The sequence below is a fragment of the Topomyia yanbarensis genome, chromosome 3 (assembly GCF_030247195.1).
Source record: "Topomyia yanbarensis strain Yona2022 chromosome 3, ASM3024719v1, whole genome shotgun sequence".
Lineage (NCBI taxonomy): Eukaryota > Metazoa > Arthropoda > Insecta > Diptera > Culicidae > Topomyia > Topomyia yanbarensis.
Window position 1 is genome coordinate 34,006,321 of NC_080672.1, and position 1,142,099 is coordinate 35,148,419.

The window sequence follows — 1,142,099 nt, forward strand, 5'->3', positions numbered from 1 at the left end:
GGTACAGATATTTACACAGAGTGAAAAAAATGAAAGTATAATGAGAGAAAAAGGAACAGGAATAAAAAGTCTAAGTACAATGAGTGCAAAGATTAGGAAAGAGAAAGAAAGTAGAATAAATAAAACGATTAAGTAAAAATAAATAAAATAATCTCAGAGAGAAGGAAGGAAATTAACAGTGAAAAAAGGAGTGAAAGACTAAAGAGAGTAAAAAGGTGAAAAGAATAAAAATATCATAGAGGGCGAAACGAAAATAAAGATAATAAGGAGAAGAAAAAGAGCCGAATAATAGAAAGAGTGAGAAAATTTAAAACACAAAAAAGGTGTAACATCAAATAAGTAAACATAATATAAATATAGAAAAAGTAAGAAATGCAAGAAGTGCAAAGAATTGAAAGAGAAAGAAGAGTAAAATACATAAAGAAGTTAAAAGTGTAAAAGAGTAAAAAAATGAGTAAAGAGTGAACAGATCATGAGAGCAAAAAAAAAGGAAAAAGAGTAGAAAGAGTAAAAGGAGCGAAAAGAGGAAAATAATTAAAGTAAATGCAAAAAAGTAATAAGTAAAAAGAGCAAAAAGGATCAAAAAGAGAAGAGTTCAAAGATTAAAAAGAATAAAAAGAGAAAAAAGAACAAAATGCGTTGAAAGCTTAGGAAAAATAAAACAAGTAAGGTAAACGGAGCGAAAAATCTAACATGTTTAAAAGGAGTATAAAAAGTAAAGAGTTTGAAAAGTAAAAAGTGTAAGTGGAGTAAAAAGTGCGATGAAGTACATCGGGCGACCAGTAAAAAGAATTAGATTGGCCAAAAGAGTAAGTGGAGTAGAAAGAGGTATAAGAAAAAGAAAGTAATATGAGGTGACAGTTAAAGTATCAGCAATAACAATTGTAAAAAGAGCAAAAAAATGAAAAGAGTAAAAATAGACAAAGAGGGAGTGTAGAAAGGAAAAGAGTGAAAAGGTAAAAGAATAAGAAAAAATAAGACGTCAAAGTAATAAATTGTTCAAAATAAATAGAGTACAAAAAGGTTAAAGCAAATGAACATAGCAATAGAAGAAAAGGTAAAAAGAGTAAAAAGAGAAAGAGGAAAAAATGAAAAGAACACAACATGTTGAAAGATTAACAAGAGTAAAATGATTAAAAAATCGGAAAGAGCAAAAGGAGCGAAAAAAGTAAAGAAAGAGTGGAAAGAGTGGCAAAGTGCAGAGAGTAATATGTAAGAAGATTAAATTGGTAAAAATAAGAATTTTATAGAAGTAAAAAGTAAAACGAGTTAAAAGTATCACCAAAATAATGGTTAATAAAGCAAAAATTAAAAAGAGTAAAATGAGTCAAAAAAGTAAAGGAAGTCAAAAAGGTAAAATTAGTGAAAGGAGTCAAAGGAATAGAAAGAATTAAAAAGTGAACGAGTAAAGGTTACAAAGATAGTAAAGAGTGAAAAAATCAAAATACGAATAAGAAGAGTAAAAAGAGATAACAGAATAAGAATAATACAAAGAATAAGAAGGGTGTCAAGAGTGCACAGAATAAAAAGAGCAAAAAATGTAATAATAGAAAAAGGAAAAGGAATTAAAAGGTAATACAGTAAAAAGAGTGCAAAAATTGTAAGCGATTATAAGAGTAGAATAAATAGAACGAGTTAATAGAGTAAAAAAGTAAAACGATCTCAGAGAGAAATAAGAGCAGAGTATCAAAAGAAAGGTGTGAGAATACTGAAGAGAGTAAAAGGAGTGTAAAGAGTGAATAGAATATGCAAAGTAATAATTGCGGAAAGAGCAGAAAGAGTAAGAGAAAGAGTAATAGTAGAAAAGTACAAAGAGTAAAAAAGTGAAAAAGTTAAAAGGAGAAAGGAGTTCAAAGATTAAAAAGGAAAAAAACTAAAGAGCAAAAACTGCTAAAAGATTAGGAAAAGTAAAACAAGTAAAAAAGTGCAAAGCGTAAAGGGACAAAAAAACTTAAATGCCTGAAAAATACCCAAAGTAAAAAAAAAACTAAAACTGAAAGAAGTAAAAGAAGCAAAAAGGGTGAAAAAGTTCATCGAGCGACAAATTTAAAGAATAGTGAAATAGTGTGAAAAAAGTAAGCAAAGTAGAAAGACGTGAAAAAAAGAAAGCAATAGAAAATAATAGTAACATTAGTTAAAAGTATAAGCAATAACAATTGTAAATAGAGAAAACAGAAGTCAAAAAGAGTGACCTCCTAAAGGAGCATAAAAAGGAAAAATAGTGAAAAGGTAAATGTGTAAAACAGTAATAAGAGTCAACAGCAAAATAAGGTTGAAAATAAATAAAGTAAAAAGAGTCAGAAAGGTTACAACAAGTAAAAGGAGCGAAAGAAGAAAAGGTATAAAGTGCAATAAGAGAAAAAGGAAACGAAAGTGAAAAGAATGTTGAAAGGGCTGAACAATTAGGAAGCGCAAAAAAAAAAAACTGGAAATAGCAAAGGGAGTGAAAAAAGTAAAAGAAGTAACAAAGTACAAAGAGTAATAAATAAAAGGTTAGAGGTTGAAAGTAAAACTAGTTAAAAGTATAATCAAAATAAGAGTAAATAGAGCATGAAAGAAAAAGAGTAAAATGAATACAAAGGGAAAAAAGAATAATAATGAATAGAGCAAAAGGAACAAAAAAAAACAAAATTAAAAAGAGTAAATAAGTTAAAAAGAGAGTAAAAACTGAAAAGAGCGGGAATAGTAATATGAATAAAAAAGTAAAAAAAGCAAAAGTGTGAGAAAAACGTGAATAGTTAAACTAGAGTAAAATGAAGTGAATAGAAGAACTAGAACAAAACAGCGAAGAGAGTAGAAATACTAAAAACAGGAAAACCATTGAAAAAGTTTGTATTTAATAAAAAAGTAAAAAGAGCAATAGAATATTATGTGTAAAAAGAGAAAATAAAATATTGTAGTAAAATTTGTATGAATTGTAAAAGTAAAAAGATTAAAAATGTAAATGAGTAAGAAAGTAAGATAAGTTTAAAAAAATAGGAGAGAAGAAAAAAGATTAAAACAAGTAAAAAATATAAAGAGTCAAATTAGTGAAAAGATGAAATAGCGCAAAAATATTTTTACTCTTAAAAAGAGTGAAGAGAGTAAAAATAGTTAAAGGAGTTAAAGATCAAAAATGTAACAAGGTTGCAAAATGTTAAAAAGAGATAAGAGTAAAAAGTAAGAAGTAAGTGAAGTAAGATATGAAAAAAATTAAAACAAAAACAGATGAAAGTATGAAAAGTAGGAAAGGAACAAACTATAAATAATGAAACAGTAAGAGAGCCAAAAGCAAAGAAATTAAAAATTAAAAGAATTAAAGAGATTATATTAGTCAATGAAATGAGTGAAGTTAATAAAAAGGATAAAGGTATCAAACGTAGCAAATAGTGAATTAAAGAGTAAATACAGCAAGGAGAGTAAAATGTTTAAACAGTACATAAAGAAACAAAAATGTAAAAAAGTGACCTGCGCAGTAGAACCAAATAGAGTGAGAACAACAAAAAATATGAAAAAAATTAAGGGAGTGTGTAGATTTATCCAAATCTCGAAGAGAGTAATAGGAGTATAAAGAGTAGAAGAAGTAAAACGAGAAAATATTGCTGAAGGGTAAAATGAATGTAACGAATAAAAATACTAATATGAAGAGTAAAATGAGTAAAAGAGGTAATGGAGTCAAAATAGATTTAAGGATGGAACAGAGCAAATAAAATTGAAAGAGTACAAAAATTTAATAAAATTAAAAAGGGGTAAAAGTCGTAAAAAGATAAAGAGAATGATGATGAGTAAGAAGATGGAAAAGATTAAAATGAGTAATGTGAATTGCAAAGAATGGGACACTCGGCCCTCCGGACCAGGATTAGGTTGCCGTTTTTCAGAGTGATTGCATAACCTTTCCAACTGAGAAAGGCAAAAATGAGAGGGATGAAATGAACAAAAGTGTAAAGGGTAAAAAGAGTAAAATGAAAGAAAAGCATAGAAGGAGGAAAAACAATGAAAAAAAGTTTAAAGTGTAATAAGAGTAAAGGGATTGAGTTTAGTCTAGTTTAGTCTAGACATACACAGCCGATCCTGGAACATTGCAGACGATCGCCTACAATTTTTTTGTCAATATTAATGTTTGTAGCTCATAGAGTATGTGAAAAGAGTAAAGGAATTAAGGTGTGAAAAGGTAAAAAGAGTAAAAATAGCGAAAAGAGTAGAATGTATAAAAGAGTAAAAATAAAGTAGAATGAGTAAAAAGAGTGTAAAAAGACTACAAAAAAGTAAAGAAAGTAAAGTGGTTAAAATTGTTAAAAGAGTAAAAGAATTAATAAGAGTATACAAAGTAAAAAGTTTTAAAAATACAAAAGAAGTGAAAAGCAGAAAACGAGTAATAAGTGAAAAAATAAAATGAGCAACTAGAGTAAAAAGAGTAAAATGGGTTGATTAAAACGATTTAAAAGGGTGAAATGAGGAAAATGTTTAAGAAAGAGTAAATAGAGTAAAGCGAAAGCGAAGAGTAAAAACGATAAAAAGAGGAAGCGCAATAAAGGTGTAACAATGGTAAAGTAAGTAAAACGACGAAAAAGAGTAAAAGTGCCAAAAAGAATCAAATAAGTTAACGAGTGAAGAATAGATTAAAATAGATTAAAAAGAGCACAAAGAGTAATTAATATAAAAAGATGTAAAAAATACAGTCGAGAGCTCCTCTTACAAAAAAACTATAAAGAGTAAACACGATAATAAAAGTCGATATGGAAACATCTGCTAAAAGAGATAAAAAGTAACTTTAAAAAGAAGAAGAGTACAGAGAAAAAGAAGCAAAAATGTTGAGAATAAAAAATATGGTTTCTACAGTACAATGAGTAAACATAGCAGACGAGTAAAAAGAGTATAAAGAGTAAATAGCTCGGTAAATAGCATAAGTTTTTATAAGACGGTAAAGTCTTAAACTTTTCCAGTTTGTTTAGGTTTATGTAGAAGACATACTTATGTACATTAGAATGTGTTTGGTCCCAATAATTTAAACAAGAAAAACACAATCTGCACTGTTCCCGCTAATTGGGTACTACAGTAACGAGTTACTTCGCTGGATAACACACAACTCCGTAATTTTATGACAAAAATGTTATTACAAGATTTAAAATGTGTATTCAAGTTCTTCCAACATATCGCGAAACGTGACTTTATTTTTGCCTTCTAAGGCAGAGTACACCATAAATCGATACATTCCTCCAATTATTCGAATAAACTCTTCAGCTCACCCCTGAACGGTTGTCAAAGCGGTTCGAAATTTTAAACCGATCGAAAAGGTGATTTTCTTTGCAGTCAGAATTTTCCGCGTATTCGAACAATAACATCACCATCGCGACGCCGTTGCACGAAGTTTTCCGAACATAGTCCGTATTGCTGCCAGCATCGGGTTTTTACCAAGAATAACTTTGTTTTCATTTTCCATTCCATTGTGTTGGTTTTGTCGGTAGAAAGGTAGAAAGCGTAGTTGTGAGTTTTTCCCCCCCTTGACGGGTACGCATGCGGTTATGTGCTCACCACTTTCTCAGCAAACCCACTGCAGTACGAATTCAAGCAAAAGGCAGACTTATGCTGCGAATGATGCTACAACCACTCTGTTTTGGCCATGCTGTTTGGTAGTGAAATCGTTTTTTTTTTTTTAAATTTTGATTAAAGTTGGTGTTGATAAACGAATATCAACGCTTGATTGTTTGATTTCGTAGATTCTGCATGAGCATGAGAATAATGTAACTCGATTATATTTTCTCTCTTTCTGTATCAAGCACTCGTAATTGCGACGCTCAACAAGTGTTTTACCGGGATCGTGCAGGGCACAATTTTCTTGTTGTCATGCAGCAATCAAAACAACGCTGGCACGCGCAATCTGTAGCTATGCGAAGCTTCGGTGTCTACCGGTCCGTTTCTATTTATCTCGCAATGATATTCCGTGTGTTGGACGACCATTGCCACTCGTTTCATTTTCTTTCGACTAGCTTGTATCATTTTGTTGTGCTCGTTTGATTACCGCATTTTCATCCTGTGAATTGAAGCTGACCGGCTATTTGTCGTCGGTTTGTTATTGCATTCTTTCGAACAGCTGAACATGTCTGCACGGGCGATGGTGTGAAATATTTGGCCCATGTTCATAGCTCAAAGTCATCGAGTTCACCGCTATCAGGCAGCGTGGTTGCTATTTTTGCACAGTTGGTTTGTTATGCGATTGGGGTTTCGATGCGATTGAATTAGATGCTCTGTCCCAATAATTATTTGGAGAAATGGATCCAGATTCCGGGGGCATGCTGATGATTATCTAATACACTATGTAAATGACACTGTTATGAGTTGCTGCTTAGCCAAAACTATTATTCTAACTCGGGAAGAAAATTTGATGAAGCTACCGACGCAGACTTGGTCATCGGTCTTGACGAGATTTTATTTCGGTCTTTGAGAAAATTAATTATCAATTATTTTAGCAGAAATTTTAACTTTTTACTTGAACTTGAACTCGGTGTTAAGTTAGACCGGACTAAGTGACAAAATATTGATTTCGAGAATTACGAGTTTAAAGTTTGAATCGCAGCATCCTTTGCATTATGATTGTAAATTAATTGATGCCATAATTCTTGTTTATTGTTACATATTCCAAATCTGGCAAAAGATGGATATAGCTGACTATATTCTTTATCCAGTGCTATCATTGTCCCATTTTTTTATGTTTTGCGACTTAGTTCAGTCTGACTTAACACTGACCAACTAAAGGTCATAATTTTATTATGTCTTTAGTAGAGTGTTCGGAGTTTGTGAGCTTCTTCCTTTGGTTTGAGTAACAATTGGGGTGGTTTTTATTTCACCAAGATTAAAAATTGAACTATTTTGTAGTCCTAGATGGAGCGTAGATTTTCTCTGCACCCAAAAAAGAAAGAGAAGTATTCCAAAATCAGTCTCTACGCATCGCTCGATCGAGATAGAAGTATTTTTTTTTCGGTCCGTGCGAAAAAGAACAGTACTAATCCACGTTCAAGGTTATCTTGCCATTCTCTGACTCTTCGAGGTTTGGACTTTTATCTTCTCTTGTGCGTGTGTTAACCGTTAGACCGCATTCCTCAACCTTTTGTTCGCAAAGTTAGGATTGAACAATAACCAGCTATATAAGCTGCACTGGTGCGTCGTGGGAAACGAGTATACAGATAAGTGAAATACACCTTTTTGATACATTTACGGCTTTTTCTCGTCTGTGCGGGTGCTGACCCCTTTCGTTGACGGTGTCGATGGCTCTCACCCCGGGCGGCCATATGGAGGTTGAATCGACTCCCAAGGCTCTCCTCCGGCTCTTGACCGGTTCCTTTGTGGTCTTCTTTCGGCCCAAAATAAAATCGCTGAATCTATTACAGATTTCGAAAGACCTGACGGAAAAGTTCTCGGCTGTGACCGAAATAAAAAAAGGTTCGCTCAGACAGGCTCAGGGTCGTGTTGACTAACGCAAAGCAGGCAAACGATGTTGCTTGCTGCGAGCACTTTACGAAGGACTATTTTGTGTATATTCCAGCTGTAAAAGTACAATCTGAAGGCGTTGTCACCGATGAGAGTTTGATATGCGAGGATCTACTGCAGTACGGGGTTGGCCGTTTTAGAGACCGCTTACTTCAGCCAGTGAAAATACTTGAGTGCAAGCGTTTGCACTCAGTAGTAGTTGCTGGGGATGGTTCAAAAACGTACCCCCAATCAAACTCTTATCGGGTGACCTTCGCTGATACTGCTTTGCCAAATTACGTCCTCCTGCACAAGGTTCGTCTGCCTGTGCGTCTGTTAGTACCGCGGGTCATGAATTGCACAAAGTGTAAATAATTGGGTCACACAGCCACCCATTGTAGCAATAAGGCCCGCTGTGGAAAATGCGGTGAGAATCATCTGGATGATTCGTGCAGTAAGAATGCTGAGAAGTGTCCTTACTGTGCAGAGAATCTACATGATATCTCGGCATGTCCCGCGTACAAACTACGCGGGGATAAACTAAAACGTTCCCTTGCGGGACGAGCCGAACGTTCTTTCGCAAAAATGCTAAAGAAAGCTACGCCACCATCCTCAACAAACATCTATGCTCACTTGCCTCCTAACGAGGGTGAGGCTGATGACCCACAAGAGGGAACATCTACTAGGGCGCCTAGAGGTTATAGGAAGTTGAGGAACATTTCCTCTCCTAAAGTTCCTTGTAAAGGCCAGAAGGTATCCCTTGACGGGGCTCCGATAGTCACCTCTATTGGAAGTGTTGCAACCAAACCGAAACAAGTAGCTGCTGGTCTCGGAGGATTAAGCTCAGAGAAGGAGTTCCCAGCACTTCCAGGAACATCAAAAATCCAAAGTGTTCCTTTGTTTCAGTTCGAGAATAATCAAAGCACTGGAATTGTCAAACTCTCGGGCATAGTGGACTGGATAATAAAAATTTTCAGTATAACTGATCCTATTAAAAGTCTTATGTAAGCTTTTCTCCCTACAGTAAAAACATTTTTGAAGCAGTTGACTGTTAAATGGCCCCTCCTTTCAGCGATTGTATCCTTCGATGGCTACCTCATCGAACGAGGTCACGGATGTGATCACTGTTCTACAGTGGAATTGCAGAAGTATCATCCCGAAAATCGATTCCTTCAAAATTTTAATAAATAATTTGAGTTGCGATGCATTTTCATTATGTGAAACTTGGTTAACTTCAGATATAGATCTCAACTTTCACGATTTTAATATTGTTCGCCTGGATCGAGACACCCCCTATGGAGGAGTGCTTTTGGGGATCAAAAAGTGCTATTCCTTCTACAGAATCAACCTTCCCTCGATAACAGGTATTGAAGTTGTCGCTTGTCAAGTAACAACCAAAGGCAAATATCTTTGCATAGCTTCCATATATATCCCCCCAACACCACGATTGGCCATCGCCGGCTACATGACATCATAGAATCCCTGCCTGCACCGCGACTAGTTTTAGGAGACTTTAACTCTCACGGTACGGAATGGGGTTGCCTTTATGATGATAACCGTTCCTCTTTAATTCACAATAGGGTGATGAGCCTATTTTGGCACCATTATGGAGAGGGTCGCACTATTTTTTGAACAACTTAAAAAGAAGCCATATTACCTATAACCTTTTTCAGAATAAAGTATCAGTGTACTGTTTCTTAAGCATCTGTATAATGCTTATTTGGCAGAATTGTCTCAATTTTCAGCATAAATGAAAATAAATGTTCTATTCTGTGCATCTATTCCCACCTGAACGTTCCAATTATCGCCTCATGGGTGTGCCGATTTCCACCTCATCGAAAAACAATCTAGTTGAAACGCAATGCCTCATATTTCATTTGCGTCGATTCTAACTAAGGTATCCAGATCATGGACGCCAACGCGTGATTTGAAAAACGAATCATTCTGCTTTTTTCAGCCGATCAAAACAAACGTAAGCATAACGCACACGAAAGAAACTCATCAGCTGTTAGTAGAAGAGCGCCCAGAACTGCGCATGCAGGAAATAACCATGCGAAAGTTAACAACTGGAATATAAAGTTTCACATACACATTACTTCCTCCTGATCCAAATTGTATGTGCAGATGAAAATAAAATATCTGCAATCAACAATTAGTTGAATAGCTTGAAATAATTGATTACTTATACATGAAATTGCATTACAATATATTTTCAAGTTCATGTTTTGGGTTGGCCGCACTGGTGATTCTTTTCTGTACGATGGATGCAAAAAAGTTTGTTTTGATTGTGGTAGTGTATCGGCAAAACATGGCAAAATTATGACCGCCAGTATTTAATATTTTCCTATTATAACACTAGGCATATCCTAGTGTTTGACGAGTGCTTTTAAAGTGAAATAATCGTAAAAAGGTTCTCCAGCTAAAATAAAGGTATGTATCAGTGCAATATTTAATATATTTGTGCCGGAATAACGAGATATGAGGCGGTAAATGCTGGCTCGAAAGTGTTTATTTTGCTAAGCGCCGTTGCGTCCTGTTTCGATTCACTACGCGAGTGAGGCGGATCAGCAGATATTTCAATAAGGTGATTTTGTTTTAATTAAAAGTTGGATTTAGTGGATAGTTCTGAATATGTATGTGCACAACAAATAAAGAATATAACTTGAGCTTATTTTTGCACACCTGTTTTAGCCAAATCGATATTGTCATTGTCTCATATGCTTGGTTCGAAACCAAGGGGTACGAAATAGGGTCATAATAGGCTCTAATGCCATAATAGGCACATCACCCTATTTGCGACAACTTCAATATGACAATTCTAAACACGGGTGAAATGACACGGATTCCTCCCCCACCAGCGCACCCAAGCGCATTAGATTTATCTCTTTGCTCGACCTCGCTACAGTTAGAATGCGCGTGGAAGGTAATCCCTGATCCCCACGGTAGCGACCATCTACCGATCGTAATCTCAATCAATAACGGCTCAAGGCAATTGGAAACACTCAATATTTCGTATGACCTCGCACGAAATATCCATTGGAAGAGCTATACTGCCGTGATATCCGACACCATCGAATCTACTCAAGAACTTCCTCCGGAGGAAGAGTACAGCTTTTTGACTGGCTTGATTCTCGACAGTGCGAATCAAGCTCAGACTAAGCCAGTACCCGGCGCGAACATACAAAAACGTTCTCCCAATCTCTGGTGGGATAAAGAGTGCTCAGACGTGTACGCGGAGAAGGCCGCTGCGTATAAGACCTTCTGGAACGACGTATGCAAAACCGAAACAATATTAATGAGAGCGTGGAATATTCAAACCGTTACTCCTTCGCCAAGAAGGTTTGTCCGGATTCCGCCCCGGCACAGAAAATCTACCGCGTCGCGTCGCCTTACAATACCGCGAACGAAACACCGTTTTTGATGGTGGAGTTCTCACTTGCTCTCTTATCATGTAACAATAAAGCTCCAGGGCCAGACAGAATCAAATTCAACTTGTTGAAGAATCTACCAGACTCTGCTAAGAGACGCTTGTTGAATTTATTTAATAAGTTTCTTGAGGGTAACATTGTCCCACATGATTGCAGACAAGTGAGTGTCATCGCCATCCAAAAACCAGGAAAACCAGCCTCCGACCACAACTCGTATCGACCGATTGCAATGCTATCCTGTATCCGGAAGTTATTCGAGAAAATGATCTTGTTTCGCCTCGACAATTAGGTCGAAGCAAATGGTTTACTGTCAGATACACAATTTTGCTTCCGCAAAGGCAAAGGGACGAACGATTGCCTTGCGTTGCTCTCAACAGAAATTCAAATGGCCTATGCTAGCAAAGAGCAGATGGCATCAGTGTTCCTAGATATTAAGGGAGCATTTAATTCAGTTTCGATCAACATTCTTTCAGAGAAGCTTCACCAGCATGGTCTTTCAGCGACTTTAAACAACTTTTTACTAAACTTGTTGTCGGAAAAGCACATGCATTTTTCGCACGGTGACTTATCGACATCATGATTTAGCTACGTGGGCCTTCCCCAGGGCTCATGTCTAAGCCTCCTGTTATACAATTTCTACGTCAACGACATTGATGAATGTCTTGACATTTCCTGCACGTTAAGGCAACTTGCAGACGATGGCGTGGTTTCTGTAACGGGACCCAAAGCTGTCGATCTACAACGACCATTACAGAATACCTTGGACAATTTGTCTGCTTGGGCTATTAAGCTGGGTATCGAATTCTCCATGGAGAAAACTGAGCTAGTTGTATTGACTAGGAAGCGTGAACCAGCACAACTACAGCTTCTATTAATGGATCAAACCATCGCTCAGATCTTCACAGTAAAATATCAAGGGGTCTGGTTCGACTCGAAGGGTACTTGGGGATGCCATATTCGGTATCTGAAACAGAAATGCCAACAAAGGATCAACTTTCTTCGTACAATAACCGGAACATGGTGGGGTGCCCACCCAGGAGACCTAATTAAGTTGTATCAAACAACGATACTGTCGGTAATGGATTACGGATGCTTCTGCTTTCGATCCACCGTGAACATATATTTCATCAAACTCGAAAGAATTCAGTATCGTTGTTTGCGTATCGCCTTAGGGGGCATGTAGTCGACCCATACAATGAGTCTCAAAGTGCTATCGGGCGTTCTCCCGTTGAAAAATCGATTTTGGGAACTCTCATATCGATTGCTCATTCGATGCGATATCTTGAACTCGGTGGTGATTGCAAATTTCGAAAGGCTTGTTGAGCTCAATTCTCAGACCCGTTTTATGTCCCTGTACTTTGACTACATGGCGTAAAATATTAATCCTTCTTCTTGCAATCCCAACCGTGTGCATTTCATAAATACTTCTGAATCTACTGTTTTCTTCGACACATCCATGAAAGACGAGATCTGGGGAATTCCGAACCATATACGCCCACAAGTGGTTCCAAACATTTTTTATAATAAATTCCGAGAAGTCGACTGTTCTAAGATGTTTTATACTGACGGATCAAACCTCGAAGGGTCCACTGGCTTCGGTATTTTCAATCAAAAGTTCGCCGCCTTCTACAAACTCAGTGACCCTGCTTCAGTTTACACCGCAGAACTAGCTGCTATTCAGTATACCCTTGGAGTCATTGACACATTACCCGCAGACCATTACTTCATCGTTTCGAATAGCCACAGTTCCATTGACGCTATTCGCTCGATGAAACATGGAAAGCACTCCTCGTATTTTTTGGGGAAAATACGGGAGCTACTGAGTGCTTTATATGACAAATCTTTCCAGATTACCTTGGTGTGGGTCCCTTCTCATTGCTCCATTCCGAGCAATGAGAAGGCGGACTCCTTAGCTAAGGTGGGTGCGCTAGAAGGTGACGTTTATGAAAGACCAATTTACTTCAGCGAATTTTTCAGTATTACTCATCAGAGAACCCTCGAAAGTAGGCAAAACCAGTGGAGCAATGGGGAGCTAGAAAGGTGGCTACATTCGATAGTCCCCAAGGTATCGACGAAACCGTGGTTCAATGGGGATAGATGTGGGTCGTGATTTCATTCGAGTGATGTCCCGACTCATGGCAAACCATTACACGTTCGATGCACATCTCCGGCGTATTGGGCTCGTGGATAGTGGTATCTGCGCTTGCGGCGACGGCTATCACGACATCGAGCACATTGTCTGGGCGTGCACCGAGTACAGTTCCGTCAGGTCTCGGCTAATGGATACCCTGCGGGACTGAGGGTCCCGGTTCGAGATGTACTGGCAAGCCGCGATATCCTCTATATGTCCCTCATATACCTTCGTAAAAACCATCAATATACATATTTGATTTCTTATCATTCTCAGAAGCGCTCTCTTCTACTTGTACCATACACCCACGAAGGTTTGATGCGACTCCAAGGCGACACAAAACATCTCTGTCAAATGAGCCAACAAACACGGGACCTACAGCATGAACATCACACGCGCAACTCTAAGTGTTGCCGATCCACGTCTGAGCCGTACTACGAAGTCGTCTGGAGAAACCTCTGCCGTCTTGAGGAGGACCACCCAGCGTCCCAGTACATGATTCTTCCTGATGAAGGCCACCCGAGTCTGTAATCTATGCCCTTCAAGTGAATGTGTATGTGTTATAAAATCTTCTAATTTTCATTTAAAAAAAAATAATAATAAATTATAATGAAAATGTTGATAAAAGTCGTCAAACATTTTGAAAGGAGATATTTAAAATAATTGAAAAACATGTAATTTTTTTTATCCCCTGGCCGCGTTACACAGGGTGGGGGGCGTGGGGTAGGTGAATGCTACGTTATTTACGCGGGGGAGGGTAGAATTTTGTGACCAAATGCTACGAGGGGGAGGGAGGGGTAAAAAAACGCCCAAAAAAAAGCTACGTCATTTGTGTATGGCCCCTGATGAGCTACGTGTCGACGGTGAAACATTTGAAACAATAAAATATACTTAAGTAGGGTATAAGCGATGGATTGGGTGGTGGTCTGAGGGGGGTGATCTAAGAGGAATTTAAACGGGTGGTGACCAGTAAGGGGGAGGAGGGTATAACCCTCCCCCGTTAAAATCCTGGAACCTTATGTCAGTCGAAAAAAAAATTAGCTCAGATTAGATTGACGATTTTTAGAGTGATTGCCTATCGTTTCTATAAGAGAATGGCAAACATTTCTGTGTAGACTGACTCTGAAATCCGTAACTCCGGAACCGGAAGTCGGATCAACTAAAAGTCGGATCAACTAAAAATTCAATAGCGATTTTTAGAGTGATTGTGGGCCCTATTCTCACAGTCACGTCACCTAGTGACTAGAGGAAAATTTCCTTCTAGTCACCAAGTGACGTGACTGTGAGAATAGGGTCCTGTATATTCTTTCTATATAAGAAAGGCAAATAGCTGTTTTTTTTAATCTCAAACTTTACAAGTTCAAGTAATTGAAAATTCAACAAAATTTATGCTGCAACACTACGAGGAAGCTGAACATTCACTGGATTCGGAAATATTGGACTATGTATAAAATATGACTGTTATTTAAAAATATGTCGCAGATGAAAAATTTTGCTGTTTTTTTTTGCATTACTCGCATTTATTTAGATTTTCCGATGAATGTAAAATTAATCCAATACAGTTCCGGTCCAATCATCATCATCGTCATCATTCCACATATGCAGAATCACCGGTAGGCTATTTCGGAAGCTGCACTGAATCAACAGGCTTTCGTGGCATGCACATGCGCCTGCAATCTTCAAAAAATGCATCCTCCACCGCAGCAGGGTGAAGCCAGAACGCACTCTCGCTAAAGAACAATCCCATATGGTCTAGTGGCTAGGATATCTGGCTTTCACCCAGAAGGCCCGGGTTCGATTCCCGGTGTGGGAAGAAAATCTTTTTCTGTGGACGGATCGTTTTTATCTTGATTTTTCTCGGCCACTTCAGAGAATGTTATATGCTCTTCCTTGACAGGACATAAGCATGAGAATTGTGATATTAGGTTTAATGAAAATGCTACACTTGATTTAATTTGTAATTAAAAATAATTAAATTTATTAAAAATTATTTAATGTGTATATATTTGACAGAAAATTTGTTTTTTTTATCTTCGTATTCTTCGCGTTCGACTTTTTTCCTCCCATAAACTGCATTTTATCGTGTTATTTTCGGTTTTTACTTTCAAATCTGTGTACGAGCAGCCTTTTGCAGTCATGGGCAGTCCCTTTGCCTTGTCAGGGTTTTCACAGTTTAACCATTTTGCTTCATAGTTCACATTTTTCTTCCAGCTGCTCGTTTAAGTTTTTGAAACTATTTTTTTTTGTCTTTACCGTCGTTCTCTGTACACAATGCCTTCATTGTTTTTTTTTTGTTTTCTGCATCGGTTAGCTTGCATTATTTTTCTTCTGTTCATCAGTATGTGTGTGTTTGTGGACAAAACCAATAACGTAAAATTTTGCAACTGGATGAATGGATGGGTTGGGAAAACGACGGAACGGAAGGTTTCGCGGTTCGCTTACTCTTTTTACAATAACTTTGAATGGTGAGGAAAATGTATTTTTTTTAACTTCTCATCTAATTTGGCTCTGCGATTTCGTTTGATTGTAAAGTTTTTGTTTTCAGTGTGAGCAGAATATTGGATTGTTTGTTTTTTTCTCTTTGACTATCTAAGAAGATTTGATGAATTTGTTTGTCCATTCACAATATGATACAAGGGGTTGTTCAATTCGTTCCGTTTTAGGTCTAATCGAAGGGTTTATTCTATGTAACAGAATATTCGGGGCTGTTCAGGTGCTGTGCTTTCGTAATTGTGTCGTTTGATAATATGAGATCATCTTGAACAAAAGTAATTCGGGGGTCTAGGAGATAAATAAATTATTCGTTCGTTTGCTTCAATACATTGTTAGCTGGTTAAAATTAAAAACCTGCGAACTGGTCGCTTACTTATTAAGGAGTATTTTAGTACGGTTAAGCTCTCGGTTTGTCAGCAACTTAAATACAGAAAAAATATAGGTACGCCTTAGCATGTAGTGACTAAAAGTAGTACTAAATAACTTAACTTAAATGTTTGATTTCGCTGCACTTTTTTTTACACACAAATTTAAAACTGACAACATTTTGCAATGTTTTTTTCTCTTTGGCAAATAATTTGATGGAGAGGCTTTTGCGTTTGCGTTGATCGACCTTAAAACAACGTGCTATTTACAAACAATAACTATCTAAAACAAAGAGAGTGTTGGAGTGCCACTACATTAACCTGTACGATTTCTCTTCCCTCAGGCTGTTGCTCGACTGACAATTTGAGGTATTTTCATCTGAGTTTTCCGGTTTCGTAATTGAGAATCGAAATTGAAGTGTCCGCGTTGATTTTTTTTCTATGTTTGAATCAAAGACGGGCAGTTAGACGTTGGACTCGGATTACTTTTGCTTTGCTTCAATCTTTTCGATCGTTCTTTTGTTGTTATTTTTTTGGTTAATTAATTATTGTCTAAGAAGTTAAGAAATTCGCTAATTTATTTTATTGTAAATTCAACTGAATTGTTCATCTGTGTTGCTCAGGGGAGAGGGAAAGTTTTTAACTTTATGCTGCGGTTTATACTGATGAGAATCTGCCACGTTTTTGTTGCTGTGAATTTCCCTGATTTTTGCTTTAAAGTTTCCGCTCACTGCAGTTTTTTTTGTTTTCTTAGTTCCATTCGATCTGAATTAGTTTGAAAGTTGAAATAAAACATGCCATGCTTTCTCCCATTATAATACATGTATATAAATTTTGCTCTTCGTTCCCTCTTAAAAAACTTTTTGAAAGTAATTTTTATTATATTTATAGCTTTAATAATATAATACAAGAAATATTTACAGTTCTTATCCTCTCGTGTATGTGTGTATGTCTCTGCTCATATTTTCGCTATTCTGTTATTCCCTATCGATTTTCAAGATTTAAAAAATCAATTATCATACTTTAATGACTTTATCTATAAATAAAGACTTTTCTCTCGGCTTTTGGCCTATGATCGCTCTAACCTGTTTTTTTTTAAGATTCGAAAAATCTTCATTCTTTTCGTTTGTGGGCACTATATTTACAAGATTCGTTTCTTTATTTTTTTTGTTTCCTCCAGAATTCACTTGAGTGATTGATTTAAACTCGTTTTTAAACTTAATAATTGGCATAATGTGAGTTGTTTACTTTGCCCTCGCTGTTCCTTCGAGCACTTTCCGGCTCGTGGACTGGAATCACAACGATTTTATTTTGTTTTGTTCGGAATTTGACGGCCCCTTTCCGCGGTTCCTTTTCTTTTCATTTTTTACTTTTATCAACAAACAGACAGAGACAATTAGACACCTAAAATTGTTTATTTCACTCTTTGTTGTTTGGGTTTTCTTCGTTTGCTTGGTTTGGTTTGGTAAATGGAGATGACATGCATTGGTTTCCGCGGTTTCTTCCTCTATTTTGTAACATTAAAAATTGAGCTGAAAGTCTGTCTCTCTTGCCGAAAGGGGTTTCGTTTCATTTTTGTTTTTATGCTTTAGTTGAGATTCTCCTGCTTTAATTATGGAATCTAATTTGATTTCTGTTGTGCATTAAATTCAGATTTGATAAATTTCAATCTCTGGCTCTCTGGTTTACTTTTTTTATGCATTTTTCTGCCCGGTTCGTTCAAATTTAGATATATCTATTGCCTTCCATAAATAGGTTTGCTTTAACTACGTTTCGGCTCTGTCTTTTTCTTTGTTTCCATTCCCGTGCTAACTTTCCTTACCTTGTTATAAAACGTGATAACTAAGTTGTTTGAATCGATAACAGCCCGAAACGAGAGCTTAATCATAGAATCAATGCCGTCTGGAGTTCGAAGTTGGTTCGTGAGTGTGTTCAACAAGTTTGACTCAGGCTAATCAAAGGCGCTCTAGCTAACCATTTAAATGTCTGAAGTTCAAAATATATATTTCGCATTTTTCGATTTCCAAACTTGCGCAGCTATTTTCATACTCAACCGGATTTAACTAAATTGTCCCAGTTTCTCTTTAGAGTGTATTGTTTACATCCGCTCAGTTCAGAGATGCCAAGTGCACAGATTTATCTGTGTTTCACAGATTTTCAATATGCTGCACAGATTGCAAAAACTGCACAGATTTCCACAGTTTTCTTCTAGAATGCACAGATTTCTCAATTTTTTACCTTGCGCTTAAATTTTGACTCGCGCTAAAATAAAAAAAAAGGTCACCACAATTTGTTTTCAGCCAAATTTGGCACGTTTTCCGTGACACAGATAGACACAGATTTTTAAATGGGCCGCGCACAGATTTTTCAAAATATCACCTGGCATCCCTGGCTCAGTTGTGCAATTGTCAGTGAAATTCCGGTTGAGATGGAAGAAAAGCGGCAAGCCGTCCGCGAAATTATTTTGTTCATTCACATTGAAAAAAGTCTGTCGTGCAAAATACGCACACTTAGAGCCCACAATTTTATACTACCGCTCTCTCCTTAAGCCCAGAAGCATTTTGTTTACCACTCAATTCGTCGTATAAACGATTGTTTGCATCCGAATTCAAACGTCAAAATGGTATAATACCAACTCAGCTGAAAGCCTTAGGAAAAGGATAAATATACTTCATTAGACCGTCGCAAAGCTCGTTCAAAGTTTCTAGGAACGGATAACAGTAGACCACAAGCAAAGCAATGAGGTATATATATATATATATAGGTGTGGCAGAACACACGGTTTGCTAGTGTTGGCAACCAAAAATATGTAAACAATCCAGAAGCACAACGGGTCCACGTCGTAGCGTTGACACGATTCAATGGGAGCGGAACGACCGGTATGACGAAAGCAAGTCGATTTATTCTGTGATCACTCACACCACTCATGTAAGATTCATCTTACGAGTACCAAATTGCCCTCTTCGCCATACCTGTATATACGACATTGCAAGCACAGAGCTGGACGAAAACCTGGAACAACACGCAAAAAAAACAAGAGAACGCTGATTGCTCAGCGAAAGCGGAATCCGAACATTTCGATGCGTGACTTGGCCAAAAAATTTGATGTTTCCCAAAGTTTCGTCCGGAGGACCAAGAAACATTTTGAATTGAAAACCTAGAAGGTGCAGAACTTTCCAAATGAGTACGAATGCCGGTAGAGTGTTGCCAAAATGCGTGCTCGGAAACATTTCATTGAGGAAGATACCTACGGCAAGCGGATTTTAAGCAATTGCCGGGAGAGGAATATTTTACGGGTTAGGACAAGTTTGCTGGGGATGACCATTCGTGACCAAAAGCATCGTAAATGGCAAGATTCCCAAAGCTGAGTCCATCCAAAAACAGCATTTGCTATTTTAGAGACAGCACGATAAAAAAAACCGTTGTTTGGATTCGATTAGGCTTCATGCCACTACTCTAAATCCACGAAGGACCGATATGCGGCTAATTCTGTGGGTTTTGTGCCGAAACATACGAACACAGCAAATTGTTTTGAACTCTTGTTAGGAAAATAATTTTCGTTTACGCCTACAGATTAGGCAATCTTTAGGTTTTAGCTATGATACAACTCAATGTAATCGTAGAGACATCTTGTGGTGAAACAGAAGCAGTTAGCCCAGACAAACACTACTTGTAATCAGATATTATCACTCATTTTCTTATGTGCGCGTAGGATGATATTTCATGTGTTTAATCTATCGCAAATGTATCTTGTTGGTCGATTGTCAATACTGCGGCCGTACAAGTGTTATGTCATTCAAAATAAAGTGCTTTCGAGGATGTCAAGGAAATAGCTTTCAATCTACAGACTGATAGGCGGATAAGTGGATCTACTAGAGATCAACAGGTTATGGACCCAGGACCTTTGCCAGCGACTGCAACATCGGATGATGATATCGATAACAAATAAATTCAGTTATGGACTGCCAGTGGTCGGTATCAACGAGTTCGAGCCGGAGGAGCCAGCCGGAGACAATGGCGGTGGTCTACCAGTTTTGTCAGGACCAATCAACAGCGGCGGTACAACTCGACTCAGAATTGGACTGCCAGCTGGAGGCATACAAGGATTGCAAGCTGGAGGCGTATTGGCTGTAGGAGTGTTCAACGGCAATTAACGGAAGTTCGTTGCGTGGAGATTGAGACTGCAGCACCATTTCACCAGGATCATACTTATTCACACACTGGACCGTACACTTCTGGAGGAAAAATTCGCCAGGACAGACCGACATGAAACTGAACAGCAGGAACAGGTGCGTCGAGCGAAAAACATTCAATGATGTGAGGAAGATGCTGCTATGGTAGACGAAATATGCAGCACAATCTCCAACGAAATGACACTAAACATTATTAACTGCGATTATGCGAAGGAATGTGTGAACACGCTGGTTCATGCATTTCAACGAACAGGGACGCACGCGGCCATATCATTGCGTAGGCAACTGTTCACTCTGGGAGAGAAGCAGTTCGCAAACGCATCCGAACTTTTTAGCGAACACTCTCGACTTAGCCGCGAGCTCAAGGCAGCAGACCCACAAGTAAGCCAAATGGAAAATTTGCAGGCCTTATTAGAAGCAATATTGGAGAGATACAAACATGAGGTAGCAGTTATATTGATCTTGTCTCCAGATGAGCTGCTGCGCAAATGCATCACGGATATTTACCGCATGCTCGTGCACTATATATTAATAACAATGATAGGACTTCAGATGCAGCAATGCCAACGGACCTGGCCATGATAGCCGCGAAAGGAAACATCTAGTGTTTTGGATGCAGTCAAATCGGACACTATCGCAACCGATGTCCGCTCGATAAGCGTCTAAAATTCCAGCAAAGAAAAGAACTCTGCCCGTTCGAAACTAACAGACAGCTAGGCTAGAGCGAAATCTGTTTGTAGAAACCTGTAGAAGCTTTCGAATCGATATACGTTGAAAGTCAGTGACTCGATACTACCATCTGTTCGAATGTTCACAACACGTAGTTTGACAGTTCTATTCCGGTGACATAGAATCGATCGCTGCGCTACCTACAAACATATATTAAACATCTTTTAATCGCTTGTTTTATTTGAAATTGCGGTTCAAAGTACTTCTAGGCCCATAGCGTGCGATTGGCCTGATTGATCCTCTCCAAAGGCGCCCACCTTATGAGAGCGCTGAAATATTATAAAATATAAGTGGATTGTCATAAAATAAATCAGAATAGGTACGCTATTTTGCAGGTACACGCAAAATTATTGTTTAAAATTCGAACTGAAAATAAAGCCAAAGGAGCGAATAGATTCCACCAATGATACTAGCAGATCACGCCACGGCCCTGTCAGCACAAGTCTTATTCACAATAAATGGTGTTCTTTTAGTATATATAAAGTGGATAGAATAATAAATAATGAACGTGTTCGAGCACGACACGAAAATTTCAATGACAAAGAAAAATATCTAAAATTATTACAAAATTCATCGCTTACATCGCTCACATAAATGGGCCAGACCACATTTATGAGCAGGAAGGTAAACCACCTCCAAGCTGTAGCAAAGATCTTGGAGTAAGCTAGACTGATTACTGTAGAGAAAACAGCTCCATGCCGTACCATGAGAATTAAAGTCTCCTCGGTGACAGGTTTCTAGTACCGACCTTTTTTGGTGAAAAAACTAAAAAACACCAGAGCGACACTTTTATTTGTAAGCTTTTTGTGCTTCAATCTAGCTTCTAATCTAGCCCGGAGTAAAAGCAAAAAAACACTCTGTCATAGCTATCAATAAACTAAGCAATCAATTTCTACTGCTTTGTTGCTTATCCACTGAACAAACAATACAGTATCATTCCTCCGGCTGAACAGTGAAGTCAGAAAACCACAGAAGTGAAACGATAATTACCATTGCGATTGACTTCAAATAAATTCGTATTGAACCAAATGTGCGCTTGGTGGAACAGTTACCAAAGGTGATAACGACGTCAATCCTCACATGAGTGTAATGTGGCACTGCCAATGTTCACAGAAGATTAATCGAGGCTGGAAGCATCAATGTGCACAATCTCATGCAACAAAACATCGAATACAACAACGTCTGAGCCAAGATTCCCGTGTATATGGATGATGATGAAATCATGGAACGTAGATTTGCATCGCACACTAACTTGGAGTTCCTTAAAGCTTTTTCCCATGTACTTCCAACAGTTGATGTTGTGGGAATCCAGATTACGAAACATATTCCTTCTTACCTGACTTTGGATGCAAATCACATACAGATAATCAAACAACTCAAATCACAAACTCAGGTCAGATCCCTACGTGCCCTACTTAGATCGAGGTTAGGTATTAAGTCGGTGTTCGTTCTTTTATAGATAAATATTTAAAACCAAAATGGATATAGGTGGGACTTGGGCCCGAAACATATCGATTCAGCATACAGCGAATTATGGGAAACAACCCGAATGTCGCTTACGGGAATGGGAGAATGGGTCGATATTCCCTAGTGTCAGGAGGGGTTCCGCAATAGTTGACGCTGTCGAACCTAGATCCGACCAGTCACTTGAAATTTTTGGTGTACCTGGAAACACTTTCTAGTGCTCAGACGATAAGTAGATAAGTTTCTACTTATCGTCTGATCTCAAATTTGTAACAACAGTGTCTCTTCCGCTTTGTGTCGGCGCTTCCTCGAGCTGTTATATTTGGCAGCCCTCATGGGAAAAATTTTAGCCTTTACATGGAATCTCATTTCACAATCCAACCAGAATGAAATAACAGAATGCAATTTAAGATTCATATTGTGTTGGTCTCGTTAGTAGTTAAAATAACAGAAAATTATAACAGGTATCAACACGAAATGTAGCCTTGATAAGTTTTGTTATGATCTCCTGATCGGGAAGGATATCGACAAAGTCACACTCTTCCAAATCCAAGAGTGCTTAACGATTTGTCGTTGGTGTTGTTTTCTTTAGCAATTTTGCAAAATAGTGCTCGGAGCATTTTTAAGGGAACGATTCAGATTCGCGTGTCTTGGGAATGGATCATGGGGATTCTCTCCACAATACGTACATTTTTTCAGCATTTCCAATGACGAATCTTATCAAACAAGACGTAATTATCCGAAAGGAGAAAAATCCACAAAACCCTCATGCTCATGGTGTGTGACTTATACGTTTGAAATGGATTCAACCCATGAAATGGGTATGGATTTTGATAGGCCTTTTCAAGGAGCTATGCGGTGTTTGCATGCATAAGAATTTGCTCGGGTAGGCAAAGCGGTTCCATTGAAGGTACGAGTTTGAAGTGACATACAAATTAGTCCCATCCAGTGCTATCGCCCTCCAAAATGTTCACTCGTTCGAGCATTGTGTTCTTGAAACAGCCAACAGCCGTGCTTCAGTAGATCCAAACATCCCAAGTCGCATTTCTAGTTTTATAGCACACTCCAAGTACATTATTAGTTTTAAGAAGGGTTTCATGAGCATCATAAAACCTCAGTTGTTACTAGAGATGACAAGTTCACCGTCGATCTCAACTTTGTGGGCGGACATGTAAACGTGATAGGCCTTTATAAAATATTTGTACCCGGTAATATCATTTTCGTAATTTTGACAGGATATCACAACTCGAAGCTTATCTGGACCAACTTTCGAGATATTTTTAAACATTTGAAGGATAGTGTTAAGCATTCGCGGAAAGAGGCAAAAATTGCGGGGGATACAAAAAAATTGAAAGACGAAACAGAGGATGGAAAGACTGAACGCTACTGATTTTCTTAGGGTACAACACATGATTTCCCGTCTGTCTACTACCAGAACGTTCATGAAATGAGAATAAAAACGTAGCTCTCCTCTGAAACTTGGCTACACGATGATACAATAAACTTGCAACTTTTCTACCAGTGCTCTAGATCGCGGAGGTGGTGTTCTTATTGCGATATAGAAAAATCTAACAGTAATGGATGTAAATGTTTGGAACAGGTCGTCAGCGTTTCATTGCCAGTTCTGGACAAAGTTGACAGACGACTTTAAATGCTACATGCCTGAAAATGCAAAATTGGAAAATGAGATGGCAATCACAGAATCTTCTGATTGCTTGTGAATTTGTATCAAATATGTTCTCTTAGCACTTGTAAAACTTGTAAAAAATACTTGACCACTTCGAACTTGATGTTGCACACAAGTTTTCTAGTTCCAGTTATCGAGAACTGTCAACAAGTAGATGCAATATATTTTGATTTTGCGAAAGCATTCGACAAAGCGACTAGGATTTCCGGCATGGCTAACCAGATGGCTGCAATCTTACTTCTGCGAACGATCCGATTTTGTTAGAATTGGCACCACACACGCACAACCGTATTTGAAACGTCCACTGGTTACCCGCAAGGAAGTCACCTAGGGCCTCTTATCTTGCTCTTATTCATCAACGATCTCTGCACCAAGTCTGGAAAACTACTCCAAGCTTGTGATCAGAAAATCTTTCGTTCAGTTACCTCAGAACTTGACTCTGCGGTTATAACCAAAACAGAGAAGTGGTGTTAGCAGTATAGCTTACAAATTAACATTGATAAATATAAGCTGATCTATTTTACGCGTTAGACAATTCTAAGGCGTTGCGAATATACTTTCCCAGCTAGTGCCACTGGAAGGGCAGGTTCTATCCGCAACATGAGAGTGGCATTCGACAGAACACTTGGTTTCACCGACCACATTACAACAAAATTTGGCTATTTCAAATGGAATACTGCTGATTTTGTGGATTTCTACGCACTGAAATCTGCATAAAGGCTGATACGTTAAACAAATGGACTACTTCGACTTGGCGATTTTTTTTCATCGTGCATTAAAAAATCTGCACACCCTTCATTTTGATAGTGTATGCGTAGGATAATACCTACTGTTTCATTTTAACCTTTGATGTTCAGTTGTGAAATGGTGAAGGAAGAGGAGCAAAATTCTGCTTGCGTATCACGAAAATCCAAATTATTCGCAGGCTATGCTGGCGAAATTATTCAATGTGGCCAAATCAACTGTCACCAATGTAATAAAAATATTCGGAAAACGTTTGTTGACGGCCAGGGCCAGGAAGGCTAAATCGGAACGAAATCAAAAGCCCGAAGGCATCATAACGGCAAAAAGAATGGCCGACTGTTTCAAGCGGAACCCCTACCTCGCCGTTCAAGATGTCGCAAGCCGGCTAAGAATGGCACCTACAAACGTACATCGAGCAAGAAACGAGCTGGACTACCGACTTACAAAAAAGTGGTGAGTCTAAATCGTGACGATAAGCAAAACAAGTCGGTCAGAGAACGATCGCGGGAGCTTTACATTAAGATGCTGATGGAATTTGATTGCGTGGTACAGGATGATGAATCCTACGTCAAGGCAAACTAGAGGACTGGACAGGAATATTATACGTCGACTGAAAGATTGCAGAGAGTTTCAAACACATGAACCTGATCGCAAAGAAATATGTTGTATGGCAGGCCATCCGTTCCGGTGGCTTGAAGAGCAACATTTACATCGCAACTGGGACCACCAACCAGGAAATTTATGTACAGGAGGGCCTCGAAAACGTCTGTTGCCATCTGTTCAGTTCTGTTTTGGTAGGATTTGATATCTTGCTGTTACAGGGAAAACATCGTGGAACTTCCAGGTGGTGTCCAAGGCATGAACCCTTCCGATGTACCAAAGATCCGCACAAAAGAAAAATATTGGTGAATCGTCAAGCGAAACCTCCGGAAGACGCGAATGACGGTTGTCAACGAAGTGAAGTTAAAGGTAAACTGACGTTCTGCGGCGAGGAAAATGGCCAAGGAGGCCGTGTAAAACATGCTGCAAGAAGTTAAACGAAAGGCTTCGCATCGCGATGTGGCTAAAAAGTGGAATCTTCTAAAAGTAACATCCAGTGTGCTGTCAGTAACATGCGAATCCCAAACGTAGAACAAAACAACCCGCATCAAGCAAACCATGACCCCGACAGTTATATTATATGTGCAAAAAATTGGCGTCATCCTAGATGATTCATCGCACGTAAAATTTATTTTAATGATTCTTCCAAATGAGCCTTAACACAGCACTTTCAATAGCCGAAGCATTGACGATGCTGAGAAAGCGATGGTTTGGCAAGCCATTTGTGATTCCAGATTACTGTTAAAATCACAAATTACAAAAGAGATAATGGAAACATAGAATCGGCGGTTGTTGCCCCTGATCCGCAAACATGACGCACCCGCACTGTTCATGCCGGATGTGGCATTAGTGCATTATTCCAAGAGCACGGTGAACCGGTATAAAGTCAACGGGTTCAATTTATTCCTAAAGAGAAGAATGCACCAAACTGTTCTAAAAACTAGGCCGATCGATACTTTCAGAGGCCTCGTCAAAGCGTATCCACAATTGTCAGCAAGGAATCGGTACTGATGCTAACTGGCAGCGTAAGACCAAAGCTCGAAGTTGACATATTAAACTGTGAGAGGATACCATAGCAAGTTAAATAAAAATTTGCTCAAATTAGAGGTTATATTGCCTTTTTTAGTACGTGCTTGGACATTTTGGGATACCCTAAACCAAAAAAAACCAAATCTGAATGTGCGTAAAAGAAACTTATGCTACTATACTACCCATAATCGCAAGTCAGTCTCAACGGCCCATAATCGCAAGTCAGTCTCATGTTCTATGGGATTCCCTATCTACATGGGACTGACTTGCGATTATGGGCAGTCAATATACTGGATGAAACATTAGTTGACAGCTACAAAGTGGGATCTCTAAATAGAGTGTAAACAAGAAGAAGAGATGTGTCCAAAGAAGTAAGAATTACACGTATCCATAATACTGTCGCTAGAAGTATAACTGTCCCATGTGCTATGGGAATCCCTATACACATGGGACAATTATGCTTCTAGCGGTAGAATAGGAATACTTATGATTTCTGGGATGTGTATTTTTGGCCAGAAGCTTACTAGAGGTTCTTCAGCAAAGTCCATTTATCATTTCATGCGTCAAAAAGTGAAGAAACAATTGAACTACCTATATTTGACGTTAGCCACATCGGAAAAGAGCAAATGGTTTTATGGCCCGACCTATGAAACTAAATAGTTGTCTATAAGATCATTCGTAGCTAAGTGTTTCAAAAAGACAGCGCATCTATTCAGGAGACTCTACATCATGATCGGTATACTGAGACGATAATTATTAACCTTGTGAGCAATTACGGCCCTCCGCCTATGTTCCACATTATCCACCCATCTTTTCGCAAGACACTTATTTTGGGCATTACATAGTTTTATCCCTACATGCAGTCAGTAATACTAAAATTTGCCATCCACAAAAGCTGCTATAAATCCACAAAAACTACATCTAGACACCTTCATGAACCAACTTCAAAGCATCAACCATCAACGGATCATTATTCGTAGGTAAACGTACGTATGTGAAAATCTACTTATTGAAAAACTTAAAAACAAATCACTTAACTGAGAAGACTGATTAAATTTCACGCTTCGTTCACACGCCTTAAAAACGGGCACTCCGGGTTCAACGACTGGACTACCCAGGCCCCCTCTCCTGGTTTGTTGTATAACGTAAACTATTCAACATGGTTTTCCACTTCAGCATCGCCATCATCATCATCATCATTATCACTCACTCTATCACACTTTCCCGTAACTCGCTCGTTTAAAACTCAACAATTTAATTGTCATTAATAATTACTTTAAGGTTAAAAAGATTGTTTTAATAGAATTATCTTTGTCTTAATTCTCTTTGTGTTTCTGTTCTCGACTTCTTCTGCTACTGCTCGGGCAGCATTCCCCTTCCCGCTACGGCTTCTCATCGAATCCTGATCGGTTCCAGGGAAAAAACCCCAACCCGTCTCCACCTTCCCCCATCTTTATCCTGTACAGTTATCTTTCGTTTGTTAGAATTTTCTGTTTCCACCATGCGTCTCCTCATTCTACCACATCGGTCTTCCGGTACCCCTTCCCGGCTAATCTCCTACCCCGGCCCTCTTCACCCCTGCGATCTAGACTTTCTAATCTACTAATTATTATCTTAATAATTGCCTACACTAGATGACCGTCGGCGTCCGTATAGCCGAGCGATGCATTGAACGAACTCAGATTCGTACTGCTCGGATCGTACGATCCGATGAGCAAATTGTTACCTAAACTACTGCCCCCGGGCACCAGGGATCCTCCGCCAACCGAGACTAACCCCGGACCCATCGGTACGGGTGATGGGTTCTGAACGCCCAGCATCTGCAGCCCACCGCCGATGCTGTTTAGATGGTTCAAACCGATCTGTTGCTGATTGGACTGCTGCTGTTGCTGTTGTTGTTGCTGCTGTTGTTGCTGTTGCTGTTGGTTGCGCTTGTTCGGGTCTTTCAGAATGCCCTGCGGTTGTTTGGGCGTCGATTGAGACACTTGCGAAATGTTCATCAATCCCCCGGAAGAGGCGGAACTGTCGTGCAGAGATTTCACTGTGTGCTGTGTGTGGTGCGTCACGTCCGGTGGTGGGACCATTGCACGGGTACCTCTCCGCAGGGTTCCGTTCGTGTTGGCTGGCAACGCCGGTATCACTGGCAGTGGTGGTGTGGAGAATTCCATCGGAGGGTAGTCCTGTTTGCGGAGTGGGGAAATGTTTGTATTAGCTTTTTGGTGATTTAGTGTTTTTTGGGGAAAAGAACGCACCATAGGCGGATAGGATAGGTAACGGTCGCTGTTCATGTTGTAATAGGATCCGTCGAGTGGTGGCCCAGGAGATGGTGCGGTGACATAGTTGCTCTTGCCGAGCAGCTGATCATCGCGGCTTCGCTGCTCGTACGGCACATTGTTGTGTCGAGGATGGGGCAACGTTCGTGTGTGAGCTGTAATGCAATGAGAAAAGGGGAAAATCGTTTAGTGCGCATGTTTCGAAATTAATGCGCGCCAAGCCAAGACACCAACCTGCATTGATATTGTTTGGATAGTGGGGCAATGTGCCATCCTTCTGGTAGCGTGGTGGCGGCATATCCGTGTTTTCCACCAGATACGTGGAGGCAGCTTTTTTACGAGTTTCATCCTGCCGGAAGGAAAAGATGGCGTTAGTTGAAAGCTGTTGTTGTTACGAGGAGGAGCTTTCGGTTTTCGCTTAGTGTTTCAAATCACTTACCATGTAGTCCGGCTGGCTGCCGTCATTTGAATAGGAGTCGCTCTTTTCCGACACGCTGGACAGTGTTTCGCCTGTAACGGTGTCATTGTATGAACTTGGGGCGTACATTTCAATGGTGGCGGATTTGCTATTTTGATTGGATGAATCTGAGTTGGTTGAGAAGATAGGGAAAGAAGAAGCGATGTGAGAAAATTGCAACGATTTTTGAACAAGATTTTTTTTTAAATTGCGCCGTTCAATCCCACTCATGATTTGCTCCTGTGAAGTGTCTACATTGTTATCAGATTGGTATATCGTATGAATCTTTCAATATTTTTGTATTTTTCTTTGATAAAAAGAGGTAAATGTTTAAATTTTACCGAGTCTCAGAGTCACGATTTTAGTTCGCCTATACAACTATACAAGACTGCAACCTTATTATATAAGATCTCCGACACACTTCTTTTACGTATTCGGAAGGGCTGTCGGAGAAACAGAGTTTGTTTTGATTAATGTTGTGGCTAATAGTTTTTTAGTTATAAAACTCCGATATTCTTGATCCCTGTAAAAAAGGGTACCCACGATTTACATTATTAATTCCTCTATTTTCCGTTTCCTGCAAAAAATGTATTATTTTGGATGGTCCCTATTGAACACCAGCTATTCAGTTGAACTAAATTTTGCGTGATTTTAAAGATGTATGGAAAAATAACACAAATCAAAAGGGGGACAAAAGTAACTCACATGCTCTCATAGATCATTTCATGTTCTTCTCAATCAGGTATTTTTGGTCAGATGATGTTAATGTAAGAAGATATTTAATTTAACTTTCCATTTCATTTCCATTCCTTTAAAGAACTTGAAGATTATTTTTGGACACATGAGTTGTTCATATATACCAAGTATCAAATAGTTTTCGTTTCAAAGTTATGAGAACTTTAACATAAAAAATTAAACTTGTTCAAATATCATTATCTTCGATTGGGGTATTTAACATTAAATACTGTTTCTGCCATATAGTATTTCATATTTTGTAGTACACATCACCAACAAATGGTTAGTACGATATTTTTTATACTTTCGATATCTACTCAAAAAATAGTTTATTGTTAGTAAAAACAATATATTACTTGCTAACGAATAAAGGTAAAATTTCAGTATATTGAGACTAACTGTTCTCCTACAAAAATATTAGAAAGTATTTCTAAAGTCATCTTAACAAAACATCAGGAGTGCATCAACCTATTAAACCTTTTTTAGGAAACGCCCTATTGTTTGATAAATTTCTTGTAGAATGAAATGTATGACAGATGGAGCTTATGTTTCCAGCAGGCTTTTCTAAAAATTTTCGTTCTACAACTTCACTGAAAGTAGTATGACGCTATCAAGAATGATTAAAAAGTTGACTTTTTGATCTTGTTAAAATTAGAATCACCTTAATTGTCGTTTTAACAAAAATAACAGGCTGACAAATTACGATAACTTTCGCAAAGACATAATAAGGTTAAGTTGTTTAGTTTTAGTAGAAACTTAAAATTCTCGCTTGATTTGCATTCTGTACCATTGTGCAATGCAAAGAAGGCTCCATCATCATCATCATCTGATGATGATAACGAGGATCATGATTTTTGCATCATTTGTAAAAAGCTGTTACCTATTCGGTTGACCACCTGAAACACAATCTAATTATGTGTTATACTATTTTTTTTCATTTTCAGGTTTTTTTCCCCTTCCCCCTTCACAACCGGAAAAAAATTTTGTTTGGAAAAATTAAGCACTTTATAAAAATGATATCTTTTATAGTTTATTGATAAAATCAAACTAATTCTCTTGCCAGTAGTTGGTTAACGCCTTTAACTTTCCGTTGATAACATGCAGCCATATAAATGTTAACATGGTAAATATGTTATGGCTGAAATAGGAACCCGGTTCACAACCGATTCAATTGTCCTATATATTCATTTCGTTAAATGTCTAATTCTCGACAAGCATATGATTAGGGCGCATAAACCAACTTTCAAAATTCTTCACTTTGACAGGAAATTCTGGACCAAATAGACTAGAATAACAAAGAGACGCCATGTTTCGTTTGGAATTTCAATTCAACTGTCAACGTCATTCCAAACGCATTGTGTTTAAGGAAGTATTGTTATCCAATCCATTAAAATTACTAAACGTTTTAAGGATAAACGATGCATCCTCAAACCAAATTACAATACCATCGTGCTTAGAAACGCTAACGAGAAAATGGCTTGGTTAGATGGGAGGACGAAATTCAGCAAGAGGGTTACGAATATCAAATGATGCAAACATTTACAATGAAAGTCGTTCCGTTATTATTCTGAATCAGCAAAACAAATCAAAGCTCTTCACTCACAAACTCACAAGACAGGAACTTATGTACAAGACTTCAACCACGCCTCTTTTTGTTGTGGATCCGCTTGCAATCGAAAAAATCGCAATTGTTCTTGTGTTAATGTGGTTTTGCTGCTGCGAAATTCCTTTCCAGATAAAACCATACAGGGTGTTTGGTTCATGGTTAAGAACCTCTCGGGGGGTGATAGACTGTCATATTTGGAGAAAAAAATTGTTCTACACATACCATCAAATCTCAACCGATACAGAGTTATTGAACTTTTTGTGTAAAAAACTTATTTGTCTTAAAATACCTCTAACTTTAAAAGTATACTTTGTATTTTAAATATTTTAGTTCCATTCGAAAGGTGAGAAAATTTTCTATTCAATGGTGCTCTCATATCTTTTAGTTAATTAGTTTTAGTTACCTTTTAGCTGTAAAGTAGTTAAAAGTTAGTGTTTTTAAGGAGGTTTTTGCTAATTTTCTCGAAATAATGAAGTATGATTATAGCAATATCCATTATCCAAAAGTTGGGTTTTAGGACGATTCATAATTTGTTCTTGGACGACATATTCCTATCTCTTCTCATTTCTTTGTAATTTCATTACTATACTTTTCCTGTAACCGACTTGCAAGTGCTTAAAAGGCTCTAATCTGAAAAATATGCTTTATATCGTTATTTACAAGATTTTGTTGGAAAGCTGAGAAAATGTCCTATCAGTGTATGTACAAATATCTTTTAGTTAAGTGTACTAAATGATTAATTTCTAACGAAATAACTCAAAATTTGTGTTTTTTGGAGTTTTTTAATTTTCTAATTATTAATCGACAAAATTTATCGTTACTATTGTTCATTTGATGCCCCTTAATGTTCTCTATAACTTTTTATTTGACACTTTGTCTATATCTCTTTTCATTTTGCTGCTATTTAATAGTTAACACAGCATGACCTCGCCACAAATGTAGTGGATTCGAAATCGTTATTTTTGCATATGAAACGATGTGATAAAGACGATTTTGCGTCGAAACCAAAAGAGATAATTCAATGGAGTCAAAGAAAGAACTGTAGAACTTGCTGAGATGCATTATTTCCATGATAATAATGGTGATGTTTATTATTTACTATTTTAAGAAAATTAACGAAAATGCTAATAATAGCACTAACTTTAAACTAATTTACTTCTAAAAGAATACTAAATTCACTTCACTTAAAGGTATTAATACATTTTTCTCTGTAAAATTTTCCTGGCTTTCGAATAAAAAGAAAAAAGTACAATAAGTGCCATACTTTTTCAATTAGAGTTGGTATTAGTGAAAATAAGATAAAAATATCCAAGTTGAATAACCCAAACTCATGAAAATAAGAAAAGGTAAGTGCATCATGTCAAAGAACGAATTATGCAGCTCTTCAAGACTAACAATCTGGATTATTAAAATGATGAGGTTAACTATTAGAATTTTCAAGAAATGAACGAAAAATTGTTTAATTTTCACTAAATTACTTTGAAAAGGCTAATTAAACTCATTAGCTGAAACATGTGAGGGCATCACTCAATGCGAAATTTTCTCACCTTCCCAGTGGACCTAAAATATTTGAAATACAAGGTATACTTTTTTAGTTAGAGGTACTTTAAGACAAATAAGTTTTTTACATATTAAGTTCAATAACTCTGTAACGGTTGAGATTTGATGGTATGTGCAGAACAATTTTTTTCTCCAAATATGACAGCCCCTGAGAGGTTCTTAACCATGAACCAAACACCCTGTATACTAGCTGGTCGAGAAACTCAGATTACAGAATTGGCAGTAGATTTTTATTTTGGCTAGAAGAAACAAACGGAATATCAACAAACAAGTTTTGTGAGGCTTGCACATTTGCAGTGTTGCTTGTGACCCGGAACTTGATTGCTAGTTGAATTGTTTTCACTGAATGGCGTCTCGTTGTTATTCTAGTCTCTTTCGTATACACCTGAGACGAGACATACGAATAGCAAAGAATCGAACGTCAAATGCAGCTAGGGGGCATATTGTATATAAAGATATGGCGAAGATGGCACGTTGGTATTCGTAAGATGAATCTTACATAAGTGGTGTGAGTGATCACAGAATAAATCGACTTGCTTTCGTCATAGAGTACTTGACAATCTGTAACTGTATTAGTGTGTTCAACGATTTGTTTTCCTCCACCTGTCATAAGTGGAGGAAACCAAATCAAAAATAGCTTTTCGGTCGGATTATTTTCATTATGGAGCATGGCCAACCGGTATTGTACGTGTCCGTAATAAGTTTTACAGTGTCATAGAGCATTTCAACACCATTATAAATACTTTAGGCGAGCTATTTCAAATGTTCAAATTGGCTGACAGTTTTATATATGGCAGCCGGAGGAAAACAAACCCCCAATTAGTGTGTGAGAAATGATTTGCATAGAACGCTATACCGGTCGTTCCGCTCCCATTGAATCGTGTGAACGCTATGACGTCGACCCGTAGTGCTTCTGGATTGTATATTTTTGATTGCCAACACTAGCAAACCGTGTGTTCTGCCACACCTATATATATATATATATATATATATATATATATATATATATATATATATATATATATATATATATATATATATATATATATATATATATATATATATATATATATATATATATATATATATATATATATATATATATATATATATATATATATATATATATATATATATATATATATATATATATATATATATATATATATATATATATATATATATATATATATATCTCATTGGCAAGGGGGTACTGTCAAATGCAGCCAGTACACGGTAAAATAAAAGAACCTCCAGAATAAGTTCTTTTAACTTACTTTTGAGTTGTGCGTCTCTTTCGCACTTATTAGTGTTGTCAAAAACAAAACGAGTGATTCGACTCAGTCGAGATCTTCCGTGGAGGAAGGTACTTTTGAGTTGTTTGGGGTATACTCAAAATTAGGTAAATTCAACTTAAATTTTAGTATTAAAAAACCTATCAATGAGTTGTAATTTTTGCGTTGGTTAAATGGAAACTACCTTCAACACGGTTTACATAATTTTACCTTTCTGCACGATACCTCGAGATTGAGTCAAAAGAAAAAAAATTAGGTAGTTTTTCGTTTGCGTGTACATTTGAATTATGTGAGGCAGAAAGAGAGGCTATGTGAGACGTTCTACAGAATGAACAGAAAAAATGAAAGATCTATCGACAAGCCCCGTTCCAGGTGTTTATCATAGATGATATAAAGATGCACGAAGAATGAAGCTAAATGTTCCAATCGAACCCAAAACAATGGTTCCAAACGAGAAATGTAAACAAATATGTTAGATTGAAATAAAAAGAAAAGTATATAATTATGTTTACATACGAAGAGTGTACACTTTATATACATGCATACTAAATATGATGCAAATAAAATACAAGTAAATTTATACGCATTAAAAGTTACGAAGCACATATAGACTATTTTTCTCCTAATATTTTAACATTTGTCATAAATATCAATTTTGAATGGCATCAGCAAAGAGCCAACTTTGCGGCATTTTTGGAACGAGCTTGTCGAGTAGAAGATGAAAACGGATGTTTAGCGCCATTCCAAGATGGCAACTTCCAATTGAGCGAAATTCTCTATAACCGTGGTTATAAGGATATTTTTAAAATTGGCTTGACGAGCAGATCGAAACCGATGAGTGACGTCGTTTTGAAGGCCAGGATATCCAGGAATAAAAAACAGATAGATTCAATCAGTCACAACATTTTAGTCGCAACAGCGTTACGAACTCGCATGAACGGAACGAATTCCTCGCATGAAAGTGAAATTAAGTGCCAATGAAAATGATGATGCGTTAAAATGAAGCGAAAGCAAAAACTGTCGCCTTAGCTATATCATTCTCAGTAAATTGAAATATTTTGTTGCCTAGTACGCTTGAATGTGATGTCTAGTATTTATACTAAGAGTACAGAGTGTACAGACCTAATGCAGTAATTCAAATTGGGTACAATTCAAAAACCTGTCATTTAAATTTAAAATAGAGTTGCCAATATCGAGTATTACATCTGAGTTTTGTTAAACGGGACAATCACATTCACTTTTGGAGAGTTTTAGCACTCAGTCGTCCATTAAACTTCTTCTACTATTTTTTTAAATAATTCATACCATTTTTTCATTTTTCATTTAACCACTTGAAACAGTGGTATCTAATTATATCTATTTCCAACAATAAAAATAATAAAATGAGTTTTACTGGTTGTCCAACAGATCTCACGCAAGCTCTTAACCATTGCACGTAGATACCTGTTAACGAAGCAGGGAAATATTTTTTTCTCGCCAACTGCGTATGGGGGGTCGTTCATATCTATCTCGCTATTGAACACTTCTGTTTCATAATCGTGGTTGCTGCCTTTATGTTCGCAAACATGCTTGCTTGTTGTCTTTATTATTGTGAACTTCCTCAATAATTGTGCTGGCTGTAGATCTTGAGATATTGGCGTAGCTTTTGCCGTTGTCAATATTTCCTGAACATGTGCCACATATTTGGTGATTGTTTGTGTTCAGCGGTAAATAAATCGTAATGTAACATTTTTTCACAGAACTGGAACGTACTAGTTTTCCTTTGATATGTGCGAAGAATACTATGTGTAATTGTACTATCTCATTATGTTTTATACTGCATTCCTCCCATATGTGATATGTATCTGTAAGTAAGCGGTATCCGATCTTGTAACCGAACATTGATTCTCTCACCGTCCATTTATATGATGATCTTAATTACAGCATTGTCACACACAACCATTAAAATTTAATGGCTTTAAATCATTCAAAACCAATGATTTCGCCTGATCCAATTTGTTGAACGCTATGAGCGGAGAATACCTGAGGTGGTAGAACTCAATAAAGGTGACTATCGTAAGTATAGCCTCCATTTTCACCTTCAGAAAATGTTCCTTATAACAAATACTCGGTCTTATGCGAATCACCACTAATCACAGTATTTGGCCGGTGCACCACTTCTTGCTTCTGCGACTCACTCATCTCGACAGATTACTAGGGCATACTATAGTAGAAGTTTCATTTGTTCTTCAGACAAGGAACACAATATAAAAGTAACTTTATTTGTCGTTCGCTCCACACCGGCTGGGACAGAAGCATAAACCACACTGAATTTCGTGACCATTGATTTTGGTTGTTGGAAACAGCAATCTTCTAACTTTATCTCAAACCAAACGAGCTACAAGCTAGTGTCGCTGATAATAATGTTTTTGAAATTTATTTTCAAAACATTTCGGGGGGGGGGGGGCTTTAGCCCCCTAGCTCCCCTCTAGCTACGTGCTTGACTGGTATAAACATCTGCATTGACTGTTTCAGCCTTGTTTAAACGGATCAGAGACGCTTTAATATTTATTTCACCAACACCTTCGGTTCGAGTTTGGATTTGTCGGCATGTTGAAACTTGGAAGAGTATCTCGTAAGCGACATTGAGGATCGTTATACTTCAATAGTTATTAAACTCAATTTTGTGGCCCTTCTTGTAGATAGGACAAATTAGGCCATCCAACCAATCCGAAGGCATTACTCCGATCACTCAGTGGATTGCTTCGTACTGCCGTTCACTCCAGAATTGTAGATGCTGGAATTCTGTCTTTCCCAACGGGTTTACAGTTTTCAACTCTCGAATAACCTTTCGTACTTCGTATAGCATGGGTGGATCCACGGCTTTTCAATAATTGCCAATCCTCATTCAGTTTATGCCTCCACTAAAATGTACCTACAATATCAAATCAAAGCGCTTCTCTACTGTAAATCTGTCGACAGATTCTCGCCCCAATACCGATGCCGGGATGATTTTTCCTCGCATGTTGTTGATTGTTTTATAAAATTTTCAAGTGTCGTATGCGGCAAAGCTTTCTTCTGCCTCAGTGAGATTCTCGTTTTCGCTGAACTCACGTTTGGTACACCGATAAAACTGGCTGCCTTCAGTTCGCCTTATCTATTCCTACTCTGAAGTGTAACCACTCCAAGCATTCGGCTTCTGACCTGGTTTTTCGTCCATTTGCTTTTTGGCAATTCGCGTCGAACCAGGCATTAGGCTGGAGCCCACGTGTGGTACCCAAATCTTCTGTTGCTGTTGTACTGTCCGCCTCAGAAACCTCCTTCCATGCTGCGTTCAGGTTCTCTTTTGTTGGGCAATCTTCGATCCGTTCGTCGAGCTTTCGAAGAAATTATTCCACAAAACCCTTCCGAATATTCTTCTGCGCAAAATAGGTGCGACAGATAGCCATGCATCTGGATGCAGCGAAATTGATCAACCTTAGGCCATTGTCGTTGGTGTTTTAGAGTGGAAGCTCGCTATTCCAATCACTGGACGAAAAAGTTCTGAATTGTGTGAATTTGTGTTCACGATGATGAGTATTACGTCATGGCTCTCTTCGTGATGCTCACAGAACTCATCATTCACATCATCGGGTTTGTCTTTGGTAGGTGCCTAGACGTCGATCTAGCTACATTTGAAGAACTAGCCCTTTATTCTGAACACTCAGATATGATCACTGGTTTCCATCCTTCGCTACTACTTACAAAGTACTACAACGTCCAATGAATGTTCGTCCTTCTCAACGTCAGTAGTAGATATGGTACCCGAGATTCCTGAAACCGGTTTTACTGCGTGGAATTATTGTTTTCCTGTATCGAACTATCTGAAGGGCTCCAAACTTCACCTTGACTTTAGGCGTATGGCGGCTTTCGAAGGCTTCAACAGGGTTCTGACACATCAAATGTCTAGTTTCCAATCAGATTCGGGTAAATATTGCCGGGCCCTTTGCCGATTATTCCTTTTTGTATCTTTACATATTTTTTGAAGTTATTTGGTTAATTATTCGGCACCCTTGCCAAGGCTGCTACAGTCTGCCGTCTTCGATATAGCAGTCGAGCCACTGCATTTTTTGCCGCAGCCACCCGTTTACGGACAGACGCTTTTTGTAGCTGCTCCATGAAGAAACATTCGCTCGTCGGTTTCAAATTACCTGCTAGCATGCGATAGAAGATCACACCGGGTTTGGTACTCTAAGGTTGGATTACTAAAGTTGCTCTTACCGATTCGAATTTTTTAAATTCTGTTAAGAACTGACGAATTCCCAGTGTTATGAGAATATTGATTTGCTGCGTAATATAATATGCGATTTACGTGAAATACAGCTCAGTGACATTGTTTTACCAAGAGCTGGGAAGCGATACACAATAATCTAATTGCAAGTAATGTAGCAAATAGTAAGATACATGTATCCATATGTTTGCGCTTCTTCGTAAACCAATCCTTTCGCCCAACTACTCGTTACACTATAACTTTTGTTTGACTGAAGCTGACCTCATTCAACAAAATCAAATATGTGCACCCCAAACAGAAGCAAACCAATCACTAACGAAGTAAACTGAAATAAAACTAAAAAAAAACAACAAACAAAACAAACGAACGAAAAACTATAACGCAATTTACCTTTGGATCGCTTCTTAATGATAAACCAGGCGACCAGGCCGGCATTCACCACCAGCAGGCAGAGACCGGCGAGAGCGATACAGAAAATGACAAAACTCGGAAGTTCTGCCTTTTCCGCCAGCTCCGAGGGCACTGGTTCCGGTCCTGGAACGTGAAAGCGCATACACAGATACGGAAACGTCGCACGGGTCGAAATAAATAAACATGAAAGTAAATAAGAGATAAATAAAATGAAAAATTCAATTAAAGTGAAAAGTTACTCCGGGAAAAGGAAAGTATCGAGATCGAGTGAGTGAGCGGGATGCTTGGGTGGGGGGTATCAGGTGATGGATGGTTGAAAGCCGGAAGTGATGAACGGAATGGCGCAAATGTCGAATGACCACGTAATGGGTGGAGGTGCGGTAGCGGTAAGTGATATGAGAAGCATCCTTCGGTTGCAGGACACGGTAGGAACTGAAGGTGAATTTCAGCAAACTAAAGACAGAAATTATTTTCGAAAGGAAAAGTTAATATAATTTTGTAAAAACTTAAACAGCAGGAAAACATGATCTAAAATAAATTGATTACAACTTTTCCCATAGAAATTCCACTGGTGCTTCAACGGAAGCACTCGATCGCTCTTGTAACTATTGATGGAAAAGTACGTGGATGGCCCTTCCGCGAGGTACGGAACGAAACGTCAAACAAAAAGTGAAAATTACTGCATGATGGGACAAAGCTTGCAAGTGCGAGAGAAGCACAAACGGTCAGAAGAAACAAACAAAAAAAAAACTGCACTCGAAGTGATGCTCCGAGCTCTCGGTGGCAAATAGTTTCCAATTAAATTTTCTCGGAATGTCAAAGTGTCTCGTACTGTTGTAGCTAGTGGCCGTGGCTTCTCTCGCTCGTTTACTGCTACAGTGCTGTGGTCGTATATAGTGGAAACGATCCATGCTGGTGCCATTTTCAGGCGGGCGTCGTCGTCGTCATCGTCCGGTACTTTCACAATTTCCACAATTTGTTCCTTTGCAGGAAGGAATGAACAAGTGCTGAGTAAGCAATGGCTCGGGATGTCAATAATATCGATGATGTTGGTTGGGAAGTAAACATGTTGGGTAGATGGTTAGGGGGAGGACGGATGCGAAGCTTCGTCGTCAATTTTACCAGGGGAAAAGAGGTCACGTCGAGGTATGAATAAATTAAGGAGTTAACATTAAATTGAATTGAATTGTGGCAGATATTCATCTATGTTGTTGACTGTCAATTATTGGCAATCCGCGGAGATGAATTATTGAGGTGATTTATTTGACTTTGGTGATGCTGATTTAAATAAATGGGGGAGTTCTTTACATCATTCGGGGGCCCTGAACATGAAAAAAGTTAAGGCAATATTGATGCCTATTCATATAGGAGTTTCAGTTGACTGGTGTTTGCGAACCAATGTAATAAATAATCTAAAATGTCTTGGAAGGAAAAATCTGTAATTCATAATACGTAGAATATGACATGCAGTGAACTAAGTAATATCATAACGATGAATCGAATATTCAAACATTTATACAGTCGAGAAACTCAATCCGAACCGGAATTTTTAAAAGAAACCATTGTCAGTAATTGGTTTACTTAAAAAACTACTCAGGTGCACAAAAAAGTCGATTTTTTATATTTTCCTAAAGGAAAAAAAGAATTAACCAATTTGCGCATAAGGACACAAGGCCTTACTTTAAAATATTGGATTTGAATGATTCGTGTTCCACTCGTCAGTAACTGACACCAACTTGCTGCCAGTTAGACGACATAACCAAACAGTTCACACAGCATGAGTGAACGGCTAAAGCAACTGGCTGGTACCGAGTGATGTTTCGGTTAGCCAAGCACAGGAGTTCTGCGTCGCTGACGAGAAGAGGAAAACGAGCAGTAATATCTGGAAAAAAATGTTTCGACCAAAAGAAGGCGCAGCCGAAGAATTTAAATTAATGCATTGCACTATATCGGCTATAAATTAGCACTAATATTAGATTTACTCCTGTCTTACTCCTTACTTACTGTCTGCTGCGAACCAATTCGGACGAATTAACGTGCTTGAATTTTGTATGGGATTTTTCGACAATTTACGTGGAGAAAGTACACCAGTTCGTATTTGCTCCGCTAGGTGACACTGTAAGCATTAGCAAAATCACTGCAAGCGAAAATAAGAAAGATAATTTTATTACCTACAGCTTTGTAGAAAACCAAAAATCAATCCACCATTGTTAGAAGTTATTATTTTTTAACGAAGCGATGTCTCATTCAATCATCATTAAGGGCACTATGTTGGTATCGGATACTGATGAGACGAATCGAAACGCAAACTTTTTAACTAACTAACACGACAATCAAGTTTAACTACACTTTTTTGATTACTGTACCCAAGCGGAAAGCGTCGCTTAAGCACGTGGGAGTTCTGCTAAACCTCAAACTTAGTTTCAAACGGCAGTCTAGTTTTCGATTTTTCGTTTTCAAATTTTTCGATTGATCGATTTTTCGACTTTTCGATTCTTCAAATCCTCGATTTTTCAATTTTTAGATTCCTCAACTTTTCGAATTTTAGGATCTTAGAATTTTTTATTTTTTTTGATATTTTGATTTTTGGATTTTTGGATTTTGATACTCAATTTCTCATTTTCCAATTTTTTGATTTTATGATTCATCAATCTGCTGATTCATCGATGTGTCAATTATTAGGTTTTTCAATTCCTCGATTTTTCGATTTTTCAATTATCGATTTATCATCGATTTATCGATTTATCATCGATTTATCGATTTATCATCGATTTATCATCGATTTATCGATTTATCATCGATTTATCGATTTATCATCGATTTATCGATTTATCATCGATTTATCGATTTATCATCGATTTATCGATTTATCATCGATTTATCGATTTATCATCGATTTATCGATTTATCATCGATTTATCGATTTATCATCGATTTATCGATTTATTATCGATTTATCGATTTATCATCGATTTATCGATTTATCATCGATTTATCGATTTATCGATTTATCATCGATTTATCGATTTATCATCGATTTATCGATTTATCATCGATTTATCGATTTATCATCGATTTATCGATTTATCATCAATTTATCGATTTATCATCGATTTATCGATTTATCGATTTATCATCGATTTATCGATTTATCATCGATTTATCGATTTATCATCGATTTATCGATTTATCGATTTATCATCGATTTATCGATTTATCGATTTATCATCGATTTATCGATTTATCATCGATTAATCAATTTATCATCGATTTATCGATTTATCATCGATTTATCGATTTATCATCGATTTATCGATTTATCATCGATTTATCGATTTATCGATTTGTCATCGATTTATCATCGATTTATCGATTTATCATCGATTTATCGATTTATCGATTTATCATCGATTTATCGATTTATCATCGATTTATCGATTTATCATCGATTTATCGATTTATCATCGATTTATCGATTTATCATCGATTTATCGATTTATCATCGATTTATCGATTTATCATCGATTTATCGATTTATCATCGATTTATCGATTTATCATCGATTTATCGATTTATCATCGATTTATCGATTTATCATCGATTTATCGATTTATCATCGATTTATCGATTTATCATCGATTTATCAATTTATCATAGATTTATCGATTTATCATCTTATCATCGATTTATCATCGATTTATCATCGATTTATCGATTTATCATCGATTTATCGATTTATCATCGATTTATCGATTTATCATCGATTTATCGATTTATCATCGATTTATCGATTTATCATCGATTTATCGATTTATCATCGATTTATCGATTTATCATCGATTTATCGATTTATCATCGATTTATCGATTTATCATCGATTTATCGATTTATCATCGATTTATCATCGAGTTATCGATTTATCATCGATTTATCGATTTATCATCGATTTATCGATTTATCATCGATTTATCGATTTATCATCGATTTATCGATTTATCATCGATTTATCGATTTATCATCGATTTATCGATTTATCATCGATTTATCGATTTATCATCGATTTATCGATTTATCGATTTATCATCGATTTATCGATTTATCATCGATTTATCGATCTATCATCGATTTATCGATTTATCATCGATTTATCGATTTATCATCGATTTATCGATTTATCATCGATTTATCGATTTATCATCGATTTATCGATTTATCATCGATTTATCGATTTATCATCGATTTATCATCGATTTATCGATTTATCATCGATTTATCGATTTATCATCGATTTATCGATTTATCATCGATTTATCGATTTATCATCGATTTATCATCGATTTATCATCGATTTATCATCGATTTATCATCGATTTATCATCGATTTATCATCGATTTATCGATTTATCGATTTATCATGGATTAATCGATTTATCATCGATTTATCGATTTATCATCGATTTATCGATTTATCATCGATTTATCGATTTATCATCGATTTATCGATTTATCATCGATTTATCGATTTATCATCGATTTATCATCGATTTATCGATTTATCATCGATTTATCGATTTATCGATTTATCATCAATTTATCGATTTATCATCGATTTATCGATTTATCATCGATTTATCGATTTATCATCGATTTATCGATTTATCATCGATTTATCGATTTATCATCGATTTATCGATTTATCATCGATTTATCGATTTATCATCGATTTATCGATTTATCATCGATTTATCGATTTGTCATCGATTTATCGATTTATCATCGATTTATCGATTTATTGATTTATCATCGATTTATCGATTTGTCATCGATTTATCATCGATTTATCGATTTATCATCGATTTATCTTCGATTTATCGATTTATCATCGATTTATCGATTTATCATCGATTTATCGATTTATCATCGATTTATCGATTTATCATCGATTTATCGATTTATCATCGATTTATCGATTTATCATCGATTTATCGATTTATCATCGATTTATCGATTTATCATCGATTTATCGATTTATCATCGATTTATCGATTTATCATCGATTTATCAATTTATCATCGATTTATCGATTTATCATCGATTTATCGATTTATCATCTTATCATCGATTTATCATCGATTTATCATCGCTTTATCGATTTATCGATTTATCATCGATTTATCGATTTATCATCGATTTATCGATTTATCATCGATTTATCGATTTATCATCGATTTATCGATTTATCATCGATTTATCGATTTATCATCGATTTATCGACTTATCATCGATTTATCGATTTATCATCGATTTATCGATTTATCATCGATTTATCGATTTATCATCGATTTATCGATTTATCATCGATTTATCGATTTATCGATTTATCATCGATTTATCGATTTATCATCGATTTATCGATTTATCATCGATTTATCGATTTATCATCGATTTATCGATTTATCATCGATTTATCGATTTATCATCGATTTATCGATTTATCATCGATTTATCGATTTATCATCGATTTATCGATTTATCATCGATTTATCGATTTATCATCGATTAATCAATTTATCATCGATTTATCGATTTATCATCGATTTATCGATTTATCATCGATTTATCGATTTATCATCGATTTATCGATTTATCATCGATTTATCGATTTATCATCGATTTATCGATTTATCATCGATTTATCGATTTATCATCGATTTATCGATTTATCATCGATTTATCGATTTATCATCGATTTATCGATTTATCATCGATTTATCGATTTATCATCGATTTATCAATTTATCATAGATTTATCGATTTATCATCTTATCATCGATTTATCATCGATTTATCATCGATTTATCGATTTATCATCGATTTATCGATTTATCATCGATTTATCGATTTATCATCGATTTATCGATTTATCGATTTATCATCGATTTATCGATTTATCATCGATTTATCGATTTATCATCGATTTATCGATTTATCATCGATTTATCGATTTATCATCGATTTATCGATTTTTCATCGATTTATCGATTTATCATCGATTTATCGATTTATCATCGATTTATCGATTTATCATCGATTTATCATCGAGTTATCGATTTATCATCGATTTATCGATTTATCATCGATTTATCGATTTATCATCGATTTATCGATTTATCATCGATTTATCGATTTATCATCGATTTATCGATTTATCATCGATTTATCGATTTATCATCGATTTATCGATTTATCATCGATTTATCGATTTATCATCGATTTATCGATTTATCATCGATTTATCGATTTATCATCGATTTATCGATTTATCATCGATTTATCGATTTATCATCGATTTATCGATTTATCATCGATTTATCGATTTATCATCGATTTATCGATTTATCATCGATTTATCGATCTATCATCGATTTATCGATTTATCATCGATTTATCGATTTATCATCGATTTATCGATTTATCATCGATTTATCATCGATTTATCGATTTATCATCGATTTATCGATTTATCATCGATTTATCATCGATTTATCATCGATTTATCATCGATTTATCGCTTTATCATCGATTTATCGATTTATCGATTTATCATGGATTAATCGATTTATCATCGATTTATCGATTTATCATCGATTTATCGATTTATCATCGATTTATCGATTTATCATCGATTTATCGATTTATCATCGATTTATCGATTTATCATCGATTTATCGATTTATCGATTTATCATCAATTTATCGATTTATCATCGATTTATCGATTTATCGATTTATCATCGATTTATCGATTTATCATCGATTTATCGATTTATCGATTTATCATCGATTTATCGATTTATCGATTTATCATCGATTTATCGATTTGTCATCGATTTATCATCGATTTATCGATTTATCATCGATTTATCGATTTATCATCGATTTATCGATTTGTCATCGATTTATCATCGATTTATCGATTTATCATCGATTTATCATCGATTTATCGATTTATCATCGATTTATCGATTTATCATCGATTTATCGATTTATCATCGATTTATCGATTTATCATCGATTTATCGATTTATCATCGATTTATCGATTTATCATCGATTTATCGATTTATCATCGATTTATCAATTTATCATCGATTTATCGATTTATCATCGATTTATCGATTTATCATCTTATCATCGATTTATCATCGATTTATCATCGCTTTATCGATTTATCATCGATTTATCGATTTATCATCGATTTATCGATTTATCATCGATTTATCGATTTATCATCGATTTATCATCGATTTATCGATTTATCATCGATTTATCGATTTATCATCGATTTATCGATTTATCATCGATTTATCATCGATTTATCGATTTTTCATCGATTTATCGATTTATCATCGATTTATCGATTTATCATCGAGTTATCGATTTATCATCGATTTATCGATTTATCATCGTTTTATCGATTTATCATCGATTTATCGATTTATCATCGATTTATCGATTTATCATCGATTTATCGATTTATCATCGATTTATCGATTTATCATCGATTTATCGATTTATCATCGATTTATCGATTTATCATCGATTTATCGCTTTATCATCGATTTATCGATTTATCATCGATTTATCGATTTATCATCGATTTATCGATTTATCATCGATTTATCGATTTGTCATCGATTTATCGATTTATCATCGATTTATCGATTTATCATCGATTTATCGATTTATCATCGATTTATCGATTTATCATCGATTTATCGATTTATCATCGATTTATCGATTTATCATCGATTTATCGATTTATCATCGATTTATCGATTTATCATCGATTTATCGATTTATCGATTTATCATCGATTTATCGATTTATCATCGATTTATCGATTTATCATCGATTTATGGATTTATCGATTTATCATCGATTTATCATCGATTTATCGATTTATCGTCGATTATCGATTTATCATCGATTTATCGATTTATCATCGATTTATCATCGATTTATCGATTTATCATCGATTTATCGATTTATCATCGATTTATCGATTTATCATCGATTTATCGATTTATCATCGATTTATCGATTTATCATCGATTTATCGATTTATCATCGATTTATCGATTTATCATCGATTTATCGATTTATCATCGATTTATCGATTTATCGATTTATCATCGATTTATCGATTTATCGATTTATCATCGATTTATCGATTTATCATCGATTTATCGATTTATCATCGATTTATCGATTTATCATCGATTTATCAATTTATCATCGATTTATCGATTTATCATCGATTTATCGATTTATCGATTTATCATCGATTTATCGATTTATCATCGATTTATCGATTTATCATCGATTTATCGATTTATCATCGATTTATCATCGATTTATCGATTTATCATCGATTTATCGATTTATCATCGATTTATCGATTTATCATCGATTTATCGATTTATCATCGATTTATCGATTTATCATCGAGTTATCGATTTATCATCGAGTTATCGATTTATCATCGATTTATCGATTTATCATCGATTTATCGATTTATCATCGATTTATCATCGATTTATCGATTTATCATCGATTTATCGTTTTATCATCGATTTATCGATCTATCATCGATTTATCGATTTATCATCGATGTATAGATTTATCATCGATTTGTCGATTTATCATCGATTTATCGATTTATCATCGATTTATCGATTTATCATCGATTTATCGATTTATCATCGATTTATCGATTTATCGATTTATCATCGATTTATCGATTTATCATCGATTTATCGATTTATCATCAATTTATCGATTTATCGATTTATCGATTTATCATCGATTTATCGATTTATCATCGAGTTATCGATTTATCATCGAGTTATCGATTTATCATCGATTTATCGATTTATCATCGATTTATCGATTTATCATCGATTTATCGATTTATCATCGATTTATCATCGATTTATCGATTTATCGATTTATCATTGATTTATCGATTTATCATCGATTTATCGATTTATCATCGGTTTATCGATTTATCATCGATTTATCGATTCATCATCGATTTATCGATTCATCATTGATTTATCGGTTCATCATCGATTTATCGATTCATCATCGATTTATCGATTCATTATCGATTTATCGATTCATCATCGATTTATCGATTCATCATCGATTTATCGATTTGTCATCGATTTATCGATTGTTCGATTGTACGATTGTTCGGTTGCTCGATTTTTCAGATTTTTCACTTTCTTTATTTTTCAGTTTTTTTGATTTCTTGGTTTTTTATTTATTGATTTTTGGGAGTTTCGGACTTTAAAAATTTCGAATTTTCGACTTTTTGAATCTTCGAATTTGTGAATTTTTGACTTATCGTTTTATCGACTTCTTCATTTTCATCAATTTATCGATTTATTATTTTTGTCTATTTATCTATATTTATCGATGTACCAATTGATCGATTTATATAAATTTATTGATTTTTATCAAGTTATCGATTTTATGGAGTAATCAATTTCATCTATAAATCGATTAATGGATTTTTATCGCTTTTTAAAGATCTTTATCGATTTTTATCGATTTACCGCTTTTTATAGATTTTTCTAGATTAACCGACTTTTACGATTTATCGCTTTTTGTCGTTTTTCATCGATTTTGTTCAATTTATCAAATTTTATCAATTCCTCGATTTTTCGATTATTTTATTTTATTTTCGATTTTTCGATTTTCCAATTTTTCAATGATTCGATTTTTTGATAAACGTTTTTTTAAACTTCTTTGCTTCTGAAATTTTTGATTTTTTTATTGTCAAATTTTTTAATTTTTTTTTGTCTTTTCGATTTGTCGAATTTTTTATGTTTTCGAAATTTTCTCGAATTTTCTATTTTAGATTCTTCAATGTTTTCATTTTTCGATTCTTCGATTTTATAGAGTTTAGAGTCTAGAGTCTTGAGTCTAGAGTTTAGAGTTTAGAGTTTAGAGTTTAGAGTTTAGAGTTTAGAGTTTAGAGTTTAGAGTTTAGAGTTTAGAGTTTAGAGTTTAGAGTTTAGAGTTTAGAGTTTAGAGTTTAGAGTTTCGAGTTTCGAGTTTCGAGTTTCGAGTTTCGAGTTTCGAGTTTCGAGTTTCGAGTTTCCAGCACTCAGTAGTAGAAAAATTAGACCGGCATATTTTGTTTTCAACTTCTTCATAAATGACGCGTTAACAATTGTTTAATAACGTAAAAAATTTATTTGAATATCCGGAGTGAGGATAATCGAGTCTCACCTGTATTTGAAACATCACCGCCTCCATGAAACAGACGAAGATTAATGGAGGCGCACTGCGCTTGGTAAAAATCACAAAAGTAGACTTTCTATCACAATCAACAAAGTTTCTTTTTAAAAATATGCATCACCGAACACAGTGACAAGGACAAGCAATTCTTCTATTTCTGGATTTAACCAAGAACAATCGAAAAGTAAACTCAACGGTGTAGTTTTTTTTCGCGTGCCAATTAACAAGCAGCGCAAGGAAAAGCGAAACAATTGACAGTACTGCTACCAATTCAAACAGACTAACGAAAGAAAAAAAAAATAGCGAACAAGTAATTTCCCGCTTCCACCAACAGCAGCGGGCACCGGGGAACAATCGGGCAGTCGGCAGACGATAAAATTTTTCATTAGTTTTTATCTACTCCCCATTTAAGGCGCAGGAGCAACTGAACACAAACGCATCAACTATTCAGCAGCAGAATTTTTCAAAAGCGACTCATTTTGTGTGTGCGCCAGCAAATTTTGCATTTTATTTCTTGCACCCGAGTTCTTCAATTTCGCCGAGTGGTGGTTAGTAAAAAAACCACCGCCACCTCCTCCGCCGAGCTGTATAGCAAACAGTTGGAAAATTGCTTTCGCCGGATTGTGTTCCGAGACTGGACAATTAAAAACCTCGAGCTGTATTATCCGCGGTGCTCCACGAGGGAAAACCTGACCGTGCCCGGATCCCGCACAGGATCCCGCAGCAGCCGCCGTCACGCTGAACGGTGATTTTGTTTTTCGTCTGTGGGACTGGTACGGTGTAGCCTCAACAACCGGAGTGTCACTGCAGACCTGCCCCTGAGCGTCAGTAAAGTGGTGTACAACACAATGGACCATTAAAAGGTAATTAGTGTAGCAACAGCAACAGCAGCACCCGTCGCCGCTGTCGAACCTCTGTAGTAACGGTTCTGGTTTGAAGGGCTAGTAAAAATGAAAATTACACGAGGAACGGCTATATTTTGGGAACAGGCGTAGTGTCCGGCTGCTTGGTTTGAGAGGTATGCATTTTTCTTCAGTTGTTTTTTTTAACAGGAGCAAATCGTGTGTGGGAGTAGCAGGTCCGATTTTTTTCCGAGGGGCTTTGTAGAATATGTTCCAACAAAATATAGCATATGCAAAACATTTCGAAACAAAACATCAATATGGTTAAAGGTTTTTTTTTCCAATCAGTGAGTCAGACCGGGTTCGATGATTCCAATAGATTTAGATCTAAAACGACCAACTCGTACATTTTTTATGCCCTCGCAATAATATCAAAGTCAACAAACAACTCTCGGAGCATGTCGAAACATCATATTCCGTTTGAAATTCTTTATTTTTACTGTATATTTATACAGACTGCAAACCCGGTCGTTCGGTTCGCCATGCTCGACGAGCACCAGCGTACATAAACAAAACCCCCATTGAACCATGCGACCGCATAGAAATGGATTCATTGACCTACCCCTCGGAGTCCTGATCGGACCTGCTACGCAGCAGCTTTCTGGTCATGGTACCAACAGCAAGTGGAAACACAAAAAAAAAACCGGAACAGAAGGAAAAACCAAAGCATAACAGCTTTTACCCCTTTTCACTCGCTTGTGGCTGGTTCGCCGGTGGATGCAGCATCCGATGAGCAGTATGTTGAGCAGCACCAGGCAGATACCGGCTGCGACGCCTATCAGCAGCAACAGCCCGGAGGCTCCAATGGACGATGGGGGCGGCCCAACCGGTGGCTTACTGCCCAGGGAAGAAGCCGGCTGGGACGGAGGGGTATCTGTTTGTTGTTGTTTTTGTTTGCAGAACGGTTTTATTTATCAGGAGAAAGGATTTTTTGTTCGGTCATTCGGTTTTTTTGCGCGGTTGGTCCATTTCGTTAAACGCAGATTAGGATTATGAGTGTAGGTAGTAGGCGGGTGGAAATATGAAGAAAAATGAGAGAATAATTTCAATTTTTAATTAAAATTTGTTTGGCCAGCTTCGATGCAAATCGGTTACCTGAAAACCATTTTCATCTCGTCAAAGTGGTCAAACAAAGCAGCTTACTAATCTATTTAAAACAAAAAGAGACAAATTACCTTTCGTTTGTGCCCGAGTCGTATCGGGCAGATATTTGCTGGAACCGAGCGCATTGGAGGCCATCACCGAGAACAGATACAGCGTGTTCATTCGCAGCCCAACGATGGTCAGTTTGTGCGAGTTCGGAAGACTGTCCTCGTACCGGTAGTGATCGCTGTTGGCCTCCCGATAGCGCACCCGATAGTTGGCCTTCATACCGCCATCGAAACCGGGCGTCCAGGCGAGCATCACCGTATCGTGCGTCACGTTGAGAATGTTCAAACTTAGCGGCGGATCGGGCGGTGAGGTTACATCTAACCGTACGTTCTCCTTGACGCTACCGAGCTCGTTCCGGGCGGTGCACTCGTACTGGCCGTAATCGCTGGAGGTGACACGTTCGATTAGCAGAATCGATTCGTATGTCAGCGAGTCAATTTGTTTGTTCTCGACGTAGTATTTGGCGGTTTGGTTCACGTTCAAACTTTGGCCCGCCCGGGACCAGTAGAACTTGGGACGGGGTGCGGACTGGGCCCGGCAGGGTAGACGGCCCCGTTCGCCACCGCTGGCTGCTGCGCGGAGCATGGGCGGGGATTTGTCGATCTCCGGGATGACTGTTGCGGGGGGGGGGGGGATGGAATACAATAAGATTAGTATTTAATGTATTGGAAATGTAATAAATGTTTATTTTATTTTGTGTGGATTTTCCCGGTATTTTCCATACTATGTGTAACTGTGTACAGTCTCAGAATTCGTGTTGATTTACGAACCATACCAGCAGCTTGTGGTAGAGAAATGTTTAGCTCGACGCTATGAGAGAAGGCAGCATTCAGCCTAATATCGTCAGTATTTGAACTAAATTACGAAAGTAAAGACTCGATAAGCGGAACTGTTTTGATTTACAAATTGGTATTTATCTTGTTTTACCCTTGAACTAATTAACTGTTGTTTTGAAACCAAAGTTAACGTTTTGTGCTTCATTTAAATTGAGTGAAATGTGGGTCATTGTGATATTTTAAATGACGCAGATTGGTTTTTTTCTCTCAAAGTTCAATTCTTCAGAAAAGATTGAATTTTTTTTGCTTTCACCTTCTCTGTTGCTGGAATACCATCTCGTGATGGAACAAAAGCTTTGATGAATAATAAATCTAATCTTTTATTGTAAGGACCAATTTCAAAATATTGGCCCACAATATTGGAACACAAGTTAAAAAATTTGATTGAATATAATCATAGCAACCTTGTATTGAATTTTGAAGTAAGTACAACTAGTATAGTAGAACCATTAAAAGTGACGTATGTCACGTTGTTATTCGGTTTGCTGATAAATCTTTATCTATACAAGAACGAACACCGACTTAATAGTTAGACCAGTTCCAGTTCCAGCTGTCTCCAAAATCTTTAATAGCTACTTGGCCTTTTTGATATAAATTTCATTTAGAAATGTTGCTATTACCGATGCGCTCGGAGATTTCATGAATGATACAAACAGTTCTCCAAACGAAATTCATTTTAATTTGCTTCATTAGTACACAAAAGTAGTAGTAATTGGAAATTGTGATTTTTGCACTCAACAATACATGAATATAATATTCGGGATATTGTTGAATAGAATACGTTTGTGAGAATCATAGGTGGTTCCCGAATTTAGCTCCGGTCAAGTATAAATGGAATTCATCGTTCTTCTATTGACCGTTGCAATCCATTTGCCATTCTTCTCACTCTCATTCCGGTGCGAAAAGAAACACATTTCCGAAAGTATCTGACATGCTCACGCAATTACACGCTGAAAGAAATTTGGGCGTTCGGCTGGTTCAATGAGAACTCGAACGATGGTGTTGGAATCACCAAAATGATGTTGTTCAAGTTTGTGGAATTTGAAAGTGGGATATCTTTGATGCAATGCAAAAGAGGTCGGATTGACAAGCGTAACACACACATTCTAAAAGTAAACAAAAACATCCGGCCGTAAGCAGTGCAACACCGCCAGTGATGCAAACATGGACGAGGACAACAAATAACTGGAGAAAGCATAATGATTAACCACCCCAGCACACCTAAGTTTTTTTGCTGCATATAAAATAAATTAGGCCTACGGCTTTGTTAACAGTATCAATAATAGCTATTTTAAATTTTTCATCAAGACTTGTATGCCGGAATGTTTGAATTTTTCGATTCCACGGCGTTTCAAAACGACATTTTCCATAGAGTTTCATGGTAAGTCTTCTCGAGGAAGTTTGAAAGTGTGAAACGACGCGTCTTCTGATAAAAGTTGGGAGTTTAATATCCCTAAAAGTAAGATACAAACGTGTTTTTTTTTCAGCAAAGTAAAAGAAAATGTTAATATCTGATTAATTGGATTCGTGGATCGTCGGATTCCTTAATCATTGGATTCTTAGAGGTTTCGTTGGATTGTTGGTTCAACGATTTCTTGGATCATTAGGTTCTAGGATCGTCGGTTACTTGGATCTTTGTTTACTTGGATCTGCGGATTCTTGGATCGTCGGACTCATGGATCATCCGATTTTTGGATCATCGCATTCTTGGATCCTGGGATTCTTGGATTTTTGGGTTCTAAAATCGTCAGATTCTTAGATCGGCAGTTTCATGAATAGTTCAATTCTTGCATTGTCGGATCGTCGAGTTCTTGGATCGATGGATTCTTGGATCGTCGGATTCTTGGATTCTCAGATTCTTGAATCGTCGAATGTTTGAATCATCGGCTTCTTAGAGCATTCTTAAATCGTTGGATTCTAGGATCAACGATTCCTTGGATCATTAGGTTCTTAGATCGTCAGTTACTTTAATCTTCGGATTCTTGAATCGTCCGATTTTTGGATCTTTGGATTGTTGGGTCGTCGTCATTTTGGATCGTTGAATTCTTGGATGATTGGGGCGTCGGATTTCTAAATCGTCCGAATCTCTGAGCTTCTGATTCTTGGATCTTTGGGTTCTGAAATCGTCAGATTCTTAGATCGTCAGTTTCCTGAATCGTCGGGTTCATGCATCGTTGGATCGTCGAGTTCTTGGATCGATGGATTCTTATATCATCGAATTCTTGGATTCTCAGATTCTTGAATCATTGGATTCTTGTATCGTCGGATTTTTGGATTGTCGGATTCTTGGTTCCTCGGCCTCTGGAATCGTCAGATTCTTAATTCGTTATATTTCTGAATCGTCCAGTCCTTGGGTTCTTTTGGGTGAATTATTGGATCGTCAGATTCTAGGAGCGTTCGATTCTTGGATCTTCACATACTTGGATTGTATGATTTTTGGATTTTCAGATACTTGGATCGTCGGATTCTTGAGACGTCGGATTTTTGGATTGTTGAATTCCTCGATGGACGGATCGTTGGATTCTTGAATCTTCTTGGATTATTGGATTCTTGTATAGTCGTTTATATTATTGGATTCTTTGACATTCGGTTTCTTCAATCGACGGATTCTTTGATCTTTTGGATCTGGAATCGTCGGATTCATGAACGATTCTTGAACAGTCTTGCATTTTTGGATCGTTAGATTCTTACACCGTTTCTTTCTTGGATCATAGAATTCTTGAATCCTTGAATGATCAGTTTCTGGCATAATCGGATTCTGGAATCATCGTATTCTTGAATCGTCGGATTCTGGAATCATCGGATTTCTACACGTCGACTTCTGAATCTTGGAACATCGAATTCTTGGAGTGTCGAAGTTTTTTGGATCGATGAATTATTTGATCATCTATACACTGCATATGATCGCAAATCAGTCCCATAAAGATAGGAAACCCCATAGAAAACGGGGAAAAAGGAATCGTGGGTAGTACATACAGCGAAGACCCGTTTTTATCAGCCCCCTTGGCTAATATTTGGGTTGACAAAATGGGAACAACAAAAAAAACATTTGCTTATTTCTTTTCAATAAACCGAAGTTATAATAATGTTCTTCTTCAATTCCAAGACATAATCTTATAGCCCTGTCTCGTTGATAAAATTAGGTAAAAAACCGATAAAATTGGGGGCTGATAAAAACGGGTCTTCCATGTATTTCGTCGAATGTTTGCATCGTCGGGTCCTGGGATTTGTGGGGATTCCTGAATCGTCGAATTCTGAGATTTTGAGATTCTGGTAACAAGGGACTCTCAGATTCTGGTATTTTGGTATTCTAGGATTCCTGGATTCAGATATTTTAGAATTTCGGGATTGCTGGATTTTGTAATTCTGGGACTCCGGAATTGTGGGATTCTGGAATTCTGGCATTCTGGCATAGTGGCAATCTGGGATTCTGAGATCCTAGGAATCTGGGAATCTGTGATCCTGTGATATTGGAGTCTTGAGATACTGGGATTCTGCGACTGAGGGATTTTGGGATTCTGAAAATCTGGGAATCTCTAATGCCTGGAATCCCGTATTTTAGAATTCCTGAATTTTGAGATTCTGTGATTCTGGAATTCTGAGATTCCGACTATTCCGGGATTCTGGGACTCCAAGATTGTGGCATACTGGTAGTTTGGCATTCTAGGACTCAGAGTTCTAGAATTTTTGAATACTGGAACTCTGGGATTCTTCGAGTCTATGATTCTGAATTCTTGGATACTGGATTCTGTTAATCTGTAATCCTGGCATCCATGGATTCTACAAGTGAGGGATTCGGGGATTCTGGTAATCTGAGATTCTTCTTCGAGATTCTGAGATTCTAGTGCTCTGGTATTATGGGAATCTGGTATTCTGAGTTTTTGGGATTCTGATATACTGGGATCCTGCGATTCCGGTTATTCCGGGATTCTGGCATTCTGGGATTCCAAAATTCTGACATACTGGTAACTTGGCATTTTAGGACTCAGAGTTATAGAATTTTTGAATACTCCAATCCTGGGATTCCTCGAGTCTATGATTCTGAATTCCGGAATAGTGGATTCTGGTAATCTGCAATCCTGTCTTCCTTGGATTGTGCGAGTGAAGGATTCGGGAATTCTGGTATTCTGAGATTCTGAGAAACTGGAAATCTGCGATTCCTGCATTCTAGAATTCCGGGATTCCCGAATTTTAAGGATCTGGGATTCTGGTGCTCTGGGATTATGCGAATCTGGTACATTGAGTATTTCAAATTCTGGGATTTTGAGATCCTGGAATTCTGAGATTCTAAGGTTCTGGTTTTCCAGGATTCTGGGATTCCGGCATTTCGGGATTCCAACATTCTGGCATTCTGAGATTCTTGCATTCTAGGATTCTGAGATTATGAAGTTCTAGAACTTTTGGATACTGAAATTCTGGAATTCTTCGAGTCTATGATTCTGGGATACTGGGATTTGGTGACTCGCGGATTCGTAGACTCGGGTATTTGGGGTTGCAGGGATTTGGGTATTCGGGGATTCGAGGATTGGAGGTTTGTGGGATTCGGAATTTAGTGGATTTGTGGTTGCAGGGATTTGGGAATTCGGGGATTCTGAGATTCTGAGCTTATGAGCTTCTGGGAATCTGGGATTCTAAGATTTTGGGGTTAATGCGATTCTTAAAGTCATGGCTTCACGGACTCACTTTTGGATTCTTGGATTGTTGAATTTTTGGGTTCTTGTATTTTAGAATTAGTTGATTCTGCACACAGAAAAAAACTTTGATTAAAATAAATGTTCTGCTCTTATCAAAAACCAAAAACGAAATTCGAGAATTTCGCAATTCAAGAATCCGATGATCCAAGAATTTTACGATTCGACGATCCAATAATTTTATGACTGGGACTGGAGTTTTTGGACTATCAGATACTTAGACAATCGAGTTCTTGCATTCATTAGTTCCTGGATTCTGGGATGCTGGGCTTCCTGGTTTTGCAAACTTGAGGATTCTGGGATGTTGGAATTACAAAGTTCTGAGATTCTTAGATACTCGGATTTTGGGATTCTGGGATTTTAGGATTTATGAAATTCTGGGATTCTAGCAATCTGGGGTATTGCTATTCCGAGCTTCAGGGATTGTGGAATTCTGGAATTCTCTTGCTGTTCTGGGATTCTGGAATTTTTGGAGTCAGGTATTCTGAAATTGTGAGAGTTTGAGTGAACTGGGATTTCTAAGGTTCTTCGGTACTGAGATTCGGAGATTCTTAGATTCTGGGATTCTGGAATCCTGGGATTTTTGGGATCCTGGGATGTTTCTGGAACGATTTAGGGATGATTCTCGGATGATTCAGGGATAATTCTGGGATTTTGGGTCTCTGGACTTCTCTTGCGGTTGTGGGATTTTAGGGGTATTCCGTAATAAAGGGTTCAGTGATTTTAGGATTTTTGAGATTCAGGAATACTGAGATTCAAAGCTTTTGAGATTCTGGGATTATGGAATTCTAGAGTCCTGGGATTAGAAGATTGTGGAACACTAAATTTCTGGGATGATTCTGGGATCATTCTGGGATTCTGGAATTCTCTTGCGGGTCTATGATTCTGAGATTCTGGGATTTTGAGGGTCTTCTATTCTGAAATTATGGGATTCAGGGATCCTTGGATTTATCCTTATCCAGTATTCCTCCAGGATTCTAGAATTTCATAATCCCTCTGGGATTATGAAATTCTAGGATCCTGGGGGATACTGATACTGGGACTCTGGGATTCTGGGATCATTACGCGATGATTCTGGGAATTGTCTTGCTGTTCTGGGATTTTGAAGGTCGTGCATTCCGAAATTGTGAGATTTTTGCGAATCTGGAATACTGAGATTCAGAGCTCCCTCGATTCTAAGATTTTAGAATTGGAAAATCCTGGAATTCTGCGATTCTGGGACTCTGGGATTGTGTGATGTTCTTTGGACGATTTTGGGATGATTTCATAATGATTGTGGGATGATTCTGGCGTGTATCTGGGACGATTCTAGGATTTTAAGATGCTTGGGTTCTGAAATTCTCTTGCGGTTCTGGGATTCTGAAATTTTAGGTGTCGGTATTCTGAAATAGTAGGATTCTGGGATTTCTGAATATCTGCGATACTGAGATTTAGAGCATCTGAGATTCTGGGATTCTGGTATCCTAGGATTCTGAGATTGTAGGAATCTGGGAAGTGTTCTGAGAATCTGGGGTACTGGTATAATAGAACTCTGGGATTCTGGGATACTAGAATTCTGGAATCTTGGGATTCTGAAATACTGGGACTCTGGGTTTCTGGGATTGTGGGATGATTCCGGAGTTCTGTGTTTCTGAGTATTTGAGATTCTGAGACTTTAGGATTCTGAGAATATTGGATTCTTGAATTCTTGGGTTCTGGGATTATGGGAATCTTGAAATCCGTAATTCTGAGCTTCTGGGATTCTGGGATTTCAGAACTGTGGGCTTCTGAGATTGAGGAACTCAATTCTTAGAAAAATTCGTGGCTTCACGGATGCTGTTGAATTCTTGGATTCATAAATTTTTGTGTTCTTTAATTTTTAGTTTATAAGAATCAGGATTTTTTTATTGTATGATTCTTGGTTTCCTGAAATTTCAGGTTTTCGGGTCTTTGAGCTCATGGGTTCTTCAAAATTTGGCTTTTTGAATGTTCGGTATTTGACTGTTGAATTTTAGGAATCATTGAATTTCGAATTCTGAGTTTTCAAGTTTATGGATTATTGGATTTAGTATTTCTAGGCCTATATTTTGTTTTTTCTTGATTGCTTCACTAAAACAATAATCGATCTCTAACGAATGTCTGGATTACTGGGCTCAATTCCAGATGATTAATAGGATTAAAATGATGCATTGATAAAAAAGATAAAAATAATAAAATTGTTAAAAAATGATAAAAACGCGAAAAAATTAACAAAATAATAAGAATAATAATAATAATAAACATGCCAAGGAAAATACAAATGATAAAAATGGAGTAAATGACAAAAATGATTAACATGATAAAAATAATAAAAATGAAATTTTTTCTAAATAATATAAAAATGATGTAAATGATACAAATGATAAAGTTAAGATGATTGATAAAATTTATAAAAAATATAAAAATGACCTAAATGATGAAAATGATAAAAGGATGAAAATAAAAAAATAAATAAAATTGATAAAAATTATGGAAAAGCTAAATTTTTTATTCATTTTGTATTTTTTTAATATTACTAAAAATAATAAAAAATAATTAAAATGTAAAAAATGATAAACATGATAAAAATGATAAAAATGATACAAATAATAAAAATGATGAAAATGATAATGATAAAAATGATAAAAATTATAAAAATGATAAAAATGATAAAAATGATAAAAATGATAAAAATGATAAAAATGATAAAAATGATAAAAATGATAAAAATGATAAAAATGATAAAAATGATAAAAATGATAAAAATGATAAAAATGATAAAAATGATAAAAATGATCCAAATGATGAAAATTATCAAAAGGACCAAAATGCTAAAATTGATAAACATGATAAAACTTTAAAAAAATGCTAATATGTAATGATAATATGGTAAATTGGTTGAAAATTATAAAAATGATTAATATAAGAAAAATTATCATAATAAACCAAAAAAAATCAAATTTATGAAAATAATGAAAATGATAGAAGATAAAAATAATAAAAATACTGTAAATTATGAGAATGATGAAAATAATTAAAAAATGTTAAATTGATAAAAATAACAAAAAACGCTGAAAATAATAAAAATATCAAAATTGATAAATTGGTTAATAACGACAAAAATGATATACAAAAAATTATAAAAGTAACAAAAATGATAAAAATGGTAAAAATTATTAAAATTATAAACATGATACAAATTGTAAAAATGACAAATTTGATAAAAATGATAAAGTTAATTAAAATGATACAAAAGATAAAAAATATGAAAGTGTTAAGTTTGATAAAAGTGATAAATTTAACAATAAATTTTCAAAATGATGTAAATGTTAAAAATGATAAAAATAATAAAAATGCTAAAATGATCAAAAGGATAAAAATTACAAAAATCCGTGAACCCCGAAAGCATGGTATGGCAACCACTCCGATGTAATCGAAATAGGTGTTTTTTCTATTAAAACCATTTTTGACAGTCTAGAACGATTTTCCAACGATCCAAAATGGTGTCTCCGCAGTTCTCTACGTATGATATGCCGTTTTAGGTCATGCCAATAAAACCTAATGTATCGTGAAAATATTCAACTCCGCACTTGTAAACTGGGGTTTTCTGCTCTGATTCAAGTACCACAGAGTTCGTATTTATCTTTTCTGCCGTTATTTTGTATTGTTTTTGCACAAATGAGTAATTTTATGTTCGAAAATATTTAAAGCAAAAATATTTGAAATAAACTAGACTTAGACTGGGTGGACTGTTGTCTTAATGACACTTGTCGAAAAGAAACCTTCGCGGACTTTTATTGCTTGCAAATCTCGCTTCGAAAAAATTTCAATTGCAGACGATGATGCCACCGATTAACTTCTTTTCTAGCTTGCTTTGTTTATAATAGAACCATCAACTAGGCACACTAAGATCCAAACAAACCATGTCGCCACTAAAACTTCGGCACGCCACTACGTCTGCATGCCTGTCTGTGGCATGGAAACCGTCGACACTTTGGAGACCTATGTTTTATTGCCGCATGAGCTGACCACGTCTGACCCAATGCCCATGTGCCGAAAAAACGACGCCACCACCACCAGCAGTAGGCTGCTGACGAGCGAAACCGGATCGGACTTGGACCGGATAACCACCGTCCGTCCGTTCGTCGCGTTTGTATATTCTATATGTATCTACGCAGCTATATATAGTAGGTGTGTAGGTTGCAGTTAGCAGTAGTGCACTTACATTTCACAATCAATAAAACATCACGGCTGGTTGGATTCGCAACACGATTATCAGCGATACAGCGGAAATTGCCAACATCCTCGCGCCGGGCATCCTTGATGTGCAGATAGCTGGTTCCGTTCGCGTATGTCGTCGACGTTTTTATCGTCATGTCGTACCCGATCCGTTCCCATCGAATGTGCTCTTCGTTCAGTGGTTTGCCTGCGGATGAAACGGGACAAGATGCAGAAGAGGTTAGCGAATGCCGAGTGAGAGAATGAGAGTTGTTGCAACTTGCATCGGAAGGTCTATTCTGCAATAATTTTTTTTTGCTCTGTTTCCGCCGTCCGGTCCTAGAACCGGGCTGTGTGCTGTGTTGCTCGGCTGTTGTTGAACAGGTCCCGAGTTTTTTTTTTTCGTTCGTTGGTTGTTGGCACAAACCCATATCGGAATGAGAGTAGGGGTAAAAGAATCGAGTGAAATGAAAATGAAGTGCTAGCGAGATGGAGGATAGGACGCTGAACTAAAAACCAATCTGCTTTTTATCCTGGCTCGACCCGAATTTCACATGTCGTCCTGAAACACACCCAGCAGATCGGCCGGCAGAGCGTCGTGCGCCCAAAACAGAAACGGAAACAGACTACCGACCCCGGGCGGGCACAGCGAACCATATCCACCACCATCAGCAGTGTCGGGAAATGGGAAGAATGATGATAGTGTCAGGATCTGTTTTCCACGGGGTCGGTAATAATCAGCATGCTGCTGTAGGTACTTTGGATGGTAGTTGTTTTTTTTCTCCTTGAATGAAAAATATGCAACGCTCTGTTCCCGTGACCAAATGTGTTTCCATTTTTTCCCACCCTCCTCTCACCCTAGCCATTCAGGATTTTAAGGGGTTGATTTGATCGGCTTCAAAGAGCTTGCTGCAGGCGAAAACACAGCCAATCGGAGATTGAAGATTGGATTGCAGCTTTTTTTCCCTCCGAACCCACTCCGGTTACTGTGTGCATATCCGGTGGAAAATTGAATGCATACTGGCATACTGGCTCTTGTCGGTTGCTATAGTGGCGCTCTAAAGTATGTGCACAGGATGCTAGCTGCGCCAGGAGGGGGTTATTGTTAACTGAATCTTATCAATCTTTGAATGAAATTGATTGAAACTTTGACGCCAGGGATCGTGATTTTGCGATTTCGGTGATTTTTTTGTTGGGGAAAAGTAGACGCGTTTCCGTTGGAATAGAATGATCAATATGAATTGGTTACGTAGTAGAGTGTTAGAGAGGAAATTGCTGGAGCAGAAAGTAATTTGCTTATTTTGAAGCAAAATGCTTGCAACGGTGCAATATTGAGGCACCATTTTTAAATTTGGGAAAGGAGTTCAGGAGTGATACATTTTGAGCTTTATTAATATTCGTTGTACATAATGGAGCCACAACAAAAAAGATTTAAGTAGTTGTACAAATAATGATTGGGAAAAACAGAGTGGGCGCCTTGTAATTAAGGGTCAGCCGGGCAGACTACTGAATCCTAGTAGTGGCAAAAGCCTATTTAAAATTTAAAGTAATTGAGAAAAACTGCAGAGTGCCCCAAGCGGTCTTAAGATGACCCTTTCTTTATTTATTTTGATTATAAAGGATGTAACCTTATGGTCATTCGCCTCTTTTCGGGTTAGAAAAATCTCTTTAGATAAATTTCTAACCCTATGCGTGGGGTTGGAAATCGATCCCAGGTGAGTGCCTTGCCATGATTTGTCTTTTCGTCATTTCCTGATGGAAAGGATTGGGGAAGTGGTAATGTTAAAGATAAGGAATATGACGACATAGAAAACAATAAGGAAATATTGTTCACTCCTAAGGGAATAAAACACACTTCTCGATGAGAGGATATATCAACACCCCCGAGGGGATTTTTAGATTACAGAACGACAACAGAAGAGATATTGTGATTCAAATACGGCTTAAAGTATAGTTCGTTATCACACTGGGTTAGGAACAATATCATTCTTGAGCTTCACCTCTCTTTAGATTGACTCATCTATGTATGGAGAACCAAAAATCCGGATACGCAATTGCATTTCTGCAGGCCAGTTAAATATCAAATGATATGAAGTTCCGTAATCGGATTCACAAAGATCACACGGAATATTTCTCAGCAAGTTGAATAATCATTCAACATATCCGGATTTTTGGTTCTCCTTACATAGATGAGTCAATCTACAAAGAGCTGAAGCTTAAAGATGATATTGTTGCCAACACAGCGTGATAAAGAACTATACTTTAAGCCGTATTTGAATGGCAATATTTCTTCTGTTTTCGTTCTGCTATCTCAATATCCCTTCGGGGCTGTTGATATATCCACTCATCCGGAAGTGTCTTTTATTGCCTTAGGAGTGAATAATACATCCTTATTGTCTATGTTCTCTGTGTCGGTATTTTCCATATCCCTAACCTTACCACTTCCCTAATCCTTTCCATCAGGGAATGATGAAAAGACAAATCATGACAAGGCGCTCACCTGGGTTCAATTTCCAACCCCGCACATAGGGTTTGAAATTTTTCTAAAGAGATTTTCCTAACCCTAAAAGAAGCGAGTGACCATAAGGTTACAATCTTTATATTCAAAATAATAAAAAAGGGTCATCTTAAGACCACATGGGGTATTGATACAATTGGAAGAAGCACTCTGCATTGAAGTAATTGAGGAATTACCTCAATTACTTCAAATTGTAAGTAGAATTTTGCTACCACTAGAATTCAGTAGTGTTCCCGACTGACCCTTAATTACAGGACGCCCACTCTGTATTTTCCCAATCATTATAATTAATTGGGTTTTGCATTGTCCAGTTAATTCCCTAACTAGAAGGCTGCAATTGTGCTTGAAAAAATGCAACAAATTCATTGCCATTTTTGGACCTACATCCAGCAGAAAAAATGTTGTTAGAATGCAAGTCTGCAAGCTATGCCAATGGTTGGCATGATAGAATACAGCCCAAGAGTGAATTTTGTGCTTTACCCGAGCAAATTCTCATGGGTTAAACAACCCCATGAAAATACTATGAATATGGTCCGCGCAAACATGAAAACACCTAGAAATGGTCTCTAAAACCCATTTAAATGGGATCTTCCGGACCATGGCGATAGTGTTTATATGGTTAATCCCACTCCAAACGCTATCAAACCCTATGCGGTAAAGGGGGAATTTTGACCATGAGCAGGGGGCATTGTGGGCTTTGCGTTTGTTCGGAAATACCTTATTTAAGACTTTTTGATGGCATCCAACGGGGAAAAACGGATCGAAATGGTGAGTTAAGCGAAAGAAATTATGTGAAAGAAATCTCTTCTGAGGCGGGATTCCAACCTGCAACTCCGGCCCAATTCACAAACCCTTATGCTACACCTAAAATTCGACGGGGATGTTTCTATTACTTTTGTGCAAGATTCTATTGTTTATTTGATAACAGACCATGCAATTGCGTATTTCGGTATTAAACCCATGTAACCGCAAAGGTAGTAAGAGGTGGAATGAAGAATTTCGGTAGCTGTACATATATGTGCATCAAACAACCAAACACTTACTGATATGGAAATCTGGGCTCTGTCCGTATATAGCATCGTTTCTATGATTTCTATGATTGTATTAGTAGACGAATTTCGCGCTAAATCGAATTCAGAAATGGCAGCACCCTCTCAGATTTTAATCAAACTTTCTTTAAATGAAGACTTTGTCACAAAAGCCACTTTGCCTACTTTATTTTTCCAAAAATGGTCTAGACTGGCTTTTGAAAAGGGTCAAACTTTTTTTACCATTTTTTTCTAATGGCAATAGCCTAAAATGACAGATCCTACAAAAAATGTTGTAAGAGTACTTTTCACAAAATTTTTGAATAAAAATATTGAAAAAATTCTTTTTTTTAATTTCGATTATACAGGTTTTAACCTTAAGGTCATTTGCCTCTTCGGGTTAGAAAAATCTCTTATGAAAAATTTCTAACCCTATGTGCGGGGTCGGGACTCGAATCTGGGTGCGTTGCATACAAGGCAATCGATTTACCATTTACGTTACGTCCATCTCCTTTGAAAAAATTCTTCAGCGACTCTTACACTGAAAAAAATCGATTTTATAAATTTATGTCGATTTACCAAAAAAACTCCATCTTTGTTTTGGATGAAATTTTGTTCCAAAATTATGTTCCCTACCTACCGTCAAAAATTCAAATTGGGCACTCCCAAGGAATAAATGTTATTTGAAAAAAAAACTATTCCTTGTCCAAACTGATGTTTTTTTGTGTATTTTTATTCAGGGTCCATAGCATAGAGACCAGAACCCAGAATCCCGAGGAAAGAACCCAGACTCTAGATTCTATAGCCCAGAGTCCCGAGGAAAGAGACTAGAATCCAGAGTCGCGAGTCGTTAACCTAAAATACTGAGGCGAGTTTAGAGCCCAGAATCCAGAGTTCAGTGTCCATAATTCAGATTCCAGAGTCCATAGCGCAGCAATCAGAGCCCAGAGTTCCAAAAACAGAGCTCAGAGTCCAGAATACAGTGTTTCGTATGCAGAGTTCGGAATCCAGAGCGCAGAGTTCAGAGCCCAGAGTTCAGATGCCAGAACCCAGAGTTCAAAACCTAGAGTCGAGAGCCCAGAGACCAGAAATCAGAGTCAATAGTTCTTATCCCAAAATACTGAGACCAAAGTCCTCAACACATGATCCAGAGCTCAGAGCTCAAAGTCTAGAGCTCCTAACCCAAAATAGTGACCAGAGTTTAGAGTCCAGATTCCAGACTTCAGAGTTCAGAATCCAGAGTTCAGATTCGATAATCCAGAGTTTATATTCCATAGCCCAGCGACCAGAACCCAGAGTCTCGAGGAGAGAGCCCATAGTCTGTAGTCCAGAATCTAGAGTCCCGAGTGCAGAGAGCATAGTCCAGAGTTTAGAGTTCAGAGTCCACAGTTCAGAGTCTAAAGTCCAGAATCAAGACCCAGAGCCCATAGCACAGGGACCACAATCAACGGTCTAGAATCCATAGCACAGAATCTCGAGGCGAGAGCCCAGAATCCAGAGTTAAGAATGCAGAGTCCAGAGTTCAGAGTGCAGCGAACAGAGTCGGGAAGCCTGGGTCCAGAGACCTCAACCCAAATTATTGTGGCCAGAGTCCAGAGATCTGAAACCAGAATCCAGAGCCCGAGGTACTTAACCCAAAATACTGAGGCAAGAGTTCAGACTCCAGAGGCCAGTTCAGAATCTAGCGTGAAGAGTGCAGCATCCAGAGTTCAATCTAGAGCTCAGAGTCCAGAGACAAGAATCCTGAGAGCATAGTTCAGAGTACAGAGACCAGAGTCCTCAACCCAAAATATTGAGCCCAGTGTCCCAAGTTCAGAGCCCAGAGACCAGAATCCAGAGTTCCAAGGAGAGTCCACAGTCTAGAATCCAGAGACCCGAGTGCAGAGCCTAAAGTTCAAATTCTAGAGTGAAGGATCAAGACCCCAGATACCCCAGAGCCCATGGTTCAGAGTCCAGAGTGCATAGTACAGAAATTCGAGGACAGCGCCAAGAGTCCATCGTCCAGTGATGAAAATGAAGAGTCCAGAATCTAATGTTCAGTGTCCACAGTCCAGAGACCAGAACTCAGAATCCAGAGTCCCGAGAGGAAAGTCAAGAGTCCAGAGTTCCGCATGCAGATTCCGGAGTTCAGAGTCTGGCTTCGGAGTCTAGAGTTCGGATTTCAGAGTCCAAAATCAAGACCCCAGACACCATAGTTCAGAATCCATAGCTCAGAATATCGAGGCCAGATCCCGGTGTCCAGAATCCAGCATGAAGAGTGCATAGTCCAGAGTTCACAGTCTTTGTATGTTTGGAATAGTCTTAACGAGTAGGTGCCAGAAATTTATGTCTGACACCATGTTGAAATCCAAGATGGCGACTTCCGGACGTAAATTAGTACTATTACACTTCGGATTGTTTATCTTTGCACAGCACTTGATACTGTTTAACTTTGATTTATACAATTGATCCATAATGATAATTTTGCTAGAACTGCCCTTCACAACTGTTGTTATTAGACTGATTTAAGGCCTTAGTCTTATAGTACTGTTATTTGGTAAAATGAGTATTGATGCAGGTAAGGTATAGGTAACCAGGAAATTATGCCAAACGAATACAAAATTCGTTACTGCTATTTTTGCATGTATCAGGCAACTAGGAATTGGGAAATTAGATTCTTAGATGATTATGACTTTCATTGGTTAAGTTTTCGATAAAAATACGCTGAAAAAAAATTCAGCTTGAAAATTTTTTTTCAAATGAATTTTTTTCCTCGAAAGTGCCCAAATTGAATTTTTGACGGTAGGTAAGGAACATAATAACCTATCTTGGAACAAAATTTCTTGTAAATTAGAGATGAGGATTTTTTAAATCAACTTTAAATTTTTAAAATCGATTTTTTTAGTGTAGGAGTCGATGAAGAATTTTTTCAATATTTTTACATTTCTTACAAAAGAAATGTATAGGATTCGCTCAAACTTTGAAAAATTTTATTAAAAAATTTGACTAATTTTGTAAAAATCACTCCTAAAACTTTTTTTTGTAGAATTTGTCATTTTCAGACTATAGCCATTTGAAAAAAAATTGGTAAAAAAGTTTGACCCTTTTCAAAAGACAGTCTAGATCATTTTTGGAAAAACAAAGTAGGCAAAGTGGCTTTTTGTTGCAAAGTTCTCATGTACAGAAAGTTTCATTAAAATCTGAGAGGGTACTGCCAACATTTCTTCGAGTTGGCGCGTCAGTATCAAGTCAAACCAATCGGAATTCTGGCGGATTTTTGCCAGAATTACTGATTTTTATACTGGGTAGATGAATAGCGAAATAAAAATTTTGGGCTATTTCCTGATCCGGTCTACTTTCCGGATCCGACACAGTCCCGATCCGACAAAGTTCTCGATCCGAACCAGTTCCCAAATCTGAACCTCTCAGAGTCGGACCAGACCTCCCGGATCAGAACCAGACCCTGGATCTAGCCCATCCCCTTTTCCCCTTACCAGGTCCGGACCTAAAGTGGGCCCAGACTTGGTACTGTTCATGTTTTCTGTAGTCGCTACCTTGTTGTTGATGTCCGTGATAGAAAAAGAATTTCAATTTACTCCCGACCGAAATACCTCACCACTATTCCGAATCGGTTTATTTTTTCTGACTGGGCCTTGAAGCTAACTGAGTGTGAGCCGTTCTTCAAATACGGTATGTGTCGTGTAGAGAAAATCGAAACCCGTCTTTATCCACATTGTGTTCGCTTTACTTGATGCGCAAGCGAAATGCTAAACACTTCCAGACAGAGTTAAAAATAATCGAAGCTCTTTTTTGACTGCTGAAAATGAACCTGTTGCGACTCGCGGTGAATAGAAAAAATATTCATTCAACTATCCATCTTATTCATTCAGTTGAATATCGTAAAATATATTCATTACACTAATTATCTAGGAAACTGTTTTGAAATGCCGATAAAGCATATGAAACAATCATCATCATCGCTTACATTATGCCAGGGACTACTTTGATGAGTTTGATTCGTTGCTGCACGGTCGCTTCGCGTAACAATCGGAGCCGAATGAAAATTTGCAATGGATGGTTTGCTCGTTTGACGTTTTCAGCTGCGTCACTGAATATTGAAAATGAATGCGGCTGAATATGATCAATTTTCATTCAATGAATTTGGATATTTTTAACTCTGCTTCCAGACACGCGTTAATATGTATTGTATAAACATTGATGAAACATGAGTGCGACGAAGAGAGGATTTGAATGGCATGATATTGCCGTTCGGAGAATTTTTTGTTGGGACCGTTTTAGTATTGAACGTTTTGCTATTAGAGCATTTTTTTCTTTTTACTGTAAAGGTATTACGACCGAGTTTTGGGTGTATCTCTGGGATATGCTGACGTCCCAGAAAGAACACACCTCTAAAGCGAGATCACCGCCCAACACATTTTATCTATTTAATTTCCATGCTAGATACCAAGGCGTCTGGTGTGTCATTTTAGCTCATTACTCATCGTACTTCGGTGGGTAACAAAGCTAATGAAGACTGTCGATTTCTGATCCCTTGCCCAGTTAATAGAGGCATGACGGGAGCGGCGTTCGAATTAAACAAATAGTTCATTTTTTCATCTTGTTTTTTGGGGTTGATGTAAGTGCCAATACCTTATTTATCCCAGGTATAGCATAAGAGTTTGTTGATTGGGCCGGAGTCCCAAGGGTTGCAGGTTCTAATTCTGTTTCTGGGAGCATTTTTTCACATAACAGCTTTCGTTTAAATCACCATTTCGATCTGTTTTTCCGCGTTGGATACAACCAAAGAATCTTAACATTTCACATTTAAGGGTTGAGATGGCCCTGACATTACCCACCCATCTTTTTAATCAACGTTCTAATCGAGGTTTATCATTTATGCGATGGTTCAAGACCTCCAATACAACTCTTATAAACTCTGCCCAAAATGAAACTATTTTAAGTAGCTCGTTTCGCAGAACCCCTCATCAACCACTTGAAAATATTTCCGGTTGAAGTATCACCTATCTCAAAGTACAATAACTAGTTCGACTACATCACAATTTTCCCGCAAGATGAAACTCTTTTTGTCCGGAATATCCCTGTCCACTTTCCCGATAGTCTCTGTTAATTTTCATTTAAGTGAACCACATGCCCAAACACACAGACACTTTCCCCATCACTCCTGAGACACAAACCAGAGTTGTTTATTTTCCGTTTCTTTCCGGTGGCGAAATGATGATGGGAAAACTTTCCGCGCGTCCTTGGTTCGGGCGGTATCCAGAACTAGACGACGAGGTGCAAAAAAACAAAACCAAAAAAAAAAGAAAAGCAACACAAGAAACTATAGAGCACTTACCTTCAACGGTGCATGAAAGCATTGCATCCTCGCCCGGATTTACGACCACGTTCTCGGAGATGGATTTTATCGATGCGCCATCTGGAATTTTATTTAGAGAAATAAAAGTTATGCTTTTGTCGGTTGACTTGGACTTGGAGGGGTTCGGGGACGCACAGAAGGCGGCGCTGACAAACGTCTGATGATGATGACGAAAGGCGGGTGTGTCGGTCGATCGGTGGGTGGGTGGTTGGTTGGTTGCTTGGATGGTTTGTAAGCAACAGTTCTCTGTTTGTCATCAAAACGAGATTTTTCTCACTCTCTGCTGCCCTGGCATTGTTTGGAACTGTTGTCGAGCTTCACTTTTCCGCATTTTTCGCTTCCGTTTATCGAGAGCTGGGGATTTTTATTTTACTCCAACCCAGCCGGCCTCCCCCCCCCACTCTGGCTCTGTACCACATATGAGAGTTTTATTAAATTTTGTTGAAAATATTCCCGTTCGCCATACGCGGGAACAAAGGGAACACATTTCCACGGGATGTTCGCTTTGGAAAGCATTCTTTTCGGGAGGGCAACTGCATGTGTATTAGAAAGGACAAAAGTGAAACTGTTTCGTGAGTGGGGGAGGGGGCGCGACTTGGGTGAGGGAGGTTCGGGGCGGAATGTCATTTGTTGCAGATTGCGTTTTATGCTGCTGTAAAAATAGGGGTTTTTTTCGGGGCATTTTTCACTGATAGCAACTTGCTGCCGGCAGCAGTCTAGTTGGAAATGGTTGGAATTTAATTTTTATTATACTCAATTGTGTGGTAATAGAGTTTCAGCGTGAGTAGTTGAGCGGGAGTCGTTTGCCGACATGGTGCTCGGTCCCGAGCTGGTTGCCTGTTGTTTGTAATATGATTTGAAACAAACGATTCAATTTCGCAACTTTTCTTCCCATGTTGATGAAACTCTGCTGGTAGATTGTTATCATAATATTGCTGGAGAAACTTCCCGGTATCTTTTACGAGTAATTCGATTTTCTTCGGTTTAAAAACACAAGAGTGACGTAGAAAGCTGAACCGCCAAGACATACTTTGATCAAGAACCTCCATAACAAATGGGTCCCTGTAAAAACCCCCAACCGGTTCCAGCTAAGCAAAATAATAGCACAAATCCCATTGATTGAACGGAAGAACTACTTCCCAAAATCCACTCAAAACACTCATCCGGCCACCAACGGAGCAATCCCGCACTGAAGAGTGCAACAACTCTCGAGGTGTCACCCGGCTAGCACTCGGGTGTGTCATCTTTGAAGAGCAGCTTAAGAAGCTCTACATTATGTTCACCACTTGACCCGATTTCCGTAAGACCGTAATCCATTTTACCGAAACCGGCAGCCACAACAAATTTACTATGTGTGCTTGGTGTGTTTTGTGTTTGTGTATGCGTGCGTGTGTGTGTTTGTGTCTGTGATTGTGGCCGGGAAGTAGATTGTCTTGTGCGGTGCCATTAGAAGGAATGTGGAGAAACTTTGTCCATAACACCCGACCGTTCACCTACCAGGAAAACGATGCTCTTCTTGAGAGACCGCTACTCCCCCCCCCCTCATAAATCCAACCCCTCTCAGAAACCGGAAGCCTGAACCTGTGGCAGAACAAGTTGCTGTTCTAGTGTCTTGCGGATAGTTCTTCCCTATTGTTCGTCCCGTAACACTGGAAATGATCCTTTTATTAGGAAGATAGTTCACGTACGGGCCCTTTTTGCTACACACTCATATACATATGTAAATTGAGCCAGATCCAGGTCAACTACAGCTGTTGACTTATCCCCCAACGGTCAGCTTACATCCTTGTTTCTGCTTGAGTTAATATTTTCCGGCTCCCAATTCCGGTAGCTAGCATTCCATGACTTCCATTGTTTACGAGTCGGTCGCACGGCGGGTGGGCGCCGCAACACCAGGTGAGCTATCGAAATATGACACTTGCCTGCCAGGCACGAACCGAACTGGTTGGTTGGAGTCATGCTGGGTTCGGTCTTCCCTGCCCTCTGTGCGGTATTGATTTTCCCTCATTTGTCGCATACTGGTGCTGATGCTGCTGGTGCTACTACTACGGCTCAGCTTGAGCCTTGTTTAGCCGTCCCATAATGGGATCACGTCTTCTCATATCCTGGCTCTTGGCTGGTTGGTGGGTTGACGCGACAACGGGGGGTTTCTTCAGCCTTGAGGTTGGCCCCGTGCGGATGCGGCCGGTGTGTGTGTGTAGTACAAAAGCCCGGCTTTTTTCCATCAAAGCGGTTATTCATTTATTTTATTGGGCTTGGGTTGATTTAACACGATTACTATTTTAATGCCTTGTTTTTGCACTGGTGTCCTCCTAATGTTCCTGGACCACCTTCTGGCAAACACCGTACAATAAACAGCAAATTTATTGCAATATGGGTTCTAATAATTCGACATATTGGGTGGTAACCTGTGAGGACGGTGGAAATGTATTTGATTGCGACGTTGTTAAGGGTTGAAAAAGGTTTTGTTCTGGTTGTCAGTATGTCGATTGACAGTTTAGTGGTGAGTGATGATGGAAATGTGACGAGATTCGCGCTGATTGTATCGGGATTTATTCAAGAATATCGGTAGTGCTGGTTCAATTTTCTAATTCAGCACAAGCACTGTGCCGCAAGTAGACCACATGCACCATTTTATTTTCTTAATGTTTTAGGGTGCTATTCTCAGTTGCAATTTATAAATGTTTTAAACGGTCAAAATGTTTTAAAATCGACTTCAATTTTTGAGATGTTTCATATACACTGGAACGTTCATTTACGAACCTAAGCGGGGATTCGTAAATAGAATTAGTTCGTAAAAAAAGTATTGTTTATTTGGGATTTAGAAAGTTTCTTCCAATTAAAATTCGTTGATTGAGCAGTTGTTAAAATTCGTTGGTATTCTCGGTAACCCTAACAAATATGGGTATTTTTTGTAACTGGCTTGACAAGTAGATGAATTCTTTGCGCCATTTTGAAATCCAAGATGGCGCCTTCCGGTTGAAGAATATTCTCGATAACCCTAACAAAATATACATTTTTGGAACGCGTTTGATAAGTGAATGATGAAAATAGACGATTTGAACCTTTTTGAAATCCAAGATGGTGACTTCAGGTTGAGCAATATTCTCGATAATCCTAACATTATGTATATTTTTAGAACGGTTGATAAGTTGGTGACGAAAATTGATAATTGGGCCATTTTGAAATCCATGATAGCTACTTCCGGTTGAGAAATATTCTCGGGATATATTACTTATTTTTTTTTTGAAAATATTTTTTGGCTTCTAGACACAGTCTGGTTATAAGACTTTCTGATTTTTTGTATACATTTGAAAGAAGTTTTTTTTATTTTGCATAAGAAATATATGCCCAAAATAGGAATTGATCGAATTTGCCTAGGTTCGTTCGCTAGAGCCCATCGAATATATTTCACTATAAGGCTGAAAAATGTGGTCAAAAGGCTGACTAAATCGTGGGCAGACAAAGTCGGGGACTGATAAAATTGGGTCTTCATTCTACACGTTAGAAAGTGCCGGTTATCGTTATTTCGAAATCCAAGATGGCGACTTCCGTTTGAGCAATAGTCTTGATAACCTTAACGTTGGTATTTTTGGGTCGGGGTGACGGAATCAATGGGTGAAACTGATGTTTGGAAATCAATGAGTGACGTCGGTTGAGCAAAATTATCTATAACCATATCATCACTAATCAGTATAGTGAAGATCCGATTTTATCAGCATCATATGAAACAGTTGGTAGTTTGATGAGCTCTAGCAGACAAACCAAGTCACTTATGTTCCGATTTTGTCAATGTCCCCGTTTTATCAGCCTAAAATTCTCCAAGGGGCTGATAAAAACGGGTCATCACTGTACTGATTAGAGATGAAATTGTTATAGAAAAATTTGCTCAATCGGAAGCTAATCTCGGCCTTCAAAATGACCTCACTCATCAATTTCCGTCTTATACAAGGATCATGATTTCAGGAGTTTATTCGCGATTTTCGTAATTTCTCTACAACAAACCGATATGAGTTTACTATCGGATCTATCTGTCAGAGTAGCGTGATTTATGTACATGATTTCAGGATCTTCTCATGATTTTGATATTTTTGTCACGAATAATATGATTGATGTTTATCATTTCAGGATCTCAGTAAAGATTATCGTAAGCTATATGCAGTATGCACGTTATCGTGATATTGTATTCTTGAGTTTACCTTCGAATTTGATACGTAGAATGACGTGACTCATGTTTAGGACTCCAACAAAATCAAAAGAGTTAGATGGTTGTCCGCAAGTATTCACAAGTTTATATAAGAGTCATCATGGAACCAGAAGAGTTCATAATAATTCCCATACCCACAACTATACACAAGAAATAAGCAAAATTCCAACAGAAAGCACAAAAGTACAGAAGTGATCTCAAGTGTCCACAAGAATATCCAACAGTCTTTCATCGAGACAAAAATCAGTTGATTCCACTAGAATCTACAAGAGGCCTCAAGAGTTTTGGGAAGTCTATCAGAGTGGCAATGGAAAGTTAAAAGTCCGTAAGGTTCCGAATAATTTCACGGATGTCCACAAGAGTCCCCAAGAGTTTACAATAGTCCGTAAGAACTCACCAGAAATCACAAAAATTCGACAAGGGCTCACAATATGTTCACAAAAATCTACAAATTTTTGCTAACATTAACAGGAATCCTCAACAGCACCACGGGGACGTTAAAGGGGACCAAGAGAGTTAAAAAACACCAACTGTCAAAAATCACAAGTATTCGTAGCAGCTCTTGAGAGTTTACAAGAGTTCATAATGATCCAAATGCAACTTGAAGAATCCACAAGTATTTACAAGAGCGATAAGGATCCACAAGAGTTGACTACCCATACAAGTTTGCGGAGTCTACAGGAGTCTTCAAGGGTCTACAAGAGTTTCTGTCAGTCTATGAACAAAACTAGAGTTTACAGGAGCCCACAAGAAATCAGCAGAGTCTACAAGAGAACGCAAGAGCTTACAAGTGTCTAGAAGATCCATAAACGACCATGAAACTTTATACGATTTCATCAGAATCCAAAAGAACTAAACCGAATTCACCAGAGTCTCCTAGAGTCCGCAAAAGCAAGAAGAACCATAAAAATTCACAAGAGTCGACAAAAGCCCTCTAGAGTTTGTATGAGTGCACGAGAGTCCAAAAGAAAAAAAAATCCAAAAGTTCCATGAATATCCGTAGGAGTCCACAAAACACCACACGGTTTATACGAATCCACAAGAGTCCGAAAGAGCTAAAAAGAGTTAGCTAGGATTTAAAGACATCCATTAGAGCCCTTAGGAATTCAAAAGAGTTCTCAAGACTAAAGAAGAGTCCACAATGATCCACAATACACAAACCAAATTTCATAATTAGCGACAAAAGTACAGCAAATACAAGTGTCAACAAGAGTGTTCAAGAGATTCCAAAAGTACACAAGAGGACTCATCGGATTCAAGAAGGCTACGAGAGTCCAAAAGGGTTCACAAAAGTCCACAAAATTCCAAGCGATCAGTGCATTATAGACTCCTAACTCCGGAGCTACTAATATTTTACGGAAAACCTTAGGAGTTTCCAAGAATCTATAACGGTATTCATGAAACCACAACAGTACAGAAAAGTTCACAAGATCTCTTGTGGTTCACAAGAGTCCACACTGCACAAGATAACACAAAATGTTACAAGAATTTACAGGAGACTTCCAAGACTAGTTCACTTTTGAATAGGGAAGAGTTAAGAAGAGTCCACATGTGTAAAATAGCGTTCACAAGACTCCTAGGTACACACAGGTTCACTAGAGTCTACAAAAGTTCGCAAGATATTGCCTGAGTGAACTAGAGTTTATCAAGAGTCCAGATGATTTCATAGGAGAGCACAAGAATCTACCAGATCTAATAGGAGTCCACAAAAATTTCTTATGGAGAAAGCTTTGGTTTAACGTACAACAAAACAAATTATTAAAGATAAAGTTGATCGTTAAACAAATTATCGCGGAAGTTACGGGATATTGCTGCAGTTGCTGTTGACAAAGTTGGTGAAGGTTAACTGTGCGGTAAAAAGTCCATAATGGTCTCTAAAATTCCACAATAGTTAACAAAACCCCGCTACAGTTCATAAGAATCTATAAGAGCCTATATATTCAAGAACTCTAATGAACCCCCAATAATCTACTAGAGTCGGCACGGTTTTACAAGGGCACAAAAGATTCATAAGGATCCGAAAGAACCAAATCACAAAAAAGTCGGCAAAGTACTCAGGAGTCTGAAAGAGTCTCAGGAGTCTGAAAGAGTCCACAAGAGTCATCCGCAAGGTTCAACAGGACTCTTCAAGAAACTTCAAGAACATATAAAAATAAAAAAAAATCCATGATATTACAAGAGTCCATAGGAGCTCAAAAGAGTTCGCAAGGATCCATAAGGGATCACAAGAAACAAAAGTCAACAATAATTTTGCAAAATATTGAAAAGGTTCAAAAGTGTACTCAAAAGTATACAAATTCACCATAGCTCATAAGAGTTTACAACAGCTCCTAACGGTCAACGGTCGCTCTTGTGGATTCATCGTATAATTCACAAGAGCGACAAAAGCCTAGAGTCCATAATTGAACCGGAGTGTCTATCGGCCTATTGCATTTATTGGCCTTCACAAAAGTGCCCAACGATCCACAAGAAACACACAAAATTCCATAAGAAACTTATAAACAGATGATTCAACAATGCCTCATCACGAATACCCAACGGACAACGTTCAGTTGGTTCACCGAAAGTCGACAAGAGGCCTTACAAGTTTCAAAGAGTGTACGAGAGTCCAAGGGGATTTTCAATAATACACACAAATCCTATTGAGATCACAAAAGTGTCTAAGAGTTCCCAAAAATCTAAAGGAGCTCACGAGTTTTCACTATAACCTACAAAAATTAACGAGAAAGAAGGGTTCGCAATAGTTTTACAAACATTCGCAAATGTTTCCATATACTAAAGTCCATAAGAGCTCTTTGCGGTATACAAGATGTGCTTGAGGATTCACATGAGTCCATAAGACTTTTCTAGAGTTTACAAGAGTCTACAAGAATTCACCTGAGTTTACAAGAGCTCGCAAGAGTCTACAAGAGCCCATAGGATCTTAAAAATCAATAAGGGTCCATAAAAGAGCTAGTGTCAATAAAAGTCATCAAGAATCCAGAAAATTCATCCACAAAAGTTTACGAGAGGAGCTTACATAAGAAAAAAGTTTTCACCATATTTTCTACCGGAAATCCTCAATTTTTTGTGAAAGTCCACAAGACTTTGCAACAAACTTTTAGACACATCAAGAGCTAAAGAAACCAACAAGAGTTCACAGCAACCTTTAAGAGAATACAAGAGTCCGCAATGGTCTACAAGAAACCTGAAAAAGCTACAAGCTTCCACAAAAGAAGAGAAGAGTTGTTCTGAGTTCATTAAAGATCGCAGAGTCTTCAGGAATCTTCAAGAGTCCCCCAAAGTCCTATACAGTCCACAAGAATACGCAAGAATTTACAAGCGCCCGCCGAAATTCACAACAATTTACAGGAGTGGGTAAGAGTGGGGAAAGAGTTAATATGATTCATAAAAATCCGTAAGAAACTATAAAAGTCCACTAAAGTTGATAAAATTAAAGTGCAAAGTAGTAGCGTAGATGTCCACAAATGCCTTGCCGAGTTCTTAAGAAATCAAAAGAGTTTATAAGACGTCATAAAAGTCCACAACGATCCACTAGAATCAAACAAAATTTCAGGAGAACTGACAAAAGTACAGAAGTGACGTCAAGTGTCTTCAAGAATATTCAAGTCCAGCCAAAATTCAGTTGAGTCCATAAGAAGCCTCAAGGGTCAACTAGAGTGAAAATGGACTCCAAAAAGTCCACATAATTTCACGATAGCCTACAGGAAAAAGTTCAGAAGAGCTCATATCACTTCAAATCTATTAATAGGCTGTAAGAGATTTCTAAAGGTCACAAAAATCCACAAGGGATCACCAAAAATAAGAATCCGCAATATCAAAACGAATATCCACAAACTTTTTGTAAACATGATCTGGAGTTCTTAAAAGATAAGGAGAAACCGTGAAAGATCTTAGGAGTGTTTAAAGGGTTCACAATGATCCACAGGTAACCTAAGCAGTCCAAAGCGATAAGATTCTGCAAGTTCACGGAGTTTACAGGAATCTTTAAGGGTCCACAAGAGTTCAAAGGAGTTCACAAGAATTCATGAGAGGTTAGAAGAGAATGCAAGAGTTTACCAGGGTTCTTGACCCTTGATCCATAAAATCCATAAAATCCATAAAGTTTACAAGAGCCTACAACATAAAATTATACGAATCCACAAGGGTCCAAGAGAACTAAAAATAATTCGGTAAGAGTTTTCATGAGTTCGAAAGATCCAGAGGAATTCGCAAGATTCTAAAAAAGATCACAAGAGTTTATACAACTTCGCAAGAGTTCAAAAGAACTAAAAGGAGCTAGCTAGCACAAGGATCCCCAAGAATTCAGAAGAACTTCAGAAAAGTCCACAATGATTCACTATAAATAAACAAAATCGCACAATGAACTAAAAAAGTAGAGCAAATACCACAAGTGTCTACAAGAGTGTCCAACAGTGTCTAAAATTACGCAAGGGGTCTCGAGGGTTCCTAGTGAGTTCACCGAAGTCCACATGAGTCTTCAACAGCTCACGAGAGTCTTTAGTCTACATGAATTCCCAAAAACCAATAAGAGTTACCAAGTGTCTACAAATGTCCACAAGATTCCACAAGCAGTCAGAAGAATTAACATAACTGCGGATCAGTCCACAATGATCCACATTAAACAAACAAAACTAATTATCCACAAAATTGGAGCAGATACCACAAGTATCCACAAGTGTATCTAATAGTTTCAAAAAGTTCGCAACAGGTCTCCTAAAGATCAAAAGAGTCTTCAAAAGTTTACGAGAGTACATAATCCATTCCCAAAAACCAACAAGAGTAGCTAGTGTTCACAAGTGACTACAAGAGTCCACAAGAATCCAGAAGAATAAAAAAGACTTCAGAAGAGTTAACAATGATCCACAATAACCAAACAGAAGTTCCACAATTAAGTGCAAAAGTACAGCATGTACCTCAAATATCCACAAGGAAAGCCCACAAGAAATTGTAAAGGTTTCAAGGAGTCTACGAGAGCCCAAAAGTTTTCACAAAATTCCCCAAAATTTGAAGTGAGTTTAAAGCAGTTAACAACTCTCGAGTCCCCAAGAATTTGCGAGAGACCTATGAACTCAAACGAATTCACAAGAATCCTTAATGGATCACTAGAAATAAGAGTCCGCAATAGTTTCATAAGTCTACAAGAGCACACAAGAGTTCGCTGGAGTCCAGAATACCTGTACCTTTAATCTGTAAACATTCACAAAAGACCGCATATATACGAATCTACAAGAGTTCGGAAGAGCTAAAAAAGTTTTTAATAGCTCGCAAGGGTTTTCAAGAGTCTAAAGGATCCAAAAATATCCATAAAGGTCCACAAAAGACCACATGAGCTTATATGGGTCCACGAAAGTCAAAAAGAAATCAGAAAACTAAGCTTCACACGTGTCCATAAATCCTCCAGGAATTCAGACGAGTTCACAGGACTTCAGTAGCGTTCACAATACACAAAAAAAAATTCATGATTAACTACAGAAGTACAGCAGATGCTACAAGTATCAAGAGTTTCTAAAAGTCCACAGGAGACCTCAATTGGTTTATGACGTCTATCAGGGCCAACAGACCAAGTCCAAATTCATGAGCCCATTTCCACGAGCCTAAATCCAAGTCCAAGTAACAGAGCACTAGTCCGAATCCAGGAGAGCTACTCCAGTTTCAGTCTAATTCCACGTCCCAACTCTAAAAGGAACAGTTCATATCCATGAGCTCAAGTCCAAAAACCCAATAACAAGTTCAAAAGCCCAAATCCAAGTCTAAGAGGTCAAGTTGAAACTAGAGATCTAAGCCTTTTAGTTCAAGTCTAGGAGACTCACTCCAAGTCCACGAATCGTTGACCAAGTCCAAGAGCCCTCGTTCAACCAATGCCTAGTCGAATTCCACATCCAAGTCCAAGAGTGCAAGTTTAATTCCAGGAGTCCAAAACAAAGTCCCAAAACCCCAATTTAAACCAAAAAGCCCCAGTTCTAGCTCAGGAACTGAAGTTCAAATCAAAGTCCAAGTCCAAGTCCAAATTCAAGTCTAAGTCCACTCCAAATCGTAGATAAAGTTAAAAATCCAAGCCAAGTTTGAGTTCAAGTTAAATTTTTTTCGCGCTTTTCCTTCCCGATTACGTAAATGGTAGACGTTGTTCAGTTTAAATCCTGCAGCGTCTACACATTGGACTAAATAATCAATTTGTTCAATTTGTTGTTGCTTTGGATGCAACCTGCATTCGTTACAATTTTAGGCAAATTGCTTTAAACATGTTTGCACCAAAACTAATCAAATCTATAAAAATAGTTACATAATATATCAAACGCTGATACGTCGTTACCCGTACGCTTTTTTTTAATAAAAATCACTCACATCAACTCCAAGTAAGCCCAATCACCCAAAAACGTTTCATCCCGGCATCCGCTGAATAAATCCCCCACCCTGCAGTACTGCCTAAAGCACATATTAATTCTCGTTCCCCCACCCAAACAAAAAAACTAGCGAATCACGATGAAAAATTGAACCACCAAGGAAAAATTTAATCCCATCAAATCTCGGAGCATACCGCCTGGATTGCGGCATATAAGTCACACTAAAGCATCCTTCCCAGGGCCCCCATGCGAAAGATGAATCATGTAGGTTCCCATTCCTAGCCCACACCAACCACCCAGCAAACGTCTCCATCGCCCGTTCGCGTTCGCTGCTCGATTGAACCGACACACGCCTTGCTCTGGTAGTAGGGACTAGATATGGTTGAGGAATCGGCCGAAGACATCCAGCCAGTTCAGCCCGCGCCAGCCAGCCCTGCATTTACTTACATTCGACCACGACTGTGATATTAATCATTGCCGAGCCCTGGGAGTTGACGGCTTCGCACGTGTAGATTCCGGCGTCGTTCCGCGTCAGCTTGGTAATGTTTAGGATCGGCCCCTCGGAGACGATCCGTTGGACACCTGTAGTTTTTTTCCCGGTGTTTTCCGTTTTACGTGAGCGAGGATGTTGTTGTTGTTGGTACAGGTTAAAAATAGATAACAGAAAGGATTATGTGGTGAATTAATCGACGGCGATTAGTGCTAATGGGGGGCTTCCGCAAAGTTATTTTCGACCAGTCCGTGTTTGCCAGTGCGGAAGCCTCGTCAATGTTGGAATGCGCGAGCAGTACTTACCGGAAGATAGAATCGGTAGGCCATCTTTAGTCCAGGTATATGCAATGGACATGGGATTTCCGTTGGCAACCATGGCAACCGTGAGGGATTCGCCTTCTACGCCTACGGCGGTAGACGATGGGGGCGGTGAAAATTTGGGCGGATCTGTTGAACGAGAAAATTGTTTGAGTGATTTTAGTGGTTGCCAGGGTACGAAACTTTTCGCAGAAAAGTTTGGTAACTTGAGTACCGCCACCGTTTTCGGCGGATATGTGGACAAAGAAGAAATCCTGACGTACATAGTACTTGCAAATTGACTGCCTCGTGTACGCTGCGCTGTAATGCCTCGTTCGTGCTCTGACACGTATAGACGTTTCCGTTCATATCCTGGGTGATGTTTACCTTCAGCTCCAGCGACGATACGGTGCCTCCCCACAAGCCCGGCTTGGATGCATTATTTATGCCTAACGAAAAGCGAGAAAGGGAAAATGAAATGGTTAGACGGCGTGTGCATCGGATAGCTGCAGTTTACAGAGGTCCCCCACACCGAAACCGGATGGGATGAAACGGTTTGGACATATGTGAACGATTTCCGGTCGAACTGTAGCTAGGCGTGTTGAGCAAAAGCAACCGAAAGCTAATTCGATTTGGCTGGCAATAGCGACACGATACTGGCAACAACGACCTGACAGTAGCAGTAAATGAAGCAATCTTGAATTCCCAACGACAGTCGATACGTGTCACATTTAGTGGTGACTCTGCACGTCTCTGTGCTTCCCGGAACGAACGGTTCCGGGTGTACAGTACATGTGCCTAAGTTCTACTAATTCTCGCCCCGGTTGTTGCGCTAGTTCATCTACATCGCACTTCCATTGCATCACATCCAATTTCACTTGCGGTCTTCTGCCTGCTGGCTGAGAATAACATTCCCCCCCCACCAACCCACAAGCACGGTGTGGCCTACCGAGTGAGAATGCCATCAGTTCCGGGCTGGTCCCATATGAACTTACCTTGTACTGCAATTCCATCGCGCCACCACGAAATTTTCGCTGGTGGATTACTGGAGCTCGAGTCGCAGATTAGCGTTGCTTCGATACCTGGCTTCAGCTCCGGAGGATCAATCGTTATCTTCACCGTCTCCGGGGAAACTGCAAATATAAGCGAGCGAATCAACATTCGAGTACATACGGATGCAAATAGCGAGAAAGGGTAGGAGAGTAAACCTCACAAAGCATTAAGCAAATTGCGGGATTAAATTTGCGGGAAAGCGTTTCTGAGTCGCGCGTTGGATGCGAAAATATTCCGTCAGCAGTATGCGAGGAATTGAAAAAAAAACGACTCGTTGCTGTCCGAATCTGGGAAATCTGTGATACTTACAGTGTACGCTAAGTGTTTTCGTTTCGAACAGTGGAATTTCGGTGGCCGAGTTCTGGGCTTCGCAGCGATATCGGGCCTGATTGTCGGTGACGTTCGCCAGGATGGTGAGCTCGGCGGAGACCGATTTGTCGACCGTTTTGATGACGGAATTTATCTGGAAAAAATGGTTTAAAGTTATTTGAATGCTTGCAGTTGCTTATTATTCGAGAAGATGAGCTGTTCTCACTTCATATGAAAATCAAATTTATTGTGACGCACTTCCGACTGAAATACAATTGATTAAAGCTCCATCGGTATTCTGCCCAGAATTCTGATGGAATACTTATCAATATTCAGATTCTGATCTTTTTCGGGATCCTTCTTAGGATTCTGAGGCAATCCTTCTTGTTAGAAAAATTTCGCCAAAAAATTTCATCTTGATAGGAGGTTAAAATGCATTACAAACCTGAGCAGGAATCTACAATAAATTTTCGGAAAAATTAAGAACGCCATTCCTCCAGAATACTATCTATAGTTATGTTTTGATTCTTAGCGAGGTCACTGAGAAGAACTCTACCAGCATCCTAAGAAATTTCCTCTAGATTCTGGAAGTAGTCTTGCGGATTTCATAACAATCCATGGGAGAATTCCCATAGTATTCTACGAGAGCACCCGTACCAGTGTGGCCACTTGTGCATGAAGTCAGATCGGTAGATTTTAAAATTAACCCACCAATTCCGAAAATATTTGAGGAACTATGATATGTAAATTTTAAGTTTATTATTTGATACTAATTGCTGTACCGATTTGGTACCTTGGAATTAGTTTCATTTTCTCGTGTTAATAAATAGCATAAATTGAACCTTTGGGGCGTTGCTTCAATAAGTTAAATTAAAATTTTTGCCGTTTTATAAAAGGAAGTAGTTAATATTTTTTTCTTTGGACTAAGCATTTGATTTTCTGTTTTCACAAAAAATATCAAGTTACGAAACATCATAATTATGAGCGAGGTCTTTTCATGATGAGTTCGGTTACTCTTCTTTATATTATCGCCACGTCATGACTTTATTAGATTTGCACACTGTTCTTTACATACAAAAGAACGAACATCGATTCTGTATTATGATGGGGTGGTGAACGGAGAGATCAGTAATTTGTTCTTTCGGAGCGCGATAGAGAGAAACTAGTGTTGACTGATGCTGAATGCGAAAAGAACTGTGCTGTCCCACCTCTAAACAGCAATAACACCAGAAAGATCCCACATCCTGAGTCCCACATTAGCCAAAATTTGCATATTTAATATTTCTATAAAATAGTAGATCAACGACGGGTTCCGACCAGTATCACGAATAGGAACATTGGGTGTTCTACTTCAAGCTGTGCTCGATGTCTCGAAAACCCTTGCCACGTGCTCGATGTCTCGGAAACCCTTGCCACAAACGCATAGTTTAGTGTCTCGTTCGAGATTGAGGCAGAACAAGTCATCAAAACTTCCAATTAACAATGGATTTATAACCTCGCGTTGGATGAGCAGATGCGAAGGGATATCTCTGAAATGGAAGTGACAGCTCGGACGATACGCAAACAACGATACTGTATTTCTTCCATGTTGATAATGTGAGTGTTCGCGGCAGAATGGAGACAGTAGCTCCTATGTTCTATTACTGACAGTATCGTTATTTGATTCAACCTTTTGTAAGTTTCCCAACCAAGAACAAACTAATGTGCCAAGAATCCTTTGTTGACATTTAGTCAAATGTCCACGAGACCTAATCCAAATCAAGTGCATTCAGAGTCAAACGATATTTATTGATGCTATTCACGTAGAAATTGTAAAGAGGGTGGCTTAAACAAGAGCCTTATGGAAAACTCTTGTAGACAATTTAAGAAGTTGCCGTATCGCCATGCTACTACTTCACGAATAGTTGTTTAGGATTGGTTAAAGTGTATAACAGTGAAGCTTTTCCGACAAAACATTACATGTTACTTATTGACCAACAATATATTTACCATTTGCTCATTGGAGCGTATGCCAGATGAATTTCTATTGAAAGGAGAGCAAAACAATCGTTCGTTTCCTTGCCATGGCGAAAGGCAAATTTAGTTTCTGATAAGCCGTTTGGCTTAACCAAATTGTCTAGGCGTAATAGAATAGCATTTCAATCGGCCGATACGAATTGTGGTTATCCCGGTTTATGGATAAGGATCACTGTTACTTGTTACACTGTTACTGTTAATAACCACGGGATTGGAGCCCGTGGCTATTGTTTGAATTCAATACTCGATAATATTGGATCAGGCCATGGGTTCGACAAATTGAGTTTAGTGCTATCTGACTCGAGAACATTATTTTTCCATGAAGTGCACCATTCCCATCTATAAATGTGGGTCAAGTGACAAGTCGCGCCAAATTTCCTGTATAGCAGTGCAGTACCGGCATACCTTTTATGTAAAGTCAAAAGTCCATCGCGTCTGATATTACTTGTTTTCGTTCGATTTTTTTCGAACGCGTAACCAAAACAGTTGAATAGCAAAATATTTCAGAAGGCGTTCAGTTTGAAAAAATCCAATCTTTGTTTCATTTGCCAGACGATTTCTGCCTATTATTTTGTTGCAATTTCGTACAAACAAAATGGCACGCGCCTATTGCTCAAGTGCGAGACCTGCACCAAAGTTTACAACCTCATCCAGGTTTGCTGAAGAACGTACCTTTAGTTGTTCTCTCTTGCGTCATTCTACCAACATGCTCGGTTAACTGTAGCCTATAGAGCTATATAAGCTTTGCGATGTAAGCATGTTTGTACACATTACTTATTCGATAACCTGTCTCCTTCAACGAACACGTCTTATGTACAGAGCAACAGGGAGTATCAGCGTTATGTATGGGGGAAGTTTGTGCACGTCCGCACACTACAGAATTAAGGCTGAATACACAAACCGTAGGTAGCCGAAAACCACTATTTAGCTCACGGCTATCTTCATCTTCAGTAAGCTCATTGACAACCGCATGCATTTCTACCTCATAATCAACAACTTACGGATGGCTCAGTTCTCTAATAGTTACCATTTACGTTATTCTATCAAAGTTTATTTTTGAAAATCTCTCTTTTAAAAAGCACAAAAGTAGCTTCCACTGCTCTGCGATCGACTCCACTGGTATCTATGTCGTTCGGAAGCCAAGCAGCGTGTAAGATCTCGTGATGATTGTACCATTCCTTTGCACACCAGGTGTTGGTATCGCACTCATGAACAGCAAATCAGGAAGTGCATCGCTCTGCTGCAATACAACTAATGTCACACGCGAATCGATAGTCCTTTTGGGCAATTGGAATGCTTGATTTTGACCCATCCAGCGTTATACGAACCACTCTATTCAGTTTGTCGGAAAGCCATGTTCAATTATTATCTGCCACTACAGTTTGTTTCGTTGCACTTAATCGTACGCCAACACCGCCAAGGAAAAGGCAAGGATTAAAGCACAGTCGTAACCCGCAAAAATAAGTAGCAGATGGAAACATCCGACCACCGTAGGACACTATCTGCACACCGATATGAGAAAAACCAATTACACTGCTAACATTCCGATAATATCCATGATACGTCGCATTAATGCATTAAACGAAGTATTCTATTTCGAAATCAATTCGGCAATTCGGAAATATATAAGACGCACGGCTCACAGTATGCTTTCTCATCTCATACAGATCAGAAGTCGAAAGCGCACCGCTTGCGAACCGCATAGAAACAAAAAATACTACCCGCGCCGCTCCCTACAAACACTTTATATACAGACTTGCGGAGATAAAAACAGTTAAACTAGCAACCATGAATGTAAACTGGCATCACGGAAGATCCCATAAGGTTTGCATGGGTTCCCTCTTGTACTTCCCCTCTCAAAACTGTCATGCTCGTTTATCTGCATATTTTGGCAGTCCATTTGGCTGCAATTTTTGACACTTCCATAGTCTGTTTACTTTGCGATTCACCTTTCCCATACTCGTTTTGACCTACATTGCCCGAGGTGGAACAGTTGATAAAGGTGAAAAATGGAACTTGTGCTTACAAAAGTGTCACACATCCTGGGTACACCCATACGTGCCAGTTGTGTAACCAAACGACACACTACAGTAAGCCATGCGCCGAAACAACTAAAGAAGATACACCTACTACAACCAATACTACCGAACAACCTTCGACAACTGCTGATACGCCACAGACAGACGACCAGAACAAAATGCCGCGCAAACAATATACTCAAACCAATTGCCAACATACCTAGGGAAGTAATAAAGTAAAAATAATAAAGGAGGTACCAGTGTCACTCGAAAACGCAAAAATCACCAAACATTTAACGGCGAAAATCAAAGCTGTACTAGTGACATTGACATGGACGCAACACGAGCAAGAGAGAAGGCCTTCAGAACGATCAGTAAGCAGCAGAGGGTAAACTTGATCATTGCTCACAAATGAGAGAGAATTGTAATTTATTGTACATTGTATCAAAAGAATATAATATAATGAATAAGATGGGTTGTATAGTCGATTGAAAGAATTTTCTCTAATAGTATTTCTATCAACACTAATACTTTTATTGCACGTTCTGCAAAAAAAGAATATTTCTTTACTTTGCACGATCGGTAGCCACTGACAGGTCCGATGGTCGGCGCACATTTAGACATAAACAACGCCTTTGAGAGATACCTTGTTTCGTCTGGGATTCGAATTCGATTATAATCATTCCCAGCTGAATTGGAATTCTAAATGGAACATGACATCTCTTTGCTATTCTAGTCTCTTTAGGACTCGCTAAATTGACATCAATTTTTGTTTATAATCCGTACACAATTGAATTAATTCGATTGTTTTCCGCATGATATTAATGTGTTTAATATACTCAGTGTAATGTCAGTTTGACCTCCAGCCAGGGATGCCAGAAGACATGTGAAAATTTGTGGACAATTTTTACATTTTCAAGATATTTTTTTCGGAATTTTGGCAGATTTCTGGCAACAGCAACCAATTTGCCGCTAAGACTGAAAATGTCAGACAGACTGAAAAATTAAGTAAAATAAGGAATACACATTAGGTTTTCGAACAAATGCAAACTTGTAGTGTTATGGACACCATCAGCATTAGGGTACGGATTTTAAGTTTCTGATGATACCGGACAGTTTCCGTAGTTCTATTTTTGATGGACTCAAGGATATAATTATTGAATTGAATAATATGGAAGATAGTCAATTTAGAATCACAAATTGATCATTCTTTCTTTCATGAACTGTTCATCAAGGCACATAATTTCTGATTGGGCAATTGTACCATGCATGTAGGCAAGAACTTACATAAGTTACTGTGCGTTATTCATACCGTAGTACATACCGTAATACAATTGAACCTATTTTAGTTATGTGCGGTAAGTACTCAGTACGTACGTTGCGAAATTAACACAAGTTTAGTTTCCGCATGCCAAAGATTCGATCTGCTTCTTTTATTTGAGCAAATATTTCTTCAAGTACATACAGCAGAACAAAATATTGATCGAGTTTGATCAGCTAATTCTACAACATAAAAAAGTCCAAATTTACAGACACTTTATACACAGACTTGTGGAGACAGAACCAGTCAAACTAGCAATAATGGATATCTAATGACATCACAGAAGATCCCATGCGCATTGCATGGGCTCTTTCCTTCTTACTCCCCCTCACAATACCCTCATGCTCGCTTGGCTGCATTTTTTGACACTTCGATAGTCTGTGTATAAAGTGTCTGTAGTTCAAACAGTCACGCTCTTACCACCCGAGGCTATCACCGCCAAAAAACATCGTCCATTATGCCTAACGTCTTTACGCCTAACGTCTTTAATGCCTATCGTCAGACTTCCCATAAACATCGACGGGTTTGTACCTGTGCACAAAATTTCGTGCACGCGTTCAACCCCAAACATGCTTCGTCTCGATGTATAGGTTCGCCTCGAACATCGAACCCAAGCAAATGATGTGCAAACTCCAGTTCAAACAGTTGTGTACGTACACCCGGTGCGTAGACGAGAACGATTCGCACAAGGCAAAAAGAGTCAACGCAAGTGATGATGAGAATGAGAAAGATAAAATTGGTGCCACGAATCTATGTGTACGCACACCGTGTACGTACATGGGGTTAGGATGTGCAGACAAACATGTACACGTGTTTTGGTACAAAGTTTGTACACGAAGGGTGGGTTTAATATGAACACAGAACCAGAGCGAACATTGTGTACGATGTTCATTTGGGAAGACAGCTTATCGTACGTATGCCGAACGTCCGTATGCTTAATGGGGCACACCTGAGAAAATTGTACTTGGTAGTTCGGATATCTTTACCAAATGCGCCACTGTTGCCTTTTCTTTCAGTAGCTGAGTTCGACCACTGAGAACTATGTCAGTTCTCAGTGGTCGAACTCAGCTACTGAAAGAAAAGGCAACAGTGGCGCATTTGGTAAAGATATCCGAACTACCAAGTACAATTTTCTCAGGTGTGCCCCATTAAGCATACGGACGTTCGGCATACGTACGATAAGCTGTCTAAGTTTTATTTCTTACACAAGTTGAAAACTTGACTTGTATGTCACAAGTCAAGTTTTCAACTTGTGTAAGAAATAAAACTGTCGCTTTGAAATGACAACAGCAAGTAGCAACTTGCCACTGGTCGGCGCTTCGATCGACCAGCAATCGCGATATGGGACTTGTATGCAAACTTGGATACAATGGAGATTCACGCATGCGAACCTGTATACGATGGTGATTTTCAACGTATTTTCATTTAAATGTTTACACAGGTTTTTCGGGAAAGTTTGTTCTAGCTTATATGACTATTCTCTGTGGTTCGACTGAATTGACATCACATAGAGATTTCAAAACGTTTTACATAATTAGGCAATCCATGAGATGTCTGTTTGACAATTTAGTGGTGGATTTTGTTAACAAGTTTATTTTGCTTTATTCCTGTGAACAGAAAAACCCGTCCGACAAAAATCTTTCGTTAGATTGATTCGTTTGATGTTGGATTGAAACAACGGTTTTGTCGGACATCGCGCCCACCGGAGTAATGTTAGAAAAAAATAGACAAGAAATAATCAGATGATCAAAAACGTTTCATGGATTGTCTAATTACACCTCTACCCAGTCAAACTATAAAGGAACCGGTTCGGACTTCAGAATGGATCGCAGTTCAAAAGCAATAATTGATTGAGTCGGAATCGGTTGTTCCATTTAAGCTGGAATCCATACTAAATCCATTTAGGATTCCGAATGGGTTTACGGGGTACTTGGAATTGGCTGGCGTGGCGGTGTTATTGTTTTAATAATTTTAATGTCAGTTCATTGTTATTGTAGGAAAAACATGCGAAAAGATTATGGGTTTTTACGCGCATTCAAGGTCTGCTTCTGAAGTGAACCTTGAAATGGGCTTTTCCCATACAACAACATTAAATTTCATGTAGACCAACATGGGTCAGATGAAAAATGGAAATAAATAAATAAATAAATAAATAAATATATATTTGTTCATACATTTACACTAGTTTTATTAATATATTTGTTCGATCATGGATTTCTGTTCTCTATGGTTTCTCGTATTTTGAGGGTCAAAAATGTCTGAGTCCATGTAACCAAGCTCTTTGAGCTGTCAGAAAAGTGAGGGTAAACAGTTTCATGCAATGCAATGTTCCATACAACATTACCTCACTTTTACGGCAGTTCGAAGAGCTTGTACACATTTACTAAGATTATATTTTGATTTCAACACAGTGCAAACAAGTTGGATTCGAGTTGCTTTTGAAACATTAAATTCTAACACGTTGTAAACAAGCTCACTGAACTGTAATTTTTTTCTTTTCCTTGTCTCATTATGCAAGCACTGAGAACTGACATACAAGTAAAGTTTTTAAATTGTGAGAGAAATAAAACTGATGCTTTGAAATGACAATGCTGTTCAGCAAGTACCAACTTGCCACTGGCTGGCGCTACGATCGGCTAGAAATACGGGCCTTGAGCTTGAGCTTGTGCGACCAGCCCTGGCTGCTACTCCGTTATCGATGTGGACTAGCTGAAGTTGCACAGAGAATAAGTAGATAATTATGCTTGGGAGTAGCGAAACATCTTTCAATGTGCAACTCCTGGTAATCCTAAAGTATTGGTCAATACCGGCGCCGGCTAGGCCCGAACGTAGATAAAGGAGGGAAAGGGAAGGGAATGGTTAGTCCGATACTCGCTTTTGCTAGAGGCCGTATATACTACTGCATATTCTACAAGTATCACAGGAGGAGGATATTTTTGTAAGTAAGAGTATAGAAGTTGGATCACTTCTTCTTTACCGACGCCAGAGAGATGACTTCACTATCTGGACTAGATATCGATCCACCAAACTCATAGACCGGGGACCAACGGCTTTACTTCCCTTCCGAAGGAAGACGTGACCACAGATTTTTCACCTCAGAAAAATCTCAACGACCTCGGCTGGAATTGATCCCAGGCAAATTGGAATGAATGACGGTCACGCTTACCACTCAACCACCGGCGCCGTCATAAATCCTAATACGGGCCTTGGATACAATGGTGATTCACGCATGCGAACTTGTATGCGATGGTGATTTTCAACGTATTTTCATTCAAATGTTTACACAAGTTTTTCGGAAAAAGTTGGTTCTAGCTTATATATCCGTTCTCAGTGATGCGAGGTTTCCTAGACGGAAAAATGACATCACTCAAAGGATATGTTCTTTCAACTTAATTTCAGATAGTTTTGAGTGTTGTATGCTGTGTAGGTAATATCCTGGTTAACCTTCTGCCACTCGCGCTAGTGTACTGAGTGTACGCCACTCTGAAAATCTAGGGGGGGCCTTAGGGCACCAGCGGTTGCTCGTTTAGTGAACCATTTGCGCGACCTCCGGAGCGTTTACAATAAGGCGACAGGCGGACGAACACATGATCAGAAACGTAATTGTCAGTTTGTTGGCTGATTTTTTTTTAATTTGAAGGTCTGAGATAAAAAGTTGAGATTTGAAAACAATACGAGTGTCTTCGTAAGGACACCCACAGTAGATGCATATGAATATTGAAATATAAGAGAATTTTTCCAATGTAAAAATCCTTTTTTACAATCGTGCTAGAAACAAATAAAACACATAACAATAAAAGACACATCCATAATCTCATAAAATAAAAGAAAAACCCGGCTCTCACCGTTTCTGGAAAAAACAAAAGCCATACCGAATAAAATGCGAGAAAATGATGGCACCTTCAACTTCTCCCAACAAACCATATCACCGCTCTATTTCGACAACCCGCCCCACAACAGGACATATATTTTTAATTTATCTCTTTTCACCCATAAAAATGTTCAGCAATAAAATAAACAATACACTCGTTTCCGTTATTATGGCGAAATCAATACCCTAAGAGCACTGACGCCTTCCTCCCCGAGCAGTATTAGACGATGACCTCATACCCCCCACGTCCCGATTCCCATACTGCATCCGAACGAAGAAAGGTCTCTTTGCTGCTTTATTATCCTGTCGATTCTATAAGCATCGTTTCCGGCGCAAAAATCCGTTTTTCCGGACGTAGTCGAGCGATATAAAATGCAATAAAAAAAGCAGTAGTATATGCGCGGCGGTGTTGGCTGCTGGTATAAATGATTTTCTGCTCGTTGCATATTCACATGTAGGTACCCTTAGGTATTGGACACTTCCCCAACAAGGAGCGAGCCATTTTATAGTGTTCACCTATGCGAGCTGTGATGAAAGCGGGGAAGATTCTAGGTTGGGGCGCAACGCGTTAAAAATAGCTCTAGCAGAATAAGCCATTTTTCCGTCAGCGATTTGTACTGACGGGGGAGGGAGGTTGGAGGAAAAAGAAATTGACCTAATTTCAAAAGTTTTATTGAGATTCGTCGATATAAAAGAAGGATCAGTATGGACCCAATGATATGGTAATTTGCAACGTGGATTATATGGGGTGCTTGGCGGGTATCGTAAAGGAGAATCCTCGAAGCAAAGTGTTGGAATGGAGTTTATAGCCGTTGTTGAACCGGAAACTGCTTTTGATCGTTGCAGGAATTGATATATGGAGTGGCCGTTTTACGATCTGATTTCTGAGTTCGACGATTCGGGTTTGTTTCTCGTTGAATAAATTCGACGTTGAAAGGTTACTGAATGCAATGCTCGTTACTTTTACCACGAACAATATGGCGGAACCATGTGAAATGCATCGTGCATGCATTTGACTGTTTATGTCATAGGTTGAATATAAAGGATGAGTCGAAAATTAAATCAAAATTTGACAGTAACTCAGTATGTGTATTTAGTTTACCTATCATACATCGGCTAAATTTGACGATGAGTGTGAATAAATTACTCGACATTTGCGATTTACGCCCCTCTTCAAAGCCTGTACAGTCGTTTCAATTACATTTTCTGTTTTTTCTACTTACACAACATTTCATTTGTATTTGGACTTCCGAAGTTCACGATTCATCATGGACCGATAGCTTTCGATCGGATTGAGTACAGGACAGTTTGATAGGTTCATGTCTTTCGGTACAAAATCCATAGAATTAGCAACAACACTCCAGTCTGGTTTTGGAGTAGTATCATGAAACCAAGTCGAGTCAAACCCCGTTCTAGGAGACACACAGTTTTGTAAAGCTCACCGTTTATGGTGCCTTTGTTCACGAATGGTTCACTACGTTTCCCACAAGCGCATACGGCTTGCCTAATCAGGAGTTTCGAAGCGAATTTTGACAGCTTCTTAAGTTCGGATCGGGCATCCACTGATCTTTGTCTGTGAAACTTGTACCGCCTCGTAAACTGCGCAAAATCTGCGTATAGCTTCTGGGCGCGCGTTTTGATGATAATTTGCTGGCGCTCGTCCCGATTTGGGATGTTCGAAACCCTGTACGTACAGTCTACTTTCTACTTCTGCCGCAGTCAGACGTACAATCGAGCCAAGTGAACAACAGGCCTCTCGATCTAGTGTGCATTGTCTCGAGAACAAAGGAAATATTGGATTATTCTTGTCATCATGAGTAAAGTTGACGAAAAAGCTCTACTCCGACCCAACGCTGCGGTCGTTGACTTTAAATTTTGTCTAAAACGACCGAGTTTTAGTGAAGTGGAATACCTTCTGAAGGTAAAAATGCAACTTAGGCTTGCGGAAGTCTTGTACCTTCAGTACCATCATCTTCGCAATGTAGTGTTAATATCATTCAACACATTAGCACAAGCCGAGCGTTTCGTTTTGAAGAACAATTTAAAACACGTGGTTGAAAGTGACAACGTTGGAATTAAGATTCCCGTATACATTGAGAATGATTATATAGATGTAAGGTTATATGACCTATCACCTCGTACCCCTCCTGAGCCAATTGCAAAATGCATGTCGCAATACGGAGAAGTAGAATCCGTTACACCTGATACTTGGAGAAACTTCTTCCCGGGTACACCTAACGGCGTTTTTGTAGTGAGGATGCGGGTTGAAAGGCCTATACCCTCCTATTTGGCAATAAAACTCAATACTCATGGAACTACAATTATGCAAACTACACTATGCACCCATGAGGGGCAAACTCCTACGTGCAAGTATTGTAATCAGACAGCTCATCATGGACAACCTTGCGTGGAAGATGCAGAGGAAAATGCATCTCAACCGATTGCCAACTCATCTACGGCAAACCAACCTAAAACAGAGTTTTCAATACCAATGCCTGAACCACAAACGGTGGCCAAATTTGTAGCAGCTGTTCAGAGCATAATGACAACCGCAAAAGAATCATCCAGCACCCCAAAAGCAACTGTAAGCAACATCGGCAACGAATGCAGTAACAATGACGACGGATTTACACTGATCAACAATAAGTGCAAGAAGCAAGGGAGAACATCTGATCCCGGACACCAAGCCAGCTTCGACCGGGACGTGAAAAACAAGAGAGAATTAAATGACCCCCCTGACGCTGTTTGCCAACAGACCTCGCGAAAGAAGGTCTCCGCTCGCAATAAAAAGTTGCGCGCACGAGATCCAATTAATTAAGTCTTGTTTGTATTTTTTATTTTTACATATATTGTAAACGTATAAAAGATCCACGGCTCCGTTAAGCTACCGCTATGAGCCGTGTCAAATAAACGAATTTAAAAAAAAAAAAAAAAAAACCCTGTACGTTTTCAATCCGGATCCTTTTTTGACCCTCTGGACGAAAGTTTTCGGAACCTCAAGTTTTTTGGCCAGTACACGCGTTGAAATGTTTCCGCTTCAAATTGATAATCATTAGTTTCTCGCTTGTTCTGCGCTGTTTTCGGTTTTCGTCCAGCTGCAGGCTTGTGGTCCACTGTCATCGGTCCCTAGCACCTTTGGAGGACGTTCGAACCGGTCGAATGATGATTATTTATCAGTTATACCAAAGACACTATGCGAGAAGCCAGAATCATTCATGTGAGTGCACAAAACCCTCTCGAGAGCGGTTTGCTCACTGACAACTGCACAACTGAGCGAATGTAAATAATGCACGCCAAAAAGAAACTAGGCGACATTTGGTTTATTTAGGTCTAGTATGAAAAAAAGTTATGCAAATTGAAAGTGTCGCAATAATTATTGACAGGTTAGATGTATTCTACAACAAAACGTATTCAATCTACGTTCTTGCACCGGAAGGTACACCGAGAATCGCATTTTCTACGTTTAATGTTTTACGTTGCTGAAAACGTGAATTCCATATCAACATTTGAATAGGGCTAATAAGATTTGTAAACAAACATTTGTTTTGCTGATTTCTCTTAATTTGTTATAATTTCAACACAAAAGACATTTGAAATCGATTCTACAAAGGGTAAAGATGTTGATTCATGTGTATCTTTCATGAAATTCAACTCGACAGCGGAATAATGAGCGAAATAAGTTTGTTTACAAAAATCTCATTAGCCCTTTTGAAGAATTGATATTGAATTATGCATTTCACAATATTTTCAGAGAGCCAATCTAACTTCGATGTCGTTCGATAGAAGAAGTGAAATAAAGATCCCTTCCTCGTTACCACATTCTAGATTTCCAATTAAGCACTGCTCTTCCTAAATCCTGTGAGTGACAGCTAGCAAATCAATTCGGCTTTTGTTATTTCAGCTGGCTGTACATCATCTGGTCGATAATAATAATTGATAGTCTCCAAACAGAGACTTGCTCGGGCCAGGAGGCGAATCTAAAAGTGGGGAACAAACAGTTTACTTTGTCCGACCGGCGGTAGCAGAATTTTCTGTCTACTGGGAAATTCAATATAGTTGCTAGTTTGTCGTGATATAATTGAATTTTGCCAGACCACCTGCTCCATCAGCCCAGCTGAGTGCGTGCAGGTCCGATAAAAGTTGGGTCAGTGGTTGATCGGAGCAGAAGTTAGTTGGACATTCAATCGAATATATCTGCACGAACAAACAACGTCATTGAACGAGGCAGTCGTGGCCAAAATTGGTATTTACTCTTTGACCATCAGTAACCAAGAATGTCAATTCAATTCAGCTTATCTGTACCGGAAACGGGTTCGTCTTTAGTAACTAGTTGTACCCATCCATCGAAAATATTTTTTTGTATTTGTAGGATGGTAGCACACTCTGATTACACTTGAAACCGAAGTTCTGCTTGCCTCTTGATATGTCAATCAACATACTTAGCATAAAATTAATTATAATTAATAATCCGGTAATCGATCTTTTTACCCCTTCACGATGAAATTAATTTAACGCAAAAAATTAACTTGTTAACATTACTTCTTTATCAAGGCAACATGCCGGTAGCTTGTTAGACATCCTTTCCCCAATCAGTAAAAAGAGCAGTTAGAACGATGAAAGTTTTGTTAGATATGTTGTAGGTCCGACATCAAAAAGACTTCGAATAGCAACAAAACAACATCCAAAGAGCACTATTCTTTGCCTGGATAAATGAAGTGCTCCCATTTTCTGGATCCTATTTCGGCAACCGGTAACCAGGTTTCTGTCCAAATATTTTCCCAGAAAGTATCCCTACCCGGTACACCCGATGTGATGGTTGTTTTTCTTTCGATCCCAGATATCATCCGTTCTAAGTAAGAGCAATATTCCGACTCAGACAGCAAAAAAAAAACATACCAGTCGATCCCAGAAGGAACTGCGTGTAATTTAATTATGACAGGTAGGTTAGGTAGATTCTTCGGGTGACATTTTTAGCCAAACACGTACGCACGCACGCCTCGTCGTGCCTGGTGATGTGGAGATTCTGTCGAAATATAATATAGGAGAAGGAAAACAAGCTGTCAATCAAAAATCTGATATGACCGAAGAAAGAAAAACAAAGTCACGTCGTCGTAGTGTGTGGAAGTAGTTTCATTTCTGGCTTGTACGTTTGCTGTAATGTCGGCAGACAGTTGACTGAGTTGTCACCAGGAGCGGATCCAGAAAAAATTTCGGAAAGGGCCTGAAATTTTGGTTTTAAAATGAACATTGTACATTTCTCAATACCGTATAATAACCGTAATTTAATGAATAAAAGTTTTGTTAGTAAAATTTACTTTGGGATGATTTTGAGTTTGAAACTAATATAAACTTGAAACTAATTTAAAATTTCTCAACAAACAAAAAAATTTTGGGCGGTACGGAACCTCCCCCTGGATCCGCCACTGGTTGTCACTAAAATTCTAATGAGATACATGAGAAGAAAAAGTTTCTAATTCCGTGTATATTTGTAGTCAGTTTGAAGCCACGATATGAATCAATTGCAGTTATATTAAATGATTTGGATTGTCTGAAAAGCTCTAGCAAATTTGCGAATCATTACTATATTTTCGAAAACAAGCTAAAAATATCTTTCTAATCCAATGACATATTTAAGCTGAGCGATGTGAGATTCAAATCATGACACAATGCGTATGTGTCTTCGATGATTCTGTCTTTAATATTTCAGAATGCCATATGTTTTGGTAAAATGTCTGCAAAAGATTATTTAGAATGTCTGTGAAAGCTTTTAGATGGTATAAATTAGAACATTGTAGATGGAAAAAAAATCGAATGAATGGTTCATGTTCGAATGTAGTCTCTAGTGCATTTTTGCCAAACACTACCACTATTTCAAAATTCTCACCATGTCTGTATCCAGTAGCATATAAGCAAGAGACTATCCAAAGTCTGTAGAAATACAGACATGTCTGAAAATCTGGCATCGCTGTTAATGAAAGATGGTTCAGGCCACAGTCTATAGAGAACAGTTGCGCAAAGAGTGAAGTCAAAAAAGCCTACCTATCGAGCACAATTGGAATCCATCTCTGATATCTCGGCAGCAAAGTTGGATTCTATTGTGCCTTGCAGGATAATCGCTCGATATGCGATTATATGAAAGCTCAATTGAGATAGGCGCGTGACATTTTCTGTTTTTTCTACTTACACAACATTTCATTTGTATTTGGACTTCCGAAGTTCACGATTCATCATGGACCGATAGCTTTCGATCGGATTGAGTACAGGACAGTTTGATAGGTTCATGTCTTTCGGTACAAAATCCATAGAATTAGCAACAACACTCCAGTCTGGTTTTGGAGTAGTATCATGAAACCAAGTCGAGTCAAACCCCGTTCTAGGAGACACACAGTTTTGTAAAGCTCACCGTTTATGGTGCCTTTGTTCACGAATGGTTCACTACGTTTCCCACAAGCGCATACGGCTTGCCTAATCAGGAGTTTCGAAGCGAATTTTGACAGCTTCTTAAGTTCGGATCGGGCATCCACTGATCTTTGTCTGTGAAACTTGTACCGCCTCGTAAACTGCGCAAAATCTGCGTATAGCTTCTGGGCGCGCGTTTTGATGATAATTTGCTGGCGCTCGTCCCGATTTGGGATGTTCGAAACCCTGTACGTACAGTCTACTTTCTACTTCTGCCGCAGTCAGACGTACAATCGAGCCAAGTGAACAACAGGCCTCTCGATCTAGTGTGCATTGTCTCGAGAACAAAGGAAATATTGGATTATTCTTGTCATCATGAGTAAAGTTGACGAAAAAGCTCTACTCCGACCCAACGCTGCGGTCGTTGACTTTAAATTTTGTCTAAAACGACCGAGTTTTAGTGAAGTGGAATACCTTCTGAAGGTAAAAATGCAACTTAGGCTTGCGGAAGTCTTGTACCTTCAGTACCATCATCTTCGCAATGTAGTGTTAATATCATTCAACACATTAGCACAAGCCGAGCGTTTCGTTTTGAAGAACAATTTAAAACACGTGGTTGAAAGTGACAACGTTGGAATTAAGATTCCCGTATACATTGAGAATGATTATATAGATGTAAGGTTATATGACCTATCACCTCGTACCCCTCCTGAGCCAATTGCAAAATGCATGTCGCAATACGGAGAAGTAGAATCCGTTACACCTGATACTTGGAGAAACTTCTTCCCGGGTACACCTAACGGCGTTTTTGTAGTGAGGATGCGGGTTGAAAGGCCTATACCCTCCTATTTGGCAATAAAACTCAATACTCATGGAACTACAATTATGCAAACTACACTATGCACCCATGAGGGGCAAACTCCTACGTGCAAGTATTGTAATCAGACAGCTCATCATGGACAACCTTGCGTGGAAGATGCAGAGGAAAATGCATCTCAACCGATTGCCAACTCATCTACGGCAAACCAACCTAAAACAGAGTTTTCAATACCAATGCCTGAACCACAAACGGTGGCCAAATTTGTAGCAGCTGTTCAGAGCATAATGACAACCGCAAAAGAATCATCCAGCACCCCAAAAGCAACTGTAAGCAACATCGGCAACGAATGCAGTAACAATGACGACGGATTTACACTGATCAACAATAAGTGCAAGAAGCAAGGGAGAACATCTGATCCCGGACACCAAGCCAGCTTCGACCGGGACGTGAAAAACAAGAGAGAATTAAATGACCCCCCTGACGCTGTTTGCCAACAGACCTCGCGAAAGAAGGTCTCCGCTCGCAATAAAAAGTTGCGCGCACGAGATCCAATTAATTAAGTCTTGTTTGTATTTTTTATTTTTACATATATTGTAAACGTATAAAAGATCCACGGCTCCGTTAAGCTACCGCTATGAGCCGTGTCAAATAAACGAATTTAAAAAAAAAAAAAAAAAAAACCCTGTACGTTTTCAATCCGGATCCTTTTTTGACCCTCTGGACGAAAGTTTTCGGAACCTCAAGTTTTTTGGCCAGTACACGCGTTGAAATGTTTCCGCTTCAAATTGATAATCATTAGTTTCTCGCTTGTTCTGCGCTGTTTTCGGTTTTCGTCCAGCTGCAGGCTTGTGGTCCACTGTCATCGGTCCCTAGCACCTTTGGAGGACGTTCGAACCGGTCGAATGATGATTATTTATCAGTTATACCAAAGACACTATGCGAGAAGCCAGAATCATTCATGTGAGTGCACAAAACCCTCTCGAGAGCGGTTTGCTCACTGACAACTGCACAACTGAGCGAATGTAAATAATGCACGCCAAAAAGAAACTAGGCGACATTTGGTTTATTTAGGTCTAGTATGAAAAAAAGTTATGCAAATTGAAAGTGTCGCAATAATTATTGACAGGTTAGATGTATTCTACAACAAAACGTATTCAATCTACGTTCTTGCACCGGAAGGTACACCGAGAATCGCATTTTCTACGTTTAATGTTTTACGTTGCTGAAAACGTGAATTCCATATCAACATTTGAATAGGGCTAATAAGATTTGTAAACAAACATTTGTTTTGCTGATTTCTCTTAATTTGTTATAATTTCAACACAAAAGACATTTGAAATCGATTCTACAAAGGGTAAAGATGTTGATTCATGTGTATCTTTCATGAAATTCAACTCGACAGCGGAATAATGAGCGAAATAAGTTTGTTTACAAAAATCTCATTAGCCCTTTTGAAGAATTGATATTGAATTATGCATTTCACAATATTTTCAGAGAGCCAATCTAACTTCGATGTCGTTCGATAGAAGAAGTGAAATAAAGATCCCTTCCTCGTTACCACATTCTAGATTTCCAATTAAGCACTGCTCTTCCTAAATCCTGTGAGTGACAGCTAGCAAATCAATTCGGCTTTTGTTATTTCAGCTGGCTGTACATCATCTGGTCGATAATAATAATTGATAGTCTCCAAACAGAGACTTGCTCGGGCCAGGAGGCGAATCTAAAAGTGGGGAACAAACAGTTTACTTTGTCCGACCGGCGGTAGCAGAATTTTCTGTCTACTGGGAAATTCAATATAGTTGCTAGTTTGTCGTGATATAATTGAATTTTGCCAGACCACCTGCTCCATCAGCCCAGCTGAGTGCGTGCAGGACCGATAAAAGTTGGGTCAGTGGTTGATCGGAGCAGAAGTTAGTTGGACATTCAATCGAATATATCTGCACGAACAAACAACGTCATTGAACGAGGCAGTCGTGGCCAAAATTGGTATTTACTCTTTGACCATCAGTAACCAAGAATGTCAATTCAATTCAGCTTATCTGTACCGGAAACGGGTTCGTCTTTAGTAACTAGTTGTACCCATCCATCGAAAATATTTTTTTGTATTTGTAGGATGGTAGCACACTCTGATTACACTTGAAACCGAAGTTCTGCTTGCCTCTTGATATGTCAATCAACATACTTAGCATAAAATTAATTATAATTAATAATCCGGTAATCGATCTTTTTACCCCTTCACGATGAAATTAATTTAACGCAAAAAATTAACTTGTTAACATTACTTCTTTATCAAGGCAACATGCCGGTAGCTTGTTAGACATCCTTTCCCCAATCAGTAAAAAGAGCAGTTAGAACGATGAAAGTTTTGTTAGATATGTTGTAGGTCCGACATCAAAAAGACTTCGAATAGCAACAAAACAACATCCAAAGAGCACTATTCTTTGCCTGGATAAATGAAGTGCTCCCATTTTCTGGATCCTATTTCGGCAACCGGTAACCAGGTTTCTGTCCAAATATTTTCCCAGAAAGTATCCCTACCCGGTACACCCGATGTGATGGTTGTTTTTCTTTCGATCCCAGATATCATCCGTTCTAAGTAAGAGCAATATTCCGACTCAGACAGCAAAAAAAAAACATACCAGTCGATCCCAGAAGGAACTGCGTGTAATTTAATTATGACAGGTAGGTTAGGTAGATTCTTCGGGTGACATTTTTAGCCAAACACGTACGCACGCACGCCTCGTCGTGCCTGGTGATGTGGAGATTCTGTCGAAATATAATATAGGAGAAGGAAAACAAGCTGTCAATCAAAAATCTGATATGACCGAAGAAAGAAAAACAAAGTCACGTCGTCGTAGTGTGTGGAAGTAGTTTCATTTCTGGCTTGTACGTTTGCTGTAATGTCGGCAGACAGTTGACTGAGTTGTCACCAGGAGCGGATCCAGAAAAAATTTCGGAAAGGGCCTGAAATTTTGGTTTTAAAATGAACATTGTACATTTCTCAATACCGTATAATAACCGTAATTTAATGAATAAAAGTTTTGTTAGTAAAATTTACTTTGGGATGATTTTGAGTTTGAAACTAATATAAACTTGAAACTAATTTAAAATTTCTCAACAAACAAAAAAATTTTGGGCGGTACGGAACCTCCCCCTGGATCCGCCACTGGTTGTCACTAAAATTCTAATGAGATACATGAGAAGAAAAAGTTTCTAATTCCGTGTATATTTGTAGTCAGTTTGAAGCCACGATATGAATCAATTGCAGTTATATTAAATGATTTGGATTGTCTGAAAAGCTCTAGCAAATTTGCGAATCATTACTATATTTTCGAAAACAAGCTAAAAATATCTTTCTAATCCAATGACATATTTAAGCTGAGCGATGTGAGATTCAAATCATGACACAATGCGTATGTGTCTTCGATGATTCTGTCTTTAATATTTCAGAATGCCATATGTTTTGGTAAAATGTCTGCAAAAGATTATTTAGAATGTCTGTGAAAGCTTTTAGATGGTATAAATTAGAACATTGTAGATGGAAAAAAAATCGAATGAATGGTTCATGTTCGAATGTAGTCTCTAGTGCATTTTTGCCAAACACTACCACTATTTCAAAATTCTCACCATGTCTGTATCCAGTAGCATATAAGCAAGAGACTATCCAAAGTCTGTAGAAATACAGACATGTCTGAAAATCTGGCATCGCTGTTAATGAAAGATGGTTCAGGCCACAGTCTATAGAGAACAGTTGCGCAAAGAGTGAAGTCAAAAAAGCCTACCTATCGAGCACAATTGGAATCCATCTCTGATATCTCGGCAGCAAAGTTGGATTCTATTGTGCCTTGCAGGATAATCGCTCGATATGCGATTATATGAAAGCTCAATTGAGATAGGCGCGTGACAGCCGCCTATATAAATTTATAGGCAGCTTTTTCCTTGAAGCTTTCGAAAAGCACACAGCTGGCAGAAAAATAAAGCTCCACTGAAATCTGCTTGCGGAGCAACTGCGGCTATATTTGATGCGCCTTTCAGACGCCCGCAATGTGAGATTTTATTATAAGCGCGACAATAATTTTGCTCAATAGGTAGACTTTTTTCGGCTTCACTTTCTGCACGCTCTTTGCGTACCTTTATACTAGGGCCTTTAGTTCAGGCTACAGACACTTTATGCACAGACTAGCGAAGTGTCAAAAATGCAGCCAAACGAGCATGAGGGTATTAGGCAATCCATGAGACGTTTTTGATCAGCTGATTATTTATTGTTTACTTATTCTGACGTTACTCCGAGGGGTGCGACGCCCAACAATATCGTTGATTCGATCCAACATCAAACGAATCGGACTAACGAAAGATGTTTGTCGGACGAGTTTTTCTGTTCGCAGGAGTAGACCTGTTGACAGACCCCACCGCTGAATTGTCAAACAAACGTCTAATGGATTGCCTAATTGTAAGGAGAAGTAAAGAGGGAAACCCATGCATGCCCTCTCAGAACGGTTGGTTTCAAAATCGTCCAATAAAGGACGTTCGTTGAACTTTAAGACAAGACGTGACAATCGGCTTCTTATTTTTCCTTCAACATTCTTCTTTTCGCCCATTTTCACCCAGCCGAAATCTTCCGAACAGTGTTGCTATTTTTATAAATGAAAATGGATGCTTGTTAATTTATTTTATGCCTGTAATATTTTGTATCTTGAATCCATTATATTATAAAGAGTGCCGTTTTTCCATGTTATGGGTGTTTAGTAAGGTTTGATGAAGCCATTTTCTGACAAATTTTAGACTATGATTTGGTTGCTGTCTTATTTTTGTTAAAGTTAATCAACCACATACACAGCAAATGGGTGATAGATACTTGTTCTACTTTGCCGCACAATTGCTGTTCAATTTAATCATTTTTACTCTTTTAACGATAATAGTTCTAATTGTCAAAAGTAATAACAATATTTTCCTATAAATATAGAAACACTGCCAAACATCATTTCGCTATCCCTGCAGTAACATTGAGTACGGTGCAAAAAGTCAGAATCAACCAATCATGAGCTGGAACATTATGACGAAAAATTGGAACCAAACGAAAGATTTTGTAACAATTTTTTGGGCTTTTCAGTGGGTGGGATGGGATCATCCGTGATGCCAGTAAATATTCATGGTTGCTAGTGTTACTGTTTTTATCTCTACAAGTCTGTATATAAAGTGTCTGTAGTTCAGGGTAGAAAAACTCTAGTAAGAGAACTGCGGAGCATTTTTGGCAACGTATGCCCCGGCATTGTATGGCAACACGTCCAATGTTATAAGGATAGAAAATGTTCGATTGGATACGTTTTTTGACAGCTAAATGCGAATCCAATCGATCCAAAATGGAGTCTCTGCAGTTCTCTTTCTAGAGTTTTTCTAGTTCAGGGGTGGCATTGGCCAAAACAATATGTTACGTCTAGACAAACACGTGGAAAGGACAGAAGTCCACATGAGAGTCTCTCTTTGTTTGCTTTCTGTTCCATAAAAAACTCGGCCGCTTTTACGTTTGCTCCTTAACTCTTAGCATAATATGCTAGAAGACACAGATTCTTTCGATATTTATTGAAACAATATTGGAAAGTTTTGTGACGACGCGATAATAATCGAAAGAGACGCTTATGCCCTTTTCACATGTTTATCTGGACTTTTCCTAGCATTTGTTTTACCGGAATTAAACTCGCTACGTGCTTTGTTTACTGTTGCTCATCAAATATTATCCAGTAAAATTTCAAATAGCTGAACAACAACAGTAGATAAAGAGCGAAGCAAGTATTATTCAGATCGAACTATGGCTCGGCTTTGCTTTGGTCATCTCCAGAGGGAAAACAACTTGACAGCTCCTATACAAATCGTTGAAACCACTTTATTTGGGTCTGTGGGTCTAAAATGGCGGATCAATTTTTATTCAAGAACAATTTCTAAAAAAAACGTAAATTTGTTCGCGTTAAAAAATTTCTTGTTCAATTTTTTTTACTTTCGATAATTCATTTTTGAAGACTTTTTGGGCGTTTGGTGTTGTTTTGTTATAAAAATACATCTTTATTCCGATGCTTTATTTTTAAATGATTCATGATTTTTTGGAATCATCAGCATACAAACAAGCGGCGCTTGTACTAGTAAGTGAGCACCTTTATTTAGTCTTAAGATATTAGGTAGTTATATTTGTATTGCAATGTAAAAAAAACACACAATAATACTGGACTGTTTTGCTCCCTCTCCGATAAAAAATGAATTGTCATCACTTCTGAATTTCGTGGAAACCTTTGAACCGTACATGTCGCAGCACCTATCAGTTAGATGCTATACTGTCAGAAATAAACAGTCGAAGTCAATCCTGCCTTTGTTAAATGCGAAGTGAAAAATGATATCAACAAAACTAAATGTATTTAAAGATTAACGACAAACTTTCGAGAATTGGGTCATTAAATGAGAAAAAAAAAAAGTCGTTTTTTATTACTTACATGGATAAAGCTAATTTTCGTGATTGCAACAATGTTTTTTTCCAACTCAGGAAACGTGAAAATAATATTAAAATTTAAAATAAAGAAATATGTTGACAGTCTGGATTTGACACTATAGGAAGGATTTGACATATCGAATTTCAGGACAAATGATGCCCTGTTAGAAAAAATTAGGGCATGTTTTCTCGGTTTTCCCGGAGGGTTACTTTTATTTGACATAAACACCATCCATTGCATATAGTTTTTTTCATTTTGTTCATTTAGGGTGTTGTCCTGATAGGCCAGATGTAAACAACCGCAGTTTTCCTATGTATGGTTGCCAAGTTTACATAAGATTTATTTTAAAAAACAAAAAAAATCGTTTTTACGCATCACAACGAAGTTTTTTTGAAATAATGTTATATTATGTATATTGAACCTAAAATTTATCGAATGGAACGGAAATCTATATATAGCTTAATGACCCAATTGTCATATGCGAATGATATTTCAAGGGCAATGGGAGAGGAAAAAGTTCACACTAGAAGCGCACTCAAATCAAATCATGCATTTTATATTTTACATTCGGCACAATTTGTAATCCTTAACTTGTTTGTATTTATCTTAAATTATTACGCTGTTTTGAAATGATCATCTTGATTGTCTCTTCCGAATGTAAATAAAGAAAACAAGTCCGTAAAATAAATTTACAGTATCGCAATTAGTGGACGGCGTTCTATGGTGGCGACATCATTCGAAACACGGTGGTTTCAAGCAACTTAGCCTAAACGTCAAGTTGCGGGAGGGTCCCAGTTAAACTCATTCCGGAACCGGTTCGGATTTCTGAATGGAGTCATTATGGATTCCAAATCAAATGCAACAACCGATTCCGACTCAGAATCGGTTGTTGCATTTGATTTGGAATCCATACTGAATCTATTCAGGATTCCGAATCAAATTCCGAATGGTTTGACCGGGGTTGGTCATCTCGGAACGAAAAGTTTTTTGTATACAAGCTTGTATAAAAAGTCATTTTGATTTGGTTGCATAAATGCATGATGTTGTCTTACATTCAAAAAAAAATCAAGTTACGTGAAAAATCTCACAGATTGATTTCTAATGGTTTAAGTGGCTACGATGAATATTACGTGAACAATATATTAGATTAATTAGTTCAGCACGAACGATCTATGTGATTTATGCAAACGTTGAATAAGTTACGTGAATTTCAGGTGCGAAAAAATTTATTTATAATATTGCGGACAATTCCAATCGTAAGAGCGTAAGCATTTTTGGTTGTCTCTAATAGTCAGTTATTAACTAAAATTTAAACAATTACAGTTCTTCAAGATTATAAACAGGCGAAGCTGACCTACTTCAGTACTGCTGTTACATGATAGAGGAATTCCACGAAGATCCGTCCGAAAATATTTAAAATCGTGACCGACCATCTTATATTCCGATGAAACTTTACAGATTTCACAGGCATCGAAGACTAAACATTTTCCACAGTCAATAAGAATATTTTAATACCAGCGCAAAATTTTAAAAGAGCGTAGACGTTTCTACGTGCATTCATTTCATTTTTTTTATTCGATTGTTGTATAAAGCTATCTGAGAACGAGTTACAGGGAATGAACACTTCTTCACAAAAGATATACACTGAAAAAAATCTGATTTTTTTCACAAAACCAAAAAATTATGTTAAAAATTTAAATTGCAAAAAACCCATATTTTTTAATTTTTTAGATTTTGTTAACAAAAACCTAAAGAGAAAAGAAACAACTGGTCGGTATTAGGTCAGACCGGACTAAGCGACAAAATATTGATTTCGAGAAAAACGAGTTTAAAGTTTGAATCGCAGCATCCTTTACAGTATGATTGGAAATTAATTTTTGCCATGCCATTTTTTGTCGAATATAGCTGACGATATTCTTTATCCAGTGCTATTATCTCAGTTTGTGATTTACTTATCGGTGAAAAAGTTTTTCCAACAATAATTCAAGTCATGTTTTAAAATTTCATACAATTTTTTTACAGAATGTAATTCCAAGTATCATTCAAAATCAAAATGCATTTAACAAATGTTTTCCAAAATGGGATAGATTTCGAGATAATTGGAATTTTGCACCATCGAAAACAATTAATTCGTATAATTAAGCTCTTTTTAAAAGTTATTCGCATTTCCGCATCATAAAATGTCAATAGTCTAATGTTTATCGTTTTTAAAGACGAAATAGAAACTTTTTCAGTGTATTTGGATCATGGAGAAGCTTTCAATAGAGAAGTTTTCCTAACAACAACTTTTGGCATATTTTTATAATTCATACAAATATACAAAAATCAAAAATACAATTTCAAATCAAAATGCTTACAACAAAAACTTTCAGAAATGTAATAGTTCTCGAGATATTTTCTTTTAACAACACAATTATTTTGTTTTATTACAACCTTTTCATAAGTTATTCGCGTTTCTCCATCAACAAGAACAGGTTTTTCAAAAGACCCCCTTAATATTTCCCGAAACTTTTTTTTGACATCAAGGTGACATTGTAAAGCTTTTAAAAAGGGCATAATTACACGAATTAATTGTTTTTGTTGGAGAAAAATTCCAAATTCCTCGAAAAATATCGCATTTTGGAAGATTTTTGTTGAATGCATTTTGATTTTGAATGATACTTAGAATTAGATTCTGTAATAAAATTAAAGTTTTGTATGTCAATTAGCATAAAATTTAAAAACATGTATAAAGTTGTTAGAAAAACTTTTTACTGATAAGTTCTCCATCGTGCAATCACATTCAAAATGTTTCTTTTCTCATTCGATTTTTGTTGACAAAACATAAAAAAAATAAAAAAAATAAATTTTTAATATAAATTTTTGTTTTGTGAAAAATGACACATTTTTTCAGTGCATATTTTTTTCGTATAGTAGTATTTATTCCATGTAACTAACTCGTTCTCAGATAGTTTTGCTATAAAAATTGATTAATCGACCAAAAAGTTTTGGGAATTAATGCACGTAAAACGGCCCTTTTGAAAAATTGCTCTTGTAACAAAATATTGTAAAAAAAATCATGGAGATTCATAAACCGAACACAACTGCAAAGTTTCGTTCGAATCGACGATGGTCATATTTTGAGGTCGGCCTGTTTCTCATGGAATCCCTTTATAGTACACTGTATTTTGTAGAAATGGTATGTCCATCATCTAGCAATTCTACAAGAATAGATTTTGCTGGTCTAATCCTTCAATCTATTACTCCATAAATCTGCTTGAAGCGCTAGAGAAAAATGTTCCATGAGTAAAATACCGAAAGTTAAACTTATTTATTTACTATAAATAAACATTGGAAGAGATGTTTTTATAAGGCCCTCAGCATTGTTTATTGTTATTTCTCGAGTTAATGAATCTATACTAGAAGTTATTAAGGGTAAGTATGCATAAAAATTCATGGAAAATTTCGATTCAATCCAAGTTTTTCGATAACATTATTATATTCATTCGCACAGTGATTCTCAGAGCGTGCAGACTTTTTTTATTTTCATTCCGCGGACTGTAGCACAATAAAACAAAGCGAGCTGAGCTAACCCATTTTCAAGGTTATTTTGGGTTTTTTCGGCTTCTACGGAGTATAGGTTTTTTTTCTTCTTAAGTGTGCGTGCGTGATATTCGACCAGCAAAACAGTGGCAGTGTTACCATCTAGTGAGCCGTTTGGATACCGTTGTAATCAAAAGACAAGTACCGCTATTATATTACATTCCCCTTTATCGGTTCTCCTACTAACGTGCAATTGGGCAATAGGCCCGTGCAAAAATGACAATGGTTCGCCTCAAGGATGTCGAAACAAAATGGACTCCTCAGCTCAGGATATACCCATGTCACCGGGCTCTTGGTGGTCTTCTTTCGGACCAAAGACAAATAGTGTTCGAAATTATTACAGATTTCTTGAGCTCTGACGGAACGTACTCGGTCGTCAGAAATATCGAAAATTCGCCCTGATTAGCTTCGGGTGATGGTAAACAGTTTAAATCAGGCAAATAGCTACGAACCCTTTAAGGAGAAGTCAGAGGCGACGCGTGGTTTCGCCGTCGACCTGTTCAATATATTACAAAGGCCCACAAAACGTCACAGTCATCTTTAATTTGACTCCATGAGACGTTTTTAGATCAGCTGATTATTTCTTGTTTATCTCTTCTGACGTTACTCGGGTTGACGGGATTCTCTGTTCGAAAGAGCTGAGTAGAACAAATTTGTTGCCAAAGCCCACCGGTAAATTGTCAAACAAACGTTTTGTAGAATGCTTAAAAGAATGAAAAATATATAACATACCCGAGAAGCGAGCAATTTAAAAGATATCTGAACTAAAATTTAAGAAAAACAATCATGTATAAAAGTATCAACGAATAGAGTTAAAATGAAGCTCTTTTTGAACGGCTGAAAATGCTTATATTGTGCCAGGGCCTACTTTGATACGTTTGAATATTGAATATGATCAATTTTCACTCAATGAATTCGAATATTTATAAATCATGGCATCATATGACTTAACTTGAAATGTAGAATCTTATGTTCTACACACCAAGAAATAATCGTCTGTGTATAAGAATGACTGAAATATTCGTCATCCGGCTTAAAGTAATCCCTCAATTCTTTCAAATGGGATAGAAATTTGAATGTGCCTCATGCAATTCGTTGAATCAAGAAAACAATATTTTTCTCGTAAAATATCGTTGGCATGAGACATCCAACATCAACCCGTTCATTATTACAATAGAACGCGAAATCATTCGAACAACTCTTGATTTGGATTTATGTCCATTTTTCACTCTCAGTAGACAAGTTTTCAACATGTAAATGCAAAGAGCAAACAATTTCTTTGAAGTAAAAGTAGACGGTTTATTATTATCGTTGAACCAACGAAATACATACACGCCTAAAACCAATATGCCCCAAGTGCACCAACATTTGTTTAAGCTACCAAAGAAAACATGCGTTCGACCGACTGTTATGAACGTACGGCGACACGCGCTTAAACATTATAAGCCACTCTCGTTTGCACACAACTCTAACGCCCATATGGACATCGCACCAATGAACGCTGGTTCAATATTTGACTTTAACCGGTGCAAAATGAAATAGAAAAAGCCGTCGCACATGGCACTCACGCTACTATTCCAGCTGTCGCTCATGCAGCTGCTTTATCCAGTCTAGAGCATGCGGTGAGACTACGAGATGCGTGCATGTTTGAGGTTGAACCGATCATGGGAAGACAGATTTTTTTCTAAATTTACCTGCTTGATATGATAGGTTGATTTATCGTTCGGATCAAATTGTCGAACTTCAAGATTATTACTTTCATTTAAATTAATTTACGTGTTGCTGTTGTTTTATTTTAACCTTCCGGCAGTCGCGCTAGTGCACTGAGTTCACGCTGCTCTGAAAATCTAGCGAAATCGTCTTAGAGCAGCTGCGGCTGCTCGTTCAGTGACCCATTTGCGCGACTTCCGGAGGGTTAACAAAAAATGGGTTTCGGGTCGTCAGATTTCGCTTACCTGTTCGATGAACAGGTTGAACGTACCGACGCGTCGCCTCTGGGAGAAGTACAGAGTGTATGTAGCAACTAATCGGGTTGAAGTCAGTGGGGTCGTCTCCGATTCGAGTTTGATTTGCGCTGTGCTTCAGCCAGTGAAGATACCTTTGCATTTAGCATTAGTCGCAAATTACCAGTATTAAGTGTTTGTATGTAGAAAGGGAGAGCTGACCCAAATAAGTTGATATGGTATAACTTGTATAGCTTGATCGTGAACACAAGCTCGTGCGACCACCACCACTCCGGTATTGAGTGGGAGCACCTAAAATTGCGCATATAATTAAGGGGAGGTTCTCATTGAAATGATAAAAAAGTAAGCAGAATTTGGAATTTATTTAGGGGCCAATGAAAAAACATAGAATGAAAGAGTAGGTGGTTGTAATTTTAACAATATTTAAAATTGAACATTTCAACGGTTCGAGATAGAGCTTGACCGTCTTGAATGAAGTTGTAGAGCAACACATTTTAGACAAATTTGCTGAAGACGTGCAAGCGCTAGCTTTTACACTTTCCATTGCACGAGAAATCCAAATGTAAGCTTTAGGGTGTTCCTTAAAAAACAAATTTATTTCAATAACTTTTGTAGTTTTTATTTTACACTAAAGTACCCTATCGACAACTTGAGGATTATTTTAGGGCGCATAATTCACTTTAAAACAACAATTACTAAACTTTTATATGGAAAATAAAACTTTTTCAAATAGCATTATCTTCGATTAGGGCACTTAACTCTAAATACCGTTGCTGTCATATGAAATATTATGCTTTGTGGTACGGATAACGAAAAAATGGGAAATGCAATATTTTTTTATATCTTGCAATATGTGTTCAAAAAATAGTTTGTTTTTAGAGAAAAGTATAACAAGTATAGTATTTGTAGTAGAATATTTCTAATGAGCGAAGCTAGAGGTTTGGTATACTGAGACAAATTATTATCCTTTAAAATATCTGAAAGTATTCCTAAAGTGATCTTAATGAAAAATCAAAACTGCAAAAGTCATATAAAGAAAACCAGTTTTAAGAAATACTCTAATGTTTTTATTGAAAACTTTTAAATGAAAAGAACACTACATTGAGTTCTAGTGTCTTCGACAAAGTTTTTTTGAAAGGTTGTTTTCATCAATTTTCTAGAAGACAGCGAAACTCTATCTCGAGCAATTAAAAAGTTTATTTTCCGTTTTAAAAAATTGAACCACCCTACCCACTATTTCAAATAATAGAAAAGTATTTTAATGTTCAATATTTTATCATGAAAACAAAACTATATTTTTATATTGTCCACCGTGAAAGTAATTTAAACATATTATAAAGGGTCAATTCATGAAAAATCAAATTTTTAATATAACTTTTACAGTTTTCAAATTTTTAATATAACTTTTACAGTTTTCAAATTTTTCCAACCTATCCTTCATGTGTTTTTCAGAGTTTTTGAAGACTAACATTTTCTTCTGACATATTAAAATTCTTACTTCTATTATGCAAAAGATATAAGAGACCATTCATAAATTACGAAACGCTTTTAGGGGGGAGGGGGTGTTAACTAGATCGTTACGTAACATGTTTTCATCGAAGAAAAATTTTTTTTCTTGGAATTTGTTACGTAACAAGTGAGGGGAGATGGAAAAATTTGTGACAATTTGTTACATAGGGGGAGGGGGAGTCAATTTTGGGCAATTTTTGCGTTACGTAATTTATGAATGGTCTCTAAGTACTTGTAATATCAAAATTGGATTTTTTGAAATCAATTTTATGGAACTTTAAAAAATATAGCAATCGCCATTTTTTTTGTTTAATTATGACTCTAATCATGACCTTATTTGTAGTTGAAAAAGAAATATTTTTTGTTTGCTTCAATGAGTGATATTTTTATCGCAAAGAACCCAAATTTTGACGAAAAAATGCTCATAATTTTTCAACGAAACTAGTTAGATATGTGGTGCCATGAAACAAATTATTCGCCTTAAAACAATCGTAAAGTTGTTTGAAGACTACTTCAGTTTTAAATCAATGCCGCAAAAATTATTTGAATATAACAGTTTTTCTAAGAAGTGTTTCACGAGACACTCTAACCTTCGATTTAAATTTGTTGCAAAATGGAAAGTATACCAGATAGCGCTTACATGTCTTCAGCAAACTTTTCCAAAATTTGTTGTTCTACAATTTCGCTGAAAGTCGTTTGGCTCACAAACCACGAAAACTTCGGCGAAGACTTAATAAGGCTAAGTAAAATCTCAAAATCCTGCGTAATTTGCATTCTGGACCACTGTGCAGTGTACAGTGTAACGCGCAGCATTCTGAGAATGTGCATAATGCCTTGAAAAGGTTTCTACGTGAGATGCGAGTCCAGAGCCGAGAGTGTTCCATGGCGGCCAGGGCGCTGCTTCGAACAATGTCCTGTAGAAACGTTTTTGATGTACGGATCGAAAAACCAGTTTAACACAATCTAGTAGACACCTGTACCTTCAAATGCAAAGAATTAAAAAATCAAATTTTTGAAAATTTTAATTGAGAACCTCCCCGTAATAGATTATAATGTCTGATAGTTCCAAACCATCTTTTAAAGTACAGTTTCTAACAATTCCAAGTTGATTATTGATTAATAACGATGCCGACGAGAGTCGAGCGTTGATTGCAACAGGAAGGAATGTTAGTCCGACACTTGTTATTGCTAGAGGCCGTATATTTAGGGTGACCATACGTCCTGGTTTCCCAGGACATGTCCTGGTTTTGAACTGAATTTCCTAGTGTTCTGGGATGTCGAAGAAATAGCTTGAATTGTCCTGGTTTTTCTCCTCTAAGTCTAAATATTTCATTCGTTTTCGAGCTCTCCATCGAGACAGAGGTTGTTTTTTCTAGTCCGTAGTGATGTGTGAGGCGATAAAGAATAGTTTTAATCCGCATTCAAGGTTATTTTGCCAGTTCGGTTCGGTCCTCAGTCTTTTGTTCGCGTGTGAGGATTAAACAATAGCCAGCTGTATAAGCTGGATCGGTTCGTCGTTGGACACCAGTTTAAAGCTAAGTGGTTTTTGTCTTTTGTAACACATTTATTGCTTTCTTCCGTCTGCGCGGGCGCTGACCCCGTGCGTTGACGTTTTCTATGGTTCCCTCTCCGGATGGTCAAATGGAAGTTGAATCGGGTTCAACTTCTAAGGCTCCCCCCCGGCCCAAATGCTATCCAGAACTCTCAACTGGTCCATTTGTGGTCTTCTTCGGCCCAAGACTAAATCACTGAATCTACTTCAGATTTCTAGAGACCTGACGGAACGGTTCTCGGCTGTGACCGAAATTTCAAAGGTCCGCTCGGACAAGATAAGGGTGTTGCTAGCCAACTCAAAGCAGGCAAACGATATTGCTTGCTGTGAGCACTTTACGCGGGATTATAACGTGTATATTCCGGCTGTAAGAGTACAATCCGAAGGCGTCGTAACCGATGAGAGTTTGACGTGCGAGGATCTGCTGAAGTACGGGGTTGGCCGATTCAGAGACCGCTTACTTCAGCCAGTTAAAATACTTGAGTGCAAACGTTTGCACTCAGTAGTAGTTGCGGGGGATGGTTCAAAAACGTACCCCCAATCAAACTCTTATCGGGCGACCTTCGCTGGTACCGCTTTGCCAAATTTCGTCCTCTTGCACAAGGTTCGTCTGCCTGTGCGTCTGTTTGTGCCGCGGGTCATGAATTGCACAAAGTGTAAACAACTGGGTCACACAGCCACCCATTGTAGCAACAAGGCCCGCTGTGGAAAATGCGGGGAGAATCATCTAGATGATTCGTGCAGTAGGCAAGCCGAAAAGTGTCCTTACTGTGCGGAGAGTCTGCATGATATCTCGGCATGTCCCGCGTACAAACTACGCGGGGATAAACTGAAACGTTCCCTTGCGGGGCGATCCAAACATTCTTTCGCAGAAATGTTAAAGAATGCTACGCCACCATCCTCAGCAAACATCTATACTCACTTGCCTCCTGACGAGGGCGAGGCTGGTAACCCACAAGAGGGAACATCTACTAGGGTGCCTAGAATTTATAGGAAGAGGAGGAACACTTCCTCTCGTAAAGTTCCTTGTAAAGGCCAGAAGGTGTCCCTTGAGGGGGCTCCGAAAGTCACATCTATTGGAAGTGTTGCAACCAAACCGAAGCAATTAGCTCCTGGTCTCGGAGGATTAAGCTCAGAGAAGGAGTTCCCAGCACTTCCAGGAACATCAAAAATCCCAAGTGTTCCTTTGTTTCAGTTCGAGAGTAATCACAGCACTGGAATTATAAAACTCTCGGACATAGTGGACTGGATAATAAAAACTTTGAATATTACTGATCCTATTAAAAGTCTTATGTTAGCTTTTCTCCCTACAGTAAAAACATTTTTGAAGCAGTTGACTGTTAAATGGCCCCTCCTTTCAGCGATTGTATCCTTCGATGGCTAACTCATCGAACGAGGTCACGGATTTGATCACTGTTCTACAGTGGAATTGCAGAAGTATCATCCCGAAAATCGATTCCTTCAAAATTTTAATAAATAATTTGAGTTGCGATGCATTTGCATTATGTGAAACTTGGTTAACTTCCAACATAGAACTCAACTTCCACGACTTTAATATTATTCGCCTGGATCGAGACACCCCCTATGGAGGAGTGCTTTTGGGGATCAAAAAGTGCTATTCCTTCTACAGAATTAACCTTCCCTCGATAACAGGTATTGAAGTTGTCGCTTGTCAAGTAACAACCAAAGGCAAAAGCCTTTGCATAGCTTCCATATATATTCCCCCCAACACCGCGGTTGGGCACCGACGGCTACAAGACATCTTAGAATCCCTGCCAGCACCGCGACTAGTTTTAGGAGACTTTAACTCTCACGGTACAGCATGGGGTTGCCTCTATGATGATAACCGGTCTTCCTTAATTCAGGATCTTTGCGATAACTTCAATTTGACAATTTTAAACACGGGTGAAATGACACGGATTCCTGCTCCTCCAGCGCGCCCGAGCGCCTTAGACTTGTCCCTTTGCTCAACATCGCTGCGGTTAAATTGCACGTGGAAGGTAATTCCTGATCCCCACGGCAGCGACCATCTGCCGATTGTAGTCTCAATCAATAACGGTTCAAGGCCATTGAAATCAATCAATATTTCGTATGACCTCACACGAAATATCGATTGGAAGAGCTATGCTGCCGCGATATCCGACAACATCGAATCTACCCAAGAACTTCCTCCGGAGGAAGAGTACAGCTTTTTGGCTGGCTTGATTCTCGACAGCGCGAATCAAGCTCAGACTAGGCCAGTACCCGGCGCGAACATACAAAAACGTTCTCCCAATCCCTGGTGGGATAAAGAGTGCTCAGACGTGTACGCAGAGAAGGCCGCCGCGTTTAAGACCTTCCGGAACGACGGGTTACCCGCCAGTTTTCGACAGTACGCGACGTTAGACAAGCAAATGAAGAGTTTGATGAAAGCCATTATTGGCGCCGGTTCGTCGACGGATTAACGAGAGAAACATCGATGAGCACTCTTTGGGGAACAGCCCGACGTATGCGAAATCGAAACAGTACTAATGAGAGCGTGGAATATTCAAACCGTTGGATATTCGATTTCGCCAAGAAGGTTTGTCCGGATTCCGCCCCGGCACAGAAGATTTACCGCGCCGCGTCTCCTCACGATAGCGCGAACGAAACACCTTTTTCGATGGTGGAGTTCTCACTTGCTCTCTTGTCGTGTAACAATAAAGCTCCGGGGCCAGACAGAATCAAATTCAACTTGTTGAAGAATCTGCCTGACTCTGCCAAGAGACGCTTGTTGAACTTATTTAATAAGTTTCTCGAGGCTAACATTGTCCCACTCGATTGGAGACAAGTGAAGGTCATCTCCATCCAAAAACCAGGAAAACCAGCCTCCGACCACAATTCGTACCGTCCGATCGCAATGCTATCCTGTATCCGGAAGTTGTTCGAGAAAATGATCCTATCCCGCCTCGACAATTGGGTCGAAGCAAATGGCTTACTGTCAGATACACAATTTGGCTTTCGCAAAGGCAAAGGGACGAACGATTGTCTTGCGTTGCTCTCAACTGAAATTCAAATGACCTATGCTAGCAAAGAGCAGATGGCATCAGTGTTCCTAGATATTAAGGGGGCTTTTGATTCAGTTTCAATCAACATTCTTTCAGAGAAGCTGCACCAGCATGGTCTTTCAGCGACTTTAAACAACTTTTTACTAAACTTGTTGTCGGAAAAGCACATGCATTTTTCGCATGGTGACTTATCGACATCACGATTTAGCTACATGGGCCTTCCCCAGGGCTCATGTCTAAGCCCCCTTTTATACAATTTCTATGTCAACGACATTGATGAATGTCTTGACAATTCCTGCACGTTAAGGCAACTTGCAGACGATGGCGTGGTGTCTGTTACGGGACCCAAAGCTGTCGATCTACAAGGACCATTACAGAATACCCTGGACAATTTGTCTGCTTGGGCTATTAAGCTGGGTATCGAATTCTCCACGGAGAAAACTGAGCTAGTTGTATTTTCAAGGAAGCGTGAACCAGCACAACTACAGCTTCTATTAATGGGTCAAACTATAGCTCAGGTCTTCACAGTAAAATATCTAGGGGTCTGGTTCGACTCGAAAGGTACTTGGGGATGCCATATTCGGTATCTGAAACAGAAATGCCAACAAAGGATCAACTTTCTTCGTACAATGACCGGAACGTGGTGGAGTGCCCACCCAGGAGACCTAATTAGGTTGTATCAAACAACGATACTGTCGGTACTGGAATACGGATGCTTCTGCTTTCGATCCGCCGCGAACATACATTTCATCAAACTCGAAAGAATTCAGTATCGTTGTTTGCGTATCGCCTTAGGGTGCATGCAGTCGACCCATACGATGAGTCTCGAAGTGCTGTCGGGCGTTCTCCCGTTGAAAAATCGATTTTGGGAACTCTCATATCGATTGCTCATTCGATGCGATATCTTGAACCCGGTCGTGATTGAAAATTTCGAAAGGCTTGTTGAGCTCAATTCTCAGACCCGTTTCATGTCCCTGTACTTTGACTACATGGCGCAGAATATTAACCCTTCTTCTTACAATCCCAACCGTGTGCATTTCATAAATACTTCTGAATCTACTGTTTTCTTCGACACATCCATGAAAGACGAGATTAGTGGAATTCCGGACCACATACGCCCACAAGTGGTTCCAAACATTTTTTATAATAAATTTCGAGAAGTCGACTGTTCTAAGATGTTTTATACTGACGGATCAAACCTCGAAGGATCCACTGGCTTCGGTATTTTCAATCAAAAGTTCACCGCCTCCTACAAACTCAGTGACCCTGCTTCAGTTTACGCCGCAGAACTAGCTGCCATTCAGTATACCCTTGGAGTCATTGAAACATTACCCGCAGACCATTACTTCATCGTTTCGGATAGCCTCAGTTCCATTGACGCTATTCGCTCGATGAAACAAGGCAAGCACTCCTCGTATTTTTTGGGGAAAATACGGGAGCTACTGAGTGCTTTATCTGACAACTCTTTCCAGATTACCTTGGTATGGGTCCCTACTCATTGCTCCATTCCGGGCAATGAGAAGGCAGACTCCTTAGCTAAGGTGGGTGCCTTAGAAGGAGACGTTTACGAAAGACCAATTTGCTTCAGCGAATTTTTCAGTATTACTCATCAGAGAACCCTCGAAAGTTGGCAAACTTCGTGGAGCAGTGGAGAGCTGGGAAGGTGGCTACATTCGATAATCCCTAAGGTATCGACGAAAACTTGGTTCAAGGGGATGGATGTGGGTCGTGACTTCATTCGTGTGATGTCGCGACTCATGGCAAACCATTACACGCTGGATGCACATCTCCGGCGTATTGGGCTCGTGGATAGTGGTATCTGCGCTTGTGGCGACGGCTATCACGACATCGAGCACATTGTCTGGGCGTGCACCGAGTACAGTTCCGCTAGGTCTCGGCTAATGGATACCCTGCGGGCCCGAGGAAGACCAACCAACGTCCCGGTTCGAGATGTGCTGGCAAGCCGCGATGTTCTCTATATGTCCCTTATATACACCTTTGTGAAAACCATCAATATACAAGTCTAACTGCCCCTTGTTATCTCCTTATCATTCTCAGAACGCTCTTCCACCTGTATCAAACCATCTGTATCGAATGAGCCAACAAACACGGGACCTACGGCACGAACATAACACGCTTAACTCGAAATGTAGCCGATCCACATCTGAGCCGTACTACGAAATCGTCTGGAAAAACCCCTGCCATCTTGAGGAAGACCACCCGGCGTCCCAGTACATGATTCCCCTGATGAAGGCCACCCGAGTTTGTAATCCATCCGTTGATCTCACGATGCCTGAAACTGAAATAATTTTCTCTCCCTGCCATCTTTGTCTACCCTCCCTCCCCTGACTCTTATACCCAGAAGTAACACCCCTACCCCCCCCCCCCCCCCCCCCAATATCATCACGAAGCATTTAGCTCTTCTTGTCTCTTCTAGTTTTAACTATTATATTATATAATCTCGTTGAAATTGCCCAACTCTACTACCCACAAAAATAACTATAATTACGAATCTTTACAAAATTCAATCATGCCCTCTAGTTATGCCTAGTTTTAAGTTAGTCGTAAAAATTTGTCCCCCTTAATTAAACATTATTTGCTCCAATAATCTCACTGATAAAAATGTCAAACCATATTGCCACAAAAACTAAATGACCCCCCTAATCTTACGAAAACAATATTATCCCCTTGTGTAGATATATAAGATAGCTATAAAATCGCATTAGTTTCATTTTAAAAAAATCAATATGTAGTCCCCTAGTTTTAAGCAATTTAAAATGTAAAACAAAGCAAAATTGGCACCTTTAAGCTAACGCAACGTGCCTCATCAAATAAACGATTTGAATAAAAAAAAAAAGTCTAAATATTTTTTTTCATTGAGTCTTCGCTTTATTCACTATATTCCAGGTCACAGTTGCGGCCGACCGTAACCACAACTGCAATGCAGACTCCAAGCTAAACTAACTGTCCAGCAGAGTACGAGAAACAAAACCACAAATGCTCTAGTCTACCAATATACCAATCGATGTCTCTTCTTGCCGGCAGATTTCAAAATATTGCTGTCGGAATTCTACTATAATTCTGCTGCACTGGTCCACCTTTATATCATTTTGTTTGGTGACGAAATCTTTCGAACATCTCTTGCCTGTTAATTTTTTTCATATTGCTGAAAACCTGCCAACATGTTTCAAGCTCATAAAAAGGAAATAAACAGTACATCAATTACGTTCTTTACAGACACAGTTAACCTCACTTTTCTTGACAGTTCGCTTGTACTGTTTACATGGACTTAGAAAAATTTGTGGATGACTAGATTCGCTCGAAGCAAATCGTAAAGAATTTTTCTAAGTCCATGTAAACAGTACAAGCGAACTGTCAAAAATGAACACTTAGTTCATTTGTGACGTCACCCCGAAGTATTCAATAACTATCATGGAATAACTTCATTGAACGCTGTCTCGAGCTGGTGATAATAGAACCACTTCAGCGAAGGTGCGTATCTAACATCATGTTTGACAGGGACGCACTCAAACTAATATTATTTACACTAAAATATTTACCGCTTTCGATAGAGTGAACCACGATCGCTAAAATGGCGAAATTTAGAGTCAATGGTCATTTTTGCAGTTGTTTCTATCCTAGCCCACAGATCGAGCGGTTATGGTTGTCATTGGAGATTACCAAACACCTACATTTACCTTTATGTCAGGAAGCAACTTGGTGCCGTTGATGTTTCTATTTTACTTTAATAACGCGTATTTAGTGCTGAAGACTCGTTGTCTGTCATTCGCAAACCATTTTTAAAATATTTCAGTTGAAGATTGCAGATTTTTCCTACAATAGCTTTAAATCATGGCTTATTGTGGTGCAGCAAAACCCGCGTTTGTGTTAATCTGAAGAAGCATTCGGTGTTCAAATTGTCACGAAAAATATTCTAACAGACCCCAGGCACGTTCGAGCGAGAGGTAATGGGAGAGGGACTCTCCTTTCGACTGCCCTGTGTTTTTCTGATATGGTCACCCTACGTATATTCTACTGCGTAATCCACAACTGTGACGGGAAGAGAGAGATGGCTTTTATTAAAAGTTTGAATAAAATCTAATGAAGGTTGGTAAATATTTGTAGTATTTGAAACAGTTGCAGTCAATTAATTTATCTTTATGAGTAGGGGAACCCGGGGCTATTCGGACCTACTTAAGCAAATCGCCCTTTTAGGTGGATAGACGTGAAAAAAGTTACCGGTCAAAAGTCCTAATTGTTAGTTTGAAACCTCAGCTTTGGCACATTTTGGTGCCATAAAAGGTTCATTTTCACCACTTAACGACAGCGATAGGCGATGATTTGCAAACCTCTACGTTTTTCCATCCTTTTACAATGTAGGGGTAATTCGGACCTCCCTACGGGGCAATTCAGACCGTTATTTTTCTTTACTTTTTTTTTACAATGGAATAATGTTTACCTATGAATTAGTTACAAGAGACACTCCTTAAGAAGCAAAAAAAAAAAAAATTGCTTTACAAAAACTTAAGGCTCAAGTTACCTCAAGGCTTGGTAGTGTGCGTAAGAAAAATTGTGTTCAGCTTTGCCACCAGATTATCCATTTAAACCTTTTCAAAACTCTAAAAGAAGAATATCAGTCGATTTATTAGATCATCACGATTCAATTCATGCAAAATACCTGCTGGAAAAACCATCGGCTTAGCTGGATGGTGCTTTTGAAAAAGTGGCTGTGATTTTTTATCACACTACCACACCGAGCTGGGGTACGCAACACAACTGCGCAATGAAAAAACCACAGCCACTTTTTCAAAAGCACCATTTAGCTAAGCCGATGGTTTTTCCAGCAGGTATTTTGCATGAATTGAATCGTGATGATCTAATAAATCGACTGATATTCTTCTTTTAGAGTTTTAAAAAGGTTTAAATGAATAATCCGGTGGCAAAGCTGAACACAAATTTTTCTACGCACACTACCAAGCGTTCAATTCTAACACATGCTTAAAAAAGGTAACTTGAACCTTAATCTGGTATGTCACAGCTGTCGATTGGCTGTCTATGTATTTTCTTTGCTGTGGCGTGTGCAATGCTGTGGGCAGCCGCAAGGCGCTGAACGGTGGTTGGCGGAATAGGGGGTCCGAATAGCCCCGTACGCTCATATCGCACAAAAGTGATGAGCGTCTCGAAAATATCTCTGTTTTCACCCAAACAAAAATCATTCCATAAAATAGGAGCCTCAAGCTTTCCAAAACACTAACATTTTATTTTTTCACTTTTATTTGTTGCTCTAATCACGGTTTTTCCATTATAATTATTTTTGTTTTGAGAATGGCAAAACAACAAAACACGTTGTATCTCCTTTCTACAAAGAACAAAGAATCAATTTCAGCTCTCAAAATTAATGTTTCAGAATAGCGGTTCCACGATTATGTAATAGTCAGAAATGTCTTAAAAGCCCCGGGTTCCCCTATCATATTTAGTAATAATTAGATGTATTTAATATCATTTAGTAATGAAAATACGAACAAGTGAGTTTTCTATGTGAAAATTGTTGAAAAATCCCAATCTCAACCACGCTGATCTGGTACGTCAAGTAGACTAATTTGGTTCAAATTTGGAGCAGATACTCTTGATAGGAGTACTTAGGAGTGGGTCGATGGTGACAATCTTTTTTCACTGTCATTCTAATAGACATGAATAAAACCCTATTTAAATGAAAAGAGTAAACTCCCTTAGATTTTTCTACTGCTTATTATTGTTGTTGAGAAACTTGGTTCCAACCGAAATGGACGAAATTAACGATTTATTATCTAAAAGTGTCAAAATGCAATCCTCCTGTCAGTGGCTTTATCTCTCCGTTTTCCAAACATCCCCAGCCCTGCCGATATTATCCATTACCTCTCCGTTTATGTTCGCAAGGAAAGCAAAATACCATTCTCATAAATCAAATCGATTCGGATCCGGACACCGAGTAATCAACCGGAACCGAACCACTGGCGAAGACGATCCGAACGCAAACACACAACTCCCGACAATCGACACACTTACCTTCTTATCGTTCTTGTACCAATTCAGCGTGGCCAGGGGATTTCCACCAGAGGATACACACAGCAGCTTCTGCACGGAACCGGCCGGGATGATCTGACCTTCGACGTAGCCGGAAATAATCGGCGCACTCGGTGGAACTGTTGGGTGGGAGAAAGAAGAAGAAAAAATTGTGAAAAGATAGAGTAAGTGAAAATAAACAGATCGGAGACCGAATGGAATCTGGAACGTCTCACGTCTGTGGTCGTGCGAGTTTGTGTAAGTTAGTATTCGGGGAAAATTATGTTTCATAATAACGTTGTATGAATTATTAATGAATTATAATAGAAGGCTCGGATTTGTGGTACTGAATCTTGTTTTTTACACCTAGTTGTAGGAAACTTTCCGTGGGAATTCTCTGATAAAAAAAGGCATGGGAAAGGGATGGATGAACAGAATAAATGAATCTGATTACATTTATAGCAGAGAGATGAAATGTATTATTTACAGTGAAATGATAATGGTAGATCATCAATGGTTTGATATCTATTAAAGCTTATTCCATGTCTTTTCAAGAACTCTCTAGGAAGTTACCCGGAGTAAAAAAATACAGATTCTGTCATGAAAATAATACTTCTCATTCGAAGCCGCCATTCTAGAATCCATGCACCCATCCTAATGTCCCGGGAGATTTCATTTGAATTGACTGGTTGAGGAAAACTTGCGTTTAGAACAACGACATTCTGGCATAGACAAACTTTGCCATTATCCTCACTCGCTGAACGGATTCATAAGCTGATTAAAATTTTAGTTATTATTCTTCGGAACAGCTTTGTCATAACTTCCACCCCGCACCGTCACTCATCTTAGGGAAACTATGAGCCGAAAAACACAGCTAGCGCCGGCGGTGGAACCCGTTAGCGGCAGCTTCTCTGTAATTGAATAATTCAATTTGAAGCCACGATCCACAATGTAATTAAAATCCTTGTCGTTGATAAAGAACCTCCCCCCGCTCCTATCGACGCGGTTCCCAAGAAGTGTGGCTAAAATATGAAAATTTCCCACTCCGAACCACCGTTCCCATCCCGAATTCCTCCGGCGAGAAAGGCAATCCTTTCCCGCCTAGGTACCTTTTATCCTCGATCCGTTTTCGATGGGAAAGAAATCACATGCGAAGTTTGCTGGAAGGAGCACGGATGGGTGGCTTGTTAAAAACCACTCCTGCCGGGGATGATTGTTTCACATGCACCGACGACGGAAACCATTAACCGCAAAATTCGATTTGACGAGCACCAGTACACATGTTGTTGTGTTGTGTTCCAACGAGTTAAGCAAGCCATTTCCTGTGACACCACACACCAGTCAATAACCTACGCGGAAAATGGCATAGGTGGTTGGTAAGCTCGCGTGTTACGGCATAATTTGCTCCTACCACCACCGCCTAACGACATCGTATTTAGGAAGTACTCGAAGCCGATCAATCTCCCCACTTTGCCAAGTTGAGCGAAAGAAGAGTTTTTGATTTAGTCTATTAATTTTACGACCTAGGTGTTAAAGAACTGGCAGCGTGTTAACTATGATACCGTCGGAAGGGAGCGAGGGAGGTCGGATTAAAATTTTTGCCACCTTTCAGAAAATGATTTCTGATGGTTGCGATAATTCGCCTCGGGTAGGTGGACCCGGCTTGAGTTGAGTGGCAATAAAACTTTTCCTCTTTCGCCGAACCGGAAAACGAAATAGCAAATTTCAAAACTGAAGAGTGAAGCATCCCGTCGGATAAGCACTTTTTCTGGGAAGTGTCGTGCCAGACCGGATGCGGAGCACATTCGAAAAGTCGCTTCTGAAGTCACAAAAATTGATAGTGCTGATGTGGCTGAAAGTTTTTTTTTATTCTAGACAGCAGTCTAGAACGAAGCGTCAAATTTTGTCGCAAAAACGGATGCCATCAAATCAAAGGGAACACGTTTAGGGTTAAGGGTCCGGGGATGAGTGGATCAAATCCATTCCGGGTGTTTGCTTTGCCCCCATATATGATGTGTTGTATCAAAGTGGGGATAATAATTCCGAAGGTTTTAGCGTTATCAGAGGTCAGATAGTCGGTTGAGTGACTGGAAGGTTGATCAGTTCCGACGTTTTCCCACCATAGTTTTGATCCTGGACGATACAGACTAGTTGTTAGTAATGAAGAGATTGTGAATAGCCGAGCTCATTTTAATTAAATTGACTTTAATAATTAGATTCAATCAGGTCGACAACTGACCTTCTTCAGGCGGAACATTGGCTAATCAAATCAAGCTTTTCAGTCTGCTCCGAACCCTTTTATAATTTATTGCTTCTGTTAAACCCCCGGAAAAAAGGACCAACTGGAACCAGTTGTTACCGCGAAAAATGAATTTCTCATCAATTCTTTTCACCGGCTGTTATCCGAACAAAAGTTTCACCGAATGCTCGAGGCAGCATTTTAGTCCCAAAACCTGCCCATCCGCCGGCACGAGGCGTTTGTCGGAATACTTTTTTTCCGCAGGGATCAGTCTAGATATGGGCAGCGATAGCAGCAGTAGCAGCAGCAGGTATCTAATCTGTCGAAGCTTTCACGAAGTTATCCCTTTTCCATCCTCGCTATCTCTCGCGGCCTCCGTTTCTGGCTGTTTGTGATTTAAGCGCTCGAGTGAAAAAAGAAAAGACTCCAACCCGACGAGTTGATTTGTATGCTAATTAGGAACTTATTTTTCGGAAGAAGAACTCTCAGACTTTTGGATTTGATTAGTGTTGCCAGGTTGCGATTTGTTGGAATACTTAAATGACTCAAGTTTGAGAAAAGTTTTTCGTTTCAAATTCCACTATTTTAGTTATTTTTAATAAATTAGTGGAATTTATTTGAACTACTGCTGCCCAAGGTATTTGGCCATTCTTGATACTAATTGCTAAGTGAATCGGGAGCTGTTTTGACGTTCCGTTGCCATTGAGATTGATATCAACAACATCCAGTCGTACACCGATATGTGCCCACATTTCTGCTTTGCTATCCCCTGATTTGACTATTATTTTTTATGTTTCTGATAATTCCTGTCTCCCAACTGTTTCTGCTATGTACGTGCATAAATGTCGAAATGAATATCGAACAAGATTCGTCATTTAAGTTTCCAATTTTTCGGTTCAAGTCGTATCAGTTTAACTCGGTTGAACCGGTTGTGATCTTTTTCCGGCTCAGAGATAGAGCTCTAAATATTCTTAAGATCTCGAAGGTCCTGACGGAGCGATATTCAGCCGAGACCGACATTTCAAACGTGGGCCCCGGAAAGTTCAGTGTTGCCGTTTCCAGAATAAAATAAGCAAATGACATTGCTGGAAATGAGATTATTACGCAAAAGTACCATGTCTACGTACCCGCCCAAAAAGTTGAGATAAATGGAGCTGTCATCTATTCTAGTTTGGCATGTGCTAATTTACTGGAGCACAGAGTTTGCAGATTCAGCCGGCTGGGGTCCCCCAGGAGGTTGATAGCAGTCTATTATCACTTCTGCTCGAACGGGACATCACGTTTGATCAGTCGTTAGATTGAAACACAAAGTGTGTTTTAGTTTTAAGGGATTTGCGTCAAGCCGGCGCTAATCTATTCCGACAATAAGTTAGTGTCAGTTTCTGATGAGGCGAAGTCGAAACGCAACACAGTATGAGTCTATTATCTTTATCCGAACAAAACCAACCTAGAGACCGTGTGGCATCCGGCAGGCAACCAAGAATTGAGCCACTGGGTTCCTGCGCCCATGTCGTAAGAGGCGACTTTAATCAGGAGTCCTCAAGACAAGGTGTTTCTCCGTACCAAGGACTGGATGGATGGCAGGAGTAAAATATGCCAGTCACGCACGGAGTGTCGTGGGTCTTACCCTTACTGTGTTAAACGGATGTCTGGCACAGTGGACGTTTGTTTCTTCGCAAATCGTGGGATTCAAATGGTGGTCATGTCCCTAATACCCATTTAGAGGTTCGCTACAAGCAATTATAAGTAAACGTGTTTTGATATATTCTAGCAGCTGTATAACAAGTGCTGATGATGAAATATTTAATGCTGTGATCGAGTATGGTTAGAGTAGCACAAATTAATCTTCAGTGTAATCGTACAGCAACTATGACTCTATCCCTCCTTGTGCAGGAAGAAAAAGCTTCCGTGGCTTTGGTTTAAGAACCGCATTCCGTACAGGAAACTTATGTTGGAAAGCTACTGAACCCCGTCTTTGTAGCTTTCAATAAAAATGCATGACAAATCCACGTGAAATGCCTCGCGCATGTATACTTGCGAATAGTGCTTTTGACGCATGTCTTATATCCGACCTCACAACTCGTGCTGTTTGTGCTGTCAAAATCAATATTAACAAGAAATACGTCTATTGTTCGGCATATTTGCCGCATAACGAACCATACCCTTCTGATGATTTCAAAAGGATTGTATCGTACTGTGGTAAGCGTCCCCTCATAATCGGTAGTGATGAAAATGCCCAACAAGAGGGAGTGGTATGTGGTCATAAGCAGTAAAACAGTCTAACTCTTTAAAGCTGAAGCAAAGATCGTAGAGCAAGCTAAATCAATTATCATAAAAAATGATGTCTCCTCGATGCCGGAAAGAGATCCGCGATATCATAAAGTTCCCGGTTCCCAAATGCCACATGAGATGTTTGGTGTTCCTGAAAGCATTGGAAACTCTTCAAATGTATAAGACCAGGTGCTGTTTGCTTCTCCTCTTTGGCAGAGATTCCTCTTGTTGGTATATTTGACAGCTTTTCAAGGGAGAAATTGATTGCTAAAAAGCCCCATTTGATTGTAATTAGTGCAATACTGCCTGCTTGATGCGTGGCACAAACAGCCAATCGGGTAGACGATGCTTGTCGAAAGCAGTCTCGCCAAAGGTCACCCGATACGAGTTTGAAGGGACACATCATTTTGTCCCATCCGGTGTGATTCCCATTCCAAATCTTTGCTCACTGGAGCAAGGTGTGTCCGTGAAACGACCAATCTCGTTGTTCAGTAGATCCATGCATGTCAAGTTTGAATCGATAGCTACACCATTGATCTCAACTTTGTGAGCGGGCATGAATTTAAGGCCGTATCGTGTTACTGTGGACTCTATGGCGGAGTTTTAGTTTTGCACCGCTTTAGTGTTTTTGTTTTGGTGTTCGTTTTTTAATTCGACTTTGGCACAATCATTTAGTCTGTACACGAAAATGACTGACTTATTTTATGACTAATCCTTTTTAGTATATAAAGCAGATCAAGATTTCAACACTCTCCTAATGCTGGCGTCCTTGGTAGTGACCAACGCCACACTACGGATCTGCCCAGTAAAATGCAATCCTTGAAAGTTGTGGCATTTATCAACGCTAGCAGCACTGTCAGCATTGCCGCGGTGAATATGAAGTGAACTGTCACCGATGGAAAATGGAGCAAAATTGATTTATCAGTCGGATTTTTTTAGTCGATTTCGAACTATATATGACTTTAATTAAAAAAAAAAGAAGCGGAAACTAATCTTTCAAAAACGGTACATTTGAGAACAACGCCATTTACTGTGAATCAATCTGAATGGCACTAGCAAGGCGTAGTTTTCTGGCGTCTTTGTTGGACAGTCGGTTGCGCGCCCCTTCGATGTCCACATTGACTTTCTTTTTCAGTTCGACTATTATACAATAATTTAGAGTGTGTTTAGAAAAAGCACACTTATTCTGACTAATTATTTAACATATTTTAACTTATTTTATTAGCAGATAGATTTCAGCGCCCCTCTTCGGTTGGCGCCCTTGGTGGGGTCCAACCCTGCCAACCGCGCACTGCGAGCCTGACCAATTTATCCTTTACCATATCGACAAATTTTAAAAATTCGAGAAGAGGTTCTCAGAGAGTTTATTCAATCCCCAGAAGTAATTAACTTTGTTGTCCAGGAGTGAATTCAGAGTATCTGAAAAATCTGTCAAATTGTTTGGCTTGACCTGGATGTCTGTTCGGTTGTGAATAATCTGGAACATTGGCAATGCTGCCACCAGTAAAAACGAAATGCAACGGTCAAGCTTCGATGTTTGGAGCGTGATTCGCAAACTGTAAATTCAGGACGTGGTGAGCTCTCGAGCGGATAAAATAAATGCGGTTGTGACCATGGTTAAACAAGATTACGACCGTCGTGTTCCGGACATAATATAAAAACGGCAAGCTAAAATACCCCCTGAACGTGATGATAGAGAAGGCGAACGCCGTCTTTCAAAAAAGTCGCCAATTTTGGAGAAGAAAAATTCGAGCGGAGATTCCACATCTCAGACCCGAAAGCTCTTTCACTATACTGCCTGCTAAAAGTTCATCGAAATTCCTGACATGATGGAACTGGATAATTGCAAATTCTTCCTAAACTTATGCTTTTTGTTTATCCTTCATAAGTATTTCATATTGCGAATACTCGGTTTTATTCGAAAAGATCGGAAGTCAATAGCCCGTATTTGACCAGAACCCCATTTCTTGCTTCTGTGACCCCCTCAGCTCGATTGTTTACCACGGCAAGGCTAAAAACAGTTCCTTTAATCTACAGAAAATGCCAACAAGATTCAAATAACTGTTTCTTGTTGATTACTTCGTGCTGACAGAAGCAGAAAGAAGGCTTAAAGTCGTCACCGTTATTTTCATATGTTGATTGGTGGTACTACGATAACCGAGTTTTACACGTGAATCTTCTAATTCAAGGGATACTAGTACAGTGGTTAGTTGAAGATTTGAAAAATTTCATTGTAGACTTAATAATCGATCGAACTAATCGATTAGCACGAATATAAAATTCGATTACTGATTAATCGATTTTTCAAAACAAATCGGACATCCCTATTAGGCCCGCCAAGGGCGCCAGCCATAGGTGGGCGCCTAAATCTGGATCTGCTTTGTAAAATAAGTGGGATATGTCATAAAATAAGTCAGAATAAGTTCTATTTCCAGGTACACACTAAATTATTATTCGAAAGTCAAACTGAACAAGAAAGCTAATGCAAACAAGTGAGCGCAAAACTGGTACTCAACCAAAGGCACCAGACGACTACGCTACGGCCCTGTCAGTCCCATTAAAATGTATTCTCAATAAATAATGTTGTTCTCAAATATAAAAAGAATAAAAGAGTAAATGACGAACGTGCTTGAGTTGCACGACACGAACATTTCAACAAAAAATATCTCAAAAAAATCTCATCTGCCTGGAGCAGTTACAGAGCAGTCCTCACAAGGGGATCGTCAGAGCCGCACTCTTTCGGAGTCAAGAAAGAAGAACGATTCGTCGTGATGAGTGGTGAAGTTCTCTTTAGTATTTACGCAAAATAGTGCTTATAGTATCTTCTAAGTGTACGCTTCAGGGGTTAGTAACAGATCATGTAAACTATTCCCACAATAGTAACAGATCATGTGGACTCTTCCCACAATAGATACAGTTTTCAGTATTTACAATACAACAATCATTATCGTTTTCTGCGCACTTGACACAACGACAGTTCATTGCTACAACTGCGATCGCCATTTAATATCTTCGCTCACGGGGGAAGGAGATCTTTTAAACAGCAAAATCGAATGGATGAACACACCATCGATTTCAATTTTGTGAGCGGGTATGTAGACGCGGTAGCCTTTCGTAAGAAGCTTACCGCCAGTAACATCATATGCCTACTTAAGACAGAATTTTACAATTTTGATCTTGCGAATTTTCGCGGCATCCGTTACGGCTGAATATTTCTGCGTCAGTCGTTTCGAAATATTTTGAATACTTTATCAGTTTATCTTTGATCTGACAGAAGATCATATATGGTATGACCGAGTTCAATGTGTATGGTTTTAAATAGGAAGTCGGAATCTTTGATAACGACATCCATTCTACCACCAGCGGAATTTGATCAGAAGAGTTTATTTATGTACGGGTTTCGAGTCGAGCGCAAAGTAAAAACGTAAAGAATAGGAAGGAAGGAATAGAAATTACGGCAGATATAAAAATTGAAGTAAAGCAAAAATGTTGTACCTATCTTCACTCGGTATATGGCGGGTCAATTCTGATTTTGTTGGCAACTGGCCTAAAGAATGTAGAACAATCTATATGAGCAAAAATCATAAAAGCATCTTTGTGTCACTCCAATGTGCATAAATTTTTTCGTATTGGCCCGAAATGAACCAAATTTTGCTCAGATTCTCAATAGAGTGTATTGTTTACATTTGCTAAGTTTTTTAGTTGTCAGTGAGAATCCGGTCGAGATGGAAGAAAACTAATAATACACCAACCAAAGCGGCGCCGGTGACTGCCACTCGCCCTAGTGGGTCTGGGTGCAGTTCCAGTCGAGGTCGCTGAAATTTCCTGGGTGAACAATTTGTGGTCACGTCTTCCTTCGGAAGGGAAGCGAATCCGTTGATCCCGGTCCATGTGTTGATGGGCCGATATCTAGGGTCTAGATGATGGAGTCGCCTCTCTGGAGTCGGTGATTGGCTCTCTGTGCGGATAGAGACCATTGGAAAAAAATCAAAGGGGCGCAAAACTGAGACTCCGCCAAGGGTGCCAGAAGACCACGCTACGGCTATGATCCCTATATACATCCACTTATACTCACAAATGATTTAGTAGTGTAATCTTACGTCAACAGTTTGTGAAACCCCATAGTTTTTTTTAATGTTAAAAAATGTTTTCAGATTCCAGGATACGAAAACCAGTAGAAACATCTCGTTATTTCTTCGCTAAACTAAATTGATATGTCAAAATGTTCCATGAAACTAGCTTCGAATAGCGAGTAACCGTTCTTGTTCTAACAAGTTCTTGAAGTGCCTGAAAATAACCATATTCAAGCAACTAACCATGCTCGGTGTCTTTCGCAACCGCTCTGGATTATTAATATTTTTAATATAAAACTTTTTTTCAGGGCTCGTTGAAGATAAAACACAAAACAGATGCAAACTATGGCAACACTGGCTGACGGGATGCGGCTTAAGCACAAACACGCTCTAACCCGTGCTTTTAATTACCATCATGGTCGTCGGTGGGTGCCTTTTTCCATCGAGAACTGGGACAGGATTAAAGTCAAGCTTATGGAGAAATAAAAGATGAAGAAAACCAGAACAGAACAGACCTTCGGGTGTTTTGCACGCGTTGACTCACCCAGAACGTCAAACTTTCGCCATTCGCTAGCGGTGGAGAAGGAGGAGGGGGACGACGAAGAAGTTTTTTAACAGATTAGAAGGAAAGGGGCCGGGTGCGTGGGAAAAGGGCACACGAGTCAACGGAAGCGGGATGTTTGTGCCGCGGGTAATGATGAAGTTTGGCGTTTATTGTCGAGACAGTTCAACCAGTCAGTCGAATGAGCCCGGGAGGAATATTTATTACAAAGTGAGCATATTTTTTGTGTGCTTCTCGGCTGCGGTATTTACCCCCAAGTAAAGTTTGACTTCAAGTAGTCAGAAAATACCTTGAAGCGAAATTTGACTGGTCTTGAAAGAGATGCGACAGGAATGTTATGTTCAAACACATTTTGTTCAAATATTTCCTGTATATGTCAAAATCACTGTTTTAAATATCGACAAACTAATGAGTATGGCTTCACTTTGAAGAGAAAATTCGGGAGAACCGTCATTTGCCAATTACACCCGTTCATAACGAGGCTGAGCCCCTTTGGATAAAGATCAGCCATCTTTATCGTTTGTTTACCATTTACCTGTCAGTGACATTCCAATCGAGCACGAGATCTGTCAATGGGCCACGTTCGAGAACGATTCGAAGCGATTTTCTTCGGATTGAGTGCTTTTGACAGGATTCTTGCTCGATTGGAATGACACTGACAGATAAATGGTAAACAAACGATAAAGATGGCGAGTATTTAGTTCATGGTAAACAAAAGAGAAATCATTTGTCTTACGATGATGGCTGTGAACTGTGCTTAGCTCACAACCGATTGTCCGTCATCTATCCTAAAAAAAAAAATGACAGTTGGTTTTTACACCCTAATTATAAGTTTAACGAGAAATACACTTTAGTTTCGGACAAACAAAATATCCAAATGGACATACGAGTACCGAAACTGAGTATTCACTTCCCAGTTCTGTGAATCAAACTCAATGGCCCTACCTGGAATAGGAAAAGCTCCGAACAAGATATCGAGTGGAATGAAAATATTATCAGAAAGCACACTAACTCCCGCACACACACACGCACGTACCAATAATAAATAGAGTCACAACTTACGCAATATGTTCACGGTGTGGGTCGACACAACATTCTCCGTTAGCTGCATGTTCAGTCCGTGGCAGATGACGACCAGCGAGCGCTTGTTGGTGTCCACCGGTGCCGTGATGTTGGACGTCGTCATCCAGCCGCCTGTTGTTTAATATATGGATAAAATACAAATACATACAAATCGGTTAGATCAACAGCAATTCTGACACGCGAGCTGATGCCGAGCTGAGACTGATGCTGCTGCTGCTGCTGCCATCTAGAATGGCGGCCAACGCTATCGCAAACGCGAACATTCCGCGTACATAGTCAACGGCCAACCGGCGGAACCATCCGGTGATGAATTTAAGTAAATATTTTATAACACTCGGGGAGAGTGAGTGGTGCGTTCGCATGACGATGGTTGCTTTCGGTAGGTGCTCTTGCGTATGGGTACGCTTCCGTGTGATAAAATTTTACGCTGACAGACTCTATTGTTGCAAATGGGATTGCTACGGTTTATGACAGCACAAGATTCACGCCGTTCCGGGTTTTTCGCAACATATTTCCTGCCAGAGAATCGTGGCTGAAGGTCGTTTGCCTTTGCTTGAAAGTACGGCAGCACGAGGCACATCTCTGACGGGATAGGAAAAAGGCATGTTTGCTATTGTAATTGTGTCGCAGTGCTTCTTCGCGTGACAGGAATTCATCACCAGTGACAGTATGTCAAATATGTCAAAAGCAGCCAAAATCTAGGCACAGAAACTCAGCGAATTTTTGTTGTTGCCTCGCCAGATTAGACAATAGGTCTGACTAAACCTACCAATTTGGGAATGTCGGGTTCAACCGAGTGCACCGAAAATCCGGCAAGCTTCAAAGAACAAATTCAATGATCGTAATCTCATAAATTTCCAAAATTGATGCCCCATCCGAGGATGCACAAAAGCACGAAAAGACCGCTGCTCCCTCGGGCTCGAGTGCTGGTGCATAACCTTTACCGATAATCCATCATCGTTTGGCATAAATTGAAATACGGGTAATGAGAATCAGCTACCCACGCAATCAAATAGATTACGCTAGCCACCGGCCAAAATCGATGGCCTTTGTACTGTTCAGCTTAGTCCCAAGCCACGGCGGCGGGACGGTAGGAGCGGACCATGTACTGATTGTAGTGCCCCCTCTGGGTTATTTATGCAGTGAATGCCGTTGTTCGATGCACGCCGATGTCGGTAGGTACACATATTGAAAATTAATACCACGGGAGTCGGGATATTGTTTATTCGATGGCATCCTAGCTCAGCTGAGCACTCCTGAGTTCTTCTGGTGGGATCAGATCCCGCGGTACACGAGCAGGAAATATGACCGGCAAAACTAATTACTATCATCGTTATTCTCACGAGCCAACAACAGCAGCAGGCAGCCTCAGCCATCAACAGTCGCAGCACTAGACGAAACTTACCTTCCGGGCTTTCGATTGTTCGCGAAGTGGCATTTTTCACCTGATGACCACCGACGCTCCACTTGATCTCGGCCGGCGGGTTGGACGGTGCCGTTTGACATTGCAGCGGAACCCGGTCGCCGACGCGGGCCTCCGATGGACCCGAGATGGTGACGTGCGTCGGTGCGACTGCGGAGATAGAATATGGGGTTACTTAATCGCCGGGTGTTGATTGGTTTCGGGATGAAATAATAGCAAGGTGGATGACGTTGTCGAGGTGACGAGATTAGTAGGCAACCGATGCGGTGATTGGTTATGTATAATGTTTAAATATTATTTAGTCATGGTGGGCCGATTTTCAGACTAAGTTCCTTTTAAGTTAAATGAGAAATCAGAAATGAGAAATGAGAAATGAGAAATGAGAAATGAGAAATGAGAAGTAAGAAATGAGAAATGAGAAATGAGAAATGAGAAATGAGAAATGAGAAATGAGAAATGAGAAATGAGAAATGAGAAATGAGAAATGAGAAATGAGAAATGAGAAATGAGAAATGAGAAATGAGAAATGAGAAATGAGAAATGAGAAATGAGAAATGAGAAATGAGAAATGAGAAATGAGAAATGAGAAATGAGAAATGAGAAATGAGAAATGAGAAATGAGAAATGAGAAATGAGAAATGAGAAATGAGAAATGAGAAATGAGAAATGAGAAATGAGAAATGAGAAATGAGAAATGAGAAATGAGAAATGAGAAATGAGAAATGAGAAATGAGAAATGAGAAATGAGAAATGAGAAATGAGAAATGAGAAATGAGAAATGAGAAATGAGAAATGAGAAATGAGAAATGAGAAATGAGAAATGAGAAATGAGAAATGAGAAATGAGAAATGAGAAATGAGAAATGAGAAATGAGAAATGAGAAATGAGAAATGAGAAATGAGAAATGAGAAATGAGAAATGAGAAATGAGAAATGAGAAATGAGAAATGAGAAATGAGAAATGAGAAATGAGAAATGAGAAATGAGAAATGAGAAATGAGAAATGAGAAATGAGAAATGAGAAATGAGAAATGAGAAATGAGAAATGAGAAATGAGAAATGAGAAATGAGAAATGAGAAATGAGAAATGAGAAATGAGAAATGAGAAATGAGAAATGAGAAATGAGAAATGAGAAATGAGAAATGAGAAATGAGAAATGAGAAATGAGAAATGAGAAATGAGAAATGAGAAATGAGAAATGAGAAATGAGAAATGAGAAATGAGAAATGAGAAATGAGAAATGAGAAATGAGAAATGAGAAATGAGAAATGAGAAATGAGAAATGAGAAATGAGAAATGAGAAATGAGAAATGAGAAATGAGAAATGAGAAATGAGAAATGAGAAATGAGAAATGAGAAATGAGAAATGAGAAATGAGAAATGAGAAATGAGAAATGAGAAATGAGAAATGAGAAATGAGAAATGAGAAATGAGAAATGAGAAATGAGAAATGAGAAATGAGAAATGAGAAATGAGAAATGAGAAATGAGAAATGAGAAATGAGAAATGAGAAATGAGAAATGAGAAATGAGAAATGAGAAATGAGAAATGAGAAATGAGAAATGAGAAATGAGAAATGAGAAATGAGAAATGAGAAATGAGAAATGAGAAATGAGAAATGAGAAATGAGAAATGAGAAATGAGAAATGAGAAATGAGAAATGAGAAATGAGAAATGAGAAATGAGAAATGAGAAATGAGAAATGAGAAATGAGAAATGAGAAATGAGAAATGAGAAATGAGAAATGAGAAATGAGAAATGAGAAATGAGAAATGAGAAATGAGAAATGAGAAATGAGAAATGAGAAATGAGAAATGAGAAATGAGAAATGAGAAATGAGAAATGAGAAATGAGAAATGAGAAATGAGAAATGAGAAATGAGAAATGAGAAATGAGAAATGAGAAATGAGAAATGAGAAATGAGAAATGAGAAATGAGAAATGAGAAATGAGAAATGAGAAATGAGAAATGAGAAATGAGAAATGAGAAATGAGAAATGAGAAATGAGAAATGAGAAATGAGAAATGAGAAATGAGAAATGAGAAATGAGAAATGAGAAATGAGAAATGAGAAATGAGAAATGAGAAATGAGAAATGAGAAATGAGAAATGAGAAATGAGAAATGAGAAATGAGAAATGAGAAATGAGAAATGAGAAATGAGAAATGAGAAATGAGAAATGAGAAATGAGAAATGAGAAATGAGAAATGAGAAATGAGAAATGAGAAATGAGAAATGAGAAATGAGAAATGAGAAATGAGAAATGAGAAATGAGAAATGAGAAATGAGAAATGAGAAATGAGAAATGAGAAATGAGAAATGAGAAATGAGAAATGAGAAATGAGAAATGAGAAATGAGAAATGAGAAATGAGAAATGAGAAATGAGAAATGAGAAATGAGAAATGAGAAATGAGAAATGAGAAATGAGAAATGAGAAATGAGAAATGAGAAATGAGAAATGAGAAATGAGAAATGAGAAATGAGAAATGAGAAATGAGAAATGAGAAATGAGAAATGAGAAATGAGAAATGAGAAATGAGAAATGAGAAATGAGAAATGAGAAATGAGAAATGAGAAATGAGAAATGAGAAATGAGAAATGAGAAATGAGAAATGAGAAATGAGAAATGAGAAATGAGAAATGAGAAATGAGAAATGAGAAATGAGAAATGAGAAATGAGAAATGAGAAATGAGAAATGAGAAATGAGAAATGAGAAATGAGAAATGAGAAATGAGAAATGAGAAATGAGAAATGAGAAATGAGAAATGAGAAATGAGAAATGAGAAATGAGAAATGAGAAATGAGAAATGAGAAATGAGAAATGAGAAATGAGAAATGAGATATGAGAAATTGTTAAATCAAAAAATTGACGAATCGAAGATTCGAAAAATCAAAAAACCGAGAAATCGAAAAATAGACATGCAAAATATCGAAAAATTCATGATTCGAAAAATCAAAATATTAAATAATCGATACATCGTAAAATAAAAAAAATGGAGAAATCAAAGAATAAAAAAATGAACTCAAAAAATTGAGAAACCGGAAAGTCAAAAAACTGAAAAGCCGAGAAATCAAAAAAAAATTAAGAAACTGAAATAAAAAATAAAAAACAATAAAATAAAAAATAAAATCCAAACATATTAAAAATGGCACAAAATCTAAAAACCAAAAAAAAATAAAAAGCGAAGAAAAACAAAAATCAATTAATTAAAAAATCTAAAATCGAAAAGTCAAGAAAAAAAGAAACCAAAAGATCATAAAAAACGAAAAATCTAGCAACCAAAAAAATCAGAAAATCAAAAAAACCAAAAAATCTGGAAGTCAAAAAATCACAAAATCAACGAATCAAAAAATCTAAACAAATCTAAATCTAAAAATCAAAAAAGCAAAAAAATCAAAAACTCAAAAAATTCAGAAATTTACAAATAAAAAAATCAAAAAAGAAACAAAATCAAAACATCTAAAAATTAAAATCATAAATCAAAAATCAAAAAAATCAAAAATTCAAAAAATTAAAGAGCCAAAAAATCAATATAATAAAACAATAAAAAAAATATTAAAAATTCTAAAATCAAAAAATCAAAGCACTAAAAAAAATCAAAAAATTAAAGGCAATAAAAAAAAGTCAAGGCATCAAAAAATCAAATGATCGAAAGATCGAAAGATCGAAAGATCAAAAGATCGAAAGATCGAAAGATCGAAAGATCGAAAGATCGAAAGATCGAAAGATCGAAAGATCGAAAGATCGAAAGATCGAAAGATCGAAAGATCGAAAGATCGAAAGATCGAAAGATCGAAAGATCGAAAGATCGAAAGATCGAAAGATCGAAAGATCGAAAGATCGAAAGATCGAAAGATCGAAAGATCGAAAGATCGAAAGATCGAAAGATCGAAAGATCGAAAGATCGAAAGATCGAAAGATCGAAAGATCGAAAGATCGAAAGATCGAAAGATCGAAAGATCGAAAGATCGAAAGATCGAAAGATCGAAAGATCGAAAGATCGGAAGATCGAAAGATCGAAAGATCGAAAGATCGAAAGATCGAAAGATCGAAAGGTCGAAAGATCGAAAGATCGAAAGATCGAAAGATCGAAAGATCGAAAGATCGAAAGATCGAAAGATCGAAAGATCGAAAGATCGAAAGATCGAAAGATCGAAAGATCGAAAGATCGAAAGATCGAAAGATCGAAAGATCGAAAGATCGAAAGATCGAAAGATCGAAAGATCGAAAGATCGAAAGATCGAAAGATCGAAAGATCGAAAGATCGAAAGATCGAAAGATCGAAAGATCGAAAGATCGAAAGATCGAAAGATCGAAAGATCGAAAGATCGAAAGATCGAAAGATCGAAAGATCGAAAGATCGAAAGATCGAAAGATCGAAAGATCGAAAGATCGAAAGATCGAAAGATCGAAAGATCGAAAGATCGAAAGATCGAAAGATCGAAAGATCGAAAGATCGAAAGATCGAAAGATCGAAAGATCGAAAGATCGAAAGATCGAAAGATCGAAAGATCGAAAGATCGAAAGATCGAAAGATCGAAAGATCGAAAGATCGAAAGATCGAAAGATTGAAAGATCAAAAAATCGAAAGATCAAAAAATCGAAGAATCGAAAAATTGAAATATTGAAAAATTGAAAAATTGAAAAATTGAAAAATTGAAAAATTGAAAAATTGAAAAATTGAAAAATTGAAAAATTGAAAAATTGAAAAATTGAAAAATCGAAAAGCAAAAAATCGAAAAATTCAAAAATCGGAAAATAAATTCAAAAGATCAAAAAAACTAAAAAAAATCGAGAAATTGCGGAATCAAAGAATCGAAGAATCGAAAAATCGAAAAACCGAAAAATCGAAAATCAAAAAATCGAAAAATCGAAACACAGAAAAATCCAATAATCGAAAAAATCGAAACATCCAAACAACGAAAAATCCAAAAATCGAAGAATCGAAAAATAAAAAAATCGAAAAACCGAAAAATCGAAAAAACGAAAAATCGATATACCGAAATATCGAAATATCGAAATATCGAAATATCGAAATACCGAAATATCGAAATATCGAAATATCGAAATATCGAAATATCGAAATATCGAAATATTGAAATATCGAAATATCGAAATATCGAAATATCGAAATATCGAAATATCGAAATATCGAAATATCGAAATATCGAAATATCGAAATATCGAAATATCGAAATATCGAAATATCGAAATATCGAAATATCGAAATATCGAAATATCGAAATATCGAAATATCGAAATATCGAAATATCGAAATATCGAAATATCGAAATATCGAAATATCGAAATATCGAAATATCGAAATATCGAAATATCGAAATATCGAAATATCGAAATATCGAAATATCGAAATATCGAAATATCGAAATATCGAAATATCGAAATATCGAAATATCGAAATATCGAAATATCGAAATATCGAAATATCGAAATATCGAAATATCGAAATATCGAAATATCGAAATATCGAAATATCGAAATATCGAAATATCGAAATATCGAAATATCGAAATATCGAAATATCGAAATATCGAAATATCGAAATATCGAAATATCGAAATATCGAAATATCGAAATATCGAAATATCGAAATATCGAAATATCGAAATATCGAAATATCGAAATATCGAAATATCGAAATATCGAAATATCGAAATATCGAAATATCGAAATATCGAAATATCGAAATATCGAAATATCGAAATATCGAAATATCGAAATATCGAAATATCGAAATATCGAAATATCGAAATATCGAAATATCGAAATATCGAAATATCGAAATATCGAAATATCGAAATATCGAAATATCGAAATATCGAAATATCGAAATATCGAAATATCGAAATATCGAAATATCGAAATATCGAAATATCGAAATATCGAAATATCGAAATATCGAAATATCGAAATATCGAAATATCGAAATATCGAAATATCGAAATATCGAAATATCGAAATATCGAAATATCGAAATATCGAAATATCGAAATATCGAAATATCGAAATATCGAAATATCGAAATATCGAAATATCGAAATATCGAAATATCGAAATATCGAAATATCGAAATATCGAAATATCGAAATATCGAAATATCGAAATATCGAAATATCGAAATATCGAAATATCGAAATATCGAAATATCGAAATATCGAAATATCGAAATATCGAAATACGAAATATCGAAATATCGAAATATCGAAATATCGAAATATCGAAATATCGAAATATCGAAATATCGAAATATCGAAATATCGAAATATCGAAATATCGAAATATCGAAATATCGAAATATCGAAATATCGAAATATCGAAATATCGAAATATCGAAATATCGAAATTTCGAAATTTCGAAATTTCGAAATTTCGAAATATCGAAATATCTTAATATCAAAAAATCGAAATATCGAAATATCGATTTATCGAATTATCGAAATATCGAAAAATCAAGAAATCAAAAAATCGAAAAAATCTAAAAATTTAAAGACCGAAAATTGAACAATCAAAGAATAAAAAAATAAAAAAATTGACGAATCGTAAAATTAAAAAATCGATAAAATCAAAAAATCACAAAATCGAAAAATCAAAAAATCTAAGAATTCGAAATCAAATAACTTGACAAATTGAAAATTGGAAAATCGAAAAATCAAAAAAAAAAAAATAATCAAAAAATTAAAAAATCGAGAAAAGAATAAAAAAAATCGAGAAATTGATTCTTTGAAAGATCGAAAAATAAAAGTTGAAAAATCGGAAAATCAAAAATAGAAAATAGAACAACAAATATATGCAACAGGAATAAAAAAGTAAAAGGAAGAATGTAAAATGAAAAGGGAAACACGAGAACAGAAAAAAGGAAAATGTGATAAGGAAAAAGAAAGGATATATAGGGGAAGGAATAAAAGACCAATGGACTCAAAGAAATAGAATATCGGAAATAGGAATTCGACCTTTAAACTCCACCATCCCGCAGTTAAATAACTAAAACTTACACAGCACCGCCAGCGTCACCTCCGTCTTCAGCGGTGCGGTGGCCATAATGTTATTAGCTTCGCACCGCAACCGGGCCTTGTTGTCGCCAGCTTCCGCCGTGAAGGAGTAGATGTTCTCCGACAGCCGCTCCGACGTGCGGTACGCCATCCGAACCTGGACGCCATTTTTGTACCAGATCAACTGCGCCGGTGGGTTTCCACCCCGGCTCCGGCAGATCAGCTCCACGCTCTGTCCGCGCCGTAGCGTCTCGCCCTGGGTATAACCTTCGATGTACGGGGCCCCCGGTGGATCTGCAAAGAAATCGATAAATCAGTTTTAATTAAAATTTGTCAGTAGAAAATACATAGACGGGATTCTGCAGAGGTGCTGCCAAAAATTCATGCTCCTTTGCTGTGAAATTTGCAAGCTACTCTAGTGCTGGGGTAGGATGGGAATATTCTTTCGCGGCCGAGGTAGTTAATGAAATGAAAAGACAGCCATCGTACACTGGCATCCAATCGAGGCATTTCAGGAGTCTCGGTATGGCAAGGAGTGTGATTTTAAAATTAATTTCTTATCGCATTGTTATAGAATTTATGCGCTAGACTTTCAGCACAAAATAAGATGCCTTGCTATGCTCTGTTGCTGGAAATAGTCAGGGGAGGTTTTACGGCGCCTTTGCTGATGAGGTGTATTGTTGCATGACTCTTCTCGACACTCTTACTAATATTGCTTGAAGGCCTAAATTGTTTGGCAACCTTCACATGTGCCCTTTAAAATCTATGACATAACGGCAGAAAGGATCCAATTTTATAGCAATGTTTGTTGTCTATTCATTGATTGTATACGGGTATGGGTACGTTCGAGTTTGAAAAATATGCACTGCTCATCAACGTCTATTTCGCTGAGACGACTAAGAAATTTCGAGGACCGCAGTCAAAGACGGTTAAGAAAAAAAAAAATAAAAAGTTACCGGGTGTCTTCTTTCGACATCGAGCAGCGAGGACGCATGGTGTTTTGTTTGAAAAACGCTTTCTCCTCACAGAAACTCTAAACTACGTGAGGTCAACCTTTACATAACTGCTCGAAAAACCAAGACGGAAAATATTATATTACCCTGTCAACACTATATTATCTCGCTCGAGAATCCACATCACGATCCGACCATCCAATTGAAAAAGAAACATTTAACCTGACGGGTTCCTGATTATCTGCAGAAAGCCATAAATTGGATTATTCTACTCCGGATATCCGGAGTGGGTAAAACCCCATGCAAATCACGTTTGCTCCCAATAGCCTGTTTAGTGCCTGGGCAAGGATTTTTGTTCATGCAACATTTACCAGGACCTCCACCATCCAGTGCCTCCGCAACCAAGTCAAATGATGACAACGACGACTACGACGAAGCAAACGGCTCCCTTTATTTTCTCAGGATTTTACGGTCCCCCCACGTCAAACATCGGCCCATCGTCGAAGGCTCAGTCTAGCGCCAATACTCCCATCGGCACAACACGATCACGAGTTTGCCCTCGCCGAACTTTCACGTACAAATTTATCTCATTTACAGTGATGCTTTGCAACCCTCAAATAGCCATTAAATCGCGCTTGTCTATCGCTAATAGTGGTGGTGGCGGTGGCTGTTTGGCTTGCTTATGGCTGCAGTTTGCTTTCAACTCGGCTTCGGTCACGTACTGCTTCCGCTTCCCCTCCCCCCGCTCGCCATATGCCATTCGACCGATCTAGCGCAGAACTTGACACTCTTATTGGAATCCACTTGGTGCTACTCAATCGGTTTTCCTATTTGCACAGGATCTTCATCAGGCAGTGCGACGTTGAAATTGCCGCTGGGAAAGCCTTCGGAGTGGAAAAGAAAGTGAAAATCTTTTCAACTATTTCTGCTCCGATGGATTGGTCGGTTGGTGTCACTGTGGCACTATGGAGCTTGGAGCTGGTGTGAGTGTGTTTGCATGAGGAATGTTTAAGTGCATCTGTGACGTTGACTCTGTCGTCGGCGGAGAGGCTAGGAGTGAAAATACTCTGAATGTCCGAGGGAAACGCCTATTTTCAGCGATAGACAGTAGGGTATCAATGAGAATTATCTTCTTGTATTTGACGAACTAATAGTGATGTACAAAATGTTGACTTCTTCGAAAGGTAGCTCAATTGAAAATTTTTATATGCATGAAAATCACAAAACGTTAAAAATTTTAAAATTCCTGAAAAAAATCCAAGAGAATAAAAAAGGCGAGTAGCCGTGCAGATCTAGTTAAATATAATCAAATCTAGTCAAATATAACTTTCAGAGCGTAAACGATGAATAGCCCTTTACAAAACCCTAATGAGTTAGCTGTCTCTAATATTCATCACTGTAATTCGAACTAGTGTGCGTGAACTGAACTATATGTAGGTAATAAATCAATATTGAATTCTTCCCATTAAGTTGTACGTTTTTCATACCAATCTGTAATTACAAGGCATTTTATTTTTCCTTAATTTGCAAAAATCGTTCTTCGTTCCCCCAATAATTATATGATATGTTAAATAAGCGTCAATTCCATGCACACTTATTCGTGAAAGGAAATTAAAAGTGATTATAACACTGGTATCAATTCGATACTTGTATCATGATTGAGCGAGGCTTGAAGACGGAAAAATGGTCACGGAATGTACCGCTGGGCCTTTGTAATTCTGAAATGGTACATTGGATAATCGATAGAGCTAACACCTACTACGTCCCGTGATTAAGTTGTTTGCATAGAGTGACGTGACCATGTGCAAAAAAATAATTACGACACAGTCGGTGAGTGAGATTTGACTCAACCACACATACCCACCCTCGACAAAATTGTGCCACAGGGGAACCCTCCGTCGGAGTAGACTAGATCCACCGCCGAGGACCAGTAGGGTAGGACGCGACGCAGCATCGGGTACGGGTCATCAAGGCGCCAGCAAACCGAACGCTACAATCCACCGGAATCACCTGATCGATTTCGACACCGACCGACGAATCACTGGAAACCTTCTGGCTGGCTCGTTGAGTAAACTAGGTCCACCGCCGGGGACTAGATCGAGTAGATCGGGACGAAGTGGGGAGCTAAATGGCCGACGAAAACAAGCATCGCTATCGGGATAAATCCACCGCCGAGAAATTCCCAGTTAACTACATTCTAATTGGTTTGGAGCTAATTCGGTACCGAGAGAAATTCCGCCGCCGGGGAGCTCTCAGACGGAGTTTCACAGCCAGATAATATCCAAGCCGATCTCGATAAAGGTGGGAGCGAACTGGCTCAAGAAAGCGGGTATCGGTGTCGGGAGAAATGCCTCCGTCGGGAAACTCTCAGTCGGATTAAGGTGAATTCACCGCCGGGGGCTATTCGAGTAGTGATAAAGTTGGGAGCTGAATGACTCACGGAAACAGAAGCTGAATTGCTCAGGAAATCAGCAGCTAAACGGGTTACTGAGTTGAGAATTAAATGGCGACGTGAAAGATGAAGACGAAAAACAAGAGAAGAGTTAAGAGCTCAATGGCTCCAAGGTCGCGAATATAGATGTCTGATTTTTTTCAATTGATCCATTAATCAATCAATAATTAGTATTAGCAGGAGGTACGAGTGTTGTAAAAGAACTTTGTTATTCAAAGAATTCAAATTAGTTCTGCTGTGTGTATGATACTACTTTGAATGCGATCGGTGAGGTAGGTTTGCAACGTACTCCATACTATCAGTGGTATCCAAGCAACCAACTTCGTTCGAGTTTGAGAACTAATTTTAGCCAAACATGTCAAATGGTCCTAAGTGCAAATGACAGTTTCTCTTTGTTTACTTTCTCTTTCGCTAATAACTCGACAGTTTATACGTTTGTTACTAAACTCTTAGCAGAATAAGTTAGTCGAAATCAGAGTTTATCGATATAACCTGAAAGAATATTGAAAAGTTTTAAGATGACGTCGTAATAATCGAAAGAGAAAGTAAACAAAGAGAGGCTTTCATTTGCACTTTGGACCATTTTACATGTTTGTCGAGAATTGACTGACTTTTGATGTGGAGAAAGTCGGATTAGACCATTTTGTGCATGAAGCGCACAATATCTAACACTATCTAACGCTAAATCAGTGCCAGCTACTGATGAAAGGAAGATGAAACTCTATTTCCTCAATTTACTAAAGTTGGGTATTGTATTTTTCGAGCCAAAATTATTTACTTTTACTTGCTACCGGTGAGCTATCGAGATGGGTTAGTCGCAGAAGCAAGAAATGGAACTCAGGCCAAATAAGGCGAGGAGCACTTATAGAATGTAAAAATGGAAGTTAGGTTTACGAAAATAGCATATATCTAATTTTATCACAGCAGGCATACAGTATCGATGACGTTTATCAAACCAACCCATTTAAAATGATTCGTTTATGATTCATGCTAAAGGTTTGACTTTTGGGATTTAGCGTCTAACTAGTGACAATTTTGTTGCTAGGCTAGATTTTTCATCTAACCGGCATCAAAATAGTACTTGTACCGATGAGAAGAAACTGAAACACTGAAAACTAGCTTCAGGTAGGTATTGTGTCCAGTCGCACAAAAAATTGGCCTATTAAATTTTTTGCAAAATCAGATAGTTAAAATAACAATCGTATTAATTATTCTGCCACTAGTTGCGACAATGATCGAGGCACATGATTCGTCTGCGGACATTTCGTCAGCAAAAGAAAGAGATGCGAAGCAAGCACAACGAGCCCACCCACGATATAATGCCTTGTTGTAGTTCCGTAGGAAAGAAGTGCGAAAAAAATAGAAACGATTGTTTTTAGTGGTTAGGCACGAAAGCAAGTCGTGAGCCCTACACAGTGCCAATACACTACTAGCCAGGCTTTTGAAGCTTTTTAAACGTTACTATAAAAACCCTTCTCACCCTGGGGCAGCAGAGACAGGAGTTTCGGAGCTTAACAGGTTGGGAGCCTTACTAGAATATGGTACGATAAGCAAAGTTGGGCTCTACCAAACCTCTATAAAAAGCCATATAAATCTGAAAGCAGCTCCGTTAGCGCAGATCCGATTGAACGACCTCGTCAACCTTCGCATGGTGTTAATCATCTATTTCCGACGTCTACTGACCACTCGCTTTTAAATGACACCCATATTTATGATGGTTCTTTCTATTTTCCTGTAACTAGAAGTCGCCATATTGGATTTCAAAATGTCGATCATCGATTTTCGATATCTATCGACCATCTCCTTTCAAATGACACCATTACACAGTGGTCCAGATCGCTAATTTAGGAGGAATTTTTACTTTCTGACAAACCTGTATAATTTAGCCGTATCATATCTTAGGATGAATTTGTGTACTTTAGAAGATGCTTCTTTTTATTGGAATAGTTATTAGGGTGGTTCTAATTTATCTAAAATACGAAAATAAACTTTTTACTGATGAAAGATAGAGCTCCACAGTCTTCCACAAAGTTGTAAAGTAACTTATTTTGAATAAATTTGTTGAACATATTAAAGCTCTATCTCTTTTAGTTTTTGTTATACAAGAAATTTAAAAAAAAAGATTAGGGTGTTCCTGAAAAAAACGTTTTTTTAGTATAACTTTCGTATCTTTTACTTTTTGTTAACACAACCTTTGAACAGCTTATTGAAAACTTCAAGCCGAGTATTTTTCTCCAAGACACTGAAGGTCTAACTTTTTTCTTTAAAAAGTTATGGACACTTTTCGTTAAAAAAATAGCCTATTTCAAGGCTCAATATCGCTGATGCGGGCACCTAAAATTGAATTCTGTTTCCACCACATGAAAGACCATACTTATTAGTATATTTGAGCAAAAATTGGCGAATACGATATTTTTTTAAAATTTGCAATTTAGATTTAAAGTTTGTAGTTTTGCAGGTTCAACGCATTAAAGCATTTACACACATATCGTTGTATTATGAAAAAAGCCACTTTCAAATATCATTCTCTCATCGCAGCAAGCTTTGCATAAGTGAAACGACTGTCAAAAAAGGTTTCTGATTTTATTCGTTTTAAATAAAACTAGTAAATATGGATATTAGTCGAAGAGAGTTGGCGAATTTGCTTATTGCTGGTAAAAAGACAGATGAACTGCTTAAGTTCATTACAAGTAGTAATCCAAATGTAAAATTGAGACTTGTTAATGTTCGAAAGAAATTTTATATTTTGTTAAAACAACCTTTGAACAGCTTTTAGAAAACTTCAATCCACGTTTTTTCATAACTCTGAAAGTCTAACTTTATACTTTCAAAAGTTATGGAAACTTTTCGCTCATAAATAGCCCTTTTTCAAATGTCATTATCTCTGATTGGGGCAAATAAAAGTAAGTTCGGATTGAACCATAGAAAAGAACATACTTTTAAGTATATTTGAGCAAAAATTGGAAAATATTATTTTTTTTAAGCATGTAATTTTAAATTTACTAACCAAAGTTTTAAATTTTATCGCATAGCGACATAAAAGAAATTGCCTAAAGCCTTTGTATTTCCTTTTCTGTTTTGCTTACATATCAACAATACAGAATGTGTTCATTAAAAATAATTTGGCTATGACAACAATTTATGATTTATATAAGGAGAATTTATTCAATGCCAATTAATTCAAAAATAGATGCATTGCATTTTCAGGTATATCCAGCGGTGCTCGTTGAATTCGACGTTTACATTTAAGAGAAATTATAGGATCTGATGAAACAAGAAGTCTCTTGAAAACGTCATCAAGATTGACGAGTCGATCGAATTTGCGTGCGTGGAATTCTCGGAATCTGCGAATACTTTTATTCCTGGTTTCTTGAACTTCTTCACTGCACATACCTACTGGCAGCATGTTATGTTGAATAATGCTTCCTCCATGGACCAGGAGTTTATGCACGGTTGGTGAGAGAGCGTACCAACCATACAGGCGTACATAAAGCAATCGTGTATCTTCGGCGTAACTCCGGTAAGCATCCGCGTTAATTCCCAATTTGCTGTTGATGATTGTTAATAGCACATACATACGTTCTAGCAACATTTCGTCCAACCCGGTTTCTTCTGCAACGACATCTCGGTTTCTGAAAAATTTTCGAGCTGTGTTACCATCGTTAGAATTTCCGCCACCTGGCAAAGGTTCGCTAATACGAAGACCTAAACGGTCACGTAACGCTTGTCGAATTTTTATTTGTCGTTCCTTAAGCTCGCTGGTATTTTTGCCTACGCGCCAACGCGGTTTTGCTAGAGCTAAACGGTAAGCAATATTCAATAGTAACTCCATTGCTCGTATTAATGCATGTAAAGGTGAAAAAACATATAAACTATCCGGTGGATCGCTGGCTTCCAGTAAAGGATCATTCAATCGCTTTCCGGAGCGTTTGCATATATAACACGCTTGAGACGGTGTGCCTGTTACGTCATTCACTACCTTCGTATCAACCATGGAAAATATGAAGCTTGAACTAATCGGAATCTTGCGCATATTAACATTTACTATAGTCGGGACTAATTCATCGATTTGCTTGTTCATCGCGGCAACTTCATCCTTTGTTAGTTCAGGATTTTCCTTCTTGAAAATTAATTTTACTGGTCGGCACAGGGATACTGAAGATGGAAAATCATTATTCCAAAGAATGCAATCTCTTGACTCATCTTTCCGGCGACTAACTACACGTAAAGGTACTATAGATAGAGCAAATATATGCGAATCGTTATACTCGAATAGTTCTCCATTTTCATCTTCGTCAACGCACATTTGCTTGTATCTATGTTCAAGTGGAAAAGAGACTGTCAGTCAAAGTTTAGAAGAAAAATAATGTTGCCTACCGGGAATGGTTGCTGCTTCCATCGCAGCCCCACTTAAAGATAACAAACGTATTATCCTCAGGATGCAGTGGTAGAACTCCAATATTCAGAAACGAGATGAGTCGTTCCACGGTATGGTTAACAAGAGCTTGAAGGGGAACATACGCACAAGAAGGCTGAACAGAAATTCCTGAAAAAAATTGTTGATTCAGGGACGAATCTTTGAGAATAGTACATACCGATCGGATAGCATAGTTTCTTTTCTTCTACTATTTTATTATACGCGGGATAAATGTCCAAACCCTTCTGCATAACTGAGCTGCGTATGTTTTGGTACTGCGCCTTAGAAAAATCATTTTCACAAATAAATCTAAGTGCCTCCTCCGCAGTAAACGCTTCTGCAATCGGGACAGCCATAGATCCTAAATTCTCTACGGTAGATCTGACGGGACTTTTCGACAATCGTTCGATTTGTCTGCCAACTAAACGGAAACCAGTAGAATTAGCGTTGACGGCTGACGCTAAACCAAGTTCTTCCGTGGAATACTTATCGCGCAACTTTCCTAATCTTTTTATTTTGGCTCTGCGACATATTTCGGAAAATGGTTTCCTCTTTCGGCCTTTACCTTTACCTTCGACTTCGAATCTTAGCTTTCCTTCAAGCCACACAAAATTTTCCAGCTCAAACCGAATTTGCGTGCGCTTACTCCGAATCCACAACCTTCTAAATTCCAACATGAAGATTTTTATTTTCTTCCGAGCACTAACAAGTCTCAATTTTACATTTGGATTACTACTTGTAATGAACTTAAGCAGTTCATCTGTCTTTTTACCAGCAATAAGCAAATTCGCCAACTCTCTTCGACTAATATCCATATTTACTAGTTTTATTTAAAACGAATAAAATCAGAAACCTTTTTTGACAGTCGTTTCACTTATGCAAAGCTTGCTGCGATGAGAGAATGATATTTGAAAGTGGCTTTTTTCATAATACAACGATATGTGTGTAAATGCTTTAATGCGTTGAACCTGCAAAACTACAAACTTTAAATCTAAATTGCAAATTTTAAAAAAATATCGTATTCGCCAATTTTTGCTCAAATATACTAATAAGTATGGTCTTTCATGTGGTGGAAACAGAATTCAATTTTAGGTGCCCGCATCAGCGATATTGAGCCTTGAAATAGGCTATTTTTTTAACGAAAAGTGTCCATAACTTTTTAAAGAAAAAAGTTAGACCTTCGGTGTCTTGGAGAAAAATACTCGGCTTGAAGTTTTCAATAAGCTGTTCAAAGGTTGTGTTAACAAAAAGTAAAAGATACGAAAGTTATACTAAAAAAACGTTTTTTTCAGGAACACCCTAATCTTTTTTTTTAAATTTCTTGTATAACAAAAACTAAAAGAGATAGAGCTTTAATATGTTCAACAAATTTATTCAAAATAAGTTACTTTACAACTTTGTGGAAGACTGTGGAGCTCTATCTTTCATCAGTAAAAAGTTTATTTTCGTATTTTAGATAAATTAGAACCACCCTAATAACTATTCCAATAAAAAGAAGCATCTTCTAAAGTACACAAATTCATCCTAAGACATGATACGGCTAAATTATACAGGTTTGTCAGAAAGTAAAAATTCCTGCTAAATTAGCGATCTGGACCACTGTGCATTATTGATGATGGTTTTCACTATTTTGTGGTAACCGAAAATTGCCATCTTTAATTTCGAAATGGCGTTAATCATCGATTTTCGATGCATACTGACCACCCCATCTGAAACGATGGTTTTCACGATTTTGTGGTAACCAGAAGTCGCCATCATAGCTTTCACAGTGGTGTCAATAAACAATTTTCGTTAGCTTATAATGATCCAATATCTAACGATTTCTAGCGTGTCAAAACTTTACTAAAATTTCATCACCCACAGGTCCGAATATGCGATATTCCTAACGCCCTTTAATGAACCTATGTATTTTTTTTCTTGGCGCAAAGATAGGTTAATATTCTATGAAAATTTTGTCGAACCATTTTTGCGCTAATTAATATTTGACCTACTTTTGTCTGAGGTTGTGAATGATATATTATTTCTGATCTAACAGAATATATAACCCACTTTTGCTTTGATCAAAATTTTAAGCCACTCTTGCTCTCAGCCTCTCAAAGTTTCTAACATGGCCCCAAGTTGGTGCTAGTTACTGGCCAGAAAAAAAACCAATTAAATTTGGTATGTCTCAGAGTTATTGTTAAGTTATTAATAAACTGTCACGATAACGTGAATAGAAACTAGTTTTCTTCGCGGATGTTGTTAGCTGTTCATTTGAAGGTATTGGATGCATCTTTTGCAACTGTCCCCGACCAGGAGAAAATAACTGGGCAATAACCCGAGCATACTATTTTTTGGTATTCATACCAAAACTTAGTATTAATTGAATATTATACCTCATTGAGGTATTAAGCAGGTATTGAAGAAACAATTTTCAATACCTGCTTCATACCTCAATGAGGTATGATACTTTATTTTAGTATTATTTATGTATTCCAGTTATTTTTACAAATACCAAATCAATACCTTATTGAATACCTCCATAGAGTGAATTTTATTATTGGGAGGTTGAAAAATGTTTTATTATTATTCAGGTATTATAATAATTCGTTTCATCATCAAATAGTTATTTGTAGAACATGTCTGTGTTATTCTTTTTTGGTATTTTACCTCTTATGTAGAGCTCATTTATACCATATTGTGGTAAACAGTCGTTGGTATTGATACCTAAATGTAGTATTCCGCAGTTATTTTCTTCTGCTCGGGTCGCTATTGCCCGAAACGGATCAACAAAATTGGCAACCTTTTGCGATTTAGAAGGTGATATTGCTGACAGTGTCGTATTGGTTTGCTGCAGATTAGTTATATATGAACCGTGTGTGTATTCACGTTTATGGTTTTCCGTGACGTGTAGTCTGATTACCAGAACTGGAACATAAATGGTGTACGGAAGCAAATTGCGCCACTTTTAAATTGTTGGAATATTTCTTCCATTAGTTATTTTCTATTGAAATTGAGGCTGAAATGAAAACAATGTTTTTCACCGTGCCATTAGCAAGACGTTTCACTGTCGATAGGAAGGTAAATAGTGGCCAAAATGGCTCCGTATAGTGTAAAGGATCACAAAAGGGTAGACGAAGAATCCTAAGGGTTCATCGGTAGACTGCATAGCAAAACTATTGTACGAGATGCTGTCAAAGTACCAATCGAGCTGAATCGCTAGAAACACAGAGTGCATGGGAGGGGATCACGTGCATGGAAGTTGTTGACGAAACCGCATTGTGTCGTCATGGATGACGTAACTTATGTGACAGCCAATTTCCGGCAGCTTCCAGGGCTCCTTTTCTTCACTGCTCATCATAAGTTCGACGACGGAAGTTGAAAGTTAATTACAATATTCTAAGTTAACCAAAAATATATGATTTGGAAGGCAATCAGCACGGATGGAAAACGAAGCACTCCGTTCATGGCAACAGGAACAGTCAATGGACTTGTGTACTTGTAAGAATGTCTCCAAAAGCGGATACCTCCACTTCTAAGGTCTCAGAACAGCGCTGCGCTTTTCAGGCCAAATTTAACCTCGTGCTAGCACTTGAAACATGTTCTGGAATAGTTAGTTTCGTACCAAAGGATCTGATTCCCCGAAATTGCGGCTCGTTGAAAAATACTGGGCCATCATGAAGCAGGCACTTCGGAAGAGTCCAAGGGAAGTAAAATTTAAAGTAGAAATAAAAAAAATGGATTTCCATACAAAAACCTTATGAGCAATATAAGGAGTTTAAAAACTCTTTTTTATGTAATATGCAATTTATGTAATTTCGGCGCTAGCTTAGTCCTATCACTAAATTATTGTCGGATTCTGACGACACGAAGTCAGATGACGTAAATTCCGCAACTAATTTAGTTATAGGTTTTGTGCATTTAACGCGCAAAGATGGTTTTAACCAATTTTCTACTTAATGGAGAGATTATAGTTTTTACCTAAAATTTGTCTCCTTTAAGGAGCACAGTGCAGTGGCTTTGTAATCCAAGCCAAGCTTCGATTTCATTAATTCTCATCAGCTTAATCAGAACTTCTTTTCTAGCGGAACATCACGCAGGACTAGGAGTTTGCTCAGAAATACAAATGGTGTTTTCGTGTTTTAGTTCTAGCGTCAATCCGGTGCTAGTCTGGTACTGTCACTAAGTTAGTGTCGGATTCTGATGAGACGAAGTCGAAATGCAAATTCCATAATTGATTTTTTTCACGAACTGAATTCGAAATAATGTACTCTTTTTACGAATCCAGTTCGTAAAAAAGTTTGAATACGTACAGTACAATATGAAGTAGTACACTATTTAACATTTAACTGTTACCAGTAACAGTTGGAAATTTTCGAAGTGAGATTAACAAGTACATGACGGAAACTGAGGTCTGAAGGCATTTTGAGATCCAAAATGGCGACATCCTATAAATTCGCTATAACCACAACAGTATGGGTATTTTCGAAATGAGGTGACGAGTACATGACGGAAATCAATGTCTGTAGCTGTTTTGCAATCCAAGATGGTGATTTCTGGTTTAGATAAAATCTCCATAACTTCACAATAAGAGTACTTTTTAAATAGGCTTGTCAAGCTCATAACAGCAATCGGTTGTAAGGCCATATTGAAATCCAAATGGCAACTCCCGGTATAGATACATCTTCTATAACCCCAACAATGTAGGTATTTTCAGAATATGGTTGAACAGTACACGCCTGAAATCGATGTTTGAATCCATTTTGAAATCCAAGATAGCGGCTTTCGGTTTAGACAGTCTCTATAATTTCAACAGCATGGGTATTTTCGGAATGGGGTTAAAGAATAGATGACGGAAATCAATATCTTAAGCTATCATGAAATCCAAAATGGCGTCTTCCGGTTTAGGAAAATCCTCCGTAAGCTCAAAAATATGGATTTTTTCGGGATGAGATTTCAAAAGCTTTCAACTGTCCATTTTCATCATTTCGTCAAGCCCATTGTTAGGGTTAGCGAGAATATTGCTCAACAAATGAATTAAAATAAGAATGTGAAAAGAACCTTTTTGACGAATTAAATCCCTAATAACGAACACTTTTTCGGCGAAATAAATTCAATTTACGAACCCCTGGTTCGGTTCTTAAATGGAGGTTCCAGTGTAAAGCGTGCCCACATCAAATTGAATCACGAAAAAAACGCTGTAGAAAAGACCCATTTTGTACTTTCCCTTGAAATTTTGAGTAGAAGTATTTTATAGTGTATTGTTTACATTGTATTTTTTATCGCTTTGGAAAAAATAGCGTCACCCGAAGAGCAAAGTCGCGAATTGATTTTTCCCAAACATCTGGAAAACCTCAACTCTCTCATTTGGACATCAGAACACGACTCATTATCATGCAGTCAACAGTGAGCCGTGTGATTAAACGTTACTACCAAACTCTGAACATCGAACGGAAGGATAGATGAGGTCAGAATGGATGTTCTGTTACTGATCAGGATCAAAAGCATGTAGTGAAAACGGTTAAGCGGAATCCCAATGCTTCGGTCAGAAATGTGGCTAAAAAGTTGAATCTGTTCAAGTCTTTCGTTCAGGGAGACAAAGACCGGGAGGGACAGCATACGTACAAAGTGCACAAGGTTCCATATCGTGACGAACGGTAGGAAAGTCATGGGCCCGGAAACTGTACACCCAGATGCTGACGAAGCCTGATTATCTCATCATGGATGCTGAGACTTACGTCAAGGCGGACTTCCGGCTGCTTCCAGGGTTAATGTTCGTTATCACCAGCACAAGTTTGAGGTTCCGGGGGAAGTAAGGAAGCAGAAACTTTCAAAGTTTGCCAATAAATACATGATTTGGCAAGCGATTTGCTCATGTGACAAACGCACTGCGCCGTTCGTGACCACCGGGACTGTAAATGGGGTGATGTACCTCAAGGATTGTCCAGAGAAGCGCTTACTTTGTCTGTTGAAGCAACACGAGGGCCCTTTGATCTTGTTCTGGAATGGTACGAAGTCAACGGGATCACTTTTGTACTCAAGCAGATGTCGGTCGTACTCTGGTTTACAGAGTAGTACAGAGTGGATTGAGTATTGTTACCGCTTTCTTCTGTCACTGGAAACACACTTACTGTTCCTAAACGTTACCAGGAACCAGTAACGTTGAATTGCGCAAAACAAAACAAAACTAGTAGCCAAACTTCTGAACAGAAATAACGAGCGAAGATCGTTATGAGGCCCAAAAGAAACCTGCTATCTCATGGCGCGATTTGGACAAAAACCATTACGGCGTATAGTACAGTTCGGGGAATCTGCATTCGAGAAGGTTTTTGGTCTTGCAATGTCAGCAAACATCTCAATCGAATGCCAAAATAAAAACATGGTTGCCAAGGTCCTGTAAGAAAGTTGTTCGAGCCGGTACTGACCAAGTAAAACGAATGCACGTAAATTACATAAAAATGATCCTTGCACAAATTTCGTATCCAAATATTTAACCTTGCCAAACATAAGGAAGATGCTACGCGAAAGTATAAAATTGAAGAACTCGCTCGCTAGCTGATGATTGCTCAAGGTATCTGCAGTTGTGGAAGGAAAACCAATATATTTTCATCAATAGAGCAGTTAATCATCAATCCAGAACAAAACGCTGTCATTAGCTTCCTAATATGAAAACTAGTAATAAAAATGAAGCAGCCACATTCCAAATGAACCATAATGGTATGCAATGTGGAAACAGGCTGTAAAATTAACCTCGCGAAAGCGAACATTTGATTTAGGTTTCGTAAAAGACCACATTATTCCCGTAGCTATTTCTAGTTTCCATTCTGACAAACCAGTCCAAATGTGATTATTGCTTCTTGCCTGCTAATTGTAATCAAATTACAATTTTGTTTGTTCACCCAACCACAGCATTGTTTCCATACACTCGGTCTCAGGTGCACAATGTAATACCAAATGACATTTAAACACCACCAGGAAAACAAACAGAAAGGAAAAACCCCACCGACAATATCGAATTCTTACAGCAGCAAAAATTGTTATTTTCACCTCATTCTATAGTATGTAACTTGGTTACAATTACATCCTCTAATTTTAATTACCGTGTAAAAACTTCGAAACAACGGCAACTCCGTGATTCAGCACTATTAGCGAGTAAGAGCGAAGCCAATAACACCTAATTATACCTCCTCCCCCACCTACCCCGTTAGGCAGTATTACAATCTCAATCCATGTTTCGTAACTCGATGGAACTGGATATGGCTGAAGTTGCATTCGGGACAAAATAGAAATAATAATAGAAACGAGAAAAACGAAACCAAACGACGAGAAAGCAAAAAGAGATCTACTTACACAGCACGGACAGCTGCACCGTCGCCTGCATCGGTTTGTCCGGGTTGAGAGCCTTGTGCTTGGCCTGGCAGGTGTACTCTATGTAGTCATCGTCCGAGCTGGGCTTTATTCGCAGCTGGGACGTCACCGTGTACCGCTTGCCTTCCGTTTCGATCACCTTGTTCTCGATGGAGTCTGTAAAATAGAGAAAAACGAAAAAAAATGTGAAAAGAAACGATAGAATCGTGAGTGAAATGATATTAGCTCAGCTCCTGGACAGCGGATGTGGATCAGGTGTCCGACGTAAGCGGACAGGACACCGTCCCGAAGCGGTGTGGAATCCTTTAGGACACCCAACCCAACGAACAGGAATGAGGACCAGATGCTATCACCCATACACCCACCCACCCGTTCGGAGTGGAATGGTAGAAAAAACTTCCACTAAAAGAAGAGCGTCTCAGTTTCATTATGACAAAATAATTTAATATAATGTTGAAGTTGTCTGTTTGTTTTGTCGTTCGCTCTGTTCGGATAGGGTTACTCAATATTGTTAATAAGGTAGCCAGATTGTACCGCATTGAACATCCCCAAGCACGTGGGTGAAGATTTCACCCGTTTTTTTGTGTCTCTCGTTTCGCTAAATGTTATTTTTTCCGTAGGCTGTTCAGAACGGCAGAAGAGTAGAAAAGCAATGACACAGTGTTGTCTGCAATCAAAACCTAAGACGATATCGGTTCTGCCACTCGATTCGGAAGGCTACACACAAGTTACTTTATTTGCTGATAAACTTTGGGGCCAACTCGAATTGTCATCAGCGTCGGGTGATACCACCGGACCGAGGTGAGTTGCCGGGTCTTAGGTTGAAATGGTAAAGAGTTTTTGTTTGGAGGAAATGGGTTGCGAACTGAGGGGAGAGTTTGTGCTTGTTCAGCGAGGGTAAATGTTTGTACAAAATGAAGTGAAAAATGAGATTTTTTGTTGTTGTTGCGTTTAGTGCTGGATCTTGTGAAATTAATCGAAATGCGATGGGTTGACCTGGTGATGCTGGTATGTTTTTTTTGCGTGGGTTCAGGGACTGCTGTCCTTAGTGAGTTAATAATTGGTTGAAAGGAAAACGGAGTCTGGATGTTGATAGATGGGACAAATGAGCGCTTCTGCGAGCTGCAAGATAGTGTATAATCACGAAAAGTGGATAATTGGACGAGATGGGAATTCTACTGAACGGTAGCGCGAATAAGGTCCCAGAGCGAGTGCGTCATTTTAATGAAGGAATTTTTTTTGGCGAAGAGGTAATGACGCGTCTTCTTTCATCAAGTACTTTGGAGATTTAAATAACCGTGCGTCTCCACTTGCTTCTTAACCTTCGATGCAGAAGATTGCTCGGTTTCGAAAGACTCAGTGGTGTATTAATAGCGTACAGGGCAATGACTGAGTTAATGCAATGATTCTACTCTCAATAAAAATCATTTTCAGTCGTGGTTTGAAAATACAGCAAGGCAAATTATATTCATATCATACGTTTTCGCTGCTGCTGCGCGCTGGGTCTTATTGTAGAAGTTTACAGCTGCGTGTTGAGATCTTCTTTCGTGATGCTGAAGCTGCGTTGTTCGATATACTGCACTGTGGATCAATCGGTCTTCCTTCTCCCACGCTATCGTTCGCATCCATTTCGTCATCGGTACAGCTTTCTTGATGTTCACGGTATATTGTTCTTGTTTGTTTAATGTTCTTACAGATTGCTATTTTTGAATCTGTCCTCTTCGGCGTGTGTTGGTGGTACTGGTTGTTGGCTTGAAGTTATTGAGCGAATATTTGTTGCTGTCAGATCCGTAGATTTTAGATTTGCGGCAGTTTGTGGTTTAGCATTAGATAAGTTTTTCATTGTTGTAGTCAGCCTTTTCTTAGCTGCTGCATAAGGTTTTCCGTGGTGCAGTGTTTCATTTCAGAATTGGTATGTAGGAATCTGTCTTGGGTGCGTGACCAGCGTCCTTTGATTAAAAGCTACATTTTCGGTGGATCTGCATATAATGGTCACGTATAAAGGGATTGATTTGATCGGACGCATTCTCATCACATGAACACCATTTGAAACATTCGAGAAGATGTTCCTCCAAGCTTCAGTTGTGACGGAATCCACTTCTCCGTATTTTGACATGTATTTTTTAATTACGATGTCAGGGGTGCGCGGGGGTAAGTCGTGTAAGCGTGCTTCTATAGAATTATTGTCAAATATATACGGGGATGCTTAGTTTATCTTTGTCGCATTCAGCGGTGTGCTGCATATTGTTTCGCGAAACGAATTACTCCAAGTATCTTTGAACATAATTAGCACTTTTACTAATTGTTCCACTTCCCGAACAGCTGATCTTACAGGACATTTCGAAAAGTCACAGTCCGCAGTGGGGCTTGCTTTTGCTGTGTATTGGCACTCATCACTATTTCATATGCTAGGAAGAAACAACGTGTTTGTTGCACTGAATAAAGAAGAATCGATTCCCACGCTAAAGAGGGACAAATCTGTCTTTACCAGGAGGCATGTTGGTGGACTTGAGTGATTCGTAGTTATGCTGCCTAAGCTCGACTCCCACCAACAGAAGACAAAAGTTAAGCCTGTAGGATATTAAGTCTGTTTAAAGACCCTACCACTTCTAATTTTCCGATCTGTATACTTCACATCCTTGCACATTAAAATGTAAAAAAATAGACTACGTATAGTCGAAATAAAAAAAAGAAAAAATAAAGAAAAAATGAAAGGTAACTATTGTTTGCTTGATTCACTGATGGCTCTAGTGGATCCGATTTTTTGTGCTTCTGCCCTGTGCGAGTTGAGAAGGGAGATTGAACAATAAATCTTCAAAAAAAAGAAGTTGGAGTGAATAGATTACTCAATAATAATTTTTGTCACCCTGTAGATATCATCACCTGTATCTATGACAACGGAATATTTCTATATTACTTTAATAACAATTGTTTTATTCTTTTTAATGACATTTAAAAGAGATTTAGAGATTGCTGAGTAGGGAAAGTCGGTAAGGACATGTCTGTATTTGCCGTAGAGGCATGTTGATAAACTTGATCGATACGTAGTAATGCTGCCAAAGCTCGACTCCTACAAGCAGAAGACAAAAGATTAGTCAGAAATTTTTTAAGCCTGTTTCTAATGACCCTGCCCCTTCTAGTTTTCCGATCTGTATATTTCACATCCTTGCTCACACTTGAGTACTATGGCTCTACATTTTTATAACTTTCCCTAAACAGTAATCTCTAGCTAATTAAATGTCGTTAGAAAGTAATAAAAGAAAATGTGACTACGTATTAACCGAAATAAAAAAAAATAATAACAACACCTCTTGGCGGTGATCAACCAATTCCATTCGCGTCACTTGTCCCCTAGTTTTCGTATAAGCTTTGGAAATATAACAGTATAGTACATACTGCGATTAAATCATTGCATGTAGTAAATAAATAAACTGAATTATTTTTTTGTTTAGTGTATATTGAACCAACGAACAACGTGATGCACATGGCTGTGATTAAACTGGAATAATACGCATGATTTTGGCTGAGTGGAATTAAAGCAGTTGCATCATATATGGAAAAAGGCAATTCGCAAAACTGGTCAAGAATCAATTATCAAATTGTTGTAGTCATGTCAGCAAAAAAGGATGTTTTTTAGTCATTGCATTCATGATTTGGTTAAAATCCTATATTGTTACTAGTTGATTAAAAATAATTAGTAATATTATCTTGCAAGTAAATGGTGTTTTTTGGTAATTGTTTTCAAATTGAAATAAAATCGCAAGCAATCGTTGGCGACTCTTTGTTGCTTGTTTATTTTGATAGCATACGGTCTACAATTTAATGTATTGAAATAATACAAGTCAGATACAAGTCCACCGTGTCTATGTTTTAAAAATCCCACTCAGTGGCACAGTGGTTTAATTCGCCAAAAACGCGGGAAAAATTATTCAGGCAAAACGGTAAAGCGTATAGCAATTATGATTTCTAGGATGTTTCATGATGATCCACGACCTTCATTTTGGTGATATAGTTATAGTGATTAATCTCCCTAGAAGTTGCTACAATTTTTTTTCAAAGATGAAGTCTTCAGAAATGTCAAAGAACATTTTTCTGCGAACATTTTTACTGTAGACCAAAAATCTCTACTTACAGTACACTCTAATTTATAGATTGTTATTTATGAATGACCCCTAAAAACTTTTATAACGTAACTTCTTAAACGTCGTAGATACTTCATCTCCTTGAAAGTGAGATAGCAAAGTTGTAGGGGAAAATTTTTGCTAACAACTTTGCTAAAGACACAGTCTTCATCTTTAATATCTTCATCGTTATTAGAGAAATTCTCTAAAAAAATAACTTTTGAGCAGCTAAAAACAGGTTGTCAGCTCTAGTTGCAATTAGAAGTGCTACATCGGCACTATAAAATGCAATAGATTTCACTTGTCTCTCGTTGAATTATAAATGATTAAAAAAAAACTACCGTTTTTCAAAAACTGCCTAAAACCTTCGAAAATACTAGAGATAGGAAAAGTTAGGCGTTCATGAAAATTGTGTATTTTGACGATTGGAAAAACTTCATAGAAAATATAAAACTCGTGGGAATGACAATTGAAAAGATATTAAAAACCTGTTTTAATCCACCTAGCGGTGCAATTGTGCATTTCTCATTTCTCTGATCTATGGCTCGGTGGCTGGTTATGTTCAAAATAATTGTGGAAATGTCCATTACATTCTTAGTACACTTTGTACTTATACACAATGGCTTGCCAGCCACGAACTTGATGAGCTACGTGTCGATGGTGAAACACTTGAAAGAAAAAATATCATACTTCATTAGCCTAATCAGCATTAGATCAATGTTATCGGCTATGTTTTGTCATGCGGGGGTTGGTGTGTGAAGAGGGCGAAAGTCCCACAAACAAACGACTCCCCAGCTTAATTTGGTATGCTTTGTGATATAGTGGTGGTTTAAAGATGATGTGGTTGAGAGGGAGGGGTATGAGGGCTGAAGGGGTGATGTACGGGGATTTTAATGGGAGGGGAGTGAACAATACAGCGGGGGGGGGGGGGGGGTTACCCCTCTCCGTATACCATCACTTACGCCCCTGTTAAAATCCAGAAACCTTATGCTAGGCCAGGATTAGGTTGACGCTTTTCAGAGTGATTGCATAACCTTTCTATATGAGAAAGGCAAAAATGTGCCTAAATCCAAAAAAGTGAATTTTCGTCAAATTTTTTTTCGAGTCTGTATCGAATCCCGACGTTTCATGCACCTTAAAGACATTTAGCATCAAAAATAAAAATTCTATTTTTAATTTTACTATAGTTTATATGGGAAATTTCTGTGTGGCCGCACTCTTAAATCAGTAATTCCGGAACCAGAATTCCGATCGATCCAAAATTCAATAGCAGTCGATGGGAAACTTGCACCTTTCATTTGAGACTAAGTTTGGGCAAATCGATACAACCATCTCTGAGAAAAATGAGTGACATTATTTGACACATACGCACATACATACACACACATACAGACTTTTTCCGATCTCGACGAACTGAGTCGAATGGGATATGACACTCGGCTCTCCGGGCCGCGATTAGGTTGAGGTATTTCAGAGTGATTGCATAACCTTTCTATATGAGAATGGCAAAAATGGTTTTGGGTGTCATCCAATTATAATGAACTGTACCTTAAAAAGCGTTTAAAGAAGATACTAATTATGTTCAGCAAAGATTTTCGCGGAAGCAATCTCAACAACTTTTCCGAAGACGTCAGATCATTTCAACTACCGACAACATTGTGTGAGATATCTCACATTTAGGAGGATTAGTCACTAAAATCGTTGCAGCCAATGACAAACCTTGCTATATTGATGAATATGCCGAAAACACTATTAACTCAGCCGTTTTAATGTAAACAACCGATCACTATATTTTTCAAAAAATGGTGAATTACTTGGAAGAAACATGAGATCAGCCAATGTTGTAATATAGAAAGCTGTCCATTTTGACAATTCAAACCTTTCGACGGAACATACCCAACTTGACAGGATAATATTTAAAAAGTTTTACTAATGAGTTGGCCTTTAAGGGGTTAACGACTGTGTCTTCAGCAAAATTGTTGGTATAAACTTTCTCTACAACTTTGCTGAAGACATAATCTTCAAATATGTAATTGCAAGAAAGTTGCTGATGCCAAAAGACGAATTCGCTAGAGTTTCTGAAGGTGTTGCACTAAATACAACGGCGAGATTGCCGGAGGGTTAATAGATCGTACGATTTTGGCAAAAAAATGCCACGGTTTGTCACTTTCTTGAGTTGAAATTGGGTAACTAGGAATCTTCTCTGGTTTGGTGGAACCACTCTGTCAACTATTCAAAATGTCACTGACAACCGCGATTTTTCCTCAATTGTGGAAAGCAGCTTTCATCTTTCCTGTCCACAAAAAAGGTGATAAGAGGAACATTGACAATTATAGAGGATTTTCTGCGCTCGGTGCCATTTCCTAGCTCTTTGAGTTAGACGGGGATGGAGTCAGTGTTTTTTCACTGTAAGGAATATATTTCTAAAGACCAACACGGATTAATGCCGAATCGATCGACGTCGACGAAACTATTATCTCTAATCTCTTTTGTGTCCGAAGGGTTCGATGCGAATCAACAAACTGATGTTATATATATATATATATATATATATATATATATATATATATATATATATATATATATATATTAATATATATATATATATATATATATATATATATATATATATATATATATATATATATATATATATATATATATATATATATATATATATATATATATATATATATATATATATATATATATATATATATATATATGTTATATATATATGACTTTTCTGCAGCTTTCGACAAAATCAATCACGATATCGCAATTGCTAAATTGGAAAAACTTGGCTTCAGTGGATCACTCCTGCGATGGTTCCAATCCTATCTCGTTGGTCGTCAACTCAGTGTGAACATAGGTGATGCATACTCCAAACTATTATCCGCAACGTCTGGAATTTCGCAAGGAAGTCATCTCGGACCATTGATATTCACTCTCTATTTCAACGATGTAAACTATCAGCTGAAAGGGCCACGGTTGTCGTATGCAGATGACCTAAAAATTTTCAACAGAATTAGGAGCCGAACGGACGCACAATATTTGCAGCAGCAATTCGACACTTTCAGCAGATGGTGTGAAAACAACCAAATGATTCTGAATCCGGCGAAATGTTCTGTGATATCGTTCTCCAGAAAAAAAGATCCCATTGAGTTTGAATATAACTAGTCTGGAGCTCTTGTTTCCCGGGTGAGCTGCGTTAAGGATCTTGGAGTGCTGTTAGATTCGAAACTTACATTTAAGAATCACATTTCGTATGCTGTTGGTAAAGCATCGCGAAGCCTGGGCTTCATTTTCCGTACGTCTAAATCCTTCACAGACATTTATTGTCTCAAAAGCCTCTACTGCTCTTTAGTGCGCTCCACGCTGGAGTATTGTTCGGCAGCCTGGAACCCGAATTACATGAACAGCAGCGATCGAATTGAAGGCGTTCAACGAAAATTTATACGGTATGCTCTTCGACGCCTGCCTTGGCGCGATCCTGTTCTTCTACCAAGCTACGAGAGTCGGTGTCAACTCATCCAGCTCGATACCCTTCAGCGTCGTAGAGAAACTGCAAGAGCCTTATTCATCTCTGACTTTCTGCCAGGACGCATCGATTCCCCAGATTTAGAACGAGTCAACATCCAAGCAAGGTCCAGAACGTTACGCGGAAACGTTCTTCTGAGAGTGCCGTTTCGACGAACTATTCAAACAGCTAATGCCGCTATCACGGGACTACAACGCCTCTTCAATCGTGTGTCGCACCTGTTCGACTTTCATTTGTCTCGTATATCTTTAAGAAAGCGATTCTTGCAGTTTTTTTAAATGTAATTAGTTTATGTTTCTATCATTGGCGCCGAGTGCGGCCTGTTGATGCGTGCGATAAATAAATAAATAAATGATGGACTGGATAGGTAGTTTTCTAATACACCAAAAATTATGCTTGGCCAGGGATAGTAGGCTTTGGCTGAGATTCACGCATTTTTTTCGTGTTGCAGAAAATTGGGTCTTTTTCAATTTTCGTTTAATGTCGGAGTGTGGTATTGAAATATCCTTTTGAGACTGAAAGAAATATAAAATGTGTGTGTGTGTACGTGTGCAATGGGTGTTCTTGCAGTCACAGGTGTTGGCGTCACAGACTGTTCCGGAATCTTGCGGGCTCGCAATTGCTTAGAGTTTTTCTCCGCCCTGGCAAACAAAGAGACGACAATGGAAAGCAGCCGGATTGGGCACGCAACGAACAATCAAATTCAGTTACAGGCCGTCGTCCTACAGCGGACTACCCGGAAGAGGCGACCGGAGGGATGTCGGTGCGCAGACTATTATACGGGCTGCTGGGTGTCCTAACACGCTGGTGAGATCCATGCAATTTATTTTTTGAATATTTATATAATCGACTTTAAAGCCATTTCTCCGAATATTCAGTGTTAGGATAGTAGATATAAATCCTACGACTACGAGGTGAATAGCACATAGCATTGCTACATTCTGTATCGTTGTTGGGTGTTTCACGGAGTTAGAGCGGGTCACGGTATAGGCCACGAAGTTTGGTCCCATGTCGGTTGCCTGTATTTCTGAGCACTCCCGGATCAGAGTGAAATAACGGAATTACAACTCATGCAGATAGTTTGATATGGTTTTTTCTGTGAAATATTTTTATAAAGAATGAAATAACAAACATTCTGACAAAAGTGTCTAACAAACATTCTGACAAAAGTGACAAAAGGTAATAGACAACAAAAATGATACTTCTGCTGATGCAAAATCAATCTAAGAAGAGTATAGCTCAGTGTATTTCAAATATACACATATTGTGTTCAGTTGGTATATGTAATCTTAATTGGAGTTAATGAATTTAGATTTTATACGTAAGAATTCTATTCCCAAAAACGATAATTATTTGCAAAATATAAGCGATGAAATGAAATAGAACATGAGGTGTCTAGCGCGGTTGGAGACATAAGTGGGAGTGTGAGGGTGGGTACCATTGTTCTTGGCAGGGCGGTTTTTCGGAGGGAATATGGACAAAACAAAACTATGTACTCTAGCAGTTTTGTTTTGTCCATATTTTCCTGAAATCTTTCACTTTCTTGCTGATGTCTCTAATTGCGTCGGACATTTTATTTTTTATGTTTTATTTCAGAGAGTGAGTAAAGGCGCTATAACCTTGGCTCATCAGCCAGGACAGGGCTAATAACCTCTGCCCCATCCCAGGAACCCGGAACCAAAGGAGTGACATTAACCCTCTTAGCCAAGTCACTCCCAACGATTTATCAAACCCCTATCAAATTGAAACGGTTATGTACGGTTGTCCACGTTTCTTCCTTATTCAAGGTACAAAATGATTCGTTGATTAAATTCTTCATTAAATGAATAGTTTGATTGCCGTAAAATTTTGAATCATCTTTATTTTGTACGCTGCACAGTTGGCCTGGCCGCTTTAATGCTTGTGTCATATTCCATATGTGCCATAAACGTTAATAATGACAAAGAAAAATTATGGGCGAACGTCTGCAATTTTCCAGGATCCCTACATGTATTGGCTGTGTATGTGTAGACTAGACTAGACTAGACTAGACACCAAAAATTATGCTTGGCCAGCCATTTTCGATCGAAAACTGCAAAATTTAAAGTCATTGGTCAAGCGCATATTTTTGGCATGAATTTGAACAAATTAAGAATAAATAAGTTGGTATGTCAACTCAGACATCAGAAAACAAAAGAACACAAAAAATGATAAAAAAAACTCATTACTACTTGTACTATACGCATTGTTTCCATTCTAACCATTAAACAACCAAGTTCCTCATTGGAAAGAAAATATGACATCGGAATGACTAGTTTCGCAGTGAGTGGCTAGAAGCCGAATGCTTGCAGCGGCTACACGTCAGTACAAGGAATAATACAGTGAACTGAAGAAGGCAACCGAGAAAAAATATTGCACTAATATCAAAAAGAAAGAAAAAATTTAAAAAGGCAACGACGGACCAAATGTTTACCCAGCGACAAATCCTCGATAAATTAGGGAAATGCAACTTGCGGGCTCAGCATCTTTTTGTGGATGGATTCCAAGCCAACGCACGATTCAGTGAAAAAAATTAATTATGGCAGACAATGCTTGAACATGGCTTTCCAGCCGAACTGATTAAGCTGATGCTAGATGGGTCAAAATTAAGCGTCAGAATTGCCAGAGACATCCGACTCGTTTCTACCGTTGCACAAGGAAACTCTCAGTCGGAGTAGGGATGTTTCCCCGCCCGGGAGCAAAATGGCCCAAGGAACAGGGTATCAGTTTCGGTAGAAATTTCTTTGCAGGGGAACTCTCAGCCGGATTAAGGTGAGTTTAACGCCGGGGACTATCCGAGTAGATCGCCAAAGTTGGGAACTAAATGGCTCATGAAAACGAAAGCTAAACGGCTCACAGAAATGCCTTGCGGTGACTTACTGCTGGGTAATATCCGAGTGGAGTTCATGGCTAAATGACTCAATTACGCAAAGGATCTATATAGTGTAATAGATGGAGAGAATGACGGAAAGCAAAAGGAATATCGGGAATTAAATGGATGAAAGGTCGAGCCATTTCATGGATCCAATGAGGGCCCCAATTAACTTCAGAAAAATCGTGAGCAAAAGGCTTTGTGATTGCCAAAAATAACAGCGTCTTCATATGTAACTGTTACGCACCTACAAGGTGGATACTGGAGCAGTTCAGTCTAATGTTGGAACAGTTAACTGGGCAGTTGATCGGCCGAAATCCGATAAGTAATTGGCGGTGGCTTCAAAGCCTGGGTTGTGAAGAGGGCAGTAGAGTAACCAACACAACAGGATGTACCCTACAGGAAACTTTATTGCAGTTAGACGTATGATTATGCAATGAAGGTTTCGTTAGGACATTTCGAAGGGACGGGAGGAACTCTACCATCGACGTCACATTCTGTAGTCCTTCACTGACGGCGAACATGGGCTGGAGAGTGTGAGGGAAGTATACCGATGGCGCCCACCAGACAATTCGCTACCACATCGGTCAAGGAACCCTGTTGCAGCACGGAGAAGGACAACTGGCGAGCGAAAGTGGAGGAGTCATTGAGGCACTTTGGTCGGACAGCGAGACCGAGAAGGTTTACGCGGCTGTTCTAACAAGAAGGATTGTGACGGCTTGTGACGCCACAATGTCGCGAAAACTGGAGCCACGCAGTGGACGGTCCACATGCAATGACAAACGGGGTGTTTCAGTGATCTTGGTAGATCCGGATATGTTCAGGATTGAGCTGCAGAAATATAGAGATGATGGCAACTTCTCCGAAATGTGCTGGTGATGCTAAAGCTAGGTAAATTACCGGACGATCCTGTCTCGTACGATCGGTCCAGCCTGGGGTGCAGCGCTGAAAACCAAGCGGAACGGCGAAAATCAAGTACAAGACGTTCCGGCTGATGGCCGCACGAGTCGCGAGCGCATACAGAAGCAAGGATGGGAAAAATCGCATCGTTGAGTATTCGTTCGCGATTCACAAGTAAGCGCGTCTCAGTAGTGAAGCGCCCAGCTGGAATAAAACATGAAGCATAGCAACCTGCTGTCGCCAACGTACGCGTGGCAAAACTGAGGTGGTGTTTGCATCAGCACAACGGTTGCTGTTTGGTCTGTACATCCTCTTTGCGAGAAGCATTGCTCACGAAGCTTTTCTCGAGTGGTTCGCGACGGACTTTTAGCGACCTTAGCGACGAGGTTTGGTTAGTATTTTTTGTTGAATTTAGTGTCAGGAAACAAATCAAAACTCCAGGCTCGTGTGGGGAAAACTCAAAAAAAATCGCAATAAACGTGAGGAGCTATATAATTTGCATTACATTTGAGCATTAATATCATATTTCTATAGCATGAAGAGAAAGGTAACTTTAAAAACCACAATTCTTTAAGTCGTGAACAATATTGATGGAAAATACATCTGTAACGCTGGTCAGAAGTGTATGTACAAGCAGGACAACTTTTCAGCTAGCAACTTTAAGCGCCATATACAAAAACTGCATCCAGATGTTTTTATCAGGCAGGAATGGGACAAAACGGAAAAATGGTGCACCTACGGTTCATCCTAAACCTGTTGACATGGTTTGGTCGATAGGAATAGGTAGGCCCGAGTAAAATATAGCGAAAACAAGAAGAATCGGTGTCAGGAGGATTTCTTTTGTCAGGGAACTCTCCGTCAGCGTAAGCAAGAATCACTGGGGTAATGGGTAATGAACTAAACTCAGACATCAGACGGACGATAAGAAAACCCAGGCCTTGGTATCTAGCGGGGAAATTAAATAGATTAAATGCGTTGGGAACTGCGGCGGTTGTGTGTGATCTCTCTCTAGAGGCAGCCCAAGTAGCATTTCTAGTTTTATAGCACACTAAAAGTGCAATCTAAGTTTTTAGGAAGGCTTCCAGAGTACAATAAAACCTTCATTGTTACTAGGGAGTGGTACGGTCACTGTCGCCAACCATGCCTTCTTCCAGGGATGTCGACATAGTCATAGGTTTTGTGCATTGGGCCGGATTCCCAAGGGCTGCAGGTTCAAATCCTGCCTATGTGGGATTTTTTTTCACATGATTGCTTTCGTTCTACTCACAATTCAATCTGTAACGGGGAAAATAGATTGAAATGGTGATTTAAATACACGAGTAGTGACTCCAAAAAATATAAGGAAATTGAACTAAATTTATGATATGATTTTGATCTCGGTGTTTCGCATTGACTATTCACAGATGCAGGAGCTAAACATCTTTGTTTCAGAAATAAACAGCAGGGAATGTATCGAGAAAAGAAGGTAAATATAATGGACTATGAAGTTGTGAAGAATATCCTTTCCGATTCAGACTTTGGCTGACGAATGACCAATTCAGAGACTCGCCAACATGAACAACAACTATTTTACTCAGGTATTTTATTCGATTCGAGATTTGCTGCCATAGACTGTGGTACTATCAGAAAATCACAATTAAGAGTAGCCATGAAAGCCATAAATGGCTGAATGAATTCCAGATTAAACAAAGCATAGAAAATTGCTATGTAGCAAATTGTTACCAACGTACCCACTTCAATGTGATATGAGCGTTATTTCAAGAGCTATATTACCTACAAATGGCTAGTATTGAATCTATTGAAATATCAACACTCGCATATTATATCAGACATGAATTGATAATTCACCCGCTTCCTGTTGCCAGCCCACGTTTTGCGAGTACGAGCTCTCGTCAATGTCTATTGTGTGGAAAACTAATTCTGCTCTTGACGTGAGATGCTGTACATATTTTATACCTCTATCTACACCTACGAACAGAGAGCGGCGAGGCGCACTTGGGCAAACGAAACAAAAATGCTCTAGTGCGAATATTTCCAGTCGAACGATGCGAACCACCCGTTGGAGGCTGCTACCGAGCTCTAATTGCTAACTTGACCCCATCGAACACACAAACTCCCCAGTTCCTTCGGATAGCTTCAGCACTTCCCCAAGCGAATCTACAATCCGTGCAGAGTACCGAGAATGCGGTTAAATAATGAAAATCAAGCATCACTATTCATTTATTTTTAATTAGCAAGGATATCAGCTCTTGTTACTCTCGACTAGCTCCCGCTGGCTTGAGCTGAGGATCACTACAACAGTTTTACCCTCTTCACCGCGCGACCGGTTCGTACGCCACCAGCCAGCAGCAGTAGCAGCGTGGTCCAATAGATTCTCATTAATAGACACATTCATACCCCTGTTTGAGACCCCACCCCGAAAGCGTTCGGTGGCTTGGCCCGTATTGTTGTGTCTCTATCCACCGCCGTGCCGCCCCGCATGGTCGGAGGATCCGCTCTATTATTGCACATGCGGCACCACGCGAAAACGGCCGGCGTGACTCTAATTGAATTTTGATTGCGTTTACACACGACGACGCTTCGGCTCAACTTAATGACAATAACAACGGCTCTACTCAACGCTTCTCACCTCTCTCTCTGTCTGCCACCCCGCTCCACCCATTCACCGGTGTAAGGTACGGAATTTGTTTGAACATAATCAGCAACAGCCAACGCCGTTGGCGAGGTTGCTGGTTTTGCTTGATTCTGAGTGTGATTTATGCAGTCTCTAGAGAGGTGGTCCAGCTGTCCAGGTGCCAAACATGGCGTTCCGACGTTGTACAGCAGCGCGTGGCGACAATTGAATGAATGCATTTGTTGGTTCTTGGGGTTGAGGTTAGGGAATGTGCTGCTGAATGCTGAGTTGGTGGTTAGTTGGTGGTAATGCACTGAATAGATTAAGTCATAAAGCGACTGAGTCTTAACAAGATTTGCATGTTTTCAGTTCGGACTTTGAAGTGACATTTCGGTCTTTGATCCTATTCAATTAATAATGACAACAATGTGGCTTAGCTCCGATTTTGAATGGTTCTATTCAAGTATGTTAGATGTTCGATGACGAATGAGGTAATATAAACAATAACGAATTAAATTCATGAAATAATAACCTTCAACCGCTCGATTCGATTGAAGATAGGACAGTTTGAATTGGAAACAAATTCACCACATCCTGGTTAAAATTCCTCACGCTACCGGTTGGTTCCGATCAATTGAATTCCGTGCGCCGCTGTCATTGCCAATCACAATTCAAGACAGATGGAACGCATTGTCAAACCATCGGCACCCGACGAACCCGGTTTACATATTTTATCGCGGCAAACGACACCCATCCAATATGAGTCAATTTCCTTTCACACACACGTCAACCGGTAGCAGACAGACAGGTGTGCGATTCCCTCATTTCCGTCTATATAGATTCCATCTTTACTCAGTCGGTAGAGTACTCATAGTCAGGGATCCTCAATACGGAAGATTGGGGAGGGGCTATGGAAAACCGAGCGTCGTGACAGAATTTTACCACTGACAAACCTACCGGTATGTTCTAGAATCGTTTTCCGTTATCAGTTGGAACAAGATCCAGCTGCAGGAATTCGACGGTAGCGAACGTGGCATAATGCTGGTTTTAGAAATCTTCTGTATGACGCCTTAGGAAAGAAGGAAATTTAAAATATGTTTTCAAGATACAATCATTCTATGTGTTGTCGTTCGAGTTTGATTTTCCACTTTCACTCAAAACAGACGAGCTATGGATGTTCGAAAGATAGATCAATTTGCCTTACAGTCATTCTTTTGATAGAACAATTTCCGATGTACTTCGCATGAGCTCCAATGAAAAACCTTTCTGTAACGAGGCCAAACTGCAGATGACAAACCAATTGCTTCATATAAACAAATTTCATTTCGAAAGGATACCAACCAATCAGATTCTGATTCGAAGCAATTTCTCGACCTTCATATTTTAGGATCGTAGCTTTCCATTCGGACCTACACCAATCATCATCGATGCATGACAAATTGGCACATGACATAAATCTTTGATCCCTCCGTATCAGAACCCAATTGACAAACGCAAACGGCTCCGGTAACTGGGAAATGGAAAGAAAGGCACATCAAACGCATACATTCAGGGCTGAAAAAGCTGGTCAAGGTTTTCTTGTGATGATACGGAAATGCGAATTCGGGTTCGCAGTCGTAGTCTTCTTCGTATAAATTTAGTCAGGCAATAGAAGCTCTCGAACAAAGAAGGATGGGACCGGTACGGGGATGAAAAATGTGCTTTTTATCTGGTCGTTTGTCTCTCTCTCCGGTGACTGACTTACAGGCGTTTTTTTGGTCTCGGCTTTCCACTCTATCTACTGCTGGTGCTATAGGACTCCGGGCTAGTATCTGGGTCTGGTGAGGGCAATGTCAACATTTCACCAACTGAAGATGCAATCAACGAACGGTCTGCTGAAGCTATAGAGCTTCGAGAGTAATGCCGAAAGCGGAAAGATGTGCTCGGCAAGGTCATGTCTTCAGCACGTGTGATGAAGAGGCTGATAAATAGGTTAGATGATTGCATTTTTCTCAAATGGAACGTTCGTAGCTCTGGGACGATTGTGTCGTGAAATCGAAATGTCGAAGAGGTTCTTCCATTAGGGTGTATTTTTATCGAATAATTTCGTATTTTAGTATAATTGCACTAAATTAGAAGTGTTTTTAAAGTTTCGATTGGAGAAGTCATTGGACTTATAAGTTATGTCTGAGTCAGTTTTTCACGAGCATAACAGATGTATAATAGTATATCAGTAGTCGATTCTCATTAAAAAAAACTCTACCTTGTGATTGAAAATGAGGGACATAATATTTCATCGCCCCTATATGTTTGCTATATCGTAAAAATAGGTATTTAGCACTTGGTGGAAAGAGTACACCCCGGCTAACGGCAAAGGATCCAGTAGCACCCGCCACTCTCGCTGTGGAAGTTAAGCGAAATGAGCATTGCTTTCTTTCCTAGAAACCATTCGTCACCATACATTAGCAACAGGAGAAACAGGAAAAAAAAGTTTTGTAGAATCGACACTGTAAATTCTTTTCCTCTATTTTTGTGTACAAAAATCAATAATTCTTTAAGTCGCATCTTAGTTGCCCTAATCTACCTCCATCCATCGCAAAAAAAAACTTGCAAAACGAAGGGGAAAATATACAGATATCAAGCCGTATTAGGTACATGTACACTGTGATATAGAAATCAACAACAAAGCACCGTTATTTTCATTTCGGCAGTAGAGATCGTATTGTTCGAGTGTGGACTTTGAGAGGTTATTATGAGTTTACTATTTGGCGAATCTGTTCGGCAGTTGTGGACTTCAGGAGCGTCAAAATTAGATCTTCTATTCGAAAAATGAAGCGTTGCTTGAAGGATAAAAAGTGTGTTGGCAAATATAAAGTTCATACCATTCTACTGCAACATGTACGAAATATTATCGATAGTTCCAGCAGCGCAACAGCGAGCTTTGTTTCACGCAACAACCTAAAACACTTTGTTGAGTGTAAGAACGTTAAGGTCAAGATCCCCGTGCACTTTGAAGATAACGCAGTCGAAGTAAGTGTGCACGATCTTTCACTGGTAACACCCAATACCGTTACTGAAAAATGTATGTCGTAGTCGGTTAAAGATATTTTCGGTTAGGAAAATAAATGGAAGATTTTTTTCACAGGTATTCTCAATGGCGTTTGAGTGGCGAGAAAACGGTTGAAACACCCCATTCCTTCTTTCGTTACTCTGGAACCTGGATAAGCCTATTTACAGACCACGTTGTGTATCTATGGCAACCAGTCTCTCCTATGACAATACTGTGAACAATCAGAGCACTACGGAAAACACGGCGCAGCAGTACCCAAAACAAAAGAAAATATCACAATAAAAACAAATAGAGAAATTTCAGCACAAACTGTCCATCGGGTACCTCTTTTTAAACCCTCTGCACAACAGATTCTTCCAGCGTATTAGAAGAACCTTTCAGCACGGTCAACAAGTTGACAGAAAACAACGACCATATGATGAAATGCTCTACCGCCGCAGAAAAGAATCTCCACACGCAATGGCAAATTTTGTGTGCAAAATTCCATAGGCACGTGTTGAAAATATGTTTGACTCACGCATCGAGTCGTTTCAAATGAACGAATTATAAAATAAACTTAGTCGCTCTGTAGTCACGGGTCAGTAGAGTAAATTACTTAATTCGAGCAGTAGCTAAAATCTTCCAAATAATAATTTTAGTTTTGATTTATATCAGCAGTTTTTTAAACTTCTTTCATTAAACCAGCAACATTCCAATTAATTAGCATAAAGCAGTCCTTGTTATATAATTTGTTATCAGTCATGAAGCTTATATAAAGAGATTAAGAAAGCGAAAGGGTACATCATATCATCGATATAATTTCTTGGAGTTTTAAAGACTGTTTTAAGATATTTAAGAGCTGTGCTCTTATAAAAGCGAAAGAAATGGTGGTGACTGTAATAAAACCTTTATAGAATTAGAACAGTTGGATTTCGGTATTTCGAATTCATGTTATCTATAACTGACAACAACTTGGGGCCAGTTAAACGATAAAGCGAAACTAACGCCGGTAAACTAAAACAGTTAATACAACCGCTTAAAAGCTACCGGTTGGTCCCGAGTGGTGTCTCGGCTAATCAAGCACAGAAGCAAAGGTTTACCAACGAGAAAGTGAAAACAAACTCATGTGTTTCGACTTGAGATCCACTAGTCTGGATCAATACAAACAATCAGACTTCCCATGAACATCGACAAGTTTGTACCTGTGTACAAAATTTCGTGCACGCAATCAACCTCAAACATGCTTTGTCTCGATGTACAGGTTCGACTCAAACATCGAACTCAAGCGAACGATGTGCAAACTCTAGTTCAAACATCCGTGTACGTACACAGGGTGCGTGCGCGAGAACGATGCGCACAAGGCAAAAAGAGTCAACGCTAGTGATGATGAGAGTGACAAAGAGAAAAATGGTGCCACGAACCTGTGTGTACGCACACCGTGTACGTACATGGGGTTCGGTTGTGCAGGCGAACATGTTCGCGTGTTTTGGTACGAAATAGCATGTTTGAGTTCGTACACGAAGTGTGGGTTGAATATGAGCATAGAACCAGAGCGAACATTGTGTACAATGCTCTTTTGGGAAGACTGCAAACAATGTTTATAGTGATTACGACTAACGTTTAAAACATTTGGAAAAATGTTCACTTATTTCGTATCAAAATTTGAAGTATGTATGACTTCTATGAAAAACACAAAAACTGATTTTTGGAAATTCTTTCGAAAACGGCACGCAAAAAAACCGAAACTACCCTGCCTGTTTCAGATAGAGCGGTCAATATTGAGCACCTAAGAAACCTAATCGAGTATTGGAACGATATATAAGTCCTGTATATATTTACGCGCCTCATTCATCGAAAAGTATGTGGATGCGCGCTCTTACGATGCAGCAAAAATCCAGCATAGATTTTCATCGCCTGTATACATTTTCGTTTAATAGGCTTATTTGACACGGCTCAATGCGTTAGCAGAACTGAGCCGTGGACCTTTTATATTTTTACAATAAGTGCAAATAAAAAATACTAAAACCATCTGCCTGCTGGATCTTGTTCATGCAGTTTGCTGCTGCGTGTTGAGATCCTCTTTCTTGGCAGTGAATCATTAGTTGCATTATCCACCGAACTTAGTGGTTATTCGGTTTGCCTTCCCTCACGTTATCGTTCACATTCATGTCGTCATCTGAACAAGTTTTTTGCTGCTCACGGTCAAATATTCTGCTTGTGTCTTGTTCTTTCGAGTCTTGTTGGTTTTGAGACGTATGTCGCAATTGTTGTCCCTTCACTATTTGTTGATTGAGAGGCTGTTTATCTGTAAGTGTAATTTATCTGTAAGTATCGATGACGGCTTGGTAGAATTATCTGTAATAGATTTGTGTTGACTAGTGGCTTGGGCACTGTGTTCCGTAGTGTGCCGTCTAGTTACTGAACTGTAATATAGGAGTTTGACTGGGGTTTGTGAGTTTGCTCATAGGTTGCGCCACCTCTCGATGATATGCATTCGATAGTAAAATAAGAAATAATAGGTTTAGTCACTAAGCTAAAATTTCTAAAAGTTCTAGACAACTTGTTCCGCAACCTGAACTGTGGATTTAAGATGAGTTTCTTAAAGTCAAGCGTAATAGTGTTACTACTACGGGCCCTTTTATTTCCTTTCCTTCACTGTAGTCTATACTACCGCTCTACACATAATCGTCCCATGTGTATAGCGAATTCTATAGCACATGGACAGTCATGAGTATAGCGGTAGTATACCGCATTGATTTTTTGCTGCTACTTTATGCAAGATGAGAACATAGACTGATGATATCTTTCAATCGTTAAATAAAGTATTATAATTTTTTTTTTTATTTCAATTATAGAGGTTTTAACCTTAAGGTCATTCGCCTCTTCGGGTTAGAAAAATCTCTTAGGAAAAATTTCTAACCCTATGTGCGGGGTCGGGACTCGAACCCAGGTGCGCTGCGTACAAGGCAATCGATTTACCAATACGCTACGCCCACTCCCTATTATAATTTCTCTTTTCAACTTTCTTTTCTTACATAGAAATTGAAAAAAGAAACAACGAGGCGTTTTCAAATGCACGACATATAAATGAGCTGTAGTCCGTTTGGAAGAAAATCTGGCATCCGGTAGATATCCGTAAAAGTTATCGGCAACTGCGAAAATTATCAAAATGACGCAGTCAGAATTTTGCTATCGTTGAGCCCTTGCTGTTCAATTTCACGAACCATAATGAAGCTTCTTGGTTGAAGACAAGCCCATTTGCCATATTTGTTTATTATTTTCAACAATGATTTAATATAGTGTTTGTGTTATGTGACGCTTAGGTACATGTGACGCCATAGAAGGCCTTATTCTACCAGCTATGGTGGGCAGATTCGCTGGGCTCACCTTTGTGTCTCTTTATTCGGACTCGTCATGTTTAAGTTTCAGATGTCGAGTTTAAAATACAGATGGCAACTAAAATAAAGAGATAATTGGATTCAGTCTTACATGTCGTAAGAAACAGAGGAAATTACAGATGTGGGCCAAACTGTGGGCTTTATGTCGATGAAACAATGATTATCAGAGCTTTTTGTCAGCTAGAAACATCTTTCAATCTAAGACCCGACTGATTTATTACAGTCCTTCAGAGAAGATACAATTGACTTTGCATTTCTTAACATTGACTTCCATTCTGTTACGGGGTTCCATACCTTTTTGAGCAAAAAATATCAAGAAAGTTTAAATTTACGTAAAGGCATAATAATTTTATTACATCAAACTTATAATATTTTGATAGTACATTTTTCAGTTAAATAAACAAGCATAAGTTTATAAAAATATTTTGATAATTGGCGGATTTATGGCTTTTTCCCCGAAACCCTTTCCTATTTAAAAGGTTTGCGGTGATCACTATTGAAGACCAATAGATCAATTAAAACCCCAAAACTCAAAAAATTCCATTACTATATGAGTATTCTTCATACCGTAACGATTAGTTGAATAAATAATAATTTTTCCCTGCATTCGGGAAAGTTTTATCTCAAAAATCGCTGTTTTAAGCTCTCAAATTTGCGTTAAAAAATTCTCATATACAAAATAAAAATTTATGCATAAAAAAGAAATAGTTAAAGTACAAGAAAAATTCGTTACGCTTAATTGAAAAAAATTGAAGCAAATCGGTTGAGTGGATTTTTGGCAATCGTGATCACGGAAAAATCATTTTTGGAAACACGACATTTCGAGAAAATCGAGTTTAAAATTCCAAGTTACCTCTCTTCTTGGTAGACGAAGCGCGATCTATTTCTGGAATCTCTATAAAAATTTGGGAAAATATTCCCAAGGAGTACTTTCAGATAAAGTAATAAAAAAGTCGATTTTTGTAACCCCTTAAATGAGCAACGGCCTTGAAGAATGTCAATGTCTGGTAGTACTGCAGCGTCTAGTCCCGAAACAATAGTTCGATAGATTTTGAGGTCATCTGCATATAACAATTTTCCAAATTTGATACGACTACAGATATTGTTAATAAATAATATAAAAATAAGTGAGGCAAGATGACTGCCTTGTGGGACGCCGGTACATACAAATGCGAAGCCGGCAGAGAGGACTGCAGCTGAGTAGTCAGCCACGTTGGAAATCCTAACCATTGTAATTTCAGGGTTGCATTGTTCTGGGGAGCTTTGTTGAAGGCTTTTGATAAGTCTACGTAAATAGCGTCCACTTGCTGACGCTTCCAGACGGTGGAAAACAACATTGACATGTAAGAAGTGGTAGATCGTTATGATGTGTTGATGTTTCGAAATAATGTGGGCTTTATGCGTTACACTGTTGACTAGCTTTTCTAGAAATTTCGCTGCACAGTTCAATTGTGGGATCCCTCTGTAGTTTAGAACGTCGTGAATGTTTTCGAGCTGCGATCGCCGCGGTATATCACATAATTTAGTGAAAGCACTGAACTTAATATGTCATCACGCAGCCAATCCCGCACGTTCTGTTAATACACTGAGAGAAATTGGCCGGTTAGGGAGCCGGTGCAACAAAGACCACAGGTACTGGAACGCATTGATTTGGCGACTTTCATAGAGCTAGTTGAAGTCATTGGAGAGTGCGACCGGGTCGGGAAGGTGAAATTCCAATGTGCATATAATCTTCGGTGTCTTCGACGAAACTGTTGTGTCCAGTAGCCGACGGTAATGGTAGTCATTCTTGAAGGTGCGCACGAGTAGCTTTGGTGGGACATCTATTCTTTGAGGGTTTACCTGAGCGAACAGAAGCGATGCCATCAAATTAGTCGTTTTGACATTGACGTTGTTTGCCAGGCTGGTTTGCAATGACGGTAGAATCAATCGAGTTGTGATTATCAACAGACTGCAATTAAAGTGTGCTTTGAGGGTGTGCAGAATCTTGAATTGCTTCGGAAGGACACATACCCTCCTTTGCTTTACCTGATACAGAAGTCACGGGCTCGCCAGGTAGTCCGACGTTAATTGCCGAGGACACAGAGTTGGAAAGGTGTTTTTCCGGAAAAGTGCTGATCTACAATAAGGTGCACGAAGAATTATTTATAACTGGCAAACACACGTAAAACTAAAGTTTATCCGGGAAATCTTCAATTGCTACATAATCGCCTCCTTATTGGTCTAGAATTTCCTCTTCTTAACATATACCTGTTGGAGGCAGTGCAAAACAATCATTCGTCTCCTTGCCTTTGAGATATACAAATTATGTTTCTGATAACAAACCGTTTGCCTTAAATAAATTGTAACTGTAATTGTTTATTGAGGGTTTTACCCAAATGGTCATTCGGCCGGTTAACTAAATTATCAAGGTGTGGTAGTATAGCATTTCAATCGGCCGATACGAACTGTGATCGAAAACTGGATATCTCAGGTTATGGATAGGAATTACTGTTACTTGTCTCATGCAGAAACTTATTGAATTAATTAAAAAAATCGTCTCTTTACAGGATCAAGCAGATTCTTCAACAGAGTGACAAGAAAAAAAATGACCCCTATCGGGCCAACCCTAGGTGGAGTCTTAGTCCAACCAGGAGTGTCTAATCCATATTTGAGCTAAATCGAAAAAGTCTAGCTACTGGACCAACGTGTTTGAAGTTTGTGTGGGATGTCTGGACAATTTAAATAGAGAAAGCCCTCTAACTTGCATTTTTCTCGCTAAGCGGCAGTGTATGCATCAGTTTATTACAGTAGGGGAGACTGAGGAGACTTGATCCCCTTTTTTATTTTTCAGTCCAACTCCGTGGAATGATAAAAAACTATGTATTTTTTTGTAGTTTTATATTGTTTCTAGGGATGACTAATAATCATAAAAAAATTACATGGAAATATTATACTGGACATGAGCTATGAGCATTTCTAAAAAACAACAAAAAAGTGGAAAATTCTTAGATTAGTGGAGACTCGATCCCTAATTTGGGGACACTTGATTCCTTTATGAAAACGTGTTTAAAAGATGTAGGGTAATAAGCCTATTTTTGCCCTGTTTCTACTATCATCCTACCCATCTGAAGCCGCGTCTACCATCTTTGCTCAACGCATTGACTCAAATGGTATTGCGATAATGGGGGTACTCGATTAGAGATTTTGCTGCGCTCAAACAGAAGATTTTCACCATTTTCAAGACAATTTTGTTGTTATATTGGCTCTTAATAAGAGGCGAATGACCTTAACGTTAAAACCTCTATAATCGAAATAAAAAAATGGACCTTAATAACAAATCAAAGAAACTGAAATAATAAAATTATTGTAGTAATAACCCTTCTTAATAGGGCAAAAACGGGTACATTACCCCATTCAATTTTATAAATGGATTGTAGTATTGAATAAAAATGTTATGATTAGATATTGTTATTTTTGTTACAAGATATTACGCATCTCCCACCTGATTTTTTACGAATTCCCCAAATCTCCGTACAATTATTTGAAAGCTGTCTTTATTATGGTTGAGGAACGTCAAATGTGGGATGAATGGTAAACAATTACAGTTATGTTTCTTTACGATGAAGCGTTCATTTTTGACATTTTTTATGACAACAATGACTTCAATTGTTCTGGTGTGAATTTGGTTATTTTCAGTGGTGTGTATGAAGTATGGCGAAGGGGATCAAATCTCCACGAATTTGAAGGGATCGAGTGAACCCATAGCATCTATTTCAGCAAACTTTAGTAAAAATATAGTTGAACAAAAGAATCAGCTCAATCATAACGTATTCATATAATTGACATTATCCTGTAATTCTGTATGCAAAAGTAGAGTATGTAGTGGGTGATTTTATCAATTTTATAAAAGTTTGAAAATTTGAAAAATAAATCTTCTTCAGTTCTTCTGAGACTTTTTTTTAAATCGGTGAAAATTCGGTTACACAAAAGTCCAATTTCTTTTTTCTGCGTTAATGAAATTTATGTTTAGATAAAACTACGCAACTTTATAGTATATTCGATTAATGTATTCTGATCCGCCTTTGAGTTACAATGATGGGATCAAGTCTCCCCGGGGATCAAGTCTCCTCAGTCTCCCCTAAGTGAAAATAAGAAAGACAACTTTGTCAAAGACTGCAAATCAATCCGACTTCCTTGGCAGAAGATATAAAACCTTTAATGAAGTGATGTCTGAATTAGCTTTGCATGGGGCCTAACAGCACATGATGGTGAATCAGTAGTCGATTCCCAAGAACTTTTTTTGTCTAAATAATTGGGTTTAGCTGAATAGTATTTGAGATAATAATATGAATCATTTATTAACTAAAAATTTTAGTTCTGCATTTCCCCATATAGAGGGTGTCAACACTAACGTCTTAATGCAAAGAGATAGGGATAAGGTGTTTTCTACAAAGTTGTAGAACAATCATTTTCCAGTAATGCTTGTGAACATGCTCATATTCTGTCTCTTTCCCATTAAAAGTTAGTATTGTCGTCCTCTATGTGTTGAAATATGTAACTGAAATTTTGTAGCTAAAGATGACTCACATCATGTGCTTGAACAATTCCAAACATTCTATTCAGTTAAACCCAATCATTATAAAAAAATAAAGTTCGTGATAATCGTCTACTGATCCACCATCATGTGCTGTTTGGCCCCATGCGAAACTGACTCAGAGATCATTTTATTAAAAGTTTAATAACTTCTACTTTATTCATAGTTTAATAACTTCCTATTGCAGTTTTCGAAAAAGTTGTAGATAATAAACTTTCATTTCTTATTTTTACGTTCAATGATAAAATTATGCATACAATGCCATCTAGCGGGGAATGTGCAACATAGTGTGCTTTTCCCATGTAATTTGTGGAAAAATCCTATTCAAATTTCGAACACGTTTGTCCAGTAGCTAGACACAGACTCCACAGTGTGACTAGACATCGACTCAGAGTTTGATGGAAAATTCGAAATACTATTCTTACAAAATTTCCATAGATTTCTGAATAAGTAATCCACATTCTACAGACTTCACGAGTTAATCCGTAGAAAGGATAGAAATTCGTAGATCTACGGGAAAATTCTTAGGGTTGGCTACAGCCGTTACTGATAGCCAGAGCCGCAGAGTGATCTTCTAGCGCCCTTGGCGGAGATTGCGTTTTGTACCACTTGCGTCATTTGTCTACACTAGCAGCATTGCATTGTCAGCGTAAGAACCGCGGTGAATATCAATTGAAGTGTCTGTAAGACAATCTAACCGGAAAGTAATCTATCCATATATCTTCCCAAGAATATATATATATATATATATATATATATATATATATATATATATATATATATATATATATATATATATATATATATATATATATATATATATATATATATATATATATATATATATATATATATATATATATATATATATATATATATATATATATATATATATATATATATATATATATATATATATATATATATATAGGGTGTTTGGTTCACGGTTAAGAATCTCTCGGGTGGTGATAGACTGCCATATTTGGAGAAAAAATTGTTCTACAGATACCATCAAATCTCAACCGTTACAGAGTTGTCAACAGTTTTTTCGGCATTTAATTAGCAAGAGACTGGAAGGTGAAGTATATTTTTCAATAATTAGAGCCATAGTACTCAAGGGAGAGCAAGGTGTTGAAAGGAGAAAGTTTAGAAAAGCGTGGAAGGATCATATATGCAAGCTTAGAGCTCACCGGCGACTTAACCCTTTGTCTGCTACCGTAGGGGTCAGGGTCTTTTGGCATTAGAAATGCGAATCACCTGAGTCAACGGCATGTCCGAACAAGCGTAAAGTAACTTGTTACTTCATGCAGTCGGTTCCGACAGCATGAAGTAACAAGTTACTTTACGCTTGTTCGGACATGCCGTAGACTCAGGTGATTCGCATTTCTAATGCCAAAAGACCCTGACCCCTACGGTAGCAGACAAAGGGTTAGGTCGCCGGTGAGCTCTAAGCTTGCATATATGATCCTTCCACGCTTTTCTAAACTTTCTCCTTTCAACACCTTGCTCTCCCTTGAGTACTATGGCTCTAAATATTGAAAAATATACTTCACCTTCCAGTCTCTTGCTAATTAAATGCCGAAAAAACTGTTGACAAATTAACTCAATAGGTCGTTAACAAAAATGGTTAGCAAAAAAATGGTAAAAATAAAAAAATAAAAAAAAAAAAAAAAAAAACGTTACAGAGTTATTGAACTTTTTGTGTAAAAAACTTATTTGTCTTAAAATACCTCTAGCTTTAAAAGTATACTTTGTATTTTAAATGTTTTAGTTCCATCCGAAAGGCGAGAAAATTTCGCATTGAGTGATGCCCTCACATGTTTCAGCTAATGAGTTTAAGTAGCCTTTTCAAAGTAATTTATTGAAAATTAAACAATTTTAAACGATTTTTCATTCATTTATTGAAAATCCTAATAGTTAACCTCATCATTTTAATAATTCAGATTGTTAGTCTTGATGAGCTGCTTAATTCGTTCTTTGACATGATACACTTACCTTTTCTTATTTTCACGATTTTTGGTTATTCAACTTGGATATTTTTATCTCATTTTCACTAGTACCACCTCTAATTGAAAAATTATGGCACTTATTATACTTTTTTTCTTTTTATTCGAAAACCAGGAAAATTCTACAGTGAAAAATGTATTAATACCTTTCAGTTAAGTGAATTTAGTATTCTTTTAAAAGTAAATTAGTTTAAAGTTAGTGCTATTATTAGCATTTTCGTTAATTTTCTTTAAATAGTAAATAATAAACATCACCATTATTATCATGGAAATAATGCATCTCAGCAAGTTCTACAGTTCTTTCTTTGACTCCATTCAATTATCTCTTTTGGTTTCGACGCAAAATCGTTTTTATCACATCGTTTCATATGCAAAAATAACGATTTCGAATCCACAACATTTGTGGCGAGGTCACGCTGTGTTAACTATTAAATAGCAGCAAAATGAAAAGAGATATAGACAAAGTGTCAAATAAAAAGTTATAGAGAACATTAAGGGGCATCAAATGAATAATAGTAACGATAAATTTTGTTGATTAATAATAAGAATAATTAAAAAACTCTCCAAAAAACACAAATTTTGAGTTATTTCGTTAGTAAGAAATCATTTAGTACACTTAACTAAAAGATATTTGTACATACAGTGATAGGAAATTTTCTCAGCTTTCCAATTAAATCTTGTAAATAACGATATAAAGCATATTTTTTAGATTCGAGTCTTTTAAGAACTTGCAAGTCGGTTACAGGAAAAGTATACTAATGAAATTACAAAGAAATGAGAAGGGATAGAAATAGGACGTCCAAGAACAAATTATGAATTGTCCTAAAACCCAACTTTTGGATAATGGATATTGCTATAATCATACTTCCTTATTTCGAGAAAATTAGCAAAAACCTCCTCAAAAACACAAACTTTTAACTACTTTACAGCTAAAAGGTAATTAAAACTAATTACTAAAAAGATATGAGAACACCATTGAATAGGAATCTTTCTCACCTTTCGAATGGAACTGAAATATTTAAAATACAAAGTATACTTTTAAAGTTAGAGGTATTTTAAGACAAATAAGTTTTTTACACAAAAAGTTCAATAACTCTGTAACGGTTGAGATTTGATGGTATGTGTAGAACAATTTTTTTCTCCAAATATGGCAGTCTATCACCCCCCGAGAGATTTTTAAGCATAAACCAAACACCCTGTATATGATATGATGGTATGGTATATGATTTATAGATTCACAAACGGCTGGTATGGTATATGATTTATAGATTCACAAACGGCTGAACCGATTGCCGTAAAAATTTATACATAGCAGGCCTTTGTTATGGAGCGTGTTTGTGTGCTATTGGTTGGGAATTATCTGCCCGCCAGATGGCGTTTCGGTACAAATTGTGTTTTCCTCATATTTCGTTAAAAGTCGCAGCAACGCGCGATGGGTATTAGCTAGTATTCTGTATAGACATCAGATAACTTGGAATATATTTCCATGGACCGGAAATCGGAATGTAAACTAAACTACCCCAACAATATCGTTCTCTATTACCGTAACGCTAGATGGACTCCCGTTATTTTCGCATTTGTGTCAACGGTTGGTTTTATAGCTGTAAGCCAGAAAAAGCTTTCATCCAATCTGCTTCTTTTTAATTATTCAAATTGATGAACTCACACTGACCGTGTATATCGGCAAACCGCTAAAACTAGACATCCCATATGATTCTCTGTAAAAAAACACCTGCAGGTTTTTTTTGAACAAAAACTACTCTCAAACAACACTTGCACAACATAAATCCCAGCCTCCAATAAATAAACATCCACTACACTTCATACCATCAGACGGAATGCATTAACGCATGGATCCCTATTGCGGCGGACAAAAAGCCTTTTAACGCACCTATTTGTATGAAGGGAACAACACAAAATATGTTATGGCAGGGTGCCATTTTGTTAGTGATTTTGCCACTCTCTACACGAGCTTTTGCACCCACCCCACTTCTATCACAGCCTCTGCCTCTGTATTTCCAATTTCCGCTAACTCCATTAAATTCCGGGTGGAAATTTGTGTTTAAGCTTTTTTGTGTGTATGTGCGCAATCTCTTTATTATAGCGCCACCTCCCGCCCCAACGATTCCGGTAGGGGTACAAGTTGTAAAAAAAACCAACCTGCACCAACAGCTCCGGAATGTACATAGTTACAATGCGAGAGGTACTTGTTTTTGTTTGAACTTTTTTTTTGTCTGAAAACATAAATTCTAAATGCGTCGCCACTTTGGTTCAACGCTTTCGCGCGCGCACTCGTGCTCTTTCTCTCTGTCTCTCTTCGTGGGTAAAGTACCCGGGAACACATCGCATTGTCCGTCGTCGCTGGCTGGGCCAACAACAACCAGGCGGCATCATTCCGCTGCTTGGTCCGACGATGGATGAAAAATGGAAGGCGAATGTTTCATCTAAATAATAATAATGGGGAGATGTTTTTATAAATGCTGCCTGCTAGCGTAAGCCATGCGCCACTCAGGGAGAACCGGTTGGCTTTGGTTACGAGGAGGAAGTAATGAAAATTTTGTGCACTCAGGCGATTGCGGAGTGGTTCCGGGTAGAGGATTGCTATCTGGGTGAGGAGTATCATGACTTTTTATTTTCGAATGGAAACAGTTTGCTGGCTCGATTCGATAAATGTATAATATCGCTGGTGGACTCTTTTGGGTACATCAATTCATCGAAATTGGAGTCAATTTGAACTGTTATGTGCACACAAAAATGTTGATTTGAAAAGAAAATTTTTCACAAGTGCTGGTAGGTTCCAGCGAAGTTGTGAGCTACTTTGTGGAATGCTCCGCTTTTCAACAGCTGGTTCCAAAATTTGTGTCTACACCATCAAATTCTGCGTAGCAGAGACTTTTTTTACAAATCAAATTTTATTGTTGGAAATGAATAGTTTGAAAACAAAGTATTTATTTGAAATAACAGCCATATTTACCGCGAACTTTGAGAAGATTTTTCAAAAATGCTCAACTATAAATGTCCAGAACAAAACAAAACAAAACAACCCAAGGAATTGTAGAATTTTTAGCATATTCTCTAAACTAGAAAGCTTGTTGTTTCGAAATTATATGATAATAAGCAGTATAAACCAACTACATATATTAGAAGGTCATATCAGATAAATTTTGAAATATGGACCCTAAAAAGTCATTGCCTTAAATGGCTGGCTCAACTGTAAGCCTGCTGATGGACTGATGGGGAACCCTTTTTCGTCCCATCTAAACCTCAAAATTCTGCCAATGAAACCACAATATTTATTCCCACCAGCAAAGTGGGTGTTAAATTTGATGGCCTATAATTTACCATTAAAATCGTTACTTTTACTTTGCCGAAGCACTTCTCACTGTGGCCACAATAATGACTGTAATTAATCAAACTTTACAATCCATCAGGCTTCACGCCTGGCTGCGTATTTCTTTGAACGCTGCCCAGTCAGCGAAACGATCAATTTTCGGTCCTTTCGCTAGGCTAGACCAAGTCAGCGGGAAAGCAGCGAAAAAGTGAATCCTTTCGATCGATGCTAATTTACATAATTTTCCGAACATTTAAGCTTAATTTAAGTCTTAGGCACTCATCGTCGTTCTTATGAGTCCCTGTTAAATATCAGCTAACTAGAATCCCCCGCAAAACACATTTACGGTCACCGATTTCGGCTGCCATTTTATCGTCCCGAAACAATACCGTTCCGAAGTTCAATTCACTTTCGGTAAGCTCGTTCTAACTCGTTTATGACATCTTTTTTTCCGCACCGCCGCCATTGTGGCAATTCGAAGTGATTTCGTGGCATTTCAATGTTCCCTCGAATCGCCGCACCGAACTCGGTCCGCACGGCGCAATCAAGCAGAAGGCTTTCACTTTTCGCCATCAAACTCAACCGCCAACCGCCGTTCAGATTTCTGCCCAACTTGACACAGCAATCATTTTATTATCATTTTGATGCCATCATTAACATTAGTGGGAGCACTTCAATCTCCCGCAACCAAAGCGGAAGGAAGCCGGTCGGTCCGGTGCGAGCTGTGCTGCTGCGTAAAGCAATAACCATCTTTGACGCCTTCTCGATTTCCCTACCCTAGCTCCCCCCATCATTCGGTTGAATCGTTCAACCTTCGGGTCATTGTTTATGACCTTTTCGGGGTCGACCGTATCGGCGTGCCGGTCCCCGTACCGCAATTGAAACGATTAATCTATAAGAAGCGGCAAAAAAAGATATAAAAGAAAGGTACGCACCACCACATCACGTTGGAGATCCTTTTTTTCCCGGTCGTTTAACTTCTAATTGTCACTCACACAGAACGGAACGATTTCACCAGGAAGCGCCCATCCGGTCGTAACTTGTCGTGCCCACTGAAACCGAACTGAGAACGAGAGGGTGTGGCATTTAAATTTCGTCTCCCAATCCCAATGTAAATAGGTAACTGCGAAATGGATCGAGCCTTTGAGTTATGGGCGGTTGGCGGTTTCTCTGGCGGATGCTGTCTGCCTCAAAGCCTGGTGCTGCTGGTTTAAAATACCTTCGGTTAAAGTTGCATTTTTAGGTGTCTTTTTATGCTTCCTTTTCGGAGTGGTCACATGAAAATGTGGTCACAATCGAAATAAATAGACCTCGGTCCTGTTTCACCTTTCATACGGACGATTCATGGGGGAAATACCATGTGGTATGTTGTTTGCCTAACGGTAACGCGAAATATATTGTCGGGTGGGTAACATTAAAGTTAGGAAGGTTGTAGCTATCGAGTGTGGAAGTTTGCTGAAAATTATAATCTGTCATAATAAGTCTAATGGTCTCAAGCATTCACGAACGGTTGTTAGTGGAAATCCATTCTATAATTCGAAGCTGTTCCATTAAAATAGAATCATTGAATAGCATTCACTTTTCAAAGGGACCTGGAACTCACCAAAAGCAGATGGGTAGTTCCCGGCAAAATATCTGAGGCACGTGTAATCATCCTTCTCCGATTTTAGCCAATTTTGGGAGCACTGATCATCTAGGGCCAGCCTAAAATGATCCAAATTATTGTGTCGATTGAACCAGTTGCTATGCGTGTGAAACTTCTTTCTTGTGGTCGTTCATTTGCTGGCTGTCGATCATTGGGTCTGCCCTCTCCCTCGCTCTCGTGTACGTCCATATCGTTTTCGCTAGAGCAGTTTTGATTTTCGATGTTGGATGTTCGGTGCTTATTGTGTTTTAGAGTGACTCTGGTATAGCCGTCTTCTTTCTGATCTACTATTTCGCTAGATGTACTGGTCGATGGTCTGGTGATATCGGAGATTATTGTTTGGCCGACAATTATTTGTTTGGCAGGATGTTTGTCGTTTGGCGGCACTTGGTTTCGAATCAGTTGGTGGGTGGTTATTTGAGTGCTCCTAACACTAACTTTTTGTCGGAATAGATTAGCGCCGGCTTGACGCAAATCCTTAAAACTAAAACGCACTTTGTGTTTCAATCGAACGACTGGTCACAGTGCTTTCGCATAGGCCTGCTAAGCCAGGACAAGTTTCGGCTTCACTGTATCTTATCGGCATAAACAGAACTTCTGCTCGGACCGAACATCACTTTTCACCAGTCGTTCGATTGCAACACAAAGTGTGTTTTAGTTTTAGGAATTTGCGTCAAGCCGGCGCTAATCTATTCCGACAAAAAGTTAGAGTCGGTTTCTGATGAGACGAAGTTGAAACGCACCCATGTATTACTTCAGTGTAACAACAAAATTCTAAAGATAAAATTCTATTCTGCAAATGACTAGTCAGTAGAATTCGCATTTGTATCTACCATTCTTGCGTGTATGATTTGAAGTGTTTTGAGAAACTTCCCGACTTCTTCACCTTTGGATCAACATCAGATGTTGCTTTAAGTTGTTGTCAATAATTATTCTACAGTTTTCACGATGTCACTCGCGTTACGGGTTGGTTCGGTCGAATGTAGTTGTAAAAGAAGGTCAATTGATCGAGTGTGATGTAGAAGAGAGTCAATCAAAGATAAGTGACTTGCTCTTGATGGTTACATGGTTGTCTGAGAAACAACATCGGTGGATTATTAGAATATAATATTCCTCTGTGATGTGGCACATAACTTCCGGATATGGAATACGTACTAGCAGAATTACATCGACGCTTTCAACAAAGTTTTCGAAACGACTACACAAATACATACATTCAATAAAATTTTACTACTTATACATTCATTTGAAGTAACGTACATGTTTTTTTTCTAATCGAAAAAAATGCGAGTAATAAAGTTTTTTTTTTCGTCCCGTAAAATTTCTAAAGTGTCTGCTAACATGTTTAGACCTGCGACCCTTCATATATCACAGAGATATAAAAGAGCAGCTTATACGAAAAAGAAGGAAACATCTGCTCGATTCAGATTAATCACTACTAATATTGTCCTCTATCAGTCCTCACTTTGGCAAACATTGAGAACTTAACCGTTCTAGACCATATATAGTACACAATACATTTTAAATTCATGACACAATAAGCGGAAATAGAAAAATAAATGAAGTACAAATGGAATTTTTAATTTGATATCACGTTCAATCGTTTTTCCCAGGAAAAATCTTTCATTTCAGTAATAGTTAAAAATATTGTAATACAGTAGAAACAGTAATGCACAATAAGTATCGTTCTTTAAAACTGTGCTGGATGTCTTAATTTTGATTTTGATTGGATGTTAGAATATAAATTGGACATTTCCAAAAAAAAATTCTAACATGAAGACGAAAAATCCACAAACGAATCGGATATACTCTAAGAATTTCCGTCCATAAATTGATGTGCTAATATTCTCTAATCTCAAAGACGACAAACCCCCAAATTTATTCGAACCGCAAACCCATCCGAACAAGCTGAGACACAAACAAATCACACCGAGATATAGAAGTGACTAGTCATTTGAAAGACTCGCAGTGAAAAAGAAAACCAACTATCTCTTCCGGTTCCAGTCCTGAACTTTTTCTTGTACCAACCACACACACCCAAGAATATAAAGCGACAAATAACAGGGCTTACATGCCCCTGACTAAAGTGAAGTGATTAACCCATTTGTTATCCGAAACACTTATCCAACAACCAGCCATGAAGACATACGGGGAAATAAGAATGGACCCTGTCAGTCGAAGGCCACAGACAACCCTCACTTCAATTATCAACTATCAAGATTCCATGTTAAACTTCATGTAAAAACTGAAATAAGTTAAACTCTATGAAAAAAGTAACCTAACTAAAAATATAGTTTGATAAGTAGCTTTTCAGCTTTGCTCCATCAGGACGGGAAGTTGGATCTATCACCGCTGTTATGCGATACTCGTTATGGTTCGCTTTTATTAAATCAAGAGATGTTTCATGTGTGACAAAATTGAATTTTTTGCTCGAAGCGTCTTGAAACTTGGTAGAGTTCGAGCATATGATAATACGAGGTATTAAAAAATATATTGCGTGTCAAAAAATTCACTTTTTTTAAATTCCATAGATTTCTAATGACTTAAAATAAAATCTTTGTGCCTTTTTCCTATAGAAAGGGTTTGAAATCACTCTAAAAATCAATTTTTAACAAAAGCCCGGAGGGCAGAGTGTAATATACTATTCGGCTCAGTTCGCCGAGATTGCAAAATGTCTGTATGTGCGTGTGTACGTTTCTGTGTCTGTGAATGCGAATGTATGTTCTAATAGCGCTCATTTTTCTCAGGCCATTTCGGCCAAATGGACCCTTTCGGCTAAATGACCTCTTTCTGCCAAATAATCTCTTTAGGCCAAATGACCTCTTTCGGTCAAATGACCTCTTTCGGCCAAATGACCTCTTTCGGCTAAATGACCTATTTCGGCCAAACGACCTCTTTCGGCCAAATGACCTCTTTCGGCCAAATTACCTCTTTCGGCCAAATTACCTCTTTCGGCCAAATTACCTCTTTCGGCCAAATTACCTCTTTCGGCCAAATTACCTCTTTCGGCCAAATTACCTCTTTCGGTGAAATGGCCCCTTTTGGTGAAATGACCTCTTTCGGTGAAATGACCCCTTTCGGTCAGATGACCCCTTTCGGCCAAATGGCCCCTTTCGGTCAAATGGCCCCTTTCGGTCTAATGGCCCCTTTCGGTCTAATGGCCCCTTTCGGTCTAATGGCCCCTTTCGGTCTAATGGCCACTTTCGGTCTAATGGCCCCTTTCGGTCTAATGGCCCCTTTCGGTCAAATGGCCCCTTTCGGTCAAATGGCCCCTTTCGGTCAAATGGCCCCTTTCGGCCAAATGACCTCTTTCGGCCAAATTACCTCTTTCGGCCAAATTACCTCTTTCGGCCAAATTACCTCTTTCGGTGAAATGGCCCCTTTTGGTGAAATGACCTCTTTCGGTGAAATGACCCCTTTCGGTCAGATGGCCCCTTTCGGCCAAATGGCCCCTTTCGGTCAAATGGCCCCTTTCGGTCTAATGGCCCCTTTCGGTCTAATGGCCCCTTTCGGTCTAATGGCCCCTTTCGGCCTAATGGCCCCTTTCGGTCTAATGGCCCCTTTCGGTTAAATGGCCCCTTTCGGTCAAATGGCCCCTTTCGTTCAAATGGCCCCTTTCGGTCAAATGGCTCCTTTCGGTCAAATGGTCCCTTTCGGACAAATGGTCCCTTTCGGTCAAATGACCAAGTTGCACCCTTCGGCCAAATTGCCAAAATGAATGGTAAGCTAGCAATTGGTATCCGGTCCACGGCATTTGGTCAAATGACCTTTCTCATGATGCTTTTGTTGTTGTTTATAGTCAGATTAGGTAGTTCGTATATTTTTTAGAAATAAGGGCCAAATCATCAACTAGTAATAAATTCTGAAAAATGACGCGTTTTATAAAAAAATAACAAGTTGAAAGTTCTGAAGCGGTATTCCATTTTTTAGAAAAAAAGAAAGAAAGTGATTTGTGGCGTTTTGCGTTAATCTCTAACACATCAGGATCGGTTTTAATGAGTATTAGATTAATCATTTTACTCTTGATTATAAAATTAACTACCAAGTAAGAGTAATATATGAAAAAATCTGGTAAGTGGCTAAATCAATGACCGAAATAGTGCTTTACGCTCAAGATCACTTATGTACTGTCTACTTTGGAGGCTTAGTATCTACAAAGACTTTTGCACCACATTTTGACACAAAATAGTTTTGATCAATGCATCTAGTAAGTATTTACAATTACCGCTTTAAACAAACATAATTAGACGCTTGGGATAAATCAAAGTTGTTAGGAATAATATTATAAACAACTTTGTTTAAACCTATGCTAGGGTGGTTCTATATTTAAAAAAAGAACTTTTTAACGGTTTGAGATAGAGCTTTACTGTCTTCGATGAAGTTTGCTGTAGACATGAAAGCTCTAGCTTTTATATTTTCCATTGCACGAGAAATTCAAATGTAAGCTTTAGGGTGTTCCTTAAAAAAACGGTTTTATTTCTATAACTTTTGAAGTTTTTTTTTACGTTAAAGTGCCCTTTGGACAACTTGAAGATTATTTTAGGGCGCATAATTTGCTTAAAAACACCAACTACTTAACTTTTTTCGATTTAAAGTTATAAGAACTTTTATATAAAAAATATAGCTTTTTTAAAAAGAATTTTCTTCGATTCGGGCACTGAACATTAAATACTGTTGCTTTCATATGAAATAGCATGCTTAGTATAGATCACCAAAAAATTAAAAATACGATATCTTTTTATATCTTGCAATATTTACTCAGAAAATAGTTTATTTTTAGTAAAAAGTATATATATAACTATCTAACGAGCGAAGCTAGAGGTTCAATATATTAAGACAAATCGTTCTCCTTAAAAATATCTGAAAGTATTTCTAATGTGATCTTAATGAAAAATTAAAACAGCAAAAGTTATACAAAGAAAACCATTTTTTAAGAAACACCCTAATTTTTTTTTGTAAATTTCTTGTAAAATGAAAAGTACATGACTTAGAGTTTCAGTATCTTCGACAAAGTTTTTTCAAATTTCATTTTCTTCAATTTTCGGGAAACTCCATCTCGAACCAATAAAAAGGTAATTTTCTAATTTACAAAAATTTAGAATCACCCTACCCACTATTTAAAATAATACAAAAGTATTGTGAAGCGCAATATTTTATCATGAAAACGAAACTACATTTTTTATATTGTTCACCGTGAAAGTAATTTAAACATATTACAAAGAGTCAATTAATGAAAAACCAAATTTTTAATATAACTTTTTCAGTTTTCATTTTTTTCCAACCTATCCCTCAGATGTTTTTCAGAGTTTTTGAAGACGAACATTTTCTTCTAATACATCAAAACTCTAGCTTTTATTGTTCAGAAAATATAAGCACTTAATATTTCAAAAATAGATTTTTTAAATCAATTTGAATATGAAATTTAAAAAAAAATATTGTATTCGCCATTTTTGCTCAATTATAACTCTAATCATGACCTTATTTATAGTTCAAAAAGAATTATCTTTTATTTTTATTTAAATGAGTGATATTGTTATTTCAAACAAACCCATTTTTGGCGAAAAAGTGCTCATAACTTTTCAACGGAAATAGTTAGATATATGGTACTGTGAAACAAATTATTCGCCTTGAAACAATCTTAAAGTTGTCTGAAGACTGCTTTAGTTTTAAATGAATACAGAAAAAGTTATTGGAATAAAACTGTATTTCGAAGAAACACCCTAAGCTCCGACTTTAAATTTGTTGTAAAATAAAAAGTATGACAGATAGAGCTTACATGTTTTCAGCAAACTTTTTCAAAATTTGTCGTTCTACAACTTCGCTGAAGGTCGTTTGGCTCTAGCTAGAATGATTGAAAAGTTAATTTTTTGATCTTGGTAAAATTAGAACCACCCTAACTGTTGTTTTAACCAAAAGGGAGGGCTCATAAACTACGAAAACTTCTCCAAAGACTTAATAAGGCTAAGTTGTATAGTTTCAGTAAAATCTCAAAATTCCTGCTAAATTTGCATTCTGGACCACTGTGCATTGCTGCCAATGATATTTTGACGAAGAACTATAGACGAATTTCGCGCTAAATCGTATTCGGAGATGGCAGCACCCTGTCAGATTTTAATGAAACTTTCTGTACATGAAGACTTTGTCACAAAAAAGCCACTTTTCGTTCTTTATTTTTACAAAAATGATCTAGACTGTCTTTTCAAAAGGGTCAAACTTTTTTTATCATTTTTTTTAAATCGCTATAGTCTAAAAATGACAAATGCTACAAAAAATGTTATAGAAGTGATTTTTACAAAAATAGTAAAAATTTTGAATAAAAAAAATATTAAAAAAATTCTTCATCGACTTCTACACTGAAAAAAAAAACGATTTCAAAAATTTAAAGTCGAGTTACATAAAAGAATTATCTTTGATTTGGATGAAATTTTGTTCCAAGATAGTTAATTATGTTTCCTATCTGCCGTCAAAAATTCCAGTTGGGCACTTTCAAGGAAAAAAAAAATTATTTAAAAAAAAACTTTTCCTTGTCCAAACTGAATTATTTTTTCAGTGCATTTTTATCGAAAACTAAACCAATAAAAGTCATAATCATCTCAGAATCCAATTTCCCAACTGCTAGTTGCCGGATACACGTGAAAAGTATCAGTGACGACCAGTCGTTCGATTGAAACACAAAGTGTGTTTTAGTTTTAAGGAATTTGCGTCAAGCCGGCGCATTGCGACAAAAAGTTAGTGTCGGTTTCTGATGAGGCGAAGCCGAAACGCAACCGTGTAATCAGTAACGAATTTGGTATATATTCATAACAAACTTGAATGAGGGCAAAGATAAGTCGAGATTTTACTAAATACCACTTGGCCGTGTACGAAAAACTGTCTTGTCTATGTACCCGCCCGGGAAGTAGAGATTGATGGTATAGTCTCCAACAAGGGCCTTAATTGCGAAGTATGGGGTTCGCTCCTTCGAGAACCTTTTGCTTCGACCAGTGAAAATTCTGGTCCGCAAGCAATTGTGATCAGGAAAAATCAAGGAGTATACCCGAGCAGAAGAAAATAACTTCAGAATACCGTTGAAAATTCTAGATTAACAAAAGTACTCATAAGATTTTTGCTGATCCGATTTGTAGCATGTCTCAATGCGGGAGCTTAGCTGAGCTGCTGGGTTTTATTCAAATATTAGCAGATGATAAATTTTAATAACAGTGTTATGAAACCACTTTATTCTGGGTACACAGTTTCCCGTTTGAAGAGTTTTCCTAGAAGAAGAAGCTTCAACATGAGCTAATTATGCAAACTTTTTTTCCCAAAAGAAAAAAAATTGATAAACCAATTTGCGCATGAAGACACCAAACCTGACTTAGAAAAGTTGGATTTGAATGTGTTTTGTGCTGCCAGTTAGATGTTATATCCAAACTAGCACCAAAATTGGCGCCAATTAGACACTAAATTTAAACAGTTCACATAACATGTTTTAACGCCTAAAGCAACTGGCTGGTATCGAGGAATGACTCGGTTAGCCAAACCCAGAAGCTCTGGGTCGCTGACGAGTACATGGGTGCCAAACGCCTGCGAGTATGCAACATTTTTTTGCAGAGGAAAAAAAATTAGAAAAACCAATTTGCGCCTGATGGCACAGGATAGGTCGTGGAATGAGAGCCAAACTGTTTGGATTTCATGTCAAACTGGCGCCAATGTTGGTGTTAGTTTGGATATATCGTCTAAGTGGCAGCAAGTTGGTATCAGTTACTGATGAAACATTCCAATCCAACTTATTTATCAGCTTATTGGGATTTGTTTTCGAACTGTCATCTTCATCGTTGTTATCAAAGAACTAGTTGCCACGCTAATCGCGATCGAGCTGTAACACTTACATCAATTATTATAATATCCCTCCAACTACGCTGGTGCTTGTGTTGGTTGAGGGGTACCATAATTATGAATTAATGAATAGGGGAAGTATCGTTTCAAAACAGAATTAAACTATTACTAGCTGCAAATCGCCTCAAACAAAACAAGCACTATAACAATCATAAGACTTAAATTCCTGCTATCGTTTCGTTGTCATCATATCAACCCCCATCCCAAAATGGTTCTTTTAGGTATATCAAACACCGGAATAAATTTCATTCCATTCGGCGCTTGAGCCGAAAAGTCCCTCACTGGCGCATGAATATTTATAACTTACGATCGTTGTCGCTAGCAGCAGCAGCAGCCAGAACGTTAACAACGAGACACACTATTGGTGGGGACTTACCGGATTTAAACTCCGAGTTCCCCCGGTACCAGACGATCTGTGCCACTGGTTTCGAGTTCGCGACGACACAGGTCAGCGTCAGGTCCTGACCTTCCCGTACTTCCACCTTGGAGTTGTGGCTGTAGCCTTGAATTTCGATCGACGACGGTGGTGCTGAAATAAAAGAAAAAAGAAAGAAAAAATTAGAACATTCCATCTTCGTTTTGGTACTGCTTGTGGCAAATGGTAGTAAAGGGCGTTATGTATGCTGAAAGAGAGGCAGGCAGTTTCGCATTTATTATTAACCGTTGGCACGGTTTGATACCATCCTTGCTACGAAACAGCAGAGTGCTGGCACCCTAGCTTGTGTGCGGGGAGGCGTAAAGCTTTTCACACATTATTTTCCACCAAATTGGGCCGGGGGTTGAAAATATGTTCGGTTCGTTTGACGCTACTGATGTAAACCGGGTCTTCGAAAGCAATTTCGTGCATCGAAGAGATTTGGTAGCACGAGCGGCAAAAATAGGTGGGTAAAAATTAAGGAACTTCATTGCATCTTTATTTTTTGGTTGAAATATGTTATTTCCTTCGGTTAAGGTCAGAATCCGATTCTGTTAAGAAAAAGAATCCGTTCCTAAAATTAATCGTTCAAATACAAGACGTTATAAAACGCTCCAAAAGAACGCTATTCGGTGGATAAAATTATTGAAAACTGCTTTCAAAAATAAAAGCCTCCGGAAGCGCTGTGCATTAAAAACAACAAAATACTACGGTTCTGGCTTCCTCCCGATTCGATTAATTTTAGAGAAAAACCGCGCGCCTCCATCATCGACGATATACAATAGAGAGGCTTCGCTTCGGCGGGCGAACGGTGAAAATTGAAAACTCAAGAAATTAATTGGAAATTATTCATCATTTCTCCTGCAACAGAATGCTGCCAGAATCATCCGGTTCTGGCGGTGGCGGATGGATTCCAGGGGGATCATTATTGAATTTAGTCATGGGAAAAGCCTTCCACCCATCAGCCGATGCTAATTCGGGGAATTGTTTGAAAATAGGAATAGCGAATAATAGGCAGCTTTCGCTATTTTGGAGACGGGGAGTGAAATTAAAATTATTAGATAGCGTAATTCTCTAGAAATGGGCGTAGTAAAATTGGTTTTCTGCTGGTTTTTGAATCGTTGGAAATTCAGGATAAGAATGTTGAGGGAACTTTAATACAATTGCGATTCTAGGAAACGGGGAAGATTGATGGCTTATATTATTTATTCGATTTTAATAGGGAACAGCGGTTGGTGAAGTGTTAAAAACAGACATTATTTCATTGCTGGGCGTCGGATGGCCGATAACTGAGTTGCTGACAATTTTCGGGAACAGTACCTTGTGCCATTGACAAACGGATTCGTTCGATGGACGAAACTTTTTTCGCATTAATAATCATTGATTGAATTGGAATAGCAATTTGTTACTACGGAATGTGATTGGATTTTAATTTTTTCCTTTGCTGAAGCAGCGATAGACTGCAAATTGCCTGACTCAGCTCAAATAAATTGTTAAAAGTCTCACTGTTCAACACTCTCAACAAAAGCCGATTGTAGATTGTTATGATGTTATATTGGAGAACCGGGAACAATAGTACCATCAACAGATTGTTCCCGTATCTATCCTCAGTTGCATAATTTCAAATCCGATTCGAACTCCAGCTTCCATTCTGCCCGCAAAGAAACTCCGGGCATTGTCGAACGTTCCGTTGCAGATGGTAGGGTGGAGGCGGCAAGGAAGACAATATACATTTCGATGAATATGTAAAGGACCTTCCAAGAGTATCTGCTTTCTTCGAGCAGGCTTTTCTATCCTAATCCCTTTCAGGCCGCCACTCTCACTCTCTCGTTGCGTATCCCTGGTCGTTGCCGAGCTCGTCGAAAGGATTACTTCTTTCACTTGACCGACCCGTATCCCATTACCGAACAGGGCACCTCGGCCGGCACATGTCACTGCCCCCGTCAGGGGGGGGGGGGGGGCATTTTCCTGGGACCATCGACACCACAATCGGACGCTTTGTTTGTTTAGCAAAATGCTTCCATATTTATGACGGAACCTGATGCGACAGAACAGGGAAGAAGCTGAGTGGGACCTATCTTCTTTGCTTGTTTGGTTTTTCAAAAAAGGATTTGTTGTGTGTGTGTGAGAGTTTGTATCGGGTGCGGTTTTCAACGAGCCAGCATCCTTTTTTCCATGTTACTGCACGTGTACAAACTCCGGAGCACGGCTAAAGTGAAAAGGATAATACATAACTCATCCATATTTGTCAAGTCCCTAAAAATGACACAACCATCATAATCCTTTCGAGGAAGAAATGGGCTCGTCGTCTCTTCGGTTTACTCTACTCCCCTCCACCCACCTAACACACAACCCAGCCATGGAAAGTAGACTGTGTAGCGAAAAGTACCGAGAGCAACGATGTGCCGGGAGCGAAGACGATATGCGACGCCTGCAGAGATAAGGATTTCACTTGAGTGGAAATTTCTCGAGTAAGTGTGCCTTTGTGGAATTTCTGTATATCTGCTGGCTTCGGTCGATGGCACCGTTTGAGACTTACGATGGATGATGATGCAGTTCAGCACACAGGCTAAGCCTTTTGCCGATAACCTATGTAGTAGTAGGCTCGTAAAGCCAGCGTGTCCGGTGTGTGGTGGATCAAAGCAGCCCCGAAAGGGTCCCGTAACGTAACGGTGATAGATTGAACGTTGAAGGCTTTTGTTGCAGCTCAAGTGTATGGTCTTTTGTGACGGGGGGAGGTGTCGGCGACGCAGTACAACTTCTTGGGACCAATCAGATGTAAATCTATTGACTGGAAATATGAACTCAAGCGTTTTGCTCCCTTCCTTCGGAAGATTCTTGTTGAAATCAGTTGAACATATTGTTATTGTAGGTTATACAGTTACCAATTTGATAAAGTGATCGGAACTAGTTGCCATAGCTTAGTCCTGGAATATGATCCATGCAGAACGCTTTATTTGTTCAACCGTGTCAAAGTTACCTTTCCCAGCAAAACGTCCAATTATGTCATGTTCTAGTGTTTGTGTGTATTTTCAAAACCATTTCCCTTCGCCATAGTCCGATCGTATTTGCATCATTTTCATACATGAATGGAGAGATTTGCTTGACAAGCAACTGGCAGTTGATTGTGGTATTTAAGTGGTTGAGTTCTACTGAGTGGGCATATTATTTCCGTTTACCTTACAAAAATACACGGCAAAAAAATCTGTTCATAAATTCACGAAGATAATTTACGCACTGCAAACTCAGACAGGGCTCAGTTTAATTAAATTTAAAATCTTCATACGCGTACCCAAGTAAAAATTGAAGTTTTATAGCTCGCTACAAGTACAATCTAAGTTTTATGAGTGACTATAAAACTACCACAAAACCTAAATTGTTACTGGGGTAAGTTAACACCTTTATTATAAATTTCCCTTCGCGAAGTATGGGGATTTACAAAAAAACACATCTTTCATTTGGATAAAATTTTGTTCCAATATAGGTAATTGTGTTACCTACCTACCTTAAAATGTTCAAATCGGGCACATTCAAGGAAAAAAGTTAGCATCTCAGGATCCCATAAAACTTAGTTTGTGAGAAGAAATTGTCTAATTTAGCAACTAGGTATATTTTAATTAATCAAGAATCCCATTGAAACAAGTTTATGTCATTAAACAAATATTCCATTATTACTTCTTTATTTTCTTGTTTGGTTCTGAGGAAGCATCACGCGACAAACCCGTTAACGTACAAATGCTTGAGTCGTTCGCGACCATCCACGACACCTACACTAGAGTGACAAGAAAAAAACGACCCCTATCGGCCTACCCAGTCCCCAGTCGATTACTAGTCCCACCAGGAGTATTTGCTCCAAATTTGAAGCAAATCGGACAAGTCTAGCTACCGGACCAACGTGCCTGAAGTTTGTATGGGATTTTTCGACAATTTACATGGAGGAAACCCACTAACTCGCATTTTCTCCGCTAGGTGGCACTGCATGCATCGTATTATCACTGTAAATGAAAATATGAAAGAAAATTTAATTGTCTACAACTTTTTCGAAGACTGCTAGTCAATCCAGCATTGTTCAAAGATGTTATTGAACTTTTAACGAAGTGATGTCTGAATCAGTTTTGCATGGGGCCTAGTAGTGCATTGATGTGTATCAGTACTCGATTCTCACGAACTAAACAATTTCGTGAAATAATGGTTAGGTTTAGCTCAATGGCATGTTCAGAAGAATTGTAGTAAATAGTACGAGTGATATTTCGGTTATAACATTTTAGTTCCACCTGTGACCGCATGGAGGGCGCCTACACTAACTTTTCAACGGAAAAAGATAGAAATCAGGAGTCTTCTAAAATGTTGTAGAACAGGCATTTTTCAGTAATTCTTCCGAACATCCCAATATTCTATCTCTCTTCTATCAAAAGTTAGTGTTGGTGCCATATATGCGGTCACAGGTGGAACTAAAATGTTCCATCCGAAACATCACTCGTATTATTTACTACAATTTTACTACTACGATAACTCGTATCATATACTACAATTCTTTTGAACATAGTATTCTGCTAAATCTAACCCTTATTTTACAAAAATGTATAGCACTTGGAAGTCGAGTACTAGTACACAATCATGCACTGCTAGGCCCCATGCAAAACTGACTCAGACATCACTTCGTTAAAAGTTTAATAACTTCTTTCAACAAAGCCGGATTGATTAGCAGTCTGCAACAAGGTTGTAGACAATTAAATTATCTTTCTTATTTTCACTTACAGTGATAATACGATGCATATAGTGCCACCTAGCGGCGAAAATGCGAGCTGGTGGGTTTTCTCCATGTAAATTGTCGAAAAATCCCATACAAACTTCAGGCACGTTGGTCCGGTAGCTAGACTTATCCGATTTGCTTCAAATTTGGAGCAAATACTCCTAGTGGGACTAGAAATCGACTCAGAGGTGGGTCGATTGAGTTTTCAAAAATTCATTATTTTTCTGGGCAGTCTAACCTACACTCGTGATCTCGCAAACATGATAACGTCAGGTGAACGTCTCAGCACGTATAAATTTTCAAACGTGGTCTCAAGCGTGAACCTAACAACTCCCGCGCTCGCACGATCATGAATCGGTCACTTCCGAAAGTTTCTATCTTCGGCATCAGCAGACTAGGTCCATGCCTTCAATTAAACCAATTAAAAAAAGAAAGCTCTCATATCCACTGAACGACACGGTCGTGGCATGACCGAGAACTTCGGTGATATGGGTTAACTCACTCCCTGTCAGAATGTAAATTAAATATCAAAAACGCGACAAACACGTTAACATACGAACGCTTATGCTCTTCGCGATCAAACTACGCCCGCGATCGCGCAAGCTTGATAACACCCCGGTAATAAGATAAACGTTTGACCACTTACGAAGTTTCAAACGCGGTCTCAAACGCAAACCTACAAACGTCCGTGTTCGCGCGATCATGAATCTGTCACGTCCGAAAATTATTTCCCTCCATTCTAGCAGCTTAGGTCCGTACATTCAGTTGGACCAATCAAAAAATAAAACTCATATCTACTAGACAACACGTCCCATGGCGACATGACCGGGAACTTTAGTGATATGGAAGATCTTACTTTTTTATAGCATCTAAACTGTACACCGAAAACTAAGTATCAGATTCACGGTTCGCGTGCGATCATCCAAGAACACATGCGAATATGCGAAAAGTATACGGTTATAAGATCGAATTTACACACGCGAAGTTACATACACGTTAGCACATGCAACATACAAACGCACACGCGATTAAACACGTTAACGTACAAGTGCTCGAGCCCTTCGCGATGATACACGTGATCGCAAAGTCTCTACGCGCGCACAGATCTGAACCGTGCCATGAATATCCCATTCAGAATCACGGCCCGCTGCAATTGGCCTTAAGCAGTGTTTTAGTGGGCGACATTGCCTGTCTCGTCTGAAATTGTAGTGTGTGATTCTGACGGGCAGCCCTTCCAAGAACCTAGCTCTACAGCTCCAGTAGGACAACTCTCAAAAAAGGTTTTTAAACATTTCAGTTCCACAAAATTGTTACCATTATAGAAATACACCATTTTATTGAACAGAATAATTTGGTATATCGAACAGTTCTTGAGTTATTCTCATTTTTTGTTTTGAAAAAGGACTACCTTGTATTCCCCTATAGGTTGAGGGGTTTGACGATATTGCATACATCATCAAGCATATTGCGTGCATCAGTGCTAAAGAACCTACGACAGACAAATGTTTTGAAATGTTTATTGCATTACGCCTCGATACTAATGCATCTAGGAGCACCTGCTCAGACAAACGACCACCAGTGGTCTGCGCACACTGGTGTGACCGACTCGCGGGTCGCTGTGAATTGATTTTTGCTGTGGGCCGTGTTTGCAAATATTATTCAACAGCTTAATGGCTGGGTTATTGGACACGGCTCGCAGTGGAGGTCATTGTGTGTCGATTTATCGGTCGACTACGTCATCGTGCTAATTATTTTAAAAAATGTAAAAGTTGAAGCCTATTAGTCTTAATTGATTGCTGTGCTCATTTGAAAGTTTACATTCCACTTTGTTATGAATGTATACCAAATTCGTTACTGGTACTTTTTGTATGTATAAGGCAACTAGCAGTTGAGAAATTGGATTCTGAGATGATTATGACTTTCATTGGTTTAGTTTTTGATAAAAATACTCTAAAAAAAATTAAGTTTGGACAAGGAAATTTTCTTTTCAACTAACTTTTTTTCCTTGAAAGTGCCAACTTGAATTTTTGACGGTAGGTATGGAACATAATTACCTATCCTGGAACAAAATTTTATCCAAATTAAAGAAAGGGTGTTTTGTAAATCGACTTCAACTTTTTAAAATCGATTTTTTTTAGCGCAGGAGTAGATGAAGAATTTTTTCAAAAATTTTATTAAAAAATTTGATTAATTGTGTAGAAATAACTTCTACAGTTTTCTCTTGTAGGATTTGTCATTTTTAAACTGTAGCAATTAGTAAAAAATTGTTAAAAAAAGTTTCGCCCTTTTCAAAATACAGTCTAGATCATTTTTGGAAAAACAAAGTATGCAAAGTGGCTTTTTGTGACAAAGTTCTCATGTACAAAAGGTTTCATTAAAATCTGAGAGGGTGTTGCCAACATTTGTTCGAAATGGCGCGAAATTCGTCTATACATTCATTGTGTACGAAAAAATAATAGTTTCAGTCCTGCAGAGCCACACATACGAGCGTTCCAAGAGTAGACGTCCAACCATTTCCACGCCGAGGAGCGCCGCAGCGAACACGATAGCTCTTGATTCAATTGTCTGGCACAGAAAAACCAAAAAGAATCGTAAAGCTTAGAATTGTAGTTACTTGATGACCCAAAATAAACTAATAGGAAAAAGTTCGAGGTTCGGAAAATGGCTTCATGTAAACCAAGAAATCTCATTTCTTACAATAAAATTCGCTCACATTTCTTCAGTATTGTGTGGTTCATCGATAGGCTACACATATTGTGCATTCTCATAAAAAAATTAAGTCAATTCGTTGATTAGTTTTTGAGTTACCGTGTTTGCCAATTTGAAAAAAAAAACGCGGTTTCAAGGAAAACGCTTTTAAAGGGTGTCCCACATCAAATTGCATCACGGGATAATCCATTAGGTATTTTCTGTTGAAAACTTGGGTAAAAGTAGTTTAGAGTGTATTTTACACTGTATTTTTATCGCTGTAAGTTTTTCGAAAATTTTTGCTGATGGATTGGAATCTGCGTGTGTTATAGCAAATAAAATTACGCCAAAATACAAATTTCTTTTTTTAATTTTTTGCTGTAAGACCCCCTTGAGAAAAAATTATACTAAATAATCAGAACGGGTTATGTGGGGGGGGGGGGGGTCGTAAAAACATATTTTAACAGCTTCGGTATATTAAAAAGAAAGAAAAAATATGTCCCGAATGTGTCAATGCCCTCATTTCATCACTCTAAAACATAATCTGTACAGTAAAGGGTGTCCCACATCAAAATGCATCACGGAAAAAACGCTGTAGAAAATAACGCATTCGGTATTTTCTTTTGAAAATTTTGATAGAAGTAGTTAAAAGTGTATTGTTTACATTGTATTTTTATCGCTGTCAGTTTTTAAATGGCGTCACCCGAAAAGCAAAGTCGCGAATTTATTTTGCGCAAGCACCAGGAAAATACTCAACTTTCTCATCGGAACGTCGGAAAACAACTCAGAATCGTGCAGTCAACGGTGAGTCGTGTGATGGAACGTTAACTCTTAGCATCGAACGGAAGGAGATGAACGGTCAGAATGGATATTTTATTAGTGATCAGGATCACAAGCGTGTAGTGAAAGCGTTTGAGTGGAATCCCAATGCTTCGGTGTGGCCAAAAAGTTGAATTTGTCCAAGCCTGGTTCAGAGAACCAAGGACCGGAAGGAACTGCATACGTACAACGAGCAGAACAAAGTGCTTTTATTCTTGGGTGATAAGATCCTCAAAAACACTGATCAGCCATGTTGGTTTTAAAAACGACAGCTAACAACATTGTTTACTAGTTATGATAATAAACATATATACATCTTCATTTATATTTGCTTGGATTTAAGTATGTAAACATAGTTGTTCGTTGTCATTTTTCCGTCGCAGGCTGCTGCACGCTTACCACACTCCTCACCTAGTGACTGCCAAAGACGAATCAGCTTAGAACTCTAAGTACCTTGGTGCAGAAGGTTCCAAATCGTGACAAACGGCAAAAAGTGGTGGGAAAGTCACGGATCCGGAAATTGTACACACAGATGATGACCCATTCTCTCATTATGCATAATGGGACTTACATCAAGGCGGACTTTCGGCAGCTTCCGAGACTACTGTTCTTGCACTACGGAAGCATTCCAAGGAGGTCAAATCTAAGGAAGACATGAAAAAATGGGTTTTTGTACAGAAGAAGCCGCAACCAGATGTTGGCGCCTTTGAGAATCCAAAATCACTACCAAATCCTTCACGTGACTGACGCGTTCAATGTCTGTTTCTATTAGACGATAGTTAAAATAAATCGAATCACTATTCCATGAAAATGATGTTACCGAACACTTTTTCGGATTCACACACATGCGGTTCCTGTTACACCAATCAGCAACGACTTGAAGCTGCTGTTGGAGAAATTTACAATCATCAATTGAACAAATCAGACGAAAAATTTAGAGATCATCCGCGAAGGACAATCGTGAAGCCTTCAGAACTAGTTGTACATCATTGAAGTATAGCAGAAATATCAACGGTCCCAGGTAGCTTCCCTGAGGTATTCCTGCCGTAGAAGTGAAGTGAAGTCTCCTATTTACTCCACATTTTTCCATTTTTACGATTGCGATACTGTGACTTATCTTGTTGAAAGTGGCAGATAAGTCGATGTAAACAACATCGGTTTGAGTGTGACGTTCTATACTCTCTATTGAGTACGATGTTAAACATATCAGATTGGGCGCAGTTGTCCGTCCAGACGTGAAACCGTGTTAATCGTAACTTAGGTACTGCTTACAGTGAGCCTGAAGAGGTTCCATAATCACCAGCTCAAACAACTTCGAGACAGCACTCAATTAAGTTATTCCCCGGTATTTATTAACGTCTCTCTTATTACCCTTTTTATGAACTGGGAACACGTTCGCGTAGAAAGAAGGTCTGCGATACTGCGATGGTCAGATTTACGAAAATCGTAGGATACGGAAAGCGTTGAAACATTTAAATCATGCACCACAGTGCTACCAAGTGTGCTTCGGCATATTCGATGATCAATGCGTGGTCGTGTGTAACATACAACGCACACTAGTACGACCTACGGATCAAAACTGCTGAAGGCAAACCCAAGCTCTTGCCATCAAGTTGGAATTAACTGCTACCAATACGCCACCTCCGGTGGATTTTCGGATTTTACCCGGGCTCCGGTCACAACGAAACAGCTCGTAGTCAGTACCGAAAACCTGACTGGAAAGCGTGTCATCGTTCAACCACGTTTCGACGAGGACAATGATGCAAGGTGATATTGTTCAACGGTTGAGTTGATACCACCCACATTTTGGTAGTACAGCAGCAGCTTGTCCTATCGTTGAACAAGGCCTGTAATCGAAGTGCTTTGAGGCTAGGAAAAGCTCACAGATGCATTTTGCTTGCCAGCAGTAGATTTGTGGAAGGCCCCTGGTCCCAACTTCACCACAGGACCGGGACAGCTGCTGGTCGCTGGCAGGAAGGACTCGACTGTGTGCATCCCGGTGACCGAAGATACGGTATTTTATGGAATGCAGCTGGACTATGTGCCTCTCGTAAACAACTGCGGGTCGCTGGCAGGAAATATGCTGGTAATTAACGATGAATTTAAATCCGAGAACATTTCAGCGCATGAATTATTCGAAATAAATTGATACTTGTCGCAGTAGCAAGTTTGATTGAGTAGGTGTTAAGCTCATGGATTTGCAGAATTCAACCATTCCAAACGTCTTGCAAACCTTTAGGGACAGAAACAGTTTGTGGGTGACGGCGAAAGCCTGAAGTGTGGATCTGTTTTTTCCGCTTAGTTTACATAACCAATCGTACTCGAGTAAGCTAGTACTGCCAGCTAGTCTGTCACTTCTCTACATCCGTTCTTGACATTTCCACTGGCACGTTACCACCTTTTTGAGGTATCGAAAATCATTCCACTATCAGTGTAGTACAGAGTTATAGGCTTGATCAGTAGGGCTCATTATTCCTTAGTGAATGGACAATCCAGATGTTTACTATTTGGGTTGTGATTGTATTGTATTGTTGTTTCCCTACTTTTTTTCTTTCACTTCTCTTTCCATCAGGAATGTAGTAATGAGATGATATGGCAAGGCCCGAATCGATATATTCTGTATATTCTGATTCCTGATTTCCAATTCCACTCTTCGAAGACTAGGATATTCTATTGTAGATAAATGCTTTATCAAATTATGATATTTCTAAACAACTTTTTTCTTGCGATCTGTAACTCTGGTAGTTAATAGAGCAAACAAATGGCAACGTCAAAATTCTCATTTGCCATTCCTTATTTTCCCGCTACTTTTCGAATTTCAACATGCTCAAAGCGAAATCTACGAAAATGACTTCAGACGAAAATTGCATCCATTGGCTTGGAAACGAAAAATTCAGCCAATTCCTGGTGCACCTCGCAGACAGCAGAATCACGAAGCAAACATCAACGATGGATAACCAAGTACCGCAGTTAGTGCTGTATTCAGCAAACATGATTGCCTATTTTTCTCCGACAGTTTCTGCCAGCTTCGAGTTTATTCCGCAAGGAACAATAAAAAGGATAACGAGATACCGCTCGCTGACCCCCTCCACGATGATCGCCCGTCCCGGTTGGACAGACTTTCGCCAGCTCAAGAAGATAGCAGCAAAATACAAACCGATGCCTCTTTTCCGAATGGCTGATCCTAACAAATGAACATGAACGCGAACCATAACAATAGAAGAGTGGCAAAAAAATGGTACTGCTGTTCTCAGGTTTTTTCCCTATCCCCCCCCCCCCCCCCCCCCCTTCAGCAGTAGATCTCTCCGAGCTGCTGTCTAAACTTGGCCCCGGAGCTGAATGGGAAAATCCAGCGAAGCAAAACGACATAATGTTGCATATTTCCTTCCCGGATCTGAAGACGATGAATTGGTTTGCGATTTGCCAGAATAAAAAAAAAAGCTCCATCGACATAAATTTCTGCCGGGACTGTCTCAGTGGGATAGAAACAGGCACTATACTCTCTACGTAGGAAGGGGTATAGAGAGTGTACTTTCTACCACCCATCGAGCGACGCGCGGTTGGCGTCGGTTTCCCACTCACTATCCCACAATCTAGCTTTCCGCCGCGTCCGACGCTGAAAGTGAAAGCGAATGAATGATTTATGGCACTGCGCGAAAAAGGTAATAAAATATCAAGTAAAATTTTGACAATAGGCTCCACGGTAGGCTCACTTACCGACAGAGCTGCGAATGGATTGTGGGAAAAGACTCCCCCGCCGCACGGAGACTGTCGTTCTTTGACGGATCAGTTTTATTTGGCTTTTTATTGTCTACATAGCATGTGATGATACTCGCACTTTCCCAAATAGTACCCCGAAGAGTAGATGAAGGATCAATCGTAAAGCACTCCGACGGGGATTGATTTGTGATCTCTGATAGAGGCGACAGCTGGGTCAATAAAAAACATACTTCATCAAATGATACTTGCAGTGTCTTAAGGGTGGCAGAATTGTGGTGCCATCTTTTGTAATACATTTCCTTAGCAACCAATGTGTTCTAACAACCAGTGATAATGGAAACGCTTGGTAGATTGCGACAATTGCTTTCTCAAGTAGTGTTCCATCAGGCGTGAAATTCGCTGCCTATCAAAACAGTTTATTGCTGCTGGCCCTCATCTATCACAAGTGGAAAAGCCAACCGAATCGATATTATCCAGGGTTTTCCATGTGTCCTTGCTGATATTTAAATTTTTAAATTTCACTACACGGAACTGACATCCATCCGCAATATTCGACTTGCAAATATGTACTTTCCCAAACAGCGCACCAGAGAATACTCCGCGCACATGTGCGCATCTTTTACAGGATAGAGCGAGGGGAAAAAATCTTCCCCAAATCCTCTCGAAACGTCACGCTGTGTACTTTGGCATAATGTGTATGATAATGAAGCTCACTTCACGCTTCTCTTCTCGGATTTAACGAAGCATAAATAAGACAGGCTACGGCGTCGAAGAAATAGCATTTCCCGGCACCACCGGTCCAACCCTGTTCCTAGTTTTTTTTTCGGCACCATCCCCGAAGCGACGAAAAACATATTTTTCTCCCGCTACCACCTTTTCACCACCTTCGAAAAACACACATGAATGCAGAACAAGAAAACCCAAATCCCGAATCCTTTCTGCTAAGCACTCTACAACCTATCCACATTGTCACTGCACGCGTGGAGGATATTTGCCGGAAGGCAAACCGGTCCCGGTTCGCTCAATAAACCCCTTTCCCCGAGCGCGAACTCGTCATATGACTTTATGGTAGCTTCTTCTGGTCCCTCGTCCCGGCGCCCACCACCACCGTCTTGCGCCTTCTTCTCAACCGAAAGGTGTCAAAAATGGCATATGAAAAGCACATAACTTTGAATGTCTGCCTGTGTCGTGCGTGTGTTCTCGTATAGGCAGGATGGAACGGAATAAGTAAGATAAATCCCGCCGAAGGCGAACCAGTATGACTAAGCTTCGCCGCACAGTGGTCCGATATGGAGAAAGGTTGGCTAAAATATAGAATTTTAGCCATGTGGTGTAAGCGAAAAATCTTTCGCTAAACAAGTATGGATAAAATTATAGATAAACCATATCTATAGCAAAATTTATCGGAATAAAGAAGAACTTTTCTAAATTGAATCATTCGACATTTAAAAAAAATGGGAGTTCCAACATTAATTTGAAAGACAATTTAATGAAACTTTTCTGGAGACTCCGAAGGGCGAATATCAGGCAAGTAGAAATTTTTCAAAAATAAATTTAAAATCGCGTTTTTTGGCGACTTTTAACGAAATTTGTAGCTCATTTGGTTTGAACAAATTATTGAGAAAAAATAGCCGAAAGCTATTTCCAACCACCGAAGACAATGGTCACGAAATTCAGTGTGCTTTATACTTTTGCTCGAGCCAGCGCAAAGCGAACGACAAAAACAGTTACTTTTATATTGTGTGCCTTATCTGACGAGCAAAAGAAGTTGGATAGAACCAAGCAGAATATGTATAGAGGTATTCTACCACCCATCGAGCGACGCGCGGTTCGGCGTCGGTTTCCCGCTCACTATCTATCTAGCTTTTCTCCGCATCCGACGCTGAAAGTGAAAGCGAATGAATGATTTATAGCACTGCGCGAAAAAAGTGACTACACCCAAAACACGTGATGCTCTTACAAGTAACGACTCCATCGATTCGCGCTTGACAATGATGGGATTTTCAATTGCACTCCTCTCATGCAACGATAATGATCCATGTTCAGACAGAATTAAATTCAACTTGGTTAAGAATCTTCCTGACCTAGCAAAAAGATGCTTGTTGAATTTATTCAAAAAGTTTCTTGAGCAGAAGAACATTGTCCCGCATGACTGTAGACAAGTGAGAGTTATCGCCATTCCAAAACCGGGAAAACATGCCTCCGATCATAACTCGTATCGACCGATTGCAATGCTATCCTGCATCAGGAAATTGTTGGAAAAAATATCCTTCGATGTCTTGAAAAATTGGGTTGAGACGAATGGCTTGCTATCAGATACCCGGTTTGGTTTTTTTCGGAGGGGAAAGGGAACGAATGATTGCCTGGCGCTACTTTCGTCTGAAATCCAACTCGCTTACGCAAAAAAAAAGAAAAAAATGGCGTCTGTGCACTTAGTCAGAATAAGTTACATAGACCTCCCACAAGGCTCTTGTTTAAGCTCCATTCTCTGCAATTTTTACGTGAATGACGTCGATAATTGTATTGTCAGCCCATGTACTCTAAGATAACTCGCTGATGATGGTGGGAGTTCTTCCTTTAACCCTCCGGAAGTCGCGCATATGCCCCAAGACGATTTTGCCGCTAATGCCCTAAGACGATTTTGCTAGTTTTTCAGAGCAGCGTGCACTCAGTGCACTAGGGCGACTGCCGGAAGGTTAAAAGACCGGTTCTGAGATCTTTCCTCTCGTTTGCTTATTCGATGTGAGGTTATGAATCTACTAGTAATAAAAAAGTTCGAAAGATTTGTCGAGCTTCAATCCCAAACCAGATTCATGGCAGTGTGTTTCAATCACATGTCACAAGAAATCACGCCTGCTAGGTATGTTCCCGCATACATCCGATACTCCCGAATCCACTTTATTCTTCGACACGTCTATGCAAGAGGAGATTCGTGGAATCCCGGATCACCTACGCCCGCTCGAGATCCCCAAAATATTCACAAGTAAATACCAACGCATAGATTGCCTTAGAATGTTTTACACTGATGGGTCACGAAGCCACTGGTTTCGGTAACTTCAACAATAATTTTTCAATTTCATAGCCGAACTAGCAGCAGTTCTCTAGGGTTTGCAACTAGTTAATACAATACCCCCGTACCATTACTTCATCCTCACTGATAGTCTCAGCCCAATTGCAACTCTATGCTCAAGAAGGGTTGATAATCACCATCCGTTCTTCTTTGGGAAGATACGAGTATTTCGGAGTAACCTAACAAGAAAAAGTTATCAATTTACCCTAGTGTGGGTCCCCGCCCATTTCTCTATTACGGGTAATGAGAAAACCGATAATTTAGCCAAGATGGCTGCACTGGATGGTGAAATATATGAAAAAACCAATCGCTTCTCGTCAGAGGACGCTTGCTAGTTGGTAAACATCATGGGACAATCGAGATCTGGGACGGTGGCGACACTCAATTATCCCCAAAGTATCGACGAAGGCATGGTTCAAAGGGTTGGATGTAAGGCTGTTTGGTCATGCACTGAATATTATGAAGCCACATCCCAATTTGTAGATTCTTTACAAAGCCGAAGAAGACCAATCCATGGTGCTGTTAGAGACATCCTGGCTTACCGCGATTCTTTATACATGGAACTTATCTATCATTTTATAAAAACAGTGCATATCAAAATTTAATTACATTTCTCATCCTAGTCTAATCATTCATTAATTATAGTGTCCTAGAATATTCAATTTTGTTTTAAGTTCAGACAATATCAGAAAAATGCAAATAAATACACTCAGAAATACTAGATCATTGTGAAATACAAGAACCTAAGAAAAAAGCAAACAGTAAAGTGGTGATAGTTAAAGTGTTAGTTTTAGACAAATCAAAATTATAATAATAGTTGAAGTTAGGCTCAAAGATTTTTTGTAACATGCTATGTGAAAAAGAAACTTCGGCGTAAAAAGCTTTCGCAAATGCCGTGTCAAATAAACGTATTAAAAAAATACACCCAAAGCAAAAATCTCTTGCAATAATTGCAAACGACAATCACTTGCAAATAATGTTAGCATCGCTTGCATTTTTGCAGTTATATAAAATCACTTCATCTCACGCTATTCCTACATACGTTTCTTCAACACAAAAGTGAAAGGATTTTCACCACATTCATGTGCCTACGCTGGTTGTTATAGTAACGCACGGCGAGTTTTTACTCATCGTCACCAACATCATTAAACGCAATACTGTGGCTTATTCATAACACACGAGACAGCATCGAATTGCGGATGTGCCGATTGTACGCTCTGTTCTCATGTGCAAGAACGGAACAGTGCTAGTAGTTAGTGGTACAATGCACAAGAGCATAAGTTCAAATCTGGGTGCGTTCATAACTTTTTTCATTAGTCGTGCAATCGTTCAAATGTTTATCTATGACTTTTATTCATTCCTAACAATCTGATAGCATGGTTGGATGGATAAAGTGTTGGTTAATGATCTGTCCGTTGCCAGATTGCTGAAAGTCAATAGAGCTAAAATTTGTATTCTTGCCTTGTAGTGAAATCAGTAGTTTTTTGTACATACTTTACATTTTAACTTTTACCATAGTTTCAGAGATCTAGGAATTCTTCCGAACTAGAAAAATCAGTCTGCGATATTTTTTATTCGTAAGTCCAATGATATATAAAATTACAATTTAAAAAAAAATAGGATCAGTGAAAGAATCTACTCGAATAAATAAATAACTACACACTCAATTCGGCTCGGTAGTTTCCCAACAGCCGTGTAATCGGCAAATTTAGAAACTGATATCACAATAAAGTGAAATTTGTTAGCTGATTTTCGGTGAAATATTTTCCGAGTATCAGCTTTGAAACGTTATTTTTACTGAGATCTCAGCCAAAAAATTGTTTACTGAGATTTCAGCTGTTGAGATTTCGTCAAAAGATGCGAAAATAGCTGAGATTCGGCAGAAAAAATTAAGTGTGTAGTTATTCTCAGTTGTCTGATAATATTGTCGAAGATAGTCTTGAGCCTGTTCCCCACAAGAGTCAAACGAAAAAAATGTGTTTTTCTCAGGATTTTTATGATTATGACATGATCAGTATCATTTAAATTGAAAACTTCACAAAGTTGAGTCAATGCAAACTTCGAGTGAAGTCAAAGAACTAGTACTAGTAGCAAGATGTCTGATCATGAAAATAATAGTTGAACGTAAAGGGCGAACACGAAATTATTGCGACACATTCAACAGGGCATAACTTTTTTACCATTGGGTAAAAATCAACCAAATTTTGCACACTTTCTCATTGATGTGTATTGTTTACACGCTGTCAAACTCGAAGTCGTGTTTTTCGATTCATCGAAAATGGAGGTGAATCAACGCGAGTCGAGAGAACAAACACCTGAAATTTCCTGACCTGTCGCACCGGCAGTTGGGAAAAAATGTTGAACATTCACCATTCAACCGTCTCCAGAGAGTTGAAGCGGACCGGGACCGGAGAACAAAAAGACGGAAGGAAAGGTGAAGCGGATGATTAAAACAAATCCCAACGTCTCAAGCCGTGATTTGGCTAAAAATATCGGCATGTCGCAGAGCTACGTCCAGAATTCAAAGAAGAGAGCTGGACTACATACATACAAGGTACAGAACTTCCCAAACCGCGATGAGCGGCAACAATCGACGGCTAAAACTCGGGCACGGAAGCTCTACGAGAAGATGCTGACAAAATATGGCTGCTGTGTGATGGACGACGAAACGTATATAAAAGCCGATTTTAAGCAAATTCCGGGGTTGGAGTTTTTCACCGGCAAGAGCAAGTTCTATGTGGACGACAAATTTAAGAAGAAGAAAATGTCGAAGTTCGCCTCCAAATATCTCATTTGGCAGGCCATCTGCTCTTGCGGACTGAGGAGTGAGCCTTTCGTGACAAAGGGCACAGTAAATGGCGAGATCTACAAATCTGAGTGCTTCGAGAAGCGCCTTTTGCCGTTCTTGCAGCAGCACGACGAAGCTCCGCTATTTTGGCCAGATTTGGCATCATGCCACTATTCTAAAAGTGTCCTGGAGTGGTATGAGGCCAATTCTGTCTATTTTGTTCCAAAGGACATGAATCCGCCAAACTGTCCAGAGCTGCGCCCGGTGGAGCAGTACTGGGCAATGATGAAGCGGGAACCTCGGAAGAGCAAGAAGACAGTCAAAAACGAGAAGGACATGTTAAGAAAATGGAAAAAAACTGAGAAAAAAACTGAGGCTCCATCGATTAACTTTTCTTTTGATTTTTGAAGTGAATATATGTATAAAACTACCCTAAAATTTTGGTTTGATTTTCAACATTATAAGAAAATTGGCATGACTTTATCGGTGTCGTAATAATTTCGTGTTCGCCTATTATTTTCGGCATGCACAAATCGCCTGCCTGATCAGCAGATTTAAAGCAAATTTAGACATTTACTTGGCTCGGACTATTTTTGCATCGGTAAGCTTGGATTTCACACTGATATTTTCCAATAAATCGAGACAACCTTTTACGTTGGTTTCGTCCTCCATCACGGCGAAACACGATTTGATAAGCAATTGCGTGCAAAGTTTCGGGATTCTAGGCTTTTTAGATACTTTTTCTACTTATTACAATTTAGCGTCATCTACACCCCTGTGAACGTCTAAAATACGTTGCATGTTTAAGGATCTCTAAATACTTTGAACAGTTGAATATTCATTTTTGTAACTAGAGAAAATTGTAGCTTGTAAATTAATAATAATAATCAAATTCAATTCGTCGTTGCATCCTAGCCTTGCTTGTAACAGATAACATATTTTTTAGGATTTTTAATGCCTATTATCTTAGTTTTGGAACTGTTTTCATTAAGAACTTTTCATAACTACATTCAGTTTCCAGTGACTATCTCAGGTCATCAGAATTTATACATTTTTGCAATAATTTTAAAGCCCTCCTGAAACGAAATCCTCGCTACATACCTGGCGAAAATGCACACGAATGCCAGAAACCATTTATGACCTATTTTTCGATTTGGGATCACAGTGCGCCTCTCGCTATGGCAAAGGATACTGTTGGTTGCACGGGCAAGTACGGGCGCTCATGGTACACGTACAGTTTGCGTTATGCTGCATAATGTGATAATGTAATTAATCAACTGATTTTCGTCTTTTAGAATTTAATAAATGCGTTATATAAAAAAACCGGCGGCAAAGTTGTGTAAAATTTTTCCTATGCATACTACCAAGCGTTCAATTCTTACACATGCTCAAAGACAGTAACTTGAGCCTTAATCGGAAGTCGCCATATTGAATTTCAAAATGACGCCAAACTTCCATTTTCAGCATATGCTTGCCTAGTCCGTTCCAACCCTAGTAATAATTTAGGTTTTATGGTAGTTTTATAACAACTCATAAAGCTTAGACTGCTCTTGTAGCGTACTATAAAACTTGAATTGTTACTTGGGAAAAATACCCATATTAGTAGGGTTATCGATATTATTACTCAATCGAAGATCACCATCTTGGGTTTCAAAATGGCATCAAACATCGATTTTGATCATCTACTCTTTAAGCCAGTTCCAAAAATATCCATATTGTTAGGTTTGTAGAGAATATTGCTGACCCGAAAGTCGCCATGTTGGAATTCGAAATGCAACCAAACATCGGTTTTCATCATCACTTTTTCCAGCCCGTTGCAGGAATATCTGCATTCAGTTTACTTTTCTTTTGAACGATTCGTTTCATTTGCCCTTTTATCTGCAGCGACTCTCTTCGGCGAACCAACAATGAAATCAACGAGAATGAACGTACATTGGACTTCTGCTTTGTAAGCACTCGAAAAAGCGCTTCCTATTATTTCGAAGCTCCGTCTTCTTTAGTACGGCAAGTGAGTCAACAACTCCCACTGCATCTTAGCTTTCAAGACGTCGCACAAGCTGAATTGAAAAAAAAGTCTAGTTCAAATCAGCATTAGGGCAACATTTCGCACTGCATTCTGAAATCCGCAAGGAAGCCAACTGGGCTCAGTGATATTTTTACTCTATTTTAGTAACATTCCAGGACATTTTATTCGTCGAGGACATGACATTTTTTTGCCGGACCATCGGATCGATTTTTCTACTTTTATCCATCGTCTGTAATTGAGTTCAACGAAATAGCAGTTGCGTGCATTTACCTTTCTGTGGAAACAATGACGGCGATGTTATTGGACTTAAGCGGTTTTTTAAACTTGAATATTTAATTATTTAAACATTATTCTAGTCAAGAGACCTCTTGACGTATAGCAATGAAAATAAAAAAATGCGTCTAGTAGTTTAGAAGACATCGCACAGAAAAACTTGGCTGAAGACATTATGGGTCTGTTTTTCTTATTGAAATATGGAACGTTTTCCGAGGAAAAATCGTACAAGACGTTTTTACTCCATAGTTATTTTCATCAAACTGGTTCGAAATGTTATACAAATCCATTTAAAACATCAATGCACGTACATTTTTCTGAATATGTGTTAAGACCTGGTTGGTGAAGTTATGTTATGGGCAACATGAGCTCCCACTATACTGCGTCAAGGAGATTTAAGACATCACGATATTTTTCAATTTCTAAAAATGTTAGAGATTTTTCGTTCTAATACGAATCCAATAAATTTATTTCAATTTATTACACAACATTTCAACGATATAATCCGAATTTATTTAATAAATATATGAATTATATTGATTTTTAACTTTCGACATGTCAAAATCATTTAAGACAGTCACCAGCTTTTTTTCTCAAAATCCTCCATTTTCAAATCAACCAACAATTTTGCGACTCCTCAGTACTTGATTGGGTTTCCATTCTTATTAACTGCAAAATGCGCCCCATACCATGCAACTTCCTCCTCCAAAATTACACGTAGAAAAATGTACCTCTTCCTTTCGTAGATCACGCCAATACGAATTAAATCCGTCAGGGCCATCAAGGTTAAATTTTTTTTCGTCGCTAAAGATAACCTGTCGCAAAAATGTATTATTACTTTCGATGACAGACATATATATTATATTGCAACTATGTTTTCCCAATTTAGATACTTACCAAGTTCCAGTCGCGGCTCATGTTAGCTCTTGCAAATTCAAGCCTTGCCATTTTATGCTCTTGTTTCAGACAAGGTGCCCGCATCATTTTCGAGCGGCAAATATTTGGGTTACCTGTCGAATAGTCTCCCGAGATACGTTTAAATCCTTTTATTTATTTATTAACAGATTAAGGCCGAAGTGGCCTGTGCCGTATACAAAAGATTCCTCCATTCCACTCGGTCCATGGCCGCGCGTCGCCAGCCACGCAGTCTGCGAAGGGTCCGCAAATCGTCTTCCACCTGGTCGATCCATCGTGCTCGCTGCGCGCCACGTCTTCTTGTACCGGTCGGATTGCAATTGAGAACCGTTTTCACCGGGCTATTGTCCGACATTCTGGCTACGTGCCCGGCCCACCGTAGTCGTCCGATTTTCGCGGTATGACAGATGGGTGGCTCCCCCAACAGCTGATGCAACTCATGGTTCATTCGCCGTCTCCATGTGCCGTCTTCCATCTGCACTCCACCGTAGATGGTACGCAGCACTTTCCGTTCGAAGACACCAAGTGCGCGTTGGTCCTCCACGAGCATGGTCCAGGTCTCGTGCCCGTAGAGAACTACCGGTCTAATCAGCGTCTTGTAGATGGTCAACTTCGTACGACGGCGAACTCTGTTCGACCGAAGTGTCTTGCGGAGGCCAAAGTAGGCACGATTTCCTGCCACGATGCGTCTACGAATCTCTCTGCTGGTATCATTGTCGGCGGTCACCAGTGAGCCCAAGTACACGAACTCTTCAACCACCTCGATTTCGTCGCCACCGATGCAAACTCGAGGCGGGCGGTTCTCATTCTCTTCTCGTGAACCTCTTCCTATCATGTACTTTGTCTTCGACGTGTTGATGGCAAGTCCGACGCGCTTGGCTTCTCTTTTCAGTCTGATGTATTCTTCCTCCATCTTCTCAAAGTTTCGTGCAATAATATCAACGTCATCGGCGAAGCCAAGTAGCTGAACGGACTTTGTGAAAATCGTACCACTCGTGTCGATTCCTGCTCTTCTTATTACACCTTCCAGCGCGATGTTGAATAACAGACACGAGAGACCATCACCTTGCCGTAACCCTCTGCGTGATTCGAAGGGACTCGAGAGCGTCCCTGAGACACGTACTACGCACATCACCCGATCCATCGTCGCCTTCACTAATCGCGTCAGTTTGTCCGGGAATCCGTACTCGTGCATAATCTGCCATAGCTGATCTCGATCGATAGTGTCGTATGCGACTTTGAAGTCGATGAACAAATGATGTGTGGGCACATTGTACTCGCGGCATTTCTGCAGTACTTGACGAAGAGCGAACACCTGGTCCGTGGTAGATCGTTCGCTCATGAAACCCGCCTGGTACTGCCCCACGAACTCTCTTGCAATTGGTGATAGTCGACGGCATAGTATTTGGGAGAGTACCTTGTAGGCGGCGTTCAGCAGGGTGATTGCTCGGTAATTACAGCAATCCAGCTTGTCGCCCTTTTTGTAGATAGGGCACACGACACCTTCCATCCACTCCTCCGGTAAAATCTCCTCCTCCCAAATCTTGGTAATCACCCAGTGCAGCGCTTTAGCCAGTGGCTCGCCACCGTGTTTTAGTAGCTCGCTTGGTATTTGGTCAACCCCAGCGGCTTTATTATTTTTGAGCCGGCTAATCTCCTCCTGGATTTCTTGGAGATCCGGAGCCGGTAGTGTAATGTCTTCCGCGCGTGCTCCCAGGTGCGTTACCGTGCCATCTTCGTCGTCTGCTGCATCGCCGTTCAGGTGTTCTTCGTAGTGCTGCCGCCACCTCTGGATCACCTCACACTGGTCCGTGAGAAGATTCCCGTTTGTATCTCTGCACATGTCGGCCTGTGATACGTGGCCCCTGCGCGAGCGGTTCAACTTCTCGTAGAATTTCCGTGTGTCTTTAGCGCGGTACAGCTGCTCCATCGCTTCGCGATCTCGGTCTTCCTGCTGGCGCTTTTTGGTCCGGAAAACCGAGTTCTGCCTGTTCCGTGCCTGTTTATATCGCGCCTCGTTCGCCCTCGTGCGGTGTTGCAGCATTCTCGCCCATGCTGCATTCTTCTCTTCGACTAACTGCTCGCATTCGCCGTCGTACCAGTCGCTTCTTCGGTCCGGGCCCACCGTACCTAGTGCAGTGGCTGCGGTGCTACCTATGGCGGATCGGATATCTCCCCAGCCATCTTCAAGGGCAACTGCGCCTAGCTGCTCTTCCGTTGGTAGTGCCACTTCCAACTGCTGCGCGTATTCTTGAGCCACTCTGTCATCTTGTAGCCGCTCGATGTTTAGCCGCGGCGTTCGGCTTCGACGAGAGTTATGCACTGTCGAAAGTTTTGAGCGCAAGCATACTGCAACCAGGTGGTGGTCCGAATCTATATTCGCACTGCGATAAGTGCGGACGTTTGTGATGTCCGAGAAGAATCTACCGTCGATTAGAACGTGGTCGATTTGATTTTTTGTTACTTGGTCCGGTGATCTCCAGGTGACTTTGTGGATATCTTTGCGAGGGAAGAAGGTGCTTCGGATTACCATTCCACGGGAGGCTGCGAAGTTCACACATCGTTGGCCGTTGTCATTTGATACGGAATGCAGGCTGTTAGGCCCGATCACCGGTCTGTACATTGCCTCCCTTCCTACCTGTGCGTTCATGTCGCCGATGACAATTTTCACGTCTCGCAGAGGGCAACCGTCGTACGTCTGCTCCAGCTGCATGTAGAACGCTTCTTTCTCGTCGTCGGGTCTCCCTTCGTGTGGGCAGTGCACGTTGATGATGCTGTAGTTGAAGAAACGGCCTTTGATCCTCAACTTGCACATCCTTGCGTTGATCGGCTGCCACCCGATCACACGTTGGCGCATCTTGCCCAGCACTATGAAGCCGGTTCCCAGCTCGTTGGTTGTACCACAGCTCTGGTAGAAGGTAGCCGCTCGATGCCCGCTTTTCCACACCTTCTGTCCCGTCCAGCAAAGTTCCTGCAGCGCTACGATATCGAAGTTGCGGGGGTGTAGTTCGTCGTAGATTATCCTGTCACATCCTGCGAAGCCGAGCGATCTGCAATTCCATGTTCCGAGTTTCCAATCGTGATCCTTTATTCGTCGCCTGGGTCGTTGCCGTTTAAATCCAGCTCAGCCTTAATTTGACTAAGCTATATTGTTGAATTGGATGCCGTGTTGACTATTTTCCTTTTATCTCGGCTTGTTAGTTTGCTTTTGATGGTTTTCGGGTACTTTTTACCGTAATTTTCTCGGTCCTCCAGAAAATTCCTGACCACACACCGCGACCTACCAACCTCCTTCGAAATCTGATTGATACTCATATTTATGCGCCTGTATGCCAGTATGGTGGCCTTCTCCTTTTGCGAAAGGTACTTTCCCCGCGGCATAACTTTAAAATAACGTTAGAAACTAGCTAAACACAAAATAAAGCCTGACTAATTAACTGTCTTAAAGGAACTTGACACCTGATAGTTTTGTTTACATTCGCTGAGCTGATAGCACTGTCCGTATTTGCTAGTGCGGCCAGTAAAACAATTTTATTTGCTGACTTCTTACTATCGGTATAGAAAAAAAATGGAAATAATACTTAAGGCATTACATTTAGTGTCAAATACAAGGGCTGTCTTAAATCAACTTGACGCAGTGTAATGTGTAAGTGTAATCATTCTCTTCTGATACAGAACTCCTATCCTCCACTTGGAGCCAGCCGGGGTACGCGCCACCTTAGTGAAGATCGGGTAATCAGCCCCGATTGGATCTTTGATCGTATGCTGACAGGATAAGGGGAAATGGAAGAGCGCCTGTTCTTCATGCTAGGAGCGGCTTTATACAGCGTTTGTCCCGGAACGGGCGGCTGATAAAAATACGGAGTCTCTTCATCTACGTCCAAAATGGTTGCCCAATCATGAGGCTAGGTGTCGTAGTCCTGGTAAGACACGAAATAACTCCGAAAAATGGAGAATAGTACACCAAATCGTGAAATTGGTATACAATTTTCGTTTCAATTATAATTTTAACCTTAAAGTCATTCGAATGTTTTTCCTAGATTGATAAGGGATTGGAGTACACTTATATGAATTTTAAAATGGGCTAGACATTTTATGGTTTGGTTTACGGATACTGGGGCATATATCGGATCAATTTATAGATTGACTATGTCTTTAGTAGTGGTAGGGGATACTGAGGTGCGTTGAAACAGTGACGATTGCTAGCGAAACCACGCCATCAGGGATCTGACAACAAGATTTATTTTACAACAAAAAACTAGAAAATACGAATGTACCTATGCTAAGGATTTATTTTTGAATTCCGCCAATTATGACCGCCTGTTTTTTTTATTTTGAACCACTGTGCATCACCCTCTATGGCAAAGGATACTACTGTCGGTTGGAAGGGTAAGCACGGGCGTTCATAGTACACGCACAGTTTGGCAGCACACGGAGAGCGGTTTTTCACAAATCAATCATAATACAATAAATACGCATCAGGCTGAAATTTGCCGAAATCAAATTTACGTCCGCCTGAACGGGTTCGTGATAGAACGACATATTCGTGGTGGAACGAAGGAAAGGTTGTTGTGAAGTTATCATTCGATATTTTTTATCAATTTTGTTAATGGAAAGAACATGCTCAATGTACATAATTTTCAGCCCATTTTTGTACTGGAACAACACGGCACAATCTAACGGTTGTTTTTTATTTCATTTAAAAGCAAGTGATGATCAGACGAGGTACGTCAAGCTGTAAACAGCACGACTGAGCAAATGCAAAAAAAAAAATCAAACCACCAATTTCACCGTTTAACGGTCCAATAACGACAAGTCGAATAAACTTGGTTCTGGTGCCATAAAAACAGGCGCGCTATCTCCTTTCATCGCCCAATTCGAACTTCAACTATACCAACGAAAACAACAACAACAACAACAGAAAAACAGAACACCAACAAGAAACGAAAATAAATCTTTTGTGGATCCCATTTCCGTCGCCATCTTTTATTACACTTTTCGAGCTAGCTACGAATCGGGCAGCTGTGATGCGATAGGATCCTTCCCGTGAAAATCCCGGACAAAATTTATTGCATCTGGTTGTTGGACCAGACCAGACCAAACCGGCAAAAAAAAATTCGGATCTGATCGAAGTCATTTTCGTGCGAGTACCACTTATCGAATAAATGCAATTATTGATCGACGCTGAGAAAGAACTCCCCAGTAATTGCAAAAATAGAAGTTGAAATTTGAGTTTGATAAGTTCAAATATAAGTCGATGAATTGTTTTTTCCGTCGAGCATGCTTAGCTGCTGCTACTAACCGCAACGTTATTTCCGGCACTTTTCGCAAGTTTGTTTTCGCGAATGTTAAACCACAGAGAACAGACGTCCATCTCAAATGTTGAAGTTGTATACAAATTAAAGGTCTTTTTTGTGCTTATTGGAAAAATGTCTATTTTATGCTAATTGTACCGAACGATATATTTGTGCGACTTTGAAAGAATTATCAACTAGTCACAGCTAAATTTCAAAAAGGACACCCTAGTTATACCTTAAGTTGGAGCTGTCATAGAGGCGCTATTGTTTTAACGGGTAATTGGTCAAATATTAACACAAGTATTGTAAGCTTCTTTGTTTAATCATGACTGTCTCTTCTCTGTGGTTTCGCCCATTTACGATCGAAATCTGTGTTATACCCCGGGTGCCGAAATAGTATTTATGTAGTTCTCACTTAAAGGGAAATCGTCGAACAGAGAACGCGTATTATAAAAATAATTAAATCAAACCCAAATAAAGGAGGTATTTACCATCACAAACAAAAATTCCGAAAATGCTCATTCCAAACGTGCCCCCTCCTTCACCCCAACCAGGAACAACTGACAATGTAAACACATTTTTCCCGGAAACAACCGCACCGGGAAAATCAGGCGCTGCAAGCTTCCAGCTACCAGACCCAAACCAAAGTGGTAAAGTATCTGAACCACCATCAGTACGGGGAACTGAATAAACAACAAACAACCAGCAAACAGTTAGAAAGAATCCCCGCGCGCAAATAGATGGGAGTTATTTAATAACCCCCACGGCAGAAAGCTCAACTGAATCCCGGTGTGTGTTTTCGGGGAAGTATTTTTTCTTCCTCTACTAATGACTTTTCCCGGTCGTTGTTCGCCCTTTTTCGCCCCACTCATGTTGATGCAATTCAAACACAGTGCATTTGTTCTCCGGGCAGCAAGTCAGTCAGCCATTTATTCCAGCCAGTCAGTCAGTCAGTTAGTCAGAATGCCAGCCAAACAGCCAAGCTACCAGTCAGCCAGCCAGTCAGGCAGCCCGCGTAGCGAGAGTGTGTTTGGATGGCCAAAGATAACAAACCATTTTCGCGCATCCTCAGCCCGGTTTCAACTAGGTAACCGGCAAGAGCCTTTTATTCTTTATGCTGTGTGTCGGTTCGGTACATGTTACGACGCTTGCAACAAGCGGGGATTTTGTGCAAGGGGGGGGGGCAGGTTGTGGATTGGTCTATTGGTGGAACTGGTAGGTCAGGTCTGGGGCGATCTTGTATATATAGGAGTGATTTAAATAGAAATTAAATTACTTTTTAGCTGCTAAAGTTGCGGTTTTCGATGGGAGAATAGGTTGGTAGCGTCATTGTTCAACAAAAACTTTTCACGATTATATTAAGTTAAGTCATATCGAACTAAGTGAAATTTCAACAATTTCTGGGATACAAGTTTAATCGTTGTATTTTTGAAGTTACCATATTTTTACCAATTTACGCTTTAAAAATTTTGTTTAACATTATAATACTATAATTGAGAGATTTACTTTTAATACGTGAATCTGAGACCACCTTATAGAACCAAGTCGAAACAAATGTTTTATTCAAGTTCGTATACAAAAAAAAACTTTCGTTGTGATGTGGAATGTTTATTTATCCATTAGTTTTGTAGAACTCATGCGAAGTACCAACTAGAGATCAAATAGGCACAGTTTAGGGACATGCACTAAAAATCTTAAATAAAAAAATAAATCATAGAAAATCAATAAAATGACTAAAAAACAAAAAAAAAGATTAATAATAAATATAATTCTGCAAGATCGAAAAAGTGCAAGCATTCAGGCTCTCAACACCTGACGCTATCGTCGTTGAAAAATGGATCTCTTTACCGCAAAAAACGCCTAATTTTTATTTTGTGAAAATATTTATTATTATATTGAGAAGATTGTGTAAAAATTTCAGTAAAAATTTCGAAGCACTTTACGAAGATCCACTCTTAAATATCTACACAATCTTTTTAACATAATTCTTAATATTTAATGAAAAAAAGGGGAAAAAACTTAGGTCCAACTTTAAAAAAATCAATTTGTTTACATTAATGATGCAGAATAAATAAGTTTATAGTCTTTAGACTGGGTCATTGTTATCTAGAATTTCAAACATTTTTTTCTCCCCTGAAGAAGGCGCAATCAAGGCGCCGAAACGTTGGTATTTAAAAATAAATAAGTTGTTTTAATCCACTAAGGACTGCAAACATCCGTTTAAAATTCTAGAGAATAAATAAGTTATATAACAAAAAAGAATCATGATTTTTTCCGGTAAACTCTTGCAAAAATGCAACTATTTTTTTAATATTTCTTTCCATACATCCATACATTTTGGGGTTGAAAAATGATGATCATTTTATATACTCCAAAAGTTTAAAAACTCGTAACTTGAAAAAATATCACATTCAGCCAAAACAGGAAATACGTGTCAATTAGTTGTAGTCAATAAAATGCAAGAAAAAATTGAAGAGAATTCAAATTGTAGTTGTAAATCTGACAAAGAACTACCCATAAAATAAAATGAATAAAATGACAAATAAAATGAACATAAGAAATAGAAAGAAAAAAATGAAAAACGAATAAAACAAACGGAATTAATACCTAATGATACAGTACCCACTCGAATGGTATTAATAAAATTAGTTAGATAAATAAAATTTATATAACCAATAAAATTTAATATGTTCGCTGCTCAATTGTAATAAAAATAATAAAATAATAGGAATTCATTTAATTGATAAAAATATTAAATATTCGGAGTATATGAACGAAATGAAACGAGTAAAATTAATATAATGCACAGAACGAATAAAGTAAAGAAAATGAATTATGTACCCGACCAGAAGAAAATAACTGCGGAATACTAAAATTAGGTATCAATACCAACGACTGTTGACCACAATATGGTATTAATGAGCTCTACATAAGAGGTAAAATACCAAAAAAAAATAACACAGGCATGTTCTACAAATAACTATTTGATAAAGAAACGAGTTTATATAATACCTGAATAATAATAAAACATTTTTCAACCTTCCAGTAACAAAATCCACTCTATAGAGGTATTCAATAAGGTATTGATTTGGTATTTGTAAAAATCACTAGAATACATAAATAATACTAAAATAAAGTATTATACCTCATTGAGGTATTAAGCAGTTATTGAAAAATGTTTCTTCAATAACTGCTTAATACCTCAATGAGGTATAACAATCAAATAATACCAAGTTTTGGTATTAATACCAAAATATTAATACCAAAAAATAGTATGCTCGGGTTATTGTCCAGTTATTTTCTCCTGGTCGGGTAGTGAACCAGAAATAATCTTTAAAACAGACAAAGAAACTGCAGCAAATTTATAAATTATATGAAGTAACTTAAATATCTAAAATCAGGAATAAAATATATTAAAAAGGATAAAATAAGAGTAATAAAAAGAATTAATTATGAATAAAATTAATAAAATGATCAAAATTAAGAAAATTTATCTATAGAATACAATGGATAAACTTGATAAAACGAAACAAATAAATAAAACAAACAAAACTAATCAAATAACTAAAAGTATTGAAATAGGTGGAATAAGGGAATAAAATATTAACAATGAATAAAATAAATGAAACAAACAAAATAAACAAAACAAAATTAGTATTTTGAATTAATATTAAACAGTGAATAAAACAAAGTTAATGAATAAAACGATTAAGACAAATTCGAAGGCCATCATTTCAGAAAATCCTGTAGTATTTGCTAAATCCATTTTATTTCATGGTTTGTTTACCAACTACACAGGAAGTTTTCCCATTATAGTTTTTTTTCATTCTTTGGGCGGCATCGTTAGATTTTGTTTGATGTACCGATTTCACAGAAATGTTTTAATCAATGATAAGGAACCGGAACGTCAAACTTGTTTTAAAAATAAAAGAAAGCGAAACTATCAATTCTTCTTCTCTTCTTCACACTTTAAAGCACAAACTAATTATACGGGAACAGTGTGGGAAGACAGAATCAAGGTTCGCACATTAAAATATATTCTAGTAGAGAGTAGTAGGGAGCGAGAGTAGTAGAGAGAGAGTAGAGAGAGTGTAGAGAGAGAGTAGTAGATAGAGAGAGTAGTAGCGAGAGAGTAGTAGAGAGAGAGTAGTAGATATAGTAGTAGAGAGAGTAGTAGAGAGAGAGTGTAGTAGAGAGAGAGAAAGTAGTAGAGAGTGAGAGAGTAGTAGAGAGAGAGAGAGTAGTAGAGATAGAGAGTAGTAGAGAGAGTAGTAGAGAGAAAGAGAGAAAGTAGTAGTAGAGAGAGAGTAGTAGAGAGAGAGTAGTAGAGAGAGAGTAGTAGAGAGTAGTAGAGAGAGTAGTAGCGAGAGAGTAGTAGAGAGAAAGTAGTAGAGAGAGTAGTAAAGAGAGTAGTAGAGAGAGTAGTAGAGAAAGTAGTAGAGAAAGTAGTAGAGAGAGTAGTAGAGAGAGTAGTAGAGAGAGTAGTAGAGAGAGTAGTAGAGCGAGTAGTAGAGATAGTAGTAGAGAGAGTAGTAGAGAGAGTAGTAGAGTGAGTAGTAGAGAGAGAGTAGTAGAGAGAATGTAATAGAAAGAGAGTAGTAGAGAGAGAGTAGTAGAGAGGGAATAGTAGAGAGAGAGAGTGGTAGAGAGAGAGAGAGAGTAGTAGAGAGAGAGAGAGTAGGAGAGAGAGTAGTATAGAGAGAAGTAGAGAGAGAGAGAGAGAGAGTAGTAGAGAGAATAGTAGTGAGAGAGTAGTAGAGAGAGAGTAGTATAGAGTATAGAGAGAGAGAAGTAGAGAGAGCAGTAGAGAGAAAGAGAGTGAGAGTAGTAGATAGAAGTAGAGAGTAGTAGAGAGAGAGTAGTAGAAAATGAGTAAGAGCGGGAGTAGTAGAGAGAGAGAGTAGTAGAAAGAGAAAGTAGTAGAGTGAGAGAGAGTAGTAGAGAGAGAGAGCAGCGGAGGGTAGTAGAAAGAGAGATAAAGATGAAGAGAGAGAGACAGATAGAGAAAGAGATGAAGAGAGACGCAGAGAGAGAGAAGAAGAGCAAAAGGGAGGAAGAGGAAGAAATATCTCAAATTTATGAATATCAAGATCCGGTTCTGCGCCTCACAGCCAAGGGGTTTAAAAGCATTTTTACTTTTCTTCCGGGAAGTTTCATTACTGAAATTAAGGGGAATGGTCTTTGGAGCCTTTATTATGTGTTTTAATTTCAGTTTATTCTAGTTGTAGTCCACACCAGCGGTTCTGATCCTTTTGCGTATCTGGACCCCTTCAAAATAACTCTGGGTGACTAACAATCCCCACGGTTTAACATGTTTGCAATTTTTCGAGAGTTATCCTATATTTAGAGCTGAGTTCTTGTAAGTGCTCCCCTTCTGAATCATTCGCTTTAATTGCATACGAGACGGGATATGCCATCCCCCAAAACACTACTTAAGTCCAATTGATGCGGGCCGTAATTCTGAATGTGATGTTGAGTGAACGGTTCAGATATGTAGGTGTAGGAACTCTACGATCGCGTGTATCATTGCGAAGGGTTCGAGCGTTTGTATGTTAACATATTCGATCGCGTGGGCTTCCGTATGACGCGTGTGCTAGAGTGTATGTAACTTCGCGTGAATAAATCTAATATTGTAACCGTATGGCCATTAGCATGTTCGCGTGTGTTATTGAATAATCGCGTGGACCGTGAAAATGATACGTAATTTTCAGTGTGCGGCTCCCGGTTATGTCGTCATGGAACGTGGTATCTAGTAGATATGAGCGTTATGTTTTGATTTTCCTTGCTAATTTAGTTGTGGTTTAGGTTTGTGCTCTTCACGCGTAAAGATGGGTTTAAACAATTTTCTCCTTAATAGAGAAAAAATAGTTTTTACCTAAATATTTCTCCACTAAGGAGAAATATAGCAAAGTGCATCTTGCTTTGGCTTGCTAAGCCAAACCAAATGTTTCGGTTTTATTAGTTCTTATCAGCTTAAAATGAGCTCATTTTCTTGCGGCAGGAAATATCACTTGAAGTAGTTAGTCTCTCGAGTGACTGGATTTAATGTTCTAACCGGTACCAATTTGGTGCTAGTTTAGATTTATCGTCTAACTGGCTCCAAATTTGTGCTAGTTACTGATGAATTAATTCGAAGAACAAATCCGACTTTATCTAATGATTTACAGTTTGTACCATTCGCTCTAAAATAGTTACTCCAATATTGAACTAAATAGGTGTGCATATAGATATAGTTTGTTGAGTTAGAATAGAATGCCTACTGCTGTCTATTTTATTAAAAAATGTGTAGTCCAGATTTACATCGCTACAACGTCAAAACCCACTTCAAATCTGACGCTGAACATATGTGGCAATCATTTACACCGATTGGAACAGATTAGTTGAACATGATTTGTTGACTGTTGTTATTACTATCCTTAGGCCAATTCAATGAAATTCGATCATCCGAGTGTGCTTGTTTTATCACCTCGCCGGAACATCCCCTCCCCCTCCCTGCCAATAAAAATATCCAAAATCACCCCCTCGCACCATCAATAAAACAAACGTATTGCCATTTTCCGCCCTGGACCCAACTCAAAAATATTGTAAATCCCATTAATCATTTGTTTCTCGGCACCTCGGTTTCGACGGCGCAGGAAATTGACAATTTCAGTTTCGACATCGATACATATCGATGAGACCGGGCCCGTGCTTGTTGGGTAGTGTGTGGCAGCAGTCGTGGTGGTGGTGGTGACGTGGCGGTTGTGTGAACATCAATTTCCCAGTCCAATTGCCAATCAATGATTTTTTTTTCTGCCAGCTCCGCCGTTGTTCGATTGCAACAAGCTGGCTGTCTTTTTGAGCCGCTATATGGCTGCGGTGATGTCGGTTTGAAAAACCGCAAACCGACCATCATCCGTCCGTGTTCAACTGGCAGGCAGGCAGACAGGCAGAGCGTCTGCAGCGGGCATCCTCAGTCAGTCGTAAAGCTGTGGGTACGTTCGCCCTGTTTTTTCTTCACTTCGGCAGTAAATGGCTCCCGGATCATCCATCATTGGATCGGGTAATAAAATAAAGCCACGCCGAGGGATCTTACCTACTTGTACCAGGGCGCGGAAAGCGAAAGGTGAAATAAGACACATTGGCTTTGTTGTGAAATGCGGCCAGCTTTTACAGAAATGAGAACCGGAAAATTTACGATTGTTGAATTGAATTATACCACATTGCGCTCTGGAGGCACCTGGTTTGAAGCAAGTAGAATTTTGCTTTTGGACACACAATTGAAATTTGCCAGTACACACGGGGGAAAAAACGTTAACCTCGAGAGTTACGGCCTGGAATAGAATTCACCAGCTGGTTCCCCCGGCGTGGGTGAGAAGTTTTTGGTTCCGCCGCCGTCCAGCATATGGTACAAAGAAACAAAAAAACAAAGTGTGGCACCAGTGCGATAACAGGTTTAACCTCGCGCGGTAGCTCACCAGTAGCACAGAGTTTCCTTCGGATTCACTTCCGCTGTTAGTAGCAAAGCTGCTCGTGACTCGGAAAGGCAGGGTGCATAGTGGTAGGGAACCGAAGGAAATCCTCAAATATTCAACAAGCCAGGCAAAAATGTGCTCTAGGAAAACAAGATGCACCGAAAAACGGGCACCGAGGCTTGCTGTTGTTTGTACGTGTTTACACATAAATACACAGCTTTCCGCCAGTTGGGAAACCTGTGAAAACCGTTCGTTGTGTGCAAAAGTGAAACATGGGAAAAAGTGTAATGTTTCTCATTCGCCGGTGGTAGCGGCCGCGTCCGCGGCGTGTTTTGTCCTGCTATACATGGACCAGTTGGGGAACTGGTTTTTGATATTTGCACGATTTTGCGTTTTTTTGTTGTTGTGGAAATTTTTCTACGCTCGAGAATGGTGTTCGCTGAGGTCACGGGTTTTACTCTCAACATTAACATGAATTTCTCATTTTCACTTAACCTTTGATTCAGAGACTCGGTGAAACAGTCTGTGGTATTGTCAGAAGTGAAACTGGAAAAAATATTGGATTTTAATGGTTTGAATTATTTAAAAGATGTCACGATTTTTACAGGTATTTTTTATGAGTAGCGCGTTTTTAACGATTTGGTTTCATAAGACTCCCAAGCATCTAGAGCTTGAAGATTGGTTGCGTATGATTATTATGTGTGTTATTAGTGCAGGATTTTGAAGGTAAGATCCATTTTTATAACAAATATTACCATGAATTTTGCCGGAAGTAAACCTTGTAGAAAATGCAGAGACAACCGTTTTACATCAAAAACCCATTCATCCCAGTTGTTACAATCATTACTCTGTAAACAAGCCTGGTGTATACCTAAACTTCTTGAGACCATCGTATTCGAATCGTAGCTTAGACAAAGTAAAATAAGCCTTTTGATGACGCACTGCTACCTGATGCTCGTAAGTACCGTTGGTTGTCTGCGCGATGCGTAACTATTATCAATTGTAACGAAGTGTGGGCTTAGTCTGTTAAAAGTACTCCCGATCTCAATATATATGCTGTTTTAAACAAAGTGAATCTAATAAAAAAATAGTGACAGGTATTCCTTGAACATAAAACGACAAACATTTGTATATGAAACATTATTTTTTTGGCTTTCGTTCATAGCAGATTTTCTTGGTTAATCTAAATTTATTTGCGGAAACCGATTTCATGGATAGTTTTGAATATAATTTCCCTGTTTACAGGACATTTCTCGATCCACCTGACTTCGAAATATTGTTTGTATCTGAAGAAAGGTAGAAAAAACGTATTTCTCTGGATTGAACAATAATAAACAAGCATGAGATATTGTCGTTTTGAAAGCGAGAAATTTTAGTATTTTTGCAATATCTAAATTAGTTTGCAAAATGGCTACCAAGCACGAAAAGTAAGTTTTGAAAATCTTGGATTTGCATATTTGTGCGGAGACTGGACAAAATTAATGAACGTGACAAAATCGACCGTGACAAAAGCTCTTGTAATTTCCAGGCAACTTCACGGGTATTCTATGACGATTTTATCTTGCTTCGTATCTTTTCTCGAAATCAGTTCATGAATGGTAAACAGACAGAACCGTGCAATTAGAACCCTGAAGCAGCTATCTCGGTCTCACCATCGTCGCTGAATTATTGAGGCTACTCGATCTTGGGCCGTCGACAATCTTTTTGTGTACTCACCGTCCACTTCAAGTTCCAGGTTCATTACTGAACAAGCTGATTACTTTTTTGGCATTCGGACTACACGTCCACCCCGCTGTAGTCTACCATTCCTTATCAGCCTTCCACTGTCAGCACATATACTCTTGGTACAGCTCGTGCTTCAAGCGTCTTCACTTTTCCTTAATTGAGCGCCGAATTCTTTCCTCAAAGTCACTGAACTACTGCAGTCTATCTCCCCACCGAGCGCACTTCATGGTCGTGCAAAGCAAAAATGAGTACACTGAAATCTCCATTTTCGAACTCTACGTAATATTCGATTAACGTATTTTTCGATTTACGTATTTCTTTTTACGAACTAAATTGAAAAACTACCTCTTTTTTACGAACCAAGTTCATAAAAAAGTTTGAGTACGTGTAGTACCGCTTGAAGTTGTATACACTTTAACATATTAGCTAAGAATATTAGTAAAAATAATAATAAAAGTTGAGTATTTTCGGAATGAAGTTGATGAGTACACGACGGCAATGGATGCCTGAAGTAATTTTGGAATCCAAGGTGGTTTAGAGGTTCGGTTTAGATTATTACTCTATAACATCAGTAATATGGATCTTTTCAGAACGGGGTTGATGGGTAGATGACGGAAATGGATGTCGGAAGCCAGTTTGAAAACCAAAATAGCGGTTTAGATAAATTCAACGATATGGATATTTTTGTAATGAAGTTGACGACTAGACGACGGAAATCGATGTCTGAAGTCATTTCACAATCCAAAATGACAAATGGTATAGAGAAATTCTTTATAACCCCGACAATGACCATATTTTCAGAATGGGATTGACGAGTAGATGACGGAAATCGATGTCGGAAGCCATTTTGTAAACCACGATGGCGACATTCGTTTTCATCATCTACTTGTCAAGCATGTTCCAAAAATACCTATCTTGTTAGGCTAATCGAGAATATTGCTCCACCGGAAATCTCCATTTTGGATCTCAAAACGGCTCCAAACATCCATTCGAACTCTATCAATCCCCGACCTTCAGAACGAGTACGGATAGTCTAGTTCTCTACCAGCTAACTTGTACTTTGTTTGGTTCAGAGTTTATAGTTCGTCCGATTCTTACACGCTTCTTCCGCTAATAAATCTTTCGTTTCGAGATGCGCAATGTCACCCCATATCTTCGTATCGAGTGCTTAATTGAACAATAGACGAGAGAGTGCATCGCCCTGCTTCAATTCATCTAGCAAACAAGTCGGATGGCTCGCCGATAATTTTAAGGCTTCATTTTACATTTACGGCGCCTTGCGACTCAGCTTTAATCACTTTTGTCGGAAAGCCATGTTCAAGCTTTATCTGCCAGTTGTTGTTTTACGAAATCGGTCGCGATCTTGAAATCCACAAACAGACGATGAGTCCGCATGATGTATTGATGAAATTTAACCAGGGTTTGTGGCATCTGGTTTGGTATTGACCATCTTTCTTGATATTCGTTTTAATATTCACTGTCAAAGCTGTGGCCAATGGGCACAGTCTGCTGAGGGCCAACTGAGCGATATTGAGGATTGATATGTCTCGATGGTTAATACACTCGAGTTTATGGTCCTTCATGTACATAGGACATATCAGAGCATCCAACCAATCCGAAGGCATCTCTTCTTCTACTCAAAGCATTCCGATCACGCAGTAGATATCTAGCTATAGCTACTATCACTGTTACTGCAAGTGAAAATTTTGACAGTGACTCTGTCCTTCCCGTTTATCAACTCTCAGATAGATAGATTACACATTTCATCCAGCGTGGGTGGATCCACAGCTTGTCCATTAGACTGGCTTGTAGTTGTAGGGAAGGAATTGAAAATGATATGCGAGCAGAGCACTTTTTGAGTTCAATGTCTATGTCCAAATGACTGTAAAGTTTGGAAACGATTGTTTACCGCTAGTACGTTTGGATAACGTTTAAAGTTTGTATGGAAATTAGTATGGGAAACATTACTGATTTGTATGTATCACACTCAAATTAAAAAACCCATGCAATAAAAGAGTAGTCCAGAATGTGGTTGAAAACATATCTCATAACACGTTCGTGGTAGAGATTTGGTTTCTTCGAAGAAAAGAGCAAAAGAGACATGTGGTGTATAACACAAAGTGTACATAAAATATAAAGGGATGTTACCCAAGATATGAAAATTACACGACACTAGAAAAAAATGGCAACCGGCAATACCGGGATTCGAACCGGTAACCATTTGCTCACTGAGCACTCCTCTTTATTAACTGGGCCATACCGACAAACAGTTGCTTGGTCGACATATTCACTTGAGTGCTATCTATTTCAAACTCACCGAGCTGCGGCTCGTAATTTTACAGTTTAAGACTTGTAAAAGACTACGACGCGATGTTGTTTACGTCTACTAAAATATGAAAAAAAAATAGTGTGTGGTTTCTCACGTGGTGTAGCTGCATATAGATCACTTCCTCGAGATTAAAGTTGTTCGCGTAAACGAAACACGTTGCTGTTTATAATTTCTGGAATACTTCATTAAGTAGGGGATTGTACCCAGTTGTAGTTCACTCGCCGTTTTTGACGTATGCGTTTTACTGAGCATAAAGTAGCGAAAAATTGAGTTTTTAATATTTTTGTAGTGCATTTTCCCGTAAAATTACTGAAACAACGTAAGGCAAATGCACAATCTAAGTATTTGATGTGTAGCTTATCGTTCAAAAAAGATTATTGTGATATCATTGAGTAGAAGAAATATGTGACGTCGTTGACAAAATGTCATTATTCCCTGATGAGCGACACTTTTTGTACCCGGTGGTGGGCCATATAAAATTTGTATCACTGAATATGGTCACATTTGTGATAATATTTGTAGTGGAGAGGACTGGCAACACGGCGGCGCGATAGTTGTCTCGTTTTTTGTCTCCGTTAGTTTATCCGTTTTATCGTGTGTTAAAGCGACCTTCGACGGTGAAGTGGTATTTGATTGTGCGGGAGGAAGACCCTTGCGCATGCGGAAAATGGAGTTCATCTTAAATACTCCCGTTTTGTGCATTAACTTATCATTTTTGGAAAGTGTGTGACGACAATGCAGGATCGACAAAGCAAACTTGTGTGAGGGGCGACTCACAAGAATTTCTGGTTTGTATTCCGGAATCTGGAATTCGAAATATATGCCATACATGCGACTGTGTTGACATCCGATGTCTATCGGCTCTATCAACGGTGATAATTGGCTACAAGTACCAGCAAAACGATAAGTACAATTTTTTATACCTATCTTATATTAACATCTATATATCTCTCATTAACATTTTCAACACCGCATCAGCACGAGTTGTTTCAACAGAGGGATTGACATCAATAGCCCCTCGGCTCAATCGATGAAGGTTTTGGATTGATGTATGTGTCAAGTTGTATTTTGTGTACGTTGCGCATGTGGGTGTGTGTAGCATCAGTGACGATGTGTATCGCGCATCTTGCAGTCATCCAGTCCTTCCGTGTCGTGTAGCAACACACACACACACCCAGCCCTTTCGTGTCCCGACTTGTCGACTCTAGGAAGAGTACACACTGCTCAGTCTGGCGGGACGCTCTCTTTCACTTTTCCTTCCGCTAGTTGCTTGGTAGTGTATGCTTCAGCATAGTGTTCTCTGGAATCATTTTCTTGCGACTTTTTGATGATTTGATGATTGTGCCGCTGTAGTTGGCTATATTTTTCGGTACTCATTTGTCGGTTGATTTCGTGTGTGAGGTGGTAGATGATAGGTTACATAGCGGTGCTTTTTGGGCCCTTGCTTGGCTGGGGTGACACTTGCTGCTTGATTGGATTTGTATAGAGTACTTGACAATCTGTAACTGTATTAGTGTGTTCAATGGTTGTTTTCCTCCACCTGTCATAGATGGAGGAAAACAAATCGAAAATAACTATGCGGTCGGATTATTTTCATGTTGGAATATAACCAACCGGAATTGTACGTCCCCCGAATAAGTTTTAAGGCAAAGTAGAGCTTTTCAACACCATTATAAATACTTTACGAGAGCTATTTCTAACGTTTAAATTGGCTGACAGTTTTATATATGACAGCTGGAGGAAAACAAACCTCCAATTAGTGTGAAGTGATTTGCATAGAACTCTATTGTTTATACCCTACCATTTCGGTACGGTACCGTGTCTCCTTAGTTAACCGGATCGTCATGTGCAACTCGCCCAGGTTAAAATGCAGCTTCAGTGCACCTTTCAGCTTGTTCACAGTCCTGGCTTAAGGCTTTAACTTCTGCCCTTTCTCCCAGTGATGTAGTAATAATCTCTTGTATAGTTGAGCTGTTAATCGTGGGGTCCTCCTTCAACTCGAGTATATGTATGAAATTGTGTATATGTGTGTATGCATGTATATATGTATTACAATGCGTATATGTATGTAGGTATTTGTATATGTATGTGTGTATGAATGTATGTGTATAATTTTATGTATACATGTGTGTATCTATGTATGTATATATGCACAGAAAAAAATATTTTGTAATTTTGAATTTGTTTTCATGCACATATTTGGAGCATGAATATAAATGTAAAATTGCGTTCCACCACAAATACACACAAACTATCGTACTTTCTTCGACAAATTTCATTATAGTTTTACACGTTGATTGAAGATTACAGTTGCATTAAACTGGATACCAATGCACTTTAATGTATTTTTAATCTAATATTGCTGTAAAATAAATGACATGTAATATTACACGAACGAAAGTGTAAAATCATACGCTTTTTGATGTTCCCATTAATTGTCAATCAAATTTTTGATTCAAGCTTTGTATGTTTACATTCGTATTGATTTACATGTCGTTTAAATTTCATTATTTTGTTGTGTGTTTGTGTGTATGTGTATATGTGTATATGTACATATAAATGTTCAAAAAATGGTTGCATTATACACGGGATTGTTTTGTAGTGCACACATATAATCTATTAATGTGAAAAACTGATACTTCTGGATAGAAGTCAGATCTTCCTCCAATTTCAGCCCCTTGGAGATCTCCAAAGGAACAACTTACACAAGTCCAACAGGCAGTGACACCATACTAAGAGAAACGAAAGCGCTGAGGAAAACACGGAGTCTATCGGTTTTTTTATTATGTCCCCTTTTCTTTCTTAAATAAGCAGGAATTCAAGAAATGTGGATGAGGCTCAAAGGAAACGTAAATGGGAGATAGAAATGAAGGTAAAAAATTGCAAAAATGGTAAGTATTTTAGTACACATTCGTTATGTTATATATACAAATTGAACCAATATACTAAATACGCGTCGATTTCCTGCTTAAATGGAATCGAAAGTCTTACTGTAATGTTACAATCCAATTGATACAAACATTACAGTAAGGCGGGGCTAGTTGATGGAACGATGACCTCGGAACATGTCTGGCACTGTACACGAAATGGGTCATCGGAAAGTCAATTGAGCTAACACCTTCCTAAATCCGTGAACCAAGTTATTTGCATGAATGTTTAAATACATGCAAACATCTTTTTTCTGTAAATCACTACCAGCTAGTGGGAGATAGGATGGTTAACACACACACATTTGTGATAATATTTGTAGTGTTTTCCTTCCTTGATTATCTTGCTAACCTGGGATCGATTCCCGACCGTACATTTAAATTTAGAGATTTTTCCAATCCATAAAAGTGGCGAATGATTCTAGCATTAAAACCTCTATAAGCGGAAAAAACTTTCTCTCAAGGAAGATAATTTTTGTATTATCTCTATTGGTAAAATGGCGCGCAAATTGACCAAAAAAAATTCCATTGACTGTGACACGTGTATGAGTGACCAGAGCACACTTTTCCATTTTAGTGGATGGCTCACAACTGCCGACAAAAATTTGTTTGACTAAAAAACGTCGGACAGAAGTGCAGAAACAAAAAAAAACAACTTTATTGGTTCTGTACCTGTCTACTTCGGGTCGTGTATAGTGAAGTATGTCAAATCTGGCCAAAATTGTGTACGGTGTTCGAAAGATCCCAAGAAGTGTAGAAGTCGCTTTTGAAAGCAGTAGTTCTTCTAGATGTGATGAAGAGCTGAATCATTTTGTCAGATCCGCGCATCGCTTGCCAAACAAGATTTTTTTTTTGCAAATTTTGACTGCTTCTTCTTCCTCGAGCTTTGTCATGGTGTTTTAGACTTCTCCTACCTGCATGCCACAAATTGGCACAAATTTTTTTTCTTGTTTTCCTCTAACACATAACGTAGGAGTTTTTAAATTTATTTTGTTTTCCCGCAATACAAACTAAGGTTTTCAGTAAAGTTTGTACCGCTCATTTCTTTTTTCCTTGTATTGATTACAAACTCTAATTTTTAGTTCCAACCTTAGTTTGTTTTCCCCTCTTTTTTCAACTCCAATTTTTAAGCCTTTTCTTTCGCTAGTTTGTTTTCTGTGAAAATAATATTTGAATTAAGTATAATTCTAGACAACGTACCGTAATCTAAAACGTATTTTAAAGCCTAGTGAGTCTCCTGGTGATTCGGGTAAGACCGGCGCTATTATTGATCAATAAACAACTTGAGGCTACCGCGTACATTGAGGGACGATTTGTTACTCCCAGACGTTCTCATCTGTTGATTCTAAGTGCAATTTCAGCTTGCCCCGATCAATAATGGAGTTTGTTGTAATTCGTCACATGTCTCAGAAAAATGATACAAAATCCTTCAAAACCCAAAGAGCAAATCCAGGACTGCTCCTCAACACAAATACGCCCTTTTCCTTCAAATCTTTGCTCTACCTTGAGAACTTTGGTTCCAAATAAACCTTCCAGTCTCTTACTAATTGAATATCTATCGAACATATAAGCAGAAAATTATAATGTTCTTGCATTTCAAATCCAATCTATACGAAATATTGTACTGATAGGATTCAGCGGAACAATTGCAACTGTAGGATTTGTTTTCAATACCAAGGTGAAATGTTACAATAATGCTGAAGTAGAAATCCCCATGTGCGTTGAAGCAAATACGCTAGAGTTTCGACTGCACGACGCCTCCAAAATGTCCCAATGTCGAAATTACAATATGTATGTCGCAATATGGAGAGATTTTTTTTTTCATAAAGGAGAAATTAAACCTTTTCCCACGCATTTTCAACGATGTTTGGGTGATGAAAGTACGATTGGAACACCTCATCCCATCGTTTGTGACCTTAAAACCTAAATCAGCCTATTTTCAGACGACGCTGTGTACTTATAATGATGAGTCTTCCACGTGCCAATACTGTAAACAATCATCATTCTACGGAATTCCTCTGTGGGGGCACCCAGAAACAAAGACTTCTATAACAACGAATACAAATTCAGAAACTTTGGAATAAATTGTTGTCCAACCAGTACCGTTTGCAAAATCACCAGCAAACGCCAAATCAATGACGTCATCACCCAGCACATTAGATAAAACTGCAGGCTCCACTAATGAGAAAACATAAAACAATGAAGATGATTTCACGACCGTAATGTGCAAATGGAAGAAACAAATAGAAGCATTCAACAATCTCCGAGACAGCAGCAATGACGATTGTATGGACAAATGCGATATGCAAGAAATCAAATCAAATGACCCTTAGGAGGCACCAAGTGACATCGAAAATGACCTACTTCCGCGAAAAGAAACTCAAGGTTATGTGTTTGACTTTGCAGTATTCGAATTTAAAAAAAAAACACTATTTTGTCTTCATCCGACGTTTCGGTCCATTAGGAACCTTTTTCAAGCCCTCGATAGTTTGTTTTGCAGCAAACGATTATCATTTGTCTGTTCAGATATTACCGCTTCGGTTATTTCCACATCAGTTTTCGGAGCTGTGACATGGTTGGTGGGTTGTTGATTACAGTGCATATCATTTGATCAAGTCCAAGTTCCGCCACGACCCTCAAGTTATGTGCCAAACATTAGCCGCCCATAATTTTTCATATGCAAATGAAACAACGATACTTTTATGATTTTTTGCTGAACAAGTTTTTTACACATTCTTCGTACCAGTTGCTAAGAAAATCGATAGCATCTATTTTATACCTCGAGTGAAAATAGGTGACCACATTTCTGCATTTCTGACCATTTCTTCTGATTTCACTTTGCACTGAGCTTTGGCCCGTATATAGATAAATAGATGTCGAACAAGACTCATCATCAAATACTCAAATTACCCGTTTAAAATCATACACATTGAACACAGTCGGTATTATCCTGATCTGTTCTGGGATCAAAGGTAATTCGTTAATTATTTAAAAGATTTCGAAAGAAAACTTACGCAGAAATATTCAGCCGCGAGAAATAAATAAATCCTGGAAGTTTGTTTAGATAAGCTCAGAATGATATTCTACCTAAAGCAAGCAAATGAAGTTGCAGGCGACCAGTCTATTGTGAAGGACTACCGCGTATACATGCCCGCTCACCAAGTTGAGATCAACGGTGTCGTCATCGATTCGAGTTTTTCCAGTGTAGAGGACTATTTCAAGGATCTTTTGCTGCAATGAGCAAAAATTGGTAATCACACTGAACGGGACTAATCTGTGTGACCCTTCAAACTCGTATCATGCATTCAAACGGCGCGTCATGTATTACAGCATTGCACGAAATTCAAGCAAATGGGTCATTGTAGCAATAAGACGTGGTGTGACGAATGTGCAGAGAATCATGAGGATGACTCTTGCATTGAGAATGCTAATCTATCGTCATACCTCGCGTACAAACTGCGCCCGAGGAAATTGAAGCGATTCTCTATGCACTCTTTTGCAGAAATACTACTTCTCCTGGTGTTGGAAATATCTTCCAGGAGCGCTAAAAATCTCATGTGACATTTCAACGAGAGATTCGAGTTAGTGCAAGACTGGTTGGGACTAGGTTGGGTACAGGCAACTTTGTGGTATTGCAGAACTCACTCCAGCAGCACCGAGGCTTCCTTTTTCAGATCAACTTTCGAACAATAATTTTATGTAGCTGGAAATGGAACACTTATCCTGATTTATTTTATGATTTATCCTCACTTATTTTGTAAAACAGACAAAGATTCCAACGCCAAATCAAAGGCTGGTGTAATGTTCAGTACAGAACCTGGAAGAGTGTGTGAGCTGTTGTGTTGGTCAGGTGCAACTGTGGAAGATGTACGGAATCAGCCTTTTTATATTTAGCAGTAACAATTAAAGAAGATATTATTTGCTAATTTGACATCGATATCGTGGAACTAACATGCACACTATTTTTCATTGCTAACGCCCTGAAAAAATTATGACTGTTTCAAGTTTAGGGGTCAATTAATTAGAAAATGAAATCGGTTTTAGTGCGTCGACTTCGTCTCATCAGTATCATACCAGACCGTCTTGACTATTAGCTATTGAGTATCTAAATCCAAAAAGTCACACGTCTTGTGTGAACACCTGAACAATTAACGTCACTGGAAGAATAGAAGTTGTGGTTTGCTGGTGAAACTACAAATTCGAAAACTTTTAGATGAAGTGTCTAGCTAATGACCAAGACGGTCTGATACACTACTGAGTATGAGTGTCAGCATGATGACCGTACAATTCGTAGTTGAAACTGCTTGAGTGACCAGAACAAGCGAAATTTCACAGAGAATCAACGAATGGGGTGTGAGAGTAGCTATCCATTCTCAATGTGCATGTTTCGAGAGTTCTATACTTTTAAATGCCAATAACGGCGCAGATCACGTCCTTGTCGTCGGGGAAGGAAAGGAATGTTAGTGTAACAAACGTTGTTATGGAGACCCTGTGTACCTCTGCATCTCTACGTTTGCCACGACAAGGAGTTTTTGTTAGTAGGATGGGGTAAAGAGTTATACAAATCTGAATTCACCTTAACAAGTGATACGAGCTATGCTACTCTCAGAAGTATTATCATGTGTTTATTGCTCTCGGCAGCCGACTGCTGAGACCAAAACGCAACTGATGAGACGAAGTCGAAACACAAATTCGGTTTTTTTTTTTTATTTTCGTTCCGTATTCTGAGCTTCATGTGCAAATTGGATTATTTCTAATTTTCTTCTCTGTAGAAAGTTACCATAATCCTTGATTAGTGTCTAGGGCTCCAAATGGTTATTCCTTGATTAGACTATCCTTCCACTCGTCTCAATACTTGTAATCAAAACTAAGTGCATAACCTGCTCCCAATCAAGAAGCGAGTCCATTCAAACCCAGACCTGTTGCGCAAACACTGACCTCAATCCAAATTGAGATATATACCAAAAAAAGCGCCGAAATGAAGAAAAATAGACTTCGGTTGAAATGGAAAATTACGGATCCAATTCCAACAGGTTCGCTTGAGTGCGTTCCGGATAACTAGCAATTTAAAATCGATTGAAAAATCCCTTTTCCCGTATGACAGCAGCAGCAGCAGCCAGCATCAGTCGGTCGGGGGAGAATTGGTTGGAATGCTAAGAAGGATATTCGCTGTCATCACAGAGTCGATTTTCCGAGGAAAAAATCTCATTTCGGGCGACCGAGAAAGAAATACTCAAAGAAAAATTGGAATAATGCTCAGCAATTATCGGAAAATTGCTTTGCTCCACCCATCTCGACTTTATTTTCATCGAAAGTATTTTTCGTGGAACGGGAACGGTGGATCGGATCCCACACTCATACTCTGAGACGATAAGGATTTCGCGTTTTGGTCTGCCAATGATAGCACGATGTTCGTAGTTGGAATTTGGGAAAGGTGATTTAAAAAAAAAGTGAAAGTGCGAACTTTGATGATCTTTTCGGGAGTGGGAAAATACCAAAATGGTACACGTCAGCTATAAACATTTATCCCGAGAGGCGGCATAAAGGAAAGCTTGAAATGGCGAGCTGTAAATGCAGAATGAGTGGAATATTTTATCGACATGAAAGAAATTTCAGGCATTATTGGTTTTGGCACAATGGAAGCAAGTTATAGCAGATTGTTTAAACTAAATGAGTCGGTATGAACCAAAATGTCACACTATAGAACTGACTACATCCCCGTCTTGTTTCCATATAGAACATTTCAAAAAACCATAACGTTAGACAGTCGACTATCCTAGGATAAATCGCATCACATCCCATCGTTACCTATAAATGCACTCTCCTGTGCGATAACGCCAAGCTAGATTACTGATGGAAATATCACAAAATATAATCCTCCACCGCAGAACCTAGGGTGTCGGATCGAGGGGTTGTCATTCCCAATACGCTTTCCGTTACGAAGCTGCGATATCTACTGGAGTGATTCGCATTGAAATTCCTTTTCCTTATTTTCACGGAGGAGAATTGGTTGTTAAAATCGAACACAGATTTCAAAATTATTGCGGTCTGACGGAAATGTGTTTCCATTTTGTTTCGCGGTATATTTTCAGATTTCACTATTTGAGGTTGAGAAATGAATCCTATCTGAATGCATGTCATGATTCCAACTTTATTGATTTGTGATATACCTATCCTTGCCAAGACGGAAAAAATGGGAACTAAATTAGATTAACTTTTTTTATGTTGGAGGTAAATCCAATTCGGGACCACATTTAATCTGACAGTATCACATCGTTTCTGATTGCTTTCTTTATCGGTTATTTGCAACGATCAAACCTTTTACGAAAGGGCGAGAGGTGTGATACTTTTTGTGCCACCAATCGTCTCCATTGGAATCCATCAAACAAAGTTTCCCACACACACAAACACATGAAGCAATATTGCTTCCATTCAGATGACATATAAACCGAAACGAAACACTAATCCTCCGACCATCCTCGCATCCTTTGAAAGGCAACAGAAATGATTACATTACACCGTGAACCGACGCGGATCAAATTTAGATTGGAAAAGTTGTTATATATGTTGAACCCGCCGCAAAACTTGTCTCCCCTATCCCTCCCTCACTCTTCAACTCGCGAACGTCCTCACTGCCGCTGTAGCTGCGGAGGAAAATCTTTCCGAACAGTCATTTTCTAGCGCACAAGAGAAACATTGCCACTATTCATTGCCGCTGGCTCTCTCTCGCTCCCCGCTTCTGCTTCTGCCGGCTGACTGGAACCGCACCACTATCTTCTCCGCTAACTCTCAGTCAGTCAGCCAAGTGGCGGGATAGTGGCAACCGCAGCCGGAAAACCATTCATCATTTGCCAAAAATTGCAATTTCATCATGTTTTATCACATGAAAATTTTCGGAAAAGAATGCGAGTGTTTTCAATTTTCTTTTCGTACGCTTAGTGTGGTGGTGCCCTTGTATTACGGTTGAAAAGCAGCGAAAGCTTTCCACGTCCCGGTCGTTTTGTCTATCATCAGCAGTACCCCCGGCAGAGTAATGTGGCAGGTCTTTTGTTACTATTCAGCAAGTTGAATGATAGTTTCAGCACAAGTACGCCAGAATGATGAATTGGGTGTTTCGACGGTGGATTCCGGCCGTAGAGCAGTCGAAACAAAGGCGGTTCCTACATGGCATATTATGGTTCATCGGAGAAGTTATGTTTGCATGAATGCCCCGCACATTGAGGGAAATGACACACCCAAATTCGAGTGTAGCTTTTTAATCATGTGAATATAAATTTTTAACACAGTGAAATACTCGAAAAATAAGAAAAGTAGGAAAAGTAAGAAAAATTGTTATCACTAATACCTCAAAGTTTCGTATAATAAAAATATTCCAGGAGCATTTGATTAATAATCGAAGTTGAGAACTTCTCTGTCGTTCGTTAAATGGATACTCCTGGAAGATTTGTATCCCAAAAAATGGCAAATTTGCTAGAAAATTCAGTTTAAAAAAAATCTGATCGGGCAGGAAATTTGCATATATGACGAAATAAGCGTTTCCTGCATTAACTCAGGTACAATAGACGGTAAAACATATGAGCAATGGAATATTTAGAAGCGATCCTTGCTACTACAGAAAAAACCACAAGCGTTAAATTCAATTGTGGTTTGATTTAGTATGAAGATACTACGCTCGTAGCGGACCAATTACTTGTTTTTCATTTACCACAAATTTCAATAGAATTCTGGATAAGGTGAAATTATGTGTCATATTTCGTGAACTCATTTTCGGATCTATTTGGATAAAGACGGTTTTAAACCAATTTTCTCACTAGGGAGTAATATAGTATTTTACCATGCATTCGCTTGATTAGCTGAAAACAAGGTTTGATTTCAGTATGTCTCATCAGCAAACAGAACCATTTCACTTACGGGACATCGTAACTTAGAAGTCGTTTAATGTGTTCACAAGTAGTGTTTCCAATTTTGGACTAGCGTAAGCCGGGTGCATTGGTCCAGTGTCGTGGTTCTGAAGAGACGAAGTCGAAACACAAGCACCTGAATTAATCATTTTTAACTCTATAAAAAACCTATGGAATCTTGGAATTATTTATTGTCTCGTTTTCTCCAAAACATAGTTTATGATTGGAATAACGGTCATAGCCTATCCGAATCCAAATTTTGAATCCAAATACAGTTTCTAAATTTAGAATGAATGCAAAACTAGCAACCAGAAAAATACTAATACAGATTCCAGAAACCGAATCCGGGGATGGGCATAGCGTAGTTGGTAAATCGATTGCCTTGTACGCAGCTCATCTGGGTTCGATTCCTAACCCCGCACATAGGATTAAAAAAATTCTAAATAGATTTCTCGAACCCGAAGAGAGGCGAATGACCCTAAGGTTAAAACCTCTATAAAGGAAACAAAAAACGGTCCAAAATCCGAATCCAAAAACTAAATCTATGATCGAAATCTGGAATCAGAATCCTGAATTAAGACCAAGAATCAGTATCCAGAATTCAGACTCCAGAATCCAGTATCCACATTCCACAATCCCCAATCCACTATTAACTATTCAATATCCACAATCGACAATCCAGAACCCCCAATAAACAATCCCAATCCACAATTCGCAATCCACAATTCACTATCCAATATCTACAATACGCAATTCACAATCCACAAACGACAACCCACAGTGGACAATCAACAATCCAGAATCTAGAATTAATTCACTATCCACAACCCACAATTCCCAATCCACAATCCCAATCCACAATCCATAATCCTGAATTCAGAGTACAGAATCCAGAATCTACTATCCACAAACCCCAATCCACAATCAACATCCACAATTCGCAATCCACATTCACAATCCATAATCCACAATCCTCAATCCACTGTCCACAATTCGCAAACCATAATCCACGAACGACAATCCACAGATGACAATCCACAGTGGACAATCAACAATCCCAAATCAACAATTCGCAATCCACAATCCAGAATCCAGAATCAATCCATAATCCACAATCTACAATCCACAACACACAATTCCCAAACCACATTCCATAATCCACAATCCCAATCCACAATTCGCAATCCACAACCCAGAACTCAGAACGCAAAATCCAGAATCCACGATGCAGATTCCACGACCCAGAATCCACAATAAACAATCCCAATTTACAATCCACAATTCACAATCTACAATTCACAATCCACTATCCACAATCCGCAATCCACAATTCACAATCCAATATCCAAAATCCACAATCCACATCCCACAATTCATAATCCACAATCCAGTATCCATAATCCACAATCCACAATCCACAATCCACAATCTGCACTCCACAATCCACACCACAATCCACAGTCCACAATCCACAATCCACAATCCACGATCCAGAACCCAGTATCCAGAATTCAAAATCCAGGATTCAGAACTCAGGATCCAGGATCCAGACTTGAGATCAACAATCCAGAATCCAGAATTCAGGATCCAGAATCCAGGATCCAGAATCCAGAATCCAGAATCCAGAATCCAGAATCCAGAATCCAGAATCCAGAATCCAGAATCCAGAATCCAGAATCCAAAATCCAGTATCCAGAATCCAGAATCCAGAATCCAGAATCCAGAATCCAGAATCCAGAATCCAGAATCCAGAATCCAGAATCCAGAATCCAGAATCCAGAATCCAGAATCCAGAATCCAGAATCCAGAATCCAGAATCCAGAATCCAGAATCCAGAATCCAGAATCCAGAATCCAGAATCCAGAATCCAGAATCCAGAATCCAGAATCCAGAATCCAGAATCCAGAATCCAGAATCCAGAATCCAGCATCCAGCATCCAGCATCCAGAATCCAGAATCCAGAATGCAGAATCCAGAATCCGGAATCCAGAATCCAGAATCCAGAATCCAGAATCCAGAATCCAGAATCCAGAATCCAGAATCCAGAATCCAGAATCCAGAATCCAGAATCCAGAATCCAGAATCCAATTTAGAACCCGTGGACGCCACGAAAGTATCCACGTATTCAAAATAATTCAAAAATAGAAACAAATCTTAGAATTTTAAAAATTGCGCTCGAGTAAAAGGAGTCGGTTAAATGGCAATCGTCCAAATGGGTTCGGGTCAAATAGCCCTTTCTACCATTTCGGCCGAATGGTTCATTCGGAAAATTGGTCGTTGCAAACACACATTCATTAAACCGAAACGGACATTCACCGAAAAGGCAATTCGACTGAAAGAAACAATTGTTTGCAACAAACATTTGTCCGAAAGAGAAATTTTGCCAAAAGCGTCACTTGGCCGACATGACCCTTTGCCAGAAAGTCTATTTGGTCGTAATGACCACTTCAACCAAAGAGTTTTTTTTTTTTCAAGTAAATAGCTTTTTTGATAAAATGGCCCTATCGGCAACATTGCCCATTTCGAAAAAAGGCCGTTTCGACCAAATCGACCAAATTGCCCTGTTCGGCAAAAAGTGTCTGCTCGACAAAAATTATCTATTCGGCAAAAATCGGCTGGTCGGCAAAATTTGCCCATTCGACAAAAACTGTCTGTTCGACAAAAATTATCAGTTCGGCAAATTTGCCTGTTCAGTGAAAATCAACTGTTCACAAAATTGCCTGTTCGGCAAAAACTCCATGTTCGGTAAAAATTGCCCGGTTAACAAAAAATCGTGGTTTGGCAAGATTTGCCTGTATGCAAAAATTGCCTGTTCGGCAAAAAATACCTGTTCGGCAAAATTTTCTTTTTGGCAAGAATTTAATGTTCGACAAGAATTGTCTGCTCGACAAAAAATGTGTTTGGCAAAAAATGTATGTTCGACAAAAACTGTCAGATCGGCAAAAATAGCCTGATCGGTAAAAATTGTCTGATCGGCAAAAAATGACTGATCGGCTAAAATTGCCTGATCGGCAAAAATTGCCTGATCTCCAAAAATTTCCTGATCATCAAAAATTGGTCATGGTCGGCAAAAATTGCCCGATCGGCTGAAATTGTCTGATTGCCAAAAATTCACTGATGGGCAAAAATTGACTGATCGGTAAAAAATGAACTGATCGTAAAAAATGGACTGATCGGCTAAAATTGCTTTATCGTCAAAAATGCCTTATCGGCAAAAAATGACTTATCGGAAAAATTGCCTGATAGGCAAAAAATGCCTGATCAGCAGAAATTGCCTGACCGGCAAAAATTGTTTATTCGGCAAAAATTGTCAAATATTGTCTGATCGACAAAAATTGCTGCTTCGACCAAAAATATCTGTTCGACAAAAACTGCCTATTCGGCAAAAATTGCCTGGTCGGCCAGAATGGGATGTTCGGCAACAATTGCTGTTCGATGAAAATTGCCTGCTCGACAAACATTGCTTGCTCGGCGAAATTGGCCGTTCGGCAAAAATTGCTTGTTTGGCAAAATTTAAATGTTCGGTCAAAACAGCCTGCTCGGCATCAAAAAATGCTTTTTTGTAAAACTTTCCGTTTCGGCAAAAATTGTTTGTTCAGTAAAAATTGTCAGTTCATCAAAAATGGCTGGTTCGGCAATAATTGCCTGTTCGGCAAAAATTGCCTGTTCTGTAAAAATTGCCTTTTCGACAAAAAATGCCTGTACGGCAAAACTGCTTGTTCCGCAAAAATTGCCTGTTCGGCAAAAATGTTTTTTTTTCGGCAAAAATTGCCGTTTCAGCAGAAATTGGTTGTTCGGCAAAAATTGTCTGTTCAGCGCAAATATCGTCGTTTTAGTGAAAATTGTATTTTCAACCAAAATTGCCTGTTCGGCAAAAATTACCCACTTGGTAAAAATTGCCTGTTCGGCACAAATTGCCTGCTCGGTAAAAATTCACTGTTCGGCAAATATTGCCTTTTTAGTAAAATTTGGTTTTTCAGCAAAAATAGCTTTTTGAAAAAAATTTCCGTTTCGGCAAAAATTGTTTGTTCGGTAAAAATTGTCAGTTTGGCAATAATTACCTGTTCGACAATAATTGTCTGTTCAGCAAAAAGTTCCTGTTCGACAATAATTGTCTGTTCGGCCATAAATTGTGTGTTCGGCAAAAAATGATTTGTTCGGTCAAAAATGACCCATTTGGTCACAGATGGCCTCTTCCGTCATAGATGGTCTGTTCGGCCGAAAATAGCCTGTGCGGTCAAAAATTGCCAAAAATATTTTTTGTCATTGGTATAATTGTAAATATCATGGTACCAAATTCGCTGACCATTGCTTTAAAAACTCCAAATGTACACCTTTGGATACCAAGCTACCTGAACCCCCATGAACCTAGTCTGTCTAAAACGCGCCGCCAGCAGGGCAATGCATCCCAAATTGCAACATTTTCCAATTTATTCTCGTTACTGCCGAACTTCATCTACACCGGCGACAGAATTTCCATTTGCTCTTTTCGATAATTTATTTTCATATTTCTACCGCACTGGCCAGTGCTGCCGGTCTGGTATCGGATCCCCTCACTGGTGCAGTCGAGATCGGACACAATGCGGTCCAGTCAGTCCGCATTGCGGATGTACGACTTTCCATATATTATTATTAGTTTAGGTCTTACGCTCACGATGTGTTCTACTTTCGCAATTTGTCTACCACTTCTTGGGGTAGGTTCGGAAAAATGGGACAATGGCTACTCTGCTGTCGGTGCTTCTTTCGGTTCGTTTTATCCTTTTATTACGTAGTCAATGAAAATGAACTGCCACTCAGTTCGGTCGATGGCAAGGTTTCTTTCGTTTGAGAGAGGTGGGGGTAGGCAAAGTTTTACATTGGAAGTGCTTAGAAATCAGAACAATCCACTCGATGGACCAAGGATTCGATATCGGCTCTATTGCGTAAGAATTTTTCGAAGCTGTTGCTCAGGAATTGCTGACAGCGACATTTCCGGGCTTTGATAATTCATTTCACAGAATCATTGCCAATAATTTCTATGCTTCCTAGAAAACAAATCCATCCAATCAGCAACATTTGGCCAGATTATTTTAATCCCTTTCTCTCTCTCGAGTTGATTCAATTTTGTGTCCAAGCTTAGCTGCTCTAAGGAGATCACTATCACTGACACCACACCATAATCAAACAGAATAGATTCTACATCACCAACAAAAGCTGAATCAAAATCGATTTCCAACTCTTTACATTTGATAAAAATCTGCAAAGGAATGAAATTGGAATCCTGCTTACACTGTCCCTCCCACCTCTTTCGACCGTCACAAAAGTATTATTTCTTTGCCCAAGTAAAAAATCCCCTTTCGAAATCGACTATCAATCGGATCCCTGTAGTATCTGCTGCAGTATTCTCTTCCCGTACAGTGACCGGAACAACAGCTGCTGTCTAGCCATTGATCTTGTTCCAGCTCTTGTCCGATTCCGACTGTTGTCATAGTCACTGACTTGGTCACTGCAGTTGCTAAATGCTAGGATGAGGGGGAAACGGCAGCCCGGTCCTATATGTGTGGCAGTAGCCAGTCGACCAGCCAACCAACCAGCCAGTAACAATGGGATTTGTGTCCGATGAATCACTTCCGTCGGGATTCCGCACTCCGGGACTGGCTGCCGGCCGGCGGCCGAGGGGGAATTTCCGACTTTCTATTATCGCTTCCATTTATAAGGACTCGAACGATATCATAAATCGAGAATGGTTTTACCTGTTCGGAGAAATTAAATCATTCTCACCATAAGTTGGGTTCCGAACGAAGGCATAAGACTCGACGAAGGTGTGGGAAATTGTCAGGAGATTAAAATCCATACGCTGTTCAGAGATGTGTGCACACACGTTTCGGACGAAACGGATATATCCGGATAGACGACGTGGGCATTCGAATTCATGTCCGAATGGGTACACCGGGGGCCAGCTTGGTTTTGGGTCCATTATGTCGTTTTTTCACATATATTGTAATACACTGGGAGTGGGAAGCATCTGGGGAACAAAAATCTCAAATAGACCGGATCAGAGAAAATCTTTAGTGGCATAAGCTTGCTTTCGATGGATTCTATTTTTTTCCTACTGTTTTGCGGAATTCTGAGTGCCCGTAGCACTTTTGCCTTTTGTTGGCAGAAAAAAATAGAAGAAGCCCAGCGTTGAATTTCATTACCATATATATTGGCTGTGCCATGGAGTCCGCCTGGCTTTTCTGTAAAAAAGGACTCCGCTTTTTACATTTCTTATAAAAGAAATGTATAGAATTCGCTCAAACTTTCAAGATTTTTTCCGAGGCCCGGAGGGCCGAGTCTTATATACCAATCGACTCAGCTCGACGATTTGGGACAATGTCTGTGTGTGTGTGTATGTAACGGACAAATTCTCATTCGTGTTTCTCAGCAATGGCTGAACCGATCTTATCCAAACCAATTTTAAATGAAAGAACTAAAAAACAGTATGAACGCTATTAATTTGTTTTTGATTCTGATGTTTAGTTTCCAAGATATGAATGTTTGAATGCGTAAAAATGGCGTTTTTTGCAGTTTTTTTGAATTATCTGCCGAAATTGACGAAATAGATTAACAATTTATATGTTTTTAGACAGATTTAACGAATGCCTTTCGAACAAGCTATAGATTGTTGAAATCGGACTATTATCAAAAGAGATATTAACCATTAAATGCGGACGAAAGATTTTTATCACTTCCCATTGCCAGAAATATGACCAAAAACATGTAATCTATTATTAACGCCAAAACGGCTTATTTTAGGTCAATAGTATCTTCGGAGAATTTAATGGAGGAAATATGCCCTTTCTTTTGGTATTGTGCTTTTGCTGATTAATCCCCCTATGAGTGAGATATTTTCACAAATTTTCTTGGAAGTGATTATATCGAAATGATGCCTTCTACAAATTTGTAGCTCTTACTTTTGCGAATAACTTTACTGAAGACTTCAAGTATCTATTTTGAATACTTTAAAAGTTATGGCTTGTTGTTTGTGGATTACTCTTTGTCGCCTATTTATTGTTCAATATAGAAATAATCCATTGAAATAAGCCAAACATTATTTCGACAAATCGAATTTTGTATTTCATTTTTCTATCTACAACCGCTAGAAATAATCACCGCACCGAACACTTCCAAGTTGTCTGGAAGGAACTTGATAACTTATCAGTGCAAAAATGTTCATTTGTGCGAACCTTCTGACTGCAATTTTTCTAACTAATGACCATCGGATCGATCTGAAACATATCGGAAAATGAAAAGCCAAATAAATAACTCCAAGCAACGGCGTAGCCCAGAGAGAGGTTTTGGGGTTTAACACCATACAACCCCCCCCCCCCCCAACACACCCAAAAAAAATATTGGATTGAAGTTGAAAATTTATTGATGCAGACTGATTTAATTCACTATTACAATAACAATTATCTGATCCGTAGATTGATAACCTGTTGTTGTAAACATCATGAGGACTTTTGATAAATTGTCGGAATGGGGTCCTGATATGTACCTGATCTATTGGTCTTCCTTTCACAGTTGTCTAATAGCATCAATATCAAATTCCTGCCTGAAAACATTCCAATAGAAAATTACAGAGTTCTGTAATCAATCATAGTCCTCAGATTTATTTTCAAATTGATCTCGTTTTTGTAGAGATGTACTGTAATAAGGGTCTTTATTTAATAGGAAGAGAAGTTAAAATTGATTTAATGTCTATGAAACAGAACTGCTCACCAAAAAAAATGCATAACTTTCAACATTTGCCAAAAATGTTTTTGCCTTTCTCATTCACTCTAAAATTCGTCAATCTAATCCCGACCCGGAGGGCCGAGTGTCATATGCCAATCGACTGAGTTCGTCGAGATCGGAAAATGTGTGTGTGTGTGTGTATGTATGTGTGTATGTGGAAAAAATGTGACCTCTGTTTCTCAGAGATGGCTGGACCGATTTGCACAAAGTTAGTCTCAAATGAAAGGTACAACCTTCCCATCGGCTGCTATTGAATTTTTTATTGATTGGACTTCCGGTTCCGGAGTTACGAGTTGAAGAGTGCAACCACACAGCAAATTCCCATATAAACTGAAATGAAAAATTTTCAAAATCAAATTTGTATTTTGACTTTTTTTGGACTTTGGTACATTTTTGTCTTTCTCATATAGAAAGGTTATGCAATCACTCTAAAAATCGTCAATCATACCGGCCCGGAGGGAGTATGCAGTGAGGGGTAGCTACTTTAAAATTAAAACTAGTTTAAAATTTCTTAACAAGTTGAAAATTTTCGGCAGGATCTGGAGCTCCCGGACCTTTCTCCATGATCCGCCCCTGGTTTCAAGCGACGCTTCAGTATCACATAGTATCTCAAGATCGTGGCTGTCGATCCATTGTATGTATGTGCAAATCGTACTGAACATGTAATATTCATTAATAACGAGGATAACACTTTCCGAATGTAGAGAGAAATTTATGAAAAATGACGATTTCCATTCGACTCTAGCAATTCCTGATCGATTTTGATGAGCATTTAATTTTTGTTATATGACCAATTATATGTATAGGTCAAATGTTTAAAAACAGTAATTTAAGGTCAAGATAGCATCATTTTGAAACCGCCAACTTCGGAGGTTTAGTATCTTCGATGAGTTTTACAAACGTTAAACAGCGCATCATTTGATAAAATAATTTTGACGGTATATCGTCCAAGAAGTATTTATGGTGATTTTTCTCAGGTTAATATTGATGACTACAATAAAGTCTCAACAAATTCGCTAGACACGAACTCTGTTACTATTTTCTGAAAAATTAATTCTGCATAATTTTAAAACTTCAAAAATTACGGTTTCGGAATTATGCCGTTTGGACAGTATGATCGATTTTCACCAAACCCCCACCAAACCGAATTTCTGGCTACGCCGCTGACTTCAAGTAAGTAGAAACAAAGTCGTTCTACACTCGTTCACAAGAAACTTCTTCGAATACTGAATATCTATTATAATACATTGAAACCCTGATTTTATCAGCCAAATATGAACATATGTTTGATGGGCTCTAGCAGACGAACAAGACTGAATTCGAGTAAATCCTTTCTTGAGCATGTTTTCCTTATCATGAAGATGGAAATGTGCAAAAATAAAAAGTTCATCATAATCAGAAATAGTTATCAGACTACATCAAGGGACGGGAAGAATATTTTAACAGCTTCAGTTTATTATAAAGAAAAAAAAATTGCCCGATTTAGTCAATGTCCCCATTTTGTCAGCCTAAAATACACCATGAGACTGATAAAAATGGGTCTTTATTGTATGTATTATTCACTGTGTTTCACATTAATAGGTACATTTCATTTTTGGGGATTTTTTATTGTATCGAACTACAACAATTTTTAGGTAATTTTCAAGGGGTTTTTTATAAACTTCTTCCAAAATTTGGCGAACCTATTCCAATTCGTATACCAATTAATTGGTATACTTAAGGGTTAATATGTTGCAGATAGAGAAAATACTGAAATTATCAGCTTTTTTCTTACACAATATTACGAAAGATTATTAAACAATTTTTCTTAATAAGTTTGTGAAAATTATAAACTATTTGAAATTTTTTAATAGTATAATTTTTTTTATTTAACCGTGATTTTTTAATAAATAGTGACCATCGCTTCACAACGTAGTCTATTTTTCATGGCTTGCGGTGAGCACGATCTCTCGAATTGCTGAACTGAAAATTATGGAATAGAAATTAATTTTTAGTATTCTTTACTTTACTCGCCGCGCAGATAGCTCTGAATTAGACCCGCTGGTGCCCTAAGACGATTTCGCTAGATTTTCAGTGCACTATGCACACAGTGCATTAACGCAAGTGACGGAAGGTTATCGAAAAGTTTCGTGAAAATGAAAACTCCAGTAATGATGATGATTTTCCCAAACGGTTCGTTTTCGAGAGGTTTTTATTTGTTCTTTGGCATTAGGATTAGCGATAATAATTCAAATCAAGGATACTACTGGGAAGTCACCTTTAGAAAAAGTCGATGTCGAAGTAAAATTTGGAACTATGCACGCATGCACTTCAGAGATAGCGTGATATCAGGAGCTGCGATTTCATTTCAACCCTTTTTTGTGAAAATGGCGATACTTACAAATGTAAACATAAGGCTTTTTTCATACATGCGAATGAGGGCTTTGAAGCGCAACCAATTAACCTAAAAATTTTGATTCTACGATATTGCTTTCTTAAACTACAGCAAAAAATACAACGGGCGAAACTGTATTTTTGTTTGTTTATTTAAAGTTTCGCCCTCCACGCTCCATACAAACAAACAGGGCGATACTTTTTTTGCTAGCAGTTTAGAAGCGAAACTGTCATTTTCGTATTTTTTTAGGATTATCAAGCTGATATCAGCTGTAAATAGTAACAATGATCGCTATTGAAAAAAACCCGGACGAAATCGGTGGTGTAGAACTGTAGTTATTGTAAAAAAAACGTAAGAACGATACTTCAATGCTGATAGGTGGGACCGAAAAAGTAAACAATCGCCAAAGGGTAAAGTATAAACTTCAAATCGATTAAAAAAAATGCGATTTTTTTGGCTCAGGACAATATATAACCCCTTTAGGAAAATTCAGTTTTCCCACCACAATTTAGATATTTTATTAACAGAGCATTAACAATAATTCGTAGCTATGTCTATTTTATGGGCCATTTTTTCGCTTCCCATTGATTTGATTTGATATTTCTAGCACTGATGTTGTCCTATGCTGATTTGAGCGATTCTCTGAGTCCTGCCACTTTCCCATGTAGTATGTGTTATCAAAAACGCTTTTAATCCACCTAACAGTGTGATGAGACATTTCTTATAACTCTTATCACTCTCTTCGGATATTATATCGTTTGAGAACATTTAGAACTTGATGCTTCGCGATGTTTTTGATAACACATACTACATGGGATTGTGGCAAGACTCAGAGAATTGCTCAAATCAGCATAGGACAACATCAGTGCTAGAAATCTCAAACCAAATCAATGGGAAGCGAAAAAATGGCCCATAAAATAGACATAGCTACGAATTATTATTAATGCTCTGTTAATAAAATATCTAAATTGTGGTGGGAAAACTGAATTTTCCTAAAGGGGTTATATATTGTACTGAGCCAAAAAAATCGCATTTTTTTGAATCGATTTGAAGTTTATACTTTACCCTTTGGCGATTGTTTACTTTTTCGGTCCCACCTATCAGCATTGAAGTATCGTTCTTACGTTTTTTTACAATAACTACCGTTCTACATCACCGATTTCGTCCGGGTTTTTTTTCAATAGCGATCATTGTTACTATTTACAGCTGATATCAGCTTGATAATCCTAAAAAATACGAAAATGACAGTTTCGCTTATAAACTGCTAGCAAAAAAAGTATCGCCCTGTTTGTTTGTATGGAGCGTGGAGGGCGAAACTTTAAATAAACAAACAAAAATACAGTTTCGCCCGTTGTATTTTTTGCTGTAGTTTAAGAAAGCAATATCGTAGAATCAAAATTTTTAGGTTAATTGGTTGCGCTTCAAAGCCCTCATTCGCATGTATGAAAAAAGCCTTATGTTTACATTTGTAAGTATCGCCATTTTCACAAAAAAGGGTTGAAATGAAATCGCAGCTCCTGATATCACGCTATCTCTGAAGTGCATGCGTGCATAGTTCCAAATTTTACTTCGACATCGACTTTTTCTAAAGGTGACTTCCCAGTAGTATCCTTGATTTGAATTATTATCGCTAATCCTAATGCCAAAGAACAAATAAAAACCTCTCGAAAACGAACCATTTGGGAAAATCATCATCATTACTGGAATTTTCATTTTCACGAAACTTTTCGATAACCTTCCGTCACTTGCGTTAATGCACTGAAAATCTAGCGAAATCGTCTTAGGGCACCAGCGGGTCTAATTCAGAGCTATCTGCGCGGCGAGTAAAGTAAAGAATACTAAAAATTAATTTCTATTCCATAATTTTCAGTTCAGCAATTCGAGAGATCATGCTCACCGCAAGCCATGAAAAATAGACTACGTTGTGAAGCGATGGTCACTATTTATTAAAAAATCACGGTTAAATAAAAAAATTATACTATTAAAAAATTTCAAATAGTTTATAATTTTCACAAATTTATTAAGAAAAATTGTTTAATAAGCTTTCGTAATATTGTGTAAGAAAAAAGCTGAAAATTTCAGTATTTTCTCTATCTGCAACATATAAACCCTTAAGTATACCAATTAATTGGTATACGAATTGGAATAGATTCGCCAAATTTTGGAAGAAGTCTATAAAATAACCCCTTGAAAATTACCTAAAAATTGTTGTAGTTCGATACAATAAAAAATCCCCAAAAATGAAATGTACCTATTAATGTGAAACACAGTGAATAATACATGCAATAAAGACCCATTTTTATCAGTCTCATGGTGTATTTTAGGCTGACAAAATGGGGACATTGACTAAATCGGGCAATTTTTTTTTCTTTATAATAAACTGAAGCTGTTAAAATATTCTTCCCGTCCCTTGATGTAGTCTGATAACTATTTCTGATTATGATGAACTTTTTATTTTTGCATATTTCCATCTTCATGATAAGGAAAACATGCTCAAGAAAGGATTTACTCGAATTCAGTCTTGTTCGTCTGCTAGAGCCCATCAAACATATGTTCATATTTGGCTGATAAAATCAGGGTTTCAATGTATTATAATAGATATTCAGCAATCGAAGAAGTTTCTTTGTTTCTACTTACTTGAAGTCAGCGGCGTAGCTAGAAATTCGGTTTGGTGGGGGTTTGGTGAAAATCGATCTTACTGTCCAAACGGCATGATTCCGAAACCGTAATTTTTGAAGTTTTAAAATTATGCAGAATTAATTTTTCAGAAAAAAGTAACAGAGTTCGTGTCTAGCGAATTTGTTGAGACTTTATTGTAGTCATGAATATTAACCTGAGAAAATTCACCATAAATACTTCTTGGACGATATACCGTCAAAATTATTTTATCAAATGATGCGCTGTTTAACGTTTGTAAAACTCATCGAAGATACTAAACCTCCGAAATTGGCGGTTTCAAAATGATGCTATCTTGACCTTAAATTACTGATTTTAAACATTTGACCTATACATATAATTGGTCATACAACAAAAATCAAATGCTCATCAAAATCGATCAGAACCTGCTAGAATCGAATGGAAATCGTTATTTTTCATAAATTTCTCTCTACATTCGGAAAGTGTTATCCTCGTTATTAATCATAGCCGGTATGAGACGTTTTCGTCTCAACTCGACGCATTCCCAAAAAAACCTGTCTTAATCCACCTAGTGGTGCAATTGTGCTTGTCTCATTTGTCCAGACTACGATTCCATGGCTGGTTATGTTCAATACAATGGTGGAAATGAATATTACATGTTCAGTACGATTTGCACATACATACAATGGATCGACAGCCACGATCTTGAGATACTATGTGATACTGAAACATCGCTTGAAACCAGCGGCGGATCATGGTCCGGGAGCTCCAGATCCTGCCGAAAATTTTCAACTTGTTAAGAAATTTTAAACTAGTTTTAATTTTAAAGTAGCTACCCCTCACTGCATACTCCCTCCGGGCCGGTATGATTGACGATTTTTAGAGTGATTGCATAACCTTTCTATATGAGAAAGACAAAAATGTACCAAAGTCCAAAAAAGTCAAAATACAAATTTGATTTTGAAAATTTTTCATTTCAGTTTATATGGGAATTTGCTGTGTGATTGCACTCTTCAACTCGTAACTCCGGAACCGGAAGTCCAATCAAAAAAAAATCAATAGCAGCCGATGGGAAGGTTGTACCTTTCATTTGAGACTAACTTTGTGCAAATCGGTCCAGCCATCTCTGAGAAACAGAGGTCACATTTTTTCCACATACACACATACATACACACACATACATTTTCCGATCTCGACGAACTCAGTCGATTGGCATATGACACTCGGCCCTCCGGGTCGGGATTAGATTAACGAATTTTAGTGTGAATGAGAAAGGCAAAAACATTTTTGGCAAATGTTGAAAGTTATGCATTTTTTGGCGAGCAGTTCTATGTTTCATAGACATTAAATCAATTTTAACTTCTCTTCCTATTAAATAAAGACCCTTATTACAGTACATCTCTACAAAAACGAGATCAATTTGAAAATAAATCTAAGGACTATGATTGATTACGGAACTCTGTAATTTTCTATTGGAATGTTTTCAGGCAGGAATTTGATATTGATGCTATTAGACAACTGTGAAATCAAGACCAATAGATTAGGTACATATCAGGACCCCATTCCGACAATTTATCAAAAGTCCTCATGATGTTTACAACAACAGGTTATCAATCTACGGATCAGATAATTGTTATTGTAATATTGAATTAAATCAGTCTGCATCAATAAATTTTCAACTTCAATCCAATATTTTTTTGGGTGTTGGGGGGGGGGGGGAGGGTTGTATGGTGTTAAACCACAAAATCTTCTCTTGGCTACGCCGTCGCTTGGAGTTTTTTTTCGTTTTTCATTTTCCGATATGTTTCAGATCGATCTGATGGTTATAAGTTAGAAAAATTTGCAGTCAGAAGGTTCGCACAAATGAACATTTTTGTACTGATAAGTTATCAAGTTCCTTCCAGAAAACTTGGAAGTGTTCGGTGATTATTTCTAGCGGTTGTAGATTGTAAAATGAAATAAAAAATTCGTTTTATCGAAATAATGTTTACCTTATTTCAATGGATTATTTCTATATTGAACAATAAATAGGCGACAAAGAGTAATCAACAAACAACAAGCCATAACTTTTAAAGTATCCAAAATAGATATTTAAAGTCTTTAGTAAAGTTATTCGCAAAAGTAAGAGCTACAAATTTGCTGAAGACATAATTTCGATATAATCACTTCCAAGAAAATTTGTGAAAATATCTCACTCATAGGGGGATTAATCAGCAAAAGCACAATACCAAAAGAAAGGGCATATTTCCTCCATTAAATTCTCCGAAGATACTATTGACCTAAAATAAGCCGTTTTGGCGTTAATAATAGATTACATGTTTTTGGTCATATTTCTGGCAATGGGAAGTGATAAAAATCTTTCGTCCGCATTTAATGGTTAATATCTCTTTTGATAATAGTCCGATTTCAACAATCTATAGCTTGTTCGAAAGGCATTCGTTAAATCTGTCTAAAAACATATAAATTGTTAATCTATTTCGTCAATTTCGGCAGATAATTCAAAAAAACTGCAAAAAACGCCATTTTTACGCATTCAAACATTCATATCTTGGAAACTAAACATCAGAATCAAAAACAAATTAATAGCGTTCATACTGTTTTTTAGTTCTTTCATTTAAAATTGGTTTGGATAAGATCGGTTCAGCCATTGCTGAGAAACACGAATGAGAATTTTTCCGTTACATACACACACACACACAGACACACACACACACACACAGACATTGTCCCAAATCGTCGAGCTGAGTCGATTGGTATATAAGACTCGGCCCTCCGGGCCTTGGAAAAAATCTTGAAAGTTTGAGCGAATTCTATACATTTCTTTTATAAGAAATGTAAAACATCGCGAAGCATCAAGTTCTAAATGTTCTCAAACGATATAATATCCGAAGAGAGTGATAAGAGTTATAAGAAATGTCTCATCACACTGTTAGGTGGATTAAAAGCGTTTTTATTTTCGTATTCGCGTTACCATACCAACTACTCGAGGATCTGTTTGCGATGGGTTCGATATGGTGTGAATAATTTTCTGGCCACTCATTTTGCTCTCTCTCTGCCGGCCCATACCATCATGTTGATAAACGGTCAATCTTCGTTTGATTGTTCTTCTGGCGGATAAAATAAGGACAACGAGGTGAAAAGTAATATTGCTAATAACTGTGAGTTGTGGAAATTTCTTTCGAATTTTATTTTGAATCCTAACTTTGAATGTTTTGAACTCAAGAGCTTAATGCATTAATGCAGCAAATATTTAATGTTTCGAATTCGTCTCCTCAATAACTGCCACCAATTTGGGATAAATTCAAATCAGAGTACCATAGTTCCAAGCAATTTTTGTCGTGCCGAAAAATTTAGGCTTCAGAGTGAGAGACGACGTGTGGGTAAGTGAGTGAGTGAGCATGATGAGAGAATTGTGTAGAAGAGAGGAAGAGCCGATTCGGTGATTTTGTTTTTTTTTGTGTTTACTCCAACACATATCTGGAGAATTTACATCACAATAACGGAACTGGTCGCGTGTTATACACAGAACTTAGATTTTATGAACTGTTCGAATATTGATGAAATATTCCGAAAATATTACAGTTTGAATAGACCTTTCTTCGGAAATAATTTCATAGGTATTGTAAGGATCAGGTATTTGGTCCGAACGATGTTCAATGGATATACGAACATGTCATGTTGGCTCTGCCCACTTTTGTAAAGCGTGTTGTTTCTGTCTAATAAAGCTATTGCTGGAGCAGCACCGACTATTTGACCACAATTTGGTATGACAGTTTTTGATTACCTTTTCCAAGCAATTGAACTATTTTAAAAATTCTAGAAGAATTTATTTGAGCTTCGGAAGGTAAAAACTGAGTACCTTCACTGCAAGAAAAAACCTTACCTTGATCAAAACAAGTTTTTCGTGTTACTTGACACCAGCAGTGTTATGGAAAACAGTTTTGAAAGCCTATATGCGCTAGAAAAAAGTTGGACATGAAAGACCTGCAACACGTCGTACAATTATACATTTTGTCATCGCCTACTTCTGTTGAGTTCATTTCCAGAATCATGTCGACACTTTTCCCTAGATTTGCTCACCAGTACGCGTGTGCCCTATAATCTAATCTTACAATACCAGGATCTGAGGCAACGTTATGTACATATGAAGGCCAGTTCTCTATGTGCCAATGCCGTAATCAGACAGAACTTTAAGGAAAAAATAAAAATTCGTGAGGCCATACCCTAATAACAATTGAGGTTTTATGATAGTCTTATAGCCATTCATAAAACTTAGATTGCACTTGTAGCGTGCTATAAAACTTTAATTGTTTCTTGGTCAAAGCTTAACCCTCAAAAAGGTAAGGGGTCTCATTTACAGTTCTCTAGTTTCAATGAACTTGTAATTTGAAATACAAATGATCGAACGTTTTCGGGCTTTCGATTCCCTCACTGATAAAATGACTAAAAAAGGCTTTTAACTTCATTGGGTCTTATGAGCGATACTTCTTGAAATCACAATTTAGCTTGCCTTTTTGAGGGTTAATGATATTAAATGATGTGATATGAAGCCACCATCAGTTAAAGGTAGGCCCACTGCAGCGCCGAAGTAGTGCGCATCGTTTAACTTTCATATTATTTCTGTTTCTTAAGAGAGAACAAAGAGGGTTGGTTGGATTCGCAAGCAAAGGCACTTACGCGCATTATTCGAGCAGAAGAGAATCCCGTTCAACAAAAACATCCTGCTGATGCCGCTCGTTAATCGGCGCACAGCTTTTTCAGTAACACGCCAATTCATCATCAAACCAGCATTGCTGGTGTTACTATCAGTTTCAGCTTCATGATCGCCTAATATTACGTTATTGGTCGAAGTACAACTGTAGCGGGTCATTGTTGTAATGACAGCTGGCTAGATCTCGCCGAACCTTAACCGGATCATCATGGAATTTACTGAAAGGTAAATTTGTTTGCTGAAATACTCCCTTTAATTAACACTCCCACCACCATGCCTCAAAAAAAGTCGGTACGGTATTTTCAAATCGCTATATCTCAGCAGTCGCTTAACCAATTTGGACAATTTTGGTATCAATGGATTTTTTGGACTCTTTAGATTACTTTGAATGAGTTCAAATTTAAATTTGACCACAATTGATCTTTTTACGACAAGAAAAGTCGGAGCAAGTACTACAAAAAATTGGAAATTTCCAATATTTGTGAAGAACTTAAAATCTAGCGCGATGACCTACGCATATTATTATGTTAAATTCTTTGGATTGATGTAGGCAACCAATTTCTAGCAGATTGTTCATAATTTCTTATGAAAAGAACTACAATATCTTCACAAAATTGCATACAATACAGAAAATGACAATTTTCGGAAATAATTCAAATTTCATAGCGATGACATGCATATATTATATTGTCAAAATGTTCGTATATGTGCGAGTGACAATTTTCAAGAGCATTGTTCATAGTTTTTAATTCAATGAACTACAAAATCTTCACAAAATCACGTATCACGGTTTAACGGAAATCGATGTCTAAAGTCATTTTGAAATCCAAGAGGGCAACTTCCAGTTTAGATAAATTCTCTATAACCTCAACAATATGGGTGTTTTTGGAATCGGATTGACGAGTGCTTGGCGGGAATCGATGTCTTGAGCCATTTTGTAATCTAATATGGCGAATACCGGTTTAGAGCAATTCTCAATAACAACAATATGGGTATTTTTGAAAGGGGTTGACGAGTGCATGACGGGAGTCGATGTCTTGAGCTATTTTGTAATCCAAGATAGCGACTTCCGGCTTAGATAAATTTGCTAAAATCTCGACAATATGGGTATTTTCGGCAGGGGGTTGACTAGTACATGACGAAAATCGATATCTGAAGCTATTTTTAAACATAAGATGGCGAATTCCGGTTTAAATTTCCATATTGTTAGGGTTATCGTGAGCATTGCTCAACCGGAAGTCGCCATCTTAGATTTCAAAAAGGTTTCAATGGTCCACTTTTATTATCTACTTTTCAAGCCCATTCCAAAAATAAGCATGTTGTTAGGGTTATCGAGAATATTGCTCAAACGACGAATTTGAATAAGAATGCGGAACAAACTTTTTTTACGAACTAAATCCCAAATAACGAACTTTTTTTTTTACGAACTAAGTCAATTTACGAACCCCCGGTTTGGTTCGTAAATGAAGGTTGCAGTGTACTTTTTTGTCGTATCCAACGGGGAAAACTGATCGAAATGGTGAGTGAGGCGAAATAAATTATGTGAAAAAATATAGTTTCTGAGAGGCGAGATTCGAATTATTAGTTTAATTCGAACGGCGGGTTCGCTTCCGTCATACCTTTCTTAACTGGGTAAGGGACCAGAAATCGACAGACTTCATTAGCTCAAAATGACAGGAACTAAAAATTAGACACCAGACGTAAACAAAAACCCGGGCCTTATTATCTTGGGAAAATTAAATAGACCAAATATGTATTGAATGGCATCTGCGGTTGTGCGTGATCTCGCTTTGCAGTCAGGGTACGATCACTTGAGCTAGTGCGATAATCGATGTTCTTTCTGGGACGTCATCATACCCCAGGGATTGCATAAGGGTTGGTGCATCGGGCCGGAGTCTCGAAGGTTGCGGGTTCGAATTTTGTCTCTGGAGAATTTTTTTAACATAATTCGTTTCGCCTCACCATTTCGATCAGATTTCTCCGTTGGATACAACCAAAAAAAAAAGCTTTAAACAACGACTTACGTCAAAAAAAAACAAATAAATGAATTATTAGTTTAATTCGAACGGCGGGTTCGCTTCCGTCATACCTTTCTTAACTGGGTAAGGGACTAGAAATCGACAGACTTCATTAGCTTAAAATGACAGGAACTAAAAATTAGACACCAGACGATAATAAAAACCCGGGCCTTGGTATCTAGCGGGGAAATTAAATAGATCAAGTGTATGTTGGGTGGCATCTGTGGTTGTGCGTGATCTTGCTTGGTAGGCAGGGTACCATCAACGGCGCTGGTACCATCATAATATGTTCTTTCTGGGACGTCATCGTATCCCAGGGATTGCATCGGTTCGGAGTCTCGAAGGTTGCGGGTTCGAATTTCGTCACTGGGGCAATTTTTTCAAAAAATTGCTTTCGCTTAAATCAACAGTTTTTCTCGCTGGATACCACAAAAAAGTTTTAAATAAGGTATTGGCACTTACGTTAAAAAACCAACCCCCATTGGTCGTAATTCCATAAGGTATGGGATTCTTACCAGGGTTGCCACATTCACAGATTTTTCTGTAATGTCACAGATTTTTTAAATAATTTCGCGTCACAGATTCTTTTTCACAGATGACAGTTTTTTGGCAATTTTATGAAAATTTCATAGATTTACACAAATTTTTAGGAAAAAACGGGTTTTCACAGATTTTTTGGAAATTTTACACAGATTTCGCAGATTTTTGAACTATTTTAGACATCATTTTTTTATCGATCGAAACATTGATTTCAATGTAGCATCCCTGATTTCTACTACGCGGATTCCTTCTTCATGCCCCCAGCTATTCGATTAGTAGGAGACCCGACTGTACCTGAATTTGAAACAAGACCCCCAAATTAAACGTTGACAAATTTAATACCAAAGAAGACTTTTAGCGACCATTACCATTTTCCCCCAAGTATAAAAAAATCCTTCTGCCCATTTTTCGCATGGTCACAAAATTGTATCTCAGTCGAAATTTCCAGCTTCAAACGCCCGAGCAATAACCGGTTCACCGAACACAAATCAGTTTTTTGTTGTTGTTGAAAACCTGCCAAAATCATACACTCACTCCTGCGACGGAGGTTCGCACGCCACGGTACGTTGAAAAGCACGCCACGGCGGGCGGCGGACCAGTATCGCTGACATCGTTGTATAGCTCGGCGCGAGTCACCACGGCACGGTGAACCTGTGACAGCAGCGCAATCCTAGTTCCTTTTTTTATGCGAGCAAACAGTATTCCGAAAGCATGTACTCCCCGAGGCTGTAGGGCGACTATTGTGTGCCACATAACCCGAAGGAGGTACAGGAGGCGGCGGCCGGCGGCGGTGGCGACGGAGAACTCTGCAGATGGGTTGCAGCCGCTGTACCCGGAAAGGCATGAATAGTCCTATTTTTCATAACTCCGCTACGCTATTCGTGGAGTAGGTTGGTAGATAGTTGCTATGACGGAGAGATCATATTAGCGTATCCCGCGTGGAAACCCGGGCTGCATATTATTTAAATAGCTTCGGGGAGGGCATAAAAGCGCACATATTCGAATTGCAGCAAATGTACTGAGCAAATATACGCGGAACTTTAGGGTGAGATGATTCTCGCCGGTAGCGAATGGGCGGAAAAAAAACTTTCAACCATTCGGGGGGGGGTGCGCTATGCAGGTGGAAATGAACGCTGAGTCGGTAGTTATCGTATTTTCCGATAATTGCGCAAAACTTATCCTTTTGCAATAAATTCCTCGCTAGCTTTGGGGTTTCTGACTCTCACTGTGTCACTGGTTTTATCATTGTGGAAAGAAATGAGAACTAGGAGGGACACTACTTTAAGCCATGCGACCCTAGTTTTAATGAGCTTTTCCCAACGGTCGCCGGTCGTTCGCCCAAGAATGTTAATTTTGCGAAATGAAATGAATCTGCTGGAAGCAGGGACACACAGTCGCATTGTATTTTATGTGACGCTTCAATAACCGATAATCGAACGAAGGGAAGAGAAGGGAAGGCAAAATCGAACTCACAAGTCAAAGTTGAATGTCAACTTGCAGCAGCAGGGGGTGAGTCCCGAATAGGGACAGTAAACAAATTTCCTGCGGTCGATCGGTTGTTCGGGAACATTTCGAAGGAAGCTAGGGTATAGCTAGAGGTACCTATACCTAGTGCTGAGGATCTAGCCGAGAGTTAATCGCTTCTAGTACTTGGCATCGTCTTTGACTGGGCGACCGACACGGTTGAAGTTGGATAGAATGGACCTGGTCGGTCTGAGGACGGAGGATGGTTTTATCATATTGCAGAACTTTGGCTCACGAAAGGTGTACACCAGGGGAGAGAGAGATGGAGCGAAGGGGAGAGGGAAAAACTTTGCTTCTAACGAGCGTCGGTAATGTCGAAACGATATAACATTTCAATGGAGCAAATTTGGAAAAGTTTGTCTTCGAATTTCCCCGGATGTCGAATGCAGGAGATTCGCATTATTGCTAAATTGAAGGGGAAAAGGTCAAATTGGTTTGGGGTAGGGATTAGTTGAGGGTTTATTTTGGATTAATGTTCGAAAAATGTTTGTTCGATTGAAAAATGAAATAGTTAGTACTTAGTGCCTTTTAGTTTTCGGTTACTTTTCTACCCCAACGCTTGTACTTATTTATGTTGAAAGTGATTAAACTTCTCGTTTTTATTAGGTACACTTGGCAAATGGTTAAAATGTTAAAACAGCGTATCTCGGTCTCTCTGATTACGTATTCAAGTTTTTACGAGAATACAATGCTGATACAAAGCAGCAGACTCAATAATGGCGCACCTAATTTCAGGCAACTTCTTGTGGTTCCATAAACCCGACGAGAAATGTTCGTCGAAAATGAGGCGTCATTTTCCGAAAGTTTTCCACCATTAATTAATCCTCTTCCGCCCTCTTCGAAGTCTGTGCCGGCGCGCCCTGTTCCGGCGGAATTCTTCCGAGTTAAGCTCATTTGTTCTTCGTCGAAACACATAATTTCATAAACAAATACCGATCCAAAGTGGAGCGCGGAACAGCGGGGTAGTAGGCGGGTAGAACGACTAAAAAGGAACTAAGAGGCTGTGTCTGCTATCGTCGTTCGTTCATACATTGCCTGCCTACTAGGGTGGGTCCAACGCAATGAGGTATATATAGGTGTGGCAGAACACACAGTTTGCTAGTGTTGGCAACCAACAATATGAAGCACGACGAGACGACGTCATAGCGTTCACACGATTCAATGGTAGCGGAACGAACGGTATGACGAAAGCAAGTCGATTTGTTCTGTGATCACTCATCTTACGAATACCAAAGTGCCATCTTCGCCATACCTGTATATATTACATTGGGTCGAACATGGAACGTTCTAAGCTCGGTAATACAGTACTATTTAACTGCTAACAGCTAAAACATCAGATTGCATTTTTAATGTACACAAAATCTCAGTCGCATAACAATTTAAAAATAAATCGTTTCAAAAAGCCTCTCGGCGATTGACCACCCTGTGCGCTAGACGCACCGAACGTCAGCAGCATCCCGGTAATGTTAATCCCAGATTCAATTATAGCATCCTGGTGGTGGTGGCGGTCATACGTAGTAGGTACGTAGAGGCCGATAGGAACTCACCAGCCAAAGTGTGTCTCATTAAGGAGTATCTTCCACATCTTTTGCAATTGAGTGCCACCGCTCGTCACCCAGCTTTATTTCTCACCCACCGGTCCTAGAAGTGGGTCAGTCGTCGTGCCTCGAGAGCACTTTCAGCAGCAGGTCTAGGAAAACGGAAAAATGGTTTAATTTGGGTAAGCTTCCCCGAATTCATTTGGGCTGCTTACCAGGAAAGAAAAACAGAAGCTCTAGTTGTGCAAAAAAAAATCTGAACTGAAAGCTTCCGAGAAGGTTATGTGCTGTTTGGAGTGAAAACGAGTCGTGGTTGTAAGGATGTTCCATTGGGAAGGAGCTTACATGGCTAAAATTGCTGCTTAAACGGTTGTTGCTTAATTGGAACAGATTATAGATTTTGCAGTTGGAAGAGGATCAGTATTTTTCCGTCAATCAGTAGGAGAAAATGTTGAATCGGGAAGAGAAAATTATTTACCGCCGGAATCACAATACCTTCTCCACATGAATCCAAAAAGAAAAACGCTATTTGACGTATAGAGTTTATGTATGGAGATTGAAGACAACTGTAAGGATTATCTGTCAGTGTTATTTGAAACGGACAAACGATCTTTCAAAATATATGGATTCTACTGATTCTAATCGTTTGGAATGACACTGACAATCATTGTACCATTTCTGACAGTTGTTGTCACCCTTCCTATACACGGTTAAAATAAAGTAACCATTAATGAGTACTAGAAGTTCCCAGTTTGCAATTCCATTCCAGCTGTCACTATATGGCCCTGTCAAAAAAAAATGCGGACGAACATGGTCAGGCGATTTAAAAAGTTTGACGTTTGACTCAACTCGCCTATGCTGATTGCCCCTAGGAACAAATGCAATTTGCGAATGCGATTTAAAGGCAATTTCAATACTTAGACAAATTTTCTGGCGGCTGAAATGGACTTGGTTGTTTTTGCGTTTTTCAAACATGGCGGTCCATGTTTGACTTAAACTTAAAATAGTTTTTTTTTAACGATTGGCGTGTCTAGTGCACTTCATTTAGCCAACGAATGTGGGAAATTGTGGAATCGTGTGTAAATACAGTGGAACAAGATATCTGACCTAAACTCTTAATAAAAGTCAGATTGTGGTAAGTTTTGGTGTGCAATGCCAATTTCACCATTGATTCTTCCTATAGTTCCTAGTGTAGTGATAAGTTTATGTGAGTAGACAATGAATCCGAAAATAAGTAATATTTGTAATTTTCATATTAGGCAATTAAGGGCGATTAAATGGCGCGTTCCCTGGGCGATTTAAGGGCGGGTTGGGCGGCAAAAAATGACGGTGGCAAATCGCCCAAATGTTGCATTTGAAATAGCCGCCTAATTGCCGGTTGTCACGGTAAAGATAGATACGTCTACCTTTATCAAGGACACATGATAGTGAACTCGAGTGATTCGTAGTTATTCTGCCTAAGCTCGACCCTCATTATCAGAAGGCAAAAATTAAGCCCGCACGATATTAAGCCTGTTCTAATGACCCTGCCACTTCTAGTTTTCCGATCTGTTTACTTCACATCCTTGCTCTCACTTGAGTACTATGGCTCTAAGTTTCATAACTTTCCCTACCCAGTAATCTCTAGCTAATTGAATGTCGTTAAAACGTAAAAAATTGCCAGCAATTTGCTGGCAAATTGAAGGGCAATTAGCGCATCCGAGTTGGCAAATAGCCCCCCGTTAGCCAGCAACTTGCCTTTTTTGACTGGGGGATAGTTTTTCGAATACGATGATGGGTAAAATATGACCCATCTTTTAATTATCATTGGACGATAAAAATAAATAAAACATTACTCATAACTGGTTGAAAACACTTAGAAATTTTAAAAGTGCGTGATAGTAGCACGTGAATGATAATGTTAGAGCTTGCAGATCCTGATATCAAAAACATCCATTCAAGTAAGTTTTGAGAATCCTTTCTGTAATCTGTCTAATCTGTTATTTTCTTTATATCTGATACCGTGCATTCCTTGATATAGAATCAAAACATCTGTCGATCTGTATGATAATGATTTTCATATTTTTGTTGAACAGGCCAGGACTCAAAATATATTTAATAATTCATTTTTTTTTTAATTTTATGCAATCCGAAAGAATTTTCCCTTTCCGAAGATACTAAAAATGGGTACATTTTTAGCCATTTTAAGATCATTAAAATATTTAAAACTGGGTAAAAAATTACCCATTTTTTCACGTATACAGACAATATTCATTATTGGGTATGCGATAAATGAGTTTTCCCAGTTTTGTCGGAGATGGACATTATAATAACCATTAATGGATATTTTATTTTAACCGTGTATACACTCAGATAACAGATGGTTCCGACATCTGATATGTTCAATTGGTTCCGCTCCGTGTTTCCGTCTAACTATGAATACAACAATGACCCGTTTTTATCAAACAACCGAAAAAATTTGGTTGATAAAACGGGGAAGTTGATATGTAGTGCATCGAAAAGACCGAGAGGAGTTATGGTCCTTTATTATGCATTGTGTTTATTTTTTTTTGATTATAGATGGTTTATGGCCATTCACCTCCTTTCGGGTTAAAAAAAATCTCTTTTGAAAAATTGGGAATCGAACCCAGGTGAGCTGCGTACACGGCAAACGATTTACCAACTACCCTGTGCCCTACCCCTTTTTAGTATTTTTTCATACTCTGCACCAGCCCATACGAACGCTCTTTTGTAGTTTGCTTTTCCATTACACATGTACATCAAAATCGTATCGGTCAATTTATACAGTTCTAATCAATCTCTGTGTATCTTTTTTTTCTAACTTCCTGTTCAGAAAAAAATATGCTACGAGCCGTTCGGGTACAAAAAATGTAATTTGAGTTCGGTTATTCTAAATAGAAATCGTTAAAGAAACCAAGTAAGAAACATTGCCAGGGTGGCTGGAAAAGGGTATAGATCAAGTTGGTCGGTATCTTCGGATCGCCTCACGCCTGAACAAGTTTCCATATTAGCAACAGTTATGTGTGAGTAGACCAGTTACCCAGCAAAGGTTGGTCAGCAGAATATCAACGGGATCTAAAGAAGAAAAACACGAAGTCGAAGAAAATCGAGATATCGTTGTCTGAAGAAATTTCACCACATTGATCTCTCCGTCGAAGTGGCTGACAGCTATATGGCTCACGAAAATGAGCGTCTGTATCGGGAGAAATACCGCCGCCGAGGAACTCTCAGTGCCAGCTAGCAGATAAATAGAAACGAATAGCGCCAAGAAGGATCAGAAATCCTGCGAAAACTGTTGTAAAGAAATGTAGATCATTATGGTCAACACCTCCGGATCGGTTCGTGTCTCAACAGGTGACTATATTTGCAGCGGACCTCAACAGGCCTGTTATAGCTCGAAAACTGGACACAACAACGGAAAAGCAGCAATGGAAAACAACATGAATGATTAACACAAATAAAAGAGCAAGAACACAATCTCTACCGAACGGTGGTCCAGGTTAGATGAGGATTGTGAGAAACAAGAGGCTTAGGTTTAGTCGATAGGCTTAGATACTACAAACTAATCCGACTAGCACGAGCTGGCTGACAGCGGCTTTTGTCCTTCTCGATAACATAAATTTACCCATTTTGTTGAGTTGAGTAGATTGGCACACAAGACACGGCCCTTCAGGCATCGGAAAAGTCTTCAAAGTTAGGGTTTCTATAGCTCTCTTTTATAATAAACGTAACAAATCAAAACTCCTCCCTTGAGAATATTCTGCGCTGGGGCCTGACTATATCTCTATACTATACTCTATCTATACGCTTATAGGTACAAACGTACAAACGCTCGTGGCCTTCGCGATAACACAAACCTGGTCACAAACGCGTACCATTCAGTTGCAATCATCTACACATACTTACGCCCGCTATTTCGCCATCATTAAAGCACCCCGTTAATTATGTGAACGTTGTGGCACCTACAAACCCAAGCAACACTTGTAACCAGCAACGACAGCGATTAGTTGCATAAGCAAAGGCTTTTACACGTGCGCTTTTTGGGTTGCTAAACCAGCGCAATAATGCTTGCCATATACCATTATGTAACGAATTATGTTGCTGAAACTGCTAGTCAACAACTGGTGTTGCTCGGGAACTTACAAACGCCGTCTCAAGCATTAATTCACCGCTCGTGCGATCTTGAATCGGTCACGTCCGGAAGTCTCTACCCTCGGCCCTAGCAGTCTAGACTCATGCCTTCACCACTGAAAAAAATGAGGTTCATCTTCACTAGACAACACGTTCCATATAGCGACATGATCGGGAACTCTAGTGCTATCAGGAAACTGACCCTCTTCTACCATCTGTATCATACACTAACAATTAAGCATCAGATTCACGGTCCGCGTGCGATCATTCAAGAATACACGCCACATGATTAAAAAATCGAGATTATACACGCGAAGTCACATATACGTGACAAACCCGTTAACATACAAATGTTTGAGCCCTTCGCGACCATCCACGGCACCTATATCCGCGAACTCGCAAACATGATAACATTCCGGTGATCAGGTGAGCGTCTCAGCGCTACTAAAATTTTTAAACGCGGTCTCAGCGTGAACCTAAAAACTCCCGCCTTCCCACGATCATGAATCAGTAATAGGGTGTCCCAAAATGACATCATGTTAAAAAAGTCATCGGGCTCACTTCTTAAACGAAAGGTTAGGGTATCAGGACCACTTTCTTCTTCGGAGTGAATTTGTTAAAACGCTCCCTACTAGTGGCGAATTTTGATTTTTTGTAAAGTGGGCCGATTTTGGGTAAAATTTCAAATTCATGCTTGTTGAAGTGCTCCTGAACTGTCTTAGATTTTTGTCAGTATTTTTTTTATTTTTCTGGAGATCCAAAGGGAGAAGTTGGATTAGTTAGTTTATACAAATTGTGGATTAAAGGAGCGGTAGCGCCTTTAAAATTTGGTAGAAAGTGTAATTTTTGGTGCTTTTCATTAGTTTTTCTTCAAAACTGGGTATCTACAAAATTACAAAAAATATTCCATTAGCCGTAGCTATATACTTTCTTCAGCAAGAATACGCCCCTATATTTGGCTCAACTATTTGAAGTGTTTCCTATACTTTTAAAATTCAACAACGCATACCTACACCTGTGATCGCGCAAAATTGATAACACCCCGGTAATAAGGTTACGTCCGGAAATCATTACCCGTCGCCCTAGCAGCTTAGGTCCATACATTCAGTTGGGTCAATTAAACAATAAAGCTCATATCCACTAGACAACACCTTACATTGCGATATGAGCGGGAACTATGGTGATATGGAAGATCTCACACTCTTCTAGCATCTGAGCCGTGCACCAAAAATTAAGTATTAGATTCACGGTCCGCAAGCGATCATCCAAGAACACACGCGAATGTGCGAAAGGTACATGGTTATAAATTCGAATTTACATACACGTTGGCACACGCGACATACAAACGCACACACGATTGAACACGTTAACGTACAAATGCTCGAGCCCTTCGCGATGATACACAGTGCTTTAGACATTGTCTGTCTCGTCTGCCATTGTAGTATTTGAACCTGATGGGGAGCCCTTCTTCTAGGACAACTCTCAAAAAAAAACTTTCTTTTTTCATCCTACAAAATTAGTAGCAACCTGAAAATTATCTCAAGTTAGTGAGAAGAAAAATTAAACCTGATGCCCTATCAGTGCGAACAATCGTATTTAATCGAACCGTCCAACAGTTGACTAATCCAACTTCCACGCATAGGATCGATCTGAAATTTTGTAGATAGACTCATTATTCTGTCAACGAAATTTACCAGTTAATTTCCTTAACAGCGATTTTTTTTTTATTAATTAGACATAGAGCGTTGGTAGTTCCCTGCCAACTACGCCCATGTTCCAAAACTGACAACTAAGAATCGAATCACGATCGAAAATGAACATTAAACTAGCGATCTGGAGAGAAACGGTGGATCAAATAAAGCCGTACAGTCTAAAATTACGTTAATATTCAACATTTCTAGTGTAATTAGTCCACGGAATTTACGGAAGATTTTACGAAAAACGCTCAGTGGGAGAATCTGACAGAAATCTGAAAATTCTGAACATATTGGTTCAGCCACCATCCACGCAAATGATATTGTCTATTCATTTTGTTTGCGAAAGTGTGCACTGGGAGTTTACTTGTTAAGCGTGCAACTTCAAGTTTTATTAAAATCGGAAATGGTTGAGTTCACCATGTTTTAAATTTTTGGAAGCGACGACAGTGATGAATGGGTTTACAGGATCGATCTTACTAATGCAGTTACTAATATCGAACCCACCTGTTAGTTAATGAAACTTTCTCTTTCCACAAATATTTACAGATAATATTTACTTTTTTGGTTTGTTGGACCCAGGATTATTAAGCCCGTAGAGGTAATTCGGACCCCTCGATTTCTCAGAAAATCGTATGGCTTTCTGACTGTCGTACATATTCGCTATTCTAAAACATAATTAATTTTGACAGCTGAATCTCATTCTTCAGTTTTTGAAAGAAAGGAGATACAAAGTGTTTAATTTTTTTGCCATAAGTCATCATGATCGAAAAACCGTGGTTAAAAGAACAAATAAAAGTGAAGTGTTTTGGAAAATAACAATATATGAATAACAGGTAAATGTTTTGGAAAACTTTACGCTCCTATTTTATGGAATGATTTTTGTTTGGGCGAAAATACCCAAATTTTCAAAACGCTCGCCACTTTTGGCCGAAATGAGCGTACGGAGCTATTCGGACCCTCTATTCCATCAACCACCGTTCAGCGGCTTGCAGCTACGCACACGCCACAACAAAGAAAATAACGAAAGCGCCAATCGACAGCTGTGACTAATCAGATTAAGTTTTTGAGACGCAATATATTTTTTTTTTGCTTTTTAAGAAGTTTTTCCAATAAATATTGCATAGATAAAAAAAATTAACGAAAATTAATGGTCTGAATTGCCCCGTAGGGAGGTCCGAATTCCCTCTACATTGTAAAAGGATGGAAAACCGTAGAGTTTTACAAATCGTCGCCTAGCGCTACCATGAACTGGCACCAAAATATAGCTGAGGTTTCAAACTAACAATTAGGACCTTTGCCCAAGAAATTCTTTCACATCTATCCACCTAAAAGGGTGATTTACTTACGTCCGACTAGCCACGGGGTACCCTATTTTATTAGTGAGACAGTTATGCGTAGAATTTGAACAATGAGACAAACAGGTTTGATATTTTTTAGGGTTTTTCGTCATTAAACAATAATCCGTATCGTATATCAAAGAGTTTGGAACCGGAGCACGTATTTTTTTATAGAGATGGGCGATATGAGCCTGGGTTTGTGGCTTTCGACTGGCATGATCCATTCTCGGACTGGTTGGTGTGTTCACAAACGTCACAGTATCTGAGACAGATATGTGCCAAATTGTATCCTCTGGATCGGTGTTCACAGACAGTCCAACAAAATAGTCTTTGGTTTAAATTTTGTTCGCGGTTTGACATAAACTAGAACATAATAGAAACATATTATTACGAAATAAACAATACTTACTACACACGGCATCTCTTCCAGTTGTTAAGTGTTTATCATAAAAATAGTCTTGATTTTTTTTGAGAATTCAAGCAAAATGTGATTCTAGTTATCAAATACCTTAAATAAGACCAAAATTGGGTAAACTACCCTACATTTTGACTGTTACATAACAATGCAGGACCAATTACCTTGATTGAATACAATTGTAAGACTGTAGGTCTGAATTGCTGGTGTAAAAGAATACATTAACGGGAGGTTGATAAAATCGGGTACAAAAAGTTCATAAAATCGGGGGTACACCCAGGTTTTTTACGCGGGGGATACGCACCGCGTAAAAAAAACAGCGTGAAAAAGCCACGTTAATTGGAAAATCCGCGTAAAGAAACCGCGTTAATTGGAAAATCCGCGTAAAAAAACCGCGTTAATTGGAAAATCCGCGTTAATTCGCAAATCCGCGCAAAAAAAAGCTGTCAGCAAAAGAATATTTTTGGAAGTTTTTTTGCGAGGATTTCGCAATTAACACGGTTTATGCAAAAAATATTCTAAGTCCTTTTGAATGCAAAAGACTTAGAAGATTTTCGGAAAGATGGAAGAGACGGGTCTGGAAGATTCCTTATGGCCCGCACCCCAACAATATGGGTATTTTCGGAATGGTCTTGAAGAGTAGGTGCCAGAAATTGATTTTTGACACCATGCTGAAATCAAAGATGGCGACTTCCGGTTTTAGCGAAATTCGCTACAACCCAATCAATATGGGTATTTTTGGAATGGTCTTGAAGAGTAGGTGCCAGAAATTGATTTTTGACGCCATTTTCAAATCAAAGATGGCGACTTCCGCTTTTAGCGAAATTCGCTACAACCCAATCAATATGGGTATTTTCGGAATGGTCTTGAAGAGTAGGTTCCAGAAATTGATTTTTGACGTAATTTTGAAATCAAAGATGGCGACTTCCGCTTTTAGCGAAATTCGCTACAACCCAATCAATATGGGTATTTTTTGGAATGGTCTTGAAGAGTAGGTGCCAGAAATTGATTTTTGACATAATTTTGAAATCAAAGATGGCGACTTCAGGTTTAGCGAAATTCGCTATAACCCAATCAATATGGGTATTTTCGGAATGGTAGGTGCCAGAAATTGATTTTTGACGTAATTTTGAAATCAAAGATGGCGACTTCCGGTTTAGCGAAATTCGCTACAACCTAATCAACATGGGTATTTTTGGAATGGTCTTGAAGAGTAGGTGCCAGAAATTGATTTTTGACGTAATTTTGAAATCAAAGATGGCGACTTCAGGTTTAGCGAAATTCGCTATAACCCAATCAATATGGGTATTTTCGGAATGGTAGGTGCCAGAAATTGATTTTTGACGTAATTTTGAAATCAAAGATGGCGACTACCGGTTTAGCGAAATTCGCTATAACCCAATCAATATGGGTATTTTCGGAATGGTAGGTGCCAGAAATTGATTTTTGACGTAATTTTGAAATCAAAGATGGCGACTTCCGATTTAGGGAAATTCGCTATAACCCAATCAATATGGGTATTTTCGGAATGGTAGGTGCCAGAAATTGATTTTTGACGTAATTTTGAAATCAAAGATGGCGACTTCCGGTTTAGCGAAATTCGCTACAACCTAATCAACATGGGTATTTTTGGAATGGTCTTGAAGAGTAGGTGCCAGAAATTGATTTTTGACGCCATTTTGAAATCAAAGATGGCGACTTTCGGTTTTAGCGAAATTCGCTACAACCTAATCAACATGGGTATTTTTGGAATGGTCTTGAAGAGTAGGTGCCAGAAATTGATTTTTGACGCCATTTTGAAATCAACGATGGCGACTTCCGGTTTTAGCGATATTCGCTACAACCTAATCAACATGGGTATTTTTGGAATGGTCTTGAAGAGTAGGTGCCAGAAATTGATTTTTGACGTAATTTTGAAATCAAAGATGGCGACTTCCGGTTTAGCGAAATTCGCTATAACCCAATCAATATGGGTATTTTCGGAATGGTCTTGAAAAGTAGGTGCCAGAAATTGATTTTTGACGTAATTTTGAAATCAAAGATGGCGACTTCCGGTTTTAGCGAAATTCGCTATAACCCAATCAATATGGGTATTTTTGGAATGGTCTTGAAGAGTAGGTGCCAGAAATTGATGTTTGACGTAATTTTGAAATCAAAGATGGCGACTTCCGGTTTTAGCGAAATTCGCTATAACCCAATCAGTATGGGTATTTTTGGAATGATCTTGAAGAGTAGGTGCCAGAAATTGATGTTTGACGTAATTTTGAAATCAAAGATGGCGACTTCCGGTTTAGCGAAATTCGCTATAACCCAATCGATATGGGTATTTTTGGAATGGTCTTGAAGAGTAGGTGCCAGAAATTGATTTTTGACGTAATTTTGAAATCAAAGATGGCGACTTCCGGTTTAGCGAAAATGCCCATATTGTTGGGGTGCGGGCTATAAGGAATCTTCCAGACCCGTCTTTTCCATCTTTCAGAAAATATTCTAAGTCTTTTGCATTCAAAAGGACTTAGAATATTTTTTTGCAAAAACCGCGTTAATTGGAAAATCCGCGTAAAAAAACCGCGTTAATTGGAAAATCCGCGTAAAAAAACCTCGTAAAAACCGCGCAAAAAATACCGCGTAAAAAAACCTGGGTGTACATAAAAATGGGGGTGCATAAAATCGGGATTTCATAAAAACGGTCAAAACTGTACATGATATTTCTAGAAAAAATCCAAATATTGTTAAATAACTTTCGTGAAAAATTGATAACCATGTGCAGAGTTGCATGGAATTGAAAAGGATCACGGCTACCTTCCAAATGTCACAAGCATTCAAAATAGATCGTGAATCATGAACCACCTCATGAATCAATGAATTATATTTTAGGATTTTGTGAACTATTTAACAAGCTTGAATGATAAGTCTTGAATATTATGCTAGGAATCATGAACTAGGTCATGTTTCTAAGAACAAAATTTCATGATTTTGTGAACTACTTTCCGAGCACGGATGGTGAGTTGTGACTAGTATACTACGAATCATGAACCAGCTTACCAATACATGAATAATATTCTTTGGTTTTGTGAACCGTTTCATGACTACGAATGGTCATTCGTGACCAATTCGCCTGGCATCATGAATCAGTTCACGTAAACTTAACTAATATTTGCCGTCTTTGTCCACTATTTCTCTAGCACGTATGGTGGTCAGTCATGACAATTATGCTAGAAACCATGAACTAGTTCACGAATATATGAGAATTAAAGTATGTTTTTCAGTGCTTCGGATTCTCCTCGTCAGTAACTAGCATCAACTGAGTGTCTACACGACATATCTAAACAAGTACCCAAATTAGCACTAGTTAGACACTAAAATCGCACGTCTTGCGTGAACACTAAACAACTGGCTTATACCGAGTGATGCCTCGATAGTAAACGCAGAGGTTCTGTTTGCCGAAGAGGAATGTGAACCGAAACTGTCTTTTGGTATAAGAACCAAAGAACGTCCAAAATTTTTCCTATTTGGGAATTTTGCATCGATAATGAAACTTTTAGACCGACAGACATGACTAATATAACACGAATATATAAATATTTTTTTTTGATTTTGTGAACTATTTACTAACACGGGAATTAAATCGTGACCAACATATTAAGAATAACGAACTAGTTCACGATGATTGAAAGTGTTCATGAATAATATTCCGAGTATCGTGAAATAGTTCACGAGAAAAAGTTGTTTTATTTTTTAAACTACTTCACGACCACGTAAACCAGATCATGTTCAAATTGTAATAAATCATGACTCAGTTCACGTAGTATAGTCTGACTCTGAATATTTTTCCTAAATCTGTGAATAAAATCGCGAGTCTACCTTTGGTTTTATGAATCATATTCATAAAGTCGTGAACTAGTTCAAGTGCAGAAAAATTTATTTATTAATGACATATCCGCTATGTCACCGTAGCTGAAGTCCACTAATCAAAAACAAATGTCTCCACCAATGAAAGCGTTATATTGGCGTACAAAAGGGAAATAGAACATAATTAAAAAACACCTGATTTTAGTTCAAGGTCCTGTTTCGGTAACTTTATTCACGATTTTGGGAACAATTTTTTTCCATGTGGGAGCATTTTTTTATTTATCATAGTTTTAAGATGGTACTTGTTTGAAGTCAATGATTTTCTTATCCAGTGAAGACCCGTTTTTATCAGTCCCTTGGTGAATTTTAGGCTGATAAAACAGATCCATTGACAATATCGGGACATACATTTTTCTTCCTTTTTAAGAAACCGAGGCTCTTAAAACAGTGGTTTTCACCCGGGGATGAATTCACCCCCAGGGGTAAATTAGACTATTGTAGGGGGTGGATTATGCGGGATAAATTTAAACTTGTTATCCTAACATTACCGTCGGAATTTTGTCTTTATATTTTATTTCAGTGTGTCTAGAATTGAGATGCTTACTGAGAGTGCTCAGGAACAGGTTTCTAATTGGAAAATTATGGTTTTCATCCAATTGAAAATCATTTTTTTCTGAGAGGGTAATGATGGTAAATAATTTTCAGAAAGAGGTACATCATAAGGATCAATATTCGGAAAGGGGTACATGGAACGAAAAAGGTTGAAAACCACTGTCTTAAAATATTATTTTTAGTGCCTTATTATAGCCTCATAACTCTTTCTAATTAATTAGTCTAAGTTCCCCTTTAGCGAGGTCTGACAGCGCAAAATTAAAAAAAATCATTTTTGCATAGTTGGGATCTCTAAGATAAGAAAAATAGGCTCAAGAAAGGATTTACTCGAATCCAACTTGGTTCGTCTGATAGAGCCCATCAAACTTCCATCTATAAATTTTCATATGAGGCGGACGTAATCGGGTCAAAAAGCTGATAAAAACGGGTCATCACTGTAGTTTTATTTTGTCATTGAATTAGCTTAAATTAATTTAAACCAAGAAGCAGTGATTTACATAAATCCAGCTTGAAAAATTCCCGAACCAGTTGCGTAGCCAAAAAGCCGTCCTTGAGCAAACGGGCCTATTTGGAGACAGCCAACTATTCCAAAACACCAATTTGTAACCAAAACCACCGGGGAGTCCTAAAAAGACAGAACCAGGCAAAACCTCTTCTGTCATTCTAAATGTAATAAATTATCATCCATCGAATAAATCCTCTTTCAGTTTCTGCTACTACTATCTTACTACTACTACAACCAGACTGTTTCAAAGTACAATACCATTTCGCCAAAAGTATCAAAGGTCACCCCTAACGGGATCGGAAGCGAACAGGACGGAACTGCCTCGCACTTCGACATCGACGTCAACGGGGAAGACAGTACCGCCGCACCACCCCACCGTCCACCGGTACAAAGTAAGGCAAAGGCTGTAAATTATCCTAATATCGCTTACTTTTTATGCGACTTTTATAGCTTCGGTCCAAACTTTACCCGAACTGCTGTTGATGTTGGCTGTCTCTGTGCGCTCTTTGGACTGTCTGAAAGACCAAAAGTCTTGGTTGGCAGGTCTGTGTTAGTTTCAGGGGCGAAAGAAGAAATATCGTGTATTTATTTAAGTTGTTAATAAAAATCTTGATTTGCATTTTAAAAGCCAACCGCTGCGAGTCTTGCCGGCACGGAATCCAGACGCCCCAGTTTCCTTTTGAAAACGCGAATAAGGGCGCGCACTCTGGACGGACGCAAGATGGAAAGCTAATTACCTAATGTCGTTGAACGAGGGTCATAACTTGTCAAAATAAGAAAAAAAAAACGTTGCGCATTAATTCACATGCAAAGAAAAAGCAATAGATTTTCCTCGATTCGCTAGGACAGCCTCACAAGTCACGTGGCCCATCGGCCATAAAATTAGGCCCCGTCATGGCCACGGATACGAATTACTTAGGGAGCAAACCGAGTACTGCCACTTACAGCCACTTACATCCTTGAGGCCTCTCCTCATTACAATTCACCACATGTGAGCCAATTTTCTATGGTTTTTTTCTGCTCTCGCTGCAAACTTTACGATCTCAATTCTACCGCACGTATTGACTTCCGTGGCGTTGCTTCGCTAATCTCTGCCTGCCAAAACAAAACAGAGAAAAAAAAACGGAGACGCGTTATCTTCCGTGGCGCATTGCTGGCAGCAGCCGGCAGAGGAAAATTAACGACCAATGGGGGAGGGGGTACGCATGTTGCCATCTACGACGACGAGTACGATGATGACGGGTGCTTTTCATCTTTTCCACATTCCAACTAGTAAGGCACGGGTGGGGTGGAAGGACGACGACTGGTGGGACTGGCTGAGAAGCTGGGAAGTCCTCCAAGAAGATAAGTACATTTTCGTTTCGTTCGGGCGCGGGGTAACGCGACGCACGCACGCGGTCATAGGAGTGGGGGTGTGGGAGAGTGTGTAGTGGGTAATAAGAAAAAGAAGCAGGACGAGCTTTTCGACCTAGTTAACAACGGCACGGTCGTTTTCGTTATTATCATCGCATATCTATTCCGGGCGGCAGCTGAGCAGAAGCCATGCAATACCAGTGGCGTTGACGCAGGACGACCGGGTGCTGCTGTGTGTATTTTATGGCAGTTTGCTAAGGAAGATGTTCCGGGAGGAAGTCTGTTGTTCCGGGGAAGTTTTAAAATATATCGCATGTTGGTTCGCATAAGATTGAAGCAATAGTAAAATATTTCAGTACTAACGATTGTGGGTATATTATAAAAACGTCTACTACGATAATGAAATTGAAACTGTCTCAGATATCGCTTAATTGGTTCAATTTAGCAGTTTCAATCATCTAGAAAAGAAGAACATTACTACACTTAACGTCTTTCGAAATTAGAAATAATATTGCCGTCACGAGGTGACGAAAAATAGACCAAACTTAATATTACTGAATTGAACCAATTTCGGAGCAATTAACCGTCCAGGGCCGAGTTTTTGTGTGAACCACTTCTTGGTTCATAAAAGTATCCCTATTTTGATAACTAGTCAAAAAACTTGATTTTCTGTTGATTATATCTCCGGCACTCTAGAATCAATCCTCGAAACATTTCTTTAAAAAAACATTGTTCACGGATTCTAGAAATAAAACTAGTTTTCAAGATATACGAACTCATCGACAATCTTGCACCGTAGCCCTTCCATATCCTCCTCGTAACCAACACCGTTCAGGCTGCCATTGTACGTTGGCTGCTCAGAGTTTATATTCAGTCCAATTCTTGTCACCTTTAAATTCTCGCGTATTTTTTGAGAAGGGCCAATAAGCATACTGTCGAAATTCACTTCGGGAGGAAATTCTGGACAACCCATTAATCGCCAATTATAAATCACAGCTATAGACGAAAGAGAAAACTTTTCTCTTTCATAAAATGCTAACATCCATTCTCGGCGAGTTACGGTTTGTCCGGAATTTTCTCTCAAAGTGAATTTTGACAGCATGCTTATTGGTCCTTTTCAAAAAACACGCGAGAATTGCGCATGCGCCTCTTCCACTGCTCTGCAGTCGACTTCAATAATAGCATTATGATCCCATTTCCGTATTTATGTTGACATCTAAACCGTTAGTTCTAGATATATGGTGTCTTCGGAAAACTTTCTATTCTTTTCTATTACCCAAATTAGGGAAAGATTAGGATGTTCAAATTATCAGCTTTTTAGATAGGTGAAATTTGCTTGCGCAATGTTCTACAAAAGTATTAACCAAACAAAACAACGAAATAACTTTGCTGAATAAAAAGGACAGGCTATCTCCAAGGGAACGATTTTTATGATTTTTTTAATATTTAGAGCAGGTAAGCTGATTTTTCTTGTATTATTTTTTATGTGTTAAATTCCAGCACACTTTCTTTGTTTTGGAGCCTTTTAGAACTTTCAACGGCGCATGAAGCAACCAAGTTTCTATCTTTTTAATTGAGCGGTTCCAAGCGATTTTCTCAACGAGGATGATTTTGTTTAAATCTTCATGGATTTCAAATAGATTTTTAACCCTTTATGACGCAATGGACGTATAGGTCCCACCTACTTATCCTAAGTTTTTATTGGATTTCTAATTATCGTTGACATATAAATACGAATTCTTTCTTTTAATCAATTCTTAGGGTTGTAAGGAGTACAACTAGCACAAAAAATATGTGAACTTGTTAATTACTTATTAGTTATAAACAATTAAAACTCGAAAATCTCGTTTTTTACCAAAAAAATCGGCTGTGTCAGAACTAAAAGTCTTAGAGATCTAAAAAAAAAAATTTGCAGGTATCTCAAACATTGAACTAAATAATAAATCTTTGTCGAATTATTGGGAAAAACATAAAAATATGCAAAATTGGAAATTATTACTGTTGTTGATTCTGAGAGATAAGGATAACTTCTCAACTAGCATAAAATAGATTATGTGGTTTTTGAGGTCGCCGATTACGATTTTGATAACAGAATTTGAAAATTCAAAATGGTGACTGCACAATGACAGCCATTTTTTTCACAAAATTTGTGAATTTTGTTACAATGAGCATAAAACTCGATTTACGAGAGATTTTGGGGTCGCTGATTACGATTCTGATGTCAGAATTCGAAAATTCATTTTTTACGAAATTGGCAAATTTTAGTACAGTTAGTATAAAACTTGATTCGGGGCTTTTTTGGTGGCACAGTCGCCAAATTGGATCCGCCATTTTGAATTTTAAATTTTCGACGTCAGAATCGGAATCAGCGACCCCAAAATCCCCGTTGTAAGACATTTTAGGCCAGTATAAAAAACATGAAATTTAGCCAAGCACAGTCGCCATATTGGATCCGCCATTGCGAATTTTACATTATAGACGTCAGAATCAGAATCAGCGACTCCGAAAACCCCCTTGTAAGATGTTTAGATGTTATAAAAAACATGAAATTTAACCAAGTACAGTCGCCATATTGGAACCGCATTTTGAATTTTGATTTTAGATGTCAGAATCAGAATCAGCGATTCCGAAAACCTTGTTGAAAGACGTTTTAGGCCAATATAAAACATGAAATTTGGCCAAGCACAGTCGCCATATTGGATCCGCCATTTTGAATTTTATATTTTGTATGTCAGAATCAGAATCAGCTACCCGATAAAACCGGTGAGACGTTTTAAGCCAATATAAAAAGAATGAAATGTAACCAAGCACAGTCGCCATATTGGATCCGCCATTTTGAATTTTACATTTTAGACGCCAGAATCAGAATCAGCGACCCCAAAATTCCCGTTGTAAGGCGTTTTAGGCCAATATAAAAAAATGGAATTTAGCCAAGCACTGTCGCCATATTGGATCCGCCATTGTGAATTTTACATTATAGACGTCAGAATCAGAATCAGCGACTCCGAAAACCCCCTTGTAAGATGTTTAGATGTTATAAAAAACATGAAATTTAGCCAAGTGCAGCCGCCATATTGGATCCGCCATTTTGAATTTAACATTTTAACAGTTGTGAGACGTTTTAGGCCATTATAAAAAAAACATGAAATTTAGCCAAGCACAGTCGCCATATTGAATCCGCCATGTTGAATTTCACATTTTAGACGTCAGAATCAACTACCCCGAAAAGCCCGTTGAAAGACGTTTTAGACCAATATAAAAAACATGAAATTTTACCAAGCACAGTCGCCATATTGTATCCGCCATTTGGAATTTTACAATTTAGATGTCAGAATCAGAATCAGCTACCCCAAAAAACCCGTTGAAAGACGTTTTACGCCAATATAAAAAATGAAATTTAGCCAAGCACAGTCGTCATATTGGATCCGCCATTTTGAATTTTACATTTTGGACGTCAGAATCAGCGATTCCGAAAACCCCCTTATAAGATGTTTAGATGTTATAAAAACATGAAATTTAGCCAAGTACAGCCGCCGTATTGGATCTGCCATTATGAATTTTACATTTTCGACGTCAGAAGCAGATTCAGCGACCTCGAAAATCCCGTTGTGAGACGTTTTAGGCCATTATAAAAAACATGAAATTTAGCCAAGCACAGTCGCCATATTGGATCCGGATTTTGAATTTTGATTTTCGACGTCAGAATCAGAATCAGCGACCCCAAAAACCTTGTTGAAAGACGTTGTAGACCAATATAAAAACATGAAATTTGACCAAGCACAGTCGCCATATTGAATCCGCCATTTTGAATTTTATATTTTAGATGTCAGAATCAGATTCGGCTACCCCGAAAAACCCGTTAAAAGATGTCCGAAATCCCCGTTGTAAGACGTTTTAGCCCAACATAATACATGAAATTTTAGCCAAGCACAGTCGCCATATTGGATCAACTATTTTTAATGTCACATTGTCGACGTCAGAATCAGAATCAGCGCCATACAAATTTCTAAAAGTGCTACAAATAATGTATTTAGGGTAAATCAATGTATGAACGACAAATGAAAAAAGTGATTTTTAGGATAACGTCATCATCGTTTAATCTTTTACGTTATATCAATTTATTTGCCGAATTCACGTGTAGCTATTTGGTTCTCATAAGTACACAGCGTTGTACGAGAACAAGGAGCGATGTGACCCAGTGTCACAAAAAATAAATCCCATGAGCATGGATAAGTTTGCACATGTGCATAAAATTTCATGTGCATGTTCACGTGTTTTTGTACAAATTAGCACAGTGCTATTCGTAGATTGTATGCTAACGATTATCATGTTACCTATAAGTAGTCTAACTCGTCTGGCTTGTAGGATCACGGTTCGGAAATGAGCATTATATCTTACGAGTCCTTATTGGACATGAGTAGCATGAAAATCGTCATTGCCGGGCACGACCGGTCTTCACCAGTACTTAGGATAGGATAGGAAATGTTGGTGTGATACCCACTTAAAGGAAGGCCACCGACTCAGCGACGCTTTCATAAATATCACGCAGTTAGATTGAAACACAGGTATTGGTTTCAGATTCGCCCCAAGTAGGCAATGCGACCACGAAATGAATTTATTTTTAATATGGTGGGTTAGTTAGTAGTATGCGAATATTCAAAATATTCAGAGCAAGAAGATATTTAGTTAGATTTTTATTGTGTTTACGTTCTGGGTAGCCAGCCGCCGAGAGTAATTTACTTGTTACCCAAACTACACTAATTCAAACTACAAACAGCCGGCCGTTGGAGTATTGATAAAACTATGCTCTAACCTTATGTATACAGTCGATTGAGAATTTACGCGAGTATCACAAGATACGAATAATTTTCTCATCAGACTGTTAGGTTAAAAAAAATTACGTTTCAGCAGCAAATTCGTGAAAATTTAAGGCAAATTAGAATGATATTTTTCGGCGATTTGGGAGTCGTAAAATGTCTGGTATATGAGGTGTGCGAAGAAACCAGAAGACGTCAAAGCGATTAGGGAAGTACGACCAGATTTACTGGCAGTGCATGGAAGATGATTATCGGGAAAACATTGTAATAAGTTCTAATCAGAAAGCACAGATCCTCGCGCATCCGATAATGCAAATGAAAACTCTTTCAAGCATGATTAAAAAAATAGGTCGAAAATTAGATGCGGCCTTAATGATGGAGGAGAAGTATTAAATACATCAGTAGTAGAGGAAACTACTGCTCCATTGATATGTAGGCTTGCTCAGTTTGTGTCCCAGTTTTACCAAAGCATAGATGCTACAAAATTTTGTTGAGTGTCTATCGAGATGAAGAACTGAACCTTTCTAAATGTCGTTCTACTTTACTGGAAACACCAAAAGAATAAATTTGTTCCGAAAAAAAGTTGCTAACAATTCTCAACCCTGATACATGAATCAACCGTCATCATTCCACTCGGACAAGACCATGCGTGTTCCCCATGCATATTGATGCCCTGTGGATTAGGTCCCTATTTGGTCAAATAAACACTAAACCAAAAAGGAGATTAGTTTGCTCAGGCCAAAGAAATGTCAACTCGATTGACATCACCCAGCCTTCACGTGTTCTCTTTCAGATGACATCAAATCAACGAACATTTGAAATTACAAATGATAAAATATGTGCTATTTTAAAGCTAGTAAAATGAAAACTAAAATCTATTCGCATAGCAAAGGTGGTTCATTTTTAAAGTTGAATCATCTAATCAAAATAGATGATGAGACGTGAACGATAATAGCTGACCATCGCGCGAATTAGCGTGTTCAAGCTTGTACACAAAATTTATGTTCGAAACAAGCATATAACAAGGGAGCTCATTATGTTCGATGTTGATTTAGAAAAAATTTGGCAGAGCTGCGAAATCATAAAATCAGCTTTATAATTTATCAATGTTCGCTTTATATATTAACAGAATTTGCTGCCGATTCTCAGCGCATAGGAAATTTTAGTGTTACCATCCTACTAACACCAAGAAATGTTTGTAGGTTGATCGAACATACGACGATTAGCTTATGAGACCAGCCCTTTTTCCTGTTCCCGAGCGAAATCGTGCAGATCTCGATTTGGACTTTACCCAAGTAACAATTAAAGTTTTATAGCACGCTACAAGTGCAATCTAAGTTTTATGAGTGGCTATAAAACCACCTTAAAACCTCAATTGTTACTAGGGTACTTTGTGCAGTGTTTCAACTTGTTTGGGTAAATTAGGATTTCAGTGAATGTTTCTAATAAAATCAGTAACGCATTTCTTACATGATGAAACTGGATACATGTGATTTCCGTGGACTTTTTTGCTTCTACAAATATACTCCTTTTGCGAATAGAGGGACATCGTACAATACCTAAAATTAACTGCAACTTGCAAAAATATCAGCAAAAACAGTACAGTGATAGAAAAATATGCTCGTAGATCTAATTTTTTGTCCATTTTAGTTAAGATTAGAATGTTCTTCGCTACCGCTACCAAGTGTTTATTGCGAGTAAGATGAACAACCCATCGCTGGAGACGGTGTTGAGGGCATTGACCTTTGTTTGATATTAGCATAGTGGTATATAGTCAGGGTTGGACCACTATCAAGGTTGGATCACAGCCATTTCTCGTATGTTTTGCTATCTGTGTTTCAGCGTTCAACTATTATTTTCAATGACAGAAAACTCTTCAGTGAACGCGTATCGTCGAGATCGGGATTCCGATCCATAAGAAACTCAACAACGAACTTTAATTGCGTTTCAAAGAGCAACAGTTGAGGGAGAAAATATCTCGCACTTCGCCTTCACGAACTCAAAACCGCATGTTAGTATTTTAAAATAATCATTGGAAATGATTTCTTCGAGGTTGGTTTCTATACGTTCAATAATATGTATCCTCGGAGTGTAATATTTTCACTAATTTGCAATCTATTCAATATGGATGATTGTCACACAAATGTTCGCTTCGCCAGAAACGTTTTTGACCTGTCATTTCGAACGGCTATCGATGAGATTTCGTTGAATTCGGCAACACGCAAGAAAAAAGCGGGAACAATTTGTTCCACAAAGATGAAGAAAGATTTCAGTTGGCAGAAATCGTGGCAAAGTAATGTTTGATTCCTTATCCTTATAGTTCGATACACGCCCAAACAATTCCCCCACGAACAATTGATTTGAATGTAAACATCGTTTTCCTTATTTCTTTGCGTGCAACACGATAATAATTCAAGGGGAGGAAACCTGTTCCGTTTCTGAAACGCTTCTATTGATTACATTGGCCATTTATCAATTTGATGATACCTGAACAATGGGTAGAGTCCAAGATAAATGTACAGTTTCTGCCGTTCCGGAATGATATTAAATGTCTATTGGGGAAGGTCCATCTTTCTTCGGAAAGATGAACTTCAGTTTTGGAGCCGATGGGGCCTTCTTATGAACCTAACCATCTTCACGACACGGTAATTAAGAATCGGAAGTGAGGGTAAACTAGAAAAACTCTAGTAAGAGAACTGCGGAGAGAAAAACAGCATTTTTGGCACCATATGCCCCGGCATTGCATGGCAACACGTCCAATGTTCTAAGGATAGGCAATGTTCGATTGGATTCGTTTTTGACAGCTAAACGCGAAAATCCAAACGATCCAAAATGGAGTCTCCGTAGTTCTCTTTCTAGAGTTTTTCTAGGGTAAACCATCCTCTAAATCATTAAAAATAGAAGGAAAACTGCATACTTGTCAAAAACAGGTAAGATTTTGTTTGTTAAATCTAAGACAAGACGTGACAATAAGGGGGGCCGTTTTTGTTCCAATTTTACGTCAGAATGGTCCAGCTCCTGATTGGTTGATTCTGACTTTTTGCACCGTACGCAATGTTACTGCAGGGATAGCGAAATGATGTTAAGCAGTGTTGCTATATTTATTGGCAAGAGTGTCATTACTTTTGACAAATAAAATTATTACCGTTGAAAAAAGTAAAAAATGACTAAACTGAACTGAAATTGTGCGGCAAAGTGAAACAAATATTTATCATGCATTTACCGTATACGTAGTTGATTAACATTAACAAAAATAAGACAAAAACCACACCATAATCTAAAATTTTCAGATAGTGGCTTCATCAAACCTTACTAAACACCCATTACATGGAAAAACGGTGCCCTTCATCAATATAGTGGATTCCAGATACAAAATATTTCCGGCATAAAAAAAATGTGCGAAAAGAAAAATGTTGAAGGAAAAATAAGAAGCCGATTGTCATGTCTTGTCTTAGTGTTAAATGAGCGAATGAAATTTGAAATATGTTTTATGTCATAACTACTACACAAAAGACATTGATTATCAATTAACAAAACCAACACTCAAACCAAATGAGCAAATTTTCTGGCAGAGACCGCTCTGCTAGATTTCTGTAAGTCTTGGTTTGGTAACCCAGTCAGATTTCTGCGCGTGTCCTGTCGGGTTAGTTGAGCTAGGGAGAACTCGGTTTCGCTTGCGTTTTCTGGCAAATTTTGACAGGAACCGCGCTAAACCCTGGCATACCTCGGATATAAACTGTGTAAAGATCCTGGCAATTCCTACCTGGTAGAATTTAGCACGAATCGAGCAAAACATCTTACAAAGATGTGGCAGGAAGCGTGCAGAGATCTTGGCCGTACATATCTGGACAAAAGTGAGCAGCAACGGTTGGTTCAACCGCTTCTGTCGAAAACGGTTGTTGCATTTGAGCGAATTCGTTGCCAGAATTCTCGCACAAATCGCGCAAAATGCTCGCAGAAACTCTGTCAGCATCAATTTCGCTTTGCTCAACTTTTGCTAACTTTCTGCTTGCCGCGATGACCGGGAAGTGTTCGGAACACTTGCTACTGGTTTGGTAAAATTTGAAGAAAATTTAGAATAGGACGTAAGTATCATTGAGAGCTTCTCTTTGTTTACTTTCTCTTTCGATTATTACGACGTCGCTATAACACTTTGCATTAATTTTCCAGTACATATCGAAACCAGACGGGTTTTACTAGAATATTATGCAAAGAGTTGAGCAGTAAATGTTGAAACGACGGAGTAATGATCAGAAGAGGAAGACCCCTAAGAGAATCTCTCATTGATACTTACGTCCTATTCTAAATTTTCTCCAGAAATGCGTTCTCGCGACATCCGTTTGGCCGGAACGGAAACCGCTCATGGAATGACAAGCAGTTTTTTCGACTACTTGATAAATAAAAAAAAACTTGAAGGACGCACAAGAATTTTGACGTTTTGCTGGCAGCTACTGTCACTATTATGCGGGCATCATCTCCAACCAAAAGCTAACGACACCGTCTGAATATACGCGACCGAACCAGAATCGTTTGGTCTCCTCAGACCTTTCCTCTCAATCAGTCGTGTTACTCGTCAGGAACGAGAGCTGCCATACTAAATTTGATGAGAATGCCACCTTTTGGGTAGTTTGAAGCAACCCTGAAAAACCCTACATTCCTCAGATTTTCATTTTTTCACGTTGAGAGTGAAGTGTTCTTCAAAAACCCTTCCAAACGGCAACTAATTAATTAATACTTAATTCCGGGAACAGACTCTATTCGCAGGAGAAATTTTCGCTACCTCAGACACTTTCGACGTGGATCGTAGTAGGCCGCTTTCCCACACGGGAACCAAGACCAGCGATACAAAGGTTGTGCGGCTTTTACAGAGTATGCCAAGAACGAATGAACGTGTTGTGTTTAGAATGCAGATGGCACGTGAGGCCAGTTCCAGAGGAACGACCAAACGACACACGGTCGGTGGTGGTATGTTGCTCCTTCGCTCACCACTGTTCTGGTTTTGATATCACTTTTTCCATCCATTGTTTTGCTGAGCCTGCCAACGCACAAGGACCACAAGTGAGAACATGGAAATCGAGCGACGTTGCTTCATCATCGCGCATTTCCTGTCAGCTGGTGTGACAAAAAAGAGACACTTTTCGAGCTGTTCTTTCGAAAATGATGAAGGATTGGTCTATTTTTGAATCTATAATGGATTCAGACGTACGATGAATGATTTAAAAGCTGGCCAACTCCGGATTCCTACAGATTCTAAAATAAAATACATTAATCCGATTGACGTTTTCCGCTTCGGATCACCGCATCGCGACACGATACACGACCGAATCATACATTTCTAAAGCAATACACAGATCAAATCCGACGACTGTCACAATCTATTCCCGATTGCATAGGTGCTGGTACCGGCAATTTTCAATTTCGCCAACCATCGAAACAGATTGCTGTCACTCGAGCGGGTGTGCCGAATATTTATTTCGACCGATTTTCGATGTCTACTTTTCGTGCCAAGTGCTGCCATCTCTCCGGGAAGAACGAAATTTTCCACGCTCGTCAGGATGGCAAGTGCCAAATGGGTACATATTTTTACCTATCGTTCGACTAGTCTGAACTTCTTCCCGGCACAACTTGTCCGGAAAGGCGAACGACGAAGAGCGATGGAAGTGGTGTCAGAAAGACATTTTCGCTATTTGCTGGGCTGGGGTAGGGGCGCACATCCCCGTTCTTTTAAATAAGTACGGCGAAATTCCAACCTGTCAATCAACGCGAAACGGGAAGGATCCGCGAGTGAAAGCAATTGCTTCTCAATACGTACTGGGGGAAAAACTGGGGCGTGTAATTTGCAACTGAAACAGAGTGTAGTAACAGCACATCGGATTGTCGGTGGAGTCGAATCAGCAGTCAAGTGGAAATAATCGAAGAGCGTATTTTGAAAAGCAGATTTAATTTAAATTTTGCACCACCCTTAGCCGGGGGAATTTCTACTCTGGCTGGGGATTCGCTCTCGTCGAAGAGCGCTGATTTCCGTGAATTGCAATGAATACTTGTGTCTAGTGGAACTCGGATGATAAACTCGCGAGAACAATGTAGAATCGAGCTGCAATTGTGTTGGAGAAGGACCTACCTGCCGGCAAGGTTGTTTGTTACAATTTCGATAGTAGGTGCTCTCAACAGTTCTATTTGTTCGGGCTCTTGACTTGAAAATTGTAACAGGAGCATTATGTTAGAGCTTTGAAATCGGGAAACAACTATCATTCGAGAGTTTTATCTATGTCGTTATCTGGCCAGGCTACATCAGCAACGGTTCAGGATAAGTTCGGATAAATTGATGTTTGTTTTAGATCAGTATATACAATTTTGACGAAGAGAGATTTGATTTTGGCGTCTTTTCGAATGTCCCGTGTAAATGTAGCTAAATTGTTGCGTTTATCCATCCTGTTGAACAAAGTGGATTACAGCCAGTGGAATAACACACACGTGATTAGTGGAATGCCTGTAGCCCCAAATACCTGTAATCTTTTATCTACCCGATTTCATTCGGAAGTGATCTAAGGGAATCTCTTTCTAGATCAATTACAAATAAAAGTAATTTCATTCAAAGAAGAAAGCTGCCAGCAAAAACACAAAACCGCATTCTAAATAAATAAGCAAAAATGCTTCTCTTAGTACCTGGTAACATGTAGATATCTGAAGCAATCGTTTCCTGAAAGAGTGTAAAAACTAATTCTAAATGCACTTGCTTACCCCACTATCTATCTCGAGTAATGATTCTCTAGCGATTTATTTAGTCCAGCTATAAAAACAATCACTTATATATTACATTACTACCGAATAACAAAATCACGTACTTTTCCTATCTGTCATTTGACAGTACTCGCTACACGGAAAATAAGCAATATCCCTTTCATAAACAGATCACTTACACTCTGATTTAATAGGACCTACATGCACACATATCATCAAAGCTCGTTCCTTAGACATATCTCAACATGTTTTAACAGGTTAACATGTCTCTAATCGCAACAGAAAATTTGTTAACGGGATTTTGAAATAGAGAAGTATATCAAAACTGAGGAAAATTTGTAGTATTTTTTCTTGGTTTTGGTATTCTTTTCTATATAAAAAGCCAGTTAACAAATTTTCTATTATGATTAGAGCCATGTTCACCTGTTAAAACATGTTAAGGTGTGTCTAAGGAACAACCTTTGATGATATGTGTGCATGTAGGGCCTATTAAATCAGAGTGTAAGTGATCTTCCTCTGGAAACATAGCAAAAACACGATTTTTGATTGGAGACACCTTCAAATCACGTCCAAATTAAGCCATTTTTGGCGAAAGTTCTTAAATTCACACCTGGAACAAAAACTTGAGCTGACCTGTGTATATTTCAAAACTTTTTCAAAATGTGGAGAGGTCTAATAAACACTGAGAAAGTGTCAACTGCACAATTCAGGTTAGATGTTGTTGGCTCGAATCGAAACTTGTCGAAAGTAAACAAAGTTCATTCCATAACGTAAAACTTGCTCCCAGGTGGCGAAACCCGACGTCGGAAGCAAACGAACCTGTAATCCACTCGTTTCCCCGGCTTACTCAAACACAGGGGCTATCCCTAGATTAAGTCGTACAAAAGTGATTTGGCGTATAGCCACATTGGGTGGTGGAAACAAAATAAAATTGGCAACGCTAGCAAAATGTAAACACAAACCCAGTCAAAAAAATGCGGACGAACATGCCCGGTCAAAAAAAAAATGCGAACGAACATGATCAGGTGATTTAAACAGTTTGACGTTTGACTCAACTCGCCTATGCTAATTGCCCCTAGGAACAAATCTTGAGCGTTTTTTCAAAACGTCATATCTGCAATGAGTTACTCTCTTTGTTTACTTTCTCTTCTGTTAATAATTCGGTCACTTTAACATTTATCCCTCAGCTCTTTGCATAATATGCTAGTTAAAACCACCGTCTTTCGATCTGTACTGTAAAATAAGTGAAAAGTGTTATAGTGACGCCGTAAAAATCGAAAGAGAAAGTAAACAAAGAGAGTAACTCATTGCAGATATGACGTTTTGAAAAAACGCTCAAGAAATGTAATTTGCGAATGCGATTTAAAGGCAATTTCAACACTTAGACAAATTTTCTAGCGGCTGAAATGGACTTGGTTGTTTTTTGTGTTTTTCAAACATGGCGGTTCATGTTTGGCTTAAGTTTAAAATTGTTTTTTTTTAAACAATTGCACAGTGGCACGACTTAGAACAAAAGGTGGACTAAAGTCCAAACTTTGCCGTATCGGTTCAAATAGCACGAATTTATGTAATTTTAGTATGCTGAATTCGTTTTTGACATTAAAACATTTCAAAAATAAGCGTTTACTAATCATTAGGGTGTCTCAAAAATATTTTTTTTCGAAATCGTTCTTAAAATTTGTGTATATTAATTTTCGTGTGATAAATCGTTTTTGATATTAACACTTGCAAAAAAAATTCATTATACGTTAGGGTGGCTCAAAAAATTATTTTGTTGTGAAGGTTCAAAAATTTGTTAAAAAAAGTTTTTGTGCACTGAATTTCTATTTTAATTAAAGTAATAGAAATTAACTTTGCTACTTATTAGAGTGGCTCAAAAGTAAATATTTTGCCTTTTATAATGATTTTTTCAATGGTTATTTTGGAATTTATTTTCCATATTGAAACGAATTAATGGACATCTCATTATGGGGCTTCAGAAATGACTATTTTGTTTTTACGGATCAAATAAGATGTGTTCGATTAATTTTGGTACATTTAATTCATTAGTGGGTTACTTGATATGAAAGCTACATTTTCTATCATTTTCAAAACAAACATTTTGTGCGTCTTAGTGGAATATTTTATTGCATTCACTAATCAACAAGATGGTCAACGATTTTTTTTCGTAGGTGTGTTTTAAGGTACTTAGATTGCTTATTTCATATCTAAAATGAAAATAAATCCAAAACCCTTTTTTCGTGTATATGGTTCATTTAAAAATGGTGTTATTTTATTTGGATAATATCGCATACCCTTAAGCTATATCAGTGCTATACAAATTCGGATCAAAATACTCTCACCAAACGACTAGAGCTCAACTGTATTCACTCTATTTGACAGTTATTGCGCAAGTTAGCAAGAAATAGTTTCAAAAACATTTTATAACCTATTTCAGATGGTTGAAAATTTTTACTGATTTTCAAACATTCTTAATGCCTCTACCATTTAAAAAACATACTTCCCACTCGGCTCCTTACTCTTGATCACTAGTAAAACCCTTGGTCATCATGCTCTCAATACTATTTGACAGTTGTGCATGTATTCGTGTCATTATTCTAGCTATAAAATGATTATTCAAATTCAATATCAGTAATAACCATGCGTCTCCATTCACAGTTTTTTAAAATTTTGACTGCTTATCGCAAGTTTTCGCAAAACTAGCACATACTCTTTTTAAAGAGAAAATTAAAAGCTTTCGAATGAGTATAGTGTGATCGCGGGCATTCACGGGCGTCGTTGTTGTTATCGCATTAGAAGTTCGAATTCAATAAAAATTTATGACAAACAGTTATCTAAACACTAACTAAACCAACTAGTGACTTATTTTTGGCGATTTTATGATGTAATTTTATCACACGGATAATTTTGGTGAAGTAATGTAATGCATAAAATCAACCATATCTTTGAAAAATGAAAATAACCGGATGTAGTTCCTATGGTCAAATTATGCAAAAAACACCTGAAATATGCCCTTAAAAAAGCTGCCAAAAATTCATTTTACATTCAAATCACTTAAAATCTCGTAAAAATGTCTCTGACAGCTCAGCTGATAGGAGAAAAATACTAGCGAGAATATCGCATAACATTCATATATAGACTTAAGTCTGGGCTCATCCCACTGTGAATTGGCGTGTATTTTGTTTGTCTAGTGCACTTCATTTAGATAACGAATGTGGAAAATTGTGGAATCGTGTGTAAGTATAGTGGAACAAGATCTCTGACCTAAAGTCTTAAAAAAAGTCAGATTGTGGTAAGTTTTGGTGCGCAATACCAATTTCACCATTGATTCTTCCTATAGTTTCGTAGTGATTACCTAGTATACCGATAAGTTTATGTGAGTAGATAGTGAATCCGAAAATAAGTATTATTTGTAATTTTCATATTAGGCAATTAAGGACGATTTAATGGCGCGTTCCGTGGGCGATTTGGGGGCGATTTAAGAGCGGGTTGGGCGGCAAAAAATGACGGTGGCAAATCGCCCAAATGTTACGTTTGAAATAGCTCACCAGCAATTTGCAGGCAAATTTAAGGGCAATTAGCGCATCTGAGTTGGCAATTAGCCCCCCATTAGTCAGCAATTTGCCCTTTTTGACTGGGAATGAACACTCTGGATGAACCTATCGTCAATTGACATTTCGACGAGTTTTGATTCGAGCTAATAATATGGGCCCCAAAATTCAACACTTCCCTAGCAACAATTAAGGTTTTATGATAGTTTTATAGTCACTTATAAAACTTAGACTGTACTTGTAGCGTGCTATAAAACATCAAATGTTGCTTGGGTTGCCAGTATAAAATATGTATATCACTTTCATTGTAGCTGCCAAAATATATGAGGATTAGATAAATATATAATGTATTGATAATTGTAGAATATTAAAAAAAATTGAAATTAAACTAGTTGCAATTATTTACCCCGTAGAAAAACTCTAGAAAGAGAATTGCGGAGACCTAGGGGCAGATCACTCTAAGAATGTAAAACAAATTTGCATCAAATTAAAAAAAAATGCATTTAATTTCTTTTCCCTCGTAAAAAAGTTTGTTTAACAAACAGCTTACGCTGATCCATTTTGTTGGACGGTTTGTTGAATGTAGGGCAAGTTTTTGTAGGGTTTTGACATCTTACACGCAACGCAAAATACATTATGAATTTCTATTCTGATGGAAAGAAATGCATTTAATTTCGCTGATTTTTAACCCTACAACTGTTTCGTGACTTTTTATATACGTAAACGGTTTTGTGAGGTACATTCGTACCCCAGAGCAAAAACCGCTCTAACATGCCTAGTTTTTATTGAATTTATAATTAAATTGAACAGTTTTATTCAAAAATAAGCCAAGCAAAGCAGCTTATTCAAAAATATTCGTTTGTTTTGTAAATTGTATTATGCAATATTTCATTTTTTATAGAACAGGTCTTTAAAATACGTCAAAATCCCCTTTTTTCCTTAATATTGCTATAACTTTAGAAGTTTCCAACCGATTTTGACTATCTATACGGCATTGTAAAGATTATTAAATTGGCTTTTGAACAAAAAGTAAATAATTAAAAAACCGAGAAAAAAGTGTATTTATTCCGATGTTTGCTTGAACTACAAACGCCAACACAAACAGTAAATATACAGCAAGATGCAGTAACGAAGTTAAAACAGGATAGCGTCGAAGGGACAGGGTAGTGCATTGTACGTTCCAGAGCCTGGGCTTCAGAAGATGAAAAATTGAGTGGTGCGTAGTAAATATTATATAAAAATCATATTCACGAATGTGTTTTGTCCTCAAAACGAAAAAGTATGATAACGATCCAAGCGCCTTTTTTAATTACTTTGCTTTATTATATCAAATAAGATTCAGCTATTGTTCAGCAATGTTGCAGTCTATACAATTACAAGCAAGTTTCTCGCTTACTATGTATCGATATTTTCCTTATAAAAAAGATACAATAAATTTTCCGAATTATATACACACGACAAAACACTAACGCAAACGGTTTTGTGGGGTATATTTGTACCCCAGACTAACTTTAAGCGGGCACTGTTAAAGGGCGAACACGAAATTATTGCGACACATTCAACAGGGCATAACTTTTTTACCATTGGGTAAAAATCAACCAAATTTTGCACTCTTTCTCATTGATGTGTATTGTTTACATGCTGTCAAACTCGAAGTCGTGTTTTTCGATTCAACGAAAATGGAGGTGAACCAACGCGAGTCGAGAGAACAAATTCTTTCCAAGCACCTGGAATTTCCTGACCTGTCGCACCGGCAGTTGGGAAAAATGTTGAACATTCACCATTCAACCGTCTCCAGAGTGTTGAAGCGATTCCAGGAGCGGCAAAGGAGCTGGAAGAAAAGCGGGATCGGAGAACAAAAAGACGGAGGGAAAGGTGAAGCGGATGATTAAAGCAAATCCCAACGTCTCAAGCCGTGATTTGGCTAAAAAGATCGGCATGTCGCAGAGCTACGTCCAGAATGCAAAGAAGAGAGCTGGACTACATACATACAAGCTACAGAACTTCCCAAACCGCGATGAGCGGCAACAATCGACGGCTAAAACACGGGCACGGAAGCTCTACGAGAAGATGCTGACAAAATATGGCTGCTGTGTGATGGACGACGAAACGTATATAAATGCCGATTTTAAGCAAATTCCGGGGTTGGAGTTTTTCACCGGCAAGAGCAAGTTCTATGTGGACGACAAATTTAAGAAGAAGAAAATGTCGAAGTTCGCCTCCAAATATCTCATTTGGCAGGCCATCTGCTCTTGCGAACTGAGGAGTGAGCCCTTCGTGACAAAGGGCACAGTAAATGGCGAGATCTACAAATCTGAGTGCCTCGAGAAGCGCCTTTTGCCGTTCTTGCAGCAGCACGACGAAGCTCCGCTATTTTGGCCAGATTTGGCATCATGACACTATTCTAAAAGTGTCCTGGAGTGGTATGAGGCCAATTCTGTCCATTTTGTTCCAAAGGACATAAATCCGCCAAACTGTGCGGAGCTGCGCCCGGTGGAGCGGTACTGGGCCATGATGAAGCGGGAATTTCGGAAGAGCAAGAAGACAGTCAAAGACGAGAAGGGTATGTTAAGAAAATGGAAAAAAACTGAGAAACTGGTACACTGTAAAGACTTTGATGGAGGGCATCAAGCGAAAATGCGTTCAATTTTACACTCAAGGCTCCATCGATTAACTTTTCTTTTGATTTTTGAAGTAAATATATGTATAAAACTACCCTAAAATTTTGGTTTGATTTTAAACATTATAAGAAAATTGGCATGACATTTTCGGTGTCGCAATAATTTCGTGTTCGCCCTTTAGGTTGGTCAAGTGAAACAAATAGGTTGCACCTGCTTTAATGGTAGATTAATAATCAAATTGATTTATGATAAAGTTTGCTTGCAGTTAAAATAAACCATAACGGAATAGCAGGGACTGCAAATAGCTCTGGGGTACAAATGTACCCCACAAAACCGTTCTAGGGTTAAAAATGCATCACAAGTGATCTGTTCCTAGGCGGAGACTCCATTTTGGAACGATTTGATTCGGGTTTAGCTATCAAAAAACGAATCCAATCGGACATTGTTCGGGTTTTCAAGTTTCTACTTATTTAACTAACATTTTACAGATAGTATTTCAATCTAGTTTTTACTATCACTACACACACCACTCCGCGAATATGTCTGCCAGGCTAACCGAGGAAACTAGCCGTGGACCGGAAAAACAAGCCGCACCAAAATCTATACACACTAAACAGTTTCCAGTGGAATTTTCTATGCAGTTACCCAATTTAATAAGTTCGAGTTCTACTTCTTCTTGCTCAACCGATTCAACGTAATGTTATTGATAATTCATCATCCCTCTATTCTCGACCAACCGTTACAAGCCCCATTCCCGGTTACATATCATCTGTCAATACATTCCCGGCACGCTTGGATCCCTTCCACCGGATCTCCTATCGTTCAGCGCGCACATCAGCGTCACTATGTTCGAACTAGCACAGCTCAGCGCGACTGAACTCACGTCGGGTCGTCCTTATACACTAAGGTTATGGTTAGGACGGACAGCTGGAAGCAACGAGTTGGAGTACATTTCGTACTCACACCCATGAAGCGCGGGATGTACCTTGGTGTTCTTTTCCACACTTTTTCATTCATCATTGGTAGCTTTCAGTGATTTTTTTCTTCTTTCGGTTCTGTATCGTCTTCTCCTACATTCCGCCTCATTTGGTGCTTGCGTTGCATTATGCGCTGTTTTGTTGCAGTGGGAAATCTTGCTTTGCATAGCAAAGCTTCTTCTTCACGTATACCAGTAAAGCGCGGAAAGCGGTTCGGTGGTATGTGGTCTTATGATTGGCTTAGGATATTTTGGACTGTCGGAATCAAGCCCCAAACATTGGTAACCTCCTGATTTACTACCATCAAGTAGTTCCCAATGACCAACGAAAAATAATAGAACGATTGGCAGACCATATTTCGTAAAATACCCAAAGATTTGTTTAGTGTTATAACCGGTTTGCTTCAACATAAAAACACGTTAAAGTCAACTTAGAAGATCCTTTGAGCTTGAGCTTGTGCGACTACCCCTGGCTGCTACTCCGTTATCGATGGGGACTAGCTGAAGTTGCACAGGGAATCAGTAGATAATTATGCTTGGGATTAGCGAAACATCTTTCAATGTGCAATTCCTGGTAATCCTATAGTGTTTTTGATCAATACCGGCGCCGGCCAAGCTCGAACGTAGATCGCGGAAGGAAAGGGAAGGAATGGTTAGTCTGATACTTGCTTTTGCTAGAGACCGTATATACTACTGCGCACTCCAAAAGTATCACGGGAAGAGGATATTTTTGTTATTAGAGTATATAAAGTTAGATATACTTCTTTTTTACCGACGCCAGAGAGGTGATTCCACTACCTGGACATTAGATATCGATCCACCAATTTTCTGGATCGGGGACCAACGGCTTTACTTCCCTTCCGAAGGAAGACGTGACCACAGATTTTTTCACCACAGAAAAATCTCAACGACCTCGGCTGGAATTTGAACCCAGGGCAACTGGAATGAGTGGCGGTCACGCTTACCACTCAACCACCGGCGCCGTCAAAGTCAACTTAGAAGATCCTTTGGTGCAAAAACTGATTGGTTCTAAAACGTGAAACTTATCTGCTCGACGCGCCAACTAGATCGAATATTTGTACCAGTCAAATGATGACAAAAGTATTTTCTTGGGATGGTTGTTCTATTTTAGTTATTTTATGATAAACATTACATAGTTTTACAAAAAATTGTGTTATAGGTGATAAGAAAACACTCGTTTTTTCGATTGATACCAATTCATTCAGTCGAAATCGGTGTTTTGTTACGAATTATCGAGACCCGTATTTATTTTTGTGTTGTTTAGGTTATGTTCGTTGTTTCAGAAACGGAAAATATTCATCTAGAGTTTAGATTTATCAGTGGATAACCTTGACTATCAATACCTGCACTCTTTAATCCAAAGATTTTCGCTAATTGTCGTGTTTTCTCTCCAAATTACAATCTCCGAATTTCGTTTTACTGCAAACCAAAACCGAAAGAACGAATTCTTAGTGATCTAACAAAAAATTCACTATCTTTTCATTTTTCAGAGTTAGAAAACAAATTTTCTTTATCAAGATTCATCAATGCACTCTCGTGCCATCTGTCCCTCGACATTCAGCATTAGATCACGAATACAAAATGGTCACTTTCACTGAATAGTTCCGTATGTACTTTTAAAGTACACTATAGATACTTTTCAAATGACTCCTAAGCGGCCATTCAACATTTTTGTCAATACAATTGTATTGCATTGACGATGTGGATTTCAAATGGAATTGAAATATTGTAACAATATCGTCAATACTGTGTATTGATAAAAATTTTGAACGTGTAAGGCTGCTTTACATCCAATGTATATAGAGTACTTGACAATCTGTAACTGTTTTAGTGTGTCGACGGTTTGTTTTCCTCCACCTGTCATAGATGGAGAAAAACAAATCGAAAATAACTTTTCGGTCGGATTATTTTCATGATGGAATATGACCAACCGGAATTGTACGTCCCCCGAATGAGTTTTACAGCGCCATAGACCATGTCAACACCATTATAAATCCTTTAAGAGAGCTAATTCAAATCTAAGACAAGACGTGACAATCGGCTTCTTATTTTTCCTTCGGCATTCTTCTTTTCGCACATTTTCACCCTGCCGTAATCTTCCGAACAGTGTTGCTATTTTTATTATTGAAAATATAGTCTTGTTAATTTATTTTATTCCGACAATATTTTGTATCTTGAATTCATTATATTGATGAAGGACACGTTTTTCCAAGTCATGGGTGTTTAGTAAGGTTTGATGAAGCCATTTTCTGAATAATTTTAGATTATAGTGTGATTTCTGTCTTATTTTTGTTAATGTTAATCAACCACGTATACGGTAAATGCATGATAAATACTTGTTTCACTTTGCCGCGCAATTTCAGTTCAATTTAGTCATTTTTACTTTTTTAACGATAATAATTTTATTTGTCAAAAGTAATGACAAACTTTTCCTATAAATATAGCAACACTGCAAAACATCATTTCGATATCCCTGCAGTAACATTGCGTACGGTGCAAAATGTCAGAATCAACTAATCAGGAGCTGGAACATTCTGACATAAAATTGGAACAAAAACGCCTCCTCCCTATTAACACGTCTTGTCTTAGATTCAAATGTTTAAATTGGCTTACAGTTTTATATATGACAGCTGGAAGAAAACAAATCCCCAAGTAGTGTGAGTGAAATCATTTGCATAGAATTCTATATATAGGAATGGCAGATCACACGGTTTGCTAGCGTTGGAAACCAAAAATATATAAACAATCCAGAAGCACAAGCTGACGTCATAGCGTCCATACGATTCAATGGGAGCTGAACGAACGGTATGTCGAAAACAAGTCAATTCATTCTGATATCACCAACACCACGCGTGTAAGATTCGTCTTACGAATACCAAAGTGCCATCTTAGCCAAACCAGCATGTACTACATTGTCGTACATCGAGTAACCAGGGATGCCAGGCTTTTAAATCTGTGCGCAGCATATGTACAAATCTGTGTTACAGAAAACTTAAAAAATGTCTCAGAAAACTGCAAATTTAACAAATCTGTGCAGTTTTAACAATCTGTACAGCACATTAAAATCTGTGAATCGCTGATTAATCCGTGCATCCTTGCGAATAACCCCGGTCTGTATTTTGTGTTGGACGTTTATAACTGACTTTCACACTCTAAATCTAGGACAGGATCCACCAGCCCTGTCCCAGGCTGCCGAACCAATCTCGAACCAGATTGTGATTGAATAAAATTAGCATCGTCAAGCGTATGGCCTGGAATCAAACATCATAATAAGTAACTCGGCTTGTTCATCCTTTCCATTTAGGCGGCGAGATATGAACGACGACTTCAACGTTTTTTATTCATATCACATAAATCAGGAGATGGGAAATATATTTTCGTTTAAAAAATCACTTCTAAAACCACGTCAAATATAGAGTCGAATCTGCCATTAAGCCTAATCTAGTCCAATTTGAGAAATTAAAGCCAATTTTCATGAAATTGGGTCATATAGATTCAATTTTTAATTGAATCAAATTAAGTGCATACTAAAACCAACACATTGACAACAATGTTGTGTTACTTTCCACAGGGGTAACAAAAGTAATGAGGTTTGTTTTGATTAGAAAAAAAGCCAGCTGGCGGATCCTGTCCTAGCTCTAAATAAAATTAAAAAGGGGTTCTGTGAACCTTGGTCTACTCCATAAACGATGGTATAAAATACAGACACTTTATACACAGACTTGCGGAGACAAAAACAGTAAAACTAGCAACCATGAATGTAAACTGACATCATGGAAGCTCCCATAAGCTTCCACTCTAAAAACCCTCATGTTCGTTTGGCTGCACCTTTTGACAGTCCGTTTGGTTGCAATTGTTGACACTTCGCTAGTCTGTGTATAAAGTGTCTCTAGTATAAAATATAAGGATACACGGAGTGAATAAAAGCAAATCTGGTTGCACGGTTTATTAACCCATTCATGCCCATGTTGTTTGTGGACAACAACGTTTTTAAGTAGCTATAACTTTTGGTTTAGGCAAGAATTTCTCCCAAAAATAAGTAAGGCTAATAAATATGACTATTACCTTTCATTTGAGCACTAAAAGTTACAAGTATTACCTCTAAAACTGAAGTGATTACAATTAGACTGATTGGATTCCGATGGAGCAGTGCTGCCAGTTTACGTTGACGACGAAAATTGAAATTTTGATATATCTTCGTTATTTTGCAATATTATTGAAAACTGATAAAACCTATCAACTTAGACCGTCTTCGATTACATTTTCCTCGTAATTGGACTATTGTAAAAATTCTAGAAAAATCGAATTAAGCATTGGAAGGTAAAACTTGCGCAGCTTCTAGCACTGCGATTTTTCGTGTTTCTTGATCCCACCATTTTTAAAGAAAAATAGTTTTAGACCCCTGTATGCACAAGAAAAAAGTTGGGCATAAAAGGGTTAAGTAATTTTGTCAGTTACAGAATACCTGTGTGAACTTTGAGTATCTTTTAGCCTTCCGAGTGAACGTTTAGTTGAATTTAGCGCAAATTTCAGATTTTTGGTTTTGATTAGATAGTTTTGTGTAAAATGTTTTCGGCATGATATAGATATATATTATATTGCAAGGATGATGACACCAAATAAAATAATGGCATTTCACCGCATATGTATATAGGTGTGGCAGAATACACGGTTTGCTAATGTTGGCAACCAGAAATATGTAAACAATCCAAAATTTATTCTGAGATCACTCAAACCACTCATGTAGGATTCATCCAATGAATACCAAAGTGCCATCTTAGCCATACCTGTACATTAACGACGCTGAATCCCTCTGAATAAAGACTCGACACGTCAATCGTTTGTTTACCATTTATCTGTCAGTGTCAGGGTTGCCACTATTTTTCAAAGAAAATCTGCCAGTTCAAATAAAAATGTCTGGCAAAATCTGTCACTTGACAGTTACCTGAAGGTCATCGGAATTTGGCATACATTTTGGTCTTCATAGAACATTAATCGATTTTTGTTTGGCAAAATTTGACCCAGACTTCCAAAATTTGTTTGTAACAATCTCTATAATTTAAAAATCTGGTAGAATGAAAGGTTTGCGAGGGGCAATCACTAGCAGGTTTGTGTGCGTCGTATTGAAAATGCCAATGTATTTTGATTATAATTAAAGTAAGTAATGAAAGTATTTAAAAATATTTCTGTTACACTTAATAAGGTACTTAGTGTAATTAATGTCGATGTGTACGTACTGAAAGTATTTAAAGTACATCTTGACGGTAATTAAAATATTTTGCGTATTTAAAGTACGAAGGCGCTGTACTTAAAATCGTTTCAGTAATTAAAGTACAATGAATTTGACGCGTATTTTTTTAATCTTTGCAATCTTAATGTATTTTATGCTACTCAAAGTAACTAATTACGTAAAACTTTTGGTACTGCGTAGTATTTAAGATTTAGTGCTTGCTTTCGTCTTTTTACTAGAAGCTTAAAAAACTGTAGCTGTGCCAGATAAATAGAATTAAGAATATCTGGAAAAATCTGGCAAAACAAATGTCTCTTCCGTTGCGAAAAATCTGGACGATTCCAGATAAATCTGGAACATTGGCAACGCTGGTCAGTATCATTCCAATCGTGCAAAAGACTTGTCAAATGTTGCAATCTGATGAATGATTTTTAGAAAGTATTGTGATAGTGAGTTAAAATATTTTGAATAAATTTCTGAATCGAATCTCTAAAGCAAGGTAAAAATATAACTTTTATCATTACTATGCCTACCAAAAGTTGCTTCAACCATTGCAGCTATCCGTAATGTTGTAATTTTCTGGTAAACCACATCACTGGACCCATTCCCTATGAAGGTCGTAGTTAGCGGGAAGCGAAAAAAACCAATATTTTCAAAACCGACGGTAGTTTTATTGGTATAAAACTTCACATGGCAACTCATGATGAAAAAATTATCGAAGTTGCAACTCTGCGGTAACTGAAGTGAAGTTAACGCGGTGACAGTGGTGCTAGTTTGCGGAAAGTAATGTTGCCAAATCCATTTTATTTAGTTGGGATAAGATGGCGAGTCTTTATTCAGTAACTCAGCGTCTTTACTGTATATATATTTTATTTCAAAGATTCTAATATTTTTTGTAAAAGTCTGGAATGGTCTTGATGGCTTAATTTTTTTGTTTGGAAAAGTTTCGTTGCTCATCTACGAGTTGTATTGGTAGCATTTTACTAATGAAAATTCGGCCATTGTGCTGCCAATGTCAAATGTTTAATTTTCATCATCGATTAAATTTGAATTTATGTGCTTTCGGCCTCTTGGATTACTAGAACTTCCTGCTGATTGACTTTCAGTGAAGAACCTTTGGTATGAAACGGAGATGCCAGATTTGCAGACATGTCTGCAAATTCGCAGACTTTTAATTTTAGCTGCAGATTTTTTCGATGACGCAGATATTTGCAGATTTTTTTAGCTTGGTTTCAGATGTTTACAGATTTTTGAAAATGAAGGCTTTTGGTTACACTAGTTTCAAATTACAGATTTATCTACTTTAGGTTCTGCCTCCATAAGCTATTTCTCTCTACTTACCTTGGGCTATAAAGGCACTATTTTCAATTAATATAGCGCATCATTAATAAGTCATTTTTGGTCAAGACATTTTTGGTACTTCCCAGACTTTTAAAATTATTATTGCAGACATTTGAAAAAAGTATCTGGCATGTCTGGTATGAAAAGTAGTTTAAAAACTTGTAACGACGCACTTGTAACTTATATTGCTATTTGTTAAAATATGTCGATAAATCTGGACAAATTCTGGATCAGACAAAAATAAACCTGTATGTCTGGACAACGCTAAAAATATGGATAAATCTGGAAGGTTGGCATTCTTAGCTGACAGAGCGGCGAGAAGCTGAGCTAGGGCTGGCTCTGACATTGGAATACGAGATGAGAGAAAGCTGCTTGCAGTAAATCAAGTGAAATCGAGCGTGTCATAGTAAAAGCAGGAAGTTTGCGCATATCTGTTCGGCATTCACTCTGACATCATCCCTTTGGTATGCAGCAAGCAGGTTTCTCGCATCTCGCCTTCTAATGTCAGAGCGAGCCCCAGCCCAGTTTCTCAACGCTACTCTATAAGCACCCTTAGAATTTAAAGGAGAGTCGAACTCGTACTGTGGTGGAATCAAAAATTGTTTAATTACATGTAAACAAGCTTTCTGATCGGTCAAAAAAGTGAGGTGCAACATTTTCATGCAATGCTTCATAGAAATTTTTAACTTCATTGTTGTGACAGTTCAGAGAGCTTGCTTGATTGACAACAGTACTAGGAACTTGGTTATGGCCAATTTCTTCACTGAATGATGGTTTTCGCTGAAAAATCAGTTTTCGGGTTGCTGGTGACCAGTTAGCCGAAAACCGGTTTTCAACGAAAACCGGTTTTCATCTAATTGCTTTTTCGATTGACCCCGAAACTGAGTCAGGTTCTAACTCCAACCGCTGTCAGTTCATACATTTTGACAACAGTTGGGGTAAGCTGCGCTTCACGCAAAAACGACATAAGTGAAGAAATTGACCGTTATAATTGCTGCGCGCACCCTGTAAACAAAATCCAGCAATGTAATTTTTTCTTTGAAGTCGTCATCATGCAATGTTCCATAGAGTAATGCATGAAAATATATAACCTCACTTTTCTTACAGTTTAGAGAGCTTGTTTACATGGACTTAGAACATTTTTGATTCCACCCAGTATAAGAAGCTATTTTTTTTAATTTCGATTATAGAGGTTTTAACCTTAAGATCATTCGCCTCTTCGGGTTAGAAAAGTCTCTTATGAAAATGTCTAACCCTATGTGCGGGCTCGGGGCTCGAACCCAGGTGCGCTGCGTACAAGGCAATCGATTTACCAACTACGCTACGCCTACCCCAAGAAGCTATTATTACGTAAAAGAATGTTGGTTACACTTTCGCTCCATATACCCTACAATGTGCACACTTTTGAAGTAACATGCCAACGGGCAAACGATCCCGGTGAAGGCACCTGGCAGCAAGCTTTGCGATGAAAGTATTTATTCTTAACAATTTTCTTGTTAAAACACACATACGCGCCATACACAGCCACATCACATCCCGGAGGAGTTTCTGCGTCAGCAGCATACAGGAGCACCAGAGAGAGAGAGAGCGCGCAGTGATTGCTGTATCGTTGTTGATGGCAGTTGCTAGGCAGCAAAAATACAATATAGGTAGAGCTGCAACAGGGATTGCTTTTCTTCTTCGCGGAGATTATTATGCTCTACTGTTTCATATTTTGAGCATGAATGGGAATAAACGGAGCAGGTAAAATCAACAAATTAAATTAGCTGCCTAGTGATCCTTTCTAATTATCGAGTTGACGAAATGTGCCAGATCTCGATCTAACGTCAGCTTTCGACCATCAAATGACAGGCGAGTTCATTAAAGATTTTTAATACTCATATATGTACACGGAAAATTAAAACAACTCAAAGAATAAGTTCTTTTAACTTACTTTTGCGCTTTGTGTCGCTTTAGCACTTATTAGTGTTGTCAAAATCAAAACGGGAGGTTCGACTCAGTCGAAGTCTTCCGTGGAGGAAGGTACTTTTGAGTTGTTTGGGGTATACTCAAAATTAGGTAAATTCAACTTGAATTTTAGTATATTGGATTCAAGGTAGAGTATGAAAAACCAATCAATGAGTTGTAATTTTTGCCGTGGTTTAATGGAAACTACCTTCAACACCGTTTACCTAATTTTACCTCCACGATACTACGAGATTGAGTTAAAAGAACTCAATTTTAGGTAGTTTTTCGTTTGCGTGTAGCTCTTCTAAATAGTTATGTCCAGCTGCTACACGGAAAAAAAATGGTCCCAAAATCGTGACTAAAGTGCTATGAATTCTGGAACCACCATGTTTTTACGTCTCGAAAACAGGACCATGAACAAAAATCATGAGTTTTGTAATTATGTTCAATTTCCCTTCAGTAACGCCCGCATAACGCTTTTATTAGTGGAAATATTTATTTTTGTTTTGTGAACTTCAGTCATGGTTTCCGACATGTTATTACCAAATCGATTTTCTGTTCGTGAACTAGTTCACAAATTCATGAACATTATACATAAAACCAAAATTTCACTCATATATTATTCATAGTTTTGGAAACATTCGTTCACAAAATCGAACAGTTTCATAAATACGAGGATTATTATTAATAATACCAGGAACATGGTCACGATGTTTGTAAATTATTCAGTTCACGAATTCGTGATCTCTTGTTCATGAATTTATGAACGGATTTTTTTTTTCTGTGTGCTTACTAGTAATAAGTGGTAGCAGCAGATATGAAAAAACTGTTAGGACATCTAACATCGTAATTGATTTGATAAGACACAATGTGATGTCCGGGCAGAAAACGAAAACTGTATTGAGCACCAAGAACACATTATAGAGACACAAATCGTTATCGTGACATAGTTCACAAAACAAAGTATTACGGGTCGGCACACTTTTATGAATCAGTTCATATTGTTACATATAGTAATTAGAAAATAGTATATCACGAAAAGACGAAGAAAAATTACGAATATCATGATAAAACTGCTAATATCATGAACATGGGATAAATTACTGCACGTATCAATTTCGAAAGTGAGTTTAAGAATACAGCATCACGATAACGTGCATATAAATTACAAAAATCGTGACTAAGATCCTGAATTTAAGAACATAAATCGCACTACTCGTGGCTAAATATCAAAACTCGCGACTAAATAATGAACACAAGTCGTTCTACCAGTGACTAAAATATCACGATAACGTGAATATAAATTACGGAAATCGTGTCTAAGCTACTAAAATCATGAACATAAATCACACCATTCTGCCTGTAAAATCCGATATGAAACTCGCGAATAAATTATCACGATAGCGTAAATATAAATTACGAAATTCATGCCTAAAGTTCGGAAATCGTGAGGAATGCCAAAAAGTCCAATGGTAAACTCTTGTACGAAATGTCACGGAAATGTGAAGAGAAGTTACGAGAATCGCGACAAAGCTCCTGAAATCATGAACTACGTTTAATATCACGATTTTCATAAAAAGTTCAGTTCACGAAATCGTGATTTTTTCATGAATTTATGAACGGATTTTCTTCCGTGCAATCAGCTTGGGTGGATATTTCAGTTCATAATCACTTACGACGAATAGCATCTCGGTCATCAATAATCGAACGGAGAAAAAAGTAACTCACCTGAAAAGAAAGAAAAAAAACGAAAAACCATTAGTGATTCTGTTTATCGACACTGTTAGAAGATTTTGTGTCATTAACAAAATAAATATTTCATTGTGCAGAGAAATTCATCAACAAACAACCATCCTTGAGTGGATCTTAACCGTTCGTGAGCTATCCTATTATTGATCCCCATCTCCCCCTGACCGGCCTCTTATCACTTATTTAGTCCCAGGATTATCCGATTATCTCCCATTTGTAGGACAACGGCACGCACGCAGTTGTTTGACGATCCAAGCTATGTAGACCAACCAGAACTCAACTTCAGTCGAGAGCCCGGGCTGATGGTCAATCACTAACCAGGATCTAATTTGAAGCATTGTTCGAATCTATTAGACGCGATGAGATGGACAGTCGGCATGACGCAATTCATACATTATGATAACCAACAACCGACCGTCCAAGACACAGACACAGGCTCTGGTTGAGATGATATTCCAGTTGATTATTATCTTTGCCTTTGCTGAAAGGGACGACGCACATATGACTGCCGACATTTAAATGTCCGATGAGGATGAACGCGAGCGTCGGCTGGCGTCATGAGTGCAAGTTAGTCTGAACTCGAGAAAACTGTTTGGAATTTAAACTATCCGGCTGTGGATGTGAATCTTTGGCTTGAAACTAAAAGCCATCAGGCTGCTGCTGCTGCTGTTGATGAGGATGAATTTTAATAGCCTCTTAAGGCCTGCTTCCTGAAGGAGCACCAGCCTGAATGGGTATGAATAATACATCAATCTTGCCCGACTGGACGATGGGGGTGGGATGAGGGGAACGAAGGTTCAAACTCGGGCGAATTGGTGTCCCCATCAGGCCGAACAGTCAGCAGCAGTAGATGTGATTACGAATCTCATCCTGGTGGCCAGTGGGTCTCCGATACGGATCCTGATCCCGATCCAATTGGAGCTGGCCAGAATCTGTGGTGGCATCAGCAGCAGCAACAGCAGAACACCGTATTTGCATAATTTACAGTGGAAATCAATTTAGCTCTCGGTGGTGGTCGCTGGCGCTACATTCCGTCCCTATGAGAGTTACGGGAAGTGACATTCCGCGTTGAATACGGATCAAATGTTGTTTTCGGGATCTACGGCCAGCCGGAGTTGAATTGAGACACCAGTCGGAAGTAATTGCTCGGGAGTGAATACATTTTGCGAGTCGCTATTGGTCGCAGGACGGGAATAACGACGCGGATAGAATTTTTCCCGAATGAGATTAGGGCAATAAAGCGTTTGCGGTGTGACCTTCTGCTGTGGACCGGTTGGTTGTAGATTTTGGCCAATCTACTGAATTCGAAATGAAGATCATTAAGTGGACTATTTGACGTTATCGGTGCTGGGTACAGCAATATGTGCAACTGAAGAGTTAGACAAATAATCATCATTTTGGAGTAGTACTGTAAATTGTTAATACACACTAAGCAAAAATCATGCGAATTTGAGATTTCTGAGCCTAAGACAAGGGTTAAAAATGATATGTTGAGAATTCGCCATTTATTTTATTTTTTATGCGGTAAAATACGTTTTTTGGTGTGAAAAAATCCAACTTTTACAAGTTAGGTGTTGTACCAATCGAATCGGTTCAATCTATTATTTCGCTTTAGGGAGTAAATTTCATCATAGCGAAATGTTGATTGGTACCAGATTCAAACTTTTCTCATTTATATTCAATCACTATGAGGTCCTTGTTTTGTCCCTAGCCTATTACAGACAGCCCGCAGTGTTTACCCGGGGCATAAACAACGAAGTTTTCGATTTCGTTCAGCTATAATCGCTTTGATTTATCAACGATTGATGTCACAAACACTGTATGGTTCACATACCAACTACAGTGCATTGTACATTTTTTCTTCTATCTGGTCCATCATGCTGACCCGCAAGCCGAACCTAACACAGGGCAAATTATTACCCGAAGCAGTTGTGTTTTATTTCATCACAAAATTCAAATCGAATTTATGTTTCCCGACTGCAATTTATCCACCCCCCTAATCCTCTCTCAATGACTACTCAGCACTCTCGATACGCTAATTGGCACCGGTTATGCTATCTGCATTTAAATTTCAAAAGTAACTAACCCGGACTGAATATTCCAATTCGGCGCAAAGGCATCCAGCTATACGGAAGGAAAATGAAGATGCGACGAGTGCGTCGATGCGTGTCGGGTTTGGGTAATAAAAGGGGGGAGTAGCAGACCTTGGGGAGTATGTACAATAGAGTGGGGTAATATGTAAAAGAAACAGGTAAATTTGAAAAAAAATGCAATGAAAATGTAATCGAAAAAAATAAGTCTTGTGGGATATGAAAACACTTCAAAACAATAAACATTTTCTTTCGAACGATATTTGAAAGGACTGTGCCTTCTTGAATGGTACTATTATTTTCCTAAAAAAAATCTAGAACTGAACAACTCCTGAACGTGTCTTTCGGTCATTACTTGATTCGAAAATGTTTTCCCTTTTCGATCAAATCTGAGTGTAGTGTGCTTAATGCTCTTTATTCAAAACACAGTTCTAAATTTGTTTCAACAGAAGCAACAAACAGAACGTCAGCATATGCCAGTTTCAAATATCAAAACAAAATTGTTTGAAATAGCAAGTCAAATCACTCTGCTGGGGATGTGATCGTTTTCATTCCAATTCCGTTTAGAAAACCCAGTTGAGCTTGTCCGTGCTTTAGAAATACCCACAGAAGCATGTTTACAGATGCCTTAGTGACAAAAGCGCAACACGTGTATCCGAAATATTTCTAAACCCGCTCGTTTCAAATCAAGCCCACGACAAGCTTTCCACACAGCAAAGACACGGATGCAAATTCGAACATGGTCAGTGGCGCTTAACCGCTTCGATTACCGTCCACACGTTAGACTCATGACGTTGCTCGTTTGACAGGCGAGCGACGAATGATTCAAATTGACAACCGGAACCTCTATTCGTAACTTCACGTATTTGATTGAGTCTCTCGGGTGCTCCATCCCCCGTAATGACGATTCTGGCTAACCAACGAGCGATCTGCGTTTGACGGGCAACTGTAATCATTCTGCTACGACGTCAAAAAGCAAACTGATGATTTTTTACAGTCTTACAGTCTGTGGTGGATACCGACTTTTTTGTATTGTCATTCCTAGAGACAACAATTTCACTTGAACCAATTATGTCAGAGTTTAGCCATTGGATAGCTTTGCCATTTGAAGTGTGCTCTAATATTTTCTATACAATTATAGCTATTCAAAGTATGACCGTTAAAAATTAGTACGAAAAATTGTTTCGTTTTGGCAACACTGCGTAGCGGCTTTGGGCAAGAAAAGCGTGATAGGCAGTCTAGAATAGTTTGTTTAAAATATAGTTTTTTCCCTTTTTTATTTCGACTATGTTAGTCACATTTTCTTTTTTACGTTTTAACGACATTCAATTAGCTAGAGATTACTGGGTAGGGAAAGTTATGAAACTTAGAGCCATAGTACTCAAGTGAGAGCAAGGTCACGGTAAAGATAGATACGTCTACCTTTATCAAGGACACATGATAGTGAACTCGAGTGATTCGTAGTTATTCTGCCTAAGCTCGACCCTCATTATCAGAAGGCAAAAATTAAGCCCGCACGATATTAAGCCTGTTCTAATGACCCTGCCACTTCTAGTTTTCCGATCTGTTTACTTCACATCCTTGCTCTCACTTGAGTACTATGGCTCTAAGTTTCATAACTTTCCCTACCCAGTAATCTCTAGCTAATTGAATGTCGTTAAAACGTTAAAATATTAGTCCTGGAAGAAACTTTAAGCGCTCTTTCTATCAGAAAAGATGTTTTGGTGAATTATCCGTAAAGGAATATTCAAAATATCTGTAATCGTTTATAGATGATAGCGCAAATTTAAATTTTATTAAATACAATTCGGAAAAAATGAACCAAAAATGATGTGATTTTTGGGTCACGAAATCTAATCAATTTAACTATAATTTTTCTAAACAGTACCACTTTTCCAAATACCCAAATGCTTAGATCTGGCAGTCTGTTTTTTTATAAAATACAGACATACCTGCTAATCTGGCATTACTGGGCCGTAGTCTTCTAGGCTTTGTTTCTTTGTTAAATATTCTATGAAAACCACATAACAATTTATTTTTAGGAGGCAATAGGCGACTCCCGGAGGGAATTATTTTGTGAAAGTCAATTTTCCCATACGAAATCTTTAAACTTTAAAAAATGGGTGCCAAAATATAGTTTCACAGATCGCGTTAAGAATTTGCACAGTTGGCACTCAAAAAGTTCCTCGGAGCAAGAATCTAATTTATGTGTCACTTTAGTGACCATATTTGCCGATTTATCGGTTGTTCTACATAATATCACACGAAAAAAAAAATGATCCTAAAATCGTGAATAAAGTGCCATGAATTCAGGAACAACGACGTTCATACGATACACAAACAGGACCATGAACAAAAATCATGTGTTTATAATTATGTTCAATTTCAGTAACGCCCGCATAACGCTGAAATAACGAATAACATAACGAAATATTTGTATTTGGTTTGTGAATTTCAGTCACGGTTTCCGGGATGTCATTACCAAATCAATGTTCTGTGTGTGAAGTAGTCCACAACATTAGGAACATTATTCATAAAATCGAAGGTTGACTCATAATGTTATCCATAGATTTAGGAACATTAGGTCACAAAATCAAAACGTTCTGTATATTTCCCCGTGATCATACATTAATTCAAGCTTCGTGAACTCATGAAATAGTTCGCAAAATTATGAAAATTTATTCATGTATTCGTGAACTAATTCATGACACCTAGTTTAATAGTCACGAATTACCATTAGTTCACGAAATCGTAAAATATTATTAATGTATTCGTGAACTAGTACATGATTCCTAGGATTCCGAAAACCGTGTAAAAAAAATCCGTGTTATTTCGAGAATCCGTGCAAAAAAAATCCGTGTTATTTTGAGAAACCGTGCAAAAAAAATCCGTGTTATTTTGAGAAACCGTGCAAAAAAAATCCGTGTTATTTCGAGAAACCGTGCAAAAAAAATCCGTGTTATTTCGAGAAACCGTGCAAAAAAAAAATTAATAGGCATTTAGTGAATTAGGCAGATGAAAATAAATGGCATTGGATATTTGCAATGCAAATGGGGATGATCTGCCAATGTGTAAAAATCGCGTATTTTTCAATTTTAGGAAATGAGTTGTTATTCAAAATTCAAGTTATGGTAGTTGAAAATCAATAATTTTGGGCAATGGTTTTTCTAGGATTGTATGCTTTTTAGATATCATCAAATAATATTCCGATTCATATATCACATCGCATTGGCAATGGAACAATTGGTATATGGCCAAGTTCCCCCGGGTAGTGCCACTACACAAAGTATATTAATTTTGCTTGTTCAGTTTGATAAGCTAGAAACTGATAGCGGAGATTTTAATATGCAGGGATACGCAATACGTATTGTTTGGTCTGAGTAGATAACGACTGATGTTTCTTTTTATCAACCAATTAGTGATCTCTTGTTAAATAGAGCTTTCAAAGAGTTAAGAACAGGCACAAGTCTATTTTTTACTGAGATGGGACAAGTTGGTGCTGGACCTGTGGCCTTCGTCTGGTATGATCAATTCTCGTTGGTACGGATGTGTTCATGACTGGTTTGTGGATGTGGATGACTGGTTTGTGGACTTACAAGTGAACTGATCACTTCGCTTGGGCGGAGATATATGTGAATTCTGCTAGCTGTCGAGCTTGGATATGTTAGCTGGTTCCAAGAAGTTGTGCAGGACTGGCACCTACGAGAATGTTGATTGTTTTACTCGAGCTTTGGTTCTTGGAAATAACAAATCGCTTCCTCGGTGTGATATGTTCGAGTTGAATGCTCAGTGGTATAAATGTGCATTCGGTTCGAGCAGAATGGAGGATTGGTGGTCTCCGAGAGCAGATGCGAATAACTCTGAAGTATCCAATAAAGGGAGATTCTATCTGTGGAACTGAAAAATATTGTCACTACTCTAGCTTATTGGTACATCATAACAACTACCAATATCGACTATTTAGAACAGAAATTTTCAAATTCTGTTATAAGATCGAGAAGAAATATAGTACAGTTGTAGTGAATAAAGTATTTGCGAATAAGGGCCAATACTGCTGGCATCTTTTATCATATTTATTAATAGTCGATTGATCCGCTTCAGACCTAGGAGACGAAAGAAAAGAATAGGTACAAGACAAAAGGCGGTTCTAATTCTAAATTGGTTTAGTATAGATACAGACGACTCAAACGCACTGACAGGAGAAAATTTTTCAGAATTAGACAAATTAGAGGACATCACACTTTTTGAGACACACATGCACAAAACTTTATCGTCCTCCTAAAGATCGGTGTTTAATTGGCAGATAGTCGCCATTTCGTACGATTTTGCAAAGTTTGCCTCGCGGGACGGACCGATATCCACCCAGGCACCGGTTGCAGTCGTTAAAAAAACTAGATTCGCTAAGTGTAAAGTAGCGAATTTTCAGCTTTGCAGGAAAGAATTTTTCATCAAAGTGCAGTTTTGGAAATTTTAATTGCAAAGAAGGGGTCTGTCAACATTGCAAAATGGCAATTGCTGCCTCTTATCAGGAAAGAGTATTTAATTAAGTAAAAGCAAATCAATAGGCCGTTGAAAATTGACAATTTCTGACATTTCAATTGCGCAAGAGAGTCTTTGTATCAATATGATTTTTTTTTACTTTTCATGAAAATTCTTTTAATGAGAAGATAACCATTTACATGAAAAAATCGCAAAAAATGACAATTTTGATATTGTTGTCCCAGAATCGAACAATGTTTCGTACCAAACTGTATATGACCGCATACTGTTCGAAAGGTCTAGTTTTCTTCGTTCAAAAAATGTTACAAAACCGAAAATCGGCTGAAAATGACAACGTAGCTAATTTTGTTGTGACAAAGGTCCCAAAAAAATGTTTTTTTGCTTCAAAATTTCGTGTGTACATTACTTTGTATCGCATTTGCTATACTAGTTCATTTTAAAAATTTAAAATCGCTGTAGCACAGTGTAATCTACAAAAAGTTAACAAACTCTAAATAGTTGAAACATTTTACCATTTTAACTATTGCTTTTCAACGGACAATAACTTCTTTTAACGAATAAAAAAATTTACATCTTTCTAAAAAAAACTCCTCGAAAAATTAAAAAACTTCTACTGGGCACATTGACAGCCCCCTTGTGCATTTAAAATGTCCAACAGTATTCATTGTTAAATACGATAACCAAATAGCTGTTAATAAAAAATTCAGATTTTTTTTACACGGTTTCTCAAAATAACACGGATTTTTTTTGCACGGTTTCTCAAAATGGCACGGATTTTTTTTGCACGGTTTCTCGAAATAACACGGATTTTTTTTGCACGGTTTCTCAAAATAACACGGATTTTTTTTACACGGTTTCTCGAAATAGCACGGATTTTTTTTGCACGGTTTCTCGAAATAGCACGGATTTTTTTTACACGGTTTCTCGAAATAACACGGATTTTTTTCACACGGTTTTTTTTTGCACGGAACGCATCCCCCGTGCAAAAAAAGAATTTGGTGTACATGATTTTCGATCTATTTTGCCTGCTTGTGATATTTGGAAGATATCTCTAATCAATTTCAATTTAATGCAATATTATAATACAATTTTCACGTGAACTTTTTCACAAAATTTGGAGTATTATACATGGAATAATTTTTGTTCCATTCACTTTTGCATGAAATGTCCAGCTGTTAGCGACCAGCAGTACGTACGAGAAGTAGATATAAGAAAACTTTTGGCACCAAAAATTGTGTTCGTGATATAGTTCACAGAACAAGATTCCGCAAATCAGTCACACTTTTATGATCCAGTTCATATTTTCAGGTTACTCCGAGTAAAAAAAACCGATAATAATCGAAAAATAACAGATCGCGATAAGACGAAGAATAATTAAGAATAAAACTGCTAATATCATGAATATTAAACATGCGTCACATTACTTCACGTGTTAAAGTCGAAAGTAAGCTCATGAATTTAGGATCTTAGTCACAATTTTCCTAATTTCTATTCACGTTATTATGATATTTTAGTCAGGAGTAGAGTGATTCATGTTCATGATTGCAGGATCTTAGTCACGATTTTTGATATTTTAATCACGAGTAATGTGATTCATGTTCATGATTTTAGGAATTTTGTCGTGATTTTCATAATTTCTATTGACGTTATAGTGATATTTTAGTCACGAGTGAACATTTATGTTTATTAATGTGCATCATTTCAGGATCTTCGTCAACGATTATTGATATTTTTGTAACTTCTGTTCACGTTATCGTGAAATTTCATACTTTTCACGATAAAGTGAACCAAAATTACCGAAATCGTGGCTAAGATCTTGAAATCAGGAACATAATCAAACATAAATCTCCACTCGTTACTAAAACATTATGACAACGTGAATAGAAATTACAAAAATCATAAAAAAATCCCTAAATCATGCACATAAATCACATTACTCGTGATTAAAACATGAAAAATCGTGACTAAGATCCTAAAATAATGAACATGAATCACTCTACTTATAACTAAAACATCAAAATAACGGTAGTCTGACAGAAAAATCCGAAGGTAAACTCATGAATAAAATAGCACGGTAACGCGAAAATCGCGAACAAGCTGCTGAAATCATGAACATCGCTTGGCTGTCGGTGGTGTATTCCTAAATTATGAACAAGAAACATAACAAAACTAAGCATGTCTACTGTAACCCAACCAAACATTCGAATGTAACGCCATGTAAATATTGGGGTGAACTAGTTTTTTGGAAACACAAATAGTTTCATGAATACGAAATTTATTTTTCCTAATTTCAGGAACTTGGTTACAGTTTTCGTATATCGTTCAGTTTATGAAATCGTGATCGATAATTCATGAATTCATGAACGGATTTTTTTTCCATGCAGAGGCGATCGATTTTATTTTTTTCTCTGTAAGATTTTGTTGAATGATATCGTATTGGAAATTGTGCCCAAATTTTGCTGTTTAGAATCATTAGGGTAAGATGGGGCAAATCCGACCTAGTAAATGGTTTTGGCTGCAAAATGCTCATTTTACATCGGATCAAGTCGTTTTGTATACCAAATTAAAGAACTTCTGGGCAACTTTATATGTACAGTCTTTTATTCGTATCTTTGGAAAATTTAAAAAAACAAGCGTTTTACGAAAACATGCATTTTTGCTGTTTTAAAAAATGGTGGGGTAAACCCGACCGCCTATGTTTTTGGTTGATTTAGTACAGATATTACAGATATTTTATAGAAATATTATTGGACTAAATTCATCTATGCACTTTGTAGGACTTTAATCGAAGATTTTAAATCCACTTACATTTTTTATGCAATCACTTTAACAATTAGACATATCCGGTAGTCAATGATGCACAAAAATCAAATCAAAAGTTGTAAAAACACATTTATCGTCGTTTGAGCATCTCAATGTAGACTAATAAAATGCTGTCATACCACCATTATGATTATTTTCGATGCTCTACACGACAACATTGATATTAGTTCGCGTAGTGCTTCCGAATCGCGATAACGGGGGGGGGGGTCGGGTTTACCCAACGATCGGGTTTGCCACACCTTATCCTATTCATCTCTTTGATTATAGTGTTACTTCTAGTCAAGCCTTGTAAGAGTCCCTCCTACTACGATTTTAATAAATTGATGAATTAGAACTGTTAACATAGTTTTGGTGGTAATTTGAACAATATGTATTAGAAAAGTACAATTTAAGCAACACACTTCATAGTCGGATATATGAAAGTGAGGCTAATGAACTATCGCTAATGAACCATAAGCTTTCCAAATTTTCGGCAGCCGGTTGCCCAGAGAAATATATACATGATAACGCTTTTGGCACATTTACTAACAACTTTCCCCGTCTCGTCATACATGGGAAGATGCTAAGGATTACACAGTCTCTACCGGTGACATGCATTCGGACATGCATTCGGACTAACATTCCTTCTTTCCCCAGATAATTGAGTCGGTATTGATCAGTATTCAGCCAACAATACAAATTATATATGTTGGATCAGCATGTTATTTCCAGGCAACGGAGTACCAACGCTCTTGCTTATTCTTATATTTTGAAATGAAACGCAAAATCATATATTTCTAAGATAGACATGTTACACAAATTTGTCGATAGTTTTACTTAATTTTACTTTACTACCCATGATCGCATAATTGTCCCGTTTTCTATGGGATTTCCTATCTTTATGGGACTGATATGCGATCATGGGCAGTTTAGAACATTATTAAAGTCGTTTCAATTTTTTTTGTTCTCAAATAATAATCACGTTCCTTCACCCTCCATTGTTAAGCTTTAAGTCATCCCTTGTAAGATACAATATTTTTGTCGTTCAATAGAATTTTGAATTTATTTATTAATTACTGTATTGATTTATTTACTTATTTACGGATTGGTTTATTTGTTCATTTTTTTGCTTAATTAATTTAATTATTTTATTTTTTTTATGTATTATATGTATTTTATTTTTTTATGTATTTTATCTACTTTTTGTATTTTATGTGTTTTATTTTTTTATATATTTTATGTATTTTGTAATTGTAATTTATTGTTTTATTGGTTACGAAAATCTGCCAGTACAGGACTGTATATCAAGGTTTTGTGTATTTTATGCATTTAATTTATTGTACATTAGGGTGACAATGATTTATATGAAAAAAAAATTCACAACCTTCACCCCCTGGCGTCGTTCCAAATCATGAAAAAATGACACTGTCCAAATTTGAGCGAAATCGGTTAACCCTAACCCCTCCCCCAAAGAGCTTAAAGTTTGTATGGGATTTTTGGTCAAAATGTATGGGGAAACACTCGCAGTTCACAAAATGGCCGCTAGAGGTCGCTGTAAACTTCCGAACACGGACCTAGGAAGGAGTTAAGCTTTTGAAGACATGCCGAACAAGTTTGTCAAAGACTGCAAGACAATCCAACCAACCGTTAAAGAGTTAGTAACGTTTAAAGTTGGATACTGCTGCTTAACATTCGCAAAGGGCGTACTCCGCTTATCTCATGTATGTGAATCACATGTAAAAGTGGGTTAAGGTTAAGAAAAAATGATATATCTCTGAAACGAAGAGAGATAGAAAGTTATGATGTTCCACAAAGTTGTAGAGGAATAAAAGGACTTTTTGGTTTCACTGAAAAGTTTCAGGATTTCTCCGCATGGTGGCGATAGTGAGTCAAGCAATTCAATGGGAGTGCTCCTATCTGTACAACGGTAATAGATGGAGTATTTAGATGTTCTACAAAGTTGTAGAGTAGCAAAAAATACTTTACTTTCTCATGTAAAAAATGCAAACTTCTACTACCTGGTGGCGCCAGTGAGCAAAATTAATTGAAGGTTTAATTTAATTTATTATATGCATTCTATGTATTTTATTTTTTATATGTAGTTTATGTATTGTATGTATTTTGTTTATTTTATCTACATTATGATTTTTACGTATTTTATGTATCTTATGTATTTTAAGATTTTTTTATTTCATGTATTTTGTGTATTTTATGCATTTAATTTATTTTATGCATTTTATGTATTTGATGCATTTTATTTGTTTGATATATTTCATTTATTTTGTTTATTTTATTTATTTTATGTATTTAATTTATTTCATTTATTTTATTTATTTATTAGTTTATTTCCATATGAAAACCGTCCATCTACATCCCTTCGCTGGTCAAAACCACCCGCATTCCGCACTAGCGCACAGCGGACATGTATTTATGTATTTTATGTATTTTAGTATTTTATGTATTTTATGTATTTTATGTATTTTATGTATTTTATGTATTTTATGTATTTCATGTATTTTAAGATTTTTTTTATTTCATGTATTTTATTTTTTTTTATGAATTTTGTGTATTTTAGGCATTTAATTAATTTTATGCATTTTATGCATCTTATCTATTTTATTTCATGTATTTTACGTATTTTATGTATCTTATGATTTTTTTTAATTTCATGTATTTTATGTATTTTATATATTTTATGCATTCTATGTATTTAATTTATTATATGTATTTGATGCATTTTATTTATCTATTTTATTTATTCCATGTATTTTATTTATTTTGGTTATTTTATGTATTTCATTTATTTCATTTATTTTAATTATTTATTTATTCCCATATGAAAATGTGACCGTCCATCTACATCCCTTCGCTGGTCGAAACGAATACAGTGCTTTCAATCGCCGCTGCAAACACCCGCATTCCGCACTAGCGCACAGCGGACACAGTAATCGATGAAAAAATAGACCACCCACTGCTCAATCAACATTTTCCACCCTGATCCACCGTTCGTCATCGCTCCCTTCTCGCTTTCCCCCACCCAGTTCTTTTCGACACGACAAACCAGAATGAATGGTGATTTTAATTTAAATTTCGTCTGGATAACGCGCAGCACCAGCCGGGCCTGTCATCCAAAGCAGTAACGCACTGACTGACTGACAGACCGACATGACGCGTACAGTACTGAACTGTTCAGGGCCCGCGCTTGGTTGAACGGGGGTACTCGAAGTGGAGCGGCGGGTGTGGGAGCGTAATGAAATTAACAAAACTTCAAACAAGCGTTTTTTCTGCCCAATCGAACTGATCGGTGCAGGGTGGGGGAGAAACAAGTCATATTCATTCTGTTCATTGCTAGGACAAAAAAATTGGAACATGCAAAAGCACTGCCGCCGGGCGTGAGTAGGATTACATAAAATAACAACTTGTACCGCGGGGTTCCGATTGGGTTTCGGATTTCATGATTTTATGACGTTCTATTGAATGTCGTGGTGTGTCGTAGTCCCGGGTATGCAGTTTGGAACCTCGACGAGGCGAACCTGGTGAGTAGGTTGTGGGGATTTTCCAACAATTGAATTCGTTTGATAAAGTCGTGGACTAGATTAATTATTAATCTGACCAATGTAATGCTGTTGACTACTGACCTAATCTTTATTTTCGCCCATCGCTTGTTTATTGGACGAAACTGTCAAGTTCCCCACATCACATTCAATCCTTTATTTCACCTATCGGATTTGGGAAAGAATTTGATAATGAATTTTCGAAACAAGTTTCTGAATTTTGTTCAGAAGAAAACTAAATTCATGTCCTGAAACTTCTGCAATCCTTAGGCCCAACCTCTATTCAGGTCAATACCAACCACTTCTCTTCCGGGACTAAATATGTTCCCAGTTACGTAACCGCACAACAACAGCTCGTGTCTCCCGGCAGTTTGCGCGCCGAGTTTTGCTACGACAATTTACCATTACTTTGATGTGTTATTACGGTCGTACCCGCAGAGCACCACTCTTGCGCTCTTACATACATTTACTGCCATCACTGCCGTTAAGCCCCCAGGTAGGCACATATAATAACTTCTGTTCCCGCCACTGCCTGCTGTCGCTGTTGTTAACCAAGGAACCTGTACGCATTGAGCGCAACGGGATACCATTTTCCCTCTGGAAGATAAAGCTAGCTATGTATATGTATATATATACAGTCAAAATCTGTACACGGGGATCAAAATTACCGTTCGGGAGCCTGTATTTACTCACAACAATGGGTTTTACTTATTACTTTTTTCCGCCTGCCGAAAGGCCTCTCTTCCATCAACCCGTCGAAAGCGGCAACGATGTATTACACGTTTCAAAAAGTTTCCCCCAATAAAATACGTAATTTGAAAAGCTTCCGAAATGGCGGAAAAAGTTGCAATGCTGCTTCCGCAGCCAGCGGACGGAAACATGGTTTCTGTACCCGAACCGATCGGATCAAACTCCATACTCGTAACTATGTATGGGGAGCTTCTACTAGCGTTGACCAGCTGCCGACCGTTGGTCGGATGGTTGCGGAGACGGCGGCGGCGGTGGCGGTTCTGGTGCGGAAACAGAGGTTTTAATGCGTCAGAGCACATCGCACCGATGAAATGGTCCGATCCGGGCAGAGCCAAAGTATGAGCATGAAAGTGCTTGACATGAAATATTCATGAATTAAATTTTCCCAATTTGATTTGCGAACGAAATTCGGATTTAGAATGATACTCTCACATTTGCTTCCGATGCAAACTGATGCATCCATGGACTGGTGGGCAGTGCGGAGAGTTAGCCGGTTGGCAGATGAAACTGTTTCTGGAACCGATGCATGGTTGTCGACAGCAAATTTCCTCGGGGGGAGGGAGAGGGACGGGTAAAGGAAGGAAGAAACATTCACAAATCCGAGAATTATTACCGAATCGGTTGAGCCTTTGCAAATGGGTCGAGTTCAAATTTATGTCTATTCCAGGAGGATTAAACGGTGATGGATGATTTGACTGCTCTCCGGACCGGAATCGAATCAGGCAGTGTTGGGTATGATTGCGATTCGTCTGACCATTGCATCATCAATTAATAAATCTACACAGGGATATCAGATGGCAAACCGCTTCCATTCAGTGGTTGTACAAGTTTTCTAAAACAGGTTGTTTGAAGTTGCGACAAGTGGATGGAGTTGCACAATCTCAACCCATGCAAACACGTGACAGTGTGTCGTCGTCTTGATTGCTTTTCAACTTAGCAGAAGAGTGCTTTAATTATGACACAGCAAAAAAAACTAAACTCGAAATACGAAACGGAGAAAGTTCGTAAATTAAAATTCCACCAGTAACCAATTGTTCGAAATAAGCGAAAACATCCTGAATATTAAAAAGCGCAGCATTACAAGTTCGTTAATTCCGTGGAACAAATTCCTGCCTCTCAATTATCCGGTTCGCTTCAACATAAACACGGCGCAGTGTTCCTCCGACCAGCACGGACGATGTGCCCGGACCCCGGAAGATCGAATGTTTCGAAGGTAAACAAATGCTCTTGGTGCGGGTACGGGAAATGCTACGCGTGATTATCATAATATTCAAATTCGGATGAGAGTTCTTGTTTGTTCTTCCTTTCATATTTCTTGTGTTTTTTTTTTGTTTCGGAAATTATTTGCTTACTTTCAACATAGTACCTGCTGCCGGTGGTGGAAGGGGGCTTTATTAGGGCGGATATAGCTCAAACAAATATATCGGGTAACTTTTTTTTTTGTTCGGAAGCTTCGCTGGATCGTTATTTTCCCCGGTGAGTTGTTTTGCAACTCGAGGGGATACAGGATACTTAGGTGCTTTGATGAATTATAAGCTGCTTGGTGTTTTAAAACTGTGCGTTCCGGGGGACTGAAAGAGACTGGGGGAATGGTGCAGAAACATTTTGGTTGTTTTAGACCGGTGTGAAAAGAAAAATTGGTATGTATACCGTAACAAGTTCATTTTGGGGGAGGGAATTATATTCTCGCTGTGGGGAGCTTTGTTTGATGTGTTTGAATGCTAATTTACAATTGCTTAGGATAATGTTTGTTTGCCTGCTTACAATGATGTTCTCAAATTCGTTCACTTGAATTTTGACAAAATATACTAAAAGAGACTCGTTCCGTTCGGCAAATCAGCATTTCGTTATGTGCTCTAAGCCGGCATCGATTCCAGCTTGAGAACTAATTCGAAAAAAGTTCAATCGTGGAATGTGAGGAATAGCTTTTGACTACTATTAATATCGAATAAAATCGAGAGAAAAGAAATGATTCAAAAGAAAACTAAATCGAAAACGAAATGAAGAATAATCATTGAATAATAATAAGATAAAAATGTAAGAAAAATGAAAGAAATTGATGAAATTAAAAATATAAAAAAAGAAAAGGAATATAGAAATTAAATTAAAAAAATAAACAAAATGAAAAAAAGCTTCCAAATGGAATAAACGGAAACATAATGAAATACACAAATGAGGAAAATGGAACAGATTGAGAAAATGCTAAAAGCAGCAAAATGCAAAAACGGAAATAATGAACAAATATAATGGAATAAATAAATAACGATAGAAATATTAGAAAAAGTGTCACGTTTTTTTTGTTAGCAGGAAGATGTGATAAAGCACTAATGACTTGAGTCATGTGGTAATTGAAAAGGTAATGTTTGATTTCCATAAATTGAGCTATAAGTCAGCTACTAAAGACACGAAGGAAGAAAGAGATAGCACGATGGTACGCGAAGGTTAGCTGAGGATATAGTATAGAGCTTGTGGGTTTGGATGCACCTTCGGTCAATGCATGTGTAATGCGACACTTTTGTTGGTCGCGCCACTTGAAATGGTCGCTCTGATTTCTACATATAAATCAGTTCTATGGCCAGCGAGGGAATGGCAATTGATGACATAGTATGCATATGAAAAACATGTTATGCACATGAGAAAAATGATATTCTAAAATACACCAAATGAAAATCAGAAAGCAGAAAAAACTCAAAATATAGAAAAAAGCAAAAAGAAAAAAATTTAAAAACGAATAAGAAATTACTAAAACTAGAATGGTAAAAAAATCACATTCTTATATTGAATTAACACCAAAAGCAAATCAAATGGAAAATGGAGGAAAACGTACAAAACTGAACCACGGAAAATATTTTAGAAAGGAGAAACAGAGATAAAAGTGAAAAAATATAAAAATTAAAGAAGCATTAAATCGTAGAACGAATTGAAAGACGACGCAAACAAAAGAAAAGAAAAATGGAACAGTGGAGTTAAATGAATATAAAGAAAGAATAATATAAATATGGAATTCCTATCAAAAGTGCCAAAAATGGAAAAAGTAACAAAAGAAAGACCCGAAAATGAATAAGTAAAGGACAGTTTTAGAGTAACATAAAAATATGAAAAAATAAGACGAAATAAATAAAAATAAATGATGCAATATGTAAAATATAATGATGGTCAAAAAGTAAATAAAAAATGTTCAAATAGGAAAATAATACAATCATAAATCCACTAGAAATGTAAGAAACATATAACAACACAAGGGAATAAACAAACGAATAATCAAGCAAGCATATAAAAAAATAATTAATAAATGCATAATTAAAGACATATTTTTCTTTTCTCCATTATCTTTTTCTCGTTGCCTTGTTCTATTGGTTTTTCATTCTTTCCTCTATTTTTATGTTTTCGTTCGTCCTATTTAATTTATATTTTAACTTTCGCGTTTATTCGTTTCCGTTTTTTCACATTCCCCCGTTCCCTTCTACTTTTCTCTTTTTCCATTTCCCAGGTTTTCTTCGTTTTTTCCCCTTTCTTTCTTTTTCCTTATATTTGTTTTTTTATTATCTTCTTTAAATTTTATCTGATTTTGTCACCTTCTTTTGTTTTTATCTCCTATTTTGATACGTGTCTTTGTTTTTGCAGCTTCTTTTCTTTTTTTCTCTTATTTTTCTATTCTTCTTATAAAGCTTACCTTTTCCTTCTCTGTTCACTTTTTTCAATTCCTGTATTTAATTTCCGTTTAATTATTCTTGTTTCTCTGTCCTATTATTTTATTCATTCCTTTGCGGTTTTTCATTTGTTTTTTTTCTTTCTGTTTATCTTCACGTATTTCATTGATTTCTTTTTCTGTTTAAAGTTTCTCGTTTCTGCTTTGTTTCGTTTCTTAACCATGTATTCCTTACTCGTTTTTTTCTTTTTTATACTATTTTTTCTAAACCCTTTTCTTTTTTTAAATTATTGATTCTTTATTAAATTTATAAAACCTTTTTTGAATTTCTTTTTCCATTTTCTCATTTGCTCTATTCTTGGTTTGAGCTGTCCTTCTATATTACTCAATTTTCTTTTCTTATGTTTTTCTTTCTATTTTTTAATTAAGATTTCGACTGTGATGTTCTCAAACCAGCCTTAATTTTGGTTAAGCAGGATTATATGAATTCAAACGAATTTTGCTCCGCGAATTAGACCATTTGTCCCCTGAAAAATGGCAAAATATGACATGTTATGACATATTCTCTTTTCCTTTTTCTGTACTTATTTTTTTTTTGTTCCTTTTTCTTCTTTTTTGCCTTTTTTCTTTTTGCCTTTCCCTTTCTCTTTTTCTTGTTCCTTTCTATGTCTTCCTCTTCCTTTTCAGCTTCTCGCTATTTTCTTCTATCTATTTCTCTTTTTCCTTCTTCCTTTTTTATTTTTAGTTTCACCTTTTTTCTTTTCCTTCTCCCGTTCCTCTTTTTCCTTTTCCCTTATTCTTTTTTTCCCTTTCTCCCAATTTCCCTTTTTTCCGTTTTCCCTTGTTCCCTTTTTCCCTTTTTCCCATTTTTCCCTCTTTCCCATGTTCCATTGTTCCCTTTTACTCTTTTATCCTTTTTTCCAGTCCCTTTTTACTTCATTTCATTTCCATTTTATGTTCTCCTATTTTGTGTTTTCTTCTTTCCGTTTCTCATTTTCTATTCTCCTTCACCCTTTGATTTTTTTTTCTAACAGTTTTCATTTTTCTTTTTTGCTTCCATTCTTCTTCACTATTTTCCTTTTCTCAGTCTCTTTTTTGTTTTCTTACTTCCTCATTCTTTCTTTTTTTCCCGTTTTAGACACTTTTTATTTCATTTAAATTTTGCGTTATCCATTTTTTTCGGTTCCGCATTGTTTTGCTTTTTCTTTCCGCTTCTCATTTTCCTTTTTTCCCTAATTCTCTTTTTCATTACTTTTCCCTATTTTCCTTCATTTCATACCCTTGATTCTCTTTTTGTATTTTATTTTTTATCTTGTTCGTTTTTCTTTTCTTACTTCCATATTCTTTTTTCTGTTACCTTTTTTCCTTGGTAATTTTCTCATAGTATTCCTATTTTTCGTCTTTCCGTCTATCCTGTATCTTAATCACCGTTTATTCTTATTTTTTCACCTTTTTTATCCATTCACCCTGATCAATTTGTTTGTTCTCTTAACAATTTAGTTTTTGAGATTCCAGCATTCTTTGCTTCTTGTTTTTTACCTCCTTTTTTCCTGCCTTTTTTTTCCTTTTCTAACATCGTTTTTTCCTCTCTTTTCCCTCTTTGTTTTTTCATAAGTATTAGTAACGTTTGTTTTTCTTATACATTTTTAAATCTTCTCGTTTTTTTCTTTTTAACTATTTTATTTCTCTTTGCTTATTTCTTATTTATTTTTATTTCTTTTTGTATTTCCTGGGCCCTTCTACTTTCCTAAAATTCCCTGGTCTCTTGCTCTTCCGATTTTTTAAAATTAATTTTCCTTTTCTTCTCCATTGTTTTTTAATTCTTTTTTTTTCTGTTTTGGTGTTTACTTTTCTATTTTTTGTTTCTTTATTTTGTTGGTTTTTTGTATCAAGTTTATTTTTACTTTCGTATTTCCATTTTACGACTTATTGGTTTCTTTTTTTCTTGATTTATTATTTTCTCTATTTTTATATCGCTTTGCTTTGTCTTTTTGTCTTGGTTTTTATTTTCTTGTTTTTCATTTCTCTATTTTCTTTTTCTTTGTTCTTGTATCAGGTTTATCGGTACTTTCATATTTCTTTTTTACGATTTCTTGATTTCTTTTTTTCTTGTTTCTTGTGCAATTATATACCTCTTTTTCTGTTCTTATTTCGCTTAGCTTTTTTGGTTATTTTCTATGTTTTAAATTCACCATTTATTTCTTTTTTTTCTTGTATCAAGTTTATCGTTACTTTCATATTTCCTTTTTAAGGTTTCCTGGTTTCTATATTTTCTTGATTTTTGTTTAATTATTTTCCTCTTTTTCTCTGATTTTATTTCGCTTCATCTGTTTTGGCTGTTTCCTATTTTTTTTTTCATTTCTCTATTTTCTTTTTTGTTTGTTTCAAGTTTATGGTTACTTTTATATATCCTTTTTACGATTTATTTGTTTCTTTTTTTCTTGTTGCATTATTTTCCTCATTTTCTCTAAGCTCATTTCGCTTTGTTTTGCTCTTTCTGTCTTGGTGTTTTATTTTCTATTTTTTCATCCCATTGTTTTTTTTTTGTTGGTCCTGTGTAAAGTTTATTCTTTAGATTCCTCTTTTCCTCCTTTTTAATTTGTCCTTATTTTGCTCTTCTCTGCTTATTTTCTTGTTCTTTGTTCCTGTGTCAATATTAAATTTTGTTTTTTTTTCTTCGTATTTTTCATTCGTTATTTTTCCATAGCCTGAAGGATGAAACGTTATCCCCAAACCTCAGCTTTTATAGCTTTTTTCTACTCTGTTTTGTTTCGACTATGCCGGTTTTAATATTACCGCCATTCACTTTTCGTGTGTTCTCTTTTTTCTCTATTCATGATTTTTGTTATATTTTCTTTTATTTTTTACCTTCTTCGATTTTATTTTTTATTTATTTTTTCACTTTTTTCTCTTTTGTACCGTTCCCAATAGTAAGATATTTTAATGAAGATTTCGACTGTAAAATTATCAGAGAGGTCTTGTTCCCTCATTCCCTTTTGTGCTTTTACACTTTTTCCCTTTTTCATTTTTTTCCCTTTTCTTTTTTTACATTTCGCTTTCCTTCTTTCCTTTTTACTTCGTTTCCTTCACATTTTACCTTCTTCTTTTTTGGTATTTCCTTCTTTCTGTTTCTCATTTATTCACCTTCACGTTTTTCTTTTCTTCTCTTTTTATTTTACTTTTCCCCTTTTCTTTCATTCTGTTTCCTTTACTTTTTCTGTATTTTCCTTTTTTCTTTTCTTACTTCCTTATTTTCATTTCTCCCGTTTAGACTTGACATTTATTTATTTTATTCTTATTTTGCGTTTAACTTTTTTCCCTTTTCGCAATATTTTGTTTTTTTCTTGGCGTTCCTTCCTTTTTCCTTTTTCCTAATTATCTTTCTTTTTTCTTTTCCCTTTTTTCCTAAATCCTTTTTCCTTGAGCCTCTTTCTGTATTTCATTTTTCTCTTGTTCATTTTTCATTTTTTGCTTTCTTCATATTTTTTTCGGTTTCCTTTTTTCTTTGGTATTTTTTTCATTGTATTTCTATTTTTCGTCTCTCTGTTTGTTTCGTATCTTTATCATATTTTACCTTAATTTTTTCGCGTTTTTGTACTATTTTATCCATTTACCCTGATGGTTGTGCTTGTACTCTTACCATTTTCCCTTTTGAGATTCCATTATTCTTTGTTTCTTGTTCTTTTACCTCCTTTTTTCTAGCTATCTTTTTTTTTAACAACTTTTTTTTCTCATTTGTTTATTTTTGCGTTTTAAAACCTTTTTTTAACTTGCACAATTTTATTTTTCTTGTTTTTTCCTCTTTCTTTATACTGGTTTGTTTTGCCTTTATCTTTATTTCCTTGTTTTTCTCCTCTCTTGTTCTTAATAGTTTTTTCAGATTTCTTTGGTATATTGTTTTCTTGTTTATTGTCCATTTTCCTTTTTACTCTTTCGTCTTATTTAGTTCTTTACTGTTTTCATTTGGCTTTGTTCATGCCCCATTCTATTTTATTAATCTTTGTTTTCATTTCTTTCTTTCGTCTTGTCTTTTTTTCCTTTAAATTATCATCCCATTTTTTTAAATTTTTCGTACTGAGTAAAGCCATGTCAAGTGATCCTCGAATTTTTCGCAAAATCACCGATTTTCATGAGGTATATTTTATTGTATAGGGATTATGGTGAATAGCTTTTGGTATAAATATTTCGTTAAAACTCCTTTTTTTCTTTGAGATATTAACCCTAAAACTTTATTGCATGTTAAACTTGTAAATTTCATATCTCAAAAACTACTGAAGATAATTAAATGAATTTTTGTACATTTATAGAATGATATTTACACTATTATAAAAAAATAAATTTACCGTATAATTGTGTAAATAACGGTACTTCGCATCAATTTTAAAATTTCAGTTGTGTTTTTTCTTGTGTTCTTCACGCTAAAAATTTTCAAAAAGTATGTCAAATTACGCGGCAATTTTTCACCTTTAATAATCTATATTGGGATTTTTTTCATTTTTGTTCCTATCAAGAGTTATGGAAAATTTTGTAATGGTGCGCTCTTTCCACGCACGCGCCACTTTGATGCATCCCGGGAGAACGTACATGTTGGCAACGCCGCACGCCGCAACGGCCGAATGCGCATCGCGTTGGAGGAGTGTATCTCTTATCCCAAATTGTCATATCTCTGGAACTAGAGTAAAAAGTAAGCTTTTCTATACGGATTATTGAAGGTGAATGATTTCCGAATATTTTTAGACCTTTTTGGCCCCAATGCACAATAAAAAAACATAGTTCTTTAAAAAAAATATGCAAACGTTTCTAACAATCCATCTGTATCGGTGAGAACAGAAATTTAGATTATGTAGTGAGCTTATGTTATTGCCAATGTCAAACACACTTTTGTTGGTCAATGTACATCTATATTTTTATGTTCATTTAGTGATTTTGCTTTTAAACAATAATATGTCCTTTGAAAAAAATTTACTGGTAATCTGTTTTCCAATCGCAGGTTTAAACTGATGATATTGGCGTGTTTTCTTTATCGCTATTGCTTTACTTGAGCGACTTTTGAATTTTTTGTCATGTTCGTCGTGATCAGCTTGAGAACAGAAATCGAAATCGATTGTTTTAAAAGATTGTTTTGCCCATTCATAAAGAGTTTTAGGGTTTGTTATATGGTCACCCGTCACACGTTGCATACTTGCTTTATGTGCTAATCTTTTTACAGCCCCTCCGACTCCGTCGCAAGCTCCTTTGCCGTGAGACGTCGCAAAAAAGTTCCATTCTGCTTCGATCCCGAAATCTTTTTTGTGATAATATAAATTTAGCAAGTTAAATTTGTTTTTGTACTGCGAGCCTGCTCCATCGGAAAAGTAAAAGAATTTCTTCACATTTCTTCTTCCAAATTTCTTTTTTAAATACTGTGCAAGTTTAGCATTAAATAAATGTACAGAATTTGAGTCATGGGTCAATTTTTCTGATATTATGACATAACTTAAATGTTTGACTTCTCCATCTATAATATAATACACTACATAAGGATGTAGAGTTGCTTGGGTATTTGACCAATGATGGGACTGAATCGCATCTTGTATTTGGAACGTATAGTTTTCAGCGAAATCCAAACTTACTACAAACTCTCCTTCACTCACTGTATTTTTCTTTTCAATAAAATATGCTGCTTGAGTTTTTGATATGAAATCGTGCTTCAGAACTGAAGATAAATCGGAGCCGAGCCCTTCCAAAAACTTTGCTGTTTCTTCCGTTACTTGCAAGATATCGCATCTATAACAATATTTCTTAATTAATGAAAAACAATATTTATATAATAAATATGAAAATATGAATTTTATAACAATATATGCAATAAAAAGTAACAAGTACCGGTCAGTGTTCATCCATTGACTAAATGTTATTTGTTTAACTTTATTTGCGATCAACGTTTGTTCAATTTGCTTGATGACTACTGCTACTCCAGGACATTTTTTGCAGTCGTGCAGAAAACAACCTGGCGTTGAAATTTTGCACACGGCATTCTTTATTAAATCTCCCATAGACTCATTAAAAGCGATTTTAGATTTTTTCAGTTCTTGTTTGATCCCATGAACTTTCAAAGACACATTTTGATGCATTTTACAGACACAAACATTATGCGTTCCACTCTGGCCAGCCACAATACATTCTCGAGGCCTAAGATCTTTGAATTTAGATAGACCAATTGATGCCTCAGGATATTCTATTCTAAATTGTTCATATAGATCATTTAAATTAAATAGTAATAATCTCTTTTGCGCCCTTGTCTTTTCACCGTCTTTAATAACGGTTTTGCAGTCTCTTATTCCCGGTAACAACCTACTCGAATAATCAGACAAATAGAAACTCCGCACATTATTAATAGTTGACGCTGAAATTCTTTTTCCCCGTTTTTTAGCTGGCACAGATGCAAAACCACCTTTTTTTATTATTTGTTTAGCTTTTGATGCCATTCTTTTAGATACAGTAAACGTGTCGCAAATTTCTTTTATTGTCCAATTGTCTGGTATTGTTGTAAGAATTCGAATTTTATCGCATATGTTGTTCGTTTCATGTAAAGCATCTTTAATATTTTTCACAAAGACCGTATCTTGTTTTTTTAATCCCGGCTGCTTCTTCAATTTTGCATTTTCTATTTGCTTTCTCGTGTATATGTTGTCCGCAATAATTTCTGTAATACTTTTATTACTACATTTTGAAAACCGATATTTGTTAATCGGTGGTTCTCCAAGATCTAGTAAGATATTATTAACTTTTTCCAATTTCAATGCATCATCAACGATCTTTACTTTGAAATTATCGTCACAGTCATCCGCAGAATCTGTTGAGTCATAGAATGCTCCAGTTTCATCACATTGGCAAGCACTATAAGAAGGAAAATTAAACGTACAAATTTTCCTATGTTGTTAACGCGTAATAGATGAAACCATTACGATGAATATATAACTGTGATATAAAATTTTAAATTTAACTAACGTTGTGCTCCGTTGATGATTTTCTTGCGTTTTTGTAGTAATATTTGCATCCATATATATGTCATTACGACATTTCCTGCACATGTGTTGACCAACATAATTTTGAAATTTATCACTCCACTTTGATGTCACAAAAACCAGATCGCGACGGATACATTTATGAAACTTTTTTTTTAACGGATTACAGCATTCGTTTGGTCGACCCATATTTGAAACGTAAAAGGATTCGAATGTTTTCGAGCAAATATACCGAACTACCTCTCAGAACTAACTGACAATAAAAAGTGGTGAAGTCTGTCAATTTGCAAAAAATCATGTCCACGCAGGTTCAAACATGCTCACTGCCCACCACTGCACAGCGGCTGTCAATATCCAGCGCGTCGGTTCGAGACATTGAGTTTCAGAAAATTAAAAAACTGAAAAATACAATTACGCTAAAAAACATGTTAATTACCCGAAAATCATTCACCTTCAATAATCCGTGTAGAAAAGCTTGCTTTTTACTCTAGTTCCAGAGATATGACAATTTGGGATAAGAGATACACTCCTCCAACGCGATGCGCATTCGGCCGTTGCGGCGTGCGGCGTTGCCAACATGTACGTTCTCCCGGGATGCATCAAAGTGGCGCGTGCGTGGAAAGAGCGCACCATTACAAAATTTTCCATAACTCTTGATAGGAACAAAAATGAAAAAATCCCAATATAGATTATTAAAGGTGAAAAATTGCCGCGTAATTTGACATACTTTTTGAAAATTTTTAGCGTGAAGAACACAAGAAAAAACACAACTGAAATTTTAAAATTGATGCGAAGTACCGTTATTTACACAATTATACGGTAAATTTATTTTTTTATAATAGTGTAAATATCGTTCTATAAATGTACAAAAATTCATTTAATTATCTTCAGTAGTTTTTGAGATATGAAATTTACAAGTTTAACATGCAATAAAGTTTTAGGGTTAATATCTCAAAGAAAAAAAGGAGTTTTAACGAAATATTTATACCAAAAGCTATTCACCATAATCCCTATACAATAAAATATACCTCATGAAAATCGGTGATTTTGCGAAAAATTCGAGGATCACTTGACATGGCTTTACTCTACTCCTATTTTTCCTTGCTGTGATCTACGGTTTTTTATTCTTTTATCTATTTATCTTTGGTTGTGTTCCTTTTTCCATTTTTTTTTGTATTTTCGTTTAATGTTTTCTGCTATCTTGTGTTCAATCTACTTTCCTTAAATTTCTCGGTTTCCTTTCATTTCTGATTTTTTAAGATTATTTTCCTCTTTTCCTCCTTTGTTTCCCTTTAAAGTTTCCTCTCATGTTCTGTTTGTGCGTTTTATTTTCTGTTTTTCATTTCTTTATTTTCTTTGTCTTTGTTATTGTATCAAGTTTATCGTTATTTTCATATTTCCTTTTCACGATTTCCTGGTTTCTTTTTTTCTTGATTCTTGTTTCATTATTCTGCCTTTTCTACCTTAGTGTTTAATTTTTTTTCATTCCGTTATTTTCTTATTTCTTGGTCCCATGTTAAGTTTATTCTATTTTTTCTATTTTAATTTCTTTTTATTTTGCTTTTCTCTGCTTTCGCGATTTAATTTCAGTCTTTTTAGATATTTCTTCACGTTCTTGTTCTTTATTCCTGCGTAAATTTTAGTTTAATTATTTTTTTCTTTGTTTTTGCCATTCCATATTTTTTCAAAATTCCGTAGGCTGAAGGGCGAAACGTTGACCCCTTAGTTTTTAGAACTTTTTTCTACTCATTTTTGTTTCGATTATGTCGGTTCCACGCCCTTCGCCTTTTCGTCTATTCTCTTTTTTTTCTATTCTTCATTTTCGTTACATTTTGATTTATTTTGTTTCTTCTTCTATGTGATTTTTATTTTTTTTATTTTTTTTATTTCTTTTCCTTTCTTATTTAATTTTCTCTTCAAATTTCTCCTTTGTGCCTTTTCCAATAGTAAGGTATTTTACTGAAGATTTCCACTGTAAAATTATCGGAGAGGTCTTGACACTAAATTAAAACGAATTTTGTTCTGATAAATCCAACATTTTGATGCCGACGTTGCATCAGGGAATAAATCTAACAAGAAACGAATAAGTAAATTTGTCTCCCGACAGCTATAATTGTAAACTACATTAAACAGAACAGCCGAAATTTAGATGAGTTTTTTTCTTGTTTTCTTGTTATTGTACATTAACCCTAAAACAATTTCGGTAGAGTTTCAGAGCAGCGTGCATTCAGTGCACTAGCGCGACTGCCGGATGGTTAATAGCCTCAAACTCTGGGCCTTATAAAAGGTTAAATTTGCTCATCTAATGTCCAATCCAAAAATAGTGAGCTTTGGCACCGATACAGAAGATTAAATCTGAGTGAAAAATGTTGCTCCCCGTAATTGCAGAAGAAACATTTTTCCAGCACAACGAAAAAACAGTTCCACAAGCTGTCGATGAGTTGATTGTATTTCATTCTCAATTTCTCAGTCTCCGAAACAAGTCTTGTTAATAGCCAAAGGCCAAGCTGAATTGTTACCCTGCCTTGAAATGCAGGTTATAAGACTCGAGATGCTCTTAACCCATTCATGCCCAAGTTTTTTGTAGACAACAATGTTTTTAAACAGTTATAACTTTTGATTGAGGCAAGATTTGCTCACAAAAACAAGTAGGGCTAATAAATGTGACTGTTGTCTTTCATTTGCGTACTAACAATTACAAGGATCTGCTCTAGAACTGAAGTTATTGCAATTAGTCTGATTGGATTCCAATGGAGCAGTGCTGCCACGGACAGTTTAACTTGACGACGAAATATGAATTTATCATATATCTTCGTTATGTGGCAGTATTATTGAAAACTGATAAAACTTATCAATTTAGAATGCCTTTGGCTATGTTTTCCACGCAATTGGACTATTGTAAATATTCTAGAAGAATTGTATTGAGCATTGGAAGGTAAAAATTGACCAGCTTCTAGCACTGCTATCTCCTATCTTTATATAAAATGGCTTTTCAAGTTTCTTGACCCCACCGTTTTCAAGGAAAAATAGTTTTGAAATCCTATACGCACTAGAAAAAAGTTGGACATGAAAGGGTTAAACAACCAAGCGTCTCCATCAAATTGCGAGAATGGAGACGCGAGTAAGGGGCCATGCATAAATGACGTAGCATTTTGGGGGGTAGGGAGGGTATACCAAAATTGTGACGAAGTGTGACGAGGGGGAGGGTAGGGTCAGAAGTTGTGCGACGTAGCATTAAAGTTAAAACCCATTGTTTAGAGAAAACAATTTAATGATCATCCCCATGATTCCCAAGAGAAATAAATTTAAATTCAAACAAGTTACTTTTGATGCGGTTTTTTCATGAGGTAAATTTTACGATTCGCGGAATTGCAAGTTCGCGAAAATACAAAAAGATTTTGTATGCGGATTTAACTTGCTACATTAGTTAGCTAATGTTGCTAATTAGTAGACTTAGTTTGAAAGCTGAATTAAATTTTCACTTCGGATTCAACCAAACAAAATTTAGTAACGTATGCTTCTTACAATCATTGGCGGCTGCACGATTGTGAACTGAGAGAACTTCTCTTTATGCTCCCTTTGACTTATAAAATTCAAAACAAAACTATCAACACTATATTTGTCATGAAATGGGCTTATTTTGCACGCAATTTGCTGTTATAATGAAAATGTTGATAAAAGTCGTCAAACATTTTGAAAGGACATGTATTTAAAATAATTGAAAAACATATGTAATTTTTTTTTCATCTCCCGGGCGCTTTGCATGGGACGAGGGGAGGGGGTAGGTAAATGCTACGTTATTTACGAGGGGGAGGTTAGAATTTTGTGACCAAATGCTACGTGGGGGGAGGGAGGCGTCAAAAATCGCCGAAAAAAAGCTACGTCATTTGTGTACGGCCCCTAAGTAATCGATTAAATCTGTTCTAACTACTTCGTCGTATTCATTTCAGTTTGTTCTTTTTTACCTTAAGTAAAAGTGAGTTTATTTTCTGTATTCTTCTACTCAAGAGACTCGATTAGCTAGAGGTTTGGAACAGATTTAACGGTCTGAAACCGCAGGAGGAATCGAAAATGAACAAGAACAAAGTTGTATCAAAAAAGTGTTTATAACGAGATACGGACAGGTTCGAATAGACTTTGTTTTCTTTAACCGAAAAATTTAAGTATTCAAATTCAAATTAATCAATTTCCGATCAGATCTGCAAGAACAAATCACTAACTAACCTTGACAGAAAATTTTTCTAACGTGGCATTCGGCTCGAGGAACTAATCATTTTTGGTGTTTAAAGGTAGAGAGATTTTTAACGGTAATGTACACACGACTGCCGGAGGGTTAACTGTCAAAACGAACACAGCGACCGTAGTCTGCCACGTAATATACTCGTTACATTGATGTAATTAGTATAGTTAAGAAGTCAAACAACAGTGGTAAATGTTTCGTCATATTATGAAAAGTCAAATTCGAACAGTCGAAACATCAAACAAGTAGGTTTCAAATGTTTGACATCCATTGTGCATCGAAGGCAAGGGTGCTTTAAAACATCCACCAGTAAGTTAACTCTTCTGTATAGCCATCGTCAGTCCTGCAGCAACTGAGAAACAAGACACAATTTCAGCACGGTAGCAGCAGCCGGCGGAAGCAATAATGAAGGGAGCTATCGAACGAAACGGCTTCGAAGCACATATGTGCATAACTACAGTCATATTTTATTTATGCTTCCGACCGTACACTCCACTCACGTTTCATTCTTCCTGCGCACGCAGTGCTAGACGCTAGTTCCGGGATACCGTAGCTATAACCCCATCCCTGCTCACCCCGTCGCGCCACGGCCTAGAGAGGGAGAATGAGAGCTCCAGCAAAGACAAACATCTTTTAAGACGGCTAGGCTATTGTGCGGAATTTCAGTGACGCAGAAGAACAGAAAAGACTGATGGAGAATATAAAATTTTCACAGGAAGAATGGATTTTCCGGTGTCCGTCCATCTCATTTGTGTAATATATGTAATAGTCCATACGGATATCAGCAACGGAAGCGAGTTTGGTTTTGACATTGGATACTTTTAGGTTTGAGATGAACTAACGTGACAATTGTTCACGAAAATTATTTGAAAAAATTGAATCACACTTTCCTGTAATTGTAAGTAATGTAATACTTTGTTACAAAAGATAGTCGGCCATAATTTTCCTTCGAGTCATTGGTTAAATTTCCAAGCACGGGTGTGACAAATGTCAGTTGTTTGCTAATTTTACTCACCAACCAAGTATGAAAATCGGCACCAAGTTTCGACGTCCGAGCGATTGGATGCCGCAAGTTTGGCCCAACGTCCCGTTGTCTGCGCAACCCAGCGCACGGGAATGTTTTACGTGAATTCTGTAAGCCACGAAAGTAACTTTTGTGCGTGTTATACTTCTTCACATAACCGACGCTGTTAGCTGGTTGCTTGGCCGGTCGGGCAGACTGATGCTATACTGGTGCAAACTTCTAACAGAGAGGGCAGGCAACAATTTGTTCCACCGGCTTTATGTGTGTGTGTGCTGCTGTTCCAGTTTGAAATGTTGTTAGAGATGCACCCAGCTCAAGCTGAAGGCATCTGTTGTTACTTGCTTGCATTACGAAATTCCTTGCTGGGAAATTGTTTAATACCAGCAGCACCAGCAGCAGCCACAGGCCCACGACCTGCACAAAGCTGAAAATGGCGGCCGGCGGTATGTTTCGGTTTTGCGCGGAAAATACGCTGCGATGTACAAGTTGCTTTATTGTTCGCGTCGTGCACAGTTCTGACGGCGATGGTCGTAGTGGCCGGAGGTGGGGAGTTGGTGCTGCTCGGTAAGTGAGCCACGGTTTGAATTGTAAGCTCCGGAAATGGAAGTTGGATGGTTTGGATGATTACACGAAAACTTTGCCCTCTTTGGGTGAAGTTTAGATTGCAAAATTGTTGTTGTTAAATTTCCATTTTTTCGTTGGTCTTTTGAATCAACTATTTCTATACACAGTATTTATATTTGAAATGTTTGAATTTATTTAAAATTTTGTATTTAATATAAAAATTTCTATATTTGAACTTAAATTTATCCAAGAGGGTTTGTACAGAGACCTTAGTTACCTGGATAGCAGCTGGTCCAAATCCATTGAAAACGTTTTATTTCTGTCTTTTCCCGCAAAACTCACACTCTATTAAGGCTTAATTAGAGATTTAGAACTCCAATTCTACACTTTGACGTTTTGTGGAATTCTAAAGACTTTTTTTACGAGCTTTTGTTATGTGGTTTTCGTTTGAAGCGAAACTGAGTCAGTTCCTAACCCCAACTGCTGTCAAAATGTATGAACTGACAGCAGTTGGGGTTAGAACCTGACTCAGTTTCAGGTTCAAGCGAAATCGCCATTAGAATCAAACATTTTCTTCACTTTTCTGCTAACCTCCAGCACTTCCGTAAATTTTCAATCGTCAAGTTCCTTCATAATATTGTCATCAACCGTGCCTTTCGTCGCCTACTTATGACATTAGTCAAAAACAGTCATAGCTTTTCCCTCTCAGACGTTCATGTGAAATATTTCGATCTCTTGTGAAATAATTCCATAGACAAAATGTTTTGAACGTTTTCATATTTCATATTTGCCCATCAAGTACCGGCTGCATTCCGACGTAGTCATAATGCATTTTACTTGATATTTTCCACCAATAATGTTCGTTTCATTCTGCTTGTAAAAAGAGACATCTATTAAACGTATTTCACAAACCTACACACAGCAACACCAGCCAAAACACTCAAAGTGCAACAGAATCAGCAAACATGCCGGTAAAGTACAGCAAAATGAGTCGCATCTGAAAAGAAATTAAAATACTTCCTCCCCCCTCGCACCGGAAAACCTCAAAACCCAATGTTCCCCCTGCACTCGGAACCACTCATCACGTCCTCGCGCACCCAACCCGTCGGAACAGCAGCACAAATCTGCGCCTAGTTATAGTGCTGTTTTAGTCCCACTCCACCTGCCAGTGCACTCACCACACTGTGGCTTAGGATTCTTTTCAGTAAGCGCTCACCGACCCCCAATACCCCCCTCACCACCCACAATGACTACGACTGTCGGTGGCTGAATACCTACATCCTGCTCTGGGGACACCCCCCACCGCTCACTTGCGGTGGTGGCTTTTGCCACTCTGGTACAGACCTTAAAAGCTCGCATCGCCGGTCGCTCGGTCGGTTCGTCACAAACCGAAAAGCAAAAAAAAGGAAAAAAAAAGCAGTAGAAGCACCCACATCTCTTTCATAGTATCATAAACCCGCCCGGTAGTTACTGACAGAAGTAGTTCATTAAAGTTGAGTAAGATTTTCCAGCAGCAGTAGCAGCAGCGAACGATGGTCGCCTATGCCAAAATAAAACGGGTTGAGAGTCAAGTCAAGTGCAATGACTCTTGTGAAAGGGATAGATGGAGGGAACGAGAAAGAAAGAAAGTGTGTACACAAAGGGTGACTCTAACTCCGTCCCGCAAACCCGTTTCACCTCTCGTAACTCAGAACCGTTCATAGTGCTTCAGGGGCTCTAGTTAGGAGCAAAAAAAAAATGAAGGGTCCTGGTTCAAAAGCTGAATGGTTTGTGACTTGTCAATGAGATGGACTGCCTAAGATTAACCGTGCTCGAGTGGTGGAAAGACCGGCCGACTCGGTAGATAAAACGTGTCGTCTGACGTTAGGAAATGGCTATTAGACGCGCCAGTGTGGATCTGTTTCCATATGAGTAATTAATTTTTAAGAAAGAGGAAATTAAAATGATAGCATATTAAGGCGAGAACGAAGTTCTAAAAAGAATGGTGGCATGAAACCCGCATTTGGAGCAGTTGTTTAACTCTATCCAAAAATCAATGTTTCTTATCACCCCGTATAAAAACATTGATCCAAAAAAGCTACGCGTCACTATTGGTCCCATCAAATCGCCATAACGATAAGATCTGAAAAAATACTTTCGAAAAGACGAGATGCTTTAAAAACTTGAATACAATCAACATTAGATATGCAAAAGGCTGGATATAAGCAAAAAACACAAATATTGGCGCCAGTTTGTCGACAAGTGTTTGAAATGGAAACATCGACTGGCATTCTAGAGAGTACCGCTAAGTGTACACATATTTCGAATAAGAGCGTAAACAAATTAAAACATTAGGTATATCGTGTTGCAGCGAGCTGAACGACTTAATTACATGTCAAGGTCGACTTTCGTTAACTTTCTTAACAAGGATATTCTACAGCTGAGCCTTTGTTTGTCGTTCTAAAGCGTACCCGAAAGAAAAAGAAAATCATAATGTGTTAATATATTTCTGATCTGGAAGGCGATTTGTGTATTTGATGAAACTCAGTACTCAATTAGTATTACTGATTGAGTAATAAACGGTGAGATATACAAGGAAGTGTCTTTCGAAATGGCTCCTACCATTTATAAGAAAGATCAGCTTAGCTCGATTTTAGCTTAAAAACATGTTGGGCTGTCATAAGACCAGCAGAGCGAGTGCCGATTGAGATGGATCTATCAAATTCATCTGACATTGACAAATTTTATTTTGCAAACATGACAATAGCTCCTCGTAGATAACCGAAAATTAAGTCTGAAGTTGAAAAAACTTAGAATTAGTGGACAACGGACATCGGACGTCGGACATTGGACTTCGGACATTGGACATCGCACATCGGACATCGGACAACGGAATCGGGCATCGGACATCGGAGGTCAGATATAGGAAATCGGACAACGGAAATCGGAACTCGGTAATCGGCATTTGGTAATCGGTAATCGTTAATTGTTAATCGGTAATCGATAACCGATAATCGATAACCGATAATCGGTAATCGGTGATCAGAAATCGCAAACTGCAATTTGCATTTTAAAATTGGAGATTAATAACTGGAAATTGAAAATAGGAAATTGAATATTGGAAATTGCATAATTTGAGAAATTTGAGAAACTTAGAAAATTGTAGAAATTTGAGAAATTTGAAATTCCAAATTCTAAATATGAGAAATTTGAGAACATTGAGAAATTTGAGAACATTGAAAAATTTGAGAAATTTGAGAAATTTGAGAAATTTGAGAAATTTGAAAAATTTGAGAAATTTGAGAAATTTGAGAAATTTGAGAAATTTGAGAAATTTGAGAAATTTGAGAAATCTGAGAAATTCAAGGAATTTGAGAAATTTGAGAACATTGAGAACATTGAGAACATTGAGAACATTGAGAACATTGAGAACATTGAGAACATTGAGAACATTGAGAACATTGAGAACATTGAGAACATTGAGAACATTGAGAACATTGAGAACATTGAGAACATTGAGAACATTGAGAACATTGAGAACATTGAGAACATAGAGAACATTGAGAACATTGAGAAATTAGAGAAATCTGAGAAATTTAAAAAATTTAAAAAATTTAAAAAATTTGGAACTTGAATAATTTGAGAAATGTGAGAAATTTAAAAAATTTGAGAAATTTGAGCAATTTTAGAAATTTGAGAAATTTGAGGAATATGAAAAATTTGAGAAATTTGAAAAATTTGAAAAATTTGAAAAATTTGAGAAATTTGAGAAATTTGAGAAATTTGAGAAATTTGAGAAATTTGAGAAATTTGAGAAATTTGAGAAATTTGAGAAATTTGAGAAATTTGAGAAATTTGAGAAATTTGAGAAATTTGAGAAAATTGAGAAAATTGAGAAATTTGAGAAATTTGAGAAATTTGAGAAATTTGAGAAATTTGAGAAATTTGAGAAATTTGAGAAATTTGAGAAATTTGAGAAATTTGAGAAATTTGAGAAATTTGAGAAATTTGAGAAATTTGAGAAATTTGAGAAATTTGAGAAATTTGAGAAATTTGAGAAATTTGAGAAATTTGAGAAATTTGAGAAATTTGAGAAATTTGAGAAATTTGAGAAATTTGAGAAATTTGAGAAATTTGAGAAATTTGAGAAATTTGAGAAATTTGAGAAATTTGAGAAATTTGAGAAATTTGAGAAATTTGAGAAATTTGAGAAATTTGAGAAATTTGAGAAATTTGAGAAATTTGAGAAATTTGAGAAATTTGAGAAATTTGAGAAATTTGAGAAATTTGAGAAATTTGAGAAATTTGAGAAATTTGAGAAATTTGAGAAATTTGAGAAATTTGAGAAATTTGAGAAATTTGAGAAATTTGAGAAATTTGAGAAATTTGAGAAATTTGAGAAATTTGAGAAATTTGAGAAATTTGAGAAATTTGAGAAATTTGAGAAATTTGAGAAATTTGAGAAATTTGAGAAATTTGAGAAATTTGAGAAATTTGAGAAATTTGAGAAATTTGAGAAATTTGAGAAATTTGAGAAATTTGAGAAATTTGAGAAATTTGAGAAATTTGAGAAATTTGAGAAATTTGAGAAATTTGAGAAATTTGAGAAATTTGAGAAATTTGAGAAATTTGAGAAATTTGAGAAATTTGAGAAATTTGAGAAATTTGAGAAATTTGAGAAATTTGAGAAATTTGAGAAATTTGAGAAATTTGAGAAATTTGAGAAATTTGAGAAATTTGAGAAATTTGAGAAATTTGAGAAATTTGAGAAATTTGAGAAATTTGAGAAATTTGAGAAATTTGAGAAATTTGAGAAATTTGAAAAATTTGAGAAATTTGAGAAATTTGAGAAATTTGAGAAATTTGAGAAATTTGAGAAATTTGAGAAATTTGAGAAATTTGAGAAATTTGAGAAATTTGAGAAATTTGAGAAATTTGAGAAATTTGAGAAATTTGAGAAATTTGCGAAATTTGAGAAATTTGAGAAATTTGAGAAATTTGAGAAATTTGAGAAATTTGAGAAATTTGAGAAATTTGAGAAATTTGAGAAATTTGAGAAATTTGAGAAATTTGAGAAATTTGAGAAATTTGAGAAATTTGAGAAATTTGAGAAATTTGAGAAATTTGAGAAATTTGAGAAATTTGAGAAATTTGAGAAATTTGAGAAATTTGAGAAATTTGAGAAATTTGAGAAATTTGAGAAATTTGAGAAATTTGAGAAATTTGAGAAATTTGAGAAATTTGAGAAATTTGAGAAATTTGAGAAATTTGAGAAATTTGAGAAATTTGAGAAATTTGAGAAATTTGAGAAATTTGAGAAATTTGAGAAATTTGAGAAATTTGAGAAATTTGAGAAATTTGAGAAATTTGAGAAATTTGAGAAATTTGAGAAATTTGAGAAATTTGAGAAATTTGAGAAATTTGAGAAATTTGAGAAATTTGAGAAATTTGAGAAATTTGAGAAATTTGAGAAATTTGAGAAATTTGAGAAATTTGAGAAATTTGAGAAATTTGAGAAATTTGAGAAATTTGAGAAATTTGAGAAATTTGAGAAATTTGAGAAATTTGAGAAATTTGAGAAATTTGAGAAATTTGAGAAATTTGAGAAATTTGAGAAATTTGAGAAATTTGAGAAATTTGAGAAATTTGAGAAATTTGAGAAATTTGAGAAATTTGAGAAATTTGAGAAATTTGAGAAATTTGAGAAATTTGAGAAATTTGAGAAATTTGAGAAATTTGAGAAATTTGAGAAATTTGAGAAATTTGAGAAATTTGAGAAATTTGAGAAATTTTAAAAATTTGAGAAATTTGAGGAATTTGAGAAATTTGAGGAATTTGAGAAATTTGAGAAATTTGAGAAATTTGAGAAATTTGAGAAATTTGAGAAATTTGAGAAATTTGAGAAATTTGAGAAATTTGAGAAATTTGAGAAATTTGAGAAATTTGAGAAATTTGAGAAATTTGAGAAATTTGAGAAATTTGAGAAATTTGAGAAATTTGAGAAATTTGAGAAATTTGAGAAATTTGAGAAATTTGAGAAATTTGAGAAATTTGAGAAATTTGGGAAATTTGAGAAATTTGAGAAATTTGAGAAGTTTGAGAAATTTGAGAAATTTGAGAAATTTGAGAAATTAAAAAAATTTGAAAAGTTCGAAAAATTTGAGAAATTTGAAAAATTTGAGAAATTCGAGAAATTTGAGAAATTTGCGAAATTTGAGAAATTTGAGAAATTTGAGAAATTTGAGAAATTTGAGAAATTTGAGAAATTTGAGAATTTTTTTAGAAATTTGAGAAATTTGAGAATTTGAGAATTTTGAGAATTTTGAGAATTTTGAGAATTTTGTGAAATTTGAGAAATTTGAGAAATTTGAGAAATTTGAGAAATTTGAGAAATTTTAGAAAATTTGAGAAATTCGAAATATTTGAGAAATTTCAGAAAATTTAAGAAATTTGAGAAATTTGTAAAATTTGAGAAAATTGAGAAATTTGAAATTCCAAATTTGGAAACTCAAATTTGGATTCTCCAATTTGGATTCTCCAATTTGGATTCTCCAATTTGGATTCTCCAATTTGGATTCTCCAATTTGGATTCTCCAATTTGGATTCTCCAATTTGGATTCTCCAATTTGGATTCTCCAATTTGGATTCTCCAATTTGGAATCTCAAATTTGAAATTCCAAATTTGAAATTTGAAGTTTGAAATTTGAAATTAAAAATTGCTAATTTAAAATTTAAAATTTCAAATTTGACATTTGGAATTCAAAAATTCGAAGATTCAAAGATATGAAAATTCGAATATTCGAAAATAGGAAAATTCGAAAAGTCGAATATTCGAAAATAGGAAAATTCGAAAAGTCGAAAAGTCGAAAATTCTAAAATTTTAATATTCGAAAATACGAAATTTCAAAAATTCAAAAATTTAATAATTTGAAAATTTTAAAATTGGATTATTCGAATTTTCAAAATTCTAATATTCGAAGAGTCGAACATTCAAAAATTTGAAGATTCAAATATTCGAAAATTAGAGAATTTGAAAATTAGAAAATCTGAAAAAATTAAAATTTGAAAATTCGAAAGAATAAAAATTCAAAAATTCAAGAATTCGAAAATTCTAAAACTCGAAAATTTGAAGATTCTAAGATTCGTTAATATGAAAACTCGAGAATTCGACAGCACGTACTGATAAAAGGATTATTTTCATAATTTTTGTTTGCTTTTTCCACGTCGTATATTTTGGGCAGTTTATGACCCGTGGGATAAATAGGCTAACAGGTAGACGAAACACGGTTCAAAGGAATAGTTTGGAAAAGCTGGTCTAGCGAAGGTGACCCGCAACGAGGTCGATCGAGAACAATTTTTGTTTTCATTCTTAGCGATTGTTGTTAAACAGAATTGCTTGAACTTCAGACTGAGTCTTTGAGAGTCCCAAACCCATACTTCGGCAAATCTTCGAATGTACTCCAGTAATTGGAGTACTCCAGTAATTTTAACTGCCCTTGCAGGTACGTGGACACAATTTTCCTAATAAAAAGCTCGTAGCAAGCAATCTTGTTTGCCTGCTCAAATTCACTCATAGATACGCTCAGTTTGTCGGGCCGAAAGTTAGCAATATTGATTACGGCCGTGTATCTCGTTGACAGTTCTCGTGATGTCGTTGTGATATTGATTGTTTTTTTTTGGACCGTAGGAATACCACTGTTCCGAATGGCATTGGGATTGCCTGTCTCAGTTTTGCCATCAGATTGATCACCTGGGGAAGGGTTAGATTCGGTCTCGATTGAATCGAAAGAATTTTGAGCCGATATTCTCTACACACACAACACACAGTCATCTTCAGCTAAACCACAAACAAATGCTCACTGTGTACCAACAACATCGGGTTGTCAAACAGCACCGACTATGACCAAACCAATATCCAGCTCCCCCAACGTCCAAACAAACGAATGCACAACCATAACCCGGAATAAAAATAGTGCACAAGAACATCCAACTATAGGCAACAAGGCTTTACCAATGATGGCTACGTTGTCGAAGAAGACGTTAAAAAGGGTTCCGATTGCTTTCCAAACTACAGCAGGCGACAGTGTAAATGCTTCCCTGTCCACAAAGAAAAATCTCTTTCTCGAAAAAAGAGAATCATTCCTATTATTCATTCAGCAACCACAAGAAAACAATCCTATTCCAGACCTCCTTCTTTAATAAAAATCTATTACCAACCAGGCTCGTTCTGAACGATGCGTGTGCGTTCCGTTCCATTGTCAATGAGAGTGAGTGTGATGATGGTTTGTTGGTTGACCGTGCAAAAGAAAAGCTTCGGCTGGCAGAGGTTTGCTGAACTCAAACAGAACACCATTCCGACATTGCAGGATCAGTTAGCGGGTGAGGGAAGAGCTAAACACAAACAGTGTGGAATTGAAATACTGACGGAGACGTTCGTGCGTCGGTGAGTGGATGCGTACTGTTTTGTTAAATTAATTTCCTTGTTGATTCTCGGTTCACTCTGTGGCTGCGTAGGTGGTGGTGGTGGTAGGTGGCGGCTTTTCCCATTGCAATTTATTTATCTGTGCAGTTGGAACTTGAGAATTGATCTGCTCCGGGGGTGCCAGCAGAGCAAACATTTTCAATATTCTGAATGTCTCACACGAGTGGCAGCCGACGGGAAACAATCGGAACTGACTTCCCCTAGGAGTGGGGTGGTGATGTTAGTGAGTGCATTCCAAAACGATAAACTACTAGTTCCGCATTCGAGCATAACCGACAACGTATGCTGTTTCTCCCACAGGATGGAATTTTCCGAGCAAATGTCGAATTCAATTGATATCTACTTCTTAGAGAGGCAGATATTTGCATTGCTGAGAAAGGATGTGGCTTAGCAGTAGAAATTGTTTCAGTGTTTCGATGAACCCTTTTCATTACCCATGGGCATTGGGCAGCTGCCGCGCCGCCGCCGGAGGGGAAACCTTTTCAACTTCGAGAGTGCTGGTACCTTCTTTTATCGCTAGAACAGCAGCAGGGATTTTTCGCTGCACCAGCATCGGCCACCGGCTGCTGCCAGCGAGTGTAATATTCATTCTCACATAATAAACGCAGACGTTAGCTGTGATTTATTCACAAAATTGGATTTAAGAGTCTGTGTTCTGTAACCGGATCGAGCCATTCTCGCTTCCTAACGGAATATCCACATAACGAGAGGCGGCGGTCTCTAGCGCTGCTATGCCACCGGAGTATGTCAGGAAATGATGTAAAGGTTTAAGCGAAAAGCGAATTTTTCTTTTCACTGTTTCTGACTAGCTTGCACGGTCGTCGTATGGCGCGAAACTTTCCATGTAGCACCAGTGAGGAAGACCGTCGTGCGAGTTCCGAACCGAAATAAGATCAATCAAATCGCTCATAAATTATGCATATTTTCATCAACATCAAAGCGAGGGAAGAAACTGACAAAGGCAGCACACACGCAACGAGTCCTGAAACTGATAGCATGAAAACTGAAGATTTGGGGAAATTCTGATGAAGTTTTACTGTTGATACAGGAACTGGCTGGAAGGATTAAGAGTAATGTGATGAAGTACAGAATGAAGAAGATTGCAGGGGCGAAAGATCTTTTTTTGCGCGAAAAAGATTGGATAATAATAATTGGAAGAAGAAACAAGCAATTGGAATAAATGACAACAATTTCAGTTTACGAATTACAGACGAGACGGGAAATATCACCCACTAAATTCTGATAACACGATGTCGAAATACAAATTCCATAACTAATTATATTTGGTCAGCAGCATCTTCACTACCCGTACGCCATTGGGAATGCCAGGGAATAGGTTTCTCTAATATCCTTCCATATGAATTTTTAAAGTAGTCTGATACTCCACATCAAAACGTACGTCAATTTATCGTCGTCCATACGTGCAGCGATCTTGGATTTAACGTTCTTATATTCGACGCTGTGCTGCATGTTGCTTTTTGCAATTAAGAGTTTTGCCTTGTGTGAACTGCTAAACGTACACAACTACGGACGTGATGGAGCTGTGTGTAAGTCTGTTCCTTAAGATCAATCACTAGTGTCGTCGTGTCGCACGAGGTGGAACAGTCGCTTTTAGTGACTTAGGCGAAATCGGCCGAGAGCTGCAGGCTCATTAAATATTGATCAGGACGTAACGGCTGGAATAGTAGATTGAATTGATTCACAGAAATGGCACACATCCATTTGTCCTTTTTATGTACAAGGACTCTTCTGCGTAATGGTACTAGCGCATTGTATTTTGCATTGCAGGGTCTGATAGAAGGAAATCGATCGATTCATCCGCATTCTAAATACAAAGACACCATTTAATATAACGAAGAAGTAGTATCTCCATGTGTCCAACGAAAATGATTTCACTTCTCCGCAAGCGACATGAATCTTTTAATGCCACTTGGCAAGTAAGTAGTACTTGATCGTTTAATCGAACCTCAAGTTTTCCGTCGTCCATATACTTGAGGGTCCGCTTAAAAAATTACAAGGAAAAACAAGTCAGGATAAGTGTGTCATTTCAAGATACATTCTTAAATATTGCTCGACGATCGAACTGAGAAAAAAAAAACAAAGTAAAAAGCAAGGGGTGCAAAACTGGTAACCTACATAGGGCAACAGTAGAATACGCTATGACCCTGAACTCACAAAACCACGTATTTTACGTTGTTATGGAAAATGAATCTTTTCGCCTGCGCCAATTTTTGAACGTTTTTCAGCATTAAATACCTGACATGGTCGAACTGGATAAAGAAGGCTTCCGAAAGCCTAAGCTCCATTGTCACCTTCAGTGATTACAATTTTTTTTTAGTTTTTGACGTAAATGCCCATAAAATATTTAAGACAGTTTTGGCGGTATCCAACGGGGAAAAAACAGATGGAAAGCAATTACGTGAAAAATCACTCCAGAGTCAAGATTCGAACCTGCAACCCTTGGGACTCCGGCTCAATGCACAAACCCTTATGCTATCCCTGAACTATGATGACGTCCCGGTAAGCACGCATTGGCGCTTATCGCATTGGCGATTGTGATCGTTACCTGCCTCTAAAGCAAGATCACACACAACCGCAGCTGCCACTCAACACATTTGGTCTGATCGTGAATAAAGTGCCATAAATTCTGGAACAAGCGCGTTTTTACGTGATACGATAACAGGACCAAAAAACTAAAATCGTCGACTTCGAACCTCGTTATTCACTCGATAAGGTTAAGTGTGATGGCCGGACAGAAAACAAAAACTGTGCAGAGCACTAAAAATCGTGATATAGTTCACAAAATAAGGTACCACGAATCAGTCACATTTTTATGAGTACACATTGTCACGATACTCCGAGTAAAATATCCTAAAGTAACCGAAAAATAACATATCACGATAAGGCGTATTACTCCATTTGTCAAATTCGTATATAAGCTCAAGACTAAAATATCATGATCGACAATCGTGCCTAAGATCCTGAAATCATGAACGTAAATCACGTTACTGTGCCAGAAAAATCCGATATGAATCTCGTGAATAACATATCACGATAAAATGAATGGAAATTACTGGTCACAATTTTCGTAAATCGTTCAGTTGACCAAATCATGATTTTTTATTAAATTTATGTGTGGATTTTTTTCCGTGTATTGCGAGAAAATATTGCTTGAACCAAGAGGTAAAGCCGTTTAAAAACGTTTTTGTTTATAACCAACATGGGCATGAGAATTCAAGGCAAATTGCAGTGGGCCGTTGATATTCTGATATTAGGTGAACGGTTCAGATGTGCGGGCGTAGAGTCCTTACGATGCGTGGGAATGAGCGTTTACTTTAAAACCGCGTTGATCAGATTATAAATGCAATAGCGTTCACGAAATCAGTTGAGCGTTTTTGTGTCTGCTAAATTATGAGGGTAGTTGTACGTGTAAGATCGTGATTGCATGTTCGCCCCTGTGTATCATAGCGAGGAGCTCGAGCGTTTGTATGTTCACGTGTTCGATCGCATAAGCATTTTCATGTCGTCTATGCTAGAATGTATGTATATTCCCGTGCATAATTTCGATTTAACAATTATACGCAATTCGCGTGTGTTCCTGAATGATCACGTTTACCGTGATCTGATACTCGAGGTTCAGTGTACGATTCAGATGCTATCAGAAGAGTGATAGTTCTTGCATTTTACTATATAGACTTCCTGGTCATATCACCATGGAACGTGTTGTCTAGTGGATATGTTGTTTTTTATTGATCCAACTAAAGGCCTGGACCTAGGCTGCTAGGACTGAGAATAAAGACTTCAGGACGTTAATGATATTTATGATCGTGCGAGTCGTTTGTAGGTTTACGTTTAAGAACGCGTTTGTAAATTTATAAGTGCTAAAACGTTTACTTATTCACCGCCGTCTTATCATTTTTGCGAGATTGTGGGCGCAGGTGTGCGTGGATGATCGCGAACGGCTCGAGTGTTTATATGTTAACGTGTTTGTCGCTGTTTCTCTTGTTTAGCTCCAAATCGTCAGTTCAGAGCACGCGCTCTTAAGCTGCCAAAGATCATCTGGTCTGTTGTGATCATTGGGATTCCTGGCTTGGGACGCTCCAAGTTTAAAGTGTCCAAATGCCAGGACTCGTCGCAAAAGCCCAGAGAAATAAAATACAATTGTTAAAAAAATTGAAATCATTGAAATTAAAAAAACGATAAAGTAATAAAAATAAAACAATAAAACATAAAAATAATTAAACAATGAAATATTAAGATGAAAAAATAACAAAATTTGAAAAAAAACTGATGAAATAATGGAATAATAAAATAATAAGATAATAAAATATTAAAAAATGAAGTACTAAATTGATAAACTAATAATGTAAGTAAATAATAAATTGTAGAATAATAAATTAATAAAATAATAAAATAATAAGCTATTAAATTAGTACAATAATCAAAGTTGATTAGCAAAATAATGAATTACTAAAATGAATAAAAAAACGAAATTAAAAAAACTAATGAAATAATAGAATAATAGAATAATAAAATTATTAAAAAATAAAATAATATAATAATAGAATAAATAAATAAAAAAATAATAAAATAATAAAATAATAAAATAATAAAATAATAAAATAATAAAATAATAAAATAATAAAGTAATAAAATAAAAAGTTTTTCAAATAATAGAATAATTACATTTAATTAGCAAAATAATTAAGTATTAACATAAAAAATAACAAAATTAAAAAAACTAATGAATTATTAGAATAATAGAATAGTAAGATAATAAAATAATGAAATAGTTAAATTATGACATAATAAAATAAAAATAATAAAAAGATAAAAATAATAAAATATTAAAATATTAAAATAATAAAATGGTAAAGTAGTAAAATAATAAGCTAATAAAATAATAACATTAAAGACATAGCATGACAAACTGGCCGACCATAACATATGACTATCTCTGATTCGAACAAAACTTTGGAGTTGTGTTCGGTTTTAGAATCTCCATGATTTCCTCTCCCAATTTGACTCAACAATTGACAGACTAAACAATAATTTTATTATGAAATATGATTCTAATTGTCATTTAAAATGAAAATACGCTTAACAAAAATCTTCTAGAATGCGATAGTTTTCGAGATATTTGGAATTTTGCTTCAGCGAATTCGTGAAATTATGCTGGGTTATTCGCGTTTCTGCATCATGAATTATCAACAATATAGAATCATATTTCATAGTTAAATTGTAGTTCTGTCTGTTAATTTGAATGCAATTGTATAACATTTTGAGAGTTATCGATAGTAAAATATTGTATCAATAGTTTCTCAATTCGGCTTTTATTGACCAAAGATAAAAAATGAAAAAAATGCGTTCCGTAGTAACTTAATTTTCTAACATCAAATTTTGTTTTTGTGAAAACTGTCAACATTTTTTCCAGTATATATTTTTTTCGTGCAGAAGTTTTCATTTCCTCCATCTCTTTCTCAGATAGTTTTGCTGTATGAAATATAGTAAGTGCACATTATTTTTTGGAAAATGTTGCATGCAAAAACTTCTCCCAAAAAATGCTCTTCAATCAAAATGATCTCATTTACTGTTGAAAATGTTAACTCTTCCATGCCGGTGGAACGCGTTAACCATTGTCTGTAAACGACATGGCTTGATCGTGGTTCCTTTGAGGTAATACCCTACTTTCCACGATTTTAAAGTATTGATAAAAATACTACAACCACTAGTGGATTTCTGAAGGCTCAGTGTCGTTCTAGAAACTACAATGGAGATGTCAAAGTAGTTCTACTGGTCCGTATACCATATTATCAGAAACAAAACTAATACCAACCTATTCACATAATCATGCTAACACTGATGATGTGACATCAAGAACACACGTCAGACAAACTTTTGACACTACCTTGACCGTACGAAAGCGTAACGCGGGTGGCGTCGTTAAAACTATCAAATAATAGATGACCACAGCTTAAAACTCAAAATGTATATAAACTGTGTTTTATAAATAAACATCCTTGCATGCAAAAGTTGGAAAAGTTCGTGTAATAAAGTATACCAATCTGCTGGCATAGGAAATAAAGAAATTTGAGTTTGGTTTGAACGGTTTAGGTTGATTGAAACTGTCATCATTAAGCTTTCTGTTTGCTGCTCTTGAGTTAGCAACTTATTTTCTCACCTTTCCGATTAATTTACTCCAGGCTCAAGTTATTCTATTATTTTTATATGTACTTAGGGTCGAGCTCTGGCGCTAAAAATTCAAAATCTTCGGTTGGTTGATTCTCACTGTGAATAATTTCGAGTGAAGTCGGGTTTGGATCTTTTAGTTTTTATGATCTCCGGTTCAGGTCGGGTCTGGGCTCGAAAAAACTGAAATGCGACCATCGCTAAAAAGTGCCCCATAGACGAAAAAGCACAATTTTAATAGACTTTGAGCAAATTCGTGTTTGACGCAGCACCAGGTGGAACAGTTACTAAAGGCGAAAGGCTTAACAAATAATTCATTTATTTGGTTTTTGACGTAAGTGCCAATACATTTTTTACGACTTTTTGGTGGTATACGAACGCTGAAAACAGATCGAAGTGGTAAATGAAGCGAAAACAATAAAATGAAAAAAAAAATTCCCCAGGGGCAGCATTCGAACCTGCAACCTTTGAGACTCCGGCCCAATGCACGTCCCAGAAAGAACATATGATTATCACACTGGCGACAGTTATTTCTGGGACGTCATCATAGCCCAGGGATAGCATAAGGGTCAGTGCATTGGACCGGAGTCTCAAAGGCTGCGGATTCTATTCATGCCTATGGGGGAATTTTTTCACATAATTGCCATCGCATCACTCACCATTTCGGTCAGTTTTCCCCTTTAGGATACCACCAAAAAGTATTAAAGCTCATAACACTAGTTTACAAAATAAAAATAAAAATCTGAACTTCGATATTTGAACACCATTTCTAATGTAAAATTGCGTGCTGAATCCAAAAATGAGGTCCAAAAAATTTACAGTAGAACAGTTTTCGAGTTACAGTAAAAAAATGAATTTTTCCTTAAAATTAAAAGTATGAACATTAAAGCCAAATATCTTCGGTAGTAGTGCATCGATATGAAATATTATTATGTTGAATTAAAGGTAACTTAATGCACTTTTGATCGGTGGAACATTTTGTTTTAGCGCGACTACAGGTTCTGACGTTATTTACGAATCTATTGAACTTTTTCTTAATTTTTCGTCGTTTTTTGAACAAAAATGAGCGTGTGGTCAAAGCTTCCGATGTGTGTATCAAGGCATTGTGGAGCGTGCAGTTTACAATGTGTTTTGTACACATACGATTCTGTACATGTAAATATTATGCGTATTTTTAATGCCGAATTTTTGATGACATTACTCCACTGAGGCTAAAATTATTGTTATCAGTCTTTAATCATTTGGATAAACGAGTTCTAATATTACCCCACTGTACTAGTACTGATGTACTAGTTGTTTCAGTCAGAGTTTTCTTACTACAAAAACAGACATGATAAATTAGAAAAGTTCAAAATACGGGTTTGAAAACGGACTATGTAAGATCATAAAAACACTGGAAGATTAATCCTGTCACTAAGTTAGTGTCGGATTCTGATGAGACGAAACCCAAACGTAAAATTCCGCAACTAATTTACTGGAAGATTTTGTTAAAAACTAAAATGCGATTTTGTGAAAAAATGACCACAAGCTAGTTTATAATAATAACTAGCTACGAATCAAAGTATCTTACGCTTAACCTACCAATCCCCTAGATTCCGATATCGATTGCATCAACTCTGTCAACCCAAGAACCCCGCACATAAAGACATCCAAAACGATACCATTGCCCATTTATTTCCCTCGATTCCATTGCTGGATCACTCTGTTGGAATCCGACAGCCACAGTCATGAATTTAAAAGTGCATCAAAGCTCCTGTACACCTTCTTTTCTGCTTTTACCCAGTCCTCCTCCATCATCACCACCATCACCGACAGACGGTCGACAGGCCGGCCGGTCGACCGACAGACCGAACGAGCGCGCTGCTGGAAAAAAAAAATCAACCTGAATAAAAAATGAAGATTTGTCTTCCTTAATGCATCTCATCTTCTGTTTGCGGGAAGGAAATTGCATCGCTCCGTAAGACTGAGGGAGGAAAAAAAACAGTAAACGAGCTTTTGATAAAAGCTTCAGCGGTCACCGAGAACGGGCCCGATCCGTTTTGGTGCGCGGGTATTGGCGCGGGGATGGGAGTGCCGCACCATTTTCCATAAATATTTAAACAGGTCAACGTCACTTTGCATTCGCACGAGGAACGGGGTGTATAGGGATTATTTTTTTCAGTCCGGATCTTTGGCATGCCAAAAATAGAAAAGAATAAAAATAGAAGTACTGAAAGAGTAAATTCATCTGTTTTCTTCACACTTTTTTATTGTTGTTCCATGAAGAGCATACTGGCGCCGGGCGGCAGCGGTCTAAAATTATGCATTTTATTCTCTTGCCAAGAATGCTTTTGAATTTCGGAGTGATCCGGTGACGTCTTCAGCCGCTTCTTTCTCTTCTATTTCGAATTTAAAAGCAATGAATTTCCATTGGTGTTTCGAAAAAAAGAATGGAAACCGCGCCACATTGCTATATTAGAAGCAGCGATAGTGGTTATAAAGTGAATATTTAAAATTATTCCACAAAAAAAACTCATTTCTGAACGCATGAATACCGGCGATGAAAGTGTAATATTTCGCTCCAGTTTGCACAACGCGACGGGCAAACTTCCGTGAGCGGCACCAGTTAAGTTTACAAAAAGTACACCTTCGCAAGCCAGTCTTTCACAGATGGGACCTCACAGAACGTTGCGATTATATTGCACAACATCAGCAGCTCGTTGAAAAGCTTGCATAAATCATGCTCGCTAGAATAATCTGCCAACTTTTGACATGAGCTGGATTACACTTTCCCCCAGCAGTCGGCAGCCGTCTACATACGGAAAATTTTAGATTCTAAAGTATTCAATCTTCCAAGGGTTACTCCAGACTTTTCATCGCCTATGCTGCCCGATTATTGTAGGGTGACCATATGAGTCGAGTAAAAAACCAGGACAGTCGAAAGGGGACTGCCTCCCCCGTTACCTATCAATCGACTGTGCTTTCTCCACAGGTTTTCGGCAGTTACAAAGATCTTGGGTCAGGCAGGCAGAGCTTCGGCAGTAAAAAAGTTCTGTGGGTCTGAAAGGAAGAGCTCTACCAGAATTTTTTTTGTGGGAATTCGATCACCGTGCTTTTTAGGATTTATACACACACACACACACGCGAAGTTCTTGCTACACTACCACCAGCGAAAGTTTCATGCTGTTGTTGGAGAAATTGGAAATCCTGAATTGAGCAAATGAGACGAATTATTATGAGATCGTCTGTGCAGGAACAGGTGAGAAGTTTTCAGCACAAAATACACGTCATTGAAGCAAAGCAGAAACATCAACGGTCGCAAGTAGTTTCCCTGCGCTATATCTGGCAACCTCGAATGACAACCATTGGTAAGCAGTATCACAATGATCGGACACGCTGTGCGTAGATTCCGTTATTCCAGCATTCGTTGGTGGCTGAATTGCAACTCCGGTTGTTGGTGATTTAGTTAATGTTGTTGGGTTTGCTCGCAGTTGATGTTGTTTCAATAGAGGCTTTCACACATGGTTTGGCACATAGGGATCTGTCCTTCATATGTGCGCAGCGTGATTTGAGATTTGCTTCTCACGATACGAACACCATTGGATATACCTGAAAAAAAAGTTTCTCCAGGTTTCAAACTTTCACCGTTACGTACTTCGACATCAATAGTGAATTTATTGGTTGTACGCGGGGATAGATCGTGCAGACTCACACCAGTCTTATCTTCGTCAATCTAAACGGGTATCTTGATTCTAACATTGACATGCGCAATGACGTGTTGCATGTTGTTTCCCATAGCCAAACTTTTCGCCATGGCCAAAGTTTTAAATGCTATCAGAACAGCATTACGAGTATGCGCCTTTATTAATTGTTCCACTTCGTGCACACAAGGGCGGATTGGACAAACGACCACTGTATTGGATCGAAGATTGTTCAAATTTTGCTGCTGAGTTTCAATCATTTTTAAATAAACGATCGATACCGCATCAATGAAAGTAACGGTGCATTATTTTCCACACTGGCTTGGGACAGCTGTTATTTTTCGATTGCTTTGCTGGCGCTGTACATATAGACGGCAGACTGTATGTTGAAACGTTCGTTTGATTCACTGCACTGTTACCAAGCAGCGCGATTATAGCTTCGGATCCGATTGAGATGGAAAAGTAGACTGATTAGGAACTGGTATTGATCCTAAAGGGATTCCATAATTACCAGCTCGAGAGAGCGCTCAATAAGGTTATTCCACGACAGTTATTCTTGTTTCGCCATTTTCCTTTTTATGAATTGGATTTACAGTAAAACGAAAAACAGCCACTTGCAAGAGAACTCTAGAAGAAGCAGAATCGCAAAAACTTCGATGTGTCTTCTTAGAGGTGGGCGCTAGAGGAAATTTTTCGGATACCGGAATCATTGTTTCATCGACATTGCTAGCGGCCAGAGTTTAGTCCACACCTGGAATCGGTTCGATTTGTTCGATTGCCAAATGTTGTTGCAAACAGACTACAGCTCATTCATATGGTACGTACATACGAACGCTTCTTTCTCTTTTCAATTTCCATGTAAAAAGTAAGTTGGAAAAAGAAATAACGAGGTACTATCGAGAGATTAAAAAATGCATCGGATGGTACAATTGAGAGATTCGAGTGTATTAAGTTTTGTTTGTCGTACTCTGGAGCAGAGTGAATAAAGCGAAAACTCAATAATTAGAAATATAACGAGTGTTCAATAAAAAATGAGAATTATTTCAATACCTTTCTGTAATTAAAGAAAAGAGCGTAATTTTTTTTCTCTCCAAGACAATTGCTCTCTGAACTTCGTATAAATGGGAGACATGGTTCATTTCGCTCGGGTGCTGTCAGTTCAATCAAAGATGGCGTCAAAACAGCAAGTACTCCGCGAGCGTGTTGTGCGGTTTACACTTGGCCATTGTGGAAAAAAGTTTACGGTAGACCACTTTCGAGACAAAAACGTGCCCGTGAGCACAGTTTACCAAATCCTGGCATCCCTGAGCGTGGAGCGGAAGGCCGGTATCGGCCGCCGACGAAGATAATGACGAAGAGAAAGAATGAAGCGTTGAAAAAGTTGTTCGACAACAAGGACGAAACGAGTTTGCGTGATGCTGGCCTTGATTCACTAAGTCCTCAAGATGAAGGACATCATCTGTCGGAAGAAGACTCGGTCCTCCGACGACATGGACGAGCAGATAGCGATCGGGAAATCGCAGTGCTGGTGGATGGCGAACAACTACCGCGAGACATTGCTGCTCTCGAACACCCACATTCCAGGAAATGACAGCTACTATTCCAGCGACAAGTCGGCCACACACCCCGAAGTAAAATATTAGGTTAAGCATAAATTTAAAAGAAATGTTATGCTGTACATCGCCATATCGGACAGAGGAATTTCAAAACCGTGGTTCAAGCCGAGCGGTCTGACCATCAATCAACAAGTGTACCAGGAGGAGTGTCTTGAGTGTATGCTTCTGCCGTTCTTAAAGGAGCATCATGTGGTTGAGAAGTACGTCTTCTGGCCGGACAAGACGTCTTCCCATTACGCCAAGAAGACGCTGTAGTATCTTGAGCAGAAAAAGATATCGTACGTGCCGAAAGAAAGAAACCCCACTAACTTGCCCCAGTGCCGTCCCATTGGGGTTTTTTCGGCTCCCTCAGTGCTTTAGTGTATAAAAATAATTGGCGAGTCAAGGATACGAAGCAGTTGACTACCAGGATCCGGAATTGTATCCGGAAGAAGGACGTCAGTGCCGTGCAGTGCTCTTGTGAGAACATCGCGACTAAGTTGCGTCGTACTGCTGACCAGGGCCCCTTCTCTAATATTCATTGACATTTTTTTTGAAGAATAAACATTATGTTTTATAATAAAAAATACTGAATTCGTTGAAGATTTTTTTTTGTTTTTCAACTACATGACTGAAAAAACTCTCATTTTTATTGAACACCTGTTATTAGGCTTACAGGAGAAAACCAGGACAAATCAAGCTTTTTCCTCGACTTCCCAGGACACCAGGACAGTCATTAAAAAACCAGGACATGTCCTGGGAAACCAGGACGTATGGTCACCCTAGATTATTGAGCTGCACTAGAACAACATCTGCATTTAGTTCAAGGCGGTGTCCGGCCAAATTGATGCCCCAAAATATGAAAAAGATTAGCTTCGCCATCTCGACCCTGTTGTGTCACACTCGGGTGAGCCCCCTGTTGATGAAGTGTGTTTGCTGTGGCAAAATTGGTCCTAGGCCGAAGGCGATATCAGCACTAAAGCTTGCTGCAATGAAATTTCCATTTGAAGGACGTAGGTAATGGAGAGGAAACGGTCGGTTGGGAAATTTGATTTCACTGTCGATTGGTCCCAGTTTCCGATAGCCCCTGCCCGAGGCTAATCAAGTTCAGGGACATCACGCTAGTCGGTGAGGTTGCAATAGTATTTTGAGTACGGGACAGGTAGAAAGAGTTTCAGACATCCGTTTGAAGTGTACAATGATATTGGATGCAGAATTAAAATTCCAAGAATTTCGATACCCACATGGTCGGAAAAAGTTAATAACGCTAATAACATTTTTTGGGAGGAACATTATCTGTCATAATATTCGAAACAAATACATCTATTCAGTCCAAGATACAAAGGTGGAGTCCAACTAATGCAGAAAAGTTTGATCTGCAACACACGCAAAATATGGTAAAGCACGGAGGCGAGAACAATGAGGTTTGAGGCTGCTTTTCGTGGAGTGGCGCAGGTCCTATTTTTCGCAAAACCACTATAATGGTAAGATTCGAATGCAAGGCTAAAGGATGGACATCCTAAAGGATTTCATGCAGTCCTATGCCAAAGATAATGTGCCTTTACATGGAAGTTTCGATCAATATCTGAAAACACACATAGAAGTATGTAAACACGGAAAAAAATCCGTTCATAAATTCATGAAGAAAAGCTCACGATTTCGTGAACTGAACGATTTACGAAAATCGTGACCAAGCTCCTGAAATTATGAATAATAAACATCGCTTTCGTGAAACTATTTGTGTTTTCTAAAAACCAGTTTGCCACGCTGTACATGCTGTACAATAGAATGTTTGGTTGGGTTACTGTTGTTGTTCACTGGACATGTTTAGTTTTTGTGGTGATTTTTGTTCATGATTGGGGAATACACAGTCGACAGTCAAACGTTGTTCATGATTTCAAGAGCTTATTCGCGATTTTTGTGAAATTCTCATGACGTTAGCGGGATTAAAGTTCATGATTACAAGATCTTAGTCGCGATGTTCGTAATTTCTATTCACGTATCGTGATATTTTATTCATGAGTTGAGCGATTCATATTCATGATTTTAGGATCTTTGTCACAATTTTTGTAACCTCTGTTTCTGTTATCGTGATATTTTAGTCATGAATAGAGCAATTTATGTTCATGATTTCAGTATCTTAGTCACGATTTTAGATATCTTCGTCACTAGTTGTGTGATTTGTGTTCATGATTTCAGGATCTTATTCACAATTTTCGTAATTTATGTTCATGTTATCATGAAATTTTATTTTAGAGCTTACTTTTAAAGAATAATGTAACTAATGATCATGATATCAGCAATTTTGTCATGGTATTCGGCCTAACGATTTTTTTACTCGGAATAACGTGACAATATGAACTGAATCATTGAAAAAGACTCATTCGTGATATCTGGTTCTGTGAACTATATCACGCACACTATTTGGGGTTCTCAGTGCAGTTATCGTTTTCTGTCCGCACATCACAATGCACCTTATCAAATGAATAACGTTGTTCGAAGTCCTAATATTTTTTTTTATATATACTGCTCGTACCTATTACTGGTCGCTAGCAGCTGAGTATTTCAAGAAAAAGTGCATGGAATAATTTCAACGAATAATGCTCCAAATTTTGTGAAAGAGTAAAAATTTCATTACCACGTTGCATGAAATTGTAAATGATTAGGGATATCTTCTAAATAATACAAGCACGCAAATAGATGCTAGATAGATCGTAAATCATGTACTAGGAACCATGAACCAGTTTACGAATGTATGAATAATATTTTATGATTTCGTGAATTTTTTCACGAAAACGACTGATAAGTTGTGACTATTGCACAAGGTATCATGAACTAGTTCACAAATACATGAATAATATTTCATGATTTCGTGAACTATTTCTCGAGCACGGATATTGGATCTTAGCTAATATATTAGGAATCATGAGTCAGTTCACGAATTCATGAATAATATTTGATGATTTTGTGAACCATTTCACGAGAGTGGATATTGGATCGTGACTAATAAATTCCGAATTTGGTGAAATAGTTCACTAGAAAATAGCCAGAATATTTTGATTTTGTTCCTAAATCCATGAAAAAATCATGAGTCAACCTTTGGTTTTATGAATATTATTCATAAAGTTGTGAACTACTTCGCGTACTGAAAATCGAATTAGAAATAACTTGGCGGAAGCCATTACTGAAGTTCACAAAACAAAAACAAATATTTCCACCAATAAAAGCGTTATGCGGGCGTTACTGAAGAGAAATTGAACATAATTATAAGAGCCATGATTTTTGTTCATGATCCTGTTTTCGTAACGTAAAAACGTGATTGTTCCAGAATTCATGGCACTTTATTCATGATTTTGGGAACAATTTTTTTCCGTGAAGGAATGATTTTGGGACTATAATTTCGGACTCTGCCAGTCTCCTGTCATCACTCCCGTAGATTATCTACGGAATATACTAAAAAAGAAGTTATTCGGTCAAAATATCACAAGTAAGGATCGTTTGTGTGAAGCAACTTTAAAGGGGATGGTACGCTATACCAACGGAACCTTATCAGCCTTTGAATTATTCTACCTCAAAACAAATAGATAAAATTTGGTTGAATAATAGGTTGAATAGGTTTCTAGTTTTTAAAAATATTAAAGTCTAAAAATCATTTGATTTAAAAAAATTTAATGCATGGGTTAAAATACACCTATTTCATTGGTTAGGTACTTTTTTGGATTTCATGGAGAAGACAGCGTTACGATAAAGCATTACATTTAATTTACCCATAAAAGTGTTCTTTTTCATATTTACGACTGTGCCGAATGGTCATTAGGGCGAATGGTCATTAGGCCGAATGGTCATCAGGCCGAATGGTCATTAGGCCGCATGGTCGTTAGGCCGAATGGTCGTTAGGCCAAATGGTCATTAGGCCGAATGGTCATTAGGCCGAATGGTCATTAGGCCGAATGGTCATTAGGCCGAATGGTCATTAGGCCGAATGGTCATTAGGCCGAATGGTCATTAGGCCGAATGGTCATTAGGCCGAATGGTCATTAGGCCGAATGGTCATTAGGCCGAATGGTCATTAGGCCGAATGGTCATTAGGCCGAATGGTCATTAGGCCGAATGGTCATTAGGCCGAATGGTCATTAGGCCGAATGGTCATTAGGCCGAATGGTCATTAGGCCGAATGGTCATTAGGCCGAATGGTCATTAGGCCGAATGGTCATCAGGCCGAATGGTCATTAGGCCGCATGGTCGTTAGGCCGAATGGTCATTAGGCCGAATGGTCATTAGGCCGAATGGTCATTAGGCCGAATGGTCATTAGGCCGAATGGTCATTAGGCCGAATGGTCATTAGGCCGAATGGTCATTAGGCCGAATGGTCATTAGGCCGAATGGTCATTAGGCCGAATGGTCATTAGGCCGAATGGTCATTAGGCCGAATGGTCATTAGGCCGAATGGTCATTAGGCCGAATGGTCATTAGGCCGAATGGTCATTAGGCCGAATGGTCATTAGGCCGAATGGTCATTAGGCCGAATGGTCATTAGGCCGAATGGTCATTAGGCCGAATGGTCATTAGGCCGAATGGTCATTAGGCCGAATGGTCATTAGGCCGAATGGTCATTAGGCCGAATGGTCATTAGGCCGAATGGTCATTAGGCCGAATGGTCATTAGGCCGAATGGTCATTAGGCCGAATGGTCATTAGGCCGAATGGTCATTAGGCCGAATGGTCATTAGGCCGAATGGTCATTAGGCCGAATGGTCATTAGGCCGAATGGTCATTAGGCCGAATGGTCATTAGGCCGAATGGTCATTAGGCCGAATGGTCATTAGGCCGAATGGTCATTAGGCCGAATGGTCATTAGGCCGAATGGTCATTAGGCCGAATGGTCATTAGGCCGAATGGTCATTAGGCCGAATGGTCATTAGGCCGAATGGTCATTAGGCCGAATGGTCATTAGGCCGAATGGTCATTAGGCCGAATGGTCATTAGGCCGAATGGTCATTAGGCCGAATGGTCATTAGGCCGAATGGTCATTAGGCCGAATGGTCATTAGGCCGAATGGTCATTAGGCCGAATGGTCATTAGGCCGAATGGTCATTAGGCCGAATGGTCATTAGGCCGAATGGTCATTAGGCCGAATGGTCATTAGGCCGAATGGTCATTAGGCCGAATGGTCATTAGGCCGAATGGTCATTAGGCCGAATGGTCATTAGGCCGAATGGTCATAAGGCCGAATGGTCATTAGGCCGAATGGTCATTAGGCCGAATGGTCATTAGGCCGAATGGTCATTAGGCCGAATGGTCATTAGGCCGAATGGTCATTAGGCCGAATGGTCATTAGGCCGAATGGTCATTAGGCCGAATGGTCATTAGGCCGAATGGTCATTAGGCCGAATGGTCATTAGGCCGAATGGTCATTAGGCCGAATGGTCATTAGGCCGAATGGTCATTAGGCCGAATGGTCATTAGGCCGAATGGTCATTAGGCCGAATGGTCATTAGGCCGAATGGTCATTAGGCCGAATGGTCATTAGGCCGAATGGTCATTAGGCCGAATGGTCATTAGGCCGAATGGTCATTAGGCCGAATGGTCATTAGGCCGAATGGTCATTAGGTCGAATGGTCATTAGGCCGAATGGTCATTAGGCCGAATGGTCATTAGGCCGAATGGTCATTAGGCCGAATGGTCATTAGGCCGAATGGTCATTAGGCCGAATGGTCATTAGGCCGAATGGTCACTAGGCCGAATGGTCATTAGGCCGAATGGTCATTAGGCCGAATGGTCATTAGGCCGAATGGTCATTAGGCCGAATGGTCATTAGGCCGAATGGTCATTAGGCCGAATGGTCATTAGGCCGAATGGTCATTAGGCCGAATGGTCATTAGGCCGAATGGTCATTAGGCCGAATGGTCATTAGGCCGAATGGTCATTAGGCCGAATGGTCATTAGGCCGAATGGTCATTAGGCCGAATGGTCATTAGGCCGAATGGTCATTAGGCCGAATGGTCATTAGGCCGAATGGTCATTAGGCCGAATGGTCATTAGGCCGAATGGTCATTAGGCCGAATGGTCATTAGGCTGAATGGTCATTAGGCCGAATGGTCATTAGGCCGAATGGTCATTAGGCCGAATGGTCATTAGGCCGAATGGTCATTAGGCCGAATGGTCATTAGGCCGAATGGTCATTAGGCCGAATGGTCATTAGGCCGAATGGTCATTAGGCCGAATGGTCATTAGGCTGAATGGTCATTAGGCCGAATGGTCATTAGGCCGAATGGTCATTAGGCCGAATGGTCATTAGGCCGAATGGTCATTAGGCCGAATGGTCATTAGGCCGAATGGTCATTAGGCCGAATGGTCATTAGGCCGAATGGTCATTAGGCCGAATGGTCATTAGGCCGAATGGTCATTAGGCCGAATGGTCATTAGGCCGAATGGTCATTAGGCCGAATGGTCACTAGGCCGAATGGTCATTAGGCCGAATGGTCGTTAGACCGAATGGTCATTATTCTTTAAAAAGATGTGTTACAGGCGTAGTGGAGTAATACATGTTGCCGCCTAATGTGGCTACGCCACATCGCTTCAGATCGTGAGCTGTCTGACATCGCTGCCGCTCCGTTGGACTTAAACTAATTCATAGCTCCTATGTTTGAGTAATCTGGGCAAACGGGTGGATCACAGGTTTGCTTGCGAGGGGCTGCCGTTTCCGACGCATACCAATTAATATGATGCTCGTTCACAGCTACGAATGGTAGAAAACGAACACGAGGAACCAATATTCGCCTCTCAGTCGTCTATTGGGTGTCTAAACCCAATATTAACGGCTCTACCTGAAATAATCAGGAAAATTTCATTTTTCCGCGTCGCTTTTAAAAGATTTTCTAAAAATGAGCTTTTGCTTTATTTATATTAACCATGCCTACTTCAAAATTTAATACAAAATTAATGCACATTTTTCCGACTGATTAGTGGAAATATGGTGTAATTTCGTGCAGTATAATGAAAATTACTATTGTTCAAAAAGATACGTCGTAGTCATGATAAAACGACGATTCTCGAAGAATTCTTTTTGAGACTGGTGCATGCAAAAACTCCTACGTTCTGTTAAAAATTTGGTCTTGGGTTCTGATTGCCTGTGGAAAACACTAAGTCTTCCATACTGGTAAAACATTACAGAAGTTCATACTCGCAATACCAGTAGGACAGTAAAAGTAATCCTCAGCAAATATATTTCGCATAAGTTGAAAAACTCACAGATATCAACAATATTAAGCTTAAACAAACGAAAGTACATACATATATAAGAAAATGAACAGATTGTCAATCTTCATCATTATTCAAATGTTTTGAATAAGATTTAAACAAAACTGAGTATGGATACCTCAATCTCCTAGCGATGAAAGTTGCTGAAGCATGAATCCAATTTCTCTGATTTTTTTTGGCATCTCACAAAGTAGCCACTAGCAAACACTTATCTACATATTGAACATTAATGTACACCTGCAGAAAAACCTCTCCCACAATTACAAAAACTACCTGAAATTAAATTATTTTTTCTTGGGTTAAGTACTTTCATTAACGTTAAATTTACCCAATTTTGATAATATCTCAAAAATACCTCATTGATTGTAAGGAATTTACTTAGTCGAATGTTACGTTTTTCTTTTCGAAAACAACAATAATTGCGAGTGAAAAAAAATGAAATCGCCCAAATTTAAGACAGAAGAACCTATTTTTGGGGAAGATTGAATTTTTTTTCTGTCCGAAACCATTCGATGGCAGCTTAAACGCCACTCTGGCACAAACCAAGGCTAGCTTGTTTTCGGAATCACGACGCACAAAAACAGAACATGAACATGCAAAAAATTAACCCTCTTCCCCAGCTGTGGCTGCATTTGACGTCCGAGCCAATTTTTCCCTTGTTAATTTTTTATATAATCTGCCCTCTCTCCCTTCTTCACTAACTCTTCTCCGCATTACACTTGATACCGACATCCGATTCAACAACCGAAGCCGAAACCTAATTTAGCATAGTCCAGTGTATTCCTGCGGCGGCCTAGCCTAGTGATCGGGAAAAAAATAAAATAAAAATTTACATACTATAATTGATTGTGCGTTGACTCCCACTTGCCCCTTTTCCGGCGCGGCGGCCGTGGCGTCATCCGATCGAGATCGATCGCGGGAGGCCTCCCAGCATCATCGTAAATGAATTTATCCAATCGAAAATTGACTCTTTTTTTACCAGCGCTGTCCGCGCATTGTTCACCAGCTACAGTAACGTAGGTGATTTACAACAAGGCTTCAAAGGTGTAGTTGGTTGTTAGTTAGTTTTTTTTTATTTGTGAAAATTGCACCGGAACTTCTATACAACATAAAACGTGAAAATAGAACAAAAGCCAATCACTGACTGGCTGGTGGTGGTGGTCGGACTGGTGTTTTTATCTTCTATTTTAATTTTGAAAAACTGTTACGTGTGCATGGGTGATTAACCGATGCAATTAAAAACTATGTGGCTGGTGGTGGATGGTGGTAAGCGTGACGCAAACAAAAACAGTTTTTGAAAATATAATCCCTTTCGGGTTCGGTGAGTTGTGTTCAACCGTAGGTTATTTAATCGGTTTGCGATATTTTTGTTTGAATTGATTGAAAATTGTTTGTAGGTACATAATTCCAATTAGGCATGTCCGTAATTCAATCGGAATGGTGTATATATTGCTCGTTAATGAAACAAGTGGTTCATCACGGGCTGAATGGTTGGTACGGAGAACCATTTGGTTTTCGAAAACTAGTTAATTCCTGGCATGATATGATACATTTCAACAAGAATAGCGATCCCATCAGGAGCTGATAATATTTAGACGCCTAAATGGCACATGACCTGCTAATTTTCCGAATCAAATTGATAACAAAGTTTGAAAAAAAAATATTCTTCGTATGTTGAAAGATGTGCTTAAGTGGCAATTGCTTGAATTCCAACTGTTAGAATTTCATTGCGTGATTCTTAATAGTTCATAGCATAAGCCTCTCGGGTTTCATAATTGTTCTAAGAACTTGATTCAATCTTATATCGTTCAGTCCGATCCGGTTGATACCTCCATAAATCCGAAATTGATTGACATTGTCAAACACCGAACTCATTACAGCGATTGAAAACGGAAATTCGATTGTGATGAAATTAAAATCAATCACCATTGCTGGGATGGGAAAACCAATCCAACTAAAACAAATCGACCCGATCACGGATACAACCCAGGAGATCGAACACCGGACAACAACGTCGCTCGAAGTCCTAATCACATTAAGTTTCACATCGCACCAGCAGAAGCCGTGACCCTCGGAGTATAATAAAGAGATTGTAGCAGATTGTGGACTGGGAAGGACCGAACAAACATCGCTACGGCCGCCTCGCTGGCACTACTAGGGTTCACTCCATTTAATCAAATCTTATTGCTAACTTTTTGATTTCAGCCTGATTGCTGTTGCGCGGCTGTCCACCCACCTTAGCAATCCAGCCAGCCGGTCAGCCAGCGACGAATCCAATCTGAATCTAATAGTTTTTGTTCCGGCTGAGATTTTTCTGTCTCCACCCTCCGTCCAGACGAAAGGTGAACCATAAGCGGAATAATAAAACAGATAAACAGCGTCTGGGATGGATGATACCGGATCCGGTTGGTGCGAGTGGACTGATTTCCTTTTTTTTTTATTTATTTCCTGTCTTAAATAAAAGAGCAAGGACATTTTTATCCGTTTTCAACCTTTCAACCGATCCGATCCGCTATTGAACGGTTCTCGATATCGCATTTTTACCCGTTTTTTGTACACGAAAGGAAAAAATTCTAGATATTTTATACATTTCCAGGAAAGGCGAAATAATTGAATCTCTTCGGTTCCTGAATTCGAGATGACTCACGAAAGATACTCATGTCTCTGAACGCTTCTTCACATACGAATTAACAATTTCGGCTGAAAAAGCGCCCACCTCGGACTCGCTTTAACGATTTCAAACCTCATTTGCGGGAATCTCATCCCGTATCACTTTCCACTACACTCCATTCGATTTTCCATTTAAAAACTACGGCGGTACTGGTTGAAACGAACCGAGATAAACGGAACGGTTTCATCTTGGTCCAACCGTACATGTACAATGCCAATGCCAAACGGAAATGACAGCTTGGAGACAGGAAGAAAAAAGTCCCACTTCCCACATTACCATTCCAGGGCAGGCCAATATAATGGTGGCTTCGAGCGCTCGCAGACCAACTTACACAAACGATTTTTGGCATGTGCTTCTTTCGGGGAAACTAAATTTTTACGATAGATACTACATATATGCAGAGCAGCACTAAATTCCGCAGCTCGTCGAAGCTCGCTTGTCGGAGTTCCCGTTTTGCGGGGTACTAAACTATACCCGGCCCGACCCGCCCGTCCGTCAGTCAGTTTTCCCGCCCTACTACACCGAGAAAGCAAAAAAATAAAAAATAAAAGAATAAAAAGAGTTAAAGAAGATGGCTCCTCCGGTCGTCGGAAAGTCTCGCAGCTACTTCTGGCTGTGGGTTGTTGACGTAGGCACCCGTGTGTACATACACTGTGAATGTGTGTAAAAGTGTTAGTGTGATGCAGATAAAGGCGATGGAAAAAGGCTATAACATTAGCATACAACTGAAGCTTTTATGCTTCAGCTCTAATCCCCTTCTGACGTTTAAACTCTGGCATTTTACAAGCTTTTTGCAGTGCGCACAAAACCTGCCTGACTGCCGCCTGTCGGTTGGTTGCTTGGTTGGGTGTTCGATAGTGAAGACGCAGCAGGAGCAGCACGTTATCATAAATTGTGTGTTTGTGTTCCATTAAATTTCCTGCATAGCTAATATGATGAGATGGTAGGATAGGGGCAATGAAAAAATGAAAAAGTCTAGTTTGGGAATACACGTACAAAGTATGCTGGATCGGTTGACTGCTGGAAATGGTCTAACTAGAACATTGATTTTTCTGATAGTTGATTTTATCCTTATGGCGATACTGGGACGGTTTTTTAAAAAAAGTATGTTTTAATCCTAGGCGGTGTAATTGTGCCTTTCTCATTCATTCAAAATATGATTCCATGGTTATGTTTAAATGACTGTTAAGTGTTATTACAGTGTTATTTATTATTTATTATTTATTATTTATTATTTATTATTTATTATTTATTATTTATTATTTATTATTTATTATTTATTATTTATTATTTATTATTTATTATTTATTATTTATTATTTATTATTTATTATTTATTATTTATTATTTATTATTTATTATTTATTATTTATTATTTATTATTTATTATTTATTATTTATTATTTATTATTTATTATTTATTATTTATTATTTATTATTTATTATTTATTATTTATTATTTATTATTTATTATTTATTATTTATTATTTATTATTTATTATTTATCATTTATTATTTATTATTTATTATTTTTTATTTATTATTTATTATTCATTATTTATTATTTGTTATTTGTTATTTATTATTTGTGATTTATTATTTATTATATCTTATTTATTATTACTATTAGTAACTCTGCAACCGGATGTTCGATAAGAATTAAATTCAATAACAACTTATGTCTGTTATTTAAGACAATTTTTGAGAAAATCGGTTCGTTCCTCTTTAAGTAACCAATGTGCGATTGTTGGTTACATACATACACAAAGACACACACACATACGCAAGCACACAGTTGCCTAACTCGACGAATTGAAACGAATGTTATAAGAGCTTCGGCCTTCTGGGCCTCTGTTAAAAAGTGGATTTTCACAGTGATTGTATAACGTTTCTATAAGAGAACGGCAAAAAGGTGTATATAGGATGCTTTTACTTATAACTCCGGAACCAGTACTTCGATTGAAATGAAATTTGGTAGCAATTAAGGTGAATACTATACCCTCCACTTAAGACTTCAATTATGAGACTGATGTTCGCAATATATGACAAAAAGGTGTGAATCTAATTTCGAAACTTGGCCATTTCCCCGGATCTGCCGGATTCCTCCACGGTTCTCAATGTGGTCAAAGTGATTTTGATTTTTTTTTCATTCCTACCGTGACACTCAGACCGTTCGGGTGTTTTTAATCTCGGTGCGGTATGTGATTAGACGCTTTGTCTCGGTTTCACTTCGTTTTCTATTTTTCAACAACACATTTCTCAGTATTTTGTTTGCGCAGTAACAAATATAAAGATAATGTGATCTCTACCTTTCTTGACACATTTACTGCTTTTTTCCGTCCTGTGCGGGTGCTGAAATCTGTTTTGCGGGTGAATTGAAATCTGTTTTTCAGTAAAAAAATCTTTTCGCCATCTGTGATGACTAAAACAAACAAAAAATCTGTGAAGATATGTGATTTCCTGAATGTCTATGAACAATCGCAATATTTCCAAAATCTATGAAATTTGTATAAATCTATGAAATTTTCACCAAAACGCCAGAAATCTGTGCTCTGTGAAAAAGAATCTGTGACCAAAAATTGTGAAATAAATCTGTGACATTACAGAAAAATCTGTGAATCTGGTAACCATGGTGCTAACCCCGTGTCTTGTCGGTACCGATGCCTCTATATTCGAAGGGCCACATGGAGGGCGAATCGACTCCTGAGTCCCCTCCCGATCTAAAATAATATCTAGAGCTCTCGACCGGTCCCTTTGTGGTCTTCTTTCGACCCAAAACAAAATCGCTGAATCTCTTACAGATTTCGAAAGACCTAACCGAACGGATCGTGTTGACTATTTGAAAGCAGGTAAACGATATTGCTGGCTGCGAGCAGTTTACGTGGGACTATTATGTGTATCTTCCAACAGTAAGGGTACAGATTGACGGCGTCGTCAACGATGAGAGTTTGACATGGGGGATCTGCTGCAGATGTTTTATCGACCGCTTGATCCAGCCGGTGAAAATATTTGATTGTAAGCATTTTCGTTCAGTGTTACTCGCGGAGGAAAACATAACCCCAATCAAATTCCTATCGGATGTCCTTTACAATATAATTCTTTCAATAGTCGCCCATTCCTTCCTAAAAATAAATCAATGTGAATTTTTTATGGTAAGAAATATATCAAGAAAACAAAGTCTCGAAGACCATGAAACGATCAGACGCTTGTGGAAATTTTTTTTAAGCAAAACGCGAATGATGACGATTGATGAAAATTTCAATTTTCATAGGAATTAACTCAATAATTACGTAAGTTCAATTCAAAGTGAAGTTTTTTTCCAGAATTGATGTATTTACCCTTTCGATCAAGCATTGCGTTCAGCTGTGCGCTAGATGTTGGATGGTATATAATTATATAGATCACTAAGTAATCCACCTCATAGTGAGATAATATATTTCTAATTTAGTTTGTATACATACTATACTCGTGAAGCAGAAACTTTATTTTTGAATTCCACAACTCTAGGTCAAAATTTGACTTTTTTCGAAATATTTCGGTTATACTAGTCAAGGCGAAAAAAAATACCAATTGCGTTGTTTATATTAAGGCTGTGAGGAATCAAAATTTTGTATAATATATAAAAATAATGTCACGGCACTTTCCTCACACGCCCCTTCCCACCTTCACACTCTCTCCGTGTTCGTGGAAACTGTTACGACTCATTTTGCTATTCTTCTATCCATTTCTTAGTTGTGCAATAAGATCATCTACTAAGCTTAAATATTTGCTAATGTTCAAGGTTTCGGATGACGAAACAATTTTTATCTGCTGATTCTCTATAAATAGATGTCGCTTTTTAGTATTTAGTAGTTTTAGTCACTGACGGAAACATATTTAAAATTACATCATATTTCGGAAAGAAAATATTCGTAGACCTGCTAAAATATGCAAAATGTTTGTATTATGAGACAACTATAACTAATTAATGTTCAGTCCCTGCTTTACCCCGGGAATAGGGAAGGGATATCCCTTCGAAACGTTGCACTATGGGATATGACCAAAAATCGAAAACTACGTCAACTCCAATTTAATTGAAGTATATGTAAAATGTGAGTATTTATACATGCCATAGTTAAGGAAATCCTTGGCTATCTCAGAAAAATATTCGACTTAACTGGATAATATGGATGTTTGAAGATGAAAATTGTGAAATATTCCACGAGCATTTTTTAAACTTTTCGTATCTTTATTTAATTTTGAATGACACATATGTTTAAATATGTCATTTGAAAACTAGGAATCCCTGTTGTGGAATGATATTTTTGAAAAAGCATATTCATTGTTTAGGAATGAACTTTTATGAAAAATAACGAATCAAAGTCCAAAAATATCCTAAAATTAGATCCGGGAAAAGACCCCCCAAAATCTCGGTGGGGGATGCAAGTATAATGATGCTTCTAACTTATAGCGAAGGTTTCAGTTACATATATTTGCTCCATGTTGAGAACGCTTCGGGTGGAGTTTTAATGGAAGTCATGATCTGTAGTCTTTTTCACGATATTGGTTTGTATAGGACTCATTTATCCATATCTTCGGAACGAGAATTCCAAACGAAACAATTTACAAGCTATTAGGATGACTGGAATGAGACTGCATTGCAATCGACTTGGTTCAGGTCGGTAAGTGGCCACCTTTTCCAGGGCACCTGATCAGGAACATGGCCAAGTGGTTCCAAACATAGAAGAGAGCATTGACCATGATCACCAATGAACTCGTGCTGAAAAATCATGAAGTTTGATACGTCGCATGGTACGGTTGGGTTTAGGTCGGTAAGGGGGCACATTGTCCGGGTCATCTGATCCGGAATATTGCCAGATACTATCCAAGTGGGCCTTAGGACTTTTATTTAGTCGTTTTACGCCTTTTATTTGAAAAAAAAATGCTGTCAGAATGTTGCAAAATCACTAATTTGTTCACAATAATTATTTTACTTGGTTCCAAAATAATCTATTACCTTAACGAAATCCGAAATAATTCCGGAAATGGTAAAACTATCCGGACTACATTTTGGCGACTAAAACTAAACTAAATTCTCGATCCGATGAAATCTAGTGCATCAAAAACGGTTGAAATTTGATCGAGTTAGAGTATGTTAATACCGCAAAGATTAAGTTTGGATGATAGTCGGTTAGAGAACAATGAGCACGCCCCCACCACGTTTTTCCCTGCACTGTTAGGATCGCGATCGTTACGGTATACCGAGTACCTTGAGCCAGATAATTGGAGCGAGCTGATCATTCAGCAACGTTTCGGGACTAGAACAATAATATCATGATCGACATCTGAAACAGTGACGAACAGCTGATGAAGCTTTGTGCGTAGTCCTCACACATTCTGATAGTATATTTTAAGATGTCTCTGCAAGGAGCTTCCTGACGGTTGAGCGGTGGAAAATCGAGCGGCGGTGGTGGAAGCAAACGCTTGCAATTTAGGTGGACAAGCTGCAGAATTGGGCCGGTAAAATACGATTCACAGTTGCATTGGACTTAACTGAGTGTGTTTCTGGAAAGTTATGCAAGGGTGCGCTTTGGGCGTATTTTCATTTCCCAAGATACCACTACTAGCTTGATCAGTCAAAAGCAGACGTTTGTACGACTGAAGTTGGCCTACTTCCAAGGAGTCGTAATCATTAGATTTTGACTGTTTGTGGACCGGAAGATCGCCTACAGGCATGACGGAAGCTTTTCTTTTTCTAATTGACGCGGTGGCCCACACTGGCTTGGACGACGTCAGCAGACGAAAATTTATGCTTTCACCGGAGTTTCACATTCACAGACGATTGTTTGCTGAACTGAAAAAAGTTCGCAAGTTGCTGTTTGATCCTGCTTTCGATTTTACCCACGCATTCATTCAACAGTTTGGTTGTCAGCTCTTGTTAGTTCTTCTGCAGTTCAGAGACCGCGTTTTGAAGTTCCTCACACTTTTTAACACATCATCTAAGCAAGACGGATGATTACGACAATTAAAACACACATATCTTAGCGCATAATTGCTTTTAATATCACATGCCAGGGCAGGCGGTGTTCAGATCGGCACATTTTTCATGCAGAATGTGATCGCAGCCGTCGAAACAGTACAGACGAACACCCACTAATAATATCTTCAAGTCACACGCACTGCACAAGACATCATATCTGACTGTCGGTGTTTCACGATCTTCTTTGCTTCACCCCGCGACGGACCAACACAGCAATAACAAACCACTGATCACTGGTTGACTTTTGTTATGCAGACCGGCAAAGATTGCAAGTGAGTTTTATTGTTTAATAAAGTATATTGCACTTTAGTCGTCAAACTGTATGCAGAACAATTTTTCACGCAGCCGCCGGTGTCAATTTTCCGGCGGGTTTTTTACGAACGAAAGAGAATTTAATTAGACCGCAATATCTAACGTAACCCGAACGAATTCTGAAGCCTACGATACTTTGACCAAGGAGTACAGAATCTACACACCAGCAATCAAGGTCGAAATTGATGGCGTGGTCTCTGATTCGAATTTGAATTGCGCGGATCTGCTGACACCATGAGGTTGACTGTTTTAATGACCTCATGCCGCAACCAGTGAAAATACTGGCCAGCAAACGTCAGGCGCAGCTGACGGGAAGAGCATATCTGCTTGTAAACCTTTCACACTTCAAAAGATGTGTATGGTTGTGATGTGGGCCATTCCAGATAACTGTTTAACACAAAAAAGGCAACGGATTTCAGAGGACCGGCTGGTTACAATTCTCGTATTATATGGAAATTGTAGATATAAGTAAAAGACCTGAAGTTTAAGGCTCTTCGACTCTCTGACTGGTAAAAGCTGTGAAAATGGGGTACAAATTTCACCGGACTTCAGAGGCGCTTTTTTAACGTCACGATTTTAGTTTGCTTTCGTAAAAGTTAAAACCCTGATGTAGGAAATGTTATGATAAATAATTCCGAGAACGTCACTGTGGTGTAATTTCTCACATGATGCATCTGAATTGAAGTGAGTTTCGTAGCCTCAATCTTAGCTTTACGCTAGCTTAGTAAAAGATTTGACAATCTTCCACTAATATCTCCGAAAATACATATAAATGACACCAGGAACACAGGCTGCTTGTTTAAATTGGAGAAAAATAACCGAATTTCTGTCACCTGCTTCATTCTAAGAGTAAAAAAACAAACACAAAATAGCGAAAAGGAGCAATTGTTTTCAAACAATACCAACAGCATTTGTATGAGCTCTCTATAGTGCCTAAACCCCCTGGGATTTTGTCTTAAATTTCATTTGTTATTCACACAACAAATTTTACGCCATTCAAAGATAAACCGTCTTTTATCTGTTACTGGCAGGCGAGAGTAAAAAACCTTTCCCTTTTTTGTGTTTGTTTACCCCATCCTTGCTCTCTACAGCCATTTTGAAATATCAGGGACCGCCAACGTGCAAATTAGTGCTGATGCTGAGAGTGTTCTACAAGCATCTCAAAATATTAGTTCATTTCAATTTGGCTGCCATTTGTCTGCTTGTGCAGGTTGAGGTATGCTGGTGATGGTGGCCATTTTCTTCCTCTCGAGCGCAAGAAGATATGCAAACTTTGGCTACTTTTGCGAAGTGGCGGAGGGAAAAAAGCGAAAAACAAACACGAATGGACAGCAGAGATACAGATTTGTAAAAACTAATTTTTCTCTCCGGTTCGTACTTGACTCGCTGTGTCGGTCTATGGCTATGAATAACCCCTCCCATCCTCCTACCGACCATATTTCTCCGACGTTAACCTTCCCAACATGGATTGGCTTTTGAGTCTGTCCAAAAAGCTCCGAGTTGAAAAGGATTTATGGATTATGGTTTTACGATTGTTTTCTACCGGGCATGGCAGCGGGCAACAACAGCCAGCTTCCATCGCCTCACGGAAAACACTGCGGCGGTAGTTGATGATGGTTGGATGGAGAAAAAGCGGAAAACTTTCGCCTGTCTGCCAATGCCTTCTCTCTCTCATTCTCTGTCCGAAAATGCAGACCTCGAGCTGTCGGGTAGTGAACAGAAGATCTAACTTTTAGAAAAATAGTTGGACCGTGAATGATAGTCCGCAATTTATAGTTGACTACCGGATTTGAGAAAATGGAGAGAGAAAAAAAATTCGGGGGCATGAATAGTAGGGTTTTGTTGGCGATTTATGCGAAAGGTTCAGGATAGTTTCTTTTTTTTGCGCGAGCAAGCCAGAGTTAGAGAAATTTGTCGAAAACTCGTTGTCCGCCAAGCCCAACAAATGCGTGAAAAACATCCGTTCTCGGATACCGAACCGACAATTTGTCTGTCGCAACCTGTCAATGAACTAAGAATTAAATGGTCAGGATTTTTTTTTGCCCGGCGACAACAATGTTTGCCAAAACGAACCAACGACTCAGCTTCGGTGCAGGCAGACATGCAATTATTATAATTAACCTTCTCCTAGCGATTCTACACGTTTGTATGACTGGATGAATGGATGAATCCCTCCAGGGCCGCTTTGGGGTTTCCGCCCGCCCATCCACTTGATAGCCTGCCCCCTTCCCATGCATGTACGGATACACACGTACTCTTCTACTAGCTCATTCAAAAATTCATACAACTCACTCTTTAGACTCAGGAGTCAACATTTCCCCTCTCTCCAACTGGTTCCCGGTAGTCCATCCACTTCACCATGGGAGGGTGTTTTTTTTTGTTCAGCTTCCAACCCGTTCCGGCGGCAGCTGCCACCAATGAGCGGAGAAGAATTACTATTTATGCTTCAACGTGACTTTGTCTCCCGGTACTTTTTCATGCTTTTCCTCCTCGGTTCCGTTCGGCCGCCCGCCCATGCATGTGTGTCTATCGCAATTGAAAAGCATCGCAGCGACAAATAACGTCCTTTTGTCTGGCACCGCTCCGGTAGGTAGAACAAGCCGACTTGAAGTCCTTGCAGTTTCCTAGGATTCGCTTGTGTTTTTTTTTGTGTGCAATTTTCCGCCACTAGTCGTCGTTTGTTTCGACACAAACCTGCCGACGGTCGATGGCGGTGACACCGCGAATGGCCGCCTCTTCCCAGGCCCGTAGCCAGGATTTTGTTTCGGGAGGGGCTTAAAAAAATTTGCATAAAGCTTTTAATTCTGACAATTTGATTAATTCTGACAATTTGATATAGTCACTAGAAACTAAATTAAATTTTGAAAAGTTCATATTGAAATCAATTCCAAATCAAAGACAATCCTAAAAATATGTTCATTGTCACAAGAAAGGTTATAGTACTTACTCTCGTTACAACAAAGTATATTCTAGAGTTCACAGTATTTATGCGCTAACCGAATATGACAATGCTTGACGGTGCTGGAAAACACTAGGTGTTCCAAGCTACACCTTTAAAAGGCGTAGAAGATGCTAAACCGAAATGAGTAGAAAAATATCCATAAAATGTTCGAACGAAGAGAATGTCCAAATTCGTACAAAATCTTCTGATTTAGCAAGCGATTTGTAGATGCGCAGAGACGGTTCAACTTCTATTTTCTTTGTCTGGTGTTCTGCGAGTATTACCAGTTCCAAGGCATCATGCTAACACAATTTTTTGATATATTCTATTTAAATGAAACTATTTTCAAGACTTTCAAGACTTGGTCGGGTAGATTAGAACCCCAGTTAGGAAGGATTTTTGGTAATCAATAGGATCAAAATATAAATTTAAATGATTAAATCAACTGAAGGAAACTGCCCACAATTTAATTGATTAAAGAAAATTGTCTACAAATCGAATGAAAACACTGATTACTAATATCTTCTAATTTTCCTTCAAATCGCCAGTCGCCGTGCATGTGTCGTTCACCGTGCAGTTTCAAAATCACGAAATTTAAAGAACTAGCTCCCTAAATCCATCGGAGAGATCCAGATCCCAAATCCTTTCGTTTCATCGTTTTATTGAAACATTCCAACTAAAGTTGAATCAAAATTTTAAATACACCGTAAGTTGATCATATAACGTGCACTGGTGCCAAACAAATGTCCTCAACTACTTATTCTCGTTTTGTTGGTAATAGTTTTATATTATTTCTAAATTGTGACGTATTTAGATAGGTATTTTTACGGTGACTATGAGGGCGGTTTTCATTTTGATAATAAAACAGGATTTGAAGTCACGTCAAATCCACCTAAACGCACGGTAACTGGGGACTTGACGGTACGTGAAATTTGTTAAATGTATTACCAAAAGAACTAGAAGGTCTACCTTCTGATGTCGCAAAAAGCCGAAGCAAAAAAAATTGCTACGCTATAGCAGGCTACAGGCACCAGTGAATCAAGCTAGCTATTGTTCTATATCAGTGCACATACAAATTGTATCGTTGCCCCCGGCTGCGGAGTAAAATGAGTTTGCCAAATGAAGCAAAAGTGCCTGTGCTACGGGATAACACGAACAGTTAAGGAAGTGGAACAATTAGTTAAAGTGAAAATGGAGCTTAATCTCGCTGAAGTTACCTACATTCAGCTACATCACGTAAAAACTGTGTTTTGATCACGTTTAGAAGCTTAGCACAGGCCGAAAACTTTATTGCAAAGAACAACATGCAACACGAGGTCGAATTTAATAACACCAGAATCAAGATCCCCGTGCATATGGAAAACGACATGGTGGACGTGCGTATCCATGATTTGGCCCCGCGCACGAAGGAGGATTTCATCAAACAAATCATGTCGCAATATGGAGAAGTAGAATCTATTACGAATGACACCTGAAGAAATTTTTTCTCCGGCATTCCCAATGGCGTTCGTATTGTGAGAATGCGAGTGACTAAACCAATACCTTCTTACATGACTATCGAATGCAAATCACCGAAGGATGGCGTGACCTATAAGCAAACAACGCTAATTACATATCCCGGGCAGACCCCAACATGCCAATTCTGTAACTATACAGCCTACTACGGAAAAACATGCGCCGAAGCAACTAGTCAAAACTCATCTACTACAGCCAACTCTAACAAGCAGCCACCGAAACCTTCAGATAAACCTAAAACAACGATCCAATTACCCAATAATGCAGGTACAACGACCACGACAACCGCTCCCAAACCAACAACTAGCATCGCCAATAAAGAAGCAAATACCGATGAAGACGGATATACAACAGCGACCCATAAGAACAAGAAACAAATAAGAACCTCTGATCGTGAACAGGAAGAAAGCAGTACCGATGACGACATGGACGGGAACGATAACGCGAGAGAAGGCAGACTGAATGACCACCAAGCGGCCTCACCGCCAAGGAAAAAGATCTCAACACGCAGCAGCAAACTGCGTCAACAAGATCTGGCAGACCGACATTCTTAGAATTTTTTTATTTTTACTTATTGTAAAAAAAATTAAAAGACCCACGGATCAGTTGTGCTAACGCATTGAGCCGCTTCAAATAAAATTTTAGATCGAAAAAAAAGAAATATTATAAATATGAACAAGCTCAATAATTTCAGCACCTCTTTATTCCGACATATGGACGGGTATACATCGCACTTACTTCACCTCTGTCGAAGAGTAACGTAGGTGTAAGGCCAACTTTCTTTGATGATTTCTGTTGTTCTGTAGTTGAGTGCCCAGAAAATATAGAACAGCTGCTCTTGGGTCGATTTCAATTTTTCTCTCTTTTTCTTCGTGATCTCTGCTCATCTCTCTCATTTTATTCCATAACGAACACAAATAAAACGAAAACATGAAATCGAAACATTAATCCCAATTTATTGACTGTAGACTTAACTAGTTACAACATTTTAGTCGCTCTCCGTGATAGGCTACTGATGTTTGTTCACTGTATCGTCACGTCGTTTTTAGACTTACATGGACATTAATTGGAAACCATCGAAAGAGACAGAAATGCTGCTGCTTACAACATTAAGTTTATTATGATTGATTGACTAATATGTGGTTTAGCATCTATTGACATCCGTTGAAAAGTAAGGATAAAATCACAACAGATAGTCCTACCGCTACTATGTACGTTTCTGTATGTGAACAACATTAGTAATATACGACGGTATACAATTCTTGGGTTGATGAACACCTCAGAAAAACCGCTGTTTTACCACTTTTTGGCTTGTTTATTTTTTGGCATTTTTCTTGCTTATTGTTCGATTGTTTAAAATATCACTACTTTGCGGACTAATAATGTTTAAATACGGACCGCATTCTCCGCATAAAATGAAATTGAGTGTCAACAGAAATACTATTGCATTAAAATGACGCGAAAACAAAAACTGTCTTCTCGACTATATTGTCATCAACTAACGGAAATGTTTTTGTCTAGCACGCTTGAGTGAGATGCCTGATGTTTCTACTAAGCGTGCAGTGCACTAACCTATTACAGAAATTCAATCTGCTTATGCTTTAACTAACTTTATTCTGGCTAATATATAACATAATATCTGAGTTTTGTTAGACACAACCACTAGCGATAAAGTTCTCATTTTGGGACAGTTTTTGAGCTCACTTTTCTATAAAACTTCTGCAATTTTATTATATATTTCGTTTATTTTATTCGGTTCAATGCATTAGCTAAATGAAGCCTTGTGTTTTCAATATATTTCCATGATGTGAACAATGAAAGTGATAAAACGTAAATGGTTGTCCTACAGATCTCGTGCGAACAACTAGCGATTGCATGTGGAGAACTATTTACTAGGCTGAGAAATATTTTTCCTAACCAACAGTGTCGCGGTGGTGTTCATTTCTATCTCGTACACTTCCTTATCATCATAGTGGTTACTGCCATGTCCATGTTCGCGAATTTCTGACGGGTCACGAGTGTCGACTTCCTCAATGATGGTGCCGACCGTTGATTTTGAGATACTAGACGCAGTTTTTGCCGTCAATATTATCCGAACAGCAGCCAAAATTTGGCAAATGTTTGTTTTTCAGGAAATGGTTTTGGAGACTATGTATATGCAAAGATATAATGTGTAAAATAATACTATCGCATTCAGTTTTTACGTGCAGGGTCAGGTTGGAGGAAATATGTCTGTTCACCTAGATTTTCACCACAAAAACACCATTTAATATACTTCCTAGATGTGTCCTTTATAATGAATACCATTTTTTCCAAATGTGACAGGAATCTTTTAATAGCCACGGTGCAAGTAAGTGGTATCAGATCTTGTAGCCGAGCATTGATTTTCTCATCGTCCATATATATGAGGATCAACCACATGTTACAAGTTGTTATGCAAAATGACTGGTTTCGCCTGGGCTAATTTGTTAAATGGCATCAGCACTGAACGCCTGACATGGTTAAACTCGTTAAAGGCGATGTTCGTAAGCATAACCTCCATAATCACCTTCAGCAAATATTTCACATCATTAATGTTGCTCCAGCCAAATACGGAGGCTATTGACTTCAGGTCTTTTCGCATAAGATCGATCTTATGCGAAAAGACCTGAAGTCAATAGCCTCCGTATTTGGCTGGAGCACTACTTCTTGCTTCTGCGACTCAATCATTCGACAGATCCCCACAGCAAGAATTAAAGTAACAGTTTCGTTTGTCTTCCGACGAGTCACACAATATGAAGGGAACTGTTTTATCACACTCAGCATACTGAGTAGATATCCTGACCGCTGTCTTCGGTGGTTCGAAATAGCAATCTTCCTCACAATTCTCGCATTAATTTGTTGAAACCAAACAAGATACAATTTTTTTAAGAGTCACCGAAAAACATGTTGTTTCTTAAATTTATTTTTGAAAATTTTCGGGGGGGGCTTTAGCCCCCTAGCCCCCCCTCTGGCTACGTGCCTGCCTCTTCCGTGTACATACTTCCACCACATTGTAACAGTAAACAGTAGAAATACCGGAAAAACGGTGAAGGGTGGCGGTATATCATTTTCATCTCGTTGGGTGCTTTTCCATGACAAATAGGATCCCCCGCACGGTCATTCTTTTCAACACCCCGCACGGCTACGGTTTGGCTCGGAATGAACACCGTCCCACCCGCCCGTTCCCAGCGAGAAGGACACTTGAGACGTATGGTAAACACTTCACTAATCATAAAAATATGTATGTGCGATAGGGAAGGACTTGACTCCGCAGGCTCACAACAAGAAAGTCCTCCAACCGCCCATGGTTTTCTTGTTTCTTTTTTTTGGGTGGGGGTGTGAGCAGATAATATGTAGGTACTGTTTGCCAGTCAGCTCATTTTTCATCTTTCGCACACTCAGACGACGACACACTATAGTTTGGCGTGGGTTCAGACCCGACCCGATGCAGGGATACGGGACATTATTAGTATCCGCAAGAGGTTCTTCGGTGCAGAGATGGACTTATTTACTTGAGACGTGACAGCACACATTTCACACCGAACTCGGCCCTGTCGGAATGGTAACTAATTCAGGAGTTCGCCGCACCACAACCAACCGCGCCCACACACTCGTGAACGGGACCGGGCTGGTGGATAGCCCTTCGCTAGGTTGTCACATTCAAAAGATCTGCCTTTCCATCCCGACCAGGACCACCCACACTCGGACCGGGGACAGGAAAAAGCGATTTGTACAAGTATCAACACGACGACGACGATGCTCCCGGAGTCAATGATGGGTTCGTGTTTCCTTTTTAATGAGCAAACTGATCACCCATCAGGCAGTAGATTGCGTGTGGAAGTGAGGATGTGTGTGTGTGTCGGTTTGTTTGTATTCTGAAGGAGTAAACGAGCGAACGATAAGTGAGTGATGAGTTGCAGGTTGTGGGTGGTGGTCGGGTTCCGTCTGGCTGTCTGGGATCGGGTGTTGATGGTAGTTTCAATTTGTTTGCCAGAATTTTGCCGAGAGCGTTGCTCGGAATAAATGAAACTGTTTGATATATAAGTGACACGAACCAGGGGAGACATGTTTCCACCTTGTCCTGCGGTTGTTGACTCCAGGATCGAATGGTTTTTGGAAAGCCTGTGACAGTTCGTTGGAGGGAAAAACGTTTCAATGCATCTTACATTGTGACAGGATCTCTTTTATAATGCGAAAAAAATATGTTCATACTCTTTCGCTAGTACAGTTTGAAATGTATTTACAATTCTTAAATTGCCTATTCAGCTTTTCACGATTCAACAATATGATTTCTGGAAACATGCATAAAAAATATTATTGAATTAAAAAAATTTCCTTAATAATACCGTCTTCAAAAGTTTATCAAAGATCACAGTAGTATTAAATAACTACCGCAAAAGTTATATGGATAAAACCTTTCTGTTATGGAACACTTTAAGCTTAGGTGAGTTAAACGAAAGCAATTCGGCACATTGGACCGAAGTCCCAAGGTTTGCAGGTTCGAATTCTGTCTCTGGGGTGATTTTTTTTTTTCACACAATTACTTTCTTTCAACTCACCATTTAGATCTGTTTTTCCGTTGGATACCACCAAAAAGTCTTAAATAAGGTATTGGCACTTACGTCAAAAGCCAAAAAATTAAACGATTTTTTTTGTTTAATTCGAACGGCTGTCATACCTCTTTTAACAAGGAACTAGAAATCGACAGTTTCTCACCGTCTCGCCCACCGAAGACCGACGGGTAATGAGCTAAAACTAGATATTTGACGGTAATAAAAACTTGAGCGTTGGTATTTAACGGGGAAATTCAATAGATCAAATATATTGAGTGGCAGTTGCGGTTGTGTGTTATCTCGCGTTGAATGCAGAGTAAGATCACTCTCACCAATGTGTTCTTCCTGTGACGTCATCAAAACCCAGGAATAGCATAACAGTTTTTGTATTGGGCCGGAGTCCCAAGGGTTGTAGGTTCGAATAATGGTTTTGCAAAGTGGCACGACTTGTGAAGAAACCCCAAACATCAATTATCTTGAATTATTTTGGAAATATTAATTTAATTTTTTTCTAAATTTGAATAAACTTACCTTACAATATTACGATGATCGGATTAAAGATCAATTTTTAACATGTCGTTGACGCAAGTGAGGCCGAGTATTTTTGTTCAATTCAAATTAGACATATTTTTAATACAATTGAGCTTGGTGATATTTCAAGAACTACAGCGGCCGATTAGAATAATTTAGAATTCATTAGAAAGAAGAACGATGTTCCAGATTTTTGCGTAGCAACCATTTACATTTGTTCTGCATCAAGAAGAAGCAATTGAAAAATTAAATGTAATATCAGGGATTTGTATTTAGACGCCTTACAATTTTTGATATGGCCTCCCATGGATCATTTGTTGTGGCACCTGACTCAGAATTGAGTGAAGTTTTGAAATACACTGGCCCCATCTGGTACATTTTTGCGCCAAAGAATTTATAGGCATGTCTATAAAAATATCATTATGGAGACGCCATGTACCTTGTAAATCTTCATTAAAATTAAAGAACTGTAAAGTGTCGAAAATTTAGTGAGTTTTACTAGTTTTGGAAACCATTTCTGCTATCAGATTCGATTGGTTACTATTATTGACGTGTATACCCTTCAACGGGAACCGTTTTCAAATGGTTCTGCTTAAAAATAATCATCAAAAAACGAATTATGCGATTTCAAAACTGAGAGCTGGAATGGAATCAGTGACCCAAAATTAGTTAAAACTCCAATAAAATAAAACTATTTTTATAATTTTGTCATAGCGTTGTATAGAGTGGTGCCACTGTGCTCTGGAGTGATTTTTTACACATAATTCCTTTCATTGAACTCACCATTTTGATCTGTTTTCCCCGTTAGATACCGCCAAAAAAGTTTTAAATAAGATATGGGCACTTAAGTCAAAAACCAAAAATATATATATATATATATATATATATATATATATATATATATATATATATATATATACATATATATATATATATACATATATATATATATATATATATATATATATATATATATATATATATATATATATATATATATATATATATATATATATATATATATATATATATATATATATATATATATATATATATATATATATATATATATATATATATATATATATATATATATATATATATATATATATATTCGAAGGTGACAATTGAGCTTAAGCTTTCGGATGCCTCCTTTATCTAGTTCGACCATGTCAGGCAATCAATGCAGGGAACGTTTTTGCATAACAACATAAAACGCGTAGTTTTGTGTGGTCAGGGACATAGCCTATTCTACTGGTTACCATTAATGGATGTCCAGTTTTGCGCTCCCTTGCTGTTTGCTTTGGTTTTCTTTTTCAGTTCGACTGTTGAGTAATAATTTAGTGTGTACCTTGCAATGACACATTTATTCTGACTTATAACTTATCCTCCTTTATTTTCTAGATCCTCAAGTATATGAACGATGGTAAACTTGAGGCTCGGTTTCACAATCTAGCATCACTTATTTGCAAAGTGGATATCAAGGGATTCATGTCACTATACGGAAAAATAGAATCAATTTCGGAAGACACATGGATGTACTTTTTCCCAGGAATTTAAAATGGTATTTTAATTATTAAAATGCGGGTGAATCTATCGATTTTCTCCTATCAGACCCTGCAGTACAAAACACAATGTGGTAGTACCATTAGGCAGAAGAGTCTTTGTAGATACAAAGGACAAATGAATTTGTGCCATTTCTGTAAATCAATTCTATCTACCATTCCGGTTGTTGCGTTCTTATTTATATATAGAGTGATTGCAGCTCTAAGACGATTTCGCCTGACGATTTAGAACGCAGTATACTGCGTGACTTCCGATTAAGGATTAAGCAAACTCGTATTTGACAGTGCACCAAGTGAAAAAGTCACTAAAAGCGAAAATAGTGCTTGATCTCATGGACCAGACCCACATACAGCTGCATCACGTTCGTAATTGTGTACGTTTAGAAGTTGTAGCCAGCCAGAAAACTTAAGTGCAAAAAGCAACATGCAATACCGCATCCAATATGACAACGCTAACTCCAAGATCCCTGTACATACGGGCGACGATAAATCGACGTACGTTTATATCTCGCACCAAATCAGAATACTTAAAAAAATCGTTTTGAGATTCACAAGGATATTTGTAAAACTTATTCCCTTGCATTCCCAATGGCGTACGGGTAGTGAAAATGCTGCTGACACTAACTTTATGGCAGGACTAAGCTCGGGTGGTTTTCTTGCGAGACATCACGCAGGACTAGGGGTTTGCTTAAAAACTCAAAGAGCGTTGTCGTTTTTAGAGCTAGCGCTAGCTTCGTTCTGTTACTAAGTTAGCGTCGGATTCTGATGAGACGAATGAGAAACACAAATTCCTTAATTAATATCTAACTATATCTTCGATTCACTGAACTAACCTTCATACAGTTTTATCCCAGGCATTTAGTACAGATGTCACTCAAAAAATTAGGCCACCAGTCAGGTGCGTTTTGCAGAGCAGCCTGAAACATGCGATTGAGTATGAGAGCGCTGGAATCAAGATCCCCGTATTTATGGAAGATGATGAAGTAGAGGTACGACTGTACGATTTGGCATTGCATTACATCTCTGGAGCCAATAACAAAATACATTAATACGGAGAAGTGGATCCATTATGGTTAATATCCGAAGAGATTTCTTCAGATATGTGCTTTTTGATAGGATACCGAATTCCTTCCTACCTGACGCTACAGATCGAACAAGAATTACACAAACCACGCCATGGACGCAGTTTCCGACGTGCCAGATCTGTAACCAAACGGCAAGCCAGGGGAAACTTTGCGCGGAAGCTGCCAAATAAAAAGCAATCAAATTTAACCAACAATTTTTAACACTTTCACGTTTTCTCAAACAGTAACTGTAGTTTAGGCAGCAGCGAACTGAGAAAATACAGTTCCTAATTCATTCTAACTAACGGCTTTGTCAGTCTTTTGATAAATAATGGAACGAATTTTAATATTTATCCGACGTTTCGATGCTTTTCGGCATCATCTTCAGGGGAAAAATATAGTTCGTCCTTTGTGTGAATGCTTTGATAATAGGAGACAAAGGACCAACTATATTTTTCCCCTGAAGATGATGCCGAAAAGCATCGAAACGTCGGACAAATATTAAAATTCGTTTCATTTTTTATCAAAAGGCTGACAAAGCCGTTAAAAGAAATTTTATATACACCATAACAGTCGAAATCTTCATTTGCATTTTAACTAACGAACAAGTAGATGGCAACCAAGACGAATAAACTACCGTAATCCGTAATAGACAAGAAAAACGTCCAACAATGAGCCTCAATGTTGATAAAGGTGAAAAGAGAGCTTATGCCAACAGAAGTGTCACCCTTACAACTACATCATACAAAGAACGTATTACTGATGACGTTCAGTTCTTTAACCGAGGCAGAAAGCTTTGCAGCGAAGAACAACACGCAACACAATGTGAAATATGAAAATGTAAAACCAAAGATACCCGTGTATATCGACAACGATATGACAGAAATTCACGTACACGATTTGGCACCGCGCCCTGGCACGACACTCGGAAAAAATTCTCAGGCATTCCCAACGGCATTCGGGTGCTGATAATGTGGCGAAACCGACCTATTCCTTTTCACTTGATCTTCGAGGGCAGATTATTTCAAGATATTAACGAACAGTCTTCGACGTCTGGTTGTACACCACAGACAGCTGGCCAAAAAATAATTACCGGACAAACAATATTCCACGGCATTTCCAAACCAACACCTAACATACCTACGGAAGTTATAAACAGCAAAGAAGACTGCTGTATTAGAGTCACTCGAAAACATAAAACGCATAAAATATCCAACAGTGAAAACCAAAGCTGCTCTAGTGACGACGACTTGGATGTACACATGAGCGGGAGAGAAGACAGAAGGCATGTTCCACCCAAGTCCCCAACAAGAAAGAAAATCAACACACGGTTTTTGTCACAAACTAATTATGAAGTGGTTATCACTACAAAGATTTGTACTTGGGATAGTAATAGCCCACGGATGTAAAAACCGCAAAATTGGGAACATAAAAATATGGCATGTTAAACTGGCATTACTTAAAAAAGCACAATATGTGGATGATTGACGGCTTTTGGAAACATTCTAAACTATATTTTCAAAGGGTGAACCTGAACTTTACACGTAGTTTCTCAGCAGTATGTGTTTCATTTTAATAGATGACAATATTTGTCGCCGAAACCGTCAACTTCCCAAATCGGAATATTTCAGTGTCGTAAATATCACCCACCTGTACAAATGTGTGAATGTGTTCGGAAAAGGCATGCCTTTATTTGCATGTTATTCCAGAAGATGTTTCGAAAGGAGAAACGGTAAACATTTGGCAGCACATTTCTGATTTGGCAAGCAATTTGTACAGGTGGGTTACATTTACGTTCCCTAAATCGCTTCTAGTCCCATAAAAGGTGAGGTATACAAGTAATCTGGTGTCCTGAAATTACGATCGAAACGTGTCTACACGAAATTTGCTCCCAAAAGAGGAAAAAGATCGTAGTAAACCACTTTGTGAATAAAGAGTGCAGCACCTAGCTCGGAATAAATTTAATTTTGTGTCTCTAGTACCAATTTGGGAATTTATCATCTAACAGGACGAACGCCAAATTTAGTTAAAAATAAAGAGTTCGTTTTCGCTTTCTTATCAACAAACCAGAGTCTTCAGTGCTTGCTTCCCGAAACATCATAGCAAGACTAGTCAGTTGGTTTTGGCACTCACACAAGTTGTGTCACTGTTTGGATTCAGCGTCTCACCGGTCTCAATTTTGTGCTGGGTAAATCCGTCCAACTGTCCAATAAGTGTTAGTCACTGATGAGATGGAAATGCAAAAATCCAACTTTATTAAAGATTTTCCAATTCAGTCAGAGAAAGACAGCAGCAAAGTACGCAGCTGAACTAATTTTATACTACCACACTGGCAATGTCATTTGTATATGTAATCCTCTGGTTTAATAAAACAAACTCTCAATGTTTGTAGGATTGACCTCATTTGGTACAAAAACATTATTATTGGATTGGTACAAATTTAAGGCATAGTGGCAGGATGTCAAACTCGTCCAAAACCGTGTTGAATCCTCGTTAGACCTGGGTAACGGCAAACGTCGCTTTTGCAGGCATTGCTCATCTTCAAATCGCTTGTCAGATAAGAGATTTTTGACAAATTTTGCTGCTATTTTCTTGCAAATGCTCAAAAACATTCTATGACAATTACGAGATAACATTTTTAAGTAGAATATTTTTAACGTTTCAATTCAATAGCCCCGTTTCAAAATATTGGTCTGAACTCTTACTGAAAAAATAAATGTGTACGTTAACTGATTGCAAATTTTGGAACTAATGTCGTAGAATGTACAATTGGTACAAATACCGGAAATAATGGATTTCGTGAAAACACTAATTATCTGCACCATGATTGCTCCGTACTATTCAACCGAGCGAGTTAGCGCCATTAGCACGGCCTCTTTATCGTCATATGAGCTGCGACACACGTATAAGGCATGTTCCAGAAGAAAAATTCATCAGTTTGCTTTCTGACGACGTCAAACGCAGATCGCTCGTTGACTAGCCAAAACCGTCAATATGGAGGATGGAATACCTGAGAGCCTCAATGAAATACGTAAATAGCGGTGCCATATATCCGTCTGAATCATTCGTCGCTTGTCTGTCAAACGAGCAACATCATGGCTATAGCGTCTGGACGGTTCAATAAGTGGTTCACCACCGTTAACCGTGTTCGAATTTGTACCCGTTTCTTTGCTGTGTGGAAAGCTTATCGTATGGGTGTTTTGTCGAAAGAATATAGCAATGTTATGGTTCGAGTCATGTACACATGATGATTTACAAAGTAGGTGGGAAAGAATTGAGATCAACACAGGCTGCGACGTGATGTACTACTTGTGATTTAGCGATAGAAAAAAGAATTATTTTATTTAAATTAGTTAAGGAATTTGCGTTTCGATTTCGCTTCATATCTAAAATAGTTCGCAGCAAATAGACAACAAATTCAAATTTTCTGGTTGCACAAAAAATGTACCAAATCAGTGCATAAATCTGCATTCAGAAAATCTCCCCGATAGCTGATTTTCTGGTTCCCGACGTCGGATCGATCTAAAATTTTGCAGATAGATTTAGAGTTACAACGTATTCTTTGAACGAGGTTGAACGGTCAATCTCCCTAAAAGAACACTTCGCAAAAATTTCCAATTTATTTGCAGTTACAACTTTTCTTATAATTTGTTTTCAGCGTTATGCGTTCTATAACACGAGAAAGTACGTAGTATTGCTAAATATAGTACAATGCTATATTTCAGTTCTAAAGTTATTCAAATTCGTCATTTATAAATGGCTCTACTATAATTTATTTTACCTTAAAACGGTTTGGACAGACAGTTTATTTAATAACCATAGAAGGCAAGAGCTGTCTTTAAATAATAAGATTTAGATTGAAATTATTCCTCGAAAATGAACAGAAAGTGCGATGATCCGCTAAAGTTTTTTTTGATAAATTGCCTCTTATTTTGGTAGGAAAAATCTATAACCCTAAGTGTCAACAGGGTTGGGAACCAAACACAGTAAATAGCGTCTTCGCCAGAGTTATTCTCTATCCGAAAGCGAATAGAAATCAACAGCAAAATGCACCTTTCAATCAACCATAGTAGAATAGATATTAAAGTTACTACGATTTTTAGTTAGTATTACGTTGTATGAGCTTTAGATCTCGAAAAAATCGCCTTTTTTGGAAATCTAAAGTTTTCATCCGTAAAAATCACCTTTTAGAATTTCAGAATTGGAAATCAATTTAATGCTAAATGCCTTAGTTCGGCGGTCATCTTAAAAAAGGTTGGGCAACATGTTTACCTATTTTACTAAACAATGATCTACGGTCTCGTTAAGATACAGAAGATGGCATTAGAATTATGAGGTGTTGCCGCCTATTACTCGAAAGCAAAGGTTATAAATTATCAAAATTATTCACCCATGCCCAAATCCGCATCATCGCAAACAATTCCCACTAAATCCCGAAGAAATTCCACTTTTATCAACTCACCGGAAAAGTCACATCCAGGCCGTAAATCATCACGTTTTTAATTCGCCCAAGCAACGTCAACAGGAAAGGCAGAATAACCGTCTTTCCTTTATCCGAACGAAAACAAAAACGTGTCAGAAACACACACACACGCTACCACCCGAACGGCTCTAGTTTCCGGCATATGTGCATTCCGGGCATTTAATAAGAGCTTGGAACGTGCCATTAACTCGTTCCGCACACCGTTCGATAGTTGTGTGTTCAGTGACGGTCGTCGTCGTTGGTTGCAGTATGCCTAACAACAATCCACCGACCAACTTTTGGCTTTCCCGTCACATACACGTACACAAACGGAACACCAAGCGTCCCCACCGGACGCATAAAAACAAACCCACTTTAGTGCAGGCGGCCATTGTTTTAAGTGTTTTGTGAGAAAGGATAATTTTCACCGGTTGTCGTCCAGAAGGATCCCCCCGTGTGTTCCGTGTGTAGTCCACCTGCCCATTAACCCCAAACAGGCAAGGGCCCGCACATTCTTTGGGAAAGCCTTTCCGAAAGCGGGCCCAGTTCGGTTCATTCCCTTGTGAATGTTCATTTATTGCACCATTAAACAGCAACATTTATGGCGTTCTGCGTCTACAAGGAGCCGCTCAGTCTGCTTCGGTCTTCTTCCGTCGGTTGGTGCCCCTGTTTCTCATGAGCTTTTTCCCCTGCTTGCCCAGCTCCGTACTTCCATGCTGCATCATCGTCATCGTTCCGGCGTCATCGTTCCGGCAGCTCACCGAGCGAAAGATATGAAAGAAGCGAGAGAGAAACAGATCCCGAGAAAATCCCTTTTTCAAGTGGTAGCATTCCGATAATTTCCAGAAATTTATTCTCTGCTGCAGTGCAATTTCATCGCATTTAATCGTAGGCCTATACCGACGGGGAGGGGAGGTTGGGGGTTTTGTAAATGGTAAGGGATTTGCAGGCTGGATTCAGCCGGCCCAAATCCGAGATCAGGGAATGTAAAACGCACCAATTTATGTCACATTTGACACATGTATCGTACATTTAATGCGCTCACCCCTTTGAAGAGCTTAACCGCATTGCTGGTGATGTTGGCTGGTTGGCTGACTGGCTGCTCTCTTGGCGTGGTGGCTGGAAGCTCCCATCGGAGGGATGCTGCCTAGCCATGTTGCGGTGGTGTTAGAATTAATAAGAATGATGGAAGGGTTTAAAATTGAATCTCTGTTCGTGTCCCAATTATTTCCGCGTCAACCACAGAGACATGCTTTCATTTCTCGTTTGACTGTGCGCGTGCATGCGATGGCGTCATCGAATTGTATCCACGCAATTTTCGCAGTTAGAATTATTAAATTACCGCAACATATTCAATTTCATGTTTCCTCGGTGGCGTTGCTTTAATTTCAGCAAGAATCCGTGGGTTGTTTCCGAATAGAGCATTGTTGGAAGTTTTGCTCTCTAACGAATTTGATCGGTGTAAAATATAAATGCTTGAAAATCTGTGATAAAAATAAAAAAAACATTCAATGCGTTCGCTTGGTCACTGCTCTAATATAACCCAGTTGAGTACGCCCGTGCTTTAGAAATACCTACAGAAGCACGTTATCAGATGCCTTAGTGAAAAAAACGCATCACTTATATCCAAAATATGCAACGTGTGCACAAATAGGTTCATTATCCTATAAACCATCAAAATCAATTGGACATGAGAATTACCAGCCCAACGACACAAGCATAAAAATAAATATTTTTTCTCAATGCTGACTCACGATAAGATTTACACACAGCAATTTCGAACACGGTTAACGGCGTACAACCACTTATATACTGTTCGGACGTTATAGTCATGATGTTGCTCGTTTGACAGGCGAGCGACGAATGATTCAAAGGGACACGTGGCATATCTATTCAAAACTTCACGTATTTGATTGAGTCTTTCTGGTACCCCATCCCTAATATTGACGGCTCTGGCTAACTAACGAGCGATTTGCGTTTGACGGGGACCGACAATCATGCTGCAGCTGTTACGCCGTCAAAAGGCAAACTAATGAATTTTTCTTCTAGAACAAGCCTTCTACAGGTGTAGCAGTTCATTTGATGACAGAGCCCCCTCTGCTGGCAATGCTAATTCGCTCATCTGGCAAGCGATCTGAGGATGGGGCGAAAAGTTTAGGTTCCTATTCATATCTGGGACCATCAACGGACAAATGTACAATGATATTCTGGAACGATATGCCAGTACTTGACGCTGAAATTGGGATAACTGTCTATTTAGGGAGTTGGCGACTTTGGTGAAAAATATTGTCATCCATTAGAACGACGCACATATTGCTGAGGAACTGCGTGTAACCATGTGAACATGTAGTACAGAATGTTTCATGGTTTGAAGCCACCAATTATCCATATATTTACATTTTTGAGTGATGCAGTTTAACATGCTAAATTTTCTTGTTCCCAATTTTATGGCTTTCACATCCGTCGGCTATTACTATCTCAAGCTGCTTCATTTTGTCGTTTTTTCATTTTAATATTTTCGTTATTCGTTATTCGTTTTTCATTTTTCGTTTTTCGTTTTTCGTTTTTCGTTCTTCGTTTTTCGTTTTTCGTTTTTCGTTTTTCGTTTTTCGTTTTTCGTTTTTCGTTTTTCGTTTTTCGTTTTTCGTTTTTCGTTTTTCGTTTTTCGTTTTTCGTTTTTCGTTTTTCGTTTTTCGTTTTTCGTTTTTCGTTTTTCGTTTTTCGTTTTTCGTTTTTCGTTTTTCGTTTTTCGTTTTTCGTTTTTCGTTTTTCGTTTTTCGTTTTTCGTTTTTCGTTTTTCGTTTTTCGTTTTTCGTTTTTCGTTTTTCGTTTTTCGTTTTTCGTTTTTCGTTTTTCGTTTTTCGTTTTTCGTTTTTCGTTTTTCGTTTTTCGTTTTTCGTTTTTCGTTTTTCGTTTTTCGTTTTTCGTTTTTCGTTTTTCGTTTTTCGTTTTTCGTTTTTCGTTTTTCGTTTTTCGTTTTTCGTTTTTCGTTTTTCGTTTTTCGTTTTTCGTTTTTCGTTTTTCGTTTTTCGTTTTTCGTTTTTCGTTTTTCGTTTTTCGTTTTTCGTTTTTCGTTTTTCGTTTTTCGTTTTTCGTTTTTCGTTTTTCGTTTTTCGTTTTTCGTTTTTCGTTTTTCGTTTTTCGTTTTTCGTTTTTCGTTTTTCGTTTTTCGTTTTTCGTTTTTCGTTTTTCGTTTTTCGTTTTTCGTTTTTCGTTTTTCGTTTTTCGTTTTTCGTTTTTCGTTTTTCGTTTTTCGTTTTTCGTTTTTCGTTTTTCGTTTTTCGTTTTTCGTTTTTCGTTTTTCGTTTTTCGTTTTTCGTTTTTCGTTTTTCGTTTTTCGTTTTTCGTTTTTCGTTTTTCGTTTTTCGTTTTTCGTTTTTCGTTTTTCGTTTTTCGTTTTTCGTTTTTCGTTTTTCGTTTTTCGTTTTTCGTTTTTCGTTTTTCGTTTTTCGTTTTTCGTTTTTCGTTTTTCGTTTTTCGTTTTTCGTTTTTCGTTTTTCGTTTTTCGTTTTTCGTTTTTCGTTTTTCGTTTTTCGTTTTTCGTTTTTCGTTTTTCGTTTTTCGTTTTTCGTTTTTCGTTTTTCGTTTTTCGTTTTTCGTTTTTCGTTTTTCGTTTTTCGTTTTTCGTTTTTCGTTTTTCGTTTTTCGTTTTTCGTTTTTCGTTTTTCGTTTTTCGTTTTTCGTTTTTCGTTTTTCGTTTTTCGTTTTTCGTTTTTCGTTTTTCGTTTTTCGTTTTTCGTTTTTCGTTTTTCGTTTTTCGTTTTTCGTTTTTCGTTTTTCGTTTTTCGTTTTTCGTTTTTCGTTTTTCGTTTTTCGTTTTTCGTTTTTCGTTTTTCGTTTTTCGTTTTTCGTTTTTCGTTTTTCGTTTTTCGTTTTTCGTTTTTCGTTTTTCGTTTTTCGTTTTTCGTTTTTCGTTTTTCGTTTTTCGTTTTTCGTTTTTCGTTTTTCGTTTTTCGTTTTTCGTTTTTCGTTTTTCGTTTTTCGTTTTTCGTTTTTCGTTTTTCGTTTTTCGTTTTTCGTTTTTCGTTTTTCGTTTTTCGTTTTTCGTTTTTCGTTTTTCGTTTTTCGTTTTTCGTTTTTCGTTTTTCGTTTTTCGTTTTTCGTTTTTCGTTTTTCGTTTTTCGTTTTTCGTTTTTCGTTTTTCGTTTTTCGTTTTTCGTTTTTCGTTTTTCGTTTTTCGTTTTTCGTTTTTCGTTTTTCGTTTTTCGTTTTTCGTTTTTCGTTTTTCGTTTTTCGTTTTTCGTTTTTCGTTTTTCGTTTTTCGTTTTTCGTTTTTCGTTTTTCGTTTTTCGTTTTTCGTTTTTCGTTTTTCGTTTTTCGTTTTTCGTTTTTCGTTTTTCGTTTTTCGTTTTTCGTTTTTCGTTTTTCGTTTTTCGTTTTTCGTTTTTCGTTTTTACAAAATCGGACATAGACAACCTAGATGATATACGAGCACCACCTAGAATTTGCGTGTAAAATTTGTTCAGTTTTTGTTTTGTTTTAAATAGTAGTATGAAGCTTGAGAACAGCGCAGGTCTTATTCATAACACTTTTTTACTTTCTGGTATTAAGCTTATTCATGAGGTTTCAGTTTCCTTCTTACTGACTATTATTTAGATAAACCATCTTATTTTAGATATTGAGTTGGAGTAATTCATGGAAATATACCCCTCCAGATGCTCACAAAAGATCTCTGTAAATCCTTCTCCTCCGGTCAACCTTGCTAAAATCAACCATCAAAATATGTCTAAAGCAGACATATAAAAGCAGCCATTTTGCAGTGCCGTATATGAACATCATTGAATTAAAATACCGCATCCCATTTTCCCTACCAAACCATTCTGATTCAGGATATATCAAAATCCCATCCATTTGCAAGGACGAACATGCTCTTCTTTTTCCAACATTTTCTAAATTAATGTCAAACCTTTGCTGAACCGAATTTCTTTGTTGCGCCGCTGGCACGGAATTTTCTCCGAGCCCGGGTACAATCAACCCTCTGCCATGCTTAATCACGATTTTCCCCACGGGGTCGAATGGAGAGATTGGGTATTCCGGATAAGCATATTACATTAGTTTCCATATCGTCACATGTGATATTCACTCTTGTACTGTACGGTTCGAAGGAACACCAACCACAATCATCATCCTCATCATCATCATCGTGGCCTGACGACACACCATCCCAAAGGTCCAACCAAATATTCTGGTTCTAGCTCAGCAACCATACCAAGGACGGAACTTTCCCGACTCCGGCTCGATTCATAAGTGTATTAACAAATCCAACTGTAATTATTCAGATTTTCCCCGGGTGTTTCGGATTTGAGCCGGTAGACTCCAGCCACAGTGCCGCAAAACGACGACGACGACGGCGGCGACAAGTTGAAGTTGATTAATTTACTACGGTTTCGAGCTGTCCAGCCTGGGCTAAGTCGACCCCCGGCCGATTTGAGGCTGACGCCAGCCAGCCAACCAGCCAGCAGCGAGAAAAGGGGCAAACTTTCTCTCGGACCATTTACCAAAAGCGATGATAAATTTTGCCAGCGAAAACTTTTTGTTCCACACTCACACACACACACATAGACAGACAGAGACACAGCTTCTCGTGCTGATGTCGTTCCGAAAATGTCACATTGAAATGTCGTCGCTAGACGACTGCAAGGCCAGCCAGGGGGAAGAAAGTGTAGAGAACAAAAAAAACTGCTAAAACGGCGAATCGAGATCGGCAATTCCGGCCAACATCTGTTAGGAGAGTATAATTTCGCGTTATATCCTTTTTGCTTTTGTTTGATTCCAAAGAACGGACGACGGACAACCGGTCCCGGAGCTTTGACCGAGTGCGAACGTCATAAATTTTGCGCACATGGAAGCGCTTTTCCATTTTCCCAACTCGCAACTCGGGTTCGGTTGAAAAATTTCCCCCCTTGAAAATGAGCTATGTTTGCGTGCGTGTGTGAAAGTATGATTGTGATGCTGTACTTACATATTACAATCAGCTTGGCATTGGCTCGGATCGCTGAGTTGAATTTTGCCGGTCCCACTTGGCACTGGTACTCGGCGTCGTCCTCCAGGGAGGCGTTGGAGATGCGCAGATTGTACACGCCCTGGCCACGGTCACCGAGCACCGAGTAGCGCGGGTAGCCCGGTATCGTTTGGGAAAACCCTGTGGAAGATAGAAAGTGTACGTTCAGTAGTTAATAAAAGGGGATAACACTTAATTATAAAAGTGCGTGTAGTGCAAAATATTTCCTAGGTGATGCGTTGAGGGGGTTCGTCAAGAGTTTTCTGTTTAATTCACTTACTTGCTTCTTATGTTATAAATTTACATTATTGTCGGACGAAAGATACTTGAATCTGTTCGTAATCAGCGGGTTGTTGCACCTCATTATTTATCAGCAGTAGCAGAAATGCATAATGAAAAAGGTCCTTGTAAAGTCTTACATTGAGCCACTGGAGCTGAGATATTCTCATTCACACTAATCTTACGATTCAAGCTGCTACGGTACTACACGGGGTGATACTTAGAAGAATGTTAAAACGCTGCTGAGGATATTATACAGATATTGCTCTGCAAAAAGCGACGATATGGTTAGACTACTTTTCTCCTAAAGAAGAAAATTGAATTACAGCCATTTTGTCTTAATGCACAATACCTATCATTACAGTGAGTCATGGATCACCGATTCGACTTCGTCTCATCAGTATATGACAGCCAACTGTACTTCAAAGATAGACGAGAAATCCGAATAGGATCACCACTCGTGTTACCAAGAAAATTACTAGTCAGGAATTATAATCCTATACTCATAATCGCCGAAGTTATAATTGTTGAAAAGATTATATTATAATCCAATTAGGAAGTCAATGTGTTACACTTTGCTAAATTCTCTTTAAGAAAAAAATTTGATTGAATAATCTATATGTCGTGGATCACGTCGCTTCAGTATCGGACAGCAAACTTGGCAACACAGATATACGTTAAATGAACTGCAGGTAATATGAATTTTTAATAGCTCCTCGAAAGACAAAACTTAGGGGAAGGTTCTCATTAAAAATTTTCATAATTTTTTTTTCTTGGTATCATTTAAAAGTTTTAAGTGTCTACTATATTGTGTTAAACAGGTTTTTCGATCTACGCATCAAAACCAGTTTCTATAGGCCATTGTTCGAAGCGGCGTCCTGGCTACCATGGAGCGCTATCGGTTCGAGACGGGCGCCTCAGGTAGAAACCTTTTCATATACTGGGTATGTTCTCAAAATGCTTCGCGTTGCACTGTACATATGTACAGGCGAAGGTACTTCACGGTTTTATCTGTAGAGGCATCGCAGAATAATCTTGAGTTATCAAACAACTACATAGAAAACGGCGAAAAACGAGCAATTTTGGTCTAAATTTTTGAAGTTACAATTTAGTCCGCTATATTGGAATCGTCAATTTTTTGTTTTTTGTATTTTAATACATATTAACTCGAATTTGTGTTCATAAATGACAACAAAGTTTTCGCCACAGCTGCTGATTCCTTGCCGGATCATCAGTTTCTGGGCGAATTTATTGGTGAAAACAGATTTTAATTTGCTGGGCCCTCCGTGCTGCAGCCAGATAAGTCTTTTATTTTAATTAGCCTGCAGAAGCGAGTTTTTAAAGTTGGTGTGTAGGAACAATTTTTTTTAGCATTCTAGCTTTTTACTGATCGCCTTAAGTCGAAACTTTCGCTACTGAAACACCCGTATTTTATAAACAAATAGCTCTCAGAACTCTTCAAATTCAACCACTAGAGTTGCTGCTATAGAATTAAGAAAGTACACGGATTCTAAGCGCAACAGGGTTTAGCATTTGTTAAATACCTCATTGTAAGATTTGACCATAATGGGTTATTTTCATTCGGCATTGTTACATTGTTGGTTCTATTAAATAAAATTTTGGGTCTGGTCAATACAACACCAAATAATGTTTGAACAATTTAATACACCCTTAAAATATAGTTCTATGGCACAAATATTACTTTTTGGGATATTCTGAGCAAAACAAATTAGCTATGTTTTTAGTGGTCAGCCAATGTCCAGTCTTTTTTAATGTTCTAGAAAGGAGAAGAATAGACTGTTCCAACGATATTCTATGTTATGTTCTCTTGTTATAAATACTACTCGGTTTTGGGCCAACAATATGGAAAATTATTGTGTAACCTTTTCATTAGAAATATGTAAGTTGTTCAACTGTTTATAAAATAGCGTCTTTGATTTAATAAAATCGTATCTAATCACCTGTTGATCATCGAAATCGGTTTAAAAGCCAGAGTACTTCAATTTATCCTAAATTAGAAACTTGTGTGCATAAATTTTTAAGGGGACTGTCTCACATGAAAATGTCAAAAAACCTGTTTTTTTCCCTCGGTTGTGAATACATTCACTAGAGTGTGTGTATGTGAAATTTGGGGTGAAATTTGGACAAAAACAACAGCAGATATAATTATGGAATCGGATGCGTAAAAATGCCACACTAGCACCTTAAGAGTTGATGCGAGCTAGTTCGTAATTCGAAAAAACGACAAATCTGTCATTTTCAACCAATTTTCATTAGATGCAAAACTTAATGTTCACTCTAATTTTCTATAAAAAAGGATAAACAGGCCCTGAAAAAGGTTCAAACCACGGGTCGAAACGTTGGCAAAAATTGAGAAATAATGAATGTATTTCGTAACTTAGCCTGCGACACCAAAGTTATATTACGTGATCATCATTCGTTAACTCGATTCTTGAAATTTCAGGTGTTTTTATTGATGTTGTTATTATTGTTATTTTTATTATGTATTTCTGTTCAATGTGGTCATTTAATTCATTCAAAACAATTGTTAATTTGTGTCATTTTTTTCGTTATTAAAGTTCTTTACCGCGATTTGATTTTTGATTAAATTATGGACAATTTTTCATTAAATTGTCATTTTAGATTTTTTTTGCTAATTTGTTCTTTTTGATACTTACACTATTTTTGTACATACTAATATTTTTATTATATCACCGGTATCAATTTTCGTAAATTTTTATTTTTTTTCGTTTTTTTATTATGTTTTGTAACTTTTGTAATCATTTGCTTGCTTTATTTTTGGCGTTTCCAGCTATTGTTGTTTTATAATTACTGTCATTTTACTTTCCTATTTCGAATATAGAGGTTTTCAGCTTAAGGCCATTCCACAGTGTTTTAAAACGTCGTTTTCGTGCTCAAAATTAATAGCGTCTAAACCATTAACTTTAGAAGTATAATTTGTTCGGAGAAGTTGTTGTTTTTATGATTGCGCATCCACAGGAGTATACCGTTCAATGATTAATTCACCTATAAGTGATATACGAAATTTATTTCCGAGCTAATTAAGATAGAGACTTTGTGTCTTCAGCAAAGTTGTAGCAAATTTTACTACAAAAGAAATTGCTGAAGACACCAAATACATAGCGTTAATAGTTTAAAAGGTATGGAACATACTATATATGGAAGACCTCTTAAAATTAGTATTTTCATGATAACTTTTTTAGACATTGTCCTATCTTCTTGGAATCTTCCACAAAGTTTTTTGCGGTATTAAAACACATATTTTTGACGAACATAGTTACTTCCTATCTACTGAATTCATAAAAACATGAAGCTGTTTATCGCAGTGCGCTTGAATTGTTTCAGTTTATACCACTGCGATGGCATATTGTATTGAACATAACACTCGGGGAGAATAGCGTCGACTAGCGGTCGGGCCACTATATTAAGGTAAAAAGCTAATACTTTCAGTATGTTATGATGTTGCTTGCTCTTTTTTGCTCTTTAAGGTGGAAGTTACCCCAAAAATATCGTAAATTTCGGAATATCTTTTTAAATTCAATACATAGGAACTAACTATGATCGGCAAAAATATGTGTTTCAATACCGCAAACAACTTTGTGGAAGGTTCCAAGAAGGTAGGAGAATGTCTAAAATAGTTATCATGAAAAAACTAATTTTAAGGGGTCTTCCATATAGTATGTTCCATAACTTTTAAACTACTAGATATTTGGTGTCCAGCAATTTCTTTTGTAGTAACATTTTCTACAAGACACAAAGTCTCTATCTTAATTAGTTCGGAAAATAAATTCCGTATATCACATACAGGTGCATTAATTACTGAACGGTATACTACCGTGGATGCGAAATCATAAGAACAACAACTTCTCCGAACAAACTATACTTCTAAAGTTAACGGTTTAGACGCTATTAATTTTGAGCACGAAAACGACGTTTTAAAACGCTGTGCATTCGTCTAGTTTTCAGGCTATAGAATTCTCTCAAGAAATATGAGCCCTATGTGCGAGGGTGGGAATCGAACCCAGGTGACCTGCCTGCAAGGTAATTAATTTATCAACTACGCTATGCATGCCCCTTTCTGTTGTTTTACGTTTTATTAGTTGTGTGATCTTTTGTTAGTTTTTTTATTTTTTGTAATTTAGTAATTTCCAATATTTTGTCATTCTTGTTGTTTTTGGGTTTTATTGTTATCGTTGATATTTTTGTAATGTTAGCCATTTTGCATTTCTCAATATTTTTGAACTTTTGTTGTGTTTGTTACTATTGGTAATTAAATAACGATTCGTCATTATTTCTATTATTATTTTGTAATTAATGCTATTTTTGTACTTCTGCTATTCCAGTTATTTCAGTAATTTGAATATTTTCGTTATCATTTTTTTTACAATTGTCGTTGGTGTTGTGTTGTTATTTTCTTTAATTTTTTTGATATTTTGTTATACTTGTAATAATTATAGTTTTTCTGTTATTTTTGTAATCGTTTTATTTATTTCTAGAGAAAATTTTCAATAGGACGTAAGTAACATTGAGAGCCTCTCTTTGTTTACTTTCTCTTTCGTTTATTACGACGTCATTACAACACTTTGTACTAATTTTCCAGTACATATCGAAAGCCGACGGTTTTTACTACAATATTATGCAAAGAGTAGAGTAGTAAATGTTGAAATGGCCGAGTAATGAACAGAAGAGAAAGACCTTAAAGAGAATCTCTCATTGTTACTTACGTCCTATTGAAAATTTTCTCTAGATTCCATTTATTATTTTTTATATTTAGTTTTTATGTTATGTTTTTGACGACTGGGATAGTTAATCAATGGAAATTTAAACGGCTGTCTCAATCAATTATAATCAAAACGAATGTTGGTTACTGTCCGACGTTTCGGCCGATTGGTGTTGGCCTTCATCAAGGGAAATACGGCCTTGATAAAGACCAATATCAATCAGCCGAAACGTCGTGCAGTAACCAACATTCGTTTGGATTATTCTTGACTGAGATAGCCGTTTAAATTTCCATATTTTTTATGCCCACGCCATTTTTGTTTTCAAATTTTGTCGTAATTTGCTATGACTCTGTTATTAACATCATTTTTTTATTCTTCGTAATTTTGATTCATTCGGCTGCTGTAGATGTGTTTGTGATTATTGTTTTTGATCTTCTATTAATTTCACTGTTTTTGATATTCTTGTAGTCTTTCGTTAAATCTGTCATTTGTGATACTTTTGTTATTTTTGTGAATTTGCGCTATATTTCATTTTTGAAATTTTGTTACATTTTTGTTCCCTTGTTACATTTGTAGCTTTTGATCTTTTGTTATTGTTGAAATTATTGATTCTTGTTGTTTTTATAATTTCTGTTGTTTTTATATTTGGGCGATTTTTGTTATTTCTGTTAGTTTAATAATTGTTACTTTTGTTATGGCTTATAATTTTAATATTTTGATATTTTTCTATTATTGTTATTTCTACTTTTTTATATTTTTGTCATTTTGTGACCTTTGGCCACAATGTCGTCGCGACCTCAGGTCACAAAACGATAGCTGGTTTATATTTGTCCATATTGTATTTTGGAAGTATAAATAAATAACAATTTATGACCTGGCTCGTGTATCTGATGCCTATTCTTTATCAGTTTTGTTTTTTTATGTTAGTTTTGAAAATTCAGTTATTTTGGTTTGAAGTTTTTACTATTTCTGCTATTTATATCGTTTTTGTTATATTTGTTGTAATTTTTTGTAATATTCGTTAATTTTGTTATTTTTATAATTCTTGAAATGCCTATGGGTCATTCCATACGAAGTGATCAAGGCACGTGTAATCGACCTTCACGGATTTGAACCAAATTTGGACGAATTGTTCATCCAGGGCTAATATACAAAAACCCAATTTTTTGTGTGAATTGAACCACCCCTCGGGTCATGGGAGCACCCCCCGTTTTGGCAAATTGCCAAAACCCTTGATTTTCTTTTGATCATATCTCCGGTTCTATTTAATCTAGAATCAAACCGCAAGATGGATTTTGATGAAAATTGTTCAAGAAATCTAGAAAAAATATTAATTTTTGGCGCAGTGCTGCCAACTATGCGATTTTTTCAGTTAAATATTAAAAGTTTATTTTTCTCTCAAAACATATATTTTAATTTTGAAAATTCAAATGCCATCGGGTTCCTCAGACATTGTTACATAAAAAACATCTATAATCTCAATATAATTTGAGCGGATCATGAGATTCACTATTTTGAAAAAATCAATTTACCAAATAAAATCGCAAGCGCACAACACTAAAAAACCAAAAAGCATAGTTTTTATACGAGGTTAATATAAAATAGTCTGATTTTTTTTTCCAGTGTCAACAACTAACTAATTTGATGTCAAAAATTTTCCAATTAGGTATATGTAATTGAAAATTTTATTAATTTTAAAAATTGTAATCATCGTTAAATTCAGTTCACCACTAGAGGCTGCAAACTTGAAGTTCAGAGACGATGATTCGCGTATAGAGGTCGACGCAAGCCGCCAATTAGAATTTCGGCGCGATAAAAAAATTAATAAAAACATTTGACAATCAAAACTGGATTTTCCTATGTCACTTCATTACATCACAAAAAATTCTTAAGCTTAAGGGGGTCTTCCAGCGCAAAATTTATAAAAAATTATATCTTGATTTAAAGATATTTTGCATCTTTAAGTTAAAAAAAAGTTCAAGAAAAGATTTACTCAAATTTCACTTGGTTCGTCTGCTAGAGTGCATCAAATGGATTTCCATGTGAGGCTGACAAAAGCAGGGGAGACAAAATCGGGGGCACACAAAATCGATAGCTGATTAAAACGGGTATTTACTGAATTCCCATTTTTATCATAGACGCTTTTTGATTTTTTTCATCGTTATTCCCTTTTATTTAATTTACTTGACAATTTTGAGGTGTACCTCATTAGACATGAATACGTTAGGCATACGAACTTTAGGCATACGAACGTTAGGCATACGTAGGCCTAATAGTCGGTAGGCATAAAAACGTTAAGCGTGATGGACGTTTGACATAACATATGTCTGGCATAATGGGCGTTAGGCATAATGGACGATAGAAATAATGGACGATAGGCATAATGGACGTTAGACATAATGGGCGATTGGCATAATGGTTGTTAGTCATAAATTATCATGTCAATGTATAATGTAAAGAAACAAAGTTTTTGACGGCGATAGCGTTGAGTGGTAAGAGCATGAATATTTCCTTTTTTTGAACTTGGAAATATGACCAAATTCGATCAACATTTTATCCTGCTGCATAATTTTGAAGAATTTTTTTCTAAAATAAAGATGCGAACGCTAAAAATGGGAAATCGCATTTGTATTTAGGTATAAAAATTACACAAATACTTTGATAGATGGTCACATACATGCATGTTGCCATTGTCCAACCATAAAATATTTTACTTGAAGAACAGCTCATGAAATGAAGAATGATACATGTTATTTTTATTGATTCAGCGAACATACAAATATGACTCTATATATGTATACCATCAAAGATAAAGCTACATAAACTGCCTGACGCGACCCAAAACACTACAAATTTTTATAAATTCTGAAAATTGTTATTATTAGCCAAATCAGCTCTCTAAAATAAATACGAAAGGGTAAATTTTGTTAACTCTAAAGAAAGATCATTAGGTTAAAATTTGTAAAGCTGTGTAAATTTTTGTAAATTATGCCTATCATCCATTACTCCTAACGCACATTACGCCAATCGTCCAATATGCCGTATATTATGCCAATCGTCCATTATGCCTAAAATCCATTATGCCTAAAGTCCATTATGCCTAACGTCCATTATGCTTAACGTATTTATGCCTAATGTCGCACACCAGTAGTTTTGTTATGTTTATTATTTTTGTTCTTTTTATTTTTTGTCACTTTCATTGTTTTTGTTTCGTTGTTTATGTTATTTCAGTTACAGTTTTTGTTATAAGTTTTATTATATATATAAGTTCATTTTCAGTTAAACTTTTGTTCTATATTATTAGGGAATCCCGGGGCTATTCAGACCTACTTAAGCAAATCGCCCTTTTAGGTGGATAGATGTGAAAAAAGTTACCGGTCAAAATTCCTAATTGTTAGTTTGAAACCTCAGTTAGCTTTTGGGGCCAAAAAAGTTCATTTGCACCACTCAATGACAGCGCTAGGCGACGATTTGCATACCTCTACGTTTTTCCATCCTTTTACAATGTAAGGGTAATTCGGACTTCCCTACGGGATAATTCAGACCGCCCTTTTTCCTTTAATTTTTTTACGATGGAATTATGAATTATTAACTATGAATTAGTTACAAGAGAGACACCTTAAGAAGCAAAAAAAAGCTTTACAAAAACTTAATCTGGTATGTCACAGCTGTCGATTTGCGGCCCATGTATTTTCTTTGCTGTGGCGTGTGAAATGATGTGCGCAGCTGCAAGCCGCTGAACGGTGGTTGATGGAATAGGGGGTCCGAATAGCCCCGTACGCTCATATCGCACAAAAGTCGTTTTCACCCAAACAAAAATTATTCCATAAAATAGGACCTCAAGCTTTCCAACTCACTTCTCTTTTATTTTTCACTTTTTTTTGTTTCTTTAATCATGGTTATTCCATTATAATGATTTTTGTTTTGAGAATGACAAAACAACGAAACACGCTGTATCTCCTTTCTACAAAGAACAAAGAATCAACTTCAGCTCTCAAAATTAATGTTTCAGAATAGCGGTTCCACGAGTATGTACGATAGTCAGAAAGTCTTGCTTTTTTCTGAGAAATCGAGGGGGTCCGAATTACCCCCACAGTCTTAATAGCCCCGGGTTCCCTTATAATTTTTTTGTAAATTAATATTTTGGCTTTTTAGCAACTATCGATATTTTTGTCATTTATATTATTTGGTCTTCTTAATTAACAACGTAGATTTAATTATTTTCTTGAATTTTTATTACTAATTGAGTTTCTATTTGTCATACATCTTTATTTTTGTTATTTCTGTTTGATATTTCGGTTATTTTTGTTATGTTTTGTAGTTTTCGTTATTGTTGTTATCTCTATAATCTTTGCTAATTGTTGTTATTTCTTTTGTTTTTGTTATTTTCGTTATTTTGCTACTTTTGTTGTTTTTCAATTTTTGTAGTTCTTTATATTTTTGATCAGTGGCTATTTTTGTTCTTTATATTGTAATAGTGATTATTGCTGATTATGCCGTTTTCGTTATTTTTGTTATTTTTATTATTTTTAATATTTTTATTATTTCTGTTGTTTTTGAATTGATTACTTATTCACTATTTTTGACATTATTGAGATATTCAAAATTTTGTGTTACTAATGCTGTTAGGTTTTGTCATTTTTCAAAAGCTGTGATTTTTATATTTACTATTTTATATTCATGTTTAACCATTATATTTTATATTCTTGATTAATTTGGTTATTGTAGTTTTGATGGTTGAATTCGTTGTTTGCTATTATGTAATTACTGTTGTGTTTTCTGTTTTTGTTATTTTTATTATATACCCGTTTTTTTATTTCGATTATAGAGCTTTTAACCTTAAAGTCATTTGCCTCTTCGGGTTAGAAAAATCGTATGAAAAATTTCTTACCCTATGTGCGGGGTCGGGACTCGAACCCAGGTGCGCTGCGTACAAGGAAATCGATTTACCAACTACGCTACACCCACCCCTGGTATACCCGTTTTTATCAGCCCCTTGGTATATTATATGCTGACAGAATGGGGACATTGACAGAATCGGGAGATTTTTTTCATTCTGTTTAATAAATCGAACCTGTTAAAACATTCTTCTTTAGCCCTAGATATAGCCTCATAACCTCTTCTGATTATTTAAAGTGAATTTCCTTCATTTTTATTTTCACATAACGTGCATCTTTAATATAAGAAAATGTGCTCAGGAAAGGATTTACTCCAATTTGGCTTGAATCGTCTGCTAGAGCCCATCAAACTAATCAAGCTAATAAAATCGAGTCTTTAGTGTATTTCTGTTTGAGTTAGTTTTGTTATTGGTGCTTCTGGGATTTTCATCATCGTAGTTCTCATTTATTTTATATTATTATTTAGTTTTGTTGTTTTTAAAATTTTTATTCCTTTTGATTTGTGGCATTTTTCTATTTATTTCAGTTATAGCTTTGTTAACTCAATGAACTTGAGTTTATTTTTTATACTTTTTTCCTTATTGTCGATATTTTTGTTGCTATTTATTTTGTTATTCATATTTTCTCTGATATTTTTATTGTGTTTAATTTAATGAAAAGTTTTGAGTCCTGCAAGTTTTAATGTAAGTTTCTACAATTTTAAAAAATAGCTCCCTACGAGTTTCAGGGAATTTAAAAAAACAGACCCTATCAATCGTAAGCAAATTTTAGGCAGGCCCTTCAAGTTGTAGGGAAGAAATGTCTAAGAATTGAAAAAGACCTAAACATTTCAAAACAACCCCACGATATTCTTTAGCATAAGAACTTTAGATAATTTCTATGAAAATCAGGCAAAGCCATCCCATAAAGTCGCTCAAATAGTTATGATTTAAAAATTCAGGCCCGACCTCAAAATTTCGATGATTTTTGGTCGAATTTTAGAGATCATTATGGAAGGCCTTCGAACTTCAGATAAGTGCTATGAAGTCAATAAAATCGTACGTAATTCCGGTAAATACTAAAAATTTCAGGAAAATTTTAAGAGACTCGGAGATGTCTTACTAATTTAAGTCAAGCTCTATGATCTATAGCCAATCCATACAAATTTCGAAAAATTACTACAAAGTGCAGGGAAATTTTATAAAACTAATCGTGAGGTACTACTACGGGCACTAATTGAGTGCTATGAGCATTGCAGAAGCGCTCAACAGTTTAAAAAACCTGTTTTAATCCACCTAGAGGTGCAATTGTGCCTTTCTCATTTCTCCAAACTATGATTTAATAGCTGGTTCGTACAATATAACATTATTGAATTGTTTTTCCATCTTATTACACTTGGTAAGTATAAATAAGAGCACCTTTTTGCATTCATCGCGGTATCAGTTTGAATCGGAGTTTTCTATGTGATCGCACTCCACAACCCGTAACTCCGGAGCCGGAAGTCGGATGGGGATGGAATTTAATATCAGTTTCCAGGGACGCAACACCTTTTATTTGAGACTAAGTTGACCAAATCGGTCTAGTCATTTTCGAGAAACCAATATAACCGTTATTCTGAATTTGGATGCTTCCGGATCCGTCGATGGTGGCCAGTGTGGCCAAAGAGACTTTGAATGACTGTTGGTGACCTAGATCTACAAATTCAACAGTTGTGTTTACATTTTGGAAAAAATTTCACCTTTTTACATTCATCGCAGAATTCGTTAGAATCGGGATTTGCTGCGTGATCGTACGTATCACCCTGTAATTCAGGAACCAGAACTCGGATCCACACAAAATTCAAATGCAGCTGATGGACCTTTCATTTAAAATCAAGTTTATCAAATCGGTTCAGAAAATTCCGAGAAACCGATGTGGACAAATCAACAAATTTTGTTTTGTAACCATACTCTTCAACTCGTAATCCGGAACAGGATGTCGGTTGAAAATGAAATTCAATAGCAACCTATGGGAATATTATACCTTTCATCTGAATCTTAGTTTGTAAAAATCCGTTCAGCCATTTCCGAGAAACCGATGTGGACATTTTGTAAACAAATCTGCACATACACACACACATACATACATGCATACATACACACATACATACACACATACATACACACAGATATTTTGCGATCTCGGCGAACTGAGTCGAATGTTATATGAGACTCGGCCCTCCGGGCCTCGGTTAGAAAGTCGGTTTTTGGAGCAATTGCATAAACTTTCTATATGAGAAAGGCAAAAGAATAGTATTTAATTACCTTAATAAGCATGAGTTCAATGTTATCTTCATGTGATTATAATTTGGAAAGGTTGGTGGAATGGGTTTGAACGTGTAGGGAATGGGGGGTTAGTAGAGTGGGAGTGGAGGATGCGTCAGAAATCCTTCATCTTATTTCGGTATACGGGATGGATGAAGGAAATGCGGGCGTGAGGGTAGTCCAAGGGGAGGGGAGTGATGAAGGAGGGAGGTGTAAGGGCAAGACGGGGGGGGGGGGGGCGGCGACGCAATACTCAACTGCATATTTTGCCTTCCATTTGAGACTTGGTTTGAGAAAATCGGTTCAGTCATCACCGAAGAACCGATTTGACTTTAATTGTGGAATATGCCCGGAATTCCGGACTTCCGGAATCGTCGATAGTGGACAATATATTAAAAGAATGTTTGATTGGCAATCAGTGATCTAGATCTGCGATTAGAAGTTATTTGGTGACCATTTCAATAGTTTTTAGCCTCTGAGGTATTACGATTGTACCGATTTATATGGGAAATTCCAGTGTATCCTTACTAACACCCCTGTAACTCCGGAAGCAAGAGTCAGAACCGAATGAAATTCAGCAGCAGTCAATGGCATTACTGTATCTTTCATTTGAAATCAAGTTTGTAAAAATCGGTAGAGAATTCGTTGGGGAATGGGTGTGATATTAGCTTAGGAACTTAGCGGGTTCCCCGGGGGCGTCATGAACCGTCATAGGTGGCCAATGTGGTCAAAGCTACTTTGATTGATCATTAGTGATCCAGACCCGCAAACTAGAGTAATGTTACATCAATTTTAATATGTTTTACATCATTTGAACATCATGGTGGTACCAGTTTATATGGGAATTTGCTGTGTGACCGCACTCTTCAACCCGTAACTCCGGAACCGGAAGTCGGATCAACTAAAAATTCAATAGCAGCTTATGGGAGCGTTATACCTTTCAGATGAAACTAAGTTTGCGAAAATCGGTTCAGCCAGCTCTGAGAAAATTGTGTGAGTTTAAATGACACACACACACATACACACACACACACACACATACATACACACACACACAGACATTTGCCGATCTCGACGAACTGAATCGAATGGTGTATGACACTCGGCCCTCCGGGCCTCGGTTAAAAAGTCGATTTTTACAGTGATTGCATAGCCTTTCTTTATATGAGAAAGGCAAAAATGAGGAAGCTCACTAGGAAAGTTCCACAATGAGCGGAAGTCTCTACTCGTTTTTGAAAACTTTTTGGAGTAATCCATAATGGTATGACTACAAATATCGGTGGGAAGTACCGAACTCCAAAACGAATTGTTTAGTTATACAAGAAGGATAATATAGATGCATAGCAAATCAAAAAATCTTGCGGTATATCATTCGAATTTTAGCAAAATCCTGCAAATTTCAGGAGAATTCTTTGAACTTCAGAGAAATCCTATGATATTCAGAACCACTAAAAATCCTGTAAATGCAGCTTACTGATATTTTTTTTAAGAATTTAAGCGAAATATGACAAACTTCTGAACATTATGACGTTGGCGGAAGATCATTCCAGCAAATTTTTAATTGTGTCTATCCATATTGAAAAACAGTCACTTAGTTTAAAATATTCGTCACAAAGTCCGTCGTATGTTCCCTGAATATCATTTCGAAAACCACCCGTTGACATGCCAAAAATCACGCCACCAAAAAAGTAATAAAGCATCTACTTATGTCACCTGTTTCATCGCCAGTTCCCTTCAAGCAATGTCACTTACCCAGAGCAAATCCGTCCTTGGTCCATTGCACTGCCCCGGCCAGGTTGTAGATTTCGCATCGCAGCAGCGCTTCGGAGCCCTCCAGCACCTGGAGGTCTCGGGGCATCACCCGAAACTTTTGCTGCTGTGCACTGACTAGTAGTGCAGGTAGTACTGAAATTAGAAAGAGAAAATGTGCTCGATTAGATCTCAGTGTGCGTGTGTGTGTGTTTTGATGGAGACGCTTGGTTAATCGTTTTAATTATGCTATTTTTTCCTTAGTGGAGAACAATTTTGGTAGAAACTATTTTTTCTACATAAAGGAGAAAATTGTTTATTTTTTGTGCGTGAAGAGCACAAAACTTATAACTAAATTACTTATGGAATTTACGTTTCAACTTCGTCTCATCAGAATCCGACAATAACTTAGTGACAGGACTAAGCTAGCACCGGATTGAAGCTACTTCCAAAAAACGGAAACACAATTTGTATTCCTCAGCAAAACCCGTAATTAAGCGTTATGCCCCGCAAGATAAGTTTTTTTGGGCTAGCGTCAATCCGGCGCTAACTTAGTCCTGTCACTAAGGTTGTGTCGGATTCTGATGAGACGCAAAATTCCACAACTAATTTAATCGTTTCAAGTTGTGTGGCTCGTCAAGCAGCTAACCATGGTAATGAGAATATATGAGACTAAAACAAACACCGTTAAACGAATTTCTTCGGAGCAAATACAACTTTTTAATTAGCTAAAACCGAGTTCGATGTCGATATCCCGATTGAAACAACAATTAAAATCACCCTTACCACCCTGCAAAAGTGAAAATTCTTCCCACACAAAACTCGAATTTACAGCACTTAGAGAAATTACACTTCCGAGGTGTGCCCGTACGTGGCCAGTTTGCGCGAAAAGTGAGAGCCGACTTTGCACTTGCACTTTGAGTGATAGTTAGCAGCCATTTTTTTTTCGTTGTGAATAACCCAGCTATCCCGTCCGGTACGGTGTTCAAAGCAGCAGGTAAACGCGCAAACGGTGAGGGGGAGGGAATGGCAGCCGAAACAAGCAGCATCAGGAAAGTTAAAATTCAATTTGCAAGGTTTGCACTTTTTTGCTTCGTTGTTGCTGCCCACGAACCGGGCGGCCCCGCTCGGTGGAAAGTTGTGTAATGGAACAAGTTGTACTTGCTAGGAATCGCCGCTCCAGTGCATACAGAAAAGGGAGGACGACGTGATTCCTGACGGGCTGCTCAGTACGAGGCAAGCGGATGGGCTTCTGTTTGCCATGTGTAGCTTCTCTTATTTTTGTTTGGTTGCTTCTAGTACAAGAGATGAGTACGTTTAGACAGTTTTAACAACTCACTGATTAATGGCGGTGTGAAGGAGGAAGCAGTTCCTGGATTTTTGTCGAAAATAATAATCTGAAGAAGCGTGTACTTGAAAACATTAAAAATCGTTTTAACTTAAATCATTAAAAGAAACCGCAGTAAAAATGTTATTTTGATTGTAAACAGAGCCTCTAAATCCGCCAAAGGCTCGACTCGACAGAACAGCACACGCCGTTGATGTTCTAATCTGTGAAAATAATTTATTTCTTTTTATTGCTTCCACATTTATCTCGTTCGTAAAGAAAATTCCTTCCAGCAAATTTCTTAGACGCAGGTTGTTTTCTTCACTTCTTATTTCTCATACTCGACGTATATATCCAGGATGAGTTTCAGGTCGTGTTTGATCCTTTTTGTTCCTCTTGTCGTAGCACAAAAGACGGCAGGAACGCCCTTTTCAACGCTAAATTATTGTTTTAATTATTTGAATTTAACATGCAATAAACATTGTACTTAATCTGTATACTCTCGTCTCCCCCGAGGAGCGACGGAATTTTCTTCGCCTATTCGACTGTGTTTTGAAGCCTCTAATCTGTGTCAGCCACGCTTCTTGGAATTATTTTCTCCAAGCGTATGTCAGTTTTTGGCAGGAGGTAGATGCGTGCTAGGGTGCTGAAAGCCTCCCCGCACAAAAGCGTGATTGCTTTTAATGTTTACGAAATTGTTCGGCTGAAGAGTGATTTGTTTACGCCACCCACCCACCATCTTGGGCGACCCAGGTCGCGGCTTGGGTTAATAAAGGTGTTAATTTGAAATGTTATTTTTAATCATTTTTTTCCAGAGAAATATCATTATGGTGGAGAATTTGGATTTGGAAAAACTGATCAGATGTTTTGTTGAATCATAAAAAGGAATAAATTGAATTGCATTTAGCACAAATCTAGTCATCGGTTGGGTATTTTTCTCCACAGATTCGAAACAGAACAAAGAATCAGAAAAGTTTCCATTAAATGTCACTTTCATCACCATCGTTCTATAAAACTTCGGAAAGCAATTGATACACATCCTGAGTACTTTAGTCCTAATTGAACAAACAATCGAACATCAGTAAAAAAAATCCCGATCTGAAAGCTTAATCCCTGAATGGACCGGAGGCAAAGAGCACTGCAGACATCACAAACACAGCCCCGACCCAAATGTACGGTACAGGATCACGTGACGCTCGCTGGCCGGTACCGAAAGTTCTCTTTTTAATTACAAGCGCAACCCTAATTGAGTGCAACTTTTGGCTTGAAAATAATTGGAGTGCTGTATGCGATTAACAGGCAAAAAAAAGTATCATCATTTTTGGCAACCGGCAGATTCAATATCTGTGCTACCAGGAGCAACAAAAAAATCGTTAAAATGACTGCATCCTGTTTCGCAAAATAACAGACGAAAAAAAATACACTTTGATCAATGTTCATGGAGAACGCAACGCAGCACCAATCAAAAGTGTCGCTTTTTTCGGCGAACCGTGGATAATCGCGACCAGATCCCGTATACATACCTTCGGGGATAAATTTAACCAGGTTGAATTTTGTTTTTTTTTCTCTCCTGTTCGAAGCACACAATTAACGCACGTCACCGAGGCAAACGTAATATCTTTCTGCGCGCCTACTACTACTACGCTTAATCCCCGGGATCCATTCGGGGATCAGAGCATGCTGAATCCAATCAAAAAATCATTTATTTACAGGTGAATCACTGCAGGAATCGGATCCTTGAAAATCGCTTCTCTCGTTACTATAGCTTCACCAGCATACGCCAGCATCCCGGCGAGATATCGGATAAGCTCGATAGGAACGATAATCGGCACCGGGAGTCGAGCGTGCCAGCAGCAGCAGTAGCAGCAGCTGACATAAGGGGAAGTATAGAATGGCTTCCGGTAAACTAGTAGCGACTTGTATGTACTAGAAAAGGTTGCAATAGTAGAAAAAATGGCAGGCACTCGGGGAATTTGTGTTATTTTGCACGATTGTGTTGTTCTGGTTTGGGTATATTATGCAAGTGACTGAGCGTGGTACCAAATATGGCCACAAAAAAATCTTTAGCCGTGATTTTGCTTATGCATTAGAATGTGACAATACGGGAAACTTGCTGCGAGATTGTGTAAGAAATGTTAACAAGAGATTGTTACAAGGCCAATGGCTTCTGAAAGCTCACGCATCGAGCCATGTCAAATAAACGAATAGAAAAATGAGACAGTTACAGAACACACTGATGCACATCTAATTTGCTAAAAGAAACATATTATTAGATGCTAATTCACAAGTTTGTTTACTTGATTGGATCTCAATATTAATAATTGGCATTGGAAGCTTGTTGATACAGTGGCGTAGCCAGAAATTTGGTTTGGAGGGGGTTTTGACGAAATTCTTAGATTTTTCAAAAATGTTGGCGGGTCTATTGATGACATTTAATCTGTAGGCCGCGATCAACTGGGTACTACCGTGTTCTGCAGTAATAGCGAAAAGGAATGGTGTGAGCGGGCATGGGCGCTATAACTCTAACGTAGGCAGAACTAAACACCTGTCATAGGTGTCAGTTATGGTGGGTGGCGGACTACGAGACAGGTTAGGTCAAGTTCAACGAGTGGCCCAAAAACACCACTTTACTAACAATCAAGCTGAAAAGGATGAGCTGAAAACTCGCAACTTCGAAACCATAGAATTGGAGGAGCTTTGATAGACGGGGCAGAAGGTGTGGAAATGCGGGGATCGAACGAAGGCACAAGAGCTGGGCAAAATGCGCCAACGCGTGATCAAGTGGCAGGCGATCAGCGAAAGGATGTGTGTAGTGTGGATCAAAGGCCATTTCTTCGACTAGAGCATTATCAATGTGCACTGACCTCACGAAGCCGTGGAAGATGCATTTTATGCGCAGCTGGAGCATGTCTATGATAGCTGCCTATGGCGGAATGTAGGGCTCGTAATCGGTGACAAAAACATCCTGGTAGGCCAGGGTCATTGTATAAACCGGTTATCGCACATGATAGTCTGTACACCTTATAAATATTGTGCGGAAATTCTCACGGTCGATAAGTATAATATGACGAACCTAAGTAGCGAAGCAGTAGACGACAAGAGTATTGCAAGAATCAGCTTGGAGACGCGCGGAGTCGACGACAGATTCCGGATCTACCTAAGATTCATGAAAAAATAGAACGGTTGAACCGCTGGCAATGATCAACTGTCATGTGAGCTACTGAAACACAGAGTAGAGGAGTTGGCTAGAGCACTCCACTGGGTACTGTTGAAGATCTGGAAGGAGGAGATTTTACTGAAGTATAGGATGTAGGGAGTAGTATGTCCCATCTATAAAAATTGTGTTAAGCGGGATTTTTGCAACTAATTACCGATTAATCACATTACTAAACTGCCTTGTATGCAAAGGGGACGTAAATGCCATCGAGTATATTTTTCAGGAAAATTTTAAATTTTCAAATCTTGCATGGTGCGGGTAAAAGCATGCTTTCGCCACTTTCCTTTTCGCATTCCAACAGGTTATTTTTTTATTTGAAGTCGTTTGCACTGAAAGATGCGAATTTTCGTAGTGAACTTAAAAATACGAAAAAGTTAAATTTGACCAAAGTGGAATTGAAGTCACTTTTGCATAATAGGATAGTAAACCTCATCTACAAGGTGTTCTCTCAAATTCTTTGTTGCCGCCTATAACCGTTAGTAAGGGAATCGTAGAGCAATATGACCTATAATGCACAAATACGGGTTGCATTCATATCTTCAACCAAGCTATTTGCAATAACATTCTTGAAAACTTTGCTGAAGACACTAAGTCTCGAACTAAATTTGATTGGAATTAGTAATGCATCCAACTGCAAAAATTTATCAACAAAATTATGCTGCTAAATACTAATCCTCCAAAAGCTGACAGTTTCCAAATGATGGAATCTTGGCGCCATTCAATTCGATACCCAAATGTACATCTTAAATGGCGAAAAACGTGATTTTTTTAATATCAATCTTAGCTAGTGGCACTTTATATAAGTGATAAGCCAAAAAAATCAAATGCATATAAAACCGATTCTAACCTGTTAGAGACAAGCGTAAAACGCCATTTTTCATCAGTTTCTATGTAGGCGTTTTCATTGAGCTATTTTGCTTGATATTTACATGATTTATCAACTATAGGATCCTCACTAAAATATTGGTTACAAGATCCTATTCTCACAATTTACAAAAAGTCCCCATAACGTTCAAAACATTAGGTTCTCAATGTAATGAACAGATAATATACTTCCAAAATTATTATTTGAATATTTGATAAACTAGTCAGCATCAAACTTTGTTTTTCTTCAATTCAAATATTTTGGTTTGGAGGGGGTTTTAACCTTCAAACCCCCCCCCCCCCCCCCCTGGCTACGCCACTGTTGATATTATATAAAACAATTTTTATACCCGTTTTCATAGATTTACTGACATTCTTCATACGGTTTTGCAAGTGATTTTTGGTAACCAGCTCCTGTGTGGTTTTTGTTCGGGAGTTGTCCTACTGGAGCTGTAGAGCTAAGATCTCGGAAGGACTACCCATCAGAATCATTCACTACAATTGCAGATGAGACGAGAAATGTCACCTACTAAACACTGCTTAAGGCCAATTGCAGCGGGCAGTGATTCTGAGTGTGATATTCATTGTAAGTTTCAAGTACGTGCTGGCGCGTCGGGATTACACGATCGCGTGTGTCATCGCGAAGAGCTCGAGTGTTTCTACGTTAACGTGTTCGATCGCGTAACCGTTTGTATATCACGCCTACTAGCGTTTAAGTAACTTCGCCTGTACAAATTAGGTTTTATAACCGTTTGTCCATTCGCATACTCGCGTGTGCTTTTGGATGGTCGCGCGCGTACCCTAATAACCTAATTTTCAGTGTACTGTTCAGATCCGTAAAGTGAGTGAGTTCTTCCTTATCGCGAGAGTTCCCGGTCATATCGCCATTGAACACTTGTTGTCTAGTAGATATGAGAGCTTTCTTTTTTCAATTGGTCCAATTGAAAGCATGGACCAAGACTGCTGGTACCGATGATAGACTTCCGGGAGTTATCGATTCATGATCGCGCGTGTTCGGGATTTTGTAGGGTCACGTTTGAACCCGCGTTTGAAAATTTATAAAAATTTGTTATGTTAAGATGTACACCTTATCGCCGGAATATTGTCGTGTTTGCGAGAACGCAGGTGCAAGTTACATGGACGATCGCGAAGGTATCGAGCGTTTGTATGTTAACGTTTTTGTCGCGTGTGCTAACACGTATGTAACTTCGCGCGTATACATTATTTTATAGAACGGTTCGGTCATTAACATTTTAAAATGTTCTTGAATGATCGCACGCGGATCGTGAATCTGATACTTAATTTCTAGTATATGGTTGCGATGCTAGAAGAGGGTTAGCTCTTCTATTTCACTAGAAGTCCCGGTCATGTTGTCTAGTTAATATGAGCGTCATATTTTTGATAGGTATAACTGAAGGCATAAGTCTAGGCTATTAGGACCGAGGGTAAAGATTTCCGAACGTGCCCGATTCGTGATGGTGCGAGCGGCGGGTTAATGCTCGAGAATACATTTGTAAATTTATAGGTACTTATAAACGTTCACTGAATTACCGGAGTGTTTTTATGTTGGTGAGCTCGCGGGCGTAAGTATGTGTGGATAAATGCAATTGCATGTTCGCATTTGTGACGAAATTATTTATTTATTGTTATTGCGAAAGTTATGAGCGTTTGTACGTTTGGAATGGGAGAGATTGTGAGTGTATCTAAGAGAATATGCAATTGATAGTGTTAGTGATTGTTAGTTTGAAACTGATTTATGATAAAGTAATAAAAGGAAACATAAGCCTAAGAAAAATATAAAGATGCAAAGAGATAAATTAGAAGTGTATAAATTGACCGATATTATTTTTAGTATAAATTGGAGTAAAAACTAAAATGTTCTAACCAAAATATGACTCGTATTATTTACTATAATTCTTCTGAATATGCTATTGAGCTAAACCTAATAATTATTTCACGAAAAAGTATAGTTCGTGGAAATCGAGTACTGATACACGGCCATGCGCTGCTAGGCCCCATGCAAAACTGACTCAGACACCATTTCATTAAAAGTTCAATAACTTCTTTTAACCCATTCATGTCCATGTTGTTTGTGGACAACAACGTTTTTAAACAGCTATAACTTTTGATTGAGGCGAGATTTACTCACAAAAACAAGTAAGGCTCATTAATGTGATTATTGCCTTTAATTTGAGTATTAACGGTTACAAGGATCAGCTCTAGAACTGAAGTTATTGCAATTAGTCTGATTGGATTTTGATGGAGCAGTGCTGCCAGGGACAGTTTTCGTTGACGACGGAAAATGATTTTTATATGTCTTCGTTATGGTTCAATATTATTGAAAACTGATAAAACTTATCAATTTAGACTGTCGTTGGCTACATTTTCCACGTAATTGGACTATTGTAATTATTCTATGAGAATTGTATTGAGCATTAGAAGATAAAAATTGACCAGCTTCTAGTACTGCCATGGAAGCACCTATCTTTATGAAAATAGGTTTTTCGAGTTTCTTGGCCCCACCGTTTTCAATGAAAAATAGTTTTGAAGCCCTACATGCACTAGAAAAAAGTTGGGCATGAAAGGGTTAACAAATTAAGTTTTATTTTTTGTGTTTCGAATTCATCTCGTCAGTAACTAGCACTATCTAAGTGTCTAGTTAGACGATATATCTAAACTAGTACCCAAATTAGCACTAGTCAGACACAAAAAAAAAACAGTTCACACGACACATGTGAACGTTCAAAGCAACTGACTTGTCCCGAGTGATGTCCCGGGAAGCAAGCACAGAGGCTCAGGTTTGCCAACGAGAAAACGAAAATGAACTCTTGTCTTTTGGCTCGGGAGCCAAACAAACCCGGATTGACTGGCAGTCTTCGACAAAGTTATAGACAATTAAATTATTTCTTATTTTCACTTACTGTGAAAATACGATGCATACAGTGCCACCTAGAGGCGAAAATGCGAGCTCCATGTAAATTGTCGAAAAATCCCATACAAAATTTCAGGCACGTTGGTCCGGTAGCTAGAATTGCTTCAAATTTGGAGAAAATACTCCTGGTGCGACTAGGAATCGACTTAGGGGTGGGCCGATTGGGGTAATTTTTTTCTTGTCACTCTTTGTAGTATACTGACTGGAATAACAACAACAACTTGAACTTCTTAGTTACGTTGGGTTGTTTGAGGATGGAGAATTTCTTGGCTAATAAGGAGGAATAATATGGAGTACAGCAGATTTGCCAAATATTAAAACATCTATAATATGTGCTATTATTTCATTATAGACAAATACGGGTCAGAGGGTAAATGGGAGAGAAAAATAAAATAATATCTCATTGATTAATGGACCCGTTTTCATTGATGAATGGACGAACATTACTAGTTTAGAAGTCTCTCGTTGAAGTATAACACTTTTTGATGCATTAAATACGGGAACAATTCATATTTGTTTTAGTTGTTGGTTAATCATGAGATTTTTTGGGTCTCTCATGAATTAATTACAGCACAAGTCCTTCTCCGAGCGACGCAGAGTAACCTAACTTTGTTGAAATACTGTTTAACATGTAATGTTCCATTGGCCATATTCTGTAGATTTGATGAAAGGTGTAGTTTGGTTAGGCTTGTTTCTATAATTTAACATAACCAGAAAATTTAGCCAAGCCAGCGTAAAAAAATCTGATCGCCCCACGCAAGAATTCGAAATTATCGCTTCTCAAACTTAGAAACGACTCGGGCCAGTGAAGGTCACGGTTTCGAGAATGCCAGATATTTAACGCCAGAGAAAAAGATTAATATCGTAGAAAAATCCAAACAAACTGTAATTAGAAATCGGCAAGTATTTTTTGGTCTGGTAAGCAATCTACAGTTGCGGCACACGAAGTCAAATTTATACCGCTACCGGGATTATGAACCAGGACAGGGAACGTACCACAAAGAGTGCCTTCAATAACGCCGACTACCTCTTTTAGACAAGATTGTGGTCTTTCGGTGTTTGGCCTAATTTGATATCGTATTGTTATGAAAAAAAAATCAGTTCTAGAGTTGTCATCAAGATACAGTTTCTGCTCGAAGACTGCAATATGCCAAACCGCCCGAAACTTCAGTAAATCGAGTAATGCTGGGCAATTACGAAGCAGCAGCTAAAAATTCAGGAATTATAGATGATATAAAGTACATCAATACCACATTTTACTTTAGTGCTGAGCTTATTAAAATCAGAAGTGCATGTTCCATTTGACCATGCATTATAGTAGGGCTGACATAACACTATAACAATCTACGAAAACCAAGTAACAATATGCCAATAAAATTTTACTTTGAAAAAAATATATCTTGGTTACAATTTCAACATGAAGATATTTTTAAACGAATGTATTTCACAAAAATTGATCTTTATTTTTGAAACTTTGGAACTACCAACATATTGAACGAGAGCAGTACCACGTTTCTAATGTGATGAAACTGTACATGATGTCGCCAGAAAAGCCACATTTCGTTTTTCAATGAAAATTCCATTCCAACATTTGGCTGCGAAAACAATCAATATTATGTGGGCAAATACCCTTAAGATGATTAAGTATCAGGATGGTTCCTTTTTCAGCCTCCAGTTTCTTGCTTAAGGAATAACAATTCATTGGTTGGTTGAGTGGCTGCCGCTGGGTCTCATAATTTATCTTTGACATTAACCCGCTTTAACCACAACTAAAATCAGCAGCTTAAGACCATTCTTCTGGTGATAGGTACACGGAAAAAATCCTTTTATAAAGTCATGAACAAAAAATCACGATTTCATGATCAGAACGATTTACGAAAATCGTGACAAAGTTCCTGAAATTATGGATAATAAATCTCGTATTCATGAAACTAACGCGTTCCTGCAATTTTTGGTTGGGTTATTGTGGTTGTTCCTTGGATATCTTTAGTTTTTGTTAATATTCCTGTTCATACTTTGGGGATGTTCATGATTTCAGGAGCTTAGTCGCGATTTTCGTTATTTTTCATTGCGTTACTGTGATATTTTATTCAAGAGGTTAATATAGAATTTTTCTGGCAGAGAAGCACAATTAATATTCACGATTGCACGGCTTTAGTTACGATATTCCTAATTTATATGCACGTTTTCGTGATATTTTATTCACGAATTTCGTGTTGAATTTTTCTGCAAGGTAGTGTCTCAGTAACGATTTCCGTAATTTTTATTCACATTATCGTGATGTTTTAGTCACAAGTAGAGTGATTTGTGTTCATCTCAGGATCATAGTCACGATTTTCGAAATTTTAGTTGCGAGTAGCGTAATTTATGTTCAAAATGTCAGGATCTTAGTCACGTTTTTCGTGATTTATATGCACGTTAACGCGATATCTTGATCTCACGTTCGAATTTTACACGTAGAGTAATGAGACTCATGTTCATGCTTAATTACTGTCGGATTTTTTAATCGGAGTAACGTGACAATATGATTTGGTTCATAAAAGCGTAACTGCTTTGCGGCATCTTGTTATGTGAAATACATCACGAATACGATTTGTGGTTTTATAAATTATTTTTGGTGGTCAGCGCAATTTTCGTTTTCTGTCCAGACATGACATTGAGTCTTATCGAAGGAATGATGATGTTCGAGGTTCTAATAGTTTTCTTATACATATCTTCCACTCGCATCTATTACTAGTCGCTAAAGGCTGGACATAACTCTGTGAGAGTTAATGACAAAACCCAAATTTCGTGTAATAGTTCACGTGAAAATTTCAAGACGATGTGCAGAGTTGCATTTAACTGAAAATGAATTCGGATGCCTTCTCAATATCACAAGTACTCAAGATAGATCGAGAATCATGTACTACGAGTCACGAAACAGGTCACGAATCCATGAATAATATTTTATGAAATTGTGAACTATTTCACGAGCATGAATGATCAAACATAATAATTATGCTAGGAATCATGAACCAGTTCATGAACACATAAACAGTATTTTTTTTATTTTATGAACTACTTCACGTGCACAAATGGCCAAGTGATACTTTTACATTAAGAATCATGAATTCGTTCACGTATCTATGAATAAAATTTCATGATTTCGTGAACCTTTTCATGATCACGAATGGTCAGTCGCTAGGAATCATAAATCAGTATACGAGTACAAGTACGTATACATAAATAATATTGTTCGATTATGTAAACTATTGCACGAGCTCGAATGGTAAGTTGTGACTACAGTTAACTCGACATATAGAACGCAATGATTTTCTTTGAGACAACTTTTCCTTCAGGACATCATAATGCATACCGGGAAATGAAGATAGATGCTCGTATTGGAGGGAGTAGGGTAGTAGACGACGAGGTAAAATGAACACGCACTGCAAAACATCAAGTTTGCTGTTTGAGAAGGAATCCCTTATTTGCAGTTTATCATTCTGCCCCACATGTAGGGGAACATGGGGAGATTTGACCAGGTTTTCAGCGAAACCTGCATAAATCTCTAAAAAAGTTTTCAATCCTTCCAAAGTCATTGAGATATAATGTAAAAAGGTATTATTCGTGTTCATAATTTCTTGCGGAATTTTTAATTTGCTTTTTCAAAAGTTATAAAAATTTGAGATCGTTTTTTTTTTGTCAAGTCTCCCCACTGCCTGGAGAGACTTGACCAAGAGAATTTTGAAAAATCAGAATAAAAAAAATGACAAATAATACTGTAATCCTTTGTTCCATATTGTCGAGGCCATCAGGTAGCAGTAAAAAATATAAAAGGGTTGTATTTCATAAATTTCGACTGTGTTTAATGCATTTCCTTTTAAGGATTACCTGTACTGCTTACATTGCCTATTAACACGTCACGAAATCAGTCATATTACTATTAACTTTGTTTACTAGTACAACAATATATAGACTGATGTTTGATGTGGGATTTTTTGTGACGTGATTAATACTAACAGTAGGTACGACAGCATAGTAAATATCAGAAAAAAATATCTTTCGGCTTATTGCCACTTGGTCACGTCTTCCCATAAAATCGTGGTCAAGTCTCCCCAACATTAGTTATTGCGTTCAATCTCGTGCAAATTTTAATAATAACTATTTCAATGTTCCGATTTATGTAAAATTATTTCACTAGTTCATAAAGTATAAAATAATGTATGAGTACTTTAGAAGTAATTATTAGGCGAGTAGATATGTCCTTACAAAGTTTGATAAAAAATTACATCATTTAACGAAAATTTATTGAATACGGAATCTTTTCTATAAGGAAAGAATTTTTCATTCCAAACTTTTAAAATTACCTTAACGGACCGAAACTAGTATAAAAATATTTTTGAATTATTTTTAAGAACCTAATAGAACACGTCATAGCCAATAATAGAATTCTGCGCTTGATCAAGTCTCCCCATGTTCCCCTAATTGAAATTGTTTTGACCACGAAAGTATGACTTCCGTGCTACAGATGGCTGCATGTTGAATTTTTTTATAGCACGTTAAAGTCAAAATTTTGAACCCAAAAATGCATAATTTCTAGAAAACCGTTTTACAAAGTATCGTAGGAAAACATTGAATATCCACTTTACCCCAAATCATGTCTTTACTGCCCCTACATGCAGAATATTGATATAGGACTTAGCACCCTGATCACCAATTTTCATTTCATTATGTATATGCTTCGTGATGTCCTGAGAGAAAAAAAAACACATCGACATAGAGAGAGAAAAATGCAGGCAAATATAAAGCTAGGTACATCGAGATAGGGAGATATCGAGATAGAGAAAATATCGACATAGGTGAGTTTTTATACGTGCGATCTGAAGGTACCCACGAAACATTCGAGATAGAGAAAAATATCGACATAGAGAATATCGACATAGAGAGAGTTAACTGTAATATACTAGGAATCATGAACTAGTTCACGAATACTTAAAAATTATTTCATGGTTTTGTGAACATGAATGGTAAGCTTTTACTAATTCGCCAGAAATCAGGAAACAGTTCTCGGATACCTGATAAAAATTTTGTGATTTTGTGAACTAATTCACGAGCATGGATAATGACTCGTGACTATTGTACTAGGAATAGTGAACTACTCATGAATTCGGGTTTCGTGTAGTAGTTCACAAGCAAATATGTTTTGATTTTGTGAACTACTTCACAATCACAAAAACCAAATAAAATATAATAAAATCACGATTCAATCTTTGGTTTTATGAATAATGTTCATAAAGTTGTAAACTAGTTCACGTGAAGAAAATCGATTTGGTAATAGTATGGCGGAAACCGTGACTGAAGTTCACAAAACAAAAACAAGTGTCTCCACCAATAAAATTGATATGTAGGCGTTACTGAATGAAAACACATGATCGTTGGTTATGGTCCTGTTTCCGTAACGTAAAAACGTGATTGTTCCAGAATTTATGGCACTTTATTCACGATTTTGGGAACAATTTTTTTCGGTGTATATTGCTTCAAGGATGCTCATTAAAATTTTTTCGAAACAAATAAAGATTGGAGCGCTGTTTTCTTTTGAAATTTCCATGGCGCCAACAGTTCAGACAGCTAGTATGATTTAATGCGCCTATGCTCATCACGGGGTCCCTAAAATTTCATGGCCCTTGGCCCGGGCCCAGTGTGCCCATGCGTAGGGACGGTACTGGTTAGTTCTCTCCGGTTTTTCAATCCACACTGGACATTCCGACATTGTATGTGAACTGAGCAGTCTGCGCCGGAATGCAGTTCGTATGGGAGCGCTAAATTGAAACGATAACAAACTCCCATACGGAAAATTGCAAAATTGCATCCCTTTAGAGAAACTGTGAGAATTGGAAAAGGAAGAGATGGAAATTTTTTATAAACTTTCCTTTGTAGCATGTAGTTGTAAGCTAGGAAATTATAAACTGGAAACTAGCAATACCTCATAGTTTTACTCAATAGCTCAAAATAATGGAAAACAATGATATTAGGAAGTGCTCCATAAACAAAATTCGGATTAGTACTCCTCATTCACTGAGTGCTGACATAATTTGTTGCCTAAGTCACGCCTGTAGTCTGTTTTATTTTTATCTATAAAAGAATGAGAATCTAACCAGTATCTAATCAATTTAGTTTTAGCAGACACATGAAACGTTTCCAATTGCGCGATTCTTGATTTCCTAGCGGAAGATAATGAAATCGAGGTAAGACAGAGAAGGTAAATGGAAAAACTTTTAATTCGATTCCTTTTGCGACCTGGATCTATCCGTGCTCAGACCACACTGGGTACTTATGACGATCAGTCTGTCACGTGCCAGTACTATCAACAATGTTCACACTACGGAATACCCTGCACGGTATTGTCATCTTGTCCGGTTGTGGGCAACTTTTTGTATCTAGTTTTGGGCTAACTTGACAAATCACTTTCGACGCAACTATTTCTGCCAATTCAATTCCTAACAGGTGTTCAATAAAAAAGAGAATGATTTCAATACCTTTCTGTAATTAAAGTAAAGAACGTAATTTATTTCTCAATTCAATCGAAGATGGCGTCGAAACAGCAAGCACTCCGCAAGCGTGTTGTACGGTTTTACGAAACGCATGGTCATCATGGAAAAAAGTTTACGGTAGACAACTTTCGAGACGAAAACGTGCCCGTGAGTACAGTTTACCGGATCCTGACAAATAAGAAAGCGTCTAAAAAGCTGTACGACAACAAGGACGGAACGAGTTTGCGTGAAGCCGGCCGAAAACATCACTGCTCCCATACCTTGAACCCTCGAACCCTTAAGATGGAGGACATCGTCTGTCGGAAGAAGACTCGGTCTCCCGAGTACACGGACGAGCAGATAGCGATAGTGAAATCGCAGTGTCAGTGGACGACGAAGAAATACCGCGGGATGTCGTTCGTGCTGGACGACAAAAGTTACTTTCCGCTCTCGAAGACCCACATTACAGGAAATGACAGGTACTATTCCAGCGACAAGTCGTAAAATATAAGTTTAAGCATAAATTTGAAAAGAAAAAGTATGCTGTACATCGGCATATCGGACAGAGGGACTTCAAAGCCGTGGTTCAAGCCGAGCGGTCGGGCCATCAATCAACAAGTGTGCCAGGAGGAGTGTCTTGAGAAAACTCTTCTGCCGTTCTTGAAGGAGCATCATGCGAATGGAAAGTACGTCTTCTGGCCGGACAAGGCGTCTTCCCATTACGCTAAGAAGACGCTGGAATATCTTGAGCAGAAAAAGATACCGTACGTGTCAAAAGAAAGGACACTGATCAACTTGCTCCAGTGCCGTCCCATCGAGAATTTTTTCGGCTCCCTCAGTAGTAGAAAAATAATTTCCGGGCCAAGGATACGAAGCAGTTGACTACCAGGATCCGCAATTGTATCCGGAAGATGGACGTCAGTGGCGTTCAGCGCTCTGGTGAGAGCATCGCGACTAAGTAGCGTCGTACGGCTGACCAGTGCCCCTTCTCCAATATTTATTGACGTTTTATTGAAAAATAAACATTATATTTTTAATAAAAAATACCGAATTCGTTAAAAAAATTTTTTGTTTTTCTACTACATGACTGAAAAAATTCTAATTTATATTGAACACCCGTTAGATGTTGATAGAAGCTAATTCCCTAAATGAATGCTCAGTTTACATCGACTGTGTGTTATAAATTTTGCATAAACGAGTTCAAACTAAGTATTCAAGTATTAAAAAATATCGTTTCCCTCTATATGAAAATTGTACATTATTATTCCCCAACCCAATGCATTCAGTGCACATCAATGTGATATTGGCTCATTTTTGAATGAGCTGCAAAAAATGACATCGCCCGAAACACAATTCAATCCCCGACACGCCAATCGATGCTCGCATATCAAACGCTAAATATCCATATCCAACTCATTACCAGCTATCTCTCCATCTAATATCAGTTCGACCGCCCGGAATTACAGCCTCATCAGCGGCGGTGTCAAATCCACCCCTGAGACAGATCCACCTTCAATCATATCCAATTGCTAGATAATGACAACTACCGATATGCTCGGTCATAATCATATTACAGAATATAATTAGTGCGCGGGTGGATCCCACCGAGCGAAACGGGGCGCCCTTCTATGCGCGTTCGACTGTTGGTTATCATTCGCACTTATCACACGTCCATCCATACGCGTACTCGGTACGTGGGCGACCGTGCCGTGGCGGCACTGCTGGGAGGAAAAGTTCCGGCTAGAAGCACCCGTAATCGTTTGATACGGCGTGTCTGCGCCAGACTGAACCGATCCGGAGGAAAACATTATCCGGTTAACGCCCCCCAACCCGGTGTATCGACACACACTCACACACACACTCACACACACACTCACACACACGGACCGCTTTTTAATGGACCAGTCCATTTCAGAGTGATGCTGATAAGGGCTCTATGTTGCTGCAGTAATTATGCCCTGTGTCGGTGCATAAAAAATAACAACCTGGAACGCTGCACCCATTTTAGAATTGCAAAAATTTTCAAGCTCCTGCACCCCCCGTTCCTTTTTTTCTGGTGTTGTTCTATTAGGGTCGGGCAGAAGGCGGAGGGTTACAGTAGGAATGTTTTTTTGCTCTTTGTTATGTACGCTTCTGAACGAGTCCCGTCAAAGGCAAACTGCAAAATTCGCCGCCGTAGTCAACGATGCAGCATTTATGCAACAATTAAGTCGCTGCTGCCCGGGAAACCGAGCGTGAATAATCATAATTTTGTGAGCTGCTTTCGGTTCGAAATAATGGCGCGGAGTTTGTCTTACCGGTCGCTGGTTCCGAACCGAAGACCATCCATCGGTGTTCAGGGTGTTGGTGTACAGCTGAGAGCAGCTAGGATGTGAGGTGGAAATTGTTGAAACTATTCCGGGATTTGCAACTTGTAAATTATTCCATTTTAATGGGTAGAATGCATAAAAGATGGAAATGTTGATTTCCCAGCTCATAGAACTATGATTATTGCAGGGATCGTTCAACTATGTAGTTGAAAAGGTGCAATTCTTATGATAATCATTATGAGTCTGTTTTAATATGTGAGCCCTGGAAATGTTGTTACTCCCCGTATTCGAATTGAATCAAGTAGGTAGGATGCCAAATTTCTGCTGATGATTCCCTATTATTTTTATAGTAACAATCACGGCCCGCCTGAGGTTCCTCATATAATCTCAAAGTATGTACTAGAAGTCTGTAACTTTCGACTTGCTTACTTCAAATTTTCGTCGAATAATCCCACCCATGTCGAAAACACCGGAAAGTCAGGTTCTCTCCCAATATTGCAAACTAAAACAAAAGAACCTGCCACAAATTTGCTTCCGGGCCAAAGGAAAACATCCATGCTATCTACATTACAAAATAGAATGCATTACACTGGCATAGCTTCTCGACTTCCGACCGACCCGGCAGACTGCTTCCGTAAATGTGGGAAGATCATTTCCATCCCGAGCCGTTCAATTTCCACACACGCGAGCACACACACTCGCTTACACAAAGCATTTGTTTTCCTCTCAGAACCAGGCAGCGGAACTCTAGTCCAGCAAATCTAGCTGAGCGGCTAAACCTTCGGGCTGCATTCATCCACCTAAATCTGAAAGCACAGAAAGATGCTTCAACAATGTGCGCCTGATGGGACCTGGTAAGAAGACAACGAGTTGGTGAATGTTTTCGGAACGCGAGATAAAGCCAGCACCGAGTTGAGTGTTTATTTATCCAGAAATTTGCAGCAACCGGCTGGCTAAATATTGCATTTCCTAACTAACCATCGTATTCTGCTGGAGCTGGTGTCCGAGGGGTAGAGGGGAATGCATTCTCCCGGTTTGCCTTACAGCGAGAACATTTCTTAGCATCCTCACCCGTCCGTGGAATGCACTGCCTTTGCCTCTCTGCCGTTTTAGAGCAACGTTACACACCTAGACCAAGGCGGCCGGGCTCTAATGCATGTGTGCACTGTCTGGCTGCCTGCCTGACTGACGGACTAACTGCAGGAGTCAGCCTTTTGCGGAACAACAGCACTCGAGGCGCTGGAGCTAATGGTGCACATCGTAAGTGTATTATGCAACCTGGAATGCACCGGAACCAGGCCGGGTAGCCGATTCCATTTTGCTTCAGCACCGCTTGGAACACTGTACAAACTGTAACCTACGGATTATTCCTGGGTTGGACTGCCGAAGAGAGCTACGGCTGAAAAGTAAACCACTGACTGCGGGCAAGCAGGCAAGATTCCAAGGCAAAACAGAGATCCCATCCTGTCATGTCCTATATCGATGCGGGATAGCGCGGAAATGGCGGTAGATTTTAGGATGGGTGTACTGTGATGCTGATTGGAAGATGGGTGCCTTCATTTGCATTTCGATTGAGACGGGCACCGTTTTGCATAAAGCTTAGTTCGCAGTTGAACCCTCTCTATAGTGATTGGTTTTGAAATATGTTTACTTGTACAACTTCGTTGTCATTCCATTTTACCGCTTTCAGTGAGTGAGCGTTGCAACGTAATCCGGGAGTTCACTACGAAATACGGGACGATGAAACTTGTAAGACGATGCTACAAAAGCCGGTGTGACCTGATACAAAGGAATTAAAATTAAGTTCATGTCACGAACATAATCAATTTTTAAACCTGCTCGATTGTATGCTAGAACAAAATCGGTTCCAAAATTAGTGAACAAAAATTGCTCGCAAAAGGGAAAACTTGAGTCTACCTTAGACAAAGTCGAATTTGTGTTTTGAAGTCATCTCATCAGTAACTAGCACCAACCTGGCGTGAGTTAGACGATAAATCCAAACTAGCAGCAAGCCGCACGTCTTTCAAACATTAACAATAACGATGCTGGGTCATTAGGCTGAAGGCCGTTAGGCCGAAAATCATTCGGCCGAAATTAGGCAGAATGGACATTAGGCCGAATGTCCAATTGGCCAAATGACACTGGCTTCGTCGTATGGAAAGTGTAGAAACGGATGGTGTACATTAGAGTGCCCAAAACAAAGACGAATATTTGAAAACTCTATCGGCCAACCCCTGAGTCGATTCCTAGTCCCACTAGGAGTACTTGCTCCAAATTTGAAGCAAATCGGACAAGTCTAGCTACCGGACCAACGTGTCTAAAGTTTGTATGGGATTTTTCGACAATTTACATGGAGAAACCCCACTAACTCGCCTTTTCGCCGCTAGATGGCACTGTATACATCGTACTATAACTGTAAGTGAAATTTAGAAAGATAATTTAATGGCCTACAACTTTGTCGAAGACTGCTAGTGAATTCGGCTTTGTTAAAAGAAGTTATTAAACTTTAAACGAAGTGATGTCTGAGTCAGTTTTGCATGGGGCCTAGCAGTGCATGGTTGTGTATCGGTACTCGATTCCCACCAACTATACATTTTTGTGAGATAATGGCTAGATTTAGCTGAATAGTATGTTCAGAAGAAGTGTAGAAAATAATACGAGCTATGTTTTGGTTGGAAAATTTTAGTTCCACCTGTGACCTCATAGAATCAGTCATCAGGAATCAGTAGCGTCTGGCTCAAATGGCATGGCATAGAGGGCGCCTACACTAACTTTTTATAGAAGTGAGATAGAATATCGAGATGTTCGGAAGAATTATTTAAAAATGCTTGTTCTATAACTTTGTGGAAGACACCTAATCTCTATCTCTTTCCGGTGAAAAGTTAGTGTTGGCGCCCTCTATGCGGTAAAATCTGGAACTAAAAATTTCTAACCAAAACATTACTCGTATTATTTACTATAAATCTTCTGTACATACTATTGACCTAAACCTAATGATTATTTCACAAAAATGTTTAGTTCATGCGAATCAAGTACTGATACACAACCAAGCACTGCTACGCCCAATGCAAAACTGACTCAGACATAACTTCGTTAAAAGTTTAATAACTTCTTTTAACAAATCCGGATTCATTAGCAGTCTTCGACAAAGTTGTAAGTTGTAAGTGCCACCTAGCGGCGAAAATGCGTGTTAGTGGGTTTTCTCCATGTAAATTGTCGAAAAATCCCATACAAACTTCAGGCACGTTGGTCCGGTAGCTAGACTTGTCCGATCGGCTTCAAATTTGGAACAAGTACTCCTGATGGGACTAGAAATCGACTCAGTCATGGGCCGATAGGGGTAATTTTTTTCCTGTCACTCTAGTGTACATATATTCAATAAATTGTCGCTTTTAACACATGGTTGTATCCCGAAACAATATAGCCGGAAACTATCTAATAGGGCTGGCGGGATAGAATGTATAGGGGAACCCGGGGCTATTAAGACCGTGAGGGTAATTCTGACCCCCGCGATTTCTCAGAAAATCGTAACACTTTCTGACTATCGTGAATATTCGTAGAAGCGCCATTCTGAAACATTGATTTGGACAGATGAATCTCATTCTGAAGTTCTTTTTACAAACGAGATGCAACGTGTTTCATTTTTTTGTCATCGTCAAACTATAAAATATAATAATGTAATATCATTTTTTTTTGAATAGAGGAATTCCACGAAGATTCGTCCGAAAATATTTAAAATCGTGACCAACCATCTTAGATTCCTATGAAACATTACACGTTTCACCGGCATGGAAGACTAAACATTTTTCACGATCAGTAACATTATTTTGACTGAAGAGCAATTTTTTAAAATGGCATAGTCATTTTACGTGCATTAGTTTCAAATTTTTTTGTTCGATTACTGTACTTTGTACAGCAAAACTTTCTGAGAACGAGTTACTGTACGAAAAAAATATACACTGAAAAAAATGTGTCATTTTTCACAAAAAAATAACATTTGTGTTAAAAATTTAGATTGCAAAAAAAAAAACATTTCTTCTAATTTTTTATATTTTGTCAAAAAAAAACAAAGTGAAAAGAAACATTTGGAATGTGATTATTTGATGGAGAACTTATCGGAAAAATAGTTTTTTAAACAATAACTTTATACATCTTTTTAAATTTCATTCCAAGTTACATACAAATCTGTTATTTTATTACAAAATATAATTCAAAGTATCGTTTTAAATCAAAATTCATTTAACAAAAATCTTCCAAACTGCAATAGTTTTCGAGATATTTAGAATTTTGTTCCAACAAAAACAGTAAATTCGTGTGATTCCCAAGTAACCATAAGCATTAAGCCATTGCAGCATATTGGCTATACATTACATTACAGCGTTAACAATGCAATAAAGCTCTATATTAGCATCAGTAATACATAAATGCACAGCCAACATATAGAATTATCGCTTGCTCTATATGCTTATATAAAGCTGATATAACGCGTACATACCTCAAAAATCTTTAAAGTACGTAAGCTTTATATGTGCATTTAGTGCCATTATAGAGCGAATAGAAAGCCGATATAATGCTATTGTAATGCTGTGGGTTTATTTGTTATCCAACTCTTCTTGAAGATTATATTCGGCATATTTATTTCAATCGAACATATGCAATATAGTCCAGGCAGCAAACGCAGCGCACTTAACGTGTAGGAAGAGGCGTTCGAGACTAAGTAAAGGTAATTTTCGTAAAACATTCATATCATGTGAGAACGAAAACCCATTAAGGATATTCATTTCAAGGCATTAGAAATCAATTACGGTTTTAAACAGAACATTTTAATTTAAAATTTTTCCTTTTTGCTCATAATACCGAAAGAAAACATAAGACATGGTTTTAAAACCTTGGCGGACCATGACAGCCAGCTGAAGCATTTTAATAGCATTAGTAGTGCCAATATTAGGCTTTCAAATTTGACATTTGTACGCTGGTGCTATATAATAACATTAGTACTACAGAAACGAGTTGTCAATCTCTGCACAGTAATAGCACTATATTTGCCTTTTGTGGCATAATACCAACATTATATCAGTATTTAGAGCTTCACGGTTCTTTAAGACTGCTTTATATGTGGATCTAAAGCATATATTAGGCTACGTTATAATGCTTATTGGTTACTTGGGTTATGCCGTTTTTAAAAGTTATTCACGTTACCGCATCATAAAATGTCAAAAATCTAATGTTCATATTTTGACATATTTTCATAATTCATACTATTTGCAGTCAAAAAACAATTTACGTCTTGAATATGAGTTTAAGCGCCATTTTAAATCAAAATGCTCATAATAAATTTTTTTCTAAAATGTAGTAGTTCTTAAGATATTATAAATTTTGTTTTAACAGCATAATTATTTTATATTATTACAACCTGTTCAAAAATTATTGGTGTTTTCCACCACTAGGTTTTTCAATAGTCCCATAACATTTCCTGTAACATTCAAAATGCTTCTTCTCTCTTTAGTGTTTTGTTGATAAAACATAAAAAAATAGAAAAAACGAGTTTTTTGGCGATTAAAATTTTTAATTCAAATTTTTGTTTTTGTGAAAAATGACAACATTTTTTTTTCAGTGTATATTTTTTCGTACAGAAATATTCATGCCCTATACATCGTTCTAGGATAGTTGTGCTGTATAAAATAATCGCAAAAAATAAATAATGGCATGTGGAAATGTCTACACCCTTTTGAAAAATTGCTACTGAACCAAAATATTGCAAGTATCAGAGAAAATCATGGAGATTCATAAACCGAACATAACTTCAAAGTTTCGTTCGAATCGACGATGGAAATATGGTCATATTTTGTGGTCGACCGGGTTCGCATGGAATCGCTCAATAATAACCGAAAATCCCCGAAAACTCGGCAGAATATGCTTCAGCTTCTTTTCCCACTCACTGTTGAACTTTCGGCTTCTTGGCCTTCGCTATAATGTCCATTCGGTCTATTGTTCATTCGGTCGAATGTCCATTCAGTTTGATATCCATTTGGTTGAATATCAATTCGGTTTATTATCCAATGGGTCTAATATCCGTTCAGTCTAATGTCCATATGGTCTACTGTCCATTCGGTTTACTGCCCATTCAGTCTAATGTCCATTCGATCTACTGTCCATTCGGTCTACTGTCCATTCGGTCTACTGTCCATTCGGTCTACTGTCCATTCGGTCTGCTGTCCATTCGGTCTGCTGTCCATTCGGTCTACTGTCCATTCGGTCTACTGTCCATTTGGTCTACTGTCCATTCGGTCTACTGTCCATTCGGTCTACTGTCCATTCGGTCTACTGTCCATTCGGTCTACTGTCCATTCGGTCTACTGTCCATTCGGTCTACTGTCCATTCGGTCTACTGTCCATTCGGTCTACTGTCCATTCGGTCTACTGTCCATTCGGTCTACTGTCCATTCGGTCTACTGTCCATTCGGTCTACTGTCCATTCGGTCTACTGTCCATTCGGTCTACTGTCCATTCGGTCTACTGTCCATTCGGTCTACTGTCCATTCGGTCTACTGTCCATTCGGTCTACTGTTCATTCGGTCTACTGTCCATTCGGTCTACTGTCCATTCGGTCTACTGTCCATTCGGTCTACTGTCCATTCGGTCTACTGTCCATTCGGTCTACTGTCCATTCGGTCTACTGTCCATTCGGTCTACTGTCCATTCGGTCTACTGTCCATTCGGTCTACTGTCCATTCGGTCTACTGTCCATTCGGTCTACTGTCCATTCGGTCTACTGTCCATTCGGTCTACTGTCCATTCGGTCTACTGTCCATTCGGTCTACTGTCCATTCGGTCTACTGTCCATTCGGTCTACTGTCCATTCGGTCTACTGTCCATTCGGTCTACTGTCCATTCGGTCTACTGTCCATTCGGTCTACTGTCCATTCGGTCTACTGTCCATTCGGTCTACTGTCCATTCGGTCTACTGTCCATTCGGTCTACTGTCCATTCGGTCTACTGTCCATTCGGTCTACTGTCCATTCGGTCTACTGTCCATTCGGTCTACTGTCCATTCGGTCTACTGTCCATTCGGTCTACTGTCCATTCGGTCTACTGTCCATTCGGTCTACTGTCCATTCGGTCTACTGTCCATTCGGTCTACTGTCCATTCGGTCTACTGTCCATTCGGTCTACTGTCCATTCGGTCTACTGTCCATTCGGTCTACTGTCCATTCGGTCTACTGTCCATTCGGTCTACTGTCCATTCGGTCTACTGTCCATTCGGTCTACTGTCCATTCGGTCTACTGTCCATTCGGTCTACTGTCCATTCGGTCTACTGTCCATTCGGTATACCGAATCAAGGCCGGCGGAACACTTTTTTCCCGAGTGGGTAGCAAGATTCGGAGTGATTTCTATCCGTAGTGACGAAAGTTCAGACATGGCGTGTGTAAGCGAAAAAGAACATTTCCTGATATTACCTGGTAGCTATTTGGAAACACCTTTTATTCACGGGCTATATGATCGACGGTTCAGCGAAAATGTGTTTTGTTCATTACTGATACTACCAATGTTCCACAGCTAAGGACCAATTTCTGCATTTTTTAAAATTTCGTTGCGACTCTCAGGGTCAAGGGAGATCAGTTTTGATATTGCTCCGAAGGTACAAATGGTCGGTGTTAAGTCAGACCGGACTAAGTGACAAAATATTGCTTTCGAGAAAAACGGGTTTAAAGTTTGAATCGCAGTATCCTCTACGTTATAATTGGAAATTATTTTTTCCCATAATTCTTGTTTATGGTTACATATTTCAAATCCGGCGAAAGTAGAATGTAGCTGAAGAAATTCTCTATCCAGTGTTGTGATTATCTCATTTTTTGATGTTTTGCGACTTAGTCCGGTCTGACTTAACACCGACCAAATAATGTCGATAAATTTCCTTTTCGATGCAAATTATATCATCTAATACAATTGACCATTGGGTGGTCCAGTTTCCGGACTGGACCACCCAAAGGTCAACATCGATATATGCGTAAAACACTCGACCATGTACGAAGAAGTACCTTGTATACATGCCCGCCCAGGAAGTAGAGATTGATGGTGTAGTCTCCATCAGGGGCCTTAATCGCTAAGTATGGGGTTGGCTCCTTCGAAAACTCTTTGCTTCGGTTAGTGAAAATTCTGGTTTGCAAACAATTGCGTTCAGCCAAAAATCGAGGAGTAGAAGAAAACAACTTACTTTTCATCAGCCTCACATTTTACACATTTGCATTTGCACTGTGATTAAATGTCAGACGAAACGACTACCCGGCGAAAACAACCGTAAACAGTCTCCCACTCCGTGGTGGGCAGCGATTGCTCAGAATTGGACGCGAATACGTGCTATAAGAACTTTTTGAACGTCGGATCGTCCGAATTTTTTTTCGAATATACGCGACGCTAGTAACGACGCTAGTAATTTGATCAAAGCTGAAGAACGCGTTTATTGGCACCGGTTCGTCGACGAATTAACCAGAGAAACAATGTTTCGCTAAGTATTGTAGTACGCCTATCACCGTAACGTTCCTCAGATGGTGAGAGCTATGCATAGCCTTTAGGCTAATTAATATGACGGTGAGGGCGATCATAAAAAAGGCTGTGCGGCAAACATTCCTGGGAAAAATATACGAGTTACTGAGTGCTTTATCTGAAAATCGTATTAGATAACCAGGTATAAATATTAGTTGGAGTTCTTTCGCATTGCTCCATTTCAGGTAATGTGAAATGTGACATTAAGATTAGAATGACAATAAGAAGGCGAACACTTAGGCATGAGAAGGTGATATTTATGGAAGATCGCCTAGCTTTAACGATTTTTTTCAGTATTTCATGTCAGAGGACGCTCAAAAATTAAGAAATTTCGTGGGACAATAAAAGTTTAAGAATCTCAAAAGCATCAACAAACCATGGTTCAAGGGGATGGATGAAGGTCACGACTTCCTTCCGGTGATATCTCGGGAATGTCCAATCAATATTCATTGAATGCGCATCTTCGGCGTATTGGGGTCGTGGACAGGGATCTCCGCGCTTGAAGTGGCGGTTATCGCGACGTTAAACATGTTGTCTGGTCGTGCACTTAGTATTCTAGTGCCAGATCTCCGTTAAACGAATCCCTTCGGCCACGATAGATATCCAAATTTAGTTATTTCTTCTCTTTTGGTTGACATGCAAACAGCTACTTGGATATCTTAACCTAAGAGTTCCCAGCGGATCTAAGGAGGCGATCCGGTTCATGTTGTCCTGACAGTAAGATTCCGTTTGCCGAAATGCTACAAGTTTAATTTCTTTTTCTCCGTGATTGTTGTCCGTCCTCTCGTCATTTTCCCTGATACGGCTCTGCTTCTGATGTTGGAATCAATCCCTCTTGTGTATGTCGTTTGCCTTCTTTATACAAAGCCTACAAGTGTTTCTCCTTTTTTTGAATTTTAATTGTTAATTGTTCTTGTTACAAAATTATAAAATGTATCTAGAATTTCAGACGCATGCATTTTGTGCGCGAGACACATGCGTGGTTAACATCAGGTTTTCGTTTGTTCCAAACTTTCGAGTGGGTAAATCCCCCTCGACAATTTTCGAGTGGGTAGTACTACCCATACTACCCACATATTCCGCCGGCCCTGGTAGCATGCTCTTTCTGGCGCATTCGGCAAAGTATCCTTTTGCGGCTCTTTTATGTTTACTTTGGCTTTCTTTTTCTGTTCGCCTTTAATCAATTGTTTAATGTGGACATAACACATTTATCCTGGCTAAAGTCATGACTCATCCTCACTTAGATGATAAAGAAGCGCTCTACTAATCCTCAACGCTTGCAGCATTTTCAGCGAATGCGTCGCGGTAAAAATAAATAGTTTTTTGCATTGTAGTTCTATAACATTCCGCTAACACAACAGAAGAGCGGACTTTTCACAAGTTCATTCGTGAATAAGGAGGACTAAACTGATTTGACAAGGCAGTTTCGCTTAAAAACAAAAAAAAATTCAGCCTTAACAGATATCTCGAAAATTCGGCCGAGATAAGCTCAGAATTGTGATATGTTCTCTACAACAAGCAAATGACATGACTATCGACAAGTACATCATGAAAGACTACTGAATCTACACGCCTGCCCACAGTGTTAAACTCGACGGTGTGGTCAAATATTCGAGTTTGTCCTGGGTGGATCAAGTGAATCAAGGAGTATAAAATTGTATTGTATTGTATATTGGAGTTATAACTTCGACAGGTCATTCGTCCTAGGATACAAATTTATTTATTTGTTTATTTTATTTATTTATTTATTTATTTATTCATTTTTGTAATATTGCATTCATTTATTTATATACTTATGTAATTATTTATTTATTTATTTATTTATTTATTTATTTACTTATTTATTTATTCATTTATGTATTTATTTATTTATTTATCAATTAAAATCAATAGCCTCTTTCGATGAATTAGTCATCGAAAGATACGATCGCTTCAAAATGGGACGGTTTCGTAGCGAACTTTAAAGATGTTCATATTAGCGAGAAATCTTCCTATATCAATACTTAAGGCATAGTAAAAATCTCCCCTTTAGGGGATAACCAGAGTCGAATAACATACCTTTGGAATAGAATAAATTGGTCCAATTTAATGGTTTCCAGGGCACTTTCCGGGACATCTGGCTTTGAGGGACATCTTTCGAATCCGAAACCGTCCCACCTAATCCAGGACACTTGACCACTTTAGCTCAGAGCGTCCCCTCAAAGGAGAACGTTTCAGTTTTCGCTCGAGCTGCTTGTACACGGGAGAGCTTATTTAGGCTCACCTCACAGTAGGGACAATTTTCAGCATGCCCACCGAAAGAATCATCCCCATGATCCTCCGCACTTGTCATACTTGGGATAGCATCGCATCTATCTACCTGCACAGAAGATAGAGATAAATGGCGTAATCACCGATTCGAGTTATGCTTGCGAGGATCTGCTAATGCAACCAGAGATTGCAGTTAGAATTAGTGACACACAGGACGGGATAGAAATCTACTTCAAGTAGCACTCTTATCGCATGGCTTTCGCCAAATTACGACCTCGTCGACCTGTTTTTCGGTTTTGAATTGAACAAAATGCAAACAATTTTGCCACACTTGCTACCATGAGTGACTGTTTAGCCAAATACTTCGCATTTTGTTCAATTCAAAACCGATAAACAGGCGAACGAACCATGTCGAAGGGTCCGTAATTTGGCGAAAACCACGCGATAGGAGTCCTACTTGACGTAGGTTTTTATCCCGTCCTGTGTGACTGATTATGAATGCAATCGCTGGTTAGAGAAGAGGATCTTCCGAACAACCAACCCCGTGCTTTAGCAGATCCCCGCAAGTCAAACTCGAATCCATGATTACGCCGTTTATCTCTATCTGCTGGGCAGGAAGATAGAAGCGATACTATCCCGCAAGGGAATTGTTGCTAGCAATCTCATATGCTTGCTTTTAGATGGAAACTATAATCCTGAGCTAATCGAGGCTGACTTTTGAAAATTTCGCCACGGTCGAATATCGTTACTTCAAGTCTTTCGAAATCTTCTGTAAATTAATCATTTATCTCTGGTTCTGAAAAAGATGACAAACGGTTCAACCGAATTCGATGGGTAGGAGTTCAGGCGAGGATTCGCAATCGACAAATCAATCGTCAAAATACCCAACTAATGGCTTGAAACAGGGTGATGCACTATCCAATCTATTGTTCGATATAGCACTTCATGGTTCGATACGAAGATCTGAAGTGCAAAGGAACGGAACCTTCGTCAGGAAATCTCACCATCGAGAAGCCTTAAAAGATACTGGCTGGCTGAGATCTAAATTTGTGTGATAAAATGGCATAGTAGTCTTGACGTTTCATCCTAGAATGCTGTATAGTTACGTGATGTTAGGTGCAAACTTGTGGCACTAAGTCAATGGCGAACCTGACTCCTTAAAGCTTAACTGTAACTAAAAAAGGACGGTTCGATTCGTCCAAATATTTACCAATCTCTACGTATGAACCGTATCGGGAATGGAGTCTACAGTTACATTCCGAATTTAATCAAATTTCTGAATTGTGAATTAATTATATTTGGTTACGAAATCGCTTCCCTTCTTCCACCATAATGGGCTCGAACCGCTTATACAAATAATCCACGAGAATTTACAATTTATTTTTATTGCTTATTTATTGTAATTATGTGAAAGACATCGTCATTTATAAACAAACGAATGATTATGAAGTAATTTTTTTCTTACGGGACATCAAATGTGAAGAAGTTAAGAAGCTATCGCTCGCTGAAATGCAGATGTCAGTGAAAGTTCAATGTGTCAGTGAAAATGATAATTGTTATCGAACATGACGGTAAGTAAATTTATTTCATTTATTAAAAAACATTGTAAACTATAGAAATTCTTCGAAAATCAACTCAAATACAAGTGCTTCTTGTTCAACAGATCGGAAACCACACCAAGTCTGAGCCGAACTCGAACCGGTTTCCTCGCTCTTCCAGCATTTTCGAGTTACGCGGCGACTAAAACCAAGGTCCATCCACCACCACCATCACTATAACCGCAGCTTCAACAGCGCCCCACGGGTATCGATCCGGTTGTGATTTATGAATGAATCTTGTCAATGAAGAAGGATAGTGGGTTGATGTCGTTCGTTTTCGTTGTTGTCTTCAACTTGCACGAAGAAGGAGAATAAACAATGAAAGACAAGGGCAAAAAAAAACGCTTACGTCTTGGCACGAATTTCAAGTACGGCTTCATTGAAGAAACAAAATTGCTGGCTAATCCACGTAGCAGTTCGACAATTTCACAGCAACCCATGCTTCGATTGGGTGTGGAGCCGGGCTGCTGATGGGATTGTTGAGTATTTCTCGCCCGACAGAAGAGAAACCCTATAAAAGGTGAACGGTGTCGTGCATCCCAATTGCCACCGCAGAGGAAATCATCGTAAAAATGTCAACACGATGCAATTTGTGGGACAATCGGCTGACGCTAGTTTTGCTGTACGTTTTATGTCTTTGGCTGAGAAAACGAGGATGGAAGCCCGTCAGTGTGTCGGGCGATATACAGAGCCATACAGACTAATCCATCGATTAGCGAAGTTTGTTTACTGCCTTTGGGTTAAATGGCGCGAATGTTGTTGTCCGGCCGTTTTGAATAGTCAATTAAATGACACGGATGAACCGTGTCAAGTTTAAAAACGTTCAGTGTTGCTTTGAGAAAAGTAGTTGAGTTTACGATTAATCTTCGATTAATTTCTAAAATTTCAGGTTCTCAATACAAGAAAAATCCTTGAGACCGCCAATCCGATATCGATCACGGATTGAGTTGCTTTATTATTAAAGTAAACCGGAGAAATCGTTCCCGATACGGCAGCTCACTTCACTGGCACATATTGAAACAACCACAAGCAGCAGCAGCAGCAAAAAACTATGCATTTCGAATCAAGTTTAACCACACTCCTCCTGGTCGTACCGGCAGGACCGGAAATCTATTCATAGTCTCGAGTTTCTATCCATCCGCTTTCGCTTCGCTGTCTCCGGGCACTTCTAATCTGCGCAATTTGAATTTTTCAGAGCTTTGCCCATCCGTGTACATCCATCTGTTAGATTTTCCTTAATTGAATATTCAATTAAGAGCAACCGACCGAGCCAATCATTATCCCCCGGAGGTTCATTTCATTGGCTAGAACGGATGGACCGTGTTGATGATCAAGGGGAAAGATCCTTGAACATTTTTTTTGTTATAATTTGAAGCAATTGAATGGGCAATAAAATATCTATTCGACGAAATTATAACAGCAGCTCATAACCATCAAAATTAGGTCCCCAGCCCTGGGCAAATACTTGATATCATATTTTCCCTCTGATACATCACAGGGCCTTGTTTGAAAAGGAAAGGACGCATTCAAATTAGCATTTTATAGTGGTACTCAATCAAAGATAAACAGCCCCTCGATGTTTACAGGGCTCCTTTGCCTCATCTTGTTTAATTTAACTATAACATGGGAGGATACGTGGCTCCACCCGTACTCGCCTGTCTTCCAGCCCCAAAATATTCACCCACTCTGGGTGTGTGTGTTCTTTAATAGACACCCGCACCAAGAAGTAGAAGAAGCTGATTAAGCAGCACTTTAATTACAGGCCCAGCAGGTTCAGGAGTCTTGACTCCCCGAGGAGTCTTGGCTTTGCCAAGCTCACTTTGTGTTCATAAGCACACAGGCCCAGCTGTGGTGTGGTGCGAGCCTGGATCTCCATGTATGTGAGGGGTGGAAGCTGTTGTAAATTGCTAGACAAGCAAGAACTTCACAGACTCGCTATTCGGTTCTTGAAAATAGGATAGTAGGGGAAGAATGTGTGCCAGCAAGTTATTTGAGTTGAATATATAGATAGTAAATTAGGGCAATTGGTTATTGAAACCTTGAATCATTGTGTCGAAAGGAGGATTCTATTGCAAAATGATGGCATCTTGAATGATGTTAGATAACAACAAATTAGTGGATTTGCAATTTATTGCCAATCCACGTTCGGTTAACGGTCGCTAAAGATCCTGACTGCTGCAACCAGCAATGATAATGCAATGGCAAACTACATAAAAGACGAAATTACAAGTGTAAACCGCGCAACGGGAGGAACGACTAAGCGACGTAGTTTACTAGCTGCGAACTAGATTATTATGGTTGCCATGGGACACGGAAACATCTGGATCTCAGCAACCATTCAAAACTAGTACGCGCAAAAATGAGCGGGCCTTTGCAAGTTCAACTCTGGCTACCTTTTTATTGTAGACTTGAAAATACACTTTTTTACTAACGGGACATCAAATAGCAAGTAGTTGATGCGTTATCGCTTCAATAATAAAAATTTAAAGTGTGTCAGTGAAAGTGATGTGATGTGATGTGAAAGTGTCAGTGAACAAATATATTTTGTAAACAACAGATACTGCTGTAAATCGTAGAGGCTCTTCGAAACTCAATTCTGTCGATCAATTTAGTATCATTTAAGAATTATTTTAGAATCATTTTAAAATTCTTTTAGAATCATTTTGGAATCCTATTAGAATCATTTTAAAGTATTTCTAGAATTATTTTATAATCATTTAAGAATCATTTCAAAATCATTTCTAAACCTTTTCAGGATTATGTTGGAATCGTTTCAGAATCATTTTAAAATTATTTTGGAATCATCATTATCATTTTGAAATAATTTCAGAACCATTTAGTATTAGTCTATTCATAATGAATTAAAGTTAATTTTGTAAGCAGCTAAGAATGAATTCTTTTGTATTTGTTTTGGTTTTAAAATTATTTTAGAATCGTTTGAGAATCATTTCAGAATCATTTTGGTATCATTTTGAAGTCATTCATTTTAGATTGATTTTAGAATAATTTTAGAAAGATTAAAGATTAAATCATTTACAATTATTTAAGAATGGTTAAAAAGCTATTTCAGAACTACTTTAAAATTATTTCAGAATAGTTTTAGAATCATTTCAAAGTCATTTAAAGTCGTATTAGAATTGAAATTATTTTAGAGCTGTATTAGAATATTTTAGAATCATTTTAGAATGATTTAAAAATTTAATTTCAGATTCACTTTAGAATCATTTATTGTCGTTCCAAAAAGATTTTAGAATACTTTTAGATTGATTTTGAAAGCTTCTTAGTAGCGCTCCAGAATAATGTTAGGATAATTTCAGAATCATTTTGAAATGATTTTAGAATTATTTTAGAGCTATCCTTGCCAGGACATAAATTAGAATCATCTTAGAATCACCTAACGAATTTTAACTCAAGCTTACGTTTTTGATCGACCTTTGAGGAAAGTACAAAATATTGCTGCAAACCAAGTGCCCGACTGGGGCTTGCGCGAGGATTGTAGTATTACTTCGACCATGCCTGGCTGTTCCTGTTGCACTGTATACCCGAGCAAACCCGCAAAATACCATCTAAGGGGATAAATCTGGACCATGAGCATGGGGGTATTATGGGCTTATCGTTTGCTCGGGAAATAAGCTGATGTATCCGTCGTATCGTTGATAGTCTAAGGTGCTGGGCTATGCTAGGATCTGTCGAATATCTTGAGATTTTTCTCTCTATAGAGGTATGTGTATAGCAGCAAATTTCGTTTGTCGTTACAGTGATGAGCTTGAGCTTGTGCGACTACCCCTGGCTGCCACTCCGTTATCGATCTGGACTAGCTGAAGTTGCACAGGGAATCAGTAGATAATTATGGTTGGGAGTAGCGAAACTTCTTTCAATGTGCAACTCCTGGTAATCCTGAAGTGTTTATTGATCAATACCGGCTCCGGCCAGACCCAAAAGTAGATCGCGGAAGGAAAGGAAAGGAATGGTTAGTCCAATACTTGCTTTTGCTAGAGGTCGTATATACTACTGCGCACTCCACAAGTATCACAGGAAAAAGAAAGAAAGTGTAGAAGTTGGATTTTACATCTTCTTTACCGACGCCAGAGAGGTATCTAGTCTACTATCTGGACTAGATACCGATCCAGCAACTCATGGACCGGGGACCAACAGCTTTACTTCCCTTCCGAAGGAAGACGTGATCACAGATTTTTTTTACATCAGAAAAATCTCAGCGACCTCTGCTGGAATTGAACCCATGCCAACTGGAATGAGTGGCGGTCACGCTTACCACTCAACCACCGGCGCCGTCCAAATTTCGTTTTTCGTTGCAGTGATGACACACGCTCGTCGCATTCGCAAAGGATTCCGTCCAGCAATGCTCAAATACGGGTGATTACAATTTGAAGAGCATCGACATCTTATACTTACCGTTGTCCGAAAGTACCGGCTGTCGACGCGAGAACTTCGGGCTAACTTCTTCCAGGAACCCCACCATCTTCCGAGTATCCTAGATCGTATGAATAGTCCGACGAGGTCAGCAGATATCATCTCCCACGGAATCTTTGCTGGCTTCAGGTTACGCATCCGTGGCATCATTCTCATGCTGAGAACCTTGCGCGCCTTGCAAATATTGTTTGCTATGTACTCGACAAAGCATAGTGGACTTGCAGCTTGTGCCGGTTCTTGTAAAATCCTAAATGCGACTTCGTCGTGGAACCTGTGGATCAATCGAGTTCATCGGAACAATTTGCTTTCAGCTGTGAATAACTGTACCATCTTCATTCGTACCGCAACAGTTTTTACACAGCGTGTAGTTGGCGATCGGGAAGTCTTGTAGTCATCGGAACCTCTTCCAGATTTCTGCACCATGGATCTACCGTAAACACTGCTTCAGGCATCACTCTCGAAAGAGCACCTGGAATCACGTTAATGGAATCCTTCCGGTACCAGATCTCGAGTTCGAATGCATCCAGACGCACTAGTAACCATCGGTTCTTTAAGACCGTCGGGGTTTTCAATTACTTCAAACAGCCGAGAACTTCGCGATCGCTGTTAACGAGCAACGGTATTCTTTCAGCATAACCCCTAAACTACTCGATCGCTCGGATCACTGTGAGACATTCCTGTTTCGTAACCGTGTATTTTATCTCCGACGCTGATAGCTTTTGTATCTAGTACTCGTATATTGGATGTTCTTCACTGTTGATAGGACTGCTCCGATCGCTATGTCACTGGCAGTATATGCAATTGCGTAGGGCATCTAGTAGTCCTGCATTACTTAGAGCCACTTACAATCTGAGAAATGGTATTTCCGCTTCTAAACTCAATCGGAACTTGGCTTTAGCTCGGGTATGATCCGTTAGTGGAGCTGCCAATTGTGGCAATGTCGGCGATAAACCGTTGGTAGCAATTACAAACGCCTCTAGAAAGCACTGAACTACATTCCTAGTAGTCAGTATTGAGAACTGTAGATTGAAGCCAAGATCTTCTCGTCATCTGCTCGCCATCCACTCTAGTCGAACATGTTACCGAGATACTTCATCCTCTTCTTAAAGAAAATTGATTTCTCAGAGGAAATTGTCGGTTTGCCTGTTGTTATCCATAACCACTTCTTCGAGAAGAGCCTATATATGTGCTCTTCGAAGGTCTCCGAGTTGATGATGACATGATGTGGCCTCACGTCCGCGAAGATGTGCGTAATCAGCAGAGCGAGAGTAGCTGTACATAATCCGAGAAGTACCACTTTAATTTGAAGATGCCCCCTGGCTGAAACGGTTAATCTGGTTGGTGATGTAACGTGTCTGAACGCATCCGTCAAAAGCTGTTTCAGAGGTTATTCGCAAAGATGCAGTCTGTGTAATTGGATTGCCTTCGTTCGCCAGAATAAAGTTGAGGAGGCAGACGTCCACACAGACACGGCACTGTCCGACATTTTACTTAACGACAACTAAAGAATTGTTTCATGACCAGTTCAGTACTAATACTCGAGGCGACAAGTCGACCAGTGAATATCTCGCTGGCTATATGATCGAGTAGACTGGACCTCCTATCAGTATAATGTCTCTGACTCACTCACACATATTAGCGTAAGTATGATCCTGACGAGCTCGGAGAAATTTCCACCCGGGCGACGATATCAAGCATCCCCCGAAGAGGTCACCAAGCCGTACAAATCCGTCATAGTTCCTTACGAGACCCTGTCTATCCTCCTCTATGGGAAGAAAGGTCAAACACCTTCCGCCTATTGCGGAGTCCAACCAGAAAAGCCATTGAAGAGGCTTGGACAAATTTCCTGGACGACATCTACTCTGATTCTACGCCAACGGAGCTGTGGAGTAGGGTCAATGACTTCAGTTGAAAACGGAGGCAACTAAGATTTTCTCTCATCACTAAGGAGATCACCACCATCGAGCCGCTGGAAATCGCCAAGAAACTAGGGAAGCATACCTTGTCACTCGAAGCAGCCCCGCCTCCTCGTTCATGAAACAACAAAGGAAAATCGAAGAGAACCCCTTCGCATTTCCCTCCGATTCGCAGACAGAATTTCAACAAACTCTTCACCGGAGTTGAACGCTCTCTGTACAGCGCGTGGAAGATCCGCTGGCCACGACAACGTAAGCTACCACCTCTTTCAGCATGCCTCTGGAGAGTAAGAGAGTCCTCTTGGAGAACCTACACCGAATCTGGATTGGGCAGCCCATCCTCCCCTCTTTTTTTTTTTTATTCATTTCGTTTATTTGATAGGCACAAATGCGTTAGCTTGGCGGTGCCAAATGCTTTTGTTTTTACATTTTGGATATCTTAAAACTAGGAGGTTACAATGTTAAAATATTTTTTTTACAAAGAAAAAGAAAGTTTACAGCTATCTTAAGACTAGAAATAAGATTCAATGTACAAGAGAGGGCCAAAAGATTTTTTATGAAAAAATTTAAAACAAGGGATTCACTTTGATATACAAGCGAGGGAGTAATAGTATTTTACGAAATATTTTACGGTTATCTTAAAACTAACAATATAGTTTAGTACACAAAAGGGGGAACAAATATTTATGAGAAGTTTCACAGAAATTTTAAAACTAGGGATTCAATTCTATTTACAAAATGGAGGACAAGAGTTTCAATAAAGAGTAAAAATTATAGCTATCTTAAAACTAGGAATACAGAATACTAATTTGAATTTTTTAACTAAAACTTATGCTTGGTCAAGATATTCAGAAGGTGGCTTATTTCCGCATCAGTGTAGCAGCAGTTGTATCAAGGACAGGGGAGAGACAGGGAAAGAAGAGCAAAACTTGCAACTTTCGCTCGAAGGGGGGGGGGGGGGGGGAGGGGGATCAGCAAAATAAATTTGCGCCTCAGTCTAGTAAGTCGTCGAGTACCGGATTGGCGGATGGTATTCTTCGGACCCGCGGGGAATCCTTCAAAAGTCATCGGACCTCGAGTCGCTCTCGCTTCAGTTTCCTTCTATGCAGGCGTAGTGGTAAGGGCGACGGCGGTTACATAGTGGCACTCTGGAGCTGATCGGTTCCACAAGGCAGGAGGAAACTCTAAAAACGAGAAATAAAAGAGAGGGGCTAAATTGGGATATTTATCGTTTTTATGAAGGTATAAATAAGGGACATATAGGGGAAATCACGAGTTGCCAGCATATCTCGGACTGGTACATTGGGTGGTCTACCTCGGGCCCGAAGGGATTCCTTTAACTGAGACCTGGCGTCACAATACCCGGCGCACACCCAGACAACGTGTTCGATGTCGTGATAGCCCTCGTCACAAGCGCACAGACTACTCTCCGCAAGCCCAATACGCCGCAAATGCGCATCCATGGTGTAGTGATTGGACATAAGTCGGGACATTACGCGAATAAAATCCCGACCCACATCCATCCCCCCGAACCAAGGCTTCGTTGATACCTTTGGGATAATCGAATGTAGCCATCGTCCAAGTTCCCCGTTGCTCCACGAGGTTTGCCAACTGTTAAGCGTCCTCTGACGACAAATACTAAAAAATTCGTTGAAGCAGATTGGTCTTTCGTATATGTCACCATTTAATGCGCCCGCCTTTGCTAATGAGTCGGCCTTTTCATTGCCCGGGATAGAACAATGAGAGGGGACCCAAACAAAGGTAATCTGATAAGATTTTTCAGATAACGTGCACAAGGACTCCTGTATCATCCCCAGAAAATACGGGAGTTGCTTTTTAGGCTTCACCGCACGAAGAGCCTCGATAGAGCTGAGGCTGTCCGAAACGATGAAGTAGTGATCTGTGGGCAGAGTGTCGATGATCCCAAGGGTGTACTGAATTGCAGCTAACTCTGCGACGTAAACTGAAGCGGGATCATTGAGCTTGAATGAAGCGGTGATAGTATTGTTGAAGATACCGAAGCCAGTGGACCCATCGAGATTTGATCCGTCAGTGTAAAACATTTTGTCGCAGTCGACTTCTCGGAATTTATTATAAAATATATTGGGGATCACCTGCGGGCGTATATGGTCCGGGATTCCACGAATCTCTTCCTTCATGGATGTGTCGAAGAATACAGTAGAATCAGAAGTATCTAGGAAACGGACACGGTTGGGATTGTACGAAGAAGGATTGATGCTCTGTGCCATGTAGTCGAAGTACAAGGACATAAAACGGGTTTGAGAATTAAGCTCGACGAGCCTCTCGAAATTTTGAATTACCAACGGGTTCAGAATGTCGCATCGGATGAGCAATCGATATGAGAGTTCCCAAAATCGATTTTTTAGCGGAAGAACGCCCGCCAGCACTTCGAGACTCATCGTATGGGTCGAGTGCATGCAACCCAAGGCAATGCGCAAGCAACGATACTGGATTCTCTCCAGTTTGATGAAGTGTATGTTCGCAGCGGAGCGGAAACAGAAACACCCGTACTCCATCACCGACAATATCGTTGTTTGGTACAACCTGATCAGGTCTCCTGGGTGAGCACCCCACCATGTTCCAGTTATTGTTCGGAGAAAATTGATCCTTTGTTGGCATTTCTGTTTCAGATACCTAATGTGACATCCCCAGGTACCTTTAGAGTCGAACCAGACCCCGAGATATTTAAATGTGAAAACCTGGTTGATCGTTGCACCCATTAATAAAAGCTGGAGTTGCGCCGGCTCACGCTTCCTAGAAAAAACAACCAACTCAGTTTTCTCCGTGGAGAACTCAATACCCAGCTGAAGAGCCCAAGCAGACAAATTGTCCAAGGTATTTTGTAATGGTCCTTGCAAGTCGGCAGCTTTGGGCCCTGTAACAGAGACCACCCCGTCGTCTGCAAGTTGCCTTAGCGTGCATGAATTGGCAAGACAATCGTCAATGTCATTCACGTAGAAATTGTAGAGCAGGGGACTTAGACATGAGCCCTGGGGAAGACCCATGTAGCTAAATCGCGATGTTGTTAAATCGCCATGCGAAAAGTGCATGTGCTTTTCAGACAACAGGTTTAGCAAAAAGTTATTTAAAATTGGTGAAAGACCATGCTGGTGCAGCTTCTCTGACAGAATGTTGATAGAAACTGAGTCAAAAGCCCCCTTAATATCCAAGAAGACTGATGCCATCTGCTCTTTGTTAGCATAGGCCATTTGGATTTCTGTAGAAAGCAACGCAAGGCAATAGTTCGTCCCTTTGCCTTTGCGGAAGCCAAATTGTGTATCTGACAGTAAGCCATTTGCTTCAACCCAATTGTCGAGGCGAAACAAGATCATTTTCTCGAACAACTTCCGAATACAGGACAGCATTGCAATCGGCCGATACGAGTTGTGGTCGGAGGCTGGTTTTCCTGGTTTTTGGATGGCGATGACCTTCACTTGCCTCCATTCATAAGGGACAATGTTACCCTCAAGAAACTTGTTAAATAAATTCAACAAGCGCCTTTTTGCAGTGTCAGGCAGATTCTTCAGCAAGTTGAATTTGATTCTGTCTAACCCTGGGGCGTTATTGTTGCACGATAAGAGAGCAAGTGAGAACTCCACCATCGAAAACGGTGTTTCGTTCGCGGTATCGTGAGGAGACGCGGCGCGGCACGTTTTCTGTACCGGGACAGAGTCCGGACAGATCTTCTTGGCGAAAGCGAATATCCAACGGTTTGAATATTCCACGTTCTCGTTGGTACTATTACGGTTACGCATACGTCGAGCCGTACCCCAAAGAGTGCTCATCGCTGTTTCTCTCGTTAACCCGTCGACGAACCGGCGCCAATAACTGCGTTTTTTGGCTTTCATTAGACTCTTCATTCGCCTTTCTAACGACGCGTACTGTTGATAGCTAGCGGGTAACCCGTCTTCCCGGAAGGCCTTATATGCAGTGGACTTTTCCGCGTACAGCTCTGAGCACTCTTTATCCCACCACAGGGTGGGAGACCGTCCATGGGTATTTGCGCTGGGTACTGGTTTAGTCTGAGCTTGATTCGCACTGTCGAGAATCAAGCCAGCCAAAAACCTGTACTCTTCCTGCGGAGGAAGTTCTTGAGTAGATTCGATTTTAACGGATATCGCGGTCGCGTAACTCTTCCAATCAATGTTCCGTGTGAGGTCATATGAGACATTGATTGTTTCCGATGGTCTTGAGCCGTTAGCAATTGAAATCACGATAGGCAAATGATCGCTACCGTGGGGATCAGGGATCACCTTCCACATGCAATCTAACTGTAGCGATGTCGAGCAAAGCGACAAATCCAACGCGCTTGCGCGTGCTGGTGGTGTAGGAATCCGCGTCATTTCTCCCGTGTTTAATATGGTCATGTTGAAATTATCGCAAAGATCTTGGATTAATGTTGATCTATTATCATCATGAAGACAGCCCCATACCGTACCGTGCGAGTTAAAGTCTCCCAGAACTAGCCGCGGTGCCGGTAAGGATTCCGTGATATTACAAAGCGTTCGGTGCCCTACCGAGGAATGTAGATGGAAGCAATGCAAAGGTCTTTACCTTTGATTAAAACTTGACAAGCGACAATTTCAATGCCTGGTGTCGAAGGGAGGTTAATTCGGTTGAAAGAATAGCACTTTTTGATCCCCAAAAGTACTCCTCCATAGGGGTTTTCTCGATCCAGACGAATTATATTAAAGTCGTGGAAGTTGAGATTTATATCGGAAGTTAACCAAGTTTCACATAATGCGAAAGCATCACATTTTAAACTATTTAGTAAAAATTTAAAGGAATCGATTTTCGGGAGGATACTTCTGCTGTTCCACTGTAGAACAGTGATCGAATCGGTGACCTCGTTCGATGGCTTAGCCATCGAAGGATACGATCGCTGCAAGGAGGGGCCATTTAGTAGTCAACTGCTTCAAAAATGTTTGCACTATAGGGAGAAAACGTATCAGAAGGCTTTTAAGAGGATCAGTAACATTGAAAGCTGTGAAAATTAAGTCCACTATGTCAGAAAATTTCATTAGTCCGCTACTGGACTGAGTATCTGTTTGAAAAAAGGGGACACTTGGGGTTTTGGATGTCCCTGGAAGTGGTGGGTACTCCTTGTTAGAATTAATATTTCCAAGTCCTGGAGCAAATTGCTTCGGCTTTTGTGCATCACTTCCGTTGGATTTATTGGTTGTAGATGGCGCACTCTGAGTGGACGACACCTTGGCACCCTTACGAGGCAATGTAGGGGAGGCTGGATTTCTCCTCTTCCTGGATTCCCCTGGGTTAACCAAAGATGTTCCCTCTCGTGGGTCGTCAGATTCTTGCTGAACGTTAGCCAAACCAGCATAGGGATTTTCGGACAGGACAGATGGCGAAGCATTCTTTAGCATTTCTGCATAAGAGCGTTCCTTAAGGGAGCGCTTAATTTTATCCCCGCGCTGCTTGTACGCAGGACATGATTTAAGAGCATGTGAAGGGCCCCCGCAGCAAATACACTTTTCAGTTTCTTTGTCGCAAGAGTCATCCTCATGCTCTCCTTCGCATTTGCCGCATCGTTTCTTATTTCCACAATATGTGGCTGTGTGGCCCAACTGCTTGCAATTGCTGCAGTTCATGACCCGCGGTACGAACAGGCGAACTGGCAGGCGAACCTTGTCAAGGAGGATGTAGTTGGGAAGAGAGGACCCGGCGAATGTCACCCGAATCGAGCCTGATAGAGAGTAGGTAGTCTTACCTCCCTCGGTGTTTGCGGTATACAATTGTTTGCATTCCAAGATCTTAATCTGTTCAAGTGAGGGGTCCTTAAAGCAGCCAACCCCGTGCTCCAACAGTTCTTCGCATTTCAGGCCCGGTTCGGACACTACCCCATCGATTTCACAGGCCACACAAGGCACGTACGCTTTAAATTCCCGCGTAAAGCGCAAGCAATCGCGTTTGCCTGGCCGAGATCACTCACTAGAACACGTATCTTGTTTGCCCGAACACGTGTTATCTGAGTTACGGCCGGGTAATTAGCAGTCAGATCTCGAGAAAGTTTTAATATATTAACCGGTTTCTCTCCGGTCCGAAAATATACCACCCATGGCCCAGAGGAACCTTCTGGGTACTGCTTTATACGGGGAGCAATGCGAGTATTAGGGGGATCAGGGACTTCCATGATTACATCAGATGGTATTTCGCCCTCGGCCATTTAAGCACGAGGGTAGAGCGTTGTATAAACGGGAATGTGTCTTATTATTTGATTACAAGGTAGAGTAAAAGTAAGGAAAAGGAAAGAAAGCAAACGAGGAAAAAAAATAAAGCAAAACTTATCTGCAAACAACGTCGATTGTTCCGCACCAGCGAAAACAATGTACTGGATTTACTGTCGGCACCAGCAGAATGGCAGCTAATGAACGAACAAAGGATGACCTTGAATCACTGAAATTTACACACCGAACACCACTGTGAAATATAACGATCCGTTCCGTTCAAAGGTTGGGAGACGTATGATCCTCCCCTCTTTGAAGATTACATTAATGGTACGGATAAGGTGTGAACGCACCTGCACCCAAAAAGATATTCGGCCAATAAGCCAGCTCCCTGTATTGCAAAAACCATGGAGCGTTTAGTGGACAGGCACCTAATGACCATCCAGGAGGAAAACGACCTGCTTGATCAAAGATAATTCGCCTTCCGCAAGGGGCGGGAGCTGGCGCTTATCTCGGAGACATTGGTTAAATCGTTCATCAGGCACTGGCGGATAATCTGCACGCGGACATTGCCGTTAAGGGTATCGTGAAGGCATGTAACACAATTTTGCGAAGGGAAGTACTACGTCAGCTACAGAGTTGAAGAGTGGCCGGCAACTTGAGAAGATTCCTGAAGGACTATCACTCCGACTGCTCATTCCGAGTTTGCATCAGGGGGTAGTCAATCGGAATTCTACACCGATGCCACCGGTGTCCCTCAAAGCTGCGTGCTGACTGCAACTGTGCTGTGACTGTGACTGTGTGCTTTCCTTCATCAGTATGAGCTCCCTCTTCCAGCGCTACCAAAAGGAGTTTACATATTCCTATACGCGGACGGCCTTATCCTTGTCGGCATTGGGAAAAACAATACGACTGCGTCAACACCCACCACGTTGCTACCGGCAGACCGGTTGGGCTCGTGGGTATGCCAATTCCATTCCGACGAGAACCCAACATCCTTGGCATAACTACAGATTGCGAGAACAGGAAGAGGCAATTGGCGCTGAACACCCCAAGTGGAACAGATTGGCACTGGACACCCCAAGTGGATCAGAAGTACTGCTCTGCATATCGGGCAAGCCATGATCCGCAAATAACAATATTTTACGGCATTGAGATACGTCTAGCATCAAACCTTCTACCAAGTACCCCTGCGAAGGCCGCCTGCATGAAGACTGGGCTCCTACCGGTCAGGTGGGAAACAGCGGTCACTATTCTTAAAAGGACTTTGGGATATTTGCAGACAATATCTGGAGCCCAATGCGTACCCCAGCAAACAGCAAGGGATATCTTTCAGGAATTCGTCGGCTCAGACATACCATTGTCCTAAAAGCTGACACACTCCCCGGAGGTGGTCGACCGCAAACTGATCCATAAGAAATACTCCAACCATAACTTGATCTTCACAGACGGAGCCAATCTAAACGACGGGGTAGACGTTAAAGGTATCGAAGCTGGCCTTGCCGTCAACCGGCTCTGTCTTCTCGGCGGAAACGGCAGCGATCGCGTTAACAATTACCCGAAAACCGCAGGATATTACGACGATCCTACTCTCTGATTCATTATCGGTCATCTCGGCATTTGAATCCAGAAATTACCGATACTCGTATCCAGGCCATCGGGGCCATCTGCGACCCGCTGACCACCCTATGTTGGACACCTAGCCACTGCGGAATTAGTAGCAATGAAAACGCTGACCACCTAGCAGCGCGCTCAAGACTGTCCCGCAAGATTTTAGCCAAGTTGGTACCATCGCTTGATATGGTCAAGACTTTCATGGCAGAGGCCCTCGATGAGTTCATTTTTTAATGGAGGAGGCGATCGGGACATCTTCAACAGATATAGCGGAGCCCTGCTAAATGGACAGCAATAGGTCAGAGCAGAGAGATCTCTCCAGATTTCTCGTGGGTAACCCACGCCCACACGGTCTACACTGCCGACATGTAGAGCACATCCTGACAAACTGTTGAAAACTCCAAGATCTCCGCTCGCAGCATCAGCTCCCCTCATCAATCCAGAAATTCTTCGGCACGCGAGGAGGCATTAATGTCCTTTTTGAAAGACACTGAACTCGTCAATCAACCGGCCTACACGTAGACCTCCGCTCTACCCAAATGGGCGTTGGAGAGGTTTTCTGCGGCCCAATTTCGCTTCCTCAACTCCATCCACAATGTGGGGCCTCCCAACATCGATCTGGGTTTTGGAAGGTCACCCGCAGTTTACTAGTTGTCCAACTGCAGGACATACGGTGACTCTTTGCTGGTTCGTCTCCTAGCCACGATCCGGCGCTCGTACGGGGTGGTACGGACCATTTTGACTGTCTATGCCCTAGGAAACGTTAGTGCTGTTTGACGGCGCCGGTCGTTGAGTGGTAAGCGTGAGCGCCACTCATTCAAGTTAGTCTGGGTTCAATCCCAACCGAGGTCGTTGAGATTTTCTGAGGTGAAAAAATCTGTGGTCACGTCTTCCTTCGAAAAGGGATGTAAAGCCGTTGGTCCCCTGTCCATGAGCTGGTGGATCGATATCCGGCGTCGGTAAAGAAGATGTAAAATTCAACTTCTATACTTACTAACAAATATCTCCTCCCGTGATACTTGTGGAGTGCGCAGTAGTATATACGGCCTCTAGCAAAAGCAAGCATCGGACTAACATTCCTTCCCTTTCCATCCGTGATCTACGTTCGGGCTTGCCCGGCGCCGGTATTGATCGATAAAAACACATTAGGATTACCAGGAGTTGCACATTGAAAGGTGTTTCGCTTTTCCCAAGCTTAATTATCTACTGATTCCCTGTGCAACTTCAGCTAGTCCAGGTCGATAACAGAGTAGCAGCCAGGGGTGGTCGTACAAGCTCAAGCTCAAGGTCCTAGGAAACCTTACTGCTGTTCGATTCAACTAATTTATCTGTTCCACCGTCGCTTCCACTATACAGGGTGTTTGGTTCATGGTTAAGAATCTCTCGGGGGGTGATACACTGTCATATTTGGAGAAAAAAATTGTTCTACACATACCATCAAATCTCAACCGTTACAGAGTTATTGAACTTTTAGTGTAAAAAACTTATTTGTCTTAAAATACCTCTAACTTTAAAAGTGTACTTTGTATTTTAAATGTTTTAGTTCCATTCGAAAGGTGAGAAAATTTCGCATTGAGTGATGCCCTCACATGTTTCAGTTAATGAGTTTAAGTAGCCTTTTCAAAGTAATTTATTGAAAATTAAACAATTTCAAACGATTTTCTTGAAAATCCTAATAGTTAACCTCATCATTTTAATAATTCAGATTATTAGTCTTGATGAGCTGCTTAATTTGTTCTTTGACATGATACACTTACCTTTTCTTATTTTCATGATTTTGGGTTATTCAACTTGGACATTTTTATCTCATTCTCACTAGTACCAGCTCTAATTGAAAAATTACGGCACTTATTGTACTTTTTTTTCTTTTTATTCAAAAGCCAGGAAAAATTTACAGTGAAAAATGTATTAATACCTTTCAATTAAGTGAATTTAGTATTCTTTTAAAAGTAAATTAGTTTAAAATTAGTGCTATTATTAGCATTTTCGTTAATTTTCTTAAAATAGTAAATAATAAACATCACCATTATTATCATGGAAATAATGCATCTCAGCAAGTTCTACAGTTCTTTCTTTGACTCCATTGAATTATCTCTTTTGGTTTCGACGCAAAATCGTCTTTATCACATCGTTTCATATGCAAAAATAATGATTTCGAACCCACTACATTTGTAGGGAGCTCATGCTGTGTTAACTATTAAATAGCAGCAAAATGAAAAGAGATATAGACAAAATGTCTAACAAAAAGTTATAGAGAACATTAAGGGGCATCAAATGAACAATAGTTACGATAAATTTTGTTAATTTATAATTAGAATAATTAAAAAACTCTCCAAAAAACACAAATGTTGAGTTATTTCGTTAGTAAAAAATCATTTAGTACACTTAACTAAAAGATATTTGTACATACACTGATAGGACATTTTCTCAGCTTTCCAATGAAATCTTGTAAATAACGATATAAAGCATATTTTTTAGAATAGAGTCTTTTAAGCACTTGCAAGTCGGTTACAGGAAAAGTATAGTAATGAAATTACAAAGAAATGAGAAGAGATAGAAATATGACGTCCAAGAACAAATCATGCATCGTCCTAAAACCCAACTTTTGGATAATGGATATTGCTATAATCATACTTCATTATTTCGAGAAAATTAGCAAAAACCTCCTCAAAAACACTAACTTTTAACTACTTTACAGTTAAAAGGTAATTAAAACTAATTAGTTAAAAGATATGAGAACACCATTCAATAGGAATTTTTTTCTCACCTTTCGAATGGAACTGAAACATTTAAAATACAAAGTATACTTTTTAAGCTAGAGGTATTTTAAGACAAATAAGTTTTTTACACAAAAAGTTCAATAACTCTGTAACGGTTGAGATTTGATGGTATGTGTAGAACAATTTTTTTCTCCAAATATGGCAGTCTATCACCCCCCGAGAGATTCTTAACCATGAACCAAACACCCTGTATATTTTATGCTATTTGCTGTATTCCTCCATGCTTTCTGCTACAAAGCTCATGTGACGTAATTCAATGGAGCTAATAGTACTGGGAACACGTCCTGGTTTCTAGCAGACCATGGACAGGTAGACAAAGCCGGCGATGCTATGTCAAGTGCCGTCATCCGAGAGGATCTCTGCAACTACTGAAAAAGCAATCACGAGGTTGAACCCTTTCATGGTAGATTATAAATAAGGCCTTTTTTCTTACGGGACATCAAATGGCAAGTAGTTACTGTGCTGCAGTTTCAATAACGAAAATTGAAAGTGTAAGTGAAAGTGATGTGTGTTGTTGAACGTGCCAGTGAACAAATATTTTTTGATAAAGAGGAGTACTGCTGGAAACCGTAGAAATTCTTCGAAAATAGAACCATTTTAGAATTATTTTAGGATAGTTTAAAACATTCTTTTAGAATCATGTCAAAAGCAGTATAGAATGAAAGAACTATTCTAGCACCGTTTTAGAATCATTTTGGGATCATTTAGAAGTTACTTTTTAATCGTTTCAGAATATTTTTACAAATTTAGGATCAGTTCAAAACCAAATTGTACAAAATGATTTTAAAATCATACCTGAATAATTTCAGAAACATTTTAAAATCATTTCCAGATTGTTTCAGAGATATAAAATAATTTTGGAATAGGTTCAAAATCGTGTTCACATTATTCTAGAATCGTTTCAGAATCAGTTTAGACTCATTTTGGAATTGATTCTTTATAATTCTAGAATGATTTTCGAATCACTACAGAATCGGTTGACAATAAATCTAGAACTATTTTAAAATTGGTTCAGAATCATTGTGGAATCATTTCAGATTTATTTAAGATTTATTTTTGAATAGTTTTAGGATAGTTTTAGAATTGTTTCAGAATCATTTTAAATCGTTTCAGAATTATTCCAGAATCTTTAGAATCAGTTTAGAGCCCTTCCAGAAAAAAATTTGGATTTATTTTAGAATCGCTAAAGAGTGCTTTTAAAAACATTTTATATTCATTTCAGAACCTAAATTGTTTTAATTCTAAAATCATTTTAGAACCATTTTGAATCGTTCCAAAGTATACTCAGAATAAATTTTGGCCCGTTTCGTAAGCAGCTAGGTACAAATTCCATAGGCGGACCCAACACAAACAATTTAACTCAGTAACTAATTCGTTAAACCAACAGGAAGTTCTTTACCCGGAATCTTCATCAAAATAAAAGACAAATACCAAGTAAGCGAGTAAATTATTCGTGCGAAACTCTCGTGTCGCGTCACAACCACAGAACTCATCCCAGATCCGACTAATGAAGAACATTTAATTTTCGTGGGTGAAAGTTTCTCACCGTGTAACTCATCCCATTCCATCATGTGAATTCCCTTCACTCGACACACCTGTCCACTGTTTCGCATCTTACTCATATATTCGGGTGCGGATTTTTTGTTACGACAAACAAAAAGAACGCGTCGCCGATCCAGCGGGAGGTTTACTTGTCTTTCCCGACTCTGGCCAAACCCACAGATCGACCGCGTTTTGTTACCCGTGGAATAATAGAGCACAGCTCTAAGTTTGAAGTGGAATGGAAGCCCGGAATGAATTTCGGGGCGGAGATAGATGAAGTTGAACAGCTTAACAATGAGAGTGGGTGTTGAGAAATCTGAAAAGTTGCTAAATTCGATATGCGAGAAGCATTCGAAAAGGAAAGAGGAGAATGAACTTTTTTACCCCTCAATGCTACTGTTTTCTACACCCGCCCGTCCTGGGGCAGTACGTGTTTCACCCGGTGTGACGCGAGCGGCATGCAGTCGTGAACAATAATTGGGAGGAAACTTTTTTATTCTATGCAGTTTCAGTTCGATCCACAGAGGAGCTCCGGGTATCGAACAATTGGAATGGTTCTCCTTTTTTTTCGCTAACTCTCTTTCTTCGCAACTGCAGCCAATTTGTTGTGCAAGTTAGCGTTCAATTGGCGGAAGAATGTTTGCCATTGGTATTCCTCGGGTGAAGTTGCTCGGAAAAAGTTTTTCCGTTCTTGCACCGAATGCAATTTCGGATTCGTATAGTAGCAGGCCTGCAGCTTACCGATCCATAGTAAACGAGGGGTGATGTTTCCAATGGTACCAGCCGAAGGAGAATGGAGAAAGAAAAGTTTTGTTAGAAACTATTTTGTTAATTTTGTCTGGACAAGTTGAGACGAGTGAAATCGATGTGTTATAACAGAATTGATACGTGAAGAATTATAAACGGGGTTTTTTTTTCTTGCGAGACATCAACTAGAAAGCAGCTATCGCTGCCAATTAATGATAATAATACCAACGCAGTGGCAGTGAAAGTGATGTTTGTAATCGAACAAATCTGTGAGAAAAAGTGTTGTGTTAAATTGAAAACCATAAAATTTCTTCGAAAATTAACCCTTAGAAACCTAACCAGAGATATTCTACTTGTTGCAATCAAACGACCATCTCGAAACGAAATTGCCCAAAACTATGCAATTCGTTTCTCCCGTTCAGAAAAGTTCCCAATTGCACATGAAATTCGAATCAAATTTCCCAAACTTTTCATCACTGGAAGTGTCGCTGTCTCCGTCACCCTCGTGACACTTCAAACCAACTATTTTCCACCACTACCATAAGCTTATTTGTGTGCCGCTTCGAATATTATTTACGATCACAAACTTTTGCGCTTACTTCCACTGTCACACTATCGAGCCGGGGTCGCCAGATCGATTTTATTACCATTCGAAAATTGTACTTGCGTCATCGTTCGACAAAGTTTTGCTCTTCGAGGTCAGGTACCACCAGGCACTGAATTCTAAATTTTATATCCCATTCCGTTGCGTATTCAAATACGTTTCGGCTCATCCACTGATGCCGGCTAGATTGAATGCCGAATTTAACAAGCAATGCTGGGCCACTTACCACATCAAACTCCGACGGGGCGAATCGTTAGATATTAATGATTCATTAAATCTGTCAGCAGCACATCTGAGCTTGCGAAATTGAAGCGCGTGGTTTATGAGCTACTACATTCTCCCTATGGAGCGAGATCAAACGGTACCCGTTTGGCCTTAACCTGGAGCTGTGTATGGGGTTCAGAAAAAAATGCTTTTTCCGCAAACTTTTTTTCTGCTGCGAAAGGGCGTATGGTTGCCGGTGCCGACTAATTGAATGGTTCCCTTTCGAGGAGACGAGCAATTATGTGTGCATTACTCTATTAAATAGAGAGTGTCTCACATTATTATTATCGTCGGGCGGAACTTGTCTAGTGATGACAATGATGATGATGGTGATGATGCAGGTTGGTCGCTGTTCAATAGGTCATAATGTATTGATAATGGTGTCGTTGATGGCTAATGGGATCGGTTTACACGAACAAGATGCTTCAATCAGCTTTGACGTTACGTAGAGAGACTTTCTAGCGGTTACGTGCTGTAGAATAGTTGATAATTTTGGGAATATTTTTCATGATTTGAACACTTGAAATATTTTTATAACATTTAGAACACTTTTAGCACAGTACTAAATCGTTTCTTGTTTTATAGCTTGAAAATATAGCTCGAATCCATATGAAAAAATAAACAAAACCTCTTGATAGCGCAAATTGAGTTAAAAATTGGAGGTAATTTATTTTTTTGTGATTCCGCTCACTCGTTTATTTCATCAACATGAAATGCTAAAACAGTTTGCTACCGTCTGCTCTGAACTTGAAAAAATCTTTTCTCTCGGGACTTCAAATATCAAATAGTCGACAATTGTATTAGTCCAATTCGAACATCAAAGTTAGATCGAAGTGAGTGTAGTGGCAACTAAGTGGAAGTGAAGTGGGTACAACAAACTGGAAACTATAGAGTTTCTTCGAAAATTGCTGTGTTGGGGTAGTAACTGTCAACTTCAACGAATCTTTTATGTATTATTTTATGTATAATTTACATTAGTCAATGACTTTTGTGTTAACTTTGTCTCATCAGCATCTGGTAGACCGGTAGATCGAGAGAAATTGCTCGGTTTTCTGTCCGACTTTAGAAATGAAATCTTCACGGCAAGCGATCACCTATTAGCTAGCATCATAATTTGCACACAATGGATAAGAATCCAGCTCCTTCCGTCGGCTACTTTGAAACACAGCGCACGAATTAGTCACGAGGCATCACTAAAAAGGTTCGCAGCAGACAATGTAATCCAGTAATGATGGTAAGCAATATTTCAAGTTATACGGCAGAAAGCTTACTTGTAACGTTGTCAACGAGTTTCGGTTCTTCTGAACATCATTAAAATTTTAGAAGGTTTGCTCACAATAAGTCAGTGCTACGTAATCGTTTCCGGACAATCTTGGAAGAGATTGCTCGGTTGTCTACCACACTGTTGGAGAGAGATCAGCGCACAGTTTCGTCACAGTAGCAAGCTAGCGAAACCTTGTGTAGACTGTTTACCTCTTAGTATCATTACACTTGAAAATGTCTTCTCTCTCGAGACATCAAATGTTAAATAGTCAACGATTATATTAAAGCAATTCTAACAGTTCGAAGTGAGTGTCGGAAGCAGTTTTAATGAAGTAGAAGTGAAGTGCGTGCTATAGATTGAAAATTATGGAGTTTCTTCGAAAATCGATATGTTGGGGTGGCGGCAACTATGTGGACTGTTAAGTCAGTTAAACAAGTTTCACTGAACTCTCCTTATAACTCACTGAAACAGTACAAATCGGTTATAGAGAACAAGTATTTTGAGGAAGCTTCAGTGAACGTACAACAGCAATATTTCAAAATTTCAAAGAAATGGACGTGCTAGCCCTAGTTTCAAGAAATTTTGAAATAAATTCTAATCTATGCTAGCAAGAGCGACAGATTAATTAGAAACCATGCTCGCAAACGGATTGTCGAATTTATCATTCAATATATCAGTAATTAAAACGAACAATTCCGTAGTTCTCCTACTACCAAAAACCGCACTTACTAACGATGCCAATTCAACCGGAAACGAGGTCCCGCGTGCGATACGTACATTTCCCCCCCTCTCTTTTCGATGACGAGCCGTCGTCGTACCGGTTTGCTGTTTGTTTGCAGTCATTTGGACCCGGGAGGTGGAAAACCCATCGGCAAGCATTCCGACGTTTCCCGCAGTGGCTGCTCTTGATGTGGAAGCCTTATGCCTATACACTGCTATTAAATACACCGAGTGGTGATGATGGTGGCCAGCAGCGCGCGGTACACGACGGTTTGCTTCTACAAACAGTCATGCTGTTACTGGTTGAAGAATGGGCCGGAAGGGAGGGCGAACAGACCGAGGCAGTACTATTTGCCCGCTGTAGCACCACTGTGTACAGTGCCTTTTCCCGTGCCTCGCTGCTGATGGAAAATTGAATATTAGCGTGATGAGGAGAATTTCCAACCAGGTTGAAGCTTCCTAATTTCTTTCCATATCATTCGGAACGGTCTGATTAAAAGTTCATCCCTGGCGCTTGGGTGTAGAACTTCGTAAGCCAACTTCACCTAGCAAAGAAATAGAAAATAATTGAGCAACGCTAGGAGGAAATCCTGCCTCGCTTGTGGAAGCAGCCTGCTAATAGAATGAAGAATTGCTACCCCGCGGAAAACTTTGTTTTCCTATTTTTCTTCACCGCTCCAACCGCCCAGGCTGATGATGATGGCGGCGACGGCTACGACGACGACGACCACTTGTGGCTTGAACCGGTAAACTGGTGGTATGCTTTTCCATGTTAGAAGCAGGAAACAAGTGGCCGGAGTTATACGAAGCTACGGGTCATAATTCTACATTATGTTATTGTTCTGCCTGGGCCTGTCATAACTGGCAAATGAGGCTGGAACATGAAATAAATATGTATATTGTGCGGTTCGAGGTTAGTGGTTCAGCTCGAGGATTGCTGGTAGGCATTGTAAAGCTACTTCTTACGGGGGGTTAATTGGTATTTACGAATTAGTTGCCTACTTTCTTTTTCACAATTCATCACGTGTTAGCTTGTTTAGTGCATCCGAAACTCTGTGAAGTAATTTAGTATACAACGGCGAAGTCTTTAGAAAAAAATCGATAATCCTACAGGAGTGTTCGTGCTCGAGGAAACTTTATAAGAACTTTCTCTACCGACTAGCTCTAGTGAGCATTTCTGACTTAACGATAGAACCTTTCCGGTCCCGAAAAAAAACAACCCGCTAATGCAAGCCGACGACAAAATGCCTCGGAACATGGCGCAAATCATTCGTATCAGATTTACCACCATGGCACCAATTGTGAACCCACAAAGAACTCGTTCGCCAAAACTCCATTCAAAACTCATAAAACTGACAACTCTGACATCGGTAAGCCAGCGCCTGAATACTTTCCTCTTACTTTGCACCTCTGAGCCGTCGTCATATAAAAAAACGGGCAAACCGAAGACGTAGGCGAAAAGTTGGTCCACCCGCGCGAATGAAAGTGCAAAAACTTTTCCCGCTTTGCGACATCAAAGGCAACCCGAGCCCGGCCCGACCCGACCCAGCACAGCTCAGCTCGGCTCAGTACAGTCAGTCAGTCACAGTCAGTCGAATCTTGTCGTGACTAGCTGAGCGAAAGATTCAATTTTCTTCATTTCCCGCAGCTACAAGGAAAAGAAAGGGGGTAGCGGGTGAGGGACGCATAAAACAAGAACCTTGATTATTACGGATTGGGGTAAAATAAATGGAAAAGTTTCTGTCCAAGGATGAGATTTTTGTGACACTTTGCTCTACCTATAATGAGTGAGTGAGTCGTCGAATGGTGCAGTCCAGCACACAAATTTTAATCAGATAACTTTACTATTACTGCGCTGTCGGCTCATCGCTACTTAGAGCGAGAGTTTCGCTCGGAAGCTTTGTTTAGTCAGAAGTTGGATTGCGAGTGATGGCCACCGTTGAGTGTCTTTGAATGGGCCCCCGAAATGGCTCCGGATGGATGACTTTCATGACAGCCCGGAGAAAAGGTTTATTAGGAAAGATTCGGTTTTATTGCAAGTGCTGGCTGACCGTGGTTGATGGCGGGGGTGGGCCAGTTAGTAATGTTTACGACATGAGTGGATTATTATTCAATTTCATCTGTATATTAAGCGCTAATGGGAAATTCAAGCAATATGTAAAACTATCGTAATAAAACTATGTATTATCTTTTTTATACGGGTGATTTTTTAGATAAAGCGCATATTTTTTTCATTTTAATAGCAATTCATTCGTAAATTGATTCGGGTATTTCATAAAAAGCATGCGTTTTTATTCAGCTAAGGGATCATCTATAAATGACGTAGCATTTTTTGAGTGATTTGTAACACCCTCTCCCCCGTCGTAGCACCATCACAAGCCTCTAAATACCCCACACCCCCTGCCCTGGTAATTACGTAGCTTGACAGTAACCCTACCCCTCCCCCTTGTCCCCGTTAAAAGCTAAAAAAATAAAAAAACGATGTTAGATGAAACGGGTAAGGTTGTCGTGACATCAGATCAACCCTTATTACATTTAAAACGCTATGTAGCATGACATGACCCCCTACCCCCTGTCATCACACATCATCACAAAATACAAAAATCCCCCCAGCCCACACATAATGCTACGTCATTTTTGGTCCCTAATTTTAATGATTGCCTACCTGAGTTTGTTCAGCTACACTGAAGCGTACGCTACTCGAAATTCGTTCATAGATGATGATTTGGGAACTTGTATTTCCGAATTTTTCGCCCGAAAAAAATCTGATCCTTCGTTGCTCATTCTTCACGAATCCCACTTTTAGATGCAACAAACGGCACCAATTTGCTAAATAGAATACGGAAGAGTAACTAGAAGGCGATAATTATTCCCCAATAGTCATTACCCTTCAATTTACGAGCTTTCTTGTAGTTAGTGTCCTCAAAACAATCCGACGGCTATTTTTGTACCAGATTATCTCGCTCACGCAGTGGATTGCTTCGTGCAGCCAGTCACAGCCGACTTTTAGTAGTTCACCCGGGACTCTGTCTTTCCAATGGCCTTACCGTTTTTCGCAGCTCTATCACGCTTTATTTAACGTGGATGGAATCAAAAGCTGGTCCATCATCTTCAATCCGTATTCTATTTGTATATTTTCTACTAGATTGTACGCTCAGAAAAAGCTCAAATTTCTCTTGTACGATTCTTCAACAATTTCCCGTCCTGGTTGTTGTTCATTGGCCGTCAAAGGTGAAATCTTCATGTGTTCATAAGCTACTACCATATGCCGCTAAGAAATCACTTTGTTACGAACAATCAAAAAGAAAGTACAAATCAGATCAATCGGAAAAGACCCACGCGACGAAAAAAGACTGCGATTGGAAACTTGGAACATGGAGCCGAAAGTTGCATGGCCATCCCGGGATTGACCGAATTCTGCAGGACGAGGAGTTGCAAACTCGTAATTTCGGAATCGTAGCTTTGCAGGAATATTGCTTCGCAGGACAGAAGTTATGGAAAAACATATATCGGGCCTCTACATTCTACTAGAGCAATGGAGCAAGAAACGAGCTGTGAACCGGCTTTATAGTGCTGGGCAGGAAGCGGCAATGTGATCAGGGAAAGGATGTAGGGGAACATGGGGAGACTTGACCAGGTTTTCAGCTAAAACTCCATAAATCTCTAAAAAAGCCTTCAATCCCCCAAAAATCATTCAGATATAATGCACAAAGTTATTGCGCGTCTTCATGATTTTTTGCAGAATTTTTAATTTAATTTTTGAAAAGTTACAAAAGTTTTTCTGTGATCGTTTTTTCTGGTCAAGTCTCCCCATTGCGGGGAGACTTGACCAAGGCGTGGGGAGACTTGACCAAGGGAATTTTGAAAAATCATGACAAAAAATAATGACATAAAACATACTGTAATTTTTTTTTCCCTATCCATGTCGAGATCCCTAGGTAGCAGTAAATAATATAAAAGGGTTGCATTTGAAAAATTTTGATTTTTTTATTGCATTTCTTTTTAAGGATTAACTGTACTGCTTGCATTGCATGTTCACACGTCATGAAATCAGTCCTACTATTGCTAACTTTGCTTACAAATTTTAAAATATAAAGACTTATGTTTGGGGTGGGATTTTTTTATGGCCTGATTAACATTAACAGTAGATACCAAAGCATAATAAATACTAGGAATTTTGTATCTTTCTTCAGCTGATCGCCACTTGGTCAAGTCTCTTATAAAATCTTGGTCAAGTCTCCCCAACATTAGTTATTGCGTTCAATTTCATGCGAATTCTAGTCTAGTAATAACTATTCCAATGTTCCAGTTTATGTAAAATCATTTCACTGCTTCACAAGGATTAATATGGTATATTAGTCCTTTAATAGTAATTAGTAGTCGAGTAGATATGTCCATACAAAGTTTGATAAAAAATTACATCATTTAATGCAAATTTATTAATCACGTAATATTTTCTGCAAGGAAAGGATTTTTTACTCCAAGCTTTCAAAATTACATTAAGGGATCGAAACAAGTATAAAAATATTTTTGAAAAAAAAAAAATTAAGAATCGAATAGAAGACGCCATAGCCGAAAATAGAATTTTGCGCTTGGTCAAGTCTCCCCTATGTTCCCCTATGTAGTAAGGATCATAGACCATTTCTTCAACTACAGCATCATCAACGTTCATTGTCTTCAGGTTACGAGATCCGATAATGATAGAAGATGCAATTTACGCCCAGCTAGAACGTGCCTTTGGCAGCCGTAGTACGCTCGCCGCATAGTTCCAAGAAGCTAAATGGTGCCTTTTAATTGTAAAACCTTAAAATGGCAAAAAACGTTTTAGGAAGGCTAATTTTTGGAAATTTTACCATTTCGCATGGCTGTCCATAGGTACAGATTGCCTACCAAACAAGGTATTTCGATGCAAATTTCGACATTGTGATCCAATGAAAATTAATCCTTGAACCTTTTTATTAAAAAAAATTCAAGTTACCACTGTCCACTGCTTTTGGTACACGAGACGTGGTTCGAAGTGCTGTAACTTTCGATCTATTACTCGAATCTCTATGAAACTTTGGGAAGATATACTCAAGGAGTTTTACTTTCAGATAAAGTAATATATTTTTTTCGATTTTTTTTTAAAATGAGAATGTATGTAACCCCTTAAGTCAGCGTTCGTTCTTTTATAGATAAATATTGAACAGAAAAATTAGTACAGGCTTGACTTAGGCCACAAACTTATTATGCCGGCATACCTCAAATAATGGCAATGAACTCGAAAAGCGATTGTTTTATTTTCATGCTAGTTCTAAATACACAAATTTAATGAAAAATCATTGTTAATAGTTGTTAATAGTTAAAATACCCAATTACGCGCAAAGGGTGTTATATTCATTTATCTTCTAATACCACTTTGCTGCCGATGTTTTGAAACAGACTCCTATATGTGCTGAAAAGTTAGGTTAATTATAATCGTCATTAAAAGCTTTGCATAGGTTCCGTAAATACCAGGGTTGTTAAAACGATACATATTTCACGATAATTTATCGGCGTTACTCGTTAACGATAATGTATCGTCATCGGAAACTCCATTAACGATAATGTATCGTTGCATTCATCGTCATGGTCGATGATTGTATCGTCGCATTCATCGGTTATCGCGATACATTTTGCGTTATTTTCCCGTTTATTGGAGTTTAAGTTGATGCGGTTAACTTTTATTCGTTTAGAATTTAATGCCTATTGATGTCTCAGGAAGCAAATATAGCTCGGGACATGTGGCTTTAGGCGTTCACATATGTCGTGTGAACTGTTTGGATTTTTTTGTGTCTAACTAGTCCTAATTTGGGTACTAGTTCAGATACATCGTCTAACTAGACACCCAGATGGTGCTAGTTATTGACGAGTTGAATTCGAAATACAAAAAAAAACATAACTTAATTAAAGTTAGGTCTTGTGCCCTTAACGCGCAAAACGGCTAAGTCCAATTTTCCCTTTTGGGAATTTATTGCAACTTCAACTGATAAACACTTACAAACAGTAGAAGTTTTTGTCGAGAAGGGAATATTTGAGATCTGTGCACGGCTGGTGGATGAATCCATTTGTGTAGTTACCAGCTATCTAATTATTTTCATTTATGATGGTTAGAAAATAGCATACGCAAAAGAATTTTTGATTGGTTACCGATAGTTTCATGCACCGAGCCATAAATCTTGAACAGAAGTTGTGATTTTAATCGGTTTCTATTAGTGAACCTTGTTCTACGGTCGGAAACTACATTTCAAACACGGGAGAGAAGGTGATTATTAGGATTCAGCTGGCTCCGTGGACTGACTGTGATAATTAGTTTGTACAGCTCCGTGCTAGTAACGAGAGCCAGTTGAAACAAAAATCTAGCACCCAGAGAACATGTTCTTTGGAAAACAAATTGGCCCTCATCAGCGCGATCAAATCATCAACCAAGAATAAAATTTGATTTTTTTTCCTTCGCCAATCATTATTTATATTCACGACCCAAATTAGCTTATGAAGCTCATTCCTGATTGGTTCCCGTTAATTACATGCACCGAGCCGCAAATATTGAACAGTTTTCGTGAACACCTCCTCTTTGACGATGGAAGTAAACTATATTTGATCGATGACCGGCCCATTTTGCTTCTAACGTAAACTGAACCCAATACAAAACTGGAGGCCGTTTGCGAGTGCGGCATGATTCGTGTGTTACATTCGTTCTGGCTACACCACACATACGCTCGCTTTTCTTCGCTGTTGTGCTATCTTATGACAATCGCCATTTACCACATTTAGAGAAAAACGATTTTTAAAGTTTGAGATTGAATACCTTGGAACTTATAGATGGTATAAACCATAACAAGAAGACATTTGATGCGTCTATCTATTATGTATGTATTAGTGACAAAATTTGTATGGCGTATCATAATCGTGCAAAAGTAATTTCCACAGAAAAAAATCATCAATTATTAACTTTTATTCATATCTTTGGCTTCACTTGGTATATGTACAATCGGGGAGATGCATTTTGAAAAAATGAGTCAGTGAATCTAGAAAAAATAGTTATTTTTGGTTACAGTGTTGTCAAATTTGCTATATTTTCAGTTTAAAACTTAAACTGCATTTTTCTCACAATTCGTGTATTTTTTGACTTGAGCCAATCCACAGACACAGTCATTTGAAGAAAAAATTAAAAATTTCTCAGCACGTTTCTCGCTATATCTCAGAAACCAGGCAGAATGTCAAAATTCTGAAAACGCCTCTTTTTGGAGATTTTTGAGACAAGTGACGTGGCACATCTAACTCAGTTTACCCCAAAATGACGTTTGTCATAAGATAGCACAACAGCGAAGATTTCTGGATGCGGTAAAGGCGGGAAGTTGAAGTATAAACCAAAACCCCGCTTGTCTAATGCCGATCTCCAGTTTACTGTCGGCCGAATCCACCGTCTGCAGAGAAAGGACTTTTTTGTTGGAGACAAACCACTGCGACCAGTATTTAGATCTATTGTGCTATGCCCCTTCCTTAATCAATATGTACTATCTATTATAACATATCGCAATTGATGAGTGATTGTCACACTCGTCCCAGTTAGGCACTCTATTTCGTATGAAGTTTATTACCCGCTTGGGATTTGCAGTCCAAATATCAAAAGGAGAAAGGCCTACTACGCCGAACGTATCGGTGCCGGAGCATCCGTCTAGTTAGCGGCCGTAATGGAATATCTCTACACCGAAATACTGAAGATGACGGGAAACGCAGCCTATAGACTTATCCAGCTCGGTTGGTATTGTGCTGTTTTGACGTTTAAATTGGGGGGAAAACAAAACTTTTACACGGCGAATTGGGAGGCAAACAACCGCTTCTGGGCCTGAGGGTAGGGCGGTAGTATAAAAATGCGAGATTTCGGTGTTCGTATTTTAAACGTCAGATATCTCAATGCAAACAAAAAGACCAGAATTATCCCCCGTCAGCTGTAACTGACCATTCGGAATGACGAAGAGCTGAACAAAACACTGGCGTGACCATTACCCCGTTCTGCTACCAAAGCAGACCGAAAAGAATTAATTTTTGCCTTGTTGGCAAATGAAAAAATTCCGCCAACGTAGGACAATTATTGTGTATACAAGTTTTCTGCATGACGTAAAAAATCCTGACTAACACATACTACTTTTACCAGTTATTCGTCAAATTTAATTTTGGAACCACAGAACTAATCATCACTCCTTTGCTATTATCGGCAGAAATTTATCGAAAATTATAGAATCTTATTGACAGATATCAATAAATTTGTTTTAATTAATTGATTACCGAACGGGATACCATTGAAATCCGTAGAAAAATTTTACTGAACCCGGTGAATGAAACTGTAAATTTATCCGTTGGAAAGAGATACAAGCAGAATTTTAATAATATGATACAGCAACGTATAGTCCTACGTCAACACCGCGGTTATGACCTGTATATTACCCACCCGTAGATTTTTTATTTGTGAAAATTTATTATTTTCTGAAAAACTTCGGGGGAGAAGGAGAGAAGAATTGAGCAACATGTTCCCCTCTCACATTACGTGCCTAAAGGTATTCTTGTAAATTCTTTGAGAAACTTGACTCTTTCACAATAATATGCTAACAGTAGTGACTTTAAGGTTGAACAGAGAATGCGCAAAATTCGCAAACGAAAAAAGGAGTTTTTTTTCCACACCGTATGTCAGATCTTCATAAAAATCAATCAGCGTGTGTAGAATGTTGTTACAGTACTGCTGATTGATTTTTATGAAGATCTGGCATACGGTGTGGAAAAAAAACTCCTTTTTTCGTTTGCGAATTTTACCCTTTCTCTGTCCAACCTTAAATTTGCTCAAATTTGCTATCGATTTTGATTTTTTTTCCTTCGTGGCATATGTGTTTCGCTTTTTTTCGGAAAACAAATACGCTTCTAAACCTGCCCTGAAATATTATTAACGTCTGTGTAGAATTTCATTATCATCAAGACACCTTTACAATTCAACATTCGCAATCCGAATCCAATCGATTTTTCAATCCAAACTTAAAAGATGTCAACTCAAGGGGAAAAATTCCCTACACAATACGTTACAATTAGAAGCTGATTTTTGCAAAATTTAATTTTCTGTTTTGCGTCAACCCTGTTTCGCACCCCAACCTTTTCAAAGGCTCTGTTTTTTTGCCTACAGGTAACCGTTTCCACAAAAGTGAGCCATTTTTTTTTCTGACAAGCTATCTTAAATATCTCTAAACACTGTGAGATGAAAAAAACGAGTTTGTACCACTGAAATCACGTCAACTTCTACTGAAACTTCTTTATCGCAATCCATACTCCTGAACCGATTCCGAGTGAAGAAAGTTTTAGGCACGAAAAATATTCGTCCTTCCCCACTATTAGATTACCACTCGCTCTGGAAATCAATCTAAACGCTTGTTTACTTTACATTTTCTAACCCCGCACAAGTATCAACAGAATTTTGGCCCGATTGTTCGAAAAGGGTTCAGGGACCAGTTCCCCGAGCTCCACTTGGGTCAGATTAGATTAAAGGTTGCTTCCCTTTTGCGACCGTGTGGTTGATCCTAATAAATTTTAATGAACCCCTTTCTCGACTCCGGACAGCCCCTACCTGTGGTTCAAAAGTTGCATCGACACTAGTAAATCTGTCGCGTCAATCATCCGGAAAGGCCCTCGGGCAGTTGCGAGACGAGACAGTGATAAATTGTTGGCGAAGTAATCAACTGCACGAGTTAGGCCATAATCAGTTTATCCTTGCGACAGATGATAACCAGACGGAACCGCAAACTTAGCAGTGAACCGGGCGTTTCCATCAAAATAATCGGTTTAGTTTCCAGCATTGACCTGGTTGATTCTTCTGTCAGTTATGGTTGCCATATTGACGCATTTTTTTTGAAAGTGTCAAAGCATTTTGTAATTTTCGTTTGAAATAGTTTCATTTTTACAAATGACAGGTTTCAACATTTTTTTTTTTAATTCTACGTTGCGAGAAAATTCAAGATTTCACAGTTTATCGTTCATCAATGTAAATAAAACAGAGTTCAAGGTGGCATCACTGCTGCCAACGCTAATGCCATCATCGTCGTTAGAATTGAAGAATTCAATCAGGCGGAATTTAATCTGATTTCAAGTGGTCTTCCGTTTCCTTCGCTCGCACTCCGGAATTTCTTCCCCGGGCACAAAGACCCATTTGTCGTGGCAGAAATATTGATTTTCCGCAGTAACTTTGAATGCAGAAAAACTCGTCCCTCAAAATCAATCCGCTTGCGTTACGAACCAAACCCAGTTTTGTCGCAATTTTCCTCCCAATCTGTGCAATCCCGACGTAAACTTTTTCATCGTTTTTCGGTCAAACCAAAAACTAGGTCCCAATGCATAATTCTGATTGAGCCTGTGTCGGAGCGAAGGAACACTACTGTCTTCGTTTTTGTTTCTCGTTTGCTTGGTCCTAACTTTCAAACCTCCCGGAGCATTACCCAGTGACAATGGAATGCCGGAACGATTGTCCGAAGCGAAATGTCACGTTCGGTACGTGCCCGGAGCGCGAGGCGCACAATTGCACACTGGACAGATGAGGGACATTTTGGACTATTCTTTCGATATGGCGAGAATTCGTCGTTCAATTGCACTGCTAGAGAATTGTCTGGTGAGTGTGTATATGTGTGTGGATAATCTGCATCGAAGAGAAGCTTCATTTGAAATCTCTGAGCGCCACTTTTAACGAGTTGCTAGTTAGCCTGGAAGATTGTGCTAATGACGCAAACGATATGGTGAGAATTGATTTGACTGATTTCTCTTTCGGAGGCAGAGGCGGATTCAGAAACAAAAAATCGGGAGGGGTTCGTAATTTCGATTTTAAAATTAACATAATACAACACGTAATGCTTCAAAACCTCATTTAATGTAAATCAGTATTGCTGCTCAAATTTGGTTTGAAAAGATTTTGAGTTTGAAACAAATATAAAATTCAAACTAATTTAAAATTTCTCAACAAGTTGAAAATTGTCAGGAGGGGTCCGGACCTCCTCCCCTGGATTTAATATTTTTAAGCGGGGTGCTATCACTATAGAGTTCATGGTCTTACATAAGGCTGAGAAGGAATGAAACGATATCTGGTTGAGATAAGTATTTTTCAATTTGATGCATGAGTTTAACGGAGCCTCTGGGTTTTTTTTTTTCAAAAATATCTAAATGAAAACACGAAATTTATTTGGGTCGACGATTCACGGACACGCAATCTACCAAAACCTGTAGATATTCCTTTCCTTGGAGGTGGAGCATTTGCCAACATTCGAATAACGGGTCTGCAAGTTCATAAATCTATAAATTTCGCCTTCGTCCATACTGCTATCGTTGCTGGTGTCATGGTGCATGCGATTTGTTGCGCTTTGTTTCTGCACTCTGGTGGTAACAATTCTAAATTCATCCTCTTTGATGGAGGCTCTGTTTGTCAATTTAAAAGTTTAGCTTGCATGTTTAGGACAATTTGAACGGCTTCGTGGAAAGTTCAAATTACTATCTACTATTTTCTATTAACAGTCCAGAAAAACTCCTGAACGTCCATCTTATTCGCCCCAGAAATCGTCTCCGAAAGTTGAGCCGCAATCAAGCCTCCACACAGTTCCAAGTGTGGAATGGATTGGCATTTCAATGGTACCTTGTATTTGGACGAACGTTGAATCCACACATCTAGTATACGCCATCCGGCCCCCTTTGTACAGTTCTCACATAGTGCTCCTCGCAGCGCTACAACAATCCTGGGTTCAACGGCTCTAGTTGGCAATGCTTCAAGCACTTTGATTCGTCTTTGCTAGAATTCGGTTGAGTCCTTCACCGTATCCTACTCCTTAGTGGATGAATGCTCCTTGCAAGCTCTTCCGGTTCCGCTGTCCAGAGCACATGCCAAAATGTCTAGCAGAAGGAGGTCCTTCTAGTCGACGGGTTGTACCAGCTGATCCAGTTTCTGTATAACCCATTCAAACCCCTTCAGTAGCATATGCGACTCGGTGGTCGACTCCCTAGCTAGGCTTGGTAGCTTGAACAGCGTCGTCATCCTCTGCTTCAAAGTCTCCGTGTATAGTGGAAACGAATATGGCGATATTCTCATCCCGTGAACAGCATTGTCAACGCTCGGGAAGAATTGTCAAAAGAAGTAATTTCTTTTTCGAGAGTAGAGCTAGGATCTCAGCAGGACTCCTTGTCAGAATTATTTACTACAATTGCAGATGAGACGGGAAATGTCACCCACTGGAACATTGTACAGTTCAGATATGTGCGGGCATAGGGACTTCACGATCGCGTGTATCATCACGAGGGGCTCGAGCGTTTGCGCGTTGACGTGTTCGATCGCGTGGGCGTTTGTATCTCACATGTGCTAGCGTATATGTAACTTTGCATGTAGAAATCCGATTTTTTAACCGTGTGTCAATTCGCATATTCATGTACGACTCAGATGCTAGAAGAGAGTGAGTTCTTCCATATCACTAGTGTTCCCGATCATGTCGTCATGGAACGTGTTGTCTAGTGTATGAGACCACTTTATAAATTTAAAAGTGCTAAAACTTTCACGAAGTCACCAGGGTGTTTTCATGTTTGCGAGATCGCGGGCGTGGGTGAGCGTGGATGATCGCGAAGGGCTCGAGAGTTTGTATGTTAACGTAATTGTCGCTTGCGCTAGCGTGTATGTAACTTCGCGTACATAAATTCGATTTTATAACCGTGTGGTCGTTCGCATATTCGCGTGTATTCTTGAATGATTGCGCGTGGACCAAGAATCTGATGCTTAATTTTTAGTGTATGGTACAGGGTGCGCCAGCTGGATGTATCCTTTTTCAACTTTGAACGACTCCTGCATTTTTCATCCGATTTTTACAAGTAAACAAGTTTTTTTTGGATATTTTATGCCATTTATTATAAACCAGGTTTAGAATATAACGTCGATTAAATTACCACCCCTATTTGATACATAACAAGCAACTCTTTTGCGGGCTTTTTGCATGACATTGGTCAGCGTTTCGGTCTTAATCGCAGCAATTCCAGCTTTATATTAGCTTTGAGTTCGTAAAAGTGCTTAGGTTTGCTAGAATAAACTTTACTTTTCAAGTAACTCCACAGAAAAAGTCTAGTACCGTTATATCCGGAGAACGAGGAGGCCATTCCAGATCACAATTTTTTGAGACTATGCGTCCTGGGAATTCGTTCTGCAAGAACTTGTTTGTAGTGACTGCGGTGTGGCAAATAGGTGTGTAAATGTGTCGAATAGGAATCTACAGGAAGTTGCTACAGACTCGTACTCAAAGAAATTCTTCACCAAAATACGGATTGTCTTGTTTGTAGGTGCCAAATGCCTGCCATATTTTTTACGATAAGCACGTGAAGTTTTCACTATTGAACGATCGTTTTAAATGTAAAGCGCTACGATTTCAGCGCGTTCTTTTAGTGTAAATCGACTCATAACTAAAATGGCACTAAATGACGTTTCAGAATTGTGTTTTTCTGTCAAAATTGGCTGGCAAATGGTGGAGTTGTTCATTGTTGAAATAGGATACATCCAGATGGCGCGCCCTAGATGCTAGAAGAGAGTCAGTTTTCTCATATCACAAGAGTTCCTGGTCATATCGCCATGGAACGTGTTGTCTAGTGGATAAGCGGGACATTTTACATTGGTCCAACTGAAGGCATGAGTTCAGGCTGCTAGGACTGAGGGTAGGGACATCCGCAGGTGACCGATTCATGAACGCGCGCACGGTGGGTTAATGCTTGAGACCGCGTTTGTAAATTTATTCAATCTGGATCATTGCAACTGCATGTTCGCGTTAAAGACCAAGTGTGTGTTATCGCGAAGGACACGAACGTTTATACGTTTGGAATGGGAGAAATTGTAAGTGTATATGAGAGAATATGCAATTAACTGTGTTAGTGAGTGTTAGTATGAATCTAATTGAGGGTATAGTAATGAAAGGAAAAACAACATGTCGAACAAAGAAAAATAAGAAGGAAATTAAGTAGAAGCGTATACATGGATCGATACTATTTTTAGTACATATGAGTAAATGGTTACAATGACCCCCATTGCAAATCGTGTCCACCAACACTGTCATTAACTTTCCGGAAGTCGCATGAACGAGTAGCTGCTGGTGCCCTAAGACGATTTCGCGAGTGACGGAAGGTTAAGCTGTGGAACAATGTCTGCAAACACGGCCCACAGCAAAAACCAATCCACGCCGATCTGTCAGGCGGCCACGCCAGCGAGCACACGCTAATGGTTGATCGTTGGATAGGGCTGATATGAAGAAACACAAAACATAAAAAAGGCCCATAAGCACTATCGGTCTCCTCGATGCACCACTATCGAAGCGTAATGCAATAACCATCTTAACGCAATTGTCTGTCAGAGGTTCTTTATCACTGTTGAACGAAGTATGCTTGATGATGTTTGCAATACCGTCGAACCCATCAACCTAGGGGAGGAAATAATTGTTAGGAGAAGCAATTAAACGAAGATAAAAACGAAGCTATCTCTCAGTCAGTTTTGAATGGGGCTTAACAGTTTACGGTTATGTATCAGTATTCGATTTACACGAACTTTACAATTTTGTGAAATAATAGTTAGGTTTGGATGAATATTTGGAACTATTTTAGTATATATTGTGAGTCATACTTTGATTAGAAAATTTTAGTTTCTCATTTCACCGCATAGAAGGCACCAGCATTACATTTTCAACGGAGCTAGATAGAAAGTACGTGTCTTCTACAAAGTTGTAGAATTGGCAAGTTGCAGTCATTTTTTTAAACATGATCATATTCTATCTCTCTTGTTTGAAAAGTTTGTGATGTTGCCCTTTATTAGACGAGATGTGAAATGTGAAATGCGAAAATTTTGAAAAAAACGCTTTTAATCCACCTAACAGTGTGATGAGACATTTCTTATAACTCTTATCACTCTCTTCGGATATTATATCGTTTGAGAACATTTAGAACGTGATGCTTCGCGATGTTTTTGATAACACATATTACATGGGATAGTGGCAGGACTCAGAGAATCGCTCAAATCAGCATAGGACAACATCAGTGCTAGAAATCTCAAACCAAATCAATGGGAAAGCGAAAAAATGGCCCATAAAATATCTAAATATCTAAATTGTGGTGGGAAAACTGAATTTATATATTGTACTGAGCCAAAAAAATCGATTTTTTTTTTTGAATCGATTTGAAGTTTATACTTTACTCAAATTTCCAACGCGACTGAGAACTAAGAAAATTTAATGAAATCGCAGCTCCTGATATCACGCTATCTCTGAAGTGCATGCGTGCATAGTTCCAAATTTTACTTCGACATCGACTTTTTCTAAAGGTGACTTCCCAGTAGTATCCTTGATTTGAATTATTATCGCTAATCCTAATGCCAAAGAACAAATAAAAACCTCTCGAAAACGAACCGTTTGGGAAAATCATCATCATTACTGAAATTTTCATTTTCGCGAAACTTTTCGATAACCTTCCGTCACTTGCGTGAATGCACTGGGTGCACAGTGCTCTGAAAATCTAGCGAAATCGTCTTAGGGCACCAGCGGGTCTAATTCAGAGCTATCTGCGCGGCGAGTTAAATCTGTAAAGAATACTAAAAATTAATTTCTATTCCATAATTTTCAGTTCAGCAATTCGAGAGATCGTGCTCACCGTAAGCCATGAGAAATAGACTACGTTGTGAAGCGATGGTCACTATTTATTAAAAAATCACGGTTAAATAAAAAATAAAACTATTAAAAAATTTCAAATAGTTTATAATTTTCACAAACTTATTAAGAAAAATTGCTTTCGTAATATTGTGTAGGAAAAAAAATTTCAGTATTTTCTCTATCTGCAACATATAAACCCTTAAGTATACCGATTAATTGGTATACGAATTGGAATAGGTTCGCCAAATTTTGGAAGAACCCCTTGAAAACTACCTAAAAATTGTTGTAGTTCAATGCAATAAAAAAAACCCCCAAAAGTGAAATATACCTATTAATGTGAAACACAGTGAATAATACATGCAATAAAGACCCATTTTTATCAGTCTCATTGTGTATTTTAGGCTGACAAAATGGGTACATTGACTAAATCGGGCAATTTTTTTTCTTTATAATAAACTGAAGCTGTTAAAATATTCTTCCCGTCCCTTGATGTAGTCTGATAACTATTTCTGATTATGATGAACTTTTTACTTTACATATTTCCATCTCTATGATAAGGAAAACGTGCTCAAGAAAGGATTTACTCGAATTTTGTCTTGTTCGTCTGCTAGAGCCCATCAAACCAATGTTCATATTTGGCTGATAAAATCGGGGTTTCAATGCATTATAATAGATATTCAGCATTCGAAGAAGTTTCTTGTAAACGGGTGTAGAACGACTTTGTTTTTACTTACTGGAAGTCAGCGGTGTAGCCAGAAATTCGGTTTGGTGGGGGTTTGGTGAAAATCGATCTTACTGTCCAAACGGCATAATTCCGAAACCGTAATTTTTGAAGTTATAAATTTATGCAGAATTAATTTTTCAGAAAATAGTAACAGAGTTCGTGTCTTTAGCGAATTTGTTGAGACTTGTCATGAATATTAACCCGAGAAAATTCACCATAAATACTTCTTGGACGATATATCGTCAAAATTATTTTATCAAATGATGCGCTGTTTAACGTTTGTAAAACCCATTGAAGATACTAAACTTCCGAAATTGGCGGTTTCAAAATGATGCTATCTTGACCTTAAATTACTGTTTTTGAACATTTGACCTATACATATAATTGGTCATACACCAAAAATCAAATGCCCATCAAAATCGATCAGGACCTGCTAGAGTCGAATGGAAATCGTCATTTTTCATAAATTTCTCTCTACATTCGGAAAGTGTTATCCTCGTTATTAATCATATTACGTTTTCGTCTCAACTCGACGCATTCCCAAAATAAAAACCTGTTTTAATCCAGTGGTGCAATTGTGCTTGTCTAATTTGTCCAGACTACGATTCCATGGCTGGTTATGTTCAATACAATGGTGCAAATAAATATTACATGTTCAGTACGATTTGCACATACATACAACGGATCGACAGCCACGATCTTGAGATACTATGTGATAATGAAACATCGCTTGAAACCAGCGGCGGATTATGCAGAAAGATCCGGGAGATCCGGGTCCTGCCGAAAACTTTCAACTTGTTAACAAATTTTAAACTAGTTTTAATTTTAAAGTAGCAACCCCTCACTGCATATTCTCTCCGGGCCGGTATCATTGACGATTTTTAGAGTGATTGCATAACCTTTCTATATGAGAAAGGCAAAAATGTACCAAAGTCCAAAAAAGTCAATTTTTGTCATGCATTTTAGTGTTTCATGCATTTTAAAGTCATTTGGCATCCAAAATACAAATTTGATTTTGAAAAATTTTCATTTCAGTTTATATGGGAATTTGCTTTGTGATTGCACTCTTCAACTCGTAACTCCGGAACCGGAAGTCCAATCAATAGAAAATTCAATAGCAGCCGATGGGAAGGTTGTACCTTTCATTTGAGACTAACTTTGTGTAAATCGGTCTAGCCATCTCTGAGAAACAGAGGTCAAGTTTTTTTTCCACATATACACATACACGCATACAGACATATACATACACACAGACATTTTCCGATCTCGACGAACTGAGTCGATTGGCATATGACACTCGGCCCTCCGGGTCGGGATTAGATTGACGAATTTTAGAGTGAATGAGAAAGGCAAGAACATTTTTAGCAAATGTTGAAAGTTATGCAATGTTTTGGTGAGCAGTTCTATGTTTCATAGACACTAAATAAATTTTAACATCGCTTTCTATTAAATAAAGACCCTTATTACAGTACATCTCTACAAAAGCGAGCTCAATTTGAAAAGAAATCTGAGGATTATGATTGATTACAGAACTCTGGAATTTTCTATTGGAATGTTTTCAGGCAGGAATTTGATATTGATGCTATTAGACAACTGTGAAATCAAGACCAATAGATCAGTTCATATCATATCAGGACCCCATTCCGACAATTTATCAAAAGTCCTCATGATGTTTACAACAACAGGTTATCAATCTACGGATCAGATAATTGTTATTGTATTATTGAATTAAATCAGTCTGCATCAATAAATTTTCAACTTCAATCCAATTTTTTTTTTGGGTGTGGTGGGGGGGGGGGGGTTGTATGGTGTTAAACTCCAAAACCTTCTCTTGGCTATGCCGTTGCTTGGGGTTATTTATTTCGCTTTTCATTTTTCGATATGTTTCATATCGATCCGATGGTTATAAGTTAAAAAAATTACAGTCAGAAGGTTCGCACAAATGAACATTTTTACACTGATAAGTTGTCAAGTTCCTTCCAGACAACTTGGAAGTGTTCGGTGATTATTTCTAGCGGTTGTAGATAGAAAAATGAAATACAAAATTCGTTTTATCGAAATAATGTTTAACTTATTTCAATGGATTATTACTATATTGAACAATAAATAGCCAACAAAGAGCAAGCAACAAACAACAAGCCATAACTTTTAAAGTATTCAAAATAGATATTTGAAGTCTTCAGTAAAGTTATTCGCAAAAGTAAGAGCTACAAATTTGCTGAAGGCATCATTTAGATATAATCACTTCCAAGAAAATTTGTGAAAATATCTCACTCATAGGGGGATTAATCAGCAACAGCACAATACCAAAAGAAAGGGCATATTACCTCCATTAAATTCTCCGAAGATACTATTGACTTAAAATAAACCGTTTTGGCGTTAATAATAGATTACATGTTTTTGGTCATATTTCTGGCAATGGGAAATGATAAAAATCTTTCGTCCGTATTTAATGTTTAATATCTCTTTTGATAATAGTCCGATTTCAACAATCTATAGCTTGTTCGAAAGGTATTCGTTGAAGCTGTCTAAAAACATATAAATTGTTATTCTGTCATGTCAGTTTCGGCAGATAATTCAAAAAAACTGCAAAAAACGCCATTTTTACGCATTCAAACATTCATATCTTGGAAACTAAACATCAGAATCAAAAACAAATTAATAGCGTTCATACTGTTTTTTAGTTCTTTCATTTAAAATTGGTTTGGATAAGATCGGTTCAGCCATTGCTGAGAAACACGAATGAGAATTTGTCCGTTACATACACACACACACAGACACACACACACAGACATTGTCCCAAATCGTCGAGCTGAGTCGATTGGTATATAAGACTCGGCCCTCCGGGCCTCGGAAAAAATCTTGAAAGTTTGAGCGAATTCTATACATTTCTTTTATAAGAAATGTAAAACTGACTTTTAAAAAGTTCCAAAATATTTTCAAACATGCTATTTTACTGAACGCCACCATCTTTTCGCAACAAAAATTGTGGTGGTTTCGAATAGCGATTCGCCACCATACGCCTCATGCAAAGCTGGCTCAAACACCGCGTCTTTAAAATTTTTATAACTTTTTCTACTAAAGCTGGATTGAGTTGCAGTCTTCAACAAAGTTGTAGCAAATCTAATTATCCTTCTTATTTTCATTCGCAGTGGAAAACTACTGCATTCAGTGCATTTAGTGTAAATTTCCTTCAAATGGATTTCCAAAAAAAAACAGAAACTTCAAGTACGTGTCCAGTAGCAAAACTTGCTCGATTTGGTTAAAACATGAAGCAGATACTCCCGATGTTACTAGAAATCTGATCATAGGTCGGCCGATTTACCTTTCAAAAATTCTTTTTTTTTCTGGACAGTTTAATGCATATGTTTCTCGTTCGACGAGCGAATGACGAAAATACATCCGAGATTTATATAACTTTCCAATTTTTGATTAGATGCTCTGTTTGAAAAAGACCGGGATATTTCGGGTTACCGCGTCGTATCCAAACTATTTTCTAAAAAAACTATATATACTTCGGAATATAGTGCAAAATGTGTGAATGTTTTTTTTCCAATTGATTAATTCAAACATGGTGTAATTCCGTGGAACACAATGAAAGTTACTAACAGTCTTCCCAAATGAACATCGTACACAATGCGCGATGGTTCTGTGCTCATGTTAAACCCACACTTCGTGTACGAACTCGAACACGCTATTTCGTACCAAAACACGTGCACATGCTCGCCTGCACAACCGAACCCCTTGTACGTACACGGTGTGCTTACGCATAGGTTCGTGGCACCAGATTTCTCTTTTTCACTCTCATCATCACTAGTGTGGACTCTTTTTGCCTTGTGCGAAGAACGAGAAGTTTTTGCCTTGTGCGAGAACGGTGTACGCACCCGGTGTACGTACACGGATGTTTGAACTAGAGTTTGCACTTCGTTCGATTTAGTTCGATGTTTGAGGCGAACCTATACATCGAGACGAAGCATGTTTTAGGCTGAACGCGTGCACAGATACAAACTTGTCGATGTTCATGAGAAGTCTGGTTACTAACGTTCAAAATCTAACACTCCTGTTTTGTTCGATATTTTGAAAACTGGTCCTGAATGGTTAGACGTTGCCACGACAAAAAATATCAAAACATTTGATACTTTCCCAACTTCATTAACTGCTCTCCACTGCAGTACTGACTAGGCTTTTCTAGCAAACCAGCAAACATGTCACCTTTCAACCTACACTGCATAGAGGTCCAGAATGTAAATATTTGGCAGGAATTTTGAGATTTTACTCAAACTAAACAATTTAGCCTTATCTGGAGAAGTTTTCATAGCTTGTGAGCCCTTTCTTTTTGTTAAAACAACAAGTTAGGGTGGTACTAATTTTACCGAGATCAATTAACTTTTTAATCAGATAATAGCTAGAGGCAAACGACCTTCAGCGAAGTTGTAGAACGACAAATTTTGGGAAAGTTTGCTGAAGACATGTAAGCTCTATCTGTCAAACTATTCATTTTATAACAAATTTCAAAATCGAAAGCTAGGGTGTTTCTTGGTACTTTTTAGATAAGCTGTTTTATTCAAATAACTTTTGGGGTATAGATTTAAAACTGAAGTAGTCTTCAGACAACTTCAAGATTGTTTCAAGGCGAATATTTTTTTTCAAGGCCCCACATATCTAACTATTTGTGCTGAAAACTTATGACCACTTTTTCGGAAAAATGGGATGCTATGGAATAGCAATATCGCTTATCAGGACAAACAAAAGATAATTATAATTCAACTATAACTAAGGTTATGATTAGAGTTATAATTGAGCAAATAGGGTAAGGGCATAGCGTAGTTGGTAAATCGATTGCCTTGTATGTAGCTTACCTGGGCTCGATTCCCAACCCCGCTCATAGGTTTAGAGATTTTTCTAAAAGAGATTTCTCTAACTCGAAAAGAGGTGACTGACTCTCTCTATAATCAAAATAAAAAAAATTGAGCAAATAATAGCGAAAACGATATTTTTTTAAATTTTATGAAATTGATTTCAAAAAGTGTATTTTTAATATTATTAGTACTTATATCTTTTGAATAATGGAAGCTAGCCTATTAATATGTTAGAAGAAAATGTTAGTCGTTCGAAACTCTGGAAAACATTTGAAGGATAGGTTGAATAAAAATAAGACTGAAAAGGTTATTTTAAAGTTTGGGTTTTTCATGAATTAACCCTATGTAATATATTTAACAACATAAAAACAAAATTTCGTTTTCATGATATAATATTTTATCATGCAAACGAAACTACAACTTTACAATATTTTTCTGTTATTTTAAATAGTGGGTAAAGTGACTCTAAATTTAAAAAAAACTGAATTGACATATTAATGGTTCGAGATAGAGTTTCACTGTCTTCCAGAAAATTGTAGAAAATAAAATGTTAAAAAACTTTGTCGAAGACACTAGGACTCTAGATCGTGTATTTTTCATTTTACAAGAAATTTACCAAAAATAGGGTATTTCTTAAAAAATAGTTTTTTACATTTCTTATAAAAGAAATGTATAGAATTCGCTCAAACTTTCAAGATTTTTTCCGAGGCCCGGAGGGCCGAGTCTTATATACCAATCGACTCAGCTCGACGATTTGGGACAATGTCTGTGTGTGTGTGTGTGTGTGTGTCTGTGTGTGTGTGTGTATGTAACGGACAAATTCTCATTCGTGTTTCTCAGCAATGGCTGAACCGATCTTATCCAAACCAATTTTAAATGAAAGAACTAAAAAACAGTATGAACGCTATTAATTTGTTTTTGATTCTGATGGTTAGTTTCCAAGATATGAATGTTTGAATGCGTAAAAATGGCGTTTTTTGCAGTTTTTTTAAATTATCTGCCGAAATTGACAATATAGATTAACAATTTATATATTTTAAGACAGATTTAACGAATACCTTTCGAACAAGCTATAGATTGTAGAAATCGGACTATTATCAAAAGAGATATTTAACATTAAATTCGGACGAAAGATTTTTATCATTTCCCATTGCCAGAAATATGACCAAAAACATATAATCTATTATTAACGCCAAAACGGCTTATTTTAGGTCAATAGTATCTTCAGAGAATTTAATGGAGGTAATATGGCCTTTCTTTTGGAATAGCGCTTTTGCTGATTAATCCCCCTATGAGTGAGATATTTCCACAAATTTTCTTGGAAGTGATTATATCGAAATGATGTCTTCAGCAAATTTGTAGCTCTTACTTTTGCGAATAACTTTACTAAAGACTTTAAATATCTATTTTGAATACTTTAAAAGTTATGGCTTGTTGTTTGTTGATTACTCTTTCTCGCCCATTTATTGTTCAATATAGTAATAATCCTTTGAAATAAGCCAAACATTATTTCGATAAAACGAATTTTGTATTTTATTTTACTATCTACAACCGCTAGAAATAATCACCGAACACTTCCAAGTTGTCTGGAAGGAACTTGATAACTTATCAGTACAAAAATGTTCATTTGTGCGAACCTTCTGACTGCAATTTTTCTAACTTATAACCATCGGATCCATCTGAAACATATCGGAAAATGAAAAGCGAAAAAAATAACTCCAAGCAACGGCGTAGCCAAGAGGAGGTTTTGGGGGTTAACACCATACAACACCCCCCCCCCCCCCACAACACCCAAAAAATATTGGATTGAAGCTGAAAATTTATTGATGCAGACTGATTTAATTAAATATTACAATAACAATTATCTGATCCGTAGATTGATAACCTGTTGTTGTTAACATCATTAGGACTTTTGATAAATTGTCGGAATGGGGTCCTGATATGTAACTGATCTATTGGTCTTGATTTCACAGTTGTCCAATTGCATCAATATCAAATTCCTGCCTGAAAACATTCCATTAGAAAATTCCAGAGTTCTGTAATCAATCATAATCCTCAGATTTCTTTTCAAATTGAACTCGCTTTTGTAGAGATGTACTATAATAAGGGTCTTTATTTAATAGGAAGCGAAGTTAAAATTGATTTAATGTCTATGAAACATAGAACTGCTCACCAAAAAATGCATAACTTTCAACATTTGCTAAAAATGTTTTTGCCTTTCTCATTCACTCTAAAATTCGTCAATCTAATCCCGACCCGGAGAGCCGAGTGTCATATGCCAATCGACTGAGTTCGTCGAGATCGGAAAATGTCTGTGTGTGTATGTGGAAAAAAATGTGACCTCTGTTTCTCAGAGATGGCTGGACCGATTTGCACAAAGTTAGTCTCAAATGAAAGGTACAACCTTCCCATCGGCTGCTATTGAATTTTTTATTGATTGGACTTCCGGTTCCGGAGTTACGAGTTGAAGAGTGCAATCACACAGCAAATTCCCATATAAACTGAAATGAAAAATTTTCAAAATCAAATTTGTATTTTCGATGCCAAATGACTTTAAAATGCATGAAACATTGAGATGTTTGACAAAAATTGACTTCTTTGGACTTTGGTACATTTTTGCCTTTCTCATATAGAAAGGTTATGCAATCACTCTAAAAATCGTCAATGATACCGGCCCGGAGAGAATATGCAGTGAGGGGTTGCTACTTTAAAATTAAAACTAATTTAAAATTTCTTAACAAGTTGAAAATTTTCGGCAGGACCTGGACCTCCCGGATCTTTCTCCATGAGCCGCCGCTGGTTTCAAGCGATGTTTCAGTATCACATAGTATCTCAAGATCGTGGCTGTCGATCCATTGTATGTATGTGCAAATCGTACTGAACATGTAATATTCATTTCCACCATTGTATTGAACATAACCAGCCATGGAATCGTAGTCTGGACAAATAAGACAAGCACAATTGCACCACTAGATGGATTAAAACAGGTTTTTATTTTGGGAATGTGTCGAGTTGAGACGAAAACGTAATATGATTAATAACGAGGATAACACTTTCCGAATGTAGAGAGAAATTTATGAAAAATGACGATTTCCATTCGACTCTAGCAGGTTCTGATCGATTTTGATGAGCATTTGATTTTTGTTGTATGACCAATTGCATGTATAGGTCAAATGTTTAAAAACAGTAATTTAAGGTCAAGATAGCATCATTTTGAAACCGCCAATTTCGGAGGTTTAGTATCTTCGATGAGTTTTACAAACGTTAAACAGCGCATCATTTGATAAAATAATTTTGACGGTATATCGTCCAAGAAGTATGTATGGTGAATTTTCTCAGGTTAATATTCATGACTACAATAAAGTCTCAACAAATTCGCTAAAGATACGAACCTTGTTACTATTTTCTGGAAAATAATTCTGCATAATTTTAAAACTTCAAAAATTATGGTTTCGGAATTATGCCGTTTGGACAGTAAGATCGATTTTCACCAAACCCCCACCAAACCGAATTTCTGGCTACGCCGCTGACTTCAAGTAAGTAGAAACAAAGTCGTTCTACACTCGTTCACAGAAACTTCTTCGAACGCTGAATATCTATTATAATACATTGACACCCCAATTTTATCAGCCAAATATGAATTGCCAAATATGTTTTTTTTATTGCATCGAACTACAACAATTTTTAGGTAGCTTTCAAGGGGTTATTTTATAGACTTCTTCCAAAATTTGGCGAACCTATTCCAATTCGTATACCGTTTCGTTGCAGATAGAGAAAATACTGAAATTTTCAGCTTTTTTCCTACACAATATTACGAAAGCTTATTAAACAATTTTTCTTAATAAGTTTGTGAAAATTATAAACTATTTGAAATTTTTTAATAGTTTAATTTTTTATTTAACCGTGATTTTTTAATAAATAGTGACCGTCGCTTCACAACGTAGTCTATTTTTCATGGCTTGCGGTGAGCACGATCTCTCGAATTGCTGAAATGAAAATTATGGAATAGAAAATAATTTTTAGTGTTCTTTACAGATTTAACTCGCCGCGCAGATAGCTCTGAATTAGACCCGCTGGTGCCCTAAGACGATTTCGCTAGATTTTCGGAGCACTGTGCACCCAGTGCATTAACGCAAGTGACGGAAGGCTATCGAAAAGTTTCGTGAAAATGAAAATTCCAGTAATGATGATGATTTCCCCAAACGGTTCGTTTTCGAGAGGTTTTTATTTGTTCTTTGGCATTAGGATTAGCGATAATAATTCAAATCAAGGATACTACTGGGAAGTCACCTTTAGAAAAAGTCGATGTCGAAGTAAAATTTGGAACTATGCACGCATGCACTTCAGAGATAGCGTGACATCAGGAGCTGCGATTTCATTTCAACGCTTTTTTGTGAAAAGGGCGATACTCACAAATGTAAACATAAGGCTTTTTTCATACATGCGAATGATAAATAAATAACCCCTTTAGGAAAATTCAGTTTTCCCACCACAATTTAGATATTTTATTAACAGAGCATTAACGATAATTCTTCTCCATGGGCCATTTTTTCGCTTTCCCATTGATTTGGTTTGAGATTTCTAGCACTGATGTTGTCCTATGCTGATTTGAGCGATTCTCTGAGTCCTGCCACTATCCCATGTAGTATGTGTTATCAAAAACATCGCGAAACATCAAGTTCTAAATGTTCTCAAACGATATAATATCCGAAGAGAGTGATAAGAGTTATAAGAAATGTCTCATCACACTGTTAGGTGGATTGAAAGCGTTTTTCTATATAGCTTTTACAGTTTTGATTTTTCATTAAGATCATTTTGGAAATACTTTTAGATATTTTGAAGGAGAACAATTGGTCTCAATATAACGAACCTCTAGCTTCTCTCCTTAGAAAGTTCTATATTCTTTTTAACGGAAACATTTTTTTTTGAGTATATATTGCAAGATATAAAACAATATCGTATTGGCCATTTTGGCGATCTATACTACAAAGCATTCATATGACACCAACGGTATTTAATGTTAAGTGCTCTAATCGAAGATAATGCTATTTTAAAAAGTTTTATTTTTTATAAAAAAAATTCTCATAACTTTGAAACGAAAAAAAGTTCAGTAGTTGGTGTTTTAAAGCAAATTGTGCGTCTTATAATAATCTTCAAGTTGTCCAAAGGGTACTATTGTAAAATAAAAAATAAAAAAAATGTAAAAATGAAACCGTTTTTTTTAAAAAAACCTCAAAACTAACAATTTGATTTTTCGTGCAATGGAAATTATAGAAGCTAGAGCACACGTGTCTTCAGCAAATTTGTCTAAAATGTTCTTCAACTTCATCGAAGACAGTCAAGCTTAAAATCGTTCAAAAGTCCAATTTTAAATATTGCTAGAATTAGGACCACCCTAGCTTCTGTTTAAACCAAAAGAAGATCCTTGCGCAGTACAATAACTTTGCCAAACAGATTGTAAAACTAAGTCATGTAATTTAATCAAAAAGTTAAAATTCCTGCTAAATTTACATTCTGGACCACTGTGCACTAATCACTACAGAGCAGATGACGGCTTTGGTTGGTGAATGAATCAATTTGAATGGAAGGCGTTTGCTTTTGCAACCCGCCAGCTTGAAAGTAAATGACTGGGGTAGGCTTTCAATTTGAAGCGTGCTTGCAGTAGATTCAAGTGGACGTTTACATTTCAAATGGAAACATCGCATTGCGTTCCAGTAAACAAACCAAAAGGAATAAAATTTTGAAAAACCTATGACATTTGAAGTTATTATTTTAAACAAAACTTCCATTAACGTTATCAATGCCACATTTCTCAAATGATGAAGCTGAATATAGGTGATTTTCAAACAAGTAATCGAGATGAAGTGTCGCAGGGAGTTTGTAGCTTTGGACTGAGTGGCAAAATTTTCATCACACCCGGAATTATATTTCTGTATATTTACACGAAAAAGTGATTTTTGCCTCTACTGAAGTGTATGTCTCTATTTAGCTTAGGTTTTTCAAATTTGATAGAACACTAGTAAAAAGTTAGATGCCTTAGTATGGAACACACCTTTTTTTTTTCAAATTTATGCTTAAACTTATATTTTACTTCTGAGGGTGTGACCGACTTGTCGCTGTCATTTCCTGGAATGTGGGTCTTCGAGAGCGGAAAGTAACTTTCGTCGTCCAGCACAAACGACATCCCGCGGTAGTTCTTCGATTTCACGATTACTATCTGCTCGCCCGTGTACTCGGGGGACCGAAGCTTCTTCCGCCAAATGAAGTCCTCCATCTTGAGGGTTCGGTGAATCAAGGCATGATAGCAGAGATATTTTCGGGAGGCGTCACGCAAACTCGTTCCGTCCTTGTTGTCGAATAGCTTTTCAACGCTTCCATCTTCTTCTTCATTATTATCTTCGCCGGACAGTCGCTACCTGCCTTCCGATCCACGCTCAGGGATGCCAGGATCCGGTAAACTGTACTCACGGGCAAGTTTTCGTCTCGAAAGTGGTCCCCCGTAAACTTTTTTCCACGAAGACCATGCGTTTCGTAAAACCGTACAACACGCTCGCGGAGTGCTTACTGTTTCGACGTCATCTTCGATTGAACTGGAAGCACCCAAGCGAAAAGAAACATGCCACCCATTGGTATTGAAATCATTCACTTTTGTTTTGAACACCCGTTATTAAAATTTCAATCGTGTAAATAAATGCAAACTTGGATATCTACTACTCATATTTTAGACCATTCCTGTTATAAATATGCTATTATTGTACCCATCGATGATATCTACGAACCGGATGTATTCACTTCACGACAAAAGTAATAAGCAACCTTTTAGATAGCATAATAATGGTACTTTGTATTAATGAAAAACATAATAATGAAGCTTACGGACAGATTTGAACTCCCACGTTGACCCATTCGGCTAATTCCCGAAACAACTGTCACAAAGCTAGTTTGTCACCTAAATCCCATCAACGAAATGGGCTGACATACTTATCGTTGCAGGAAACGTACGTACGGCAACCTCCCCTGGCAATATGTGGGCCTGGCCCCAGTCATCTCGAACCATAACCATAAGCAACAATTAGCAGCGTTGGAACCGAGCGTCGTCAACCGATTCCTGCTCAAGGCGGCGCACGACAACTGCTAATGGAAGCCATCATATCATAAATGGCGTCTTGCTTTCACTCCCCGATGCTGCCAGAAGGCTCATTGCCTGGGTGATCTTCGATACGACGACGCGTCAATTGTTAGCTAAAGTACTACTGGAAGAGGCAGTAAGATGCGTCGTCGACGAGACATTATTTAGTTTTATCACTGTTTACATAACATTCCGTTTCTCGGGCCGGGCTGCTCGGATGATGGTTCTGCTAGTGCCAGGCAAACCCAGCACAAGCTACGATAGAACGAACCGGAGCCAGAGAGTGCAATCATATTATCAGCCCAACCGGAGTGAACCCGGAGGAAACGGATGCCCTTGGTTTACCATCTCCCAGCTCAGCCATCCCGGCGGACAGGAACCGACGAACGAGACAGCGAAATTGATAGGTTTTGATTCAATTATTTCGTCCGTTATTCACGTTCGCTCCTGTTTGTGTGTATGTGTGTGTTTGCCTGCTGGGGTACTTCTTCGGTTATGCACCCGGAGTGGGATTTTCGCATCGCAATCCAATGGATCGATTCAATAATTTCCCATTGAACGTGCGAGACGAGCCTAAGCCGAACCCAGTCGGTCCGATCAACCGAGCGGCAGGAGACGGATAACCACTGAAATTCTATTTCCCTTCTAATTCCCCTGCGGTACTCGACTTGGATGCTTGCAAAGTCGGCTCGAAACGACGGCGACGGCACGATACGGGGATACGGCGAGTTGAATAATCATTTCGTATGTGAGTGGGGTGTACTGTGAAAAGCAACGGCTTTAGTACAAGCCACTAAGTCAAGAAATTTCGGCATCACATGGGAGCCTGTAGTCGGCCATAAAGCAGACGATTTGTACATGTGCTTTCACTTGCTAAGCCTATCAGTGCTTGCCTTTGCGACTCCGACCATCCTTTTACCTCCTGTTGGCTCTTCCGAAGGCACCGATGCGATGAGGGGTGTGAAGTGATTCAGAGTTTTATGTAACTACCCTTGAGAAGCGCTTCGGCGCTCGGGCAGAGCCTACTGCCGTTGTAGTTTGTAGGCATCGAAGCTGGAAATAAAACTCAATATCCTGTAACATAACGGATATCTAGATTGCACGGGAAACCGGAGCCGACCTCGACCGACCAACCGACACGGGAGGAGAGTTTACGACGCTGCTTTGGATAATGTGCGATGGAACTGGGTTGGGAAGGAAAGCGATATATGGCCGCATTAGAGACGAATAAATTGTTACTGCTGCTGCTAGATTTGCGAAGCTGTGAATTCGGCTTTCGGTGCTTGGTGATTCATGCGGTGGATTGATTCAGTGGGCACATTTCGCCCGAGAAGGTTTTATTTTCGGAATAAGCCTCCACTTTGATCGCAGTTTTCGTTTTCAGGAGGAATTAAGATGAGTTTCAATTAGCGATCTAACGTCGGTAATGCAGGTATGCCCTTTGCTCACCATGAAGCACGGCTTGCCAAACCTCGATCTATCTTTAGAAAAAGAAAAATGTTCAACGAAATTTGGATCTGGGGGGAGACTTTAACACATTTGTTATCGATATTAAATTGTCAATTGGATGGATTGAATTGTGCGTACTCTAAGAAGGATCAAACCCATTCTGCAGGGTAGTGGTCAACATGCCAACCATTGGCGTAGCTTGCAAACATGCGTTTAAACAAAAACTTTTCTTCCGAATATGAGTCCAAAAATGTCAAAGAATTTGTTGCATTTTTTCAAGCACAGTTTCAATATTCTCAACTCAACAATCAAATGGCTACTACTCAGCATGCTGAGTGTTATTCATGTGATCTTGGTGAATTCGAAGAACGAACACACACTCGTAAAATGTCAAATTAATGTGTTAATGATAGTCATGCCATCGGGGAGTGTCTGAAACTTTCCAGAATGAACCTTAGTGTATAGAGAAAATATCAAAACATGGATATGTAAGGTTGCATCCGAAATTTTTTTTTTTTAATGTTGTAAGAAAATGAATGCTGTTAATGAAAGAAAATTGAATGTGCTAATAGATTTAGATGCGCCATCAAGTTTCAGTAAACGAATTTGACCGCCATTTCTAGGTTTGGAACCACTGTTACACGTTGAAATTTGATTTTCATACATAAGCAACGTGCTCTGGGCATAGGATGTGCAGTAGTGTGTTGAGTCACGCGGAGGACAATATGACAGTGATCTGATCACATGAACAGTTGTTAATGCTGTGGAAGAATAACCTGCTTAGTAGTGTGCAGAGAAAAAAAGCGGTCGCTAGGTCGATTTATCTGCCACTCTTTTTGAACAAAACAAAGCTGAGCACACTTTTTTCTATGTATGACAATGACACAGAATTCAATTCTAACATACACTCAACCAACGTTTCTTGGACCTCAAGGGACCTTAATTAGAGCTCCCCAAAATGCCCCAAATTTTTTTTTTCTATGAACGATATTGACACTCTATTTAGCATATATATCTTTGAATTAATTTACGTGGAATTTCCATAGAATATCTCACTTAAAAAAGTTTGGAAATGACGGAGTAAGTGAGCAAACTTTTTTTTTTCAAATTCTTTGGAGACAAGTCTTCTGAAGCGAATGGTATGATGTTGCTCTCATAAACCCAAAATGTACTCCAATTTCAAAAGCATTGACTTTAACAAAAACTACACAATAAGCGAGGAAAGATTTGATCAAAATGCGAGGACTTACAAATCACAGCTCGAATATTCATGTAAATATAGAAATCAAAGCTTCCTTAGACAATTATGTATTTCTAATACTTTGTAATACAACCACAGTTCAGTTAAGTTGAATTTTTGTCTTTCGAATTCGTCTCGTCAGTAACTAGCGCCAACTTGGGGCCAAAATAGACGGTTTATTTTAGCTAGCACCCAAATTAGCACTAGTTAGACAATATATCCAAACTGTTTCACGACATATGACACCTAAAGCAACTGGCAAGTCCCGAGTGATGTCTCGGGTAGGCAAGCCAGAAGCGTTGGTTTGCTGACGAGAACGCTGTTTGGATATAGCGTCTAACTAGTGCTAATTTGGGTACTAGTTTAGATACAACGTCTCACTTGATCCCAAGTTGGTGTTAGTTATTGATGAGATGAACTTGAAACACAAAAATCTAACTCAATTTTAAGTGAGGTCTTTTGCCATTAATGCACAAATTGGTTCATTCAACATTTTTTGGGAATGAATATTGCACACAGTTCAATGTTTCCTTCGCAGATTATCGACATTGAGGTTATGAAATCAAATTTAAGAATTTTTGGAAGAATTGCTGTACGTACTGTGCAATAAGTAATTATTTTATTATCCATCGTGAGAACATTAGTTACTCCAATCAAAACGATTGTCTTTTCTTCATTCGACATTTAATAAAACTATTGATACCATACATGATTCAACGTATTCAAAATAACGAAAAAACGACCCTTTCGATCAAACGGCATTTTCGGGCAAATGGCTCGTTCGGAAAAATGGCCCTATCGGATAAATGACCTTTTAAAGCGAAAGGACTGTTTCGGCTATATAGCCTTTTCGCGAACAAATAGCCCCTTCGGTCAATTGGTCGTTTTAGCGAAATGGCCGTTTCGGCGAAATGGCCGTTTCGGGCAAATGGCAACTTCTGCGACATGGCCGTTTCGGACGAATGACACTTTTTACCAAACAGCAAATGAAAAGCGGTAGAGGTTACCGCGCTTCTATCATACGAAGGCAGACAGCTTTACCCGACAGAGGTATTTCTCTCTCTCTCTCTCTCTCTCTCTCTCTCTCTCTCTCCGGATTCTGGGTAGATTTTCAACCCATATGATTAAATAGTCCTTATGGCCATATGGCCTTTTTGGTTAAACAGCTTTTTTGGCATAATCGCTCTTCTGGCCAAATTTCTCTTTCAACCAAATCGCCCATCCAGCTAAATGACTCTTTCGACCAAATGGCCCTTCCAACCCATTGGCCCTTTCGTCCAAATGGCTCGTTCTACCAAACGACTTTTTCGGCAAAATGACTTCTTCAACTAAATAGCCGTTTCGGCCAAATAACGCTTTCAACCAAACAGGTGTTTCTATCTTCAGGTTCCTGACGGAGTTATGGCCCAGTGACCAAGTGACCCTTTCGACCAAAATCCAGATTGGTCAAATGGCCCTCTCAATTTCTGAAAACCATATTTCCGCAAATTGTGTACACATTTAGGCGGAAACTATTCACTATGGAAACTATGATTCTACTTCCATTTTAGAGCGTATTGAATATTATTGTACATGAAATGGAGTTTCTGATTTTTAATCATTTTTATTTTTTTATCCTTTTATTGGCAGCTAAGGCTGAGGGTGGCGGCTAGTGGGTTTCATACATCCTCGACCTGACGGACGAAGGGTAGAGTAGGGCACTGCAAAAAAAATTTGTTTTTTGATTCTCAAAGGTCCCCCTCTCATATTGTGAGTAATGTAGGCTCAGATTCCGAATTTCACATCATTTGGACAATTCTAGACTCCCGCCCACTTCGCTTGAAATCTTTATTATTCTTCAATAAATTTTCATAAAATGTAACTTGTTGAGCGTGAAAAATTATTAGAAATACTACAAAAATAGATTTGTTAGCGGTAAAATTCAGAAACATAAAAAATTTTGACATTAACTCTACAAATCACATTTTTTTATTAAATATCCTAATACCTCAACTTCCCCTAAAAAGTGAAAAATTATAGAAATATATACACGAGAGAATGATAAAATGTAATATCAATGACAAATAGCCATATAACCCCAACTTCTCCTATTCGGACAAAGGTCGAAAAGGTTCCGTTCGATTGCTGAGATTTTTTCACATTAGAAAAACTGCGAAATATGTATAATTCGCATCACGGAGCAGAAAAATTTAAAAAAATAGGGGATTTTGGGGCCAAAATGACCAAATACCCCACTTTCTCGTATTTTTCTAGAGACAAAAATATCACCATTCAAATACTAAGATTATTTCTTTAAAATAAGATGTATAGATTGTAATTTTCTGATTGCTACTTCAAAAGTTATGGCATTTAATATATTTTACCTCCATATTTTCCCTTAGCCCCAATTTCAAAAATTTCAAGCGAAGTGTGCGGGAGTCTAGAATTGTCCAAATCATGTGAAATTTGGCATCTGAGCTTACTTTGACATTTGTCACAATATGAGAGGGGGGGCCTTTGAGAATATCTGTCTGAGTTGACGTGGGTGTTCACTAATTTCATAATAGTGTGTGGATGTTTTTTCGAGAGTTGTCCTACTGGAGCTGTAGAGCTAGGGTTTCGGAAGGGCCCCTCCCGTCAGAATCACTCGCTACAATTGCAGACAAGACGGAAAATGTCACCCGCTGAAACACTGCTTAAGGCCAATTGCAGCGAGCAGTGATTATGAATCTACTATTCATTGTACGGTTCCGATATGTGCGGGCATAGGGACTTCGCGATCGTGTGTATCATCGCGAGTGGCTCGAACGTTTTTACGTTAACATGTTCGATTGCGTGGGAGTTTGTATGTGTGGTGTGCTAGCGTGTATGTAACTTCGCATGTGTAAAATCGATTTTATAACTATGTGTCCATTCGCATATTCGTGTGTGGATGATCGTGCGCGGACCGTGAATCTGATACTTAATTTTCGGTGTACGGCACAGATGCTAGAAGAGAGTGAGTTCTTCCATACCACTAGAGTTCCCGGTCATGTCGGCATGGCACGTGTTTTCTATTGGAATTGAAATTTCCGAAAAGGCATTTTTGCCGATTCAGGGAAGTTTTGCCGAGCAGACAATTTTTGCCAAATAGGCCATTTTTGCCGAACAGGCCATTCAAGCTGGCCATTTCTGCGGAGCAGACCGTTTCTGCCGAACAGGCCATTTACGGCTCTTTAGCCCGAAAGGCCTTCTGTGTGAAAAGTCCGAATGGACAAAGGAATCCCATATCACCCGGAAGGGTAATTTTACCAAATACAATCTAGCCGGGCTCTTTATTTGGTCAAAAGGACCCGTACGTAGTTTGGCTGAAAACTCCATCCGAAGGGGCCATTTGGCCTAAAGGAGCCATAAAATCCATTTAACCAAACAGGCCATTTACAGGAAAAAACCATTTGGCCGAAAGGGTCAGTTGACCGAATGAGACATTTGGTCGAATGCGCTATATGAGCCTTTTGCTAAAAAGCGCGATTTGTCTTAAAGATCCATTTGGGCGAAAATGTCATTTGGCCGAAAGAGCCGTTTTGGCCATTCGCCGAAATGGTCATGTGATGAAGGGCCATTTGACCAATAGTGTTATCTGAACGAATGGGTAATTAGTCCAGAAGGACCATTTGGCCGAACGGGTTCTTTGACTGAGTGCGCCTTTTCTCCAGGGAGGGTTAATCGGTCGAAAACGCCAACGCACCGAAAGGGTCATTTGGTCGAAAGGGTAACTTGATTGAAATTGCCATTTGAGCGAAAAGGTCATTTGACTGGTAGGGTTATTTGGCCAAAAGCTATTTCGCTAAAAGGCCCATTTTGCCCAAAAGGGTAGTATGGCCGAAGGACTATTTAGCCAATAGAGCCATTTGGATGCAAGGGCCAGTTGATCGAAAGGATTATTGGACCGAATGAAACATTATGCCGAAATAACTATTTGAATGATATAGGACAATTCAGCCTAATGCCAATTTGGCTGAATTGGCTCGTTTTCTTCATGGGCAATTAAATATAATTTAGCTGAAAGGACCGTTTGCTTGGGTTGAAAGGCTATTGCATTGAAAAGGACGTTTGGCCGAAAATACATTTTGCTGAGAGGGTCATTTGGTCCATCCAATTTGGCCGAATATCATTTGGTTGCCCGAACGTAATTTGATCGACCGCCAAAAATTTAATTCTATTTTTTGCTTTAAAACTGAATTCAAAGCAATGTAGGGTAGATTTAGGGGAAAGTTACGTTACATCGAAACGTTTTGAACAGGTAGCAAGTGTACGTTTAAGAAATCTGCCAAAACCACCAACTAACAAATGAAGAACGAGAAAATAAATAAGAATTTTACCCTAAATGAGAATCGCAAAAAATGAAAAAAAAAAATTAAATATGAAAAAACAATAGAGACGCAAGGACTACACACTTAACCCATTTGTTTAAGTCTTATTCCACACAGGCGAGAAGCCACCAAAAAAAGCTTTTACCGAGAATTCTGACCAAGTGTGGTTGATTCTCGCTGATTTTGCTAAAGCGCCGAAAAAACATCGCTTAAAATCAGTCAATTATTGAAAAAAGGCTATGCGGAAATTACCAAATTGACTTGATTGTTGAAGTTTAAAAAATAGGTTCCCGGTTGGCTGGCACGCAGTGTTGGCTTAAAAAATCACGAATTTATTGGGAAACATTAATTTGATCCGTAGTTTGCAGTGTTGGTCATGCACACTTTGAAACTTAATACAAGAATGATAACAATAAAAAATGATAAGAATGAGAATAACCCTTTTTGAATGACGTAAAAATAAGTGATTAAGGGAGTCCTCTTATTTAATTGTGCAAAAAGTACCTATTGTTTGATTATTTTTTTAAGAAGTAAAATGGCTTGGACATGTGCGCTATTCTGCAAAATGCTTATTAAGGTTTCATCTATAAAAATCAAAATTTCCGAGTATGTCAAAAATGGCGTTCAAAATGGCGGCTCCGGTAAAACGAGTTTTGAAAACCGACCTCATCTGCGGGCACAATACAGGTCGCAATTCGTCATCCACAAGCAGAAAACCAAAACTATCTTAAAGATTCCATTCCATAGAGACGCCCAACCCAAAAATCCTTACAAAATTCGTTATAGAAACAAAATGGCGGCCACTTGAAAACAGAGTATCGTTTTGCCTTTCTCCTATAGAAAGGCTATGAAATCACTCTGAAAACCGACTGTTTAACCGAGGCCCGGAGGGCTGAGTCTCTTATACCATTCGACTCAGTCCGTGGAATGGTATAAGGCAAATGTCTGTACGTGTGTGCGTATGTGTGTGCGTGTGTATGTATGTATGTGACCAAATATAAGCATATCGGTTACTCAGGAATGGCTGAACCAATTTTTTCAAACTTAGTCTCAAATGAAACGTTGAAAGTACAACATTCCCATAGGCTGCCATTGAATTTCATTCAATTCCGACTTCCGGTTCCGGAGTTACAGGTTGAAGAGTGGGGTCACGCATGAAATTGCCACATAAATCGGAATCAGCATGGTATCTAAAAGATGCAAAACTTCATAAAAAGTATTCCAAAATATTTGGATTTACAGTTTCAGCTCACTGATGCCCAATAAAACTGACGTTGACCAAATTGGACTACTTCGGCGAAACCGGAAGCTTCGGGAAAGTGGTTATGTTCCTGAGTTGAATTCACATCTGCTTCTCAGTAATGTCTGACACGATTTTCACAAAATCAGTCTCAAATGAAAGCTAGAATATTCCTATTGAACGTTATTGAATTTCCTTTGTATCGGAGTTCTGGTTCCTGTGGTACAGGTTGGAGTATGCGGCCACATGCGAAATTTCCATATAAACCGGTAATCAATATATGTATAAATGATGCGAAAATAATTAAAATGAGTTACAAATTGCTTGCAATTGTTCGTCGACACTCTTATACCATTCCACTCACTTCGTTGAGTTCGGAAACGTGTGTATGGGTGTATGACTGTGTGTGACCAACAATAGCGCATCGGTTACTCGGAGATGACCGAACCGATTTTCTCAAAACAGGTCTCAAATGGAATGTGTAATATGCAGTTTGGAGTAGTGTCGCTCCCCACTTACCCTAACACCTCCACCTTTCAGTTACGACACATAGCTTCTCAAGTTCGTGGCTGTCGATCCATTGAAAGTATGTGCAAATCGTACTGATCGTATGTAATCGTATGTAATGGACATTTCCACCATTATATGGAACATAACCAGCCATAAACCTCGAATCCATGAAACTATTTGTGTTTTCAAGAAACTAGCTCGCCCCGAATATATAGGTACATGGCGTTACATTAGAATGTTTGGTTAGGGTACTGGTGTTGTTCCTTGGACCTGTATAGTTTTTGTTGTGATTCTAGTTCATGATTCGGGAATACACAGCTGTCAGTCAAATGATGTTCATGATTTCGAGAGCTTATTCGCGATTCTTGTGATTTCTTATCACGTTATTGTGCTATCTTATTCATGAATTTACTATCGCATTTTTCTGTCAAATTAGCGGAATTAAAATTCATGTTTTCAGGATCTTTGTCACGATATTAGATATTTTTGTCACGAGTTGTGTGATTTGTGTTCATAATTTCAGGATCTTAGTTACGATTTTTGTAACTGCTGTTCATGTTACCGTAATATTTTAGTCATAAATATAGTAATTCATGTTCATAATTTCAGGATCTTAGTAATGATTTTGTAATTTCTGTTCATGTTATCGTAATGTTTTATTTTAAAACTTACTTCCAAATTTGACACGAAGAGTGATATGACTAATGTTCATAATATCAGCATTTTAACCATGGTACACTGAAACCTCCATTTACGAACTCTTTTTTTTTGCGTAATATTCGATTTACGTAACTTTTTCTACGAACTAAATTCGAAATAACGAACTCTTTTTGGAAAGTTTGAGTTCGTACATTACAGCATGAAATTATATACTTATGTATTCTTAGTTAATTGTTACGTATATAAGTTGGGTATTTTCGAAATGGGGTCGACGAGTGCATGCCGGAAATCGATGTCTTGAGCCATTTTGGAATCCAAGATGGCGACTTCCGGTTTAGATAAATTCCCTATAACCTCAACAATATGAGTATTCCGGGATAGGGTTGACGAGTGCATGACGGAAATAGAACCCATATTGTTCGTTATCAAGCATAATGCTCAACCGGCAATCGTCATATTGAACTTGGAAAAGTTTCCAATTGTCCATTTTCAGCATTTTCTTGGCAAGCCCATTCCAAAAATACCCATATTGTTAGGGTTATCGAGAATATTGCTCAACCGGAAGTCGCCATCTTGGATTTCGAAAAGGTTCAAATTGTCAATTTTCATCATCTACTTGCCAAGCCAAAAATACCCATATTGTTTAGAGGTGTGCGCCGCGCTGCCGATTTCAGGTAAAGTACTATTTTTACATGCAATCGATGGCGCGGCGCGGCGGCGGCGTGGCGCACACCTCTAATATTGTTAGGGTTATCGAGAATATTGCTTAACCAGAAGTCGACATCTTAGATTTCAAAACGGTTCTAATTGTCCATTTTCAGCATCTACTTGTCAAGCCCGTTCCAAAAATACCCATATTGTCAGAGTTATCGAGAATATTGCTCAACCAACGAATATTAATAAGAATGTGAAGCAAACTTTTTTACGAACTAAATCCCAAATAACGAACACTTTTTTTACGAACCAATTCAATTTACGAACCCCCGGTTTGGTTCGTAAATGGAGGTTTCAGTGTACTCGTAAATTCTCTTCGCCCAATTGTGATCTATTAATAAAAATAAATCCACGAATAATTCCCCAAACTTGTGTAAGAGTTCACGGGACAATTACAGTATCAGGTTGCATGAAATTGCAGATGATTAGCGATATCTTCTAAATACCACCAGCACGTAAAATAGATTATAAATCGCAAAATTGATTACGAAACATGAACCAGTTCACAAATACATGAATAATATTTAATGATTTCGTTAACTATTTTGCAAATTTTAACGTGAGTTGTGACTTAAACTAGATATCATAAACCAGTTCACGAATACATGAATTATATTTCATGATTCGTGACCTATTTCACGAGCACGGATATTGGATCGTGGCATATTAAGAATCATGAACCAGTTCACGAATACATAAAAAATATTTGATGGATTTGTAAACTAATTCACGAGCACGGATATTGGATCGTACCTAATATATTAGAGATCATGAATTAGTTCACGATAATTAAATGGATTCATGATTACAATTTTAAATTTTGCGAAATAGTTCACGAGAATATATCCAGAATATTTTGATTTTGTGAACTAAGGCTCCTATATATATGAAAATCATCATGAGTCAACCTTTGGTTTTATGAATAATGTTCGTAAAGTTGTGAACTAGTTTGCGTACTGAAAATCGCATTAGAAATGACTTGGCGGAATCCGTGACTGAAGTTCACAAAACAAAAACAAATAGTTCCACTAAAAAACGCATTATGCGGGCGTTACTGAAGGGAAATTGAACATAATTATAAAACACATAATTTTTGTTTATGGTCCTGTTTTCACATCGTAAAAACGTGTATGTTCCAGGATTCATGGCACTTTATTCACCATTTTGGGAACAATTTTTTTCGTGTAGTTTGGATTAATGAGAAAGACACAATTGCACCGCTAGTTGGATTAAAACAGGTTTTTCGCAAAATTTTTACTCTTTATCCGGCTGTAAAAAATCGTTAACGATCAAAAGATTGCGATTTTATAACAAGAATGCCCGCATATTCGAAAAATCATATTACGAAAAAACGCGTGTCAAAGTTTGAAAACAGTTTTTCGTGAACAATTTAAGTTATTCGACCTATTTGTTTACGAATAAGTGATTTTATAGGTTTCTAGGGTCACTAAACACGAATTTGAGGTTAGATTTAAAAAAATTAAAATGGCGGATCCGATATGGCGAAGTAAATAAGTAAAATATTTATGGATTTGAACTAAGCTTTGGGGTCGTTGAACCCAAATTTGAGGTCACATTTGACAAATTCAAAATGGCGGATCCAATACGGCGTCTAGTCTAGTCTAGTCTACACATACACAGCCAATACATGTAGGGATCCTGGAAAATTGCAAACGTTCGTCCACAATTTTTCTTGTCATTATTAATGTTTATGGCACATATTGAAGATGACCCAAGCATTAAAGCGGCCAGGCCAACTGTGCAGCGTACAAAATAAAGATGATTCAAAATTATACGGCAATAAAATTATTCATTCAATGAATAATTTAATCAATGGATTCTTTTAAACCTTGAATAAGGAAGAAACGTGGACAACCGTACACAACCATTTCAATTTGATGGGGGTTTTAAAAGTCGTCGGGAGTGACTTTGCTAAGAGGATTAGTGTAACTCCTTTGGTCCTAGGTTCCTGGGATGGGACAGAAATATTTAGCCCTGCCCTGGCTAATGAAAAAATGGCGGATCCAATATGGCGTGCTAAAAAAGTGAAATATTTATCAATATCAATGAAACTTAGACTAAAAGGATATTTGGGGTTAATGAACACCAATTTGAGGTAAGATTTGAAAAAAATAAATAGCGAATCCAATATGGCTTCCAAAAAGTATTCTTGAATAATGTTCATTGAATTTTGCTCAAGACAAGTGTTTTTGAGAAGAATGAAAACAATTTTAAGATTAATTTTAGAGCACGCGGCGAACTTGTTTCTGAGTGTCCGTCAACGCTCAAAACATAGGTCGGCTCAAAACCGTGCAGCGATGGACGTAATTCACGGATCAAAAAACCATTATAACAACATATTCTAGACTTTTTCAACCTTCGATTTTCTTATAAATCGAAAACATCAATTTCTTAAAAAATAGAAGAGGACCCCTTAACGTTTAAATCTCAGACATCTTGGTGGGTTCCCTTAATTTGAATGTTAGATGTATTCTTGGTAAAAATGGCGATCGAATAAGATATATTGTGTCAAGATAGAGTGTCCTCCCGTTGTATGAAACAACCTACGATTTGAAAAATCGCGCCGGGATAACATGTATTCGGCATCCAATTGATTTACGATCAGTGGCGGATCCAGAGGGGGGGTCTTGGGGGTCCGGACCCTCCCCCCGAAATTTTTTAACTTCATGAGAAATTTTTAAAGTAGTTTCTATTTTAAATTCATTCTAAATTCTAAAACATTCCAAATCAGATTCGTTCACCAAAGCTGATTTTAATTAAATGAGGGGTATTACATATTACTTATTTTACAATGAACATTTCAAAATCGAATTTTTGGACCCCCTCCGAAATTTTTTTCTGGATCCGCTCCTGTTTACGATATTCCAATTTTATTCACACGAGTCTCTGCAATCAATCCATGAACATAACACAACCCTCCTCTCCTCACACATGTTTATCATCCTCTAAACATACAACCTGCTGTAACACTGATTGCCAAATCCAGCGGACCATCCAAGCGCACCGAAGATCAACATCAAAATCGCTCAAAATTACATTAGCTAATTTCTCACTCCAGGAACCATGGCATCTGATTTCTACAGAGTAAACACGGAAAGGCCGGTGCCGGTGTGTGTGTTAAATGAAATCGGCTCACATCTCTATCGCAGCACGTACTTTGCTGATTGCTCCAGCAAATTCAAAACAATGGGATGGATAATTTCCGGTTCGGCGGTTGCTCCTCACCATCAGATCACGGTCGCCATTTTTTGCTCTGTTTTTTTTTTTTATTTTCTTCCTCTCTGTCTGCTACACTACTGCGCAGCACACTGTCCCCTGCCTGGAATATGAGAAGTGATGAGGGTGGAAGAGCGATTAATTGGTGCCATTCAGGTGATTTGTGTGAAGTTTGACCCTGGCTGTAAACAATGGAGACGACGATTGTGATGGTGGTTGTCGGTGTGACGCGAGGGGTGCTAAAGTTGTTACCGACTTAAGTCATTTAAATTAGCTCGGAAACAAAAAAGATGTTATTACGAAACAAGTTGCTTTCCGCTATTGGTGGTTGGATTGGATTGGTGGAACGGAGGAAACCTAATTGCCTAGCATTGTCTTAAGAAGCGACCGACTCAACGGTGGTAAATTTAGAGGTTTGCCCCTTGATGGTGGTAGAAGTGAGCGACTTGGCTGAATGAGTAGGATTGACAGAGCGGCTGAGATGAATTAAACCTAGGCAAGTGCAGTTCTCTGATTGGACGGCTTTGTGAGACTCTAGTGAAATTTTCTGACAGTTTCAGACGCTTGCCTAAATATAGATAATGAAGCGACTGACCGAACATATTTCCTGAATCAGATGACAGTGGCTGACTCAGACAGAGCAAATGGTTGAATTATTATACATGAATTTGAGAGCACATGTAGAATAAAAAATCGGGAAGTATTCGGCTGTTAAACCTTTCTCATGTGAACAAAAATGTTACATAATAAGCTATCGAGAATAGTACGCCCAGAAACATTAAATTGATAAATAGAGACATACTAAATCTGAGTTTCCAATTACTTTTGGCAAAAAAAAACTCGAACCACTCGACTTTGTCAGCAAAAACTCATTCGTCCAAAAAATATACACCCCCACAGACAGTTGCATACCTTTCGAAACGATATGAATAAAGTTTTAATTAACCGTAATACAGAAAACAAAAAAAAAACAATTTATAATATGCTGCCCGACTGCGACCGGTCCACACCGGTGGTAGCGAAACAGACAACCAACCCGACTGCCACCGCAGTTTATGAGTTTTCAATTCAACTATTCCATTCAGATGGAATTCCGCTGCTAAAAGTCCCCGCGATTACCACCCCCCCCCCTCCTCTCCCATTCCCAACCCACCATCGCATTTCAGTAAACTATTGGACCAACTGGACGCGCAGGCAGCAGTTCAGTAGGTACCATCTGGAATGGGAAAGTTTTTCCATTCCGGGCCAACCTTTTCCGCCGCGTGTGTCACCACCCGCGTTTTGCTTTTAATAATAATTTTTCGGCAGGCAACGACGGTTGCCAGGGCATTCCTGGTAAGACGAGTAACATCAGGCAGCAACTGTGCGCGGGGGCGGTGAAAAAGTAGGAAATAATTTCACGAAAATAGTTTGCCGCTGTAAATTCGGACAGGCTTCCCTAATTAATAGTTCGCAACTTTATGGTTCCGGAATCCGGCCGAACCATGGCAGGTCCAGGTTGGCCACATGCCAGAAATAAAAGTTCGATATTGGAAAAATTTATGCGCTTTCCATGGCACTGAACAGGGTTCCGGTTTGTCGGTAAGAACACACATTCCGTTGTACCTGTCAAAAAGCTGACAATGAAACGCGCTTCCGTCAGTGCTGAGAAAGGGATTGGAAACACGCGAATAAACTTCAAACGTTCGCCGCTAAGATGATCAAAGACGTTGCATAATCCTGGGAACGATTGAAATCGATCCCTAAACCGTTCTCTGCTCCTTCCATAGAAGTTAGGTATGTTCGATCCGAGCAACGATTGATGGAATGCGGGGGAAAATTCAATCGAATCGCGTTTGATATTTAATGCGGCAATATCATGTCGGTGAGATAGAAACGTTTTGCTGTGAAATGTGCTGCCAAAAAAATGACTAGGAAAATCATCAAAGGATGGGTATTATACAATCCATAACAGGCACGCACTGTTACAGTTGGCTTGAATTTCGATCCATGGTTGGATAGTGGGAACATTCCTTGAGACGCCCCCATCTATTCCACCCCTCCGGTTCCGGCTCAGAAATGTAGAACATGGACGGACATGTCTTTCAGAGCGCTGAGCAGCACTGATACAGTGTAACACACGGACATTGCATTCCAGTGCATGGTCGGTTGATAGTTGGTGACACAAATCTCGGAGATAACAGATAATCTAATGAAATCTATGCAAGGATTGTGCGGTGTCCGACTCGGGGGAAAGTATGTCCTTTAGGGTTGGTTGATTTTGTGCGGGAATGGGATGAATCGGATTACGTCACTTTGGTGTTCGACTCCGGTTTCTGCATTTCGATGGGTGATTAAACCGGACAGGATTGTTAAACCGCTAGTGTCTGGAGGGTGCCCGGTCATTTGGATGAGTGCCGCTTAGACGGCGACCGCAATCGCTATTTGATGAAATTGCCCATTTGGTCGAATGTCAATTGGCCGTATGATAAATGCCCGAATGCTATTTGGATGTTAGTTGAACGAAGGTCCTTTTTTTAACGAATAACCGTAATAGAAATTCTTAAAAATGATCTAAAATAACTGTAATGCGATTTATTTGTCTTAACCCTTAAATGTGCAAATTATTTTTTTTACAAATTTGTGAAACGTATACCATAGCTTCAATACGTTACTGTGACAATTTTGAGATGATTTTCGCAATTTTTTTTAAAACAACATTGTGCATTTAAGGGTTAAATTTATATGTGTGCAGTAGTTTAAATTGATTTAATTTTCATTTGTTTATAATTATCCCTATTTTCGTTCTTTTTAACATGAGCTGTTCTTACTATAAACATGATCTTCTGGCCGGATCTAGCTTCGTGTCACTATTCAAATGTTGTCCTGGAGTGGTACGAAGACAACGGGGTCACTTTTGTACCCAAGGACGCCAGGGCATGACCCTTTCAGCCAAGCCACCAGTTCGGCCAAATGGCATGTTCGGCAAAAGTTGCCCTTTTGGCTAAACATGTTATTTTCAACCAGAAATGTTATTTTTGATCAAAAATACCCTTTTCAATCAGAATTACCCTTTCCGGAAAAAATGTCCTTTTCGTTAAAAACTGCCCTTATCCGCCAAAATTGCTCTTTCGACAAAAATTGACCTCTTCGCATAAATTGCTTTTTTCGGCAAAAATTGCCCTTCTCAGCAAGAAAGACCTATTCGGCAAAAATGGACCTTTCGACGAAAATTCCCCATTTCGGCAAAAATCGTGCTATTGGGAAAAAAGTGCCCAATTCGGCAAATGAGCCCTTTTCATCAAAAATTGCACAATTGGACAAAAATTGCCTTTTTGGTAAAAATGCCCTCTTCAGTGAAAATTACACTTTTCGACAAAAATTGTCCTTTTCGGCATAAATAGCCGTTCCACAAAAAAGACTTGTTCGACAAAAATGGCCCTTTTCGACAAAAACTTCCCATTTCGGCAAAAATTGCCCTTTTCGGCAATAATAGCACTTTTCGGCAAAACTTGCTTTTTTCGGCAAAAATTGTCCTTCTCAGCAAGAATGACCTATTCGGCAAAAATGGACCTTTTGACAAAAATTCCCCATTTCGGCAAATGAGCCCTTTTCGTCAAAAATTGCACTATTGAACAAACATTTCCCTTTTGGCATAAAATACCCTCTTCGGTGATAATTACACTTTTCGACAAAAATTGTCCTTTTCGTCACGACAAGGACATTCGGCAAAAATGGTCCTTTTCGACAAAAATTGCTCATTTCTGCAAAAATCTCATTTTTCGACAAAAATAGCTCATTTAGGCAAAAAATTGCTCTTGTCGTAAAAATATCCCTAATCAGCATATATATGGCAGAAGTTGGCTTTTTTGACAAAAATTGATCTTTTCGGCAAAATTGCCATTTTCGACATAAAATGGAACTTTTCGGCAAGATTACCCTTTTTACAAAAAAATTAAATGGCGTTTGCAATAAGATAGCGAAACAGTAGCGACATATGATTCAACGTATTCAAAATAATGAAAAAATAGGAACAAACTTTGGCATTCGATAAAATTGCTTTCGTACAAATGGAATTCGGCCAAACATCCCGTCCTGCCAAAGGGTAAGGCCGGCCAAATGACCTTTTCGCTTGAATGGCTCTGTTGGATAAGTGGCGTTTCGAACCTTGCCCTTTGTGACAAATTCACCTTTTTGGCCAAATAGTTCTTTCGGCAATATGGTCCTTTCGACTAAATGCTTCTTTCAGTCGAATGGCCCTTTCGATATATGCCCCCTTCGGGGAAATGACCTTTTCTACCAAATCGCTTTATCACCCAAATGACCCTTCCGGTTAAAAAGATTTTTCAACCACATTGCCTAATGGCAGTTTCGAACATGTTGCCCTTTAGGGCTATTTAATCTTTTTGGCCAAATAGTCCATTCGGACATATGGGCCTTTTGAGCAAATGCTCTTTTCGGTTGATTGGCCCAATCGGTAAATGACCATTTCGCTCTAATGACAATTTTAACCAAATCATTTTTTCAAGTTAATAGCCCTTTCGGTCAAATGGCTCTTTCAGCCGCTTTTCCTATTTCGAAAAATGGCCGTTTCGACCAAATCGACCTTTCGAGATATTTTGACCAAATGTTCCTCTCAGCGCCATGGCCGGTTTAACAAAACCAACGGTTTGACAAAAACTGCCTATTCGGAAAAGATTGGCTGTTCGGCCAAAATTGCCCGTTCGGCAAAAAAATGCTTTTTCGGCAAAATCGCCTGTTTGGCAAATATTGCCTATTCGGCCAGAAATTGTCTGTTCGGCCATAATTGCTTGCTCGGCCTAAAATGGTCTACTCGGCACAAAATTTTCTGCTCGGCGAAAATTCCCTGTTCGACAAAAATTATCTGTTCGGTAAAAATTTCCTGTTCGGCAAAAATTGCATCTTTTCGGCCAAAATTGGCTGTGCGCCAAAAATTCTGTTCAGCAAAAATGGCATGTTTGACAAAAATTGCATATTCGGCAAAATCGCATGTTCGGCGAAAACTGCCTGTTTGTCAAAAATTGCCTGATCGACGACAAAATTGTCTGTTTTGCAAAAATTGCCAGTATAGGAAAATTGGCCGCTCGACAAAATTGCTTATTTAGCAAAAGTTACCTGGTCACCAAAAATCGCCTCTTCGGCAAAAAATGCCGATTTGACAAAAATTACTTGCTCGGCAAAAATGCCAAGTCAGAAAAAATTGCTTGTTCGACCAAAACTGCCTGTTCGACAAAAATTGTCTGTTCGGAAAAAATGCCTATTCGGCACAATTGATCTGGGAGGCAAAATTGGCCTGCTTGTCAAAAATCCCCTTCCTATTTGGTAAAAAATTTGTGCCTGTTTGGCAAATTTGCTTGTTCAACTAAATTTCCATTTCTGTTCAGCAAAAATGGCCGGTTCGACAAAAATTGCCTGTTCGATAAAAAATACTTGTTCCGCAAAATGGCCTGTTCGGCAAAAATTAGCCGTTGGGCAAAATTACCCGTTCAGCAAAATTTGCCTGTTCGGTCAAAAATTGCCTATTCAGCCAATATTGCCTATTCGGCCAAAAATTTCCTGCTCGGCACAAAATTTCCTGCTCGGCAAAAATTGTCTGTTCGCCAAAAAATGGCCAGTTCGGTTAAAAATTGTCTGTTCGGCCAAAAATAACCTGTTCGGCCAAATAATTGCCTGTTCGGCCATTAATTACCTGTTCGGCTAAAATTACTTGTTTGGCAAAAATCGCATATTAGACAAAAATGGCCTGTTTGCCGAAAATCGTCTGTTCGGCAAAAATTACCTGCTTGAGTAAAACTGTCTGTTCGGCACAAATCGCCAGCTCGCCAAAAAATTTATTGTTCGCTAATAATTGCCTGTTTAACCAATTTCCATGTCAATTCGGCAAAAATTACACGTTAGGCAAAACCGCCAGTTCCACAAAAATTGCTTGTTAGGTGAAAATCGCCCGTTTGGCAAAAACTGCCTGTTCGGCAAATTGGCATCTTCGTAAAAATTGGCCTATTCAGCAAAAATGACCTTCCTCTTTGGTAAAAATTCTCTACCAATTTGGCAAATTTGCTTGTTCGACCAAATTTCCATACCAGTTCGGAAAAATTGCAAGTTTGGCAAAAATTGCCTGATCGACAAAAATTGCCTGCTCGGCAAAAATTGCCTGATCGGCAAAAATTGCCTGCTCGGAAAAAAATTGCCTGCTCGGCAAAACTTGCTTCTTCGGCAAAAATTGCTTGTTCGGCAAAAATGTCCGTTCAACAAAAATTGCCTAGCTGGCAAAAATGACCTGCTCGGCAAAATTGGCCTGGTCATGAAAAATGGCATGTTCCACAACAATTAGCTGCTCGCCAAAAATTACCTGTTCGACAAATATTGACTTTTCGGCAAACATTTTCTACTCGGCAAAAATTGTCTGCTCGTAAAAAATTGCCTGCTCGGAAAAAATTGCCTGCTCGGCGAAAATTGCATGATCGGCAAAAATTGTCTGCTCGGCAAAAATTGCGTGGTGATATCCAATGGGGAAAACCGATCGGAAATGGTGAGTGAAGCTAAGCAATCATGTGAAAAAAATTCCCCCCAGAGACGAGATTCGAACTCGCAACCTTTCAGACTCCGGCCCAATGTACAAACCCTTATGCTATCCCTGGGTATGATGACATCCCAGAAAGAACATATGATTATCCCACTGGCGACGGTGATCGTACCCTGCCTGCAAAGCGAGAATCACACACAACGGCAGCAGATCACCCCAACACATTTGATCTATTTAATTTCCCCGCTAGATACCAAGGCCCGGGTTTTTATTATCGTCTGATGTCTAATTTTTAGTTCATCCCCCATCGTACTTCGGTGGGTGACAGAGCTAACGAAGACTGTCGATTTCTGGTCCCTTTCCCAGTGAACAGAGGTATGACGGGAGCGAACCCGCCCGTTCGAATTAAACTAATAATTCAATTTTTGGTCTTTTGACTTAAGTGCCAATAACTTATTTTAGGACTGGTGGTATCCAACGGGGAAAACCGATCGGAAATGGTGAGTGAAGCTAAGCAATCATGTGAAAAATTCCCCCCAGAGGTGAGATTCAAACTCGCAACCTTTGATACCGTTGGATACCACCAGTCCTAAAATAAGGTATTGACACTTAAGTCAAAAGACCAAAAATTGAATTATTAGTGTAAAAATTGCGTGCTCGACAAAAATTGCCTTATCAGCAAAAATCGGCAAAAAATGTCTGATCGGCAAAAATTGCCTAATCGGCAAAAAGAGTCTAATCGGCAAAAATTGCCTGATCGGCAAAAATCTCCCGATCGACAAATTTCGCCTGATCGGCAAAAATTGCCTGATCGGCAAAAATCGCCTGATCGGCTAAATCGCCTAATCAGTAAACTTTGACTAATCGGCAAAATTAGACTGAGCGACAAAAATGGCATCTTCGGCAAAACTTGCCTCTTCGGCAAAAAATGTCTCTTCGGCAAAAATTACTTGTTCAGTAAAATATGCATGTTCGACAAAAAATGCCTGTTCAACAAAAATGCCCGTTCGGAAAAAATGCCTGTTTGGCGAAAATTGCCTGTTTGGCAAAAATTGTCTGTTCAGCAAAAATTGCCTGTTCGGCAACAACTATCTGTTCGACAAAAATTTCTTGTTCGACAAAATTAGCTGCTCGGCAAAAATTGCTTATTCAGCAAAAATTACATGTTTGGTCAAAATTGCCTGATCGGCATCAACAAATGCTTTTAGCAAAAAATTCCGTTTCGGCAAAAATTATTTGTTCGGTTAAAAATGTCAGTTCATCAAAAATGACTGGTTCGGCAATAGTTACCTGTTCGGCAAAAATTGTCTGCTCGACAAAAATGTTTTTTTCGGCAAAAATTGCCTTTTCGACAGAAATTAGATGTTTGGCAGAAATTGCCTGTTCGGCAAAACATTGTCATATTAGTGAAAGTTGCATTTTCGGCAAAAATTGCCTGTTCGGCAAAAGTTCTATATTCGGCAAATATTGCCTTTTTAGCAATATTTGGTTTTACAGCAAAAATTGCTTTAAGTAGAAATTTCTGTTTCGGCAAAAATTGCTCGGTAAAAATTGTCAATTGGGCAATAATTATCTGGTTGAAAAATTTGGCTTTTCAGCAAAAAATTCCTGTTCGAGAATAATTGTCTGTTCGGCTAAAAATTACCCGTTCGGTCAAAAATTGTCAGTTTGGCCAAAAATTACGTTTTCGGCCAAAAATGATTTGTTCGGTCAAAAATGGCCTGTGTGGTCACAGGTGGTCTGTTCGGCCAAAAATGACTTATTCAGCCAAAGACGGTATGTTCGGCCAAAAATGGCATGTTCGGTCAACAATGGCCTCTTCCGTCAAAGATGGCCTGTTCGGTCAAAATTGGTCTGCTCTGCTAAAAATGCTCTGTTCGGCCAAAAATTACCTGCTCGACCAAAAATTGCCTGTTCCGTCAAAAATGGCCTTTTTGGTCAAAGATGGCCTCTTCGGTCAAAGATGACCTGTTCGGCCAAAAACTGCCTGCTCGGCCAAAAATGGTCTGTTCGGTAATAAATAGCCTGTTTGGCCAAAAATGGCCTGTTCTGCAAAATATGGCCTGATCGACTAAAAATATCCTTTTCGGAAAAAAATGCCTGATCGGCAAAAATTGCATGATTGCCAAAAATTGCCTATTCGGCAAAAGCTCGGTGAAAATTATCGTTTTTCCAGAAATTGTCTTTTTGACAAAAATTGCTTGCTCGGCAAAAATCGATTGCTTGGCAAGAAAGCCGGTTTGCCTGTTAGGTAAAGATTCTCCATTCGGCAAAAATTCCCTGTTCCCCAAAAAACATCCAATCCGGAAAAAAATGTCATTTCGGCAAAAATTGCTCATTCGGACAAAAATTATCTGTTCGGCTAAAAATTGCTAGTTCGGCTAAAAATTGCATGTTCGGCCAAAAATTACCTACTCGGTCAAAAATTGCCTGTTCGGCCAAAGATGGTTTGTTCGGCCAAAAGTTACCTGTTCGACCAAAAACAACTTGTTCTGCAAAAAATGGCCTGATCGGGCAAAAATAGCATGTTTGACCAAGAGTGGCCTATACAGCCAAAAATGGCCGTTTGAAGGGAAAAATGGCCGTTTAAAGGGAAAAATTGTGTTCAGCCAAATGTTTAACAAGCACTTTTTGCAATAGGTTTTATTCCATTAGCACTGGGTGGAAAATCATCAAAGGTATACTCGTGGTAATTGCTACATATCGTTAACCACCGTTCTCTATGATCGTTTACCTGTTTCTGAAAATTTTGCAAGTTTTCGCTATTTTGGAAAATTATGTTAGTCTAGAAAGCTTGGTTAAGACTTATTTCCGAAGATTGTGCAACGAATAAAAATCGGAAAAATTATTCTGTTTTCCTGGTATACGCATCTTGACCCCCCTGTAATTAAGGGTCAATCGGTCAAATCAACTGAACCCGAGTAGTAGCAGTTCTACTCGGGCTCAGTTGATTTAACATAATACAAAACTGGTAGTGAGAAAAAATGACAAAATGATTACAGAAAAATGCGTCGACTTCTAATTCAAGTACAAGTACAAATCATCAAATTTATTGCAATTGCTCTATAAAAATTGCTTCGCGAGGATCTGTAAAATGTCTTAATATTCTTACAGCACAACCTAATTGTGTTTAGTGTTCCGATTCAACCAAGCCCAATTTTCTAATCATTGATCCGGAACATCTCGTTACAGCAAACTCCGGAAAATCCCCATCCAATATACGCCGGGGTTTACCTAGCTTACGATTACTCGCTCGTTACGTCGTATTTTTATCATTACCAGCCCACCAACCAGACACGGTCACACACTGCTGCATCATCAACTTCACTGACCCGGATAAAATGATTCCCAATAAATTTTCATTTTCATGGCATTGAACTCAATCCGCGCCACACCGTTCGTTCTCCGGCCGGTTTTCGATCGATCGATCGATGGACACATCCCTTCTACCAGGCATTTGACTTCCTAAAACAACTTATTTTTGACTTGATTCTGGTTCAAATCGTATCGCTTTTTGGGTTGTAAACATCGACCTCCTAACGCCGGAATCGTCACCAATCGATTCCGACGTTAGGAGTAATATTCAAGCCGAGACAGATACCATCATCAACAATTTCGTTTGATTGTATTTTTCGTATCTGAAACTGGTCGAGAATGATGATGATGATGATGACTGAAGTTTGCATCCTCCACCCGCTCGTTTTTTTGGCAAAGTGTATTAAAATAAAGTTCGCTATCGTAAAAATATTACCTTGTGAAACGTTCGCTGAGTTCATGCGTGGAGAAGCAACATTTTCGGCGGGGCTGTCACTTGTTACCCATCCTCGCCCGCAAGATGTGGGTTGACTTGTTAGCACGAAGTTCGACACGGAAGCTTCCCGAATAATGGACTCCACATCAGCAGAGTTATATTGAACTGATTGGGTTGTATTTTAGGGCTGGTATAACTTTACGACGAAAAATAAAAATTTAAGACCGTGTATACTTGTACCAATTGTAGCGATCACACGATAAGTCCAATCCATTTTATGACCGGGAGTTGGGTTCTAAAGTTGTTGTTTGTTGTTGTTGTCGCCGGTTTTGATTAATTACCTGAATGGAGACGAACACGAAAACAGAGGATTAATGGATGTTTTGCACGGGACGAAAGTAATCAGATGAGTGATTTTGATTGATTCATGTCTTTGGTGGCTAAAATTAACTAAGAGTTGGTAATTATTTCAATGGATTTTAATCAAATTAGGTCTTTTATTTACATAAATCAGTCGTCACGGTTGTTTCAAAAATGTTATTGCTTAATTAGATATGGGAATTTGCGTTTCGACTTCGTTTCATCAGAATCCGACACAAACTTAGTGACAGGACTAAACTATTTAATTGATTCTCATCAGCTTAATCAGAACTCCTTTTCTTGTGGGACATCATGCAGAACTATGGGTTTACTCAGAAATGCAAACTCTGATAGACCAATTACTAGCTTAGTCAAATCGCTAATTTAGTGTCGGATTCTGATGAGACGAAGTCGAATATAGGAATTATAGGTTTTGTGCTCTTCTCGCGATGGTTTTAAACAATGTGTATTAAAGAAAAAAATGTTTTTTTTCAACATTTTCTCCACCCTAATGCCCCAACGTTGTACAGTTCCTTTGAATGAGTCGATTCTATTTACGTAGTCAATTCCGTTATCTTTCCACTGTCAGCTTTTTCGCCGTTCGATCAAAGCAGTGAACCTCTCACAAACACATTTTCCCTGTTAACATTTTTATCCCGTAACAATTTTGCGTCACGCCCGGTTGACACCGAAACCTTTCCATCATTAATATTTCTGCTCGTACAGAAAACATTATTCAGTCACCGAACAAGCTTATAACAGTAAAATTTAAGGTTCTTCAAACCCCGACCGACTTCCAGAGCAGCCATTTATTTCCCATCTCGGCAGCACTAAATCTTCTTAACTGACATGCTTGATAGTCGCTTCTGGGTAATAATCATATTAAAATTTACCCCGTTGCCTGATCCACTGGTTGCCTGTCCAAAATCCTTCGCCCCCCGCTCCAGGGAAAGGGACCGACGCTACCTCAAATCCGCCCGAAAGCGTGCAAAGGAACGGAACAGTAAACTTGCTTCGCATCTCATCAGCTGTAATCAGCAGCTCGGTTCGATATAAATTCCGTTTTCCACTCTGTTCGCTGCCGGTTCCCGGAGGAACCGGGGTCCATTTGCCCGCATCATCATCACCATCATCATCATCATCATCAACAGCGTTGTAATCATCATCACAACTTGCTGCTACCAGTCTCACAGGATGCGTATTATGAAGTGGCAAACAAAATGCAACGTAAATCTTGTCTCGTCCTCAACCACATTTCCGTCGCTGCTGCCGTCGCCAACCGTAAGCTAGGAAGCTACCTCCACCGTTAAGTTTTTCCGCGACCTGCCACGCCTGCCGTGACTACACTCGAAGGCGTAATAAAGTTTTGAATTATGATACTTTCGCCCAATGGTGCTGCCACCTTCGGGGACCTTCCCCCCACCTCTGGGATGCGTTTGGCGTCGCAAAACTTTGTGCGCGCCACGTCGCTTGTGACGATCACCTCCCGTCATTGAGAGTGGTTTTTGATTCCAATACCGTAATGAATGGGATTATAATAAATCAGTTCCAACGGTTGGTATGGGTGTAGATGAAATAGAAAAGCGAGGGGTTTAATTAGCCGAGGTTTGAACATATTGATGTCTCGATCGGATTAGGATCGATTGATCAATTGAAAGAAGATTTGGCCTAGGATAGCCTCTTTTTTCCATTAGCAGCATTTGATAAAATATCGAAACACGGAAAAAGTTCGACCCTCGAACGTACTTCAAAAATCAAAAATAAAAATTCAATTCATTCTGTAGTACAGTATTCTTATATTGGCCAATCTGAAATATTTTCATATGTAGATATAATTAGATTTTATAGATAGCTTCTGTTCAACTATTATTCGCTTGCAAGTTCATGATTTGGCAAGGCATCTGCAGTTGTAGAAGAAATAGGAAAGTTTTTAACACTGGAGTCTCTAAGAATTCATACTAGGACGAGGCAACATGAGTCATTTTATTCTTTTTTGGGTTCCAAAAAAACTGGATATGGTCAGACATCCTGCATTACATTTCAAATTAGTGTGAGAAAGACGTTTTGCATTTCTATTTCATGAGACCACAGCTTTCCTGAAGGATGCAAGTTACTCATTACATTACAGCTTATTCAAAGAAAAGCCCAAAAACCTTACCTAAAGCACGAATATATTGGAATGTCTGTCGCGAAATTTCAATGGCTTAAATCGGAGGCCAAAATCATTTATTCAGCGCAGGGTTGCCATCTCTGATGAGACATTTATCCAGAATTTTTTTACTAACCCGGGGGTTGACTTCAAATAAGACGGAATATCAGATCTCACATTAATCGTAGAGAGCAATTTTTAGGCTTTGTTTTTGAGTTTACTTAGGTGTAGAATTCCGTTTCTCCAGTTATCCGCAAAATATTGTAAAGCACTAACCAGTCTCGCTGTGGAGGATACAAAGATGCACCAAAAGAGCATCCCACGCTATTGTTTACAGGAAATGACAAGTTACGGCTGGCAGCCTAGAAGAAAAGTTTCTGTAGCCTACCGCTATTTTTAGCCCGATTTTTTGTTTGCTAGGATTGCCCTCTTCGGCAGCTAGCAGCAATTGAGAGTGAAGCATATAGGACAGCAACATCGTCTGGAAAGCACGTTTTGATCGATTACGTGGAATGTAGGTTTACAGCCGAAACAAAAAGTAAAATATTTTTTCTAAAACTAAATTAAAGATGATTTGTTTTTCATTTTTTGTGTCGTGCACATCCGAAATACTTGGCGGATAAATATTGACCGTCTTGAAACGAAGGGTCAGTTGGGCAACACAAATTCCAAACCTAAGAGGCACTTTTAGCAAAATGAAATTCAGCTCTAAGAAAGATGAAAAAATTTCGTCAAACCCGGAGATCCAGAAATCAGCTTCAAAAAATCGAAGCTCCGGGTCAAGATGAGAGAGATAGCGGCCCTATTTTCGCGAGATGGGAAATCTGAGTTATTTCGATTTAAAACGTACTATGTTTATAAATGCCTTTGAATAATTGATCTAAACATACAATAACAGAATTTTTTTTTCTGTCCAAAATGAACTTTTACATCGCCCAGAAAGATTTAACCGCAATACTACTGTCGGTTAATTTGGTGAGCATTACCTGTACTTTAATGTATAATAATTTTCGTGCTATTTACGATTTTTTATCAGTGTATGTGGATACACTGATAAAAAATCGTAAATAGCACGAAAATTATTGTACATTACACGAACACTTTCGCTGTTTTCTGCAACAAAACATTTTCGTGCATTGTAAATAGTTGGTTTCGTTCATTTAACAATCAAAAAACATGGCGACTTGATGAACGAAAATTTCCGTGATTTTAAATATTTAGTGTGCAGTGCACGAAATTCATCGTAGTAAACGAAAACTTTTTTCGTGATTGAAACGAAATGTTTCGTTAGTTTTACCAGATGTAATATAACGAAAGTTTTGTTAGTCAAACGATTGCATTTTCGTTTACCGAACAAAATTTTCGTATATTTTGCATCCGATGTTTAATGATCGATGTCTGACAACTTCGATTTTTTATATGAAAGAGATCGATCTGGCAAAATCGATTTCATTTCAATTGTTCAGCACTATTGAGTACTCGAATGGTTGTGATATTTTTTGTTCGTGACGTTTACGGAAAATATTAGCAAAACTTTTTTTTGTAGGGATTCTGTAGCAAAAACCGGCCATTTGGTCGAACAGGCCATTTGGCCGAAGAGGCCATTTGGCCGAACAGGCCTGCCATTTGGCCAAACAGGCCTGCCATTTGGCCGAACAGGCCTGCCATTTGGCCGAACAGGCCTGCCATTAGGCCGAACAGGCCTGCCATTTGGCCGAACAGGCCTGCCATTTGGCCGAACAGGCCTGCCATTTGGCCGAACAAGCCTGCCATTTGGCCGAACAGGCCTGCCATTTGGCCGAACAGGCCTGCCATTTGGCCGAACAGGCCTGCCATTTGGCCGAACAGGCCTGTCATTTGGCCAAACAGGCCTGCCATTTGGCCGAACAGGCCTGCCATTTGGCCGAACAGGCCTGCCATTTGGCCGAACAGACCTGCCATTTGGCCGAACAGGCCTGCCATTTGGCCGAACAGGCCTGCCATTTGGCCGAACAGGCCATTTGGCCGAACAGGCCTGCCATTTGGCCGAACAGGCCTGCCATTTGGCCGAACAGGCCTGCCATTTGGCCGAACAGGCCTGCCATTTGGCCGAACAGGCCTGCCATTTGGCCGAACAGGCCTGCCATTTGGCCGAACAGGCCTGCCATTTGGCCGAACAGGCCTGCCATTTGGCCGAACAGGCCTGTCATTTGGCCGAACAGGCCTGCCATTTGGCCGAACAGGCCTGCCATTTGGCCGAACAGGCCTGCCATTTGGCCGAACAGGCCTGCCATTTGGCCGAACAGGCCTGCCATTTGGCCGAACAGGCCTGCCATTTGGCCGAACAGGCCATTTGGCCGAACAGGCCTGCCATTTGGCCGAACAGGCCTGCCATTTGGCCGAACAGGCCTGCCATTTGACCGAACAGGCCATTTGGCCGAACAGGCATGCCATTTGGCCGAACTGGTCTGCCATTTGGCCGAACAGGCCTGCCATTTGGCCGAACAGGCCTGTCATTTGGCCGAACAGGCCTGCCATTTGGCCGAACAGGCCTGCCATTTGGCCGAACAGGCCTGCCATTTGGCCGAACAGGCCTGCCATTTGGCCGAACAGGCCTGCCATTTGGCCGAACAGGCCTGCCATTTGGCCGAACAGGCCTGCCATTTGGCCGAACAGGCCTGCCATTTGGCCGAACAGGCCTGCCATTTGGCCGAACAGGCCATTTGGCCGAACAGGCATGCCATTTGGCCGAACTGGTCTGCCATTTGGCCGAACAGGCCTGCCATTTGGCCGAACAGGCCTGCCATTTGGCCGAACAGGCCTGCCATTTGGCCGAACAGGCCTGCCATTTGGCCGAACAGGCCTGCCATTTGGCCAAACAGGCCTGCCATTTGGCCGAACAGGCCTGCCATTTGGCCGAACAGGCCTGCCATTTCGCCGAACAGGCCTGCCATTTGGCCGAACAGGCCTGCCATTTGGCCGAACAGGCCTGCCATTTGGCCGAACAAGCCTGCCATTTGGCCGAACAGGCCTGCCATTTGGCCGAACAGGCCTGCCATTTGGCCGAACAGGCCTGCCATTTGGCCGAACAGGCCTGCCATTTGGCCGAACAGGCCTGCCATTTGGCCGAACAGGCCTGTCATTTGGCCGAACAGGCCTGCCATTTGGCCGAACAGGCCTGCCATTTGGCCGAACAGGCCTGCCATTTGGCCGAACAGGCCTGCCATTTGGCCGAACAGGCCTGCCATTTGGCCGAACAGGCCTGCCATTTGGCCGAACAGGCCATTTGGCCGAACAGGCCATTTGGCCGAACAGGCCATTTGGCCGAACAGGCCATTTGGCTGGTACAGTGCAATGGCTTAGTGCTTTTGGTTTTTGTGATTGGTGCTAGTTGATCAGGAAATCTCGAAAAACGGAACAGACTGTTGCTGCCTAGGAACTGTAGTCGGGGCCGAGATTGACTTTTTTTTCCAATTTTGACTTTTTTTTCCGAACATTGCTTAATTAAACGGTAATTGACTTCACATAACATTTATCAAGTATGAGTTTTTTGTTCCGAAAACTCTATTTCACTCACAAGAGTTTTGAAGTTTGCCAGTGTCATTTTGTACATCCCAAAATCGGCAGATATATAGCTTTAGTTATTAGGATCATCATTGCCGAAGACTGCAAATTGATCCGATTTCGCAGTAAAAGGATATTTTCATATAAAGTTATGTGTTGCCTCTCTTTCTTGCACATGCTTAGAATATGAATTTTCAAAAAATCGGTTGGTCTTCAAAGTTAAATAACTGCAGCGCCCATAGTTTTCGGCCAGCATCAACCCTGGAAAATTTCTCCAAGTGGTGCACCATGGAAGCTAATTTCCTGGGTTACATCACCAGCTACAGCCTTAAGCTAAGCTGATATTTTGATGCACTCGCGCTTTCCAAGCCATATGCTTACGGAAAACGAATACACACTTTGTTTAATTAAACACAGTTTGTTGCTGCTAGCAACAGACAGCGACGCTTTTGTAGAAAGTAAAGGCTTCCGAGTATGAGTCATAGTGAACTACTGATTCATCCACCGGGGTCTTTACTCTCGCGAGCGTGGAAAGAATGTTTTGTTTAGGTCTGAGACTCTCTCAGAGTAAAGTCTACACAGATGACATGATAAAAGTCTTTTGTGTCAAATCGAAAGTAGTCAGTCGTTTAAGTTGCTCTCGCCCGGCCGCGTCCGGAGAGTCATTAAGTTAGTCAGTCGTTTAAGTTGCTTTCGCCCCGCCGCGTCCGGGGAGTCATTCAGTTAGTCAGTCGTTTAAGTTGCTCTCGCCCGGCCGCGTCCGGGGAGTCATTCAGTTAGTCAGTCGTGATAAGTTAGTCAGTCGTGATAAGTTAGTCACGCGAAGCGAAACAGCAATTTTGTGCCTGAACGTCGGTGGACGAGATAACACGAACAAAGCATCAAAGAAACGTAATAAATTTAATAGCTTAGACTCTACTTCGGAAGGTAAAGACATAACAAATATCCTAAAATCCGAGGCGCGTGATGAAAACATCATAGACCAATCGGGAAATAAAACACATCGATACATTCTGGATTGAAGGGTGCGCGTCGCGGTAATGCATAACTTTATAGGGGAATCTCCAATCAATATGCAGTCTTCAACAAAGCTGTTCGTTATGAAATAAGCTAAGCGACCATAAGTTTTGAGGTATGCAGAGTTACTGTGGGATTTTTAATTGAATTTTAAGTTATTATTTCCAAAAATAATTTTTTTTTATTTTTTTTTATTTTGCACTGCCAGACCCCTTAAAGTAAATAATCAGAAAAGGTTGCGAGGCTATATCTAAAGACCAAAGAATAATATTTTAGGATTTTCGGTTTATTAAAAAGACAGAAAAATATATGTCCCGATTTTATCAATGCCCCTGTTTTATAAGCTTAAAATTCGCCAAGGGGCTGATAAAAATGGATCTTCACTGTATTGCTATAGAAACTTGAAACCTCTTGTGGGTGAACTATTGGAAAAAGTTCATATTCATCATCTGTGCATCCAATTACCATTTGAATTAGCAGTGTTCCGAAAAAAAATTCAAATTGTTGCCGGTCTAATATGTAACCTTTCAACATAGCATCCCGTTTCAAAATATTGACCAGCCAGGTAGCGTTGTTCCGTGTCGAATATCCCAACTCATGTAGTATTTTTTACGGTGGCATAATTAAGGGAAGAAATTGATTTGTTTGGCATCATTCATTTGTGACGTTCTGATGGGTTTTCATGAGTCTCTATACACTGACTGTATGAAATTGTAGCGTACGTCCTGTCTAAAGTCTGTACGATGTCAAATCTTTACCTACAAAAGAACGAACACCGATTTAGTAGCAAACCATTCTGGATTTGGTGGAGTTTTATAACATTCGGTTCAGCGCAAATGACAAGGGCCAGTAAAAGGCTGGATCATTTTAAAATTAAACATTTAATTTTGGTTACACTAGCTATTTAAGAGTGCAACGTTAGGCATTAATAAGTTGGGCATAATGAACGATTGACATAATGAATCTAAATATTAAAAAAAACAGGATAATGAACAAACAATAAGTTTGGAACATATGGAAACTTGCAGTGTTGTGAACAACATCAGCATTAGGCTACGTATGTTACGTTTGTGACGATACCTTTTTTGTCCGGGTTGTTCTACGGTACAATGCATGAAAAAAACTCTTTCTCGTGTCAGGCAGTTTCCGTAGTATCGACTACGCCTCAATAATAAAATCATTGAACTGAATAATATGGGAAATATTGAATATTTAAGTAACAATTTTAGTATATTAGTTCAATGGATACTAAAATACATCATTCTTTCATTCATGAGCTGTTCTTCAAGGAATATAATGTAAAAATATTGTTACGCGTTTTTAATTTGTAAAATGCACAAAGATTCCGTAGCATATACAGTTAGTGCAAATAACGGAAATAATGGATTTTATTAAAAGCAATAATTAACTGTGCCATGATTGGTCCGTACTATTCGATTAAGCGAGCGAGCGTTGCTGTGACACACATAGAATATGCATGTCCTAGAAGAATAATTCATCATTGGACGTTACGATGGCGTAGCAAGTGCAGCATATCTCGATTGATTGCTTGCCAAGCAAACGGGCAACATATGTGGTATAACTAATTTGAATCGAGTGCCTAATTTTTCGGGTACCTGCCCAGAAAAAAAAATCAATTTTTGAATACTCAATCGGCTCCCCTATGGTTCGATTCCTAGCTTCACCGGGAGCATCTGTTACAAAGTTGAGTCAAAGCGAACAAGTCTAGCTACCGGAGCAACGTACTTGAAGTTTGTTAGGATTTTTTTTCCACAATTTACAAGAAGATTTTTTCACTGCTAAGTATACAGCATTGTATCACTACAAGTGAAAATAAGAAAAATAAATTTATTGCCCAAAACCTTGTCAAGGAATGCAAATGAATCCTGCTTTATTTGGAGAAGTTATCAAAATTTTAACAAAGTGATGTCCAAGTCAGTTTGGCATGGGGCCACCAATCCGTGTAGGTGGTGAATCAGTCGTCGACTTCCTGTAACTTTGTTATTTTGTGAAATAATGGAGATCAATTGAACATGTAAACTGGTCTAGTATTGAATGTATTTGTAATGGAGGACAATTGATATCCATTATGTACGCATATGTATGGTTGATATATTCCCAAGTAACCATTTCCGTCTTAAGCTGTGCCAAACAATTGTGTATAATAAATAAAAATCAGATCAGGCGGAATTTTGATTGATGAAATATAGGCAAAAAATTGATTTGTGGGTATTTTAACTGCGTGTGATCGTTGATGCTATGATTTGGACCCACCATCCATGATTGATACTGAACGCTTACATGTCTGTACTTTGAGTGACTCACTGACAAATAAACAGGAATTATCTAGCATATTTCCGCAAATACAACTCGTTGTTGATCACACCATCGATCTAAACTTTTTGGTTCGGCACATATACGCGGTAATCCTGCGTAAAGGACTTTTCGCTAGCAATTCAAATTACCCGTTTAAGACAAGATACCACCGATGTCTGGAACCGCAAAATCTTAAAGATCATTGTGGTTTGGAATTGAATATATGGGATATTAATTCATTATATTTTTGCAAAGCTGAAAACCATCGGTATAAATAAAACTAATCAATATTAAATGTTCCACTGCACTATCAGGAATCAGAATTTTCCACTGCACTAAGCTACAATGTAAAAGCTGGACGAAAGGTAGTCTTTAACCTGTTATACTATTAATTAGAAGGCTAGTTCTTTGTCTCGTTTGTGACTTACAAAATCAAGAATCCGTTGTCCGAATTGAAAAGAAGTAACAAATCATGGTCTGCCCGTCGTCCTACTTTCATTCGGCTGCACATTCTATGCAAAAAGGTAAGGAGCAATTAAACATAAAAGCGTCTGAGTTAAGAAGAGATTCTCATAAAATTTCTGCACAAACAACTCAATGAAGAACACTTGCTCGAAGAAAACTATTTAACCCACCTCTATCCGGTAACGACAAGATAGGGGAAACCATGCATAGATTAGTTCCTTCCAAAAACCGGCCGGAACCGACTGACACTGTTGGTCACACAGGGGGGGCCTGCATTCATTTTCAGCTCACGTTTCCCCGGACGTGTCTGCCTGTGTATGTATCGAAATTTCTGATCGGAAAAACACACAGGTGAGAAAAACATTTTCATTTCGCCGAACGGACCTCTAGCCATCCGGCAACCGGTAATGGGGATGCAACGGGAATCAACACAAATGCTGAATCGGGATTTGCGTGTCCATTCTATGTTTTGTTTCAGGTAACGTCCGGATTTCGATTTCACACCGACGGGCCGGTAATGGTGGCGAATTGTTTGTTAGAGTTCTGTTGAGATTTTCCAAATGTACCTAGCACTTGGAGTGAGATTTCGAAAATTTTTGACAGAATAGAAATTTTTGCCGTCAGCCGCTATATAAATGTTGACGCATAGTATTTCAGTGGCTCGCAATGCCCCAGTCTGGTGGCAAAGCATAATCTCAAATATTTGAGCACAGCCATCGTTTGCCGGTGTAGCAAGACAAAAGAACAAAATTAAGCCGAAATCCAAAGACAAATCCTGTTGAATTTCGCCTTGCTTCTTCGCTTAATACTAGCGGGAAGCAGAGATGCCAGATTTGCAGACATGTCTGCAAATTCGCAGACTTTTAATTTTAGCTGCAGATTTTTTCGAAGACGCAGATATTTGCAGATTTTTACTTTGGTTGCAGATTTTTACAGATTTTTGAGAATAAAGGCTTTTGGTTACACTAGTTTCAAAATACAGATTTATCTACTTCAGGTTTTTCCTCCATAAACTATTTATCTCTACTTATCTTGAGCTATAAATGCACGATATATTGGTCATTTTTGGTCGAAAATAGTTTTCCTGATATTTTTGGTACTTCCCAGACTTTTAAAATTATTATTGCAGACATTTGAATAGAGTATCTGGCATCTCTGCGGGAAGGCTTAGAATGAAACCCACATTCGGAAATGGCTGCCTCAACAAAACGCCTGCCTCACGACTACCGCACGGCTACCAGGCCCGATTCAGTGACGTTTCCACTTGGATATCAAATTCCAAAATGACAAGTAAAATTCGCCCGCTCCAAATGTGCGCGCGGTTATTGCTTTTTTCCGCCATTGTGTAGTTGCCGGTTAAAAGATTTGCATTGCATTTTTAAAGCATTTTTTCTTCATAGGTAAGCATTCAATTTGTATCTATAAGGACCGATTTCTTTACCGTCGCTTAACCCTTAAGCCAGGTTTGTTTTGTTCTTGAGAATATGCTGTGAGTAGAAAAATAAAACATAATAATTAAACAAAAATGTATAATTTTCTTTTGGTTAACATAAATTGACAAGCAATATACAATCAAAACAAAGAAGAAGTAGAAGAACCAAGAACCGGTTTACTAGCGGTTGTGGGCACTCTGGCTGCCAGAAGTATAGTAGACGGCTGGCAGCCATGCCTCCCTCAAAACCGATGGGCGAAATCCTGGTAAAAACGGTTGTATCGATTGAGTTGTATTTCTGGCAGCCGCGAGGCAGCCATTGAGTTTTTGTCGCCCGATCTCACGAACACTTCTGCAGCTTCCTGGTTGAAAACAATCCCATTTGCTTTTGCCGTCTTTGTTTATTATTTTCCACCAGCTAGTGATGTAGTGTTTGTGTCATGTGACGTATACGTACATGAACCGTAGAAAAGTCTATACACCAGAATGTCTGCCAGCCATTTTTCGCCCGCTGGCAGGCGTGAGGCAGCCGTCTGGCAGCCAGTCTTGAGCGGGAAGCATTCGCTCGGCGTATCTTTTGGTTTGGTCACTACACCTCTATCCCCTGGCATTTATCGCCTACCTCAACGTTCGCGGGGATTTCTCGATCATTTTTATTTTTACTGGTAACAATTATACTTTTATCACAGGGAAAAGGGATATAAGCTAGAACGAACATTTCCTAAAACCCATGAAAGCAATTAAGTGACAATACTTAGAAAATTACCATCGTAGACAAGTTCGCAAGTAGGGTTCGTCGCGGTGCGGATGTGGGCGGTAAATGGATAGTCCGCACCGCAACCGCAAAAAAATAATAAAACCGCACCGCTTACCGCAACCGCACTGCATTTACCGCACCGCACCGCGCGGTAATGCGGTAAATGCGGTAAAAATCTGCATTTATCAAAAGTGTGTTGAAAAAATATTAATTTATTTGTATAACTATATATAATTTCCTATTTACACGAACATTAACTTTGACGGACTCCTCAGAATGAAAAATTTATTAAAAAATGTCAACTTGGCAAGTTTTATTAATAAAATGCCGTACATCTTGAGATAAATACTTTCGAAACAAGGTAAACATTAGCATAGCACTGAAGTCCTATGAAATGTAGCTGTATTTCATCATTATACATACAAAAACGTTTTTCAGCTGCAATTAATAGGAAAACTTTTAATTAATATCAGATCAGGTATCCATCCCATCTCAACCGGTACAGAGTTGTTAAAGGACATTTAAAAAACTGCAAAATATGTATGATCTACAGCATACAGCAGAAATGTTTATACCAATAGGGGATTTAAGGAACAAAATACGTTAAAACACTTACTTCGTATTTTTCAAGAAATGGATGTATTCTTATTAAAATACTAAGATTGCACCCTTAAAATTGTATGAGTTGTAATTGTCTAATAGCTAGTTCGAAAGATCTACCTTTTTATGTAGTTTTTCTAATATTTTTCCATAATGCCAATGCAAAAACTTCAATTGAAGTTGGTAGAGGTCAAAAATTGTCTTGTGCAAAATTTGGTATCTGGGCTAACTTTGACACTTGTCGCAATATGCAAAGAGGCTTTGAGAAACACTAAAAAATCGAAATACCCTATACTTACTTTTTTTTTTTTTTTTTTTTTTTAATAGCCCGCCTCTTACCCCCACACCAAAAAGCTCACAAACGGAGCCCCCTGGTAGTGGACACATCAGTTCTCAGCGTACAAAAAAAAGGTCAGCACAACAAAACAAAGTTACGAATCGCGGAAACGCTGAGAACAAAAAAAAACAATACGAGACCGACAAAACACAAAATTTGACAAGAAGCTACGGCGAGTACCCAGCGGAAAAGAATCCTTTTAAGGGTCCCATCGTAGCTTTGCAGGAAGCTCATAATAATTTAAATTTATTTATTACTTATTGCTATAAAAAATGCATTTATCAATTGTTTTTATTTAAAAAATGTTAACCAATTATAGCTAAAGGAATAAGCTCGATTGGTGGTGAACGAAGTTTATATTAAAAATTCTCCTATTTTATTTTTTAAAATTAGTTTCAATTTTGCTTGGAAACGAGTGCGACATGTTATTTGCTTTAAATCCGTAGGAAGCTGGTTGAATAGCTTAGGTCCGATGAAAGAAATGCGTCTTTGACCAAGGTTCGTGGATACTCTGGAGTATAATAAATGATTGGCTTGTCTGGTGCTGTGAGCTCGAATTCCTGTCGTAAATTCTAGATTATTATGAGCAATAGTATTATGCAAAGCATTGTGGATGTACATTATTGTTTGGTAGTTAGTCAACCCAAGCAAAGGTAAAATGTTATGGGCATTATTATTGTATAACAAAATAGTAGGGTACATAAATGGTTTTTTATAAATAATTTTAAGACATCTGTTTTGAAGCGTTTGTAGCTTTTTCAGATTCGAAATACTGGCACGGCCCCACACAGATACAAGGTAGTTCAGCAATGAGTGGATGTGCGCATAATAAAATTTTAGAAGTACATGCTGGGGAACAAAAGAGCATACTTTACGCATAGCCCCACATAACGATGCAACTTTTCTCTCTATAGATGTTATATGCTCAATCCAGGAGAGTGTGGGGTCTAAGTGAAGTCCTAAATATTTGAAGCAGTTAGTTTCTTGAATTACAGACTGTCCCATTCTTGGGTCTGGATGCACGCCTATAGCTCTTCTAGATGAACGAAACAGCATATATTTAGTTTTTGATAGGTTCAAGGAAAGAAGGTTTTCGTTGAAATACGTCGTTAGTGTTTTTAAATCCGATTCCATGTCGCGTACAATATCCAGGCAGTTGTTGTTCGGGTAGAACAACGCGGTGTCATCCGCGAATAGACGAGGAGTCCCTTTTAACCCGAGTCTACCTAGGTCATTGATATACAATAAAAATAACAGTGGCCCAATATTACTGCCTTGGGGCACTCCTATTTCTATTGGTCTATAAGAGCTACACGAGTCTCCAATAGATACGAATTGGTTCCTATGCGACAGATAGCTACGAATAATATGATTTGCTAATCCCCTGATACCATAGCATTCTAACTTCTTAAGCAGGATTGAGTGATCCAGAGTATCGAATGCTTTTTTTAGGTCCAGAAAAAGGGCACCAACAATTCTTTTGCTATCAATTTGACTAATGATGGAGTCAATTAGTTCGGTCATTGCAATTAAAGTGCTGCAGCCCTGTCTGAACCCATACTGGTAGTTGTAAATTATGTTGTGTTTGTTCAAAAACTCGAGTAGTCGAGTGATGAGCAATTTCTCAAGAATTTTATTGAAAACGCACAATGTTGAAATTGGTCTATAGTTGGAAGGTTGGTTTGGATCACCAGCTTTGAAAATTGGAATTACTCGGGCTATTTTTAAACAGTCTGGGTACCTGCCGGTTTGGATTATTAAATTAAAAGCTTTGGTTAGGATATTTGCAAAAGTGGTACAGTTATTCTTAAGAACACTAGCGGGGATCTTCTCAGGACCACAACTGTTATTTTTTTCGAGGCCTTTAATCAAAAGGATCACTTCGTTTATGGTTGCAGGACGCAAGAAGATTGTTTCTTGGACGTGTTGTATATTTGTAATAGGATTTGAGTTGGGACGCGTGGGAATATTGTCAGACAAATTTTTGCCAATGCTAGAGAAATATTCGTTGAAAACATTACATACTTCTTTAGTCTCAGTGACTCTGATATCATTGGAAATTAGGCTGATGGGAACATCCGACTTTGAACGACCAAAAATGGTATTAATATTTTTCCAAAGTTTTGAATGAGTTGTGTTGGATAGAAGGTTTTCAAAGTAGGCCTTTTTGCACCGCTTTTTCATTACATTAACTTTTTTAGTTATGTGTTGCAGAAGAGCTTTGAGGTTTTCATCATTGGGGTTATTTTTTACTCGTTTCAGATAATTACTTTTGATTTTAATCAGTGTCCACAAATCGAAATTGATCCAGGGGCAAAAAACGCCTTTACATTTAAAAGTTTTGGAGACCGTTCTAGTGTTTTCCGCAAGTAAAGAATTGTAGGTTGTGATGATATTTGTAAGACATACATCTACATCATCAATCAACTCGATGTTTTCTATGAAATTTTGGAAGTCGTTATTGAGTTTTTCATGATTGATTATTGATTTCGTCAAATTAACGGGTTCTCTTTTTACTGCAAGTTTATATGAAGATATAATTTGAACGTGATCACTAACTATGGTGTAAACCGTGTCGTTTCGTAAGCGAGCAGCATTCTCCAGTCTACAAACAACGTGATCAAGAATATTTGAACTAGCTGGGCGAGTCGGAAATGTGTTCGTACATATAAAACCATACGATTCCAGGAGAGTTTTATAACGTGAGACGACATTGTTATTCGATAGGTTAACCGGTATATTGAGATCTCCTACAATGAAACAGGGGCGCGAATTTGAAGCGGAAGCGAGAACACTTTCAAGCTTGGCAAGGAATTGACCAATATCGTAAGATGGAGGGCGATAAAAACAATGCACATCGAAATAATGTTGCATTATGCAGAGTTCGATGTGAGCATGATGAAAGCCGTTAACAACAGTGTTCAGCACTACTCTATGAGAAATATTTTTCCTGACGTAGATAGCTACTCCACCGTTCGATTGTTCTCTACAGGAAAAAATCCCATTATAGCCCCTAATTTTAAAGATATCTTCATTGCCCGACTTGATCCACGTTTCCCCGATAACAAGCACATCAATTAATTTATTGCAACGATTGCAATGTTTGCAAGATTTGATCAAATTTACAAAGCTCATTCATACCCCTTATATTCCATTGCAAAATATTCAGCGATTTACTATTATTTATTGAAACACTCGCATTATAACTGTCTATATCATCGTGAAAGAAATTTTCTATATAAGCCATTGAAATGAAGTGTAAATTATATGTAAAAGAGCAAAATGTTATAAAAGCAAGAAGCACTATTCCCTCGGGATATTGTTTGTTCGTTTTCTTTTGGGTGATGGAGAAATATTCGCAGGTAGCGAGTCTGCAGCGTCAGAAGAACCATTTGAATATAGGCTAGTTATGCGGTTTAGATCATTCCGGTTTCTAATTATTTCAGGTTTTGCTTTTTCATTTTTCTTAACAAGAACAACTCCTCGACCGGACCAGACATATTTAATGTTGAGAAACTCCTGACGCTCGCGCATTTCGTTCAATAGTTCTAAGCAAAGTGGGGTTAACTCATCGCGAATCGCAACATTTGTAGGTTTGCCATTGATGACCAGGGAATCGTCGATCGAAGTAGAGATCAGTCTACCAAACTCCTTTTTTTTGGTGAACAAAATCTCTTTCACGGTCCTATCTGTGAAAACCACTTTTATGGGAACTAAACTATTTGTTGCTTTTTTACCTGATGACAACCTTTCGGCAGACACCACTGAGGAACGGTCTAGGTTAGCACCAATGCAATGAGCAATTTTGATAACTAATTCAACGGTATTTTCATTACAGAGGAAGGGGACTCCCAGAAAAATGGCATTGTTTGAGACGTTATCCCGAACAGTTTTGTCTAAGTTCATCTCAAGTTTGTTTACATTTTCATAAAGGCAAGATTGTTTTTTTCTTAAGGAACTTATCTCTTGTTTTAGGGCCTCGTTTTCAGATTTTAGATCTCGAAAGTCTGAGACAATTGAATCAAATTTCGTAGATAGGAAATCTTGCGAATTTTCAATAGCAGAGGTAATCGATCAAAATTCTGCCCTCAGGTTCTGCATTTCACAAGCCACAGCACTCGCGACTGTTATTTTCAGCTCTGACCCGAGAGCGGCTACAATATCACTTTTGTTAGTTTTCATTTCAATAATCTTTTTATAAATGTCCGAACAGTTGGGTGTGCAAAAGTACATATTTTCTTTTACGCGACGAACGGCATTGCCAATGATATTGCGGCATTTGTAATGAGCGCTTTTAAAGCAGTACAAGCAGGTTACCAGTTTGTTCGAGTCAGTCTCCCTTTTTTTACATTCAACGCAAATAACATCATCAGTATCCATCGCAATTAAGACAAAAAAGACAAAAAAGAATACAATAATAAAGCACAAGGCACACTAGATTAAACAAATAAACTAAAATTGTACATCAAAACACAAAAAAACTTCACTATATTTGCTGGAAAGAAAAGTAATAACAGGCACGATGCAATTTCGGTTTCCGTGCAGAAGTGCCCAGTTTGAGCAAGCGATGTCCGATACCCACCTGCACCGATCAGAAGTGCATCTGAAAAAAAATAACAATATCGTTGCCACTCACAGAGCGATACAAACAATCAGCTGCGATGATGGCTGAACACCGGGGGCAAATGATAACAGTCACTACGTTGAGACAGTCTGGCACAACGACAGAGAATTACTCACACACCTACTAACTGTTTGATTACAGCAGTACGCAGCGAAAATAGTCCTAGCCGCACCGAAACCGTCCCTTATACACAAATTACCTGCTTATATCCACAGAGCTGACCCAGAACCAACCCAAAAACACACCGGCTAGTTGGCTAGTTGTATGTAGCGAGCAAGCCCTAGCCAGATGGTAGAGCACAAGTATAAGATGTGTACGGGCTGAATACAAGAGACACCCCGGCAGATGAGCGCTTACACTATACACCGATTGCGCCACTGTGACCGCTCATATGAGAGGCAAATATAGGCAAATTGACACAGCTGATCGCTACAGATACACTATCACACTATCGCACTACTCAAAAATGGTTGAATTGCGGTACGCCGAATGCGAAACCGATATTCATACACTTAATACACTATTTACCGACCAAAATAACACCAGCCTCCTATTCCTATCACTGCAGAAAATAATGAAACACTAATTGACATATATTTCACCAACAAAACACTTAAAAAACACACGTAAATTAACGAAAGTGTAGGAACCCTAAATGACTTGCGTTAACCACCAAAGAGCAGTGCTGCCAAAAAAAAAGAACTTCGAAAGCTTTAATTTCAAAAAGTTACAAAATACTCCTAACTGAAAAATATTAGTTGTTAAATTGGTAGAAAATATTCCCAGTTGGACGAACAATGGACGTATGCGAAAAAAAGTTATGTAGAAGGAGTCTTAAAAACGAACTGCAGGAAAATTCATTGCGAATTTACACAGAAACCAACAGAGATAGAAATACGATGTTGAAGAACGAATAATAAAGTTATCAGCCTAATTTGGACCCCTGCTTATTTTGGACGCTCTTCAAACATTTGTCTCCCTTACTGCTGATTCCTCCAAATTCGTTTGTTTTGATGATGATAATTTCATTCTTTGGGTTGTTTTTAAGTCTTAAGACTTTTTTAAGTTCATCTTTAAGTTCTCCAAATTAATTAAAATTTACAGTTGAGAAAACGCCATCGTACACGATTCATAATCTCACGATTGCCAAGAGGAATCGGGAGAAATCCATAGTAATTCTTCAAAAGGGCTAATGAGACTTTTGTAAACAAACTTATTTCGCTCATTATTCCGCTACCGAGTTGAATTTCATGAAAAATACACATGAATCAACATCTTTATCCTTAGTAGAATCAATTTCAAATGTTTTCTGTGTTGAAATGATAACAAATTAGGAGAAATCAGCAAAACAAAAGTTTGTTTACAAATCTGATTAGCCCTATTCAAATGTTGATATGGAAATGAGGCTTTTTTAAATTGAATTTGACAGTACAATTCAATTGTTTTTCAATGATTGGATTGTGCATTTTATATATTTGAAAAGGTTCGCTTGTAATTTTTTCAAAATGTTCAAAATATGTCGTAAATATAATGGTGCCAAATTAAAAATGTAAGTAACGATGGGTTGAATATAGATTATATTCGGATTTCTTTTCAAATCATTGTAAAGTCCATGGAAATTAGAGCAATTAAATATTTATTATGTTTCCCTATTGTAAGGTAATAATTTGCGTCGTTCTTAAATGCTAAAAGTCAAAGTTTTAATTCACTTTTTGATGCAGACTTTATCAATTATTTTTTTAAGTGCGGTTGCGGTAATACCGCGCGGTAAAAGCTCATTTCCCGCACCGCATCCGCGAGAAAAAGTGTCTCACCGCACCGCAGTTTTTGCGGTGCGGGTGCGGTAAATACCGCGCGGTTGCAGTACCGCGACGAACCCTATTCGCAAGTGCGAATCAACATTGTATCCAAGTTTGTACCCAAGACCACTATAGCGATTGCTGGTCAATCGTTGTGCAGGCTAGTAGCAAATCAGTGTTACCATAGTTGCGGATTTTTCCGCAAACTTGCGGATTTTTTAAATTTGCGGATTTTTCATGCATGACAAAATTCTATATCTTTTATGTAGTCGTTTTCATGATGTGAAAATTGCATAATTCTAAAGGAATTTCGAAAAAATAATAGTTTGCAAATGCTTTTCAGTTTCAGAATTGTCTCAATTCCAAGAATCACGTTGTGAAATGTGCAAATTGCCCAAGCCCATCTATTTTAATAATCATTGAAACTTTTCATAGTTTGCTAAATTGAACAAAATACAGTCGAAAGTTGCACTAGCTTCACAATCTGCTAATGGTTCCATTCATCGGATCAACAAACCTGCATCCACCAAGCCGACCCGGCGACCGCCCGTCATAACCGTCCCCGCCGCAAATTCCCCGGATTAATTCGTTGCTACTAGCATTTTCCGGCTAATTTTCACAAAGTGATGCTGCCTTGTTAGCTGTACGGGTGTGGTGGTTAGTTGGTTGGCTACCAATTAGAAGTTGAACACTCACTCGCTCACCCGTCGTCGTCCTTCCCGATGTCAAAAGCGTCACCGTGGCACAAACTTCGGTTTCGGTCGACCGAGGATTATGAGCCGTTCCCGGGACAAACTAAAGCCATGATTTTCTGCCCCACCACCATCACCGCCGCACCGTTCTGTGCCATTTCACCGATGCAGAATTAAAATTTTTAATTTAAAATTAAAAGCTTCCAACTCCGTGTTGTTGCCATGGCTCACCGAAGGAACTCGTGGAAGCGGACGCCGCCGCCGCCATGTTCGGTGCAGTAGCAAAACAGCTTATAGCAAAGCTTTTACCGATTGGATCCCCTTCCTGCTACGAGTAGCGTGGTAGTCACCGCCCGAAAGAATGCAAATGAGTTGAGAACAGTCTCAGCTGGCTGGGAAACATCGAACGAATTGATACCAGTTGGCCAACCAGTTGGTTCGTCTAGTCACTCACGGTGGCAAAAATCAGACGGAAATGAGTTAATTGAAAATATTATGGAAGAGGATTTAATCGGACCATCGCTGATGACTGATGACAGTTTCACGGCTAGCCGGTTTGCGTGAGATTCGGGCCAGATGCAGCAGCTTTTTAAATTTGTACCAACCTCACTTCCGGCCCAGTTGACAAGCGGTTGGTGCGGAACGAACGAGAAAGGTAAATGAGGATGACATCGCCGGGTTCAAGTTATGGTTTCCTCCCGGTAGGTTCGTAATTAAAAGCGTCGATGGCTGCGGGCTCATAAATATCATAGATAAGTGGTCTAGATCACGATCCGAAAGCAGCACCCGAACCGGTTTCTTCTTCGAGCGAGACGAGACGGTTTGCGATGGTCACAACGGATTAGCACCTCTGCGCGACAAAACCGCGGTCCCGACAAAGGACCCGCCGTGTCGGTTGCCTGCGGATTAGTCGCGAGGTCTTGTTGTGCCAATCGACGGATGCTAGGAGACGGCTGGAGACGCCCATTTCCGGTCATCGAACGGCGAGCGTAGAATCGCCGGCGGCCACGACGACGACGGTGGGTGTGTTCAGAACGTGAAGAGTTGGTTTTGCTTGCCGAGTGGTTGTAGCGTCTTTAGATCTTGAACGGAGGCGGTGGCGCCGAAAGGTTTGTTTGCTGGTTTTCTCCTAAGAGAAGAGAAGACAATCGCGTAGCCAATTTGATCCAGTCCTAACCTCAATATTGAACCAGCTTCTGATTGGTGGTTTTGCCAGTCAAGAGCGTTCATAATATTTTCAAATGGGATGAAAAACAGTGCTGCTGAATTTATTTTGGCTACTTTTCATACACATGAACATTTCATGAAAATTGAATAAATACCCTGAATGACGATATAACTACGTGTATTGTTAAGAGAGGCACGAATAAACATAAAATTCAATTTTTAAATGCAGCTAGTATTGTGAATTTTTGACAGAGGGTTGATATTTCAGGTACAATTATTTTCAGCAATTGTGAAAAACTTGCAAATGGAATCTGGCAACGATGGATGCTTGTTGTCTTTGGAATTACGACCGGGCCTGGTAGATAAAATTAAGAAGAGTAAGAAGCCTGTTGTCGTCTCTTCTCTTAGGTTTTCTCTAAGATGGCATGTAAGAGCAGTGTTGGCAAATGATTTATCTGTAGATTATTTATCGATCAAAAATGATCGATGCAAATTCTATCAAAAGCCGTTTTTGGAAGCAGCCAATTTTATAACTAGCACCGTTTATGGCGTATTTGGTCACGAAAGATGCACTACGATTGTCACAAGTGATTATGGCCTACCAAATCAAGCACTTCGAAGCAAATTTCGACGCCTTCTTCTGTTTGAAATGTTCACCCACAGCAAACTTGTTCCTGTCCTGGCATCTGCCTAAAATCCGCTTTGATGTAGACCTCATCATCGATAACGGAGCTCCAGCATTTCGTTAGCAGTGTCGTGTAGTTTCGACAGTTTCGCGTGTGTTGGCAACACTTTTCTGGCATTCACGATTTGAGAAATTTTGCCACTTGTGCGATTTTAATCTGGATGAAACTGCGAAGGTTTTTTGTCCAAGTCTCGAGTGGAAATGTTGATATTTTGCTTTTACTCAGCAATCAGAGATCTCTCTTTTTTCACGTTGTGTTCGGTTTCAAATCGCCATTTGTTCCTAGAACCTTTGGAGGACTCTTGGGATGGTCGATTGATGTATATTCATCGGTTTTAGCAAGGCACAATGCAACATCCTAGGATTTTACACGACGATGAACAAAATCCTTTCGTGAACGGTTTGCTCATTTTCTTCCGTCTCAACCAGAATCTCACTGACAAAGTGACAATTGCTCAACTCAGCGGATGTAAACAATACACAAAATTTTGTTAATTTCAAAATTACTTTTATCACAGAGAACAGACGTCCAACTTCAGCATTCAACTGGTGTAAAATCTCTAACGGTTTCGAAGGTGGTTTGGATATCTAAACCAGGTGCGCTACTGTCGTCATGTTTTTTTGTAGCTGAGTGCGACAGAATTGACAGCGGTTATTCCTCTACCCAGTCAAACTAGTCCGGAACCGATTCGGACTTCCAGCATGAATTCCAGCTCAAATGCGTCAACCGATAGAGTCGATATCGGTTGTTTTCTTTGAGCTAGATTCCATGCTGAATCCATCCAGGATTTCGAACCCGTTCCGGAATCGATTTGACGGATGGTTGGGATAGGTTGGTGTGGCGGCGCTAGTGTTTTTCGTATATTAATTCAAATGTTTACACACGTTTTTTAAATATTTTTGTTCGATCATGGATGTCTGTTCTCTGTGCTTTTATAATCTCCAGCTTTTACGATTACTAACTTCTGTAGGCGGGATTGACCCTAATGGGTACCTGGCTCAAACTTAGTTACCGTGCCCCAGCAGAAAGTCAGTAGAAGTTTAGTTAAGCGAAATTGATGCTGGAAGAGTTTTTGCGAGCATTTTGCGCGATTTATGCAAGAATTCCGGCAGATAATTCACTCAAATGCAGCAACCGTTTCTGACAGAAGCGGTTAAACTAACCGATGCTGTTCGCTTTTATCCAGAATCCAGCCAGGAATGTGCGGCCAGGATTTCTGTACGCTTCCTGCCTCAACTTTGTCAAATGTTTTGCTCGATTTGTGCTAAAATTCTACCAGGTAGGAATTGCCAGGATCATTGCACGATTTATTCCAGAGTTGTGTTTTGGGTTTTGCTCGGTTCCTGTCAGAATTTGCCAGAAAACGCGAGCGAAACCGAGTTCGCCTTAATTCAGCTAACCCAATAGGATGCGCGCAGAAATCTGACAGGGCTGCTAAACCAAGACTGGCAGAAATCTAGCAGAGAGGTCTCTGCCAAAAAATTTGTTGGCTGGGAAAGAATAGTGTTTTTTATCTGCAAAAATGTTAATTTAAAAGACTTATAATTTTTGGGCAAGTTTTTTTTTGTGTGGTTCGTAATGTGCTCAAACTCTACCAAGTTTAAAATTTTTGCAAACATTTTGAAAAACATTATGATTTTTTATATAAAACTTATAAAAAAAACCTGTACTTTCCATATAAAACTTCAATCGCTTTAGGGCACGTGATAAGATTTTTAAATTTCGCTCAAATTTCGCCCAATTTTTTTCGAAACCTTGATTAATTTCAAGACTGGGAATGGACAAAATTCCAACATCGCAGAAATAACTGCCACCTTAGTGGAGAGTCACTGTCAGCTTTTCCCTCTGCTGCTTACTGAACGTTCCCTCTGACTTCTCCCTCGCTCGTGTTTATGTCTATGTCATTGTCTTTAGAGCAGCTTTGGTTTTCGCTGTTAGATGTTTGGTGCTTCTGTGTCTGCGAGTGACTCTGGTATAGCCATCGTTGTTTTGTTTATTCGTTTCCTAGGTATGTTAGTTATGGATTTAGGGATATCCTGGAGTATTGTTTGTGCGCCAACTATATTTTAGCTTGTGGTGTATCACTGGATGTCAAAGGCTCTTTACTAGTGTTAGTTGTAGTAGATGAATTCTCTTTACTTGCTTTGGCATATCGCTTACCGTACTGTGCCGTCTGGTTACAGAGCTGACACATGGGTGTCTGTTCAAGGTATGTACATAGCGACGTAATTAATACCATGCGATGATCTGCCCTCGAAAGACAAGTAAGAGAGAATAGGTTGGTACAGTCACATTTTCACCACCCGAACATCGTTCTAAAATTATGTGAATCTGTCAATATAATCTGGACTGGTGTGCAGTACCAACCTGTGTAGATGAATTTTTGTCACTGTTCCCCATGCACACGGAGATTTTGATTGTAACGTTTTCACATTCCACGTCATGTTGCATGTTGTTTTTCGCTACTAAGCTTTTTGCCTCGTCTAATAAATTGAACGTATTACCACAGATAACAGACGTTTAGGCTAGAACAAAATTTCTTCAAAAACCTGTGTAAACTTTCAAATTGATAAACGTTGGAAATCCGTGTTTCACTATTGCCATCTGCGCAACTGTTTGCTTCACATGTTTGACAGCTGCACTCTAACTGCATTGTATCGATCACTGCGCCATCTGCAAACGTTTGCCAAACGTGTTTCAGATGTCTGATTTATTCGGAATTTCAGTAGCGGGTATTTACACACGATTCAAATCGAGCCTAAACGTCTGTTATCTGTGGTATTACATTTCTTGTATGATGTAGTTGTTTGTGTTTTGTAAGCATAAGCTTCATTTTCATCCCTATCAATTGTTCCTCGCAAATTGTTGGCCTAAGACGGATCTGCGTTAAATCAATCACGATTGTGTTCTCCCGCAAAGGGCGCAAAGGGTGTGATTCACTTATTTCACTCACAGGAGGGGACAGCGGGCCTTTACGCTTTCTATAATGTAAATGTAGCAGAGTGGCGCAGGTAGAATAAATCTGTACATTTATTTGCTGTTCACATGAGGTTTTCTTTTTGACTTCTACACGAGATGAGAAAGTAGACTGTCAATAAACCACTAGTTGACAATAGTACCCGCGAGTTCAACTGCTTCACGTCCGAAAGTGTGTCCAAAATCAAAGACAGAAGCTTGAATCTGCATAAACAGTGGTAATCTGATACATACAGTGCCACCTAGTGATAACATGCATGTAAGTGGGTTTTTGCCATATAAATTGTTTGAAAATTACCTTCAAGCTCAAGACACGAGACAAAGTGCTTCAAGCAGAGAAACTTTAAGCACTTTTGTCTCATAGACTGGTCTGATTTGATTCAAATTTGGAACATACACTCCTGGTGAGACTAGTAATCGATACCAGGGTGAACGGACCAAGTTTTCAAAAATGTGGTCAAAATGGCTATTTGTCTGAAAGGGCAATATCGTCGCAAAAGCCATTTGGCCGAAAAGACGATGAGAAGGCCATTTGGACGAAAAGGCCCTCTGAAAGAAAGAACCATTTGGCCGCAAAGGCGATAAGAAGGTCATTTGGCGAAAAGGTCATTTGAACGAAAAGGCCGAAAAGGGCCATTTGGCTGAAAAGACTATTTTACCGATAAGGCAATTTGGCCGAAAAGTGTCATTTGGCCGCAGAGTCATTTGGTCGAAAAGCTCCATTTTACCGAAAAGGGACATATGGCCGAAAAGGGTTATTTGGTTGAATGGTGCCATTTGACCAAAAAGGGCAATTTGGCCGAAAAGGACACTTAGACTGAAAAGGACCATTTGAACGAATAAGGCAATTAGGCCGAAGAGAGCCACTTGGCCGAAAATGGAGTCCATTTTAGGTGCCACAAGATCTAGATCTAAATTTTGTGGGTAACTTTTGATTCGTTTTTTCTGATAATGGAAATCGCACTATCCGATGCTAATTTTTTTTTGAATCAGAGAATGTCACGTTTTTGCGTCACTATTTTGAGCACTTTTCTGTTAATATGTTCATATTCTGTATGAATTTACGTCTTTTTCCTATCAAACAATTCGAAATTAACTGAAATTATGTTCTATTTCTATATTATTTCAGTATTTAATTAGTACACTATTTAAAAAAAACTGTAAAAATGAATGAAGATCGGAAAACATTAAAACTCCTATAAATGAGTTAGTCTATTTCGGGCAGAGCCGTCAATAGGGAGTACCTAGCGACTCAATCAAACACTATTAGATTATTAACAGAGGAGCCGAGTGTCTGTTTGAGTCAGTCGATGCTTGCGTTTCAAACGAGCAACATCATGGCTATATCGTCCGCGCAGTACAATAAGCGATAAACGCAATGGCATTTCTGCAACCCGCACACAGTTAAAACGTGTATAACTAGCACCCGTTTCCAAGCTGTGTGCAAAATTTATCGTACGGTGCGCGAGTTCAAACTTTGCCTACACGAAAATGGAAATGCGATAGGTTCGAGTCGTGGACACACAATGGCTTGCAATGTTGGTAGGGAGGGTTTGGATTGAGTTCAATACTACAGGATGCGACGTATGTGTGTGCTGCTTGTGAGTTTGCGAAGAGGGATAAATTAATTAATTTTTGCGCTTGTGTGTGCATTGGGTTGAGAGGCGTGGATGTGTTGGAGATTTAGATGGGCGAAGAGATTGGATTATATTAGAACAGTTTCTGTTTTGATTTGCTTTCAAAATGTTGCAAAGGTATATTCATCAGTGTAGTTTTTAATATAATAATTATAAATGAAACGGAAACAATCAAATCCCCAGCAGAGCATTTTGATTTATTTTTTTCAAACAGTTTTGTTTCGAGTTTTAAAACTGCTATTCTATTATATAATTGTAGCAAAGTAGTGCGAGTTGTAAAATACTGTACGTTTCTGTTAACAAGCATGGTGTGCTGTTTGACTTCTGATCTGTACGAGATGAGAAAGTGGACTGTGAACAAACCACTAGTTGGAAATAGTACCCGTGGGTTCAACTGCACCACGTACGAAATAGTGTCCCAAATCAAATGCAGACGCTACATAAACTGTGATAATCTGATGCATACAGTGCCACCTAGTGAGGAAAATTCGAGAAAATGTCGCTCACAAACTTCAAGCATTTTGGTCTGGTAAACGAGATTGGTCCAATTTGATTCAAATATGAAACAGATACTCCAGGTGGGACTAGAATTCGACTCAGGATGGGCGGTCTGAGTTTTCTTAAATTCCATTTTTGTACAGCGCTTTCTTATGTACATGACCATGGTCAAAATACTTTGTCCGAAAAGGCCATTTGGTGTAAAAGGCCATTTGCCGAAAATACCATTTAGCCGAAAAGATGACGAAAAATCCATTTGGACGAAAAGTATTTGGACGAAAAGTCTATTTGGACGAAAAGTCCATTTGGACGAAAAGTCCATTTGGACGAAAAGTCCATTTGGACGAAAAGTCCATTTGAACGAGAAGTCCATTTGCATGAAAAGGTCATGTAGACGAAAAGGTCATTTGGACGAAAAGGTCATTTGGTTGAAAAGTCCATTTGAACGAAAATTCCATTTGGCCGAAAAGTCTATTTGAACGAAAACTCCATTTGGACAAAAAATCCATTTGGACAAAAAGGTCATTTGGACGAAAAGGCCATTAGGATGAAAAGTCCACTTGGACGAAAAGGCCATTTGGACGAAAAGGCCATTTGGACGAAAAGGCCATTTGGACGAAAAAGTCATTTGGACGAAAAGGTCATTTGGGCGAAAAGGCCATTTGGACGAAAATGTCATTCGGACGAAAAGGCCATTTGGACGAAAAGGCCATTTGGACGCAAAGGCTATTTGGACGAAAAGTCCATTTGAACAAAAAGTCCATTTGGACGAAAAGGCCATTTGGACGAAAAAGTTATTTGGACAAAAAGGCCATTTGACTGAAAAGGCCATTTGACTGAGAAGGCCATTTGGATGAAAAGCCATTTTGCCGAAAAGTATCATTTGGCTAAAGAGTCATTTGGCTGAAAAGGCTATTGCTGAAAAGGCCATTTGGTTTGACCAAAAAAGATCGAATGCCATATAAACTATCTGAAAATCGTTTACGATTTTTGAGCACTTTTGTTCGGTAGCTAGACAGGTCCGATTTGATACAAATTTGGAGCAGACACTCCTGGTGGAATTTCGACTTAATGATAGAATGATAGTAAATTTAATCACTTTTTGCAGAGATCCAAATATTGACGAACTGTGAATTAGTGATATCATAAACTAAACTATGTCAACGTATATTAGAGAGGCTGAGAGAAAAAGTGGGTTAAAGTCTTGTACAGGGGGAAAAGGGGTGAAAATATTCTGTAAGATCAGAAATGGTATATTTAGCACAAGCTCAGGCAAAAGTTGGTCAAACAACCTCAGGCAAAAGTTGGTCAATGCAAAAATGGTTCGACAAAATTTTCGGAGCAAGAAAGGTATAGAATATACCTGTGAGATACTGGATCAATAGAAGTCAGTAGCTAATAGACACTGTTTATTGACCTCACAGTGAAAGCCAAGATGGCAACTTCCGGTTACCAAAAGAACTGTGAAAACCATCATGAATAGGTGTGTCATTTTGAAAGGGGTGGTTAGTAGGCATCGGAAATCAATGATTAACACCATTTTTAAACCTTAGATGGCGACTTCCGGATATCACAATACAGTGAAAACAATAACCAATATGGATGCTATTTGCAAGGGTGTGGCATCATAAATCGATGATTAACGCCATTTTGAAATCCAAGACGGCGACTTCCAATAATGGGGCCATGCACTAAATACGTAAGGCTTTTTTAGAACTTTTCAACCTCCCCCTGATAAGAGTTCGTAAGATTTTGGTGAACTCCCCCTCCCCCCTACGTAAGATCTTATCATGATTTTCGTAATTAAAAAAGCATATTGTTAATTCATTAAATAGTAAGATAGCGAAAACGAAACTTAAATTATTACAAGAAAATTAATGACAAAATTCAACTGTAATTATCAGCAGTAATTTTATTAGTATCGTAATTTTGCCCAGTAGATATTTCAGAGTAACTGCTGGGAGATATTCAGAAACTCCGATTTGGTCCTTATAGTCTGCTTCGCTATATTCGGAAATAGTTCCTTGTGATGTGAAACCTCTTCTGGTGGGAATTAATTCTGAATTCCAACTGTGACGCTTATCGTACGCGTAGCTCCGACATAGCCATCTACGAATTTTCTTGAAGTCAAAATACAGTTCACACTCTGGAAATATTCGGTCTACAAGATCTTTGACAATCGCATGACAGAACATTTTCCGGCTACCTTGCTGAAGCAAAAATTTGAAAAAAAAAAGGATGTTGGCCTAATAACACGGTATCAACACTTCCTAACTTGTAAGGCATATTGTGACTCCAGTTCCTGAACAGAACAATGTACCATCAAGAGTCAAGAAATTGTTGTAACTGCTCTAACGCCATCGACAATTAAGTCGCTCCTCACGCTGCCAACAATCAACAAAATTCCATAACTAATTTAGGAATCATATCCTGTCGGAAAATAATTTAATTCGAGGTCCGTCTTTCCTTGACCATGATGTATAATATATTATCGTTTTAATATTTTTCTTATTGATTTCATTTTTGATACTTGTTTTATGATATTACGTAAGAAAGGACAAAACCTCCCTCCCCCTTAGATAAGAATTCTTAAGATATTTTGAAACTCCCCCTCCCCCCATATTCCCTTACGTAATTAGTGTATGGCCCCTAATTAGAAAATTAGAGAGAAAGAGAGAGAGAGAAAGGGAGAGAGAGAGAGAGAGAAAGAGAGATCGGAAATTGATGACCAAGGCCATTTTGAAATTCATCATGGCGACTTCCGGTAACCAGAAAATAAAAAGTACCATCATCAACGCATCGTCGGAAATTGATGATTAACGCCATTTTGAAATCCAAGATGGCAACTTATGGTTACCTCAAAACAATGAAAACCATCATCAATATGGATGTCATTTGAAAGGGGATGATCAATAGACAGCGGAAATCTATGGTCGATGTTTCGAAATCCCAGGTAGCGACTTCTGGTTACCAGAATATAGAGATAATCATTATCAATATGGGTATCAATTGAAAGCAGGTGGTCAGTAAACATCGGAAATTGATGAATAACGCCATTCTGAAATCCAAGATGGCGACTTCCGGTTGCATGAAATTAGAGAGAACCATCATCAATATGGGTGACATTTGAAAAGGAGTGGTCAGTAGACATCGGAATCCGGTGACCAACGCCATTTTGAAACCTAAGATGGCGGCGTTCGAATATCACACAACTGAAAACCATCATCCGTATGGGTGTCATTTAAAAGGGATACCAAAAATTGACGATTAAACTCATTTGGAAATCCAAGTTAACGACTTCCGTTCATCACAAAATGATTTCCACTATTTTATAGTAACTGGAAGCATCCATAAATAATCAATCCTTTGTCTACTGACCACCTCTTACAAAGGACTCCCATATTGATGATGATCTTCTCTATTTTTGGTAACCGTAAGTCTCCATGTTGGATTCAAAAATGAAGTCAATTATCGATTTCCGATGTCTACCGACCACCCCCTTTCAAGTGACACCCATATTGATGAATATTTTTACTGATTTGTTATACATAATTTCTGAAACCATTCTTAGGATAAAAATGGAATATTTTTCCTCTCAGGACAAAAGTGGTATATCTTTATAACCCATTTTTGCACTAAGGTTTTTTATCCTATTCCTTCACTAACTGTACCTAAATCGCTCTAAATAAAACGTGTACCTTTTTGCTCGCAGGAAATTTTTAATCCACTTTTGCTCTCAGCTTCTCATTTGATGAGCTAGGGAATCTTGCCTCAACAAAAGTGATTACCTTTAGTCGAATGAAAAATAAATCGTTCGAAAACACTCGACATAAAAAAGGTTTAGTATCCCTCGAAAGCTTCGCACCCAAAGGCGACAAAGTAAACGAGGTCGAACAGGTACGCTCAATCACGATCCGCTCTTATCGCAATTACAATCACCACCCACGTAGCAGTTTCTCCCCCACCTTGTTGCTTCCATCGCTCAACCGAAACGTCCCCAGCATCAAGTACGACCCGGGACATGCACGGATCGGTCGTTAAGCTCTATCTATCCTCGCTGCAAAAACAAACCGTTTATCATTTACGTTCCCGGTTTTATCCCCGATACGACAGTTACACACGTTTCTGTTTTATGAAGGAATCCTGCCCGTTTGCTGCTACCGTCGTCGTCGTCAAACGATCAAGCAAAGTACAATCCACCCCCGGTTCCGATCCCCCTGGCTTCTAAACAGATAATAAATCAGTTGATGGGAAATCCTAGGTCAGGATTTGTTGCAGCTAATTTTCGCACATTTTCAATTTTTGTTCGCGATGAGCGACATGCTTCGCAGCTACCCCAAAGGTGGACGACATACCAAAGTCGAGTCAGTCTGGATTATTCAACCGACAGGAATATCAGGATCAGTTCCGTTAAATCTGACTGTTATGGGGTAGTGAGAGAAATAATTTTTCTTCGCTAAGGTGATACCACACGTTGCAATGCGGAGAGTTTTTGTTTTCCTCCCCGTTTTCTTTTTCCACGCAGCTATCGGGCATTAGAAGCGTGGGTGAGGGTTGTGCGAAACGTGACTTTGGCGTTGCGATGATAAATTTTCCTTTCTGAAAGGTATTTTATTAATTTTGAAGTGACTCACGTGGGTGATTTATGCCCAGGATAAGTGGAACTGTTGATCATCGAGAAAATTGAACTGATTTTTCGTAAACAAATTTTGGTTTTTCTACGGAATAAGTTATGATCGAAATTTCGGCTGCATATATGAAAAATATGTCAACGCAATCGAATGGGTCAGTTGCCACAGGCAGATAAGCAAACAAACAAACAACCAACAAGCAGCATAACGTGAGAGTGACAATACAGAAAAATCGCTACAATAAATTAATGAAACAACATGAAATGGGCAGGAATCGCAGATGGCTGTGCAATTTTTTCCCATGTTCCCGGCCGGCACAAGCAACCATGTCTGTTCTGGCTGTGGCAACCACTCAGTTCCAGCTGTTCTGTTTCGACAGAACAGAACCAGAAAAAAACATAAAAATTGGTCACCTACGCTCACAGCCAGCGCCATCGCACCTCCTATCGCGTTCATAGTTTTGTACCCACCACACATGCCTTCATACATACATACATAACTACATATATGAAACGTCACCGACAGAACCAGCATCCAGCAATTCCGATCCAGTGCACACTTCGGAATAAATGAATATTATTTTCACAACTCCAATCGGCCACGGTCCATCGAGTCCGCTTTGGCTCAAATCCCGAGGACGCGGGTCGGGCTACCACCTGGCAAATGTTCCGGCCAAATGAGCTGATAACTGCCCTCTTGTTGGTGAATAAATCGGTGTAAAAATTAAATTATATTGATGGTACTTAAGCTTGCTTTCGGAGTACTAGTCTGTTAATAATTTAACTGTTCGACGATGGTCCTTTTTTGCTAATTCTCTGTAGGGTGGTCTATTTATAAAAAAAACTCTAATCTCAGCTGGGGAGACGCATGGTACATTGTGGCGAATATTACGCTTGACTCATAGCAAGCCATTGGAAAAGCTCGTAAAGCCCCGGATGGCAAAGCTTTCCACTTATCCTGTGAGCAGCGAGAGCTGCAAAGAGATAGCACAATCTCGTACGATAAGAATAATGGCTGCAGATGTTTTGCTTTGGAATTTAAATTACTGTGCAGTTGCGTCGAAATTTACATATTTTTTCGAAGTTCAAGAGAGTACGCATTTTGTTCGGATTGGCAGCCCGTTAATCCCCCAGTGTTTGTTCTGGCGCACGACCGTGTGCCCCCGGAGGGATGAACCATTCATTTGCGAAGCGCGATCGAAGAAATGAGCCATTTAAACGTCATTAGCTCATAGTTTATGGTCGGACAAGTGGAAAGACCTCCACGGCCATAGGTTTTTGAACCGGCGTACCACGACGGTGACGGCGGCGACTGTCCGTGTGATTCTTTTCAAAGGAACTTTATCATATAATTACAGCTACACTATACGGTTTGATGTACGGTGGAAGAGGTTCGTTCCTCTATCCGGGCCCAGCTACGGGCGGCACTGACTGACTGGGACTGGGACCTAATTGGATCGCGTGCGGGAAGTATGCGAGAATTTTGTTCTACCATCAATTTCCTCTCGGGCACTTTTTTCTCCTCTTGTTGGTCACAGCTAAGCCTTCCACTTGTGGCGTTCCGGGTTCAGTTTGCTTTGCTCATTATTGTATTGGCCGGATTCAGATATAATCTAAGAATCGTGTGGTTCTGGAGTGTGACGTTAGTGATTAAAACATTCTCACTAGTTTTCTGGTTTCTGTTTCTTCTTAGAGCTTTGGTATATTGTCAATTATTTAAGACCTATTTCCGTTGGCTGGTAGTTCGTAGTCTGAGTTTGCTCCGAACTGTCCAATCTGGAACCGTGGGGGCTGGATGGGTGGTCTTAGTGGTGTTGTTTCATCCGATGTGTTCAATCAATTGAAAGAAATATGAAAATCTAGATTAGGGTGATTCATGCTACAGATACATATGCTATTCAGTAATACTGTTTTCTGTTGCTGATCGCTTTCGGATGCTGTTTCTAAACATCCAAATTGTCTCTATAAATGAGTTCAAAAAATAGGAAAAGACTTTAATAACAGCATCCGGTTTTAACACATGCCACACTGATTTGAGCGTGCTGTTGCTAAAAGCTGACTTGGAAAACAGTAGACAATTTTTGAGCTTGAGCTTGTGCGACCACGCCCGGCTGCTACTCCGTTATCGATCTGGACTAGCTGAAGCTGTACATGGAATCAGTAGACAATTATGCTTTGGAGTAGCGAAACATCTTTAAATATGTAACTTTTGGTAATTCTAAACTGTTTTTTTTATTAATCAGTACTGGTGCCGGCTAGGCCCTAACGTAGATCGCGGAAAGAAAGTGAAGGAATGTTAGTCCGATACTTGCTTTTGTTACAGGCCGTATATACTACTGCACACTCCACAAGTATCACGATAGGAGGATTTTTATTAGCAAGTTTAGAAGTTGAATTCTACTTCTTCTTTACCGACGTCGTGAAGTCAGCACTATCTAGGCTAGATATCGATCCATCAACACATGGACCGGGAACCAACGATTTTACTTCCCTTCCGAAAGACTAACTGGGATGAGTGGCGGTAACGCTTAATTTTTAAATCGAATTATTCTATGAAAGCATAACAGTTACATATATACATTTTCGCAAAGAATCAGGTGGTTTATATTATGGATTAACTTAAAATTACAGCGCCCAATTGAAACTCACCGCTTTAATTGGAAAATATTGAAAAAAAAATCTGTTAACCCTTTTAAAAAATACTCTTGAATAAAAAAAATGCCTGTGTAAAATAGTTAGTCTACAGATGAATCTAAGATAGTCAGGTACGATTTTTGTCTTAGATAAACCATGATACAATTACTCTACAGCACAATATTTGTCACATCCAGACATGATGCACGCGCGCTATAATTTTTTGCGCGCGATATTTTTACTCTCATGCTCACAAGAATGGCCCAGCGCATGCTATGTGCTTTTTCTTTTCTCATGAGAATACGCACCGCATATGCACCCTCGCAAAATAGTCTGATGTGTCGCATTTTTCACGTTCTCATCGCATTAGGCCAAGCGGGAGTTTCATGTATTCCCATCGCATCTCTAGCGCGGCGCGCTCGTCTCATGCGATTTGGATGTGAAATGGAGATGAACACCAGCTTTCCATAACGTGTTTTCAATTTGAAAATTTCAATATCTGCACAATGTTCGGGTTGGCACCTGGTTATTTTTCTGGCGATGCTAGAAAACCACACGTCGTTTCGCTTACATGGCACCCGGTTTGTTTTGGATTTTCATTCATCGGTACACGAACCTCGTTTAGTTCGGAAAGTGGAGTTGTCAAAAGAAAATCGTTGTAAATTGATGGTCAATTTTTATGCGCAAAATACGGAAAAATCTAAAGGTGACATTTTTTCATTTCTTTAAAAATCTCTAAAGGTTGAAACAGTGGATCGGTCAGCAAGTTCTCTTGTGACCTTGGAAAAAATTTCATGTTAATCCAAAGATTATGAAAATTTACTTGCTAGGGATGGGCATACTACGGAAATCTAAAAAAACTTCTATGCTAAAAAGAGTAATGTTCAACGTTCACATCCAGACTACGGGTTCGTAAAATATTTTTCTGAGCCCCCGGTAAGGTAAGGTTGACGGTATTGGAACAAAACTTTTTATATTCTGTTGCATTTTTTCAAATAATGATTTTTTACAAACTGGCGAACAATTTTGTGAAAAGTTTTATTTTATTTATTTATTGAAAGGCTTTAACCCAATGATCATTCGCCTTTGAAATTTCGATAATAACATAACATTATAATTTTAATTTTGTTCATGGTTCGTAGCACAAGTGACACCTTTACAGCTGGTCGAGTAATCCCGCGTCCTTCAGAAAGGCCAATAACATTTCTTCTCGGGCGGTGTCGTTTGCAAGGATCTCTCTAATGGAGAGCGGTAGGTCGGCTAACTCTGGACAGTTCACTAGAAAGTGTTCCACAGTGGTTCGGGTACCACATGTAACACGCGATACGGCGTGAGCATGAGAGACCTTCGTATGCCCTAATCTGAGCCGCGACAGTACTCGTTGTTCTCTCCTATCAGTCCGGTCTGTCCAGCGGTCGGGTGAGCCTTTGATTTGCTGAAGGTGTCCGGTGCTGCCACGCTAGTGGCGTACGAAGGCTTCGTTAATCCCTGACTTCAGCTGGCCCAAAATATCTGCGGTCGGGACGAGTCGAGTGAGAAGTCGGCTAGTGTGTCTTCTCCTGGCCGCCAGACGATAAGCCTTGTCATTACCGTCGATGCTGCAGTGATCGGGGACCCAACAAATTGTGGTGAGCCTCGATGGCCTGGATGAAGGGGTGGCGGGATTTCCCCGACTCGAGGGCGGATATGACCGCCAGAGAGTCAGACAGTACAACGACGGGTCTATCTTCCGGTTTCTGTACCAAGGCAAGCGAGATGGCCGAAGATTCGGCAGAAAACACCGAGCATGGCGCCGGTAGGCGAAAGAAGAGTCCTTTCCCTATTCCGCTCACTCCTATTCCAACCTCATCACCGCTCTTGGAACCATCGGTGAATATCCGCACGTGATTTTTATGCTTTGTAGCCATCAGTCGGTTATATTTGGCCCTGGCCTCACTACTGGCAGCGCCGGCCCTCAGCTCTATTGACAAGCTTGTGTCAAGATTGGGTCCGCGGTCGTGCCAGGCCCGGTCACGAACTCGGTGTAGACGGGCGATTGGTGGCAGGTCGGCGTCTGTATATTCGCGATGAATCTCGCTGACCGTCCGTAACAGAAAGTCATCTCCGGCTGACCGCTCCAAAAATCCCAGTACTCTTCTGGCGATGGTGAGTGCAGCTGCCCAACGAAGGGGTAGGGTCCCGGCCTTCACGCAGGCCGCTTCAGCAGGCGCGCTGGGGAGCAAGCCAGAAGCAGCGCGGATTGGCTCGTGATATAGAGGGCTTAAAATGTTGATAAAGCCTGCCATATTACAGGATGTCAGCTCCACACCGTAAAATATCTTGCTGTGGATGAGTGCTTGGGTGTCCTTCCCGTCGCGACCAGCACGATGTCATCAGCGTACACGAACACGTAGATCCCCGCCGGTAGGTTGGCGAATAAGGAGATCATGGATACCAGGAACAGTGTGACGGCGAGGACTGATCCCTGGGGAACCCCGTTGTCCTCCGGAAAGGTGTCGGATTGGGAACCTCCGATTCCCACCCGAAAAGTGCGGTTAGATAGGTAGTCGCTTAAGAAGTGGCCCATGTTTCCAGTGATTCTCCAGTTGGCAGTACTCCGTGACGCCACACGGTATTATAAGCCTTCGCCACGTCGAGTATGGCGATATCGGCGTGCAGGCCATCAGTTACGGATTGACGCACCACCTCTCCAAAGCTGGCGAGATAGGCACCTGTTCCTGCTCCACGTCGGAACGCAAACTGCCGTTGATACAGGAGTTTACGCTCCTCCAGTAGGTTCATCAGCAGTCTGTTAACCATTCGCTCCATCGTCTTAGCAAGGCAGGGGAGCAGGCTGATTGGGCGGAAGTCATCCGACGTTCTGTACCCCTGGCATCGCTTTGAGACAGGAATTACTAGAGCTTCCTTCCATGAGGCGGGCATCGGTTCACCATTCCAAATGCGGTTAATGCTGTCTAATATCGCCCGCTTGGCTACCGGCGGGGAATGTTGCAGTAGGGGATAGCCAACATCGTCCAGTCCGGCAGACTTACCTTGTACCGATTCCAATGCCGCACGCAGTTCACTTCCGGTGAAAGGCCGGTTGTACACTTGCCCTGAATCGGGTTCGAAGAGGACGAGGCTACTCTCAGCCCTTTGCTTGATGCGTAGGAACGCAGGTGGGAGAGCGGCGTCTGCAGACAAGGAGGCGAAGTGCCTGCCTAGTTCGTTACCGATAGTCGTGGGATCGAGCGTCGTGCACCTGTTAACGGTAATTGCGTAGCCACTGTGTCGCCGCTTTCCGGGATTTTGGGATTTTCGCCCTCATTACACATCCACTCCCGCATGGCAAAATGAGTTTGCAAGCACGAAATTGGAATGGAAATAAACACCGAAAAAAGTTGGAAAAAGTGAATCCATTGATGGCTAGGAACCAGTGGACCGATTGTCTGATCGGGCAAGGTGGAGACACAAATAACTCGGATAAAATTGACAATACATTGCTTCATGACATCACGAAGGGTTCCTACATTTCACTACATGTAGGACGTACTGCTTTTTCTTTCTAGCTACATCTTTGTGGTACAATTCAGACAATATAATTATTATTAATTGTTTACACAATTGTATTTTATATACTAGATATATAATGTCACGTAAGAAAGGTCACTCCCCCCGCGTTCCGCAAAGATAATGTTTTGTAAGAATGTTACTTTAAGGTTGAACAGAAAATGGGCAGAAATCGAAAACAAAAAAAGCAGTTTTTTTCCACACCTTGTGTAAGATCTTCATAAAAATCAATCAGCTTATGTAGAATGTTGTTGCAGTATGTATTCTGCCATGAGTGCATAGAAACAAATCATCGCAGCACACTGGTACAAATCTTAGGAGACAAGCACGAGCGCGTCGCGATGTACCGTCTCATGCGCTGTCTCATGAGGCAAATTCGCTCGAACCGCGCTCTAGGTCCAATGCGATGCGAAAAATATAACTGTACGTACATTAAATTTCTATGCGCTTGCTATATGGTCGCGCTCAAAACAATTCTCATCTTTTGTGATACCTCTCCTGCTCTTGGAAAAAAACATGCAGCACAAAACTGTTTGCTGCGATCTCTCTGTCGCATTTGCGGGCGCATGAGTAGTTGGGAAGACTGGTCACATCATATTATTCCATTTCTATTTCAACTTTTAAGTCAATTTTGAATTAATTATGCTGGAAAAGTGGGTTTTCATGCAGAATGTTTAAAATATCATCTTCTTATGATTTTCAGCCTTTTTGACCAAATGGCCTTTTCATCCAAATGGCCTTTTCGTCCAAATGGCCATTTCGTCCAAATGGCCTTTTCGTCCAAATGGCTGTTTTCGTCAAAATAGCCGTTTTCGTCAAAACAGCCGTTTTTATTAAAATAATCATTTCGTAAAAATATCCGTTTCGTTAAAACAGCCAAATCGCCTTTTCGTTCAAATGGCCTTTTCGTCCAAATGACTTTTCGTCCAAATGGCCTTTTCGTCCAAATGGCCATTTCGTCCAAATCGCCTTTTCGTTCAAATGACTTTTCGTCCAAATGGCCTTTTCGTCCATATGGCCTTTTCGTCCATATGGCCTTTTCGTCCAAATGGCCTTTTCGTCCAAATGGCCTTTTCGTCCAAATAGCCTTTTCGTCCAAATGGCCTTTTCGTCCAAATGGCCTTTTCGTCCAAATGGCCTTTTCGTCCAAATGGCCTTTTCGTCCAAATGGCCTTTTCGTCCAAATGGCCTTTTCGTCCAAATGGCCTTTTCGTCCAAATGGCCTTTTCGTCCAAATGGCCTTTTCGTCCAAATGGCCTTTTCGTCCAAATGGCCTTTTCGTCCAAATGGCCTTTTCGTCCAAATGGCCTTTTCGTCCAAATGGCCTTTTCGTCCAAATGGCCTTTTCGTCCAAATGGCCTTTTCGTCCAAATGGCCTTTTCGTCCAAATGGCCTTTTCGTCCAAATGGCCTTTTCGTCCAAATGGCCTTTTCGTCCAAATGGCCTTTTCGTCCAAATGGCCTTTTCGTCCAAATGGCCTTTTCGTCCAAATGGCCTTTTCGTCCAAATGGCCTTTTCGTCCAAATGGCCTTTTCGTCCAAATGGCCTTTTCGTCCAAATGGCCTTTTCGTCCAAATGGCCTTTTCGTCCAAATGGCCTTTTCGTCCAAATGGCCTTTTCGTCCAAATGGCCTTTTCGTCCAAATGGCCTTTTCGTCCAAATGGCCTTTTCGTCCAAATGGCCTTTTCGTCCAAATGGCCTTTTCGTCCAAATGGCCTTTTCGTCCAAATGGCCTTTTCGTTCAAATGGCCTTTTCGTCCAAATGGCCTTTTCGTTCAAATGGACTTCTCGTCCAAATGGATTTTTCGTCCAAATAGATTTTTCGTCCGAATGGCCTTTTCGTCTAAATGACCTTTTAGACCAAATGGCCTTTTCATTCAGATGGCCGTTTTCGTCAAAATAGCCGTTTTCGTCCAAATGGCCTTTTCGTCCAAATGGTCTTTTCATTCCGAATGGTCTTTTCATCCAAATGGCCGTCAAAATAGCCGTTTTCGTCAAAATAACCGTTTCGTCAAAATAGCCGTTTTCGTCAAAATAGCCGTTTTCGTTAAAATAGCCGTTTTCGTCAAAATAGCCGTTTTCGTTAAAATAGTCGTTTTGTCAAAATAGACGTTTTCGTCAAAATGGCCGTCTCGTCAAACTAGCTGTTTTCGTCAAAATATCCGTTTTTGTCAAAATAACCGTTTGCTTCCAAATAGCCGTTTCGCCAAAATAGCCGTTTTGGCCAAAATATCCGTTGTCGTCAAAATAGCCAATTTCGTCCAAATAGCCGTTTTCGTCCAAATAGCCGTTTCGCCAAAATAACTTTTTTCGTAAAAATAGCCATTTTTGTCAAAATAGCCGTTTTCGTAAAAATAGCCGTTTTCGTCCAAATGGCCTTTTCGTCAAAATAGCCATTTTCGTCAAAACATCATTTTCGTAAAAATAGCCTTTTCGTAAAAATAACCTTTTTGTCCAAATGATATTTTCGTCCAAAAGGCCTTTCGTTCAAATGGCCTTTCGTCCAAATGGATCTTTCGACCAAATGGCCTTTTCGTCAAAATGGCCTTTTGACCCAAATCGTCTTTCCGTCCAAATGGCCTTGTTATGTTGTTTGTTTGGTTAAATGGTCTTTTCGGCCAAATGATTTTTTATGCCAAATGGTCTTTTCAACTGAATGGCCTTTTCGGCGAAATGGCCTTTTCGGACAAATGGCCATGTACATTAGATACCGCCAAAAAACAAATAAAATTTTAGAAAACTAAGTCCGCCCACCCTGAGTCGAATGCTGGTCCCACCAGCTGTGCCTGTTCCAAATTTGAATCAAATTGAACCAAACCAGACAAACGTGCTTGAGGTTTGTAAGCGATTTTCAGACAATTCAGATGACGAAAACCAACTTACACGCATTTTCACTAAAAGGTGGCGCTGTAAAATTATATTATAACAACGGTAAATTCCCGTTATCCCCTAATGTGAGTAAAATAAGTGAATCACAAAATCAATTGTGCCCTTTACGGGAGAACACAATCGTGATTGATTTTAGGCAGGCCCGTATTATACCAACAGTGTGCGAGATGGTAGAAGTGATAGAACTGAAAAGGGAGCTTGTGCTTACAAAAGTGTCACATATACAACTATATCATACATGAAACGTTCAATTTAAGCAACGGGGCAGAAAGCTATTCAGCGAAAAACAACATGCAACACGACGTTGAACGTGAGAACGTAATAATCAAAATCTTTGTGAAATTCACCTGCACAGGTTGGCATCACGCACTAGCACAGATTACATTGAAAGATTCATGTCGTATAAATCACATCCAAACAATCGCTGTGCACATATCTTATATCATATCGCCAACGTGTCAGTTATGTAACCAGGCGGCACACTACGCTAAGCCATGGTATTAAGTAAAGAAAAATCATTTACTACCACCAACACTAGCGAACAGCCTTGACATCTGGAGATGCACCACAGGTAGCCGACCAAAACATAATTGCTGGACAAAAAATATTCCACGGTAGCCCCAAATCCATAGCAAAAAAATCTAGTTATTTTACATCTTGCCAGATGTACATAAAAGGAGCGTCCCAATTCACATAAATTTACATTTAATTACGTGTAAAAATGTGAGTAGTTCGGCATTTCCTGGGTTATTCAGTCTGAATTTTACATCAAAAGAGTCACAAAATTTAATGTTACCAATCAGAACATGTAAAATCCTAGTATCAGGCAGGAAAAGACGTCGCTACATTGTTTGAATCAAATGTAATTTTCATTTTTTCTAAGAGTGTAGGAAACAGATAAACAAAACAATGACGGCCAGAGTCACACACACAAACACAAAAGCACCAAATATCTAACAGTGAAAACAAAAGCTGCTCTAGCGACGATGACATTGACGTAAACGAAAGCGAAGGAGAAAGCAGACAGAACATTCAACAAGTATTAAAAGTCAAAGCTGACAGTGGCAGTTATTTTTGTGATGCAGGTGTTTTGTGCATTCCCGGTCAAAAAATGAATCAAGATACAAAAAAAATTGAACAAAATTGAACTAATTCAACATGGCGATCGCACTTTAATACGGAAAATACATGTACACAAATTTTCCTCCTTAGAAAATCTCAACGGTCTCGACTGGGTTTAATCGCCCAGAACGAACTGGGTTAGAAGCAGTCACGCTTACAACTCAACCATCAGTACCATCCACCGTCCATATACTAGTCGTATTTGTTTTAAATTTCCGCCCTGGAAATCCTTTTTTCCACGATGTGCTATGATACACCTTCCCCCTTTCGCATCACAGAATAAAAAGTTACTACATAAAACCCGACCGGCACCAGAAATTGACTACGATACGAAACAGCACATATTTCGAACTTTATTGTAGGGTACACTATACTGAACCTCGCAGATCCTTAAATTAATCAACGCATGTCCACCACTCTGTACACGAAAACGGCTCTTGTTGCACCCCCTTTCCTGTTTCAACTTACGTGTAGTTTCATCCCCGTACAAACAAAACTGAGGGCCAAAATACAGCAACCGTACTATTCGCATACCGCGTACATTCTAGCAGACTGATAATAAAATTTACCGGTCACGCTCGAATTGACATGAAATAAATTGAAATTTAAACAAAAATTCTGCCCTCGCACGTTTTCGCGAACGCAACCGGATGCCCCCCGTCATAAAATCAAGCTCCGTTTTTTTTTTCTCTCGCTTGTGTTTGTGTGTTCTTTACGGGCCAGTTCACCATCCTATCCATATATTGGGGCGCCATGTTTGGGCTTGCATGCATAATCTCTGATCGAACCGTTTTGAACCGCTTTGATGGGTGAATGGACCAGCTGTGTGGGTCCGTAACCGGGCCGGGGTGTATTTGAAAAGTCGTTACACGCAAGCTTTAGTGTCTAACCAACAAGTGCGCTTTGGCGAATTGTTAAATTTTGACGATATACTAAACAGTAGGCTGCTATGGGGTACCATTTGATGAACGAAATTATGGATTGATGTCGCGACGCACTTCATCACGAACAGCTGTTTAATAGTGGCGACGCCTGTTGGAAGCAGGTTATGTACCAACGGACGAAATGTCACCGGAGTCAGTGTTTTTTGATTAGATAAGTATCATTCCAAAGGTTAGGGTTCAATTGAGAGAGCTTCATAACAAACTCAACATTGAAAAATTAACCTTCCGTCAATCTTCATGAAAATCAATCAACGAATTTGATGCATTGTTAATGGACTACTAATCATTTTTCATGAAGATTTTCAACGGTGTACAATAAAAGATATTTTCGTTTTCAAAAATGGCCGCTTTTCGAGTCAAACAAAGTCGGCTATACCAAAGTCACTCGCAAACACAAAAACACCAAACATCTAACAGTGAAAACCAAAACTGCTCTAGCGACTACGACATAAACTTTAAAACGAGCGAGATAGAAGGCGGACGGAACGTTCAACAAGCAGCAGAGGGCAAAGCTGACAGTGACTCCCTACTAGAGTGGAAATTATTTTTGCGATGTTCGAATTTTGTCCATTCTTGGTCAGACTAATAACTGATGAAGCCGTAAAGCATGGTCAAACGATTATAGCTGAACAAAGGGCGTTTCCTGTCTGACATGTACACGTTAAATTTACGTTATTCACAGTTGATAGGTATTGATAACTACATTCTGGATGAGCTGAACCTAATGCAATGGATTAGCACTAGATGGAAACTATTTTCCAACCGTTTAGTACTCAATTCTGACAAACGATCCCGACACAAGTCAAACGAATGGAACTGTCCGCTTCTAAATTAGCCGAAACCACCATTTTCGGTTACTCCGGATAATGGTTCCGGTATACGGTCGATGCTTTCACTGCCTATCGGGGGACAGTACCAGAAAGGTATACCTACGTATTCGCATTCCCCCGGCAGTCGGTGAACCATAAGGATGTGCACCGTTTCGTTGTTTCGTCATGTTGATTAATTATGCAAATTTTATGCCGTGGTTGGAATTGATTTTAATTATTATTTTCATTATGAATTTTAATGCAATAAGGGGTGTGTGGGGGACATATTTTAAGTGAATTTATGACTGTGACTGTGGTGGTATGGTTTGGAGAGGACCGTCCTGTCCGCTTCGGTTTTGGGGGGCGTTGAAATGGTGCATTTATGGGTACTAGAACTATACTCTCGGGTAAAACTTTTAGGTTTGTCGGGCAGATTGTTTCAATTTTGGACGTTAGATATGTATTCGAAGCTTAATGAATTATCATTATCATTGCTATTTTTTCCATGAGCAAATAGTTTCCTGTGTCCGCACGTCCACCGATGAAACAAACGTCAACCTTCTCATGCCCATATTGTTTCTGGACAACAACGTATTTAAACAGCAAGAACTTTTGATTGAGGCAAAATTTGCTCATAAAAACAAGTAAGGCTAATAAATGAGATTATTGCCTTTCATTTGAGTATTAACAGTTACAAGGATCAGCTCTAGAACTGAAGTTATTGCAATTCTTACGATGGAGCAGTGCTGCCAGGGACAGTTTACGTTGTCGCCGGAAAATGAATATTTCATATACCTTCGTTATGTTGCAATATTATTGAAAACTGATTAAACTTATCAATTTAAACTGTCGTTGGCCACGTTTTCCACGCAATTGGACTATTCATCCAACTTTTCTCATACAGGCACATTTCACCTTGACAGTTGTAGCCGTCTGTAAAGACTCTGAATCCCTCTGGATGAAGATTCGCTACCACTATCTTTTTCTTATTATTTATTTGTCAGTGATATTCCAATCGAGCACGAGACATATCAAAAGCACTCAATCTGAAAAAAATAGCTTCGAATCCTTCTGGAACGAGGGTCATTGTCAGGTCTCGTGCTCGATTGGAAAGACACTGACAGATAAACAGGTAAACAACCCTGTCAAAAAAATGCGGACAAACATAGAGCACTCTAGTTAGAGTGTGGCCAAGAGGCCATGACGTATCCAAACGAACATGGAATTTGACGAATACACAATAGAAATACGTCAAATTTCATGTTCGTTTGGATACGTCATGGCCTCTTGGCCACACTCTAACTAGAGTGCTCTAGACAAACATAGTCAGGCGATTTAAAAAGTTTGACGTTTGACTCAACTCACCTGTGCTAATTGCCCCTCGCAACAAATGCAGTTTGCGAATGCGATTTAAAGGCAATTTCAATACTTAGACAAATTTTCTGGCGGCTGAAATGGACTTGGTTGTTTTTCGCGTTTTTCAAACATGGCGGTTTATGTTTGGTTTAAGCTTAAAATTGTATTTTGAACAATTAATGTGTTTTCACTTGTACTTTGTTTGTCAAGTGCACTTCATTTAGCCAACGAATGTGGGAAATTGTGGAATCGTGTGTATGTATAGTAGAACAAGATCTCTGACCTAAAGTCTTAATGAACGGCAGATTGTGATAAGTTTTGAAGTGCAATACCAATTTCACCATTGATTCTTCCTATAATTTGGTGGTGATGGTGATAGTCAAATGAATCCGAAAATAAGCATTATTTTTAATTTTCATATAAGGCAATTAAGGGCGATTAAATGGCGCGTTCCGTGGGCGATTTGGGGGCGATTTAAGAGCGGGTTGGGCGGCAAAAAAAATGACGGTGGCAAATCGCCCAAATGGTGCATTTGAAATAGCCCCCTAATTACCAGCAATTTGCTGGAAAATTGTAGGGCAAGTCTTTAGGGGGGTCTTTATCCAGAGCGATTCAGCGTCGCCGTTAGCCGTCTGCTCATTTTACGTCAGAATTTGTTGTCAGTTGATTGAACAAGAGAACACATTGCAGCAAAATTAAGCACTGCACCATTATATAACAATTGAATAGGTTTGATTTTTGCTGAAAATCAGAAAACTAAATGTTATAAAAAATTAAATTTACAGCTTGAAGCTACGGTCTTCAAATACGACTCTGCGACAATGAACTCGAAGGAGAACCGAAATAATTTCCTTTCGCCAACTGCTCTACTGAATCTGCCCAATTTAGAAGCAATCGGCGTGGATCCACGCGCAGCTTGGACGGAACTTAACCTCAATGATGATGGAGGAATGAGCATTAACACAAAGTGACATTCAGTTGAATCTTTCCACTCAACTGGAATGGCAAAAAGTAACTTGCTGGTCCAATTTAGAATGGCTGTACAAAGCTTTCGCATTCATTTGGAAGCGGCCGGACGTATTGCTTATCTGTCAAATTCGGTACTACTTCATGAACTGCTTGACAAGCTCCAAGGCAGTCGCAGACTCTTTGCACGAAGACTAGCGAAGGGTTGAAAATTGCAGTCAAATGAACTGTCAAAATGTGCTTCCAAACGAGCATGACGGTTTAGTGAGGAGAAGTATCCCGTACACATCTTATGGGATCTTCCGTGATGCCAGTTTATATTTATTGTTGCTAGTTTTACTCTCTTTATCTCCGCGAGTCTGTGTGTAAAGAGTGTGTACTGGTAGTGGACGGTGTTTCGAGAGTTTCCTTGAAACCGCAGACATCACGTCCATACAGAACAATGGGGTTCCTCCACGTACATTTTACGATGTCACCGGGCAACAAAGAACTGACCACTGAGTCAGAGCTACCAAACGAGTAAAAACGTAGGATAGTCAAAAGTACAGACTTGCGAAGACAAAAACAGTAAAACAACCATGAATATTTACTGGCATAACGGAAGATCCCATAAGCTTCGCATGGGCTTCCCTCTTTACTTTCCCTCACTATACCCTCATGCTGGTATGACTGCAATTGTTGACAGTCCATTTGGTTGCATTATTTGACACCTCGCTAATCTGTGTATAAAGTATGTGTAGTCAAAAGGAGACTGCCTCCCTCTCAATCGATTGGCCTTCTCCACAGATTTTCGGCATTTTAAAAAGCCTGGGGTATACCAGAAAGTCTTTCGTGGGAATTCAATCATCGAACACTTTCTTGAATTTACGCACACGCAGCTCTTGCCACACCAGCGAAAGTTGCATGCTGTTGTTGGAGAAATCGGGCATCCTAAATTGTGCAGTTAAGATAAAATATTTTAAGATAGTCAGTGCAAGACCGGCGAGAAGTTTTCAGCACTAGATACACGTCATTGAAGTAAAGCAGAAACATCAACGGTTCCAAGTAGCTTCCCTGCGCTATACCTGACAATCTCCAATGACGCAACCATTATCTATCGATATGAAAGCTAGGATCGAAACAGCTGCAAAACCTACCATTGATTCCAAATTTCTCCATTTAACTGATTGTTATATGAAAACCAGCGGATAGTTTGGCGTAAATAATATTTGTTTGAGCGGTACATTCCATACTTCCTGTTATATAGGATGCTAGACTCGGCAGGTTAGTCGGTGTTCAGCGTCCAGACGTGAATTGTGAATAAATTTATTGGTAGTACGCGGGGATAGATCGTGCAGACGAACATCAATCTTATCATCTTCAATATAACATTGTCATGCACAACGACGTGACGCATGTTGTTTTCCATAGAAATTAATTGTGGTTCAAGTTGTGATATGGTTTTACGCGTTCACTTCGCCATCTTCACGCGAATAGCGGAAAGTTATTCCCACCTTTGAATTTGGCGCACAGCACGAGATCAAAAAATCCGGACATGGGGCGGGTGGAAAATAACCACACTAGTTCGAGTTGCAAGTTATGCGGCTCTCTCATTAATGGAATAGAGAGAATTGCATACCGCGGCCATTGCGGATAGGTTTTTCAACGCACTTGTATTCTATTCCTGATAAGCAGCGATCCGCACTAGACTTGTTGTCCAGTTTCAACAAGAACCTGTACTGGCTGCGTGACGATTGTGCTTGCTGTTTCAAGAAATGGGTGTAGCAATCCGCTTCCACTGCTCCCATGGTATGGACACAAAACAGTTATGCGAGGCTTTAGATAATTTAAACGCGATCGTCTCAAATATCTCGAACCATATTGAGACTCCCTTTCCGGCTAATTCTGGTTCTGTAGCTCTAAGGGGGCTGTTTGTCAAGCGACTTCCGGAGAACTTGCCCACTTCAAAACGAGGTCGCGAGAATAATGCGAAAAATTGCGCCACTATCGCCGCAGTCTGTGGTACTAGAGCCATTCAGCGAGAAATCAGAATAGTTGCTGATGAACGGGATCGGTTCTGGGTCCATCCCAGCCTTGACCCGAGACTTACCGTGGAGAAGATTGTTGCTATGACCCAAGAATGCCTCGGAATAAGCGATACACCCAAAGCAATTTTGTTGTCAAGAAAGATACCAATCTCGCGAAGCTCAATTTCGTTGCGTTCCAAACGAACTAAAGGACACTGCACTCAAAGCGTTTACTTGACTGACCGGAGCTCTCGTTCGAGAATTCAATTTCGACCAGCCAAAGCAGGATGCTTTCATTGATGGGAAACCGGGATGCACCATCGCTTGTATTACGGAAGCCCTCGACCACCCCGACACAGTCCAGCTACTGAAGCCATCGTTTACCAGTCGTCCCGGTTCTGTGTACGGGAATGACCCTACTTCAGCAAGTATCCATCCATTCTGAATAACTTAAACGCTGCAATGTTTCCCGATTCCAGTTCACCATTAATTGCTTTTTATCAACAACAGATACCGTTACTGCTATCAGCGACCTGCAAGTGTTTACGAGAGGCACCTAGTCCAGCTGCATCGCATCCATCCCACGTAGTTTCGAATCTTCGCTAGTCATAAGGAAGCCATTAGTATCCGCAGTTCCTCCTGCCAGTAACCAGCAGCTGTCCAGGTCCTGTGGTGGAGTTAGCACGCAAATAAACCTCAGGTATGCACAATTTAATTTATTAGTTAATTTATTATTTATCGCACGCATCAACAGGCCGCACTCGGCCCCAATGATGGAAACTTAAACTAATTACATCTAAAAAACTGCAGGAATCGCTTTCTTAAAGATATCCGAGACAAATGAAAGTCGAACACGACACACGATTGAAGAGGCGTTGTAGTCCCGTGATAGCGGCATTAGCTGTTTGAATAGTTCGTCGAAACGGCACTCTTAGAAGAACGTTTCCGCGTAACGTTCTGGACCTTGCTTGGATGTTTACTCGCTCTAGTAAATCTGAGGAATCGATGCGTCCTGATAGAAGGTCAGAAATGAATAAGGCTCTTGCAGTTTCTCTACGACGCTGAAGAGTATCGAGCTGGATGAGTTGACACCGACTCTCGTAGCTTGGTAGACGAACAGGATCGCGCCAAGGCAGGCGTCGAAGAGCATACCGTATAAATTTTCGTTGAACGCCTTCAATTCGATCGCTGCTGTTCATGTAATTCGGGTTCCAGACTGCCGAACAATACTCCAGCGTGGAGCGCACTAAAGAGCAGTAGAGGCTTTTGAGACAATAAATGTCTGTGAAGGATTTAGACGTACGGAAAATGAAGCCCAGGCTTCGCGATGCTTTACCAACAACATACGAAATGTGATTCTTAAATGTACGTTTCGAATCTAACAGCACTCCAAGATCCTTAACGCAGCTCACCCGGGAAACAAGAGCTCCAGACAAGATATATTCAAACTCAATGGGATCTTTTTTTCTGGAGAACGATATCACAGAACATTTCGCCGGATTCAGAATCATTCGGTTGTTTTCACACTGCTGAAAGTGTCAAATTGCTGCTGCAAATAAAGTGCGTCCGTTCGGCTCTTAATTCTGTTGAAAATTTTTAGGTCATCTGCATACGACAACCGTGGCCCTTTCAGCTGATAGTTTACATCGTTGAAATAGAGAGTGAATATCAATGGTCCGAGATGACTTCCTTGCGGAATTCCAGACGTTGCGGAGAATAGTTTGGAGTATGCATCACCTATGTTCACACTGAGTTGACGGCCAACGAGATAGGATTGGAACCATCGCAGGAGTGATCCACTGAAGCCAAGTTTTTCCAATTTAGCGATTGCGATATCGTGATTGATTTTGTCGAAAGCTGCAGATAAGTCAGTATATATAACATCAGTTTGTTGATTCGCATCGAAGCCTTCGGTCACAAAAGAGGTTAGAGATAGTAGATTCGTCGACGTCGATCGATTCGGCATGAATCCGTGTTGGTCTTTAGAAATATATTCCTTACAGTGAAAAAACACTGACTCCACCACGACTAATTCAAAGAGCTTGGAAATGGCACAGAGCGCAGAAATTCCTCTATAATTGTCAATGTTCCTCTTATCACCTTTTTTGTGGACAGGAAAGATGAAAGCTGCTTTCCACAATTGAGGAAAAATCGCGGTTGTCAGTGACATTTTGAATAGTTGACAGAGTGGTTCCACCAAACCATATATACACTTTTTCAAAAACACAGCAGGGACACCATCTGGCCCGGGAGATGACGATGCTTTAAGCTTGGATGCTGCTGACACTATATCCGAGTGCTCTACACGAATCTCACTCACAGGCGAATTGTCGGTGCGTAGTCTAAAATAACTGCTATTTGCGATGGATTTATCCCAGTCGAGGTGTTTTCCGAAACCCCTGCTTCCCGTCATTAGTACGTTCTTGCCGAAAGTCGATGAACTCGCGGAAATACATCCCATCCGGCCAGGTTTCGGCATTGAGGGCCATTTCACGAAGTTGAGGGTCAACACCAATTTTGAAAGAAATGAAATTAAGCCCGCTCAAATTTACGTCTTTTTTCACTAACTTCTTCACTTCGACCGGATCGTCCGTTGAAAGGCACTCCTTAACCATAGCACCAACCTCAGCTTCGGAAACGGTGGTACCAATTCGCGACAAGTAAATCCAACATTTACTAGTAGCGGGTTGAACAGTGATTGTGGGTACCTTTGCTACATCACCCTTTTTCTTGCCACACGTTAGACTGGGGACATCGGATTTAGAAAGAAATTTATCATCCTCCGTCTCGCGAGCACGTTTGGCTCCAGCTCTATTTGGAACGGGCCATGATATGGGAGTTGCAGGCAATGTCGTTGCGGATTCCACTGATTTTCTGGTTTTCTCCATTTCAGCCTTTAATGCTTCAAGCGCTGTTTTATGTGTGTCGGTCAGCAAACGGAACGCTTCGCTCAATGCTGTAAAAGCTACATTCACTGTGGAGGATTTCATCAAATCCACACAGCTGTCGCAAAGCCAGAATATATTCGCTGAGTCGTTAGTCATGTCCAATTTCGGACGAGTGAGCGTTGAACACGATAGATGCATGATTCTATCGCAGAATCCTTGGCATTTAAGCTGATTCAAAGTGGTTACCGGCTCGGAGCACTGCAGACAGATCGAATTCATTGCGAGCATCGCCAACAGGTAGGCAACGGTAGCTACTTCGCGAATAAGCTTTTCTGATATGCATCCACGGTTTCACCACAAGGATTCCATCACTACCGACGACACTTTGGGAGAACAAAATGTTTGTCAATTGTCACCGCACGACCAAGAATCACAAATTATGAGTCAATTGATCAATAACTGCAGCTTAGGCGAGGGCAAAAACTCTATTCCAATTGAAAAATCACTGAATATACACAAAAAAAACGATCCAAAATACGCGAACGAAAATAAACAAACTGATTCACAACAGTGTTACCAGAACAACGATGCATATGTGGAGCTCTTCCTTGCCTCTTAGATCTTTGATTCCCAGTCTTGGCCAACGACGGAATAATCTGCTGCTATACTACCAAAATGTTGATGGTATCAACGCAATCGATAAGCAATATCGCCTTTCCATCTCCGATAAGAGTTTTTACATTATTGTCTTCGTCGTAACGTGGTTGAACAAGCCAGGTGTTCCGTACTGGATATGAGGTGTTTCGCTGTGACCGGAGCCCGAACAATAACAGAAAATCCACCGGAGGTGACGTGTTAGTTGCAGTTTATACCAGCTTAAAGGCAAGAATTGTCAAGAACATTTCTTGGATTTGCCTTGAGCAGATTTGCACGATTATCGAGCTTGGTGACCGTAAGTTGTACGTTAGCTTTGGTTACTCCGTGTCTTAACATCTATTGCTAGAGGTACTTTTCCATTTTGCTGAAACTCTGTTCCCAGTTCACAAAATGGGTAATAAGCGAGACGACAACAATTACCGTGGATACCTTGTTGGCTACAGCATCATCGCGCCAATGCCGCACATATCGTAGAGCTCCATCTATGTCGATCTTGGGCGGCTTCATTCCAGTTTCCCTGCTCATTCAGGGATCGCAGGTCCTTTTCCACAGCGTACAGCCAACTTGGTCGTGGCTTCCCACGAAGTCGGAGTGCTCTTCCTGGCTCCCTGCTGAATATTGTTTTTGCAATTCTTTCTTCCGACATTCGTACCACATGACTGTAGAGTTATAAATAATAATAATAGTGTTCGGGAATCACCGGCTACATCCCTGATTAATGAGTATCAGTATTGGTGTCACATTAGGGAACGAATGCCGGTAACATATTGAGAGAGGGTCATTCGTTGAAGTATACTGCTGGCGAGTGGACGTGCGGAGTAACTGGCTGAAAGAGAACGCTACAATGACCAGCCCGTTGCAGTCTGACGTATTTTAACTGTTTAACAATATCCACAGTTTTGTATACTTGGTACAACTCATGATTCATGCGTCTGCGCCACACTCCATTTTCGCCGAGTATTGTCCGCAGCGCTTTACGCTCGAAGACGCCGAATGCTCTCATATCTGCCTCTCTCAACGTCCACGCTTCGTAGCCATAAAAACGACAGGGAGGAGCAGTGGCTTGTATAAGATGAATTTTGTTGACGTTTGCAGGTTGCGGGACCTAGGCTGGTTACGTAGACCGTAAAAGGCGGCTGCAATACGTCATTTTACCTCACGGGAAACATCATTGTCGCAAGTCACAAGAGTACCAAGATAAACGAATTCACCATCACCTGTCTCTCTCTTTAACAATTACCGTGGAATTGTCTTGGAAAGCACGGTAGTTGACTATGTAGGTCACAAGCGCGGTATAAGGTGGTAGACGACTTAAAAGGACGCCAGTTTGGACAAACCCGGTCCCCAGGTTGCCGGATCGTCGGGTCAAAGCCAAGCTTCAGTAACTCTCCACTAGCAGCGAATATTGATACAAACTCACCGACAAGGGGTACCCGGTTACTCTCGTGAAAAAGGGAATAACAGATGAACTGAAAGTAGAAGGTGCCAAACGCTCGTTGTGTATGTCTTGAATTGAGAATGTCACCCGAATGGAAGCGGATCCACAACAAATCACACTCGAAATATCCGGCGGTAAAGGCAATACGCGGTACAAGCATGACGATGACAGATCTTTAGGTTCATTGGCACTTCCCTAGTAAACACAGTCGTTCGACGAACTGGTTCATCTGGACGACTATCTACTCAGCTTATTGGTCAAGAGTTTCTTTTGGTATACTTACGGAAGTAAAGACACAAGACCCGTTTAGATTGAGCTGTCCCCGGTCCCACGGTAGACAGAGCTGAGCCATGAATTTGCACTGTCAGTGTTCAGCGGACTACGAATTGCACGAGCTGGTCAAACAGTACTTCGCTGTGGAAAGTGCAGACGTGGCAGTAGTCCGTGACTCTGTCTCGGAAGAAGACAAACGGGCAAAAAGTATTCTGGAACAAACAACTAGCGGAAATAAGTTTAGAAATTGGAAAGTTGTGGCGCCATGATTACGTAGATAACTACGGCATGAAAACGTACGACCTCAAATAGTGACGTACCAAAAAGCTATATACACGAAGGGATGGCGGTAGAACTGCGAACTGCGATTTGCGGAAGGTTTGGTACCTGCCGCTGCAGAATCCGAAGAGACCAGTAAAAGTTCACCTGGTTTGGGATGCGACTACCATGTTTTTCTAAATATAATAATGGTTAAGGATCTAGATCTATCTGCTTCACTTTCAACCGTTCTCGGTGGGTTGGGTTCCGTGAACGGAAAGTTGCGCTTGGGGGTGATACACGAGAAATCTTAAATCGAAATAAGCAAGAAGGCCATAGACTTCCAAAGGTTTCGATTGTGGGAAAATCTGGTACAGTAGCTGCGGGTGTTTATTATGAGCGGCGCTACATTCGAACACTGAATGCATCCAACAGTTTCCACGAGCGGATGATGCAATCCAACGTTGGTATTACGTACACGACTATCTTTTAACTTAGTCGTGTCACAAGTTGGTGTCAGATTGTGATGACATGAACTCGTATCACAAATTCCATAACTAATTTATCTCGATAGCTTGGATACAGAGAACGAGACGATTAAGATCGCCAAGGAAATCACATTTGAGGAGCAGTTGACTGTTCAATTCAACGGAAGTCATGCGATGTCGAATGAGGGCTTAAAATGTCCTGGCTTGCTACAGACGATGTATTTGTGTATTCCAGTAGTGTAGATATTGAGACAGCTTTCACGAGGCATCCTACAATGTGTGATTAGTCAGTACGTTTGCTGTCATATTTTTTGGGATGACCGAGAAAGATCCGAGCGTTTGTATGTTAACGTGGTTGATTGCGTGGCCGTTCGAATATCGCGTGTGCTAATTTGTGTGTAACTTTGCGTGCATATATTCGATCGTATAACAGTGTGGTCATTTGCATATTCTCGTGGAATCTTGAAGGTTTGCGCGGACCGCGAGACTGACATGGACCAAGGCTTCTAAATGTACCAAATGTACGGGGCTTCCGGGCGAGAACGATTCATGATCGCGGGCGAACGCGCGATTGTATAATCATATTTGAAGCCGTTTGAAAATTCGTAGTAGTTTGAAAGTTCTCGTAATAACAGAGGCATTTTTATGTTTGCAAGAGAGTAAGTTTGCGTGGATGATCGAAATAGCATGTTCGCCTTTATGATCAGGGTTCTACTTATTATCGTACAGAGCTCGAGCGCTTGTATGGAAACGGTTTTGGTCGCGTGGGTAGGTGCCGTGTAAGCTAGAGGTACGTAACATTGCATAACAAAGTAAAGAAACAAAAAATAACAACATAAAATATGTAGGATAAGATGACTGTATGAAATCATTTCCCGAAAGTTACGGAAATGCGTATAAACACCACACGTAACTGAAATGCAACAATCGTTGAAACTACGATACGATATTATACGTTTGTATCCAATCGGCAGAGAAAATTTAACGGATTAACCAAAAATAAATAGAATTATAGTTTCGCGTGGATTTAGTTTAAGTATAGATTTTTCGCGAACAATTAGTTGAAATGTATTTTACCTCGAAAAAATCAATCAATTTCTCTTTCAGTAGACAGCAAGCATAACAGTTTTAGAAAATGGTTCCGCACTGAAGCTCCCCTGTTTCCACTCAGCAACGGAAACCTGTCTTCGATTTGTCAAAACCACTCATCCACACACTCGCACACACACACACACACATTGATATCGTTCTCCCGCTTCGCTTCGAATTTGCATCCATTCCAAAAATTGATTTCTAATTAAACAACACTCGCTCGCAAAAATACCACGTCCTTTGCCAAAATTGGAGCAATTAGTCATGCTGTGCCATCCTGCGCGCCGCATTCATGAAATAACGCATGGGTCGGTAACGAACGAAAATCGAGAGAGAGCGAAAAAAAATGCGAACCAGGAAACAATAGATTTGTCTGCGTTTGTTCGTTAGCGAACCTCGGCAGAAACCAACCGACAGGCCGAAGGACGAACCGACAAATAGATAGACAGGACCCGGATCGATACACAAATGAGCTTCCTGTCTGGATATATGCAGCATATTTTCGCTGGATTCGTACCGTTTTCCGAATTCCAGAGTACTGTCAGATGATCAGCAGCGCAACCAAAAAAAATGGCACACCAACGACAGATAACGAGCAAATACCACTGCCACGGCATCGGCATCGCAGCTATTCTGCACATCGGAAATCGATTGCTCTTTGCCGTGTTGCATCTCCTTGTGACAGGTACCACCTACTGACTGGGTGGTACAATGGCAGTGGTGGGGGGAGGGGGGTTCGGTTGGTGCGCATTTCGTGTCATCAATTGCAGTGCACACTGCACCGATGAAAGGATCGGGGTTGTAGTTTAGAGGGGGTAACTTTTGTCTTTCGTCGAGTTTGGGATGGTGAAGTTTTCCTGCGGGACATCAAAGTTGATGGGTTGATGTGTGGAATAATCTTTCATTCTCTCAATTTGTGAAGTGAATTAGTGAATCAGTGAATCAGTGAATCTGTGAATCAGTGAATCAGTGAATCGGTGAATCAGTGAATCAGTAAATCAGTGAATCAATGAATCAGTAAATCTGTCAACCTGTCAATGTCAATCCGTCAATATGTCAATCTGTCAATCTGCCAATCGGTCAATATGTCGTCAATTTGGCGCCACACCACACCTCAAAACTTCGTGCTCGGAGCGTCCTACGTAATGTCGGACTAGCTCTACATTGATCACAGGACAGCAATTGGTGATGCCAAGAAACTGACAAATTCAACAGCAATATCAAGCTCAACTCCCGACTCAATTTGCGTAGCACCATGGATTTTAATTTTGAGGCCCCCACACGATGCTAACCGAAGTGAACCCTGGTGATGTTCGCCCCGAGGATCCTGCCACTGGCAGCTTTCTATTTCTGTGTTCCAACCGCTTGACGGTAATGACATCGAACCGGGTTGCGAAGATGTGAGGAAATCATTGGTTGAGAGCACTTGCAGTTTCTCGGTTCTCCGTGCTATTATGATAAATCTGATTTTGAGGAACTCGAACGGGATGATAAGCAAAAAGTGGAACGTTTTGGAAGCTTTTATAATGATGATATTCAACTGGCAGATCACAGAGCCCGGGTCTGTGTGACGGGGGGTTTGTGTGTACACGCAGACTCCCGGTGACATGCGGTGCCTTTTGTTGGTTTTATGAGTGGGTGTTGTAAGGCTCGTTTTGAACGCTTGAGCTTTGTCGAGTTGTGTCGGGTGACGCGGCTTCCAAATTGATGGAACGTGTCGTTTCCATTCGTTTTGTGTCCCAAAATAGTAACGGAAAGAGGTTCGAAAATTTCAACAACAAAAACAGCCATCGTTTCGAACTGGCAATCTGTTTGACTTGATTGCGACAAATCCTACCACATGCAAGCTCTTCATTAAATCGATTGTTTAATTAGTTGCCCCGTAAAACGTCGCTTCTCACGACGAAATCGCAGCATTAACATTTTCTGAATTGCTTACATCATGGCCATCGTGTAGCAGCCCGTGTAGGTCCAGGTCCGGCCGAGGTAAGTTCATTCAGATCTTCGTCGAACCCACCAGACCGAGTCGTAGTTGTTTTCATTCACAAAACGAACGCCATCGTGCCGAAGACCTGTCGTTTGGCGACTGCGGAAAAAAAGCTAAACTCTTACAACCAGGTCGAAGACCACTTTTTTCACAAAACTGGCTTCGTTCTGCAGGGGCAGCAAAAAAAAAATCATGAAACCTGTTTCGTTGCAAAAGCCCTCGAAGCGAAGTCGTCGGCCGGGGCGGGCGGGTGAATTAATATATGTGGGACCTGCTGCTGGTAGTTGGCAATCCGGAGTCAATCTTTTCCTTCTGCTGCTGCTGCTACTCTGAACCGACGCCGTCGCCGTCGTCATGGCCACAAACACTATCATTATTATTTTTTTTTGCAGCAGCAGCAGCAACAGAACACTGCCACAACATCTAGATGCGGGGTGTGTTTCTCTCCAAGTCGTTTCCTGTTGGGTTGTTTTAATGTTTTCACTTGTGTTGATTTTTTTTTTTTTCATTTCTCCCGTTGGCAACTTCGGAAGCCTTGGCCTGGGATCCAGTTCCAGCATAAACATGAATTCAAGGATACATGTATGTATCGTTCGATTGCAGAGTGCCACGCTCCGGTTACATTCACCTGTGATCTTTTTGGGAGATTCGGCTGAAACCCTTGGGGGGTGGGGTGAAGCAGTACAGAGGTGGAGGATGTGGTTTCGTCCGAGTTGAGCAAAAACCCAAGCAGAACGATGTGGTGTAGTTTCTGGAAAGTTTCAGTTTTCACAGTCGACCTGGCAGAGAACTGTAGATGAAATTGGTCCTTCTTGGGAAAATGGTCGGTTGGGATAATTTGTATTGCTGAGTTCATTGGATCATTGCGCATTTTGGTTTTTGACCGTAACGATGGAATTGGAACTGTTGTTGAGACCTGTGTTGACTGATTTGACAGATTTTTAGTTAACATCTAAACCATTCAAAATTGTAAACTCTCTCCTACCGAACTGTTTCTTGGCTTGTTTCTAATCAGCAATTTCTACACATTTAGGTAGCCTTCTCCATCTCACAATCACCCCTCTCGTATTACTATTACAAGTAACGATGACCTAAACCACTTAACCAATCATGAAGCACTAGAGCACACGCAGGCTGCCATTTGCCCGCCCCGGGGCTTACGTAGCGCAAGCGTTCAATTATGCTAATGAAGCATTAAAATTTGCTTGGTTCCGAGAAAGCACTACTGTCGGTTGCCCTTCGTCCGTCACCGTGTCGGCAGCGACCTACGCACGAAATGCGGACCAGAAACTGGGATGACTCGCTGTATACGCGCTGGGGCCAGAACACGATTAGGAGATTCGTGTTGCTGAAGGAGACATGAGAAGGGGAATGGGGGGGGGGGGGGTGGTTCTCGGTTGAATTATCGCTTTCCATCGGAAACTGTCGGCGCGGTACATGCGACTATCTGAAATCTAATGTGATATAAACTGAAAATCCTTCGAAACTGGTTCGCTTTCAAGTTTTGCTAGCGGTATCGACGTTGACGTGTACCAAACGTCTAGGGATGGGTAGGAAAATATTGGAAATCAGTGGAATAGCTACTTGTACAGCTGACTTGGAAGCGGTAAGGTTTATAACCAAGGAACTAAACAGCAGCAGTATTTGATTGCTCTGTAGAGGATCTATGAAACTTTCCAGTGCGATGGTAGGATTGATACATCATTGATAAATTTACAAGAATTCGATTCTATCAACAAAGATGTCACGAAGGAAACACGTACAATGCCTTGTTCATGTATATTAGACTGCCCAGAAAAATAATGAATTTTTGACAACTCAATCGGCCCACCCCTGATTCGATTACTAGTGCCACCAGGAGTACTTGCACCAAATTTGAAGCAAATCGGACAAGTCTAGCTACCGGACTAACGCTCCTGAAGTTTGTATGGGATTTTTCGACAATTTACATGGAGAAAACCCACTAACTCGCAGTTTTGCCGCTAGATGGCACTGTATGCATCGTATTATCACTGTAAGTAAAAATAAGAAAGATAATTTAATTGTCTACAACTTTGCCGAAGACTACTAGTCAATCCGACTTTGTTAAAAGAAGTTATTGAACTTTTAACGAAGTGATGTCTGAGTCAGTTTTCTATGGGGCCTAGTTGTGCTTGGTTGTGTATCAGTACTCGATTCCCACGAAATATACATTTTTGTGAAATAACCGTTAGATTTAGCTCATTAGTATGTTCAGAAGAATTGTAGTAAATAATACGAGTCATGTTTTGGTTGAAAAATTTTAGTTCCAACTGTGACCGCATAGAGGGCGCCAAGACTAACTTTTCATAGAAGAGAGATAGAATATCGAAATGTTCGGAAGAATTATTGAAAAATGCCTGCTCTACAACTTTGTAGAAGACACCTAATATCTATCTCTTTCCGTTGAAAAGTTAGTGTTGGCGCCCTTTATGTGGTACAATGTGGAACTAAAATTTTCTAACCAAAGCATGACTCGTATTATTTACTACAACTCTTCTGAACATTCTATTGAGCTAAATTTACCGGTTATTTCACAAATATGTATATTTCGTGGGAATCGAGTACTGATACACAACCAAGCACAACTAGGCCCCATAGAAAACTAATTAAATGCCGAAAAAACTGAAGCTAGTGTTCTGGAAAAATTGACGGATCGATATTTTTTAAAGAAATTTGTTATGTGTTATGTCTGTGGCAGTATTTTCAAAGCATTACTTATTATATCTAATATTATCATAACCTTTACCAAGTGGTATTTTGATGACGGTGTTAGGAACTGTTTCAAAAACACTTGCAACTTTTTGAAAACTCGATTTTTATAAAAGCAATTGAGCCACAGATTTTTCATCTCATAAAATCTCAACGACCTCTGCTGGGATTAAACCAAGACCCACCAGGGTGAGTGGCGGACACGCTTACAACTGAACCCCCACGTCATATTTTTTTTCCCAAAAAAAAAATGTTCGATTACCGTTACCGTATTTTATATAGCAAAACTGTCTGATAGAGTTACAGAGAATGAATACGCCTGCATGAAAAATAAACACACTGAACAAAAGTTGTGCCATTTTCCACAAAAACAAAAATTTAATTAAAAAAAATTATTACAAAATTTATGAACAAAAACTTAACGAGAAAGAAAACATTTTAGATATAATTGCATTATGGAAAAACTATCAGCAAAAAGATTTTCTAACGATAACTTTAAACATGTTTTTAAATTTCATATAAATTGTTGAACAAAACTAATAGTGTTTCTCCATCATGTGTACGTTATTTTTTAGTACTTTTTAGAATTTGCTGATTTCGTCCGTTTGGTATTTTTGTTATTCAAGCCATTTTTGCCGTTTTCTTATTTCTGCCACTTTTGTCGTTCTTCCCATATGTTCTCTTTGCTATATTTTAGCTTTTCGCTTCTTTTTAATCCTTCAGTTTTTTTTCTATGCTGACTGTTCTTTCTGTTCTTCCAGTTTTTTGTTAATTATGTTCCTTCTTTTTATTCCATTCTTAATGGTCGTGTTATTTCCGTTCTGTCTATTCATTCTGTTCTTTCTGATTTTCAGTTATTCCTGTTCTTTGAGTTCATTTTATTATTTCCGTTCTGTTTACACCTTCTATTATTGCTTCTGATCATACTATTCCTATTTCGTTCTTTCAGTTAATAACGTTCTTTCTCTTCTAATACTGCTATTTTTCCCCTTCTCTTCTGCTTTTTTATTCTTTCGGTTATTTCTATCTAATTGTTTTTTAGTAATTCTGCTCTGTTATTTCTGTTCTCTGTGAACCTTCTGTTTCTTGTGTTTTCTTTGTACTTTTTAGTCTTCCATTACTTTATATTTTTCTGTTCTTTGGGCCCGTTTCGCTCACTCTGTTTCCTTTTATTTTGTTATTTCTGTCCTCTCGATTACTGCATTTCTTTCTGTCCCTTGGTGTTTTCTGTTTTCATAAATTGTGTATTTTCTGTTCTTTTTGCTATTTTCGTTCTGTGTATTTCTACTGTTTATTCTATTCCTCTAGTTCTCTCTGTTCTTTTTATTCATTTTATGCGTGCTATTGTATTCTTTCTGTTCTATTTGTTTTTGTTTTTTTGTTAAATCTGTTCTATTTGCTTTTGCTGTTGTTCTTTCTGTACTTTTTTGTTCTTTTAGTTTTATTCTACTTCTGGTCATTTCGGGTTTTTGTATTTTGTGTTGCCTTTGTTACGTTCTTGTTGTTTTTCTTGCTGTTTTGTAGAATACTTTTTGTTCTTGTTTTATTTTTCCTTTTTGTTATTTTTGTTTGTCCGTTTGATCATATGTTTTGGTCTTTTTTGATGTTTTAGTTATTGCTGTTTATCTTGTAACCTTCGTATGTTTTATGTTCGCTCTTATAGTTTTATTTATCTTAACATTATGTTATATTGTCATTTAAGTGATTTTTGGTATTTTGTTCTTTATGTCGTTTTTTTAGCTTAATTTTTTTTTTTTTAATATAGAGAATTTTCCCGTAGGGTCATTCGATTCTTTGCTCAGGTTAGAAATATATGTTTAGAAAATTTAATAAATCTATAAGCATCGTTGACTCCTGGTGAACGTTCCAGGTAATCGATTTACCAACTACGTTATGCCCACCTCCTAGTCTTATTTTTATTCTTAGTTTCGGTCCTGGTACAGTAGTTCCGTATGTTTTATTCTATTTATATGTTTTGTTCATGTTGTTTTTGTTATTTTTATCCTTTGGTTGTTTTGTAACTTTTTCTATTTTTTCAACTTGTTTTTTTATTAACGACTATGAGTAAATCAATTCTTTTTCTTTTTATGTTTCAACGACATTCAATCTGCTAGAGCCTGCAAGCCACGGTGTGCTTTTATTATTAAGAGCCATAGTACTCAAAGAAGAGCCAGAATGTGAGAAAAGAAAGTTCAGAAAGGCGTGGAATAGGGTCCAATGAACAAGTTCAGAGTTTCCAAGCAACTTAAAAGTTTGTCTTCTATCGCAAGAGTCAAAATGTTTCAGCATTTTTAACGAATGCGAATCACCTGAGTCTGTGGCAGCGCCGGACAACCGTAAAGTGACGTAGCACTTCATACTGTCGGAACCGTCATGGCTATTTTTTCATTTCTGATATATTTTTCTAATTTTTCAATTGTATTGTTTTGGTTATTTTTGTTTATTACTTTTATTAGTCGTTTTTTAAACCTTATTGATTTTTTTTTAATTTTATTTTTTACAATTTCTGTTATTATTATTCTAGAGTATTTTTGGGTATTCTTGTTATATTTTTATACTTGTTATTTTTGTTCAATTGGTTATTTTTTGTTAGCTTCATTTATTTTTGTAATTGGTTCTGCCTTTTTGTTATAACTAATATTTTTGCAATATTGATTATTTTAAATAAATATTATTTCCATTTTTTAGAATGTTAATTGTAACTTCAGCCAAATATCAACGATATCGACTAATTATTCATGCCCAAAACCATCACCGCCATTGCACACACAGTATACAGGGCGCAAATAATAGGTTCATCCAAAATTTTATATTAGGCTACTTGTAAGCAATATTTCAACATTTATTTTTTACAACCTATAGCAAATATTAAGTAAGATTGTGTCCATCCAGATACGCACAAATGTACGAGCAACAATCAATTTCTAAGACATTCAGCTTACGAAAGCGTTCAAACAAAGGACCGAACTATATTGTAAGTACAAGAACTATGTATCAACCCAAAACCAAACTAATCACAACATGAAAAAAAAATAGTTTCCCCTGAAGATGATGCCAAAAAGCATCGAAACGTCGGACAAACATAAAAATTCGTTCTATTGTTTCTCAAAAGGCTGAAAAAGCCGTCAATAGACATTTTATTGTAATTTTAGTGCATTTTGTTGTTTTTGATGTTTATTCTTTTTTTTGTTTCTTTCATTCATTTTTGTCTTTTGGTTAAGCTTGTCAATTGACGTTATTTTAGCAGCCCTTTGGCATTTTGTAACATTTATTGGATTTCTTCGTTGAGTTCTATTTATGCTCTTTTACCTTTTAGTTGTTTACGTTATTTTGATTCTTAACCATTTCGTTTATTTTATTCTTTTACCGTTTTTTATTTTTATGTTAGTTTTGCTAAATTTGTTATTTTGCCAATAAATTTATTTTCGTAATTTTTGTTATTATTATCATTTTTATTATCTCAATAAATTTTGTAATGTTATTTTTTTGCAATTTTGTTATTTTATTTGATTGGTTATTTTAGTATTCTTGGTTTTTTGTCAAACTTATTCTTTCTCACTTGTTCTTCGATTTGCGTCTTTTGATTAGCTTTGCAATTTGAATAGTTAATTTGTTAGCTGTTGCAATTTTTAAAATTTTCGCTGTTACTATTATTTTTGTCAATCCTTTGTGCTTGTTAATTTATTTTCAAAATTTCAACCAGATGTGTAAATTGCTATTTCATCTTTTTTGTTATATCTGTAATTTTAACCGTTTTTGATTATACTTCCGTTATTCCGTTCCAATTTTTAATATTTTTTTCAGGGCATTGATTTGATTGTTGCTATTATTTGTAATTTTGATTATGTTTGTAGTTAGTATAATTTGCGTAATTTTTTCAATTGCATGAAATTTGTTTTTGCCCTCTAATTTATCGGTTGTTCCAAAAATTCTCGTTATTTTGGTATTGTGTCTCTCTATGTATGTTTGGAAATCATGGTATTTTTCATTATTTTTGTTATTTTCAACCAATTTTATATATTTGACATTTTGGTGGTTCTTGTAATAGTGTTATTTTTTGTTGTTATTTATATTTTTCATTGGATTTTTGGATGGATTTTCTCATTTTTAGTTATTCTAGTTTCTTTCGCGTTACTTTTTTATTTTTGCAGTTTTTCTTGCAGACTTAGTTTAAATAATTACTCTTACTTATTTACTGCTTAGTTTTCATTTGTTTTATTTTTGGCTTTTCTAATGTCTTTTGTGTTACTTTTTATTTTTATTTCATTCCATCATAAATGAAATTGAAAAAAATTGTGGCACTGCGATGGTATGGTGTTATTCTGGCCTTTTTCTTTTTTTACAATTTGTTTAATCATTTTTTTTATTTTGATTATAGAGGTTTCAACCTAATGGCCATTCACTTCTTTGCGGGTTAGGGATTTTTTTTTGGAAATATCTAACTATATGTACGGGGTTGGGAATCGAACCCTGGTGAGCAGCGTATAAGGCAAACGATTTACGATCTACGCTGTGCCCGTCTTACCAGATTAATATTTCTTGTATTTTCGTAATTTCACTATTTTTATCATTTTTTGCAGTGTTTCCAGTTTTGTTATTTTGATTATAGTTGCCATTTTGTTATTTAGTCTTATTTAAAACTAAGAACAAATTTATAGCTAATGAAGGCGAGGTGTTGCCCAAACATTATGCAAATTTAGGAGCAATTCATAAAACTTTTTTTTCAATTCTTAGGGCATATCGAACATACTTTGAAATTCCACACAGGATTGTTATTATTGTCGTTAAAATATTTTTAAAATTAAATCATTCCGTTCAGTACAATGGAACCTACCACTGTTAAAAATCTCACGCTTTTTTTTAAACCGAAACATACTATTATGCCAGATATATGCAACATCGAAAAAAATCGGACGTGTGTCATGCTCGCTACATGCCATAATCTGCACCGGATTTTGCATAACGCTGAGTGCATCGGAATCTTTCTTCCAGGCTACTTTACATGAACCACTTTTCACATTTACAATGCAAATCTGTTCCACAATCGAACGAACGAATGAACAGTGAAAGAGAGGGACACATACAGAGCACTGAGCAGCGAAATGACACACTGCCTTATTCAAAAGAGGCTTACACACTGTAAAGATTAGGTAGGTAGGTAGGTAGGTACCCCTACATGTCTTATTTTTCGGGCTGGTGCATTTCTTTCTTCACAGTAGAAGTAGAATCTTTGGCTGACTTCTAAAGAAAGAAAGAAAGAACCAAGTATGCATAGGCGAAGATGATGGTAGTTCGCTAGCGCGCGTCCTAATATATCAATTTTTATTTAAATTTATTCACCAAAGAGTCGTGGGAATTTCGTCTCGCTTCGGTGCCGTTTCGTTTATTTATTTTTTATTTCGCTATTCTATACCACCACTTGCTCGCTCACTCGCTCGCTCTTTTTCACGGTGATTGTATTTTTGATGTGATACAGTTCGTGAGTACGTTTTCAGTTGCCGAAGTTTTTTTCCTTCTACTGCTGCTGCTGTGCACTTAGGAGCTTGACTGAACGAAAATGATTTGGGAGTAAAATTTTCTGCAGTAACGATTTGGGGTTTCAAGTTGGCTAGGATCTGAATTTCATGATAGGTATGATGGACGATTGCGAGTATACGTTTCGCGTTGTATTCTACAACTGCTGGGAATTGAGCGTGATGAATTTTGAAATTGATTCAACATATGGAATAAAACGTTTTTTTTCCTCTCAGCAGCTTGTCTGTCTCAGCACAGTCGTTCTAATGATGGATTAGGATCTAACTTTTATATTTCAAAAGTTTAGAAACTACGAACAAGAACTGACATAAGACAGTTTCAAATTAAACACTTAATCGGATTCCTTCAATCAAACACTAAAACAGATGTATCTGTGTGAGTCATCATCACTGGCCACTTCTAAATGAACTGGGTCACGGTTGGTGGAACCGACTGGGAAAGGTTTCTTTTCTCAACAGATTCAATGCGGTCTAGTGGTGGTGCGGACACGGCGATCTTCTCACCTCCATTGAATCCAAACAAGCACGACTGTCAACTTGTCGGTTGGGGGCACTCCATTCGTTCTACTTCTCTGAAGCTTCTTGTTGACCCTTTCGTCTTGGTTTCGGTTTTGCGCTCTTCAGCCGAAGGTGGTTGTGGAGGATTGGACATATAGTATTTCTTTGAGTTTGCATTTGATTCACACGCGGTACGAAAGTTGGTCACACTTGGATAAATTTCCGGGGGTCAGTCGGCTTCGTCGTTGTTTCTTTTTTTGACCAGGCTTTGTTTGGCTTCTGGTGAGTCACTTCTTGCAGATGTTTTTCTGTAGTGTCATCTTTGCATGGGCCTGAGAATGACGGTAGATTGAAATCAAAGTTCCCATGCTTGTACCAACGAAATGACTTTAATCATAATAACTAATAGAGCTCCTTCCACTCTAATGAATGCCAAGGTGTCGCAGTGTATATTGAACTGGACACAGATCACGGACCCCCTCAATTAGTTAACCATCATTTGGCCGGTCAGAATGCAGTGCATGTGTTCCTTATCAGTCCGATAAATCATCTCGAATCGAAATCACATCTAGTCGACCGCGCCTTTGTTTGGCAAGATTTATTAGTTCCGCCCAGTCTAACCAACCAAGGTTGCCGAACGGAGAACTGCGCAGCTGTATGACAAATCAATTATACCACTCGAGCGAACCCACCCGGTCCACTACATTACATTGAACCTAGTGGAATGTTGGCGGCACTGATTCAGAATCTAAGGGGTTGACCTTCATCACAAAGAGATGATTGTAGGACTCATGCAATTTAAGTGGACGAATATCACTTGATTTCGATTGTTTCGTACCATTATTCAATTCGACGGTTTCCAATTATCTAACACCTTTTCACGATTGGTCTGAAATTAAATTACTCACCTCCAGCGATAGTCAAACTATGCCACTACAAGTCCCACCGGTGACCACTTCTATTAAATCGAATTTCCCCATTATAGGCCGTCGAATCACTTTATTCTAATTAAACCAAACCAAAATTCAAACCACACAATTGAGAACTGCACGCGTGTCAAACATCCTGCCAAATTCTATAATCTAATCAATCACCCTTGGCAACCCATCACAACAAAAGTTCTGTCGCAGCAGACCTGATGGTTATGGTATCCGATTCGTATCCCCTAACACTATACTAATTAGCTTCGCTATCCAGCAGCGAATCCCCACCGTCGTCGTCGTCGGCAACGTTTGACCCCCGTTCGATCCGATCCGATAGGGTGTCTTTCTGGTGGCAATTGGCAGACCCCAAACAATCAAGTCAAGAACCAGAGTTTGAACAACCCTGAGGGACACCCCCGGACAGATCCGAGTGGTAATGCGGTTGTTCAGCCCTCCTCTGGTATGTATAATCACAATTGGCGCAACTCATGAAATTCATGACTGACCTCACAGCAGGAGCGCGGAGCAGGATATCGGGTGATCGGGAGTATATTTCCAGTGCGAAAGCAGCAAATGTGTGGAAATTCGATTGATTTTGAGGTTAGAGTGATGAAATCGGCCAGCCAGCCGCTCTCCGGTGGATCTCGCGTTCCGCGCGGGTGGTAAACAATCAATTTACTAAATTGACGAATGATGCGGGAAATGGGGTTTGTTTGCGGATGCTGACGAATGGACGGACGAACGAACGAACGATCGGCCGCTGCCAGCTTGTGAGACGTTGGAGGTTGGAATTTCTCCTTTCAAGTATTGTGCAAGTTTACCGCTCGCTACCTTTCGGTAGGTTGTTGGTTTGGCTAAACATTGAGGAATATTGTTTGATCTCTGACCGTTTGCCGTAATGTTTGTGCGAGAATGTTGAATCAAAACAAATCGTTTCGGATGGTGTGGAAGCATTTGGTTTGGCTGATTTGAAAGGTTCCAGCAGTACACGGAAAAATGTGTTCCCAATTTTTAGGAATAAATTGGCATGAATTCTGGAACAATAGCGTTTCCTTAATGCTAATGACGCTGAATATCTCTGGATAAAGACACACTATCTCTTTCATTTGTTTACCATTTATCTGTAAGTGTCATTTAAATCGATCACGAGACCAGTCAATGGTCCTCATTCGAGAAGAATTTTCATTTAGAAGCAAGTAGATCGATTTTTTAGCAAAAATAACAAAAAAGACAGGGGCGGGCAAAGCGTGGTTAAGCCTATTATTACCTACGCTCGAGTCCCAATCCTGGAAAAAGGGTTACAAAATTTCTGATGAAATCCGGTTAAGAAAAGTACTTTTTAACCCAATCAATATAGATATTTTCGAAATGTGACGGTCACGGGTAGATGGCGGAAATCGATGTTTGACGCCGTTTTGTAACTCTAAATGGTGGTTAAAAAACATGACCTATAATCCTATCAATATGGATACTTTCGGAATAAAGTCGACGAGTAGATGAATAAGGTCGATGTTTGGGGCCATTTTGAAATTCAAGATGGCGCACTCCGTTAGGAGAAATACTCATGTTAGGTATTTTCGGTATGAGTTTACAAATAAAATTGTTGTCAGAAGCCATTTTGAAATTCAACATGATGTTTTACGATTAAGAAAAATACTGCATAGCTCCAGCATTTCTAGTTAGTAAAAATGTTCTTTAACCCAATCAATTTGGCTATTTTCGGAATGGGTATCAAAAGTTAATGGCCGATATCGATGTTTGACGCCATTTTGAAATTCTACATATCATCTTCCGGTTAAGAAAAATGACGTATAGCTCTATCCTTATGCGTAATTTCGGAATGAGATTAACGAAAAGATGAATGAAATGTCAGGCGTCATTTTGCAATTCAAGATGGCGACTTTCAGTTAAGAAAAAATATTGAATATGGGTAATATCAGAATGAGTATAGGAAGAAAATTGATGTCATACAGCATTTTGAAGTATTGGACGCCTTTCGATTAAAACAAATATTCTATAATTTAGGCAATACGGGTAGTTTCAGAATAGGGTTGATAAGTAGATGAAGTAAATTTATATCTGGCGCTATTTTGAAATTCAAGAGAGTAACTTCCTTCCTGAAAAAATGCTCTATAAATCATTAAATATAGATACTTTCTAAATAGGCTTGACGAGGCAATGACCGAAATCGATGTCTGGTGCCATTTATATATTCAAAATTGCGACTTTTGATACTGACAAACAGTCTATAACCATATCAAACATGGTATTTTTGGAATGGAAATCTCCAGCAGCTGACAGAAATCGAACTAGGAACAAGGAACAAGGAACAAGGAACAAGAAACAAGGAACAAGGAACAAGGAACAAGAAACAAGGAACAATGAACAATGAACAATGAACAATGAACAAGGAACAAGGAACAAGGAACAAGGAACAAGGAACAAGGAACAAGGAACAAGGAACAAGGAACAAGGAACAAGGAACAAGGAACAAGGAACAAGGAACAAGGAACAAGGAACAAGGAACAAGGAACAAGGAACAAGGAACAAGGAACAAGGAACAAGGAACAAGGAACAAGGAACAAGGAACAAGGAACAAGGAACAAGGAACAAGGAACAAGGAACAAGGAACAAGGAACAAGGAACAAGGAACAAGGAACAAGGAACAAGGAACAAGGAACAAGGAACAAGGAACAAGGAACAAGGAACAAGGAACAAGGAACAAGGAACAAGGAACAAGGAACAAGGAACAAGGAACAAGGAACAAGGAACAAGGAACAAGGAACAAGGAACAAGGAACAAGGAACAAGGAACAAGGAACAAGGAACAAGGAACAAGGAACAAGGAACAAGGAACAAGGAACAAGGAACAAGGAACAAGGAACAAGGAACAAGGAACAAGGAACAAGGAACAAGGAACAAGGAACAAGGAACAAGGAACAAGGAACAAGGAACAAGGAACAAGGAACAAGGAACAAGGAACAAGGAACAAGGAACAAGGAACAAGGAACAAGGAACAAGGAACAAGGAACAAGGAACAAGGAACAAGGAACAAGGAACAAGGAACAAGGAACAAGGAACAAGGAACAAGGAACAAGGAACAAGGAACAAGGAACAAGGAACAAGGAACAAGGAACAAGGAACAAGGAACAAGGAACAAGGAACAAGGAACAAGGAACAAGGAACAAGGAACAAGGAACAAGGAACAAGGAACAAGGAACAAGGAACAAGGAACAAGGAACAAGGAACAAGGAACAAGGAACAAGGAACAAGGAACAAGGAACAAGGAACAAGGAACAAGGAACAAGGAACAAGGAACAAGGAACAAGGAACAAGGAACAAGGAACAAGGAACAAGGAACAAGGAACAAGGAACAAGGAACAAGGAACAAGGAACAAGGAACAAGGAACAAGGAACAAGGAACAAGGAACAAGGAACAAGGAACAAGGAACAAGGAACAAGGAACAAGGAACAAGGAACAAGGAACAAGGAACAAGGAACAAGGAACAAGGAACAAGGAACAAGGAACAAGGAACAAGGAACAAGGAACAAGGAACAAGGAACAAGGAACAAGGAACAAGGAACAAGGAACAAGGAACAAGGAACAAGGAACAAGGAACAAGGAACAAGGAACAAGGAACAAGGAACAAGGAACAAGGAACAAGGAACAAGGAACAAGGAACAAGGAACAAGGAACAAGGAACAAGGAACAAGGAACAAGGAACAAGGAACAAGGAACAAGGAACAAGGAACAAGGAACAAGGAACAAGGAACAAGGAACAAGGAACAAGGAACAAGGAACAAGGAACAAGGAACAAGGAACAAGGAACTAGAAACGGGGAACAAAAAACAGGGTATCTTTTTGCAAAGCGTTTGTGACCGGAAATCTGCTCCGGAATTTTTAACCAAGATCCAAAAACTAAAGCATTTTCGAGTGATAGCAGGGGACGTACGTGGAATTCGGCATAAAATTGCTAATTAATGCTTTTAAAAAATAAGATGACGTGTGACTAATTTCTCCGTAGCCTTTTCAGTGCTAGCAGAATGAGAATGATGAGTAGATGACAGAAATCGATGCCTAACGCAATTTTTTATTTCAATGATGAAAATTGATATCTGACGCCATTATAAAATCCAAAATGGCAACTTCGGGGTCAATAAAATTCTTAATTGCCTTAGCAATATAAGTATTTTTGAAATTGTGATGATCTAGGACGGGACCTGCGGGTAGATGTTTGGATACATTCTTGAAATTGACGATTTCCTAATACACTGAGACCTCCATTTACGACCAAAGACCAAAAACCAAAGACCAAAGATAAAAGACCAAAGACAAAAACCCAAAAAGGAAAGACCAAAGACCAAGCCCAAAGACCAAAAACTAAAAACCAAAGACAAAAGACAAAAGACTAAAGAACAAAGACCAAAGATCACAGACCAAAGATCAAAGACCAAAGATAAAAAACCAAAGATAAAAAACCAAAAATGAAAGACCAAAGACCAAGCCCAAAGACCAAAATCTAAAAACCAAAGACCAAAGACCAAAGACCAAAGACCAAAGACCAAATACCAAAGACCAAAGACCAAAGACCAAAGCCCAAAGACCAAAGACCAAAGACCAAAGACCAAAGACCAAAGACCAAAGACCAAAGACCAAAGACCAAAGACCAAAGACCAAAGACCAAAGACCAAAGACCAAAGACCAAAGACCAAAGACCAAAGACCAAAGACCAAAGATCAAAGACCAAAGATAAAAGAACAAAGACAAAAGCCCAAAAATGAAAGACCAAAGACCAAGCCCAAAGACCAAAAACTAAAAACCAAAGGCAAAAGACCAAAGAGACCAAAGAGACCAAAGAGATCAAAGAGACCAAAGAGACCAAAGAGACCAAAGAGACCAAAGAGACCAAAGAGACCAAGGAGACCAAAGAGACCAGAGAGACCAAAGAGACCAAAGACTAAAGATCACAGACCAATGAACACAAATCAAGGGCCAAAGACCAAAAATCAAATACCAAAACCAATCAGGAATCAGAATTTTTCTCGTCTTCGATAAACGAGAAAGAAAAATTAGTACGGTACTGCCACGTCGAAAACCCGCCGTGGTTAATACGAAATATAGCGAAAAAGTTGTAAATTGCCGTTTCTACCTTGGGAGATGTTCTCAGGTGGTTCCGTTATCGTAGGAGTGTGACCTGGAAGCTTTGAAGGAAACATCGTGATGGAAGTTTGGATCGCCAACCGACCTGTTGAGTGAGGAGGTCGATCAGGAGAAACGTAGGACTCTCGGATCGGGATCCATCTGCGAGTAACCGAACGGGATGATGAACCAGAGTCTAGTGGCTAGACAACGTGCTCGGCAGTTGTACAGTTCTGAAGAATTCCAGAGTATGCCTTCTCATGGGCGATGAAACATGTATCAAGCTATCTGACAGATTTCCGGAGAAAATTTGTATTTGGCTACAGCACGTTGTAATGTTTCCCACCAATTCAAGTGTTTTTTGTAGATAAATTTATCCGAAAACGAATGATTTGGCAAGGAATTTGCAGCTGCGGATCAAGTTTTTTTATCAAACAAAACGATGGACCCTAACCTGTATAAGTAAGAGTGTCTGGAGAAGCATAATGAACCTTTCATTAGGACTCATAAATGTTCAAACTCGTTCTGACCATATTTAGTAAGTTTCCATTACAGCCGAGAGCTACTATGGTCGCACCGCGACAATCGGGTGGATTTTGCGACAAGGATATCAATCCACCACCGACTTCCCGATGTTCGGGACGATCGAAAAGTATTAGCCAATTATAAAGTTGAAGTTAGAAATAAGACTCAAAACACTGCACAGATGGCACGATGGTGAAAAAAAATGGCAGCTGAGTGTGACAAACGACATACCTTCAAATTTGGTAAAAGTCCCATTTCAGAATTTCGGACAAAACGTCTCGTAAGATTCGGAGTGTTCATATTTTATTTAAGGAAATCAATCTATTTCTTCGTAATCAAGTCATTGTGTATGGAATTTTGAAATATGGAGAACATACCTTAATAACGAAAAAACAGTGTTTCGAAAAATCTTCCGAGAACGGCTCGGAAAAAGTGACAATTTACAGTCTATCTCGGTCAATACCGTCATTATGGTGCCCAAACTTAACACTGGAATGGTGTAAAGTTCTAAATGTACGATTTGTTTCAACTATCATTCGTATTGAACTGTTTAAAGCGAACAGAGCATCTCCTCAGAGAACTGTACAGTACCCAGAAGGAAACATTTGTGAACTGTTCACGACTGGTGGATTACGATTCAATTAGTTTGTGTCGTTCCGTGCTACTAACAGAGGCCATAATTTTCATTTCCGATGGTTAGAATGCGGTATACAAAACAAAAAGACCGATTTCAAAATATCCGATCGAAGCTGGTTCTCGATTGATTCCTGCTAATGTTATGCATCGAGCCGCAAATCTTGAACAGAAAGAATTGTGAAATCAGTCGAATGCTGCTAGCTAAGCCTATCATATGTCTTCTTTTCGGGAGACTGTATACCAGCACCGGGAGAGAAGACGACGATTATGGGGGCGACCGCCTACGTGACAATATTATTAATTTGTGTGATTATTCCGTTGAACATGATTTGATTTGAAATAACATGCCGCAGTGTAGTCACGACGCTCCGATTATGTCAAAGACAAAACCGATCAATCATTTTATTTCAAGGTTAATCATTAGGGCCTGTTTTAATGTTTGAAAGAACAGTAGTGGTAAGCGGGAATCAGATCGATATAATGAACAAGTACCGTTAGTCGTTATAGTTCATGAGTTCGACCTGTTTCCCGCATATCGCTGCTTTTTTTCAAACATTAAAATTGGAATCCAAAAACATTTGGATTGATCATCTTAGATGTTACAGTGTGTCGATACTTCTCGTAGCGTCTCGCAGTACCAGTTTTCACGAGTTATTCTGCTAGTTAAGCAAATTTCAAATTTATGACATTCTTTTCAAAATCTTAAAATACACTTGTAGTGAGCCATAAAACTAGAAATGTTATTTGGGTTGTGTCTATTTCCAAAATTATCATATTGATGAGGATCAATATGAGAATTTTGGAAATGGACACAGCAGATGACGAAAAATGATGTCTAACACCATTTTGAAATCTAAAATGGCGATTTCTGGGTGAGCAAAATTCTCTATATACGTTTGTGGTTTGTTAACCATAGCTGTACTATAGAATAGGGTAATGTGTAAGCGACTGGGTCGCTAAGGGTTCTTGGCGTAAATACAAGTAGTTGAGCGGATTTTTTCCGTACATTCTGTTTCCCCGTTACCACAGCTTTAATATGTATTTCAACTTGAAATAGATTGCATTTTACTTACGTCAAACAAATCTAGAGAAATACCTGGTATTAAATGTCCTGATAAGAGCTGAAATTTGTCGGTTACGTCACAAGAACTTGAGTAGAATGAAATAGTAATCGTCTCCAGAAATCCATCCAGTAACAACGGGAGTCAACTGAAAGACGCTTCAGTAGATTGCCGCAGTATAAGTAAACATAAGTCGCGACAGTAAAGTTGTTATTATTTGTCTCCGATTCTTCAATTCATACTGGACACGCGGAAGTGTTGCTAGACATGGTACTCTGGCAGCAGCGCAAATTTGAAACGATGACATACTCACAGGCGGCAAATGTAATGATTGCTCCGTTTTTGGGAAACTGATAGATTGTGGGCGGATGTGCTCTGTGAACAATCGCGAGTGTCGATTTGGAAAAGTTGGCCGCAGAAATGCATGGTGCCATGGCTCAGATGATGAATATTATTTGATCCAGAAAAATCGAGGATTTCATTATCTTACATGTTAGATACGGATCCCGCATTGGGCATCTAAAACCTATTGCAAGGGATATAATTCTCAAATTTGCGTCATTTCCGGAACTAGGATGAAGAACCCCAAATTTAAATTTCTGTTAAATTTTAGGCTAATTTGCTGCTGACAATGTTACTACCTCGAAATTTTACGTTACGGTGCCTTATTGACGAATTGACTTACTTTCGCTTTGGTCAATCATAGTAGTAGTTACATGTACCTGGAAAGAGAAGAGAGGAAACCTTTGTTAGATTTTTAACAGCATATTTTTTTTGAATAATCCAGTTCAAATATTTAAAAAATCTAGTTAAACTTTATTACTTTTAAATATAAATGTTGCATATTCGGATAACCTCAGTATTAGTTGGTCTTCCAAATTCATTCCAATCGTTGCAGATTTTGCGAATGTTAGATATTTTTATTACTTTCAGAAATTGTGTGTTGATTCTCGTACCTGTAATTAAAGTGTTGTTTGGTAAATTACCTTTCAGTTTTCGTTTTCATCTCATTAGTAAAGAGCCAACCAAAATACAACGTTTACTTTAATACAATAGGTAACTGATGAAGTCCCGTTAGTACAGAAGTCCTGAATCTGATGAGATCATAGCGAGAACGCACTTGACTCTGATCTCTGACGTGAAGAGGAAAAAACAGCTAAAATATTTTTTTAGAAGGCCACATTTCCTACTTTGGTATTTTAAGATCACCGTTTTGATTTCATCTCCTCAGTAATGTGACAGCCGACTTGACCGTACTCACATGAATGTGAAAAACGAGTGCTCCTCACTTGAATCAGTTCATCCCATCATCCACATATTACTCACGTGCAACAAATTCGCTTCTCTCTAGGTCAACGATTTCCCATCATCAGCTGAATGAAATTTCACCATTTCCCACGACAATTAACCGATCGATCCACTAGATAGTGGTTGACTTTTTCCATATGCAAAGTAACGTCATTCTCGCAACAAAACGGCAAATTTTAAAGACCGACCAGTCAATGATTCCGTGAGAACACTTCCTCATCGAGGTTCCCATTTTGGTGGCAGTTCCGATTCACCGTTTAAAGCAACAAAAAAACAAGCTGAATCCTGTTCGAAAAAACTGGTCTCCCAGTTACGCAAGGACTGTAATTTCGCGTAATTGTAAACAGCGAACCAACTCCTTCATAACGGTAGATGGGGGTAGCAAAGGGTACCGTAATCAGCGGGAAGTGATGAATGAAATGGGGCGGAACAAGTCGGTTGAAAGCGGACGAAAAACTTGATTTTAATATCTTATCCCCTCCTTCCTTCCTTCAACTACCGCACCGCTTTGCGGTTGATACTGCACTTTGCTTCGGTTACTTTCAGAAACAGGAAACCCTGCCGAAAGCATTGAACCGACGGAGAAAAGTTCTCACGATAATTGACTTGACCAACCGAACTCGCAGAAACTGTCCTGCGCGGCTTCCGCAGTGTTAAGTTACGAGAACACATAGAATCGTTGTTATTACTATTCAATGACATCTTATCTTTACACAGTATAAAACGGCGGCTACCGTTTCAATTCCAAGATAATGCCAACTGGTTAGGTTTCCAGTCTTCAAACTGGTTATGCCTCGAATGGATTCCAGCCAACAACGCCACTTGTTGAAATCCAGCAAACTAGAACATGTTTAATCTCTTGAGAAGACGCGTAAATGCATAAAGAAATATTCCCACAATTCAAAAGGTTCCTGCACCAATCTCGTGAACTGAATTTATGAATGGGAAAAAACTACACTCACCCCTCTCAGGTCACTCCAGCAATAAACACTATACATATATAGTGGCTATACTACGTATGGTCCACCCGCTCCCCTTCCACGTCCCCAGCACAGGACCACACCCCGCGACGACAACTCTGCACTCTGCTGCTGCGGCGCTATAATTATGATAAGCAAGTGCTTCTTGCTTATTAATGTGCCTTTCGTCTTTCCAGCAAGCAGCAAGAAGACCTATTTTTATTTCATGGCTGTCGCTGCTACTTTTTACCCACGGTTTCCGAATGGCGAAACGACACCACCACCAACAACAACAACAACAACTTGCCAGGTCGGTCGCGGTTTTTTTTAGTAGAGTAAAGTAGAGTAGAGTGCCTCAATTGAGTTTTCATGTTTGGTTCGCTGTATCACACGAACGCACTGCACTGCCACTGGGAAGGTTGGCAACTGTTTATGTTTATTGCATCTTTTGGAATGGTCTGTGTGTGTTGGTTGGTTTGACGGAAATTGAAAACAGCTCGATAAAGGAATGAATTTTTGATCTATTTTGTTACCAAATCAATACTTTGAGCAGTTGCACACTGTTAACGAAACAACTGTTCAGTTTTTCAGACACTAGTTGTTCAGATTACCCTTCTAAACCGTTAAAAGTTATGAACTGCGAGGAACTAATTTCAGGTTCTTTTGCTGTTTTTTTTATATTGATCGGTCCTTTTCAAAACCCGTAAAGCTATCTCACGCGTGAAAAAAAATCCAAATACATTCACGATTATTTTAACAAATTTTTCTGCGCATTTTACTCCTTTTTGCGCGTCATGCACAAAAAATTAAAGAGCTTTTCGATTTATTCACTTAAAAAAACTTATACTACCCATGATCGCATAGCTGTCCCGTTTTCTATGGGATTTCCTATCTTTATGGGACTGATATGCGATCATGGGCAGTATATTAAACCAAATTAGTTAGAACAGCTGCCTTGCTATCTAAATTTCTAGTCAATTCCGTGAAAACTAGGCTTCTTGAAAGAAGTTAAGAGAAACATGGAATATCTGACTTTTCATTAAGTTGACGAAGACATCCAAGGAATACCGATCATTTATCCCCACTATTTTCCGTTTTGGTTTACTGGGTATCGGTATAACAGCATCGTACTTTTCATCTAGATAGCTTACAATATTTTTGTCGACACTTTAATGTTATTTCCTGCTGCACACTTCACAATCTCAAGTATTCTTGAATCCAAATTATTCTTCAATTCTTCTCTCATCTCATATCGATCCTAACAACTAGACTGATCACAATGATAGGGCGAGTCATAGTCTTGAGGTTCTAATTTTACTGCTAGTAGCTCCCGTCAAAATATTCGCGAAAGTTATTTCACTATTTACATTATAAGCCTCGTCAATATTTTTATTATCATCAATTTCAATAAATCTTCGGGTTTCACTCGCAGTTTCCGACTTTTAAGGGACAATTTTCGGGCTTTCGGGTTTAAAATGAAATGCCTCCGGTTGGGTAAGACAACGGATAATTTTATCTTTTAAGGACCTTTGATGACATCGTAGTGTGTTTCCCAAGCGCTGTCGCTGTTCGCTGTGCAGGAGAGCAATGCTTGTTTATCCTCCACAGTAAAAGTGGTTGGTGGTTTTGGATACCCGGAGAAACGAATATTAACCCAATTAAACTGACAAAACCGTCCACAAATGTGAAAATAAACAAAGTACGCATTATGCTTACTAAAACATTGCACACTACGGTAAATATGTGTCAAATGTCAAATTTTGTATTTTTTATCTATTTCTAAATTCGAAGTAATGAAGGCTATGAAAGAGAGCACCCTTATGTCTTGTAAAATCATGAGGTAATGGAAAGCGGTTTCGAGCAATCGTTATGATTTGAAAGCTGGCCTGCTTTCAGCACATACGCCATCATATAGGCATGTTGAAATCTCCGGGTCAAAGTACCATCGGAGATGCAACCTTGGCCACAAGACAGGTCTTACATACACTTCGCGCATTTGCAACAAAGACTAGCATTATAATTCACCTACAAGCCTGCACAGCCACCCGATACCGCAAAATGAAATCACAGAGAAAATAATGGTACATCTCATTGATTTTGGGAACCCCGTAATAAAGAATCGATTCATACTAAAGCTTGTATTCGCCAAAAAATAGACACGTAGAAATGGATAAAATTTAAATGTTCGAAAGGCACCGAACCGGAGCGACCAACAAAACCAAAACTGATGCAAAAAAGCTGTGCAGGAGAAATAAGAAAAATGGTCAAATTATCTTAGTCTGGCAAGCAATCTGCGGATGTGGCGAAATGATTCGGCTCTTCGTCACAGTTAGAACCGTCAATGCAATGGACAAACATTTTTGAATAAATTTTTGCTTGTTTGAGTTCTCACAAAGGCATAACCGGACCGATTTAGACTGATGAAGAAGCAATATTGTTGTTTTGTACTATTTAAAATAGGCCAATTTACAAACATCCCAAAAAATCGTCCTTTCGAGAAATTTTGGGCCGTCTTGAAGGCATCCGTTCGTAAGAGTCTACCCTATCGTAGTCCTATATTTCATAAAAGGAGACTACACAAAATAACAGTAGTTTGGTTTGACAGACGGGGTTCAATAAAAAAAATGCAGTCCAGGGTTGTATTAAAACATGACAAAACAGTAGTGCTTAATTTCTAGAAAGCTTCAAGCGAATCGTAATTGACGGGATCTCTGCACTAGCAGAAACTGCAAAAGATGGATTCATCCCATTGTTGTTCTTACTAACCAATGAACATTCTCGGACTATAAAGAATGTTCATGGATCCAACAAGAGTTGTGGAGCTTGGTTCTCAGAGGAGTTCCTTGTCAGAATCGCACACACCATAGGTGCGGACGATGAGATGTCACCGACTAAAACACTGCTTGAGGCCAATTGCAGCGAGTCGTGATTCTAATTGTGATATTTAGTGTACGGCTCAGATGTGGAGTCGTGAAGAATTTATTATTGCGCTGGAACGAGTGTTTATATGTTCGCACTTATGACAGCGTTTGTAAATATAGATGGATGATTGCGAATGGTTCGAGCACTTGTACGTGTTTGATCGGGTGGGCGTTTGTCGCGTGTCCCAGTATGTATGTAACTTCGCGTGTATAAATTCGATTATGTGGCTACATGCGTATTCGCAAGGGTTCTTGAATGATCGCGCGAACAGCGAGTCTGATGTTTAATTTTAAGTGTATGTCGCCCTGAAACTTATTGTCTAGGTCTAGTGTATATGAACGGATTTCTAGAGAACAGTGCAAGTGCAGGCATCGATCCAGACCCCTAAGACCGACGGTAGGGGCTTCCGAAAGTGACCGATTCAGGTTCGCGTGGGAATGCGCGTTTGTATAATCGCACTTGATACCGCGTTTACAGATTGGCGGTAAAAAGTTCTCCTAATCATAGGGGCATTTATATGCTTGCGAAATCGTTGACGTAGGTTTACGTGAATGATCGCAATTGCATATTTGCGTTTGAGATCAGGGTTGTATTATCGTCCAGGTCACGAGCGATTGTATATTACCGGGTTCGGTCTCGAGAGCGTATGTACGTTGCGTGTATGTAACTTTGAGTGTATAAATTAGTTGGAATCACCATGAAACTGCTTCCGTATTCGTATGGCTTTTTGAACGTTCGCGCGAACCGCAGTTTTGAGTATACGGTACAGATCCCCATATCACTAGAGTTTCTGATAATGGCGGAGTTTGCTTTTTAGATCAATATTGAAGGCCTGGGTTAATAGGACCAAAGTGACCAATTCATAATTGCGTGGGAGCAAGCGTTAGTTCAGTTGCACCTTAGACCGCGTTTATATATTCGTTAGTGCTAATATATTAATTTGGTATACCCCTTTTTATGTACGCGGGAACGCAGGAGTAGGTGCGCGCGGATAATCGCGATGGCATGTGAATTGTATAATCGCGAAGGACACAAGCGTTTCTATGTTAACGTGTTTGATCGCGTGAGTGTTTTTGTGCCACGTACGGTAGCGTGCGTGTAACTATACGTGTTTGAATCAGTTTATATAATAGTGTAGCCGTTTGAATATTCGCGTGGACTTTTGAATGTTCGCGACGGACATGGTTCTGATGCGCAATTTTATGTATACAGTTCAGATGAAGGAAGAAAGTGAGCTCTCCCACTGTGGCGCTCTCAGACTTGTCGTCCAATGTATATAAGTTCCGTATTATGAAGTGGGAACTCCAGGACGAGTACGTGTTGGCGCTTGAGCTCGTGTTTATAAATTCGTAAGTGCTAACACGTTAACTTAATCTGCGGGACGTTTTGATGTTTACGAGAACGTGGGCATAGGTATGTGTGAATGATCACGTTTGCTCCCGAGTTTGAATTATCGCGAAAGACTCGAGCGTTTGTATGTTATTTTGGGCGTTCTTTTATATCACCTTGGCAAAGGTGAGAAAGGCAAAAGCACAAAGCATATGACGAAAAGACCAGTAGTATTCCGAACGCCGTCTAGGTGCGCGTAACATCCTCCCATCATCAAAACTTCGATCACGATTTCAAATCTGTGTGATCTTCAAGAATCCAGCGTTACTCCATCAGGTAACATAAGAAGTATATATACGTCCTACTGAAACTTCGAATGGTACTACTCGGCCGTGTACGGGTTATCAGATGATCATCTTTGAAATTATGTGGAGGAATATGAAGGATTGACTCTCAATGGGACTTGAATGGTAAACTGACGATATAACACTAGAGGTCCACGCACAAAAATCAATGGAGTTTTCCCACAAATCTCCATTTCCATTTTCGACAATTTTGTTCTAATCTGGTTAGATAATAGAATTCATTCTCGTCATGTGATACATATGCTGTTTATAGAAACGATCGCAGTTTTTTGAATAGCAGTAAATCACGCGGAGAGGCGTACTTATCGCCGTAGCTACTGCATTGAATACTGTTGACGTTTGGCTTCAACAGCTGCTCCTTCAATAGAAGCTTCATGATCGGTTTGTCCGAATCGTTGTAATTAAAATATGTATATATATATATATATATATATATATATATATATATATATATATATATATATATATATATATATATATATATATATATATATATATATATATATATATATATATATATATATATATATATATATATATAACGAAACGACGGTTAACCGGCACAACAATCGGCCAGAAATGGCTCGAGGCCGCTCATTCCCTTTCAACGGAATCCTACAGGATGGCGATTAAGCGTTCTTTTTTGTAGGAGACGACCTGTTCTACTGCGACCAGTTCTATTGAGCAGCCGCTGGTGAGATTCGCAGCGATTGGGTCGTGACTAGTATATTAGGAATCTTGTATTAGTTCATGAGAATTGAATGGATTCATGAATACAACTCTGAGTTTCGTGAAATAGTTCACGAGAAAATAATCAGAATGTTTTGGTTTTGTGTACTAATGTTGCTAAATCTATGAATAACATCATGAGTCAAACTTTGGTATGATGAAGAATGTTCCTTAAGTTGTGAACTAGTTCACGTACAGAAAATCGATTTGGTAATGACATGGCGGAAACCGTGACTGAAATTCACATAACAAAAATAATTATTTCCACTAATAAAAGCGTTATGTGGGCATTACTAAAGGAAAAATAAACATAATTGTAAAAAAGATGATTTTTGTTCATGATCTTCTTTTCGTAACGTGAAAACCTGTTTTAATTCAACTAGTGGTACAATTGTACCTTTCTCATTTCTCCAAACTAGAAAATTACCCATTGGGTATTTTCTCTTGAAAATTTGTGTAGAAGTAGTTTAGAGTGTATTGTTTACACTGAATTTTTATCGCGGTCAGTTTTTTTTTAAATTAGAAAAAATATCGTCACTCGAAAAGCAACGTCGCGAATTAATTTTGCGGAAGCATCTGGAAAATTCCCAACTCTCTCATCTGGACATCGGAAAACAACTCGGAATCGTGCAGTCAACGGTGAGTCGTGTGATTAAACGTTACTACCAAACTCTGTGCATCGACCGGAAGGAGAAATGAGATCAGAATAGATGTGCCCTGTACTTGGATCAGGAACACAAGCGTGTAGTGAAAGCGTTTAAGCGAAATCCCAATGCTTCGGTGGGGAAAATAGCAAAAATGTTTGATCTGTCCAAGTCTTTCGTTCAGAGAGCCTAGGACCAGGAGGAACTGCTTACGTACAATGTGCAGAAGGTTCCAAATCGTGACCAATGGTCAAATACGGTGGGAAGTCACGGGCTCGGAAACTGTTTACCCAGATGCTAACGGAGCCCCAACGTCTCATCACGGATGATGAGACTTACGCCAAAGCGGACTGTCGGCGGCTTCCGGGGCTAAAGTTCTCATCGCACTGCACAAGTTTGGTGTTCCGGAGGAAGTAAGGAAGCAGAAATTTTAAAAGGTTGCCAATAAATACATGATTTGGCAAGCGATCTGCTCATGCGGCAAACGGAGCGCGCTGCTCGTGACTACCGGGATTGTAGACGGGCAGATCTACCTGAAGGAGTGTCTACAGAAGCGTCTTGCTGTTGAAGCAACACGAGGGCTTTGCGATTTTCTATCCGGACCCAGATTCATACACTGAAACCTTCATTTACGAACCAAACCGGGGGTTCGTAAATTGAATTAGTTCGTAAAAAAAGTGTTCGTTATTTGGGATTTGGTTCGTAAAAAAAAGTTTGCTTCACATTTTAATTAATATTCGTTGGTTGAGCAATATTCTCGATAACCCTGACAATATGGGTATTTTTGGAACGGGCTTGACAAGTAGATGCTGAAATGGACAATTGGAACCGTTTTGAAATTCAAGATGGTGACTTCCGGTTGAGCAATATTCTCGATAACCCTAACAATATGAGTATTTTTGGAATGGGCTTGATACTGAAAATGGACAATTGGAAACTTTTCCAAGTTCAATATGACGATTGTCGCTTGAGCATTATTCTTGATAACGAACAATATGGGTTCTATTTCCGTCATGCACTCGTCAACCCTATCCCGAAAATACCCATATTGTTGAGGTTATAGAGAATTTATCTAAACCGGAAGTCGCCATCTTGGATTCCAAAATGGCTCAAGATATCGATTTCCGTCATGCACTCGTAAACCCCATTCCTAAAATACCCAACTTATATTAGTAACAATTAACTAAGAATACATGAGTATATAACTTCATGCTGTAATGTACGAACTCAAACTTTCCAAAAAGAGTTCGTTATTTCGAATTTAGTTCGTAAAAAAAGTTACGTAAATCGAATATTACGAAAAAAAAGAGTTCGTAAATGGAGGTTTCAGTGTACCACTATTCAAATATCGTCCAGGAGTTGTACGAAGTCAACGGAGTTACTTTCGTATCCAAGGACACGCCCCCCCCCTCGAAGCACCGGGACTAAAGTAAGTTTCCGTACAGAAGAAGCTGTAGCTAGATGTTGTACAGAACCTAATACGTGGAGTTAAGCATATGGTGCAAACGTACGGTTCTGGTAGTGAAGTTGGATGAAATACATATACCAATCGCTTACTAATGGGTTTTATTTTACTGTCTGAATGTTTGAAAAGGATCGGTTCACTAAGTAATTTTCTATAGCGTTTATTCCGTGATGTAATTAGATGTGAGATACCCTTTATTGCCGACAATTTTTAACAAATGAAGTGTGGAGGTTCGAAAATTTGAACGAGGACTTGTGCTACGATATCTTTCTTAGTTTATATTACCTGGAAGCATCTCAAAGACTTGCGCAACTACTGTCTAGAGTAAGTTATGGATTTTCATTTCAACTTCATCTCTTCAGTATCTGGCAGACTGACACACGGTAAATCCAAAACGAACACAAACTGTAGCATATGATGTCTCGTAAGCACTGAACTTGCTGATGAGATCGAAACATGGTTCGGCTAGCAAGTCACTGCGTACCATATTTCTTCTAGAGTAAAACGATTCATTAAAATTAGATTTAACAGCTATCTGGTGGTCAAGTCGGTTAGTGAGATATTGATGACACAAAGTCATGAGCTCAAAAGTTCGTGGTGCACAGAGAAACTCTTGATATACTACCCGCAGGTCAATTAAAAAAAATAATTTCCACCATTTTATCTCATTTTCAAAAATTCCTTCAACTACAGCAGAACAACCTATACGAGCCAGCCCTACAACTCAGCATGAGTTGCCAGAACCATCGAAACTAATTACCCGATCGCAGCCAAAGCTAAATCTCATAATTCCATCGGAAAATCTTCTTCACCAAGCCCGCCACTTGCGGTTGCCCTTGCTCACGTGTGGGGCCGTTGCCTTCAACCATCATCATCATCATCAGTTCGACGCAGCAGCGGCAATAACATCTCAATCAATACCACCGAAAGTACCCCAAAAGAGTAAAGTCGGAAAAAATAAACATTTTGATTAAAAGTGAAAAGCAGATACTTTTTCGCTTCTTACATACGATAGAGATTTCTATGCGCGTACCATCACGCCGTCATCGGTTTTGCGGGGCTGAATCGGATAACCGCGGTGCGATCGTCGATTGGTGCCGCTTATCCACGCTGCTCATCTCCCGCTCCGCTAGAGCGGTAGGTCAGCCGGAGCGTCAGCCGTGTGGACCGAAGCTAATATGGTTAATAAATCGAACCTCCGCGCGTTTGTTAGCTCCCTCACGGGGTCTTAGTGATAGAGTGAAAAGGGAAGGAGGGTACAGAAAAAAGAAAGAAAAAAAAACACCATAAACCGACGATGATTGATCAGTAGCCTAAGATGAGAGTTATTTTTTTTCTCGGGGATTAAAATCTCAATTTAGCAGGATGATTGTCCGATTTCTGATCCCTCGCTGGGTTCGTTGCCAGCATGCCGGGCCTTTGTTCGACGGAACGAGATTAGTGCGCCGTTGTCCTGTGAGCCTTGCAGGATGAGTTCAGTACCATATACATACGAGCGAGGATTTTTCTGACCCAGGACACAAGACGGATTACTTCCGGTCGATAAGCAATTGGACACCGAGAGGGAATAAATCATCGAAATTGATTTTGTTGGCGAGCAAGTGTGTGTGTGTGGGAAAAAGCAGTTCCCCACTTTTGCGTCACTATCAGTTAGTCTTCATCGCGCATATTTTGTATCATATCACAGGCACACAGACACACGCGGACAACGGAGCATAAATCTCGCCGAAATAAATTTGTCAGACAGCTGGAAGGTAGGCCGTAAATCAATAGTTGTTTTGTGTTCGCGTTTCTCTGCCTGCCTACTTTGGTTTCAGAATTTACATAAATTATACGCGGGGAGACGGGCTAACGTACAATAGATTGTGATTGCAAGGTGAATGAATTTCGCTTCCGGGACGCCAATTCTGTGTACGTGTTACGTGGAAGCTCACGTGCTTGCGTCGACGGAAGGAATGTTTTCCTGTTCGAATTCGGAAGTTCCAAAAGTGGAAAATATTATTGTTTATGTCTGTGCTCTTCGGAGGCAGACAGCAGGAGTGTTTATTCTTCTATTATGTTGGGGCTCTCTAGAAGAATTATGTTACCATTAGTGTATCATAATTGCTATTGGCTTCAATTTATTACACACAGAACTGAAACCTGTTGCATTAATTTTGTTACCGGAGTAATCTGGGTGTCATACACGGAAACAAATCACAAATACTTTACCATAATCCAATAGAAATTAGAGCTTCACAACTATATTATTATTTACTAAACAATGACCCCATCTGAAATAAATGACACCATCCCAGCATGACCCCCGTTTCTAGTCAATCCCGTATCCGATTTTTCACTTTTCATCGCCTTCCCTCATTCTCGGTCGAACATAAACATAAAACCTCTTTCAGAAATTGCAGATCTATTTACCTTCCAAATCACATCCCATAAAAGTAATGTGCATCCACAAAACAAAAGGCAACAATCGCAATCGGAGTGAAAACTCCACCCGAGAACCTCCTCCGCCCATAATGTCGAAAGTCGGTACAATAGTCCAATAAAACTTACCCAAGGTACTCGGCCCCGAACCCGAAGCCAGTGATGAAGGTGATTCAGCCTAGGACACACACACACAAACGCAAATGAAGGCTTAAATGGGAAAACATAAACGAACCCAATAAATTACCTTTACCCCGCTTCGACCGACCATTATTCCATTGCGGGCCGACTCGGTGCGCTCTGTTGATGCCTTATGATTTACGGTGAAGAAATTGCCAAAAAAAAAAGAACGCCAAGGGAAATGTCTTGCTTTTATATATTACTTCAGTTTCTTTGCGGCCTGTGGCCGCCGGTCGGGTCCCCAGGATGACCCCCAGCACTAGTGGCTAAGTGATTCCGAAAATGAAGTACCTACACACAAAAAAACAACCAAAAACTACGCTTCGCTGATTGCAAAAGCTGGTTGTTGCTTAATTTTATTGTGGGAAAATGTGTGGTTCCTACGGAAGCTCTGTGTGGTGTTGAATCGCTGATGGCGGAGGGACCGTGGTGCGCGAAGTTTGCACACTCTGACTCACCTGGGCGGAGAACGTAGAAACTGACTGAGGGAAAATTCATAAATTAATTGCTGATTTTTAATAATTCAACGCTTCGGCCCCCGAAATGTACTGGTGGAACAGTTCTGGTTGCCGCCGTCCGCACGCCCGGTAGCCGACCACCGGATCAGGCCGGAGCCGTCGTAGTGGCATCAGGTGGTTAATGGCTTTGGTCATTCGCGGGGGTGGTGAGAAATTAATCATGTGGGAAATTAGCTTTTAGCGAAGGAAGCAGGGTTGGCATTTTTTTTTGCGGAATTGAAAAATAATTTGTTCAGGTGGCATTGAAATGGTAGTGGTGATTGTTTTTGTAGTATCGTGAAATTGATTGATTTTTTCAACAAAAAATTCACCCTTTTACTGACCACACTGAGAAAAGCTATGTTCTCATACAGGACTGTAACCTGCGCCCTAAACACAAGTTAAAAAATTCCTAACTTCGTTTTACGATTCCACACCGTCTCGTCAGTATCTGCCAGACCGACTTGGTCACCAGATAGACGCTAATTTCAAAGAGCAGAACAATTTTTTATTCGCAATCAAACAACAGGTCATGTCCCGTAAGCAAAAAAGTTATGATTGCTGATAAGAAAATGTATCATTGTTCGGTTAACAAGTTTATGCGTCAACTTTTCGTTATTAATCTTTGTGGAGAAATTTGGATCTAAATAATTGTGGAGAAATTCTTCGCTCAAATTAGCCGTTTTCTTAAGGCAAAGCAATCGTTACCTTTACCGTATGTGAGTTAGTTATCGTTTCAAATTTGTGAAACTGTAGATAGGCACTGCTTCATCTTGAATGCCGTGAAGGGAGTCCACGACAGAAGCACCGGCGAACCCATGATAATAAACACCCGATTGTTTCAAAGTTAAGACTCGTATGTTAACCACGTAAGGGCAAAGTTCGACAATCTCGGTAACTACCTCCATATAATTAGTAATGGACCTACTATGGATGAAGACGTGGGAGCAGGTGTCAGTGGCGGGGAACCTGGTCTCAGTATTAGACAGAATTATTGATTTTAAACAAAAAGTATTCTATTAGGTTGGAAGTAAGTGAATTTAAATTGCGGCCAAAAGGCTCGATCAGTTACTGATGAGACGAAGTAGAAATACACAAATCCGACTTACTAAATTTGAAGTTAGAGCTAAAACTAGAGCCAAATCGAGAGTTGAAGCTAGAACTACAATTAGAGTTAAAGTAAGAGATCAAGCTGAAACTAAATCTAGAACTCAAACTAGAGATAAAGCTAACGATGAAGTTAAAGTTGGAGATAAAACTAAAACTAGAACTAAATCAAGAGTTAAAGCTACAGCTTACGTTGCGACTAGAGTTAAAGCTAGAGCTGAAGCAAAAATTAAAGTTGGAGCTAAAGGCTTAACTACAGCTAGAGTTTACGCTAAAGCTAGAGTTCAAGCCAGTACTATAGTTAACCTAAATCTAGAGGTAAAGTTAGAACTAACGGTTAAGATACAGCTAAAGATAGAGCTTTAGATACAGTTAAAGATACAACAAGAGCTACAGCTCCAACTACATTCTAATTCGGCTAAGAGCTAACTAATTCCCGAAACAGGCATCGGTACCGAGAGTAATTCCGCCGCATTGGAACTCTCAGTCGGAGTAGGGTAGTTTCACCGCCGGGTAACATCCGAGTAGATCTCGATAAAGCTATACGGCTCAAGAAAGTGGGAATCGTTGTCGAGAGTAATTCATCCGCCAGCAAACTCTCAGTCGAAGTAGCATGAGTCCACCGCTTGCGACTATCCGAGTAGATCGTGATAAGACGGGGGGTTGAATCACTCACGGAAACAGAAGCTAAATGGCTCATGGAATAAGCAGATAAACGGTTCACTGAGACGAGAGCGAAATGACGACGTAATAGATGGAGATGAAAAGCAAGAGAAGAGCTAAGGGTCGAGCCATTTCATAGATCAAGTGCGACAGCTGCGGAAAGCTCGTTGGCAAAAGAAAGAGATGCGACGAAAGCACCACCACCGTTTCATGGGGAAGAAGGGCGAAAAAAGAGTTGGGAGTGTTTTTAGTGGTTAGGTACGAAAGTTAGTCGTGAGCACTACACAGTGCTCAATACACTAGAGATAGAACTAAAGCTAGGGATAGAGCTAAAGCTAAAGCTAGAGATAGAGCTAAAGCTAGAGCTAAAGATAGAGATAAAGCTACAGGTAAAGCTAGAGCTAAAGGTAGAGCTAAAGCTAGAACTAAAGCTAGAACTAAAGCTAGAACTAAAGCTAGAGCTAAATCTAGAGCTAAAGCTAGAGCTAAAGCTAGAGCTAAAGCTAGAGTTAAAGCTAGAGTTAAAGCTAGAACTAAAGCTAAAGCTAGTGCTGAAGCTAGCGCTGAAGCTAGCGCTAAAGCTAGAGCTAAAGCTAGAGCTAAAGCTAGAGCTAAAGCTAGAGCTAAAGCTAGAGCTAAAGCTAGAGCTAAAGCTAGAGCTAAAGCTAGAGCTAAAGCTAGAGCTAAATCTAGAGCTAAATATAAAGCTAAAGCTAAAGCTAGAGCTAAAGCTAGAGCCATAGCTAGAGCTAAAGCTAGAGCTAAAGCTAGAGCTAAAGCTAGAGCTAAAGCTAGAGCTAAAGCTAGAGCTAAAGCTAGAGCTAAAGCTAGAGCTAAAGCTAGAGCTAAAGCTAGAGCTAAAGCTAGAGCTAAAGCTAGAGCTAAAGCTAGAGCTAAAGCTAGAGCTAAAGCTAGAGCTAAAGCTAGAGCAAAAGCTAGGGTTAAAGCTAGAGCTAAAGCTAGAGCTAAAGTTAGAGCTAAAACCAGAGTTAAAGCTAGAGTTAAAGCTAGAGATAAAGCAAGAGCTAAAGCTAGATCTAAAGCTAGAGCTACAGTTATAGCTAAAGCTAGAGCTAAAGCTAGAGCTAAAGCTAGAGCTAAAACTAGAGCTAAAGCTAGAGCTAAAGCTAGAGCTAAAGCTAGAGCTAAAACTAGAGCTAAAGCTAGAGCTAAAGCTAGAGCTAAATCTAGAGCTAAAGCTAGAGCTAAAGCTAGAGCTAAAGCTAGAGCTAAAGCTAGAGCTAAAGCTAGAGCTAAAGCTAGAGCTAAAGCTTAAGCTAGAGCTAAAGCTAGAGCTAAAGCTAGAGCTAAAGCAAGAGCTAAAGCAAGAGCTAAAGCTAGAGCTAAAGCCAGAACTAAAGCTAAAACTGGAGCCAAAGCTAGAGCTAGAGCTAAAACTAGAGCTATGGCTAGAGCTAAACCTAGAGCTGAAGCTGGTGCTGAAGCTAGATCTAAAGCTAGAGCTAAAGTTAGAGCTAAAGATAGAGTTAGACTAGAGCTAAAACTAGAGCTAGCGTTAGATCCAAAGATAAAGCTAGAACTAGATCTAAAGTTAGAGCCACAGCCAAAACTAGAGCATAAGTTGGAGCCAAGTATAGAGCCAAAGCTAGAGCTAATCCTAGAACTAAAGTTAGAGCTAAACCTGAAGCTTAAGGGAGAGCCAAATCTAGCGCTAGCCCTCGAATTAAAGATAGAGCTAAAGTTAGAGCCAAAGCTAGAGCTACAGCTGGAGCTAAAGCTAGAGATAAAGCTGGAGCTAAAGCTAGAGCTAAAGCTAGAGCTAAAGCTAGAGCTAAAGCTAGAGCTAAATCTAGAGATAAAGCTAGAGCTAAAGCTAGGGCTAAAGCTAGACATAAAGCTACACCTAAAGCTAGAGTTAAAGCTAGAGCTAAAGCTAGAGCTAAATATAGAGCTAAAGCTAGAGATAAAGCTAGGGCTAAAGCTAGAGCTGAAGTTAGAGCTAAAGCTAAAGCTAGAGCTAAAGCTAGAGCTAAAGCTAGAGTTAAAGCTAAAACTAGAACTCGAACTAAAGCTAGAAATAAAGCTAGGGCTAAAGCTAGAGCTAAAGCTAGAGCTAAAGCTAGAGCTAAAGCTAGAGCTAAAGCTAGAGCTAGAGCTAAAGCTAGAGCTAAACCTAGAGCTAAAGCTAAAGCTAGAGCTAAAGCGAGAGCTAAAGCTAGAGGTAAAACTAGAGCTAAAGCTAGAGCTGAAGCTAGAGCTAAGGCTAGAGCTAAAGCTAGAGCTAAAGCTAGAGCTAGAGCTAGAGCTAAAGCTAGAGCTAAAGCTAGAGCTAAAGTTAGAGCTAAAGCTAGAGCTAAAGCTAGAGCTAGAGCTAAAGCTAGAGCTAAAGCTAGAGCTACAGTTAGAGCTAAAGCCTGAGGTAAAGCAAGAACTAAAGCTAGAACTAAACCTAGAGCTAAGGCTGGAGATAAAGCTAGAGCTAAGCCTATAGCTAAAGTTGCAGCTAAGCCTAGAGCTATAGTTGCAGCTAAAGGTAGAGCTAAAGCTAGAGCTAAAGCTGAAGCTAAAGCTAGAGCTAAAGCTAGAGCTGAAGCTAAAGCTAGAGCTAAAGCTAAAGCTAGGGCTAAAGCTAGAGCGAAAGCTAGAGCGAAAAATAGAACTAAAGCTAGAGCTAAAAGTAGAGCCATAGCCAGAGCTAAATCTAGAGATAAAGCTAGGAGTTAAGTTACAGTTAAAGCTAAAGCTAAAGCTGAAGATAAAACTAGAGCTAAAACTAGAGCTAAAGCTTGATCTAAAACTAGAGCTAAAGATAGAGTTATACTAGAGCTAAAACTAGAGCTAAAACTAGAGCTAAAGCTAGAGCTAAAGCTAGAGCTTCAGTTAGAGCTAAAGTTAGATCTAAAGCTAGAGCTAGATCTAGATCTAAAGTTAGAGCTAAAGCCACAGCCAAACTAGAGCTGAAGTTGGAGCCAAATATAGAGCCAAAACTAGAGCTAAACCTAGAACTAAAATTAGAGCTAAACCTGGAGCTTAAGGGAGAGCCAAATCTAGCGCTTGCCTAGAATTAAAGATTGAGGTAAAGCTAGAGCTACAGCTAGAGCTAAAGGTAAAGCTAGAGCTAAAGCTAGTGCTAAAGCAAGCGCTAAAACTAGAGTTAAAGCTGGAGCTTTTAGCTCTAGCTTTAACGAAAGCTAGACAAAATGCTAAAGAAAAAGCTAAAGCTAAAGTTAGAGCTAAGCCTAGAGCTAAAGCTAGAGCTAAATCTAGAGCTAAGCCTAGATCTAAAGCTAGAGCTAAAGGTAGAGCTAAAGCTAGATCTAAAGCTAGAGCTAAAGCTAGAGCTAAAGCTAGAGCTAAAGCTAGAGCTAAAGCTAGAGCTAAAGCTAGAGCTAAAGCTAGAGCTAAAGCTAGAGCTAAAGCTAGAGCTAAAGCTAGAGCTAAAGCTAGAGCTAAAGCTAGAGCTAAAGCTAGAGCTAAAGCTAGAGCTAAAGCTAGTGCTGAAGCTAGAGCTAAAGCTAGAGCTAAAGCTAGAGCTTAAGCTAGAGCTAAAGCTAGAGCTAAAGCTAGAGTTAAAACTAGAACTAAAGCTAAAGATAGAGCTAATGCTAGAGCCAAAGCTAGAGCTACAGCTAGAGATAAAGCTGGAGCTAAAGCTAGAGCTAAAGAGCTAAAACTAGAGCTTAAGCTAGACCTAGAGATAAAGCTAGAGCTAAAACTAGAGCTAAAGCTAGAGATAAAGCTAGAGCTAAAGCTAAAGCTAGACATACAGCTACACCTAAAGCTAGAGTTCAAGCTAGAGCTAAAGCTAGAGCTGAAGCTAGAGCTAAATCTAGAGCTAAAGCTAGGGCTAAAGCTAGAGCTAAAGCTAGAGCTACAGCTAGAGCTGAAGTTAGAGCCAAAGCTAGAGCTAAAGCTAGAGCTAAAGCTAGAGCTAAAGCTAGAGCTAAAGTTAGAGCTAAAGCTAGAGCTAAAACTAGAGTTAAAGCTAGAGCTAAAGCTAAAACTAGAGCTAAAGCTAGGGCTAAAGCTAGAGCTGAAGTTAGAGCTAAAGCTAGAGCTAAAGCTACGGCTAAAGCTAGAGCCAAATCTAGAGCTAAAGCTAGAGCTAAAGCTAGATCTAAAACTAGAGCTAACGCTAAATCTAGAGATCAAACTAGAGATGAAGCTACAGCTAGAGCTAAAGCTAGGAGTTAAGTTACAATTAAATCTAGAGCTAAGGCCAAAGCTAGAGTTAAAGCCAAAGCTAAAGCTAAAACTAGTGCTTAAACTATAGCTTCAGGTAGAATTAAAGCCGAAGCTAAAGCTAAAACCAAAATAAAATCTAAGGCAACAGCTAAAATTAGAGAAGATGCTTGATTATGATGATGATGGTCCCACCTCATACCCCTACAAAGGTGTGAGCTGAAACATTTTTCTAAACGATAATTAATATTTTGATCCAGTACAAAACCAGTTAACAAAAAGCACTAAAGCAACAGCTAAAACTAGAGCTAATGATAGAGCTAAATCTTGAGCTAAGGTAAAAACAAAATTCAGAGCTAAAGCTAAAACTATACCTAGATCTAAAAACAGAGCTAAACCTATAACCAAGGTTAGAAATATATCCAAAATTAGAGCTAAGGCTGCAAATTAAAATAAAGTATGAGCTATAGCAGGAACTTACGGAAAAGTTACAGCTAAATTAGAATTTCAAGCTGGAGTTGGATCTAGACCTAATACTAGAGCGAACCCTACAGCTATAGCAAAAGTTAAAATTAGTCTACCTGCAGACTATCGAAGACATCGGATACGATAAGTATTTGAACCACATGGAGAATAGATGAAGAAGACCAGTTAACCGGCACGTTATAAACGAGAAAGCACCGCGTAAATGTGAGGATTTAACTGTGTGGCATTACCAAACTAATCCGAAAACTTCAAGCAGTACAGAATTCAACCAATTATTCGCAATGAGGCATGCTTGTTAAACGAACAAGTGTGTAAAGTTGAAACGAATGCTTTCAATCTCCTGTTCCATCATGTACGGAATGTAGTGCGGATAGTTCCATCGTTTCACCAACGCAGAGAACGTTGTTTCGTGAAACGATGTGAAGCATTTTTTCGACAGTGAGGGCGTAAAGGTATAATGTAATCAAGATTCCAAGTAACAATTGAAGTTTTATAGCACGCTACAGGTGCAATCTAAGTTTTATCAGTGGCTATTAAACTATCAGCCTCAGAGAGAAAAAACAGCTGCCACATCAATAATCAGCACAGCATGTAGCTCACCTGTATTCGATTCCTAACCCCGCACATAGGGTTAGACGTTATTCTTGAGGGATTTTTCTAACCCGAAAAAACAAGCGAATTACCATAACATTAAAACCTTTATAATCAAAATTTAAAAAAAAGGCAAAGGTGCAGTTAAACCGCAGATTGTTATCCAACCAGGTACGAGTGTTGAACCAGTATCGATGACTTGTGGCATTTCCATAGCAACTGACAGTACCGCCAGCAAGCGAACCGACATCAAGAGGGATGATTTCACAACCGTAGCCCGTAAAGAAATAAGGCAAACAAAAACAATTCACCAAGACTGCGAAAATACCAGTAGCACCAATAGTATGGCAAAACGTGACAATGGAGGAGGAGGACCGAATGATCCTCCAGTATCATCGGGCAAAGCTGAAAATGTTCCACCACCGCGGAAAAGAATCCCCGCACGCTTTGGTAAATTGCATGCGAGGGATTCGGTACAGGTTTAAATTCATTTTATGTTAACTATCTGTTGCTCTCTAAAATAAAAACTGCGCTGAACCAGAAGTTGAAAACCCGATAAGTAGTATGAAATTTGAGTTGAAATAAAAGATACAATGAGGAACTAATGCTTATGTACTACAATCGCAATGCATAATAGTTACCTCCTAATTTGACAAACTTCTTAGTCTTAGTGCTTTGGCTCTACGGGAATATATTTCTAATAAACATCACTCGATTAGTTTGTGATGATCCACTGGCATCTTTAACCCTTTCATGCCCAACTTTTTTTTAGTGCATGTAGGGTTTCAAAACTATTTTTTATTGAAAACGGTGGGGTCAAGAAACTCGAAAAAACTTTTTTTCGTGAAGGTAGGTGCTTCTCTTGCAGTGCTAGAAGCTGCTCAATTTTTACCTTCCAATGCTCACTACAATTCTCCTAGAATATTCACAATAGTCCAATTGCTTGGAAAACGTAGCCAAAAATAGTCTAAATTGATAAGTTTTATCAGTTTTCACTAATATTGCATCATAACGAAGTTATATGAAAAAATCATTTTCCGTCGTCAACTTAAACTGTCTCTGGCAGCACTGCTCCATCGGAATTCAATCAGACTAATTGCAATAACTTCAGTTCTAGAGCTGATCCTTGAAATTTTTAATACTCAAATGAAAGCCAATAGTCACATTTATTAGCCTTACTTGTTTTTGTCAGGAAATCTTGCCTCAATCAAAAGTTATAGCTGTTTAAAAACGTTGTTGTCCACAAACAACATGGGCATGAATGGGTTAAGTAGAATGGATTGAATGAGCCCTCAAGTAATGAACTTCTTCGAAAGGTTTATTTTTGAAAATCAATTTAACAGTTTTTAATTATCGTTCATCCATAGAACCATGAAAAAAAGAATCAGCAACATGCTTATTAGTGACAATTTTCGACGTTGTTCAATTATAGGCAGTTTAATTTAACATGATCATGCTACCCTTAGTTCTTTTGAAGAATTTTCAGCGCAAAATTGTTAGCGCTCAGTTCACCATTACTTAAGACAATTCAATGGCTTACTTAATATCACACGGCCATTTAAATAATTTGTTTCTCGTTCCGAACCTGCTCCAGATATTCAATTTCGACAGCATAATAAAAATCTCTCAACCTGATTTTGTTTTGCCGTCCACCAAACTCAATAGAACTTGATTTTTTAACGGCGCAAATAAAAAAAACCTGAAGCGCAGAACAAAACGCAACGAAAAGAATCGTAAAAAAGAAAGAACATACCCAACACCGGAGAAGAGTTCCTCCGAAAGCAAACCGGACGAAGGTGGAAAAGATCCATGTGGATAAAACTACGGGTGATGGCGTGGTAGGGTGGGGGAGGGGTAGGGATGGGGTCTCAAGATCACTAAATTATTTCGCTTCTGCTGACCGATTGTCCGCGCGACGGCGGAGGGATCACGCCGTTCGCGCGACTCTCGCACGACCCGAACACGAACGAACCGAGCCGAACGTTAGATCGGATCCGATCGGATCGAAACGGAGAGTGGAGAGACCGCGCGAACCTAATTGCGACCGGTTTTCCGTATACGTTTTGGGTTAGCTTCCCCGCGCGCGAGGAGCTTGCTGATTGATTATTAATAAGAAGTCGAAGAAACGTTTTTTGCTGGACAGTATACGAACTGGAACCGAGTACGATGACGACGACAACGACGAGTGTTGGAACCTGATGTATCAATAGAATCGAGAGCGCGGGTCAGCAGGTAGTTTGTCGGACCGAAGTGATTGAAGCAGGGCAGGATCAGGGCTAGGTGGCGACCAGAAGCCAGCGATCATACGTTCGCTGATCATGAATGGGGCAAAAGGGAAACGAAACCGTTTTCCTGTAGGCCTGTGTTGATGACGGTAATGACGACGAAGATTACGACCGAAGACGGTGAGAAAGAGATAGGTTCGAGGAAACCTGTTTTGATCGATGCGATGGCTGCAAGGAGCACTGGTTGTGAGGGGTCAGAACGGGACGTGTGTATTTTAATGTGTTTTCCTTCGTGAAGTGTATCAACTTTCCTGTCTTCCGCTGGGTCGTTGTGGTTCTTTGAGGTCTTTTTTCAGACGAAACAAAAAATGAGAAACAGGTCGATCAAATTATAGGTTGTAAGGTTTCTCAAAAATTTGTTCTGAGTGATTGACGTTGGCTTTCAGGAGATGGAACTTGTAGCGATATTTGGACAAGACGTAAATCAAGTTCATCTGGGAAAAGTGTCAAGCCTACGGTCTGATCTATCTCGAACACACTTTCGTGGCCGTTGTTTTGAGCCCATTATCAAAGACCCATCACTTGTTTATTGCCGAGGGAAAGCAAGGTTGAGTGAGATTATTTCCATCACCTTTCAAGCCATTTGCATATTATCTATTCTGATTCAAGTTCCTTTCCCTTACCTGCCTACTCCAACTGAGAGCGAGATAGGCTATTTAATTTTAATTTAAAGCCCGATTGTGATCTGCAGGTCGTTAATAAGCAAAAGATAATTCAGAAGTTTATAATGACTCGCTTCCCCCCGTTTCTCGCTCGCTCGTTCGCTCACTCCCGACGAGCAGTTTGGTTCCAAGTTTGCTCATAAAAGCCGGCTGAGAGTACCTACCCCCCAAAAACTTAACGCCCCCAAAAAGTGAATCTCGCCCGAGTCGAAAAGAGCTTGATTGCACAAAAACTTTACCGAGCCATTTTTAGACGGCGAAAAAAGACGACGATCGAGTGTAGCTTAAGAGGGAAATCACGGCTTATGGTTTGTTTTTTTTTGTGTGCTGGCAACGCTAACGACACTGCCGCGGTTGCCGAGTTCCAGCTTCGAGTCGTAAGTGCGTAGGAAGAACAACCTGAATTTCAAGCTGCCAACCGCATGGGTTGCGATGCCAGTGACGATGAACTGGTCGCGAGAGAGATTTGCGGAGGAAGCGAGTAAATCAGCAAATGTTTGAATAATTGGTTGGTTGCGTTCGAGGGATGGTGTTGTTTTCGAAGAATCGTTTAAGTCGCAACGTTTAGTCGTTCTCTAATGAATAGTTCACCAGTCAAATCACATTTTAATATTTACTGATTTTGAAGAATAATTTAAACAGCTGGCTGATCGCGTTATGTCTCGATACACGAAAGAAAAATTGTTCCCAAAATTGTGAATGAAGTGTCATGAATTCAGTAACAATCTTGTTTTTACGTTACGAAAAAATGATCATGAATAAAAACCATATGTTTTACGAATTACCCTTCAGTAACGCCAGCATAAAGTTTTTATAAGTGTAAATATTGGTTTTTGTTTTGAGAACTTCAGTCACGATTTCCGCCCTGTCACTACCAAATTGATTTTCTGTACGTGAACTAGTTCACAACTTTATGAACATTATTCATAAAATCAAAGTTTGACTCATGTTGTTTATTCATATAGTTAGGAACATTAGGTCACAAAATCAAAACATTCTGGATATTTTCTCGTAAAATATTACACGAAACTCGGAATATTATTCATGAATTCATTCAATCCTCGTGACCAAATTCATGTTTCCTAATATACTAATTACGGTCTGATATCCGTGCTCGTGAAATAGTTCACAAAATCATGAAATATTACTCATGAATTCGTAAACTGGTACATGTTTCCTAGTACAATAGCCACGACCATGCTTGCCCGTGAATAAAATCACAAAATTATAAAATATTATTCATGTATACGTGAACTAGCTCATGAATCCTAGTATAATAGCCACGACCTAACATTCGTGCTCGTAAAATTGATCACAAAATCTTCAAATATTATTCATGTATTCCTGAGCTGGTTCATGTTCTCTATTATATTATTCACGATCCAATATCGGTGTTCGTGAACTAGTTCACAAAATCATGGGAAATTTTTCATGTATTTGTGAACTGGTTCATGATTCCCAGTACACAAGTCACTTCTGACTATTCGTGCTCGTCAAATAGTTCATAAAATCATTAACTATTTTTCATGGATTCGTGAACTAGTTCATGATTCCTAGCACTTCATTTAAGATCTATTTAGTGTGCTTGTAATATTTAGAACATATTTCTAATTATTTTCAATTTCATGCAACATGGTAATGAAATTTTCACTATTTCACAAAATTTGGAGTATTATTCGCGGCACCATTTTTGTTTTATGCGCTTTTTCATGAAATGTCCAGCTGCTGGTGACCAGTAGTAGGCACGAGCAGTAGACTTGAGACAACTATTAGGACCTCGAGCACCGTTATTCATTTGATAAGGTTCAGTGTGATGTCTGGACAGGAAACGAAAACTGCGTTGAGCACTACAAATCGTATGCATGATATATTTTACAGAATAAAACTGCTGATATCATGAGCATGGGTCACATTACTCCACGTGTCAAATTCGAAAGCAAGCTCTAGAATAAAATATCACGATAACGTGAACAGAAATTACAAACATCGTGACTAAGATCCTGAAATCATGAACATAAATCACATTACGCATTTTTAAATTGCCAATAATCGCGACTGAGATCCAGAAAGCATGAACATGAATCACTCTACTCATGACTAAAATATGACAATAACGTGAATCAAAATTCGCGACTAAGATCCTGATATCATGATCATAAAACCCGCCAGTCTGACAGAAAAATCCGATAGTAAACTCATGAATAAAATAGCACGGTAACGTAATGAGCAATTAGAAAAATCGCGAATAAGCTTCTGAACTCATGAACATCATGTGAATTGCGGCTGAGTATTCTCAAATTATGACAAGAATCAAACAAAAACGAAACATGTTCAGGGAACAACCACACTAACCCTACCATACAGTCGAATGTATATATTTGGGGCGAACCAGTTTTTTGGAAACACAAATAGTTTCATGAATACGAGGTTTATTATTCACAACTTCAGGAACATGGTCACGATTGTCGTAAATTGTTCAGTTCCCGAAATCGTGATCTTTGTTCGTGATTTTATGAACGGATTTTTTCCGTGTAGTCAGTGCGGTAAAATGTCAATATTAAACGAAAATTTCCATTGCAAGTAAAACTGCGAGTATTCACTGTAAGTATACTGCCAGTATACTAGTTAACTTCTGCTGCCGTCTTCATATGAGTCATTCAGAGTTCACTGTTAATTGAATAACAGCTTATAGCCATTTGATTTTTTTTTCTGTTTAGTTTCAATTGAAAGAAACAACCTCGCATACTATCAGCTTATGCAAGCGAACCATTCCAATGAATTACATTCAATTGAATATGTATGAACAAGCACTATCATGAAAACAAGATAATAAATATATACAGGTAGAAGTAATTTAGGATATGGGTTTTTTAGAATGACTGATGCTGTTTTGAAAACCAAGATGACGACTTCCAGTTATAACCAAACAGTGAAAACTACCATCGATATGAGTGTCACATGGTAGGTGACGGAAATTGATGATCGGCGCCATTTTGAAAACCAAGATTGCCGCTTCCAGATATCACAAAACAGTGATAACTATCATCAATATATATGTCATATGAAAGGTGGCAGTCAGTAGGTGATGAAAATTGATGATTGTCGCCATTTTGAAAGAGTTGAAATTTTTATGTTTATTAGTCGATAAATCTAAACTAGCACCAAAATTGGCACTAGTTAGACGCTAAATTCACATCTTGCATGAAGTCTAAAATAACTGGCCAGGTTCTGAGTGCTGTCTTGGGTGGTCAAGCACAGAAGTTCTGTGTTCGAAACGTTTAATTCTCGAACTAAAAGACACGTTCGGATCCCACTTCCTCATCTGCAAACAAGAACTGCCAATTTGCAATTCTATGTAAGGTACTGTTACTCTTGGATAAAAAATTTGGTTCAATAAAAAAATTGTTAGGTTTGCAATTTTTTTACATGACCATTTTGAAAACCAAGCTTACAATTACTGCAAAACTCTTAAAAACATCATCAATATGAATGATACTTGAAAAGAAGGTGTCAATAGATAACGGAAACAGATGACTCCAATTTGAAATCCAAGGTGACTGCTATACATAATAAAATTATCAACAATTGTCATCAATGTGGGTGTCATTTGACAGGCGGTGGTCAGTGAATAAAGGAAATTGATGATTAACACCGTTTTAACATCCAGGATGGCGGCTTACCGGTACTGCAAAACAGTGAAAAGTGCATTGTATTGGTATTATTTCTAAGGAAGCGGTCAGTATATGGCGGAAATGGGTGATTTTCTCCATTTTGACATCAAAGAGACAGGCTTCCGGTAACCCAGGTCCGTGTGTAGAAAATTCTCAAGAGGAGGGTTTTTTTTATTTAGATTATAGAGGTTTCAACCTTAAGGTCATTCGTCTCTTCGGGTCAGAAAAATCTCTTATGGAAAATTTCTAACCCTATGTGCGGGGTCGGGACTCGAACCCAGGTGCGCTGCGTACAAGGCAATCGATTTACCAACTACGCTACGCCAACCCCCGGAGGGTTTTGATTTTTTTAGGTTTCTTATAAAAGAAAGGTAGACCCTAGAACTTTGAAAATTTTCGTCGGAGCCTGGACGGACAAGTCATGCGTACCAATCGACTCAGCTCAACAAATGCTCAGTAAATGTCTATTATGGAGAAGGAACCTGCAATAGATACCGCTTTTTGCTGTCCAACCTTCGCGGTATATTTGACCTGCTCAGGTTGCTGCGATTATCGCCACCTATTCAGGCACATACCGATCCGGAGGTGTCGACCATAATGATTTAAACCTCCTCACAACCGCCTTCGTGACACAACACGTTCCTATTTATCTGCTAGGTAGTGCTGAGAGTTTCTCGGCGGCGGTATTTCTCTCGATACCGATGCCCATTTTCGAGAGCCATTAGCTGTTAGCCACTCCGACGGAGAGAACATCGGTGGTAAAATTTATTCACAGTACAATATTCCGTGTGTAACCGGCCTACTCACAACTAGGGGCGGATCCAGGGGGAGGCTCCTGGGGGTCCGGACCCCTCCCGAAATTTTTCAACTTCTTGAGAAAATTTAAAATAATTTTTATTTTAAATATGTATTAAATTCAAAATTATTTCACACCATATTCGACCACCAAAACTGATTTTAATTGAATGAGGGTATTACATATTACGTATTGTACAATGAACACTTCAAAATCGAAATTTTGGACCCCCTCCGAAATTTTTTTCTGGATCGGCTCCTGCTCACAACCGTCGCTAATATCGAAACTTGTCAAAGCGTGAGCCAATCCAGAGAAGCCAACATGACTTACATCCTTTTCCAGCCATTCTCGCAAGGTTTCTTCCTTGGTTTCTTCAAAGACTTTCTAGAGTGACCGAACTCAAATGACATTTTATGTGTCAATACGGCTCGCAGTATAATTTTTTTTTCTGAACAGGTAGTCAATAAATTTCTAAAAATAATTCAAAACCCTCATGGGGGGTTTGAGCCACCAAAACCCTCTCCTTGCTCTAGGGCCTGCGGTAAGCAGAGAACTCAAAAAAATCATCAATACGGTTGTCAATTGAAAGGTGTTGGTTACTAGACAAAAGAAATCAGTAATAGAGACTACAGTGAAAAACACCATCAATATAGCTTGCATTTGAATGGTGGTGGTCAGTAGATGATGAAAATTGCTGATTGAGGCCGTTTTGAAATCCAATATTGTGCCTTCCGGATTTTGTAAAGCACCAAAAATGGCCTCAATCTTCCATTCTCGTCATCTGGCTTGCCTCTTTCAAATGAAACCCATATTGATGGAAGTTACAACCGTTTTGTGGTTACCGGAAGCCGCCATCTTGAATTTCAAAATGGCCTTAATCATCAAATTCCATCATCTACTGACCATCGTCTTGGATTTTAAATCATCACTTTCCGTTACCTATCACTACAGACTATCACCTTGAACCTTGGACAATTTCGACGAATCTGAATTGACTGGGTCAATTGAAAGCGGTATCTTTTCATTTGGCAAGATCAAACAAAGAAGGCTGAATATCAACTGCGACTCATTTGAAAGCGATGGTGAATGAAGAGCCATGGACTGAACATCAGTTGAATAGCAACCGTTGTGTAAAATGAATATGAATCTTTCACAGCCGACTGATTGACTGCGTCTATTCAGTTTCGATCAGGGGGATGCTATTCCTGTCATCTGCTATACCTAGAAGGGGCCTGGTTTAGATTAAGTGAACTGAAATTTTACTACACTGCCCGGTAGTAAGTGCAGAAGTTTATGTTTGCGAGTAATTAAATAATTAGAGAGGATTTCTCTCTAATAGGGTCAAACTGCGGTGCCAGAAAACATGGCTTGAACATGGCTTAAATGTGGCTATCTTTAAGAATTAACCCGAGCTGGTTCGTGAACACTCATTATCGACTTGGAATGAAGACAGTATCGTTATTGACGTATTGCCTGAGGTTTCATTTCCATTTGTGGGTTATCTCTTCTAGTCTGCTCATCCGATGCGAGCTTGTGAATCCATTCGTAATTGGAAATTTTGGTGGCTTCTCGAGTTTTAATCGTAAGTTCAATGATTTTGGTTGACGTCGCAGAATTAGCTGAAATTCAGTAATGCTCTCAGGATTTTTGAAGCCTTAGTACAATAGAGGCTCCTCGTTCATTGACGGTCAATACAAAAAATCCCCATATTGGTTTTAGTAATATACGAAAATATACGAGGGTTCCTACTGTAATATTTTCGATAGACCTATCGCGTTCAATGATTTTTTCCAGCATGTCTCTTTGAAGAACACTGAACATGGTAGTAGGGGTTGAAAGTTGTGATTCCATTCGCGAGATATTAAGGCTTAGAACAAATAACTAATCGCTCATCTCTTTCGTATCGGGCCCACTGACAGTGAATTACGCATTTGTATAAAGATTAGCAAGACATCGAGCACGTTGTTTGGACGGGGTAACAATGTCGTGGGGCAAGGTCCTGTTCAGAAATTTGTTTGGTGGAGTTCCCACTGTCTCTATTTGTGATATCTTGGCAAGACGAGCCTCATCAGCTAACCAGAGCTTCTGTGATTGTATTTCGGTAAATCAATCAGAACCTGCCAGTTGCTTAGTTCATGCAAAACGCCTGGTTTTTTGGAATTAGAATTGAGCGTCTACCTAGTGCCAATTATGGTGCTAGTTTATATTCATCGTCTAACTGGCACCAAGATGGTGCTAGTTACTGATGAGAAGAATTTGTAACGCCAAAAACTAATTTCAATCATAATTATGTTGCTTCAAAACTTAATAATTCCAGTACAAACAGGAAGAACCGAGTCCATGTACAAAAACAATATATTAGCTGTTTATTGATGCAAAACTACTGTATTGATTTTGTTGGCTATTTTTGGCAAATTTAAGACTAAGAGAAATAAAAGCAATGAAATTAACGGATAGGTATTCTAGAGCAAATTGGTTATAAACTTAGAACGGAAAACTAGGACCAGGCAGGCTACTATGAACATGATTGAAAGGAAATGTGAAGAATGCTTTGCCTTCTGCTGGTAGGAGTTGGGCTTTACCAGTCAAGTCTACCGCATGGTCCTTGATAGTACATAATTCATCATCATGTTTTACTGCCGACATGCCGAATATTGGATGATTGATATACTGTTCAATCAGTAGTAATGATCTTAGAAAAAAAACTGAAGTTGTAAATTTCGAAAATGACTGTTTCAGGATTGCTGTAGTTCTCAATAAATGGATTCTAAATTTTCTGACATAAAAAACCCCGATTTAGTTGATTCCATGTAATAATCATTGGGTATTTCGGATTTAGAAGTACTGGCATTTGATATCCCTGAAAATTGAAATCTGATTCCTCGATTCTCAAATCTACGTCAATCTAGTTATTGCAAATAAACGGATTTTCGGTCGTATTTGCCAGTAGGACCATAAACTCAGACGTAATCACTATCGAGACCCTACGATCATCATTGCCGCTTATAAGGTACGCTTCCGTGTTCTGTTTAGCGGATTGTGCCCAGATTCATTGTTGGCCAGTACCAGAAAAAAATATCGAAAAACTAAATGTTAGCTAGTGATTTTATTCATAGATTTAGGAACATCATTCAAAGTCCGACTATACAGCGTGAACTGATTGATGATTCTCGTTAACTATTTCACGAAATTTGGAATGTTTTTCAGTAATCTTTTCAATTATCGCGAACTAGTTCACGATTCCTAATATATTAGTCACGATTTAATATGCGAGCTCGTGAAATAGTTCACAAAATCATGAATTAGTTTTCATGTATTTTTGAATCCGTTCACGATTCTTAATGTAATAATCACGACTGATCATTTGGGCTCGTAAAGTAGTTCACATAATTGGAAAATATTATTCATGAACTGATTTATGATCCGTAGCAAATTAGTCACGTTCTCGTTAAATAGATCACAAAACCATGAAATTTTATTCATTCAAAGTTGAATTAGGTCATGATCCTTAGTTTAATAGCCACGTCTAACCATCCGTGCCCGCGAAATACTTCACAAAAATAGTAAAATGCTATTCATTGATTCATGAACTGGCTCATGATTCCTAGTATGTGATTCATGATGCCAGAAAAATCCGATACGAAGCTCGCGAATAAATTAACGTGTACATAAATTATGAAAATCGAAACTAAGGTCCTATATTTTTGCCTCGAACTAGTTTTATAAGAACACAAATAGTTTCATGAATACGAGGTTTATTATCCACAATTTCAGGAACTTGACCGCGACTGTCGTAAATCGTTAAGTTCACGAAATCGTGGGTTTTTGGTCGTGAATACATGAACGAACTTTTTCCGTGCAATGGTCAAGATACCCACAAATTCTTGATAAGTTTCAGGAGCACACTTTGCGAACTCATCATATGTTTGTAAATTTGAAAGCCACGAACCATTCGGTAAAACAGTAAAACAAGCATCATTCTAGCTGAGGAGCTACCAGCGAAGAAATGCACGAAACGCAAAGAGACTGGTCCGAGCGGACTCGTTGGCTAAGTATCGGGAGAAATTCCTCCCTCGCGGAACTCTCAGTCGAAGTAGGGTGAGTTTACCGCCGGGGGGCTATCCGAGTAGATCGTGATAAGGCTAGAAGCTGAATGACTCAAAGCAATAGGAGCTAAATCACTGAGCCATAGCTCAAAACTGCTCCAAAGACAGCTGAAATCCAGAGAAAATAACCGGACTTGTCTACAGCACTTTCTCTATGTCTTCGGTAAGGCGGCAAAAGTACCATTTTCGTACATTTGTGCTTTCTATAGCAATTTTGTAATCCCTTAAAGTAGCATTTTGAGGCCGTCTTTATTTTTACTGTATACACATGGTTTCGATATTCGCTTACATTACTGTCGCATGAATTTCAGATTGAGATATATTGGTCAAAGATCATCGTCAGGAGAGAATTTTCAGTTTGAGAATGTACGACCGCTACTGTTCGGGAAGAGCTGAAATTGCACAGGAAATCACATGTCGGAGAGTACAAATTTTTTCAACGAATTCAGTATTTTTTTATTAAAGGCATTACAAAATGTTTATTCTTCAGAAAAAACACCAATGAATATTGGTACGACGCAACTTAGTCACGATGCTCTCACAAGAGCGCTGGACGGCACTGACGTCCATATTCCGGATACAAATCCGGATCCTGGTGGTCAATTGCTTCGTATCCTTGGCCTGTCAATCATTTTTGTACATTAGTGTACTAAGGGAGCCCAAAAAATCCTCAATTGGACGGTATTTGATTCCAGTTGGACAAGTTCCTTTCTATCGGCACGTACGGTATCTTTTTCTGCTCAAGATACTCCAGCGTCTTCTAGGCGTAATGCCCTATTCTGCAAGAATACTTCCCATCTGCATGATACTCCTCTAATAATGGCAGAAGGATTTTGTCAAGACACTCCTCCTGGTACATTTGTTGATTGATGGCTAGACCGCTCGGCTTGAACCACGGCTTTGAAGTCCCTCTGTCCGATATGGCGGTGTACAGCCTAACTTTTTATTCAAATTTATGCTCAAACTTATATTTTACTTCGGGGTGTGTGGCCAACTTGCCCCTGGAATAGTAGCTGTCATTTCCTGGAATGTGGGTCTTCGAGAGCGGAAAGTAACTTACGTCGTCCACCATGAATGACGTCTCGCGGTAGTTCTTTTACCGTCATTCACCGGCACTGTGATTTCACGAGTCCTATCTGCTCGTCCGTGTACTCGGGAGACCGAGTCTTCTTCCGACAGATGATGTCCTCCTTCTTGAGGGTTCGGTAAATCAACGTATGGGAGCAGTGATATTTTCGGCCGGCGTCACGAAAACTCGTCCCATTCTTGTTTTCCGAACAGCTTCTTCAACGCTTCCGTCTTTTTCTTCGTCATTATCTTCGCCGAATGGCCGCTACTGGCCTTCCGCTCCACGCTCAGGGATGCCAGGATCCGGTAAACAGCAATCACGGGCACGTTTTTGTCTCAAAAGTGGTCTACCGTAAACTTTATTCCACGATGACCATTCGTTTCGTAAAACCGTACAACACGCTCGCGGAGTGTTTGCAGTTTTGACGCCATCTTCGATTGAACTGACAGCACCCGAGCGAAAAGAAACATGTCATCCATTTCTATGGAGTCCAGAGAGGAATTCTCTTGGAGAGAAAAAGAATTTACGCTCTTTACTTTAATTACAGAAAGCTATTGAACTCATTCTCATTTTTTATTGAACACCCGTTACTACGGAACACCCCACGAAGGTCGCGGGAGGAAGATGCCTTTAACCCTAACGCAATTTCTGGAGATTTTAGCTAATAGCATTTTCGAATTTAAAGTTCATTAAATTAAGCATTGCTATTAATTCTATATTTACTTTAACCCTCTGCCAGTCGCGCGGCTCTGAAATTCTAGCGCAATCGTCTTTGAGCATCAGCAGCTTCTCCTTCAGTGAGCCATTTACGTGACTTCCAGAGCCTTAATTAATACATATCCCAAAATATTTTCACATTTCATTAAATTGTACTTATTTCGTGAAAACTCTTCCCTGGCATCCTACCGCTCTAGCTGTAATCGCAACGGGACCCAACCCGGTTTCAACTCTTTGCACTCGCGACTTCATCAAATTATGTATTTGAATCGAATCAAGAATACAACGGCAACAAAAAACACGCCCAACAAGTAAACTCAATTGCCCTCCTGGTGCTACACTAGCAGGTCCGCGGCATATCTCGACCGGTCGGCGGAACAGGTAGACTTGAGAGCGAGAACAGAGCAAAAAATCATGTTATGGCCAACGGACGGACGGACGACCAGCCCGCGGACGCTGCCAGGCGCAGGCGAGTGAACTTAATTAGAGGTTTTACGGTGCAGCTTCTTCTTCTCCGAACAGGCCCTGCTGGGACCTCTTTGGGTTCGTGTGTATTTTTTTTTCGTTCGTTGGTTTGTCCGTTCCTTCCAATTTGATTCAAGTCCAGGCCAGCCAGCAGAAGCGACCAGAAGCTCTGAATTACTTCTCGAGTTGACCCGACTGACTGACTGACTGCAGTGCTGCTATCCCCCCGAGGCGAAATCGGTTCAAGAAAACGCAACCGCGCTCGCGTGCACATACAAAGTTACACACACAAGGGTACAGAAACCTCCCAAAAAAAAAGAAACCGAGATCAGCGTGCTCTGCATTGGACAAACAGGCGAAAGAAATGCGGTGCGGTGGAGTCATTAGGAACGTTTGTAATCTGTGAACTGGAAAAGGAGCGCTGCACTAAATACAAAATGTGACAGGGACAGGGATGCACCACGCCGGTCGGCCGGAGAGGAATGGTTGGTGGGTGGCGCGACAAGAAAGTTATTACTTCTTTAATGGACTTTTGTGATTTCGGCGTGATGCAGTGGTGCTAGATATGGGTGATTTCGTGAAATTGAGTTTTCGGTGGTTTGATGCGAAGCGAACAGAGTCGTCACCAGAGACTTGCATCGGGATTGAGCTGCAATGGTGGACTTTGTCGGATCGAGATGTTCGTGAGTCATTTGTTTTGATAGCAAAGACGATTTACGAAACTTTCGGTGTTTGTGAACAGAATGATTGTTTGGTTTGGATGGAGTCTGACCTGGATTGAAGTTGAATTTGAATGTTTTATGTGGTTGGTATTTTATGTTGGAATGAAATATGCAGGAAGATTGCGGTGAAATTACATAATTTGACACAGATCCGAAGTTGCGTAAGCCAATTTACACACAGATCTCTAATTTTTTTAACGTAAGAGACAATCACATATTAAATAAATTCGAATGAAATAATCGAAACACAGGCTCTCAACTTTACCATCCACCAGTAAACCGGTAGGGGAATTGTGGGAAAAACCGACACTGTGGGTAAAACCGACACCCCACAACATTTCCTAGAAATCAAATTTTTATTCATTTCATAATGATACATTATTATTAGTACGTTTATTTAGAGCATTTGAAGAAAAATTGGATTTACGTTAGTACGCCGAATGTAATAAAAATAAACAAAACATACGACAGCAGCGTTCATACTCGTCTGGATGTTAAATTTCGTTGGTAGATTTTAAGGTTTTAACCGAACAAAAGCTTTTCAAATCACCACATTTTTCAGTACCTATTATTATCGGCCTGTCCTATGATCAACTAGGTGCATTGAAGACGAGTTTGAGAAATTCAATATTTTTAATCGCTTTTATAAAAAAATGTGCGCTGTTGGGGTAAAACCGACACCCTATGGTTAGGGTAAAACCGACACGCTGTCAAGATGGTTGTGTATATTTGCGATTCATTTCAAAATACTGGGGATCTTTGTGACACTTCAATTAGCCTGTTAGAACACTATAGTATCAACAGAAATGCACAGAAATACTTTTATTGTGTTTATTTCTTGTAAGTCTCTTTAAAAATCAAAAATTGGAATTTTTGCTTATCTGATTCTATCGAAGCTGTAGCTATTTCTGCAAAAAGCTCATCAAACCGAATTTCTAGTGTTCTCTTCGTTTGTCATAGACGAACTTTATCACAATGAGACAGTGATCTTATGTATACCCCAATAGATCGTTGATGATCAGAGTCCGAAAAATCAAATCTGAAAAAGATAGTTTTACTAAGAAGTGTGTGTGTGTGTCACTTATAAGTGAATGAATCCAATTAGCAGAACGTAGAACGCTTGCAAATCTTCTCTTACGAAATAATATGAAACTGGAGGTTGCAACGATGTGCGCAAGGATTATTTGGAAATACTCATCAATATATAATCCTATAGCATAAAATACTCTTATTTATAGTACTACGCTTTCCAACTTTCTTCCCCTCACTACATGATGAAGCAATAAAAAGCACATATTTGCATCATACATACTCACACTTTATTATTCACGCATATATCTCATGTTTAATAAAGATAAAGATTTTAAAAAGTGGAGAGAAAATAAATTAAAGGGGGTGTCGATCTTACCCCTATAGGGTGTCGGTTTTACCCGCAGTGCCTACAAAAAGTCACTTTGTTTTCCAAGTTTTACAACCAATAATTTTTAATGAAATTAATTTTTTGAAGTGCTGAAAAAATTAAGTCTTGTTAAGAATTTTCTTAAGAAGAATTCTGCATAAAAACTATAATTTTATTGGTTTGGTGGCAACTTAGAAAAATTGTTAAGCTTAAGGTGTCGGTTTTAACCATAATTCCCCTACATCGGAATAACGAGCAAAAATAATTATTGCAAAACTGTTTTCCATCGCATCCCGACGAACCTGATCATTTCACGTCACGTAATCGGTCGCCACCATGATTATTGAACATTGTCGGACTCTACTCCGGTCGAAGGACAACTAGTTTTGCGCAGAAGCTTGTCATATAATTACGAACTGCATTGTGTAGTAGTACGTCGCCATTGTCGCCCGTCCTCGTAGGTAGTAAATCACCGCCGCGCCGTTCATTCATAAAATTTATAATGAGCGGTGGAATATTAAGTAGGGAGGGGGGGGGTGCACTTTCTTCCTCCTTGTACAGTGTCACTTCCTTAATTAATTGCGAATTTATTCGGACTGTCGCCTTGTCCACTCGCGCTGACCTGATGAGATCATGTGGTTGTGTCGCCTCTGTCGCGCCGTGGCGTTAGCGTACTGCTGCCTACTAATCGTGGTCAATGTGACAGACGTTCGGCGACGAACAATGGTGTACCTAGTAGTTTGTTGTTCGCCATTTGCATCTTAGTTTTGTCATAATTCTCTCGCCAAATAGTCGAAGATGCTAAGTTAGTTACCTGGGTTTTTCTCAAGAAAATAATTTATGTTTCCATTAGAGATAATGGTGAAAATTTGAACAAAACTTGGTTATTGTATACATCTATCGAAGTTCCAAACAATCGATTAAGGATTAATTTACTTTATACAATATTAATTCCAAAAAGGGAAAATTGGACTAAACCAATTTATGCATTGAGGGTACAAGGCCTAATTTAATTCATGATTGATTTTGACGTAGGACTACGTCTTTTTTGTGTTTCGAATTCATCTCGTCGGTTAGTAGCATCAACTTAGAGTCTAGTTAGAAGATGTATCTAAACTACACTAAAAAGTATTTTATGATGTTATATTTATTTTCATACACATATTTGGAGCATGACTAAAACGAATTTTAATATAAGTTTACAGGTTGAATGGAAATTACTGATTCATTAAACGGAAAAGCAATGCACTTAAATGTATTGTTATTTGAATCTTACTTTAAAATAAATGACATGTAATATCACACAAATCAAAGTACAAAATAATCTGCTTTTTGATGCTTCATTTGATTTTAACTCAATTTTCAATCAAATTTTCTGATTCATGCTTTGAATGTTTACATTCGTATTGATTTACATGTTGTTTAAATTTCATATTGTTTGGTGTGCAGCACCTAAACTAGTGCTAATCTAGGTACTAGTTTAGATACATCGTCTAACTAGATTCCCAGCTGATGCTAGTTACTGACGAGATGAATTCGTAACACAAAAATCAAACTAAATTTCGAATAATTAACTGTTATAGTTCAGGAATCAGAATCTATTTGCTCAAATGCCCCGTTCCACATAAATAGCCGGAAATTTGTGCCTCGCCGTGCCTGGTTTCCTGGTCGGGAGGAAAGAAGTAAAATTGAGTGAGTGGGAAAATAGACAGTACAAAAATAGACAGTAGGTAAGTTGAGCTGACAAGTAGTTCAAATTTCCTGCGAGAAAGTCTAAAGCTCTTTACCGCGGCGAATTAAAAACTATAGTATGTTGCTAAGTTTCAGTCGCCCAAACCACAGTTTTGTCTATGTAATGCAATTGTGTTGCTGCTGTGCAGTTGCATATCAGATGACTACGGGGTTTCGCTAAGATCACATGAAAATTGCTCAACACGATGAATAGTAGTCATGTGATAATTGAGTTTGCAGCAGTCGATCCAAGCTCTGATCAGCATGCCACAGTGTCATATTGAAAAGTGTAAGAAGTTTTTCAAAATCACTGGGACCGGGTTTTCCAAAAAAGCTTTTGTTTGAAGACAAGTTTGAAAATTGTGCCAATAGCTGCCGTGCTCGGTTGTAACCCAAGACCGGATTTTTCCTGTATCCAACCTGTTGAAATTTGCAGGGCAGACTTAGGACCAACAAAGTCAATTCCTGCGTCTGCTCTGGCCAATTCGTCGAGCCATTCATTACCAGTAATACCAGAATGTCCGGATACCCAGGTTGATAGCATGGTCAATGTTAAGATCTTCTATTTGAATTCGGCATGCAATCACTAGCTTGGGCCGTGATTTGTGAGATCTAAGGACCTTGGTTCCAGCCTAACTATTGGAGCAGAAGTTTATAACTATGCCGGACAAGCTCTGTTGAAGGGCCGATTTCACCCCGCACATAATCGCGATGATTTACAGAGCAGTAGTGAGTGAGATGGTTCCAATCTCATTTCACGACAGTAAATACCGGCACCATCAAGTCCCTCCACCAGAGAGCCGTCAGTACAACAGGACACTCGCGTATGTTGTTGTCTCTATATATAGCCAGTTGTTCTCGACAATCGAGGTAATGCTCACATGCAATGTCCTGTCAGAAAAACTACATGTTAGTGTAAAATCGCTGGGAGCAAGAATATATTCACCACATGCAACCATTTGAGACCACAGTATGACTGGTAGCAAAATCAACATGGCGAATGTTCTAAAGATTAGTAATCTGTAGTATGTATGCGTATGATAGTGCTTATTGTTATGGTGTATGTGTAATGGTTAGATATTTAGAAGGGCCTCAAGGGCAGCAGTTGGAGTTGTTTTGAAAGCACCGACACCGACGCCATAAGCGCCATTTTTTGCAGAGGGTTTAGCTTCGCCTGGACCATTAAAACCTGCCACCTTTGCCACTACACAAGGTATCCGTATGACAGTATCGGATGTACAATTGTCGTGTAAATTCAATAGATTTATATGGGTTTGATACCCCCAGGTCTTTCCAAACTTTCGTCGGCACTGCCCGAAGGCCATGCATGCTGAATCGACTCTGAACTCAATGTGAGCAGACCAGTGCACCAGTGCAGTGCCGTGTGGAATCCAATATAACTCCAACGTATTTGACTTGATCTGCATACAGTAGCTCAGAATCAAAGAACGGCAAGGGACGAACCATGAGTGTTATTCGCTTCTTCGCAAAAAAAACCATTGAAGTCTGGTTTTCATTACCTGATAATTTAATTCAGCGACACCATTGTTCGACAGTTCCTAATGCTTGTAGCAGTAAGTCAAAGATTGTTCCGATGTAAAGTCTAGTAATTAGTATTTGGTAACTGTCAGGAAACCCGTAGGCAGTAAATCTTAGCTCATTGAGTTTCCTTAACATGCCGTCGGCAAGCAGGTTTCGTAGCAAACGTGACAGAACGCCACCCGGAGGACAGCCGCATATAGTAAATTTCCTTATTTCTGTCTTTTTAGTGACGAGCAAAGAATTCGCTTACTAAGCATTGCACCTATGCAACCCGAGATACATGCAGACACTCCATGACCGCGCTTCCAGAACAGTCTGGAAGGATACATTGTCAAGAGCAGCTTCAATATCCAAGAATACACCCAAGCTTGATTGCTTGAGCGAGAAGGCCTTTTTTGTAAACAACGTCGTGAAGCAGAGTGATCGTCGATTCCCCACACTGATGTACATGCCATGCTTTCGGTATAAACCCGATAGTAAGACTGGTAAGTATAATCTTTTTCAAGATATGTTTGAGAATATCAAATCTCTTTTGCAGTAGCACAGGAAAGGTTTTTTTCAGACGATTAATATAGAGCAAAGCTGCCAACTGCCCACTTGACCGATCCAGTGGTAGCCAATGTGCGTGCCAACGCCCACAAGTCCGAGTCACCAGAATGAGATCAATGAAACTTTGTTCAGCTCCGGATCGACATAACCTGGAAAGTGTGCGTCGGAGAGACAATTAAAAACATCTTTTTCGTCCGTCACATAAACACCATATCTGGTTTTTTAGGAGTTCATCTGAAAATCTTTCGTTTTAGAGAGGATTTTATTTAACCTGCTAGCCTGGTTCAGACTAAAGACTTTTGTGTATAGGTTCTGCCAGCCTGCCCGCTCTGCAGATCTAAGACATTTCTTATAGGCACCATGAGCTGACCTGGAAGCCCTGGAATCATCGGGCTGACGCCGGTCCCAACCTCTCCTCATATCCCAAGTAACAATTGAAGTTTTATAGCATGCTACAAGTGCAATCTAAGTTTAATGAGTGGCTATAAAACTACCATAAAACCTCAGTTGTTACTAGGGATATTCTTCCTCATTCTTTCAAGCTCAACCCTCCACCAAGGGGTTCTCCTAGTCGTTTTAACGTATCTTAACATATCTTTCTTATGTATCTACGAAGTCAGCCAAGACGTCTAGTTGACTAATTGTTGGATAATGACCAGTGCTGCGAAATTTCAAAATTAGTTAGCCATTTCCAGATTCACCGCCTCCTTCATTCATTAACTTTCCAAATGACTGAAATTTCATGCAGGATCGAATGCTTAAATGCAGAGGAAATATAAATTCCTTCACCAACCAAAGCATTCATTTGTTATCATGTGGACGGTTTGAAGACAGAAGTTGCCATCTTCTATATTTTCGAGCATAAGTGAACTGCGCAATCTATATCAATCAGAAATTGTGATACATAAAGTAGAAAAAATGAAATACTCACTAGTGGCGCCTGGTAGTAGAATTTCGACGTTCATTCACCCATTCTGTAACCCGCCAGGGTGACAATTTAACACTGAGTGGAAACATACATGATTTTGTGTATACGCTCCGTAGAGTGTATTTGTTTTGCAACATAGTGCTTACCATTGTTCCATACGGCCGTTCCAATTTTGCGTTAAATTTTGTTTATATTTTGGTTCGTGAACGATTTTGTTATTTCAGATAGGTTTAGCAATTTTAGTTATTTAATTGTAAATAAATAACATAGGGTTTAGGTAGATCGCCGCGAAAATACGTGTGCCCTGGTTATACTGCTCATCGATGACAGCTATGTGACGAGGCGGTTTGTGTTTGTTTGTTTGGTTGAGGTGGAAGGCGGCCATCGCTATTTTGACAATCAGAGACGGACCCCGGGAGTATACAGACGTCCAGAATAAACAATCCTGTTTTGCGGTCCAGGTTTCCACCACAGTAACCGAGTGTAAAGTGCGCGTGTGTGACGGCCGGTTACAAGTATAGTGAAGGATCGCCATAGTGGAATGCTAATCGCGAAGAAGCCACTCACTGTCCGTTCTCACTGTGGAGGATCGAGTTAAACGAGTCTAGCTCTCTTCCACCGTTAATTGCCGAACAGAACGAAGCAGGGTGGACAAAGGTTCCTCTGCCTGTTCACTGTGGTGACTTCCGGGATCGTTTACAGTGGGTAGACGATCTGGAGATAGTTCGTCACCGTCGCTAGGGAGGTTCAAACAAAGCAACCAATCGCTGGCGAAGTGCAAAGAACCGTTGCCTTAGCAACAAACGACAACCACCAACCGCAGCAGGTAAAACGCGGCCGGTCGGAGTCCGCGACCCATTTCCGCTGCATCATCGAAGTGTGCAGAATAGAGGAGCTCGGAGTAAATAAATACGTTAAAATTAAGCTTTGTTGTTTTGTTTACTTTTGCTTGTTTTTGTTTACGAAAATCTGAAATCCAGGTAGCTTCTAGGCCGCCCTGACAAATTGGGTCTACCGGGCAAACAAGAACCCAAGTAGTGAGGTAACCCCTACCTACAATGCAAAAGGTCATACATAATCTACTGTCTAAGTTTGCAGAAGAGAGCAATGTACTAAATCAGCGATTCTCAACCAGGAGTCCGCGGACCCCTAAGGGCCGTGACGTCATTGATGGGAGTCCGCGATGAGAAATATATTTTCCGAGTAGTCAATTTCAAGTCTTGTTTCCTAACAGACTGAAAATTTCTAAGGGGTCCATGGTACGAAAAAGGGTTGAGACTCGCTGTACTAAATGATCAGGATCACTAGGCGTTTTAAAAAGAAGCAATGAAACTGCCTTTGATGTACAAAATACAGTGCAGGCGTTACCAAATTTGACGCGAGTGTTGGAGGATTAAATGAAATTACATAGGGGAGCCCGGGGCTAGTTGGCGGTTGGGGTAAGTTGGCGGAATCCCTTTTTCTCTGTTTCTATTAGACATATAGCGCTGCCTCTCATTGTGTATCTCAAGTTATGTGAAACCCATTATCCAATGTGTGTCTGTTGCAAAATGATTAGTTTGGTAGTAGTTGTGGGTGATATTGTGTTTTCGAGCATACCAAGTAAATTTTCTAAATTTTAAATACTTTGCGTTATTTAGGGTTATTTTCAATCTATTTCCCGAATGATTATATTTTTCGATAGAATATGAAAAGAGCTTCCAGTATCCGTATAGATACTACATCTATCCACAAACAAAAGTTATTTTGTAAATAATTTTTAATAAAATATGCGGTTGGGGTAAGTTGGCGGTGCTGCACGCGGGGCAAGTTGGCGGTACTATTTACAATGCAAAAAAAGTCATCAAAAAATTTTATTTCTGGAATTCACTCCAAAGTACGAAAATCTTTTTCTTGTGTATCTCGCCAATGTAGAAGACATTAATTCCGGCCAATTGCATGAAGAATTTCGAAATTTTGCTTTTGAATAGGAAGTACGCGTCAAAGTCAAAGTGCCGGGATATTGAAACTGAAATATAATAGCAAATGTTGGTTAATATGCAGTTTTCTCGAAAAGACATTCAACATGCTCCTAAAGGACCCTTGAAGTAATTGCATATTCATTTGATTGCTTAAATTTTGGCGTATCCTCGCATACCGCCAACTTACCCCGGGACTGGGGTAAGTTGGCGGGTTTTCCGCGTCACATATTTTTGTCTCTAAAAATGGAGACAATGCATCAAACACTTTTAAAAAAAATCAGAGATGTTGCCAACAGTCGGCTCTTTCATGCCGCGTGTTCAATTTTGCAAGATCTAGCTACAACAAAGCGGTAAAAATTGAAAACTGAAAACACCGTCAACTAGCCCTGGTCTCCCCTAATATTAAATTCCAATCAGTTTCAGTTTATAGTGTTTCAGATTCTCCTCGTCAGTAACAGACACCGACTTAATGCTAGATAGATAAGTCCAAATCAACACCAAATTGGCGCTAGTTAGACACTACAATGCCAAAAAGTCACACGTCTTGCGTGTACTCTAATAAACTGGCTTATACCAAGTGATGTCTCGATAGTTAGTACAGAGGTTCTATTTATCGACAAGGAATGTGAACCGAAACTGTCTCTTGATATAAGAAGCAAACGCCTGATACTATGCAAATTTCCTAACTCTGTGCTTGCTGTCGAGACCAGTTTTTTTGAGTTCACGCAAAACGTGTGACTTTTTGGAATTTTAGTGTCTAACTAGCACTAACTTGGTGCTGGTTTGGATTTATCTAACTAGCATTAAGTACATGTTAGTTACTGACGAGGAGAATCCGAAATACTCAAAAACCATAGTTTATGTTAGATCTTGTGTCCTTATGAATATAAATTTGGTTATATCCAAAAATTTGTCCATTTAGGAAATTTGCAAAGTTTTTGTGACTGATTCACCAAATAACCTACACTGATAATACAAATTCGTAAATATAATTAAATCGATCATGCAATGCACGAATTAATTCGTCGTTTTCTGCAACGAAGTATTTTCGTGCATTGTAAATAGTAGGTTTCGTTCATTTCATGAATAAGAATGGCCGCTTGGTGAACGAAAGCTATCGTAAATTTTACACATATAATGTACACTGCACGAATGTTATCGTTGATAACAACATTATTTTTCGTGAATGAAACGGAATATTTTGTTTATTCTAATAAACGTTTCTGTATATTCCGAACAATCTCGTTGGTCGCCCGAATTCATTTCGTTCATCTGGGAAAAGTTTTCGTATTTAATAGCACATTATTTTAACATTGCTCCGGCAGAGAAAAACTCAAACTTATTCATACAAAACCAACGAGCAGTTCGTTCAACTGAATCCGTACTGCTCCGGATTCTGGATCAACTGGAAGCGAAAGAGGTTCAGAATATCTTCCTGAAATCGGCAGACACAGATACGGCTACTAAATAGTCAGACCGAGATCGTCGTGATGATCAACAATTATCTGACGTATACCAACAGTGACTCCATATTCTACCTCTATTGAAGCTCTTTTGACGTTGACGGTTTGACGAATGGTGCTCGTAAATATTATAAAGATATTCGTATATAGAAACGTTTGCCGAACGAAGCTGTTTCGTAATAAGTCAACGAAAGTCGTTTCGTGGTTTTCACGAAAAACTCATAATAAAAAATAAAAGTGCTTCAATAAAACTACGAACGATTCATCATATATACGAAAAATTCGTATATATTATGAAAACTTTCTGTACGAAACTAATTCCTAGCGATTTACGAATATATTCTATCAGTGTAAAAAAGAGGCGCAGTCACTAATAGAATAAAACAAATTTAAATTGTGTTAAATCCACAGTTGTTTTTCGTCTTAGTATTTTCTCAACGAGATTGGATTAAGTATGCTTCAGCTCATATCTGTATACTTTTCCGCATTTGACGAAAACCATCTTACAGTTTAACAAATAGCCGGAAGTCGCAACTCTTTTACCCATTCCGGGTGAGTAAAATCAACTCTTTCAAAAACAGGTTCCTTATTCGGAATCCAGACTTCACTCTTAATCTCGCGGATTAATCGAACATGCGCGTCGCGAGTCTCAACCAGCATCGGCACACATAAATCCCACCTCGCCGTTCCCAATTTCCAAATGTCAACTGGCAGCGAGTCAATATTTCTCACAGGGGCAAAATTCAACATAACATGCAACATAACAACGACCCAGATCCCATAAATCTTACACTTCTGGGGCGTTAATTTCACCTTGCATCTGCACTTAATTTCTCCGATGGCAAGCCATAACTGGGACCACGCAACTACGGTTGTTCGTTCGTCCCAATCGTTCCATGCCCTAGTCTAGTGGCATCGTCTAAAACTCAAGGGAGGTGAAACAGAAAAGAAAAGTCTCCCACCGACCGTTTTGTGTATGTATCTCTCGCGCACACGTATATCAGAGCCGTACCAAACAGCGAGATAAATGAGAGATCATCATCATTTTATTGGTCCGTTAAACCAGTTTCAGTTCTTCCCCGTCCCCGATCTCCACCATCGAACCGAAAGCCAAATGATCTAACGTTTATTTTCTCAAACTGATCCCCTGCAACGAAATTTACTCTTCGCCCCCTTTCTTCCACATCCACGATCGGCAACGCGGGCCCATAAAACTGCTGGTCGGTTCGTTCAACCAACCAACCATCCAAGCTGCCAAACCAAGCCAACAGAGCGTTCTGGTAATGATGCGATGGCCAAGTCAACCCGAGCGCGCTATCATAATATAACCGATCGTTCCGAGGCTGAAAACTACGCGCTACGTTTCTCCAGCAGAGCCCCGATCGCAAACATATGCCAGAAATTTTCTGAGCCCTGTATGATGCTGTCCTGCTTCCACCGACGACGGTTCCCGTCCGACCAGCGACGGTTAATTCTAGAAGTTGATATACGAAGCGACGGTCGTCGGTCGGCGGCTGGTTGGTTGGCGGTTGGAAGACATCGCGCCACCTGTCGATATCTTTCTTACTCTGCTACAGAGTGTGTGGTTGGGTAAGAAACATAAAATTAAAGTCAGCAGAAAGGGACCCCTTGCAACGCTGCCAGGTCTTTCAGGTTTTCAGAATTCCGAAGGAAGCGGACGAACGAATAATGAAAACTTGAGTAACAAAATAATGAACTACTTTTGTGCCGTTTGCTCTGCCGTCGATTCTTCCCTATGGCTGTGATGTAGCAGCTGAAATGAAAGGATTCCCAGCGAGCGGGGTCGAAAGGGAGGGTGAGAAGTGCATTGTAAAAAGGGTCTTCCGTTTCATTTCGATCAGGTAGAAGTGCTCAGCCGAGTCAAGTGCTGCAGTGCCGCTCCCTCGGCGCAATAGTTCTTATGAAGCAATAAATTGTAAAATTGTGTTACACTTTGCTGGAAGTAAACAACTTCAATGGAGGAGAGCTTTGCTCATCTGAAAGCCAATTTGATGACCCCTCGATCGGATCGGGTTCAAACGTGGGACAGGGTGTTGCGAAATTCATTTGTTGTTTTCCGCATCGGTTGATTAATGGCAAAGCTGTGTTTTTGTTTCGTTAGGGACATCAATTTTTAGGTTACGGTGCACTACTTCGCTACTCGTTCTAATTTGTGACAAGTGACAAGTGAGTGCAAAGTGTTTAAAAGTGCTGTCAATTCTGTCAATTTCTGTCAAAATCTGTCAAATCTAATAGCTATCTATAAATGCAACGTAACAATTTTCACTCGTACGTCGTTCTATTTTCAAACAAAAAAACCTTTCATAAAATCTCACCTCCCAGCATCACGTCCGTGCTACTGATGCTGCTGCTGCCAAACGGGGCAAAGATGTTAATAATTTAAGAGCAGCAATTAACTTCTCGTAACACCACACCTATTGTTCGCAACCCGCCAGTTTTCCATATGGATCCCTCGCTAGGAAGATATATTGGTTGTTGTTTTCGCTTCACTCCGAAATGTTTCCCCCCTGACCTCTCCCTTCCACTACGGCTCAGTGCAAAACCGAAAAACCCACGCTACCCCCCCCCCTCCCATCGGTTTGCTACCTAACAGGAAATGGTGGTTTTATGCTGTCGTAGTCGTATTTTCTGCTGCTGGCCTGATCTCGCCAAAGTATTGACCCCCTTTTTTCTGCCGGTCGTTCATCTGCACTTGCACCTCTCTCTCTATACCTGTGCCCGGTACTCTGGGACAGGATGAATGCATAAACGAGTACACAACGGCAGCTGCCGGTCGTCTCCCGGTACGGTAAATGTACTTACACTTTCGTACACCACCGCCGTGTCTGTGTGATGGTGGTGGTTTGGTTGGTTTGTTACACACAATGTGCTCGCATCAAAATGTTGGTAGCCTTGATCCGGTTTGGCTTTTGTTGTAGACGCTCTAGGATGTTTCACAAGCCCGGATGATCCTTACCTGGAGAGAGAGAGAGACAGGAAAAAAACAAAAGGGAAAAGCATCGAATTAATCCTTGACTCTTTTATGGGTTCTCGGGGAATGAAATGTATAAAAGGTGAGAGTTTAGCAGTGGGTCGACCGTCGCGGGTCAGCGGCAGGTAGGGAGGGTATTGCGATGCGGCGATGCAATTGTGCGGCTGAGATTCTGTGTTTTGTGTTCGAACAAAAGAGAAAAGTGACCATACTGCATCCTGCAGCATTTGCTTCTGATGAAGTTCAATGCCATTGAAGGATTTATTTTATTGTGCGAATCGAAATTGAGCCGTTTTTATTCTCTGACGGATTGAGCTGACAGAGTGCTCTGATCGCATTGATGGTTGTGGGAAGGTGGTGTTCCTACAAGCCAATCGTCACACGTCGAAGCTGATCAGAAAGGATTTTTCTGTGAATGTAAGAGTTTTATACGATTGCTGGAGTGGCATGCAGTAAGAAGCTATTTCTTTGCTACAACTTCAAAGTAAGGGTATCTCTAGCGGGAGGTGCACGTGTCCCCCTACTTAACCGGGGATTGATCCAGCGGTAAAACGTGTGTATAACCCTTTCGTGAATACTTGTTTTTATAAATCATTATGAAGTGTTAGGATGTAAATTTATTGTATTGTATCATTGATGAATAAAACAGATACGAGTAGTCCTTAGTGGCCTCCTTGAGGAATAAATAATTTCTGGGTTTGTTTTAGCAAATTAATCACCATTTTCCAAGTACGTCAGCAAACGTTTCCAAAATTCGAAATTTCATTTTCCAATTCGTTCATCAGATACCTTTTTGCCAAGGAGGTGTGCCTCTCCTTCACCATCGGGCTGAAACCGCCTTTGCTTCAGAGTGTGTTAGTTACAATTAATTAAAAATAGTCTACGGTATTTTTACAATACTTTCAATAATACAAAACAGAACGCAAAAACGGGCTAGTAACGAAACGCAGGTTTCAAGTCAAATCAACAGTATATGCGCAGCCGCTTTGCTAGGGATGGTAAGTTTTTTTTCGAGAGTTGTCCTACTGGAGCTGTACAGCTAGGTTCTCGGAAGGGATCCGCTTCAGAATCAAACACTACAATTGAAGACGAGACAGGCAAAGGCGCCCACTAAAATACTGCCTTAGGCCAATTGCAGCGGGCCGTGATTCTGAATGTGATATTCATTGTACGGTTCAGGTATGTGCGGGCGTAGGGATTTCGCGATCGCGTGCATCATCGCGAAGGGCTCGAGCATTTGTACGTTAACGAATTCGATCGCGTGTCCTAACGTGTATGTAACTTCGCGTGTATAAATTCTATATTAAAACCGTGTGCCTTTCGCACATTCCCGCGTGTTCTAGAATGATCACGCGCGGACCGTGCATCTGATACTTAATTTTCCGTGTACGGTTCAGATTCTAGAAGAACTAACTATAACTGAATGCATGGACCTAAGTTGCTAGAATGGAGGGTAACGATTTCCGGACATGACCGATTCATGATCACGTATATTTGCGGGTTCGCGTTTGAGACCGCGTTTGTAACTTCGTAAGTACTGAAACGTTCACATTATTACCGGAGTGTTAAGCCTTCGACTGACAGGGAGTGAGTTACCCCGGTCATGTCGCCATGGAACGTGTTGTCTAGTGGATATTGGAGCTATTTTTTTCTTAATTGTTCAATTTTATTTTTTTATTTCTTTTTTTATTAATTGAAATGGATCTAGACTGTTGGTACTGAGGAAAGAGACTTCCGGACATGTCCGATTCACGATCGCGCTAGCGCAGGAGTTTGTAGGTTAACGCTTGAGATCGCAGTTGTAAGTTTATGAGTGCTGAGACATTCACCTTATCACTGGAGTGTTATCATGTTTGCGCGATCGTGGGCGTAGGTTGCCTGGATAATCGCGAGGGGCTCAAACGTTTGTATGCTGACGTGATTTTGTAATGTATATGCGTGTTTTCTTGAATGTTCGCGCGAACCGTGAGTCTAATATTAAATATTCGGTGTAAGTTCAGATTCTGGCAGAAAATAAATTTCCTTATATCGCTAGGGTTCCCGGTCATGTCGCCAAGTGTTGTCTTATAGGTATGAGCGCATTTTCTTAATTGGTCCAGCTAAAGACATAAACCTACAAGATGGCAGAGTGGCTCAAGAATACGCGCAGTAGCTGAAAGTGGCACTACCAACGGAAGAGCAGCTAGGCGCAGTTGCCCTTGAAGATGGCTGGAGAGATATCCGATCCGCCATAGGTAGCACCGCAGCCACTACACTAGGTACGGTGGGCCCGGACCGAAGAAGCGACTGGTACGACGGCGAATGCGAGCAGTTAGTCGAAGAGAAGAACGCAGCATGGGCGAGAATGCTGCAACACCGCACGAGGGCGAACGAGGCGCAATATAAACAGGCACGGAACAGGCAGAACTCGGTTTTCCGGACCAAAAAGCGCCAGCAGGAAGACCGAGATCGCGAAGCGATGGAGCAGCTGTACCGCGCTAAAGACACACGGAAATTCTACGAGAAGTTGAACCGCTCGCGCAGGGGCCACGTACCACAGGCCGACATGTGCAGAGATACAAACGGGAATCTTCTCACGGACCAGTGTGAGGTGATCCAGAGGTGGCGGCAGCACTACGAAGAACACCTGAATGGCGATGCAGCAGACGACGAGGATGGTACGGTAACGCACCTGGGAGCACGCGCGGAAGACATTACACTACCGACTCCGGATCTCCAAGAAATCCAGGAGGAGATCAGCCGGCTCAAAAATAATAAAGCCGCTGGAGTTGACCAAATACCAAGCGAGCTACTAAAACACGGTGGCGAGCCACTGGCTAAAGCGCTGCACTGGGTGATTACCAAGATTTGGGAGGAGGAGATTTTACCGGAGGAGTGGATAGAAGGTGTCGTGTGTCCTATCTACAAAAAGGGCGACAAGTTGGATTGCTGTAATTACCGAGCAATCACCCTGCTGAACGCCGCCTACAAGGTACTCTCCCAAATACTATGCCGTCGACTATCACCAATTGCAAGAGAGTTCGTGGGGCAGTACCAGGCGGGTTTCATGAGCGAATGATCTACCACGGACCAGGTGTTCGCTCTTCGTCAAGTACTGCAGAAATGCCGCGAGTACAATGTGGCCACACATCATTTGTTCATCGACTTCAAAGCCGCATACGACACTATCGATCGAGATCAGCTGTGGCAAATTATGCACGAGTACGGATTCCCGGACAAACTGACGCGATTAGTGAAGGCGACGATGGATCGGGTGATGTGCGTAGTACGTGTCTCAGGGACGCTCTCGAGTCCCTTCGAATCACGCAGAGGGTTACGGCAAGGTGATGGTCTCTCGTGTCTGTTATTCAACATCGCGCTGGAAGGTGTAATAAGAAGAGCAGGGATCGACACGAGTGGTACGATTTTCACAAAGTCCGTTCAGCTACTTGGCTTCGCCGATGACGTTGATATTATTGCACGAAACTTTGAGAAGATGGAGGAAGCCTACATCAGACTGAAAAGAGAAGCCAAGCGCGTCGGACTTGCCATCAACACGTCGAAGACAAAGTACATGATAGGAAGAGGTTCACGAGAAGAGAATGAGAACCGCCCGCTTCGAGTTTGCATCGGTGGCGACGAAATCGAGGTGGTTGAAGAGTTCGTGTACTTGCGCTCACTGGTGGCCGCCGACAATGATACCAGCAGAGAGATTCGTAGACGCATCGTTGCAGGAAATCGTGCTTACTTTGGCCTCCGCAAGACACTTCGGTCGAACAGAGTTCGCCGTCGTACGAAGTTGACCATCTACAAGACGCTGATTGGACCGGTAGTTCTCTACGGGCACGAGATCTGGACCATGCTCGTGGAGAACCAACGCGCACTTGGTGTCTTCGAACGGAAAGTGCTGCGTACCATCTACGGTGGAGTGCAGATGGAAGACGGCACATGGAGACGGCGAATGAACCATGAGTTGCATCAGCTGTTGGGGGAGCCGCCCATCTGTCATACCGCGAAAATCGGACGACTACGGTGGGCCGGGCACGTAGCCAGAATGTCGGACAATAGCCCGGTGAAAACGGTTCTCAATTGCAATTCGACCGGTACAAGAAGACGTGGCGCGCAGCGAGCACGATGGATCGACCAGGTGGAAGACGATTTGTGGACCCTTCGCAGGCTGCGTGGCTGGCGACGCGCGGCCATGGACCGAGTGGAATGGAGGAATCTTTTGTATACGGCACAAGCCACTTCGGCCTTAATCTGTTAATAAATAAATAAAAAGACATAAACCTAGTCTTCTAGGATCGAGGATAGACTTCCGGACGTTACCGATTCGTGATCGCGTGTGCGAAGGGCATTTTTTGTAGGTTACCGCTTGAGACTGCGTTTGAGAATGTATGAGTGTTAAGACGTTTACTATCACCGAGGTGTAATCATGTTTGCGAGATCGCGGGCGTAGATGTGCGTTTGGTCGCGAAGAGCTCAAGCGTTTGTATGTTAACGTGTTTTTCGCGTGTGCTACCGTGTATGTAAGTTCGCGTGTAAACACTCGATTTTGTGACTGTGGTACCATTCACATATTTGCGCGTGGTCCTGAACGATCGCGCGAGCCGTGAATGTTCAGATGCTAGAAGAGAGTGATTTCTATCGTACCAATTGTAGTTCCCGGTCATGTCATCTGGTGGATATGAGCGTCATCTTTTACTGACCCAGCTGAAGGCGGGTGTATGGCAGTATAAGACTCGAAAAGAAGAGATGAAAGAAAATAGGTGAGAGATGTAATAGATTAGACAGGTACAAGATACAGCTGAAGTTATGATCATCACGTGACAAATATACAAACACTACTAATAATTGAACAGCCAACCTCCACACATAGCACATCCTTTCTCAGTTATCTATTTGTTATTGGTTGATTGCTGGTTGTGAGCTGGTAAAGAGAGAAAAGGTATAGAACAGAAAAAAAGGCTCACATCAGCCCTCCCGGCCTCCTCGATACACCACTATCAGGCGTATTGTAATCAACATCTTGAAGCGGGCTTCTTATATAAATCAAATCCTGAATAGTCATAATGATTGGTGGCTTAACTAATTAACCTCTAGTAGTAGAACTTGGTGCAAGTAGAAACTAAAAAGAGCCAAAATCCTTATATATAGACAGCTCTATTGAAACTATTGTGGCTTTATGATGTTTACAATACCGTCGATCTCATCAACCTGGGAGAGGGGCCTTGCAAAGCATGGTAATTTGTACCAATAAAGTGTTGACTCAGAGCGAATTATAATGAATTAAGATGAACTTGAATGAATTCAAAACAATAAAATGATTTTTAATTTATTTTTTATTATTTTATGAATGAATTTTCAATATTTTAAACATATTTAAATAAAGTTAATAAATAAAAATCAGGGCAATACAGAGAGTGTTAGTATATTTATTCAATTTTTGTATATTAATGCCACAATTGAGCAATACTTTCTCAAATTTTCATGGCAAAATACTGAAAATTAAGTGACAATACCCGGAGGCGCTTCGTTGAAAACTTATTGTGTGATGCACATTAGGGTGGGACAAAAAATAGATTCCAGCTCCGAGCAACTTTTTGGGTACCATTTGGGTCCTAGAACATCTGTGCAAATTCTTAGCTTGATCCCTGAAACTATATTTTTGCGCCCACTGTTTAAAGTTTACATGGGATTTTATATGGGAAAATTAACTTTCACAAAATAATTCCTCCAGGGGTCGCCCATTGCTTCCTAAAAATAAACCGTTATATGGCTTTTGTAGGAAATTTAACACAAAAACAAAGTCTTGAAAACTACGAAACGATCTGACGCTTGAGAAAAAAGTTATTAAGCTGAAACCAATTGATTCTCTAACGATTGATAAAATATTCATTTTTCTAGCACCACTGTTGTTGGTTGTTCAATTATATGCAATTTTGTTTTGATCTTCTCTTAATGTGTGTAAATCATTTTTCTATACTCTTTGGCCACTTCGCAAAAGTTTTGAGGGATAAATTGAGTCTTCTTTTGTAAATAATAAGAGAAAATTAAAGATTTTTTATATAATTCGACCGTCAGCAGCAGTGATGCTATGAAAAGTAAAATTTTCATTAATCTTCAGGGCAATAATCGGTTTTTGCTTAATAACTTTTTTCACAAGCATCAGATCGTTTTGTGGTCTTCTAGACTTTGTTTCCTTGACAAATTTCCTATAAAAATCAGACTCCTATTGTTTTTTAGGAGGTAACGGGTGACTCTTGGAAGAATTAATTTGCAAAAGACGTTTTCCCCATACGAAATCCCATGTAAACTTTAAACCGTGGGCGCAAAAATATAGTTTCACCGATCGAACTAAAAATTTGCAGAGTTGTTCTGGGAGCTAAATGGGACCCAAAAAGTTACTCGGAGCGAAATTTTATTTTTTTCATATAACCATGTCCCACTCTATTGCACATCATATCTCAATATCGACTGGACCAATCGTTTTGAAATTTTGCTCAGTCCTTTTACCCTCATTCCCTAGGCAATTACTGGAGCTTTCATTTTTTGCTCGATTTTTGAATTTTTGGTAGTACTTTGAAGCCAAAGGACCGATAAAATAAGATAATATGTTATTATAAAAAAATACAAGAAATTTTGTTCAAAGCTCCTGTGGCTACCTTGGCAATTACATAAAAAAAACCTTTTTTAGTCCACCTAGTGATGCAAATTGTGCGTTTCTCATTTCACCAAACTATGATTCCATGACTGGTTATGTTCAATAAAATTGTGGAAATGTCTATTACATTCTTAGTACACTTTGCACCTACACAAAATGGCTCGCCAGCCACGAACTTGATATACTAAATGTCGACGCTGAAACACTTGAAACAAAAAATATCATACTTAATTAGCCTAGTTAGTATATTACCGTCAAACGGGGTAACTTTTAACAGCGGACTAACCTCGACATGTTTCTGTTTAGATAGACAGACAACGCTAAAAATAATGTTTACAATTTCGCATTATTGCTGTCAAATCTTAGCATATGATAAAAGATAAGTATTTATATTAGTTTAAATCACATTTTAAACGATTAAACTAGAACTCTGATATAAAATGCTCCGTAAATATAGAACAGTATTGGTAAGTCGTCTTTACACAAACTGGCTTCTCTCAGTACTAGAAACTGCTCAGTTTCTATCTTCCTATACTCAACTCAATTTTCCTAGCATTTCCAATAGTCCAATTGCATGGAAACGATAGCCGTTGGCAGCTTTTACGCTTGAGATTAACGTCTGTTCTCTTTTCCTAAATTGATGTTGCTTTTCAGTTTTGCACGACCCAGAGGGAACTTGGCCTTAATTCCACTACTCTGTTATGGATGTTACGTGATATTCGCTTTGGAATAATTCATAAACCATGTCTCGCATAAATGAAAAATATAGTCGAACATACACTTGCGCACCTACGTTGAGTTTTCAGGATAATTTTTTAATTAAGGCGGTTTTTACTCATAGAAAGGCGGAATTTTTCGAGAAAAATAGAAATTTTTATTTAAAATGAGTAAAAAACCCCTTGATTGAAAAATTACCCGAAAACTCTTCGTAGGGATTAAGCATTTTGTACATAGATTGTGTACACAAAGTTTAAAATAAATCGGTTGAGTAGTTTTTGAATGGTATTTAACACCCCAAATCATGTTTTTCCAAAGACGTTCTACAAAAAGTTTCGTCGCCGAGTCGTTTGTCGTTATTTTTGCATAGAAAAATTGCAGAATATTATTAGAATGATACAGTATACTATACAAAAATTTTGATCAATTCGCTCCACCCAAAATTTCTAAAAAAACGCAAAAAAGTGTTTTTTTTTTAAACTGAAACCCTTACCGCCACCCTCCAATTTATTAGGTGGTTTTCAGTTATGATCATTCGAAAATATATATTCTTCTTCGTCAGTCTTCCCAAATCAACATTGAACACCATATTCGCTCTAGTTCAGTTCTCATCTTATACCCACATTTCGTGTGCAAACTCGAACGCGCTAATGCGTACCAAAACACATGCACGAGTACGTCTGCCTATCCGAACCCCACCAATGTACGTACGCGGTGTTCGTACACACTGGTTCTTGACATCTGTTTTATCTTTCTCTCACTCATTATCACTAGTGTTGACTTATTCTGTTTTGTGGGTATGTGCCTTTCTTGTGTACGCACACGGTGTTTAAACTTAAGTTTGCACATCGTTCGCTTGTGTTCGGTGTTCGATGCAAACCCGTACAGAAAGGCAAAGCATATTTGAGGTTGAACGCGTGCACGAAATGTTTTACACGGGGGCAAGCTTGTCGATGTCCAAGGGAAGACTGCTTTTTGTTTAACCCATTCATGCCCATGTTGTTTGTGGACAACAACGTTTTTAAACAGCTATAACTTTTGATTGAGACAAGATTTTCTCACAAAAACAAGTAAGGCTAATACATGTGACTATTGTCTTTCATTTGAGTGTTAACAGTTTCAAGGATCAGCGCTAGAACTGGAGTTATTGTAATTAGTCTTATTGGATTCCGATGGAGCAGTGCTGCCAAGAACAGTTTGCTTTGACGACGGAATATGAATTTTTCATATATCTTCGTTATGTTGCAATATTGTTGAAAACTGATAAAACTTATAAATTTAGGCTGTCTTTGGCTGCGGTTTCCAAGCAATTGGACTATTGTAAATATTCTAAGAGAATTGTTTTGAGCATTGGAAGGTAAAAATTGATCAGCTTCTAGCACTGCAGGGGAAGTGCCGATCTTTATGAAAAAAGGCTTTTTGTGTTTCTTGACCGCACCGTTTTTAAAGAAAAATAGTTTTGAAACCCTGCATATACTAGAAAAAAGTTGGGAATGAAAGGGTTAAATACGTCTAAAAACTCAAACTGTTATGGAAAAACGCAGCTACAAATAAAGTAAGCTTTTTGAAGCAATCAAAAAGGCCGTGTGGAGTATTACCATGCAACTGCCGTACTGTGTGATACCTTCAAAATCTTGATAGCTGGATTTTAATGAATTAAGATGAACTTTGTTGAATTCAAAATAATAAAAATCCACAAAACTGAATACATATTTATTCGAATGTTAAAAAAATATTTTGAGAGAATGCGAATGAATTTTAATACATTTGAATTATTATTTTATTGTCAAGAGTTGTCCTACGGGAGCTGTAGAGGGAAGGGAAGGGCTCCCCGTCAGAATCACTCGCTACAATAGCAGACGAGACGGGAAATGAAACCCACTTAAAAGGGGTGGGCTTAGCGTAGTTGGTAAATCGATTGCCTTGTACGAAGCGCACTTGGGTTCGAGTCCCGACCCCGCACATGGGGTTAGAAATTTTTTATAAGATATTTTTCTAACCCGAAGAGGCGAATGACCTTAAGGTTAAAACCTCTATAATTGAAATAAAAAAAAACCTAAAACACCGCTTAAAGCCAATGGAAGCTGTCCGTGATTGTGAATGTGATATTCATTTGTACGGTTCAAATATGTGCAGGTGTAGAGACTTCACGATCGCGTGTATCATCGCGAACGGCTCGAACGTTTGTGCGTTAACGTGTTCAATTGCGTGAGTGTTTGTATGTAACGTGTGCTAACGTGTATGTAACTTCGTGTGCCTTTCGCATATTCGCGTATTTTTAGCTGATCTCGTGCGGACCGTGAATCTGACACTTAATTTTCGGTGTAAGGTTCAGATGCTAGAATAAAGTGAGTTCTTCCATATCACTAGAGTACCCGGTCATGTCGCCATGGAACTTGTTGCCCAGTGGATATGAGCGTCATTTGTATTGGTCCAACTAATGTATGGATTTAAGTTGCTAGGACGGAGGTTAAAGATTTCCGGACGTGACCGATTGATGATCGCGCGAACACGGACGTTTGTGGGTTCCCGTTTGAGACAAAGTTGTTAACTTCGTAAGTGCTAAAACGTTCACCTTATTTTTTTGTTAGGGGAAAATTTGCCACTGCGACCACTATTCAGGTTATCTAGTTCACCTTATTACCGCGGTGTTATCAAGTTGGCGCGATCGCGGGCGTAGGTGTGCGTGTATGATCGCGGAAGGCTTAAGCATTCGTATGTTAACGCGTTTGTGGCGTGTTCTCGTGTATATGTGGCTTCGCGTGTATAAATTTGATTTTGTAACCGTGTGACCATTCGTGTGTGTACTTAGATGGACACACGGACCGTCATTCTGATATTTAGTTTTCGGTTTACGGTTCACATTCTGACAGCGAGTGATGTACCCCATATCACTAGAGTTCCCGGTCATGTCGTCATGGTTCCATGACGACATGACTGGGAACTCTGGTGATATGGGGTCCAGTGGAGATGAGAGCTTTCTTCTTTTTAATTGGTTCTATAGAAGGCATGGACCTACACTGGTGGTACCGAGGATAGAGATTTCCGGAAATGATCGATCCATGATAACGCGAGCGCGGGAGTTTGTAGGTCCACACTTCAGACCGCGTTTGCAAATGAAAAGCGCTTCGGCCAGAGCTTGAAAAAATTGACATCCCTGCGTAAATTTAAAAGAAAAAAAAATTCAATTCATGTCTGCCGCGATGAATGAAATGTTTGGTTCGTATCCCTCGTCGTTCGTTCTCCCGACACAGCGCATTCAGGTTCGGACATGTTACGTTTCAGAAGCCAACTGAATTTTGTTTCTATTCTACCTATGAGAGGGATTATTGAGCTAAAGTGCACCAGATATAGATTACGCAGTTCACTTATGCTCGAACATGTGCCAACTTCTGCCTTAAAACTGTCCACATAATAACAAATGAGTGCTTTGGTTGATGAAGTAATTTATGTTTCCTATGCACTCAAGCATTCGATTCTGCATTAAATTTCAGTCAGTTGGAAAGTTAATGAATGAGGGAGGCGGTGAATCTGAATGTTGGTTTCGGCAAATACAAGCTGAATTAGGTAACTGATTTTGAAATTACGCAGCACTGTCTGAGACATTCACCTTATCACCGAGATGTTATTATGTTTTCGAGATCGCTGGTGTAAGTTACGTGAATGATCGCGAACGGCTCCAGCATTTGTATGTTAACGTGTATTTGTACACACGCGCACCTAAGTGACTCAATCCGATAAGGGAGAGTGTATAAAAAAGGATGCTGCATGACCGTTTGAAACATTAGTTGCTCGCATGCCAAATGAGCAACATCATTACTATAACGGCCGGACAGTTTGGCACCCGAAATATACGTTCACGATTTACCACTTAAAACTTATTGCATAAATGTGTTAATTATGGTGACTTGAGATAGTCACTGGAAACTGAATACAAATTTGAAAAATTCTTAGTGAAAACAATTCCAAAACTGAGGCAATCGACAATATGTTACCTGATACCAGAAAGGCTATTGTAATTCGACGAATGATTGCCTGTTATCTAATAATTTGATTAGTATATCACGTTTTCCCAAGAGAATTTAAGTTACAATGTTTCTTGCGTATATTTCATGTTTCAGTTTCATCGCCTACTACGATTACTTGCAAGCATTTCCTCAAACCTATATCCAATTTTTATATTTGTGTTGAACCAGCGAAAAATACTATGTTTTGCTTTTGACAAAATGTAACGTTTAATTTGAGCTAGAAGCTCAAGTAACAGTCTTTAATTTTGGCGCAAAGTAGCCCCCGTGGCGTAAAGCAACCCACGATGACGGTATTCAGTTTTTTTCACAGAGTGAACTGATATCATAGTAATTTGTCTTGTTTAGGTAAAAGTAAACATATTGAGAATTCTCAGAATCGTGAATTGTCGACGCAGGAAAACTGCTGCAGCAGCGCGGCCCCGGTGTACGGTTCGGCGTGGGCGCAGGTTAAAAATTACCGGCCGCGGCGACACACTTGTGTCTAGTTGTACCGTCCGAACTATATTCACGATGTTGCTCCTTTGAAATGCGAGCAACAAATGATTGAAACGTATTTGCAGCTCTGTGCATGAAATTAGCCGTAACCAATCACGAACTGGCTTCGGTCGGGTATATTAAAATCCGGATTTTCGTTGTGAATACTACTCTTCAACCACAAGAAATGAAAATTATTGCCTTTGCTTGTAGCACGGAACGACACAAACTGATTCATCCACCAACCGTGTACAACTCTCAAATATTTTCTTCTCAGCATTGTAAAGTCCTTTGAGGAGATATCTCGTTCGCTCCAAACAGCTCAATACGAATGATAGAAACAAATGTGTAGCGAACCTATGTTTAAATTTTTTCAACATTTGTGAGTCGGTTCTGATAGCGTAAGTCACTAAGTGACTTTAAGCTTGTCCGGACATGCCGCAGACTTAGGTGATTCTCATTTCAAATGCAAAAAAAAATCCTAACTCCTGCAGTAGAAGACAAAAGGTTAAGTCGCCGGGAAACTCTAAAACCCTATTCCACGCTTTTCTAAACATTCTTCCATCAACTCCTAGTGCTTCCTTGAGTACTGTGGCTTCTAATCTCGAAAATTATTTCACACCTTCCAGTCCCTTGCTAATTAAATGTCAAAAAAACATAAAAAGGTTAAGTGTTAGGTTGGTGCATCATATTGACGGTTCTGACAGAGATGAGCTGAAAATATGCCCCTTTCTCAAGTAGTTTCGAAAGATTTTTCAAAACGAAATATTTTTGTTGGTTTTTAATGCATGTCATACATATTCCAAAATATAATGCAACATTACTGAACACAACAAGTATACTGCCGTTATAGGCTGGAGAGAAAAACCAATCAGTTCTTTATATTGGTCAGATGACATTTCCTTTTGGTTAACTACAATGAATCGCTATAGATTAGCTTGGCACATTTGAAAACAAATTAAAACTAAAACTGCTCTAACATTAGTCCTCGCCCACAAAAAAACGCCAACTAACACTCGCCTTTCAGCATGTGCAAATCCAGTTTAGTCCGCCCGTACTTTAGAAATACCTACAAAAGTATGTTATCAGATGCCTTAGTGATAAAAACACATTACGTATATTCGAAATATGAAACGTGTGTGTCAATAAGCTCATTACCCTACGTACCTACAAACTTCTGAAAACATTTTGGAATGAAAACTTCACGCTTATGAACCCGACGCACGAAAAAGCATAAAAAACATTGCACATTACAATACTAACAGAAACAGCTCTGTAAAACTGCTTTTCAACACAATATTCTTAAACATTTTTAAAGCCAGTGAGCCATGTTTAGATTTTTATCACAGTACCGATCCCAACCTGCCTTCCCAATCCGCACGTCCGACTCGTCTCCAACGAGCTGACACATCACGTACTTCCATGTCTTACTTCCGGATGAAGAGTGACATTGCGTGCGTGCGTGCGAGCGTGCGTGTGGGTACCTGTGCTGTTTATGGGACGATGACATACTGGGACTGCTCGGCAAGCACCAAAACATCCATCAGGGCAGGAACAAGAATTATTAATGCTCCTACTACAGGGGATTTCAGCTTCTGCATCCCGATGATAGCCCCCACTTCGCCCCATCCCTCAACCGTACTCCACGATGCAGAATACTCGGCAAACATGGAAAGATCCTTTGCGTCCATCCACCCACATTGCGATTACGGTCCCACACAGCGAGGGCGACGACGACGACGGTGGGGATTAGGTATAGGAATTCTTGGGACACAAACTCCGGACTGGCCGCGGCGTCATCCTACCAAGCTCGATTGTTTCCCTAATTGAATGTGAAAGTTTGATGAATTACAAAGTGGATGAATTATGATGGACGAGGGGGAGGGGGTCCAGGGCGGGGTGGGTTTTGATGTGGATGCTTGTAACACCTGGTGTGCTGTCGCTGCCGCCGCCGCCGCCGGTCAGGTAATTAGATTAGTTTGTCGGAGGAAAGCGAGCGAACCTTGATTAGAGAAAATTATCAAGCATCTTGCACTTATCCAGTGCAGAAACCTCTTCTACTTTACATCACTTCACTTTGAGCTGTCGGAACACATCACAGAGCTAGCTAGTGTGAGAATATTGATGTTCTCAATTTTCCTCGAACACTGACAGACAGACAGACAGACGGACTGACTTCCTTGGCGAAGGAAAAGTTTCACTGGAAACCAACAGACAAACAACTTCAAATGTAATCCCATTCCCGGAACGACACCAAATTGCAAATAACATTTCGAAAGCGCTGTTGGTGGTAAGTGAGGCGTCACCTTTCAAGGATGGATCCTTCAGAATAAATAAAATTGTGGGGAAAATGAATCAAAATAAGTCACTTAGGGAAAGCTTACCAGCAATGAAAGAAACGAAAGAAAGAAAACAGAAGGGAAGCCTCCGAGAAGAATGTCACGCAAACTGCAGGAGTTTGCGGGCGAGAAGTTTTCCGTTTTTGCATCCAGCTTCTGTGCAGTTTACGCGTGCCAGTGGCTGTCTAGCACGAGGATCTGCGAGTGCGGAACGGCAACGTTGATAATAAACTATGTAAATTAGAAAAACCGTTCTCGTCTTGATGGCGGTTTGTCGTTCCGGTGGTTTAAAAGCGACTAAATCAAGGATCTGTTCTCCCAGGAAATGGAAAATGGATTTCCGTCTGTTGGAAGGCAGACTGAGTTTAATTTGATTTGAACATCTTGAAATTTACCGCATTCAGTTACTCGTTCTCGTGGAATTCACTTAAAACTCCTCTTCTAAATCACCTTCAATGGAAATTATTTTTATCGCAACCATTAGGTTAGCAGCGTTCTCAGAGTTCATCGTAATCGCATCGGCTGGGAACTAACCCAACGTTCATCTCGCATATATGTTAAAGTTATGCTGGTTGATAATCCTTCACTGAGCACACCTCTTCGCCCCATCGCCCACCACTCTAGAACCATAAAAGCGTAATCATTTTATGGCACATTATTCTTCAAAATTAATTACAATCATATATACGGCGTAATTACTGTAATCGCCTGTTTGATCCCTTATTTATTTAGTCACCGAGTACCGCCAGCATCAGACCACCATCGTGTCCCCTACCGCGCTCGGCAAAGAGGCTAAATGAGACAGCCATCATTCACACCCTTCGTAATTATGTTTTCGAAAAAAAAAAACACCAAACCAACGAAGGGAACTCAAATTAGCTTGATCGATTTGAGCCGTACTCGATCCATCTTTTGCATTAACGAAAAATCGTATTTAGAAACGCATTCTAGAACAACAGCTGGCCGAGTGGAACGCAGCCCTAAAGGACCCTCGTGATACGCACATTTTACAAAACAGCCAGAATGTGCCTACCCGTCATCAGTGTTGCGGCGGAGCCACTTGAAAAACTATGGCCGATGGCAGCAGAACGGTACGCACGAGTTCAAAGTGTCATTAGCCGAAGTGAAAAATTGGCACTCTCACTCCCTTGTTCGACGCGTTGGCGTTCAGGTTGTTTGCTATAGGCATCAGGTTCATATACAGTCATCATTGACGCTGCAGTCAGGCGCAGCAAAATGGCGCACTCCCAACTTCCCTGCTCGAGTAGACGAGTACTCACTACTCGTCCAGTTGTTCCGAGTAGGCACACCTACCTCATTTAGCGCGTTTTTTAGTTTTTCGAGTGCGATGATAATGGCATAATCGATAAGTTAAATTATCGCGTGCTTTGCTAAGCAGTTCAAATGATGCGCTTTTCATGAATGATTGGAAAGATGGTTTGAATTTCTGCCGGGACGTCACTATCTACGGGTCACTTCAAACACTTGGTGTTTGAAAAGTGATCGTAACTGTGATGAAGTGAAGTGTATTTTTTTTTTAAATTTGTGTTCTGCGAATAGAAAAAGAAAAATTGAGAAAACATATATAACTGAATGAGGTCTTTTTTACGCCGTAGAAACTAATTCGAAGGAGAGTTTATTTTACAAACTGTTATTAATAAATTAAAATTTTGACTAGTGTCAAAGATGAACCTAACCGCTATCATGTCATATGTTTGAAGCTATGTTTGGCCCCATCATTACTGCTATGAGTTATTGCACGGAGCACCTGGTGGAATTCTAACATTAAATATATTTATTACGTTCGTTCACACCAACGTTTACTTGAAGAAACTGGTTTTGATGTCGGGCGACACTAGTTATTCGAAACAGGCAATTGGAATGCGGGTAATAAAGAATTCCAATCATTCATCATTTAACAACTTTATTTGGCTTTCACGGCTACACGGTAAAACTGATCTCGACGACTTTTTCTGTTCTGGCTTTCGCATTTTATCAAAGACTTATGATGAAAAAGTAAATGCGCATTATAGGGATTGTAGACAGTACGGATCCGTAAAATCCCGTGAAATCTTCGAAATGAATCCCAACTGTCGATTTGCTTTCGCGATTATGTTGGTCATATAAGAATTGAAGGACAGTTTGTGGTAAAGCGTTGCACCCAGGTCACAGACTTAATTGACTCTCTGTAGCGCAATCCCATCGATTCTGTAATCGAAGATTAACGTCGTCACGGAGCATTTGGCAATATTTACAGTAAGCTGATTCATTCGACACCACTTCACAAAGCGATCCAATAGTGCTTGCAGTTGGCGGCAGTCCTCGACTGACTGGATGACTAAGTACAGCTTAAGGTCGTCAGCAAATATGAGCTTGCACCCGGAACAATGAGAAAAATAGTGGGCCCAGATTGCTACCTTGCGGTACACCCAAGGGTGGCAAAAAATCAATACTGAGGCTCGTTTTCCGATTTCGATCAGCTCCAAGAGCAGATATAATCGACTGATTCCTTCAACCCTAAAGTGAGGCTCACTTACTGATGGACTTCCCGCCCATCACTGAACGATAGAAAATAACGATAGTAGAGGGATAGAATTAATACATCGCTCACGCATCGCTTGTCGTGCCATCAGTAGATGAGTTGTAAATGTATGGCTCAGTGATAGATAGATGAGCGATGTTATAAGATACTATTTTTGAGCATCTGATGTAGATATGATTCTCATAATGATGGAATTTTATTATAGAATGAGATGTATGTACAATGGATGACGAAAAGAGAAGGGAAATAGATGTTTACCGCCATTTTCAAATTCAAGATGGCGACTTCCAGTTACGCAAAATCGCCAACAATCCTATTAATATGAATATTTTTGGAATGGGGTTGATGAGTACACGACGGAAATCGATGTTTGGTGTCGTTTTGAAATTCAAGATGGCGACTTCCGGTTACGCTAAATCTTCTATAATCCCATCAATATGGGTATTTTTGGAATGGGGTTGATGAGTACACGACGGAAATCGATGTTTGGTGTCGTTTTGAAATTCAAGATGGCGACTTCCGGTTACGTAAAATCGTCAACAACCCCTTCAATATGGGTATTTTCGGAATGCGGTTGAGGAGTACACGACGGAAATCGATGTTTGGTGTCGTTTTGAAATTGAAGATGGCGACTTCCGATTACGCAAAATCCTCTATAATCCCATCAATATGGGTATTTTTGGAATGGGGCTGGTGAGTACACGACGGAAATCGATGTTTGGTGTCGTTTAGAAATTCAAGATGGCGACTTCCGGTTAAGAAAAATGGTCTACAACTCTAAAACAATTTCTTTTGCATAAAAAACTTAAGAATAAAGTAATAAGAAATAATTATGAGACAAGGAACTCAAAGGAAATAAATAAAGAATATGATTTAAGCAAAACCGCAATCTTGAATTTCAAAATGGCGCCAGACAGCGATTTCTGTCGTACACTCATTGACTCCATTCCAAAAATGTTGAGCATTAAGAGTCACTACAGCGAATACTTGTTTTATCAGCCGCTGTGTTTATTTTAGACCGACGAAATGGGGACACAGTTAAACTTCGATATACATCTCGGTTTAAAATTTGTACGTTATATCGAAGCATGCAAAATTCTCACAGAATTGTTATCTATGGTACTTTATTTTGTAGAATTTTGATAACGAGTAACTAATTTTGAAAATCTTACCCACCTAGCAGTGTGAAACAGCTTTTCTCTTAAGAATATTATAGTGGTTCCATGAAAAAGATGTCACAATTACTTTTCTTACTTACAATATTTTTTTTTATTTTGATTATAGAGATTTTAACCTTAAGGTCATTCGCTTCTTCGGGTTTGAAAATTCTCATATTAGAAATTTCTAACCCTATGTGCGGAGTCGAGAATCGAACCCAGGTGCGCTGCTTACAAGACAATCGATTTACCAACTACGCTACGCCCACCCCCAGTTATAAGTTAATCTTTATTGAAAATTTTCTTATTTTGACTCATTTCCTAATAATTAAATCATTAGTCATTATTATTATGTCTGGGTTTGTAAAGTGTTTCTTAATATTCCCACCGCTTGCACCTCATCAAGTAAAAGCAATACATGAACTTATATCATTAGAATGGACTATAAAGATCCACTTGTATCCACGATTCAAGAAATTTTGAAAATATATTTCAGTCCGCTAACCGGTTTCTTAAATACCCCAAACCGGTCGTAAAACGTACACAGTAACTAAAATTATGATCTCTCACGCTTATTAATTTGATGTGGCACATAATAGGATTCGAAAACACTTTTCGATTCTAGTAACCAGATTCAGGAGTTTCAAAAACCAGCAGTAAAATTTTGATAAAAATCGCTGGATTCCTAGGGTACGTCATTTCATGCGTCACATCATGGCAAAATCAATGCAAAACAGACAAAACAATCATGAGTCCAGCGAACTGAATTCAGGAATATCCGAAATCGGAGTTAAATGTGTCCGCATTACTTTCAATATGATTCGTAGATCATGTGGTTGAAGTAATTTGATGACCCAAATGTTGAGAATGATAAAAAGATTCTGTAGTCCGAAAAACCGAATTCGGGAGATTCAGGAAGCGATTGTATCTGATATTATTCATTTGAGTTTTCAGTTAGAACTTACTGATCTTGTATTATTTATTGAGATACGTGGTTGGTTTTAATAAATTACGATCATACGCAAATGAAATTGGAAAAAATCGCTCTTTTAGCTTTCACTGAAGTAACCAATTGCGAACATGCTCATTAGAAGCCAAATTAATACGTTTTAAGATTGTGTGTAACATATTGAATTCTTAAAATATGGAATACATGCGTAATTGATGAGAAATTAGGACCTGAAAAATAAATTATAAAATAAGTACGTTATATCGAGTGACGCTATATCGAGGGTAACATACCCCGATATCGAAAATTACCTGTATTGGACAAATTGGGACACATTTTTTCTATCCTTTTCATTAACCATATAACCTATTCTGATTATTTGGTATACATTTCTCTAAAGGGGGTATTCCAGTGCAAAATTTAAAAAAAAATGATCTTTTTATTTTTGCATATTTTGCATCTTTAAAACAAGAAAAGAAAGATTCAGAAAAAGGTTTACTTGAATTTAATCTAGTTAGGCTCTTAGAGCTCATAATTTTTTCTATACAGTGTTGGGTAAAACATGTGCAAACATGTACTTTAATGTCATAACTATAATTATAATTAATATTATAACTATTTGTAGTTTTTAAGGAATTGTATGTGTTATTAGCGTCATGATGGCAGAATAACATTTGTTTAAAACTTTTTGTTGTGAAACATAATCTTTTCCGTATGTTTTTGTACTATTTCATAAAAAAACCCAAACGGAAAGGAAAAGTTACACTTGTTTTGTCCAAAGAAAAAATGCACTTCGCATAATTTTTTTCAGTGTGCCGTCGTTAACGAATTTTTTGCCCATATAACGATATGGAATCAAATTAGAACTCTGAAGCACCAATTGTGCAGCTTTACTTTGTTTCGGTTCGGTTCAAGAACGATTAAGTTAACTGACGCGATCTAATAAAGTTCGGTATTTGTTACACATGTTTTACCCAACACTGTATAAGGCTGACAATCGGGTCAGAACGCTGATAAAACCGGGGGTAGAGAAAATTTGGGGCTGATAAAATCGGGCCTTCACTGCATCTTGAATTTCAAAATAAATCCGAATCTTAGGTTGCAAAACCGGAAGTCGCCATTTTGAATTTCAAAACGACACAAAACATCGATTTCCGTCGTGTTCTCATCAACCGCATTCCAAAAATACCCATGTTGATGGGGTTGTTGACGATTTCACGTAACCGGATGTCGCCATCTTGAATTTCAAAACGACACCAAACATCGATTTCCGTCGTGTACTCATCAACCGCATTCCAAAAATACCCATATTGATGAAGTTATAGAGGATTTTGCGTAACCGGAAGTCGCCATCTTGAATTTCAAAACGACACCAAACATCGATATCCGTCGTGTACTCATCAACCCCATTCCAAAAATACCTATATTGATGGGGTTGTTGACGATTTTACGTAACCGGAAGTCGCCATCTTGAATTTCAAAACGACACTAACCATTGATTTCCGTCGTGTACTCATCAACCCCATTCCAAAAATACCCATATTGATGGGGTTGTTGACGATTTTACGCAACCGGAAATCGCCATCTTGAATCTCAAAACGACACCAAACATCGATTTCCGTCGTGTACTCATCAACCCCATTCCAAAAATACCCATATTGATGGGGTTGTTGACGATTTTACGTAACCGGAAGTCACCATCTTGAATTTCAAAATGGCCACTAATCATCGATTTCCGTCGTGTACTCATCAACCGCATTCCAAAAATACCCATATTGATGGGGTTGTTGACGATTTTACGCAACCGGAAGTCGCCATCTTGAATTTCAAAACGACACCAAACATCGATTTCCGTCGTGTACTCCTCAACCGCATTCCGAAAATACCCATATTGAAGGGGTTGTTGACGATTTTACGTAACCGGAAGTCGCCATCTTGAATTTCAAAACGACACCAAACATCGATTTCCGTCGTGTACTCATCAACCCCATTCCAAAAATACCCATATTGATGGGATTATAGAAGATTTAGCGTAACTGGAAGTCGCCATCTTGAATTTGAAAATGGCGGTAAACATCTATTTCCCTTCTCTTTTCGTCATCCATTGTACATACATCTCATTCTACAATAAAATTCCATCATTATGAGAATCATATCTACATCAGATGCTCAAAAATAGTATCTTATAACATCGCTCATCTATCTATCACTGAGCCATACATTTACAACTCATCTACTGATGGCACGACAAGCGATGCGTGAGCGATGTATTAATTCTATCCCTCTACTATCGTTATTTTCTATCGCTCAGTGATGGGCGGGAAGTCCATCAGTAAGTGAGCCTCATTTTTAGCGATGAGGAAAAAAACCGATTATTGCCACCCTTGGGTACACCTGATCTATTGGTAAACGGAGCCGATATACAAGAGTCCAATTTCACACAAAGCGTTCTGTGCGTAAGATAGGAGCGTAGCCACGATGCAAGCTTGTCGGACGCTCCTAACTTGTACAACTGCTTGAGAAGAATTTCATGGTCAATTCGGTCAAAAGCTGCTTTCAAATCTGTGTATATAGTGTCCACTGTGTTTTATTCTCCATGCAATTGACACAAATTGACGTAAATTCGAGCAGGTTTGTTAAAACGGATCGCAAGGGCATAAGCCATGTTGGTCTGGTGAGATGAAACTTCTTGTACGGCTGGGGATGAATTGATTGACAACAATTTCAAACAACTTAGATCCAGCTGAAAGATTCGTTCTTCCGCGGTACTGCTTGATATTTCTCTTATCTTTAGCTTTGAACACCGGGAACATGCAGTATTGCTTCCAAACGTCGGGGAACTTAGCCTGGCCAAATAATTGGTTGAAGATGCGAGACAAAGGTTCAGTCAAAGCAACGGCACAGCGACAGTAGACAGCCGCTGAAATCCCGAAATGTCGTGGTCCTTCGAGCAGAAAACTAAGTCAAGGACCCATCCGATTTGATTGATATGTCCATTAAACTGGTTAAAATTAAAAAAAAATCCATTCCCTTAATTAAGGCGGAGCTTATTGGCGGTAACTGGGCAGTATTTTCCACTTGAATGACGTCGTCATGCGATAACCAACTCAAGCGTGGTTGATTATAATCCTCGTAAACCAAGACAATGTCCTCAATTGATTTCTTGTCACAAAGCTCACGCACTGATGCAATGTGTGACTCAATCATACAGACATCTGTACTGTGATCTGGAGGAATATATATTGCACAAAGAAAAAGCTTACGTCCATTGATGAATGCCGATACGCCAACTTGTTCCAAATTAATCCCGTGGGTTATGTTCACACGTGAACTGGAATGTTGATGTGCAACAGCGTTCAGAGCACCTCCGAACATGGATTTCGCACTTTTGTTTTTGTTCCTATCGCAACGGAATACATTATAGAAACTGCCGAAAATTTGAAGAGACTTGATCCGAATGACGTTACAATCACGTACAGCAAGAAAAGCAGCATCAATTTTAGTTCGCAAGCCGCGTAGGTTCTGGTAATAAAGCCAGATACGGTTGAGGTGATCATGTGAAACGGAGGGAGTTTGTGTCTGCAAATGGGTAAACTCTTTCAACGTGTTTGTAGCATCAGACCTAGCTTTGGGAAGACATATACGCTCTTTATTTTTACCTGACGAACCAAATGATTTCCCGAGACTGTAGTTGGTAGACCGGGTAGGTTGGCGAGGGTGAACTGCAACGTCTGTAATTGTGAGGTTTCTCTAAATGTGATTGCAGTATCAATACTAGCTTCGTGAAGACATATACTCTCAAATTTTTTATCTGGTGAACCAGGGTAGGCACTGGTTTCATTTCCGGACAGCGCTATCATTGCGGGTAATTGCTACGATGAATCGATCTAGCCGTCTTCAGGCGCCTTAATTAAAGTGGACAATCCAAGCTCCACGCAGCGTGACTCATGTTCGTTTTCTCGATGTCAAACTGTGCTATTGCATTCATTCCAACACAGTTCATACACTTCGCGTTAGCGGAGTCACAGTCTTTGGCTTTGTGGCCTTCCGCACATTTTGGGCAACATACTGGCTTGAAGCAGGCCTGTGCTTTGTGACCATATTCAGAGCAATTGTAGCATTTTTGATAATCTTGTGAAACTTCTGGACGTTATTCTTTTCTAAACAAACAAGTTTTCCTCTGCTCTTCATATCCCACAGTCCTCTTTCCTGACGTATAGTTGCAGCAAGCATTCGGCTCCTAGCCAATGTTTTTTCGTCTATCCATTTCGTTCCCAACACTACTAAGGCTGATGTCACGCTACATTCAGTTTATATTCTAGTAAGATATTCCTAGATTTATTCGTCGAGCTTCAAGCTATACTTTTCAGTAGAACTATGTAAAGTGTCGACAGTCTATTTCTTCATTTGTTACTTGGCCTACTTACATTTAAGTATAGATAAAAACTAGATAGCTTTTATCGTAATGCTTGTCAACAGGGAAGTTTGTTGAAAACTTGCTGAAGCCCGGTAACAGACCTGTGCGACCGTCGAAGGTTCTTTTGGGCGGTAAGGAACTATTACTTAGAGCTCGAAGGCGGGTTTGAAGATCCAGGCGTACGAGAAACGTAGAGTAATCCACTTTGGCCGACAGTAAGTTAAAACTAAACAGGGCTCGAGAACAGTCTCTCCGGATGCTGAGATTGTCGAGGTGTATTTCTCTAAAACGGTTTTCGTAGAATGGCAGTTGGAATCTGTTTCGCATTAGGATATGTCGAAGTGTGTATGAGCTGGCGTTGGACAGCCTCGATTTTGTCAACCCTGTTCTAGTAGTATGGAATTCAACCAGCAGAATAAAATCCAAGCATTGGGAGAACCAACGCGCAGTAAAGCGAATGAAGTCAGTATACGGCCTTAAACGCTAGCTTAATGCCTTATCCATAATAACTCCTAGATCTTAGACGCAAGAATTGAAATGCTCGAGTCGAACAAATAGTAGTTGAATTGGATCAGATTACATTGATGCTCAAACGTGACGATTGAGCATTTGCTTCGAACTAAAACCATTCTGTTTGGATCACACCACGTACTAAAGCTGTTCACTCTGAAGAAATACGGTATAGATTGTATCCCGTATCCATCAGAACCCCGTCATATCTTCGTCTTATAGTCTTCATTAAAATAGAGGGGAAATATGACAGGGTCGAGATGGCTTCCTTGCGGGATCCCGAATGATGCGCGGAATGGTTTGGATAGACAGTCCTTACTGCGGATTTGAAGTTCCCTTCCATCGAATTAGAAAATAAACTAGCGTGGAAGTTTTCCATGAATACCATGGTTGTCAAACTCGATTTCATGGTGGATTTTATCGAATGTTAGATCTAAAACTCATTGAAATGGTTCAAGAAACCCGCTGATAAACTTTTTGACCAAGGTCGAAGAAACACCATCTGGACTCGGAGAACTAGATGATTTCAGCTTGGAGTTTCCTGCAAGAATGGAAGCTTTGTCGACTCCATTTTGGCGATTTATTATAGTAAAAGATGGTCGCCGGAAAAAAACGCCTCAAAATTTATCAGAGCGCATTTTGCAAATTTCCTTGGGGTCTGTGCCAAAAGCTTCATTTAGTGACATAATGGATGGTGACCAGGATTCCTTTTGCTACTCATTTGCATACTCCCAAAATGGCTTAGGCTTAGATTTCAGTTTACGTTTCGTTGGTGTTTGCAGAAGGTGCGACTGCTTTGCTATTTGTATTCGTAATGGAGTTGACAGCATTAGTTTCGTAATGCTAGTATCTTATGCTTCGGGACTTTTTTATAAATACAGCTCGTTTGGCAGTTTCTTATCTTCTTAAGACAGTTGATTTTGATACCTGTGGGTCGACGTCATAACTGCATCGTTCACGTGGTCGCTGTTAACATTTTTGTCCTAACTTATACAAGCGTGCTAATTGCTATAGTACTATTCGTAAATGCATGACGTAGTATGGAAAACTGCTCTCAGATGGAGACGACCAATGGAGGAATTTTGTCCATAGTAACCAGTGGTGAGAATACGGGCGAAACACTGAATTCCTTCTTTCATGACTCTTCTATTTGACTCAATCTATGCTCACAACACGTTATGTGCTTACGCCAATCAGTCTCGCACGTGTCAGTATTGTAAAGAAAATGCACTCTAGCCACATTGGGTAATTGCTCAAGTAAAAGCACCGATCACAAAAAAACAAAATCAATAGACTCATCCTTGAATCACAAACTGTTGTCCAACCATCAGTACATGTCAAACCATTCAGATACGCTAAATTATCGACGACTACATCAAGTGCAATTGAAATAAAAATCAATAACACAAGAATCCTAAGAAAATGGTTCGATGACCATAATCCGAAATCCAGAGAGTGTTTATATCTCCAACAAACGAGCAGTAATAATAGCAGTATAGATAAAAACCGCAACACAGTAAGTAGATCAAATAATTTTCATGCTTCATCACCTCGGTTAACCATTTTCCGCACGCACTGGTAAATTGCGTGCATAGAAATCGCTTGATTCACAATAAATATATAATTACTATTTATTTGTTGAAAATGGTTAAAAGATACACGGCTCCGTTTAGCTCACGTATCGATAAAATTATTAAAAAAACATTCGAGTTGTCTTAACATGATACAAAACGATTTAAAATAATTAAACAATATTCAGGGAAATTTAAAAAGATTAAATATTATAGAAGATTTTCTAAAGTTATAATTTGTTAATTTGAGGGAGTCGGTGCGTTTATTCGGATACCAACTGTTGCAGGTTCGAATCCTGCCTCTGTGGTGATTTTTTTCGCATAATTGCTTCTCTTTTTTTCTTTGGCCACTTCCAAAAATCCAAAAAAGTTTGTTTTGTAGAATTTTAGTTCACAAAACGAGTCATCCTTTGACTAGAAAATTTCAGTCCACATAACACCAAATAGAAGCTGCAACACTAACTTTTCAACGGAAACCGAGAGAAATTAGCTGTATTCTGCACATATCCGTGTCTTTTTTTGGTATCACCGTTAATGTTATCATTATTACAGCTATCTCACCATCAGATATTTTTCATTAGCTCTTGCACTCACGGTGTAAACTAGTGTTTGTTATGGGTACTAGCTTCCTCGCTGGTGGAGCTGGCTGTTGATTTGAAGGTGCTGGATGCTGCTTTATCAGGCGCCATTAGGGCCTGAACTGCAGCCATAAATTTGATAACAGGATTTGGTTTTTTAAATTCGTTTATTTGACACAGTTCGATGGTGAACTAATAGGAACCGTGTGGCTTTTTTATTTTTTTACGAGAATAAATTTTAAAAAGTGTATTAAAATTGTGTTCACCGAATTTTTGGTAAATAGTAAAGCAGCGCTATGCCGATACTACTCCACCGCGCTTAATGTTGTCCAATTTATCAACAACTTAGCATTGAGGATCTTCGAGGTTGTTGATTTGATATTGAATTTACTGAAAAAATGGAAAATTTAAAATGGCGGACGATGTTTGAAAAATTTTAGCTAATGCGCTCTTAAAATTATATACGAGCAGCTTTCCAGATCTCTGATTTCGATTTCGGACTTCATAAAAAATATGTCGAAAAAAACAATTTGATGTAAAGGATGTTGATGTATAAGAAGGGACTAAAATTAAAAAAATAAATATTAAATTTTTGCTTTCAATTGCTAAAAATTGCACCTGTAAAAAAAGAAGTTCAAAATTCATTTCTATTTATTATTTCTAACGGAGAGAACCTCTCCATATTGCGATATAAACATTCTAATAGCGCAATGCATCGGCTGTGTCCGGAGACAAATCGTGTTGTCGGACCTCGACTGCATTATCTTCAAAGAGTTTATATTCTTCATTGAATTCACATATCAGTACAACTTTTCTAATAGGTGGAACTGAATTGATTGAACTTTGTATTTGTCGATAGGAACTCTATTCTTCAGTAAACGCTCCATTTCACGAATAGGAGGTCTAGTTTTGATGTCCCTAAAATCTATAGCGTCCGTATAGTGCTCCGCAGAAAAATCTCATCACAATCACAACAGGTCATGGCGAGCTTTTTGTCCCCCATCTTGTAAATAGAATTGTATCCCTTGTTTTAAAACACCTGTGAAATTTTCATAAATATTTGTTCCCCCTTTTGTGTACCAAACTATATTGTTAGTTTTAAGATAACTGTAAATATTTCCTAAAAAACTATTACTATTGAATTCCTTGTTTTAAAATTGTTCATAAAAAAAACTTTTGCCCTCTCTCTTGTATATAGAATCTTATTTCTAGTCTTAAGATAGCTGCAAAATTTGTCTCTTTAAAAAAAAAATTTCAACATTGTAACCTCCTAGTTTTAAAAAATCCAAAATGTAAAAACAAAAGAATTTGGCATCGCCAAGCTAAAGCATTTGTGCCTATCAAATAAACGAAATAAATAAAAAAAAGGTCATGGCGAGCAATACAATGCTCACCTCTGATATGAAACTAACGTATTAGATAGACTCATGTGAAGTAGAAACTTGCGCTGTGTTGTTTGGAGCTCTATTGTGCCGTTGTACATGTAGTCAATGCGACTTGTCAACTGTATATATTTATTCCAGACGTCTGAACTATAGATATCACAAAACGATTCCAAAATAGCACCACTGAGCAAAAAACGCAAAAAGATAAAGAATATCTTTCTAAACACATTTGCCCATTCTTTTGCATCTACGCGCTCGTTTACAATACTCGACGACGGTCTATTCTGTAAAGTCGAAGGTTCCTCCTCCGGAATGCAAAATCGCTCTGACTCAAACGATGTCCACATCTTTCAACCGGACCCTTTGTGGTATTTTTCCGGCTCAAAAGCAAAATCAAATTACCATTCGGTAGATTCCATGCAACAATCAAATTTTGATGTATTTAAAGGTTATTGGGTTGATGGTTGCTAGATTTGACACGGATCATATTTATGGCATTTTCAAAGGGGCTGTATAGTGCTTAAACGCGTCAGAATGTGATCTAGCGGACAAACTCGGGGTCGTGATAACAGGTTGAAAACAGATATTGTTTTCTGCGAGTAGGTGACCGACTACCACGTCTACATCCCTGCTCGTGAAGTGGAGATCGATGGTGTTGTTTCCGATGAGAATCTGGCGCGAAAGAATCTGCTTATTTCAACAACCATCAAATAGTTTAACTAGTTCAGTTTCAATGTATCTAGATCAAAACAAAAGTTGTAAAATATATATGGCAAAATTTTACCACGTTGAAAACACCAAACCATTAGTGTGCATATCCATAGTAAATCCATGTACTGATCATCGAAAGTAGCTTCCGGCCCCACTGTATGGCATCCCAACCGAGAACCGTGGGTTTTCTCTTAGTTGACTTCAATACCTTCCAAGTTAGCTGACGATCCGAAGATCGAGCTTTAGAACATTTTGTGTCTCAATTTTGCGATCATGGAACCGCATGAGAACATCTCCCATAGTATGTACGATTTTCAATGTGAAAATGTAGAATCATCTTTAACTTTTTCGTCTTGCATCTAGCAAAACATTTTTATATCACACGTATCGAAATGAAACTCTCGCATCTGAAACACGTGATTTTTTTTTAAACAAATCGTTGTCAAAATATTCCAGGTCGGACCACTAGAGTCACTGCTAAGGAATAAACAAGGTATCCGGATTGTAAGAGAAGCCAACCTTTTCGTGTCGAATAATACAAGTGATGAATGGCGTAGATGATGAAGCCGGATAAAGTTATGAATAAGCTCCAGCTTTACCGTCAGAAAGTATTCAATCTCAAGGAGACTAGCTTAAGAAGGCGAAGCAAAAAATTTGACATCAACTAACGCATATTGGCTCAGATCAGAGTTATTTCATCAATTTCACTCATAACGACAAGAATAAAAACAATTGCTCTTTTGTCCTTTAGACAATGCACAGTAGATGAACAGGCTATCAATTACCGTCTACTTAGCTCGCTTGTTGCTCCGACTTGAGTAGAAGGAGACAGTCGATTGGGTTTACGTACAAAAAAAAATGCGAAACTCATGGAAAAAATGTTTGGTACACTAAAACCTCCATTTACGAACCAAACCGAAGGTTCGTAAATTGAAGTAGTTCGAAAAAAATGTGTTCTTAATTTGACATTTAGTTCGTGAAATAGGTGTTTATAATTTCGGATTTAGTTCGTAAAAATCGCCTCACATTCTTATTAAAATTCGTTGGTTGAGCAATATTCTCGATAACCCTAACAATATGGATATTTTCGAACGGGCTTGACAAGTAGATGATGAAAATGGTTGTTTGACACCATTTTGAAAACTACAATTGAATCTTCCGGTAGAGCAATTTCCTTGACAACCCTAACAATATGAGTATTTTCGGAACGGGTCTGACAAGTAGATGATAAAAATTGTGATCTGGAACATTTATGAAATCCAAGATGGCGACTTCCGGTTCAACAGTATATCTCGAATTTGGGAATTTTTGGAAAAGACTTGAGCAGTAGATGATCAAAATGAGTGTTTAGCACAATTTAAAAATCCAAAATGGCGACTTTCGGTTTAGTGATATTCCCGATAAATCAAACAATATGGGTATTTTTGGAACCGGCTCTATGAGTAGCTGATGAAAATTGTACATTCCTTTGTTTTGATGGGTGTCTTTGTTTTTTCCTTTCTTGAGGATTTTTATAAACGTGTCCACTGGAAAACAGATAGAGAAAGAATGACCGGAACGGTGAGAATGAAGAAACGGTGAAAATTCACCTTTTTATTGGAAACACCGAGAAGGAATCGAACCTGCGATATCCCAGTCTCTAGTTGGGTGCGTTAACCACTCCGCCATCGAGGAACTGTGATGATGTCATCACTAATTACCATTAGTATCGTGATTACCGCGGCAGCCTCCAATTCCTCCCAATTGACCCATCGACCCCCAATGTCTCCTATAAGCAGATCGTCACCTCTCCCTCTCATCGATTGGGCCAAATCTCTCTCGTTATCTATTTTTAGGTCAAGTGGACTGCGCTCAAGGCTTGAGATATTTAGTATCACTGTTTGCCCCCTACCTAACTCAGTAGCTGCCAGTGGCAGTGGGTAGAAGTTATGGAAAGGGCATGTTGATGTCTGCCTCAAAGCCTATCGGCAGATGCTAACGACAAATCCAGTCGTTGATGGAATTTATACATTCCTTTGTTTTGATGTGTGTCATTGTTTTTTCCTTAAGGATTGTTATAATCGTGCTCACTGAAAAACAGACAGAGAAAGAATGACCGGAACGGTGAGAATGAAGATGTTTGGTGCTATTTTGAATTTTTGGTGAAAATTGGTGTTTGGTGCCATTTTGAATTCCAATTCATTAGTATTCTTGTTAACCCTAACAATATGGGTATTTTGGACAAATAGATGGTGGAAATGGTTGTTTGGCGCCACTTCAAAATTCTTGATGGTAAGCAATATTATCAACATCTCAAGTAGTATATTTGGATTTGGATATTTGGATCGAGGTTCACAAGTAGATGATAATAATGGATGTTGATATTTTGAATTCCAAGATGACTCCCAGTTGAACAATATTCTCGATAACAACAATATGGTTATTTTTGGAGCAGGGTTGATGAGCGGATGATAGAAATGAGAGATTGACGCCATTTCGAAACCTAAGATTGCTACTTGCATTTTAGCGAAATTCTGTATAACCCTAACCATAAGGGGTATTTTTGAATGCGCTTGACGAGTAGGTGATGGGAATCGATGAGTGACGCCATTTTGAATGCCAAGACAGCGTCTACCGGTTGCGAAAAATTCTCTCTAACTATATCATCCGCATTACTAATCACTATATCTATTCTACAAGCATTCCATTTCGAAAATGCTTATATTTTTGAGGTTATAGAGATATCTTCACAGTAATTCGCTATCTTGAATTTCAAAATGGATTCATACATTGATTTTCGTCAACTACTCGTCAATCCCTTTCCATGAATATCCACATTGTTGGAGTTACAGAAAGTTTTTCCCAAACCGGAAGTAACCATTTTGGTTTTCTAAATGGCTTCAGGCATCGATTTCCGCCATGTACTCGTCAACCCCGTTCCGCAAAAAAAACAACTTTAATTAGTAACAGTTAGCAAAGAATGTGTACACAAGTCATGCCTGGTGATGCCATATGGCATCATGTGCGGGAAATGGATTAAATTGTATACAGCATCACACTGCATTGTACGTATTGAAATTTTTTTACGAGCTTGGTTCGTGAAAAGATTTCGTTATTTCGAATTTTGTTCGTGAAATAAATTACGTAAATCGGATATGACGTAAGAAACAGTTCGTAAATTGAGGTGTCGATGTATTACTTATTAGCGATCCTGAGAAACAAATTTAATAAATATAACTAAGCTGACGAACTCTGACAAAAAAGCCGAACACCATTCAGTAACGAAGCGCAATCGTGAACCCCGCGCATGATTCGCTTAGTGTACGGATTTTTTAGTCAGAGTTGATCAGCTCAAATATAACCAACTAGTGTCCCTAGTTTAACCCTGAAATCCCAAAAAAACAGCATTGAACTTGATATGTTTCCCTAACTTGAAACGCAGAATCGCTTCAAGCGAACCAGGAACCCGTCAAATGTCAATGAGCATTGCATCGTCACGGTCACCAACCTGCCGCCCCTCTGCTCCTCGAACGGTACAATATTGGATCCGATTTAATACTCATTAATCCTCAAAGAAGCTTTTTTGTTCCTAGCCGAAATCATGCTCAATCACATTGGGCAACCAACGTCGCAATCTTTTCTGCGCTAGCAAGCTTCGCGTCAATCTCTCGACACAAAACCGGTTCCGTGCTTCGATGTCCAAAACTTCATTCAGTCGAAAAGTATGAATGAAACTGCGTTTCGAGACGTGACGCGACGATCGATTGGTGTGGTGGTGGTGGAGACGACGCGAGACCTTCGACATCGGTACACGCGGACGACGACGAGCGGTACCGTGTGGGCGAACCGCTAACGAAAACTCCCACACACTACACCCTCTCGAGTCTGTACCGAGTCGCACGAAGCTGTGCCCAGGCTGACTCCACTCAGCCTGGCACAGTTCGCGGAACTCCGAAATGAAGACAAAATCTCCGATAAGTATCGTTGGCTTGGCACTAAATTGAACTTATCAAGTGGCGGTGGCTTCTCGAAGAAGTGGTCAAATCTTTTCTATATATAAATGACTGGTTTTTTGTTTGCTGGGCTTGGGGGGTACGCTACCGTGAGGCTGGCTCCGTCCGACGACGGTCGGTAGTGCGAAGCTTTACAAAATAAATGAGCTATCTATTCTGATGCTGCTGCGCTAATACCGTCTGATGGCAATCATTTCTTTTCTTGTTGCTAGTATAGGACCTCGGTTCCGCCAATATCTCACACGATCCACGCAGGCTCTGACAACATTCCACAATCATAGATGATGATCTAACAAATTGACTTTGCACGTGGTTTCTCGAATAACCTTGTCTAATGCATAAAACATTCCACGGATCGGTTTGGTCCCTGGGTTGGCCCTGCAATACAAATAAAACTCGTTATTTTCTTCTTCACAGCTGAGTAACACTTCGCACCTTTTCAGAGTTCAGGAGTCGCGTGGGTCTCACCTAAAGGTTCCCCCACACTGACGCGATTTTGTCGCAGCGACTGCGAAAATTTCGCGAAGCGACTTGTCGCTAGCAACTCTGCTCATGGCGACAGATGTGCGCTCCCATACTGACGCGAACTTTTCGCGTCGGTTGTTGCGAAATTGCAGCGATTTTTGAACAATCGCTGCGTGCGAGCATTGTGTCACAGTCGCTGGGTGTTCGCCAGATATTCAAGATGGCGCAGACTAATCAACTATTGTCATTTGGCGCATCTCAACTTTACATAAGTTGACCAGAATTCCGAAAAAAATGAATATAGTTATACGAAAAAAATCGCCTAAATTTCAAAACCAAACTGATGGACGCTTCTATACCACTACCAAGTCCAACAAAACTATTTGAAAACGAAGATTACATACCGTGTGAAAGCCAGGTAAATCGAATAAATACTGGAGCGGTAAAATTGAATTGAAAGTAGGGTGGTTAGAGCTATTTAGGGTAAGGTGGGGCAAATCCGACCTAGTAAATGGTTTTGGCTGTAAAATGCACATTTTACATCGGATCAAGTCGTTTTATATACCAAATTAAAGGTTAGACTTCTGGGCAACTTTCTGTATATAGCATTTTATTTATTTTTTCCCTTTTTTATTTCGACTATGTTAGTCACATTTTCTTTTTTACGTTTTAACGACATTCAATTAGCTAGAGATTACTGGGTAGGGAAAGTTATGAAACTTAGAGCCATAGTACTCAAGTGAGAGCAAGGATGTGAAGTAAACAGATCGGAAAACTAGAAGTGGCAGGGTCATTAGAACCCATTCCCTACCCAGTAATCTCTAGCTAATTGAATGTCGTTAAAACGTAAAAAAGAAAATGTGACTAACATAGTCGAAATAAAAAAGGGAAAAAAGAAAAAGAAACTGATGGGAATCCATCGGCAGCGGTGGGTAGCCGCTGTAGACACAGCCATTTCCTTACACAATGTAGCAAACCCGCCACGACTGTAAGAACAGTGACAATAGTCTAATAAAAATCTATCCCGGCATTCAAAAGGCATACAGAGATGAACAGCAGCAATCATCATTCAGATTGATGCTAATCGTCGACAGGTTTTCAGTGGTGATCTTGCGTGGCTTAATTTTTGCCGGTTGTCACGGTAAAGATAGATAGTCTACCTTTATCAAGGACACATGATAGTGAACTCGGGTGATTCGTAGTTATTCTGCCTAAGCTCGACCCTCATTATCAGAAGGCAAAAATTAAGCCCGCACGATATTAGGCCTGTTCTAATGACCCTGCCACTTCTAGTTTTCCGATCTGTTTACTTCACATCCTTGCTCTCACTTGAGTACTATGGCTCTAGGTTTCATAACTTTCCCTACCCAGTAATCTCTAGCTAATTGAATGTCGTTAAAACGTAAAAAAGCATTTTATTTAGATCTTCGGAATATCTTGAGATACAAGCGTTTTACAAAAATGTTCATTTTTGCTGCTTTCAAAAATGGTGGGGTAAATCCGACCCCCTATGTTTTTGGTTGATTTAGTGCGGATATTACTCAAATTTTATGGTTTTTCAATGATAGATAAATGAATGTTGTGTTATTGAATTGTAACATGAAGAAAATGGAGTTCAATATTAATGTTGGAATGCTAAAATCACGAGCAGTAGCACGTAATGATATTCCCATTTGCATCGGAGCAATTGCTTGACGAATACTATAATCATCACGTTTTTGTGTCTTTCGTTTGTTACTATGAACCATTTTGCATAAAAATAATAAATAATAACAATAAAAATATATTTCAATTTGATAAATAAAAATTTTCTTAGCAAAAAAGCGGTCGGATTTACCCCAATATTTTGAGGTCGGATTTGCCCCACCGTGTCATTTTTCTTTACGATGCAATTAAAAAATATATGAAAAAGGTTGAACTAAATTCATCTATGTACTTTGTAGGACTTAAATCAAAGATTTTAAATCCACTTACATTTATTATGTAATCACTTTAAGAATCAGAAATATCCTGTAGTCAATGATGCACAAAAGTCAAATAAAAAATTGTAAAAACACACTTTTTGTTGTATGAGCATCTTAATGTAGACTAATAAAATACTGTCATACCACCATTATGATTATTTTCGATGCACTACACGACAACATTGATATTAGTTCGCGTAGTGCTTCTGATTTTCGGTAACAGAGGGTGGTCGGGTTTACCCAACGGTCGGATTTGCCCCACCTTACCCTACTATAATCCAGTGCTTCAAGTCCTTCGAGAATAAAAAATATTCATCTTTCCAAAGAGCTGATCGAAAAATAGTTCGACGAACCCAACGATTCCGCCGTAGAAGAATTAGTGAAAGCATTGGAAAAAAGAAACGTCGGTAATAATACGGATGATGAGAAAGGCCTCCCGGAAAAGGACGATCATTTCTTGTTCAACGAAGATGTTTTAGCATTTTGTTTGAGGGAAGAAATTAACGCCAATGAACGGTTGAACATGTTATGCCAAAGATTCCATAACAATCTGAAAAATAAGAATATAAAATTCATACCGCAAATCGAGCGGGAGAATGAAGTTCCCCACAACATAAAGATAATCGATGAAATCTTGGGTACGGACTCGATCGGAATTCCCATGCGATCAGATGATAATCATGTTTCTTCAACTGGACGAATAAATAGCAACCTCTCGTCGAGCAAGTTCTGTATGTTGGTTAACGGTATAACCCAATAGAGCAAGTGCACATCAAATCAAAATATACTCACACTAGCTTTGTTCCAGTACAAGGAAATCACTCCGGAGTAAACAGGAGCAAAAAATTCTTGCTCCTTTTTACTCCGGTTTGCTACCAGAAGAAGAAAAAGAAGAAGAAGAGAGTAAAGGAACGATTTTCTCCGGAGTACTTCCAGTTTCTCCTGGAACAGACCTACTGATAGCTGCTCAATTTCTCACGAGTATATGTACATGTATCTGTCCGCCTAGATTGAGAGAACATTCGAAATCAAAACCCCACTGCTTCTGGTCGGATATACGCGCAGCAACGACGAATCATCTGAATACACCTCTATCGAAGACTGCATATCAAGAAGACTGCTAACTCTGTCCAGAATCTGGAGACAGTAACAGCAACGCCACTTGCGGGTAAAGGTGGTACTTCCCATAGTGATGCACACACACATATGGGACCATTCATAAATTACGTAACGCAAAAATTGCCCAAAATTGACCCCCCCCCCTCCCCCTATGTAACAAAGTGTCACAAATTTTTACATCCCCCCCTCCCCTGTTACGTAACAAATTCCAAGAAAAAATTTTTTTTCTTCGATGAAAACATGTTACGTAACGATCTAGTTAACACCCCCTCCCCCCTATGTCACAACTTGTCACAACTTGTCGTACCCCCTCCCCCCCCTAAAAGCGTTACGTAATTTATGAATGGTCCCTATACACTTTTACATTAAGCTTCCTACCTTCAGACAATAGAGGTGCTGTAACCTCTGTCGCTTCTCGTTTGTATGGGGGAAGGAAAGAGATATCAGTCTTCTTAATATGTAGTCTTCGCCTCTATGCTAACCGGATCTAATCTGTCGTATATGCGAGAGTTAACTTACATCTCCTTCCCTCTAAGAACGGTTGGTTTCAAAATCGTCCAATGAAGGACGTTCGTTGGACCAATTTGGACATCGTCCAAATAACCGTTCAACGAACGTCCATCGTTGGATCCGTGTTGAACGATTTTGAAACAATTTTTTGGACGTCTCAGTGGGTTGTTTATAATCCTGGTACCGAATGTGGAGACTCCCAAGTTCGGCACCAACGGGCTGGAGTGTGTGGTGTTGCAGCAGACTGGTGCGTATTTATCTGTGAGGAGAGGAGTACCGCAGCGAGTTTCCCAGGAGGGGATGCTACCGCTAGCAATGTTGATCAGTGGCGAAAGGGTCTGCGTTACAAGGCTGCTTGGTTCGATCAACGTTCCCTTTGTGATCGATGAAAACGTGAAGCTAATGATATATAGGCGATATGTTTCGCCAATTCCTATTCACTACAACATGGACGCATGTTCACAAATTGGCGGAATTCGGTCCACTAACGGAGTTATTTTTAATCGGTTCCAAAGATAGACAATATTTATGAAGCCAAGCTTCGCCGAAGGATTAAGGTGTTTTATTACCTTGTTTTACATCTTTTTGGAGTACGATGTGTATCTTATCTTAGGACAAAGTCTCCTAACAGGCGATAGTACTTTTGTCATTATACGAGAGAACAACGATTTCTACTTTGTAGATCCAACCAGTGGTAAAAAATACTCCAGCTCCGATACGTACTGTCCTTTAAGTAGAATTTACTACTTTGTCAATGAGGACAACGTCTAGGGAAATATTCAAAAAGAGAACCGGGTGTTCCTGACGCAGCTAGATGTGAACAAATCAGCCTACTGAAGACCGCTATTCAATCGATCTCATGAAGCTCCCACCGGTTGTATTCACGATGGAATTTACTTGTACAAAAATGCACTGAATGTACGAGATTTGTAAAAAACTATTGAAAAAAAGATTGTTAAGAAGATTGCAATTTGGAGAACGCACCGTAAAATTACATGGAACCGGTTAGTTTATGAAGCTATCAATTGTGTATTCTCGGATGGTATGCTATAGCAAAAAAACGCAATAACTATATTCTAGTTTCAGCCATATAAGTAACCAACTTGCATACGCCCTTCCCAACTTTCAGTCGGACACTAGTCTGGAAACTAATACGAATGGCAATCTGGAACTGTTCAGTCAACTGTTATCCTTTCCTCAATAGTATATACAATATAAAGTATGCTACAATTTAAACTTTAAATTTGCCTTTCTCGAAATCAATATATTGTCACTTAGCCCGGTCTGACGTAACTCCGACCAGTTCGCTCTCAGCAAGACTTATTCATTACCAGCCATCGAAGTTCAGTCTTTGGTCGTGGTTGCCGAACGAACCATCGCAGATCCGGATCGCAAGAATCTGGGGGATTTGTGTAATCCTCTATTTTCTCCACAGTTATTTCCACCAAACCTTACGACACTGTTGCTATAATTTGTATTTTTCGTAATTTTGCAGTTTTATTACGTACGAAAATCTGTTAATTTACACTGTACATCAGGTCAAGGAAAAGCATTTTTGATTAAAGTTAACAATTAACATAAGGAGCGAATAATTATTTATAATCTTTTGCGCCTGCTCAGCTTTATACTCGTCGAAAGCCTCTGCGAGGACAACCCGCTTGATCTCGCTACATCTTACGACGTAAGATAGCTCATTTAGAATTTTATCCATGGTATTGCTCAATTGGGGGCTTCTGCAGATCATTGTTCTCGACAGTTTCACCGGGTGTCCGACGGTTCCATACAAATAGCTACATTGGACCCACAGTACGATGTACGGGTGATTGGTAGTTAGTTTGCACCGCTTCTCCTTCTATCGCTGTATTGTAGCACAATCTGTATCTGCTTCGTAAGCGGAACCACTCACAGGGGCAATGGTACTCACCCAGCCCAGGTAGTACTTTAATATCGCCGTTAGTAGTGCGCTGATGAAAAAATGTGTATCCTTAATGTCGGCCAGCAATAGCAGGTAACAAAGATCGTTCATAAAATTATTATCAATTTTAAGCGCAGCCCGATTAGAACATGTACTGCTTTGAGTTCCAAGAGTGCACGCACCACTGCTTAGCGTTAGCCACATGGGACTTACCAGTTTGGGTACAGTAAAAAAATCCACTGGGCACTGCTGCGTTATGCCGGCAGCCAGCATTATCTGTAGCAATAAATTAACACAACTGTTTGAACAGGTAAGTGAAGGGTTTCTATCAAGCCTACCTGGAGTAACTGCGGCTACCTGTAGCTTGCGTTTTCCGCCGCCATTCTTAAACGACACAGCATTGATTCAAATATACTCATGTGTTCCGAGCTGAATGCTTCAATTTCCTGCAGCATGTCATCGTTTAGTTGAACGCACAGCACAATTCCTAGACGTGCCTTTTTGTGCAAAGGTCTCCCGCGATAATTGGTTGCAGTGGAAAGAACTTCCCCGCTAAACGCTTTTTGTCTAGTCAGTACTATGGTTTCACTATTCCGTCGATTTTTACCACTGGCTCAATCAATACTGGTATCTAAACTAAGTCTTCGAAATCACTAGAAATTGATGCTAGACTGTTTTGGTGCGATGGCGTGGTTGACTTGATGAAAACGCCCAAGGTTCCGTTCCACCATACCCTGAGTCAAGGCCACTTTTGGTTGAAAGTCTCGGATCTGCCAGATGCTCCAAATGCGCAAACTCGATTGGCAGTGGTGGCCTTTGTCTGTGGTTGTACGAAGTATCATATTACGTCAAAGTGGACGAAGTAACAGTAAACGACCGTAGTGACGTTGTACCTATAGAGCTTGTAAGTAGGGGTTTGCCCACTACTCGGGTTCTTGTTTGCCCGGCGAACCCTTCTTTTCAGGGCGGCCTAGGTGCTTCCACAGAATTTCGGATTTTCGCTTCACAAGAAAAAGTGTAAACAAACAAATAAATTAATAGATTTACCGACTTTTATTCCCGCTACTCTCTCTTCACTTCGCTGCGCGCTGATGCTCGATCTGCTACTACTGGCGACGACGGGAAGGCGGGCGGTTTCTTCCGACCGGCCGGGAACACAACGGCCGCGTTCTCCTGCTGGTGTCGTTGGCTGCTCCGGCAGCGGTCCTTGGCTTTTAGCTAGGGAGGTGAGCTTGGCTCCTTTGTTGGAACCTCCCTAGCGACGTTGGCGACGAATCGCCGGATCGTCCACTCGCCGTAAACGATCCCGGAAGGTACCGCAGTAAACTTCCCAGGGGGAACCTTTGTCCGCCCTGCTTCGTTCTCCTTGGCAATTAACTGTGGAGGAGAGCTTGGCTCGTTCGACTGATCCTCCACAGTGAGAACGGCACTGGTGTCACTTGGGTCCTTTTTATTTAGCCGGGGAAGCGAGTAGCTCCTTAGCGATTAGCTTCCCGTCTCGGCGACCCTACACCAGGACTTTTTCGTATGCCCGGACCACACACCGATACACTGACGGATTTCACTTGCCGTCACACGCGCGCACTGAACTTTTGTTACGGTGGCGGGAAACTGTCCCGGAAAAAAGGAATAAATCTGGAACGTCTGTTCCTGGCTGTGGTCCGTCACTTTCTGTCCTTTTTACGATGGCCGCCTTTTTTCACTTCACCCAAAACAAACACCAAAACCAGCACCAAAAAAACGCACATCCCGCATAGCTGTCATCGCTATGGTACAGCATAGTCCGCACACTTTTCGCAGCGAGAGGAGAGCGGTTACAAATATTTAACAAAAATTACTACACCTATCTGGACTAATAACAACGTTCATGGACTATTATTTAAACGAAATTTACATCAAAAACATGAACGAGCATAATGAGCAGCGGTGAGTTATGTTGCAATAACAATACACTCTACGGAGAGAGTACGCACAAATAGGTATATTTCCACCCAGTGCTAAATTGTTACCCTGACGGGTTACAATCTCGCCCACACCGGGTGGAAAAAAATTGGCAACAATTTTTTTCTAACCTAACACCTAACACCGATACAATAATAATACGCAATGAATAAATAAATAAATAAACAAAGAAAAACTAACTACACCTAATTATTTCTTCCGCAATTTATCAAAATTCATCAAAAAAATAATCGACCGGATGTCCTTATTGGTGAAAAGTTTGCCTGTGTTTGGTCTGATAATACTGACAGCATACGCGAAGCGAGAGGCTATCAGCCATCGTCATTATTCGGTTATGGGTTGAACCCTAAATCCAATCCGAAAACAAGATCGGTAACAACTCGATATTCCCAAAATTCTACAAGTGGCATTGACAATTTTCAATGTTTCAACTTGCAGGGGAACGGTTGTCGGCATTATATTGTTCTTTTTCATCGACTGTCCAGAAATGTCTTACGTGTCCTTACGATACCAGTACTACACACTTGTGTTGGGGATTCAATCCAAATACATTCACACAATCCCATTCATTCATCCTCAATCACTGGCCTGCTCGATCATTCACATTCCGATAAGCACTTCGAATTAACCCCAAAACAATTTTATCTTATCATTCACACATGCATTCATTCCTTCAATATGATTCTGCACTCATACATTCACACATACAATACCGCTTAACACGTCATCATTTCTCCCACTCGCAGACATTCCGGACAAAATTTTTGTATATTCGTCCCTTTTCGCCTCAAAACGCTTCGTACATGACAAAAGAAACGTTTGAGAGGGACCAAAGAATGTCTTTCGCATAATTTAAACAGATCAAAATGATTCCCGCTGGAATCAAACGAACCACCCCAGGTTTAACCACAAACCCAAAATTATACGAAATAAAATTTTATTTATCGACCCGAAATCGAAGACACGGTATCGTTTTACCCCATTCGCTCTTCCACTTACACCACTCTGATCCAAATCGGGCTACACCTGCATGATGCAGAGCATTGATGCGAACATCGGGGAAACTGTCAAAATTGATGATGGTATCATCATCAAAACAAAAATGGTTAGGTATCGCGAAATCGCCGTGGACGATGTGTTGTTTTCGCGTTTCTAACCCGTTCGTTCGTGTCGCGGGATTCCTGCCGGTTGGGAACTAGTGGCGCGAAATTAACGGTCCCTGCCGAAGAAGGGATTGGTTTTTTTTAATGTTCTGGTGCCCCAAACAAGGGGAAATTATATATAATTTTGTGCACCCGTAGGTGCGAGTGTTCCCCATGAAGAGGGGTTTTTGGGAAAAAAATTTATGTTGCCGAACACGGCTGAAAGTTTTTTTTGATGCGTTCGGGACCCTAAAAACTCGCACGGTGTAAAATTTATATGTTTTAAAGTGTGGGAATTCCACTTCGCCGCTGCCGTGCCAGGTCCCGGGGCATACGTTTACTGTAGTTGTTTGATTACCTCACTGCGCGAGTGGGGCGCAGAAGAATTGTTTTGTTTGCTGAACACTGCAGAAAGTGCCAGGTTAATGCAACCGTTGACCGAATGACGGTACGGTGTAGTGTACTTGTTTTAGTTTTAAGTGGAGAATTCCACCCACCGTAACCGTCACCGGTGCCAGTGCATATATGTTTGTCAGATGTTTGTTTACCACACTGCGTGAATGTGGCACTGAAAAATTGCAAGAAGGTGTTGAAGAACCTTCTCGCGGCAGAGTTGGTCTTCCACAATAAAGATAGAGAAGACGGAGAAATGTTTATTGTTTTTTATTCGGACCAAAGTCCGTGTTGTTGCCGTAGGGAACTGACGGCTGCTTTTGGAAAACTCCCAAGTGAGTAATCCATATAAAAGCATACCGTCAGTCCACAAACGGCACGGAAAAGTTTTTTTATGCTGGTTTAAGGAGATTTGCTGGCCAAACTCCGAGATTTTTACCTGCTAAATCCTCCAGCTCGTAGGAGGACTCACCCTTTTTTGAGACAATTTTTGCCGGTAAGTATTGTGGTCCAAGTTTAGCATTGTAAGACTCGAGTGCATTCGACAACTTCATGTTTCGACGGTACACCATTTGTCCCGTTTCGAAAGGTTTGGAGAACTTTCGATGACGCAAGTTGTACTGATGTCGAATGCCCTCGCTTGCCTTTGCCAAACTTTTGACCACAATCTCCCGGATTTTGTCTATCTGTTGGTGTCTTGTTTCTAGGTCACCCTCACCGGAAATCCTGCTGAAGTCATCGGCAGATGCCATTTCACACCCGTGTATAATGAAATGAGGACTAAACCCAGTGGAGGAATGAACGGTAGTATTTAGGATGCGCTCCACATCACTGATGTGGACATCCCAGTTGCGCTGCTCGGTTCGAGCATATGCCCGGATTGCGGTGTTTATCGAGCGATTTGTTCGCTCCACTGGGTTAGCCTGCGAATGATAGCGGGAATTCAGCCAATGTTTGACGTTGGTTTCTTTTATGAATTGACTGAACTCCTTCGAGGTGAAAGTGGAGGCATTGTCGCTTAGCAGAATTTCCGGGCTGCCATGGCGATTGAACCACTGTTCGCGCAGTATCGTACAGAGTGACGTACTAGCGATTTTGCGAACGGGGGTTAACATGACGTACTTGCTGAAGACGTCGAGGACGACAAGCAAGTGTTGATTGCCATGTTTGCTTTTTGGAAGAGGACCAATATAGTCCACAGAAACCATTCGCCATGGTGCATTAGTCGCACGTGACTGACCCATTTCGGGCTGGACTGGGACGAAAGGAGCTTTGATTTCCTTGCACGTCCCGCATTCTCGAATAAACTTTCGTACTTCAGATCCCATACGAGGCCAGTAATATCGTAACTGCACTTCGTGGATCGTTTTATCGTATCCCACGTGAAGCTAATTTTCGTGGGTACGTTGAATCAAATCTTGACGGAACTCGGGTGCTGGGACGAGTTTCCAACTGAACCGCGAGTCGCACGGAACAACTTTCGAGTTTACATACTTGAAAAGTTGATCATTTTCCACTTTGAAGTCGGCATAGTCGTCAGGATTTTGGATAACTTTGGACTTCATGGAACAGTACCAGTCTGAGGTGGACAAAGCGGAAACGGCTGCTACGGCCCGGGATAACGCATCTGGAACGACATTGTCCTTGCCTTTCCGGTGCTCAATAGACATGTCGTAGAGTTGCAATTCTAAACTCCAACGACTCAAACGTGAACTGGTTTTCCATTTAGTCTTCAGTATCCATGTAATCGCTGACGAATCAGTGACCAGTCGAAAATGATAACCTTCCAAGTAACCTCGGAAGTGTTCAACCGCCATTATCACCGCCAGACCTTCCTTCTCAGTTGCATGATAGTTCCTTTGGGGAGTGGTCAGTTTGTGCGAAAAGTAAGCAACTACTTTCTCGCCCTCGGGATACTGCTGCACCAGAACAGCAGCGACTGCTACGTCACTAGCGTCTGTCTGAAGGATGAACTCTTTGGAGTTCCAAACTAAGCTCTTGGTTTTCGTTTTGAGCAGATCGGTCAAGGGAGCAGTGACCTCACTGAACCGATCAATGAAGCGGCGGTAATAACCGCACATACCGAGGAAACGACGAAGTTTCGTCACGGTAACCGGTCTCTCGTAGTCGAGAATCGGTTGAATTTTGTCAGGATTGACCTTGAGTCCGTCCCGATTCAACAAATAACCAAGAAACTTTAGTTCGGGGACTCCAAAACGGGATTTTTCCAAATTGATGGTTAGGTTGGCTCTTGCTAGACAATCGGCCACTGCTTTGAGCAACTGTATGTGATGCTCGAACGTTTCGCTTACGATGATGATGTCATCTAAGTAGACGAAAACGTAAGGTTCCCATTTACCGCGTCCTAGAACCTGGTCCATCAGTCGCGCCAGAGTTGCGGGGCTGTTGACGAGACCAAATGGTAGACGAGTAAATTGGAACATACCCCTGCCGGGAACACTGAAAGCGGTATATTTGCGACTATCCTTGGCCAGAGGTACCTGGAGAAAGGCCTCCTTCAAGTCTATGGTAGACAGGTACTTCGCCTTGGATAAGCCGCCCAATATTCGCCCAGGGTGGGGCAGAGGGTATGCATCCCGTACAGTACGCTCATTGAGAGGCCTAGCGTCTAGACAAAGGCGGATTGAGTCGTCTGGTTTCGTGACCGCCACAATATTAAGCGACCAATCCGAATCAGACTCCTCGATAATTCCCATAGACCGCCATCGGTCAACCTCTTCCCAGACCTTTGACAGTTTCTTTGGGCTCATGTGATAAGGAAATCGGCAAACGGGTGCCGCACCTTGGAATTCATCTTTGATGACAATCCTGTGCTCTGTGAATGAGGTTGGGCTTAGCTTTCCGGGCTCTACTGCCTGGAAACACTTCTTTACTTCTTCTACGCGCGCTAACTGTTACGAAGTGAGTATCGACTCACGCGGTACTTCATCTTCTTCATCGTCTTCTGATTCCTGACCTGAGTTCAACAGAGCACAGTTTTGTATCTCAGGAGAAATCCCAAAGGCGCGCCAAAAGTCCATACCTAGAATGGAGTTGACGGTCAGATGCTCTACTACAAGAGTGCATAGGACCTTTGTCAAATTTTGAAAAGTATACGGGAGATACGCTTGTCCAATGATTGGTAAGGATTGACCATTTGCAGAACGTAGTTCGAATGGTCGTTCCAACCTTTTCAAGGGACTTTTCGAAAACTTTCGGTATAGCTTTTTAGTTATAATTGTGGCGTTACTACCACTGTCGAGCAAGGCTTTGAAGGATTTGCCGTACACAGCGACAATTGCAAATGGACGGTTATCGAACGGGTCGTCAAGGACGATGGTTTCGACAGACAACGAATTATCATAGTCCTCATCACGAGCCGGTCGAAAACTGTCATAAATCTGGGGATTAATAATGAGTTGTTCTTTGGAGCGCTGCTTTACTGCCAACTGCGACTTCAGTTGGTTCTGATCCCGTTTTTTAGGCAGTAAGGGCAACGAGAAACATCAAATCCTTTAAAACCACACACGATGCAGAAGACCCGATTTGGTTTCCGGCATTCCTCAAATTCATGTCCTTTGTCTCCACAATTGTAGCAGACGCCGAGCACGGGAGGACGATGCTTTTCCACCAAATACTCCAGACACATTATAGGTTTCTGCGGTGGTTCGATCGGCTTTTGATTGTTTCCTTCGAGATTCTTGCCGTCCTGATTCCCTTGCTGTTTCTTTTTCTGGTTGTCAGGAGGCTTGTTTGAATCGAGACCTGCCGGTTTGGCATTCTTGCTCCAAAACGTTTTGGATTTTGCGTTGCCGTTATTCTGTCCACCTCCCTTTTGGTTTTGATTATTTTGTTTTTTGTTTTGTGGTGGATTATCAGAATAAGCAGCAACTTCCCGAGAAGAACCGAAAACTTTCTGATAAATCGGCGTCTTGGAGGCGTCGATCGATTTACCAAGACTCATCAATTCTGAGAGCGTGTTCACTGGCCTTAGAATTAACATTTGTTTATAATCGGCTTTTAGGTTCCGCTTCAGCACGTCGAGCTTTTCGCTCGGTGCCATTGGAACCGTCATAGCACGAAATATTTTTTCCATTTCCAGGAAATATTCCTGGAAAGATTCGTTACGCATCTGCCGGCGCTGGAGAGCCTTCATCTTGAGCGTAGCATCAAGTTCAGGATGTACAAAATTTACCTTGAGCTCGCAAACAAGATGGTTCCAGTTAAACAACCGGTTTTGCGCACGCATAGCCTGATACCAGGTCAAAGCATTGCCAGTGAACAAATGCATCGCAGAATTGAAAAGTTCGTCTTCGCACATTTGCTCACACGCAGCGTAACTCGCTACGGTGTCCAAGAATTCATTTAGTCCAGTTCCTTCATCAGTTCCAGCATACTTCCGAATTTTCCAATCAGCGACGCGTTGCGGGTTTCGCGAGTAATTCCTTGAAGCTGCCATCGATCCGTTTCCCGCGTTGGATGAAATGTTCGGATAGGATGGTCCCGCCCGCTGTTCGGTCCATTCAGGAAAGTGAGGCTGGTCCTGAGTTTGGTACGGGGCTGTGAATCCGGTATTCTGTTTCGGTTTCTCGATTGGAAGTGATGGACATAGATTTTGTTGACCCGAGAATCCTCGCTTCAACACAAATTGATCGGGACTGGGCGCCAGTGTTGGGCGAGGAATATCTGGTGCATCAAGTGAATCGGGTACGTCCATCAACCGCAAATCTTCCAGATCGGTCTGCAGATCCATCTCGGGAGCACTTTCCTTCTGATGTACTAGTGCCCGAAGTTCACTGACGGTTTCACGAAGTGAGACAACTTCTTGAACCGTCTTTCTTAAAACTGACGAAATTGTTGTCAGTGAAGCAATCCCACCCATTAGCGTTTCAGTAGCTTTTAAAAAAGCATCAGACCCCTGAGACGCTAGGGCTTTATTATCGTCGGATTGCTGTCGCAATTGTCGAATCTCGTCCCTCATCTCGCACAAGACACGCAACAGGTCGTCTCCTACGAGCTGTTTGGAAAGAGATCCTTCGTTATCGGAAGGATTGGATCCCTGTGGAATTGCGGGTACGTCTGTACTCAGCAAATCTCCCAAAATCTCTCCATCCTCCCCTTCTTGGTTATCGGGAGGAAGTGCTGCCTGTTCGTCATTGAAATGACTGGCATAAACTGCTAGAACTTCCTCCAGCAACCCCGAAATTTCCTGGTTGACCTCCCCTGCCGCATAATTTCGGATAACCTGGAGCCTAGACCCCAAATGAAGCAACCGTGTTCGGTAAATCTCCTTGTGCCCAAGCACCGGTACTGGAGATCTTCCTTGATTGTTAGTAATTTACCAAGGCAGATCTCCTTTTCTTCACCCACGTCACCCCGGAAATTGCGAACTAATTCCCTCCGAGACGACCGCTCATGCGACAAAATTCCCCGAAGACGCCGCTGCCGCTGTACACCCGAAAGATCCGAATCAGGAGAGATAAAAATACTTCGAGATAGCAACTCAAAATCCAGCTCATCGAAATGCAAATGATCGACGCGCATGAACACACACGCTTGGTTGAATTTCTCCAACGCCATCATAACTCGCGCTATATTGGAAGAAATCACCAAGACACAAAGCATGTAAGTACTGGTACGGTAAAATTTCTGATTTTTCGCCCACTAACGATTCCCTTAAAATTTCAGGAAATCAAATTGTACCAAAAATGTATCAAATCGAATTGAGAATTCAAGGCAATTAGCCACCACGACCAAATGAATGACGATAACTTTCAAACAACTCGTCCGGCAGACCATACACAAACAACTCAATCCACAAATTCGGACAAAAAGGAAAATACAAAAAATCAAATATACCAAAAAAATGTGAATAAATAAATATTACGACCGCGGAACAATATTGCGGAAGAAACCTCACCACTGTTCTACGAAAATCCTTGATTTAGTAGAAGCACCCCACACTCCGGAAGAAAAAAATATTTTCCAAAATAGGAAAATATTTTTTTCAGTGTGTTTTGCGCTGTGCGCCAAATGTAAGTAGGGGTTTGCCCACTACTCGGGTTCTTGTTTGCCCGGCGAACCCTTCTTTTCAGGGCGGCCTAGGTGCTTCCACAGAATTTCGGATTTTCGCTTCACAAGAAAAAGTGTAAACAAACAAATAAATTAATAGATTTACCGACTTTTATTCCCGCTACTCTCTCTTCACTTCGCTGCGCGCTGATGCTCGATCTGCTACTACTGGCGACGACGGGAAGGCGGGCGGTTTCTTCCGACCGGCCGGGAACACAACGGCCGCGTTCTCCTGCTGGTGTCGTTGGCTGCTCCGGCAGCGGTCCTTGGCTTTTAGCTAGGGAGGTGAGCTTGGCTCCTTTGTTGGAACCTCCCTAGCGACGTTGGCGACGAATCGCCGGATCGTCCACTCGCCGTAAACGATCCCGGAAGGTACCGCAGTAAACTTCCCAGGGGGAACCTTTGTCCGCCCTGCTTCGTTCTCCTTGGCAATTAACTGTGGAGGAGAGCTTGGCTCGTTCGACTGATCCTCCACAGTGAGAACGGCACTGGTGTCACTTGGGTCCTTTTTATTTAGCCGGGGAAGCGAGTAGCTCCTTAGCGATTAGCTTCCCGTCTCGGCGACCCTACACCAGGACTTTTTCGTATGCCCGGACCACACACCGATACACTGACGGATTTCACTTGCCGTCACAAGCTACGATCACTTTCCGACGTATGTCGGCAGTTGTATAGTGCATTCTGACCGATACTTGGCAGTTAATAGCCCAAGTAGGTGGAAGTGGATACTTTTTTACTGCTGTTGCTGCTACTGTTGGCTACTGAAACACGTAAGCATACTTAATGGTTTTTCGAGTTTTTAATCAATGTACCTTCAAACTGCTGTCCTGGAAGACTATAGGTGCAGAACCAAAAATCATTTCGGCCATCGACGTGGTATCGCTTTTGGTATAGCTGTTGTGCTGATATAAAATTTTGCGATGATAAAATTTCCCACGCTGTTAGATCGCTTTGTGGCTTTGTATTGCGGTACTGCAAGTGGACGTTGTTGCTGCATTGGATTCGCCGGAAATTTTCTCGACCGCACTGGAATCAAACAGTAGTTTACGACCTCGAATGTCACATTCGCGGATAAGAACACGAACCTGGTCAGCGGTGAAAGTTGATTCTTCTGAGGTATATTTCTGTGTTGCTGAACTAGCACTGCGCTTCTTGGTATACTATAGTTGAAAACAGATTGTTGAATAATGCAATATTTATAGTCAACTGATTTACTATCCTCTCTTCTTGTTTGTTTTCTTACTGTGTCTAGACTGTGTCGAGTAAACGACCTGCTTCACGCAAAGATGTTTTAAATATAAAGACACGCGGACAAATACACTATTCTCACTGAATGGCTGATAAAACAATCGAAAAATATTTTTTTTTTAATTTTAGGACAACATACGTCGTATTACCATGAGATTAAAATTGAGGTTGTCCCATCTAGCTACTATAGTTTGCAAATGTCACTTTGTGTCGCTTGTAATGCGAAATTCGCGCCGGTGTGGGCACACATGCGAATCGCACTGTCGCAGGAAGCGCGACGAAATCGCTAAGCGAAATTTTCGCAGTCGCTGCGACATAATCGCGTCAGTGTGGGGGAACCTTAAAACGAAGCAGCTGACGGAATTTACGACCTGGACCGCGAATGTGCGATTTTCTCCACAGCCATTAGCAGACCCCACCCGTCAGACTGCGTGTTCGTCAGTCTGTCGGTAATCGTTTAGCACCGACGACGGCGACGACGACGGCATAGAGGAAGCGGTAAGGCACAAGCCCAAACAATTAGGTACCGCGCCTGATATGCTTCCTCGGTGCAGGGTGACTGGATGTTTTGGTTTTCTGACCCGATTGCTTTGTTTTCGCCCCGATGCTATCCGCCGCAAATACAAATGGCGACGATTTGCTGACCGACAGCGTGTAGACTCTACGCTTACAGAGCAAGTAGCAAAGCAACAGCAGCGGCAGCCGTTCGGACTCGTGCCGAGGAGTGATTTGAAAAATTGCCCTGTCAATCAGTTGAGCCGATGATGATGATGCTGCCGCTGTTGCTGGCTTCGGGTCCCATGAGAGAAAGAACGTACACGCGCGGAGGCAATGATTCAATTAGGTGGCGACCGATGGGTCCCGCACTGTTATTGGTGTTATAAGAATGTGGCTTTGTGCTGAAATTGGGGTGATTTTTTTGCCGGGTGTGGATCGATGGAAACCGTTTTGAGAGGTTTTTGGTTAAATACTCGAATGAGTTTGATCGAATCATGTTCAGAAATAAGGTAGATTAATTCAGGGGAATTGAACTTAAAATTGAGTCATTAAACCACAGGTTGTTTTTGGTCTTATCCGATGCAGCCAACGTAAAGATTCGATCAGTTTTCTCTTTTTGTCATAAAATGACAAATAAAAATTCCTTTATAAAAGTGAATTGAGGCTGTGAACCATTTGGCGAAATTTTTGATTTTTGGTTAAAATCTAACACTTCGAAAGTTATTTGCAAAATAGCCCTACTCTGGAACATGGTTAAATTTGACAGCTCGATAATTGAAATGTTGCCCATGGTGCAGAATAAAAAGGGGAAAACATTTTATATACCTAAACGAGGTTGTCAAAAAATTTCAAAGCAAAATGAAGGGATAAAAATGGAATCGATAACGTGTTGTGTTAAGATTTGTTTGGGTTATTTCATGATGTGGATGTTTACGTTTCGAGGTTATGACTGTCATACTTAATGTAATAAGAAAAAGCTAATTTTAAAATATCAACAAATGTTCACACCTCTACCAACTTGTGGTTATCGCAGCTGTCAATTCTTCATAACTATCCAAATGTCAACTTTTGAAAATTTTTGCTCTCTCGGTTAAATTTTACCTTTCGAGAGAAAATAACTTTCGAACTGTCAAATTTTAACTAAATGTAAAAAAAAACAATCGCCAAATGGTTCACAGCCTAAGAGCACCGCATCTTTTATTCAACCGCCCTGACCCCTATCCTTTTGCTGGATTAACTGTCAAAGATGCAAACCCATGTGGCCGAAATCACTGTCAAGTAAGACCGATAGTGTCAAACACGGACGTGTTTACATTCTCGTGGAAAATGTATTAAAAATCGATTGTTAAAATTTAAGAAGCAACGTTCTCGTAGTGTCTCTCAGGTTGAGATATGAAGGTTTTCACTGAAATTAATTCCAATTACTCCAACAAATCGAACGGGACAGAACTACAAGCAACACCGGGCCACCATCGAAAAAAATCTGATCCTCGAAAGCTCCAACAAGCACGGTACGCTTGATGTGTGCCGTTAATTAATCCAAGCAAGCTACGCGCTCATCGTGTGCCCCGCGTAGAACCCTTGTCACGATGGGGATGCTCGGTGGAATGCGGGTAAGGGACCATCACGCGCGTCATGTCGTAAATGAATAAAAATTAGCCCTGGAACAGTCCACGTTTACAACTCACCGATGGAGAGAGAGAAAGAGAGAAATAAAACGAACCAAATCAAAAAGAGAAAGCAAACTTCTTGCTGCTGCTGTCCGCTCGGTCCGGTGTCACTTTATCCCGTCCCGGAGATAAAGAACATGACGCGCGGCTGCGGCGAACAATAAATCAATTAAAGTACATTAAAATTAAAATGCGAATACGGAGCCGGAGTGAGAATACAATTTTGGCTGGGACGTGGCTTTTCGGTTAGATTGAATAATATCACTAATTAGATTTGTTTCTCTCTTTCTCTCTCTCTCTCAGCCTGTGAAGCTGGTGATCTGTACGATTGTGATAATCTCATCCGGAACGGCGCGCCGGATGGCGTGTTACACGAAACAGTAGGCCACGGCAGCAGGAGTCAATGTCCTTTGGACCGATAAAATGCCTCTTTATGACAATATATATATATATATTGCTTTGCTCGCCATGCCGTCTGCATCAGGGGCTAATGTGTGCCGAATGAAGGACGATGATGAGCTTCATTTAAAGAATAAGCCACAGGCATCAATTTAAATTAATGCTAATTGCTCGGTAACGAGATATGTGGCGTTCTGAGTGAGTGAGCGGCCGGTATGACTTCATGGGGTCGCGACTGACTTTTGTTTTGTGGGTTTGATCATCTTTTCAAGAAATTTTGTCATTAAAAAATGCCGTAAAACTCAACGTCGAAACATGCCATTTGATTGAATTAAGCATAAATAACACTCCCGACAGCCGGCTGTCCGAAATTGAAATTGCATTTTTACAAATTGAGAATTTCTAAAATTCAACAAACGATAAATTCATAAATTCTCGGCAGCCCGCTGCCCAGAGCAATAGATACTTGATATTTCTTCTGAGAGATGCATAGGTCGTATCACATCGTATCAAGGTGATTCCAGATTTGTGTAACTCGTTACCACATCCCACTAACAAAAAACCGCTTCCCGTAGCAAACGTGGTGATGCAGAGGTATACAAGGTCTCCATCAGAGTTTAAAATATTCAAATTCATTGATTGAAAATTGATCATATTCAGCCGTCACAAAAGAGCTTCGATTATTTTTAACTCTGGTCTCCATAACGACTTTTGTTACAGTAACATTCCTTCCCTTCCCCGATGACTGTAGGGACAGGCCGGAATTTCAAAGTATAAAAGTCTCTCTTCTCCTAGTTTTCATTCGTTAATTCTCTGTTCAATTTCACTCGTTCTTGTCAAATCGTTCTACTAATTATGGTCATGCTTATTTTTATTTGCATCGCATGTCTTCCTGTTGCTCTTCAAGGTGCGGAATTGTGCCTCTTTTTGAACACCGATGTTTCACTTTTTCGTTTTCAAGTTTCTCCTTGCGGGTGCACCCTGTGTGAAGAAATGTCAAGCCCGAAGACATCGTACCGGTACAATTGATGGTTGTTGTGGATATTATTGGAACGATATTAACGAGAAGATGACGGAAATCGATATGTGAAGCCATTTTGATATCCAAGATGGCGACAATACGGATATTTTTGGACCAGTAGATGATGAATATCGATGCTTGACACCATTTTAAAATCTAAAATGGCGAATTATGATTGAGTAACACTCTCGATAACTCGAATGCTTTCGCTAAGTCGGAAGACGCCATCTTTGATTTTAAAATGGCTTCAGACATCGATTTAGATCGAGCTGAATAATATTGAATCGGGTAATTTCTTGAATGCGAGCCACCGTACATTTGACGACTAAGAGGCGGCGCTAAAATCGTTCGATCTCTCGTTGGGCAGTAAGTATCAAGGTTGGCGTAGCTAATGACTGCTGCCAAAGAAAATATTTTTTACCGATATTTATGGTAATCGTTCAGTATGGTAAGAATTAGAAACAAAATTACTGCGCATATTTCCGATCAGCTCATAAATCCAGTTATTTCGTCCACTACAACGGCAGTTATTCACATTCAAAATCAGGTAAACTACTAGATTTTGAATGCAGATATTTTTGAAACAGGAGAACTGCTTTGAAACAATTCTATTCTATCCGAATCGATGAGATCACAGATCAGCATTTACAATCCCTGAAGCAAAGAGCACGCCACCATGTGTGAACTTTATTCACGTGTACAGCAGTTTAACCTGCAATTTCATTTTGATTAGGCTCATTTTGTTGAAAACTTCTCGTAGAACTGCACTGCAAAAATTGTACATTTAGAATTTCCTCACCTGATAAAAAGCTGCCAGGAGCTCATTTAAAGATTGTTTATTTACACTGTTCCACAAAAAGGATCCAACTTAAGTATATTGAGACCGCGTAATAATTTTCGGTAGCTAGAAGTAAAATTATGAAAAAATTGCGTTTGATAATTTTATGACTCTGTATGGTGAGAATTTAAATATTTTACAATGTTTGCTTGAGCGCTGAATTGAATGACTTGATTAGATTTTGTATAGAAGGTCACGTTATCAAGCTATGCACTCTTAAAGCTTACTGAAATAAATTCTGAAAAACAGAACGTTAACATCACATAATTTCAAATCCGTCCATTTTTTTAGATTTAGTATCTTGGTAAAAAGTTTATTGCATAATACAGCGTATCATTTGAAGAAATATTTTGGTGATTAATCCCCTTAGAAGCAATCATGGAAATTTTTAGAGACTTGGTGTCTTCAGTAACATTGTTAAGAATGACATCAAGAACAACTTTGTGCAAGACATAAATGCCCGATGTGTTCCTGATATCGAAATATATTAGGTTATTTTCAAAAAAAAATCAAAGTAGGTTGTTCTAATATTAATGTTTTTGATAACTCTAACATTTGTTTGACCTTCCTCAAAGTTGTTCAGAACAATGAATTACACATTTTCATCTATGATATTTGCCGTGCCATGGCAATATAAAAATCGTGCGATCTGACTGATTGTAAAACGAAACCGCGTGATTAGACTTGGTAATCCGTTAGCTTGACTGAGCCGCGGGTCGTTTGAATGGCCAATAATTCAGATCAAATTATGTTCCACCTGCAATACCAACTTTTTTAAACTGGTCTCTATATTGAAACGTAAGAATCGACGATTAATTCTTTGGGATTATTTTGAGTAATTAAGTAACGGTAATATTCTGGCAGATCACACCCGATCAGAAACACATAACAAAAAGATTTCAAAACTATATCTCCCATTGTTACTTGTTATAATTTTCTGTTATTTTAACTACTAACGAGACCAAATTTATAACACAATCTGTTACGAAAATTTTATTGTGTTATAATCTTGTTATTTCATTTTGATCGGGTACCGAAGCGTTGTAGTATCACATCGTTGTAATGCTTCCCTCTTTCCCACGGGTTCTCCTATATAGCAGTTCTTGAATCCATTCTCGACACAACTTTGTTCGTCTAGCATTCAATGTCATCTACCTGCGGTATACGTTACTGCCTTGATCACTTCGCGTGGAATGACCCATATATTACTATAGAAACTTTAAACTATAGAAACTATATTTGAGTATTATATCGACTGGAACTGGAATTTCTGTGAATAATTACGGCTTTCTTAGTCAATGTAGCTTGAGAAAACAAAATGTTTTTAAAACTGCCAGTTTTAAAAACATTTCGTTTGCTCAAGCTACATTGACTGAGAAAGCCGTAAACATTTACAGAAATAGAAATTATAGAAATTTGAAACTTGGGTGAACTAGAACTATCGGACAAAGGTCATATTTTGCAAATGATTCTTTTTTTTATTTCGATTATAGAGGTTTTAACCTTAAGGTCATTCACCTCTTCGGTTTAGAAAAATCTCTTATGAAAAAATTATAACCCTACGTGCGGGGTCCGGAAACCAAACCCAGGTGCGCTGCGTACAAGGCAATCGATTTACCAACTACGATACGCCTACCACCTGCAAATGATTTGTGCATCCAATTACCATTTGAAAAAAAAGTCAAAATTGTTGCCGGTCTTATGCCCAATGCTATCAGAAAAGGCAGTTGCACGAATTTGTTGAATCCAAATGATCCAGAAGGAAGTCTATAGTCGTATCATTCGACGGGGCTTGCTCAGTGTATTGGATTCTGCATACGCAGTTTTTCACTGCGCGCTGAGATCCTTCCTTCGGCGTCGCCTATTAACTCTTAGAGATGCTTCTGTCCGGTTTCTGTAACGGTGTCTTGCGTGGTACGAATATGAACCATTGGCAGTTATTGGAGTGAACAATCGCGTTAGACGAATTTCTTTCGAAATTAACGAGTGTCGGATTCTGATGAGACGAAATCGAAACACAAATTCCATAACTAATTTAGGTGATCCCGTCAGGTCCATCCATGTATTCTATTTATGTATTCATTGTCATTTTACAAACTTTCTACATGGGCACACTAGGTTAGGGTTCCCGAGCAAATTCTCATGGGTTCAGACACCATCCAATGCCATGAAAATACCATGAATATGGTCCGCCCAAAATTTTGCAACCATCAAGACACCATTATATGGTTTCAAAAACCCATAAATACACCATAACATGGTTTTTAAATGGGATCTTCCGGACCATGGTGAAGGTGTTTTCATGGGTTGAACCCATTTCAAACACTATCAAAACACCATGCAGTGGGCGTGAGTTTGGACCATGAGCATGGGGGCATTATGGGCTTTTCGTTTGCTCGGGTTGGAGACCCTGTTCCAAAAAATATAATCTTTTTTAAGCTACTGAGATGAACCTTAGCATAAATCAAATTTAAATTAAAATATTTATGCAAGAAGAAAATTTTACACTAGTGTACGAACGAACGATTAACGTGAAGGCACGGCAACACTCATTCGACGTTCCTTTCATTCATGTTACCTTTCCGTTTATCAGACTCGACTGACGCTGAAATGAGTTGTTGCGCTCATATTTATAGAATTGCGTAATATCGAAGTTTCGCTTGGAAAAAAAACCTATGAAAGACTCATAAGACCCAATGAAATCAAAAAATTTTTTTGTGGTTTTATCAATGAGTGAATCGAAGCCCGAAAGCGCTCGATTATTTGTATTTAGGTAAACCAAACCGTACGTAACAAAGAAACAATACAGTGGCATGAAATAACCACAAAGTTAAGGAATACAGACAAAACGTGATAAAGATTGTCGTACTAGAGATTTTGAAGCAGATTGTTTAAGTCTTTAAACATCAAAACATCTTACTACCCGATGTTTCGGCTTTTGGTTGTTGGCTTTTGGCCTTTCTCAAGGAAAATAAAGTTCTTGTTTTTCGTCAAGTAATAACAATAACAACTCTTGAGAAAAGCTATCGCCAAAGGCCGATGTCGGATAGTAAGAAACCCTTGTTTTGATTTTTAAAGACTGAAATAATCTCCAACATCCCAGTCGTCATCTACATAACCTCAAATGCTTGCAGTACTTGATACACACTGAGAGAATTAAGGACGCAGAACGCCAATTTGACTTAAACTGAATCTCGCTGACAATTATCTTTCGTATCTTTTTGAGGTCCATCCTGACGATTAAACAAGTTTTGTTCGATTGGACGGAGCTTTGGCATATTGGGAGGGTTTATGTCCTTAGGTACCATCTGGACGTTCGCAGCGTACCACTTAATGACTTTTTTCCGTAATGGTAAGACACCAAATCTGGTCAAAACAGAACACAACAATTGTGTTGTTTGTCGAAACGCACCATACGATGAAAAGTATTCTCTGGTTGGAAACAGACCCGTGTGCAGAAAATTTTTGATTTTTAACGTTTCTTATAAAAGAAAGGTATAAACAACCTCAAACTTTGAAGACTTTTACCGATACCTGGAGGGTCAAATCTTAATCTACTGAGCCCAACAAATTGGGTGTCTGTTAACGAACAGGAATCTTCAACTGATACCGCTACCTAACCTAAACCTCTTGTTTCTCGCAATCCTCATCCTGCTGGGACAACGGTTAGGTATTACTTCAGTAGGGATTGTGCTCTTTTCATTTTGTGTTAGTCGTTCATGTTTTTTCTATTGCTTTTTCTTGTTTGCTGTCCAACCTTTACGGTATAACTGACCTGCTCGGGTCTGCTACAAATATCGTCACCTGCTGTGACACGAACCGAACCGGGGGAACCGACCATAATAATTCACATTTCTTTACAACGAATTTCGCAGGGTTTCTTATTCTTCTTGGTGCTACTCGTTCCGTTTTATCTGCTAGCTGAGGCTGAGAGTTCCTTGACGGCGGTATTTATCCCGATAACGACGCCAATTTTCGTGAGCCATTTAATTGTCAGTTACTCCAACGGAGAGATCATCGGCAATGACTATTCTCCAGACAACGATATCCCAATTTTCTCCGACTTCGGATTTTTCCTCTTTAGCTACCGTTGTTAGCCCGCTGACCGATTTTTGCTGTGTAACTTGTCCACTCACAACTGTTGGTAATATCGAAACTCATCGAAACGTTAATCGATCTAGAGATGCCGACCAACTTGACTTGCGTCCCTTTCCAGCCACCCTCGCAATGTTTCTTTCTTGGTTTCTTCAACGATTTGTTTTTAAGGTGACCGAACTCAAATGACATTTTGTGAATCAAAACGGATCGCAGCATATTTTTTTCCCTGAACAGGAAGTTGAGAAATTAAAACTTTGATGGGACCGACCGATGTTGTTTGACATGGTGCGCCTAGTTACCAAAGAAGCGAATGTTTCAAAAATGTCGTTTTTATCGTTCAACATTAAATTCTGTCTGAAAGGAACAATCGCTCGATGCTTCAACTTGGCCAAGCGGACTTCTGTTCAGGGAATTCGAGGATCAGCCTAAAAAACAAGTTTCAGCTTGAATGACTACCCCTTTTGTCAACGCAGCAGTGGGAAACCAACAATTGTTACTATTCCCGACCCATATACTCCACTATTTCAAAATAATCGTTCCGGTCCTGAGGCCGGTGATGTCAGAGGGGGCTTCCTGCCTGCTATCCCCGTTAAGTATAATAATGTTTTTGAACCTGCTGTACCGCATAATTTCTCGCATTCCAGCAGCGCGACTTCAAGCGGTCTCCGGATATACTACCAAAATGTACGTGGATCAAGGACCGAAATAGATACATTTTTTCTGGTCATTTTGGAAGCTGAGTACGACATAATCGTCCTATCGGAAACCTGAATGAATGACCAAATCTATTCCGCATAGCTGTTCGGTCATCAATACGCCGTTTTTAGGAATGATCGGTCCCCCTTGAACAGCCGTAAGACTCGCAGTGGGAGCGTTTTGATAGCAGTGTTGCTAAAACTAAATGCATGTATTGATCCCGCAATCAATACGCTCGAACAGTTGTGGGTCGTTGTTGATAAACCGCAAAATATGGGTTTAACTCGCATGGGCTCACCCAAATTAATTCGCTATTAACTCGAAGCAAACGCCTGTTGGATATCGTATTCGCATATGATCTCGTTCTCCCAGTCACTGAAGTGTCGTCATCCATCGAGCCCCTGATTGATCATAATGCGGATCACCCTGCTGTTGCATTCAATTTTCTTACTCAAATTGTATATGAAGAGCCTTACGTTTTGAATTCTTTGGACTTTCGTCGAGTCGATTATGCTTTTATTCGCCTAAATCGGCCACCAATATTGATGCAGCTGTGGAGTATTTCAGTGCCCCTGTGCAGGATGCAATTTCCCGCGTCGTTCCACCCAAGCAGCCCCCTCCAAAACCCCCGCGAAAACCAAGTTTACGCTCTAACAAGCGCGCGATCAGCTATCCTTCGAAAGTATTGCAGTTCCCGGTCGCCATATTTCAAATGATAATTGAACATAGCAAGAAACCGGTATTGTCACAACAACATTGTTGGTCGTTTGTTAACTCAAAAAGAAACGAAACTGATTTACCATGCTCCCTGTTTTTAGAAAATTTAACTGCCTGTATACTGAAAGCGAAAAGTGTAATTTATTTGTGATGCGCTTTAAGCAAGTATTCGCTGATTGTTCCGCCACTGCGATCTAGATAGAAAAAAAACAACGTTCAACAATATTCCAGATATAACAGAAGCGTAGCGTCTGTCATGCAAAAATTAAATCTACCATTTGCTGCTGGTTCTGATGGTGGCCGTCTGTTTTATACCGTACCCATTCCGCCCTAGTGTTCGCGAAGTGGAACAGTTATTAAAGGCGCAAATGCAGCTTAAACTTACGGAAGTTGTCGTCGTCCAATTCCACCACACTTGCAATGCTGTGCTGATAACATTTGGAGCTTTAGCCGTGGCCAAAAGTTTTGCTATGGAAAACAATATGCAACACGTCGTTGAGCATGATAATGTTAGAATCAAGATACCCGTTTATATTGACGATGACAAGATTAATGTGCGTCTGCGCGATCTATCCCCACTTACTATGGATAAACTCATTTCAACCATCATGTCGGAATACGGAACGGTGGAATCCGTTAAGTTTGAAACCTGGAGAAATTATTTTCCATGTATTTCCAACGGTGTTCGTGTCGTGATAATGCGAGTGACAAAACTTATTCCTTCCTACCTGAACATTCATAACGAAATAGACATCTCAAATCACGCTGTGCACATATGAAGGACAGACCCCTATATGCCATTTCTGTAACAAGAAGACACACTACGGGAAACCTTGTTCAAAAACCTCCAACGTAACAACATCAACTGGAAGCGAACTCATCACAAAATCCTCATAAACATCAACTAAATCACAAACAACCGGAGTTGCTGCTCAGGTACAAACGATAGCTGGTACAATGGAACCTATACACAGCGTGTTCGATCATTGCGATGCGCCTACTGCTTCTCAATCAATTCCCAACAACACCGACAATAAAGAAAATGACAAAAAACACGGATACACGATCGTGACCCGCAGTTCCTTCAAACAACTCAAACCAGGTAATCGTGAAAACCCACAAAACATCAGTAGCGAGAACAGCATGGACGAAAACGACAAACCAAGAGAGAGAGAGCGAAAAAAGTGACCCTCAAGCAACAGCAGGCGATGCAGTGAAGTAACAAATTGCGTACACATGATCCGATGGATATATAATAAAGTTTGATTTATTTATTATTATTTACACATTGTAAATACTAATTAAAAGATCCACGGCTCAGTTAAGCTAACGCATAAGCTAACTTCCTATGGAGTGTGAATTTCTGATGGAAAAACAATAATCATCTTCTAGATAAATCGTTCAGTTCATTACTTTGTGAGGGTATGAGGTGAGACCATCATCATCATCCATCACTCCTCGTTCTTGTCCAAAACACTTTATGCTCAAGCAACGCTATGTATCTATGAAGGAAAGATAGCTACGTGTCAATTGTGTTAATGCTGATAATCACGGATTAGTTTATGTAGATGGTACTGAGCGTCGCGATTCCATTTTAATAGCTGTATTTCCTGAGAATATCCTGGAAAATTTTCATCCATGGACCAATTTGAATAAATCTTTATAATATTAAATATATGTTACTAGGAGCACATGAATTGCCACACATTTAAACGATCTGTCAGTGAAGAGATGTCTGATGTAGCTCTCTGCTCTGACAGTATTACGCATGAGTTGGTGAGCTGGATCATAAATATATCCTCTATTATCAATAAAACGCTTCGTTAGATATCGACACATCGCCGTTCCAAATCTACGAACTGAACCCTATACGAAAAAGACTTGACGACCGGGGTTTATCCATGATTTCCAACGATTGTATATCCAAATGACTTGAGTAAGGTTGTGGATGGGACAAACTCACTCCTAGTAGCAGCATATTAAATGCCTTCTTCACTTAACTTCACTTAAAATTAAGCTTGCTTCTGCAGAACTTGCTTGACTCAAAAAGTTATGTAGAAGGGATTGGAATCTCAAACGCTTAAATCAGCTTGCAAAGCTTACAGCAATTCCCTTCGATCCTATGAGCGAAGTGATGGGAGAAGCCTTGGCACAAATATCTCAAGTCTCAACGAGCCTAGCAGATTTAATAAGTTATTTTCGAAATCGATAGACTTTCGCGTCAGTTAAATTAGAATAAACAATGGTGAATACTCATCTGACAATTTCCAAGTTATACGGAGCCCAGGCCGACGACTGCCCCTACCTTTTAGAGGTAGTTCTGATTCATCAAAAGTGCGCCTCACAGTTTTGCTCCCTTATTATCTTTAGAAAAAGATAAGATGGAATCATTTCAGTTTTACTACAAAGAGGATACGAACATAGCAAATTCTCATTGGTAGTCCCAGAACAGGAAACATTCCATTAAAGTGTGGCGGGAACAAAGAGTTTACACCAATCGGTCTCACTTACTCCCGTCTCAAATCAGTGCAACGTTCAATGTACAACTACATTCAGGATGCTAGCTTGGGCGATTATCCGCTTCGGACAATACAACAGCGTGGGAAGTCTACTACCATCTTGTTACACAATGTTGTCTACAACATTGAAAACACTTATTCGCAACAGCAATCAATTTTAAGTGTGTCTGTTGAATCCATTTTGAAAGCAGCACGAGGTCACCTAAATGTAGCGTGGACAGGATACACGCAATGCTTAGCAACCGACATCTCTGCTTATCGTAAGGACAAGTAGAGATTAGGGATCATCCATAAATGACGTAGCATTATATGGGGGAGGGGGGAGTTTTGTATTATGTGATGATGTGTGACGACAGGTGGTAGGGGGTCATGTTATGCTACGTAGCTTTACCGTTTCATTCAACTAACATCGTTTTTTATTTTTTTAAATTTTTTACGGGGTCAAGAGGGGGGGGAGGTTCACCGTCAAGCTACGTAATTACCAAGGGGGATATTTAGGGGTGTGTGACGAAATGCTACGATGGGGGAGGGGGGTGTAAAAAATCACTCTAAAAATGCTACGTCATTTATGGATGACCTCTTAAGAAACTGAGTGGTACTTTTTATTCTGTACAGGTATTTCGGTGGCAAAAATGAGTATTCTAGGGTTTTTCGGTACCAGGAATATCGATACAACAACCCCAATACTGTATTCTCGAGAATATCTCGGAAAATGTTCATCCATGAACCAGTTTGGATAAATCTTTCTAATCTTAAATGTATGTTACTAGGAGCACATATATAACGCATAGCAACTCCTCAACCCACAATAAACCACAACGATACGGAAGCTGCTGCTGAATGGCAAAATTCTATCCCGCCTTCCCGGAAGTTGATTGATTGCACGAGCCAGTTACGGGAAGTTGATCAGCGGGCGCCATAAATAATTTTCCAGCGACTATATCCCGGGAAGCCATTTTAATGATTGGTACCACCACGCACCGATATGTTATATGAACAAAAGAACCACAATCCCGATACCGTTGCTGAAAAGCGCAGAAAACAAAAAATCACATGCCGTTCGAACAAAGGTGCTTTTCATTTAGATAAGTACCATAAGCTGTTTTTGAAAGCGCTCTCCATCGGCGGCGCCCATCGAATCCCTGCCGTGAACCCGTTCGGTGAAACGATGAAACTCTATGTTCGTCTCGCGTTTGGTTATGGAAAAATCGAGCGGCAAAAAAGTGAAAAATTTTGAATAACAAGGTGGCGTGGCTGTAATTCGGTGTGGAATTAATGGAATTAGTCCGCCATTGTTTTCCGTTCCGTCTAAATACTGCCGATGATTCGTAATTCTACGCAGTTACAATTTTATTAGCTGAACGCATTTTCCCACCCTTTCAAGTGCTAACCGACACCAGACCAGAGCCTCAAGTGTGCCCCGAACGATGGAATTAGAAATTAAAATATCCAGAACTTTAAGATTCTTATCGTCAATTAGCGTGTGAAGAACGGGGACTGCTGGGAACATGTTCTCTCAACCGATAGGGAAAACCTTTGGTCGAAAAGAATAAAGAACTGAAAATTAGCTTTTGTTAGCTCCGCGGGGAAATCGTCGTCGTCGTCGTCGTAAAAATTCTCTCCACACGAGTTTCAAACCTTCGGCTAGAAGATCGTCGCACGTCGTCACGGTGGACCGCCAGGGGGAAACGGTGCTCCGATTCTAGGCTTCTCCAAAAGCTATAAATTCATCGCTCTCTGACACACTCGGGGTGTACTATGCGGGGCTCGGGCCGGGGCTCAAAGAAAGGCAAGCAGACCCGGGTCGGACGGCTTATAGGAAAACTTTTTGTCTTATAACTCCAAAATATGGTCGCCGAAGGAGTCGTAAATCTTACCCGGTCGTAATCTCATCTATTAATTATGGTACAATTGTGATTTCGCGGAATATGAGCGTGACGCTGCTGTGTTGAGTTGGATTTTTTTTTGAGCAGCCGCTAGATAAGTGAAACCTGTTCTAGTGTTGAAATGGCTGCGTGGGAAATTGGCCGTGGGACTCCCAAAGTCATGCTCTGTCAGCCGCGCGAAATTGAATTTTTCACCAACTTTTTCCTACTTCCGGCACCGGCAACAACCGGTGCGATGACGGATGATAATGTGTATCAAAGCGCACCATTTCGGGTTCCGGAACCACTGTCAAAGGCAATTGAAATCTCAAGAGTAGATTTGAAAGCGATTGGCAGCAGCACAGGTACAGGGTTTTGGGAAACTGCCAGTCTGTGAGTTTGTCGTCATCGAAAAGAAAACTTGGCAGGCAGCCAAACATTCACAAGCACCTCAAACTCTTCGGAGAAGCATCTTGGTCTAATCAAAGCAGCAACTTCGAAGCAAGACACAATACCATCCAGCAGTGAATAAAGGGAAGGAAAACTGCCCGGAGCAGCGCAAAAGTTTTCCCTTTGTTGTTCCTACCCCCACACCACTCGGTGCGTTTCGGCAAACATCGCATTCTTTGCAAAGTAAATTTTTCATCTGCTTGCAGACACCGTGACAGGATAATGCTGGCTGCTGCAGCAGCCGGTGAAGCCTTGAAATATTATCCGATTCCCAGAATTGTCGCCGGTGCCAAAAAAGGATGGGCACCTGGGGTTGGCTAGCTGATGGAGCAAATTTACGACATTTCTTTTGTGGGTTGCGATCCAGTTTCCTACCGCCGGCAAATTTACTGGATGCTCATAACACATCCGCTTTGATTTAAGTCCGAATTCGAGGTGGTTGAAAATGTAGAGAAAGTTTAAACTATATTTTTCCAAGAAAAATCATTAATCTAAAATATATTGTTCGGTTCGGATTTATCTACTGGCGGAACAAAACTCATCTAAGCGATTGTTCACGCATCAATCTCCCACCCAAAGTCACAGCAACTTGTCAAAAAAGTGGCTCTAATGCGATTATTATCCCGAACCAGTTCCGAAGCTGACGAGACAAAAATCCTAATAAAGCTATTTCCTACTGAATTGAGTATCAAAAGCAATTTCGTTTCCGATTCATAGTAGGACAACTAACAAGGATCGGGACCTGGGCTCTGGGAGATAAAATCCCCAAACATCTATTTCACCAGCTTCCCTACCAAAGCAAGAACAATAATCTTCCATCATCTGGAATCAAACTCACACATACACATGCACACACACGCATCGGTTGATTCTCCCAACCCAAACAAAAAAAGTACGAATCACAGGAAATAAAAAAAGAACACCCATCGATTGTTTGCTGGCGTTAAGCCGATTAAGCGGAGCAGTATCAGCCATAGTTCCTCGCGTGCAACATCCTGCTTCAATCCTATAAAACTCTGACTAACAGAGACTCCAAGGTCCTAGTTCTGAGCCCAGCAGCAGTAGCAGCTGTTAATCTGCCAAATAATAGTCATGTTTCTACGATTATTTCAGCCCAATACCGTCGTCGTCATCGTCATCGTCGCCTCTTCGAACCACGACGAACTCTGAAAAAGGCTGAACCATCCACCCACCCACACACACACAACCCATCGGGACAAACAAAACAATAAAAAAAACTATGACAAAGAAGCAAACATAAAACCGCCCAACCGATTGTGTGTGTGTGTGTCGTTGGTTGGCGGAGGAGGCCAGGTGACAACGTCCATCCCGTTCGTCCGGTTCAGCCGGTGTACCACGCAACGAGCACCATGGACCGACCGTCCCTCTCTCAATCATTAATTCTAATATTTTATATAATTTTATTTGCTTTATTAACGATCCGCTTCGGGCACATTTTCGACTAGGCGAGTGGAAGTTTTCCTTATTATACAAATAAATATATCTGAGGATAACGAGTCGAAGGGAACGAAGAACGATGACGACGACCGGCTACACGAAACGACAGCGACTGACTGAAGTGGCTTGGATGCGTGGGCGAATTTTGATGGTAAACTGATTATGATTCATCGAAGATAATTATCTGACGATGGGGATCGTGTTGGGGTGCGTTGGCGGGTTTGTGGTGAGGGATTTAATTTTAAGTTACCTAGTCGAAGTAAGGCAGCAATTTAAATCCTTTGCTAGCGTCTTTTCAACAACTGGAATCTTCTTCAATCTTCTTGATTGTAATTGATTCTAATTTAATTAATCTTCTTTCTACAATCTTTTTGAAATGTCTTGAACCTTCTTTTACATTTTTCTTAAGACTTCTTGAATCAGCTCGAATAAGCTTGAAGTTTCCTCAATCATTTTTGTATCTTCCAAAAACCCTCTTGAATATTTAAGGAACTTCTTGAATCTTCTTGAGTTTTCGTGAAACATTTTAAATCTTTTTGAATGTTTTTGCATTGTTCTAAAACGGTTTAAGTCATGGTTGAATCTTCCTGAATCTCCTTAAATCTCCTAGAATCTTGTTGAATCTTCTTGACATTTCACATCTTACTGAATCTTCGTAAATTTTCTTCAATCCTCTTAAACCTTTTTCAATCTTCTGGAATCTTCTTAACACTATCCGAGTTTACTTGAACCTTTTTGAAACTACTTGAATCTTTTTGAATCTTTATCAATCTTCTTAAATCTTTTTGAATCCTCATGAATCTTCCACCAATACTACTTGAATCCTCTTCAATCTTTTTTTTATTTTTTGGATCCTCTTGAATCTTCTTGAATATTTCTGAATCTTCATGAATTTTTTTGATTCTTCCTGAATCTTCTTGAATCTCCTGGAATCTTCTTGAATCTTCTTAAATCTTCTTGAATCTTTTTGAACCTTCTTGAATCTTCATGAATCTGCTTGAATCTTCTTTAATCTTCTTGACCCTTCACGAATCTTCTTGAATCTTTTTATATCTTCTTCAATTCTCTTAAACCTTTTTGAATCTTCTTGAATCTTCATGAATCTTCTTGAATCTTCTTGAATCTTCTTAACACTATCTGACTCTTGTACCTTTTTGAAACTACTTGAATCTTTTTCAATCTTTCTGAATCTTCTTGAATCTTCATTCATCTTTTTGAATCCTCATCAATCTTCCATCAATACTTGAATCTTCTTCAATCTTTTTGAATCTTCTTAAATCTTTTTGAGTCTTTCTGAGTCTTCTTGAATACCCTGAAATCTTCTTGAATCTTCTTAAATATTTTTGAACCTTCTTGAATCTTCTTGAATTCTCATCTATCTTCAACAATCTTCTTCGCACTAAATGAATCTTGAACTCTTTTGAAACTATTTGAATCTTCTTGAATTTTTCTGAATCTTTTTGAATTTTCATTAATCTTCTTGAATCCTCATCAATCTTCATCAATTTACTAGAATCTTCTTGAATCTTCTAAACACTAAATGAATCTTCTTGAACCTTTTTGAATCTACTTGAATCTTCATGAATTTTCTTGAATCCTCATCAATCTTCACCAATCTTCTTGAATCTTCTTGAATTCTCTTGAATCTTTTTGATTTTTCTCGAATTTTCTTGAATCCTCCTCAATCTTCACCAATCTACTTTAATCTTTTTCAATCTTCTTGATTTTTTTTATCTTCTTGAATCTTTTTGAATCTTCTTGAATATTCCTGAATCTTCTTGAGTTGTCTTGAATCTTCTTGAATCTTCTTGAATCTTCTTGAATCTTCTTGAATCTTCTTGAATCTTCTTGAATCTTCTTGAATCTTCTTGAATCTTCTTGAATCTTCTTGAATCTTCTTGAATCTTCTTGAATCTTCTTGAATCTTCTTGAACCTTCTTGAATCTTCTTGAATCTTCTTGAATCTTCTTGAATCTTCTTGAATCTTCTTGAATCTTCTTGAATCTTCTTGAATCTTCTTGAATCTTCTTGAATCTTCTTGAATCTTCTTGAATCTTCTTGAATCTTCTTGAATTTTCTTGAATCTTCTGGAATCTTCTTGAATCTTCTTGAATCTTCTTGAATCTTCTTGAATCTTCTTGAATCTTCTTGAATCTTCTTGAATTCTCTTGAATCTTTTTGATTTTTCTCGAATCTTCTAGAATCCTCCTCAATCTTCACCAATCTACTTTAATCTTTTTCAATCTTCTTGATTTTTTTTATCTTCTTGAATCTTTTTGAATCTTCTTGAATCTTCTTGAGTTGTCTTGAATCTTCTTGAATCTTCTTGAATCTTCTTGAATCTTCTTAAATCTTCTTGAATCTTCTTGAATCTTCTTGAATCTTCTTGAATCTTCTTGAATCTTCTTGAATCTTCTTGAATCTTCTTGAATCTTCTTGAATCTTCTTGAATCTTCTTGAATCTTCTTGAATCTTCTTGAATCTTCTTGAATCTTCTTGAATCTTCTTGAATCTTCTTGAATCTTCTTGAATCTTCTTGAATCTTCTTGAATCTTCTTGAATCTTCTTGAATCTTCTTGAATCTTCTTGAATCTTCTTGAATCTTCTTGAATCTTCTTGAATCTTCTTGAATCTTCTTGAATCTTCTTGACTTCTCATCAATCTTTATCAATTTACTTGAATCTTCTTAAATCTTCATGAATCTTCTTGAATCCTCATCAATCTTCACCAATCTTCTTTAATCGTCTTGAATCTTCGTGAATCTTCTTGAATCTTCTTGATTTTTCTTGAATCTTCTTGAATCCTCCTCAATCTTCACCAATTTACTTTAATCTTTTTCAATGTTCTTGGTTTTTTAACCTTCTTGAATCTTCATGAATCTCAAGTATTCCTGAACCTTCTTGAATCGTCTTCAATCTTCTTGATTCTACTTGAATCCTTCTCAATCTTCACCACTCCACTTCAGTCTTCTTCAATCCTCTTGGTTTTTTTAATCTTCTTGGATCTTCTTGTAACTATTGAATCTTTTGAATCTTTTTAACTTTTTATATCTTATTAACTCTTCTTGAATCTTCTTGAAACTTCTAGATTATTCTTGAATCTCCTAGAATCTTATTGAATATTCTTGAGTATTCTTCAATCTTCTTGGATCTTCTTGAATTATTTCGAGTCTCCCTTAATCTTTTAGACTTCTTGAATCTTTTGGAATCTTCTTAAATCTTCTTGAATCTTCACGAATGTTCTTGCCGCTTCTCGAATCTTTTTGAATCTACCGAAATCTATTTGATTTTTTAGAATCCTTCCTGTTTTTTAATAATTTAAAATCTTTGCGCATCTTCATGACTCCTATTGAATTTCTTTGAATTCTCTTGAATATTCTCTAATAGTCTTAAATCTTGTTGGATCTCCTTGACACTTCCTAATCCTTTCGATACTTCTTGATGCTTGCTTCCTCTTCTTTAATCCTTTAATTTTTTATGAATCTTCTAGAATTGACGAGTACTTTCCTAATCTTCGTATATCTTCTAGTATACGTTTCTGAATATTTCCTAAATCTGGAATGCATGTTTTCATAATTCTTCTTAAATCTCTTCGAATCTCAATCTACTTTCAACTATCAAAAAGAATGGTTACGAAATTCAGTGCAATCTGTTCTGCTTATACCCGAGTCATCGCGAAGCGAACGACAAAAGCCGTTTACTACTTTATCTTGTGCGCATAGTGTTTAGTGAACAAAGGAAACCGTTACTTTTATTCTTGCCAAGGTGAACTTTCGAAATGAGTGAGTCGCATAAGCACATAAGCAGCTCCAACCAAATACTGTGGCTATTGACTGCCGGTATCTTCGCATAAGGTCGAGCATTCATGATGTGAAACATTGGCTGAAAATGGTAAAACCGCAACTTAGGCTGTCGGAATTCAGTTCGACCATGTCAGTGAGGATACCGGTCAATAATTTCGAATCATTTCGCATAACAAGTTATGGGAAGCTTTTCCTGTCAATGGCCCAAAAAACCGATTTTTTTTATTATCATTGTTTAACAGCATATACACTCAGAAATAATGAAAAATTCTAATTGATTTTCAAACGATTGTAAGTTTCCGTTACCCTTTACTTGAACCGCGAACGATTGCCCAATTTGTGGCTGCTGTGCAGGAATGCAATTACTGCATCAAGTACCTCCAAAGCAACAACCATCACCACCATTACCAAGCATAGAGGGAGCACATTCGTGACCCACAAGGGTGAGAAACAAGGAAGAACGTTTGATCACGATGATAACACGGACGAGTGCAATAGCTAGAGAAAAATAAACTACACCTAACACGCAATTGACAAAGAAAAATGTTTCCAGTCGTGTAAAGTAAATCTCCACGTGCACGGACTGACGAATAACCATTAATACTCGTTAATATTTATCTTTACTTCAAGTAAATATATAAAAGACTCACTACTGCGTTAAGCAAACACAGTGAGCCGTGTCAAGTATACGAATTATATAAAAAAGATATATTTTTCAATCATCATGAGTCTTCATAAATCTCTTCGAATATGTTTGACTATATTCCATCATTCATTTGTTTGACACGTTTCGATGGGTCATCTTAACAGAGCGTTTGTCGTTTCTTTATCTACAACAAATAAATAATAATGAAATATTGTCTATCTATTCAATTTTCGTACGCAATTTACCAGTGCGTGAAGGAGTTGTTTTCCGGAGTGGCCAGGCATTTTCATGGTTTTTTGGAGTATTTTTTTCAGTCGCTTTCGTCCATACTGTTTTCATGGCTACAGCTGTCTTGGCAATGGTTGAATCTGTTCCATTATTTTTTGGAATGAAATCGTCGATAAATTTGCATAAGCTAATGATTTGACAGATACGAGCAGTAGGAGAACGGTTTCTGATCTAACTGAAGACTTTTGTTTTGGTGAGTAGTGTGCAGGTTGCTTGCAATACTGACACGTGGGAAACTGAACGTCATAAGAACATAGCGTAGTCTGGGCAAAGATTGAGCTTGATTACGGGGTCACGAAAGAAGGAATATGGCGTTTCAAGCGAAATCTCAACACCGAAGCAGCCTGGAAAGAAACGTTGTTTTGCGAAACGAATAGTTCTGGTTATCGTTTATTTTTAAATTCTATCAGTACAACACTGCGAATAATATGGAATTGAATAGGACGTACTTGAGTTTAAAAAGTCCAATGAAATGGCCTACGAACGAACCATTGAAAACTTGGGATGTGGATCTGTCGAACTCTTAATTTTCTTGGTAGCGTATTAAATATCCGCAAGTTCGACATCATAGCGCAGCAGGAGGTGTACAGGGAAGAATCTTACAATAATCGTAAAACATAGTTTAGGGTTTATCGAAGATATGCCCCGACATGACAACAATGCAGTATAATCGGTTTCAGACAATATAGATATTTTCAGAATGCGATGGACGAGTACTTGACATCTTGAATTTGAAGTGGCGTCAGACATCGATATCCGTCATCTACTTGTCCATCATATTCCGAAAATATCCATATTGTTGAAGTTATAGGAAATATGTCTGAACTAGAAATCGCCAAATTGCGCATTGAAATGGTGTCAGACATTGATTTCCACCATCTATCTAACAACCATCTACCCTATTGGAAAAACACCTATACTCTCAAGATTAAAGAGGACTGTGTTGAACAAATCTGGTCAACTTTGTTTTGAAATGGCGTCACCATTTTCTCGTCAGTCCCATTCCAAAAATATCCATGTTATTAAAAAATTATAGTTCATCGAAACGGAAGTCTTCAGAAACTTAATTATACTCCGACAATACTCATATTTTTAAGATTGCAGAGGATTTTGTTGTACCTAAACACGTCGTTTTAGCTTTTAGAAAAGGTGTCAGCCATCGATTAGCATCATCTATTCGTCACCCTATTCCGAAATACCCATATGGTTCAGGATAGAGAAAAAAATTTCCGAGCCAGGAGTAGTCATACGCTATTTTGAAATATCTTCAGCCATCGATTTCCATCAGTTACTTGGTAACTGTATCCCGAAAATGTTGCTGAACCTATACTCGCCGTCTTAGCTTTTACAAATGGTGTCAACCATCGGTTAACATCATCTACTCGTCCGTCCCATTCCGAAATACCCATATGTTTGACAAAAGAGTGAATTTTGCCTAAACGCTATTTTGAAATTTTGTTGAAACCGGAAGACATTAACCCATTACCAATTGTGATTTGATATGCATCAAAAACAGCTTAATCTATGCTGTTCAAGCTATTACGATAAAATCACACAAGTCACGGGCGGGGTATGGGTTAATTTGGAATTTGAAATGGCGTCAGACATGGATTTTCGTCATCTACTCGTCGAACGGCATTCCGAAAATTTTGTTTGTAACTATTTCTAGTAATAATTGAGTTTGTCATTTCGAATTAATTCGTAAGATAAAGTCACATAAATAAAATACTACGTGGTAAAAAATAATTCTTCCAGTGTGCCTTGAACTTTCCGAGTGCAATCTCAGAAGCCGAACACGAATCAATTACTTCTGGTATCGACGGACATACAAATTTGTGTGTTTCAATCTCCCGGGCTGCTGGTGCCAGGTTACGATTCAAGGACTTGTTAGTTATTTGCGAAAATGTATTACTAAATATAAACATCAGTACGGTTACGGGTAGCCGCTGTGACGAGATTTTTGTATCAGAAGTTAAATATTTAATGAGTTCTACGAGCAAAGATCGTTCGAGCAGTTCAAAAGAATGCTAGAAATTCCGAGTGTGATTTGATGAAGCACAACACAATTCGGCGAAGTTGTATGTGAAAAGATTTTCAGTCGCAGGTAGCATAAACCCAACCTGGTTACAAAAAATCGTCCCAGAAATCTGTACGAGAAGGCTCTAACCAAGTAGACATAACGGATAAATTATATTAAACGATAACACTTACGTAAAATTGATTATGGACAAATCTCGGGTAAAAAATTTACAGGGGCAAGTTTAAATTTGGCTACACAGATGAGTTCGCTCGAAAGTTGATGATTAGGCAAGGCATCTGCAACTGTGGAAGGAAAAGTAAGGTTTTCATCAGTGGAGCGATGAAAGGAAATTTTTTATATATCTTTGATGTTTTGAAATATTTTAGAGTCCTGGAAATATCTATCAATTTAGATTGTTTTCAACTACATTTTTCATGGTAATGCAAGGTTCTAGCACGGCGAGAAAAGCACCTATATTGATCTTTTTGTGTTTGTTGACTTCAAAAATCAGAAAAATTTAAATTAAAAGTCAAATGTACTAGAAAAAAAGCTGCTCAGGAATGCAAATATTTTTCCTGATGAGCTTGGGTTTCCAACGTGAGTGAGCAGAGGTTTTTACGCCTTAATATTTTCAGAACATGGAAATGTACTCTTATGCTATTTTAATCATTGAATTACCATCAATCCCGATCAAAACACTGTCATCAATTTCTCTCCACAATTAGAAATATTACAATAACTAAAAAGAAGCGCTCAAATTCCAAAAGTAACAATCTGTACAATCAAGCTAAATCACTGACATGTCTCACACCAGTCCCCACTATAGTACCGCTTACGTTTTGAGTGTACACCGAAACAACTTCGGTCACTCCTGAGAGTGAATCGTAAAAACAAAACGCTTTCCCCCTTCACTCTCAATCTCTCCAGCACACTACCCAGCAAAGTGCCTGTCCGTTATCGGCCATCACTCAAAAAGATTTTCCCTGTAAGATGGAAAAAGGTCGTCCCTTATCCGGACCGGCTTCTAATTTATTTGTTTGCCGACAACGTGTAAGTGTGTATTGTCCTAGCCACATTGTCAGTCGTCGTCATCATAATAATAACCAACCGGAACACATCCAGTCAATTGTTTGGGTTGGATAAGTGTACACGGCAATCAACCGCCCCTTCCTTCTCCGTAAGTGTGGGTTGTGGTGAAAGCCAACTAGATTGTAGTTGATCACAATGCTCATAGTTCATCATATAAATAATGGGGGATTCAAACTTTACCGGATGAGGGTTCTCCTTTTTCGGACAGAAGGAAGTGCACTTCGCCACAATTGGCTTGTATTGGCTATAGGAGATTGAATAAGTTATTAAAATTGGAACTCGTTCGTTTCGGATAAGGTTGGACGCATCAATTCTCAGTTCTATTGTGGGATGGATAGTTTGAAATTCGGTCCCAACGGATATAGTAGAAATTTCCCATTACAAGCAATTGTGTTATATTTGTTTGTAGACTGCTGATTCGCTTGTTTCTGCCAACTACCGGAGACCACCCCCCCATTCGATGTGTTCAAGCACGGAGGACATCTTTTTGCTCGTTTATAAACTTTAATAACGATGCCAGTGTTCTTCCACTAATGGGTTGTTACCACCGTTGTCTTGCAGTTTACGGACAAAACGTCCCCTTAAGGGAGATAAAGTTTGACACGTTATTATTAAATTTTGCATGCTTGACACAAAAAATTCAGCCATGAATTTACTTGATTGTAGAAGTGATTTTGCTGAAGATTCAACTACTCCAAATTCTCAACGGCAAATGTGCTGTAGATTAATAATTCACGCTCCAGTCAACGGGAAGCCTTTTTCCATTTACTCTACGCAATAAGGCTCGAAGACAGTTCCGCCACAGCAGTGTCTTTATAGTGAGACAACCGTCGAGAGAAAGCGTGAAACAAAAAAAGCTCTGTGTTGTCACTTTTATACACGTACCCAGCAATTCCCCAAGGATGCTGACTCCCACTCAAACCGCGGCGGGGTCATGCGTCCATAAATTACGATACGCTCCGGGACCGAGGCGGGGCTGATTCAATCCAAACAAATTTCTGTGCTAGCGATTCATTCAGAGTGCCGTAATAGTCGGAAAACCCCACACAACACGCCGGACGCGCCGAACACACCAGCATAATCGCAATCAGTGTGTGCAAAATGGCAGAAAGAAGCATTAAAATTTCATTACCTGCTTCTTCGTGACACAGCGTGGTTTTCCTTCTCGGTAGCGATTCCACCCCCACTCGGCAGTGCAATGTGATGAAGTTTCACAGTTTCATTCGAACATGACGCTCTACACGGGGCAACAATTTGCCAAAGGATTGTTTTCGCTGTGATGCGTGCGTGGGGAAGGCTCTCCGGGTATCCGGGGGTATGCGAGATATGTCTGCGAGCCGCCGTCCGTCTTTCGGGAGGAACAAATGTATTGTAATTTCTGGTTGGGACTTTTCCGCAATCAATCCGGTTGGAACGGGGAGAATAGGTCCATTTTCCAGACTGATGAAATCCGTGACAATATTGTGCCCTTCGGATGTTGTTTATTAAAGGCTCATCTATGTGTTTCAGATGAATTTCCTAGAAAATTTTTAATAAATTTTATCTGAAACAACCCAACCTGACATCAAGAAGTTCCGCCTGTAGCATCAGTAATCCTAAACGGCTTGTACTAGTTTTATCTTGACATTAGCTGTGTACAGTAGTAGGACCGGCGAATTTCGACGCGCGTTCAGGCAGAATTCGTTTGCAAATCTCGTTCCAGTCATAGTCGGCGGGCGGTGCAAACAGACAAGCGTACCGTTTTTAATGAAAACTTCAGTTTAATTCAGCTCAGTGTGACCGTAGATAATTGGATCATTCAACGCCTCAGATTAGGGTCATTAGTGTGGGTTGAAGCTGCGATGCGAGAACTGGCCGCATTGTTCGGATCGGGCTGCTGACAAAAGGAATGCAGTGGTTGCGGTGTTAAAATTTTCCACTCTGGCGCAAATTTGGAACGGATGAATTTGATAGCGTATTAGGAAGCAAAATAACTTGCTTTGTTTCGGTATGAAATGAAGAACTCAAAGAATATTCAACCATTTGTAAATAGAGGCTTCTGGAAGAGCGTATTGTATTGTGAGCACAAATGACTCTTACCATTGAAGCGGAACAAAGCATGACATTCCAGCTTCATTTATATTAACAGAAAAACTTCAAAAACAGTAATTTACTCTGTCGTCTTAAAAAAATAGAAAATAATGACACAATAGTAAGAAAAATTTTGTCATATATATTTAACAAATACTGATTTTGTGGCAGGAACCGTACTGAGTGAAAATTAGCTTTTTTCTCTAGCACAGACATCACTCTAAACGTGCTATAGCTCGACATTAGGTTCAGTCCAAATTGAATCCAGTGTAGTGTTGGTACGGAGTGAAATCGACAAAAAACGAATTTGTAAAATATATCCCAAAATACACCTGCTTATATTGTCAATCATACCGCGTGCATCAGTGCGGAGATCGCAGAGTCTCATCCGACTGCAAACGTGGCAGTTTTTTCTAGCAGATTGGATTAAACGTTCCCAGCAGGCACCGAAATGCGGAACAACCGGTCGGTGGATTGAACGTCTAGTTCTAGGGGAGCTCTGATAATATTTGAAACTGATCGATTTTCCGACTCAGCTTGCATCTGTTATAGGTTTTAGGTCTACTGCAAGGATGTTGATGATCGTAAGTCCAAGCGATGATGGCGCATTGCTGGTTTATGCAGTGTGAGCCGTACCGGCAAGGTTCCAATCGTTTTATATCATACTCGACCCAAATCACTAGATATGGTTACCAGCAAACCGTACTTATAAGGACGAATACATAATAGAGAAAGAATTCAATTAGAAAAATCCTTCTATCAACTTGATTTACATTTCCGTTTGTTCATGATCAGTAATATGAATCCCGAAGAATGTTTGAAAATAATTTCAACATTGCATAAATATTAATACGTTCAACATTAATTTAACTAACAACAAATATCAACAGCTAAGAATAAAAAATGCAGCGCACCGTGAATCTGATTGTGATATTGAGTGTGCGGGCATACTACCTAAACGATCGCGTGGGAGTGAGTGTTTATTAATTCGCGCTGGCGACCGCATTAATCAGATTGTAAGTGCTGCAGCGTTCACTAAATCATGTGTTTACGAAATTTTAGGATCGCGCATGCTTGCTTTTGTGTATTACCGCGAAGGAATCGGACGTTTGTAAGCTAACGTGTTCGATCGCGTGGACGTTTGTATGTCGCATGTACTAGCGCGTATGTAACCTAGCGCGTATGAATTCGATCTTATGAGCGTCCATTTGCATATTCGCGTGTGTTCTTGGATGATCGCTGCCGGACGAGAATGTGATGCTTAATTTTCCGTGTACGGTTCAGATGCTAGAAGAAAGTTAGTTCTCATTAGAGTTGGTGGATATGTCGACATGAGTTGTCTAGTTGATATAAGCGTATTTTTTCTGATTAACCCAACTGAAGGTATGGACGTAGGCTGCTAAGGCCGACAGTCGGGTCTTTCGGACACAACCGATTCGTGATCGTGCGAATACGGGCGTTTGTTTATTCACTCTTGAGACAGCGTTTGTAAATTTCCAAGTTCACTTAGTCACCGAAGAAATCACTGGCGTAGATGTGCGATGATGATTGCGAACGGCTCAAGCGTTTGTATGCTAACGTGTTTGTCGCATCTTCTAACGTGTATGTAACTTCGCGTGCATAGATTCAATTTAATAATATTCGCGGGTAGTCTTAAATAATCGCGTGCAGACCGTAAAGCTAATACTTAATTTTTAGTGTATGGTTCAGATGCTTGAAGAGAGTAAGTTTCCCATTTCGCTAGAGTTCCCGGACATGTTACCGGACATGAACGTGTTGTCTAATGGATTTAAACGACATTTTTTGATTGGTCGAACTGAAGGCATGAGTCTAGACTGTTGGGACCGAGGGTAGGGACTTGACCGGACGTGACCGATTCCTGGTTGCGCGAACGGTGGGTTAATGCTTAAGACCGCATTTGAACCTACTTTATAAGTGCTAAAACGTTCACTTAATAATCGGGGTGTTTTAATGTTAGCGAGAACGCGGTCGAAAGTATGTGTGGATTATTGCAACTCCATGTTCGCGTTTGTATTATCGCGAAGGCCACGAGTGTTTTCACGTTTTGAAAAGTGATTCTTATTGGTTTAGTTTACGCTGCAATATTTTCTATCCGCCATATTAATAAAGGGCATCGACATGAAAACATGTCAGGAGTGTTTGGAAGGATTTGATGAAGCCATTTACTGAAGATTTTTAGTTTAAGAATTGGGTGCTTTCTTATTATTGCTAATGCCAATCAACCCCATATTTGCGATAAATGTATGGTAAATACATGTTCTACTGTGTCGCAAAATTTCGGTTAAATTTATTCATTTTGACTCGTTTGACGACAATTTTTTGTCAAAGGTAATGACTATATTTTGCCCTGCCAAACATTATTTCCCTATCCCAGCTGTAACATGGGTACAAGTTGTCAGAATCAACCAATCAGCAACTGGAAGATTCTGATGTAAAAATGGAACTATTGTCATGTCTCGTCTTAGGTCGATTGTAACCAAGGTTCTTGCTATAGTTTCAAACTGACGCACCTGGGCGAAATCGGCGGAGTTCAACTCGGAAATAGACCGTTGTCAGAAAATTATTATTTCTCGAATTGTTTTAGAAAACTTCTGCTACGCATCCTTCCGGAATATTTTTTTTATTTCGATTATAGAGGTTTTAACCTTAAGGTCATTCGCCTCTTCGGGTTAGAAAAATCTCTTATAAAAAATTTCTAACCCTACGTGCGGGGTCGGGACTCGAACCCCGGTGCGCTGCGTACAAGGCAATCGATTTACCAACTACGCTACGCCCACCCCTCTTCCGGAATTTCTTTCTAAGAGGTGTCAGTGTAATGCGGCTTGGCCGCACAACCTAGTCACGTGGACCAATGCGGCGCAGAGCCGGACGAGCTGGCCGCCGATTCGCCATCGGAAGCGGTGGCCTCACGCAAGCAAATCTGTGATCCTTTCTCGTTTAAGTGGTTTACTCAAACATAAGGGCAATGACTAGTTTAAATCCAACTAAGCGGTAGCGAAGTCGGACAGCACGTGTACAATGCGATATGGCGTAGCCACATTTGGCGGTAACATCGAAATAAAATTGGCAGCGCGGGTAAAATGTAAACAATAATGAACACTCCCGATGATTTTTTTGTCAATTGACATTTGGACGAGCTTTGATTCGAGCCAATAATAGGGCTAATGTCTAATGTCGTTTTCTGCTTGAAGCGAAACTGAGTCAGGTTCTAACCCCAACTGCTGTCAAAATGTATGAACTGACTGCGGTTGGAGTTAGAACTTGACTTAATTTCGGGCTCAAGCAAAAATGCCATAAGAAATATCTGCTATCTAAAGAAGCTTCAAATGTCTATCCAAATATTGAACAACACGAATGAACCCATAACCTATAATGAATGTAGTCAATATTTTTACAATTATGCAATCAATGAGAGGTTTCTGATCAGTATATCTTGTTTATACTGCTTGTGGCAATTGAATACATTACGCTGACGTCACAAATGAACTGAGTGTTCATTTTTGACAGATCGCTTGTACTGTTTACAAGGACTTAGAAAAATTCTTTGAGATTTTCTTCGAGTGAAACTAAGCGTCCACAAATTTTTCTAAGTCCATGTAAACAGTACAAGCGAACTGTCAAGAAAAGTGAGGTTAACTATGCCAGTAAAGAACCTAATACAAATTGGATTTCAGCCGCACTTAACATTCTTCTAATAAATTCTTCTCATAGACTGCTTAGTTCTACTGGTCTGTCTATGAAAATACTATCTCTATCACTTGAAATGTGTGTGATTTGACAGCTCGCTGTTTTGGGTAGCGGTTTAATTACTCGAACTTTGAAAGTGCGGAGTCCAGGTGGCTGGGAAGTGCGCAATTGAGTTCTTGTCGGCCGGTCTCACGAACACTAATGCAGTTTCTTTGTTGAAAACAATCCCTTTTGCTTTTGCCGGTTTTGTTTATTATTTTCCACCAGCTAGTGATGTAGTATTTGTGCCATGTGGCGTGAACCTACATGAGCGGTAAAAAACTCTATATCTCGCGTACTTTTTGAAATGCACCTATGTGCAAAAGAGAGCCACTCTTTGTTTATTTTCTCTTTCGATTATCACGACTTTACCATTAATGTTTCCAGTAATGTTCTAGTACATATTGGAAGAGCATGATTTCGACCAAAGAGTTAAGCAGCAAACGTAAATGTCGAGGTAAATGCAACCGTGTTATTAGCGAAAGAGAAAGTAAACAAAGAGAGGCTCTCATTTGCTCATAGGACCTTTTCAATAAGTTTGCTTGATATCTTCTGACGTTCACAGGATGAAAGCGACGACCGACAAAAGCTTTCATTCGATTCAACATCAAACGAATCAATCCGACGAAAGATGTACACCAGCAGGGTTCAATTCGCGTGAACAGAGCAAAACTAACTTATTGACAGAACTCACCGTAGAGTTGTCAGACATTACATCTTGTGGTTTGTTTACTTTGTTACGTGGGATTGGATGCTACAAATGTGCATTCGTTGCATTGAAACCCACGTAACTCACATGTAAACATACCGCTAAGAATTCGATCATGAACCGACCAAATGGCCGAAGACGCAATGATATCGAATCGAGAAAAATAGCTTTGAAAATTCGCTTCAAAAAATTAAATCGTATTTTAACAGTGTTTGCATACTGCGCTTTCAAATGTATTGAAACACTTCAAAACAATACTAGTTTTCGGAAGCATTACGAAAATATTTTACATAATAACGTTTTCGTTGATAAAACTGAAAAAATATATTTCGCCGAGTGTTGTTATGACATGTTGATTAGGCCATTTTTGAGTCACCCTCTTATTTTGACCACTCACAATTTCGCCCTGCAGTGTCGCCATAAAACAAAAGCCAAATGTGGGTTTCGCCGTTCTCGCCGGAGGGGAAAATTTGTTATTCTTCCCAGGCGTATCAAGCAGTTGGTTTTTGTTTAGGGCGACTCTGTTTACGGGCTTTGTAAGCAATGATGCTGTCAATTTCGCCCGTTCACACTACCTTAGAAATGCAGAGGCGTAATCCGCCTGGCGGCTTGTTTACAGTCGAAAGTCGGTTCCGCCGTTTTGTTTTTTATTGATTTTCATGAAGTGTGAATCATTTCTAAATGAGTTTTTATATTTATTATGAAGTATTTTTACTCCTCTTTAAGATATTACTTAAATCTATGTTTGTGTACATTTGTTATATACGCCCATTTGTCGGGTCACGATCGATATTGTCAATCGATGTTCATCCGGTTCAATTTGTAAGGTTATGTTAGCTTGGTGTATAACCTAATATTGAAAATGGTGTAAAGTAGGATTAACGAAATCATGATTCAACCTGTTGAACATATCCAAGGCAAAACTTTTTTCTTAAATATCTTGTACCGTCTGTTGAATTTGACTCTTTGTGGAACGACCGTAAAATTCTATAAAGCCTCAGTGTTTCCTTTTTTTTTATTCTAGCTGGATTACAAGTTGGACTAGCGACATCTTTTCGTCGCACCTAGATAAAAAATTTCAGAAAAGTTTCTCTCTCCCTTTTGCAGGAAGCCCCCTCCCGGCGCTCATAAACAAATCAATGATTGGGAAATTACGAACTGACCAGGACCTGCTTCCGGGTTCACTCGGGCGACAAATTTCCGAATAAATCGCTCCCATTATCGCTTATAACACAAATCAGGAACTGCCGCAGGAGCTGTCAATGACAGAGCGAGAGCTCAATGATGACTGAACCCAGGTTGGGTTTGGATGGCAACGGAGATTTTTCCCGGATGAAAAATCAAATAAGAAAGCGATGGAAAATGGTGTGTTTTGTGAAGGGCGTTTCAAGTCCCTCAGACTGTTGGTAAAGAAGCCACCGGATTATAAGGAATGAAACGAAAAAAATGGCTACATTATTGTGCGATATTCAGGTCTAAGCTGTTTACGCTCGTAGGTATGTGGGCACCGGTTGAAGCTATTTCTTGCGTAGATAAACCCCGCAATAAAATCTACCTGCTAGCACTAATCCCAGTGAGCCGGTTGCAATCAAGGACAATCGAAACTAGCTGAAGGTAGGTAAACAAGGTCTTATTTTGCAAGAAAAAAGCAAGTTTGGATTGGCGAATGTTGAGCAAAGCATGGCCGCTTTGGATTGGTTTCGTAAGAGAGCCGTCATAGGTTAGATATTGGACCTGGAAGTATCGAAGACTTTTCTACATATGGGATTGTTTTCAACCAAGAAATTGCATTAGTATTCGTGATACCGGTCGACAAGAGCTCAACTGACAGATTGACAGTGTTGGCAGTATTGATAGATTACAGTATTGAAAGACAGAATAATGTTGGTGATATTAAGAAATTGACAATATTGGTATTACTGATTAAATACTACTGATAATTTTAGCTGCAAAATGACAGCTTTGACATCTTATTCACTTTCTGTACACGATCATTCAACACTACTCAAAATTTGAGTTCAGAGTATTCAATTTCAAAACTAGAAGCATTGTTTCTAAAATGAGTTTCAATTTGAGTAGAATCAAATCAACTCGTGAGCAACTATTACGTTTTCAAAGTTTTGAGTGAAAAATACTTATTCTCAAGAAAAGTGTGTGGAGTCTGACGTCGGCAAAATTTAAAACATAAAATATCTTGCAGTTGAACAGTCGACACGTATCGTTTGGAAGACTAAAAGGTTAGTTTCATTGAGTTTGTTTCTGTTCAAATTTAACTTCCTTTCGTGTTTTAGTAGTTCCTGCCATATTAACGAGATACCGATCAGCATGAAGCAGACTATAAAAAGGTCGTCGGATTAAATCTCCAGACATCGCAAACACCTGGAAAACGTTCTGGAGGTACAGGTAAGTGACTTATGAAGTACCAATAATGTCCTTTTTAATTATATAAAAAATGCAAAATGGGTCTTTTTCGTATTTGCTTTTTAAGTAAACTGTACTCAAATTTGACATTTTAATACCAAACTCAAAACTGAGTACACGAGGAGAACTCAGTTTTTGACTACGTGCACTTTTTATGAAATTGAGTGGCTGGCCACTCAAATTTGAGTTTATATGAATGAGCGTGTAACAGAAATATCTCATTCCCCGAAAAACTTACCCCCATTCCGCCGTCCAACTAGAAAATATTGCTTCGCTGCATTTATAGGTATGTCTCTGTCGCTCCAACCTGATGGCTGCTCCCAGCTGTCCAGTCGAGCGTTGAATTGGACTTTTATATGCCCGATCTATACCCATGTCCCGATACGGACGAGAGAGATCGCCTTTCTTCGCAAATTTCCGACGAATATCGCCCACATGAGCTACACCCCTTCTTGTCCACCAGCAAACCCGAAATGATTGATTGCATCCCCATGGAGCCGTGCTCCAACACGCCCGGGACACGAAAACAACATCTGTGATTTCTTGGTTGATTTATTTCTTCCTGCTTCGATCTCGCAGTACCACCCCCCTCACCGCTCACTCTGGTCCAGTTGCCAGTGACAACCACACCCGGCACCCTATCGGTTTGAAACGCACGCACACATACACTCATTTGTGCTAATCCGATTGACTCGTCCGCAAAAGCGTTAGCTATTCATCTTGACCCAGTCTCACCGGGAGCCACGCGCCTCGCCCAAAGCCACATAAATCAGGCGCTCCTCGGCGATACACGCAAAAAGACACGAACTTGTAAACCAGCCGGCGTGCGCCACACTGCGCACCTTCACCTTCGAATCCAAGGAGGGAACGAGTTGAAGGCTTGCCCACCCGGGGCCACCGTAGAGCGAAGCTTGAGGAACACGCGTGGGAGTTTACCTATTCACACTTTCCTTCCTTCGAACATGGTCTAATCGTACGTACCGACGTACGAGTAAGCCACAAACTGGCGGAAAGAACAACCATAGAAAAACAACCCAACTGGGCCTATTCAAATTTGCCAAGCGAAGCAGTTGGGGGGGGGGGGGAGGTGCGAAAACAAGCAAACAACCGGTCGACGTGTGTCCAGTCGAGTGGACCCGAGAGAAGCAGCTCGGACCGGATAGCGCATAACTCAAATCAAGTGAACGCAAATCTCAGCAAAAATAAAGATGCTTTGTTTGAATTATTTATACCCTTGCCCAGGTCAGGACGCTTCCGAAGGAAAGATTCAAGTTCCGACCAGACTCCATCTCTATTTACTACAACTACAATCTCACAAGTTCATTAATTAAACATATCTCAGAATTCGGTCAGGTACCGCAGAGTTGGACGAATAAAGGGAAAATAAATCAGAAGGTGGTAAGCACTGTTCCCCCCGGGTTTCGAAGTGAGTTTTGCTTTTTCTATATTCCCGTAGTGCAATGAGAAGATCCTATTCGGTATTGATACAACTACGGCCATTGACCAACATCCCCCCGCCCCCGCTTCTTCTCATATTGGGATCCACTTCAGTTATCTTAAATAAAGCTGTTGGCGATGAGAGCGATTCGTTCGATGATTTATTGGAGGTGTTATTGGGTCATCTGTCATAATGAATGGATACAGGCTCGGGTCGGGAGTAATTGGTAGGGCGCGGTCTGGTCGGTGGCACAGATCTAGATATGTATGTATCTATTGTCGGGATGAATGAATCGAGTAGGGAGGAATTTATCGTTGCGTCTGGAGAAACGAAGGCGGAAGATTAGTTGTAGCGTAAACAGGATGAGATACGGTTGTACAAACAAGTACTAGAGGGGAGGCTACATTGTTCAAACATTTTGAATTTGATCATGAAAGCATAAGTTCAAAAAAATGCTACAAAGCATTTCGAGTAAATGCAAAAATAGGAAAGCTCATTCCAAATACCCTGATAGAATAATAGGTTCCAAAACTCAAACAGGACGCGATACGCGATAACCTTTGTTAGAATAGTCACTATCGAAAGTTAATTCGACAACATATCCAACAACATATGTTAGAAATCTTAATAAATTGTAGACCCAAATATTAATTTTTTTTCGATTTATTCTTTTCTTTACTATTGGAAATTGCAGTATCTTTGAAAAGCGCTAAAGCGGTAATCCTTGACATTTAGATACACCCAAAACAAATCCCCGGGAGTGTTAATGCATCTGTTTTTCTGCTCTCAAACTGTGATCGGAAAACTCACAAATGGTCCGTTAGTGCTCAACTAACCTCATACTTGCATAATATAATATCGAAACCCATTGCTATACGTTTTTGGATATTCAGTGCAGAGAAAACTTGAATAACACATTACAACGTTTCCATGGCGTCCTACTTGTGATCGCTGCTGCAATGCACAGTAGTCCAAATGCAGAATTTTGGATGATAAAAATATATTAGTGACTAAACTATTGGCTCTATAGATGTTCTGTCTTTGGAACAAATAATCGGTGTCAACTGCATACATCTTTGGAGATACGTGACATTAATGTGACACAAATTTTTTATATTATCTGAAAATTATTTTCGAAATAAAGCGAGATAGAGTAATCAAGTGTTCAGTGAAATTGTAGTACAACCTTTTTTAAGTCACTTTGCTCAATATATCGTGTTTGTAACTTGAATGGTTTTAATTTTACAGCTAATTGAATGTTGTGTGATAGGGTATCCCTAAAAATCAGTATTTTCATTATAACTTTTGAAAAAAATACTGTGAACTGGCAAAAATGTAAAGAAAATAGAAAAAACAACTGTTCCCGAATCCCGGGAATCAGTAAACGTAACTTCCCGGGAATCAGAGATCCCAGGAAATTCAAAAATCCCGGGATTCCCAGGAATTAAAGTTCCCTGGTAGGACGCTTTATAAAAGCTTTTCGGGAATACGCAGGGATAGATCGTGTAGTCGTATATCGATTCCACCATCGTCAACGTAATCGGGAATTTTTATTCTAACATTGTCCTATTCAACGTCAACCTTTGCTCTTGCATTAAATGTTCCATTTCATGAACACTGCACTATGGCCCTCAGAATCGTCTTTAGAAAGACAAAATTACTGGTCAAACCGTTAGCTTTTGCTAACTGCTTGTATTTGCTTAGAATTTGCAAAAAGAGGAGTACTTTAGTATTATAAATGCTATTTTTTGTTTCAGTAGAATTTTGGTGGTCTTTGTAGTTAAGGTGTTAAAAGGATCAACTTTCAGATGTGTTAAAAAATTAAATTGAAGTAACTTGGCTGAATAAGCTAGATGGCTCTCTTTAATAGTCCAAATGTCATGATTTTTTTTCAAAATTTAAGCCTTACCTATTAAAAAATCGGTTTTCGTATTTTATATTTCTTCGCAAATACTTTATTCCTCTTAGATCTTTTGTTGACGCACATTTTTAGCAAGCGGTCAAGTTGCCATCTCTTTTGTTTGGACATAAATAATATTTTAATTGCAATTCATCTGGAGATGTAGAGTTAGGTTCTCGGAAAAGCTCCCTGTCAGAGTCACTCACATTTGCAGATGCGACGGAAAATGTTACCCAGTGAAACACTGCCGTGATATTGTGTGTACGATTCAGCTGTGGGGACGTGGAGATTGCATGGTCGCGTGGAAACGAGCGCTTGTACGTCGCGTTTCGGACTGCGATAAATTTATAGCATAGCATAGCATAGCATAGCAAAAACGACCGCACTCATCATGGGTGGCTGATACAGAGACTTATACTAAATATGGTATAGTTCACCGCACACCTTGCCATGTCTTTACGATCGCTGAAGGGAAGGAAATGTTAGTTGAATACCTACTTTATAAAAGATGCGGGGAACCCACGCAATCTTCATAGGTATTACGGATGGAGGAGTTCGTTAGTAAGGAAGGGAAATGGGAAGAGGATATGTGGATATAATAATTATGGTATGGTATGAACTATATAATGAATAATAAATTAACAATAAACTGGATTGATCTCACCAAATTTTCTTGAATACCCTGCAAAGGAAACAGTCTTCGGGTACAACCGCCCTGTGTGTTCCACTGGTAGTGCTTTAACCATTATTTTCAAGGTGATGCGCAGCATACGTCGACCGTAGATCTGCTATTCCTGTTCATGCCTCAAGAACAGTATTCAAACGCACAAATAGTAATCCGATGTTAACAATTCCATGTAGTTTGATAGAGATTTCTCCTCAACCAATCTCTGCCGACAAAAATCCTTTCAGTCACGCTATATCTGAGTATTCCGCACTATTCTAGACCTACGCTCCTGAAGTCCTGAACGTGTGATGATGCTTGGAGTACAGGCTTGCAGCCGGATTCACAGATTTGTTCACATTTACGACGCACTCGGTATTTCCACGAACAATAGGAACCACCTTTTCAAATATCGGCAGCAAGATGTATATAAAATCCAGAGAACGACAAACGACGAAAAATCACGCTTCGGACTGCGATAAATTTATAGTGATAAATAAATTTATAAATTTATTAGTGCTAAAATGCGAACTTAATTCCCGGGGCATTTTCTAAATCGTGAGCCTAGATGTGCAGGGACGATCGCGAAGGGCTTAAGCGTCTGTATGTTAACGCATTTGATCAAGAATGTTGCATGTACGTAACTTCGAGTGTATATGCAATTGAATAATAGTGTGGCCATTTGCATATTCACGCGGACCATGATTCTGATGCTGCATTTTGAGTGTACGGTTCAAATGCTAGAAGAGAGTGCGTTCTCTCATATCACTAGAATTTCCGGTTCTGTCACCGTGAAATATATTGTCTAATGCATATTATCACAATTTTTGTAGAATGATCCTAATTAAGGCATGGTCTTCTAATCTGCTAGGACCGACGTTAGGGGCTTCCGGATATGACGGATTCATGATCGCGTGGAAACGTGTGTTTATATAATCGTACTCGAAATCGCGTTTATCAAGGTGATAATAAAATCAACCATTTACGGGAGTGTTTTTTTGGGAGACAACGGGCGTTAGTTTGCGTAGATGATCGAAATCGCATGTTCGCGTTTGTGACGAAAATTGTATTATCGCGCAGGGATCGAGCGTTTGTACGTTAATGGGTTTGATCACGTGGCAGTAAATGTAGCTTGTTTAAATTCGTTTATAAAACCGTCAAACTGCTTCAGGATTCAGCAATCAGAATATATTGACTCAAATGGCACGTCCCCCATATATATTCGAGGATTTGGGCATAGCGTATCTTCTCAGCAATTCCCTGGTCGGAAGGAAAAAAAGGGAGAGGGAGGCAGTAGAATTGGTAAACCGGGATATTCTCGATATTTAGATTTTTCGCGAAATGAAGAACTTTTGAGTGGAAAAAACGCTGAAAATGTCATAAAAATTGACACAAAATTGTTAATTAAAAACGATTAAGGCAATAAAAAAATGAAATCCTGCGTATATAGCTATAGACATCAATTTCTAATATACTGTGAAAATTTCAAAACGATCAAAAACCATTTGTTCAAGTTATATTTCCGGCTAACTTAAAAAGGTTGGTTTCGAGAAAAACTCGGTTAAAGTTTTCAGTTCGCTCGAGGTATACATAAGAGGCGTTGCGGTAAAATTTGAATATTTATGTAGTATTTTTGTCTTTCATGTTTTGGGATATCATTTTTAACATCCATTTTAAAATTTTTGACTGATGAATGAAAAATCGATTTTTTTCAAAACTCTACAGTGGTGTAACTCCTTAATGTTTGCAAACCTGTGATAAAAATAAATAGCAATCAGTACTTGCGTTTGGTCAGATGGTATTACTTTTTGTTTGACTACCAAGGATCGCAACTTTTGAAATCAAATCAAAACTGCAACTGCTCTACCATAACTCAATTTTCTCGCCCACCAAAATATCCATTCAACCCTCGCCTTTCAGTAGGCGTAAACCCAGTTGAGTCTGCCCGTATTTTAGAAATACCTACAGAGGTATTATCCAGATGTCTTAGTGATAAAACGCATCACGTAAATCCGAAATATGTTCGATCGCGTGGGCGTTTGTATGTCGCGTGTATAAGTTCGATTTAATAACCGTGTGTTCACATAGTCATTGGGGCGTTATCCTGTTTGCGAAATCGTGAGCATAGGTGTGCGTGGATGATCGCGACAAGCTCGATCGTTTATATGTTAACGTGTTTGTTGCGTGTGCTAGTATGTATAAAACTTTGCGTGCATAAATTCGATTTTCTAACCATGTGTGCATTCGCTATTCTTGAATGAACGCATGTGGACCGTGAACCTGATGCTTAATTTTTAGTGAATGGTTCAGATAGAGTAGAGCAAGTTTATCCACATCTCTAGAGTTCCCGGTAATGTCGCCATGGAACGTTCATAAGTGCTAAATCGTTCACTCTATTACCGGGGTGTTTAAATGTTAGCGAGCGTAATTATGTAAGGACGATTGCAAGTACATTTAGGCGTGTACGGCCCCCAACCAGAAACACCCCCTTAATGTAACTTTTCTAGAATCATTAAAAGCAGCTTGATTACACGGTTGTTACAGTTTAACATGACAGACATAACCGATTACATTCTCAGTACATCAATAAGTATGAACGGGGAACTCAAACTGGTGATTGTTACCAAGAAGGTAATATGGGTTCAGGTTAAATGGGCTGTTAATACAATCCAAATGGTATTGGCCGGTAAAAATGGACCCATTTACAATCATGAATTGGAGTTTGTTGAAAATTGTTGAATTACTGCATAATGAGCAAGAAAATAATTCCACATCGTCCCTTTTCAAGCCGTACATCAATCAAAATATTAGCTAGTGAATGCCTTTGACATTGGACATCTCTCTCTCTCTCTCTCTCTCTCTCTCTCTCTCTCTCTCTCTCAATTATTCAATGATTTCGAACAACTAAACACATAGCAAACGCACTAATTTTCGACCCATATCATCAAGCTGCAGCACCAGCCAGCACGTGCCGTAAAAGAACATTCCAATTCGGGGTGTCCATCTTTTAACGAACCACTAACCCTTCGGCAAAAACTTTTCTTTTCCCGTACCCTAAAAACCTAAAATCATATTTGCTCGGCTACCGTGCCGGGTCTACAAGGGGCCAATTCAGGAAAGTCCTCTATTCCCAAAATGTTAAATTTGTAAAGAAATTTTAAATTAGTTTTAATAAAATTTTATGGACAATTGAATTATTGTTATGCAGAATTTTCTATAGTTTTACTTATGGCTCCCCTCAAGAAGGAGTAAACAACGCGTCGAAACGTTGAGATTTAAAAACAAAGTCGTTTTAATCTAGTAAGCACTGCACAAATCGTTGAAATTTCCAGATTTGTTTCAATTTTAAATGAGTTTTAAATTCAAAATCGTTTTAATCCATTTTTTTCCAGTGATTTTCATTGAGTGAGGTTATTCCGTATTTTACAAAGTTTATTTCAAAATCAAAATTTCGAACCCCTCTCCCGAAACTTTTTTCTGGATCCGCCCCTTAGACCTTCTCAATTATTTAGCTAGAGTGTTTCTGTGCAAGTGTGTTTGAGCAAACCCGAATGTTCATGTTTATTTGGGACTAAATTGAACCGACCCCTTCTGCTGACTGTGGTTTTTGCCGTCTACAAACACACACACACCCCGAGGTCGGGGATGGGAAGTTTATTCCCGAACCTGCCAAGTTGTTGTTTTTGGAGTAGTGGGGGCTAAGGGTCGTTAAAAGACAACCAACAGTGACGAGCCTTTGGTTCCGAAGTGGAAAGGTACGATTGCTTTAAACTTTTCACTTAAAGTTCAGCAACCATCCGGGGAGTTAATTTTCTACTATTCCGGTGGGGCGGTATTTTACGTGATGAGGCCACGGAATTGGATGCATCATTTCTAACATACGAGAGAAACTATGAATGGAGACGATTATTGTGATTTGGTCACCGCGCGAAACCTCAAATTGCATTGCAATAGAAACAAATAAACAATAAAAAAATCCCTGCTACAAACTCCATCAACACCACTCCGACGGATGACTATAAAAATCAGAACCTAATAACTCCATTCCGTACAAGGTACTGTTACTTCCATCTATGGTTGTGCGGCCGGTAAAAATGGACCCATTTTGTGGCATTTATTAACTTGGATTCCATTTAGCTTACGGTGGTGGTGTGTCCCCACGCAAGCCACTGTCCCAGCTCCGGAAAGCGGTTTCACTTGACGTCCATCCGGATGCTGAAAGGTGGCACTTTATGTGTACGTCCGCAGATTTATGGTTCATTTAGCATGTACGTACGCTTGGTTAAATGGTTTCAGCCATGGACGTTTTTATTTACGATTCCGCTGATGGACAGAGGCACCGACGACGCTGGGTAAACCGAGATAATTAAATTAAATGTTCGCTGTCGCACTTACCGCGGTACGTACGAGCGCACCGGAAGACGCTGCCAAGGATGTTCGCTTTCCGGAGCAGCAAGTTCCCACAGTCACCCGGGTGAAAGAATGTGACACGACGTTATCATTAATCAAGTCAAATGTGAAACAAAAATCGACATTCCCGCAATTACTGTACTGTGGCCATTCAAACTTCAATTAACATTTAAATACTGTTAACTAAAAGAAATTAAACATTCGCCTGTAAATAGCAATGATTGCAAAATCACCCCGTCACACAGCATTAATTAGTGATGTTCCATTTTCCAACTGCATAATTCTCCAGTCACCGATTCAGGTTTGCAGACGCCGCCATCGGTCGCCACCTGGAAACGGTACCTGTCGGCTGGTTGGCTCACCCGGCGGTGCGAAGAATGCGCCTGCTACACACACTCCGGAGCCCTGAAATCCAGTTCGATGCCAGGTCGTAACGGTATCGGGAATGATGGCTCGCGCCAATGCGCAATTCTGATGTGTGCATCGTAATGCACCTCACTTAGTTAGAAAGGAATGAAACGTCGCTGCTCTGGGTTTTCCACTCGATGATCCTGGACCCTACCACAGCATCTGAAGGTGAAGATGTAACCGGAGTGAACGGTAGGCTCGTCAAATCAAATCATTACTCTCAGCCATCGGTGTGCATTAATCTTGAACAAGTCCCTACGGATCAAATCCGCTGGTGGCTATCGATTACCTATCCCCGCCTGGCGGCGGTATGGTGGTAACGGTCACCGGGGGAAGCGAGCCCTTTGATATAATAATAAATGATTTGCGCGGGTCCGGCCAAAGGTTCAATCAGCTGGAAAGCTGATAGCGACCGCTGTTAGGTTAGAATCATGCGTCTATCCCCCTCCGACGGAGTCACTGAGATGTACACTAATAATGATGACAGGTCCGATGACGATGCTGCTGCTCCGTTTCATGTGGGACCGCGACTGGCGGCGTCTGTCGGAGGGAGATGTAGGTGATGCGTTTTTTGTTTCTTGCTGCCAGCAGACTATCCATTCCATTCCAATGGACGGGCGGACGGACAGCTAGCGATAATTTCGCAAAGAACTGCACGTTGGACACATCTGCAGCCCATACGCACGCAATGGAGCGATGATTAGACCCCCTGCCTGACTGTTAAGCTTGAGGTGGGCGATTCGAGTCGGTGGAGGAATCGGACGAAATTAGATGGAATTTATTCCGGACAGGTCGTTCAATTTTCGCATTACGTTGCGTTAGTTGGTGGAAGTTTTCAGGCAATTGGTGTTTAGGAATGAAGACACGGTGGGTTTCTAGGACATTTATTTGATTTGTGCTTTTATTTGTCCGCTTAAGGATTGTGTACGTAGCAGGATTTGAGAAATGCCCCTAATAACAAGTCGGGTTTCAAGAAAATCTCAAAACAGCTTCTTAATGTATTTCTTGAATTTTTGCGTGTTATCAAACTGTCAGAAACACTTCTGAAGACACTTTCTCTTGTACATTTTTCAGAAATTTTGTTTTACCACATGTACAAATTGCTTGCCAGCTCAAAAATTTCCAATCAAATTTCGACATTTATTTCATGCATGCTCGAAAGCAGATGAGTAAGAATTGTCGACAAAATATTGTTGTTTCATGAGTTCCGCTTTAGCCTACTGAACACTAAAATAACCCCGGAAATTGTTTTTACTACAAAGCTTTTGATTTCTGGATTTTCAAAAAAAACAAGTTTTTGGCCTTTCACTACAGCCAGAAGAAAAATGTAGTAGCAATTAATCGATTTCCAGTAATAATGACTTTTTTGTGTTTTAAGAAATTTTATTGTAAGCATACAGAAATTGAGCCTTATTTGGCGATTTTAGTTTTTATCCGGGATGAGATCACAATTTTTACATTTATTAAAATTAAAATATTAACTGAATCCCAACCGTATTTTCAAAACAGTTTGCAGTTAATGTAGAAAATGTGCTCAGTTTTAATGGGATTAGTCACTGAAAGCACAGTACCAGAGTAAATGGTTTGATATTTCGATAGCTATGCCGAAGATACCATGGACAAAAACTCATTTTCAACGTCAAATTGTAAAAAATGTAAAGATGCAAAAAGTGTCAAAAATGTAGGAAATGTAAAAATGTAAATAGGTAAAAAAGGTAGAACAGGTAAAAACGCAGAAAAAAAAATTAAACAAGGTGAAAAATGTAAAAAGGACAAAAAAATTCCAAAAATGCAAAGTAAAAGAAGTCAAAAAGCGTAAAAAAGGTTAAAAATTATAAACGTGTTAAAAATGTCAAAAATATTAAATAAGCAAGAAATGTCAAAAATTTAGAAACAATCAAATGTATAAAATGTAAAAAATGTAAAAAAGTGAAAATATACAAATTATGAAAAATGAAAAAAGGTAAAACAAATGTTAAAGATGTTAAAATTGTCAGAGATATAAAAATGTTAAAATGCAAAAGTGTCCAAAAATGTCACAAAATCATAACATGTAAAAAAGATAAAAAGGTAAATGGTGCCAAAAATGTTAAAAATGTAAAAAAAATAAAAAAGGTCAAATAATGTAAAAATAGAGAAAAAAGGTAAAAACTGTACAAAACGCCGAAAGTGTAAAAAATGTAAAAAATGAAAAAAATGCAAAAAATTTAATTTTTTTTAAATGTAAAAAATGTAGAAATTTGAAAAATGTGTGAAATGTACACAAGTACACAAGGAACATGTAAAAATGTTAGAAATAGAAGACTTGTATAAAAGATAAAAAATTTCAAATTTGCAAAAATGCTAAAAATGCAAAAAGGTTGAAAAGATAAATAAAAAAAACACGAAAAAAATAAAAAGTGAAAAATGCAGAAAATATAAAAAATGTTAGAAACGAAAATAAATATAAAAGCTTTAAATTAAAACAAGGCAAACGTAAAAAATAGGTAAAAAATGTAATAAAATTTAGAAATGTAAAAAATGTAAGGAATTTTAAAAATTTAGAAAATGCCAAAAAATGTCGAAAATAAAATAAACGTAAAAAGGTACAAAATGTGGAAAAGGTAAAAATGGCAAAAATAATTGTAAAGGTAAAAAATGTTAAAAAATGACAAAAAGTAAAAATGTCGAAAACGAAAAAAGGTAACAAAATTAAAAAAAACTTCAACCCAGTTTACAGCTGGTCGGTGTTAAGTCAGACCGGACTAAGTCGCAAAACATCAAAAAATGAGTAAATGATAGCATTGGATAAAGAATTTCTTCATCTACATTCCACTTTTACCGGATTTGAAATATGAAACAATAAACAAGAATTATGGCAAAAATTATTTTCCAATTATAATGTAAAGGATGCTGCGATTTAAACTTTAAACGCGTTTTTCTCGAAATCAATGTACTGTCACTTAATCCGGTCTGACCTAACACCGACCAGTTAATCAAGAAAATGTGCTCAGTTTTAATGGGATAAGTCACTGAAAGCACAGTACCAGAGGAAATGGTTTGATATTTCGATAGCTATGCCGAAGATACCATTGACAAAAACTCATTTTCAACGTCAAATTAAAGAAAATGTAAAGACGCAAAGAGTGACAAAAATGTACGCAATGTAAAAATGTAAATAGGTAAAAAAGGTAAAACAGGTAAAAACGTAAAAAAATAAAAAAATAAAAGGGTAAGAAATGTAAAAAGGACAAAAAATACAAAGTAAAATAAGTCAAAAACGTTTAAAAAAGTTAAAAAGGTTAAAAATGATAAACGTGTTAAAAATGTTAAAAATGCAAAAAAGTAACATGTAAAACATGTCAAAAATATTAAACATGCAAGAAATGTCAAAAAATTTTAAACAATCAAATGTATAAAATGTAAAAAATTAAAATATATAAGAAAGTGAAAATATACAAATTATGAAAAATGAACAAAAGTAAAACAAATGTTAAAGACGTTGAAATTGCCAGAGATATAAAAATGTTAAAATGCAAAAATGTCAAAAAATCATAACATCTAAGAACTATAAAAAAGGTTAATGGTGCCAAAAATGTTAAAAATGTTAAAAATGCAAAAAATATAAAATGTAGAAAAGGTCAAATAATGCAAATATATACAAAAAGCGGTAAAAATAGCAAAAAGGCCAAAAATGTATAAAGTATAAACAAGGAAAGAAAGAGAAAAATTAAAGAAGATAAAAATGTATAAAAAAAATGCAAAAAATGTAAATAATGTAAAAAATGCAAAAAAAAACTAAAAAATGCAAAAAATGTAAAAAATATAAAAAATGTAAAAAAATGTAGAAATTTGAAAAATTTGTAAAATGTACACAAGGAACATGTAAAAATGTTAAAAATAGAAGAATTGTATAAAAGGTAAAAAAATTTAAACATGCAAAAAATGCTAAAAATGCAAATAGGTTGGAAAGATAAAACATATAAGAGATGTAAAAATTGCAAGATATTTAAAGTTGCAAAAATAAAAAAAATAAAAAGTGAAAAAGGTAGAAAATATAACAAAATGTTAGAAACAAAAATAAATATAAAAACTTTAAATTTAAAAAAGGTAAGAAGGTAATAAATAGGTAAAAATGTGAAAAGTGTAAAAAATTTAATAAAATTTAGAAATGTAAAAAATGAGAAAAATGAAAGAAATTTAAAAAATGTAGAGAATGCCAAAAATTTCGAAAATAAAATAAACGTAAAAAGGTACAATATATAGAAAACGAAAATATGGCGAAAAAATTAAAGAGGCAAAAATGTTAAAAATGTAAAAAATGATAAAAAGTAAAAAAAGTCGAAAACGAAAAAAAGGCAACGAAATAAAAAAAAATGATAAAAAGTTAAAAAAATCAAAAATGTATAAAAGGTAAGAAGGTAAATAAATGTCGAAAATATTAATATGGTAAAATTGCAAAAAAGTTAAAAAGTGTAGTAATGGTATGAATGTTTAAAAATGTAAAGATGTTAAAAATGTAAAGAAATGTAAAAATGTCAAAAATGCAAGAAAGATAAAAAATGTAACGAATGCCCAAAATGTCAAAAAGAAATTTGAAAGGAGGAAAAAATTAGAAAAGGCAAAAAGTGCGAAAAAGAACAATAAAGACGGAAAAAATGGCCAAGAATTAAAACAGTTAAAAATGTTGAACATGCAAAAAGGGCCAAAACGTGAAGAAGGTGAAAGTCTTAAAAATGTAAAAACTGTAGAAAATAAAAGAAGTAAAAAAAATGGCAACAGGATACAGAAGGTAAAAAATTTGAAAACTCCCAAAAACGTAAAAAGTAAAAAATGTTAAAAAGGTAAAAAAAGTGAAAAAGGTTAAAAATGTTAAACTAGTAAAATATATTCAAAATATAAAGAAGATAAAAAATTCTACAAAGTTTAAAAATACAAAATAAAAATTGAAAAATGTAAAAATAGTAGAAAATGTAAACAGTGAAAAGGGCAAAGAAGGTAAAATTGTAAAAATGCCAAAAATGCAAAACTTGTAAAAATATAAAAACGCAAAACATGTGAAAAAGGTCGGCAATAACAAAAAAGGTAGAAATAGTCGGAAATGTAAAATATGACAAAAAAGTCAAAAATTAAATTAAAAAAATGTTTAAAATATCAAAAGGTTAAAAAGTAAAAAATGTAAGCAAGGTAAAAAAGATAACAAAGATAAAAATGGGTAAAAAATGGTGAAAAATTTCAAAAATGTAGAAAGGGTAAAAAATTAAAAAATGTGAAAAGCTAAAAAATGTCAAAACGTTGAAAATACAAAAAATAGTAAAAAATGCAAACAATGTTAAAAGGCTAAAAAATGTCGAAACGTTTAAAATATAAAAAAATAGAGAGAATCTATAAAAGGAAAATAATATTAGAAACGTGAAAATACAAAAAAGGGAAAAATGTCCAAAATCTAAAAAGGTAAAAATGTAAAAAAATTAAAAATGTTAAAAAAAGATACATTGTTTGTAAAAAGTTATCCATTTTGATGATACAAACGATGTTACAAAATACAAAACTGGTTTAGATGATATTCAAATTGTTTTAGTGAAGAACAGGTTTATTATGAATCATCCACAAAACAACAAGGATGAATATTAAAAGCATTGATGATACAGACATAGCTTCTTAAGTAAAGTTGTAAAGTAGTTTTTTTTTCTGAAAACTGTGTAGATGTAGTTTTCAATTGAAACAAAAAGTATTTAAATCGGAGCAGATTTCGCCTTTTCGTTAGACCCGATTTTAAAGAGTATTGCTAGAATAATAGCTGTGACACAAAGATGGGTCAGTGCAATTTATTTGGATTTTCCCGAGTAGTTCAACATAGTATGTCATTATATTCCTATACTGAAACAGCAGCGACTAAAAATTCTTCCAATACTAAACCTCTCTTACTACACGATCCACTTTTGGTACTGTAAGTAGAACATTTTCATAAAAATTACTATATGTGTTCCTCAGGGAAGCCACTAAAGACAGTTGATATTTGTTACGTTCGTCAATTCTCAAAATTTTTTCAACCCATCCATTGTAGGATATTGGTTTCAATATATCGAGGCGTATTGTATTGAGGAGACTGGGAGTAGCTTTTTTATGTTGCATGATTTTTTCTACTCACACCCGATCCTCAGGAGGGAGAAAATGTTAGTTCGTGAGGACTCCCCGCAAGGAAAATACATGTTTCAGTATCTGTACTGCAAGAAGTATCCTCATGTTCCTCCCCACATTTACCGCATCATGAAACTCATTCACACTAGAGTTCTCATAGTACCATTACCGCAAACTCTAGTGATATAGTCAGAACCATACACTCAAAATCGTGGATCGCACGAACATTCAAAAGCACATGCGAATATGCAGGTAGTTTCGCGGCTATACAAACGAATTTACACACACGGCCATGTGATCAAACCTGTTAACGTACAAACACACGATCTCGCAAACAGAAAACCGCTCATATGATTAGGTGATTTTTTTAAAGCCTACTAATTTATGAATGCGATCTCAAGTACGATTATATAAAGGCACGTGCCCACGTGAGCATGAATCCGTCACGTCCGGAAGCGTCTGTTCTGGCAGACTAGATCCATGCTTTCAGTAAGACCATTCGCAAAAAATTGCTCATATACACTAGACAACAAGATTCAGGGCGACATGACCGAGGACTCTATTGATATGAAGGAACTCACTCTCTTCTAGCATCTGAAGCGTACACTCAAAATTAAGCATGAGCTTCAAAGTCCACGCGATCATTAAAGAGCCCACGTGAATATGCGAATGTTCACATTGTTATTCAATTTCATTGGTGCACGCTAACGCGCACGGCGTTCATACACCCATGGGATCAAACGCGTTAACATACAAACGCTTGAGCCCTTTGCGATCATCCATGCAAACCTACGTCTACGATCTCGCAAAAAACATCTCTCGGTGATTAAGTTCACGTTTTAGTACTCCATCTCCCCGTCCTGACATCAGAACCGTAGACTCAATATCACAAATGGCGTCCAAAATGGCGGCTACAACAAAAGGTGTTTTTAAACCCGACATGGGCACGAGACAGGTCGTAATTCGTCCTCTACAAGCAGATTGTTAAATTTAATTAAAATGCGAGGGCAAAGATCATTAATATAAATTTAAAAAACAACTTTTCTATCAGAGTGTCAATTTACCCCTACTCAATAAAACTAGGAGATGTGTAAAAATCCACCAAAAATGCCATACCGGTTTTCAAAAAAAAAATTTTGTCAACCGGTCATCAACGTAACGAGTGACTACTTTTATTGTTTGCAATCAAGAAACTCAATTCATGCCAGACGTGAAAAATAATTAGAGCAGGTTAAAATATTCCTAGTAGCCTCTGCCCGTTTCAGTCTGAAGTCACAGTTAGAAAAAAAATCGATTCCAACCAAAAGTTTAATTTCGATTATCTCAAATCATTGGCGGAAAAATCAATGTACCGTTCACAATGGAAAAACGATGCTCACTTGCCCGCCCATCAGGCACCCTTATCGTCAACCTTGTCGCTAAGATTTCTGTTCACAATACTGAAACTTTTTTTTTTCTCCACGTCACATTTCGTAACTTGTTTCCACCCAACAATAGTAGCCGCAGCAAAAAAAGACCGATCCGTTACTCAATAACCACCACCACAACAACAAGGGCCCACAACAATGAGAATTGCAAATCAGGTCTCCTCCACCGATAGCTCGTTTGAATACCCTCCGCCCCTCTCCCGACTATTCCTGCTCCAATTTGTGTATCAATTCAGAAATATCTGCGCCAAGGGGCCGAGGCTTTTCCCGTCCCCTTGGCTTGGATGACAAAAAAAGAAGAGCTCAACAATGGGATAAACTTCAGCAGGAAGTCCACGCATTTGTGGCCGATCTTTGGCGAGGTTTTAGTCCGGTGACTTCGAAGATACATGCAGTGAGAGAAAGAGAAGGAAAAAAGTTAGTGGATAATTATAACAATTGAGCAGCCAGCAGGCCAGGCGCTCGATGGGTTGGGGTTTTCACGGCTGAATGGAGCGCGGGTATTGTTGCATCAGCAGCAGGTCGGGCAGGCGGCGATAAGAAAAATGCGCCGGTACCACCCTCCCGTGGCCGAGGTCGCATCGAAGATTGTGTTTGTGGGTGAGCAAAGCGTGCTTATTCACGTTCCAACAATTTCCCATTGTTTGTTGCGTGTGTGTCGGGTGGGTAGGGGGGCAGGAAATTTCTTGAATACATTGAATGGCTATGCAGAAAGTGGCTACAGCTAAGCAATCGGCTCACCAAAAGTCCATTGTTTTCGAGTTGTCGTCGGTGACTTCCCCCGACTCCGTCCGTTTTTGTGCATCCCGTAACTGTTTCTGTGAGAGGTGTTTTGTGTGTTATCAGGCTTGTGTTGCTTGCGGCCTGATCCGGTGGTGGTTTCAATTTAGCAGCGGCTTTCTTTCGAGGTCATTTAGTTGCGCCAAGTTGCTGGGACGTGAATTTTTATGCACCATCGAATATCACCTCAGTGTCGGGTCAGACGCAAAGTTGGGAAAGAACTTTGGTTTTATTGTCTTTTTTAGTGTGGGGCGATACAATTGGTTGGTTTTGCGCCATGTGACGTGTTGGTTTCCTGTCAAATTTGGGATTGGGATAATGCTGGTTCCATTCAGTTCTTTTTTCGGTGAAATTATATGCGAACAGGCTTGGAATCTCATGAAAATAAACATCCACTATGTTGGGGTTAATAGCATGTTACCTATCTATGCCGAGTAGTATTGGGGATTGGTCCAAAACTTTACAGTTTCGAGCTTATAAAAGCCAATTTATATATCTATTTCAAATAAAGTAGGTCACAATCAACCAGTGAAAGTGGCACCAGTAGAACTGACTTCGAATTGAAATACTTATATACATAGAATAATATTATTCTTTTTGTTCTCAAGCACAGACATCAATCTAAACATTTAACGGGCCAAAATCAGAACAGATCCTTTTTTAAAGTCACGTAAATAAAAATAAAGTAAAAAAAAAGAACAGATCCAAATTTAATCTAGCGAAGGGTACGTCATTGAAACAAACCAAAAAAATGAATTTCTAAAATATATCCCAAAATGATTTAAGATTTCTATATTATAATGCTGATTAGAGCTGAAGCGGATCGTATCACATCACCCAATTCCCAACAAAATGTATCCCACTTCTAAGCAATTAGTGCCGAATTGAGCTCCCTAACACAGACATCACTCTAAACATTCAACAGCTCAAAATAAGGATCTGTCCAAATTTTATTCAGCGAAGTGTATTAGTGCATAGTTGAAACGATAAAAAACGAATTTTTAAAATATATCCCAAAATGATCGTGTTTGAAATGTTTATCCTATAATGCTGATTAGAGGTGGACGTATCACCATTCGTATCAAACAACTCAATTCCGAGCAAAATGCTTCCAAACAAACAGTGCCGAATTGTGTTAAAATATTAGTTTTGCTCCCTAACACAGACATCATTTTAAACATTCACCAGCTCAAAATAAGGATCGGTCCAAATTTCATTCCGTGAAGTGTATTAGTGTATAGTAGAAACGAACAAAAAAATGAATTTGTGTCGTCACCAAATTCCAAACAAATTGGGTCCGCTTCCAAACAATGCCGAATTGTGTGAGAAGTTCATATTGATCCCTAACACAGACATCACTCTAAATATTCAACAGCTCGAAGTAAGGATCGGTTCAATTTTTTTTTCAGTGAAGTGTTAGTGCAAAGTTGAAACGAAAAAAAAAATCAAATTGTTAAAATATATCCAAAAATGATCGAGTTTGAGATGACTATCCTATAAGGCTGATGAAAAGTGGACGTATCGCCGTTCGTGTCACATCATATAATATTGAGCAAAATGCATTCACTTCCAAGCAATTAGTTCCAAACTGTGTGAAATTCTTTTTGTTCGCGAACACGGACATCACTCTAAATATTCACTGAAGTATATTGGTGCATAGTTGGAACGAACAAAAAAGCGAATTTTTAAATATATCCCAAAATTAGAATGCTGAAGATATGAATCCTACAAAGCATGTTTTAATAAGGACAATCAAACAACGATGTAATACCGCTTTACCAACGACACCGTTTGATTACTTTCAATTAAATGGTGTCTCATCAAGTTAAACAGCAGACACAAACGTCATTTCAACCATTCTGAATCTGTCCAAAATCACAGTTTTCTAAGTGATAATGAAATTGAGGTTAAACGTTTCTCAAAATATTAATACATACTACGAAACTCATCTGCCGGGTGTATTAGAAATCTTCGTCATTGCCTTACTACGAAGGAAGCCACTTCCAATGTTAAAAAAACAAATTTTCATCCACATTAATTGGAAACTAATTCAATTTTTCCACATTATAACTGACCAGCAACCCCGGATCGACGTCATCGATGGGCACAAACCCTGCCAAAAAAAATATCAATCAAGCAAATAACGACCGCCTAAACATCGCACATCGCATCGCAAAGCCGGAAACGCAGTGAAGCGTGAAAGCACCAGAAGTCATTAAACTTGAACGATTCATGTGAGTATGGTTGGTTTTTTTGAACGAGCTGAAAGGTACTTGCCTAATGGATGGGGCAGCAGCCGAGAAGGAATGAGATGAGCAAGGGAACGGGGTATGGTTGAGGAGGGAAAATAAACGGAAGAATTAAAATTTTGGACTGCCAGTAAACCGAGCAGCCGTTCAAGATCACCGGTAGGCCACGTCGTACAACAGCAATAAAATGCTGGTTTAGCTGGAGGCGGATTTGGATCCCAAATGTGTTGAATACAGTGGGTAAGAGATTGGCAGATGAGAATGTACGTAGACTGTTTAGATTAGTTTGAATTTTCGGTGGGTGCTATGCTCGAACAGCATGTCAAAATTCTAATTGAATTAGTGAATAACGATTTGTTTTAAATTTAAATTAACTGAGTTGATGAAGTTTTAAGACACGTCTATAGAATCTACCATTTCTCCATTGACAGATTCGACAGTTGACAAATCGATACCATCCTGTCAAGCCTCTCTGCACTGTTGTAACTAAGATGACTCCATTCAATCCCCATTGACTTCTGCGTCCGAAGAAGCATTTCTACCATAACCCTACCTAACAACACGGAACTGATTTGTGCAATCAAAGCACGAGAGCTGCCACCCGTGATATATCCCCTTCGTTAAATCAGTTCCATCCTGCGCCCCCGTTTACATCATACATGATGGAGCTCATCAATCCGAGTGGGTGCTCATCAGCCCACTAAACACTCACATCAGCAGCCAATTCCATGCTGCCCCATGCAACTTCAGCCCAAATTAGTCAATTTAGGGCGGCTTATTACGCACACCGAAATGGTTTGATCGAATCGAGAGAGAGAGAGGGAAAAAAGAAATACGAAAAAAGTTTTTTTTTCCTCTCGAAACCAGCGAGACGTGTCGAAATCGATCGTTAACGTGCAGAAACGTGCTCTAACGTTGTTTTGGTCCAAAAATAATTAATAGCTTAGCCTACTCTTGGAAGCCAGCAATCGAGAAGTTCGAATCGGCTGTCGGAGGCAGAATTGTTTTATTTACGCTTGGTTTTGGAAGCTTGAAATCATTCGGGTATCGACTGGGGGCGAATGGATTTTAACCACGTATTTATGATTGGAACATTAATTGCAAGTGCCGAAAAATGATTCTGTTTGTGCACGGGTCTTTGTCCGATGAAGGGATTAGCATATGGGAACCGGTTTTAGAATCTGACGAAATTAAACATCTGTTAAGTTGGGGTCAGTGGCAGTCTGAAGCATAAAACCTATCTGTGTAGGATAGTTTATATCATTGCGTAAAGAGTTAACGGTTTAGATCCTATAAATCCCGATGATTATATCTATTCTAAATTAAATACCTCGTTATCAGTTTACGTTTATGACACCAGTAAATCTCCCCTCGAACTGAAATGCTTATGTTGGTAGCGTAAAACTAACTACTTTGTTTTATAGCAGAGGCCTCACTCTAAACATTCAACTGATCAAAATCAGTACTGAATCAAATTTTATCTAGGGAAGTGTGCATAATTGAAATGAACCAAAAACGAATTGTAAAAAAACAGTAAATTGTACTCCAAAATGATCATGTTTGAGCTATCTATCCTCTCATGGTGATTGGGCAAGGAAATTCAGCTGCTCTTATTGTCTCAAGCGATTCCGCACAAATGTTGTCTACTTCCAAACAATTAGTGCCGAATTGTATAGAAATTTCTTTATTTTCCCTAACACAGACATCACTCTCCGCATTCCACAGCTCAAAACAAGAATCGGTCCAAATTTAAATCAGTGAAGTGTTTTAGTGCATAAGTGAAACGAACGAAAAAGCGAATTGTTAAAACATATCCCAAAATAAATCAAGTCAAGTTGTCAATCATACCAAGCAACTTGAACGGGGGCGATCAGCCGGCGATGGAGTGTCACATAGTTTATTTACTTTTAAAAAAGTGTGATTTTCTTTTTACCTTCCTAACACAGACATCAGTCTAAACATTCAGCAGCTCAAAACAAGGATCGGTCCAAATTTAGTTCAATGAAGTGTATTCGTGCATAAATGAGACGAATTAAAAAATGAATTTTTGAAACATCCAAAAATAAATCGGACAAATACCAAACAGTTTGGACGATGACGATCAACTGGCAGTGGAATGTCACAAGCTCAGTTTATTTACTTGTGAACAGTTAGTGCCGAATAGACTTGATATTCTTTTTGATTCTCTAACACAGACATCACTAAACATTCAACAGGTTGAGATTTGGATCGAGTCTAATTTTTTTAATGAAGTGAATTAGTGCATAGTTGAAACACAGAAAAAAATAATTTTTAAAATATATCCCAAACTTTGTTTTAGGTGACAATACTACCAAGCATTCTGAACATAGGCGTTTCACTGGTGATGGAATTTACGTCAACATTGGTGTACTTCCAATCAATTAGTGCTAAATTGGAGAGTTCAAAATCTTCTTTACTATCTAGCACAGACACCCCTCTAAATACTCAACGTCTCGTTATTGGAATCACTCCAAATTTAATTCAGTGAAGTGTAATAGTATACAGTTAAAACGTACCAATAAAAACGAATTGTTAAAATATATCCCAAGCTAATCCTATTTAAGCTACCACGCAGTTTTAAACAAGAACGCTCCACCGGCGATGAAGTTTCACCCAATTTCGCACAAAGTTCGTCTACTTCCAAACAATTAGTGCCGAATCGAGCAGAAATTCATTTTTGCTACGAGCGAATATAGTAACACTTTCCAATTACATTATTTCGGCTTTCATCAGAACCACTCGGAAGAACAGCACCGAAAACGGCGATCCCAGTACCGGATAAGGAACTCTAAAACCATAAGCAAGCTTACCCGCAGCCAATAGAAATACGTTTAATTTACTCTTCGCCACTCCCGGCATTGTCAGGACCCGTTTGCCCTCTTAGGGGAAGCCAACTAGTATCCCTCAGCGGGGAAAGTAGTTTTGATCCGTGGCAGCATATTTTCCAATTAACATTTAATTTCTTTCGTTCCGAGCCGCTGCTGCCGCAGCTCACAGCTCAGGTCCGACAAGGAAGGTCACAGAAGTAAAAACGTTCGGCCACGGAACTTGTTTGTTTGTTTGTTCGCTCTTTCGCTGTCAGATTCGGGGATCAGGCTAATTCAAGCGTTGTTTGAAATCCTATTCTGAAGCTTACAGATCTGTTGATAATCAAAGATAGAGCGAACAAGAATTCTTGTTTGTTTCGTTTTGTGCCCAAAAACAATCTAATGTACTTCCGAAATGCAAAAACACTGCTGAAGAATGGCACACCAAAAGCAAACCTCAAACAAAACCCATAACTAGACGAAACCAATTCCCAGCAAGCAAATCGTTTCTCCATAATAATCAACTGGTAGGAAATTTTCGGCAAATTGCACCGACCAAGATCGAAACTATTGGTGGCGAGAACCTTCAACCGAATCGTCGAACTGAGAAATCGGAGAAAACCGCTCGGTCATGCGGTTCAGATGCGAGAAATCGACCCCTCCCCCGGATCACCCGGGCTGGTCTTGCGTCTGAGAAAAAACGCAAATACAAAAACCCTTGAGAGTGCTATTTTTCGATCAATCAAAGAGAGTTAATTGCGCCCAATGTGTGCGTGTTGGTGTGCGGCATGGTTGCACGTGGTAGCGTCGGATTGATTTGAGTGGCTTTTGACCGGTAGACCGTCCATTGATGTCGGGCGGTGCTTTCGGAGTTGATTTGTGAGAAATTGTTCGCTTGATAGCTTTATTTGCAGAACTTTGAAAAGCAAGGTTTGGGTGGAAGGTTTTGCATTTCTAGTGCATCATCAACGCGATGAAATAATTTACTAAACAGTTATGGCCGAGAAGCAACATTTGGGCTTCAAATGGACCTTGTCTTTTTATTCCAACTTATTTACTTTCGCTGTAAAGATGCGCTGCTTTGGATGAAACTCTGTCCTCTATTTTTTTATAAGGCGATGTTTGATGGGTATTAAATCTACGAGAATACAAATTCATGACATGCATCAAACTTTCAAGATCATAATTCAACAAAATTTAACTCACATCTGTAACGTCTTGCTCGATTTATGATATTTTCGCTCGTTGACGTTAGGACAGCTGATGACGCTTCTTGCTGGCCCTACTCGAAAATAGATCGGGGGCTTTTAACCGGAAGTTTCATATTGTAAATTAAATAACTCGCAATCAACTTGTGATCATGGCACTAGTAAAACTCAGTGAGATGTTTGTATCCATAATATAAAATTAACCTTTTCGTTCTCTAGCACAGAATTCATTCCAAACGTTCACCTGATCAATGGATCCATATTTAATCTAGTGAAGTGAGTAATTAAAACGATTCAAAATGCGAATTGTTAAAATATATCCCAAAATGATCGTGTTTGATATGTCTATCTTATAATGCTGATTAGAGGTGGACGTATCGCCGTTCGCATCACATCACCCGATTCCGAATGAAATGTGTCCACTTCTGAGCAATTAAAGCTGAATTCTGTGAAGTTCTTCTCGCTCCCTAACACAGACATCACTCTAAACATTCAACAGCTCAAAATAAGGATCTGTCCAAATTTTTCCAGTGAAGTGTATTAGTGCATAGTTGAAACGAACAAAAAGCAAATTGCTAAAATATATCCCAAAATAATCCTGTTTGGAGTATCTGTCCCATAATGCTGATTAGAGGTGGACAAATCGTCGTATCACATCACCCAATTCAGAACAAAATGTGCCCACTTCCAAAAAAATTCTGTGAAAAGTTTTTGTTTCTTCCTAACACAGACATCACTCTAAACATTCAACAGCTCAAAATAAGGGTCTGTCCAAATTTTTTAAGGGAAGTGTATTAGTGCATAGTTCAAACGAACAAAAAACGAATTACTAAAATATATCCCAAAGTGACCGTGTTCGAGATATCTGTTCTATAATACTCATAAGAGGTGGCCGTTCGTATCACATCACCCGATTCCGAACAAAATGCATCCAAACAATTAGTGATGAATAGTGTGAAAAGTTCTTTTTGCTCCCTAACAGACATCACTCTAAACATCCAACAGTTTATAATAAGGATCGGTCAAATTATTAGTGTATTAGTGCATAGTTGAAACGAACAAAAAAAAGAATTTTTAAAATATATCCCAAAATTATCGTGTTTGAGATGTCTATTTTATAATGCTGATTAGAGGTGGACGTATCACCGTTTGTATAACATTAACTAATTCTCAACGAAATGTGTCCACTTCCAAACAGAGCTGAATTGTGTGAAAAGTACTTACTGTTCCCTAACACAGACATCACTCTATACATTCAACAGCTCAAAATAAGTCCAAATTTTATTTAGTGAAGTGGATCAGTGCATAGTTAAAACGAATAAAAAAATGAATTACTGAAATATATCCTAAAATAATCGTGTTTGAGATATCTGTCCTATAATGCTGATTAAAGATGGACGTATCGCCATTCGTGTCACATCACTTAATTCTGAACGAAATGTGTCAATTTCCAAACAGAGCTAAATTCTTTGAAAAGTTCTTATTGCTCCCTAACACAGACATCACTCTAAACATTCACCAGCTTAAAGTAAGGACCGGTCCAAATCTTTTTCAGTGAAGTATATCAACGCATAGTAGAAACAAACAAAAACGAATTTTTAAAATTTATCCCAAAATGATCATGTTTGTGATGTCTGTCCTATAATGCTGATTAGAAGTGGACGTATCACCGTACGTATCACATCATCCAATTCCGTACAAAATGCAACCACTTACGAACAATTAGTGCCGAATAGTGTGAAAAGTTATTTGTGCTTCCTAATACAGACATCACTCTAAACATTCAACAGCTCAAAATAAGGATGGGTTCAATTTTTTTTCTAGTGAAGTGTATTAGTGCACAGTTGAAACGAACAAAAAAACAAATTTCTAAAATATATCCCAAACTAATCGAGTTTGAGATGTCTATTCTATAATGCTGATTAGAGGTGGACGAATCGTCGTTTGTATCAGTCAGCCAATTCTGAACGAAATGTGTCCATTTCTAAACTTAATAAACCTATCGGTTGAGACGATTCTGAAAACCTTGCTGCTTCCATCGACCACCAAGAACGAACCACACGAAATTAATTAATTTGCCATCTGTCAATCACAGCCCATTTCCAGCTTCTCCAAAATTTCTTCACTCATCGCCGCAATACGCCCCGAAACGATCATCAACGCCCGGAAGCGGGAGTTAATTTGAGAAGATCGCCCCAATCGTTCGCAGGTTCGAGGAAACACAACTACCATCGGATCGTTAGAACGAACGACCCGGACGACGCCGTGCGTTTAAAGCATCGAGCTCAAGCTCACGAACCAAACCCACCCATACGGAATGGATCAGTGATCCGATGCGATCTTCGCTGATCGCGGAAAGGGTAAGGGCGAGGGGATATCCGATTTTCCGTTGCCACTTTTCGGAATTAATTCGTTCGTCTTGGATTCCGTTTTGTCTGTATGTTTGACGACGTTGGGCTGGCCGCTTGCGAGGTACCAAGTTAGTTTGTACAATCATCAGACCGGGGGGGTCCGGCGGAGTGGTCGCGGTAAACGGATAAATTAGAGTTTGTTTTCGGATCGTTAGACACGAAAAATGATTTTCCGGGGGTAATTTAGATTGTTTGTACCAAATGGTTTCATGTAAGCGGGAAGTAGAAGGTCAACTTACGGATGGCGTCTGAGCATGAAAGCGAGATGGTTTACCTAGAAGGAAAAGAGAGAAAAAATGTTTAGATATAGTTTAATATACAACCAGTTGATAACGTTTGACTGTTTCTTTTTTCCATCAGGGACTGACCCTCTACAAAGTAATAGAACATTATCCGCACCGGATGGTGCGCCACTATTTTGCAAACATGTCACACGATCCCACCCCGAAAGGGCACCATGCTGCGAAGTTTAGACCACCGAAGCACAAAAAAGCGACAAATATTTAAATGGCTTCCAGACAAGTTGATATTTTTCCTATTTAGGAATGCGAAATGGTGTACAAACAGTCACACTCAGGTTCGACCATCTCCTCGGAGATGGTTTGCGCTCGAATCCGAACCAGGAACAGACCAACCAAAAAAAAGTGTAGAAAAAAAACTTTCAACCCAAACAGGGACCACATGTGTAAAGTAGTGCCCGTATATTATTTTATTTTCAAACATAAACTGCCCCCAACTGAGACCATTCCGCAAGAGTGTGGCGGCGCGGCATCCTCGTCGTCGCTTCTTTCCTGCACACCGGGACGATGAGCGGGGCCGGTTCGTTTAATGTGGCGCAGAAGGAAGAAAGAAGGAGGAGGGTATGATGTCGGTTGGTCGGAAGGCTCACTCACGCTATCCTCTTAAGTGCCTTTCGCTGGCTGAATCGAATGGATCCTTTAACGGACTCGTTCACGAACGTCGGCAGCAGGGGACATGTGCGCGTGGATTATTGCGAGAGACATGTTCGGGATAACGGGATGCAGTGGAAGGATTTGCCACCGGTTCGACATTCTCCAGATGGGCTCGTCTTTCGAGCACAGTCGAACGAGCTTGGTTGGTTGGATTTCTTGTTTAAAGTAAAAAATAAAAAATCAAAAATGTTCCAACATTAAACTTTCGAAGTAAATTTTAAATTCATGTATGTATTAACATTCTTTCGGGAATGGTTCTGTTGGAAAAAAAAGTTGTCACCGAAAAAGAAAGTGCCAAGAAGGGCGAACCGAAAACATCGTCATCATCACCAACGCCATGTGCCGTCCACTTTCCCGGCCAACATAAATTTAATGGAGTTTTGAGTGCCGCACCAACGAAAATCACAAGCTGCAACACATGATGTTAGTTGGGTTGTTGTTTTTTGTTGTCTTTCTCACAACTTTGCTGCTAGTGAATTTTTATCCGACAGAGTACTGTACCTAACACTGTGCACCACAGTTCATCAGTCGGTTATTTTCAGCAGCAGCAGTACTACCTTCACCGTTGAACGAGAACTGAGATAGAAGCCTTGAGTTAGCAAAAATTGGATGAGCGTACTTTGGCAGATGGGACGGCGGGGGCGATGGGACGATGATGAAAAATTCCTAATCTAATAAATGTATGAGTGCAATTTTAGATACCATCAGTTGTGTTCCAGATATGGCACTGATCGAATCTAATAATAATCCAACGTTTGCTCAGCTCTGGTATGCATATCGCTCAGATTCCGACTAATCTCGTTTTGCATGCCCTCCAGTTAACCGGTATATATAGCTACAGCTACAACGACACAGCACTCATGTTTACCCTGTCAGTTTCTGGGGCGGCATGACGAAGCGTCGGGATGGCGAAACGTCGGGTAATGTGTCGTTTGCCAATGCGCGATGCCCGAATGGCACCACACACGGAAGAATTTTGTGAAGCTCCATGACATGCAGGCGAGCGTTTCGAAAAATAATTATAATGAATTATGTACCGCCGCAATTTATGCCAGTCGTCCAGTGCGGACGACGGAGTGATGCGTCGGAGAGATGATCCCTGTTTACGGCGAATCTTTCAATCCAACATGGCAGCGTCGGTCGGTGCATTCGAATTGGCAAAAATCTGTCGCCAATGCTGCACAGTTGGCCAGAATTCAGATGAGCTGGTTTTTCACAGTTTTGATCTAGGTGAATCTGCTGATTTCGTTTTTAGATCAGATTTGATCGAGGTTCGCTCGGAACTGTCACTTTTGTATGGTTATTGTAAACATTAGAACAAACTTAGGGCAACTCGATTCTAAAACGGAAAAAAGCATACAAAGTATCAGGAAACAGAAAAAAAAAAAGAAAAACAGATTTAATGAAGATAATTTTTCAAAATTCATGCGAAGCAATCTGAATTGGTAAACGATTCGTTTGTTTGCAGAAAATAACAAATTTAAATTACCGCGTCTCCTGTTGTGCTTCTTAAATTTATTATTTATGTGATAATCTAATTTTAATCCATTTATATTCTCCAACCATGTAAAATCACTTCAAAGCGATTTTAGTTCAACCTAATGAATAAAACCAACTAGTTGACAGTTCCAGTCAACGCGGTTTTGGTGGTTATTCCGATACTACAACCTCCAGGAAATAAAACAACTGACGCACGGTTTCGATCTATAGAGAGATTGTAATTTTCCTGTATAGGATCGAGAGTTTTAACAATCGAAAATTATAAATTTTAATTATATATGATATTTAGGTATAGTTTTAGATATAAATATGTATAAGGTAATCAGAGGTGGACGTATCGTCGTCCGTATCGAATGACCCAATTCTGACCAAATTCATCCACTTCCAAAGAATTAGTGCCGAATAGTGTTAAAAGTTATTTTTGCTCCCTAACACAGACATCATTCTAAACATTCAACAGCTCAAAATAAAGATCGGTCCAATTTTTTTTCAGTGAAGTTTATTAGTGCATAGTTGAAAGGAACAAAAGAAAACGAATTGCTAAAATATATCCCAAAATAATCGTCTTTGAGGTGTCCATACTATAATGGTGATAAGAGGTGTACATATCACAATTCGTATCACATCACCCAATTCTGGCCGAAATGTGTCCACTTCCAAACAATGAGTGCTGAATTCTGTGAAAGGTTCTTTTCGCTCCCTAACACAGACATCACTTTAAATATTCAACTGCTCGAAATAAGCATCAGTCCTAATTTTATTCAGTGAAGTGTATTAGTGCATAGTTGAAACGAACAAAAAAACGAATTGCTAAAATATATCCCAAAATAATCGAGTTTAAAATGTCTGTGCTATAGTGCTGATCAGAGGTGGAAGTATCGCCGTTCGTATCACAGCACTCAATTTTGAACGAAATGTGTATTAGGGTCGTAACATTTTAACTTATTTATAGTTTCTTTTAATGTGTTCGTAACCGGATGTTTGGCCAGCAATTTGCGTATATATTGGTCACATATTGTTATCTATAGTATTTAATTTTAGGGATATTTAATTTAGGATGAAATGGTAGCAAACTCGTAAAAACTGAGAATTTAAGCGGAGCTAAAATTACAAGCTCGCATGTTACGGACTGTAAACCTTATTTTCTAGAATTTAAGTGTTCGCCAATTATAATTTTATAATGTGAATTCTATCTCTTACATTAGTTGAATTATCGAAAGTTTTACTGCAAAAAGCTACTTTGGTATAAAAAAGATGGGTGGGTAATGTCTAGGACATAACCGGAGTGTCGTGACTACTCGTTTGACTTGTAATTCAAATCGAATGATACTCAATGAAATATGTGGGAATGTTTCAAGTTATTCTTTATAATAATTATGGTGGTTCTGAAAAGAACCTTTGTTGTTGGCGTCTGCGTTGATCGGGGATGCGCTGGATTCTAAGCTCGTTGAGACATTCATTCATGAAATGAACAAATTTCATATTTTCTTGCTTTGAACTATCCATGTTAAAATCTCTCGAAACAACCATCGGAATCTTTTCCGTACAGAAATGAACACGCTTAGCGAAAAACTAGGGGCGGGTAATGTCCGGGACATAACCACGATGCTCATATTCTTAAAATTCTGCTTGTATCTCCTTCAAATGGCTAAATTTTGCGCATTAAGTTCGATTCACCGGGCTCAGCGAAATTTTCCTGGGGATCCCGTTCGTTAGTATATTCAGCAAAACAATTTTATTACCGAGTTCTCCTCGTTGAATACAGGTCAATAATTTCATATAATGATTTCAACATGCAGACAATGTACATGTATGACAGGTGGGAGTGTTCTGAAGTGGTTTTAGTGGAGGTAACAACATAAAATCATGTATTGGACATTTTACAATGATTCTCCTTAACCCTGCAAAACCACGTGGTTGGCAGCAGAGGGTTAAGTTGTTTGGAAGAGATGACAGTTAATATATGATAACTAAAAATATAAAATTGTTCTATAAATTGCAAAGTTATTGCCGCGTTGACCTGAAAATTTGTCATTTCATTCATAAAGGAACAATCATTGAAATTATGTCAATTTATGCTTTGCAAGATTTGAAATATCTTCGAAGTGTGGTCACGACACCCCTGTTATGTCATATACATTACCAACCCATATTTTTCCATTTTGCATTCGTCCTAATAAGGACGGTTAGCAGATAACTATGTTGATACAAGACGAGAATCTTGTGAAACAATTCAAACCTTGCCGACGATTGTTTTTACTGCGTACAGATCATTCCCCTTTCGCAGCTCACACCAAATGAGCACGCTGTGCATCAAGGCGTTCCTATTTATAAACTTTTCGGTGGTGATGAAAAGCCCTCTTTTTGTGCGATAAATGAAAATATTTTCACCATTCGTTTTGGTGTAGCTTTCGCTTAGTGGCAGAGTTGGCACATTCACTGATTTTCTTGGAAGGATTTGCAAAAACCTTCGGGTTTGTAGATTGGAAAAACATTTTCTTATGATTCACTGGTAAAAGTACAGAATTACCAAGCGCAAACTTAATACCAGTTAATAAAAGAAACTTTCTAATTAAATTCTTTTTCCATTTTGTATTCGTCCTAATAAGGACGGTTTGTAGATAACTATGTTGATACAAGACGGGAATCTTTTAAAACAATTCAAACCTTGCCGACGATTGTTTTTACTGCGTACATCCATACGATCTTTCCCCTTTCGCAGCTCACACCGAATGAGTACGCTTTGCAGCCTTCGATGTTTTGGTGGCATTTTTAGTGGCAGTTACTACCGCCTTTTCAGTGACTGCGTTTCTTAGTCTTTGGCTTTTTGGACTTCTCACCGCCACCACCTCCACCAACGTTTTTCTTCTTCTCTCCGATGGTAGCTGATTTGATTGGTCGTCCGATGCAGCTTCTCACGACCACGCACGTCTGTTATGCACGGCGTCTTACACACGTCTGGCTTAGAGAAAAGCTGCGACACCCCTATTTATAGGTTTTATCATTAATGTTGATTTCATTTAAAGTAGTTTTCGAGCTATTTAAACAAATTTTATATAGCAAAGAACGCATCGGTAGCAAGCATTGAACGTTTTCCTTCCGATTTATGAAACAAGATTGGCAATCCGTTTTGTAGAAGAAAAGTTAATAAGGTTCAAAATGTACGTAACGCTTTCGCTAATATGCACTACTATCGCTTTCTCGCTCGTTCTCGTGGCGTGCATGAGCCTTTCCTTTCCGTCCGACTTCTAATGGCTTAACCAAAATTAATATCCCGGCTTTCCCCCACCAACTGCTCTCGTCAAGCAACCCAATACGAATAATCATAGGAACAAACATGTAGTGGACCTTTATATAAACTTTTCATTATTTAATTGTTCATTTGCTGCACCATTTTGACGGCTCTGTGCGGGATGGGCTGAAAATTTTCACTTTTCCGAGTCGTTTTCGAAAGATTTTTCAAAACACTATTTTTCCGTTGATAATGAATATCCTACATATTCCAAAATTTAATACAACATTGGTACAAATATTTTCGACAAAATGCCGAAGAAATTGATTAAATCCATTCAGTACAACAAAAGATATAAGCGTTCAAAATCTTACATCATTTTTCTTCCGAAATTTTGAAAAGGGGCCCCTATATTGAAAGGTAAGTCGTTAGTCACGACAAAATCTTTGAAATATCGAACATTTCCTCCGATGTAGTTAGTCATGTAATAATTTGTTCAGCAAACACTGTTCTTGAACTCTTCTTTAAGTATTTCCAGTCTTTCCTGTAATCAATCTCAGATTTTTTTGTGGGCTTGTTGCATATTTTTTGTGCTCTTCTCTGACTCTTGTTCGTCTCTTCTTAGATATTGCGTGATTTTTTGGGACTTTTTGAATTCTTCTTGGTCTCTACTGAAATCTTATTTTGCTTTTAATCCATCTTGTGCCTTTTTGCATTCTTTTTTTTCCTTTTTTTGGAATTTTGACTCGTCTGGAATATTTCTTAAAACTATATTATATTGTATTAAATTATGCATATAATTTACGGGGTGAAGAGGGTGCATCAGGGCATCATTGAGCTTACAACTGGACAATGAAGTGGAAGGCCAATCGGTTTCAAGGAGGAAAAGTGTTCGTCATTAGCGACAAATAAATTTCTCTCCAACAGTTGTAAACAATTTGACGCGCTCTTCTTCAAACAAACCATCTGGTGGAAAGCTTGACAAGTATCGCGAAATTGGTTATTCAATCTGTTGGATTATATTTCTGGAAGGAGTCTCTTTGATTCCCGCGAATACTGAGTAGGTGTAATTGCATACGGATCTGCCAACGCCCTTTTGGCCCTTCATACTGTGGTATGCTGAATTCAGAATGTAAACGAAATTTGAGCGTACTGTTAAGTGGAGCCGCTTGCAGAACAAGACTCAAGCTAGGATGGTGGCTACCCACAAACACATACATACATACATTTCTTGAACTTGTCAAAGGCTCTTAATGCTCCCTAACACAGACGTCACTCTGAACATTCAACAGCTCGAAACAAGGATCGTTTCCAATTATATTCAGTGAAGTGTATTAGTGCATAGTTGAAACGAACAAAAAACGAATTACTAAAATATATCCCAAAATAATCGTGTTTGAGATATCTGTCCTATAATTCTGATTTAAGATGAACGTATCCCCGTTCGTATCACATAACCCAATTCTGAACGAAATGTGTTCACTTCCAAACAATTAGTGCTGATTTCTGTGCAAAGTTCTGAATGCTCCCTAACACAGACATCATTCTAAACATTCAACAGCTTGAAATAGGGATCGGTCCCAATTATATTCAAGGAAGTGTATTAGTTGAAACGAACTTTGTTAAATTCCTTCATTATTCTTGTGCTTTTCTTAGACTCTTCTCGACCATTTCTGGGATTCATTTACATTTTAGCTGGAGTGTTCACACTTCTTAAATTCTTCTTTGACTCTTTTGGGCCTTAAAGCTCGACACGAGGTGACATGCCACACGTTACAAAAAATATTCACTATGGATTTTATTCTACCTATTCGAACACTGATGCTGTAGCAGCTAGAATAGCTGAAACAAAATCCAGTGAATATTTTTTGTACCGTGTGTCCTTTCGCCTCGTGTGCGTACAGCTTTATAGGACTCTCCCAAGATGTTGTATTCATCTTGAATTTCTTTTGGTCTTTTCTTGAAATTTTTCTGAATTCTTTTTTTTTTTAACATTCTTGAACTCCTCTTGAGCTCTTCTTCGACTCATGATAAACTCTCCTTGAACCTCTTCTTTTAACATTCTTATACTTTTCTTCAAGTCTTATTCGCTTCCTCTGGAATCAATTTTTCTCTCATTTATAGGATTATCCTTTGAGTCGTTTTGGCCTTTTTAGGATTCTTCAGAGAAGAATCTTGACTCCTCAAAGACTCTTGAAACATTCTTCTTGAACTCTTTTTAGACTCTTCTTGGCCGCTTTTGGTACGCATCAACTATTTATCATTAACTCTTTGCATGCACTCCAGGACTCTTCTTCTAGTTTTCTCAGACAATTCTGGGAATATTGTTGAACTCTTTAATCTTACCTTAACGATTTATCTTGGACTCTTCTGGATCTTTTCTGAAATCCTCTTGAACCAATCTTTAACTTTTCATTATCAAACAACTCTTCTTGAACGTAGATTCTTCTTACCTATTTTTAGACTCTTCTTTGACTATACTGGGATTTTCCTTGAACTATTCTTGAACTCTTGTTAAACCGTTGCTTTTTAACTCTTCCTAACCTGTTATTGAGCTCTGCTTCTTTTGCTATTCTTGGACTACTCATTGGCTTTTCTTAGACCCTTTTTAGCCTCTCTTGGGAACCATCTTAAATTTTTAAAATCTTGTTCGCCATTTCTTGAACTTTAATTCGACTCTTCTTGGCCTTTTTTGGACCTCTTGGATTCCTTTTAGACTCTTTTTAAACTCCTAATAAACTTTTCTTGAACGCATGTTGAACGCTTCTTGTACTGTTTCTGAACTTTTCTTTCAATATTGCCTGACCTTTGTTTGACTCTTCTTGGCCTCGTGTGGTATCAATTAAAAATTATTGGATTATTCTATGATTTTTTAGCCTTTTTGGATTCTTCAAAAACTCTCCATACTTCGAAGACTATGTAGTTGAACTTTGAACTTTTGTTATCTTGTTTTTTTTTGTTTTGAATTCTTTTCGAGGCTCTTCTTTCGTTATTCTTTGATTCATTTTCAGAGATATCATAATTTATTTGAATTCGATCCGAACGAACAACAACTCAGTTTCGTATGTCGCTAGCCTTTGCCCTAACTGACTGAAGTGTCGCTATTGATACCGTAAAAGTAGACGAGGAAACAGAGACAGAAACGAATATATCCATATATCCATACATACATTCATATGTATCTTTAGGACGTTGAAGAGCTGTGAGCATCATTTGGAGAAAGAGAGTATGTCAATATTCTCTCCTCTCTTGAATAGTGGTCCCTTGTTGCTTGTATGGTTATGTGGTAGATTTGGTTCACGAATGTACATGCGGTTGAATCATTGAGGTTCATTGCATAATATTGAATATGAATACAAAATTCCTTCCTCTGGCCATATTAGCGATTGTCAGTCTGTATTCCAGTAAGTCAGGTAAGAGTACGAACATAGGCTTATGGGCGGACTTTGGTCATGAGGTATCGTTAATTTCACCCTATCGAGGTTTGGGAGGAGAAATTTTGAATTTGCGTATCACGATGCTTAATGAATTTAGGCAGCTCGTGCAATGAGGCATGGATATTCAAACATGAATATGCATTTTGTTTTGTTGAAAATTTTAAAATTTCAAATGTTAGGACAGACAAGTGTTTTTTTAATTGATTCCCATAAAAGAATCAGCGTAATTCCATTGAACATCATAGGTACTTATTTGGTTAGGTTCAACGTTCTACTAGTTCTAATACTTTCAATTCAACGTTTGCGGCTGTGTTGTCATGGATTTTTTCTTCAACTTTTGAGGCTCTTAAATTTCTATTCAATTCGTTTTGTGCACTCCAAGGACCATTTTTCACCTTTTTGTCTCTACATTATTGTCTTTGAACAAACAAAATTTTTCCAATCTGCTATTGACTTTCCACCACGTCACTCTTTCATCCTATTATTTAAAAGATCAATTCATTCCACCGAATCGAAATGGCCACCCATAACTGGAACCCACTCAAATGGAACAGCAATTTGCGCGATTGTTCAACGACCGCCATTAGGCGGCCACTTGTCACTATCCGTCGACCAATGTATGGTCCTATTTTTGTTTCAGCTGTTTCCCGCTCGATCTCCCCATAATAAATCCCACCTAACCACTTCGCCGCCTCCGGAGCCCGGTTCCGGTTCCCCCAGCAGCTTTCGAATCACCGATCCCGAGTTCGGGTGTGAATAAACCAAAATCAGTCGATTCCTACCAAATCCCACAAACAGCAAATTTGTATCATGTCACAGGGTGCAATTAACAACTCCGGTCAGGTGCTGGAGGATCCCGCCCGCTTTCGCCGCTGCCGCCACCGTCCGGCCCGGAGGTGGCTACAGGAGTGTAAAAACCGCACTTTTGTGATAACGTAATTATTTTCGCTGGCTGCCGCTGCTGTCAGAGCTAACAACAGAGGCTAGCGTCTGTTCCCGACAGGTCATTTCGAAACAGTACCCCGGATGCGTTCGCGCGGAATCGCGGAACACATTGCGAAACAGTGACAACAGTGGTTTTGAGGCAAACACACAAAAAAATCGACATATAAATCTGATTCCAATTAGTTGAATCGTAGAATCGTAGGCAGCCTACGGCCACCGCGATGTGGCACTCGAATGCGTGTAGTTGAAGGACCGAAATTAAAAATTCCTGCAGCTGAATTACTTTTAAATGATTAAATTGAATTAAATTTTTTATGCGGGAAACCGATTCGGAGAAAAGCCAGCGGCCACCTGGAACAAAGCTGCCAGTCACCGGAGGACAAAAAAAAACAAATCGATGCTCAGTATGTCCGGCAACAACAGGCGACGGAACTCAATTGCAAACGAACTAAGGAAAAGGTTCGAGTTAATCCTTCCGAACGATTGGGAAAACAATCCGCACCGACCGCGTCACGCCTCCGGGATTTATTTTCCGCCGTTGTTTTCACTGTACAATAATGGGCAGTGCGGGAAAATCCAATTTTAACTAAAGAAGATAATAAACAGACTGAAAAATGTAGTCCGCGGATGGATGGTGGGGAGGGGGATGGTCGTGTCGGAAGTGGTGCCATTGTCAAGGGATTCGGCCGAATGGTTGCACGATAATGGTTCAGAGGTAGTGTAATCAACCCTTTTTTTTCTATTTTATTAATGGATTGACGTGTGGGCAGCAGCTCACGATCTATTGGATGGTGTTGTGTGCGCTTCGGTATTCCAGGTGCGGAGGATTATCCGGGTGGAATTATTCCACGTTCACCGTGACAGGTGTCGTCGGGGGGAAGAACCTATACCAAGTTGGGATGGAGAAAGGCGTGAAGGGATTGACGCTGATTGTGGATAACCATTCTAACAAAAACAGTTGGGTTTATTAATTAGGTTGAGTTGATATGGAACATCCAATTAAAATAGATTTGAAGCGATTATACATGGTTAGAGAATATAAATGGATTAAAATTAGTTGAAAATAATAAATTCAACAAGAACCACAAGAGTCACGGTAGTTTAAGAGTCTGTTTTTCTACCCGAGACAAATTTATTATTTGGGGACGAGCTTAGCATGGTTGGTAAATCGACTGCCTTGTGCGCAGCTCACCTGGGTTCGATTCCCAACCCCGCACGTAGGGTTAGAGATTTTTCCAAAAGAGATTTGTCTAACTCGAAAAGAGGCGAATGACCCTAAGGTTAAAACCTCTACAATAAAAATAAAAATTGCTATTTCAAATTACTTTGTATAAATATTGAAAAGCTTGTTTCATCAATCCAATCAATCAATTTTTTGCTTCCTAAAACTTTGTATCTGTTCCATATAACTTAATTGTCAGCTTGAAAAATATGCAGATACTTCTCAGAATCTTGGTCGATCGACCTTAGCGCCGCACGGTTAATCAAAACAGTGGAAATCTGGTCAGAAGTGATGTGGCCATGTGCTGTTTCCAGGAAAATGTCAGCAATCCGGATTTTGATATTACCACACAGATAAAATAAATTCGTAAATAGAACGAAAGTGATCATACATCCGTCAACAGCGCAAAACAAATTTCTTAGGATGATGACGGATCTATTTCGTTGATGGAAAGAATTGTTTGATAAAATACACGAAAAAGTTCGTAATATTAACGAAGATCTTTCACAGTGATGGACATTTAAAAAAAAATCGATATGTTATTTTGTGATAAAAAAAAATGATTTTTCGAGGTAAAGAGATTGACACAGAAAACGACTTCTGAAAGTTGACTATTTCTTTTAAGCAGTGGTAACCGGGCAGAATGGAGCAAGTGGTTTGTTGTATCTAAATCAGAGCTTTCACCATTCATTCGAATTCAATCCGAACGAATCACAATGCAGTTCGGTATAACGCTAGCCTTCGCCCCAACCGAATGAATCGCCGCACTGACACCGAAGAAACAACACGAGGAAACAGAGGCAGTAGCGAATGTGCTTGTACACACTTGCATATGTATATATTCTTATAACGTTGAATAGTTGTGAGCATATTTGAGAGAGAGTGTATCAATATTCCCTTCTCTCTTGAACGGTGGTCCCTTATTACCTAAATGGTTATGTATTAGATATGGTTCACCAATCTACATGCTGTTGAATCATTCAGTTTAATCGCATAATACTGAATTTGAATATAAATTACCTTCCCCTGGGCAAATTAGCGATTTTCAGTGTTTTTAACAGGTCAGTTAAAAGTAAAAGCTTTTGGGGCCTGACAGCCGATTTCATCCTGTAGAGGTTTAGAGAGAAATTTCTAATTGTTCGGTGTGCTGTGAATTATTTAACAACCAAGAAATGACTTAGTCTAAAGTTTAGCGAAAATGATAAAATTCGGCGCGTCTTTCGATTTATTTAAGAAAATGTGTGTCCCGAGTTAGTGCTGTAATCATCTTGTTAAATTAATTTGCTGATATATTGGTCAATAACTGTTATATTCCAAGTGAATCTTGACAGTTTGTTTCAATACTCTTATCCTAAGATATTTTTATGCAACCAGAAAATCTAAGAATGTGTTTTCGTGTTGCTTCAAATCATGGTAAAGGGTTACATACTTTTTATTTCTTCGATTTTTTTTACTTTATCTGAAAGTACAAGTCCTTGAGAATGATTTCCCAAATTTTTATAGAGATCCGAGAAATAGATAGAAAATTACTGCGCTTCCAAGTGTGCTTCGTCTAACAAGAGCAGTGGTAACTTGAAATTTTAAACTCGGTTATCTCGAAATGTCGTTTTTCCTTGATCACGATTGCTGGAAAACCACTCAACCGATTTTCTTCAATTTTTTCAATTGATCGTAATTAATTTTTCGTCCCGCATAAGTGAAACAGTCAATTCTACCTACAAGGCGATCGGTGCCTATCGCACAAGCAGTCCATATCATATCAGTGCACAAACAATATTGTATTGTTATCCCCGAATGCGGGGATCTATTACGAATGACACCTGGAGAAATTTTTTCACCGGCATTCCCAACGGCATTCGTATTGTGAGAATGCGAGTGGCTAAACCAATACCTTCTTACTTGACTATTGAATGCAAATCACCGAAGGATGGCGTGACCTATAAGCAAACAACGCTAATCACATATCCCGGGCAGACCCCGACATGCCAATTCTGTGACCATACAGCCCACTAGGGAAAAACATGCGCCGAAGCAACTAGTCAAAACTCATCTACTACAGCCAACTCTAACAAGCCACCAACACCATGAGATAAACCAAAAACAACGATCCAATTAACCAATAATGCAGGTACAACGACCACGACAACCGCTCCCAAACCAACAACTAGCATCGTTAATAAAGAAGCAAATACCGATGAAGACGGATTTACAACAGCAACTCGTAAGAATAAGAAACAAATAAGAACCTCTGATCGTGAACAGCAAGAAAGCAGTACCGATGATGACATGGACGGGAACAATAACGCGAGAAAAGACAGACCCCCAAGCGGCTTCACCGCCAACGAAGAGGATCTCAACACGCAGCAGCAAACTGCGTCAACAAGATCTGGAAGACCGACAATCTTAGCATTTTATTTTTTTATTTTTACTTATGATGAATTTCGCGCCAAATCGTATTCCGAGTTAGCAGCACCCTCTCAGATTCTAATGAAATTTTCTGTACATGAGAACTTTGTCACAAAAGCCACTTTGCATATTTTGTTTTTCCAAAAATGATCTAGACTGTCTTTTGAAAAGGGCCAAACTTTTTTACCAATTTTTTTTTTCAAATGGCTATACTCTAAAAATGACAAATTTTACAAAAAAATGTTGTGGGAGTGGTTTTCACAAAATTAGTCAAATTTTTGAATAAAAATATCGATTTTTTCATTGACTCATACACTGAAAAAATCGATTTTAAAAATTTAGTCGATTTACAAAAAAAAACATTTTTGATTTGGGTGAAATTTTGCTCCAAGATAGATAATTATGGTCCCTATCTACCGTCAAAAATTCAAGTTGGGCACTTTTATGGAAAAAGAGTTATTTAAAAAAACTTTTCCCTGTCCAAACTGAATTTTTTTTTCTTCAGTGTATTTTTATCGAAAACTAAACCAATGAAAGTCATAATCATGTCAGAATCCAATAAAACTCAGTTTGTGAGAAGATATTATCTAATTTAGCAACTAAGCATATTTTTATTAAGGGATTAACTACTTTTTCATTTTTCGTGAAATCGAATTTCTTTTTTATTACTTTATCTGAAAGTACAATTCCTTGAGAATGCTTTCCCAAATTTTTATAAAGATCCGAGAAATAGATCGAAAGTTACAGCGCTTCCAAGCGCGCTTCGTCTACCAACAGCAGTGGTAATTTGAAATTTTAAACTCGATTATCTCGAAATGATGTTTTACTAAAAATGGTTTTTCCGTGATCACGATTGTGGAAAAATTACTCTATCAATTTTTTAATTTTTTTTTTTCGATTGATCGTAATTAATTTTTCTCGTGCTTTTTACGATTCCTTTTTTATTCATAAATTTTTGTTTCATGGATAAGAATTTTGTAATACAATTTTTAAAGCATAAAACAGCGATTTTTTTTACTAAGAACGTTCTGGAATGCAGAAAAAAATTATTTATTCAACTAATCGTTAAGGTACGAGGAATACTAATATACTAATGAAATTTTTTGAGTTTTGGGATTTCAGATGATCTATTGGTCTCCAATCGTGATTACCGCAAACCTCTTAAATAAAAAAGGGTTTCAGGGAAAAAGCCAAAACTCCGCCAATTATCAATTTATTTTTATCAACTTATGCTTGTTTATTTTATTGAAAAACGTACTACCAACATATTATAAGTTTGATGTAATGAAATCATTCCTTTATTTCTTTACGTAAATTCAAACTTTCTTGACATTTTTATCACTAAAAGGTATGTAACCCCTTAATCAAGAATCCCATTGAAAAGAGTTTATGTCGTTAAACAAATATTCCATTATTACTTTTTTATTTTCTTGTTTAGTGCTGAGGAAGAATCAGAGAAAGAAATAACCACCGCAACATTATGTATTGAAATTTACATAATTTTTTATTTATTTTTATATATTACATTTGTCTTAAAACTATCTTCATGCATACTATTTTGTATTATTTCTATACAAGGGAAATATTTTTGGTACATCTTCTGAATTAGAATACCTTTTCGTCTCTAATTTGCCCCCAGGAATAGACACAAAAACTGTGGAATTTTTTAGTTCCAGATATTGTGTTGGGGTTATTATACAGCTCTTAGAGTTCTTCTGACATTTTGTTGTACTGTTCAGTAAATATGTAGCAGAAAATTAATTTTGTGATATTTTTATCAGTTTGTTCAACTGCCCAGTAATATAACTCTCGGAGACTTGTTATGGTGTTTCCATAGTCGCTATGCAAGACTGGGTCTTTTTGCCATTCGCTTGAGTGTGCCACCAATAGCATCACAGGGTCCTTTTCCATGGGATGCTGCAATAAAATGTTATTCTGCGCTTAACTCGTACTTTGACTGGAATCTACACAAGCTTGCAACGTTTTTCTTACTTTTGTATTGTGCTGCTGCTCCATCAGACGTAAAATAAATTTTAGAAAAGTTTGCCAATTGTTTCATAAAATTTATCAGTTTTGAGAGGAACAAATGCAGTTCATTTGTTCCTCTCAAAACTCAGTCTACAAGTCTTCCAGTCTTCTAGTCTTCCGATCTTCCAATCTTCTAGTCTTCATTCAAGTTTGTTATGAATATACACCAAATTCGTTACTAATACTTTTTTCATGTATCAGGAAACTAGCAGCTGGGAAAATGGATTCTGAGATGATTATGACTTTCATTGGTTTAAGTGTCCAACTTGAGTTTTTGACGATAGGTAGGGAACGGTGTCCCTACACCGTTAGGCCGAACGCTGCAAGGCCGAACGCCATTAGGCCGAATGGGTCATAAAGCCGAATGTCATTAGGCCGAATGGGTCATTAGGCCGAATTGGTCATTAGGCCGAATGGGTCGTTAGGCCGAATGAGGCAGTAGGGCCGAATGGCTCATAAGGCCGTATGTACCATTGCGCTGAATGTCACGTGATTAAAAGCATCGTTTCAGAGACTAATTGAGATGACGGGTTCACGAGTTTCCCATGGCTAAAAAGTCATATTGTACTAGAGGGTCCCACGAAATGTCAAACAGAAAACTGTATATTCCTTAACATCGGTTGTGATGGGTTTATTTATATGTATTTTATTTAGAAACATTTTTTTTAAAATTTGCTGATTGCGGATACCAATACGTATTCATTAGCATTGCATGTATCATCCGGAACATTAAGATACACTAGCCGTATGTCATAAGATCAAAAATTGAGTGTATGTCATAACGTCCGAAAAATTAAAGTTTCAACCCAAATTGTTTCCGATGTTTACAACGTACCCATAGTGCGTCATTAGGTCTCTCTGGCACAATGACGCATATTCGCTATCAGTTTTAATGTTAGCAAGCGCCTCAAAACATCTCGTCATAAAATTTCTTTACGAGTACAAGTGGAACCTCCCTTTGAGTACTTAATTCCCTCACGCTTCACCAATCTTTTGACGATTTTCCTAGTCCATTTAACGAGGTACTTTCTCCCAATCTCGGTGGAGTTGCATGATTTAAAAATCTTTACGCATTTTTGATCGTAAAAAATAACAGATGCATGCAGCAACGATCCTTGAAACGAACTTAGCAACGAACAATAAACAATTGCTACCAGCTTTACGAGCCAGATGGAAAATTCAATCATCAAATTTGTTTGTCAAGGTCGCAAAAACTGAAGAGACCATTCTTTCTTCTTTACTTCAAAAGTCTAGTATACGATGTACCATGGAATTTGGAGTACTTCTTTGTGAGTTGGTAGTCTCGATTAACCTCTGATCGTTAGCTAGTTAGTCTCCGTATCGCTGTCTTCCTATATACCCTCCTTCTCCGTCGTCGATCTGTATATTCCAATGTATTGAATTATCAAGAACAACAAACCAGGTCGAAACGTGGCATAGCCAGTCGAAACTTGTTAGAGCACCGCATGTGGGAACATGGAAGACGATTGACGAACTTCGTTTGGACAGAAAGCTGGTAGTGTGTGGGCGAATGTGTTCCTTGTTAGAGGAAGAACCGCACAGAGGAATGAATACGCTCAGAAGCGGCGGCCTCTCGCAAGCAAACCTGTGATCCGCTCGTTTGCCCGGATTACTCAAACATAGGGGCTTTTTTACATTTCTTATAAAAGAAATGTATAGAATTCGCTCAAACTTTCAAGATTTTTTCCGAGGCCCGGAGGGCCGAGTCTTATATACCAATCGACTCAGCTCGACGATTTGGGACAATGTCTGTGTGTGTGTGTGTGTGTGTGTATGTAACGGACAAATTCTCATTCGTGTTTCTCAGCAATGGCTGAACCGATCTTATCCAAACCAATTTTAAATGAAAGAACTAAAAAACAGTATGAACGCTTTTAATTTGTTTTTGATTCTGATGCTTAGTTTCTAAGATATGAATGTTTGAATGCGTAAAAATGGCGTTTTTCGCAGTTTTATCAAATTATCTGTCGAAATTGAGAATAAAGATTAACAATTTATATGTTTTTAAACAGCTTTAACGAATACCTTTCGAACAAGTTATAGATTGTTGAAATCGGACTATTATCAAAAGAGATATTTAACATTAAATGCGGACGAAAGATTTTTATCATTTCCCATTGCCAGAAATATGACCAAAAACATGTAATCTATTATTAACGCCAAAACGGCTTATTTTAGGTCAATAGTATCTTCGGAGAATTTAATGGAGGTAATATGCCTTTTCTTTTGGTATTATGCTTTTGCTGATTAATCCCCCTATGAGTGAGATATTTTCACAAATTTTCTTGGAAGTGATTATATCGAAATGATGCCTTCAGCAACTTTGTAGCTCTTACTTTTGCGAATAACTTTACTGAAGACTTCAAATATCTATTTTGAATACTTTAAAAGTTATGGCTTGTTGTTTGTGGATTACTCTTTGTCGCCTATTTTTTTGTTCAATATAGTAATATTGCATTGAAATAAGCCAAACATTATTACGATAAAACGAATTTTGTATTTCATTTTTCTATCTACAACCCCTAGAAATAATCATCGAACACTTCCAAGTTGTCTGGAAGGAACTTGATAGCTTATCAGTGCAAAAATGTTCATTTGTGCGAGCCTTCTGACTGCAATTTTTCTAACTCATGACCATCTGATCGATCTGAAACATATCGGAAAATGAAAAGCGAAATAAATAACTCCAAGCAACGGCGTTGCCAAGAGAAGGTTTTGGGGTTTAACACCATACAACGCCCCCCTCCCCCAACACCCAAAAAAAATTTCTTGGATTGAAGTTGAAAATTTATTGATGCAGACTGATTTAATTCAATATTACAATAACAATTATCTGATCCATAGATTAATAACCTGTTGTTGTAAACATCATGAGGACTTTTGATAAATTGTCGGAATGGGGTCCTCCTGATATGTAACTGATCTATTGGTCTTGATTTCACAGTTGTCTAATAGCATCAATATCAAATTCCTGCCTGAAAATATTCCAATAGAAAATACCACAGTTCTGTAATCAATCATAATCCTCAGATTTATTTTCAAATTGAGCTCGTTTTTGTAGATATGTACTGTAATAAGGGTCTTTAGTTAATAGGAAGCGAAGTTAAAATTGATTTAATGTCTATGAAACATAGAACTGCGCACCAAAAAATGCATAACTTTCAACATTTGCTAAAAATGTTTTTGCCTTTCTCATTCACTCTAAAATTCGTCAATCTAATCCCGACCGGGAGGGCCGAGTGTCATATGCCAATCGACTCAGTTCGTCGAGATCGGAAAATGTCTGTGTGTATGTATGTGTGTCTGTGTATGTGGAAAAAAATGTGACCTCTGTTAATCAGAGATGGCTGGATCGATTTGCACAAAGTTAGTCTCAAATGAAAGGTACAACCTTCCCATCGGCTGCAATTGAATTTTTTATTGATTGGACTTCCGGTTCCGGAGTTACGAGTTGAAGAGTGCAACCACACAGCAAATTCCCATATAAACTGAAATGAAAAATTTTCAAAATCAAATTTGTATTTTTGATGCCAAATGACTTTATAATGCATGAAACATCGAGATTTGATGTAAACTCGAAAAAAATAATGTTTGACAAAAATTGATTTTTTTGGACTTTAGTACATTTTTGCCTTTCTCATATAGAAAGGTTCTGCATTCACTCTAAAAATCGTCAATCATACCGGCCCGGAGGAAGTATGCAGTGAGTGGTTGCTACTTTAAAATTAAAATTAGTTTAAAATTTCTAAACAAGTTGAAAATTTTCGGCAGGACCCGGACCTCCCGGATCTTACTATGTGATATTGAAACATCGCTTGAAACCAGCGGCGGTCAAGCGATGTTTCAGTATCACATAGTATCTCAAGATCGTGGCTGTTGATCCATTGTACGCATGTGCAAATCGTACTGAACATGTAATATTCATTTCCACCATTGTATTGAACATAACCAGCCATGGAATCGTAGTCTGGACAAATGAGACAAGCACAATTGCACCACTAGGTGGATTAAAACCGGTTTTTATTTTGGGAATGCGTCGAGTTGAGACGAAAACGTAATATGATTAATAACGAGGATAACACTTTTCGAATGTAGAGAGAAATTTATGAAAAATGACGATTTCCATTCCAATCTAGCAGGTCCTGATCGATTTTGATGAGAATTTGATTTTTGTTGTATGATCAATTATATGTATAGGTCAAATGTTCAAAAACAGTAATTTAAGGTCAAGATAACATCATTTTGAAACCGCCAATTTCGGAGGTTTAGTATCTTCGATAAGTTTTACATACGTTAAACAGCGCATCATTTGATAAAATAATTTTGGCGGTATATCGTCCAAGAAGTATTTATGGTGAATTTTCTCAGGTTAATATTCATGACTACAATAATGCCGTTTGGACAGTAAGATCGATTTTCACCAAACCCCCACTAATTATAAAATTGGTATTGTAAAAAAAACCTAAGGGCGATACTTCAATGCTGATAGGTGGGACCGAAAAAGTAAACAATTGTCAAAGGGGCGATACTATCATTTCGTCAATTTCAATAGCAAACACAAATTTTAATTTAATAATTTCAAATACTTCATGAAGTTTTGGGTTTCGATCACTGAATCATGCAATCTAGGATGTAAAAAACACAATAGTTCTTAAATAGGAAATAAAACCAAGTCTGGAAATATTCACAGTTGATTTTCTTTGGATGGTGTCACTGCTAGTATCGCTTTTTTCCAGAAAAAAGCGTTGATTTTTAGGTCTCAGTCGTGTTGGAAATTTGAGTAAAGTATAAACTTCATTTCGATTCAAAAAAAAAAATTCGATTTTTTGGCTCAGTACAATATATAAACCCTTTAGGAAAATTCAGTTTTCCCACCACAATTTAGATATTTTATTAACACAGTATTAACAATAATTCATTGGTATGTCTATTTTATAGGCCATTTTTTCGCTTTCCCATTGATTTGGTTTGAGATTTCTAGCACTGATGTTGTCCTATGTCTATGCTGAGTCCTGCCACTATCCCATGTAGTATGTGTTATCAAAAACATCGCGAAGCATCAAGTTCTAAATGTTCTCAAACGATATAATATACGAAGAGAGTGATAAGAGTTATAAGAAATGTCTCATCACCCTGTTAGGTGGATTAAAGGCGTTTTTTAGTTTAAGTTCGACGGAGCGGAGCTATGTCGGACAGCACTTGACATAAAGCGATGTGGCGTAACCACATTAGGCGTCGCTTTCATTCATTTGTTCCATTACAGCAACGAGAAAGGTGTTGTTAATATTCTAAACATTATCATTGTAAGTTTTAAAAAATCGTAAAAGGTCATCCTTCATTGAAAGTTTTCAGTTACAACTGCAATACATATTTATCATTCTCTTTGGTTCATTCGGCCTAATGACCCATTCGGCCTAATGACCCATTCGGCCTAATGACCCATTCGGCCTAATGACCCATTCGGCCTAATGACCCGTTAGGCCAAATGGCCTTCGGCCCAATGACCCTTTCAGCCTAATGGCAGTCGGCCTAACGGCATTCGGCCGAACGACATTCGGCCTACCGGCTTTCGGTCTAATGACCCAGCACCGTAGGGAACATAATTACCTATCGTGCAACAAAATTTCATCCACATCAAAAATGGTTTTTTTGTAAATCAACTTCAAATTTTTAAAATCAATTTTTTTCAGTGTAGGTGTCAATAAAGATTTTCTTCAATATTTTTATTCAAAAATTTGACTAATTTTGTGAAAATCTCTTCTTTTTTTTGTAGGATTTGTCATTTTTAGACTAAAGCGATTTGAAAAATGGTAAAAAAAGTTTGGCCCTTTTCAAAAGATAGTCTAGATCATTTTTAGAAAAACAAAGTGTGCAAAGTGGTTTTTTGTGACAAAGTTCTCATGTACAGAAAGTTTTATTAAAATCTAAGAGGGTGCTGCCAACATTTGATCGAGTTGGCGCGAAATTCGTCTTATTGTAAAAAATTAAAAAAACTCACGGCTCAGTTGTGCTAACGCATTGAGCCGTTTCAAATAAATCTTTAAATTAAAAATTAATAGTGTAAATAACCAAGCACAATTATCGCACAGCCAGTAGAAGTTCTTATTAAATCCAGACAACAGTTATAGCGTTTACAGCCTACTATGATAATTTTTTGAAATGATATTGCCAAAAATTGGCGCTTTTTACGCACACACACATACATACACATACATACACGCACAAACAAAGCAAAAAATGCAAAATCGCTTTTACGGACTCCATTGAATTCAGTACCTCAAAACGCGCTGTATTCAACCACTGTGAAGCGGCGATTTTAATTAAGTTGGACAGCCGCAGTACGGGTAACCATACGACCCTGCCCCCTGCACATTTCCACCGCTCCGAATCGGGATCTGTCCGAATTGGTCAGTTTCGTTTTAACGAGCACCACCTTTCTGCGGTGGTTCTTTGCGTCTCTCGTACAACTTCGTGGGGGCACAGAACGAACAGGAAAAAAAAACTATCTCTTTGTCCGCAGAGTAGTGCAGTTTTAGTTTTCCACTATTTTTTTTCTACAGCTACCGCCGACAGTAAAGACGAACTGTTCACATTACATCTAATGACTGCCGACATCTATAAAACTCTCGAAATAATAAAAAAAAAAGCGGGAATGAAATGGTGTGAAACAGTAAAACTCCCGTGTTCCGGGTCCCGCGAGATTTCGGCAGCATTAGTTCACTCCGCTGAAATAAAAAAGCTGACTGAAAAGTGCTCAAATTCGTAATAGAAAGTGTTCTTCATCTGAACCCGGACCAAGTTTATTTATTTAATTTCGTACCGCTGCCTGTAGCTTTATGAGCGCCATCATCATCCATTCCCCCTGAGGTATGACGGACGGATGGACGAACGAACGAACGAACAGAAACAGTCTGGGGAGCCCGAAAAGTTATGGAAGTGTGATTTGTTTCAGTGCGTTTCGTAGTAGGCCAGGAGGTGGGGGCGAGAAGGATATTTTCGAAGGTTTATTTTTCTTTCGCATTGTTGAATGCTTGTAAAAGATTTTTCGTTTGTTTTACTGATCGAGAGGGGGATGCTCGACGACGGGTTCGATGACTGAGGCGGCCGCAATTTATGTGAAATGCATTTATGGAGATTAGCTCGATGTAAAAACCGTTTACACTGTAACTTTTGACAGCCGCATTTTTCATTCACGCGCAATGCTGCACCACGTAAAAGGGCCTATTATGGTCCAAGGGGAACAATTCAAGAACGGTCCACGCTCAACGCGCCGGCCGGCCGGCCGGGGGAAAAGTGATTAGTGACACGTGCTGTTGCTCCTACCATCCAGCTGCGGGTGGACTTTCCTACTATGTATTATTAGATCCAAGCAGGCGGTTGTAAAAGGTCCAAATGAATGATAGTGTTTATTTAAAATATGTTCGTGTTATGTTTGAGTGCTCTTTTTGGGGAAGAGGAAGTCAACATTGATGAGCATTACGAGTTTTTTTTTATTTATTGAAACCACGGAAGAACCACTTTAGTTGAAATATAAATTGATACAAGCACCAGAGAAAACATGTCAATTAATTTGATGGTCTCATAATATTATTCAAATGTTTACGGAATTGAATTGTAGCAGTCAGTTAATGGATGCTAACGTTCGAAACGTTAATTGTGACGATTCATTATGACATTACAGAAACATCAAAGATTTTCAAAAGTTTCCAAACTTTCCTACACCCATAACCAAGTTCCATCCAACCCAAAATGAGTTTCAGAACGCTTAAACACAGCAGTGTTTCCGTTGGAGTAAAAATCACAACCAAACCCAATTCCAAACAACGCCAAAAAACGTGCAAAAACATTGTTAAACATGCGGGACCGCATTTCAATTTCCCGAGCCCAAAAACCAAAAGGATCACTGCCTAGCGGAACAAAAACCACCGGCCTCCATTCTATTTTCCGGGTCCTGGCAAAAAGAAACGAAACGAGGGAGGGAGACAGAGAAAAAAAAAGCAAAACACATTCAACGGAGTTGTTCTCGCTCAACTGCCTATCGAGCGAAAGCAGCCGTGCTGCCCAGCTCGGAGCTCGGTGCGGTGCGCCTTTTCAGACTTTTTAGCTTTAGCAACTTTTGTGAACATATAATCTCGCAAGCAAAAAAAAAAGAAGCAGTGATCCTTTCTTCGCCTCCGCCTCTGCAGTTCAAGCGCAAGATGCCCCGTCGTAGCAGCCCACGTTTTTTGTATGTCCCAACTTCAGCCAGAGCTCACCGTACACGTTCGATAGAGTCGGAGGCAGGGCGATATAACAACGAGCCAGCGAGAGAGAGAGAGAGAGAGAGAGAGAGAGAGAGAGAGAAAGAGAGTGGGCGGACTTTTGACTAGTTTTTGTTAGTAATTTCTTTTTTTTCTCTTTCCTGACCGTTCAAAGTCTATCGAATTCGGTCAAAGCTGGATGCATGGTTTAGAAAACTTTTTTTTGTCTTTCAATATTCGACATAGTCTACTATAGTCTCGGTGGATGCGAATATTTTTGGGTGATGGAAAAGGTCACGGTTAAGATAGACTGTTGGGCAGGATGATGGGGTTATCGGAGTTGGCGATGCCGGCGATTCTATCAATTTGTAGCAGTTGTAGCGACCAATAGAACGGGAAAATATACTTTAAGCGATTCTCGAAAAAATCTGTGGGAAAAGTAGAAAATGCTTCGAACAAGTTTAAAAATTTGTTGGGAGTTTTTGAAAATGTCGCAACTAATTCTATTGCCATGACTACGATTTGCTTTTCAAAAAAAAAAAAAATGGGAATTCCATCAAAATCTTATAAAACGGGGGTTAAGTTTTTGAACAGTAGTAGCTTTTATTGAACAGAATTACACCTTGTTTGCACGAATGATTGAGAAATATTCGCCGATTTTGTATTAAATTTCGAAGAATGTATAACTTCTATAAACAAGACAGAAACTGTTTTTTTAAAGAATTTTTTTCGGAAGCGACTTGAAAACCCGAAATTTACCAGTCTATTTCAGGCAGAGCCGTCAATATGGAGCACCTAAGAGACGTAATCGAATATTGGGAAGTTATGTATGTTACCATTTGGGCCCTTTACCCCATAGACCAGTTGCAAAAAACGAGAGCAAAACGCGAGCAAGAGAGTTTGCCATACTGCTGTTCGACACGAACGTAGGCAGTAATAGATACGCTATAATACTGCGTATAACAGTTAGGAGGCTTAACCATACTCTCAAATATGTGTCTTGGATAATGAAAGTATATAACGTTTATTTTATATATAAATATTTCATATAATGTTTAATGTGATTAGGAGGAAAATTAAAATAAAGCACACGTAAATTATTTTTAAACGGTCTAAATAAATACTTAACCTTTAATATGTAACACATGAACACAAAACATCAAATTACACACACGTTAGGAAAACAGGAAACGCTCGGGATTGGAAAACACTGGGAAAGCAGGAAATAAAGCCAAACGGGAGAGGAAAATTGCGAGTGAGAGGGAAGCTACTGGGTTAGGATAGAAAGAATATGCGAATCACTTTTGCTAAAGACTTCAAGAAAGGCAGACATCAAAGTTAAAAAAGTAAGAAGATAGACAGTTGGAAATATTTTTATACCGTAAAGTTATAGTGGAACAAATAGAGGAGTGATAGAAAGTTAATTAAATAAATTCCGAGAAGGAATCAGGTATGAAATAAAAATAAGAGCTTTCCCAGTAGCAAACCTATAAGATTTCCCTCCCCGTCAATATTATCCGCTTGCAGGACTCATTACATTAGATCCTAAAGCCATCGGAGTGGCTTATAGTCCGAGCGTGGTGTCCCTGAACAGCCCGTCGTCGATAGTGGCACCATCATCGCTAAAAGCAAGTCAAAAGTGCCCACGAGCTCACTGAACCAGCCACGAGGTTCCAGCGCGACCTCCGAGGCATCAGCAGGTAGCTGAAACCAGCTACGAGGTGCCAGAGTGCCCTTGAATCGCCGGCCTGTCACCGAAGATCAACCGCAGTGACCGCCTATCGACGCACTCGCCAGAAAGTGGCATCGCTGGGCACATCGGACCCCGCCACCCAACAGCCCACGTGTACCATCGCCACACCAACAGCAGACCATCGCAGCAGCATCCCGTCGTCGTAGCCATCGCAACAGCAGCCGACCGTTTCCCGCTTCGTCCCAGCGTTCGCCGGCCGGCCTTGTATACACCTACACTCACACACAAAAATTGTAAGTTACAATAAATAATTAAAAAAAAAAGTGAAAAGACCGTGTTTGTCTTCCGATTGGATAGAGTGACATTGAGCCGACCCTGAAGCCTCCGTGCCTCAAGCTCGAGCTAGCCAAGAAAAGAGGCCTTCGGAGCCCACCCCAAACGGTCCCCGTGGCTTGACCAGGGACTAGGGGCAATATAAGCCGCGACCCTTCTGGTCCGGCCAGTAACATGTACGTCCCGCATGTATTTGTATTTCGTCGTTCGCTAGTCGAATGAGAAGCATGCTGATGCGCGGTAAGAAAAAACGCTCGTGAATAGTTCGATAAAGGCACTGTTCTACTGGGTAGTCTATCGACCAATTTGCAGTTCATAACCTTAGCAAACCCAGTAATTTATACTTCGTGTGTAACTTCGGTCGGATTTTTTATGAATGTTGTTGTTGTTATTGTTTATTAACGACACATTACACCGGAAGGGTGCATTCGTGTCCAAAGGAAGGTTATTTAAATTACAATTCAGGATATATTACACGTCATACTAAAGTCTTTTGTACACATTTGTTTCCTTGAGTAAGCTTAACATTGTCATCTCGTTATCGTTGCTGTTGCATAGCGACGCTCGTAGACTCATCGGCTAACTATATGGAATTTGTAAACATTTCATTTTGCGACATTCGTGTTTATTTTACACGGATTATCGCTTTATGAGGACAAATGAATGTGATATTTGTTTCAAAATTCACTGTTTCTAAGAGATTGGAAGTAACTTCCGCGCACAAAGTTTGGATATACGCAAACATTTTAATACAAAAGTTTTCTCAATATTTTAAATCACGCTGAAACTGGCCAGATTTGATTATCCATTTTTTTATCGAGAGTTGTTCTACTGGAGCTGTAGAGCAAGGGTCTCGACAGGGCTCCCGTCAGAATCACTTACTACAACTGCAGACGAGACGGGAAATGTCACCCACTAAAACACTGCTTAACCCTTTGCGACGCAGTGGGACGTATACGTGAATTTTATTGGATTTTCTAGTTAGTGTTGACATATAAATACGAATTCTTTGTTTTAATCAACCTTTAGGGATGTAAGGAGTATAACTAGCACAAAAAATTGTGTGAATTTGTTAAATTAAAGTTAATTAAAGAAAATCTCGTTTTTTTACAATAAATTCGGCTGTGTCTGAACTAGAAGTCCTAGAGATCTACATTTTTTTTGCAGGTATCTCAAACATTGAACTAAATAATAGATTTTTTGCAGAATTTTTCCTAGGTCAGTTTTTTCGAAAAAAATTATCAAAATATGCAAAAATGGAGTTTATTTTTATGTTGGTCTACAAAAGATTTTGAGGAACAGGGATAACTTCTCAATTATCATAAAAATAGATTAGGGATCATCCATAAATGACGTAGCATTTTTTTAATGATTTTTAACACCCCCCTCCCCCATCGTAGCATTTCGTAACAAACCTCTAAATACTCCCCCTGATAATTACGTAGCTTGGCGGTAACCCTACCCCTCCCCTTGTCCCCGTAAAAAATAAAAAAACGATGTCAGTTAGATGAAACTGGTAAGATTGTCGTGACATCAGGTCAACCCCTATTCCCTTTAAAAAAGCTACGTAGCATGATATGACCCCCTACCCCCCTGTCGTCACACATCATCACAAATTACAAAACTCCCCCTCCCCCATATAATGCTACGTCATTTATGGATGGTCCCTTATGTGGTTTTTGAGGTCGCCAATTACGATTCTGATAACAGAATTCAAAAATTCAAAATGGCGGCTACACAATGGCAGCCGTTTCTTACGAAATTTGCGAATTTTGATGCAACAAGCATAAAACTCGATTTACGGGAGTTCTTGGGGTTGCTGATTACGATTCTGATGTCAGAATTCGAAAATTTACAATGGCGCCTGCAAAATAGCAACTATTTTTACGAAATTGACAAATTTTGTAACAGTCAGTATAAAACTCGATTCACGTGGGTCGCGATTCTGATATTATAATTACAAACCAGTCGTCATATTAGATCCGCCATTTTTAATTGGACAATTCTAACGTCAGAATTAAAATCAGCGACTCCGTTTTAGGCCAATTTAAAAAAAAAAACATGAAATTTAGCCACGCACAGTCGCCATATTGGATTTACCATTTTGAATTTTACATTTTTGACGTCAAAATTAGAATCATCGACCCCGAAAACCCCCTTGTAAGACGTTTTTGGCCAATATAAAGAAAACATCAAATTAAGCCAAGCACAGTCGCCATATTTGATCCGTCATTTTAAATTTTACATTTTCGACGTCAGAATCAGTAACCCGAAAACAACCTTGTAAGACGTTTTGGGCCAATGCAAAAAAACATGAAATTTACCCAAGCACAGTCGCCATATTGGATCCTCCATTTTGAATTTTACATTTTCGACGCAAGAATCAGAATCAGCGACCCCGAAAACCCTCTTGTAAAACGTTTTGGGCCAATATAAAAAACATAAAATTTGGCCAAGCACAGTCGCCATATTGGATCCACCATTTTTAATTTTACATTTAGACACCAGAATCAGAATCAGCGACCCTGAAAACCCCCTTGTGAGACATTTTAGGCGAAAATAAAAACATGAAATTTAGCCAAGCACAGTCGCCATATTAGATCCACCATTTTGAATTTTACATTCGACGTCAGAATCAGAATCATCGACCCCGAAAACCTCTTTGTAAGACGTTTTTGGCCAATATAATGAAAACATGAAATTAAGCCGAGCACAGTCGCCATATTGAATTCGCCACTTTGAATTTTTGCATTTTCGACGTTAGAATCAAAATCAGCGCCCCTGAAAACCCCCTTGTAAGACGTTTTAGGCCAATATAAAGAAAACATGAAATTTACCCAAGCACAGTCGCCATATTGGATCCGCCATTTTGAATTTTACATTTTCGACGTCAGAATTAGAATCGGCGACCCTGAAAACCAATATAAAGCTAAAAATAGCAGTATTGACAATGAAATTCGCTTCCTAAAGGGTTAAGGCCAACTACAGCGAGCCGTGATTCTGAATGTGATATTCATTGTACGGTTTAGATAGGTGCGGGAGTGATTTAGATAGGAGTGTACCATCGCGAACGGCTAGAGTGTTTGCACGTTAACGTGTTCGATCGCGTGTGCGTTTGTATGTCACGTGTCGTATCGTATATGTAACTTCTCGTGTATAAATTCTATTTTACGACGGTGTGTGCTTTCGCATATTCGCGTGTGTTCTTGGAGGATCACGCGCGGACCGTGAATCTGATACACTGAAGTCACTGAAGTTTTTTTATGCGGGGGATACGTACCGCATAAAAAACCGCATAACTTTGAAAATCTGCATAAGAAACCGCATAACTTGGAAAAAAGTCGCATAAAAAAGACTTCAGTGTACTTAATTTTCGGTGTACGGTTAAGATGCTAGAAAAAATGAGTTCTTCCATATCACTAGTTCTGCCATATAACATGACCAGGATGTCACCATGGAACGTATTGTCTAGTGGATACGAGCGTAATTTTTTTATTGGTCCAACTCAATATATGGACCTAAGTTGCTAGGAAGAAGGGTGAAAATTTCCGTACGTGACCGATTTATGATCGCGCTTTAGACTAAAACGTTCACCTTATTGCCGGGGTATTATCAAGTTTGCACGATCGCGGGCGTAGGTGTGCATGAATTATCGCGAACGGCTTGAGCGTTATGTTAACGTGTTTGTCGCGTGTGCTCGCATGTATGTGACTTCGCGTGTAAAACTTCGATTTTATAACCGTGTTGCAATTTACATATTCGCGTGTGTTCTTGGATGGTCACGCGGACCGTCATTCTGATATTTAGTTTTCGGTGTACGGTTCAAAATCCGACAGGGAGTGTGTTACCCCATATCACTAGAGTTTCCGTTTGCGAGGACGCGGGTGTAGGTGCCGTGGATAATCGCGAAGGGCCCGAGCATTTGTATGCTAACATGTTTGTCGTGTGTATATGACTTCGCGTGTATAAATTCTTGTTCCTTGCTCCTTGTTCCTTGCGTAAAATATCGATTCCTGTCATCTACAAATTATCACAATTTCGAAAAGTCCCATATTGATAAGGCTATACCAATTATATGGAAAAAAATTTGAATGAAAATTGGCACATTTCTTTGATGGGAAAGATGTATTTTTCAACAGTTAGTAAGTAACTTCCTAGATGCAGTCGTGTTCGAGAAATTTTGCCAACAAATAAGACAAATCATTTTTTTCTTCAAAAATCGCCCTCTTCATAAGTAAGTCGTGTTTCTCCTTGTGCATCATATAGTGAGATTTTTGTTCACCCAGTAGTCACCATATTAGATTTGAAAATGGCGTCAGACTTTAATTTTCGTCATCTGCTGTTTCCATTCTCAAAATGTTCATACTGAGATGGCTATAAAGTATTTTTCTTCACCAGAAGCAGTTCAAAAACATTTGTCTTAACCCATTCATGCCCATGTTGTTTGTGGACAACAACGTTTTTAAAAAGCTATTACTTTTGATGGATGCAAGATTTGCTCACAAAAACAAGTAAGGCTTATTAATGTGGTTATTGCCTTTTATTTGAGCATTAACAATTACTAGAATCAGCTCTAAAACTGAAGTTATTGCAAGTAGTCTGATTGGATTCTGATGGAGCAGTGCTGCCAGGGACAGTTTGCGTTGACGGCGGAAAATGAATTTTTCATATATCTACCTTATGGTGCAATATTTTTGAAAACTGATAAAACTTGTCAATTTAGACTGTGTATGGCTCCGTTTTCCAGGCAATTGGACTATTGTAAATATTCTAGGAGCATTGTATTGAGCATTGGAAGGTAAAAATTGAGTAACTTCTAGCACTGCAAGGGAAGCACCTATCTTTATGAAAACGGCTTTTCGTGTTTCTTTATCTCACCGTTCTCAAGAAAAACTAGTTTTGAAACCCTATATGCACTAGAAAAAAGTTGGGCATGAAAGGGTTAATCAGAGGACGTCATTTTGGATTTCAGTATGACTAAAATAGTTATAGAAGTTCCGTTTCGACTTCACACTTAATTTTTCTGCCGAATCTCAGCTTTTTTCGAATTTTTTGCCGAAATCTCAACAGCTTAGATCTCAGTAAACAATTTTTTGCTGAGATCTCAGAAAAAATGACGCTTGATAGCTGAGACTCGGAAAATATTTCACCGAAAATCAGCAAACAAATCTCACTTTACTGAGATATCAGTTTCTAAATTTGCTGACTACTCAGCTGTTAGGAATTTGCCAAGCCGAATTGAGTGTGTTCGTCTCATCGGAATTCGACACCATCTTAGTGCCACTACTACGCTAGCACCGGATTGACGCTAACTCCAAAAACGAAAACTCTGCTTGTGTTTTTGATCAAGCAATCAAGCGTGATACTACGCAAGGGAAGGTGTTCTGAAAGTTTCCCCCTTCTCCTCTTGCTAAGCCGAACCAAGTTTCGATTTCATTAATTTTCACCAGCTTAATCAGACCTCTCCTGATCATGCGGGATTCCACGCTTGACTGGGGGTTATCTCAGAAACACAAATAATGTTTTTGTTTTCAGAGTTTGCATCAATCTTGCGCAAGCTTACTCCTATCGGATTCTAATGAGACGAAGTCAAAACGGAAATTCGATAACTTTTTTAGTCATGTTGAAATTAAAAATGACGTCTTTCGATGAAAGCAAATGTTTCTGGTGGAGAAAAATACTTTATAGCCATCTCAGTATGAACATTTTGAGAATGACAGCAGATGACGAAAATTGATGTCTCACACCATTTTCAAATCTAATGTGGTGACTACCGGGTGAACAAAATTCTCTATATACGATGTAGAGAGTTCAGTGGTTGCATGAATCTGGCGCAAGCTTACTCCTGTCGGATTCTACAAATAATTGGTTTTAAGCAATTTTCCCCCTAGTGGAGAAAGTTGGTTTTTACCTAAATTTTTCTCTCTTAGGGAGAAATATAGCATGGTTGAAAATGGCGCCAGACATCGAGTTTCGTCATTTACAAGTGATCCCCTTTCTGAAATTTATTGGTTGGATTACAGAACTGTTCCTTTTCCGAAAGTCGGCATTTTGATTTTCGAAATCGCATTAGGCACCGATTTCCGTCATTTACTCATCAGTCTCATTCCGAAAATGCTCATATTGAAAAAGAGTTATAGAGAGAATTGCGCTGAACCGAAAGTCGTCGTCTTGGATGTTGAAATGGTGTCGGTCATTGAATTCTGTCATCTGCTTATGGTTCGTCGTTTCGAAAATGCTCTGGTTGACATGACTATGGAGTATTTGTCATTATCGGAAGTCGCAAGCGTGAATTTAAAATTGGTCAACCTTATTTCTAAAATACCTATATTTATTTAGTAATACAGTGATGACCCGATTTTATCAGTTCCCGATTTTATCAGCCCTAGATATTCTCTACCCCCTACTTTATCAGCTTTTAGGACCAATTTTGTCAGCCTTATATGAAAATTGAAAGTTGGATGGGCTCTAGCAGACGAACCAAGTTGTATTAGAGTAAATCCTATCTTGAGCATTTTTTTTCTTATCTTAGAGATCCGAAATATTCAAAAATAATTTTTGAATTTTGCGCTGTCAGACCCCCTTAAGAGAAATTTAAACTAAATAATCAGAAAGGGTTATGAGGCTATATCTAGGGACAAAAGAAGAATATTTTAAGAAATTCGGTTCATTAAAAATAATGGAAAATATAAGTCCCGTTTAATCAAATTTACCAAGGGGCTAATAAAAACGGGTTTTCGCTGCAGATCATTTTTCTTAATGGGAAGTTGTCGTCTTGAATTTCAAAATAGCGCCATATACAGATTTCCTTAATATACTTGTCAACCCTACCCTCAACCTTACCACACCCCATAGTGCTTGAGTTTATAGTATTTGTATTAATCGGAAGATGCCATCAGGTCCGTCCGCATAGGGAGGGTTTTGGGGGTTCAAACCCCTCCCATGAGAGTTTTGAATTACTTTTGAAAATTTCCTAATCAGGAAAAAAATATTCTGCCGTTTTGATACACAAACTGACATTTGAGTTCGGTCATTCCAAAAAAACGTTTTTGAAGAATGATTTTTTTGCCAGGGTGGTAAATGGATGTAAGTCAAGTTGGTCGGCATCACTGGATCGGCTCAAATTTCGATGTTTCGATATTAACATCAGTTGTAAGTGGATCAGTTACACAGCAAAGGTCGGTCAACGAACTAGCATTACAACGAACAACGCGAACTTGGAAAAAAACGGAATATCATTGTGTAGAGACTGAGAGTAACTGAGAACTAAATAGCTCACGAAAGCGAGCATCAACATCGGGAGAAATTCCGCCGCCAGGAAACTCTCAGTACCAGCTAGTAAATAAATATTAACAAATGTCGCCAAGAAGGATAACAAACCCTGTGTAGATGATTCTAAAAAGATGTAAGTCGTTATACTTGGCATCTCTGGACAGGTTTGCGTCTCGGTAGGTGATGATATTTGCAACTGACCTGAGCAGGTCAGTTACACCACGAAGGCTGAAAAACAAGTAAGAAACACAAAATAAAAAGAGCAAGAGCACAAGTCTTCCTGATGTTATACCTAACGATAGCCCCGGAAGGATAAGGATTGGGAGGAACAAGAGGTTTAGATTTAGTCTGTAGGCTTACTACAAACTACCTCAGTAAGAATCAGTCGTATTAGCCAGCAGGCGGTAATAGCTGATCAAGATTCCTTCGTCTCGTCGTCTCAATTTGTTGAGCCGAATCGACACAAGACTCAGCGCTCCGAGCTTCGGAAAAATATTCAACGCTTGACGGTTTCTATACCCTCCTTATAAAAGGAACGAAAAAAATTAAAATCCCTCCCTTAAGAATTTTCTACGCACGGGCCTGGATGCCATGTTGAATTTCAAAATGGTTTCTGGCATAAATTTTCTTCGCATACTCATTCTGAAAATACTCATATTTAGCGTCTTTCTTCACTAAAAATCGCCATCTTGAATTACAAAATGGCGCCAGACGAAACGTCATCTTTTCATCAATCTCATTCCGAAAGTGTCCATATTGATGGAGCTATACGTTATTTTTCTTAATCGGAAGGCAATTAATAGAATTTTAAAATGGCATCAAGCATTTTTTTTGGTCATCTACTCATAATACCTATTCCGAAAATAGTCATATTGATTGGGTTAAAGAGCATTTTCCCTAATCAGAAATCGCCAGTGTCCATATTCCTAGAGCTTAAGAGTATTTGTCTTGATCCTAAGATGTTATGTCCAATTTCAAAATGGTTTTTGACATTCTAAGCATTTTTCCTAACGGGAAGTCGCCATCTTGAATTTCAAAAAGGTCTCCAAACATCGATTTCATTCTTTTACTCGTCAACTCAATCCCGAAAGTATCCGTATTGATAGGATTCAAGATTATTTTTCTAAACCATCTTGTACAATTTCAAAATGGCGTCAAACATCGATTTCCGTCAGCTACCCGTGACCCTATTTTGAAAATATCAAAATCGATTGGACTAAAGAGCATTTTTCTTAACCTAAATTCGCCAGAAATATTCTAATCCTATTTACGACGTTGGGGCTCGAACGTAGGTGAGCAGTGTATAAGTAATCGGTTAAATTAGGCACCCTACATAGCCAATATTTTGCGTGAGATAGCGACAAACTTTTTGGTCGGCAAAATTAGCTACTTGTCCACTGTGCATCGTGCCCCTCAACAACACTGGTATGAAAACAGTCTGGAGTGGTCAGGTTTTCCACAAGAGTCGCACGAGATAACAATTTTCACAGTAGGTCATCAACCTAGACAGTCCATTTACCCATTGTCTAGATGATGACGGTTGAACAGTTTCAGTCAAAAGACCCTTCGAATTTCAAGGCCAACCTCGAATAAACCTTTATAGTGCGAAGGTGTATGCCAACAAATGCAATGGATAGGGAAGTCGGCCGTTTCCCCCAATCGAAACGAATTCGAAAGCAAATTTATTCCATCCGGGCAGGTGATACTAAAATGTCAAAAGAAGACATTAGCCGGCTCCTATCGGATCAAACGATTTACCCTCGAACTAACCCGAAAGAGGCAGACCTGCATTTGTTGATGTCGAAGAAAGAAAGAGAGATAGAGATAAAACGAAAACAATTTGAGAACAAAAACTTTCCTTCTATTGGCTATCGTTACCTGGCTGAGGGCGGAAACGTTGATTAATCCTTTTGAAAAGAGACGCAATCATCATAACAATAAAGGATGATTGCCTCGAAAGTGACATAAATTATGCGATTTTGGGGGCCTTTTGAATTGAACGTGGAATTTTACCCCTCATATGAAAATAAAAAAAATAGAATCTTTCTCTTCGAATCGGCTAGACCCCACCCAATCCCGGCTATTGAACGAAATCAACAAACCAAACCCCAAGAATATGCAAGCAATTACCAGTGACAAGGGTTGACCTTTTCCTGCACACACGCACACACATACACACATATCGGCTTCTAATGTCGTTGCCAAACCCATCATCTTCAGACGACTGTGAAAAGCTTTTTTCACTTCATCTGCCGGGACAAGGATAATGTAATGACGCCCCCGGACGACCCTCTAATCAGGCTCAAAAATTGGCCCGGGCTGCTGTGTGATCATGGCAATGGTTGTTTTGTTTTTTCTGCCGTAAACATCATCGTTATCGAAGATGACCCTTTGATGGCCTGCGGCTGACATAAGTGTGTTGCCCCCTTACCAGTTACCACCAGTGAACGGGATACAAACTACCTCTACCTTTTAACATCCTGACAGGCAGATTAGAATTTTAAATGGGTTTTGACAATATTTTAAGCTGCTTCGGGGCGATCATCGTATTACCAGGGATTGACACTAATGAAAATTTGTAGTTGAACGAGGCTCGAAATCTTGATTAAAAAAGTTCAATTCCGACCTCGGCAAACACGGTCCCGAGCGTAATCAATTGCCAAAAAAAAGAAAATCCGACTCAACATTCAATCGAACCGCATCAATATTCCAGCAGCAGCAATAAAACAGATTGCCTCCCGGATTTCGCTGCTATGTTGTGTGCCAACGACGACGTCCTTGACTGATTTATCCTTTAGTCACACCGATGCGATGATGACACTAGTAGGCAAGGGACAGCTAACAGCACTAATGACATTGTTTTCGGGTCTCAAATCAGTCGTCGTCGTCGTCATCAGATCATCTCAGTAGCAGCATCGTCGTCGGTAGTGTCAATCCCGAAAAAGGAAGAAATAAAAGATGTTCTTTCCGAATCGCAGAAACGATGGTTTTATCTCCGACACACAGTTACACAACAGTCCCATATGTGAATGTGAGAAACGTCCACCCCCGCAGTGCACGGTCGTCGGGGTGGGGAGGGGAAGGGAAGGTCCAAGACGCAATTCCACTGTGAGTACCGGACCAGTCAGTACCATAGACTCCGGCGCGCAGATTGAAAGCGATATCATGCGGATGTCTAAATTGATTTCTGCAGTTTGGGTACGGGACAGGGAAGGTGATGGTGCGTGATGGTGGAGGACGGGGGCTAGTAGATGAACAATAGAACAGTGTATAAAGTTGGAGATTTGCGCTATATTGGTGCAATAAAACGTGCCAGTTGAAGGATAGTTTGCTCCGTCCTTGTGTCATTTCGTGCGGGAAAAAAGGGGTAGCGGGCGAGGGTTGAGCGGAAGCTTTGGAAAAGTTGCATCTCACATGGTTCGATGTTTGACTTCTCCTCGATTCCCACCACGGGTTTCTAGTTCGACGATGTTACATTATTGCAATTACATTTCCATTTATAGTGGAAGCGGTTGGATGTGGGAGGAAATAACGGCAAAAGTGTCCCATTTAGTTCGATGGCTGGAAGAAATATTGGTCTTTTTTGTGTTTTGTTCAACTGGTCCATTGGAGCAACCAGCTTGGCGAAAACCATTTCGGAACTGGACCAGGAGAACGTTTCAGATGCCGAAGGCTATTCGTTCGTCTTTTTTTTGTGGCGGAAACAATTCTCCGGGCAGCCCCGGGTGAAGAATAGATTTTGTCCTCGCGTTGAAAGTAATTTGACAGATCGTAAATCGTTTGTGAAATTAAATCTAGATTGATTTGTATAGTTTTCCTTGCCGCTGGCCGTTTTGCTGCAGCCGGAAAAAGTGACGTTAATCTTGTGATAAGTTTTTCTTTCGTTTCACCGTGGAATGAGGTCGGATCCAGTTGGATGTTTTTTGGTCATTCGGTATGTGTGTTTTTTTTGGTATTTCTCATTATCCTTATCGTTGAAACTAGACAGAATGGCAATCGTAGAATCTTCAATCTGATACGTTCTCTTATGAACGTGTTTTTTTTGGCGAAGAATTAATTTCAATTCCAATTTTCAATTAGACTCTTCTCTCTATCAAGATCATCGGAAGCATCAGGAGAGATGTGGTTGAACGTCATTAATTTTGTATTCTAACGCCGGAATGAGTCCTACGTTGAACATTGCGTTTTAATTAGCCAAGAGTCCACAAAGACTCCCCACACCGAGAGCAATCGAACAAAAAACTCGCCTCGACTTTTTTCCACAAAAAAAAACAACCCGAACAGAGAGTTTCTGCAAGCCGCACCAAGGCTCATAAATTATTTCCATTTCATTTAAAAATTAGGCTGGTACGGCGATGCCGGAGCATACAGAACAGAGAAGCACTTTATTAAAACCTCCCTCAGGCACCAGGGAAGCGACAAAAAGCTAGGCCTTTAATGCAACATATGCCAGCCGCTACGCCATTGGGATGAAGCAGCGTACCTACATATGTTTGGGGACACATGCACACACACACACTACACACAGAGAGAGGCACATGTGTCGCTCCCACATGATAAAGTTTTTCGACTGCCAACGTTGAACTTCCCCTATACCCGTACGTGTTCCCATCCCGAGCGTTCGGTGTAGCGAGAAGAAAATTAAGGTACCTTAAAAAGCGATTATTACATATTCCCGTTCCAGGCTTGTGTCGCGTTATTTCTTGCAAGGATGCTGCTGCATCCGAAAAAACCGATGAAAACTGGTGGTGGTCGGAAATGTAATAACTTTTTTGGAAATTTATTGCTCGGTGGTGGATTAAAGCGGTCAGAGTTGGAATGGAGAAAAAGAATAGAAGCAAGTTCGATGACTGACTTTTCCCCGGCGAAAGTATGGTTTAAAGGGATCCTCTTATATAATTGTGGCAAAAAGTACCTAATGTTTGATAATATTTTTTTGCAGCGGTACAATGACTTAGACATGTGCTGTTCTGCAAAATGTTTATTAAAGTTTCACTATAAAATAAAAATTTTCAAGTGTAAGATGTCAAAAATGGCGTCCAAAATGGCGCCTTTCTCGGAACGAGATTTTTCGAATCTGCGGGAATTCTCGTTTTTGAACCATTCAACCAGTCAACTTCAGGTTTTGACCGCCTAAAAGAAGACAACCTTCTCGGACGCTATAACCTACAAAATCGCAATATTTTAATCATTAACGATTTTTTATAGCCGGCAAAAGTGGAAAAATCATGCGAAAAAACGATACTTTATTTTCAAGGGGCCGCCATTTTGTTTCCATATCGAATTTTTTCATGTTTTTTAGGTTGGAACCCCTCCACGAAATATTGAAGAATGTTCAAGATCGTTTTGATTTGCTGCTTGTAGACGACGATCTGTACCGTGCCCACAGATGAGGTCGGTTTTCAAAACACCTTTTGCTGAAGCCACCATTTTGACGCTATTTTTGACACATTACACTGGAAAATTTATATTTTATATATGAAACCTTAGACGAATTTCGCGCTAAATCGTATTCAAAGTTGGCAGCACCCTCTCCGATTTTAGTGAAACTTTCTGTACATGAGAACTTCGTCACAAAGAGCCACTTTGCATACCTTGTTTTTCTAAAAATTATCTAGACTGTCTTTTGAAAAAGGCCAACTTTTTTTTACCATTTTTTTCAAATGGTTATAGTTTAAAAATGACAAATCCTGCAAAAAAAATGTGGTAGGAGTGATTATCACAAAATTAGTCAAATTTTTGAATTAAAATGATGAAAAAATTATTCATCGACTCCTACACGAGGGATTCCATGAGAAAACGGCCGACCGCAAAATATGACCATCGTCGATTCGAACGAAACTTTGCAGGTGTGTTCGCTGTATGAATCTCCATGATATTCTCTGGCAATTAGAATATTTTGATACAAGAGTAATTTTTCAAAAGGGCGTAAACGTTTCTACGTGTATGAATTTCAAAATTTTATTGTTCGATTACTGTATTTTATACAGCAAAACTATCTGAGAACAAGTTACAGGGAATGAATACTTCTATCCGAAAAAATATACACTGAAAAAAATTTTGTGCCATTTTTCAAAAAAACAAAAATTTATGATAAAAATTTAAATTGCGAAAAAACCCATTTTTTTAAATTTTTTATATTTTGTTACCAAAAATCTAAAGAGAAAAGAAATATTTTGATTGTGATTGCATGATGGAGAAAAAATCGGTAAAAAAGTTTTTCTAACAATAACTTCGTACATGTTTTTAAATTTCATACTAATTGACATACAAAATTGTAATTTTATTACAGAATATAATTCTAAGCACCATTTAAAATCAAAATGCATTTAACAAAAATCTTCCAAAATGCGATAGTTTTCGAGATATTTGAAATTTTGCTACTTCAAAAACAATTAATTCGTGTAATTATGCTCTTTTTAAAAGCTATTCGCGTTACCCCATCAAAAAATGTCAAAAATTTAATGATTATCGTTTTAAAGACGTAAAAGCAACCTTTTTAGTGTATTTGGATCATGGAGAAGCTTACAATAAAAAAGTTTTCCTAACAACAACTTTTGACATTTTTTTATAATTCTTACTATTTGCAGTCAAAAATACAATTTTCTTTTTGAATATGATTCTAAACGCCATTTCAACCATAGGGTCTGTTGATTAAACTATATAGCTGAATCATATGTTGGTTGTTTTCATGTAACTTTAAAATGTTTCACAATATCGCCTTGATGTCATAGAGAAAGTTGCAGGAAAGTTTACGGGCCTTTTGAAAAACCAATTATTGTTGATGGAGAAACGCGACTAACTTATGAAAAGGTCGTAATAAAACAAAACAATTGTGTTGTTAAAACAAAAGTTAAAATATCTCGAGAACTACTATATTTTAGAAAGTTTTTGTTAAGAACATTTCGATTTAAAATGGCGTTTAGAATCATATTCAAAAAGAAAATTGTATTTTTGACTGAAAATAGTAAGAATTATAAAAAAATGTCAAAAGTTGTTGATAGGAAAACATTTTTATTGAAAGCTTCTCCATGATCCAAATACACTAAAAAAGTTGCTTTTACGTCTTTAAAACGATAAACATTAAATATTTGACATTTTTTGATGGGGTAACGCGAATAAAACTATCGAATTTTGAAAGATTTTTGTTAAATGCATTTTGATTTTAAATGGTGCTTAGAATTATATTCTGTAATAGAATTACAATTTTGTATGTCTATTAGTGTGAAATTTAAAAACATGTACGAAGTTATTGTTAGGAAAACTTTTTTACCGATTTTTTCTCCATCATACAATCACATTCAAAATGTTTCTTTTCTCTTTAGGTTTTTGGTAACAAAATATAAAAATTTAAAAAAATGGGTTTTTCGCAATTTAAGTTTTTATCATAAATTTTTGTTTTTTTGAAAAATGACACAACATTTTTTTCAGTGTATATTTTTTTCAGACAGAAGTATTCATTCCCTGTAACTCGTTCTCAGATAGTTTTGCTGTATAAAAACAGTAATCTAACAAAAAAAATTGAAATTCATGCACGTAGAAACGTTTACGCCCTTTTGAAAAGTTGCTCTTGAGTCAAAATAATCTTATTACCTGTGGAAAATATTTAGTCTTGCATGACGGTGAAACGTGTAAAGTTTCATTGGAATCTAAGATGGTCGGTCACGATTTTAAAGATTTTCGGACGGATCTTCGTGGAATTCTGACAATCACAAAAAAGGTTTTGTTGACTTAACAAAACAGTTTCGGTTAAAAACCGTTGGGAATGCCATCCCTTGCGGACCCCCCAACATACCACATGTTTACAGGTTTGTCCAATGGCTTGTATTTCAATTTATTATATCTTCCGTAGTTTCTGTCTCTGCCTTCGTATTCCTTAAGTTTTCACTTTGCGCCGGCCTTTTGGGCCCGGGAATAAATAAACTCTCCTGAAAAGACCCAGATTCCGACTACCATTTAAAAACATTGATTGAACTCGGTTGGACCATATTTGAGCTAAGTACTGGGAATATTTCGAAAGAACTATCGCAGATATATTCAACAGTGACAGATATCCCGAAAGGTCGCGTAGATAAGTTCAGAATTGTGATATTCTGTCTAAGGCAAGCAAATGACGTTAGTGGCGACAGGACTTATATGAAGGACTATCGCATCTAAATGTCCGCTTACAAAGATGAAATCGACGGTGGGGTCACCGATTCGAAATTGTGCGTGGATCTACTGAAGCACGGGGTTGCCTATTTCAAGGTTCCTTTGTCTTCATTGAGCAAAGATTTTTGCATGGAAATCGCACTGGATGTGACAAAATGGTGTATCCCTTCAAAATTGTATCCGGTGAACTTTGATGTTAAATTACTTGAATGCTGAAAAATAGTTATGCCTATTATGAGAGAGCCCATATGATCAAGGGCCCAAGAAATCTAAAGCGTTCCCTTTAAGAACAATCTAAGCACTCTAGCAGAAAAACTAAAAAGAGCTACGCCACTCACTACGACACTTTTTTTACGAATTTATTCAATTTACGAACCCCCGATTTAATTCGTAAATGGAGATTCCAGTGTGTTCAATACACTGTTCTGTTCTGTTCTGTCTTCCGTAGGAGGCAGTTCCAAGCGAGTAACATCCAAGAGATAAAGAGAGAAACCATCTACTAACGAATTCTATGTTCGCCTTATTCTTTCGACATAAAGGGTGTCCCACATCAAATTGTATTGCGGAAAAGAATCGCTGTCGAAAATAACCCCTTGGATATTTTCTCTTGAAAATTTGGACACAAGTACTTTAGAGTGTATTGTTTACATTGTATTTTTATCGCTGCACAGAGGAGTAACTGGGGTCGAATCCTGGCCAAAACTATTTATGGCGGCTATTGCTGTTATTATGCCTTAATATGAACTAAAAATAGAAAATAACTAGTTTTTGGGACAATTTGGCATCTATCCACCTACCAGTGCAGAGGTCATTTTTCTAGATCCTCCCGAATACTAGTATTTTCGAGGTCATCTTTGTGAATACATTTGTTTTTCCTGATGCATGAACAATTGGTCAGTGGAAAAAGGAGAAAAAAGGGATACCTGTGCACATCTGCATAGATATACATTTTGCCAAACATAGTATTTGGCCCTACAGCATTTTGGTGTACCTCAAATTAGTGGAAATATCAATATTTTCAAATCGCTTGGAATTTGTGGATCGGAAAAGATCGGAAGAGATTGAATGTTTTTCGGATAGCCGGAATCTTGTTTTGTAATGTTGTTTCAGCAACTTTACCGGATCTTGCCGTATAATGTAACTTTTTTATCATTCAAATTTGGAATAAAAAGTTTAAAAAGGGTGTTTCTAAAGCTGGTCCAATTCACAGAAACACTACTATTTTCGGTTATTTTTAAGCTGAGATTACACAAATAGTTGTGTTCAATTACGTTTGTTATAATATTGTCTTATTTAATACAGTCATCATCATTAGAAAGCGATTTTGCTGAATATATAATAAAAAATGATTGAAAACCCCTTAAAATATCACCATTTTGCATCCATGCAAAAAATCTTTAGCAATTTTTGGCAAACTCTTTATTTTGCCACAATATGCAGTATGCTTTTTGGTATCTAAAAAAATATAAATAGATAAAAAATAGAATTTTTTTTTTTTGGTTATTGGCCAAGAATTTGTTCTAGTTACTCCTCTGTGCGCTGTCGGTTTTTCGAAAATTGTAAAAAATGGCGTCACCCGAAAAACAACGTCGCAAATTGATTTTTCGTGATCACTAGAAAAATCCTCAACTCTCTCATCGACACATCGAAAAACTGCTCGGAATCGTGCAGTCAACGGTGAACCGTGTGATTAAACGTTGCTACCAAACTCTAAGCATCGAACGGAAAAAGAGGCAAAATCCTAACCCTAGTACCAATTTAGGTTTTATGGTAGTTTTATAGCCACTCATAAAACCTAGATTGCACTTGTAGCGTGCTATAAAACTTCAATTAACCAAAAAGCTGAATCTGTCCAAGTCTTTTGTTCAGAAGACTGCACACGTACAAAGTGCAGACGACTCCAAATCGTGACGAACGACAAAATACGGTGGTCCCGGTAACCCAGATGCTGATGAAGTCTCATTGTCTCATCATGGATGATGAGACTTACGTCACTTACTTTCGGGGCTACTGTTCCTCACCGCCCAGCACATGTTTGATGTTCGGGAGGAAGTAAGGAAGCAGAAACTTTCAAAATTTGCCAATAAGTACATGATTTGGCAAGCGATCTGCTCATGTGGAAAATGGAATACGCCTTTCGTGACTACCGGGTCTGTAAACGGGAAGATCTACCTCAAGAAGTGACGACAGAAGCATCTGCTTCCTCTGTTGAAGTAACACGTGAGCGCAACGATCTTCTGGCCGGATCTAACTTCGTACCACTATTGAAATGTTATCCTAAACTGGTACGAAGCCAGGGGGGTCACTTGCGTACCCAAGGACATGAACGCCTCGGAACTAAAGCACATAGAAAAATACTGGGCAATTATGAAGCAGGTACTACGGAAACATCCCAAGGAGGTCAAAACTGAAGAAAAAGTGGGTTTCCGTACAGAATAAGCTGTATCCTGTTGTTGTACAGAAGCTAATGAGTAGAGTTAAGCGTAAGGTGCGAGCGTACGGTTATGGTATTGAAGTTGAATTAAACAAATATGCCCAAAACTTTCTAATGAGTTATATTTTATTGTTTGAAAGCTTGATAAGGATCAGACCACTAGATAATTTTCAACAGCATTTTTTCCGTGATAATTATCGATACCAAAAATTACAGGAATATTGACCCATTGTTGGTACCGAAATACCGGTACTGAATAAAAATAAGCACCGGTATTTTCAGTACACTATTCAAAACTTTTGATAAAGGAAACATCTGATCTCGAACTGAACCTAGACGAGAATCAACATGTCATTAAGTAAGAACGTCGTAATACGAATAAACACAAATAGCGAGAGTAAAACTTTTGTAATTAACATCTATCGGTTCTGCAATCTACAATGAGAACGCAGAATTGTATATAAACGGGGCACACAGGAGCGCAGTTGGTATGGGATACAATGTGACAGGAGCACCAATTTGAAATGATAACAAATTCACATACGGCGAATGTAATGATTGCGTCGCCTTAGGGAAACTGTGAGAATCTCAACGAAGTAATAACAGTTTCTTCAGTCATGTGTGCTGTCAACTTTTTATACCTGGCTTTATAGAGCATATTTTTAAGTTCGCAAGTTACGAACTGGAAGCTATCGTTACGGCACAGTTTTATTCTTTGATGGGGATGCATTTTACGGCAAAACAATCCTCTTAATATAGTGACCCGTATTGAAATGTCAATCAGCAAGATGTCCGTTGTGATGAAGGGATTATTTTAACTAATTGGTCGGAAAATAATCTCTAGCTAATTAAATGTCGTTAAAATGTAAAAAAAAGAAAAAGAATTGGTTGGAAATAATTGCAACGATTTTGTACTAAATTTCAAAGCAACGAAAAATAATGGGAAATTTGATTTTTGATAACATTTGATAAGCGAATTATGAATTAGCTCACCTTAATCACGTCTGCATTGGGTTAATCTTTATCTATAAAAGAACAACCACCGACTTAGTACTTATAACCCAATCGTTTAGGATTCGACAGGCGCATGGATGTTGCACTGGACCACTGTGGAGAGCATTGCACTGAATTGTGCTCGAGAGGTTGTTGAAAAAAGAAACCTTCTTTATAGCATCTACTAGTTATCTACCGACCAACCAGACCACGGAATCAAAGATTCTTCTGCAAAATGCTAAAATATTGTTCCAAAGTAAGTGACACATTAAACATGTTTTGTTGATCTGAATGCTTCTTAGGCATATAAAACTATAACTTGAAGTTTAATTTTACGTTAAATTGATCTCGCGCTTTTCAAATTAAAATCGAGTACCGTATTTTACCGGCACTAAGGGCCCGCGAAACTGGTTCTCGCCAAGACGAGTTGGTACCACGAACCCTATTTCGGATCACTTTCATAATCTAACTAGTAACTGACACAAACTTGGAGCCCGTTAGATAAGTCCAAACTAGCAGCAAATTAGCGCCATTCGGACACAAAATCCAAAAAGTCACACGTCTTGTGTGAACACCGAAACAACTGGCGGGTTCCGAGTGATGTTTTGGTAGTAAGCACAGTAGTTTAAATGTCACTCGGAACAAGCCAGTTGTGCAGGTTTTCACACAAGACGTTTGACTTTTCGGATTTAGCATCAAAATGGCGCCAATTTGACGCTGGTTTGGACTTATCTAGAAGGCTCACAGTTGGTGTCAGTTACTGACGGAGATAATTTGAAACACAAATAACCAAACTTACTATTCCCGGACTCGTCTTTTAGATTTTTATATCCCCCGCTATTTCAGTCTCTTCCTTCGCCTTCTTGAAACTCTCACTGTGCGTCGGGGTCTAGCCTCATGTATAAATGATCTCTTCTGAAAAAGACCTAGCTGATGGTAAAATTGATTCAGAAAAAGATTCGTCTTCGAAGACCCTGACATCCCGATCGGACCATAGCTAATGTTCTTTTGGATTAACAATCATCTACTGAGTAGCAGATATCTCGAAAGTTCGCCCAGATCAGCTCAGAAATGTGATGTCTTATCTAAATCAATTAAATTACTAGCGAGACGAATTTTATGAATAACTACCGCGTCTGCATACCCGCCCACAAAGTTGTGATCAACGGGGTTGTCACCGATTCGAGTTTTCTATGCGTGGATCTGCTGAATCACTAGATTGACTGTTTGTAAGACCTCCAGTCAGCTATAATTTTAAATGGCAATCGAACAGGACGGGTCAAAATTATTTGTTTCTACAATTTCGTATCGAACGACCTTAAGTGGGGGCTGCTTTGTCTATTTACGTCTTGTTCGACACGGTTCGTCTGTTTATTCGTTTATCATTATGATATTTTGGCCCAGGAAGAGCTCGACTGTGACGAACGCATTGTAAGGGAATCTGTTTCTGATTCTAAAAGCCGTAGGCAGATGGGAATCCTTGTAAAGGCTAATTTTTTTTCTCTTGAGATGGCGCCGAATATAACAACTCAAGGAAGTGCTGACACAAAGCTGAAGCAATCAGTGAATTATCATTTGAACCAGATATTCATGTTAGTGCAGGACTGGTTGGGACTGGGATGGGCACCGGATTCTTCGTGTAATTGCGGAGCTCCTCCAAGCACCGAGAAGACCTCGTGTCTCACGGTTCGGCATGGAGTTACTTCTAGATGATATTAAATCTGGTCTACTCCACGATCTTTGCTACAGCTTTGAGAAAAAGCGCCTGTTATAATAATCTAGAATGTAGGCTGTCCTACTCATGTTTCCGTGTGACTGAGAAAACAAGTGATAAAGATTGCAATAATAATTGGAAGTCTTTGAAGTTGAAATTTTCGTGTCTTGCAATTCAAACACGTTCATTATTGATTTTTTAAACTAATTCACATTTGAGAACAACATCATTTATTGAGAATAAATTTGAATGGGACTGACAGGGCTGTGGCGTTGTCTTCTGGCGTTGGCGTGATGAAGTTTGAGTTTTGCGCCCCTTTGGTGTTTACATTGGCTTTCTTTTTCAGTTCGACTTTCGGACAATAATTTGGTGTTCACCTGCAAATTTCACACATTTAATTATTTATTTGTTAATTTTTGGTTTTTTGATTTATTGATTTATTGATTTATTGATTTATTGATTTATTGATTTATTGATTTATTGATTTATTGATTTATTGATTTATTGATTTATTGATTTATTGATTTATTGATTTATTGATTTATTGATTTATTGATTTATTGATTTATTGATTTATTGATTTATTGATTTATTGATTTATTGATTTATTGATTTATTGATTTATTGATTTATTGATTTATTGATTTATTGATTTATTGATTTATTGATTTATTGATTTATTGATTTATTGATTTATTGATTTATTGATTTATTGATTTATTGATTTATTGATTTGTTGATTTAATGATTTATTGATTTATTGATTTATTGATATATTGATTCGTTGATTTATTGATCTATTGATTTATTGATCTATTGATTTATTGATTTATTGATTTATTGATTTATTGATTTATTGATTTATTGATTTATTGATTTATTGATTTATTGATTTATTGATTTATTGATTTATTGATTTATTGATTTATTGATTTATTGATTTATTGATTTATTGATTTATTGATTTATTGATTTATTGATTTATTGATTTATTGATTTATTAATTTATTGATTTATTGATTTATTGATTCATTGATTTATTGATCTATTGATTTATTGATTTATTGGTTTATATTAATTGATTAACTAATTTATCGATTAATTTATTAATTAATTAACTAATTAAGTAATTAATTAATTATTTAATTAAATTATGTATTAATTTATTTTATATTTATTTGTTTATTAATTAATTAATTAATTAATTAATTAATTAATTAATTAATTAATTTATTTATTTATTTATTTATTTATTTATTTATTTATTTATTTATTTATCTGTTCATTTATTTGATTATTTATTTGTTTATACTTTAACCTCAAGGGTGACTCCCCATTTTTGAATATAATATACATTTCAAAGATATAATTTAATCTCCAATTCATGAAAAATAAAAATAATAATAAACTAATATTACAGTGAAGACCCGGTTTTATTAGCTCCTGATTTTATCAGCTCCCGATTTTGTCTACCCACGATTTTATCAGCTTTTTGATTTAATCAGTTTCATATGAAAATGATAGTTGGTAATTTGATAGGTTCTAGCAGACGAATCATGTTGAATTCGATTAAGTCCTTTCCTGAGCATATTTTTCTTATCTTAGAGATCCGAAATATTCAAAAATAAAAATTTAAATTTTTGTTGAATTTTGCCCCGTGAGAGGAAGTTTAAACTAAATAATCAGAAAGGGTTATGAGGCTAAATCGAAAAAGAATATTTTAAGAGCTTCGATTTCTTAACCCTTAAATGCGCAATGTAGTTTTAAAACAACTTTGCGAAAATCATCTCAAAGTTATCACAGTAACGAATTGAAGCTAAGAAATAATTTTCACAGAATTTGAAAAAAATTGATTTGTGCCTTTAAGGGTTAAAAACGAAAAATGTCCCGATTTTGTCAATGTCCCTATTAATTCAATCTCAAATTCACCAAGAGGCTGCTAAAAACGGGTCTTCACTGTATTTCTGTCATCTAACATGGGCGCACTGCTTTCCGCTTCTTTTGTTAGTTTTCTTTCTCGGTGGTGAGCAATGGTCGGGTTTACCCTTTGCCGATTGCTGACCATTTTATCTGCCTTCTCCCTCGCTCGTGTTTGCGTCCATATCATCGTCGTCGCTAGAGCTCTGATTTTCGCTGTTAGCTGTTTGGTGGTTTCGAGTTATTTTGATATGGCCGTCTTCTTTCTTGTTTAATTCTTGCTTAAGTATGTTAACTTTTGACTTAGGGATACCGTGGAATAATGTTTGTTTGATATTTATTTCATGCTCAATTGTCGGTGTTGTATCGGCAGATGTCGAAGCTGTTTGGTAGTGTTGGTTGTAGTAGATGAGTTTTCTTTAGTTGATTTGGCGCATGACTTACTGTGTGCCGTCTGGTTACAGAACTACCCAGGGTATGTGCATAGGGTTCATCGTATGTAGTTAACACCTTGAGAAGACCATCCGAAGACCGTCGAGAATACCAAGGAAAATGTTTCTGCAAGTATCGTTTGAGACGCATTACACTTCTCCATTCATCGACATGGTATCATATTCACGGGATCTTGGATCTGACGTTTTCATATTCGACGTAATATTGCATGTTGTTCTTCGCTACGAAACTTTCTACCTCGGCCAAGGAGTTGAACGTCATTAGTACTACTTGTCTCGTATGATGTAGTTGTATGTGTGACACTTCTGTAAGCACAAGCTCCATTTTCACCTAAAGCAACTGTTCCCGCTAGTTCACTGTAGTTCTAAGGCCGGTCTGCCAAAATTCTATCGCAATTATGTTCTCCCGTAACTGGCGAAATTTATTTTGTGGTTCACTCATTCACTCGCAATTAAGGGCAATGGAACTTTGCTGTGTCTATATTTAACACGTACCCGACAGAGCGGCGCTACTCGAGTAATATATTTTTTGTTTGTATGCGGCTCGAAAGCGATGCGCTTTTTAATGACTGATCTATACGAGATGAGGAAAGAGACTGAATGGCATACTTATTCCGACTTATTTTATGACTTATCCTCACTCAGTTTATCAAGCAGATGAAATGCCTTCTAACGTTGACGCCCTTGGCATTATTGCGGTACTGCTATTGCGCATTCTAACTGTAGTGGTTACTCGCCAAATCTGATCAAAGCTTTCGAGGCCCCGGTGGGACCAAATACAATCTAAGTTGTTTAGCCACAGCTGCAGATTCCTTGCCAGATCATCAGTTTACCGGGAACCCATTCACAAAAAATTTGGTGTTTCTTGGAAATATCTACGCGACCTCTGGTAGCCTTTCAAGAGAAAGAGATTGTAAACAAATTTCTGTTAAAAATCCTATAATCGGTCATTAGGAGCATCGTACCGACAAAAAGAAGCGTACCGATTCTATGAAGACCCCGTGAAAAACCAACTAAGGCATCACTTCGTTAGAAGTTTACTTTTCTTTATTGAGCTGGATTCATTTGCAGTCTTCGACAAAGTAGTGGGTAACAACATTATCTTTCTTTATGAAGCTCCCGGTTTCGTCTAGGCTAGGTTTGCATTCGAAAATATTCAGTGTCCGATAGTTTCATTTTGTAAAGTCTGACTTCGCATTCAACTCTGGAGTGCATTAAAGATAACCCTCATTCGAACGGTTCGGTTTATTGAGGTTCTGTATTGTTCAAAAACATTACCAGTCTCCAAAATTAGTAGAAATCTCTGTTCGCGCCAAGCAACCATTACCGTCATTGAGACTGTCGCATCGCACCCGTCTGCTGTTTACCGAACTTGGCACCATCTAACATTCTCAGTAAATTATTATAATTTGAGTGGCTTTAAATCGAATCCAGCCCCATAACCTCTTCGATAATGAAGCTATTTTCCGCCGCTGGACCGAACCGGACATACTCCACCGCACATATCGTCATCGGAACTCTCACCTTCCCAACCGTTGACTTCTTCCTACCCGGATCGACCACAATCAATCAACTGTCACCGTTCCGCATCGTCACCACCGCACCGCCCAGCCCAGCATCCTAAACCTCATCCTATTAATCCCGGTGTGTGTGCTCCGCCGCTGCGAGCGGCATCCGGGATTGAGACTGCAATCAACCGGATACCTTTGCTCCATCACCTTTGGCTTTGGCTGTGGCTTCCTCCGACCACTACCGGCTACCGGTTGCGGCGGATAATGTAGAATCCGGTGTACGCGCGTTTCCGCGCCAATCTCCGTCCGTCAGTCGTTGCGGTTCGAGTGCCCTACTCCGTGCTCGAATAGCACAAAATTAATTGATTAACATCTCCGATAACGACACCATCCAATTTGGCAGTGCGGTTGATGCTGGTAGCGACGGTGGTGCGCGGAACCGGTGTCAGGATTCACCTTAGATGGCTCGGTTTTGGTTGCGTTAATGCGTTGTCGGTTGGAGTTAGGTGTCATACATCTTCGACTCCCGCAAAGCGGAGCCCATACGACGGCGCACGTTGAACGATAATGGAGATGATTAATTTGATAAATTACACTCACCGCGTTGTTCTTGTTGCTTCGGGGTGGATTTCGCTGAAATCAAAGCAAATTGTGTCCTACTAATCACGTCGAGAGGTTAGGTTGTGTCTTAAATTTATAAGGCTTTTAGAGCCGCATTGTTTGGTTATATGTCATTCAAATGGTCTAATATCGAAAACCGTGATGCTTCCGATTGGAGCTTTGGTCTTCAATTACAACGAACACGCTCGTTACCAGAATAATTTAATGTAATGTATCTGTTCACAGGACGAAACATTGTACTCAAGTAACAAGCAATATTTCATTTTCCGACTGTGCATACCCTAGAACCGACCGCTTATCCCCGCGGGGGGATAATCCCGACGTCACACATTTATCCCCCCCCCCCCCCCTACTCACATAAATATTGACAAATGTTAAGCAAATAAAGTAAAAGTAAACGGCACAATCGGGGAACATTCGTGTGACCTCTTGGTGGGATGCGTTTACAAGCAGCAGGACTGGGAGAGTTAGCCTCCCCCCTCCTTGTTTTGGTTTCTCTTTGTCAGGGGATGGTCGAATGCAGATGACATCAATTTTGCCGCAGTTTCCCGTTCCCGATGCCGACGGGCGCCGGACAGGAGAACCGAGACCGTTATTTATAGGTTCGTGTATCCTTGATCGACAGCGCCGGGTGGTAGTGGGGATCCGCTCACTTTTGTGTGTACTCCTAGCACTGCACAGTGGCGGATTTCCCTAAAAACCTGGCCAAAAGTCGAAAATGGTTTTGATTGATCTGCAAAGGTGTATACCATGGTTTTTTGGGGCGCAGATTACGATTTTGATGTCAGATTTTCAAAATTCAAAATGGCGCATTCAAAATGGCCGACATTTTAATCTAAAAATAAGTAAATTTTCACGAATGAAGATTTAATGGCTCCAGTGTATGCCAATAACGTTTATTATGTTTCGAATTTTAAATAGTGTGTAGCTAAATGATAGAATTTGTTGATTTGCATGCATTAAGAGGATTGGGTGTCTAGATAATGTAGCTATTATGCGAATGGATGTTATTAGTCATTTCAATCTATGTATTTTGAAATATTATGCAACATAGTTACAATACTTTTAAACTCTCTGTACGATTAATGTTCAAATGCTGATGCATATATTTCTCAAAGAACGAAAAATAGTATTTTTCTAATATACAGAAAATAAGCCGATTCTGCGACGAAATGCATGGAGTGAAAATTGACAACAAGTTTGCATGCAAATTACAGTAACTAAAAATAAATGTAAGAAAAATATGAAAACAAGTGAAATTCACTAAGATTGATAGTCTTATTATAATTAAATTTGACCGAGGATTTATCCAAAGTACATTATTATACGATGAAACATTTAAATTCTTGCGTTATACTTGGTCAGAACATGCTAGTACTGCTTCCTGTTATAGTTTTGAGCAACCACGTTTTATTGTCATGCTTGCTGACATGCTACGATTGTTAACCTTCTCACAAACGAGCTTTTTGAAATTTTTTTTGCTAATTTGACAAACTGGAGTGTACGCCAAAGTGAGCTCTTTGGCCAAATAACGGCCGGAGATCCCAGTATTCTTTTGCACTACTCTATTCTTTTCGCTTGTAGTATCCAGTCATATATTCCACCTTTAGATTTGTTTTGTTTTGCATGATCAAAGGTCCTAGTTCCCCGATAATGTTTAATCATGGCATCCATAATCGATTTTTGATATTTGGAACCTTTGGCGATTACTTCTGTTGACCTCGTTGGATTTCAATATGAACGACCAAAATTATTTACGTCTTTTGCGTTCCACTTTTGATAACTTTTGAACATGTTTATGAATCTCGATGAAATTTTCACCACTAAATACACAATTCTTTCTGATCAAAATGCAGTATTGTGCGACTCGCTATGACAACCGGAGGTGCAGTAGTAATTAAAAGTACGAGTCCAAATTTTAATCTAAAAATCTTATAATCCATCTCCGTCTCCACTTAATCAAAGATTACTCATGAACGGGCAAATTCTCGCAAGAATTCTATTATATTCCAAATAGAGAATCATCCAAGGAACACAAATTGCCTTAAAACATAGTGGACATACGTGGACAAAAAAGGTATTTCAATAATTTAGCAAAAATGTCTGTTGAAACCGTCTGCTACAAAAGCGTGAAAGTTATTGACATTTTCTATAGACAAACAAAAAATATGTGTTGACATCAGTACATATAAATAAAGTACATACCTTCAGCATAACTTTCCATTATTACACATTTGAAACCGACACTTTTATCAAAATCTAGCTACACTTGAATAATACTGATATTTCGGGCGTTCAATGAAAAATATGAGCAAAGCGCGATGGTTTAAACTGTTTGGATGTGTCAGCACCTCAAATATGAAAATTTTGGAGTGTTTCACTTAAAATAGCATGCGGCAGCACCATCTGAAGGACAATATATGTACTAGACCCCAAAGTACTACCATGTAATTTTCGACTTTTGGCCAGGTTTTTAGCCAAGTCCGCCACTGTGCACTGTCAACCGAAATATTGCAGCTCCCATGCCAGTGATGGCCGAAAGTTGGCCAGCAGCATCAGTAGTGGATTGCGGAGGGCATATTAATCAAAATGCAAATATTGCAATTTGTTGGATTGATCCCGATCGTTGGATAGGGGCTTGGTTGGTGGTTAGGGTGTGGAGAGCGCTAACTTTGTACGAATTTGTGTCGCAATGAAAACTGTGTCAATTCGTTGTTGGCGTTGTTTTGTCCCCTCGGTGGACGGAGATCGTATACGATTTGTGTCGCACCTTGTCCCGTTGTTGATGGGTGCCGTGCGGATTGCTAGCATAGATATTTACTCGGCATGTTTTTGTTGGCTCGATGTCAAATTCCAATTAGCGAACTGAAGCGGTTTGGGGTTTGTTAGAAAAGGGATTCATACGGGAGTGCTGCCTGGGAATGTGTGTTTTCAAATTTACAATTACATAGCACACATGACTCGAGCAAACGGAGATCGAAGGTAACCGGTCTCTATTGATGGCGGAATGACGTGAATCGACAGATATGGGACATCTAATAGGTAATTCGTAGTCGCGGTGTGCTGCTTGATGTGTTGCTTTCTACATCAAAATAGAATTAAGATGGCATTTTGTAACGTTTTCGAAAAGTTACTTCAATCACATCATTATCGTGGTTCCTCAGAAAAGCTAGGAATAAGCGATGCTACGAGCTGAATGCTTACAACGGCTACATAACAAAATAGGGAACGATATGGTGAACTAAGAGCAGCCAAGGAAAACTTTATCGGCGTAAAAGGTGAGGGAATGACGAAAAGGCACTTGACGGTACTTGTGGTGTCCTTGATCGATGCATAAAAAAAAATCTTTTTTTGGTAACGGGGTCGATTTTTCAAAAAATACCCGCTATTTTCACCTGAAAAAAATTATTGAAAAATTCGTAACATTAATATGAAAATTTTGACGAAAAAATGAAATCGTTCAAGGACACGTCTGTTACGTTTCCAACAAGCTAAAAATTTGTTTTGAGATCGGTTGAAAACTTTTCCGGTACTCGTAGTCACCGCAAAGACGTTTTTGTGAAAACATGATCACGATAATCACGCTCCATGGCGACTTAACCGGTTACTCTATTGACATAGATATTTTCGCTCTCCTCTAGCATTCAGCACGTTGATATACAAACGCTTAAGACCTTCGCGATCATCCAAGCACACCAAAGCCCGCGGTTTTAGCACTAATGAACTTATAAAAGCGGTCACAAACATACCTTCGGTATTAACAGACTTGGTCCAGGCCTTCAGATGGACCAAAAAAACTGACGCTCATATTCACTACACAACACGTTCCATGGTGACATGACCTGGAACTTACTCTTTTCTAGCATCTGAACTATACACTCAAAAGAATCAGATTCACGATCAGGGCGCGATCGTTCATGAGTAAAAGGGAATATGCGAAAGGTGACGTAGATATAAAATCGAGTTTATGCACGCAAAGTTATATACGCGCTAGTACACGCTACAAACACTTTAACATATAAACGCTCGAGCCCTTCGCGATCATCCACGCACATCTGCGCCCGCGATATCGCAAACAGAATGACGTCCCGATGACTAGGTGACCGTTTTAGCACTTAAAAATTTACGAACGCGGTCTCAAGAACAAACCAACAAACGCCCGTGTTTTTCGCGATAATGAATCGGTGACGTCTAAAAGCCCCTAAGCTCGGCCCTAGCAGCCTTCAGTTGGAACATTTAAAAAAGACGCTCATATCCACTAGACAACACGTTCTATGATGACATGACCGGGAACTCTAGTGATATTGAAGAAATCGCTCTCTACTAACATCTGAGCCGCACACCGAAAATTTAGTTTCAGATTCACGTGCGTGATCATCTAAGAACACACGCGAATACGCGAATGGACACAAGGTTATGAAATTGAATTTATACACGCGAAGTTACATACATGCTAGCGCTCGCGACATACAAACGCTTACGCGATCGAACACGTCAACATACAAACGCTCGAGTCCTTCGAGATAATACAACAAAGACAAACATGCAATCGCAATCATCTACGTACAACTACGCCCAAGATTTTGCAAACACAAAAACAAAAATGATCCAATGATTTAGTGAGCGCATTAGCACTTATAATCTTATTAACGTGATCTCAAGCGCACACAAATAAACGCTCATTCTCACGCGATCGTACCGTCCCTACGCCCGCACATCTGAACCGTACACTCAATATCACAATCAGAATCACGGCCCACAGCAATCAACCTTAAGTCTGTAAATGTAATTCTAAAAGAACCCAGCGCTATAATTCCGGTAAAACAATTCTCGAAAAAAATAACAACTATAAAATAACTGGTCAAGGTGAACTCATTTTATTACGGTAGAAGCATGTAGATTCGCACAATGCATAAAATGCTCACGGGAAGAATAACTGTACGGGAATTCTATGACTTAGTGTATACTAACTAAACTTGCCGAGTACCGTAAACCAGGGTGACATTGATCACTTTTCGAAATAGTCATTACATATTTTTAAACCATATATTGATGTATGAAATACAAGATAGAAGCGGTAGCTGGAGGCAGACTGGTTTTTTACAGGATTGCTAGATTCAATTTTGAAAGATTTTAGAAATTTAAAGGCTCCAAGTGATTTGAGTAATTTGAAATAGTTGATGGATTGAAATTTTAGATTTCAGATCCGACATATCAATTTTCAGATTACGGAATGTAGAATTCAGATTTTTAAACTGCACCCGGATCTAGGTGAAATATTGTAAAGTAAATAGTAAGTTTTAATCACTCTAAAAGGATTCAATAGACAAAAGATCGCCCATGCTAGGATTTCTATCCATTTTTTTCCACTGGGCTAAAAATATGCACAGTTAAAAGAGCATTACTTTTCTATTCATTTCTATCAAACCCAGTACGTATCACCTCCCAAAGAGAAGCATACGCCGTCCCAGAGTACAAACCATTTCAACATGACACAATGAAATGATTTACTTTCACTCGGTCCTAACTCCCGCACAGCACACCAGCGGCCCCGTTTGAGTCCGTTCGCTGGGAATACATTAGCGAAGGCAAACCGGCAACTCTACCGCCAAACGTCTGTAGCATCGTCGATAAAGAGATACCTACTGACTGACCGACTGACTGAGTAACGGACAGACAGACACCAATGCTGAATGTCACAAGCGCGCAGTCAGAACCATGTCCTGCGTAATACCCGGCCTGGGCCGCGACCGAGTTCTTGAACCCTAACCGTCCCTTCTTCGTTGCGACTGTGCTGCATCCACTACCACTGCTGATGGTACTTTGTGGTTATGGCCTTACGTCGCCCCCCCCCCCCTCCGTTCCCTATCCCGTGTGAACCCGTGCAGAATTCTGAGATATCCGATCCGAGCATCGGGAGCCTTTTCGCTCCGCCGCGTTATTATTCACGGTTATGGAGCATTATTTGACCCGGGCAAAGTTGTGCCGTCGTTTGTGTCCCCCTCTTCGGGGTTCAACAATTCCACGGTGCTCACGGTCGGTGCTGCTGAGGGCGATACATACATTGATACTCGTAGGTACATTGTGTGCTATCTTGCTCAATTAAAACGATGTGACCGCCGCCGCTGATGTTGAGTGATGCGATGTGGTCTTCGGTGCACTTTGGTGGTGGTGTTTTTCTGTCCTATCACTCACATGTTCCGCGCTTCTGATTGTTTGGCTCAAGATAGAAAGGACATTTGTGACCTGTCATCCTATGGTTTGGCAGGATATAGGTGTCGCATAATCATTTTTTGGTTGTGGTTATTCTTGTCTTTTGGCGAATTATGCTGGTGAGTTGGCACGTCATTGGTACCAGCTATTGCGGTTAAGGGAAATTATAAGCAAAAAAAATCCAGCTTTTCGAAAAAAAACTAATTAACGCATTCCATTCTAGAGGTCCTTTTAATAAATTTTCCCTACATTTGCAAAAATATTAAATGAAGATAAAAGCAATTGATGAATAGTACCTTTTAACTACTGATATCAATGGGATTAATGTTTGCAATACAACATTATACCCGTCCCATTTCGTAAATTATTTCATACGTCAGAACCGGAAAGCTTTAGTTGATAATTTTAATTCCCTTTGGTTCCATTCACTGGGAAAAATGTTGATTCTCCCGCATGAAATGATTTACAACATCAATCCCGCCAGTTTTTCAGTCGCCTCTAGTGGTTTGGTTTATATTTAGTTTCAAAATATAAACACACACGTATACAGAGCCACCATCAGGATCGACCGAACCGAACTAACTCAGCCCTTCCTCCATCTCCCGTGTCAATCCCCGGTTGGACTTCTGGGGAGAAGCAATTCAGGCCAAGCCCGCAATGGAGGTGTAATAATTCTTGATAAAAGTCAAATAAAAACTATTACAATAAATCTTCCGGTCTCATCTGACTGTTTCCTCGTTTCCTCCTTGACGGAGCGTCCCGAGGGATCGTGAGTCACTTGTGCTCTGAGTGATTCCATGACGGCCCCATTCCGTCTGTTGCTCTTACTCTATCCCGAGCGGACAATCTCGGCTACGGAAGCGGGAAAGATCTATGTTTCTCGAAGGTCTTTCGGTTGGAGGAACATCAGGAGTTTGTTTCCCGTTGTGAAGGATATTGGCAACAGCCAGCTGAATAGCGGAATTCAATTGAAAAACTTTAACGTAACGAAATAAATTCATTCATCTTCATGGAATAGTTTAAATTCGTTTAAGGGTTCTCATTCAAAATTTTCAAGGATTGGATTTTTTTTCATTTTTTGACAGATGTAAGTGTCTATTATATTATGGTAAACGGGTTTTTCGATCCGCGCATCAAAATAGCCTCTACAAGCCATTGTTCGAAACGGCGTTCTGGCCGCCATGGATACGCTCTTGATTCGAGACGCGCGCCTCAGGTAAAAACCTTTCCATGACATTATGCACGTTCCCAGAATGCTTCGCATTGCACTGTACATGTGTACAGGTCTCAAGAACGTATTTCACGGTTGGATCTGCAGAGGCATCGCAGGCTAAACGTGAAAACGGTGAAAATTTTGGTCAAAACTGTTAAGCTAGAGTTTTGTCCGCCATATTCGAATCGCCATTTTCATTTTTCGAATTTGATGCATATTGCTCAAATTCGTGTTAATAAATCACAAGGCTTTTTTCTCGATTTTGGCTGAAATACCACTTAATTTTTGGTGGGGTCTGCCATATTGGATCGACAATTGCGAATTTAGAAAAACTGATTTCAAATTCCTAATCAGCAATGTTCGAAACCAATAATTCCATGTAATTGTTACAAAATATTGATATTCTATCACGAATAATTCATCGAAAGTATTCTCAAAACTCAATTGCGTTTATCTCAAAACAAGACTTTTCAATATTGCGTACACTCTCATTTGAAATCGTTTCAATTTAAAGACTTCATCTTTTAATCTCTCGAGATAAAACTTTTTTCATTGGAGGGATGGCCTTTAAAATCCACAAATTCTTTGGGTTAACTATTTTTAAAAAATTGAATTAGGACATAAGTAACATTAATAACATTAAGAGCCTCTCTTTGTTTACTTTCTCTTTAGATTTTTACGACTTCACTATAAAATTTTGCACTCATTTTTCAGTAATATCGAAAACCGATTTACTTTATTACAATATTACGCATCGAGTTGAGTAGTAAATGTTGAAATGACCGAGTAATGAACTGAAGAGAAAGATCCTAAAGAGAATCTCTCATTGTTGCTTACGTCCTATTCTAAACTTTCTCCAGATTTTAAGTCATCTGAGTTGGAAACACTGTTCAGTACGGTATAAACAGCGCGCGCTTTTGAGTTATACACGGTGTTTTTGCGTATTTTACGCGATCACTGCGATCCAAACTAGTGCGAATAGATGAGTGAAGTGGTTTTTCAGGGATTAATAGTGAAAGTTTGGTGAAAATCGGTAAAGAAACGGCTGATATAAGTGGATTTTAGTTTACCCACGCGGCAATATAAACATAACAAAGAGCCATCGCTATCGAGTTTCATTTTTTCGAGTTGCAAAATCGATGAAAAGTTTTTAAATAAGAATTTTTTCTTGCGTTGAACTGCCGAAGAGAGTGAACAGTGCGGTACAGTGCGAATTGGACGCCACATTGCGTGGTAAAATACTGGTACAGCGAAAAAATGAAAAAAATGCAGATTTTTTTTCGCGTTATATCCATTGAAGGCAATGTACAAGCGGCAAAAGGTACTTGCGATTCTGCTTACCTACAGTGTGTCCTAAATTTGTGGGAACACTTAAAAAAAGTTGGCGTTGAGGGGGCAAATAAGGTAAGATCTTTCCTTTTCTTAGTATCGAGTCAAACCAGCCGAAATTTCGATGAATTTCTACCCGAATCCAGGCTGGAATCTGCACCAATATTGGCAAAAATTGGTGGAATTACGGATTTTCTTACAGAGTAAGTTGAATATTGAAACACAAATTTAAGGCAGTTCCCAAATTTGGACCTCCCGGATCTGGATCAGTTTCCGGATCTGGACCAGTTCCCGAATCTGGACCAGTACCAGAAAACGGATCAGGCCCTGGATCTAGCCCATCCCAGTGTCTAGATATGGAACCCGTCATTTAACGTCATCGATATATCGCGTGATTTAACTAAACAACACTCGACCGTGTACGAAAAAATATTTTGTCTACGTTTCCACCCGGGGAGTAGAGATTGATGGTGTAGTCTCCGAGAAGGGCCTTAATAGCGAAATAGGGGATGACTCTTTCCAGATCTCTATACTTCGGTCAATGTAAATTCTGGTATGCAAGCAATTGTGTTCAGCAAAAATCGAGGATTATTAGAAGACTTATTTTCCAACAGCCTCATTTCGATCCTTTCGCCACATTTGTTCTTCCAAAATTTGTTCTTTTGAACGGGGCTCGCCTATTTGTTCGCCTTTTTGTACCGAGGGGCATGAACTGCCGTCGTAGCAAACAATGAAGCCCATGTACAAATAAGGCGCGGTGCGCAAAATGCGGAGAGAATCAGGAAAAAATTTTCGTCTGTGGAGAGACTTCGAATGAACTATCGACATATCCCGCATATAAATTATACGGAGAAAAATTGAAGCATTCTTTTGAGAAACGGTAGTAAGAAATGTTTAAGAAAGCACCGGCCACGACTAATTTTTACACTTCCTTGTTCGCTAAAGAGCGAGATTATGACAATCCCACTGAGGAAACATTTTCTAATGTGCCTAATAGTTTTCGAAAGAGGAGAATCATTTCCTCCGAGAGATTTAATCGTAAAGGCCTGAAAGTGTACCTTGATGGGTGATGTTAAGTAAGTAAGTCTCGGAAAATCCCCATGGGACATCCAAAACTTCAAGTGTCTCTATATTTTTGTTATATTATTTTTCTAGGTTTTACACAATGCATTTGCTATACGCGACCATATCAGTATGACCATCTTGAATACACTGGAATTGACACGAATATCTACTAGCGCGGCCAAGCGTGTTAGATTTATCGTTGTACTCTCTTTGACTGGCTTGTTTTTCTTCACTGACATTAAAGGTCGAAACGAATACCCGGCGCGAACAATCATGGACGGTTTCCCACTCCGTTGTGGGCAGAGAGTGCTCAGAATTGTATGCGAAAAGGTCCTATGAGGTCTTCTTGAACGTTAGATCGCCCAAATTTTTCCGAATATACGCGACGTTAGAAACAAAATAAAAAACTTGTTGGAAACTGAAAAACGCGGTTATTGGCACCAGTTCGTCAACGGATTAACGAGAGAAACAATATGTCGTCTAGTAGCTCTAGTACTCGATTTGACCTTTGGTCGGAATAAACGGAACTAAGAATCCTTTTTCGGTGACAACAGCATTCCACTGATAGACGTTGGATTTATCTGACAGCAAAGATACTCGCGCTAAGCATTTTCCCCACAAAACTTATGGTTTTATATTTACCTCCGACCATGTCCACATCATTACAGTTCCAAGTGAGCGCTTCGATCGATTGAGCATGGAAAGCATTTCTAATTTTCCAGGATAAAATATGGGCGTTCTTAGATTCTTTATATTAAAATCGTTCTTGATTGCCTGATACAAATATTAGTTTGAGTTCTTTCGCATTGTTCTAGTCCGGGTAATAAGAAAAGTAATTAGATTAGAATTGCACAGAAAAAATATTGGTAAAAATAAGAGTATTCCGCTCTTAGCAAAAAACAACCAACGCCTACTATCAGGTTGAAAGTAAAACTTTTAAATTAATCAAGAATAATAATCAAAATAAAAGTTTTCCTTTTAAGCTAATGAATAATAGTAATCAAAATAAAAGTTTTGTTTTCAAACTAAGACTGACAAACTGTTTTTTGCTAAGAGTGAAAAACTCTTATTTTTACCAACATTTTTTTCTGTGTGTAATAAGAAGACGGACACTCAGGCATTAGAAGGTAATATTTTTGAAAGATCGCACAACTTTAACGAATTTTTCAGTATTTCTTGTTAGAGGACGCTCGAAAATTGGCAAATTTTGTGGGATAATGAAAGTTTAGGAATCCCAAAGGCATCAAGCAACCTTGGGTAACAAGGAAGGATCAACGTCGTGATTTCCTTCGGGTGGCATCTCGGGTCGTGTCCAATCATTATACGTTGAATGCGCATTTCCGGCGTATTGGGGTCGTAGAGAGCGTTCTTTGCGCTTGCAGCGACGGCCATCATGACAGCAAACATGTTGTCTGGTCGTACGCCTAGTGTTCTACACACCAAACAAAACTGATTTTTTCCGTTGCGGTATTTCAAAACTGCCACAATCTAACAAATCGTAATTGACGAAATGACGAAATATAACCGTGTTCTGTTTAACTTTATATGAAAGATGTACTTTCCAAGCGCAGTGTCATAAAATTACACATTTTAAACAAATGTCATATGTGGAGTAAAATAACGTTACTCGCAAAATTCAACGACATGTAAAATTAAAATCAAACGTGAAGCTGTATCATTTTTGATACTCGTTTATGTCACGGTCAATAGACGTAAATTTACACGATTTTTTCCAGTTGTATAGCACCAGATCTGCGAATCCCTTCGGCCTGGTTTTAGTCCGAGATATGCTGGCTATCCTCTATCCAAATTTATTTATATCTACTCTTTTGGTAGACTTACTAACAGGTACCTGCAAATGTGATCCCAAGAGTTCCCAGTGGATCCAAGGAGCCTAGTTGGTGATCCGGTTCATGATGTCCTGATAATCATCTTCAGTTTGCCACAAAGCTACAAGTTTAATTTCATTTTTGAATAAAAATATGCAATTGTTTTACATCAAGGATTTTCAATGCAAGAATTTTGTGCGCAAGACAGATAAATGGTTAATCTGAGGTTTTGATTTGTTACAAACTTTCGAGTGGGTAATTCCTCCCTCGGAAATTTTCGAGTGGGTAGTAGTACCCATACTACCCACGCTTTCCGCTGGCCCTGCCTTCTGCAAGACCACATACCCGGAACACATGATGATCGACCTCCTTCACGTCACTACAATCCATCGAACCCATAAATAGATCCAGAAACAACTCGCCAGCCGTTATTGCGGATTCGAAACGAGGTATACCGCAGTTGGTGTTTCTGGACATGATAGAGTAGTTTATTCGACGGCGGTTGACACTGAGGTGCTGTACCTTCCATAGATCAGTTCCGATTATGTTATTTCTGCTATGGGTACTGCTGCGCTTAACATAATTTCAGGGTTGACTGGCATCATTGATCTCTTGCTTTGTCCCTTACGTTCGCTTGGCGAAAGCCCAAATAGAATATCCTCCTCCACTGGACTCGATCCTGGGCAAATCGCTTCCAGTCCAGTTCCAGGGAGAATCAGGGTATAGAGCGAGTTTTGTCTTCGTTCGCAAACTGCGGGATTTAAGCTAGCTACGAAGTCCGTAATAAGCCCTATTTGCAACTGCAATACCCTTTTTTACCTCGCGGATAACGTGCTTATCGCACATCACTAGAGTTTCAAGGTACACAAATTCATCTACAATTTCAAATATTTCACCATCTAGCACCACTGTCACTACTGCCTCAATCCATCCAAGTTACGAAGGAAGTATTAGTTTCGTCGGAAAACCATGTTCTAGCACAATTTACCATAATCCATTTCGTTTCACTGAATCGTACGCCGCCTTGAAATCAACGAACAGATGATGTGTCTGCAAGTTATACTCCCGGAATTTATCGACCGTGCCTGATTAGGCTTTAGGAAACAAAAGTGGACAACCGTGTAGTTCCAGCAGATTTTATTGGAAGTTGTCGATACTGGTAACACAGGCTACGTCTTAACATTCAGAATGGCATACCGTTCGAGCGAATCGATGTCAAATTGGCCATAACAAATGACGGTGGTGTCAGCCTAGGTACCTCCCAGTAATCAACAGGACCAAGAACACTGGGTACTTTCCATGAACACCTTTCACGTCCGGTGCTTGTACTGGGCGACTCCGACGCGGGCCGTATTTGACGGGGTTCCAACAAATCATCCGCACTTTGACAGAACAGTTAGTTATTCTGAACGACGGGTCACATATTCGGATTGACACATCAGTGATCGACCTTACAATCCGCTCCGAAACTATGGCCCCAAAATTCATTTTGACGAACGCTTTCATAACAGTGATCACTTCCCAATAGTGTCTCAATTCTCGGATTGTCTCATGTTACAACCAAGAGGCAACAATGGATATGCGACCAAGCCTACGAACGATTGACCGCCAGCGCTATAAGACCGGGCGTCGATATCTCAATAGATCGTTTCGTCTAGCAGTTGATCACTGCTGTAAACACTGCAATACCAAGCACTGTTGGCAAAGTAGGGCCTAAAGCTGTTGCATGGTGGTGTCCGGAGGTGGAAGCAGCTATTACGAAACGTGCGAAAACACTCAGAGCGCTGAAGATCCACGAAAAGCTGATGCACTTAAGAGCTTCCAAGAATCGTGGCCGGTAGCTAGGAAGGGCAATTCAGGACACCAAGCAGCGTTCAAGGGAAGACTTCGTCGCGAAGATATCTCCAACGTTCTACTACGTGAGAGATGTTGCAGGCAGTGAAAGCGTTCAGCGGGAAATGTTAGCATCGCTCAACTGTCATTAAACGGTCCAGTGGATATACGAACAAATCGGAGGAAGCAGCTGATGAACTGACAAAATACAACAGCAAAAGATCAGCAACTTCTAGCTATCCACAGAAGACCAATCGCTTCACCGAAAACTTCAAGCTGCAGTAAAATCCGTCAATAAATGATCTAGAAGTGTGGGATTTACGATATCTGCTATGAAATCCAGCATCTTCTATTGCAGCCCTAACGCCCGCCGTGAACACATGCAGACGATAAAGGTAGATGGTGTAGCCGTTCCAACACAGTTGAGAACCCTTGGTGTAATTCTCGACCGATCGTTCGACTTCAAAGCGCACTGCAAAACGACAAGAAAACCTGCGAATCCTGAAGATGGTTGCTGCCAAGTTAATCCGAGGTCAACGCGCTTCTTTACTACAAATCGGGTCCGCAGTTGTTACTTCGCGACTCCTCTACGACATGGGCCTTGTACGCAAGGTTTCAGTCGCTCAATTGTCGTCTATAGCGATGGCTCCAAAGACGACAATACAGTAGGCGCGGGAATATTTAAAGAACACTATCAACAATCGATTGACCTTCCACCGTACCGCAGTGTCTTTCGCAAAAAAACAGCGTTAACTGTATACCACGCGTCCAGCGAACTGCTAATTACGGACGTGCACCCGTGACTCCAGGAGATTGAGAAAATGCTTCGAAACTGTCCCATCAAGCTGTGCTGGATTCCGGGCCACGCTGGCATTCGCGGTAACGAAAAAGCGGACCACCACGCAGCAGAAGCCATGGCAGTGCTCCGATGGGAATATCCGTTCTAGGACCAGACGCCGCCAAACAAATTAAGACAGCAATCCGAAATCAGTGGTACCGTCGATGATCAGCATCCACTGATGTCAAACTACGTGAAATCAAATTTGACATGGTGAAGTGGACCGACCGCCAGAATACCAGTTTATCGCAGGAGTTCCTGCTGAAATAAGAAGCCCCACCCGATTACGACTGCTGCGCGATAACTGTAGACGTCCGTCTCGTGATATTCCACTGCAGGAAGTACAACGAAACTAGGAAACAGCGTGACGTTGGGTCGGCGAGTCTGCGAGAAGCATTATGCAACAACGTCGGCAACGAAGAAATCTTACTAACCTTCCTCGGAGAAATAAACTTGTATTAAACAGATATAAAACATTATGAAAAGTACTTAACCGTTGTGTGTCCGACGCGGTACCCGGGTACCTTTTTAAGTTTCAATTAATTAAATTCCTATGTTTTATCCATAGCTGGAAATTGAAACTTTGTGACATCTTTGAACTTCACTAAGTCAAGCTTTTGAGTTAATAATATTGTTGATATAGTAAGGGTGGGAGTGAAGAGGGGCTTCTGAATTTTTTTACTACGTAACAGGCCGACGTGGGTACCCGGGTACCCACAAAACTAAAATGCCCATAACTAAGGTAATATCCAACCGATTTCGATACTTTTGGGTGTCCACTTTTGGACTTGGTAAGAATGAATCAAGTTACTTCATTCGGTTCCCGGGAATCCGGGTTTCCAGAAGCAGGTTCCAGTGCTGGGGTACTATTTGCGAACTTCAATGGAATGCTAGCAATATAGGTATCAAAATTCTTGAAATTGCATCAGTAGGCTGTATCTCGTGGTTTTGGAACCATTTGGTGATCTAACCCCGGAACAGATATTCCGGAGCAGGTTCCCGTGGGGCCGTGAGTGGCCATTCCATTCCAATTTCATTTTTCAAATTGCCATAGGGTCCCGTAACAATAAAAAACAGACTTCCGAGACAATTTAAAGAGTTTTGATACTCATGTTGCTAGGACATTATGAAAATTTACAAATCATATCCTACACTCAGAAAAAAGTAAACGTTATGCCTATTGATTTTACACATAGATTTTTGCAATTAACGGAGGCATATAGACACTATTTGCTGGCACATAAACCTAATGTGTGTATTTACAAGAAATATTAATCTTACATTCACATTCCATAACTATTAGGCACATAAAACCCCATTCTATAACAATATGCACATATAACTTATGTGTGTGCATACATAGTTTATACAGTTGACACATAGAAGGTATGTGTGCGCGTGATAACAATAGCATTTCTTCTTCATATGAATTTTAAGCGGTTTGAAGCAAATAGAATTAACGTTTGGATTTTTTTCAGTGTAGTACTGGAACATTATTCCGGAAAATCCCGATTACCAAAAAACAGATCCATTATTCCGGTTCTATTGTACAGAATAAAAAAGTAGACGAGTTCCTGAATCCAAAACATCTAAAAGTGTCCAAATCGTTTAAATTTGTGGGTACCCGGATACCCTCGTTGGCCTCTTAAAAGTGTTTTTTGTTGGACACATAACTGTTAAATGACTGCAATACAAACGAACGCAATTGTTGAAACAAATTTTCTTCCGGCACGAATGCACCCTTATGGTGTAAAGAGTCGTTTATAACGACAACAACAACAACGACAACAAGCACAACGACGACAACAAAAACAACAACAACAATTTGTAGTGAAGTATTAAAGTGGAAAAAGGGCTAAACATCAATCTCGAAGTTTGAGATCGCACCGTTACCTCAAATTTGACGCTTTTTGCCCATTTTAGGTCATTGCTCCAATAAATTTAGTTTAATTTAGGGCCTTATTTGTGTTTCAGATCGATCTTGAGGCAGCAGGCTGTACGCAGTGTTGGAATTCCACGCGCTCCTTACCTTAGACAGAACGTCACCACGGGCGCCATTTTTGTTTTTTTCGACTTGAAAAAAATTGAAAATTAAGACGAAAATATAAGCTTTATAATTCCTAAAACTGTTACTGTTCCAAAAACTGTTACTGTTAGGAAAAATTTGGATTTTTGTGGGCCAATGAAAAAAACATCATTGGCCCACAAAAATCCAAATTTTGCCAACTTCACAGTCATTTGACCGAGAACGTCCCCTTAAAAAGCAAGATTAATCCTACGTTGACTCACCGAAAAAGTATTTTCGTTTTTTTTTCGGATCGAAACCACAAACCACAACCCGTCGATCCCGGTAATCCGAGCGGCGTTAACCGAACCGTCTGATTCACCGCCCGGCATTTCCAGTGCGCTGTCCTAATAGTCTCGTCAATCCTTGTGATAAGCCGCCGCCCTATCAAAGCACCCCTTTGTCGCTGCTCGTAAAAATGTCCCATCCGTTCACTTGATGACACATTCCTTTCTGTTTGTCACCAAACCACTGAACTCAAAGTTCACTTTATCAAAAAAAAAAAAACAACAGCAAGAATTCCGGTAAAAAAAGAGAGCAATCTTCGACCTAAAACCTACTCTTCCGAGGCAAAGGTTGCCTACCGACCGACCGACCGGGTTCGGGAAGTAATTAGCAAGTCCCTTTTTACCTGTCCTGTTCATCCCAGCAAGCCATGTGAGAGCAGGTATTCGAACAGATTCAACCAACTGTCGGTCTGTCTGTCTGTCTGTCTGTCGCCAGCGCGAGGAATCAAATGCCATACATTCAAGACGTCAGATAGCGTCATCATCGACATCGGAAATGGAACTCCTCTAGTCCACTTTTGAAGTTTTTCTCGGTTCTCTGTCAGCGATATGACACACATTTATACACACACACACATGTGCTCATGCCTTCTGCCTTAAGCGCCATATAGGCATAGGCCTCACGTCACACGTTGATGATCAAAGCGATGTGGGAGTCGGTAAATTAACGACAATCGAAGGTGAAGAGGGCTCTGACTGAGGTCTGGAGTTTTTCGGAGAACTAATATCGTGTTTGGGTCGGAATGATGCAAAAGTTAGTAGGTAGGTAGACGACAAAGGAATGTGGGTGTAGGTATTTCCAAAGCGAGAACGTGTTCAGTGTTTTTGGTAGGTCCGATCCGAGTAAGCGCTGGACGAAACAAATGAAAAAAAAAAAAACGCTTCCTATGATAAGACACGTTGTTTGTTGGTTCCAGATTAGACGAACTCGAAAAGAAAGGCACATAAATAGTAGCTTACCTGTTAGAACGGTGAGGATTGTTTGAAACTGCAACCGCTGATGAGACATTTTGGTATTCCTGAAAATAAACCAATCACAAAAAGCGTTGATTAATTGTGGTTCCCAGCATAATTAATCGTAAAGTAATTTAATTACGTAAATAGGCGTAGTGGAAAAGTTCCCGACGTCGAAGCGTCAGCCGAATCTGAAATAATTAAGCCAACAGTGGCGGATCTCATTTGATTCAGCGCTTCGGAAGAGGAGGGGTTCAAAACAACCCCAAACCCCCCCACGGCCCCCCCTAGGATACACTTCCGATTCTGAACCAGCCTTTTGAATGGCTTCCCCCCATCAGAACAAAACCAGTGCCGACGATGGAACGGTTGGGGCATAAACATGTCAACGACCCATCCGGCGTTGTTCCAGCGAGTGCAGGCCCCACTCCAGCACACGACGTGGGGTGTCATTTTTCCCCTGGCGGATCTCTTTCGGGTCAGACAACAATCGCGGATCGATCTGTGTGGTGGGGTGGGTCGGTGCGCGGTGAGAAAACGAAAAAAAAAACATTGAACATATTCGCATACAATGGAACAACGGTGGACGGATGGACGGACGGACGGAACGCAGAACAGTCATCGCGGTGGCTCGTTGTGCACGCTCCCATGACATCTCTGTTTGTAGCAGGCATGTTTTCTCCCATGGTTACCGAGAAGGGGGTGCTGCATTTGAAGAAGCCATCTTGAATCTCTTGGAAGAGGTCGCTGAAGCGAACGCACTACTGTGGGGTTTTAATTACTGGATGTGTGTCTGCTGGTGTATGTGTGTGTGTGGGTGTGCGTGGGTTTGGTTGATAGGACGGTTTTGTTGAACAGGTTGGGCTTAGAACGGAACAAATCTACTATCATGTTTAACCGTAAATTGCTGCCGTAAGCCGTCCCGGTTCTTTTTGTTTGCACCATGAAAGTAAGGTGTTATCAAGTGGTGTAGAATATGTCTTCAGATCTGATATCTTTTGTCACGATCTTTTAACCGACACCGGAAATGTCAGATGAATCTTAGATGAATCATCGATATATGTCGTCGTTATGCTACACCATTAAAATCCTATTATAGTTGGCTGTCACTTCATCTATAATCATACTGGCAGTGCTAGTGAGATAGAAAATAAGCGACCGTAAATATATGATTTCCCACGAGGGATAATAAGATTTGATTTCAGTGTAAATTTCGGCTGAAGAAGGCATGTATACGGCCAAAATGGGAAGACTCTCCATTAGGGTTATTCGAAAATTTGGGTTTTGATTTGATAAATTTTAAATTGAAATATTTGGTAGATAAAATGCTTTTGAGTCGAGTGTCTAATGTTAAGTTGGTGCCGCAGTACTTTGCTAAAATTCCAAAAACGAAAATCACGAATGGGTCTCGTAGGCAGTTGCTATCATTAGTGTTAGCTCACTTATTAAAATATAGTTTCTTAAATATGTTAACATTGATTTCAATGCAATGCTTCAACATTTTTGAAACCTATAAAAAAATTTTTAGATTTTGGATAATATTTATAAATAGAACTTGATCCATTTTTCCTGATTTATCTGTCACATCAAGAGTGTTTTTATTAACCTTCAGATAGAAAAGGAACTATTCTATGTGCCGGCTTTCTAGTAATAAAAATTACAATCCACTAAAAATATTGTCCCGAAATAGACGTTTTAAATCTAGGGAGATTGGATTATATTAGTCGGAATTGAATAAAAAATATTGCTTGCATGGTTCGTGAAAAGTAAAATATGTAATTAACCCATTGTTGACCAACTTTTTTCTCCCGTATATACGGTACCAAAAGTATTTTTCCTTAGAACTGTTGCGGTTGTGAACCACGAAAAACTTGTTATGACGAAATAATTTGTAGCGCTGCCAGCTTCTCAATTTTTACGTTGCAAAAAAGCTCAATACAATTCTCCTGGAATATTTACAATATTTCAATTGCACGGAAAAGATAATGGAAGACAGTCCCAATTAATAGGATAATATAAGAAGTCAACGAAATTATATTAAAACTTCATTTTTCACCTTTCATTCGGACTGTCCTTGGCAACACTGCTTCAACGGAATCTTATCAATTAGATATCAGTAACTTCAGTTCGACTGATAATACTAACAATCGTGAATGCTCAAATGAAAGCTGATAGCCCCAGTTATTAGGCTTTCTTGTCTTTGTAAGAAAATCTTGTGGAAACCGAAAGTTATAGCCATTTCAAGTTATGGATCAAAAGCGAGAAAGGGTTAAATCAAATGACTTCAAATCTTGCTATTTCTATAAACTGAACTTTTAAAATTCCAAACTTGACTATAATTGCTTAAACTATTAGAAACTTTATACTTACTAAAATTACTAAGATTATTAAAAATTACGAAAAATTGCATAGTGAACCGAAATGTGCATTTGGTAGAAATTTTAGCGTTTCATTGAAGTTCTTAAAGAAGCCTTACAATCTTTGGCAGCTTCCTTCGATTTTAATAAAACGAATCGTCGGTTTTATTTCAGCACTATCTAAAAGTCAACATTTTAATTATTTGAAATAGAAATAGTCATTGATAAATTTGTAGAACTAGTACTTTTTCGATAATTTTATGGTCTCTATTTGGTATTTTATAGTTCAAATAATTTTTTGTGATGATAGTGCTCTTATGGTATTTTTAAGGCGATTGGCAATTTTATTATTATTTTATGATAGTTGCTTGTGTTTTTATGGTATGGTTGTTAAAAAAAATGTTATGGTACTTTTATAATATTTTATGGTGCTCTTTTGGTTACTGTGCAGGAATTTTATGGTACCGCTATAAAGCTTTCATTGCATTTTTTTTTATTTTTATTTCATTTACAAAAGTTTTAACCTTAGGGTCATTCGCCTCTTTTTTCGAGTTAGAAAAATATATTTGGAAAAATTTCTAACCCTATGTACGGGGTTTAGAATCGAAACCAGGTGAGCTGCGAACAAGGCAATCGATTCACCAGCTACGCTCCGTGATTTTCATGATACTCATCCAATAATCTGATGATTTTGAACTTTTATTTTAATTTTACGGTATTCTAATGGCTCTTTAATGGTTTTTAGCCATTTATTGTTTTAACAGCATGTTCATAGTATTTTTATGGTACTCTTATGGTATTTTTGGTATTTCTTGTTACTTTTGTGGCAATTTTTTGGTATTTTGATAACACAATTTTAACACTTTTATGGTAAATTTATAGTATTTTTCAATATTTTTCTTGGTAATTTGTATGGTACTCCTACAATGTTTATAGCGCTTATAGGATACTTTTATGGTACTTGTGAGGTTCTATTATGGTACTTTGCTGATATTTCAATGCATTTTTAAGTTTTTAGTTAAATCGGTTATTTAACGCGACTCAATGTGTGATGCATCAGTGTGTCTTTTAAATATTTCCAAAAAACAAATAATAAGCAATTAATCTCTACAGGTTATCATAGAAATCTTCGCAAGAACTTTGCCAAAGTATGCGGGGTATCTGTTGTGATGGGTAAAGATTTGGTATCAACCGAAAAAAAAATTTCTTCGATTTTTTTTGTAATCCAATTTGGAAACCTTTATTTTTTGACATCCATAAAGAAAAAAAAATCCAGTAAATTTTTTTTCTAGATGACACCAAACCTCGATATTTTTTTGTACTTCGGATATATGAAAAAAATATTATTTTTCTAAATTACACCAGATATCGACGTTTCAAACGCTTAGCATCCAAAATACGAAATTGCAACGGTTCTCCTTTACGGGGAAAAATTTCCGTACACTGACCAGCAACTGTGGTTGGGCTAAAATTTCGGCGTAGGGACGCTAGTTGTCTTTCTAACGCTTTTGCACACTCCCCATTTTGACAATTCAGAATGACTCTCCTAGTGATGAGGCATAATTCCCGAGCAGAATTAAATTCATCCTGTTTTCGTCCATACCATCGTCACTATTGGTGGCTTGGAGAATTCCATTGTTTTCTTTTTGGTTTGCGGGCTACGGTTGAATAACAGTCTTTCGTTTGACTATGTGGACTTTTGATGTGTCAGTTATTTTCCTCTTACCATCTTTCACACAGTGTTTTGTGTTCTGAAATGTACACTTTGTTATCAAAATTGACAGGTAGTAGTCTGATTATCGTATGTACAAAACGTGGTTTGAGCATTAGGAATACTATGTTATAGAGTCGCGAAAAATGGAATAGACTGGACTAGTTGCACTCTTACAGCCCAAGCACCGTTGCGAGAACCACAGAAAAAAATCCTCCGAATGTTTAAGTTAACGATTGACCTATCATCCATGGATATGGGAATCTTGACATTTACGCCGCCATTGTACAAATGTTACGCGTCACCCTTTGCAATGGAATGTTATCAGTATCACACTCCGTACATGATGGAACTGAAGGTTGATAAAATCTGGTCGAACTGTGCGCTTCTGGAAGTCACATCACAATAGTATGGCAACAGATTAAAGTGAATTCATCATATTTAGGTAGTGACGTCTCTATCTACACAATGCTCAAAGTTAGGAAAATAATGCTTTGTGTAAAATTTTGTGGTACTTTTAGCTGCTTTTAAGATCAAGTACGGTTTTTGTTTTAGTGTTTCGGATTCTCCTCGTCAGTAACTAGCACCAACTGGGTGTCTAGTTAGACGATGTATCTAAGCTAGTACTCAAATTAGCACTAGTTATGCTTTTAAGATATTTCTAGCACTTTTGATATTTCATAGTACTTCAGTGGTGCTCGTATGGTATTTTGTGCAGCTTTTCTAGTACTTTACGGTAGTCCTATGATGATTTTTTGACACTTTCATGGTAGTCACCTATATGCTAGTATTGGTTCTTTTATGAAACTTCTATAGTACTCCAATAACACTTAAATGATACATTAATAGCACTATCAAGATACAAATGCAGCAATTTTATAAAGCATTTATAATTAATGCAGTTTTATGTTGTATTATGGTACTGTCATGGATACTGATGCAGCAGTTGTTGTTGCAGTTCCTGATGCGCTTTTATGTTATTAGTAAGGTGCATTTATGGCACTAGAGTGCGATTTCTTTAGTACTTCTGTGTTACTTCGAAAGAATCTTATGATATTTTTACAGTATTTTATGGTTTATCCAACTTAACAGTATTTTTATAATGATTTTACAGTATTTGTGTCGCTCTTTTAATTTTTGTACTTTAATGGTATTTTGATATTTTTATACTACTATGGTACTTTTATAGTAAGGGAATATAGTTTAGGTTGGAACGGATTTGCTAAGAGGCTGATATCTTGTTTCCATGACAATATTTTTGAGCTTGTAGTACACTATTTTGTAGCTATATTATGTGACTTAATGTCTGCGAATGGAAGATGTTTACTTGCAATTTTAAATAAGACTCAGGATCAATTTTCTGCATGACTGCAAAATGGCTAACAAAATATGTCATATAGGTTGGGACACTTTAAACAATTCAAATAATTAAAGATAATTTAAACTTTAATGCATTATATTTATTTTTTGGTTAATATTTATTTGTTTATTGGTATTTTAAAATAAGATTAAATAACTGAAAGACTTATTTATTTCCATTTGACAAAGTTAATCTGACTCACAGTTTTTACATGCAAAACTTGTACGCGATCTTGTACGCATGCGTAATTGCATGGTCTCCCAACCTACACGACACGCTTGTCATAAAACTTTTTTCCAAAAAGAAAAAAATATCCAATGAAGCAAACACAAAACCCGAATCGGTAATAACATTTCAGTTACTTCATAACACTTTAAATGTATTTAGGTTGCAATTTCGATGAAAAAGATTCAATTTAAGATGGCCAAAAAATCCGCACAACAAAATTTTTTTCGCTCATTTTTTGATACTGCTCAGTGTAGCTGTGACAAGAATTAACTATAACTTCAACTTGGCATCAAAAGTGAGCTATGATCGTGTCTAGTATGTGCTAAAAATAACAGATGGCAACACTGCATAGGAACGAAAATATCGAGCTGTCCCAACCTATACGACAATCCCTGACGATGAACATGTTCATGGGATTTAGTATTTTGAATGTTCGTGGGACTTAGTATTTTTAGAGTATTTGCATGGTATAGTATTTTATGGTACCTTTAAGGTGCTCTCATACAAATTTTGCGATAGTTGTATAGTGGACGATTTTTATGGTTATTTTAAGTTATTTTTCTGCTTTTAAGGTTATTTTTTTGCGTACTTTTATGGTTTTATGAACATATTTAATCACACTTTTAAGGTGTATTTATGATTCTTTTACAGCGTCTCCATGGTACGTTTTGTTCATTTACCTCGTACTTCTGTTTATATATATTTATTGTTTTTGTATGGTATTTTAAGAGAAATTTACGGTAAATGTTGGTGCTTTTATGGTACATTTATAATACTTTTGTGGTACACTGATAGTAGCTTTATAGTACGATTTAGATGTTTTTTCGTTTCTGGTAGTATTATAATACGTCCATGATACTTTTATTTTGTTATTCATGGAATCTTTTTAGTGTTTTAAGGTACTTTTAGGTATTTTACAATATATTTATTATGTTTTAGGTATTTTAATGACTTTTTTCTGTTTTATGGTTCTTTTATAGCATTTTTGGTCAATTTTGAATATCTATCCCGTGTCGCCAGTGAAGTATGTGTACTTTCATGTTATTTTTATTGATATATTTTTATAATGCTGCCTTAGAAATCCACAACCGCTTTCTAGGATATTAAGGTACATTTTTGCTACTTTTACAGCGTTCCTATGGTTCTTCAATTATACTTTAAAATTATTTGTATGGCACTTTGCGCTAAAAGCATTTTTAATGTACTTCTATGGAACTTTTATGGCATTTCTTGGTACATTTTCGGTGGTACCTAAATTGTATTTTTATAGTTCATTTACATTATTTTAATGGTGTTTATATGGTACAGCTTGTGCCAAATATTGCGACAGGCAAATTTTTGAGGTGCCAAATTCGGACTATTTTTTTAAATATATTTTTGTTTAATTATCCTATTTTTAGGTTTGTTCCAGGGTTCGGCACCTACCTGTTAACAATTTCCATTATGCACAGATCACTTAAAATTTAAAAGGATAGTTAATCATGTGCAAAGCAGCTTTAAAACAACTCTTCGGCCTCCTAGAAGTTTGCAAATAACAGGAAACGCTCTGATAGTATTCCCATAAATGCAATAAAAATTAGACTAAACCGTTTTGCGCGTTAAGGGCACAAGACCTAATTTTAATTGAGTTTTGTTTTTTTTGTGTTCCGAATTCATCTCGTCAGTAACTAGCACCATCTGGGTGTTTAGTTAGACGATGTATCTAAACTAGTACCCAAATTAGCTCTAGTTAGACACAAAAAAATTCCAAACAGTTCACACAACATATGTGAACGCCTAAAGCCACATGTCCCGAGTGATGTCCCGGGAAGCAAATATAGCTCTGGTTTGCTGACGAGAAAGCGAAGGCGTTTGGTTTCTTTGGTTTCTTGAACCAAAAGACAAGAGTTCGTCTTCGCTTTCTCGTCAGCAAACCAGAGCTATATTTGCTTCCCGGGACATCGCTCGGGACATGTGGCTTTAGGCGTTCACATATGTCGTGTGAACTGTTTGGATTTTTTTTGTGTCTAACTAGAGCTAATTTGGGTACTAATTTAGATACATCGTCTAACATATGGTGCTAGTTACTCACGAGATGAATTCGAAACACAAAAAAAAACAAAACTTAATTCCCATAAATGTTTATCTTGGACATGCCAATATGCAAACAACAGCCGAGTCCGTAGACCTTTTTGCAGAAGACATTCGCGGCGTCTTTGGATAACCTAGCTGTCTTCATTATAACATTTAAAATATTTTTTTTTTGAGAGGTGTTCTACTGGAACGGTAGAGCTGGGTTCTCGAAAGCGTTACCATAGTCAGCATAGTAGCGACAGTTGCAAACAAGACGGGAAATTTCATCCCCTAATACACTGATTAAAGTCAATAGCAGCGTGCCGTGATTCCGAGTGCGACATTGAGTGCACGGTTAAGATGTTCGGGCAAAGGGACTTTACGATCGCGTGGACATGAGCGTTTGTATGTTTGCGCTTGCGACTGCGTTGATCAGATTATAAATGCTAAAACGTTCATTAAATCATCGGAGCGCTTTTATTTTGGGAGTAGTTGTGCATGGATGACCGCGATTACATGTTCGTCATTGTGTATTATCGCTAAGGACTCGAGCGTTAACGTGTTCGATCACGTGTACTAGCGTGTATGTAACATCGTGTGCATAAATTCAGTTTTATAACAGTGTGGCCATTTTCATATTCGCGTGTATTCTTGAATGATCACGTGGACCGTGAATCTGATACTTAGTTTTCGGATGCTAAAGGGTAGTCCTCCATATAACTAGTGTTCGTGGTCATATTGCCGTGTCATATTGAACGTGCTGTCTAGTGGATAAGAGCATCGTTTTATGTTCATTGAACATAGGTCATAGGACCATCTGAAGGCATGGTCCTAGGTTGCTAGAATCGAGGGTAAGGACTTCCGGACGTGTCCGATTCATTATCGCGAGAACACGGGCGTTTGTAGGCCTACGCTTGAGACCGTATGTTTATGTTTATAAGTGTTAAAAAGTTTTTTTTAATTACCAGGCTGATAACATGTTAGGGAGATCGCGGGTGTATGTGTGGATGATCGCGAAAGGCTCAAGCGTTTGTATGTTAATGTGTTTGATGTATGTCCCTAATCCTAATTCATGGCATCGCATCACCAGTCCAAGGTTCCCACTGTCGTTCGAACCAGCAAGATTGATCACCCTTATAGTTGCAGCCTCACCGCCAAGCAGGCAGTAGGAGACCATTTTGTTACCAAAACAATGGTTCTCAACCATTTTTCAAACGGAAGCATCCAATGACAAGCCATACCAAAGTCCTAATGCCTTTCAGAATACATAGAATAAACAGGCCATATCTCCAAGTCACAAGGCTGGAAACACTCATAATGTTGAAAACTATACAGAAATCTCGCTATTCAACTGTTTAGGAAAAGTTCTTGTAAAGTTAGTTTAAAATAAGACGTACGCTGCGGCTTCTAACATCATTAACGAATGTCAACTTTACCGGTTCAAATTTGATGATTGGTCCAACACGGTGTCCCTCAAGGAAGTCACCCAAAATCGTTAATATTCGTTTTATTCATCAATGAGCTTTGATGATTTAAAGATTTTTCGTTCCATTCATTCTGGACCGTAGTTTGCTGTACTCGGAAATGACCCAGTTAATGTTGAACAATGCGAAGTGTGGTTTGTCTGATACCAATGAACATCGAATCAAGTATTGTATGAAAGCTAAGATAATATGGGATTGGTGTAGCCAAATCATTATCGAACGGATGAAGGTTAACGTAGCGGACATAGAGGATATTCTCCAACTAAAAATCCCGCTTTCTTCGAAGCAATTAGAAGCTGTTTTATGGCTGACTGTAAGGGTGACTTGGTTTAATTTGAGGGCACACGAACCTTCTCTGTTTGTTTTTAAAAAAGAGATAAGAGAGATGAGATGGAACTTGCGAGAGAAGTTTATTGTCGATTTCGGATTTTTAGACATTTGCTGATCCAAAAAAAAAAGCTTTGACATTTTTTAGACATTTGATGGTAGTGTTACGTAGACTAGTTCTTTATATTGTTTGGCTAAAAATTAATTGTATTGTACTGTTTAATATTAAATAAATTAAAAAAATAAACATTAGTGCCTGTTGCATGGCATGAAGGTAAACGTCAATAAATGTAAGATGATAGGTTTCAGGCGATCGCCCACTCTAAGCTATCGTGAATGCTTTCTCCAAGGTAGCGGTGATTGAGGTACTGTTTTAAGATTATCTTGAATGACCCATACGTTTTGAATCTGTGAAAATAAAATTTACACAACCTTCCAGTAAGACATCGTAGAAGAGGTTTGTGACAATCCAATGGCTGACCTCCTCGGATGAATCTACAACGGCGAGCTTGGCCTATGATACATAGGCTGGATGGCGGATCAAAATAAGTCTTGAATCAGATACATTTGAAGAAACATTTACGGTCATCTTCAGCCGTTGTCAATACCCATTTCGAGGGTTTCACGACGCCACCCACGTTACTATCCGCTAAGGTCAAATTGGTTCCAAAGGATTACATTAAGGTTTTCAAACGTGGCTATAGTGGCCACATCATTTGAATTATGATTAAGAATCGGCATATAGCCTAGATTGAATATTCGTCTTTGAAAGGGTAGATCATTTTTTTACATTAGGGCATGACTACATGGCTGGCTCTGTGTACGAAATGGGCAGGCATTGTAATTCTCACTCAATCACACGTGAAGGAGCTTATGCGATGTATAATTTTTCCAGGATAAGATGAGTAGAAAAATTCTCCCTCTCCATATGTAGCGTGAAAATAATTTATCCAATTAATTTTCGCGGATTTTTTCCCTCTCACTGGAGAAGGTGATTAGTTTTAATTTCGAGATTATTAACAAAAGTGTTAAAATATACGCTCCATTATAAAGAAAACTGAGAACGAAGTAGGATAGACTTGTTTTGACATATTTTGATGAGAGCCAGCAAGGCAGCGAGTGCAAAATGAATGCAATGATAAACTGTTTAGTTCATTCTTCGGGATAGTTATTTATCCGGAGAAATAGTGCGTTTTATTTATCCGGAGAAGTTGTGTGAGTGCTACCAACTTTTCATGCAAAAATGTGAGTTTTTATTGTCGAAGTCTCATTAATTATCCGGACTCATTTACTCATACGAATGATAAATACAACGCCTGTATATTGTACACCAGAAAGACAATTGAGCTAACACCTACCCGACTCTTCGAAACTATTTATTTGCATATATGGGCATAAATATATGGTATCAGCTTTTTCTATAAATCGCTATCAGCAGTGGGAGATAGGATAGTTTACATATATTGCAGACACATTTCCAAAAGTTCTTTACAATTTTCGTCTATGAACTTGAATTAATAACGACGACGAGGTTCTAAATAAGTCAACTACCTTGTGCGTAGTTCATCTGAATTCGATTCCCAACTCAGCTCGTAAGGGTGGAAGGTTTTCTAATCCCAACAATTAGGAAAATAACGCTAAGGTTAAAATCTCTCTAATAGTAACAAAAAAGCTAAATAAAAAGTTGAATTTATCCGCCCTGAAATGCTATGCAACGTCTTGGATTGTGAGCTTTGTGTTGAGACAGAGATGTGAACTATTACATCTCTGAATCAAAACTGAGTTTACTATCGAAAGGGTCACTCAGCACTGCCGGGTGGATAAAACCAACTTTTAATTAAAGCTTCGTCGTCACTGTCCTTGTCGCCATTGGCAAACCATTGCTACTATTTCAACCCTGAATCAGCTACAGCTGTCGGTACGCAAAAAAAACACTCGCAAAAATAATGAGCATGCTCCTTGCGACAGCTCCCGAACAAAATGCTTTGCCTCCAATGTCAGCGAACTGTGTGCAAGCTTATGAAGATTAAATTTTCTGGCTGCTTTCAGCTTATCATATAATTTTTTTTTCGAAACCTATTCGTCGCCCCCGCCGCAGGACAAGAACGAACTGGAACTGTTTGCAAAATCTCCTTCTCCTACTCGGATGGCTGAGCAGAAAAATCATATCCCCCGAAGGCGATATGGCATCGTTATGGTCCGGACGAAGAACATTCGCTCGCTCGGGTGTACTCTGGAAAGCATGCATGCATGTCTTTCGGCGCTATCCCAGTATCGATAAAGCAGATTAAATATCGACGAGAGTGAAAATACGGTCGGTTTCTCCTCGATGACCGACTGGGGTAATCGATTCTTGGGGTCGCCTTAGGCTACAGAATTGATCGGAAAATTTCATCTAGTGCATACTTTTTGAGTAATCTGTTCGTTGTATCTCCATCCATATTGGCCCCCCAACCCGGAATTTTTGGTTCGAATCAGAACTCGTCGAAATGACAGTTGTCAAAAAGTTCATCTAGGGTGTTCATTCCTGATCACGTTTCATTTTTGTTTCCAGTGTATATAAATATTTTGATTCGGTGGAAGTAACAATCGACGTAAATATATCACTTTCGATTAGTGTCAGTACCCGGGCTAATCAAAATAAATCAAATTGATTAAAAGCTTAAGTTTTCTAGATCATTTTCTGAGAAATAATTCATATCTGTCTGCGCTCTTTTTTCGCACAGATTTGTTTACCGACAGTTAACCTCGTTTTCTAACAATTCATTAGTATTGATTACATGGATTTATGTATACAATACAATTTGTTTGAAAAGCAAACGCAAACAAAAATTCTAAGTTGAAGTAAGCAGAACTAGTTGGCTGTAAATGAATGAGTTTTACTGTATCGGTAAAGAACTCTAATGACTTATTTGCCGTCTAGGACACCAACACAGTTGCAATGTATATAGGCATATATGTAAACGAAATAAGATACTCACACAGCGATTCTCCACCTGATTTAACCAGGGGTAGGCTGTGGTTGTCAAATCACATATATTTTGTACGTACCCAATATCTCGCCTCGGTCCAGCACTTTGGACCCCGTTTTTTGGTTACTTCACCCCGAAAAGAGAATATAGGGTAAGCGGTTTCGCATGTCTCGTGTACTAGTCGTTGACATATTTGTGAAAGGTATTATTTATCGCTGTTTAACCGTGATAATCAGGTCCGGTCCAGCTAATGTTGGGTACGAAATACTTGCTAAACAGTGTACCCCTGGATTTAACCTCATTTGGCAAAAAATCCATCCGATTTAACCTCAATCTCGCACTAACACAACTGCATGTGGATTAGTCAATTGCATTTCAAAAATTTGGCACTTCCGAATAAACTATGCTTCCAGTCGACGAATTTTAAGCCGAGCTAACAGCATTGACCCAGCAAATTTTCCAGGAAACGGTCAAACAGCTATTAAGTACACAGATAAATGTCTTGCAATTTGAGCAATTACGTTTCAGCCGGTAAAAACTCGTTGTAATGAAAAGCAAACTGAAATGGAAAACGGAAATCCCTAGGAGAAAACCGTTTAGGTACACAATTAACTTTCAGCTAGAAGAACAGGAAAGGGATTCCTTTCGGCTAATGCTTAACTGGGTAGTGATGATGATGGTGGAGATAGTTAATGAAATGACGAAGGCAGAAGGGTCTGAAACCGATCCCAGTAGGCCCCCGGTCGGGTTGAAAAGTTCCCGTAAAGCAAAAAAAAACCCAGTGGGTTAATGGGTAAATCGATGAAACTAACCACCGCTAACAAGATGTCCCAATTAGGTTCTTTACAGAAACAGTTTTCTTGACAGTTCACTTGTACTGTTCACATAGACTTAGAAAAATTTGTGGACGACTAGATTCACTCGAAGCAAATCGTAAAGAATTTTTCTAAGTCCATGTAAACAGTACAAGCGAACTGTCAAAAATGTACACTCAGTTCATTTGTAACGTCACTGTAAAGTATTCAATTGTTTCCATAGAATCATGAGTAGTTTATAAAAAGGACCAGAAAGGCGTCTGTCAAGAAAAAAACAGAAGGAAAATTAGGCATTTCACAAGACAATTCAGCGGTGGGTTTTGTCAACAAATTTGTTTTGCCCTATCTCTGCGAACAGATAAAACCCATTCGATAAACAACGTTCGTTGGTCCGTTTTGTTTGATGTTGGATCAAATCGACCATTTTGCTCGGACGTCAGAAGAGAAAAACAAAAACTAATCAGTTGATCAGAAACGTCTCAAGGAATGCCTAACTGAATGCTTACCGGTGGCATCACAAATGAACTCGAGTGTTCATTTTTGACAGCTCGCTTGTACTATTTTCATGGACTTGCTTTGACCGAACCGAGTTGTCCACTAATTTTTTTTAAGTTCATGTAAATAGTAGTAGTGAACTGTCAAAAAATGAGGTTAACTGTGTCAATAAAGGACCTAATTACGGATGAAGCACTTACTATAGACACTCATAGAAATGGATCAGCGAATGTACTTTTATTGAGCTAAACAAACTGTTAAAATCCGGAGCCAAACAATCATGACGTAATACAATGCAAACAAACAGAATAAGTATTGCGGTTTTAATTTAAAAAAATGTATTTTGTTATTCACAATAGACTTCACTATTCATTGTCGTATTAGTATTTTACAATGTTATTTGTAAAGATATTTATTGTGTTCACTATAACTGCAATAAAAAGCATTTTGCTTATGCTCTTTTTCATCAATTTTGTGTTTTTGAAGAAATTGGATTTTTTTTCTTAATTTTTTTATTCCATTATCAAACAAATAACTTCTCTTTTGATTCATATATTGAACCGCTTGAAAAATTATTCTATACTATTCTATTCTATTCTATTCTAACCCTTACACAGCCAGTATTGAAAAGCACCCTGGAAAACAGTGCAGTTATTCTGTAGTGTTTTTCTTGTCAATATTAATATTTGAAGCATATTTTCATATGTCGCAAATATTAAAACGGCCAGACCTACTGTGCAGAGTTGGGTTTGCAGATGTTTCAAAAATAGACGGCAATTAAATTATTCATTTAATAAATAATTTACTTAACGAATTGTTTTGAATCTTAAAGGAGGAAGAAACGAGGACAACCGTACCAACCGTTTGAAAAATTCTGCTGATAAAAACAGAGATGATAAAATACAGTCGAGCACGTTCTAGCTTGCACATATTCGGGTGATGCCAGTTTAACATGCTTGTTTTTCTGGTTGCCAGTTTTGTGGTTTTTTCACGGATGTAATAATTAATATAAATGGCTACAGGAGAAACCCTTCTCTTCAACGTTGATATATCTGAAACCGAAAATTGCCAGCAAAAGCATATCCTTAGGCGATGTTGTCAGTATAAAATATTCTGGGAAGGAAAAACATTATTTCAGTAAGCTGTTGTTGATACTGATGCTGCATCATAAATAGAAAAAAAATAACACCAAGACTTGCTGTCAACAGTCATAATTTAACATAATGTTATTTCTCCCATTTTCGTATACGGATGTTGTGTCTGGAGGCTATTTTAACCAATTGAAAGTTGACCGTGTATATTCTTTTCCTATGTTATGTTGGGTCGATTGTCTTGTGAAACGGTTTTTCTCGGAAAATTGGATGCTCTCCCTCTCGGTTGGCATTTAATCAATTATCGGTTGCAATTTGCTTGGCTGTTTCCTATAGCTACAGAGTTGGATTGTGAGGAAGGTAATTTTACTGTGACGGCTGACTTTAGCAGCCGTACAGATAAATGCAATTACACGAAAAATTATCGCGAATATAACTGTCATTTTCTCTAATGATCAAATTCACTCTACAGTCAGACTGTAACGACAGCTATGTTGTTTAACATGAACAAATAGACAACAGAACACAAAATTTTCGGTAATATTTATAATTGTTTTAAATTTCCAGATTCCTTGAACAAGGTGCAATGACGACCGAAACGTTGGAGAAATAGAGCAAATAATGTTCTTGACTTGTATTGACTGAAACGCCGATCTCTAAAATCTGTTTATGATTTCATAAATGATTAAAGGGTCGATAATTTCACCACGCCCACAAGTCGCCTGCCAGATCAGAAATTTCAGCGCAAATTTGAAAATTCTGATTGCTGAATCGAAGGGAATAGAGTGTTCTATTTCCAGCCTCACGTCGTTTCAACACTGGAAGTTTAACGGTATTGGATGGGTTTCTCTGATGCCTCCATTTTCCTCACCACTTCCTGTCGCCTCGGGCCGCCCAATTTTGGTTTTCGCTTAGGATGTGTATTACAGGCAAATCTTATTCTATCGTAACAAGGCAAACAAAAGGAACCGCTAGAGGCTGCCCTGAATGTGGAGTGCTGTCACCACTTCTATGGTTCATGGTAGTAGACAGATTCTTTAACGAAAGCTAGGGATTCGAAGTAACGGGTAACGCAAATGACATTGACATTACTGCTAGCGGTAAGGAGAAATCTACGATTTAGGGTCGTATTCGAAGTGGTTTAAACGTGATATGGCAATAGCGAGGAAGGGAGAATCTTAGCATGAATCGCAAAAAATTACCACAATACCATTTAAAGGGAAAAGGAAAGTCAAGCTAAAACCACTCACGGAAAAGAATAGTTAAACTATCGACTAATTTCTGAAATAAAAATTTGCTGATTTTCTAGGCATGAATACAACTTTTCCAAGCTCATTAAATCGAAACCTTTTATTAACTGTTTGTTGATTGAACTTACTAATGAATCCTTCTGAAAAAATCTATAGCTCTTTATCACACCAATCTTTAAGTTTTAGCTTCCTGTATGAAGAATCAAAAATCTGGATACGCAAATGCATTACTGAAGAGCATGTAACTGTGAAATGATATAAGGTTACTTAATTAGATTGACAAAGATCACATGAATAATGCTCAGCACGCTGAATAGTAGACATGTGAGAATTGAGTTTGCAATGTCAAGTCATTGCACTGACTAGATACTGCAACTTTGCTTGGAAATAAGCCACAAATTCTTTGACCTTTTCGGACTCGCATCCGGAGGAAAAGTTGTTGTTTGAACACAAGTTTGAATGCTACGCCAATGGTTGGCATGTTCGGATGTAACCCAAGAGCGAATCTTGTGCTTTATCCAACTTATCGACAGTAATAGAACTTGTTCTGAACCAGCGAATACAGTCGCAAATTCCCTGTTGAAGTGCCGATTATACGCCACACAGAATCGCGATGATTTCTGCTTAGAATACGGTACAGTATCTATCAAGCGAATGATACTGGTATAATCTCAATTCGCGACAGTAGACGGTGCTGGTCGATCCTCAATAAAGAACCTTCAGTGCAATAAACTACGTATTTTTCAAGGTGGGTACATGTGAGTGTAAGATCATTGGAGCAAATAACCATTTGGGGCCAAAGTCTTGTGAGGATAGTTGCACGATCTAGTGGGTTACTGTTCTAGAGTCCAGTAACCTTAAAACGGTAGGCACAAGTGCTCCTTGTTAGTGGTTTTATGTCCAAGAGTGCTTTTCAAACTGCAATATCATCGCCATTAAGACCATCTTCTGAAGATGGTTTAACTCTGATTGGATTGTCGTGACTTCTTCCTTCTGCCACCACACAAGGCACCCGTAGGCCAGTCTTGGTCTAACAATTGTGTAGATCCACTGAATATGGCTGAGTTTGAGTCCCCAAAATTTGCAGAAAGGGGGCGTTTACATTTGCCGAAGGCCATGCAAGCTTTCTTGATTCTGAATTCGATGTCAGCCTACCAATTTAGGTGTACTTAACTTGATCTGCGATAATACTTTCAGAATCAAAGAACTGCAAGGCACGAGCTCCGCTTGTAATCTTTCGTTGCGAAAAAACACCATTGATGTTTCAGTTGGATTAACTGACAGTCCAACCTAAAGACACCTTTGCTCAACAATACAGAAGGCTTGCTGAATCAAATCAAAGTGTGTTGATGCAAATACCGGTGATCATTATATACTTTGCCATACGTTATGTTAGGTCTTGTGATCTTATGCACAAAAAATTGTTTTTTTCCAATTTTTTTTCTTTTTGAAAATTGTGCAAAGTACCAGGCGTTTGGTTCTTACACCAAAAGACGGTTTCAATTCACATTCTTCGTCGGCCAAACAGATCTTCTGTGCTTACTATCAGGACATCACTCGTTACCAGTCAGTTGTTTAGAGTTCACGCAAGACGTGAGATTTTTGGATTTTAATGTCTAATTAGTACCAATTTGGGGCTGGTTTGGACCTATTCAACTAGCATTAAGTTAGTGTTAGGTACTGATGAGAACAATCAGAAACACAAAAAACATGCTTCATTATATGATAATCATCTGCAAAACCACATGTCGGAAACCCAAGCTCATTAAGTTTCTTCGGCAAGCTATTGGCGACAAGGTTCCACAAAAGTGGTTACAGTACACCACTTTGAGGACATCCGCAGATACTCAGCTTCTTTATTTCTACTCGACTTAACGATAAGCACAGATGTCGGTTACTAAGCATTGCGTGTATCCAGTTCGTGATATATAAAGGTGCTGCTTCCAAAATGGATTCGAAAGACACGTTGTCAAAAGCTCATTCACACTTAAACCCGTCAGATGCCACACACACGGCCTCAAGGCTGGTTTGTCCGGAGAAAGAAAATAGACTTCTATCAACCTCCTAGTGGTACACAGCCACATCTAGTGTTAGTCGTCTTTTATGACATGGGAGCAGAAACCCAGTGGGTCCATTCTTTTGCTGAAATACCTCGAGAGATTTAAGCCCGCCGGATACCATGCGGCATTCTTTTGCTTCTTGCTATACATGCATAGAGCCTTAATACATTTTTTTGCGCATTTCCGCAACTCTTGTAGTTTGAGCTAACGTTTCATTCATTAATGAAAGTGATTTTTACCGGGTTGATCCAGGGTTTTGGAAGCATATTGGTTCCTGCAACCCTGGGAAATAGAGCAAATCCTCAATTAAAGCATGCTACAAAGTTTTTGGGATTTTTTGCTCTAGAACATTGGTAACGCCTTACAACTGTTGAGGAATTCCACTAAGATCCATTCGAAAATATTTAAAATCGCTACCGACCATCTTAGACTCCTACTAAAACTTTACGCGTTTCACCGGCATGGCAGACTAAACATTTTTCACAATCAGTAAGATTTTGAATCAAGAGCAATTTTTTAAAAGGGCGTAAACATTTATACGTGGCATCATTTCAAAAAAAAAATTTGTTCGATTACTGTATTTTATGCAGCAAAACTTTTTGAGAATTGGTTACAGGGAATGAACATTTCTGTACGAAAAAAAAAATACACTAAAAAAATGTTTTACCATTTTTCACAAAAACAAACGCCTTGATGTCAAAGAGAGAGAGTTACAGGAAATGTTATGGTCCTTTTGAAGAACTTATTGTTGATGGAGAAACTGGAATAACTTCTGGTTGTAATAAAATAAGAGAATTGTGCGTTGCGTTGTAGCGATGATTTTGGCGGATTGCACACTGACTTCATCATGTATGACTGCTGATTATCTAATAAGAGTTGCTTAGGAATCTTCATACCAATCCGACCCATATTAAATCCTCAACACATGATAGCCATCATTGCCGGCCGCCCCCATCTCCATCGTTCACGGGGAAGGATAAAGGATAAGGTAAACGGGAAGTGTTGATGCTCCACCTACTTAACGGAAGGACGACGATTCATCAGACTCTTCCATAGGTGTCGCGGAGTTGGTGGTTTGGAAGGGTGTAAGTTCTAGGATTCGCTCCAAGCAAGCGATGCGACCTGTAAAGAATATTTTGTTATGTAGTTGTTTAGTTAGTCTTCAAGTACACGATCACTCAAAAAAGAAAAGATCTTGTTTAGTTTTTGGTTCTTTTTAAACTCTGGGCAGCCGGCTACCGTGAGTATCCTATTTTTCCTAAACAAAAGCAATTTGAACTCCACACAGCCGACCGTGGGGTATTGCCTAGAAAAGCTAATCTTATCTGCGTAATTGGCCGGATCACTATCTATTGTACTAGTATTTAGACAGAATTCGCTACTTCTTCTCTACGATATATTTATTTGGTTGAAAACTACCGAGTGATAACACGTTATACAGACAGAGGGTTATGATAGCGCGAGATGTTATAAATCAAGGTATGTATTTCCTATTTTACGTATCGGATGATTTGTAAAATACACGTATACAAGCGATAAAATGATCATTGAAGAGAAATAAAAAGGATTATTAACCTAATACACGGGCTGGTTAGCAATAACGGAACTTGAAATTAAATTAATAAAAACAGAAGCGGCGAATTTTCAGTACGTATTGAGTCACGATCATCGATACTAGTCAGATTAAAGTCTTTTTGCGGCTGATTTCCGATCAGATATTCATTTTTACGGTACTGTTTCCTTGATTATATTTGTTCGCACCCTCTCATTCTGCTACTATCGGCAGAAGGCTGATAGCACCCAGTCGTCGCCGGTCTAAGGACCAAATGTCATCAATAGACTTAAGGTGCTTACAGATTGGTGGCGAGAATCTGAGCTGGCGCTGATGCTGATATTAGAATGCAAGATGCGAGAAACCTGCTTGCTGCAAACCAAAGGGATAATGTCAGAGTGAAAGCTGAGCGGATCGGCGCCGACTGCCTGCTTTTACTCTGACAGATTCCATTTGATATGCTGCAAGCAGGTTTCTCGCATCTCGCATTTTAATGTCATTGCCAGCCCCTGCTCAGCTTCTCGCGGCCACTCTGTAAGCACGCTTAGACTCGCGTGGAGGTCTAAGGACCAAATGTCATAAATAGACTTAGACTCGCGTGGAGGCATGAGATAGGTGACTTGTGAGAACTAAAGAGATTAAAAAAAACAAAGAAACGACATGCTCCGCCCTGAATCCAAACTCAGTTATAAGCTTCTACAGCTGAACTGAAACTACAAACGGAACATGGCGCCTCTTTGCCATTCCAATCCCTTTAGTGAAGACTATGCTATCTCACCGTTTGACGACCGTGGTCGTAATAAAATAAGAGAATTGTGTTGTTAAAACAAAGTATAACATATCTCGAGAACTACTACTTTTCAGAAAATTTTTGTTATTAGCATTTTGATTTAAATTGGAGTTCAGCATCATATTAAAAAAGAAATTTGTTTTTTTTTGCTGCAAATAGTAGGAATAATAAAAATATGTCAAAATTTGTTGTTAGGAAAACTTTTTTAATTGAAAGCTACAAAAACAAGTTTCTTCTACGTCTTTAAATCGATAAAAAATAGATTTTTGTCGTTTTTTGATGGGGTAACGCGAATAACTTCTAAAAAGGGCATAATCAGTCGAATTAACTGTTTTTGTTGGAAGAAAATCCCAAATATCTCGAAAGCTATAGCACTTTGAAAGATTTTTGTTAACTACCTTTTGATTTAAAATAATACTTAGAATTATGTTCTGTAATAAAATTATAGTTTTGTATGTCAATTAGTATGACATTTAAAAACACGTATAAAGTTATTGTTAGGAAAACTTTTTTACCGATAAGTTCTCCATCATACATTTTCGAAATGTTTTTTTTTCTCTTTAGATTTTTATTAACAAAATATTAAAAATTAGAAAAAATGAGTATTTTTGCACTTTAATTTTTTACCATAAATTTTTGCTTTTGTGAAAAATAACACAATATTTTTTAGCGCATATTTTTTAGTACAGAAATATTCATCCCCTATATCTCGTTCTCAGAAAGTTTTGCTGTATAAAATACAGTAATGGAACAAAAAAAAAATGAAATTAATGCACGTAGAAATATCTACGCCCTTTTTAAAAACTGCTCTTATATCAAAATATTGCAATTGTAAGAGAAAATCATGGAGATTCATAAACCGAACACAACTTCAAAGTTTCGGCCGGTTCCTCATGGAATTCCTCTGTTCTGACCGCTCTAGAACAAAAGCCCCAAATTTAATTTCCTGTTAACTTAGTTATCAACATACCAAAAAGTAAACTATCCTTCTCCGCAAATCACAATCTAGACTCAAACTCAAGGCGTAAAATGTAAACCTGAACACGAGCCACTCTCCTATTTCAACATGTGCGTCACAAACTATTTCGAAATGACCGACATCGTTTAAGGGTTTCGCCAGCTTGCAGCATTGCACAATCCTATTTGCAGCCCCATGTAGCAGCACTTCTCACTTGCCATTCTCGTCAGACTCTCGAACCAGATTGGTTTGAAACCCACCTACCTACACACCGACGTTCCACCACGACGACGCACCGCACCATCAGCAAACAGGTATATCGCTTACCACTCCAACGTCCGTTCGGCAATGTGCCCTCTCGGAAATGGTAACTTGAACCCACGTCCGCCTTTTGACGCGGCGGTGGCGGCGGCAGCGACAGCGGCGGTGGCCCCAAGTCGCCGTTTCTTTTGTCCCAAATTCATTCAAGCTTTGCCCGGGTAAGATCGCGAGCGCGACGGCCGTGTGCCGCATCGCACCGCACCGCCTTTCTTCCCAGTGGTTAAAGCTTTTTATTTGACTCACTCAGTACGAGTGTGAAGTACCTACCTACTGTCCACAAATAAAAGCACAGAACATTGCTACTACTGCCGCTCTGTTGAAAATCTTGACAACCAACGCGGCTCGCGTTACACTTGTATGAAACGAGCTGGCAACTTCAACAAATAACAGAAACAACGGGCTGCAAGCGGCTCATCTAAACGGTTTGTGGGTTTTCTTATGACTACAACAACTGAACGGAGGAAGCCAGCAAGCTAGGAAAAATGATACTTTTAAGGTTTTTCGTTTCCGATTTGAATGGGAACCATTGCTTAAGGTTGTAGAGTCGGTAGTGAATTGGAGATAAGCAGAAAAAAAAGGAAAAAAAAACAACTCACTCAATGATGACTTGATGGAATGGCAGCAGGCATTGGATGGAAAAAAGTATGCTTTTGCTTGATCCCTGCTGCGTAGTCCATGAGCTGAGATTGATTTACATCAGCCTCGGAGGAGTGAGAAGAGATATCCGATACCGGGGTTTTGATATCGGCGACCAGGGGAAATAAAATGAGGATTTGTAGAAACATATAAAATGTGAATTGATTGGTTGATGTGTGTTTAGGGTTTTTTTTTGGTGGTTACTGTTGACTTGCTACAACTCCGCGGGGATAATATTGGATTGATGTGGTTTTTTTTCGAACGACGTTCGAAACCAATCTGGTGGTTGAGTATTTTTTTGTTTGAACCGATTTTGGTTGACTTCGTTGGAAATGAGCTTTTTATATAGGAAAGGTTAACTCGATGAAATTCAATACGCGAAGTATCTGATTCAGGGATATCCGCTGTAAATGCGACGATTAGTCGAATTTTATCGTTAGTGGAATTTGATCGTCGGTGTTTACACAATTCCAGGAAAGCTTAACACCGTTTGAAAATATTGAATGGCGTTTTTTTACTAGTTTCCGCGCTTGTCGGAGAGTTTTTGCAAGGGATGTTTGCATTAATGTAAGTGTTGGTTTTTGGGTGTACGAAGGATGCGCGTAGCCGACAAAAAACTGTCTGGAAACTTTCTGTGAACATATGAACAGCCCACACATGCCACTTCCTGCTTCCTTCACAGTTGAACAGTTATCCAATATTTCATTTCGAAACTTTATTGGCATGAAACAGTACTCCACTCATGTCATGTAAGAAATAATGTTTGCTTTACAAATTTGTGTTTCTGGTCTGGTACATCTCTAGAGTCTCGCGAGAGAAACAGAAGGCGAAAAGAAAAAGGCCACCCAACTCCCGGAAAACCCGAAAAGTTGCTGTTTAATTTATTATAATTTTGTTAGTCTGACATGGAAAATTATGTTCCCGACCAGCCGAATCTATGGCTGGGTGAAAAGCGGTGATTGTGGTAGGCTGTAGGCTGGTGATGAAGTGGAACGACAACTTTTCCGCTCTTACATGGGACGGGTACCCGAGCGAGTGGTTCGTACGTGCGTGAGGTTTGCGACTCTTTCACACCGAATAGCTGGAAGTCTGGCCCGCCTCCGAGCTCCGCAAAACGAAAAGATGGTGCTAGTGTTGATAAAGAATGGAGGCTGATGAAAAGCCGGAAATAGAGGACGAAAGTTGAGTACAGACGTGAACACAAACACAACCACGTTCAAGCACATATTGAAACATATTCATTTTACGCCGAAACGAAAATGGATGGAGCGGAAAAGCTCTTCAATTTGTTGATGAACTGACGCTAAATGGGAAACGTGCCTCGGTCAGGATTCGGGCGGGTTTTCGTAGAGTCACAAGTCGTACACGGTACTGGTGGTATTTCAAGTTTATTTGTTGGTTTAGCTGTATAATTCTGGAGGGAAACCGGAAGTGGAGATAGGCAGAAGTTTGCATTTATTTTGCGACCCAAGTAAAGGTAGATAATACAATGATTTCTTACTGATAACTGATAACGAAACTTGAATCGATTATCCTGCTTACAAATCACAGAAAAATTATTTCTTCTGATGACACTGAGTCGTATTGGGCGTATCTTGAATGAATCAATAAATAGACTTCAAGTGAGAGGAACTTTGTGGGAAACCGAAACAAAGTGTCTTCTGTAAACAGAACAAGCTCAATTTCGCCCGGAACTACATATAATGGAAGGTGACTGGTCCAATGATACATTTTTGGATGGAGCTACGAAATTTTAATGGATGAGACTTTTACAAAGATGCAATGTGAAACAGGAAAGCAGATCGAAAAACGAATAAGGCAGCTTAAAACCAGTGAAAAAAATCTTACACCTGTGAGCGGAAGGATGACTGAGTTTGGCTGTAATGAGTCTTTCGAATTGGTCATTAGAGTGGTTTCTATATCCGCAATACCCATACGCAGTTACAATTCTGTATCCAGAAATGTCCTGTAGCATAGAAGGGGGTTTGCGTGCGAATCGCTAAAGATTCATGGTTCGAATCCCAGCCAGTAGAGTGCAATATTTTTTCACGGGTTTTAATCGCCGTTATTCCACCTATTCGTTTTTCGATCCGCTACCCTGTTACACTACTGCCGTAGTAACATTTTTTCAAGGCCGAAATAATGGAGTTTGTGTATGGAAAGTGCTGTTGTCACACACTATTCCTTTCTTCATTATCCTAATTCAAACCATTACAGGTGCTCAGACAACGCTGTGTTCTTACAACATTCAGATCGTACATTTCAGAACTGTGAAATAAACCCTGCGCGAAAAATATTAAAATAAAAGTAAGCGACACTGAGGAGTTGTAAAACGGGTTTCATTTTAGAGACATAACTATCAAAAACATTTATATTATTTGTAGTAGGTGTCTAAATATAACAATAGAAAAAAACAGTTCCTTAAAACTCATTTCCGTGTTGAAAATATTATGCTTCTCATGAAACATTTCAGAATCAGAATTTAATGATAGATTTTTAAATAATCCACGGTCAAGCCACCCACGTTCGCAGCTCTGACGACAAACAGACCACGACTCCTCCGGTTGGGTCGTCCTCAAGGGCAAACATATTTATCACTTGTCACCCTTGTAGCATTGCTGTCGCTTTCGCTACTATCGATCTTGTGCATTCATAGGCGATTCCTCCAAATTGCCACAAATGGTGGTTGACACTCGTCTCATTTCACACTCTCGTGATTTGGCAGCGTCGCCATCAACGTACTAAATGTACTTTTCTAGAGTGCTCCGACTGGAGCCGAAGAGCTGGATTCTGGTAATCACTAACTACTGTTGCAGACGAGATGGAAACTGTCAGCGGGCCGTGATTCTTGTTCTTGTTATGCTGAGTTTACGATAAAGATGTACTGGAGTGGAGATTTCTTGATCGCTTGGGAATGAACGTTTATATGTTCGCGCTGAAGATGCCTTTTTACAATTATAAGTGCATAAATGTTCACTTAATCGCCAATTTCATGCTTGCGAGATCGTGGTCGTGGATGTGTGTAGATGATCGTGGTCGTGGAACGCGTGAATCTGGTTTGTATTATCGCGAAGGGTTTAAGCGTTTGTATGTTATTGTACACGTTCTTTTTGTCGCGCGAGCGCTTGCATGTTGCAAATGGTTATAATTTTGTGTGTACTAATAAGTTTCTAGGAACGTAGGGTTGTATGCATATTCCCGTGTGCTTCTGGGTGTCACCGAGAGAGGAACAGATGAAAAAAATAACACATTCAGAAAAAGTTAGATAAATGTAAAACTCGTATGCTACAATAAACTAGAGAAGGACATTAAATATTGTGACAGTTATGTGGAAAAAAACATTCAACAATTAATAGATCCAATGCGACATCCCGGCCTCTTCGATTTGTCACTATCGAAGCGTATTGCAATCAACATCATGAAATAGCTTTCTAGTAGAAATAATTTTGAAGAGTTACTATTATCATCTATAGAAAGTGAATTGCTATTTTTCCAGCTGGTACATTAAATGGGAATTTACGTTCAAAAACAAACTTGAGCATTGAATCAGTAATATCGGATAGCAACTAAAATGTTGCGACTGGTAGCATCTTTAAGTTAGTAACTTGGAATTAACATCTCAACTTTTTTTCCTAAGTATCTGCCTTAGAAAATAACGATACGTTTTGATGATCGAATATCTAGCGAAGCATCGTCTCTCGTTTATATTGCTATTATGGAATAAAAAGATAGAGATGAACAGAAATGGAGAAAGGATAAATTGGAATCGACTAAAGAGAGTCAGTTTTCTTCTCTTCTATACACAAATGCTTTCCCTGCAAACCGCGCATTCCGGATTGACTAGAAAGCCATTTTCGAAATCACCTTACGTCTTGGTGAATCATACAACTTTATGTAGTTAATTGAAAGAATTTTCCAAAGCATAGAAAAGCAATCATGCAGTAAAATCAGCATTAAAGCTTTCTTCAACAAACTGACAAACTGTTCTAATCTTGAGGATAAGTGTAAGAACGAAATCAAGAAAAAAAAGGACATTAATATTATTATACTAAAATAAACCCTATTACTGAGCAATTTAGTGCCAATTTACCGTTTCATGAGTCCGGCTTGCTAAACCGAATCAAATATTTCAATTTCGCCAGTTATCATCAGCTTGAAATGAACTCTTCTTCTTGCGACATATCACGCTTCACTAAAGTTTTACTTAAGAACACAAGTAGTGTCCGTTGTTCGAAGCTAGCGTCAACCCGGCGCAAGCTTAGTCCGGTCACTAAGTTGGTGTCGGATTCTGATGAGATGACGTCGAAACACAAACTCCATAACTGCAATTTAGTTTTTGGAGTACTGGCTTAGCAAATCGTATCTCAAAAGTTTCCTGGCCACCAGTTTTGAAATCAATTAATAAATTAACTGTAAAAGTGTAACTGAAAGCGTGCAATAATACCAGAACTGGCTGGGCGGGCAAAGCATAGTTGCCTTGTACGCAGCTCACCTGGGTTCGATTCCCATGATCATGTGTAATCACATTTGAAAATTGGAGGGAAAACCGTTTAACCGTAAATAATTGAAAATTTCTAGCTTGAAACGCACTCCGCAAAGTGAAACTTAATGTAATGTAATGTAATGAATGTAATAATTAAAGTCTTACTTTTCCAATAAACTCTAACACATTTCTAAACAAGAATACATGGACTGGATATATTTATTAGTAAATGTTATTGATTATTTAAGGAATTTAAAATTTCATTATAACCATTCAAAAATCCTTCTAAATGCTTTCCTATTCCAAATTCTAAATAAAAAAGTTTCCTCTCAAAACTCTCAAGGAATGAAGAAATATTAATTTGAGCCCATGTGTATTTTCTCTATTAAATTTTGTACAACTGATTTTCTCATTTTCTTTCATCGAGCGCAGTTGAAATATGCCAGATCAGCGCACAACAGAGTTGCATCTGATAAGTGGCGACTGTCGCTTTTTGTATATCTCACCGTTTATTGTCAATAAACATTTCAGATAGGGAGCTCGAGGAATGCTATTTTAACCACAGCCACAAGTCGCCTGCCAGATCAGAAACTTGGAGGAAAATTTGATTCTTTATTGGTGGTGTTGGTTGTTGATTCAGAAGCATGTGGTGTAATCGTTCTTACTTCGCTGTTGGTAATGGAAGTTGCTGAGTTAGTGTTTGTTACCGTTCGGTCCGCAGTTGCTGTTGGTTTAACAAACGGTTGTGGTTTAGCATACGACAAATCTCTGTGTGCTGGTTTTGTTTGTAATAGAAGAAATTTTCTTAGCAGCCACTCCGTGCAAGGTTTTCCGTGGTTTAGCAGCTGGTTGTCCTATAGGAATCTGGAAGCGAGACGAATGTTCGCTGAGTATATGCAATAGATTGGACTGATTTGCATTGGTTGGTCAAGTAGGAGAGGATAGGTTTTGTAGGGCGTATTCTCCTCACACGAGCGCCTTTATAAAGTCCTGGGAATAAGTTCCTCCATAAATCTTTGTTATTGTTTGTTTACTCCTCTTAGTTATTTTTTAGAAGTGCTTTGGTGTTTTTCGTTTTGCTAGTTCATCTTTTGTAAAAATAATATTTGAATTAGGTATGTTTCTGGACACTATTCGCCGTTACGATATTCCTAAAACGTATTTTTAGAAACCTTATGAATCTTCTGATGGCAGGGCGCCCAGCAACTTATAAAATCTTGAATCGTACGGGAACTCTGGCCCAGTTTTTAATCGAATCTCTACTACTAACAATCTTTGTCTTCTGTGACACTTGTGAAGTGCGCAGTAATTTATAGCGAAGACAAGTGTCGGACTAACATTCCTTCCCCTTCCTGTTATGATTTACGTTCGGGCCTGGCAAAATAACGTCCAGGTGGCACCCAAGAGCATGAAGCCTCCCAACGTGCCAGAGCTCCGCCCAATAGAAAAATATTGGGTAAGCGTCAAGTGCAACGTCAAGAAGATACGAAAGAGTCAGTCAGTCAGCGCGTTGCAGTTCAAGACAAACTGGCGTTTTCCAAAGAGGAAAGTGACCAGGGAGGCTGTGCAAAATATGATGGAAGGAGTCAAACGAATGGCCCAGCAATTCGCATTCGCTTAAAAGGAAGCTTGAGTGAAATTTTTTCTTTACTTTGGATGACTTCAACTTACCAAAGAAACATGATTTGATTTTTTTAATACAAAGTTTGACCAAGTCACACATATTCTTGTTTGATCATTTTTTTCTATTGTAGCACCCTTTTTTATATTCTTTCGTATGTAGGTCAGACTCGATTATCCGGGGATTTAACATAGTTTCACCCCGGATAATCGAGTCAAACTTTTTACATCATGAATTTAAGCTCCATTCAAAATGATATTGGTAATGAAATGGCTCGAGTATATTTCCCTGGTATAGTAAATTTAAATGTGCCGTTGGGATCAGCCTTGAATTTCCGTAGGAATTTCAACAGCACTTGACGATAATCAATATCACTGCTGGCAACTGTGAGAGTTTTATTGTAGTTTTAATTAATCGAACCACAGTTTTTCTTGGAGAACTCAGCACAGATCGACACTAATTTTGGAGCTAAATGTGCATAATTATTTCTCTTTCCCCTTCTGCACGATGAATTACTTGGAACCACGTTAGTTTAAAGCTGTAAAAATGTAAATCAAGGGGTTAGTTTAAAACTGTAAAAATGTAAACGGTTGATCGGTTTGACGGTATTACAAACATCATCAAGCATATTTCGTGCATCAGTTTTAAAGTGGCTCTGCCAAACGATTGCTTTAAGGTGGTTATTGTATTACGCCTCGATCGGTTTTTTCTGTACTTCTAGTAGTTTGCTTTTCTACTATTCATGTATACCAAAAATTATAGCGGCCATTTTATACGCTTTTATTTAATCTCTTTGCATCTTTTTTTTTTTCTTTATTCGGGATTTTATTTTTTCTTTTATTACTATACCTTAAATTAGATTCATACTAACCATTACTAAAACAATTAATTGCATATTCTCATATATACACTCGCAATCTCTCTCATTCAAAACGTACAAGCGCTCGTGGCCTTCGCGATAACACAAACCTGGTCACAAACGCGTACATGCAATTGCAATCAACCACACATAGTAACGCCCGCGATCGCGCCCCGGTAATTAAGTGAAAGTAACGTAAAAAAATGACGCTCATATTCACTAGACAACACATTCCATGGAAACATGATCGGGAACTCTAGTGGTATGGGTAAACTATCTTCTAGTATTTGCACCGTATACTGAAAATTAAGTATGAGAGTCACGGTCCGCGCGACCATTCAGGAACACACGCTAATGTCCACACTGTTATAAAATCGAATTTGTTCACGCGAAGTTACCCATACGCTAGCAGATGCGATAAATACACTAATATACAAACGCTTGAGCTTCATTCGTGCAGAACTACATCCGCGATCTCGCAAACATGAAAATGCTCCGGTGATTAATTGAACGTTTTAGCACTTATAAACTTTTCAACGCTATTTCAAGCGCAGATCAACAAACACAAGTGTTCGCTCGATCACGAATCGGTCACGTCAGAAAATCCTACCCTCGGCTCTAGTAGCAAGGCTCCAGTTGAACCAATAAAAAAGTGATGCTCATATACACTAAACAACACATCCCATGGCGACATGACCGGGAACCCTAGTGATATAGTGAATCTCACTCTCTTCTAGAATTCAGCACGTTCACATTCAAATGCTTAAGAACTTCGCGATCACCCACGCACTTCAACACCAATACTTTATCACAAATAAACTTATAAATGAGGTCTCAAGTGGGAACCTTCAAATGCCGATGTTCGCGCGATAATGCATCGTTCACATCCGAAAATCTCTACCTTCGGTCTTAGCAGCCTAGGTTCGTGCCCTCAGTTGGACTAAAAAATGACGCTTATATTCACTATAACACCCCAGCTAACCAGGTGTCGTATAAGGATGACCAAAAAAAATTTTATAGGGATGCAATTTTTATCGGAATCGTATAATTGTACACCGTATGTATACGTATTACACAAAATTTATCTTAACTATTGCGTTGTGATGACTCTTTTACGATTCACGTATATGAGTGCAAACTAAGTCGTATAATATATGTAAAGGATCATTATTAGTGCAGTAATATGCCACAATTACGACTACACAAATGTGTGTCGGCAATAACCAAATTAATCCAAAAATTGTACGCTAAGAATCGTAAAGCAAAGTGTGGTGGGGAAAATTTCGTATGAAATGCTGGCTTGGTACCGACTTCAATTCAATCTCTAAAATAAAATGACAGTTCTGTTACGTTTTCCAAAAAATAAATAAATCGATACTTTGTAAAAAAAAGGCGGTCTCAGTTATATGCTGATATGGCCTTCAAATCATTCCTATACCAGCATGGTGGTATCGTGCCAAAAATAGGAACTTAGAACTATGGAAATATGGATAAGATTTAATAGTGTATCGCGTAATAAATTTTGAAAAAGTTGATTTGTTTGATTCGGACACTCTTTTGGTTATTTCTGTGTTTTGTTAAATTTTGCAAACAATTTTATTTTTATCTATTGACGAAAAATGTTTATTAAAAACAAAAATAAAACCAAATAAAGTTTCTTACGCCTACTTGTATATATGTCTCGTAGGATCGAAGCAAAAGTTTATAATTTATTTATATGATTACAATTTATTTAAAATATAGAAAATGCCACATTTGTTCGATGTTTTTGGCCGAAAGGCCTTGTATAAATCAATTTGACATTAATTGATTTATTATTTGTACATATGCTCGGTGTTAAGTCAGACCGGACTAAGTCGCAAACCATCAAAAAATGAGATAACGATAACACCGGATAAAGAATTTCTTCAGCTACATTCGACTTTTGCCAGACTTGAAATATGTAAACCTAAACAAAAATTATTGCAAAAAATAATTTTCAATTATAACGTAGAGGATGCTACGATTCAAATTTTAAACCCGTTTTTCTCGAAATCAATATTTTGTCACATAGTCCGGTCTCACTTAACACCGACCATATGGACAAATATGTACATTTTCATCAATACAAGGAAGATGTTATAATATATGAATTGATTACAACACATTTTGGAAGTCATTAAAAATATGTTAATATGTTTAATAACAATATTCTTTCTAAGGCCTCATACAATCGTATATAGTACTGTTTTGAGTCGTAAGAGTGTATAAAAAGTGTCTGTTTCTTGCCACATGGAATCAGACTAAGTACCGACCACAGTCGCAATTATGTACAGTTTACATCGTATTTTGAAATCCACTTTCATCTCAAAGCAGATATATTACCTTTACTTTTGTCCGTATATAGCAGTGGTTTTCAACCGGGGGTGAATTCACCCCCAGGGGTAAATTAGACTATTATAGGGGGATATTATGCGAGACAAATTTCAACTTGAACAATCTTAACATTCCCGTCGAGTATTTACTTTTATATTTATTTCAGTGTGTCAAGAATTGAGACGCTTACTGAGAGTACCCAGGAACAGATCTCTGATTGTAAAATTATGCTTTTTATCCAATTGAACATAATTTTTTTCTGACAAGGTAATGATAGTAAGCAATTTTCAGAAATGGGTACATCATGGTGATCAATATACGGAAAGAGGTACACAAAACGAAAAAGGTTGAAAACCACCGGTATATAGCATATTTGCGCATTGTATACGATTTAGTTGTACTCTATATTTACATGTAGAACTCGATTGAAACTTCAATATAACTAATAAATTGTTTGCTGAGACGTTCCATGACGACACGATCGAAAATTTACTCTCCTCTAGCTTCTAAACCATACGCTGAAAATTAAGTATCAGATTAATGGTCCTCAAGCGATTATTTAAGAATGCACGCGAATATGCGTATGGATACATGATTATAAAATCAACTTTATATACGATAGCCTACACGACATACAAACGCCCACGGGATCGAACTCGTTAACATACAAACGTTTGAGCCCTTAGCGATGATAGACACGATCGTGAAATCCCTGCGCCTGCATGTATCTGAACCGAACAATAGTTATCACAATCAGTATCACGGCCCGCTGAAATTGGCCTTAAGTAGTGCTCGAGATATTTCCCGTCTCATCTGCAATTGTAGTGAGTGGTTCTGACGGGGAGCCCTTCCGAGACCCTAGCTCTACAGCTCCAATAGTACAACTACAAACAACTAAATGCTTTTATCCGAACCCCGGGCGCGCCGTTAATCGCCAAATTAAGTGGGTCTTTTTAACGGATCTAGCATTTAAGAACCTAATAATTCATATCTGAACTTAAAATTGACTGATTATGAAATCCATGCTTTCTGAAAGCAGAAAACTGCCCATTTTTAATTCTACGATCCAAAAATCAACACGTTCAGTAATCCAAAAAAATGGGATGAGAAACCAAAGAAATCGGAACAATTAGGACCAACAAGTATTTCTTTAAAATGTCCGACATTTGTCAAATGATTGGCGGAGATTCGCGAGTTGATGATTTCTTAAATTAAGTCTGATTGATTGAGAAACCCTGATTATTATTCCGGGATCAGTACACAAAATCCAAGAATCTCGGATCGCTGGATAAATGAAATTTGAAAACAGATTAGTCATAGAATTTGCGTTTCGACTTCGTCTCATCAAAATCCGACACTAACTTAGTGACATGACAAGGCCGCAAGAAAGGGGGTTCTGGTTAAGTTCATGTGACATGGATGCAGAACACCACGGAAGACTAGAGGTTGGCTCAAAAACACAAATCGTGTTTTCGTTGTTGGAGCTAACGTCAATCCTGCGCTAGCTTATTCCTGTCACTAAGTTAATGTCGGATTCTGATGAGACGAAGTCGAAACGCAAATGTCATATCTAATTTAGTTATAGGTTTTGTGCAGTTAACGAGCAAATGTGGTTTAAAACAATTTTCTCCTTAGTTGAGAAAAATAGGTTTAACCTTAATATTTCTCCATCAAGGAGAAATATATCATAGTAAAAAACAAAATATTTGAAATTCAAGTACAGAACAAACATCTATTCACAAAATGTATATATCTGGAATCCAGAATACATGTAGGAAAAAAAATGAGTCAGCGAATTTACATATTGAGTATTGCCTAAATCCAGCAAAAAACGCATTTGGAAAATGAAGTCATCGAACTCAAGAATTCAAAAGTACAAAACCAAGAATTTATTATTTATTAATCTATGAAAGTTATATGGAAGATTCAAAAATTTAAATATTGATTGTAACAGTTTTGTAGTAATAATGTATCCATGAAGGAATAGAATAAAACCAAAAACAATCCATTACTCAAATAATTATTTTCGAGTTTAAGAACCAAGATAAAAAATTAAAAGTTCAGCGATCAAATTAATTCAAGTAGGCAGGACCTCGAAAATCGAGAAGTAAAGAGTTTATCAATATTAATCAAAAATGTAGCAAATCTTGTGTTCACAAAGCAAACAACTGGCCCAGAATGAAGTTCCGGAAGCATAAACAAATCGAAACTTCCGTGCTTTCGAAACCTCATTCTGGAGCAGTTAGATCCTTCGCTAACACATGTAGTGTTACGTTTTTGGATTTAGCGTATATCTGGTGCTAAGTCAGTACCAATTACTGATGAGACGAAATCGAAACCGAATCCATGATATATTCGTAACTCGCCACAAAACAAAAATTCTGTAATCAACCGTGGGATATCAGTCGGAGGTAAAAGAGTGAAAGTGTTGAATTTTATTATCATTCTGGATCACTCTTCGTGACAAGTTATAATACGCGTTCTGAGATCAATTGGTTGATCCTGCAGTCGATATTCATATCCGTGAAGAACTTAACTTCTTTAGCATCACCAAAACTATACATACTGGGTAAAGAAAACTCTGTCTACCTTATCTAAACTACTATCAACGTATTCACGTAGCCACTCACCTAGTTGATTAAAGCTGTTACGAGACACTAGTAGGTTCAGAACTTTGTATTAATCCGATACATTGACTGAGTAAGCTATTCTTCTTTTTCTTCTTCTTCTTGGCTTACAATCACTGTCGCACTTCACTTCAATAGAAGAATTCACTCCTCGAAAAATCAAAAAAATACAGCCACAGGCGAAAGGTGCAACCAAAACAAACGATATCACAAAACCGAGTAGAACCGCAAATCCCACAAGATCGTTGCAGCCACAAGAATAGAGGAAATAAAATTGCACTTGTCTCCCACTTAGCTTAGCTATCCCGTTTCACTATTTGCCATTTTGGGATCGGTATTACCAGGCAGCAGCACTATTCACAATTTCGGTTTCCCACTCGCATTTATTCATCGACAAGGGAACGAACGGCTCTTTTTCTTTTTCTGTTATTATTCACACTGATAACAAAATCCACCCCCTTTTCTTCGCTGCCTGGTGTTGGCAATCGTTGTTCCCGGGGTTTTTTCGCGTAATCACCGCTGCTTCTTCGACACTGTCCTCGGCAGAGGTGTCATCATTAATGCTCAGCTGCTTCCCTGTCGACGGTAATCGGTTGGTTGACAACCGGAGATCATAAATCTTCTATCAGCATCCGACTGGGAGGCCTTTCACTAAATCCACCCTCATTTTCCCTTCAAATTCACGTTTTCAACCAACGTCCGTACGGGATTATTCAACACTACCACCACCCAGTCCCGAGTTAGGAGCGGGAGGATCTGGCTTCACTATTTCGATAAGCAGTAGACTCAAGGATACGAGAATATTTTTTTATGTTTGATACCACACGGCACGACAGCACTACACTCCGTAGCCAAACAACTCACTGTAGGAAAAATCTTCCAGATGTCAAAAGCATCCTCCGCTTTGCATTTCACCAAATAACACCAGAGTCCTCTCTTTTCCCGTGGTCCACCAGTGCACTGGTTGAGTGTTGGTGTTTCGAAATTATCGCAATTCTCGCAATACGCTAGCACACGCTTTTCCGCATATCTCTACACACAGCATCCAAGGCAATTTCTCACAAACACACTCTCCCCTTCTGGTTGAGAAAAAGGGAAATTTTCCCTTCGACCAGAAACCCCACTGACTGGTTTCTGTGTGAAAATCCCGAAATCCTAGCGATTCACTGCCACGGCATCGAACATCCGTCAGCTATCCTCCATCAAAACCTCACATCCTTAACCGCAGCAGCACTCTAAACTAGCTTCCCAAGATCACCAATGTTTTCCAGCTTTTCCACGCTGCGATGGTATTCGTGTGTTTTTCCCGATGCAGCTTCAAAGCTATTTCCGCTAGGACAATATTCGGTATCACGGCAGGCAGCAGCTCCGAGGAGGTCCTTCCCCCCTGCTGCGAGATAGAGATTCACTTGCTCACGGCACGGCAACTTCCCGAATCCCGAAATCCAGATCAACGCGCGCGCTGGATCATCTAGTTCACACTATTTCCGAACCTGTAATCCTTTGCACACTGATTAGATCCCATTCAACCGGATGTCCGCGGTGTCACACAGATGACAGATCTGTTCTGACCGCCGTCAGGCGGGTCGTGAGAGGGAGAAGAACAAAAAACCACCGACACCTAACACGCTAGCATTCCCCCTTAAAACGGAACGTCGTCACGATGTAAAGATCTAGCTCGTACTAACCGCTCGGATGTCGCGAGAGGTGATCCGTGGCCGACCCCGCTGACTGCTGCTACAACCAACGCACGAAGCGCTCGAGAAAGACAGAAAAACACGAAGCTGAAGCGTCCCACCCGGCCCGGCCCGACCAGACCAGACCGGACCCGGACCCCGGCCAACAGCAGAAGGATGACGCGCGCTCTCTTTCTCGCGCTAACCAACGGCTCTCGCATCGCGCAAAACCCCGTGCTCTCCGTGCTTATGCTTGTGACAAGAGAACGACGAGATCCACGACGAGCATAAAACATAGCATAGGCGCAGGCTCCGTGTCGCGTGCCGTCAGGATGGCTAAATGGTTGCGTTGCTTTGCGTTACGTTGCATCACCCACCGCCAACGAGGTGCTTGTTTTGATACATGCTTGTCGGTATAGGATGCGATGTCGCGCGCGAAGGTTGGTGCTAGCGGGTGCAACATGTTGAGCGAATGTTTTCTCATTTTATTCGTGCTTTCGTGCGTAGGTACATCTGCGATGCAATGAACTTGACTCATCGCTCGTTGGTCTGTTTTTGTTTTGCTCTCTCGTTCTCCACAGTGCCGTGAATGACGTCACTTTCGAAACGGGTGGTTGAAGCGGAGCAAGTGAATGCGCTTTGACCGGTGCTGCATGGGAATGTTTGAGTTAGTTTTTTGTTTGATGTTGGTTGGGCGTTTTGTTTTCTTGCTAATGAAGGGGAGGATCAGTGTTAGGCAATAATGGCTTGGTCGAAAGAGCAATGTTGTGTTCTGGTGGGATAAATCGAAGCCTGGAATCGAACAAGATTGGTTCTGTTATTTTAATTGACATTGGCATGAGAAAAACGATTTTTTTTATTGAAGCAGTATGAGACATTGAAAAAAAATTCATCCATCCAGTACGTATTTACGACTTTTACATAGAGTAATGTAGAGAGAAGTGGGCCATGTTTTGATTCTTGGTCGTAAAATAACTAAAATCAAAAGTTTCGTTTTTTTAGTCACGAAGCGAGCAAAAAACGCAACTTCTCGCTATTTTAGATTCATGAAATTGGGTTTCGAGTTTCGTTGTTTTGTGTGTTTTCAGTGTTTTTTAATTATAGGGAGAAGCGAGCTATCCAAGCACTCCTCTCAAAAAAAATCATATACATGAAGGCGAATGTAGATCAGGGAGTTTTTGCCAATAACCAATTCGTTCTCAAATTAGCAAAAGTATAAATGGCGAATTTAAACGAAGGGCGGATTCGAAATGGAAAAAACTGTGATTCGTCATAATGTAGATCCTGAGGCTTGCGGAGTCGTTAATAACCAATTCAAAAAAAGCCTATTTAATCGACCAAGCAGTGAAAAAAGCACTTCTCATGTCACTACTTTGCTCCTTCATAATTTTTTCAAAACAAATGCGAAATAAGTACACAGCACGAGACAGGACGAATGTAATAAAATGAATAAAATTACCACAATAAATAAATTGACTGTATCGATTTTGTTGGCTATTTTTGGCAAATTTAAGACCAATGGAAACTCAACATCATGTTTTACCGCCGACACCGGCGGTTATGTTCTATCAATGACCATGCGGTAGACTTGGGTGCAACGCCCAACTCCTACTTAGCAGAAGGCAAAGGATTCATCATATTTCCTTTCGATCATGTCCCTATGAGCCTGCCTAGTCCTAGTTTTCCGTTCCAGGTTTATAACTGATTCACTCTAGAATACCTATCCGTCTTTCAATTTCATTAGCTTTCGTTTCTCTTAGTCTTAAATTTGCCGAAAATAGCCAACAAAATCGATACAGTAGAACCTTGCGGCAATTAAAACATAGTAACCTAAATAAATTGAATAAATTAAACAAAATAAAGAAAATATTTCAATGAATGGAATAAACAAATTGAGTGTAATGAATAGAGCGTATAAAATGATAAAATGAACAAAGTGAACTAATGAATGAAATAAAGAATAATATGAAAAAAATAATGAAGATTATAAAACAAGTAACATGAATAAGATGAGTAAAATGAATTAATTGTAAAAACTCACAAATAAAAGAATAGAAGGTATTAAATGAGTAAAATGAATGAAACGAATAAAACTATGTAATCATATAAATAAAAAGAATACAAAGAAGAAGAAGAATAAAATAAATGCCCTAGAAGGTGACGTTTATGAAAGACCAATTTGCTTCCACGAATTTTTCAGTATTACTCATCAAAAAACCCTCGAAAGTTGGCAAACATCGTGGAGCAGTGGGAAGCTAGGAAGGTGGCTACATTTGATTATCCCTAAGGTATCGACGAAACCTTGGTTCAAGGGGATGGATGTGGGTCGTGACTTCATTCGTGTGATATCCCGACTCATGGCAAACCATTACACGCTGGATGAACATCTGGGCTCGTGGATAGTGGTATCTGCGCTTGTGGTGACGGCTATCACGACATTGAGTACATTGTCTGGGTGTGCACCGAGTACAGTTCCGCCAGGTCTCGGCTAATGGATACCCTGCGGGCCCGAGGAAGACCAACCAACGTCCCGGTTCGAAACTGAAATAGTTTTCTCTCCATGCCATCTTTGTCTACCCTCCCTCCCCTGACTCTCATACACAGAAGTAATACCCTACCCCCCCCCCCCCCACCAAATATCTTCCCGAAGCATTTAGCTCTTCCTGTCTCTTCTAGTTTTAACTATTATATAATCTCGTTGAAAACGCCCAACTCTACTACCCACTAAAAATAACTTTAATTACGAATCTTTACAAAATTCCATCATGGTCTCTAGTTATTCCTACTTTTAAGATAATCGTAAAAATTGTACCCCTTAGTTAAGCATTATTTGATCCAATAATCTTACTGATAAAAATATCAAACCATATTGCCATAAAAACTAAATGACCCCCCTAATCTTACGAAAATCATATTACCCCCTTGTAGATATATAAGATAGCTATAAAATCTCATTAGTTTCAATTAAAAAAAATCAATATGTAATCCCCTAGCTTTAAGTAATTTATAATGTAAAACAAAACAAAATTGGTACCTTTAAGCTAACGCAAACGTGCCTTATCAAATAAACGAATTAAAAGAATAAAATAAAATGAACCAAACCACACAACTAGAGATGGGATGAACACAGTTTCGAGCTCCACACGAATAATACCTCGAATAAACTAAATAGATTATAGAAACTCTACAAAGTGAATGAAATTTAACAATAATTGACGTAAAAGATTGATAAAAAGTTACCAAATTCATAAAAAGTAGAATGATTAATATAAATCAAATTAATACAATAAATAAATGAATTTAGTTCAGCACATTAAGAGGATCCTCTTATATAATTGTGCGAAAAGTACCTGTTTGATAATTTTTTTGAAGAAGTAAAATTAGCTAGACATCTGCGCTGTTCTGCAAAATGTTTCATCTATAAATTAAAAATTTTCGAGTGTAAGATGTCAAAAATGGCGTCCAAAATGGCGACTTTCTCGGAACAAAATTTTTCGATTCTGCGGGCTTTCTCGTTTTTGAACCACTCAACCAATCAACTTCGGGTTTTGCCTGCCTAAAAAGGTAACATTCTCTGTAACCTACAAAATCGCAATATTTTGATCATTAACGATTTTTTACAGCCAGCCAAAGTGGAAAAATCATGCGAAAAAACAAAACATTATTTTCAAGTGGCCGCCATTTTGTTTCTATATTAAATTTTTTCATGTTTTTTTTAGTTTGGGGTGCCTCTACGGAATGCAATCTTCAAGATCGTTTTGGTTTGCTGTTTGGGGACGACGAATTGCGACCTGTATCGTGCCCGCAGATGAGGTCGGTTTTCAAAACACCTTTCGCTGAAGCCGCCATTTTTGACACCTCACACTCGAAAGTTTTATTTTATGGATGAAACCTTAATAAACATTTTGCAGAATGGTGCACATGTGTTAGTCATTTTACGTCTTCAAAAAAATTCTTAAACATTAGGTACTTTTTGCACAATTATATAAAAGGTCCATCTTAATCACGATTTTACCATTATAATGATTTTTGTTTTGAGGATTGTGAAAAAAATGAAATATCAGCTGTTAAAATTGATGTTTTAGAATAACGATTCCAGGAATATGTTCGACAGTGGGAAAGTCTTACGATTTTCTGAGAAATCGAGAGGATCCAGCCTCGGGTTACCCTATTAAAAATGTTAAAGGATATTCGCCGAAGTCAGAGGCACGCGCGTGCTTCTAATGTCAAAATATTTTGTAGAGACCTAAGGTATATGAAGTTGCTTTATCGGAAGACACGTTTCATTTTTCGGACACACGTGATGCATTTTTTATCACTAAGACACCTCACAACATGCTTCTGTAAGTCTTTCTAAAGTACGGGCGGACTCAACTGGGTTTGTGCCTACTAAAAGGCGATGGTTGGTTGAAGATCTCGGTGGGTGAGAAGGACGAGTTGTATTCGAGCAGTTGCAATTTTGATTGGTTTTCAAAAAGTTGCGAAGTTGATCTGAAGCCAACCTTGATAGTCAAACAATAGTTTGCCATCTGACCAAAAGAAAGTTCTGATTGGTAGTTATTTTTATCACAGGTTGGCAAGTATTAACATTTTGTATCTACGAAATTCCTTAGGGCGTATCTAGTAGCATAGTATTTTATAATGGAGTTTCAAAGTACAAATGTTTCATTATTTCGTACAGTTTGTTTTTAGAACCTCGAAACAGGTACATGGTGTCGTTCTCATTATTGCCTCATTTGAAACACATTTAGAACTGTGTTTTGAATAAAGAGTATCCAGCACATGCACTCAGGTTCGCTCGACTGGGAATAATAATTTCGAGTCAAGTAATGACCTAAGGACATTTTTTTCAGTAGTGATTCAGTTATAGATTCATAATTTTGACAGTTCTATAACATAACATTGAAAATTTTAATATTAGAACTTACCTTCCCCAGCAGCAGTTTGAGCCGCTGTTAGTGAAAGTTACTGATTGCAAATAAAAATGAGATTAGGATTTCATGGGGAAACGAAAGTCGCTATTTACGCTATTCGTTTTCTTATAATCAAAGGAAATGGGGGTTTTTTATCATTCACGTGGCTTTATTTTTTTTTTTTCATTTGTCACGTAAGACGAGGATTGTTTTGTTTTGTATGTATTTAGGGGGCAGTGAAAAGACGAATGAGAATCCATCGAATTTTAACGTAAGTTCAATAGGTACGAGAATTTTGGGCCCTGCTCAACTGCTTTGTGCAGAGAGCAATCACTAGATTCCTCTTATCTCCACGCGAGACAAAGACAGTTGGGATTGGCGAGTGGCATTTCCACCATCTCCTCCCTATAACGAACTCTTCAACAAAAGTGGTTGTAACTACTAGAGGGAACCTGCAGCTGTTAGCACTGATGCTTTATTATCTCGCTCTTACATATGATGATCCAATTAGTTTAGGGTTTTTAAAAATTGTAAGTGCATTAGCGTTCAATAAATCACCAGGGTGCTTTGCTGTGTTTGAAATCATGTGCATACTTGTGCATTGATGATCGCGATTACATGATCATCTTTGTGTATCATGGCGAGGGACTCGATCATTTGTAAGTAAACGTGTTCGATCGTGTGGCCATTTGAATATTCGTGTGTGTTCTTGAATGATCGCGCGGACCATGAATATGTTACTCAATTTTCCCTTCAGTTCGGTTCAGATGCTAGAAGAGAGTGAGTTCTCTCGTATCACTACCCGACCAGGAGAAAATAACTGGCCAATAACCCAATAACACTATTTTCTGGTACCATACCAAAACCTGGTATTGATTGATTATTAATACCTCATTGAGGTATTAAGCAGGTATTAAAAACCATTCAATACCTGCTTAATACCTCAACAAGGTATAATACTTTATTTTAGTATGATTTATGTATTCTAGTCATTTTTAGGAACACCAAATCAATACCTTATTAAATATATCCATACAGTGAATTGGAAGGTTGAAAAGATTTTGTTATTATTCAAGTATTATAATAAATCGTTTCATTATTAACTAGTTATTCGTAGTACATGTCTCAATTATTATTTCAGGTATTTTACCTCTTATGCAAAGCTCCTCAATACCTTATTGTGGGGTTCAAGTATTGGGTACAATATATCTGAATTTGGTATTCTGAAGATATTTTCTTCTGTTCGGGTAGAGTTTCCGTTCATGTCGCCTAGTGTTGTCTAGTACAGCGATTATCAACCTGGGGTCTGCGGACCCCTAAGGGCCGTGAAGTAGATATCAGGGGTCCGCCAAGAATATAATTTATCTTGTAAGAAGCTTTTTTTGTACCAGTCTAAAAATGATATTTGGATAGTACACAAAATGAATGTTTGTCCATGGGGGTCCGCAACAACCCTAGGTGATTACGAAGGGGTCTGCGGGACGAAAAATGTTGAGAACTGCTGGTCTAGTAGATATGAACGTTATTTTTTTATTGGTTAAACTGAATGGAAGAGACTTCCAGACGCAACCGATTCATGATCGCGCGAACACGGGCGTTTGTAGGTTCACGTTTGACACCCCGTGTTTGTAAATTAATAAGTGCTGAACGGTTCAAAGTATCACAAAGATATTATCATGTTTAGAAAATTGCAGACGTAGGTATGCGTGGATGATTGCGAAGGGCTGTCAAAGATCATTTGGTATTTTGATATCAGGGTACCGCCAGTGAGAACTTGGCCCTAAACCCACTGTGTACATTATTTCAAAACATGGAATAATTGGGTAATAAAATAGTCGTAACCAAATTTTCCATGTGTAATCGCAGTAATACTGCTTCAGTGGAAAAGCCTCCTGACCACGTCAAGGTACAGTATGATACCGATGGATTCAGCTTTGTCGCTGGTTTATGCATATAAAACCTTTATTAAACTCTAAAAGAAGAATATCAGACGATTTGGTAGATAATCACGATTCAAATTTTGCAAATTAATTGCTGAAAAAACTATCGACCTAGCTGAATAGTGCTTTCGAAAAAGTGGCTGTGATTTTTGGTAACACTACCGCACTGAACTGGTACATGCAACACTATCTATTCATGTCATATTATGTCGTCGTATGTTCGCGTCCCAATCAGGAAGGATCCTTAGTGTGAGTAAGATCGTAACACTAGCCATGTAACATTCCGTGTACTAAAGACCGTTACGTACTGACCACCCTCTTTCAAAAGTAATCTATATTGATCTTCATTATTTGTGGTAACCGGAAGTCGCCATCTTAGTTTCAAAATTGCGGTAATCATGAAGTTGATGTCTGCCAACCTCTTATCATCCATATTGAAGATGGTTCGAACTATTTTCTGGTAACCGAAAGTTTTTATTTTGGATTTCAAAATGGCGTTAAACATCCATTTCCGATGTCTTCTGACCACCCCCTTTTAAATAACAACCAAATTGATAACGTTTTTATTAATTTATCTATATATTTCCCAAATACGTTACAAATTGATGACGGTTTTCATTGATTTGTGATAAATAATTTCTGAAACCATTCTTAAGATAAAAATGGAATATTTCTCCTCACATGGTAAAGGTGTATCTTTATAACCCGCTTTCGCACTAAGGTTTTTTTTTTATTCAATTTCTACTCTTACTGCTACTTCAACCGGTTTGCTCATAATAAAACGTTAACCGTTTACGAAATTACGTAGATAATCATGGGCGAGAACATATGCCGTAAGCTCAAGCACATTAGGTTTCTTTAAAAAACCATCGGCGAAAAGGTTCCATGAAAGTGACGGCACACCACCTTGAGGACAGCCGTGGACAATCAGATTCCTTAACGATCAGAACTAGGCCATCGCAATTTTTTTTAATATCTCAAAGGGCATCGCAATTTTTTTTTTAATATCTCAAAGGCCTCCCCTTTCATATTATGACAAACGTCAAAGTGAACTCAGATTCCAATTTTCACATCGCCCACAGCGCTTGAAGTTTTCGATATTGGCACTATGGCAAAATATGAGCAAAAATGTATTAAATGCTATAACTTTTAAAGTAGCACTCGAAAAATTATAATTTAATTTTTTAAAGAAAAAAATATTAGCATTGTAATGAAAGCATCTTCGTTTCTCAGAAAGTTGGAAAAGCTGGAGTTTTGTGGAATTTTGTCCAAAAAATTCTTTATTCCTTATAACTATTCTGCTCTATACTGCAAATCATGCAATCTTTGCAGTTTTTCTGATGTTAAAAAATCTCAGAAATCGAACGGTTTCTTTACGACCTTTGTCAGAATACGAGAAGTTGGGGTTCTAGGGCATTTTACCATTCATATCAAATTTATTCATTTTCTCCTTATTATTCTCCAATAAATTTTAATGAAAAGTACTTTGCTGAACGTGGAAAATTTTCAGGAATAAACTGGAAATGGATTCGTTGCCGGTAAAATTCAGAAACGTCAGATTTTTTGACATTTAGTCTCGATTCCATATTTAAACATTAAATAGCGCATAACAGTTTTTTTGCAATACATTTTTATTTAATTGACTTTTTTTAGTGTGAAAAATGTTCAGGAATCGCATGGTAAATTTAAGAAAAAATTCGAGAGGTTGGGATATTGGGGAATTCGATTAAACAATTGGTTTCTATCCTAAATGTCAAAAAATCTGATGTTTCTGAATTTTACCAGCAATGAATCTACTTTCAGTTTGTGCCTGAGGATTGATTGAAGAATAATATAGATACCGTAAACCGGGGTGACTCTGATCACCGGGGTGACTTTGATCACTCGAAACTTTTTTCGTAGATCGCATGAGCAAGAGTAATAAATTACAAGTGAGTTTTTATTTTTCTTTAGATTGGGATGCGCCAAATTTAGTTTTAAGAGTTTGTTCATTTTAAATACTTTTTTTGTGTAACTAGTTGGCAATTATTTCAAATTATTTTAAGCTAAAATTCGCAACATTTTTTTATTGTTCAATATTCCAATGTGTTAAAATGGATGAAACTTGTTATACAATTTTAGCAGTTTTAAAGGTTTTCAGAATCTTTTATTTATTTTATTGAACACAAATTATACGATTATAAATTTTGGTTACCCGAATTTTGCAGTACATTGAAATACTTTGTATAATACCAATTAACATCTATTTAACAATGAGTATCTTTCCAGAATTAGTTTAAGCAAACATTTGAATGAAAAACATTGACAACAATAATTTAGTGTGGGTGAACATGCAGGTTATCAAAGTCACCCCGAAATACGAAAACGGACTTCAACTTGAAATCATTTTTGGAAAAATAGCTGTAAGCGGACAATTTTAGGTGAAACCATCCAATCTTGTTCTCCATACATCAGTACATGGTTTAAAAATATTAAACTTGAAAAAAATGTGTTGCGTCTAAAAATATGCAATGATTACTTCGAAAAGTGATCAATGTCACCCTGGTTTACGGTATATAGTTCAATTTGATATGAATGACAAAATGCCCTAGAACCCCAACTTCTCGTATGCTAATACAGGTCGTAAAGGTCCCGTTAGATTTCTGAGATTTTTTTACATTAGAAAAATTACAAAAAATGCATGATTTACCGCATAGAGCAAAATGATTATAAGGAATAAAGAATTTTTTGCACAAAATTCCCTAAAACTCAAGCTTTCTTTATTTTTTTTTTGGGAAACGAATATAATTTCATTTCAATGCTAAGAATTTTTCTTTAAAAAATGGAATAAATCATAATTTTCCGAGTGGTACTTCGAAAGTTATAGTATTTAATATATTTTTTCTCATATTTTCCTATAAAGCCATTGTCAAAAACTTCAAGCGAAGTGAGCGGAGGTCATCCAAAGATGCGAAATTTGGCTTCTGCGATTAATTTGATATTTATCACAACTGGAAGGGGGGGGGGGGGGATTTGAGATTTCAAAAATGAGTGCTTTTTGCAATACTCGAATCAGCATAGATGTCGGTTGCTAAGCATTGCTTGTATCCAGTTCATGATTCATGATTCATTGAGGTACTTCATGACCTCGTGCTGCTTCCAAAATGTATTCGAAAGAAACGTTGTCAAAAGTACCATCAGTATCAACGAAAACTCCCAAGGGACTGATTGCTTTTGTGAAAAAGCTTTTTCAATGCTGATATGCATGTTGTATTGCATGCGGCGGGTACTCGGCCAAACTGACATTCCGTATATAGTGGTCTATTAAACGCTTCACTAATTTAGAAGGAATGAGGTCGGACTGAACGATGTAAAGATCTTTGCCTCCCCATAAGTAACGCGGCCACCTTTGGGAATGAATTTTACATGCAATTATTTCCCGCCACGCTAATGGAATGTATCTTGTTGCAAGACTACAAGTAATAACTTTTTTCAAAATATGTTTGAAGTGTTCATATCCTCTTTGAAGTAGAACTGGAATTATTCCATATTTTCCTTGAGACTTATACGAAGTAAAACATTGAATCTCCCATTTGATCGATTCGGTTGTCACAATTCTACGAGAAAATGCCCAAAAAACAGAACTACTTGAAAAGAACTCAATCTACTAGTCTCGTTGAGACATGACACATTTGCGCATGGGCTATTCCAACCACTTCGGTCACAGGATCGAAGGGATGTTTTGTATGTTTTGCGATCCAACTTAAAAGCCTCCGACCCGTTCCTGCGTCTGCAATTCCAAGCTCTTCTACATAACTTTTTGAGTCTAACAAATTCGGTAGGCCACCGAAGAGTTCCTCTAGAAGCACGCATAACTCGAAGCGGACAAGCGTTTTGGTATGCTGTTACTATGAGTGAATTTATTTTATACACGACCTCATCCAAGTCACTCGGCGATTCAATCGTTGGAAAATACCCATGAAACCTAGTCGTCAAGCCTTCTTCGTAGAGATCCCAGTGTGTAGATTTGGGATTACGGTACATGACTGTATCTAGTGAGTCGTTTAAATGCTTAAAGAAGTTTAACAACTCATGCGTAATACCGTCAGAGCAGTGAGTTCCATCCAACACCTCTTCCCTGCCAGATCGTGCAAATGTTGGGAGATTTCCTACATTAAATATATACAGATTTGTACTACTTAAGTATTCCATCAATTGGATGTCTCTCAAATTGATATCAGTGGTGCCCCAAATTATGTGGTGGACATTTGTATCACTGTCGCTTATGAGTGAAAACCTATTTCTGACACATAATGATACAACTCTTTTGAAATCGTCAGAAGGTGCTCGTTCATTATGTTGCAATGATGCCGAGCAATAGCCGTATTTTCTATTTATGTTATCAACAGCCATATTGACTGTGACAGCACGAATATCACGAGTTGTGAGGTCGGATATAACACGCGCGTCAATAGCGTTATTTGTATGTTTACAATATACATACACGAGGCATTTCACGTGGATTTGTAATACCATTTTTGTTGAAAGCTACGAAGACGGGAAAAACAACGCTCCGTGTGCGACTTTCATATTTTAGTCCTGTAAGCCATTCAGTGTTTAGGGTTTTTAAAAACTTTGGGTGAGTGTCTATAAGAAAAGAACGCTTCAGTCCTCGGCACGAAGAAACTCATGTTTTCAGACGCCTTTTACGAAATGGGAGCAGGAGCCCGGTGGCTCAATTTTTGGCTTAGATACTTCAACCCCAACACAGCCTCAAGGCTGGTTTTGTCCGGAAAAAGATACCGTTATTTAGCTTGTATTTGACCAAAGCCGCAACTGTTGCTAGTCTCCTATTACGATATAGGAACAGAGGATAAACAATCATGAAAAAGGGGCCGGTCCTGGCGTAGTTGGTAAATCGATTTCTTGTACGCAGCTCACCTGGGTTCAAGTCCCAACCTCGCACATAGGGTTAGAGATTTTTTAAAGTAAATAAATCTGAACGAGAAAATTTTCGTTGTGAACAAGTTTTCGTTTTTTCTTAGAAATTGGTCGTGAATAAAGATTGATCCGCCATTTTAGACCCACAGACTCAAAAAAGTAGTTTCAACGATTTGTATAGGAGCTGTCAAATTATTCCCCCTCTGACTTATACCTACACTCACTGCCCCGGTCAAGACGATAAATATAAAAAAGATCGCGACGACTACAAACCAAGACCGTTGATTTCTTACACCGAAGGACCTATTTTATTCCTTTCGGTTCCGGAAAATTACGCCGGTGAAGTTTTTTTTTTTGCTCTCACCAACGACCACAGCACAAGCGCCATAAACAACAGCCGAAAACTCTCCAAATAATGGCTCCCGTTTCAATAAGGCTTCTGCATCTGCCAGACTGCGTGCATCGTTAGGCAGGAAAGAAATTGCTTTAAACATACTACACTAAAGTACTAAGCGAATCTCGACCGACATTTTTAGCGTTCGCATGGAAGGAACGACGACGACGATGAACACGCGGAGCACGGGATTTAAAATCATCATTTGGCAGTGAGCCCAAATTTCGAGGCTAGTCCGCGCTTATTCATCTTCATTTATGCCAGTGTAAATGGAGCTGAGAGGTGAGTCTTTCCTGATTTATGATACCACATTCGCAGGCAAAGATGAAGTAGATGCTGCGCTTCAACATACACACTTTGGATTCATTATAGGAGAGTTATGGCTCTAATTGAATGAGCTAGATTGTTTCTAATGTCTATTTAAATGTAAATAATTGCTTGAATATTTTAAAAATTAGATTCCATCGGATTATTCCTCAAACAAAAAAATAATCTGCATGCACGATAACTCACCATTCCGGGAGGTCACGAACAGCAGAATCCTTCCGTGGCTTTAGTTGTTTGTATTTGCACCCGACAATCCCGAAATGTCGGAAAAGCATTTTCCCTGTGGGTTTGTTTGGCACGGCAAAACTTTGCCAGAATGCAATTTGTTTTATTAAAATGTTGGCATACATCCAGTGCCATAGTTGTAGTCGCTCGCTCTATCGCGTCAGCGGCCACAGTCGACGACGACGGTGTGTGCGTCGACTAGACTGATGTCGGTGCAGTCGTCGTATTTCCGCACCTTGTGAGCAAGTATTTTTTTTAAACAAAACAGCTGAACTTCTAAAATTTTTCTGCCGGGAAAGAATTAGCGCTTGTCATGAACTGGAACGGTTGAATATGTAAGGGGATAAAACTTAGAAAAAATAACAATTCCAAATGGTTCCAAACAAACATAAAGGGCGAACACGAAATTTTCGCAACGGCGTAAATGTTCTACCAAATCTCTTGCTTTTATCGAATAACAGCCAAATTGGTAGGTAAGTCATGTACAAGTATTAAGCACAGTTTGTATAAACTATATCAATTATTCCTTCCAAAGTTTTTGGAAGAAGGAAACTTAAGCTGATAGGCCTAAAACTCTTGGCTTTTTCATAGCTTAAGCGCCCATCTTTGGGAATAAATCTTACATCTAATCTAATTTCAATAAGTTAGTTTTGGAATTCACGTTTCGACTTCGTATCATCAGAATACGACACTAACTGTGCTTCACTGGACGAAGTGGCCGCCGACTGGCCGTCGGAAGCGGCAGCTCCTCGCAAGTAAACCTGTGATCCACTCGTTTGCCCGGCTTACTCAAACATAGGTGTGTAGGTCTCAAAAATGAATTAGAGTAGGCCTGACTGAAGCGACGTCGGATTGCACACAAATAAAAGCAGTGTGGCGAACGCGGAAAAAATCGTTCAAAAATTCATGAAAGAAATCATGAATTCAGGATATCAGGCACTGTTTTCGTAATTTCTATTCACATTATCGTGATATCGTCCTAAGTAGAGTGATTTGTGTTCATGAAACCAAGGTCTATGTATCAGTAGTGTGATTATCCTCATGAATTCAATAATTTTAAAATAGTTCACGTGAAAATTTCATGACCATGTGTAGACACTGAGAACTGACATACAAGTAAAGTTTTCAACTTGAGTAAGAAATAAAACTGTCGCTTTGAAATGACAACAGCAAGTAGCAACTTGCCACTTCGTGGCGCTTCGATCGGCCAGCAATCGATATACGGGACTTGTGTGCAAACTTGGATACAATGGTGACTCATGCATGCGAACCTGTATGCGATGGTGATTTTCAACGTATTTTCATTTAAATGTTTACACAGGTTTTTCGGGAAAGTTTGTTCCAGCTTATATGTCTGTTCTCTGTGGTGTAGAGCTGCATGAAAATGAAAATGATTAGGGATATGTTTTTTTTATTTCGATTATAGAGGTTTTAACCTTAAGGTCATTCGCCTCTTCAGGTTAGAAATATCTCTTAAGAAAAATCTCTAACCCTATGTGCGGCGGTGGGATTCGAACCCAGGTGAGCTGCGTACAAGGCAATCGATTTACCAACTACGCTATGCCCGTCCCTAGGGATATGTTCTAAATATCACGAACTCTCAAGATAGATAGTGAATCATGTACTAGGAATCATTATCCAGTTCACGAATCCATGAATAATATTTTATTATTTCGTAAACAATTTGACGAGTACGAATGGTCATGAGCCAGTTCATATATACATGAATATTTTTTTTATAATTTTGTGTTGGTTTTTTGAATAACGTTCGTAAAGTTGTGAACTATTTGTAACCCGTCAGGGTAACAATTTAGCACTGGGTGGAAATTTACCCTTTTTTGTATATACACTCCGTAGAGTGTTAGGTAACCGTTCTCCTTTTGCTGTTCAATTGGTTGCTGGATGCAGCGATGCCACATGTCTGTAGAAGAATAATTAAAATGTCTGTAAAAGTCTGTAGATAGTTGTTTAAACTTTATTTACGCGACGTTATTACTTTAAAACTAGCTTGAAATTTGTAAACTATTGTGAAGGAATCACTCGTATTCGGATAAAATTATTCAAGTGCAATTTTGTTAAACACTATTACTCTTTTAAAAGTCTGTAGATTTCTGATTACGTCTGTAGGAGACCATCAAAAGTCTGTAAAATACAGACATGTCTGTAAATCTGGCATCACTGGCTGGATGTGCTGCAAGGGCAATGACAGCTAAGCATCGAGGGGGTTTGTCGGATTTGTTTTGGTCAGGTGGAAGGCAGCCATCGCAGTGGTAGTTTAGTTAGTAACGAACCGCGGCAACGAGAAGATGTCGTCGATAATTTTCGCAATGGTTTACCGCCACAACAACAGTAGTGAAGTGCGCGTTTGTTTTGTGGTGCTGGATTGCCGTCGGAGGAAGCTTATTACCAAGGTTACCGTAAAGGATCCAGATCAGTGGCGTAGTAGCGGGGGGGGGGGGTTTGGGGACGAAACCCCACCCGAAATATTTTGGAGAATTTTGAAAAAAATCAATATGTTAAACAAAAATATGCCTAAAATTTTAAATGAAATGAAAGTTTCATTTGCAAAAGTTATCTTGTGAAAATATTTCCTTGTAGTGAAAATTGGCTGCAGACTCGACATCTACCTGACGGCACGTTGTGGAGGCTAGCTCAACCGCCGAGGACTATAACAAGTAGATCGCGGCGAAGCGAGGAGCTGGGAGCTTATTGGTTCACGAAACGGATATCGGTACCGAGAGAAATTTCGCCACATTCTGTAGTCCTTGACTGACGGCGAACATGGACTGGAGAGTGTGAGAGAAGTATCCCCATAGAGACCACCAGGCGATTCGCTACCGCATCGGCCAATGGAACCCTGCTGCAGCACGAAGAAGGACGGGCCGCAAGCTAAAGTGGAAGACGAAAGCCTTTAACGAAAACCTCTTTGTTGAGTTACTTCGGCGAATAACGGAATCAAGTATGTTGATGCGGCTGATCTAACAAGAAGGATTGTGACGGCTTATGACGATACAATGTCACAAAAACTAGGGCCATGCAGTAGACGGCGTGCAGCTTACGGGTTAAATGAGTAGCTCAGTACACTACACGCTGCTTGTCTTAGATCCAGAAGGCGGGCTCAGAGCGTAAGATCGGAGAGTGAGAGAGGAGTGCAAGCGACGTTTCGAGAAGGTAAGGACTCTTTAAAACGAGAGATCAAGCTTAGCAAGCCAATTGCCATAAGTGCTGTGCTGAGAAATAAACGCCAATCCCTGGGGGACGCGTACTGAGTCGTCATGACGAAGACGAGGGTCCGTCGATACCAGCTAAAATTTACCCGGGTAAGCTAAAGATAATCGTTGAGGGTCTCTTCCCGAATCACGATTCAACTACTTAGTCACCGACACCGTACGGCGAAGAAGAAGGAGGTAACACAGCCGAGTGGTAAGTGACTAACGACGAGCTCAAAGAAGCGTCGATGTGACTAAAATCAAAGAAAACCCCCGGTCCGGATGGAATACTAACCGTGGCGCTGAAAGCTGCGATCCTGGCATATCCGGACATGTTCAGGATGCTACTGCTGAAGTCTTTAGATGATGGTAATCCCCGAAATGAGGAAGGTGCAGAAACTGATGTTGCTGCCAAAGTGTGGGAAGTCAACGAGCCATCCAGCCTCGAATAGACCAATGCCGCAGCGTGGCATAAAAGAATGAGCCAGATCCTGAAGAGATACTTCCAGAGTAGAGCACTGCTGTACCAGACGAACAAACGGGCAATAGCCAATGCGAGTCACAGCGGGCGTTCCTCAGGGCTCCATTCTCTGTCCAACACTTTGGAATGGGATGTACGATGGGGTCTTAACACTGCGGCTTCCCAGGAAAGTAAAAACGTTGGTTTCGTGGACGATGTGTCACTAACGGTGAGACACTTGAAGAAATGGAGGTGTCGATGACGGAGACAATGAAACCGCGAAAAGCTGAACAGGACGCTTCGACTGCTGTTCGTACGAGTTGCGATTGCGTACCGGAGGCAGTATGCCTTGACGCCGAGATGATCCCCATCAGCATTACCCTGACGGAGGATATCAAGTGCTACAAACAATGAAACGCCAGAAACGTTAGGAAGATGATGAGAATCGATTCGATGGTGACGTGGCAGCAGGAATGGGACAATACAGAGAAAGGAAAGTGGACCTACCGGCTCATCCAAACCTGTCGGCATGGGTCAATAGAAAGCACGGAGAGATGACTTTCCACCTGAAACAGCTCCTACCGAGCCACGGCTGCTTAAGGAGTATCTTCATCCGTGTGGGTACGCAACGTCAACACTGTGCTTGGAGTGTGAGATCGTCGAGGAGACACCGGAGCGTCTTTTAATGTCCGAGGTTTGAAGTCTTTGAATGTCCGAGGAGAGTCTTTGAATGTCCGAGGTTTGAAGTGACGTGCAGGGAGCTACTTAAAACGGAAGGACCGGACATCAACCCGGATAATGTAGCCTACGGAATGACAAGCGACATAAAGACGTGGCACGCAGTAAACAGAGATACGTGTGTAGATCAGTGATTCTCAACCTGGGGTCCGCGGACCCCTAGGGTGCCGCGAAGTCATTGCTGGGAGTCCGCGAAGAAAAAAATATTTTCCGAGTGCATATTGAAATTTCAAGTCATGTTTCCTAACGAATTGAAAATAACATATTGATAGCATACAAAATTGATGTTTATCTATGGTGGTCCGCAGCAACCCAGTGTGATATCTAAGGAGTCCGTGGTACGAAAAAGGTTGAGAACCGCTGATGTAGATCATGACCGTCTTACAACGGAATGGACATCGAACAACGGTTTCGGGAGAGCAATCACCGCCAGGGAACTCTCCGCATGAATAAGCTAGATTCACCGCCGAGGACTAGTCGAGTAGACTGCAACAGAGCAGCGAGTATGAGTCGTCGAAACGCCAGCGAACTGGACGTCACGCTCCATGTGGATTCGTCAGACCGACCACGGCACCCCACCGTGTGTTCCGATAGAAAAATAGCAAAAACCAAAGAAGAATCGATATTGGGAGAACTTTTTTCGCCAGGAAACTCTCCGTTAGCGTAAGCTAGATTCACCACTGGGGACTAAACTGAGTAGACAGCGACGAGACACCACTAGTCGCGGGTCATCGGCGCACCAGTGCACCGGACACCCTGCTTCACCAGAATCGCCGAACTGACCTCGGCACCTAGCTGATTAGCTCGATCTCGGGAGAACTCCTCTCGCCGGGGAATTCTCTGTCGGAGTAGGTCAGGTTCATCGTCGGGGACTAGACCGAGTTGTTAGCGAACAAGTCGAGGAGCTGAATGGATCATCAAGGAAGTAGTACTAAATGGCCCAAGAAGAGAACTAAAGGGCTTAAAGTAGTTGCGGTGCTAAATGGCATCGGTCACGGAGCCAAAGGGCTCAAGAAGTTGTAGTACTGAAACCAAATAAGAATTGGTATCGGGAGAACTTCTTTGTCCGGGACCTCTCCGTCAGCGACAGTCAGATTCACCGCCGGGAACGAGACCGCGTAGATCACGACGATACGCCACCAGCCGCGCCGGGGCTCCAGCAAACCGGATGCCCTACTCTACCGGAATCGCCGAACTGACCGCAGCACCTGGCTGGTCGGCTAGCTTTCGAACTTCTCTCGCCGGGGAACTTTTCATCGGAGTAGGCTAGATCTATCGTCGGGGACTAGACCGAGTAGTTCGCGAACCAGTCGGAAGCTCAACGAGGAAGTGGTACTGAATTGCACAAGGGAACTGAAGGGCTCAGTAAATTAGACAGTCTGAAGTTTGCCGCCCAGATTGTCCTCGTAGGGGAAGAGCATTAATTCTATACCAACAGCTAGCTTTCCTACCTTGACTACCCAAACCCGTTCCCTGAGTTGTTGGTTTTGAACATTTTTTTCCTGCTCAGAATGATTTTGAACATTTTTTTTTATATATATACAAAGAAAAATCCATATCCCCCCCCCCCGGAAAATTTTCTTACTACGCCACTGATCCAGATGCAACAAACCGCCCTCGCTGGGAAGGATAAGCCGAGTGAGCATTGCTCTCCTTTTCATTTAATAGCCAAGGAGAGCGAAGCAGGGTAGACAGCGGCTCACTCTGAGAAGAAGACTGCGGTGTCTTCCAAGATTCTTTGCGGGAAGCCGGTCGGAAGATACCGCTCATCGCCACCTAGGCACCTAAGCCGCCCTGAAAAGAAGGGTCCGCAGGGCAATCAGAACTCGAGTAGTGGGCTAACTCCTTCTTACATATTTCACGTACAGAAAATCGAATTAGTAATGACATGACGGAAACCGTGCCTGATATTCACAACACAAAAATAAATATCTCAACTAATAAAAGTGTTATGCAGGTGTTACTGAAGGGAAATTGAACATCATTATAAAACACATGATTTTTGTTCATTGTCCTGTTTTCGTAACGTAGAAGCGTGATTGTTTCAGAATTTATGGTGCTTTATTCATGATTTGAAGAACAATGACAAGCAGTCGAAGGACAAAAAGTCGGAAGATAAAAAGTCGAATGTCGAATAAATAAGTGAGCTAACCCAAAATTTGAACTTTTTTGCGTTTTAAAAAAGTATGAAATAGTATTGCTAATATTTTCGTATAATCATCTACATAACGTTTTTATTAGTGGAGATATTTGTTTTTGTTTTGTGAACTTCAGCTACAAATACCGCCATGTCATTTCCAAATCAATTTTCTGCACGTAAATTAGTTCACAACTTTATGAACAGTATTCATAAAATCATAGATTTAGGAACATTACACAGTAGTCCGAATCCACAATTTAGGAAGACAAAAATGTTTGTAGCTAACTAATCAGTACCTAAGGGGCTATCTCTAGATGTAGATGATCTTATTCTTAGGGTGTTTCAAAAATTATTTTCTGAATGTAGGGAGATTGAATATTGCTGTCTTCAGAAATATTGTAGAGGAACTTATACCAAGCAACTTTGTCAAAGACGTCATAGTTGTATCTCAAAAGGTTTTCGTTTTATAGCTATTTTAATTGACTTAGGTAGGGGTGTTCCTAACAAAAATTGTTTTTTGCTGTAACTTTTTTTATTTTTTATTTCTCGCAAACGGTGTCTTCAGACAACTTTTAAAGCATATCAAGACAATTATTTTCATAATAGAAGAATCTAGATATCACTTCTAGAACCGAAGTTATGAGTAAAATAAATAAAGAATAGGTCCTTTTAAAATATATATATTTAAAATTTGGGCAAACGAAAAAAAACTCTTCATCTCGCATTTCAAAGAAAATACTTTCAGGTATGTTTAGAAAAAAATGGCGAAGGTGATATATCTGGAAACAAATTAAATCGAGTTTTAAAATTGTGATTTTAGTACTGAAAAATGCACCATGTGGAGTCAAAATTTTTCAAACGGGTCACCCAAATTAGGTGATATCACAATTTCGATGAAAGATCCAATATTTTGGTATTAGCTGGCATTGTGAAACCAAATCCAGATGGATACTTCAAAAAAACATTTTTTGGCCATAATAACACAGAATAACAAACATAACACTATGAGGAAATTCCTTTAAAAAATATAGATCCGCCAATTTTACTAGAACACTAGCACCACCCACTTGCAAAAGGATTATCCCTCAGGTTCGGGAAAAATTTTTCACTAGGAGTCTATCCCCCGTATGTATCGCATATATCAGTGACGTCATAATCTCAAATGCGGCCACAGTCCCAACAAAATACATATTTAAAATGATCGTTAAAGCGGTGCAAGATGAGAAGTTTTTTGTTGACGGAAATTTGACATCGGAATTCCGATTACGGAAATCCGACTTTGGAACTCCGACGTCAGAATTCTGGCATTGGAATTCCAACGTTGCAAAATCGGCGTAGGAATTCCGACACTGGAAACTCCATGTCGGAATTCCAACATCGAAAATGCGACATTGGAATTCCTACGTCGGAAGTTTAGCGTCGGAACTCCGTCGTCAAAAACGGAAATCAGACATCGAAAATCCGCGGTCGGAAATTCGACGTAGGAATTCTGATGCTATTTTAGACGTCGGGATTACGAAGTTGAATTTTTGACGTTGGAATTCGGAGTTCCTACGTCGGAAAATCAGCGTCGGAAATCCGACTTCGGAACGTCAGAATTCCCACGTCTATTTTTCGACTTCGGAATTCCGACATCGAATTTTCGACGTCGTAATTCCAACATCGAAATGTCGTTATCGGATTTCCGCCATCAGAATTCCGACGTCGAATTTTCGGCATCGATATATCGACAGCGAATTTCCGACGTCGTTATTCCGACGCCAATGCTCTGACGTGGGAGTTTCGATGCCAAATTTCTGGAATTCAGATGTCGAATTTCCGACGTCGTAGTTCCGATCAGAAATTTGACGTCGGAATTTCAACGTAAGAAACCCGTTATCGGAATTCCGGCGTAGGAAATTCGTCGCCGGAATCACGTTATCAGAAACTCCAAAGTCGAATTTCCGACGTCAGAATTTCGAGGCCGATTTTCTGATATCGGAAATTGGACATCGGGTCCCGACGTCTGATTTCCAATTTTGAAATTCTGATTTCGAATTTGCGACGTAGGATGCTGGATTCCAACGACAAAATTCCGACGTCAAATTTTCCGACGTCGGAAATCGGACGTTGAAATTCCGATGTCAGAATTGTGAAGCCGGATTTCCGACGTCAAATTTCCGATGTCAAATTTTCGACGTCAAATTTCCGACATCGGAATTTGAGATGTCGGAATTCCGATGTCCTGTTTCCGACGTAGAAATTCCGTTTTGGGGTTTTTGGACGGCGGAAATCCGACGTCGAATTTCGGATTATCGACTTTGGAATTCCGATATCGAAGTCGGAAATCCAATGTAGGAAATTTGACGTAGGAATTCTGAAGCCGAAAAATTGACGTCGATTTTCTGACGTAGGAAAATCGGCGTCGAAAAATCTGCTTCAGAATTCTGATGTCGAAAATTCGACGTCAGAATCACAGTGTTTGGTTTCCGACGTCGGAATACTTACGCCAATTTTATGACGTCGGATTTGCGATGCCGAATATCCGACGTCGAATTCCCAACGTCAGAACTCCGACGTCGAAGAATCGGCGTGGGAATTCCAATATCGAATCTCCGATATCGGGATTTCGATACCGGATTTCCGACGACGAAATTCCGATGTCTGATTTGCGATGTCGGAGTTCCAATGTCCGATTTCCGACGTCGAATTTCGGATCACCGACTTTGAAATTCCGATATCGACGCCGGAAATCCAATGTCGGAAATTCGACGTAGGAATTCCGACGCCGAAAATTTGACATCGGATTTCCAACGTAAGAAGCCCGAAAGCTTCGGAAAATCTGCGTCGGAATTTCGACGTCAGAATCATAGAGTTTGGTTTCCGATGCCGGAATACCGATGCCGAATATCCGACACCGGAATTCAAACATCGAATTCCGACATCGAATTTTCGATGCCGGATTTCCGCCATCGGAATTTCGACATCGGAATTTCAACCTCTGACATCGGAGATCCGACATCGGTATTCCGACGTAGAAGAATTGGCGTAGAAATTCCGACGTCGGAAATCCGACATCGGAGTTCCGACGTCGGAAATTTGACATCGAATTTTCGAAGTTGAAAAATCGGCGTCAGAATTCAAACGTCGAAAAATCGGCGTCGGTAATATGACATCGTAAATCCGACATCGGAAATCCGTCATGGGATATTCGACTTCGGAGTAAATCTAAATCAATCGTCGAGATTTGATGTAACATCGAAATTTTTTTTTAACGAAAATCCACTTTTTAGAATCCAATCCGACATTTGGCACCAGTGCTGTGCAATCTCACGATGGTCTTTGAACTGTGATGGTAAATATGAAGTGACCGTATCACCACAAAAATGACCGTTATTTCATTTCCATTTTCCTCGGATAGTGTTTCAGTTAACTATCTCTCACAGAAGCCGTGCGAGAGAGAACGCATTGAACTGATAGACAGATAGAGTACCATTTATTTTGTATTGGTATGGTAAACTAAATATTATCAGTGTATTGTATTCAGGCAGCATGCGGTGCTTTGTTAATTTTTTCTCCACCTTTCAGCTTCTTTTATGCATAGCTATTTATGTGAAACCGCCTGTTTGTAAATTCTAGCTCGTTGTTTGTAATAAGATGACCGTCATAATCGTATTTATATTGTTAATAAAACGACGGTCAATTTCCCTTCCTCTCGATAATGATTACAATGAGTGAGAGATTCAGAAGAGAACTATCTGACTGCTGTCGATTCATTGGAATGAGAACCGTAACTCAATAAGCACTTTAACTGCTAACCGTTTCATTCTCTTTTGTCTAGCCGGTTTGCCATCAGTACCGTGATGGAGCTCAGCACTGTTTGGCACATTTTTGCCTTGTTCATATAGAAAGGTTACGCCATCACTCTGAAATTTGTTAACCTAATCCCGACCTAATTTTTCGACTGAAATAGAGTTTCTGTATTATAACAAGGTGTACGGAGAGGAGTGACCCTTAACTGATCGTGCCACTAGGTGGATTAAAACAGGTTTTTCGCATCCACACCAAAAAATAATTAAATTTAAACGACATGTAAATCAATGCGAATGTAAACATACAAAGCTTGTATCAAAAATTTGATTGAAAATTAAGTCGAATTCAATGCATTCAATGGGAGCATCAAAAAACATATGATTTTATACTTTCGTTCGTGTAATATTACATATCATTTATTTTACATCAATATTGGATTAAACATACATTAAAACGCATTGGTATCCAGTTTAATGAAACTGCAATATTCAATTAACGTATGAAATTATAATAAAATTGAAGAAAGCACGACAAGTTGTGTGTAGTTGTGATAGAGCTTAATTTTATATTTATATTAATGCTCCAAATATGTGCAAGAAAATAAATTTAAAATAACAAAATATTTTTTTCTATGTCATTTAGATATAGAGAATATATCGGTTTATATGTAAATTTCGCATGTGACCGCATACTTCAACCCGTAACACAGGAACTAGAACTCCGATTCCAATGAAACAGTCAATAGGATGCTGTAGCTTTCATTTGAGAATAAACTTGAGAAAATCGAGTGAGATATTTCTGAGAAGCAGTTTTGAATGCAATTCAGGAACTTTTTCCTGCAGCTGCGGGTACCGGGCATCAGTGAGCTGAAGCTATGAGCTTTTAGATAACATGCTGATTCCGATTTATATGGGGATTTCATGCGCGACCGCACTCTTTAACCCGTAACTCCGGAACCGGGAGTCGGAATTAAATGAAATTCAATAGTAGCCTTGGGAACGTTGTGCTTTTCATTTAAGGCTAACTTTAACGATGTGGCAAATTAAATGATGCTGTAAAAATTGCAATATTTTCAAACGACTTGTGCCAAAGGATTGGAATTTTAATGAAAGAAACGGTAAATTTAAAAAAACTATTTTTGATCACTCTAGTACACAAATCAAGTAAAACTCCACCGAACTTCCATCAAGCGGAAGTATCAGCTAACCCTAGCCAACGAAAAACCGGCGAAACTTTGCAGATCATTGGCGAAAAAAGATCGGCGTTTAGAGCGAGCGGTCCACTTTATCATCGCCAGATTAGGAGTTACCTGTTTGATGGGTTTTTACTAGCGGAACGGGCGATGTTATCTTTAGCCAGTTGAAACAATCAGTACCAACGGTACACGACAAAACTAGACTGCTCGGAGAAAGAAGCTTTCATGTTAACCAAAAATCAAAACTAGGGAAAACTAACAAAGTTTTACGCGCTATCCATCCACGTGCGAAATAGTACAAAGTTTCTTCGGTTCTTGATTTTTAAGAAACTACCCATGTTACCTTCATACAATGTATTTTACGCAGGAATTTCTAGCTATTATGCCAAGCCTACAGTAAATACGTCAGTGAAAGAATAACAATTCATATATTTTTCACAGTACAATACTCTCCTTGCCTCTGTTCCGTTCTAGCTATAGCGTGCCGCATGCAGTCCAGCAGACCAGAGCACACGTATTCGCATGTTTTTTTTCTCGTTCGCTAGAGTTCGCCTCAGGAATGTTGCAACAGTTGAAACGAAAGCACAGAACAAGCAGTCTACCTACAACACACATACACAAAGCCCGATGTGTAAACCTAACCATCCCGGTAACGTTGTTTACCCAGTCATTGTGCGAGTTTATCAAAATTTTCCGCCTCGACGGTATTCCGGTAGGCATCGTTCACCAGTCGGTCGGTCGGTCGGTCGGTACCGAGTTCCTCCCGCCCGAGTATATCAGTAGCAAAAGTCAAACATTAAATCAACTCACCCGGTAACATGAATATGATCAGGTTACGTCTGTCGAGAGTGCCTTCTAATTGTGTACGGACAACCGCTGATCAACAATCATTATTTTTAATAACTTGATAATTTCGATAGTTTTACTGTTGATCCATAATTTATGCTATGTGTGGTAATGAGCCTATTTTATGTCTTACTACTTCGTTACTAACTCAACCTACAATCGATTAAATTTCTATAATTTGCACCAACCTATTTGCGGTGTTCTTATTTATTAGCATAAAAATAAAAATTGACTAAAATAGTGAAATACTAGTATTCCAGCGCACTGACAACTGCAATTGAGTGCCTCAATTTTCATTCTACGATTTGAGCCAATGCATTGAATGGCAGACGCTTCTCTAACCAACGTCATCAAATGGGCGGCGCGATAATAACAATAGGGAGAAAATAGGCTCATTACCCTATCCCAATTATGATCCTAGCGAACAAAAAAGTTTTAAAGACCCGATGGCTTATCGCACTCACTCAACACCTTTGTATGATAATTGTCTTTTTTGTGCAACCGATTTCTGCCGAGAACCACTCACCCTATTTCGACAGCTACTGTTGTTGGAGGGTTATTAATGTATCACTAATTATTACTGTATATACTATCAGGTACCAATCATGATAATGAAGCAATTTGCTATATTTTTTGTGCAAGCGAAACTCCTTCCTTGATTTATCCCATGAACGAGAAATCAATTATGCGTTTCCCGTAACTGTTCGGTACTTTTTCCGCGACCCTTTTGTTGAGACACATAAGGGCTTTTTCTTTGGAATCAATTATCTTTTGTTGTGGAAAGGAACGAATATGGTGGTTTTTTTCAACTCACAATTATGCCAAAGGGCTATTTCTTAGTACGGTACATCGTATTTTTAGTATTTTTATATTAATGGGTTCAACTAATTCATTTGTTACATAATATACTAATGATATAATTTTTTAGTTTTCAACTCATCTGTGAATCGGCTGAGCTCGTTCGAAACAAGAATCTTGTCTCTCCTTATGCTTCCCTCCAGACGGCAGGTAAACAGTAGCAAACTGTAACTAAAGCGTTCAAGTAATCGAATACATGAAACAATAGCATGAAAGAAAAAAAAAACCAAACATCTATTCAACACAGCTCACTATCAGATGCATATTTAAATTGTTAACACCGATCGCTTGTTCTTCAATTTACTCTCCCAGAACGTTCGACAAAAACAAACATCGATAAGAAAGGTTTAGGGGAAAAATGAAAAACAGATAACTCATAACGAAAACATGGCTATTAATGTTATGCAGAATCTTGCTAACGAGGGGAAGGGCATCTGCACTACTGCCCATCAATAATTATTTCATTATGCACTGGGATCCAACGTGCAATTCTACTTACCTATCTTTTAGTTCGCATACTATTATTGCAATTAGCATTGATGTAGTGTGCTGGGACCATAACTGACCCTGTGTCAATTTACATCTGACGAACTTCGCGCCAAATCGTATTCAGAGTTGGCAGCACCCTCTCAGATTTTAATGAAACTTTCTGTACATAAAGACTTTGTCACAAAAAGCCACTTTGCATATTTTATTTTTCCAAAATTGATCTAGACTGTCTTTTGAAAAGGGCCAAACTTTTTTTTACCAATTTTTTAAAATGGCTATAGTCTAAAAATGACAAATCCTACAAAAAAAAAGTGGTAGGAGTGGTTTTCACAAAATTAGTCAAATTTTCGAATAAAAATATTGAAAAAATTCTTCATTAACTCCTACACTGAAAAAAAATCGATTTTAAAAATTTAAAGTCAATTTAAAAAAAAATCCCATTGTTGATTTGGATGAAATTTTGTTCCAAGATAGATAATTATGTTCCATCAAAAATTCAAGTTGAGCACTTTCAAGAAAAAAAGTTATTTGAAAAAACGTTTCCTTGTCCAAACTGAATTTTTTTCTTCAGTGTATTTTTATCGAAAACCAAACCAATGAAAGTCATAATCATTTCAGAATCCAATAAAACTAATTTAGCAACTAAGCATATTTTTATTAAGGGGTTAACTACTTTTTCATTTTTCATAAAACTTTTTATTACTTTATCTGAAAGTACAGTTGAGAATGTTTTCCCAAATTTTTATAGAGATCCGAGAAATAGATCGAAAGATACAATTTGATTTAAAATTTTAAACTCGATTATCTCGAAATGTTGTTTTACTAAAAATGGTTTTTTCCGTGATCACGATTACTCAATCAATGTTCTTAATTTTTTTTTTTCAATTGATCATAATTAATTTTTCTCGTTTTTTAACTATTCCTTTTGTATTCATAAATTTTTGTTTCATGGATAAGAATTTTTTAATACAATTTTTAGAGCTTAAAACAGCGATTTTTTTACTAAAAGCGTTCTCGAATGCAAGAAAAAATTAATATTAATTTTTTGAGTTTTGGAATTTTAGATGCTTATTTATTTTAATGAAAAATGTTCTACCAAAATATTATAAGTTTGATGTAATGAAATCATTACTTTATTCCTTAACGTAAATTTACACATTCTTGATATTTTTATTATTAAAAGGTATGTAACCCCTTAATCAAGAATCCCATTTAAAAGAGTTTATGTCGTTAAACAAATATTGCATTATTACTTTTTTTTATTTTCTTGTTTAGGGCTGAGGAATAATCAGAGAAAGAAATAGCCACCACAACATTATGTATTGACTTTTACATAATTATTTATTTATTTTTAAACGGTCTTTATGCATGCTATTTTGTGTTACTTCTATACAAGGAAAATATTTTTGGTTCATCTTCTGAATTGGAATACCTTTTCATTTCTACTTTGCCACCAGGAATAGACAGAAAACTGTGAAATTTTTGGGTTCCAGATATTGTTTTGGCGTTATTATACAGCTCTTCGAGTTCTTCTGACATTTTATTGTACTGCTCAGTGAATATTTAGCAAAAAATTAATTTTGTGATATTTTTATCAGTTTGTTCAACTGCCCAGTTATACAAGGTGTTTGGTTCATGGTTAAGAACCTCTCGAGGGATGCTTGACTATCATATTTGGAGAAAAAAATCGTTCTACACATACCTTCAAATCTCAACCGTTGCTAAGTTATTGAATTTTTTGTGTTGAAAACATAGTTGTTTTAAAATAGGTCTAACTCAAAAAATATACTTTGTATTTCAAATCTTTTGGATCCATTGGATAGGTGAGAAAATTTTACATTGAAAAATGTCCTCAAATGTTTCAGCTAATGAGGCTAAGTAACCTTTTCACAGTAATTTATTTAAAATTTACCAATTTTGATCGATTTTTTGTTCATTTTGCGGAAATCTTAATAGTTAACATCACCATTTTAATAATTCAAATTTTTGGTCTTGAAGAGGTGCATTGTTTGTTCCTTGACATGATAAACTTATCTTTTCTTATTTTCATGTGCTTGGGGGTTATTGTACTTGGATATTTTATATCAAATTCACTTTTACTAGCTCTTATTGGAAAAGTATGGCACTTATTGTACCTTTTCTTATTTTTATTCGAAAGCCAGGAAAATTTTGCATAGAAAAAAGTATAAATACCTTTCAGTTAAGTGAATTTTGTATTCTTTTAGAAGTTAATTAGTTTAAATTTAATGTTATTATTAGCATTTTCGTTATTTTCTTAAAATAGTAAATAAGAAACATCACCATTATTTTCATGGAATTAACGCATCTCAGCAAGTTAAACGATTGTTTCTTTGGCTCCATTCAATTATCTCTTTTAGTTTCGAATCAAAATCATTTTATAACATCGTTTTATATACAAAACAACGATTTTGAATCCACCACATTTGTGATGAGGTCATGCTATGTTAACAATTAAATTGCAGCGAAATGAAAGGCGATAGGGATAAAGTGTCAAATAGAAATTGTAGAGAATATTAAGGGGCACCAAATGAACAATAGTGATGATAAATTTAGTTGAATAATAATTAGAATAATTACAAAACTCTCCAAAAACACAAATTTTGAGTTATTTTACTAGTAAAAATCATTTAGTACACTTAACTAAGAGATATCTGTACATACATCGAAAGGAAATTTTCTCAACTTTCCAATGAAGCCCTGGTAATAACGATATAAAGCATATTTTTTAGATTAAAGTCTTTTAAGCACTTGCAGGTCGATTACAGGAAAAAATTAGAAGTGAAACTGCAAGGAAACGAGAAGAGATAGAAATATCATGTTGAAGAACAAATTATAAATCGTCTTCAAACCTATCTTTTGGATAATAGATATTGTCATAATCATAATTCATTATTTTGATAAAATTAACAAAAATCTCATCAAAAACACCAACTTTGAACTACTTTACAACGAAAAGGTAATTAAAACTAATTAACTGAAAGATATGAGAACACCATTCAATAGAAAATTTTCTCACCTTTCCAACGGAACTAAAAGATTTTAAACACGAGGTATACTTTTTGAGTTAGAGGTATTTTAAGATAAATAGGTGTTTTACACAAAAAGTTCAATAACTCTGTAACGGTTGAGATTTGATGGTATATGTAGAACGATGTTTTTCTCCAAATATGACAGTCAATCACCCCTCGAGAGATTCTTAATCATGAACTAAACACCCTGTATAACTTTCGGGGAGTTATTATGGTATTTCCATAGTGGAGAGCAAGACTGGCTCTTTTTGCTATTCGCTTGAGAGTGCCACCAATTGCATCACAGGGTCCTTTTCCATTGGATGCTGCAACAAAATGCCATCCTGCGCTTAACTCATAATTTGACTGGAATCTACACAAGCTTGCGAATTTTTTCTTATTTGTGTATTGTGCTGCTGCTCCATCAGACATAAAATAAATTTTAGAAAAGTTTGTCAATTGTGTCATAAAATTTATCAGTTTCGAGAGGAACAAATGAACTGCAATCTTCAAGTCTTCCAGTCTTCCGATCTTCCAATCTTCCAGTCTTCATTCAAGTTTGTTATGAATATACACCCAGGTTTTTTTACGCGGGGATACAGGCCGCGTAAATGAAAACCGCGTAAAATTCAAAATCCGCGTAAATGAAAACCGCGCTAATTTCAAAATCCGCGTTAAAGAACCGGGTGAAAAAAAACCGCGCTAAAAATCCGCGTAAAAAAACCTGAGTGTATACCAAAGTCGTGACTGATACTTTTTGCATGTATCAGGCAAGTAGCAGCTGGGAAAATGGATTCTGAGATGATTAAGACTTTCATTGGTTTAGTGTTCGATAAAAATATACTGAAAAAAAATCAGTTTAGACAAGGAAAAGTTTTTTTCAAATAACTTTTTTTCCTTGAAACTGCCCAACTTGAATTTTTGACTCTAGGTAAGGAACATAATTACCTATCTTGGAACAAAATTTCATCCAAATCAAGAATGGTTTTTTTTTGTAAATCGACTTTAAATGTTTAAAATCGATTTTTTCCGTGTAGGAGCCAATGTAAATTTTTTTTCAATATTTTTATTCGAAAATTTGACTAATTTTGTGAAAACCACTTCTACAGCCTTTTTTGTAGGATTTGTCATTTTTAGACTATAGCCATTTGAAAAAAAAGGTAAAAAAAGTTTGGCCCTTTTCAAAAGACAGTCTTGATCATTTTTGGAAAAACAAAGTATGCAAAGTGGCTTTTTGTGACAAAGATCTCATGTACAGAAAGTTTCATTAAAATCTGAGAGGGTGCTGCCAACATTTGTTCGAGTTGGCACGAAATACGTCATATGCAATGAAACACTTTTCCGAAGGTTGATCGACGCATAATGATCACCCTCCACTTCACAGAGGTCCAGAATACGAATTTAGTACGAATTTTAACTTTTCAACGACATTCTATCAGCTAGAGATTTATAAGTTATGAAAATTTAGAGCCATTATACTCAAGTGAGAGCAAGAATGTGAAATATGCAGAGCGGGAAACTAAAAGTAGCAGGGTTATTAGAAACAGACTTACGGTCTAATCTTTTGTCTTCTTCTGACAGGACTTGATCTTAGGCCGACTTTCTACGAATCGCTCAAGTCTTCCAAAATGTCTTATGGCAAAGACAGACTTGTCCATCTTGTCGATTCACGTGGTAAAGAGGGACCTTATCGTGAGACATGGTGGTAGACTTGAGCGATTCGTAGTAACTCTGCCTAAGCTCGGCTCCTACCAGAGTTACCTGCAGAGAATTTGATCACAATAACTGAGAAACATGATGAGATGCGTATGGAACCACGCTACTTTATTTTTTCAAATTCGGAAATGTATTTTGGAAAGCGTCTGAATGCGGTTGATCAATAGTTGTATTACTTGTGTTAAAAGCTTCAGAGAATCGATTGCAAATAGTCAGAGTATCCACACGAAAAGTGTGAACCTTTTCTATACTTATTCTTCTCATAATTTAAGTTTAAGTTAAACCAGGTTTTACATTTCGGGACAGGCACGTAGCCAGAGGGGGTCCAGTTGGCTCAAGCCCACACCCCCTTCCCACAGAAAGTTTACCAAAATTCATTAAAGAAAAACAACATTTTTTGGTGACTCCTAACAAATTTGTATCTTGTTTGGTTTGAACAAACTAATAAGAAAATGTTGAGGAAGATTGCTATTTCGGATCACCACGATACCTACTCAGTACGCTGAGAGTGACAAAAACAGCTCCTTTCATACTGTGTGACTCGTCGGGAGGACAAAAGAAACTGTTACTTTCGTTCTTGCTGTCGAGATGAGTGAGTCGCAGAAGCAAGAAGTAGTGCTCTAGCCACATACGGAGGTTGTTAACTACTGGCCTTTCACATAAGACGCATAAGGCATGCGTGATGTGAAACATTTTTCGAAAGTGAAAATGGAGGTTATGCTGATGGAAGTCGCCTTTATCGAGTTTTACCGTGTCAGGCATGCAGTGCTGATGGCGTTCAACAAATTAGCCCAGACGAAACCAGTCATATTGCATAATGACTTGTAGCACGTGGTTTCTGTGAGGGCGCTCATGAGGATTCTCATATATATGGACGATGAGAAAATCAATACCCGGCTTCAAGAACTGATGCCACTTACGTTCCCCCTGGACTATTAATAGATTTATATCACATTTGGAAGAAATGGAATTCAATATGAAACTAGGAAGTAATTCCACGTATTTCAAGTGGTGTTTTTGTGGTTAGAATCTAGCTGGAGCGACGCATTAACTCCTACCTGGCTCTGCACGTACAAAACATAATGCGATAGTATCACTACACACACATTACATCTTTGAATATCCATAGTCTCCAATACCATTACCTGAACTACAAACAATTGCCAAATTTGTGGCCACTGTTCAGGTAATATAAACTGCAAAAGCTGCGTCAAGTATCTCAAAATTAACAGCCAGCTCCATCATTGAGGAAGTCAACACTCGTAACCTGCAAGGGTATAAAACAAGGATGAAATCATATACTCGCGAACATGAGCATTGCAGTAACCACGATGATGACACGGAAGTGTACGAGATATAAATGATCGACCACCAAGACGTTGTTGGTTAGGAACCCGAGCAAAGCCCAACATCAAAATTGCAGCAAATAGGCAACATATTTTGATATCAAGCATCAAATTGAAATTTTATTTTGATATCAGTTTAAACTTTTTCAGATATGACATCATAGTTTGATCTCATTTTGATGTGCTTACATTTTTAGAAAAAAAAGTTTTTTTCTATTTCTTTGACAAACATCAAATTGATTACTTATTTTGTTATCAATGAAATATTTCACCATCCCAATGAGTTTTCAATTTGCTTTCACTGATAGCATAAATAGTTTTCTGTTTGATGTCATAGTGCAATTTTTCTGCTTTCGATTTTGATCTTTTAACCGTTAAAACGACCAAAATGATAACAACCTGAGCAATCATTCCCTACTACATCACAATATCAAGTTTAGTTCTCAATTTGTTATCAGACTCTGCTCGGGAAACTGCTTTGTAAACAGGTATCCACGCGTAATCGCTGGTCGCTCGCAGGAGATCTGTTAGATAACCATTAACGTTTTTTCATTTTTATTGTTTACATCATGGAAAAATGTTAAAGACCCAATGCTTCATTTAGCTAATGTATTGAACTGAATCAAATTAACGAATTTCATGTTTATGTTTATGCAAGGAAGGCGTTTTGCACTAAAACCCAGTTAATCTGGAAAACCGTGATATTTTTAACAATCTAAAAATAAGCAAGGAAAGCAAGTAAAAGTAAAACAGCAGTTTCACTAAGATGTACATATACCCACGAGTTATATACACTCGTATATTACTAACCTCGCTGATATGCAGAAACGTACACAGTAGGCATAGAACTAACTGTCGCGATTTTATCTTTACTTCCCATCGAATGTCAAATGATACTAAAGCACATATTAGTCAATCAATCATGATAAACTTAATGTTGCAATCAGCAGCAGCAGCATTTTAATCGCACTCGATGATTTCCAATTAATGTTTATGAAAGTTTAAAAACGACGTGACGATATCAGTAGGCTATTACGGAGAGCGACTAAAATGTGGTAACTAGTTGAGGCTATAGTTTAATAAATTGGGATTAAATTAGTTATTGAATTTGCGTTTCGACTTCGTCTCATCAGAATCCGACACTAACTTAATTAACGGACTAAGCTAGCACCGGATTGACGCTAGCTCCAAAAAACGGATTTTTGTTTCGATTTCATGTTTCTACCATATGACAGTCTTTGTTCATTATGGAATAAAATGAGAGAGATGATCACAGATCACGGAGAAAAAAAGAAAAATGAATCAATAAATTGAAATCAACTCAAGAGCAGCTCTTCTACATTTTCTATACACTCAACTCGAGAGCTTTCGGAATTGCGCTCTGATCTTCTCATCTTAGAAAGATCGAAAGAGAAAGTTAGGTGCAACAGCTTCAATTGAAACTATAGATACGTTATAGCGATTCATTGCGATAAGGTGAGCGAGCTGTTCGAGTGTACCAGTTCTGGGAAAAAGCCGCAAAGGAACGGTTCCGGCATAGTAGTGATAGCGAGAAATAACAGTAAAATACCGGCGAGCTCGTGAAATCGTGAGTTGTGCACACTTTATTTGAAAACTTAAATCTAAAATGCTGATTTATGCCATCATGCTTCAAAATTTAAAAACCTAATGTGAATTGCCAAAATTTATTATTCTATGTTCTGAAATTGTAAACCCTAAATGATGTATTTTAAATTGTATAACCTAAACTAAGATGTGCAATTAGATAACCTAAAATTGTAACCTAACCTAAACTAACTTCATGCAAATTAATGAAACTCTGTCTATTGATACAACTAGAACTACATGCTTATTTCGTGATAGGATTCGCTACCGAAAACAGTGCAGTTGAACCGTCTTGTTCTATCGTGGAAATATGAGATAATACTAAATGTAAGCCGGTATAATTAGATATAAATACCCTCTAATCGTGAAAATAAATTTCAATTTTAAAGTTGTCCCCACTGAGGCTGCTGTAAGGAGGTATGTTAATATTCCGGGAACCCTGCGATTCGAACACATGTAGTTTACCTTTTAAAACTTTGAAAGTGAGAATTATTCCAGGAACGGGTTTTTGGTTGTCTGGAGTCACGACTTGAATAATATGTAGTTTGTTACACTGACGGTTTATTGCTGGAGTGCCGGGCCGGTGCTGGTGTCCATTGTAGCGAAATGAGACCAGACCAATCCCATTCACTTGGTAGAAACTGTACCGTGCTCCAAGCAGGAATCGTCGCGATTCTGTGTCACATACAATCGGCACTTCATCAAGGAATTTGCGGTAAAATCATTTATTTTTGCTCCGACAGTCAGGCTGCCCTGAAAGCACTTAGTCCGGCAGATACGAGATCGAAATTAGTAATCGCATCTCTAACTCAAATCGAAGAACTTAGCATTTCAAATACTATCTAGCGTTTATGGGTACACGGTCATTCCACTATTACTGGAAATGAATGGGCGGACGAGTTCGCTAGAGCAGGAGTTGTGCCTGACTTGGTTGGTCCAGAACCAGTTCTACCAGTGTCGATAAGTTGGAATTTTCCCAGCACGTTTCCAGTATTCTAGTCAGGGCCCTGACCGGACATTGCAAACTCAATTATCACATGGCTACTATTCAGCGCGCTGAGTATTATTTGTTTGATCTTTGTGATTCCGATTACGAAACCGCATATCATTTGATGTGTAACTGCCGTGCAGTAGTACAACTACGTATCCGGATGTTTGGTTCTCCACATATAGACGAACCTATATACAGGGAGCTAAACCCCAAGGATATGCTATTGTTCCTAACCCAGTGTTATAAAGAGCTGCAGGTTTTATCAGTAGGGATTTTTCTGGAGTGAAGAATGCAGACTGTTTATTGTTTTGTGTTGTGATTATATTGTGTATTCATTTTCTACTTCCCTGCCATTTTTCTTACACCTACCTTTCCCTTCCCATCAGGAACGTGGTGAGACGATTCATGGCAAGGCACCAATCTCCGAATAACCTGGGGAACATGCCAATCGAGTCAGTATATTCTGATTCCTGATTTTTGAAGGTAACATTGTCCCACATGATTGGAGATAAGTGACTGTCATCGCTATCCGCATACCAGGACAACCAGTCTCCGACCACAACTCGTATCGGCCTTGTGAATAGTGGCATTTAAAATTGTTACTTATTTTTTTTTTTTTCAATTCGTTTATTTGATAAGGCAGGTTTGCGTTAGCTTAAAGGTGCCAATTTTGTTTTGTTTTACATTTTAAATTACTTAAAACTAGGGGATTACATATTGATTTTTGAAATTCGTAAGATTAGGGGGTCATTTAGTTTTTATGGCAATATGGTTTGACATTTTTAGCAATGGGATTATTGGAGCAAATAATGTTTAACTAAGGGGGAAAATTTTTACGACTATCTTAAAAGTAGAAATAATTAGAGGGCGTGATTAAATTTTGTAAAGATTCGGAGACATTAATTAGAGTTATTTTATGTGGTAGTAGAGTTGGACATTTTCAACGAGATCATATAATATAATAGTTAAAACTAGAAGCGGCAAGAAGAGCTAAATGCTTCATGAAGATATATGGGGGGGGGGGAAGGGGTGTTACTTCTGTGTATAAGAGCCAGGGGAAGTAGGGTGGACAAACATGGCAGGGGGAGAACATTATTTCAGTTTCAGACTTCGGGAGATCAACGGATGGATTACAGAATCAGGGTGGCCTTCATCAGGAAGAATCATGTACTGGGACGCCGGGTGGTCGTTCTAAAGATGGCAGGGGTTTCTCTAGACGATTTCGTAGTGCGGCTCAGATGTTAATCGGCTACATTTCGAGTTGTGCGTGTGATGTTCGTGCTTTAGGTCCCGTGTTTGTTGGCTCATTCGACAGGGATGTTTTGTGTCGCCTTGGAGTCGCATCAAACCATCGTGGGTGTATGGTACAGGTGGAAGAGAGCGTTTCTGAGAATGATTAGGAAAAAGGGGCAGTTAAAGTTGGATATTGATGGTTTTTATGAAGGTGTATATAAGGGACATATAGAGGACATCGCGGCTTGCCAACACATCTCGAACCGGGACGTTGGGTGGTCTTCCTCGGGCCCGGAGGGTGTCCATAAGCCGAGACCTGGCGGAACTGTACTCGGTGCACGCCCAGACTATGTGCTCTATATCGTGATAACCGTCGCCACAAGCGCAGATACCACTCTCCACGAGCCCAATACGTCGGAGATGTGCATCCAGCGTGTAATGATTCGCCATGAGTCGGGACATCACACGAATGAAGTCACGGCCCACATCCATCCCCTTGAACCAAGGTTTCGTCGATACCTTAGGGACTATCGAATGTAGCCACCTTCCTAGCTCCCCATTGCTCCACGAGGTTTGCCAACTTTCGAGGGTTCTCTGATGAGTAATACTGAAAAATTCGTGGAAGCAAATTGGTCTTTCAAAAACGTCACCTTCAATGGCACCCACCTTAGCTAAGGAGTCCGCCTTCTTATTGCCCGGAATGGAGCAATGAGAAGGGACCCACACCAAGGTAATCTGGAAAGATTTATCAAATAAAGCACTCAGTAGCTCCCGTATTTTCCCCAAAAAATACGAGGAATGCTTTCCATGTTTCATCGAGCGAATAGCGTCAATAGAACTCAGACTATCCGAGACGATGAAGTAATGGTCTGCGGGTAATGTGTCAATGACTCCAAGGGTATACTGAATAGCAGCTAGTTCTGCGGCGTAAACTGAAGCAGGGTCACTGAGTTTGTAGGAGGCGGTGAACTTTTGATTGAAAATACCGAAGCCAGTGGACCCTTCGAGGTTTGATCCGTCAGTATAAAACATCTTAGAACAGTCGACTTCTCGGAATTTATTATAAAAAATATTTGGAACCACTTGTGGGCGTATGTGGTCCGGAATTCCAATAATCTCATCTTTCATGGATGTGTCGAAGAAAACAGCACATTCAGAAGCATTTATGTAATGCACACGGTTGGGATTGTAAGAAGACGGATTAATATTTTGCGCCATGTAGTCAAAGTACAGGGACATAAAACGGGTCTGAGAAATGAGCTCAACAAGCCTTTCGAAATTTTCAATCACCAACGGGTTCAAGATATCGCATCGAATGAGCAATCGATATGAGAGTTCCCAAAATCGATTTTTCAGCGGGAGAACGCCCGACAGGACTTCGAGACTCATCGTATGGGTCGACTGCATGCACCCTAAGGCGATACGCAAACAACGATACTGAATTCTTTCGAGTTTGATGAAATGTATGTTCGCGGCGGATCGAAAGCAGAAGCATCCGTATTCCAGTACCGACAGTATCGTTGTTTGATACAACCTAATTAGGTCTCCTGGGTGGGCACCCCACCACGTTCCGGTTATTGTACGAAGAAAGTTGATCCTTTGTTGGCATTTCTGTTTCAGATATCGAACATGGCATCCCCAAGTACCTTTCGAGTCGAACCAGACCCCTAGATATTTTACTGTGAAGACCTGAGCTATAGTTTGACCCATTAATAGAAGCTGTAGTTGTGCTGGTTCACGCTTCCTAGAAAATACAACTAGCTCAGTTTTCTCCGTGGAGAATTCGATACCCAGCTTAATAGCCCATGCAGACAAATTGTCCAAGGTATTCTGTAATGGTCCTTGTAGATCGACAGCTTTGGGTCCCGTAACAGACACCACGCCATCGTCTGCAAGTTGTCTTAACGTGCAGGAATTGTCAAGACATTCATCAATGTCGTTGACGTAGAAATTGTATAACAGGGGGCTTAGACATGAGCCCTGGGGAAGCCCCATGTAGCTAAATCGTGATGTCGATAAGTCACCATGCGAAAAATGCATGTGCTTTTCCGACAACAAGTTTAGTAAAAAGTTGTTTAAAGTCGCTGAAAGACCATGCAGGTGCAGCTTCTCTGAAAGAATGTTGATAGAAACTGAATCAAAAGCCCCCTTTATATCTAGGAACACTGATGCCATCTGCTCTTTACTAGCATAGGCCATTTGAATTTCGGTTGAGAGCAACGCAAGACAATCGTTCGTCCCTTTGCCTTTGCGAAAGCCAAATTGTGTATCTGACAGTAAGCCATTTGCTTCGACCCAATTGTCGAGGCGGGATAGGATCATTTTCTCGAACAACTTCCGGATACAAGATAGCATTGCGATCGGTCGATACGAATTGTGGTCGGAGGCTGGCTTTCCTGGTTTTTGGATGGCGATGACCTTCACTTGCCTCCAATCGTGTGGGACAATGTTAGCCTCAAGAAACTTATTAAATAAGTTCAACAAGCGTCTCTTGGCAGATTCTTCAACAAGTTGAATTTGATTCTGTCTGGCCCTGGAGCTTTATTGTTACACGACAAGAGAGCAAGTGAGAACTCCACCATCGAAAAAGGTGTTTCGTTCGCGTTATCGTGACGGGACGCGGCGCGGTAGATCTTCTGTGCGGGGGCGGAATCCGGACAAACCTTCTTGGCGAAATCGAATATCCAACGGTTTGAATATTCCACGCTCTCATTAGTACTGTTTCGATTTCGCATACGTCGGGCTGTTCCCCAAAGAGTGCTCATCGATGTTTCTCTCGTTAATCCGTCGACGAACCGGCGCCAATAACCGCGTTTTTTGGCTTTCATCAAACTCTTCATTCGCTTGTCTAACGTCGCGTACTGTCGAAAACTAGCGGGTAACCCGTCGTTCCGGAAGGTCTTATACGCAGCGGCCTTCTCCGCGTACACGTCTGAACACTCTTTATCCCACCAGGGATTGGGAGAACGTTTTTGTATGTTCGCGCCGGGTACTGGCTTAGTTTGAGCTTGATTCGCGCTGTCGAGAATCAAGCCAGCCAAAAAGATGTACTCTTCCTCCGGAGGAAGTTCTTGAGCAGATTCGATGTTGTCGGATATCGCGGCAGCATAGCTCTTCCAATCGATATTTCGTGTGAGGTCATACGAAATATTGATTGTTTCCAATGGCCTTGAGCCGTTATTGATTGAGACTACGATCGGCAGATGGTCGCTACCGTGGGGATCAGGGATTACCTTCCACGCGCATTCTAACTTTAGCGAGATCGAGCAAAGGGATAAATCTAATGCGCTTGGGCGCGCTGGTGGGGGAGGAATCCGTGTCATTTCACCCGTGTTTAGAATTGTCATGTTGAAGTTGTCGCAAATATTGTAAATTAAAGAGGAACGGTTATCATCATAAAGACAACCCCATTCCGTACCGTGAGAGTTAAAGTCGCCTAAAACTAGTCGCGGTGCAGGCAGGGATTCTATGATGTCATGTAGCCGGCGATGCCCAATCGCGGTGTTGGGGGGAATATATATGGAAGCTATGCAAAGATCTTTGCCTTTGGTTGTTACTTGACAAGCGACAACTTCAATACCTGTTATCGAGGGAAGGTTAATTCTGTAGAAAGAATAGCGCTTTTTGATCCCCAAAAGCACTCCTCCATAGGGGGTGTCTCGATCCAGGCGAATAATATAGTCGTGGAAGTTGAGATCTATGTCGGAAGTTAACCAAGTTTCACATAATGCAAATGCATCGCAACTCAAATTATTTATTAAAATTTTGAAGGAATCGATTTTCGGGATGATACTTCTGCAATTCCACTGTAGAACAGTGATCAAATCCGTGACCTCGTTCGATGAGTTAGCCATCGAAGGATACAATCGCTGAAAGGAGGGGCCATTTAGCAGTCAACTGCTTCAAAAATGTTCTTACTGTAGGGAGAAAAGCTAACATAAGACTGTTAATAGGATCAGTTATATTGAAAGTTTTTATTATCCAGTCCACAATGTCCGAGAGTTTGATAATTCCAGTGCCGCGATTATTCTCGAACTGAAACAGAGGAACACTTGGGATTTTTGATGTTCCGGGAAGTGCTGGGAACTCCTTCTCTGAGTTTAATCCTCCGAGACCAGGAGCTAATTGCTTCGGTTTGGTTGCAACACTTCCAATAGATGTGACTTTCGGAGTCCCGTCAAGGGATACCTTCTGGCCTTTACAACGAACTTTAGGAGAGGAAATGTTCCTCCTCTTCCTATAACTTCTAGGCGCCCTAGTAGATGTTCCCTCTTGTGGGTCATCAGCCTCGCCCTCGTTAGGAGGCAAGTGAGCATAGATGTTTGTTGAAGTTGGTGGTGTAGCTTTCTTTAGCATTTCTGCGAAAGAACGTTCGGATCGTCCCGCAAGGGAACGTTTTAGTTTATCCCCGCGTAGTTTGTACGCGGGACATGCCGAGATATCATGCAGATTCTCTGCACAGTAAGGACACTTCTCAGCATTCTTACTGCACGAATCATCTAGATGATTCTCCCCGCATTTTCCACAGCGGGCCTTATTGCTACAATGGGTGGCTGTGTGACCCAATTGTTTACACTTTGTGCAATTCATGACCCGCGGCACAAACAGACGCGCAGGCAGACGAACCTTGTGCAAGAGGATTTAATTTGGCAAAGCGGTACCAGCGAAGGTCAACCGATAAGAGTTTGATTGGGGGTACGTTTTTGAACCATCCCCCGCAACTACTACTGAGTGCAAACGCTTGCACTCGAGTATTTTCACTGGCTGAAGTATGCGGTCTCTAAAACGGCCAACCCCGTACTGCAGCAGATCCTCGCATGTCAAACTGTCATCGGTGACAACGCCTTCAGACTGTACTTTTACAGCTGGAATATACACGTGATAGTCCTTCGTAAAGTGCTCGCAGCAAGCAATATCGTTTGCCTGCTTTGAGTTAGTCAGCACGACCCTCAGCCTGTCTGAGCGGACCTTTTTTATTTCGGTCACAGCCGAGAACCGTTCCGTTAGGTCTTTTGAAATCTGTAATAGATTCAGCGATTTTGTTTTGGGCCGAAAGAAGACCACAAAGAGACCGGTCGAGAGCTCTGGATATTGTTTGGGTCGGGGGAGAGCCTTAGGAGTCGACTCGATCTCCATTTGGCCATCCGGGGAGGAAGCCATCGACACCGTCAACGCACGGGGTCAGCACCCGCGCTGACGGGAAAAAGCCGTAAATGTATCAAAAAGGTGGATTTCACTTATCTGTATACTCGTTTCCCACGACGCACCAGTCCAGCTTAAATAGCTGGTTATTGTTCAATCCTCGCTTTACGAACAAAAGGTTGAGGAATGTGGCCTAACGGTTAACACACGCACAAAAGAAAATAAAAGTCCAAACCTCGAAGAGGCAAAGAATGGCAAAATGGCAAAATAACCTTGAACGCGGATTACTGCACTGTTCTTTTTCCAACAGACCGAATACAAAACACTTCTATCTCGATCGAGCGATGCGTAGAGCAATTGTTACTTATTATTTAAATTTAATTTTCACATTGAAATTAACATTAAACAAAATTAAATGTGAAACGCGAAAATTGGCACCTTTGAACTTCAACAGTATCAAATAATCAGACTGATTAAGAAAGCATTGAAATTTCAGTCATTTTTACTGATCAGTCAAGCACAGGACAGGCGCATGAGAGCAGGGTGTAAGGTCATTTTTAAATGATTATATTGAAGTTCTTTTAAGGTAAGGTATCTCGATTATCATCTTGTAGACAGCTTAGTACCGAGGAAATTAGAGTTTCCTAGAATTAGCCAAGTGTGGATAGGTGTGCCATGATATCACAATGTCTTTGGTACCCAACATAGGCTCAGGGTTGAACGCTGATAGAAGCTTTTGATTTGTTTCTTTTTTTTTCAAAAAAGAAAAAGATATGATAATGGAAAAAGAAGAATAATGAAAAATATAGAAAAGAAAAGAATAAAAACATAATCAGAAATGAACTTCTTTTGGAGTTTGGTAGTTATAACTTTTTAGTGAGTATTCAACAACTTTGTCAATGTATCGCCTTGTCGTTCTGTGGTTCTACAAACAAAATGTCTATCTTTGTACTATACCTTTGCTGCATACGCTATGCATCTTCAAAGTTCAACATTCGCCTCACGACTATTTCGTGTGTATCAAAGACTATGCTAATTTATCTTGGTTAAGATCCGTGTATGCCATTTTCGTTTCATGAATTGTGTCTTTTCAACTGTAAACAATTGTTGACATTCGAGGAAAGACTTTTGATTAAAAAACATCCTTTGACTTCTTTCAAAAAAAGCCGCAAAGGAGCAAAATTAGTTCATGCAAACAAGCACATGGCATAAAATCAACTATTTGCCAAAAATGAGAGAGAGAGACACACTGAACGAGTATTTACGCTTTGTAGCACTTTATATGTGAAATTTATTTGCCGCCAGGATGGCCGGTTCCCGAGAGTAAATAAAAAAGGCCAACGGAGAAGATTTCGCCCGTTGAACCTGCTACGAACTACAATGCCCTGCAGACTCAGTCACAGATAGACCCATCCCTGATGCACACCATCGGGAGGAACCATGGCACGGCACGGCGATGGGAACTGCTCCCTATATGGGAAAGCTCTCAGTCTTTCATCGTCCGAAAAACGCATTGCTCTCGAAATGAAAAGCATTCTCCATCCGCGTCCGTTCCTTTCGTTTGCCCCCTTATCCTTGTCTGCGGAAACTTTCCTCCTATTTTCCACCGGTTAGTAGATGTTGTTGAAAGCATAGCTTTTATTTGATTTATACAAAAGACATTTATTGCATTTTTATTGTTGAACGTGCATAGAATGAACCGAACGCAGTTTCCATTCTTCTTCGCAATTTGCCCGGTTTTTCGCATACCCTACGCTGAACTCCATCCCGTTGGCAAATTACACGTTGCGAAAATGTTAGGTTGTAGTTTTTCACGTCCAGAGCACAATTGAATGAGGAATGACCTTCTTTCGCTCGGTGGCCCTTTGCCGTTAAGTTAACGGAGCAAATTGAATTAAATGCTATGGTCATCAGAGTGCATTCTCGATGGACGGCACCATTGCAACCGTCAATAGTGAGAAGATGCTAATATGAGTGGAAAAGTTAAAAAAAGTTTTCCTTTTCAAGAAAAAACGTGGCCAATAGAAATTTTAAGGGTGAAAGCTTGTTGTCATAAATCAATCCATTGGCGAACGATATTGACGCAGCAGCCTGCGATGCAACGCGACGCAACGGGCAGGTGTGATGCGAAATTGTTATGGCGTGTGGCGGCAGCTGATGCTGGCGATCAAAATCGATCCACACGATTTCGTCTCCCATCAGGTCAAACGTGATATTGCCAAAACATTCAAATGTTTCACTACCGGTTTTCTGCCACCGCCGTGGCCTGTTTCGCCGACGGGAGAGGCAGCTGCCAGGGACCAGTAGAATCTTTTGGTTCGAAGTGTTTGGTGTATCGGTGTTTGTGTGAATTTTTGCTGTAGGCTGGTGTAGGGTTAAAGCGCATCTTTGGAACGCAGGTGCCAAAGCTCATAAAAATATTGCTCGTCCGCTTGTCATGACCATTAGGGTGGTTCATGTGTTTCGATTTAGCTGAGATTAAAAATCAACCAATAGAGATGAAATCCACTGAAGCGGATATTTCTACGTTATTGATTTTAAAATAAAAAACCTGTTTTAATCCACCTAATGGTGCAATTGTGCCGTTCTCATTTATCCAAACCATGATTTAAAGCCTGGTTACGTTTAATATAACATTATGGAAATGTCTATTACATTCTTATCACACTTGATAAGCATATATAAATGCACGACTGCCACGGACCTGATGAGCAATATGTTGACGCCGACACACTTGAAACAAACATAAATATAATATTTAAATAGCTTAATCAGCGTGAGTTCAATGTTGTCTTCATGTTAACATATTTTGAAATGCGTGATGGTGGGGAAAAGAAGGGGTATAATTAGTGGAAGGGGGATTATGCGTTGGGAACCACCTAAATAATAAATAAGGGAACACAGGTGTGAGCTTGGACTGAGAGGGCAGGGGGATTGAAAGGAAGGAGGGGGAAGGGTAGATTTAGGGTTCAATACCGAACTGCATATTATACCTTCCATTTGAGACTAGGTTAGTGTAAATTGGTTCATTCATTACCGAAGTGTCTTAGTTCTGGAATATGTCCGAAACCCGGGACTTTCGGTATTATCAATGTTTCAAAAATATTTGTTTCGCGATCAGTGCTGCCAATTGAAATAATTTAATGTTCATTTCAATAGATTTTGAACCTACGAGGCATCACGATTGCACCAGTTTATATGAAAAATTCCTGTGACCGCAATGGCCAACCTGTAACTCCGGAACCAAAAGTGAGAACTGAATGAAAATCAATAATAATCTGTGGAAGTATAATATCTTCAATAAAATTTGTAAACATCGATTAAGAGTTGTGCTGAGAAATAGGAGACATATTAGCTCGGGAACTTGGTGAGTTCCCCGGGGGCCTCAAGATCCGTCATAGGTCAATGCTAATTTGATTGGTCATTAGTGATCTAGACCCGCAAATACAAATAATAATGAACGTATTGGAATATGTATTACATCATTCGTACATCATAGGATTACCAGTTTATTAGAGAATTTGATGTCTGACAGCACTCTTCAACCCGTTACTCCGGAAGCAGAAGTTCGGGCAACTAAAAATTCAAAAATATCTTATGGAAGCACTATGCCGTTCATTTGAAACCAAGTTTGTGAAAATTGATTCTGCCATCTCTGAGAAAATTGAGTGACACTATTTGACACACATACATTCACACATATGTGTAGGGGTGAAGTGATGCGAGTTACGTTTTCGGTATCTCTGAATCGGTTCACGTCTCGACGGGTAACGTTGCAAGCTGTACTCGGGTAAAAAAAATATTGATAATAAAAAGGAGAAAAAAGAGTAACAAAGAACAAAAAAAAATATAATAAATTGATAAAACACCCATACAGCGAACAGGCACAGTCGAGGAGTCAAGAGGCTCGAAGTAAGAAGAGGTGCAAGTTATACTCAACTGTAGTCCCGGGAGAAAGAGAAAACGGAGATACACGAGGTTCAGGTTTAGTCGGTAGGCTTGCTGGAGAAAGAGCTGCAGTAAGAATCCTACAGTACCACGGCCAAGTCGGTAATGGTCTCTTTTGAAGATTTCCCCTCGATCAAAAAAACATACACACATATGTATAGATAATAAAGGGATCACGAGAAGCGAATATGTGCAACGAGTGGAGAAGGCGGCCCGTAGTTGGTACCCAACAAAATGGAGCAAGAAACTTACACATATGAAGCAGACGCGGCGAATCCCTTCGCCAAAAGCGGTTTAACGAGGTCACCACCTCGGCAAAGCCAACCAATGCAACAACAACACGACCAGGAGAAACAGCAATCGCAGTTACAACACCAGGAGCAGCCTCAACAGCACCAGCAGCAGTAGCCGCAGCTTCAACAGAAGTAGCAAAAGTAGGAGAAGAGCGCCTGGTTGAAAATACCAAGCTTGCCGAGTATAGCAGTAGCTATAAACTGGTGGACGAACTGCACACCTTTGTTGACAAAAGGAGTAATGTGCATAAGGACACCAAGACACTTGTCTTGAAGATACAAGGTAATCTCTGATTGGCCGTCAAGGAATGGAGAACCTTGGTGCAGAAAGCGGAGGTAACCGGAGCCTGTTGATGACCCAGAAGTCCTTTGAAATAAGATAAACAGTGGCACCACTGAAAGTGAGGGAAACTCACGAGGCGAAAGACAAACCCCAGCGGACGTTCCTCTCTACACCGAAGAGGCCAGAAAAGGGTTCCGATTACCGCCGGAGTCCCGCAGGGCTCGATCCTAGGCCCGGTGCTATGGAACCTCATGTATGACGGGGTTCTGAGACTGAAGTTCCCTCCTGGAGTCAAGATCGTCGGCTTTGCTGACGACGTAACCTTGGAGGTCTACGGGGAGTCAATTCCTGAGGTAGAACTAACCGCAGAACACGCGATCAGCACGGTGGAGGAATGAATGAGCGCGAGAGGCCTGGAGCTCGCTCATCATAAGACGGAGGTAGTTATCTTCAACAACCGCAAGTCGGCACAACATGCAGTTATCCATGTGGGAGAAGTCGCGATCACTTCACAGCGAGGTCTGAAGTCTCTCGGAGTCATTATAGACGACAAGCTGACCTTCGGCAGCCATGTCGACTATACATTAGAGTGGGACATGGATATATGAAAAAAATAAAATTTGGCTCCGAGTAACTTTTTGGGTCCCATTTAGCTCCCAGAACAACTCTGCAAATTTTTAACTTGATCGGTGAAACTATATTTTTGCGCCCACGGTTTAAAGTTTACATGGGATTTCGTATGGGAAAATTGTCTTTTGCAAATTAATTCTTCCAAGAGTCGCCCGTTATCTCCTAAAAATAAACAGATGTCTGATTTTTATAGGAAATTTGTCAAGGAAACAAAGTCTAAAAGACCGCAAAACGATCTGATGTTTGTGGAAAAAAGTTATTAAACAAAAACCGATTGATGCCCTGAAGATTGATGAAAATTTCACTTTTCATAGCATCACTGCTTCTGACGATTTTATTATATACAAAATTTTTAACTTTCTCTTATTATGTACAAAAGAAGCCTCAATTTAACCCTCAAAACCTTGCGAAGTGACCAAATAGTATAGATAAACGATTTAGATACGTTAAGAGAGAATTAAAACAAAATTGCGTATAATTGGACAACCAACAACAGTGGTGCTAGAACAAATGAATATTTTATCAATCGTCAGAACATCAATCGGTTTCTGCTTAATAACTATTTTCGCAAGCATCAGATCGTTTCGTGGTTCTCGAGACTTTTTTTCTTTGTTAAATTTCCTAAACAAGCCACATAACGATTTATTTTTAGGAAGTAATGGGCGACTCCTGGAGGAATTATTTTGTAAAAGTTAACTTACCCATACAAAATCCCATGTAAACTTTAAACAGTGGGCGCAAAAATATAGTTTCACCGATCGAGCTAAGAATTTGCACAGTTGTTCTAGGACCCAAATGGTACCTAAAAAGTTGCTCGGAGCTGGAATCTATTTTTTGTCCCACCCTACTATACATGCAAGAGAGCGTCGACTGCTGTTGCGGCTCTATCGAGAATGATGTCCAACAGCTCAAAGGTGTGCGCCAGTAGACGTAGGTTACTAGCAGGCGTTGCCGTATCTATCCTCAGGTACGGCGGCCCGTCATGGTCAAAAGCACTGAGGGTAACCAGTTACCTACAGAAACTGGAGAGCACCTACCGCGTGATGTGCCTCAGAGTGATATCTGCTTACCGCACGGTATCACACGATGCATCCTGCGTGATAGCGAGCATGATGCCAGTCGGGCTGGTCATTCGGGAAGATGAGGAGTGCTTCGAGCTACGTGGAAATAGGGGAGCCCGCGAGCGCACCAGGGTGATCTCGGTCGCCAGATGGCAGCGTGAGTGGGACAACTCCTCGAAAGGTAGGTGGACCCACCGGCTAATACCTAGCATATCGAGCTGGGTGGGAAGACCCCATAGGGAAGTTCACTTCCACCTGACACAATTCCTGTCAGGCCATGGCTTTTTCCGACAGTACCTCCACAGGTTCGGGCACGCGGAGTTCCCAGTCTGCCCGGACTGCCCAGGTGTAGACGAAACTGCCGAACACATACTGTTCGTATGTCATCGGTTCGACGTCGAAAGAAGAGCAATGCTTGACGTCTGTGGCTGGGACACAACCCCTGATACCCTTATTCAGCGAATGTGTCAATCGGTGGAGAAGTGGAACGCAGTCTCGGCTGCTACCATCCAGATTGCCTGTAGGCTACAGGTAATCTGGCGAACCGAGCAACAGACGACGGGCACGGCTAACTAGTGATTGGTTAGCTGGAGCGAAAAAGGCCAAGCGCAAAAAAAGGGAGTGAATGGTCTGTTCATACCGAGGCAGGTTTGGCGCAGCGACTGGCAACCGCGTAAGGGGTAAACCCAGCCACCCCGAAGCAAGACAGAAGAGTGAGTGTATAGGCGTATAAGTGGACTGCCTCATGCCAAGACGGAAGGGTCGTAGCGTAGTATGTTGGGACTTAGCTATCGATGCCTCATGGCGTGGCAGAGGAGTGAAAGGGTGAGCATCCAAGTCAGTCTCACACGACATGTTAAGGGTGAGCACAAAAGTCAGCCTCACATGGTATGGTAGAGGCTAGCACAAAAGTAAGCCTAGCAAGGAATGAAAAAGGTGAGCACACAAGTCAGCCTCGCATGGTATGTCAGAAGTGGGGCCTAAGAAAAATGTCCCACATGGGATGCCAGGGGGAGTGACAGAGATACAATAGAGTGGCACGATCGAGAGTGAATCAGGTGATAGGGTGAGCACCCAAGTCAGCCTCACATGGTATAGGTGGGGCGAGCACAAAAGTAAGCCTAGCCAGGAATGAGTAAGGTGAGCACAAAAGTAAGCCTCGCAAGGAACGAATAAGGTGAGCACAAAAGTCATCCTCATGTGGGAGTGTTTGAATCAAAGTGCGATTGAGAGAGCACCCAAGTAAGCCTCATACAGGACGTATTAACGCGTGAGTGAGAGTGAATGAGTACATTTAGTACAGCCATCCCCCCAGAAGTAATACCGAGAGGTAGTTCCTGGGAGGAATGATGGCGGAGCCCAATGGAGTTTAGTCGGTATTAATGGCTAGTCACCATTCGAGCCCGACACGCCCCCAGTGCACCCCGTGTGGTAGATTGGACCCTACCAATAGCACGTGTACTGGACTAGGACGTACAGGTCTTCTCCATTGTTAAAAAAAAAAACTCCGAAGAGACCAAGAGCTTCTCCAGGTGATGCGAGATTCCAAGAAACACACGGAAGCTCCCGGCGTAGTGGTACGCGTAGCGAACGAAGCAGCCACCAACGTGGATAAAAACACCAGAAGTCGTCGGCAGCACAAAACGGAAGGCGAACAATAAAGATAGTTCCGAAAAGCGAAAGCTTATCAAGGGAAAACACAAAGGGGAAGCACTCATAGTCAAAGCGAACAATGACTCATACAGGGAGGTACTGCGCGCAATAAGGACAAACCCGATACTCAAGAAGCTGGACTCACGCGTCAAGAAAATCAGGCGCACCCGCACCGGAGAGATGATTCTGGACTTGAAAAGGATCCGAAGTCAAACAGCTCTACTTATAAAGAGCTCACCGAGAAAGCTATGGATGAAGCAGTGAAAGTGAGAGCCTTGTGTCCGGAGGTAACCATCCAATGAAAGGACCTGGATGAGATATCCTCGGAAGAAGAACCAAGAGAAGCTCTGGAAAAACAGTGCGAACTTGGAGAAATTCAGATGATGATCCGAATGAGGACGGAACCTTTCGGAACGCAAGTGGCTTCAGTTAGGCTTCCAGTCGAAGCTGCAAACAAGGCACTTACAATTGGGAAGTTCAAAGTTGGCTGGTCGGTATGTCCATTGAATGTCTCTCAGCGACCGGAAGTGTGCTTCAAGTGTCAACAGTTCGGCCATCTAGCGAGAAACTGCAGTCGACCTGAAAATGGATAGCAGATAACGCAAAATCAGCGGCGATTTGGACGACGGGTAGATATCCATTTCAGGAAGTGGTTTATCGTGTAGATGAAGGCTTCGTAATTGCCAAAATCAATTGAGTCTTCTTCTGCAGCTGCTACGCACCTCCGCGGTGGACGACCGATCGATTCACAGAAATGCTCGATATGCTGACAGAAGAGCTTATCAATCGGAGAGCTGTCGTTATAGCCGGCGATTTCAACGCTTGGGCAGTAGAATGCGGCAGCTGCTTCACCAACTCAACGGGAGGAGTCTAGTCGAGGCCTTTGCAAAGCTGAACGTAGAAGTTGCAAACGATGGTACAACCAGCACCTACCGGCGCGAAGGACGACATTCAGACGACAGACGTTACCTTCTGTAGCCCCGGGCTGGTTGGAAGTTTAAATTGGAGAGTGTGCGAGGAGTACACCCACAGCGACCACCAAGCGATCCAGTACACTATCGGAAGCAATAGACAGTCGAAAGTGCGTGTGATCCAATCAAACGAGTGGAGGTGGAAAACAACGAAGTTAGACAAGGGAATCTTCGTCGAGGCGTTGAGGCGTGAGTGCAATCACATTGACTTCAGTGCAGACGAAGTGATAACGGCATTAGCAAGAGCGTGCGATGCAACCATGCCAAGAGAAGGTAAACCAATGCACAGTCGCCGCCCAACTTTCTGGTGGAATTCGGCGATTGCCGACCTACGTGCATGCTGCCACCGAGGCCGGGGGAAGATGCAGAGAGCTCGAAACGTCGCGGAAAGAGATGCTTCTAGACCAGCGTAGAAAGCGGAAAGAGCCGCACTAACAAGGAAATCAAACTCAGTAAGAAAGCCTGCCTAGAAGAGCTTTACCGCAACGCTAATTCAAATCCGTGGGGCGACGCCTATAGAGTTGCCATGGCGAAGGACCGGCAGTACCATCGGATAGGTAACCAGAGAGGATGAGAGTCATAGTAGAAGCGCTATTTCCTAAGCATGAACCGACGGTCTGGTCACCCACGCCAAACCGAACGCAGTATGACTACGCTGAAGAAGCTCGGGTAACAAAGGAGGAGCTGATGGTGGTGGCCAAAAGCCTTGAAAACCAAGGAGGTCCCGGAACCAGAAGGTATCCCCAACGTGGCTCTGAAAACAGCAATCCTATCAAACCCGGATGTGTTTAGGAACGCGTTGCAAAAGTGCATCGGCGATGGTGACATTTGGAAGCAACAAAAGCTGGTGCTGTTGCCAAAGCCAGGCAAGCCCCCTGGATATCCTTCAACATACAGGCCGATACGCTTGTTGGATACAGTCGGCAAGGAGCTCGAAAGAGTAATCCTTAACAGGCTTACAACATACACGGAGGGAGAGAATGGACTATCCAATATGCAGTTCGGTTTCCGGAAAGGTAGATCCACCGTGGATGCCATACGAACGGTCGTGGAAACTCTGGAAACTGCGCAGAAGCAAAAGAGAAGAGGTAACCACTACTGTAGAGTGGTTACAGTGGACGTAAAAAACGTCTTCAACAGCGCTAGTTGGGCCGTAATCGCCAATTCGCTGCACAGACTGAGAGTTCCCGACTACCTCCGTAGGATTTTGAGGAGCTACTTCCAGAACCGGCAACTGACTACGAAACTGACGCCGGAAAAAGAAGTGTAACCATAACAGCGGGCGTTCCTCAGGGTTCCATACTCGGCTCGACTTTTTGGAATGCTATGTACGATGGAGTGCTGAAGCTGAGCCTCCCCAGGGACGTGAAGATTGTCGGTTTTACGGACGACGTGGTGCTACTAGTGATCGGAAGTAGAATCACTAGAGGAAGTAGAAGTACTCGCTTGGTTACCTTACCGTTCAGGCTAGAGCCTTGTTGTCTCTTGCTGTATGCCGAAGCCGTCCCTACTCCACTCGGTCCATTGCTGCTTGTTGCCAACCTCGCAGTCTTCGAAGGGTCCGCAGGTCATTCTCTATCTGGTCGATCCACCGTGCTCGCTGTGCGCCCTGTCTTCTTGTTCTTGTAGTGTCGCCCTCAAGAACCATCTTCACCGGGTCGTCCTATTTTTGCAGTATGCGAGATGGATGGTTCTTCCAGCAGCTGATGCAACGCATGATTCATTCGCGTGCGTCGCGTTCCGTCTTCCATCTGCACGCCACCATAGATGGTACGCAACACCTTTCGTTCAAAAACTCCAAGGGCGCGTTGGTCCTCCACGAGTATAGTCTAGGTCTTGCGGCCGTTGAGGACCACCGGTCTAATCAGCGTCTTGTAGATGGTCAACTTCGTTCGGCGGTGAATTTTGTTCGACCGGAGCGTCCTCCTGAGTCCAAAGTAGGCACAATTTCCCGACAAGATCCGTCTCTGAATTTCTCTGTTGGTATCATTGTCGGCGGTTACCAGTGATCCCAAATACACGAATTCCTCGACCATCTCGATTTCGTTACCATCAATCCGAACTCGGGATGGGAGGTTCACATTGTCGTCTCTAGAACCTCTTGCTCTCATGTATTTTGTCTTCGAAACGTTGATGGCAAGTCCAATCCTGGTGGCTTCAGCCTTCAGAAGTAGATAGGCGATAGATGTTGTGGAAGACTGGATGCATGAGAAGAAGCTGACCTTAGCTCACCACAAAACCGAGATGGTTTTGATAAGCAACCGAAAAGCTGTGCAGCAGGCAAGATTTTCGGTCGGAGAGTATATCATCAACTCAATGGGGGAAGTTAGACAACTGGGAGTCATGATAGACAACCGGCTAAGCTTCAATATCGACATCGACCACACATTCGAAAGGGGAGTAAAAGTGATCTCGGCATTATCTCGGACCAGCAGCAGTAAAAACGACTCTTGGCGAGTGTATCCACATCAGTGCTCAGATACGCAGGACCTGCTTGGCTGACGGCACTGCAGACGAAGAGGAACACATCTCGGCTGAACAGCACGTTTGGGCTGATGGTCATGCGGGTGTCTAGCGCGTATCGAACTATCTCGTCAGAGGCAGCCTTCGGAACGATTCCCATAAACCTTCTACTCGAAGAAGATGGCGAGTGTTATAGGAATCGAGGCACGAGAGGATTCCGTAAACGAGCCTGAACTGACATCTTAAGCAGCATCATGGGGTTACGCTGTAATCGGTAGATGGGCCCATCCACTAATTCCATGCCTGTCGGTGTGAGTGAACAGAGCGCACGGTGAGATGAACTTCCACATGACGCAGTTCTTGCCTGGTCATGGCTGTTTCAAAAAGTATCTGAATAGGTTCGGCCACGCGAGTTCGCCGTTCTGCATCGCGTGCGGTGATGCATAGGAAACGGCTGAGTCCTCGAATGCCCGCGATTCGACCACGAGCAAAACGAAATGAGAACCATTGTCGGTGAGGACATTAACATGACCAATATTGTCCAAACAATATGCGCGGACAAAGAAAAATGGGACACGGTGAACAGAACAGTCATTCAGATCATGTCAGCGTTGCAACGAAGTTGGCGAGAGGAGCAACGATCAGCAACGTAGCAGTACACGGCCTCGGGTCGTCGAGGCACCGACGAACCGGGAGCTTGACAAGTCAGTCTGAGCAAGAGCGATAAAGTAAACTACCAGGCGCGACCGGAGTAGGCTAGATCCACCGTCGGGGACTAGACTGAGCGCAGGCATCGTCGACGGTAGGTCGTCGGGGCACCTCTCTCCGGAATCGCAGGGCTGACCTCGGCACCTAACCGACCAGCATCGAGATAAAAGTTTCGAGAGAAATTTGAACGTCGGGAAATTTCTCCGTCTGAGCAGGCTAGGTCCATGGCTGGGGACTAGTTCGAGTAGATCGGGAAGCAGCGCCGGAAAATGGTCGTCGGGGCGACTGTGAATTGTAAGTCACCCTCCTCCCAGAATCGCAGGACCGACCTCGGCATCTGCCAGGTTAGCATTGGTTTCGGAAGAACTTCCACAGCCGGGGAACTCTTCGTCGGAGTAGGAAAGATGGTGGATCGGGGACTATTCCGAGTAATTCGTAGCAAATCGCGGGCTTGGATCGTCGGGGCAACAGTGAACCGGACGCAATCCTCCACCCGGAATCGCTGGACTGACCTCGGCATTCTGTCGGACTGCATCGATGGAAGAATACCCTAGTAACAATTGAGGTTTTAATGTGGTTTTATAGCCACTCATAAAACTTAGATTGTACTTGTAGCGTGCTAAAAAACTTCAATTGTTTCTTGGGTAACGCGTTCATCAACGGTTGCGGGAGACATTCTTTTGTCGGAAAACTCTCCGCCGAGGTAGGCTAGCTCCACCGTCGGGGACTACACCGAGTAGCACTGAACGCAACAAACCACCAGTATAGGGTCGTCGGGACCCCAGTGAACCGGAAGCCACCCCCAACCGGAATCGCTGGATCGATCACAGCATCCAACTAATCAACGTAGAGAGGAGAGCATGTAGAATATCAGGCCGTGCAGGACTGATATGGTGGTTATGAGACCAGCGAAATCTAGCACGACCAGCTAGAACTGGAATCAAGTGAATTGCATTAGCACACCTCACTCCGAAGTAGTCATTTCAAATGGAATCTGGGGGGTCAGGCAAATGTCGGACTCTTTCGTGGAGTTTAGAGGAGTAGGGTTCAGAGTTATCTTCTCTGTTCAGAGTCCCTCACTCTGGCACACCATGGACGAAATCGGTAGTATGGTCTAACTACTGAACGTATGCTGGGTAGTCGTGAAAGCTTCACCACTAAGTGAAAAAAACACACACACACATACCAGTTAAGTAGTACGCGACGTAGCACCGGATTTGGGTCGTCGGGGCGCCAGGAACAGGACATCAAGCTTCACCGGAATCGCCGGACCGACCTCGACACCCTACCAGGTAGCTCGTGAGTAGGTTAGATCCACCACCGGGAATTCTCCGTCGGAGTAGGCTAGATCCATCATCGGGGACTAGATCGAGTAGTTCGCGAACAAGTAAGGGCGGGAGCTGAATGGCTCATCGGGACAGTTGAGCGAAATGAAACGAGAGGGAGTCAAAGGGCTCAAGAAATTGTGGTGCTAAAACCAAAGAAGAATTGGTATCGGGAGAACTTCCTTCGCCGGGGAACTCTTTTTCGGCGTAAGACAGGATCACCGCTGGGGGCTGGACTGAGCATACCGCGTCTAGACACCACAAGTCGCGGGTCGTCGGGGCACCAGCGAAGCCCTTCTCCATCGGAATCGCCAAACTGACCTCGACACCTGGATGGTTGGATCGGTTTCGGGGGAACTTCTTTTGCCGGGGAATTCTCCGTCGAAGTAGGCTAGGTCCACCGTCAAGATCTGGACCGAGTAGTTCGCGAACAAGTCGGGAACCCAACGAGTAAATGGCGCTGAATGGTACGAGCAGGAATTTTTGGTGCTTACTATCACAAGGTAGCCGAGTCGTGGTGCTGAATGGCATAAGGGAGTCTTTTATAAGAAATGCAAAACGTTCTCGAATGTAGGAAAAAATATTATTTATTCAACTAATCGTTAACCGTTGTGTGTCCGACGCGGTACCCGGGTACCTTTTTAAGTTTCAATTAATTAAATTCCTATGTTTTATCCATAGCTGGAAATTGAAATTTTATGACATCTTAGAACTTCACTAAGTCAAGCTATTGGGTTAATAATATTGTTGATATAGTAAGGGTGGGAGTGAGGAGGGGCTCCTGAATTTTTTTACTACATAACAGGCCGACGTGGGTACCCGGGTACCTACAAAACTAAAATGCCCATAACTAAGGTAATATCCAACCGATTTCGATATTTTTAGCCGTTTTGGATACAGGAACTCATCCACTTTTGGACTTGATAAAAATGAATCGGGTTACTTCATTCGGTTCCCGGGAATCCGGGTTTCCGGAAGCAGGTTCCAGTGCTGGGGTACTATTTGTGAACTTCAATGGAATACTAGCAATATGGGTATCAAATTCTTGGAATTGCATCAGCAGGCTGTATCTCGTGGTTTTGGAACCATTTGGCGATTTAACCACGGAACGGACATTCCGGAGCAGGTTCCCGTGGGGCCGTGAGTGGCCATTCCATTCCAATTCCATTTTTCAAATTGCCATAGGGTCCCATAACAATAAAAAACAGACTTCCGAGACAATTTGAAGAGTTTTGATACTCATATTGCTAGGACATTATTAAAATTTACAAATCATATCCTAGTACTGGAACATTACTCCGGAAAATCCGGATTACCAAAAACCAGATCCATTATTCCGGTTATATTGTACAGAATCAAAAAGTAGACGAGTTCCTGAATCCAAAACATCTAAAAGTGTCCAAATCGGTTAAAGGAAGCCATAGTTATGAGCATTTTAATTTGTGGGTACCCGGGTACCCTCGTTGGCCTGTTAAAGGTGTTTTTTTTGTTGGACACATAACTGTTAAGGTACGAGGAATACTGATATACTATTGGAAATTTTTGAGTTTTGGGATTTTATTCGAACTATTGTTCTTCAAACGTGATCACCTCTTAAATAAAAGAGGGTTTCGGATAAAAGCCCTAACTCCGCTAGTTATCAGTATATTTTTATAAACTTTTGCTTGTTTATTTCATTGAAAAATGTACTACCAAAATGCTGTAAATTCTATGTAGTAGAATCAGGGCCGGCGAAACACTTTTTTCCCGAGTGGGTAGTAAGATTCGGAGTGATTTCTACTCGTAGTGACGAAAGTTCAGACATGGTGTATGTTAGTAAAAGTGAAAATTTGTTAACGGGCTGTGTAACCGACACTAAGCGAATATGTGTGTTGATTACTGATACTACAAATGTTCCAAAGCTAAGTACCAATTACTCTATTCTTTTAAATTTCGTTGCATTAATTTTCTGTTTTCGTTTTGAATATTTATCCGATAGTAAAGTAATGCGAATAAATCTCCTTTTCGATATAAATAATATACATCTAATACAACAGGCCACTGGAAGGTCTACTTCCAGACCGAATATAACCCATTTAAAATCATCGATATACCGCGAAAACTAGCTAAGCAACACTCGGCCGTTTACGAAGAACTATATTGTCTACGTGCCCGCCTGGGAAGTAGAGATTGATGGTTTGTCTCTGACAGGGGTCTTAATTGCAAAATATGACGTTGGTACTTTCCAGAACCCTTTGCTTCAGTCAGTGAAAATGCTGGTTTGCAAGTAAATGCGTTCAGCATAAATCGAGGAGTATAAGAACTTATTTTCAATCAGTCTCATGTCCAGACTTTCGCCGGGTCTTCCCTTTTAAACTTTGTTCTTTTGTACGGGGTTCGTCTACCTGTTCGCATTTTTGTGCTTCAAGGTATGCCGTCATTACGAACAATTGGTCCATACAGTTACCCAATGTAGAAACATAAAAACCACAACTAATTTCTATGCTCCCTTCTCCACTAAAGAGCGAGAGTCTGACAATTCCATTGAGGGAACATGTTCTAATGTGCCTATAAATTCTCAAAAAAAAAGAAAAATCATTTGCTGCCTCGTACATGCCTGAGAGTGTTCTTTGATGGGTGCAAGCACGGTAGTAAGTGGCTCCTCGTCTTTGAAATCTTAGAAACTAACAGGAATTTCTTCATGGGACATGCGTCTTCCGACGTAGATCTTCCACAATTTTACCATTATTCACCAGGGCCGAGTTAATCCTCGGTACCAGATATTGAAGTTGTCGGTTGTCAAGTCCGAATCAAAGGCAGACATTGTTCTCCTATACATAGCACTTCATTTGGTTCAAGACGACTTCAACTCCCACGGTATGCCATAGGGTTGTCTTCACGTTGATGACCGATCTATCTTACTGCATAATATTCGCGACAATTTCAATATGATCATGACTACTTGAAATTATCATTGTATTCGACCTCAATTAGTGATTGGAACAGCTACGCGTACGCTATATTCGAAACAATCGAATCAAAACAAGAAACTTCTCCGGTGGAAGCATACAAGGTTTTAATTGGCTTGATTATCGACACTGCGATTAAAGGTCAGACGAAACGAGATCCGGCGCAAACAGCAGTGGACGGTCTCTCTTCGCGCTCAGAATTGAGCGTGAAAAGGTCCTACAAGGACTTTTTGAATATCGGATCGCCCGATTTTTTCCGAATTTACGCAACGTTAGAAACGCAAATAAAAAACTTAATGAATGATGAAAACGCGGTTATTGACATCGGTTTGTCGAAGGATTAACACTCAAACAAAAGATAGATCTACACTCAAACAATTGATGTTTCGCGATAAAATGATAATACTTTATTTAAACGTAGTGATTGCTCTGGTACACACAAATTCATATGTAGTGCGCATATCACTGTAGCATTCGCTTCTATGCTATTTATTATGGCACGGTGCTATGGAACCTCATGTATGACGGGGTTCTGAGACTGAAGTTCCCTCCTGGGGTCAAGACGACGTAACCTTGGAGGTCTACGGGGAGTCAATTCCTGAGGTAGAACTAACCGCAGAACACGCGATTAGCACGGTGGAGGAATGGATGAGCGCGAGAGGCCTGGAGCTAGCTCATCATAAGACGGAGGTAGTTATCGTCAACAACCGCAAGTCGGCACAACATGCAGTTATCCATGTGGGAGAAGTCGCGATCACTTCACAGCGAAGTCTGAAGTCTCTCGGAGTCATTATAGACGACAAGCTGACCTTCGGCAGCCATGTCGACTATACGTGCAAGAGAGCGTCGACTGCTGTTGCGGCACTATCGAGAATGATGTCCAACAGCTCAAAGGTGTGCGCCAGTAGACGTAGGTTACTGGCAGGCGTTGCCGTATCTATCCTCAGGTACGGCGGCCCGTCATGGTCAAGAGCACTGAGGGTAACCAGTTACCTACAGAAACTGGAGAGCACCTACCGCGTGATGTGCCTCAGAGTGATATCTGCCTACCGCACGGTATCACACGATGCATCCTGCGTGATAGCGAGCATGATGCCAGTCGGGCTGGTCATTCGGGAAGATGAGGAGTGCTTTGAGCTACGTGGAAATAGGGGAGCCCGCGAGCGCACCAGGGTGACCTCGGTCGCCAGATGGCAGCGTGAGTGGGACAACTCCTCGAAAGGTAGGTGGACCCACCGGCTGATACCTAGCATATCGAGCTGGGTGGGAAGACCCCATGGGGAAGTTCACTTCCACCTGACACAATTCCTGTCAGGCCATGGCTGTTTCCGTCAGTACCTCCACAGGTTCGGGCACGCGGAGGTCCCAGTCTGCCCGGACTGCCCAGGTGTAGATGAAACTGCCGAACACATACTGTTCGTATGTCATCGGTTCGACGTCGAAAGAAGAGCAATGCTTGACGTCTGTGGCTGGGACACAACCCCGGATACCCTTATCCAGCGGATGTGTCAAACGGTGGAGAAGTGGAACGCAGTCTCGGCTGCTACCATCCAGATTGCCAGTAGGCTACAGGTAATCTGGCGAACCGAGCAACAGACGGCGGGCACGGCTAACTAGTGATTGGTTAGCTGGAGCGAAAAAGGCCAAGCGCAAAATAAGAGAGTGAATGGTCTGTTCATGCCGAGGTAGGTTGGCGCAGCGAATGGCAACCGCGTAAGGGGTAAACCCAGCCACCCCGAAGCAAGACAGAAGAGTGAGTGTATAGGCGTATAAGTGGACTGCCTCATGCCAAGACGGGAGGGTCGTAGCGTAGTATGTTGGAACTAAGCTATCGATGCCTCATGGCGTGGCAGAGGAGTGAAAGGGTGAGCATCCAAGTCAGTCTCACATTGCATGTTAAGGGTGAGCATAAAAGTCAGCCTCACAGGTTGGTAGAGGCTAGCACAAAAGTCAGCCTAGCAAGGAATGAAAAAGGTGAGCACAAAAGTCAGCCTCGCATGGTATGTCAGAAGTGGGGCCTAAGAAAAATGTCCCACATGGGATGCCAGAGGGAGTGACAAAGGTACAATAGAGTGGCACGATTGAGAGTGAATCAGGTGATAGGGTGAGCACCCAAGTCAGCCTCACATGGATGGGTAGGGCGAGCACAAAAGTAAGCCTAGCAAGGAATGAGTAAGGTGAGCACACAAGTCAGCCTCGCATGGAACGTAAAAGGTGAGCACAAAAGTCAGCCTCATGTGGGAGTGTTTGAGAGTGAATCAAAGTGTGATTGAGAGAGCACCCAAGTAAGCCTCATACAGGATGTATGATCGCGCGAGTGAGAGTGAATGAGTACATTGAGTACAGCCATCCCCCCAGAAGTAATACCGAGAGGTAGTTCCTGGGAGGAATGATGGCGGAGCCCAATGGAGTTTAGTCGGTATTAATGGCTGGTCACCATTCGAGTCCGACACGCCCCCAGTGCACCCCGTGTGGTAGATTGGACCCTACCGTTAGCACGTGTACTGGGCTAGGACATAAAGGTCTTCTCCATTGTAAAAAATAAAAAAAAATTTATTATGGCAGTAGTGGTGAGGGTGATCATAAAAGAAACTGTGCTGCATACATTCTCCCCACAACTCTGATGGTTTTATATTTACCCATCAACAACCATGCCCACATTATTAGAGTTCCGAGGATGCTCTCCATTCGATGAAGTATGGAATTTATGGGGAAAACACAAATCATATCAGATTACCTTAGTTTGAATTATTTTGCATTGCTCCATTCCTGATAATGAGAAAGCGGACACTTAGATTAGAATGGCAATGAGAAAAGGCGTACAGTTAGGCATTAGAAGGTGATATTCATAAAAGATTACATAGCCTCAACGAATTTTCCAGTATTTCTTATCAGAGGACGCTCGAAATTTCGTGGAACAATGGAAGGTTAGGAATCCCAAAGGCACAAACAAGCCTTGGTTCAAGTAGATGGATAAGGCTCGTGACTTCATTCGGCTGATTTCTCGGATCATGTCCAGTCATTATACGTTGGATGAGCATCTCCAGTGTAATGGAGTCGTGGAGAGCGGTCTCAGCGCTTATGACAATTATCGCAACATTAAACATGTTGTCTGGTCGTGCGCCTAGTGCCCTAACGCCAGATCTTCGTTAAACGAATCCCTTCGGCCTCGTTCCAGTCCGTGATGTGCTAGCTATCCTCGATCTCCCTATATGTCTTTCGTATACAGATTTTTTAACGCGATAGATAGCCAAATTTAGTTATCTCTTCTCATTTAATTGATATGCTGTCAGCTACAGAGCTCCCAGTGGATCCAAGGAGAGCAGTCGGCGATACGGTTCATGATGTCCTGTAGTATTCTTCCGTATGCCAAAAATGTGCAAGTTAAATTTTTTCTTTTCCCTAACATTGATGTCGGGCCTCTCTTCACTTTCCCTGATTCGGTCTCTTCGACTCTGATGTTGAAATCAATTCCTCTTGTGTATATCTTTTGTCTTCCTTATAATAAGCCTAATAGAGTTTCTCCTTGTTTCAATTGTTAATCAAATAATAGTTTGAGCTAAAAATAACAAATTACGTGTTAAAATATATTCCCCCTAGTATTACTAAAAAGTTTAAATTTTAAACAAATCCTAAATATTATACCATATTTTCAAGAAATTTAAATTGTGAGCCAAAAAAAAAATGTATATCAATAAAAAAATGAAATTATTGTGCATCGAGAATTTCAGACGCATGCATTTTATGCGCAAGACGCATATTTGTTAATTTCAATTTTTTCAGGTTTTAGTTTGTTCCAAACTTTCGAGTGGGTATTTCCGGTCTCGGTTATTTTCGAGTGGGTAGTACTACCCATGCTATCCGCCGGCCCTGAGTGGAATCATTGTTTTATGCCTTTACGTATATTCAAACTTTCTTGACATAATTGGAAATAGAGCACCAACATTCTTTAAAGATTGACACATCTGTTAACTATCATATTTTTATTATGCGCCGATTTTCTCATTGGTTTGGTCTGCAAATATTAAAGATTTAAAGTATTTAAGAGACGGAAGTTCATTAAGAAGAAGGTCCTCCACATCTCGAACAAAAATACCACCACCCTACTCGCTACGTCCGTAAACTGCGCGGCATTGCTGTGACACGCAACACGCGACCGCCGCTCCGCCGCCTTTCTCGGGCCGCGGAAAGCAATGAAATATTTACATTCACTCTTTGTCTCAGTTTTGCACCACACCGAATCCATTGTAGGTAGGTACGTCATGTTTTCGGTTTCCAGCAGTCGGTCGTTCCGTTTTGTTTCGTTTCGGTTTCGGGTACCATACAGTGCAATTTAGTTGCGGAAACCGGTTTTCGCCCAACAGGAACTTTATAAGGAGATGGAGCACCTGGAAGAGCCAGTTCTGACGGAAAGCGTGTGGCTGCTCGCCAAAAAGCACGCTTCGAGACGGCAGGTGATGCCAATGCTTCGTTCGCTACGTTCGTCTGAAGTGAAGCATTTAATTTTTGATTTACCTGGGCTTGACACGTGAAATCGATGTAGACCCTTTATTCGGTAATCATTTCTCTATCATCTAAACGTTGAATTTGATAAAAAAAAAGTGGAAGCTCAAATACGGGTCAGTTGATGTAATTGAGACCACCCAAAAAAGAATCGTTTCTGCTCAAGTATGCGATGATATGTATGTAAACATAATGGAATGCATCTGACTGGTGGTGTGGCGCCAACCGTTACGACCTCACAAATGCACTGATGAATGCAATTGAGACACTGCATGAAAAATTGTTTGCCAACAAAACAACATTTTAGCCCGGTTGTAAACCCCGGGAAGCCACTTGTGTTGGCCCCTTGAAAGGTTCAAACGTCTGTCTTGTACTGATAACTGCAAAGCACAGGATGTCAAAGCAGATGAATGGCAAAACAAACACTTCAACTCGAACTGATTCTGGCTTTGCGTCTATGCACCGTCCGTGTGCGTGTGCGTGTACGTGTGCATCTTACCAGAAGCCCTCAAATTAGTACGGTTGACAGAGTTAGAATTAATCGTAAATTACCCTCCCACGGAAAAACAGGCAAGACTGTGCCGAAGAAAAGCGGTCTCGGATTTCTCCATCTTTCATCGTCATGTGTTTGAGATAGGCGTACAGAGTCATAATCATCTTCGTCGCTGTCGTCGGTCGCCGGTCGTCGGTCGTCGCCAAGCAAGAGAGTCATCACATCATCGGGAACGGACGCTGCGAACGTCCTCCTACAACAAAGCTGTTAAACTCAGCATGATATCTTCATCTGCTCTGGTGCCGTTGAAAAGATCACTTCCAAGTGCAGATCTTGGTCTTTGTCATACGACTCTCTCTGCTGCTGCTGCTGCTGCTGCTGCTGCAGAGTCGTCGACCCCCTAACAAATGTGTTGTAGGTACTGTTGTTCCATTCCCATCACTTGAAGTTGGCCGGAAAACGAAATGTGTGTTTGATGCTGCTCATTGAACCGGTTCATTGGAACTAGAAGATTCATATCTTCGACCGGAGACCCCGGTAGTGTACGGCTGAGTGATTATTCTGAAACGTTTCTGTTTATGTGGTCTCACTATCGGTTGTAATTAGGGTCTTGGATCTCGTTCGCATTTACAAAATGTGATACTATTTTGCTGATGAAATGATACGCACTAATCAGAAACGCTTCTGATATTTTTTTTATTCTATAGTCTTAATTCTAATAAGTATAAGTACCAATCACTCAGCCAAATGTTGGCAGCAGATGCACACTTGTTTATTCCCCTTGGCAATTAATTTATCCCATCAAAATTTCAAGCAGAGAAATAACCGAAAATTCCACACATCAGTGACCCCGAATTCTCAGGACGTTCTGGGAAACTGTTATCCCGTATTTTTTTCTGCCTTTCAAACTATATACTATCAGACATCTTTCACAACAAACTTGAATGCTTACATATGTACAACAGCAAACCGCATCGCTTGACAGTAGGTACATACTCAAAGACCCCCAGCAGAAGCATCAGCGCACCAGGCAGCAGCGCAGTCCCTCGTCCAGGACACATGTGACAGAATTCTACTGCATGTACGTACAAACACCGAAGCACGATGAGCTGGCGAAAGAAGACATGCCGATAATTATGCTGCCTCTCATATCGTCCGTCGCGTCCTCGTGTCAAGCATAACCGATCCGGTGTGGCAGAGGGAACCTGCGGTAGCAGTTGGGAACCTCATTTTCGGCCCCTCATCTGCCTTGGTACGTAATATTTTTTTTTATTTGCTTCATTCTTGTTATTTATGCCATCAAGCAATTTTTGGCCAAGATCTTTTTCGGCAGTAACTGTCGTTCTCGTTGCCCCTTGCAATGATAATAATTAGACACCAGACCACATGGAGGACGTGAAGGGTTTTTTGGCACTGTTTACAGTAACAACAACAAGGGTTTAGACGTGGTCGGCACTTGTGCTGTTATTTTTTTGCATGGGTAGTTTATATGTAAACAAAATATTGCATGATGTAACGTTGAAGATGTTTCGAGAAAAAAAGTGGCAGGGGGACCGTTTCTGAGTGATGAAGAAGATACGATATCTACATACTGGTTCGTTCAACTGCTGTATTGCACTTTTTTCCGTTTGAAACTTTGTTGTTTAATACGCTATTATTTATGCATTGTGTTTATTTCAAGTAAGGTTCTCTTGTTGTTGTTGCTATTTTACGTAAATGAAGGTTATGTTACACGTTTGCGAGTAAATACTATCGGGTCGTATCGTCTTTCACGTATGCAAGTATTCAAAATGTAAAAGATGAGTCAATAATAAGGGCGACTCTTTTAAAATTTGTGCAACTTTTTTGATACTTGACCGAAATCATCCAAATTTTGCCCAGTTCTCTTTAGAGTGTTTTGTTTACATCCACTAAGTTGGGATTCCGGCCGACATAGAAGAACATCAACAAACCGTTCGGGAAAAAGCCAAACTTCTAAATGTGGGAAGAGTCAGCTGTGCGTAGTAATCCACGGAGCGATCGGGATGGTTTGGGTAGAAAAAGAATTTGCTTCAGTTTGGCTAAAAGGCCCCATATGACTTCTACAAGAAGGGCTACAAACTCGAATGTAATAACTATCGAGGTGTGGCGATCCTCTATATCACCAATAACCTTTACTCCCGTGTTCTGTTTAGCAAATTGCGCCTGTCTGCCGAATCATTTGTCTGCGATCACCAAAAGCGGTTTTCGAGACGGACGAGCTAAATGTTCACCCTGTGACTGTGCTAGATTGGAAATACAACCTGCGGTCTCATGATCTCATTGTGGATTGTAAGGCAGCGTACGATTAAGTGGAACGAAACAAGCTGTGGCAGATGTTGCTTGAACATGGTTTTCCGACAAAACTCGGCATCGTGGCCGGTGTCGACATCATTTGTGTGATCGCAGAGCAGCGGAACAGGTATGTGTACCGTTTAAAAGAGAGGCTGTGAGAGTTGGACCAACTATAAACTCTTACAAGAAAAAGTATAAGGTAGCTGGCAGAATGAAGAATCTCGAAATGTGCTGGTTTTGAAATGGAAATCGATAAGGTAGGGTACGAGATTCTTGATGAGTTCATCTATCTTGGTACACTAGTGACATGTGATGTTAAAGGGCATGTTTCGGCTGCGAATGGGATTGTCTGTGGTTTGCGTAATCAGTTCAAGTCCCGAAGACTACAGACGTGCCCAAAACTTGTTCTATACAAATCGGTGACACTCCCTGTTACTCTGTTTGACCAAAGTAGTATACCGTAATTTTTATTTTATTATGAAGTTCTGAGGAGGCTTAGAGGAAAAAAAATAACACTGCTATATTCCTACTTAGTGGTAAAAAAATTAGGTATAAACTATATTTTTACCACTAAGGAGAATTTTTTTTTTATTTTTTTTTATTTCGGTTATAGAGGTTTTAACCATAAGGTCATTCGCCTCTTCGGGTTAGAAAAATCTCTTGTGAAAAATTTCTAACCCTATGTGCGGGGTCGGGACTCGAACCCAGGTGCGCTGCGTACAAGGCAATCGATTTACCAACTACGCTACGCCCACCCCTAGGAGAAAATTGTTTTAAATCGCATTTGCTTCTTAAGGGCACAACACCTATAACGAAATTAGTTATAGAATTTGTGTTTCGACTTCGTCTTATCCGAATCCGGCACCAACTTAGAAACAGAACGCTAGCTTTGATCAAGGATTTCATAACTAATTTAGTTATAGGTGTTGTGCCTTTGACGCGCACATGTGGTTCTAAAACAGTTTTCTCCTTGGAGGCAAAATAGTTTTTCCTAAAAAATTCTAAGTCCTTTTAAAGGCAAGACCAATTCTAAGTTATTTTAAAGACTTAGTCGATTTCTCAACAAATGTTTTTCACGGATTTCGCAAAAATGATGGCAAAAGACTTAAAAGATTTTTGATCAAGTGTTTTATTACACGGATTTTCCAATTAACACGGTTTCTGCTTTTATTCCAAGATCTTTTTAATGCATAGAATTTGGAAGATTTCTGGAAAAGTGAAAAAGGCGTTCTCTCTGGCCCTTACTTCAGCAATCTTTGGTTGCTTTTGGAACAGTATTAACGAGAAGGCGCCAAATGCCCATGTCTAAGGCCATTTTGAAAACCAAGATGGCGACCTCCGATTCAGTGGAATTCTCTAAAACGGCATCAATATGGGTATTTCTGGAACGGGATTGACGAGTTGATGCCAAATATCGATGTCTAAGGGCATTGCGAATACCAAGATGGCCACTTCGGTTTAGTAAAATTTTCGATTGCCAACCAATTTTTGGAATAGCGTTGATGTTCAGATACCGGATGTCAATTCCGTAAGTCATGTTTTAATCCAAGATGGTAACTTCTAGTTAAGTGGACATCTCATTCATCTTAATAATACAGTGAAGACCCGATTTTATTATTCCCCCTCATTTTGTCCGTTTTTTTATTCGATTTTGAGCATCACCTGAAGATCCGCTCGATGAGCTCTAGCAGATGAACCAACTCAAATTCGAGCAAATCCATTCATGAGCATTTTTCTTATCTTATAAACGCAAATGACGTCAGACCTCTGCCTAAGCCTATAGTCGCCAATTCGTATTTCAAAATGGCCTCAGATATTGATCTCTATCATGCGCTTATTAGGCCCACTGTGAAAAAATGCATACTGATTAGGTTATAGAAAATTCCGTTAGATCGGAGGTCACCATTTTGGTATTCCAAGTGGCCTCCGACTTCTATATCTGGCTACTCATCAAGCGCGTTTCACGATTTCGCGCGGATTTTCTCCCGGAATTTCGTGCAGCATATCGCGCAGAATTTCACGCGGAACTTCGCCTGTAATTTCGTGTGGGGTTCCGCACGGAATTTCGCGCGGATTTTCCTTCAGTATTTCGCATGGAATTTCACGTGAAATTGCGCGCGGAATTTCGTACGGAATTTCGCACGGAGTTTCACACGGAATTTCGCACGGAGTTTCACACGGAATTTTGCGCGGAATTTCGCCAGAAATTTCGCCTGGAATTTCGTGTGGGATTCCGCGCGGATTTTTCTTCAGTATTTCGCATGGAATTTCACGTGAAATTTCGCGCGGAATTTCGTACAGAATTTCGCACGGAGTTTCACATGGAATTTTACGCGGAATTTTGCATAGAATTTCTCCAGAAATTTCGTCCGGAATGTCGTGTGGGATTCCGTACGGAATTTCGCAAGGAATTTCGCGCGGATTTTCCTTCAGTATTTTCCTTCGGAATTTCGTACGGAATTTCGCACCGCGCACTGAGAAGTTTTCCACGGTATTTGGCACGGAATTCCACACAGAATTTCGCAAAAAATTTCGAGCGAAATTTCACTTGAAGCTTCGCGCGGAATTTCGTGCGGTTTATCGCGCGGATTTTCGCGCGGAATTTCGCACGGAATTTCGCGTGGAATTTCGAAAGAAATTTTGTGCGGGTTTTCTCCCGGTATTCCAAGTGGAATAGCGCGCGGGATTTCGTAAGGCATTTCGCACGGAGTTTCACACGGTATATCGCAAGAAATTTCGCACAAAATTTAGCAACGGCATGTCGCACGAAATATTCGCCCGGAACTTCGCAAAGAATTCTGCGTGGAATTTCACGTGGAATTTCGCACCGAGCTTCACATGAAATTTTGTACGGTATTGGACACGGAATTCCACACAGAATTTCGCAAAGAATTTCAAGCGGAATTTCACTTGAAGCTTCGCGCGGAGTTTCGTGCGGAATTTCGCACGGAATTTCAGACGGAATTTCGTGCGACATAACGCGCGGAATTTCGCACGGAATTTTGCGTGGAATTTCACGTGGAATTTCGCACGGAATTTCGCGTGGAATTTCATGTGGAATTTCGCACGGAATTTCGCAAGAAATTTTGTCCCGATTTTTCCCCGGTATTCCAAGTGGAATAGCGCGCGGGATTTCGAACGGAATTTCACAAGGAATGTCGCAAGAAATTTCACACAAAATTTCGCACAGCATGTCGCACGAAATACTCGCCCGGAACTTCACAAAGAATTCCGAACGGAATTTCACGCGTGATTTCTCACGGCATTTCGCACGCAATTTAGTACGGAATTTCACACGGAATTTTAGGATGAAAATCGCATGGAATTTCACGCGTAATTTCGCGCGAAATTTCGCAAAGAATTTCGCCTGAAACTTCGCGCGGAATTTCTCGTTGAATTTTGCGCGGAATTTCACATAGAATTTCACGCAGAATTTCGCACGGAATTTTACGTGGAATATGGCACAATATTTTGTATGGAACTTTGCATGGAATTTCACGCAAAATTTTGCGCGTGATTAGGTATGAAATTTTGGGTGGATTTTCGCACGAAATTTCGCGCGGAATTTTGTGCTGAATTTTGCACGAAAGTTCGCGCGGAATTTCGCACGGAATTTCGGATGGCAATTCACGCGGGATTTTACACGGAATTTTGCATGCAATTTAGCATGTTTTTGGACAGAAGTTCAGGCAGAATTTCGCATGGAATTTCGCACGGAATTTCGGAAGGAATATCGTCTGAAGTTTCGCACGAAATTTCAGACGGAATTTCGTGCGGTATATAGCGCGGAATTTCGCACGGAATTTCACGTGGAATTTCTCACGGAATTTCGCAAGAAATTTTGCGCGGATTTTCCCCCGGTATTCCAAGTGGAATAACGCGCGGGATTTCGTACGGAATTTCACACGGAATATCGCAAGGAATTTCACACAAAATTTCGCACGGCATGTCGTACGAAATATTCGCCCGGAACTTCACAAAGAATTCCGAACGGTATTTCATGTGTGATTTCTCACGGCATTTCGCACGCAATTTAGTACGGAATTTCGCACGAAATTTGAGGATGAAATTCGTATGGAATTTCACGCGTAATTTCGCGCGAAATTTCGCATGGAATTTCGCCTGAAATTTCGTTGAATTTTGCGCGGAATTTCACATAGAATTTCACGCAGAATTTCGCACGGAATTTCACGTGGAATAAGGCACAATATTTTGTATGGAACTTTGCATGGAATTTCACGCAAAATTTTGCACATAATTAAGTATGAAATTTTGGGTGGACTTTCGCAAGAAATTTCGCGCGGAATTTTGTACTGAATTTTGCACGAAACGTCGCGCGGAATTTCGGATGGACATTCACGCGGGATTTCGCACAGAATTTTGCGCAGGATTTCACACGGAATTTTGCCCAGAATTTTGCATGCAATTTATCACGGAATTTCTGACAGAAGTTCAGGCAGAATTTCGCATGGAATTTCGCACGGAATTTAACGTTGAATTTTGCGCGGAATTTCGCACGAAATTTCGCATTAAATTCCGCTGAGAATTCCGCCTGAACACACGGAATTTCACGTGGGATTTTGCGTGCGAAATTTTATACGGAATTCCGAGTGAAATTTCGCCAGTAATTTTGCACGGGATTCGCCACAAAATTCACCCGCAATTTCGCGCACAATTTCGCACGGAATTTACCACAGAATTTCAGGCACAATTTCGCATGAAAATTCACCCGGAATTTTGTGCGGGATTCGCTGCGGAATTTTGCGCGGGATTCGCAGCGGAATTTGGCACGAAATTTCGTACCAAACAGCGTACGGAATTTCGCGTCGAATTTCGCATGGAATTTTCTATGGAATTTCGTATGGAGTTTCGCATGGAATTTCACAAGAAATTTTGCACTGAATTTCGGACGGTGCCGGTGGTTGAGTGGTAAGCGTGAGCGCCAATCATTCCAGTTGGCCTGGACTCAATTCCAGCCGAGGTCGTCGAAATTTTTCTGAGGTGAAAAAATCTGTGGTCACGTCTTCCTTCGGAAGGGAAGTAAAGCCGTTGCTTCCCGATCCATGAGTTGATGGATCGATATCTAGTCCAGAGAGTGAAGTCACCTCTCTGACGTCGGTAAAGAAGTAGAATCCAACTTCTATACTTGCTAACAAATATCCTCCTCCCGTGGTACTGGTGGTGGAGTGCATAGTAGAAATTACGGCCTCTAGCAATAGCAAGAATCGGACTAACCATTCCTTCCCTTTTCTTCCGCGATCTGCATTCGAGCGTGGCTGGTGCTGGTACTGATCAATAAACCATTTAGGATTACCAGCAGTTGCACATTGAAAGACGTTTCGCTACTCCCAAGCATAATTATCTACTGATTCCCTGTGCAACTTCAGCTAATCCAGATCGATAAGGGAGTTGGAGATGGTGGCGGTTGCACAAGCTCAAGCTCAAGGAATTTCACACCGAATTTCGCTCGAAATTTCTCACGGAATTTCGCACGGAAGTTTGCATGGAATGGTGCACGGAATTTCAAGCGGAATTTCGCACGGAATTTCGAACGGAATTTCGAACGGAATTTCGAACGGAATTTCGGGCGAAATTTCATTTGAATTTTCCCACTGAATTTCGCATGAAATTTCCACGAATTTTTGGATGGAATTTCATACGGAATTTTGCACGAAATTTTGCGCGAATTTCATACGGAATTTCACACTGAATCGCACATGGAATTTCACGCGCGATTTCGCCCGGTATGTCGCGTACAATTCCGCACGGAACTTCAGGCAGATTTACGCATGGAATTTCACGCGGAATTTCGCACGTATTTTCAGACGGAATATCACAGGGAATTTTGCCTGAAATTTCGCGCGGAATTTCACGTTAAATCTTGCTTTGAAATTCCCACGGAATTTTTCATGGAGTTTTGCACGGAATTTCACACGTAATTTCGCACGGAATTTCATATGGAATTTGGCATGGAATTTCGCACGAAATTCGCCACGGATTTTCACACGGAATTTCATGCGGACTTTTGCATGGAATTCCACCAGATATTTCGTGCTGAATTTCCCCTGGAATTTCGCGCAAGCACGGAATTTCGCATTGAATTTCGCACGGAATTTTGCCCGGAATTCTGCGCGGAATTTCACACGGAATTGCACATGGAATTTCATGCGGAGTTTTGAATTTTGCGTGGAATTTCGGATAAAATATCGCACGACCTTTCGTACGAAACTTCACTCTGAAACTCACGAAATTTTGCACGAAATTTCATTTCAAATTTCGCACGGAATTTCGCGGGAAATTTCGCACGAATTTTGCACGGAACTTAGTACGGAATTTGCTCGAAATTTTGCATGGAATTTCCCCGAAATTTCGCAAATAGTTTCCCGCAGAATTTCGCACGCGTCATTTAGCGCGGAATTTCGCCCGAAATTTAGCGCGGAATACTGGTCACCGAGATTACGCGATTTTGATTTTTTTCCATTAGGTTCAGAATGCTCCAACTTCAGAATCTGTACTCTAAATAAACTTAAAAATATACCTACTTACAGAAGTATTACTAAACATAAAATTAAACTCAATGTGAAAATATTAAATAATTTCCCTGACAAAAAAGCACTTCAAATAGAATTCAACGAGAAAATTTCTGACAACACTAACGTTGAATTCAACGAAGTGCGCTGACGATGACGACGAAATTAACGTGAAATCCAACGCAGGCAATGGCGCTGAATTCATCGTTATCGGTGGTAAAGTTGAATTCAACGTTAACAACCTAACTGGATGACAAGTGATTATGACATAGGGAATTTCAGAAACTGTATGAATTAAATTTTCGGGTACCTAACAAAAGTCTGAGTTTAACAATTAAGCATTTAATACAGTGTTAGAAAGTTGATTTTGATACTAGCACCTAATTTCAAAAAAAAATTTGCTCGGGGTATTTGAAAAAAAAAATGCAAATATTTTTGAAATTGCTTCTATATTTTATCAGTTCTGGACAAAATTTATTTCATTTTTGGAAAATCAGTGCAATGTCTTAGTACATAAAATTGTCTAATTCACTGATAATTGTCCAGATATCTGCCACAAAATGAGTGCTATAACTGGTAGTTTTGCACGTCATCGATTACAACGAATAATGTACCCTGAAATAACTAAATCTTTAAATTCAGTAGTAGATACTGTAATCGCGGAAACAACAGATTAAAAAAAAATACTTGTACATTGTGCGGAAATAAATAGCAACGTGTTATATTCCTGCAATATGAAAATACGCTGTAGCGATTGATGTTAAGTATTACCGTACCCATTCATCTATTCGTGGGTACAAGAACAGTGACAAAGATGTCACACTAAAGAGCGGTGAGATGACATTTGTCTTTCCAGAGGTTCTTAACGGTGTTCGTGTGGTGGAAAAGCGATAAGCCCTACCATTGACTACCAAACCTGAAGATGTCAAATTATAAGTCCAAGGTAGCAGCCGCAGTGTAGCACGGTTTGTTTATATACTCGACAGGTGATAAAGCAGTGCGCTGAAATATAAACACCAAACATTAGGAGTGGTGCTTACACGGTATGTCAAATGTGATACCAGGATCTTTATTTGCACGTCTTAACATTCAATTTCGTTTTTCAAATTGTTTCGCCAAATTAAGATGTCTGCAGTAACCAGGGTTGTTAACCCGATGGATTCAACGTTATCGTTTTAACGCGATATCGTTGAATCGATATTTTTCCCGTTGTTTTCAATGGCGTTGATTTTTGCGTTGATTTAATCGTTCATCGTCAACGCGCATCGATGAATGTAACATTAACGTTATCGGAAATTTTGCGTTGATTTCTCTCTTAATCTTCCGGAAGTCGCGAAAGAGGCTCGCTGAACGGACAGGCGCTGTTGCTCTAAGAGGATTTCGCTAACGCTAACGGATTTCAGAACGTTGTGCACTCAGTGCACTAGCGCGAGTAACGGACGATTTAAAATAGCACACTTCTTTTAGGACATAATCTATATATCTATCTATATAAAAGTCAATGTTTGTATGTAAATGATTTATGCACTCCCAAACAGCTTAACCGATTGCCGTAAAAATTTATACATAGTAGGCATTTGTTATGGAGCGTGTTTGTATGCTCTTGGTTGGGAATTATCTGCCCGCCAGATTGCGCTTTGGAACAAATTGTTTTTCTCCTATTTCGTTGCAAGTCGCAGCAACGCTCGATGGGTATTAGCTGGTATTCTATAAAATATGCAATACATACGCTCCAAAAAGTTTTTTACTACAAGCTGATAGTATAGTCAAGTAAAACCAGAGCTAGAGAACTTTAAAAATTGACGAATTTCGCGCCAACTCGAACAAATGTTGGAGGGACCCCCTCAGATTTGAATGAAACTTTCTGTACATGAGTACTTTGTCACAAAAAGTCACTTTGCATACTTTGTTTTTCCAAAAATGATCTCAACTGTCTTTTGAAAAGGGTCAAACTGTTTTTACCATTTTTCTTCAAATGGCTATTATCTAAAAGTGAGAAATCCTACAAAAAAGGAGTGATTTTCACAAAATCAGCCAAATTTTTGAATAAAAATATTGAAAAAATTCTTCATCGACTCCTACACTGAAAAAAATCGATATTAAAAATTTAAAGTCGATTTAAAAAAACCCATCTTTGATTTGGATGAAATTTTGTTCCAAGATAGGTAGTTATGTTCCCTATGTCAAAAATTCAAGTTGGCTGTTTGAAGAAAAAAGGCATTTGAAAAAAAGTTTTCCTTGTCCAAACTAATTTTTTGCATTGGTAGTGGACACATCAGTTCTCAGCGTACAAAAAAAAGTCAGCACAACAAAACAAAGTTACGAATCGCGGAAACGCTGAGACCGACAAAACACAAAATTGACAAGAAGTAGCTACGGCGAGTACCCAGCGGAAAAAAAATCCGTTTAAGGGTCCCATTGAAGCTTTGCAGGAAGCTTATAATAATTTAAATTTATTACTTATTGCTAGAAAAAATGCATTTATCAATTGTTTTTATTGAACAATGTTAACCAATTATTACTAAAGGAATAAGTTCGATTGGTTGTGAACGAAGCATACATTAAAAATTCTCCTATTTTATTTTTTAAAATTAGTTTCAATTTTGCTTGGAAACGAGTGCGACATGTTATTTGCTTTAAATCAGTAGGTAGCTGGTTGGAAACATAATTACCTATCTTGGAACAAAATTTCATCCAAATCAAAGATGGTTTTTTTAAATCGACTTTAAGTTTTTAAAACCAAGTTTTTTCAGTGTAGGAGTCGATGAAGAATTTTTTCAATATTTTTATTCAAAAATTTGATTAATTTTGTGAAAACCACTCCTACAACATTTTTTTGTAGGATTTGTAATTTTTAGACTATAGCCATTTGAAAAAAAATTGGCAAAAAAAGTTTGACCCTTTTCAAAAAACAGTCTAGATCATTATTGGAAAAACTAAATATGCAAAGTGGCTTTTCGTGAATAAGTCTTCATGTATTATTAAAATCTGAGATGGTTCTGCCAACTCTAAATACGATTTAGCGCGAAATTTGTCAAATGCTTCAGAAACTAACCTCAGAATTTGTATTTCAAATATAATTGTATTATATCTTTTTCTATAAACAATGCTCAATATAAAATTAAACTCCTTATGATTACACTATATAATATCTCTGACGAAAAAAGGACGAAAACAGAAATCAACGCGAAAATTTACGATAACGCTAAAGTTGAATTCAACGCAATGCGTTGACGATGACGATGAAATCAACGCCAAATTCAACGCCGATACTGGCGCTGAATTTATCGTTATCGGCGATAAAATTAAATTCAACGTTAACAACCCTGGCAGTAACTAACTTCCTAAATGAAATAAGTATCACATTTCTTGTAAATCAAAAACCAGAATCCTGAGAAATTCGCTCCAAAGGCAGCTTGTTGTTCAATTATCGATAAACTTCAGAAATAATTAAAATCCATCCGATGATATCGCCATTTCTGAATAATGAAGCACCGAGCAAAGCGTCGCTCTTTAGTCAAAGCAGTAAAAAACATTCAAACTGTAATTAAATCAAACAGAAAACTTTTAAATTGTGCAGACCGGGCGAATCACGCTGTTTGAGAATAGAAGCAGCTGCATAACTTCAGCACTTACCCTCTCGCCGGAACGCCCTGCTAGCATCAGACTCCTTTCACCTTGGCCAGTGCGTACTTTTCCTTGTTTACAGTCATGGTACGAAAAAACTTGTTTTCTGCGCGCTTTCTGTAAACAAGCTTTCTGTTCCTGTCATTACGCTTCGCACCAAGAAATGCCCTAAAGAGTAGTAAAATAGTTTTGTTTACTTCGAGACGACACCTGTCGGTCTGTTTACGCAAATTAGTAGCAGTAGGCCGTTGGAACTTTGCGAACGGTTAGTTGCTCGAAAAACTATCTACCTCTCTACCAATTTGACTTCAGACTACTCCTCGTTGAAACCTCTAATTGACTTCACAGTGCAGAAAGTGACATTCCCCGAATGATTTGACACGTAACACGGAAACGATGAAAAATCATCCCTTAGGGAAAATCGGACGCCTCGCGTCGCGAAGGGAAAGGTCCAAATTCACAATTAAATTCATCATCATGAATATTAATGAGTGGTGTCTTGCGGTGTGCGACCGAACGGAATCAAGACGATACACCACCGCTGCTGCAGCGAACAGCCGTCACGTCACGTGCGGTGGGTGGCTACTACACTGCTGGGGGCTTTCGGAGATCATTTGAAAGCTGCCGACAACGACGTCGATGATGCCAGTTATCCCCCCCCCCTTCTTGCCTATGTTTGCCTTTGTGGTGTACTGGGTCGACCGTTCGCCAGACATGACGATAATTCAATTTAATATTTGTTGATAGACTGGTTTCGTTTTAATCTTTGTTCCGAGTCCTTTCGCTGTCAATTTGCTTGTTAGAGGTAGTATCCTTAATTTATGGCGAGTTTCAATGATGGTTGGGGTTGTGATTTGTTTGAGTTACACAATTCGATATTGAAATGGTAAAGTCACGGCAAAGGTACAACTTGTTAAGAAATTTTATTTTTTATTCTGCGTTGAATTTCGCGTGAAATTCCGCGAGAAAGTCTGCGTGAAATTCTGCCCGAAATTCCGTGCGAAATTCCGCGCGGAATTCCGTGTGAAATTTGTCCAAAATATCGCGCGGAAATTTACATGGAATTTCGCGCAGAAAATTTCACACGAAATTGCGGGTGAAATTCAGTGTCAATTTTTCGGAATTTCGCGCAGAATTTCACACGGAATTTCTCGCAGAATCTAGGATAAGTTTCGGCAATGCAGTCACAAACGAATTGCGTCGATTGTTTGTTATATTCTCCATCGTTCCAATCCCTGGTTTGGGTCTTTTTCAGGGCTCTCCCAAAAGGAGACCCAAACCAGGGCTCGAAAAGCTGGCGGAATTTCGCGCGCAGTTTCACGTGGAATTTCGCATGGAATTTCGCCCGGAGTTTCAAACAGAATTTCACATAGAAATTCGAATAGAATTTCAAACGCAATTTTGCGAGAAATTTCACGCATTATTTCACACGGACTTTCGCACAAAACTTCGCACGGAATTTAGCTCGTAATTTCACGCGGAATTTCACACAGAATGTCACGCAGAATTTCGCGCGGAATAATACGTAGAATTTCGCCCGGAGTTTTACGAAGAATTTCGCACGGAATTTCTCATGAGATTTCATTCGGAATTTCACACGGAATTTCACACGGAATTACGCACGGAATTTTGCACGGAAGTTCGTCCGGAATTTCGCCCGGAACTATGCACGGAATTGCGCCCAGAGTTTAACGCGGAATTTCGCTCGTACGAAATTTCTCATGGAATTTCACCCGGATTTCTGCGCGTAATTTTGCCCGCAATTATGCGCGAAATTCTACGTGGAATTTCCCGTGATATTACGAGTGAGACTTTACGTGAAATTCCGTGTGATATACTGGACGAAATTCCGCATGTAACTCAGCGCAGAACTTCGCGTAGAATTTCACGTGGAGTTTCGTGCGGAATTTAACGCGAAATTTTACGAGCAATTTCGTCCGGGATTTTCGCCCGTTATTTCGTGAGGAATTTCGCATGGAATCTCGCACGAAATATCACGCGGAATATAGGGTAAATTTCAGCAATGCAGTCACAAACGAATTGCGTCGATTGCTTGTTGTCGAGAAAGTCTATATGAAATTCTGTCCGAAATTCCGTGCGAAATTCCGCGTGAAACTCCGCGCGAAATTCCGTGTGAAATTCGTCCAAAATTTCGCGCGGAAATTTACACGGAATTTCGTGCAGAAAATTCTACACGAAATTGCGAGTGAAATTCAGTGTCAAATTTCACGGGACATTTCGTCCGGAATTTCGCCCGGAACTATCCATGGAATTGCGCCCAGAGTTTAACGCGGAATTTCGCTCGTACGAAATTTCTCATTGAATTTCACCCGGATTTCTGCGCGTAATTTTGCCCGCGAGTGAAACTTTACGTGAAATTCTGTGTGAAATACTGGGCGAAATTCCGCATGTAACTCAGCGCAGAACTTCGCGTAGAATTTCACGTGGAGTTTCGTGCGGAATTTAACGCGAAATTTTACGAGCAATTTCGTCCGGGATTTTCGCCCGTTATTTCGTGAGGAATTTCGCATGGAATCTCGCACGAAATATCACGCGGAATATAGGGTAAATTTCAGCAATGCAGTCACAAACGAATTGCGTCGATTGCTTGTTGTCGAGAAAGTCTATATGAAATTCTGTCCGAAATTCCGTGCGAAATTCCGCGTGAAACTCCGCGCGAAATTCCGTGTGAAATTCGTCCAAAATTTCGCGCGGAAATTTACACGGAATTTCGTGCAGAAAATTCTACACGAAATTGCGGGTGAAATTCAGTGTCAAATTTCACGGGACATTTCGTCCGGAATTTCGCCCGGAACTATCCATGGAATTGCGCCCAGAGTTTAACGCGGAATTTCGCTCGTACGAAATTTCTCATTGAATTTCACCCGGATTTCTGCGCGTAATTTTGCCCGCGAGTGAAACTTTACGTGAAATTCTGTGTGAAATACTGGGCGAAATTCCGCATGTAACTCAGCGCAGAACTTCGCGTAGAATTTCACGTGGAGTTTCGTGCGGAATTTAACGCGAAATTTTACGAGCAATTTCGTCCGGGATTTTTGCATGTTATTTCGTGAGGAATTTCGCACGGAATCTCGCACGAAATATTACGCGGAATCTAGGGTAAATTTCAGCGATGCAGTCACAAACGAATTGCGTCGATTGCTTGTTGTCTCCGCCAACGTTTCGACCTCTGGTTTCAGTCTTCTTCAGGACTCGACAATAATACACAGAGCCCTGAAGAAGACCCAAACCAGGGGTCAAAACGAAAACGAAGATAATAAACAATCGACGCAATTCGTTTGTGAGTGAATTGCCGAAACTTACCCTAGATTCCACAACGACCAGTCGAAGCAATCACATCTATATCACGCGAAAGTTTACTCGGAATTTTGTCCAGAATTCCGCAAGGAAATTCGCGCGCAGCTTCAGGAGGAATTTTGTCCAGAGTTTTACACGGAATTTCACGCCGAAATTTCAATATAATTTCAAACGCAATTTTACAAGGAATTTCACGCAGAATTTCCCACGGAATTTCGCACGGGACTTCACGCGAACTTTCGTGCGGAATTTCATATGAAATTTCGCACGAAACTTCGCGCGGATTTCGCTCGTGATTTCGCCCGGAGCTTCGCGCGGAATTTCGCACGGGATTTCTCACGGGATTTCATGCGGAATTTCGCACTGAATTTCGTACGGAATTTCGCAATGGAATTTCACGCGGAATTTCGCTAAAAATTTCGCAGGGAATTTCTCACGGAAATTCGCCCGAAATTATGCGCGGAATTTTGCCCGGAATTATGCGCAGAGTTTTGCCCGGGATTCTGCGCGGAATTTTGCCCGGAATTCTGCGCGGAATTTTGCCCGGAAATCTGCGAGGAATTTTTCCCGGAATACTGCGTGGAATTTGGCCTGGAATTTCGCGCACAATTTCGAACGCAATGCGTGGAATTTCGCCCGGAATTACGAGTGGAATTTCACGCAAAATTTCGAATGAAAATTCAAACGCAATTATGCCCGGAATTATGCGCGGAATTTCGCACGGAGTCTTCAAGTGGAATTTCGCCCGAAATTTCGTACGAAATTCGCACGGAATTTCGTCCTGAATTATGCGCGGAATTTTGCTCAAAATAATACGCGGAATTTCGCGTGGAAGTTCACTCGAACTTTCACCTGGAACTTCGAAAGGAATTTCGAAGTTTCACGTGAAATTCCGCGTGAAGTTCCGTGTGGTGTTTCGTGTAAAATTCCGCGCGAAATTCCATACAAATTCTTTTTGAAATTCCATCTGACATTCTGTGCGAAACTACGTGTGAAATTCGCGCGGAATAATACGTAGAATTTCGCCCGGAGTTTTACGAAGAATTTCGCACGGAATTTCTCATGAGATTTCATTCGGAATTTCACACGGAATTTCACACGGAATTACGCACGGAATTTTGCACGGAAGTTCGTCCGGAATTTCGCCCGGAACTATGCACGGAATTGCGCCCAGAGTTTAACGCGGAATTTCGCTCGTACGAAATTTCTCATGGAATTTCACCCGGATTTCTGCGCGTAATTTTGCCCGCAATTATGCGCGAAATTCTACGTGGAATTTCCCGTGATATTACGAGTGAGACTTTACGTGAAATTCCGTGTGATATACTGGACGAAATTCCGCATGTAACTCAGCGCAGAACTTCGCGTAGAATTTCACGTGGAGTTTCGTGCGGAATTTAACGCGAAATTTTACGAGCAATTTCGTCCGGGATTTTCGCACGTTATTTCGTGAGGAATTTCGCACGGAATCTCGCACGAAATATCACGCGGAATATAGGGTAAATTTCAGCAATGCAGTCACAAACGAATTGCGTCGATTGCTTGTTGTCGAGAAAGTCTATATGAAATTCTGTCCGAAATTCCGTGCGAAATTCCGCGTGAAACTCCGCGCGAAATTCCGTGTGAAATTCGTCCAAAATTTCGCGCGGAAATTTACACGGAATTTCGTGCAGAAAATTCTACACGAAATTGCGGGTGAAATTCAGTGTCAAATTTCACGGGACATTTCGTCCGGAATTTCGCCCGGAACTATCCATGGAATTGCGCCCAGAGTTTAACGCGGAATTTCGCTCGTACGAAATTTCTCATTGAATTTCACCCGGATTTCTGCGCGTAATTTCACGCGGAATTTCGCTAAAAATTTCGCAGGGAATTTCTCACGGAAATTCGCCCGAAATTATGCGCGGAATTTTGCCCGGAATTATGCGCAGAGTTTTGCCCGGGATTCTGCGCGGAATTTTGCCCGGAATTCTGCGCGGAATTTTGCCCGGAAATCTGCGAGGAATTTTTCCCGGAATACTGCGTGGAATTTGGCCTGGAATTTCGCGCACAATTTCGAACGCAATGCGTGGAATTTCGCCCGGAATTACGAGTGGAATTTCACGCAAAATTTCGAATGAAAATTCAAACGCAATTATGCCCGGAATTATGCGCGGAATTTCGCACGGAGTCTTCAAGTGGAATTTCGCCCGAAATTTCGTACGAAATTCGCACGGAATTTCGTCCTGAATTATGCGCGGAATTTTGCTCAAAATAATACGCGGAATTTCGCGTGGAAGTTCACTCGAACTTTCACCTGGAACTTCGAAAGGAATTTCGAAGTTTCACGTGAAATTCCGCGTGAAGTTCCGTGTGGTGTTTCGTGTAAAATTCCGCGCGAAATTCCATACAAATTCTTTTTGAAATTCCATCTGACATTCTGTGCGAAACTACGTGTGAAATTCCTTGTGAAATTCCACGTGAAAGTACACTTTAAATTCCGCACGAAATTCCGCGTGGAATTTCGCACGAAATTCCACGTAGAATTCCGCCCGAAATTCCACGAAATTCCGCATGTAAATCCGCGTGAAAGTCTACGTGAAATTCCGTGTGAAATTCCGCATGAAATTCCAAGTGAGTGAAATTCCGCGTGAAATTCAGTGTAAAATTCCACGTGAAATTCCACGTGGAATTCCGCGTGAAAATCCACGTGAACTTCTGCGTGAAATTCTACGTAGAATTCCGCATGAGACTTTAGTTGAAATTCCGCGTGAAGTTCCACGTGATATTACGAGAGAGACTTGATGGGAAATTCCGTGTGAAAAACTGCGCGGATCTCTGCATGGAACTCAGCGCGGAATTTATCTCGGAATTTCGCACGAAATTTCACGCGGAATTTCGTGCGGAATTTTCGCACGTTAATTTATTTGTGACTGCATTACCGAAACTTACCCCAGATTCCACAACGACCAGTCGAAGCATTCACATTTATATCGCGCAGAAGTTTGCCCGGAATTTCGCTCGGAGTTTCACACGGAATTTCACGCAGAAATTCAAACAGAATTTCAAATGCAATTTTGCAAGGAATTTCAGACAGAATTTCGCGCGGAATTTCGTGCGACATTTCACGCGGAATTTTGCTCGGAATTTCGCACGAAAATTCGCACGGGATTTCGCTCGTAATTTCGCCTACTTACACGCGGAGTTCCACACGGAATCTCGCATTCAGTTTCACGCGAAATTTCACGCAGAATTTCCCACATAATTTCACGCGGAATTTTATGCGGAGTTTCGCGCATAATTTCACGCGGAGTTTCAGGCGGTATTTTGCACGTAATTTCTGGCGGGATTTCATGCGGAATTTCGCACGGATTTTCACACGGAATTTCGCACTGAATGTCACACGGAATTTCGCCCGGAATTTAGCGCAAAATTTCGCTCAAAATTTCGTACGGAATTTCTCACGGAAATTCTGTGCGGAATTTCACCCCGAATTCTACGCGGAATATTGCATGGAATTACGCGCAGAATTTCGAATGGAACACAATTTCGCCCGGACTGTCTGCGAAATTTCGCCCGGAATTTCACGCGGAATTTCGCTCGAAATTTCGTACGGGATTTCTCACGGAATTTCACCCGGAACTCTGCGCGGAATTTCGCCCGGATTTTTGCTCTGAATCTCGAACACAACTTCGCCCGCAATTTCGCCCGGAATTATGCGATGAATTTCGCCCGGAATTATGCGAGGAATTTCGCCCGGAATTATGCGAGGAATTTCGCCCGGAATTATGTGCGGAATTTCACCCAAAATTTTGTACGGAATTTCGCACGGAATTTCTCCCGGAATTTCGCACGGAATTTCGAACTTTCACGTGAAGTTCCATGCAAAGTTCCGTGCGATATTTTGCGTGAAATTCCGCGCGAATTTATATTCAAATTCTTTGTGAAATTTCATCGGAAATTTCGTGCGAAACTACGTGTGAGATTCCTTGTGAATTTCAGTGTAAAAGTATATTTAAAATTCCGCGTGAAATTTCACGTGAAATTTCGCGAAATTTCGTGTGAAATACTGCGCGCATCACCGCAAGGAACTCGCGGAATTTCACGCAGAATTTTGCACGTAATTTCGCAAGGAACTTCGCACGTAGTTTCGCTCGAAATTAATGGAATTTCACTCGGAATCTTGCGTCCAATTTCGCGCAGAATTTCACACGGAATTTCGCGCGGCATTTCACGCTGAATTACGCATAGAATTTCACGCGGAGTTTCGCATGGAATTTCTAACGGCATTTCTCACAGAATTTCATCCGTAACTACGCGCGGAATTTCGCCCGAAATTTCGCTCGGAATTTCACACGGAGTTATGCGCGGAATTTCGCTCGAAATTTTGCACGAAATTTTTCAAGGAGATTCGCACGGAATTTTGCACGGAATTACACGCGGAATTTCACACGGAATCTCGCGCCCAGTTTCACGCGGGATTTTTCATGGGATTTCGCACGGAATTTCACGCGGAGGCTCGCACGGGATTTCACGCAGAATATCGAACGGGATTTCGTGGGTAATTTAGCATGGAATTTCACGCAGAATTTTACAAGGAATTGTGCGCAGAATTTCGCCCGTAAATACACGCGAAATTTCACACGGAATTTTTCACAATTTTTTTCACGGAGATTCACACGGAATTTCGCTCGTAATTATGCGAGGAATTTCGTTCGGAATTACAAGTGGAATTTCACACGGAATATCACGCGGTGTTTCGCACGGAATTTCACGCGGAATTTCATGAGGAATTTCGCAAGGAATATCACGCAAAATATCGCACGGAATTTCGAACGCAATTTCGCACGAAATTTCACGCAGAATTTCTCACGTGATTTCACACGGAATTTCGTACGGAATTTCTCACGGCATTTCACACGGAATTTCGAGTAGAATTTCATACTGAATGTTGCACGGAATTTCGCACGGAATTTTGCACCGAATTTCGTGTGAAATTTCGTCTGAATTTCCGCATGAAATTTCACATGAAATTTCACGCGAAACTCTGCGCGAAATTCCATGAGAAATTCAGCGCGCAATACCGTGCGAAATTCCACGTAAATTTCAGCGTGAAATTCTGCTCGAAACTCCGCGGGAAATTTTGCTACTGACGATCCCTAAGGAGCTTTGAAAAGCACTCTATACTTGCCGACCTCCACAAATGAATGGCATGAGAAACGACATTTATAACATGGGAAATGTTAAAACAGTACTAATTCAACGGAGGACCACCGCCTCCACAAGTATCACGGAGTTGGATCTAAGGGTAAGTGTGTATGTTATTATCTCTTAATTGCCACAAAGTTCTACTTTATCGACTGCGTTCGCTATTTTTTGGCAAATTGATGACTGTGACGAACAAAAGATGTAAAAATTGACGAATAGGAATTTTGGAGTGAAGCAAATATAAATGGAAAACTAGAGCTAGGTAAGCTCATGTTAGCATGATTGGAAGCAAATATCAAGAATATTTTGCTTGCAAGGAGTCGCACGTTCCGCTCGAGTCCAACAGCATGGTTGGTAAGAAACCGTATCTCAACGTCATGTTTTTACCGACGCCGGCGTGATTGATGAATATCATGTTCACTAGCATTTCTCAATGTAAGAAATACTTATAACTGGAAGTACTTTTCCCTATTACGTCAAGTAATTTTTAATATGAGTTGACTTTTGTTCAGAACTTCGCGCTTTCTAGAGTCGGTCTTGTCACAATCTAACTCAAGCATTTCCGTCATCCGTCGTCCGTTGTGTATTACATAACCTCAACTCCCCGCAGTAACCCATTAGGGTCTCTTGTTTCGCATTGTATTGCTTATCCACCGCTTGCGTCTATTACTGAAGGTACACTATTTCCATAGCATATTTACTTCCAGCAGCTTCCCACTGAAAACCACTTTTAACTGGCGGTACTTTGAAATTGAGCGCTTTCCAGTAGAAAAAGGTATTCTCGTGACCTAAATTGCCTTCGAATCCACATTACTGCTACCTTCAGTCGTACTAAACTCAATGGACTTACCTCCGCCCCTTATATTTCCTTACCGTGTCTTCGACGATCCCTAATTGAATAAGTTTTCAAATTTTTCCACACTGATGGGAGGCTGTTTTTTTCTACTTGGCATTTTTAGGCTCGGTTGGATGCTTTCGCAAAGGATAATAGTAAATTGAAAAACTTTTGTTGTGGAATTTTTATGCATCGCAATTTATTCATAACGACCTTCGCAAGTACTAATGTTGGGGGAAGTACTTGCTGTGTCGGGTTAAAGTGGCCGTTTGTATCGAAGGTGCAGGTCATTGGTGCACACAGTATACAGCCGACTCGGGCGGAATAATTCTTCCCATGTGGTATTTATCAAACAAAGGCCAAAAATCAACACTCCAGCAGCTTCCGACTCACGGCACGGTGGTATCCTGCGGAGTTAGAATATAGCTTATGTATTTCGAATCCACTTTCCCGCCGCAAACATCAGCGTGTGTATCCATCGATTCCCAAACAAAAGGCATCGTCATGCAATAGATTTTCCATCTGCGAGGACGTCCGACTCGGGGCGAAAGAAGGAAGGAATGGAGTGGCGGCGGCGGTGGCGCGGCAGCTTCACGACTCAGCTCAGTTTAGTGGTATTTCATCGTCGCAACTCTGCAATGCAGATATGTACTCACAGCGGGAATTTATTCAATGAAACGGAAATGAAGCAATCTTCGTTATACTTTTCCAGTAAATGGAATAAATTTGTTTCTTGGCAACAGTTCTCATTCGCGACAGCCGAGCGCTTTTCCATCGCGGGGCCTTGGATCAGGGTTTGTGTTTTTGGAGAAGGGTGCGATACAGTCACGTTGAAAAGTGTGTATTTTTGGGTTTTCACAAAAAGGAAAGATTGAGAACAAGAATGAGAATGAGAATGAGAACGAGAACGTACCGGAAAAAAGAAATTTCGAGGTTATAAATATTCCAATAAAACCGCAATCACCAGCCACAGTATTGTAAATTTTCCCCCGAATTGCTCTCCGTGGAGCAATTTACGCAAATCTAAAGAACCCTCTGTCCGCACCAGAACAAAGCCACTCCGCTGCTATTCAGGGGAGGGTGGGGTGTTGAACCTCATCACAAGTAGGCATCGGAGTAGGGAATACTTCACTTCGAAAAACTTTGCCGAGCCGATTCTCTTACAAATCGTTCCTTTCCATCACATCATCGCCGATGCCGGAAATATGCCCTTCGAATGGAGTTATTTATGCGATTTTATCACCGACTGAAATCTACATTAATCTACCCGTTTTCCTCGCTGTTATTGCCTTTATTGACGTGTTTTGTTCATATTTTTCGTTCTCGCGCTGCGTCTTTTTTCTGTTGAAAAGGATCCATATCCCAGCAACGACAGACGGGGGGGGGGAGTAGCATCCACTCCAGACTGGCTTGCTTCGATAGGGATGAGGATAAGAAGGAGGCGAATTTGTTGTTCAGTAGGTACCTACCTATCCCTACTTACAGATGGGGTTGAATAGTGTTGAGCAGCTGTAAACCTTGACACTCGAATCCGAAGTGTTGAGATCGGATCTGAATGGGTCTGGATGCGGGTGGAACTTGAGCTGGAAGGATCAAACGCATTAAGACTTTAACGGAAGCTTTTGTCTTAATACATGTTCGAAGGGAATAAAAATTGCGTTGAAAAATCTAGTTATTGGAAAACCCTAATATTGTTTTTTTTATTTGAATAAATGTGTAGTATAACTAATACTAAACGTTACATGCCAATTGCTCGGTGTTAAGTCAGACCGGACTAAGTGACAAAATATTGATTTCGAGAAAAACGAGTTTAAAGTTTGAATCGCAGCATCCTTTACATTATGACTGGAAATTAATTTTTGCAGTAATTCTTGTTTATTGTTACATATTTCAAATCTGGCAAAAGTCGAATGTAGCTGACGAAATTCTTTATCCATTGCTATAATTATCTCATTTTTTGATGTTTTGCGACTTAGTCCGGTCTGACTTAACACCGACCAATTAAAGGTCGCTTTGGTACACCCAAAACAATTTCCCAATGCAAAAAAGGCATTACATCCTTTCGTGCATATTCCGAATTAGAATCATGCTTTCTTCGCATTATAGACCAAGCATAGCTACTGCATTATACCAACACCGCTTGATTCATGATGAAATAAATTGATTGAGAATACACGCTACCATATTATCTGCCCGCATGTAAAAGTATTAGTTGGTTTTGCTTGCTGAGTCTGCCAAAAAGGTGGTGTATTCTATACATGAATATCTCTGTGGTGTTTGTTAGAACTTCTGTCTTCATACACAGTTACGCTTTTTTGTCTGCGAACAACTCAATTCCAACCACACTAAACACGGGAACAGTTTACGTTCACGAGAGTGTGTGATATACGCGTTGTTATTTTCCCATAGCGAATGGTTTTTGCAGTAAAATCATCGCTCTCTCATTCTGTGCTTCAGAGAAGAGTGGAAGAAAATGATTTGTGCTCAGATTGATTTGCGATGATCGTTGCCCAGGGCGATGATGTGCGCTAGATTCGCATGTTAGGGAAATAATATAAACTGAAATTAACTGCCAGTGCCACTGCTACTCAAAAGTGCAAAACCATGTCATCACTGCCCTTATAGTTTATGATACTTTAAATTTAGATACTTTTACTGCAAAATACTGATATGATATCACCTGAAAGTACTGTTGATATGAGGAATGCCAGAAATGATTAGCGGACGGCTTCTATCCGACAAATGTTGAATTAACTTGTTAACCCAATGTTCCCATATAGGTAACTTTCTCCTGCGTATAGTGTGCTTAAATAATCATTAATCATTATTTATGAACCTATCTATTGGCTAGAACTCGCATATCGCTGGTAAATTTAGGGTTTAGAGAACGCCGAAAGCTCAACATATTATCAAAACAAAATCATCACCCACACCCCACCAATTTGATGACGCTATAAACTGTTCTCTCCAATATGCAGCATGTGATCAGTAGAAAGGCGAAATGGAAACTGGTCCTTGAGCGTGTATTAATATTTTCAGAGCACACATGTATCCGAGTGGAGATGTCCTTTACATGTGTATTAGTGCGGAGTCATTTTAATACTAATGCTCCGATATCGTTAAATTCACTAATACATTCTCAACTGTGGGTTTGTGTAAGTTTCTGTGGTGTAATCGCCTTAATGCATTTTTGTCCCGGACCAATATCGCTTTATATGCATTATACCAGTTACAATGCAAAATTCTCATTAGAATCATGCTTATTCGCATGTAATTCATGCGGTTCGCGTTTTGGGTGTAAACAGGCAGAACTTATTCACCTATTGGTACCAATAATAGGAACATAGTCACTCTCCCCTTCAGAGATACACTCATCATCATCAGATAAATCAGAAAATTTGTTCCGCGATGCAATCAGGTCATTGGTGGAACTAACACAAAGAACTACTAAAAACAATATCTTATTTGGATTTAAAAAACTTAAGACTCTGACGTTGTAAAAGAAGCTCGAAGGAAGACATATAAGCCAATCATTTTACTGTTTTAATGCATGTTCTTCACATCGAAACCTAGCACAGAAAGCAAGCACTCTCAACTTTGCCCATAAGCAGCTTCTTAAAATATTTCACCTACCCACCACCACTCTACCATTATCAAAACCATGGAATATTTATGGTATCTATAAATAACACACAAAGAACTGCATCCACAGCATTGTCAGGGCTGAATTATCACACCGCTATTCAAAACAATGCCGAAACATTGGAAGCAGATGCAGACATGTACCTGTCGAGCTTCCCAGCTAAGAGGATATAAGTTTGGCAACCGAACGGAAGAAAAGTCCTTTCGCTTCTAACTGCTGTCATACACTACTTTTGGAGCAATCTTATTTAAATTCAGCTGCATGTTCGGATGTTTGAAAGCTTACGTGATAAAGTTTCGCCATGTACTCACTATCTGCTGAATATGTTATGAAACAATTTAAATCAGTAACGCACCCGCCACCGGAAAATCGCAAACACTTAAACACGTATCCACATGTGTGTGTGTCCAAAACCGATTACCCTCCGATGTGCGAACACACTGGCTCCGGTCATCGTCAATCTTCATTAATCAAAGTACCCATCGATTTTGCACACCTGGTTTCGCCGCCAACCACGTTGTCGTCACTTTGAAAAGGGTTGCCGCGACGCATACCAATAGGGGCAGACCGAGCATGGGAAAAGAAAGGCCAACCCGACCTGTTAAGCAATATACAAATGGCTCCATAAACGGACACGATTTTTCCATCAGTGTGAAGAATAAATCGATTGATTTAGTTAAATCGGTTTCCGCAGTTTAGTTTGCTAAATTTGCTTCGAGTTGTGAGAAGAATTGCGATTTATTTTTTCAATCCCTCGCAGTATGAGCGAAAATGGTTTGAGAATTGTAAAATCTAGATCGAATATAGAAGAAAGTACCGTGCAAGACCCATCTACCGATCAATTAACAGCGATTTCTACTTCCAACGCTCTTTAAAAAAAAAAAACAATGTTAAAAGGCATTTCAATTCGATTTTCGTTTTCAACTAGAATATTTAATCAACTATCAAGAAAAAATACGCAAATTTGTAAAGGAATTGCCAGACAGTGCAAAATAGCCGAAAAACCCAACAATTCTAGGGTGCCATTCACCGATCACTACAAGTAATAGATATCCATTTGCCGAAAATTCTAGGTTTATGAATTTTATTACCGACAAATTAGGTCCAAACATGTGTTGCAGACTTTGTTCATTCGGTTTGTGTATAATTCACTTAGAAATATTGTCCTTACACAGTTTTATTAACAGTTGGCTTTGAGTTAAGCGAAAAAATGCGGTAAAATGGCAACGGATTTCATGCAGCATTCAAATATAATTATTTGGGAAAATACGAAAAGATGAATAATTAAAGTGTATATTATATTGATGTTATATACGTACTATTTCCATATTTCACTTTATTTATAATTTCTAAATTCCGCGCAATATTCGAGTCAAAACAATTTCGCCGTCAAATTGATTGGTAAATGGAGGCCTATCGGTGGATGGGCTCTGCACGGTAGTATATACGCGACAGCTATGCACATACTCTTGTCCAGCGTTGGTATTGACTATTTTCGTTTCAATTTGGAATAATGAACGCCGTTATTTCAGGGAATTTGAAAATTCCTAGAGGAGGAAGAATACACATCTTGGGTTCATTCAGCTTATATTTTCAGAATGAAGTACTACTCCCAATCATCAACCAATCGATCCTAAGTATCACGTAATGTTAGAACACTGATAGAATATATTAGTAAATCGCTAAGAATCAGTTTCGTACAGACAATTTTCGTGAAACGAGTTTTTCGTACATATGTTGAATCATTCGTAGTTCTATTGAAACACTTATATTTTTGTTACGAGTTTTACGTAAAAACCGCGAAACGACTTTCGTTGGCTTATTTCAAATCGGTTTCATTAGGCAAACGAATTATTCGATGAAATATACGAAAGCCTTTCTTAGATTTACGAGCATCTTTCGTTATATGAACAGTTAGAATAAAAACAACTTTAAAAGAGCTTGAATAGAGTTAGAATATCGTGTCCTTGTTGTGCGTCAAATAATTGTTGATCATCACGACAGTCAAATAGTCAGTAACCTCGTCCATGCCCACTGGTTCCAACAAGATTTCCTGAACCTTTTTTGCTTCCAAGTAATTCGGAAATTGGTGTATTTCGTACTCGATCGGGTTCAGTTAAGCCATCATCTTCTCTCGACATGCCTCCCATGGATCGACATCCTTGCCGTAATATCCCGGCGAAGAAAGGGCTTTGATTGGGGTGTGAGAGTCGCAGTAAGCAGTTTTTGCACCACAACCAGATGGGTGTCATTACCTCGAACCTGATCAATTTACATATAGAGACGGATCGGCATAAGTCACTTAGAAAGCAGCGTTTTATGAATTCCGATTGCACTAAATGCATACTCCCATTATCTTCTGCGGTCCCAAACGGACCGAAACGTCGGATGAAGACAAAATAGTTTGTTTTTGCTTAAAAATAGCCATATACCTAACCTACAAATATAACAAACCAACTGGAGAAATCATTTCTGGCGAATCGAATCGAGTCGATCACAGATGTCATTTTATGTGTTTACCTTTTTACCTCGAAACATTAATTTTCTCATCCGTGGATTAAAATATTAATTTAATCCACCTATCAGTGAGATGAGACATTTATTACACATATCACTGTTGTATTATCCATTAGTTTGCCGATCACACGCTAAGTTTACAAGCAACTAGATGTGAGATGTGCACGAATAACGCTTCGAATAAACTGAATAAATCAAAGAAAAATAATAAAACAAAATAAAATTTAAAAAAAAAAGTTATTCATAAAATCGATAGAATGATAAACATAAATCAAATTAATGAAATAAATAAATCAAATTAGCTCAAATTAAAATTAGACAATATTAAAAAAATTATGAAATTAAGAGAGAACATTAAATTGTTTCAAGATAACAAGCTGTCATATAATAACAAAAAGGACTGGCTAAACCGAATTGATCAAATGAAGAAACTGAATAAAATATGTGAACTGGGAAAATAGTTTAAATAAAATGATTAAAGTAAATAATATGAATAAAACCATAAAAAATTGGAAGAATAAAATAAATACTATGAATAATATGGATTAAATTAACTCTTTCATACCTAATTTTTTTCTAGCAAACCGTTTATCTTAAAAGTGTTAGAAACACGAAAAACCTGTTTTGGTCAAGATAGATGCTTCTCTAGCAGTGTTAGATGCTGCTGAATTTTTACATACCAATCCTTAATGCATATCTCCTGCAAAGTTTTCAATAGTTCGTTTGGGCAGAAAAGGTAGCCGAAAGCAGTCTAAATTAATAAGATTTATCAGTTTTCAAAAATATTTGAAGAAGACGAAGATATATCAAAATATAATTTTTCACCGATAACTGAAATTGTCTCTGGTAGCACTGCTCCAGTGAAATCCAATCAGAGCAATTGCAATAACTTCAGTTATACGGATCTTTCTTGTTACTATTAGCCCTCAAATAAACAGTGATTGTCACAATTATTAGTTATCCTTTTTTTGAAGAAATCTTGTCCAACCCCAAAATTATACCTACTGCCCATGAACGCATATTTGTCCCGTTTTCTGTGGGATTTGCTATCTTTATGGGAGTGATTTGCGAGCATGGGCAGTATAGCTATTTGAAAATGTTGTTGTTCATAAATAACAGGATAAACAAAGAGTTAATAAAATCAATAAAATGAATGGAATGAATAAAATAAAAAAATGAAGAATTTTTATCACAATAAAAATGTTTAATGGTAACACAAAAATGTTTTATGTTTATACTGTTTATCATTTTTTCCATTTTGCTTGTTTTTAAGCAGTTAACTTCTTAAAATGAAAAAAGATGGGTGGGTAATGTCAGAGACATAACCGGAGTGAAGTAGAATACACTTTAGTTTATTAATACGAATGCTACAATTTTTGACTATCTTCTGATAGATTGTATTAAAGCCAGCTATTTCGTTATTTCTAATGGAAATACCGAAATATTGGTACACATACATCGAAACCTAAAATATTCGAGCATATTTATGGTAACCCTGAAAAGAGCATTTAATGACAGTGAAACAATTCATTTGGCAACAGCAGAGAATCGGATATACTTGTACCGTTATTTCGCTATTTCCATTAGAAACACCGAAATGACTTATTTTAATAAAACCTTTCTGAAATCAGTAAAAACTGCAGCATTCGTATTAATAGCTTAAAATGTATGCTACTTCATTTCGATAATGTCGTTGACATTATTTACCCATCTTTTTGCAAGGAAACGACGATATAATCACAACAAACGGTCCTTATTAAGACCACAAAATCGTTCTCAGAAGAATTACAAATGAAATTTCCATTTTGTGCTTTGGAAAATAACTTCCCTTTTATCGGGTTAGTTATTTTCTATAATAATATCCGAAAAATGTGCGATAAAACAAATAAACTGACCAATTGAAAACCAATTGAAACCAAGAAAATACCTACAAAAATTTGAACCAGAAAGGTGACATTGACGGAAAAATGCTTCGGTCGTTTCTAAGTGTTTGGCAACTGAAGTTGCCGATTTGTTTTCCAACGTCAATTATCTGACAAGTGGACTTGCTGAAACCGACTGAAATTCTTTCTGACCAGATTTACGGCTTGGTTCATGAAATTAGCGGGAACCAATCAGGAACGAGCTTCAGTCAGATGATTTGAAATCAGTTTTTTTCGTGTGTGTATGCTATCTTACATCCATCAGAAATGTAAATAATGGCTTCTGCTAGTAGCACGTTTCAACACAAACTGATTCATCCACCAGTCGTGTACAGCTCACAAATATTTCTCGGTATTGTACAGCCATCTGTTCGCGCCAAGCAACCAATTACGAATGTTGATAGAAACAAATCTGTAGCGGACCTATATTTAAAACTTTTCATCATTTAAGTGTTCGGTTGGTGCACAATATTGACGGCTCTGACCGAGATGAGCTGAAAATTTTCACCATTTTCGAAAGATTTTTTAAAACATTGTATTTTCGGTATTAATGCATGTTATACATTTTAACACTACATTGCGGAACATATTTTCGATAAAATTACCTTAAACCTCAAATGATTCTTTCAACGTTCAAAATCTGACGCGACTGCTACAGCCGATATTTTGAAGCGGGCCCCCATATTGAAACGTTAGAAGTATTCTACTTCAAAAATAAAGCGATATTAAAAAGTAATAGAATTAATAGAAGGAATTATATTGTGTCTAATTAATGTTCTAGATGAAATGAATAAAGTGAATGACTGAACCAAATTAGTCAGATTATTAAAATGAATAAAAGTGTGAACCGGAAAAATATCAAAAAAAAAAATTAGAAAAAGTGAATAAAGTAAGTTACATGAATAATTCGAATAAGATGCATGAGATACTGATTGAAATGCATACAAAGAAGTAAATAAAAACTATAGATAAAATTAGGTCAAATAAACAAAATAAATAAAACAATGCCAAATGAAAAAAATCTTTAAAATGGAATGAACATATATTTATTATTTGTCAAATATTTAAAATGCAAAAAATAAACAAAGCGAATCTAATTTATGAAATGAATCAACTGGAAAAATGAACATAAAATTTAAAGAAAGTTATTTAAATTAAGTAAATGAATAAAACGAATTTCACGAATTCCAAAACCATTGTTTCAGAATATTCTGAAATGTATGTGAAAATCCCATTGCAAAGAGCACGTTTTCATTCTTTTTTTCTTGACGGAATTTTTAGAATTATCTGGTGTTTCTACCTTATTGATGGTCCTTAATTAGTCATCAGAAAATCTAGAAATCAGGAATTTGTTTTGGAATTAAAAGATATCTTTTTGGTTACAGACATCTGAAAATTGATTTTAAACAGAATCGAATTTTCAGGTCCAGTATTTTAACGCGAAATTGGAAATAATAAACTGAAATAAGGCCACCTGTAAATAATATTCATTTGCATTGAAATATCTAGAAAAGAGTGTCAAGTGTCCAGGCTATGTTGGAAATTATATTATTGTCGATTGCATAAAACCCGTACATTCAGTCGATAACAATGCAGTCTTTTTCCACCCATCCTTACTACTTGCGAATTTTTTCGTTCGGAATTCTCGTTCTGGAGATATGGGTTAATGAGTCCTATACAAAGCAATACCATTGCAAAGAAATGGTTCAAACTAAAGTCAGGGAATGGTAGTCTGTTCAAATTTCAGAAAGGATTAAGGGAAATGCGATGGAACAACAGAAAATTATTAGGAAACATTATGGTAAATTCGTAATCCTTTGTTATTAGATACTTAGATAAATAGGCGCAGATAAGATTGATGTAAATGTAAAACAATGAAAATAAATAGAATTTTCTTAAAAAAAACTACAAGAATAAGTATTTAAATTTATCGAAAAGCCAGTTAGTATTGAAAGTGCCCCTGGACTGCTTTGAGACACGAACATTCTTGAAATTACATGTCGTTTTTTTCGCAAATAAATGTGCTTTTAGTCACATTGATCATGAACAATGTATATTGGGGTTTTCAGTACAACTCAGTGTCAATTGTGAGGAATCGTAAATGATGGTTAGAGCTGTGATATTATTTTTGCTAATAGGGCGAAACTTTGATTCCTTACAACTTTATTATCTATAATGCAACTGATAAATTTTCACTACAATTTTGTTATTCAAAAATACAGTTGCTCTCGGTAATGCTACGAGTATAATATGAATATGAATTATATTAGAAATCTATTTTCTCACTACTAGGAGGATTACTTGGTGTATTCATATACCATCCAACGTTTATCTTACGAGTGAACGCTCAATCCAACGGGTAAATATATCAACTCTGGACAAATTTGCACTTTGAAGTGAATTTACGCATTGTTTTGTCTTTGAAATGAACTTGTGTATTAATTTTTGAGAAATAGATAATAAATTATTAAGTAAATTCACAAAATGTTTGCGGAATCAAAACCGCAGATGTGTTTTCATACCCGGATATTCAAAATCGGTTTAGTTTTGACCCTAACAAACCAGTAAAGCAATACTCTGTATGAAAAGGTCTCACTTTTAGTTGGTGGAAATTGGTAAGCGAGGAATGAAAATACAAAATGTTTAGTATCTCCGTCGGTCGTGAACGGTTTTTGACAATCTATAGCTTGTTAAAAAGGCATTTTCATGTGGTCGCTTTGTTCAAAAGTTATTTGCTTAAAACTCTTTGTGTTTTGATAAAATCACTCATATCTCAGAAAGTAAACAACACATCGGAAAACAAAAATAATAGTGTCAAATGGCAACGTTAGGCCTTTCATTTGAAACTAATTTCGTTAAGATCGGTTCAGCGGTTTCTGAGATAATTACATGACATTAGTGCACATACATACATACCCACACACACGCACACACACATACAGACATTGCCCCAATTTGTCGAGCTGAGTCGATTGGTATATGAGACTCGGCCCTCCGGGCCCCGGAAAAAATTTCAAAGTTTGAGCGTATTCTATACATTTCTTTTGTAAGAAATGTAAAAAAAGATTTTTTGAAAATTCACATCACATCGAAAAGGTACCCTTATACTAGACAGAAGTATGGCCATGGCGAACGACAACGGACAGGACACGGATTACAAAATGGACGACGACTTTGGGCGTGCTGTTCTACTTCCTGAGTAAGGAAGGATGAAACCGACTTGAAATGGCGAGTGGGCTAACAGCACGGCTGCCTCCGTCCCAACAGAACCATGGTAGGTGTCCGGGTACATTGGAAACTCGCCACCATTTAGATGGTGGTACTAGGTTCGGTTGAAGCATTTCCGATTTTACGACGATCCGGCTCTGAACACTACTCCCCATGAAGGATAGTGCCTATCCTAGCATAACCTCCCTTCTACTAAGATTTTGGTAGTATAGATATTAGATAGCCCGGAGTTGGGACCTAATAAATTGGAGAAAAATAAAGCATCTCCCACATACGGAGTAAGCGCGGCGAATCCGTTCGCCAGAGGTGGTTTGGTGAGGTCACCACCACCAGTGGCAGCTGAAGTCATTCAGTAAGAGCAGGAGCAGGGGAAGCTACAGTAACAGCAGCAACAGCAGCAGCCACAGCAGAGCGGGATGAGTTACACCCGACAGACGTCAAAAGTAGTGACAACGAAGTGCTTGGTGGAGGAATTCCGCAAGTTTGTGGACGCGAGAAACAATGTCCATAAGAACATTCAGGAGAAGCTTATCAGAATCAGAAAGGCGCTACTGTCTGCCGTGAATGGGTATGACACGGACACGCGGAGGGAGGATGTAACTGAGCGAGGATGTAACTGAGCGAGCATTGGCGTCGGCTAAGGCTACTATCTTCCTAGCCACTCCTAAACAGGGTAAGGAGAAGCAGATTGAAGTGGAGAACACGCCAGTTCGCATAGCTTTAAAGAGGACAAGATCCTCGCCAGGAGATGAAAGCCCAAGAGGGTCAAAGAGACAGACGCGCGAGGACGCTGTTGTTGTCGAAGGAAAGGACAGGGAGAAAGCTGGTGTACCGTTATAGTTCGGTAGGAGAAACACGGGAAACAGCAAAAAAGAGGAGCGAAAAGGGGAGCAGAAGAGGAAAAGAAAACCCTCGGCTCCTCAGAAGGCCTCAAAGGGAGAAGTCGTGCTCGTCAAAGCCGATGACGCGACGACGTATGCAGCACTGCTGAAGAAGGTCGGAGAGGACCCGGAGCTCAAGGATTTGGGCGAAAACGTGGTAAGAGTCAGGCGTACTCAAAAAGGCGAAATGCTCTTCGAGTTGAAGAAAAATCCCACGACTAGTAGCTCGACCTTGTAGGAGAGTATCACCAAGTCGATGGATGAAACGACAGAAGTTAAGACCCTAAACCCGAAGTTTGTGATTATGTGCAAGGATCTTGATGAAATCACGACGGAAGACTAACTAAGAGGAGCACTGAAGCAGTAGTGTAACCTGGGCGAGGTGCACATGACGATCTGGTTAAGGAAAGGATACGGAGGAACGCAGACAGTGATGATTCGTTTACCAGTAACTGCTGCAGACAAGGCACTGGAGGTAGACAAAGTTACGGTTGGATGGTCGAAATGCCTAATCAGAGCCGCTCCTCGAGTGAATAAACAAGCGGAGAAATGCTTCAAGTGTTTTGGATTTTGACATTTGGCAGGGGCTTACAAAAGCCCGGATAGATCCGAGATGCGCTGGAAATGCGGGGGACGGGCCATTTTGCGAGAGACTGCACACAGAGGCCGAAGTGCTTGCTTTGCACTCCAACGGACATAAACGACCATCAGACGGCTATAAATGCACTGCCTACAAGAAGGCGATTGAAGGCCACCGGTATTGGAGATAACTCAGATAAATCTAAATGACTGTGACACCGCAGGTGTAGACTAGGCCCACCGCCGAGGACCAGTTGAGTAGTCCACGACGTAGCACCGGGCTCGGGTCATCAGAGCGCTAGTGAACCGGACGCAAGGCTTCACTGGAATCGACGGACCCACCTCAACACTCTACCGGGTAGCTCGTGAGTAGGCTAGATCCACCGCCGGGGATTAGACCGAGTAGACCGCGCCGAATAGCTAGCAGCGGGTCGTAGGGGCCCCAGTGAACCGGAAGCAACGCTCCATCAGGAATCTCTGGATGGGCCTCAGCAACTACTGGCTGGCCCGTTAAGTAGGCTAGGTCCACTACCGAAGACTAGATCGAGTAGATCGGGACGAAGCGGGATGGCTCACGGAAATGAACATCGGTACGGGAGAAATCTATAGCTCGGTTTCGAGAGCATCTCTCTCGCCGGGGACTAGACCGTGTAGTTCGCGAACAAGATTTTTGTAAAATCGGAAGCTGAATGGCTCACCGGGGAAGTGGGGCAAAATGGAACGAGAAAGGAACCAAAGGGCCTAAAGGAGTTGCGGTGCTAAATGGCAACGGACAAAGAGCCGAAGGGCTCAAGAAATTGTGGTGCTAAAACCGAAGAATAATTGGTATCGGGAGAACTTCCTTCGCCGGGGAACTCTCCCCCGGCATAAGCTAGATTCACCAGTCTCGGGTCGACAGGGCACCAGCGAACCGCACGCCCTGCTCCACCGGAATCGCCCAACTGTCCTCGACACCAACCATTGGCTCGGTTTCGGGGCAACTTTCCTCACCGGGAAATTCTCTATTCGAGTAGGCTAGGTCCACCGTAGGGGACTAAACCAAGTAGTTCGCGAACAAGTCGGGAGCTCAACAAGTAAATGGTGCTGAATGGTGCGAGAAGGGAGTTGCGGTGATGAATGGCACAAGGGAGCCGAAGGGCTCGGTGAATTAGACAATCTGCCAAGTTATCCGCCCAGATTGTCTTCGTAGGGGAAGAGCACTAAGTCTCGACTCACAGTCAGCTTTCCGACTGCCATGCAGACATTGCCAGTCTATGTGGATCGAGGAGTGGTGCTTAGACTGCCCAGAAAAATAATGAATTTTTGAAAACTCAATCGGCCCACCCTTGAGTCGATTCCTAGTCCCACCAGGAGTACTTGCACCAAATTTGAAGCAAATCGGACAAGTCTAGCTACCGGACCAACGTGCCTGAAGTTTGTATGTAGTAAATAATACGAGTCATGTTTTGGTTGAAAAATTTTAGTTCCAACTGTGACCGCATGAATCGAGTACTGATACACAACCATGCACTGTTAGGCCCCATAGAAAACTGACTCAGCCATCACTTCGTTAAAAGTTAAATAACTTCTTTTAACAAAGCCGGATTGACTAGCAGTCTTCGACAAAGTTGTAGACAATTAAATTATCTTTCTTATTTTCACTTACAGTGATAATACAATGCATATAGTGCCACGTAGTGGCAAAAAGGCGAGTTAGTGGATTTTCTCCATGTAAATTATCGAAAAATCTCATACAAACTTCAGGCACGTTGGTCCGCTAGCTAGACTTGTCCGATTCGCTTCAAATTTGGAACAAGTACTCCTTGTGGGACTAGGAATCGACTCAGGGGTGGGCCGATAGGGGTCATTTTTTCTGTAGCTGGTGCTGTAACCCTACTGAAGGAACTACTAACTACTAACCAGTTGAATTAGAATTGGTGCTATGCACATAAAAAAGAGTCTTTGAATATATTGTCCAATATCGATATTTACGGAAGCTCCGGGCACCGAGCATATTCCAGAATCAAAGTCACATCGATTATTCGATGATGACTGAACTCATTTTCACAGTAATTGAGCATCTTGGGTCAGATACATCCTGTCCCGACAGAACAAAGCCATGACTTCAGCGCATTTTCCTATTTACAGCAGGTTTACAACAGTCTTCCCATGTGCACATCGCACACAATGTTCGCTCTTATTCTGTGCTCATATTATATCCACCCCTCTTGTACGAACTCAAACGCGCTATTTCGTACCTAAACATGTGCACATGTTCGCCTGCACAAGCGAACCCCTTGTGTGTATACGGTGTGCGTACTCGTAGGTTGGAGGCACTGGTTTTCTCTTTCTCACTCTCATCATCACTGGCGTTGACTCTTTTTGCCTTGTGCAAATCGTTGTCGTGTACGCATCCGGTGTGTGTACACGGATGTTTGAACTAGAGTTCGTACACCGTTCGCTTGAGTTAGATGTTCGAGGCGAACCTGAACATGGGTACGAATCATGTTTGAGGTTGAACGCGTTCACGAAATTTTGTTTACACAGGTACAAAATTGTCGATGTTCATGGGAAGTCTGGTTTACAGAAATTGTTGAACTCTGATTTAAAATTATTTAAAATGAATGAAATTTTTTTTTTCGCTCATAGAACAGAATTTATCTTAGCTGGCATCATCTGATGAATATACTGAAAAAAAATCAACCATCGACTGACGGTATAACACGAAACAAGCACGTATTGTGAATGTACGTGATTTGTTCGGCTCAACACGATGTCAGGAGACAAGATTATTTATGCTTCACTACGACCCCTTAGTAATTCTTTTTTGAGGATGCCTAAATACATCACGTAATTTCGGCACTCATCTCGAAGACTACTAAGCGTCTGTCTAGACTATCTGCTGCCAAAAACATCACATTTTCACAATTTCAGAGCAGAACGCGTGATAAATTCAATCACGCTGAGCAATTTTGAATTTATCGCACTTTGACTCCATCATGCATGCGGCAAACGAAAGCTCATTCCAATGCAGTCTTTTTGTTCTAAACCAGCAGAGTGAACTATATGAGATTGACTTAATTAAATAACCCATGCAGAAACTCCCCCTTCGCCACCCCCCTTCTTACACATTGACTTTGTGAGTGTTCGGCCCAGTAACAGGAGCAGCAGCAGCAGCAGCTTTCCTGCATCAAATTGAATTCGTAATTAAATCAGGACCCCGTGCGAGATTTGTAAACATTCACTTCCGGCATGGTTGGTTGGAAGGTTGTGTGGGTGGCTGAGAACGGCTCGATACCTAGGGTTATGCATAATTAGAAAAGCCCATCGGCTGCTGGTAGGTCATGTTTAGATAGTGTGTGTGTGGAAGTTATAACTATTGGGGTGGGGAAGGTTTATTCTTCGACTAAACCCAATGCGGCGAGAGTTGATATTGACTCTGCAAGGGCTCTGTGCAATATTGGTTGGCAATTTCGCTAATAGCCTATTGGCAACAGTTGTGTTAGCGGGTGTGTTTGTGGGTCTGCTTTCAATAATCGCAAATATTGCATTTCAGTCCGGAAAGACTGCGATAGGAGCTAAATTTGTGCCGATTCGCTTGCTGAGTAAGTGTTTGTTTTGTAAACCAGCGGAGATTGGACGATTAGAGGAATTCAATGATTAATATTTTCACTTAGTTAGCCAGTCAGTCGGGTATCAGTAGAATAATATTTAGAACGAAATCAGCACTTGGACCTAAATGCAACAATTGATTTTGTGTAGCTCGACTAAGATTAATTACTGCAACTGAACTGATTGAAATGCTTAGCGCCCTCCGCTACAGCATTCTTAGTGTAATTATCGGTCCGACATAAGACCAATGATAAACAATTCATCACGGCACACGAGGAAAGAGATAATCGAACCTCACAATGACTAACTAACGAAGGTGTTTTTCCTCCCATCGCAGTTAGCACCGTCATTGACAGTAATGACTAGCGAAAGCAGATTCTCTTTGTGCAGCATCCTCGACATTTCCTTCCACCTACCGATGGGACGATGGGAACAACTTGCAATTTTCCTCCCATCAATGCTGGTGTTCCCAGAGGATACAACCGTGTACTGAAGAAGCTTATGAAGTTTGGACCGTTTTTCCTTTTATATTGTGTTTGTTGCATCGCTCGACAAACGGAAGGCATCTTCTTTCGTCGGGACAGTCATCATGACAGAGCGGCACTGGCTGGGGCGAGAGCGCGAGGGATTCGACTGACAAGGTGATTAAATATCACACCTCACAACAGGGTTCAAAGAAAAGTTGAGAAACACCCAACAAGTACACGTTCGCTTTTGCTAGAGATGGTGCCAATCGCGCAGAATTGCGTACCTATGCCAAGTACGACACACATATGGATGGGCATTGGAGTCAGGCGGGGAACGCACGTGCAATGAGATTGCAAATATGTACCAGCGAGACAAAGATCTTCCGGTTTTCGCTATCATTTGTGCAACGTTGTCATCATTGCTTTTGTTCATCGTCGGATCATTTAATTCCACGTAACAGTTGGCGTACGTCGAGTCGATAGTTGGTGTGTTCGGAAGAATTTCTTCGTTTGATGTCATGAAACTTTTGAAATACTGCACCCAATCCGGTGAATCAATACAATGGAAAACACTATAGCGCCTTAAGGATTACTTTGTTTGTTTGTTTGTCTTTATAGAGGTTTGCTACTAAGAAGGGCGGGTATGCGATTTCCTGTAGCCGGGTCCAGCTAGAACCCAAATACTTTTTTAATGTTTACGTCAAACCTATCCGTACCGGGAGTTAGAAACGGAACTGAAATCAAACCTTACCCGTACCAGTGTTTCAAAAACCCCGAAAGATAAACAGAATGTTAGTAATCCGTCAAAAAAATTATTAAAAACCATCTTTGCACATGAAGAGCACAAAACCTATAACTAAAGCAGAATTTGCGTGTCGACTTCGTCTCATCAGAACTCGACACTAACTTACTGACAGGGACAGGAACTATATCAGCCCAAGTTTCTATTTCATTAATTCTCATCAGTTTCAGAATTCCTTTTCTTGCTGGACATCACGCAGGCCTGAGGGTTTGCTCAAAAACTCAAATCCGGTGCTAGCTTAGCCACTAAGCTAGCGTCGGATTCTAATGAGATGAAGTCGAAACGAAAATTCTATTACTAATTAAGAAAGAACATGGAAATCTACAAAAACAACGATTCATAGTTATTTCCCATGCTCGCTTAAATATTTTTCAAATACGAGAACCCGAAAAAAAATCCTCTTTAACTGACTTTGTCAATTTTTTCCATAGTTTTTGGCATTTTGTCGGAGATATTTTGTATTCTTTATATAATTTTGAGTTCATTCCAATTTTTTTCTCTTGTTCTATTGTTTATTATTTAAATTTTCTGCAATTTTTGTTGTTTCTTTTTCCATTTCATCCAGATTTTTTTTTATTGTGAGTTTTTCTGTTCTCCATATATTGAAATATATGCTTTCCTTTTGTATGGATTTTTTTCAATATTCTCCTATTTCTCTTTATTGTTGTGTTTCATTACATTTAGCACTTCTATTTTTTGCCCACTTAAATAATTTTGAATTTTACGTTTTACATTTTGTTTATTTTATCATTTGACCATTTCTCCCATTATTTTATTTTGATCTTTTTGACAAAACACAAAAAGATCAAAATAAAATAATAGGAGGAATGGTATGTTTTCTGTTATCCATTTCATCAAATTTTAAGCTTCACTTTATATGAATTCATTTATTATTGAACCCATTTACTTTTTTAGTTTTCTCTTATTTTTCTTTGTTGCAATATTAATATATTTCCCATTTCGTCTAACATTTTTATTTTAACCTATGTAAACCAGTTACACTACATATTTTCTATGATTGTCCGTTTTTGGGCTATTTCCACTATTTTTTCCTTTAATCTATTTCGTCCAACTGTTTCCATTTATTCCTAGTTCTATTATTCCATTGCACTTATTGAGTTCTAAAATCTAAAAACAAACGACCTTGGTGGAATGCTGAGTTACGAAATCTTCGAAATCGTCTCAGGAAGGCTCGAAAACGATTTTGTAGAACAAGAGGCGAAACCGACAAAACATCCGAGCGGGAATTAGAACGCCATTTCGAGCTCGTGAATGCAACATACTTATGCTTATATGTTTCCCGAATTGAATGCAGCATAAAGGATAATCCAAAGCAGTTTTGGTCTTACCTGCGGAACAATACGTGCTCCGGTGGAATCTCGGAATGCGTCAACTATCGAGACAGGACATCAGCGTCACCAGCGGAGTCAGCAAATCTATTCTCGTCATTCTTTCAAAACGTGCCTAGTAATAACTCACCAGCTTTGTCTGAATCATACTTGAGTAGTTTGCCAATGTTCACTCTGAATTTGCCAACATCATTCACCGAACGTCAGGTACATATTAATCTTCGGGGGACTGACAGTTCCAAGGGCCCGGGGTCCGACGGGCTAAACAATCGTTCATCAAGAATTGCTCTTTCATCTTTGGCGCTACCAGCATCTTTATTATTCAATCGCTCTCTTGCTGAAAATGTTTTCCCCTCGAAGTAGAAAAAGCATTGATAACTCCAATCCACAAAACAGGCAACGTACATGATGTCATCAATTATAGAGGAATTTCAATCTTAAGCTGTCACCCTAAAATCTTCGAGAGTATGTTGTTAGATGTTAAAACACATCATCACTTTGGACCAGCATGGTTTTGTAAAAAAGCGCTCGACAACTACAAATCTGGCGAGCTACATGTCGTCGCTGATTGATAAATTAGAAAAACGACAACAGATCGATGAGGTGTACATCGACTTCTCGAAAGCTTTCGACCGTATTCCTTATCAGCTTGCTGTGGAAAAGCTAAGGCGGACTGGACAGCCGGACTGGCTGACTATTTGAATCTCCTCGTACCTTGCGAACCGTAGCACCTCGGTGCGACTTGGAACTACACACTCGGATCCTTTCCACATTTCATCGGGCGTTCCTCAAGGGAGTCATCTCGGACCTCTTCTATTTGTGCTCTTTGTGAACGACCTCTGCAGTGAAAAAATCTTCTAAAGTAATGTATGCTGATGATCTGAAAATTTACCGTTCATAACAACTATGGTAGACTGTTGCGCATTGCAAATGGACGTCGATAGGATCATTGACTGGAGCGACAAAAACGGAATGAATGTGAATATTCAAAAATGCAGCACAATCACTTTTGCAAGAATACCAATTCCAATTAAGTTCGAATACTCAATGTGTTCTGCTCCCGTAGAACGAGTCGTATCCGTTAAGGGCCTTGGTGTCATTCTCGACTGTAAGCTACGCTTTATCGCACATTACTCTTCCGTTATAGCTAAAGCCTACGCTGTACTTGGACTCATCAAACGTAACACTCATGATTTTAATGATGTGTATTGTCTAAAAACACTATAGGGGAGACCAGGGCTGGTTGGCCGAGTTTTGCTTTCGGAATTTCTGTACTCATTCTGGTTAGACTTTTTAAAAACAGGTTTGCGCTGTCGTGAAGATACAACCCTTCAGTCCATGTGTATTTTTTTCATTCATGAAAAAAATCAGGGGAAAAGTATTATCAAACAAATGCAGGAAGAAAAATCGGCCAACCAACCCCAAGGCTGGGATAGGTTGGCCGAGTTTGGTAAAATAAGTTAAACATGTCAAATGTATCAGTAGAAAACTTTTAATTAAAAAAAATCGTTTTTTCGTATATAGGCTCTTCACTTTTTAGTCTTTTTAACCTTTTTGGACTTACCTTTGGCAGCTTTAGTAAACTTTTACCAGCTCTCGCTGATTTTTTTTCCTCCGACAGCGTACGTTTACGTTTGATTTCATTTTTCTGCTCCTCCAATACTGCTTTTATTGGGGAATCGGTCAAAGTTCGAGACGATCGGCGTTTACGAACTAGCCACTTCTTCGAATCAGATCATGCACTCGCCTTGGGAAGAGGTCTGACGTCTTCAGAGAGGCTTACATCTGCAGCATATTCTATGCTAATGGACGAGTTTTGTTCGGGGTTGGGTCGATCTGTGACAAATACTGCCAGAAACTCCCCAGGAGGAAAAATTTCAGGATTGAAGCGGCACACGTCAGATACTCTGAAATTAATTTATAAAATATCGGAATCAACTTTTAAATAAACAATTTCCGACTCTTAATAATTCTAATCTCTTATTTCTATTTGGTAATAATTTTAAATTATTTTTATTATTTTTTTCTCGTGTATATTTTTCCTTATAATCATCAATATTAGCATAATATCAAATTTTGCTTTGAAAAAGGTTGGCATTTCACAAATATCAAAGGGCACATTACTCTACACTAAATTTAATACTCCGCCAACCAGCCCCGCACAGAACACGGCCAACCTACCTTAATGTATATTTTCGAGAATAATCACGATTTACACAAACAAATATAAAGTTACACTGGTAACCGTTATACCATTTTGTTGGGTTTTGAATACCCTTTCCAGCCGTACAAAGTTATTGGAAATCGGATGTAAATTGATTCGCGTTACACATATTATTTTTCAGAAACAGAAATTTACTCACCAGTGCCGAAAAAAGAACAAACGTGCTCCTGTACAAACGACACCACCAAAATACCTGAAATTACGTCGGTACATTGGTGACCTAATACCCCACCAAAATCACTATAGATGTCACTACTGCGCATAACAGCCCTTTCATAAAGGCACTCGGCCAACCTGCCCCGGTCACCCCTACATTACACTGGTACGCAGTAATCTAGAATATGGCGTTACTATTTGGGCTCCGTATCACACATTCATCGCATCGAACGGGTACAGAAGAACTTTATCAGGTTTGCACTTCGTCGGTTACCCCGGCAAAATCGTTTCCAGCTTCCTCCATATGAAGATCGCTGTATCCTCATCAAGCTCCCTACGCTGCGAAACAGACGGATTTTTCTGCAACGACTTTTCATTTTCGACCTTCTGACAGACAACATAGACTCTCCTGCGATTTAGCAAAACTTGACCTCAACGTTCCGGGAAGATCTTTCCGGAGAATTTTTTTTCCGACGCTCAACACATCGCACGCAGTACGGCCAGAGTAATCCTTTGGATGTTTGCTGTCAACTCTTCAAAAGTGTCTATCATTTGCTTGATTTTAATATTAGTAAAGAATCGTTTAAATCAAAAATAGGTATAATTTAGTGTTTAGTCTAAGTCTGTGCGATGTAAGTTTTTTTAATCGAAGACAATACAATACAAATAAAAAATACAAATAAAATAAAAATAGTTCATTCGAAAAAAAATAATTTGTCCATTTTTTTTATTTTTTCAAAGATTTTTTTTAATTTATTTATTCCATGGTCGTTCTTCACCATTTCTGATATTTTGAAATATTTTCAAAATTTTGCCCGGTTTGCTGTTTTCATTCTTTCCATTTTTTATTTCGTCACAAATTTTTATATTTTGAATATTTTGTATAATTTTTATTTCTACGTTTTGGATCCATTTTGTTCATTTCTATATATTTTTTTGGAGTGTCTCTTTTGTTTTATTCATTTTTCTTACTTTTGTCGTTTTCCCTGTTTCCACGCTTATGATATTTTATTTTACATTTTGTTTCTCTTTCTGCGATTTTAGTCTAATTTCTCTTTAATTTTCATTCGGATTGTTTCGTTTATTCAATCTGTTTTATGTTGCCAATTATCAAAAAAAATTGCAAACTTTCATATATCAACCTTTTTATTGTCATAATTTCACATTTTCTGTTGTTTCTCTGCTTTGGATTTTTTATTTTGGATATTGGCAGATTTTTGGCTATTTGCATGTTATTTATCTTTTTTCATTATTTAAAATGTCACTTTTCAGCTTTCTCGTTTTGTTCCATTTTATCTGCTTATTTTTTTTCTTGCTTATTCCTTTTTTTATTTTTAAGAACGTGTCCACTGGAAAACAGCCAGAGAAAGAGTGACCGGAACGGTGAGAATAAAGAAACGGTGAAAATTCACCTTTTTATTGGAAACACTGAGAAAAGATATGTCCTCAGGCAGGAATCTAACCAGCGATCTCCCAGTTTCTAGTTGGGCGCGTTAAGCACTCTGCCATCGAGGAATTGTGATGATGTCATCACATATTCCCAACAGTATCGTGATCACCGCCGCAGCCTCCAATACCTCCTAATTGACCTGTCAACCCCCCCCCCCCCCCATTGTCTCCTATAAACAGATCGTCACCTCTCACTCTCATCGATCGGGCCAAATCTGTCCCGTAATCTATTTTTAGGGCCAGTGGACTGCGCTCAAGGCTAGAGATATTTATTGTCACTGTTTGCCCCCTTAGCTAACTCAGTCACCGCCAGACTTTGGCAGTGGGTAGAGCTATGGAGAGGGCATGTTGGGGACATATCTTTTCTCAGTGTTTCCAATAGAAAGATGAATTTTCACCGTTTCTTCATTCTCACCGTTCCGGTCACTCTTTCTCTGGCTGTTTTCCAGTGGACACGTTCATAAACATCCTTGAAAAAGGAAAAAACAGAGACTCATGTCAAAACAAGGAATGTTTTTTTTTATTTTTCTCTCTTCAAATTCTATCTCCTTTGAACTTTCTTTTTCCTGCAAAAATCAGTTTTTCCCGAAACACTATCGAGCAAATGAGTATTTTCAGAGGATGAAAATGTTGTAGCGCACCGACTTGGCCGAATATGTAGATGAAACTAGACAAAGATTCGAAAAATTCCATGCAATACCGACACCTGAATAAATATGAATTAAAATTTTTCTATTTTTTTCTTATGTTATGAAATCAATATTTAACCGCCGCACCCCCTAATGATGTTCGATTGAGCTAAAAACTTGCATAGATTACTTTTTCGGTGTAATGAGTATTTTATGTAAGACTTTATGCGAAAATTTAAGATGACCATTTTCATTGATATCTTCTCTCTTGAACACCCTTAGTTCTCCATACAAACTATGGTTATAAACTGTGAAGCTCCGGTCCATTTTTTTTTTCAAAAATTTTTTCACCAGGTGTTTCCTGGGACCCCAAACTTTCACCATTTTTTCATTCTGCTCCCCGATCGTGTGTTGAACAGTGTTGTTGATAAATCGGCTCCTTTCAAAATCACTAAAAATTTCGTATGTATATTCAAAAGATTTTCGATCAAATTTTGGTCGATTTAAGCTTGACGCATTTCTTTGCACGATATTTAAACAAATCTGAAAAAACCCTAATTTACCTGCGAGCAAAAAGATGCCTCTTTTTAATTTTGACATCTGCTCTTCAGTTATAAAAGTGCAAAAAGAGCAACATAGCGAAAATTTGCTCACGTGTCGTCTGAATCCGAACTACTTGCACGCTGAGTTAGCGAAATCTTCAAACGTAGCTAAATCAACTGGCACCAACATAATGCCAACCAAAGGGAAAAGTGGCCGATGTTTTCAAGCATTTGTAGCTGGCGAAGCTCACACAGAAATATCTGATTCGGCAGGCTTTCTGTACCTGTGGTTTGAAAAGTGATATTTTCAATGCAACCGAAACCTTCAACCAGGAAATTTATGTGCATGAAAAAACCACACTAGTACATGGCCCAATCGATCGTCAAGTGGATCCTGAAGAAGACCTATAACTGTTTGAGTTAGCTGGCTGTGGCGAACAAAGTGGACGAGGTGGCTGTATAGAATTTGATGGCAGTAGTTAAAAGACGCTTAAGGGGTTATATACAAAGGTGTGGCAAAAAATGAGCTAAGCTCGTGATTTTTTTTAAGTTTTTATGTAAATTTTATTTGAAAAAGCGAAAGACAGTTCATTGGTAGTACTATCGAAGATAAAAAAAACAAGTTGAACAAGTTTTTTATTTGGCAGAACTAACTGCTATTAAATAATTTTTTTTCAATTGTTTGAGTTGAAACTTTCTATATATAACCCCTTAAACCAGTTATTAAGGAAATCGGTAACTTCCAGCCATACATACAGTATTGATAGGCAACCGCATTTTTGCTCTACTATTTTTTTAATCGTCTTTCAACTTCTTAAGTTTCCTTTAATTTATGTTTCTTTCTTCGTATTTTTTTAGTTTTCACTGTGCACCCGGTACTAGGCCTCGCATAAATGAATTCTTCTGAAAAAGACCCAGTTTATGGTGCAATGAACAATATTTCTAAGACAACTGATGCAGACATATTCAGCCGTGACAGATATCTCGAATGCCGAGTATTTTATAAAGGATTACAACGTCTACATGTCCGTTCATATAGTTGAGATCGACGGTGTGGTTTCCGACTCGAGTCGATCATGCGTGGTGTGAAGGGGCTAATAAACCCCTTTCTCCAGTGAGATTTGAATAGCAATCGCACAGGACGGACAAAATCATATGTCCCTTGATACTCTGTATCAGGTAACGTTTAACGGGAGAGTAGAGTCTTCTTCGACAAGGTTCGTCAGCCGTCAACTGTTTGTAAACACAAACAAATGGGCCATTTCAACAATGAGGTCCAGTGCGGCAAATGTGTAGAAATCCATTAAAAGACTTCGGCACAAATATTAAAGAGAGCTACGTCACTCACCAGTACAAATGTTTACGCACTCTTGGCTACGTCCTTGACTCTGGCGGTTCCCATGTGGAAAATTTGGTTACTGCCCATAAAAATTATGAACAGAAGAGATTACTTATAGAGGTTAAGAATTTTCTTCTTGAGGGTTCACCAGATGTAACAGCTTGAAAAAAGCGCTGACACAAAGTCGAAGCAAACAGCTTCTGGTCTTGGAAATTTGACACCCACAAGGAATTTTCAGCGCTTCCGTATTTCAACCAAAAGTTCAAATGATTCAACAAAACCTAACCATCATTTCGCAAAAATGTTCAGTTCGTGGGAATCGAGCACAACTATGCGCTGCTAGGCCCCATGCATAACTGACTCAGAAGTCACATCAATTCATTAAAAGTTAAATAACTTCTTCTAATAAAGTCTGATAGCCTCGCAGCCTTCAACAAAGTATATTATATTTCCTGATTGTACATCATATTATCATGATTTAATCTGTTCCACAATATTCCACCGCGTCACTCGCTCAGTTGCTACTTGTCTCCAACCTCTCAGGTGCCCGATACTCGCCAGGTTATGCTCCACTTGGTCCAGCCAACGGGAACGCTGCGCTCCTCTCCGTCTTGTACCTGCCGGGTTGGACGTGAAAACCAACTTGGTGGGATTGTTGTCCGGCATCCTCACAACATGCCCCGCTCACCGTACACTTCCAGATTGAGCTACTTTCCGGATAATTGGCTCACCATAGAGTCGCGCAAGTTCGTGCTTCATCCTTCTCCTCCACACGCCATCCTCCTGCACACCACCGAAGATCGTTCTCAGCACCCTTCTTTCGAAGAATTCGAATGCTTGCAGATCCTCCTTGAGCATTGTCCACGTTTCGTGCCCGTAGAGAACCACCGGTTTAATCAGTGTGTTGTACATGGCGCATTTTGTGCGGTGGTGAAGCTTCCTGGATCTCAAAGTTTTGTGGAGTCCATAGTAAGCACGACTTCCAGCGATAATACGGCTTCTGATCTCCCGGCTGGTGTTATTGTCCGTAGTCACCAATGAGCCTAGATAGATGAACTCGTCAACCACCTCGAACTCGTCGCCGTCGATCGTAATACTACTGCCCAAGCGTTCCCTATCGCGATCGGTTCCGCCAGCCAGCATGTACTTCGTCTTAGACACATATCTTCAGTCCTACTCGTGCTGCTTCGCGCTTCAGTCGGGTATACAGATCTGCTACCGTCTCCTTGTTTCTTCCGATTGTGTCCACGTCGTCAGCGAAGCACACGAACTGTCCGGACCTCGTGAAAATAGTGCCCCGCATGTTGAACCCCGCTCTTCGCATTACACCTTCCAGCGCTATATTGAACAGCAGGCAGAACAACCCATCGCCTTGTCTTAGTCCCCTGTGTGTTTCAGGCAACACCCGCGTTTCCTGAGAGCGATGCAGCAGCTCCATCTCCTCTCTCTCTCAGACTCTTCCAGGCGGCGCTTTTTGTCCTGAAAAAGACGAGTCTGCTGTTTTCGCTTCCGTCGATATGACTTCACGTTCTAACGAGTGGCATTCTTTTCGTCCAATATCTCTTGGCACTCGCCATCGAACCAATCGTTCCGTCGACTCCTCTGTACGTATCCCAGGACGCTCTCCGCAGTGCTGCTTATGGCTGCTTTAGTCATAGTCCAGCAGTCCTCAAGGGGAGCATCGATGAGCTCCTCCTCCGGTGGCAGCGCTGCTTCAAGATGCTGCGCGTACGTTGTCGCGACGTTGGTTTCCCTCAGTCGCTCCAGGTTATACCGCGGCGGGCGCCGGTATCTTACACTGTTCACTACGGATTGTTTTGGACGCAGTTTAACCATCACCAGATAGTGGTCCGAGTCGATGTTAGCACCCCGATAGGTCCTTACGTCGATAATGTACGAGAAGTGCCGTCCATCAATCAGAACATGATCAATTTGCGTCTCTGTTTGTTTCGGTGATCTCGGAGGCGGAGCTGGAACAAGGTGCTCCTTATGGCCATGTTCTTGGAGGCGGCGAAATCGATTAGTCTTAGGCCGCTCTCGTTCGTCTGCTGGTGGGTGCTGAACCTTCCAATTGCCTATCTGTATTCCACCTACTGGCCAACCTGAGCATTAAGGTCGCCGATGACGATCTTGACATCATGTCTTGGGCAGCGATCGTATTCACGCTCCAGCTGCGCGTAGAATTCGTCCTTGTCGTCATCACTACCTCAGAGGTGGGGACTATGCACGTTAATTATGCTGGTGTTGAAGAACCGGCCCTTGACCCTCAACCTGCACATTCTGTCGCTGACCGGCCACCATCCGATCACACGCTTTTGCCTCTCCCTCACCACCATGAAAGCTGTTCCCAGCTCGTGTGTATTGCCGCAGCTCTGGTAGATGGTGTGGTTACCGCGAAAGACCCGCACCGTAGACCCCTTCCAACACACCTCCTGCAGCGCCACAATGTCGAACTTGCGGTCTTTCACTATATCGGCAAGTATGCGAGTGCTCCCGATAAAGTTAAGCGACCTGCAGTTCCATGTCCAAAGTTGCCAGTCTCTTATCCGCTTCCGTTGCGATCGTCTGTGCCAATTTTGTCCATCCGAAATTTCTTGTTGAACTTCGTGAGCATGCTATTTTTATGGGCGGCTAGCTAGGCCTGCGCCAACCTTGCAGTAATGCTGAAGGATCACGGGAGGAGAGAGAGATTTGGGCTAAGCGCTTATTTAATGGCGGCGCTGACTCGCCTTGTCAGGGCATGTGGTATTTAGGCCTAGAACGTGTAGAGCCCGCTACCTCGTCCAACCACACCCGCAGTCAGCCCCCGCTACTGGTTCGGGTCGCGAATCACAACTAGTTGTTATCGCGACTAAGCATTATCCACCACCTATGATGACCCGCCCGGTTGCTTGCAGCTCAGCTTCCCACATTCTTTTCATTCTGGACGTAGCTCTGCGACATGCCGATCTTTTTAGCCAAGTCACGGCTTGAGACGTTGGGATTTGCTTTAATCATCCGCTTCACCTTTTCCTCCGTCTTTTTGTTCTCCGGTCCCGGTTTTCTTCCAGCTCCTTTGCTGTGGTCCAACGTCAACCGCTCCTGGAACCGCTTCAACACTCTGGAGACGGTTGAATGGTGAATGTTCAACATTTTTCCCAACTGCCGGTGCGACAGGTCAGGAAATTCCAGGTGTTTGAAGAGAATTTGTTCTCTCGACTCGCGTTGGTTCACCTCCATTTTCGTTGAATCGAAAAACACGACTTCGAGTTTGACAGCATGTAAACAATACACATCAATGAGAAAGTGTGCAAAATTTGGATGATTTTTACCCAATGGTAAAAAAGTTATACCCTGTTGAATGTGTCGCAATAATTTCGTGTTCGCCCTTCATTCATTTATTTAGTTTTTTTTCTCACAAATTAAAACTTGATTTATAGAATTTTCAAGCAAGCCGAGATGCTCCCAGAATAAGATTTTAATCTGCCGAAACCTGAACACTTTTTAAACCACTTGTGAATAAAACGGTTCGGGAATGTACATTTTGAGTCGATTTCAAATGAATTTTACTCAAACATAAAGGTGGAAGTGTGAACATTTGTTGAATTCTCAGCTAGTTGCTAAAGTGGTATCTAAAGAAAGGTTTTAGCGCATCCTCAAGTTTGGTCTTAAATTTAGGATTTTGTGGATGTGACATTGAAACCTTCAAAACAGTAAAATTCGACTAACTATTACAATTACAATCAAATTCGAATGCTTTAATATTTTTTTTAATGTGCATAACAGTATCAAAAAACCGACTCAAATTTTCAGTGAAAGGTATGGAACATACGTGTTTACTTAAAATTACGTTCATTGAATCGTTGACTTAAACATTACAAGGGTAAAGTCGATTTTTTTTCAAGCATCCAGTTTTTTTCAAGAAGGTTCCAGTTTTTTTGAAAAAAATGTTGGCAACGCTGGCTGTCATAAAGCGCAACCGAAAAAGAACGCTGCAAAAACAGCACGAAACAGTGCGAGCAAAACACACTCACACATATGAGCACCTCGATAGTGCTAGAAACTGCCTCGGCATCAATGTACTGCCGCCACAAGGAGCACAGACGCCGCTGCAGCCGGTTTGAAAATTGTGCGCCAGACTCAAACGTCGCAGTCGAAGTTGGCTGGAAATAATTTCAGTTCGAAAGGTGATTCACGCATTTCACTGCTTCAACTCACGAGATTTAGTCCGCGTGGCTCGATTCGACAGAAGCGGTAAGCAAAATGGAGGCATTATGAAAGCCCGTCTAATACCGTTCAATTTCCAGTGTTTGAAAGACGTCAGGCGGAAAATACCCCGGGAAGATCCTCCGGAAGCAGATTGGCTGGCAGTCCGCATTATCAGCACCAGCAAAGACCCCTTTCGGAAGGGTGAGTTAGCGGAAGTGGAACGAAATGCAGGAGACTAATGGCAATTGCCCAACAGGGTCTTTTTTCATTATTATCTTGCAGCATTTTGGTGTTCTGTTGGCCGGTCAGGATTACCGAGTCAGATTCGGCGGGAGGTTGCAGTACCACAAACAGAGGCGGCTGCGTATCTCCCACGTGTGCTAGGTTCACGATCGACGAGCGAACCGATCGGATGAAAGCAATAAGTTTAAAGGCTGCTAATCGGCGCGAACGTCGTAAGGGAACACGAACGGTGTACGGGAACGTAGACGTTGTGCAGGAAAGTGAACGACGTGCAGGAGCATGGGCGAAAGGAAAATGGCGGAATAGTCAGTAGTAAAATGTAAGAAGAATGCAGTAGGAAGAAGAGAAAAGGCATGAGCAGAGGTTAGGGTGTCAGCATAGTGGAAGACAGGAAGTAAGAAGAAATAATCCATGGTTGAGGCACAGTAGAAAGGATAAAACAAGGAGAAAGGAATAAGAAGAGGAAAAGTGAAAATGGGAATAATAGATGTTAATTGATTTGAGCAACACACGTTCTTTTGATTTGAGTTGGTGCATTTTGTCCTTAGTGTTTGCGTTTGGATTCGCTTTTGGAAGTTCTGCTCTACCCGCAGCAGAGAACCCGCAACAGCCATTTAAACCAATGCGTTGAACAAAGATGGCTAACGCCGATCTAACCAACGACTTCACACGGTTAGGGCGAAAATAGGCTCATTACAGTAGATGAAGTTTTTAAATTTAAAATTCAGCATTTTTATTATTTAGGGCGAGTTCAAAACTATTCCAGGAATGACTAGATTTTTCGACAGCGAGCGAAAAGAACTTTCCGTGGCCGTATGTGTGATGTACGTAACCACAAACAAAATTTGTTTTTTTTGTTTGATTACTTCGGAAAATCACTTGAAAAATTTTGAAAATTCGCTTTTGAATACAAAGTGTGCGCCGAATTTATGATGTCGGAACATTGAGGCTGAAAAAGAATAACAAGTATCGAATGATTTGCAGTTTATCTCACGCGATCCATACTTTATCATCAAAAGGAGCCATGTGACATCATTGTGCGTATGCAACTAACAGTCGGCTTTTTTATGCAACGCATTCTCTTTTACACAATCTTCTTAAATTAAAAAGATAAAACATGATAAGAGAAACCATCGCCAGCAGATCCTGGACTCCCCTACTATAAATTAGAAGTCAATAATTAAACAACCAAAGCACTAAAGAAATACTCCTTACATTTTAGGTAATTTGCGTTCTGATGGAGTCCAAAATATAAGCAAACATCTGTATTCACTTATGTTAAAGTAATTAGAAGAAAAATAGTTTTTTTATTCGCCCAGGTGTCCAAAACCGCCTCTAGGCGGCCTGCTTATTTTAAGGATTTAATGAAAAATCCATTACAAGACTTATTTGCGTTTTTCTCATCACGCAGCCCACCTCCAAAAGTTTATTCAAGCCAAACAAAAATTTGGGCACCAGAGGGTTAATTACAAACGATTCACTTTTTCAACATTTGTATACTTTTTCCATTATAACCATTAAACTTAAACAACGAGTATCTTGGTGCATCCATTCCCCGAAAAACCTTACGTCGAGGACAACGACGACGGGCCTCAATATATGCGAACACAACCCAACACACACAGCGAATGTTATCACTTTAATCACCTTCAGCCATGTTTGGCAAACGCCAGAAACACCACCGCAGGGAAAACTTGAGACCAAAGCCCCCGTTTCCGCCGAGCCCACTCCTAACCCCATCACCACGCCACGGCCACGCTAATGCATCATAAACACCAATTGTGTGCCGGGTATTTTCCCTTCATTCAGATTGAATGAGATGCAAAACAGTCTTCGCCGCCGCCGCCGCTAACATAAAGCCCCACGCAAATTACACGACCGAGAAAGTTTCGTGTGTTTGACGGGTTGGAGGTGGGATCTTTCTCAGTTATGTCCCCTCCCCCTCAATTCTCCCACCACAAAAGCAACACAACAACCGGTTTCGGTTTCGGTCCGAGTCAGTAAAGCACAAGCCAGCCTAGCCCCTGATGGAGGCGATAATGATGATGGAAAAAGCATAACAGCACAGATTTTTGCAAGTCAACTCGCATTGTACCTATGTGCAGTGTTCTGTTCTGTTCCGAACGATTTTGCCCCGAAAATGCGGCTATACCAACACTAGTGGGAGGGTGATTTTCAATGCGAGTTTGTGTCCTTTCGGATTTGGTTGGTTCATAGTTCTCCGAACGTGGCGAATGGGTATTCAAGGAACGAAGCATCCGATAAGCGCTAGTATTAACATGTTTTGAAGAGAGCCGGTAATGGGGAACGTGAACAGGTACAACACACGAACGGGAATGCTGACTTCTATACACAACACATGCTTTGAATTTGATGGTCGTGAAGATTTTTGCTAACAAAACGTTTCACGGAGAATGAGATTTTTTCTCCATTAAATCAAATTGATTTTTGACTTCAGCGAACAGAAAAGAGGTCGAGGATACAACTTTTATGTAGTGGCTGAATCCAATCAAAGCTCAATACAAGAATAGAACAAGTCGATGTTGAATATGTGATTCGGACAATCAAGCTTTTCAGCTGGGTACGTGAAAAAATGTTACTTTTGTGTGAGAAAAAAAATGTTTTGTTACTTGATTAAAAGAACTAGCCACTGTCTGATTGAAGTAATTTAATAATACGAAAAACATTGATTAATGCTACGCTTGCTTGTTTCAAAAAATAGATCAAAATCGATTTAATCGAATGTTTAAAAGTTCAAATCGTTATTTCGGTAGCGAGCAAAGCGATATTGCCCCGACAACTTTGAAACGTTTCTAATTAGTCCAAACGCCACGTGATGAAGTATTCTGTTCAATCTTTAATTAAGCCTTTGAAAGTGTGTAGAATAAAATACTCAGTCTCGAAAGTTTCCTTACCGTCGTCGTGAAAAATACACTTATTTGCTTCTACTAATGTGTTACTTGTTGCTCGAACACTTCCCATAGTGCCTCCCACCGCAACTGTGGGTGAAAGCTATTCACGCTCTCGGTGTCGTATTTACAATCGATTCCAGCGCTCCCCAACCGATCGTCTCAATTTGGAACACGACGCGTAACTTTATTGCTCCAATTTGCCAATACTAGATAGCTCTCCATCACCTGCTTACCGAACTTCCACCAACTGCTGTTTATGTTGTAGGCATTTATCTACTGTCAGTTCGCTCCCCCGTATTTGGCGGCACCCACCTTTCCTTCTACCGGGGAAGGGGAGGGGAGTCGTTTTTGTTCTTGTGCCTTGCCAACGCGACGGCCCATAAATCCTTATTTTTATATTTATTGAACTTTTCTCACATGTACAAACAACACAAGGGTGTTCATTTTCGCTTTCTACCCGGCTCGGTACAGGGGTACAAACTTCTGGTTTGAATTTTTCATTTTCACTTCTTTTGCCACCCTACCTCCCCCCCACACGTTGATATGTTTCATTCTTTATTTGCAATTTGTTTTGCTGTATTTTTGTTGAAGGGGAAGGGGGGAAATGGTTCAAATTATGGCAATTCAAAATTCCTCCACGAAGCAGAAGAGCTTACACGAAGCACCGCACGTGTGTTCGCAGAAGGAATTAATAAGCATCACATGCTCGAAGCACGGGAAGCGCTGGGAAAAGTTTGGCGCGAGTTTTCCGATTTGAAGAAATGGAGTTGATTTTGCAAACATGATGCGGGAGTGTATTAATTCGTAATCAGCTAGCAGCGATAAAAAGAACCATTCGGAGCTCATAAAAAGGGCCATTTGCCATGAATCAGTGTAAATTATTGGCGGGATACAGGAAAAGTTCGACGGAATTGAGATACAGCTGGAGACTTGGCTCGGGTGCTGGAGTGCATTTTGGCGATTGTAATGGTAATCTCAAAAAAGGAGTAGGATCGTGCCGATGTTGTTTATATTACAGGCTTTTAATGCTTACTATCATGATTGCTAAATTCTACACAATGCTATTTTGTGTAATATCTACTAAGATTTTCTTATGGTGCTTATTACAATGTTTTTAGATGCGAATTTTTGAATTATCGATTTTGTGAACTCTCATATCGATTGCTTATTCGATGCTATATCTTGAACCCGGTGGTGATTGAAAATTTCGAAAGGCTTGTTGAACTCAATTCCTGTAATAACTGGGTAGCAGTCTCCACGTCTTTTCCCATAAGTAACCCTGCACTGTCGCGTGCTCGTTGCGTAGCTATCCGTTCCCGCTACAAATCTTCACTCTCCACCTCGTCGTCGTTCCCTCGTGCTTAGTCTCCAATCTGTCAAAATACCCAAGTCAATCAATAGTCCAGGTAAGCATAATTTGCGTGTGCTAATAATGTGCACGTTAAAACCTTACATCAATACCTTTCCTTAAAACGACAGTGAACAACGAAACGATATTAGTAGAATACAAAATCCTGTAATCATGCTGGTTCCGTTCTAGTTCCTTTAGATCTTCTTGTTTATGGTGGATTCTTGACTGTGTCGCTTGTTCAGTACTCTGTTTTATCCAAAATATTCTCATTTAACTCGCTGCCGGATTCATCGAATTCTGCTATCTCTCTTGGAATGACCTTAAGATGAGCTGCGCTTGTTCTGTACTCTTTACCCGAGGAAGAAGCACGAATGGTTACATCTGTTCCTTTCTTTTCCGTTACCACATATTCTTCAGGAGAAAAAACAGAACTCAACTTGTTGTCTTTCTTAAAACGTTTGGCTAGAACATGATCACCAACTTCGATGTTACTCGGATTAGCCCTACGACGGCGGTCGGCATACACTCTCTCCTTTTCTTTTTGAATTTTGTCGTGATCTCGCACTTCTTCATCACAATCAATGGTTGAAGTAATACAGGGTAATTACGTACGTAAGCGTCGTCCAAACTTTAATTCCGCTCTGGGGTGGGCGTAGCGTAGTTGGTAAATCGATTGCTTTGTACGCAGCGCACCTGGGTTCGAGTCCCAACCCCGCACATAGGGTTAGTAATTTTTCATAAGAGATTTTCAAACCCGAAGAGGCGAATGACCTTAAGGTTAAAACCTCTATAATCGAAATAAAAAAAAATAATTCCGCTGGTGCTTTTCCTGTCGTGCATGTACTGCTGAATGATATGTTAGTAGATATACTTGTAGTTCCTTTCGCCAATTATGGCCCTGTTCTTGTGCGATCCGGAGCCGCTTTAGTATAAAGTGGTTTTGTCGCTCCACCTCCCCATTCATTTGGGACCAGTATGGAATGGTACTATCCAGATATATGCCTTGTCCTTCGCAAAAATTTCGGAATTCATCCGATGCAAATTGTGGTCCGTTATCCGCTCGGAGGTAGTTGGGTATCCCGTATCGAGATAAAATAATCAAAAGTTGATCGATTGTAGATGATGTTGAAATATCTCGCATTTCCACGACTTCTAAATAACAGCTGTAGTAGTCGAGACACACAAAAAGGCTCTCGCCATCCGTGAGAGGTCCTAGGAAGTCGATTGCTATTTGCTCCCACGGTCGAGAAGGAAATTCTTTCCGAATCATGGGCTCAGGGGGGAATCGACGCAGAAACCAGCATACATCCACGGCACGCTTTCACGAAAATTTTCGATTTGTTGGTCCATTTTGGGCCACCATACGTTTGTGCGTAAGTGCCCTTTCATCATTCTGATGCCAGCATGGCCCTCGTGGGCAAGAAGTATAACTCGTTGTCGCAGCCGTTCAGGTACGATGATCCGATCGCCCCTCAGTAACACATCACCGACAAACCACAGTTCCGAGGAAATCATATTGTAGGCAGGTTATCAGTTTCACCAGAGTTTATAGCGTCTTTCACTTGTCGTGTAACCGTATCCTCTCTACTAGCAAATACAATATCATCCCACTTCAAAGCAATTGTGGTTGCAGTTGAAGACATTATCTCTCTGATAGTCAATTCCTCTGCATCATCAAAGGGCTTTGGAACCAGGGTAAAAAGTCTCGAGAAAACATCAGCAATATTTGTTTGTCCAGGAATGTGGAGTATCGTATACTTAAAGCTTTGTAGGCATAGTACCCACCGTTCAATTCGCGTGCATGGGCGAGATGCAGGAACGAACAAAAATGTTAGGGCCTTAGTTAGTAGTTTGAACTCTCTATCTATCAGGTAGATTTGAAATTTTCTACACCCCACACGAGCGACAGAGCCTCCTTTTCCGTTTGACAGTATCTTTTTTCTGTCTCGGTTAGTGACTTCGAAGCGTAACAAACAACTCTAGATTCTCCATGCTTGTTGGTTTGGATGAGAACGGTCCCCAAGGCAATCGGTCTAGCATCCGCAAATACCGGTGTTTCATCCTGTACGTCAATGAATCCCAGAGAACTAACCTCTGACATGGCCTGTTTCACCTTATTGAATGCGTTCTCTTCAGCGTGTCCCCATTGGAACTTGTACCCTTTTTTTAGTTGACTTCCTCAAAGGCTCGTCGTTTTCAGCCAATTTCGGAATGAATTTTTCCATATAGTTAGCTAAGCCTAAAAAGCTTCTAACTTCGCTCTCATTCGCTGGTCGACGAAATTTCTTAATCGCATCGCGTTTAAGTTCTAAACGCATGATTCCTCGAGGTGAAAAATTATATCTAAGGAATCAAATTCGGTTACGCGGATTTTACATTTCCCCCAGTTGAGCACGATTCCTTTCTCTTTGAATCTCTGAAGTACCTGTAACCATAATGAGTTGTACGTTAGACAATTAGTTTCCAAAATCCATTATCAGTTACGTATGCAAATCATCTCTTATTTTGCAACCTCTCTAATAATAAAATAATAAAAAAAAACCTGAAAAGAATAAATTCTATCATCCTCGTACCTTTTCCAACCGCCGGTCGTGTTCTTCGACTGTACTGCCTTCGATTCCAACGTCATCGAGGTAGCAGTACGTACCTTCACAGTCTACTAGGATTTCATCCATCGTACGTTGAAAAATTTCAGGAGCGGACACTAGTCCGAACGGCAACCGTTTGAATCGATAAAGCCCACTGTGGGTGATGAAAGCGGTGATGTCTCTTGTTTTCTCATCGATTTCAAGTAGGAGAAAGGCATCTTTCACATCCAAAACGCTCCAGACCTTGCCTTTGCCAACCCTGGTGAGAACGTCTTCAATCACCGGCATTGGGAGCCGGTCGCGAATGATCGCTTGATTAACGCGTCGCATATCTATACACAGCCTTATTGATCCGTTCGCCTTATTTGCCACCACCAGCGGGGATACCCACGTCGCAGGACCCTTTTTTACCACAATGATGTCTCGTTGCAAAGTAGCTCCTTTATACGATGCAACTTGTTTTAGCTACCTGCGCAGAACCAATGGACCGTAGTTCTCTACTACAATTTACAATTGCCTGCATCCGGCATAATTGAAGCTTAGATAACAAATCCTATGCAATGGTTACAAAGTCACTATAGTCACAAACACTATACACTTTCCTCAAAATGCAGTACTATCATAGTCGCAAACAAATGAGCAAACAAATCCTGTCGCTATGTCCCTCTAACCACGCAATGTTTTTTTCCATTTCCTTCTATTCCATTTGTATGTACTACTAAATCGAGTCAACTCTTCTCCTTCCTCTTCTTGGTGCTAACCTATTATCAACCATTTTGATTTCCGCTTTTGGGTTACGGGCTGAGCACAACACGAGGTACAAATTCAGTGGTTTCATTTTCACGGCCCTACTGCGAGTTGGGGAGTTTTGCTAGAATATGGTGGGGTTTGGATTGAGCTCTGCTAAACCTCTAAAAAAAAGCCATAACTCCGAAAGCAACTCCGACGAAGCGAGTCTGTGCCACTTCTGCTAAGATCCTTAGATTCCAATAATCCAAGATCTTAGCAATAAAAGCACTCTAGCCCAACCGGCACATCAGCAGCGACGCCAGTGGCATGCTGGCCATGGCGAACCACAACGGACAGGACACGGATCACGAATTGGACGGTAACTTTTGGCTGACAGGCGTGCTGTTCTACTCCCTGAGTAAGGAAGGATGACACCGACTTGAAATGGCGAGTGGGCTAACAGTACGGCTGCCTCCGTCTCAACAAAACCCTGGCATGTCTCCGGGTACGTTCAAAACTCGTCACCATTTCGTTGGTGGTACTAGGTTCGGTTGGAGCATTCCCGATTTACGCCGATCTGGCTCGGAACACCACTCCCCATGAAGGATAGTGTCAACCCTGACCTTCCTGCTACTAAGATTTCGGTGGTATAGATAATCATGGGATCACGAAAGGCGACTATGCGTAGCGAGTGGGGATAGTGGCCCGGAGTTGGGACCCAATAAAATGAAGAAAATACAAGAAACTAACATATACGGAGCAGGCACAGCGAATCCGTTCGTCAGATGTTGGTGAGGTCACCACCACCAGCAGCAGCTGAACTCATTCAGCAAGAGCAGAAGGTGGAGAAGCCAAAAGTAGTGACAGCGAAGCACTTGGTGGAAGAGCTCCACAAGTTTGTAGATGCGAGAAACAATGTCCACAAGAAGATTAAAGTGATGGTCATCAGAATCCGAAAGCGCTACTGTCTGCCGTGAATGATTCTGACACGGCAACGCCGAGGGCTGATGCAGCTGATCGAGCATTGGCGTCGGATAAGGCTACTATCTTCCTAGCCCCTCCGAAGCAGGGTAAGGAGAAGTAGATTGGTGTGGAGAACAAAGAGAACAATATCCTCGCCAGGGGACGGAACACCAGGCGGATCCAAAAAGCAGACGCTCGAGATTGTATGGCTGTTGCCGAAGAAAGAGACGACACCCAACTGGGAGATTTTCCTCGGCATTGTAGCTCGGAAAGAGTAACACAGGGAACAGCAAAAGAAGAACGAAGAGCAAAAAAGGACCAATGAAAGGAAGGAAAACCGTCGGCTCGTCAGAAGGCGCTAAAAGGAGATACACTGGTCGTCGAACCGAACGATACGACATCCTACGCCACTCTTCTCTAGAAAGTTGTTGGGAGGAAAGTTCTTAGAACGAGGCGCACACAGAAAGGCGAGATGATCTTCGACCTGAAGAAGGATCCTACCGCGAGCTCGTTGCTAAATCTTTGAGGTGCGAAGCGAACGCGAGAGCCCTGTCGCAGGTAGCACTAGTCGAGTACAAGGGTTTAGATGAGATAACGACCGTTGAGGAACTGATCGAGCAGTGCAAACTGGATGTACAGGCTGCAATCCGGATTTGGAAGTCTTATGGAGGAACTCAAACGGCGGTGATTCGACTATCGGTGGCCGCTGTCAACAAGCTGGCGAAGACCGGTAAGATAAAAGTTGGATGGTCGGTGTGCTCGCTGAGAGTCCGCGAGTTTCCAAGAAGTTGAGGCAATGCTTCAGATGCTTTGACCTCGAACACCTGGCGAGGAACTGCAAGGGCCCGGACAGGTCTGCACTGTGTAGAAAAGGCGGCGAAAAGGGGCACGTTACTAAAGACTGCACGAAGCAACGAAGGTGCATGATCTGCAAACCGGAGGACGGAAACGACCACATGACGGGTGGCTTCAAATGCCCTGCGTACATAAAGGCGAAGGCAGGCCAATGATGATGGAGATAACCCATCTTAATCTAAATCTTTGCGACATTGCACAGCAACTGTTGTGGCAGTCGACAACAGAAACGAAGTGCGACTTGCAATTATTGCAGAGCTGTATCGTGTTTCTCCCGATAACGGTAACTGGGTGGTGGATAGTGCAGGGATGGCTGCAATACAAGTAATGGGCGGTTTCCCACACGAAGGCTTTGTGATCGCCAGGATAAACGGCGTATTCGTCTGTAGCTGCTACGCTCCCCCAAGGTGGACACCAGAGCAGTACAATCGGATGCTGGACGCACTAACTGACTCGTTAGTCGGAAGAACACCGATTGTTATAGGAGTAGGCTTTAACGCTTGGGCCGTGGAGTGGGATAGCAGGCTGACCAACGCCAGAGGTATCAGCCTATTGGAAGGTTCCGCTAATACATTCCGCAAAGACGGCCGGGAATCCATCATAGACGTAACATTCTGCAGCGCGTCGCTGATGGATAACATGAATTGGCGAGTTAGTGAGCAGTATACACATAGCGACCACCAGGCTATCCACTACACCATTGGTCGGCGGAATTGTACTGTAACGCGGAGAGTGAGGACTGGCGAGCGGAAGTGGAAAATAAAGGACTTCGACAAGGACCTATTTGTGGAAGCACTTCGTGCTGACAGCATCACTCCAATTTCGAGTGCCGATGAGCTGTCGGAAACACTAGCGAGGGCGTGCTATGTAACAATGCCGAGGAAAATGGAGCCGAGGAAGTACAGGCGTCCGGCGTACTGGTGGAACGAAAGGTTCAGCATCCTCCGGACTGCCTTCTAAAAGCCAGAAGACGCGTTCAAAGAGCAAGATCAGAGGCGGTCAGAGAAGAGTGTAAAGTAACATTCCGGGCGGCCAGGGCTGATTTAAAACGCGAGATAGTGCTAAGCAAGTCCATCTGCTACAAGAAGCTGTGCAGAGAAGTAGACGCTAACCCCAAACAATCAAGTTTCCAACGACGAACTCCTTATTGCGGCAAAAGGGCTGAACGCGAAGAAAGCTGCCGGACCGGATGGTATCCCCAACGTGGCAGTGAAGACTGCGATCCTGGCGTTTCCGGGCATGTTCAGGATAGTCCTACAGAAATGCCTGGATGATGGCTACTTCCCGGATAGAGGGAAAATTAAGAAGCTGGTGTTGCTGCCAAATCCAGGGATACCACCTGGAGATCCAGCATCGTATCGGCCTATATGCCTGCTGGATACTCTAGGTAAGTTCCCGGAAAGGGTCATCCTTAAAAGGCTGACGACCTACGCCGAAAGTGAGAACGGACTATCGCAGAGGCAGTTCGGATTCCGGAAAGGGATATCGAAGGTGCACGCCATCCGCACAGTCATTGCGAGTGCGGAGAGAGCATCGAAGCAAAAGAGGAGGAGGAGTCGCTACTGCGCCGTGGTAACGATAGACATGAAGATCGCGTTCAACAGTGTCAGCTGGGGGGCGTTCGCCGTAGCGCTGCAAAGAATGCAGGTTCCGGACTATCCGTATAAGGTTCTGAAAAGTTATTTCCAGAGCCGAGTACTGGGCTACGAAACGAACATGAGGTAGAGGTTGATTGGGGTCACGGCGGGAGTACCCCAGGGATCCATACTTGGCGCAACGCTCTGGAATATAATGTAAAACGGAGTGTTAACACTGCCCAGGGGAGTTGAGATCGTCGGCTTTGTAGATGATGTTGACCTAATGATAATAGGCGAGACCTTTGAGGAGGTGGAGATGTTGACGACAGAGACAATAGGCATCATGGAAACCTGGATGGCTGACGTCAAGTTGCAGCTGGCTCATCACAACACCGAACTAGTGCTGGTCAGTAACCGTAAAAAAATCCAGCACGTCGAGATTAAAGTCGGGGGTCAATCCATCCCATCGATACGTGCGCTGAAGCACCTGGATGTGACGATCGGTTAAATTACAACAGCCATGTCGACTATGTATGTGAGAAGGCTGTGAGGACAACTAACGCACTGGCAAGTATCATGCCAAATCACGGAGGAGTAAGAGGCAACACGAGACGTCTCCTGGCGGGTGTTTCATTCTCAATACTGAGATATAGTGTACCGGCCTAGACTATTGCGCTGAACTCAAAGCGGAACTGGACGAAGTTGACAAGCACATTTCACCTAATCGCTATTCGTGTCGCGAGTGCGTACATAACGATATCGTCGGAGGCGGTATGGGTAATTGCCGGGATGATCCCCATCTGCATTACTCTGGCTGAGGTAAAATAGCTACCAGCGGAGAAATGCACGAAATGCAAGGAGACTGGTTCGAGCGACCTCGTTGGTTAGCTGACAGCAAGAGTTGGACAACGCAAAGAAAGCAAGGTGGACCCACCGACTCTTGTCCCGGCACAGATGCTTCCGGAAGTATCGGCATTGGTTTGGACAGGCTTCGTTACCCATTTGTCCGGAGTTTTTTAATATGCAAGAGACACCGGAACACGTTGTCCCCGAATGCCCTAGATTCGTAGAAGTCCGAAGAGTTGGTGTGACAGTCGACAATATCGTCGAAGTAATGTGCCACGACGAGCATATCTGGGACGCTGTGAGCAGAGTGGTTACCAGTATACTCTCCGAGCTGTAGAGGAAGTAGCGAAAGGACCAACAGAATAGCGCCATTGGTTAGAAGGTCGCCGTGAAATAACAATTTGGGTTTTGAGAGGAAATCCGTCGCTGGGGATCTCTCCGTCGGTGAAGATTAGGTCTACCGCCCAGGATCAGTTGAGTAGTACGCAATGTAGCACCGGGTTCGGGTCGTTGGAGAGTCAGTGAACCGGACGTCAGGCTTCACCGGAATCGCCGGACCGACCTCGATACCATAACGAGTAGCTCGTGAGGATTAGACTAAGTAGACCGCGTCGAATAGCTAGCAGTGGGTCGTTGAGACGCCAGTGAACCGGAAGCAACGCTCCACCGGGAATCGCTGGTTAAACATCACCACCTACAGCTGGCCCGATAAATAGCCTAGATCCACCGCCGGGGACTAGACCGAGTAGACGAAGTGGGGCGCTAAATGGCTCACAGAAACTAACATCAGTATCGAAAGCAATCTACCGCTGGGGATTTCACAGTAGGGTAGATTCGCCGCCGTGGACTACCCGACAGAAACGTGACGAAAAGGAGAGCTAATTGGCTCACGAAACAAACCGGTACCGAGAGAAATTTCGTTGCCGGGGAACTCTCAGGCGGAGTAGGATAGTATCCGAGTAGATCTCGATAAAGCTGCGAGCTAAACGGCCCAAGGCAGCGGGTATCGGTGTCGGTAGACATTCCTTAGTCGGGGAACTATCGGTCGCAGTAGAGTAAGTTCACCGTCGGGGACTTTCCTAGTAGATCATGACAAAGCTGGGAGCTGAATGACTCATGAAAACAGAAGCAAAATGGCTCAAAAAATCAGCACCTAAACGGCTCACGGAGACGTAATAGATGGAGAGCAAGAGAAGAGTCGAGAGTTAAATGAAAGCTCAATGGTTGAACCATTTCATGAACCCAGTGAGGCTCCGAGATAGAGCAGAAGAAAGAGGTGCGACGAAGCACAACAACCCCCCAACCCCCCTGTTCTGGCAAGCCGTGATCTCCTCTATGTGTCCCTTGTATTCACGGAAAAAAAATTGTTCCCAAAATTGTGCAAAAAAGTGCCATGAATTCTGGAACAATCACGTTTCTACGTTACGAAAACAGGACCATGAACAAAAATCATGGCTTTTATAATTTTGTTCAATTTCCCTTCAGTAACGCCCGCATAACGCTTTCATTAGTGGCAATATTTGTTCTTGCTTTGTGAACTTCGGTCACGGTTTCCGCCAAGAACTAGTTCACAACTATGAACATTAATCATAAAACCAAAGGTTGTCTCATGTTTTTTTTTTCATATAGGAACATTAGTTCACAAAATCAAAATATTCTGGCTATTCTTTTCGAAAACTATTTCACGAAATCGGAATTTTATTCACGAATCCATTCAATCCTCGTGAACTAATTCATGATCCCTAATATATTAATCACGATCCAATATCCGTGCTCGTGAAATGGTTCACAACATCATCAAATATTATTCATACATTCGTGAACTAGTTCACGATTTCTAATATATAAGTCACGATTCAATATCCGTGCCCGTGAAATAGTTCACGAAATCATGAAATATTCATCATGTATTCGTGAATTGGTTCATGATGCCTAGTACAATAGTCACAACTTGTCATTCTTTTTCATGAAAAAGTTCTCGAAATCATAAAATAATATTCATGTATTCGTGAACTGATTCATGATTCGTAGTGCATGTTTTGCGATCTATCTAGTATCTATTTGCGTGCTTTTGACATTTTGAAAATATCCCTAATCATTTACAATTTCATGCAACATGGCATTTAATGAAATTTTTACGTGAACTCTTTCACAACATTTGAAGTATTGTTCGTAGAATCATTTTTGTTCCATTCAGTTTTTCATGAAATGCCCAGCTACTTGCGTAATAGGTACGAGCAGTAGATATAAAAAAAACTAGTAGAACATCGACCATCGTTATTCATTTGATAAGGTTCATTGTGATGTCCGGACAGAAAACGAAAACTGCACTGAGAACCCCAAATAGTGTGCGTGACATAGTTCACAAAACCATCGCGAATGAGTCTTATTTTAATGATCCAGTTCATATTGTCGCGTTATTCCGAGTTATAAAACCGTTGGTAACCAAAAAATAACAGATCACGATAAGGCGAAAAGAATTTACGACTACTATGATAAGTTAGTTACATTACTCTTTGAAAGTAAGCTCTAAAATAAAGTACCATGATAACATGCACAGAAATTACGAAAATCGTGATTAAGATCCTGAAATCATGAACAAAATCACACAACTTGTGACAAAAATATCTAAAATCGTGACTAAGATCCTGAAATCATGAACATGAATTACTCTATTCATGACTAAAATATCACGATAACACGAACAAACGTTACAAAAATCGCGGCTAAGATTCTGAAAGCATGGACACAAATCACACAACTCGTGACAAACATATGTAAAATCGTGACAAAGATCCTGAAATCATAAACATGAATCACTCTACTCTTCACTAAAATATCACGATAACGTGAATAGAAATTACGAACATCGCGACTAAGATCTTGAAATCTTCAACTTTTATCCCGCTAACGTCATGAGAATTCACAAGAATCGCGAATTAGCTCTTGAAATCATGAACAACGTTTGGCTGTCGACTGTGTATTCCCAAATCATGAACAAGAATCACAACAAAAACTAAACATGTCCACTGAACAACAAAAGTAACCTAACCAAACATTCTAATGTAACGCCATGTATATATTCGGGGCGAACTAGTGTTAGAAAACACAAATAGTTTCATGAATACGTGGTCACGGTTTTCGTAAATCGTTCAGTTCACGAAATCGTGATCTTTTGTTCATGAATTTATGAACGGATTTTTTTTTTTCGTGTACACTTTCCTAAAAACCGTCAATATACAAATTTAACTGCCCCTTTTTCCTATCATTCTCAGGCCCTCTTCAGCCTATACCATACACCCACCAAGGTTTGATACGACTCCAAGGCGACACCAAACATCTCTGTCGAATGAGCCAACAAACACGGGACCTACGTACAAACCGCACGCGCAACGCGAAGTTATTTCGATCCGTATCTGAGCCGAACTACGAAATCGTCTGCCGACTCGAGGAGGAACACATACAGACACATTCGACGAGCTGAGTCGAATGGTATATGACACACTGCCCTCCGGGCTGGGATTAAGTTGACCATATTCAGATTGATTGCATAACCTTTCTATACGAGAGCTACTGATGAGGAAGTCCTCTTAGGCCAAATATAAAGTATTTTAGACTCATTCACGGTAGTAAAATATTTCGCCAGAAACAAGTGCCATTCCGTAAGATCTCCTGTACCTAACCGAATTGCAAAATGTGTCTTTTTTTAAACTGACACATTCAGTCTCATCACTACGAGTTCCATCTGTTTGTGCGTGCTAGTCCCAACACTGCGAATACAGAAACGGAACGAGTTTTTCTGCACAACAAGATAATTGCCATCTTCCATTGGGGGCGATTGCATTCATTTGGTACCGTCTCAAACCGTTCCAACCTTCTCGCAATGCACCCGCACGATGTAGCTGAATTTGTTTTTTTGTTCTAACCAAGCCCAGGAACGAAGCGCTACAAGTAGCTTTTATCGGTGTTAGAAAAATGTTCAGTCCATAGAAGAAGAAGAAAAACATTTTGCCGGAAAAGGTCATTCGGTGAAAGTCCTCGCAAGAGGTGAGAACAAATGAAACAGATAATGCTGAAAATTGAAATTTATGGTTCAATCTGCGGTGTCTCGCCCTTCGGCTTCTTCTTTCCTCTGTTCGTCGCCCGTAAGACCAAGATTCTGGACCGGATATCCTTCGGGAAGGATCTGAATTATTGCGCGTGAACCCCGGAGGAAAGGGTGCGAGAAAGTCCATCTTGCTTTAACTGATTAGAGTGGAACATAACCGACTCCCAGAAGACGGATTTGTTCTTTGGTAATGTTTGGATATTAGGCGACAACCCCCTGTTGATAAATGATTCAAACGATGTTGAGGCAGTGGAGCATAGTATTGATTTTGATGTAGTACACATTTCAGTCGGAGGATCCGACTGAAAGGTACAATGGCTTTGGCTGTTTAATTAGGATTTAATGATTGCGAGGGACATTCAATTTTGCTTTCGGTGAATCCTTTGCCATGTAGCGTTTGTTATTGTTTGGAAAGATTTATGTTCAATTTAGGTATTTTTGTGTGTTTACGATTGATGGTAGAACGATAGGTTAGATTTTAATTTGTTATCTTGCTACGGTCTGTCTTCAGATGTTTTGAAGAAACGTTCTCAATAATATCGAAATAGTTTTTCTTCACTACGAGCTAAAAATGATTGGTGGACAAGGCAGAAACATTAACTCAAAACTGCATAAAAACGGAAAGAAACGTTCAAGCCACCTTCATACATCCTTCTCACATGTTCAACTAGATATACAGTAGAGCACCACCATTCCCTAGAGCGACAAGTCCAGACCACGTTTCAAATCTACAAAATGCATGTCTCAAAATCACCCCACGAACAACACAAAATTAGATTACATTGTTTCGACATCCGATGAGGGACGAATGCCATGCAAATCACGTCCGCTCCCCGATGCCCGGTTAGTTCCGAGGATTGGCATTTTTCATACTGCATTTACAGCTGCATCATTTATACCCGACCCGAACGTTGGCTTGGCATCTTGGACACCATCGATTCACTCCACATTGCATTGGCATTGCATTGGCTCTCGGAGTTGGAGGGCGCGCAGCCAGCCAATGGCAACAATCCACCCCGGGCACGTTCATCTGCAAAATCAACCCGCTTACAGAGCGTAATCCATCGTTGCCCGTTCCGGTCGATTTCGCAGTTTGTCTATGCGGCCGCTAATGGTGCGCGGTGGTTGCTGGTGGGTTGCTTACTTGGCTAGTCGCGAAAAGAGTCCCTTTTCGATGGTTTCGTCTCGGGCACGTACCGACCCGACTGGTCCATGAATACCAGTAGTCAGTGCAACTAACTGCCGCTGCTGGTGGTAGTTCAAGTCAGTTCTGTTTGACACTAGTGAAGGGTGCTAAGAGACATTGAATCGTGATTCTTGTTTCTATTTGTTGTGTGTTTCTATTTTATGTGGTCTCTAGTGTGCTGGTATCTTTACAATGTCATATAGAGCTTGTTGGGATTCGTGCCACAAGGAACAGTTCTACTGTGGGTTTCTGACTAAAAATTAAAACTGCAATATTTCACCAGTATGCTGGCTAGAGTATCTGTGGGTGGCTGCGGTCCACTATAAGGATGATAACAGTCTATTATCTTTCAACGGACAAAACCAGCCTAGAGATCGTTTGGCATCTGGCGAGTTGAAGTATCTCAACCAATAATTGATTCACTGAGTTCCTGATTCCATGTCGTGTTAGGCTATTGAAAACAGGAGTCAAAGTGTTTCTCTGTGCTGAGGGCTGAACGACTCGCAGAACTAAAATATCTCAGTCGCACACGGAGTGCCGTAGGTCTCAGACTTGTTGTGTCAGGCGAATCTCTGACACAGTGGACGTTTGTTTCTTCGCAAATATTGGGATTCAAACGATGGTCATATCCCTAATTCCCATTTCGGGGTTTGCTATAAACGATTGAAAGAAAACCTGTTTGGTATCTTCTAGTAACTGTACAATAAGTGCTGATGATGAAATGTGTAGTGCTGTAATCGAGTATGGTTAGAGTAGTACAAAGTAATCTTCAGTATAAACGTACAGCAAGTATGAATCTATTACGCCTTGTGCAGGAAAGAAAAGCTACCGGAAACCAAAGCTTTGGTTCAAGAACCGTATTTCCATATAGGAAACTTCTATGTCGGAAATCCACTTAACTCCGTCTTCGTTGCTTTCAACAAATGTGGCATGTCAAGTCCACGTGAAATGACTCGTGCGTGTATACTTGTAGATTGTACTATTGAAGCATGTCTTATATCTGACTTCACAACTCACGATATTTGTCCCGCACGGTTAATATGACTGTTGATAACATAAACACAAAAAGCGTCTATTGTTAAGCATATTTGCCGAATAATGAACCATCACCTTCTGATGCTTTCAAAACGCTTATATCATACTGTGTCAGAAATAGGTTTCCTATCATATTTGGAAGTGATGCAAATGCCTACCACATAATATGGGGTAGCTCGGATATCAATTTGAGAGGCACCGAATTGATGCAGCACAAATCTTCATATACTTAAATTAAAATATCGACCAACATTTGCCCGATCTGGCAGAGAAGAGGTGTTAGCTGTAACTCTCTGCTCTGACAGTTGGCATAAGTTGGCAAACTGGCTCGTACCAAACGAGCTCGACCCGTCGTTATTTGACCATAAGTTCATCGTCTTGCTAGATATCGTCACATATCGTAATCCCAAATCTTCGATCTGGGACCTTTACGAAGAGGGCTTGGCCAGTAGGTTTCATGATTATTTTCCAACGATTGAGTTTTGTCCGCTTCGAGTTATGCGCGTTTCTAGAATAACCCTATAATATAATACTGAACATGTTCGACTCAAACCTTTATGTAGAAGAGTTTGATATTGCAGACGAAGGAACGGGTCAAAGGCACTTAAGTCGGCTCGCAAAGCTTAAAGAAATGCCCTTCGATCCTCTGAGTTAAGTGGTTGAATAAATGTCTCAAATGTCAACGAGGCTAGCAAAATAAATAGAAATCGAAAGGCTGTCATGCTAGTTCGGTTAGCACTGCTAATGATGAATACTCGTCTGCCGAAGAAGCAGTAGTCAACTGTCTTTTTGACACACACACTATCCAGGCGGAATGCAGCTGTCACCGACGACTTCCCCTGAGTTCTTTTCAGGTAGTTCTGATTCCAAATTCCAGTTCTATTTCAAATATGATATAAACACTTCAAACATTTTTTGGAAAAAGTTCTTATTTAGTCATGCAACAGGATACGTCCCATCAGCACGGCGGACAATCCTATTTGTAAAATTTCTTTCCCAAAGGTAACCGTGTTACTTATGAGGACGCAAAAAGCTTTAGTTCGGATCAGTCTAACCTCCTTCCTTTTCAAATCTATGGAACGTTTAATCGACCACTAGATTCGGGATGTAAGTTTGGACGAGCACCCTCTGTATGCAATATAACATGCATGTCAGTATTGAAAAAGGTTTTTCGATATTGAAGGTTCTTTTGACAACGTGTCTTTCGAATCCGTTTTTGAAGCAGCATGAGGTCATGGAGTACTTTCGTATCTTACGAACTGGATACACGCAATGCTTAGCAACCGACATCTGTGCTCATCGTTAGGAGAAGTAGAGATAAGGAAACTGAGTGTCTGCGGATGTCCTCGAGGTGGTGTGATGTCACCACTTCTATGGTACATTGCATTGTAGCCGATGGATTGTTGAGGATACTTCATGAGCTTACGTTTCCGACATATGGTTTCGCCGATGATTGTCGTATAATGATCACTAGTATTTTGATTTGATGCAGCAAGCCTTATGTGTTGTTGAGCAATGGTGTTTTCATGTTGGACTATCAGGTAATCCAAATAAAACATCAATGGTGCGTTTCGAAGGATTACAACCGGAGCTCGCGCGTTGCAGTTCTTTGACTCTGAAATTATTGATCAAGTTAAGTACGTTGGGGTAATTCTTGACTCAAAACTAAATTGGTTAGCTCACATCCATTTTAAAATCAAGAGAGCTTGCGTGGTTTTTGGTCAATGTAGACGTGCTTTCGGCAAATCTTGGGGACTCAAGCCCAAGTGCATCTGCTCCCAGTGGCCTAACACTCACATGTAGTTTTCCTTTTAAAACATTCTATGTAAAAATTCCTCCGCGCGAGGAATGGCCGTCTGGCTGGATGGAGCGACAACTCGAAGAATATGTAGTTTGTTATACTGATGGGCCGAGCCGATGCTGCTGTCTATTGTCGTGAAATGAGATTAAAGTACCATCATTCGCTTGGTAGATGCTGTACCGTATTTCAAGCAGAAATCTTCGCTTTTTTGTGCGGCGTACAATCGGCTCTTCAACAAGGAATTTGCTGTAGAAGAATCTATTTTTGTCAGGCTGCGCTGAAAACACTTAGTTCGGCATGCTATCTACCTTCTATGGGTACCTGGTTATTCCGGTATTACTGGAAATTAATGAGCGGACGAACTTGCTAAAGCTGGCGCTGCAACTGATTTCGTTGGTCAAGAATCAGTTCTACCGCTGTCGATAAGTTGGATAAAGTACGAGATTCGCCCTTGGTCTGTATTCGAATATGCCTACCATTGGCGTGGATTGCAAACTTGTGGCCAAACAAAAACCTTTTTGCCGGATGTGAGCCCGAAAATGTCAAAGAATTTGCTGCATTTTTCTAAGCACAATTGTAGACTAGAATAGTCAGGGCACTGACTGGACATTGCAAGCTCAATTAGCACATGACTACTATTCAGTGCGCTGAGTATTATTCGTGTGATCTTTGTGAATCCAATTATGGATCTTATATAATTTGATTTGTAGCTGACCTGTAGTAATGCAATTACATATCCGAATTTTTGGTTCTTGCTTCATAAATGAACCTATGTATAGGGAGCTGAAACTCAAGGATATTGCGTGTGGTAAGCCGCCTTGAATGACAATATCTCTTCGGGAGTATTGCCGTTCTGTTGTCTCTCTTCCGGATTATCGGTGTACTCTGTGTCGGCTTTTTATCCCCAACCATACTAATCCTTCGCATCAGGAAAGGATGAAAAGACAAATCACGGCAAGGCACAAATCTCCGATCAACATGGGGAACGTGCCATTTGGGCTAGTCGATACTGATTCCTGATTCCTAGTAAAGCCATCTGGTTGAGCGGACGCTTTTTCCTCACTGTTCGATCCAATGCATCCAAAAGAAGCCCAATACGATTAAAATCGAATGATTTAACTGAACAGATTATATTGATCAGCATTCCTTACGGCTCGAGGTCATTTACCCTTAGCTCTTGATAGAAGGGATTTTTCAAACACTGGGTAGAGAAGATCAAAAATTCATCAGTTCACATGTAAACTAGCGTACCGTCGTCAGAGCTGCAAATTGAACTAATCGCTACCAGCGCACCATTGGCCTTGTTCTAAAATTATCTGAAGCAACGAACTTTCCTGGTAGATTCAATACATTTTTATTATACACTAGCGCCACGTAATAATAGCATACCGAACTATAATAATAATTTCTTTTGAACAACATTGCTGAAGACACAAACTATGTAGGCATACAGGGAAACTTGATAAAATAATTTCAAATAGCCAACTTCACTAGCGCCATGTAGTGACAAAATTCTGATCCAAACCTGTCACCTACCGAACTTTCTGAGCCTTCAGAATGATTTTGCTGTCGCTTTGTTGCTTGCAGACAAGTACGATCTCGAGATATAGCATCCCATTTCTTTTTTGAGAGTTCTCCTACTGGAACTGGAAACTGACTCCATATCAGAATCACTCACTACAATTGTAGAATAGATGCGAACTGTCACCGATTAAAACACTGCTCAAGGCCAATAGCAGCGGGCGGTTTAGATGTGCGGGCGTAGGGACTTCACGATCGCGTGTATCATCACGAAGCGCTCGAGCGTTTTGCACGATAACGTGTTTCATCGCGTCTGTCGGGTGATCGTGAATCTTATACTTAATTTTCTAAGTACGGTTCAGATACCGGGTTTCCCGGTCATGTCGTCATGGAATCTTTTTAGTGGATATGAGCATAGTTCTTTTATTCGTCCAACTGAAGGCATGGACCTAGGCTGCTAGAATTTCTGGATGAGGTCTGACGTTTGGAGATTCGCGCTTGAGACCGTGTTTGTCAATTTATACGTGCTAAAACGTTCATTCAATCACCCGCGGGCTTAGGATAATCGCGAGGGCTCGAGCGTTTGTATGTTATCGTGATCGATCGTGTGGATTTTTGTACGTTGCGTGTGATAACATATATATGTAATATTACGTGTATTAATTCGATTTTATACCCGGGTGTTCATTCGCATATTTTCGTGCGTTCTTGAATAATCGCGCGGACCGTATATTTCACATTTAATTTTCAGTGTGCGGTTCAGATGTTAGGGGAGAGTGAGTTCCCCCATGTTTTCATGGAGTGTTGTCTAGTGGATACGAACATCGTTTTTATGAGCTCAACTAAAGGCATGGATCAAGAGACTAGCCCGGACTTAAGTCCTGATATGAGGGTTATGCGATATTGTAACTGTTCGCCCTTCCGCGATATTCTCACTAGTATTTTTCTCGTATTAGCTGAGCTATCAGAGACATTTTAGTGAGATTTTTGGTGATTCTTGGAAGGGTGTAATTCGCGTTTTTGTGCATAAATTGATCATAGGAGCTACATCCGGTTATTTTCGTTTTTCGAAGAAACGGTTGATTTTATGCATTGCATTACCTCACCAAGATTATCCATGTGATTAAATTACATCGTAAAATCACTAAAAATAAGTCACTAGTTGGTTTAGGGATTGCTGAGATAACTGTTTGTCATGAACTTTTAAAGAATTCCAACTTTTAAAGCGATAACAACAACGACGCTCGTGAATGCCTGCGATTACACTATACTCATTCGAAAGCATTTAATTTTCTCTTTAAAATGAGTCTAAGATAGTTTTGATAAAACTTGCGATAAACAGTCGAAATTAAAAAAAAACTGCGGAGACGCATGGTTATTACTAATATTACATTTTTAATTATCACTTTATAGCTAGAATAATGACACGAATACATGCACAACTTTCAAATAGTAGTGAGAGCATGATCTACGAGGGTTTTACTAGTGATCAAGAGGAGCCGAGTAGAAAGAGTGGTTTCTTAGATGGTGAAGGTATTCAGAATGATGAAAATTCAGCAAACATTTCCAACCTGTTGGAATATGTCATTAAATGTTTCTAGAACTATTTCTTCATAACTTTCCGCAGTAACTGTCAAATTGAGTGAACACAGTCCAGTTATGGTAAAACTATTTTAATTAGAATTTGCATAGTACTCATTTATCTTTAGGGTAAAATAAAATCATTTTAAATACGCGAAAAAGGGTTTATGTTTTATGTATGAAACAAAATACTTACAAACTTCTGCGGGAAAAAAATCGTTAACCATCCTGTTGAATAGTGAATGTAATGGAACATTTCACAAAGACGCTTAAGAGTTTTGTTTTTAAGAAAACGTAGTTTTCATATTAAGAAATTCCATTCACAAATTACGGAACGCGTTTGGAGGGGAGACGGTCGACAATGACTGGGCAGTGCGTAAGCCTCTCGTACCTGAAGGCATAAAATAGACCCCACTTGCGGTCCTTAGCTTCCTGCCCAGTAACTCCTAGCCCTGGCCTCCTCGTGGCGTCGACTGGGATACGAGTAACCTTAGTGAAGATCGGGTAACCAACCCCGGTGGGAACTTTGGTCGTATGCTGGCAGGGAAGGGGGGGTTACCCTTCTTCGGAAGGTGTAAACCTGTCCTGGTGCCCAGGCGGGACTTTAAGCAGTCCTGGCACGATGGCCCACCGGCGAGACAGGTGGTTGGCGTAGGCCCTATAAGCCACCCCTTAAAAAACCCACATAACGAACAATACAGAAGAGAATACGACCCAGAACAATCGGCAACGACCCAGGCGACGAAAAAAGGATCACGATTGGAAACTCGGAACATGGAACTGCAGATCGCTCGGCTTCGCAGGATGTGACAGGATAATCTACGACGAGCTACACCCCCGCAACTTCGATATCGTGGCGCTGCAGGAACTTTGCTGGACGGGACAGAAGGTATGGAAAAGCGGGCATCGAGCGGCTACCTTCTACCAGAGCTGTGGTACAACCAACGAGCTGGGAACCGGCTTCATAGTGCTGGGCAAGATGCGCCAACGTATGATCGGGTGGCAGCCGATCAACGCAAGGATGTGCAAGTTGAGGATCAAAGGCCGTTTCTTCAACTACAGCATCATCAACGTGCACTGCCCACACGAAGGGAGACCCGACGACGAGAAAGAAGCGTTCTACATGCAGCTAGAGCAGACATACGACGGTTGCCCTCTGCGAGACGTGAAAATTGTCATCGGCGACATGAACGCACAGGTAGGAAGGGAGGCAATGTACAGACCGGTGATCGGGCCTAACAGCCTGCATCCCGTATCAAATGACAACGGCCAACGATGTGTGAACTTCGCAGCCTCCCGTGGAATGGTAATCCGAAGCACCTTCTTCCCTCGCAAAGATATCCACAAAGTCACCTGGAGATCACCGGACCAAGTAACAAAAAATCAAATCGACCACGTTCTAATCGACGGTAGATTCTTCTCGGACATCACAAACGTCCGCACTTATCGCAGTGCGAATATAGATTCGGACCACCACCTGGTTGCAGTATGCTTACGCTCAAAACTTTCGACAGTGCATAGCTCTCGTCGAAGCCGAACGCCGCGGCTAAACATCGAGCGGCTACAAGATGGCAGAGTTGCTCAAGAATACGCGCAGCAGTTGGAAGTGGCACTACCAACGGAAGAGCAGCTAGGCGCAGTTGCCCTTGAAGATGGCTGGAGAGATATCCGATCCGCAATAGGTAGCACCGCAGCCACTGCACTAGGTACGGTGGGCCCGGACCGAAGAAGCGACTGGTACGACGGCGAATGCGAGCAGTTAGTCGAAGAGAAGAATGCAGCATGGGCGAGAATGCTGCAACACCGCACGAGGGCGAACGAGGCGCGATATAAACAGGCACGGAACAGGCAGAACTCGGTTTTCCGGACCAAAAAGCGCCAGCAGGAAGACCGAGATCGCGAAGCGATGGAGCAGCTGCACCGCGCTAAAGACACACGGAAATTCTACGAGAAGTTGAACCGCTCGCGCAGGGGCCACGCACCACAGGCCGACATGTGCAGAGATATAAACGGGAATCTTCTCACGGACCAGTGTGAGGTGATCCAGAGGTGGCGGCAGCACTACGAAGAACACCTGAACGGCGATGTAGCAGACGACGAGGATGGCACGGTAACGCACCTGGGAGCACGCGCGGAAGACATTACACTACCGGCTCCGGATCTCCAAGAAATCCAGGAGGAGATTAGCCGGCTCAAAAATAATAAAGCCGCTGGGGTTGACCAAATACCAAGCGAGCTACTAAAACACGGTGGCGAGCCACTGGCTAAAGCACTGCACTGGGTGATTACCAAGATTTGGGAGGAGGAGATTTTACCGGAGGAGTGGATGGAAGGTGTCGTGTGTCCTATCTACAAAAAGGGCGACAAGCTGGATTGCTGTAATTACCGAGCAATCACCCTGCTGAACGCCGCCTACAAGGTACTCTCCCAAATACTATGCCGTCGACTATCACCAATTGCAAGAGAGTTCGTGGGGCAGTACCAGGCGGGTTTCATGAGCGAACGATCTACCACGGACCAGGTGTTCGCTCTTCGTCAAGTGCTGCATAAATGCCGCGAGTACAATGTGCCCACACATCATTTGTTCATCGACTTCAAAGCCGCATACGACACTATCGATCGAGATCAGCTATGGCAGATTATGCACGAGTACGGATTCCCGGACAAACTGACGCGATTAGTGAAGGCGACGATGGATCGGGTGATGTGCGTAGTACGTGTCTCAGGGACGCTCTCGAGTCCCTTCGAATCACGCAGAGGGTTACGGCAAGGTGATGGTCTCTCGTGTCTGTTATTCAACATCGCGCTGGAAGGTGTAATAAGAAGAGCAGGGATCGACACGAGTGGTACGATTTTCACAAAGTCCGTTCAGCTACTTGGCTTCGCCGATGACGTTGATATTATTGCACGAAACTTTGAGAAGATGGAGGAAGCCTACATCAGACTGAAAAGAGAAGCCAAGCGCGTCGGACTTGCCATCAACACGTCGAAGACAAAGTACATGATAGGAAGAGGTTCACGAGAAGAGAATGAGAACCGCCCGCTTCGAGTTTGCATCGGTGGCGACGAAATCGAGGTGGTTGAAGAGTTCGTGTACTTGGGCTCACTGGTGACCGCCGACAATGATACCAGCAGAGAGATTCGTAGACGCATCGTGGCAGGAAATCGTGCTTACTTTGGCCTCCGCAAGACACTTCGGTCGAACAGAGTTCGCCGTCGTACGAAGTTGACCATCTACAAGATGCTGATTAGACCGGTAGTTCTCTACGGGCACGAGACCTGGACCATGCTCGTGGAGGACCAACGCGCACTTGGTGTCTTCGAACGGAAAGTGCTGCGTACCATCTACGGTGGAGTGCAGATGGAAGACGGCACATGGAGACGGCGAATGAACCATGAGTTGCATCAGCTGTTGGGGGAGCCGCCCATCTGTCATACCGCGAAAATCGGACGACTACGGTGGGCCGGGCACGTAGCCAGAATGTCGGACAATAGCCCGGTGAAAACGGTTCTCAATTGCAATCCGACCGGTACAAGAAGACGTGGCGCGCAGCGAGCACGATGGATCGACCAGGTGGAAGACGATTTGCGGACCCTTCGCAGATTGCGTGGCTGGCGACGCGCGGCCATGGACCGAGAGGAATGGAGGAATCTTTTGTATACGGCACAGGCCACTTCGGCCTTAATCTGTTAATAAATAAATAAAGTTTGGAGGGGAGAAGGTACTACAAGTTGTGACATGTTGTGACATATGCGGGGGGAGTAAGCTAAATCGTTACGTAACATGTTTTTACTGAACAACAAAAAATATTTCTAAGAATTTGTTACGGGGGATAGAGAAGTTTGTGTCAATTTGTTACATGTGGGAAGGGAGGAGTCAATTTTGGGCAATTTTCGCGGTACGTAATTTATGAATGGCCCCTAATTAAAAACGTTCCAAAATTATTCAAACAAATCCATTGATCGTTTCTGAAGCACCTTAATGACATATAATTCCATTCGTTTCAATATTGAAAATACATTCAGCTTACCATCATTGCTATTGAAAAAATCATTATACTCGTAAAGACAAAATACTTATTTTAGAGTCACTCTAAAATGTTTTAAAAGTAATTTCTAATTCATTTTATAATAAAAAAGGGAATTCAGTTTAAATGTCTTTAAAAAATATGAACCTTCACAACAAAATAATTATTTTTGATTCACCCTAATGCACAATAAAAGTTTTTTTAACAAGTGTTAATATTAGAAACGATTTGGTGCACGAAAATTAATATACAAAAATTTTAACCGCCATTTTCGATTAAATAGATATTTTTGGGACACACTAATGAATATTAAACGTTTATTTTTAATATGTTTATATATCAAAAACGAATTCAGTGCACCAAAATTACATGAAACCGTCCTATTTGAACCGGTACGGCAAAGTTTTGATTTTATTCCTTCTTTTGTTCTAAGTCGCGCCAATGTGAAGGGGTGAGTCGCTTAGAACAATGTGCCATACACGCTATATCACTTACGAGAACATGATATAATCATACAATCTACAGCAATACACTAACGTTTCACTCGTTATCACAATGTGTAGAGGATTGAAGCACACTTCTGTCAACCTGAAAACAGTCAACAAAGCCCAGTTAAATAATCATATCAACCAGTATTTTTGTTATTATGAACACCATGGCACATAGAGGCACAGACTATCACGCTGTTTGCTTGTATGCACAACTCGCTTTGTGCTAAGCGACTCACCCCTTGGCGTGGACCTAGACTGCTATGATCGAAGGTAGACACTACCGGATGTGAGCGATACCTTATTCATCGTTTCTTTTATATTTGCAAAATCGCGGACTTAGATGTTCGTGGATGAGCGCCAAAGGCTCGAGCGTTTGTATGTATAAGTAGCGGGTTGTCCATTACTCGGGTTCTTATTTGCCCGACAGACTTTATTTAATAGGTGCTCTTACTGGAATTTCGGATTTTCGTAAGTAAACAAACAAAAAGGGTAATAAACCAAATAAACTAAATTTTACCGTGTGTATTATCCTCCTGTTCTCTCCTACTGCTGCTGCTTGAAGCTGGCGGAAAGGCGAATGGTCTGATGCATCCGACTGGCCGGAACTCCAACGGCCGTGTCCTCCTACTGGTATCCCAGCTGGCTTTACAGTGCGAAAAAAAATCATAAAATATTTTCAATTCTGAAATTCACCCCATAGCACAGTGGGACGAGCCCGGACTTAAGTTCATACATGAAGGTTATGCGATATTATTATTAGTATTTTCCTCATATCAGCTTAGCCATCAGAGACATTTTCGCGAGATTTTAGGTGATTTGAACATAAAATGAATTTTTGACAGCTTTTTGAAGGGCATAACTCAAGTATTTTTTGCACTATTTCACCATAAGAACTACATACGGTTATTTTTGTTTAAAAAAAAAAAACGGTTGTTTTTATGCAATTTTTCACCAAAATTATCCGCGTGATAAAATTACATCATAAAATCGCCAAAAATAAGTCACTAATTGGTTTAGTTAGTGATTAGATAACTGTTTGTTATGAATTTTTATTGAATTTTAACTTCTAATGCGATAACAACAACGACACCCGTGAATGCCCGCGATCACCATATACTCATTCGAAAGCTTTCAATTTTCTCTTTAAAATTAGTCTACGCTAGTTTTGCGAAAACTTGCGATAAGCAGTCAAAATTTAAAAAAAAAAAACTGTGAATGGAGACGCATGGTTATTACTGATATTGAATTTGATTAATCACTTTTTACACTATTCGTGTCATTATTCTAAATGACACGAATACATGCTAAACTTTCAAATTGCATTGAAAGCATGATCTCCAAGGATTTTACTAGTGATAAAGAGTGAAGAGCCAAGTGGGAAGTATGGTTTTTTAGATGGTAAAGGTTTTAAGACTGTTTAAAAATCAGTAAATATTTTCAACCATCTGAAATAAGTCATAAAATGTTTCTGGAACAATTTCTTGCTAAGTTACGAGTATTGAGTAAACACAGTTGAGTTCTAGTCAGTTAGTGAGACTATTTTGATCCGAATTTTCAAAGCACTGATGTAGCTGCGATATTATTCAAATAAATTAAGGTCATTTAAAAAAAACCATATGCGCGAAAAAAGGGTATGGATTTATTTTTATTAAAGATATGAAATAAGCAATCTAAATAACTTAAAACACACCTACGAAAAAAATCGTTAACCATCTTGTTGATTAGTGAATGTAATTAATCATTCCACTAAGACGCTCAAAATATTTGTTTTGAAAATGAAATAAAATATAGTTTTCATATCTAGTAACCAGTCAATGAATTAAACGTTCCAAAATTGGTCGAACACATCTTATTTGATCCGTAAAAACAAAATAGACATTTCTCAAGCCCCATAATGAGATGTCAATCAATTCGTTTCAATATGGAAAATAAATTCCAAAATTACTATTGAAAAAATCATTGTAAAAGACCAAATTGTTACTTTTGAGCCACTCTTATAAGTAGTAAAGTAAATTTCTATTTTTATAACCAAAATAGGAATTAAACGCAAAAAAATTTCTTTAAAAAATATTTTGAACCTTCATTACAAAATAATTATTTTTGACCCACCCTGATGCATAATGATTTTTTGAATGTTAATATCAAAAACAATTTAGCACACGAAAATGAATATATACAAATTTTAAGAACGATTACGAAACAAAATCAATTTTGAGACACCCTAATAAATAGTAAATGTTTATTTTTAAAATGTTTTAATATCAATAACAAATTCAACATACCAAAATTACATAAAACCGTCCTATTTGAACAGATACGGCAAAGTTTGGACTTTATTTCACCTTTTGTTCTAAGCCGTGCCACTGTGCATAGTAAGAGAATGTTTTTCTTGTGTATCTCGTCACTGTAGGGGACATGTACTTCATCCACTCTCCAGAAGAATTTTGAAAATTTACTTTTGAAAATGAAGTACGTATCCAAGTTGAAATGTCGGGGTATTGAAATACAGTTTTATTGAAAAGACTTTCAGGACGTTGCATATGAACCGTTGAAGTAATTGAATTTTCATTTGATTACTTATTTTCTGGCGTAACGCTAACCTCCCACACATACTGAGTTCCCCCATATCACTAGAGTTCCCGGTCATGTCACCATGGAACGTGTTGTTTAGTGGATATGAACGAATTTTTTTTATTGATCCAACTGTAGGCATGAATCTAGTTGACTGCTAGAACCGAGGGTAGAAATTTTCGGACGTTCAGCCGGTTCAGAATTGCGCAAACACGGACGTTTGTTTGCAAGTAGGTTTGTGTAATCGCGAAGGTCACGAGCGTTTGTACGCTTGGAATGAGAGACTGTGAGAGAATATGCAATTGGTTGTGTTAGTGAGAGTTAGTATGAATCTAATTTTAAAAAAATTAAAGTAAAATAACGTGCCGAATAACCACCCTCAGCCGAATCTTTATGGTTGGTCGTTAGTTTAGGCTGGATCAAAGAATGAAAAACACACAAAACGTAAAAAGGCTTGATTAGCCCTTGCGGTCACCTCGATGCACCACTATCCAGGCGTTATGGCGTTATTCAATACCCATCAAATTGTCTGTCAGAGGTTCTTTAAAACTGATGCTCGAGATATACTTGATGGTATTTGCAATACCATCAAACCCATCAACCTAGGCGAGGGATCTGGCATCCTAAATTTACCCTTTTATGGCGAAGCTGAACTTTTTGAGTTGTTCCAATATTCAGTACGGGTGTTGCAATACTTGTTGAAGCGATTCCAAACTTTTCACAGGTAGTGTATATTACACCTGATAAAAACTACAAAAAATTATTGTAAACAGTTTCAATCATTTTAATTTCCGGCAGATGCCAACTCCGCTGTGTCTCTGAAAAAAACCCGTTTTCCCATCGACGATTCTTCTAAAAGGCGATAAAGGGTAAAAATAAACATTCTGACTAGTCCATCGAGCTAAGCACGAATCAGCTCCTCGTCATGGATCAAACTCGTAGTGCGATGGAAGGAAACTGAAGTTGGTATATCGTATAATGAGATCTGTTTTTCAATATTGACAGCACTTCAAGCCCGTTATCGTAGAATGTGCGAGAAAAGTAGCCTGATAGAAGCTTTTCACGGAGAAAGGATTTTTCGCAGCAGTTGGAACATTGAGATTCTACCTATACTAACTATAGGATGGAGTGCATGGGACCAGACAGATCCTGCAAAAAAAAATCTCGAAGGTTCGATGATGGATGACGGAAAATGGTAAAGAACATAAGCTTTATGGATGTTCACTGAAACGATAGTCGGTACACGGCATTGGGAAACTGGAAGTATAAATTCGTCGGTTGTGTGCCAAAACAATCCACCTCCCACGTGAGTTTTGGGCGGTGGTTTCGGGCGGGTTTCCGCTGTGTGGTTCGAACTATAGAATTTTTCTAATATATCGTAGAAAAAATTACCCAATTTTTACCATTCCATTTTAGTCAAGGCGTTGAATAAAACGACAGACACTGCCCTAATCAATGGTTTCAAATGGAATTAAACTGATTATAGAAATAGTTTGAAAATCAGATCAACATCCACTATCGAATTTATTAACTAGGTGACGAGTTGCTTCACCGCAATCAATACATCGCTTGAATCACAATCTACTAACGGATTTCACCCTCAGAAATATAAGCATATTCCACAATCTACAGTCGGTTCACCAACTGATGATGACGACAATGACAACAGCAACAACAACGCATATCCCGCTCCCGAGATATAAGTCACTGGGGCAGGGGCCCTCAAATGGGTGGTCGGATTTGATTCCGGTCGTAATTTCCGCTCCGCACGGTGCAAGCAAATGGTACAGAGCACTGATGAAGATTAATCTTTGCACTTGGCCCGTCTTGGATCGTTTTACGAAAGCCGCAATAACAGCACACACACATACTCACTAATATACTCTATACAGACTGACCGAGTATAATGAATTCGTCGAGCTGAGGCAGACTGCCGGGCGGCAGGCAATGATAGAGGAATATCCATCCTAGTGAGGCTTATCAAAGTCAGCCAGGCAGGACGGGATGTGGTTAGAAATTTGATCCTGCGGTATCCCGTTGAATTTATCGCCAGTTGTAATCCTAACTCCGACCACACCGAATGTCACATTTGCATAATTCACTCACTTACGGCGAGTTCATTTCATGCTGGATGGCAACGGTGAGGAGTTTTGTGGGGCAAATTGTGAAGACTGGCAATTTGTGTTTTATTGTTAACCGATTGCAGCTGAAATTCGTTAAAAATGGTATCATGTTGAGACTTTTACGGGCCCCTCGCTATGAGTGAATTGAGAAGACCCTCGAAATTAGGGAGATTAACAATGTCAATGAAATGGATATAGTGAATTTCATGTGCGATCAAAAAAGTTTACTGGCCATCCTTCAACCATGCGGTACAACTTATTACCCATGTTAACCTGATATTTGGTGCCACATTTGAACTAAATTTTAAAGGCGACTCGCCATCTCTATTTTTTTGCCTTTCTCCTAAAGAATGGCTATGCAATCACTCTGAAAACCGGCTTATTAACCGAGGCCCGGAGGGCTGAGTATCTTATACCATTCGACTCAGTTCGTCGAGTTAGGCAAATGTCTGTGCATGTGTGCGTATGTGTGCACCCGTGTGTATGTATTAGACCGGCAACAATTTTGACTGTTTTTTGGAACACTGCTAATTCGAATGGCAATTGGTAATAATAATCATATGCAAAATATGAGCTTTTTCCGATAGCTCTAGTTCACCCAAGGTTTCAAGTTTCTATAGTAATATATATGGAAACTCGGAAATAAAAACTTATATTTCAATAAAAAAATTCACAGTAATTCTGCGAACCTCAAAACTTATGGTTGTGTAGTTTATTTTATAACGAATAGCTTTGTTGAGGATCGCATAATGATTGGAGGTTCCCCTAAAAAGTTATTTAACTTTGAAGACCAACCCTTTTTTTTGAAATTTCCTATTCTCAGCATGTGCGAGAAAGAGAGGCAACACATAACTTTATATGTGAATATCTTTTTACTGCAAAATCGGATCAATTTGCAGTCTTCGACAATGTTGATCCTTACACCTTAAGCTATATATCTGCAGTTTTTGGGATGCACAAGATGATACTGGCATTTTGCACTGAATTTATTGTTTCAATTACCTATTTTTCATATATATTTTCACATACAAACTTGAAAACTCTTGTGAGTGAATTAGAGTTTTCGAAACAAGCTCATATTTGACAAGTGGTATGTGAAGCCAATTACCGTTTGATTTAACAGTGTTCCGAAAAAAAGTCAAAATTGTTGCCGGTCTAGTATGTATGTATGTGACCAAAAATAAGCACCTCGGTTACTCAGGAATAGCTGAGCCGATTTTTTCAAACTTGAAAGCTACAACGTTCCCATTGGCTTCTATTGAATTTCATTTAATTCCGACTTCCGGTTCCGGAGTTACAGGTTGAAGAGTGGTATCACGCATGAAATTCCCATATAAATCGGAATTAGCATGGTATCTAAAAGAGGCAAAACTTCATAAAATGTGTTCGAAAATGTTTGGGTTTATAGTTTCAGCTCACTGATGCCCAATCAAACCCACGTTGATCACATTGGACAACTTCGGTGGAACCGGAAGCTTTGGGAGCTGAGTTGAATTCACATATGCTTCTCAGAAATATCTGACTCGATTTTCACAAAATCAGTCTCAAATGAAAGCTAGAATTTTCCTAATAAATGCTAATAAATTTCCTTTGAATCGGAGTTCTGGTTTCTGTGTTACGGGTTGAAGTATGCGGCCACATACGAAATTTCCATATAAACCGGTAATCAATATATGTATAAATGATGCAAAAATAATTAAAATGAGTTACAAATTGCTTAAAATTGTTGGCCGACACTCTTATACCATTCAACTCATTTCGTTAAGTTTTGGAAAACGTGTGTATTCGTATGTGTGTGACCAACAATTGCGCATCGGTTACTCGGAGATGACACAACCGATTTTCTCAAAACAGGTCTCAAATGGAAGGTATAATATGCAGTTTGGTATAGTATCGCCCCTCCCCCCCCCACTTACCCTAAAACCTCCACCTTTCATCAACCTCCCCCCCCCCTTGGCCACCCTCGCACCCAGATTAGAGCATTGCAAAAAAAACAAACACTCATTTTTGAAATCTCAAAGGCCTCCTATTGGGACAAATAGTAAAGTAAACTCAGATGCTAAATTTCATATCATTTGGAAATTTTTAGACCTTCACCCACTTTGCTTGAAGTTTTTGACATTGATTTTATGGGAAAATACAGTGTGTCCCACATTTATACGTTCACCCTAATTTCTCAGAATAACTCTTTTCTATTCAAAGAAACTGCTCCAATTTTTTAGCGTTTGTTTTGAAGCTTGTTCAACGATGTTCCTCGAAATTTAGAAGCCCCAGTGCGTTTTGTTCGTTTGTTATGGTAGTTTAAGTGAGAACAGTGATGTCCCATATTTATAAGTTCACCTTACTTTTTTGCCTTTCTAATATAGAAAGGTAATGCAATAAATCTGAACATCGTAAACCTAATCCCGGTCTATACCCCCCCCCCCCCCATCACACCCCACATTCCCAATATCTAAGCTGACCAACTCTGACGAAAAAATCCGTACACTATGCGAACCGTTTGCCTGAGCATGGTGAACGATTTCGCTTCGTTGCGGTATGGTGTACGGATTTTTTCGTCAGAGTTGATCAGCTTACCTTTACCCATCTTCCCTCATCTATTACTCCCCCGAAGAAAATTTCCTAGTTTCTCCTAAATCAACTTCCCTAGTAGGTCTGTAAACCAGTGAAAAATTTGGTTTGAATCTTTGGTTAGGGTACTGTTGTTGTTCCCTGGACATGTTTATTTTTGTTGTGATTGTAGTTCCTGATTTGGGAATATACAGCCGACAGTAAGACGATGTTTATGATTTCAAGAGCTTATTCGCGATTCTTGTGATTTCTCATCACGTTATTGTGCTATCTTATTCATGAGTTTACTATCACATTTTTCTGTCAGACTAGCGGGATTAAAATTCATGATTTCAGGATCTTAGTCACGATTTTTATAATTTCTATTCACGTTATCGTGATATTTTAGTTATGAGTAGAGTGATTCATGTTAATGATTTCAGGATCTAAGTCACGATTTTTGTAACTGCTGCTCATGTTATAGTAATATTTTAGTCATAAATAGAGTGTTCATAATTTCAGGATATTAGTCATGATTTTCGTAATTTCTGTTCATGTTATCGTAATGTTTTATTTTAAAACTCACTTCCAAATTTGACACGAAGAGTAATATGATTAATGTTCATGATATCAGCAGTTATACCATGGTATTCGTAAATTCTCTTCGCCTAATTGTGACCTGTTACTTTTCGGTTACTATCGATTTCTTTATTCGGAATAACGTGGCAAAATGAACTGGATCATAAAAATATGACTGATTCGCGATATCTTGCTCTGTTGTTGTTATATCACGCACACTATTTGGGATTCCCAGCGCAGTTTTCGTTTTCTATCCAGACATAACCATTAACCTTATCAAACGAATAGCGATGTTCGAGGTCCTAATAGTTTTTATATATCTAATGCTCGTGTCTATTACTATGGTCGCTAGCAGCTAGACATTTTATAAAACAGTGCATGGAATAAAAATGATTCCACGAATAATTCTCCAAATTTTGTGAAAGAGTGAAATTGTAAATGATTAGCGATATCTTCTAAATATCACCAGCACGAAAAATAGCTTGTAAATCATGTACTAGGCATCATGAACCAGTTCACGAATACATGAACAATAGTTAATGATTTCGTGAAACTTTATTGTTACATAATAAGAGAGCAAGTGAGAACTCCACCATCGAAAACAGTGTTTCGTTCGCGGTATTGTAAGGTGACTCGACGCGGTACATTTTCTGTGCCGGGGCGGAGTTCGGACAAACCTTCTTGGCGAAATCGAATATCCAACGGTTTGAATATTCCACGCTCTCGTTAGTACTGTTTCGGTTTCGCATACGTCGGGCCGTGCCCCAAAGAGTGCTCATCGATATTTTTTTTATCAACCCGTCGACAAACCGGCGCCAGTAACTGCGTTTCTTGGCTTTCATTAAATTTTTCGTTCGCTTTTCTAATATCGCGTACAGTCGATAGCTAGCGACCAACCCGTCGTTCCGGAAGGCTTTATACGCGGCAGCCTTCTCCGCGTACACGTCTGAGCACTTTTTGTCCCACCACGGGTTGGGAGAACGTTTTTGGGTGTTCCGTCGGGTACTTGTTTCGTCTGAGTTTGAATCGCGATATCGAGAATCGAGTTGGGCAAAAACTTATACTCTTCCTCCGGGGGAAGTACCTGTGTTGAATAGATAGTTTTGGATATCTCAGCAACGTAGCTCTTCCAATCAATGTTTCGTGTGAAGTCATAGGAAACATTGATTGGTTCCGAAGGTCTTGAACGAGTGGTGATTGCAATTACAATCGGCAGGTGGTCACTACTGTGGGGATCAGATATTACCTTCCACTTGCAATCTAACCGTAGTGATGTCGAGCCTAGAGATATGTACAGTGCACTTGCTTGCGCTGGTGGTCTAGGAATCCGTGTCGTTTCCCCTGTGTTCAGAATTGTCATAGTGAAGTTGTCACAAAGGTCTTGAATTGTCGAGGATCGATTATCGTCGTACAGATATCCCCACTCTGTAACGTGAGAGTTAAAGTCTCCAAGAAGCAGGCGGGGCGAGGGAAGGTGTTCAATCACGTTAGAGAGTCTTCGATATCCCATCATGGCCCTAGGAGGAATGTAAATAGAAGCAATGCAAAGATCTTTGCCTTTGATTGTTGTTTGATAAGCGACAACTTCAATGCCTGGGGTCGAAGGGAGATTGATTCAATTGAAGGATCCCTAAAAGTGTCCCTTCATATGAGTCTTCTCGATCCAAGCGGATAATGTTAAAATCGTGGAAGTTGAGGTTTATATTAGAAGTAAGCCATGTTTCACATAGGAAAAAGGCATCACAATTATTGTAATCTAGCAAGTGCTTTAATGAATCAATTTTGGGGATAATACTTCTACAGTTCCACTGTAAAACAGTGATCAGATCCGTGATTCCGTTTAATAAGTTAGCCATCGAAGGATACGATCGCTGCAAGGAGGGGCCATTGTTCAGTCAACTGTTTTAAAAATGTTCTTACTGTTGGTAGAATAGAAACCAGCAAGCTTTTCAGAGGATCGGTAATGTTGAAAGCTGTGCATATCCAGTCCACAATGTCAGATAATTTAAGGAATCCCGTTTTAGGTTGAGTTTCTGACTGTAAAATGGGAGCACTTGGGATTTTTGGTGCCCCGGGGAGTGCTGGGAACTCCTGGTTGTATCTCAATTTCCCAAAACCAGGAGGTATTTGTGGCAGCACATCCAGTTGATGAATTATTTTCATTTATTACCCTTGTTTGGGACAACCTAGGACCCTTACGAGGAAGTTTAGGTGAGTTATGATTAGGTCTGTTCCTAGAGTTTCCAAGCAGAGCCAAAGAATGCTCCTCGCAAGGGTCGTTATAGGCGTTATCGTCAGTTGGCAAGAGAGCGAATGGGTTTTCGGAGATAAGTGGAACAGCTCTTTTAAGCATTTCTGCGTAAGAGCGTCTGGAGCGATCTTTGGCGGATCGCTTCAGTTTATCCGCGCGAAGTTTGTACGTTGGGCATGTCAAAAGTTCATGCGGGTTCTCCCCACAGTAAACACACTTCTCAGCGGGCCTACTGCAAGTATCATCCGCATGGCGTTCCCCACATTTACCGCACCGTTGCTTATTGCTACAGTAGGTGGCCGTGTGACCTAGCTGCTTGCAATTGGAACAATTCATGACCCGCGGTACAAACAGACGCACAGGTAGACGAGCTCCTCCCACTTCGACGTAGCTCGGAAGTGCAGATCCGGTGAAGGTTACGCGAAACGAGTCTGATGGATAGTAATACCCATCTTCGATGGTCTTTGAGTGCAATTGCTTGCACTCCAAAATCTTAACTGATTGAAGGTTAGGGTCCTTAAAGCGGCCAATCCCATCATTCATCAGATCATCGACAGTTGGACCCGCATCACTTACCACACCGTCGATTTCCACATCACGAGAAGGAATGTAGACGCGATACTCCAGCGTAAAGAGGCTATTGCTAACGATACCATTGGCCTGTTTCAAGTCGGTAACGACTACGCGCAGTTTATCTTACTGAACCTTTTTAATCTCGGTTACGGCCGAGTAACGTTTTGTCAGCTCCCGTGCAACAGTTATGCTGTTTAACGGTTTATTTTTGGGCCGAAAGTATACCACCCAAGGACCAGCGAATCCATCCTGGTAAACCTGACTCGGAGGGGCTGTGTGACATTGGGGGAAGTGGATCGACCATAACATCATCTGTCTCCGAATCAGATACAGGTTCCTCTTCCCCATAATATTCATCTTCGGGGGTGATTTCACAAAAATGAACGTGAGCTGTGACTTATACTAGATATCATGAACCAGTTCACGAATACATGAATTATATTTCATGATTTCGTGAACTATTTCACGAGTATTGGATTGGATCGTTGCATATATTAGGAATCATGATCCAGTTCACGAATACATGAAAAATATTTGATGATTTTGTGAACTAATTCACGAGCACGGATATTGGATCATACCTAATATATTAGAGATCATGAATCGGTTCACCAGAATTAAATGGATTCATGAATATAATTTTGAATATAACGAAATAGTTCACATGAACATATCCAGAATATTTTGATTTTGTGAACTAAGGCCCCTATATCTATGAAAATCATCATGAGTCAATCTTTGATTGTATGAATAATGTTCATAAAGTTGTGAAATAGTTCGCGTACTGAAAATCGCAAAAGAGATGACTTTGTGGAAACCGTGACTGAAGTTCACAAAACAAAAACAAATAGTTCCACTAAAATAAGCGTTATGCGGGCGTTACTGAAGAGAAATTGAACGTAATTATAAAACACATGATTTTTCTTCGTGGTCCTGTTTTCATAACGTAAAAACGTGATTGTTCCAGGATTCATGGCATTTTATTCACGATTTTGGGAACAATTTTTTCCGTGTAGTTTGGATTATTAAGAAAGGCACAATTGCACCGCTAGTTGGAGTTAAAACAGGTTTTTTTATTATGTTTCTGTTAGTGTCACTCCAATCAAGCACGAGTTTATATTTAAGGAGCAATCTAATATCTATATTTTGTTATGGAAGCTCTTTGTGAAAATGGCACACCTTAGTGCTAGGTTAGCATCTTAACATAGTTCCCCTGTCCGAAACCAGCACCTTCACACCGTCCTGGCCAACCTTCACCAGTAAAGAAAGCAAAGAGTTTAACAATTGCAACAAGTCTAAAAGACTGGAACTGATTTCCGCCCACATTCCACGTGCGGGAACGGGGTTGTTGTAGTTTCAGCAGCAGCAGCAAGAGTCATGCAACAAGCAGAGCAGAGCACGGGTCTTAAACTCATGTTCAACCACAGCCGATCGCCTTCGGCTAGGATCAGCCAGCAAGTCAGCCAGTAGTATAAGTCTTCGTTTTCCGAGAAAATCGAATTTTCTTACTCCGGCCATCGGATGCAACACACCGGCATCGTTTTCGTTCTGCCGGACCGAAAAGAAGATGGGAATCATTTAAGTAGGGGTAAAAAGTGACTGTGAGTGTGTAAGAGAGAGGGGGTATGTCTGAGGTCCAGCAACCACAACACATCGCAACTTGGGCTAGTAAGTATGTCCCAATATAACATACTTTACTAGCCGATGGGGCATGTTTGAAAACAGAGTAGCATTTGTTGGTGTCTTTCGACTATTGTTCCGCTCTGAGTTAAGGCAATCCGAGCTAGGGAAATTGACTCTGCTGGTACTTGTAGTCTCAGCATCACTGGATAACGGGCAAGTTATAGCTTAGTCGCTCGGTACAAGTACATGTTTTGCGGTAGAAAGTACACTCGAAGTATCGATTCTTCAAGTACATTCAGATTAAAACAGTCTTTTGGCACAGCTTGGCATGATGCTGTATTATTTTAGAAGCGGAGACACGTTGTTCCCCCAAGGGTCCACTTACATTATCCTCTTGAACGAAACCAGAACCGTGCCGAACCAGTCGACAAGTAACTCTCTCTCCAGTTTGAATCACCATGTTGCCCCATTAAGCAAATTAAATTTGTTTGCAAAACACCACGCGTTTCCGTCGTAAAGTTAATCCGTTCTGCTTGAAATGTTTCGCCTTGAGGCTCGACGTTTCCCGTCTTTGGTATCCATTCCGGTTTCAATTAGTTTCCACACGATGTATCACGGCAAGTGGAAACTGTCACTGAACTTTGCTAGCCTGCGACCGCTTCATCATGAAATCCGACCATCCACGGATGAGACTCAGTATTTTTCCCTGGCGTTCGTTCTCAGGAATGATGACTGAGCACCGACAGACGTGCAATTATTATAATTAAGCTTCTTCCAGCATTGTCCGCACGTTTTTGCAGTTGGATGGTCCTGAGCCCGCTCTGCCTTCAGGCACTTTTATTTGTGTTGAACTCGTGCAGCTCTTGAAACACACACGTCTAGGAGCCTTTTTAAAAATTCATTCAACCCTGGACGGAACCTAGTTTTTCACGAGTCAACATTTCCCCGTTCGCTGTGTGCGCCATTGTCCTTTATCTGTGTTCATCAACATGCCTTCTGCTCTACCAGTGAGAGCTCATTTTTTCATCACTCAAAGCTTTCCCCACTTCGTGTACCGTTTCCGTACCCTGGCCCCCTGTTGCCCCCTTCGAGGAGACAAAAATGGAATTATTCTTTGTACTCAAACATGACTTTTTCGCCGACTTTTTATGCATGCAACTACATATTTCACATATCTAGGTATGTATGTATATATGTATAGGAACAACGTGGGGGTACTTGAAGTTTGAACAGCATCGCAGCACCAAATGACGCCCTTTTGTCTGGCACCTTTGCCTCTGTGGATGTTTACGCGCTCCGCCGGACAAAAATGAGTGTTGCAAAGAGTGAGTTGAGGTCCTCTCGGTGGCCAGCACGTTTGCATCCTCAATGGCGGTCGGTCGGTGGTGTGGCGTTTTGTTTTCTCGCAAAGCTGTTATTATCTCCGCAACCCCACTAACAAAAATGAAATAGATACTGGAATGGTTTCGCGTGTGACTGAGTGGAAACTTTTAATTTTGATTGGGGCCCGAGGTTCAATGGTAAATGAACGGTGGGGTACGGGTAGTGCAATTTTTCAGCATGAGTTGAATTGTGGTATTTTCACATCAGATTTTGATGAACTACGAATAATTGTACTTAAGAGAAATAAGGATAAAGATTGTGATCTAGCAAAATTTTACAGGTATCTTAGCACATTTCCACACATATGAGAAAATAATAGAATTTTATTTAATAAGATTAGGGGGATCAATTGGAGCTATTCTTATGAGCAGTAGCAGTACAGTTGGGCTTTTTACGGGAGATCAACGACAGTCATCATCATGAGACATCGTGGTCGGACGAGCAGAGGATTCCTCCAGATGATTTCGTAGTATGGCTTAGATGCGGATCGGTAACACACCGAGTTGCGCGTGTGATGTTCGTAACTCATTCAACAGAGATGTGTTGTGTGGCCTTGACGTCGCACCAACCATCGATAGTGTACAGTACAAACGGAAGAAGGCACTTCTGGGAACGAGAAAAAAATGGAAAATGGTTGTTAAATCTGAAGATTGATAGTTTTTATTAAAGTGTATACGAGGGTCAAAAAAGGGAGATCGTGGCTTGCCAATACATCTTGATCCGGCACTTTCGAGGATCTTAAATTAAGGTAATCTTGTATGATCTTACAGATAAAGCACACAAGAGCTCTTTTATTTTCCCCAGAAAATACGGAATTTGCTTACTACGATTCACTAAACGGAGAGCCTCCATTGAGCTGAGGCTGTCCGAAACGATAAAGTAATGGTTAGTGGAAAAAAAATAAAAATAAATCCAAATGTATACTTAATAGCAGCAAATTCTGCGACGTGAACCGAAGCAGGGTCATTGAGTTTGAATGAAGTCGGTAAAGGCTGGGTCGACAATGACTGGGCAGTGCGTAAGCCTCTTGTACCTGAAGGCATAAAATAGACCCCACTTGCGGTCCTTAGCTTCCTGCCCAGTAACTCCTAGCCCTGGCCTCCTCGTGGCGTCGACTGGGATACGAGTAACCTTAGTGAAGATCGGGTAACCAACCCCGGTGGAAACTTTGGTCGTATGCTGGCAGGGAAGGGGGGGGGGGGGGTTACCCTTCTTCGGAAGGTGTAAACCTGTCCTGGTGTCCAGGTGGGACCTTAAGCAGTCCTGGCACGACGGCCCACCGGCGAGACAGGTGGTTAGCGTAGGCCCTATAAGCCGCCCCTTAAAAAAATCACATAACGAACAATACAGAAGAGAATACGACCCAGAACAATCGGCAACGACCCAGGCGACGAATAAAGGATCACGATTGGAAACTCGGAACATGGAACTGCAGATCGCTCGGCTTCGCAGGATGTGACAGGATAATCTACGACGAGCTACACCCCCGCAACTTCGATATCGTGGCGCTGCAGGAACTTTGCTGGACGGGACAGAAGGTGTGGAAAAGCGGGCATCGAGCGGCTACCTTCTACCAGAGCTGTGGTACAACCAACGAGCTGGGAACCGGCTTCATAGTGCTGGGCAAGATGCGCCAACGTATGATCGGGTGGCAGCCGATCAACGCAAGGATGTGCAAGTTGAGGATCAAAGGCCGTTTCTTCAACTACAGCATCATCAACGTGCACTGCCCACACGAAGGGAGACCCGACGACGAGAAAGAAGCGTTCTACATGCAGCTAGAGCAGACATACGACGGTTGCCCTCTGCGAGACGTGAAAATTGTCATCGGCGACATGAACGCACAGGTAGGAAGGGAGGCAATGTACAGACCGGTGATCGGGCCTAACAGCCTGCATCCCGTATCAAATGACAACGGCCAACGATGTGTGAACTTCGCAGCCTCCCGTGGAATGGTAATCCGAAGCACCTTCTTCCCTCGCAAAGATATCCACAAAGTCACCTGGAGATCACCGGACCAAGTAACAAAAAATCAAATCGACCACGTTCTAATCGACGGTAGATTCTTCTCGGACATCACAAACGTCCGCACTTATCGCAGTGCGAATATAGATTCGGACCACCACCTGGTTGCAGTATGCTTACGCTCAAAACTTTCGACAGTGCATAGCTCTCGTCGAAGCCGAACGCCGCGGCTAAACATCGAGCGGCTACAAGATGGCAGAGTGGCTCAAGAATACGCGCAGCAGCTGGAAGTGGCACTACCAACGGAAGAGCAGCTAGGCGCAGTTGCCCTTGAAGATGGCTGGAGAGATATCCGATCCGCAATAGGTAGCACCGCAGCCACTGCACTACGTACGGTGGGCCCGGACCGAAGAAGCGACTGGTACGACGGCGAATGTGAGCAGTTAGTCGAAGAGAAGAATGCAGCATGGGCGAGAATGCTGCAACACCGCACGAGGGCGAACGAGGCGCGATATAAACAGGCACGGAACAGGCAGAACTCGGTTTTCCGGACCAAAAAGCGCCAGCAGGAAGACCGAGATCGCGAAGCGATGGAGCAGATGTACCGCGCTAAAGACACGAGCAATCACCCTGCTGAACGCCGCCTACAAGGTACTCTCCCAAATACTATGCCGTCGACTATCACCAATTGCAAGAGAGTTCGTGGGGCAGTACCAGGCGGGTTTCATGAGCGAACGATCTACCACGGACCAGGTGTTCGCTCTTCGTCAAGTACTGCAGAAATGCCGCGAGTACAATGTGCCCACACATCATTTGTTCATCGACTTCAAAGCCGCATACGACACTATCGATCGAGATCAGCTATGGCAGATAATGCACGAGTACGGATTCCCGGACAAACTGACGCGATTAGTGAAGGCGACGATGGATCGGGTGATGTGCGTAGTACGTGTCTCAGGGACGCTCTCGAGTCCCTTCGAATCACGCAGAGGGTTACGGCAAGGTGATGGTCTCTCGTGTCTGTTATTCAACATCGCGCTGGAAGGTGTAATAAGAAGAGCAGGGATCGACACGAGTGGTACGATTTTCACAAAGTCCGTTCAGCTACTTGGCTTCGCCGATGACGTTGATATTATTGCACGAAACTTTGAGAAGATGGAGGAAGCCTACATCAGACTGAAAAGAGAAGCCAAGCGCGTCGGACTTGCCATCAACACGTCGAAGACAAAGTACATGATAGGAAGAGGTTCACGAGAAGAGAATGAGAACCGCCCGCTTCGAGTTTGCATCGGTGGCGACGAAATCGAGGTGGTTGAAGAGTTCGTGTACTTGGGCTCACTGGTGACCGCCGACAATGATACCAGCAGAGAGATTCGTAGACGCATCGTGGCAGGAAATCGTGCTTACTTTGGCCTCCGCAAGACACTTCGGTCGAACAGAGTTCGCCGTCGTACGAAGTTGACCATCTACAAGATGCTGATTAGACCGGTAGTTCTCTACGGGCACGAGACCTGGACCATGCTCGTGGAGGACCAACGCGCACTTGGTGTCTTCGAACGGAAAGTGCTGCGTACCATCTACGGTGGAGTGCAGATGGAAGACGGCACATGGAGACGGCGAATGAACCATGAGTTGCATCAGCTGTTGGGGGAGCCGCCCATCTGTCATACCGCGAAAATCGGACGACTACGGTGGGCCGGGCACGTAGCCAGAATGTCGGACAATAGCCCGGTGAAAACGGTTCTCAATTGCAATCCGACCGGTACAAGAAGACGTGGCGCGCAGCGAGCACGATGGATCGACCAGGTGGAAGACGATTTGCGGACCCTTCGCAGACTGCGTGGCTGGCGACGCGCGGCCATGGACCGAGTGGAATGGAGGAATCTTTTGTATACGGCACAGGCAACTTCGGCCTTAATATGTTAATAAATAAATAAAAAAGGCTGGGTAATGCGTAAGACAGAGCAGCAACTCCTATCCCTATCTCCCAGTGGTACTGGCTGGGAACTACGAGCAACCTTAGGGAAGATAGGGTAACCAACCCCGGTGGGAACTTTGGTCGTAAGCTAACAGGAAAGGGGGAGGGGGGGGGTTGCTGCTGCAAGCCTGAGCGTCTGATCTCCAGAAGGAGCGTCTCAAAACAGCGTCTGTTCCCCATGTTATAGGCGGCTGATCATCTTCCGAGTGCCAGTGAAGGACTCTAAGCTCAACTGTGCACTATGGTCCTCCGGAAAATTAGGAGGTTAGTATCAGGCCTTGCGAGCCAGCCGTAAAAAACCAATTGCAGCGAAAAGTCAACAAGATAAGAATGCGAACCGATACCAATGGAGACGACCACTGGGACGAAAAGGGACTAGCGATTGGAAGCTAGGAACGTGGAACTGCAGATCACTCAACTCTATTGGGAGCACCCGCATGATGTTCTCAAGGACCGCGGGTTCGGAATCGTAGCGCTGCAGGAGGTGTGTTGGACAGGATCCATGGTGCGAACGTTTAGAGGTAATCATACCATCTACCAGAGCTGCGGCAACACACATGAGCTAGGGACAGCTTTTATTGTGATGCAAATACAAAGGCGCGTGATCGGTTGGTGGCCGATCGACGAAAGAATGTGCAGGTTGAAGATCAAGGGCCGTTTCTTCAACATCAGCATAATAAATGTGCACAGCCCTCACTCCGGAAGGACCGATGAGAACAAAGACGGTTTCTACGCGCAGCTCCATACGACCACTGCCCAAGCCACGACGTCAAGATCATCATTGGGGACTTAAACGCTCAGGTAGGCCAGGAGGAGAAATTCAGACCGACGACTGGAAAGTTCAGCACTCACTGACGAATGAGAACGGCCTTAGACTCATTGATTTCGCTGCCTCCAAGAACATATCCATTCGTAGCACCTTCTTCCAGCACAGCCTCCCTTATCGTTACACCTGGAGATAACCGCTACAGACGGAATCGCAAATCGACAACGTCCTGATCGATGAACGGCACTTCTCCGACATTATCGACGTCAGGACCTATCGTGCCGCTAACATCGACTCTAACCACTACCTGGTGATGGTTAAATTGCGCACAAAACTATCCGTCATTAATCATGTACGGTACCGACGGCCACCTTCGTGACGATCTGGAGCGACTAAAGCAACCAGATATCGCCACTGCATACGCGCAGCACCTCGAGGCAGCGTTGCCAGACGAGGGAGAGCTCGGCGTGGCCCCTCTAGAGGACTGCTGGAGAATAGTAAAAGCAGCCATCAACAACGTAGCTGAGGACATTGTCGGGTACGAGGAACGGAGACGACGGAACGATTGGTTTGACAAAGAGTGCAGAGCGGTTTTGGAGGAGAAGAATGCAGCGCGAGCGGTCATGCTGCAGCATGGAACCCGACAGAATGTGGAACGATACAAACAGAAGCGGAGGCAGCAGACACGCCTCTTCCAGGAGAAAAAACGCCGCCTGGAAGAAGCGGAGTGCGAAGAAATGGGACTGCTGTACCGTTCTCAAGATACACGGAAGATCTACCAGAAGCTCAACGCATCCCACAAAGGCTTCGTGCCGCAAGCCGAAATATGTAGGGATAAGGACGGGAGCCTACTGACGGACAACCGTGAGGTGATCGAAAGGTGGAAGCAGCACTTCGACGAGCACCTGAACGGCGATAAGAATATAGGTACAGATGACCAAGGCAACGGAGGATTTGACTACGTCAGTGCAGTTGAAGACAGGAATGAACCAACTACCACGTTGAGGGAAGTTAAGGATGCCATCCAACAGCTCAAGAACAACAAAGCAGCTGGCAAAGATGGTATCGCAGCAGAACTCATCAAGTTGGGCCCGGAAAAGTTGGCCACTTGTCTGCACCGGTTAGTAGTCAAGATCTGGAAAATCGACCAGCTGCCGGAGGAGTGGAAAGAAGGGGTGATCTGCCACATTGACAAGAAAGGCGACCATTTGGAAGTAATCAACCCGGCTTCATCGATGGCCGGTCGACAACGGACCAGATCTTCATCGTACGGCAAATCCTCCAGAAATGCCGTGAATACCAGGTCCCAACGCATCACCTGTTCATCGACTTCAAGGCGGCATACGACAGTATCGACCGCGTAGAGCTATGGAAAATTATGGACGAAAACAGCTTTCCCAGGAAGCTGACTCGACTGATCAAAGGAACGATGGACGGTGTACAAAACAGCGTAAGGATTTCGGGTGAACTTTCCAGTCCATTCGCATCTCGACGGGGACTGAGACAAGGCGATGGACTCTCGTGACTACTATTCAACATCACTCTGGAAGGTGTGATGCGACGAGCCGGGTTCAACAGCCGAGGCACGATCTTTAACCGACGTTGGATAGCTGCAGCTACAAATCGAGTATTGTGGAGGCAAATTGTTGATTCATATATACTGAAGCCAATGAAGCCATCTAGATGTACCGGTTGATGTAAAACATCTTGTTGCAGTCGCCTTCTCAAAGTTTACTTCAAAAAATGTTTGGGATCACTCTAGTACGTATGTGATCCGGAATTTCCCAAATCTGTTCTTTCATGGATGTTTCGACGAATACAATTGAATAAAAAGCATGAAATTAACGCGGCTGCGATAATGCGATGAAGAAATAATGTTTTGTGTCGTGTAATCGAACTACAAGGACTTAAATTGGGTATGGGAATTGAGATGGACAAAAAAATCTCTCGAAATTTGCAATTCCCAACGGGTTTAGGTTATTCCATCGGAGGAGTAATCGATAAGAGATATTGATCTTTCTGTAGAAGAATTCCCGCCACCATTGGAACCAAAGTCTATACACAAACGATTCCTGATTCTCGCACCGGAACGAAAGCAGAAACACCGGCACTCCATCACCGGCAAGATCCTTGTTTGGTACAGCATGATCAGGTTTCCTGGGTGGGCATCCCAACATACCCCAGTTAAGGTACGGAGAAAGTCCTTTGTTGGCATTTCTGGTCTCAGATACATATTGTGATGTCCCCAGGTAACTTTAGAGTCGAACCAGACCCCAAGACATTTAAACGTTAATACCTGAGGGATAGTTTGAGCCGTCATCGGCCGATACGAATTGTGGTCGGAGGCTGGTTTTCCTGGTTTTTGGATGGCGATGACTTGTCTTCAAACTTGCAGGACCTCACAAAACTTATTGAATGAATTCAACAAGCGTCTCTTGGCAGAGTCTGGCAGATTCTTCAACAGCTTGAATTTAATTCTGTCTGGCTCTGAGGCTTTATTGTTACATGATAAGAGAGCAAGTGAGAACTCCACCATCGAGAAAAAGTGTTTCGTTTGTGTTATCGTGAGGGGACGCAATCCGGACAAACCTTCTTGGCGAAATCGAATACAGTTCGAGTATTAATCACTTTCGCTAATATTGGTTCAGTTTCGCATACGCCGGTGCTTATCGTTGTTTCTTCTGTTACTCCGTCAACGAATTGGCGCCAGTAACTATGCGTTTCTAACGTAAAGTACTGTCGATAGTTACGAGCAAATCTGTCGTCGCAGAAGGTCTTACATGTGGCTGCCTTCTTCGCGTACACGTCTGAGCACTCTTTATCCTACCACAGGTTGGAGGACCATCCGCGGAAATCCACGTTTTGTATGCGTTCAGTCTGAGCTTGGATCGCGGTGTCGAGAATCGAGCAAGCCAAGAACCCGTACTCTTCCTCTAGCGGAAGCTTTTATGTGGATTCAGTTTTATCAGATATCGTGCTGCAGAACATCTAGAGCACTACGATAGGTATTCCTGTTTCCGGTCAAGTGAAAAAGCCTTCTCGACTACCAATCACAAGTAACAATGCTGCACCGTTAAACGCAAAGAAAGTGCATCGCCTGCAACAATCATCATTCATTTTACCAGCTCGCGACGTTTACCAAAATGGGCCCGAAGGATAAAGAGAAGGAAGTTTATCGCAATCATCTCTGTCGGAACTGTTTGCGTAAGGGGCATCAAGCGAAGGACTGTTCGTCAACGAGTACCTGCCGGAAAGGTCGAGGCAGATATCAAGCTCAGTTTTGTTCCAGTTAACAACCAACCAGCTCAGGTCAGAAGATAAGCTACTGCACAGATGAGAAGTCTATCCCCGCTGCATCTACCAGCAATCAAACAACTGCTTCTATGTCAGCCATAGTCGAGTCTGCCACCTTCGCTTCCATTAGTCAAGGACGGAAGGCGATTCTACTAGCTACTGCTCTAGTCGACTATAGTAGAATCGAACACAGCACGGGTGCTGCTAGATTCTGATAGCGAATGCTGTTTTATCACCAAATCGTTCTCCCAGTGAATCAAGGTGCAGAAGAAGAAGAAAGTCAATCTTCCGATTACTGGTATTGGTTAAATGTGGACGCATGCTCGGCACAAATTGTTATCCGCGACTCGTTCTTGAACAGGAAGGTATTCGACATTGGCGTGCGCAAGGGGGGGGCTAGGGGGGGCTATAGCCCCTCCTAATGTTCTGGAAATTTTAAAAGCTTTTATAAGTATTATTATATTGAGAAACATGTGAAGCTTACTGCATAACTCATTTTGTTTAAGCAAGCCTTGAATCTTAGAACGCCTTGTTAAAATCAACAATTGGCGCAAGTTCATTGAAATCAGGAATCTCTATCGATAACAAGATAAGTTTGCTGAGAAGAAGCGGTAACTGCAGCAAAAATTCGGTTACCGACTTAAAAATATAAGAGTGCTCGTGATCAATTTCGTTTTTTGCATTAACTAAAAATTTAAACTTTTTATTACAAAGGCATATATGGCGATTCCAGGAGGTATTAGATGGAAAGCGATAACAAGAGAAACATTCAACGTTCTTCTAAAACTTAACAGTAATATAATAATAGATGAACTTTTGGAATTATACAGATGTTATTTGTTTGGATAACAACGTTCTCTACTTCTATTTTTTCCTTTAAACGACATTAAATTAGCTAGAGATTACCATGTAGCAAAAGTTATAAAAATTCTAGTTATGAAAGGATTTGGAATATACAGATAGGAAATCTGTCGGTTCTCATGGTAAACAGGGACAACTCTGCTGTTGCCGTGAGACATGTTGGTAGATTTGACCAATTCGTAGTAACTCTGCCTAAGCTGGACTCCTACCAACAGAAGATAAAAGATTTGTCCAGAAGATTTTAAGCCTGTTCCTAATGACCCTATCACTTCTAGTTTTCTGATCTGTATATTTTAAATCCTTGCTCTCACTTGAGTACTATGGCTCTAAATTTTCATAACTTGCCTTTCTAAGTAATGTTCAGCTAATTTAATGTCGTTAAAACGGAAAAAAGAAACTGTGCAAGAACTCTTCATTACACGAATGAGAAATAAGAAAATAGGTTTTTGGTATGCATGTTCCAAAACGGTTTTAATAAGTTTATAGTTTTTATGTTAATTTGCTATATTTTTTTTGAGTGTGACCTACTGAAAAAGCAATGCATCATGATGGTATCTGCTACCATAATTAATGGGTTATTTTCCCTAGAATGAAACCCATATATTGAAGTTGGAAGTTTCATTTATAGAAAAAAAATGCTTATGAAACATATGAATAGATCCCTTTGGCAAACTGAAAAAAATATATTAATAAACATTTTTGAATTTCTTATTTCATGGAAAGCCTGAGATATATAACTCCGGCTTTAGGACAAAATTTTTTGAGGAATTACCACCTGATCACCTGATCGCAACGAAGCAGCACGTTCATAGAGTGACCAGTTCAGCAGTCACATAACTATTGGATGACGACACACGAAGAAACTGGTTCAATGTGGAGTGCCAACGAGCAACAGATGAGAAAGATCAGACTAGGAGCTTACTGCTCAAACTGGTTTTAAGTTAGAACAGTGTAGTGAACTGAACGCCGCTGAAAAAGACATTCATGACAGGGATGCATAAGGCTTGAGAATTATGGACTAGTATGCTAGAGGCAGTATAAAAAAATATTCAGGGGTTTTAAAACGGCACGAAGTGATCATCCACGCGATCGTGATGATGGATGGAAAAAAACTGCATTCGGAATGGTTTGGAATCTACAGACTCGGCTGGGATAATTATCGATACATAAAGCGCCTCAATACCGCTTATAAGCTACTCTCCCGTGTTCTGTTTAGCAAACAGCGCTTATTGACAGAATATTTTATCAGTGATTACCACAGCGGGTTACCAGAAGACAAACTACGGACCATTGCCTTAATGCAATACTACTTGCGGGCTGCTGATCAGATTAAAAGATAAATTGAAGGAGATGCACTCGAAAATACGATACGATACAGTGTACGAAGAAACGAAACCATAATCATATGCTTCTTGGTTTCATGAAATATTTCGAAATTGGCGTCGATCAGAGACATAATGACTAGACATAAGTTCTACCAACCTACTACTTTACTACTAAATGCTATGATGAAGAAAAGAAAATGGAAAATCACCCTGTAGCCTGAGCAACGAGCTGTACGGATTATACACGCAGGCGTACGTAGGGTGGCTTTTGGGCATGTAACGCGTAGATAGGCAATCTGCAAGGCGTCGTCGACTTTTGGGGAAAGCGTTGCTCTCGCTGGAGGTATGCAATCGAAGAATATATGTGTGTGGAGCGTGATTGGAAAGTGGCTTCCAGAAAATCTAATGCATTCGACCATGCTTTGCATCAAATATCCGGATTGTTCGGTCGCTACAAATAGTAATGTTTTCGAAAAAAATTTATTCCTTTCCTAACTATTTTTTCTAAATCTATTTTGGAACACTCATATAGCCCGAAAAGTGATAATAAATTTTTTCCTACAGAAAGACGATTTTCTATTTTTGATTCTTGGAGTTGCTCAGAAGTTATTGTTTGTCTTCATTTTTCTTATAAACCCATTAGAGACTCACCCAATACTACAGATAGAGATTTTTTTTTTAAATTGAAAAAGTATTTTTTGGAGAAAATCTAGGTGAGAATTGAGGTGAGGTCAGAATTCATTCAATATATTGTCCTGAAGAAATAGAAATCGGGCCCTATTCTCACAATCACGTCACCTAGTGAATTGAAGAAAATTTCCTTCTAGTCACTGAGTGACGTGACTATGAGAATAGGGCCCATCATAAAACAAAATTTAAAAAATTTAAAAACAAGATAAAGATTATTTTAAGCACAAATCCTACAGTGGAGATAATATATCACAATTAATAGATTAGCAAAGGTCATCCACATTTTTTGAATGCACTATAATTTACGCCGTCAGTGAACCATAATCCACTACCGAATCCTGGCGAGATAGAAAGAGAAATATTATATTTCGTAAATATTTTGATCTGATTACGTGAATTCAAAAGAGATACGAATCTTTGTTGTTTTTTTATATCTCAAAATGAATTTTTAATGGATTTTTACAGTAGTTAATAGTACTTTTATTGATTTTGTTTATTTTTGGTTTTTTGTTCAGTTATAAAACTTTCACATTGTTGAGTTTTGGATCTTCAAGAAAAATTAAAATTGAAATAGCTCGTATGTTGAGAATCTCTCTGATTTTTTAACAAAATTTTCCCAACATAATTCCTAAAATTTACAAAAAAGTCCAAGTTGGAAACATTTGAAGCTAACGAATGTAGAATAACGATGGTTATTCTTATCCGCTGCAATGCTCTTTGTGATGTGTTCCGGAAGATTTTGACTGCAACACTGTGTCTTTCTCTTGAGACCTTGACCTTGCGCAAAAAATTTAATGTTTTCTTAAATTGTCAAGCGATAGAAAAGAAGCAAGAATTAATTTTGCACAAAAGAAATAAAAACCCCCAATATCCAAACCTCTATTTTTATTTATTTCGATTATAGAGGTTTTAACCTTAGGGTCATTCGCCTCTTCGGGTTAAAAAAATCTCTTATGAAAAATTTCTAACCCTATGTGCGGGGTTGGGACTCGAACCCAGGTGCACTGCGTACAAGGTAATCGATTTACCAACTACGCTACGCCCACCTCCACCTCTATATGACTTTAAACAGCTTCCGGGACATAAGTTTAATGTTGCCAAAGATCACTGAGATGTTCTCAAGAAGTATAAAACTGTTGTTGCGGACAAGTTTCCCAGAAAAAGTGTATCATCTGGCAGTAAATTTGCAGTTATAGCAACAAGACTTCAATTTTCATCAAACCAACAACGAGTTATACATCAACGATGGTCTGAAAAGCATTTAGCGGCTAATTAGGTATCACCGGGGCTCTCCCCAGTTTTTGCCAGATTTGGCGAGTAATCACTACAGTAAGAATGTGCAATAGCTGTACCGGGATAATGACGTCAACGTACATGAGAATGGGTTGAACCCCCTAACCTCCTGGAATTTCACCCAAACCAAGTCTATGTACTCTAAATATATAGAATGGAAACATGGCTAAGGATGTTATTTCAATGACTAGATACTGGAAAAAGCTGCCGGCGATGTTGATCAGCAGCTTGTGCAGAAATTAAAGGCAGGTATCGTGCTCAAAGTTGAAAGTTTCATTTGGGAGGAATAAAAACCGCAAAAACGCACATTTTGTCTTTAAGGTTGAACAGAGAAAGCACAAAAATCGAAATCGGAAAAAGCAGTTTTTTTCCAAACCGTGCGTAAGATCTTCATAAAAATCAATCAGCAGTACTGTAACAACTTTCTACATAAGTTGATTGATTTTTATGAAGATCTAACTCACGGTATGGAAAAAAAACTGCTTTTTTCATTTTCGATTTTTGCCCTTTCTTTGTCCAACCTTAAACCACAATAAATATGCATCATTTTTTTTCTGATAACGTATTATGCTAAATCATACTTCGTATCTTGCTAAATCATACTTCCAAAAATCGCTACCCTTTTCGATTTTAAATTGGCCTTGCTTATTACAGGATACATAAGTCAAATGATAAAAAATGTTTTAAAATTTTTTTCAGACTGTTTATACCAAAAAATGCTTTAAAAAACTTTTCAAACTGCTCATACCAAAACACAACTTTAATTATTTGTAGAAAAATTCCTTGCATCAATGGTTCACATGTTATCTGCGATTAAAAAATGTTCAATTTTAAAAAATTTAAAAAATCATATTGCAAAAAACGTGACGATTATTTTACGCTAAAGACCACGAGAAATTTTCTTCAAGGAAGTTGAAAATGTTTGATGTCTATTTCTTCTAGATTTAGGAAATAAATGAAACAACGTAAAATTCAATTACAAAATAAAATACCTGTTTTACAATTTTTTTAAGCTGTTAGCCCCCCCCCTAATGGAAAAGGCTGCGCACGCCTATGGTATTCGACTAGCTTAGAATTTCTAGTTTTTCGCAGAATAACCAAGAATAACTATCGGCTTCCGTTGATATTTCGGCCTGGAAGATTCGACCCAGTGTACAGCTAGCTGATCCGTCATTCTGCAGTACAAAGCTGATCGATCTCAACATGGGAGCTAAAATTTTCTTCGACTTGCTTAAAGTCTCTGGTCCAATTCCGCTCCATGATAACTTTCCGATACTCGTGAATTTCGTTCTTCGCTGGGTAGCGTCGGGAAGGTCTTCTGACGGTCAGATTTTATCCATCGAAAAAGACAACGCCTCTCTGTGCTATTACTTACGTCGCACGGTAACCCGCAACGCTGAAACGTCGATAAGTAGTTTGATTGCCACTGAAGCAGGACGTATTATCTAGCCTCGTCGGCAACCGTCGCACAGCTCTGCACCGTTTTCATCACCTAGAGAATGATCTACTAGTTCTCAATCCAGACTTGCACCAACAGTATCGAGTCTTCATCTAGGAATACCACGCGCTAGAGAACATGCAACACGTAACAGACTATAAAAATTCTCCGGCTCCATGCTACCGTCTTCCGTATCACGCTGTAGTACGTGAAGATTAACAAGATGAGGGTAATTTATGACACATCGTATAAAACCCGCAACAAATCATTGCTGAACGACACCTTTCTAGTTGGACCAGCCTGCGATGAACCATCATACAAGCCCGAACACATCCAGTCGTGTTGATCGCCGATATCAAGCAGATGTATCGCCAAGTATTGGTAGACGAGCAGGACACTCCACTTCAGCGAATTTTCTGGCGTGTTTGCTCCGACACTTCGATGGAGACCTTCGAGCTGACGACCGAAACGTACGGTACAGCAAGTGCACTATACTTAGTAACGGTAATGTATGTATGTATTTGACAATTTACGTCCATCTGACAATGAGTCTTAATGAACTAACGAGAGTTCTTCAGCAACTAACCGACAACAAAGGCAACGAGTATCCCGAAGCAGCTGAAATCCTACTCAAGGATTTTTACGTCGACGATTTGTTCCCTGGTGGATGCAACGTGGCAGAAACAACCGTTTCACGCAAGCTGCTGGACGCGCTGTTATCCAAAATAGGATTAAAACTCCACCAATAGGCGGGTATGATCGACCTAGATCCAGAATCGCGCATCAAAGCGCTTAGTTTGCACTGGGAACCGTCTACCGAACAGCTCCGCTACAAAATTCAGCATCCGCCATCGGCGACTGACGCACCGCTAACGAAACGCGTCGCACTGTCGTACATCGCGCGTTTGTTTGATCCTCTCGGACTTGTCGAACCCGTCATTACATCCGCCAAAACCTTTATGCACTCTCTGGACCTTGAAGAACGACAACGATAAGATATGGAGATGGGACAACGAACTACCGCCAGACATCAAGTAACACAGGCAACCGCAACTCTCTCATCTGAACGATTTGGGCATAGACCGTTGCATTCTTCTTTTCAATCCCGTATGAGTCCAGCTACATTTCTTTTTCGACGATTCATAAAACACATACGGCGCATGTATCTAGGGCCGCTCGGTAGATTCTTCTGGTACAGTCAAGGTTTCTCTGCTGACTGCCAAATCGAAGGTTGCACCCCCTGAAAAAACAGAGAATTCCGGGAATAGAGCTCCAGACTACCATACATTTCTTGCACCATTTAGCTCCTGTTTCCGTGAGTCATACAGCTCCCGGTCATAACACGATCGACTCGGATAGTCCCCGACGGTGAATTCATCCTACTCCTACTAAGAGTTCCCTGGCAGTGGAATTTCTCTCAGTAGCGATGTCTGTTTTGTGAGTCTATTAGCTCCCATTTCTGTTACGATATTGTTGGATAGTCCACGGCGGGGAATCTACCCTACTGTAAATTCCCCGGCGACAGAGTTCTCCCGATACTGATGCTCATTTCCGTGAGACATTTAACTTTCCGCTTCTTCCCCGATGGTGGACCTAGCATACCAATCGGGCCAGCCAATAGGGGCTAAGGTCTGTCAAGCGAATCCGCGTGGAGCGTAGCTTCCGGTTCACCAACGACCCACTACTAGCTACTCGACGCAACCTACTCGCTCTAATCCCCAGCGGTGGGTCCGGCCTACTCACGAGCTTCCCGGTAGAATGTTGAGGTCGGTTCGTTGATTCCGGTGAAGCCTGACGATGCTACTTCGGGTACTACTCAACTGGTCCCCGGCAGTACAACTAGTCAACACCGACGAGAATTCCCCGGCGGCAGAATTTCTTCCGAAACCTGATTTGTGGTTTCACGGTGGCTTTCTAGCTGAAGGCGCTACTTTGTTGGTCCGTTCACCACTTTCTCTGCAGCTCGGAGAGAATACTCGTTACCAATCTGTTGACAGCATTCCAGATATGCTTGTCGTGGCACATCTCTTCGACAATATTGTCAACTGTCACATCAGAAATTACCCCTTTGAACTTCTTCGAACCTAAGACATTCGAAAACCACGTGTTTCGGTGTCTCTTGCATGTTCACACACAGGGCAAAGGAGTGTCCAAACCGATGCGGGAGTTCTGGAAGTATCCGTGCCCGGACAAAAACTACATCAAATGAAAGTTCACCTCTCCATGCTATGAACTCATGCCGATACATTTATGATGAGTCGGTGGGTCTACCTTCCTTATTCCGCGTTGTTTCACTATTGCTGGCACTTCGCCAACGGGTCAACTCTGATCAGATTTATTGCATTTTGTGTATTCCTCCGCTGGTAGCATTCTGCGTCCTCAGCCAGTGTTATGGCTGTTATAATCTAACCGATCGTCGACCATCACACCCAGGTGCCTCAGCGCACGCACCGATGGAATTGAGTGTCCGCCAGTGCTGATCACGACACGCTGGATTTTTTTGCGGCTGCGGACCAGCACTACCTCCATCTTGTCACAAGCTGCAACTTGACATCAACCATCCAGGTGCCCACGATACCTATTATCTCTGCCATCAACATATCCCGCCTGTTATCGTCAGAACAACGTGATCTGCAAAGCCGACAATCTCAACTCTCCTTGGCAATTCCAGTGTTAACGCTCCGTTGTAAATTATATTCCAGAGCGCATGGAGCCCTGAGGTGAGCGATTTAATGCTTTCTCCACGCTCGCGATGACTCTGCAGATGGCGTCCACCGTCGATATCCCTATATTCTTTCTCGTGCTGATGTCGCACAGTGGGGCGAAACTGAAAATAGACGGTCAAAAGTCTTTCCTGAGTTTCACAGATGTTTTCATGCTTTGATGTCTTCAGGAAAGTTTCCTAGGACTACATTCTACATCTTTTAGGATGAGCACATTAATTTTTCTTAAGGTGCAAGTGTCACATAAAACAATTTTTTTTTGGCTCGGCAACCAACATTTTTTTTTGCGCGGAATCTTGTAGAGCAATTTATTTTGAACAACTTTGATGAACATATCTGCCATCTTTATATTTTTCCTTAAGAGATATGCACGTTGCACCCTAAAATCAGTTTTTCAACTTTCCCTTCTACAAATTAATTTTTTCTACATTTTTCTACTATTCTAGAAAGTTTTAGATATCGTCGAAACACATAACTTTTCTGAAAACTCCAATGATGTATGACATGTTTACCGGGATATAAATCGATTTTTCTTTAAAAAATACTCTTTTTCATAACAAAATTTTTCAAAATTGTGAAACTTTGTGAACCAAAACTCAGCATGATTAGATTCGCTATGTTATGTAGTATATGTAAGCGAAGTAGAAGAATCCGGACTTTTCGGGTTTTTTAGTTTTCCTACATTTTTATACTGTATAATAAATGGATATTTCGCAGTATCTATAGAACGGGTCATAATACAGAATACTAAACTCAATGCAAAATACATATATCTTCTATTATCAACAATCAACATGTAAAAGCAATAAAAGTGTATGAAGCACTTATTATACATTAGAAGTATTTTATATTGAACTAGCCAATAACCGCCGCGCGTTGCTGTGACTTTCAACGAAATGGGAGTAAAACACAATTTGTTCCGAGGCGCCATGTGGCTGGCAGATAATCCCCAACCAATAGCACATAAACACGCTCCATAACAAATATCTACTACGTATAAATTTTTAGGGCAACCGGTTAAGCCTTTTGGGAGTCCATAAATCACATACATACAAACATTGACTTTTATGTATATACAAGAAGATGACTAAAACTATTAATCTTGGAAAGAATATATAATTATGGTATTATCATTATTCGTTCCAGAAAATCCAGTTACTCAAAAATCCACAAAACGCAAGCTCTGAGAGCGATTCAGAATGATATTTGCGTCGACGTGTGTTTTCTTTTATTTTCAATAATTCAATAATAAAATTTAATTTTTTTAAATTGTATACGAACTACATTATTGTAAGTAACCCTTTGTGTTCGATGTTTGAAGTTAAGTTAATTCATGTTACAATGTTACCCATAGTTTCGGCGAAACTATGGGTAACATTGTAGATGAAGATGGCGCTATACAGTGCCGAAACGTCGGAAAAATAAAAACAATAGTGAATGACTGCTTAGCCGAAATAAATCCAACAATAGTATATCACAATAAAATATTCATATTACTAATGCCATCAATAGCTGGATTGCTGTTAAGCGTGTAATGTACCCGCGTAAAAAGCAATTCGGGTGTTCTTCTAATGTATAATTAGTGCTTCATACACTTTCAGTGTTTTTACATGTTGATTGTTGATAATAGAAGATATATTTTGCATTCAGTTTAGTATTCTGTATTATGACCCGTTCTATAGATACTGCGAAATATCCATTTATTATACAGTATAAAAATGTAGGAAAACTAAAAAACCCGAAAAGTCCGGATTCTTCTACTTCGCTTACATATACTACATAACATGGCGAATCTAATCATGCTGAGTATTGGTTCCAAAAGCTTCACAATTTTGAAAAATTTTGTTATGAAAAAGAGTATTTTTTAAAGAAAAATCGATTTATATCCCGGTACACATGTCAAACATCATTAGAGTCTTCAGAAAAGTTATGTCTTTCGACGATATCTAAAACTTTCTAGAATATATAAATATAGAAAAAATTAAGTTGTAGAAGGGAAAGTTGAAAAACTGATTTTAGGGTGCAACGTGCATATCTCTTAAGGAAAAATGTAAAGATAGCAGATATGTTCATCAAAGTTGTTCAAAATAAATTGCTCTACAAGATTCCGCGCAAAAAAAAATTTTGGTTGTCGAGCCAAAAAAAAAATTGTTTTATGTGACACTTGCACTTTAAGAAAAATTAAGGTGCTTATCCTAAAAGATGTAGAATGTATTCCTAGGAAACTTTCCTGAAGACATCAAAGCATGAAAACATCTGTGAAACTCAGGAAAGACTTTTGACCGTCTTTTTTCAGTTTCGCCCCACTGTGCGCCAGTTTCTATCGGATGGGTTAATTACTCCTTCTCCGCAACGAAGTGTAACTCATTAATTTATGTTGTGATTTTTCATTTCCCCAACTCTTTCATCTACCTTTTCACTCCACTCGCGATAGAAAAGTGTTAGGACAAGGTATATGCCTCAAAATTACATGAAAAACGTGCCGATAGAACTTATTTGTTCTGATTCCTGATACAAACTCGAAATTATATTACTTCAAATTGTTCTGACGATATTGTAACAATCCGTGTGTAGATAAAATCGAATCCGACCGATTGAAAGCCATACAAATGGTAATCCATCGAGAAACATCCGGTAAGACTTTTCCCAGAATAAAGAAACTCCTCAAGGCTAGACACACACAGCAGCAGCAGCAGCAGCAAGGTACAAACTTTACAAATTGAATTTCAATGATTTCTTTGTTTCCCTTGTTCACCTGTGCAAATACAACCCCATATACCATGGCCACTTTCGTACCCCACGCAACTTTATGGATTGACCGTTTGCTGGTTGCTTTTCAATGGTGCTATGCAGCAAAACTAAAGTCCAACAAACTAATAGGAAAACTTAAATTTCTCCATGAATGATGAAGAAGCTCTCAAACGGTACAACTTTTACATTTGTTTTTTAGTCCTCCTCCCAACCGGGCGGCATCTTTGCGGGATCGCATCCGGTACCACCTTATCGGGTTATCGTCCAGTAAAATGATGATGATGGGATGCATAGTTTAAAGAGATTAACTGTTTGAGGTAAGTAACTATCAAAGAACTTAACGTGCAAGCCAACCTGTTAGAGTCCGCATGAATATATTATAAGATCCATGTTAGTGTGTGAGTTGGTATTTGAATTATGCAATACTTTCACCGAACGGTGATAAAACTATATGACTTCTGTAAATAACAATGAATAGCATGCTAAAAGTAACTGGTAACACTGCCAATCTCTCTAAAATACAAGGTCCAAAAATGACTCTACGATGAACTGAACACTGATTCAGTGTTTCAGTATGCTGCACAAAAATAAATTAGCAAAGTCCTTGCACTATAATTCGTTTGAGTAATTTCAACAAACTTTATACTCGATTCCTAGGGTATAGGACCACCAACGGACTAGTGCAACTGTTCTACTGACGCTGAGAACGATAAAGGCACCAACATACGTCGACTGAATAAAATGACCAGCATCTTACCTTCTGTATCACCAGACCACAGCGCACTAACTGTCAAAAACATTTCTGGTTTAGGACCATCAAATGTAGAGAAAAGAACATAAAAACCATTTCCTCGTTAGAAAATTTCGTTCGCTTCACCATTTCCAGTTTACAGTCGTGCATCATGCTTCGAAAGTCTGCCCATTGGCAAATACCTAACAGCATCATTTGTTCGGTGAGTGTACCAAGGCCAATCAGGCTGTTAAAGTTTCTGTAAACATGTGACGACAATCGCATTTAGTTCCTTTCAACCGGTTTCAGCACCGGGGGTAACCCCGACCCTATCCATTGTTGCTTTGCTGCTACTGCGTCTTTTGGGAACACTTGACATGACTTGTGTGACATTTGCTGAAATTTTGCCTCCAACGAATAGAAGGCCCCCGCCGCCCGGATGTAGGCAATAGTACTACAAGGTACAACAGCAGGCTCGGCTCGGTTCGACTCAACACAGACAGCAAGCACTCGGATCGAAACAGATAGTGTCACGTTCCGGGCGTTTCTAACGTACGGCTGGCGACACCTACCGGAGCGACATGTGTGCACACATGGTCAAATGTTTATACCCTCGACGAAACGGTAGAGAAACGTGTTGATTAACGGGATGGATGTGACTGTTTTCGATGTGCTGATGTAAGTGAGATTCTCGGCGAAGATGGCTCAGTTGGGGCGAGTCGGGCGATCTTTCCGTTTCCGGTTGCGAATCGTTCGTGAAAATAAACACATTAAACGGTGAACGATACCAACTGGATCGGGTATTTTTGAGTATGTGATGAAGTGGCCCATTGAATTATCAGTATGTTTAACGATAGGAACTGTCGCCAGGATAATTTCGAATTGTTTGACGTTTCGGACGTTTTCGTTCGCTTTTCAAGGAAAACAGTTATTGTCATCAGTTTCGCGTTTTTATTTGCAAATCTCTAATACCTGAAAAGCTATTGTTCTTCATTTGGAACGTTACGTTGGGTGTATACTTTCAGTTAGCTATTTGATTTTCACATAACAAGAGGAATGCATTTCATCACTCATTCATTCGGTATAACGCTGTAATTTTATTATATTCAGTTCAAACTCTACTTCAGTTCCAATCCAATTTTCTTTCTATGATGGCTCTGAGGGATTATCGAGTAAAAATGCATCAGACATGCAGTTTTATAGTCGACGTGTTGAGAGCCTTTTTCTACAAGGTGAAGCATTTGCTGCGTTGGTCATCGTTATCCAGGGGTCAGCCCATCTACCTTCTCTCAAGCTATTGTTCCCGGCCATGGTGTAATCGATACTGATTTTTTGTTGTTTACTATTCGAACTTCATATTTTTCTCCCATAGATTAGTTTTGGTAGAAACCAAATTCTGTAAAACCATATTTACGCGTGAAAACCCATACCTACACACTCAATTTGCCTCGACAAATTTCAAACAGCCGTGTAGTCAGCAAATTTAGAAACTGATATCTCAGTAAAATGATTTTTTTTGTTGATTTTCTGTGAAATATTTTCCGAGTATCAGCTATCAAACGTCACATTTACTGTGATCTCAGTAAAAAAATTGTTTAGCGAGATCTCAGCTATTGAGGTTTCGGCAAAAGATGCGAAAAAGGCTGCGATTCGGCAGAAAAATTTAAGTGCGTTTCGACATTGAACATCTTCTCGCGCGGAACATTATGCTTGACTGTTGTTTCCTCAGGAACACAAATCGTGTCACGTGACGAATGAACCACATTTAAAGTCAGCTAAATAAAAATTAAAAAAAAGAAAAAAAATAACAAATCGTGTCTTTGGATCTACATAGAATTTGTTTTTGTTATTTTACATTTTGAGCATGAATATTAATGTAAAATTAAATTCCACTGCAAATACACACGACTTGACGCGCTTTCCTCAGCGAATGTTGTTATAATTTTACACGTTGATTGAAAATTAAAGTTTCATTAAACGAAAAACCAATGCATTGTAATGTGTTTTTGATCCAATATTGCTGTAAAATAAATAACATGTAATATCACACGAATGGAAGTGTAATGTTATAGGCTTTTTGATGCTCTAATTGAATGCGTTGATTTTACCTTAATTCTAAATCAAGCTTTTGTTTTCAAGCTTTGTATCTTTACATGTCATTTCAATTTTATTATTTTTGGTATGTAGTTAGCCTCAATCCGTCTCTAGCTTAGTCCTATCACTAAGTTAGTGTTGGATTCTGATGAGACGAAATCGAAATGCAAACTCCATAATTACTTCCTGTTTGTTTTTTGTTCGCTGTTGGTAATTCGTCTTCATCGGCATATGCTTCTATATTGGTGTAGCTGGTTGCTAGGTTGAAGGTACTAGGCGCTATCGTTGTTGTTGTTGGTTAGAAACGAAGCGCTTCAGTTATTGGTTGGTCATTTGATTGTGTTTTAACAGCGTATGTTGAAAGTTATTTGTCAGCGTTGGTTGAAGTAGATTGATTTTTCTTGGTGGCTTCGGTACAGGGCTTAGCGTAATGTACCGAATGGTTACAGACCTGGAATGTAGGAATCTGACCAAGGTAGGTGGACATAGTAAATGTCTTCACCTTCTTTAACTTCAAAGAGAGATAGGAAAAGATTGGATTGGTTGGGCGCATTTTCATCACTACAGTTAGGAATACCATTGAAAAATGTTCACAAAGAATTGTTTGTCAGGAATTCCACTTTTCCATATTTCGATACGAATCTTCTAATGTGTTGAGATCTAGTGCTCGTGTAGACATACGTCAATTTCAACATCATCAATAGGGATTTTAGTTTAACGTTTTTTTTTTTTTTTTATTCATTTCGTTTATTTGATAGGCACAAATGCGTTAGCTTGGCGGTGCCAAATGCTTTTGTTTTTACATTTTGGATATCTTAAAACTAGGAGGTTACAATGTTGAAATATTTTTTTTTTACAAAGGAAAAGAAAGTTTACAGCTATCTTAAGACTAGAAATAAGATTCAATATACAAAATTAGTTTAACGTTGTTGTATTCGACGCCATGCAGCCATTATGTTAATCGCAACAAAGCTTCCTACCTAGGTTACACTATTAAACGCTATCGATACAAAATTTCTTACGTGTTACTACTCTCTTATCATTAAGCACTGTTAATAACTGCTACACCTCATACACCGTAGGACGAGAACGGATTGACTGATTTGTTTGTGCGTAGCTGGTTTATTTCACTGTGCAGTCGGAGACACCGATAGTATACTGCTTGTGCAGTGGATAAGTAATAAAGCGATAGGTAAAAATAATTCCTTGCTTTACAATAAATGAGCAATTTTTAACTTCTGTTGTGTACGAAATGAGAGGATAGACTGATGGATTATTCAGTTCGTTTGCGCTCGAAAGTGTAGAAGATGCAAATTAATGTCTTCAATCTGTCCGCATATAACAAATTAATGGTTTAATTTTGCGATTTATTTTTCCTTCGAGCTGAACACACTCTATTCCGCATGAAATTCCAGTCAACTTGAATAATATATGAAATATCGGCAATGGAAACAATGAATTCGGTAAAAAATGCCAATATCATCTTATGTATCCTAAGAAGACTGCAAATTCATCCGACTTTGTGCTGAAACGATATTCTACTATAATGTTATAGGCTGCCACTCTTTCTCGCACATGCTTGCAATAGGGCATTTTAAAAAATTATTTTGATCTTCGAAGTTAGATAATTTTGTTAGATAATCTCCAATCATTATGTAACTTTCAACCAAGTTGTTCATTATTAAAAAAAAAGCTACATTTCCTGAAGTTTTGAGGTATGCAGAGTAATCGTAGGAGTTTTTTTATTGAATTTTGATTTTTTATTTTATATTTTCCATATATTTCATATGAAATCTTTAAAATCGTCAGATTCTGATGAAACTTTACACGTTCATCGGCATGGAGGACTAAACATTTTCCGCATTCAATAAGATTATTTTGACTCTAGAGCGATTTTTCAAAAGGGCCAAAAGTTTCTACATATAGCATTTTTGAAAGAAAAAAAAAGTTCTATTACCGTATTTTATACAACAAAACTATCTGAAAACGAGTTACAAGGAATGAGTAGTTCTGCACAAAAAATATATACACTGAAAAAATGTATCATTTTTCACAAAAACAAAAATTTATGTTAAAAATATAAATTGCAAAAAGACTCATTTTTTAAATTGTTTTATATTTTGTCAACAAAAACCCAGAGAGAAAATAAACATTTTGAATGTGATTCCTTGGAGCACTTATTAGTAAAAAAGTTTTTCTAACACTAACTTTCATACTAATTGACATACAAAACTGAAATTTTATTGCTGAATATAATTTTAAGTGTCATTTAAAATCAAAATCCATTTAACAAAAATGCGATAGTTGTCCAGATAGTTGGAATTTTGCTCCAACAAATAATAATCATTCGTGTAATTATCCCCTTTTTAGAAGTTATTCACGAAAAAAGAACCGAAAGACCCCTAAAGCCTCTATAACAAAAATGAAAAACTACAAGGGACAGCCCTATGGGGTTGTACGAACTGTAGATGTAGGACTGCAATACGTGAAATATTTTATTTCTTATTACATTTGGATTAATAATATTTCAAAAATATGTCTTTCTACAGTTCGCTTCACGTATAACAAATCAACATCGAATGGTACATATTGAACCAGATTTCTACCATACATGACCGCAAGAATTTTGCCTCAAACAATAAACTCAAGCGAACGGTATGCAGCGCTCGAATCAAACAGCTGTGTCAGTATATCGTATCCGTACACGAATGGAAGATACGCACCAAGCAAAATGAGTCAACGCTAGTGATAATGGGTGGAGCGAAAGAGACAACTAGTACCACGACGCTATGTTAACCGTGTATGCACATGGAGCTCGACAGTATAAGCGATTTTGTGCACGTGTTTTATCTTTTATACGAATTAATGCTTTCGAGATTCTACATGAAATGTGTGCTTGAAATGAACACAACACAAGAGAAAGCATGGTGTTTGATCGGACAAACTCGGTCGCCTGTTGAACTGTACTGCGTAGCGTACCCCCACAGCCAGTGTCATGGACTTATCAGTCTGCTACACTAGCTGCGGAAGCACGCAGCGCAGTGCTCTGCTCTACCTGCCGTTCAACAGGCAACTGAACTTGTCTGACCAAATCTGTTCTTTAAATAGTCGATGATGACGTCATTCATAGAAGAGTTGCACGTTAGGTGCATAAATCTGTCGTGCCAGACTAGGGAAGCGCAGCCTTCTGTGTGCAAATGTGGTATTTTGACTATGTCATACATAATTTAAATTTTTAATGCAATGATATCAAAAATCTTTGGGTTTGTCTATTGGAATCTGTTTTTAGAAATAATTCTGAACGATAGGCGCAAAAATTTTGAAAATTTATCGTTAATTGGCTGAGTTACAAGCGTTTAAAACCTGACCACTTTTCGTTAAATACCAATTTTGTTGAATTTGCACCCACATACCGCAAACAAAGACGTAGTCCTACGTCAAAAAAAATTGTTGAAATCATTCAATATCTAATTTTATTGAAGACATGAATGCTACGTGTATTCAAAAAATCGAAATATATTAGACTGTATATGAGAGAAAACTTTTGAAACAAGTTATTCTGATATTACTGTAATTAATAAATCTTTTCGGCTGTCTACAAACATGATAATTCACATTCTATACAAGGTAGCCCCTGAAATTTACAAAGTAAAGTTTAATTGAAAAGACCTGATTTGATGAAATTTCTTAAATATCATTTTAAATCTCGAAATGCTGCATTTGTGTAGCCTTCATATTTTCAACAAAGTTTTTTAAAATGACATTATCAACAACTTTGCTGAAGACACCAAGCTCCTTACTATTTTTTAAGAAGTATTTCTCCATTATTATTTCTAGGAGATTTAATCACCAACATTATTATATCAAAAAAGCGCTTTTCACGTTGAAAAGTTTTTTTCGAGGTTGTTAAAACTTCAAAGATAATGGTTTCGAAATTATATGATCTTGACTGTTAGAAAAGTGTTTGAACATTTATTTCACTTTAAAAATGTACTTCGTATTTGCATTCTTTGACTTTATTGACAAATAATAAAAGAAATTTTAAAAGGTATCTGTAAGATTAATTTCGTTTCTGAACTTTCACTAATTTATCAAACTTGATTTCCATCCTAACTCTTCCCCAACAAAATTTCTAAATACGCCACTGGTTTAACCCATTCATGCCCATGTTGTTTGTGGACAACAACGTTTTTAAACAGCTATAACTTTTGTTTAGAGCAAAATTTCCTCACAAAAACAAGTAAGGCTAATAAATGTGACTATTGACTTTCATTTGAGTATTAATAGTTTCAATGACCAGCTCTAGCACTGAAGCTATTGCAATTAGTCTGATTGGATTCCGATGAAGCAGTGCTGCCAGGAATAGTTTACGTTGACGACGCGAAATGATTTTTTCATATATCTTTGTTATGTTGCAATATTATTGAAAATTGATAAAACTTATCAATTTAGACTGTCTTTGGCTACATTTTCCCCGCAATTGGACTATTGTAAATATTCTAGGAGAATTGTGTTGAGCATTGGAAGGTAAAAATTGAGCAGATTCTAGCACTGCGAGGGAAGCACCTATCTTTATGAAAAAGGTTTCAAGGAAAAATAGTTTTGAAACCATACATGCACGAGAAAAAAGTTGGGCATGAAAGGGTTAAAGAACACAATTATTTTGTTTTATTACGACCTTTCCAAAAGTTATTCGCGTTTCTCCACCAACAATAGGTTTTTCAAAAGGTTCATGACTTTTCCTGAAACCAGCGTTACCAAGTATTTGAAAGAAAAATCTGGCATATTTGTAAAAAAAGTCTGGGAAAATCTGGCATAAGAAAATCATGATTTTTAAATTTTTTTTAAATATCCACATTTGGCTTTGTTTTTAGCTGGGTTAGTAAATTTAACTAGAGAAAAATTATTTAACAGTATATTATTTATGTCTTATACTACGTTCACACTACAGAATTAAAACACGTTATAATAATTAGCAACAAGAACAATGTCATCAAGATAGCGATAAAGCACGTTTTAACTCGTAGTTTGAACGTAGTATTAGGTGTCAATCAGTTTACTTAGCTTTTTGTTTCTCTCTTTTATACATGTTATAATTGAATTTTTTTAAGTATCTTCCACTATATTTATTTCCCCCGATGCATCTCTATTGTGCCTGACATATGATTTTGTAGCCAAAATACCTCGCATTGTTTCGGTTTCTAATCTATTCCTCAATTTGGTTTTATTCAAATTATATGCTGAATAAAGTCTTTCGACTGAGGCTGACGAATGTGGCAAAATTGGCATACAGGGTATGAAAACTTTTAGTGCTGGAAAATCGAGTTATCCATCACATCTTTCCATTGTGAGAACTTTCTTCCAATACGCAGTTGGATCCTTCAGTTGGTCATTCGAAAACTCCGAGAAATCAATGTTTCGTACCTCTCGAAACTCGTCCTGTTGTCCAGGTTAATTATTGTTAAATTGACTAATATATCATCTCTGCTTCCTTTGTGAAGGAAGACCTGACACAGATTCACATCAAACAATCTCATCGATCTCGACTGGGATTGAACCCAGTCGCGCTTACAACTTATCTGCCGGCGCAGTCTTTGATCAAAATTTGGTCAAACAAGAATACATGTCAATTAATTTATCTTTTATTAAAAAGCATTTTTTCTATAAGCTCAATTAGTATAAAATGCAGAATAATATCCTATACAGCCACCTCGTCCGATTTATTCGCCACAGCCAGTTTACTTAAGGAGTTATGGGTCTTCTTCAGGTTCCACTTGACAATCGATTTGGCCGTGCCCTAGTGTGTAGGGAGGGTTCTTGTCCTTGTGCACCACCTGAACGTTTCTGGCGGTATACCACTACATGCAAGCAACGATCGTGTTGCTTCACGAAAGGTAGCAAACATTTTTTCATGCGCATAAATTTTCTGTTTGAATGTTTCGATTACAATGAAAATAACACTTTTCAAACCACAGGTCCAGAAAGCCTGCCGAATCGGATATTTCTGTGTGAACTTCGGCAGCTTCAAATACTTGAAAACATCGGCCACTTTTCCCTTTGGTTGGAATATGCTGGTGGCAATTGATTTGACTAATTTTGAAGATTTCGCTAATTCAGCGTGCAAGTAGTTCGGATTCAGGCGACACGCGAGAAAAATTTCGATGTGTTGCTTTTCTTGCTTGAACGACACTTTTATAATTGAAAAGCAAATGTCCAAATTGAAAAAGAGGCATCTTTTTGTACGCATGTAAATTAGGGGTTTTCAGATTTTTTTTTTGAATATCGTGCAAAAAAATGCGTCAAGCTTAAGTCGACCAAATTTTGATCGTAAAACCTCTCAAATATCCGTACGAACTTTTTAGTGATTTTGATAGGAGCCGTTTTACTAATAATTCATATTCATCCAGGTGTCGGTGTTGCATGGATCTTGTCTAGTTTCATCGGTGCACTTCAACATAACCAGCCCCTGAAAATACCGCATCTCATTTGCTCTATAGTGTAGCTGACTTTTTCTGGTTTCGGGAAGAACTGATTTTTGCAAGTCGCTCATTTATATATTTGGTGAAAAACAGTAAAAACAACATTCAATGGAGGTAGAATATATAGATAGAAAAACAACAAAAAATATGTAAGGAACAAACAAGAAAAAAAAAATAACAAGTAGATAAAATGGAAGAAAACGAAAAAGCTGAAAAATGATATTTAAAATAATGGAAAAATATAAATAACATGCAAGTAGTCAAAAACCTACCAACATCCAAAATAAAAAAATTCAAAGCAGAGAAACAACAAAAAATGAACAAAATTAAGACAATTAAAAGGTTGAAATTTGAAAATTTGTAATTTTTTTGAATAAATAGCAACACAAAACATTTTGAGTACATGAAACAATCTGAATGAAAGTAAAAAATAAATTAGACTATAATTGAAGAAATTGAAACATATTGCAAAATGGTTATAATAATGAAAAAACGGGTAAACGACAAGTTAGAAATGATTTTAACGCAAACTTCTTAAAAAATTATCTATAACGGAGAAAACAGCCAGCTGTCTTGTACTATGAAATTTACCAATACTCCTAATTTAAGAATGAACATTGTGTTATTGTATCGAAAAAATTTCCCATCCACTTTGTGTTAGTAAACATACAACTTTTGTTGTTTTTTCTTGTCTATGCGAAAATCTATTATTTTAAATAGTCAGTAGGGTGGTACTAAATTTAATAAAATCGTAAATTAACCTTTTAGTGGTTTTGGATGGAGTTTCGCAGTCATTCAAAAAATTTAAGAAAAGTAAATTAAAAAAATTGCAGGATATACTGGAGCTCTACATCATTTCATTTTATAAGAAATTTATCAAAAAAAAATGATGTTTCTTAAGAAATGATATTATTTATTTCACTTTTGCTGATGACTTTAGATATACTTTTAGCTATTTTGAAGGAAAACAGTTCGTTTCAATGCATTGAAGTATTATACGTTCACATTCTTTCGTTAGAAAATTTTACTAAAAATGAACTATTTTTGGGGTACATATTGCAAGATATATAAAAATATCGCATTTGCCATTTTTTGGTGTTGTATGCAACAAAATATGATATTTCATATGGTAGCAACCAAATTTAATGTTAAGTGTCCTAATCGAACATAACAATATTTGAAAAAGTTATATAGTCTAATTCTTTTGATAAGTTCTCGCCGCCACTGGAATGGACACGTACGAAGATATGAGCAATAGAAAAACTGTTAGAACAACTTCAACTATATTTCTAGACGCCTAGAAGCTAGGACTCTAATTAGATTAAGGCTGGTACGAGCTCAAACTGAATTCATTGGAACTTCATCAAACATATTCGATTTCAATATAATATTCTTGACAGGAAAATCAAAATAATAATCAAGTTTCACATTGAAGTATCAGATCACATCTCTAGATTATTATTGGACTCATTTAACTATGCATTGTCTTGGTAATGAAATCGAAATCAAATCAAATCAAATCCAATTGTCCTGCAACAACAGTCCCAATGCTACATCTATGTACATATATGTGCTAGTATCCGTGCTAAGTGCTGTGTAAACCGGATACAGACAATTTCATCGAAATTGCATTAGATTGTCTTTGGGACCGAATAGAACTCTCCTTTTCTCACTCTCTCCCTCTATCTCTCGGTTTCAGTTACATTCTGCTGTGAAAAGTCAACATTCGATTTGTGTGGTATCCCTGTCTGGAACGCACGACCAAATGCATACCTCCAATCCCCCAACCGCTTCCTGGTTGGTGCAACGTTCAGCCGAACGTAAAACCAGCTTCCACCATTGACCTACAAAATTCAACTTATTCGGAATATGTTGTGCGCCTTTGGTAGTATATCTTCTGTACAATTCAGCAGTAAAGCAAACGGGAACTTATGTGGAGACAGAGTCAGTCCGATGGTCGATCCGCATTTCCGCTTGTTTGATTTCTTCCTAGCAGCAACCGTTACCAAGCTGAACCAGCGCCGCCGCCGCTGTACCTAGTTACACATACTTCCAGCAGCTGATAGCACCACGGAAGGAGGGTGGCAGCTAGTCCCAAAACGATGACGGAAATGGGATCCACATGAGATTTATTTTCGATCTCGGATGATTTCTTGCACGGTCCCCTTTCCCTTTATGCGCCCTTGCTCTCTCTTTCTCTTCTCTTCCGATCGAAAAGGAAGTGTGATCGTGCACAGTTCCGACTGCCGCGGTTGCAGCAGAACAGCATGGCTCGTATGTTCCCCGATTTGTAGCTAGTGAACTGTGAAACAAAGTGGGAACGCTGGTGAGTGAAATTTGCATTCGGGGACCTAGACCCCCGCCCCTCATCGCCACAGGTTTTCCTATGGAGGCTAACGGCTACGGTTGCATGCTTCGAAAATCAAGCTTCGGAAAATCGTAGCGGGACAATTCAAGTGCAATGAGACGACAAGCTGAGCATCAAGTGTCGTAGATCCCCAATTATTGGGGGATATTTACGCTTATTTGGTGGGTGTTGAGGCGTTTTGCCGGAGTGGAATTCAGCGTGGTAATATGGATTGCGGGAACAGTTCGTTTGCGGTGGGAGTTATTGGAATTTCGGTGGTTATTTCTTGAATGTTACGTGGGAATGTACTATGTTTAGGTTAACGTGCATGAATGCGATACATGCTCAGCCATTTCCCAGCCGATAATAAAGTATTCCACAGTAGAGTCTGCTATAAAATTGAACTTAACTTGATGGGATGTTGCGAATAATGATTAAGTACTCAGGTTATAATCGGTCGGTTAACGGGGAAACCTGCAAATTCGAGAACAAAAAAGAATGCATATATCCTCTGACATCACACTATTTCTATTATCAGGGAGAAACAATTAACAACTCAATCAGTCGTACAACTTTATCGTTCACATAGAACCAAATATGCCATTTCATATTTTATGAAAGAAATAAATACTAAAAAACTCCTGTAAGAAACGTAAAGTATGTAAGCGCATCAAATCGATTTAGGTTGTGGTAGCATCCTACTTGTATTGAGGGTCGCTAAAATAGACAATAACCTAAAAATCATTCCTCTAGAAGAAAAAAAGGCTTTGTTCGACTAACGATAAAGTAAGATTGTCGTTTCACAACAAGACAAACCTCTCCACGGCCATAATTGTTCCATCAAGAACTTTCACCACACTCAATCACAATCGGAAGCAGCGGGAACTAAGATGTTAAACGTACTTCAACCTGTTTTTAAAAATTCGTCATGCTACATTATGTCGCTTTGATTCTGGTGTACCCGCTTATGCATCTAGCTACCAGCCAGCTAGCTAGGTACGGTACATCTGTTGCGCAGCACTTTGAACAGCGAAAAATGGCTATGCATTAGAGTACAATACTGTAACACCCCACCCCCACCCATCATTCTATACTCGAGTGTCGCTGTTGTTCGCGTTCTTGTTCATTTGTTACAATCAATCAACAAGGGAAGGAGGTAGGTATCGTTTTCCATATTTCCCGCCGCAGATTGCGTTTGTGGAAAATATGCCACTATTCGATTGAATAGTGTTCTACTGCTTTGATCTTTGCTGCCGGGTCACGCTTCTCGGGCGAAAGTTGATTGATGTATTGCCGTTTGCTGAGAGCATTGCATTGATGGAGCTGTGCCGTTTGAAGTGGATTGTTCAGCACTTGGCATCGGTCGGTCATATGTAACTTGGAATTTTTAGGGGATTTTTTGTTATGTAACAAAACTAAATGTTTATAGCCAAGGACGTAGCCGGCAATGGGGCCAAATTGAAGTTTTTTTGGAAACCGAAAAAATGAAAAGTGTCTAAAGCCCGCTTTTAAAAGCCGTGGTGACTTAATTTTTAAAAAAAGGAGCGTGTCTTCACAGTTTAACAATACACTTTGTATGGAGATGTTCCTTCACAACAAACAGTGATCAAAATGTGCAAAATCATGCTTTTAAATATTGTGTTTTGAGTTTTGGTTGCTTCAGCGAAATTTTTGGAGTTATAAAGACGAATTTTCAGAAGTGGACGACCATGTTCCAAAATGAAGTACACAGGCATTTCTGATATATAAACTTCTGGTTGAAGGAGATAGACAGTTTGGATCTTTAGCAAAGTTGTAGAAAACGAAATTCTCACCAATTTAGCTGAAGATACCAACTCTCTAAGTACATCCGTTTCGTTGTTATGTAACGTTTTACAATGAACCCCTTAAAATCAGTTTTTTTAAATAACTTTTGTCGTGTTCATTTTTCTACAACAATGTTCTCTGCAATGTTCTAGATACCATGAAAATCCACAACTTTGTTGAAGATTTTAAGACGCTACGATGTTTATAGAAAAAGTTAAAGCTATTTCTTTGATTAAAAATAATTGAGAATGAATCTTCTAGGGTGCATCATAGCTCACAATATATTGGACCAATTGTTTCAAAATTTTGCATAGTTCTTCTATACACAGTTCCCACAAGTTAGGAGAGGGTGTAAAGCGACAAGCCAGATTGGATACTAACGGGTGCTAACCATTCCTTTACTATATTGTGGTAGATTATTAGTATTTTCAAGATAACTCTATTGATTCTGCATATTTTTGCAACTTTTTTAGAAAACTGGCTAAGAAATTTGACATTTTTAATCAAAAAGACAGCTCTAACTTTTTCTATAAACATCGTAGCGTCTTAAAATATTCAACAAAGTTATGGGTTTTCATAATATCTAGAACATTGCAGAGAGCATTATTGTAGAGAAACACGACAAAAGTTATTTTTGAAAAGCTGATTTTTAATGGGTTTAATAGTTTAATGTGACATAACAAAGAAACTGGGGAAATTAATGAGTTCGTTTCTTCAGTTAAATTGCTAAAAATAACATTTTCTACAACTTTGCTGAAGATTCAAACTGTCTGTGTCCTTCAAGTAAAAAGTTATATTTCAGAAATGCCTATACACTTCATTTTGAAACATGGTCGTCTGCTTACGAAAATCTGTCTTAATAACTCCAAAAAACTTGTCTAATAACCAGTCACCAAAACTCAAAACCTTATGGTTTTGCCGCAAAATAATTTAAGGCACGATATTGCACATTTTGACCACTGTGCAATGGTTCACTAGATACCCCGAAACCCTGTTAATTTTTGGTTTTATTCTGTTCCGTTTATTTTAGTTTTGTTTTCATTATTACTGTTTCTTCGAAAATTTTACTGATATTAGTTAGTTTTATAAAGTACTACCCATCGCGCGTTGCTGCGACTTTCAACGAAATAGGAGGAAAACACAAGGTGTTTCGAAGCGCCACCTGGCGGGCAGATAATTGTAAAAAAATATGACGGCAATCGGTTAAGCCGTTTGGGAGTCCATAAATCATATACATACAAACATTGACTTTTATATACAAGGTGTTTGGTTCATGAGTAAGAATCTCTCGAAGGGTGATTTACTGTCATATTTGGAGCAAAAAATCGTTCTACACATACCATCGAATCTCAACCGTTACAGAGTTATTGAACTTTTTGTGTAAAAAACTTGTTTATCTTAAAACACCTCTAACTCAAAAAGTATACCTCGTATTTTAAATCTTTTAGTGCCATTGGAAAGGTGAGAAAATTTTCTATTGAATAATGTTCTCATATCTTTCAGATAATTAGTTTTAATTACCTTGTAGTTGTAAAGTAGTTAAAAGTTAGTGTTTTGATGAGGTTTTTGTTAATTTTCTCAAAATAATGAATTATGATTATAGCAATATCTATTATCCAAAAGCTGGGTTTGAGGACGATTCAAAATTTGTTCTTCAACATAATATGCCTATCTCTTCTCGTTTCCTTGTAATTTGACTTCTAAACTTTTCCTGTAATTGACTTGCAAGTACTTAAAAGACTCTAATCTAAAAATATGCTTTATATCGCTATTACCAGGGCTTCATTGGAAAGCTGAGAAAATTTCCTTTCGATGTATGTACAGATATCTTTTAGTTAAGTGCACTAATATTAATCAACTAAATTTATCGTCACTATTGTTCATTTGGTGCCCTTTAATATTCTTTACAACTTGTTATTTGACACTTTATCGCTATCGCTTTTCATTTTGCTGCAATTTAATAGTTAACACAGCATGGCCTTATCACAAATGCAGTGGGTTCGAAATCGTTGTTTTTGCATATGAATCGAGAAGATAAAAATGATTTTGCTTCGAAACTAAAAGAGATAATTGAATGGAATCAAAGGAAGAATTGTAGAACTTGCTGAGATGCATTAGTTCCATGATACTAATGGTGAAATTTATTATTTACTATTTTAAGAAAATAAAGAAAATGCAAATAATAACACTAACTTTATACTAATTAACTTCTAAAAGAATACTAAATTCACTTAACTGAAAGGTATTAATACATTTTTCTCTGCAAAATTTTCCTGGCTTTCGAATAAAAATAAGAAAAGGTACAATAAGTGCCATACTTTTCAATAAGAGTTAGTATTAGTGAGTACGAGATAAAAATATCCAAGTTCAATAACCCAAACACATGGAAACAAGACAAGGTAAGTGTAACATGTCAAAGAACAAATTATACAACTTTTCAAGACTAACAATTTGAATTATTAAAGTAGTGTTAACTATTAAGATTTTAATTAAGTGAACGAAAAATCGATCAAAATTGTTAAATTTTAAATAAATTACTGTGAAAAGATTACTTAACCTCATTAGCTGAAACATTTGAGGACATTTTTCAGTGGAAAATTTTCTCACCTATCCAATGGATCTAAAAGATTTGAAATACAAAGTATATTTTTGTGGTTAGAGCCATTTTAAGACAACTAAGTTTTTAACACAAAAAGTTCAATAACTTAGTAACGGTTGAGATTTCATGGTATGCGTAGAACGATTTTTTCTCCAAACATGACAGTTAATCATCCCTCGAGAGGTTCTTAATCATGAAACAAACACCCTGTATAGATAGATTTAATTTTATTAGTTTGATTTATTAATCAATTTTATCAATTCATTTTCATATCATATCCTTGATTTTTTTTATAATTGTAAAAATCGAAGGTTAAAAGTGTCTAAAATATTAAAGTAAAACGTTTTTTTTTTTGGTACGTGAATCAGTTCCGTCGCTACACGGCTTTGAACGGACCTATGTCCTGAGCGTTGACGGACGCATAGAAACAAGTTCAACGCGTGCTCTAAAACAACACATTAGGAAAAACTGAAAATTATATATGACATTAACAATATTGCGACGTATTTGTCTATTTTCTAATAGAATTTTACATGTTATGACATGTAAAAAAAATATTGTGTTTCTTTTGCGTTGTGTTTTGACGATGAATTTGGCGGATCGCACACTGACTTCATCATGTTTGACTGCTGATTAACTAATAAGAGTTGCTTAGGAAGTGGTAAGTAGGAATTCATACCAATCAAACCTATATTGCGACCTGCAAAGCATGGTTTATTAGGTAGTAGTTTAGTTGGTTTTCGAATACACCATCACTCGAAAAAGAAAAGATCTTATTTAGTTTTTGGTTCTTTTTAAACTCTGGGTAGCCGGCTACCGAGAGTATCCTGTGTTCTAAACAAAAGCAATTTGAACTCCACACAGCCGACTGTGGGAGTATTGCTTTGGAAAGTTAATCTTATCTGCGTAATGGGCCGGATCACTATTAATTGCGAAAGTATTCAAAAAAAATCGCTATTCCTTTTCTACGATATATTTGTTGGGTTGAAAACTACACTCTTAGAAAAAATGAAAATTACATTTGACGTAAACAACGCAGCGACGTATTTTTCTGTCCGATAATAGGATTTTACATGCTATGATATGTAAAATTGAATATTGTGACTCTTTTGATGTAAAACTCAAACTGAATGACACAGAAAAAGCCGAACATCTCACATTTTTACATGTAATAAAATGTAAATTTATGTGAATTGGGACGCTCCTTTTATGTGCATCTGGCAAGACGTAAACGTACATGATTTTTTTTGGTGTGTACCGAGTGACACATTGTACAGACAGAGTTATGATAGCTCGAGATGTTATAAATCATGGAAAGTGTTTCATATTTTCCAAATCGGATTGTTTGTGAAATACATGTATACGAACGATAATATCGAACATTGACGGGAAATACAAAGGATCGTTAATCTGATGTACGAGCTTGTTAGCAATAACAGAACTCGAAAATAGATTTATAAAAACAGGCGCCGCGAATTTTCGGTACGTATTGACCCATGTTCATCAATACTAGTCAGGTTGTAGTCTTATTGGGGCTGATTTCCGAACAACTGTTTATTGAGAAAAAAATATTGATCGTAGGTTGTATACAAACCGAACTTACAGCAGAAAACCAAGAAATAATTTTGAGCTGCCCAAAATATCCATTCACTGTACCAAAAGATTCACTCTGCAAGACGGATACACTAACAGTTTCACGCGCGCGTCGATTATCCCCCTTCTCTGTCAGCATACGACCACAGATCCACTCGGCTTTCGCAAATGATTCATCGTCAACTAAGACACATTTGGCTTCATCAGCATCTGGTCGCACAGCACATGGGATCGGTAACATGGACGGAACAATTTCGGTTCTCGCAAGCAAAGGGAAAAATCACATCTCAAACCGTTCGTTCTCAATTCATAAGAAAGCTTTCTTCACCTATGAAGCATTCTGCTTCCATAGAAAATGAAGCAAAGCAACTTGGCGTAGCGAAACAACTCGAACCGAAACTGCAAGGACAAATGAAGAAGCAAATCAAGTGCTGTTTTTGTACTATCTTTTCCAGCAAAGATGTTTCTTCTCGGATGGCCCGTGGTTAGCATCGGGTTTTCATCATACAATTATTCTGTTTTGGTATCATTTTCCCATAATACAATAAATACTTGGATATCCAATTATCGTTTATTGGATATCTGATAATTGTAGAGGGGGCGGGTGTCCACTAGGAAATTGATAGCAGTTATCTTTTGCTATCTCGATATTCCTTATCTTGATATTTTTCTCTATTTTGATTATTTCGTAAGTCCCGTGAAAAACTATCCGGATTTCAATATTTTTTCTATCTCGATGTACCTAGTTTGAAGTTTGCCAGTAATTTTCTAATCAGGCTATGCAATTACTCTAAAAATCGAGTGTGGGTACGCATTTGAGACAGCGTTTGTAGCTTTGTAAGCACTAAAGCGTTCATCTTATCACCGGGGGGTTATAAAGTTTGCGTTATCGCAGATGTAGCTGTTCATGGATGATCGCGAAGGGCTTGAGCATTCGTATGTTATGTTTGTTGTGTGTGTGTGATTTCGCATGTATACATCCGATTTTATAACCGTGTGGTCAGTCACATATTCGCGTGTGTTCTTGAATGGTCGCGCGGACCGTCATCCTGATATTTAGTTTTCGGTGAACGATTCGGAGTCTGACAAGGAGTGAGATACCACATATCACTAGACTTACCGGTCTTGTCTAGTGGATATGGGATTTTTACTTTTTTTGTTTTTTTTATTGATTGGCCCAATTGAAGACATGGTCCTAGACTATTGGTACCGACGTTAAAGACTTTCGGACGTGCACGAATCATGATTGCGCGAGCACGGAAGTTTGTAGGTTGTCACTTGAAATCGTGTTTGTAAGTTTATGAGTGCCTAAGCGTCCACCTTATCACCAGAATGTTATCATGTTGGCGAGATCGTGGGCGTTGGTTGCTTGAATGATCGCGAGGGGCTCAACCATTTGTGTGCTGACGAGATTTTGAAACCGTGTTGCCATTTCCATATTTGTGTGTTTTCTTGAGTGTTCATGCGAACGGTGAATTTGATAATTAATTTTCGGAATACGGTTCAAATTGAAGCAAAGAGTGGGTATCATAGCATACCATAGCATAGCACGATCGCAAAAGGGAAGGGTATGATAGTTGAATACCTACTTAAGGAGACACGGGAAACCCACGCAATCTCCATAGGTATTACGGATATTCGATATTGTTAGTAAGGAAGGAATTTGGGTTGTAAAATGGTTGTGGTTCATATAATATTCAACGTAATAGATAATAAAAATGTAATTGGATTGATCTCACCAAATTTACTTGGCTGGGCTGCAACAGTGCTTCCGGCACCCCTGCTCAAGCACCTCCTCCGAGTATTTCACTGGTGTATTCCAAGTCAGTACAGCTTGTTGAAAATTGGAGACACATTGGTTGCACAATTGCTACAAAATCAACTTTTTCCCGATGATCTCAGCGCATATGTGGACTTTCTTGTGTCTTAGTATGAAAAACTGCTTCCACATATGGATCTTTTAAATCTCACAAATATTTCAATTCCCAGTTCGCGTTTACTACATAGTAGCACATTCTGATCATTCAGATTCAAGCAAAGAGTGGGTTCCCTCATATCGCTAAGGTTCCCGGTCACGTCGCCATGAGACGTGTCGTCTTTCTTAATTGTTTCAGCTGAAGGCATGGGCCTAGTCTTCTAGGATCGAGACTTCCGGACCTTATCGATTCGTGATCGCGAGCGCGCGGGTATTTTTGTAGGTTCCCGCTTGAGATAACATTTGAGAATTTATGAGTGTTAAGACGTTCATTTTATCACCGAGGTGTTATCAAGTTTGCGAGATCTCGGGAGTAGGTGTGCATGGGTAGTCGCGAAGAGCTCAAGCGTTTGTATGTTAGTGTCGGTGCCCTGATGCTCTCTCGCCCTTCCCACATAATTAACGGATGTTCAATTAAAAAGGAGATTTTTTTCAGTCATGTAATCAAAAACAAAAACAAAATTTTTTCAACGAATTCAGTTTTTTTTTTTATTAAAAACATAATGTTTATTCTAAAGAAAACGTCTTTGAATTCCCTCTGTTCGATATGGCGATGTACAGCATAACTTCCTTTTTTTCAAATTTATTTTATTATCTTCGCCAGATGACCACTACCGGCCTTCCGCTCCACGCTCAGGGATGCCAGGATCCGGTAAACTGCACTCACGGGCACGTTTTCGCCTCGAAAGTTGTTTACCTTAAACTTTTTTCCACAATGACCATGCGTTTCGTAAAACCGCATAATACGCTCGCGGAGTGCTTGCTGTTTCGACGCCAACTTCGATTAAACTGACAGCAACCGAGTGATGCCACCCATCCCTAGGGAGTCCAGAGAGAAATTCTCTTGGAGAGAAAAAAATTTACACTCAGCCCTATTTTGGCCCTTCCATAACAGCAATAATAACAAAGTCACCTGACAAACAAATTCTTTCTACTGTAAGTCTACACACATCTACTGGTAATGCATTGGTGGCTTCCTACTGCATACACATTAGAGTCCGACACAGTTGTACGAACAAAATTTTGCTCCGAGCAATTTTCTGGATTCCATTTCCGTCCTAGAACAACTGTGCAAATTCTAAGCTCGATCAGTGAAACCATATTTTTGCGCCAACTGTTCAAAGTTTAAATGGGATTGTATATGGGGAAATCGACTTTTACGAAACAATTCTTCCAGGTGTTGCCCATTGCCTCATAAAAATACACCGATGCTTGATTTTCATGGAAAATTATTGAGGAAACAAAGTCTCGAAAACTGCGAAATGATTTGACGCTTGTGGAAAACGTTATTAAGCAAAAACCGATTGATGCTCTGTAAATTACTTAAAACGTCATCAAAACATAATTTTTAAGTTTCTCTTATTGTGTATAAAAAAGGCCTCATTTCATACTTCACAAGTCTTGCGAAGCTATCAAACAGCTCAGATCATTGATTTGGACACAATAATCTAAAGTCAAAACAATATTAAATGTCATTCGACAGCCAACAGCAGTGTTGCAAGAAAAAATGAATATTTTTGTCACCCTTCAGAACCTGCCATGAAAATCAAAATATTAATTTTGAATCGAATAATTAAAAGCTGTAATAAGTTACTAAATGTTAATTTTCTGAACAATATGGTATTAAATCATCTCACAAGATGCAAAAGGTCGTGTGGAATGTTCGAATATTGTGTATAGTACCGAAGCTAATTCTTTGTTTGGGGCTTTATAGCTATAACGCCCCATATATGTAGGTCGCTGTCAAACTCCATATGATGGTATAGGATTGCCAGGGAGCTGGTCAGAACATCAATAGGTATCTGCTTAATAACTTTTTTCACAAACATCAGATCGTTTCGCGATCTCGAAACTTTTTTTCTTTGTTAAATTTCCAATAAAAAGTACGTAGCTATTTATTTTTAGGATGTTATGGGCGACTCCTGGAGTCATTATGTTGTAAAAGTCAATTTCCTCATACGAAATCCCATGTAAACTTCAAATCATGGCGCAAAAATATAGATTCACCGAGCTAATAATTTTCACAGTTGTTCTAGGACCCAAATGGTATCCAAAAAAAATATTCGGAGCAGGAGTCCATTTTTGGTCCCACTCTAATACACATATATTCAAATTAGTTATTAAATAAAACAATTATTTTCACTTGGTTAATTGTAATATTATAAAGACTCACATAAACAAGGTGTTAGGTTGGCTACTACTAGAAGATTCTATTTTATTTTTACAAACACACCGCTAGTGATTCTCTGTGATCGTAAAGCAAAGGTGTTTATTAAGAAAATGCTTTAAAGTAATAAACGGGTTCCTATCACATGCTTAACTTACTACCCACTCGGGTTAAAAGTGTAATGCAGAGCCTGGTGACTATGAATTCAATCATGAATACAGTGAAAACCCGCTTTTATCAGCCTCTTGGATCATTTTAGACTGACAAATATGAGACTGACAAAATAAGATCAAAAAGCTGACAGAATCGGGGGCAGTGAAAATGGAGGACTGATAAAATCGGGTCTTCACTGCATATATTCGACCCAAGTACTGAGCCGTATAGAATTTGCCAGGCAGCAGATGTCATTTTTTGTAGTCTCATAATGCTCAAAGCACGCAATTTTCATCAACTTTTTAGAGGTAACCAGTCGCTGAATAGGACAACATGAAATTCTTCAATAAATAGAAGATGATTTCGAATGAAATGATGCTGCTATTGATATTGATGGCGGTCGGTTGCATAACCCATATGCGACATTACCTCCATATGAATTCCCCGCGAAGGATGACTTATGGAAAGTTTTATGAAAGCGTACCCATGAATGGATGCTGTATGGCATTACTCTTCGAAGAATGGCTAATAAACAAAACATTTTGACAGAATTTTAGAGAAGACAAAATCTGCTTCCACTCAAGCCTTGTTTGGAAAGGCGCTCCAACCGAAGTTCCATCGTGTCTTAAAAACTGTCAGGTTAGCCCTGGAACCGTCGTGTGGGAACGTTGTCTTCTGTTGTTGATATATAATTCGGCATGGGAGGCTACTGGACGGTATAGGCAATACAGTGAAGAGTAAAAGTGGGCCCAGCCCAGATGACAATACCTAAATGCATCCATGATGGTAGGTATGGAAAATTTGCATTCACTTTGAGCACCATTAGCTTCAACGCTTGGAGTGGCTTGCTGCAAAAAGCTGACTTGTGCAGCATGATAGTACATGTATAGGGGAGAATGGGAACAAAAACTGATTCAGCTGGTTTGAGGTTCATTCCGATGGCATTTCAAAAGTGCAAATTACACGCAACCTCTTCTAGCTAATTTATTCCAACTGAAAGTAGTAACGATTACAGATTCCAAAACGCACGCTTCCCCTTTTCAGCACTTTTACATAAGTACGATGAAATGGCGAACCATCTATGAATGTCTGCGTATACAACCCAGTTGAAAAGAACGAAAATGCATGTAGCTGCATTTTTTCCACTTCTCATATTCCTCGTCTATTTTCCTTGCATCAACAAAAGACTTGGAATGCAATATGCAGCCAGTCGGGCGCGCTACGTTTTCTTTGTAAATAGACACTGAACTCTACTTTTTCGTCCAGACCATCCGCAGATATTCGAAAGCGTTCACCTCCAACCAACCTTCGTCGTTTTCTTCTTGTCCTTCTACTACTCACACACAAAAGTTCTCCCAGCTTCACACTCAATAGTAGAAAGCATTTCAAGGGAAAACAAATTGCTCTCAGCGAGCATGCTTACTCTGCTGCAGCAGCAGTGACCTTCGCGCTTCCGGCAGCCGACAGCCTCCATCCGGGGGAGGGAGAGCGAGACACGAAGGCCAAACCAACCATGAGTAATGCATTCAATTTAATAATGTAAACAAGATAGATGTTTTCTAACCTAATAAAACAGGAACAGCAAATTTATGGTTGGTGCTTTTTTTCCACGCCCGATGCTCTATTCGGGGGGAGGCCGGAATGTTATGCCTGCGAAGGACAATAGATGTTGAGTTATTAGCGGAATGGTTCCTCTCGTCGTCCAGAGCAAATTGGTCCGCCTTCTACCACCGAGGCCACTTTCGTCTTCAATTGAAGGAAGTGCTTTTTTAAGTGGTTCGTTGATAGCAGAAGAGAAAAAAAAATGCTGTGCACACTTTGACTTAAATAAGCTCACAAACGATACAGTCCGCATTTCCATAATCGTTTTTTGAACTGCTTCTGCATCTGTTGCTCGCTGTGATATGGATTCATGGAAAAACTGCATTGCAGCATAGTATATGTACCTCGGTAAAGGTAGAAGAAATAGGTGAACGGCCAACTTCAAAAGAAAACTAAAACCAGACAAAGAATGGAAACTTTCCAGTGTTGACAACCTCCTCTTTTTTCCTTTGTTACTACAGTCGCATACAGAATCAATTTTCATTTATAATCCGACCAATTTGAATTTTTCAAAGTTTGATTCTATCTTCCTGCCAATGGATGGCTCGCCCATTCTCTCTCTATTCTTTTGTCCATCTGGTGGGTTTCCGTAATCGAATATTCAATTATGACCGAGATAGACTGCTATTGGCGACAGATCCCCCGCCGATCGATGGTCCAATTTGCTGTGCCACATGCTGCAGAACTATTCCAATAGGTTACTAGTCGTTTTCATACTGCGGTTCTGCTCGAAATTGGGACCCGTTGCGATGGTCAGTGAAACGTAGTGCAAGCTGGAAAAGAGTAGCCTTAGAACATAAATATATGTTGCTTCATTGTTCGAGGGTTCGGTTTTCTTTGTGCCATTCATTGAATAATTGGCTTAGATTTTCAAATCTCCGTTTATTGTTCGAGAAGTGGTATACATTGCCTACCAGATCAGAAATTTCTCATGCTATACTACCTTTTGGAGAAAATAGAGTGTAAATCAAGCTTGCTCGGATAGTTATAATGCTGTATGCCATTCATTACTTTCGAAGTTATAGGTATTTGATAGTAATATTTGATAGTTCATCGCATTGCCTCGGTAGCCAAACTTCTAGGTTTTAACTCCGCTATTTTTGATCGATAAACATGAACGTCTGTGCTTCAGGGATCTTACTCGGGTCAGCTGCTCGAAAAAAATTGGAAAAAGCATCTGTCTGGATGCTAAGCTGATTCCAGCTATTGATGGAATTATCCTGGCAAATCTTTCTATCTGAGAGAGGTAAAAGGTACGAAATCAGCTAAGCACCGAAACGTCAATTGTGAACAATGTTTTATTCGAAATAACATCAAATCTTGACGTTCCATGAATTTCACAGATATTTGGCATAAAAAACGACAAATTCGATTACTGAAATATTCTGTACTCTCCCGTTCCACAAATATTCAGCTCCGGTTAATATGGGAATTTCTTATGTGACCGATCAATTCATTTTATTTTGCCGTAACCACACAACATTTAGTAGCAAACTGTCTATTGAGATAATGTTTTGAGACCATGTTTGTGAAAATCCATCTTCGAGAAACAGACGTGGCTTTATTAATTTTGATACATAAGCACTGTTTCTGATATCGTATATGGCAGTGGTTCTCAACCTGGGGTTGCTGGGGGTCTGTCTAGTCTAGTCTAGTCTAGTCTACACATACACAGCCAATACGTGTAGGGATCCTGGAAAACTGCAAACATTCGTCTAAAATTTTTCTTGTCAATATTAATGTTTGTGGCACATATGGTATGCTACACAACCATTAAAGCGGCCAGGCCAACTGTGCATTATACAATGGAGAAGATTATTCAAAATTATACGACAATAAAATTATTCATTTAATAACTAATTTAATCAACGAATAATTTTGAACCTTGAATAAGGAAGAAACGTGGACAACCGTACCGACCGTTTCAGATTACAGTGGGTTTGATTAATCGATGGGAGTGACTTGGCTAAGAAGGTTAATGTCACTCCTTCAGTCCTATCTTTCTGGGACGGGACGGAATATTTCGACCTGCCCTGACTAATAAGCCTAGGTTAAAGCGCCTTTACTCGCTCCTTGAAATAAAGAAATAGAAAACCAATCGCCGAGTTTTGACGTACAGTGAGTTGCATGGGTTGGTTATGGTTGGTTTAGATAACATTTAACACGATAATATTATCGTTATATATTGGAGCAATTTGGAGATGTTTTATAAAGAAAAGAATAGAAACGATCTCACCGAATTTCAGCAACCGCGATGTGCATTTGTCTAAACTATGAGATCTAAAAGATCCACTCGGACTTTTTCCATTTGAAATCCGGTCCATCTTTTCAGCAATCGCAAATCGTGAATCCTTCGATGTAGATTTTACTATTCCGCCAAAGCCTGCCAATTTCCTCTTAAGAAAAATACGATCGAAGCCGACTCACATCCGTTTTTTTTTTTCGAGGCTGGCACCAGTTAATTGTTCGTGACAATCTTCAGAATATGCCCGAGTACTTGAACGCCAGTGGCAAGCAGGCGGATTTGGCATGTCACACCGTTGCATAGTGGTCCAGAATGCAAATTTAGCAGGAATTTTGAGATTTTACTAAAATTAAACACCTTAGCCTTATTAAGTCTTTGGAGAAGTTTTCGTAGTTTATGAGCCCCCTCTTTTTGTTAAAACAACGGTTAGGGTGGTTCTAATTTTACCAAGAAAAAAAAATTAACTTTTTAATCATTCTAACTAGAGCCAAACGACCTTCAGCGAAGTTGTAGAACGATAAATTTTGGAAAAGTGTGCTAAAGACATGTAAGCTCTATCTGTCATACTTTTTTATTTTACAACAAATTTAAAGTCGGAGTTTGGGGTGTTTCTTAGAAATTCAGTTTATTCAAATTACTTTTGTTGTATTCATTTAAAACTGAAGTAGTCTTCAGACAACTTTAAGATTATTTCAAGGCGAATAATTTGTTTCATGGCACCATATGTCTAACTATTTCTATTGAAAAGTTATAAGAACTTTTTCGCCAAAACTGGGTTTTTTGGAATAACAGTATCGCTCATTTGGGGCAAACAAAATAATTATTTTTGAACTATAAATAAGGTCGTGATTAGAGTTATAATTGAGCAAAAAATCGCGAAGGCGATATTTTTTAAAATTTCACAAAATTGATTTAAAAATATCTATTTTTGATATATTAAGTGCTTATATCTTCTGAACAATAAAAGCTAGTGTTTTGACGAATTAGAAGAAAATGTTCGTCTTCAGAAACTCTGAAAAACACCTGAAGGATAGGTTGGAAAAAAATGAAAACTGAAAAAATTATATTAAAAATTAGGTTTTCTATGAATTGACTCTTTGTAATATGTTTAAATTACTTTCACGGTGAACAACATAAAAAATGCAGTTTCGTTTTCATTATAAAATATTGCACTTTGGAAACTTTTCTATTATTTTAAATAGTGGGTAGGGTGGTTCTATTTTTTTTAAAATCAGAAAATTAAGGGGATAGAGTCTCTTTGTCTTCCAGAAAATTGAAGAAAATGAAATTTGAAAAAACTTTGTCGAAGACACTGAAACTCTATGTCGTGTACTTTTCATTTTACAAGAAATTTACCAAAAAATGTTTGGGTGTTTCTTAAAAAATGGTTTTCTTTGTATAAGTTTTGCAGTTTATATTTTTCATTAAAATCACTTTAGAAATACTTTCAGATATTTTGAAGGATATAATATATTGAATCTCTAGCTTCACTCGTTAGAAAGTTATATATACTTTTTATTGAAAATAAACTATTTTTTGAGTGAATATTGCAAGATATAAAAAAAAATATCGCATTTACCATTTTTGGTGATCTATACTACAAAGCATGCTATTTCATATGAAAGCAACGGTATTTAATGTTCAGTGCCCGAATCGAAGATCATTATATTTGAAAAAGTTATATTTTTTATATAAAAGTTCTTATAATTTTAAAACGAAAACATGGTGTTCCTAAACAGTTCTTAACAAAAAAATGACCATAAATTTTTCATACGGCGTTCGAAAGATACAGTATCCAGACATCTTCTCAGTGAATTTCAAAATGAGCCATCGAGAGATTCGAGAGAAATTACGATTTGAAGTTTTATGACACGTTTCATAAGGCTACCAGCAAACACCCACGGGTTTGGTCCTATCTCTATAAACAAAAAAATATTTGTCTACTTATTTAGTACATGGCATTCGAAACATATAGTTATCAAGTATATCCCCTGCAAGTTTGAAAATATGTCATTGACGGAATCGAAATTTATAACGGTTTGGATGTGGTATGCGGTCATAGATGGGTTTTCTACCAGTCTTCAAGCGTGAATCCATGTTTGTCCATTGACTATTTAGATCGTTTATACGTGTCGCGGTTTTTAAAGGAAAACCTTACCATTTAATAACATAAATATAATGTACAAAAGGTGCTATTTATATGGTGCACTGAAAAAAATATTAAAATAGGGTTGTCTACCAGACGTTAAATATAATGCGCAAATTAAAAAAAATGGATAAAAGTTGGAATGTTTACTTTAAAAGGCCATATCTTAATGGTTTGTTGACCGATTCTAATTATTTTTTCATTATTGAACAGGAGAAGATGTTTGAATACTGTATCTTTTGAATGCCATATGACAAATTTATGGTAATTTTTTTTTTGTTAATAACGGTTTTAGGAACACCGTGAAAAAAGTTTAGTAGTTGGTGTTTTAAAGCAAATTATGCGCCCTAAAATAATCTTCAAGTTATCCAAAGGGTACTTTAGCGTAAAATAAAAACTTAAAAAATTATAGAAATAAAACCGGTTTTTTAAGGAAAACCCTAAAGCTTACATTTGAATTTCTCGTGCAATGGAAAGTATAAAAGCTAAAGCTTGCATGTCTTCAGCAAATTTGTCTAAAATGTGTTGCTGTACTATTTCATCAAAAACAGTAAAGCTCTATCTCAAACCGTTAAAAAGTTCTATTTTAAATATTCCTAAATTTAAAACCACCCTAGCATCGATTTAAACAAAAAGAAGGGCCTTGCAAAGTACAACAACTTTGCCAAACATGTTGTAAGGCTAAGTCATTTAATTTTTGCAAAAAGTTAAAATTATTGCTAAATTCGCATTCTGGACCACTGTGCATTGCCTTCACTCCCGTGACGTTCCTTCCATAACCGAAGTAATTTTTGGAAATTTTCCAAATTTAAAACTGCATTTTGACGGGAGCTGCAATTTTTTACATCCTACGCGTAAGACTACTGCGATCGAATCCAACCTGGGGTTGCAGGGGGTCCATGAAGAAAAATATATTTTCCAAGTGAATATTTTAAATTTCAAGTTTTGTTTTCTAACAGACTGGAAATGATACATTGAAAGCATACAAAATTGTTGTTTTACCGTGGGGATCCGCAACAATTCAAGGTGAATGCTAAGGGGTTCGTGGTACGAGGAAGGCTGAGAACCGTCCGTCTACGGTGATCAATGTGGCCAACGAGACTTCGGTTGGCCGTTTCTGGCTTATAGACTTTCAAATTTAAATTATTTGGTATCCATTTTTACCTATTTGCATTTATCGTGTCTGTGGAGTATGGAGCGTATTGAGACTGACACTAGGGAAGTCGCAATTACAGCAAGGGGTAGCTACGAATTTTGAATCGCTTTCGGCTTTCGGCTGGTAGGGGAACTGTGTCCAAGACAGACACGTTAAGGTTAAATAGCATCGACTCATCGATTGATGCATTGCTCGCCAACCTTGATTTGAGGTCATATTCAATATTTTAACTGATACTAATATAAAATTTCAAACAGAAAGAGGTTTTAAATGGTTGTGAAAATGAGACACAAAATCTTCATTTCAAAAGTGGTATGGGTAAGGGCCATTCATAAATTACGTAACGCTTTTAGGGGGGGAGGGGATTCGACAAGTTACATATTGTAACATAGGAGGGAGCTAGATCGTTACGTAACATGTTTTCACCGAAGAAAAAAAAATTTCAAGGAATTTGTTACGTAATAGGGGAGGGGGGATAAAGAAATTTGTGACAATTTGTTACATGGGGGAGGGGGAGTCAATTTTGGGCAATTTTGGCGTTACGTAATTTATGAATTGTCCCTAAGACGGACACCTGGCATGGATTAAACCGGACTGGACATTAAACCGGAAACTTTTTTGAACTTTTTTCGGGGCGCTGCTTAATCAAGTGGTAATTAGCTTTACAAATCATATGCCAAATATGAGGTTTTTCTTATAGCACTAGCACTTATTCACTCACAAGAATTTATAAATTTCTAAGGCGAAATATATGGCAATCGGAGATCAAAATTCAATAAAAAATTCCCACAGTTACTCTGCATACCTCAAAACCTCAAGCGATGTAGCTTTTTTAATAGCGAACAACTATGTTGAAAGTTGCATTATGATTGTAGGTTATTTAACTCGAAGATCAGAAGAATTTTTGAAAATGTCCTCTTCCAAACATGTGCGAGAAAGAGAGGCAGCATTTAACATTATATTAGAATATCTTTTTACCACAAAGTCTGATCAATTTTCAGTCTTCTGCAATATGAATCCTTTCATCTTCAGCTATATATCTGAAGATTTTAGGGTAGGGGAGAGAGGGTAACAATGAAACACATTTTTTCTACAATTTAATTTTGTCGATAATACTTGTTAGTTGTGTAACCAAAAGTGATACATAGTGCCACTCTGTTGTTAACTAATACATATATTTTTTCCAGCTGGTAAAATTCACGGGAAATAACATTTTTTGGGTAATAAACAGTCGGTGGTAAAATATATCAGTGTGCCCCATGGGTAGGAAGTATGAAACACGATGTCGTCTAGAGTGAAATATTCTACTTATAAATTTTATTCTTTTGTTTTAACGAAGAATGATCCTAACGCTTTTAATTAAAGTTATATTGAGGCGAAAATCGTTTGTTTACGAAAGAATCCACTATATCATCGCGTAACATCGAACCACCATATATGAATATTAGCTGCAATCCTGAAATAAGAGACAATTTCTACAAAACTTGCCCAAATTTACTAATTTTGCACTATATGAGTAGTATTTACTGTGGAAAATCAGAACCCATTCACATTTTCAGACAGACCCCAAAAACAAAAAAAATCACTGTTCCCCATACGCCATCGTTCCACAGTTACCCAATGGGTCTATTCATGAAAATAGTGAAATTACACAGAACCATGAGAAGTTACCAAAAAACTTTGTTCGCGGCAAATGTTGAGCATAAAATTTGCTATAGATAGCAATAGACTAAACATTTATTCAATGAATGGTAACTCATAAAGATGGAATAATGTTTTTCATTGCAAATTTACTCTGGCTATCACAAAACAAACAAATATCCCTTAAAAGAGATACAGTTATCAGATCTCTTCCAAAATATGGCAACACGTGTAAAGAATTAGAAATCGTGAAATATGAGGGAATGAGACGATTCTGATCATGCATTATGATTTTATTGCGAATGTTTCATAGTTCCTGCTGACCCACTCTTACCCTCTCTCCCCTACATAAGATCATGCTGGCATTTTTTTCACTGATTTTTTTTTCTTTTGCCTATATTTTATAAACCTTTACATAAAAAAATTAAAATTCTTGTGAAGAAACCAGAAGCATCCGAACAAGTTTATACTTGGAATAGGGCTGGAACCAATTACCATTCGATTGAGTGGTGTGATCCGAAAAAGGTAATTTTTTGCCGGTCCAATGGACATGCGGCGTTGATAAAGATGAATATGGGACAAGGGCAAAGCCAGAGGAGCTTCTTGATAAATAAATTTTATTTTCTGTCCGTACATCCCAATTTAGCAATAAAAAAAATGAACCTATGTAATGTCACGGTAATCTACTTTGCATTCGCGCAATAAATATGTCCATCTTTTCCTACCGTACTGTGTCCGCCGTATCGAGCTGCTCATATTTGAAAGAAGAAATCTATTCCTATGTTCCAGTAAACCGTTGGATAACAGGTTTGCTTGCACGGGGCCGCCGCTTCCGACGGCACATCATCAGCAATATTATACCGCATCAGTTCCTTGGATTAGGTAATGCGCTGACCTCTGGCTTTACCATAAAATATGAAAAAAAAACATTAACTTTTCTGGGGAATGGTTTTCTGAGAAATGGTACATTCTTGGGGATGGGCTTCTGGGAAATGGCCTTCTGGAGACTGGTATTCCACCTTTTGATTTCTTACATCCTTACTATAAATAATGCAACTAGTAATTTTTGCGCCATAAGCACTCTTGCAAAAGAAGTTAAATTTTCACTAGAGTTCTGGGATTCTAAAGTATAGTTACTCTTGGTGATGCCACGAGTATAATATGAATTTGAATTATTTTGAACTTGTGCGCTTGCGATTTTAAATGGGGATTTTTTCCCTTCAAAACGATGTATCTCAGGATTCGCTCAAATTATATTGAGATTATAAGTGTTCCTTAAGTAAAAATGTCTGAGAAACACGATGGCATTAGAATTTTAAAAATTGAAATATATGTACTGAGAGAAAAATTAATTTTTAATATTTAACAGTAAAAATCGCATTGCAGCACTGCCGCCAAAAATTAATATTTTTTCTAGACTCCTTGAATAATTTTCTTCAAAAGCCATCTTACGGTTTGCTTCTAGAATCAATAGAACCAGAGATGTGATCAGAAGAAAACCAAGGGTTTTGGCAATTCGTCAAAACGGGGGGTGCTCCCATGACACGAGGGGTGGTTCAATTGACACAAAAATTTGTGTTTCTATATATTGACCCTAGATGAACAATTCCTCCAAATTTTGGTCTAATCCGTGAAGGTCGATTACACGGGATTTGATCACTTTGCGTGGAATGACCCACATTATATCTTAGAAATAGTTAATTCATTATTAAGTAAATTTACAAAATGTATTTCTTGAATCACGTACACATGTTCTCATACCCCGATATTCAATATCGGTTAAGTTTCGCTTCTCAACACCAGTAAAATAATACTCTTGCTGCAATACACAGTGATTCCTCTGCACACAAAAGTTGGAAAAAATTAAAAAAGTGTATTAACCCTTAAATGCATACTGTTCCCATTTGGCAACATACCGAATTCTGTGATATAAACCCTCAACAAGAGGTAATTATCGTATCCACCCATACGGAAAAATTAGCACAAAAGCAAAATTAGTTTCATGCATTTAAGGGTTCAATATTTCCGAACAATGGTTTCTTGGGCAATTTTGGATTTCAAATATAAGAACGAAATAGTCCTAATGCTTGAAGATATCATGATAGGGAAGGGTATGGTAGGATAAATTCGTAAAAAATGAAGAACTTGTGAACTATTTATAGCGATATATAGTTCAGTCAATTTCTATATTTTCTTAAGTTTAAATTGCCAAAAAATGTACATTGAGCGAGTGACAGTGAATCTCTAGTAACATTTCAAAAAAGGCTGTTTGGAGGTGTACATATACATCATAGTACAAAATCAATCGGATCAATCGCTTTCAAATTTTTCACGATATTTCATCACATAATTTCCCAGGTAACAACGCAAGTTTTTCACTTTTTGTTCGATTATTTTAATTTTTCGTAGCACTTGGAAATCAAAAAAACTGCTTTTTATTTAAACATCGGTTATTTTATTGGAAAAGTAAAACAATAATTGAAAGTCAAATTTTCATGGTTAACTGGAGACATCCAGGAAGAATTGTACAAAATCTCTTTAACAATTGGTTCAGTACATTTTGAGTTATGATGGGCATCGTATTTTTTTCAAAGCACCTCTGGAGATTAACTGTCACACTCGCTCAATTTTCAAGACTTTGCTATGAAAACTTAGGAAATTATTCATCAAATGTTACAATATAATATGCAGATTGGCTAATCACTACCACTCTATGTATCCCAAAAAAAATCTAAAGAGTATATCTTATTTTAACGAATTGACTTAAAAACTTTGCATTTCAAAATTTCGGATAAATCAAGGTGGAGTAGTGAAACAAATAATTTTATTTAAATAAAATAGACTTGCATAAAATATTCATTTTCTGTTTTGGTAACCCTCCTATTTCGATTTGCTTGATTTATTATCTTTTTACACTTTCTATATTAAAAAATAGAATTGTAGATCATTTAGTTCATTTGGCTTTAAAATGAAAACTATAGAGGAAAAAATTCAACTTAAAAATCACGAAGATACAAAGGATAGGAAATTACCTTATTCAGTGAGGGTGTCCATTCAAAAAATAATTTGTGATTTGGTTTTTGTTAAATGATCGCTTCCATTGTTGTCGCTTCAACTACTTTCTCTACATTTCTATTTAAAACTCAAACGCCAACTCCCACTCACAAGATAATAAGTTAATACATTTACCATCAGAACGCAGACTTTCAAAAGCGTATGTTTTATGACTTTCTTGGATTAAATTTTATAAAAATTGTTATTTGTTGGCCCTACGACCTGGAAACATCATATGCTCGGTGTTAAGTCAGACCGGACCAAGTAGCAAAATATTGATTTCGAGAAAAATGGGTTTAAAGTTTGAATCGCTGCGCTCTACGTTAAAATTGGAAATTATTTTTTGCCATAATTCTTGTTTATGGTTACATATTTCACATTTGGCGAAAGTGGAATGTAGCAGAAGAAATTCTTTATGTTATAATTATCTAATTTTATTTAGTTTTGCGACTTAGTCCGGTCTGACTTAACACCGACCATATGATATAGGTGCAAATATCACATTGTGGGCTGATTAATCAATAAAATAGCATGCAACCCTTTATTAATGCGGTGAATATGGAATCAGCTAGCTAAGAAATTATTTTTACACTGATATCCAACTACCATTCAAATGGCGTGATAATTCCAAGATATTACTTAAAAGCAGATGTTCTTGAGAACAACATATGCAGTGAAAGAAGAAAGGTTTCATCACACTGTTTGGTGTATTATATCGGTTTAGTCTCTCATACGTGTATTTTGTAGTGCATAAACAACTAGAAATATGGGGGCGGGCATAGAGTAGTCGGTAAATCGATTACCTTGTACGCAGCACACCTGGGTTCGATTCCCAACCCCGCACTTAGGGTTATAGATTTTTCTAACACGAAAACAGAGGCGAATGACCATAAGGTTAAAATATCTACAATGAAAGTAAAATAACTAGATATGTATTATGAAAACATTGTTATTTCTGGTTTCGATTACGATTCGAGTACTAAAATTCGTCTGGGTCCAAAAATGCACGAAATCGATGTATACACCTGTGTACTATAAATGCAAAAAATATCGTTTACATCATTGTCCTCTTCCCGGTGGAACCAGGTTTCTGGAATACCCCGGGGTGTGGCCAATTCAACCAAAAAGCCTTCAAAATGTAATCCAACGTACTCGTTTTGCAAAATCATAAAGTTAGACATGTTGCAAGACCTGTTTTTGAATGGTTCGAAAATTGTCCTCCTTCCCAGTGGAACCGGGTTCCTGGAATACCACGGGGTGTGGTCAATTCGACCAAAAAACCTTTAAAATATCCTCCAGCACTTGTGATCGTTTTCAAAAAATCAAATTTCGTTGGGACACGACCAGGAATTATCATTTTGACATTTTGACATTATTTTAATCGGGATTATTTCGAACTAAACATTGCTACAATCGTTGACGTTTTCCTTGCTTTATAACTTTGTATAACGTCATTTGGTTCTACATGCAACTGTTTTCGATGTATTGTAAAATGAATGAAATGTGCATTCAGTGCACGACGCGACTTTAAAAAATAAGCTCATGTACGGGGATACTAGGTATAATTTTCAAATGTTTTCACATTTAATAAAAAAAATGTCTTCATTTGTTTTCAAGGACCAGCATTCGGAATGGCTTGTTGATAAGAATTCTGCCAAAAAGCAGAAAAATTTACGAATAAAATTGTGATCAGAACGTACAACATATCTTCATCACTTTTCTAATGTCTTCAATATGAAGATATGTCTTCACACCTGGCATCCCGTATGATTTTTCGCCGTAGATGGTCTGCGGATGAGCCAATATCGTTCAAAAAACTTTTTTCATGCCACTCTTATGTAGATTATTGTCTTAAAACAACCAACTGTGAACGAATTGTAAAATGGTCGTCAATGTTCGAATGGCTCAAACTGATGCAAATCAAACGAGCACGTATTCGAAACACAACCCAATGGCACGAGACTTAAAAATCAATATGTTGATTTTAGACAAGATTCGCTATAATGAGCACTCTATATTTGCACATTGCCTGTCTTATTTAAGTTGCCTTGAGCAATTTTCATAATTGCCATGATGGAGAAGAATAATTTTCTCATACCAACTTTGTACGTATACATATTCCGGAACGCCTCGGCTTCAATCTGTGACTCCCTGCATCTCCTTAGCATAATTAGCACGCTTCAGCTCAGCCACCCCGATGGATAGCTGACTAGGAAAATGTATACGGGCCTCTGCGTCCTTGAACTGTGGGGGCACCACCATTCGTAACGGGGCCCTATACGTACGTACATACGTACAACGCGAGCATGGCTCTAATAGTTGAAGTGAATAAATTTCCAACTCACAGCTGTCATCCTGTGGCTTGCCGCGGCCAACGCCTCTGATATTATTCATTTTTAATCAATTCAGTCAGCTGTAATCTAGCCTAATTGGACCATTCATCGCACCAGATTAGGGTCATTAGTGCGCGGTGGGTGCAATTAAAATAGACTGCACGTCACTGTTTTACATAGGTTCGTTGTCTTTAGTTATAAAAAATTGTTAAATAATAGCTAACTTTATCGCTATCGAGTTTTGTAATTCAAACATTTATCACACCATCCAGGAAAGGATTCTTTTTTCCGCTCAATATTGAAATAATAATGCTCAACCCAGCGGCCAAAACGAGCCTGCAGCCAGGAAAGTCAGAAATGTTATTTTTCTCTTCTACATAGCTCAGCACTTCTTCCCACACCCATCAGAAAAACCGGAAACATTTCGCTCCTAGTCGGTTCAACAGCTCAGAAAAACTGATAGGTACGATTCCTTTCTTCCTTTGCGTGAGTGAAACTTCCTTCGGGCAGAATTTCTTACGCCACACTTCACTTGGATAAGTTGGTTATTTTGATTCACTTTTTTCATGACTTTTTTTATTTATTCTGCTGAATCTACTCTGGACGCTTCTACCGCAGCAGGCAATCGGTCCATCCGACCGACGTGGGTGTGTGTGTTTGGATAGAAGGCAACTAGCGACTTATTGAATTGCGTTACTTACAGTTCCCGCTTCTCGGAATCTTCTGGTGGCGAGATTACTATTCGTGGTTTGTTGATGCTGTGCATTGATGAAACTACGATTGGGTTTCACGACAAAGCGTGGATCCATTGCAAATAGTAATGTGATCTTATTTTTATAATTCATGTACTTTACGATTATTTTCAAAGAAAATGGCGAACAGTTCATCCGTGCAAGATATTAAAATCTATCGAAGAAAATTTTTGAATTAGTTATGGAATTTGAGGTTTGACTTCATCTCATCAAAATCCGACACTAACTTAGTGACAGGAACAAGCTAGCGCCGGATTGACGCTAGCTCCAAAAAACGGAAACACAATTTGTGTTCCTGAGCAAACACCTAGTAAAACGTGATGTCCCGCGAGAAATCCGGCGCTGGCGCTTAGTCTTGTCACTAAGTTAGTGCCGGATTCTGATGAGACGAAGTCGAAACGCAAATTCCATAACTAATTTAGTTATAGTTTTAATTTTAAACAATTTTCTCCTTAATGGAAAAAATTGTTTTTGCTAAAATTGTTCTCCACTAAGAAGAAATATAGCATGGAAATTTTTTTTGAACAGCATCATAGCTTCTGAAAAAGTTTCAGCGATGTCCTAATGACAACTCATTGATAGATAGATAGCTTTTGCGAACCGGGCGACAGCAGCTGAGCTATTTGTACTGGCTTTAAGACTTTTAGAAAAAAAAGAAATGTTCTGAAAATAAACTCTATTCATAAGCATTGATCCCACACATTCTATTTTCGTATTTTCCAAAATTGATGAAACACCATTCAGCTATCAATTCAGCAATAATGGGATAGTTACGTCAGGAGGAGACAAAATCTTCAATAATTCTATTCTACTCAACTCACCAACGAACAACACCGACTCGAATACACTAAAGTACATACATTTCTAGAAGAACTGTGGCTCAACCTTCAATCGATTCATAGAAAAGAAGCTTTTTCATATTAATGAAATATTCTCCAAGTCGCTCCAAGTGCTAATGCCTCGCCTAATACCCTCCGAAGGCAACCATTTATCTAAGATGGGAACAAATTCGGCTCGTGCCCGTCCAACTAAGTATACCTCGTTTGCAATTCCCGTCCAGGGGGGAAGAAGACCTTGACATTCAAACCGGCAATCGAACCAGTGTTGATGATGTGCCAAATGGTTCGCCATTTTCACATCTACCTGTGCGGTTTTCGGTTGGCATAGCTTCAACAGAAAGCATCAAAGATAAATGGAGCTCATCTCAGGCCAAAATGAAAAATTTATTTTCTCCTAGAAAAGCGTGAATGGATATGGTATGCATTTAAGAATGTGTCGGTCGCTATTGACACCGACCTTGGTTGGATGATTGGAGTTACTGGAAAGCGATTATTCGTTACCAGAACCAAATCATGTTTATAGAGTAGAACATTTAGCGGAAAGTATTCTATTTTATATTCATTGAATAATTATATTATCGACGCATTAGTTGTGTTTCCGATAGCAACTCGGATGAGTGGCAATCGAACTAGGTCGATATATACATATATGCGTCGCAAAGAACGTAATGAAACATAATATTAATTCCTGCTGATTTGTGCAGTCAGTGGTATGAAAATATGTGCTCATTTAGTCGGTGACACTCGACGCTGTGATTGTGGCAATCCAGATGGATGAATATAATTTTACATACCATAATTGTGATAATAAATACAATTATGAAATCTAACAGATGTCAACTTCTATGGTAGTATGCCAGTGAGGTTGGCCTCCAGTGAATGTTCCTCGAATATAGTGTTTATTACATTTCATTTTTACACTTCATACAATCGATAACTGATAAATGCTGTTTACATGCATGTGTGTGTGTCATACAATGCATCTCCCACAGTGCTTTTATGGAAGAAACTTGTCCGCATCTTTCAATTGATAAATTTTGTATTATCCACCGATGTACACATGTTTGGCCCGCTAGCGAATGACGGATCTCAAAAGTAGCATGGAACTAGTAAAGGAGGATGGTTGTGATAATCTGGGCCGCGGTCACCACGTAAAGCAAGATAGGTCATAACCCCAATTCCAAGGCGTGAAGCGACCCTTGCCAAGGGATGAGTGATCGAGGGAGTCAAAACGATGCTCGATCGTTAACGGAGCCTGTGGAATACCTGGGCAACCCCTACAGTAAGCGTCCCTTACCACGTTACTGCGGAGCTCTGACGTGGCGGACATTTATTCTCGCGCTACTCGTGGGTACTAAAATGGAGATGAACAAAAATACAAACAACAATAAACAAACGGAGGTACCAAACCCCTTTGCTAGAGGTGCTTTGGCGAGGTCTCCCCCCCGTGGGGAGAGTAGTGGGGCGACGAGTGCTGCATCTGATAGCACCAGTGACCCCCCAGCAATGATAGGGAATAGCCCTACCAACGCACTGGACGGACCACTATCAGCGATGCGCAAAGTGGTGGAGTAGCTCAATCCAATAATCGAGTTCACTAGCGCAAGGCAAAATATAAGCAAGGAGTTGAAGCAGAGCCTCCTGGTGATCCGGAAAGCTGTTCGTGTCGCAAGACAGGAACAGCAGGCTTACGCCAAGAGGGTGGAATGTCGGGAGAAGTCCGACAGAGAAACCCAGACAGTGGCCTCCAAAAGGGAGGGAAGAGAGAAGGTCGACACAGGTACTCAGACAGTGGCCTTCACCTTCTATGGAGCAGCCATGTCGCTCGAAGCGGCGGCCGAGTTCCCCTCGAAGGGCAAAGGCAAGGGCAATCGCAAGGCGGCGTCGAACGCGAAGCGCCCTAGGAAGTCAGCAGGCGAGGGTGCAAAAACCGACACCACACGGCGTGTAACCGTTAAGGCCAAACGCCGTTTGGCCGAGGTAAGCAGGGCGAGAGTGACCTCGCTGGGCAGAGCTATGGTACCAGTAACCCGGCGCAACCGGGGCAGGGGGACGTAAACCACTGGACGCTGGTCACCAAGAAGAAGCCGGCACCGACACCGGAGGTACCGCGGCCCGCGAAGAAGGCCAAGGACAGAGGTGAGGCCTTGTGGTTAAAAACCGACAAGGTCAAATACGCCGACGTCCTAAAGTCGATGAAGGCGGCCGAAAGCCTTTCGGCTGCGTAGCGTGAGACGCACCAACACGGGAGAAATGCTTCTGGTGCTGAAGCGAGGCGCACAATCTAGTGCAGTATACAAGGCCTTGGCCCAAGAGGTCCTTGGTGAAGGCGCCCAGGTCAGGTCGCTAGGGGCGGAAATGACTCTCCAGTGCAAGCATCTGGACGAGCTCACGACCGCAGAAGATGTCGTCGCAGCCGTCAAGGAGCAATGCGACGTGACAATCGAGCAGGCCTCTGTGCGTTTTAAAGGGGGACCCTCTGGCACCCAAGTAGCCTACCTCAGGCTACTGAATGCGGATGCCAAAAAGGTAACCGACAAAGGTAAGCTGAAGATCGGCTGGTCGGTATGCCCAATTAGCATACCCCTGCCGCCTTCAGTGGATAGGTGCTATGGGTGCCTTGAGTCCGGCCACAAATCCTACGAGTGCAAGGGCATAGATAGGAGCAAACTATGTCGTCGCTGCGGCGAGGAGGGCCATAAAGAGCGGGGCTGCACTAAGGCGTACAAGTGCCTTATCTGCACCGCTAAGAAGCAAGCCCATAAATATGCTATGGGCGGACCTTCGTGTCCCTTCGGTGAGGCAAATAAGAAGAAGCCGTGAACGTCACACAGCTAAATCTTAACCATTGTGCAGCAGCCCAACAGCTGCTGTGGCAGTCGGTCTCGGAGTCGAGGACAGATGTCGCCCTCTTATCAGACCCGTACCGCATCCCTGCCGGCAACGGCAATTGGGTGTCGGACGGGTCTGGAATGGTGGTAATCTGTACTACGGGACGGTTCCCGGTTCAAGAGGTAATACACTCCTCCGCCGAGGGTGTTGCGATTGCCAAGATCAATGGTGTGTTCTATTGCAGCTGCTACGCTTTACCAAGGTGGCCCATAGAACAGTTCAACCAGATGATCGACAGGCTCTCGTCAGACCTAGTGGGCCGGAAACCGGTAGTCATAGCGGGAGACTTTAACGCTTGGGCAGTGGAGTGGGGCAGCCGCTGCACAAATAGCAGGGGCCAAGCGCTAATGGAGGCGCTTGCGAAACTCGATACTGTGCTAGCTAATAATGGCTCCGCTAGTACATTCCGTAGAAACGGGGTAGAGGCGAGGATTGACGTAACATTTGCCAGCCCGAGTCTGGCTCCAGGCATGGAATGGAGGGTAGACGAAAGCTACACCCATAGCGATCATTTAGCAATCCGCTTTAGGATCAACTATGGTGTGCAGCATCCGAGGGCGGGAGATCCCTGTCAGGTACGCGGGTGGATCACTTCGACAGCGAAGCTTTCACCGTGGCCCTGGGACTGGAGGCCAACACCGATAGTCTAAGCGGGGATGCGCTGGTAGCTGTTCTACTACGCGCGTGCGACGCCACTATGCCGAGAAAAGCCCTGCAAAGAAACGGCAGATGCCCGGTATACTGGTGGAGTGCCGAGATTGCAGCTCTACGATCAGCCTGCCTCAGAGCTAGCCGTAGGATGCAAAGAGCTCGCACCGAGGATGCAAGAAAGAACCGCCGTGAAGTGTTTCGAGCTGCGAAATTGGCCCTTAATAAGGCCATTAAAAGCAGCAAGAGAGCGTGTTTCGACAACCTTTGTGAGAGTGCCAACGCGAATCCGTGGGGTGACGCCCAGACCAAAGGGGGCTCTGGGATGCCATCGCGCACTCGTTACACCGGCTTAGCCTACCGGTGGGTCTGTACCGGATCCTGGAAAGTTATACGAGACCGATACCGGTCAGAAAAGGGTTCTGATTACCGCCGGATTCCCGAAGGGCTCGATCCTAGGCCCGACCTCATGTATGACGGGGTTCTGAGACTGAAGTTCCCTCCTGGGGTCAAGATCGTCGGCTTTGCCGACGACGTAACCTTGGAGGTCTACGGGGAGTCAATCCCTGAGGTAGAACTAACCGCAGAACACGCGATCAGCACGGTGGAGGAAAGGATGAGCGTGAGAGGCCTGGAGCTTGCTCATCATAAGACGGAGGTAGTTATCGTCAACAACCGCAAGTCGACACAACCTGCAGTTATCCATGTGGGAGAAGTCGCGATCACTTCACAGCGAAGTCTGAAGTCTCTCGGAGTCATTACAGACGACAAGCTGACCTTCGGCAGCCATGTCGACTATACATGCAAGAGAGCGTCGACTGCTGTTGCGGCTCTATCGAGAATGATGTCCAACAGCTCAAAGGTGTGCGCCAGTAGACGTAGGTTACTGGCAGGCGTTGCCGTATCTATCCTCAGGTACGGCGGCCCGTCATGGTCAAGAGCACTGAGGGTAAACAGTTACCTACAGAAACTGGAGAGCACCTACCGCGTGATGTGCCTCAAAGTGATATCTGCGTACCGCACGGTATCACACGATGCATCCTGCGTGATAGCGAGCCTGATGCCAGTCGGGCTGGTCATTCGGGAAGATGAGGAGTGTTTCGAGCTACGTGGAAATAGAGGAGCCCGCGAGCGCACCAGGGTTACCTCGGTCGCCAGATGGCAGCGTGAGTGGGACAACTCCTCGAAAGGTAGGTGGACCCACCGGCTAATACCTAGCATATCGAGCTGGGTGGGAAGACCCCATGGGGAAGTTCACTTCCACCTGACACAATTCCTGTCAGGCCAGGGCTGTTGCCCAGGTGTAGACGAAACTGCCGAACAGATACTATTCGTATGTCCTCGGTTCGACGTCGAAAGAAGAGCAATGCTGGACGTCTGTGGCTGGGACACAACCCATGATACCCTTATTCAGCGGATGTGTCAATCGGTGGCAGGGCCGGCGGAAAGCGTGGGTAGTATGGGTAGTAATACCCACTCGAAAATAACCGAGTGTTTAATTTCCCACTCGAAATTTTGAACCATTTCAAAAAATTTAGATGTGCAACGCATGTATCTCGCACTACACACATTTGAAAACATCGATGTACAATAATTCCACTTGCATAAACGAACGTGATTTAATGTGAATGTTATATAAGCCTGTGCATTACGAAAAGGGAAAAAATCGTTACTAATGGACCCCTCACCCTATGCTTTCTACCCATTCGGGCGTAAAGTGTTTCGCCGCCCCTGATCGGTGGAGAAGTGGAACGCAGTCTCGGCTGCTACCACCCAGATTGCCTGTAGGCTACAGGTAATCTGACGAACCGAGCAACAGACGACGCGCACGGCTAATTAGTGATTGGTTAGTTGGAGCGAAAAAGGCCAAGCGCAAAAAAGGGAGTGAATGGTCTATTCATGCTGAGGCAGGTTTGGCGCAGCGACTGGCAACCGCGTAAGGGGTAAACCCAGCCACCCCGAAGCAAGACAGAAGAGTAAGTGTATAGGCGTATAAGTGGACTGCCTCATGCCAAGACGAGAGGGTCGTAGCGTAGTATGTTTCGGACTTAGCTATCGATGCCTCATGGCGTGGCAGAGGAGTGAAAGGGTGAGCATCCAAGTCAGTCTCACACGGCATGTTAAGGGTGAGCACAAAAGTCAGCCTCTCAAGGAACGAAAAAGGTGAGCACAAAAGTCAGCCTCTCAAGGAACGAAAAAGGTGAGCACAAAAGTCAGCCTCATGCGGAGTGTTTGAGAGTGAATCAAGGTGCGATAGAGAGAGCACCCAAGTAAGCGTCATACAGGACGTATGAAGGCGTGAGTGAGAGTGAATGAGTACATTAAGTACAGCCATCCCCCCACAAGTAACACCGAGAGTAGTTCCTGGGAGGAACGATGGCGGAGCCCAATGGAGTTTAGTCGGTATTAATGGCAGCGTCACCATTCGAGCCCGACACGCCCCCAGTGCACCCCGTGCGGTAGCTTGGACCCTACCAATAGCACGTGTACTGGGCTAGGACGTAAAGGTCTTCTCCATTGTAAAAACACACACACATACATACACACACAGACATTTGCCGATCTCGACGAACTGAATCGAATGGTGCATGACACTCGGCCCTCCGGGCCTCGGTTAAAACGTCGATTTTTACAGTGATTGCATAGCCTTTCTTTATGTGAGAAAGGCAAAAAATGCTCTGACGGTCTAATTGAACCTCTTTGTCATCTGTTTCAATTGTCGCTAACAACCGGAGTATTTCCCGAACTCTGGAAATTCTCCTTCATGTTTCCAGTTCACAAAAAAGGTGATAAAAAGGTAGTTGACAACTACCGTGGTATTACAACGCTAAGCGCAGTTCCTAAGCTGTTTGAAATGGCTGTGTTGGAACCCATCTCCAGCCACTGCAAACAGTATATCTCCGAGACTCAGCATGGATTTATGCCGAAACGTTCAACATCTACGAATCTTCTGTCGTTCACAACATATGTTACAGATGCTATGTCGGACGGACTTCAAACTGACGTTACCTTTCAGCTGACTTTGACAAGATTAATCACGTTATTGCAGTGGCAAAATTGGATAGACTTGGCTTTGATACTAATATTCTCCATTGGATGCAATCGTATCTCAGTGATCGTCGTCTAGCAGTCAAGATAGGTGATTGTGTATCCAAAGAGTTCATCTGGTATTCCACAAGGCAGCCATCTCGGTCCATTTATTTTTCTTCTGTATTTCAACGACGTCAACTTTTGTTTAGAAAGACCACGGTTGTCTTTCGCCGACGACCTCGAGTTATACCATAGAATCCGGAATACTGATGATGCTGCTTTCCTTCAACGCCAAGCAGCATCATCTTTGCGGAATGGTGCGAGTTCAACTGAATGACCCTAAACCCCAAGAAATGTACGGTCATTACGTTCTCGAGGAAAAAAACGCCAATTCGATTCGATTACTGTCTAGCTGAATCCACGATTGACAGAGCGAATTGTGTAAAAGATCTCGGAGTTTTTCTCGATGAACAACTGACGTTTAAACAGCATATCAGCTATATTGTCGCAAAGGCATCACGCTGTAATGAGAATATCTAAGCACTTTTCAGATATTTACTGCTTGAAATCTCTCTACTGCTCACTCATTCGATCAACACTGGAATATTGTTCAGTTGTGTGGAACCCTCATTATCTTAACGGTGTCCATCGAATTGAGACAGTACAGCGCAGATTTGTTCGGTTTGCCCTTCGTCGATTGCCTTGGATTGCCAACCCTCACCAGCTGCCAAGTTACGAAAGCCGGGGATTGCTTATTGGATTCGATACATTGCAAGTGCGGCGGGATCTATTCCGTGCTATGACGATTTCGGATATTTTGCAACATCGAATTGACTGCCCCGAGCTTCTCAGTGCGATAAATATGAACGTTCGCCCTCGCGCCCCTCGCAATAATTTATTCCTCCGATTACCTCTTCGCCGGACTAACTATGGAGTAAACGGTGCCATCATTGGTTTGCAGCGGACCTTCAACAGAGTGTCATCCGAGTTCGATCTTCACATTCCATGTAGCAGATTACAATTTGACTTTTTAAATAGATTAAGAAATTATCATTAGGACCACACTGTGTCTGTTGATATCAATTATAAATAAATAACTAAGTAATGCAGTATTGATATCATTCAACACGTTATCCCAAGCCAAACGTTTCCTTTTGCAGAACAATTCAAAACACAAAAATGAAAGTAATATCGTTGGAAATAAGATTCCCGTGTGTATATAAAATGACTAGATTGACGTAAAACTACACGACTTATCACCGCGTACCCCTCTTGAGCTAAATTCAAACCTCATGTCGCAATACGGAGAAGCAAAATTCGTTACACCCGACACTTGGAGAAACTTCTTCCCGGGCATTCCTAACAGTGTACTTGTAGTGAGGATGCGGGTGGAAAGACTTTTTTCCTCCCACTTGACTATACAATTCAAAACTCACAAAGCTACTATTAAACAAACTACATTATGCCGATGGTTTGCGGTTATACTACCAAAACGTCAGAGGGCTAAGGACGAAAATGGAGGACTTGTACTTGGCTGCTTTTGACGGCGATTACGATATTTACGTTCTAACGAAAACTTGGCTGGATGATCGTATTGCATCGATGCAGCTCTTCGGGGATTCTTACGCAGTTTATCGTGCGGATCCAGGTGCTCGTAACAGTATCCATGGTCGCGGCGGAGGAGTTTTGACCGCTGTTTTTTCCGCAGTTGCCAGTTTGGACGAACGAGCTGTTTACATTCCTCTAGAAAAAATTTCTAATTTGGCCGACTGTAAAAAAATCGTTTAAGATCAAAATATTGTGATTTTGTAGGTTACAGCTCCCTAGAATGTTGTCTTCTTTTAGGCGGGCAAAACCCGAAGTTGATTGGTTGAAAACGAGAATGCCCGCAATATTTCAAAAACGAGAATGCCCGCAGATTCGAAAAATCTTGTTCCGAGAAAGCTGTTATTTTGGACGCCATTTTTGACACCTTACACTCGAAAATTTTTATTTTATGCACCAGTGGTTCTCAACCTGGGGTCCGCGGACCCCAGGGGGTCGTGAAGACGTTGCTGGGGGTCCGCGAAGAAAAGTACATTTTCCGAGTGCAGATTGAAATTTCAAGTCTTGTTTCCTAACAAACTGAAAATAACATATTGAAAGCATACAAAATCTAAGTTTATCCATGGGGGTCCTCAGCAACCCAGAGTGATTTTTAAGGGGTCCGTGGTACAAAAAAGGCTGAGAGTCGCTGTTATAGATGAAACTTTAATAAACATTCTGCAGAAAAGCGCACATGCCTAAGTCATTTTACTACTTCAAAAAAATTATTAAATATTAGGTACTTTTTGCCACAATTATATAAGAGGACCCGCTTAAGCATATATTGATGAACCTATGAAATCATCATTTTTAAATTTTAGGTTCAATATTCGAGTTCCAGTATTTTCCCGCTACTAGAATTATTTCACCGATTCTACTGGTTCTGAGAGCTTCAGTATCGCATTACCGATTCTTCAAGTACAACAACTGGGTCATATTTTAGCACTAGGCTGTATTTCTCCTCATTGGAGAAAAATTCGGGTGAAAACTATTTTTCTCCTCTAAGGAGAACATTGTTAAACTAACCTAGAAATAAATTAGTTATGGAAACTGTATTTCATCTCATCAGAATCCGATATTAACTTAGTGACAGGACTAAGCTAGCGCCGGATTGACACTAGTTCCACAAACGAAAACACTATTTGTTTTTTCAGAGCAAATCTCTATTCCTGCGTGATGTCCCAAATAGTGTATATTGCATTGGCTTGTAAAGCCAAACTAAATTTCGATTTAATTTACTCTCATCACCTCAGAACTCCTTTTCTTGTGGGACATTACGCAGGACTAGGGGTTTAATCAGAAAAACCAATTAATGTTTTGTTATTGGAGCTAGCGTCAATCCGGCGCTAGTTTAGTTCTGTCACTGAGTTAGTGTTGGATTCTGATGAGACGAAGTCAAAACGCAAATTCCATAATTATTTCATATATTTGGAATTATTGGAAGCAGCTGACGTTAAAGATACGTGATCAATTTAAAAAAAAACTGCTCATCCACTGAAAAAAAAATAATTTATAAATTTTATTCAACCACCTTGACATTTTTTTTAGAAAATCAATTAAGATCGCTCTGAAGTTTAGGCTCTATCGATATGTAATAAAATAAGTGTACATATTTTATTCTTCATTCAATGACCCAATTCCGATTCGCAAGAAGCTGTCAAATCTAGATATATATGGATTAAGTGTGTGAATAAATGGCTATTACTGCACTGCTATGAACTCTATGACAAACAATATTTCGAGTTCGAATAGACTGAAATTTGAAACCGCAGATTTCTCCATTATTTCCCCAAAAAACCAAACCCAGTTCAGATGGGATACGGCCAGGGCCGTCGAGAGCCGCGCCGGGCCCCGGGGTTCGAAGTACTGACGGGCCGTACCATATATGACTTCTTATTTCAACATCGATTAGAGGAACTATACAAATGCAACCGTTTCAATTAAACTATTTTTTATGAAAATTGTTTATTTGATACGATTCAATGCGTTAGCTTACCAGAGTCGTCAGTATTTTAAATAAGTAATAGATGAAAAAAATAAAAATAATAAAGGAATATTTGTTTGTGGCTGGCCATTACAATGACTTGCGTCCGATTTGCCATTGCAATTGGAAACCTTTTTTGCGACATTGCCATACAGTCCATATCGCCATCGTTCATGCTCCCTTGACGCACGTTAATGCTACCATCGTTAATGCTGCTCAGAATCCGAGCTTAGAAAAATTGACATCCCTTCGTGAGCTTGAAAGAGAAATAAAATTCTATTTATGCCCGCCGCGATGAATCGAAGGTTTGTTTGTTTTCCTCGTCCGTCCGCTCTGAGATCATCAAGCAAAAGTGCACCAGATATAGATTATGCAGTTCAGTTATGCTCGAAAATGTAAAAGAACTTCTGCCTTCAAACTGTCCACATAATAACAAATGAATGCTTTGGTTTGTGAATGAATTTATATTTCCTCTGCACTCAACCATTCGATTCTGCATAAAATTTCAGTCAGTTTGGAAGTGAATGAATGAGGGAAGCATTGAAACTGAATATTGAATTCAGCAAATTAATCAGAAATAGGCAACTGAATGTAAAATTTCGCACCACTGATGCTGCCTTGTTTCTTATTGTTGGTACATGTTGATGATTTTGAGGCACTGGATGCAGCTATTGCAGTTGTCACTATGACCTGAACGAATTTTCTTTATTGGTTTCTGAACATGGTAAAATCGGTTTTGGAATCAGTTGTTACATTTGCGCTAACATTCAGAGAGAAAACATTCCGAATGCGATGAATGGGATCCAACAGCGAAGTCTGCTGTTAAAAAGACTGAGACAGAGAGTTGTGAGAGAAAGAGTTTCAACTTTTGGTGAATACTAATAGGTAGAATAAGTATCTAGTTCAATTCCCACATTTTTCTGCATCAAATGTGTACACTGGAACCTCTATTTACGGACCAAGCCAAGGGTTCGTAAATTGAATTAGTTCGTTTTGTGGGATTTAGATCGTAAAAAATTCGCTTCACATTCTTATCAAAATTCGTTGGTTGAGCAACATTATCGATAACCCTAACAATATGGGTATTTCCGGAACGGGCTTGACAAGTACATGATGAAAATGGATATTTGGCACCTTTTTGAAATCCAGGATGGAGACTTCCGATTGAACAATAATCTCGATAACCATAACAATTTGGGAATTTTTGAAACGGGCTTAATGAGTAGATGATAGAAATGGTACCTTGGAGCTATTTCAAACAATATCTGTATAAACTATGAGGGTATTTTTAAGCGGGTTTGCCGAGTAGATGAGCGATGCCCTTTTGAAGGCCAATATAGCGTCTTCTGGTTCAGAGAAGTTTTCTATAATCATATCATCCGCATCACAAATCAATATACCTATATCTATTCTATGATCATCTTTTTTCGAAAATGTCAATATTTTAGGTTATAGAGATGTCTTAACTGGAATTCGCCATCTTGGTTTTCAAAGTGGCTTCATTCATTGATTTTCGTCATCTACTCGTCAACCCCATTCCGAAAATATCCAACTTTTATTAGTAACATTAGCTAAGAATATGATAAATTGTAAACAACTTCATACTGTACACTTTGACAAACACTTGCGATAAATAAAACCAGAATGGTTCTATTGCACTGTTGAATGAATCTAATTGGGTTACGTTCACGTACTTCAGAAAACCATTGGAACGATTGGAACGTAGTTATTATTATTGAGAGGGAAAAACCCGCGGGAGTGGATTTTCAAAAGCTCCTTCTCCCGTAGGCACAAAACCTCTATCTTTTAGGTATCAACATTTAACAGACAAACCAAATGATACAATGACTAACACTAAACACTGCTTAAAATAAACACTTCTTAAACTCTATCTTACATAGGTAAAGTATTAACATTAACATAAAAAATTGGCTAACACTATCAGGTTTGGGAAAGGGTGCGCGAAAACAATTTTTTTAAAGAAGTGCGAGACAAATTGAAGTCAAAGACATTGTAACATTGATTGAACACTCTACACATGCTACTGACGGGTTCATTTTTGCCATAAGTAGTACGAGACACTGGAAGACGGACAAAAGAGTAGGAACGAAGGTTTCGGAGGCGAATATCAATGTTGAGAAGACGGAGTAAATCAGGGCAGTCAATGCGAGACAATAACAGATCAGAGACAAAGGCCGCTTTGGCCACATTGCGGCGCAAAGACAGTGTTTCAAGACCAATGAGGTTGCAACGATCTTCGTATCTGGGCAGATTGTAGGGATCGCTCCAAGGCAGGTGGCGCAGCGCAAAACGCACAAATTTACGCTGAATACTCTCGATGCGTTGAATGCTGTTCTTGTAGAAAGGAGCCCAAACAACGGCGGCGTATTCCAGTGTGGAACGAACGAGCGAGCAGTACAACGTTTTTAAGCACTGTACGTTAGTGAAATGCTTAGTAACCCTAAAAATAACTCCTAGATTACGCGAAGCCTTAGACGAGATAAAAGCAATGTGATCCTTAAATGTACCGTAAACCGGGGTGACTTTGATCATCGGGGTGACTTTGATCACTCTAAACTTTTTTCGTAGATCGCTTATTAAACCAGAATAGTCTACCGAATCATTTTAGTTTGAAATGATTTTTACTCTAAACTTATGAAATACTGGTTTGTTATACTTTTTGAGTATTTTTTTCGGTTTTTGGGTACAAAAACTACAAAAAAACGAAATTTGACTTTACCTTATTTTTACGAAGCTTCATAAAGTGTCTATTTTTTATAAAACATATAAATCTCAGATTTGAGCAAGAGTGATAAATTACAAGCGAGATTTTATTTTCCTTTAGAGTGGGATGTACCAAATTTACATTTAAGAGTTTGTTTATTTTAAATACAATTTTTTGTGAAACTAGTTGACAATTGTTTCAAATTTTTTTAAGCTAAAACTCGCAACTTTTTTTTATTGTTCAATATTCCAACGTGTTAAAATGGATGAAACATTTTGTACATTGATAAAGCAATGAAATAAAACAATTTAGCAGTTGTAAAGGTTTTCAGAATCTTTTATTCTAGTTGGACACAAATTATACGAATTTTGGTTAATCGAATTTTACAGTACATTGAATACTTTGTATAATACCAATTAACACCTATTTAACAATGAGTATCTTTCCAGAATTAGTTTAAGCAAACATTTGAATGAAAAACATTGACATCAAGAACGTAATGTGGGTGAACATGTAGGTTATCAAAGTCACCCCGGAATACGAAAACGGACATCAACTTGAAATCATTTTTGGAAAAATAGCTGTAAGAGGACAATTTTAGGTAAAACCATCCAATCTTGTTCTCGTTACATCAGTACATGGTTTAAAAATATTAAACTTGAAAAAAATGCATTGCGTCTAAAAATATGCAATGATTACTTCGAAAAGTGATCAATGTCACCCCGGTTTACGGTAAGCTTTGAATCAACAAGAACCACTAAATCTTTCACTGTAGTTTCTCTTTTTAATTTGTTTTGCAAGATAGTGTAGTCGAATGTTACGATGGAGAGTTTTCGTGCAAACGTAATCACAGAACACTTCGAGGCATTCAAAACCATCCTGTTAGTCATGCACCAATTAGCGAAAATGTCTAACTGAGATTGCAAAAACAAAGCATCAGAGTAACTTTTAACTATATGGAATAACTTATAATCATCGGCATAAGACACCTTGAAGCACTTAATCAATGAATCCAGATCGTTTATGTATAGAAGGAAAATATAAGGACCGATATGGCTGCCTTGAGGTACGCCGGACGTTACGTCGAAGGATGAGGATAAACGATTCCCGATTTTAACAGACATTTTACGGCCTGACAAGTAAGATCGAAGCCATTGGTTGATTTTATTGAAGGCGGCCGACAGATCGGTGTATATTGCATCAGCCTGCAATCGATCCTGTAGCGAGCGAGCGATAAATGAGGTGTAGGCTACTAAATTAGTGCAAGTAGATCGCATGGGAATGAAACCGTGTTGAGTTTCTGAGATGTATCTAGAACAACAATGTGTCAAAAACTCGAGAACGATGAGCTCCAATAATTTCGATAGTGCACATAAAGATGCGATTCCTCGGTAATTGGGAACTTCGCTTTTGGATCCTTTTTTATAAACCGGAAAAACGTAAGATGATTTCCAGATGGTAGGAAACACTCCGAACTTAACGATATATTGAAAACGACGGACAGAGGTAGGCAAAGCAACGACGAGCATTTTTTAATGATAGATGATGGGATTCCGTCAGGTCCAGGAGTGTTAGAACACTTGAGTTTTGTGCAAGCTTTTTGTACAATATCGGAAGATATCGTGAAATGAGGTCCAATACTAGTCCTACGGGGAATGTTGTCGGCTGCTGCGGAGACTTGTTGATTATTAAGAGTATCATTGGTAAAAACACTGCTGAATTGTTGGCGAAATAACTCACAGATGTCCGGCAATGAAGTCGCTTCTAAATCACCCAGAGACATAGAAGTGGGTAAACCTGACTCACGCCTCTGTTCATTAACGTAATTCCAAAACTTTTTTGGATTGTTACGAAGGTGGCTCTGAATACGATGAAGGTAGGAATTAAAGAGAGACTTATTAAGTCTCTTGTAACAATGATTTAAGAAGATTCTGATTCTTTAGCATATCGGTTCGGTATTTCGAAAACTTTTTTAGAGCTGACCTTTTGGCCGATTTAAACTTTTTTAGTGTACGATTCGACCATGGAGGATATTCACAGCCATGATTGAGTTTTTTAGGAGTAAACTGGTCGATAGCATAAATCAGTACGTTCGAAACAATTTCAGCCGCTGCGTTTGCATCAGATTGTGGCAAGATTTCATTCCAATTGATACGAGACAAGAAAAGGTGCATTCCTCGAAAATCTGTCTTGCGATAGGCATATGTCAGTTTCTCAGTGGTATCTTCGAATGTACAAGGTACACATTTTCGGAGAAAACAATGAAGAGCAGGGTGGTGTTGGCATAGTTTAACGAGAGGAGCTGGAGCACGACAAACGGCAAAGTGATAGGAGAGCTCCTGGCTTCCAAAGCAAAGATCCAAAATACAGTTGTTGTCATTAGTGACGTCACATAGTTGAACTAGCCCCGCGGTGCTGTAACCGTCGAGTAGCTGAGTGATACACGTGTTAGTTGATGAGTGTGATGAGTCTGGGTACAGAAATGATGTATTATTGCGAACCCAATTAATGCCGCTAAAGTTGAAGTAGTTGATTGTAATATATTTGCAGTGTCGACAGAAACAATAAACTTCATCAATTAAATTAAAATAAATTTAATTCAGTTAAAAATGCGGGCCCCCAAAACAGACCCGGGCCCCAGGGTAGTTGCCCCCCCCTGACCCCCCCTCTCGTCGGGCCTGGATACGGCCAATTCTTATCCTTCTGCTGCCCGCTGGGAAAAACGTTCCCAGGCAACCGGCATACAACTGACCGCATTCGCTCAATTACTAATCCTTCATCATTGATTTCCAGTTGCCCCGAAGAACCAAATTTGATCAGCTCGATAAATCACCTCGATTCCAAATCACACAACTGCATTACCGGCGTGCTGCAAGATTTATGCGCTTTCGCAATGACCAACGCAACGGTGGCGGATAGAGCAAAGGGTTCCAGGTATGCCGGTAGTTCGATGTGACCCTGCTGCTTCTGCTTCTACTCCCGACAGGGCTCCCGCTGGTGGCAGTCAGCTGCTGTGTGCGACAAATCGATTATAACCCGAAACAGGGCATTTGCTTGCTGACCGTTTGTGTCGTCGCCGGGGCTGTCCCGCCGCTAGCCCAAATTCCCGATTTACAACGGTCAGTCTGCCAATCGGTCCCCAATGCAATGCGAGTAGTACAGCTTGGTCCTATACGTGTGTATATGGGCGCTGGGGATGAGTGCAAAGCGAGAGCCGATTAAGGGCAGCTGGTGATCCTGTTGCCTATTTCGAAAAGCGATTGCCTCCGGCAAAGAATTGGAAATTAGGCAGGTAAGCTATTGTGTCACAAGTGGAGGAAATTTGTCAATAGTGTAGCGGGCACTAAGGCGGTCGCAGAAACGGGAGGAAATCGTTCTATGGAGTAAGTTTATAGGAGGTAATTTAGCTAACGAAGCTAGCTAAAGAGACTGATTGTGTCTAATATGTGCTGCTGTTTTTATTTATATGAACAGAAATGTGGCGGATTACAATCAAGACTGCACCTACCCCAACCGCGATATGTTACAGCGAGCGATAACGTTTAAGATTCCAGTATATGTCAGAGATAACGCGACATAGTTTTACGATCTTGCTCTGCAATGGTCACCAGATTACATTACAATGGTGGAAAATATCCCATTAAAAGATGTGGTTTCAGAACTTTTTGAGATTTGGCAGTATTTCTTCTCCGACCTGACTACGATAATCATGGATTACTTATACGTTTAGCGAATTTCTTTTTACGCTCACAAAACAGTTGTAACCTACGAAAATCAAACTGCCACATGTCGCTTTTTTTTAAAGAACTGCAACCTATGATAAATCTTATATAGAGTAGCTAACCTATAAAAACTTTTCACGCAAGACGAATGTTTCAATTGATTTTTATTGTTTATAGTCGAACAAACAAATGATGTAATTAATTGCTTTGAACGGATGGGTCAAGTCGTTTAATTTAAAATGCCAAAAATTAAAAAAAAAAAAACAAAGCAAGATTGCAGAATCTTCACCAATAGAGGCGGGCATAGGCGAACATAGGTGTTGAGATTTTTCTAAGCCAACAAATGTTATAAATAAACTTTACCAATCAGCACGACTTGAGAATCCATTTCACAAATTTAGCACACACCACGGCTAGGCTAAAAGTTGATTGAAGCTGAAACCAGAAAATAAACGAACAGCCTTTCAAAAAACTCTTATTATCCAACCCACATGGCCTGTTTTTGATTCGCCGCTTCCTGCTGAAAAAAAAAAACTCCAACTTCACTACACCCAAAGGGTTGCTTCTTCTCCGCGAAGATGGAGTGCTTTTTCCCACTTTCCATCACCTACATCTCTACTAGCAACCCTCATCTTGCACAGCTTACGCCAGCTAGGGAGGGGATATGTTTGCGATGTTCTTGCTCTTTTCTCTGCTAGCGGCGAATCTTTCAGAACTGCGCTCAAGTAGCTAAAGCTATAGTCAGAGCTGCTTCTGTCTTGGTCGATCCTTACCGGTTGGGCCGGGACCGGATAAACCAACAAGAGTGGCTTTCTGGCCAGGACAGCTGAAGCATAGTACCGTCGTCGTCGTCGTAGTCCCTGCCGATATAATATTGGTGTGGTCGCCTTGCTGGCCCCTAGGCAAATACTGTCTGCAACCGGTCGCCCAGGTGGGTGGTGATTGGTGGACACGATACGAGCTGGGACGGCAGGGGGAGAAGGAAAATATACGGACGAGCTCATTTGTTTGGCTAATTGGAAAAAAAGATTGTTTATTGTTTCACTGAATGGCTCGCGGCATGAAACAACAATCGTTCGGATAAGTACGAGTGATTGCTTATTTAGATTGTTTTGCTTCGGTGTGTTTACGTAGGTTTTCATAGGAAATATGAAGTATATTTAGGTTGCAAAACTGGAACGGGCCCACGGGATTTCATCTTCCATCGATGTGGCTCTGTTTTCGACGTTAAAATAATTTGCGTTTGCTACCCCAACGCGAGGTAAATCAGGGCGAATATTGTTTACTAATCAATACTACACCAAGGAAATCTATTTTTTGCACGGTTTTTGTATCACCCATTTCAATTTAGAGAGTTTATGACTTAAACCCTAGGATCCATCATGCTTGAGTTTTCATCATAACAATTGCCCACGGAAAACAAATCCCACACAATATTACAATAATGATAATTATACTAAATTTTACTGTTTCAACTAGAAATTGTAAATGCAATTTTCTTTGGAAGGGTTTTTTATTTACGTACTTTGGGATACATGTTATCAAAATTAAAGAATTAAACTTTTTTCTTTCTGGTTTTCCATCTCTTCATGACTAAATCATAACACTAACCCCTCAACCCACAAGTTTCGTACGGTAGCATGTCTTGTTCGACCGAAGGGTTGTTCGAATCCCAAAGCAAGCAGGATTACCTGACAGAATACGCCTCTGAATTTCCCTGCTGGTGTCATATGAAATTCTCATATAAGCAATAACAAAAAAAATCAAAAAAAGGGTTATTTAAATAACATTTAAGGGTAATTTTGGGGCGCTGCACTTGATTTTAATTGAATTAGCCGGCTAATTTGAAAATTAGACAACCTAGGGTGGTTCTAATTTTTTCCTCAAGTGAATTTAATAAAATTTTCAACACAGATACTTTGTCTTTGAACAGAAATAATTTGATGACTAAGAATATTCCTTAGGTACAATCAAACTAGGGTGCTTTTGATTAATTAAAATTTGCTGAATAGAAATGTGTAGTTTTTTAAAGTTGTTTGTAGATATTAACACAAAGTGATTTTATACTTTTCAATAGACCTAGTATAGCTGGTAGATCTCATCAAATGAAACACAAATCAATGCATGAAAAATGTTGTGTTCCCTCAAAATCTTGATTTATAGCAAAAAACGATTTTTCGAAACTTTCGGCACTAAAAAATTTTTTTTGCGTAATCAATTTTCAACTGATTTTAAATTTTTTGAGTGTTTTGGAAAGAAGAAATTTCCTTTCCAACGGTATGCTATGTTATGTTCTTTTGTTAAAAGTACTATGTGGTTTTGGGACAAAAATATAAAAGTTACGATTATTTTGCTGTACAAGGTACAACTGCACATATAGCGAGAATCTTTTTATAGCACATTAAAAGCGATTGCACGCTACCAATATTTCAGCTCCACCGTCCGTGTTAGGGAAACCCTGGCTAAGCAAGCAAATATTGAAATGAGCTCCAACAAGTATATCTTCCGTTATGTTATCCAAGTTCATGCTCAAAGTTCACACACATACTTTTGAATGAGCAAAAAAATCGTTCTTTTTTAAATTTTATATGAGACCGTTTCCTTAAAAGTTCATGCGAACCAGTTTCTAATTTGAAAAAAAATTATGGCTCTGCCATTTTTCAACCGATTTCGATCAAAAATAGGTCGTTGGATACGAAATTAAATGTTCTCCTTAATTTATTTTTTAAACAAAGACGCTTTCTAATAAAAGTGTTGAGCAAGTTTCATATTATTATTGAAAAAAATACAAAATAATGGAAATTTTCATATTGTTGTTCCAAAACCACATAGTACTTTTAACAAAAGAACACAACATAGCATATCGTTGGTAAGGTCGCTTCTTTTTCTTTCCAAAACGCTCAAAAAATTTAAAACCGGTTGAAAAATGACAACGCAGAAAATTTTTTAGTGCCGAAACATCCGAAAAATCGTTTTTTGCTATAAATCAAGATTTTGAGGGTATATTACATTGATCGAACGTGGTTTAATGTTGTATTTTACCAGACCTACAACCTTTACTACAGTGGCGTAGTAGCGGGGGGGGGGGGGGATTTGGGGACGAAACCCCCCCCCCCCCCCCCGAAATATTTTGGAGAATTTTGAAAAAAATCAATATGTTAAACAAAAATAGGCCTAAAATTTTAAATGAAATGAAAGTTTCATTTGCAAAAGTTATCTTGTGAAAATATATCCTTGTAGTGAAAATTAGCTGCAGACTCGACACCTACCTGACGGCACGTTGTGGAGGCTAGCTCAACCGCCAAAGACTATAACAAGTAGATCGCGGCGAAGCGAGGAGCTGGGAGCTTATTGGTTCACCAAACGGATATCAGTACCGAGAGAAATTTCGCCACATTCTGTAGTCCTTGACTGACGGCGAACATGGACTGGAGAGTGTGAGAGAAGTATCCCCATAGAGACCACCAGGCGATTCTGCAGCACGAAGAAGGACGCAAGCTAAAGTGGAAGACGAAAGCCTTTAACGAAAACCTCTTTGTTGAGTTACTTCGGCGAACAACGGAATCAAGTACGTTGATGCGGCAAGAAGGATTGTGACGGCTTGTGAAGTTACAATGTCACTAAAAATAGGGCCATGCAGTAGACGGCGTGCAGATTACGGGTTAAATGAGTAGCTCAGTACGCTACACGCTGCTTGTCTTAGATCCAGAAAACGGGCTCAGAGCATAAGATCGGAGAGTGAGAGAGGAGCACAAGCGACGTTTCGAGAAGGAGGGACTCTTTAAAACGAGAGATGAAGCTTAACAAGCCAATAGCCATAAGTAGCTGTGCTGGGAAATAAACGCCAATCCCTAGGGGACGCGTACTGAGTCGTCATGATGAAGACGAGGGTCTGCGACACCAGCTGAAATATACCCGGGAAAACTAAAGATAATCGTTGAGGGTCTCTTCCCGAATCACGATTCAACTACCTGGTCACCGACACCGTACGACGAAGAAGAAGGAGGTAATACAGCCGAGTGGTAAGTGACTAACGACGAGCTCAAAGAAGCGTCGATGTGACTAAAATCAAAGAAAATCCCCGGTCCGGATGGAATACCAACCGTGGCGCTGAAAGCTGTGATCCTGGCGTATCCGGACATGTTCAAGATGCTACTGCTGAAGTCTTTAGATGATTGTAATCCCCGAAATGAGGAAGGTGCAGAAACTGATGTTGCTGCCAAAGTGTGGGAAGTCACCGAGCCATGCAACCTCGAATAGACCAATGCCGCAGCGTGGCATAAAAGAATGAGCCAGATCCTGAAGAGCTACTTCCAGAGTAGAGCACTGCTGTACCAGACGAACAAACGGGCAATAGGCAATGCGAGTCACAGCGGGCGTTCCTCAGGGCTCCATTCTCTGTCCAACTCTTTGGAATGAGACGTACGATTGGGTCTTAACACTGCGGCTTCCCAGGAAAGTGAAAATCGTTGGTTTCGTGGACGATGTGTCACTAACGGTGAGACACTTGAAGAAATGGAGGTGTCGGTGACGGAGACAATGAAACCGCGAAAAGCTGAGCAGGACGCTTCGACTGCTGGTCGTACGAGTTGCGATTGGGTACCGGAGGCAGTATGCCTTGTCGCCGAGATGATCCCCATCTACATTACCCTGACGGAGGATATCAAGTGCTACAAACAATGAAACGCCAGAAACGTGAGGAAGATTATGAGAATCGATTCGGTGACGTGGCAGCGGGAATGTTACAATACGGAGAAAGGAAAATGGACCTACCGGCTAAACCAAACCTGTCAGCGTGGGTCAATAGAAAGCACGGAGAGATGACCTTCCACCTGAAACAGCTCCTACCGAACCACGGCTGCTTAAGGAGTATCTTCATCGGTGTGGGTACACAACGTCAACACTGTGCTTGGAGTGTGAGATCGTCGAGGAGACACCGGAGCGTCTTTGAATGTCCGAGGTTTGAAGTCTTTGAATGTCCGAGGAGAGTCTTTGAATGTCCGAGGTTTGAAGTGACATGCAGGGAGCTACTTAAAACGGGAGGACCGGACATCAACCCGGATAATGTAGCCTACAGAATGACAAGCGACGTAAAGTCGTGGAACACAGTAAACAGAGATATGATGTAGATCAGTGATTCTCAACCTGGGGTCCGCGGACCCCTAGGGGGCCGCGAAGTCATTGCTGGGAGTCCGCGAAGAAAAATATATTTTCCGAGTGCATATTGAAATTTCAAGTCATGTTTCCTAACAAATTGAAAATAACATATTGATAGCATACAAAATTGATGTTTATCTATGGGGGTCCGCAGCAATCCAGTGTGATATCTAAGGAGTCCGTGGTACGAAAAAGGTTGAGAACCGCTGATGTAGATCATGACCGTCTTACAACGGAATGGACATCGAACAACGGTTTCAGGAGAGCAATCACCCACAGGGAACTCTCCGCAGGAATAAGCTAGATTCACCGCCGAGGACTAGTCGAGTAGACTGCAACAGAGCAGCTAGTATGAGTCGTCGAAACGCCAGCGAACCGGACGTCACGCTCCATGCGGATTCGTCAGACCGACCACGGCACCCCACCGGTTGTTCCGTAGTTGTAGTACTGAAGAATCGGTATCGGGAGAACTTCTTTCGTCTGGGACCTCTCCGTCAGCGTACAGTCAGATTCACCGCCGGGAACGAGACCGCGTAGATCGCGACGATACACCACCAGCCGCGCCGGGGCTCCAGCAAACCGGATGCCCTACTCTACCGGAATCGCCGAACTGACCGCAGCACATGGCTGGTTGGCTCGCTTTCGAACTTCTCTTGCCGGGGAACTTTTCGTCGGAGTAGGCTAGATCTATCGTCGGGGACTAGACCGAGTAGTTCGCGAAGCAGTCGGAAGCTCAACGAAGAAGTGGTACTGAATTGCACAAGGGAACTGAAGGGCTCAGTAAATTAGACAGTCTGAAGTTAGCCGCCCAGATTGTCCTCGTAGGGGAAGAGCATTAATTCTATACAGCTAGCTTTCCTACCTTGACTACCCAAACCCGTTCCCTGATTTGTTGGTTTTGAACATTTTTTTCCTGCTCAGAATGTTTTTGAACATTTTTTCATATATGTACAAAAAATTTCATATCCCCCCCCCCCCCAAAATTTCTTACTACGCCACTGCGTTATTATATCACTTTAAAAGTACATTCAATTATTTTCATTTTGTAGCACCGTGGAATTGTTGGTGCCTTCGAACTTCAAATGGCGATATCTAAATAACTACACGGCTGATTGGAGTCATATCAGTAATTTATCTTTATATGTCTTACAATTTTTGAGATTGTCTCCCACTTAAAATTTATTGTATTTTCAAGATATACAGGCCTCATCTTGTGCATTTTTGCGCCAAAGTTTTTATATATATGTTTTCGCGAATACCCATATGGAGACGCCCTGTAGTTCATAAATCTTCATACAAATTGGTTTCCTAAATAATATCATATTACTGAAAATTTAGTGAGTTTTAATAGTCTTATCAATCATGGAAAAAATGAATTATGGAACTGACAGCAGAAATGGATTCAGCGACCCAAAACTAGTTAAAAATCCAATTTTCGGCCACATGAACCAATTTTTAAAATTTTGTCACAACTTTGTAGGGAGAGGTGCCACTGTGCGTCGACACGTAGCTCATCAGGTTCGTGCCTGGCAAGCCATTATGTGTAGGTAAAAAGTGTACGGAGAATGTAATAGACATTTCCACAATTATATTTTTTATTAGTCATGGTTTGGAGAGATGAGAAAGGTGCAGTTGCACCACTAGGTGGATTAAAATGGGTTTTTTTTCTTAAATTTGTTGTTCTACAACTTCATTGAAAACATGCAAGCTCCAGTGACGGATTCAAGGGATTGGTCCTGGGAGTTCGGACCCCTCCCGAAAACTTTCAATTTGTTTCGAAATCTAAAACTGAATTTAATATTAGTTTCAAGCCAAATTTGACCACCCATACTGATTTTCATTAACTGAGGCTTTTACGTATTACGTATTGTACAATGTTCATATTAGAATCGAAATTTGGAGCCCCTCCCGAAATTTGGAAAATTGGATCCGCCCCTGCAAGTCAAAATTTTGTTGTATCCGTTCAAGTAGGACGGTTTACATAATTTTGGAACGTACAATTCGTTTTTATACATTACATTAAAAATAAACATTTTCTGTTCATTAGGGTGACTCAAAAATATTTTTTGTCGAAAAGGATCATAAATTATTTTAAAAGTAACTGTTGTGCACTATATTTGTTTTTTGATATTAAAACGTTCCAAAAAATGAAATTCTCACTCATTGGGGTGGCACAAAAATTATTATTTTGATGTAACTGTTCATAAAATTAGTGAATTGTAATTATCGTGTCCGGAATTTGTTTTTAATATTAAAACATATTAGATAAAAATCTCGTCTCATTAGGGTGGCTCAAAAATAATTATTTTTTCGCATCGTTTAATATTTTTTAGTAGTTATGTTTGTACACTGCATTTCTTTTTAATATTAAAACAAATTAGAAAAAAACACTCGTAAGAGAGGCTAAAAATAATTATTTTGTCATTAAGGTTCTTAATACTTGTTCCAAATTTTGGTACGACACATTTATGTATGTTTTCAAAAGTGTTAATTTCCATCCCATTAGGGTGCTTTAAAATGATTGTTATAGCTAAATGATTCAAATAAGATGATTATGAATAACTTTGGAACGTTGAATTTATTTTTGACGGCAATTGATAAGCAAAAATAACTAGTACATTGGCTCACGTATAATTTTGTTTTTGCCATGATTCGAATTTTTTGCCCATGTGACTATTTCAAACAGATTTTTTTGGGTACAGTAAATGAGTAAATGTTATATGAAAAAAGAATTTCGGGGTTACCATAAGTCTACTCGCAACTTCTAGAAAGGTATTGAAATGATTATGGCTTAATATCACTTCACATGTAATTTTTTTAAACAGATTTAATTTTACTTGGGTTATTTTGGGATACTGAATCGATTTATCTACAAAAGGTTGAGCAAACGATAATTAAAACAGATACATTTTGATTCAATGTCGATAAAAATTCTTATGTTTATTTAAAAATTTTAGCATAATTAATTGTAATCTCCGTCCGATTCTGATGATGGTTCGTCCCAAATTTTTTGCTTCTCGGAATGGATACTAACGACATCTAAGTAACTACTCTTTCTACTCGGCTCCCCTCATTTGTACACTTGTATAAACTTCGTGGATCATCCTCTCAATATTATTTAAAAGTTGTAGACGCAAAAAAATTTTCATCCAAATAGCTAAGAATTTTGCCAAATTGTCTCCGACACATAGGCCGATATATGAAAAATATTGATGAACATATCGGATGACCTTCATATCTGGACTTAAGTCCGGGCTCGTCCCACTGTGCCGAACCGTTAAAAAGTACAATTTTAGATCCTGCTAAAATAAGAACACCCTACTTGAACAATAAGAAGGGCTTTGCAAAGTACACTGAAGCTTCCATTCATGAACCGAAACGGGGGTTCGTAAAATGAAGTAGTTCGTAAAAAAGTGTTCGTTCTTTGGGATTTAGTTCGTGAAAAAGTTCGCTTTAGACTCTTACTAAAATTCGATTGTGGAACAATTTTCTCGATAACCCAAACAGTATGGATATTTTAGAACGGACTAGACAATTAGATGATGAAAATGGTTATTTGGAATCCTTTCAAAATCTACGATGGCAACTTCCATTTATGCAATATTCTCGATATCTCTATCAATAGTTCATTTTCATTTTCATTTTGCAACGTTTGGTGGAGCAATGAGAGCACAAGTCAGTCCAAGACCGATGATACGAGGGGTAATGGCTGAATGGTCCATGCAGACCACGAAAACGCCATGAGAGAGGATCAGGGTGTGGATTGGGGTAGGGTTAAAGAATTGGTGTATGCTTGACGAATAATTGCGCTGCAGAATGTGATAAAAAGGTGAATTGAACAGTACTACTGTTGGCTGTTCAGAAATAAAAATAATATGTTTCTCCGTAAGGTTTGATATCGAATATTTGTATTTTGTGATTATGTCATGTCAATGAATAAGTGGCGAAAAGTTAACTTTAGCACCGTGGTGTTATCAACTTCGTGAGATCGTGAGCGTAGGTGTGCGTGTGGATGATCGTGAAAGGCTCAAGCGTTTGTATGGTCCGTGTTTGTTGCGTGTGCTAGCACGTATGCGACTTTGCGTGTATAAATTCTATTTCGTAACCGTGCGGCCATTTACATATTCGCGTGTGTTCATGAGTGTATGTGCGAAACGTGAATAGTATGCTTAATTTTCAGTGTGCGGATCAGCTTCTAGACGAGAGTGAGTTCCCCCATATCACTACAGTTCGGATCATGTCACCATCAAGCGTGTTGTCTAGTGGATATCAGCGTTATTTTTGATTGGTTCTAGGACCGAAGGTTGAGACTTCAGAACGTGATCGATAGATGATCGCGCGAACACGTGCACGTTTGAGACCGCGTTTGTAAATTTGTAAGTACTAAAGGGTTGGGTTTGGAAGATCGCGACTGTAGGTATGCGTGGACGATCTCGAAGGGCTGCCAAAGAGCATCTGGTATATTGTATATCTTGAGGAGTTTTGGAATGGGACACTTCAAGTTTAAAAGAACCCCAAACCAGAGCGCATCGTCATGCTCTGAGCACCTCTAGAGAGAACTTGGCCCTAAACCCACTTTTAACATTATTTCGACCATAGCTAAGTGGTCACTAGATTAAGTACTAAAATTGATCACAATGCAGCTTAGCTAAATAGGAAGTAGTCGTAGCTAAAGTTTCTATGTGATATAATCACTGTAATAGTGCTCTAGTGAAAAAGCTTCCAAACCAAGGAACAGCATCATGCCGAGGGATATCTCTAACAATAAGGATATTTTTGGAATGGGCTTGATAAGTAGATGATGAAAATTAACAATTGGAACTTTTTTGTAATCCAAGGTGGCAACTTCCGGGTGAGGTTGTAGAGAATTCATATTAAACGGAAGTCGCCATCTTGGATTTTGAAATGGCTTCATACATCGATTTTTGTCATGTACTTGTCAGGTCCATTGCGGAAACATATAAATGGTTGAGGTTATAGAGACTATCTAAATGTTACTATGTTTAATTGCCGCAAGGTTCTACTGTATCGATTTTGTTGGCTATTATCGGCAAATTTAAAACTAAGAGAAACGAAAGCAAGGAAATTGAAAGACGGATAGGTATTCTAGAACGAATCAGTTATAAACTTAGAACGGAAAACCAGGAAAATGGACATGATCGAAAGGAAACGTGAAGAATCCTTTGAATTCTGTTGGTAGCAGTTGAGCGATCCACTCAAGTCTACCGCATGGTCGTAAATAGAACATAACTCATCATCATGATTTTCCGCCGAGGCCAGCGAAAAATTCTTCACAAATCTTCACCTATAATGACCATCTTTCCCCTTCTGTTAGCATCAAACCGTGACGTATGAGTTCAATCGACACGAAGCCAACGGTGTCGTGCCGATCCTATTGTGATTGAACTACTTATTGATTTTTTTCGTTCCGCACACACGGATGGCCGAGAGGAACTAATGACTTTATCTAAATCGGAAATTGCCAACTTGGGTCTCAAAATGACTTCAAACATCGATTTCTGTCATCTACCCATTATCCCATTCCGAAAATACTTATATTGTTGAGGTTAAAAAGATTATATAAACCGGAAATTGCCATTTTGGGTTTCAAAATGGCTTCAAACATCGATTTCCGTCATCTACTCATCATCCCCATTCCGAAGATACCCATATTGAAGAATTTATGTAAACCGGAAGTCGCTATCTAGGATTTCAAAATGGCTTCAGTCATCGGTTTCCGTTATGCACTCGTCAATCCAATTCGGAAGATACCCTACTTTTATCACTAACAGTTAGCTAAGAATACGTTAAATTGTAAGTGGAACTTTATACTGTACAGAACGTAGGCCAAACTTTTTTTTACGAACATGATTCGTAAAAAACAGTTCGTTATTTGGAATTTAGTTCATAAAAGAAACTACGTAGTTATTTAATTTTAGCAAAAACTTAAAATTTCTGCTAAATTTACATTTTAGACCACCATGCAGTGATGTAACTCCATAAATTGGTTCATAAAGACATCACACTGTACAGGAAATGAAAGCTATTTTCCGGAGGTGAAATTTTCAACAATATAAACCAATTTTTAGTACCCATTTGTATGCTGACATATCTACTTTCAAATATTCAAAAAGCCCTTGGTTGATATTCACAATATTATATCTATATAACCTGAAACAACTACGATATATTATGTACATTGAATAGTCTAGATGAGTTATTTGCATGACATGCTCCAGTAAACCTATGAGTAGAATGCAATAAATATTTCGGAACTAATCAAATACTTTAGATTTTTGGAATTTTACCTCACTGTGCACCGTGTTCAAAGAGCCCTAACTGTCGTTCATAGTGCACCCTATCCCCCGGCAGTGAAGCAATGAAGCAAACAGTAATTAGTTTTCTCGCAAAAGGTAAATATTATTCATTATACGGTTGCTGGAAATATTCTCGTAAACAAATCGGTTTGACTCATGGAACGGAACGAATCGTAATTATTCCATTAACCTGAACCTTCTATCAATCAGAATTGTACAAATTCTTTGAAATGCGATATGCTGCAAATAAACTGGAATGAAACCAAAGCTTCGATTGAACGAAGCACACATACACACACCTCCCACTTCACCCACCCATGACCGAGTAGAATGCGTGTCACTCCCCCGTGTTCAAGCACTGCCGGGTGTCTACGAGAGGTAAATTCTTTTGAGCTGTTTGCAAACTCAAAGCAAAATGCTATCAGGAGGTGGCTGGCGCTGAAACCTGGCTGCCAACAAGTGTGTAGGGAAATCCAATTTCGAATCGAATGACACAGCAGTGAGGGGTGTGATAATCGTCAGCTGAAGCTGAGGAGGGAACCGTGGGACGGACGACGAGCAGCAATGGGGCGCTAAGTAATCAACCTCTTTTTAATGGATTTGACACGCGTGAGTGTGTGGAGGAACTGAAATGGAGCACGCTTTAGTGTAATGGAAAAAGGATAATCCGGCGGAATAATCCCTCTGGGTTGGTGGTGGCGGATTGAGGAATATACTGAAATAATTTACATCTGAAGATACCTTGCGGTGGTAGCAGGTGTTGCCTGTGTGAAATAATTTAAACAGCCGGGGAACATTATTTATTAATCTTAAACAGAACTTATGATTGAATAAAGAACATAACTGTCGAAATAATCAAATGTTCATGAAACAAAAACTTGACCACCGACCACCAGCTAGTGGATTAAGATAAAGCAAGAAAAAAACGATAAAGCAAAACTAAATTTTCCAACGCATCAAACAAATCACACTTCCATACCATTTAATAGTTCTCGCGTTTCGCTCTCACAGTGCCTGCCGGTAAATACGTTGGGGAAATGTATCGCGCTCATAAAGCGAAATGAAATAAAATAAATAAACCTACTTCTATACACCCATAGATGTGCAGTGCCACTGGGGGGCACCGAGAACATTTGCACTAAACACTGCTAGTCTAGCACTAGTTGGCACGATCTCTTTCCCATGGGATTGCAGCAGTTTTCCACCGATTTCCACAGGTTTTTTTTCTGTTTCGTTCCCGGCTGCACTTTATAGACGTCGGTAGTCATTAGTTGCTTTAATGCAAACAGTCTGTCTTCACTCTGGGTCTCGTTGGCTAGCTGAACGAAACCGAAATGGAATTTGGATGCAGTGTTACGGGATATGTACCGGATTTGGATCTTGGAGTGGCTGATTTAACTGACCAGATATTCTTGTGTTCTAATACCACTTAACTATTCTCGTTAACCGACACAATTTTGTGCACAAAATAGGGTTTGAAGTAATTAAATAACTTCTTTGTACGTGGGTTGAATTTCGACGGAGATTCATAGATGTTGCTTCATGTTAGTCATCACTTTGCGATATTGTAGTGCTTGATTAGGTGACGTTACATCCCCCGGATGAATCCTGTCAACTATAAAGGCAATACGAACTGCGCCTCACTACATGTCATTCCGGTACATGTGTGGTAAAGGATTTCCCCCGGAAAGCTAAGTGCTAAACTCGCGGATAAGGAAACAACTGTGAAATAGCCGACTGTCAAAACTGATATGAGAAAGGTTTCCTGGATCGATCCAAGTTTGCTTTGCCTCAAAGTACAACGGAACTGACGAAACAGTGATGATGGTATGCCCCAACGCAGTGTGACTGTACCCATACTACTCATACACTCACGCAAAACGTAGAGCGAAATTCATAAGATTTATCTTATGATGCATAGAAAAATAACAAAACTATGTTTTCATAAGATTAAGATGAAAAACATGCGATTTTTATGATTATCTTAACATTTTATACGATATTGCAAATGCCAGTTGTTTGAATTTCATACGAGCATCTTATGATTCTCATAAACATAAGAGAAAAGTATAATATTGTTTTATGATAAATCAAAGATGCCTTATTGAACATGAAATCATAGCAAACCGATTTGACAAAATAAATGCCGTTTCATAAGACAATCTTATGATTTCCATACGTGCTACTTGTGACTAAAAATTATACGATATTCCTATGAAATTCGCTGTATTTTTTGCCTGAGTGTACGTGGTTTCAGCTAATTGGAAAGGACAATCAATTCGTATAAAATCTAATTCCCGGAAATGGAAATACCGTTTTCTGACACGGTTAATTTAGTTGAGCAAATCACACCACCCCACAGTGGTCGCAATGGTACCAAAACGTGCGTTTAATTAATGGTGCTCTAGGAGTTGATTTTAGCGATTTGGTGTGTTAGAAACACTTTTTCAGAATGGAAGCCCCCTTCTTTTGATGTATACTGAATTGTGATTAATCCACCTAAAAGTGAGATAGAAAATTTATTTCCACTAACTTTTAAGATAGAGGCACGATGTCAATGACAAAGTTATAGTAAATTCTATTTCGAGAAAACTTGTTGAACATGCAAACTCTCCAAAGTGTAATGGTGTTGAGATAAAGCACGTTGTTTGTGGGAGGCACTCAAAAAATCATTTTTTTATTATAACTTTTTTCTGAGATTTTTGCAATTTTTCAAATGTTCCATAAAGTTGTTGAAATTAAGAAATTGCAGATATTTGTCGAAGACGTCAACATTTTTTATTTCAAAACTTAAGAGTTATTAAATAAAATGGGTTAAAAATACCGCCATTTTGAGTGACAATTACTAAGAGATGTGGAAATATGTGGAAGACATTTCGATTCCATGAGAAAGACAGTGAAAAGTACTATAAGAAAAAATACTACTCACAACGGGCATCCACCGGCCTGTATATAAAAAATACTTTCCGGCAATGCATGTTTTTCATTTTATAACAAAATAATTATGACATTTTAAGCATAACTTTTTATAGCAATTGTTTATATGTGTTATTCTATTCTTCGAATATTCTAAAAAATCTTTGGAAATGTCAAAGTACACATATGAATCCAAAACTCTCAGCTCTGAAGTCTCCAACTTACGAATTATTCCTAAACTAGCATAATAACAAAAGTGATCAACTAAAAATGTGCAAAAAAATTTGGCTGTCTTTACAAGAATAAAAACCATTACAAACAGTATTAGGGTTACTGCGCCCTAATTCATCTTAACTCCTCTATTCATCCCACCCATTGGAACTCATTAGTTAGATAAGTATTTGCTATCTCTATTCAACGCATTAGCTCAAAAAGTCTAACTGTACTGCTTCTTAGAAACGAAGGAAACAAGCACGCATTGAATGATTAATTCTAGAGAAAATTTTCAATAGGACGTAAGTAACAATGAGAGATTCTCTTTGGGGTCTTCCTCTTCTGTTCATTACTCGGCCATTTCAACATTTACTACTCAACTCTTTGCATAATATTATAGTAAAAACCGTCGGCTTTCGATATGCACTGGAAAATTAGTGCAAAGTGTTGCAGTGACGTCGTAATAAACGAAAGAGAAAGTAAACAAAGAGAGGTTCTCAATGTTACTTACGTCCTATTGAAAATTTTCTCTAGAAATATTTGAAATTAACCCTCAAAAAGGCAAGCGAAAATTGTGACTTCATAAAGCATCGCTTCTAAGACCCAATGAAATCAAGACCCTCTTTTTTGTCGTTTTACAAGTGAGAGAATCGAAAGCCCGAAAACGCTCGATCATTTGTATTTCGAATTACAAGTTCATTGAAACTAGGGAACTGTAACTAGCCGAGCCTCTGAGACCCCTTGCCTTTTTGAGGGTTAAAATTTGACAGAGATGTAATATATAGGTGAAACTATTTTTCCAAAGATTTTCTGGCAAGTCGGATCCTAAGTAGCAACTCTGACTACATAGTCGTTTCGTGAAGGAGGCAAGTGAAGGTCATCGCCATTCAAAAACCAGGAAAACCAGCCTCCGACCACAACTCGTATCGACCGATTGCGATGCTGTCCTGTATCCGAAAGTTGTTCGAGAAAATGATCTTGTTTCGCCTCGATAATTGGGTTGAAGCAAATGGCTTACTGTCAGATACACAATTTGGTTTCCGCAAAGGCAAAGGGACGAACGATTGTCTTGCGTTGCTCTCAACAGAAATTCAAATGGCTTATGCTAGCAAAGAGCAGATGGCATCAGTTTTCCTAGATATAAAGGGGGCTTTTGATTCAGTTTCTATCAAAATTCTTTCTGAGAAGCTGCACCAGCATGGTCTTTCACCGACTCTAAACAACTTTTTGCTAAACTTGCTGTCTGAAAAACATATGCATTTTTCGCATGGTGATTTATTGACATCACGAATTAGCTACATGGGTCTTCCCCAGGGCTCATGTCTAAGCCCCCTTCTCTATAACTTTTACGTGAATGACATTGACGAATGTCTTGTCAATTCCTGCACGCTAAGGCAGCTTGCAGATGACGGTGTGGTCTCTATTACAGGTCCCAAAGCCGTCGATCTGCAAGGACCATTGCAAGATACCTTGGACAATTTGTCTGCTTGGGCCCTCCAGCTAGGTATCGAGTTCTCCACGGAGAAAACTGAGCTAGTCGTATTTTCAAGGAAGCGTGAACCAGCGCAACTACAGCTTCAATTAATGGGTCAAACTATTGCTCAGATTTCAACTTTCAAATATCTCGGGGTCTGGTTCGACTCTAAAGGAACCTGGGGATGTCACATTAGGTATCTGAAACAGAAGTGCCAGCAAAGGATCAACTTTCTCCGTACAATAATCGGAACATGGTGGGGTGCCCACCCAGGAGACCTGATCAGGCTGTACCAAACAACAATATTGTCGGTGATGGAGTACGGGAGTTTCTGTTTCCGCTCCGCTGCGAACATACATTTCATCAAACTAGAGCGAATCCAATATTGTTGTTTGCGTATTGCTTTGGGTTGCATGCACTCGACACATACGATGAGTTTAGAAGTGCTGGCGGGCGTCCTTCCGCTGAAAAATCGATTTTGGGAACTCTCATATCGATTGCTCATCCGATGCGATATCTTGAACCCGTTAGTAATTGCAAATTTCGAAAGGCTTGTCGAGCTCAATTCTCAAACCCGATTTATGTCCTTGTACTTCGATTACATGGCACAAAATATCAATCCTTCTTCATACTATCCCAACCGTGTCAATCTCTTTCATGCTTCTGATTCAACTGTATTCTTCGACACATCCATGAAAGACGAGATTCGTGGAATCCCGGATCACATACGTCCGCAAGTGATCCCAAGCATCTTTCATAGTAAATTTCGAGAAGTCGACTGCAACAAGATGTTTTACACCGACGGGTCAAGCCTCGACGGCTCCACTGGCTTCGGTATATTCAATCAAAACCTCACCGCCTCATTCAAACTCAATGATCCTGCTTCAGTTTACGTCGCAGAACTTGCTGCTATTCAGTATACCCTTGAGATCATTGATACTTTGCCCACCGATCATTACTTTATTGTCTCGGATAGCCTCAGCTCAATCGAGGCTCTCCGTTCAATGAAACCTAGAAAGCACATTCCATATTTTCTGGGGAAAATCTGGGAGCGCCTGCGTGCTTTGTCTGTAAGATCGTACAAGATTACCTTAGTTTGGGTTCCCTCGCATTGCTCCATTCCAGGTAATGAAGAAGCGGACTCTTTAGCTAAGGCGGGCGCTTTACAAGGTGACATATATGAAAGACCAATTAGCTTCAGCGAATTTTTCAGTATCACTCATCAGAGAACCCTCGAAAGTTGGCAAACTTCATGGAGCAATGGTGAACTGGGAAGGTGGCTACATTCGATAATCCCTAAGGTATCGACGAAACCTTGGTTCGGAGGGATGGATGTGGGTCGGGATTTCATTCGCGTGATGTCTCGGCTCATGTCCAACCACTACACGCTGGACGCACATCTCCGGCGTATTGGGCTCGTGGATAGCGGTATCTGCGCTTGTGGCAACGGTTATCACGAAATCGAACATGTTGTCTGGGCATGCGCCGAGTACTGTTCTGCCAGATCTCAACTATTCGATTCCCTTCGGGCCCGAGGAAGATCACCCAATGTCCCGGTTCGAGATGTACTAGCAAGCCGCGATATTCTCTACATGTCCCTTATATACACGTTCCTCAAAACCATCAATATCCAAATTTAAATGCCCCTATCTTTTCTCTTATTATTCCCAGAAGTGCCCTCTTTCGCCTACCGTACCCCAACGATGGTTTGATACGACTCCAAGACGAGACAAAGCATCTGGCGAATGAACCAACAACACGAGATCTACAGTACAACATCACACGCGCAGCGCGGTGTGTTCCCGATCCGTATCTGAGCCGTACTACGAAATCGTCTGGAGGAACCCCTGCCGGCTCGAGGAAAACCGCCCGGTGTCCCAATACTTGATACATCCGTTCGAATCTGTAATCCTGGTCGTTGATTCCTGATGCCGGAAACTGAAAGTTTATATCCCCCCCCCCCTATTCAGCCTTGTCCACCCTCTCTCCCATGTCTCTGATACACAGATGTATGACTTCACCCCTTCTCCCCTTGAATATCTTCCCAAAACTTATGTGTCCCCCTATCTTCTAGTGTTAGTTGATCAATCCGTTCGAATCTGTAATCCTGGCCGTTAATTCCTGATGCCGGAAACTGAAAGTTTATATCTCACCCCCCCCCCCCCCCCCCCTTCAGCCTTGTCCGCTCTCCCTCCCATGTCTCTGATACACAGATGTATGACTTTATCCCCTTCTCCCCTTGAATATATTCCCAAAACTTAAGTGCTTAGTTTTAGTTGATCAATATTTAATCTCGATAAGAAATGACCAACAGTACCACTACTTTAAAATAGCCCTAATTAATTCCCCTTAATCGCGAACCACTCTTTCTAGTTATTTCTAGTTAATAAGCTTGTAAAATGTTCCGCTTAGTAAATAATTAATTTCTCCTACAATCTCCCTTCTAAAAATCATAAAGTGAATTACTATACAAAGAACACACAAAATGACCCGTCCCCCAAATCTTACGAATATTATATTATACCCTCTTTTATATGTATAAGTTAGCTGTAAAGTTTTTTTTTTTTTAGTTTCATTATATAAAACAAAATAATATTGAAATGTGTAACCCCCTAGTTTTAAGAAATTCAAAATGTAAAACAATGAAAAAATGGCACCTTTAAGCTAACGCATACGTGCCTTATCAAATAAACAAATTGAAAAAAAAAAAATAGTCGTTTCGTGAAAATGATATCTAATACTCTTTGCTATGGTTCATACTCATGAAAATGCAGTAAACTTTTTTAGACGTCTCTAGTGTTCACTTTCCAAATCCTGTTAATTTATGAATAGTTTCAGATAAGAGAAATTCAAAGTTCACGATTTATATGTGTATTCATTACTCTCAATGATTTTTTAGAATATTCAACACATAGAAAAAAAATCGCTAAAAAATTTATGCTGAAAAAGTCGTACTTATTTTGTTACAAAATGAAAAACATGCATTGCCGGAAAGCATTTTTTATATACAGGCCGGTGGATGCCCGTTGTGAGTAGTATTTTTTCTTATAGTACTTTTCACTGTCTTTCTCATGGAATCGAAATGTCTTCCACATATTTCCACATCTCTTAGTAATTGTCACTCAAAATGGCGGTATTTTTAACCCATTTTATTTAATAACTCTTAAGATGTTGACGTCTTCGACAAATATCTGCAATTTCTTAATTTCAACAACTTCATAGAACATTTGAAGAATTGCAAAAATCTCAGAAAAAAGTTATAATAAAAAAATGATTTTTTGGGTGCCTCCCACAAACAACGTGCTTTATCTCAACACCATTACATTTTGGAGAGTTTGCATGTTCAACAAGTTTTCTCGCAATAGAATTTACTATAACTTTGTCATTGACATCGTGCCTCTATCTTAAAAGTTAGTGGAAATAAATTTTCTATCTCACTTTTAGGTGGATTAATCACAATTCAGTATACATCAAAAGAAGGGGGCTTCCATTCTGAAAAAGTGTTTCTAACACACCAAATCGCTAAAATCAACTCCTAGAGCACCATTAATTAAACGCACGTTTTGGTACCATTGCGACCACTGTGCACCCTTGAGGTAAATTGCTACAAAGGCTTCAATATCAATCTTCAAATTCACTAGAAATTCAATGATATTTAATTCAGTCTTATTATTTGGCATGTTTTACACGGTTTATGTTTTAAGACTGAGCTTACAATTCAGAATTATTTTAAAATTAAATTGACAATTTCGCAGACTTTTGTAAGGACTGAAGGGATTTGTTTATGAGATTATTGCAAAGCTAGTAATATATTTTGACATATAAAGGGAGATTATACAATACCGTCATTACGCATGGACACGCCGGCCTATGATAAAGGGTCTCAGGATTATGGGGAACCTGAACTAAGGGCAGATATAAAGTCATACTAGAATGCAACAGGGTTATGCCTGAATAGAAAAGAAGACCGACAGGTATTTTCTCAGATAATTAGGCGTAACTAAATACATTAAGGCCTCCTACCTGTCACTCAAAACTAGTATGGGAACGTATTGCACTCCGACAGCTGACGGAGAAAAATCAGCTCAATTTATATTGGATTCCAGGCAGGGCTGTACAGAGAAATTACGGACCCGGGGGGGTCCAGCATAAGGGCCCCCTCCATCATTGTAGATTTTTCGAACACAGAAACAGTTAAGCTTGAAATCTATTGGATAAAATAGTTCTCTGCTATTATGTATAGTGTATCGATTTTGTTGGCTATATTCGGCAAATTTAAGACTAAGAGAAACGAAAGCAATGGGATCATGTCCATATGGGCCTGCCTAGTCCTAGTTTTCCGTTCTAAGTTTTTAACTGATTCGCTCTAAATTACCCAACAAAATCGATACAGTAGAACCCTACGGTAGTTAAAATATAGTAACATATTATTTATAGTGCATAGACACTTTTGTAGAGAGCTATAGTAAAATACGCTTAGTGCTGTTAGTTCAAATTATTTCAAAGGATATTACGGTATTTTTTTTGTCTACTTTCTGTTGGTCACTGTCCGCATTGAGTGCCTATCACCTACACCAGAGAGGTGACTCAATAACCAGATATCGGTTCATCAACACATGGACCGCGATCAACGGCTCTACTTCCCTTGCGAAGGAAGATGTGACACAGAGTTTTCACCTCAGAAAATCTCAATGACCTCGGTTGGGATTGAACCTTGTGTTTGAGCGCTACTTGAACGTTGTTGGCATCATACCACAACATGTCCTTTTTATCGTAATGGCAGGGTTAAAAATCCGAGCAAAATAGATTGGAACAATCATGTTTCTTCATGAAAGGTAGCAGACGTTTTTTCATCCACTCATTCACGTAAATTTCCTGATTGACGGAATCGGTTGCAATAAAAAATATCGCTTTTCAAACCACAGGCATAGAAAGCCTTCAAAACTTGATATTTCTGTATGCACTTCGACAGCTTTCGGTAACCATTGCGCTGGTGACAGTTGATTTGGCCACTTTGAACGATTTCACTAACTCGGCGTGCAAGTAGTTCGGATTCAAGCGATACGCGAGCAAAATTTCACTGTGTTGCTCCTCTTGCTTGGACGACACTTTTATTTCAGAAGAGCAAATATTAAAATCAAAAAATAGTTTAGGTCGACCAAATTTTGATCGCAAAATCTTTTAAATATTTCTACGAAATTTTTAGTGGCGGTATTTCATGAATTTGTCCGAATTTTTGTATGGTTTCACCTAGAACTTGTTAAAGAAAAAAAAAACATTCGGCCAAATCGGTACTCTACAACCAGCCAGCCTCTGAAAATACAACATCTCATTTGTCCGATAGTGTAACTGACTTTCTTCGATTTCAGGAAAACTAATTCAGGTGATTTTTGCTAACTCTTCTTTTAAATATTTGGTACAATATTATTAACAAGATCATAAGCTTATAGCAGAAAAACGGAAATACAATCAATTAAAAAAATACGAAAATAGCACTCAATGTAGGTAGAATTTAAAAAGAGGAAAACAAAAGAATAAATGAGGGAAAAAAATAGATAAAGTGGAACAAAACGAGAAAGCTGAAAATATGACAATTAAAATATTGTAAAAAGATTAATATTATGCAAATAGTGAAAAACCTATCGGTATCAAAATAGAAAAAAAAAACTCCAAAGCGGGGAAACAACAGAAAATGGACAAAATAAAGACAATGGAAAAGTTAAAATTTGAAAGCATGTAAGAAATTTTAAGAGAAAGCAAAATAGAACAGATTGAATAAAAAAAAACAATCAAATTAAAAGAAGGAAATGTAAAAAGAAAATGACAAAAATTGGAAATATAGAAAAATATTGCAAAATGTTTCAAATAATGAAAAATAGGTAAACGGCTAAAAATAAAAAATTAAACATTAGAAGCATGGAATATACACACTAAGTCAGACAAAAGTTGTTCAGTAATTTCTTTCGACGACTTGCACAATAAAGTGTTACTTTTACGGAGCCGTCAGCAAATTGTTTAAAAAATTGCGGTAAGGTTTTAATTTTTTAGCGATTTTCAGTTATTTTTCGAATATTTTGCTGAAACCCGCAATATTTTTCACTGAATGTATCAGCACTTCTGCTTTTTTCGATACATAAACATTATCCAGTAAAATACTGACTGATTGTTCAGCAAAACTGTACCGACATTACCGAACCTCGTCAAAAAGTTACAAAACAGGTACAGTAAATCATCTGTCAAGTCGCCACTTTCAGAAGAAACTGCTGATTGACTAGTATTTTTTTACGCTTAGATATAACGTATTGGGGAGAGTTCGGTAACCGAATTGATTTACTGAACTGATTACCGAACATTTTGCTGTTCAAAACCCCAGTAAAATTGTACTGTACTCAGTAATTCAAATTAAGTGTGTAGGAAAAATTACAAAAGAAAGAAAAATGAATACAACAAAAAATATAAAAGCAGCATGGATTGACTGAGTCCACGAAATAAAAATAATACAAGATATTTGAAATACAAAAATTGGTAACAAAATAACAAAATGAAAAAATGAAAATCTGAAAAATGTGAAAATTGTTTCAAAATAGAGTTACTATGCCCTAATTCATCTTAGTTTCTGTATTCATCCCACTCATTAAAATACATTAGTTAGAGCAGTGTCTGCTATCTCTATTCAACGCATTAGGTCAAATGGTAGGATAAATAAGGGTGCGTTGCACTCGAGTTTTTTCCGCTTAAACGCGAGGAATTTTTATTTTTTTTAAACCAGATTTTTTTTATGTTACTGCCTCTTAGAAATGAAGCAAAGTTGCTGATACCTACTTTAGCGCAATCCAATCACTTTAAGCCGAGTTATAATCAAAATAGTGTGACATCTTGAATAATCAGATTAAAGGGCTCGTCTACCCAAGAAGGAATAATAAAGAACAAGGATGGAATAATAGATAAAAAAATAATAAAAAATTTAAATTAGATGATTTAGAATTAAATAAGTACAATGGAATAATAGAAATGAATGGAAACAAATTCACGGAACACTTGGCAGAAAAAAATAGAAAAGAGAAGCTAGTGGAAATAGCCAAAAAATAGACAAAAGAGAATGGAATGGAAAACAGAAAACATGCACAAAACGCAAAAAGATCAAAATAAAATAATGCGAAAAATACTCAAATGAAAAAATGATCAAAATAGAACATGAGATTCAAAATTGTTTAAATGGGTGAAAAAGTAAAATTGCAAAGGTGAATGGGAGAATATTGAAAAAAATCCATACAGAAGAAAGGCATAAATTTCAAAACTGATATGTGAAGAATATAAAATTCACATCATAAAAAATAATAGAACAAAATTATTCTTAGGAAAATAAGAGAAACCTAAAATTGAAAAAATATGAAAAAGGCGCGGATAGAGAAAATACTAAAATAGATTTATTGGAAAATATGAGAAAGACACAAAAAATTAAAGAAAATGAAAGTATAGTGAAATGAACTAAATAAATTTAATGAAATGAACGTAACAAACAAATGAAAAAGAAATAAATAAAACGATAGATTAAATAAATATAAAAAATGACGAATTTAAAAAAACAAAAGTGGTAAAAATACAAAATGGAAAATATGTAGTAAAATATATAAAAAAATGTAAAATATGAATTGAGAAAATAGAAAGAATAAGAAACCTAGGTGAAATGGAGAAAAAAAATTTATCAAATATGAAACATTAAGAAAGGAGAAAAAATTGGAAATACTAGAAACTCTACATATGGCGCCCTCTATGCGGTCACTGGTGGAACTAAAATTTTCAAACCAAAACAAAAATCGTATCATGTACAGAAAAGATCCGATTTTATCGGCACCCGATTTTATCAGCCGCCGGTTTTATCTATCCCCGATTTTATCAGCTTCATATGAAAATTGATAGTTGGTTGGTTGATGGGCTCTACAGATAAACTAAGTTGAATGCGAGTAAATCCTTTCTTGAACATATTTTTCTTATTTTAGATATCCGAAATATGCAAAAAATCATCTTTTTTAAATTTTGTGCTGTCAGACCCCCTTAACGTAAATTTAAGCTAAATAATCAGGAAAGGTTATGAGGCTACATCTAAAGACTAAAAAAGAATATTTAACGATCTTCGGTTTCTTAAAAAGAAAGAAAAATATATGTCCCGATTTTATCAATGTCCCCGTTCTATCAGCCTACAATTCACCAAGGGGCTGATAAAAACGGGTCTTCACTGTATTACAATTCTTCTGAAAATACTATTCAGCTAAATAAAACAATTATTTCACAAAAATGTATCATTCGTTGGAATCGAGTACTGATACATACATGCACTGTTAGGTTCTATGCAAAACTGACTCAGACATCACTTCGTTAAAAAATTTGTAACTTATTTTAACGAACCCGGATTGACTAGCAGTCTTCTACAAAGTTGTAGACAATTAAATTATCTTTCTTATTTTCACTTACAGTGATAATACAATGCATACAGTGCCATCTAGCGGCGAAAATGCGAGCTAATGGGGTTTCTCCATGTAAATTGTCAAAAAATCCCAAACAAATTTCAAGCTTGTTGGTCCGGTACAAGTACTCCTGGTGGGACTAGTAATCAACTCAAGGGTGGGCCGATTGAGTTTTCAAAAATTAAACAATTTTCTGGGCAGTCTATTGAGCACTCCAAAAGAAGGTTGCTGAGTTTTCTTTTTTCTAATAAATGCAATTGTGATTCATTCAGTAGTTACGATGGAGGCATTTAATTTTCCCGAAAGTAACAAAAATTGAACCAATTTGCACATAAAGGCACAACACCCACTCGTCAGTAACTGACACCAACTTGCTGCCTGTGATACAATATATCCAAACTAACACCAAATTGGCCCCAGTTAGACACTAAACATATGTGGACGCCTAAAGCAACTGGCTGGTACCGAATGATGTCCCAGTTAGTCAAGCACAGAAGCCCCAGGCCGCTGACGACTGTTGTCTTTTGACTTGAAAACCAAATGCCTGAGAGTATGCAACATTTTTTCCCAAAGAAAAAAAACTGGATAAACCCATATGCGCATGAGGGCACAAGACCTAACTTAGAAAAGTTGGAATTGAATGTTTCGTCTTCCACTCAGTAAATGATACCAACTTGCTGCCAGTTAAACGATTTATCTGAACTAACACCAAAATTGGCGCTTCGCGTTGCACTGCACAGTACTCGAGAACGTATTACATGGCTTGATCTGTAGAGGCATCGCAGACTAATCGTGAGTTATCAAACAATCACAGGAAACGACGAAAAATGAAAAATTTTGGTCAAAACTGTTAAAATCACATTTTAGTCCCTCATATTGTTAGTACCATTTTATTATTTTTTTCCATTTTGACACTACTAACTCAAATTCGTGTCTATAAATCACAAAACCTTTTTGTTTTTCTCCCATAGAAAGGCTATATAATCACTCTGAAAATCAACTTTTTAACCGAGGCGCGGAAAGCTGAGTTTCTTATACCATTCGACTCAGTTCGTCGAGTTCAGCAAATGTCTGTATGCGAGCGTATGTGTGTGTATGTGTGTATGTATGTGACCAAAAAAATGCACATCGGTTACTCGGAGATGGCCGATCCGATTTTATCAGACTTAGTCTCAAATGAAAGGTACAACGTTCCCATAGGCTGCAATTGGATTACATTCAATTCCGACTTCCGGTTCCAGAGTGAGGGGCTGTATAGCGCGGTTCAGATCACTAATTGCAAATCATTGAAAACAGTTGAGAATTCCGAATATTCGAGGAAATGACCAAGTTCCAAAATTAGATTCACACTTCTTTCTCATATATTGCTGACTATATTCTGACAATCGTATACCACTCAATTAACTTCATCGAGTTCGGCAAATGTGTGTGTGTGCATGTGTGGGTATGTATGTAATGACACATCAATTACTCGAAGATGACCGAACCGATTTTCTCTTAATCGACTCAAATGAAAGGCATAGCTTGCCATTGGATTTACTGGTTGAGAAGTGCGACCATACAGTAAATCCCCATATAAACTGGTGCCACCATAATATCTAGATGATGCAAAACTTGTTAAAATGGGTGTTAAATTAGTTAGATTTGAAGGCCTGTGGTCGCTTTGATCACATTGGCCACCTAGGACGGTTTTGATGCCCCGGAGAACTTGCCAATGTTCAGAGAATTTACTATCATCAATTCCTCAAAAAACCGATTTCCACCATTCCTTGCTTTGACGTCTTTGTTTTTTTTTTTCCTTTTTGAAAGATTTGTATGAACCTGTCCACAGGAAAACAGACAGAGAAAGAATGACCGGAACGGTGAGAATGAAGAAACGGAGAAAATTCACCTTTTCATTGAGAGAAATTCCGAGCGCCGAGGAACTCTCAGTTCGGTTTGGGGTAGTCTCACCGACTGGGAGCTAAATGGTTCAAGGAAACGGGTATCAGTTTCGGGGGAAATTCCGCTGCCGAGGAACTCTCATTCGGGTTACGGTTAGTTCACCGCTGGAGACTATCCGAGTAGATCGCGACAAAGCTGAGAACTACGTGACTCACAAAAATCCAAGTTAAATGGATCGTGATATTGTTACAGACCTACGCATTCACTCTAACATACTATACACATATACACGAGTATTTTGGTCGTTCACTACAGTCTCTAGGAAAATTTCAAAGTCGAGCGGACTGTCAACCCTACCGTTGGTCTCTGACCAGAGTAAATTAACAAAAATTAACAAAATAGCCAATTAATTCACCTTCTGACCGATAACTTATGTCACGCTCAATTTAATTTTTTTTTAGAAAGTATATTTGTTTTAAAAATTTTCATTGCAAATAGCAGGTGGAAAACCCAATTTTAGAAACAAATTGCCTTATTCTACATTTATCCAAACAAGTGCTGTACCCTGATACCCTAGTTCACATTAGTTTAATATCTATTTTTTAAAAATGATAGAAATTAGCAACATAACATAGTAATTCTCGACCAGAATTTAGTTATTGTTTCTTCTCTTAATGGGTTATACCACTGTATAACACGCAGAATTTTTTCTAGGCGTAACCAAGGCCGGCGGATCACGTGGGTAGTATGGGTAATACTACCCACACGAAAATAACCGAGAGGTTAACTACAAATGTGTTACGCGCACAAAATGCATGCGTCTGAAATTCTCGATGCACAACAATTTCATTTTTTTTATCCTTTCCCAAATTATTTAAAATTTAAAATTCTTGTTTAAGATATGAAAAAAAAGTAAGGGAAATACATTTTCACTACATTTTGAAACAAGGGATTCATATCGATATACAAAAAAAAAATATAAATACAATTCCATTTTTACCATAGCATGCACTTCCAAATATTTTAAGGGGGCGGACAACAAAAGGAAGATCATTATCAGAACATCATGAACCGGATCGTCAATTGGTTCTCCTTGGATTGTAGTGTTTAAAATATTTATATGAGGGACATATAGAGAATACTCGAGGATTGCCAGTACATAAAGGGCGAACACGAAATTATTGTGAGACCGAAAATGTCATGCCAATTTTCTTATCATGTTTAAAATCAAACCAAAATTTTAGGGTAGTTTTATACATATATTTACTTCAAAAATCAAAAGAAAAGTTAATCGATGGAGCCTTGAGTGTAAAATTGAACGCATTTTCGCTTGATGCCCTCCATCAAAGTCTTTACAGTGTCATCCGGTACCAGTTTCTCAGTTTTTTTTCATTTTCTTAACATGTCCTTCTCGTCTTTGACTGTCTTCTTGCTCTTCCGAAGTTCCCGCTTCATCATTGCCCAGTACTGCTCCACCGGGTGCATCTCCGGACAGTTTAGCGGATTCATGTCCTTTAGAACAAAATGGACAGAATTGGCCTCATACCACTCCAGGACACTTTTAGAATAGTGGCATGAGGCCAAATCTGGCCAAAATAGCGGAGCTTCGTCGTGCTACTGCAAGAACGGCAAAAGGCGCTTCTCGAGGCACTCAGACTTGTAGATCTCGCCATTTACTGTGGCCTTTGTCACGAAAGGCTCACTCCTCAGTCCGCAAGAGCAGATGGCCTGCCTCTTCTTCTTAAATTTGTCGTCCATATAGAACTTGCTCTTGCCGGTGAAAAACTCCAACCCCGGAATTTGCTTAAAATCGGCTTTTATATACGTTTCGTCGTCCATCACACAGCAGCCATATTTTGTCAGCATCTTCTCGTAGAGCTTCCGTGCCCGAGTTTTAGACGTCGATTGTTGCCGCTCATCGCGGTTTGGGAAGTTCAGTACCTTGTATGTATGTAGTCCAGCTCTCTTCTTTGCATTCTGGACGTAGCTCTGCGACATGCCGATCTTTTTAGCCAAATCACGGCTTGAGACGTTGGAATTTGCTTTAATCATCCGCTTCACCTTTCCATCCGTCTTTTTGTTCTCCGGTCCCGGTTTTCTTCCAGCTCCTTTGCCGTGGTCCAACGTCAACTGCTCCTGGAACCGCTTCAACACTCTGGAGACGGTTGAATGGTGAATGTTCAACATTTTTCCCAACAGCCGGTGCAAAATTTGGTTGATTTTTACCCAATGGTAAAAAAGTTATGCCCTGTTGAATGTGTCGCAATAATTCCGTGTTCGCCCTTTATTGGACTGGAACGAGGCCGAAGAGACTAGTTTCATGGAGATCTGGCGCCAGAACACTTGGCGCACGACCAGACAACATGTTTATTGTCGCGATAACCATCACTGCAGAGCAGAGGCCGCTTTCCAAGACCCAGTACGCCGGAGTTGCGTATCCAACGTGTAATGATTGGACATGATCCGAGATATCACCCGAATGAAGTCACGAATCTTATCTATCCCTTGAACCAATATTTGCTGATACCTTTGGGTTTCCTAAACTTTCATTTTTCCGCGAAATTTGTCAATTTTCAATCGACCTCTGACAAGAAATACTGAAAAACTTATTGAAGCTATTCATAAATATCAGCTTCTAAGTGTCCTTCTTCTTATTATCATTCTAATCCAGATGTCTACCCTCTTATTAGCCGGAATGGAGTAATGCGAATGAAGCCCAACTAAGCAAAATCTAGTATGATTTTTCATATATAGCCCTCAGGAACTCCCATGTTTTCCACAGGAAATTTAAGTAGTGCTTTCCACGCTCCACCGAACGTAAAGCCTCCATGGAACTGTAACGATGTGGTTATGGTAAATATAAACCATCCTATTTGCAGCACAGCCTATTTTATGATCGCCGTTAACACTACTGTCATAATAATTAGCATAGAAACGATGCATAGCTGTCATTATCTGATGAACGTATCAGTGATATGCGTACTTCAATGCTTAGTGTGAGCATCTTTGCTATCAGAAGATTTTTTTGTGTTTAAAGAACAATCGCTCCGTTTATTTACAGTATTATCTTTTCATCGCGAAACGTGTATTGATTGCATGTGGATCTACCTGAAAGGCTGTTGCCGGCGAAAAAGGATACTTGGTTCCGTGTATTCCGATCAAAACTTAAATCGAATACTTGTGTAGGGCTTAGTCACCAGACGAACATTGTTTCTCTCGTAAATCCGTCGACGAACCGGTACCAATAACCCCATTTTCCCACTTTCATCAAGTTTTTCATTTTCGTTTTTAACGTCCAGTCCATGTACCGGAACGAATTTCTTGTTTTGGTTCGATTGCTTTGGATACAGTGGACGTGTAGCTCTTTCAGTCAATGGGTACACTAATTGTAATGAGGTCGGATTCAATTTTAAATCTAAGGTGCGCAGGCGGTCATATTGAAATAGTTGCAAATATCATGCAGTAAGGTAGATCGGTTCTCATTGTGAAGACAACCCCATAACATACCGTGTGAGTTGAAGTCTTCTAGGACCAGCTGAAGTACGAGTAGGGTTTCAGTGCTGTTTGAAAGGTTTCGGTGGAATGTATCTGGAAGCAATGCATAAGTCTTTGCCTTTGATTAATACTTGACAAGGGACATTTTCAATACCTGGTACCGAACAAAGGTTAATTCGAGTGAAAGAAAAACACATTTTGATCCCAAAAAACGTTCCTCTATAGCATTTTCTCCTTCCTGACGAATAATGTTAGAAATTTGGAAGTTAAGATCTACGTTGGAAGTTAACCAGGTTGTGTATCATCTTCTGCAAACAGTGATCAAATCCGTGACTTTGCTCGATGAATTAACCATTGAAGGAGACGATCGCTCAAGGAGGTCCATTTAGTAGAAAACTGCTTCAAAAGTGTTCTCACTGATGAGAGTTTTAATATCCAGTCCACGATATCATATATTTCATCTGTCCTTGAATGTGGTTGAATCTCTGGCTGAAATATAAGCGCATTCGGAGTGTTTGATGTCCTATGTCGAAATTTCTGCTAGCTTCAAAGATGAGACCAGGAGCTACTTACTTCGATTTTATAACAGTACTTTTATTTGGAGGCACATCAAGGGACACCCTCAGACCTTTATGAGGAACCTTAGTAGTGGGAATGATTTTTCTCTTTCGAAAGTCGCTCTTTAGTGAACGAAATTAGTCGTGGCCGGTGGCGTAGCTCTCGGAGCGTTCCTTAAAAGAATGCTTTAGTTTTTCCCCGAATAATTTACAAGCGGGCTATGTCGAAAGATCATGCGGAATCTCTCCACAGTAGGAAGACTTTCCATGATTCTCTCCCCATCTTCTATTTTTTTTTTGTTTCTACAATAAGTTGCTCTATGGTCCAATTGTTTGCAATCACGGCAGCTCATGCTTCGTGGCACAAAAGGGCGAACTGGTAGACGAGTCCAGTCAAAAAAAGTTTGGAAGATACTTTGTGCTTTTTGCTGAATGCCGCTTGCAATCTAGAATTTTCACTGACTGAAGCAAAGGATTCTTGGGGAAGCCAACCCGGTATTTCAACAGCTCTTCGCAATTAAGGCTCCTGTCGGAGACTACCCCATCAATCTCTACTTCCCGGGCGGGAATGTAGACCAGATACCACTTCGTACACGGTTGCATGTTATTCAGTTAGATCACACGATATATTGATGACGAAATGGGTTATCTTTGATAATAGACCATCCAGGGGCCGTTTGTATTAGATGGATAAAATTTATATCAATACGGAGACTTATCGGCACTATTTTTGCCATCGGGGGTATATTCAAATCGACCTCCAGTGAGCCTTAGAGAATGTCGGTCGTTGTAAAGTTCAATTGGTTCAAACCAAGCCAAAAATTGAAAAATCCACGTTTTCGAACAGTCCTGGTACATCAGTTATTATATCTCCACTAAAACAGGAAACAAAACCCATATCCGATCCGTATGACCGGAATAGTTGCACATCATACCAAACCGAACCATCAGTCACCGTCAGCGGTCACATCATTTTAATTGAGCTAGATAACACCTTATTGCACCGCACAGACGTGAGATCTGTGTACCTACCCCCACCGTTTGTGCGTTGAATGCAACAGTATTCCACCAGTATTGCCCCGCCGCCATCTCCGGCTCGGAGCGGCTGACGACGATATAACTCTCTCCGGGGACAAATCATGCTTCATCGCAAATGATAATGCTTGCTTTACTGCTAGCCCTGCACCTCAGCCAGCACGATACGGATCAGCAGAATCGCATGCTGGGGGAAGGGTTGAACCAAAACCGCAAATTATGCCATCAGTTGTGGGGATGCAAAGTGCTTGGCCAACTTCCTAACTAGAGGATGGTGCGCGATGGCTCTTTTTGCCATCGCATCGGGCGGTGCCATGAGCCAGTGGATGTTCTATTGCCAGGTAGGCACATACATATACCCTTCCAGACCCCAGGTGACTTTTGCAATGTAGTCGCGCGCCTGCTTCGGCCACCCGCCGGGATCTAGTGTACATGTATATGGCTGGCAGGAGTGACAAACCATTACATCGAGGTTACGGCGACATTTTGTACAGTGATACTAAGGGTGCTGGAACTGGGGCCGGTGTGCATGTTTTCATTTAGTAAGCACACCTGCTGGCTTCGGAGAAAAAGAGCTTTTGTTGCCGAGTGTGTGTGTGTGTGTGTGTACCGATTGGAAGCACATTAAGTTGACGTTCCGGTTTGTCTAACACGGTGGCGGTGGCTTTGAAACAGTAGGACAAATTTGCTCAATGAATGTGAAAAAGATGTAGTAGGTAAGGTACAAAAGGATATTTAAAACATTGTATTGTGCACATGCTACGGCAAGTGTTGATAGCTCGAAATTTTACTGACTTTCCTGGTTGTTTAGTAGAAATTTTGCTGTATAATGAGAGTCGTCTGTTGAACTGGATGGTCACAAAATGTTTCTTTGTTTCTTTATTAGAATTGTCATCCGATGATGATTCAGTGCTGCTTTCAATCATTTTTTCCAACCCGTCGAAAGCTCCTCTCAACCGACATAAAGCTTCTCGTCAACAATAATCTTTTGTTGTTCAGTTAACACAAACTGGTCGTTCAGTGAAAGAAAAAACACTGCACACAAAAGTAAAGTGAAAACAAAACTACTCCAATCGACATTTAGGACGATTGCTGGCTCCACCCGAGTCAGTGAATAAAGGAAGGAAAAAGTTTATCTTTATTGTGCTTTGCAGACTGTTTTATTCCTGGTCCAACCAGCAGGAGCGCAATGAAATGGGCCAACAACCGAATAACTGGGACACACTTCGGGTCGGCTGGCTGTAAGATGGAAAGGCAAAATGCTGCAAGGGGACAATCGTGATTAAAAATGAAACAATATTCACCCAGACCCGTCCGATTTCTTCCGGCTCTCTACGGACTGGCATGGCGTGGTGGCTCAAGTGCTCAAGCCGCCCGATGAGGCCTAGCCTGTATAGAAATAGAAAGGAAGGAGAAAAGAAGGAAAAAAAGCCTAGCTATAGTCCCTTGCGGTAAGATATTCAAAAATCAAACCAGTAGGCCGTACCGCAATCAGGATGTTTAACAGAGCAGGAGGAAATTTGCCGGGAGGGAAAGCAATATTTCAACAAGGGTGTGGCGTATCTTGCTGTCACCGCTCATCATTTTAATATTATCGCATGTTGTTTGTTTTGGCGTACTTACTCTCTCTTTTGTATTTAAATATAATAGAGGAATTATTGTTCTAGATTATGGGGTTTTGAAATATGATGATTGAAATGGTGATGCTATGAACGTTTTTAATAACTTTTTTTGGGGTTATGTTTCGGTTTACAGCCTTTCAGGTATTTAACAAAGAAATATTATTTTTCATCCGACGTTTCGGCGGCATGTATTGTGACTTTTTCAAGTACACTGTTACCGTGAGTTACCGTGTTATCCTCAAGCACACCTTCGTATATTTGTGCGTTTTAGGATACCTACCAAACCGCCACCTATGAGAGTCAATGACAAAACGCAAAAAAGCTGAATACCATGACAATTGCACCAATATACGAAGGTGTGCTTGACAATATTAGCGCATTTACCCCAAAATTCCACTCGGCCTCTCCCGATCAAAAGGAACGGCTGCGCTTCATAAAACACCGCACTTAGCCAATCTGACATAATGTCGCAAATTTACATAACAAAGGGCTGACCAAAAGTTGTTCAAAAATCACCCCTGCGTTATGCAACGTTTTGTACAGGTTGATTATATCAGATGCAAGTGGTGCCAAATTCACAACGTTCAACTAAATTCAAAAAAGTCTTTAGATCACAGAATTGATAAAATTGCTTTAATGAGCTATACTTAACAATCAAATTCTATTTTAAAAATTGTCCTTGCGTTTAAACCAAAACGGGAGGCTTATTACTTCCGCAAATAGTAAGTGCAAGTGCTAGTTACACCAAAAACTTGCTGGCAACCTTAAAGCGACCTTTAGTAAGCAATTGGTGCGTTTCGGTGAATGTCTCAATAACACCGTAACTAACACAGAGCCGTAGCGTGGTTTTTCAGCGCCCTTTGGGGCCGTTCATAAACCACGTATACTCATAGGGGGGACGGGGGGGTCTGGTAAAAGTCTACGTTTGTCTACGAGGGGGGAGGGGGGGTTTTTGAAAAAGTCTACGTAGATTTTTATTTTTTTGTTATTCTCGTATTACTAATTATGAATGGGATTTAAAGAGAGTTGTATTCAAAATATCGGTCTATTCTGTATTTATGCAGAAACTTCAAAGCTAGCACACTATTGAGGTAACTACTCGTTAAGTGACCACTCAACCCAGGACCCACGATTTTTTTGGACAACCTCACACGTTGTTGTTTCTTGCGTATATTTTGATATAGTTTTGATGCAAGAATAATACAAATTGACAGTTCTAAAGACGATCGCCCAAAATTCCTCTCGACGGAAGATTTTGACTGTGAAATCATCTGAGACACCACTAGTTAGCAAACAAGCATGGACCATTAAATGCATGAACCATAAAAAGTTAAAAAATGGTCAAAGTTAAGCATTGTAACAACAAAACACCCGATTTTTAACAATAAGTAGATTAATTTTTTTATTTTTTATATATTAATTTCGGTGGTTAAAGCAGCAGTGTAGTTAAATTTCTACAACAAAGTGTTTACTCGAGTTAATCAGTTTCTCCTGCAATCATTTACACTGATTTCAAAATATTTAAACACCCGTTAAATTTTACGTCTTGACCCTATGCAACTCCGTGCAAATCGGTTCTACTAAATATATTTATCTTCGAAAATATTCGGAGTTAAACTTTGATACTTTTCGACAATACTCAAAGGTGATACGGCTATTAATTACATAAGAAATATAAATATTTTTGGGAAGATTTAAATAGCTTCGTTCAGTTAATCAAATAAGGCAATTTATATTATCTTATTATCTTAGAAATATTGAAATTTGTTCACGAAAAGTTAAATTTGTGTGCATGTTTGGTTTATTATTTTAGTCTAGATGATAGTACACATCGACAGTATTAATTTGTAATTATTTCTTATAATTTAACAATTTTGAATGCACCAGTAAGGCTCAAAAAGTGTTTAGCAATTCTGCATTGTTGGTGTAGGTCGCACTTCGGCCAAAATTTAAGCTAGTTATAGCAATATATATTTGAGTGACTAACCTTGAAAAGAAGTATTCCGCTACACAAACGTTGGAAAGCACCTTGAATCGGTATTAATTGATTTGATCAATCATAGACAAAAAACCATGTGAAAAACCTTTCTTTAATATTTAAAAAACTTGAAATAAATCTGAACGCCAATTTTTAATTGAACATTATAATGTGCTTCTTGCTAAATTCACATTTCCTGCGAATAAAAAATTAAATTAAAAATTAAAAGTCTACGTAGACTTTTGGCCGGGGGAAGGGGGGGGGGGTGTTGTTTAAAGTCAACTCAGGTCTACTAGGGGGGAGGGGGGGTTGAAAATTCTCAAATTTCGGTCTACGTGGTTTATGAACGGTCCCTTTCCTTTTCAGATTGACTTTCAACGACAATTTAGTGTGTACTTCAATAAAAAATGAGAATTTTTTCAGACGTGTAGTTAAAAAACAAACAAAAACTTCATCGAATTTAGTATCTTTAATAATGTTTATTCTTCAAAAGAAAACGTCAATGAAAATTAGAGAATGGGCCCTGGTCAGCCGTATGACGCAACTTAGTCGCGATGCTCTCACAAGAGCCGTGGACGCATTGATGTCCATCTTTCGGATACAATTACGGATCCTGGTAGTCAACTGCTTCGTATCCTTGGCCCGCCAATTATATTTGTACACTAGGGCATTGAGGGAACCTCAATGGGGCGGCACTGGGGCAAGTTGGTCGGGTTTACTTTCTTTCGTCTCATATGGTATCTTTTTCTGCTCAAGATACTCCAGCGTCTTCTTGGCGTAATGGGAAGACGCCTTGTCTGGCCCGAAGACGTACTTCCCATCCGCATGATATTCCTTTAAGAACGGCACAAGAATTTTGTCAAGACACTCTGGCACACTTGTTGATTGATGGCGGTACCGCTCTGCTTGAACCACGGCTTCGAAATCCCTCTGTCCGATATGGCGATGTACAGCATAACTTTTATCAAATTTATTCTTAAACTTATATTTTACTTCGGTGGGTGTGGCCGATTTGTCGCTGGAATAGTAGCTGTCATTTCCTGGAATGTGGGTCTTCGAAAGCGGAATGTAACTTTCGTCATCCAGCACGAACGACGTTCCGCGGTAGTTCTTCGTCATCCACCGGTACTGCGATTTCACGATCGCTATCTGCTCGTCCGTGTACTCGGGGGACCGAGTGTTCTTCCGACAGATGATGTCCTCCATCTTGAGGGTTCAGTGAATCAAGGTATGGGAGCAGTGATATTTTCGGCCGGCGTCACGCTAACTTGTTCTGTCCTTGTTATCGAACAGCTTTATCAACGCTTTCTTCTTCTTCTGCGTCATTTTCTTCGCCGGACGGCCGCTACCGGCCTTCCGCTCTACGCTCAAGGATGCCAGAATCCAGTAAACTGTACTCACGGGCACATTTTCGTTTCCGATGACCATGCGTTTCGTAAAACCGTAAAACACGTTCGCGGAATGCTTGCTGTTTCGACGCCATCTTCGATTGAACTGACAACACACGAGCGAAAAGAAACATATCACCCATTTCTAGGGAGTCCAGAGAGCAATTCTCTTGGGGAAAAAAAATTACGCTCATTACTTTAATTACAGAAAGGTACTGAAATCATTCTCATTTTTATTGAACGCCCGTTAGAAAAGGAACACTTATGCGGACTTATTTTATAATTTATTTTCAGTTACTTTAATGCAAACTAAGATTATAGCGCTCTTCTAAGCCTGGCTTCCTTGTCGGGAGTCAACCCGGTGAACAGCACGCTATGGGATTGCGTAGCTGAAATAAAATTGTTGGCAGTTACAGAGTCATCGCTAGCAGCTTTGTCAGCGAATATGCCGCAGTGAATGTGAAATTAAGTGATTCAACCGAAGCTTATTCGTGTTTGATTTTCGTCCAATTCACGGAAATTCTAGCCGCAAATCTTTAACTATATGGTCATGAAATTAGTTGACGCTAGGTTTTTGAAGGTGGCAGATGAAGCATCCATTCAGCAGACTGATTATTAAGACCAGTGTACTGAGGAGACAATTATTAGGAGCTGTAACATAGTTGGTAGATTGTTGATTACGACATTTTGGTTATATCATTACCCACCGATCTTTTTGCACATGCGAGTGAAACAAAGATGCGGTTTATAACTATAATCGGTTACTGAAGAAGGTTTTTACACATTCTGCATGTCAGTTTCTAAGAAAATCGATACCATTCAGTCATACATCTCACGAAAAGACGTAACTTATGGTGAAATGGATGTGGAACAAGATGGTTATCGAAGACTCCGACTATTCGTTCAAAATTATACACATTTGAACTATATTGGACCATATGTGACCTTCTTTCCGATCAAAGATAATCCGCTAAGCATTCTAAAGATTTTGTAAGAACTGACGTAGAAATATTCACCTATAACAGATATCTCGAAACAACGCCCAAATAAGCTCAGTTTTTTATGAAGGATTACCGCGTCTACATGTCCGTTCATATAGTTGAGATCGACAGTGTGATCACCGATTCGAGTTGATCATGCGTGGGGTAAAGGGATTTGGTGGGTTCTCCAGTGAGTGAAGATTTCTAGTGGCAATCGCACAGGACGGGACAAAATTGTACAGTCGGGTCTACTACTATGCGAATAGCTGGGGGCGTGCAAAAGAAATCCGCGTAATAGGAATCTTATGGCTCATGGGATTTTGACTAATTGGGGCTGTGGCCGAATATTTCGTGTGCGTTACCGCCAAGCTTGTTTGTCAAAGTTGTGGTGCTTACTTAGACCTACAATTTAGAGTACACTCAGGTTTTTTTACGCTGAGGATACAGGCCGCGTAAATGAAAACCGCGTAATTTCAAAATCCGCGTAAATGAAGACCGTGTAAATTTAAGAATCCGCGTTAATGGGAACCTCGTTAATGGACACCGCGTAAATTAAAAAATCCGCGTAAATGAAAACCGCGTAAATTTCAAAAATCGCGTAAATGAAAACTGCGTAAATTTCAAAATCCGCGTAAATGAAAACCGCGGAAATTTCAAAAATCGCGTAAATGAAAACTGCGTTAATTTCAAAATCCGCGTAAATAAAAACCGCGTAAATTAAAAAATCCGCGTAAATGAAAACCACGTAAATTTCAAAAATCGCGTAAATGAAAACTGCGTTAATTTCAAAATCCGCGTAAATAAAAGCCGCGTAAATTAAAAAATCCGCGTAAATTTCAAAAGTCGCGTAAATGAAAACCGCGTAAATTTCAAAAACCGCGTAGATAAAACCGCGTAAATTTCAAAATCCGCGCAAATGAAAACCGCGTAAATTTCGAAATCCGCGTAAATGAAGACCGTGTAAATTTAAGAATCCGCGTTAATGGGAACCTCGTTAATGGATACTGCGTAAATTAAAAAATCCGCGTAAATGAAAACCGGGTAAATTTCAAAAATCGCGTAAATGAAAACTGCTTAAATTTCAAAATCCGCGTAAATGAAAACCGCGTAAATTTCAAAACCCGCGAAAATGAAAACCGCGTGAATTTCAAAATCCGCGTAAATGAAAACCGCGTAAATTTCAAAAATCGCGTAAATGAAAACTGCGTTAATTTCCAAATCCACGTAAATAAAAACCGCGTAAATTAAAAAATCCGCGTAAATTTCAAAATCCGCGTAAATGAAAACCGGGTAAATTTCAAAAACCGCGTAGATAAAAACCGCGTAAATTTCAAAATCCGCGTAAATGAAAACCGCGTAAATTAAAAAATCCGCGAAAATGAAAACCGCGTAAATTTCAAAAATCGCCTAAATGAAAACCGCGTAAATTTCAAAATCCGCGTAAATGAAAACCGCGTAAATTTCAAAAATCGCGTAAATGAAAACTGCGTTAATTTCAAAATCCGCGTAAATAAAAACCGCGTAAATTTCAAAAACCGCGTAGATAAAAACCGCGTAAATTTCAAAATCCGCGTAAATGAAGACCGTGTAAATTTAAGAATCCGCGTTAATGGGAACCTCGTTAATGGATACTGCGTAAATTAAAAAATCCGCGTAAATGAAAACCGCGTAAATTTCAAAAACCACGTAAATGAAAACCGCGTAAATTTCAAAATCCGCGTAAATGAAAACCGCGTATATTTCAAAACCGCGTAAAAAACGCACAAAAAATCGCGTTAAAAAACCTGAGTGTAATTGGATATCCAGGTGTACCGCCGCCAGGGGTGCTTTAAAAGAGAGTAAATAAATCGAACCTCTCGTCATGAATGTGACTATCATTGAATGGGTTTAATATGAAATATATCAAAGCACTGATTATTTTGAAAGGTGGTGTCTCAGGAAGATTCATCCAGAATGTAAAGTGCTTCTGGATGGTGGAAATAAGAACTCGGAATTGTCACACCAAGCTGCGCTAACGCGAATGAAAATGTTCAACTAATGTCAAAATCATTCTTTATCTCAATAACGAGAATATTTAGAGGACAACTGTCTTTAGTAAAATTGCTGGAAAAATCAAAGACTACTAGATGGTGGCATATTTGTTTGGGATACCACCTTTCAGCACATCATAGAATATTATACATCTGAAAAGTGCAAAAACTTAGAAAGATAGTATTTTCGGCAAAGTTCTAGAGCAGGTCAAAGGCTACGAGATTATGGACAAATCGAATTGAAATAGATCCTCCAGGCGGCGCTAGTGAGCATGTACCATTTTTCAAATTCTATATATCGAGATCATGATAATTTGGAAGTGTGGTGTCTTCGGCATATTCAACAGCGGGTCCAGTGCTGCCCGAAAGCGAATAGGTAATGTCAGAATTCAGAATTCGGCGCTAGGGACAGTACAACTTCCAGTACTTGTTAGGTGATGTTTTGTAACGTAAGCTTAATAATTTAGGAAAATGGTGTTTTCTGTAAACTTTCTGTGGACAGCAAGGGCTGTTTGTAATGTAATCATAAAATTGGATATTATTAAAATTATAATTAAAAATCAATGATCACCGTCGAAAAAAAACACGAGACGTATTTTTTTTAATTCGTTTATTTGGCACGGCTCAAGGCGTTAGCTCCACGGAGCCGTGGGTCTTTTATATATTTACATGATGTAAACAATAAAAATAACAAACAATTAATGCTAAGATCGATCCCGTACGCGCGACTTGCCATTGCGCGCGGAGATCCGTTTTCATGTCGGGGAATCCTTGCATTCACGTCACTATATCAAGGGGGTGATTTGTATCTTTGTCGTCTTCGCACATGTCCGGGTCTTCATCGGGGTTACTGCCTTGATGTTCGCGATCAGGTGTTGTTCCTAACTTCTTTCCCTTTCGGGTCACGACCGTGAACCCTCCGTCATTGCTAGTAGCTCCCTCGCTGCTAGAATTAGCTGTTGAGTTTGTGGTACTTGACGCGGCTTTCGCAGTTGTCATTGGTGCTTGAACAGCAGCCACAAATTTGGCAACCGTTTGTGGCTCAGGGAATGATATTGGAGACTTAGTGTTGGTATTTCTTTCTGTAGATGAGCTTTTCTTAGCGGTTTCTGGGCAGGGTTGTCCGTAATGTGCCGTTTGTTCACAAAACAGGCACGTGTTAGTTTGTCCTTGATATGTACATAGAGTTCGCTGTATAATGGTATCACCCCCTTCTGTGTTGTACTGCAGGGTAACGTAGGAGGGAATGGGTTGGTCTACCCGTATTCTCACCACAAAAACACCATTTGAAATACCTGGAAAGTAGTTCCTCCACGTATTCTCCGTGATTGATTCCACTTCTCCGAAATACGACATGAATCTTTTAATGGCCGTTTTTGCAAGTACGTGGTGCCAAATCATGTAATTTAACTTCCACGTTTCCGTTATCCATATACACAGGGATCTTGATTTTTGCGGTATTACAATCCAGAACGTGTTTCAAGTTGTTTTGCGAAATGAATCTTTTTGCCTGGGCGAATTTGTTCAACTTTATCAGCACCGCGTGTCTGACGTGCTCCAACTGGATGTAGCAAACTTCCGAAAACCGAAGCTGCATTTTCTCCCTCAGCAAATGTTCCACATCACCAATACTCGGTCTTATGCGGAAAGACCGGAAGTCAATGGCCACCATGTTGACCCGAAGAATCACATTTTGTTATCGAGACTCAGTCATCTTGATAGAATAATAATAGTAACGGTTCCCTTTGTTCTTCAGACAAAGTACACAAGAAAAATCTGTTTTAATCCACCTAGCGGTGCAATTGTGCCTTTCTCATTTCTCTAAACTATGGCACGGAGGCTTTTTATGTTCAACATAATTGTGGAAATGTCCATTACATTCTTAGTACACTTTGCACTTATACACAATGGCATGCCAGCCACGAACTTGATGAGCTACGTGTCGACGGTGAAACACTTGAAACCAAAAAAGTATCATACACCATTAGCCTAATCAGCATTAGATCAATGTTATCTGCTTGCTAACTCATTTTGTCATGCGGGGATGGGTATGTGAGGAGGGCGAAAGTCCCATGAACGAACGACTCCCCAGCTTAAATTGGTATGCTTTGTAATATAGTGGTGGTTTAAAGATGATGGGGTTGAAAGGGAGGGGTATGAGGTGGTGGTCTGAGGGGTGATTTAAGGAGATTTTTAAAGGAGGGGAGTGAACAGTAGAGGGGGAGTGTAACCCCTCTCCGTAAACCATCAACTACGCCCCTGTTAAAATCCAGAAACCTTAAGCGAGTCGAAAAAAAAATTTGGCCGGGATTAGGTTGACGTTTTTCAGAGTGATTGCATAACCTTTCTATATGAGAAAGGCAAAAATGTGCAAAATCCAAAAAAGTGAATCTTCGTCAAATTTTTTTCGTGTTTGCATCAAATCTCGACGTTTTATGCACCTTGAATACATTTAGCATCAAAAATAAAAATTCTATTTTTAATTTTTCCTATAGTTTTTATGCGAAATTTCTGTGTGGCCGCACTCTGAAACCCGTAATTCCGGAACCAGAATTCCGATCGATCCAAAATTCAATAGCAGCCGATGGGAAGGTTGCACCTTTCATTTGAGACTAAGTTTGGGCAAATCGGTCCAGCCATCTCTGAGAAAAATGAGTGACATTATTTGACACATACGCACATACATACACACACATACACACATACACACACATACGCACACACATACACACACACATACATACACACATACACACACACATACAGACTTTTTCCGATCTCGACGAACTGAGTCGAATGGGATATGACACTCGGCCCTCCGGGCCGGGATTAGGTTGACGTTTTTCAGAGTGATTGCATAACCTTTCTATATGAGAAAGGCAAAAAGCAACTGCTTGCGCTGGCTTGGGTAGCAGCAGAGAGCACACTGGTATTGTGACTGATGCCTTTGGTGGTTGAGAATAGACTTACCGAGAGTAATGTTGATCAAGCATTCTCGTTTTCAATTTTATGTGCCCGTTGTCACCCATTGCCGTGACAACCGTCACGGTAAAGATGAACTTGGCTGTCTATACCAAGACACATGCTAGTGAACTCGGGTGATTCGTAGTTATGCTGCCTAAGCTCGACCCTCATTAGCAGAAGACAAAAATTAAGCCCGTGCGATACTAAGCTTGTCCTAATGACCCTGCCACTTCTAGTAATCCGATCTGTTTACTTCACATCCTTGCTCTCACTTGAGTAGTATGGCTCTAATTTTCATAACTTTACCTACCCAGTAATCTCTAGCTAATTGAATGTCGTTAAAATGTAAAAAAGAAAATGTGACTAACATAGTCGAAATAAAAAAGGAAAAAAGATTTATTAATAGATTCAGTGAAAATTTTGATGCATTCTCTCACTCTTTTTTTCCCAGTGTGCATTTCCTCGAAGCTTTCCGCTTCAAGTACCTAACGTCGCTCGTACGTTGGCAAATTGAGGCTATTGCCTTCCTTGAGTTACATTGATGCATCTATGTAACTCAAGGAAGGCAATAGCCACATCACCATCATAATAATCGACAGCGTCACTGTCACTGCTAAGTGAGCACGTGCTGGAGGAAATACGTGCCCGGATAGACTTCAGACTGCACGCACGACTCTGGAGAAGGTTGAAATGTCAACGCCCACGCACATGTTTTGAAAGAGTTAAACCGGTGTCCTCGTGAATGTGAATATTAATTTGTTAGCTTTTTCTGAAAGTAATAAAAAAATATTTATTTGAATAGCACATTAAATTCGGGTATTCATTTTGTGGGTTGCTTACATTTCAACATCAAAGCTAGTGAAAGAAACAGCCAAAACGAAATACGTTGAATCACTTTGTCAGCACTATAATTTTATAACATCATTTGCCATCCATTTGTCGGTTCATCTGAATACTTACTGTTAAAGAAATTGTAACAAAGCAATTAAAATGAACTAAATTTCGTCAAAAAGGCTAAATATTTTTGAAAAAAATATTTTTTCGCTCGTTAAACTGCTGCTGAGTGGAATTAGAAAAAAAAAAAGCATTATTCCACCTCGTTACTTTTTATACTGTCAATTGCACAAGGTTCCAGGCGCATCAGTGGATTCATCTGAACAAAAGTTTTTTTTTTTTCAAAATTATTAGTTCTTTTCATAAATTTATATTGAATTCATGGGCTACAGTGATTTTATACTTTTCAAATGACCTGGTATATGTTGTAGATCTCATCAAATGACCACGTGGAAAATTTTTTAGTAGCGAAAGTCCTGAAAAATGTTTTCTTTTTGCTATAAATCAAGATTAAATAGATCGAACGTGGTTTTGTGTTGTATTTGACCAGACCTACAACCTTGAACAAATCACTTGAAAAGTACATTCATTTTTTTTATTTTGTAGCACAGTGTTATTTGTTCGCAACTACTTTTTCATTGAATTCCTAAAGATCGGCACAGACTATCAAGGTAGTAGAGAAAAAATATAGGCCCGGGGTCCAACCTTTGGGCCCCCAACCGTAGAGTATTCGGTTATTAAAAAGCTTAAGTTTTAAATCTATTGGAGAAGTAATAACGATGCCGATAGGGATCCTTCCAGCGATAATGCAAACTGCCTTTAATGAGATAGTCCTGTAGGCGCTCGCGACCCGCATGGCCATGAGCCTGCCCGTACTACTCAGCTTTACTCGACTCCACTGTGTATCCTGCGCCGCAACACAGCCACCATACCTCAGTATCGACGATTGTATGCTAGCCAGAGGACGCCATGTATGTGTGTATGTGTCAAATAACGGCACTCACTTTTCTTAGAGATAGCTAGAAGGATTTTACCAAAGTTATACTCAAATGAAAGGTGTAACATCGGCATGGGCTGCTATTGAATTTTATTTTGATCAGAGTTCTAGTTCGGGAGTTACGGCGTGAAGATTGCTATCACTCATAAAATTTCCCTGACTCTTTTTGACTTTCTCATATAGAAAGGTTATGCAATCACTCTGAAAATCCCCAACCTAATCCCGGCCCGTCGAGATAGGGAAAAGTCTATATGCGTGTTTTCGTTTTTTTTTAATAGTAAGGTTTAAAAGACTTCAAAAGCCTGGCCTGTAGTGTATTGGCACTGTGTGGGATTCACGACTCACTTTCGTGCTTAACCGCTCTGTTTTCTCCCTTCTTCTCCACGGAACTACATCAAGGTATTGCTTCGTGAAGGGGCTCGTTATGCCTTCGTCGCATCTCTTTTTTCTGCTATATCTCAGAGCCTCACTCGACCTTTGAGCTATTTAACGTCCGGTTCACTGACGCCCGACGACCCGAACCCGGTGCTACGTCGCGTGCTACGCCGGTGCTGGTCCCCGGCGGTGAACCTAGTCTATACTGACGGAGAGTTCTCCGGCGGCGGAGTTTCTCTCGAAACCCAATTTGTGTTTTCACAATCTGCTCTGACCAGTCTTCTTGCATTTCGTGCATTTCCTCGCCGGTAGCATTCCACGCCCTCAGCCAGAGTGATGCAGAAGGGAATCATCCCGGCAATTACGCATACCGCCTCCGACGATATCGTTCTGTATGTACTCGGATTACGAGCAGCCATTAGACGAAACGTGCTTGTCAACTTCGTCCGGTTCCGCTTTGCGCAGCAGACTAGGCTGTTACGCTATCCTCAGTATTGGGGATGAGACGCCCGCCAGGAAACGTCGCGTGCTGGCTCTTGCTTCTCCGTAATTCGGCATGGTTCTTGCCAATGTGTTAGTTGACCTTGCAGCCTTCTCACATACATAGTCGACATGGCTGTTATAATTTAACCGATCGTCGAACATCACACCCAGGTGCTTCAGCACACGAATCGATTGGATGGGTTGTCCCCCGACGCTGCTTTCGACACGCTAGATTTTTCACGGTTCCAGACCAGCACTACCTCGGTCTTATGGTGAGCCAGCTGCAACTTAACATTAGCCATCCAGATTTCCATGATGCCTATTGTCTCTGCCGTTAACATCTCCACCTCCTCAAGGGTCTCGCCCGTTATCGTTAGGACAACATCATCTGCAAAGCCGACCAGCTCCACTCCCCTGGGCAGTTTTAGTGTTAACACTCCATTGTACATTTTATTCCAGAGCGTTGGGTCGAGTATGGAGCCCTGAGGTACTCCCGCCGTGATCCTAATCTACCTCTGTCCCATGTTCGTTCCGTAGATCAATATTCGGTTCTGGAAGTAGCTTTTCAGTACCTTGCCCAGATAGTCCGGAACTTCAATGCTTTCTCCGCATTCGTGATGACTGTGCGGATGGCGTCCACCGACGATATCCCTTTCCGGAACCTGAAATGCCTCTTCGATAGTCCGTTCTCACTTTCAGCGTAGATAGTCAGCCTGTTGAGGATTACCCTAGCCACCCCCTCCTGGCGGTTTCCCTGTTTTTGGCAGCAACACCAACTTCTGGGTATTCCATCTATCCGGGAAGTAGCCATCGTCCAGGAATTTCTGTAGGACTATCCTGAACATTTCCGAAAACGCTAGGATCGCAATCTTCAGTGCCACGTTGGGGATACCATCCGGTCCGGGAGCTTTCTTTGCTTTCAGCTTTTTTGCCACTATAAGGAGCTCGTTGTTGGAAACTTGATTGTCACCTGCATTTCCACCGTCCGCATCAACGTACGGTGTAGGCGGTTAAGTCGTGCTTCGGGAAAAATCCGTCCACGATAATTTTCAGCTTGTCGGTGCACATTTCGACTGGCGTCGTTGGACACTTGATCCTGGTCATAACGACACGGTAAGTATTTCCTCAGGGGTTGGCGTCTACTTCTGTGCACAGCTCCTTGTAGCATTTGGACGTGCTTAGCACTATCTCGCGTTTAAAAGCAGTCCTGGCCATTCGGAATGTTACCTTACACTCTTCTATAACTGTCTCAGATCTTCCTGGATCTGGACGCGTTTTCTGTCTTTTAGGCAGGCAGCCCGGAGGATGTTTAGCCTTTCGTTCCACCAGTACGCCGGTAGTTCTCTCGGCTCCATTTTCCTCGGCATTGTTACATCCCATGCCCTAGCTACTGTTTCCGACAGCTCATCGGCGCTTGGAATTGGGGTGACACTGTCAGCACGAAGTGCTTCCACAAAAAGGTCCTTGTCGAAGTCCTTTATTGTCCACTTCCGCTCGCCAGTCCTCACTCTGGGCGTTACCGTTCAATTTCGCCGACCAATGATGTAGTGGATGTGGCCACTATATGTGTACTGCTCACTAGCTCGCCAATTCATGTTATCCATCAGCAACGCGCTTCAGAATGTTACGTCGATGATAGATTCCCGGCCGTCTTTACGGAATGTTCTGGCAGAACCTTCGTTGCACAGCTTTACGTCCAACTTTGCCAGTGCTTCCAATAGACTGTAGCCTCTAGGGATGGTTAGCCTGCTACCCTACCCCTCGGCCCAAGCATTAAAATCTCGTCCTCCTCGCCATCCCTGCACTATCCACCACCCTGTTACCGTTATCGGGAGGGACACGACAAGGCTCCACAATAATTGCAACGTCGCATTTCGTTTCTGTTGTTGACTGCCACAACAGTTGCTGTGCAATGTCACAATGATTGAGATTAAGCTGGGTTATCTCCATCATCATTGGCCTGTCTTCGCCTTTTTGTACTCTGGGTATAAGAAACCATCCGCCACGTTGTCTTTGTTGCCCTCATTTGTGCAGAGCAAGCACTTCGGTTGCTTCGTGCAATTTCTAGCAATGTGTCCCTTCTTCCCACATTTTCTGCACAGATCAGATCTGTCCGGGCCTCCACAGTTTCTTACCTGATGGCCGAAACCCAGGCACCTGAAACACCTCTCCATTTGTTTAGTGGCTCCAGGGATCAATCGTAACGAGCAAAGCGACCTTCCGATTTTTATCTAACCGGTCGACATAAGCTTGTTGGCTACGGTTGGCGATAAGCGTATCACTGCTGTCTGTGTGCCACTGTATGCCTTCCTCAACCTGATTGATATCTGCTCTTTCTCCAGGTTGCATTGCTCTATTAGCGTGCTTCTCACTTTGTCTTCCTGAATTAAAGCTCTCACATTCGCTTCTCCTACCACCGCTTCTGCCACGAGTTCCCGATAGGCCGAGATCTTGATCAATGGATCTTTCTTCAGCTCGAACAGCATTTTGCCTTTCTGAGTACGCTTGGTTCTTATAACGGTCTCCCTTAGCTCCTCAAACTTGGGATCCTCTCTCACCATTTTGAGGATCGCAGCGTACGTCACGCCGTCGTTTGGTTTGACGACTAGAGTATCTCCCCTATGCTTCTGCTGACGTGGTCGTAGGTCTTCTTTCTTCTTTTTCTTCTTTCCTCATTTTCTTTCTGTTTTTTCTTCCTCTCTTCTGTGGTTTCTACGGTTCGCCATTCACTCTGCGGTTGTCGGCTGTTTCGCTGTACTTCACCGACCTTCGGTTCCTCCTCTTCTCCTGGCGTCTCCCTTATTCTCATAGGCTTCTGCTTCCGCTATATCTGTGATCTTCAGCGTCCTTTCGGCGTTTTCAGCTCGCTCTAGACGAATTTCGCGTTAAATATTACTCCGAGTTGGGAGCACCCTCTCAGATTTTAATGAACCTTTCTGTACATGAAGACTTTGTCACAAAAAGCCACTTTGCATACTTTGTTTTTCCAAAAATGATCTAGACCAGTAATTCTCAACCTGGGGTCCACGGACCTCTGAGGGGCCGCGAAGTCGTCGCAGGGGGTCCGCGAAGAAAAATATATTTTCCGAGCGCATATTGAAATTTCAAGTCATGTTTCCTAACAAACTGAAAATAACATATTGACAGCATACAAAATCGATGTATGAATGTCTTCTTGACTGTCGAGCTTCTATTATCAAAAAAAAAAAAACTCCTGATTACAAAATCGATGTTTATCCGTGGGGGTCCGTAGCAACCCAGGGTTATTGCTAAGGGGTCCGTGGTACGAAAAAGGTTGAAGACCGCTGATCTAGACTGTGTTTTGGAAAGGGTCAATCTTTTTTACCAATTTTTTTCAAATGGCTATAGTCTAAAAATGGCAAACCCTTTAAGGAAAATTTTATGAGTGATTTACACAAAATCAGTCAAATTTTTGCATAGAAATATTGAAAAAAATCTTCATCGCTCATACACTGGAAGAAATCTATTTAAAAACTTTAAAGTTGATTTACAAAAAAAACATCTTTGATTTGGATGAAATTTGGATTCAAGATAGGTAATTATGTTCCTTACCTACCGTCAAAAAATCAAGTTGGGCACTTTCAAGGAAAGAAAGCTATTTGAAAAAAAATTTCCTTGCCCAAACTGATTTTTTTTCAGTGTATTTTTATCGAGAACTTAAACTTAATGAAAGTCATAATCATATCAGAATCCAATTTTCCTGACATCTGCAAAAATATCAGTAACGAATTTAGTATAAATTCATTAATATTCCCAGGTCTTATAAAGGGTTAAAAAAATTATTTTTCTACAGCTAAGGAAGATAGTAAATGAGATGTGCCCTTTTTAAATGTTGTTCCATTCCATTGCTCTAATATCACCAAATCACCAATACATTTGGTTATGAGTTCACTATACGGGAGCTGCCAAGTTGTCCTTTGGCTGTTCACAACCTAGCCACTTTTTTGAAACAGCCAAAAATAACGACCTCCAAAAATTAACCATAGTGACGCATCGATCAAATTTCAAATCTATCTGGATAAAAGTCTTATGTTCATCTTTCTACCGGTCTTCGAACTCTGTAAATTAAAATGTAAAAAGTTTCAAAATCCGGTTCACAACCCAACTCTCTCTCCTACATATATTCCTCAACTTTCAAATAATTTCTTGTTTTTTTTTCTGAAATTCAAAATTTCGGCTAATACCAAAAATGCTATCAGTGATTCTCCATCTAAAATCGGATATTTGACAAATTCTCGAGTAGTTTTTTTAAATAAACGTATCTAACAATGAGAGACTCTCTTAGTTTACTTGCTCTTTCGTTTATTACGGCATCACTATAAAACTTTCCACTAATTTTGCAGTACAGATCGAAAGACGACGGTTTTGACTAGCATAATATGTAAATAGTTAATAGGTAAAGGTTGAAGTGAATGAATAATTAACAGAATAGAAAGTAAACAATGAGATTCTCTGTACAAATCATTTTCGTTTCAGTTTAATAATACGTAATACTACGAGTAAAAATATATATTTATTGGTGTTTTTCTTGCTAATTAGTTAACAACTCTGTACGTGCTAAAACGTTCGATTTTTTATAAATTAACATTTTATATTTTGTTAACGAATTAAATCTCTGATATTTTAAATATTTACATTGTTTTGCATTGAATTTTTGTTTTGTATGAACTGATTAGTTTTTTTTGTAGGAATAAATAGTAAAACCATAACGAATGAGTTTCTTCAGTTGGTAAGCACTATTTTCGACATTGACGCAAAGTCGCTAACTCAATTCACTATCTTAGGTTCCTGTGGCGCCAGTCAAGGGGTGCTTAAGCCCTAGATTAAGAATTTTTTCAACCTACTATCCAAATATCAAATTTAGCGAAAAAACAACAATTTGATCGGTGATAATCAAAAGTAAACCCAATCTAACGAACAACAACCGACTTGCAGTCCAGCCAGTGAATGAAGAGAAAAACAAGAATAAAATGGGATCTCAGCATGCGTGTAACAAACGTTCCTTATCTCCGCATTCAAACAACGTAGTATCGGAAAACTCTGATCGTAGGAAAAGTCAAAAACATTTCCCGCTCTTTCCAGCTGCCAATAGATCCTCTCATTCTCCGCTGACAGCCTACTGCTAAAGCAGTAGTGAGTGTGTGTTGGTGTTTGCCAATTTTTGCAACCCTTATTATGCTCTGGCACACGGTTTGCCGCATAACACCGCACACACAGCTTCCCAGCTTCAGGACCACTCACCAACACCAACTTCGCCGACATTCACGGTTGCAAATTTTACTACGCACTTTAATTGATGATGAAAATATGTAATTGCAATAAGATTATATTGTAGTTAGATATTTAACATTAGTGAAAAATTCTAAACAACACAAGTCAGTTGTTATAATTAGTTGTTTCTATGCTCTTTAGAAAGCGACAAGCTCTCTTAGAGAGCAGCTCACGCAGCTGTCAAATAGCTAGACACGTGACTCTTAGGAATTCATATATTTATTAGAAGAATAGCTAATCACATTCTGCTTAGGGACAGCTTTCATTTCTTATTAGGTATAGCCATATTTTTGTAACTAATTGATTAAGAATGGTCTAACAGCACCCAATATAACCACCGAAATCCCTAAAAAATAACATCACGAGCTGGAGCGCCAACCCGCACTAACGGGGTGTATATTGCGAGGGTCGAATGCGACCAAGGGTGGTGATGAACGTGAGAAACCAAACACCAATGCAACACCAGACAGACCGTCGCGTAACACTCTGATGTGACATAGCAGTGTTGCGCGAGCAGGTGGTGGTTCAATCGGGTAATACATGTTGAACAAGTGAGCGATTCTCTGCCCACCACGAATCGACGCGGCTTGCGAGCTGCGACTACCTACTCTCTCGGCAGACGGCGGTGGCTGGTTTGGTGTTGAGCATACTGGTTTCGGGGCAGCATGTTTTATGTTACCAGAAGTGCTCATAAACACGAGCAAGCGTTTACCGGTGGCCGTTTGCCTGTTTCATTGCAATCCTATTGGAACGAAAATGGTATTCTGTTTACGATTGGCGATTATTTACGGTATGACAGTGAAATTATGTGGGGTTATTGTCTTGCGTGAAATAAATTACACGGTGTTACAGTGATTTTGAACTTGTCAAGTGAACTAGTATAGATTGTAGGTATCATCGAATGCAACACAAAACAATGTTATGAAACAATTCCTAATTTGGGAAAGGTTGAATAAATTTTCGACCGATTTTTATGATCAAAGTGTCGTTGGACGCGTTGTTCGTTCGAAAGTCTCAGAAATTTTTTTGGTTTAAATCATCATTTTGAGGATACAATAAACTGGTCAAATATTGATTTGTATTGCATTTGTCTAAACCTACACGATGTACAAGGTCACTTGAAAAATTTATTCATTGCCATTATGGCGGTAGGGTTCATTTGGATGGTTTGCATCATCGCATTCTTTCAATACTTCGAATGTTTGAATATCCCGAGAATGGACATGTTAGTCTTGGAATGCGGATATTATAACCACGTCATTATTCACTTACCACTTTAACCAATCTGATCCATAATTCGCATCAACATTAGCTCAAAAATGGATAAATAGGGACACTTCTTTGAGAAATCTAAACACTTCTAGATTACTCCAAGCTTAGGTTAACAAAGCTCTCTATCCACGTTTGTTTTGGTTTTAATTATACGAGACAGACTACAAAACAAACTATTTCGGTCTGTAAGAGTTTTAATGCCCTGCTAACAGATTTTGAAGAGTTTTGTTTTGTTTTTTGTTAATTTAGTAAGGTTCTAACCCCAAGGGTCATTCGCCTTTTTGGATTTATAAGACTTGTATTATTTGCAATAATCATACTTTGCAAGAGATTCTTGCAAAATTGCAAGTGTTTTTTTACCGGTCTGATTTAGGATGTACAAAACAAAAGTCAGTTTGAGAAAAAACGAGTCAAATAACACGGAACTACAAAAATAAAAAGAAGTACTTTTCAAGTTGAAAGTCTTGTGTAATACAATACAAAAGAACATTTGATCATGACAAAATCGCAAAATTATAGTTGTTTTCCTATTATTGTGCTAAAACCGCATAGTATTTTCAACTAAAGAACATAACATAGTATACCGTTAGACAGGTCATTTCTTTTTTTCCAGAACACTCAGAAAATTGAACATCGGTTGAAAAATAGCAGCGTCAAATACTTTTTTGTGCCGAAAGTCCCAAAAAGTAGTTTTTTTTTGCTACAAATCAAGATTTCAAGGATATATAATATTTTTCATACATTATTTTGTGTTGCATTTGATCTACAACCTATACTAGGTACAAGAAAAGTACAAAGTCACTGTAACACCACGTAATCTAATGCATTGCTAAGCTCATGCATTATAGCAACACTTCGTAAACATGAGTTAAATTCATCTATATCGGAGTACAACACCACCTTTCTTTTTTCGGTAGGTGTTACTTCGGTGACAGTTAATTTGGCAACCTTTAAAAATTTTGTTAGCTCGGCTTTTTCGCGATATTTTGATGAATTGATTTTTGATTTAGATGCTAATTCCATGAACCATTTAACTCCTGTTTCCGTGAGTCATTCATCTCCCAGCTTTATCACGATCTACTCGGATAGTCCCCGGCGGTGAACTTTTCCTACTCTGACTGAGAGTTCCCCGACGGAAGAATTTCTCTCGACACCAATACCAGCTTCCATTTAGCTCCCAGCTTTATCAAGATCTACTTGGATAGTATCCGGCGGTGAACTACACTACTCCCACTGAGAATTCCCTGGTAGCGAAATTTCTCCCGGAACCGATGTCTGTTTCGTGATCCAATTAGCTCCTATTTTGACGCGATAGAGTCGGATTGTCCACGGCCGTGAATGTACCTTACTGTGAATTTCCCTGCTGTAGATTTCTCCAGATACCGATGTTCGTTTCCGTGAGTCATTTAGCTTCTCGCATCGTCACGATCTACTCGAACTAATCCCCGGCGGTGGGCCTAGCCTACTCAACGGGCTAGCTAGTTAGGTGTTGAGCAATCCGGTGGGACATCGAGGCCGGCCCAGTGATTCCGATGGAGCCTGATGTCCGATTCATTGGCGATACGAACCCGATGCTGCGTCGCGTACTACTCAACTGGTCCCCGACGGTGGACATAGTCTACACCGACGAACAGTTAAGATGTGTGTGTATGTATGTGCAGAAAATCCCGATTTTAACGCATACGGCGATGAATGTAAAAGGGTGATTTTTTTCAATATTTATGTGACCACCATTGCACAGTGTTTTAAAACGTCGTTTTCATGCTCAAAATTATTAGCGTCTAAACCGTTAACTTTAGAAGTATAGTTTGTTCTGAGAACTTATTGCACTTATGATTGCGCATCCAAAAGAACATATCGTTCAGTGATTAATTCACCTATAAGTGATATACGAAATTTATTTTCTAAACTAAATAAGATAGAAACACCTTCAAAAAGGTTTTAGACTTTTTAGACATTCTCCTACCTCCTTAGAATCCTCCACAAAGTTGTTTTTGGTGTTGCAACACATATTGTTGCCGAACAAAGTTACTTCCTAATTTAAAAAGATATTCCATACATTTTGCGATATTTTTGGGGTAACTTCCACCATAAATAACTCGTTAAGGAGCAAAAAGAAGCACACAACATTAGAATATACTGAAAGTACTAGCTTTTTACTTTCATATAGTGCAAACAACTTTGTGGAAGATTTCAAGAAGGTAAGAGAATGTCTAAAAAGGTTATCATAAAGAAACTAATTTTAAGAGGTTTTCAATATAAAATGCTCCATAACTTTAAAACCATTGAAGCTAAATATATAGTGTCTTCATCAATTTGTTTTGTAGTAACATTTGCTGCAACTTTTCTGAAAATACAATATCTCTATCTTAATTAGTTCATAAAATAAATTTCGTATATCACTTATAGGTAAATTAATCACTGAACGATATACTCTTGTGGATGCGCAATCATAAGGCCAACAACTTCTCAGAACAAACAATACGATTAGACGCTACTAATTTTGAGCACGAAGACGACGTTTTAAAACACTGTATTGCTTGGATTCGTAGTACTGGGTCACTAACAGCCATTCAAAGTCTGTTTGGCCACATTGGCAATCCTTGCCCTTGCGGAAGTATCCAAGTTCAGAAATACAACCACATCCGTTTCTCGTAGAACAAACTTAGTCTCAAATAAAAGATGTTTCATCCCCGTAAGTGGTTTATCAATTTCATCGATCCGACTTCCGGTTCCGAAGTTACGTGTAGTGGAGTGCGGTCACGTAGAAAATTCCGATTTAAGCCGATACAACTGATGAATGGAAAAAGGTAAAAAATTCGCTAAAATGTGTGTCAAACTGCTTGCATTTGCGGTTCTAGTTCACTGACAGCCAACTGAAGCCTTCTTGACCACATTGACCACCATAGACAGTTCCGGAAGTGCCCCGGAAAAGTGACCATCCCTCAAAACTCATAAACTCACATCAATATATCGAGGATGGTTGGCCCGATTTTTACAAACTTAGCCTCAAATGAAAGGTATATTATCTTCATAGATGTTTTAAAAAAATCGTATTAAACGGTTAAATGGTTCCGGAAATACAGATACGTAAATACAGATTGCCCATTCAGTCATTTTTGAAATTCCAATACAAGCCGGAACTAATTTTTATCACCCGTGAAATGTCAGATATCGAATTTGTATTTTAGATGCCAAATGTCTGTAAAAACGCATGAAACGTCGAAATTTCATGTATGTTATCTCGAAATAAAATTTGACTTTTTGGGACCCACCTTCTTCTCTTTCTCATATAGAAAAGTTATGCAATCACTCTGAAAACCGACAATCTAATTCCGACCCGTCGCTGCGCTGGAACTCCGACAGAATTAAGGTTGCTGCTATTAGCTCCCAGCTGCCCTTGAGCCCGTTGGTCCCTTTGAATCCATTGCGTGCATTGTGTAAGGTCGCTATCCAACCGCTGAGTAGCAGGACAACCCCGGAACCGTCGCCAACTTCGGAACTACGTCGAGATGTGCACCGATCCGGAGATACCGAAAAACGACCCTTCACAGCTACACTCGTAGGATTTTTCACAAACTTGAAACTACCAGCTCACGTGTGCTAACTGGCTGCTCGTTTCTCCGCTTTCCATGAAACGTCGACCGGATTCGTGTGGCCCTCTGTGTACCTTGAGAAAGCTTGCTGGAAAATCCTCGCTGCGTAACCGATGAACATACGACCATCGCCCGCGCTGGAACCGTTCGGGGCGTAAACCGATCTGGAGAGGCGAAAAGACCTGGCTCGCGTCCCTTCACGGTCACACTTCCAAAATTTATAACCTACTTAAACCACTCGCCCACATCGCCATTATTTTGCTAGTTGGTGTTTCCAGCATGCTGTTCTATTCGCCACTTTCGCTAAAGCTCCGACAGTATTAGTGTCACTGCTCTGTAGACGTCATTCCATGTGACCTCGTCTTGACACATCTGGCACAATATTCTTAAGCGAAGGCTGCTGCCAATCTAGTACAGATGAGGACCACATGCTCCGGTGTTTCCTTGACGTTTATCCGGATGAAAGGGTGACACCGCGTGTCCGAATCGATGTAGGTACTGTTTGAAACAACTTTGACCAGACAGGGACTGCGTCACCATGCCTCCTATTTATCCAGGTCGAGAGAACCGGTATGAGTCTGTGAGTCCACCTTCCTTTCTTACTGTCATTTGGCGATCGAGTCAGCTCTCATTGTTTTCCATATTCCCCTTGCTACCCTTCCGCATGTAGTATTCGTTATATTGCACTAGGATGATGCCGATAGGGATCATTCCAGCGATAAGACAGACTGTCTCTGATGAGATAGGCTTGTACGTATGACACGACATCGCCAGCGCTGCAACCCAGACCGTGCCTCCACGTCTCAGTATCGGCGATAATATGCTAGCCAAAAAGCCTGTTGCTACTGCTCGGCCTGGAGTTGTTTGGCATGATTCTGACTAAAGCGTTTATAGCTTTGGTCGCCTTCTCGCAAGCATAGTCGGCATGGGTGTTGATGTTCAGTCGGTCATCTATCATTACACCCAGCTGTTTCAGTGCACGCTTCGAGACTATGACGTGCTCCCTGAACGTGATTCCTGATCGCTGCAGCACTTTGTAATTGCTAACAAATAGCACCTCCGTTTTGAGACGGGAAATCTGCAACTTCACTCCTTGCATCCTGTTTCTAACCCTGTCGATCGCCTCCATTGCCAATATTTCCAACTCTTCCGGCATCTCTCCCAGTACCGTTAATACGACGTCGTCCGCTGACCCAACGATCTCCACGCTCCTAGGCAGCTTCAGTGTCAGTGCGCCATTATACATCCCGTTCCAGCTTTGGACGCAGGATAGAGCCTTGCGGGACTTTTGCCGTTATTCTAATCGATTGTTGTCCCCTGTGTCTGGAAATAACTCCTTAGAATTCTGCACAGGTAGCTAGGGACCCTCATTCTGTGCAGTGATTCAGCCATGGCTAACCAGCTTGCGCTATTGAACGCGTTTTTGACGACTATCGTTATAATGGCACAATGTCGATTTCTTCTTTGCTGTTTGTGCGCCGTATCTCAATTACTGTCCGAATGGCATCCACCGCAGACTTGCCCCTCCGGAATCCATAAATGCTGTCAGTCTGCTAATGAAAATCCCCTCCAAGAGTTCCTCGAGCGTATACAGCAGGTATAATAGACGATGGAGGAGGAGCTTATCTGGTTCAGGTAGCTGTACTAACTTCCCGAGCAAAGTCCAACATCAAAATTACAGCAAATAGACAACATATTTTGATATTAAGCATCAAATTGAAATCTTATTTTGATATCAGTTTAAACTTTTTCAGATATGACATCATATTTTGATCTCATTTTGATGTGCTTACAATTTTAGAAAAAAATGTTTGTTTCTATTTCTTTGACAAACATCAAATTGATTACTTATTTTGTTATCAATGAATTATTTCACCATCTCAATTAGTTTTCAATTTGCTTTCACTGATAGCATAAATAGTTTTCTGTTTGATATCATAGTGCAATTTTTTTGCTTTCGATTTTGATCTTTTAACCGTTAAAACGACCAAAATGATAACAATCTGAGCAATCATTCCCTACTACATCACAACATCAAGTTTAGTTCTCAATTTGATATCAGACTCTGCTCGGGTTCTGTATCTTCCATTTGTCAGGGAAATGGCGCTCATCTAGAACCTTTTGAAATACTTTTCTGAACATATCATGGAGTGTCTGGATTGCTTCCCCTAATGCGATATTGGGGATTCCATTTGTTCCGAGAGCTTTCTTCACCTTTAAATCCTTTGCCAATGCAATGTGAAGAGTTCTTCGTTGGAGACTTGTATCACTTCGGCATTGTGCCACTCTATCTCGCCTTAAGGTATAATAGACCATATCGTCGGATCGTGCTCCGTAAAGAACTCTTCTACAATAACCTTTAGTTTATCAGGGCACCTTTCCAAAGGCGTCATGGGCTCTCTGATCTTCGACATCGCCACACGGTATGGTATGTCCAACCTTCCCATCGGTTGCTATTGAATTTTGTGTCGATCGGAGTTCTGGCTTCGGAATTACGGGTTGAAGAGAGCGACCACACAGCAATTTTCCATATAAACTGGTAGCACTGTGATATCAAAATTATGTAAAACTTATTAAAATGAGTGAAAAGTTACCTGGATTTGTTAGTCTAGATCACTAATGATAAACCGAAGTTGCTGTGGCCACCAACAATGGTTCCTGAGTTCAAAGAAGCAGGAACTGAATAACGTCCTAAAGGGGGACTAGAGAAAAAATTAAAAAATGTATTTTTTTATGCTAAAAGCCTTTAAAATGCATAAAACGTCAAGATTTCACCTTCGACACATAGATCATCAAGTTCGTGGTTGGCGAGCCATTATGTATTGGTACAAAGAGTACTATGAATGTAATACGGTAGAAACCCATTTTATCACCCTTGGTGAATTTTGGGCCCACGGAGGCTTTACACAATCGGGACACATATTTTTCTTTCTTTTTAATAAACCGAAGCGCGCACAACATTTTTCTTTAGTCCCTTTTCTGATTATTTAGTTTAAATTTCCCTTCAAGGGGTCTGACATTGAAAAATTAAAAAAAAAATGAAATTTTTTTGCATATTTCGAAGCTCTAAGATAAGAAAAATATGCTTAAGAAAGGATTTATTTGAATTCGTCTGGTAGAGCCCATCAAACTGCCAACTATCAATTTTCATATGAGGCTGACAAAATCAGGCCAAAAAGCTGATGCAATCGGGGGTAGACAAAATCGGGTCTTCACTGTATACAATTGTAATAAACATAGCCAACCACGGAGTCAAAGTTTGGAGAAATGAGAAAGGAAATGTACGAAATTCCAACATCGCAAAAATTACTGCCACCCTACTACGTAGTATACGAACTGTCCCGCATAAGGTGTTTATCCAAAGATTAGTTGACAAATCCACCGATATGGAGTTATTAAATACTGTGTACTATACCGTTTATTCAAAACGTCTTACCTAACAAATGTAAACAAACTGAGTTCATTATGCCAAATATAAGCTCAGCATTGACTCTGTGTCGTCCACAAATAATAAAGAAAAATAATAACTGTTTACATGTTAATTTAATCTTAAGTCAAAATGTCACATATAGTGTACCAAACTTTTGCTAATATTTTGTAGATGTGATGTTTTGCGTCGTGATGTTTTTCCAAGTCGACTATAGTTAGCATCTTTCTCCAATGCCAAACCTCATATCTACACTCTCGGTTGCAATACAGCACATGAAATATATCCCAACTATAAGCCCGTCTCTCAAAACGTCACAGTAAAATGTGCCATCTACAAACGGTGTTGGTAAGACCACATATGTAAAAGAGCATAATAGCAAAAGTGATCGGTAAAAGGTAATCAAATAATAGTTATCAATTATCTCCACATTATCTTCGCGAGAAACGTGTAATATGCTTATACGATCCCGCAATTAGTAAATGTAGAGGTGATAGTATAATTAACAGCCTTCTGTGTGCTTTAATTGTTAAATAAATTTAAAAGTTGCAAGGAATTTTTTGCACACAATTTCCCTGTTTGACGTTTCTGTTAGATGTGATGAAATGAAAAAAAGCTCTAGATTTTATCTAATTCTACAGTAGATACAGAACACTAGATTAGAATTGTCGCTGGTGTTCCCATTGTTTTCGATTCAAAACATGTTCGTTATGTTATCGGTATATATCTGTCATGGTGCCGCACGTCTATCTGCTAAAAGTCTTCGGTCTACATTCTTGGTGCACGCAGAAAAATTTAGCTTGTTTGCAACAACAAACTGTTTAGTTGATGTTCAAATTGGTAAAATGCAGAGCTTGCATATTTTTCAATTTTCGTCTCTTTTATGCTGCTGTGATGTTTATGCATTCAAGACATGCATAAAATCTACAGCAGAAAAAACGAGAGGCAGACCGAAAAATAATGTGAAGTTTTCTATGAATCAAATTTCTATGTGGTATACTATTATAATTTTGATTAACGGCACAGCAATTTCATTACCCGAATAAACATCTAATGATCCAAGAGACTAACGACCTGTTCAGGGTATCATTCATACATTATGTGGAATCGTTGGACTATGTGGGTTAAAGTTTGCGTATAATTTTTTTTTTAGGGTAGTTTTCACATGATATTTATGTGTGACAGATAATTTTGATGTGCTACAAATTTCAAAAAGTCATGTGTGAAATCAATAGATTCAATATAGCGATTTTTCTCAGTGCAAATTTTCGACTGTTATTGCTATGAAATAAAAGATTTTGAAAATGCCGCACAAAGAAATGAAAAATTATCAAAGTTCAATACAGGTTTAGACAATTTGTGCATTCTATGTAAAGAAAATACACCAGCTACGAATGGCCATTGTTTAACTGGCTATAACATACCAAAATGATTGGTCGCTATGAAACGACGATAGAGGATTTTTTTTTTGCTTTTTTCTATTTGGCCCATTTGACAGTTATATACCGGGATCAAAACAATGATGTTCCTACCACTGATTCCAGCGACAATCCTAATCTAGTGTTCTGTATCTACTCATTCTACCTACTCGTTGTTCGAACTTTCCACACTTGAATATTTTGACTCAATGACATTTCAATCAACAAAGGTTTATTCCGAACGCGACCTAGCATAGCTGAGAGAATATAAATATACTTACTTGGAGTTCGCAGCTTGCTAATCGCTGCGTAATTATACATCACTCTTGGATCGTTCGACGAACTCGGCAGGAAGCGAAATCCGATGAAAATGGACAATTTTGGTTGACAATTAAATTGACTGCTGCAGCCGCAGGTGACGATCGTAAATATAGTTCGCGTGGCAGCTGGCTTCCTGTCGCGCTACCCGCGATAAAAAAACCGGTAGTTGCGCGGTCACAGATTGAACCTTAAATATCAAGTCGATAACATTATCGATTCTTTTCGTTGGTATATTATCATCATCCTCTAGCTACCGGTTTTGGTTTTTGTGATGCTGGGGAAATTTTTATCAGGTGTGTTTCGCGGAAAGCAGCTGCGTGACTATCGGGAAAGGTCGCGAAATCTTCCCTTTTCAGTTTTTTGGTTTGATATTGTGGAGGACTTCCTAGAATTTACTAAAGTTATTCAAAAGTTGTCAAATTGGATGTGTTTAGTTGAATCGCAAGAGATAATAATAAATCCAAACAGTAGTTATGTTAGGATGTTGTGCTGATTTTACTCGTGTGCCTATTGTGTTATTTCAACGTTCACACTCAATTACTG

General features: G+C 39.2%; 2 protein-coding genes and 1 non-coding gene across 6 annotated transcripts; 2 read left to right on the forward strand and 1 right to left on the reverse strand.

Annotated features, from left to right (window-relative positions):
* Positions 1-14,743: 14,743 nt before the first annotated feature.
* Trnae-uuc (transfer RNA glutamic acid (anticodon UUC)) lies at positions 14,744-14,815 on the forward strand. Its single transcript has one exon. It is a non-coding gene; the product is annotated as a tRNA-Glu (tRNA).
* A 136-nt stretch (positions 14,816-14,951) lies between these two features.
* LOC131688989 (nephrin) lies at positions 14,952-852,108 on the reverse strand. Of its 4 annotated transcripts, XM_058973700.1 has the most exons (24): positions 850,443-852,108; positions 816,042-816,100; positions 415,019-415,171; positions 401,027-401,206; positions 197,331-197,483; positions 157,012-157,185; positions 141,864-142,154; positions 134,831-134,998; positions 133,405-133,536; positions 123,201-123,337; positions 82,602-82,755; positions 82,235-82,372; positions 81,524-81,688; positions 81,246-81,389; positions 80,898-81,032; positions 69,879-69,959; positions 61,005-61,205; positions 51,279-51,869; positions 50,786-50,977; positions 38,872-39,015; positions 29,019-29,164; positions 28,814-28,928; positions 28,559-28,734; positions 14,952-28,486 (listed from the first exon to the last, which is right to left on the reverse strand). In XM_058973700.1, the coding sequence occupies exons 2-24, from the start codon at positions 816,088-816,090 to the stop codon at positions 27,932-27,934; spliced, it is 4,374 nt and encodes a 1,457-aa protein (XP_058829683.1). In that variant the 5' UTR covers positions 816,091-816,100; positions 850,443-852,108; the 3' UTR covers positions 14,952-27,931. The 4 variants fall into 4 exon arrangements, with proteins under 4 accessions (XP_058829683.1, XP_058829682.1, XP_058829681.1 ...); XM_058973699.1 differs by lacking the exon at positions 50,786-50,977; XM_058973698.1 differs by lacking the exon at positions 38,872-39,015.
* A 160,637-nt stretch (positions 852,109-1,012,745) lies between these two features.
* LOC131686875 (uncharacterized) lies at positions 1,012,746-1,022,291 on the forward strand. Its single transcript, XM_058970877.1, has 3 exons — positions 1,012,746-1,013,199; positions 1,013,329-1,013,609; positions 1,022,046-1,022,291. The coding sequence occupies exons 1-3, from the start codon at positions 1,012,746-1,012,748 to the stop codon at positions 1,022,289-1,022,291; spliced, it is 981 nt and encodes a 326-aa protein (XP_058826860.1).
* The last annotated feature ends 119,808 nt before the right edge of the window (positions 1,022,292-1,142,099 follow it).

What these genes read in the sequence shown, in the direction of transcription:
- LOC131688989 (XM_058973700.1), bottom strand. Translation starts at nt 816,090, where the DNA reads ATGTCTCATCAGCGGTTGCAGTTTCAAACAATCCTCACCGTTCTAACA. An exon ending in TGTTTTATTGATTGTGAAAT is followed by an intron (nt 51,870 to 61,004) that starts GTAAGTGCACTA and finishes CCCCCGCAACAG; the next exon opens with TCATCCCGGAGATCGACAAA. An exon ending in CATTAAGAAGCGATCCAAAG is followed by an intron (nt 29,165 to 38,871) that starts GTAAATTGCGTT and finishes CAACCAACTCAG; the next exon opens with ATTCATCCAATCAAAATAGC.
- LOC131686875 (XM_058970877.1), top strand. Translation starts at nt 1,012,746, where the DNA reads ATGTACGGTACCGACGGCCACCTTCGTGACGATCTGGAGCGACTAAAG. An exon ending in GCTCAACGCATCCCACAAAG is followed by an intron (nt 1,013,200 to 1,013,328) that starts GCTTCGTGCCGC and finishes ATATAGGTACAG; the next exon opens with ATGACCAAGGCAACGGAGGA. An exon ending in AGAAAGGCGACCATTTGGAA is followed by an intron (nt 1,013,610 to 1,022,045) that starts GTAATCAACCCG and finishes CTCCACCAATAG; the next exon opens with GCGGGTATGATCGACCTAGA.